Source organism: Lissotriton helveticus, chromosome 10 (genome assembly GCF_964261635.1).
Source record: "Lissotriton helveticus chromosome 10, aLisHel1.1, whole genome shotgun sequence".
In the NCBI taxonomy this organism is placed as follows: domain Eukaryota; kingdom Metazoa; phylum Chordata; class Amphibia; order Caudata; family Salamandridae; genus Lissotriton; species Lissotriton helveticus.
The window spans coordinates 599,988,727-601,136,679 of NC_136071.1; the positions used below are offsets into that span (position 1 = coordinate 599,988,727).

The 1,147,953-nt window shown below is 46.2% G+C and overlaps 2 protein-coding genes and 2 long non-coding RNA genes across 5 annotated transcripts in view; 1 reads left to right on the forward strand and 3 right to left on the reverse strand.

The window, feature by feature from the left end:
* Positions 1-6,818, reverse strand: part of CREBBP (CREB binding lysine acetyltransferase) — a 1,783,742-nt gene extending 1,776,924 nt beyond the window's left edge. Inside the window, exon 1 of the mRNA XM_078663125.1 lies at positions 5,427-6,818. Within this exon, the coding sequence (XP_078519251.1) occupies positions 5,427-5,511 (85 nt within the window). The 5' untranslated portion in view covers positions 5,512-6,818. The remainder of the gene's footprint in view (positions 1-5,426) is intronic.
* A 306,843-nt stretch (positions 6,819-313,661) lies between these two features.
* Positions 313,662-822,593, reverse strand: ADCY9 (adenylate cyclase 9). Of its 2 annotated transcripts, none has more exons than XM_078663127.1 (11): positions 822,432-822,593; positions 819,626-821,457; positions 542,682-542,872; positions 458,749-458,856; positions 406,472-406,692; positions 374,598-374,700; positions 373,515-373,723; positions 369,904-370,063; positions 358,354-358,502; positions 334,920-334,961; positions 313,662-323,280 (listed from the first exon to the last, which is right to left on the reverse strand). In XM_078663127.1, exons 2-11 carry the CDS (start codon positions 821,295-821,297, stop codon positions 322,107-322,109), a joined length of 4,029 nt encoding a protein of 1,342 aa, XP_078519253.1. In that variant the 5' UTR covers positions 821,298-821,457; positions 822,432-822,593; the 3' UTR covers positions 313,662-322,106. The 2 variants fall into 2 exon arrangements, with proteins under 2 accessions (XP_078519253.1, XP_078519252.1); XM_078663126.1 differs by having other exon boundaries at positions 819,626-821,462.
* A 47,018-nt stretch (positions 822,594-869,611) lies between these two features.
* Positions 869,612-871,745, reverse strand: LOC144785423 (uncharacterized). Its single transcript, XR_013601876.1, has 5 exons — positions 871,657-871,745; positions 870,915-871,025; positions 870,704-870,803; positions 870,513-870,602; positions 869,612-870,224 (listed from the first exon to the last, which is right to left on the reverse strand). It is a non-coding gene; the product is annotated as an uncharacterized LOC144785423 (long non-coding RNA).
* Positions 871,746-879,644: 7,899 nt separating this feature from the next.
* Positions 879,645-881,727, forward strand: LOC144785424 (uncharacterized). Its single transcript, XR_013601877.1, has 5 exons — positions 879,645-879,733; positions 880,365-880,475; positions 880,587-880,686; positions 880,788-880,877; positions 881,166-881,727. It is a non-coding gene; the product is annotated as an uncharacterized LOC144785424 (long non-coding RNA).
* The last annotated feature ends 266,226 nt before the right edge of the window (positions 881,728-1,147,953 follow it).

The following is a 1,147,953-nucleotide window of genomic DNA, read 5'->3' on the forward strand; positions in this document are numbered from 1 at the left end:
AGCACTTTCCTCTCGCCACCACCAGGGGGAATTCACCCCTCACACTGGCTGTCACTGGCCTCAAACAGCCGCCACACGTGCCCCTTCTTGTTCTGGACTCCTGAGGCCCAGTCACTACCACAATTTCGTTGAGAAGCAGTGTGCAGCATCCCGAAGATCACAACCCACCGAGAGAAACAGGGAGTCCAGCGCTATAGACACACCGTGCGGCGTAAACCAACCAAAATTCCTAATATGTCATCTCTCAAATCCCCCCTGCTGTGACGTGCGCACCATTGCTGCAGGTGGAGGTGTCAAAGCAGAGAAGTGCGGGAGGGAAACTGTGTAGGCCCGCAGTCGGTGTGTTTTGGAATTTTACCACAATTTACAGAACTGCAGACTGACTTTGTAAGCACTTTAAAGTCCAAAGAACCTGTAGATCATGTATCCCCAACTGTTCTTTCTATCCGGCTTTGCAGCTTTTTTTCGTTTGGTTTCATAATGTACCACAACCCCCTAAACTACAGTCATCATTCACAAAGCCCTCGTGGTTCACATACAGTTGCCAGATGCATTTTGGCAGGGGCGTGATTATATAATCCTACAGCTCAGAGACTGGAATTATAGTTCCATCATGCACAGGACAGCCGTTTTAGATTGGGGTGTTCTGATTGGTGTATAGATGGGATGGAAGAGAGGGACACAGAATCGAAAACCAAGGTAAAGCGAGAAGACATAGGGCCAGATGTACTCTATAATAGTGGATGAAAAAAGTGGTTCCATATATTACAATTTTTTGTTACCACTATTGAATTTTTTGAACCGCCCCATGTAGTATTAGGTCTGAGCACAAAATAACGAACGTCAGGGGGTCATAGAACAACCTGCCTAATAATATCCATTAGGCAAGTCAAAATTTGGGACACCACGTGATCGACTATAATCACAAGGATGGTGGCCTTCAAGGGACAAAAGACCACCATCTCTGTGATGGCCTTCAAGGGACAAAAGACCACCATCTCTGTGAATGTATTTCAAAACATTAAACTTTTTTTTTTTTTTAAAGCAGCCGGAGTTCCTCAAAAGTACCAGGGCTGCTTTAAAAACAAGCATTTGCAATACACTAGTTTTAAGGTATTGGCATTGTTAATGACAATCCCTTTAATTTAGGTTTTAAAAAACAAAAATAACATGCATTGTCTTTTACAATGCCAATAGCTTAAACTTGCGTAAATGCGTGACCTATTACATTGCAAATGCTGGTTGTTCTTGTTGTATATTGCCCTACTTTTACTTTTCTCCCTCAACTGTCTTCCTCAACGGTATGTAAAGCGCTCCGATACCCACTTGGGTCATGTTCGTGCTATACAAAACTTTAAATAAATAAATTCCAGAAGCAGTCTAGAGTTCAGGGGTCTGGGCTGTAACATTTATAGCCCAAATTCCTTTGTTCTCTGGTGGCAGAGAAGCTCTTTGCCCAGCCAAAACCAGTTCTGTCCTCTCTGGTGCAGCTTCCTGGCGGAAGGTGGAGACAGCATTGTCCACAGCAGACCATGTGCAGTTAGGTGAGAAAGAAATCTCCCCTCCCCTACTCTGAATGCAGCCCAGGTCTAGTCAGCCCAGCCCTGACTCACCCAGGAAAGGCAAGACACACCTAAACCCCCCAAGTGGCTGTCTGAACAGTACGCACATCGCCAGCCACTGTCCGTCCAAAGCCAGACAGTCAATACACAAACCTGGAAGACACACAGGGTGGCTATGCAAGAAAATACATACTTTCTAAAAGTGGTATTTTTAAAACACAGAATGTAAAAATCATTCTTACTAAAAGATGCATCTTTATATTCTGAGTTCAGGCATACTAAACTGTATCTTCCCATCTTGTCTCAATGGGAAGTAATAAGCTGTTATAAACAAAATCAGATTCTATCCTATGGGGCGGATAGCCTTTTTATAGTGAAAAACGAAATTGGCAGTATTTCACTATCAGGACATGCAACACACATAAGGACATGTCCTACCTTTCAAATACCCTGCCCACAGGGGTACCTTGGGCCTACATTATGGGTGACTCACAAGTAAGAAAATGGAAGGTTAGAGCCTGGCAAGTGGGTGCACCTGTCAAGTCAACATGGCAGTAGCAAACTGCGCACTGACACTGCAGTGGCAGGTCTGAGTTACATTTACAGGCTGTTCATGTGGGTGGCACAATCAGTGCTGCAGACCCACTAGCAGCATTTGATTTACAGGCCATGGGCACACACCGTGCACTGTACTAGGTAATTACCAGTAATTCAAATATGACATTCATCGAATCACCAATCCATAACATCAATTTACAGAGGGAGCGCTTGCACTTTGGCACTGAACAGCAGTGGCAAAGTGCCCAAAGCATCTAGACCAGCAAAAACGAAGTATAACACACAGCAAAATAACAGGAGGCAAAGGCAAAAATACAGGGGCAAGTCACCCCAATGATGCCAGGCCTAACACCAGTTTTAAGATAATATGGGATTCCTTTATCAAAGATTTAGATAATTCGATAAAATTAAGTTATATTATGGCCTGGTGAGAGGAAACAATTGAGATTTGCAAATCAGACACTGGATAACACACGTCAATCAAAACTGCCACAATTAACTCCTTTCGAGAAATGGTTGTTTACAAAAACAAACTATACACAATTTAGGTGTGGAGTATATACACAGTTTTGACTCACACACTCTACCTATTAGGGAAAACTCCAGGTCAAAGGACGTGGCAGTAAGAGACTGGAAAGACAGTGACAGGGAGAAATGGAGCACACTGCAATACTGGTAATCTAAGCTAGAGAAGATGCATAAATGAGATAAATCCAAGAAATAAAACGTGTTGAAGAAAATGTAGATGCACAGGAACCTAAATCCACCTAACACGAGACTGCCCAAAGCTTAAATGTTATTGTAAAACTGGGTTTCAAGGCACAGACTAGGTTTTCCACCAAACTTCCTAGACTCCCATCATTTGTTATACTAGGAGTGGGAGAAAAGAACACAGCCATTGCATTCACTCAGAGTTCGTCTGATCACAGTACTCTGATGTTCAGCAAAGCCCTTGATCATAGCACCTTGGGCTCTAGAGCAGTGGTTCTTAACCTGTGGTCCGTGGACCCCTCAAGATCCATGAGGCGACTGTTTACAAAATTAAATTATGTTAGAAGATTTATAAATTATATATAAATTAATAAGCAAAAAGTAAAATTACAGATTTTAAAATATTCTGAGAAGGAGTTTGAAATTGGATGCTAGAGAGTAATAAATTGGTATCCTTGGGCTGATTTGTGGGTTTAGCATAAGTAAAACAAACAGAATGTGGTATGGCCGCTTTGTGGCCTCAACTGAACCTCTGGTAGTCGTTGACAAAAAAAATGTTTTGCATGCCTTCAGAACAAAACAAAAAAAGGATAAAGTAAGTGACATGCTAGAGTCAAGCATATCACTTCATTATTCAGAAATTAAACTACATTTTGGAAAACTCCAACCTTCCCATTGTAAGTAAAATTTCAAATGTTGCATTTTTTTGTTTGTGAATTTAATTACTTCAGAATTTGTGTAGCTATTCGTTCTACATTTGTTTCTGCGAGTTGTTTTTGAGGCTCAAACTCTAGATCTTTTAGGCTGGTGTCCTGAGGTTCCAGTGAAGGTTCTGTGGAAGTCCCTAGAAGTCAAAAGATTAAGATCCGCGCAGCTCTACCGTAACATTGGATCACAGGGCCTGGTTATTCGGGGTGTGCGAAATACCAGACCTCGAAATAATTTTAGTCACTAGATCAAAGGAGGGTCAGAGTTTAGTACACAATGGGAGCCTTGACTTTATTCCAAGGCAAACGAATTTAGAACTTGACCCAAGTATTTAAGGGTGGAGAGAAATACTGATTTGATGTAGGTAAAGTCCTTCTTAAGGTGTTGAGGGGCCCAGCACGATTCACTAAGCCAAAACACACTACGCCAAGCGAGAGTTTGAGGTTTATTAGCTTGTCAGAAACGTAACTGCGGGTTATATGGGGCTGTAGTTTCGATGGAGTGTATCGGGGCAGTTTACACCATTAACTCTTCACCAGTCCTTCTTACTCTAGGGTAAAAATTGATCGATCCGAGCCTGCAAGTTGTCGTAATCAAGTGTATATGTGCAAGTCAATAAGCTCTAATAAAAGAATTGATCCGAAAATCACTCTTTCCAGAGACTGCCAAACATCTGACTACTTTTAGCGCAGCAGCTGTGCAAGTATTCACTGTAAACTGTCATCGTTCAACAGTATTCAAAAACTACAACATAACAAAGAAAAAGATGGCATAAGATGCATTCATGCAACAAAATCACAATGGTCCAAAATGAGTGCAGCTGAAATTCATCTTCGAATCAGAAACCGAAAACGACTGATATAGCAAAAAGCCACCGGTTTATCTCCACGAGTCCCAGGTCAAGCTTGTACTGCATTTCTCCAGTATGCCTGGTATGATGTTCCAGCCCTACTTCCATTCCATGCAATAGGCTCGAAACAATAAAAAGTTTAAAACCCATGTGTGCATTCTACTTTCTGACAACTTTTCAAAAAAACATCCCATGCATCTTATGTTAAGACGCTATCCCGCTACCCATACTATGGAGCATCTGCTATTATTTCGCTGTGATTGGCCTAGCTATCAAATGCCATTCATGCAGCACCCGTTTTAAAAACATATCAATAGTGGACGGTTGAATATCAATCCGTATGACCTGAGCCTACTCAAAGACCAACCCCCAATTCTCACTGTTAAAAGTATCGTTTTAGGTGCAGCAGTTCCCTGCAAAAGAGTTGTAGATATAGAACACTGTTTTTTAAGTGATATGGTTTTCAATTCATATTGGACGCTTTCTGTGTTATATGGCACAAGTCATGTATTAATTACATTTCAGGACAAGAGGTGGTCCACAGCTTTGCCTGCTAACCATCAATCCCAATCGCCTGTTGTCATTGAATATATCATCTAACAGAGCTCAATAGGTAACAGGATTCTAGTACCTGCCCCAGCCGCTCCCACTAGTTTCTGGTCACATCCCTCTCAACCAGCTGACGATGCAACTAGTATTATCCGCAGGCCCATGTCAGGTTCCATTGACCGTGCTATTTAAGACACCTCGTCTTCCCCAAAGTAGGTGTCTCACAAACACACCCTGGATTCCATTTCTTCCAGTTAGTATGGTATAGCGTCAACCCTTTCATTCCAATCTTTTGACATTAGCCTGGTTTCATGACAACCAGTTCGAATACAGCACTTGAATACATATGCATGTCCTATGTACAGAAGGCCGATCTTTACATATTCACACAACATGCTTAGCTCACACCTCTAACCACGCCAAAAACTGAATGCAAGCACACCGATAAAGTCCCAGAATGACAAGCATGCCTCGTTCCCACGTCCTACCTGTGCTGTCACTGGCGGAGAAGCCGGGAGAGTTCAGCTTGGCCCTTTTAGGGTTGGGCGGTCCATCCAACAGGTTCTCAGCCATTTTATCCGTTCTGAAAAGTCCCTTTGAGTCGTTTCCTTCTCGCCAAGGCTTTCCCAAAAAAATATCCAATTGGCACACACAAAAAAAACACAAGATCCAAAAAAATGCCGGAATCCCTTCAAAGACTACCACGAACTCCAAATGTCAATGTTCGATTTCCCAAGTACGTAGAGAACGAATAAGCTCCAGTATTCACCATGGATAAGTCTGTCAAATGCGAGATGCTGCGAGCTGTAGGGAGGAGCCCTTGAACCTCCACCCACCCCTGGCACCCCCCACCCACCCCGGGCCTAGGGGACAGAGACCCCAGAAATGGGGCGGGTGGAGGGGATAGTAGATCGGACACCCTGGAACGCAGCCCTGCCACACTCCCACCAAGAACAGGTTAACTGTCTTAATTTAAATATAGACCTTTCAGTAAAATATAGAATAAATATAAATGTGGGGGGTACGCCCCCTCTGTTTCGGCAGACTGGGCTTCGCTCCTCCTCGTCACCTGTATAGGAATCAGTAAGGAGGCGGGGCCTTGACCCTACTCAGCACATCCCCTCCACCCTTCAAGCCCCGCCCCCAGAAGGGAGCAGGAGCCCAAAGGTGTATATGGAATGAGCCCTACACTGCCCCCTCTCTGGTTCCTTCCGAGGCCATCATCAGCCTCGGGCGACCCCTCTGGGTAAATGCAGCATCTACACTGAAACGTTCAGAAGCTGGAAACAAAATAGAAGACAATATATATAACTATATTTTGTTTCCCTTAATGTGCATTTTTTTACATGGCTCCAGATGTTCTATTGGTTTTATTTTTTTAATAGAAAATGTGAATGCCATTATATGCATTTCCTACTATTCCATGCCCTGTCCTGGCCCCATCTCCACCCGCAGCGGTGACACGGTAGGACAATGCCCAGGCCGGTCCCCGTACGTCCCTCCACCCCTACGGTCTCCGTCCCTGGCCCCACTCTCTGGGATCGTCCAGCCGCCGCAGGACTCGCCTCCCCTCAAGGCTCCAGGCGCTGACACTTGCCGCTCCCTGTCCAGGTTCGCCCGTCGCCCGCTCCCCGGTTCCGGCGTCCACAAGATGGCGGCTGTTGATTCCTCAATTAGAAAAAAAAGTTTTTTTCTCTCTCTCCCTCCGTATGCCTCTATCTGACAAGGGAGAGGGAGCTCGCGCACAGCGTCACGCACGTACAGAAACGGGGGTAGGGGGTGGAAGGGGTGATGGAAAGGGGCTGTCGTACGCACGGGAAGACGGGTTCGCGCACGTCCTTGCGCAGCACGTAGACGGGAGCGCGCACCGAGTTAATAATAGTCAGTTCGTCTTTCATATTGGTGCTGTACTAGCTCTCATTCCCTGCAGTATCGCTCCTGAAATTAGTCTACTCTTAGAACATAGCTTTTAAAAAGTATTACTCAGGAATGTTCAAATATTAATTTGGTTGAGTTTTAATACTACAATTTAAAGTTTAAAAATTGAGCAAGCCTAACGATAAAGATTTACTAAATGCAATTTTACTGCATTTATCAGACTAGAACTAAATCATTTCCTGACTGATGCTTACTTTAAGTAGCAATAGTGATTACGCTGTGAGTTTACCGCCAGAAGTCCCTAAGTGCTGAACTGAAAACGAAACTATTGTAATGCGGTTGTTCAGGACTCGTTTATCTTGATGTCCTTATCTCTAGTCCTGTGACTTGGTGCAGCCGTCTTGCAAGGTTTTAGGTGTTGCCTGCCAATGTACGTGGATTAGCCACAAGTGTTCCGAGAACTGTGATTCGAAGGCTTTGGGATAGATTCTCTGGTGCTAGAGTAATTGTAAAGGGTCAATAGGACTAGTAAATTAGGCCACTATAGGCTGAGCACAACATTTCTATCGTTACTCACTGACCTGGCAGTTATTGCACCACAATTTTAGTGACAACTATTTGCCACCGCATTTCAATCAATCAATGTTTATTGTTTCCAGCCGAACAAGCCATAACAATTAAAAACCAATATACAACTCAGTTTGTCATCAGCAATTCTATGGATAAAATACTACAGGACAATTGATAATAATACTTTAACAAGCATTGGTATAGCCAATAGGTCTCGCCTTTGGGACCTTATAAGTGTTTCGTTATCCAGCAGAATATCCTTGGTGCAACATCATCAACTGTTGCATGGCTAAACACTTAGGTCCCAAAGGCTAGACCCATTGGCTATGCCAATGCTTGTTTTTTGTTACCATGGTTCCCAGCAAGAACTTAAAACGCTGTCATGGCTTAAGAAGGCATCGTTAATGTAAACATGGCGGAGTCGGTCAGAGAAATACGTCCATCAAAAATGACCAAGCGCGTGCCCCTCAGGTTCATTTCTGCTTTTCGGTTGGTAGAAGGGTCCCAACTGCATGACGTAGAAAACATGTTTTGAGATTAATGGAGCTCAAGAGATAACAGGTTTAATCATTTCAGTGTTATATGAAACAACAGGGAGGCGAGGTGGGCCATGCAGGGCAGGGACTCGCTTCTATCATGTCCCGCTGAATCAGATAAACATATTACACACAGCCAAGCGCTTTTCTCATGGAATTTCACCATAGAGTTTAAGAGCACATGCACAGGTGGAGATTGCAGGTGGGCGCTTATCCAGGAAGCAAATAACAGAAAATGATAGGGCTTGAATTTAAAGTTGGGAGGAGAGGGTATATAATTCGAAATTCAGAGGAAGTACTAAGGGGTTTATTCACAAGCCCCTTGCAGTACGTCACTTTTTCCCATGTTACAAGTGACACACAGGTGGCGCAAGGGGCTTGTAAATAAGCCATGAAATCTGGAATGGAATTCATCAGTGGAATTTCCACCACCATTGCTTCTTTCTGGCGAAGGAAATTCCACGCAAGTGTATTTCCCCAAAAGTTTGCATTTGCTTTTGAAAGCGAAATTCCTCATTAGTACGAGCCATTAAGTAAGGAAGGCCCTTTGAATCGCCTGTTTGAAATAATGATAGGTCTATTCGATCCTACTTGGAAATATGCACATAGAAATTTCCCAAAATCAGTTTTGTGAACAATTTAGAGGACAGAGTTCTACAAAAAATCATCCCCTAAAGATAAACTGCCACCCGTGGTGGTCTGTAGTGCGGACCCATGGGTGTCGCAGACTACAGACTCCCTTAATAGACCTGTATAATTCACAGTTTCATGTTTTACGTTCTCATCTCCTAGATAAGTAGGTGCGGGAGGCTGGGTGGGGAGGGTATGGTTCTGCTGTGCATCCAAACCAGGTGGGAGGAGCAGGGCCTGAGAAGAGCACACAAGGAGGCCGTTCGCCTTGACCTCCGCCCCTGCCTCCTCTCAGCTGCCCCAGTGGTTTGTGGGAGTTTCCAGAGCTGTGATATTCCAGCAGACTTTCAATCCTAATGCCCTGTTGGGCGAACCACGTCGCCCCATTGTCTCTGGCACTTCATAATAGCAGCTTGATAATAGCCGTTGATAGCCGTTCAGAGATGAGTCTTCACCGCTCCTCGAAGTGTTTAGTTTCGAATTACAGGCAATTACTAAATGACAGAAAGGGGGCAGGTATCTGGGTTTGCCCCCGGGGTGAATTGCCCAGTGCACCTTTCGTTCACCAGGCCTGTCTCAGTAAATTAAGGAAAATCCAGATTGGATGGTGGAACGGGGTCTTGCATGGAATCTTGACTTTTATGCACGGTTGGTGCGTGGGCGACTTTGATGTAGACAATCTGTGCCGGCGTCCAATTGGCAACCTTTTATTGACCTCGTCATCATTTGGGCATCCAGAAGTAACTGGAAATAATTAACAAGTCACCAATATGCGAGCTGCGTGGTGCGCGCGTGAAATCTGACACATAACAGATGGCACACTGCGCGACTCTGCTCGTAACCGCAAGCCGTGGGCGGATACATTTCCTGGGAAAGGTGGGACATGCACCCGCCTTTGCCCAATTGCATGCTGTCTTCACACGCAAAGCCCAATAGAAAAAATGCAAAAAAAAACACATGCACAAGCCTGTGAAAAGTCCAGAGTGATTACAAGAGGTCGTTTTCCTAGTGTAGCGCATGCACGCTGCGCTAGGCTCGACCTAAAAACTATGGAATTATTTTAAAATGATCTTAATTCCTATACTAAAGGTTTAGCTCCTGTTTTTCACGCGGATATAAAGTATTTACCACTCTTTCCCTTGATACAGTATAAAGCAATACATTTGAAAGACAAGTATCCTTTTTGCTGAGCCAATCAATTTGTCAATGCACATACTTTTAACGATATTACCCATGGCATAACTCACTACCCTTAGCAAACAAGCAAATAAATACTGATTATATAAATAATAATGATATATAAGTTCTTGCATGCTAGACGATCTATGCGACTCCATTAGAGATTGTCCAACTTGCCTATTGACATTACATTTTGAGTATGCGACTGATCTTTGTTTACATGCAGCGTAGATGTAAGATGAAACAGCCACTATAATGGCTCTATCATCAGTTCTCATCCAGAGAACCTCCACCTCTTTGCAAGTTCTAATCTTAAATGTAAGAAAATTGGTCACAGATAATATCTACGAATGCGGTAAGTGAAGTGACACAGCAAAATAAAGTGCATTAACGTTTCACAGCCTCCAAGGGGGCAAGGGCACTGCTCCATTCCATCATCTGGTGATTTCAACCATCTTTTAGACACAGAAGCCACTTGTAAAGTATCTCATCTAAATTTAAGATAAAAGGCTCTTTTTCCTGCTGAATAAATATGGAGAAAATCGGATCCAAATCAAAAATCGAAAATTGGATCTAAATCTTGATTAAATGCAAAATAGCGCTTTCATAAGGTACCTATATGGCTCATGTTTGTTCTTTGTTTATTGTGCCAATATGCCTTTGTTACCACATCAAGGCTATCATTTGTGATCATTTCAGGATGGTACCAATATTTATTCAAGATCTAATGGTCAGAATATCTGACAAATGAAAAAAACATGGTAAAATGTGATAATATTGCTGCTTCATAATATCTTGTAATGTGAGTCTATATGATACCAGTTCAGACTTAGACCATATGCGAAACCAATATTTGAAGTGAGCCAATGCAATATAGTCCTCAATTTTGACTATACCTAAATCCGTCCTTCGAGCCAAGAGTGACGTACCAGGCCCCTATTGTAGTAAGCATTGAATGAAGTTGTTTTCAGTAGTTTATACCACCGCATCCCAATAGAAAGAAGTAAAACCTCTTAGCCAGGGCTTTAAGTAGGATGAAGAAACTGCGGGGGTCTCTCAAGGGTGCATGGCTGATGTAATTAAGGGCTTGGCTTAAAAACACCTAAGATAAAAATCTGTGCTTAGCATACTGTGCCGCAATTGGTATTTTGCTGCCTCTTTCCCTGCAACCAGATATGTAATACAACAAGTAACATTCCACCTACAACAAGCCAGGCCTATAAGCTTTGTCAATGGTTGTTAGTTGCATAAGATAAATATGCAATAACTATGGCTTTGTTGCATATAATATTGAAAATGCTTCAGTTCTGAAATGAGGAGAGTGTGAAAGAACGATAAAGAGTCTCTCTGAATTTACATCAGAGGCAGTGAAGAGTGGTACTGCTGCAGAGTTAAGATTTTTTTCACCCTGAGGGTGAGGGCAAAAATGGAGAGCCCGATTGGGACCCATCTCAGCTCCTGCTTTTTAGAACTGCCGGCGCTGAGCCCTGGCAGGACCCGGTCCACTTAAAGCCCTGCTCCTAGCTATCAAGAAGGAAAGTTTCATTTCTATTAAGGACACCGAAGTAAGCATTATGCATTTCTTTCTTTAATGTATTCCTCTCAGCAGTCTCTGCCAAAATAGGTTTCTCAATTACTAATAAACTCTACATTTCCCAAGAATGACAGGAAAATGAATCTGGAACAAAATAACAGTCCATTCCCTCAATCATGGTAATCTGACCATAATATTGCCCTCTGACTGCTCGGTAGCATCCTCTTTCTTCTTGCATGGAATTCCTACATGCATGCCAACCCTCCTGATTCAGGCGGGAGATTTCAAGGCCAGTCTCCTACCAATTCCTGCATTCAGAGACCCGATTCCTCGGCGGGCTGCAGCTGCGGCTGGTATAGTGAGACTCGTATTCATGGCCAGTAACTGTCAGGTTCTGGTTACCTCGCGCCTACCTGAAATATAAACTACAAGTCCCATGATTCCTTCCTGAAGGGGAGGTACTTAATGACGAAATCTCGCTGGGATTAACTCGCGTAATTCCGTTTTGTTTCCTGTGTTGCTGCCGAGTAGGTTTCTTCCCTGCTCGCCTAATCTTGCTGTGTGGACTCCCCGGTTGGAGAGTAATTGAAGACGTCTTCCAAGTAAGGGTAGGACGCCGACTATTTAACACCATCGGTGTGGCGCATTTTCCCGCTGTGCGCTGAAGTTTTTAAAAACCCGCGGTTCATGACGAGCTCAGCTCGTCATGAGCGTACGAGAGGTGTACCTCATGACGAGCTGAGCTCGCCATGAGCGTCGAAGGGGTTAAGGAGCGCTGTGTGTCGGGCTGGCCTCGCGCTGCCGTAGATTCCTTTCCTTGCCTTTGCGGAGAGCTGTTTGTCGGGCTGGCCACGCGCTGCCGTAGATTCCTTTTTCCCTGCCCTTGCGGAGCGCTGTGTGTTGGGCTGGCCACGCGCTGCCATAGATTCCTTTTCCTTGCCTTGTATTATTTTGTTGGTACATTTCCTAAGCGAGATGCGGTGGGGTCATTCCGACTACGCGTGTTCGCTGTTCCTTTACTGCCAAGTAGGGGAGACTTGCGAGCAGCGGAGTTTAGTAGTGATTGGAACTACACATTACCGTATGCATTATTTGATCAGAACATTTCTACAAGGAGCGCAGTAGTATTATTCAAGCTACGCGTTACCTTATTAGCCTTCAGCTTTATGTTGTGAAGCTACTTTGGATTGTGCAGAGCGCTGTGGTGAGGATTAACCACACGCTCCTGTAACTCTTTCTTGCTCAGTGTTATTTCAGTGTAACTTGATTAGTAGTAATCCACCCGTGGTGTGTATTCTGTATGCCACTTTCATTGAGACTGTGCAGGATGTCATGATTTCTCCTTCTTCCACATAATGGTGTTTTATGGAAAACCCAGAGCTTCATAAGTTATCCCTTGATTATCGCACTTCTTGGATGTAAGTCTTTTCCTTTATGGTATGATTGAATGTGGTGCACCAAATAATTACTAGTAGTAGAACAAGGTCCTGGTTGAGAGTACTTATATGTTTTATGTGTTCACAGATCATGTTCTGGGGACCCTGATGTTAAAAGGTCCATAGGACACAACAGGTACTGACTAATTTAGTGAGACCATATGAGTGTAGACATTAATGTTTGCTTTGCCTATAATATGTTATTTGTGTTGTTTCAGATCCTTTTCCCTGCCGTTCCCTTCCCTTACCTTTCCCTCGCTTGATGGTTCGAATACCCTGTGTTTATACTACAGGGTGTTGGTAACGTTAGGAGGTGGACCCCTTAGAGCAACGACTGGATCCTGCAGGACACTTCTGGCAGTAACCTGCTTCTGCAGACCAGTGCACAGCATTTTTGTCACAGGCTCTCTGCCTGCGCTTTCTCTGTGCTCCTGACAGGTAAGGGAAAAAACACGTATCTGTGTTGCTGCTATCCGATCCTGTAGCAGCACACTAACAAGTGCCTTGACAATAGACCCAAATTAAACAATCTCAAATATTTTTTCTAAAAACTCCCAGTTTCCTCTTCTAAAATGTTGGCATGTTTGTTCCTAGTCGCAATGAATTCTCATGATCTGAACCTAATAATAAGAAAATAATTGATTCAGGAATGACAGTATTTACATTGATGATATTACTTAAACAACACTATAACAATTTGGTAAATGTTAAGAGACTTACTCTCAATGCTGTACGTTGCGGAAGAGAAGAATTTCCCATCTCAGGTTCCAGTGTGGAATAGCTCTTGCCTCCATGTCCTAAATGGAACTGATACTTTCCTTCTCAATTGCTAGGAAAATTTACACTATGTGGCAGGACTTGAGGCGAGTATTATGCATGTTGAAAGCCTACTTACAGGGCACCGGTTAGGGGTACACGCGAGTGAATGGCGTCCACCCAGCCAAGAATTTGGACCAAACTGAATAATGTACTGAACGTGTCCCGGTGTAATTTCCAACACCGGGACACTTTCAGCAGCGCCTGCACGTTGTCTCCTTTTCATCTCCAAGTCTTCTTGCCCCAATGATATCATCACAGATTATAGAACGACACCCCCTGAAGTGGCGAATCCAATGGATCGCTTTGTTAGTCAGTGCATCTTCTCCCTTATGCTCCGCTCTCCCTGTAAGTTTGAGAACATTGACCATATGAATTTTCTGAGCTAATGCTGAGTTAATAAGGGGTGGAAAGTTCAGCTTTGGCCTATAGTGTTTTAAATGTACCAAGTCTTGGTGCGAGATTTTGCTTCTTACCCCTGAGTGTTTGGGAGGGCTATTTCTTAGCATTACGGTGGGGAAATAATTAGTCTGGGTGACATTTTGGTAGGCTGGTGCTTGGTTGTGAGAAATAGCAGCACGGTTTGGACAGGGTTGCCTGTGGGGAGGGTAAGCCCTTTCCGAGGTGCCAGGCGAAAGTGGGGCTGGTCCTGTAGTAGTAGTTGGTTAACTGTTCCCTGGGCAGGCTCAATGGGCATTTGAGATCGCGTGTCATTCTGTAGCAGTTGTTTGACCAAAGCTGTAAGCCCATCAATCATAGATCTTAAGGTCCCTAACTCGGTTTTAAGGTCGCTGACGAGCTGATAGGAACATTGGTTATTTCAACCGTGGTTAGAAGCAGGTGATGGTTCGCCTAGCCCATCTGGGGACTGATGGCCCAATGAGTCATCAATCAGGTCAGAGAGGGGGGTGAACCTATTGGTGCATTCAAGTGCGGGCTCAGGCAGGCTTGTATGGTGTCTAATGGAATCTATAGGTGGTGAGTGGATCCTCACAATATGAGACACTTTCCCCTGTTTGCTCAACAAAGCCCCCTTGGTTGACAATCTTCTGAACATATGCGGGAATGGAAGGTGGCCCTCTGGGGCTGGTGGAGAGTTGCCTTACAGCAGGACTGGGGTAGAGGCCTGGTTCGGCATCTAAGATGTCTTCGCATTCACTTATCAGGCAGTCAATGCGATCAGGACGCAGTTGTTGCCTGAGTGCTTCGACGGTTTGCTAGACTTTTTTGCTTTCTTGCCCTTTCCGGCTGGCCCACCCCCAGTGCCCTCCGTAGCTTTCCTTTTCCCCATCCCTCACTGGGGCGGGCAGGTGGCAATCACTACTCCAAATCTGGTCACTAATTTGAGAGTGCTTAGACAGCAAGAGTTTTGATGTCACCAGGTAGCTGAGGCCCGCCCAATAAAACAAATACAAAACAAGAAACACTTCAGAACACACAAGGTCAAAAAAGACAAGAACTGGTAATCAAAAGTACGTTGGTTGTGATCAATTCAATTAGCCAGGGAAAAGTCTAATTCAATGTCTAATTTGATGTCCAGCAAAAAAGTCAATATCAAGTCACAGCTTGAGGGGCAGATAAAGGCTAGCCGTGGGCCAACAAGAAAACAAAACGGAAGAGTTACAGTACCTTGCAAGGCAGGAAGTGACTCCTCATGAAGCTGTCCTGAACAAGAAGCATGGGGAATGGCCCTCTTCCTGGCAGTGACGGGTAAGGACAGACCCACCCGTGGCCTGGCACGGCCCTTGCTCGTCCCAAATCGCGGGAATGAAGACGCGCCTATGAGTGTGAGAGTGCTGCCCTTGGCCCTTCCTTCTGGGGCGGTGTATCCTGGGACTGAGAGTCCCTCTCTGGCTGGCACACCAAAGCAGGAGCAAAGCAAGTGTCCCGCAGCGTATCAGTTATAGTACCCACCTTTAAGAAAGGGGATCATTCCGACCCTAGATGCTACAGCTTGATTTTCCTCTAGGACTCCTCAGCTAAACCGATGGGCAAGGTCTTTTTACAGAGATAGGAGAAGGGGGCAGTGGATAAATCTATCCTGTCGGAAGTACAGTTTGGGTTGAGGAAAAGCTTGAGGACAGTGGAGCAGTGTGTACATTTTGACCTGCTTATTGGGAAGCATACCAAGGGAGGGTCTCTTTACCTATGTTTCACTTACCTAAGTAGTTATTTTGACTTGGTAGACCACTCAATTATTTGGTCTACCCTGATCTCCCTTGGTGCCCCAGAAGACAAAGGGGCAGATTATGATGGAGGATTTTCCGCATCCTCCGGGCCGGCGGATGCCACCGCCGGCCCGGAGGATGCGGAAAATCCTCTGCGTAGCCTCACAAGACCCACCGCCATATTAGGATGGCGGTGGGTCTAGAAATCTGTCCGCAGCTTTTCCGCCGCGGTCGCCTTCCGACCGCTGCAGAAAAGCTTTAACATGGCTGGCGGTGTCTATCAGACACCGCCAGCCATATTAGCATGGTGTAAGATGTATGCTTTTCCGCGGCAGCTTTTCCGCCATGGAAAAGCATACGGACCTTCACTTCGGGGGCCCGTTGCGGGCCCCCTAGGTGAAGGGGGGGGGTGGGGGATGCACATGGGGGGTACCTATGGTATCCCCCTGCATTTGCGTGAACAAAGCAGCAGGCACCGCTCGGTGCCTGCCGCTTTGTGCATGCAAATGCACAACTTACATTTTTAACATTGCGGCGGGTGCTGCTTCAAGCAGCACCCGCGCGCAATGTTAAAAATACAGGATGTGACCGCCAGGGTGGCGGTCACATCCTAATTTGCACGGAGGGACCGCCGCAGCCCCTGCGGACGGTCCCTCCTACTCTATGTTGGCGGACGGATTTAGGTCCGTCCGCCATCATAATCGGCCCCATAGTCTGTTTCCTCTCAGGGCTGTATAAAAATCTGTCTGCCAAGGGTGTGCTTATATGACTAACACACGGATACAAGTTGCCTACTGTGTTCAGAAACCTTGTTGCCTGGTGGGTTAATTGCCCTTGATTTTAAGGAGAGTAACTCGCAAAAGAGCGCTTCTTTAGCATAGTGCCATACAACTACAATAAGATGTCAGCCTGCACCTTACCTTCCACATACAGAGTGGGGCTATTATTTTTAGTACTCCTCACTATATCGAGAATATCAGGTCACATCACGTAACATTGGTCCTGATGAAATGCCAATAGACCGTTTTACGTCTACTTGAGGCATAAAACATGTTGACCTATTGCATAGAGCAAAACACAAGGAGATAATGGACTGAAGCTGGCCTATGAGTGACCGATTCACTGCCTACTTGCAGGGACTAGTACCATTATATCCTGAGTATCCCTGCCTTTCTTTTAAGATCCACACCATCCAGTGATTCTACATTAAATAGTTTGGCGGCATCTGGTTGGTAGTTGATTTTAATTTCATTCCATTCACTAATCTTCTCACTTTCGTAGAACATACCACTCTTTGCCCTACGGTGCTCTATTGGAAAATTGACTAAGAGCCGTCTCGCGGGGCCCGCCAGGCACTGCATCACCAGCCTTGCGAGGAGCACCGTCCGAAGATGAAGCATATCACCTTCGTGTGAGTCAGGGAGACTGTACTTACAAGCACAGGCTTCCCTTGGGACCGGCTTACAGCGAAGGATAATATCTCTGGGGCTGTTGCACATCGGAACAGTACACCGATATTACATTTCGATTATTTGGGGAGAGTGTTTACTGAACCGTTATCCTCCCCATCACTTCCTTTGGTATACAATATACTGGTACTCCAAGACCCACATAGAACGTTATCCCTTGGTAAGACTCTAATTAAAGTTTCCTTTTTAGATCTCAGCCTGCGATGGCTGCGCTTGCGCAGTCTCGCTGGGGACACTTAATAAGATAGAGAGAACATCACTAGCGAGGTTAAGCCCCGCCCCTCTTCTCCATTGGCTTGCCTCCTAAACGGTGGCCAGCCATTAGAGAAGAGGTCCTAGTCACGTTCTTCTTTCTCTTTAAGCCCCGTCTTTTTCAGATTGACATCCCCAACTTACTGCTGGCGTAAAAGGTTTCTTATCTTTTCTATGGGTCCAGATGGCCCCATAAAGAAGATAAGGAACCTTTTACCCCAGCAGGAAGTCGGGGAGGTCAATCTGAAAAAGATGGGGCTGAAAGATTAAAGGCAGCGCTTTCCCTCTCCGCCGTCCTCTTCCCTCTCCCCCTCCCGTCTTCTCGCAGTTTCTACGATGAGCTGACTGCAGCCCTATACACCGCAACTCGGAGCCTCTGGAACTGTGAGTACAGCCTTCTTTTGAAACCTGTTCGTAGAATCCGTAGCGGCGCCTTTGATGTGCGCCGGAACCCGGGGACCGTCTTGGGAGAGAAGAGGCCGAGCTGCTGGAGGCGGGAACGTCACATGATCTGAGGAGACTTAGAGTGGTGGCGGGCGGAGCCGTGAAATAAAGACGCCTAAACTGTGTGGAGACCTGGCCTTAAACCTTACCGGGAGCCAATGTTTTCCTGCATGTTCCTCAGTGTAGTAACCTCTGCTATCCCTCCTACACACGTAAATCCCTTGCACAGTTCATGTACACCCGGCCCTGCGAACTGCCTGCTGTGAAACCTACCTTGCGTGCCATGTGTACTGTCTAAAGTCTGCTTCCGCGGTACACGGCGTGCGTGCGTGGTGCCCTCTGATCCTTTGTGTTTGTGGTGCTTTGTTGACACTACTGAGCAAGTTTGAAGACCGGCTTCCTGAAGACATGGCGTGGTTTTACCTTGCTGAAATGGTGCTCGCTATTCATTCCATTCATCATCTGCATTACGCCCACAGGTAAAAAGGATTTTCTTAGTTATTTACACGTTTAATGTGCATTGCCCACAAAAGCTTTATCTATTACGTCAGTTTATTCCACCCAAGAGATACGTGTGATCCTTTTAGTCATGTAAAATCCATTTGATGAACATCGCACGCACTTCAGTACCAGGACACTTTCTGCAACGACGAGAAGTTAATGATAAGGGGAGAGAAGCGTTTCCATATTCCAAAGGTTTGCATCATGACCGGCCTCCCGTTCTTTCTTTATCCATGACTGTGGGCAGGATGGCTAAGTGAGTTGACCCCTCGCCGAAGTGATCTCTGTGGAACCTGCAGGTCACGGTCGGGAATATTGGCCGGGCTGGCTCAGCCTTTGTGCGTCCGAATACCATTCGATAATTATCACATTTATTATCACATGAAAATCCGGTCAGCGTGAATAATAACATCTTTTGCTGTAGTGGTGCCATTCTGTAATAATAATCATAATATTAATATATGTTGTGATAGTGGTGCCATACTATAATAATATTAATGACAGTAATAACAATTATCTAGTAACATTGATTATAATAGTATGGCCCCAGTACCACAAAAAGGTGTTACTATATACACATTTTTGGGTTCCGAAGTTGCATGCTACTCACCGAAAAACACTTTGGAGCCTCGTCAGGTGTAGCAAGTGCTTTATAAATTCCATTACAATTATTATTATTATGTGGCACCACTACCATAAAAGATAACATAAGTGCGACCAACAGCAGCCGACCAGCGACTGCACCCAGGAAACACCAGAACCAAATCTGTGGCGCTGGCAAAATGAAATATTTCTAGAATATCCTTCTGATAAAAAAAGCAGGGAATCCCCATGGTGCCAACTGGTGCAACAGAGTAGGTGCTTATGTGCCAAAGCGAACACACCTGAGAGGGCGAGTCACTGCTGCGGGACCGGCTCCGCTAGAGAAGCTCCTCAGAGAAGGGCACGCCAGGTGGCCACTGGCACAGCTCCAGCTGACAATAATGACTGCAAAGACATAGTCTACACCACCAGCTGCATAAATCTAACAATTCCAGGAATATCTTCCTTTCAAAACTTCTGCCTGCACCTGCTGTCTAGCTCTCCTCACTAAATATGTCAGGAATGGAGTTAAATAGTAAAATCACCCCGTGTTCATACATACTAGATTTACGAACAAATACAGGTCAGAATATTTGTGGTTATAAAATGTTTATGAAGTAGAGATTTCCGAGGGGGGCATGGCTTGGATGCCAAAGCGAGAAGAAGCGTGAGCGCCGAGCTCCGCTGAGGAACCCCCATTTCTCCTGCATAATTGACCCCCCCACACACCACTCGGGGACGGGCGAAGCAAAAGGGAGCTAACCCGCAGTGTTTTCACCCCAAAAGATGGCGAAACCTGGGCTATCGGCGAGGTGAAGTTAGCTACGCCGGAGACTGCCGGGGAGTTTAAAGTGGCGGCTCTGTGGGCTGAGCCAGCTCCAGAGCGACATCGCGAGTGAAGAGCCCAGCCGATCCGGACTTGGTGTTCTAGCGGCGGGGCTCCGCTGCGGAGACGGAGGAGACTCGCCGGCGCTGAAGCCCCAGGACCGTCGAACTGAGGGCTGCTGCTCGATCGACGCTGCGCGGCGGAGCGGACTCAGGCGAGGGGCGGTGCCGAGAGAGAGGCGAACCGTGTGACTGGAGAGTGAGAGGCGGCCTGCAGCGGCGGGCGCTCGGGGAACTGGAGAGGCCTGCTGTTGCACTACGGGGGCCCGGGCTGCTGATGCACAGGCCCCGGAGGGGACCCCCCCGCCCAAGAACACCCCGGTGAGATGAGGGAGTGCGAGGCAGCGGCTGGGTCCTGGGGCAGGCGGAGAGAGTGTGCCAGTTGACCCTGGATGGGGCAAGGCAGCAAATACTGGCACTGCGAGGGAAAGAGGTGGCTGGAAGGCACTGGAACATAATGCGATGTGCAGCGAAGGGCGACGACCCTGACCTGGACGTCTTGTTGGCCACCGCGAGGAGGCGTGAGCGACCTGGCCCAGAGACACTGCGGTAAGCCTCGGTGACACGGAGAAGGCTTGGGCAACGCGAGGTGGCGGATTAACGCGTGGTACACGCTGGTGGAACGGGGGGCGGCGCTGAGAGTGGCGACGGTGAACCCTGGAAGCGCTACAACGAGCTGGTGTTTGGAATGCAGTGGTGTTGGAGGACCTCTGTGGCGCAGTGGGTCATTGAGCACTGAACTGTGAAGAGTGGCACGACCTCCAAGCTCGGGAGACCGTTAAATTAAGGGGCCTGCTGTTGTTGAACTGCTTTGCTGGAAGTGTCATTAAAAGGGGACAGATTGAACAGCGGAGAGGCGCTACTTTGACTAGTTTGGATTGGGAGCGGGCCCTAACTGCCGCATGTAATTAATCGGGTGCTCCAGTGGAACGGCCCCTACGGGAGGGTTCCAGCGATCTACGCCATGGGTAAGCCCCGAGGGAGAAAAGAGGAAGAACACCAACCCTCTGACACTGAGCCCCCACCCCAGGCAGAGCAAGAGCTGCATGGATTGTCACAGGACCCGGGGCTGCAATAGCAGCTCGACAAGATCCTGGTTGCTATAGCTGATTCTCGCACTGCCCTACAGCAGGACATCACGCAGGTGGCGACGGGGCTGGGCCTTCTGCGGGCTGACCACTCAAAATTGTCGGATAGGGTCAAACACGTGGAAGACACTGTCCAAAAGGTCACGCCGGCGCAAACCCCGCTGACCGCAACGATGGCGGGGGCATTGGACCGGATTGCAGGGCTGGAAAAGTGCGCTGAGGACGCGGAAGGGAGGAACCGGCGGAACAACATCCGAGTAGTAGGCCTGCCCGAAAAAACGGAGGGATCGGATATGGTGAGCTACCTGGAAGGCTGGCTGAGAACGGTGGTGCCCCCCGAGGGATTGTCTGCTTTTTATACCCTGGAACGCGCTCACTGGGTTCCCGCGAGACCGCCGCAGCAGACCGGTGGTGGTGCGCCTGCTGCATTTTAGGGACAGGGACTTGCTTCTACGGAAGGCACGCACGGACGGCCCTTTCCAGGTCGATAATAATAAGGTCACGCTGTTCCCGGACTATTCCTTTGACACCCAGCGGCGCCGCGCGTCCTTCCAGGCGATCAAGAAGGAACTGCGGGCAGAGGGGATTCAATATTCCCTGTTCTTCCCGGTTGAATTGCGTATAATCCTAGATGGGAAAACCCACTTTCATGACACGCCGGAGGATGCGTGGGCTTGGCTGGAGTCCTACAGAGCTGGCAAAGATGGATTGGAGCAGGAGGCGCGAGAAATGGCTGCGGGCTCACAGCCCCGCAGGTCGCAACGTATAAGGCGCTGACGACGGGGATTACGGAAACCATCTACCTCACAAACGGAGCTGCTGCGCAGGGGGGCACAGGAAGCGGTGACAGCAATATCCGGCGAAATGCTGCTAACTTCCCCAAGAGGCTCAGGCTTGGACACTGACAAGGGTCAATCGGAAGCGGACTCTACAGCATCGGACAGTGTGCATCTACCGCTGGTCACCCCAGGAACGGCAGATGGACTGCTAGAGGAGTAAACTCTGTGGGCTGCGTAGAGGGGAGGGAGCTGATGTGCCTGAGTGCTGAGAAGTGAAAATTGGGGTGGGATAGTGATGAATCAGTTTCTAGATTTTCTAGGTTCTGGATGTCTCAGTGCAACGCCTAGGTAAAAGTGGAAGGTGTAGCTCTGTGGGGGTCGGTAGGGTGGCTATGGCTTTGGGGGATCCCTGAGGCGGACATTGGATCCTGCATTGCCTGTTAGTGGGTTACTTGCTAGGCTCTATCCAACCCCCACCGGATGGTTCCCGTTAGATAGCCTTGCATCGTTCGTGCGATAGTTGGGCTGGTTTGGATGGGATTCACTATGTTAGTGCCTGTTCTTGGGGGGAGGGGAACATTGAGGGTGGGGCGGGACTGTTGAGGGATGGGACTGGGTGGGATGGCGAGGAGGGGTACCGGCCGGTGTGTCTGAGGAGAAATGAGGAGTTTTTATGTTTCCATTTGTATGTGTACTATGGGTCCATTACCCGATGTGAAATGTGTGACCTGGAACGGGCGAGGATTGCACTCCATGCAGCGCAGATATAAAGTCCATTCCTATTTGGTGCGCAGGGGCGCACAGATAGCGTTTTTACAAGAAACACACTTGACCAGGGCGGAGGGGCTGGCGCTGCAGCGTAGGTGGCGGGGACAGCTTTACTACACCACTTATTCAGCTTTTGCACGAGGAGTCTTGGTCTGGATTAGGGCTGGGGTCCTCTTTCAGATGACTGATCAGTTAATAGACCCAGAGGGCCGATATGTGGTGGTTAAGGGGCGCCTACATGGATGAGAGGTGGCTCTTTGTAGTATTTATGCTCCTAATGTGGAGCAGGCACCCTTTTTGAGCACTTATCTGATGCCCTGGCGACCTATTTTACAAACCCAGTGTTGTTGGGCGGAGACTTTAATTCTATTGCGGATGTGATGTTGGATAGGTCCCACCCCCCGCTGTCAGGTGCCCCGATTCATAGGTTAGCGAAGGTCAGGGCCCAATGACAGGATCATTGGGAGTTTGTGGATGTCTGGCGAGCTCAACACCTAGCTGAACGGGATTATTCTTATTTCTCCGCTTACACGATCTGCACGTGCGGCTAGACGCGGTTTTGTGTAGTCCAGGTCTGGCTGCTATGGTAGTCAACAGCGAGTATTTGTCGCGCACCATCTCAGACCACAACCCACTGCTAGTGAGTTTCTGTTGGGCCGCGGAGCGCTCTGTTATCCCGACATGGCGTTTGCACCCAGAGCTGTTAGAGGATCCGGTCTTCCGCGCTGAGCTGGGTGAGGGGATTGAGACATACTTTGCTGAGAATGAGGGCATGGCCACGACGGTGGCCTTGGAGTGGGACGCTTTCAAGGTAGTAACCCGAGGGTTTTGCATCGCTAAACGGGTGGGAGTGCGGAAGCTCTTATTACAGGAAATAGAGGTTGCAGAGACGTCCCTCAGGACGGCTGAGCGAGACCACTCCACTGACCCTGCAGCACGGGACATGGTTCGGACCTTGAAGGAAGAGGTGGCAGAGGTGGTGGAGCGCTTACGGTGCTTTGACTACAGAACATATCTGGCCGGGCCACACGCCGAACGAGATAAGGTGGTCACCTTGCTAGCATTGCTGGTGAACCCCCTCCCTAGATGCATCCCCATCCTGGCGCTGACTTCTGAGTCGGGGGTGTTAGAATACACGCAACATCAAATAAATGATCGGTTTCGGTCTTTTTATGCTACCTTATATATGAGCCATTTGCGGACCGGGGAACGGGATATACAAGAGTTCTTGGAGGACTTAGAATTGCCTGTGGTGGAGGAAGAACAAGCAGACTCCCTTGGACGGGACATCTCGTTAGCTGAAATCCATTGCACCATTAAGCAGTTGGCGCGTAACAAAACTCAGGACAACAACGGGTTGCCTATCGAGTTTTATTCAGCTTACATTGATGTTCTGGCTCCTAGATTGCTGTCAATGTATAGGGAGGCTAAGCAGTTGAGAGTGCTGCCGACCTTAACTAGGGAGGCCATTATCATTCCCCTCCTTAAGCCAGGACAGGACCCCACGGACCCTGCAGCATACCGGCCGTTGTCAATGCTCACCACTGATTATAAGATCTTGAGTCGAGTGCTGGCCACCGGACTCCTTCCCCTTATGACACGGTTGATTCACCCGGATCAGTCCGGCTTTATCCCTACACGTAACACGGCTGGTAGCATACGTAGATTGATACATATACTGAGTGGGGACTATGGCGAGGAAGATCCAGCAATGGTCCTCTCAGTGGACATTGCGAAGGCATTTGACAGCTTGGAATGGCCTTACTTATTTTCAGTCATGAGAGCCTTCGGACTTGGGGAGGGCTATATCCGCTGGACCGAAATTCTATATGCCTCGGCAAGCGCTAGGGTAAGAGTGGGTAGGGTCATCTCCTTCTCATACTCGGTAGGGCGTGGTACCAGACAGGGCTGCCCACTCTCCCCGCTGCTGTTTGCCCTTGCTATTGAACCTTTGGCGACGCGAGCCAGAATGGGAAGGGAGTTTCAAGGCTTGAGGAGTGGTGGCCGCATGCACTATATTTCGCTGTACGTGGACGACCTCTTGCTCTTCTTGAAAGACGCTGGAGGGACACTGGAGGGAGCGCGGGACTTACTCCGCCGCTTCAGAGATATATCAGGTCTGAGAGTCAATTGGACAAAGACTTGTGTGTTCCCGGTCACCAGAACGTGTGACCGACCTCTGCATTTACCTGACGTAACGTGGGAGCCCTCGTGCCTCCCCTATTTGGGGACGCACATATATCATACCCAGGAGGACTTACTGGAGGGTAATATCGGCAGGGCGCTGAGGGGTCTTAGGGGCAGTATGCAGTTCTGGGGAACCTTTCCATTGTCGGTGGCGGGTCAGGTGGCCTTGCTGAAAATGGTGGCACTTCCTCGGCTGCTATACTTTTTCTGTACCTTACCCATACAGATACCTGTTTCGCTGTTTCGACAACTCCGATCAGCGGTGGGAGGCTTTATCTGGGGAACGGGAAGGCGCCGAATAGCACTAGACACACTGATGCGACCAAGGGCTGAGGGGGGCCTTGCTGTCCCTGACCTCGAGCTCTATTACCTGGCTGCACAGTTCCAGGGCCTTACTCAAGCGGTGGCACAGGAATTCCGTGGACCAGAACGGGAATTCCAACCGGATGTTCCGCGGCACGTACTATCATATGTGATACTACAGCAAAAGTTGCGAACAGCCGAGCTATCGATTGAGGAAAGCGCTTTAAGACTCTGGAAGCGATACCACAATAGAATTGGCGTGCAGCGACCCTATGCCCCGGAGATACCACTGGGGATGTGTACGGCTCTGCCACATGGGGGGGACTGGTCTGTTCTTGCGGAGTGGGAGAGACTAGGGCTACAGATGGTAGGGGATTTGTTTGGAGATGGAGTATTGTTGCCTTATAGTGCGCGCAGGAGAGTTTTGGACTCCCGCTGGGTCATTTTTAAATACATGCGGCCCTGGTTGCTGCCATCCCAAAACACTGGGGCATGGGCCTCTCGGAACCACCAGTAAGCGAAGCGTGTCAATATGTAGTGATGGCGGCGGGAACTTTTAAGGCAGTTACCTGTTTATATAGGCGCATGACTGGGGAAGGTCTGACACCACTACAGAATCTGCAGGAGCAGTGGGCGGCGGATAAAAACAAAGAGATACCCGACTCGGCCTGGTTGCACAACCTCAAGAGAGCGTGGAAGAGCACTAGGAACGCCAGGTTCCAATTGATCCAATTTTTTATTTTGCACAGAGCATATCTCACACCGGCAAAAATCAATCAATATTTCCAGGTGGACACTGCACAGTGCCCCCGATGCACGTTGCGAGACGCGGACCTGATACACATGTTGTGGGACTGCCCGCAATTGGGCACGTACTGGGAGGAGGTGGTCAAGCTGCTTTGCAGGGTAACTGGACGACAGATTGTTCTGGATAAGTGGACCTGCTTGCTGCATTGGTTTCCGCATACTAGCAAAACAAAACTGACAAGTAAATTCTTGGACTTGGGACTGTTGCTCGCCAAGAGAGAAATTACGTCCCACTGGAGGGCTGCAGCGGGGCCCAGCTACCTTAGATGCAGGGCTGCATTGCTCTTATGGGCGAGCAGCGAGAGCGCTGTACGACTGCAGCAGGCACATAGGTCCCACAATGACAAAGCACTGGAGGGGGCGCGAGCGTGGGAGGCCCTTGTTATCGAACTGAAGGGGGCGGATATAGAGTCTGAATCAGAGATGAGTGCCCTAACCGCGGATGAGAACTAGGAGAATAGTGTCCCCTTAAGGGATGAGATGCGCGATGGGGAGTCCCTGTACATCCTCAATAGTCACTATACCTATTCAAGATGTAAAGTGAAGACAGGTATGGTTTCCATGGATGACTGGATCTAACACTTGATCATATATAATCTCAGAGCTGATGCGCCGGCGGGGGGAGATTACTGGGTAGGGCAGTTGGGGGCCGCAATGAGAATGGATCTGGTGCATGGGGCATTATGACGGAGATGTATTGAATTGTGATGGTATTCTATAACTGCCATAGTTACTGCCTTGGAGGGTGACTCCAGGACATTGAAATGGGTTCTTAATTGAGCCTTCCAAGCAGTGGGGATTAATGCCTTAGCCTTCATGGTCTATATCGAGAATTTGTTAAATGTATACATGCTCAGCCATTCTCATGTGTGTTGTTTGTGTTTAAAAACAATAAAAAGATTTTACAAAAAAAAATGAAGTAGAGATTTCCAAATCTATTTATTTTGTTGATATAAGGTGCTTTTGTTGTTATTTTTGTCATGGAACACTCCACAAACCTCCAGCGACACAACTGTGGCCAAAGTATACGCAGTAGAACACGAGGAATAGGCCTGGATGGTCTGTTAATTTCACATCACAGGCCCCTGCTCAGCAGCCCTGGTAGTGCATCAGTCCGGCTCTGCCTCCAGCCACTTTCAGCTCAGGAACAATTGTGTCAGCGCGGGGCCATGTGCGGGAGGGGGCTGCATCGCACACAGCCTCTCGCTGCAAGCTTTATGGGCCAAGCCAGAGCTCACCCTTGCTGTTGCCTCAGAAAGGTGCTAATTGTTTGCTGTTTATGTCTAAGGAGGGTTACCTGCTGTGGTGCACATTCGACCACTCCAGACGCTTGCTTCATCGACACTGGGCATGTTTCTAATTTATTAAGAACTTAAATGGAAAGGGTCCGTTTGATCCCTTCAGGACAGAGAACGGTGCAGCCTGCATTCCACGGCGGGAACATTGGCCACTTAACAAACAGTAAAGTGCTCCGGGGCTAATCACAGCCGCCCTGGCTGCGCTGGAGCCTCTGAGCTAGACGGTGTGTTGAGTTAGAAGGTGGTTTGTTTCCACCAACCTCCCCTCCCCCACTGCTCCCGTCACACCAAGTGCGTTGGCTCTCACCTGGCATTCAGACATTGTGTAACCTGAAACCTCTGTCTCCGCCCCCCACCCCTCCTTGAGTGCCGTAAATATGAATGAGCTCTGTTGTGTGCTAATGCGAGCGAGCACTGCCCTTTGTGTTTTACTGCCCTGCAGCTGGTGCCAGAGGGAACCGTTCAGATGTTAGTGGTTGGGGTGATTCTGAGGTCTGTCTTACCGGACACCAACCCTTCCAATGGAATTCTTGAGGCGACTCTTGCATTAGGGTACAGCGCCTCAAGGGAGATGAAGTGATTGCCCGACTCGGCCCTGCGTTCTTCAGTCCATGCGAAGGCCGATCTAGGCAGAGTGCACGTGCGTTGTGGTGGTGAGGGAGGGAGGGGGGGCTGATTGTTGGTTGCTCATGTTGTTGAAGAATGCTTCGTGAATCTTAGGCTGCCAGCAGCTGCACCACCAAGGGGCAGAGTTTTCCAGTTTTGAGTAATTCGTACAGCCGGTTCCAGCGGCGATGGGTAGGTGCTAACTGCAAAGCTCAGGAAATACCAACCTTATGGTGGAAGATCTCCCTGATGCTTTACCCGCTGGACACTGTCGTTGTCTGATTGTTTTTAACGTTAGGTACTAACAATCACAACTTGAAGAAGGGTAATATAATATTGTTATCCCCATGAGTGAGGTTACCACATGAGTATACACACACCACACTCTAGATAAAGTAGTGTAGACAGTTCCTTTCACCATTAGATACCTGCTAGTTAGTCATTTTTGGTCCTGAAGAATCGCTAGATAAACTCACCACAGCGAGAAACATGTTGACCGGACTGCAATAACCCTTGAATAAGAGTTGGAAACATTATTTTCCATTACTCTCTTCCAGGCCCATTATTTTAACCAAGACAGTGGTCCTCTCGAATAAAGTTCCCGGTACCACTAGCCTTTTTTAATCCACCACACTCACGTCTACCACTCAGTTTTGGCCCCACACCCGCACTTCATCTATACGGCAGTTGGAAAGAGATCTCCGCCAAAGAGCCCCTCTTTGAGGTGTTGCCCGTTGGGTATTGCACCGCCGACCCAACGAGGAGCAGGCCCAGATGATGAAGCATGACACCTGAAAGGGTGTGTGAGGGCATTAAATCCAACAAAATGGATTCCCATGGTGATCTTTTGACTACCCTGTCATAACACAATTGCACCACTGACTGTACCAACCCCTTCTCTCATTAGGAACAGCACGATAATTTTGTAAAGATAATTCGTACAGTGCCTTGGTTTAATGCTTCAAGGCGCACGCTCCGTGCGCAACTTGCATCGCTGATAAACCGGAGTACGGACACTACTATAAGCCTCCCTTAAAAATGCGTTTCTCTGTTACCTTTATCTGGTGCTCGTTGTCTTGGCGTTTTTGTGACCGTGGCCGCCTGTTCCAGGCTGTGTACACTGCTGTGTACATTGCCCTATATACTCCCTATGTTATATTTTGATGCACAGATCTGTTCAGCGCACGTTCTGTTGCTTTGCAGCGTTCATACAACGTTAAACCTTCGCATTTATAAAACTGTAAACTGCGCTGTCTGTTCCACGCTGACACGTCAGCGGGTGCTACCAAACAACTTAAATAATAACACTACTACAATGACAGTTTTGGATCACTCAAAACTGGAAATATCTGCCCCTTGGTGGTGCAGCTGCTGGCAGCCTAAGATTCACGAAGCATTCTTTAACCACATGAGCAACCAACAGTCAGCCCCCCCACCTCCCTCTCTCACCACCACAACGCGCATGCACTCTGCCTAGATCGGCCTTCACATGGACTGAAGAATGCAGCGCCGAGTCGGGCAAACCCTCCAACAACCACGCCAGCAAGAGAGCCACCTGGTTCACCAACAAGCTGCAGACCTTCAAACGCGCATGCCGGAAACTGGAGAAGATATGGCTCCACGAACGCACTCCGGACAACCACGCAGCCCACAAGGATGCCACCCGCAGACATCACCACCTCATCAGATTAGCCAAGAGATTCTCCTTCAAAGACCACCTGGATAATAACGCACACAACAGCAAAGAGCTTTTCAGCATCGTAAAGGAACTCTCCAAACCCAGCGCCAACGCCAATGACATACCGCCCTCACAAGAACTGTGCAACTCACTGGCCATCTTCTTCCACTGCAAGATCGCTGACATCCATGACAGCTTCAACACCATGACAGCCCTGACTACGCCAGACCCCACCTCCCCTGTGAACACCACCAGCACCAACCACCTGACCTCCTCGTCCAACGTCAACGAGACACGCAAGGTCATGAACTCCATCCACTCAGGATCTCTGTCAGACCCTTGCCCACACCACGTATTCAACAAAGCAGACGCTGCCATTGCACCCCAACTACGGAAGGTCATCAACATCTCCTTCGAAACAGCGACATTCACGGAAAGCTGGAAGCACGCCGAAATCAATGCCCTCCTCAAGAAGCCCAAAGCGGACCCCAAGGACCTCAAGAACTTCCGGCCCATCTCCCATCTCCCGTTCCCAGTGAAGGTCATCGAGAAAATTGTCAACATGCAACTGGCCCGCCACCTGGAAGACAACAACATCTTGGAACCGTCCCAGTCCGGGTTCAGACGAAACCACAGCACCGAGACAGCCCTCATCGCCGCCACAGATGACATCAGGCGCCAACTAGACAACGGCGAAACATCAGCCCTCATCCTCCTGGACCTGTCAGCCGCCTTCTACACGGTCTGCCATCTCACTCTAAAGACACGCCTCCTAGAAGAAGGATTCCAAGAGAAGGCCCTTGACTGGACCACGTCCTTCCTCTCTGGCAAAACCCAGAGAAACCGCCTCCGCCCTTCCGATCCGAGGCCACCGACATCATCTGCGGCGTCCCCCAGGGCTCATCCATCAGCCCGATGCTGTTCAACGTCTACATGGCCCCCCACGCACAAGTGGCCCGCCAACACGACCTCAATATCATCTCCTACGCTGACGACACCCAGCTCATCCTCTCCCTCACCAAGGATCCGCACACCGCCAAAACCAACCTCCACGAGGAATGAAGGCCATCGCGGACTGGATGAGGAACAGCCGTCTGAAGCTGAACTCGGACAAGACGGAGGTACTCATCCTCGGACCCACCCCCTCAGCCTGGGACGACTCCTGGTGGCCAACCACTCTGGGAACAGCACCGACACCCACCTACCATGCACGCAACCTAGGATTCATCCTCGACTCCTCCCTCTCCATGTCTAAACAGGTCAACGCCGTCTCCTCCTCCTGCTACAACACCCTCCGCATGCTCCGCAGAATCTACAAGTGAAGAACGGTGACACATGCCCTCATCAGCAGCAGACTGGATTACGGCAACGCACTCTACGCAGGAATTCCAGCCAAACACCTACGATGACTACAACGCATCAAAACCCCTCCGCCCGACTGATTGTCAACGTCCCCCGCCGCAGCCACATCACCCCCACCTGAGAGACCTACACAGACTCCCTGTCGACAAGAGGATCACCTTCAAGCTCCTCACCCACGCACACAAAGCACTCCACAACGCCGGATCAGCCTACCTGAACAGCAGACTCAGCTTCTACACCCCCACCCGACAGCTCCGCTCCGCCAGCCTCGCCCTCGCCGCTGTTCCCCGCATCCAACGAACAACCTCCGACGGCAGATCCTTCTCCTACCTCACTGCCAAGACCTGGAACACCCTCCCTACCCACCTACGGCAGACCCAAGACCTACTCGCCTTCAGAAGACTCCCCAAGACCTGGCTCTTCGAGCAGTAGCGGCACCCCCTCCCCTCAGCGCCTTGAGACCCTCACGGGTAAGTAGCGTGCTTTACAAGTACTCTGATTGATTGATTGATTGCAGTGTGTATTGTGTATCATTTACATTACGTCTTTAAAACTCCCTTCATTGAGTAGTTTGTTATTCCAAAGACATGAATTATTTTGTGTGGAGTGTATCCGTTCATGCCGCATGTTATCACAAATAAGGCTATTTTTCATGCTCTGTTAGAGAATGGCAACAGAAGTTTAATTGCATTTATTTCTAATGATCGTGCAGTGCAGCAAAGTAAGGTGGGGAGCAAGCCACAGCGAGGGTGCAATCAGACGTGACGCACAATGTTGACAGTACTTTCCTCGCAGAATGTACAGGCGCCGTAGGGCACAGCGGGGGTTATAGTCTGTGGACCTGGCTGGTTCCCCAGTCATGCAGCTCGACAAAGCTTGTTTAAAGAACTAGAGCGAGTGTTCCTCTTAACTGATGACTCTCCCTCTCTGTCTCTTCCCGTCTCTCTATATCTTTGTCTGCCTCTCTCTGCCTGTTTCTTCTCCAACCCAAGCTGCTCCTCCACCCCAAGCTGCTCCTCCACACCAAGCTGCTCTTCCATCCAAAGCTGCTCCTCCTATCCCATGCTCTTCCGCCATCCAATGCCGTTGCCATCCCATGCTCTTCCACCATCCCATGCTCTTCCGCCATCCCAAGCTGCTCCTCCACCCCAAGCTGCTCCTCCATCCCAAGCTGCTCCTCCATCCCAAGCTGCTCCTCCTATCCCATACTCTTCTGCCATCCCATGCTCTTCCGCCATCCCATGCTCTTCCGCCATCCCATGCTCTTCAGCCATCCCACGCTCTTCCGCCATCCCATGCTCTTCCACCATCCCATGCTCTTCCGCCGATCCCATGCTCTTCCTCCCATCCCATGCTCTTCCTCCCATCCCATGCCCTTCCTCCCATCCCATGCTCTTCCTCCCATCCCATGCTCCTCCTTCAATCCCATGCTCCTCCTCCCATCCCATGCTCCTCCTCCCATCCCATGCTCCTCCATCCAAGCTCCTCTTCCTCCATCCAAGCTCCTTCTCCTCCATCCCCTCACCTTTCATTAAGTTAAAGCCATTTGCTTTGCTATACAATACCATTAGCAAAGCAATGGCTTTAACTTAATCAAAGGCGAGACCTATTGCATTTTCAATGTGTGTCTGGGTCTGTGTGTGTGTGTGGGGGGGTCTGTGTGTGTGTGGGTCTGTGTGTGTGTGTGCGGGTCTGTGTGTGTGGGGGGGGGTCTGTGTGTGTGTGGGGGGGTCTGTGTGTGTGTGGGTCTGTGTGTGTGTGGGTCTGGGTGTGTGGGGGGGGGTCTGTGTGTGTGTGTGTCTGGGTCTGTGTGTGTGGGGGGGTCTGTGTGTGTGTGGGTCTGTGTGTGTGTGTGTGTGTGTGTGGGGGCGTGTGCGTGTGTGTGGGTCTGTGTGTGTGTTGGTCTGTGTGTGTGTGGGGGTCTGTGTGTGTGTGTGTGTGTGTGCCTCTGTGTGTGTGTGGGGGGCTCTGTGTGTGTGGGGGGCTCTGTGTGTGTGTGTGTGTGTGTGTGTGTGGGTGTGGGTCTGCGTCTTTGTGTGTGGCATTTGCGAGAGATTAAGCTATTGGCATTGTAAATGACAATGAGAAACTGTAGTGAGCTGCAAGTACTCACAAGATGCGTGCAAATTATTACATGGAACGGTATGTTCCTACACGTTTTTTTCAAGTTCAAATCCACACAATTCTAAAGCATCATTGTATGATTTCAAAATCTTCATTTATTCATTTGTTCAAGTTTATAGTTGTACTGATGTCATCTCAGTAAACAATTCATATTCAATCCTCTCAAAACACCCAATGCATTTCGGGTCATGAAAACAGAACGACCCTTCCTCAGGGGTCTGTAAGGAAAACATACAGGACCACGTTAGTTACCAGTCTTGTTAAATCAAGCGTTATATGTGCACATCAAGTTCAAAACATACTGCATTACAAAATTCAACTAGATAACTCTGCAACATCAATATACGTCAAATACTTTTGAGCTGCTCGTTACACGACAAGAAAAACATGGTAAACATAGACAAAGTAAATGAAAACATGATAGATTATGTATAAATTTCACTCCTACACCATGTAGCGGTTACCAATGGTTATAGCAGATGCATTCTACAAATATTATGCAGCGGACACTGTAACTACTTACTCGAGAATCGAACAGCTAGAAACGCTCTCACGGTTTCAACAAGCGAGGGGACGCGCTGCACGGTTTTTTAAGCAGAAAGCCGGTAAGCATTAGTGACGCGCGGTCACATGATCAAGGTCAAGATACACTGATCACTCGCAGCCGCGTCAAGGCGGGGAGTCACCACTCACGTGACATGTGCATGCATTGGCTTCAATATGGCGTGCCTAGTTTCACGTCTATAATGCTAACAACATCATTATCGGAATACATTAAATCAATCATAACAAACGAAAGACTTTAAACAAAATGGCTCAATATGCACATCGATCAGTTAGTGTTTCATATTATATCAACAAGCGCATGACAATATCAATCATTATGTGTGTACGGGTATCACTTTTATATTGTGATTTAAACACATTAAATCAAAAGAAATACATGAAAAAATACATGGAAGATAACAAAGCGGAGGAAAGACCTGTTACCAATGTCTGTCAGGATCATCAACTTGTTTATAAAAAGCACGTATACTCAATCCTATCATTCATCCCAGATGGCTGAAGAGAATTCAATTTTTTTATCCAAAAGAATTCAGCTTGTAATCGTTGTTTTTGAGGGTCGATGTCTCGGCGCTGTTTTATCACCTGCAGAATCGTGCATCTCAACTGTGAAATTTGGTGACGGGCCTCGATCCAATGATTAGCAACAGTGGATTTTTTGTTGAAGAGTCTGATGTTACTCTTGTGCTCTGTAATACGTACTTTCAATTTTCGTTCAGACTGTCCTACATATACTTTCCCACATGGACACTTAATGGCGTAGATAATATTTTTGCTGTCACATGTTGCAGAATGTTGTAACTCAATTTTATATCCTTTTGAGGGATGGGTAAATTGATTGCCTACAATTACATTACTACAATGCACACAGTTCAAGCACCTGGTCATGCCTTTATATGTTTTCCTTTCTTTTGTGGGACTACTTAAGATCTCTTTCAGATTACGCGATCTTTGATGAGCGAACATTATTTTATCACTATAAAGTTCTTTTAGATCAGGTTCCTCAGAGATCAAAGACCAATGTTTGTTCAAAATCCGTTTGATGCGTGTGACTTCTGTCGAATATTTGAGTACACATACGGTTCTTTTTTCTTGACTCAAGATAGGTGGTTCAAGCAACGTCTCTCTAGATTTGGTTGTCGTTCTTTCAAGTGACTCTTTCAAAATAGCCTCAGGATAGCCTCTCTTTCGGTATTTTTGAGTTTGAATCTCAAGAGATGTGGATAGCTCTTGTTCATCAGAGGTGATACGCTTCAGTCTTAAGAATTGTGAAGTAGGCAGGTGCTTTTTTAGCACCTCAGGGTGAAAACTCTGAAACAGTAGACAGGAATTGCGATCTGTGGGTTTAGTGTGTACCTTCGTACTCAACTGTTGATTATGAAGTGTAATCCTCACATCCAGGAAAGAAATCGATGACTCCTCAATGATATGCGTAAACTTGATTCTGGCATTATGGGTATTCAAAATTTCAATGTTTTTTACCAGCGCCTCTCTGTTCCCTCTCCAGATTACGAATATATCATCGATATAACGTTTAAATAGAATCAAACCATTTGTCCAATCTGGATTATTCAAAACATGATCAACTTCAAATTTATGCATATAAATATTGGCGTATGAGGGAGCCCCCCCAAAGCCCATGGATGTTCCATTGCACTGGTTATAAAATTTTCCACTCCATTCAAAATAACTGTAGAACAATGCGAACTGCATTAATTCTAAGATGAACATTTGTTGTGATTGTTCGAGCTCACTGTGTAGTAAGCTCCATTCCAATGCTTCAATACCTTCGTTATGAGGTATTGACGTATACAGAGATACTACGTCGATGGTACATAGAAAGTATGTGAATCCTTCCTCAAACCGAATATTGTTCAACATTTTTAAAAAGGCTGTAGTGTCCTTGATGTAGGTAGAACAATTCTGGACTATGGGCTGTAAGAATCTGTCTACAAATTTTCCTATCGGTTCTGAGATGGAGCCACAGGCCGAGACAATCGGTCTAAATGGAGGATTGACTGGATCCTTGTGAATCTTAGGCAACATGTACAGTTGCGGTCTTCTTGGAAATGGTACTTCAAAGAATTTTTTAGTTTTCTCACTTATCCAATTCATTTCTTTAGCATGATTCACGATGTTGAGTAGAATGGCTTGATATTCTAAAGTTGGGTCATGGTCTAAAGGTAAATAAGTGTTCTCATCTGCAATATGATTGTTAACACTGTTGTTGTAAAAGGTGGTGTCCATAACAATCAAGGCACCGCCCTTATCTGCTTTTTGAAAAGTGAGATTAGAATTAGAACTCAGATTTTTCAATGTATTCCACTCTTTAGGAGATAGATTCGTTTTAGATGGTTTCGAGAATGGAATTTTCCGTACCTCAGTGAGCACTGATCTCTCAAATGCATCTATAGTTTTGTGTGAAATAGGGGCACAGAATGTACTTTTAGGCTTAAAGTCTTGATCCCAACTCATTTCACTCATACTTGCAGGCATGTCTTTAAAGAAAAACTTGAGTCGAAGTAGTCGAAAAAATTTAAATAAAGCTATCTCAGTTTCTCCCAATGATGATCTGTACGTGGGAACAAATGTGGTACCTTTATTTAATAGTTGTTCTTGAGCTGTTGTTAAAGTGGTAGACGAAATATTAATGACTAGGTTGTTTTCGCACTCTGACTCCTTGTGCGTTTTGCCACTTCTTCTTCGGTTTCTTTTACCCCTTCTCGTGGGTGTGGAGAAGCATTTGCTGCTGGACTGATCTCTAAAAAAGACACCTGTTTTGATGTGCCATTTGTAGAAGATTTTTCTATCGGTTGAATGGGCCTTCTTGATTGTGAGATCTCGGAGTCTGAGACTACACTCTCTTGAGATGATGTTGCAGTAGTTTTTTGTGGACGAGTGGATGGCTGCCATTTCTTCTGATTGTAAATTTCAGCCCAAGTGTACACTTCTTCTAATTTATAGTCGATAGTGTCACAACGGTATTTGCGAATTTTTCTTTCATTAACTTCTTTGGCGTAACGCTCCAATTTTGTATTAATATCCTCAAGTGTCTTTCCGAGGTCGGGGATTTTATCTATCTCAGTTTTCAAAGTTTTAATTTCATTCTCAAGTTCCGCAAGTGTCTTAGATAATTCTTCCACAATGAGTAAAATGAGATCTAGTGAACACTTATTTAAAATCAGATACCATTTTTCCACAAATTGTTTGCTGTTCCTGCATAACATAGGTTTGAGGGCTATCCTTAATCCTCGCGGAATCCGCTGATTTTTATGGTAATGTATTAAAGTGGTTGCATGTAGCCTTTGATTTATTTCCTTCTTGCTGATATATTCCAATTGTTTGAGTAATTGCGCGGTGGTTGTTTTTTGGCTGGTAAATAATCTGGTCTCCTGAATGAGCCCGTAGATGTCTTTTGCCGCTTCCGGCGTGAATGCTAATGTTTCAGCTTTATTGCTGGTTAACTGAGCGATGTCATCTAATTGCATGGTAAAGGCGGTGCAAACGGGGATGGGGTTGACTGTGATCCAATAATATCAATCTGTAGTATCCCTGTGCACTCAAAGTTTCCACTTGTTCTGAGTGAAACATCACTCAGAACAAGTGGAAACTTTGAGTGCACAGGGATACTACAGATTGATTGTAAATGACAATGCCATTTATTTTCTGTTTTCAAAACCAACACCTAAATAAAAAAATTGTCATTTACAATGCCAATAGCTCTAACTTTTGCAAAGGCGAGACCGTTGCATTGTAAATGCTTGTTAAACTATAGACAGGAATGTAGAATGAGTGTAGAATCCAGGATACCAACGGTCATGTTATATATGCTGAATGGTTTGCAGGAGGGATGCTAACTTTATTTGTCCAGGGTGACTAATATCCAGCATCCTTTTGTCTTAGCCAGGTTACGGTTGGCAGTGTGCACCATTTAGTCGCTTGCCGTCCCTGAAATGAGAAAACAACTTTTAGACACGCTCCCTTGCCCCTGTGATGGTCTGTCAAAGCAAAGCGCACAGCACTGTATGGAATTCTGTGGTTTCTATGGGCACTTAAGGAGATATTATCTCAAACCGATTTTTCTTGCACAGACTATAAGAGACTACAAATGTGCTCCACAGTATTTATTTCCACTGGAGGATTTTAACACTGTACTTTTCGTATGGCGAGCCATACATCTCAGGAAAAGTATTATACAGTAGCGAACAGTTTTAGGGGAGGCTCGGGTGTTACATATCCACTGTTTTTATTTCTTATCGATGTGTTTTATATTTATTGATGATGCGTTTTATGTACTTTTATGGCCACCATGATTGTGCTGAATAAAGATTTTGAATCGAGTGGACAGAATTGATGCTAGGGTTATAAATACAACCTCTTCGTGTGGTATACTACTGGGGTGGTTCCCAGAGATGAAATGGGGGAACCGTGAAGTCGCTCTTTGCAGTAGGTAATCTACTTTTGCTAGCAGACAAACATACTCTACTGGCATAGTGGTGAATGACTCGAACACCACATTTACGGGGTTGGTATAATGAGATCTTGTATATATTAGAGATAGAAAAAGTGACCCGTGACATTCAGGGATCAGAAAATATATTCACCAAGATGTGGATGCCAGTCATGAACTGTTTTAGCACTGACATGAGAGAACTCATGTGTCCAAGGACTATTAGAGTTCTACAAATCATACCCACATTACACTTGATGCTCTGCATAAGGACTATGACACAGTTCATCCCTGTGTCTATTGAATAGAAGGAGAAGCACTCTGTTGCGATAGTAGTGGGAGGTGTGGCCTGTGGGATAGCAGAGAGGCAGGTATTGATTTCCTTTAACATAATCTCCTAAAAAACTTGAATAAAAGCCTATCCAAACATGGGGAAATGTAAAGGTAAATCAGAGGTACAAGGCAAAAACATCAAGGGTGCAAAAACTCACCCTTGGGTAATCCGCTTCCATTTCAGCAGAAAATAATTATTTGCTCCTTTCAAAACATATATCCAAATAATCAGCTAGGAGTGTTCTGCGGATGTCTACCAGTTGCTGTGAAACTCCCCAATTCTGAATCTGAGACGACAGTAGACCTCAATCCACCCGACTCAAGGCAGCTGAAAAGTCAATAAATGTGGCATAAACCTTCTGCTTCTTATGCTTTACATATGTCCTGGTAATTAAACAAAGAACCAGACAGTTGTCACGTGTACTACAATATGGTTCGATGCCATTCTGTTGTAGTGGTTGCTTTTCTATCTGTGTACCAACTCTTAGGTTACTTTGGAAAATAATTAACTTGAAGCATGTAATAATGCTATGGGCTGATTAGATGGCGGTGACCTTGAGCTTCTTTTATAATTCAGAACTATCAATCACCTTCAATGTTAAGGGTCCCTTGTGTATTGTCCCAGTAGGTGCCACTGACACCATCTGCGTTCAAGTTTGTGTTTATTCATATAACCATTTATGGATGTAGCATAGCAACGGCATGTACATCAGCTCTGCGGCTAAAGCATTTTTTTACTGAAGGTGTAAACAGCAGGAGTTAGGAGTACTTGTTGTCTCTTGGAAGGTGAAGGCCAGATCCTCCAGGTGTATATCTGGACTCCAACCAGGTCCCACTACAACCCCCCAGCTTCCTATTTGCGTGTCCTAGGGATGTGAGTACCAGATATCTTGGCTCGCGAGTGTGTGGGTAGTACACATATGTGACAGCACTGCAGCTTCCCCACACTAGACAATACCTTACAGTGTTCAGTCCATCACACTGATAAATCTCTGGGAAGGGGTATAGGATTGTGTCCAGGACAAGGGAACTGGACTTCCGAACCTGAAAATGGTGGAGGGAATGGACAAAGGAGGCCAGGCATGAAGTTCTTAGAGGTACTTCTTCAGAAGTTTCTTAATTCTCTGTTTTACAAAAGTTCGCAGGGATTTCTACTTAAAAGGCAAAAGTATCGACGATAGGCCTAATTTGTTATCGTGGGAATATAAATTGATAGTGCTGAACGAATATGTACAACCTGTAATGTATGCCACAGTTTGCTTTGAAAACAATAAAACAGATTTCAAAAAAGAAAAAGGCAAAAGTATGTGGATAAGTGTATGCCAGTCCATCCACACTTTAAACATAGATTTATTTCTATTTGTTTCAGTTATGGAAGTGGATCAAACGGTGAATCCCCTTTGTGGAAGCCCTTTGATTGAGCCAGTATTGGACCCCGTTGGCAGGTTCTTGAGGATCAGCTCTTCTTCTTTCTGCATAGTCTTTCACTATCTTCTTGCTCTGGTCATGTCGTCCAACATCCCTGTGATCCGTATGACATTCTAATCCCACTTGGGAAATCCGATTTCAGGCATTCAAGCCAAATTGTTTGCTAGGTGACTTTCAAGTCATTCTATGAGGGGTGACATGGCAGTCTCTCAAGCTTTGGCACTGCACATCTGATATGTGACAGTTTGCGACTGACGCAGTCTGCATGACCTTTTTCATTAACTTTGAAATGTTTCACAATTATGTTTTGCAGTGAAACCACAGGTGTGATTGTACAGTGATAAAACCCTAGGGCCAGATGTAGGTAATTCCTATTTACCGACTCCAAAATATCGACTCATACCGAATCGGTATTTAAGAGTCGGTAAATAGGAAGGAGGCAGATGTAGGTGAAAAATTACCGATTCTGTAAGAGTCGGTATTTACAGAATCTGTAAATACTGATTCGGTATTTCACATTGATTCCTATGGGCCTTGAAGGCCATAGGAATCAATGTGAAATACCGATTCGGTATTTACAGATTTGGTAAATACCGAATCCTGCAAGGGTGCAGGGGGTGTCACTTTGACACCCTCTAGCACCCTAAGTACAGGCATGTGTGCCATGTGGCACACATACATGCCCTAAGGGCATGTCTGTGTGTCACATGGCACAGGTGTGCATGCACAGATGTGCATGCACACCTGAATTCGGTATTTTACCACCCAATAGGATTGGGTGGTAAAATACCGAATTCTGAAGGCCTGTAGCACTGTGAACAGTGCTACCTACATCTGGGATTTACTGAATCGGTAAAATTACCGATTCGGTATTTTACAGAATCTGTAATTGTACCGATTCGGTAAATTTTCGGCCGTTACCGACCGGTATTTGGCGACCTACATCTGGCCCTAGATGCTCTGCGCATTGTTTTACAGTCCTTTCCACTGAATGGTGGTCTCTGGTCTAACTTGAAAGTTGTTGCGGTGCCAAATGTGGAGAGTTTATTCAAAGCAGGCACAACCACTTCAGCTGAAGCATTGGGAATTGCTAAAGCTTGCATGAACCAGGATAACTTGCCCTTGAGGATGAAGCACTGATTACTACTTGCAGTTTCTCCAAAGATATCAATGGGCACCTCTTTCCATACATCTTGTGGGAAGTTTGACATTGCAGAAGGGAGGCTATCTTTGTCTAACCTCTGACATGTTTGACAAGGGCCAAGACTCTTTTCCATCATCCTGCCAAAGAAAGGAAACCACACGTTCTGGCTTAGAGGTCTCATGATAGCTGCAATATTAGGGCAACCCTATTAAGCTAGTCATCTCAGCCCACAAGGAACGATCAGATGAGTGCTTCTGAAGGCAAGACCATTCCTACAGCATGCACATGTACTCTGTTCATATTGAAATTCCTTTAGTTAATTGAGACTGCAGCACTGAAGTCTGCCTTTCATTCACTCCAGATCTCTTTCACATTGATAACTGATCCTCCTAAATGGCTTGAAGATTGAGAACTTTATGAGGTCCATTTTATCTAGCTCTAGGGAATGAGCATACTTAAGGACACATCTCATGCATTCAATGCCGCATCCGGGGATGGGAATGGCCCAACTCGGAGGTGGACATGATTGCTCTTTATACAGACAATGTTTTAATCTTTCTTGCGGAACCCGCTCAGTCTGGCCCTCATTGCCTCCGGGTCTTACATTCTTTCGGGCAAGCCTCCGGCCTACGCCTCAGCCTAAGCCAGTCTGTTCCCCCTACATTTGGCCAGGGACTGCAACGACTAGCAATCCACAATACCGGCGGAGACAGCGAGAGGCACACAGGTGACACAGCCCAAATGCACCGAGAGAACCCTCTCAAGCGACCCTCACTGAACTCGTGGGATCTTACCCTACCTACTAAGGGAAGTTCTACTCCCTTCGTTTATCCGGGGGCACCGAACATTTTGGGCCACTGTAGATACAAGTTTCTTACTCGGTCCTGGCGAAGCGCCCTGGATCTCCCCTTGAGACCACCAAAGCGCGAAACATGTTGACCAGAACATATGCCAACTAGGGACATATAGTTACTCAGTTACCAAGGGACATACTACCCCTTAAAGCAGCAACATACACTTTGATTGAAAATGACAAGGGGATCACCTTAATAAAAATTAATCACTCTCCCTCCTGCCATTTTTTAATACACCTTCTAGGACTTCACTGCCACTTACACCCACGCACCCATAAAGCTTCATCAAATTATCTCCGAAAAAGACCCGTAGGGCATTGCAGCACCGACATGACGAGGAGCAAAAGCCCAATGATGAAGCTTGACATCCATCAGGGTGTGTGAGGGCTTCAAGATGATGACATACTGCCCCCACAATTAGAGTAGCACACAACAAGAGTACCTCGTACTTCCCCTCTTTCTCTCTCTACTTAGGAACAGTGACTCCCTTTTGGTATAAATCCACAATACCCCTCAGGCGACAATCATGTAAATATTTAGGGATCTGGGTCGCCCTGCTCCCTGACCTCAGCTGGTCCCTCAACATCACCCCGCTGGTGAAAAAAGTGAAGGAACACCTCCACAAGTGGCAGATACTTCCCCTAAACCCCCTGGGAAGGGTCACCCTTTTAAAACGATGACTCTACCCAGATTCCTCTACGTCTTCAAAAACACCCCCTTCTGCTTTAGACGGGGTTGGTTTTGGGAACTAGATAGTACAGCCACCAAATTCCTTTGGGGGGGGGGGGAGGCCCTGTTTGGCTCTGACCCTCTGCCGGGTTCTGCCCTTCGACAGGGGCATTGGGATGACACATTTATATTTATATTACTTGGTGACCCGCCTCCTCACCATACATGACTGGTTCAACGGGGGATGGTCTGATATGGCCTACAGGCTCAAGCTGAGTGAGCTAGGTCTGCCAAAAATTCAATCTATGATGTACGGGGAGGTCCATACCTTCCACCTTGCCAGAGGTGACAGGTACTGCACTTCTGGCCTGGTGGGCATCACTGCATCATACTCACTGGACACACAAGCTAACTCAATATACATCTCTCTGGCATGATACTGAGGGGATTCCGATCTTGGGACCTTATAGGGATCTCACAACTTGGAGATGTGTGAGCTAGCGGCCACATGCGCTCCTTCCAGGACCTTCAATCCAAGTACTCCCTACACCTGTCAGAATTTTATAAGTACCTGCAACTGCGGCATGACCTCCAAGCACAGATATCAGACGACACAGCAGTCCCAGAATACAACCCGCCCTAAGCACAAATTATGTTAGGTAATTTGGGGAAGGGTGGTATCTCCTGCATTTATCGTACACTAATCAACAATACCCCAACCTCACTGGACCAGTTTAGAAGCCAGTAGGAGGATTGGGTGGGTCCAATGGAGGAAGAGTACTGGAGGGATGCACTCATGGCGCCTAAGGTGGTCACTGCATCGGCTAGACTCCGCCTGATTCAACTGTACTACTTGCACGCCACCTATTTAACTCCGGCACGCCTTCATAGGGCGGGCCTTTACCCAACTGCCTCCTGCACAAACTGCGGCCAAGACTCTGTGGATTTCTTCCATATGGTTTGGGCATGTCCCCAACTGGCACAATTCTGGGGGGGCATTGAGAAGGAACTCACAAAGTTTTGGGGTGGGAAGTTGCCCGCCACACTCACTCCTGAGGATCACAGATGGGCTGGATGGATCCAGAAACGAGAAGCTGTTTTTTAACACGGCTATGGTTGTAGCAAAGCGTGACATAGCTGCCACCTGGTCCCGTCCAACTCGTCCAACTCCACCTAGCCTCAAGAAGTGGCGGGAGGGGGTGGACTGGTGTGCTACCAGGGCCGGCCTAAGGCATGTGCAAGCTGTGCACCAGCACAGGGCCGCCAAACCCCAGGGGCCGCCACGCCAATATATATCCTTAGATACATATTTGCGTGGCGGCCCCTGGCAGGGATTTGGCGGCCTCGGGCCCCCTACCTACACTCCCTGCTCAGGGCCTCCGTGAGCCTAGAGCCGGCCCTGGTGCTACACAGGAAAAACCTATGTACGAAGCATGGGGATGCCCGAAGAAATACCATAGGGTGTGGGGCAAATGGCTAGGTATTATGGATTAACTCTGGATTGTCTGCTAAATGCTTCTACCAAGCTAAATATAGTGGGATCTCGCGATATGAGATCGCTCATCCAACTGATTGGGAATTGTTATCTATACTGTACTGTGCTGATTTGCTGGTATTTATTTTCATGTAAATAATCAATAACATTGTTTATCAAAAACATCACTCTGTAAGGGGGTGTCATTATACATAAGGCGGCCTAATAACGATGGGCCCGATTCACAGGACTAACTTAAGACAAAATCCTAAACTTACTAACATTTACTCATTTTGGTATTCATAGAAGGCACTTACTCATTTTGGTATTCACAGAAGGCACTTACTCATTAATGAGTAAGTGCCTTCTGTGAATACCAAAATGAGTAAGTGGCTTCTGTGAATACCAAAATGGTAGTAAGTTTAGGATTTTGTCTTAAGTTAGTTCTGTCAATCGGGTCCTTTGTCAGTGGGTCACCACATCAACATATAAGTTAGAGCTAATGATTTTGTCAGCAAATCATCACATTAATGGAAACAGTAATCACATGTTTAGATTCATCATTAAATCCAATAAAATCAGGAACGGTTGGTCAATAAATCTCTCAATAAAGCCTTAATGTTCAATATAACCACAACATGTGTATCATGGTCTTGCTTTCACCTTTTCAGGCTACAATATGCAGCCATAGGACCAACCACTAAAAGTCCCTGCACTCCAGAGCCCAATAGCAAAAGCTCCAGGAGTGCTTTAAATAAATGAGTGGGGGCTTGTATCATGATTCTAATCTTGCTACCCCCTGAAACATAGGATTATTTTTTAGTGAATGACTTCTTGGGGGAGGAGGGGAGAGTGCCTGTACTCTCAGCAGCCACCCACAAAACTAAACTCTAGCTGATGGTGCCACTGCCCCTTCTTGGGGAACAACAAGGACCAGAAAATATGAAAAAGAAGCCCACACACAGCAGGGTCACGCAGGCTGGGAGTGATTAATAACATAGCGGCAAATTTTTTTTTCTGGTTCGGAGGTCATTGGTAAGTATGTGGCCCCCATGCTATGGTATTTACTTTTAGCTTGAGTGCCACCGTCCCACCCAAGACACCCAAAGAGTTTATTACTTCTTGAGGGCCGCAGTTGGAGCCACCTGCCCCCCTCAATCCCACCGGCTCCCTGGGTGGTGCTAGAGCAAGCACCATCCATCTTTGCTCCTGCTTGGCAGGAGGAGCCTTTTTTCGGGCTAACCGAGATGGGAGAAGCTCAGTTTCCCCCTGCACATATTGAGCGCAGGCAGGGCACTATATAGCCAGGCCAACCCTCAACCCCAGACACAGGCTCTGGTTGCTGCCCAGGGGTTGGGGACCCTGAAGACTAAATTCCTTTGCTTGCCCTCCTCTAGGCATCGGGGTACGGGGATGGGGTCCCAGCAGCATTCAATTTTGCACCTGCCTCTGTGGAGATAGGAGCCGCAGTGGCAATCCTGGAGTGGAAGAGAGGTCCCCACACATGCCTGCTCCCCCATTTATCAAATAAATAATGGTGCACTGACCACCTGGCTTTGGCCTATCCCAGGGGTAATTAGAGAAGATATGGCAGAGCACCACACATTTGTTCTCTGTTCTACGGTCAAAGGTAAAATCTTTCCAGTGCCCTAATTTGGTCCATGATGTGCTGATTTTGTTGATCCTTGGCTCATTTTGCTCCAAGTGGCGAACTCTAGTCACCAGGGAAATCTTCAAAAATCCTCCCAGACGCTAAAAGGTCACACCGTCCTGGGAGCTTGGATTTCTGGCTCCCTGTGGCAGCCTTTTCCTTTGCCTGGCCTCCTTGGTCTTGAAGGACACCTAGGCATGGGCAATAGGTCTTCTCCTAACTGGTCCTCAGGGGCAAAAGGGGGCCAGCACCAGTGACCCTGGAGAGACCAATCTAGTCATGGGTGTCAGCTGGTGGTAAAGTCCTTTGTAAACCCACAACAATCCGAAATCTCGGATGAAGAACCTAGCTAGTAAAAAGGAAAAAGGTTTTCTGCTCAGTCAGTCAGAAAAACTGGTAAGGAAGGAAAAATTACCTTTCTTGAGTCCCCTCACTTACCAGGGTTTCCCCACAGTGACATGCTTCATCATAGGGGCAACTGTTGGCGGACGAAAGAAACAACACTAAAATCAAGGAAGACCCGACGGAACGCTTACGCGTAGAAATTGACGACCTGGTGGAAGAATCCACAGCGAATAACTGGATAACTAAGAAAGAAGCGGATTTTCTGGAAAACAACAACCCTACGATTCCTTATTTTAACACCATTCCAAAAATCCATAAATCAATGGAAAAACCACCTGGGAGACCTATGGTGTAAGGCATTGGGTCAATTCTGGAACCACTCTCAAAATTTGCCGACGTTTTCTATGACCCATCATTCAAAGAACTAGTACGTACCCACAGGACACTGAAGCAGTTCTGTGCCTTCTACAAGACCTACAATTCAATCCGATAACCAACATCCTAATTGGGCTTGATGTGGAAAGCCTCTACACCAGTCTACTGCACAAAGAAACCTTACACATTCTTGAAGAAGTACTTTTTGAAAACTCAAGGTTTTACCATACACCCAGACACGTAATCCTTGAATGTTGCCAGCTGGCCCTAATGGAGAATTACTTCAGGTTCGAAGACACTTTGTTCCGCCAAGTACACTGTACCGGCATGGGGAGCACTTTTGCGCCGAGTGTAGCAGGACTCTACGTCCATCACCTAGAAACGCAGAAGATACTAAAAAAACAAAACCCGAACATCGGACACTTAAAGCTGTGGAAATGCTACATCGATGATGTGCTTGTGAACTGGGAAGGTAATGAGTCTGAGGCCACGAATTTCATCTGTTGGCTGAACCTTCAGGACCCTTTTCTAAAGTTTACTCACACTATGAGTAGGTCCCAATTGGTCTTCCTGGACCTAAACATCATGGCAAAACAAGGGGTTTTGACCTCAACCACGTATTTTAAACCGACAGCTAGGAATTGTCTTCTAATCTACAACAGTTTCCATCCAAAGCAATTGAAAGACAACTTACCTTTCGGACAATTCTTGAGTCTGAGACGGAATTGCACTGAAAAAGAAGACTATAACATCCAAGCAAAAGATCTATCAGAAAAACTCAAAGAAAGACACTATCCAAAACATCTAATCTCAACAGCCAAAAAAAGAGCAGCAAATAACAATAGAGAAGCTCTCCTTGAACCCAGACAAAAAGGAAATACCATACAAGACAAAATACCAATTTGTATAACCACTTACAACATAGCGTCTAACAAGGTGACCAAGATCATCAAAAACACTGGCGGACATTGAACAGTGCTAACCTAGACATACCAAGACCTATGTTTAGTCACAGAAAAGGGAAAAACTTAAAGAACTACTTTGTCCACACTCGCCCCAAAAACAACACCAAACCTGATGGCCAAAAAACCCTGCACGCGTTACCTGCCGGGCACTACCCATGCAGTAACTGCATTGTTTGCCATCTGATGTCTGCCACCAAAAAGGTGACATTCAGCAATCAAATGACCTGGGAACTAAGCAGCTTTACTAAATGCAACACCACAGGGGTAATATACTTGATCACCTGCACCTGCAACCTTCATTACGTAGACGTGACCAGAAGGAAAGTGAGTACCAGGATTGTCGAGCACCGCAGTAACATCAGGTGCAAGAGGGCAACAACAAAAATGACATCACACTTTATTGAGAGGCAACCCACACCCAACGACATGAAATGGGTGGTCCTTGAACATGTCAAATGCTATGACAATCTTGAGCATAGATTATTCGAGAAAGAACAACGCTGGGTTTTTAAATTGCGTATCGATATCCAAGGTCTCAACGACAGCATTCTGTGGGGTCAGTTCTCAAGATGAAACCACAGAGGAAACCACACATGCATCACACAACTGAGTTACCCTTATCTCATTAACACCTTAGTCAGGGCACACCTGTTTTAAGATAACCCACTCAGCTATAAAAAGTGGGGCCCTTTCATGTATTGCCCACACTCTTCATACAGTACCCCGATATACAAAAGACCTCACGAGTATTCATAACATTCTTTTTGTAACAGACTACTCCATATACGATAGAGGTAACACAAGCCCTCTATCTACAACTCGTTTGCAGGCACACCACGTTTGTCTACATGTATGTATTGTCTCCCTTCCCTTTATGTGATAATAAGTTTTACCAACATATTGTCTTTGGATAATTATAACCCATTATTCCACATCAGGCACTCTGCTGTTAAGTCAGCGCATTTTTATACTCCCAAAAAGGCCGTCCTACTTAGCCGTAAGCGGCGGCCATTTTGTGAAGGTTTCCGCTCTAGTCTTCACCGTATGACTAGGCGGAAACACTTCCTACATAAACCTGCACCCGCGAAAGACTCGCTAATATGCGGTCGCGAGGGTAAGTAGGTGAACAAGCCCAAGAGGATATTATCTCCAAGTAAGTTTATTTCCCTTGCAGGAGCGGACCGGGCAGCCAGCGGAGACAACCACAGCTCATCCGCCCTGTTATTCCTTAGCAACGAAGATTTCAACAATTCAATTCAATTCAATTCAATTTTATTAAATATGTTTTGGAACTCCGTGGAGATCCACATATTATACAATTACAAGACAATGAAAAATGTTGACCGTATAAAACAACTCATACAGACAGTAATTATACAAAAGTAATTTACCATTCTATTAATAAAGTTCTAAGAAACATTTAAAAAAATTAAAAATTTTGTTACAAAAAATTCCATTCGGGGGGCTAAAAATAGCATCCAACAGAGCTGTTGCAGAAGAAATACCAAACTGAATACAAGCCGGTTTTATCCAGAGGCGCCGGTAAGTCAATAATGCAGGACAAGCTAACAGGGCATGTTTGGAGTCTTGAATTGCTAGGTTACAGAAATTACATACATTGGATATTCCGTACCATTTGGCCAACAGCTTGTTCAGGGGGAGCAAGTCCTGCCTGAGAAGTAGCCAAAAGCGGCGTAAGCCATGCGGGATGTTCCATGACAGATAGGGTTGTATCTGTCTGATTGAATAGGAATCAACAACTTGAGTGGCCCCCTTTTTTTGTGTTGTTAAATTCCGATCCCTCTCGTAGCTTAGCTTCCATGTAGCTTGTTTTAGTTGTAATTTCAATTGATTCATGGAAAGCTCTAAGATGGAAGCTTCCTCCAACTCCAAAAGAGTGATAGCTTTCCTATAGTTCTTTATTAGGATCGAGTATGCATTTAGGGGGCCCATCAACTCTTTTGTAATAAGAGATCTGAGAGTGGATGGCTTTCCTTTAATCAGACTAATGACCCAGCGAATCACTCCTGCAAGTCCCTGAGCCCAGCTACTCCTAAGGCCGAGTTCTAGACGCAGGGTTGCAGAGCTACAACTATTATTAACCGAGATTAAATTTCTCAGTAGGGAGCCCTCCACTGTGTCTAAAAAGCCCCATTCCGCTAGGTCAATTAATTCTACCCCGTAGAGCAGAGTCGGGGGAACTTTTGCCCGAAAGGCCTCCAACAGATGAACGAAGTGTCTCTGACCTGTTGATTTATACAGAGTTCTTAGGCCTTTACCCTGTGACTTTGCTTTTCGAGAACTGCTTTCAATGTGTAATTTATTACTTAAATTACTAGTGACTACCATACCTAGAAAGACGTACGATTTTACTCTTTCTAATTTCTGACCTCCCAATTCCCAACTAATGTGGTCCAGTTTTAGTTTGTTTCGTCCCTCCAAGCACATTATCTTACTTTTAGAAATATTTATTTTCAAAAAGTGCTCTTCAGAGAAGATGTGTAGTGCATGCAGACGGTTATTAAGACCCTTAGGGGAGAGGTCTAATATTAGAATATCGTCTGCATACATTAGGCAGGGGATGTGTCTTTCGCCTAAACGTGGAGCAATTCCTACACATGTTGATAGAGTAAGGGGAAGGTCACTAACATAAAGGGAAAATAGGAGGGGAGCTAGTAGGCAGCCCTGTTTGAGGCCATTTGCAGATGGAATGAGCCCGGAGAGACCTCTTTCTCCTCCCAACAGAACCTTGCACCATGTATCGTCATGCAGATCCTGGACCAAGCGTAAGAGGCTATGTGGCATTCCTAAGATGTGTAGCTTTCTCCACAATACCTGACGGTCGACCTTATCAAAGGCCGTGGAGAAATCTATGAAAGCCACATAGACTCTTCCCTTCCTCGCTCTTATGTACTTATCAACTATTACCTGGAGGGCAGTTAGATTATCCATGGTCCCGTGGTTTTTTCTAAAGCCTGTCTGTTCAAGTGGAAGGATATTTGCAGATTCAACCCAAGCATTTATCCTTTTGAGCAGGCATCTAGTAAAAACTTTGCCGATTGCATCCAACAATGCAATCTGGCGATAGTTCTGGGGGAGAAGACGATCACCCTTTTTGTGCAATGGGACCAGGATGCTTCCCTTCCAGGAAGGTAGGACCTTTCCGCTGAATATGCAGGAATTAAAGATAGGGCATAAGAGCTTGCTCCATTTGCCCCTGTTCTGCTTTAACACATTAATTGGGACTTCATCGGGGCCCATAGCCCCTGAGCGTCTCATTTCCCCAATGGCGAGTTCTATGTCTTTTTCTGAAAAAGACTCTGTCGGTTGGCTAATGTCTAAAACCCGTACTTGAGGGGAAACTGAATGGTTACTAGCATAGAGGTTAGAGACAAAATCCCTCCATATGTGTTCCTCGATAGGGATAGGGAGTGGAATGGTTCTCGTTCCGCACCCTTCGCCTATAAGGGACCAAAATCGTCTCAATTCTCCATTAGTTGCAGCTTCCCTTATTTTTACCCAGATGGTATCCTCTTTTTCTTTTTGAAGAGCATATAAGAGTCGCCTCCTTCTCCTTTTTAGTGTTGTTATTTGTCGGGATTTATCCTCAGTTCTATTTAAGTATTGGGCCCTTATAAGTTTATTCAGGTCTACATTGAGCAATTTCAGGGGACAGTAGGTTATTTTGGTGGATTTTTTCTTATTCTGCTTTTCCACCCCTGTTATTATTGAATTCAGGAATAAGGAAAAAAGCTCGTTTTCACGGCCATACCAAGAAGGGAGCTCGGAGATTGCTATATCTAGCATATCCTCCAGGTAACGATGAGCCCTTGCATTCCAATAACATCTTCCCGAACTGTTACCAAAATTTATTTGGTTACTGTTCAAGGACCATTGGTCACATTTAGGGGGATGTACGTTCATTATGATTGAAATGATTTTATGATCGCTGAAGATGGTATCGATTACAGCGATATCCTTTAATAACTCAAATGAATGAGACCCTGTTATAACATAATCAAGAATCGATTCCCCTTGATACGATCTGTGGGTAAAGTTTGCTGGAGAGTCCGAGGGGAGACGCCCGTTTGCGATTATCCCATCGATTTCTGCCAACTCGTTTAGTAATAATTTACCCCGTTTATTTGTTAATATATTTTCGGGGAACGTTGCCCGAGGAATATGGAGTGTTTCTTCTCTTATTTTGTCAGAAAATAGATTTAAGCTAAAGTTGGAGATTTTACAATTCAAGTCCCCGGTAAGGATAATAACCGTTCCAGGATCTTTCTCCTTAATGCTCTGTATATGGAGGAAGATTTTATTTAAAATTGTGTTAAAACCCGTTTCAGGAGGGATGTAGGCATTTATCAAGGCCAGGTGGATTCCAGCTAAAAGGTTGCCTGACCCAAACAAGGTAACTACCTGGAAAAGTTTACTCGAGTCCAGGAAGTGGTTGTAGTCCCAGTTTATACGGTTGGATAATAGGCAGGCTATGCCCCCGCTGGCGTGGCCTTTTTTATTCGCAGTGGCGCTGCCTTCTAGAACGATATAGTCCTTCCCTATTTGGATATTTTCATTGCACCATGTCTCCTGGAGGCATATGATGTTTGCTTCTAGGGATAGGAGAAATTGTATTTTCTCCATATTGTTTTTTAGACCTGCTGAATTCCATGATATTATAGATAAATCCGTGCTAAAGGAACTGATTAGATAATGGTTTTCCCGAAGATTTGTCGGCTAATACTTTGGGCAGCCAATTCCAGAGATCCTTTTCCTCTCTGGGAGTAGTTTGATAAGTTAAAAAGGAGGTTTGAGCATATGATACCACACGAGAATCACTAGACTTGCTTATTTTTAATTCTTTGATTTCACCCAAGTTATTTATATTGCCTGCTGCGGCAAGCAGCATGGAAGTCGGGGGATTCCGTTGGTTTAGGGTTTTAACAGCCTTATTCCGACAGGAGGGCATTAAAACAGGAATTACATCTATTCCCCTACTCTGGAGGTCTTCAGCCCGTTGCAAGATGAGGTTAGCTACCAGTTTAGAGTAAAACTTCACCCTCGTAACCTTCCCCACTTCAGACTCTTGTTGCAGAACTATATCTAGGTCGGCTGATTGAATAAGTTTCAGATTGGCGGATTCTTGGAAGTATTTCAACAGGAGGGATCTGTTCAGAATACAGTCAGGTTCAAAAAGGGGAAAGAAGTCTACCCATACAGTATCTATATTATTTTCTATGTATTCTTTGCCCGAGGTAACCTTTGCAGGAGCTTCCGTGGGTGTAATTACAAAGGGATTGAAAGAAGACATTTTTTCGGCGGGGTGATTATGCTCTTGCCCTAATGGAGTTGGTTTATCTGCTTCTTGGTTCATAGAGCCTTGGGGAGGAGCACCCTGAGCTGTTACACCCTGGAAGACGGATGCGAAGGGATTAAGTGCCATGGTTGCTTGGGTAAGTGGCTTTAAAACCTGACATGGGGAGGACGATTTATGTGCCACTTTTGTAACCCTAGTATTATTGCTTTGTTGGCCAAAGGTAAATATGTTAGTAATTGCTGACAAGGGGGATGTATGGGTAGGTAAGAAGGGTGATTTTGGCTTGGATGTTAAGGAAGTGTTTTCTTTGGCTGACATATTAACGGGGTTTTTGTTATTTCCCGCTACCATCTGTGCTTGAGGTGACACTTCCAGTGGGGGAGAGTTTAAGTATTTCCTAAATAAAATTTTCCTCCGCCTATTTTTATCTATCCGTCTTAACAGTTTCCTTTTGTGCTTTCCGTTCTTTTTTAAAGGCCCTATTTTCTCTCTATTATCAGTTTCCCCCTGAATAGCTTCCTCCTCTGTTTCCCCGTCCCCCTTCTGTTTCTTAAAAATTGGGAATAAATTATTTCCAGTTTTTAGCGGGGTTTCCCCATGGGGTTTTATTACAAAATCGTGATTTACTGAGCCATTTAAATTGGAAAATGGATAGGAAGCACCTGTTTTCTCTTGCACTATTTTTGAAGTAGTTGTAGCTACTAGGGGTTGCTCATTTATGCCAATCTGATCTGGGGCCGTGGGAGGGGAGGAGGGCCCCTTCCCGCCCGCTTCATTCTCTTTTTGGGACCTCAGCAGGACTTTTAGGATTTGGGTCACTGTGTCAAGCACACAATCAGATCCCCCCACAAATTTTTCCAATAAGTGTAAGATAGAGGCCAATAAATGTTCTAAGATGCAGAGGGAGTCAGAAAGCGGTTTGTCGGGCCCCTTACATTGGGAGGAATTTATTCCGAACAAGTTTAAAGTTGGGCTAGAGGAAAAGTGAGAGTGTGAGGTTTTGGAAGGGGTACTGCTGTAAAGTTGTAGGCCGGCATGGTTTGACATTAGCGGAGTATTCTGGGGTAACTCAACTGCTGTGGGATCGGATTCTAAATACCGTTGACATAGGACTTCATCTAGAATCATTGGAGACAAACCATTATGAAATGAAGTTTTGGTTAGAGAACTGTTTGCAGGCTGAGTAGCTTCATCGAGGGGAATTGCCATGATGTTTAAATTGTCTTGCTCTATATCTTTTTTTGTTTTTATAATTACCTCTGGTACTAGGTCAATATTATTTTTCAGAGTAGAAAACAGGGGGGGTGAGAACTCACTCTTGGGGGGGGATTGTAGCGTCCTAGCTGGACTTGAGTCCGCCTTAGCTTTTTTAATTTCAAGATTTTCTAAAACATCATTTAGGGTAAAGTCTAAATGGGTAACTCCGGGATCTTTTGGGTCCATTGCTTTATTAGCCAACTCTGAGGTTTTGTTTTTACCCTTTTCCCAGAAGTTAAAAAGCTGGCAGGTACTTTTCATGTTGGTAGATTGGCTATGTTTGTTTCGAAGGGGATTTGATTTTGTTTTGGAGCTGGATCTTCCTACTATTATTTTACCAGATCTTAGTTTCTTTGTCATCTTGACTGGGGAACACTATCGTGAGTGCGCTATAAAGGAGCGAGTTTTATGTCGATCGGGAATTCTGTGATTACACTGCAAGTAAGTGTTTCTAATGGAGAGGAGCTTAAATGCCTACCCGGCTGCAGATTAACTTTAGGTGCAGTCTCACAGGTAGTTTACAATAAGGTATGACTTACCGGGCCTAAGGGGATGGGCCTAGCCTAGCCTTCTCGTGCCTCTGAGGGCCTCAGAGGGCCCGCCCTTGTCCCGGGCTTCTCCCGGGCGCTACCCGCGCGCTCCCGCGCAGCGGTGCACGGAGTCTCTGTTTATTGACTGACCTTAGGAGGGGGCGTGGCCTTGAGGGAGAGCGTCACCAGGTGTGATCGGTGAGGCAGCTGCTGGGACTCTTGGGAGTTGGAGTCCAGCAGTCTGCTCGCTCGCAGCCCTGAGTGCCTCAAGCCCTTAGTCCAGAGATGTCAGTTACAGCAATGAGCTGCTCCGGTGAAGCGGGACCCGCGGAGCGGGTCCGGCGAAAAGTAGCGCTTACAGATGCGCTTCGACAGGAACACAGAGCGCTATACCAGTCCTCCAGCGCTTGATACAGGAACAGTTCAGCAGGCAAAGGTGCAGAAGGGATTTCAACAACGCTTTCTTCTGCTTTTTTTCTTCCGTAGCGTTCGAGACCGAACCTCTCAAATCCCTCAGAGACCATGAAGCACATTGTTGCTATTTAACCAGTATGTTATTTTTCTCCATTTATGTGGTTTGCTCGTCATATTGTTTGTCTTTTCAAACCACTTGCGGTTTTTATTGCACATTACTAAATATTACCATAGGATTTACAAGAGGCATATACAAACTTGCATTCTTTTATGTTTTTGAGTTTAACTAAGATGACTTGATATGAGAACGTTACTAACTCAATACACATGTTGTTAGTTCATCATGCTTTTTAAGGGTAATGTCACTAAGGGACTTTTTCGTTTTTAACTTTTACTCGTCACAATGATTTGTGACTGAACAAGGAGTGCGTATGGTCTTCTAAACCTAGTATGGCAAAGCCCGTGTGAGCTTTTGAGGATACATACCCACAATGGATGAGTGAACTGTTGCATTACAGTTTTAAGAATTCACCTATACCACAGGGAGTTAGTTGTACGTGATAATTTTGTTTTCATCTCTATTTACAGATACTACGTGATCATTGCATCATATGTATTAATCTCGCTTGCTTAATAGTTGCAACGCCACCATTTTTCCTCACTCTAGGTCACTTTTGGAGTGGTACACGCAGGGCTGGACCCTGTTTCTCCTGAAAAACAGAACTGGGGAAGCTCGAAACTAGTTGACGTCCACTAGGGCCCCCAGACCCATTGTAGACAGGAACCCTAGAGACCAACCCCGTTTTTAACATATCAACTAGGAGCCAGAATAAAGTTAATTCGCCCACTAGTTAGATATTTTTAATTTACCCACTCCACCCACACCACTTCACTACACATAGTCACTCACAAAATAGTGCTCCTATGTAGTGTCGCAAGTCGTAGCACGTCTCAACCCGCAGTGGATTGGGATGGCTCATGTGATGAAGCATGTCACCATGGGGAAACCCTGGTGAGTGAGGGGACTCAAGAAAGGACATTTTTCCTTCCTTACCAGTTTTTCTGACTCTGACTGAGCGGAAAACCTTTTTTCTTTTTACTAGCTAGGTTTTTCATCCAAGATTTTGGATTTTTGTGGGTTTATGATTGAACTAGGAGGGTGGACCTAGCATATCCCTCTTTCTCCCCCCGTTTTTTGACTTGGTAAATTCCTTTGTCCATCGTGCACGGCATCAGGTGGCACCTCTATGCAGCTGATCATTTCCTCTGCTGTTGTCACCTCCCAGTTCTCAGATCTCCTTCCCTGCCTCACCCTTATGCAAAGGTTTATAAGTGAGGGTGGAAAGGTCTAGATGCCAGACACATCTGGCTAATCCTAAGATGCCACATGATCCCTCCACCCTATCCCAACCCTCCTGTACAGTGTTCTGGGACAATCCAATATGGTGCAGTCAGGTTTTCTCTATGAAGTGGTCCTCTGAGAGTCTCAGCTCCACCCCTAAATTACTTCACTGCCAGATCCCTTCCTACCAGAACTTCACTGGGTAGATCATTTGGTGTTGGCTCCAGATGACTGGGTTTCATCCTGTGTTCAGTGGACCTGGGCTATCCCAGGACAGGTGCATGTGGGGGTCTGGGTTACTATACCACCCTGTTATGATAGTCCCCCACTGGTCACATCACCCACCAAAATACAAAAATACAAGGGTAGTCAGAGAGAAAAGTTTATTTCCCTCAGAGCTGGCACCGTCTTCCTAGCCTGTTGAAGACCACAGCAGAGTGAGCCCCTAACAACTGTAAAAACATGGTGTATATATATAGTCTACAGTGTTACAGTGTAAAAATACATGGGCATATTTCCAACTGGTTAGAACCTGTGACATGAGTCCTTGAGCACGGGCAAGAGGAAAAGAATGTGCAGACATCATCATGTCTATGTGAGGAAAGTACAGAATTGGGCATGACTTCGTCCTTGAGTGAAGTGCCTGAAACCTTGTGTCACATGATTACAAAACAGCAACTTAGCTTTTTATAGAATTACAACTTGTAGGTTGATAGTGCAAAGGAAATGGCAAAAAGTAATACAGTGTTTATGATGCTTATGCTAAGGCAGCAACATTGCAGCAATGCGAAAACATAAAACACAATTTTGAATTCCCACAGATCCTCCTCTTGAGCATTGCTCAAGGCTGCGAACAAGTAGAAGCAGATCAGGAGACGTCATTATAGGCGAAACTACGCTTTTGGTGATAGGGAAGAGGCTCTGGGAGATGACCCTGAAAATATGATGGCCTGTCAGTGAGAACACTTTCATCAATCATCATCAAACCAAGTACCTCATCTTGCTGCATTTATATCTGATTGGTATCTTTGATAGAAATGTGGAGCTGGCGCCAGGCAGAAAAACATAAGGAGCAGCACATAGGCAAACATTGTATACATAAACAGCAGGCTAATTTTTAACCACCTATAGCTGCAGCAATTAAGAGTAATTTCCAACCCCATGTTGACAGATTGTCCCAGAACCAACCCGACCATGTCCAGGCACTCTGGTCTTGGCGAATGTCATCTGAAATACGGTGTATGCTTTGTATGGCAGGATAAACATTTGGAGCATTGTCAGGTATATATACACAACAGGAGCTTCCAATGACCCTACATACTCCACCCGGATCTGCAAGTATAATGTCTAAAACCATTCTGTTCTGAAGGGTCATAAGACGGTCTGCCTGCATTTCTGCTGTGATGTTAGCTAAGCCCCATGCTGTCTTATTAATCACCGCATCTACCACCCTTGTTAACTAGCGGACCTGTCCACTATTTATCATTGGCCCCCAGAGTGGTACCAAACACTTCATTACATCAAGAAACTGCTGGAGGGTGGTATCTGTCTCATCAACTTCTTTCTGTTGTACTACTCTTTTATAACGGGAAAAGTTCACCCCTCTCTTCTGTAACAAATGCTTTTTATGATAGTTAGGGGGCACAATATAAGTTGGGGGAAGGAGGAATGCTATGTAGCAAACACCTGACTAACCTTTAGGAAGTCACACATAAGTTTTATCCCCATATGCAAAGTAGGTATGGGGTGAAGAGATGAAGGGTGGTGTTAAAGTGGTGTTAAGAGGTATGATCTGCTTACATTTACTAGTACCCACATATCTTTTTCCCCTTCCTGCCACACAAAGAGGAGCTTAAAGTGAATATACATTTAGCGGGATCACCCTAGCCTTTGTTATGCTTCTTTTCTTAAACACTATCAACCTATGCATCATGTTGTATCTGTAAAATTCCTGTTCCTCTAATATGGTCTCATTTAATATTGTGCCATTCCAACAAAGAGTAGCATTGAGGCCAGCAGTGGTACTATTGGAGGGCCGTACTTGTGAGGGAGGATAAAAAAGGATAAGAAATGGGCGTATCAAATAAATAGCACTTTTGTCCCCCCTAGATAAGGCTGCAATGTTATTCGTGACATAGAAGTTCCAAAGCTTTTCCCCACCATCCGGTACTAGATCCATGCTGAGAGAATGGATAAGGGATGACGGGGACACCATGCTGTGCTGAATGGGGAGCAATCCACATGCCCAACAATCAGTAATGTTAGACCCTAGCTGACTTTGATGCAAAGTCTGAATGAACGTATTAGTCCCATAATAGACTTTATGGGCAGCTTTATGAGGAGGAAGAGTGAAATGATAGTGCTCCTGTGGAGCTGGAGTAGGCTTCATTAGAGTATGTACAGGAAACATTTCTTCTATAAACCAAGAAACACTGAAAATCATTATGACCACAATTAGCAATATGAAGACACAGGTACATTTTTCTTTCTCTGACCACATCCGTCTAGGAGGGGCAGGTACTAGCACCTGAACTTCAGCATTCTGGGCCCTACCAAATGAGTGGAGCTCAATTGTTCATTGAATTACTCAGTCTTCCACAGGGTCCTTTTTTTTTCTCACTGAGCTGAACCAGTTAGTCCATTAAAGTTGGCGTTCTTGAGCACCCGCGGTGGAGTCTTCTCAGTCCTGGGCTTTTCTGAATCCCTCGTAGATACAGTTGTTATACTCCAGGCAATATACTTCCCCTAACTATTGTTCAAAGACCTTGTATTTTTCGGTGCCTCGAAGTTATAGCATGATGTACCTGAAACTGATCTGGAAATAGCAATAATTTGTCGTCACTGTTCAAAGGGCCGTGATTTTGAATTTCAGCCTGTTCCTTGTTTTCAGCCTCTTTTGCTGTTATTCCATCACTGAAAGGAACATGCTCTGGTACATACTCTCACTCAATGTCAGCTATTCCCTCCTTTACCCCCTGATCGTAGGGCAATGGCAAGGGAAATCTCTTACAGTGGGAGGCGTGAATCCAATTTTTCTTTCCTTCCACCTTAACAGCGGTCTGTGTTGCAAGAAGGACCTGGAAGGGCCCTTCCCATCTGGGCTGGAGGCTCCTTTTCATATGGAAATTCTTTGTCAGAATACAGTCACTGGGTTTGATGCAGTGGCACGGACCATCAGGTGGTTTTGGAAGACTGGCCCTGACCTATTTGTGGAGCAAAGACAAAGTCTTAGTCAATTGTTCACAATAATCAACGAGCAACAGATACTCCAATTCAGACATTTTCTTTGGTCTTGCAACACCCCAGACATTAGCTGGGCGGCCCATTACCACCTCATAAGGTGAGAGGCCTATGTGTGTGTGGGGGGTGGTTCTAATGGACAACAATGCTAGGGGTAAGGCATCCGGCCATTTCAATCCAGTACTGGCACAAATCTTATTTTTCAATGTTTCATTGTACCTTTCAACAAGCCCCGCTGACTGAGGGTGATTGGCTGCATGCAATTTCTGTTTGATGCCCACACCGGTACACACAATCTCCATCACTTCAGATGCAAAATTACTTCCATTGTCACTCCAAACCAAACGGGGCATCTCATATCTTGGGAAATACTCTTTTAATAACATTTTGGCTGTGGTGTGTGTTGTGTTATTTTTAGTCGGATAAGCTTCAATCCATTTACTAAATCTACATACTACAAAAAGGCCACACTTCAAATTGTTACATCTTTCCATCTCTATATAATCCATCTGTAGGACTTCAAAGGGAATGTAGGGGGTGCAATGAGACCTGTTGGGGCAGGTGTGCCTCACCCTACATTGTGCTGGGCACAAACCATGCATCTTTGCACAAGGGACGTAGCTGCCTTAGGAATGTTGTAATTTCTCCATACATGTTCTAATACCTTTCGTATACATTGGGTGCTAATGTGAGCGGGACCATGAGCCACGGTCACTACAACAGGAACATAAGCATTTGGAAGCAACCATCTCTGTCAATCCGATAGATCGACCCAACAACCTTCATCATCTACTCGCCCAATTTGCTTCCTCAATTCCTTTTCCTCCTGGGGAACTTCTGTCTGCATATCTCTGATTGCATCTAGTGTGTCTTCACAAGCCCCAGCCTCTGGCACCCATCTGGCATCTCCAGCCATGTACATTTGGCCACCATGATCTCTATCTGTGTGTTTGGCTACTTCATCAGCAAAAGCATTGCCACGGCCAACATCATCTACTACTTTCTTGTGTGCGCTACATTTAACAATGGCTATTTTCTCAGGAAGAGTAACTGCATCTAACAATTCTAATACTAAGTTGCCATGTTGAATATTAGAATCATGAGATGTTAAAAATCCTCTAGCTGCCAATAGTCTTCCAAAATTGTGAGCCACTCCAAATGCATATTGGGAATCGGTGTAAACATTTACTCGATGTCCTTCACTCAATGGGCAGGCCCTAGTCAAGGCAATGAGTTCCCCAGCCTATGCAGAATTATGAGGTATGTTTTTAGTCTCTACTACTTCCTCCAAGGTGGTAATTGCATAGGCAGCTGTTGTGGAACCATCAGATAATTTAAAAAATGAACGGTCTACAAACAGTATTCCCTCCGGGTCAGATAGGGGAATATCTGTCAAGTCTACCCGTCCCTTCGCTTCTTCCTCTGTTCTAAACAAACAGTCGTGATCCACACTGTCCACCTCATCCAAGGAGAGGGGTAGTAATGTAGCAGGGCTCAGAACATTACATCTTTTCAGGACAATATTGGGACTTATAATAGTCAATTCATAGCCTGTTAATCGTGCAGCAGTAAGGTGTTGTGTTTGCATTTTATTCAGGAGTACATCCACTGTATGCAGGACCTTGACAGTCAACTATGTGCCTAATACCAAGACTTCACTCTGTTTTATTGCTTCTGCTGCTGAAGCAACGTTACACAAGCAACTTGGCAAACCTCTAGCTACAGAATCCAGAGTTGAGGAAAAATAAGCGCAAGGCCTGTTTTTCCCTCTATAATCTTGGGTCAATATTCCCAACGCGCATTCCTCTCGCTCATGCACAGACAGAGTTAAGTCTTAATTGTAATCAGGCGTGCGCAAAACAGGTGAGTCACAAAGAGATTGTTTCAATTCTACAAATGCTGTTTGACATTCCCCTGTCCATGGGACTGGGTCTTGAATATCTTTTAGGGTGAGAGCAATCAAAGGTGTAGCGAACAATGAGAAGTTGGGGATCCATTTCCTACAAAAAGATGTTAAACCCAAGAACCCTCTTACTTCAGATTGTGTAGTTGGGCATTTCATATTGTAAATTAACTGTAATCTTTAAGGATGAATTCATTTACCCTCCTTTGACAGGTGACCTCCTGGCAACAATATTGCAGTTTAGACAGTGATACTGTATGGCCTCTAGAAGAGAGGAACACCAACAAGGCTACTGTGTCCTGTTTACATTGCTCAAGTCTATCAGAGGCTATGAGCAAATCATCAATATATTGGACTAGAGCGCTTAAGGCAGGGGATGTAAATGTATCTGTTTCTTCAAAGCTTGACTGTAGATATTAGGGCTTTCAGTATGTTATGTTATGTTATGTTATGTTAAGGTTTTATAGGAACGTTTCTAAATGTAAAACTTTGGCCAGGTAAGATAACTGAGAAAAGGTAATGGCTTTCTTGAGCTATAGCAATGCTAAAAATATTGAGCAGAGGGAGGAATCATAGTAAATATAGCATTCATATCTGGCACTGCAGGAAACTGAGGTTTTTAATATCCCTTACTGCTCGCAAATCAACTCCTAATCTATAGGTATCTGGTGCATCATTGGAGCTCTTTTTTACTACAGGGAGGATAGGACTATTAAAAGTACTTCCCGTTATTTCAGTGACAATACCAGAGTGCACAAGGCCTGATACTACCTGTTTAAGTTCCTCTTCTCCTTCCTTTGATATTTTTTACTGTGGAATACGAGGTAACCTAGCATTAGGTTTAACTTTATTGCAGATGAGGTCAATATTCATGTGTTCTACGTCATTTTCACCCTTAGCCCAAGTGACAAAATAATTAGGGGAAACATGTTGTTTCTCTATTGTAATATATACACCATCAGGGGAGCAATATATGGCGGCATGTAATCTTTTCAACAAATCTAGTCCTAACACATTCTCCCCACAGCCAGATGTGAGCACAAAGGGAGAGTTGACAGAAATAGGACCAATAGTAATATCCCTGGGTTTAGAGACAGGGCTCACTACAGGGACTCCAGAGAATCCTACTGAAACAATCTTGTGCCCGGAAAAAGGAGACCTAGGAACTGTGTCATGTTTAACAGAAGTGCGTGTGGCACCTGTATCAACAAGGTACTGTTGTTCCTTTCCATCCAGGTGTACCCCTACATATGGACTGCTCTGGTCCACTGGTCTAGTGATGGTAGTTCCCCATAGTCCGTGGCAGTCTCAGTAAACCATAATCATTCTGTGTGAAATCATCATTGTAATTGAAGTTGCTGACCTTTATTGAAAATATTTGCTTGGGATCCTGGCCTTTGTCCCTGTCCATTGTTTTGAAAACCCCCTTGCCCTCTTCCATTGTATTCCAACCTGTTATTTTCTTCACTTAACAGGGGGCATTCTGCGTGCCAATTGCCCTGCTTTTTGCAGTTGGCACACTGGTTAGGGGACAAAGATGCTCTGTTTCCTTGTCCAATCTGTACCTGACCTCTACCCCTACTTCTACCTCTACCCTGGGGCCCACTCCGTTCTGTGTGCAGGTAGACTTGCTGAACTAATGCATTTGTTCTTAAATCCTACAGTTTCTTACTTTCCGTGACCTCTTCATCTTTCCTCCACTTTTCATAATATTGGGCCATTAGTAATATTGTCCCAGGCTTTTTAGACTGCCAAGAACTTTCACCTTTTATCAATTTTGCTCGGATACCTTCATCTAAATTACTGACAACTCTATCAGTAAAGAGTCGCTGACCTGCCTCAGTGGACATATCCTGAGCACTGAAGTCGGTAAAAATAGTCTGAAAACGAGTAAAGAAATCAGACACTTCTTCATATTTTTTCTGCACTCAAGTTTGTCCCAATTTATTGATTGGGGAGGAATTAGCTGTTGCCACTTAGTTATTATCTTAGCAGGCAAGGCTTGAATCAGCTTATGAGGAGCATCACCATGCTTGCGGTCACGATCATGTCCTTCAAGCACACCCCAATCAGCGCCAAAATGTTGGGCGTCATTAATCTGCCTAATACTGTTCCACATATTTATTTATTATTTTATTTATTTTTTAATTTATTTATTTGTGGGTTTATACCGCGCTTGAATCGACTCCCGAAGGAATATCTCGGCGCCCAACGCCAGTGAACAGATGAGAGAGACAGAACAATCTAATTAAGAGTGCTAATACTGGAACAAGAATGTTTTCAACCTTTTCCTAAAGGTAAGGTGATCCATACACTGCCTAAGCAGAAGGGGAAGTGTTGTGCTATAGTGCTGGACCGATGGCTGACAAGGCTTTACCACCCTGTCTGATCTTTTTTACCTTAGGTACTCGGAGAAGGAGCTGATTACCAGACCTGAGATTCCAGGCAGGGTTGTATATGAGGAATTTTTCTGCCAGGTATGAGGGTCCCAGGCCGTGTAGACCCTTATGAACCACACAGCAGGTCTTAAACTTAACCCTTTGGCGGATTGAAAGCCAATGTAGTTTTGCTAAAAGGGGTTTTGAGGGTGATCTGGGAGGAGCATTTAAAACTAGCCTTGCAGCAGTATTCTGTACCACTTGAAGTCTACCAAGTACTCCATCATTAGCTGATGCCAACAGTCTGTTGCAATAGGCTAAACGACTAAGCGCCAAGGCCTGCACCAAAGTTTTCCTAGTGGAGTCTGGGAGAAGGGGGAACACTTTACGGAGGAGTCCTATCACATGAAAGCAGGATCCCACCGCGTTGTTTACATGCTCCTTTAGAGAGAGATCCTGGTCCAATCGTATTCCCAGGTTCTTCACCACCAGCTTCGGGGTGGGGACAGGACCTAAGTCAGAAGGCCACCAGTCAGGGGACCATAGTATTTTGGCATCCCCAAAAAGCATGACCTTGGTCTTTCCCACATTGCACTGTAGGAAATTCGAGGTCATCCACTGGGATACCGCTTTCATGCCTTCAGAGAAGGATTTTTTAACCTCGGAAGTAAGAGATTTAAATGGGAAAAGGAGCTGAGTGTCATCAGCGAATGACACTGGGATGAAACCAAATGCTCTCATGATCCTAGCCAGGGGTGCCACATAGATGGTGAACGAAGTGGGGCTCAAACAAGAGCCCTGTGGCACCCTCTTTGTGATCTCGACCGCGGCCGATTGATAAGCGCCCATGCTAACACTTTGGGCGAGATCTGATAGGAAGCTCCTCAACCAGGCCAGTGCCAGACTCTTGAGGCCAGTCTCAGCAAGACGCGTGAGCAGGATGTTGTGAGATATGGTATCGAACGCAGCCGATAAATCCAGCAGTACGAGGACTTCCGGATAACCCCTGCCCTGGTACATGCGGAGATCATCAGTTACTGAAAGAAGTGCCGATTCAGTACTGTAATTTGGCCTGAAGCCGGACTGGGAATGGTCCAGGCTACCAGTGAATTCGATAAAGCTCGAAAGATGTTTGTTCACGTGCTTTTCAGTAAGTTTGCTCAAATACGGAAGCAGGGATATAGGCCTGAGGTTGGACATATCTGTCCATGGTATAGAGGAGTTCTTCCAAATGGGTCCCACCAGTGCCGTTTTCCACTCCTGTGGAACTTGGCCCTCGGCCAGCGAGAGGTTAACAAGGGACTGGATCACAGGACCGAGCACCTTGCCCACCACTGGCATAATTCTGGCCGGGATGGGATCGGATGGACAGCCGCTCTTAATTTGACCCATAAGATCCTCCACCTCCGTCACAGAGATAGTCGGGAACCTAGTAAGCAGATCAGAGTTAGCTAGATCCTTGCCCTGAGACAGTACTATAGGCTGACTTACGGGTACATTAGAATTAGTGATTTGATCATATATCCTATCAATTTTATTAGTGAAGTAGTGAGAAGTGTCAGCACATAATTGTTGTGATGATAAATCAGGACTCTCACATGCTACCGGTTTTAAAAAAGTTGGCAAAATCTGGTACAGAACCTTGGGAGCATTGCCTGCTACCGTAAGTTGGGAGGCGATATGGTTCTTACGTGCCGCTCTGATAGCCTTGTGATAGGAAGTCAAGGCAGTGTGGTAACAGTTTCTGTCAGCCACCAAATGAGACAATCTCCACATCTTTTCCAGCTTCCTGCAAGCCATTTTAAGAGACCGTAAAACCACACTTCATGACTCTGTATAGGGCGTAACTTACAAAGTTTCAAAGGGGCAATGGTTTCCAGCCGCGGTGCTTCCATTGGGGCGTAGGGGCGTAGCCCCACTAAGCCTGCCCTGGACGCACCGAGGCAAGAAGTTGCGATAAAAACATTGCCTGTTGTCTTCAATCACTCAGTTCAAAAACAATCGTAGCGCCACGAGAGGGATAATTTATTATGGTGCGGTCGGGTCCGGACTCGGAGTGCGCAGGGGGTGGGGGCGGGTCTGCTGCTGTGATTGACAGTCTCTGACTGCAGCAGGCCAGGAGCAGCACACTTTGCGCATGAGAAATATTGGACTGTGACTTGCCCGAGCATGCGCAGATGTGTCAAACACAGTGAGGCATATTAGTAGAGAGGGTCAAAAGGGGCCGGGGTGCTCTTTTCAGCCGGGCCCCGGGTTTTACAAGGGCCTGCAGGGCGAGTACACAATGTGCCCCCTAGCCAATCCTGGTGCTGCATGCAGCGCCAGGATTGGCTGGTCCACCGCGCAACATCCATTATTGGATGCCGTGCGTGGGTGGGGGCAGATGCTCATGACTGTGCATAGATCTGGCCAACCACTGTGTGACTTCAGTATGAAGCCAGCAGTGATTGGCCATTCATTCGGGAGTCGCGCGCGCCGTCGTGATGTGTTTCTGTTTTAGTAGCCACTGCACTGAGCCAGCAGCCGCCTGAGCCCAGCGGTCCACACTCAGTCGACTCGTCAGACTCCGACCTCATAATGAATCATCACACAGGTGGGTGCGTGCTGCTCATCAGTTTGAGGTTTGCTTCATTTTATTTCCAGCCCTCATTAAATCTGAAAATTGGACGTTTGGATATGCGCCCTTTCTGGTCTCACTGTGTATGACTCTGCCTGTTGTAAATGTTAACTCTAAGCCATCAAACAGTAAAACTGACCTTTCCTATCATAAGTTTGGTCATTCGCACGACTATGGAATGGAATGATACTGGTATTTATAAAGCGGTTACTAACCCTGACAAGGGTACTCTGGAGTGCCTGCAACTTTAAAAACGTCATCAAAGTCATCTGTTTAGTAAACTTTCTATCATCCAATTAATCATACATTGTTATCAAGTGTATAAAAAGCTTGTACTTTCTTCTATATGAGGCTGCAAACGTGAAATACTCGTACTGCACACTGCCTTTAAGCGCGTGACTGGGCATATTAGACGAACATTTAACCCTCTTCACAACAAATGCGACTAAGCCGAAGACACTTCAGGACCTCTAATGGTGCACGGGCTCGGGGGCGAGCGCAGTTGCAGCGGGTCGGCTGTCTGTGCCGGGGCCCTGACACTGCTAAATAATCTGTTGTGCAGAAAGGCCGGGGAGAGGCAGAACATTTTGTAGATGAAAGTGACCTTGTGGGTTCCTTGACTCTTTTCAGAAAAAGGGCTGCTATCAGAGACTAGCTCTTAACAGTCACCTGTCTCCGAAAAAGCACCACCTTAAATACCACGGCAGGACAAAGGGCTGATAATTGACTTGAAAAAATACATGATTCTTGCACAAAAAACACATTATTTCTGTTCAGTAAATATGCTGTGGTGTTGAAATGTACTGTCAATGGTCGGTGTTGTAATTAATCTTGTGTGGATATCTAGAGAAATGTCTTGGGATTCTGGATGCACCTCAAAAGGCCCAGGGATACCATGGGGGTATCAAGGATTGCCTAACAGTCACAATGCGACTAAGTGAGGGATAAGGTCTGGGGTGGATTTTGCAGTAAAGTGAGACGGTTTCTAAGTGATGTTTGTGTGTGTTTTAGTTTTGGCTAGTATTTTTCTTTACCTGTTAGCATTTTCTGTGTTTTTCCCTGCCACCCACCTAGGCCCAGTTTATAAATAGATGTCCAAGGTCTCCAATGCCGTAACAGAAGCACTACATACCTTTTGGTAAATTGTCAACTAGGGTTCTCACTAAATTTTGCAGATCACCTGTTCCACTTTGAGAACAGTTAGGAGCACAAAACAAGAACATTCTCCTTGCATTTGATTTTAGAAGGTGTAGACAAATACAGAGGGCTACCTTGGGCTTGGGCAAAAGTACTGGCAGAAAGATATTTTTCCAGATTTAAGACCCCGGGCTAAGCTTCTAGATGCTATCAAAATCACACAGAGGTCTGGTAGCCTGAAAATGAGGGTAGTGGTAAGTGCATGTTTTTGGTATTGATACATTAGACAGGGCAACATTTCTCATTTCATGTGACTAACAAACACAAATATGTTAATACTTTATTATTTCCATTATTTACTGTAAACGTGGTAAAGGTAAGGCGTGGTTCCCAATGTTTTGTGAAGGCTGTTTCCCAACTGCTGTGCAACTTCTTCTACTCTTAGAGCTGAGATTTCCATGAAAGTTTTATAGTCTGAATTCAGCACCTGAGCATAATAGGACGGAATGTATGAAGCTCTGTGGTTATACTGAATAAGCAGCTATCTATGTGATGCCATCTATTAATGTAATAACTGCACTTTCACAATTGCTTTATTAACCTTCCTGCTTTCTCAAATTTGCTTGAAAATGCACGATTTTTCTTCTTTTTTTTTTCAAAATTTTCTTGGGGGGTAACCCCCCCCATACCCCCCTTTTGGGGTTCAGGCACACTCGCTGCGCTCGCTCGGTACGGTGCTGTATGCAAATCAGTTTGCACCCCACCACTTTCAAATGTCACCCACTGCCCCTGATGGTTTCTACTGCCGTGTGGATGGCACAATTATATTTGGATAAGGCCGTTTCGATATTCTCAGTGGGTGTTAAGAAAGGCTCTACAAATGTCTCCTTGAAGACCTTCTGTGTCATTTTGTGCCATTGCCTCCGCCGCGAGGGAAGGGGCAGCGGCAGACTAGGGGGCTTAGCCAGATTGGGCATCGTAAATTCTAAAATAAAATGATCTGTCCAGTTGACCTGCTTGGGAGGGTTGCATACAATTTTTGGCAGATTAGAAAGAATTAGGTCTAATGTGTGACCTGCCTGATGGGTAGGGCCCGAATTATGCTGTATTAGACCCAATAATGAAAGATCTGCCTATAATTACTGGACTTCTACATTGTCCTGCATGTCACTGTGGACATTAAAGTCCCCTAAAAGTAAGAAGTCGCTGCCCGGGTTGACATAAGGGGCCAGCGCTTCCACTAAAGAGACAGAGAAGTTAGTACAAGGGCCAAGGGGACGATACACCAGGGCCCCTTTCCAACTGGTCCTTGGCGAAGTTTTGATCCTGAAGATCATTAATTCCATGTCCCAGGTACAGCACTGATCAAGTATGGAGATGGTTATGCCGCCTCTATGGACTATGGCAATACCACCGCCCGTCTTAATGGGGCGATCTAATCTAACTATTTTGTACCCTTCGGGGATACCCAGGGGGATGGCAGGGACCGAGTGGGCTTTTAGCCATGTCTCCGTGAGAAAACAGAAGTCAGGTTGGAGAGTTGAAATAAGGTCCCAGACCTCCGTATGGTGTTTAGGCAAAGATCTAATATTGCAAAGCAAGTTTGTCCATCCTAAATACATGTTAGGGTTAGCCCCGGAAGGCGCTCCCCATTGGTGATAGTCGTCATATGGCACCTGAAATTGACAGTGTCGACAGGAAAATGGTCCTTCCGGGAGAAACCCAACTTCCCTGGTGCAGCCTGTTAGAGGAAAGCTCTGTAGATTCAATAGAGCTTGGGAAGAGTAGCTAACCTGTTTAGGAGGGTGGAGGCCTCTGTCTGCAATTCTAAAAGCCATGGCCCCTTGCCCCGTCCTGTCACGGACGGGCACAGACGGGCTTCTCTTTAGCTTGTCTTAGGCGCGTCCTTAGGCGCTCCCCTGCGCGCGACCGCTGCGCGCTCGTGGTGACGAGAGGGCTAAATAGCCCTTCCTGTCAACAGCTAGAGCGCTAACCGCTCCAGTGGGCGGAAGTACCTGGCTCTCCCTGTCCCGCCCTCCGCTCAACGGTACTGAGTCGGACCGGGGCGGGCAGGCTGTAGCATCGAGCACAGGCTTCCATCAGGTGAGTGTCAGCCCCCCAAATTCCCTTGTGGCACAAGTGATACTAGGTGGCCAGAAATGAAAAATGCAATTAGCACTATTAAAAAGTTGACTCAGCAACAGTGTTAAAATTCAGCAACAATATTAAAATGAGGAATCAGGAATCAATAAGGCATCAGGAAGCACCATTCGATTGTGCTCTGAAATGACTCACTAGCGTGAAGCGGGTCGGGGAGACTCTGCCCCCGTGCTCCCTACCGTGACGCGCCCGCAGCTCCTCGCTGCCTAAATAGCCCTTCCTGTCAACAGTAAGAGCGCTAACCACTCCAGTGGGCGGAAGAACCTGGCTCTCCCTGTCCCGCCCTCCGCTCAACGGTACTGGTTACCGAGTCGGACCGGGCGGGCAGGCTGTAGCATCGAGCATAGGCTTCCCTCAAGTGAGTGTCAGCCCCCCAAATTCCCTTGTGGCACAAGTGATACTAGGCGGCCAGAAATGAAAAATGCAATGAGCACTATTTAAAAGTTGACTCAGCAACAGTGTTAAAATTCAGCAACAATATTAAAATGAGGAATCAGGAATCAATAAGGCATCAGGAAGCACCATTCGATTGCGCTCTGAAATGACTCACTAGCGTGAAGCGGGTCGGGGAGACTCTGCCACCGTCCTCCCTACCTATATTGTCAGGCAACATGATGGAAAAGAAATTGTTCACATCAGTCATTGTCATAATTGTGACGGATGTGCTCAGTTTCAATTCTTTATAACATCTAGTAGGATTTTTCCTAGGATCAGGCAAATTTCTTTTAATGGCACAGAGTTCATCTTTCTTCCAAAGGAAGTGTAACATGGAAGGACCGCTTCCCAGCGGCCCAGGAATTCATTAAACTCTTTAGGGGACTCATGTCGTGACCCCCCCCTCTTATCTTCACAGACTAAGGACTGGACATCCTCCGGAGGGCAGTATGGTTCACGGGACGAAAAGGAAGACGGCGGTCCCTTTAACTGGCAGGATCTAGGAGAGTGGGAGGAGTCACCGACGACGTCAAGAGCAGCGAGCGAGGACGCAGAGTTGTGCTTGTTCACCGGAGGCGGAAGAGGAGTTTGGAGAGCGGAGTCTAGTGAAGAGTTGGCGGAGGAGACCGTAGGAGGAGAGTCGGAGGAGTGTGGAGAAACTGGAATAACATCTACGGCGGAGAGGAGGAAGAAAGAAGACCCGTTCGCGGCGCGGGAGCCAGGAGGCCATCGGCAACACAAGCCGCCCAGCCGCACGCCTGGAGGTGTGTGGCTCACCCAGGTACGGGGACGTATAGCAGGCTGGGTGGGGAGAAAGGGTGTGTCGGTGACGTGACCTGGTCCCTTGAAAATTCCCCGGTACCTCATCCCTTCCCTGCATCTTCTCTCACACCCCCCCTTCTGGCACCGGAGGTCGTAGTGTTTTCACGCGCGGTGTTCCCTCACTCCCTATCCCTGTCAACCTTTAAAGAATTACACAAAAGGACTGATACGTGCCCTTTCTGTCCTTTCTTTTGCACTCCTCGAGACGGCAACAAAGCACCACGGAGCCTTCAGCGCCCCACACCCGGAGAAGTCCCGGACTGACGCCGAGGGAGGAGGAGAACGTCAGGAGAAGGAGGAGGCGGACAGAACGGAGCCGATCACCAAGAAGAGTTCCCATTAGAAAGACTTGCACTGATTATTTGTTGTCAAAAATAAGCCCCTCTAAAACGAAGACCCGTATCTTGCCATTTACTGCAGAACCCGCTACAGGGAGTAAACAAACTGTGTCCTGCTGGGTGTCGTTTCCTCACCAGTAGGATTGTGTATGGCAGGTATGGGTGCTATTTCCCTCATGGGAAATGCAGAGTCCTGTTTGTCTGTGTGGGTAGGGGCAAGAATTTCAGCCACACCACGTTTTCTCATTATAGTTACTATAGGGCTACCAATATCATGGGAATGGCGTGCTCGAGAAGGGGGGATAGGGGCCATCTGTCTACTTTCTCTAATTAAACAGTGTACTTTATTCCTATCTTTGACTATTCATGATGCATGTAGGGAAATCTCAGGAGTTGGTATCATTTTGGCACTTGGTGTCGCACCACAACTTGTTTACCCATGGCGGTATTATCTCATCAGAAGAAGGTTGATACAATAATATCATATTTTGCCCATACTATTCAAATTGCCCAATTGTTTCCTGCATTTCACGAAAGGATACTACATCATCCTTCATCCAATTTTCACACAGTGTTCTCACTACATCTCCTTCTGGTCGCCCTTTGGACCTAAGACGCCAGTCAGTCTCTGTGATATTGGTGTCTGAGACAGGAGGAGTGCCAATAGGAGGGGCAGGGAAGCTGGCATTCACTGTAGTGGGGGCATTGGGTGGTGGTGGAGCAGTCGGTCTACTATCAAGCAAACATTCCAAAACCTCATCCTCCTGAGACTGTAACTTAAAAATGTTTGAGTCTTGGGTGGGATAACATTTATTTATTTTCATAGTAGTTTCTCTGTCTTCTTCATCTAAAGCTGCCATGGTCTTTATAAGATCTAATTCTCTAGCTTTGTCAGTAACACTTTTCTGTTTTGTCTTATTTCTATCTTTCTGTTCCCTTTTTAAGTGTCATCTTGTCTCCTGGTCCCATTTATTAAAAGTATCAAACATGGCCTGCCTTGCTTTTTTTCTGAAACAAACATTGCTGCAAATATTCTAATTTTTGAGGATCAAAGGAACCATTCTTAAGCCATTGTAAATTTTCATTGCCTTTCGTCCATTTATGCCAAATATCAGGGAACAAAACATCCTCATACCCAAATTTTGTCATCATGTCCCATGCAGGGCTATTTTCATCTGGCATTGATTGTCTCTGTTCCAAGAAGGACCGAGAACAACAACACCCAAAACATTTACTGAATTTGCTAAATCTTGGCATCATGTAATTCTATACATATGGTCTTCAACCAAAATCAAACAAACAAGCAAATCTTTACTAAGCCTAAGACCCAAACAAACTTATTTACTTAGTTACTTATAAACATACTCTAGTCGGAACAATCTCACCTGATAAGATTGATCGGTGTTCTCTGTCCGGCCATCCACAATCAAGACGAATGCGTCACCTCAGGACAGGTCCGGGGCCACTGTCGGGAAGATCTCGTGCTGGGAGACGGCTGTAGGAGACCTCGGATGCCAAGTAGAGAAACTTGTCTCATCAGTCAGGAGCCCCTTGTGATCGTCAGTCGCCAGTCGAAGTCATCCAGCCTCAGTCCTGTTCAGGATGCGTGCTGATGGATTATTCCTTAAAGTGGCCCCACGTTTGGGGCACCAATTGTGGGGTCTGGGTTTCTTTACCACCCTGTTATGATAGTCCTCCACTGGTCACATCACCCACCAAAATACAAAAAGACCGGGGTAGTAGGAGAGAGAAGTTTATTTCGCTCAGAGCTGGCACCGTCTGCCCAGCCTGTTAGAGACCACGGCAGAGTGAGCCCCTAAAAACTGTGAAAACATGGTATATATAGTCTACAGTGTTACAGTGTAAAAATACATGGGCACATTTCCAACTGGTAGAACCTGTTACATGAGTCCTTGAGCACGGGCAAGAGGAAAAGAATGTGCAGACATCATCGTGTCTATGTGAGGAAAGTACAGAATTGACATGACCTCGTCCTTGAGTGAGGCGCCTGAAACCTTCTGTCACGTGATTACAAAACAGCAACTTAGCTTTTTATAGAATTACAATTTGTAGGTTGATAGTGCAAAGGAAATGTCATAGAGAAATACAATGTACATGATGCTTATGCTAAAACATAAAACACAATTTTGAATTCCCACATGCAGTATGACAGTTAATTATCAGATGTAGATTTTCCACATGTTACTTTCTTTTCCCTGAAACTGGGTAAATGACTGATAATCTTTGGTCACATTGCAGGCAGATATTCTCGGACTGTTCCAGGACCATTACGCAAAACTTTACAGGAGACCTGCGTGAGGCTGCCAGGAACAAGTCAACTGTTTCCTTGCACCCCTCACATTACCTCAAATTCCAAATGAGGATAGAGATCTCCTTGAGGCAGGGATCATACCCACATACGTGAAGCAAGCAATACAGGCCCTGGCCCGGAAGAAAGCCCCTGGACAGAACGCCTTACCCCTTGAATACTATAGCGTCTTTGCCACGCTACTGGCGCCAAAACTGGCGGACATAAACTAGGCGGCACTGGAGGAGGGGCAGTTGCCCAATTCATTGCAATAATCTCTTATAGTCTTGATGATAAAGCCTGAACGAGACGCTACACAGCTGACTTTGTATAGACCAATAACTTTATTATCCGCAGACTGCAAGACCCTGGGTAAGATACTGGCAGACTGACTGGGCCCAATGCTCCCTCCACTGATACACACGGACCATAACGGGTTTGTGATGGTTAGGAATACCTCCCAAAACATCAGTTGGCTCTTTCAGGATCAGGCATCAGGGAGGTACCCCAGGGCAGCTTGCCTGACCCTGGATGTGGAAAAGGCATTTGATACCCTAACCTAGCCATACCTATTTGAGAGACTGCATTTGTTTCCCTAAGTGGGCAGGATATACCCAGACGTGGGTCCTGTGCTCATTGCGCCACTGAATTCAAGCTAGCCTGGCTGATGAGGGGTATTACCCCAAAACCGGTCCCAGGATGCTTGTTCTTGGTTCAGGGAGGACCTGGCGTGGCAGTTCAGGCTGGACAGTTCCCATGAGGAGCAGGGTCAAGACTGATTTGCATATGTCTAGGTCCAAGCCGGGGTGTAGTGGTGTGCAAAACGACAATGGATTACACCCAGATCTGTTGACTGGGGGGGGAATGTTTGCTTTGTTCAGCATTTCATCTTTCATCTGTTCTTTTTGCATCCATCGTAATGCACAGCAGGGGATCTGGATGCTAGGTCTGGCCTGGCATTGTCCATTGTGTCACCCCTACCCAAACTTGCTGCCCCTAACCCCCTCCTTCTTGCCCTCCACTGTCCAAGTCCATACCCCTTCCACCATGTCTAGCCATGTGTGGCTGTTGTTTTGCCACTGCCCTTCCGGCCTTCCCTGCACCGTTAGCTTGCAACCCCAACCCAATGCCTTCCTGCCCTCTGTTGTCCAAGTCCATGCACCTTACCCTCCTTCCTGCCGTGGTCAGATGTTTCCTCAGTGTCTGATGTTTCCTTACTTTTATGTGTAGTGTACCATGCCATGCCCAAACCTTTTGTCTGTATGGTTGACATTTTTGCTGTGGAATTGCTGAGATAAGCTGCAAAGGAACAAAGAAAAATGTCTTTCCCTACTACAAAACCCAAATATCCAAAACAAAGATCAATATTGGATTTTTTCACTACAAAAGGAGTACCTAAGACCATCCTACGGTTTCTAATGAAAACAAGAGAACAAAAGAGTTGTCTGACGCTGCTCTGTCTAGCAGTGAAGGCAATGCTCACATTCTTATGACATCCCTGAAATTTAATTTGCTGCCATTGCAGCTGCTTCTCCCTGTGCTGATGATAGTTCTGCCATAGTTGACATTACTGATCTGTCTTCACATGCTGACAGTGCTGAGTGTTCATTTCACACTGAGGTTGAAAATTCATCTTCTTATGTTGGCAGCTTAGACAACAGTACTCCCTGGCTGGCCTTACTGACTGTTCATAATGCTGTGATGACAATGCAGCAAGCTCCTTTTTGAAGAGTTACCTAATAGAGACACCTAGGATCAAAGAAACTAGTCAGACACCAACATCAAAATCCCACCCAGTAAGTTAATTATTGGCAAACGACTTGTCACTGAATCATTATAGTGACCCAGTGCAACCACATCTTCAAACATTCCCCTTAACTGCTTGTCGTAGAGTTAATGGAGATTACAAAACCCATCCTTGGGTAGAGTATTCAGTCCTTAAAGATGCTGTTGTTTTGCATGCAGGCATTTTCGTGCTGGTTCTGTGGGAGGAGGAGGACATGAACTAAGGAATGTTGCATTCATTGATATTGGCTTCAGTAAGTGGTAAAGGCTTACTATATGCACTGCCATGCCCATCGCCTAAACCTGCGTTAGTGCAAACGATAACTAACATACAATCAGTAAAACATGTCTTTACAACATTGCAAGCAGCTTATGTTTTCTTTTCACAAAGTTCAACAAGGCATGAGCTCTTTGTGAAAGCTCAAAAAGAAAGTACAGTGTATGTAATGGAGTCTGAAAGACTCTCAGGTATGAGGTGGTTTTACTGGTACTCCTGAATTAGAAAAGTACAGATGCGATTTAAGTCTATTATCATTATTCTCCATGTAATAGAATCACAACAATGTGACAAGAAGGCTAGTTCAAAAGCCAAAGGACCTCTTAAGAACATTGAAAACTTTGGTTTCTTGCTTACATTGCACAAGACAGTCAGCGGACTGAATTGTTAAATCAGGCCAAGGACTTAGCAGAGCAGTGAGGGATTGAGAAGAAAAATCCAATCTAAGGGCTCCACCTTCAGGACACCATAAATTGAATAACAAACTGACAGATTATTTTCTCAGTACCTCTGTGGTGAAAAAGATCCAGCCATTTTGATGTCTCGGAAAGTCAAACTCCACTTTCTGAGCACTTAAAGAAGGAAGTTTATTTCTCAACTTTGAATAGATTTATGAATGAGTTTGATGCTTGACTTACAGACAACATGGGCCTGTCTGCTGTCGGAATGTTCAATCCAAAAGCTGCAATTTCTTTTTACTTTTCCTCTGCACTAGTTATTGTTGACAAATATCTAGAGCCTGCAGTAGACCAAAGTCATCTATAATCCGAACTGGAAACTGCAAAATCGTATCTTTCAGACAAGAATGTACCAGGTATTCACTCTGTTAGGCAGTATTTCAAGTATCTACCAGGAATGTGTCCTCCGGTTTTGGATCTTTTACATCTAGTTCTTACATTACCTATTAGTACCGCTTCAAATGAGAGCTTCTTCTCCTGTATGAAAAGAGAAAAAATTATTTGCGCAATAAACGTGGAGACAAGAGACCCAATGATTTAATGATAATGGCTTGTGAACCTAATGAGGTTAAGCAGCTAAATTGGAATGAAGCCATCAACAGATTTGCTGATATGTACCACCTGAGGTATCCTCTTAAAAAAATAGCTGTTCCTTTTCCTCTTCTAGAGAAGCAGCCTCACACTTTGCCAGGCAATCAACATTTACTCCTCAATCAGTCTCAATTCCCCTTGAGGCCTATGCCACCTGAAGAAATCTGCCAGGGATCACAGAAGCCAATAGCCTATGTAGGAGCACGAAGACAGCAGCTACCACGCAGCCATGCAGTATCGGCCTTCTCCTGAAGGCCAGGCAAACTACAGATACTCCTCAATCAGTCTTTATTCCTCTTGAGGTGTATGCCACCTGAAGATATATGCCAGTGATCGCAGAAGTCAGTAACCTATGCAGGGGCAAGAAGAAAGCAGCCACAATGCTTCGAAGCACTGTTAGCAAAGCACCAATGTCCTGTCCATTTTATTTATTTCTTTTACAATGGATATGCAGTCTCATCATATCAGCTTGTCATGTGTAGAAATATGGAACCAGTATTACAAAGCACTGTTAGCCACTTTGATTTCCTTTAGCCAAGCACTAGCTGTCCACCTATTTGTTCTCCTATCAAGACTGGCAATTATCAGTACAGCAACTAGGGGGCGTGGCTTGGACGCCGACGGGAATGGCGGCATGAGCTCGGAGCTCCGCGCCTGCTCCCAGCCAAAATCCTGATTTTGCCCTCCTCTCTACGCATAATTGCCTGGCGCTAAATCCCCAAGCAGCCTGCAGCATATAGGTAGCGTAAAGTGGCGCTGGGGGAATCTCCTGGGTGCTCAGGAGCGGGGTGTCCGGTGCGGCCATACGTGGCCGAACAAAGGCAAGATGGCGGAATGCAGCCGAAGCTGAAGACGATCCCTGTGCCGGACGGTGAAGTGGGCTACCAGCGGACCCTGAACTACGTCGAGCGCCGTCCGGGGTTTGTCCTAGCTCCCTGACGCTGCAGCTTGACGACTTGCCCGCACGGAGGCTCCGAACCCCGATTTTGGCAGAAGTGGAGGTGGGGCTCGACTCCGACCGGGGTGATCGCTGTGGCTGCATGCTGGCTGAGCCCTGAATTCCGGCGGGGGACTGCAGCAAGGAGGACATCCTTGGCCGGCACCGGCGACTGCCTGCGGCATTGGAGGGGGCTGGTTCATGCCCCGGGAGGCCTGTGGAGGTCGGCGGTGGCGGACCCTGATGCGGCTATAGTGGCGGGGAACGTCAGAAGTGTGGCGGAGAGGAAAGAAGCCCAGAGCAGCGCACTGGACCAGCAGCACAGCGGAGGTGCGGCCCTGGAAGTGATCCCGAGGTAGGTGGGGTGCTGGGTGCCTGGGCTCCGCGCTACAGAGGTGGGGCGGGCTTCAGGCGCGCGGCGCTGTGCTTGCTGAGGGAGCAGGGGCGGATAGAGTAGCGCGGGACCTGGATGAAAGTGCAGTGACCGATCTGAGCAGCGCGGAGACTGCAGCGGGGTCTGCAGGGACACATCGTGATCAGCTGTGGCGGCGGACTGGGGCACTCGGGGGACTCCTGGAGCACTGTGCTGAGGGGGGATGACCATTGCTTGAGCCTACTCTAACAGTGACGCGATATCTGGTGACCCGTGTTTGCCCTCGGTGCGGTGATCTGGTAGTACCTCACGGGACGCTCTCCTGGAACTAGCAAGGGGCTATCCTAGGAGTGCTGAGAAGGGAGTGCTTGGAGCTTAGTAGGGACGGGCCTTCCTGGGGAAACTCTCCTGGCGGCTGCTCTGCATCTGGAAGGGCAAGACTGCGCGCTTGCTGTGGTTGCTGGAGGACTGGCCAGGGTCTCTGCCGTTACTGGCCGACTGGGGGTGAATTAGTAGTGGTTCAGAACTGTGCCCTACATCAGGTCAAACATTAGCACTAGGTCCGGCACAGCTCACGTGGCATTGAAAGCACTGGCAGTGCGGAGGAGGCGAGAGAACAGCGGAGTGGCCTTTGAGGTGACGCATTCTGTGGGCTGTCCACTAGGGGACTTACTAGCCAAGATGAAGCCTAAAGGCAAAAAGGATGAAACAGTGGATCCGAGTGGTGTTGCCACCGCGGATTGTAAGACAGGGGAGGGGGGGGCCCGACCCGGTGCTCCAGCAGCAGTTCGATAGGATTATAGAAGCAATAGCTGCCTCTAAAGATGCCCTACAACAAGACATTGCGCAAGTAGCTACTGGTCTGGGACTCCTGAGAGCGGACCATGCGAAACTGGTAGACAGGGTCAAGACTAATGAAGATACCCTCCGAGACTTGGCGCCGGCGCAGTCGGCTCTGGCAGCGAAGTTGGAGGACGCGCTGGATCGCATAGGGGTGCTGGAGCAGTGGGCAGAAGATGCCGAGAGCCGCAATAGGCGCAACAATGTACGCGTGGGGGGCCTTCTTGAACAAATTGAACGGACAGACATGGTGGCATATTTGGAGAACTGGTTCAGGACGACGGTGGCGCCGGAGGGATTGTCCACCTTCTTCACGCTTGAGAGGGCGCATAGGGTGCCAGCACGGCCTCCGTCGCCGGGCCGACCAACCAGGCCGGTGGTTGCGAGGTTGCTTCACTACAAAGACAGGGACCTGCTGATCCAAAGAGCCCACTCGTCTGGCCCATTTGCGCTGGAGAATAGCAAGGTGACGATCTTTCCGGACTACACGTAGGACGTCCAGAGGCGCCGCGCGTCGTTTCTGTCAGTTAAAAAAGAGCTCAGGGAAGAAGGGATCCAATATTCCTTGATATTCCCTGCGAAGCTCAGAATCATTGTGGATGGCCTTGCGCAGTTTTTTCACACGACGGAAGAGGGGTGGCCATGGCTCGAAACATACAGGGCGGGAACAGATAGTAAAAAACATCGACGATCGGAGCTGACTACAGTGCCGCAGGTCCGCAAATCCCAGAAGCTGCGGAAACAGAACAGGAATTTGCGAGCGCTGCTGCTGTCGCAGGCAGCGGCGGAAAGACAGGGGGCGCTGGAGGCAGCGGCGGCGATCACTGGCTCCCAGACACCTGTCTCAGTTGTAGGAACGGACACTGAAGAAGAACGGCAGCGGTCGGAAGTCGAACATTCGGACACAGACAGCACCAGGGGCACTGACGTCACGCCCGGGACGGCAGACGGAATGCTGGATGAGTAACGGAAGGAAGGGCGGCCATGTGGCATGGGTCAATGGGGCCACTTCGTTCTGACTATGGGGAGAGGGGGGCACTTGATCCTGTGTGCACGAGGGGGGAGCACCGGGCGATGGAGTGTGTGGCTGGTGCTGCTGCCCGTCGGGGCTGAGCTGCCCCCGATTGCCCATAAGGCAACCTGTAGTGGCTGCTACAGTGTTTAGGTGTGTGTGTGAGGGACTAGTTTGGATGAGGGCTGATATTTTTGTATTAGGTCCTGTTCTGGGGGGGGAGGGGGGTTGTTGAAGGGGTAGTTGTTGTTTGGGGCGGCAATTTTGGTGTGGGTGACCGACTGCGGGACACCTGGAGGTGGTGGAACAGACGGGATGGGAGTGTTACCTGAACTGCGTTGTATCACGTGGAATGTTCGTGGCTTGAATTCAATGGCTAAAAGGTATAAGGTCCATGCATATCTGGTGCGGAGAGGAGTACACATAGCTATGCTTCAGGAAACCCATCTTACTGAGGTGGAGGGTCGGGCGTTGCAGCGTAGATGGAGAGGTCAGGTCTTTAGCACGTCGTACTCGGCGTTTGCTAGGGGGGGCGCTGATTTGGGTGCGGGCGGGTGTTCCGTTTCAGGCCACGAGCCATGCCTTGAACCCAGAGGGACGGTACGTAGCGGTAGAAGGGAGGTTGTTTGGTAAGGATGTTGCACTTTGTAGTATTTATGCTCCCAATGTGGATCAGGCACGCTTCTTCGAAGGTCTTTCAGGGACACTAGCGCGATATTTGGCTGGGCCAGTAATTGTAGGAGGGGACTTTAATTCCCATAAGAGACGTGGCCCTGGATCGATCACATCCGCCACTGCTTGATTCCCCAGTCAGGAGAGTGGCAGGAAAACGCTTGGACTGGCAGAATAACTGGGGCCTGGTAGATGTGTGGCGTACACACCACCCTCATGACAGGGATTACTCCTTTTTTTCGGCACAACACGAGTTGCACGTCCGGTTAGATGCTATACTATGTTCCCGGACGGTGGCCCACCTGGTAGCACATTCCGAGTACCTAGCACGGACCATTTCTGATCACAACCCGCTGTTATTGTCCTTTAATTGACAACAGGAGAGGTCAGCCATACCCACATGGCGGCTCCAACTCGACACCCTGGAGGACTCTGTCTTCCAAGCGGCGGTTAGAGAGGGCATTGAGCACTATTTTGAGGAGAATCAGGGTACGGCCTCCAACCGTGCAGAAGAGTGGGACGCCTTCAAAGTAGTGATACGGGGGCTCTGTATTAGCAAATTCTCGGGAGTACGGAAAGTGATTATGGGAGATGTGGCCAAAGCGGAAGAACGATTAAGGGAGGTGGAGAGGCTGAGACCAGAACAGCCTACTTTACAGGATAGGCTTGTGGAAGCAAGGGAAGGGGCGGCGGCTGAAGTTGAGCGCCTCCGCTGCTTTGATCACAAGAACTACGTGATAAAAACCCATGCGGAGCGTGATAAAGTGGGCACGTTGTTAGCGCGGTTGGCTGATCCTGTGCAGAGGGGAGCTCCAATCATGAGCATAGTGACTGGAACAGGTACCGTGGCTTACACCCAAAGGGAGGTGTCATCGCCGTTCCTACTGTACTACGAAACACTATATCAGAGCCAGCTAGATGGAGAGGAAGAAGAGCTAGACGACTACTTAGCTGAGATTCCCCTCCCGGCCTTAGACGATGAACAGGCGAAACTGTTGGGGTCGGATGTGACTCTGTCCGAAATCCGCAGCGCGATCAAAAGTATGGCCCGAAATAAAACGCCTGGCGCTGACGGGCTCCCCATTGAATTTTATTCACAATATGTGGACATCTTGGCACCCCGTCTACTGGAGGTCTATCGGGAAGCGAAGGTGGTGGGTCACTTGCCCACGTCAATGCGTGAGGCGTTGGTCATTCCCCTTTTGAAACCAGGAAGGAGTGCGACAGATGTGACCTCCTACAGGCCGCTATCTATGCTGACGGTAGACTATAAAATCCTGAGTCGGATATTAGCGACCCGATTATTACCCTATATGACCACGTTAGTACACTCGGACCAGGCGGGATTTATCCCGACCAGGAATACATCGTCGAACATTCGGAGGCTGATCAGGATTATGGGAGGGGACCACCGTGAGGCGCGGTTGCCCGCGGCTTTATCGGTGGATATAGAGAAGGCGTTTGATAGCTTGGAATGGCCCTTCCTCCACAGAGTGCTGGCGAGATTTGGTGTGGGGGAACACTTTGGGACTTGGACGAAAGTGCTATACTCTTCGGCGAGGGCTAGAGTACGACTGGGGGCGGTGATCTCAGCCCAGTACCCGGTCCTGAGGGGGACGAGGCAGGGATGCTCGCTTTCTCCTTTACTGTTTGCCCTAGCAATAGAGCCGCTTGCAGTACGAGCTAGATCGGGATTAGCCTATCCGGGGCTCTGGTTACGAGATACACCTCACTTTATATCCTTATATGCAGACGATCTGCTCTTGTTCTTGGACAATGCGGGAGAGGCGTTGCAAGCCGCGGTCTCCCTGTTGTCGCAGTTTGGGGCCCTGTCGGGCCTGAAAGTAAACTGGCATAAGACGAGCCTTTTCCCGTTACGACCGTGTGCGCAGCCACCGCAACTGGTGGGTGCGATGAAGTGGGAACCGACATGCCTCACGTATTTGGGGGTTCAAATCTATCACAAAGCCACGGACATGCTGGACGGTAATGTAGGGCGCTGTATAGGTGCATTAAAAGGAAGCATGGCGTTCTGGTCGACGCTTCGTCTGTCAGTTGTGGGGAGGGTGGCCCTCGTCAAGATGGTGGCCCTACCTAGATTACTTTATTATTTCCGGACTCTACCAATCTGGGTCCCCCCGCGCATATTCAGGGAGCTGCGCTCGTTGCTCATAGGCTTTTTGTGGGGAAAGGGGAGACGGAGAGTAGAATTGACGACACTGATGCACCCCAAAGCGGAGGACGGGATGGCGGTTCCTGACTTCGAGCTCTATTATTTGGCTGCCCAACTGCAGATACTAACGCGACATGTAGCGTTAGAGTTCAGAGGCCAGGAGCTGCTGCGTGGGGCAGGGATTCAGAGACACGTCCTTTCCTACATAGTCCTGCAACAAAAAATTGACTTACAAAACTTGACACTAGAGGAAAAAACTCTTAAACTTTGCTGGGGCAGGAGTCAGCGCAGAGCTGGGGTACGGCACCACTATGCCCCGGAAATCCCATTGGGGATGCTGACCGCCCTGCCGCATGGTGGAGATTGGTCTCACCTTATGGAGTGGGAACAGCTGGGGCTCAAAGTGGTAGGCGACCTGTACGAAGATGGGGAACTGATCCCATTTCCGACCTTGCACAACAGATATGGGCTACCGATGGCAGTTTTCTGCTCCATGCGGCTGTTCTGGCAGCCCTCCGACAACACTGGAAGGGAGGACAGACTGAACCGGTGACAACCAAGGTCTGTCAATATGTGGTGATGGCAGCAGGAACATTTAAAGCGGTGACCTGTCTTTATTCCAGGTTGATACACGAGGCACTCAGCCCTCTCGTTGGCCTCAAGTAGAAGTGGGAGGCGATCATAGCTAAGCAGATAGCTGACACTGTGTGGGGACACATTATGCGGAGAGCATGGAAGGGTAGCAGGAATGCACGCTTTCAACAAGTACAATTCTTTATACTGCACCGTGCACATCTGACTCCAGGAAATATTACCAAATATTTCCCGGCTCAAGACGCGGCATGCCCTCGGTGCCGTGAGCTGGGTGCTGATTTAGATCGCATGCTCTGGAGCTGCCCTGCCTTGGGCAATTATTGGACGGAGGTGGGGGAACTCCTTACAGAGATCACAGACAGGCACCTTAACTTTGATATGGCAGTATGCCTGCTACATTGGTTTCCACACACAGCCAAGTCTAAAATTACTCGTCAATTCATAGACCTGGGCCTACTTCTTGCGAAAAGGGAGATTACATGGCATTGGAAATCAAAGGAAGGGCCACTGTATAGGAGGTGGAGGTCGGAGCTCTGTAAGTGGGCAGATAGCGAAGGCTCTATTAAAATGAGACAGGCTAAGCGCATGAATAACGATAAAGCGCTAGAGCTCGCCAGGGCGTGGGTAGCGCTGGTGCAGGCTTTAGGGGACCACCAGGAGGGAGCTGAGGACTGAACTATATGGAACATCCATGTGCTATGCAAGCAAAGTGCGTTGAATCACATCTGATTGTCCCAATAGCCGCTGTTATGCTATGTGACTATGAACGTCTGGTGTTGCTCACACCAATTGCCGAATGGCGTGATAAAGACCCATGCGGAGCGTGATAAAGTGGGCGCGTTGTTAGCGCGGTTGGCTGATCCTGTGCAGAGGGGAGCTGCAATCATGAGCATAGTGACTGGAACAGGTACCGTGGCTTACACCCAAAGGGAGGTGTCATCGTGGTTCCTAACGTACTACGAAACACTATATCAGAGCCAGCTAGATGGAGAGGAAGCAGAGATAGACGACTACTTAGCTGAGATTCCCCTCCCGGCCTTAGACGATGAACAGGCGAAACTGTTGGGGTCGGATATGACTCTGTCCGAAATCTGCAGCGCGATCAAAAGTAGGGCCCGAAATAAAACGCCTGGCGCTGACGGGCTCCCCATTGAATTTTATTCACAATATGTGGACATCTTGGCACCCCGTCTACTGGAGGTCTATCGGGAAGCGAAGGTGGTGGGTCACTTGCCCACGTCAATGCGTGAGGCGTTGGTCATTCCCCTTTTGAAACCAGGAAGGAGTGCGACAGATGTGACCTCCTACAGGCCGCTATCTATGCTGACGGTAGACTATAAAATCCTGAGTCGGATATTAGCGACCCGATTATTACCCTATATGACCACGTTAGTACACTCGGACCAGGCGGGATTTATCCCGACCAGGAATACATCGTTGAACATTCGGAGGCTGATCAGGATTATGGGAGGGGACCACCGTGAGGCGCGGTTGCCCGCGGCTTTATCGGTGGATATAGAGAAGGCGTTTGATAGCTTGGAATGGCCCTTCCTCCACAGAGTGCTGGCGAGATTTGGTGTGGGGGAACACTTTGGGACTTGGACGAAAGTGCTATACTCTTCGGCGAGGGCTAGAGTACGACTGGGGGCGGTGATCTCAGCCCAGTATCCGGTCCTGAGGGGGACGAGGCAGGGATGCTCGCTTTCTCCTTTACTGTTTGCCCTAGCAATAGAGCCGCTTGCAGTACGAGCTAGATCGGGATTAGCCTATCCGGGGCTCTGGTTACGAGATACACCTCACTTTATATCCTTATATGCAGACGATCTGCTCTTGTTCTTGGACAATGCGGGAGAGGCGTTGCAAGCCGCGGTCTCCCTGTTGTCGCAGTTTGGGGCCCTGTCGGGCCTGAAAGTAAACTGGCATAAGACAAGCCTTTTCCCGTTACGACCGTGTGCGCAGCCACCGCAACTGGTGGGTGCGATGAAGTGGGAACCGACATGCCTCACGTATTTGGGGGTTCGAATCTATCACAAAGCCACGGACATGCTGGACGGTAATGTAGGGCGCTGTATAGGTGCATTAAAAGGAAGCATGGCGTTCTGGTCGACGCTTCCTCTGTCAGTTGTGGGGAGGGTGGCCCTCGTCAAGATGGTGGCCCTACCTAGATTACTTTATTATTTCCGGACTCTACCAATCTGGGTCCCCCCGCGCATATTCAGGGAGCTGCGCTCGTTGCTCATAGGCTTTTTGTGGGGAAAGGGGAGACGGAGAGTAGAATTGACGACACTGATGCACCCCAAAGCGGAGGGCGGGATGGCGGTTCCTGACTTCGAGCTCTATTATTTGGCTGCCCAACTGCAGATACTAACGCGACATGTAGCGTTAGAGTTCAGAGGCCAGGAGCTGCTGCGTGGGGCAGGGATTCAGAGACACGTCCTTTCCTACATAGTCCTGCAACAAAAAATCGACTTACAAGACTTGACACTAGAGGAAAAAACTCTTAAACTTTGCTGGGGCAGGAGTCAGCGCAGAGCTGGGGTACGGCACCACTATGCCCCGGAAATCCCATTGGGGATGCTGACCGCCCTGCCGCATGGTGGAGCTCCTCTGTCCCTCCACCCCCTGCCACGCCCTACTGGTTCCGGTTCCCTACTTATGGCACTACTATCCCGGCCGCGCAGCGGACGAGCGCAGCGGGCGCGTCGAAGGCGCGCCGAAGTTGCGCCTAAGTTAAGTCCGTCTGCGCCCGTCCGCGACGGGCCGGGACCAGGGGCCACACCCCCTACCCTCTTGTTGTCATACACGTCTGCACAACTCCTCGCCTGTTCCACTGAGGTGTCCCTCTCCCATACCCTTATGCAGCATCTTGTTGCACTAGATATTTATGTCCCCCATGCAGACCGTGTTGTGTTTTCACATCCAATTATTCCTTTGCCTACGCCGGACATTGACTCCCCCCCCATTGGACCCTCATCACCCCCTCACACTGCTTCTGCCTATCTCCTCAATACTCGCTCGGCAGGCAAACACCAACTAGACCTGTTTAACCTTCTAACTACAGACTCCCCAGATTTTCTGTTTCTAACGGAAACATGGTTTTCGGAGGCTTCCCTCCCCGACATTCTTGCCATCCTTCCCCATTCTTATTATGTCCTCCGGGCCGACCGCCCCGCGGACAAGACTGGGGGGGGGTGTTGCCATGATTGTCCGATCCACTATTCAATTTCAGCTTCTCCCCCAAGCACCTATCGCTGGAGTGGACTTCCTGGTCGCTCGCTCTTCCAATCTGTCTGCACCTCTTACTATTGTCCTTGTCTACCGCCCTCCCCTGAACATGCCCCTGTTTGTGGCCTCCCTGCAGGAACTCCTCGCCACGCTGGTGGTTAATAACTCCTCTGTTCTCCTGCTTGGGGACTTTAACTACTGGCCTGGCGACCCCAGGGAGGACCCAGCATCCAAGGACTTCACGGCCACTCTCCTCTGTCTCAACCTTAAGTCCCATGTTTTGGTCCCTACCCACAATCTTGGACATATTCTGGACCAAGTCTGGTCATCCCAGGACATAGTTTCCCCCCCCCAGCATCCTCCCATGTACATGGTCTGATCACTCCCTCATTTCTTTCTCTATTACTACTGGCTCCCCCCACAAGCCCCTTCGTCCCAAGAATGTCTTTTCCCGTAGTTGGAATCATGTTGACTTGGCCTCCCTGTCTCACTCCCTTGCTTCTTCCTCCCCAGATCTCACTGGCATTCCCCTCGATTCACAGGCTGCCGCAGTTGGTAATTGGCTCTCTTCCGCATGTGACTTGGTAGCCCCCCTCAAGTTAATCAAGTCCATTCGCCCTCACGAGGCTCACCGCTGGTTTAGCCCGGAGCTCAAGACTCTCAAATTGGAGCTTAGACGCTCAGAGCGCCTTTGGCGCCGTAGTTACTGCCCTGACCACAAGGCCAAATATAAATTTCTTCTTAAGGAGTACAAGAAGGCCATCTTGGCCACTAAGATCAAGTATTTCTCCGAACAAGTGGCGCTCTCGGCTAACAAACCTAAAGAAATTTCCTCTGTGGTCAACAACTTGGCCACTTCTGATCGTGCTTGCCCTCACTTCACTCCCTCCCAGGCTCTTTGCTCTTCTCTTAACAACTTCTTTATCGAGAAGATTGTTAAAATTAAATCTAACATCTTGATCACTCCTTTTACTCCTTCACACTCTGTCCCCTCTGCGCTTAAATGTTCCTTTTCTTCTTTTCCCCCCCTTTCCTTGGACTCTTTTCTAGCTCTGCTCACTAAAATTAAGTCTGGCTCCCCCACTGACTGTGCCCCTGCCCGTATTCTCAAAATCCTTTTTTCTTCCTGTCCTGATACCCCTCTCTCCCTTCTTAATGCCTCTCTTTCCACTGGATTGGTCCCTTCTTCATTTAAATCTGCTATTGTCTCTCCCATCCTTAAAAAACCTGGTCTTGATTCTTCTCTTCTCTCTAACTTTAGACCTATCTCTCTTCTTCCCTATCTTTCTAAAATTCTTGAATCTTACGTTACTTCCTGTCTCTCTGCTTATGTTGAACAGAACCAGCTCCTGGCCTCTCACCAAGCCGGTTTCCGTTCGGGTCACTCGACCGAAACCGTGGTGTTAGCCGTCCTTGACGAGCTTAAAGCCAAGGCCGACGTCAACTCTCCCCAAGCTTTGATCCTCCTCGACTTGTCCGCTGCGTTTGACACGGTCGACCATAACATTCTTTTGGACCGTGTCAGCGCAGCGGGCATACGAGGCTCTGTCCTCTCCTGGATCACTTCCTTTTTGACAGGTCGTTCTCAAGCCGTCCACCTTCCTGGCTTCTCTGCTTCCCCCCTCCCGGTGCCCTGTGGGGTCCCCCAAGGTTCCTCCCTCTCTCCCCTTCTTTTCAATCTCTACATCCACCCTCTTATCTCTTCCCTTCTTGAGCTGGGGGTCTCTGTGTATAACTACGCTGACGACCTCCAGCTCGTCTTTGATCTTTCCTCTTCTTCTCACTCGCTATCCTTTTTTCACTCCACTATGGTCTTTATTTCTGGGTGGATGAGCGCCAACCACCTCAGGCTCAATCCAGATAAGACTGAGCTCGTCCTGATTGGCGGCTCATCCAGCCCCTGGTCCCCTGCTTTCTGGCCTTCCATTCTTGGCCCTCCTCCCACCCCCGTTCCCTCCGTTAAAACTCTGGGCATCAAGGTCAGACAGGACCTGTCCATGCATGGCCAGGTCAGTGCCGTGGTGTCCTCCTGTTTTCTTTCCCTCCGGATAATCCGGAAAATCTCTCGTTTCTTTTCTTTTGACTCCCTTAAAATCATTATTTCTGCCCTTATTACCTCCCGCCTTGATTATGGCAATAGCTTGTTCGCTGGCATTCCTGCCTAGGAATCCCGCCGCTTACAAGCTATCCAAAATCAGGCTGCCCGTCTCATCTTTCATTTGCCCAAAACCCATCACATCACTCCCGTCCTTAAATCCCTTCATTGGTTGCCCATTTTTCAGAGATCTTTGTTCAAATTAGGGTGCCTTGTCTATCGGGCCCTTGATCATTCTGCACCTGCTTTCATCAACTCTCTGATTTCCCGTCACACCCCTGCCCGCACTCTCCGTTCATCATCTTCTGCCCTCCTCACTGTTCCCCGTTTTCACAAATCTCGCACTGGTGGAACCCGTTTCTCTGTTCTTGCCCCCCGGTTCTGGAACTCTCTTCCTCTTTCTATGCGCTCTATCCCTATCTTTTCACACTTCCGTAAAACGCTAAAAACTTTTCTGTTTGCCCTGGCCTACCCCCGCTAATCCTCCTGGCCCTGTCTGTCCGGTTCTTTAGAGCTCCCAGCGCCAGGAAGCCGCTTTGGCCATCGCGCGCTTTACAAATATTTTCATTCATTCATTCATTCATTCATTCTTATGGAGTGGGAACAGCTGGGGCTCCAAGTGGTAGGCGACCTGTACGAAGATGGGGAACTGATCCCATTTCCGACCTTGCACAACAGATATGGGCTACCGATGGCAGTTTTCTGCTCCATGCGGCTGTTCTGGCAGCCCTCCGACAACACTGGAAGGGAGGACAGACTGAACCGGTGACAACCAAGGTCTGTCAATATGTGGTGATGGCAGCAGGAACATTTAAAGCGGTGACCTGTCTTTATTCCAGGTTGATACACGAGGCACTCAGCCCTCTCGTTGGCCTCAAGTAGAAGTGGGAGGCGATCATAGCTAAGCAGATAGCTGACACTGTGTGGGGACACATTATGCGGAGAGCATGGAAGGGTAGCAGGAATGCACGCTTTCAACAAGTACAATTCTTTATACTGCACCGTGCACATCTGACTCCAGGAAATATTACCAAATATTTCCCGGCTCAAGACGCGGCATGCCCTCGGTGCCGTGAGCTGGGTGCTGATTTAGATCGCATGCTCTGGAGCTGCCCTGCCTTGGGCAATTATTGGACGGAGGTGGGGGAACTCCTTACAGAGATCACAGACAGGCACCTTAACTTTGATATGGCAGTATGCCTGCTACATTGGTTTCCACACACAGCCAAGTCTAAAATTACTCGTCAATTCATAGACCTGGGCCTACTTCTTGCGAAAAGGGAGATTACATGGCATTGGAAATCAAAGGAAGGGCCACTGTATAGGAGGTGGAGGTCGGAGCTCTGTAAGTGGGCAGATAGCGAAGGCTCTATTAAAATGAGACAGGCTAAGCGCATGAATAACGATAAAGCGCTAGAGCTCGCCAGGGCGTGGGTAGCGCTGGTGCAGGCTTTAGGGGACCACCAGGAGGGAGCTGAGGACTGAACTATATGGAACATCCATGTGCTATGCAAGCAAAGTGCGTTGAATCACATCTGATTGTCCCAATAGCCGCTGTTATGCTATGTGACTATGAACGTCTGGTGTTGCTCACACCAATTGCCGAATGGCGTGATAAAGACCCATGCGGAGCGTGATAAAGTGGGCGCGTTGTTAGCGCGGTTGGCTGATCCTGTGCAGAGGGGAGCTCCAATCATGAGCATAGTGACTGGAACAGGTACCGTGGCTTACACCCAAAGGGAGGTGTCATCGTGGTTCCTAACGTACTACGAAACACTATATCAGAGCCAGCTAGATGGAGAGGAAGCAGAGATAGACGACTACTTAGCTGAGATTCCCCTCCCGGCCTTAGACGATGAACAGGCGAAACTGTTGGGGTCGGATGTGACTCTGTCCGAAATCTGCAGCGCGATCAAAAGTAGGGCCCGAAATAAAACGCCTGGCGCTGACGGGCTCCCCATTGAATTTTATTCACAATATGTGGACATCTTGGCACCCCGTCTACTGGAGGTCTATCGGGAAGCGAAGGTGGTGGGTCACTTGCCCACGTCAATGCGTTGGTCATTCCCCTTTTGAAACCAGGAAGGAGTGCGACAGATGTGACCTCCTACAGGCCGCTATCTATGCTGACGGTAGACTATAAAATCCTGAGTCGGATATTAGCGACCCGATTATTACCCTATATGACCACGTTAGTACACTCGGACCAGGCGGGATTTATCCCGACCAGGAATACATCGTCGAACATTCGGAGGCTGATCAGGATTATGGGAGGGGACCACCGTGAGGCGCGGTTGCCCGCGGCTTTATCGGTGGATATAGAGAAGGCGTTTGATAGCTTGGAATGGCCCTTCCTCCACAGAGTGCTGGCGAGATTTGGTGTGGGGGAACACTTTGGGACTTGGACGAAAGTGCTATACTCTTCGGCGAGGGCTAGAGTATGACTGGGGGCGGTGATCTCAGCCCAGTATCCGGTCCTGAGGGGGACGAGGCAGGGATGCTCGCTTTCTCCTTTACTGTTTGCCCTAGCAATAGAGCCGCTTGCAGTACGAGCTAGATCGGGATTAGCCTATCCGGGGCTCTGGTTACGAGATACACCTCACTTTATATCCTTATATGCAGACGATCTGCTCTTGTTCTTGGACAATGCGGGAGAGGTGTTGCAAGCCGCGGTCTCCCTGTTGTCCCAGTTTGGGGCCCTGTCGGGCCTGAAAGTAAACTGGCGTAAGACGAGCCTTTTCCCGTTACGACCGTGTGCGCAGCCACCGCAACTGGTGGGTGCGATGAAGTGGGAACCGACATGCCTCACGTATTTGGGGGTTCGAATCTATCACAAAGCCACGGACATGCTGGACGGTAATGTAGGGCGCTGTATAGGTGCATTAAAAGGAAGCATGGCGTTCTGGTCGACGCTTCCTCTGTCAGTTGTGGGGAGGGTGGCCCTCGTCAAGATGGTGGCCCTACCTAGATTACTTTATTATTTCAGGACTCTACCAATCTGGGTCCCCCCGCGCATATTCAGGGAGCTGCGCTCGTTGCTCATAGGCTTTTTGTGGGGCAAGGGGAGACGGAGAGTAGCATTGACGACACTGATGCGCCCCAAAGCGGAGGGCGGGATGGCGGTTCCTCACTTCGAGCTCTATTATTTGGCTGCCCAACTGCAGATACTAACGCAACATGTAGCGTTAGAGTTCAGAGGCCAGGAGCTGCTGTGTGGGGCGGGGATTCAGAGACACGTCCTTTCCTACATAGTCCTGCAACATAAAATTGACTTACGAGACTTGACACTAGAGGAAAAAACTCTTAAACTTTGCTGGAGCATGAGTCAGCGCAGAGCTGGGGTACGGCAGCACTATGCCCCGGAAATCCCATTGGGGATGCTGACCGCCCTGCCGCATGGTGGAGATTGGTCTCCCCTTATGGAGTGGGAACAGCTGGGGCTCCAAGTGGTAGGCGACCTGTACGAAGATGGGGAACTGATCCCATTTCCGACCTTGCACAACAGATATGGGCTACCAGATGGCAGTTTTCTGCTCCATGCGGCTGTTCTGGCAGCCCTCCGACAACACTGGAAGGGAGGACAGACTGAACCGGTGACAACCAAGGTCTGTCAATATGTGGTGATGGCAGCAGGAACATTTAAAGCGGTGACCTGTCTTTATTCAAGGTTGATACACGAGGGACTCAGCCCTCTCGTTGGCCTCAAGCAGAAGTGGGAGGCGATCATAGCTAAGCAGATACCTGTCACTGTGTGGGAACACATTATGCGGAGAGCATGGAAGGGTAGCAGGAATGCACGCTTTCAACAAGTACAATTCTTTATACTGCACCGTGCATATCTGACTCCAGGAAATATTACCAAATATTTCCGGGTTCAAGACGCGGCATGCCCTCGGTGCCGTGAGCTGGGTGCTGATTTAGATCACATGCTCTGGAGCTGCCCTGCCTTGGGCAATTATTGGACGGAGGTGGGGGAACTCCTTACAGAGATCCCAGACAGGCACCGTAACTTTGATATGGCCATATGCCTGCTACATTGGTTTCCACACACAGCCAAGACTAAAATTACTAGTCAATTCATAGACCTGGGCCTACTTCTTGCGAAAAGGGAGATTACATGGCATTGGAAATCGAAGGAAGGGCCACTGTATAGGAGGTGGAGGTCGGAGCTCTGTAAGTGGGCAGATAGTGAAGGCTCTATTAAAATGAGACAGGCTAAGCGCATGAATAACGATAAAGCGCTAGAGCTCGCCAGGGCGTGGGTAGCGCTGGTGCAGGCTTTAGGGGACCACCAGGAGGGAGCTGAGGACTGAACTATATGGAACATCCATGTGCTATGCAAGCAAAGTGCGTTGAATCACATCTGATTGTCCCAATAGCCGCTGTTATGCTATGTGACTATGAGCGTCTGGTGTTGCTCACACCAATTGCCAAATGGGGGGGGAGGGATCCGAGTTACGTTGGGAGTAAAATGGAACATATATTTGATATTGCTACGGGGGGTTGATGATAATGTGACGTATCTGTGTCTTAAAATCAATAAAATATGTTTAAAAAAAAAAAAATCAGTACAGCAACTATTCTTTGTACCAGCCAGTATCCTATTCAGAGATCTATATACCTTATCGGTGGCACTGTCAGCCTATTCTGGATTTTCTATTAGCTGAGAATCAACTGACCCTCAAGTCAGTCTCTACATAGGAGGATGCCCCGATCACCACTAGAGCCAGCTGCTGCCCATATGAGCAGATGCAATTCTAGATGGGGACATGTGAACTGTTGGCCTCTTCTATCCGTCCTTTCAGCGACTTCTTCTTGCCAAGAAAGCTGAGCAGTAGCATCTTTTTTTATCAGTAATGCAGTATCAACATGTCTTTGTCCATGTGAGTAAAATCTGTCCGAATTTCTGTAACACTCTTTAAATTGCTAATAATGATATAATGATCAACACAAGTGTCCTGTACCAGTGATGTGCATATTTTCTGTGGTAGAAATTAGTGATAGTGAACCTGGAAAGCTTCAGTGGCTCCATAGGTTTAGAAGTATGTATACCATGTCATGGAAAGGAAGTTTGCTGGGAGAAGTTGACCATCATTAAACAGCCCTGTTATCTATGTCCCAAAAGCTAAATCTATTACATGGCACTCTTAGTTTCTAAAACAAATGTTAAAGTGAACTTGTTTTGAACATTATAGGCCCATCAACCCTCCCATTTTATAATTTTTTTGATATTGATAATGGCTGATTTCAACTTGACTAGTGTATTCTTCATTGTTGTACACGATTAAATAGGTTCTTAATCAATGCTACATTATCTTAATTGTATATCTGAAGATACTACCTGAAACAATATATGCAACTGCATTTTCAATAGGATTTGAAGTATTTCTGTTTATACGGTACTTCTTCTGTATCTGTAGAGATTTTCTAGCCTCTGTGTGTGTTGTAAGTAACCAAAAGTTAGATGCTTCACTTCCTGTGATTGCAAAAAACACAGTTGATGGACAGAATGTAGAACAATGTCATACATTCACCCCAGTACAAGGATCTGGGCCTAAATCCATCGTTTTTTTGCACTCCACACCACCCTGGGTTAGACACTGGCTATATGCAAATCAGCTCTGACCCTGTGCCTCATGGAAACAGTCCAGTCCGAACTACCAAGCCATGTCTTTCCCAGACCGGAATCAAGCATCCAAGGACCGGTTTCTGGCTATCAGCCTTCATCAGCCTGGATAGCTTGACTCCAGTGGTGTGGAGAGCCTGGGACTCACGTCTGAGCATACCCAGCCCACTCGGGGTGAAAATTGCAAAAAAACACAGTTGATGGACAGAATGTAGAACAATGTCATACATTCACCCCAGTACAAGGATCTGGGCCTAAATCCATCGTTTTTTTTGCCCTCCACACCACCCTGGGTTAGACACTGGCTATATGCAAATCAGCTCTGACCCTGTGCCTCATGGGAACAGTCCAGTCCGAACTACCAAGCCATGTCTTTCCCAGACCGGAATCAAGCATCCAAGGACCGGTTTCTGGCTATCAGCCTTCAGGGGTGTGGGATTTTTGAAAAACTGTACTTGTCCAAGGGACAAAGGGGTACAATAATCTTCTAGCCCTGTAAAGTAATCCACTAGTCCCACACACTCTATAAAACCAAAAGCTATACAGACTAGCAAGGACTTATTACTACTCAACTATAAAACCCAAAGTATACATGACCATCTCTGCCTCTTTGCCCTTGCAAACTCTCTTATTATAAAGTATTACCTTCCACACTGTTTTCTTGCTATCAGCATAAATCATTTGCCTTTCCACTAACTTGCCATAGGGCCCATACCAATTCCACATCTTCATCATAGGGTTCATAACTCACCTGTTCTCTTTTCTCACAACAAGGGTTTCACACACTTACTGTTAAATTACACCACTCCCTTACTACAAAATATACCTTCACACTATATACATTGGAATGGATATCCCTCTCACTACCCATCCCATGACCTTCTCTCCACTCCCTCATCACATGCTCTGTACCCCGAGCACATTTCACTACAGGTTCTCCTCCCCTCTCATAAGAGGTTTTATTCCATCTCCAGTTTCACCATAGGCTTCACCCCTTCCAAAACCCTCTCTTGTCTACTGTTGCTACCTTGCCTCCACTTATCACAGGCTGCTCAGCCTTCTTTACCCCCTCTGCAATCTCATCTAAGCGCTCTGAGCAACCCTTTTACTTTAACCAGCTCACTTTGCTTCCTGCCTTCCATCAGCCCTGCCAACTGCCTCCACAGAAACAGAGGAAAGAGTCACAATTGAGAAGCCTGCACAATACAGCTCTGAGAGTGGATATTTCAATAGCATAATACCCGAATCAATGAAGGGAATGTTATGAGACTCACAGATGGCGCGGAGGTAGACCTCAAGGGGACCAGGCTGGATTGAGGTGGAGAGAACAGACACCCAAGCTGTGAATTATTGAAAAAATCACCAGGTAATATTCAGTGAGCTATAAACTGGCATCAAGCACCTGCATGTAAACTGCAAGACATGGGTTTAGAACCTTGTTTGTTCTCAATCTGTTATTATAAGGCTGCTAAATAGTTTTTTTGAGCATTATTAATAGACCATCCAGGCTTTGTCATATTTTAAACCCCAACTTTCAATTTCTACCAGCCAAACAATCGTGGCATATAATCCCTACCAGTAAAGACTGTTTATGACACTACACACTTGTATGATTAATAGTTGTGTATAATGTATGTGAGATGTAAAACGCTCTGGCACCTTACAGTGGGATAAGTAGCGCTATGAAAGTATTACATTAAAAAAGTTAGGAATTGCTATTTATTTTGTCATTCCTATAAATACTCATACGCACCATTACAGCTGAAATTTTTACAGTGCATGCATATGTGTTACATATAGGAGCTACAGAAAATCAAAAACCAGCCTCCAAATCTTAGTTTTTTTTTACTTAAGTGAGAACAAGCTGTGTGCCTTTGTTTCCCCCATTACTGTGGCATTTAGGTGTTAGGATCTAGATAGCTTCCACCCAGGATTATACTCGAACAGAAGGAGGGATGATGGCACTTTAAATGTTCTCTTAGTTTTGGGCTCGAGCTGGAAGAGAAGATTACTAAAACCCTGGCAGCGCAGCCTCCGTCATTCAGCCTTCTAAGGTCACTGATTATCATCTGATTAAGTAGTGGTAAAGTCTGTTTTTATAGTGCTTGAAAAGCACTATAATATCAACAACAAGTACTGGCTAGTAGGGGAGAACTTGTGAACGACTGAGATATAGCACTAGAATGTGGTGCTAAAAGTTCAGTGAATGTGGTGGGAGGAAGAGACAGGCTGGGCACAATCAACTGAAGGATTCAAAGCAGATATGTGGGCACTAGAGAACAGCTTGAGGTGGGCATTTATGATTATGGTGTGGCATTAAACAAAGGAGGTATTTAGAGAAAAGGATCCAAATACCTGAGGAAAGTGGGGGAGAGCGCGCAGAGCGGGTCAAACTACTAGCGTTTCGCCCGGTGAGCCTGATCATCCCCATGAGAGTCTAGGCTCGGGCTCAGGGTAAGTGAGCCACGTATGGTGAAACACAAATTCTAGCAGCTGATCAGATAGGTTACTTGAACGGGAACAGAAAACAGTGAAGTTAGAAAACTGGGGAAGACAGGGAGAAGGAGGACTGGGCACCTTAGGGGACACAGAGGGTGCATTAACCACCAACAGCGAGCTCCCAGTGAAGAAAGGTCAGTACCACCTCCATTGGGAAACATATGCCTTTAAGACAATGTAGTAAAAGAAGGATTGAGCATTTTGAAACACGCCCAATGTCCCACTCCGTTGCTTGCTGCCTGCCTCTTGGTTGGGATTTTGTTCCCATTAGTTGAGTTTTTTGCGCTTTCGGTAAGTGCCTCCTGGAAGCTCCTGCATTTCATATTTATCAACCTTGACACTGAGCCTACGCAAATGAGACGATCTATTCCCCTGGACAGAAACTGCTTTCCTGGCATCACAAATGGCAGCATGCATCTTTCTACACAGTAAATAGAGGAATGTCCCAGCAGTTCCTTGAATCAGGGACTTCAGAACTCTCTACAAATGCATCAAATATTTCCTGCATTACTGGTTTTAAGGCTCTCTGGTGTTCACACACAGCTGACTTCAGGGGCTTTTAAGCAGTGAGAAATCTGTATATGTTTATCAAACAAGTACATATATATCCGTAACCCTTTATGTAATTGAGGGCGTCCAGTGGCACCACATCCTTCTTGTTCAGCTTCCTTGCCTTCAACTTCAGCTCGCAGGGCTCCTCTGACTTCTTACTCTTTTTCGAGAATTTGCATACACAGCATTCCTGTACACTCTCAAGGAATTGTAACGCACGACATGCACCTTCCCTGACCCCGCTCACGTAGGCATCTACCACTGCAGGGGAATCCACCCAGCACCACTATTGGCATATCTTTATTATTTAACTAAGAGCGCATGTGCAGCAACTTTTAGCACCCGGAAGCATAACTAATATGGGAGCCGGTGTTCTAACACAGACCTCAGGGCCGGCTTTAGCATTGGTGGCGCCCTGTGTGACAATGTTTGTTGGCGCCCTCGAGTGACCATCTCCACCACAGATTCCTATTCCCTCACTACCACCAGTTAACAGTGCCCATCAAATCTCCATAACCAGTCTCTCAGATTTATTTCGTTTTATAGCACCACTCATACCAGTGTGAGGTGTCAGAGCACTTTACATCATACACACATTTAACAGAGACAATCACACGTGTAAATCAGTGTATAAGAAACATGTTACATAAGACAGAGGATTACAAGATGTAAGAGTCACATGTCATCCATACTTTACTGATAGGCAGATATAGTCCTTGGTCTGGAAAAGCACAAATTCAGAATTTAAAACATAACACTAATTGTTAGGGGTTTTCTTCAATAGTAATAATTCATTTCTACCCAAATGAACCTTTTTAGCTGGATCAGATTAAGGAAAAGCCGGGCAAAAAAAGACATGTAGGTCTAATATAAACCCTGCAGTTTGCATGCAGACCTTTAATGACAGTTAATATCTCATTGTTCTCTACTAGGATTCTAACTTATAAACTGCAAAATAACAAATATCTCTCGGACAATAGCAGTAACCTATTTACCTATTAATATTACATGCACTTTGCAATCTGCATGGCACACGTTTTTAGCAGCAGGCATAGTAACCCTCTGAGCTAACTTACGAGTAGTCAAACTTCCACTAGACAAAACTCCTCTCTCCAGGAAGAACATTAATCACCAGAGTAATCTTGACATTTTAATTGATATCTTAAAATTGCTGGAGGGAAGGAACGAGGCAGCAGGTGGTTTTTAAACCATAATACATTTGCGGTGGCACTGATCGCACCGCCCTAGAGCCAGCCCTGACGGACCTTACAGATACAGTGAGCAATAACGGTATTTTTTGGCAGGGCCGGCTGGGGAGCTCAGAAAGACATGCCAAAAGTTTATTTTTGCAAATGCACTTTCAGGGTTAAATACGAGTGCAGATGCGAAGGGGAGATCATCCCGATGGGGAGATTAAAACAACGGAGGGGAGATTAAAACAACAGCACAAACTTTCTCACAGCTGCAGCCAGGCTTTTAGTTACCGTAATTACCTAAAAAAAGGCACATTCACTAAGATTGCATATTCCAATCGGATAATAACTGCTTTGTGATTATATTAGAGGCACAAGGGTTAAAGAGAATGTCTACTTGTCCGGAGGACTAAGCAGACAATAAAACTTCTTGTCCACAACAAGAATCCTCATGTCCAGGGCGTCGGGCGATACAAATTACCCACCCCTGAGCCTTCATCAGCCTGGATAGCTTGACTCCAGTGGTGTGGAGAGCCTGGGACTCGCGTCTGAGCATACCCAGACCACTCGGGGTGAAAATTGCAAAAAACACAGTTGATGGACAGAATGTAGAACAATGTCATACATTCACCCCAGTACAAGGATCTGGGCCTAAATCCATCGTTTTTTTGCACTCCACACCACCCTGGGTTAGACACTGGCTATATGCAAATCAGCTCTGACCCTGTGCCTCATGGGAACAGTCCAGTCCGAACTACCAAGCCATGTCTTTCCCAGACCGGAATCAAGCATCCAAGGACCGGTTTCTGGCTATCAGCCTTCATCAGCCCGGATAGCTTGACTCTAGTGGTGTGGAGAGCCTGGGACTCACGTCTGAGCATACCCAGCCCACTCGGGGTGAAAATTGCAAAAAACACAGTTGATGGACAGAATGTAGAACAATGTCATACATTCACCCCAGTACAAGGATCTGGGCCTAAATCCATCGTTTGTTTGCACTCCACACCACCCTGGGTTAGACACTGGCTATATGCAAATCAGCTCTGACCCTGTGCCTCATGGGAACAGTCCAGTCCGAACTACCAAGCCATGTCTTTCCCAGACCGGAATCAAGCATCCAAGGACCGGTTTCTGGCTATCAGCCTTCATCAGCCTGGATAGCTTGACTCCAGTGGTGTGGAGAGCCTGGGACTCACGTCTGAGCATACCCAGCCCACTCGGGGTGAAAATTGCAAAAAACACAGTTGATGGACTGAATGTAGAACAATGTCATACATTCACCCCAGTACAAGGATCTGGGCCTAACTCCATCGTTTGTTTGCACTCCACACCACCCTGGGTTAGACACTGGCTATATGCAAATCAGCTCTGACCCTGTGCCTCATGGGAACAGTCCAGTCCGAACTACCAAGCCATGTCTTTCCCAGACCGGAATCAAGCATCCAAGGACCGGTTTCTGGCTATCAGCCTTCATCAGCCTGGATAGCTTGACTCCAGTGGTGTGGAGAGCCTGGGACTCACGTCTGAGCATACCCAGCCCACTCGGGGTGAAAATTGCAAAAAACACAGTTGATGGACAGAATGTAGAACAATGTCATACATTCACCCCAGTACAAGGATCTGGGCCTAAATCCATCGTTTTCTTGCACTCCACACCACCCTGGGTTAGACACTGGCTATATGCAAATCAGCTCTGACCCTGTGCCTCATGGGAACAGTCCAGTCCGAACTACCAAGCCATGTCTTCCCCAGACCGGAATCAAGCATCCAACGACTGGTTTCTGGCTATCAGCCTTCATCAGCCTGGATAGCTTGACTCCAGTGGTGTGGAGGGCCTGGGACTCACGTCTGAGCATACCCAGCCCACTCGGGGTGAAAATTGCAAAAAACACAGTTGATGGACAGAATGTAGAACAATGTCATAAATTCACCCCAGTACAAGGATCTGGGCCTAAATCCATCGTTTTTTTGCACTCCACACCACCCTGGGTTAGACACTGGCTATATGCAAATCAGCTCTGACCCTGCGCCTCATGGGAACAGTCCAGTCCGAACTACCAAGCCATGTCTTTCCCAGACCGGAATCAAGCATCCTAGGACCGGTTTCTGGCTATCAGCCTACATCAGCCTGGATAGCTTGACTCCAGTGGTGTGGACAGCCTGGGACTCACGTCTGAGCATACTCAGCCCACTCGGGGTGAAAATTGCAAAAAACACAGTTGATGGACAGAATGTAGAACAATGTCATACATTCACCCCAGTACAAGGATCTGGGCCTAAATCCATCGTTTTTTTGCACTCCACACCACCCTGGGTTAGACACTGGCTATATGCAAATCAGCTCTGACCCTGTGCCTCATGGGAACAGTCCAGTCCGAACTACCAAGCCATGTCTTTCCCAGACCGGAATCAAGCATCCAAGGACCCGTTTCTGGCTATCAGCCTTCATCAGCCTGGATAGCTTGACTCCAGTGGTGTGGAGAGCCTGGGACTCACGTCTGAGCATACCCAGCCCACTCGGGGTGAAAATTGCAAAAAACACAGCCCTAAGTGTGGCAGGGTATGCTCAGACGTGAGTCCCTTGTTCACTTGGCCACTGGATTCAAGATAGCCTGGCTGATGAGGATTATGAATCCGAAACCGGTCCCAGGATGCTTGTTTCCGGTCCAGGGAAGACATGGCTTGGCAGTTCGGGCTGGACTGTTCCCACGAGGCACAGTGTCAGACTGATTTGCATATAGCCATATCTGAACTGGGGTGGCTGAGTGAACTAAAGAATGGTGATGGATTAAACCCAGATCAGTTGACTGGGGGTGAGTGTTTGATTTGTTCAAACGCTCCGTCCATCATCCCCTTTTGTATCGCTTTGTTCGCCCTAAGTGTGGCAGGGTATGCTCAGACGTGAGTCCCTTGTTCACTTGGCCACTGGATTCAAGATAGCCTGGCTGATGAGGATTATGAATCCGAAACCGGTCCCAGGATGCTTGTTTCCGGTCCAGGGAAGACATGGCTTGGCAGTTCGGGCTGGACTGTTCCCACGAGGCACAGTGTCAGACTGATTTGCATATAGCCATATCTGAACTGGGGTGGCTGAGTGAACTAAAGAATGGTGATGGATTAAATCCAGATCAGTTGACTGGGGGTGAGTGTTTGATTTGTTCAAACGCTCCGTCCATCATCCCCTTTTGTATCGCTTTGTTCGCCCTAAGTGTGGCAGGGTATGCTCAGACGTGAATCCCTTGTTCACTTGGCCACTGGATTCAAGATAGCCTGGCTGATGAGGATTATGAATCCGAAACCGGTCCCAGGATGCTTGTTTCCGGTCCAGGGAAGACATGGCTTGGCAGTTCGGGCTGGACTGTTCCCACGAGGCACAGTGTCAGACTGATTTGCATATAGCCATGTCTGAACTGGGGTGGCCGAATGAACTAAAGAAGGGTGATGGATTAAACCCAGATCAGTTGACTGGGGGTGAGTGTTTGATTTGTTCAAACGCTCCGTCCATCATCCCCTTTTGTATCGCTTTGTTCGCCCTAAGTGTGGCAGGGTATGCTCAGACGTGAGTCCCGTGTTCACTTGGCCACTGGATTCAAGATAGCCTGGCTGATGAGGATTATGAATCCGAAACCGGTCCCAGGATGCTTGTTTCCGGTCCAGGGAAGACATGGCTTGGCAGTTCGGGCTGGACTGTTCCCACGAGGCACAGTGTCAGACTGATTTGCATATAGCCATGTCTGAACTGGGGTGGCTGAGTGAACTAAAGAATGGTGATGGATTAAACACAGATCAGTTAACTGGGGGGGAGTGTTTGATTTGTTCAAACGCTCCATCCACCATCCCCTTTTGTATCGCTTTGTTCGCCCTAAGTGTGGCAGGGTATGCTCAGACATGAGTCCCTTGTTCACTTGGCCACTGGATTCAAGATAGCCTGGCTGATGAGGATTATGAATCCGAAACCGGTCCCAGGATGCTTGTTTCCGGTCCAGGGAAGACATGGCTTGGCAGTTCGGGCTGGACTGTTCCCACGAGGCACAGTGTCAGACTGATTTGCATATAGCCATGTCTGAACTGGGGTGGCTGAGTAAACTAAAGAATGGTGATGGATTAAACCCAGATCAGTTGACTGGGGGTGAGTGTTTGATTTGTTCAAACCCTCCGTCCATCATCCCCTTTTGTATCGCTCACGTCCTGTGATAGCACCAAGGCAAAGGTCATGCAATGTTGCTTCCTTTGATATTATTGGGGTCCAAAGGGCAGGTGATATCACTTCCTGTGATGATATCACCAGGTTAAAGTTTGTGTGCTGTCACTTCCTGTGACATAATCGGGATGGGTCAAAGGGCAGGTGATGTCATGAGGTCAAAGTTAATGTGATGTCACTTCCGCCACCCCAGGCATTTTGATGAATCGACTTCCATGGGTGTCCGCATTTCACTCTCCTTCCTCTGCCTAAGTTACGCTTAATGGGTCCATGGAGGAGATGTGAGAGCAGTAGGAATGAAGCTGCTGTTATCACATCCTGCCTTAGTACTAGCCACCGCACCCTGCCCTCCACCCGACTTAGGGGTACACCACGGCAGGGAGAACCTAAATGGCATTGCCCTCCACACTACCTACACTATTTAGTGAACGTTAATTAAGGATCACATGCCCTCACACGTGGGTCAAGTGCATTAGTCCGCTCTAACTAGATTGGTTTAGAGAAGGCCGACCTGCTTCCCACGAGGGGGATTCTCCGTATTTTAAATACCAGGCCGTGCTTCAACAATGACCAAGGAGGGACACGCTACCTCCAGGTACTACTTTGTCATATTTACGTAACCGACACCGCTGGCCCCACTAACAGTTAGCAATTTAACTTGTTGGCACTGCGAGCACTTGGGACCATTGTGATAATAGGGGTATAGTACCCAGGAGGGACATGCTACCTTTAGGCACCATTTTACCAACTACACTTAACCGATACCACGGGCCTCATTAACAGTTAGCATTCTTACTCGTTGGTACTGTGAGTGCGTGCTACTGTTGTGACAATAGGGGTATAATACTCAGGCGCTTAAACACGAGGGATGTGATTAATACCCAAATCAACCCACAACCTCCTGTTGGCACACCATTGTTTTTACTTGTTCAGCGTGTCTAAGTGAGGCATACCTCCACTTACACGAGTGAGGGGCCTACAAGCCGAGGGCACCGCCACCAATTGAAGGGCTCTCGTTCTTTCAGACCTAGTTAGAGCCCCGGAGCACATTACAGGGGTATTTAGCCATCTCCATTCACAGCACAAGTTTCAGTTAATCACCATCGCAGCCTGCTGCACACACCATAAGTTACAAGCCTATAACTACGGTTTCCTCCCATGCCCAGCCAATTGTTGGATGACAGAACCCAATATATAACCCGCTGGATACTGTTGTTGTCTGTATACTAAACCGATTAGGTGAGTTAGATGTCCTATCACCTATGTTATTGCTGTTGCATTTGTTTTTAATCAAGAGCTTTTAACTCCAGTTTTCCACAGGAGCATGCCCACCTTGTAGCTCACTGAGGAATTTCACGAACACCAGTTCATTGGTTTTAACTCACATGCTAGCTGCACTTGTTCTAGCATGACACAAGGAATGTACAGTCACCCGATGTTCTATTTCAAACCTGTTGTGATTTGCTCCTTTTCTCCCAATCCAGGTAGATGCAGCTCAACACAGGTACAACACAAATAAAGGTGACCAATTCACAGCACAAGTGGAACTAGCCAAGCTCTTTAGGAAGATCAGGCTACATTATTTCTTCACCAAACAAGACTCTAACAATCCGGTACAACCAGATGTGAATACTGGTTTAAAAAAACCATCGACCTTTAATCCTACAGTCATGGGGTTACCAGCAAGAGTCCAGGCTTTTGAAGAGGCTGTTGAAAATGACATCAACACACTCTTTAAGACCAAAACACCTAGTCCTTATGTGAATTTACCAAAAAAGGAAAAACTAGCCTTACGTTCTTTAACATCTAATGAAGCAATCACAATAAAGCCCGCGGACAAAGGCGGTGCGATTGTTATTTTGGATACAGAAACTTACAGAACAGAATGTCTAAGGCAACTTCACGATCGAAAATCGTACCTTCCACTAAAAGAGGATCCCACAGAGAAACTGAAAACTAAGATCTGTCAACTGGTAGAAGAGGCTACATCGGAAGGATGGATCACACCTCAGGAAGGCCAATGTTTGTGCACTTCCCATCCATCTATTCCATACTTTTACTGTCTCCCAAAGGTCCATAAACAACAGAGACCACCTCCTGGGAGACCCATAATTTCTGGAATTGGTTCAGTTCTGGAACCTTTATCCACATTTGTAGACCATTTCTTGAACCCAATAGTAAGAGAGATGCCTACGTACTTGAAGGATACTAAGGACATCCTGCGGCTTCTTCCAGACATTGACTTTGATATCTCAACGGACCTCCTTGTCTCATTCGATGTTGAATCGCTTTATACATCTATTGCCCAGACAGAGACTTTAGAGGTCATTGATACAATTCTACAAGAGAGGGACCTACAATCTCGAACACCTGTCCCTTTTATCATGGACTTAGCTGAACTAGCAATGAAAGAAAATTATTTCAAATTCGAAGACACTACCTACCTCCAAACATCTGGCACGAGCATGGGTAGTGTCTTCGCTCCTAGTTTAGCGAACCTTTACGTTCATGTATTTGAACAGACCAAGGTGCTCAACCACAACAACCCTTACTATGTATCGCTCCGAGTCTGGAAGCGATACATAGATGACATCTTTGTGGTCTGGAGAGGTTCAGAATCAGATCTTATCGATTTTCATCATTGGCTGAATTCCTGTAATATCTATTTGAAATTTACAGTTGAATTTAGTAAAACCCACCTACCCTTTCTAGACCTTATGATATTGGCCACCACAGAAGGTCTAATCTCAGAACTATATAGGAAGCCCATGGCAAGGAATGCGCTCCTTAACTATGAGAGTTGTCATCCAAGAGCACTTAGAAACAACTTGCCCTTTGGCCAGTTTCTGAGGCTTAAAAGGAATTGTTCTACTAAAGAGGCGTTTGAGGTCCATTCGGCCAAACTGTCAGAACAACTACGGGAGAAGAATTACCCAAACAAAATTATACGTCAATCCAAGAAAAGGGCGTCCAATAACAACCGTGAAGCCCTTTTAGATATAACGGTCCCCAAAGAGAAATAAGACAGGATGACTTTTGTGAACACTTTCCACACAAAATCTAATCAGGTTCAAAAGATTATAAAAAAAACACTGGTCTATTCTCAATTCCAGCGGGGATACATTACCCCCACCACTCTTTGCTTTTAAGAGAGGCCAAAATCTAAAAGACCAGCTGGTACACACCAGGCCTAAAAACAGAATGACAAGACAGGTGGGGACCCTATGGGATCTCCCACCTGTACAAGGACATCATCCTTGTGGAAACTGCTCTGTCTGTCCACAGACAACCAAGTCCACCATGGTTGATATAGGGACAGGCCGACCATGGCAACAGTTGAAATTCACAAATTGCAACAGTGAGAATACCATCTATCTCATTACTTGTCCATGCCCGAAAAGATATGTGAGCATGACGACAAGAAAAATAAGAACTCGCATTTGTGAACATAAAAGCACAGTCCGGTGCCGCAAACGAGCGATGCGCCTAACAGCCCATTTTCTAGAAGTAGGACACGGTCCTAATGATTTCACTTGGACTATATTAGAACAGCCAACTATTCCAGACCATTGCCCTGATGTAAGCAAATTTCTGTTAAAAAAAAGAACAGAAATGGGTCTATAAGCTTAATAGCGACAAGGAAGGCCTAAATGAACCAATACCCTGGATGTCGCTATGATGGAACAATGTATTTATATTGACGGCTATCAAAGTAACAGGTTATTACAATTTTGAGCCATATGTATCTTTGTTACTGATGGCAATATCAATATATTACTAGTCGTGATAATTTTTGGCTGTATATATTTATATTGATAGCCTTCCATACACACATGCATTTCTGGGTGAATTACATTTATTCCTATCATTTATGCTGCCTAGTGGGTCGCTTTATACACCCTTGTCACTTTTTTGTGACATTGGACCAACTGTCGCAGTGATAGAATAATAATGGTTTTTTTAATAAAAAAAAGGCTTTTATCTAACAACAGCGGTCTAAACTCCAATCACAGTATTTTTCAGCTTCTACTGCATGAAAGCATTATAGACTGCTCTGAGTTGCGCTATAGTAAATACGCATGAGATCATTTCAGGCTATGAACTAAATAGTCAGACCATTGAAATATGCCGTAATAATTTACCTAATAATACGTTTTCTGATACAGAGTGAAAACGTAAGTATGGTTTATGAACTACAAGAACCAGCATTCCATGCGCGATCACGTGCACGCATCAAAGACGAACAATCAAATAGACTGCGCCGCTTCCGTTCGGTGCCTCCCCAAGTCCAGCGCAGAGGAACGCCTGGAGACACCGACGGAGAGGTGAGCGCTGGAATGGTCCGTCCCAGTGTGATTGCCCCGCTGTCACGCGCAGTAAGCTAGAGGTGGTTTTCACTTCGAGGGAAGTTATGACTTTTCGGAGTGATGATATCCGCCATGTTTGAGCTGGTGTGGCGAGCCCAGTTACGGTTGTGGTTTCTTCTGTGTGCTATTGTTTTTTGCGCGGATTGCATGCGAGGAACTAACTACCTTGCCAACAGGGAGTAAACGTATATTCGTGTGTTTGTCACTCGCACGGCCATCACCCAATGCTGACATAATCCATTAGCGATACGCCACTGATATCTAATATCACAATATCACCTTAAGGTTTGAGTGAACGAAATGCAGAGATTATGTATAACAATTGACCTGGGTCATAGGGTAGTGTCTTTATGATTGTTGAAACGATCACGAGGTACAACGAGATACTATTACTACTTTTAGCGCCTATGACTCTGGTCAGTAATGTTGATTTTACTTCCTTATGGGATAAACGGTGGAATGCTTATGTATATATATATGTGTTTTTTCAAAACAGAGCGGTGCTCCTCATTTACCTGAGCTGCAGCCAGGTGAGGTGAGGCGCGATCCCCACAGAAATTGGGTGAGTGAGAACATGTCGAGAAATATGAATTGACATGATCACAAAAATAACACTACTGATGAGTGTATTTTTTATAAAATTGTCTGTCTCTTTTCACCTTCATTTCTTGTTGACGTGATTATATCTTGTAGATTGTGGTGGAGCATCTGAACCTGACAATCAGGTGATATGATTCCCTTTTATTCCTTTCACTATCCTCGACAGCAGTAGCAACAACTAGGTCCTGATGAATGCATAGGCACTTTCCTTTTATGCAGAAACATGTTGACCACTCGCTGAGCAGATATTTTGTTAAATCTGTTATTTCACTATTGTTTTTATGATTGGGGAGCTGAGAGAAAATATTAAAAGTTCTACTTCTACTCAGTCTCACCTAATTTTATCTTTTCACTAATCACTCACTTGCACTGCTTTTTTCAGTTGTCATACTACATTGATACCGCTCACTAGATAAAAACGCAGGGTCTTCTTACTCTCACAGTCCTCTTTTCCAATTTGTGTGACTGTGTCTGCACTAACTCCTGGGTAAGGAGAACCCATATGATGTAAAAGTGGCGGAACAGATAGACAACTGATGGGAAAATTCTCACCTTGGGTATGTGCCTCACGTGAATGTGGTTATATAGTATCACGTGGTGTCACTGGATAATTTAGCTTACACCCCTCTTTTCTGTCACGTCAATAGTCGTTTGTGATTAGAGTTTACTTTTGACTCCTAGATATTTTTTTGTGTAAATGAGGCTATTGTTGGGGGCACGTATCTAGTATGGAGTCGTTAAACTAGCCCTCGGACCCTCTTCTATGTAGTGTGTTATTTGTACTTAGCCATCTCCATTCACGGCACAAGTTTCAGTTAATCACCATCGCAGCCTGCTGCACACACCATAAGTTACAAGCCTATAACTGTGGTTTCCTCCCATGCCCAGCCAATTGTTGGATGACAGAACCCAATATATAACCCGCCGGATACTGTTGTTGTCTGTATACTAAAGCGATTAGGTGAGTTAGATGTCCTATCACCTATGTTATTGCTGTTGCATTTGTTTTTAATCAAGAGCTTTTAACTCCAGTTTTCCACAGGAGCATGCCCACCTTGTTGCTCACTGAGGAATTTCACGAACACCAGTTCATTGGTTTTAACTCACATGCTAGCTGCACTTGTTCTAGCATGACACAAGGAATGTACCGTCACCCGATGTTCTATTTCAAACCTGTTGTGATTGGCTCCTTTTCTCCCAATCCAGGTAGATGCAGCTCAACACAGGTACAATACAGGAAACACAATTTTTCTGTTAGTAAATCCTCTTGAATGTATATTTAACATTAGATACTAGTGAGATCACACTGACGTAGACAGTTGAAACCTTAGATATATTCTTTATTTTAGGTCCTGAAGAATCGCCAGTCACTGCACATAAGCGAGAAACATGTCGACCGATTAGAGCACAAACTGAATCGTGATTCGTAATTGGAAGCATAACATTCCAGCGAGTACCGGTCAGTCTTATATTTTTAATTAGAGCAGGGGACCCCCAGAATAAACTCGATCCTGGTACTCCTAGCTTTATTTTAACCCACACTAACACGTCTACGCTTTTTCTGGCCCCGCACTTCACCTAACGGCAGTTGGATAGAAGATCTCCGCCAAAGAGCCCCTCTTTGAGGTGTCGCCCGTTGGGTATTGCACCGCCGCCCCAACGAGGAGTAGTCTAGATGATGAAGCATGACACCTGAAAGTGTGTGTGAGGGCATTACATCCAACAAAATGGATGACCAACTGTAGGACTCCACGAGATCCTACAACATTCTACACACTACAGTGACACGTACATTCCTTAACTTGAGGAACAGCCCAGCCTTCTTTGTTCTCAGCCTACTCAGCAAACCTTAAATTTGAAGCACGTGTCTAGAGATCATCACTATCTGCGCCAACTCTGGCAAAACACTCGTAAATACTTTAGCAAAGCAAGCAACAGGAGACTGCATTTACCATAATGCCAGGGGCGAACCTTGGTGAGAGGTGAAGCGGTGTGCTCCCACCCCTGTTCCTGTTTAAAAGTACCCCAGGGAGTCATTGAGCTGACGAGCTCGTGGAAGAAGCACCTCCGCGCCAGTGAGAGGTACTTGGCCTGATGTGATGTTTGGCAGCCTACTCAGCAAACCCCAAATTTGAAGCCTGTAATCTCTACTGATGACGGTTAAGGAACCAGAAACACGTGTCTAGAAATCAGCACTATCTGCACCATCTCTGGCGAAACACTCGTAAATACTCTAGCAAAGCAAGCAATATGAGACTGCATTTACCATAATGCCAGGGGCGAACCTTGCTGGGAGGTGAAGCAGTGTGCTCCCACACCTGTTCATGTAGAAATGTTATGGTTTATTATATCAAATTCGAGATGTTATTGCAAGTACACATCCCGAACTTGCCTATTTCAAGGTGCTTTCATGTACTATAATGAAATAAAAGGAGGTATGGTGAAATTAAATATTGCTTAGGATCGCACCATTTAGTCGGGCGGGGAAGCCGCGATAGATCTGTTTTTCTGGTTTCACATTGTGAATTTCAGCCACTAGATAGCTATTACTTTCTCCTGTGTTACATCACAGGTTAATGCATTGTTTTTTATTCTTGCCACATTAGGTTAAAGTGGGGGTGGCAGTGAGAAGCCTCATGTGAGCTTAGCTAGTTTTGGGCAAAAGGGTTTAGGTGGACCTCAAACTGAGCCAGAGCAAACCCTCTGGCTCGAGCCTGGCTTGAATCTTTAGTCTCTCAACCAACTCTACTTTTACAGAGACATAAGGCCAACAAGACATGGATTTGTATGTGAATTCCAACAAGGTCATTTAACCCTTTCATCCTTTTAGGCATTATAAAATGGCTAACACCTCAGAACAGTTACTTACAGAAAGGCATCAGTAATGTTGCATTTTAAAATCACAGCACTTGACAGATATTTGAATTATGTCACGTGCTGTGGAGTAATGGTAATTATTTATAATTAGTTACATCTTCAAAAGCACCATCACTGATGCATTTCTAAATCTTTTGGGATATCATTTCTAAGTACTGTAGTGCATACCTTTGTACCTCGCTTAAAACTTTGAGCTATGTGAACTTTAGTGGTTTGGCCCAGTTAATTTCGAAAAGTATAGTAACTCCTGCTGCAGCACATATCAGATTCGCAAGCCCAACACCATTTTTCCCAGGTACATTTCAACAGGTTTCCCATGCAAAATTTACCTGGGAAAATACTGCGGAATAAGTGCCTTGTAAATGGGAAACAGTGTTTACAATAACTTGCTATAGGGAACACATTGTTTTATTTTAAATCCAACACCTTCTCTACTGTTGCACAGACTGGAGTTGGAATAGGAAAATATACTATTCAAAAGTCCAGCGCTTCCGTAAGGCAAGTCATTGTAATGACTAGCGTTGAAATGGAACGCATGAGATTGATGTGTTTGTTGTATTGCCCACGCTGTAAAGGCATGCGTTGTAAAAGCATGCATGATTATGTTACACATCCCTCGTAAATACCAGGTCATGCAGGCTTTATTGCAGAGAGCACTAAAATCTGCATCTTACTTCCCTTTTTCAGACAAAAAAACATAATTAATACGATTTATCACACCTGATTTATTCAGATCCCCTAAGTATCTAATTTAACATGTGCAACAGATACCGCACTGATCTCCAGGGCATTACGTAGCATGCAGTACAAATTGTGCAGTCCAAATGAGCATCATTTTCAAAAAAGAATTGTTTACAAAGATATATGCATGCAATATTGTTTTCCCTGACTGTCCATAGCTTTTCCATGCCCGGCTCACTTTGTACTTATTTAGTTACCTCATACAATTGTATTTCTGCAAAAGTATTTTCCGAAAGCATATTTTACTCAGAATGGAGATCCACTGATCTAAATGTTTGTTGTTTGATGCACTTGCATTGTCATTGGTTCAAAACTATTTTATTGGTTTATATGGTCATTATGTTGAATTAATCTACCTTTACCTTTCCAAATGTACATTAGTTTGAGGAAAAACACATTTAATATGTTCAGTTTGACAAGTACTAGACAAATTGCACTGTATTGTGGCCCAAAGTGCTTCTTTGTAAATGGGTAGCAAGTCATTCAGTTGATTGTGCTTTGATGGGAAACTGTTGGCTTATAATGTGACCTGAATGTAAAGATTATCGGTGTCAGCCCTAGAGACTCCTTGGGTGCTCCTGCTGTGACGCAGATTATATGTATGTAGAGTGAAGCAAGGATCAGTAACACATATAGTGGGCAATGCTTATAAATACCATTGTTGTGTTTTTCCCTTACAATAAGGCATTTCGGTGTGGGGAATGATGACCAGAGTGTTGCTACATTGAAAGCAATATTTCAGAAGCACTCAAGCTTGGATCTGAGTCAAGAGGAGTGAGAGATATGAATACCTACCACCAGTACATAGGTGGCTTTACTCAACCTTGCTGGATTGTTAGGATGTGGGACTGCTTTATAGTAAGGGAGTCACCTTTTATGGAAGTGTCAGGTCTTTACTGGATCTCTGAATCAGAGGTGGTTTTGGCTGTTCCTTACCTTTGCTGGGAGTGAGTTTTAAAATATTCCTTTGTGGACAGAGAAGGAAGTTCCATCAGTGTGCATCTTCCTGAAGGAAAGGACGGAGGGCTGGGATGTCACTTTTGAGGCCAGCATTGTAGTCTGTGTGCATCATTGAAGCTTTGTTTAGATTCCCATGTGGGTAATAAAAAGTGCTTTAAAAAACAGAACATCTCTCAAAGTATTTTGCAAGAGGTAGAGGTGAAGAAATGGCCTTGCTGCTACTTTTTTTATGGTCTTATGAGTAGTAGAAAGGTGCATTTATTTTCTACCTATAAGTATCTTAGTTTCAAAAAAGCTGTTTCAGAGGGATTATTAGCATTCGATGATCGATGGCTTAGAGGCAATTGTCTATGCCAGATCACTGTAGGTTTCTCCACTTGAGGATTAGCTCAATGTCCTCTGTGTAGCTGTAATAGTTTAGATTATAGGACTTGATGAGGCCTGTTGATGGGCGGAGGTAATCATTCAAGAGGAGATGCAAGACAATTGAACCTTGTGGCATTCCTGAGTTACTGGGGAATAAATTCACTGAGTATGGTAGGCGCAAGATGATGCTTTATCTGCCAGAAAGGTAGAAGGAGGTTCAGTCTAAAATGATTACTTGCAAGATCTCATAGCCCATTAGTAGGTTAGAGTGGCAGACTATATCAAGCAGGGCAGATGGACCCAGAGACAGTATGCAGCAACTCCATTCATATCAGCTGTGAGAAGATTTGGGCATTTAAGTGAAAGCAGCGTTTTCTTCCAGTTTGCACAGGAGTGCACTATAGGAGTTTTATTAGTAGCTGTCTAAATCAACTATATTAAGGTTTATCTTTTGTATGATTGACTTTGTGTAAGAGTTATTGAGAGGGAGATGTCTGAGTTTAAGAGTAATGGTACAGACCTGAAAAGGAGTGTTTGTGGAAAGTTGGAGGTGCACAAGTGTCCGATGGGGGAGATATCTGGGTGGCTGGTATTGAGGAGTTCCTAGAACTGGGTGGGGAGGAGTTGTTGTCCACCAGCACAGATTTTCTTGTGCTTTGTGGACTGAGGATGGAGGTTACTGGGTGATTAATATCTGAGGCAATGTTCCAGGATATTGATTTTTTTTAAAACTCTTTATTCACAGCTGTATCATCAGAAATATGACAGTGCAATAAATGTCTGTGTTACATCAGCTGGTATTTATTTTTCCTCCCAATCATAACCACCCACTTTGTCATATGTATTCCTAAACGGGGAACTATCGGCAATACAGTTGGACCAATTACGGTTTGCAGCACATCTCATTCACATGTCTGTATTCGCACCCTATAATTTCGTGGGATCAAACAAATGACTAACTCATCTTCCCTCCCCCTCCCTCCCACCCCGTCTGTACATTCTTCCAGGATATTGATTAATATGATAAGAAGGTCTGTAAGCTCATCACAAAGTTATTTTTGTAGTGTGTTCTTGGTAACTGTGGAGGTTAAGTTTTGTAAATTGACATTGGGGTCATTTGACTTCTTCAATTCCATTTTTCTTTCCTTCTTTTACATTTGTATTACGCAGAAGTATATTCCCTTTGTTTGTGCGGAAACAAGGAGGTCTTCAGTGGTTTCTTTTGGTTTCTATTGGACCCCTTGGATAGCCTTCTCTTCTGTTATCCAATTGTGATGTCAAGGCTGTAGTGAGGTGAGAGTTGAGTATGATGGAATTTAACTAATCTGCAGAAGGTATTGTTGTTCTTGGACAGTGTAAAAGGGTAATGGTGGCCAGGTTATTGTTGAATGAGATGAGTTGGTGGTTTCTCCAGATGACGGGAAGATTTACTGTCCAGTCACTGAGTTTTATTGTGGAAATAATTATGTCCAGAGTGTGTCCAGTATAATGTGTTGTTCTAAAGACCAATGGAAGATGATGAGTCTGCATGAAGAATCTGGTTGGAAATTCCAGTTGCTCAAGTTTATCAGGATGCAGAGGCTGTTGTATTAAGTCACATAGAGAGATGACACCCGGTACAAAATATTGAGTCCAAAATATCATGCGTGCAAAATTTTGTCAAGAATATCGAACACAAGAATATCGTAAAGGTCAGTTTCTATGGGTAGTTAAAGATTTATTATAATAAACTCCAAATATATGTACCATAATGATATGTATCTTAAAGGTAGCTGTGGAGTTAAGAATTGTAAATCTATACTTACTTATTTGCACTTACATTCTTGATATTTTGATCCTCGATATTTCTAACACAATTTCTGGCCACACGATATTATTGTCATCGATGTTCTGTCAGCAATTGTTGGTAGGGACCTCTATATCAGTAGAAACAAGCAAGAGAAGGCAAATGCAGGTGAGAAGAGATTGATAGTAAGTAGCAGCAACCTCTTTGAAACATACAAAAGGGCGCCTGGAAAAAAGAAGTATGTTAGTGCCATACTAATGGTAAAATGCAGTATACACATACTGATAATATTTCATGCTGATTGGATAAAAACAGATTATAGAGCTAGGATTTGCATCCTACTATAGCTAGGGTTTTGTCGTGAAGTTCATCAGTGGGTCAGTCCACTGACAAACTTCACAGCGAGACCCTGCTGCTTAAACCTTTTAATGTGTATGTATTTAATTTAATATTTCATTGAATATGCTTTAGTAGGATGCACCTCCTAGAACCAGTTTCAAGACTATTTAATTGACCAATTCGGTCTCTAGAGATTACCTAAAGAGCACCTTTATGACAGTAAAATTTCAAAGACTGATCGTTTACGCTTATATGAATCATTACTCATTATCCTTGATGCTTATTGACATATGATCTTTAGATTGGGACTGCTTAGAAGGTGTTTGTTCAACAAAGATCCCTTAAAACATGACAGGGTGACAAAACGTGCATGGTCAGATGCTACTACCAATATTAATTCACAGTGTTACTATTTGTTGGAAGTAGTATATTTTGTTTGGCTGAGGCTCTGCTCTAGCCAGGTACAACCTACCACTACCATCAGGGGTGAGTGATTACACTCACTGTATAACCTGCGCTCACCCTTGGGTAACTTGGCACTGAGCAGTCAGGCTTATCACAGAGTGTCACAAAATAAAATTCACACATTGTGTATGTAAATAACGTTTGTACTCAACACACACATTAGCCAACAGAACATGAACATCATGTATTTCTCGGCATAAGTCGCATTCGGAAATATCACTAGCCAAACTAGGCCCAACTGTGTCAAAATGATATCACTCATACGCACACTTGCGAAAGATCCTATTTTACCCACCCCCCCGGCACCCTTATGTGGTGCGAAACATTGTCAGAATGAGGGCCACCCTGGCAATTATTATAATTCAATACCACACAGTTATAGGGTGCACCCCAGATCACAACGATATCAGAAATGTGTACCCACAGGTAATGACAAAACTTTTAAATAGCACCGTAGGCCAAGGCCGCACAAAAATCAATCTCAAATGTAGTATTCTTTTGGCAAGGAATCAAAGCGTAAAGCAACACCTAAGTGTGGTGAAATTAATAACAGTATGTCACTCCCACATACATACTCACTCAGCACCGATACGCAGTGCCATGGATATCAGGCAGTTGTGTACGGAGAGCACACACACATGCACTCAGCACCATAATGTGGTGCAACTGATATTCCACAGGTCAGTTAGTAATGCACATGCAGACCACGTGGCCATGCCCTCCTCCACCATTCAGCTAACCCCGACTACCCTACAACAGCGGGCTGACGATAAAGAAAGCATTTCCTCCTGAACCTAGGCCGATTGCGGCCAGAGTCACACTTAGTCTGGTTCCCAGGGAAGGAGGTGGGGGTAGCTAACAAGGCTAATTAGGTGGCAGTCGACAAATGGAGGTATGGCCACTACTCAGGATGTTTTTTTAATTATTTTTATTTATTGATTTTTCTTCACGTAAAACAACATCAATGCACCATTGCAAATGTGAAGTGATTGACAGGCCAAATCAGAGTCATTAGGAGATGTTTATAGTCACAGATGTACATGTTGTATCTATTAATTTGAGAGTCCAGATAAAAAAGAAAGAAAGAAAGAAGAAGGGGGGTGACTAGAGGGAGGGGGGGGGTCTATCTGACCTTCACTAGTGAAGTGTTTCGCCGGCGTAGACCGTGCCGTCACAAGGCTGTATTCACACATTTCTTTCATTCTGCCTACACATCTGTATTGGGCTCCCCCGCTCGATCAGAGGGGTGGGTTCTAAATTAGTCCTGCAGTGGCACCCATATATTCTGAGGGTGCGCCTGCACAGGCATTCATTTTCTAAATTCAGATAGCTGATTATGATAAAATGCTGCATCCATCAGCCATTTCTTCACACTTGGTTTACGCTTGCGGCCCCAGCAAATTGCCACTTGCCTCTTAGCCAGGAGCAACATCATAGCTGCCAGCGTCCTGTTTTCCGGCGGCACTCTATGGAGATATTAGAGGAGGGCGATCAGTGGATAGCGGTCAAATCCGTAACTTATAATTTTTCCCAACACTTCAAAGAACCCACCACAGTACCTGGCACCAGCCGTACACTCCCAAGCCAGGTGCATGAAGGAAGCCTCGGCGCTCCACAACACACACATTGGGGCAGATTTACAAGCCCCTTGCGCCTCTTTTACGTCGCTGTTGCGTCACTTTTGTGACGCAGCGGCGGCACAAATCCAGCGCCATGGTGCGGGGTACTTACAACGTGACTCATCTCCCAGTTGTAAAGCCCTGTGCCACAAGAAGGCGTTCCTGCGCAGGGGGGGTGGGGGGGGGGGGGGCGTTCCAGTGCAGGAACGCTTCCTAAAAGTGGCTGAGCGAAATCTACAAGATTTCACTCAGTCACTTTTAGGGCCATGCTGCGTCAAAACCCTGCGCCTGCTTGAAGCAGGCGTAAGGATTGACACAGCATGTTAGAGATAGGGCACCCCGAGCCTTGCTGGAGCTGCGTCGCGCTTGCGAAGCAACTCCAGCAATGCGCCGCATTTCCGCCAGGGATGTGTCACGCATCTGCCCATCCGAGCGCCATGGTGCGCCGCATTGTAAATGAGATGCATCAGTGGTGGCGCACGGGTGGGCAGATGCGTTGCAACTCTTCTGGCGCATCTCTGCTGATTAGCCAGAAGTCGTAAATCTGCCCCTCGTGTATACACACTCAGCCCAGCTCTATGCAGCCACATCGGAGTCCTATACAACCTATGCAAAAACTTAAACTGTATCAACCTCAATCTATAGTTGAGTGACAGCTCACAAGCCTGCGCGCAGCAGTAGGCCTATACACTCTCCTCAAAAGGGACTCCCAGGCATTTCTACCATTTGAACCAAGCAGAGGGAATAGTTATTGGAGATTCACGCTGCTTTCCTGTATATAGCGTGTAATAAGCTTACGGGGTGACACTACTCAGAAAGTTCACCTACGCTATGTGCAGCAGAAGCTGGATTGAGGCAATAGTCATTCATTTAAAGGATCCCACACTTTACATCCCGGCACCTGCTCGGTTCTGCGAAGCACAGGGGGTGTCACGCAGTTCATGAACCCGCTTCCCATCGCTCTCAGAAGTGTTCCTTAGCCAAGTCAATTACTCTTACAAACCCGGCCCAGTCTGGGCAATACTGCCTGGCAACATGAAGTCATTGGGCCGGGTGAGGAGAAGGCAGTTTGTCCGCTGTACTGAGGACACAAAAGGAACAATTGATGAATGGAGGATGAAGCAGGGGAGCCTCATGAAAGAAGAAGGCAACCCGTAAAAACACACACCAATTAAAGTAGCACCCAGACAATCCGGGCACCCTGGAACATGAACTGCTACTCTGCACCTCACCTGGAAATGAGGCATGTCGTCTGGTGTGCATTGATACGAGTCACACCAGACAGTTCCAGTCTTACACAATGAAGAGTCACGAACTCAGTAACTCCATGGAAGAAGTACCACGTCTAATGCACGTTGATCTGTGTCACACAAGACAATTTCAGTCACACACAATGAAGAGTTGCAAATTCCGTACCTCCCTGATAAAGAGGCACAACATCTAGTATGCATTGATACGGGGTCACACCAGACCATTCTGATCACACACAATGAAGAGTTGCAAATTCCGTACCTCCCTGGAAATGATGCACAACGTCTGTTGCACATTGATACGGGTTGCACCAGCCAATTCCAGTCACACACACAGGCGCCAGTTCAGCAGTGCCCTACAAGATAGAATGAGGCACTGCTATGGGTCGCAATCTGTGACTTGGACACCGTACATATTGAGCATGCAGCCGACGTGTCACACAAGAGAGATGTGGCACTATCAACATTGCGAGCCATGCACAGTCTCACAACCGGTGAATCCACTCACCACCAATAAGACACTTGATGCGTGTGGAGGCCTCACGATGCAGTAGCCACAATCCTTATGAATGAAATGAATGGCTGCCCGAGAGCGTCCCAGCTCCATAGAACAAGGAATATCAAGGACAGTACCTGCGTCTAGGAGTCCTGGGGGAATAGAAAAGTTTTAAGGAGCTTTCGGAACTTCGGACAGCTCGGCTCCATCCGGATCCTGGGTGGGAGAGCATTCCACAGGGTCGCTGCGTTCACTGAAAAACAGCGTCCCCCAGTTCGAGTCCGCCTTACTCTCTGTACAATGGCCAGATTGCCATGATCGGAACGAAGCAATCTAGTGGCCTTGTATGGGCGGACAAAATGCCCTAAAATGGGGGGTCCGTTCCCCTGCAGGGACTTGTGAGCGATACATAAGGACTTGAATTTGACCCTTTCACGAATTGGTAACCAGTGAAGGGCTTTTATTTTGGTGCTCCGCACAATACTTAGTTTCACGCTAATGCCGCACTACCAGTTGGGATCGAGCAGACGATGTGGGTACTTTAGAGGGCATCACTCTCCAGGTGTCACAAGTAGATGGTGTAGGTCCCTTGCGGGAGGTCTTTGATGTCCCTGAGACCTCCACAAGAGAATAGGGGCAAGCCAACAAGCCCTTGGAGAGCACACCTTAGGGTGCCACACAGCAACGGGTAGACAGCCCACGCCAGCCACTATTCAGGAAGAGTGTGCGGTCCCTTACAATAGCAGTAATCCTCCTTGTACACAACAGTTTCCTCTGGCAGTATGCAGCACGGAGACCTAGGATCTCCAGTCCCTCGTCCTCACAAGTGTATCTCTACCCTGCTGAAGTATGGCACCAAAAGTTATACTTTAGTGTGCCTTTGAAGTTGGAGGTGGTTCAGAGGGTTTCCCTTTGAACTACAGATGTCCCCCCTAAATGCCAGTCCTGCCTGCCATGTGGACTTGGAATGCAGATCTTTAGTGGGGCCCTGATCTGACTACCAGAGGCTAAGTGTCAAAACCTCTCCCTCCAATTTATCCGGGTTGGCCCTCAAATGGCAGAGTTCTGTTGTTCCAGTTGCATGCCCAATGTTTATAGGTGTCTCTTGGGAATGTACAGAAGTGCTCCCATGGCCTCCAGTGTTAATGGAGTCAAACTAAAAAGCACACAGAGTTTTAGAGCAGAGAAATCCCCACTTTGTAGAGGTGCAATTTCTAAGCTATTAATGACAAATCCCTCTTTACCAAAGGGGAGGGTTTGTCATTGTGAATCAAATGATAGGAATCATTATGAGGCTGCTCTACTTTTAGCCACTATTGCAGCGTGAAGAAATGTCAACCATTTCCCCATGTTAACTTATGGAAAGAGCAAACCTCATAGGTAGTGAAAACACACATAGGTATTCTTCACTACATGGGCAGGGAACACACAGGTGTGCCTGCCCTGCCTTTCACCTACCACTTGCTTCACCCCTCAAGACTTACCCCAGGGGTGCCCTAGTGGTAGTGAAAGGCCGCCTCAGGATTGGCCAGTGGTTTAGAAAGGCCAACCTGAGCGCCAGTGCAACTGCACACACAGGCCTGCATTAGCAGGCTGAAAACATGTTTGAAAACCTATTTGGTGCAAGTGCTCCCCCACAGGCCTGCAATGGCAGGCTCAAGGCATATTTACGACCATCAGGTAATCAACACTTCCTATTGTGTGTTGGAATGGCGCTTTCACTTTCATACTGCATTAACATTGGGAAAGTGCCTAGAGCCCTAAGGCCACTAACAGAGAATCAGCAAAACCCCAGTGTTGTCCTATGGGAAGAGCCGACCTCCTAGGTAGGGAACAGGGCTGGACTGGGAAGCCAAAGCAGCCCTGGCAAATTTCTCAGATCAGCCTCTGCCTTCCCCGGAAGGCTGGAAACGCTTGCTTTCTGCTTTTGTTACTGGGGGCCAAGATTTCAGCATTGCTGTAAAACCATCCCCCACTGCTGTAGAAATGGCCCGACCCTTCCAACCTTCCGGGGTAACGCCCGATGACGGTACGGCCTGTCCAGCCCCGGTAGGGAAAACCCTATGGGGCCTCTTCACAACCTGGGTAGGGAACACCGAATTTTATCTACCCTGCCTCTCGCCTACTACTTGCTTCACCCTTCAGGGCTTACCACAGGGGTGCTCTAGTGGTAGTGGAAGATCCACTCAGGGTTGGCTAATAAGTTAGAAATGTCAACCTGAGCATAGGCACAACTGCGCACCCAGATGCCTACAATGACAGGTTTTATGCATGTTTGAAAAGCAATTCTGGTCGGTGGCAAAATCAGTGCTGCGTCGCATCATTAGCCAGTACAGTACTGGCCCTGGGTATGGGGTGTACCTTTTTACAGGGCACTCTTGGGTACGACACCAAAACCAATCAAGTAAACACCACTTCCTAACATGGGTAGGAAAAGCATATGCGCTTTCACATTGCATTACAATATTGAGTCCCGAGTCGACGAAAACAGAATCTGCAAAAACAAGGAGGAGAAAAAGAAAAAGGTTTTAGAGAAATCCCCTAAGAAGCGTATCCAACACTAATTGTTTATATCTTGAGTAAGATTGCAATTTTGTAAATACTGTGGGTTTATCCTAATTTGAACTTGAACTAATAAATGAATACTCTAAATGTACTGCACATTAATTTACTCTTTTGGAAATCCTAATTTAGGGTGCCTCAAATATTTTGCGGGGTTTTACATTAATTAACTAGTGCCTGAGAGGTAACTGACACAATGAAGTGAACCTAGCACTTGCACATAAAGCTTCCATAATACCTTTAGCTTTTGAATTATACATCTGAATTAGAATCCTTAATAGTATTAAAAAGTAAGTATTTGTATTTGAATTCTGCAAACTATGGTGAAATGTTTTGCTATCATCCTTATGCTCATCATTATTTACAAAGAGCAAGTAAATCTCATGCATTGATGACTCAGTGTGTGAATGACATGACCCCTTAGTTGAGCATCTTTAAGAGCTGCCACATTTCCACAAAGCAACTTGTGCTTGGTAGTGTTTCGTTTAGAATCTTTGAACCCATTCAAGCATCAATAATGTCAATTATCGTGATAGGAATGGACGCAGTATTAGGAATAGCACACAATAAGTGTCTGGAATTCTGGGTCTGTATTTAGCAGTGACAGAACTAAAGCTTTCAGCTCAACCAGCTGAGCGGTATAGTCATCCACAGTTTCTGTATTTTTCTGCCTGAAATTCTCCATATTTCATGACACCCCTCACTGTAGCACATGCTGCCGAATACGTATGCTTAGTATTAACTGCGGGCTGGGCTGAACCAGCATTATATATTACCAAATCATGGGGTTGAACATTGCATTCTTCCAATAAAGATGTGGCAAAAGAAACTCACCTGTGTGGGCCCCCTCGATGCAGGCAACTTCAGGCAACTTCGCGGAGCAGCCTGAGCCGCGAGAGAGGTCCCGCTGCACTCCGGTGCAGTCCTGCTGTGACGTCAACCGGAGCTACAGCATTAGGACAGGTGATGCTGATTGGAGGAAGATAAAAAGGCATGACAGACAGTGGTAGGTGTTTATTGCAACCCATTCGGGAATTGAATTAATCTTTGAAGATTGAGTCTGTGCATGGCGACTCACTGGAGTAATATATAAGGCACTACAGCAACCAGCAGGCCATGGGGTGGCCACACCCACCTGGGCGGGAAAATATCTTTAAAACTGATGCCTTACTAACCTGCCGTGGCCCAAGAAGAAGTGCTTTTCAGCACGAAAGGCGTTGGGCAATACTTTTATATCAAGCTGGGCACTACTGCTGTTTGAACATTGCATTCTTCCAATAAAGATGTGGCAAAAGAAACTCACCTGTGTGGGCCCCCTCGATGGAAGCAACTTCACGGTAGGATGTTAGCAGCGGAGCCTGAGCCGCGAGAGAGGTCCCGCTGCACTCCGGTGCAGTCCTGCTGTGACGTCAACCGGAGCTACAGCATTGGGACAGGTGATGCTGATTGGAGGAAGTTAAAAAGGCATGACAGACGGTGGTAGGTGTTTACTGTAACCCATTCGGGAATTGAATTAATCTTTGAAGATTGAGTCTGTGCACGGCGACTCACTGGAGTAATATATAAGGCACTACAGCAACCAGCAGGCCATGGGGTGGCCACGCCCACCTGGGAGGGAAAATATCCTTAAAACTGATGACTTACGAACCTGCCGTGACCATTACTCATTTAAGATGCCCGTGGCCCATGAGGAAGTGCTTTTCAGCACGAAACCTGTGTGGGCCCCCTCGATGCAGGCAACTTCACGTTGGGGATATATATATATATAGCATTTACAAAACCTTGAAAATTCACTGAAAAAACCATAGGTTATAGACCATATATAGTTAGGAATTAGCATTTAAAAAACCTTATTTTACTCACACAAAACCATTGAAATTCCATATATAGTTAGTAGTACTAACTATATATCGCGCACCCGCAATCCACTGCTGATCATGTCACATATTACATCATTCATGACATGGTCAGTGACATCACTGATGACATCACTGATAACATCTCAAATGACATCACTGATGACATCACTGATGACATCACTGATGACATCTCAAATGACATCACTGATGACATCTCATTTGACATTACTGATCACATCACTGATGACATCATTCATGTGATAATACGATGAACCTCTTCAGACTCTAATATAACCTTAGATACACTCAGTGTAAACAGACACTCACAGACTGTCACTCATCCATGGAGTTACTTACACACCTAGTCAGTCATGCAAAGAATCAATCACACCTCAATTTCCTCAACTATACAGTTATACACACCTTACTTATTCAAACATATACTAACACATATTTACTCTCTTTTACAATCCCTGATACAAGTTCACAATGATCCATACAGCCACTCACACATTCACTGACTCTTATGCACAGTTATTTATATATGCCAATTCTCACATGTACTGTGTTTTACATATGTACTTACTTTGACATGTAGCACTGAGATATCCATTCACTCACCAATGCACTCATGCACACAGTCAACCACCCATACAGCTGTTTCCACATGCACTTTTGAACCCATACATCTAGTGAATCAACTGCTCACACATCTATGCACAGAGTCATACACCTCCCAGCCACCCACACACACACTCAGTCTCCCATACAAATACTTGAGCAACCAATCAATAACCCATATACTTACTCATGTAGCTACTGATCAACACATGCAGCAGTTTACAGGACAACAAACATAATGATGCACAAATTAAGACAGTTCGTCACTAACCCATGCACTCAGTGAGACACATTTAACCACTCACTCATACAGTCAGGCATGCACCTACTAAATCCTTCATCCAGACACTTCTACATCCACTCATTCTTCAATATGTAAGACATATTTTAACTTTACAGAAATACACAGTCACTGGATGTTGTCATCAGTGATGTCATTTGAGATGTCATCAGTGATGTCATCAGTGATGTCATTTGAGATGTCATCAGTGATGTCATCAGTGATGTCACTGACCATGTCATGAATGATGTAATATGTGACATGATCAGCAGTGGATTGCGGGTGCGCGATATATAGTTAGTACTACTAACTATATATGGAATTTCAATGGTTTTGTGTGAGTAAAATAAGGTTTTTTAAATGCTAATTCCTAACTATATATGGTCTATAACCTATGGTTTTTTCAGTGAATTTTCAAGGTTTTGTAAATGCTAATTCCTAACTATATATGGTCTATAACCTATGGTTTTTTCAGTGAATTTCAATGGTTTTTTAATAGCAAATATCATAAGCTGTCGATTGTCAAGTACGTGGTAAGAAAAAACATTTTCGTGTTTATGCACACTGATCTGCTTTCAATGCTGCCCCCCCCCCTCATTTCTATTAGGAGTACTCTCTCTTTCCAGATAGTGAAGGTTAGTTAACGCAGGCCTTTGCCCCCGTTGTAATCCGTCGTGCCTGCTTCTCTCTCCATTTGATTGATTGTTATCCAAGCATTTGCAAACAAGCACAGAATCGCCATACTCTGTTTAGTCTTTGCAGATAGTGAAGGATAGGTAAATGCAGACTTTTGTCCCCATTGTAATCCGTCATACCTATTTTTCTCCCCATTGATTGATTGATTGAATCGAGCATTGAATTGTTCGAAGTTGGTTCTCTTAAGGATCTTCTCTGCCTGCAAACGGGGGAAGAATAGGAATATTCTCTCTCCCTTTGCAGATAGTGAAGGGTAGGTAACGCAAACCTTTAACACATCGTGCCTATTTCGTTCCTCATTGATTGATTGTTTGCCCGAACATTGACTGTTTGGGAATTGGTTCTTTTTGGAGGTATTCCCTGTTTGCAAATAAACGTAGGAAAATCTTTGCAAATAGTGAAAGGGTAGGTAATGCGGACCTTTGTCCCCAGTTGTAATCTGTCATGCCTATCTACTCCCCACTGATTGATGCACCTGTTTCACCCGGACCATTTACTAGAGATAGGTCATCTGGCCCGACCAGAGAGCACCCCTAGTGAAAAGGACATATGCAATAATAACGAAGTGATCACTGTATCCTGTTAACAGAAACTTTAGCATGAAACAACCTGGAAAGAAAGGAATAGGAAAACGAAAATCAGTAGGCCACTGATGAACTTTTTATTAAATAACAAACAAAGAAACGATAACAATACGTAATGATAAAACCTATTATTGTCCTAGAAACAAGAAACGTTAGAAGTAAGCCCGTAATAAGAAACCTGAAAACAGTAAGAGAAACCAAGTGTGACATTGCAACGGCCACAAGGCAACGAGGCTTCATCGCCCCTCACTGCCCCAAAACGTGTCTGTCCCACCGCCTGCCACGGCCAAATAACGGCAAACTGGGAAAGATACAAGTCAGCAGACATCCGCCCCATTCTGGAAACTTCCAAAGTGCAACAGGTTTCCGGCTACGCCCAGCCGGAAGCAACACATATAAGGCGGGTCCTGCTGCCAACCGTCGGCAGAAGATCATCACGTAGGGTGTAGCCGGAGGAAAGGCCGAGGTCAATGGCACCCGTCCAGGGGGATTGCTACGACCACCCTGGAGAGTTGCAAGGGGGGGAATGTCTGTGTCCTCGACCCTCCCCTCTCTCACCCAGTCCGGCCACCATCAACCAGAGGCCGAGGCCGACGGGATCCGGCCGCGGTGGCGGTAACCCTGGAGAATTGCAGGTTAGACCCTCTCTCTCCCAGTCTGGGCCAGCATCCATGGAGGGCCTGGGAGTGGAGAGGCCACTGCACGAAAGGGAAAGGCCCAGGAGAGGCACCACACGCCAAGGCCTGCCTCACCGGATGAGCCAAGGAACCCGTTCATGGGGCCAGAGCAAAGGGCGTCCGGCCGCCATCCACCGGAGGTCTGGCCCAAAGACGGACGGGACATTTCTTCTTTCTTTTATAATGGCTGCGACAACACTGGGGGGGGATGTCTTGCACATGCCTCCGACCCCCCCCCCTCGTCCTCATCGCCTGGTCCGGCCATAACAAATGTCAAGCGAGACGCCGTGGGGTGCACTGGGTGGGAGAGACGGTGCGAACAGGCCTCTCCCGCCTCCCCAGGTGGAGGCTTTCCAGCTGCACCCTCAGCGCTCCAGGCGCCCGGAAAAGGGTTCTTCCACTGTGGCGATGCTGCAACGTCTCGCCCGGCAGGGTGGAGCCCGTCCGCTCATTTGACTCCGCGATCGCCGGTAGCTACCGAACTCTCAAAATGGCGGTCGACCTGGCAAGAGCGGGCCCAGCATAAAGAAATGGCCCGGTCACTGGTTGACTCCACCACCGTAGTCCTCCACGACCTTGAAGATTCTAGAGGAGCCGCGGGAGTCCCCGACCCCCGCAGACACCCCCGATGGGGAATGACTGCCATGATCGCCCGTGGAGTGACGAACCTGCAGCCGCGGGACGTCGGCGCTCCCATGCTGGCGCCAGCCTCAGTTTGAATGACTAGAATCCTGCAGACCTCAGTTCCGGTGAAAGCACAGTGTGACCCGGTAGGAAAAATTGTTGCACCCCCTCCCCTTTTTGACTGATGGTTCAAACCACCGATCCTTTCCTTTGCCCTTTTAACGGAACTTTGGACTGCCCCCCCCCCCGCGGCGCCCCACGCCGTTATTTGGTGGGCGGCAACTTACTGGACATCACCTTGGTGCCATCCAGATTTCAGCGCGTTCTGCTGCCTTGGAACTATTCGCACAACAGACCGCTACTGACGACCCACCCCCCGGGACGCCCCACGCCGGATACCCAAATCAGTGCGGCACCCAGGCAACATCTTCTGAATTTTCATAATTTGAAAGAACTAGTAACATGTCCTCATCAGGAATTTCCTCTTCAATCATCTCATCAGGAATCTCCTCATGAAAAGTCTGCAATGATGATTCTTGTAACTCTATGGTCTCCAAACATTCGATAAATTCGCCATCAAGAGATTGATCAAAAAAATCATTCAAGTCATCTCCTCCTTGTGAGAATATTTCATTATTGGTGCTGTCAATTTCAATAAATGTAGTGGATAATTCAAAAGAAATTACCACGGTCTCTTCATTGTTTAAATGTTTTTACTGTTTTTGTTTTGTTGTATATATTTATAAGTTATTAAAGTTTTATATTCCTACTACTTTGTTGGAGTGCTATATATTTTTAATGTGACACATAATTGTAAAAACTTTGATGTACAAAGAGTCATCCCTGGAATCTTCCGCTTCAGGCTCGGTCCCCTCCCCAATCACAATACAGGATGGTTTTCAGATAGTAGGAACGCGTGTGGTGTGACGGATCTCATCGGGTGTGGGCCTTGATCTACTATAACTCCTTTGAAGAGGGGTGATTCTTTACAGCTGGGGCCATAAACTACATCTGCAGGGCTAGCTGATAGCCTGGGACCGGCCTGGACAATCGGACACAGAGGAAGAGGAGTGTCAGAGGGTGCGGTAGTGAATAGGGCGAAAGGGAGGTGTCGGGCGCGCACAGGGTGTGATTCTCAGGGAAGAGCAGCGCAGATGGGGGGAGGTTTATTGCCCATGCATAAGACAGAGAGCGGGGGTGACCAGTGCCTGGGGAAGATGCTTGCGAGGGTGGGGAGCCATGCTACGGATCGACAGCGTGCAGAGAGTGGGTCTGGTCAAGGCATCTAAAATGGCTGCCGTGCACGACAAAAGTGTGGCATTTGAAAAAAGGCAAGATGGCGCAGACAATGTTTTTCAACACTTCCTCATTTCCTTCGAATCGAACGTTAACAGACGTTGGGGCATATTACCAAAGTTAAGCGATATTTATCCCTAACGATGCTTAGCAACGAATTTTTTACCGCTAAGCATCGTCAGAAATTATCGCAGATAAACCTTGCTATTATCAAGGTTTATCGCAAATGCCATAAAAAACGGCCGCAATGCATTAATATCGCTGAAAAGTCAGCGATATTCATGCATTACCGAGCTAATGCTCTTAGCCATGTTATCCACCTCCCATTGGATGACATGGCTAAGAACTGCTCAGGACAGGTGTTACTTTTTGGAGATATTCGCGCTTAGCGCGAATATCTCCAAAAGTTGGTAATAGGAGATAGCGATGTTAGCGACTGTTTCCAGTCGCTAACATCTTGGCATGCCCACTTTGCATGTCATTAGTGATAAATATCACTGACATGCAAAGTGGAGCCCAAGATGGTCGCTATCTCCTACTAGCGGTCGCTAACTGGTGTTAGCGACAGCTACGTAATACGGAGATAATTTTATCTCCGCTTTCTTGGCTTTTTAAGCCAAAAAAGCGGAGATAAACCCCCTTGATAATATGCCCCGTTATCTCTCCCACACTACCGGTCCCCCTGGGCTTAAACGCCGAGATGGTAGGGACTGCATCCCGTGGAGATAGGCCGACACGTCACTCAGCAGAAAAACAAGTCTATAAACATACAATAAGTTAAAAGTCAATCATTCTTCTTTCCTTGTAGTACGCTCCCCAGTCCACTTCCCGTTACGCTAACCGGGCGCACCCCACCAAAAAAACAAATTTTTTTTTTTTGCCCCTCCAAAAAGAACCAATTTTTGCACTCTATACTATAAGTCTTTTTTTATACTACAATCACTTCGCTACAACCTCATAAATTAAAAATAAAAATGAATAATGTCTCAAACAATTTTTGATTTCTAAATATAAATTTATTCTTCTGAATTTTCATAATTTGAAAGAACTAGTAACATGTCCTCATCAGGAATTTCCTCTTCAATCATCTCATCAGAAATCTCCTCATGAAAAGTCTGCAATGATGATTCTTGTAACTCTATGGTCTCCAAACATTCGATAAATTCGCCGTCAAGAGATTGATCAAAAAAATCATTCAAGTCATCTCCTCCTTGTGAGAATATTTCATTATTGGTGCTGTCAATTTCAATAAATGTAGTGGATAATTCAAAAGAAATTGCCACGGTCTCTTCATTGTGATCCATTTTATTTTGAAATTTCTTGCTGTAAATTGCAGAAAAAAATAATCACTTTCATTTATCGTTTTTAGTAATACATAATATAAAACTAACTTTATCAAGTATTTAGTATAACAGAAGGACTGAAAATGAATAACAGAAAACATTTTTCAAATTATCTTAAAGTGTACAACATAGTTCCCCTTACAAATTAACAACTCACCTTTTTGAAAGTAGGAGAAGTGTTAGTACTGTGTAAATCAAACACCAGAAATTGAGCACCAAAAATTCCTCACAAATGTACCTCAGACAGTAGTATCACAAAATGGCTGTGGTTTCCTCTCATTTTTGATATATACATAACCAATTAACTTTCATCACACACAAATACAAAACCAAAGTAACATTTTAATTGGTTCTAAATTTCAACACTTTCAAATGTGTTTTCCCCATGCAATTTTCCATAGGACATTTAGATACGTCTACAGCCTGAATGGCTGAACGGAATTACACCAAACTTGGCAAAATGGTACATCAAACCTAAGAGGTCAGTGAGGATCTACTATGCCCCCTTATGGTCATTTGCCCCTTCGCTTTGGCCTCCTCTTGTCTCTCGATCCTACCGAGAGACAAGATGGCGGCCGCTACGGACTGTTTGGAATGTTTACAGACGCCGGAGAACCAATCAGCTTCGCAAAGCTACGTAACGCGAAAAGTACGCGAAGCGGAGCGCTGTTACAGATATATATCTTTTTTTGAACGTTAATTTCTCAAAATCCACTGGAGCACATATATTGAGACCTAGCAAAGGCACATCGGGCTACCAGTCCCTACAATTTTGCCAAGTTTCGTGCAAATCCATTCAGCCGTTCGATTATTTTTTTTTTTTTTTTGCCCCGCGGGGCCCTTTTAAAACCTCCACATCAAACCTAGGGGGTCAGGGAGGATCTACTATGCCCCCTTATGGTCATTTGCCCCTTCGCTTTGGCCTCCTCTTGTCTCTCGATCCTACCGAGAGACAAGATGGCGGCCGCTACGGACTGTTTGGAATGTTTACAGACGCCGGAGAACCAATCCGCTTCGCTTCACAAAGCTCCGTAACGCGAAAAGTACGCGAACTGGAGCGCTGCCTGGTCCGCTGTTACAGATATATATCTTTTTTTGAACGTTAATTTCTCAAAATCCACTGGAGCACATATATTGAGACCTAGCAAAGGCACATCGGGCTACCAGTCCCTACAATTTTGCCAAGTTTCGTGCAAATCCATTCAGCCGTTCGGGCTAAAAGTGAGGCCAACCGCCCTATGGAAAACTCAATGTTAAAAACACGTTTTGGGACCCCCCTTTTTTCTCGGCCCCCCCTTGATGAAACCCCCCCAAATTTTCAGGGGCTGCTCAGAAACAACATGTTCCATTTTCCTGAAAATTTCAGCCAATTCCGTCCACAAACGCCAAAGTTATTAGACATAGAATTTTCAAAAATCCCATAGAGAAAAAATCCTAACTATATATACCTACTGGCGACCGCCAGTAGGTAATATACATACATATATACATGTACATATAGTTTTAAATGTTTCTTTATTGACAATTTTCGCAACAATGTAACAGTGTTACATGAACTGCAGACAGGGCTATATTCAAAAGACAGGACATCTGTTTAATATGAGCGCACACACACAACACCCTCGATCCCTCTCCCTCCAAAAGAACACTGAACACCAGTACACCTCTTTCTCACTGTTATGTGCTGAGGACACCCCCGATCAGCGGCTCGTTGGTCACGGAGGCGAGTCTGCTTCCGAATTGGACTCCATTACCACAGCCAACAGTTCCTGCAACATCCCTGCCCAATCAAAACAGTCCTTCTCCATCTTTTCGTCAATCCTGACCTCCCGTATCTGGCGTTCTTCCACCAGTGCCCAGTTTGCCATGTCCCTACTCCAATGTGCATAAGTAGGTCCCCTTGAAGACAGCCATTGGATGGTGATTAGCCAACACAAGCCCCAACAGTGCAAACTTGTAGTACATCCTGCTCCTCTTCAGGCTCACTATCCGATGTAGCAAATGGTGCTGCATGGTGCCCTCTATATGTATGTCCCTCACCTCCCTGAGCTGGCGGGTAAACATGCTCCAGTAATCCGTTGGGACCGGACAACCTGGAACAAGCATCCGATCTGGTCTTATATATTCTGAACAATCTCTTTGTTGAGAGGTAGACTTGGTGCAAGACATAAAAATGTGTCAATTTTAATTGTGCATTACTAGTGTGCAAGCCTTCATCCAGTCACTGTCAGTCAGGGGCTTTCCAAGGTCTCTATCCCAACCTTGCCTAGCCACCACCTGAGCTACTGGTCTATCCCACTACAATGCCCCATATACTCTAGTGATGAGCCCTCGGTGGGTCCAACATCTATTAGTACCTCCAGTGTGAGTGTGGGATGTGGGGTCTGGAGAAAACCAAGCCAGATGTCACTGGCCTTTTTGTGAGTTTGGCAAAGTGTAAAAAAATGGCCAGGTCCCACACTGAATGCTTCTCATTCCCCCTGAATGTGATAGACTTCTCCACCGAGTACAGGTCCCCCAATGTTTCACAACTGCCCTCATTTCATGCCATCATGGACATGACCTCCTTAATCTGCAAAAATGGCGTCAACCACCACAGTGGTAGGCATGTAGAAAACTGGGCCCGCGCAGGACTCGACGGATGACTGGCTCCATGTGCGTGCCATCTGCAGCACTATGTTTAGGTAATGTACATGTAACCATGCCCCCGCCACGAGATAGAGGGGCAGTTCATCTGCTCCCATCGTGCCAGCCAACAGACTCTTCTCCCCATTAGTGCCCTCAGCTCACCAATATGCAGCATGTTGCAATTGTGACACCATGTAGCATAATTATATGTTTGGTAGGCCAAGCCCCCCTTTCTCCATGTCTAGTTTAAGTGCGCAGAGCTCTACTTTGCTGCGTTTGCCGGTCCAAACTAGAGCCACCAAGAGAATTTCCAATTTCTTAAATGTAGAGCAAGCTATAGGGCACTGCGTGTTCTGCTGTCCAAATAGGCAGCGGGGCAGGAATACCTATTTGGCAATTGCCACCCTACTTGTGACCAATAATGGAAATGTACCCCAGAAATCTACAGAGGTCCCTAGGCCCGTCTTATCTCTGCCCATGTTGTACTATACTGCTTCTCAGCCGTATGTGTCACATGTATAACCAGGTAGAGAAGCTTCCCGTTACCCAACGTAGGCCCAAGTCTGGGAGTAGGCCCCTAATATCCTCGGCCCATCCCACAATAGGGAAGTCCACGTTCACGCTAAGGTCTGGTGGTTTCCCAAAGGTACACAGTGTGTTGTACTCTGTGGTAGAAAGTAGATGCTGGTAGCCGTATACATTCTTAAGTACCTTTATTCCAGTTGTACAGAAAGATGGTAGGTCCGATTGCGTCAAGTTCCTCAGATACACAAAGGCATCATCCACTATATGCTTGGTGTTTCCCACCTTTATCCTCCAGCCCCATATCACTCCCTGCAGATGGAGTGCCAGTGGCTCCATAGCCAGCATGAACTGCACAGGGACAGGGTGCAACCCTGTTTAGTTCCCTGCTGTATCTCTAACTTGTCGGAGACCAGCTGTCCGGAGTGAACCCTGACCCAGGGCTCAGAATACAGCAGGACTATCCATTTCAGCATTTTCACCCCTGAACTGACATGAGACCGCACCGCCCACAGGTATTCCCAGTCAACCGTGTCAAATGCCTTCTCTGTGTTCAGTGCTACCACTGCCATCTCTGTCATTGAGTCCCTCACTGAATGCATGAACATGTGTGAGCCTGGAGATGTTCATAAGGGTGCTTCTCTGTAGGATTAAACCACTGTGATCATTCACAAGCTGACAAATAAGCCCTCGCAATATGTTAGCTAAAATCTTAGAGAGGACCTTCACATCTACATTGATCATGGACAGCAGATGGTAGAAATGTAATTTCTCTGGGTCATGACGTGGCATAGGGAGCATGATGAGAGCTTCACACATGCTCTGGGGGAGGGGGCCCCACTCGCCTGCTTCATTTTAAACTTCAAGCAAGTGCTCTGCCAGCACATTGGAGTAAGTAGCATACTTCCGGGCCCTGGATTTGCACTTCGGCAAAGCCTTGATCACCTCCTGGATCTGTTCCCTGGTTAGGGCCAGGTCTAACAGCTCCTGTTTCACAGACTCGAATACAGGCACATCCATGAAATCTTGCACTGCGGTCATATCCCTGTCGCCACACCATCTATACACTCACCCAAGGTACTGTTTCAGCTCCTAGTTAATCGCGGGCTGGGCTGTGACAAATCTGCCCTTCTCCATCTGCAGGGACAAAATCAGGACACTCAGTCTTTCCCTGTGGAGTAGCCAAGCCAGTAGGCAAGCAGGCCTGCCACCCTCACTGTGCAACAATTTCCCATATTCCTCCAATAACATTTTATCAAGCCTGTCCCAGGCCTCCCCTGCCACTCGCTGGGGCTGGGCCTCTAACAGCCTACCACGCAATCACAGATCCCCTTATTCCCCCTCCCCCCCCTGGTGCCGGCCGATGCATCTTCCTAGTCTTTAAGCCTCACTCCAACTGCCACCTTATGCCATATACTCGAGGGAGACATTCACCACACAACACAGCCTTTAGACGTCTTCAAACTTTTGGATGCCGAGACCCCCCTGTCAACATTTTCAAACATAAGGACCCCCTCCTGACAAACATTTCTAGAACTTGATACTCCTCATTATCGATAACCATACACGCCCCCAATTCCCACAAAAAATAATTTTTACAGTGGGGAAATATTATTTAACAGTGTTTAGCAAGTCAAAGGTTTATGGGTGACAAATCAACAGTTAAAACAGTCCACCAGGCCATAAAACAGGCCAGCAAGCAGCTACAAAAAGCCCACCCACTGACCTGCCTAGCCACCCCTTTGGGCACTGCTAGACTTTCCTGTAGGCAGGGCTACTGGAATTATGAGGCAAGAGAGGACCAACTTATGTGGCAGTTTTAAACTTGTAAAGGCCGAGCTGTAAAAGTGTTTTGCAAGGAATGGGAAACTGCATGCATTTGTGCTTGCTGCAGGCAATATTTGTGGTCAAAGCACAGAAATTAACAGTAAAAACAGTCCACCAGACCATACAACAGGCGAGCAAGCAGCCAAAAAATAAAAATACCCACACACTGACCTGATTGGCCATCCCTTTGGACACTGCCAGACTGCCCTAAAGGCAGGGTTACTGGAATTATGAGGCTGGGGAGGGCCAAATTATGCAGGAGAGTTGATTGAGTGGTGTGGTAAGAACATGTAAGTAATGCTATGTGATGCATATTTTGGGATAGTATTGCTTCATTATTTTGACATTTTTTAAACAGGGTAACACTAAGCAAAGATTTCAGCTCATCAGTACCAGTTTATAACCAAAATACAGCAATAAACAACAGAAAGATGTCTAGTCGTCCTTTGTGAAAGGCCCTCTACTCCGGAGTGTCGCCACATTAGAAGCTCACCTGGCCCTGACCGGGAACAGCATGGGTCCCTCAAAACCCTTGCGGTCTTGTGCAGAGTTAAGCAGTTCACACACACCTCTTTCCTCCCACCTCGTCCCCTTTATTCCTTTCTCCCTTTGCAGGCTATTTTCTTTTACCCCGTTTTAAAACTTCTGGACTCTTCCCATTCAACCTCTTACTGCACCTTTAATCACCTCTGGCTGTTCGTTTTTTTTCAATCTCCTCATTTCTAACAGTTTCTCCCATTTATCTCGTTGCCTCCCTGGCCCCATCTCCTCTCTCAACCCTCATCACTTCTCATTCACCTTAAGTCTCTCCCTTCAAATGCCTGCCTTATCTATTTGCATCTTACACTTCTCCAGTCCAGCCAATCATCGTTCCTATCTCTCCTTTGTTCTTCCACACCTTCCTGAACTAACGTTACCCTCTCTTGTTACCTCAGCACCCACACCAGTACTCCCTCTATTCCCCTTTCACTGCTCTCCCTCACCCACGTCACAACAAATTCTCCTTATACCTCATGGATCACTTCTCAGCTATCTTCTCTCACCCTTCAATGGTAGCTCTCCTCTCTGTCTTCACCTTTCTCTCACACTCACCTCTCCTCTTGTATTTCCACACTTCCTTCACCACTTCACATTTCTCTTCACCCCTGACCTCTCAAATTGAATTCTCCGACTCCCTTGCTGTCCTCCCCACTTCTCTCCTCTGTCTTCTCTCCTCTGACTTCTCTCATCTGTCTTCTCCCATGCCTTCTCCTCTCACCCTCATTTCTCCTCCTCTCACATCTTCCCCTCTCACCCCTCCCACGTCTCTCATCTTGCCTCTCCTCACTTCTCTCACATCACCCACCCATTCTCTCCAACTCACTCTCACACCTGCATCTCGCCTCTCATCTCTAGCTCCACACCTCTCTCCTTGCCTCCCAATCGGCCTCGCATACCCCCATCTCCCGTCAGTTAAAGTATGTCTGTCCCTGTCTTTCAATACCTAATATTCACACAGACACAGGCCCGGACTGGCCGTTGTGGGCACCGGGCAATCCCCCGGTCGGCCGCAAGGGTGGGGGCCGGTTTTGGGCCCTGGGGGCCGTTTTTGTTGCAGAGCCGGTTTTGCAGCATAGCTGCAAAATCGGCCCTGTAACAAAATCGGCTGAAAAGCGGCCCTGGCAAAGCGCTCGCCCCCCTCCCGCCCGGGGGGCGGGGGGGTCGGCCAAGCACTTTGCCAGGGCCGGTTTTGGTTCCCAGTCCGGCCCTGCACAGACAGTGCCTTGTCGGTCCAGGCTCCTCCCCTTCATCCCTACAGTGTTATCCCCCTTCAAACCCTCCTCTGGCCCAACCAAGCACACTGCCCATCTGTGAACTGTATGATGGCAGTGCCATTTCTAAAGGGGGAAGAGCACCTGAAGCCTTCACCACAGCAGCACTGGCACAACCATGTCTCAGGAAGAAAGTAAAAGGCACTCCCCTAGCACACAACATGTGACGCCTCTGGTTGGATTCTCCTAATTTTCATATGTTGAATACTCCATGATACCACATGATTGAGTTTTGTTAAGAATGGCTAGTTTGGTGTTCAAAAAACCTTTTTTGTTTGAAAAGATTGTTCTTTCCGGTGGCGCAGGTGGGAGTGTGACTGCCTACCTTGGGGACTATAAAGCACAGATGGAAGTGTCAGATTGAAAAGCACGTGGGATAACATTGCAATAAAAGTCGAATAACAGATATCAGTAAGTGAAACTTGTGCTATTTATTACATGTAACTGGCTTGGTAGATGCCACTGGGACAGTGCACAGTGGGGTTTTAAGGTGTGTAGGCAGTTGTGGGGAGAACTGAGCTTATTGTGGTAATTTATAACAGTAAGTGCACTGCACAGCTGTGCAAAGCCCATTTGGCTCAAAGGGCTTCAGCGCCCCCCTCACCCCTCTCCCCTTGTGTGTGTCAGCCCGGGCTGTGCCAGCCTCCCAGGCACACACACAGACAGTTTTTGAGCTGTTGTGATCTGGCATCTGTCTCACTGCAGCCCCACCCAAGTACTTCATAGGTCTTTAAAAGACCATTTACATGTTAACGAGGCTTTGTTCTTTCACCCCTTCTTACAGCACCTGCATCTTCAATCTGCCAATTGCTAAAAGAATTACACCCCCTCAAAGGTTTTATTAGCGCCCCCACCCCTTAAACTTGACTCTAGTTGCGCCTCTGGCCCTGCATGCACACTACCAGGGAAGCAAGTACAGAGAAGTGTGACCTACACAGGGATTTCCATTTTCACACAGTGCATTTACCTCTGGGGTCTGGTCCTTAGCTTTTGTTAAGAATAGCTAATTTTGTCTTCGGGAAAACCCTTTTTGTTTCAAAAGATTTGTCTTTTCGGTGGTGCAGGTGGGAGTCTGACTGCCTCCCCCCCCTTCCTCCCCTCCCCTCCCCACCCTACCCTATCCCAGAGCCCGGGATAGCCTATGTGGTCTTTCCCCAAGCCAAAACGGAGGTCAGAGTTCGGGAACAGATTACAGCGTGGGGCGTTAAAATAAAGGAGTGTTTTGAATTCCATTTCCAGGCAGTAGTCTAACAGGGAAAGCGCGACCCCCTATCTATGACTCCACGGCCCCCCTGGGGGTCGCGCCCCACAGATTGAAGACCCCTGCTAGAGAGTCCCACTCATTAGCCCTGGTTCATGTGAACTCCCAGTTGCCCTCTAGGTGTCGCTCCAAGGCATCACGGACATCTGCTCGGAATACATCCCGCAGTGCTTCCGGGCCCAGTCCCCACACGAGGAGAGGCCGCACTTCCCATCTCCACTTCTATGTCAGGAGCACTGGAGCATGATCCGACAGGAATCGCCCCAGTTGGTCAACTGTGGTCACCCAGTCAGCCAGTTTGCACGCTAGAAGTATCCGGTCAGATCTGCTTCTCATATCATGCGTTTCCAGGCGGTAAGTATAGTCATCTTAATGTGTCTCTCTCCATACATCCACACAATTCACCCTCACCATTGCCTCCCTCAGCGTCTCTGGCATGCCCGGTTCTGTGTTTTCTTTAGGGGGGAACCTGTCTCGGTCTAGGATACAGTTGAAGTTGCCCACCCAAAGAACAGGTGTCTTCAGACTCGACAGGTGTATGTCTAATACATTCCCAAAAAATCCTCGATCATAATAGGAGCGTATACATTTAGGAAGCTAATATCTAATCCATCCAGCGTCCTCGAGATAAACAGGTACCAACTCTCAACCTCCCCCGACCTCCTGCATTCTAAAGGGCCCTCCAGGAGCTATCCATTATTGGCCCCCCTCCCCATTTGAGTAAGCTGAATAGGTGTAGGCGTACAGCTGCCCCCTCCATATCCCCGTTCAACTTGTCTGCCTCAGAGTCTGTGGTGTGTCTCTTGGAGGAGTGCAATTCCTACACAGGGCCTTCTAATGGTAGGCATGGACCTTGTTTTGCTTTGTGTTGTCTCTAAGGCCCCTAACATTCCAAGTGGGAATATTTACCATACCAGACATAGGTGTTCCTGCCACCCCAGTCCCCACTATCCGGGGATCCCACCTCCCACTCATTCAAGTTCCTGTGGATCGGCCTTCCGCCACTCCACCCATTCCCAAGGCATTGGGGTGTGTGTTGAGTCTGTGAACTCACTCTGTCCAGAAACCAAAACTAACCCAAACCATATAAAAAACAAACAAAATCCCACCCCCCTCCAACCAGGTAAACATTGATACGTATTCCTAATGATGTGTTCCCCATTTGAAATTCCACTGAGCATTCCTCCACTGCTCCCTTAGTGCAGCATCCACAGTCTCGTAACAGTCAACACTTGAATAGTACTAAACAAAAAAGTATAACACACTGGGGACCCCAAGTGGACACAGACCATCCACCACTCAAGACCGGTAGCTCTTACGCACCCTCAGATCCCCCGACAACCCCAAGCTGCTCCCAATAAAGGTTGGCTATAAGTGACCTGTAACAGAAAGAACAATCCAACCCCAATAAGACAAATACAAACAACTGGTGAGAAGGCATGGCCAGACATAATGCTCCCGCCAACCCATGTAAGGAGTCACATGTAAAAGCTTGAGCCCCTGCAGCAAGTAGGAGTCAGATAATTGGCAAACTCCTGCTGAAGATACCTGGGGGAAAAAAGGGGGCAAAATGAGCACATCACAAATCCATAACCTAGTATGGCCCTGAATTCAAGGGTCCCATCGCCGTCCATAACCCCCAGTCATCAGGGGGCAGCATCCTGCGACTGAGCATCTTCATTGGCACTGCTGTCAAAAACATCCTCTCGGGAGTTGGCCCTTACAACAGCCAACATTCTATCTCCCTGCAACTCTACACGTGGGGTCCATGGCAGCCTTCATGCCTCAACGTCTCTGTTCATCTGACCCACTAGGCCTGACCCTTCTGCCTCTCCAAGAGCCAACAGGTCTCTTAGGCACCCCAGCCCCATCCTGCGGGTCCACCAACTCAAGCCAAGCCCACACATCCTCCAGGCTAGTGAAGAATCTGGACTGACCCTCATGCACCACACAGAGTTTAGCGGGGAAGAGCAGCACCTATTTGATGTCCAGGTTTCGTAGTTGCTGTTTGATGGCCAGGAACGAGCCCCTCAGGGCCTTTTCCCTGCGCGTATAGTCAGGGAAGATTCAGATCTGTGTATTTTAATAGGCAGGATCCACACGTGTCTGGGCCAATTGCAGGATACTGTCCTGTTTCCTGTAATTAAGCACCTTTGCTTTGATGGGCTGCAGCGGAGCTCCCGGTGGAGGCCGGAGCGCCAACATCTGATGTGCTCTTTCAATCACAAAGAATGCAGACAATTTCTCCAAGAACGTTTCAGGAGAGTTCCCTTCCCTTCCTTCGGGGAAGCCAATGAAGTGCAAATTGCAAAGGCAGGCCCTTCCCTCCGAGTCCTCCAATCAATTGTTTTCTGATCTGTTAGCCCTCGAACTTTGGCTTGAAGGTCCTTCACCTCCATGGATAGAGCATCAACTTTTGTTTCTGTTTTCCGGGACCTCCCCATGACTTTGATCACATCTGCGCTTAAGAGATTGACCTCAACCAAGATGGAGCTGAATTTTCCCTTTAGTGCTTGTTTCGACGACTCAATGGTTGCTAGTATTTTGGTGCCCCTTAGATCTCCCATTGACCTGGGCTCTTCCCCTCATTGCTTTCAGGACATCGGGCGCTAATCTGGAGGAGTCCGTATACTAGTCCATTGTTTGTTGCTACCTAAAAGCCCTGTCCCAGCCATGGCAATTGACCTGGTCTACAGTTGTCAGAAGCAGTGCCAGGGAAACTCCCTCAAAGACCCGGCGGAGGCTTCCAGATCATTCAGTTCAATAGGTTCAGTTGAGCCTGTGTTAACCCGTGTTGAAGGGTCTTTTGGGGCCAAAGGGAGGGAGCAAAAGAATAGGGATGTTCCCCTAAGGAATCCAGTTCCCAGGGCCTATGTGCACCTAGGTCTGCCTGCCAACAATAGGCCGCTACTCCACCTTCTTGCGATGCGATGTCCTAGCCTGCTTAAGGGGTCTTCCTCCATTGCCGCCCAGTCAGGCGAGCCCTGATATCTTGCCATCAATGGGTATTTCACACCAGCCCCCTCAATGGCCCTCTCAGTCCACTTCCCCCACTCCAAAGTAGAAAAACAAACTGCTGTACCACAGTGCCACAGGCACCCTAGTCCAACCAACAGGGAGCTGAATAGGAGGGGCAGCCTGGAGCAGGGCCCCTTCCTCAGGGTGATCCTTCAAACCAGACCTTAGCCTCACCGCCCAGCAGTGGTCCGTCGTCCTCACCATGACGCTCCCTGGGGCTGCAAATCTAGCCAGCTTTACGGGTCCTCCAGCCCTCGTCCTTCCTCTGCCACCACTATGCTCCAAACTGGGGGTCTTACTCCTCCACTTGTACCAAGCTCCCTCTGCTTTCAGGCCCCTCCAGGGCTCCCGGGCTTGCCTGCTCCACAACGCAGGTCACTTCACCTCAATCAGAGCTGCCGCCACCAGTGAGCTGTAGGCAGCGGTCACACTTCCAAGTCCCCTCATATGTTTGTGGGTCAGCACACCTCACCTGTCACAGGTCTCCACGAATAGAGGGATGCACGCAGGGCCACCATCATTCACCAGCCACTCGTGGGCAGGCTCTGCGCTTCAGTGAATCGCCGTCTTCCTTTTCGTTACCGCAGAACGTTAAGCCCCACCTAATGGGGACAGAGGGCTTTCGCGATCACAGACCACATAATTTTGCCTCAGTTGCAGCTGCATGGGCTCAAGATGCCCCCGGATCATATGGGGGGGTTTGGAGGAGCTCCAAATCAAAACATGCCTGACCACACCCCTACTTTCAGGCGCTATATTTTGACAGAAAAAGCCATTGGAAATGTCCTCTGTAATTTTGTATTTTTCACAAACAATGTTGTTCTTTAAAGCTGTGCTATGTGAAATTTGAATAGCAAAAGTGTGTGTATGACTGTTTAGATGTCTATAGTCTAAGTTTATATAATAGTAATGATCCGATTTGGCTACAGGAAATAAAGGATTACTCATAGGCGAGATGCAAGGCTCTCTTATGGCTTGATGTTCTAATTGTGATAGAATTTCCCTAACAGGGCGTTTACCTTTTTTGTTTAATAGAGTATTGTGGCTGCACTTGCGGGCTGGACCTTATGGAAATAATAAGATAAGGCAAGTCCTTATCCCAGCCTGCTTGATTGTGATATAATGCAGGGGGTTTTGCAAGAACCCGATCTGTGGCATACACTTTTTTTTACTTCCTCGGGAACAAGAACCGAGTAGGAAGGCAATATTCAATCCCCAGGCCCCCTGTGGGACTTTAATAACAAACTCAGGCGGCCAATCCAACTCAGCCAAGAGAATGTCATAAGCATTAGACAAGTGCTGCCAGAATATGAATTTAAAGGTAGATAGTATATCCCCCTTGATTTGGATGTCCAAATCATGAAGTCTGTCAGGAGGACTGAGCCGATGATCCGTAGTTTCAACTTGAAAATAGTCATTAGGCGGTCTCACCACCAGAAACACTTGAAGAGTCTCGCGAACAATCGTGACCTCTGCTGCACTGTCAAGCAGTGCTTACGCCCACGTCTTTTTTAGGAGAAGCTTCCCGAGTATTTGTGCCATATTTAGCTGATATTCCTGCAACTTTCTTCTTTCTGAATTGTGTTTTGTGTTTATTGGTGTGAAAGTTTTTCTTGCTTTCTTATGATGACATCTGAAGAGCATTGTGAATACTTTTTTTGTTTCACATACTCCTCTTGTCTGTGTTTGCCTCGTTCCGCTCTCTGTTATTTTCTGTCTGAGGAGTCGTGGAAAAAAATGAAAAGGACATGTATCAGAATATTCATACCTATCAGGCTGATTAATTGAATCACGGTTACGTACATTTAAGCATTTTTCAGTGGACTCCTGTTGTGGATATCCACTCTGTGTTTTCTGTTGATATTTTTTATTAGTTTAATCCCAGTTTTTTTTTAAGATGACTCGAGTGGCTGCTTGGTGGTATCTGAATAAGGTTTTGTTTTAAGTTGTGGCTTACACATCCGGTTCCCAAAAAATCACGTCCTATAGAAGCATATTTTAGGTAGCTTGTGTTACTGAGATGCCGTGGGAATAGCTGTTTATTTATTTATTTTGTGTTTTATACAGCGCAAACTTGACCCGTTTGGGTATCAGAGCGCTTTACAGGGATCATAGCAATGTACAAAAAGGCTTGGATTCACAGGAATAAACAATCGATTAAGGAGGGGGGGTGCTGGGTACATAGGGGGATGGAAGGGCATGTATGTACAGTATACAGTTACAATTTCTCAAGACAGGGCCCCATTGCAGGTTACATGAGGGCTAGAGGGACACGTATGTATATTTTACTATTACAAATACTCAAGACAAGGCCCCCGGTATCTTGGTGGGGTGACTGGGTAATCCAAGGGAGGCAATAGTCGGAAGTAGATCAGGGTTTCAAAGGTATTTGAAGGCAGAATTTAAAGGAGGAATTTGCCCATAAGGAAGGTTTTTTGGCATCCTTTTTGAAGCGAGCAAAAGAAGGGATTCTTCTGATGGTGGATGGGAGAGAGTTCCATATTCTTGGAGCGGCCTCAATGAAGGCCCGATTGTAGGTTTTTTTTTTTTTTTTAAACGTGCAGACGGGAACAATAGGCCTCTGGCGAACCGAGAGTTTCTGGTACCTCCGGAAACCACAAGTTTCTGTGCAAGATGTGCGGGGGAGTTTGAGTATAAAGCCTTGTGTGTAATGCAGGATAGTTTAAGCTGTATTCTTGCCTCAAGAGGAGGCCAGTTCAGAGCTTTCAGGTTTGGAGAAATGTGATCGAATTTCCTTGTGCCGGTAAGCAGTCTAGCGGCCGTGTTGAGGCAGGCTTTTAATGGTGCCAGGGAGATCTTGGGTAAACCAGAGAGGGTAGAGCAGCCATATTCCAGTCTAGAGATGACTAGTGCTTGGACTGCCATTTTTAGGTCGGGAGCATAGAGAAAGGGTTTCAGTTTCCTTAGGTAACTCAGGTTGAATCTAGCTGCTTTGGCCATCGAGTTTATGTGGTCCCTCCCGCATGTTCAGGTTGCAGTCAAGGGTAATACCCAGGGATTTAGCCGAGTCCACGATGGTCGGTGGGCAATTTAAGGCTGTGATGGCCTTAATCCATATTTGGATCTCCGGGTTGGTTTTTGGAGGGGAAATTAGGAGAAATTTGGTTTTCTTTGCGTTGTGTTTAAGAGTTGATTGGAGGCGAGCCATTGGACAGTCAGTTTCAGGGCTTCGTTCAGGGAGAAGATCTCCTCGAGCAATGAGATTTTGATGTAGATCTGAGCGTCGTCAGCATATATATGGTAGGAGATACTGACAGTGCGCAGTATTTAGGTAAGCGGGTCAAGGTAAAGGTTGAAGAGGGTTGGGGACAGGATTGATCCTTGGGGGGCTCCAACCGTGACCGGAGAGGGAGCAGATAGGTTGCCGTTAATTAGGAATCTCTGTGATCGGTCTTGGAGGAAGGACCTGAACCATTCTAGCACAGAGCCTGTGAGTCTTTGGCGTATCGCCAGTCATAATCCTTCCTCTTTAACATTACTTACAATCATTGAGGATACCTTGGAAAAGTTGCCAATTAATTGCATCCCCAGATACAGGGCAAGGACCGTCCCATATTTATTTCGCACTTCAGGCAAAATAGCAATTGATTGAGTGCCATTTGTTATGGCATATACGGCAGCAAAGACAGTAACCCATGTTGTGCATTCTTCAGTTGAAGGAATCATACTAAATGGAAGACACATAGTGAGAATTCTAAATTTATCTTGGGGCCCTGTATGGGGAATCTCTGCTTGAACTTGATTAGTTTTTTTGCTATTCGTGGGTATTTTACCCATAATTGCATAAATAGTAACTGAACTAATGGCAGACACAGCTACCAGTGGCTGCCCAGCTTGAACTGCCCTTGCTGGGGCATTTGTTATAGTACACCTAACAAATGGCATTAGACGTTGATTCAGTCTAACTAAATGATTTGCATTTTGCAATTATTTAATGCAGCTGTGTTTGAAAATGGCGTGTAGCTGGCTAAGACTGGCCTGGTTGTCCCCTCATTACTAAGAGGACCCAGTTTAACATGTTGTAGTATGTGTAGGAGGGAGCCTTGGAACCAATTGTGGTGTTCCTAGTATGTCAGTGGTATTTCTATGTAATCATAAGGACTATATGCAGCTGGGGGTGCTGCCTCAGTGTATGAATGAAATGTATGTGTGTCAGCATCGACTCCAGGAAAGTTTACCTAGGAATAGTACATTTTGCATATATAAGCTTTGTATGCCTCAATCACAAAGGTAACATCTCCCCCACCAGTGACGAGCTCATGTGCAGTTAAATGTGTAGTTGCTGCCTGTCTACAGTTGACGCCTGTCTACAGTTGACAGGAATAACTACCACTTGCGCCATGTTTAATGAATGGTATTCAAAGAAAGGTAACACTACAGTGTTTTATTAGGTCAACCTTGAACAACCTACAGGGGAAAAAAGGTGCTTCCTATTAAGCTGAAGGGGATCACTCCTTTTCACCACATACAGCTTCATTTGGAGGTTAAAAAGGACCCTTGGACACACACTAGAAAACTACTCTGGAACTAAGACGTTGGCAGCGCCATGTTATAGGACTCCTACAAATATATCAGGACTGTGTATTAGACCAACACAAACTTCACAATATTGAGACTCAGTCCACGTATACTATCAGTAAGTGTTGGTGGGTTTCGGCTAGCTCACAGCACCACATCCAATGCATAAACTGACCAGGGAAATTATTGACAACCTCAAATATGGCACTCTGATTTTCAAGGAATCCGTGGAAATGGATCTAACCATTTTGTTTGGTCACTCTTGCATGCCCAAGGTAAACACAAGAAAGATATGACAGTGCATTTTCAAATATTTATTGAAATGATTGTATGCTCATAATGGCAATGTCATGAGTGATGTAATATGTGGGGAAATTCGCAGTGCATGGCAAGGGTGTGAGTTATAGTTACCTTAGGGCACAAGTTATAGTTTCTAGAGATAACCATATCTATAACCAGGGCCGGACTGGGAACGAAAACCGGCACTGGCAAAGTGCTCGGCCGCCTAACCCCCACTCCCCGGGGGGTGTTGGGGTTGCGACCGAGCTCTTTGCCGGGGCCGGTTTTAGGCCGATTTTGTTACAGGGTGATTTTGCAGCCCTGTGTCTAACTGCTGAATTTCTTTGATTTTGTGTGTGTACAGTGTAAACCTAACTATAACGTACCTGTACCCTTTGTTTTTTCCAGTGAATTGCTAAGGTTTTTTTAATGCAGCAGGGGGTTGGCCTCAGAGTCTGTCCTGTGGCCAGGCCCTGCTGCCAACCCACTGCATGCAGTCAACCCTACGTCGCGCACGGTGTTGGTCTGCGGCCAGGCCCTGCAGCCAACTTCCCGCATGCAGCCAGTCTCATGTAGCGCAGGGCCAAAGGCCGTGCACTGCAGGGAGGTTGGCGCTGGCCAGGTCCTGCAGCCAACCCCACATTTCGCACAGCATTTAGCAATGTGCGGCGGTGGGCAGGCCGCTGGGCCTGCCCAAATGCAGCCCCCCTCCAGGGCCTATTTCAGCCTCAGGAACCTTTAATAGCTTCTGCTCATGCGCAAGTTTTATGGAGCAAGGTCTCAGAGAAAAGAGACTTGCTCGAAAGCAATCCACTCGTTTAACTCACTAGCACGTTATTAATAAAGTTTTGTGAAAACGAATGCTCAAATTACATGAACATGTGGGTTAGTGAAGCTTGCATATGCATGTACTAACACGAATAACAGTGAAGAAGGACTAATACTGCTCTAAACAGGAAAGCTGTTTGGGCCTTTCTCGCATAAATGAACTGAGTGACGCGAAGTCTGCGCATGCCCACTGAGGGGAGCCATGAAGGCCATGACTGTGCGTTTGAATGCGATCCAAGATCAAGGGCAACATCATGGGAACAGGATAGTGCAGAGTTCAACCATGAAGAAACACATTCATAATAAAGTCACATTTGTATCAACATCATTACGTTTAGCACATGGAAATAAAATTTAGGAATAAAAAGTAAGGTGATGGGTTTTCAAACAATGGTTAAACTGATTTATGGGACATGTAAGTATGGTATGATAAAGACCCCCCTAGCCTGACCAATCAAATCTCGTATTTTCCCGATATTGAAACTTTAGTGAGTGGAATATTCAGAATGAAAGGTATAATTAAGATAGCTTTAGTTAGTTAGTCAGATGGTGAAGCCTTGCTGCTGGGAGAGAAGTTGATGCTGGGAGATGCGGGAATTGCTGATGAAGAACTGATTGCAGAATCTGAAGCAGAACTTTCTATCCTAATTTAATTGAGTTAGATCTGAAGATTGAGGAACAATCTCGAGGATTTGGATACCGTATATAGGTTTCCCGATGTATGCCCTTTTATAGGCACAATTCACATTGCCCTTATTTAGGCATAGAAATCCAACCCTTATTTAGGCATTATCCACACTAACTAAATACAGGCATGGTCACCTACATCCGTCCATACACGTCACAACGAGTTCTTGGAAAACCAGACTCTTAAGCCTTTAGTACTTCCCCTGCTTGGATTATTGATTTCTCCAAGAACTCATTTATTATGCATGAACATCTATTCAATAGGGGTTCATTCATGACTTCCTCTGTCCGACTTTTTCGTCAATACTGGCATTCATAAACACCTTCAAGATATAAATATACCTTCACTTGCCGTGGCAAGCCACGGTTCGGCAGCATACTTGCATGGCTCGGCTGCATACTTGCACGGCACGGCTCGCCACAGCAAGTTCAGAAGGAATTTGAGTCCCCGCCTGACGCACTGACCAGACGCTGTCATCCTCCTTGCAGAGAATCCAGCTCCAGTGTTTCTGACTCCCCTTGCGAGGTGTTAGAGATCGAGACCCGGAAAGAGATTCCAACCTCTCTCATTCTAAGGTATGGAGCAGACTAGAACCTAGAGGGACTCTTGGCAACTCTTGGCAAAACTAAACTATAGCTAGCTATACTTTAGAAAACAGCACCTACTTCTTACCTCGTACTGCACTTAGATTAGGTACACTGGGGTAGAACTATTTAGAAGCACCAGATGAGTATTTACATTTTAACCTGTGTTATTTATGTATGTATTTTTATGAATATCTGTCATAGCTACAAACCATGCTATTGCAGTATTATTTTACCTTGCTGCTAACGCTGTATGTATTACACTTCGCATTCTGTCATACGATTGTAGCAGCTCATATCTCTTGCACGAGAAATAAGACTGTTCAATAAACCTTTTTTATTGAAACGCCCGTCTACCTATTTCTGTGTAACTCTGTAGAAACGAAGCATGCACAATTGACTGTGTCAAACTGTTATCTATTGTTTCCACGATTCTGAGACTGTTCCGATTCTAAAGGGAAACAAAGTTGTCATGTTTATGCGGTTGTCAGAAACTAATCCCTTCTTGTTCATTCGAGAAGTTTCTAGTGACCTCTGAGTTAGCTGGCACACACAAGTAATTAAGTTTAATGTACTCGATAGAGACATACTGACCTCAGTCCTATGTCAAATCTATAGTGTATATTACTCCATGCCCAGAGCCTATCAGGGATATAGAAACTACACTACAGAGGAAGAGATTGTCAGAGAGGGGGGTGCGTTGCAACCGTCGGTATCTTAGAGAGGTCAACTATCCTGTCCTGATTCCTGTCCTGAAGTCTTTGTCTCCTGAATCTTTCTCAGGGGACCCCTACCAGGCCTTTGGCCAGGGGGTTGGTCTTCCGCGCCATCCTTGGTAACTATACATTTCTGTTATTTGCTAATGTTCTTTATCTTTTCTCTCTGTCCTCTCTTGTAGTGTAGTTCCTATAGCCCCAATAGGCTCTGCGCATTGGAATAAAATCTTCCGTAGTGTAGACGTAGGACTGAGGTTAACTAGGTCTCTACTGACTATATTAGACTTAAGTTTTTTGCCAGCTAGCTCAGAGTTCACTAGAAACTTTCTCGAATAAGCGAGGAGTTTAATCTCCCTGGATAGACAAGAAGGGATTTAGTTTCTGACAACCATAAAACATGACAACTTTGCTCTCCCTGAATAAGAGTATATCTCTAGAGTCGTGTGAAAACAAAAGACAGCTATTTCACTCAGTCAATAAGTGCGTACTTAGTTTCACCAGATTGCAGAGAAAAAGAGAGACGGGCGTTTTCAATAAAAGGTGTTATTTATTGAGCAGTCTCTTTCCTCATACAAGAGAAATGAATTGCTACAATTGCAATACTTATAGTTAAGTAAAGTGCATACAGTAAAAGCAGGATTATGAAATAATACTGTAAAAGCATTGATATGGTTTCTTAGCCATATGATACTTTAAAATGGATAAAATAGATACATACATATATACATTGACTAATCGTACTCAACTGGTGCTTCTAACTACGCCTACCCGGGTGTACCTGACCTAAGCCTAATACGTGGGAAGGAGGTAAGTAAGTAGCAGTTTAAGTTAAGTTTGTTTTGCCAAGAATCTGACTCAAGAATTCTCTGTAAGGGTTTAGTCAGTTCAGTACCTGGGTTTTAGAAGGTAGGAGGGCTGGTATCTCTCTCTCAGGACTCGGTATCCCAGTCACCCGCAAGGGTAAGCTGGAAACGCCGGAGGCTGGATTTCTCGGCAAGAGAAAAGACAGCGTCTTTCTCAGCGCGTCAAAAGGGAGGGGCAGCGTCCGTGGGCTCTCGCATCAGCTGGGCTCTCGGGCAAGTATTAGCTGCTCCAGATTCATCACCACCGTGTCTTTGCTTAAGGCAATGTTGGTATATTTATACCTGAAAGGTGCCGGGTTTGACGTAAGGCTGGACATAAGACGTCAATAAAGATGTCACTAAGAACTGGTCGTTCTTACAGTGCTTTACAGGAGTTCTCCGACGAAATCAAAACAAGGCAGCGGGGATTTCCCAGGTTGCTGGAGGCTTGGATTTGTTTAAGAACTCGGTGTGCTTTCTAGGGGGCTGGAGGAATAGGCTTGTTTAATGTGACAGCATGCGCTATGACTGAATTATGAAAAGGGTTTCTATGCCATTGTAGGGATATTATTGATTTATAACCGGACAAGGGCAAAGAATAGGAATATCGATTCAGGTACCTAGATAAACACACTACACCCACTACACGAATTCATGTCCATAATTACTAAACTAAGCAATAGTAAACATATCTAACGGTGCATGTGTATACCGATCCAACCCAAAATACATTTTTTGGCATCTGAAATGGCATATGCAAAATACACGAAAAATGAGTATAGGTACAGTATTTCAAGCAGAGTAATCATTCAAAAAATAGGATGCATATATATCAGCGGAATGATTTTGCGAAAATTACACATGAAATGGTTCTTAATACAGAAAAGAAAAAGTGCGAGACCATTTCATCACATATAAATACAGTTAATTGTAAATATGCTAGAGGCTGAGGTGATATATTGTCTCTAGAGTTCTAAAAATAGAAGCTCTGTTCTCTAAGAATAGTTCTACTTTAAGCAGAGGATGAGTGCCAAAAAAAAGGTAAATATTTAGGAATCAGGGAAAAAAATAATTTCGTTTTTCAAGGGAAGAAGTCAAAATAGTTCCAAATATTTCCAGAAGCTTTTGTTTTTCAAATCTGAAGGCCAAATTCAGAGTTCAGGGAACGCTGAGTGCTCGTTTGCTTAAAAGTTATTCTTTTTGTTCAGGGGAGAACATCATTTCAGACAGACTTTCAAAAAAGCAGTTCACCGCTTCAGGTGAAAGTTCGACCAAGTTGGAAAATGCCGCAACTGTGCAGTCGTGAGAATGATTGCTATCATCGATGTATTGATCAGCATTGCTCACAGAAGGTCGTACCTGGTTGATGCTGCTCTCATCTTGCACTTCACTACCCTTTAATCGCAGTGGTGAAGTTTCCACGAATGCCGTCATCAGGATGGGTAACTGCTGGGGACAACACAATGCATGAGCCGTTCCAGGACTTAGCAAAGTATCTGTATCCAATGGTACTTCTGATTGTAGTGTAAGACAGACGTCCAACACGCATTCTTCTCCGCACAGCATACATCTTAACACAGGTAAGATACAATTCTGCCAGATGGGTCTGAATGAAAGAAACCAGGTCATATTCAGATCTCTTAGCCGGGCTAATCCAAGGACTTTAGTTATGCGGTCCCGATAGCGTATAGCTAGGATCGTTTCTTCCATTGTTGCTGGAGTTTTGTCTGTGACATGGCTTGCCATAACGAAGCAGGAGTATCAAAAATAAAATGCCTGCTACGAGTCCCAACAGGAGTGGAAGGCCGCCAAAGATCGAATGGACAAAATTAGGAAAGATGCCCAGGACTGCTTTAAAAGGTGACAACAGTCCCGAAAAAATTGTCTTAAATACACTCTGGATGCCATTCGTATCTGAAATGTTTAAGATTTGATTTAGCAATTCTGCGAAGTGTAAGGGGCAATTTGTTGATAAAAGGTCATGTATCTCTGCCGTTGTCCTTGCAACTTGGAGATCATAAGTTTCTTTTGATGACGTCAAGGGCACATGCGTCTGTAGAAGAACAGACTTCATTCTGCTTAAAGTATCAATTCGAATAGAAGAGATTTTCAAACTGGGCCAAATTTTTCCCTCCCTGTCTGGAGTGTCGTTCGGATACAATACTTGCATACAACAAGTGACCATGGAAGAAACGCTTACTAGATAAGCTTTTCCTGGCACCAAGCCACAAAATCTGTGGTCCACTATTAGAATGTAGCTCCCGTTCGAAAGCCATCTAAAGAATGGCTCTATTCGAGTTGCAGGTGTGCCAAGCTGGTGACATGAAAGGTTATTTGAAGTCCCCTCACAGGCCCCATGTAGATTTATACCCTGACACAGAAGTATACCATTTAGTGATTTTTCACAATTATCACCACTAAGAAATACATTCTGTCCTTTTTCACTATAACGTGTGTGTGTAAGGTAATTTCCATGTTGACTTAATGTATCCTTTACCCAACCTTTCATACTGGCCTGCCTGTATAGACTTTTGGCAGTATCGAAATTGGAAAGTTGTTATCGGAATAGTTATTATTCCGTGTATTATCCATTCAATGACAGGTCGTTCTGACATTGTCAATGGTAATCTCTCAAGTTTTTCAATGCTCAGAATTGTATACTCTGCTCCTTTTTGTGCCAAGCTGATTTGTATATCAGTAAGGTTAAAGATAGAGAACAGTGACGTTGTGTTGATTAAACACCAAGGCACGTAGCCTGAACGCAGATTTTGTAACGTCCAGCCAAGCTGTACAATAGAACGCAATTGGGACTGACCATGTTGTAACATTAGTAAGTCCTGCTCTATTATATCGATTGCAGATGATACAATACTGTCCAGTGAATATATTCTGGAAGACAGAGCCATTAACCCATTGTCCACAACAGAAAGTGATTTTTCCAAATTAATACGGTCAATTTCTCGTATTTTTTCTGCTGTTTCAATTTGAGTTTCTTTCCAAGCTTCGTTATAAGCTGCATATATAGAGGCCGCTATGAAACTTTTTTGACGCTGTTTGCGTGGTCCCATAATGAAATCACGCAAGTCAGCACCTTCTTTAAGTAAAGTTAAGTGTTGCTTAATTTCTGCCAGTGTGGATGTCTGTAGCCATTCGAGGCAGAGTTTTCCTACACTGTATGTTGTTACTATCCCTGGATGTTGTCTCTGGGAGTATCTAGGGTCTGGCCTGGTCAATTTGAACCCCTGTATTTTGTTCAGGAATCTATCTTGACAGTTATTTGTGTCTGTGGGCCAGATCAACCATTTTTTCCAATCAGGATGTGTTCTGTTTTGGTTTAAAATATGGGATACGTCTATCTCAACATCTATAGTGCTATTACTGTCAGGTGTTGGCTTTGGAATAGACGGTTTGTATAAGTCTTTAATTTTGGCTAGGCCAAGACAGGTTGTTTGTTGAATTGTGTCATTCAAAAATATAATTTGTTCTGGGATCATGCAGGCTCTTAATAATGATTCTATACCTTGCACTTGCCAATCTTTCGTATCCCAGATGTTTTTTGTTTCAATGTTATTTTTCCAAAAATCAAAACCAAATATATTAATTTTTTCAAAAAATGTTTCTGAATAGATTAATTTTGTATTTGTCAGCATGGTTTTCATTCCTGTCTTATTTAACAGTTTGAAATCAAACGTTTCTGCTTCACTTGTGTTAAACCCTGAGAAGTATGGGTATTTCTCATAAAATGTTTTTGAACTACCTTTTGGTGGAGTTGCACAATGTTCCCATTGATTATAATTTAAGACATTTCTAGGTTGAGCAGATTTATGCAAATAATGGTTAGCATAGTGATTGTAGCAGTACATCTGTTCATAATTTGATGAACCTTGTAAATAATCATGTTCTGTAAATTTTGCTGACATAACTAAGTCTGACATCATATCATTAATACTTTCAAAGTCCCAATCATCAGAGAACGTGCTCGGTTTTACAAAGTCACTTAATGAAACCTTAAATTGATGAGGATACTTCAAGAGCTCGACCGGGCCATATATTTCGTAATCTGTTTTGTCCCATGCTACCCCACCGGGTATCGGATTGGCTGTGAAGTTTACTGAAGAAAGTTCTCTTTTCTCGATGTGTGAAACCTTGTGTGGCTTTAGGACCAGGTTGATATTCTGGCTTGCTGTGTCCATTGTAATATATTTTCCCTCAATGAAGTGTCCCAAGCATAGCACCATGATGAGCCAAAGCAGGAGGAAAAGTACACCTAGCACCACCCAAAATTCAATCCATAGGGAAATCAGATAGGTTTCTTGTAGTTGATGAAAGAGTTCTTTAGTTTTGTCTTTAAAAGTTTTTGTTGTTGTTGGCTGTTCCTCAGGTTCGCTTGGATCCTCAGAAAAGTCATCGAAATTGATGAAGTAGCCTGATGCAGTTCTGTCAATTGTTGGAATTGCTTCTGGATTTTTCTTTGTTTCATCAGCATAGTCTGTGGCTACATCGTTGTAGACAGGTGTTTCTTGACGAATTGTTGCAATTTGGGTTTTAAGAGGCATAAGTTCCATGGCTTTGTTGCATAGTCCTTGTTGATTCACTGTAGGTTTATCAAATGTGATTAGTCTCTCAGTTTGAACCTCTTGATTTGTAGCAAACTTTGGTGTTCTGCTATTTCTTGGGAGTCCACTTGGCAGACCCCCCAGGATATTGCGGCATAGATTTGCAAATTTAGCGGCACAAAAATGGAAATTTAGCGGCACAAAAATGGAAATTTAGCGGCATTATTGCGGCACTTCATTTTACTTGAAATCATTTCTTTTCAGCCTTAAATCAATGTAAAGTGATTTATCTGAGTTTTCCACTGTGAAATAGGCATGTTTAAAGTATTTGTTGCTCTGCAGAAGCACAGCTCGCATCTACACCTCGGGAGAGGGGGCCCTATTACTTTTAGCACCCATGAATGCACCCCTGCCGGGGCACTGCTGACTACTGGACCCATCTAGAATGTGCTACACCTGTGGGCCAGGAGGAGTGTTTTCCTCTGAGCCGGAGTGACTGTTCTTTACGAATCTGCACGTCTCCATCTGCACGTGACTTAGGTTTTGAATGAAGTCCACAATTAAGTAACAGCAGAGGGGTGTGTACAGGGCTTTACGTAGGATGGAAGACCTGGGGGGGGGGGGGGGGGGAGTTTTGTGCAGTGGGTGCATAAAGCAAGCCATCGATCTTTCTGCAGCATGGGGTTACTGCAAGACTGTCTTAGCATTCACTGTAATAAACCCCCTACCTATGCCAACTGCCCCCAGACCTCATGTTTTCCCATGGCCCCCTGCATCTCCAAAATGTTTGTGTTCCACTCCCCTCTTACCAAACGGCAAACTGGAACCTATTGCTTCTAGGGTTGAAACCTTTCACCTGCCGGACTTAAGATTCTTTCTAACAAAGCCCACCCCTCATCGTCACTGTGACACATTCGTCTTCCACAGCCAAGGCACCAGTGCAAGATATGTTACCTATGTGCATTAATTTACTGGGGCAAATGCTCAGAAGGGACATGCAAACTGCACCCCAGTGGGCCGCGTTTGTCAGTTTCCTCTCAATTATCTTGATGATCTGTGGGGAAGGTCAGCTTGGCATAGGGTGGTACAGTGATCTCCAACCACTCGTTTCCCCTGTGTAGGACAGTCTGTTCATTATGTCTATGGAAGCGTTTGGACAAAGCAATTGACAGCTCTTTATGTGTGCCAAGCCTATTTTCCATAGACAGAATAGACTTTTCCAGAGGTAAGTAGCGGGAGCTCTGAACAGCTGAGAGATGGCCTAGGTCTGTCCTCTCCCACAGGATCTTAGAATTGTTTTTAAGTCCTGAACTGCACCACAAATATGAAAAATGCTTGTTTCTAAAATTTGTAGAGAACCCCCCGAAAATTCACAGGTCTTCTCCAAGAATATTTTAACGTGGCCTATTATTCAGAAATTGTCACTACTATTTTCAGAATATTTAGAACAGGTGTTTAGAAATCCACCCTCCACCATCTCTGCATTTGAATAGTTTTACACTTTTCAACTTTATTAGACCATGAGAAAACTGTTTGAAGGAGCGCACTGAAGCAACTACGAGGATGAGTGATTCAATGTAATAAAATCATAAATGATGTGTCGAATAAAACACATTACTTGCATCTAAGCGGCAAATGAAACTTATTTTCATTATATAGAAGCCCAAAACATTGACTTTATCAATGCTTATTGAACTTTTCACCTACTCTACAGCCTTTTTACACTGCACGCTGGCAGAAAAGGTAATGCGTTCATACTGTCTGGCTCCAGTCCCAGCGGCTCGTAAAGACTTTTATTTTCAGGTTATCTGCGACCTCAATTTAACCTGAATTGTCATGACGCCATGTTCCAATCTGCCTTTTATGCAGTTTACTTGTCAGGTTTTGTTGTTTTTTAATTCGCTTAGAGACCTTTGTATTACATACGCCTTAAAAATTGCCAAAAATGAATAAAATACTCGAGGCAACAGCTGCAAAAAAACAAGACAGTCGGCTTCGGGCTCCTTTTATGGACTGAACGGGGAGGAGCATGTAGCGAATGTCCGAAGGTGTAACTTGTAGTTTTAGGAGTTCACTTCCTATTATGTTTGGAATTGTTTTTCTTTCTTTATTAAATATTGCTGCCAAAATGACTAGTTTAAAAAACACGAAATACGATTTAATAAGCTTGCCGCTCGAGTGGTAACATGGTGTTTAAATATTCCACTCAACGTCAGCATCGCAAAAAAAATGTAAACAGGTAACACTTAACAGAGATCTAAGCTTATTTTTAGTAGTAAAGTATGCTTTTCCATGGTGACCCTGTGCTGCCCTGACAATAAAGATATGAATCTGGATTGGAATGACTGGTCTGCCGGGTGGTCGGTCGTTTTTAGAAAGGGGAGGAACTGTAATGGCATGAAAAAAAACATACAAAGAATCTGCCTCAGAGACAGCAAGAGAAGTGGGAAGGAGTCTTGTAAGGGGAGGGATGCCATCACGGCGAGGGGTAAAACAGAGAGGCATGCGCAGCTGAGAATGCAGCCTCTTAATGTGTACAATCGTGTCAATGGGCAGGGCCCACTGACAAGAATGTACTTAGCATTTATTTTCTGCAATCCCTAATGCCGGCCGCAGTATAAGAAGCAGGCAGGTATTTACAAGCTGTACGGCGCCACGTAGTGACGTGTGCACGTATAGCCAATAAAATGTAAGCATTTTTTTTTATGCCTCCTGGAGACCTTTTTCGCGGCCAAAAAGGTAAAAATCGCGGTAATCGCGCTCCTCTGCCGATTTCGCGATTATTTTGCAAATCGCGAAATCGCGATAAGCTGGAGGGTCTGACTTGGCCTACTACTTATTATTGGCCACATGATTGTGGTTTAACCAGGTCGATGGATACAACTCGGTTCTCCTTTTTACCAGCAAGGGGCGGTAGTACAACTGATCTTGTTCCGTTGACAGCTAAGACAGGTACTGCTTTTCTGTAAGAAGGCCCAAATTCCTTCTTCACCGCGATTTTCTCCCTGACCAGATCCCCAATCTTTGGAATCCAGACAGGCCTTGCTGGGACAGGTGGTTTCTCTTCAGTGGCTGTTGGCTGTTGTTTCAACTTTATGTTGCTCAGGTCTTTTCTTGTTTCATTTAAGTCCTGTAAAATAGCCAAACGATCTTTGATATCAAAGCATTTTCTTTCTACCACTGAAGTCTGACTATCGAGATCCTGGATATGCATTCTAGTCCCGAACAATAGTTCGTACGGACTGAAACCTTTTAGAGAATTTCTTGGCAGATTGTTAAGACTACGTTGGACACTTATTAGATGTTTGACCCACCCAACCCCCGAACCTAATACCTTTGCCGTTATAGATTGCTATATGTCTCGGTTTTTCCTTTCCACCATCCCATTTCCCTCAGGAAGGAAGTGATAAGATTACCGCAATGCAATGCCCATGCTGGTCATGGCCTCCTTATAAGCTCGAGAGCTAAAATCAGGACCCTGGTCAGAGTGTAGCAGGCCAATTGCGTTTATGCAGCTATAGACTCACAAATCTTTTATAACAGTTCAGACGTCAGCCGAGAGCTGGGGTCTACATTTTAAGTGAAACTAGTCTTAAATAATATTAATGGGACGCATTTTTCTGGGTATTTCGTATTGATATTCTTGTGATATCTAAAAGAAGGGCAATGGTAATACTCCGGGCAGTTCGCCACTGCGATCTCTGTTGCAGTTTTGACAGTAAAATGCAAATTTGTAGTTTTGCAGGCTCATTCCCGGCCACCAGTATATTGATTGTAATTCTTTCAGAGATTCCTTAATCTTAAGGTGTCTTAGACCCTCACCCATATGTGCGTCTGCTATTAATAAGTTTCTCCTGTTCGTGTTTGGAATTACCCTATCCCCCACTCCAGGGATTTGAGCAAAAGGAACGGAGTTTGCATCGATTATGTATGTATGATTGAGTGGATAGTTGACGGGTAGCGCTGCAAAGTTGCCTTTTGATGACGTTTTTACCGCCAGCATCGTTTCCCCGTCTACGTATTTTCCTGAACGCTTTTTTGTAGCTACGGAAGCCGGCTTAGTTGCTTCCGCTGTGGCTGTCTCAGCCAATAAATTCCCTGAAACGTGAACGCCATCACGTTCATGACTCGGTGTATGTATCACGTGAGTCTTTGGTAGTTCTTTCTGTAAAAGAACTACTTGTTCCCAAAGCGATTTTTGCTTTATTGTGGCACCTGTGTCATCTTTTTAACCGTTTTGAACCCATTTCTGCAAGTCGTTATTGTATGATTTGACGCAGTAATATGAATCGCACACTATTAGTGTCGGGAATTCGCGATCGGCATTATCTAGCGCCATTTTTAACGCTATTACTTCAGTTTGTTGTTCTGAATTGTTCTCTACAGAGTGTGATATTGTTACCAGAGGTCTCAATTTACCTCCGCGCCACACATACTTAACCGCATGCGTGCGGCGCGAATTCCCCGCCCATGCTGACTCCGCCTTGCGCGGGCGGAGTCATGACGGAACGGTTCCGTCATCAGCACAGCTCAACCGACGCTCATGACGGAACCGTTCCGTCATCAGCATCGAAGGGGTTAACAATCTCGCATGTGGCGTTATAGGCTTGTTTTCCCCAAACTGAGGGTTGTGCATATCCGTCTGTATATATTACACAGGCATACTGTTGTATGGGCAGAATGTCGATTGGCAGAGGATATTCTCTTTCATATTCTAGATTTTTTAATCTTTTCATGTTTGGGCCAAAATAGTATTTCACTTTGTGTGTAGCAAGAGAATTTTCCCATTGTATCCATTTTGGATTTAATGCCACGGTAGTTAAATTACATGGGCTTGTTAATGCCTCAAAGGCTGATTCTGCTGTTATAGCAGTAATCCGTCTGTCTTCGGCTTGGTCTCTTTCTTTTGCTACAGCTGTTTGAACCGCATGTACAATGTTTTCCTTAATACTGAATGTTTTTTCAGCTTCTGTGTCCAAATGTGATTTGTATGCTATTGGTACCGTTTCTCCCTCATTAGAGGTTAGGTATGTGAATCCGCATCTTCCTGGGATGACCCGGATCACAAGGTTGCGTGTGTTATCGTGTGTTTGCAATTTTGTTTTAGCTAACATGTCTGTTTGCAACGATCTCAAAATTTCTGTGTGTTTTTGAGTCCAATTGATTGTTTTAAAATCTGGTTTTATTAGTTCATAGAGAGGTTTAACCCTCTCTGCATAATTTAGAATGTAAGTTCTTCCGAAATTCAGGAAACCTAGAATTGATTGTAAGTTTTTCAGCGTTCTTGGTGCTTGGATTACAGCACATTTCTCTAAGAAATTGTCTGCCAGGCTTTTGCCTTCACTTGATAATTCATATCCTAAAAACAGGACAGTTAGATGGGCAATTCGTGACTTTTTAAAGTTGAATTTGTAACCCTCTGCTGCGAACCCAAGTATTATGGTGTTCACTCTTTTCAAGTGAGTAGCCAAGTCATCATCTGTTAGATAGATGTCATCGATATAAGATAATGCCTCATCATCATACATTTGTAGTAACTCTGTTACTCTTGCTGAGAATAATCCTGGGCTGTTCTTGAACCCCTGTGGGAGTCGACAGAATTTTTTCTGCGAGCCCATTATTGAGAAAGCGGTCAAATACCTGCTTTCAGGTGCTATATTTTGACAAAAGAATCCATTAGAGATGTCTAATGTTGTTTTGTATTTTTTGCGCACGATGTTATTCATTAGTGCTGCACTATGTGAGTTTTGTACTGCAAAAGTTTTGCAACATGAGTTTAGATGTATGTAGTCCAAAACTAGACGATATGAATCGTCTGGCTTGGAGACAGGAAACAAAGGATTGTTAATTTGTGAGGTGCAAGTTTCAATCACCCCCTGGTATTCAAGTTGATCTAAGATCTCCCTAACCTGTTTTTTAGCTTCTTGCTTAATTGGGTACTGCCTCTGTGCAGTTGGTTGACATTTTAACTGGATTTTGTGAGGAGGAGAGTCCTCATCCCATCCAACATGCTTTTTATATAATGCAGGAGCTTGGGCTACTGCCCACTTTCTTGCAAGTGTATATTTTTTATGAATTGGAATGTGATTTGAGAAGGCAGGCATAATCATTTCTTCGCCATGAGGGCACTCCCTGACAAACTCCGGTGGCCAGTCTTTTTCAGCTAAAAGGATGTCATAGCCTTTTGAGAGGTCATCCCAAAAGAGACCCCTTATTTTCCTAGTCTTATCGCCCTCTATACGTAATGTTATTTCGTATATTTTATGAGGTTTGCTAACTCTGGTATCTGCAGTTTCCACCTGAATGTATTCATTCGTGTCTACTGTCTCCAGATGATTCATCAGGATCTTGCGAGCTATGCTCACTTGTGCTGCGCTGTCTAGCATTGTCTGAGCCCACTCTCCGTTTTTCAGCTGTGTCCTCAGGATCCTCGGCATGTTTGATTATTTTAATACTGGCTACCTTCTTTTTTGGAAATTGTAATTTTTTACTTTGATGAGCAGGTTCCTTGTCTTTGGACTTGACGTGCTCTTCCCTGTGTTCTGACCGTCCTCTTCTTTCCGATTTCTGCGAGGAAGTCTGAAAAGATCGAGAAGGACGTGTATCAATATCTTGATATCTATCAGGTTTCTTCAAATTATCCCTATTTCTAAGGTTGTATCTTTTCTCAGAGGGCTCCCTCTGGGGAGACTCGTGTCCTGGGTCCGGAGATCTTTCTCTCCACCGAGGAGACTTTCCTCTGGACTGGAATCTTTTTTCTTTGGGAGTGGATTGTTTATTTCAATACCAGCTCTTTTTTGGAGTGTTTAAATTATTTTTAATAAATATTTTTTCAGGATTTTCAGTTAGTTGGGGTTTTACTGGTTTCCCACCCAAACTATCTCTTCCTAGCTCTTCATAGGATTTTTCTATGATTCTGGCCAGTTCAAATGGTTGTTCTGCAATATCTGTTTCTTTCAATTTCTGACGGATCGTCACAGATGCTGCTTCTCCTTTTATGTTAGTTAATAATAAAGCTGAGACCTGCTTGAAGTCTTTCAGTAATTTCATACCCAGAGTTAAAGCAGGTTCTGGACCGTATTCATTTTGAATCTGTCTTAGCACATCGGGTATTACCGCCATGGACGGAACACCATGTGTTTTTGTGTAAATGGAAGCAAACACTGTGCCCCAAGTGTCACAGTCCTCCACATGTGGTGCGATCCCCATTGGAAGGCAGATAGTCAGAATTCTGTGTTTCTCAGTAGGGGTAGTATCCGGAAACACTGCCTCTATTTGAGTTATTTTTTGTGCTAACCAGAATGGAATTTGTTCCTGTTTTATGGGTACTTTACCCAGACATGATTGTATGTTCTGTGGTGTAATTTTGTTAGTATTCCCCTGATGAGGGGTCAGCTGTGGAATGTTAATAGCTGGTTGGACTGTTGAAGTCCGCATTACATATTGGACTAATTGTCTATGAATTTAAATCAGTTGTTTTAGCTGTGCTAAACATTCTGGTACTGACATTTTTTCGATGTCGGGATGTGGTGTGTAGCTGGCTAGAACCGGCCACGTTGCTCCTGGTCTACCTAGTGGACCGAGCCTGGTGATGTGATTATTATGTTTTAGGGTGCCTTAAACCAGAGCAGGTGCTCTTGGTATTTTAATGGGATTTCCACCTCCTCGAAAGGAGCGTACTCATCCGGTGGTTCCTCTATTTTGTAATAGTGGAACTCACGTGTGACAGCGTTTGCTGCTGGAAAGTTTATCCATGAATAGAATACCTCTGTCTGCCGATATTCATGTGCCTTAATTACGAATATGACTGTACCACCTCTCGATGTTAGTCCATTTTCTATAAGTTTAATAGTTATAGTTTTTCTTATGTTGACCGGGATGGGTATTGCATCCGGGTCAGTCTGTAGGAGACTTGTGTCATCCTCAAGGAGACGAGCTGCTATTCTAGCTGTCTCCTTTCTTCTTCAGTTTCTGACATTTTTACTGACAGAAAGGTTTTTGTTGCAGATCAAGTTTCAAGGAAACAAAGATTAGGTGCACAATATTTTGGAACACTGTATCCTTCAACGTTGAATAAACCAAAAACAATACATAGAAATCTCTTCCTACTAAGTTCCGGCGGATTTTTAACCTTTTACCCACTCCAGACGTCTTTTGGAGTATTTACGGGAAAAAGGGTCTGTGTGAAAAAGCACGACTGAGTTACTCTAACGTCTTGCGTTAGATTTATCACCTTACCAAACGTTGGGTGCCATGTAGTGTAGTTCTTATAGTCCCAATAGCCTCTGCGCATTGGAATAATATCTTCAGTAGTGTAGACGTAGGACTGAGGTTAACTAGGTCTCTACTGACTATATTAGATTTAAGTTTTTTGCCAGCTAGCTTAGAGTTCACTAGAAACTTTCTCGAATAAGCGAGGAGGAGTTTAATCTCCCTGGATAGACAAGAAGGGATTTAGTTTCTGACAACCATAAAACATGACAACTTTGCTCTCCCTGAATAAGAGTATATCTCTAGAGTCGTGTGAAAACAAAAGACAGCTATTTCACTCAGTCAATAAGTGCGTACTTAGTTTCACCAGATTGCAGAGAAAAAGAGAGACGGGCGTTTTCAATAAAAGGTGTTATTTATTGAGCAGTCTCTTTCCTCATACAAGACAAATGAATTGCTACAATTGCAATACTTATAGTTAAGTAAAGTGCATACAGTAAAAGCAGGATTATGAAATAATACTGTAAAAGCATTCATATGGTTTCTTAGCCATATGATACTTTAAAATGGATAAAATAGATACATACATATATACATTGACTAATCGTACTCAACTGGTGTTTCTAACTACGCCTACCCCGGTGTACCTGACCTAAGCCTAATACGTGGGAAGGAGGTAAGTAAGTAGCAGTTTAAGTTAAGTTTGTTTTGCCAAGAATCTGACTCAAGAATTCTCTGTAAGGGTTTAGTCAGTTCAGTACCTGGGTATTAGAAGGCAGGAGGGCTGGTATCTCTCTCTCAGGACTCGGTATCCCAGTCACCCGTAAGGGTAAGCTGGAAACGCCGGAGGCTGGATTTCTCGGCAAGAGAAAAGACAGCGTCTTTCTCAGCGCGTCAAAAGGGAGGGGCAGTGTCCGTGGGCTCTCGCATCCGCTGGGCTCTCGGGCAAGTAGTAGCTGCTCCAGATTCATCTCCACCGTGTCTTTGCTTAAGGCAACGTTGGTATATTTATACCTGAAAGGTGCCGGGTTTGACGTAAGGCTGGACATAAGACGTCAATAAAGATGTCACTAAGAACTGGTCGTTCTTACAGTGCTTTACAGGAGTTCTCGGACGAAATCAAAACAAAGCAGCGGGGATTTCCCAGGTTGCTGGAGGCTTGGATTTGTTTAAGAACTTGGTGTGCTTTCTAGGGGGCTGGAGGAATAGGCTTGCTTAATGTGACAGCATGCGCTATGACTGAATTATGAAAAGGGTTTGTATGCCGTTGTAGGGATATTATTGATTTATAACCGGACAAGGGCAAAGAATAGGAATATCGATTCAGGTACCTAGATAAACACACTACACTCTTATTGAGCATTGATTATTGCGTGAGTCCGAGATAAATGCATTGTGTTTATTAATTGAATGTTCTCTGCTATGAATGATGGTGACTGCACTGTATTTTTTTCTGGTAGCAGAGCTAAGGTTATTATTGACTAGTTTGGTGATAAGTATTAATTACTGATTGAGGTTTAACATAAAGAGTTAGCGTCTTTTTTTATGTTGTCTAGAAGCACAGGTACACGGGCTACCTGGGAATCCCGGGAATGGAATTTTGAATAGCGAGTGGCAAGAGAAGCCACACTGCAGGGTTACTTGTCTGTTGTCATAATACTGAAAAGCTACGGAGGGCTAGCAGTGTTATATTAGCGACTATATCGTATAAAAGTAGTGCAGATGATAGCAGAAGGTTCGCTGGTGAAAATTTGGTCTTATTTCCCAAAAGGGGTATCACTGAAGAAGAAGCAGGTTCTCCCGAGCTTGAGTGAAGGGTAAACAGGGGTGTTACTCACAGTGAAAATGTCAGGTACTGAAATCGTGAAGCGCCTACCTGGACATCCCCGTGCTGATATGAAAACTACATCTCCCAGAATGCTGATTTACTGGGAGAGGCTCAACATAAATTCATGTGCCATGCGAGGAGCGTTGTACGTGTTTCTGGATTTTGTTTGTATGTACCTCGACTACCAGAGGGGCTGCTCTGTTCCTTTTCTCTTGTCCTTCTCTTTTCCCGCAGTTTTATCCACGATCCTCGTGGATTGCCTTGGGTACAATCTTCGTTGTTTCCGCGTGCAGTTGAGCCAGACGGCTGCTCCTGCGCTGCGAACCTGAAGCTTTTGATTACGCTCGGGTGAGTGTGAAAATATAAGGATGCTTCCCCGCTGTGGCAGTTGCGGGAAGCATTTGTGACCACGTCGGTGATCATCAGCGCAGATCCTCCCCCTCCCCCTCGATCCATTTACCCCGGCTGCAGGTAAGACTTAGGATCCGCTTGGGGGTGATGCAGGAACAATATTCTTTGTTCGAGACTTTGTTTGCTTTATTTTTGGATATGTTTAAAGCCAGGAATAACTATTCGCATACTGCCCCCCAGTGGATGTTATTATTACTGTTCTGAAGTGTACATCAGAAAGGAGACTTCACAGAACCTTATCGTGTCCTTTGTGATCAGAACCTGCTTTGTTTTTGTCCATGAACATTTCCTTACCTGGTCCTGGAGTTGGTGCCTTTATTCTTTGCAGTTCTCTTTTGTTGGATTAAAGGGTGTGTGGCATTAGGTATGTACGAGGCTTTTTGGTGGTTATAACCGGTATGGTATGCTGTCATGACTCTAATGGAATGTGATTTATATTCTAGGAGTTTGTCTTGTCCCACTGTAAGAGAAGTATCTTACTAGCCAAGAAAACGAAAGGGTCCACCACAGAGAGTATCATATTCAGGTACTATTAAGACACCAATGAGAATTCAATGAGAGTGGTCAGCCTTGTGTGTTGTATTAATTCTATGTTGTTTGTTGTTTCAGGTTTCCCTTTCCAACGCTGCACCTACCCTATCCCTATACCTCGCTTGATCGCCCTTATACTCTGTGTACTATTAGTCAGAGTGTGGGGAAGTCAGGAGGTGGACCCCTTTGAGCATCACCCTGATCCTGAGGAGTTTGGTAGGCGTGACAGAATCACGTACCCAAGACAACTTTCTCCTCCCGGTCAGGGTCACTTTCAAAGATGGCGTCTTTAGACGACGTATTGCAGGCCTTGGTTCTGGTACAGCAGGAATTGGCTACTTCCTGGGCGGAAACTGCGGCCCTTAGAGAGAAGGTGGACAGTCAGACTAGGAATCCCTTTGATGCTTTGGCAGGCACCCCTCAGATACAACTAACTGTTCCACCTCCCATTCCATTGGCTACCCCAGAAAGGTACGCAGGGGACCCTCTCAGAATCCAAATCTTTCTTACTCAAATCACCCTTCATTTCTCCTGCAGACCAGCTTCCTTTCCTACCACCTTATCAAGGGTAGCGTTTGCCATATCGTATCTAACAGGGGATGCCGCCAGTTGGGCGGTTCCCCTGGTTAGAAACTACGATCCATTGCTTTCTGTTTGGGCCGCTTTCAGGAGAGAATTCGAGATGGTGTTCGATCGCCGGGCCACCAAGCTTAGTGCAGATAGGGAATTGTTAGAACTGCGTCAAGGCAAGAAAGATCTGATTACATATATGACAGGCTTCAATAGATTGGTAGATGAAACCACATGGCCAGAGGAGAAAAGGATGTCATTATATTACCAGGGATTGAAGGATGAGATGAAAGACATTCTGGCACAAACAGACCCGCAACCTACCACAAGTACCGATCTAATAAATCTCACATTGCAGTTAGACCATTGACTAGCAGAGAGGGGAGGGGATCGTAGAAGAGGTGAAAGGGCTATGGTAGAGATGGGACAGGAAAACCGTTCTTTGCAACCCTCGAAGGAATCAGGTCCTGAGCCGATGGACGTGAGTGCTATCAGACAACCTTTATCTAAGGCAGAGAGACAGTCTCGTCGGGCTCAAGGATTATGCATGTATTGTGGGAAGAAGGGGCATTACGAGAGGGACTGAACCTCGAAACCCAAGAAGAGTAATACATTCTATTCGAGGAAACAAGTAGCCACCACGTCAGTAGAGGTTTCTGGGAATAGTGACGCTACTACGACAAAATTCAGGGTGGAGGAATCATCAGGGAAGGAGTGGAAACTACCGTCTTTAGCGGTCCCTGAGATAAAGAATACTGAATCACATATAGTGTTTTCCATGATCATTAGGACAAGACAACAACATCAGGCATGGACCATGATCGATTCGTTTGGTGCAACGTTTGGGGCTGGTGAGAGTGCCTAGCATTAAACCGGAGACAGTTTTAGCAGTTGTTGTGTGGCGTTTAAAGCTCCGAATGAATTTTCCCGATTCATGCCCTTATATAGGTACAATTCACATTGCCCTTATATAGGCATAGAAATAAATCCCTTATTTAGACATAGCCCATGGTACTCAAATTCAGGCATGGCTACTTCCACCCGTACCAAACGTCACAATGATTTCTTGGAAAATCGGCTTAAGCAGTTAGGGAACTTCCCCTTGCTTGAATATTGATTTGTCCAAGAACTCATGTACTTTGCAAAGAACAACTATTCCCTAGGCGTTCTTTCCTGACGTTCATATGCCCGACTTTACGTCAAACTGTGGCATTCCTAAACACCTTCAAGGTATAAATATACCTTCATTTGCTATGGCAAACTACGGTGGTTCGGAGCAGTTCGACTATCTACTTGCCCGACGCAGCTCGCTACAGCAAGTGCCGAAGGAATCCGACTCTCCAGCTGACGCACTGATCAAGAGGCTGCCCTTCTCTCACCGAGAATCCAACTCCAGTGTTTCCAAGGTCCCCTTGCAGGGTTGTTGGGAAATCGAGTCCCGAGACTGAGATACCAGACCTCCTTCATTCTAACTAAGGTTTGGAGCCGATTAGAACCTAGAGACATCTTGGGTAGATTCTTGGCAAAACCAACTAAACCTATGCTACACAATACTCACTTTCTCCCGCGTACTAGACTTAGGTTAGGTACATTGCGGTAGGCGTATTTTTTTTTTTTAAAAACTTTATTGTCAAGAATGCAGGATACATAGTTTCATTAACATAGGTATTTCACGTTTGAGTATCAGTTTTTGCATATTTAGGAATAAACGATAAAATAGACCGTATTACAACACATAACTTTTGTTACCTTGAGTATGACATGAGGTTGTCAGAATCAATTACTACATAGAAAGTACTCAGTTCCATACCTTGATGGTAACGGAGAAGCAGAGTATTAATAGGTACATGTACCCGTCCCTAACAACTTCAACGTGTAGCAAACATCAAAAAACTATAAAACCCAACTAAAGTCATCACTCGACAATGAAGCATATATTCTCACAGTCAACGGTAGGCCTCTTCATACATTCTGCACTGTTTCCCAGGTACAATTGCAACCCGGTCCCTCCCCGCCCATCTCATCTTACAGTTTATGTATCCATACTGTCTAGTCATCGTCCTCCTCGGACTCCGAATCCTCACCTTCCGGCAAGGGTGCACACGGCTCTCCCCTATATTTGTTCCACGGTAGCCAAACCTTATTCCATTTACGGGGGCAAGCCCGTAGCACATAAACTGCCCTTTCCTTCACCATTAGGAGGTCCATATATCTGATCCAGCCAGCCACCGTAGGCAGTTCCGGGGCACCCCACTTTTGTGCGATATCACGTTTCGCCACAGTCACAGCTAAAGTAACCCACAGCTGTCCATACCTGTTCAGGTCAGTAGGGTCCCAGATGTTCAACAGGCATTTACGGGGTTCAGGTAGGACCGACACTTCAATGGCCTGGGAGACTGTGCGCATGATCTGTCTCCACACTTCTTGGATTTGAGGGCATTCCCACAATGTGTGAAACAGAGTACCTTCTTCCCCGCATCCCCTGAGGCAGTAAGGGTGTGGTGCCCTTTGTATTTTGTGGAGAAGTGTTCTGGTGTAGTAGGTGCGATGTAAAATCTTGAGTTGCACTAAACGGAACCGTGCCGATATGCCTACCTCTCGTGGTGATGCAAGGGCCTCGTTCCACTCTGTTTCATCCATCTCACCTATTTCCTCAACCCACCTCTCCTTAAGCTTCCGAGTGGGCTCTGGCAGGTTGTTAATCAGTTTTTTATATGTGAGAGAGGTCGCTTTTTGCTCCATAAATTCCGTCAGCAGCCTGTCTTCTAGGGGTGACGATTCAGGGAGTGTGGTGTCGGGTGGAATTGCCTGCATTAGAGCGTGTCTGATCTGCCCATATCGGAATGCCTCAGTGGAGCCCATGCCATATTGTTGTTGGAGTTGTGGAAATGCAATCACCGCGCCCTTGTCCCAGAGGTCCCCAACCACTGAGATCCCAATGTGGTCCCATTGCACGAAACCCTTACATGACCGTAAGTTACCCAGCGCTCTAGTGTCCCACAGTGGCGTCATCCTGGTTATTTTCCCCTTCCAGCCCAGACGGGATTGTGCTGTGTGCCATAGTGTCGCTGTATGAAATGTTGGGCCGAGTAGGTTCCTCACACGTGACGGATTGTATAACACTGCAAGCATGCCGTCTGTTCCCAGTTGTGCCCAGTCAGCCTTGTACGCGGGGTCCCCCCGCGGGGTGTGTATCCAGTGATTAATTATTTTAAGTTGGGATGCCCAATAATATAATTGGAGATTGGGTAACGCAATTCCTCCCTCGTACCAGCTTTTCACCAGTTTTTCCTGCAGTATCCTTGCTGGGCCATTGCTCCACAGCAAGCTGGATATCAGTGCAGCAACCTGCTTAAAATATCGCTGGTGCACTATATATGGAGAGTTTTCCAGCACATATAGAAACCTCGGGAGAGCCATCATTTTATACAGTGCCGCTTGCCCAAGGAGGGTTAACGGTAGATTAGCCCAGTATTTAACGTCTGCACGTAAGCGCGCAAGAGGTGGCAGTAGGTTTTTGGTATAAAATTCCGCGGCATCAGCGGTAATGAAAATTCCCAAATACTTAAAGGAGGTGGTCGTTACTGTTAGGGGGCATTCGCCATGTAGAAGTGGGTTCGGGCCCTTAAGTACGTATATTATGGATTTGGACCAATTCAGGGTATAACCGGACGCCCGGCCGTGCTCATCGCACAGCGCCAGTAGGGCTGGAACTCCCTCGGTTGGATTGACCATGTATATTAGCATATCGTCCGCATATAAGGAGACTTTGTCTTCCCAGCCGCTCTCCCAGGTAATGCCTCGGAATAGTGGCGTTGCCCTAAGCAGAATTGCCAACGGCTCTAGCACCAACGCAAAGAGAAGGGGCGACAGTGGGCACCCCTGCCTAGTTCCGCGCCCCAGTGGGAATGGAGGCAAAATGTGACCATTCGCAGCCACCTGCGCGACCGGTGACGTGTAGAGCAACCGCACCCACGCAAGATATTTTGGGCCGAAGCCCATGCGGGTCATGACTGCGAACAAGTATTCCCATTCTACCATGTCGAACGCCATTTTGGCGTCCAGTGATAGAATCACAGCTGGGTCCGAGAGTCGATGTGCCCGCGCCAGCACCCCATGCACCCTCCGTAGGTTCAGTGCTGTACTTCTGTGTGGCATGAAGCCCGATTGATCGAGGTGTATCAGAGTACTCAGGTGCTGGGTTAGACGACTGGCGAGGAGCTTCGCCAAAATCTTCGCTTCAATGTTCAGTAAGGAAATGGGCCGATAAGAGGTGCATTCAGTAGGTGGTTTGTCTGGTTTCGGGATGGCTACTATCGTGGCCGTGCGCTGATCGATTGGGAGTAACGCTTTCTCTACGCTGTCAGTGTACATATCCAACAGTGGGCCGGCCAATGCCGAGGCATTCGCTTTGTACCACTCTACAGGGATCCCGTTGGGCCCCAGTGCTTTGCCGGACTGCAGTGCCTGTATCGCCAACTGGATCTCATCCTTCGTCAAGTCTGTGTCTAGTTCTTGTTGTGCAGTTTGTGGAAGCTCAGGGATATCGATGTGCCCGAGCGAGGCCAGTGCCTCCTGTTCCGTGACGGACCGAACCGGGGTGTATATTTCCTGAAAGTAGCCTGCTAGGGTGCGAACTATTTGGTCCGGGTGTGTCTGCAGCCGGCCCTCACGATCGTATAGTCTTTGTATCCCTCTGTTAGTGCCGCCCCTTTTGTCCAACCACGCCAGCATCTTCCCGGCCTTATCTCCCACGTCATAGATTCGGTGTGCGGTGTTTGCTAAATGACCCTGAATGATCGACTTGAGGTGCGCCTGGTGTTGCTCCTGTCGTAGGTGTAACGTGTGCGTGTTGGCAGGGGTGGGGTCCGACATGTGGGCAGTGTTCGCTGCGTGGAGTGCCAATTCCAAGTTAGCAAGTTCAGTGTTGGAGTCTCTCTTATGGCCAGTGATTGCTGCTATGGCTGCGCCGCGCAGAACCGTTTTGTATGCCTCCCAGAGCACCGTGGGTGAGGAGACTGTTCCCGCATTTTCGCTAAAGTAGTGTTTTGTGGCCAATTTAAGTTTTTTCCTGATTCCCGGGACCAGTAAATAATTGGGGTATATCGGATATATTCTGGCGCGCTTCTTTTCTCTGGTAGTAAGATGGATGGATATTGGGGAGTGGTCCGAGATGCCCCTGGGTAAAATTTCTAGCTTATCTATGGACCCCAGTCCCACCCCCAAAAAGAAGAAGTAATCGATACGTGAGAGGCTGTTATGTGTGGATGAGTAATGCGTATATTGAGTTGCCGCAGGGTTCAATTGTCGCCATACATCTGTGAGACCCAGCGCGCTCAGGAAGCCAGGAAGCGTGGCTGCTCCCCTCGGGCGATCCCTTATGGGAAAGGTGTCCAGTAAGGGGTCTGCTATAGCATTGAAGTCTCCACCAATAATTATATCTCCCTCCGGGAGGCCAATGAGAAAGTGCCCAAGTGCTGGCAGTGCTGTAGAGTGTAGTGCTGGGGGGATGTATACGGACACCACATTGAGGGTTTTCCCCTCCCACTGTCCAGAGAGCGCAGCAAAACGCCCCTGATCGTCCGTCTTGTAACTATTAACCAGAAATGATGAGTTTTTTTTTAGGAGTATCCCAGTGCCTCTGGAGTCCGTGGTGAACTCAGCATGTACTGCCATGGTATACCCGCGCCTATCAAGTGCCTTGCATGTATTCCCTGCCAGGTGCGTTTCTTGAAGCAGGACCAACTCAGGCCCCTGGCGTTTGATGGTCTGCAATACCAAACCTCTTTTAATTTTATCCCCCAGTCCTCTGACATTCCACGTAAGCAGTTTTAGCGGTGGCACCGGTGTCATAGCAGGGGCGCCCTCAGTGCGCGCAACTTGTGCATGTTGTGCCATGTAGAGGCAAGACCAGTGATACTAATGTGCAGCAGTATGGTGTTACCTGCATGTAGTGATACGTTCCGGAGTGCCAGGTATGGACGGCCTGTAGTGTGACTGTGTGTCTAACATAAGTAGTGATGACCAGTAACAAGAACCATAACTTTACAACTTCCCCCCCCCACCCCCTCCCTGCTCCCCTGCTCCACGGACGAAGTCCCGCCCGCATCCCCAACTTGGCAGAGTGCTTAGTCCCATCCCTATCCACCTTACTTGCTTGTGGGGTTGGGGAGTCCCTTACAGGTATCGGCCAGTGCCCGCCCTACTCAGCTCCATCAGTCTCGAAGTCCCAAGTGCAGCAAACGCTCCATTCTATATAGAGCACATTCCATCAACCCCTGACAGGCTGCCCCGAATCGAGAGGGTCCCTCTCAATGTCAGACTCTGGTCCTGCAGCTCCTTCTCCAGCTGCAGGGTCATCAGACCGTTGATCCGGTGTCCCTCCGTTGCGTAGATTTTGGCGGTCTTTGTGCGGGCGCTGGGGTTTTCCCACCTGCCTCCATCCGTCCAGCCATTCTCGTGCTACTTCAGGCGTATCAAAGAACCAAGCTCTCCCCTCTGCCACAATCCGCAATTTGGCAGGGAAAAGCATTGAGTAGGGCAAGCCCCTGTCACGCAGCGTTTTTTTCACGTCAGTGAAGGTCTTCCGGCGCCTGGCCACCTCAGCTGTATAGTCCGGAAAGAAGGCCAAAGTCGAGTTCAGAATTTTCACAGGCGGTGCGACCCTTGCTGCTTGCAAAATGGCGTCCCTGTCTCTGAAGTTAAATAGTCTAGCCAGCACTGGCCGCGGCTGTGCTCCCGGTTTGGCCGTACCTCCAGGGACCCGGTGCGCCCTTTCGACCGAGAAAAAGTTCGACAGGCCTTTAGGTTGCAATTTGGTTTTGATAAGGTCTTCGATGTATAGGTCCATGGCGCCCTTCCCCTCCGATTCCGGAAGGCCTAAGATGCGGACGTTGTTCCTCCGGGAACGTCCCTCTTGATCGTCCAGCCTGTCCTGAAGTTGCTTAGTGACCTTTTCCATTCGCTCCATCGCCACCTGCAGGTCTGAAGTGTCTTCAACGAGCGATTTTGTTACCACCTCTACCTGAGACACCCTTTCCGACATCTTCGTAAAGTCTGCCCTTAGCAAATTAACCTCCGATGAAATAGTACCCACTGTCGCTTGGACCGCCGTGAGGGTTCTCATAATGTCTTCCAGGGTTACTTTCTTGGCGCCGTCTGTGTCAGGAGGTGCGCCAGCGGAATGGCGGCTCCCCCCTTGAGATGGTCCGTGCTGAGTGTATGCAAATTTATCAAGTTTCGCTTGAGTCGCCGCACTCCTCGTGCCCTTGCCTGCCATGGCGTCGAGCTTGCTGGTGTAGATCTTGATTGCTGCCAACAGGCCGAGTTGTCCCCTGGTCCTCAGGCTGTGTGCGATCAGGCGGGGGTCCTACTTATATTAGTCACCGGAATCGCTAGATATAATCCCTCAGCATATCTTATCCGGGGGGGTTTCACCCGACAGGAGGCCAGCCCCGGCGCGAATTTGCCCCGACGCCACCACGTGTGCACTCCGTTCCCTCGTGGTCGTTGTAATGCGCTTATCGCCTGCGCCGTGGTGCGTCCTCAGCGGTTCCCAGGCAGGGAGCGCCCCGGACTCAGTGCCCCCAGCCCGCTTTGGTCCAGAACAGTAACGCCAGGGCGGAAGGTCTCAAGTGCCCACTGTTCCCAGCAGTTGATATGATGTCCACACAAGTGCCCCACCAGGATTGCAGCCGGTCGCCGCCAAACTAGGTGCAGTGTCCGCCTCCCCAGCGGTTGTAGGCGAAGTCCGATTTTTGCTTCTGCGGGTGTGTGGCCGGGGCTCTGGTGTACCTGGGTTCGCCTCGTAGCGCGAGCGGTGCGCCCGGTCGCTTTCTCACCTCCAAGATGGCGCCGCCGGGGTCCAAGGACGTCTCCGTCCGTGAGGGAGGTTGTCCGGCGCTTGAGAGATATGTGCTTCCGTCCCTGGGCTTGGCCGCCGCGTCCGCTCTCTTAATGGGTCCTGTCAGCCACTCGGGGTGCCGGGGCACTTCTCACTTACGCTTCCTTCTCCCGGATGATAGCAGGCGCCGGCTGGACCTAGCGCGTCACAGCCGAGCTGGGTGCACTTCCGCCCGGGCTCACCCTCCACGCCAGGCCGGTGCAGTCGGGCAGGCCGAGGCCCCAGAAGTCCTCCGCCGAACGAAGCACCTTTCGGGGTCCGATTTTCACCGGGAGCGGATCAATGAGTGCCGCTTGCTGCCTTACGCTGATGTCGCTCCTTCGGGCGGGCAAAAACTCGGATTCATGTTCGGATAATTGAGCGGGCCGTTATACCTCGGGGAGCTCCCGCTTCAAGCTGCCGCCATGCTCGGCAGTTGGCCACGCCCCCGGGGTAGGCGTATTTTAGAAGCACCGGTTGAGTATTTTTGTCCATGTTATTTATGTATGTATTTTTAAATGGCTTAGAAACCATACAATGCTCTTACAGTATTAGTTTATAATACTATTCTTGCTGTACGTATTATACTTTACAGTCTGCTTAATGATTGTAGCAGTTCATTTCTCTTGTATGAAAAAGAAGACTGTTCAATAAACCTTTTTATTGAAAATGCCTGTCTCTCTATTTCTCTACAACTCTGTGAAACGAAGCATGCACGATTGACTGAGTGAAATACTTATCTATTGTTTCCGTGACTCTGAGAGATATCTTTCTTATTCTTGGGAAACAAAGTTGTCATGTTTATGCGGTTGTCAGAAACTAATCCCTTCTTGTGAATTCGAGAATTTTTCTAGTGACCTCTGAGCTAGCTGACACTCACTATTAAGTTTAGTATATTCGATAGAGACCCAGTAGGCCTCAGTTCTACGTCTAATCTATAGGATATATTATTCCAATGAGCAGAGCCTATTGGGAATATAGGAACTGCACTACATGGCCCCCAACATTTGGTAAGGCACTAATTTAACTCTAGATACTAAAGTAACTCAGTTGTGCTTTTCTCAGAGACCCCTTTTTCCCGTCATACTCCAATAGACGTTTGGAGTGGGCAAAGGGATAATATCCGCCATAACTGAGTAGGACGAAAATCCTATGTATTAGTTTTTGGTTTTTCAACGCTGAAGGATACAGTGTTCCAAAATATTGTGCACCTTATCTTTGTTTCCTGGAAACTTGCTCTGCAAACTTTCATTAAACAAAAATGCTGGATAGCAACACCGAGAACGGTGAAGCTACAGGCGGCAATGCCGTACAAGTTTTAAACTTTACAGTTCTCAAAGAGACCGACGAGGATGCTATAAGCATTCCAGAAACTTTAAGGAAAGCCTTCACTATGACACTTATCAGAAATGGCCTATCAGCAAGAGGTGGTAGGGTAATTTTTGTGATTGAGGCACACGAATATCATCAGACAGAGGTGTTCTATTCATGGATAGTCTTCCCTGAAGCAAATCCAAGAACAAAAGTGTTTCACTTCTCCAAAGAAGATGAAGCTCTAGAGGAATACATTCCTTTTGAGGATGTTGAAACTCCACAACATACCTAGTGTCAGGCTCCTTCTTCCTGATATCTTCGGGATTGTGCCGATGCTATAAGGGGTCCACCTCTTGATGGCCCCAGAGTCTGAAGTATAAATACACAGACTGCCGGGATAGTCGAGCGAGGGAAGGAAAGGATGGGGACCGCAGGGAGGGAGACCTGTAACGACAACAAAAAGACACAAGGAACACTCTATAAGTACAAAGCATAACAAGGCTAAATTTGTCCCTCCCTCCTGAATAGGAACGTTTGTTATTCTACTCTCCTACCTGTAAAGGAAAATACTGGTGCCTTCAAAGACAAGGAGAGGATAGGGTGATACCAGGTGTTTTACCAACTGTAATGGGAAACAAAAGAACACATTGGAACTACTACCTCTGTTTCTACTGACATACACAACGAGCTAGATTCTACAACATACCCAATACTGTTTGTGTTATTTCCGTAGTCAGTAAGGTCCCACCGATATGGTACCCTTAAGCACCTCTCTCCTGTGATAAGATAAATATAAAGAATAGTGGAGAGAAATCAAACATAAATAGCAGACATGAATAATAATTCTTAAAGATGACTGTGCCACGGCAAAGTTACTGATGTCCAAGGAGTTCCCAGCAAGACTGCTAGAATGGCCAAGACACCAAATACTCCGTGGTGATTCCAATGAACTGTTCTGAGCCCCAAATTCCCCTTATAGAATATAAAGAAACTACTTCCCCGCAAGAGACTTAGAAGCTAATGTCTCCTCAAACGGGGAAGCTTGTAGGTATCACCGTGTTCCCCCACATCAAGATGGTGGAATTCCGATCTCGTCCAACGGGGAAACGTGAGCTCGCTCAGCCGAGAGAGCCCACCATACATGTAAGTATATCCAGAAACATGAAAGTAAGCAGGGCGTGCCACTCGCCCAACAAGCAACGTAAACACAAAGTATTTCGGAGTACCGCGTACTCCTTCCAAGATCTAGATACTGCGAGACAGCCGGGAATCGAAAAGAGGGGTCTTACCGCCTTCCAAGAATTACCAACCGAACAAGAACATCAGCAAGAATAATCGGCAGCGATGCTTTCCCCGGCCAGAGCTTTGTTCCCTGCCGCTGCGTGCCTCTCGTTGCACGCATGACGTGCATTCCAAGCATTCCGGGAAATGTAGTTTTTTCCTGCCGCGAACCTCCGTGTATAGCGCGAGTAAGGTCAGCGCTTCCCGGACGGTTTGAATCCTAACACCTAGAGCATGCGCACTGGTTTAAAGGCGCCCTAAAACATACACATCACATTACCAGGCTCGGTCCACTAGGTAGACCAGGAGCAACATGGCCGGTATTAGCCAGCTATACACCACATTCTGCCATCGAAAATATGACAGATGCGGAACTATTAGTTCAAATAAAAGAGCTAATAAAAATCCACAGACAATTGGTTCAATACGTCATGTGGACCTTTACTGTCCAAACAGCAATAAGGATTCCACAACACACCCCTTACCAGGGGAACACAAATAGAATTACACCACAGACTATACAATCAGTCATTGGCAAATTACCCGCAAAACGGGAACAAATTCCATCCTGGATAGCTCAAAAAATTACTCAAATCGAGGCAGTATTTCCAGATACTACCCCTCATGAGAAACATAGGATTCTAACAATCTGTTTACCAATGGGGATCGCACCATACCTGGAGGACTGCGACACTTGGGTTACAGTCTTTGCTGCGATCTACACCAAAATGCATGGTGTTGCGTCTATGGCGGTAATACCAGACGTCCTGAAACAGATTCAAAATGAATACGGGGCAGAACCTGCTTTAAATCTGGGTATGAAACTACTGAAAGATTTTAAACAGGTCTCAACAATAATATTAGCTAATATGAAAGGTGAAGCAGCATCCGTGGCGATCTGCCAAAAGTTAAGATAATTTGATGTAACTGAGCAACCATACAAACTGGCCAGAATAATTGAAAAATCCTATGAAGAACTAGGTAGAGACAGTTTGGGTGGTAAACAAGTGAAACCCCAACTGACTGAAAGTCCTGAAAAGGTCTTTATTAAAAACACTCCTACTCCTCCCAAAAAGAAGTGGGAGAACACTAAACAAACTTCTAAAGAGAAGCGTTCTCAATCCCGAGGTAGGTCTCCTCAAAAGGAGCCCTCTGAAAGGAGTTATAACCTCAGGAATAGGGATAATTTGAGAAAACCTGATAGATATCAAGATACTGATACACGTTCCTCTCGTACCTTTCAGAATTCCTCACAGAAATCAGAAAGAAGAGGACGATCAGAACAAAAGGAAGAACGCGTAAAGTCCAAAGACGATCAACACGTTCCAAAAAATAAGAAAACTCAATTCACCAAAAAGAAGGTAGCAGGTCTAAAAATCAGACATGCCGGGGATCTTGAGGACACAACTCAAGAACGGGGAATGGGTTCAGACGATGTTGGGCAGCGTAGCAGAAGTCACCATAGCTCGCAAGAACTTGAAGGATCATCTGGAGACAGTGGACTTGAATGAGTACATCCAAGTTGAAACTGCAGATACCAGGGTTAGTGTCCCACATAAAAGTTATATGAAGTAACACTCCGGATGGAGGGGGACATAGCTAGAAAAATAAGAGCACTCTTTTGGGAGAAGCTCTCTCAGGGTTATAACATTCTTCTAGCTGAACAAGACTGGCCACTTGAATTTGTCAGGGAGTGCCCACATGGCAAAGACATCATTATGCCAGCTTTCTCCAATCATATTCCAATTCATAAAAAATATACCTATGCCAGGAAATGGGCAGTAGCCCAGGCTCCTGAGTTATATAAAAATCATGTAGGTTGGGATGAGGATTCTGCTCACAATAAAATCCAGTTAAAAAATCAACCAACTGCACAAAGGCAGTACCCAGTTAAGCAAGAAGCTAAAAAACAATTCAGGGAGATATTAGATCAACTTGAATACCAAGGGGTGATTGAAACATGCACCTCATCCATGAATAATCCTTTGTTTCCTGCCTCCAAACCAGACACTACATATCGTCTAGTTTTGGATTACAGACATTTAAACTCTTGTTGCAAAACCTTTGCAGCACAAAATGCACACAGTGCAGCACTAATGAATAACATTGTACGTAAAAAATATAAAAACACATTAGATAATTCTAACGGTTTCTTCTGTCAAAACATAGCACCAGAAAGTTCAAAATTCAATTTTAAGAAATCACGAATTGCCCACCTCAAAGTCCTTTTCCTAGGATATGAGTTATCAAGTGAAGGCAAAAGCCTGGCAGCAAACTTTTTTAGAAAAGTGTGCACTGCTCTAACCTCCAAAAACGCTGAAAAACGTAGTCAATTCTAGGTTTCCTAAATTTTGGAAGAACTTACATTCTAAATTACACAGAAAGGGTTAAACATCTCTACGAATTAATCAAACCTGATTTTAAAACAGTTAATTGGACTCAAAAACACACAGAAATTTTGCGTTCAATCCAAACAGACATTTTAGCAACAAAACATTTGCAAACACGCGTAAACGTACGCAACTTAGTAACCTGAATCATTCCAGGAAGATGCGGATTCACATACTTAACCTTTAATGAAGGAGAAAAAGTACCAATAGCTTACAAATCACATTTGTACACACAAGCAGAAATGAAATTCACTTCAACAGAAAAAATTCTGACAGCGGTTCAAACTGCAGAAGCAAAAGAGAGAGCCCTCGCACAGGGTAAGCGCATTATGGTTGTTACTCCTGTACCTGCCTTAGAGGCAGTGACGAAAGCGAGCATTCCAAATGCTGAGGCTTTACATCCAAGATGGATACAATGGGTTAATTATCTTGCTGCAACAGACATTGAATATGTTTTTGACACTTATTTGAAAACACAAGAATTTCTACAATATGAACAAGAATGTCCTCTGCCTACTGAGATTCTGCCTCTAGAGCAGTATGAATGTATAATTTATACTGACGGATCAGCCCAGCCCGTTACAGGGGGTAAACAAACTTATAGTGCTGCGTGCGCGATCGTTAAAGGTCGCTGGCGCGATGGTAAATTCCGACCAATGATCACCAAAATACAATCTCTAGGAGATTGTACAGCGCAGCGAGCTGAACTACAAGCATTCAAGATGGCGCTTGAAAATACTGATCTGGAATTCTCCACACTAATAGTTTGCGATTCATATTATTGCGTTCAATCTTACAATGAATACCTGCAGAACTGGATTGAAAAAGGTTTCAAAGATGCAAAAGGTGGCACAATCAAGCATAAGTTGTTTTGGGAACAAGTAGTTCAGTTACGACAAGAACTACAAAAGGCTCACGTGATACATACACAGAGTCATCAACGTGATGGCGTTCACGTTGCAGGGAATCATTGGCTGATGAAGCCGCAAAGGCAGCTGTGCAAACGGCTTCCGTTGCTGCAATCACTCGTTCACAAATGAAAATAGACTGCAAAATAATGCTAGCTGTCAATGCTTCAAGCAAAGACAGTGGTAAAACATTGCCAAAGGCTTTCCACTCAAATACTCATACATAACTGATGCAAATAATGTTCCGTTTGCTCGAATCCCTGGAGTGGGGGATATAGTAATTCCAAATACGGAACATAGACTAGGACTAATCTTAGCAGCACATGAAGGGCTCGCCTCTGCACACTCAGGTGTTTCCGCTACAGTGTCGTTATTAAAACGAAGATACTGGTGGCCACGCATGAGGAAAAAGACCAGAAACTATGTTCTGGAATGTGAAATCTGCCAAAAGATGAAAGTCTCTACTGTGAAACGTCCTGTGCAGACGCCCCTGTTAATTTAAGACAAACCAGTAGCTTGCATTTATCTGGATCACTGTGGTCCCTTACAGAGGGATGGTAACTATAAATATATCATGGTCGCAGTGGATTCGTGCTCAAGATTCATTTGGATGTGGCCTCTGCGCTCGGCTGAGGCTCGATCTGTTATAAAAGATTTGCGAGTCTTTATCGGCACATACGCAGTCGGCACGCTACATTCTGACCAGGTTCCTGCGTTTAGCTCTTGAGCTCACAAGGAGGCCATGGCCAATATGGGCGTTGCATTGCGGTATTCTAGTCCATTCCATCCTGAGGGAAATTCGGTAGTGGAATGAAAAAAACAGGACATAAAGCAATCTATAACAGCTAGGGTATTAGACTCGGGTGATGGGTGGGTCAATCATCTAATAAGTGTCCAACGTAGTCTTAACAATCTGCAAAGAAGTTCTCTAGGGGGTATCACTCCATATGAAATCCTTTTTGGTACTAGAATGATTGTGCTGGACCTCGATTGTCACACTTCAGTGGTAGTGTCCTGTCTCCAATACTCAACCCACCAATACTGTAGGAGCGATGATATTCCCACTCCTCTACTGCAAAACCCGCCACCGGCACTATCTGAAAACACACAGTGACAGCAGGCGAATATCACAGAAGAAGGTGGAGAAACATGAAGGAAGGCTTGAAAAACGCTGGACCTCACTCATGAACTTGTGGACCCCAGTGATCTACAACAGAGAGGAAACAAAGAACAGAAAAGAGTAATTTCACGCATCCATATCCATACGAGCTTAGGTGGACATAAAGTAGAACCAAACACAGAAATGTTCTTACCCTTCTCAAAGGGCCCAGGCTCTCTGGGAATTTTAGGTAGTCTTTAAGCAGTACATTCAAGTCTCCATCTGCTATTCCAAGTCGTCATACAAGTAGTGTCCCTGTATCCATAACCTTCATAGAACAAGGAGGGGAATTCTATTCACAAAATAAATAAGTGCACTTATGTAGTCCATATAAGAAAAACTTACATGGCCCAAAAAGAGAAATAATCCTAAGCTTGACACGCAGCCGCGTAATGTCAAGACAATAATTACCACAACAGTAGGAGCCCCTACTGCTGGGATGCAAATAGTCCTTTTGCGAGGAATAGGAAAAACGGGACCAAAAATCAAAAGGACTAAAGAAAGCAACAGGACAGGAACTGCGGCTACCTGCACTGTCCTGACGAGGAAAGAATCCAAAGAATTTCCAAAGGACAAGAACCGGCAAAGTTCTTGTGTAAGCGACGCGGTCTACGTGAAGCTCGAAGAAGTAATCCAAAACCGGAAGTCAGGCACGAAGAAACCGGAAGATCCACGACATCCAGAAGACGTCAAGGGGAAGACCTTCCAGGTCACAGGACCAGGGAAGAAACCAAGCGCTGTCAAACTGAAATCAGCGCTTTTTATCCACAGAAGCACCGCCCCCACTAAGCACGCAGGACAGCACACGGAAAGGAAAAGAAAGGAGGAGGGAAAAGGTACATCCACAGGCTAGGACAATCTGCGGAGGGAAGCGGGGGCTAATTCCCAACAGTACCTCCCCCCAAATGCCTCCCCACAGGTCTAGGTTTGCTAGGATGATGGAGATGGAACAACCGAACCAGCCTCGGGGCATGAACATCCACCTCTGGTTCCCAAGTACGATCCTCAGGGCCATATCACTTCCAATCGATAAGATAATAAAGCCTCCCTCTCCTCCTACGTGAATCTAGGACAGCATGAACCTCAAACTCCTCATGATCATCTACCTGCACAGGAGGGGGTGGGGGTAAGGCCAAGGAGGTGGGGACATAAGATTTTAGCAATGAGGTATGGAACACGGGATGTATACAATATTCATCCGGCAAAATCAACCTCATTGCCACAGGATTGATTACTTTGGCTATTTTAAGGGGTGCCACATACCTAGGCTGCAGTTTCCTTGACCCATCCATCCTTAAGATCTTCGTGGCCAACCACGAAGATTCCCTACAGCGTACAAAGGGGCAGGTTTTCTATGTTTATCTGCCTGCAATTTCATACTTTCTTTGGCCGCTAGCAGATGTTCCTGTGCTTTTTCCCAAATAGCTGTCAAAGAGTGACTCAACGTGTCTAGTTCAGGAACCCGCCCAGATGGTTGAATAGGCAATGCTCTAAGATGGAAACCTGAGGAACAGAAGAAAGGGGCCATGCCCAAAGCAGAGTGCAAACTGTTGTTATAAGCAAACTCAGCCAAAGGTATGGCCAACAACCAGTCACATGAAAGAGATGTTAACAGACAACGTACATACTGCTCCATTGTTTGGTTAGTGTGTTCCGTTTGTCCGTCCGATTGAGGATGGTAAGCGAATGATAACCGCAATTCCATCTTCAATGAGGAACATAACTCAGACCAAACATGAGAGACAAACTGGGGACCCCTATCAGATACAATAGCTGATGGCAACCCAAGTAACCTCACTATATGAGTAATAAAAACTTCTGCAAGGACACAGGCATCGGGTATCTTCATTAAGGGTACAAAATGTGCCATTTTTGTAAATAAGTCTACTACCACAAGGATGACTGTATACCCCCGCACCTCAGGAAGATCCGTAACAAAATCCATACTGATGGTATGCCAAGGGGAAGGGGGCACCGACAAAGGATTCAACAACCCAGCTGGGCGAGTATGTGTCGCTTTCATTAACTGCTCATACCGGACAAGACCCCACAAACCGCTGCACATCCCGACTCATGGTCTCCCACCAAAACCAACGTAAACATATCTCCTTGGTCTTATGTATACCAGGATGACCAACAAAAGCGGAAGAGTGACACCACCTAAGTACCTTTTGTCGCATTTCAGGAAGTATAAACAAACAGCAAGCGTGATACAGCAACCCTGCCCTTAATTCAAACAAGTGATCTGCCAACCAGGGGGTTAGATCTATCTTCCCCAACTCCGCTTGTACCTCTTCAATGAACTCTACTTCAGAAGTACACCCTACTATCCTCCCTGCAGGTATAAATGGTCTTTCCTCAAGTTCGACCTCATCTCCACTCGGTTTGCCATAAAGACGAGATCAAGCGTCAGATTTTGCCTGTCTTGCCGCTAGTTGGTACGTAATAACGAAATCATACTCGCTAAAAAACAGTACCCACCGCATCTGCCTCGGGGTTAGAGCGTGTGCTGAACGAAAGAACTCCAAGTTCTTGTGATCCGTGTATATGGTACTGGGTGTCTTACCCTCCACAGATGATGCCGACTTTCCTCGAATGACAACTTAATAGCCAGGAGCTCTCTTTCTGCAATCGTATAATTGCGTTCAGCCGGTAACAGTGTCTTTGAGAAAAAGGCTATGGGATGCATAAGACCGGTTTCAACATCTCTCTGTGACAGCACCCCCCCCTTACAGCATACATGGAGGCATCCGCCTCTACAAAATAAGGCAATTCACTGTCTGGGTGTACCAAAACAGGTGCAGAAGTAAAACTCTTTATCAACGATGTCAAAGCTGTCTGAGTTGATGATGACCAAACAAAAGGAACACCCTTCCTTAACAAGGCAGTCAGCGGGGATACAATATCCGAAAAATGGGAAATAAAGCGCCTATAAAAATTGGCGAATCCCAATAACACCTGAATTACTCTTACACAAGAAGGAGGGGGCCATGTTATTATCGCTTCGATCTTCTGAGGATCTGTTTTAATCCCAGTAGCTGACACAATAAACCCCAGGAATTTAACACTGGTAGCATGAAACTTACATTTTTCCAGTTTGACATACAAATGATTTTCATGCAACCTCTGTAACACCTGCTTAACATGATCTATGTGTTCCTCAGGGACTTTCGAGAAAATCAAAATGTCATTAAGATAGACGATGACGCTGATGTCCAAACATTCACGCAGAACATCATTAATGACATGACACATACTCAAACAAACCGAACTTCGTACGGAATGCTGTTTTCCACTCGTCACCATGATGGACACGAATGAGATGGTAAGCCCCCCGTAGGTCCAGTTTGGTAAATACCGTGGCATGCCTCAATTGGTCCAGCAAAACAGGAATGAGAGGGAGGGGATACTTGTTCTTTATCGTCACCTTATTAAGCGCCCTATAATCCACACAAGCGCGGAGATCACCCTCCTTCTTCGGGATAAAAAAAATGGAAGAAGGGACAGGGGATACAGATGGACATATACACCTCGTACTCAACATCCCATCAAGATAATCCCTCAGATGCCTCTCCTCCGGCTCGGATAGCGCATGTACCCTACTACATGGGAGAGTGGCACCCGGCTGCAGATCAATCCGACAATCGAACATTCTATGAGGAGGTAATATGCCTGCCCGCACTTCGTCACTTACTTCCCTGAATTCCTCATACTCTCGGGGTATCAACAGAGGCTCGTCCAATTTATTAGCTGCACAAGATAGGGGCATGACACACTCAGTAGCCTCCAGAAAACCATGTTGTAAACAATACACTGAATCCAACGTTACAGTTCTCCTTACCCAATCAATCCTCGGGTTGTGTAGCTGCAACCAGGTTACACCCAATACCATCCCAAAGGAGGGGGCATCTATCAAATCAAAGCTAACATTCTCTGAGTGTCCATTTTCACCTATCAGCAGCAACGGCTCTGTCTGACGCGTTATCGCCCCTGATGACAATTCAGTTCCATCTATTGCCCTGACCGGTTCAGGTTGTTCCTTGAACACATAAGGGACCTTTAGAGATTCCGCCAATCGATTATCCATGAAATGACCGGTAGCACCTGAATCAAGCAGTACCGTCACCATTGACCTTCTGCCACCGGATAGGACCATACACATAGAGACAGTGAAATGTCGAGTTACCCGCTGTATGGCTCCTGGAATATCATAGGGGTTAGGACCAATGACTTCCTCTGGAACCAACCTCCTTCCCACACATGCAACAGCCTTAGGGGTAGGGGTAAATGAAGGCTTAATTGGGCATTCCCGAGCAAAATGCCCACCCTTCCCACAATAAAAACATAGGTTGTGTAAACGCCTTCGGTTCTTCTCCTCGCTCGATAGTGAACCTCTCAATCCCCCAATCTGCATAGGTTCTGGGGGTTGCCTAACCTCTACAGGCTCCTTGTTTTCACTCCGTACTACAATTGCCCTTGACCCCAGAAAACGATTCCTTTCCCCACGGCATTCCAAAAGCCGATGATTTAGTTTAACAACCAGATCAATAAAGTCTACACACGCCTCAGGAGGATGGGATACAACGTCCTTCAAATCCTCACATAACCCCTGATAAAAAATAGAGGTACGTTTTTTTCATTGGCCAATTGGTCTCAGACACCACCCGATTAAAGGAAGAAATATAGGTCAATAGATCTTGTTTCCCCTGCTGTAATTTCAACAACTCTGCGTCACTTGCTTGCATAAAAGCATGTTTCGCAAATAAACAGCGCATCTGCTCTTTAAACACTGCATAGTTGTATAACACAGGATCATTCCCTTCCACTAATGGAACAGCCCATGTTGCTGCAAAACCAACCAAATAAAAAATAACAAAGGCCACTTTGGCTGAGTCATCAGGGAATGCAGAAGGACGGCACAAGAAATGAAGATGACATTGGTTCATAAAGACTGCATACTTATTACAGTCTCCAGAAAATCTCTCAGGGACTGCCAGAGGCACTGAAACAGGAGTATTAACAGTGATAGCAAGCGGATTGCTACCACTTGCCACCTGACTACTAGTGTGATCATAATGGAACGTAGCAGGTTGCAATACAGGTCCCTGTGTTTTTATGGACGTCCCTGCCGTGGCCCCCCATCATTTCTTGCACAGATCTGCAAATCCTAGGAATGTACTTACATATTACCAATGGGAACATTGTCCTACGCCACGGAAGGGTAGCTCAAAGACATTCTTTAGCAAATTTCCATACTTTTCAGGGTATAATGTTTCAAATCCAGAATAATTTTACTTTAAAAATGTTAATAAGACAGGAATGAAAAGTATGTTGACAAATACAAAGCAAATTTATTCTGGGGCCTTTTATGCTCAGCTGTCTACATTAGGCTTTGACTTTTGGAAAGACACCATTGAGACAAAAACAGTCTGGGGCACAAAGGCCTAGCAGGTGCAGGGATTAGAAGCTTTATTTAAAGCCTGCATCATCCCAGAGCAAATAATGTTTTTGAATGACACTGTTCAGCAGACATCTTGTCTTGGGTTAGCCAAGATAAAAGATTTAAACAACCCGTCCATACCTACACCTACGACTGATAACAGTAACACTTCAGAGGGGGAGGTCGACGTACATACTATTTTGCATCACAACAGAACAGATCCAGATTGGAAAAAATGGTTAATCTGGACCACAGACACAAACACCTGTCAAGATAGATTCCTGAATAAGACACAAGGGTTCACATTCACTAGCCAGAGCCAAGATATGTTCAGAGACCGCATCCAGGAATAGTAACATCATACAGTGTAGGGAAACTGTGCCTTGAATGGCTACACAAGTCCACACTAAAGGAAGTAAAACAACACTTATCTTTACTTAAAGATGGTGCTGACCTGAGGGACTTATTACAAGGACCTACTAAACCGCGTCATAAACGTTTATATACGCCGGTATCTATGCCATGTATAATGAAGCATGGAAGATTACGCAAGCAGAGACTGCAGAACGAATACGAGAAATTGATCGTATTAATTTAGAGAAATCTCTCTCTGTAGTTGACAATGGGTTAACGAGTCTGTCATCCAGGATATATTCTTTGGACAGCATAGTATCCTCTGCTATAGACATAATGGAACAGGACTTGGTCATGTTGCAACATGGTCAGTTGCAATTACGTTCCATAATGCTATTAGGCTGGACGTTACAAAACCTTTGTTCAGGCTATGTGCCTTGGCGTTTAATCAACACAAGGTCACTGTTTTCTTAATTTAATTTCACAGATACACAAATCAAATTGGCACAGAGGGGAGCAGACTATACGGTGCTGCAAGTTGCAAGGACTTCTGCAGAGATACACACCTTATTAACTACAAACTGCCCTGTACATTTCTCAGAAATGTTAGGTCGTATCTTAAACAGGTCTGATACGAGTGGTATTGTACATGTATTTAAGACGATTTTTTCGGGATTGTTAGCACCTTTTGAAGCCGTCCTAGGGATGTTTCCAAACTTCGTGTACTCTGTGTTTGGCGGACTGCCTCTCGTTTTGGGACTCGCAGTAGGGATACTATTTATTACTCATTCTGCTCCGATATGGCAAGCTAATCCACAGCGGACAGCCAGATCACCGTGGAAAATTCTCTACTGGCGATGAAGTGTCGTGAGCGCATTGTCCAAATTTTGGAATTAACTCGTTTAAGAGAATTAAATACCACATGGTTTATGTCATTCACACCAATCTGGCAAGATTGCATCTTACCTGTTCTACGATGCCTGCTATGTGGAGAAGAATGCGTGCTGGACATCTGTCTGACACTCCCATCAGTCATGCCAAAGGATGTTGATGCTTTGCTGGACCCGGTGTTGTCCCCAGCGGCTACCAATTCTGATGACGGCATTAATTGAGATCTCAAAGACGCAAAATGCTGACGGTGAGGTACGAGAGGAAGAGATGTGAGAGATGTGCAGTGCTTTTTGGGGTTCTCCAACTACTATCGGAGATTCATCTCACACTTTTCTCAGTTGGCCTCTCCAGTGACTAGGTTGTTGAGGAAAGGGACGCCTTTTCTCTGGACATCCAAAGCCACGGAGGCTTTTGTTCAACTTAAAAAGGCATTCTGTACCGCATCCATCTTACGACATCCTCAAACCGACATCCCATTTGTGGTAGAAGCAGACGCCTCGGATGTGGCAATTGGAGCAGTGTTATCTCAGAGAGATAAACACACAGGACAACTGCATCTGGTGGCTTTTCTATCCAAAAAGCTGAACTCAGCAGAAACCAACTACACGGTGGCTGAAAAAGAACTTTTGGCCATCAATAGGGCGTTCCAGGAGTGAAGACACTATCTTTGGGGAGCTCAACATCCCATCACTGTATACTCGGACCACAAAAACCTTCAGTTTATGAAGACAGCTCGGCATCTATCACAAAGACAGATGCAGTGGATGCTGTTTTTTGCGGAATATGATTTTTTAATCACATTCCGACCAGGGACCGACAACAGAAAATCGGATTCTTTGTCCAGACAAGGCAAGGATATTCCATCTCGCCAGGAAGAACCGAAGTCAATCTTAAACCCTGAGAAAGTAGTGTGCGTAGTTACCGTGGAACAATTCCTAGACCAAGTCACCTCCTACCGGTCTCCAGCTCAGTGGCAGTTATGGGTGGAACAATAACAAACTGTATTTACCTTCCCATGCTCTTCGTTTGAAAGCGTTCAACTGGTGTCATGACACAACACTAGCAGGACATCCTGGTCATTAGAAAATAATGCATCTGATTTAGCGTCAGTTTTGATGGGAAGGCATGCTCAAAGACGTGGAACAATGGGTGAGGTAATGTGAAACATGTGCTCATGCAAAAGGGGAACATAGCAAAAGTAAAGGGAAACTAATGCCAATACCCACACCGTCACAACCGCGGCAAACGATCAGCTTGGATTTTATCCTTGGTCTTCCAATAGATCAGGGTTGCAATGCCATCTTGGTGGTCATCGACAGTCTGACGTAAAAGGGTTATTTTGTTCCATGTAAGAACCTTCCTACGGCAAGTCAAACAGCTCAACTGCTGTTGACACATGTGGTTCGATTGCACGGTATTTCTAAGGTCATTATATCAGATAGGGGACCCCAGTTCAAGGCCAGAATTTGGCATATGTGGTGTAAGGGAGGACGCTCTATCTACCAGCTTCCATCCTCAGACGGATGGCCAAATGGAAAGAGTGAACCAAACTTTGAAGAAATATTTGCGATGCTACGCTAAGGATGCAACTGAATCTTGGGTATCGCTGTTGTGGTTGGCTGAACTGTCCTACAACAATGCCTGGCATAGGTCCATCAGAGAAACACCTTTTTAGGCTAATGCGGGATTCCATGCCAACACGGTGCCTTTATCTATCCCGAAGGATGTAAAAAACCACCCTACTGTGATGGCTCGTGTGACGGCTCTCCTGAAGATCAACAAACGCATACGAGCCAACCTAGACCACGCCAAGCGATCCTACAAGAAGTGGGCTAATCGCCATTGACAAGAGGGTCCAGCTTATTGGGTGGGCGACAGGGTCTGGCTCTCGACGAAGTATATCCGTTTCAGATATTGCAGTATATTTCATCCTCGGTTCATTGGTCCATACCCTATCCTTTGCAGGAGTAACCTGGTGGCCTACAAACTGAAGTTACCTGCCTCCCTGAGAATACATCCAGTATTCCATTGCAGTTTATTGAAACCCGCCAGAAGTGCTCGGCATGTGGCCGCGCCACCGGTGACGAGAGATGGACAGTTGGAGTATGAGGTGTGGCACATCCTGGATTCCCGATACCGCAAGGGTCGCCTGTGGTATTTGGTTTCGTGGAAGGGGTATCAAGCAGAAGACAATTCTTGGGAACGGAGCTCCGGAGTCCATGCCCCTCGTACGGTGCGACTGTTTCACTCTCAGAATCGTGGGAAGCTTGGTGCTAGGAGGCGCCTGGGAGGAGGGCGTACTGTCAGGTACTGAAATCGTGAAGCACCTACCTGGACATACCGCCTTCCTGATATGAAAACTACATCTCCCAGAATGCTGATTTACTGAGAGGAGCTCAACATAAATGCACGTGCAATGCGAGGAGCAATTTACGTGATTCTGGATTTTGTTTGGATGTACCTCGAGTAGCAGAGCGGCTGCTCTGTTCCTGTTCGCTTGTCCTTCTCTTTTCCTGAAGTTTTATCCACGCTCCTCATGAATTGCCTTTGGTACAATCTTTGTTGTTTCCGCGGGCAGTTGCGCCGGATGGCTACTCCTGCGCTGCGGACCTGAAGCTTTTTATTACGCTCGGCTGAGTGTGAAAAGATAAGGACGCTTCCCCGCTTGTGGCAGTTGTGGGAAGCATTTGTGACCATGTCGGTGATCATCGGCGCAGATCCTCCCTCTCCCTCTCGATCCATTTACCGCGGCTGCAGGTAAGACTTAGAATCCACTTGGGGGTGGTGCGGGAACACACTGGTATAACGAAAAGTGAGGGGGCCTCCCTGCACGGTACTTAGGGGGGCCCTCTCCGGGCTCAATCAGGAGCTCTCCCGGCCAGAGTTCAGTGCCGAGGGGGCCCCTTGGAGCTAGGGCTGCGGGGGCCTGTGTTACGCCCCTGCGGGAACAATATTCTTTGTCGAGACCATGTCTGCTTTATTTATGGATTTGTTTAAAGCCAGGAATAACTGTGCGCATACTGCCCTCCAGTGGATGTTATTATTACTGTTCTGAAGTGTACTTCAGAAAGGAGATTTCACAGAACCTTTTTGTATCCTTTGTGATCAGAACCCGCTTTGTTTTTGTCCATAAACATTTCTTTACCTGGTCCTGGAGTTGGTGCCTTTATTCTTTGCAGTTCTCTTTTGTTGGATTAAAGGGCGTGTGGCATTAGGTATGTATGAGGCTTTTTGGCGGTTATAACCGGTATGGTATGCTGTGATGACTCTAATAGAATGTGATTTATATTCTAGGAGTTTGTCCTGGCCCACTGTAAGAGAAGTATCTTACTAGCCAAGAAAAGGAAAGGGTCCACCTCAGAGAGTATCATATTCAGGTACTATTAAGACACGAGTGAGAATTCAAAGAGAGTAGTCAGCCTTGCATGTCGTATTAATTCTATGTTGTTTGTTGTTTCAGGTTTCCCTTTCCAACGCTGCACCTACCCTATCCCTATCCCTAGCTTGATCGCCCTTATACTCTGTGTACTATTAGTCAGAGTGTGGGGAAGTCAGGAGGTGGACCCCTTTGAGCATCACACTGATCCTGAGGAGTTTGGTAGCTGTGAGAGAAAATAAGTACTTTTTTACTTCGGAATAAGTTAAAATCTATCCTTTGTTAGTGAAGCAGACAGAGTAGTGCTGTTTTTATGTTGTTAATAACAGATTTTAATAGGAAAATTTAAAGAAATAAGTTATTGTATTACCTTGAGAATGGACGGTCAGTCGCAGGAGTAATACTGACGTCACAAAAGGTTGCGCTGGCATAGGTCAGACAACAAGCGCTAGTCTGAACTTTGGTTAATAGATAGAAGCCTTGTTAGAATTGGTTAAGAAAGAGATTGTATGGTGAGTCCTGATTTGAGTGCTAGTGTGAGTCGCACTGACATAGGACGAGACGTAGGTAACAGAGTTCGAAGGTATACAGAAGACTCTTTCATATATCGTCCTTCTAAAATGTATGGAGAAAGGAAGAAAATGTTGTTAATAAAGAAAATTAAGAATTTCTTCAAGAAAAATAAGTCTGTGTTGACTAGAGAGGGAATTCCTATTCTACCACCGAAAACGCCTGCTTCATTTATGATGATGAAACGAGGGGTGGGCAGTCAAAATATCAAATTTAAAATATCGACCTACATTAATATTGAGTTTTTAATATCGTAAGGACAGAATATCGAAGTCAAGAATATCGTTGACCAGAATATCGACTCCAAGGTAAGTAATATCGATTTTTTAAATATCGAAGTAAGTAATATCGTAAGCAAAAATATTGTTGTCCATATGATCAATTTTTTTACTGTTATATATTTTAGTATGTATTTCATATGTATGTTCAACATTTTTTTAATGTATTTTTATACATTTTAAAATAAATGTTTAGAATTTAGTCATTTTGTTAAAGTAAATTTTGCGTTTTAGTATCAGAGCGGGTTGTGGGTTTATAGGAGAATAGGGTGGGAAGTAATTTATTTATAATTAATAATTAATATGTTTTAATTAATTGGTATTGATGATTAATTAATTGTTAATTATTAATTGGTAATTAATTTTTATTAATCAATTATATTAATTCTAATTAATTTATTAATATTTATTTGTTATTGTTAATTAATTGTCAATTAATAATTAATTGGTGATTAATTTTAATTAAGTGATTAATTGATAATTAAATTAATTATGTGATTTTTTATGTGTAGTGGGTTATCGATTTATAGGGAAATAGGGTGGTAAATAATTAAACTAAATTAATTAATGAGATTGTTTTTATTTATTGGTATTTATTAATTAATTAATCACTAATTACTCATTAAATGGTCATTCTTTTTTATTAATTGGTTTATTATATTAGTTAGAATTAATTTATTAAGGATTATTTATTGTCTTTTTAAAATAATTTATTGTTAATTAAGTTGTGATTAATTATTAATTGTAATTAATATTATTATTAGTTAATTTATAATCATATTAATTTATTATTAATTGTTATTGATTAATTGATAGTTAAATTGTGTTTTTTTTGTATGTGTAGTGTAGATGTAATTTAATGTTAAGTAAATATTAATTTGAATTTATTGGTATTTAATAAAAAAAATGTGTAAATTAATTATTTTTTTTATTAAAAAATATGTAATTGATAAGTATGTTAATTTAACCCTTATGCTATCCAGCGCTTTCCCTACTGTTGCACTCACTGGAGTGGGAATAGTAATTTTTACCCCCATATCAAACGCTTCCCCTACTGTTGCACTCACTGGAGTGGGAATAGTGATTTTTACCCCTACCCTATCCAGCGCTTTCCCTACTGTTACACTCACTGGAGTGGGCATAGTAATTTTTACCCCTACGCTATCCAGCACTTTCCCCACTGTTGAACTCTCTGGAGTGGGAATAGTATTTTTAACCCCTACGCTATCCAGTGCTTTCCCTACTGTTACACTCTCTGGAGTGGGAATAGTAATTTTTACCCCTACGCTATCCAACGCTTTCGCTACTGCTGCACTCACTGGAGTGGGAATAGTAATTTTTACCCCTAAGCTATCCAGCGCTTTCACCACTGTTGCACTTTCTGGAATCGGAATATAATTTTTACCCCTACGCTATCCAGCGCTTTCCCTACTGTTGCACTATCTGGAGTGGGAATAGTAATTTGTACCCCCACGCTATCCAACGCTTTCCCTACTGTTGCACTCACTGAAGTGGGAATAGTAATTTTTAACCCTACGCTATCCAACGCTTTCCCTACTGTTGCAATATGGGGTAGTAAGTATATATATTAATTTATATGTAGATGTTTAATTAATTTTAAAATCATGTGTATTAGTTATTATTTTTTAAATATGTTTTAATGTTTATATATATAATTTTGTAAATTATATTAATTGTTTACTTATTTGTACATTATTAATACAACAATTAAAAAAACAATATTTAACATCAATATTTTTTACAATATTTTTATCTCGATATTTTTGAACTTACCTTTATGTAGATAGGGCGTCGATATTTTTGACGTCGATATTTCTGTGTCGATAGTTTTGTAAGTCGATTTTCTGTCTTTCGATATTTTGTCATACAATCAGAAAGAGGATATTATACTTGTGTATGGTTGGAGAATTGGGTGGAGTATACAAAAGGAGATGGTGTTTTGGCTTTTCCCGAACATGGTGCCTTTAATGCAAGGATACTTCAGAATTTGAGAAATCAAATGAATGGTTTAGAATCAAATCCCTAGGTTGACACAATATAAAGCATTGGAAGAATGAGACATTTGAACAAGAGAAATTCCGAAGTGGTAGGAGATTTAGAGGGTTTTTGCCTAGATATCCATATGAGTCACGTATAGATCCGATGAAGCGATGGAGAAGAGCTGTGGTAACAGAGGGTTTGTATCCAGTATTGATGGCTAAAGAGCAGTCTGGAGGCAAGTGTAAGGAAAAAACGAAGCACATGAATGTGTCAAGGTATGGAGAATGAGATGATGAATTGTTGGAAGATATTTTAATTAAAAACCCTCCACCGTATCAAGAAATACCTAGTAGGGTCACCCAGAGTGCACCAGTGTTAGGAACACCATTGGTTCCACAGATTCTGCATGATACATCAAACAATAGGACGATACAAGACCGTGAGAGAGAAGCTTTAAATAAAACTAGAGTGAATTAGTGCAGAAAATAAGTCAGTTGAATTTAAGTACTGAAGCTTTAACAGTGCCAGTGACAATTGGCCCCGTGATCCCATTGTATGGAGATAAAAAGAGTAGTCTGAAACCACAATCTGTAACAATTCCTTTAGGTAACTTTAGAAAGGAAGTAGTGATATCTGATGATCAGGCCAGTGAGAGTGATTCGGTTATTTCATTAATGGATTTTCCAATTATGGAACCCTTAGTTGAGACTCCGAGGAGAGCTTCACCTGAAAAGATGAAAGAAAAAGTGTCTACAGTCATTACAGGAACAGGAGGTTCAACAGTGGTTACTCCTGAGGATTTAGAGAGATGCCACAGTTAATAGAAAAACAAAATTCACAACCAAAAGTCTTAGATATTAGCAGATTGAAAGTGGATCTGGAAGAAATGATAGCTGGTAATTTAAGCACAGAAAGATTGAACATTTATACTGAAGAGAATTGTTGTTTTTGTGTAAAAGCATACCTAGAAGAGCAAAGATTTTCCATGAGAAGTTAACAGAGGTTGCTTCTGAGATTGGAATAGATATAGAGAGATCAAAGTTATTGCAGAAACCATATCGAGTGGAGTTTACTGAAAAGGATTTAGAAAGTATAAATACTTCTGGTAAAAGACTTCAGATAAGAGTTGAATAATATTTTGAGAAAATGGGGAGGCATTGATAAATGGAGAACTAGATGGATAAGAAAGAAAGAGGAAGCACAAGCTAAAGAAGCATTGTCTGCATTTCCAATAAGGGAATCAGAAAAGATTGAAAGGGTATGTCCAATGAGGGAAATACCTTGCAGTGCATATGTTCATGTTCCATGTAGTAGACAGGATATTTTGTCATTTACGAATGATTTTCCTAGGTTGAAAGAAAAACCTGTTGAATGGTATAAGCAAAGGGAAAGGTTTGTGAAGGTTTCAAAAGTATTATTGAGAGATTTGGATGGTTTATTTGATATTGTGGTTCCTGCTGATTTGTGAATGGAGTGTAAGATTACAGTTGATTGGCTGAGTGAGAAGTACGCAAGAGATTCCAAAACAGGAGCACCATCAGAAGAGGTGATAAAGAAGTACCGTTTCTTGGTGGTTTCTTAAAGGGAAAAATCCATCCTAAAGAAACGAATTGGGTGAAAATTGACAGAACGACACAAGAACTCAAGGAGTCCAAGCATGCGTTTTATGAGAGGTTATTACAGGTGTTTAAACAGTATAGTGGCTTTGAAAATATTGGTGATAAGGATATGGGACAATTTGTATATCGGTTTATGTATGGTTTGAAACCGGAGATTAGTCAGATGATTCAACAACACATGTTGTGTTGGCAGAGGAAGTCAATTGGTGAGATATTGAAATATGCTAAATATTGCAGTGATTACATTGAGGCAAAACATAGAAAGCTAAAAGAGCAAATGATGTGGGCACAAGTGAAGTTGGCAGGGTAGCAAGAAACAAATCTAGTTTCCCAAACTGATAATCAGATGAAAGGGCAGAGTCAGAGTGAACAAGTGTTGATTGGTGGTAAAGGAAGAGGACGAATGAGTTGAGAGGAAGCGAGGAAAGAATTTCCTTGTCATGCATGCGAGAAGCATGGACATTGGAAAAACGAGTGTAAAAATGTCCAGAATAATAATGGGGTAAATCAAAATTTAAATCCGCAGATGCAGAATGAAATGGTTGTGAACCAGCAACAGCAGCAGCAGGTAGTTACTCCACAGAACCGGGTGCCACAAGCTCCTATGCCAAACCATGTGAACATTCAAACATACAGTGCAAACACCGGATTTCACGGAGAAAGTGGTAAGAATACCTCTGTGGTTTCACAATATTTTTTGCAGAATGATGAAGATGACTCGGATTATACGCAATGACGGTGCCTGAGGGGGGAGGAAGAGGAGTGCGTGCTTGGCGCATCCTTGCCGGTAGATCAGACAAGTCCATTTATTGATGGGAAAGTGGAAGGTAGTGACTTCACCTTTTTATTGGCCACTGGTGCTACCCGTTCTACTGTGAGAGTAGAAGACATCCCAAACCTACCCCTCTCAGGAGAAACTATCCAAGTTGTAGGAGTATCAAACAAACAGATTAGAACCCCAGTTACAAGACCAATGGTGCATAATGGAAATTTTAAAGATATGCATCGGTTTGTGGTATGCGAATTAAGTCCAGTGAATTTGTTAGGGGGAGACCTATTGTGCAAAATGAATTGCACAATTTATTGTACTCCTGATGGTGTTGCTTTTCGAACACCCGATGAGGATATTGTTTACAAGATGTTGCTAGCTAAGCAAGGGACAGAAGTAGATGAGATGCTTTCATTAATGACTGAAAGTGAATTGCCAGAAGAATTGATAACCACAGTGAATCCTGAGGTGTGGGGCTTTTCAGGAAAAGATATAGGGTTAATGACAACTGTTGATCCAGTGAAAATAGTGGTGAAAGAAGGTGCAGTTTATCAAAACAGTACAAAATGAGTCCAGAAGTGAAAGCAGGAGTTGCACCAGTAATTGAACAGATAATTGAGCAAGGAATTCTGAAAGAAATAGTGGGTAGTCCTTGTAATTCGCCAATTATGGGACTCAAAAAGCCTAGTGGCAAGTACAGGATAGTGCAGGATTTGTGAAAGATTGATAAGATTGTAGTGCCTTTTTGTCCAGTAGTACCAAATCCAGCAGTGATCCTTTATCAGATACCATGGAATGCAAGTTAGTATACGGTGATTGATTTGTGCCAAGCATTTTATTCTATACCTTTGCACCCAGATAGCAAGTATCTCTTTACCTTCCGGTTTGAAGATCGTGTTTTGGCATGGTGCCGAGTTCTTCAAGGGTACACAGAGAGTCCCTCGATTTTTAATCAGATCTTGAAAAAGTGTCTAGAGACATTAGTTTTTTTTTTTAAACAGATTTTGTTGATATTTCTTACCAATCTCATACAGCTCAAACATGGAATCATACAATGTACAGTAGTCCTACAAGATCCTTCCAACCAGTTTGATCACAGTATAACATTACCTCGCCTTGCATTGGCTATTCTAGTCCGCCTGCCCTAACAGCATGCAGGATACAGCCAAGTCTAGGTCAAGAGTCATACCTCAACTGTCATGCGGCATGGCCCTGCAGGGCTCAATCGGGTTGCTACTCGCTTACACAAATACTGTCGGCATCCTTTCTTCAGAACTGGTAACAAAGAAAACAACCTCCCCAACTCGATCCCCCCCACCCTGGGCTCCTCCCCCCCACCTCCTCCCCCCAGACATGTCGCTACCCTAACATGGTGCCTGTTGCTCAGTATGTGTTCAGCACACTCCATTTAATTCCAATGGCCGTAGCCCATGGCCCATCTGGGCGGATGCACCACGTAAGTGATCTCTCCGCCCACATTCTCACTTCTCCGCCGACGGCTAAGATCCCATGTAGCCAAGGGGGCGCTTAGGGCTGGAAGAGTCAGTCCTCTTCGTCAATCGGGTTTTTAAGCAGATCTGTCAGCGCCACCCAGGCTCTCGCCATGTCTCACAATTTGTCATTGTCAGATCTCTGTGCTAGTTTGAGCCGGAGGGTCCCCTCACAGTCCGCCCACTTGGTAAAGTCTCTGAGCCAGCGCGCCGTACTGGGGGCTGTTACTGCCTTCCAGTGGCTAGTGATTTCGCGCTTGGCTAGAACCAACCCTAAATCCAGAACCTACTGGTGGTTTTGTTACGGGCAGTATGGGGAAACCAATGCAGCAGGCACACCGCTGGAGTACGCTGCAGGACCCTCTCTGATACCTCAGTCAATTTGGCCATTACCTCTCCCCAGTACCCCTGAAGCAGTGGACAATCCCAGAACATGTGCATGAACGCTGCGTCTTCCAGTCTGCATCGCGGGCAGGCAGTGTGGGAGCTGAAAAATTCGTTACGTTTAGAAGGAGTGAGGTACGCCCGATGAAACATGTAGAATTGGATGAGTTGAAATCTCACGTTTCAGGAACACTTCCATGCCCGTTCCATCAGCATTTCCCAAGGCTTAGGCTCTATAGGCATTCCCAGGTCAGCCTCCCATTTTGTGCGCAATTCCTCCAGCGGGGTCCTCAAGCCCTGCGTCACTCTGCGATACAAGCATGTGACCGCCTTGATCCTACCCGCGGAGGTTACCACGTATTGGCAAGGGAGGAAGACCCGCGGCTCCTCCAATCCTTTCTTCCATTGTTTGCGCACAGCAGCCGTCACGGCCGCATGGAGAAGGAAGTCCTGAGCAGGGAGTTCGCACCTTTCCATGAGATCTTGAAAGGGCCGAAGCGCACCATCTTCGTACAGATCTCCGACGGTGGAGATAAGTGTCTAGAGTCATTAGTAATGTCCTGGAAATCAGTGTTGGTTCAGTACATTCATGACCTATTGGTGGCATGTGATGGTGGGTGTGTCGCGGGCTGAAATATCAGGCAAGGAGGCCGGATGTAGTGGGCTATGCCGGTTTTATTAAGCAAAAAAAGTCCAGAAACAAGAGAACTATGGATCGGTAGGGAGGCCTGGTTCTTTTCCTTCCGTCGGGTCTGTCTCCATTCGGGGTCCTTCTCTTTGGGTCAGGGTCCGGTCTGGGTGTTCTTCCGGTCGGGCTCTGTCCTCGGGGAGACACCTCGGAGGGCAACAAGAGAAAGAAAGGGACAGTTAGTTCCGGACGTGGAGTCGGCAAACAGCCTGTCACCGACACCGGGTTGTGGGGGAAGGTTAGAGGAGGGAGACGTGAGGACAAAGGAGCTCCCGAGAACGGAAGGGAGGAAGGGCGAAGAAGGGGGGGGAACTGCAAGGGTGTCTGAAGGGTAAGTGCGGGGAAACAGAGGTAATATCGTGAGGGTGCTTTACAATTTATACAGTGAGATTTCTACGTGCTCCGTGACTAGGTAAGGGAGAGAATCACACACTATATACACTGAGCGCCTAACGTGCTCTGAAGTGGGTTTCTAAGTACTCACGCGGTCCGCCGTAGCTCTTCAGTGAGCCACGGCCTCTCTTCAGCCACCTCCTCAGGGACTCCACCAATCCTCCGACCATACGTCTTCTTCGGGTTTCTCTTCTCCTCCGTCTTCTCCGCCAGTCTGGGTATCCTGCCACGATGCTCCGACGGCGTTCTGGTCGATGGGTTCGCTTTTCACAGGTGCTGCCGCTGCCTTAGGGGTGGGATTTCCGGGGTCGATGCAGAGTGCTTCCTGTTGGCGGCGGCCGCTGGTTGGTTCCTGCAACAGAGAGAGGGGCCGGGTACTTCGTGTCATGGATGCCGCTCCGGCAATGTTGCGAGTCACAGGTGGTCGAGTGAAAGGGCTTGCGTTTGGTACCCCAGATACCGGTGAGTGTCTAGGGGGTTTTATTCCTGGCGGGGGTGAAAGCGGGACAGGATCACATGGCATCAAAGACACAAGAAGATTATGTCACTGACACAATTGAACTACTGAACCATTTGGCCGAAGGAGGACACAAAGGGCCCCATTAGGATGGCAGGACCCCCCGCCATAAGGGCCGGGGTCCCGTTGGGGCCATTAGGATGCGCCCACCACAGTGGCGGGTGCATCCTGCATTCCTGACATTGTGGCGGGCGGTGCACTCAGCACCGCCCGCCACAATGCCAGGAAGGCATGTTGTGCACTTCCATGCACAACATGGCAGGCACCGCGTGGTGCCTGCCATGTTGTGCATGGAAGTGCTGGTGGGTACCATAGGTACCCCCCAGCAAGGGGCCCCCAATGGCAGAAACCGCCTGCATTTCCATGGCAGCTAGCCGCCACGGAAAGGCACATCCCTGCACACATGCTAATATGGATGACGGTGCCACCATGTTAGCTGCATTTCCGCCCGGTCGACTCTGTGACCGGGCAGAAAACCGGCGAACGGTCTTTACGTCCGCCGGGGTCCCTCTCGCCATGGTAATCTGGCGGGGGAATTTGGGAGCGGGAGGTGGTTTTTAGTGGGCGGATCGCCACCGTCATACAGGCGGTGGCGATCCACCCTGTGAGGAGGCGGCCTCGGTAGACTCCTTGCCTCTCCTCCCGTCATGCCTGAACCTGAACAGTCCCGTTTCTCGGAGGCCGGGAGAGAAAGAGTTAATCTCTTCCACTGCCTCTTACACACAGGGAGGAGCCCCGTCTGAAGAATGCGGGAGCCAATGGGCGAACAGAGAGGCGGGACCCGCGGAGTATGAAAGGATCTCAGGAGAAATACTCGGCGTTCTCGGACTGGAAGGAGAAGTATGGAGCAGCGCGGAGAAGGACCAGACGGAGAACGAGTGCAACAAGGAAAGCAGCAGAAAGGAAGGCGTGAGGACCAGCCCCGACGCCTTACACGACCCGGATGAGGAAACAGAGTTCTGGACCGAGGAGTGGTGGACGCCCCCGGTGGACGCTGACCAGCCGCCGCAATCCAGGAGGGTTGCGGCTGACGCGGTCCTTGACTCGGGAGGGAGGGACGAGTAAGGGAGGGGGTTGAGGGTATTTAGAGGGCGGGGCCCTGTAAATATTGCCAGCACAACCGTTGTTTCACGTATCACTCTTTTCTGTGAGCCTCCCCACACTCGTGAGCACTTGTGTCCCTCATAGAAATCCCTCACAGCTTCCGTATTCCTCCGGTATTTAGATCTCCTCACTTTGAATATATATTAGTTTAATCCTTCTCCTTTTTAGACATCTTCTCAGAATCTAACTCCATTAGGCCATCACCAACCAATCCATAGAAACCCATGAAGGGTGTATTCTATCTCAGTGAAGGGTTCTCTTGAGACTGAGGCCAGGTGATTTAGCACCACTTCTCTCTGTATTTTCTTCTGAGGCTGCCGGGGTGCGTGACCACATGGGAATCAACAGTCCAAGGGAACCGCCCCTGAGAACATTGCAAGAACCCTGCAAGGAAGAAATCCTCGGTGACATCATCCAATGCACTATCTCCCAGGACATCTAGAGGCAGACTTGTTCTATGTAAATAAATCCTGACACCATTGATCCACGAATTCGGCCTCCTCGCTTCTTCTTTCGCCCGTCCTTCTCACACGCCCGCTATACAAATGAGCCCCAAAGTGTCTCCAGAGCAACTGCAATTTTGTCAACAAGAAGTTAAGTATTTAGGGCATAAAATAGAAAGAGGAGTTAGAAAAGTGACCCAGAAACGATAAAAATAATAAGGCAAATGCAATTACCTCAGACACAGAAGGAGATGAGAATGTTTCTGGGAGTGGTTGGGTACTGCAGGCTGTGGATAAATGGATTTTCCCTGCTGGAGAAACCATTGATACAATTGACTCAGAAAAGAGAAAAAGACCCGCTTGATTGGAATGATGAATGTTTGGAAGCATTTGTAAAGTTGCGAAATTGTCTGTGTGGGAATGCCAGACTAGTCGAAAGAATTTGCTTTATTCTGTTGTGAAAGAGAGAGTTGTGCACTTTCAGTTTTGACTCAGAGGCAAGGTCTGAGCCGACGTCCAGTGGCGTATTTCTCTGCCACTTTGGATCCAGTGGCTTCAGCTTTACCTGGCTGCTTAAAGGCAGTAGCTACTACTTGTGTGAGTTTGGAGCAAAGTGAATCGATTGTGATGGGAAATCCTGTGAAGGTTTATGTACCACATTCAGTTGAGATTCTTTTAACAAGAACTCGAGCACAGCACCTCGCTCCTAGTCGGATGACTAGGTATGAAAGAGTGACTTTGGAAGCAGAGAATGTGATAGTGATAAGGTGCACAATGAAGAATCCTGCCACCTTGTTACCAGATCCATGTTGTGAAGAGGTAAAAGATGAAGCAGATCATGATTGTTTGGATCTGACTGAAATGTGTACAAAGACTCGCCCAGGTATAAAAGAATTAACCTTGACGGAATCAGATCATGTATTATTTGTGGATGGGTCATGTTTGAGGACAGAAGAAGGAGGCCTAAGTGCTGTATATGCTGTATGTAAAATATTAGGAGTTATTGAAGCATCCTGTTTACATGGAGTCAAGTCTGCAAAGTAGCCAAATTGGTGGCCTTAACAAAGGCTTGTAAAATTGGGAAAAATTGGAGAGTAACCATATTCACGGATAGTCAGTATGGGTTTGGGGTTGTGCATGATGTTGGCCAGCTTTGGATGCAGAGGAGATTTCTGACTTCTTCAGGATCTCCCATCAGAAATAGTAAAAATGTGAAAGAATTGTTGGAAGCATACAAATGCCAAAAGAAATATCAGTGATCAAATGTGCTGCACATCAGTCAGGAAATTACTATGTGATGGCGGGCAATAGATATGCTGACCAAATTGCTCAATATTATTCAAGAAACCAATTGGCAATCAATAAGCGAATGGAAAAAGATTAAACCAGCTGCCAACTGATGTTTTTCTCAGCATTAGAAACATGGGATGAGGTCAGACAATTGCAGGAATAAGTTGAGGAGAGGGTGAAAGAAATTTGGAGAAGGTCAGGTTGTACAAAAAGGACAGAAGATGAAGTGTGGGTGTACTCAGATGGCAGACCAGTCATGCTAGACTGCTTGCTCTCTCAAATGGCAAGAGTATATCATGGGACAACACACATAGGCAGGGATGCGATGATCAGACTTTTGAGACAAAATTGGTATAATCCAAAGTTTAGGGTAGTCGCAGAGAGCCTTTGCTAACGATGTTTAATCTGTCAGCAGCAAAACCCTGGTAGAAAGACAGTGGTTAGCTGGGGAAAAATTAGAAAAGCAGAAGGACCATTCACTAGGTTGCAGTTAGATATCATTGAGTTACCATGCAACGGATTGAAATATGTACTGGTCATAGTGTGTTTGTTCTCGAGATAGGTGGAGGCATAACCCACTAGGAGAAATGACAGTCTAACAGTTGCAAAATTATTGTTGAGGGAATTGATACCGAGATTCGGTTTTCCAGTGACTTTGGTATCAGATAGAAGACCTCATTTTAATAATGAGATAATCCGATTAATCTGTGCTGCTTTTGACATTGAACAAAAATGGCACTGTGCTTATCGCCCAGAGGCTTCTGGAGTAGTTGAACAGCTTAATGGCACAATTAAATCAAGATTAGGGAAGGTGTGTGCATCCACAATGCTGAAATGGCCTGATGGACTGCCTCTTGTACTGATCGGTCTCAGAAGCATCCCAGACAGAAAAACAGGATTGAGTCCACATGAAATCCTGATGGGAAGGGCAATGAGACAATCATCCGTTCCTGGAAATAAATTGATGAATATAACTGATGATCTGGTATTGGACTATTGCAAAGGATTGGCTGATCTGGTGCGTTCTGTCTCTCATCAGGTTGGAGAAGATGCAGTTGCAAGGCAGCCAAGTCAAGCGCATGATTTGAATCCTAGAGATTGGGTGTTAGTGAAGAAACACACCAGAAAATCGTGTCTAGCACCGAGGTGGGATAAACCACAACAAGTCATACTGGTCACTACAACAGCAGTGAAGTATGCAGGTTTACCCAATTGGATTCATGCTAGTCATACCAGAAGAGTACCAAGTCCACCTGAACAGCAAGAGAAACAACTGACTGAACAAGCTGAAACGTCAGAAGTTGAAGGTGGTGAAGCTGAAGAATTTAGAGTGATAGATTCGGACAGACAAATAGATGAAGAACAACCAAGTACAAGTCAAGAAGAATGGATACCAGTGATTGAAATACCTGAATTTGTTATCAAAACAAGGAAAATATATAATCTAGAGAGACAAGGAAGAAGAAAGGAAAAGACAGGGAAAGAAGAACACACTCAGGAAGAAATAAACAAAGCTATCCAGAACACTGAGCAGGGACAGATAGGAGAAGAAGAACGAGTTCAGGAGGAAGAAAAGCAAATTGAAATAAGACCTGAACAGGACCAGTTAGAAGTAGAAGAACAAGAACAAGTAGAAGAAGAACAAAATACAGAAAATATAGAACCAAGACAAACCGAAAGTGAGGGAGAGCAAGAGCAAATTGTGCCTAGACAACGTGAAAATAAAAGAACCTTAGAATAAGACGGAGAAGGTGAAAGTGTGGTTCAGGTCAAAAGAGTTAGAAAGGGTGATAATTGACCAAGTGGAGTTAAAAGACTAAAATACTATTTAAGAAAATCGTGGAAGAATCCAGAACAAGTAAATGAGGTTATAAGTCAATCTGAATCAAAGAAGTCACTAGCAAAGTCCACACGAAGAAGCCCAAGATTGAGAGTTTTGAACAGAAAAAATAAGGCCCCTAAGCGGGACCTAAATTATACTTGAGGAATTTGAAAATTTAGATTTACGTGAAGAATCAGAGAGAGTCTCTGTTATTCAGATTGATGAAAGCGAATTAAAGCCACCCTAAATAAAAGATCATATTCTTTCCTTTAGAACCGATTAAGAAAAGAAAAGAGAAAAAGGATAGTTCCTTAGAATAAAAATGGCAGAAGTTGAAGTCACTGAACAACCGAAACGAAGTTGGAAACTAAAATGTCTTAGAGTGTGTTTAAGTAGTATTTCATTATTAATATTAACATGGTTATTTCTAGCACTGGTGGTACCTTTATTAATGGTAGCTAATAACAGGAATAATACAGTTACTGAGAGAGTAGATACAAATACAGAAAGAACTACAATGGGATTAGAACAAATAGATGAATTTAGGAACCTTCATAATGGATCTAATAATGATTAATCTTTAAATGTGTTTACTAAATTGTTGTTTCAGTATGTAGATACAATGGAGATTAGTAATTGTTACGTCTATATGAAATTACCCTCATCTGTATCAGAAGGAGTAATTTATCACCATATTCCTTTAACATATGGTGTGTCATGTAGTATTTTATCATGTTTAGTTTATGTAATTGGAAAGTTGCAGTATTTCTATTCAAACATAGATGGAGTGTTAACAGAATCACCTGTCGAAAGAACGTGAATCCAATATTTAGTAGTAAGGATGCACAGTTCACGGGTGAATTTTTTTTAACAATGAGCCCAATAGATATTGAGCAGGCACACAAGAATAATCTAACATGTATATTACGTGAAGAAGAAAACGAGTTTCTTAATTTAGTTGAAGAAAGGAGACCAGATTTAACAAAGAAAGCTGCTGAACAGAAAACACATGTACCTCCATGGGTTGGGAAAGAGGGAATTTATGCAAAGAGCAAGGCTCATACTGCGATGTCCCTAGATTTTGTGAAGAAGGGAACATTTTGTCTCCATTGGTTAAAGACAGAGTATAGTAACATTTTCATTGGTTCCAGTGAATGTGAACACAACTTCCTAATCATAGGGGGATGGGGATTAAAAGGGGGTACTGATCCTGTATATCCAGGAATATATTATGTGTGCGGAAATAAAGCTTATTTTAGGTGACCTGCCAGGTGGTATGGTAGCTGTTACTTTGGAATAGTATTTCCAAAAATCTATCATGTGGACAGAACCAATGGAATCAATGACATATCTAATGGACTAACACAAATTAAAAGAGCTAGTTTTTCTGAAATAGTGGGTGATATATTTGGTGCATTAATACCCTCAGTTGGAGTTGTTCTGAATTTGCACAAAATTAGTAAATTGTCAACAGTAGCTGATCGTCTGTCGACTGACACTGATGGAGGATTCTTGATGATTAATACAGAAATGGTTGGAATGAGATCTATGGTTTTACAGAATCGTCTTGCTCTTGATATTTTATTAGCGAAAAGAGTCTGTGGAATGTTGAAAATTCAACATTGTTGCACTTACATTCCTGACAAAAGTAAGGAAATTAAAGGGTATATTAAGAATTTTACAAAAATTCATGAAGATGTGACCCAACTGGAGGTTGATGGTATATGGGAAAGAATAATAAAGAGTATCACTTTAATAGGGAATTGGTTTTCTGATTTTGGAAAGGATTTCCTAGGTCAAATAATAATACCAGTAGTTGTAATAATGACAATAGTGTTAATGATAATAATCACATGAAAGTGTTTCAAGGGCAAACGAAAAAGGAGAATACATGCAGAAATAGATGGAAAAGGAAAGAAAAGAGAGAGAATTTGAAGAAATCAAATTAGAAGAGATAAAAGGGAAATTATATAAAAGAATTAGAAGGAAAAGAAGGAAAAGATGAAAATATAAAAGAAGCAGAGGAAATTGAGAATTGTTGATGTTGGTATCTTGAAGGGATGGGTAATTTTGTGATGGCTCACAATGCCATCAGAGAGGGGATTGATAGAGCAAGGTCTTGGAGAAAAGAGACTTGCTCGAAAGCAATCTGCTTGTTTAACTCACTAACAAGTTATTAATAAAGTTTGTGAAAACTAATACGCAAAGTTAATGAACATGTTGGTTAGTGAAGCTTGCGTATGCATGTACTAAAGCGAATAAAAATGAAGAAGGCCTAATACCGCTTTAAACAGGAAAACTGTTTTGCGCATGCGTCAACTACATCTACGTAGGATGACGAAGTAACGCTTGGAGGGAAATTCTTGCGCATGAGCAGAAGCTATTAAAATGGCGTCTTGAAGGCTCGCGTGCATAGTACCTGCTTAGCTGAAAATAAAAGCTAGCTATTTTATTAATGCTTTTTTTTTTTTTTTTTTATTATTCCACCGTAGGGACAAGACATCAGCACAGAAATAAACAATATTTACATAGCTTGACTGTCAGGAAAAAAAAAAAAAAAATCAAACATAAAAATACAATAATTAGCATTTCACATCTCCAAATGTTCTTGGATTGCACCCCAAATTAATATTCCCAAATGGCGTTTTCTAACCCCCTTCAAGGCGAACAGACTCCATTCCAATTCAAAAAGATTATACATCTTCGATCGCCAAAACTCAAAAGCGGGGGGTTCTTCTTGTAACCAATCAGATGCAATACAAAGACGGGCAGCGGTCATGGCAACAAATAACAAATATCTAAATTTAAATAAAACAGTGCCCTTCTTCACATTTTCACCCATGCCTAGGATCATCAAAGCTGGAGAAATCTTGACGGTGGTATGTGTGACCATAGAAAGAAAATTCTCTATATGAATCAAAAATTGGCGTAATTTGCTACAACTAAAAAAAATATGAACAGTGTCTGCATTGTCAGATTTGCATCGGAAGCATTTCCCATCATATTATGAACCCCACTTCATCATACGTTCTGGTGTATAATATAAACAGAAAACAGTCTTAAAAAGTTGAGCCTTCAAATTAGCAGAAAGGAAAGTTTCCTTAGACATAATTAGAACATCTTCCATTAACAGAAAAGGTTCCCCTAATTGATTCTGCCAATACAGATTAAACTTCTGCAAATCGTCAGGTCTATGTTCCAATAATAAATTATAAAGCAGTCCTATTTTCTCCCCTTTACGAATTGCTTCTACTACGGGGCTTATTCCGACAGCCATAGGTCTTCTATTGATGAAATCCCTTAATTGAAGATATTTAAAGAAAGATGATTTAGTCAAATGATATTTAAGAGTCAAACTCTCGTAAGTGGCAAATGTCCCATCTAATTCAAAAAATCCCCAATTTGCGAAATCCCGCACTGTGCCCACTTTAGAGCAACTCGATCCTGGAACACAGAGGGTAATATTTTCTCCGCATTAAAGGGCGTATAATATGACACTTTCCCTATATTTTATTAATGCTAATGCGGGAAAAGTATTAATAAATAGAATGGGATAGAGTAGAGGTGGGTGGTATACAGTGCAAACATTTTATTTGAGAAATTAACATTTGTCTTCTAACTTTATCATTAGTGCGTTTTTGGGCCTTTCTCTCATAACTGAACTTAGTGACGCGAAGTCTGTGCATGCCCACGGAGGGGAGCCATGAAGGCCATAACTTGGCGTTTGAATGAGAACCAAGATCAAATGCAACATCATGGAAACAGGATGGTGCAGAGTTCAACCATGAGGAACACATTCATAATAAAGTCAAATTTGTATCAACATCGTTACATTAACCACGTGCGAATAAAATGTATGAACAAAAAGTAAGGGGATGGGTTTGCAGGATTTTTGTGACATGTAAGTATGGTGTGATGAAGACCCCCCCCCCCCTTGCCTGACCAATCAAATCTCGTATTTTCCCAATATTGAAACTTTAGTGGGTGGAACATTCAGAACGAAAGGTATAATTAAGATAGCTTTTGTTAGTTAGTCAGATGGTGAAGCCTTGCTGCTGGGAGAGAAGCTGATGCTGGGAGATTCGGGAGTTGCTGATGAAGAACTGATTGCAGAATCTGTAGCAGAACTTTCTATCCTAATTTAATTGGGTTAGATCTGAAGATTGCAGAAGAATCACGAGGAGGAAGTGTGTGTGTCATAGAGGGGTGGAGCGCAACCATCGGTATCTTAGAGATGTCAACTATCCTGTCCTGAAGACTTTGTCTCCTGAATCTTTCTCAGGGGACCCCTACCAGCCCTTTGGCCAGGGGGTTGGTCTTCCACACCATCCTTGGTAACTATACATTTATGTTGTTTGCTAATGCTCTTTATCTTTTCTCTCTGTCCTCTCTCATTGAACATTGATTATTGCGGGAATCCGAGATAAATGCACTGTGTTTATTAATTGAATTTTCTCTCCTATGAATGATGGTGACTGTACTGTATTTGAGTTTGTTCACATGCACCTGAAATTTTAGATAAAGATTTAAAACTTTCTTGAGTCTGTGGTTATTTACTTTAAAGTATAGAAAATGTTACTTTATGTTAATTATCAACATCAACTAGTTCAACTAATGGTCCATTGACCAGAGGAAAGAACTTGTGATCTGTGAAGGGTTAGATATAAATGAACAGAGGTATTGAATAAACTAATCCTAACAGTTTGTGAATTTTATTAAAAAAACTTGACCAACCAGCTGTTTTGACCAGTGTGTCTTTATGGGCCCAGGTGAATATATGGTAGTGGAGTATCTGTTGTTGGTGAACCGCTGGATCAGGACCCACCACATTTGTTTAGGGGAGGGGGTACGGGTCCTCCCTCCTCGGGCTGTATTTTCCCAGGCCGACATTGGCCCCTGAACCCCATCCCCTGGGGCCTATTTTATTAATAATTAGGGAGGGCACACGACCCCACTCTGTAGGCAATTTCCTCCCTGTGGGCCCCATCTTGAGATGCCCGGCTATTCTATCAAATGGGAGGGGGCATGCAGTCATCCCAGGGCCCCGCCAGTATATGAACCAGGAGGGGGCAAGGGGGACACACAGCTCCCACTCTCTTGGTCAATATTGACCCCGGGGACCCCGTCTCCTGTGGTATGGCCAGTATATAAAGGGACACACACACAGCAACCCTTCCCAAGCCAATATTGACTCCCCAGGGACCCCATCCCCTGTAGCCAAGCAAGTAAATGGTCTGTGCCTTTGAGCCCTTCCAGGGCACCCACTGCCTCTTTGTTGGAGGCTGTAGGGGAGCCCCAATGCCCTTGCAGCCACAGATGGCTCCCCACCTCCAACGGGAGCCGGCATTGCTCCCACCTGCAGTGAGCTGCCAAAAATGCTTCTCCTGCAGGCAGGGTCAATTTTCCATGTTTCCCAGACCGCTTCACAGCTGTCAGGGAAACAGATAAAGTCCATTCCCAGAGAGCAAGAGCATTTTTAATGCTCACGCCCGCTAGAAGCGGACTTCGTGTCTGCTCTTGCATGGCGGGAACTTTAAAATTGCTCCGACCAAGCTAAAGTAAATACAGGTTTCCTGGGGCACCAGGTACATCGCTGGCCCTGCAGGATGGGGTCATTAATATCTGCAGGCGGTGGGCTTAGTGGCAGACACATTTCGAACAGCTGGCAAGCGCTTGTGAGCACCTGCCCTGCTGCCAAATGGAATTTGAGCATTGCCGTAGACCTTTGGGGTACCTTGTGTTATCTGGGGTCTTGGCGTTGTGCTGATAATAACAGAAGGGTTTGGTTTAAGCAGCCAGGCAATCTAATCAGATCCATCGGCGGAGCATTCGACAACCCCAATTACATAGTCAGCGGTGGCCCGGCTGGCATGCTTGAGGGAGGGAGGAGCAGTAGCGGCTGGCGGAGGGAAGGGAGAATCAAATATATAAATCAAAACTTACCTACCCGCCCGTAACGGTCCGTGCCACCTCTGCTACCCTTGGCGTGTGGCGCCTTGACGTCACTACCGCACTGGCAGCCCCTCTCAGCCAATCCTGGCGCTGCTGCAGCGCAAGGATTGCCTTGGGGCACAGGTTATTTTACACCCTCAGCATGCCCATTAGGAGACCGAAGGGCTCCTAATGGGCATGCGCAAAAAAAAAACCCCACAAGTGCGCATGAGTGGGCATGGGTAAAAAATTCTCCCTCCGTCCCCACTCATGCGCACTTATCTTGCTGCCTGGTGACAATCATGTCAATCAACATGACGCCAGACCGCCCACCCCTTCAGACTCTGAAGGGGGTGGGCGGTCTGACGTCATGCTGACTGACATGATTGTCAGTTCTCCCGACTTGGCTCGCGTCTTTGAACTTAAGTAAACTCAGTTTACTTAAGTTCAGATAAACGCCGAGGGAGCTGCGGGCGGCTGCGGGCAGGGGGGCTACGCCCCAATTGACGCACCGCGCCTGCTGGCGAGTGGATTAGAGATGCCTTGATAGATGCGGGAATCTGAGGAGTGTTTTCTTCAAAATGTATTAATATATATATATTTATTCACCAAATGCAACTGCGTTTAAAGTGGAGGTGTGATTAGCTTTGCTTATAACACCTTAATGCATGTTTAAAAAACCTCAAATTCAATGGAAAAACCAAAGTTAAAATGAAGTTATGGTTACAAAACAAAACCTCGAAACCACTGATGTTCACCAGAAATGGGTAGGAAAACTAATCATAGCTCCTCCATTATGCCCTGCTTGTGACCTCATATTAAACATAACTCATGTTATGTTAAATGACACCATTGATAACATCGATTTTTCTTTTCGAGTTGTATATAGCGCAAACTAGACCCGAAGATATCAGGTATCAGAACGCTTTAATGAACTCCAGTTGCGTTACAGACGGACACATTACCTTTGTTAGGCACAGGGAGATTAAGTGATTGCCCTGAATCACAGGATGTTGAGCATTGTTGCCGAGACTCGAACCCGGTTCCCCACCTTCGAGGTCGACCGCTCTAGCCATACGGCTACATCCTCTGAAAATATCCATATGAAATATAATGAATGATTAGATTTCATATGGCATCATTGATGAGATCCGTGAAATCATCATCCAGTGTTACCAATGCTCATTTTCCTTTAAGGAAATTACCTTTAAGTAGATTAATTATTACTAAGTTATTTATAGGGATACGAGTAGTAGCTGCTGGGATCAGAAGGTGCCTATCTGAACAGGCTTGTATTGATTGGTTGGATAGAGAGAAAGAAAGCATTTTACAGTGATGTGATTGAACTCTTGTTGACAGTGTGTTTTCACAAAAAAAAAGAATGAAAACCGTGATCTTTATGCAGAAATCTCATCACCATAGTCGAAGTTCACCCCATACATCAACAATTGCAACAGAAGCATCCAACAGAACTAGAGCATTAAATGAAGCTGCTTTTACAGGTGAGCATAAGAGTACTGACCTACACACCTTGGTGCGTTAAATCAGTAAATGAACGAGCGACTTACAAATATCATACATTTTACCTCTCCATGAGCTGCAACTGTTTGGAACATAGTACATAACCTCATTCCCTCCTCACCATAGGTCTGGGACACAAAGCTATTTCTCTGTGTAAGTATGGCCTAAATGTGCGAATCAGGTGTGCAACACCCATAGGGCGAAATGGGCTTCAGCCCCCCCCTCCCCCAGTCCTGTGTCTCCGCCTAGGCAGCTGCAGCTCGAGCTGCTGTGGGCTCAGCTGGGCAGTGTCTGGAGTCTTATCTCCGGCATGCCCAAGTTTTTTACAGGTCTTTAAAGACCATTTGCATATTTACATACCTTTGTAAACTGGTTACTGAGCTTTAGTTTTTTTTATGGTTCCTGTGATCCCTGGGCCCCCCTCTGCCTATTCCTTAGATTTGTATTTTACATTTACTGCTGTAGTGTGAGAATGCATTTAATGAAAAGGAATATAAAGTAGGGTTGCCAAAAGAAAAATGTCAGCCATGTGTTGTTTAAAGAGCCTGCAAAGACCACCTCTTGACACTAAATAGGGTTATAAATAAAAAAGTATGTATTCATTTGTAATGTGACTTTTCTCTCTTTGTTCCCTTTAATTATGAGTCATGGATCATTCAGGCAGCCCTAGAACACAATTAAAAGTGCTTTCTAGTTATATTTGCTGTTCAAAGTATACACAGATAAGTGCTGAAAATACAACTTTAGGTTACAGCTAATTTTTCGACTGTCTGGGACATCAAAATAATGAGCTTGCAACCCTAATCATAAGACTGAAGTTTGTTGCAGGATCAGCACATTATTTATTTCCTCCAACCTCGATCCCTGATTAATGCCATAATTGTGAGAAGTTGGCCTGATATATGATGCTCACTACTCATAGTGATCACCTTGTATCAGTCCAAACAACCCTTATGGTGATTGGTTGTAAGTCAACCTTATAGACCAGCTATCCTAATGGTAGCATGGACAAAGCAGTCTTAGGCTAAACTCTTTTGGCATGTGAAGCCAGCTGTTTTACCACAATATAACCCCTTGAATACCAGATGAAAGGACACCACACAGGTTGTTATGAAAATAAACAATATATTTATTAATAACAAACACCTCTGAACTCTTTATGAGATCAGAGGGCTAAGCACATGACAATCTCTTAGGAAAAATACGATAAGTTGCACAAAATTACAATGGTGCCCTAGGGGCACGACAAACCATATACTAAGTAAATGGTATAAGGAAATCGATAGAAGTAATGGAGCTGTCCAGAGGCTGTAGGATCGTTGGGACCACGCTACCCTAACTTTAGGTAAGTAATAGGAGGCCCACTGAACGCGTGTGCAGAGTGTGAACTCACACGCGAGATGCGTAACAACGTCTATGGACAGTACAGTTCAAGAAAAAGGTGAGTACGGACAATCCTGACTAGTTAGGACTAAAACGACTGTGGAACTGGACACTAGGGGAGTCAATCTACCCTTGAACACCAAAATGCTCTCGTTACCTCACCCACGGGCTGCGGGTGCATAGGTGCAAAGTCATGTCAGGTTCCGGCGTTGAAGTCTAGGGAGCCTGGAGGAAAAGATGCTGCAGGCGACCAGGAGGAAGATGTCCGGTGTGATCCAAGGATGGATCAGAGATGCTGAAGACCTGAAAGCAGAGGGGACAATGTTCACAGTCACTAGCCAGTGACTGGAGTGGAACCAGGAAGGAACCAGATGTCCTCGTCGCGATCAAGTGAAGAGTGGACGCTTGACTCTGCAGCCACGTGGACCAGGAGGTGTCTTGGACAACTAGGATGGAGGCACGAGCTGTCCCACGCAGGCTCTCGCTGTCGGCGGTGTTGGTTCCGGATTCGGCGTCAACAGGCCTTGGCAAAGGCAACCCACGCGGTGAGTGGAAAAGGCATCTGGTGCGGACTAGGATAGTCCAGGGTGCCCCTCTTTTGGAAGGGAGCAAGGGCCAGTCTGGAGCAACCAGACCAGCAGTGAAGATTTCAAGGTTCGTCGTCTAGGAGGCCACTAGCCAGCCGGCAAGTGACCAGACAACGCGTCGAGCAGCAAACAAGCAGAAGGGCCCCACGCAGATGTCGTGGAAGCTGGAGGGCTGATCTTCGGTGCAGGGGCTGCTCGGGGCTGGAGCCAGGGCCGGTCCTAGGACTTGTGGGGCCCTGGGCGAAAGGGAAGATGTGTGGCCCCTCTCATTTGCTTGTGACATGACAAGAAGTGACATCATATACAACTGACATCACAAGACTATTGATCTTTGTCATTGATTGAAGAGACATACTGTTGATACCAGTAACATGAACTAAAAGATAAATATCCAAATTGAATATGTCTATTTTAAAACTGTATTAAGTGGATTACATTAGTCACATTGGATGCTAGACGCAGATCTAACAAAGATGGCTATTCTAACTCCTAGTTAAATATGCAACAAGGTATAGCGAGATGAAATTGAATTCAGATACATATAACTTGTTTATTATTTTTGAGAGCTTCATAAATCAGACTAGAACAAAAAAGGACAGCAGAGTTCGGTAGAAAAAAAGCTTTTGGATTTAGGATTCAGAACGATTATATTCTCCTCACAGGGGATGTAAGCCATGTGAAGGAATATACATGTCTTAGAAAAAGCAGATAAAAGGAAACATTGCAATCTGACAATGAGCAGATAAGTAAATTGATAAGTACATAAAAAGCCAATTCCAGTGAAACATAAATAGAGTAACTTCAAAGTTCTAGGTTATTCTCATTGGGTGACTCCCTGGTATTGATTCATTATGTAAAGTTTAGTATCTGTGTGTTGAACCCGTTTCATGTGTCGAACGTTCAGCGCCAGTGCTGAACGTTCTAAGAAACAGGTGGGGCCGCGTCGGCCGTTGGACGTGCGCAGCACTGCGGAGGTAGTGCTCGCAACGTCCAACGGCAGCACTAAAGGGGTTAAAGTAAAGGTATGCTGCAGATTTATGGGGTTTTCATACCAAGGTTTTTCATTTGGTGTCAGAACTGTTGAAAGTGATAGTGGCAGAATGGCACTATTCTGATGAAAATCCTTCAATTGCCCCATAAAGATAGTACTATTCTTCTATATATTCACAACTTTATGTGGTCGTCCAACTTGAGAAAAATATGGGGTAGGGCAGGAATGTGAAAAAAAAGAAATTGCCATCTTCGTATCATGTCCTGTACACATCTGGAAGTCATTGGTAGAATCTGCCCTCTGAGCTGATCAGCATATTCCTCAAGCTATTGGAGATCAGATGTAAAGTTAACTTGTGGAGACACATAAAAAGTGTTTTTTACAAGGCTCTTGGGGGGGGGGGGTGGCAGGTGCGGTTAGGTCCAGCATACAAGCTCCCTACTATATATAATGATCCAAAAGTTCTATGAAAAGATCTCTGGTAAAGTACCCCCTTGTGGGTGCCCGTTGGACGTTGCAATGCTGGCCTGAAATGGAGCTTGCCCGATGATGAAGCATGACACGCATACAGGTGTGTCGGACACTTGCTCCTATTGCAGCATATCCCCCCTCTAATAAACGGTATTTCTAGACATGTATTCCACTGTCTTTAAAAGGAACTGCATACTCTTGTTGGATCAGAGAAGGGCCACAATGCTCTCCTAGACAAAATAATGGAAGCAAGGCAAGTCTTATTGCTTCAATTGTGTCTTTTTTACCCTGATATGTCATTCACTACTAATAATGAAGGTGAACATTTCTGGGAGGAAATTCCTAAAGGTCATGAGAATGTTTCCTCATATTAGCTAGAATGAACAAAGTACCTGGGACTCCAAGTAAAATGTTGGGCTTGCATGGAGGGGTGATGCCAGCAAGGCAACACTAAGCAGCACAATTTCTCTTGTGCTCTTAGGGCAAAAATCTGCCAAGCGCTCTGTCACTCACCCTTCCATGTGCAGGGTACCAGTGTGTCTGGGGTCTGAACCACAATCCAAATAAGACCCGTCCAACTGGTGATTATCTGCTTTTGACAGCCTTCTGCAGCTTGAGAGGCTTGTGTAAAGTCCTGCTAAAATGCTGGCTTCCTTCGGGCCCTTGGAAGTCGGTGGAATTTGGATGTTTTAAAGTTTGTGTTGTTTCTGTTGAGATTGTCAGCCTTGATTTCTCGTTGGCTTCCTTCCTCCTTCATTAGGTGTACTTTTTTAGCATTAGGCCGTATCTCTGCCTCTAAATAAATAAATAAATAAAATAGTGCATGGCTACAGCTTATGTCACCAATTAATATTTTGTAGCAATTTGGGCATCTTTTTACTCATTGAAAGCCTTTGCTGCCAGGCACATGTCACCATGTAGATTACTGGGCCTTCTGTGATTATCACCTTTTTGGGGTACAGACGCACATCATTCCCTATCGCTGTGGCTAAGCTGGGAATTCCTTATTATAATTACAGTTTGTGAGTCTCCCTCTCACATACCCTCACCCATCTCACCCTCTGGTGCTGCATCCCATAAAGTAAGCTGTACCTCGTTGGCTATCTCGCAGGACATAAAACACATTACACATAAGCTCAAAACAACACAACACCCTTCCAACCACACACATGTTGTAGCTTGCCATCTATGTCGGTAAGTGCTTCAGCTCCTCACATATGGGTAGTAAGAACTAAACAAATGCTACAATACCATACAATGTGTTAATTGAACACATCGAAGTAAGACACTTGAATAGCTAAAGTCCCATTCAAATGAATTAGAACTGCTTGCAAATTGCTGCTGTGGGTTACACAGCATTGAATATTAATCTTTATGACTGCTTGGTGGGGTAACGTAATGTCTGTTGTAATCAGTGTGCAACCTCGAACGGGCTAGCTGACATAAGGTTGGCATAGAAGTTCAGACCTCTCATCTTTCATGTAGAATTTCAGAAGTTTACCTATTTAATTACTCACTTAACAGGCTGTCCAGCCTACGATTAACTTATCCTTAAACTGGGTAACAGTAATGTATGCTTTTCGCAACACTACAAATTACGTTTCTCAAGGATAAACTTTTGAAAAGGAAAGCTCCAAATGGCTGCCATCTTGCCAATGTACTAAAACCAAAGTCTGAAGATGGGGATTAAGGAATGAGTTAGTGAGCACCATTGCAATACTATGGCTACACCTTTACATGTGAGGCCAATAGAAACCCCTTGCACAATGTCTATCTTCTTTCTGATCTCTCCGTAAAGTGGATTTGTACTCCGTACATTCAACAAATATGGCTAAATACTTGCCGGGCCTTTATCATTGTGTGGTGTCGCTAATAATTGGGGCCTAGGATCGGATAGTAAATTTGTTGACAAACAAAGCATGGAGAGGAGGCGAGCAAAGGCCTCAGTTTGTTCACAGTTGATAGCAGAATAGTTTTGTGAGTTGCACCCTGGCTGTATAACTGCAGAACAGCAGTTTGACTCTATGCAAGACACAATCGTTCTTCCAGGATCTATTATCAGAGCATCATTAAATAGTATAATAGTAACTTCCTAGAAAAAGTGGAATGAAACACCTTTATATGTACGTGATAATTCAAATGACAGCTAAAAATACCTTTGACACACCACCACATAGGTATTGTGCGTTTCACCACTAAGTTAATATCGAATGTTTTGTGTGCCTCTTTTCATGCTAAATATTTTAGGCAAAGGCTCAGAATAACATCACCATTAATAAGCATTGGCAAAGCCAATCGGTCTCACCTAGAAGAAATCTTGGCTTTAGCAATGTTGAGTTGCCATGTTGTACACCAGTGTGGCTGGTTTTCAGCATGGTTAAATGTTAGTGGCATGAAGTGTCCTTGAGTGAAGTGATAGGAATAGAGTGTAATTGACTGGATTTGTTAGAGTAGTAGTTGTAGAGTGGAATAGGGGGAGTAGAGTGTCATACAGTTGAGTAGAGGGGAGTAGAGTTTAGTGGTTCAGTGTCCGAGAGGGTCGTAGAGTGCAGTGTCATCAAGTGCAGCGTCATAGAGTAGAGTGCCGGAGATTGGAGTAGGGTGGAATCGGGTTGAGTGGGTTGGGTGGACTGAGGCAGTGAGTGGATTGGAGTAGATTTGGGTGGATTGGGTTGAATTGGGATAGAGCGAGTTGGAGTGAGTGGAGCGAGTTGGACTGGTTAGGTGGGGTGGATTGGATTGGAGTGGTATGGATTGAAATGGGGTGAGGTGGATTGGAGTAGGGTTTGTTAGATTGGTTTGCGGTGGGGTGGATTAGAGTGTGGTGGGCTGGAGGGATTGGACTTAGTGGGGTGGTCAACTGGGGCGGGTGGATTGGATTGGCGTAGAGTTGGGTGGATTGGAGTAAAGTGGGGTGGATTGAACTGCAGTGGAGTGGGGTGGAATGTCTGTTGTAGATTAGACTGGAGTGGGGTGGATTAAAATGGGAAGGTGGAACTGGATTGGGGTGGGGTGGATTGGAGTGAAGAAGAGTGAACAGGAGTGTGGTGGACTGGAGTGATGTGGGATGGGGTGGAATAGAGTGGGGTAGAATGTAGTGAGGTGGGGTGGAAGGGGTTGTGGTGAATTGGATTGGGGTGGGGTGGATTTGAGTGGAGTAGATTGAATTGCAGTGGGTGGATTGGATTGAGTGGGGTGGCTTGGATTGAATTGGGGTGGGTTGGGTTGGAGTGTGATGGGGCAGATTGGAGTGGGGTAGATTGGATTTGGATGGATTGGATTGAAGTTGGGTGGATTGGATTGGAGTGGGTTGGATTGGATAAGGGTGAGGTGGATTGGATTGGAGTGGTATGGAACTGAGTGGGGCAGATTGTTTTGGATTAGAGTGGAGCAGACAGGAGTGGGGCAGACAGGAGTGGGGCAGACAGGAGTGGGGCAGACAGGAGTGGGGCAGACAGGAGTGGGGCAGACTGGAGTGGGGCAGACTGGAGTGGGGCAGATTGGAGTGGGGCAGATTATTTTGGATTGGTGCTGATTGGAGTGGGGCAGATTGTTTTGGAATGGAGTGGGGCAGATTGGAGTGCGGAGATTGGAGTGGGGCAGATTGTTTTGGGTTGGAGTGGGCCAGATTGTTTTGGATTGGAGTGAGCCAGATTTTCGTGCGGAGATTGGAGTGGGGCAGATTGGAGTGCAGAGATTGGAGTGGGGCAGATTGTTTTGGATTGGAGTGGGGCCGATTGTTTTGGACTGAAGTGGGGCAGATTGTTTTGGATTGTAGTGGGGCAGATTGGTGTGAGGGGTGGGAGGATTGGAGTGTAGTGGGGTGGTTTGGATTGGTCTATGGTGGATTGGGTTAAGTGGGGTGGATTGGTGTGGGGTGATGTGGGATGGATTGGCGTGGATTAGAGTGGGCCCAATTGGAGGTGTACTGAACTATTATGTGTTAATGCATTTTTCAGAAAAAACACATACGAAAGAAACATTGTTAATTTGCAATAATATTTGAGAACAGTGTACACAAGCAAAAACAAAAGAAAACATTAGTGAAAATAAGAAAAGAAGACTTGGCAAAATAAAAGAAACTTAACTATAGAAAATAAATCTTTGCAACTTTGTTTGTCCTGCTGGGCACGTTTTTACCGGTCTCACGTCTTCTGTTTGCAGGAAACTAAAAGTTAAACAGAATAAAATAGTACCTCAATCCCATCGGTCATAGCGAACGTGCACTGATTAGGTTGAATCAATCAGTGCCTGGTCCCTGCTCCACAGAGAGGAATGGAAGTGATGTTAGATTTGCCTTGACCAATTATGAGGCTATAAAGAAGAGTACCATGCAAATCAACATGTGGTAAGCAACGGGCAGGTTCAACACCCTTTTATGTATACAACAGTGTCTCGCAAGCAAGACGCATGCCGTAGCGCATGCTCTTGCAGGCACGACCCTAAAAAGGGTAAGAATAGCACTAAACGTTTTTCAACAATCACGTGTGCAGCCGCATTTTGCTATCTTCAGAGATCAAAAGGAAGAGCTAAAAAAGAGGGATGTTTAAGGACCCTTGCGGCTTTGCTGAGGAACTGATTGGGGACAAGGACCAACGGATAAAGGGTGGCTCTGCCGGGAGTAGTTCATCGGAATGAATTTATTCCTTTGCACATTACACTGAATAGGTTTTTCAATGTCTTTCAACTCATAATATCAATGAAGTTGCTTGTCATTTCTACATCTGAAAAGGCAGACAACATGTTTTCATGGTTAGTAGCTGACAGTGTGTCGCACTCTTTCACAACGATAAACCTTGTCCAGCTACAATACTTCCTTTCTGCCTTCCACCCCACCCCACCTTCCCTGCTAAACAAGACACAGGTGCAGCACAAACATGGGCTGTCAAAAAAGTATCTATGAAATCCCCTACAAGTAATTAAAAGGACAAGAAATTCACAGCCCCTCGGACATAAGTGAGGGGCTCAAAGTGTGTCACAAAGCAGTCAATCTGCTTAATTCACGATAAGAGGGGCCACGGAGCTTCCTGCTGGGGAAATTGGGTGGTAATCCATTTTTAAGCACTTAGCTGTATTTACTAGACAACCCTCTAGGTTTATCACTGGTGGCCTAGACTGGGAAGCAAACATGCTAGTCTCTCTGGGAAATAGAAATTAATGATCTAACAGTAGCACTGTGAGGCCAAAGACAGGGCCCCCTGTCCTGGGCCTCCCAGCACAAAATAATGGCTACAAAGCCCTGCAAAGGGGGGCCCCACATCTGCACCTTGCAGCCTGGTCGAGAGCTGTGAGGGCCCCCTGCCCTGGACTTCGAAACACTAGATAATGGCCACGTCCCAGTGAAAGGGGCCCCACGCCTAACCTTGCAGCCTGATTTAGTGCTTTGAGGCCCAGGGGATAAGGACCACCTCTCCTGTGCCTCAAAGCAGTAATGAGACACTTTGCTGAGCACAAGTGCCACCATTGCCTACGTAACGTTTGTTCTTGTGTTTGAGTGTCTGCCATTTATTGCAGTACTATACCTCTTCTTGTACTTTGTACACTTTTGTAACCTGCACCCATGTCACGTTTTCCTCCTGTAATGTACCGTAGGCTACCTCTTGCTCACAATTGTCACCTTTGCCTCATGTAACTTCTTAACGTTTGCTTTTGTAATTTGTTCGCTTGGAATTTTCTCCTCATGTATCAATACTGTTCTTATTATGAAGCGATCTGACACCTTCGGGTAAAGTCAGCGCTATATAAAAACGCTTAAAATAAATAAACACTGCCCTACTGTGGCAGTCTGAACTAAATGCTCCCCCCTCCCCTCATCAACCTCTCCTTATCTGCTGATGTCTGGCTCATCGTGGAAACAAAAGGGCTATCTATCGCCTGGAGAGGAAATACACAAAGGGAAGACAAGTTCTTCTCCACAGGATTTTAACAGAGGTGCTGCCCCGTCCTTTTTCTGGAGAGCTGCCGTAATTATTGGCTTTGTTGCTCTCACATCTTCTACCCCTTGTTTACCCTCGCCCCACCTTTCACACCCAGGAATGCCGCCCTGAACAGCGAGGTCAAGACACCTCGCTCTGCTCACAAATACATTAGCAATTTGATCGGGTTGGGGAGGGGGGCCTCGGGGAGTAGGTGAGCTGCCTGTGAAAGCCGGGGCCCCCTGTTATTGTGCTGAGCGCGAGGCCCTGGGCAGCTACCCACACTGCCCATGCCTAGCGCCGGCCCTGGCTGGAGCTTCTCAGTCCCCAAAGCACTTGGTCGAGTTTACCTCGGGAGTCGTGCTGGAAGCGAAGTGCAGTTTCTTTCAAGATGGCCGGTCCCACGTGTCTCGTCGCTCCCATGGGTCTCAGCTGGGCTACAGATGTGAGTTGAGGTTGGAGAGGTCTGGGAATCCGGGTCTCGTCGGGCTCTGAAGTCTGGATCCTCAAGGGAAGATGACAAAGGGAAGCCGCTGGACGCTTGATGGTGCCTGCAGTTGCAGGGTGGACACTCCTTGCCCACAAGGGAGATTTCTTCAGTCTTCTGTGGAGCAGAACGTCGAAGTTCAGAGTTTCTTCTTGTAGAGTAGTTCAGGATTAATCTAATTTTGAATGGGACCAGCTCCTACCTTTATCCTGCTAAAGGGGGCTGTACTGGTGACTAGGTCCCTCCCCTGGGTGGGACCAGGAAGGGGGGTGGTTACACCCCCTATCCTTTGTCCGGTTTCGCGCCAGAGCTGGGGCAGGGATGCCCCAGCAACTGGTTTGAACCGGTGTATGCACAGGACCCCTTGTGTGCCCCAGGCATGTCTCATTCCTTTCAGGCCTATCCTACCCAATACACAAAATCCTGTCTGGGGTGGTGCTAGCACCTCCCAAGGCAGGAAACCATTTGTCCAAGCCTCCCTCGCTGGAAGGACTCTCAGCAGCAGGAGGTCAGACTTGTGTCTGTGGTGGCAGCATCCATTTTGTGATGCCAAGGCTCGAGTTAACTTTAACCGGGGTTCACAGTTACATACATGTCGTGTCCCTCTAGAAGGGTGGAATGCTACCCCCGTCGCCAGAATTGGCGAGGGGGTAGTATTCCAATTCGTATGACACTTTACGCGACATGTTTTGATAATGTTATACCAGAGTTAGCATTCAACCGCGAGGATTATAATGCACTTAAGAGTATATGGTATAGCGTTATCATGGAAACAGCTGAAGGACTTGGTTCCGAAAGCTGTAGACGGGCTCAGCTCATGCTAGAGCACCATCTCACATAATTCCAAGCACTCTGCCTTCAGGATTGATAAGGCCTGCCATAGGAGTGACTGATAGGAGTATATGTGTCCATTTTGGGGTTAGATATAGGTATACTATATCTACAGCAAAGGGTGTTCACACCACCTTGCCCCAGCTGTCTTAGCAGCCAGTTGTGTCTATTTAGATGGCCAGCCAGGGGTGGCATAATACATGCTTCAACCCCTGGTAGGCCCTGGGTACACCTATGCCCTGGGTACCTAAGGTACACTGTACAGGGACTGATAAGGTGGCCCAGTACCAATTGGTAAATGCACCTAACTTACATGGTCGTCAATTTAGAGAGAGAACAGCTAGGCTGTGGGTCTGATTAGCAGGCCCACAGCCAGGGAAAGTCGTAAACCAGTGAAGCAAAAAGCAAAAATCTGGGGTGACCATAGGATTGCAGACCCCACTCTCCTACAATAACAGCAATAGTTTAACATATCTGAAACCCTACGCCACCGTCAATAACATGCTGAGTTACTTCAAGAGTCTTGGAATGCACCCTTCATTCAGACAACGCACTCCTCATTCTCCCCCTTCACTTTCATGCTCACCCTGCACTCAAAGCGATCACAATGCACTCACACTGATCACCATGCACTTACACCATTCACCCACTCACCCTGCATTCACAGTAACCACTCTGCACTCACAATGCACTTGTGCTGGTCACCCTGTACCTCATCCTGCAGTCACACAAGCACACTACTCACCCTGCACTCATGTGACACTTGACTCACCTGTTCCCTCACTACTCAATCTGCAATCTCACTCTAACAAGCCCATCACTAACCATGCATTCATTTGTCCCACTCTGCACTCACATCCGGACCCAAATTCATATGGTCATCTCACTCACCCTGCAGTCACTCCTCTTACCCTACTCTGACACTGTTGCATCGCTCACCGTGCACTCATATGGGCACTCCTGCCACCCACACAGCATAGTGTTAATGTGCCTACTACAAAGAACGTGTACCATGCAGATCACAGAACTGAGTGTGAGTAAACTATGAGTAGCGCAATAAAAAATGAAATGTTTGCCAGAAAGGTGCTGTAGCGAGATGAAATACATTGTTGGTGAGTGGTAGTGAGAGATGGGAGAGAGGAGCGCCAAAAAGAAGACTGTTGCACCGTGTGCGACAAGTGCTAGGGCCAACCCTGGCCGGGAGTGTTAGCCTGCCAAAGTTCGGGTCTAGTTGTGTCCCTGGTGCGAATAGTATTTTTTGCACGCAAAACCGCTTTAGAATTTAAAAAAATTAGATTTTGCCCTCGTAAAAATGTTTACTCACACAACAATTTCATATGCATAAATCAAAGTATAATAAGGTCGGGCCCGAGAGGGGGCGCAATAGTGCTGGATGGAAAGCTCTGGGTGAGACTGGGTGCATCGGTTTGGAGAGCAAGAGATGGTCAGTAGATTACTTTTAGCAAGGGCAGTAGTAACTGTGGTATCTAGGTTAGCCAATGTGATAGAGGAGGAGAGTGAAGGCTGTGGTGGGCGAGGTCAGGGCCTCGCACGCAAGAAAAACACACAATGATGACACACACTTGGTTGTAATGTATGCCGGAAAAGACCCCGAGCGGTCTTCCGCGCTTTTTATATATACACCTCGGGGCGTGCCCGTCCCGAGGGTGTAGGCGTGCGTGTATGTGTGTCGTTACATTGTAGGTGAGAGGCCGGGTGGCTCTCTACATCCCTCCTTCAATTTAGTTCACACGCAGACTGTCCAACCACAAACAGCTACGGGGAAGTGCACATAAAGTCTCGAAGTCTTTGGCTCGGCCCCGGATTGGGCCGCAGGTGGTACCGGTGGTTGGACCGGGCAGGAGACTCAACAGCCCCAGCCGGGGCTGTTGTTTCCTCTCGGGAGGAAGAGGTGCGCCCGGTTGTTTCACGGTGGGGTACACCAAGGTGACGCCTGTCTTCTCCTGACTGGTCACGGCTCGGGAGGGGAACGGAGTTTTGGGCTCCCGTTCCTTCATCTTCCAGGACATCTGCGCCGACATCGATGGTTTCGTCGGCCTCCTGGGGAGTGCCATCCGGCACTCCTATCCGTTTGAAACAAGATACATTCCTTGTGACGGTTTGTTGGCCACGACGGGCCGTCACCATTGTTCCTTGAATTTTCTCCACGATCCATCGCTCTGGTTCGAACGGGGTTCTAAACTTCCACCCAGGGTGACGATCTTGTACCACAACGGTGTCACCTTCTTGCAACCCTGGGTGTCGAGCATGTCTCTTTTCGCTTGCTTTCTGGTTCGTGATGGTTCTCCGTGCTTGGATGGCATCACCATCTCTCTCTTCCGGGGTCCATGTAGAGGATGCCGGGATGTTGCCCCTTGGTGCCCTTTTGAACAGGATATGCGCGGGTGCGCAGTGGGTGGTGCTATGCGGTGTCTGTCGGTATGCACTCAGGAATTGATCTAACGCCGCTTCCGGGTCATTGCCATCGTTGACGGCGATGCGGAGTGCCCGGTTGAGAGTCCGCATGAGCCTTTCCACCTCGCCGTTTGCTTGCGGCCACAACGGTGTGATCTTGCGGTGCTTTATCCCTAGGCCCTCCAGGTAAGTCTGGAACTCTCGCCCTTGAAAAGGGGGTCCGTTGTCCGACTTTACCTCCTCCGGGAGTCCCATGGTGGCAAAGATGTGATCCAACGCTTTCTTGACTGGTCCAAATGCGGGGGAGGAGAGTAGTTCTACAACAGGGAATTTTGAGAAGGAATCCACGACGACCAGCGTGTGGCGACCATCGGGGAAACTCCCAAAGTCTATGCTCAGTTGGGTCCAGGGTGTTGTCGCCGCTTCTTCAGTGATGACTGGGGCTGGGGCTGGATCTGATCCAGTAATGGTGCAGGCATGACAAGCGCGCACCATCTGATCGACCAGACGATCCATGGCCGGGAACCATACTTTGTTGCGTAGTCTGGCCTTTGTCTTGGCGGTTCCTTGGTGGCCCGTGTGAGCAATTGCGAGGGTCTGTTGTTGGAGGCTTGCTGGCACCACAATGAGATGCCCTCTCAGGATAACACCTTCATCGCCGACGCTCAATTCGTGGCGGATCTGCCATAGCTGTTGTCGGGCATGGCTAACCTCCGGACGAAGTCCTTGAGCTCCTTCGAGAAACCTCGTCCAGCTTCCTGTGTCCAGGGCCTTCTTGACCCGGGTCAGAGTCTCATCTTCAGCGGTGGCTCTACCAATCTCCTGCAGGGTGAGGGTCTCCGGGCAGGCGGCCACGGACACCATGTGTACAAATTCCTCCACCAACGGGCTATCCGCAAGTGGGATTGCTTTTCTAGTGACGTCCGGATGCCTGGACAAATAGTCCGCTGGGTTATGGGCGCCGGGCCGGAAGACTAAGGTAAAATTGTAGCCTTGTAACTGGACGGCCCATTGCTCAATCCGCGGTGGGGCAAGCCTGGAGGATCCGGTGAACAGGGGCAGGAGTGGCTTGTGGTCGGTCACAATGGTGAAGGGTTGACCGCAGAGGTACAAGTGAAAATGTTGGCAGGCCCACTTGATGGCTAGCGCCTCTCGCTCGATTTGAGCATATCGCGTCTCAGTATCCGTGAGGGCCTTGCTCGCATATGCGACAGGTTTCCAGTCGCTCTGGCCATATTCCTGCAGTAGAACCGCGCCGAGGCCTACGGGGCTGGCGTCCACGACCAATTCGGTCTTCCTGCGTGGCTGGAAGTAGGCCATCGTGGCCTTGTCTAGAAGGCTCGCTTTGATTTCCTGGAATGCTTGGTTTGCTGCGCCAGTCCATTCCCATTCCTGGTCCTGTCTAGTGAGTGCGCGGAGAGGCTCGGCCAGGTCAGCCAAATTGGGTATGAATCGGACACAGTACGTGGCCATCCCGAGGAAACTTCTCACTTCGGTGGGGTTTCTGGGTGTGCTGGCAGTCTGAATAGCTTCCGCCTTCTTTGGGTCAACTCTGAGCCCTTCCCGCGTGAATCGGTAGCCGAAGAAATCCACTGATTCTTGGTAGAATGAGCACTTGTTCCTGTGGAGGGTTAAGCCATGTTCTTGCAACCTTTGCAGGGTGGCCCGCAGATGTGCATGGTGTTCCTCCAGCGTGTTCGAATAGATCAGGATGTCGTCGCTCAAGTTGATGACCCCACTCAGTCCGGATAAAACTTCCCTTATTGCATTCTGGAACACTTCGGCCGCCGATGACACTCCGAAGCTTAACCTCTTGTATCTCCGTAGCCCGACGTGAGTGGAGAAAGTTGTTATATATCGGCTGGCCTGATCAAGTTCCAACTGGTGATAGCCCGCGTTGAGATCAAGTTTAGAGAACCACTTTGCCCCGTTGAGATCGGCGACGATGTCGTCCATGGTGGGCGTGATGTGGCGCTCCCTTTTCACGGCGGTGTTCGGCAGCCTCATGTCGACGCACAGCCTGATGGCGCCAGGCTGCTTGGGCTTCGGGGCAACCACCAGTGGGGACACCCACGGAGTCAGTCCCGACACCTTCTCGATGACATCGAGGTCTTCGAGCTTCTTCAGCTCTTCTTCGACCTGAGCGCGGAGGTTGAAAGGCACTCTCCGGTGACGCAAGGCGACGGGACGGATGGAGGTGTCTATGTGTAGTTTGATCTTTTTGCCTTTGAGTTTTCCAAGGCCACTAAAGAGCGCCGGGAACTCTTCCAACATGGAGTCGGCGTGCGATTGGTGCACTTGGTTGGCGAAGAAGACCAACCCCAGGTCCTCCGCCGTGTTGCAGCTGAGTAGCGTCCCTTTCTTTCCTTCAGTTACATGGAACCGGGCTTCAGTCACGTACTCCCCATTTCGAATGGTAGTGCTGATGACGCCACGTAGGGGCATGGGTTCGGTGCCCCCATACGTGTATATCCGAGCATTCGTTGGGGTCAGCGTGGGTTTGGGCGACATCCGTTCATACTGGTCCGAGTCCATGACATTCACGGAGGCGCCAGTGTCGATGAGTGCTCGGATTTCAGAGCCTTCCACTGATATCGTGCACATGGGCGGCGGCCTCTTCCGGGTGGCAACCCGGCTGACATAAGAGATGACATAGACCTCGTCGTCTTCTTCGTCCTCATAGTACGGTTTCCGACCTTGGGCCTGCGTGTCCGGGGGCGGGTGCTCCTGCTCGAGTGACAGTTGCCTCACTCTGGATGCCATTGACCGAGGCCCAGATCCGCCTCGCGACCTCTGTGAACTGGGCCTGTACCGTCCTCCTTGGCACACCGCTGCAAAGTGGTTGAGCCTGCCACACTTTGAGCACGTCTTTCCTTTCGCGTTGCACACAGCGGTCGCCGCATGGTCTCCCCTGCAGTATGCACACTGGGCGTCCCGGGGTAGCCACTGTCGATTTCTTCCACCCGACGGTCTCCGTTGAATGGCGTCGACGGTCTCTTCCTTGACAGACGCCATTTTGGGTGCCGCTTGCGGGGCAATGGGGGACCGGAGCGCCATTTCCATCTCGTCCGCTCTGGAGTCCGACAGTTCATGGGAGCGAGCAAGGATAAGGATGGCATCCAACGTGATGCCCTGTTGCCTGAGGATGAGCTTCCGAAGCAATTTCGATTTGCACCCGACGATGATCTGGTCTCTGATCTCCTCACGCGGATCAGCAAACGGGCAGCTGCTGGCCAGCCGGCGCAGCCTCGCATAATACATGTCCACGGACTCACTCTCCGTTTGCCACGCCCGCTTAAACTTGAACTTTTCATAGTCGGTGTTGACCTGGGGGTCAAAGTGGGTATTCAACGCGGTCACCGCCGCGTCGTAGTCATCGTCCTCGCCGGTGTTCGGGAGGGATTCGAAAAGGTCATAGATTTCAGGGCCACCATACAGGAGTAGGAGCGATCTTTTCACGGCGCCGTCGGTTTCTCTGGTCCCCCTGAAGTAGAGGTTCAAACGCCCCAGCCACGCCTTCCAACGCGGCGCCGCAGTCGCTGGGTCCGCAGTCTCGCTGAAAGGAGGAAGCGGGGCCACCCCAGTGTGGGCATGGCTAACTATGGTAGTGGTTGCTCCGCGCCGCGGAGGTGGACGTGGCATAGCGGTATGCGCGGCCGTCCACGCGGGCGCACCCCCAGAGGCGGCGTCGGTCATGATGGTGACTCCTCTCTCGGGTCACTCCCACCAGCGTGAGCCGCGCAGCGTGGAACGGTAGCTTCCTGACCCGGGGTCCCACGTGAAGCAAAAATTGAATTAGCCAGTGCTTGTTTGCTATAGAGTTGCACGTTGCGGTGCGGCAGGGAAGGTGGGCAGACGGTGGCACACGTGACTCGCACCCTGGATGTGGCGTGGCGTGGGTGGTGGCAGGACAGCCACCCTGCAGCGAAAATCTCGAAAGGATGGAAAGTTGCACTTGCCAATGTTTGATGGAGACTTGCAACTGCCCACCGTATGGTTAATTCAGTGACTTTTGCTGGGGCTGCAGACTTTGAAGAACGAGTGCAGAACACGGCAGGATGAGGCGGAGGGCCAGACACGCGTTGGAGGCACCACGTGGTTGGGCCTCGGGGCTGACGTGCAGCGTCTCCCCTGTTCACCCCTCCCCCTCCGGGGCAGCACACTAAGAGAGCGTACTCGCGCTAAGCGTAGCGTGGGACAAGGCCACCCAGACGGCAGCATACGCAGCGCGGGGGCCGGGCAGAAACTGCGGGGCGAAGCACTCACCAGGCGGCTCCCGCCAGCTGAACGCGCTCCAGCTAGGGAGGCGCATGGGCAGGGAGCCGACTTTGAGCAGGCCCAGCAGGCCGGCGGACGAGCTCCGCGGCCCGGGAAAGCAGCAACGCAGGGGCGGCCGGCAACAGCTACCAGGTGAGGAGCGGACAGCTCCGGCAGGGCGGCCAGGCACGCGTAGGAGCGGAACCGGCCTTGTCGCCAAATGTGGTGGGCGAGGTCAGGGCCTCGCACGCAAGAAAAACACACAATGATGACACACACACTTGGTTGTAATGTATGCCGGAAAAGACCCTGAGCGGTCTTCCGCGCTTTTTATATATACCTCGGGGCGTGCCCGTCCCGAGGGTGTAGGCGTGCGTGTATGTGTGTCGTTACATTGTAGGTGAGAGGCCGGGTGGCTCTCTACAAAGGCGATGGCAGTGATCTGTCCATAAGAGTTGAGCAATCTTTGGTAAACTGGGGGAGTCCACCCGGGGGGAGGGGGAGCTTGAAAGATCTAGAAATATGACGATTTTCTTATGAAGTACGATTTTTTGGGGATATTTTTATGGTATAATGAAAATGGCTTCTTATGTATACGTGGGGGAAATATTGTGTACGTTTCTTCGTTTCTTTTATTATTATTTTTTTAGTTAGGAATGATTGTGGTATCTAGGTTAGCTGTAACCTAGGTAATGATTCCGTTCGAGAAAGTTAGGAACAGTCAGTTAGGTAACGGCAGTTGAAGGTTGTGGTGGGGACTGACTGGTAACTGCTCCTGCTGCTCGCTCTCAATATATATATATATATGCACATACATTAACCTGCCTCCTACCGCCTAATTACCGCACATTAACTCCGTTTCTGGAAGGAGGGGAAGGAACGTAGCATTGATGGCAACAGGGATCCACAAACGTTTTCCAGAAATACTCCTGGAAACCTGCAACTAACTATTGCACTTTCCCGGCGTTCTTCTGGAAACCTTTGTGAATTTCTCTAGTACGTTAATCTGTACTCGTGCGATATCATGCGAGTGCAGGTTTACTACTTACTTTTTTTAATTTCAATGTGTTTTATTAAAAAGTTTTTTTATAAACATGTACATTCGCATTTCACTTACGGGGGTATCTTAAAGTATCAATTAGAAGCCTATATGCCTTAGAGCTCGGGTTTATTACCCAACACTACCCCCTGCTGGACAAATATCTGAATTACGGCTACAATTCTAGGCGAGACGCTTTTAAATATTAGAGGAACATTGGAATGTTGCAAGCTCCATTGAAAACATGGAGTGCTCCAGGCTCCTAGTGGGAGGTAGATTGGTAGAAGCCCGGAGCTCCAACATAACAATGTTGTCTTTCACAGCTGTTGCTGTGAATAAAGGCCTCACAGAGAAATCCCATTGGGCTCCCTGTGGCCTTTATTTTATATGTTATAACATTCTACCCTTTAGTGGCCGAATGTTATAGCCTTTTAGCCCTATATAGCTGGGCTATACCAGCATTAAAGTCCCGCTCCCTTGTTAAAGGTCTTTAATGCTGGAGCGGGCCTTTAATGACCGGTATAGCTCGCTACGGCGGGCATAAGCCTATAACAACTACATAATAAATCATTAGCCATCATTTGGACTACTGAATCTGTGTTCAGTAAGAGAGACATTAGGTAGATTTGTTTATCGAACAGAAACCAAGCTGTAGACAAGCGGTTATAATGAGGAAAACAATATAATGATGGGCGCAGGGCTTAAGTGGGATGAAAAAACTGGGGCGTGGCTGATGTAATTAAGGGTGTGGCTTAAAAACACATAAACTAAAAAAATCTGTGTTTAGCATAGTGTGCCACCCGATTGGTAAATGTACTTGTTTTTGTCATTGCATCCAAATAAATAATACAAGTAACATTCAACCTAGAATAAGCCAGGACTATTGGTTTTGTCAATGGCTGTTAGGTGCATAAGCTAAATAAGCAACAACTTTGGCTTCATTGTTCATAACATTGAAAATACTTCAGTTCTGACTGTGAAAGAACTATAACACGTCTCTTTGATGTTACATAACAGGCAGTGAAGGGGGATACTGCTGTAGAGTTAAGGTTTTTTTCACCCTGAAAATGAGGGAAAGGATGGGCGTGAATTCATCTCAGACACTGGTAATTATTTGGGCCACCCCGCAGTCTGTCATGTCTGGTTTGCTACAGACATCTTGGGGACAATCAGAAAGCTTCCCTGGGAATGCATTCCGCCTGTTGCTTACCATTGGCTTTGTGGTTTGTAACTCACATTTTTTGGCTTTATATTTGCTGCCTTTATTTGTTTTAGGCTGTTGTAGTGTGATCAGGTTTGTGGTTGGTTGTACACTTGCAGTTGGGGACTTTGTTGTCTGTCGTACACTAGCAGTTGGGGAATTTGTGGTTGGTTGTACACGTGCAGTTGGGGTGTTTGTGGTCAGGAGAACACTAGCAGTTGGGGAGTTTGTTGTTGGTTGTACACATGCAGTTGGGCAGTTTATGGTCTGTAGTACACTAGCAGTTGGGAAGTTTGTGGTTGGTTGTACATGTGCAGTTGGGGTGTTTGTACACTGCAGTGCACTAGCAGTTGGGGAGTTTGTGTTTGGCTGTATACATGCAGTTGGGGTGTTTATGGTCTGTAGTACATTAGCAGTTGGGGAGTTTGTTGTTGGTTGTACACATGCAGTTGGGGTATTTGTGGTCTGTAGTATACTAGCAGTTGGGGAGTTTGTGTTTGGTTGTACATGTGCAGTTGGGGTGTTGGTATACTGTAGTGCACCTGCAGTTGGAGAGTTTGGGGTTGGTTGTACACATGCAGTTGGGGTGTTTGTGGTCAGTAGTACTCTACCATGTGGGATGCTTGTGGATAGTTGTACACGTGCAGTTGGAGAATTTGACAAGATGGTCCTACATTTTTAAAGTATTGAGCGAGTCTGTGAACTACAACTGCGACATACAAAGGATCAATGAAAAAGTTCTATAATATGAAAGGTAAAGCCTACCTGCTACATTATCTTTCTAGGGGACAAGTAACAAAAACAAATGTTTTCGTCCGTAACGTAACTGGTGCTCATGTAAAGTGCTCTGATACCTTCGGGTAGAGGTCGAGCTATATATAAAACTCCCCCCCCCGCCCAAAATAAATTAGCTGCTCAGCCTAGATAATTTCATAATATCAAATTCTAGTTCTATTTGACTCTACTAAATAAAGACAGAGAATGTTTACTCCCATAGGCAAGTTGTTTTCTTGATCAGATCATGTGCTGAAAGATACATTTAAAAATAGATGTATTCAAATTCTCCTCCTGCCATGATCCCATACCTTGGTTGAAATATTCTAATAATTATTATTTAGAGACGAGTTCACAAACGAGATGCAAATGGGACAGGAATTAAAACATAGCTTCCTGTTGACCCGGGACATATGACAGCCATTATAGAATATCGCATTGCCAACTCCTAGAGGCTTTAGAGAATACCAAAGAGGACCTGAAGGTACCTCCCTAGAGGAGGTCTTTTATATCCCAACACAAAAAAAGAAAGAGAAGAACAGAAGGGCACCTAAGACAGGATCAGTTCCGCCTGAGAGTGATACTATATGACAGAGCTTAGACCTGGGAAGGGTGTCTCTCAAACAAACACAAAAATTGGCAGGATACCCTCAGAGAAATGCTATTTGCCTAATCAGCAAGTTAGTCCCAGAGACCCAATGAGTTCTCTGTGTGCTGCCAGTTGTTTATTAACTAAATTCAAGGCAATTCCTAGAATTGGACGAGGATGACTCACTCATGTAATGTGACATGCTTCATCATTTGCCACCTCGTCCCACCCTGGCAAGATGTTGCTACCAGGGAGTGCTCAACCTCAGAATGGGGCTCTTCTAAGGGAGTTCTTAGGCATTTCATCTCTCAGGACAATGATTTGGGTCCAGTTTATGACTTTAAAAGACCATGGGATAATCCACTAAACTATCCTTTAATTTGGTGGTATCTCTGGTTGATTAAAAGATTCCCATGGGGTAAATACCTGTATGCGTAACTGTACAAAAATTATACCAACATGTTTCTACCTCTAATCAGCCGTGGGTCTAAGGCATTTGTTAGGGCTGTGTCTATGCCCCCTACACTGCAATTAGTAAGTGCTGAGTTTTATTTTTTATTTGAGTAGTTTTATATAGTGCTGACTGGACCTGAGGGTATCAGAGCGCTTAACAGCATATACAATTATGTGCAAATAGACAGTACAGGTAGTATGGTAGGTCGTGAGGGTTCGGGCCGGATAAAGATTGAACAAAGGAGCAAATGGGTAAAGGGGCATGGAGGGTGCAGGTCAAACAAGACGAGCTTCCGTGAGGATTCTCTGTTCACACAGGATGGGTGTCCAAACAGTGTTCTTGATCCAAATCATTGTCATCGGTCTCAAAATTGATGTACAATGGAGAGCCGGCTAAGGTACTTCCTTGGGTCTTATCGGTTCGCTCGAGAGCGGTTGAGGAAGAAGACTTTGAGCAGGTTCTTGAATTTTGGATACGAAGGGGTCGTTCTGATGTGGGGGGATGGAGCTCCAGATTTTTGGGGCGTTTCCAGCAAATGATTTGGCTGCGGTTTTTTGCTTACGAGTTTTCAGCGGGATGAGTAGCAGAGTGTTGGAGCTCCTGAGGTTCCTGGACTGGCCGGCCCTTTTGAGTTTGGCGGCCAGGTATTCCGGTTTACCTGTGTGTAGGGCTTTGTGTGTGATGCAGGCTGTTCTGAAGCTGGCTCGCAACTCAATTGGGAGCAATTTAAGTTCTCTGAGTGCAGGAGAGATATGTTTGAATTTCTTAGTTCCGGCGACCATTCTGACTGCTGCATTAAAGGTTGTTTTCAGTGGGGCGAGGTGCGATTTTGCTGTCCCAGACAGGGCTGCAATCCCATAGTCGATTCTGGAGAGCACCAGTGCGTGGGTGGCTTGTTGAAGGTCCTTGGGTGGGAGGAATGGTTTTATTTTGTACAGTAATTTCAGGTTGAGAAAGACACTTTTAGCGGATCTTGTAATGTGTTTTTTTTATGTACAGTTTCGGGTCAAGGGTGATACCTAGAGATTTTACTGAATCTGCCAGGGTGAGGTTACTATTGAGGGCGTCTATGGCTTTGAGCCATTCTTCAATTTGAGGGTTTTCGTCTTTGTTGGAGATGAGGAGTATTTCTGTTTTCTCTTGATTGAGTTTCAGGTGATTGCTTGTGAGCCAGTGTTGAACCTCTCTGAGCGTGGCGTTGAGTCTCTGGATGTCGTCAATGGAGGTGGTTTCCAGATATAGCTGCGTATCATCTGCGTATAAGTGGAAGGGTATGTAGAAAAGCTGAGGGGAAAGCACTGACCATTTGTGGAACACCCCTGTTGATGGGGTGGAGGTCAGACTCGAAATTTTACATTTTTATTCTCTGTGAGCGGTTGTGGAGAAAGGAAGAGAACCAGTGGAGGACCATCTTTTCGAGACCAGCTCAGTCAGGCGTCATAGCTGTGGCTGTGCGATTCGGTGCCTCGCCTCTGGATTTGCGCGAGTCCTAACGTTCCGCACTTCTCTGGTCTGGAGCAGAGTTCTCCCTCGTTCGATTCGTTGGTGGTGGGGCTCGGAGGATCTCAAGGAATAGCCTCATCAGAATGCATTGACCATGCTGCAGCCAAGAACCCTCTGGCCGCTGGATCTGCGTCTTAGATCCGCGTTTTCTCCTAGGTCAGCCCGGTGAGTGAATTAGACGCACCACTCATCGGGGGGGCTCGCATATCTCAACAGGGGGGCTGGAGGGGGGTCGATCCAGTCGGGATTTACACTTTAGTGATCCCGGATCTGGAGCTCAGCCCTACAGCTCCTTCCCTATGGCCATCTTGGAGCCCTGAGTGGGCTTAGATAAACTGGTATCATAATTAGTTATAACCTAGAACTATTTAGCTAGGTGCTTTATGGTCTGTTTGGGGTGGGTCTCTCCTGTAGTCACACTCTCTCAACTGGTATCATAATTAGTGCTACGCTAAACCTATTTAGCTAGGTGCTTAATTTGGTTTAAATATCTTTATTTGCATTTTGTCAAATAAACAGGTCACAATTAACGAAGAAAGTGGGGGAAGGAAGGAATGGGGAAGGAAAAGATAAGGCAGGCAGGGGAGAGAGCTTGGGTGAGATAGGGAACAAATAGTCATTACAGGTGCAATAAAAGGTGCAGCAGGTATGTCCGGAATATTTGTAAACTGTGATAAACATTAAGTCAATGCAGCAGGTGACTGACCACAGATTGTATTCATGTCGTGTTATATATGGGTCAGCTGTTAAAAGGAGTACCCCTAAGTACACAGATGGATATAAGAAAAATATTCAACCGTTCTCAGCTGTACACATCAATGTCTGTACCTGGTTATACAGTTCGATATCAAATTGAGGCAAAATCAGATATAATTTATAAGTCAACAAACAAACATAAAAAGAAAACAAAGAGAACTATTGTCATAGCGTCATGCCCTGGTTAGAATATGCAGGGGAAATGTGTCACCATCACAGTTGCCCTGTATTAGCTATGTCGCCCTGCCCTCCTGGTGATTGGGGAAATTAGTAGTAATGTCTTCCCCTCCCTGACTCGTGTGTGTCCCAGGCGTGACCGCCCCTATCATGTCAAATCTCAGTTTCGCTCCGTCTAGGAAAGCCATGAGTCTAGGATCCAGCATCTGTGTCTCGTCCTCTAGCCTCTTGTGAAGGGCTATTCCGCTCCTCTCCATCTGTACGTGTCAAGTCTACAAGTATAGCATCCCATAACTGAGCGATAGGGTATTTACAAAGTCCTTCTATTTCCTACCTATGTAATGATGTACTTTCCGCACGTGCCCATACTAGAAGTGAGTTTCTCCAACTGGCTACTGCGGGAGGGTCGGCATGTTTCCATCTTTTAGTGATTACCCTTTTAGCTACAATAAGGCCCAGGTCAATGAACCTAGACATAACCCTGTGTTTCTTTGGTCTGGGGTAAGAACCCAATATGCAAATCTCCCATGTTTGTGGCAATTCCCTTTTAGTGCATGCTGTGAGTGCCACGTTAACCTCCCTCCAGTATGTATGTAAGGAAGTACAGGACCATAACATGTGAAGAAAGTCTGCATTCACCTGTAGACAGCGGGGGCATGCTGATGTAGTCATATGAAAGTATGTGTTTATTTTATCTGGACAAAGATATGCTCTATTTACAATATATGTCTCTATAAGCCTGAATCTGGAATTCCGTGGTATATATGTGGAGGTGCCAATATCATGGCCCATTTGCGATCTGTCCATGGGATACCTCGGTCTTCCTCCCATTTAGAGTGGAGAGCCGTCAGAGGTTGTGTGGTGTCTATAAGTAGTGCTTCGCCCAGCCAGTGGACGATGTAGGACCAGTTACCCATAACATGTAAATATTGCAATAGGAGGTGTGTCTCTGGTTCAATGTTGAAGTCGCCCCATGCTGCAGTGAGCGATCGCAAAATGGAATAATATAGTAGGAATTGACCTGTGGGTAAATTATATTCCTCTGCTAGTTTTTCTAAAGGTATCAGGGTGACCTCGGTGTACAGGTCGCCCAACGAATGTGCGTACGCTGCATGCCAGCACACCCATTGGTGATGCTCGTTTTGCTCCTGGGCATTCCTAGAAGTGGCAACGACAGGGCATAAGGGATTGTGTTCTGAGATGGGAAAAGTCATGGGCGATAGCCTTCGGATCAGGATCTTAAAATTGTACCTTCCTCTCATTGATCTTTCACACCCCTCTTCTTCTCCCTGTGTGTTGGCTTCTTCTTGCCCTTCCCTACACCTCACTCTCATTGCGTAATCCTCTTTCTCCTGGCATGTTAATTCAAGCTCCCTGCAGCCCCTTATGTGATGCAGAGGCCGGGCATTTTCTTTCCTTTCTTTTTTATTAACTTTATGGCAAGTGAGCCTTGAATCTATTGTTGTGTTTCTTTCTACAACATTGAAACTCAGGCATATAAAGAAGGCTCCCTTGCCCTGCAATCTTGATTCATCATGATACTGTGATTGCTTCAGAGCCCATGATGCTCCTCGCTGAACTCCACCCCTACTCAGGAATTTCATAGCTGCAAATAACCTAGCCTCTCAGGTATTGCTTTAACAAAAACCAAAAACTGTTTGGGCATATTTTTAAAGGAGCACTAGGGCAGGTCCTTTCTGGGGATACATTAAAAAAGTGCCTGTTCAATCTAAGCCACTTTATACAATAAGACAAACATGAAACCCAAATTTAAAGTTCCATATCTTATGTTGTAAGAAAGGGGAAGAGTCACATAGGTGCATAAAAAATGGAGCAAGCTAAAAAATCTGTGACAAGGCAATGTCTCATGGTTAAGGACTGTGAGGAAGACTAGGTAGGAGGTAATATATCTACCAGGATATGTTTATCTTACAAGAAGCCAAAGGACCATATCCAGGAGCATGGTATACCGGGTGCATGATGGTCTATGTAGAGGTAATATAATATGGTATTTTGAGCTATCTGCACCTGGGTTTCGTATTTGGATGTAGTCTGTGAAAACAAACCTCCATTGAGCGTTTGAGTGCTTTAAGACTTATTAATTGAAATGCAGATCTATTTGTCGGAGTAAAAGGCTCTGCTGTTTCTCTAACCTGAGACAGTTTCACCATTTTCTCTCTGTTATTGAACAATAGATTTTGAGTCAATTTGTAGGTCTCGCCTGTAGGAAAGGGTCCCTTTTTCCATGGTTACTCCTCACTTTTTACCTGATATCTGATGCACTTTGGCTGAGAGTGCACTGGGTCTCTGCCAACCAGGTTCCAAGGGCCTGTGTTATTTCCCAAAACTGTACCTTTGTTTCCCAAAATTGGCCCATCTGTAGCTCAAGTGTAAGTCCCTTGTAAAAGGTACCAGTCATAACAGGAGCCTTGTGACCAGAGAGGGTCTCCATGGTCTGCAACATGTATCGTGCCACCCTCAGAGGCCCCTCACCAAACATGCGTGTATGTGTTTTGATGCAGACAAAACCTGCATTTGCAGATTAAGAGTCGACATGGCACACATGTGCCAGCCACCAACCACTGCCTGTGGCAAAATTAAGTCTCCCCTCTAGCAGGCCTCAGACACCCTAAGACAGGGTGCATTATACCACAAGTGAGGGCACAGCTACATAAGCAATGTGCCCCTACAGTGTCTGTGCTATTCACAGACTTTGTAATTGCAGTGGAGCCATACTGAGAACTTGGGCTGGGAATTTGTCATTACAAACACCACAGATCCATGATGGCTTTACTGAAAGCTTAGGAGTTTGGTATCAAACTCCCCAGCATAATAAACACACACTAATGCCAATGTTAGATTTATTACAAAATGCACTCAGAGGGCATCTTAGAGATGCCCCCTGAAAAAGAACTAACTCCCTTGTGCCCAGCTGACTGGTCTGCACCAGCCTGCCATTCATGGACATGTTTCAGACCCCCTCAGGTGAAAGCCCTTCTGCTCTTGTGGGCCAGGGACAAAGGCTGCTTGGGGTAGTGGTGCTTCATATCTAACCCTAAGTAGGAACAACATTCAGGGCAGTGAGCCTCAAAGGCTTCATGCCCTTTGATATACTAGCCAGGGCCTCTCCGGCTGGTGGAGATACCCACCCCCTTGACCAAGCCCCACTTTTGGCAGTAAGGTCGATAGGAAAATTAGTAGTCAGGAGAGGTGTGTCCCCTCTCTGCAAGGAACCCCCTCCCCAGGCGCCCTGGCCTGAGGTGAACCCCTCCTTAGAAATCTTCCATCTTGAATGGAAGGATTTGACCCAATAAGGATAGGGGCCAACCCCCTCCCCAAATGGAGGGGACATTCTCAGGGTGTAGTCACCTTAAAGGCAAGTAGGTTGTTGACTGCCTTCTATCAGTACCTGGATTGCCCCTAAATTCAGTATTTAGGGGCACCATTGAACTTTGATTCTCAGATTTGACAGACCAAAGAAGAATGAAGAGGCCCATTGTGGGACTAGGAACTGAACCACTGCAGAGAGAACTCGGCAAGAAACCCGCCACCTGTAATCAGTTTGACAAGACAACCGGATGTCCTTCCAGAAACCCTGCAAGGTCTCCAAGAAACCGCAGAGACCTTCCAGCCTTCACCCAAGCATCGAGAATCTCCCTTTGGGCTAGAGGCTCTAGTCCCCGGCATCCACTGGTACAGGATTCGTACTATGTAGATGCGACTCACTGCTGCAAAAGAACCCCAAGACCGTCGAGGCAGAGGACTGGCACTTGTGTCGACATGACTCTGACCTGTCAGAAGAAAGCATTGCAGCTGAACAGCTTCCATGACTTAGAGGGATCCTCTCGGCCCAACAAACCAAGCTGGTCTACCCTTCATTCCTGAGAGCCCCTACCCTCCAGCAACGCCTACACCGCCGCAGCATCTACGTGGCGGTACGGCAACGGCGGAACTCCTCTATCCTGACAACTGCAATTGCTGGGTTGGCTGTGCCTCCCTCCGATCTACAGTTAACTTGCTGATGACGACTGCAACAATAACGGTGTTGGCAGTCTACTGAATCTCATCCATCTTCATTGCTCTCCGCTGACCGCGAGGGTAAATATTACTGGTATCGACAGTCACGGCATGGATACTGAATCCCGCACTTCTTTGGGTGCCCCCAGTCTCCATTGACTAACGTTGGGCTCAGTGACCTGTGCACCTGGCTGCCCCAGTGCTCCTGGTGGTGCAGTACCTACCTTACACTGACCCCTGCCCAGTGTTGGTCTAAACCCGCGAAGACTGAAAGAGTAACTCATAACCCTGTTTTCCATTGCATTGTTCATCCTATTGCATAGAAAATTCTATCAATTTATGTTGCAAATTCTACTGTTCTAAACAGCTATCACTAAAATATTTCTATTAACCTAAAGCATTGTTTCCTGCATTGCAAAACTATCCCTACTGCTTTTTGAAAAGTATTACTACTTTGAATACTGTTACTTACCTGCAACTGAGTACTGCTTGGTTCTAGAAATAAAATAAGTTTATACAAAACAATTCGTCTGGATTCAAAGTCTTTGAGTGTGTGCAATCATTTCTTGCCAGAGTGTGTACAATAAATGCTTAACACAGCCCTCTGGTAAGCCAAACTGCTTGACCACACAACCAAAAATAGAGCTTTTGGTATTATCTGCTTATTCCTCTGTAAACCTCTGGTGATCCACTACACTCTGTGCACACTATACCTTATTTTGGTAGGCGATGTAGGAAGCTGGCTCTGTATATACTATACTAGACAGCTTTTAACTGTCGGTAGGCAAAAGCCTCCTGTGGACAGTGACCAAAACTTAGTATGCTTAGAGCTCACACATTGATTGGAGTTCTTGATTCTTTCGTTTGCTTAGGGGAGAGGATGTGGCACAGCGATCAGAGCAGCCGACTCAGAAGCTAGGGGTCCTTTTTTGAGTCTCGGCTCAACATCCTGTGATTCTGAAAAAATCACGTAATCTTCCGATGCCTGAGGACAGCGCCTGGATACCCTTGTGGGCGATAAGCCACGCTATATAAATCTACAAATTTGTTTATCATATAAAAGGACGCATTTCCTATATTCCCTTCTAGTCTGGTTTTTAAATTTCTGTTTTCACATGAAATCAGGTCTGGTGACTAGGGAGCCTTCACCATAGTCCTGGGTTTCTTTCTACGCTACTGAAATGGAAACAGGACTATAACAAATGTTGAATGGCAAGGAAGCCTTTATTTCACTTAAAAAAAAAAGAGGGCTGTGGTGAATTAAGGGCACCTTTGTTATAGCCCTGGCTCCGTTTCCTACATTGCAGGTGCCTGTTTGCAAGTAAAACTAAAGCCATGCGAAAATGCACAAAAATGCATGCTTGTGTTTGCATTCCCTAGCACCCTACGATACATTGGCTTAAACAATGTTTGCACTCATTCAGCAGTTCTCGCCCTCCCTCTTTTCCAAATGGCTGATGGGAAGGGAAACAGCAGGCCAGACCATGTTTCAAGTAAGCAGATCCTAGAAAACCTAATGGCCTTAAGTGTGATCCTTGTGGGAAAATGCAGCCAGTGAGCAATTCCTTTCAAAGGCATGGGGGGTAGACCAGATAGCTGCATGCTACATTTGTGATAGGAGTGCATACATTTAACATGACGGCACCTGCCTCAGCTGGGATGAAGGTGGAGGTTAATCCTGGCCTTTGCCACCTTGTTGCCCGTGGTAAGATTATAAAAGCAGACATCAATCCGGGTAAATCTCCATGAGATAGGAAACACTTACCAACATGGGGAAATTTCAAAGCCAAGAAAACATGAGCCGTCCATTGAAAATCGTAAAAGTATTTATAGGTTCAAACGGAATTCCGCCTTCATTTTAGAAATAAAAAAAAAGGGGACTGTCCTCCACACCACTCCATGGAAAACGAAACAGAGATCCTTTGAGGCCTGGGCTTGAAGTGCTGCAATTCTACTTGCTGCTGTGATTGAATGTAGGAAGGTAAAAATAAAACTTTATAAATAAATACATTTTCCGTTAAAAGTTCAGTGTCGCAGGATGCCATAGAAGCACCATGTTGTGGTTCCCTGGGGGTCACTAATACCAGAAGTAACCACAGACTATAAAAGGGCATTTTTACTACCTCATACTTCTGGGAGAAAGTGTCTCTGGGCTGATAATGATGGCACTAGAGCGGAGAGAGAATGTTTACAAGACTTAACTAAAATCCCTGGATCAACTGGATGTTTCATGAATATATAAACACCCACTAAATAGCCAGTAGGTTCAGGTTCATGTTCTTTATTCGATTCAATTGAATCATAAAAGTTTAAAATACATACATTTAAATAAAAAAAAAGCAAGATAGAATATACATAGGGACATTTTGTGCTAAAATTAAATATACAATACATCTATTTCCTATTCCTAGGTCATATTATCCCAACACTGAATCCAGATATTTCAAGAAAAACCTACTAACGTTCTACAACATATGTATGCAAGATATTAAATAGCCAGTAAAGTGGGGAGGTGATGATATTCCACTCATAAGGAGCATGAGACCGCTTGTTAAAAAAATCAGTCAGAAGAAGAAAAGAAACATTCAACGTGAAATGTCATTGCTTTGGATCAGCTAGTTCTAAACTTAAGTGGTCTTTTAAAAAAATGAATGTAACTTTTTCATAAAAGCGTCAGAGAGTGTTTAAACTAAAGGCAATTTTATATGGATTGTCAATTCCAGGGCTGACCACACTCCGAGGGTGTCTAGATGCTGGCAGTGAGCTCTCCAACAGGATTGAGAAAATGAAGTTATGTTCATCTTAGTGGATGACGGCTGCAAAGGTTGACCTTTGAGAAGATTCGCCTTCTCAAGTCACAAGAGGACAGATTCCTTCGCATATTCTGAGATAATTATCTTCTTTGACTTCAGCTCTCATTTGCAAATGGGCAAGACAGCCTACATGGATGCATGGGACCATACCCCTCACCAGTACCTGAAACCACCATGCCAATGTTGGTCTCTTTTAATATACATTGGTTATTGTTTGGTGACAAAGATTCTACTCTCTCAGGTGGACATTAGGCCATTCCCAAGAGAGACAAGCTGGCATTTCTTGATATTGATTTATGTAAAGGTGTGTAGACTGAAAGTTCTTGGCTGTATTCTCTGGACTATTGGCTATTTTTAGGCAGTCATTGAGGTATGGGGGAAGCGGAACGTCCTGCACTTAAAAATGGGTTGCCACCACAGACAGCTCTGCTCCAAGGGTATTCACAAAGATTCTGAGTTGGAATGGAAGGCCCTCTGTTCTGATGGTGCTGGCATCCAAAAGGCACATCAGAGGTATTACTGCTGCTCCTAGTTAATGGAAACTAGGTACCTTGGATGTCTATAGATGTTAGCCAGTCTCACTGATGCTACACTAAGGGGCTGATTACGACGACAGGCTGTTATCATGACGCCATTTTCCAACAGCCATATTATTATGGTGGGCAGTACAGTGGCGGTGCGGCAGAGGGCCTCCCTATCCCTGAAATGGAGGCGGTGCCCACCAGGCACCGCCATAGGGATTACAATGGTCTAACCCCGCCAGCCTTTCCATAGTGGTTAACCCACCATGGAAAGGCTGGCGGGAACGGACTTCGGAGGCCCGTAGCGGGTCCCCCTTTCTCCCTGGCACTTTGGTTTTGGTGGCACCTATGGTGCCCCCTAAATTTCCCTGCACCATGTGGCAGGCACCGCATGGTGCCTGCCAAGTAGTGTATGTGAAATGTGAAATGTGTTGTTGTTTACATTGCGTTGCCGCAATGTAAAATATGGGGCGTGCGACCGCTGTGGTGGTGGTCGCATTGTAATCAGCCTTGTGGATCCGCCGCCTTGTAGGTGGGCGGTCCCACATCCCGATACGATGGCGGACGGACTGAAGGCGATCCCCTATCGTAATCACACCCTAAATATTAAGATATAGTGACCATTTAATTTTTATATTAAAAGGATCTTGTCCATTCCTATGCGTTTGAAACAGGTCTAAAACCTTAGGGATGCCTCCTAATTACATACAAACAAAAAAACCTCAACAGATTTCAGGTCATAAATATGGTGATGTCAAAAATATTGTGGGAGAGAATATAGAAGGTACGAAAATGGTCTTTTTAGTTATGTAATATAATGTTTTTTACATACAATTGTACGTAATATTGTTTTATTTAATATAGTTGTATAAATATTGTTTATCTAGCTTAATATATATTAGTTTAATAAGTTATTAGTGTTATAATATTATGTATGTTTAGTTTGTCTTAGTATAGTTTGCAAGTTTTTATATGAAATAGACTTTCTATTAAAATAAAATAAATACATTTAGTAGTAATTTGTTTGATTTGGAGGGGAAATAGGGTGGGACTTTTTTAATGCAATTTTTTGTTTTCAATTTATAATTAAATAATTTATGTATTTTTTGTACTGGTAATCAACAAATATTTAAAATGGCAACAACTAAATGCACATTGTTGATTGGTTGATTAGGTTAATTAAGACATTATTTTAATTTTAATTGCTTTATTTATAATTAACGTAATATTCATAAATGTTATATTTTTGTTTTCATTTTGATTACGTTTGTTTTTAAGGTAGTTGGGGAAAGCATTTTAATTTAAACTATTGTTTGTTTTTTAATTTAACTTTTTGATTTGTAATATAACATTTGCATTTTTTCATATGTCATTTTATTTGTTTTATATTTATTGAATATGTGTATTCTTTTATTTTAGGGAAGGTTGTGTGCAACACCGGAATTGAGCTCTTACCAGCAGGTGCTGACAGATTTTGAGTCTACCAGGAGCATGTGACCACCCGTGAATTGGGTATGTGAGATCCACATTAACTAACTTTGGGTTTGAGAATCTGTGGACGGCCCCTGAAGAGGTAAGTCTGTTTCTAAAAAGGTAGATAACAAGGGCCTATTGGCTATTTCAAATAGGTTTATTACAATGCCAGTCCGATTTGGGTTCCTTGTCGTCTTCCTTCTTAACAATAAAAAATGGGTTTCAGAGAGAATTCCAAGAAGAAATATGGCCTTGCATAGCCAGGAAGCTCCTTCTCCAATTTAGAAATGGAATCCTACTGATTGCCTCCTTCACAGCAAGGCAGGGGTCACTGTAAAGTCCTAGAAATGTTCACTGCCCAATTTGCATGATGTGGATTGAAACAACTGAACATGTTTTGTTTGCTTTGTGGCATAAGAAATAAGTGGATTGCGCCACTCTGCCGAAACCTTGGTGTTAAGAAATTTTAGAGAAACCACCAGAATCATCAAATCTGACAATAGGCAAGTTGTGTTTTTGGAGTTCTTTGCCCCTCCGGTGGTCATGACGGAATGGTTCCGTCATAAGGACCAGTGGTCTTGTGCTCATGACGGAACCATTCATGTGCACAGGCGCACAAAATCCCTCAACTGCAGACAGCAGAGGGATTTAGTTTTTTTTTTTACATTTTGCCTCTGGAGGTGTGGGGGGGGGGGCAGATTTCCAATGATATCCTTGCTGCCTGGATCCCTACTTGGGGATCACCCTCCTGGGCACCAGGGAGGGGAGAGCGGCCCCTCGGGCAAGGTCCTTTGCTCCCCCGATAAGAACTGGCACGATCAGTCTTTCTACCCCCCCCTGGGGAGCAGATGGGGGAAGTAGCCCCCAATCTGTCCCCCGGGGCGGCAGAAAGCCCCCTAGACGCCAGGGATTCTTTTTTTAGGTCAGGGGTGGGGGCTGCCCAGAATGAGCATGCCAATGCCCCCACCCTTCCCCCCAATTAAGACAAAAGTCTTTCTGCCCCTCCCCCCTAGGAGGCAGGTGGGGGCAATAGCCCCTGATATGCCCCCTGGGAGAGGGCGGCAGAAGGCCCACTAGGCACCAGGGATTATTTTTTACATTTATACCTAGGGGTGGGGGTTGCCCAGATTGGGTCTGCCAATGCCCCACCCCAAAGCAAATCGCCACAGTCTTTCTATCCTCCTGGGAGGCAGATGGGGGCAATAGCCCCTTATCAGCCCCCAGGGGCAGAAAGACCACTAGGCACCAGGGATTCTTTTTTTTTTTCAAAGTTCAGGGTTGGGGGCTGCCCAGAATGAGCAGGCCAATACCCCTAACCCCCCAAAAAATGACCACAGCCTTTCTGCCCCCCCCCCAGAAAGCACATGGGGCAATAGCCCCTGATCTTCCCCCGAGGAGGCAGAGCACCCACTAGGTGCCAGATATTATGCTGGCATATTTATAAGTAGGGGTGGGCGCTACCCAGAATGGGCATACCATTGCCCCTGCCCTCCCAAAAAAAATAGCCACAGTCTTTCTGCGCCCATTGGGGGCTTATCAGGCAATAGCCCCCGATCTGGCCCCCCGACCACTGATCTTTTTTACGCTATGTGCCTAGCTGTGGAGTTTGGGCCCTGGGGCAGCCGGCACCTAGGGAAATGCAGCAAACCTGTACATTTTTGAAAACTAGATACCAAGGGGAATCCATGAGGGGTGACCTGTGTGCTTCTCACCAGGTACTATTACCCAGAATCCCTTGCAAACCTCAAACTTTGTCAAAAAAGTCTGCATGGATCCACAAAATTCCACCCACTCCATCCCCCAAAGTATCCCAATAAAAATGGTATCTCACTTGTGTGGGTAGGCCTAGTGCCCGCAACAGGAAACGGACCAAAACACAATGTGGACACACATTTGTACAGTAAAAACGGACCCTTTTTTGAAAAGTGGATTTTGAACCCTAGCTCTGCAGCCAACTAGGGAAACATAGCAAACCTATATATTTTTGGAAACTTGACTCCCAGGGTAATCCAGGATGGTTTGACTTGTGTGGCTCTCACCAGGTTATGTTACCCAGAATACCTTGCAAACCTCAAACTTTGTAAAAATGAAACATATTTTCCCCAAATTTCTGTGATGAAATGTTCTGGAATCTGCGGGGTCCACAAACTTCCACCCACCCCGCATTCTCCAAAGCCTGCCGATAACAATGGGACCTCACTTGTGTGGGTGGGCTAAGAATCCGCAAAAGGCAAGGGCCCAAAACATTATGGAGACATCAAAATGACCCATCACAATACGACCTGGTTTTGCAAGGGGGGCACCTGGGTTTTTGGCCCCGGGCTCGGTGTCCATCTAGGGAAACCTACAAAACCCACACATTTCTGAAAACTAGATACCCTGGGGAGTCCAGTGTGGTATGGCTTGCGAGGATCTCCCAACGTTTTCCTATCCATAGTCCCCTGCAAACTTCAAATTTAGCTAAAAAAAAATCACTTTTTCACACAGTTTGTTGTGGGATCACCGTGCCGACACAAATGTCCTACCACCCAGTGTTCCCCTTCATCTCCCGAGAAAAATGTGACGTCACTTGTGTGGCTGTCCAATGCAGAATCGACTGAAAACACATTTTTGAAAAAGGTAGCGCTTAGAATTTGCTGTGCTATACCCTTAATCACTATGTTTTTGGACCTTCCAAGTCAAAGGCCCTTGGCCCACCCACACAAAAGAGGCATAATTTTACTTGGGACTACAAGGGGAAAGCAGGGTGCTAGGACACTTGTGCTTAGTATGGGTACCCACAATTTCAAAGATGCTCAAATAGCTACTGTTTCTAAACCCTTATATTTTACCAAATGAATTGCTATATACCCAGTACACAATTAAAAACCATTGCAAGACGCAGCTCAGTAATTGGCTCTGGGTTCCTCAGGTTCTTGGTGAACCTACAAGTCCTATATATCCCCACAACCAGAAGGGTCCAGTGGATGTAGCGGTATAGGTCTTTCAAAAATCTGTCATACTTAGAAGAAGTTACAGGTGAAAACATTGGCTCAAATGGCAGTTTTTTATAACTCATTTTCAATTTGTCCAATTTTCAGCTGTTCATTTCTATAAAAAAAAAAAACGCACGGATCGATACAAATGACCCCTTGCTGAATTCAGAATTTTGTCTGCTTTTCAGAAATGTATAGCTTTCCAGGATCCATTATTGCTTTCACACCCATTTCTACCACTAACTGGAAGGAGGTTCAAAGCACTAAAAGTAGCAAAAATAGGCTAGGTCTCAGTGAAATGCCAAAACTGTGTAAAAATGTTTGGTTTTCTGACAAAAGTTTGTCTGTCCCTGAAAGCTGGGAAGATGGTGATTGGTGATTTCAGCACCACAATCAGTTTGTTGTTGATACCATTTGCAGTGGAAAAACAGACGCTTTCTTCTGCAGCACTTTTTCCCCAATTTAATAAAACAAAAAACTATTTGCTGTATTTTGGCTAATATTTTGGCTAATTTCTGGGTTTACTCAGGGTGAATCCACAAACCCTGGGTACTTTTAAAATCCCCATGATGTTGGAAGAAAGGGATGCAAACTTGGCGTGGATACCTTAGGTGGACAAAAAGTTACAGAAGCCTAAGCATAAACTACCCCAAATAACAGGTGTGTGTGTGCGGGGCGGGGGAGGGGTTTGCCTAGCAGCGAAAGGATTACTGGTCATGTGGAGGATCAGACGAGCATTTTAAAAATCTCACTATGTGTATATTTTTGGTAGCTAACTTACGTATAACTGGGGTTTTATAAACTGTTTTATTTCTATGTAATTTTAACAATGTATTTATCTTTTTTTATTACCAAATTTCCATTAATCTGTTTTATCTTCTCTTTTAAAGATTTTACATGATTGTATTTAATTACAAGACTGGAGAGTACCATTATGCATTAATCTTTTAATGGCAACTCTACACAGCCACTTTCAAGTATTACATCACAATAAAGTTTGTTCTAGAACATAATACTGCTTGGCTATAATAGGCATGCACACAGCACAATCTGCCTCTTTTAAATGCGGCTCCACACAGATAAGTATCTTCCTTATTTTTCGCTTGTTTGCTATTTATTCAAGGGTCTAGGACTTTGTTCATATAAATAACCATCTATGATTTTGTTCATATTTACAACTAATTATGACTCTGCTCATATCTGTATAATATTGTATGCTTGTTATAAAATGTTTTTTGTCGCATTACCTTGGATCAGGCTTCCAATTTAAGATTGCCTTACCCCAGTGACACCCCCACCTCCCCACAGCAATATTTACTAACTATTCTAGCCCTTGAGTGCTCCTTTATGTGAGCACTGCACGCTGTGACCAAATACACACAGTGGTTGTCTAGGTTGTTGACCTTGGAAACCGCTATTGTTAGACATAGTATTGAACCTGTTGCGTACCTACTCTAGACGCAACGCATCCTCACCAACACCACTCGGGGTTGTTTTACCCCCGACTTCTTTAACCGACTGGACGGTCATCTCTGTCTTGTATCAGAAACCACATCAACGTCATCAGAGCGTGTCGGGAGAAATTAGAGGAATGTTAATGTTAATTGTGATTTGTAAAGCGCATAATACCGACAGGTCTCTAAGCGCTGTGAGAATAGCCATAGCCCACCCCGATGAGTAAGGGTTAGCCCCCGGTAAGTGTCTACGTTATGTCCAGGCCTCTGTGAAGAGGAAGGTCTTCAATTTTTTTTCTAAAGGGAAGGAGTGCTTGTTCTGACCAGAGGTCTCCAGGTAGCTTGTTCCACAGCTGAGGGATCAAGACCGAAAAGGCTCGCCCCCCTTTAGTCATGTTGTTGAAACGTGGGCAGGCCAACTGGCCCTCCCTCGGTATCTCCCTAGGTGCTCCTTGATGTATCCTTGGGCCTGCCCATGAAGGGCCTTGTGGGAAATGCAGGGGCTCTTGAAACTGGCTCGCTGTTTGACTGGAAGCCAATGTAGCTGTTGCAGCAAAGGTGTGGGACGGGCCCTTCTGGGGAGCTTAAAGATCAGCCTGGCAGCATCATTCATTGCTACTTGCAGCTTGCCTAGCAGCTTTTCAGGTAATCCAATATAGAGCGCATTGCCATAATCTAAGAGGGACATAATAAGTGCGGTAACCACTGACCGCATGGTGGAAAATGAGAGGCGGTGATAGTTTCCTCAGCTGCCTCTACAGGCCTATGGAGGTCCCAAATACAGAGGACACTGGATTAGACAGAGTGAGCTTCTCGTCAATTTTAATACCAAGGCTTTTTTTAGCTGGAGATGGTGTGTGGGCAATGGCCCGCTTGCCTATGTCACAGACGCAGTTGTTAGCTTTTGCAACTGCGACAGTTGCTGCCTCTTGGGCGAACAGCTGATTGTCTGCCTGCTGTAATTTTAATAAAGTGTTTTTTTTGGTCTGCATTTCATACATTTATATATACATTTTAACAGGGAACAAAGAAAATACGCCTTAATAACCCGTATTTACTAAAACAGCATTTATTTAGAAGAATATTACCCCTCATTTATTAGATCAGCATTTATTTACAAAGGAAATAACCATTATTTTCTAAAACAGCATTTGTTTGCTAAAATTGCACTATTCCTAGCCAGAATACCTCTGGTTTTCCACTACCAAAATGTCTGATCAGGACACACAGAGCCCAGAACCACCCCGATAAAAAAGATGAATCCATTACGAAAGGCACACCTGTGTGCGTGAGACCCTACATCAGGTAATGGGCTTATTTCTGATGAGGAAGTTGATCCAGACTCAGTATCTGCGTGGATTCAGACGATGGTGAGCAAGGGGAAAAGAGGTTAAAAAAAAGAATAAACATATTGAGTCTTTCTTCCGATGGCATTACGAGAGGTCCAAGTACCTCAAAACGTTCTAGCGGTCTAAGCACCTCAAATTTAAAGGGAGGTCTAAGCACCTAAAAAAACACTGGAGGTCTAAGCACCTCAATTATTTTAGGGACCCTATTCGGCACAAACTTGAAGAGTGCCCAGAACGGCACAGTTATCTGTACTGGACAGAGGAAGGCAATAGAAAATGCCTTGGAAGAAAGCAAATCTCAAAATGAAGAGTTACTGGATGAATACATATTCGATTTGGACCAACCTGACCTGGATGTTGACGAACTGCTTACAGAAGAGAATGTTCCTTCCACATCTAAGGGCCTAATACTGGACCCTCTGGGTCAGGTGATGTTCTCCCCTAATAACTTAAACACCCCAAGAGTGCCAAATGCTAGCTCAGGAGCATGTGGGGAAGTTTATTAAGAAGTGGTGAAGGAACAGACTTGAAAGGGAAGAACATAATGTCCTTCGAGCTGAATGCTCAAGGTCTGTCATACAGGATAAAGTCTGTATAACCCCTAACCTTGGCACTGAACTAATAACAGTCTTGTTTGAAATGGTTAAATACCCTACAAAGGACATGGGGAGGTCTCTTAAGGCATGCAAGACCGCTTCCTTGGCGTACTGAATTCCGTAGCCAGGATTATCGACATGGCTGAGAAATGCCACCTCACCCAAACTCAAGTGGATGTTCCTGTTCTCAGGCGTTGAAGCCAGAGGGCCATATGCTAATGCTAATGCCAGCATCAACACCAAATGGCGTAGGGTTATCTTGACCAAGATAAACTCAAGTTGAGCGACCTAGCTGTTCAAGAATAATCTGAAAACCCCAAAGGCCTCCTATTCTGGTACGGCATGATTAAATCCCTGGGTAAATGCGGGACTACCTTTACTGCACTAAATAAAACCCAATCTAACATGAGGAGGGTCTTTACCCAGAGTGTTTTTGGACAGGCCAGAAGAAGGGGGTCTTTCTGCCAGCAGTGTGTCTTACAGGCCCAACTTCAGGCCAAAAGGCTCCGGTAGGGGCGTCAAACCAGGAACACCACCATCCTTCTACCCACAATGTGGCCGCGGCTCCTGTTCAAGAGGTCTCCAGGGAAGCGGATAGAATGCAACCGGCTTTAACAGTGAGTACCAACTTTCAACCTTCCTGCTCTTCCCAGGAAAAAATAGGGGGCGCCTCAGGCTCTTTTTCCAAACCTGGCAATTAGTTACTGGGGATCCTTGGGTCTTGGAAACTGTCCATGGGTATTAGCCAAAAATTGTATTCATCTATTTTTTCTTTCCTTTTAAACATTTTACATGATTGTATTTTTCTGTGTCTTTTGATGGCACACATTTTCCAAATAAAGTTGTTCGAAGGTATTCTTTTAAATGCTTTTCAATTTGTTTGATCTATCGATAAATGTTTCATTACGAAATGAAAAAAGACTTAGGAGTGGCAATAATAAATCTAACCTTTCTCAAGCCTTTCCCTACTTTTGATTACATTGGATTGGGAATAGTAAATTTGACCGCTCCAAAGACCAACACTTTCCCAACTTACTTTCCCTTCTTTTGCTTACATTAAAAGGGGCAGAGCTACTATTCCTGCTCCAAAGTCCAACACTTTCCCTAATTTTGCTTTTGTTGGAGTGGGAATAGTAACTCTAAACCCTCCAAAGCCCAAGACTTTCCAACTTGAGCAACAGTAGGACGTGGGAGTAGTGAATTTTCCCTCTTCAAATATAAATTTGTTTTTTAACATTGTTTTAATGTATTTTTTTGGTTTTGGTTTTAATGCATTTTTTTGGTTTTAATTTTAAAAGCTAGTTTTGTGTAAATTAGTTTTTATTTATGGGTTTGTTAATTTTTTCATGTTGGTATTGTATACATTTTAATATCTAGTGTTTGATATTGTCATTAATGTTTTATTACAACTTTTATTTATTTTTACATATTGTTTAAAGAAAGTGCAGAAAAATAAGCATATTTTAACGGATATACTGTGTTTGTAAGTTGTACTTTTTAAATATATTATTTACATTAGAAGTTGTCGTGTATTTCTATAGGTTCTGAATCGATCCCCCTATTCCTGACCCTATTCTGGTTAAACTACCTAGCTAGTTAACTAACAGTCAGCCCATGAGGCAAGAAATCCCCCATGATGCAGATACCGTTATCTGACGCAGTCACACTACGGCACAGGAACGTGTTATCTGATTAGGTCATAACGCTTGAGATCTAATTAGACAAGCGACATTCCTCCAGCCCCTGATAAGGCATACGACGTTCTCATAACAAATCAAACCTATGACAACCTGGATAATCCGTGCGGCCATTGTTTTGATTTCACAGAGAACTTTAGTAAAGAATGTGCTAACGAGCAAGTCGTATGACATCTTTATTGACGTACCTATGTCCATCCTTACGTCAATCCCGGCACCTTTAAGGTATAAATATTGCCGACCTTGCCCTATGCAAAACACACGCGTGGTGACAAGACGGAGCAGCCACCCTTGCCGAAGCCGAGAGCAGAAGCAGACCCCGCTGGCAGCAGCCCCGCCTTCCTGACGCGCTGAGAGACGCGCTGCTATCTCAAGCCGAGAGACCCAGCACCGGCGCTTCCGGGTAGCCCTCGCAGGCAGCCTGGAATATCGAGAGCAGAGAAAGAGATACCATTCCTCATTCATCCTAAATTCCAGGTACAGAACTGAATAACCCCTCCTAGAGAATTCTTTAGTTATTCACTTGGCAAAAACAAACTTAACTTAAACTGTAACTTTCTATTCCCGCCCACGCATTAGACTTAGGTCAGGTACACGGGGTAGGCGTATTTAGAAACACCAGTTGAGTACGTTTAGTCAAATGTATATGTGTATGTAAATATATTTTAATCATTTTAAAACATCATATGGCTCAGAAACCATATCAATGTTTTTACAGTATTATTTTATACTATTGCTTTTAATGTATGCACTTTACTTAACTATAAGTATTGCAATAATATCGATCCATTTCTCTTGTACGAGAAAAGAGACTGATCAATAAATAACATCTTCTATTGAACACGCCCGTCTCTTCCTTTTCTCTACATTCTGATGAGACTAAGAATGCACGTACTGACTGAGTAAAATAATTGCCTTGTGCTCACACGACTCTCGAGATTGACTCTTGATTAGGGGAGAGCAAAGTTGTCATGTTCTATGGTTGTCAGAAACTAAATCCCTTCTTGTCTAATCAGGGGAGTTAATCCTTCCTTGAACATTCGAGAAAGTTTCTAGCGAACTCTGAGCTTAGCTGGCAAACCCAAAAATTAAGTCTAGTATCGACAGTAGTAGACCTAGTTAACGTCTGGCCTAGGCCTTTACTGCTGTAGGTACTATTCCAATGCGCAGAGCCTATTGGGAAAATAGGAGCTACACTACAAAGTATACTTTAAAAAAAAAAAAGTTCATATATGTTTTAAAATTAATATAGTGTATGATACTTAAAATTCTAAATACTTCTCATTGTTTTGACAATATTATGGTCTTTTATATTTTTGCTGTCCATATTGCATCAGACAACTGTGAGGTTTAGGGACAGACATTCTGAAATTATGTCTGGCATCTAGTGGTCTTAGGTAATGGAATGCCACTTGGCCTGAAAGGAGGCAAATGGGACTTACACTTGAGTGGTGAACAACTTGAAGAACAAGTTACTCATCTTTGGTAATGATCTTTCTGGTGGATACACTATTTAATCATCCTACGAATCAATCTATGTACCAGACTATTTACGTACCAGACCATATACAGAAAACCTTTACAGTAGCTCTCTAATGCCAAATGTTGGTGCCATTTGGTTCCGGTCTTGACTTTTGGGATCTTTTCAAGACATGACGTCAAGTACTCTGCCTTTTTTCCACCCACTTGCTAGCATAGACGAGACTCACACGAGTGACAGAGTGAAGACAGTGTGCAGAGCAGAACTAACTTTGACATGTTGCAAGAAGTCTCGTCAGAAAGGAAAGGTGAGTAGGTGGGTATGGACCACCAGTATCCTCAGGAAAGACACTTACTGAGGATAAGCACTTTTTTTGCTGATGGATACTTCTACCCACACATATTTCTCACCTTGTGAATCAATACCAAAGCAGTGCTGAAAGGAGATGGGTTGGAGGAGTAAAACACACCAAAGGCATTTGCAGCAGGGAGGAAATTGACCATCATGCAGATTTCAGAGTGAACTTAAGGCAACAATACTGGTCAAGGGGTGAACCGAAGACCAGATAGGAGCCTGAGAAATGTTCGGTAGGGGAACACACCTAAAGAATGTCAAAGAAGAAGTAGCCTTCACTCTGGTGCAATGCTCTCTAATGCCTTTGGTGGTTCCATCTTAGCAAAATGTAATACTTAACCCAATGCAGAGTGAAATCATCCTCTTCTGGATCACTTTGTCCTACTTGGAACAAACACGACCAAGACTCAGCAGTTCATCAATGTGATGATCCAGAGTTTAGTCAATGTAGAAGCTTGCAGCCCTCTGGTAGTACAAGCGATGCAGCCTGTCCTCTTCTGTGCAAGGATGTGGAGGAGGAAAGAATGCCAACAACGTGATGTACTGCCCTATGTTTGGCAGAAAAGAAGCCCTCATACAAAGCACCAACTTGTCAAGAAAAATTTAAGTAAAAGGATGACAGAGAAAAAGCATTTCAGACTGCTAAAATGGCAAGCAGAAATGGCTGCAATCTTGTGTGTGCAGTCTCAATGACAAACAGTGCAACCTTTCTTAATGCTTTCACTTTCAAATATAGGCACTAAGTTAAGGTGTTACTGTGGCATCGCAAAGAGAACAAGCATTGAAAATGCAATAGGTCTCGCAATAGAAGAGTAACATTTTTCGTTTTGCAAATGGATGAGTGGCGTTGCGTGGATGAGTGGCGTTGCGTGGATGAGTGGCGTTGCGTGGATGAGTGGCGTTGTTTGTGTGAGTGGCGTTGTTTGTGTGAGTGGCGTTGAGTGGCGTTGCGTGGTTGAGTGGCGTTGCGTGGGTGAGTGGCGTTGCGTGGGTGAGTGGCGTTGCGTGTGTGAGTGGCGTTGCGTGTGTGAGTGGCGTTGCGTGTGTGAGTGGCGTTGTGTGTGTGAGTGGCGTTGTGTGTGTGAGTGGCATTGCGTGGTTGAGTGTCTCGTCTTCATAAACGTTGGACAGAGTAGCGGATTGCCTTGTTGACAAAGGCCACATAAATTAGACAAACGGAAATCCAGGTAAGCACACACTGACACGGGAACTGAACAGAAAAAGACAAGCATGCACATGCATTAAAGGACATACACACAAGCCTATGAAAACACATACAATGCTAAACTAAAGCACTAGTTAGTCAGATGGGACGTTATGCAAACCTTCTTTACACAGTAATCCCGCACCAAAATTAAATAGCAGGGCTAGATTTTCCTAGAGGTTAGAGAAGCTATGTGGCCTTTAATTGAGATAGATGGCCGCGTATGACAACTCCATGTTTGTTCTGGAGTGGTTTATTGTCCCAGGAGAGCCGCAGAGTCTCATGTGAAGCAGAGGGTTGAGGAGTGTCCGCATTTTGGCAGCCCCTTTATAACAAGCATGAGATGGGACCCGAAAACACTGGAATGAGAAGGGGCTGAAAGGAGCTAGTGACAGAGTTCAACTGGAGGAGAGGTGGGCAAAAACAATGAAAAGGTGGACAAGGGAGGAGAGAAGGAAAGGTGACAGAGAACTGCTGGAGGAGCAAAGAGGAGAAAAGAAATGCGACACGGCGGGCAGGGGAGGGGGCGGAGCGGGTAAAAAAAAAAACAAGACGGAGGGAAAGGCAGATAAGGGGAGGGGGAGCAGACGGTTGGCAGTGTCCTCGGCTCTGAAGTAAGTGTTTCTTAGCACATGTGTTTGCAGGGATGCCTATCATCAGGAGAAAGGGGTCGGAGGAGGCGAGGATCGGCCGTAAGCATGTGTGCTTTCTGAAAAACAAAAATGTTAGGGGACGGCTGGGGGGGAGGGGTAAGGATAAGCTGAAAACACAAGCTGCAATCACTTGTGTTTTCAGCCGATCCACGTTTAGTTTGCAAAGCAACTAACGAGGATCAGCTGAAAAAACAAGCACTTGCAAACTAAAGTAGGATCAGGTAAGTTAAGTGAAATAAAAGGGTGGCAAATAAATGTTTGGATTTTTGTAACGTGGTAATAATTCAGCCCAAAACGGCTGCAAGGCTGAAAGATGAAGCCGAGGCACTTATGTGAAGTGCTTGTAAGCCTGTGAAGTGAACAAACAGCGCAACGAGGGTTAGGTGGGAGATAAAAAACAAAACAAAGTGAGGCTGCAGGCATGAAGGTTTGAGACCCGGCATAGGCTCAACAACCTGGGAGTGTGGGCAAATCATTCGGTCAGCACGGAGCATGATGGCTTTATTGAGGGAGGCCCCCTGCGGCAGGGTAAAACCCCCGCTGGTGGCATTTCACTCGGTCAGCATGGAGCATGTTAGCTTTATTGAAGGAGCCCCCCCGCTGCATGGCAAAACCACCCGCTGCTGTGACCGCATGCATACGCAACGCAGTGTAGGCGGAGGAAAAAAGCAACACGAGGTCTGGTGTTGAAAAAGCGAAAGAGCCGTAGGCGACATGGTAAAAAATACAAGCAACATGAGGTCTGGTGTGGGGAAAAGAAAAAGCGCCATAACACACTGATACAATGCCTGGTGTTGGAAAAGCGGAAGCGCTGTAACACACTGATATAATGTGCGGTGTTGGAAAAGCAAAAGCGTTGTAAGATGTAGTAGCACACACGCAAAATGAAACCCCGCAATTTGCCAAACTGTAAGCAGCTGTAAAAGCGAAAGCGCTGTAAGACGGAGGGAAAGGCAGATAAGGGGAGGGGGGAGGAGAAATGCGACACGGCGGGCAGGGGAGGGGGCGGAGCGGGGAGAGGGTGTGAAAACAGCAGGGGCCTGGAGTGCGGCTGAGGGAACTGATGTGCACGCGCTTTTAAGCTCAATGCACATGCGCATTGAGCTTAAAAGTCACGGGCACTGCAAGGAATCGCCACGATTCCTTGCAAGTTAGTTAAAGAGTGGTTAAGCCCCAATAGTCTCGCAAGCTCGATGGGCATGCGCATCGACAGGCGAGACCTAAAAAGGGGAAATTTAGGAGTAAGATCCTTGAGAAAACACATCGGAACAGTTTTAAAAAAATGTCTTTATTAACATTTTAGTATGTACTAAATGGCATTCGATTGGCCATTTATCAATTACTACAGGTTAGTTGAACAAGGAAGGCTGATCTTGAAAAAGAAAAACTGATAGTGCCGACAGATAAACTTTGCAGTATCCAAAGCAAAGTCTACTTGGCCAACAAACATGTCTTTCAAGGGCTAAGAAACGTTCCATGAGAAGTTCAACTCTCTCTTTAGCAAACCCAGTATCAAAATATGACCAGCAGCCAACATAAACAGTCTTCATGGAAGAGTGGCAAGCAGTAGGGACAATGTCAACTAACGTTAGGACAGAACAGGGCAATCCGAGTACCTTCATGCTTCCAAATAGCAAGGCAAAAGTAGAGCCTTTACAAATTTGGATGAAGCAATTTCCCCTTTTAATGTCAGAGGAGCAGAAGTGGAAAAAGAGGACAAACAGAGAGGTGGAGCAGTACTGAGAACCACCCACTGTGCCCATTCCGGCGTAGTCATGAGAACCTGGTCACAGCCATGCCTCAACCTCCTGAGAACACAAGGGTCCGGGGAATAGGAGAAACAGTATTGAAGCTCAAAGTCCCACTTGATGTGAAATGCATCTTCGAAAGCTCCTTGCAGCAGAAACTGCATCACATGGAACCGCTGACACTGAATATGCTTATGAGTGGCGAACAGATCCTCTGAGGAGTACTCCAGAAGGTGGATATCTCCATAGCCACCTCTGGATTGAGAGACCAGTTGTGGTCATCAAAGTGAGGCCCGCTCAGGTCATCTGGAAACCTGGTGTGTGACATTGTGAGCCTCTGCTCAATTCCTCAACTTTAGTGCTTGCATCCACCCCACACTGTTGATTTACCACATCACACTATAATTGTAATGATCTAAACCGCCCGACCACAGACAGAGGGGCAGGAATGCCTTGAGGGCCAGAGGAGATGCCCACAGCGTGGCTGGAGCCTCAAATCTTCACAACATTGAGATGGCTCTTCCAGCTCAGAGATAAGGCATGGATCATGACTGTAACAACTGTCGATGAGGGGGCAGATGGGCCTCCTGCAAGTCAGGTGTTCCAGCACCAGCCACCTCTGAAGATCCCAAACCAAAACCAAGTCATGTCTGTCAGGATGCTAAGCCCACTGAAAGCAGAGACACCATTGAATATCTCCCATGTGCCAATGTGGGGCAAGTAGAATATAAGAAGCACAAAGTGCCAACAGCTGCAGGACTGCTAGAAACAGAAGATAAACCTCACCTGAAAGATTAGTATTGTTACCTGAATGTCTCAGACTTTCTGAGTGGGTGGAAAAGCTCTGAGGGCGATCATTTCTGATGAAAAGCAGATACTGTGTGGGCTTCAGGGGGCACCAGGGGACCCTAGGTCGAAGATCAAGGATACTGTTCTGCAGGTGGCCCGACACTAGCTGAGGCAAGCTTGCCCTCACTTCCCAATCCTTGAGGTATAGGAACATGTTTCCCTGACCTGAGAAGTAGGCTGCGACCACTGAACTGACTTCTGTGAAAGGACAAAGACAACGTGCAGGCAGATTCTGTTTGACTGGAGGATCGGTACATGAAGGTGCACATCCTGTAGATCAAGTGAGACCACTCAGCCTTTGGACTCCAAGGCCCTCAGCATATGGGAACGAGTGAGCAGTTTTAACTTCTCCTTGCACAGGAAGGAGCTCAGGACATGAAGATCCAAAATGGACTGATGCCCACTGTCCTTTTTGGGGACCAAAAATCAACAAAATTATTTCTCATGTACCATTTGCCTCACTGGAGCAACTTTAGAAGAGCAAGCACTTTCTTACGTAACTCTGCGTGTTCATCTTAAGTAACAGAGAAACAAGTGGAACATGGGGGTGGGGCTATTCCTCGAAGGGAAGGGTGTAACTATTTTCCATTGTCTGTAAGACCCAACAATCTAAACTTATGGTCCACCAGTGTGGTGCAAAATGGGGGCCCACCACCACACCCACAGGGCACACTACCTGCTTAGGGGTGAGCTAAAGCGGTTTTGAAGATGGAGTAGGAAAGAAGAATGAGGAAGATTAATGTCTTGCCTGTCTTTGGAGACACCAAGTGTTCTGAAGCAATGCAAAAAATATGCAGCTGTTGCACAGGTTGAGAGAGGGCTGGTGTTGGCAGCAAGGACTGCCCCACGAAAAGTCCCTACCTTACTTTACTGCTTCTGAAAGGGGTGAACCCAGGCCCAAAGACAGCGCAATGGCATGATCTTGTTTAAACTTTTCCTCAGCATAATCAGCCCGTTCACCAAAGAGAGAGGTCTGCCAAAAGACATATCCATCAGGGTTGCCTGGACATCACCTGAGAAACACATGGAGGGCACCCAGGCGTGCCTAGGACAGGCAACAGAAGAAGCTATGGAATCAACCATGTTCAATCCTGATTACTCAGTCTGGCAGTGTCCTAGCAATAATGCCTCACTTCAGCAAACAAAGGGTGTCTAGATTAGGGGGGTCTCCAACCTTTTCTCTAGTGAGAGCTGCTTCTGATCATTGCAAATCATTGTGAGCTACTGAAGGCTAAGCAACTCGCGTATTGTTACCAGATGCTCCCACACCCAGCTTAATTGGCTTTAAGCCTAATGTCCATACAGCAAGATGCTATGGTTTGAACAAAATACTTTGGCTTGGAGCACTATGAAAGGGTTGCCATGTGTGTCAGCGAGAGCATGGTCTTTGGCGATGTTTAAAAATGTGTGAATATGAATGGGATATATGTGTACAGGTGACTGAGAAACTGTTGTATGTACTTGTGGCACAGGAAATTTAAAGTGCAGAAAAATATTCAGCAAAAATATTCAGAGCATAGAACATTCTTCTGCACTTTAAATTTCGGCAACTTAAAATACTGGCTGTATTTTTCACTTATAAATATTGCACTGTATCAAGACAATTAAACTGGAGAGTTAACTTTGTTTCTGTGGATTCCATAAAACTCATTATTTAAAGAAAGGTTCGGAGAGACATGAGGCTCGTTGTTTCTCACACAAAAAGTACTATCGTCCTGTATGTAGTTTATTTCCAGCCCAATATAGGAAATATGAAGAAACCACTGCACAGGGCTGTTCATGCTCGTTGGTTCACCTAGGCTTGTAATTACAATGGAAACACTGCACTTCGCCTCATGATATAAGAACGTCACAGTTGATGACAAACATGCATTCATTCCATTATACTTTGATACCATAAACTTCAGTTACTTGATTACAGAACATCACAATAACTGTGTTACAGATCTTAGTTTGTTTTTTTTAAACACTTTATTGAAGTTGCTGAGGCAATCCAAAATAGTATAACACCAATATACACCATGTACCGAAGAATAACAGGTATCACAGTCAGCATGTCAAGTTGTACAAGGAAGTGACCAATAGGATTGCGCAGTGTAACATTCGGGGTGTAACGGTATAAACTTTTTCAAATAAGGCAACAAGCATGTATAAAAACGAAAAGCAATAGCACAAAAATTAAAGGAAGATAAAAGAAACAGAAATCATAATTGTTATCTTGCAAGACCAGCATATCAACTCTGCAAGTGTGACAATGAGCATTACAGTTGACAACAACCACAGTATAACTAAAGCAGACAACGTCATGTGCCATCCTTCCAGGAAACGGGCAATGATCAAGAGCAGACACATGAGGTCGAGGACAAAGACCTCCGGGGAATGGACCCAGCATTACCCCAGAGCCAGCAAACACCGGGGAAGGCGGCCTCATTGCCAGGAAAGGTGAGGAGACCCCAATCTCGCCAGTACCCAGCCACCACCCCCAAGGGGCGGCAGCGTGCCGCAACTAAATCAACACCAAAACGGGTACAGAGAAGGGGGGCCCCGCAATCTAACCCACCCCGGTCAGAGTGTTGGGATGTAGGGATTGAGAGGACGCTTCTTTCGCCCTCCCCGCAAGATACTGGCGATATGGACCCCAGATGTCCACAGGGCGGGAGGAGGCAGTGAGCTGTTCGGAATATTCCACGCTGTTCACATTACAGTACGCCACACTCCTGAGCCATGATTGAACCGTGGGAGCGCGTCGCGAGCACCAGAGCAGCGCAACTTCCCTTTTTGCCAGCAGGAAGCAAATGGACGCCAATTTACGAGTGTTGCGAGGGAAATTGGACACGTAACCAAGCAGGGCTATCTCCGGCGTGACAGACAATGACAGATCCAGTACTTCTCCCAGAGTTTTGTGCACCTCAACCCAGTAGGTGTGCAGTCTCGGGCATGTCCAGGACATGTGGGCAAAGTCGGCATGTGGGGCGTTACATTTGGGGCATGTGTGAGGTCTGTTGGTGTCAATTCTGTGGGCAAGCGCCGGGGTGTGGTACAACCTTCGAAGGAATTTAAAGTGTATGAGTTTGTGTCTGCTATTCATGGAGACCTCCCTGGTCAAGGTACAGCACGCCCCCCATTGATCGTCTGAGATTAGTGTGCCTAGATCCAGTTCCCACGCGGTGCGTACCGCTTCATCCGACTTGGGAAGTGAAGACAAGCACAGTTTGTAGAGTTTGGACACCACGTGAGCCCCCGAAGTGTTCTGTATGATGTATGTTAGCGCTGGAGTATCATCTGGCGGAAGAGGGAATGTGGGAAAGGTAGCTTTCAGCAGTGCCCGCACTCTTGTAAGTATAAACGTATCCATAAAGGTTCGATCGGTGAAGCGGGGGTCTTCAGTTATTGTGAAAGCGTGGCCATTAGGGAACAGGTCGCCAATTGTGTGTAATTGGAATTTCGATAGCGATCTGCGTACCACCATTTCGCCCGTTATGGGGAGCCAGTGGGAATTGGGCAGTGGGAGGGCAGGAGAGTACAAATGCAACGTGCAGCAGTCGCCTGAGTTTGTCCCAAGCCCAAGTCGTTGTGGTGAGCGGGAGTATGTCATGTGGTTCTCGGGGGAGGCCCTTGGGAAGAACCGTTGCAAGGAGCACCGGGAGCGCCGCATCAGCCTCAGGTTTCAAATGTGGAATTCTGGCGTCAGGATGATACCAAGGGTGAGCATAGGAGCACTGGGTGACCAAGTAGTAAAGGTGGAAATCTGGGACCCCAAATCCACCCCTCTCGTAAGGAAGTGTCAGCGTGCGCCAGGCTAGTCTAGGGCGTTTTCCCCCCCACACCAATCTCAGCAGGGCAGTGCGTAGTTGCGTGAAAAAAACCTTGGTTAGGGGAATCGGTATGTTGTTGAAGAGGTACAAAAAACGGGGGAGAACCACCATCTTGACAATGGCGATACGTCCAGCCATTGATAAAGGGAGACGGAGCCACCTATCGGTGTTATCCTCCAGAAAGTCAAGAGCTTGTCCGTAATTCAGGCGAATAATGGAAACGGTGTCAAGATGCACATGTATCCCCAGATATTTGACAGACTCATCACACCACTCCAGTGGGAGGGAGTAGGGCCAGCGCGTGGTGGCGGGGGTAAGAGGGAACAGTTGCGATTTGTGCCAATTAACCCTGAGGTCGAGTACTCGCCAAAGCGTGCAACCTCAGACAGCAGGGGTTGTAGGTTGGTCTCAGGAGTACGGACATATAAAACCATGTCGTCCGCATAGAGCGAGACCAAAAGCGGGCCGGTGCGGAACTGGAGCCCTCTGTGAAGATGTTGTTCCTGGAAATGCCACACCAGGGGGTCCATCGCCAAAATAAAAAGTAAGGGAGACAAGGGGCATCCCTGACGGGTACCCCTGGAGAGAGTGAACCCGTCAGTGATGGTACCATTTAGGCGAATGCGGGCCGTGGGTGCAGTGTACAGCAGCTCCACAGTCGCGACAAACATAGCAGGCATGCCCATCCGTCGCATCACGTCCAAAAAAAAGGGCCACTCCAGAGTGTCAAAGGCCTTTTCAGTGTCTAAAAAGACCGCGGCAGCCGGGGTGGCGGGATCAATTCTGTGTAGAACTGAGAAAAGCGTGCGAAGGTTCAATGAGGTCGACCGTTAAGGGATAAAACCCGACTGTGCCGGCGAGATAATGGTGTTAACCAGCAGTGCAAGCCGCATCGCCAGCACTTTGGCCAGAATCTTATAGTCCAGGTTCAGGAGCGAAAGCGGGCGATAGGAACTGCAGACCGTGGGGTCGCGTCCTGGTTTCGGCAACAAAACTATGACCGCCTCACGGAGCGTCGGAGGAAGAATACCAGACTCCAGGGCTTCGGCGTATACTTCAACCAGTATGGGCACCAGCTCCTCCTTGTACGCCTGATAAAAATCAGCCGTGAAGCCATCTAGGCCGGGCGCCGAGGACCCCTTTAGGGATTCAATCGCTTCAACAATCGCTTCAACAATCAATTCCGGAGTGATGGGATAGGCCAAAAAATCCTGCATATATTTCTCCAAGAACACCATAGCGATTTCATTAATGTACGGCCCTGGATCACGACGCTCAGCCGTAAGGGCAGACTTGCAAAGGTTTCGGTAGTAAGTCAAAAAGGTATCGCAAATGGCGGGGGTGGAAAAATGATGGTCGCCTTGCTCATCCACTATTTCAGTGATATACGCCGCTTGTCGGGGAGGGCGTAGCAGCTGGGCCAGCAGCCTGCCTGGCCTATCACCCTCACCATACCGGTGCGCCGTATGGTACTTGCCCAAATATTTCAGCTCTTTGTCCGCCGCTTCCCTGAACTCTAGTAGCAGTTCGAGACGGTGCGCCTCGTGGCCCGGGGAAGGGTCAGCAAGGATTGTAGTCTCAACGGCCAACAAGTCACCCTCCAGACGGGACAGAGTAGCACGGATATCACGTAGCGCCCCCACATGTTTGGCGATGCACACCCCTCTTTTAGTGGCCTTGAATCCCTCCCACAACGTGGCCCAGGTGGACACAGATCCGGTATTAAGGTCGAAGTAGTCCTCAATTGCAGAACGAACCTCCTCCGTGAAGACCGGGTCCGCCAATGCCCTCCCAGGGAATCTCCACTGCCATTCGTATCCACCCAACCTAGGAACTGCGAGGGACAGGACCACAGGGGAATGGTCAGACAGGGTGCGGGGAAACGTTCGAAGATCAGTGACCCACCCCGCTAAGCCCGGAGAAAGTAGCCAGTAATTAATTCTGGTGCTCGTGTTGTGGTAGCTGGAGTGGTGAGTAAAGGCAGGGGTGCCAGGGTGTAGCTTGGCTTCTATGTCCAGGAGCGAAAAATGTGAGCAAATGGTCGACACAGCCGCGCGGGTATGTGACTTGAGATCTGGGGAGGGGGATGTGCTATCTGGTGTTCATCAACAAGTTGAAGTCGCCCCCTAGCGCCAGTAAGTCTATGTCGGAGTGTAGTAGTGATAGGTACAGGTCCTCTAAACAGGCCGGGGAATCAATATTGGGAGCATAGACCCCTCCTAAAGCTATCTTATGGCCAAACAACATTCCAGAGATAATCGCATACCTGCCCTCACTGTCAATCTTCCTATTTGTGAAGACAAAGGGGATCCGTTTATGTATTAGAATTGCCACACCACGTGCATATCTACTGTAGCATGAAAATACTCTGTGTGCACCCCAACCCCTTGCAAAGGAGGCCGTGTCCGTCTGATTCATGTGAGTCTCTTGTAGAAAAAGCACATCAGTTCCGTGTCTCTCAGCATATTGCATAACCTGTTTCCGTGTGGAATTCAGACCTCTAACATTCCATGTCATCAATGTCAGACTAGAAGGACCAGCCTGCAAACCTATCCGGGCCATAACGTTAGATCAAGGACTGTAAGCAAGGAGTGGTCAGTCAACAATCCGATACCCTGTGACTCGCAATCAGACAAAAAAAAAAAAAAAGAGAACCACAAAAAATACACACAACCCCTCCCCCACCCACCGCCCAGCCTCCCAGCACCCCTAGAGAGGCAGAACCCAACTAAATCCTGATCAACAGTGCAGATTGACAATAGCCAGTGATACGGAGCATCTAAACATTTCTGCAAACGTAAGAGTAACATGTCCCAGAAAAAAGAGTAAAACAAGTAGGCATACGCCATGGGGGGTAGCAACGCTGTCCCCCGAGCGGGCAACCCAACAGCGCAAAAGTGGAGATGTTAGCAAGTATGAAAATTTGACTGTGGCGGACCGTCCCACCAAACAAACAAGCAGCCATGTCCGAAGTAGCACGGGCAATCAGCCCCAATCGGTGTCTGCAAATAAGTCTGCACTAGCTTGCGTGTCAGGCTGCTGCGGAGAATGAGGTCTGGAGCCAGCAGTCGATCCCGGACCCTTTTTGTATGAATGACAGAAGTCTTGGGCCTCAGCCGGAGAATCAAAGATGCGGAACCTGCCATGAATGTCTACTTTCAGACGGGCTGGGTAGAGCATGCTGTATTTCAAGCCGAGGTTGCGGAGTGCCGCCTTGACACTGGTGTATTTCCGTCGCGCCTCTTGCACCATCAAAGTGTAGTCCGGAAAAAAGGACAACTTGCTCCCCTGCCACTGTACTTCCCCCATCTCCCGTGCAGCTCGAAGGGCAGCATCACGGTCACGAAAGTTCATAATTCTGGCAATGATGGGACGGGGTAGTTGCCCCGTGTGTGGTTTGGGCCCCAAGGACCTATGTGCTCTTTCCACCACGAAGCCAGCCGTGAAAGTGTCCTTGCCGAACAATTCAATGAGGAGGTGGTCCACAAAGGTGTCGAACCGGCCAGTGGCAGTCGTCTCCGCCACGCCAAGGATCCGAATGTTATTCCGCCAGCTCCGCGCTTCTAAATCCTCATTCTTGATGGCCACATCTTTAAGAATCTTCTCGACCCGTTCCAGCCGCTTCAAAGACTTAGAGGCCCCGTCTTCCAAATCAGATATTCTGGACTCAGCCAAGTCAAGGCGCCGGTCGTGGGCCTGTACTGTGGAGCCGATGTCAGATAACTTTTTCTCCAGACTATCAAAGCGAGTATCCAGTGCCTTGAACCCAGCACGCATCTCCCCCATCATGGCGGCCATCATGGATGTCGCATCGCTACTGTCCAGTGCTCCCTGAGCTCCCGAAGCCGCTCCTGGAGGGGGATCAGCAGTAGGAGGCGATGGTTTATCAAAATTGAGCGTCCTCTGGGCCGAATCTTTTTTCCCCATCGCTGTGGACGCGAGGCGGGGCCGCAGACGCAGCGACAGTGGCGGAGAACAGGGATCAATGGTAAGGCTGGCGATCAACGATGAACCTCCGCTAGGGCTAGTGCAGTAGAAAAACTTGCGGCAGGCAAGGGAGTAGGCCTCAGCCCAAAGCAGCTAGATCCAGGAAGCGTGAGCCAGACACAAGCAGCACAATGGATCGCTGCCGGGCCCTCCTCGTGTGCAGGTCTCTGCCACCTCTGTCGTGCTTGAGCACGAAGGAATCACGGTGGAACAGCGTGAGGCTGCCCAGGGAGTGTGCGGCGGGGCCGCTGAGCAGCGCCAGGAATCGCCCCCAGACCACCAGCAGCCGCGTATCCCACCCTCCCCGCCCCCCGCAAAGCCCCGTAGACACCACCTCGGATCCGCGCAGGTCCACAATCCAGGCCCTGGCTCTCCCACACACCCGGGCGGAAGGCCCCAGCCGAGTCGAAGACCAGGCAACCAGGGAAACGGGGACCGCGCAGCAGCAGCGGCGTCCACGCTAGCCCAGCAGGGAAGACAACGGAGAGAAAGGGGGCCGCGACCACCAACGGCCGATCGGCTCTTACCTAGCGCTCCAGCGCAGAAGGAAGATGGCGCGAGGTCCGGAGGCCTCAGATCCCCTCCGCCGCATTGTCCGCGACCGGCCACTCCCGCGGCTCAGAAAGGGCACCCCAGCCGTCAGTGTTCATCCGGAGGCAGGACCCAGTGTCCGGTATAGGCAGGGGGGACAGATCACGTCTCCATTCGCCGTCTACGGGCGCCCGCTCGGAGGAGCTTCACAGCGGAGCCGCCATTCCGCTTGCCGCCGTGGCCACGCCCCCCTGTTACAGATCTTAGTTAATCTATAAACTTGTGGCATTTAGTGGAGCTATCTGAAAGATCATCTCACTTGACTGGTAGAGCAACTGAAGGCTTCATGGGGCTGGAAGAGGCACCGAGGGTGTCAGACGGAGTGAAAGAGCTCAAGTATGGCCTTGGAGAAGGTCACCACCTCCTGGGGCTCCTCATTCAGTGCTGGAATCACCGGGAACAACTCCTCCAAGATCAGGATCAGATCTGAGGATGGCATCGGAGAAAGAGTCGGGAACTGTACCATCAACTAGATCTCTCCTCAGAATGCGAGTGATGCCAAGGAGAGAAAAACATTGGATACATGACAAATGGAATTCTTTTTTTTTTTAATGTTCAGAAAGATTTTATTAAGTTTTAAGACAAAATGAAAAAGAATAAATACAATACAAAAAAGAGGAAGGAAGTTACAAGCATAAGCGATCAAATAAGCAATATGAAATGCATTAAACCAAAATACGCAATAGTAACATATAATAATAAAAGAAAATCGCAATTAAAGAGGAAGGGAAAGGGAGGGAGAGGGGAAGGAAAGAACATTTCATAGGATCATAAATTCATAAACTACAGAGTTACTGTTAAATTGTAATGTAAAATTAGAACATAAGAAAATGTAGAACAATATCATTGCAAAACATATGAATCAATAGGAGACCAAAACGACTGAAATGATTGTGAATTATGAGTAACGCCTTTAAGAGATAGCTGCGCACCTCTTCTCGTAAAGGTAATCCATGACCACCAAGCATGGACTGAAAGAGAAGAAGCATCTTTCCAACAGAAAGTAATGGATTTTAAGGCAGCTGTGATTAGAAAATTAAACAATTTTGCCTCTGACTCAGAAAGGGGATAAGTTAGGGCAATCGATTTGCAAATTAATAAATTATAGGAAATATCATCCTGTAAAGGTAAAATTTTCAAAATTACACTCCATACTTCTAACCAAAATTTCATAATAACTGGACAGTCAAACAACATATGGCGAAGTGAACCAGAGCTAGCATTGCAGTGCCAACAAACATCAGAAAGTAACAGTTTTGCACGAAATAGACGTGATGGAGTCCACAAAGTGTTAAATAAAATATAGGCATTGGTTTGATAAAGGGACACTGGGAGCCAGCCTGAGATACTGTCAAGCCATATAGAGGACCATGAGTCATCAGACAGGGAGATGGAAAGTTCAGTATTCCAGAACGACGAAATAATCTGAACTTTGGAGCCCATTGAGGAGGAATTTTTTTTATAAAAAACAGAGACAGCTTTAGTGGACGATGTTGCAGCTGTGAGGTAAATTAATAGGTAATTTGTGGTGGAAGAGGGAATACCACTGGGAAAGGAATCCAAAATAGAGTTACACAAGAATTGATATTTTAAAAGGTCAGTAGCTGGGAGACTAAATTTTAACTGTAGCTGTTCAAAAGGAATAAAAGCATTACCAGTAAAGACATCTTTAAGATATAAAATTCCTTTTGAAATCCAAGAGGACCAGAAGTTAATGTTTCTGTTCAATTTAAGTAGTGCACTGTGCCATAAAGACAAGTGGACTGTGGAGAGTAGGGGCAATTCAAAATTAGAATCTAAATAATTAATTATCAATCTGGAGGATTTAATGATAGAAGAAAGATGAACAATCTTCGCTGTGGATGACATTGACAACAATGAAGGTAAAGAAAAGGGCCGTATAATGGACGCTTCAATATCCAACCAAATTGGAGGTTTTACCATATGTGAAGTATTAAACCAAAGGGTACTCTGCTTTAAGATAAAAGCTTTATGGTAAAGGTGAAAGTCTGGCAGGGAAAAACCAGCCTGGGCCTTAGGAATTTTTAACTTTTTGTAAGCAATACGAGGGGCTTTGTTAGACCAAAGGAATTTAGATAAGAGTGTGTCAATCGTTTTATAAAAACTGAGAGGAAATTGGGTGGGAATCATAGCTAAAGAGTAAAAAACTTTAGGCGCTATATTCATTTTTATAGATTCCATTCTTCCCCACCAAGTGAGATGAAGGGCAGACCACTTGGACGTTTTGTTTTTAATGTAGTCAATTATGAAATCAGAGTTAAGTTTTAATGTAGCTGGTAGCGATGAAGCAAATAGAATACCCAAATACTTAAGTTTGGTTGTTTGCCAAAGAATATCTTTGTTTGGGAGCATCTCTGAGGTACAAAACACATTCAAAGGAAAAAATTCAGTTTTGCTTACATTCAATTTGTAACCTGAAACCATAGAGTATTGAGCAATAATGTCTAATAGGGAAGGAACAGAAGAAAGAGGGTTATTAATAAATAATAAAACATCATCTGCATAAGCTAAAGTTTTAACAGTTACATCATTGATCATAATACCCTGAATGTCATCACAAAGACGAATATAATTAAGAAAAGGTTCAATACCTAAGAGAAATAATAGTGGAGAAAGGGGACAACCTTGCCTAGTGCCTCTAGAGCGGAAATTGACTAGAAATGTGACCATTAATGAACAAACGAGCAGTAGGGGCAAAATATAAAGCAGAAATCATACGAATAAAAGGGGCACCGAAATCAAAGGACAATAAAGTTTTAAATAAAAATTGCCAGTGAATCTTATCAAACGCTTTTTCAGCATCTAATGCCATCACTCCCGCAGGACTTTGTTCAATAATATGTAATAGAGTTCTAGTATTATTAGCAGAATATCTATTTTTCATGAAACCAGATTGATCTGGGTGAATAATGGAATGGAGTACAGGAGCTAGTCTAGTAGCTAGGATTTTCGCATAGAGCTTACAATCCTGGTTTATTAAGGAAATGGGGCGATAATTAGAGACCAAGGTAGGATCTTTATCAGGTTTAGGTAGTACAATAATTAAGGCATCCGTAAAAGAGCCTGAGATAGTACCAGAGGAGCCAAAATGAGTGAAAAGGGTATTCAAATAAGGGAGGAGATGGGATTGAAATTCTTTGTAAAATTCTGCTGGGATACCATCCGGACCTGGGGATTTATTCTTGGGAAGTGACTTAATGGCAAGCAAAATTTCTTCAGAGGTAATTGGTGAATCTAGACTTGTTCTATCTGATAAGGAAATATGGGGTAAATTGCACTTATTTAAAAAGGAATCGATTAAAGATTCAGGGCAGGTGTCAGGTTTACTATAAAGGGTAGAATAAAAACGTAAAAATTCTTGCACAATTTCGTTATGAGAAATAGCCACTTTGCCTTGAGATCCTCGTATAGAGGTAATCTGAGTCTTATCTCTTTTAATTCGTAAGTAATTAGCAAGGAGTTTACCTGATCTGTTGGAATTAAAACGAAATTTAGCATGGGACTTTGAAAGTTGGACTCCTGCTCTCTGACTAAGAATGGTATTAAATTCATAGCGAGTTTTTGAAGTGTAAGTTTGTACTGGGGGTCATTGGAAGAAATAAACAAACGCTCAAATTTAGCAATTTGCTTTTCCAAATGTGTAATGGCAGCGTTAAATTGTTTGTTCTCATGAGCCATAATAGAAATAGTGGTACCTCTAATGTAGGCCTTAAATGCATCCCATCTGGTGACAATTGATGTGGAATCTTCCGGGTTGAATAGAAAATAATCTTTTATAGCCTGCAATAGTGTAGGTTTATGCTTATCAGTAAGGACAATGTTGGAGTTCATACGCCACCTAGTTTGTTTAGTAAAAGTAGAAGAGATATTTAAGACAAATGAAATTAAAGCATGGTCTGAAATGTCTATAGTGCCTATAACAGGATTAGTAGCAGACTGAAGTAGGGAAGGTGAAATCAAAAAATAATCAATCCTTGAATGAGAAGTATGGGGATTAGAGAAAAAAGAAAACCATTTTTCAGTGGGATAGTGTAGTCTCCATGCATCAGCCAGTTTAGTAGTACTAAGGAAAGATTTAAAAGCATGAAAAACTTTAGGGGGTCTAAACTTGGCAGTAGAAAGTCTATCAAGTAATGGATCAATGATCACATTAAAATCCCCTCCAACAATCAAAGGAACTTGTCCCAACTTTAGAACTTCTGTAGATAAGTTAGACCAAAACGAAGGATCATCGGCTGTAGGGCCATAAATATTAAGCAAAAAGAAGGTGGCGTCATGAATTTTAACTTTAACAACAATAAATCTACCTTCTGTATCTGTGAATTTATTAATAATCTGACAGTGTAATCTCTGCATAGAAAATCGCAACCCCATTTTTCTTACCAAGGGCAGGTGACGAAACAATAGTGTCCACCCACTTTTTGTTCATATATTGCAAAATGGTGTCATCAACATGTGTTTCTTGAAGAAAACATATATCAGCTTTAGAAGCCCCCAAGTAGTCTAGAATTTTCGTTCGTTTAACTGGATGTCGCAAACCTTTAACATTAAGAGAAACAATTTTAACATCATGCGTAGTAGCCATGAAGAAGTAAAATGAGAATGAAGAGAAGGGGGGAGGAGCCAAGCTCGCGTCAGAGATGGCCGCGTTTTAGCTCGGCTCCGTTCGCTTTCCTGTCTGGAACGTCTATCCTGTGTTTTATCCTGCCCCGGGAAGTATTCTTTGATAGACTATGGAACTACGACATTTCACAGGCACTTACCGTTTGATCCGTTTGTTCCTGGGTGCCGCGGATCCTGAGCTGCGCCCTTGTCTGCTTCGGGGCCTCCGGAGCGAGCGGGCCTGACACTCCTTGGCGGCGCCCGGGCGGGACGGAACGCTGTGGCCGGCACTTGGTGGCGGTGTGGGCTCGGTCGGAGAGGCCGATGTGCAATTAGACCGGTGACGGCTATCCGGGCCTGGTCCGGCGGTCCTGCGGCCTGGTGTTGGGGCGCTGCCTTCCATGGACGGGGTTGACCGTGTATGTGGCTCATCTCCCCTTTGTTCTCCGGTCCGGCCATTTTGAGTCCCTCCGCCCGGACTCGGAGAACGGAGCCGGTGGCGTGTGGGGAGCCGGCGACTCGCCTTCTTCTGGTGGCCCCCCTTCCCGCTCTGGTGGTGCCTCTGCTGGTGGTCGGCTGTATCCTGTTTGCCCCGCTGGTGCCCGGACGGGGGTCGGAGTTTGCCGCGGCCCCGCCGGGCTTCTAAGATGGCGGCCGGCCCCATGTCTCTCGGCCTGGCCGAGACTGGCGATGCTGGTCCGCCGCATGGCACGTTTGCTGAATACCGTAAAGGTGATCCTACGCTTGGCGACATCCTCGCCGCCTTGCGCTCCTGGGGCGCTCCCATGGCCGCACCTATCATTGACCTGGAGGAGGATCATTTTGCCGGGCCTGCTGGGCCCCCCTTGGTTGGTGCGGCTTCATCTCTGTTGTGTGCTGCTGGAACTTTCCTGGAGGTCGTGGGCCCGGCGGCCGCCGTCGGAGTGGGTGTACGGATCTCTGCTGCCCGCCTTCATCCTGAGCTCCCCCCTGTGCCGGGGGTCCGCCGGCCGGGTCCCGTCCGGACCGTCCTCGTTGGATCTCCCTTTTCTTTTTTGCCTCGAATGGCCGAACGAAGATCCTGTGATTGCTCCGCTGGATCGGCTTTCCTCATATTGTCACCAGAACTGTGCCTGCTTTGCCTGATGTGGTTGCCGTCCCTTCCTGTTCATCCGGGTCGCACTCGATATGGCTTGTGTGGCTTGCCGATCGGACTCCCTGTTACTCACCTCCTGTTTCGCATGATTTGGTTCCTTGTGTGTTGGACGACTACAGCTTGTGATAAACAAGGACAGGGATGAGATGAACTTGCCTCGGTGGACTATTATCTTGCGGTATGGTTGGATGATCCGTTTGTGATTGTATGACTATGTTCGATTCTCCTTCATGTTCCAGGAGTTTATCCTTGTGCTTACTATCTTCCCGTGGGCTCTGAGTATTTTCGGACGGGGGGGGAGGGAGCTGATGGGGGTTTTGATAATATGGCTCCTCTCCCGTTGTTCCTTCCCTGTTTTCCCTTCTTCTTTTTGTCTTTGTGGTTCTTTCTTACTTATCTCTTTTATATTTCGGGTTCTGATTAGGGCGACAGGCACGCTGCCGGCGGGTAGGCCATAGCCTTCTGCATTGGTGCAGGGTGGGATGTGCGGGGTGGGGGGGGTCTGTTGTGTTGTGTTTTCCCCTCATTCTTTTTGGTTCTATGGCTCTTATGTATCCCCCCTTTTTTCGAGACGCGATGTCGGCGTGTGGCCCCCTGGGGTGTGTTTGCTAGCATGGGCCTTCTGGTATTCCTGCCGTCACTGTTTACTGCGCATTCATTCCTCCTGTTACCATTAGTTCCATGTACCGGTCTATTCTCGAGTGCTTTGTTAGCCGTGGGGCGCGTACAGTGATGCTGCGTTCTTACTTCTCTCCCCTTTTTTTCCTATGTCTTTTCCCCCTCTTTTTTTTTTCTCCTCTCCCCCTTTTTTCTTTCCTTCCCCGGGTTGTTGTAACAGAGGGCTCTTTGTTTTTGCAAGTCTAATTTTAGTTTTGTGTATTATTGTGTGTTTTCGTAGTGGTGGGAGGGCGCTGGGCAGCGGTTGCAATTGCTTATTATTGTGGGACTCACGTTCTGCCTTTGCCAAAATGTAACTGTTCTTTTTGAATTTTCCTGTGTTTGATACTTCTGCTTGCTCGCGGCCCACCACGGCCCTCTGGACTTTACGGATTACCATTATTCTGCGACACCCTTTCTTCTATTATAAAATCAACCTTCTCTCATCCTGTTCGTGATGTTTGCTCAGTGGCTTTTTGCCTTTGCTTCTTGTATGGATTGCTGCGATATCCTCGTGGTGCTTCTGTACTGCCTGATATGCTTCTTTCATTGTGGTGGCCGGCCCGATGGGTTGTAGGCCCGTATCTGTGGGCGCTTTCTGTACAATAAAGGTTTAAAAAAAAAAAAATTAAAAAAAAGAGAATGAAGAGAAGAGTTAAAGAACGAGAAGAGGGAGAACAGCCATGGAAGAAAAGTAACTCTACGTAGAAAGCTAGAAAAGGCAGGGTAAGACACAAAAGGAAGAAACAGAAAAGGAAGAAAAAGGTACAAACAAGGCACATAAATAAGGACACAGAGTCGCACACCCGTTCCACAAGCATGGCCAGAAACCGTTGGAGCCCATGAAGAAAGAAGAATCGCCAGGAATGCTCAAATTAAATGCAATCAAGTAATAGGAGCTTGAGTCTCCATTGATGACGAAGCTTGTTGGTCCAGAAAGATTCTTAAGTCTGCAGGACGATGAAAAGATTTTGAGAAGGTGTCTTTCCAAACTCGCATTGTAGACGGATCAAATAGACCATACTTAAAACCAAGGCTTTGCAGATGTGGACGCATAGAAGAAAATTCCTTGCGAATAGCAACCGTTTCCTTAGCAAAGTCTTGATGGATAAATATTTTGGAGCCATTTACCAGAAGTGAAGGAATGTCTCTGGCAGCTTTCCTTATGAGAACCAAGTGATGATGACGCAAGACCTTAAAAATCACCTGTCTGGGTTTTGTATGGCGTGGATTCCTGTGTGAGGGAATTCTATGCGCTTTGTCCACCTCAAATTTTTCTGGAAATTTGATATTTAGAAGACCAGGCAGCAAAGATTCCAGGTACAAGCGACAGTCGGAGCCCTCAACTTCTTCAGGCAAATTGAAAATGCGGAGATTATATGGTCTATTACGGTTCTCCAATCCAATAATTGGGTATGCATTGGTACTATCCGAGCCATCAAAGGTGTAAATGCATCGAGCTTGGTTTTATTGTCCTGAATTTTAATAGAATTGTCAGAAACTTTCATGGACATTGACGCCATATCTTTGCGAACATTTTTCACTTCATTTGCAATAGTATCAGTATTCATGCGCAGCGCTTTTATTTCTTCCAGTATCAGAGTAAGTGATGGTTCTGAGGATTCAACAACTTTCGATTTATTTGGGGGAGGAGACACCTGCTGCTTCCTTTTGTTAGTAGTAAGATTTTTGTTATCCATCTTGAGGAGAAAAAACAACTTCTTGCGTCAGAAAAATGTATAAATACCAATTCCACCTCAAAATTTAATAAATATGAGGGAAAAGAGTATTAAAAGCTCCCAAAGCACTTGAGGAAAAGGCAGTGCAAGAGTTAATGTGAGCCGTGGGAGTGGCTAGGCCCAAGCCAGGCCCTTTCTTCAGAAATGCACCACCCCCTGAGCTGAGTCAGTCGGCAGAACCGGAGCAGAGGCTGGGGAGAGGAGCCAGGAAGCAGACAGAGGGAGCCCCACACGATGAAAACGCCTAAAATTCACAGGAAAGGTAGGGGGCCGGCAGAGGAGGCAAGCGCTAGCAAAAACGAGCAAACCTTGTGGCAAAAATCGTCGTAATTCAGCTCATTAGGCTGACGAAATTACGGAGCTCCGGTGGCGGCCATCTTGTCGACGCGCTCGCGCGACTTCCATGACAAATGGAATTCTAAGGGAGAATTCTTCCTTGGAGGCGAGGCAGTGAAGGAAGGTCTTGAGTAAGAATGACCCGGAAGCTCATCAGTGGCCAGCACCATGAACAATTTGGATTCTTCTCCTTCATCTACCTGGCATGCCTGAGGCAACAATTTTCACAGGAGCTGGGGTCTTGTTTAGGCCCCAACCACCACAGACAGATGGGGACAGGACTTGAGATAGACACCTGTTTGTGCCTGGAATGGCAGAGCTTAACACCCAAGATCTTTGGAGGCGATATGTCCCTGATACAACATTAAAAGTCACAGATTGCAAGGAAATTTTGTAAAAACCCACTGAATCCACCTTCAATGAGCAGAAAAGAAGATCTGACGTCTGCGGAGCCTCCTATGGTTCTGTGACGTCACGCGCAAGACAGATCCCAGATCTGATTCTGGAAGCTAAACTGCACCATCTCTGGTTGCTGAAGAGGACCTGCTAAAGTTTACAGGTTCAGTTTGCTGTCGGCAGTGATTGAAAACGTGAGGGGAAAAATGGGTGGAATGTGCAGGTGCCATTATCCACGAGAAATTCACTTTTTAGTTGCATTTGGGAACCAGAAACTGGGCAGGAGACTTGTGCATACATTGTGCAACTACTTTTTAGTTGAATGTGAAGTCGAATATTGTTTCATATCTGGTTTAAAGGCCTTGAATGCATACAGATGATTATAAACACTCGTTTGAAATCTTAGGCAATGGAACTGAGAGTTTTGTTGTTACTATCATCATTTAACACTAATTTAATACTAGATATGTTGAGAAAGCAAACATGGGTATGCAATGAAAAATTGCCTATTAATGACTTTTATTCTGAATGTGTTCGTGACAAAGTCTTGAGCCAGGCAGGTTTTGCAGGTTGGTACGGGACTTAAGGGTGCAGAATGACTGTCAAGGAAGAATTGGCATTTTCATAGCTCTTCTTTCTCTTGATATTCCCAAGCCTAGACCTCCTTATTCAGAACAGAGATGGAGCTGAAGCAATGGAATTTACATTTGCCAAAAGACGCTGTAACTAATGCAAACCAAGCTGCAAGACATCCCATTGCAATGAACAGGCAAGCTGTCGGGGTCTCCAGAACTTTTGAATTGACCGACTCAAAGAGCCAACTTATCCAGGAGGAAATTGGCGGTATTCTGGAGCATCGGTGTTATTTAGAGTCTGACAGGTTACTGCGTATAAGAGAATCTTTGTTGGAAAGAATTCTTCAGAATGCACAGCATAATATAAGGGAAGACAGAGGGATTCAGAGTCACCTATGGGTATTTTTTTTCTTCAATTGAACAATTAGCACAATACCGTTCTTACCTAGGGTATCTTCAATAATCAATCTCATACAGTTAGAAACATGATCGTCATAAACAAGGCCACTCCCGCTCCCCATTTGATTTGTGTAGACTTATATTTGCCACCAGTGTCATTGCATGGTGGTTATATGGTTTCGTTTGGGACCAGGAAACAGTAATGGGTAATCACCAGGGGTGTTCTCTAGGGTAAAACTCTCTTGGGCCCCCTTGCAGGAGTCCCCTGTGCTGTATGCGTTATGGACTGTTGTGTCATCTCCCATGTCCAGCCCAGTGTCTTCTCCACGGGTCCCATATCTTGTGGAATTTTTTGGGACACCACCTGCTACGGTACGTGGTTTGCTCGGCATTTATATATATGTCCATTCCCCTCGTCCACTCCTGAATGGTAGGCTTGTCAGCCACTCCCCCCATCTCCTGGCTATATCTCTCTTGGTAACTACCAGCCCCAGAGAGGCAAAAATTAACTGTGTTCTGGTGACATCTACCTCACTCGGTATCCCCAATATCACAAATCGTGGATCCATCGGCAATGTCACCCTCAGGACCTGACCTAGTGCACAAGTTACTTACCTTCGGTAACGATATATCTGTAAGAGACATTAGTTACTGATAGATTCCTTACCTTAGAATTACCCCCAGGTGTCACACTAGATCTGGAAAGTTTTCGTCAGCAGTACCCCTGCGCGTCGGAAGGTGGCGTTGTGGAGCTCCGCATCCGTTTTAGGTGTTGTGATCGCCAGGATAACGTCGCAGCAGCTACTTAGACTCCGCCTATTTGGGTGTGTTTTTTGACAACCACCTTAATTTTAAACATCTTATAGAGGATAAGTGTATGAATTTGAATAGATCCACGGGCTCAATTGCAAATTATGCCCAGAGGATGGGGTACTGGACTCCGGGTGTGATTTTAAAATTGTATAAAGCAGTTTGCTGTGCCAAAGTCCTGTACGGCAGTGAGGTGTGGGGATTTGTTAAATCTACTACCCTGCAAAGGGTTGAGAACAAATATCTAAGGCGGATGCTGAAAGTCCCACAGAGCACGCCAGCATATTGTATACATGAGGAGCTGGGTGTTAGTTACATCGCAAACAGTATAGGAGTGAGGCCTTTAGTAGGGTGGTTTAAGATCTGGACCAACGAAGAGGTGGGCCTGACAAGGTTGGTAGTACGGGATTGTCTCGCCCTGGAACATGCGCGGAAAATCCCATGGCTGAAATACATCAGGGACTCCTTTGTCAACCTAGGTCGCGTAGACTTATTTGACAAACCTGAGACAATAAAGTTAAAAGATATAAGCGATATTAAAACACTGTTCCCAATGTCTGCAATGGCGCAGCGCGAAACTGTTGAACTGGGGAAACACCTGGTGAGTGATTATATTTTAGTTAAAATGTCACAGGGCATAGAACCTTATCTAACATTTATGACTAATGCCAATGATCGTTTTTTGGTAACCCGTTTTACACTAAATTATATTCACCACTTATTGGCAGTACCAGCAGCTTTTATTACAAACTCAGAAGAAAGAGGGCGTGGCGGCTGGGACATGAAGTCTCCGCAGGACACACTTCACCTAATTTTATTATGCCTGTACTATGCCTACCCCAGGAAACTGTTTCTGATAGAGCTGTTAAGACGAGCTAGATTCAGGCAGGCTCGGGTAGCTTTGCTGTTTTAAAAAATGTCAACTGATGTTTTTACCCTTTATTGTGTGACACACTTTTTAAAGGCCGCTTTAAAACTACGAATAACAAGGGGGGACTGAGTACATCAATGAGGATATGCATAGTAGGTTAAGGACTTTCCACGGATGATATTATATTTTAGCAAAACTGTATTTCTGTGAATCATTTTGTAATGACTTATCTATATGCCTTTACGGTTTGTTTATCAAATCGAATAAAGTTGATTATATATATATACTTAGACGCCACCCTCGCACGTTGACGTCCGTCTGTACACGACTTTTCGCGCCAGGAACGCAGAGCCATGCAAGATATTGACCGGTGGTGCATTGAAACTAGGGCCCTGAAAGGGTTGACCTTAACCCTACAAATCAGTTTGCAGTGGGGGGGGGGGGATGGGTGGGGTGGTAAGGAATCTATCACTAACTAATGTCTCTTACAGATATATCGTAACCGAAGGTAACTTGTGCATCTGAAAGAGACACGTTAGTGATAGATTCCTTACCTTAGAATAGATACCCCAGCAATATCAACCCGGGTGGTGGGTCTGCGAACCAAGATCACACCAGATAGTCACGGAAAACAGAACGGTCAAAGAAGCCGTCTCTCCGGACCTGGCTATCAAGGTAATAATGCTTACTAAAAGTGTGCAGCGAGGCCCATGTGGCTGCCTGACAGATGTCTTGCAGGGGGACACCACGTCTCTATGCAGTAGTAGCTGCTGTCACCCTGGTAGAATGGGCGCGTAGCCCCACCAGAGGTTCCTTTTTAGTCAGAGAAAACCGGCTTTCATACACAAGATGACCCAGCAGGAGATAGTCCTCTTGTGTACAGCCCGGCCTTTCTTGGTACCCTTGTAGCCAACAAAGAGCTGGTCATCCACCTGGAACTGTTGTGTACGATTCAGGTAAAATGAGAGCGCATGTTTTGGGTCCAGACGGTGGAGCCTCTCTTCCTCTCTGGAAGGGTGCGGAGGCAGAAAGAAAGTGGGTAGGGTGATAGTTTGCCTGATGTGGAAGGCAGTAACAACAAGAAGGAAGGATGAGTGCGGAGCACAACCTTGTCTGGAGAAATCTACGTATGATAGGGGACTTGAAAAGAGAGGGCTGATCAGAGAGCCTGAGAAAGGCCGAAATTGCTGAAAGGTAGCCCTTGATAGTGCCCAGAGCATAACCCTGCCGGGCCAAAGAAAGAAGGAACACAAGGACTTCTGAAAGAGGGGCAGAAAGGGGACCTACAGCCTTTGCTGTGCACCATTCCACAAATTTGTTCCACCTGCAAGTGTATACCAATTTAGTGGAGGGATGCATGGCTGCCAGAATGATATCACAGACTCCAGGAGGCAAGTCAAATAGAATCAACTGTCGCTGCTCAATCTCCATGCAAGGGGATGGAGGCTGGGCAGGTTCGGATGGAGGACCGTCCCCTGCTGCTGCGACAGAAGATTCTCCCGAAAAGGCAGTCGGATCGGAGGACACACGCTCATACTGAGTAGCTCAGAATACCAAACTCTTCGAGCCCAGCCACAAGAATGACTTAGGCCCGGTTGCGCCTGATCTTCTTCAGCACTCTGGGTAGAAGTGGTATTAGCGGAAAGGCGTACAACAGACCACAACTCCACTTGTGACGAACAGCGTCGGCGAGCGAGTGCCGCCTTGGACATTCCAATGCGCAGAACTGCTGACATTGCGCATTCTTTTCAGTGGCGAATAGATCTAACCAAGGCTCTTCCCACTGTTGAAAGAGACCTTGCGCCAATTTCGAGTGAAGACGCTATTCGTGCACCTGCAGTTGAGTTTGAACCACCAATAAAATGCCTTCACCTTCCAGCCATGTCCAGAGACGCAGAGCCTCCTGACATAGGGTCCAGGACCCCACCCCGCCTTGCTTGTTGCAGTACCACATGGCGGTGGTGCTGTCCGTGAACACCTGCACTACTCACTCCTTGACAGAGGGAAGGAATGCTTTCAGTGCTAGTAGTATTGCCTGGAGCTCCAGAAGGTTGATATGGACCCTGGACTTTGCCGGCGGACCAGAAGCCTCTGATCTCAGCCTCTCCCTTGTGGCCGCCCCATCCCAGGAGGGACGCATCCGTCACCACTGTGCACTCCGGTTGGGGAAGGGAGAGTGATCTGCCGCTGACCCAATGCTGGTTGTGAGCCACCACTGCAACTGTTGTGCAGTGCCCTCCGAGATGTGGATCTACGATGCTGCGCCCACTGGAACTTCAGGTCCCACTGCAGAGCCTGCATATGCCATTTGGCATGATTGGTCAGCAAGATGCAGGAGGCCATGAGGCCCAGCAGCCTCCAGGACAAGGGCCGAAAAATCGGAATCATAGCCCGAATGTCCCGGACTCGCTGTTCGGAGGGTAAACCCGAAACTGCGCAGTGTCTAGAACCGCTCCGATAAATGGGAGCACGGTGAAGTGAACTGCAGGTAACGCTGGCAGGAAGGGGATATGAAAGTAAGTGTCCTGCAAGCCCAACGCTACCATCCAGTCTTGCGGGTCTAGGGCAGACAAGACCTGAGCAAATGTGAGCATCTTGAACTTCTCCTTCCGGAGGAAGCGATTGACATTCCGAAGGTCTAAGATAGGACGCAGGCCCTTGTCCTTCTTTGGAACCAAGAAGTAGTGGGAGTTACAACCATGACCTACTTCTGGCATTGGAACACGTTCGATGGCCCCCTTGGCCAAGAGGGCCGCAACTTCTTGCTGGAGAAGTGCCAAGTGATCCCCGACATGTGGTGGTACTGAGGTGCATGGCTGGAGGGATGGTCTCGAAGGGGAGGGAGTAGCCCATTCGGACAATCTGTAAAACCCACCCGTCCTTAGTGATGGTGCGCCAGTGGGGGAGGTGATGGCGAATCCTGCCACCCACTGGCATTTGGTGGGCCTGAAACACTGGACTAGGAAGGTTTGGAGGCAGTGGTGGCAGGGGAGGTGGTGGACTGACCTGCCTGCTGGCCCTATGACCCACCTTGGCGGGTCCCAAGTCCGCAGCTGCGCTGAGACCCTTGCTGCACAGGCATGTGGCTTTGAAACAAACGTGTTTGGGCACCCCTTCCTTGGCCGCGAAAGGAACGAAAAGCAGAAGCGGAAGGAGTGCGCGTGGCTGAAAGGCCCAAGGACTTGGCCATAGCCCACGTGTCCTTAAAACGCTCCAACGCACTTTCTGCCTTGTCGCCAAAAAGGCGAGTGCCATCAAAAGGCATGTCCATTAGAGTGTTCTGGACATCCCCAGAAAAGCCAGTGGTCCTCAGCCAGGAGTGTTAGCGTAGCACCAATGTCGTGGAAATCGCTCTGCCCAGCGAGTCGGTGGCGTCAAGGGAACAACGAATCGTGAACTTGACCTCATTTCTCCCCTGAGCAATAGCTTGGGAGAGCACCGTCCGGGCCTCCTGCGGACACTGAGATACAAAAGGGGATGATGGACGGAGCGTTTGAACAAATCAAACACTCACCCCCAGTCAACTGATCTGGGTTTAATCCATCACCATTCTTTAGTTCACTCAGCCACCCCAGTTCAGACATGGCTATATGCAAATCAGTCTGACCCTGTGCCTTATGGGAACAGTCCAGCCCGAACTGCCAAGCCATGTCTTCCCTGGACCGGAAACAAGCATTCTGGGACCGGTTTCGGATTCATAATCCTCATCAGCCAGGCTATCTTGAATCCAGTGGCCAAGTGAACAAGGGACTCACGTCTGAGTATACCCTGCCACACTTAGGGCGAACAAAGCGATACAAAAGGGGATGCCAGAAACCGGTCCTCGGAAGCTTGTTTCCGGTCCAGGGAAGGCATGGCTTGGCAATTCGGGCTGGACTGTTCCCATGAGGCACAGGGTCAGACTGATTTGCATATAGCCATGTCTGAACTGGGGTGGCAGAGTGGGCTAAAGAACGGTGATGGAATAAACCCAGATTTTTTGACTGGGTGTGAGTGTTTGATTGATTCAGATGCTCCGTCCATCACCACCCCCTTTTGTACCGCTTTTGGCCGCCATAAGTTTGGCAGGGTATGCTCAGACGTGAGTCCCTTGCTCACTTTGCCACTGGATTCAAGCAAGCTGGGCTGAAGACGGCTGGAATGCCAGAAACCGGTCCTCGGAAGCGTGTTTCCGGTCCAGGGAAGGCATGGCTTGGCAGTTCGGGCTGGACTGTTCCCATGAGGCACAGGGTCAGACTGATTTGCATATAGCCATGTCTGAACTGGGGTGGCAGAGTGGGCTAAAGAACGGTGATGGATTAAACCCAGATCTTTTGACTGGGTGTGAGTGTTTGATTGATTCAGATGCTCCGTCCATCACCACCCCCTTTTGTACCGCTTTTGGCCGCCATAAGTGTGGCAGGGTATGCTCAGACGTGAGTCCCTTGCTCACTTTGCCACTGGATTCAAGCAAGCCGGGCTGAAGACGGCTGGAATGCCAGAAACCGGTCCTCGGAAGCTTGTTTCCGGTCCAGGGAAGGCATGGCTTGGCAGTTCGGGCTGGTCTGTTCCCATGAGGCACAGGGTCAGACTGATTTGCATATAGCCATGTCTGAACTGGGGTGGCAGAGTAGGCTAAAGAACGGTGATGGATTAAACCCAGATCTTTTGACTGGGTGTGAGTGTTTGATTGATTCAGATGCTCCGTCCATCACCATCCCCTTTTGCACCGCTTTTGGCCGCCATAAGTGTGACAGGGTATGCTCATACGTGAGTCCCTTGCTCACTTTGCCACTGGATTCAAGCAAGCCGGGCTGAAGACGGCTGGAATGCCAGAAACCAGTCCTCGGAAGCTTGTTTCCGGTCCAGGGAAGGCATGGCTTGGCAGTTCGGGCTGGACTGTTCCCATGACGCACAGGGTCAGACTGATTTGCATATAGCCATGTCTGACCTGGGGTGGCAGAGTGGGCTAAAGAACGGTGATGGATTAAACCCAGATCTTTTGACTGGGTGTGAGTGTTTGATTGATTCAGATGCTCCGTCCATCACCACCCCCTTTTGTACCGCTTTTTGCCGCCATAAGTGTGGCAGGGTATGCTCAGACGTGAGTCCCTTGCTCACTTTGCCACTGGATTCAAGCAAGCCGGGCTGAAGACGGCTGGAATGCCAGAAACCGGTCCACGGAAGCTTGTTTCCGGTCCAGGGAAGGCATGGCTTGGCAGTTCGGGCTGGACTGTTCCCATGAGGCACAGGGTCAGACTGATTTGCATATAGCCATGTCTGAACTGGGGTGGCAGAGTGGGCTAAAGAACGGTGATGGATTAAACCCAGATCTTTTGACTGGGTGTGAGTGTTTGATTGATTCAGATGCTCCGTCCATCACCACCCCCTTTTGTACCGCTTTTGGCCGCCATAAGTGTGGCAGGGTATGCTCAGACGTGAGTCCCTTGCTCACTTTGCCACTGGATTCAAGCAAGCCGGGCTGAAGACGGCTGGAATGCCAGAAACCGGTCCTCGGAAGCTTGTTTCCGGTCCAGGGAAGGCATGGCTTGGCAGTTCGGGCTGGACTGTTCCCATGAGGCACAGGGTCAGACTGATTTGCATATAGCCATGTCTGAACTGGGGTGGCAGAGTGGGCTAAAGAACGGTGATGGATTAAACCCAGATCTTTTGACTGGGTGTGAGTGTTTGATTGATTCAGATGCTCCGTCCATTACCACCCCCTTTTGTACCGCTTTTGGCCGCCATAAGTATGGCAGGGTATGCTCAGACGTGAGTCCCTTGCTCACTTTGCCACTGGATTCAAGCAAGCCGGGCTGAAGACGGCTGGAATGCCAGAAACCGGTCCTCGGAAGCGTGTTTCTGGTCCAGGGAAGGCATGGCTTGGCAGTTCGGGCTGGACTGTTCCCATGAGGCACAGGGTCAGACTGATTTGCATATAGCCATGTCTGAACTGGGGTGGCAGAGTAGGCTAAAGAACGGTGATGGATTAAACCCAGATCTTTTGACTGGGTGTGAGTGTTTGATTGATTCAGATGCTCCGTCCATCACCATCCCCTTTTGCACCGCTTTTGGCCGCCATAAGTGTGACAGGGTATGCTCATACGTGAGTCCCTTGCTCACTTTGCCACTGGATTCAAGCAAGCCGGGCTGAAGACGGCTGGAATGCCAGAAACCAGTCCTCGGAAGCTTGTTTCCGGTCCAGGGAAGGCATGGCTTGGCAGTTCGGGCTGGACTGTTCCCATGACGCACAGGGTCAGACTGATTTGCATATAGCCATGTCTGACCTGGGGTGGCAGAGTGGGCTAAAGAACGGTGATGGATTAAACCCAGATCTTTTGACTGGGTGTGAGTGTTTGATTGATTCAGATGCTCCGTCCATCACCACCCCCTTTTGTACCGCTTTTGGCCGCCATAAGTGTGGCAGGGTATGCTCAGACGTGAGTCCCTTGCTCACTTTGCCACTGGATTCAAGCAAGCCGGGCTGAAGACGGCTGGAATGCCAGAAACCGGTCCTCGGAAGCTTGTTTCCGGTCCAGGGAAGGCATGGCTTGGCAGTTCGGGCTGGACTGTTCCCATGAGGCACAGGGTCAGACTGATTTGCATATAGCCATGTCTGAACTGGGGTGGCACAGTGGGCTAAAGAACGGTGATGGATTAAACCCAGATCTTTTGACTGGGTGTGAGTGTTTGATTGATTCAGATGCTCCGTCCATCACCACTCCCTTTTGTACCGCCTGCGGACACTGAGGCAGCACCTGCGCCACCGTAACCCACACAGAGTGGGAATAACAGCCCAAGAGGCATGCAGTGTTCACAGACCGTAGCCCTGAACTGGCGGAAGAGAAAATCTTTTTCTCAAACTGCTCCAGTTTCTTGGATTCCCTGTCCGGAGGTGCGGAAGGGAATGCACTTGGGGATGCGGAGGCTTGGACAAACTAGCTCTCAGGGGTAGGGTGTTAGAGGGAAATGGGGTCACCCATTGGTAGCGATGGCGTTGGGCCACATGCCTATCCACAGGAGCCCCTGTGTTGGGCCTGGACCAGGTGCCCAAAAGGACGTCTGAAAGTGCATCATTAAAGGACAACAGCGGCTCTGCAGAGGAAGCCGCCAGCCGAAGCACTTCTGTCAGGAGGTTAGTCTTGACGGTCACTGTAGGAAGCTCAAGGTGGAGAGCCTCTGCTGGCCTACGCAACACCAAAGAATAAGTCCCACCCTCCTCCGTAGCCACGGTATAAGGAGTCAGTTCTGGTGAGATATCCAGATCACCGGCGTCCTCTGCCCAGTCTGGGTCTAACTGACATTGGGCTACGAGAGGGCTTCAGACCACTCCCAGTTCTCCATAACCTTCTGGGTAGGTGGGAAAGATGGAGGAGGATGGAGAAAGGGATACAAATTCCCCAATGGCGTCTGAACTGGCGTTGATCGACACCGGTCTGGCACCGTCTCCATGTAGGGGTGGAAGCCAGGGACGACTTTGGCCGGGGAGCCGGCCGATGCCGGTAGTGGTGCCGTAGGCGGCGATGTCGGTGGAGGTCGTACAAGGTCAACCGACATCGACTGGGATACATGCATGGATCCATGGGGGTCTCGTGGCGCCGAGGCCGGAGCGGACGACTACGTTGGGCCGGAGCCGCCGACGAAGAAGGGCAAGGATCCCCAGTTGGACCCATGGGGCCCAAAGGCGCCCCAGCGGGGCCCAACAGGCCAAAGAGGCGGGCCATGGCTGACAGAAATTCCTGCAGCTGGGCTGGAGTCGCCGGCGGACCAGGGAAGGGCGGATAGGCCGACGGTGACTGCGTAGGCTCTGCCAGAGCTGCCGGGGAGGCACCACCCGCACCCAGATTCCTGTTGCGTGACAGGCTAGGCGAAGAGCGATGTTGCTTCTTCGACTTCTTGTGCTTCGTCTTACCTGATCCCGAGTGCGAAGACTTTGTCAAATGATGGTAGCGGCTCTGCGACCAGTCCCTCGACCTCCCACAGCACCGGGACCTCGAAGGGCACGGCGCCAAATCCTGGGCCTTAAGCAACTTTTGCGACCACTCCTGCAAAGTTTTCGGAGATATGGCCCGGCAGTCAGGGCACGACGCGGGGTCGTGGTTGTGCCCCAGGCAGTAGAGACACTCGCGGTGCGGGTCCATCACCGACATCATGCGGGGACAAACCTTGCAAGACTTAAAACCCTTGATAAACAAATTAGAGAGTAAGGATTATCAGACAGCCGTCTGTGTCCCAAGTAGTACATTCAAAAACAAAGTAGAACGGCCAGAAACTGAAGTTATCTAACGTTTATGGAGTACCGGCACCTCTAAAGGTTATTTATAAAACCCTCACACACCAACCTGGTTGGTGTCATGCTTCATCATCGGGTCCCAGCCAGATGGCCGAATGCCACCTGGCTGTGCTGCAACACCTGAATTACAGTGGAGCTGGTTCTTTGAGGTGATGTGATGTGTGACTAAGTGAGTGAATTAACCATTAAAAATACCTCCAGAATGCTGCCTGTTACTTTATTCTTGGAGTCCTGGGCTATGATTAAAATACAGAACAGAGAGTTGATGATATCAACAAAATCTATGTGTGATTGTGTATATCATCAGGTGGTCGACATGTTTCAGCCCTGGGAAAAAATTGGAAGGGCTTTCTTCAGGACCTCTCAAAATTAAGTGAATATAAAGTGAGTGATAGAAATATATCACGTGAATTGCATATTTATACTCGCGCTAAGGAGTATGTATCATGCTGTCTAGACTAACCGGTTGGTAGTCCTCCGTAAAAATGTAGAATATCTGTAAAGAAAAACGCAAGTAAAATAAACCTGGTCATTTGATTCTTGTGGTTTATGCTGTGTTCAACCACATTATACCCAGTGCTAACTAATGATATCCAGTGCGCACATTCATACAGGCCGTGGATATCGACAGTACCGGTGAAAAATAAGTGGTGCTAGGTACTTGTCCATGTGTCAGGTTACCACACGTCATGTTGAATTATTTTCTCTTATACAGAAGTCATCAATAATATGGAAATACCACGTGTTATTCATTGTAAAAACGCGCTCGTGGCGGACAATGTGTGCCTTATTTATTGTCATGAAATACACGATTAACTGTTTCATTCACAGTATAAACCCCTTCGGTTGTTATTATTAATATGCAAATACAAAGAATCCCTTCTGTGCACGCATTCCACACAGTGCATATCCCTAGGACATGCCATGCATACAGAAAAACATGCGTATTTACATTTAGCCAGATTGAGAGTACTCATCTTTGTCCCGGAGTTAGGGAAACATATACGGTTGCCTATAAAGGATCACTTTCTGAAAAAAAGGAGAAAGAGGGGAGGTAAGAGGGATGTCCCTGGTCGGGAGATTCAAAGCGGTGCAGTAGGGGCAAAGGTCACCTGGAAATAGCGAGGAGGATAGAACTCCTACGGAAGGTCTTACTTGGTCCCCATTGTGTATACGCCGTATCACCTAGTTTCCATGCTCCCGGGCAAAGGCTGGTAGATTGATGGCTTCCCGGGCCGGTGTTTAAACGGAAAGGCGTTTGCTATGCATGGAGACGCCCTCACGTGATGACGTGCTGACGCGCCTTGTCAGCGTCGGTCTGGCAAAACACTAGTATGTCTATTGGAACGGGTGTTAAACTCGGCGGCCATGTTTGAATAGGATTTTGTGTTCATAAACACAGGTCGCCTAGTTTTGCTAAACATATTACTACGGATGTTTTACAATAAGGATGCATTCTATTGGGAGGTGATCCAAATAACTGCAGGTGTGAGTTTAGAAGTGAGGATTGGAGATAACGAATTATTTAAAAAACAGGTGAAATTTACATAGGTGTGCAGGTGAAGAAAAAGCTGCATAGTAAAAAAGCTGCATTGTTAAAAACACAAAGATAAAAGTTGGAATTCTCATGTAAAGCAAGTTTGTTACAGAAAGGTGGAAAATGAATTTTTTGAAGCTAACCATTATCTATGATTCAAGGAATTCCAAGGAATATTGTCGTTAAGCCCTGTCAGATGTGTGGATAAACGGTAAATCCACCTTTGTTCTTTATCTAGCAGGCTTTGTTGTATATTACTGGTATTACTTGGTAAATGTTCAATAACCACCCATTGCATGTCATTGGTAGTGTGGTTACGTTCCAGGTAGTGGTTTGTCATCTTGGAGAAGTTGCGTTTGCAACGAATATTGCTTCTATGCTCAACAATTCTTGTCTTGACCTTGCGACTGGTCATGCCCACATACCTCAGACTTAAAACCTGGCATCTCTATACACCAGGAGTCAATGACTAAAAAAAGACAAAAGTCCCAAAAAACTCAGTCAAAAAGTGACTGGGGGTACCGCTCTCTCCGGATCTGCGCTTGCTGGCACGGAAAAAGAAAGAACCGACGTCAGCATGCGAGGGCGGCATCTAAGTCGCATCTAAGTCGCTGCCGCGACATCATCCACGCGATTACGATGCCTATGACGGACACCGAGCTGAACAACGCCACCTTCCGACGTGCAGGGGTACTGCTGACGAAAACTTTCTGGATTCAGTCTGACGCCTGGGGGTAATTTGAAGGTAAGGAATCTATCACTAACGTGTCTCTTTCAGATAACTCGATTACCTGCGCCCAGTATGTCTGAAGCTCGGGACATGCCCAGACTGTGTGAAAAAAGTTGCTGTTAGCAGTGGTGCAAGTCAGAGTGGCGATTCTGCCCTTCCCATTTTATGCAGCCTGTTCCTGTCGTAATATATTTGGAGTAATATCTTAAATTGAATGGGCCGAAGCCTCGCCTTTATGGCAACTTCTCTGGGGTGCATTAACGCCGCTTCCCAGTCTATGTCCTCCATGGATCCCACCTTCTCCCACCGTGCTCTTAGCCCTACCAGCCCGTCCAGGATGTTATTATTGATAGTTTTAAAGGTGAAGGAGACCGCCTTGTGTGTCAATTCTTCTTGCAGGAGCCGGTCCTCTAAAGGTGCTTACACCGGGAGTTGCTCGCTAGGGATATTCTCCTTCTGCCATGCATGATGTAGTTGCGCGTATTTGAGGAATTGGGAGTTATTAAAGTCGTATTCTTGCTTGAGCTTTGCCCATGTTTTGAGCTCCCCTTTTTCAACGTGTCACCTATTGTGGCGATCCCCAGGAGATCCCATGTCTCAAACCCTGTGAGCTTATGCAGCTCTTTGAACCAAGCCCCTTCCCAGAGCCCATGGTCTTGGTCGCCCTCACTCACGTCGGCAGAGTCACTTGAGCTGCGGGCAGCAGGCAGGAGCCACCCGTCCCCCCACAGAGATAGTGTAGGTACGTATGTGGTAGCATTTCTTCCCCCTCGAGGCGGTACATAGGGTGTTCTCTATTTTTGTGTATCTACTCTTTTATGGGTACCAGGTGGGACGCCCAGTAATAAGTCTATGTTGGGAAGTGCTATCACCCCATTGTATGGATTGCATTGCAGTGTCTTGAGCACCATTCTAGGGTGTCCCCACTGCCACAACAGTGTTCAAATTATGCTAGTTATTTTTGTAAAGGTGACTTTGAGACGTGGATTGTATGAATTTTGAAGGGCGTATAACAGCGGGGGCAGGGTAATCATTTTAAAAATGTCTGCCCGTCCGAGCAGGGTGAGGGTCCCTCCATCTCTCTACATCTGACTTAAATTTATTCAGGACAGTCTCTAGGTTTTCCTTCCTACATACCCCTGTATGTGGAGTCCCAAAATTTCCCAGGTATTTGAAGCCCTCTTGCGCTACTCGCAGTTCTCCGGGCATGGGCCAGACTGTTTGGGTGTTAGTCGGGCAGTAGAGCTCGGACTTATTCCAATTAATTGCCTGGTACCGATTCCTGTAATATTCTGCAAATAATTCTACCACCCCTCGTGGTGGATTGGTTGATGCCCTGGAGGTCTATCACCTCCCTTACTCATCTGTCTTGGACCTCCCATCTGCTTATCCAGACAAGGAGCTTTCCAGCCTTGTCCCCCACCTTGTAAAGGCGGTGTAATGTCGCTAAGTGCTGTTTTTTGGCATTGTGCATGGCCAGTTCCTTGTATTCTAGTCGCAGGGTGGTCATCCTAAAAGTCATTTTGGGGCCCCTTCTCTGGGCGACCTGTGCATCAAGCTCACTTATTTTCTGTTCCAATGCGACCAGGCATTTTTCTTTCTCTTTTTTCTCCCAGGTTATAAGGTTTTGGGCTCTATCCCGCAACATGTTCTAATATGCTTCCCAGACCGTCACCCCGGAGGGGACAGAGTCTTGTTTTCCGTGAAGAAAACCTCTGTATCTGCCCTAATTCGTTTTGCTATTTTGGCATTACTCAGTCCCCATAAACACAAATCATCGTGACCTCAGTCCTTCCCCATAGCCCCGACACTCCCACACTTCTACCATGGGGGTCCTGCCAGAGGCGTGTGGTTTTAAAGGGGATGTTCTTCTTGATCAGGATGTCCACCCCCCTCGCTCCGGACGTAAATCCTGAATGTACCAGGTCCTTTATGGCCCACAAACTATAAAACCACACTGTGTACCCTTAAGGTGCGTTTCTTGCAACATTGCAATGTCTGGGTGAAGCCTCTTAATGTGTTGCGACTCTAGCCCCCTATTAATTTGGTCTCCCAACCCATTAACGTTCCAGGTCATAACCGTTAAATTGGGTCATGTTACGTCTGGCGGCAAAGTGCTTGTAGCACCAGGGTCTGGGGGTAGGGGAGAGTGAAACTTCCTGGTGTCCCTCAGTTTGCAGGAGTGTCTCGTTGTGGCTGCACTTGTGTTAAATAAACCAATGTGCAAACAATTAAACCTCAACTGTGCGATCCCCCACCCATCCCCCCACCCCTCTCCCCCCCTTCAGATTTCCGCCCCCATCTCAGGGAAATGGCCTTTGGCAGGAGAAAGTAGGTCGGTCTGTCATCCCCCCCTCCGATTATATACCCCAAAACCCCAACTCTTACAGTTTACTGCACAGCTGTCCAAAGTATCCAGAGTTCGAAGCTCCGAGAGATACAGAAGGGGGTCGATACTGGTTCACAATACCTTCCCGCCGGCGTTCAAGTTGCAGTACTCAGTTCGGGTCAATCTCCGTAGGTGAAGTTCCATCTGTGGGCCTCTCGTTCTCCTCACTTTGCTCGTGTGCCTGGATTGCCACCTCCAGTGGATGTCCTGATTCTGGTCCGGTGGACATGTCGTTATCTTCGGAATCCGTCAGTTGGTTGGAGGATTTGGTCCTTTGAGCCATGTCAGTTTCAGATTGGGAGCGCTCGCCTTTTTGCTGAGCAGCACATCCCTTATCGTGCTTAAGCTTTCACAGGGCATATGGAGTTCCTTTGCCTAGTCTCCGCGGCCAGCCTGCAGTTGTACGACATCTCCGTCGGGAAACTTCTCTCCGCTAGTTCTGCTCCGTGTCATACTGTTGTCCGTTTGTGATCCTCCTGGGGGTTGAAACACTGGTCTTTCCTCTACCCATGCCCAGACCTCCTCTGGGGTCTGGAAGAAGGCGGCTTTTCCCTGGAAAATGACCTTCAATTTCGCCGGGAACAAGAGCATATATTGAAGTTGGAGGGCCGTAGCTTGGCTTTGATAGAGTCGAAAGTCCGACGTTGTTTCTGAACTTCCCGACTATAGTTCGGGAACGTCATAATCTTCAAGTTTTCATAGCAGACTTCCCCCTTGCGAAGCATTTTGTGGAGTATCATTTCTCTGTCCATAAAGTTCAGTATTTTTGCAATGATGGGCCGAGGTGGAGCCCCGGGAGGGGGTTTGGAGATCAGTGTGCGTTCTATGATGAAGCATTGGGAGAACAGCACTACCGGTATGAGTTCTGTCAGCTAGATTGTCAGGAACGCCGCTACATTGGCACCCTCTGCTCCTTCCAAAAAACCCACGAAGCGGAGGTTGTACCTTCGGGCTCGATTTTCCGCATCGTCGATTCGCCATAGCATGTCTGCTACTGCACTATGCATGTCCCTCATCCCATTTTGGAGGTCCACCTCCGATACTCGGGTCTCGGCCTTCGTTACTCTCTTGGACACCGCCTGTTGTGTGGAAATCGCAGAAATTGCTGTTAGCATAAGCTGAAGCCATTTTTGTTGTGGCATCCATTTTGTTAAGCCATGTGATTCTGCCGTCTTCACTGTTGCCTGCCTTTCTATTCTGCTCGAGTCAGCAAGTGTAGTTAACTCCTTCAGTACTGAGCCAGAGCAATGTATGAGCTCAGAAAGGTCTGGAGCTGCTAGAATGCACCTGTTTTAGAATGTAACTGCCAGGCTATTCCAACTGATGTAAGCAGTTCTGTCTCCCCTCCCACTATGCTGACCAAGTGATATCTGTCTGCCCATGTTAGTCGATAGCTACACCTGTGTATGCCTGTACCTTCTATTTGAGTGTCTATGCTTACTGTGCAATAGACTGGGTATAAAAGACCCTTGGTTTCTGTATTCCTTGTGCTACCTCATACAGTGCCCGAGGGAATATATTGATGTAGACCCACTCATGAGTGATTAATAAACTTGTTATTGATATTCCAGCTTCAGTGCCAATCTCTATTTTGTTGGTTTAAGAACCAGTGGACAGATAAGGGTGAACCCCTGCACCGGTGGGCCCTTAAAAAGGCTAATTTCCACAAATTGGCACCCGACTCGTGGGGCTCATCGGAGACGCAGCCATCTGAAAAAGAGGTCCTGACGGAAGACAAGAATCTACTGTGGAGGTACCCTGCACGAGGAGGCTCTGGTCTTTGCAGACCGAAGTGACTTTACCGGTTTTCCTGATCTGACCCTCCAGGTGGTGGCCGGTCCTGACTGAGATCTCTTTTGGCGTAAATATTGCAGTGACCATAAGGTCGACCCAGAGCTTGGTAGGTGGAGGCTGGAGACTTTTTTTTAGTAAAATTAGTAAGTAATTCGGTCTCTTCTTGCAAAGGCTTGGGGGTTTTACCCTATCTTGTTTTGGGTGGGTCAGCAGACCCCTGTAATAGGCATGCCTTATGATTTGGTAAAGATACACAGTGTTTGCGAACACTCTGCCAGACCAACTGGTAATTCGGCGTATTTTGGAAAAGGTCTGGGGCTAGGGCCTGTCTTCTTTGGTAAGGTCGCTGAAGCGGCACTCTTGATTTTGGATTTGCTTGGCCAAGATTCTGGTTTGGTTTGTTTGTTGCAATAAACAAAGGCAGGTAATGAGGAGAGTTTTGTGTCTACCTTTTATACTTGGGATAAATACTATTTGATTATAATATTATATTTTATTATATCATTTTTGGCTTGCCTGCTCCTAGCACACTACGTAGAATGTGTTGCTGTCTTGGAGGTACCAACATGGATCTAGAAAGTAGTCAGCCGGCTCCCCTAGAGGGGACACCTAATAGGTTTATGTATATTAAATATGGTATTTCTTCCATAATGTATAGTACACTGTGGAACAAATATCCTGATCTACGATGGCCAGTAAATGGGTCATTGATTTAAAAAAGATTATATGTTTGTGTACAAATGTGGGTATTTTTCTCCTTATAATATTTGTAACATGGAACAGTCTTTGGGCTGTTTACTTGTCTTGGTGCAGTCTCTGGGCTACTTTTGAGAGCTCTTTTGTTTGTAAATATGATTTACAATTGGTTTGGTTTGAGTACAGTCTGTGGGCTGCCTATTGTTTTTGTCCTAGTGTTGATTTGTGGGTTGATTGTGGGTTTGAGTGTCTACGAGGGTTGTGGACTGACACCGGTGGTAATGCTTGAGAAGTATTTGTTTGAGTGAGTAGCGACTGTCCTCTTTGTGTAAGAATGGCTTGCCTTTTCAAGCTGTGTTGTGTGTTATTAGTGTGTGGCCCCTCTTGAAAATGTCTGGAATGAGCTCAATTTGGTTTGTTGTCGTAATTGTGTTCAACAGATGCCACTGGAAGAATTACACTTTACATTTTAAAGAATGAATTCTATAAAATATATTAAGTAGCTGCACGCTACTCTGGAAAGTAAAAGCAGTAACAAAGTATTGATGTGTGAACATTCAATTATTACATTGCCACAATGGTAAAACATGTGAATTAAAACTCGAAGCAGAATTGCCTAGCATTCCATATAAAAAGAGAAACTGTTATCTCACAACAAACAAAGCGTATTGAAACCTTTGGGTATAGCAAGAGCTATATAATGTTAAAACTAACTTTACCTAAAAAAAAGGCACTCAATAGGAAAGAGTAGGCCTCACAGTGAAAACGATTTGTGTGTTTTATACAACTAGGCCTTAACAAAATTAAATATAGATGCCCAACATTTTGTTAGTACTGCCTATCAGCTGTGCAAAATGTTACAGCATTATTCTTAGATACATCATATTAAATATTAAAAGGCATTCACATTATATGAGTAATTTGTTGCTGCTAAAATAAAAGTGTCTTCCTTTTACCACACTGCAAACAATAGATTTTGACTGGCTTGGAATGCCTGGGTTTTAATAGAATGAACCGAGCCTCACTCCCAGCACCAGAAAGAGAGCTTTTAACAGCTGCTCAAGCTGTCTGTCCGAAGGAAGCTGTCTGTCAGAGCAGAGGGAGGTAAATGAGTGGTTTATCAACTTTTTGGGGTTTCTGTGAGGACATTAGAATACAGCACATTACTGTCATATTGGAAACAGATGGCAGATGGCATTAAAAAGGGCCCTATGCCATTAAATGTCAGACAGGATTTATCAGTCCTAGAGCACAAGGCCTTCCCTCCTGAAAAAGTGTAGAAGCTAACACCTGCCGGTCATAAAACACAGGGAAGTAAATAAGATAGGCTTTACCCAGGCACAAGCTTCAAAAAACACTGTGGCAACTAGGTTTTAAGTTAGTACAAAATGGCATCAAAGCATTTGCATTAAAGACTACTAATTTTGAAAGTTAGAAATACAGCTGCATTATTGTGGATAAAAGAGAAAGGATAAAAGTAAGGACTTTCTTTCTTGTTGCTTTCCTAAGAAGCACATCTGTGGATCTGATGGTAAATAATACTGCTTTCTAAAAAGTGAAACAAACTTTTATATGTTTCAGTAAAGCTTCTGTGCTTAGTTTCAAAATAAGTTTTGTAAGTGTTATAAATAAATGCATTTAAAGACAAAAGGAAAGGAATGAGGCTTGTTTTTCATATGTAGAAACAACAAAAGGGTTAGTAATCATTATTCAAAAAATGCCTACATGTAAAAAATTATTAAAAGTCATTGCACTAAAATAGTTTTTGCATTATTATGATCTTTATAATGTCTAATAACACTATTGTGAACATTCAACAATATTTAGCATTGTTGGAAATTACGCTGTGCAAAGTGTGCAATGAGATTTTAATGTTTAAATTGTTAAATATATCGTGCATTAAAATTAAAAAGGTGAGTATTAGTTTCTCTAACAATGACGATATTACTGTATCTTAGTGACAAACTTAAAATATGATTTCTAGTATGGCCTAATGGCTGCAGTCTCAAATACAATTATGGCGTTCTAAAAACTATACTTTTGAGCCAGTTCTTTAGATGCTATAATGCACAGTGCGTAGGAAAAAAACTAAAGAGTAAAAGTTACATCCTACCTTCAAAATATCAGCACACAGGCACGGAGCCGGGATGCCTTTAGTCATGCTTCTGGAAGAGTTACTTTGAATTGTAATGGCCACATGGGGATAACTTTGCTTAGACCAGGGACAACAGGTTTAAGGGTGAAAGCCCAAGTTCTGTATTTAGAAAACTAGTACGGCTGAAAGCAAAATACCCACACAAGAGGGTTTATTTCTGGCAGGCTTGCTCTGACACTTCGAAGACATTCCGAAAGAGGGGGCGAGAGAGAGAGAGAGAGTGTGAGTGTGAGAGAGAGAGTGTGAGTGTGAGAGAGTGAGTGTGAGAGAGTGAGTGTGAGTGTGAGAGAGTGAGTGTGAGTGTGAGTGTGTGTGAGAGAGAGAGAGAGAGAGAGAGAGAGAGAAGCTTTACTTATTATTTTTGGCAAAAGACCAGGCAGGTACTATGAAGCCACAAGAAAGAAGGAGGGGCAACAGCGTCTGTGGGCCATGTGCAGAGAGCAGCCCTGCCATGCATATAGAAATAGTGGTTTCAACTTAAGGTTGCTGTGCCAGGGCTAAGATAAGGAGGCAATAAAATTAAGCGTGCATTCAGGCGCCATCATGTTAAAACAGTACAATAGCTAAAGGAATTGGTAGTTGATCATTGGATTAATGTTTTCTAGTTAGCTCAATGTGCTTGTACACCAAAATTTACAAAGTGGTACAGTCCAATAGTATTGGACATGGCCTCCTTGGTATGGATTCCCCTAGCTATTTGCCTCCTACAAGTATGTCCGTGCCCAACTGCCAAAAAGGGGTAAATATTGTCGACAGGAGGTCACCTGCTTGGGTTACCAACTGTCGAAGGGGGTAGCTCCTGGGCAAATTAAGGGTAAGCAAAATTAAGTAACACTGGATATTTTTTGTTTGTTGTTGTGCGCTCTCTCTCTTTTTCGAGCCTGTCTAAGCTGTCTAGGAACGGCCATGAGACAATTGGTTGGGCTCGCTTTAGTCATTCATTTCACAGGATGCTGGGAATTCTTAAATAAATAGGCAAGGCTCCTCACCAGTGCACGTCTAATTGGCTATTAAGTAATACTGTTTGAACAAGTTGTTAGAATTAACAAAATGAATAAATAAAAACGCCATGTTACTGCCCATCCTGTCTGTAAACTGATGATATTGGAATTGGATAAGGATGGATAGAATAGACTGATGGTCCCTTATTTGACCTTTAAGGTGAACTATATGTTATTGGTTTTTGTTCCAAACCCCAGGTGGCAACACCATTATTGTAGATGTTATTACAGCACTACATAAGTCGCAGAGGCATCACGAGTCCCTCATTAGTTAGTCTATATAATCGAGCAGACAACCCTTGCTAGGTTTATCCCCTGAATATATCACATGGCCCAGACTGTGAAAAGTATGATGCATATGGTTCGCAATACTAGGAAAGATGCCCATATGTCCTTAGCACACATTTTTTGTTTCAGATCTATTTTATTTTTCAGGTGTAAACACAGAAAACAGGTCCGGTTATACACAGCGTTAAGCCCACAACCCTATATAGGGCCGGCCGCGCAAGTGGGTATTTCACTGGGGACACAAGGATCCACCACAAGGAGCAAGTTTTAACACAGTGTTTCGCCTATAACCCCTGAGGGTCGGCCGCGTAACATGGTGCATAGGATAATACCATCTGGGCGTGGGATGAAGCAAGACCACAACTGTATCGGACAGGCAACAGGCCCAAAGACAACAGGCAGACCTAGACAGACATTAGAACCTTAAGAGTGGAAAGGATAAGGAAAAAGATAAGACAGAACAGCAAAGATAAGAGTGGTGGGTGCGGGCGGGAGGAGAACCTATGTCGCCACATATGCAGGCAAGGACCAGTTTCAAGGGGGTGACTTAAGCAAGCAACCAATGTGACTACGGAAGCAATCTACCAGGTTCAGGTGGAACAATAGCATCCTCAAAGAGGCACAGCATCCTAAGTTTGGTAGGCATGTGGCGCGCACGCTCAACTGCACAGAGATATTTAATCAGAGGTTGCCAGACAGCCTTAAAACGAGTATCGCGTGCTTGCAGCCGCACTGTGAAGAGTTCCATAGCGATGACATGCCATAAACGCACAAACCAGGCAGCGACTGGGGGAGCCTCCGTTTTTTTCCGGTATAGGGCTAGGAGTTGTTTAGCCGCCCCTAGCATGTGAAGCGCCAGAATCCAGTCGCTGCGGGTGAGTGCCTTCAGACTAGCAGGTTTGATTCCCAATAGAATCGTGCTCGTGGCCTCAGGCAGAGGGAACCCCAATACCCCCCTAATGTGGCTAAGGACCTCTTTCCAGAACAGGGTCAACAATGAACATGCTCACCAAACATGAATGAAGTCCCCAGATGCAGTCAGACACCTCCAACACAGGGGAGAAGACGCAGGAAACACCTTATGCAAACGCAGGGGCGTATAATACCATTGAGTCATAATTTTATATGCATTCTCCCGCTGCGGGATACTGCAATAGGTTTTGGGGATATCCTGCCATAACCGGCCCCACTGCGCGGGCATAATTTCCGCACTGGATGCCGACTGCCATTGCCGTTGATACGGGTGGGAGGGTGTTGCAGGTGGGTGCTGCGGGATCTGATAGATCCGAGATATCAGCCCCTTGGATTCATCGAAAGAACTGACCAGCCGCTCGAAGGGGGTGAAGGCGCGAGTAGCCACCTGATGCATTTCCCTCCCAGATACCCAGTGCCGCAGCTGGGCGTATTGTAATCCCGCCTCCGGTGGGACGCAAAACTCCTCTCTACATTGGGCAAAGGACTTGAGCGCGCCCCCCCATCATACAGGTCACAGATCACCCTGCAACCCCCTTGCAGCCAGTTAGAAAAGGTGTGCGTGAGATGGGCCTGCGGGAATAGCGGATTCCCCTCCAGAGGGGTATGCGGCGAGGGAAACGTTGTGAGAACTCTGCGCTTGGCCACCCTATCCCATATATCCAGAACCTTTCTAGCGGGCACCGCTATATATACTCCTAGAGCATGCCGCCCAATGAAGCCATGTAAGATCCCAGATGGTTCACCCAGTCACCACCCTGTCCATATGCAACCACCCCTTCCCACTCTCCGTCGTCGTCCAATCCACCGCGAAACGAAGGTGCAAGGCCCAATAGTAATCCACGAGGTTGGGACAGGCCAGCCCCCCTATCGCGCGGTGACATAAGCTTTTGAGAAAAGCTTGGCCGATCCCCCCCCTATGAAAGCCGTACGTTCGCATTGGAGGCCTTGTATATGATGCAACGGAATAGGTGTAGGGAGGCATTGAAATAAGTATAACATTTTAGGGAGGATCGACATCTTAATGGCATTGATTCAGCCCAACCATGACATCGTCGAGGGCTTCCACCTCCGTAGCTCCTCTAGGACTGCCTTCCGACCCTCCTGCCAGTTTACTGGCGTCCATGTGTCTAGAGAGGGAGTCAACTGGAGGCCGAGGTAGCAAATGTGATTGGAGGCCCCATTGATACGGCGCAAGCTTCTCCAGGAGGGGAATCTCCTCCTTCGTAATGGTGAGATTAAGGGCCCAGGATTTGTCAAGGTTAATCTTAAGGCCGGAGGCCCGCTCAAAAAGCTGCAGCAGAGAATGTAGAGCTGGGAGGGACACTTGGGGGCGCGTTAAAGTAAGGATAAGATCGTCCGCAAAGAGCGCCACCTTGTTCTCACGTCCTCCAAGGGGGATACCATCTATATCTGGCGCCTGCCAGATCAGCTCCGCTAGGGGCTCTACTACAAGGGTAAACAACAAGGGTGAAAGGGGACACCCCTGCCTAGTACCCCTATGGATGGAGAAGAGTGCCGTGAGCTGCCCATTTACCCTAATCCTGGCTTGCGGGGCGAGGTATGGTGCCATGACCCTAGTAACCATGTTCTGACCTAGCTCGATCTTTTGCAAAACCGCCCGAAGAAAAGCCCAGCCCACCCGGTCAAATGCCTTCTCCGCATCTAGCGACAGGAGGCAGGCCGGTATATTCCAGTGGTGTGCTTTCCCCACCAAGTGCGCAATTCTATGCACATTATCCGCCCCTGCCGATTGCAGATGAAGCCAACTTGATCCGGCTCTACTAGTCCCGGCATGTGGGGATCCAGGCGTTTCGCAAGCAGCTTAAAATACATTTTAAGATCAGTATTTAACAGGGCTATGGGTCGGTAGGACGCACAAAGTGTGGGGTCCTTCCCCGGCTTAGGAATGAGCGCTATCTCTGCCATACCCATGGCGGACGACGGCCCATCAGTGTCAGCGAAGGAGTTGTACAGCCGCAATAGATGGGGCTGAAGTTGTGTTTGGAACATGCGGTAGAAGGACAGGGGCAGGCCGCCCGGGCCCGGCGTCTTCCCAAGAGGGAGATCCCTTATGGCCGCTGTTAACTCCTCCTTGGTAATAGGACCCTCCAGGATCTTTGCATGATGGGGGTGTATCGGCGTCCATGTATATCGATTCAGGACGTCCGTCACCAGATCCGGAGACGGTGTCTCTGCCTTGTATAATGCAGTATAATAGGCTCGGAATGCCTCGCATTTGTCCCTCTCTGAGGTAACCGTCGTCCCATCTGGCAGCTGGACATTGGCTATATGGTCCTTGGCCGCTCGCGCCCTCCGTCACCTCGCCAGTAGCCTGCCCACCTTATCTTCCCCCTCGAAATACCGCTGCTTCAGTGCCGACAAAGCTTTTTCAGCCCTGTTAGTACGCAGGAGTCTAAGCTGTCCCCGAAGGTTAGCAAGCTGCCGCCTAGACGCCAGTGAGGAACGATCCTGATCCCGTTTTTCGGCCTGCTTTATGTCCTTTGAGAGGTTATCTTCCAGAAGCCGAGCCTCTCGCGCCCACGCAATCGAGAGAGAGGTAATGTGGCCCTGAATCGTAGCCTTGAAGGCGACCCACACCACAGGGAAGGGCATCTCTGGGAGATCGTTATTAGCAAAGTAAGAGTCAATGGCATCCTGTATGCTTTCCACGTCGGCTGAGTCCCGGAGAATACTCGGCGGCAGGCGCCACCGCACATCACGGTGGGGCAAGCAGCCGGGTCCTGCAGGAGCAGCTCAACATGGGCATGATCAGAGAGCGATATATCAGACATGGATGCCCCCAGGATGTCTCGTATCAGTGCATGGGAGATAAATAAATACTCATTACGGGAATACGAGTGGTGGACATGGGAGTACTACGAGTAATCTCTCAGCTCCGGGGAGTGATATCTCCACGTGTCCAACAGACCCAAGTCCGTTATCTGCGTGCGTAGTGCTGATGACAGTCCCCATCCCACTAAACGAATTTTCGCTGCGATCCATTCCAGGGTCCCATACTAGATTAAAATCCCCCCCAGTATCAGTGAGGGATCTCCTTGCGGCACGTGTTCCCTCAAGACTCCCCGAAGGTATTCGTTCTGCATCTGGTTGGGCGCATATACATTACACAGTGTAAAGAGGCGCCTCCCAATCCCCACACTTCCTCTAAGAAAGCGCACATCCACACTCCTAAAGGGTTTAGTTTTCCCCCGCCTGATGCCATTCCTACACAGAATCGCCACACCCGGCGTTTTGGTATCCGCTTGCAGGAGGTGAGTTTCTTTGAGAAATATGATGTCAGGGCTATGCTGGAGAAGATAACGCCACCTTTGCCTCCGTTTGTTGGGGGAATTTAGGCCCTTGACGTTAAGCGTCAAGACTTATAAGGGACTAGGTAGAGTCACAGTCATGATTGAGCCCAAGCTAGGCCGCTCCACAGCCCACCACTCCACCTCAAGAAGAACACACAGGTGCTGAGGAGCCCATCCATCCCCACCAGCACAATGCACCGCAGCCGCAGGATTCCCCACCCGACACACTCAGGAGACAAGATGAAACAGGAAAAAGAAGCCAGCAAGATGCGGAAAGACAGAGAGAGAAGAGAAAAACCCTCAGCCGCAATCGTTGCTCCTCCCGACCTCAGACGGGCCAGCCGCTGAAGCTAGCTTACAATTGGGCTGCTCGTGGTAGCAGCCGGGCACCCCAGCACTCAGCCCGGCCGCGGTCCCCTCTCACCCCCGGCAGCACTGATCATCAGGTATGTAGACCTCCGGGGATGGCAGCCCCAGCTTCAACTGTGCAGCAGTCCCCTCACCGCAGCGCACTCCGTGCTATGGGGCTATGCAGGCAAGGATCCCACTCCCATCTCCAGCGCCCCCTCCAAGGCAATGTCTAAAGAGGGCCTATGCAGGCCCCAGATGACAGATGGGCGGCGAAGCAGCGCAGGCAGCCCCCGTCCAATCTCAGCAACAGTCTCAGGGGGCCCCCAGCTCCCCACCTACCGCACAGTACAGGAGATGTCCATCGGCCCTGATCCACGGCCAGGAATCCCCGCTATGTACTAGCCGCTTTGCTGGGGATCAAAATGGCTGGCCGCCGCCGCTCAGCAGAAGAAAATGGCAGGCGCGCCTACAGGCCTCCAAGGCTCCTCAGCCAGCGCGGCACCTGCAGGCCGGTCAGGGGCCCCCTGCCTCCGCCGCTCCTCCCCACATCCGGCGGGCCCGCCTCCGAAGCTGGCAGACAATCAGGCTGCTCGCAGCGGCGGCCGGGCACTCCAGCGCCCAGCCCAGCCGCGGTTCCCGCTCACTCCCGGCAGCGCTAAGTACTAGTCACACAAGCCTTCGGGGATGGCAGTCCCAGCATCCAAGGTGTCGCAGCCCCCTCACCGTCGATCTCGAGGCTGCCCAGCACCCGCACCACTCCAGCACCGCCTCCGGCACTCCACCTCTCCGTCCAGCTCACCTGCAGGGTCCAGGGGGCGCCGACTCGCTCCGGACACAGGTAGGCCCCAGGCCCTCAATATGGCGACCGGGTCTCGTCGGGATCACCCACTCGCCCGAAGATCGGTTCGCCACCTCACCTGCTGTGGCTTACGGCAGACTCCCAAAGTCATCCGCCACAAAGGGGGCCCGGTCAGCACCCCCTCACCGCTATTAGGCTGCTTAAATCACGCTTAAAACGTTGGCGGCAGTCCGGAGCTCCCGCAACACACGACTCACTCCATTGCTGGTCAGGCCACGCCCCCATAGCAAACATTTTTAACAACAAAATGATTTTTTGCTTGTTTTCTTGTCTGCCACAAACAAGGAGTTTCCCACTACACCTATAATATGAAAGCATGGTCATAAGAGCAAAACATGGTTGTTCTTATGCAAGGAAAATTATTTTAGAGGTGTCTACAGTTTTGCACAATAGTGAAGGTTCACAAAGAAGAAGCTGTATTGTGATTTCTATGACTTGTTAAATACAAGTTTGTTCAAAAGAATAGTTGTTTTGAAATTCCTTTTTTTCAGGTTCTTCAGAATAATGATATGGGGGGTTTCTGAAATAGAGTATTCTCTTTTGATTGATTATGTGTATGTTTTGTCAAAAGATTTCTGTTCTGTTCACTAACAGATATCTGCTGCCCTACAACCATTGCCAGAGGTGCCCGGACATCAGATCAAGCCTGGGGATTCAGCGCAAGTCCAGCTTGGAGCCGAGGTGAAGGGAACCCGCACAGGTGTTGCTGGCAACTAGGACCGCAGTGAAGGTAGCCAGAAGCACTGGGTCCATGAAAGTGAATTCTTGGGTGAAAGACGGGGTCACAAATCAGGACGGAGAGCTGATTCTTCGCTTTGTTCCTGTTTTTTGATGCCCAGCTGAGAGGCACAGACCGATAACAGGAGCAAGGATGTTTTGCCTGAGGTGACCCCCTCTAAAACATGGGTTGCTTCAGATACACCGGGTTCTGTGCATCAGGCCTCTAAGTTCCGGTCCCCAAGTGAATACAAGTCTGCACCTTTGTTTGTTGATATGGAGGTGCCTGGGCACACTAGGTACAATCTGCGGCCCCGACGAAAGAGCAGTGCGCCAGCGGAGCAACACAGGAGTTAGGGAAGGACTTGAGTTCAGGGAACAGGTGCTGTGCCTCTGGTCAAACTCTCAATGGGAGCTCAGAGGGAAAATCGGACTGGGTCGCCCTCCACTCAAACATAGACCGACAACAAAAGACCCCCATAAACCCACACGTCCACCACCGGGACGTCCTATTGTTGCTGGGATTCAATCTGTCCTAGAACCGCTTTCTCAATACGCGGATTTCTTTCTTAGAGAATCTGTGGTAAATCAGAGATCTTTTGTCAAGGATACCACCGACATCCTCAATATTTTGGGGGATACACAGTATGATCCGACTGAAGAATTCTTTGTCACAATTGACATTGAATCCTTATACACTTGCATACCCCAGGACGCGGCGCTGGTGGCAGCAGCCCGCGCCCTGGGTGACCAGGAATGGTTTTATGACACCACCCAGGCATTTGTACTTCAATGCATTGAGTTGGCCCTTACAAGAAACTATTTTAGTTATAAGAACTAGCTCTATCTCCAGGTCTCGGGGACTTCCATGGGGTCCACAACGGCACCCAGCCTAGCATGTATCTACGTTGGGCAGTTTGAGGAGCACGGCATCTATCCTAATAACAACCCCTTCCAGAGTAGTCTCCGATTCTGGAAGAGATATATAGATGACGTGCTTTGCATTTGGTCAGGCACAGAGGAGAACTTGCTCAAATTTCTTAATTGGCTCAACGAGCAAGATGCTAATCTTAGGTTCACTTGGACCTATGATAGGCACAAGGCTGTATATCTTGATTTAGACATTGAATATATGGACAACATGATCAACACCTGTGTACACCAGAAGCCCACGGACAGGAACTCTCTACTTTCCTATAATTCTTTCCATCCCAGGGCATTGAGAGACAACCTGCCCGTGGGGCAGTTTTTAAGATACAGACGTAATTGCTCTTCCACTAACACTTTTTTGGAGCAATCAGAAGAACTGGCATCCAAACTTACGAATAGGAACTACCCCAAAAAAGTCGTTAGACAAGCCAAAAAGAGAGCTGTAAACACACCAAGAAGTGCCCTTCTGGAAAAGGTAGTCAAACAAAGAGAAGAATGCGTACCGGTGGTTATGACATATGACACCATGGCGACCAAAATAAGACAATCTATCCGAAAGCACTGGTCCCTGCTATCAAATAATGAATTTCAGATGCCGCCACCCAGATTCGCGTTCAAAAGAGCATGTAATCTGAAAGACAAACTTGTACACTCTCGTGCCCCCACTGAAAGAACCAGTCGACCTCTACGGTTCCAAATGGTCATTACCCCTGTGGGACGTGCTCCGTCTGTCCACTCACTAAGAAGAGTACGAGTGTGATGCTTACATCTGGAAAGGAATGGTTCCTTAACCACTTCAGCAATTGTAATTCTACCCAGGTGGTGTACAGACTGACGTGCCAATGTGGTTTACACTACATAGGATTAACATCGCGGAAAATCAAAGTTAGAGTGCAAGAGCACCTGAGTACCATAAGGGCAGGCAAAATAACAACAAAATTGGTACAACACTGCTTCAAAGAGAAACACACCTTGACTTGGACAGTGTTAGAGAAGGTGAAAGGGACTCCTCAGAACATAGAGAGCATTTTGCTCTCAAAGGAAGCACGTTGGATTTACAGTGAAAAAACAGACCAATGGGGGCTCAATGAAATTATTGAATGGAACAGGATTAAACTGTGAGTCCAAGGGCAGTGCTGGTACTGTGTCTCTGTTCCTACTGCTGCTGGCCGTGTCAGTTAAGCATTGAGACTTGACAGTGGGTTTGCAGCCGGCATGGTCATGTTGACAGACAGTGTTTCACTCTTTTTTGCCCTGAGCTGCTGTGTGACTTGATCTGTACAGCCGCGGTTTTTAATTATGATCCAAAAACATCTACTCGTAATCATAATAGGGCTTCCAACTTAGATGAGCACTAAGGATAACATTTTAGTACATACAATATAATATATGTCATTTCCCAATAATCATATATTTTTTTAGAAGTTTCTTGAGTATGCAGTTCTGATTGGTATGGCATGGTCATGTTGACATAGTGTTTCACTTTCTTTTTTGCCCTGAGCAGCTGTGTGACTTGATCTGTACAGCCGCGGTTTTAATGATGATCTAAAAACATCTACTCGTAATCATAATAGGGCTTTCAACATAGATGAGCACTAAGGACAACATTTTAGCACATTTAATATAATATATGTAATTTCCCAATAATCATATATTTTTTAGAAGTTCGTTGAGTATGCAGTTCTGATTGGTATGGAGCGACACAGAAACGTTAGATCTCAGTTGCCTGTGCATATGGGATGAATAATGCTGTTCCTTCTGGCAAGTCGGTACCCTTTTTGAACGCACAGCATTGCACTTAGAGCTTATTACACTGTGACTAGTCTAAGATGGCCGCCATTTATAGCATTGCACTCTGCCAGTGTGGAGTGTGTGCGTTGAAACTACTAAAGAGTCATTCCTTAGCTAATTCATTGTTTTAGACTCTAGGCGATTATGAGGTTAGTGCAATTTAATTACATTTGGTACTGGCATTGACCTTTACCGGCATCGGCCCACCAGTACTTCATACTTTTTCAACATGGCCGCCACTTTTGCAACCGCGTCATGTGATTGATTGCAGTGGGCGTAGGCTGTTTCAGGTGGTTATTACAGCGCGACCGGGGCACACACACTGTGAAGGAGACAAAGCGCTAAGGAGGCGACATCACGGTGAGGAGTATCGAAGTAGATTGATTGAGACTGTGGTGTGCGACTTTCTTTTCGAGCCCGCAGTCGCACATTTGGCACGGAAAGGGTTGGTCCTCCATAGAGCGTGGGGTATCGCATTACGATATGTGAGGGCTGTTTACCCTAATAGCAAGGATGTTTGACATATGCATCCCCCATTTGAGTATGTATACGCGACGGTCAGAGGCTAATACCAGAGCCCTCTCTATGATATCTTTGAAGCAGCATTAGTGTGTGCCGAACGCTCAGTATGGTTGTGCGCTACTGTTCGACATCTGGAATTCACAGATGCGTAACTTCTTAACAGTGTAATACAGTATGTATGGATGTTCGTCATTTCGTGGGTGTAAAAGAGTGTCTGTTTAGCCTCCCAACAATGAGACAGGCTTGAAATGTTTTCCGACATTTGGAAATTTTATTTGTTTATATCGTCAGAATGCTACAAGCTAAGTGAAGGTGAGAACTCACGTTTGGAGTACTCCTGCATCCCTTTCAACCCCTGAACGGCCGGTAAGAGCAACCAGGCTGGCTCTGGGTAAACAATGGTTACATATGGCACTACGTATACGGCTACCCATTGGTGTGTTTACATGCTTTTAACTGTGTTTATGCGCCTGTTTCCTTGGCAGTTAACACAGAACAAGTGTCCAAGAGTGGAGTGGCAGCATATAGTGCAGCCCTGATGAAACTGCCAAAATTGATGTGGCAATGAAACATGTCGGCATTGGCAATAGGTAATGGTATGCATAAATAGCTACCAGCCTTTTTATATGTACAGCATACACTAATTTCCCTATGAATGAAGTTGGGTAAGGGAACTGGATGCTGTGTTTTATGCACCTATTTATGTTGTGTGTTTGTCACTAGCAGATGCTTCTGCTTCCCACTGTTTGTTACACGCTTTTGGTTGTTTGTTTTGGACACTTTCCTTCTACTTTCTTTGAGAATCAGGTGACTACCGATGATGAGACAGGGGCTTGTCTGGAAATTACATACCAGTTACCCCGTTGGTGGTGTTTCCGTGAGGTGTCACTTGTTCCTCGCACATTTTTTCTAAATAGAATTTGGTCCAACATTGTAGTAGTGGATCCTTGTTATTGACCTAGATGGGTCAGACAATTTGTATTTGTGGTTCTGTGTATCTGTCAAGGAAGACGGGCCTTTTTTAATGTAAACTTGGGCGTAGTGCAGTGAATCGTCCCCTCATAAATTGCAGGGGTTCGGAATAGGTATCAGTACACATAGACTGTTCTATTTCTTCAGTAACTGACACATGTTGACGTCCGGCTGTGCCTCTGGTGCCTGTTAGATTAGAGTGAAGAATACTGGTGCACTGCCTGAGACACTGGACAGGATTATCATTGAGCGTATTTGCCCTGGAGGGTAATTGCCCTATCCTAAAAGAAAAACATTTTCCTGAGCCTGGGCCATGATTGATTTACTAGGTTGTAAGTTGTGCAGCTCCACTGGGGGAGAAGTGAGCAATTGATGAATGATAAGAGCCTGCCTGTGAGGTTCAGACGGACACAGGGAGAAGCTCCCCTGTGGCTGGTTGTACAGTGGCTTCAATTCCCCAAGTACTTTTTTGTTAGCAATGTACCCCTTTGGTCGTCCCATTTTTGAGGAGGAGCAGCCATTTGAGGCTCCTCGTCGTAATTCCCATGGCCCCGTTTGGTCCTCTACAAAGATTATTTTTGTGACAATATGTGTATTTGCTTTAATATTTGTATTTGGAATACTGTTTTTTCTTCAAGAAAAATATTTTGTGCCCACTTTGATAAATACTACTCCGCCCCCGAACATATCATTGGTACTATAGCCCTCATAAAGAACACTAGAAGGTCTATCAAGATAATGTTTTTATTTGGACATTGCATCAGACGTGCTTTTGGCTGTTTCCAAGCCGAGTGGAATAGCCACTGAAATACATCAGAGCCCTGGAACTTGGAATTGGACTGGGTGGTTTTTGGGATTTGCTTTCTGCTTGGAGTTGGAAAATGTTGACTGTTCGGTTTGTGATAATAGCCAATATTTGCTCCCTTTGTGCTTCTACCTGTATACCAGCTAAACAAAATGTTCAGAATGTAAATGCCTGACTAGTAACTGACCAGGAAATAATAGAACCTGACATAGGTGATAACTTTCATGTTTCTTCTATTGCATAGCACATGTCTTCAGCTAATGCTAAAAAGGCCGTCTGTGGAAATCGCAGAAATTGCTGTTAGCATAAGCTGAAGCCATTTTTGTTGTGGCATCCATCCATTTTGTTATGCCATGTGATTCTGCTGTCTTCACTGTTGCCTGCCTTTCTATTCTGCTCGAGTCAAGTTAGTTAACTCCTTCAGTACTGAACCAGAGCAATGTATGAGCTCAGAAAGGCCTGCAGCTGCTAGAATGCACCTGTTTTAGAATGTAACTGTCCGGCTATTCCAACTGATGTAAGCAGTTATGTCTCCCCTCCCACTTTGCCGACCAAGTGATATCTGTCTGCCCATGTTAGTCAATAGCTATTCCTGTGTGTGCCTGTACCTTCTATTTGAATGTACATGCTTACTGTGCAACAAACTGGGTATAAAAGACCCTTGGTTTCTGTATTCCTTGTACTACCTCATACAGTGCCCGAGGGTGTTGTATTGATGTAGTCCCACTCATGAGTGATTAATTAACTTGTTATGTGATATTCCAGCTTCAGTGCAATCTCTATTTTGTTGGTTTAAGGACCAGTGGACAGATAAGGGTGAACTTCTGCACCGGTGGGCCCCCAAAAAGGCTCATTTCCACAGTTGGAGCAGCGACACCTCTGAGTAGGTTCAGACATGGCCATATGCAAATCAGTCTTGACCCTGTGCCTCATGGGAACAGTCCAGTATGTCTGAACTGGGCTGGCGTGGTGAGCAAAATAACGATGGATTAAACCCACATCTGTGACTGGGGGGAATGTTTTGCCATTGTGCAACATTCCGTCCATCATCTTGTGAGTTTTGCTGTTCACCTTATGTCGGAAGGGTATGCCCAGACGTGGGCCCCGTGCAGAGAGAGGTGTACTGGATCGAATGTTTACAATCTCTACAGCCAAAGGGTTTAAATGATAAAATTGAAATGAGCTGTTTCTTATAATGGCCATTCGTGTGACTTGGTGCGCACAGATTGATGACTGGTTTGCAATAACTGTAATGGTCACAGGGAGGATAACACGTATGTACACTAGATGTAGCATGAAGTTATCGTGACATAGGTCCTATCAGCAGTGCAAACTTCTCTATAATTATGTGAACGTGATTAATCATGTCTTGTATGTAACACTGGATAGGAATTTATTAATGAAATTATGCCAAGGAATTTCAGTTTGGAATAGAGATTGAAACTGTATAATGGTTGTATTCATGCAAATGGTATAACAGCATTAGGAGTTACTACCACATGCATTAGAATCCAATAGTAAAATTAGTGATTTAACATGAATGTCTTGAGTACTATACAAAAATAGTTATGTCCAAAGGATTTATATGGTGAATATATTCAACTTTTTGGGCATCCTGACAGGTATAATGATGATTAAATTAATCATGGTGCACTGCACAGGAATTAGGTAACACATATTGCATCAGGAGGAAGACAATATCAATAGTATGGGTGGAGGGTTGAGTCCATGCAAAGTTTAATGCAATGGCATATTTTATTGTGACAGTTCTGAATAGGTACATAGTAGGGAAACGTAAAAATTTGTAATCAGCGATTGTGGTTATAAATAATGCTACGCATTGAAATGAGATTAATGATGTTATATTACCCCATTATTGTATTCATTACTACATTCAGACAAGACAAGTATGCACTTTGTACAGGAGGGATTGTATGCATTCACTAAACCCGAGTGCAGCAGATAAATGTAACCACATTCACGCTGTAGATCCTTAGTAGTCGCACACCAGCATACCAGGACGCATTGAAAACATGTTGCACGTTTCCTTACAACTCGATACTATTGACTTTAACCGCGGCATTTCAGGTTTGGAGGGACACGCGGCAGCAGATACATGTAACCACATTCACGTCATGGAGTCTTAGTAGTCGCATACCAGCAGACCACTACGCATTGAAAACATGTTTCATGTTTCTTTACAACCCGACACTATGGCACTTAATCGCGGCGTTTTAGGTTTGGAGAGACTCGTGGCAGGAGGGGTCGTTGAATTTGATTAGGGGCTTATCGGCACAAGTTCCCCATTAGCTGACTACAACTCCCATAACTAAGTGATACATGACGTAGAACGCATGACGAAACACAGGCTCGGATGCGGAAGTGTTTTAAGTGCTTGTTTGGAAGGGCGGCGCGGTAGTAGCAGCCGAGGGGATACCAGTGCACGTCGAGAATCGACATGGAATTACACTAAAGTAAGTTTGTATTCACGTATTGATACCACATACTAAGTCAACAATTTGATGGTTGGAGGGAGTAATACGGCACTGTATTTATTGTTTAGGGCGGATGAGGAGAGTTACCACTAGCGTGCACAGAGCTACCATGTAGACTGGGACCTACGCTTTGCGATGAAGGTCGAAGTTTTGTAGTAAGTTGTGAGGTTACTGATTGCCTCTATGACGGTTTATCCAGCAGTTCACAATGTTAAGCAGGCTTTTGTTTATTTTAGCACTGGATCACTCCGGGCGATTGAAGTATATTGTTAGGAGCAACTAAAAGAAGCGATAGAGTTGAAATCCTCTACGGGTGAGTGCGCCCCTGAACATTATACCATTATCGTAACATTGAAATGGCCATAGGACTTACGAACATTTAAATTTAATTTCAGGGAGTACACACGTAGCACTCCGAACAAAATATTCAGACCGCTTTGAAGGATGTTTCGGTATATTGAAGTGGCGGTGAGTGACAGCTATTGATGAGAACGTGTACTGTTGAGGGTTTTTGGCAGGCATGCATATTTAAGGATTGATTAACGACCCAGTTGTGTATACCTTTGATGGCAAATAGAGCGGTTATGATAGGTATGGCAGTGCACATTAGATACAGTGGATGGTTAATAGAACGGTTATGATAGGTAAGGCAGCCCTCATAAGATACAAGATACATTATCACATCAACACTAGCATAGCAGGTGTTCCTTATCCTCCACCGAATAGACATTTAGAACCAAATATGTGATATTCAGGTGGGGTTATTATGCTGCATGGCTCGTATTCATATATGTACCCTCATGGTGGGATACCTTTATTAGACATCACTCTAGATATTTATGTGTAGGATGCAATACTGATTAACTTGCAACGATTTAGTGGTGGACCCCACAGGTATATAACATGTTTGTGCTTATTTTCAAGATGGTATACATGTTAAGTAATGGGAATATCTTTATTTACAGAAATATTGCCCCTGAGGAAGGAACTCACGTTCCGAAATGCATTGGGCCAGCAACTACATGTGGTTCAACAGTAATTTTGGACTTAATGCATAAAAGGATGAAGTTAAAGAGTTACAATACTCATGTATTGAATGTCAGACATAAGGCATTACTTGTACACGTGATGTAACGACATATAATTGTCTTATGAATTAAGAAATGTGTTAAAAAATGTTTTTGTGATATGAAAAATATGTGAAATGGTATGAAATAAATTAGTTGATTTGGATTATTATGAGTTTGAAAATTATGAATACAGTCAAAAATTGGTGAACGGTTAGTTCAATAGGAACAGTGCACACTAGAGCAGGTGATTCCTGTTCATGGTCAGATTACCCCGTGCTCACTAAGCCACTGGAGTCAAGCTATCCTGGCTGAAGACGGCTGATGGCCAGAAACCGGTCCTAGGATGTTTGATTCCGGTCCAGGGAAGACATGGCTTGGCAGTTCGGGCTGAACTGTTCCCATGAGGCACAGGGTCAAAACTGATTTGCATATGGCCATGCCTGAACTGGGGTGGCTTGGTGAGAAAAATAACGATGGATTAAACCCAGATCTTTGACTGGGGGTGAATGTTTTGCCATTGTGCAACATTCCGTCCATCATCTTGTGTTTTCCTGATATATGTAAGACATGTAAAGTATGAACATGTGCCGATTGAAGCTTTGGTTATTGCATCTTGTTTTCTGCCAAACTGCAATAAAAGATTTTTTTTTAAACTATCCTCTCCTAATTCTCCCTCTCCCGGTCTGTATGGTTGTGTCCATTCTAGGGTTGGTTTGCCCCAGCCCCCAATTTCCCCCCATTTTCTAGCGCACCCTCAACTTTTGTGAATTTTCCTTTTGCCCAACATGCACCAATCTATGTCCTCCTTCCAAGCTTTTAGAATGGCATGCCTCTTGCACCCCAGTGTTTAGCAATGTTTATTTTTGCTATTACTAGGTCAAGGGCCACCCACAGTTTCTGGTATCTGGGCATTTTCTCCTTTTCTCAACTATTCAACACAGTTTTTAGCAGAATTAGTTAATCTCATATAATTTCCCCCCACACTCCAGTACTGTTGCACTGCAAGGCATGTCCATAGGATGTGGAAAAATGAGCCTGCCTCCCCATCTTTCTCAGAACTGTCCTCCCAGGGAGGCCTGGGCTTGTGTACACTGATCCAATGGCTTTTTCCCTCTAAAACCGTATGATGCAGTTCCTCGAGCTCTGGGGGCAACCCGAAACTATTACAAAGGGATACTTAAATAACTACAATGTATTAGAACCTTGAAGATATTTACAAGATCCAGCTATTACGGATATTCCAGATCCCCTTCAGTTAGTGATAACAAAAAGGGTTACGCTATGAGTGTTTATTCAAATAACCTTTATACAGGGAAGGGGAATTCCATATAAAAATCCTGTGTCGCTGGCATCTCACGCCCCACCACCTGCACACCATCAATGTGGCCCACTCAGTGGCATGTTGGTGCGACTGTTGGGACGCCAGCACCCTCTTACAGATCCTGTGGTCGTACCCCTTCCTGGTGACCTTTTGGGACGCTATATTCCAAGCAAATACAGATTCAGGATCGCAAACTCGACAAACTTCATGAATCTGAAGGGCTTTTTTACCCCCATCACTCCACTCTAGGGTAGCGCATCTCTTGCCTCTTTCTGGCCGAAAAGCAAGCAGTCCTTTCCCTCTTATGGGGGTGCACTTTACTGCTACATTTGAGCACTGGTTTCATAAATTGTGACTCCTGTTCAGGCTCATGTTAAGAGCATCGGTGGGGATATGGGTGGGATTACCCTATAACACAAATCTGTACTCTTTATAGAGACGGGCTACAGGAACTCAGTCAATTTTGTTTTTAAGTCCATTGTTCAATTACACTACTGTATTTTTATATTTTTCACAATAGTTTAAGTTTATATTGATTTGAAGTTGAATGAAACCAAATATTCTCTTTAATATGATTTCCTGATCTCTGCAGAGGTCTTAGCATTAAGAATCTGAAACTTTTGGTGCAAACACTCATATCAGCCAGGAATTTAAAAGTAAACAGTTGTTAATCTTTGCTGGTATCTGTGGGTTGCCCTTGATGGAACATTGCATGGATCATGGTGGTCACTAACTATGAGGGTCCTTTCCATGATGACTAGTTTGGCTTAAATAAAAGCGACTACTTGGGCCCATTATCAGAATAAAGAAAGGGCTACTAACTTTTTGCTTCTGAGCAATGAAATCCCAAACCTCCTGAGCAAAAGAAATCTCCAAGTGATCTTTCCACGAATACTACTGAATTTTCAGAGCCTTTTTGAAAAGTAATCGTACATCAGACAGAAGTTCATGAGATGATTAGGTCCCTGGGTCACCAGTTGCAACTTGTGATAAGCCCTCTTTAAAAAAAATGGGAGAAACAGGAATCAACGGATCTGATGACTGGCGGCGGCACACTCAGGAGGTAGGAAGATTGTGAAAAAAATATGGTTCGCAAGAGAAAACAATTGAGTGGAAAAAGTACAAAGATGCAGCAGAAAAACACACAAGCAAGATTCATTTGAGTTCTTTAACTTCTGACACCTTTGAAAAGAAAGAGGATTGAACTCTGGGAAGGCTGGCAGGTACATAGGGGAGCAGTCCCCAAGGAATAAGCATTGCCAAGCGCCGGCCTGGGCGCTCAACTGAACTTCATCGTATTGGTGTGCATAAGACCTCAGGCCCATTCCTTGCTGGGTGGTTTCTCCAGCAGTCTTCAGCCTAGGCCATGCTTGGCAGTTGCTCCATCAGTTGAGAGGAAGTACACTGGAAGAAAGGAGTTTACTACTTGCATAAGTACAATCTTGCAATTAAATCAACATCAAAACAAAAAACACAGGCACGATGGAGATTGAGATATATTTAGATTTTATTAACTTTAAGTTTCCAATAGCAAATAAATCCTGTGCAGAGGGCATGACTCATTTAGTCACTGTAGGCAAGAATTGCCCTCTCATAAAGATGCCGTCTCTTCAACATTCCTCTGGAACAAGGGAGCTGGGAATGAACAAGGAACTACTTGTAAGGAGTACAGAAAAGGGCATCAGATATGACCTAAAGTTAGAGGCCACGGAGCTGGATATAAGGTATGGGCAAAGACTGCCAATGAAGGGTAAACAACAAGCAGTATCAAGTATCGAACAAAAGCTGCAAATGAAAGATATGAGAAGGCCAAAACGGTGGGTGTAATCTAGGTTTTGCAATATGGAGCACAGAAATGGAGTGGTGAGTTGATGACAAGTCATGGAAGGAGAGAATGGGATCTGGAGGAGGGCCCAGATACAAAAAAAAGGCAATTGCCAAAATATGATTTTCAGTACAGGCACTGCATGCGATCAGTCTTGGATCATGTGTGGAAATGTATTGTTCACAAAGGCCTGTAAGGGATGACAGATAAATAATACTGTACACAGTGTACTGGATTGTGAGTCATAGAGGGCAAACTGGTAAGGCTGAAATACACAACAGGAAATTAGATTTGGGTCAAGGTGATCACAGAGGCATGGAGCATGACATTAATTACTGACTTATTGGCACACAAAGCTTGCCATCAAATGCTTAACGCGCAAAAGGAGCTAGAAAACCCCTTTCAGTATAAGTTACACTTGTAACTCTGGTACTTCTCGTCCAACGTGTCCTATTTAGTTATCAACTATTTGGCAGAAGTCTACCATATATTACCAGGACCAGAAGATTTGGCCAAGTTTAAAAACTGTAAAGGGAGGCACAATAGCTTTACCTGCCCCAACCACTGTACAACTCTGGTGTGTCTGGAACCTCAATGCTGAATCATTCGGGTACATGCACAATAACAAATGGCTGCAGTTGTACAGAGGATGGTGAGTGGGTGTCAGTACAAGAGAGATCCCAAAGGAGCAAGCGGTGAGAGTTACCATAGAGGTACTGTCGAGAATAACATTCTTAGTCTTAGCACTCTTCCATTCCCAAATCTTTCAGAATAAACTACCAAGAAAAAATGGTGGACTGTGATAACATTGGTCAGAGCATGTTGATGTAAAAGCAATTTCACTGGTGCACAAGCTTGAAAGCATCACCAATTTAAGTTGCATTAAAACGTGTGTTAGCCTAAGTGATAGCCAGACCTCAAAGAACAGGGTTAGATCTGTGAATCATCATACAAGATGCGGTGTTCTAAGGTCTTTGCAGAGCGGGCATTATTTCTATAAGAAGCAAGGTCCCTGTAATGAATTCAACAATATTTTTTGCCATGCCTTTCTACAAAAGGCACACAAGGCTCTTTGGCTTTGTCCAGATGGCTTCACTGCCAACTGTATAATGACCAACTGAGACAATTTTTAACCTGAGCCCCCAGAGAAAGTACCTAGGAAACATTAGTTTTTTTTGTAACCAACACATTGTCCATGGGGGTCAGAAACAAAGGCACAAGGACTTGAAGCCATGCAATTTCTGCAGACACCATGCAGCTTGGGGAGTTCAATGTAGGCTGAAAGAGGTTCTCCTAAAGAGAAAATTGGTCTTTCAATTGGAAAGCATGTAGTAATATTAGCTGTATGTCAGAGACATGGAGAGAAAGGGATTGGAAGGGTTATGAGGGAACAGAATGAGGCCAACAAAAGACAGACTGTACAAGATATATCCAGGTTCCAAGACCACAGTGTCAGTTCATAATTGTCAAGTGATAAAAACTGGATGTAACATAGGAACAACCACAGCACTGCACCCATTAATACGTTGGATAGCTAAAAAGAGGAGTACTTTTTTGTTAAGCAGAAGTTGGTGTGGCCGTAAGGCTGTCACAATAACTAAAGCTATTTCTATTCACTCAGAAGGGAGTTGACCCTCCCATATCGGCTTTCTTGGCATCCATAGGATTGGTCAGTTTTGCTACAGACTGCAATGTTATCCGTCAATGAATTGAATAGTCTTCGAAAGCTCTGAAAGGAGCTTTGGCTTGTAGGGGAGAAAGAAGGGGCAAGCTGGAAGATTTGCAGTCAAGAACATGCTATAGGTTACTGTATAGCTAACTCAGTTGTCTATGCTCTACAACAGTAATACTACGCTGTAAGCGGACGATGGCTATATGAGCTGGTAAAACACTATGCTTAACAATTGTATTTGCTATGCCCAAGTACATAAATAAAAACATTAAAGTTGCTTAATAAATCAATCACTTGGAAGAGAGAAGGCCAAAGTGGGATCTCTGTGATAAAACCTAATTGGAAATTCAGCACTAGGACACATACCTAGATGTATCCTTCCAAAGAGGATGGAGAGTTTCTAGTAGAGAAACCAAGATGTTTAGATCCCCATTATGTGTGACTCACACAAGTAGCAAAAATCAGTGAACTTTACCCTTGAAAGACATCTCCTGTTTGCTGAGGAGGATTTGGTCGACTTGGGGCAGCAGAATGGGAAAATGGTGGCCATGATAAAACACATACCACATGAATACCTACATTTCCAAAGTAATCACTCTCTAAGGTTAAATGGAGGAGCTGCCAAATTATCTTAAAATGCAGAGCACGCTTCGGAGAGTGGAATCTGTGGTCATTCACATGTACCTTGATGGTAGAAAGCAGTCATCTGAAATGTGGCCACAAAGCTTTTGCAACCATTCAAGGGAAAGGCCATCCAAAACAAGACAACTCCCTGATGCACTGCACAACTTTCCAGTAGGAGGAGCTTAGATCTCCTTGATGAAGGAAACAGCGGATATGTTCAATGCCAAACTTGACTAATGCTGAAATCCCCAGCCCCGCTGGAGTCCAGGTCAGAGGCAATCAATGGTCCATGACGACAGCGATCATGGCAGGATTCAAGATAGCCACACAAAAGACTAACAATGGCTATACCTGTAAATTATGTGCACAGTTCGTGATATGCCTAATAAATCACATACTCGTGGTCCCCAATGTCCAACTTTCAATGTTATCTACACATGATAACTGCAGATATTAAGAATCTAAATGGCATTATTTCGTTATTCTCATACCTTCGAGTGTCTACAGTCACTGAGAGACTTTGTTGTACACTTCTCTTTATGGGCTTCTGATGAAATCGTAATACAAGTGTAAGTGAAGAGCTGAAGGCAAAGGTAACAGCAAATTCTTACCTTCTTCTTACCAAGGAATTGCATGGGCAATCCTGAGAATTAGAACATAACTTAAAAATACTGGCACATACCACCTTAGTCTGTCTCAGAGGTGAAACACTAAGAGAAGGACACAATACCCATCAGGAAAATGTCACTAATTCCTAGAACATGTGGGTCAGAAGCGAAAAATCTGTTCTACTTACCCCATGGCTAACTTTGTTTTCCGTTTTATATTTATTTGAATACTTGCGACCTTTTAAATCTATGGCCTGTGGTCATGCTGCTGTGAACAAAGCTTCAGATGATAATACCATAATTGACTCATCCAGGAAAGCAGCTTACTGAAGATCACCCACGAGACACAAAGTAGAAAATTAATGTGCCACTGAAGGAGTTACCTATAGGTTTGCCATGGCTAGGGTTACTAAGGCTTATGATCACCGCTAGGACCTCCTAATGAAGTGTCCTGAACATTTCTCTAGCGTCTGAATTTGCGGTTACATACAATCTGATCAATGTAGACTGTTTGTTTTAGGTACATAAGGCACAGGTGTTTCTTCCACTCAGCCAATCGGAAAGAAGATGCAGAGTGAAATACTTATTTCTATACAGTTATGCTACATCTGTATCTTACAATGGTACAGCTAAGTGGATGTTGAAGTAGAACCAAACTGCTTCAAGAGACTTGGTCTCCTTAAAAAAAGGTTTGTTTTCCTCAACTCTGAACATGATGAATTATGTTAGCAATACCCATGGGCGAGGGCTAGCTGATTATCTCACTATCCAGGGACTGGACCGAGAACCAAGTCAGTGTTGAAGGGGTACTCGGACAATGGGAGAAAAGTAGGGGTTTCACATTACTCCCTACCAGAGATCCGGGCTGTATGTCAGTGTCCCCTTAAGTCTGCTCAGTGATCCTACCCTCTAAACACAAGACGAGAGACTAGAAATCTTGTGTTGAGAATGTAGGTCAAAAGAGCCCTCAAATTCAGGCATGCTGCTCTCCTGCCATTCTTATGTCAGAAGTGGAGATATGGGAGGGGGACTCAAAAGGTGGTGGTGTGCACATGATTAAGTGTTCCTACATGACAAAAAAAGATCTGCAAATTGAGGTCTGTTTGGGGGCACTTGGGCATGCTGGGAGTGAGGAGAATTAAGTGGGCACAATTATTTATTTTACCTTTCTATTGAATTTTTCGAAGTGAGTGTAGTTTTGCGCATTACATGAAAAAACAGTGTTTTGTCAAATAAACCCATCCATCTACAAATCACAAGGAAAGATATTTCCTATGGCACAGAATAATTTGTCAGAGACAAAGAGCAAACATGACGATGGGTGTAATCAACAGTCTCTGCCTGAGACAAATAAAATGTAGGATGAGGCCTACACCCATCAGTATGGGCTCACCATAGCAAAAATTGATAATAAATACTTCATGTCTATCACCGTTCAGTACTTGGTACAGGGACAAAAACAGACTGAAGTTAACCCTGTCAGCCCTACAAGTTACTTGAGTATCGCAAAAAACAAATATCTTCTTACCCTTGCCTGAAACAGGAGTTCGAGAACTCAACTTTTGAATGATGCTGTGATAACCTTCCTCTATAATTAGCTGTAGAAGCTGGGAAACGAGTCAAACACATGGCCCTCCCTACAAGAATAAAAAGATCGATGCTAAAAAATGCAAGAAGCCTTAAAACAATCTACAGGGCTAGGTTTAAAGTAAATCACCTTAAAACAAAAGCATCAGAAGGAAAGTAATTCCTAGAGCTACTCATTACCCATGAAGCGGATTTGAAGGCACTCCCTACAACAGAGAACCTGAAACCAGATTCATGGTGATAAGGAAGAGAATTTAAGAAAAAAACAAGGGTCAACAGCTGGTAACAATTTACTTGTCTGTAGAATGTCTCTTAGGAGGTAAACCTGTGGGTGTTCTGAACAAAAAAGCTCCAGTCCTTCCCCTTCACTGGGAAAATGAACCTGTGCATAAGGTAAAAATTAACATAAGAATTGGATGAGTTTCAAAGTCGCACATTTTAAACTGCTGTGGCCGAGTTTCTAGTCCTACCAATAATTGTAAAGATATTCCAAAGAGCTGAGAATGGAAAAGGGGTGGTGCAGAGATGTTCCATACATTGGGCTGATCCCAAATACATGCTCCTTTTATCGAATTCAAGCCTTTATTAATGACAACTGTGGGTCAATATTTTGGAATAGGACTTAGTGCATTATCATATTGACAAATCTGCCAGAGGCTCATCTAGGCTTTCGATCTCCATCCAAGAGCAGCTCTACAAAAATGCTACTAGGTAAAGGAAAGTTAGTAAAATAACACTTTGCTATAAGTTTCTGGCAATGTCAAGCAATGTCCATGATTTTCTTATACACTAACAAAAGTAGAGAGACTGATACAAAGTTAATGGGTTTATACAACATTTGTGGTCAGCAGTATTGACAGTTTATAAAAGGCATGGATGATGGCACCTGATTTCCCTCTTTCTTCCGCCTCTTGCATTGGAGGACAAAACAGAATGTGACGCTGAGCAAAAATTTGGAATTGCGCTTTAACATTGTTGGAGCAGCAGTCATGGAAGATTAAGAATAAAACCTCCCATAGACCACTTGTTGCATTCTTGGACCTCTTGCCCAAAGCTCGCTGAGCTAAAAAACAAGCTACATTAAAAGCATGGAAAGAGATGGCAGGTGGCTGAAGCCAATACACCACACTTGACATCTGCTACGAATGCTTAGTGCTGCTCATCGTCTTGATTATCTGGGACAGGATGTCCAATCATAAATGCCTCGGAGCTGCAGCTCGCTTTAATCAATGGTGCAAGTAGAATTGGTATGTACAAGGCCCTGCAACACATCTGTGAAGAGCCACTACTAATAATATGACACAACAGCTCCACCCTCCAAAAGAACATATTTCCCTCCCCAGAGATCCCCGCGCAATCACACTTATAGCGCTTTTACTCCATGCACATGCGCCATGCACACACCCCTGGACATCACCGGACTCCCTTTCACTTACAATCTTCCAATTCCCAGCACAAACCATTTTGGAACCTACAGTGCTAACACAAAGTCACTTGGCATTATCCAACATCCAACAGAGAGGGAACCTCAGGCGCTCTTGGCTCTCATACAGACCCAAATCATGTTTATCAGGCACATTTTATAACAATGAATTGATAAACATGTTCTACAACCTCAAAACTGAGAGGATCTGAAGGATTCTATGACCCAGCACCTAACACATTCCATTCAATAGTGGAGAGTATGACAGCAATCCATATGTCTCACTCCTAGAATGCATGTTTCATAGTGTTGTTTTTTTATTCTTGATCAATGAGCATCACAAGAGTAATAACATGCTCCCCTAATTAATGGCAGGAGTCACCGCGATCCCAAGTTCCAACTCGAAAATAGAGAACTGGTGGAATTTTGACCTGAAGCCATTTTGTACTGGAGCCTTCACCAACATAGTGTAAGTGATTAGATTCTGTTGTTACCGGCCAAGAGAAGACAGGGACATAAACTTCCAGACTAACGCCGGCAACTAGGCATTATCCTACCGTTTGCACCACAAATGATCAAAGATTAACACAAAGGGTAGAAACACCAGGGTGGACTAAGGAGGCCTATGGCCAAGGTGGTTACATTGTAAATGGCACACAGTAGGCACTAATGCATATCATCAGCTGATAAATGGCACTCCCAGCCATAGCATGCCTAAGTAATACAATCAGTTAATGTTCCATGTTGCCATCCTCTATCTGGCACCGTCTGAAAAGCCTGCATAAGGGCCTCCAAGAGAGGACATGAATGAGACTTGGGTGAACCAATACAGAAACATTGGTAGTGATAGTGTGCTAATTCAAATTAATGTTGTGCATCTCTTCCAGGTACCCCAATTTAAATTTCACCCAAGGTAATACCTTAAACTCACGAAAATGATCCCCTTTAAATTTCTGGTTCACTCACCAAAGGCCAACAGATGGGTCTTTCAAAGGTGGGCCAGTGAAATTAATTTCTATGCCTAATCTGATCTGTCTTGGGAACAGAGAGACTTTGGAATGCCTTCAACAGCCAACTGTTGGGCCTGCAAATGCAGATAGGAATAAATAACACCCAGATCAAAGATCTTTCAGAAAGCGTAAAGGACAAGTGAGTGGCACTCTTTAAATACAAAGAACACAAAAAGTACATTAGTCTTTCTCTCTTAATATGTACGTCATTAAGCACATGCCTGCGTGCCTCTGTAAATATAGGATCCCTCAGCGTATGCACGAGTGTGTCAATAAATGTGAGGATCACTACTTAATACAATATTATGCCCCCTAATAATAGCAAGGTTGCACCAAAGGCCATGGCTGTAATACTATAGTAAGAAAAGTAGCAGGCTGGCAGGCAAGCACCATAGAGTGGGTCCAGGTATGCCCTATGAACTGTCAAAGTAAGTGACAGGATATAGTGTTTCATGGCAGAGTGATGTATTCCAGCCTTCTGCTTTTCTTTCTATCGACAGGAGCAAACAAGTCTGCTATGCATCTGCTATTGTGGTTCATAGGCGATTGAAACAGACTTCATATCCCTATTTTAGAAAAACTGCAGGTCAAATATTGTACCATGGCACAAATTATGGGATCAGCTGTCCACAAGTAGAATGCAAGAAAAATGGTCTGTCATGGACCAAAGTAAAGGTCTACTTCGCCATCCATTGTCACTCAAACTTCTATACGTGGATAAATATACACAAATATGTATGTACATACACACGCGCACTCACATGGAAAATATAACAAATATAAAAATATGCCTCAGCAACAAATGAAAATAAAGTATTCTGTAAGCAGTAATAAAAATCATATTGGAACGCAACCTTTTCTTCAATCAAGACAGAGACCCTGAGCCATGATCTCAACAGTGGCTTCTGACCCATGCCACACAAGGCCGGTGGGTACATCCCAAGGCACTTTATTCCTCCTTCACCTTGAGGGGTTGCACAGGAAGGATGAGGTTGGCAAATGAGGAGTGGGTGTAAATGGAGAAATTGTAAACCACACTGTATTTCGGAGGATATCTGCAAAGCAGAACACGGAATCCAAGTTATTCCCCTCCCTATGTCCCTCCACCCAAAATAAAAGATGCCCACTGCAAAGGTCTCTTAGTGTTTCTATGGCGAGGAGAATATGTTTTAGCTGCCGTCATAATCATAGCCTCTCTGGACAATTTAGCTTTGTCAGTTCATCTGCTTCTACTGTCTCTTTGTCCTCTTTCCCTATGGCTTTGCTCATCCTGCCCCTATCGTTGCCCTTTGCAGGCTCCCTGCGGTGCTTCTGAGGGGCAGGGGGTGTATCTCTGGCCTCTAGCGAGTCAGAGCAGTGGGAAGATTTATCAGAACTATGCACAGAAGTCACCAAACTAGCAATCTCATCTGTCGGGGACCTGCCGATGCTGCCATCCACCTGAACCCGGATGTCCGGTGAGATTGACAGCTGGTGATGGGGAACAATCCCATTGTCTGTACACTTTGGGTAGAGAAAGGTTTTCATCTGACCTTTCCCCTTGACATTGACTGTTCCCCGGTAATCAAAATCATATGCCATTTTGGAGAGAACTCTGTAGCTCTCCTCGCTCACTTGGATTCGACACTCCACCCCAGTGGTGTCCATGCGACTGGCTATGTTCACTGTGTCACCCCAAATGTCATATAGGAGTTTTGTGGTGCCAATCACTCCGGCTGTTAAAGGACCGTGGTTAAAGCCAATACGTAGTTTAAAGTTAAACCAAAGCATATTGTTGTTGAAGTCGTCCACCACTCTCATGGTCTCTTTGGCAAATTCGAAGAGGGTTTGGAGGTGCCCATGAGGGTGGCTGCTCTCCTGGCACTGCGAAGGATTTAGGCCAGAGGCTGCCATGTAGGTGGCACCAATGGTCTTGATCTTCTCAATACTACTGTAGTCTGGTTTACTGAGCAGCTCATCAAAGTCTCCAATCAATTCATTCAGGACGCGGTAACACTCCTTGCCTCCCTCGTAATTCTCCTCATAGAACTCACTGAAGTTGACGATGCTAGCAAAGATGACTCCAGCATTGTCATGGTTCTTGGAGTAGCTCTGGGAGACCTTCAGCTGTTCTGCCACGTGATATGGAATGATATTTCTCAGCAACCAGTCCGCCTGGTCTCTCATGCTCTGGATTTTTGTACGGTGGAGATCCGCTTCCACATCCCCGTGGTAGTGGAGTCGGTAGCTGACCTCAAATTCCCGATTCAGGAACCAGACTAATAGAAGGAGTAGAAAGAAAGCAAGGATCACCTCTGGACCAATCCGAGATGCCGGCTTATTGTAAGATGTTGAAAGGAGACACGGGGGAATCTCAGAACTGCAAGAGAAAAATAAACAGCTATTACCCATGTGCCTGAGATTCCAACTGAAAAAATACAGAACAGAAAATTAGTAGGAGGTATTGAATCCCCACGAAAATTATTCTGGATTTACAAAAAGGTAATAAAAATTTGAGATACCTCAAACCCACTGGAGAAAGGGGCTTTGTATGGAACATAAATAGATATCCAGCAATTTGTTAAGTCTTGGCAGCTGATAATTGTGATACTTTCTTACAGTTTGTGACAATATCCATCCTGATATTTTGTCATAATGCCATAATACATGTGATGATTTGTCTGCACAGAGTTTCAAACATTCATCCAGAGAATCATCCATACAGCATTACAGGACACATTAAGACTTTATTCAGAGAGTACCACAAAAGGAAGGGTTGCAGCCACAGGTTACTACAGTAGCCAACTTACCACATCCATGTCCTGGAAATTTTGTTTTCAACTGTTGCCAAGATCCCTCGCTCAAGGTATTTTTCTTGGAATTTTATACCTTAGTTCATTTTTTTTATAGAAGATATCTTTTCATTGAGTTTCAAGAAACAACAAAATCTGGACTACATCCTTATGCCAGAGACAAGAATAATGTAAAACACCAATAAACAACTGATCTCATTTTATCAGCATAAATATCATAACTGCCCTAGTGACCCTCAGCACCGGAATCTATCCAGCCCCCCCAACACCCGTAGTGCCATGATAGACTGTCATGCTGCACATAATGCTTAAGACATTTGTCTAATGCTCATGGAGTGTGATGGGTACATTTGTATGTTGGCTAGGTCTATGATTGGATAAGCGGGAAATTGTGTGAAACATTATGTCAATTTTGAAAGGCACCTCATTGCAATACCTCTTGAACTTCAGGGAGGAACAGAGGAGCTGTACCAATGACCCTACCTCCCCACAGCCAAATCTGAATGTTGCTGCTTTCCATGCATCCACATGTGTAATTTGACCAGGGTTTAATGTTAATATATAGTAATTTTGGCTAGCTCTTCTTTTCCGCTGTGGAGTGTATCCTAAGAAATATCTCTCCGGATTCATTCTTTGAAATTGAACGTCCTATATCCACCACCCACTGTTATTTGTCTAAGGCTTTCTCTGCTGCTTTGGATCCTACAAGAAGTCCCAGACAGCTTGTTTTGTGATCCCAGTTCATTGGCAGTCATTTTGCAAATTTTTTAAGAGTGCAAACAACATTAGGCTTGACAGAATGGTGTCGCGCCCAGTAGCATATTTAAAAATAATTGAATCTCTATGCCTTTAGTAGGCCAGACTCCTTACTAATTTTCCTCAAACAATGTAATGCCATCTATATCAAAGAGCTCCCCTGCTCTAGAGCAACTCCATATGATCTATGCCTTTTCTTGCTAGATTATAGCTTGGGTAATATCTGGATTTCCCAGCAGAGCTGCAGGTCACAACGGAAATGTGCAGAGTCTTAATGGGGTTTCTCCCCGGTACCACATCTCTCATATGACCACTTTTAAAGTTAGGGGTACAGTGCCAAGAGTGGTGTCTTCTCTCCAGGCATGTCGTCTTTCAGATATCACTTAGCTATTATTTGATGCATAAAGCACCACTGCATCTGAGTTTTGGATGCCCACTCTACAATATAATGTTATTGGGACACCTGGTAATACCTCAACATACTAGGCAACCCCAGTACTCTGCCCTCCTAATGGCAGAATCAATATATGCCTAGGAATAACCCTGGATTCCTTTCCTGCCCGGAATAAAGATGACATTTTTTTCTTATACAGTTCTTAACATTGTGAATAGGGTATGGTCTAGAACAAGAAGAGGAACCTGGTGGGTATTGTGATTTTAATTTCAGTTAGACGCTCAAATAAGGCCAAGCCTCCCACATACCAGGATTGTAGATCCTTGCATATGGTCTGTGTAAGATATAGTTGTCCAATATTATTTGCTCAATAGAGTGACTGTGCCCCCACGTAGATTATAACCTTATCAGTCCATTGGAACGAGGAATGCATCTGCAGGTTTTAAACCAAGTCCTGTCGCTGTGAGATGTTTAGCACCTGTGATGAACCTACGACTTCTGCCGACTAACCTTAAACCATGAAACTTTCCCACATGCCTCAATTCCTCCATCGGTTGGGATGATTGTGGTCAGACACAAATACCAGAACGTTATCTACATACATAGTTAACATGAACTATTCCATTCCTACACAGACTTTAAAAAAGTTGTCTGGTCTACATGTTGAGAGATGTTTATAGCCACTTAACACCCACTCCTAGAACCTGGGCCAAAGGTTATAAATAATGACATTTTTCCTGAAATACGCACCAATTTATTCAATCAAACCCCTTCTGCATGCCCAGCTAGATCAATACATCATTCTTTAATGTTCAAAGTTTGTTCTTCAGTATATGCACATTTGTTTGTGTTAGTTCCACAGATTCTCCCAGGGATGAAAGCAGACTGAGCTGTGTCCACAAAAGCATGGAAAGAATGGCCTACTTGCATAAAGAGATTTGCAGCCACGTTTACTATGGAAATTAGCATATAGGAGTGTGCTGTTGGTCTGGTTTGAAAAGAACTGTGGCTAATGCTTAGAATATAGAAGGTGCTAAAGTCTCAGCACATCACCTGCCAGGCAAAGAAGGCCACCATCTTCCATGCGGCTGCTCAGCAACCTTTAAGGTTCAACAAAAGCAAACTCCTAAAGTGGGTCTTTGTGTTTGTAGAACAAAACAAAATGCCCCCACAATTTTCTTCCAGGGTGTGGTGGTCATTTTTCAATTTGTCTGTTCAAGACCATCAGGCATTCCTAGCAGTCTTGAACAGATATAAAAGCCTTTCTACTCTAAATAAGGTAGGTAGCCTGAAGTATCTGGACCAAACTCCCACCTGGTCGCAGGTTTAAGGTTTCCACCAACACAAACATGACTGTTTGCCTGACTGTAAATATAGTGTGTGGACTGCCAGTTCTAAATGAGGGCCATAATATAGTGTATTCTGCCTTGCATGTGGCCTTACATGGGTTTTAAGCGTTATAAGTTTTGGCCAACATTTTGTAGAACCTTTTCTCTTGAGTATGTCAAGTTCTTCCAATGGGTTTCCAATGGGCAAACAACCCCTAACCTCCCTCAAACAAAACGGCCCTTCACACAATAGCTCATATGATACTAATGTCCTTGATATTCCAAGTACCTGTCGGCTCCAAATTGTTAACTCTGGTCTATTTCTAGATCTGCCCTGTCGCTGTCCAAGAGATCCAAGAGTCATAGTCTGCAGGGGCATCTTAAAACTGTTACCCATCCGTATAATTTCTGCAGCCAGGGTATTAAAGTGGAAGTGCCACAGGTGCATATGTGTTTTAGCAGACGTGTATGAAATGTTGAAGTTTAGGGTAATACCCAAGTATGTAAATCCTGGTATCATCCATTGAAAGGGGATCTAATTTTTTTAGGGCAACAGCTATTTTCTTTCCTTCCAGAAATCATCAACCTATCTATTTACTGAAGTTCACTTGAAGGCTACCCAGCACCCGAAATTCCTCCAGGATGGGGTGGGGCCCCCTGGAAGGAGAGGTGAGGCACTGCTAATGGTAAAAGAATATCATCAGCAAAGGCCGACACCTTGAAAGTGTATTGGTTAAATGGGATGCTCTGAATTCCCCATGTTCCCGCATTTTCGGCATGACGGTTTCTAAATAAAGCACAAAAAAGCATCATGGATAGATGGTATTCTTGTCTGGTGCCTTTAAGGATCACTATTTTTATGGAGGGACTACTATTTACTCACACTCTGATCCACAGCGAGGTATACCTCTAAATCTTTCTCCAAAACCAGCTCTAGTTAATGTCGCCTTTACCATACCCCAATCCACCTTGTTGAATGCTTTCTCCACATTCCAAGAAAACACGGTCGCCTCTCTATGATATTTCTGGGCCAGATCTATTAAATTGAGGGCTCTTTTGGTGTTATTAGTGGATATGGACAGGATAAAAGTAGTTTGAACAGCGTGGGACTTGAGCAAATATCTTCGTGTCTATACTGAATTGGTCTATATGACGGGCATAAAGTGGAGTCTTTATGAAGTTTTAGATTAACATGGTTATTGCTTCAGCCATGGTCAGTGCACTGGGAGTGGGTCAGACCATTGAAAACCTCAGCAATGATGGGTGCTAACCGTGGGGCAAAGCATTTTTAAAAGTGTGCAGTGTAGCTGGCTGGGTGATATACCACCTTCACTTTTTTAATAACTGTAAGTATCTCTGCTACTGGGGTAGGTTCCTGTAAGTATGCAACTTCAGAAGCCAGGAGGGTTGAGAGGGAGACCGACCAAAGGTACACAGAACTAGCCTCATGTTGGCACAAAGGGTCTTGGATTGTTGGAGGAGATTTTTGATAGATTGATCTTTATTTATTCTGCCACCTGTCATGATTGGAATAAGTCAGTGGCACTGTTTCTTTGCCAGAGGTGACGCATGTTTGGTTTGTCCGGACCAAACTTATAGCCTGTAGTGGCATGCAGACCCTGTGGAGGTCCTCAGATGCTGATGCCCTCAGATGTTCGTCGTTAGGTAAAATACCTCATTTAGCCTTAGTTCAAACCGTTACATTGTTTGTAGCATGTGCAGAGGACTCAACTAGGGCCAGCTTATCCAATCTGAAATTTTGCTGGATGCACAATGGTTTGCTGCATGAGATATTCTTGAAGCAGCAAATTATATATTTGGTGTTATTTCGGCTGATGTAGACTCTGCTTTTGGACTATTCTCTAAAATGCTGCTCCTGGTTTGGACTGAGAGTCTGTGTGTCGCCTGCCCCCTCAATTCAACAGTGTGCATGGGTCATAGCATCTCCTGGTTCAGGAATCGGGAGCAGGGAGGTGTCCCTGTTCAGCACTAGGCAGGTGTTCTCTTCTACGATAAGCTTGTATGATGGGTTAAAAGGGCATTAAATAAATGAGTTTCCCACCAGATCCTGCACATATGGTTTAAAACACTGCTATCTATACATTAAATTCTACACCCGGGGCTGGTGTGTGGAACCATAAACACTCCGCCCTCAATTACTCCATCGATTGCAGTCTTGGCAAAAGTCTCATTTCTGTTTCTAGGACCTTCATGAGGCCCAGGTCTCACCATGTCTGAACTCGAGTCTGCTGCCAGGAGACTACATCAATCTAACCCAGAGGAGGGCTGAACTGCTGTAGCTGAGTTGGAGAGATGTCCCACAGCCTCCTGGTATTCAACTTCAGGGACCTGGGTGGGGACAAGTTCCAGGCAACGCCAATGGGGTCTCCACTGACGACTCTCTACCCGTGAAGTAGGCCACGCATGCTGCCATATTAATCCTCCGACAGGGGTGAGTGTCGCGGGGTTTCCTGAGGCATGGGGGCCTGCATCTTTGTAATCAGAGTGGCTGTGTGAGACTTAGTTGTCACCCCTGTCCACCAGATTAGGCTGGGGATTCCAGGCCACGGTCAGAAGATCAGTGATTAGACGGCCGTTAAGTTTGGCATCTGGCCAAGCCCTCAGACTACTGCCGTTAGTGTCCCCCACAATATGTTGTCAATCACCCTGCCTTGTCATTTAAGTTTAGATATGCAGCTATTCACTCCTGAGCTTTTTAGTTGAACTATTGCATAGAAGTGTGTCCCTAAGGCGCTATCATCTGAGTGTGAACTCCTGTAATAGATATGGATAATGAGATGGAAACATTAAGACTTTCTAATCTACCTCTGTGTTGGAGTTCTGGGTAGCTCGGCAATTGCGTATTATTAGATGATAAAGCCTTCTTTATGTACAGTATGCAGTCGAGGAGAAAGTGACATCTGAAACCTAAGGATGCTGAATGCGTCATGCACCTTCGATGTCCCAGAGGCTCCGACAAGAAACACCCAGGTCCACCCTGGTCTCATCAATTTCCTGACCTCTGTGGTATGCATAAAAAAGCAAATACCTTCCCCAATAATCATACCCACTGGAGAATTTCTTTTTTAGTATCCTTAAGGAATTATTTTCTGTCCAAAGTTGGGTTTGTAAAAATTGAACACTATGATCATAAAGGAGAAGTACTGCTGTGAAAACCAGTTAAACCTATGACGACGAAAACAGTCTTTCCTCAAGTAAATGTTATTCCTGAATAAAGTAGACATCTTTTTTGTTCTCATGCAACAAAATCAGCACAACTAAGCTTTTTGCCGGAGTGTTTAATGCTTGCATTAAAATGGCTACTTTTTTCTTTCTAGTGTGAGCGACACCATAAGATGTGAATGCCTAAGAAAGTGAGCATAAACACAGCAGTAAGAGGACGCTTATTTGAGTCCCCATTATAGCTATGTAAACTAACTCAACAAAGAAGATTTCCACAACACTGACCCCCACAAAATTAGGACCGATGCCAATCCCATTAAAAAATATCCTATACCGACTTTAACATGTACAAATTAACTGAGACTACTCCCCCTGAACAACTCAGGTGTTTCAAGCAGCCCTATCTCTTTTACACCAGTTTTTGGGTCTCACAGCTGCTCGGACGACTCCAGGGTGATACCTTTCTCTTCGCAAACATTTCACAGATGCTGCAACACTCCGACTTTGGTAGCTGCAACTTATTTTGCTGATTGCTTTCTCCCCACTTCCACTGAGACTTCACCATTTGAGATAACTTCGATACAACTCATTGCACAACTGTAGAGCCTTTATCTAGTCAATTTGTTCATGCTGTCCATTCCCAGGATTTTCTCTGCTTCCCATAGGTATCTTTTCTTCTCCTTCTATTGTAAGAGTATGCAGAAAGGTGCACTCAGTGATAGGGCATTTCCTTGATCTCTTCAATGTACTGTTAGCCAACGCATTGAAAAATGTACTTTGAGGCCCAAAAAAGTAAAGTTACTCTTCATCTGAGTCAGCACCACAGGATACTCCATCTGTTTGTGGAAATGGACTCGGGTCAGTATGTTGGGGCAAGGCCCGCTGAGAGCAACTCTGTGTGGGCAATCGAGCCTTGGATGAGAATTCCCAGGTCTATCCTTTGATACAGTGCAGGGTATCTGGTAGAATTCCTTGAATATGTTGCCCTTCCACACCTCTTGAGAAGCCCCTTATTAAAATATTATTTCTTTTAGAGACCTATTTTCAAGGTCTTCCTGCTTGAATTGGAGTCCTTATTTTGTTTATGTAGCAAAAACATCATTCCCCACATCTGATGTTCCTCCAATTTCTTAGTAATTGTTTTCTCCTTGTTCTCTGTGGGAAAGAATAGACAAGCTGGGTCTCCATCACTTCTATAAAACATACCTTAAAACCAGTTGTGATGTTGCTCACTTTCGAGTTTATTTCTCAAGGAAGTGGAGATCCTCTTGATTAATGCCAACATTGCCTTGAACTGCGTCAGACTGTCTGGTAATTGGCTCTGTGTAAATGAGTTATGAAGTTCCTTATGCATTTTCCTTACTTTGGATAAATGCGTGTACTTATGACATATATCCCTACTATTTCTGCTGGATACAATTGCTGGCCGCACACTACTAGCCACATGGCTCTACCTATGAGCATGTTAAGCTTGCCATCACTTTACTGCCTTTGCCAATGCAGTCGCTTTGGAGAACAATCTCAATAGGAAGAAAACCTGAACAGGCACACACCCGCTGGACCTTCTAGGTTACATGCAAGCATATTCAAGTTTGATCAGACTTACATAACCTTCCAAATTGGGTCTCGCCTCTAGATATTCTTGCTCAATTAATCGTCCCTCCTCAATGTGGATGTAGACTCATTTGCCTTTCTTTCAGAGTGCTGCCAATGTAACATGACCCATCCTCTGCTGCATTCAATCACCTTTTCTGCTGTAGTAGTGGCTCCTTAGTATGTCTTCTTCCCACAAGGGCTGACCTGCTTCCAAGGGTATGAAGGCCAGAGACGCCACTTCTTCCCCGTGCAGCTTTATTCACTGTTATATGGATGCAAGAATTCTCCACTCCTCCAGCCCTTTCTCTATTCAGCCTGTGTGAATCAGGTCTGATGCCAATTTCACTGCAGGAACTTTACAGGCGTACTGCTCCAGCACTGGTCAGCTCTTCCTTTTTTAATCAGTGTGTGTGGTGCTCGTGCTGGGAACTGGGTATCGCCATGTGTCCTCTGTGGATAGCCACACTCACTTCTCTAGAAGCCAGAATCTGAAGAGCACCACTATCTCCAGATACTCTGGGTCGGTTGCACTACCAGGGCACCATCTCTGCCAGTTGTCACATTACGTCCAGTACAGCTTGCACTCTACATCCTGGTCTTGTAGCCTAATCTCTGGCGCTGTTGGGAGTCCACACCGAAAGAGGAGTCTATCCTGTCCATACCAGTGTAGCCACTGAGATCTCCCATTCTACAGATAAGGTTATGGGGTCATGGCCCATGATGTTCGTGGCTAAAACATAGGTTAGGTGGTAGGCCCAGACTAGTATGCCTACTCCATTCCTCCATCCGTAGCTAGCCATGCCTCACAATGTAGTTTTTTTAAAATGTGCCCTCAATGGTTTATGCTTGCTTTATAAACTTTTAAACTGGATGTACACTTTATATATCTCAAGTTTTGACATCGTTTCTGTGGTGCTATTTAAGAACTGCGCACCAGCACTGCCTTTCATTTTCTGCTATCTATAGCTTCAGAGGGAACCACACATACACACACACAGATGAGAAAGTTGACTGAAAGATCTACTCAAAACCAGATGCACAGAAAATAGTTGAAAGTGGAAGGGGACAAGTAGGTCATAGAGGGCGCTGGATAAGGAGATTGGCATGCAGATGAAAAGTGTGCATCTTAAGTATTTCACACAACAAATAAAACCAATATGGGGGTATCAACTTGATGCTCTTTTTCAATGGCATAGTATCTAAACTTTATGAAATTTCTTGTACTAACATACATAGAAGATATGCACTGTAGTCACACTTGTACACTTTACCTTATGATTTTCCTCCATACTTGTGAACAACACAAAATCAATGTTTAATTTGTGATGGCTTCAGCAGGTGGTAGGAATTTGCCCTCACATTTCAAGTGTAGCTAAATACAAATGATTCCTTCTTTCTTTCTACCAGACTGTTAACCTGATTGCAAAGATGGCATAAAGCGGTATCTAGTGAGTTTTCAAGTAAAATGTAACTAGAGGTATATGTTATGTACCTCTAAGAACATGCCTTCAGAAAGATCTGCATCTTCTTTCCCACACTTCCTCGCAGAACGTAAAGACTAGTGCCTTGAAGTGCTCTGTCTCTAACTTGGCAGGCCACTGATTCTGGCAGGATTCAGTGGGTAAATTCAAAGATCACTTAGCTCCAAATCCATGACACAAGTAAATAATTTTTGTCTCCAAATTTTCAAATTTCTACTTTGAATGCACACACGCTATACAATAGATATAGTTGTTGTCTTGCAGAAGGCACAAGTAATATGAAAGTCTATAAATGGGAATGTTTTACAGCACTACAAACCAACTTAGGTATTTTGTTAAAGATGAGAAATGAAATGCCACACATTCTCTATGTGATCTGGTGCACAGCAAATGTAACATCCGTTGGTGGAGTCTCTACAACCCTTAATGTTTCGGATTTAGGTGATGTAATTTTTGCTTTTCTTAGAGCACCATGTGAGCCTCTGAACACCTTTGGCTGAAAAACACAATCTGATGATGGCATCCAAGTGGGGACAACGTGGGTTTAACACTAATGTCATAGTCAGCCATTTGACTTGCCATTGGTTGACACCCACACTTTCTATTTGAAGAAAACAAAGTGCTTTTCAAGCCCTAACACTGGATATAGGAATTAAGCACAGAATGCACACACACATAAGAATCATGCTTTCAAACTAGATGCATACCAACAGATGTCAAGATATTACTACCTTTTTCATTGGCATCAAAGTCAAGGAGGGATATTAACAACAATGAAAACGTGTTTGATGATGTAGAATGCGTGTCTCTCATCAACGACAACAACGGCATCGGAAACCTCCTAATGGTTCGAACCTCCATGACTGTAACCTGAACCTCATCAACAATAAAAATGATTGCTTCTATGAAAAAGTATGATGATTGTTTTGCAATGGGGACTTCTCTCTTCCCAATAACCATGTCTTGAAAAAAGGTGAGAGCATTACTTCTGAACATAAGATCTGCATGGACGACAAAAGTCCTTGATGATGGTTGAATAGCTGATGAAATAGGTCTCAGCATCAGATCAGAACTGTGAGCCTTTCCTTCTCTGGTTTGACTAGTAATGTCCTTAACCCTCTAGGACCTTTTAAGCTAAATCCCTATGGAGAGTGGTTTTAAGCTTCTTTGATTGTGGGGACCTTAAGGAACATGCACCAATGCAGATTCTTTCCCATACAGAACTTTCTCTTCCAACGAATGATACTTGCGTATGCAACTTGCCTGGTGAAAGGCTGCTCTCTCCATGCTCAATAATACTTCTTCTTGATGAAAATCCAGCCCCGAAGTCACATTTAGGAATATCATTGCCTGGATTCAGACAGTATATAATTTAATTTGGGTCTCTTTGAGACAACTGCTTTTTTTGCCAACCTTTTATACTTTTCTTAAAATATGCCCCCATTTTTCTCAAGTTTCTTTGAGCATCTGATACTCCATACTGCCTGGACACTGATCAGGAGTGCGGCAGGGGGCCTCAGATCTTGTCACTTCACGAACAATGTACTATAAAATGCTAGCTCATTTTCACTGATTGCTTCCTCTTGCATCCGCCTCTGGTGCTTCTTGCATGTCAGAGCAGTTTACTGTAGCTTTCATCCACTTTTAGACTGCATCATTCATTGTTTTTGCTTTGTTTGTCCACTCGTTCTCTTCTGTAGCCCTCCCTTTAAAGCTAAATCCTACAATATTTTACTTCTCTAATGACCATTCTTCTTCAATTTAAAGTCTAAAATATACTTATTTTCTTTATTAGCTTTTCTTGACCTGCTGTTCCTGCTCCTTGTTATCTCTAGACTTCAGTAATGCAACAGCCTTTCTTCCAACCTTTCTTAACAATTAGCACAATTGATAATTGTACTATAAATTAGCACAAAATCATGTCAAAGATGCTTTATTACCAGTTTCTTCAAGACTTCTCTATATGTTTTTTCCTACCTTAGGATCTCTCCTCACTATGTATCTCATCTGCATCAGCTGCCACAGCTTGCCTTGTGATGCCTCTTTTCTTCTGTGACTAATATTCTGTCTCATTTGATAGGCCTTTCATAGCTCTATCACCTCACCACCTCTAGAAGCTAACGTTTCATGTATTTGATATTTTTCTAGTTTACTCCCCTGGTGTTAATTGCCTCAATCTCTGAAATAAATGCGTCAAGTTCACTTTCATATCTCGCTTCCTACTTTCCCTATACTGTACTGTGGGAAGTGATAGCTCTTTTTCTTTAGACCATATTATATCCTCAGATGCTCCTGCCACCTCTAACCTCTATTGTCCTCCAACCTTGAAACCAACCTTAAAACCATTTGAGCATCAGTTTTGTCATCCGCTTTGCCCAGTGCACCCACCTTATTTCAGTTTTAAATATTGCCTATTATCAAGGAACATCATTTTAAAAATATTACTAGAAACCTTCTAACAGGCTTACCTAAGATTTTGTGGCGAATCCATTTCTGGAATTTTGAGTGATCTGTAACAGAAATGTAATAAAACAGGATATTAGGTGGCACTATTTGCAATCAGCGTACACAACAATCAATTCAATGGGGCTGCACTCCCTGAGTAACTCAAACAGATCAAGAAGTTTTCAATTACATTGTGTCTGCAAGTCCAACAAAAAGCGGACAGAAGGCATATTTGATGTTAGTTGTCACAGTGTAGTGGGAAGCACAAGAAGATCTTTAGGGGAAACGGATGTACCAAAGCACTCAACAATTAGTAAATCAATGGTGTTGTCACCATATACATTGTTGTCCAAAAACATAGTCAGAGACCAGGAGTCAAAGAATCTTTTTTGGAAAAAGCTTGTATTGCAATACAGAAAACAGCCGACATGTGTTTCGTCACACAAGTGACTTCTTCAAGGCTTCTTCAAGTGGATTGATAACGTTTTCACGTTCTTGTGGCTTAACAGGCATGAGGCAAGAAAGTATTCTTATGGGTCAGGGCCTAGACTGTATATGTCATCCATAGGTCCTCAAAGGAGTCCAACTCTCCCACATCGTAAAATATTTTTCAATAGGTCAGTATTTAAAGTAATATTGACACTGAAATATTTAGAGTATTCCCAATGTAGTCGAAGTCGATTATTTATACGATCAAAGGTGTCAAAAATTACGTATAGAAGAACAGGTCTTGAACCGATCTTACAAAGACAATCAGTGCGGACCATTGAGTAGAATATCTGGTTGAATTGTATGTTGAATTGAGCCGCTGAGGAGTGCCTTGTCAAGCCTCCTTTGTGCCGCGTCCGATTACTGCTCTTCTCGTACCAAAACAAAAGTAGAAAATAATGTTTCTTTAGGATTTATATCTTCCACAGAAATAGAGGATGCAATTGACTTTTCTATCCAGCACCTCTGCGGATCTTTTAACCATTGGTAGTATTTTAGCATCATTAGAACCCATACTTCTAGCCATCTTATTCATGGTATCCTATAAAAGTCAACAATGGCAGTGCCACCTTAAATGCCTTTTAAGTAGAATCAAAGGAAAGTGGCAATATAGCTACTGGGGATACAATGAATGAATGAATATTGAATTATAGAGCACAAACTTAGCCCCAAGGCGTCAAGGCGCTACAAGGACTGACCATGAATCTATGGAAAATATTAATTCTGGATAAGACTTGTTAGTAACTATTTCTTCACTAGCAACAGAACTTCAGTATGAGAAGGAATCTTGGAAGAAGGTTTTTAAATATTAAATCACTATAAGAAGATATGAGATGGCTGCAGGACTAAAAGTCATTCACTGACTCATGTCTGTAGGCTTGCTGAGTGTATGAAATGATCTCTTTTTTTTAGTTGACCAGCAGTGCAGCACAGACGCAGAGACCATAGTTGAGACCATCGCTGCTGTAGCTGTTTCAGATCTGCTGAAGCCCCACTGTTGTGGTCTCCTGGTAAGGTGAGGCCTGGCTTAGTCTGGACAGGTTCAGCCTGCTGGCAGTGCCTGCCGCCGAATGAAACACCCTGGTCTTCAACCACAAGTAAGGAAAGCTGGATAGGAGGTGTGGGCGTGTGGTAGAACAGGACATGGTTGGGCTTGCTAGAGCAAGAGGTCTGGGCAAACGAATGGAGGGCAGTTGCTGAGGCCAATGACTGAAGAGAAGAACACGAACCAGAGCCCAGGAATTCAGCAAGCAAAGCAACACAATTGGCAATTAAGTCAACTAAGCCAAGGACTAGTGTTGACCGGGGCGGAAGCAAGTGGTGCAAGTACTCTTCAAGCTTGTGCCTGCCTGCAAAACCCTCTTCCTTTCACCATAATACTTTCCAGCTCACTATACCATATAAAGAGCTCTCTTGGGGCTCTGAGGCTTAGCAGGAGTATGGCCTAAGCTTCGACGGACTGCTGGGTCAGGAACAACGAAAAAGGCAACAGAAGGTCACAATTAGGAACACAAATGGTCCACAGCAAACCATATAGATAAAAGCAGAGTTAACCTCACCACTGATGTCAAGTCAAGAATTTGTATAGCGCACTACTCACCCAGAGGGTCTCAAGGCGCTTGAGGGAGGGGGGGTGCGTTACTTATCGAATATCCAAGTTTTGAGTTGTTTTCTGAAGGAGAGGTGGTTCTGTGTAAGGCGGAGGTGGGTGGGGAGAGAGTTCCAGGCTTTGGCCGCTAAGTAGGAGAAGGATCTTCCCCCCATGGTGGATCTTTGGATGCGTGGAATTGCGGCGAGGGCTTGATTGGACGATCGTAGTTGGCGGGTGGGGGTGTAAAAGGTCAGGCACGTGTTGAGGTATTTGGGTCCTAGGTCGTAGAGGGCTTTGTGTGCGTGGGTGAGGAGACGGAACGTTATTCTCTTGTTGACGGGGAGCCAGTGGAGGTCTCTCAGGTGACCGGAAATGTGAGCTTGGCGGGGGATGCCAAGGATGAGTCTGGCTGAGGCCTTCTGGATGCGTTGGAGTTTTTTCTGTAATTTGGCTGTGGTTCCGGCGTAAAGGGCGTTTCCGTAGTCCAGTCGGCTTGTGACCAGTGCATGTGTGACCGACTTTCTTGTTTCGGTGGGGATCCAACAGAAGATTTTTTTGAGCATACGTAGGATGTTGAAGCATGATGATGAGATGGCGTTGACTTGTCTGGTCATCGAGAGGGAGGAGTCCAGGATGAAGCCCAGGTTACGTGCGTGGTCCGTTGGTTTGGGTGCGTTGCCCAAGGCCGGTGGCCACCAAGAGTCGTCCCAAGCGGAGGGGGATGATCCTAAGATGAGGACTTCCGTTTTGTCCGAGTTCAGTTTTAAACGGCTGTTCCTCATCCATTCGGCTACTTCTTTCATCCCTTCGTGTAGGTTTGTTTTTGGCGGTGTTTGGGTCTTTGGTGAGGGAGAGGATCAACTGGGTGTCGTCAGCGTAGGAGATGATGTTGAGGTTGTGTTGGCGCGCGATGGATGCTAGGGGACTCATGTATACGTTGAAGAGGGTGGGACTGAGTGATGATCCTTGTGGTACGCCGCAAATGACTTCAGTGGCTTCCGATTTGAAAGGGGGGAGGCGGACTCTCTGGGTTCTTCCGGCGAGGAACGAGATGATCCAGTTTAATGCTTTTCCTTGTATTCCGACGTTGATGAGGCGTTGTATAAGGGTGCTATGACAGACTGTGTCGAAGGCTGCGGAGAGGTCCAGTAGGATGAGGGCAGCTGTTTCTCCGTTGTCCAGTAGAGTACGAATGTCGTCTGTTGCTGCGATGAGGGCGGTCTCGGTGCTGTGTTTGGCTCGGAAGCCGGACTGTGATGGGTCGAGGGAGCCGTTGGATTCGAGGAAGGCGGCGAGTTGACTGTTGACGGTTTTCTCGATGACTTTGGCAGGGAATGGGAGGAGCGAAATGGGGCGGTAGTTTTTTAGTTCGGTGGGGTCTGCTGTGGGTTTCTTCAGGAGGGCGCAGAGTTCGGCATGTTTCCAGCTTTCCGGGAAGGTAGCGGAGTTGAGGGAGCAGTTGATAACATCACGGAGATGGGGTGCGATAATGGAGTCTGCTTTGTTAAAAATGTGGTGTGGACACTTGGTTCGGTTGGCGATCCGGAGTGGATGGAGTTCATCAAGCGGAAGGTGTCTTCAGTGGTGATTGGGTTCCAGGCGCAAAGGTTGTTGGAGGGGGGTTTTGGTTCGGAGGTGGGTGGGGTGGACTGGTCGCCAAAGCTGTTATGTATGTCAGTGATTTTGTTGTGGAAGAACGAGGCTAGAGAGTCGCAGAGGTCTTGAGAGGGAGTGATGTCGTTGGTGCCGGCGGTGGGGTTGGTAAATTCTTTGACGATGTTGAATAATTCTTTGCTGTTGTGGGCGTTGTTGTCGAGTGGGTCCTTGAATGCTGATTTTTTGGTGGATCAGATCAGCTGGTGGTGTTTGCGGGTGGCGTTCTTGAAGGTGGCCAAGTTGTCCGTGGTTGGATTTTTTCGGCAGGTTTTCTCGAGGGTTCGACAGATCTTCTTGGATTTCTTAAGGTCGTCATTGAACCAGGGGGCTTTTTTGCTACCTTGCTTGATTTGATGCTTTTTCAAGGGTGCTAATTCGTTAGCGCTATGGGTGATCCATTGTGTGAGGTTGATGGCTGCTTGATTTGGGTCCAATGATTTAGCAGGAGGGTTTTTGGTAAAGCGATGTGAAGAGCTGGTCGGTGGTAATTTTGTTCCAGTTTCTGCGGGGTATTGGTTGTGGGTGGTTATGGGTTGTGGTCTTTTTGTAGTTGAAGTGAACGCAGCTGTGGTCCGTCCAATGGAGTTCTGTGGCGTGATTGAAGGAGACGTGCTTGCTGGAGGAGAAGATTGGGTCGAGCGTGGGCCTGGCGTAGTGGGTGGGGGTGTCTACAAGTTGTTTGAGTCCTAGATTGGCGAGGTTGTCCAGAAGGGAGGTGGTGTGGCTGTCGTTCTTTTCCAGGTGGAAGTTGAGGTCTCCTAGTAGAATGTAGTCCTCGGAGGGGAGGGCGTGTGGGCTGATGAAGTCGGCGATGTCTTCGCTGAATTGTGTGTGGGGTCCCGGGGGTCTGTAAATGAGGGTACCTCTGAGTGTGGTTTTAGGGTCGGTGTGGATCTGGAAGTGAAGGTGTTCGGCGGTTGCGAGGTTGTCGTCGGAACTGGTCGTGATGCAGATGGTGTTCTTATGGACGATGGCGATGCCTCCTCCTGTTTGGTTGATGCGGTCCTTTCAGATGATTTTGTAGTCAGCCGGGATGGCTATGGCGATGTCGGGCGCTGATGAAGCGTTCATCCAGGTTTCTGTAAGAAAGGCGACATCCGGCGTTGTGGTGTCTAGTAGGTTCCATAGTTCAGTGGCGTGTTTGTGGACCGACCGGGTATTGAGCAGGATACACTTCAGGTGGTTAGTGTTGGAGCTCTGTTTGGAGTTTGTGGGTTTGGCGAGGGTCCTGATGCAGTCGTACTTGCAGGAGTGGCAGGTGAAGGGTCCATGGGTGTGTTCTGGGGCGGCTTGGTAGCAGTCTGGGATACGGCCGGAGTTGAGTGCTGAGAGGGTAGCGGTGTCATACTTAATGCGGGAGGAGTGGATTTTGCGAGGACCAGGGGGTCTAGCGCTGGGCGCGGTCCAGGCGCGGACGGGCGTAGACGGGCTTACCTTTGGCACGCCTTCGTCGCGCATGGGCGCGACCGCTGCGCGTGGACGCTGCGCGTCTGTTGCTCTGACATATGTAGATAGTGAAGGGGGCGGAGCAAGGGAGGAGCAGCTGGGAGGCGGGAGGCGGGAGCGGATTGGAGAGACGGGCTATGAGGCACAACAACAACAAAATGGCAGCAAAAACAAAAGTGAAACAGGGCGAGGTTTGGGCACAGTCTGTGATGTCGCTAAGATATGGGCAGAGGCACCAGCACAATCGGCACAAATGATTTATCAAGAAATGCGAGCAGTGCAATACAATGTAGCTCTACGATACCAGTCAGCTCCAAATGATAGTGCAGGCAATGAGAGCAATGCAAAACAATATAGCGCTACAATACCACAAATAATAATGCCAGCAATGCGCAAATTAATTATTAGCAGCAGTGAGCACAATGAGCGGAATAGCGCTACGATACCAAGAGCCAGGGAGCGACCGCTTCTGAGCGAGTCAGGACGGTCACAGCGCAGAAACTGACGTGACAATCTATAGCTATCTGTGGGAGGGAGGAGCAGCTGGGAGGTGGGAGCGGGGTGGAGAGACGGGCTATGAGGCACAACAACAACAAAATGGCAGCAAAAACAAAAGTGAAACAGGGCGAGGTTGGGGCACAGTCTGTGATGTCGCTAAGATATGGGCAGAGGCACCGGCACAATCGGGCACAAATGATTTATCAAGCAATGCTAGCAGTGCAATACAATGTAGCTCTACGATACCAGTCAGCTCCAAATGATAGTGCAGGCAATGAGAGCAATGCAAAACAATATAGCGCTACAATACCACAAATAATAATGCCAGCAATGCGAGCGATGCGCAAATTAATTATTAGCAGCAGTGAGCACAATGAGCGGAATAGCGCTACGATACCAAGAGCAAGGGAGCGTGGGGAGCGACCGCTTCTGAGCGAGTCAGGACGGTCACAGCGCAGAAACTGACGTGACGATCTATAGCTATCTGTGGGAGGGAGGAGCAGCTGGGAGGCGGGAGCTGGGTGGAGAGACGGGCTATGAGGCACAACAACAACAAAATGGCAGCAAAAACACAAGTGAAACAGGGCGAGGTTGGGGCACAGTCTGTGATGTCGCTAAGATATGGGCAGAGGCACCGGCACAATCGGGCACAAATGATTTATCAAGCAATGCGAGCAGTGCAATACAATGTAGCTCTACGATGCCAGTCAGCTCCAAATGATAGTGCAAATGAGAGCAATGCAAAACAATATAGCGCTACAATACCACAAATAATAATTTCAGCGATGCGAGCGATGCGCAAATTAATTATTAGCAGCAGTGAGCACAATGAGCGGAATAGCGCTACGATACCAAGAGCCAGGGAGCGTGGGGAGCGACCGCTTCTGAGTGAGTCAGGACGGTCACTGATGTGACTTTTCAAAAAACAAACAGAAACGACCTTATTATAGACGGATAATGATTTATCCTTCTCAGTACTGTCCCAAAAAGCAGATGAGAGCAGGTGTACCACTGCCGATGACAACAATCCTGAGCGATAAAAAACAAGCAACAAAAATGGGACAATGTACTACACCTTTAGGGGCCACGAGGAGAGGGTTCAGACTTCAGTGGATAGCAATAGCTCAATTATTGAACAACTGTTACACACACATAACATCTCGACCCCAAATCCCCAAGTACACACTTTAGAGTACATGGTATATCTGCCCCCATTGGGTGTGTATGATGCTGGATTAAAAAGTCATCATAGTCGCAAAAGCCTCATCAAGGAACTTCTACCAGACCAATTTGCGGAACTAAACAAGGCTCTGCAGGACGTCGGCTTAGAAAAATCAACCAGTGTCTGGTAATTAATCAAGAGTTTGTAAAGCGCGCTACTCACCCGTGAAGGTCTCAAGGCGCTTTGCGGGGTGAGCAACTCCGGATCACTCGAAGAGCCAGGTCTTGAGGTACTTCCTAAACGTGTGCAGGGTTCCTTCCTGGAAACAGAGTCTGGTGTCTTTGGCTTCTTCATGAGTGAGAGGATGAGCTGGGTGTCGTCGGCGTAGGATACAATGCTGAGCCCATGCTGTCTGACGATGGTGGCAAAGGGGGCCACGTAGATGTTGGAGAGTGTGGGGCTGAGCAATGATCCTTGGGGTACTCCGCAGTTGATATCGGTGGGTTCGGAGAGGAAGGGAGGGAGTCTGATCCTCTGGGTTCGGCCAGAGAGAAAGGATTGGATCCAGTCGAGGGCGGTTCCTTGTATCCCCGCGTCGAGAAGTCTGGCTGTGAGTTTGTGATGTGAGACTGTGTCGAAGGCTGCGGAGGGATCTAGCAGGATGAGGGCTGGAGTGGAGTGTGTTCCTGGTCGAGTAGTCTGCAGATGTCGTCGGTGGAGGGCAGTCTCGGTGCTGTGGTTGAAGCAGAATCAAGACTGGGAGGCGTCAAGGATGGAGTTCTGTTCGATGAAGGCGGTCAGTTGGGCGTTTACGAGTCTCTCAGTGACTTTGGCCGTGAAGGGGAGGAGAGAGATGGGCCTGTAGTTTTTCAGGTCTGTTGGGTCTGCCGTTTGCATCCTGAGGAGGGGTTTGACCTCTGCCCGCTTCAAGTCGTTTTGGAAGATGCCGGACATGAAGGAGGCGTTGATGGTCCGTCCTAGTTTGGGTGCGATGGAGGTGGCGGCTCAGGGGAATATGTGCGGAGGGCAGAGGTAGTTCTGTAAGGGCTCCTGAGTGGGTTTTTTTCATGGTCGCGGTGATGTGTTCTACTGTGGCGGGATTCCAGGTCTTGAAGGATAGCATATCTGAGGCGCAGGGGGGAGGGGGGGTGTTCGGCGTCGGTTCGTTGAAGTTGTCGTAGAGGGCCTTGATCTTCAGATGGAAGTAGGAGCTTAGCTTGTCGCAGAGTTCCTGGGAAGGAGTGACCTCCGTGGCTTCGCTGGGGTGTTTCGCGAACTGCTGAGTTCCTTGGTGTTGGTCTGGACTTTGTTTCCTATGAAGGTCCGTTTGTTGTCTCTTATGCGCTGGTGGTATTCCTTCAGGGCGATCCTGTGGTTGTTCCGTTCTTCAGTAGTTTTCTGGTTTCACCAGGTTTTCTTTAGGCATCTGCAGGAGCGACTGGCTTCTTGTAGGTCTGTGGTGAACCAGGCAGGGTGGCAGATGGGTGCGAGCTTGTTAGGGCGGCAGGAGATCCAGCGGTGAAATTCCATGGCTGCGGAGTTGGTGTCAGTCGTGGCGCTGAGGGGGGGGGGGGGTCTGGAGGAGGGTGGTGTGGAGGTGTTCCTCTGTTACCTTGTTCCAGTTCCTTCCTGGTGGGCGCGGGGGGCTTGGGTGCAGTGATGGTGTTGAAAGTGAAATGAACGCAGTGGTGGTCTGTCCAGAGGGGCTGGGTGGTGTGGCTGAAACTGATGTTTTCACCTCACGGGAAGATGGGGTCGAGGGTGTGTCCAGCTTTGTGAGTGGGCGTGTTGACCAGCTGCTTCAGTCCAAGGTTGTCGAGGAGAGTGGTGGAGTCGGGTCGTTTCAGTGTGCTCTCAGTGTGCATAAGAAAACAATAGATGACGAGGGTAGCCACAATCATATGGAAACATCAATATTGCGGATTATGAAGGACAAACAAAAACAAATCAAAGTCTTCAAAAAGCAGTTAGCCAAGGAGGATGCACATCAAAGAGGAAGAGAGGCTAAATAGGGTTGATATCGACAAATGGCACACCCAGATCAAATTGACGCTGATAAGATATCAATTAACCAAGTTTACTGAACCCATGACATAGAAAGAGAGCAACTACAAGGTGCCAATACCAAGAAGAAAACAGTATAACAGATACCTGGGTGATTATAGTAAAAAGCTTTCAATCAACTGTGGATGCTCTCAATTATCAATCAAAATAATGTTACTTACAAGTGGAGTTACTAAATATGCTGGCAGTATTCATATCTGAGAGAGACAGAAAACTCGGCAACTTGAGCAATATAGTAAAGAGTGTGCAAGAAGATACAGACAGCAGGAAGCAACATGCTTGTGCTTGACGATATTGGATACATTCATCAGCCTTCCAACAGTTTTAAAGACACCAATCACAGAATTTAAATCAGACCTGCATAAACCTTGCTAGGCCTGCGGAAGCAAGCACTTTATAAACAACTACCCTGAAACACATAATCGGTCATAACTGTCCAATAAGGAAGTTAAGAGGTCACTCCTTCAGCCTGAACCAATGCCCCCAATGGAGCACCAAAAATTGGTACAAATTCTAGCAAATGAAAACTTGCAATCAACAAACAACCAGCATCTGGCCAATGGTAAATACATACAGAGCATACAAGGGGATATTCATAATTCCACACTCAACGTAAATAGTTCTAATTTTAAAACTCCTAACACTATACAGGACAAATCTGAATTAGCCCCAGCTCAGGGGACTCTCATAAAGGGGTTGACAAAAATGTAGCGAAAAAGGCAAAGAAAAGCAAGACATCTGAAATTAAACCAGACAGTGAAAAAACACCAGGTAAAGGAAATGTTTCTGATCTTCAAAAACACAGCGAGACACCTGGCAAAAGGCAAAAACAATGAGAAATTAAACGCAGTGTTCTTGCAGGAAACGCCATAAGGAGCAGCAAACCACTAGAGCAGACCTCCCATAAATATCTGTCCACTCAATAGTTGGAAAAATGGAAGATTACCAACAAGAACAAACACAACAAAAAGTATCAGTGGACTAGTGCAGAAAGGACAAATAAACTCTCAGGACCAAGAAGCAAAAACTTCAACTGGAAATCCCTCATCACCACATAGTGGAAACATGGACGGAAACATCGACACAGGTATGTAACCTCTGAGTATACTTAATGCCTCAATAGTCAATTCCACTGTAAAATTGGTTATTGAGAGAGGTTTTTGAAGTAGGTTCTGGAAGGAAAAGTCTGCTAATCCCAGAATACCGCTCTAGAGGACGCCATTACATCCTACCTTGAGGAAACATACTAGGAATGATGCAATCATCAGAAATACTAGTGAACATCACCTTGAGTGACATTGAATCAATTGAGTTTCAGCTCCCGTAGCACGTCAAACAATAGTGAGCGAACCAAGTAACATGGGTCACAGAAAGGCTGGCTACTAAAATCATGGCAGAAGAACTAAAATTCAAATCACATGGCATAAGACTTCCCCAGTACAGGAAACAGGGTACAGACATCGATTGGAAGATTAGTCAATGCCTTAAAGGAAACTACTGCACACTGAAGGGACACCGGTTTATTTATCACTGTGCAATGCACTAAGAGTAACAATAACAGTGAACAAACAAGGGCAGCAGGGGGAAACTAACCCAAATAACAACATCAACATAGTAAAACTGTCAGATTGGGGATGGCTGTCAGCAGCATTGCAAGTTAAGCCCCACAACTGAAATGAGGTTACAGTGCATATCCCCTTCAAGAACACTCAAACCCGGTTCTCATTATGCTCATGAAATATAGGTGGCCTATTAAACAAACTTCATAATACCAACTTAACAAAGTGTTGGAAGGGGCATCATATCATTATGTTCTAAGAAACATGGTCAACAGACCCGATTTCACAGACTTCATAAATCCAACAAGACAATCCCAACATACATCAGCGCATCAATCCAGGATGCATATATTACTAGGTCAAATAAGGATCATGAAATACTGGTAGTACTAAGGGCCAACTGGAACCTGGTAAACAAAGCAACACTTGCACTGATAAAATGTGTACATAAATCCAAACCAGAATACAAAACATGATCTTACAGGGAAATTAGTTACACTAATAACCGATCTGCAAATACCACCAGGTTTGATAGACTTCTTAACTGCTGGTGACTTCAATATGAACTAATTTTGTACCCCACATGAAGTCGAACAGTTACTAATCTCAGACAAATTGTGGTACATACAGCCGCTTCATTGCACAGGATATTTTATCCCATAATTGTGGTGGGGTTTACATGAATTGACCTGCGCTAACAAGCTTCTTGTGTTGGTGTTTAATTACATTAGTGCTAGGTTTAACCTTTTGCCTTTTACATCCCTTCAGTTTTTTATCGTTCGACTTTGACCGAGGCATGTGTTTTAATTATCAGTTCATTGGGCCCATAGTATCTAAACCGTTTATTATGTTTCAGACAGTATCTGGACAGTTTTTTAGAGCCACTATGAAATTTGCACTTAATGTTTTACCGTAACTAGTAATAACATCATGAATTTTTTTTTATTTTACTGCTGGGCTTAAAAATTATTCTACAATGAGTGTATTCATTTTTGCTTGGTGTTCTTTTATCGTTTTGATACAGGCGTTTTCTAGTCACACAATAGCCTTGTACTTAATAAGTAAAATTGATCTTGTCATTTCTGTGATACATTTTGTCTTCTCTTAGACTGCGATGAACGAACATTTACTGTTTTCATTTTCCGTTTCTTTCATTGCTTTTTTTGCACCACCGCCAACAAATGTTCGCAATTTGAAAATGTATTCACATTGCACAACACTTAATTTGGTGGTCCAATCTGTGTTCTAGATTTCACTCAACAATGTACTTTTACACTTAGGGTCTCTACATTAGAATTGGTGGCTCTTGTTTTTCCACTCTATTCACTAGATGTTTCGTGGCAATATGTATTTCTTTGGTCATCACCTTCTGTTGGTTTATGTTTTTCATTTTTATGTCCATCCCAGTCACATCTGTTACACGGTGTGACGAAACACGTATCGGCTGGTTTGTTTCTTTTGTACTGATCAAATCAACAAGCAGTGTTGGAGTGGTCTGACGGGGACTTTGGAAATGCCAGATGGGCTATTTTGAAAGGGCCCAAGGGACCAAAGACATTGCCCCCACTCTGGCCCTTTAAGATCTCTAATCCGATCATTTACATACATGAAAATACTAAATGCTTTCCACACTGCTTTTAACATCTTACCATTTTACCAGGTAGCGTGGTGCCTGTCTAAGGTACTTTGGTGCCTTGAGAGGGGTCTGTATCTCTATATAAATAGAACTACAATTTAATTTAAAGGTAAAAGTGACTGTTATATTAGGCTATTCAGTTATGCTAAGGATCTGGTCCCCGACTCTGAGAGTGGCTCTCTGTGGAATACTCATGTAGAGCGCATCCACATTTTTTCTTCATAATGTGCAAAGTTAATAAAGAAACAAGCACTATTCTTTGTTAAAAAGCTGATATGTGGCAATAGTGGGGTTAACAAGTAAGTATCTTAAACATAAATGTATCATACTATGCAGGAACCTTACAAATACCTTGCTTTCTGAGCTTGACTTTACTATATCTGCCTTCTCTAACCTGGGTTAATCTGGGTTGGAGAAATAAATGTGTCATATTTCCCTGTCTATTAAAGGTAACAGAATGGAGATGAAGAACTCCAGCAACAGTGTATAATCCAGTAAACATACCTATACATATGCTTGTTTCAGTTTCCCACATGTCTCTAGCCTTCAAGTTATCGTCCTCAAGGTCTTGAGGAATGCAATTGACCCCAGAGGGGGACTTGAAGGCACAGAAACATACAAGCTCTCGAAATGAAGGGTTATTAATTACACCTTCCTAATTTTATAAATCCGTGGAAAAATGTCCCAAGAAATGCTCCGTATCATACAATTTTTTTATTTTTTTTAAACCTTTATTGTGCATAAAAATAACAAATACGGGCCCACAACCGTCAGGCCGGCCACGATACTTTTAGCACAAGAGCGAACAATACAGTTCCCAGCGGCACCAGGATAAATAGCAACAATCATGGAATAACTCTGCAAACGATTACGTGCCACCAGGAAAACAGGAGCAGTAAAGGTTAATTTTTAAAATTTTGCAAGTGTAAAACATAAACAGTGAAGAATAGAGATCAAGGAGTACTGAGTCCGTATCATTACTTCACATCATGAGCAGGCAACCGCATAGTATGGAATCAACCGTATAAGCTGGCATCCTAGACAACATGGCGGATCAAGGCAGAACAATAAGAGCGTAAACTGGCAAGTACACGCCACGCACAGCGCCACCCACTCCCACTAACCCGCCCCTCGGACCCAGGACAGAAATAGGTAAAGAAAAGCGCAGAAAACAGAAAAGGCCCATAGAAATGAACTGTATGAAATTAAACCCCCCCCCCCCACCCTACATCAATGCGGAGGCTACGGCCTACCCCCCCCCCCCCCCCCGGCAGAGTGTCTGTCGCCCACTAAAGAACCCGAAATATAGAGAAAAGAAAGGGAGAAAAAGAAAAAGAATCCCCTAATACTGGAGGAGGGCCAAATTCTAAATCACCCGAACTCCCCGGCAATTAAATCTCTCCCCTACCCACAACAACAAAATCAGAGCGTCCATACATAAAGAAAGCAGGGAGAGACATCAGAAATCGCTTCAGCACGCGTCGAGGAGGCGTCCCGTCCCGGGCCCCCACCCGCCCCTCAAGCACAGTTAACACGAAGAAGATCACTCCTAACCCTGGCCAGATTTCAAGCGTCCACCCAAACATGATCCCGGATAACACACCGCCCCAGATAGAACAAAGGGGTAAGATGGCCGCCCTCTACAAGGAGAAGGTCCCCCTGCACAAATTGTACACACCCAGTCACCAACCATGGCAATGATCCAAAATAGCGCGGCACCCAAGTCCACCCAATGCAGCATAAGACAGCGACTTAAACCCACAGCATCTCCAGTCTGAGCAGCGTAGAAACATAGTTGCATCCCCAGCTGAGCCACAAACGAGGATAGGGGTTCAGTGGCCGACAGTGAGCGCTGAGGCAGGATAGGAAACAATGTAGCTTCCACGACATGGGCTGGCGGCAGTCCTGCAGAGAATCCAGTCTCAGAATGTTGCTCCAGCTGATAGTTACGCGGCAACAATGTCCCCATTTCGATTTCAGGAGAGACTCGGTCGATACCACAAGGGGGGCCAGCTGGCGAGGCACTCTCCGACCCTAGAGCGGCTGCTTCCAACTTCGCGCCGAGCGCACAGTAGCGATCATACCAGTCTGCCCTTAAATCGGCTAGCGCTGCGAGGATGGAGGCATGGGTGATGTTAGGCGGCCGATCTAGTGAATCGGCAGTGCGGAGTTCAGCAAAGTATTCCGACCGCCGCTTGAGGCCATGGAGGGCGACACCTTCAGGGGCAGAGACGGAGCCCATTCGTGCTGCAGAGGAGACGACCGCCATATTGTGCACCAACAAAGGGGTATCCGCTCGTATGGGTGGGTCCCACGATAGGCAGCTGGGGTGCGATCTCATACAAAATCCTGAGCTCCCCTTATTAGCGTGCAATGAATCATGTAGGTCCCGTCATGGAGACCCGTCCCGGCGTGGAGAAATGGCTAGTCGCAGCGGCCATTTCCGCCTCATCAAGTACAAAACAGCGCGGCTCACCTCAACACCGCTCTGAGGGGAAAAAGCGATGAAAACCCACTGCCGGTCGAGTAACACTTCCTCCGGAGGGATCGGTGCGGGCACCTGACAGGCGATGAATCGTAGCGGGGGACGCAGGCACACCACCCATCGGTGGGATCCAAGGAGCTCCGGCCGTCTCCAGCTGGGCACATCGACCCGGGGCACTGGTCCAGGGCTCGGCACCGGTCGTCGAGAAAATCCGCCGTTACAACCAGTAATCGGGCAGGTAAGAGCACCGGAGAAACGCCACCAACAACAGCGCGCCTCCCTCGTCCTTTCGCGGCTACTTTGCCACAGGATAGTGGTCAGGATAGATTATTAGCGGAACAGGCTCGGGGAGCCGGGCGATTACACGTCCGTCTCCGCCGCCATCTTGGCTCCCGCATTTGACATGGTTCCGTATCATACAATTTTTGTTGATCTGTTGGTGGAGGATTTTGATTTAACCTCCACCCCCCCCCCCCAACAGCTTCCCTTGGAAAGTAGTTACACCTACCATATTAACTCTTTAAAATATTTCCCCAATCCCCAATACTGTTTGTTTGGTATGTCCAGTATGTTTGCTGAGGATATTTGGCCTCTAAAATTCATTTTCTCACTTCCCTGCATGGGTTTAGATTGGTACTTCGAAATCATCTTCCCACTGCATGGATCCTGGTTGTGTAAGGGTGAATCAAGCAAGATACTGTACCGAAAAAGATATAAAGGACATCAGAAGTGTTTATATCCAACTAACTGAATAGAGGGACAAGACCGATATTAATCTTTGTCTGCCATGGAACTACAAACATTTGTGTACAGAAGATATACTGTACAAGGAATATTCCTGATCAAACAAAAAGTCCTCAGAAATCTTTCAGCTGCGTAAATATAGTTTAGTATTCCCAAATACAAAAACTGTCTGTAAACAATAATTTTCTTTGATATTTGTTACCAGCTCATTATAGCTTCAGGACTTGGCAACAGGTAGCTTAAGTGTACCAAACTTATGGAATCTTGATTATTTATTGGTCTCCTACACAGAGGCTCTTTCTTTTTCTATAGACAGCTCTACATTATGGAATTAGCCAACTTGTTGAACAGCTTTGTTCGCACTGTAAATTAGTTTTCTACAATACAAGAACTTATTTACACTGACAGGGCTTTCACTTGCTTAGCAAAGAAAAAGACTACATTATTTTCTGAGGGATTTAACCCCCTGGGCTATTTATAAAATGAAGCTCAGATTGTAGCCAAGTATCACATTAAAAACTGAAACAATATGTACTTATGATATGCGTATACATTTTTTTATTTAAAAAAAATGCGAAATAATAATGGCAACCTAAAAATGTTAGGTTTTCTTTGTGTAGATTTTTAAAGAGGACTTTTAAAGAAGTGCTGTGTGTGATGTTCGATGTTTGAAACCATTCACCTGGTTTTGGAGGAAACACAACAAAGTGTTTATAATCTTCTACGATATTCATTTGGAGAATGAGATTGGTATGAGGAAAGGTAGAAACACAATCCACTACAAGAACCAAGCCAGAACATTTATTGTTTGATTAAATACTAAGAAAACACTTTGCTCTACATCAAATCCACTTGAGTCCCAAAATTTACAGCCATCCTTAGTGATATAGCGATCAATCGCTTGCTGACATATGGCTATAGAGCCTAGAATCCTAAACAGCTGTGACATACTGTTGAAACAGCTTTTCATAGGTTTGTAAAATAAAACTAGCTAAAGATGTACTTTATTTTTTTGAAGCATAAATGTATTATATTTTAATAACAGTAAGGTATACTACGACATGGATTGTATACAGAAAGGAAAACAAAGGCTGGCTCGATTATCCAACATTGTCTACATTATATAACACGCCCAATTATGTTGAACAATATGTTTTTACTAAATTTGAAATTCCATCAATATTGTTATGATTATCTCAGCCATATTTTGTCAACCACTACTACTATATATGAACCTTTCCTATACCTTAATATGCCTCAAACAGCAACTTTTTTTTGGTTTTTTTTTTAGAACCTTTATTGTCACTTCAAATAAATACAAGTATGGGCCTACAACCACCCCGGCCGGCCGCTAGTCAAGTCGCAAGTACAGCAAATCAATGTAGAAAAATACAGCAGCCCGAAAATCAGGGTCTAAGAAGTGTCCAGGATATAACTTGCAATCAAGCGTACTGTGCGAGATTCAGGATTTGAGAAGGTTCATTTTACAATAAAGAAAAACTCAGAATCAATGCCATACGGTCATACATGGTCCTACAATAGCAAGCATGAAACAGGAAATCCGCAAATAGTGCAAATACGTTTGAAGTATTGGGGGCAAGGCACACGAATCAGGATAAATGTAAAAACAAACACGTTGCGTAGCAAAGCTGCACCCCACCCCTCGAGACGAAACATACTGTAGGAAACACGAAAAAACGACAACACCAAAAAGGAAGAAAGACAAAGGGCCATAAAAAACAAAGAAAGGACAAAGTAACAAACCCCATCCCCCTACCCCCCACCCTGCACCCCTGCAGAAGGCTACGGCCTATCCCCCCCAGCAGCGTGCCTGACGCCCTAAATAAGAGACCCGAAATATAGAAAAAGAGAAAAAGAAGAAAAAGAGGAAAAATGTGGGGAAGGGCCATCGATCTGGCCACCCCCCCCCCCCCCCCACCACCACCGCGCACAGTAAAACATCCTAAAAGCAAGATCAGAATAGACATGGCAAACATCAAGCATCGATAGCACATTCAATAACATCCCCGCTGAGTGTCCCCCAAATCACAGTCAGCCAACAATAAGTTCCACCATGACCTAGACGGTCTCACCCCTGGCCTTTCCTATCAGTAGTACCAACATACGTCCACTTATCAATCGGCATACAGAGCAGCGTGGAGGGTCCAAGTGAGCCGGGCGGACCGGGCAGTGCTGTTATTCCATGGGACTTCAGCCACCAAAACCCAGCCGAGTATGCATGGCGGAAATCAGTCGGTGTCAGTATCGACCCCAAAAACATCCTCCAATCCGGACACAGTCTCACCAGCCAGGGAAAGAGAGTCACACCATCCGGTAAGCGCTGAAACGTCGCCGGGGCAGCCCAAACCATAGATCGACGTTGTTTCCCCAGCCGCCGAACAGATAAGTGCCCCGACGAGTCACTCACATGTACAACAGATCTGTCCAAAGCGATCTCATGAACCGGGTCTTCCAGCGTCTCCACGAACATAGGCGTAGCTGGATCACTCATCACTGACGCAGAGACGGGCACATCGGCGCTCCCAGGAGATCGAACTATGCCCGTGTGGAACGGTGGGACAACAATGGCGGCCATCCTTCTCCCCAGATTCCGGGCGTCCCGGATCAGGGTCGTATGCAGGGTTGTTAGCGCAGCCAGTATATCTCTGGACGTGGGCTCTGTCTCGTGTCGCCAGACCCCAGGACTCTCCCGCACAGCAGCTTCACTGCCTGGATGTGGTCTGCGTAAGAGGGTGCCGTCCGCCATCTTAGCTGATCCGGCCTCGTCCTTCTCCACCTCACCTCGGGACCGGGCCCCACACCAGGGCGCAACAGGAGTCACCACGAGGACCCCGAAAGTCAAGGCAGGCTTCCCAGCGAAGAGTCACCAAAAGGCTAAACAAAATCTCCGCCGATCCCTGGGAGCCGCCCGCCGATTCCGGGAGAAGTCATTAGTCATGCCCGGACACAAAAATGGAAAGGGGGCCAAGTATCGTGCACTCCCCTCGACCCTGCTTCACCGCACATCCCACAAGGCACTCCACTAGATGGACTGGGTCGGCACTGTCGCCATTGGCCCATCAGATCTCCGGCGCCCTCCGGCCGACTCCTCACCCCCACCAGAGGCCGCTGTTGTCGCAGTCGCGGCCGGCCACTCTCCTCACTCGACACCCCGGTCCCAGCTCCGGAAAGGCCGCAAAACAGTCGGGGATATTTCCACGGGTCTGCCGCATGTAAAAGCCTCAGGAGCAAACGGTCAGTGAAAGTGGTTCTTCGCCTACTTAAATATGCCGTTATGGCTCAGGATAGTTGCCAGGATGTACGCGCGGGGTGAGAAGGCTCACGGAGCCGAGCAGCTATGCAGCCATCTCGGTCGCCAGCTTGGCTCCTCCTCCTCAAACAGCAACTTTGACATTATTCTAAACTGTCAAATGTACATAACCGTTTCCTTTCACATCCATCTATAATGTAATTTAATTGTTATAGCATTTTCCATATATTCACTCAATAACTGCTGTTCAGAAAGTGCTCCCTGTAGAAAGCCCCTATGTTGAAACAGTATATAGTAACAGCCACCGGATAACAAACACAGGTTGAGTGAAAAAAAAACTGTGACTGATACTTACCATGTGCATAAAATATTGAGGTACCACAGAAAGGCATTCTGGGAAGAATTAATTATTGAAATAGCATAAAAATGCCTTGAATTCCTGAGAATGAGTTCAAGAATGTGCACGTCCTACTCGGTGTTCATTGCTTGTTCTCTCACTAAGATGAATTTTATCTCACTAAGTTGAATGCGTGTGTGTGTGGGGGGGGTGTAGGTGTTAACAAATACATTTACCATCAGCTTTAAGCAGGGGGTGAATTTGTGTAAGGACTCGTGTACGCGAGGAAGGTACTGGGAAGGAAGATGCCAGGCAGAAGCATTTTACATGCTCCTCCATGCCTCTGCAAAGGGTTGAGTGGGAGCCAGGGAAAGTGTCCAGGTTCAAATGCAGCCCTTTCCTAAATCTTACTATGAGATTTTCCAGCTCTATAACTGGATCCAGTGTTATGACACCTGGGAAAAAAAGGGTGTGGGAACACCAGCCAACTGATGATTGTGCAGAGCGATATTTCACAACTTGTAATCGAGGCGGGCTACATGGGCTATTACATTTGATTGTTCAACTCACTGCCAAAAAGATATAAAAGCATTTTTCTCCACCTAAAAACTGAAAAAAAAATGTTTACTGCCTTATGTCTGTCTCAAAAACATATGGTTTCATTAATTACTTAGATTTTGCCCTACAAAGAAAAAATAAACACTTAGGCTTCTTTACTGAGAACACTGCAATGATATCAGGAAATCATTTTAGAATGGAATATTCTTGGTGGACTTATGAAAAATGATAATGATTTGATTGCAATGTGCATCCACTTGTAAGATGTCCTGCTTCTGTACACAGATGTCCCATCCCCCCCAGCATTTTATTAGAGTGAAAATAGATCACAATAAGGTGTCAACAATTAGTAGCTTCCAATGCAGAACAGTACTCTCCGGCATTTCGGCCTAACACCCCATTTTTAGTCTTCCAACACACCTATCTCGCCCACCATCCAACATCAGGTTGGTTTATGAGAACAGAAATTATTAGTATTATTGTTGTAAGCATGGCAAATAGGTATAGATTATGTGTTAACGAGTACTAGATCGAGGCACTTTAAGTGTCATCTGGCTCCCAGACCGCAGAGTGCCAGAGACGTGTGTTGTGTTTCTTTTAATAAATGTTCTCTTTGTGTAAATATTCATTTGTTTTATTATATGCATGCGCTCATGTCCTCATGTGTTAGCGGTACAAAAGGGGGTGGTGATGGACGGAGCATGTGAACCAATCAAACACTCACACCCAGTCAACAGATCTGGTTTTAATCCATCACCGTTCTTTAGCCCACTTAGCCACCCCAGTTCAGACATGGCCACATGCAAATCAGTCTGACCCTGTGCCTCATGGGAACAGTCCAGCCCGAACTGCCAAGCCATGCCTTCCCTGGACCAGAAACAAGCTTCCTAGGACCGGTTTCTGGCATTTCAGCCGTCTTCAGCCAGGCTTGCTTGAATCCAGTGGCAAAGTGAGCAAGGGACTCAAGTCTAAGCATACCCTGCCAACTTATGGCGAACAAAGCGGTACAAAAGGGGGTGGTGATGGATGGAGCATCTCATGTTTGTTAGATCATCGATGATGCCTGGAATGTTTGTGTCATTGATGGTCAGTTGAGGAGCCTGGCATCAGCTGTAAAGACGTGTTGGTCTCCAATGAAGTAACTTGAATAAAGCACTCAGCTTCAACTCATCTCTGCCGCATCATTCCTACTTAACAATTTTGGCGACGACTAGGAGTTCCTTCGTGTGCAGATTTTACAAGACTTTGTACTTCGATTCAAGTCACCTCAGACTCTTGGATTCTACTGGAATTTTGTGAGTACTGCTTTGTGCTTATTCGTCTCCGGAGACCAACACGTTACTAGACTATTTCGTGGCTAAGGAGGTTTTTAAGTTGTATGCCAGCATTTTATTATTTTCTTACCATCCAAACGCCAGATTTAAAACTGCTGCAGTGTTGCATTCCATAGATGTTGCCTCGTGCATGTCCAACTACACCCTACGTCACAGTCTGCATTTTTATGTTAACTTGAGACGACGCCTGACGTTGCACGTCTCCAGCTACGCCTATTCGAGACGACGTGCGACATCCCACGTTTTCAGCCATTTTACTCTGGGCATTCTTCAAGAGACCATGTTATCACACAGCGGCCATAAAAAACTTGAACCCCAGTTGGATCGCCTTGGGGCCGATGCCAGTCATTGGAGATCCTTCCCGCCTTCTTTAAGATTCTCGCCGTGCCGAGCCTGCTGTATATCCCACAAAATACACAGTACCCTGTCCCCCACGGAGTATTCACGCGTATCTCGCAGGCAGTGCAGGCACTGCTTTGGAATGGTGGGACCCCCAGAATAGCTCTCAACAAACTTACTAGGGGGGTATTTGATGGGGGCCTGGCACTCCCCGACGTGCGACTGTACTACTGGGCCTCCCAGCTTCAAGTAGTAAACGACTGGGTGTATGCAGATAGCTCCTAACCGGCCTACAGAGTGGACAAACTGGCAATGCCTATGGGAAACTGTGAGCACTTGCTCTATGCTCTGAGAGTAGGGAAAGAGTGGCCTGCGCATACTAGGGTGGTGGTTCAGTGTTGGAGGGAGGCGAACAGGTTCCTGAGGTGGACAGACAGATTGACTGGCAAAACCCCCCTGTGGCTGGGAGATCAAATATGAGAGGTGTCATGACTGACTGGTTTTGGGGTGTGGAAAGTAATCGGGATAGATTATTTGGGTGACATTTGGAGGGGTTCTGCACCCCGCTCTTTTGCCTATCTCAGGAAGGAATACGACCTCCCCGAGTCACAACATAACCACTACCTACGCCTTATACACGCCATTCGCTCACACATGAGCAAAGACTCTTCCATTCCGGAGTATTCTCCCATGGAGGATAGGCTATTGTTAGATCCCATATTAGGGAAGCTCATGTCCACCATCTACTGAAAACTCAAACAATGTGCCTGACCCACTGGTGAAACTCAGAGAGACATGGACCTGTGACTTAGGTGCCATTGAAGACGACGATTGGCAAGACGCCATACAGAGCCCCGGGGGAGATAGCAATCCGTTCTAGGTTCAGACTGGTCCAATTGAAAATACTTCACCGCATATACTACCCTCGCACACACCTGTACAAATGGGGCGGGAGCCCATCGGCCCTTTGCGTGAGGAATTGTCAAGGGGAGGACACCTTCTACCCCAAACTATGGGAGTGCCCTCTATAGTCCCTTTTTGGGCCAAAGTGGCAGACACAATGTCGATGGTTGTGGGCACATCTGTTCCGCTGGAGCCGAGGTGGTTGTTATTGATGACAACGGGAGACACAGATTGGTCGAGGCACGAGGAACTCTGGTTGGCACTAGCAGCGGCGATAGCAAAGAGAAACATTGCCAGGGGATGGGGCTCCCAGACGCCGCCGTCATGGGAGCAGTGGAGGAGGGACCTAGATTAGTGTCAGCATGCCGAGGAAACCATATATAAGAGATGGGGATGTACGAAGAAATGGAAATAGATTTGGGGACCATGGCGAGTACAGGGAGGGGAGAGGGGGTTGGAAAAGTACACATGCAACTGTTCATTCCAATTGTGTACTGCTATACTATTTCTGCTGATCACCACGATGTTATCTTCTAGTCTGATTGCTGCTCACTGATCATTGTGACTTGGTACTACGAGCTGTGTTAAATAAATAAACAGAATTAAAAATAATTACTGTTCTCATCAGAAGAAATACTTTAAACACCCCTACCGTTTATAGCCTAGACACCCCTTCCCTCCCCTCAAAAGCCTAGTGTATTCTATTTGAGAACTTCATTGGCATTGCACTCCGAGACATGAGTTGATACTATACAACACATGCATGAATCACAAACGATATTACAGATATGTTCCTCCCACAGTTACCACACATGAATTGTGGTACTCCTTTGTTTAAATGGAGAAGACCAAAAGACATATTAGAATAGAATGTTAAACAATCAACCACAAGTGAGCTTCAAGGATACAAAGGAAAAAATAAAAATAAATAGTTGAGTAGCAATTACGAATAAACTACATTAAGTGAAGTGGATTGCAATTGAAACAGGATTCTTCGTAGAAAGGTATAAATAAAACACAAGAACTAAAAAATTATACATTTTTAAAAAAGTAACGGAACACTTATATAAAAAAAAAAACATTTAAACACATGAGAAGACAAGTTTTCAGATATCCTCTACAAATACTGAAAAAAGCACCATTTGGGGGCTAAAAGACATCTAAATGAACTTTTAAAAATTAGCATCAGACTATGGAAGAGTTAGTGCTGTAGAACCCTGGTATTATTCCCAGAAACCCTAGAGTGGCAGTGTAAAAAAGAAAGGAATTGAGAATATAAGCTAAGGGTTGTTGATTTGAGGGCCTATCCGAGTGAGAGAGTAAACAAAGACTTAAAAAAACTAGATAACTAGTGGACACATGCTGTGTTCTGTCTGACAGCTCACCTTTCGGAACACAACGGGACGTAGAGCAGGACGAGTAGCACCACTCCCACAATTGTGGCTAGAGAGGACCGCATCCAGGAGCTGAGCTGGCAGAAGTTACAGTACTGTATGATGGTGATGAGGATTGCAGAGCACAGAAACATAGCATACTATAGAGAAAGCAAAGACAGTGTTAGTCAGAAGTGGGCGGTGGAAATCCATAAGTACTGTCCTAACAGCAATTATAAGCAAGACAGTCAATACACAACATATTCTGTTGATTTTATCTCTCCATGATGGTAGATTTCATTGGCCTCTGTGATAAGAAAGGTTAAGCAGGACCGGTCTTCAAAATATAATACTTACCTTTGTTAACAATGGTCCTTTATGAATATTATGCGATGATCCTGTTGGACGCTGAGAAAGCGTTCGACAGGGTTTCCTGGTCCTGGTGGTTCCTGTGGTCCGTCCTCCGTTGGAAGGGGATGGCTAAGGAATTTATTCAGGCAATCCAGGCTTTATATGTGTTACTGGTGGCGGGGGTTCGTATTTCAGGTCAGGAGTCCAATGTGATTAATATCAGCAGGGGCACCAGGCAGTGTTGCCCCTGCTCACCCATTTTGTTCTCTCTGTATATCGACCCCTTTTTGCAGAAACTCGAACAATGTGTCGATATACAGCCTATAAGGGCTAATGGTTTTGAATAGAAGACATTGGCTTATGCCGATGATGCCGCGATATTTACATCTGACATACTGTCGGCATACTCTGCAGTTATAGATCAGGCTGAGTACTTTGGTTTCCATGCAGGGTACAAGTTTAATACCGATAAGACTCAGATTCTGTATTCTGGTAGGGAGTCTTTTCCGGATCTGCCAATTGTGCCAGCAGTGACTTATTTGGGGATCAAGCTTACTTTAGAGGTGGACCAAATTCCAGACATAAACATCAGCAGAGCGCATTTCTCCTGAGGCGGAAGCCGGGAGCAGCATTTAGCGCGTTTGAAAAAAATTGTGTTTCTAAACTGTTCTGATTGCTCGTTTTGCACATCCCACGTACCCTTTCCTCATTATTCATTTGGCCTGTCCCTCTGCAGCCGATTAGGCGCTGGGAGGGGAACTATTAGCAAATTGAGCCGCCATCTTAGGGGAAGGTTCTAGTTGACGGTGCAGTTGGCTGGCCGCTCCCACCCCTGTCAGTACTTAAGACGCCCACTCAGTCGCGCGCCTATTGACAGAGCGCATTTCTCCTGAGGCGGAAGCCGGGAGCAGCATTTAGTGCGTTTTAAAAAAAAATTGTTTTTTGTGGAGAAGTATGGCTCACTGGTTAGAAGCGGCAGACCCTGAAGCAGAGATCGGCCCGGGACCAGGGTTCAATTCATGACGCGGCAGGGTCTTGGGTCAATGTCCGCGGACTCGATAATTCTCGCCGAGGTGCCTACGCTAACCATGGGTCCCACTCTGCAACTCTGGGCAATAGCTTGCTTAATCTCCACTACGGCCTCATCAGCGCCGGGGATGCCTGGCTTCACCTTGGAGGTGCCCAGGAGGGACCATCTCACAGGGAAAGCCTGGACAGGTTCCCCAGCAGTATACAGTGCCAGGACACTCCGAGATGGAGTAACAGTGCACTTTACAAGTATACTTACCTAAACTGTTCTGATTGCTCGTTTTTCACATCCCACGTACCCTTTCCTCATTATTCATTTGGCCTGTCCCTCTGCAGCCGATTAGGTGCTGAGAGGGGAACTATTAGCAAGTTGAGCCGCCATCTTAGGGGAAGGTTGTGGTTGGCGGTGCAGTTGGCCTGCCGCTCCCACCCCTGTCAGTACTTAAGACGCCCACTCAGTCGCGCGCCTATTGACAGAGCGCATTTCTCCTGAGGCGGAAGCCGGGAGCAGCATTTAGCGCGTTTTTAAAAAATTGTGTTTTTAAACTGTTCGGATTGCTCGTTTTGCACATCCCACGTACCCTTTCCTCATTATTCATTTGGCCTGTCACTCTGCAGCCGATTAGGCGCTGGGAGGGGAACTATTAGCAAGTTGAGCCGCCATCCTAGGGGAAGGTTCTGGTTGACGGTGCAGTTGGCTGGCCGCTCCCACCGCCTGTCAGCATAAAATAATTACATCATCCTGGCCGCGCAAGGCAAGCCCGTCTGCGCCCGTCCGCGCCGGGACCGGGCCTAGGGCCAAAACCCCTGTGCAAAAATATAAAGACCGGAGGAGAATTAGCTATTCTAGTCAAGAACTCCGCTCACTAAGACCCAGGGTTATTTGCCCTGTTATCAAGATGCACCAGGAAACTAAAAACTGTCCATATTGCACTTGCACCTTTAGTTTCTCACCTATTGGTGCACCGCTCCCACCCCACACTCAGTCTAACAGAGTAGATTGCAAACTCACCACCATTAAGGCTGGTTTAGTTAATGCCAGGTCGCTGGTGAAACACAACACTCATGACAACACGGCTGAATTGATCGAGAGCCAAAATTTGGATCTACTGTTTATTACAGAAACCTGGGCAGACGAAGCCTCTGACCTTGATTTGGCCTTGGCAATTCCACAGGGCTTCTCCATCTGCAGAGCAGACAGAAAAGGGGGGGGGGGGGGCTAGCAATTATAGCTAAAGATAGGTTCAGGGTCAAGAGTTCGGATAAAGGCAGCAACCCGACCTGCGAGACATTGATCTTTCAGATCAAGGTCACCAACAATTACACGTTTACTGGACTACTTATTTATAGGCCGCCCAGTGCCAAAACACCTTTGATTGATTTATTAAGTCCATTTTTAGAATGGAGTGTAACAGGCCCTGACTTTACGATATTGGGAGACTTCAATTTACATCTGGAGAAAAGTTTAGATCCCAAGGTATCCGCATTTAAGGATGCACTGGCAAATTTTGCCTTGGAACAAAAGGTTTTTTAGATACACATTGTGCTGGTCATTCCCTGGACGGGATTTTCTCTTCCTGTCAAGGCGTAAATAGAGTGGAGACACTTCAAATTCCATGGTCTGACCATAAGGTGATTACTTTTTCACTGGAAGTTAAGGAAGATACCGGCAGGCCTGTTGAAGTTCTCAGGCAGGCCATATATCGCGATTGGTCAAAGACCAATTCTCAGACTCTCCTAGATAAACTTAATTTATCTTACCCAGACCTTGTCTCAGACAGCAATGTAGCCTATGAGCATTTTACGGAATGGATAAATGCTGCAGTGCAGGGTGCAGTCCCATTAAAAAAAGTCATTTTCAAAAGGAAAACTCCTTCGCAGCCGTGGTTCTCGGAAGCACTTAAGGCCCAAAAACAGAACTGTAGAAGAGCCGAGAAAAAGTGGAGAACAAACTACAACGCTAGGCTTAAAGAAGAGTATAAAGTAACCTTAGCTAGTTATAAAAAACTGATTATAACTGAAAAAAGTAACTATTTTGTGAAAAAAATTAATGAGTCAAAAAAATCTAGTAAAACTCTTTTTATCATAGTAAAAAAGCTATCAAAAATTGAGAATAATAGCACTGAAGCAATGACGTCAGGTTTCTGCAACTTACTGGGCGAATTCTTTGTTAATAAGGTATCTACAAGTATTTGATTCCTTTAAGAGCCACCACTCAGATATTTCCGCTCAGGCTCCCTCTTACCCAACAAAAGAAGCTAAGCAGTCACCACAGATTCCATTGTTTCAATTTACTCCACCTACTTTAGAGCAGATTCTGCAAGAGGTGATTACCACCAGTTCAGGTAGTCCAATGGACCCCTTCCCGCCTAAGGTTATGCAGTTGTTCCCGGATTTGTTAAGCTCACTTTTGGAGAAATTATTCACACAAATCTTGAAATCTGAGATCTTTCCAGATGCCTGGAAAACTATATCGGTGATGCCACTTCTGAAAAAATCTAATTTAGACTGTGAGGAGCCGGGCAACTACAGACCCATAGCCAGGATATCATTCGTAGCAAAAATCCTAGAGAAACTTCTAAATAAACCGCTGTCGCGGTTCCTGGCCGAGGGTAACTGGCTTGATAACTCTCAATTTGGTTTCCGTGAGGGACACAGGACTGAAACGGCACTGCTAACAGCTGTGAAGGAACTCAGGAGTGTTCTGGATGACGGAGGGAAGGCCGCCTTGGTATTATTAGACCTTTCGGCGGCCTTCAACACGGTCTGCCATGAGACACTCCTGACTCGTCTCACAGAAGCCAGAGTCCACGGCTCGGCATTTGTGCCCTCCTTGCATCCTACCTAGGTAATAGAACATTCTCAGTAGAGCTGGGAGAGGCAAGTTCCAAATCATTCAGCTCACCATGTGGGGTCTTCTTTAAGCCCGACCCTTTTTAATCTGTATGTGGCACCATTGGCAGAAATTATAAGGAAAAGTGGTTTCACCCCAGTCTCCTATGCAGATGACACCCATATAGTGGTGTCTATTGGCAAGGATGTGAACGAGACCTCAGAAAAGTTCAGATTCTGCATGTCACAGGTCAGCGAATGGATGCTGAATAATTTCCTGAAGCTGAATGGGGACAAGAGTGAGGTTCTGGTGCTGGGGGGTGAATCAAACATCTGGTCCCCGGCATGGAGGCCCGAGAGCTTGAGCAACTGTCCAGATCCTTCAGAAAAAGTTAAAAATCTGGGCATGACCCTTGATACTAAACTTTCTTTTGACTCCCAAGCCAGCAAACTGGCCTCTTCAGTTTGGTACATCTTGAAGATGATTAAAAAATTATTGCTGTATTTACCAGATGACACACGAAAGACAGTGGTGTCGGCCTTGGCCTTGTCAAGGTTGGATTACGGGAATGCCCTGTACGCCGGAGCCAAGGTACAGATTCTTTCCAAATTAGAACGTTTGCAGAATGCAGCTGCAAGGCTGGTACTCGACAATCCTAAATATGAGCCAATTTCCCACAAATTAAAAACCCTCCACTGGCTCCCAATTGCAAAAAGAGTGCAGTTTAAATCTTTATGCCTGGCCTATAAGGCGTTACATGGATCTGGCTCACAGTTCCTGAAAACCCACTTGAAACTGTATGAACCCTCTAGAGTCCTTACATCGAGCCAATCAAAATTAATCACGGTTCCGAAATTTAGACGGGCCAGATGGGGTGGAAGAAGTTTTCTTTTGCACACAGCTAGCGCTTGGAACTTGTTGCCACTCACCATAAAAAATAGCCCGTCTTTAGGCTCCTTTAGAAAAGCAGATAAAAGGCTACCCGTTCCAGATTCTTGCGGTCTGTCACAGCACCAAGACGCCCTTGGGCATTCGCGCGCTCTATAAATGGATAAATCAAATCAAAATGGATAAATCAAATCCTATAATTGACACAACTAATCAGACGCTGGAAAGGTTAGACCACTTACATCTGTCTATGCATGGGCGAAGCAACATCATCAAAATGATGGTATTGCCAAAAATATTATACCTCTTCAGGACAATTCCTCTGGTGTTTCCTGCTCCATGGTTTAAAAAGATCGAAAGGATGTGTTCTAGATTCATGTGGAGCTATCATAGATCAAGGAGAGCGGCCAAGTGGCTGACCCTACCTAGAATGCGTGGGGGCTGGGCCATCCCTAACTTCTTGTTTTATTACTGGGCATGTATGCTGCAACATACGGGGATACTTCTGGGTGGAGATAGGAGCCCGTGCTCAGAGGCGTTTAGCCCAACTATTTACGAAATTGAGCTGGAGGAGGAGGTTAAACACTGCCTGGTCAAGATCCTAGAACCTAGTTATTATTTAAAAAAAAACAGATTCAAGACTATGCAGGCCGCTTATATGGTTTGGAGGAAGGTGCGTAACAGGTTTAAAATATACAATATCAATAGCTATACACCCTTCTCGGCTTCTGGGGTTTTACCTTCAATTTTCCAAGAACAAATCACACAAAGATCGAGCAACCTTGGGATCAGCATGGTGGGGGATCTGGGCCAGGAAGACCAGTTAGCTTCCTTTTCTTCTCTGCAAGAAAAGTATGGTCTTGACAAGCGGGATTTTTTTTAAATACTTACAGATTCGTAGTTTTTTGGATAGTAAAAAACAATGTATGGGCGGAGAATATGGGAAGATATTAGTTGAATTAATTTGTAGGAAATCTCGGATAAGGGGGATCTATCAGATTTTGCTGGAATCCCTCCCTGATGATTTAGCCAATCAGAACGATAGATTGGAACGGAAATTAGGGAAGAGGGGATCAATGTTGAAGAGTCACTCTAAGCAGCTAACCAGACTTTATTATCAGGTAGTCTCCGGAGTAAACATTTTATGTCCATTTTTGATTTGTATTATTCACCGACATAAGTAGCCAAATGTGGTGGGAGGGTGGTCGGCTCCTGTAATAGGTGCAGGACGGCATTAGCAGATACATGGCACATGTTTTTTTCTTGCCCTAAGTTAACGGTATTTCATCAGGATTTGGAATTCTTCTTGGCCAAAGTTTTAGGGCTCCCCATACCTATCTCTCCAGACATGGTCATCATGGGTGTGGGGGTGAACGAGAGCTGGCCGTGCGCGGTTACTGGGTTTGTCTTTATGGCAATGGCTGTAGCTAAATTGTGCATCACTTCTAATTGGATCAGCCCTGACACCTCTACTTTTTGTAATTGGCACTGACGGTTCTTAGCTGTATATAATCTAGAAAGTTCAGTGTATTGTTTAAAAGGAGGAATCAGACGAGAAAAGGGACAAAAATTGTGGGCGCCTATAACAGACTGGCTTCGGTAATATGGGTACTTATGGACACCAAATGTTGGAAACCCCCTGGGTGTCAATATGTGAATATATTATAATTCTTCTTCTTTTTGCTGATTGATGGCGTTGGATTAGGATTATAACTTGGGGACTTTAGATAATTACGGTGTTATCAACTGTATTTTTCTGTGATAATTTAAGGTCAGAATATTTCTTTTGTGTATATATTAAGGAGTCAGGCGCGACCTGCCAATATGAAATGTAATAGTGATTTGTTAACTGTTTTTTTGTGCATATTTAGAAAATCTGCATAATAACGTGTCAATCGGTAATATGTTTTTTCTCGGTATTTCTTTTTCCTATGTGTGTAAACAACAACAACAATAAATAAATATATGAATATTATGCACCTTTTTAAACAGATTATTAGTTTATTTGTGTATGTTGGAGAATAATACAGCATGGTCTTAGCTAAAAGCTACAGAGCACTGTACAAGAAGAGGTTTGCCATAATGAGAGGCACGAATAGGTGAAGAGTGGTAAAGAGTAGAGAAACAGAGGCTTACAAAAGGAAGAAAGGATTGAGAGAGAAGAGTACATTTGCGTAAAAAGGAATGGAAAAGGGGGTTACAGAAGAGAATCAAGGAGGTTCCTGCTGCTTGAAGTGTGGGATGGAGTGGTACAGGAGATGTAGAGAGCGTGAAATTCAAGAGTCAAGGGAAACCGTTGGCAGGCATGTAAAGGGTTTAGTAGATGTCTATTTTCAGATGGATCAGATAACTAGATGATTTCATGAGATACAATTATACTAGAAGGCATGATGAGGGAGGGGGATCACTGGCTAAGGATAAGGTATGGAACTCCTTACAGGTTGGTCTAGTATTTGGCCTCTATCATGCCAACATGCTACTTGAGGAATAGGAGTAGGTCTGGGGAAGGGCTAATGTCAGAGCAGTCCAAGCAATTAAGTGATGACATATCAAGAGATGTCGCTAGAAGATCATGATAAGGTAGTGGGATTGGTGGCCGGATCACAAGGAACTCTCTGCTGATAGATTCAGAAAGTGTTTTTTTACCTTCCAACAAGAAGTTACTTGAATCCGGGTTTGCTGGTGAGCTGAAGCGAACTATCTTTCTAGTAGTTCGGTAACAAAGTGGTCAAAGTGCAGAGTGATTGATGCTGATTGAAGAGGAGGTCTTTAACTCTTTTGTGAAGTGGAACAGGGACAGAACTAGGAAGATCTGGACTGGATTAAGTTCCCTATCCTTGGGGCACATAGATATAGGCTAGTGTTGCAACTCATGGTTAGTGCTGCAGCTCAGTGCATCTCCCCATCAAGATCTTGATCTTAGATGCACAGTATAATGTGGTATGGAGTGGATTGTCTTTCTTATCATGCAGCAAGGCTTGAAATCATTGATAAATATGGACAGTGGCACAGCTTTGACTTAGGAATCCTTAAATATGTGATAGAGAAACGCAGGAAGGTAATTCTCAGCAAATTCCAGAAATGACAACATTGCAGGATACATCTGGCACTAGCATCATCAGTTAATTCCCATTTATAGAGATGTAGGAAACATTCTGAAGTAATAAGATGATAGGCAAGGCTGTTAAGAATAAGGTCCAGACGAACTAAAGTGTCATTAAAACTATTAATTCTGAAGATCCTTAACCTATACTTATAATGTACACTTTTGCTCTGCCGATCATTCATCCGTGAAAGAATCTCCAAAGAATATAATTGATTTATTATGGGGAGGGTAACTGTGATAACACAGAAAAAGAAGACGATACTAACCAATGTTGGCTCTACTTCTGAATGTATGAAATGTGTCTGTGACCAAGCTTTTTTTTTTTTTTTTGATCAAGGCAGTAAAGTACACAACATCTATACATTGATGACTAAGTGGCTTCCTTACATATCATCTTTGTGGAGTTAACTCTCACACAATTGCTGTACATTCTCTGCCTCTAAACAAATAAGCACCTTTTTATCAATTGCTTATTACACTGAATAACAAAAACACAAACCAGATCTTGAAAGCCCCCCCTCCCAAATCACAAAGAGTAGCATTTTCATTCAGAATTCTTGTAGAATGCATGACTAAATACTGTCCTACATTCTAGACTGAGGACTCCCTTCTCCACTGTCCAATGGTAAGAAAGCACATTACTGAATTGGGATGGAAAGGTTGAAGAAAACAGTATTTGGCAAACGCAAACAGATCCAGTTTCGGAACTCCCACATTCATATTCAAACATTTGCTCAGTGCCAATATGGGATGTCTTGAATAAATCAACACAAAAGACATAACCACACATTTTTAGGGGAAGGAGTACGGGAAGGTGTGACCTGCAGATTTAGAGTCATGGGAACAAAAGTTAAAAGTCACATAACCGGTGAAGTACATTTTGATGCAATTGTTGATTCGCAGGTACTACATGCATTAATGATGGGTGTATCTCAATGACATTCAGTCTAATCCAAAATCCCTGCATTCTTAATTCTTTAAAATATTTGATGCAATTCCTTTAGGATCCCTTCAAATCTCCCTGGTACAGTAAGTTACTATATAAACAATTGTTCCACAGAAAAACACATTTAGCAGCAATGAGTGTACTCTGTAAGGACAGATCTTGCAATACTTTTAGTCAACATCATTTGCGTTATATTTTCTAATTCACAACTCTATCCAATGTTATTCAACATAGTCTGTTGTTTTCTCTGAAAATTTTGGGGTTCACATCTTATTTTCAACAGTAGCACATCTGCTATCTGAACCTGAGCACTTAATGTATCAAATACCCATATGTGGCGGCAGAGAACCAGGCCAGAGGTGGGGGTTCTATTCAGATATTACTGTTCATTGGAAGATGTAATGCCCAAAATGTGCATATAAAACAATTGAAAACATACCTGAAATGACATTGGAATCCTGGGAATAAATATATATATATATATATATATATATATATATATATGCAACAAAATGCCTTTTTCTAGAAAAAGATTGTCAATTACTGACATCCCATGATTAAAAAAAAATGGATGGAATGCTTGAATAAATCTCAAACACTGGAAATTACTCAGCCCATTGATGGTTTTCGTCTGGTTCTGGTCTGGGGTTGCTTTTGTTCCTATTTAGAAGGAACTGGCCTGGCAGTTCAGGCTGGACTGTTCAAAAAGGAGCAGGGCCAAGACTGATTTCCATCTGCAGTGGCATGGTGGGCAAACGAACAATCAACTGGAATGCAGCATGGGGTAATCACCAGCGGCTGATATTAATTCAAGCACTACACCCATCATTATTCTGTGTTCATCTGTACTCATAAATGGTACAGCATTTATGGACAGAAATCCGATTACTCGTGGTCAGGAAAAACCCTGATGATCAATCCGTTCTTAAATATTTTCGACACCAAATTGCTTTAAGGATTTTAAGTCTGCATGGCAATGGGAAAAGGATGAATCAGAGCAGCTTCACCAAATAGATCATGCAGTACCATCCAACAGAGACTGTGTGGTGTCGAATTAGTTATCTTTAGCCACCAGCAGCCATTGAAGGCTTGCAGAAGAGTAAAGGTAAAAGGAAGAAATATTACACAAATTGAAAATCTGATAATTAACCGCATGCGTGCTGCGGCTATTTTCGCGCTACGCGGCTTTTTTTCAAAAGCCACGTTACATGACGAGCTCAGCTCGTCATCAGCGTGCGAGCGGCGCAACTGATGACGAGCTGAGCTCGTCATCAGCGCCGAAGGGGTTAAATACTGGAAAATAACTCAAAATATGCCAGTCATTTAAAGATTGGTGATGGTCTAAATGTAATTATTCCCAACTCTAAAAGCAGTCACCTTTTAGGAAAAAACAGTCATGGCAAGTCCGTTAGTCACAACTTGCAGACATTTTTTATTTTTCCCCCAAAGACAGATCCCCAGAGCAGTCATCTACGACCAGAAAAAATCCCACAAAACATAAGCTGCCTTCCTTCATCAGGAGTTATCTTCCACTGCGAGGGAACACTAAGGGACCTGCTGTGTTCCAGACGCTGTGGTGGACATGGCAGTCGCAGCACAAAGGATTCTGGTGGTAATGCATTTGGAGGAGTTTTTTACCTTTCTTGCAGACACTTGACATTGGGAATTTTGACAAATGGTAATAAAGATTGGAAAGGAACACAAAATTCTAAATTCAACAAACATTTTGTGATTTGACATTACTACCTTCTGAGTTATGAGTTTCTCTGAAGCTTCACGTTGTTTGCTTTAGTGCATTCAACAATCAAGAAGCATCTTACACACAAGATTCTTCATTAATCAACTCATACCGCAAAGTTCTTAAACGAACCATCTCTGTCTTACTAAAGCACAACCATAGTGGGAGGAGCCGGCATTCAAAGTCACTGATGTGTCATATGCTGGAAGGTGAAGAATCCTCGGTTTGCTCACTTGGTTACCTGCTCAATCTCTGAGGAATATGCAGTCAATATTACAGAGAGAAACTGTTAACATTAGCATCTCAAAGCAAGGCAATTCTAAGAAATTATGTAGAGTGGTTCCAGCAGTTTCAAACTAAGAGCATCAAATGTGACGTCATTATAACGGTAGAGGGGAACATAAAAGCTTGACTGCTCATACAGTGGCAAAAATTGTTGCATGCGCCCTGAAACGTCCAATGAGTACAATTGACATTGTCCAAAAAGATGGCTGGAACCTTTTTTCTTTACGTATCGGTTTGCTTTACGTCATTAAACTTTCATTGACAGAAGGAAGTGGGCAACAGAAGTACAATAGACTCTAACTACCATTTTTCACATATTTTAGAACAAGGTGAGCTGGAAAAGTTTTTTAGTTGTGGCCATAGATACAAATATGGATGCTACTCACATTAATGTTAGTTTCAAACTCGTATGTGAAGTGCGAGAAGACGGCCAAAGCTGGGAGGGATACAAGTAATGTCCCAATGAAATGTCGAGGTAACCAGCCAGAGATCACCTCAAGAAGGCGCTTTGTACAAACCATTACATCTTCTAAGTAAAATGCCATCCTGCAATGATCACAAAAAGAAAAAGATTTGTCAAACACAAAAATGTGGAAATTCTCACCATGATTTCAAGAGAAGAGATTTAAAAAATAGTTGTTCACTACTAATGCCAACAACATGCACATGTCTGAGTTTAGTAACCTGTAAAAGTTTCAGGCAGCACATTCACCACAGTGAATGCTCGATAGGACTGACACTATCTCTATACAGTCGATAAGCACTTTCCTGTGTTTAGTGCATTGGGGTTACGATTAAGGAAGGCAGGTGTCAAGATGGGGAAAGCAGACACTACAAGCGCGTTTATTTTAAACAAATGATCATCAAACATAGATTCACAATGAATTAATGTCACAGAAAATTAAAGCAATAAACCAACCATATCTAATATATTATCAAACAAAACGTTACATTTTGAGACAAAGGGAATACAAAAAAAGTCGCTCATGCTCTTACATGGTATGGGGTATTTCTACAAGATGTGTCAGACGAATCACCACTGGAGTTCCTAATATTAGCGGCTCTACTACATAAGCATGTCATCTCACAAATCTACAGGGCACTCTTAAACAACAGCCTTCCATCTATTGCTATATTAACGGGCAAATAGAAATGCAATTTGGGGTTTTGGCAGATGAAGACTGGGGGAGGCGTGATGTTTTGCAAGAGAGATTGTCATTAAGGCAGGGATTAGAGGGGTGCAGCTTAAAATACTACACTGAGCATACTATACTAGAACCGGGATATTATGCATGGGGAAGGCAGATAATGATAGGTGTCTGTGGGAATGTCGATGCCAGGGGATGTTATTACCAAACCCTTTGGTAATAACATCCCCTGCCCATTTTGGGAATAACTGGGCCAATTGGTGATAGATCAGAAATTTACCATGATAGATTTATTGGGAAGGGGGGGGGGGGGGGGGGAGAGGAGGCTGCCTATGTATACATCATTGTTCTGTAATGTGCCCGTCATGGTTGCTAGGAAAAACATTGCATGGCTGTGGGGGGACTGGGGAACAAACAGTGTACGCGGCACGGATTGTCACACAAAGTTTGAAAAAATATGGGGTCAAAGGAGAGACTTCAGAAACCTGGGCTAATGTCAGGGGTGGTCATGATGTCTGCCATGCTGTAATTTTCTGATTAGACCGGACATCAACGTGTGCCACTAAATTGTCAAATTGTTTTGCTCTTCTTGTGTTATTTGCAAAAAATACACATTAAACGAATAAACAACAGTTAAAATAATAAAAAGGAAATACTAAAAGCTTATCAGGGGCAGGGCAGAGGTCTCCAACTGGTTGCCCAGGTGCTACCAGTAGCTCATCAGTACCCAAGAAGGAGTTCCTTGAAGTGCTGCCCGGCACAATACTTAATTCAGTGGATCTACTATAGCCATATTGTAGAAATGGAAAGTGCATATTTGATCGGAAACCATGTATTTTGAGAAACTAACATGTTTATATTAAAAATCAAAATGATTGAAAATGTAAAACCTATTTATGCTGTTTTAGGTCATACTTAAGGGTAGCAGTTTTTCATATCCACAGATAAATACTGACATAAACGCATCTATTTTTCTGTATGTATTTTTTTTAAAATATGGATAAATACAGAAACTAGTTTTGCTTTTATGACTCTCACTACTGTCATTTATGAATGCAAGATCAATAGCTGGGCAGGTTGAAAGGAAAGGGAGTTACAAATAAAACAATTCCCTAATGGAACTTATTTAACTGCAGCTGTACAGCTGGTTAAGATGTTCTACAAAGCAAATTGTTTCAAATGACTATATTGTTCTGTAAATGGCTACAATCAACTGCACATTCAAACAGGAGTAAACATTTGTCGGTTTAATAAATCTTGAAACATGCCCATCGGCACTTAATTTTTTCCACTAAGCACATAATAAATATGCATGAATACAGATGGAAATCGGAGCCCTAGTCATACCGAATTGTGGAGATGTGTGGCCTGTAGTATTTCCGTTGTGCCAGTAGGCACTTATGCTAAGGTTGTTCTTTATTTAGTCATATGGAGGCATTTTATTATGACAAGGAATTTCCTGACACTGCTGTTAGTAACTCTGCCTCATGCGTGGGGATGGTTGATGCTCTACTATAACATCAAACTTTAAATATCGCCTAGCCAATATATTGTATCCAGTATATAGACTACCACAATATGATGCAGGTAAGTATAGTTTTTTTATGCTCCTAACTCCACACATATGTATCTTGAAAATATCCATATCTTCAAAATACAAAGATGTGGAGTTTAGATTAATAAATAAATGTAAATCCAGTATTTCTAAAGTGCACTGCTACCCGTAGGACTCCCGGCGCTGGGCGCCGTTGGGAAGATTAAGCGAGCTACTGTCCAGAGTCACATGGTGCTGGGCAGACCCCTGTCACCAGAGCTGGGGGTCGAACCGTGATCCCCAGCGTCCGGCGTCAGTCGCCCTGGCCGCTGCGCCACACCTCTTCCCTTCAAACAGTAAACTTGCAAACTGCGGCCACTACTGTAATCTGTTGGGGTCACTACTGCAACATTTGTCAAAGTGATTAGCTCGTGACAATTTTTAACAATTAGAAGAAGCCCCTGTTACAGAAAAGGTTGGAGACCCCCAATGTAGATGACCTCTTTCTATAGAAACTATTTGCCCGCTGTCGGTCCTATGCGGTCACCATACTGGTAGTGTTCGCCTCTCAGTATTCTGGTTGCAAGATTTGAGAAGTGTGTACATTGTAAAAGTAAAAAGAAGATATTCACCCATAACCAGTTCCTGAAATCTTGGTTCAATATAGGTATTTTCTATAATTGATGGAATCGCGCAAAAAGCAGCTAAGCTAAAGTTAAACTTCTACACACTATTCATTTTAGTTATCCAGTAGGTGTAGGGGAAACAGCCAGAAAATATTGAAGTGATTTATTCTATAAAAAAAAAATGAATAAACTTCCAGTCCTATCAGACGGCAAAGCAATGACATCAAGTGTCAGTAAAGAGGATGAACATACATTAAACAGGTTGCTTGAAGTTGTAGGTTTCAGATTTTTTTAAATCATTTCTAATCTATGACTGACATCAGATCCCATCCAGATAGACAGGTAAAAACATATGAAGAATATAATCAAACATACATCAAAATGCCAAATGTACTTCCTCACCATTCACACTGCAACTGCCACAAACACTGCATTTTAGTTCTATAACACTTATGACACAAAGAGGTGCTAACAGAGTAGCTGTAGCACCTGATGTGAACTGTGATGAAAAAACCCAGATGTTCAACTGATAGGCAAGAGGAGCTGTATGCTTATTGGTGAATAGTGGTTGGCCATTTGGCCTATCTGAAGCTGGCGACTCTGAACTTCACCAAAGAAAAGCACCATCTGACTTGATTTTGCAAATGTTAACGGAGAAAAAAATGTATTTGTCCCTTCTGCAATTTTACCTGACAGAGACGATGAGTGACAACACCGACAGTAGACCAGCAAGTACGAAGACCACAATGCTGCCCAGTGATGGGGCTGACGTAGATGTGCCTTGCTTTAAGAAGCAAGTGATCGACAGGATCAAGAAGACCACAGTTGACAGCAGCACATCCAGGAGAGAACTAAAGGTGGCACTGCCAAATGTCTTTACAGGAGCCGTCCTTATCACCTGTTTCAAAAAAATAGGAAGTTAACAGAACAACAAATAGGAATTAAAGAATTAATCTTAGAATTGTTTTTTAAAAGGTTACAGCAGGGAAGGATTGTTTGGTAGACATGTTACTGAAAAAAGAACAAAAGTTGATAGGGAGAAGCATAAATTAATTAATTATGTTTTGCTGAAGTGAGTGACAGCTGCCCTCAACTAGAGTCCCGTCGATGCGGACTGCAGGCAAATGAAATAAAGATGTTAACTCGAATTCAAAAGCCATGTGTTCATGTTCTTACAGGTTCATACGACTAGGGACCAAAGACATCTAGAACAGTTGCTACTCCGATGCTCTAGGACTAGTAGGGTCTCTGCTATAACTGGGTAAAACCAATCTCGACGAGTCTCCACAACAGAAACAGTCAACCTAAAGGAAATAAGGAATCAATTGAAACTGGGATCATATGGTCATAATCGCCTCCATCTCAGATGCCAAGAGTGTACGTACAGTATTCTATCTGCAGGGTAGGTATCCTTGACCAACATGCTTTACCAGTGCTACCTCAACCACAGTGATTCTCAAGACTCTTCAAGGTGAGAAGCTAATTTCCCAAATCGGCAACCGCCAGGAGTGCAGTATTCGCCCTTTAAGGAAATTCAGCTGCACGTTCAACCAACTTGAAGGGTTTTGGTAGTATGCTCAAAGGCAAGCAAATGAAAACATCAAAAAGGCCAGAATTAAATCATAGCCCCTTTTATTAAAGTATCATTGGGGACATATGAATAATGTCTTTCCACCTTCATAGACAACTGACACCCTCAGACCCACAAGATATCAGATGCATAAAGCTATTCTTAAAAGCACACCAGGTCATACATAGAAAATAAATGGTACCTCTTCTTGATAGCTGGCTCTATATGCTCTCTCCAAGTCCTGATCCAGGAAGTTCAGGCTGAATCTGTTGATTGGAGGCTTGAAGAAGTAATCATTCATCAGGCTGTAGACAAAGAAGTGTACAAAAGATTAGAGAGAACCAAGAAAGGAGGAAGCACTGTGCCCGGCTCTAGTTCTCCAACTGGAAATTCAGACCTCAAAAGCTTTCACCACCCCAGGCATCCACATATTCTTTAAAGATATACTATCTGCGTTGTCCCTGAGAGACAACTGACAGGCAGTCAGTTGACTCAGACAGCTTGAGGGAGATGTACCCTATTGTGAAGATAAAGGATGATCTGGAAATCTTGCTCTGAGATCCCTCTATTAAAACCCTGCAGGGACGACAATTTCCTTTCCGAAACGTAATTTATTGTCAGACTTCTGTCAACAGAAAACGAATGGGCAGGGTTCCTACATTCCACCTTTATTGCACCAGTAAAATCCTCCTCATTATGTACCTGATAAAATTTACCACATGACTAAATATCTACACTATAGAGTCAACTGACTTCCTTGGACTTGTTTCTCACCAGTAAGCAACCTGCTTTAAACAACTGTCTTTAAAGGGTGTCAATTTGATTTTTACTTTTCTCATAAAGGGTTGTTTGTGTTATGAGATGCTAATGCCATTTACTTAGCTCATGAATAATGGATGGTTAGGAAAAGGGCGCACAGGATGCATAGTGGTGGGATATGTGTGACAATGAGCCTACAGATATTCTGATGTTTGTGTGAGAAGCCTTAGGGTAGGACGAGAAGACAAACCTAGTTGGTGAAATGTGTAAGTGGTGGCAGGAGAAAACATATTGCAGTACAATGGTCGTCGGCACTGTGGTGAATCTATAGGCATGAGTGTGGAAAAAGGGACCTGGGAGGGGAAAGGAGTACAGGGGAGTTTGAAAAATAGAGGGTAAGGTTTTGTGTTAACCACAACATGTTCCCAGTGGGTTGGCACTGCACAGTAGGGTGAATATGGACAAGCAAACTTAGAATTCTAGAAAGGATCAATGCATGTGTTACGGTGTGGTATGTGAACATTACTCATGAGGCAAATGGAGTAGGCAAAAGGAACCACTGAGAACAAAATGCTGACAGCAGGATGGCCTTTGTAGGAGGAAGCTAGGATGAAGCGGCTATAACACTAGTAAAAGTAGGGAGGGTAAATGCTGCCAGTGTGTTGGTCTTTGGCGGTATGGTAGATGAGAGGGAAGCGCCGCAAGATGAGGGAAAGATGGGTGGGTGTATTTAGAAGCAGGCGATGTAAGTAACATGCATTTTGTGGCATATTTTGAGGATGAAGGGTAATTGCCAGGACGCTGTTGCTTGTGAAGAGGAGTGTTTAATCAGTCTTGATGGATACAAGCGTAGTGCATAGATGGAGATGGCCTAGTGCCTTGTTTTTTTCTTTATTCTCCAGTCTGATGGTATCTGGGCTGAGGGTGTACCGAGAGTCAATAGAGATTGCGAGCTCGTAAGGCAGATATACAGGGAGTTATGGCTTTGTAGACCTAGTTAAGGCTTTGCAGATGATGCAGCTGGTTTTGAAGACCACATAGGCTGGCAGGTGAGGATAGTAGTGTTCCATTATGGAAGGGGTAATGTGGTCATACTTCTACAGGCCTTGGATTATTCCTGCATGTGGAGTACCCTTAAATGGGGGCAGTCCGGAGGCTATGGAGGAGAGCAATGCCACTATCCAGATGAGAGAACTGGGACTTAAACATCAGCTTTCTGGGAAGAACAGTTTAACATTCTTTAGTAGACAGAGCTGGTACCAGGCAGTCTTTGTTTTCTTGGTGGTGTGCCCTTAAGGTGAGATCGGTGTTCATGGTGAATCCACAGTTTTGCATTTGTTGTCCTATTGTGATTGTGACTTAAAAGTACCATTCCCTTAACATCTATCAACTTATATTGGCATCGAACATGGCAAACTGTTTATTGACACTCCATGAGACTCCAATTACATCTACTAGGATGGCCAGTATAACCTCAGATATTTGCTGAGATGAAACATACGACCTCCGCAGTGAGAGAGAGAGAAAGAGAGAGAAAGAGAGAACACTATATATATATATATATATATATATATATATATATATATATATATATATATATATATATTTATATATTTCCATATGCAAAAAACCCACAATTTGGAAAGCCTCTCGTTGCGTGATTATGCTCTTTAATTGACATCATGCTGGATACAAACACGGCAGTTATCGTGAAATAAAATGTCAAGGTGCCTTTAACTGCCATACGCGTTTCAGGAATGCTGTCCTGTTCCAAATTGTGGGTTTTTTGCATATGGAAATATTTTGTGGCCTGCCTTGTTCACGGAAAGCCCCACCGCTACCCATGCGGGTCTACAGCGCCGATGGAAGTAAGTGGCGCTGTGTGAATTGCATGTGATGTTGACATCGTGAACAGAAGGCTGAATACTCTCATGGAAGGTTTTTGTGATCCTACGAGAGGTTTATAATATGAAGGAACACTTGGGAAGGCACCCACGAAGGGTTTAACTATGGAACTCTAAATACCATAATGCTCCAGAAACCACGCCCACTGTGGCAAGACTATTAAGCACTCAGCAAAAGGAGCATCACACTTTGCCTTCTGCAGTTCCTCTTGTGCCGAGCCAGTGAACAAAGGACAGCATTCCTGAAACGCGTATGGCAGTTAAAGGCACCTTGACATTTTATTTCACGATAACTGCCGTGTTTGTATCCAGCATGATGTCAATTAAAGAGCATAATCACGCAACGAGAGGCTTTCCAAATTGTGGGTTTTTTGCATATGGAAATATATATATATATATATATATATATATATGTAGAGAGAGAGAGAGCGAGAGCGAGAGCGAGAGCGCGAGAGAGAGAGAGAGAGAGAGAGAGAGAGAGAGCGAGAGCGCGAGAGAGAGAGAGCGAGAGAGAGAGAGAGAGAGCGAGAGCGAGAGCGAGAGAGAGAGCGAGAGAGAGAGCGAGAGCGAGAACAATTAGAACTAAGTGAACACAATGTATGTTCCAGTGAATGTTTGTTGGTTCTTCCCACTTGGGCTAATATTGCGATGCTCAAAACTGAGTGGTTAAGAATAGTAATGCTATGTTTATATTGTGACTGTTGTAGCGTGAATGCCCACTTGGACTTAAACAACAGACAGCGCTATGTACTGTGCCGTAATGAAATAATGTTGGAAAAAATGCATAGATATGTTAAGTAATCCACTGGGGTAATATACAATACTGCATGAACAGGGAATATGAGGCTTGAGCATTTAATAAGCCAAAGACCATTTATCATAAATCATTTGGGATTTGCAGATTTAACCAATGAACACTTCCGTAAAAACTACAAATCTATTTATGTTCATGACAATGTAGTTCTATAATCTGAAAAGGACAATGTATTCTCAAAATTACGGGTCTGTTGTTTGTGTCTATACACGTGTAGTTTGAAAGTGGTGCCGGATATATGCATGCTGGTAATACTGCCTCGCTATTGGTGAACAAAGCTGGGATCAGCCGAAACGCGTCAGATGGCGGCTTGACGAAATAAACAAGTTTAATCCCACATGGCGTCGCCTCCCTTTTTCAAGGATATTCGCAAAAAAAAAAAAAAAAAAAAAAAAAAAAAAAAATATATATATATATATATATATATATATATATATATATATAATTGTGTGTGTGTCTGCATATATGTGTATGTGTACCAACTTAAATGGCTAAAAGAGAATCAGAGTTTCCCTTTTAGGAAATGTGGAAGAGTGTGTGTGTATGTTCTATTAATAATACAAGCATATACCATCACATTTTTCCCAGTGTGTAAAAACAAACAGAGCAACAAGTTACACTGTCCTACATTGCACTTTTTCTTTTATATGTATTGTTAAACCTGCTCCATAGTGTCAAAGCACTGCAAAAGTAAACCACATTTTAGAGTGCATGTTTTTTAATTTCCTTACAATGCGCTTTGCATCTTAAAATTGATTCATGTTACAATTGCAGCATGAAGTAAGTTTTAAATATTAGCACCTTATCTTTAGGTACCAATTTGATTAAATACTGAAGAACTGAACTAAATCTTGGCTCAGCATGAGTTAGATACAAATTTGTGCATAGAGAATTGTGCAATATGTTTGTGCTTTTGTCTGCTTTTCTATTATGCTATTTTCTGGGTATTTCACAGTTTCTTTTAACGTTTTTTAACAGATTGTGCCTGGGCAAGTACTGAAGTGCCCACTGCGGCATTACTAATGTTAATCAATCGTACCTAGGATGTACCCTTGAGTGTCCTACATTAACCAAAACCTATACAGTCTTTGAGTTTGTCCGCTTGCACAGTACAATATATTTAGAATACACATAGAGTGGGATCTATATAAGACTTTGTTGTAAGAACTTTGAAGGGATTGCATATGTAGTACATTGCTGAACCAACTCTATATTAAGTATTGGGAGACCAGTGTGTTGGATACACACTGATTTGCACACCTTGACACGTTTTTAATTAGTTGTTTAATGGCCACATATATAACCTAGTGGTGGCTGCTTCTAGGTAGTTATAGTTAAGAGTGAGTTTCCATTAAAAGAGTGTTTTTGGTTTGCTAATAACTTTGACCCCATTTGAAAATCTTCACAAAACTTTAAAAAAAAAAGTTATGTCATCTCAACTCCTTCCTGGTAGATTTTGGGGTGATCCGTCAAAAGGGGCCGAGAGAAACGGGGGGTAGGGGGGTGTTCTCAAAACACAAAATCACCATGCAATTTCCATAGACTTCTTTAGCCAAGGCTACAGCAAAACCTGATGAACACAATTACACCAAATGTGGCAGGAAGCTAGATCTTGGTCCGCAGATTGTGCTTTTTGTGATTTGGTGTAAATCTGTTCAGTAGTTTTTGAGAAGTTAAGGGTAAACAATAGTTGTATATTTAGGCAGTTGGTGTTCAGATATGCTGTGATTGGCCAAGGGCACTAGTCAGTCCTGACTGGTTGGTTTCAACCTGAACAATATGTTGTGGCAGCCATTACCAGGGGTGGTCGGTGACCCTCAAATGTGGAGAGTCGTAGAGCGAGTGTCAAACACAGTGGCAGGCACTGTGATCAATCGCAATAACTATAGGCTCACATTCCAAAGCCCTCAATCATGCCTCATTAACAGATTTCATAAAGGGCTGTGACTAAGAATTCTGGAATTAAGGCTGAAGGCAATGCAAATTTCTCCCCGTGCCTGTCAATGGGCATAAAAGGTAAAAAATAAAATGAAAAACAAACATACCTTTTTCGTCTTGATTACAGTCAGCGAGAATCCTCCTCGAGCCTCAGCCTGCACCCCTCTCCAAATCCAGACACTGCTTTCATGCTGCAGATGAGCAGCACGTGAGCTGCGCCAGGACTGACTGGGCCAGGCTACCTCGACGCTGCAGCAGGCACAGGACAGCTAGGTGGAGAGGTTTACACTACGCACGTCAGGCTGGCAGTCGCAAGACAGCTGCCAGAGACATATGCAGTGTAAACTGGAGTGAGCACCACTCCCCTGCTGCCAGTCAGCAACAGACCCACCCCACCCCCGAACACAGCTAAGAGAAGATGGAATATGCTACTTACCAGTATGCATCTGTTCTTGGCATGTAGGGCTGCTGACATTTATATCTATGCATAGATCGCCGCCTAGTGTTGGGTCTGGATGATTGCACATTGTTGTCCTGGAAGAGTCTTCGAAGTATCACGAGATAGGTGGCTCCTCCCCTGGACTACAGTGCGCATGGGCATCCCCTTCATGCTCAGATTGGTTTTCGCCATTGTGGCAGAGATGGAGTATGATACAGTAAGTGATGACCATGCTTGAGAATAAAAGTGATTGCTACAGCTGCGACAGGCACCGGGGAGGAGGGTGGGCGATATAAATGTCAGCAGCCCTACATGCCAAGAACAGATGCATACTGGTAAGTAGCATATTCCGTTCGAGGCATGTGGGCTGCTGAATTTATATCTATGCATAGAATAAATAGTAGTACCCTCCTTAGCGGCGGTTGCCCGAGCCAGCTGCAGCAGTCTGAAAAAGAGTTTTTAGAACAGCTTGACCTACAGCAGCTTGCTGTTTTGAGCGTACATCCACACAGTAGTGTTTGGTGAATGTGTGGATGGTGGTCCATGTGGCTGCTCTACAAATGTCCTCTAGAGGAATGTTACCCAGGAAAGCCATGGATGCCCCTAACTTGCGTGTGGAATGCGCTCGTGGGGGGACTGTTAATGTGCGTTTAGCCTTTTGATAACAGATTTGTATGCCAGGGGTGTGGAATTTATTAAAATATGTACTTGTCCATGGGACAAGTAGCTTCATAAATCTACATGTCCTGTAACAAAATCCACTTGTCCCTTTTGTGCCATGTAGTGCGCCGTCAAATAATGGCAGCAATCTCTTTATAGAAGAGCTCTGATAATAGCCTCTCTGGTTATGTCAGGCTAATACTATAGAAGGATTTGAATTTTTCACCAGATCTTCTCTAATCTTTTCCCATACTGAGAAAGGTCGGCAATTTACCCCGGACAATGGCAGAAGTAAAGTTTCTTCCAGGGCTGGGAAAAATGTGTTTGGAGAAAACGTGAACTTGTAAACACTCAACAAATTTCCGCTAGGGCATATTCATATTTGCTCATGCTAAGATGCAAATCACAAATATTTTCTAGGACTACGGTTTCCTGTTCTACTTAAGGAAATTCATGTGAATACATGAAAAACGTAAATCTGCATTAAAACAAGAACATATATCATGGGTGCACTTTTGTGACTTTCACATTTGAACGCCTAATTAAATCTGAGTTAACCAAGACCTTTTGTTTTTATTAAAATGCTATCTCTTCCTATCTGTGAGCTGGCTTCATTGTGTGTCACAGCATTCTGCTCTTTTACAAAGTAGTTTTGTTCAGTGCCAGGAATTTCTATGGCAATGTGGCCTTTATGAGACCAAATACTAGCAGCCTAGTATGAACGCGCTGGCATACAGCACCACGCCTACCTGATAATCCCAAGGTAGAGAAAGGAGCATAGTGTAGGCCAAGTGAGTAACCAGAAAATTAAAATACCCCCCACGTTGATCCAAAGTTCTTATGACACCAAGCAAGCGAAAAAAGTCATTGGAATCCTCGCCAGAATAGCTCTCTTGTCTCTTCCATCTAAGCATCTATCCATTAATCCTATCACCCACTGATATCCAGCATTTCACCTTTACATTGGCACCCATTCATTCTTTTATCCATTATCCTTTCACCAATCGGTTCATCCATCTGTTCATCCATCAGTCCATCTGCTCATCCATATCCAAACCTACCTATCCATCTCCAAACCTATCCATTTCAACCATCCATCCATCCTTTTGCTCATCCATAGACCCTCCCTTTCACTCATCTATACGCCCTCCCTTTCACTCATCCTTTCACCCACCCTTCGACCCATCCATCAATCCATCCTTCCACTCATCCATCCATTTATCCTTTACATTCATCCATCCTTTCGCTCTCTAATCCTTACACCCTGTAACCCATCTACTCATTCACCCTTTCCTTCATTATAACATCCTTTGTCCATCCACCAACCCGTCACTCAACCATCCCGATCACTCAATCATCCATCCATCCATCTAGCCAGCTACACTTCCACTCACTCATCCTTTCGCCCACATATCCATTCATCTTTTCACATTAATTACGAATCTTTGTCTGCCGAGCTGCAGAAGGAAAAGGCCCATCAAGAGCTCCACCTCTACTGTAGCTACTAAAGCGGGGCGTTCAGGATGCCCCTGTTCAAACCTATCCTGCCATCTCCAAACCTATCGATCTAACTGTGATCCATCCCGCCTTCCTTTCACTCATCCATCCTTTTGCTCGTCCATCCTTTTGCTCATCCATCCTTTTGCTCATCCATCCTTTTGCTCATCCATCCTTTTGCTCATCCATCCTTTTGCTCATCCATCCTTTCACCCCACACATCCTCCTTTTCACTCCTATTCATCCACCCTTTCACTCCTATTCATCCACCCTTTCACTCATCCCTCCATTCATCCATCTATCCACCCCATCCATCCTCCTTTTCACTCATCTATCCACCTACCCTTTCACTTCCTCTATTTATGCTTTCGCTTGTCCATCCACCCTTTCACCTGTCCATCTTCCGTTTCGATCATATATCCATCCACCCTTGATCATATATCCATCCATCCTTTCACTAATCCCTCCATCCACCTTTACACTCAACTGTCGACCCGTCCATCCATCAACCCTTCCACCCAGCCACTCACCCACCCATCCATCCCCACCCACTGAGCCATCTATTCATCTTCTCTCTCGCCCATGAATCCACCCTTTTAATAAGCAGTCCATCCTTTCACTCATCAATCCACTTTCAACGTATCCATTCACTCACCCATCCCTTCATTCACCCTTGCACTTATCCTACCATTCTTTGACACATCCATCCTTACATCCATCCATCCACTCATTCATCCATGCATCTACACTTTCACTCCACTCATTCATCCATCTATCCATCCAGCTTTTCACTCATTCACCCATGCATCTATCCATTCACCCTTTCACTCATGAATTTATGCATCTATCATCCACTCTTGCACTTATTTATCCATGCATTTATACATCCACCCATTCACTTATTCATACATGCATCTATCCATCCACTCATTCATCCGTGCACCTATCCATCCACCCTTTCACTCATTCATTCATTTAGGCATCTAAACATCCACCCTTTCACTCCACTCATTCATCCAACTATACACCCAGCCTTTCACTCATTCATCCATGCATCTATCCATTCACCCATTAATTTATGCATCTATCATCCACTCTTGCACATATTCATCCATGCATCTGTACATCCACCATTTCACTTATTCCTACATGCATCTATCCATCCACCCTTTCACTTTTCATCCATGCATCTATTCATCCACCCTTTCACTCACTCTCCCACCCACCCTTTCAAGTACATTATGGTCCTTTGTCTGCGGACCTGCAGACTGAAGAGGCCCATCAAAAACTCTACAGCTGCTGTAGTTGCTACAGCGGTGTGTTCACAATGCCCCTGGTGCAGGCACAAAGTGAGACGAGAGGCCTAGTGCAAGGACAGAATTAGGGGTGGCCTTAGGCCTGCATGAAAGCCCAAGGGGAAACTAATAAGCTTTAATGTAAGCCCTCGATGACGTAAGATATAAGAGGCCAAGGGGAGTGGGTCAGGGATGTCAGAGAGGGCGGCGGAGGGTGGTGGGGTGGGGTTAGGCGGATGGTGGTGGGGTGGGGTTGGCAGGTTCAGGCACCGGGTGTAACATAAGGTGTACAGGAAACGCAAAGTACCAAGAAGGGGGTGCATGAGAAGGGAAATCAAAGTGAGTTGAAGATGAGCAGGGATATTGGAGCCCTATGAGGCACAGGAGTGGAGCCGAGAATACAAGGCAGGGAGGGGTCATACAGTTCAAGCAGAGCAAGGTGCCAAGAGGCAGAAAAAGCAGCCTCTTACATGCCATTGCTGCGAGTGTACTGGAGCTGCAGAAGCTCGTTGTGTGTCTCATGCGTAACGAAAATAAAAAGACCGGGGGGGGGGGGGGGGGGGCCTGGAAGCCAAACGAGCTTATCGAGCTGGCTCCAACTTTGAGCTCTGCTTTATCATTTTCTCGTTCTGCTCTGGGGAAATTAAAGTGCAGGCCCCAGCTTTTGCATTGACCCTTTCACAGCCAATAAACTGCTCAGAGCAATTTATTTACTGGCTGTGACCTACAGGGTTGAACAGCTGTGTATCGTATTACCATAAATCTGTCTACTTGTCCTTTGGACAAAATGCAAATTAAAACCTCTTGCCCTCCTAAGAAATCTAGATGTCTCGGGCGTCGGGAGATAGGAATTCCCCACCCCTGAATTTGTATGCACTTAACAATCCATCGGGCAATACCTGACTTTGAAATGGCGTTGCCCTTGTGTTGTGGAGAGAAGGCAACGAACAGTTGTTTAGTTTTCCTGAAGTCTTTAGTCCTGTCTATGTAATACAGGAGAGCCCTTTTAACATCTAGTGTGTGTAGTGCTCTGTCTGCCACTGAATCAGGTTTTGGGAAAAATACTGGTAGTTCAATAGTTTGGTTAATGTGGAACTGTGACACCACCTTGGGCATAAATTTAGGGTTGGTACGCAGCACGACCCTATTAGCATGAATTTGAATGAAAGGCTCTTGAATAGTGAGGGCTTGCAGCTCACTAACCCGTCTGAGCGACGTGATTGCCACCAGAAAAGCAACTTTCCATGTGAGAAATTGAATCTCACAAGAGTGAAGAGGTTCAAATGGTGGACCCATGAGCCTGGTGAGGACTATGTTGAGGTTCCAGACAGGCAAAGGCGGGTGTCTTGGAGGAATGACTCTTTTGAGTCCCTCCATAAAAGCTTTAATGGCCGGCACTTTGAAAAGGGAGAGGTGCTGTCTATTTTGAAGATAAGCGACCATTGCAGCTAAATGTATCCTGATGGAACTATACGCAAGATTGCATTTGTATAGGTGCAGCAAGTAACATATGATGTTTTGCGTGGAAGCATCCAGTGGATTAATGCCATTATTGGAACAATAGATGACAAAACGCTTCCATTTTGCTGCATAGCATGCCCTGGTGGTAGGTCTTCTAGCCTCTTTGATGAAGTCCATACAGTCAGGGGGCAGGTTTAGGTAGCCAAACTCTATGACCTCAGGAGCCAAATTGCAAGGCTTAACTGTTGCGGATATGGGTGCTGAATGTCTCCATGGCTCTGAGTGAGGAGCCTGGGTGTGAGTTTTAGTCGCTGGTGGGGCACCACTGAAAGTTCCAGGATCGTGGTGTACCAGGCCTGCCTTGCCCACGTTGGAGCAACTAGGATGAGTGTCATGGAGTGCTGCCTCAGTTTGCGAGCCACCAGCGGTATGAGTGGTGCCGGTGGAAAAGCGTACGCAAATCTGTTTGACCAGTTCATCCATATCGCATTGCCCTGAGACTGCGGGTGTGGGAACCAGGCGGCGAAGGTGCGGCATTTTGCGTTTTCTGGCGTGGCGAATAGGTCTATCTCTGGATGACCCCACTGCTGGAAATATGGTTGGAGCACCGAGGGATGTATCTCCCACTCGTGCATCTGATGGCTGTGCCTGCTGAGCAGGTCCGCCATTTGGTTGTCCCTGCCCGGGAGGTGTTCTGCCAGAAGGAACATGTTCCTCTGAATGGCCCACTTCCACATGCTCTGTGCCAGGTGTGATATTTGTGGGGAGTGTGTCCCCCCCTGCTTTTGAATGTAATACATTGCAGTCATGTTGTCCGTCCGGATAAGCACGACTTTGTTGCAGAGATGCAACTTGAATGCCTTTATCGCCATGAAGATTGCCATCAATTCTAGGAGGTTGATGTGCAACCGTTTCTGCTGTGTGGTCCACAGTCCCTGCACAGTATAATGGAGGACATGAGCTCCCCAGCCGTGGAGAGATGCGTCCGCTGTTAGCACCACCTGTGGTAGAGGCTCTTGGAACGGTCGTCCTTTGCAAAGGTTTTGTGTGTTCCACCAATGCAGAGAGTTGTATGCACGACCGGTCACCAACACTAGGTCCTTCAGCAGTCCGTGAGCCTGGTTCCACTGGCGTGCTAAGCATTCCTGAAGCGGACGCATGTGTAGCCTCGCGTGAGGGACTATAAAGATGCAGGAGGCCATCATGCCCATCAGTTGCATGAACACTTGCGCTGGGAGTGAGTGTTGTGGCCTGAATTTCCGAATCAGTGCCTGCATGCTGTTGACTCTCGCTGAGTTTGGTTGCGCTGTGGCAGTGAGAGTGTTTATTTCCGTGCCCAAGTACTGCTGTACAGGGGCGGGCTGAAGATGGGACTTTGTGTAATTGAGTGAAAATCCTAGACCGTGTAGGAGGTGAATTGTGCGGGACATGTGGCTGGCGCACTGCTGGGCCGATTTTGCTTGGACCAGCCAGTCGTCTAGATACGGATAGACATGGATGTGTTGTCTCCGAAGATGCGCGGCCACTGTCGCCAAGCATTTGGTAAACACCCTGGGGGCAGTAGTGACCCCGAAAGGCAGGACCTTGAACTGGTAATGCTGGTTGTTGATGGTGAACCTGAGATACTTCCTGTGACTGGGGTGCATAGGAATGTGGAAGTAGGCATCCTTCAGATCTAGGGTTGCTAGAAAATCTCCCTGACTGAGCAGTGGCAGAACTTGCTGTAAAGTGATCATGTGAAAGTGTTCTGACAGGATGTATTGGTTTAAGGGTCTGAGGTCCAGAATGGGCCGCAGAGACCCGTCTTTTTTGGGGATTAGGAAGTACAGTGAATACACCCCTGTACCTTGCTGGTCTAAAGGCACGAGTTCTATGGCCCCTTTTTGCAGCATGGAGATGACTTCTTGCTGCAATAAGTGCATGTGCTCTGCGGACATAGGACGGTGCCTTGGGGGTATGTTGGGTGGAGTGGACGTTAACTCTAGACAATAGCCGTGACGTATAAGTTGTCTCACCCACCTGTCTGTGGTAATGCTTTCCCAGACTGGCAGGAACTGCTGAAGTCTCCCCTCGACTGGTGTGGTAGGGTCGGGGGGCAGTGACAAGACGTCACTGTTTGTTAGCGGCGGAGGATCTGGTACTATTATTTCCACGTCCTCTGGTGCTGTTCCCACGGTTTCCACCCCTATTGTTCTTGTTGTAGGTGGATTGTGTGGCTCCTTTGGTGTATTGAGCTTGATGCGATGCCTGGCCTCTAGAAGGCTCCCCTGTTACCGGAGAGACGAAAGGAACTGCCTCTGAATTGTTGAGACTGCAGAGCACCCATGGATTTTGCAGTGTCAGTGTCCTTTTTAATCTTTTCCAGAGTGGTGTCTACCTCAGGACCAAACAGGAAGTTAGGGTTAACTGGCTGATTAAGTAGAGTGGTTTGGATTTCTGACTTGAAACCAGAGATGCGGAGCCAGGCATGCCGCCTAAGCATTACGCTAGTGTTTATGGCCCTAGCTGCAGTATCAGCTGCATCCAACGCACACTTAATGGACGGGTTGGAGATTAACTTCCCTTCCTGTATAAGCATTTCTGCTCCCTCCTTATAAGCATCTGGCAGGTGTTGCAGTAGCTGCTCTAACGTGTCATAATGGGCCCTGTCATATCTTGCTAACAGGGCTTGTGTGTTGGAGATCCTCCAAATATTAGCAGCCTGAGCCGCTACACGTTTCCCAGAAGCCTCAAAGATCTTGACTCTTTGTCCGGAGGAGGAGCATCACCAGTTGTTTGAGAGTTCGCTCTTTTGCGAGCATTAGCCACCACTAAGGAGTCCAACGGGAGTTGGCCCTTGATATACGTAGGGTCCACAGGCGCAGGCCGGTACTTCCTTTCAATTCTGGGGTTTACCACCCTCGCTTTAGTGGGCTCTTTGAAAATGTCGTTGGCATGTTTGAGCACACCCTTGAGCATAGGCAGAGTCTTTACAGATCTTTCTGACATGGAGAACGTATCAAAAAGAAAGTCTTCCTCCACAGGGTCAGCGTGCATGTCGACATCGTGGTTAAGGGCTGCCCTTTCAATGAGTGCGTTAAACACAGCAGTGTCTTCAGTAGGCGAAGTTTTGACTGCATATGACTGAGTGTCAGGGGTAGTGTGTGGTTCATCAGGGTCAACAGTGTCAGCCCATGGCTGGGACTCATCCTGATCCGCGTCAATGGGATAGTTAAACTGCTCCTCATTGTCCCCTTCCTCCACATCCTCAGTGACTGGTGTGGGTGAGTAGGTATAGTCTTGCCCATAGGGGTGTATGGGTTCGAAAAGGATAGGAGATGTAGTAGAGTCTCTCTTTTTCTTTAGAGGTATTTTGTAAGGTTCCATAGGTGTTTCAGGCCTGATTTTCCTTTTGTAAACGGTGAGCCTGCCTGATTCGGAGTCGATGTATAATTTCGACTGATCGTCGTAGGTCGGTGGCTGGAACTGAACGTCTTCGGTTCGAGGCTGGGCGGTTGCAGCTACTGATGTTGATGAGTCTGTAGCTTTGTGGAGTTGGACAGCCTTAGGCCTTGCCGTTGGGGGCAGGCCGTATTTGATCGGCGCTGAAGGCACCGGTGACGGACCGACTTGCTTTGAAGATTTCGACTTTGATCCGACCGACTCAGACTGGTCAGTGTGCTTGTGGCTTTTTGTCGACTCGATCCGATGCTGCGCAGTAGGGACGCTTGCGGTCTTCGAGGAGGTTTGTTCCTTTGTGCCGAGGGTGGTTTTCGGCTCGAAGGCCTTGACCAGTTGCGGCTTCTGGATCTTCGGCTCGACGGCCTTTTGGGCCTTGAGTCCTTCGAGGCGCCATCTTTGGAGCCGGGCTTCGACGTCGACGTGAGCGTGACGTGTTTAACAGTAGACACAGGCTTTGTCGCTCCGATCTTCGGGTCGACGCCCCCTGTCGACCCCGAGGGGTCGAGCACACGTTTTGACTTGGGAGGCTCCGAAGTCTTCGAGCCGATGTTGGTTGTGAACACTTTCGGTTTCGTTTTTGTGTCTTTATGTTTCGGTTTCGACTGCTTCACTGATTGTGGCCGCTCGACCGATGGCTCTTTGGAAATGTTCTTAGTCGGGCCACGAAGCGGGACTAGAGAACTTGTATGAAGATCTTGGCTAAGGCCTTCCGGCGATGCCTCGACCTGAGCCGTGGAAGAGTCTGTATGAGGCCCCGCTACTGCGGCTGGGCCTAGCTCCTCGCTTGAGTCGTCGTTGACGGCTCCAGAGGTGGTACGTCGTCTCCTATCTCGACGATGTCTTCATCATGGACGTAGAGTTCTTCCTCGTCCTCATGGTATGGTGAGTCTTGCTCCGATGTGGGATCCGAGTGCTGAGCAGGATCCTCTTCGTGTACACCCTCCTCGCCGTCACCCCCGAAGATATTTTCTGGGTCGGGTGCCGAGTCCCGCGCCGACTGTCGTGCAGCGCGTCGAAGACGAAGAGTCTTCTTTGATCTGAACTTCGAACAGGCCATGCAGCTGGCCTCGTCGTGGTCCGGCGAGAGACATTTATTGCACACCGGGTGCACGTCGATGTGAGGGTATTTCGAGTTGCAAACGGGGCAGCGCTTGAACGGACTTCGTTCCATCGTCGATCGTCGATGGGGCCTCTGGCGTGGAAACGAAATCTCGTCGACGACTTGTTGGAAACAAGCGTAAGGCACCGAACGAAAGACAATACCGACGCCCCGAAGGCCTTTTGGCCTTGATTAAGAGTTTATGTATATATTCCTAACTTAAGGTAAGAAAGTACATCCGAACCCGATGGCGGAAAAAAACAATCTGAGCATGGAGGGGATGCCCATGCGCACTGTAGTCCAGGGGAGGAGCCACCTATCTCGTGATACTTCGAAGACTCTTCCAGGACAACAATGTGCAATCATCCGGACCCAACACTAGGCGGCGATCTATGCATAGATATAAATTCAGCAGCCCACATGCCTCGAACATAAATAAAGTGGTAATTGGGACCCAGCCTTTGCTGGCTGGCCACAACATGGACAACATGCGCAGCAGTCGTTACAGTACTCTGGGACATGGTCCCCATTGAAGTGCATTGTAGTGAATGGCAGGTTTTGAAGGTCACAAAAAAGAGAATGTATAAAGGTTGACAACAGATTTTATTTGCAATATAAATCATTTGCTTGTGGTACCATACTCGTTTTAGGAATTGTGCTGTGTTCTAAGGTGATTTTACCCAGTGAAAAATGCTGACCTTCTGCTGGGATTTCTTGAATCATGTTTGAGAGAAAACTGTTTTCGCATGATTTTCTCAGAGGTAATGGAAGTTGCTCCAGAAGCTAAAATGAGAGCATATTTTCTATAAATTCACACTATCTTGCTCAGCCATGTGAGAATAAAGTCTGACATTCTATGGTAGGACTGGAGGCTTCGGATTATGCTTCTCTTTCTGTATCTACTGAAATACAGCAGCCAATGAAACAATATACAGAAAAATACATTTCCCATGAGCCGTTTAGCTCATCTTCCTTCTTGCTTTACCAATCATAACCCCCCAGTCCAAACACTGTCATGGATCCATAGTCCTTACTCTTTCGTTCCTGCGGACACAGCATTATAAGCATAAGTGTTTCCCTTCTAACGTTTATCTTTGTTCTATGATTGGTGGGCCTATTGGGTGGTCCCTTACTTCTCGCCACATCGGAGTTGTCATTTACGGCATTCTGCACTCAAGGCTTTAGCTGGGATCGTGATACTACTCTTTACTTCAGTCGGCGTGAAACGGGAGTGGAGATCCGGAAGCAGCACGCCTCTCGACTTCAGAAGAGAGAGTCTTCTGAAGTGCGTGTTGTGGACACACAAGTTTTTTCCTTTGCGCACTCTGCTTTCTTTCCCCCTGCGCTGCCGACACAACTAAAGTGTGCCACTGTTCCCCCTATGCCTGACGGCCGCAAAAACAAACAAGGGCTCAGCACGAAGGGTTAGGTGCCTCCCCCACTCTGATTTAGCCAGCCCTGATTGTGTTATTGCCTTTTGCACCTATTGGGGCTGCCTCCCCATCCACGTCCATGAAAGATTTCCTCTGGGGCTATTTTTCGGTGCTCTGCATCATTATGGCACACTACTATCAGAAGGAGGATTTTCTTTTTGGGAGTTCCCTACAAGCAACGCATGGAAGAGAGACTTGTTGAGGCACTGGAAGGGATGAAAGACGTAGCCGAGTGGATGAAGGACAGCCGCCTGAAACTGAACTCGGACAAGACGGAAGTCCTCATCCTGGGATCTTCGCCCTCCGCCTGGGACGACTCCTGGTGGCCCCCAGCCCTGGGCACCGCACCCAAGCCAACCGACCACGCACGCAACCTGGGCTTCATCCTGGACCCCTCCCTCTCGATGACCAGACAAGTCAACGCCGTCTCCTCATCGTGCTTCAACACCCTGCGTATGCTTCGCAAGATCTTCCGCTGGATCCCGACCGAGACCAGGAAGACTGTAACCCAGGCACTCGTCACCAGCCGACTGGACTACGGAAACGCCCTCTACGCCGGAACCACAGCCAAGCTACAGAAAAGACTCCAGCGCATCCAGAACGCCTCCGCCAGACTCATCCTGGATGTCCCCCGACGCAGCCACATCTCCAGCCACCTGAGGAACCTGCACTGGCTCCCCGTCGACAAGAAGATCACGTTCCGGCTCCTCACCCACGCACACAAGTCTCTCCACGACCTGGGCCCCAAGTACCTCAACGACCGCCTGACCTTCTACACGCCCACCCGCCAGCTACGGTCCACCAGCCTCGCCCTCGCAGCCGTACCACGCATCCGAAGAGCCACCGCCGGAGGAAGATCCTTCTCTTACCTGGCTGCCAAGACTTGGAACTCCCTCCAGTCCCCATCCACCTTCGGCTGACCCAGGACCATCTCGCCTTCAGGAAACAACTCAAGACCTGGCTGTTCGAGCAGTAGCATACCCCTCCCCCCAAGCGCCTTGAGACCCTCCCGGGTGAGTAGTGCGCTATACAAATGGCATGATTGATTGATTGATTGATGTCAATGTGCAGGACTCTGTTAAGACCCTGCTTAGGACCCTCTACTCAACCTCCACTCAATTCTGACAGCAGGGAATATGGCACTGGCACAAGCACAGGGAATTCACTCCCCAGAGGTAAAATCAGCTGAGCTAACAGCCCTACTGGACCATGGATCCGGCGTGTCTGCTGCGATGGGACCTTCAGGGCTTTTTACAGGGGGCCGACCAAGCTTTGGAGGTTTCGGTTTCCCAGAACTCAGATACACACCACTTCCAAGTGGGACTGAGATACTCATCCAAAAGCAAGCAAGGTACCATAATATCAGTGAGTCCTGTACTGCGCCCCAGAGAAGAAATCAGCAGTTCAATCCAGATGAGATATTACATCCACATTTGACAAAATGGGTTCCCTGAGGTGGCGGATTTTGGGCAGGCTCCTTAGAGCAAGGGGTTCGAAAGGGAAGGGCACAATACCTTGCGTTCCAAGTGACCTTACACCCCAAAGGGTTCATGAGTACTATTTTTCTGGTGGAGAAGATGGTGGGGTTTTAATCTGGTACTCAATGTGCGTCAGTTCAATTCTTGGATAGTCTATTCACATTTCAAGATGGAGGCCATCCATCTCCTGCGCCATCTTCTGCAGGAAGGGGATTGGATGGTGCGTCTCCATTTAAAAGACGCATATTTGACGATCTCGATTTTTCCCCCTCATTGGAGATTTCTTCCGTATTTATTGGCGCGACCAGTGGTACGAGTTTACCGCTCTTCCCGTTGGTCTCTCCTTAGCCCCTTGGTGTTTCAACAAACATGTTGAGCCTGACTGTTCAATGCCTCCGAGAGAAAGGTGTGTGATTGGTCGTCTATCTGGACGACATCCTCGCCATGGCTCAACAGCGCAACAGTTCTCCTCCATCTCTCCTGGGTGACAACTCCTGCAGGACTTGGGGTTCCTAATCAACAGCAAGAAATCTCTCCTGACCCCATCCCAGAATCTAAAGTTCTTGGGGTTCCAAGTGGACGCAATATCTGCCCAGCTCAAACTTCCGCTTCCAAAGATGTTTTTAATAAAGAAGGTATTGAGGTGAGCTCTGGCATCTCAGACAATATCATTGAGGATTTTGGCGAGGTTGGTGGGACTTCTTGCATCCTCCATTCAGGCCATTTATGCGAGGCCTTTCCATTACTAGGCTCTCAAACGACTCAAAATTCTGCATCTCTGCAGGGGGCTGTCCTACGCGGAACACTTAGCCATGTCGGTGGAAGTCAGAATAAAGATCTCCTGGTGGCCCGCTCATATGGATGCCTGAAAAGGAAAGGCAATTTCTGCATCTGTTCCAGAAGTGATCATAGAGTTGGATGCCAGCAGATGGGGCTGAAGAGCAAATGTGGCTCAGTGGAGACAAGATGCAGATGGTCTCCAGAGGAGCTTTGGCTTCATATCAAATGTCTCAAACTCCTTGCAGGATGCTTTGCAGTAAAGCATCTCTCTCCTCACAACGCAAAATGTTGCCTCCTTTTTCAGGTGCACCACATTTCAGCTGTACAATACATTAAAAGGTTGGGGGGGGGGGGGGGGAACACGATTGCGTCTTCTGGCGGAAATTGCCAAGGACTTTTGACATTATTGCCTGGAACACCGGTTTGCGGTGACAGCAGAGTATTCTGGGCCGGGTGAAAATTGCAGCGAATTGGAACTCTTGGTTCCTACGCGACTCCAGTGATTAGAGACTTCACTCTCTCACCTTCAAGGCTCTAGATCGTTTATGGGGTCCATGTGCAGTGGACCGGTTTGTGTCTCGCCTCAACTCTCACCTGCCATTTTTTAGCAGCTGGAGTAAAGTCGCTTTGGCAGAGAGTTTGGATGCCTTACTACAGTCTTGGTCAGGGGGCTTGATGTATGCCTTTCCCCTGTTCGCAATGATCCAGAGAGTTCTCTTCCAGATCATGTTGGAAAGCACAGTCATGGTTCCAGGTGGCCATGTGATGTCATGTGCTCCACTGGTATAGATATGTCCCTTTCTGGACCTGCTCTTGGATCCGATGGGGCTTCCTCATCAGTTGATGGTCGATTTGAATGATTGTCTCTGATGGCATGGAGACTTTTGGGAGACAATTGCAAGTGCATGGCATTTCTGAGCAAGCTATGTTCTATTTATCCCAATCATGGGCTCAAATTACCAACAAGAGATATTCTGCGGCATGCAAACGTTGGGTTTCTTGGTTCAGTGAACGGAGTATGGATCCCTTGGAGTCCACAGTGCAGATGTCCGTTAATTACTTGTCTCATCTGGCTGCTCAGGGTTTGGCTTACAGGACAATCAACAATTTTCATGCAGCCATTTTGGTGGGTTACCCTCATGTGGGTGGTAAGTCCATGAGGAAGAATCCTCTCATCTGTAAACTTCTTTGGGTGTTTGGATGGTTCAACCCCATACACCAAAATACTTGGTCTTATGGGATGTGGATGTGATCCTTCGGTTCTTGCTGGCATGGCCCGCAAATGAGAATCTCGAGGAAGAAGATATCAGCTAAGTTGGCCCTCTTATTGTGACTGGTCTCATGAAGACAGGTATCAGATGTCAAGGCCCTGGACATAACAGGTAGAATATTTACACCTGTGGGGATATCATTCTGCATTTCTAAATGTTCCAAGACCAATTCTTGTATCAGTTATCCAGCCTTTCCCAACAATCCAAAATTGTGTGTGGTCAAATGCATTAAAGCCTATGAGGCCTGTACCCGCAAATTCTGCAGGGATCAAGCGGGTCAATTGCTTATCTCTGTGCAAAAACCTTTTGGCCTGGTTTTTTCAGAGACTCTGGTTCATTTGGTCAAGTGACTTTTAGGGGAGGCTGGTATTCATGTGTCTGTACTTAGAGCAAAATCAGTCCGCGGTGCCATTGCTTCAGAGGCCTTCACCTGGGGTCTATATTGGAGGACATTATGAAGGCTGCTGATTGGTCTTCTGAGTCCCTCTTCAAAGTGGTTTATCACAAACCAATTGTTGATGTTGCATCTGTTGTAGGGGCACAGCTTTGAACAAGCATAATCTGAATCCTCCAGTTCTGCAAAAGAATAAAAACAAATTCTAGCTAATCTGTCAAAAATGTTCATTTCTCTAAGGACACAGAGGCGGGGAATAGTCCACCACAAACATCGTGATATGTATTTTGTGATTATGATGTATAAATGTTTTGTGTTAACCCACCTGTCGAATGCATATTTCCTGTTAGAGGTGGGATGTTATGATATAAAAAATTCTGTCTCGTAGGCACTGATTCCAAACTGGCATAGAAGGTGTCTTGGTTTGGCTGTCTGAATCCGTTGGCATTACAGGGTGGATCGCAGATTCCCGGTTTCCCCTGACCTACAGGTGCCGAGTGCTTGGATTGGTCATAGGATCATGATGAAACAAGTTGGCTCACGTTTGAATCGGATCATTTGGTTTATGGCTGAAGCTAATAATTTTGCAAAGAAGAAGAAAGGACTGTGTTTTTATGGCATTATCTGGACTGGGGGGTCCTGATTGGAGGAACAGGATTGAAGATGGATTAAAGGGCTCATGAGAATGTAGTATATTTCTGTATATTGTTTCATTGGCTGCTGTGTTTCAATAGACAAAGAAAGAGAAGCATAATCCTCACCTCCATGTCCTTAATAGATTTGAAAATTCTTGATACAATAGAATTTTTCGTTTTTTATTAAAAGCAACACATGTTTATAGCAGCAGCAGCCTGTCAGTTGATTCCTCTGCGTTCTACTGCAGCCTTCCAGTGTGTTCTAAAGAACAACTAGAGCTCTAACAATCTCATTTATGAAAAATGTGTGGTACTCCTGAAGCCATCTTGCTTGAATCAAATTGGTAAAACTTACAAACATTTAATTTAGAAATGAACAAAATGAGGAGTTTAATTTTGTCATAGTAATTAGTTAGTGTTACAGAAAGCAAAATTAGGGCACACTTTAAATGAGTTCTCAAATATCTTCCTCTTCGATATCATTAAAACATTCTGACATGCAGACTGAAACATGCACTTTTAACACCAGCAGCCGACTGCTAGAGTGCCAGTTAACTCCCTAGTGATCACCTGCAGCTTTATTATAGTGTTCTAATGAGCAACTAGACTGTTAACATTCTAAATTTATGCCAAAAGTGTGGCACATCTGAACGCCATCTTGATGGAATTGAAGTGGAAAATTCAAAGCATTTTCTACTGAGAATACTGCAGTAAATAAGGACATTAGGATGCTTCATAATCAAAAGGTTTCCTAAGATGGCCACCAAAAACAAAAGAGCCCAACTGTAGCACAAATGACACCTAAATGTAGCCCAAGTATAGCCCAATGAAAGAAGTGTGCAAAACGAGTATTTATCTTTTTTTTTTTTGCAGTTTGATATAGTGCAGATTTGACCCGAAGGTAGTGGGACTGCTTTAAATGAACCGAATTTACATTACACAAGGACACATTCATTTTGGTTTTAGGCATGGGGAGATTAAGTGATTAGCAAAGAATCACACAATGTTGTGCAGACACACACACACGCATGCGCGCACACACACACATACATATATATATATATATATTTAACAGATTTATTATGCAAGGTATCACTGATATACACAGCAGTTCGCCTACAACCCTGAGGCCAGCGGCGTATACACATAAGGCACATCAGACAGCTTATTAGCCCACATCCCGGAGGTCGGGCAGAGTTATTCTTAAAGGATGCAATTCTTGACAGTATACAAAGTGTCTCTGCTGCGCTACAGTAAACCAAGACGGATCTAAAATTTGTATATCAAACAAACAAAAAGGTGTCAGCCCAATCTGCCGCCAACAGGACTCATACTACTTGCATGTAAGCTCGACAATGTGGCTCTTGCCCGTGAACCTATCCATCCGTATTCCCTCCCTGCGGTCATCGCCTGGCTACGAAGTCCCACCCATATTTTCAGTCTCATCTATTAGATAGGGGTTCAATAGTGGTACGTGTGTGTAGTGTGTTATCCTAGTTCGTAAAGTAGCTCTGTCCTCTATAGTTCTGAGGTGTTAGATCCCTCTGCCGCTCCTGTCGTTGTCTCTTTAGCTAGGCCCTCTCCTTTACCTTTCAAGTATGTAGTGTATAACCCCCAGAGGTTCTTTGGTCTGCTCCGTGGGGGGAGTAGTTCGCTGAAGTTTTCAGATTGTGAGCAACAATAAAGGACATGGTGCGCCCACTATGCCACTGTAGGCAAGGGACCCCTCAACCAGCACATTGCCACTCTGCGTTTTGCCATCAGAAGGCCTAAGTTCACAAGCCTGCGTACTGCCTTCGGCAGTTTTTGGGACTAGCCCAGCAGCGCCACCGCCGGGCCGGGGACGACCTCCAACTCTACTATATTGCTTATCTCACAGAATACCTTTTCCCAGTACTGAAGTACACCCGGACACCCCCACGCTAAATGTAGGGAATCTGCCCTCCGGGAACTACATCTGTCACAGGTTTCATCTCCTCTCAGTCCATACCTGTGCAAACATTCTGGGGTGTAGTACACTCTACTGATGTATTTGAAGAGCAGCAGTCTGTGTTCCACATGTCATCATCTATCGTCATGTCCAAGTCACGTTGCCTGGCCAACCTCGCCTTAGTGTATTGATTAGCTATGTGGGACATTACCAGTTTGTTTATGTGGGAGAAGAGTTTACGGGGCGTTTTAGTTTTGATAAGGTACAATAGTTCTTGTACCTCAGGGGGTTCATTCAAGTCATCCCCTAGTTGTTGTAACAGCGCTCCGCGTACTCTGCGGAACTGGAAACGTTGCACTAAAGTGGGCGCTTCTGTATTGGCCGCAGCTTCATCCCATGTCTTGGCGACGCAGTCTGAAAACAGGTCACCCACTTTATATATACCCAGCGCTTGTACCGCTCGTAGGACCCCTGTATCGCTGCAGGGAGTCAGCCAGACCGCCCAATCTATTGGCATTTCCGGGGAGTAAAAGGCCCCCGCTTGAAGGTGTAACAAGCAGTGCCAGGCATGCCGTGTCAAGTTAAGCGAATCCAGTATTCCTGTCCTGCGGTCTGCCGGCTGGAAAAGGACGGCCGGGAGTGGGAACTTATCAGCAAAAAGCCTTTCTAGTCTGAGGTAAGGAATGTTTGCCGCGCCGTGCATCCAGCTGTGTGCTTGTGCAGCCTGCGCCGCCCTATAATATAGGTCAAAATCGGGTGCACCCAGTTCTCCCAGGTTGTATGGCAGAGTGAGCACTCGCCAATGCACCCTTGCCTGCTTGCCCGCCCGCCCAGGCCAGCCTAATCAATGATTTATTTAATCAATCAAAGAAAGAGCACGGCAGCACTATTGGTATATTTACGAACAAGAACAGGAACCTGGGCAGCACCACCATCTTCATAATAGAGACCCTGCCAATAAATGACAGCGGAAGTCCAATCCAAGTTTCAATATCATCCTCTAGTTTTGCTACAGCTGTCCCGTAGTGCTCACGGAAAACAATTTCCGAGTCGGTATTTGGTCCAGTTGACCCTTAACCCCGAAAGCGCACCGAAGTGCACTACCTCTCTGAGGACCGGGGAGAGATTGTTTTCAGGGTCCCTCACGTAAAGCAAGGTATCATCCGCGTACGTTGATACCACGATTACGCAGTTAGGGAATCTGACACCCCTGTGGCTGTGATATTCCCTCAGCGCACATGCCAAGGGCTCAGCGATTATTGCGTATTACTTTGGTGACAAGGGGCAGCGCTGCCTGGTTCCCCTGGAGATGGAAATGGCGCCCGTAACTAGGTTCCCCAGCCGAAAACTAGCTGTGGGAGCGTTATACAGTACCCCAATCATTTGTAGGAAAACGGGGCCCAAGTCCCATTCTGGTCAGCACGTGTCGCATAAAGGGCCACTCCACCGAGTCGAAAGCCTTTTCCATATCCAAGAAGACCGCGATTGCTTTCGCGTCCTGCTGGACATGTTGCACAGTACCAAATACAGTACGCAGGTTGTAAGTGAGGTTTCTATCAGGCACAAACCCAGCCTGTTATGGGGCCACGAGTTCCGGGGACAATAGAGCCAGACGGTTAGCTAATATCTTTGCACACAGCTTGGTGTCTACGTTCAGCAACGACAGCGGTCGGTAAGATCTGCATTCCTCCAGGGGCTTACCTGGTTTGGGGATAGCTACTAAAATTGCTTCCCTCCTCGAGTGTGGCATCTGTCCGGTTTCACACAAATCATCAAATAGCACTGAAATGTGAGGGAGGAGTAGGTCTATGAAGGTCTTATAGAAGTTCACAGTTAGACTATCTATCCCTGGGGCGCTGTTTGCCCTCATACCCGCCAATTCTTCCAGTATCTCGTTTTTTCAATGGGGAGCATAAGGAACTCTCTTTGTGTGTTTGATAGGAAGGGTAACTTAATGTGTTCCAAATAATCAAGTATTTCCCCATCCATATCGGACGAGCGTGAGGCATACAGGTCCCAGTAGTATTGTTTAAACCTGTTCGCGATGTCTTCTTCATCCGTTAACAGGTCGCCCATATCCGATCGGATACTGGTAATTAAGGTTTTACTGCGTTTGGCTATCAGCATATGAGCCAATACAGATCCCGGACTATCTCCCTCTCCGTATGCCCGCGCTTTGGCGTATTTACCCAGATGTCTCACCTCACTATCCGCCGCATCCTGATACTCCGCTAAAAGGTCCTTCACTGGGTCTGTAATCTCCCCGCCTTCGTCGGACGACTGATGCGCCTCCAATTCCCCCAGTCTGTGCTCCAGGGTCGACAGTCTCTGTCGTATGGAACGAAGAACCCCAGAGCGTTTAGTCATGGCCCCCCCCCCTAATGTACACTTTGAAAGCCTCCCAAACAGTCTGAAAACTGTCCACTGATCCTATATTAGTAGCGAAAAACATTTCAATAGCTTCTGCCAATGCCTCTTTGAAGAGCGGGTCCAACGAGTATGGTGGGAAGCGCCATGTGAATGGTGGGATTGTTTTCTTAGGGGTGGACAAGACCAGCAAGAGTGGTGAGTGATCAGACAGCGTGCGCGGCAGAACCTGACAAGCACTAATCTGAGACAAGAGGGGCGTCGACGCTAGCCAGTATTCAATGCGTGTGTGTAGGTTATAATAAGCAAAATAGTGTGTGTAACCTCCGTCCTGTGGGTGCAGCTCCCTCCACACATCAAAGAGGTCTTTGCTAATCATGACTCTTTCTATAGCTCTGACCGCCGTCGCCGGTCTCCTGAACAGGCCTCCTGATCTGTCCAGTTCCGGGTTGAAGTCACCCCCCCCAAAGTATTTGTGTCACCCTGCACCCACTCACCGTGTTAGCTAACGAGGCAAAGAACTCCGGGCAGTCATAATTGGGGCCATAGATGTTAACTATAAGCAAATCCATCCCTCTATCCTGGCATTTACAGATCACAAACCGCCCGCCAGAGTCCGCTTTCAACTGTCCCAACGTGTATTCAGATCTGGGGTTAACCGATGTCAATACCCATCTTGCCTGGGTTGTAAACCCTGCGGCATTGACATTTCCCACCAGGCCCCTGGAACGCATCATTGGGCTCGGCAGTGTGAGATGTGTCTCCTGTAATAAGGCAACGTCAATCTTATGCCTAGTCAAACAGTTCAACACTTTACGGTGTTTACGATAGTCATTTAGAACTCTCACATTCCAAATGCTGTTCTCAATTCGTGCTTCTTTCGTGTTCTGTGTGCCGTCTTCCCTGCTCTGCCCTCCCCTAGCCACACCCACAGCAGACCACCCACAACACGGTCGCGCAGCATCCCCTATAGGGACCACCCACACTGACCCCCCTCCCACCTCAACCTCAATAAACAGTGGTAGTTTGTCACTTGTAGGCAGAGGTCGCTCTGTATACAGCTATAAGCCTCACACTGGCAGCCTCCCGCCCAACTCCCCCACACCGACTTTCAGAGTCACCAACCCCACTCTAACCTTTCACAGCAATGCGCCCAGAATGCCACACTGCGACCATGCGCTCTTCCCCTGCTAATGTCTTACATCCCAATGGGCGGTTCTTATGGCTGAAGCTGTGGCTAAAATAGGGTCCCCATGCTGCCCTTTGACACCAGTATACTAGACATGTAGAGGTTAGTCACAGCTCAAATTTATATATGGGAATCTCTATAACTGACCGCCCCCATAGAGCAAAAATGCACAATCCACACATTTCCCCCCCTCCCCTCCGTCCCCCTCTCAACCCCCATAAGACTTATCAGTCGTGTGCAACCAAGCGAGTCTCAGTCCTGTTCATCCAGCGATCCTCCCGCCGCCTCGTCCAGTAGCCGCCGTTCTGGGCTCTTTCGTTGTTCCCTGGTCCAGTCCTTGAGCACCTTCTGCAGAGCCTTCGGGTCTATGAAGATGTGAGAGTGACCTTGTTTATTTACCCTTAGCTTGGCCGGGTATAGCATTGCATAGTCCAGACCCATCTTGCGCAGCTGCTTTTTCATAGGTGCGAATTGTCGACGAGCCTCCTGTACCCAGGCGGTGAAATCCGGATAGAGCGAAATGGTCGACCCTTCATCTGTCAGCATGTCCCTCAAGTGCGTAAAGCTGCGTCTCTGTCCCGGTAGTTTAACAGTTTTGCTATAATTGGACGTGGCGGGGAACCTGGCTGGGGTCGGGGCCCTAAGGTCCGATGCGCTCTTCCCACTACAAACATGTTTGAGAACACCTCAGCTCCCAGAAGTGCCACCAATAGCTTCTCTACAAAGTGTTCCATGTTGCCAGTTTGTGTCCTTTCCGGCAGGCCCGTAATGCGGAGATTACAGCGTCTCAAGCAGGCTTCCAAGTCCAAGTCCTCCGCTTTGTCCTGCAAGGCCCGCATAACCTTCCCCAATTGTTTATGTTCTGAGTCCAGTGTGGTCTGTGCCTCCTCCACCTCCGTGAGCCGCCGTTCGGACAGATCTAACCTCTCCGCGTGTTTATCCAGCCTTTCCCCCATTCTATCCATCCAGTATGAGAGGGCGTCGATTTTCGTGCCCAGGGGGAAGATACCGCTCTGCAATCCCTTTTCCTTTGACAGCAGCATACTCCAGATGTCCGGGTCCTCCTCCATAGGGGTTGTAGGCCTATTAGCCTCCTCTGACGTGGAGTCATGTGACTTAGAGCGTTTTTGCTCAAAGGAAAGCTTGGATTGCGTCCTGTCTGATCTGCCCATTTTCTTTCCTCAGGAGGACCGGCTATTGAGGGATCGTCATCTACTTTCCCTCTGGAGATGAAACAATGGCGGCTGGGTCGTGGATCCCCACTTAGGCAGCAGTCAGTGTGGTCTTAATCCAGTAGCAGGTATGTGGCACCCTGCATCAGCCCATCAAGTATTCCAGCTGCAAGGAGCGCCTTCAATCGTTGCCTGTGGCGCCGCTATCGGTCATGGCTCCGCATCGCCGGTATTAGTTTCGCCCCAAAATGCTGCCTCAAAGCGCCACCTGGAGCACCTTACTCTCTCCCACAGGTGACTCCCAGCACTGCTCTACATGCGGCTCGTTCCTTTCTATAATTAACTTGGATGGTTGACCTGAAGACTGCCAGGCCGGATGGAATTCTTAGTAGAAACGCAGCCCCGGTTGTATGCCCACTCCTCTGTGGTCACTGCTCTATTGCCGGGTTCCCACCGCTGGGCGGCGCTTCTGGGGGTCTCACAACACTGGGATGGTGCCCTCCAGTGTAGTCTAGATCAGCTACTTGCAGCCAACATTGCCTCAAGTACCCAGCATATAGGCAAGTTTTATGTCCTTTTGCTATCTGGTGCTGTGGCTCTCCCATCTGCGCTCACAATGGCGGCCCCACTCAGCTGCAGCACTCTGTGCGTGTGTCTGGAGCTGCGCTGTAGTAGTCTCCATCCGGCGCTCTTATTTAATGTTGTCTCTGCCCGTGTCCATCGCTGAGTCACGTCTCCTGGCTCCGGACGGTCATCACGCACCGGGGGGGGGGGCTCCTCTCTTTCCCCCTCACAGGGCTGTACAACACCTGCACCAGCGCAGTAGTTGCTGACCTGCGCGGCCGCCCGAGCTTCCCTCAGCTCCGACGGCATCACGACAGGCCAGCTCAGGTCACAGTATGAGCCAGGCTCCCGAGGCTCGAAGATCCGGCGCAAGTCAGCCGTCCCTCACCACACACAGAAGGACGCAGCTCCGCACCGCTCTCAACTACAGCGCGGGGATCAGTGGCCCAGTCTTTTGCCCGCAGTGCATCGTCTTAACTCCAGAACTAGGGGGCTGAGAGAGGTCGAGGTCGGGTTCCCATGGTGCGTTAGTGGTCCGCTTCGCAGATAACGATCTGTCAATCTTTTTGAGGTGGCATTAGTGAGGATAATTGCAGGATCGCTTATCAGTGCCGAGGAGCTCGAGATTCAGGCAGCCATCTCGGTCTCGAGCAAGCTCCGCCCCCCACACACACATATATATATCTATACATACACATATTTATACACACGCAATCTTAATAAAAATGAAAGCAGCTATGAATTAATGGCTGGTGATGTAAAAATATTGTAAATGTAAAGACCCCCGATATAATGATTGTGAAGTAATGAGTCCCCATATAACTGTTAATGTAATGGTAGCATACCCCTTGACTATTCGACTGAAGCGAGCCACTGACAAACTAATTGAAAAGAACTAGAAGACCATCACTGGGGGTAGAAAGAGAACAAATATCCGGAAACTAACTGATTTGATCTGCCTCACTCATTAAAAGGTAGAAAGGTGCAATATTACTGTAGATCAATGTGATGAAGGGTAATACCCAGAAACTGGTCCCAGGATGGTTGTTTCTGGTTCCCATGAGGCACAGGGTCAAGACTGATTTGCATATGGCTGGGTCTAAACTGGGGTGGCATGGTGAGTAAAAGAACGATGGATGTAACTCAATTCTCTTTACTGTGGGTGAATGTATGATTAATTCAGCATTCCGTCCATCATTTGTTTGCACAGCACTTTTCACCCTAAGTCAGATGGGTGTGCCCAGACATGGGTCCCTTGCTCCCTGTGCCACTGGATTCAAGCTAGCCTGGCTAATGAAGGGTATTACCCAGAAACCAGTCCCAGGATGCTTGTTTCGGGTCCAGGGAGGACCAGGCTTGGCAGTTCGGTCTAGACTATCCCCATGTGGCACAGGGTCGACTGACTTGCATATGGCCGGATCTAAACTGAGGTAGCATGGTGAGCAAAAGAACGATGGATTTAACCCAGATCTCTTGACTGGGGGTGAATGTATGATTAATTCAGCATTCCGTCCATCATTTGTTTGCATAGCACAGATCAATGTGAAGACAGCATTAGAGCTCAATAAAACTATTTGGGATGAATGTTAACTTCTTGAAGTGAAAATCCAGATATAGAATAAACCTAGCAACAGAATACAATAAGTTCATCTAGGGTTGTTTCCATTCACAACATCCGAGGATAGTTTTGTTCATGTTACAATAATATTTGTTTGCCTTTCTACCGCTGTAACCTGGGGGGTCCTCCAGCCTGCATGTGTGGTGAAGGCCCCAACTCAATTTAATGTGGGAAAATAACACAGTGGCCTGTTCAGTGTAGAGTATTGTGAGTTAATAATGACAGAACTCTTTTGGTTCCTGATGGCCTCCATAGAATTGTAACATAAGCATTAGAGTGTAGTGAAGTTAATGCAGGTTTAGAATGCTGAGTTTGCGGTTACACACAGAAGAAAAAAAGACATGTTATATTAAGCCCCTGTGTGGTGTGGTCATTAGCGAGTACCCAGAACGGGGGAGGAAGCTACACTCAACATCATATTTCTGAAAAATAAACGGCCTTAGCTGTGATTTCTATCAGAGAAACAATTTAAATCAATGATCCTGATGTAAATGGAGTCTTTTTCCTGCAAATGGGGCCTGAGATTTTTTTGTGGTTAGATCAATTGCAGACAAGACAAATATGTATTGAAGAAGGTGGACCGTCTGATGTATGGAGGTGGCAGATGAGTAACTGGACCATAGATTTCAGGCGATGGAAGGGCATCTGAAAACTTAGGGGCTCCTCCACATCTAAATGAGACTGGGAACCAGAGGTTGAGCTAGTGGAAACCCTAATAATATATGGATGCCTTTTAATCTGCCATACGTACCATGACCTCCAATATGCTGTTTTGTCTAGGTCATTTGCATGTTAGATATAATTTAGGAGTGATAAATCAAAAATAAACAGTACAGAATTTTAAGACTACACACGCTTATCAGGAATATTAAGCTATCCTTTTTCATTTCAATAGCCATTGAAGTGTTGCGAGATTCTTACATAATTCTGTGTTCCGTACATGACACTGTATTAATATGAAAGAATGTTTCAAAGTGGAGTTGTATTTCAATATGACAAGATGATTGGATGAATTGAGACATTCATGAAAACTTAATGGGAATGTCATATATGAAAGTTTATTTATTTTACTTTCGGTTTTATGATGATTATTGGGGTGTTTATAATGTGTTTTAAACAGGAAACAGACTACATTTAAAGTAAAATAAAAAATCATATTTGGGTAAGCCGTACAGGGAAGTACCAGCTCAGATGACATTCATAATAACATCACACTTATAGCTCAATTCTACGAAAAAGTAGAAAAAATGCACACAAAAAAATACCTTTATTGGGCTAGCTCGGATTTCTGGGGCTTAACTTTCAAAAACATACAGTTAAATTCCTGAGACAGTCATATAGTAACTCTTAATGCCAAAGGAAGGTATCAATTTAGCCTTGAAAACTAGCAACCAACAAGTCTATGCTCACAAAACAAATACTGATTCACGGTAAGCCTTTGTAGGAAGATTTTCTTTTAGTCAAACACTGCTAATTCATTGTCAATGCTTCCTTTCAGCAACACTGATATTATTCGCACAGAATCTTTTCCACCACTTTTATGATACCTGTGAAGATTGATCTGCTCTATTCTTGCAAGAAAAAATTATACTTAATCATAAGAAAGTAGGTAAATGTAAAAGAGCCTAGATGTAGACAGGTTGATGAGAAATAAATGGCTCCAAAATAAAAAAGCATTTCATGGAGTGTCTGTTCGAAATAAAGCAAGACCAACTCCTGAATACTTTTGATCTTTAATGAAACTTAGGGTTTAGAACCTCATATCTGCCCTGGCACTAGGCATGCTTTAATACCCTGTTACAAAATGAAGTTAGTAACTGCAACTGCCCTTTTGTACTTATGACACTTGCAGGAACAAACTATAGACCCAACTATTTTGATTTAGTTCAGGGACAGGAAAAATATTTATGCTCAGGCACTCATTCGCTTCTTTTTTACCTGTCTTCTTTAATCACGTCCACAAAGTGTGCATCTGTTTTCTCACGGATATTTTTGAAACGCAGCGGTAGCAGTGCTGACTGGTCCATGCTAACTCCGCCCCATCGGCTTTTCTCCTGCAACATCTCATAGAGGGATGCCTGGCTGTTAGTCAACTTCTCATCCTGTGGAGGACTCAATAGTCCATTGTGAGCCTTTGGGTATCTGCCAATAAGTAGATGCTGTATCATGAGGAAAAAAATGACATTGAACAGGTCACGAGGGGAAGTAAATACCATTAAACACGTTCTTATACTTATTTTGAACATTTGTAAAACTAGACGTAAAACCCACATAGACAGAACTAATAATTACATTTCCATTTTAAAAGTTTAACTTTGTGCAGTCGAGATTCCTTCATTAAATTTATAAACAGTTCATAGTTATTTTAAAAGCATGTATGTAAACCGCGCTCTTCCATTACTAATGTAGTCTCTTCATTCTCCTCGGCCAGAAGAAAACTACTGGGACAGACCTCTTGGGGGGGTAGCAGCAGGGACTTTGTGCATTTCCTGAAGCTACATCAGGTTCAAATGCTCTTACAACAAGGACCATCAACTGCAGCTTTACTTTTACTGCAAAAGTCTGGCTATATTTTTAGTGTCAAAATCCAAAGCCAGACAAAGTAAAACCTTGCTTATTCCTTAGTTAGAGGAGAGGGACTCAGTTGGGTTGGACAAGAGAGGGAGGAAAGGAAGGGAAAGAAGAAAAAAAAAGGTCAAAAAGGTCCCATCATACATGACCGTAGAAATGGGGATAGTGGGGGATTTGGAGGGTGGAAGAAAACAAGATTTTCATGTGGTTTAAAAATGAAGGAAAAGGAAGTCAGAAAACCATGTTCTAAAACAGGAACTCAGAAAAGTGAACTGCCAGTAACAGTTTCCAGTGAGGGTGTCTGCCTTGTGTTCATATATTTATAACAGTTACTTACATTCAAAGGGAGGTGTCATACTTTTTAATATGAATCACTTAATCTTGTATCTTGTTGTATGTTAACATATTATGATTGTTTGCTTTGAGTACTATGAATGTATAAAAATCTTTTTAATAATTGTGTTTTTAATAGTTTCCATTGATTGATCAATAAATGTGACTATTTTCGTATAAACTTAGGTTTTGTAATTGAAATGTTTTTGTTTTTATAACTGTGGAGATCCCTGATTTTGACGCTGGTGTGGATGAAATGCTGATTGAGTTAGGTTGATTATTAGTGACACTAGACCAAGGGAATTTTCTTTTCACCAATACTTTTTAATAAACACTTTTTTTTCAAATTAGTTAAAAAATCATATATTTGTCAATTTATACAGCATTTGAGGTTATTAACTGCATCTTGAGCAAGGCATGTATACGGTTATGATAGTTTACAGTGCACTGAGGAGGCTAAACTTGAGGCAGTCAATAATGTAAAACGGTTTTGTGCAGGATGCGTGTCGCACTATACAATACGTTTGAACAACTAAATGTAAGCAAAAGTGTCGACAAAAAATATGAACAGACAGTCAAGTGGCACCCCCAACATATTTCTCCTGGCTTTTTTTGTATTTCAGGTCAAGTCCGCTCTGAAGGGTTTAGTGGACGGAGAACCATCCTACACAAGTAGAATTCACCTTGAGATTGCGTCTTTGTAAACAAATTGTTCTTTACTGTTCGGACAATTCAAGATGAGCAGTTGTGACAACTTAGACTTGTGTGATGTAGTCAACAGCTCATCTAATAAAGGAGCTAGGAGTTCACTAAGCCAACTAGTGGATATAATGACCATCAGAAACGCTGCCTTACTGTAAGGAACTTAATGTCACATTTGTACATTGATTGATGCTACCATAGGTGTAGGAAGCACCAATTTTATTTCCAAAAATGGAGCCAGTCCATGAACTGAAGGAAACTTAAATTTTACATGTGCCAGAAAATCAGACAAAACTGAGATGTTAAACAAATGCACATATGAGGTATGGAAACAATTTAGTTCAGATTTCACCACATATATTCCTGACTCAGAATTGACTCCTGGCTCTCAAGCACCAAAAGCAAAACATTATTCTGGTCTGGGAGTAGAATATTCCTGTAGAATTCTCTCTGAACTTTAAACGATTTCACATACAAACATAGGTAACATGAGAAGCACATTCGGTAAGTCATCAAGAGCTAAAGGGACAAGATGAGATACACTGGGTTGTGACAGTCACAATGTTCTGTGTGACAACAGTCACAACCAATGTACAACTGTGTTAAAGGTTGACGAAGTAAACATAAGAAAGAAAACCAGGTAGGCAAGTCACTTACTTGTAATCCCCATTCAGCCGATAACTCTATTACCGGCTGACTCTGCATTACTTACCAACTAGGAACGCAGCTGCATCCCTGAGGAATGTCGTTCCGATTTTCTTGAGGGATGGCTGCTGTTAATAGGGACTTTCTTGTAGTCAAAATTAAAATTTGACTTAAAACTAGAGTGTTGTTGCTAGATTAAACCCTGAGAGTAATGGGAAGCTATGACACGCTGACAATTCTTCAATGAATAGTCTCTGGCTGTTTATGTGATTTTTGGCAGAAACGTGTACCATTGTTCTTAATCATATCAAACACTACAACATGTTCCTTAGTTTGTCATGGTTTAATATAACTTGAGAGAAGCATTCAAGAGACTCCTTTCACACTTGCTTGGCTGCAATCAGGATGGATTCAGAAGAACGAGATAGTAACCACACATATGACCAACCAATGATCAGGCCATGCGTTTACGCAAAACGCGTCCTGCTTAAAAAGTAAGGTTGACTTTGCTGTGATGCCGTCACAAATAAGTCAGATATAAAATCGGCGCACGAAGGTCTCTGCTCTCGTGGAGGATCTCTGACAATATCAAAGTATGCCACAAGGAGAAGGAAGAAGAAAGGGACTACTTTCAGTGAGTGTAGAACAAAGTATGTCAGCCTCACACTTAAGTCAGTTTTGAGAGTAAGACAAATTATTGGTAAGAGACTTAAAAAAGCCTGCTCTTGCATCCATAGATATTCTAAATGTTAATGGATATTGTAAGTGTTGCTAATGAATAGTCCAAAATGAAAACCCACTGCCACACTGACGACTGCAAATACTAGTATAGCTCGGCAGAGTGGAATTAGTATTTTAGGTGTCGCAGACCTAGCGCTGGAGAGCGCATGAGCTCCTCGCTCTGCGAGGCTTATTGTCATTAGTACGGTTTCCGAAGGGGACTTGAAGCCCCGCCCATCTTTTTGATTGGGTACCATCATCCTCCATGCTAAACGCTGGCTTCTGATTGCAAACGAGGCGTTTTAGTCCCTCCTTGTTGCCGCCCTGTCTCCTTTTGACCCCGCCCACTCGGACTGGATCTTTTACTCGCGGCGTAACAAGGTGTCTTTTAATTAGCCGCTAAGCACTTTTTTCTTGTTTATTTAAATTTTCGCGGCGTCCACTTCAGGGACACAACACTGTTTGTGTTTTTTTTTTTTTTACTGCATAACTGATCGCTGCGCCGCTTCACGGACACCACACTCAGTTTATTCATATATTTCTTAACTTTCACACTGAGCGCAGCGCCCGCTTCAAGGACACCGCGCTCAGTGGTAAAGTAAAAAAAACAAAAAAAACGAGAGCGGTGTCCTTCAAGCAGTGCCGCGCTCAGCTTTAAACTAAAGCATTTGCAATGCAATCAAATCTATTGCATTGCAAATGCTTGTTTATTATTCTTGGTTGTCTAACGAGTATCAATAATTTTTGCCATAGCAGGGAGTCTGGTGCGTGAAGAGAGTTGACAATGAATCGTGCGGACTGAGGGTGCACAATTAAGGGTGGAGGGCAACGTTAGTGAAAGGAACACAAGCACGTAGGTCTATTTTTAGATCAAAGTGATTTTCAAGGTTGGTTCACAAGAGGATGAGTGTGCACACGGCCTCCTCACATAAGGCCCCGATATCCAAAACCCTAGGAACGAAGGCCGCGGATATATGTTTGCATAAAACAAGGGGCTCCACACCAAGCTTTGAGCTTTGCATCCGAGTACAGCTACACCAGTCCCGAGATTTTATGGAGCCAATCTTCCTAGTTCCAAAGAACATTTACATACAAAAAAGTCTTAAATGAAATGTTTCAGATTCTCACAGTACCCGCTGCTCACTGTTAAGGTCCTATTTCACCCAACTACAAATCTGTTAGTTTCTCCGAGTATCTCCACTACCTCCCTCCATTATTTCGTTGGCACAGCTCTTAAGCGTTTAAAAGGAGACGAAAATGACTGGTTTAATCCATCGGCGTTCTGTTCTTCGAATTCTAGTATCTGTAGGGTTTTTTTCCCCCCCCATGTTGCTTTTTAAGTAATGAATTCTCAACACCAAATGCAGAGTTTAACAATCATTTGCAATGTAATCGTTCTCGCATTTACGCGAGTTAAAGCTATTGGCATTGTAAATGACAATTACTTTTATTTATGTTTTAAAAACGAAAACAAGAATAAAAGGCATTGTTATTTGAAATGTCAATTGTTCAAACTCGAATACATGCGAGAACTATTGCATTGCAAATGCTTGTTTATTTTCTAAAAGAAAATGTGAGCTGTGTAAAAGAGAATGGAGGCCTGGAGCCCTAAGCATATTAAAAAAAGCAAGCACAAGGAGATGATGGACGGAGCGCTGAAACTTTTCAGACACTCACTCCCAATCACAGATCTGGGTTTAATCCATCATCATTCTTTAGCTCACTTCACCACCTTAGTTCAGACCCAGCCATATTACACACATATTACACAGCCCTACGCAAATTACACAATAAAGGGCGTTTGTCCGGGTTATATAGGCCAAAAAGTATAATGACATATTAAATAATGTTACTTTTTAGGTTTTGCCTCGCCAAAAAGATGCGCTCTGCGCATCTTTTTCGCGCAGGCGAAAACCTGATGAGAACTGTAGTGTGCTTTGGGTCGGCCCTCGTCATTCATTGGCTGGCTCCGTAAATGGAGCCTAGCCATTGGATGAGGGGCCTGTCCGTCAATGCCGGACCAGACACGGGGGCGTTCCTGACATTCTTTGGCTTTTGCCGACGTCACGCGACGCCGGGAACGCCCCCGAGTCTGGTCCGGCATTGCCGGCACTTCTGCGTCTCTCCTCCCCCGTTTCCCGCCCCGTGACTGGCCGGCCGGCCAATCCTAGCGCGGCCGGCCGGAAGTGCCCGCCCCCCGCAGCCCGGGGGAAGAAGGAAGACGGCAAGAAGTATGGCGGCGCCCGCGGGGCTCCCGTGGCCTGGAGGGAACCCCGGGAGATGCGGAGGACGTTGCCGGTCTCCCATGCCGAAGAGGGAGACCGGAGAAGTGCCAGAGAGATTGTCGACGTTGCCGGTCTCCCATGCCGAAGAGGGAGACCGGAGAAGTGCCGCCGTCGCAAGGTGCAGGTGAGTCGATTTGGTTTTTTTTTTTTTCCCTCCTCTCTTCCCCTGCCTTCCTGCCCCAACCTCTCTCCCCCTGTCTCCTACCTTCACTCGTCGCTCGTCATGTCCTCCCGCAGACCTGACCCCGGCGGCCGTACTTCGGTTTAAGCAGGCTGACTTTAGAGAGCGTTGATTGTCATTGAGCAAGGAGGGGCAGAGGTAAAAGTGAAACTCTATGCTTGCGAGTTGGAGCTTCTGCTTTAAAGTTTTGCAAAGCATGTGCTGGAGTTAATAGAAGCACCCTTTGCATGTTTAGAATGGACATTCCGTCTGTGAAGATTCCTCGTGCTCTTGCTCTCAACAAATCCTTAAGAATTTCTATTCCGGTAGAACCCGCATCAAAAGAACATTATCAATGACATACTTTGTATTTTATTTTATTTTGGTCGCCCAATTACTTTCATTCATTTCCACGACAACACTTTACAAGTGTTTTGCGGGTTACACTCATCCTCTGGTCTTATGTCTCTGTGTGTCCGTTCTATGAATGGTGAGTTGTATGGAAAACGTTGTCAGGACCTGATCACATTATGCAGAGGCAGGCCTTGAAAATTTTCCTTGTCATTGGCAACCAGAATGAAGTCAATGTTGAAACGCTTGCCGTCGTCTTTACTTCACTCAGTTGTCAGTAACTGTGTCCCTTTGAACCTATAGAAACGCTGCATCCTTGAGAGCACTATTGTTAAAGACCTTCTCCAGACCGTTTGTAGGTGAGTTCATTTAAAGTGCTTGTAAGGAAGTAAATCAGATGTGGACAAACTTCAAGGAAATAAACTGCCAATAAAAGCTTTGGTGTTTTAATTTAGTAATCCGTATTGTTATTTAGTCCACATTTTCCAGTATGATATTGCCATTATCAAACTTTGTATTTATTACATTTAAGACTACCGATGTATAACTTGCCTCTGACATATGTTGGGTAGGGGAGCAGTTAGTTACAACTCTGCTAAGTGGTCCCAAGTCAAGTATGTTACACTCAGAACTGGTTTATAAACCAACATCATTTAACATGTCTTGACTTCAAAGCCTATATTTCTGTCAACAGGCATTGACAAAGCCCGTAGGTCTTGCTTGTGAAATCTGTTGGACTTTGCCAATGGTTTTTTCTCTCTCCCAGATGGATCCGCGATGGCGAGCGCATCCTTGATGGTTATCTTTGAATTAATTTTCTTATGCTTTAAGAAACTCAAAAATGTCCACCACAGATTGGCTGATCCAAAGCGACCATCTGTGCCATTTTAATATGTCTGCTACTGATGGTGCAGGAGGTAGCACTCAAAGCTCGAGGGTGCTGGTGCAATTGGCCACAGGTAAAGGGGGTTCTAATAAATAAAGGGATTGGGAGGACTGAAAAGGTTTATTAAAGCGAAGGGCTGGGGAACTAGGGGCAGTAGGGAAGCACAATAGTTCCTGATATGCACTTCAGTCTGATGTCGGCAGTGGAAGGATACCTTCCATCCAATCTAAACCCTGTGACTCTGAAATGCTTATTTGCAGGACAAACATATGACTAGTGAGGAAAGCCTTGGGAATCAGAAGCACGAAAGGGAGATGGACGATAAAGCCATCCGATCATGAGTGAGTGGCTAAGCCGACTGTTATATAATTCACAGCAGGTTTTTTACACCAGTCAGCTGAAGGTGTTGATAAGCGAGACCTAAAAAAAAAAATAATAAACCTACAAGTCTCAGAAGACAGACCACTGCTGGCTATAAAGCCTGGCCTCGTTGAGTGCGCTACATAACGTGGCACAACATGATAGCATTAGAGTCATCTCTAAGATACGGGCAGACTTGGAGCAAAGTATGTCTTGTATAATTTTATTGGCATTGCAGCAGGATTGAGGATTAGACCAGTGTTTGGCAATCTGTGGGTGGCGACCCATTGGTCGGTTGTGAGCCGAATTTTGGTGGATCGCATAAGTGCAATCAATAAATAAAGGTTCTTTTAGATTCTGTATCCATCTTCCCACATTTGCTGTACCTCAAAGACAGAAGTCAAGTGTCAGGCTGAGTCTTCTGGCAAATTGGTGCTTATTTTGTTTAACATTGGGGTTGATTAACTAAAAATTAGCATAACTGCTGATATATTGGGGTGAAAATAGAGTCCTGTGTCAAACACCATTTTTGCAAACCTGCAACACCTTCCTAAAGAGGTTTAGTCCTCATTGAATGTATGTGATGAAATCAACCTCATTCGCGAGGCAACAAAAAGGTTGACATTAATACACAGGTCCCGTGATGCAAATTGAAGAAGAAAAAAAAAACAGCCCTTCGTCCCATTCACTCCAGACATCTCCATTCGCACCTCTGCATTATCTTCCTAGAGAACAACCACCAGAGACGAGTTGTTCCCAAATAAAACACAGTGACTGCTACTTGAGGCCCTGAAATTAGAAGTGTGCACAATGCAGTTTCCGGGATCGGACATTAGCACAACTGATTTAAATATGCCTCAAGTTGTAACACGTAGAACAAAGATGGAAATTAAAGCCAGTTCACAAGAGAAGCAACATTCCAGTTTTCACTCCACAGCCATCACACAGCTCCACCGATGCACCCACCGCACAGCTCCACCGATGCACCCACCGCACAGCTCCACCGATGCACCCACCACACAGCTCCACCGATGCAGCCACCACACAGCTCCACCGATGCAGCCACCACACAGCTCCACCGACACAGCTCCACCGATGCACCCACCACCCAGCTCCACCGATGCACCCACCACACAGCTCCACCGACACAGCTCCACCGAGGCACCCACCACACAGCTCCACCGAGGCACCCACCACACAGCTCCACCGAGGCACCCACCACACAGCTCTACCATGCCCCCACCACACAGCTCTACAATGCCCCCACCACACAGCTCCACAGATGCACCCACCACACAGCTCCACTGATGCACCCACCACACAGCTCCACCGACACAGCACCACCGATGCACCCACCACACAGCTCCACTGAGGCACCCACCACACAGCTCCACCGAGGCACCCACCACACAGCCCTACAGATGCACCCACCACAGAGCTCCACCGATGCACCCACCACACAGCTCCACCGATGCACCCACCACCCAGCTCCACCGATGCAGCCACCACACAGCTCCACCGACACAGCTCCACCGATGCAACCACCACACAGCTTCACCGATGCAACCACCACACAGCTCCACTGATGCAGCCACCACACAGCTCCACCGACACAGCTCCACCGATGCTCCCACCACCCAGCTCCACCGATGCACCCACCACCCAGCTCCACCGATGCACCCACCACACAGCTCCACCGATGCAGCCACCACACAGCTCCACCGACACAGCTCCACCGATGCACCCACCACCCAGCTCCACCGATGCACCCACCACACAGCTCCACCGACACAGTTCCACCGATGCACCCACCACACAGCTCCACCGATGCACCCACCACACAGCTCCACCGATGCACCCACCACACAGCTCCACCGACACAGCTCCACCGATGCACCCACCACTCAGCTCCACCGATGCACCCACTGCTTGTGCCTCCGTGTGCCCCTGTTGCCTGCTTGTGCTGTGTGGGTGTGTGTGGAGGGCTCTGTGTAGCTGTGTGTGTGGGAAGCTTTGTGTGGCTGTGTGTGTGGGAAGCTTTGTGTGGCTGTGTGTGTGGGGGGCTGTGTGGGTGTGTGTGGGGGGGCTCTGTATGGGTGTGTGTGTGGGGGGGCTCTGTGTGTGTTTGTGTGTGTCATTTGCGAGAGATAAAGCTAGTGGCATTGTAAATGGCAATGCCATTTATTTATGTTAAAAAAACATAAATAAATATAATGTCAAGAGCAATGCCAATAGCTCTAACTTTAACAAAGGCAAAACCATTGCATTGTAAATGCTTGTTACGGTTGTTTCACCTTTTCATTTCAACGCCATTCTCCTTGCGTTATTTTAAGAATATGATCTGTATATACATGTAAGAACTTACATTATTATAAATATTTTGCAGAGAATCGTTTAATCCATTTGTTTCAGGATTTTATTTTTCTAATTTTGTCAGTAGCCTTACCAATCATTTAATTTTGATTAAATTAGAGCATTGGGAAACTCGTCCAAACCATTCTAAAGGAATCGCAGAACCAACGGCAGAGGGCAGAAGAGCTCCACTCCCCGAACTCACCTTCACGAATCCGCAATGTATGATGAGAGCGAATCATTTACATTTTTACAAATAAGTGAAACAAACGATTTCCCTTAGGCTGTAGCCTACCTCAAAGCCTCCATGTATTATAACCACAGTAGTACATTACAATGCTAAACACGATAACTCGTTTACGTTACCCGATATCTATGCACCTTATCAGTATTTGCAAAAAGAATAAATATATTTGCACTTTGAGCCGCGAATATTATAATAACCCTTCTAGAATACGTGCGCAGACTTCGTATGAATCAGGTAGAATCTGAAATAACGTACCTCTTGCTGTTTAGAAACAAACACGAGCAAAAACGTTTAATCACTATTTAAATCTGAATACTTTTCATCTTAAGGGAACATTTTCCACATTTCCTAAAAGAGAAACTCTGATTCTCTTTTAGGCATTTAAGTTGGTACATATACACATATATGCAGATGCAGACGCAGAGACACACACACACACACACGCACGCACACACACACACGCACACGCACACTAGGAATATCAGTGTGCAAACATGCATTATTCTATCAACGCCTTTGAGCGATGTTGTTAACAGAAAGCTGGTTGTGGCTAAAAACAGTGTGTAGAAATCCCATTTTTTCTAACCCTGGTTCTCTGGCAGTAAATGCGTCAACCTTGGACTCGAGCTGGTATTTCCCGTGCAGTTTAAAGCAATCTGTTTTGGAAATAGAGTTGGCATCGTTATTGCATATACAAGGCGCTTCGTAAGCCTGGCAAGGCGCCACAAAAAGGTTTTTAGTTATGGGGTTTGCAATCTGCACAGGATTCACACAGACCCAACTCAGGGCTTTTACATGTACCTGCAGGGAAAGGGCCGAGCAGAAGACTTCTCTTTCCTGCAACCTGTTCCATCGAGACATAACGAACTATCCGGGAAGGTGTCACTCTGCCATGTGAACATCTGCACCGGACACTCCCAGGATAACCCCTCCACCCCCCAACACCTGAAGGGGCGTCCGTGTCTAACGACGTCATCCATTCCAACATGGCCGCTGCACCCAACAATGGGCCTTCAACACTGCAAAACGAATCGCCCTACTAAATTCAGGCAAACTGTCAATCACCTGTAACCAGCCAATGGGGACACTTCTTCCTCTTCATCGCGAGTGTCTTGCTTACAGACGGATCTCTTACGCTCAAATGTACACAATGACAGCCGGGTCTAGGGACTGGGTGTAAATACAAGACCTTGGCTTTGCAAGTCCGTTCCCCATGACGAGGCCTGGCTTGAGGGCAACTGCCTCGATGGCACACACAGTCATTCTCATGGTTGGTCCTCCCCCACTCGCAGTTTTTGCAGCCTCAGTCATCAGCACCGCTTGGAGCACCCACCAGAGTAGTTGGCAGTGTTAGAGCTGGCGCTGTGTACTACTGACCCTAGCCAATCAAGTCAATCACATCCTTAAAACAGATCCCACCAACCCAGTGCCAGAGAGGAACACTCTTAGTACCTAGCTACAAAGTTAGTTTTCATGCTGGCCATGACCTCCTCTTCCGCAGGTGACCAATGTTCTCTTACCCAGGCACCTCTATGGCTGGTTTTCATGTATAACAAATACTGTCAATGGATAAAATAAATAAGGAAAGGAACAACTAAAGTGAAGTTTGGTCTTATCCTTCCATCAAAAGATACACTACCAACTGTTGAATATACTTAGGTTGTGTGCGCTTGACCTTGTATACAGACAAATAGAAGGCAGAGCTCCTCTCCCCCTTCTCTCGCAGAGAATAGGGTTATCTCTGATCAAGCAGCACCAACAACTACCAGCTACAAAAATTACCCTATACCTACCATCTGTTGAGCGCCGTGCTATTTCTGAATATTGTAATAACCCTATGCCGAACTTCGAACCTCTATGAGACCTATCCGCTGTCTACAAAAAGCACAAAAGCACTTCCTTCGGAAAATGTTTGGCTTGAACCAAAGACACTACATTTGCCTTGTCTTGGACTCAATATAAATCAATGCGGACAGTTTATTCTGGTTTATGGCCTGATTTTGGATCCGCTTTCTGTGATAGCTCATCCTTGTCTGATATCTCCACTTGAGGCCGAGAACGATACCTTATTACTCTACTCACAGCGTCTACTGGTAGTGCCCACTTATGGTGCTCCAGGTGCCGTTTCGTCGGGGTGGGGGCATGCAGAGATTTCCAGCACATTAGTGATGATCAGAGCTAGGGCGGCCAATAACACGTCATGCGGGTCTGCTCCACCGCTCGCCCTAGGCCTCAGCATTAACCGCATGCGTGCGGTCGATATTCTGCTCCTGCGCTGACTTTTTCAAAAGCGCACTTTACATGACGAGCTGGGCTCGTCATGAGCGTGCGAGGAGGCTACCTCATGACGAGCCCAGCTCGTCATGAGCGTCGAAGGGGTTAAAGTTAGCACACATGTTTTTTTAATGCACAGGTTATGTTTGGGATATTAATGTGGCTTTTCATGATGTTGCATGTGTTAGAAATTGGCCAGACAGGTCATACTCCTGCCTCACTTCCGGACAGCCCATATGTGAGTAGGAATGGTCCTGCTATCCTAGCTGGATTGTCATGGCATTGCCACATGGGTTTCCATTAGCCAGAGCCCTGACTTGGTGAAACAGCGGGTGGGACAAGAGTGGACTCTCTGGAGAGGACACATCTCTCTGCTTAGTTTTTTGAAGGAACCGCTTCAGAATGTTTAGCCGCTGATGATAACAAGACGTCTGTAGGCAAGGGCCGTGCCCTAGAAGAAACACAGCTACTGTCCCGCCTTTAAGAGAGGTATTTACTTAGCCTACTTCCAGATTACTAACAACTGCCAACCAAGGAACCACCCATTGTAGCTGGGTTACTAAACAGTATGTTTCCAAAGTCTGGCGCGCCAAGTGCCTTGTCTTCTGTTGGGAGGAACAGTTTGGCAAGAGCCGGGCCACCCCTATTTGGTCCACAGATGACTTCTGACAAGACAGAGTTGAGGTCGCTGAGCGCGAGTGTGTTTGGGATAGTCACCCTATAATAGTAAAGCATACTCAGTGAGAGTATCCTCTTTGCCAGGGTTATTCGGCCCGTTGGGGATGGCGGGAGCTTTTTCCAAAAGCTAAGTCTCTGTTTAAATTGCCTACTGCAACATCCTCTATACATGTCTATAAGTAATTACTTGAAGGTGTGTGTTGCTAATTCTAGGCCCCGTGTATCTAGTGGGAGAGAGATTTTTGCTACTCAAGTTAGTAAAGGGAAAAATATATGACACACTTCAGTTCAGCTTGAGGCCCTGCTGAAAGCTTCTAAATGTCACAGGCCTACCCTTCCTAAAGGCTGTTGTGTTTAATAGGAGTCTGAACCATTCAAAATCTCTGACCACCAGGAGCCTAGTTCCAATCTGCATGACACCCCGAGATTCACAGAGTTTTATGAGTGATCTTCAGGGGCATCTGTCAAGCAATTATTTTGAACTTCGAAATGATCTCACAACAAAGCTCTTCTGAGAACATGCGTGTGCTCTTGCTTCCCCTTGCCCACAAACCACTAGGATTTACTACTCCGTTCTTTACCCTTTTATCCTTCGGTCACTCGATCCTTCAATCTGGTTTTGCAAATTTCAAGTTACTAATCACAACCATCATGGAGCAACACTGTATCCTCAGTGAGTTCAACTACAAAATCCTTCCTATGAACAAACCAATGGCCTAGAAGCGCAGACACTTGATGAACGAGGAGCCCAGACACCCTACTCCAAGCTCTCTTAGACCCTGAAATTCCTTACTTTACGGGTAGAGCAAAAGTTGTCTATGGCTTTTGCTCTGTACGCTTCACTCAATGCAATGCCAAATCGTCAAGAACATAAAAAAAAAATGAATGGTCCTCAGATGAACTCGCCTCCTGACATGTAAGGAAGATCGTGGGAAAGACTGGAGTGTAAGTAGTGTGCTTCACAATACTCAGTTTATAAAAGTGTTCTGCAGAACTGAATATTTCAAGCAAAGAACAAGACTTCCCAGGAACTCAATATCATATCATCGGCCACCCACGTGCAGCGACTGCTGCCAATGAACAATTTTTCAAAAGTCTCATGCCAATCTCAAATAACCCTTCCCCCTTCCTTTCTTACCCAAGGCTCACAAGAAAGTATGTTTACTTACCTTGTACTGAACTTCCAGTTCGCAATGTGTTTGTACACAGGGATAGAAACCACCCCACTAACATAAGAGTAAATGCTTTTCGCAGTGGCCAGTGACAGACCTGCACCTTGATTCTCCTCAATCTGTAAGGGACATCTGACATAGCTGACCATCAATAATTCTATGGGTGAAGGCAAATGGAGAAGGCAGCAAGGTCCATGAGCTCTTCGTTAGCCAACCTGTTCTGATGTTCCCCAGCAGCGGATTTGGGGGTGGAAAAAAGGCAGCTCTGTGGGTCGCATGGTGGTGAATATGCATAGCTGAGGCATGATGTCTCCCACTGTAGGGCAATGTGGCACAAACTGCATCAGCAATAACCGCCAGCGCCAGCTAAAGGACACCAAGGTGGCGCTGGCCAACAAGCCAGAGCTCCATCGATGCTGGGCATGCAGAGAGGCCCTAGTAAGCAGTGAATGGTAAGGAGAAACTGAGCCACTGTGGCTAGGCCGAGCCGAATGTTACCCTGTATCATGGGTGAGGTGCGTGAAATCTCTTCAACGTAAAAATTGAAAAATATGTGAAAATAATTTTTCTATTGAAGAAAAAAAGTGGGGAAAAAACTGCAGCATACATACAGCCAGAGCAAGGTGATGCACAGCAGCAATTTGCCAGCTGCGTGGGATTGGAGCAGGTCCAGGTCACCCGCAGCAAAGTGAGCAGTGTTTGGCTGCAGATCAGGCTCTGCGACCAGCTCCTGCTGTGCACTACTCAAGCCCGTGCGCAGCGTGGGTTGGCGCGGAGCCTAGCCACAGGCCAGGTCCTGCGGGCAGACTCCACTGCAAATGGCCATACATCCAATTCACACTCAGCAGGGCTGGAAATGAAGTACATCATTAAAAGAAAACCTGTGAATTCTCTTATAAAACACGATTAAAACCGAGGTATAGATCTGGCTCTAACACCCAGAACCACTGAAATTCGCCAGTTATTGTTATTAATGCACACTAAACAAGGCATAACTTGGGCAGACTGCCATGCTCAAAACACCAATTTGTCAACAATACAGAAACAAAGAAAAGGCTTATCAAGAGTATATGGTATGATGTTGGTAACCATAACTGGCAAATGTAAGTGGGTTTGGGTGTTTGAGCCAGAAGAGGGCGCAAGAGCGCACTAGCATACCTCTCTGCATAGGTAGTCCAGCACTTTACACCAAAGGAGAACTCAATATAGCAAAGCAGCAGAACATACATGCATTCCAGAGTGCACAGGCTGGAGTAGTTATGTCTAGGGTGATCCTATTCATTCAGTAGGTTATGGACAGTAGAGTCGTAAAAGCTTTTTGAAAGGCTACCAGGTTGGTGATTTAATGATTTTTCTTCCAGCATAAGCTATAGGCTTTGTGAGTACAATGTTGTTCCTATATTGTTGATGTTCAAGGTATGGCAGAACTTGCTTCTCATGAATCTTGATTTCAATGAAAATGAGAATACTCTTTAAGCAGGATGATTGCCCAAGTTGAATTGCTTCAAAGATGATAACAGCTAGTTTCAAGCATGATCAATGTTTTTAGTGAGAGCCAATGGATACTCATACACAGGAGGTCTGAAGGTCGGACTTTTCTGCGCCAGTGACCAGGCAAGCAGGTCAAGTAAGCGTGCGCATACTTTCCGCGGATACAAATCATTGTTAACGAGGAGGACGCCGTGACCGGGGTCAGACAGACCGCCAGGCTTTTACCAAGGAGCTGTCGATACTTGAAATCACACAGTGAAGATAGATTTTCTCATTCTGCACCTGAAGACGTACCCACGTCTGTCCTGACCCGGTTATCGGCCACCATCTATTAAGCACACCGCCACAGCGGAGCAATTGATTCTCTTTCTCCACCCACCGAACAATCTGCAGATACCCTAACCGGGTTGGAATTATCACCGGTTGTGGGGGATTGATTTTTTCGCATCTATTAGGACCTAGCCCTGAAGAGTCAGAGTGTATTGTACTCTGACGAAACACGTGTCGGCTGGCGTAGTCTAGAACGAACATTAAAGCAACAAGATCAAGAGGCTTCAACTGCTTTTTCAACTGCTTTTTCTTCCAGTTTTACAAACTGCCATATTATATGTTTGATTTCTATGTGTGTGCACAGGTTATCTGTATTTAATGTAGATGTATGTCCTGTACAACATCATCTAAGGGGTTGTTAGGGTCACCCCTTTCCTGGCAGCACCACACTATTAGGCCTTTTACAGTGAATTGGCCAATTATCCAACGGGGCGCAATCACTCCCTCACACTAAGAACCCTTTCCTTTGGTGTTAGGACATACAGAACAGTATCGGGTCTCGATGCCCTGATTGGTAGCCAGGGACAAACACATACTTGATTTAATACTTCAGATATTTTGAGGCAATCTACATGGACTTCATAGGCATTCTCTATATATGTATATTGTAGTTTTCCCTGTCTTGTATCCCTGTTGATCAGTATGTTGGGAGACAGATGATTCTGTGGTGAAGTATAGGATAGTTTTTTGTTGTTGTTTTCCATGTTTACGATTGCTGATGACATGGAGAGGAAAAATTCTAGCAAGTACACAGTCTACTGATGTCCCAACCACAGTTCCGAGGAAAATTCACTGGTCAGCCAAAGTAATACCCTGGAATGTCAATGGGCTCCTGGGTAAAATTATGAGAGAGGCAGATTTGGTCTATATTAAAGGGCAGTCCCCTGGAGATTTCCTGTTACAAGAGACTCATCTCCTGGGGACCAGATGCTACTTCCTCTGGAATACGAATATTCAAGAGTCTCCCAGGCAGGCTTCGCCACAGGCTCCGGAGGGTGGCAATAGTACTCTATAAATGGCTCCTGCTGTTGGCTATCAAGGTCCGCACGGAAGACATAGGTCCCTTATTTGTCCTAATGGGAACACTTAAAGGCTCTCCATGAATGCCATGCAGCGTTTATAATCTTCCTCAACTGGTTTCCGGATACTGCCGGCACTCTCACATGCGCTGTTACAGACCCATGCTGGGACTCCGGTGGTGGGAGGCGATTTTAATGTATTAAAGGACAGAACATTAGACACAAACTCCGGTGCTACGACCACCAGATCTCAAGTGTTGATGAAACGGGTAACATCTATGGGTCTGGTTGACGACTGGCACTGCCACGACTAAAGTTTCACCCACTATTCTCTGCCACGCACTTGTAGCTCAATGATAGAATATTTATTTATCTCCCCAGGGTATTGACCTTATTGCAGGAGCTCGGATTCTCCTGCAAGGTGTCTCGGACCACTCACCAGTAAAACTACACTTTTGTGCCGTCTCTGAGGGCTCTAGAGGTATTTGGTGATTAAATGCATGATGGCTTCAAGACAGCGATTTCACAGATCTAATTTGCGTCGCGACTGACAAATACTTTGATCTCAACACTCCGTCTTTGACTTCTCCAGTGAGCCAATGGGACGTGTTTATGGCAACGATAAGGGGTAAGGTCCTCTCCGTGGTCCGAGGCAGAGTGTGAGATAGAGAACGGGAGATCAGTGAAATGGAGGAGAAGTTCCTCCCGGAATGTGCACTTGCATTTGAACATGCAGGAGTACACGAGAAACGTTTGGAGGAACTGCATATGCCCCTCCAACACAAACTACTGGGCATGGCCAAGCGAGCTTGGACCATGTACAGATTATTTAATCTCTAAACATACCGAAAAAGCTAGTAAACATTACTAATATTGGCACGAAGAGGGAGGTAGGATAGTGCCCTGATTGTGCTCAATACTATAGACAGGCCCTACCTATTTCAGGTCCTACTAAAAATTAACGTTGACCCTTGATTTGTGGTGCTGGTGGCAGCCCTTTACAATGCCCCTAGGGCTCGAGTAAGGATCAACAGCTTATTCTCCTGCCAGTTTCCTATCTAACGTGGTATGCACCAGTGGTAACCCCTGTCCTACTTCTCTTCTCCCTAGCAGAGGAGCCCATGGCACAATGGCTTCGGAAGGATGCACAAATCCACAGCTTTCCCTGCCCTGATGGGAAAGAGTTCAGAGTGTCACGCTTCTTTTTTTACAGCACCCTTAGAATTTACAAAATATTACTTTTAAATCTTACCATGAGAATGGAGGAAGCAGGGATCCGACCGCCTCTCAACTACAGACCATATAGAAGGCCTCAGCCAGGCTTGTCCTGGATCTCCCTAGACTAACCCATTAAATCCCCTATTGCAGGGAATTTCACTAGCTACTGTACAGAAAAGATGCCAATTCAAGCTCCTGACCCATGCATACAAGGCCCTTCACAACTGCGAACCTGCCTACTTGAACCACCTCAAGAACATCTATCAGCCTATCAGACAACTCTGCTCCACGCCCCTTTCTCTAACCCTCACCCCGCATCCGATATAGCAGAGCGGAGGTCGCTTCTTCTCCTACCTAGCAGCGAAGACCTGGAACAAGCTACCCTTTCATATACGGAACCCCCATGTCCTCCAGAGGTCAGAAAGTCCCTGAAGACATGGCTATTCGGCAAATCAACTGGACCCTGCCAGTGCCTGGATACCATCACGGGTGACAAGTATCTCTCTCAAATCTACTGATTGACTGACTGACCAGTAAGACAAAGTTACTCATCATAGGAACTCTTGTACTGCTAGTGTTCATCAGCCCCTTCCACTCCTCCGTTTCAATCTACGTCTTTGACCTTAGTAATAGATGGGAGGAAAAGGGACTGAGATATAGGATGAAAACTGCATGTGGGAGCAGAGTTTGTGGTGGTCAAGTGCCTAACTCTCAAGACTATTTGGCTGTACAAAATATTTTTTAGTGCTTGCCTTGTGGCTTGGAACGTCCATTAAATAACAAGGAAGGGTCCTTAGTAGTATGATGGCTTTTTAGAATCTTGATTAGGTGCAACAGAAGGGAAGAGGCCAATGTATTCTTTCAATTGCGTATACCATGCATCTACAATACAATACAGACGAGGTTAGAATTTGGTCTGTCAAATCAAATCATTGCATGAAAAGGAGTATACATAAAAGTTTAGAAAACAATAAAATCAAACACATCAAATCAACTAGGTCAAGCTTTTTGGCACAAAGTGCAAACATGGCACAAAATGCAAACAAACTCAAATTCTCCAACGGGGAAATATTTAAATGCCATAATAGAAGATCTTTTGCTCGTCCTTTATGGGAAATGACTATCTTCAATAACTTTGAAAAAGATCATTAACGGATTAGTAAAAAAAACTTCAACATTAAAAGACAAAGTTACTTGCACCTAGATCACACGCCTGGATGATTATAAATGAATATAAAACGCTCAAATCACAGTCCTACTTAGAGACTGGTTGGTCGCCGCAACTAAAAAGGTTTACAAGAGCACAATTTGGAATCCATCCAGGGTTTGCACATGCGATGCTAAGCTTGTGACAAATAAAAACGATGTGCTGTAGACTGCGTAAATCAGGAGAGGAGAACATCATTCATCTAATTTGCATATGCCCGGCGTTATCGGATGTAAGAAGGTGGTTACTAAGGGCTCCATTTAATCTGCTGGGTATTAGCTCATGCAGACAAGCTGTAATAGCATGTCTTAAAACATCAGCTACATCATTGAACTGCCTATTTATAAAAGTCATGAGGGCATTGGAAATATAAATGGATGCATGCAATGATATCACAATCAGCAAATAATTTATCTTTAAAAAACAGAGAACTATGATCTAGCAGTTGAGGAATAATTGCGCAGTAGTGGAAATAATTAATAGTGGTACATTTTAGTATTTGAACATCAGGCAACTGTTTAGTTTTAAGTCAATTACCATGCTCGGTTTCTTGACAATTTGCAATATTTATTGATCCTTTCTATATATTTTATTCCTAGTGATTTCAGAACTTTGGTATTTTTTTTTGTCCTCATATCACCAATGTCTGCAAAACCAGGCCTTAATATGCTACCTGTTCCAACCTCAGGCCAATTGCAATGTAAATCTGGCCTTGCTGACCTACCAGTTTCCTGGTTTCAATCAGGTGTAATCATAGGACATTGCCTTTAGTCATTGCTGTTCTGCACCATCTTTCGAAATCGTCCCATATCCTACTAGAGAGCCGCACCAGTGTCCATTTTGCAAAACGTTCTGATTGCCCAGAGCCAATCAAGGCCCTTGGGGCGGAGGGGATTCGTCCATCGTGGCAGATCTCACTTCTAGCTAGAAGCATCAGATAAAACAGAAGGGTCCTCCTGACTATCGATAGGGGCTGACCGGGACGGTCCTCCAACCACATCAGTACCAATGTTGAACTCAAGGTTATGTTTGTCCCAAAAATATCGTTGACAACTTTCTCAACTTCCTGCCAATACGCCTGTAGTTCTGGGCTAAGAAAAAACATATGTAGGTCGTCGGCTCTTAACAATCCATAACTACAACATCTTGGTATCGGCTCTTGCGCAAACTTAGCTAACTTCTGGGGCGACCAGTACAGCCTATTGATGGTGAAGAAATGATTCCGTTTAAAATTGGCGGGTTTGACCACCTGGTAGAGTAATTTTAAGTTGCCAAATTGTTTGTGGCTCGGTCACCTGGAGGACTCCTTCCCATATCAAGTATGGTGCCTTTGGCTTCCTATCTTCAGCTTCAAGTAGAGTCCAGTACCAATAAGCAACTTAATTTTTTCTGGGGGCCTCAGCCTGCAGTTTTGAATCAAATTCTCACATCCCATCCTGTGCATTGGCTGCCAGCCAAGACAACAGCTGTAGGTACTTGAATCTGGAGAGAGAATTACCCATCTTCGCCGCTAACACTTTCCAGGGAAACACACCTTGCACTGTCAGGAGGTTCCCCCATACTTCAATTCCCACCCTCCTCAATGGCAGACTCAACCCGTCTTTAAGACACTCGGCGTTCCTGGCAAATCCTAAATTGGGGAGAAATCCGAAAAATAGCCCATGCGATAAGCATTCTTACTCCCAACCAAAGAGTAAGTGCTGCCTTTAAAATCTTCAGCGCTACTTTTTCGAAGAACGTCTTCTCCCCCAAACTTATACAGAAAGTCTGTAGACCCCCACCCCTTACCATCTCCCCATATTAGAGACCCTGGTTTACCTGGAAGCACTTTACAGTTTTTAACCTGGAAATCGATACAGTATCATTTAAAATCTGGAAGAGCCAGTCCACCCTTTTTAAGCTTACGCCTCTATTTCTTTCAGGCCATCCGGGCTCCCCTTGATGGCCAAACAAAACTAACTAGCTTCCCCTGTAATTTATCAATTACAGACTTTGGAAAATGTCAGGGGAATACAATTAAAAAGGTACGTTAGTTTGGGGAGTATCACCATTTTAAATAAATTCACTCTTCCATATATAGTTAGGGGGAGATTCTTCCATCTAGCTAGTGATGCATCAACCTCCTTTACTACCCTCTCCAAATTGCACAGAGGAGTTGCCTCTAATGGTTTTATTATACTTATTCCAAGATATCTAATTTCATTCTGTACTTACCCCCCTCCAGCTTAGATTATTCCAACACATTACTCTGGACTTCAGTTGTTCACCAGATAACCAGATAGTACCCCGAATTCCTTCCCTAGAACTTCCACCCAGGGAATAGTTAGAACCGGGTCCTAAGTATAAATTGCGAGATTATCCGCATACAATGCAACTTTATTTTTATAAGTACCTGAACTAAAAGGAGTGACCTGAACATCTTGCTGCAGTAACTGAGTGAGTGGTTCGATACAGATATCAAACAACAATGGAGAGATAGGACAGCTCTGCTGTGTACCCCTGGTGATCGGGAAGATTCTTGTAAGGAAACCATTGAGAAGAATTCTAGTTGTAGAGTGTTCATACAAAGCTTTTAATGTTGCGATAAAACATGGGCCAAAAACAATTCTCGCCAAAACTTGCCATAGGTAAGTCCAGAAGACGCAGTCGAAAGCCCTAGCTGAGTCCAATGTGCCCACAGCCAAGGGAGTAGAATGAAAGGTCTATACAGCCAATTAGTTGCTGAGTGAGTTCATGGATATACCTCCTTGGGACAAATCCCTTCTGATCAAGATGTATGAGCTGAGGTACCAATTTAGCCAATCTCTCTGCCAAAATGCTGACAAAGATCTTGTAGTCTGCATTAAGCAGGGATATCGGGCGATACGGATCCACCTTCCTAAGGTCTTTAGCTGGTTTTAGGATCAGGACTAGTAGCCTCCATCCACGACCCAGGTAAGTGACACGCTAGATCTTAATACTATCTAATGCCATAGCTAAAGGTGTACCTGTCCCAGCAGGAGAAAAACAAACAAACTGTCTCCCTGTGTATGCCCGATGGCTCCTATTTGAAGGACGAAAACCAAAAGGGCCTGGAAGTCACCATGTGTTCGGAACAAAGAATAACCTTATTTGTTTAGAAGGACCCTCACTCACCACTAGTTGGTGACATGCTTCATCATCGGGTCCCCGCTGGGGTGACCGAATGTCCCCCCAGCGTGCTACAACGCCTGATTACAGCGGAGCAGGATGTGGTGAATGCAACAGTGCCGAAATTAGGAGGTGACTAATAGTGAAGGTGTGGGTGTTTTAAAAAAATGCAAGGTTGTGCCTTTACAAAAGTCTTCAATATAGACCAACCTGCATTGCATAAAAACAAAGTGGGCGGACTCCAACAGGTTCTGAATTAAGGAACCGGGATCCTAGTCAATAGTAAACAATGGTCAACATGTTTCTGCTGTCAGTTGCTTTTTGCTCAGCATTCGTCAGGACCTTAACCAAAGTCCTCCGGTGGTATGCGCGCGCTAAGGCGCACCCTCCCAGGAGGCTCGAAATGTGAAAAAATATTTACAGTGATAGAGATCAAGAGATTTTCTTGATTTTGTCACTACAAATTCAGTAGTGAGAAGTACAAAAACCTGTAAACGAAAAGGAGACAAACAAACAGACACACATAAAAAGAAATTAGCCAATAATTTTCTTTTATCAGAAGCACTTCTGATCAGTGTTGATTACAGGTTGTGGCGTCGAGAATCATTAGTATCGCGCCAGAACACGGGGTATTGCCCCAAATCAAGAGGTTGATTGCACCTGAATGGGATTGGCTTCCCGTCCAAAAAGTGTAACGGGCATATATCACTACCTCGGTTGTATAAATCATGGCGAGTAGTGCGTTTTACCATTTATAAAACGATGTAATTAGACAGATTGCAGTGCTTAGGATGGTATTTATTTTTATGAAACTCATAAGTAGAGGATATCAAACACCATGAGTTGACCAGGTAACCCCCTACAAAGTGAGAAAAAAATAGGAGTAGACCCACCGCATTCGAGGCGGACTCATGCCCCGTCGGAAAAGGCAGCGCGGGATATCTTCACGCGGTGGTAGTCTATCAAAAAAATCAAAGCCGAACAACATTAAGCGGGGACCAAGCCCTGCAAAGATTTAGAGTCGGCAATGGTCATTAAGTTGGAGCACGGAAAGGAAAAGAGACTTACTATCACCGCCCCGGCTCCCCGTGGAACACCTACTCACTCGGCTGCTGCCTTCCGGGTGTGCTGGGAGGGGTGAGGGGAGTGGCACCATTCCCCCAACAAACTATGGGTCCATACCATTCGAATCCTTTCCAGGTACGTTTCCCGCCCATGATGGGCTGGAATCCTAATTTTATGCCTTATCCCAACTTTAATCCCCAAGGATACCCGCATCCTTTTCAGGACAGAGGCAGGCGGGGCAACCGGGGGAGACAGAAAGGCCCCAATCAAGTACACTGGGACATGCAAGAGGGGACAAGGGACCTCTCAACCACCACAACAACGGACCAGAGGCCAGGGCCCAGCAATGCGAAACCTTAGTGGTCAATTTATCTTCCCACATCCTTTCACAATCGGAAACAGATGTTTTGGAGAAAGGACTAGGGTTTATCCCTACCCCTAGGCTCGACCGTTTCAAACTTCACTGTGAGCTGAACCAATTTTTTAGAAAGCTCCGGTTAAAAACTTCTCTGAAACTACTGAGCAAGATCGAGCTGAGGGTATTGAGGGCGATACCGATTTCAAACTCAAGTCCACCTTCACTCCCCCTCCACACACTGTCACGCCAGACATCCTGGCATTTGAGCAGGCTGTTTTTAAGGAAGTGGAGGAGCTCCAAGATCCTACCCCTTTTAAGAATCTAACCACTGACGAATTCAGGGCCATTCAATCCTTAAAAAAGAACAAGGAGATCATCATCAAAAGTGCGGACAAAGGGGGAGGAATCGTAATTCTTAACAAAAAAGATTACGCAACCGAGCGCCGACGCCTTTTGAACAATGCTGTTAATTACATCCCGCTTGAGGTTGACCCAACAGACGACTTGAGAGATGAAATCATCGAACTTGTGTCAACAGCAGAGAGAGACGGTTGGATTACTAAGAAGGAGGCAAATTTCCTGACAAAGTCAGAGGGGCGAGTTCCTTACTTTTATATACTACCGAAAACACACAAGAACGTGTTACACCCCCCCCCCCCCCGGGAGACCAATTGTCTCCGGTCTGGGCTCACTTCTGGAACCCCTCTCCCAATATTGTGATTTCTTTTTAAGACCGATAGTACAATCGACCAGTACCTATCTTAAGGACACTAAGAGTTTCCTTCATTTGCTTAGCACAGTCACCCTGCCCAGTAATCCTTGTTTCCTTGTCTCGATGGATATCGAGAGTTTGTACACCTGCATTCCGCAGGATGAGACCATCAAGGTAGTTAAAGAAGCACTGGACCGAGAGGTCTGGAGTTTCAATACTACCCGAGAATTTGTTGTTGACTGCGCCACCCTTGCCCTTAAACGCAACTTTTTTTAATACGATGGCCAGATCTATCTGCAAGCAACAGGGACATCAATGGGCAGTACTTTTGCCCCATCGGTGGCAGGGCTGTACGTGTTCGATTTTGAGTCGAAATACATATTGAACCCTACGAATCCATACGGCAATAACATCGCCGTATGGAAACGTTATATAGACGATGTGTTTATGATTTGGCAAGGGAATGAAACCACTCTCATGGAGTTTTTCTCCTGGGTCAACACCTGTGATGACCACCTGAGATTCACTCACGAATATTCCTATGATGAACTAACCTTTCTGGATGTTGCCATCAGGAGGGCAGGTGCTCATTTGGAAACAAGTACCTTCTACAAACCAACCGCAAAGAACAACTTGCTGCACTTTACCAGCTATCATCCACGGGCACTGCAGGAAAATCTTCCATATGGCCAGTATTTGAGGCTAAGGCGTAATTACAGCGATCTGTCCATCTATAAGCAACATGCTACTGCACTGACCACCAAACTGGAACACAGAGGGTACCCGAAGGGGGTAATCAACAAAAGTCAGAAAAGGGCAAGACATCAACAAAGGGATGCCCTCCTGGAAGATAACCCCCAATCAACAAACGGCGAGATACCACTAACATGCGTAACAACCTACAACCCGTTATCTTTTTTTTCTTTCTTTTTTTTAAACTGTTTTTTATAACATTTGTGCACACAGCATACAATCGTATATCACATTCCTATCTGTTCATATCACAGATAGCCATGACACTGCTAGTAAACAGTCGCGACCATCCCTATCCAAACCATCCCACCTCCCTCTCTACCCCCACCCCCCCTTGCCAGTGTGCCTCGCTATTCCTGGGAGAACTTGACAATTCCAGCCAATAGCTAGTAGACAATACTCTTCTACAACTCATGGTCTCAGTTAATTTCGGGTAAATTGTCCATGTCAACACAAGTCCTTTACGCCGGATCAAAGGTCCGGGGACCTATACAAACTGTACCCGTCATGCGTTTGGGCTCTCCTACTAAACCTCCCCTCCTGCTGTGTCGGCCCCCACCCCCCCTGTCCCACATCCCCCTCCCGATTCGCCATCCCTCCAGTCGCTTCACTATCATCACCCTCCAAGTGTGACTGCAAGTCCGTTACTAGCGTGCTCCACGCCCTGGCAGTATCTAGCGCCTTATCGTTAGCCATACGCCTAGCTAGCTGCAGCCGGAGAGAGCCTTCGCATGCTGCCCATTGTGTAAAGCACCTCCGCCACCTCTGGAAGTTAGGGCCCCCTCTCGATTTCCAATGTAGAGTAAGTTCCCTCTTGGCCATAATGAACCCCAAATCATAAAACTTACTAGTGATTTTAGTGGCAGGAGTATGGGGAAACCAAAGTAGCAAGCAAGCACCCGCGTCCACATCCACCTGGCGACCCGTAACTGTGTTCAGGCAAGCGAAAACCTCAGACCAATAGGCGCCAAGCCCCGGACACGTCCAGAACATATGCGCAAAGTCAGCGCCCTCCACGGCGCAGCACGGACATAACGATTGCGCACCTCCAAAGATCCGTTGAATTTTGGCAGGTGTCCAGTACGCCCTATGAAGTGTATAATATTGAACCATCTGGAACCTAACATTACGGGTGCCCTTCCAGGCCCTGCGCACAAGCTGAGGCCAGGTTGTCTTTGGTATTTGTCGACCAAGGTCGACCTCCCAGCGCTCCCGTAGCCCGTCCAGGGGGGGGGAGGATCAGCCAACGCCAGCCTCCGGTACAGACATGTAACGGCCTTATATGTGCCAGCCGCCATCACGACATACTGGCAGCCGAGCGACGTGGGGGGTTCCACCAGTCCCATCCTCCAACGCTTCTGGATCCCCGCAACCAAAGCCGCGTGTAACAAAAAGTCGCCCCGCGGTAGATCGAAGGCCTCCTGCAGATCGCCGAACGACATCAAGGCGCCGTCCCGGTATAGATCCCCTAGCATGTGAACACCGAGGTCTTCCCAGCCGGCAAGCGCCGACCAATCCCCGCCATGCAGGAGGGCCGTACACATGCCCAAAGGAATCTCCAGCGCATACGGGACGCGACATCCCACCCGCCTGTGGCTACGCAGCCAGCACCGTCGAAGGGTACGTTCCTCAAGAGTCAGCCGCTCCAATCGAAGCTCCTGTTGGAGCACAATAAAGGATAGGACATGGCGCTGTACAATCCGCCCCCGCGGTCCATCTGGCCCTCTAAACTCCCGCGCCACCATCTGCGTGAGCCATTGAAGCTGGGCAGCCAAGTAATACCATTCGAAGTCTGGCACTGCCAGACCGCCCTCCTCCCGGGATCGAAGCAAAGTGTTCAGGGCAATGCGTCACCTACCAGTGCCCCAGATAAAACCTATCACCTCAGACCTCAAAGTTCGGAAAAAGGAGGGCGGTATCCACACCGGCAGCGTGCGGAAAAAATATAGGAGGCGCGGCAGGACCACCATTTTCAACAACGCAATGCGCCCCGCCACCGACAGCGGGAGGACGCGCCAAAACCGCATGCTACCTCTAATGCCCCTCATGGCCCTACCCACATTCCCCTCATAAAGGAGCGAATGGGTGTGGTATATGTACACTCCAAGATACTGTAGGCAGTCCGGTTCCCATCGCAGACCGTCCAGCACCACCGGTGGGGCACAACGGGAATTCAAGGGGAAGAGGCAGGTCTTAGACCAATTAACCCGGAGGCCCGACAAGGTCCCGAATTCCTGGAGCAAGGCCCGTGCTCCCGTCAACGACGCGTCGACATCGGCCAGGTATAACAAAAGGTCGTCAGCATACAAGGAGATATGATGCAAGTCGCAGCCCGACGGCCCCCCTCAAAGTACCTTCCCTGCCGAGCCCGCGCCGCCAGTGGCTCAATCGCCAAGGCGAACAGGAGCGGGGACAACGAGCATCCCTGTCTGGTGCCCCGTCCTACCGAGCAGGCCGCGGATACGGAGCGCAATGTCCGGACCCTAGCAGTGGCCGACTCGTACAGCAGCCTCGTCCAACGGACGAAGCCCTCCCCCAACCCAAACCGAAGGAGCACGCAGAACAAATAAGGCCACTCTACACTGTCAAACGCCTTCTCAATGTCCACCAACAGCACGGCCGCCCCCGCGGAGCCCTCCCCTTCAACATCCATGACCCTTATCAGACGCCGTATGCATGTCGAGGTGTTCCTAGTAGGAACAAGCATTGAAAATGCAATAGGTCTCGCAATAGAAGAGTTTAACTTTTTTCGTTTTGCAAATGGATGAGTGGCGTTGCGTGGATGAGTGGCGTTGCGTGGATGAGTGGCGTTGCGTGGATGAGTGGCGTGTGAGAGTGGTGTTGCGTGTGAGAGTGGCGTTGCGTGTGTGAGTGACGTTGCGTGGGTGAGTGGGGTTGGAATGCAATAGGTTTCGCATTAGAAAAGTTGTAGTTATTGGTCTTGTAAATGACAATTTATTTATTTTTTCGTTGTTAAAATTGCTAAATTGATGGCTTTGTCATTTACAATGCCAATAGTTATAACTTTTGCGAATGTGACACCTATAGCATTTGGAATGCAACATGTTTTGTATTTATGTGACTTATATGGCAGCTCTGGTCGTTATGCTACATCTCTAGATAGTTTTATCTTTCGCAAATGTGACACCTATTGTAACACAATATGTGTTGTGAGTGAGGGTGAGGGGTTGAGGGTGGGTGAGGGGTTGAGGGTGAGTGAGGGTGAGGGGTTGAGGGTGAGTGAGGGTGAGGGTGAGTGAGGGTGAGGGTCAGCAGATCAGCACAAGAGAAGAGAACACAGAGTTAAAGAAGGAGGTGGGTGGATGAGAGCAGCAGATCAGCACAGGAGAAGAGAACAGGGAGTTAAAGAAGGAGGCGGGGTGAAAGAGAACAGCAGATCAGCATCGGAGAAGAGAACAGGGAGTTAGAGAATGGGGCGGGTAGAAGAGAGTAGCAGATCAGCACATCCATCTGGTATTAACCACAACATATTGAACTAAGGGACCCGAATTCCCGCCATTTTCAAAATCGAGCCTCATGTTGACCACTAAAGCCAAATTGCAACTGTGTGCAGGTTGTCTGTGTATGATATATCCCACAGCAAGTCCAACCTATGCTATACTTATGTCTCTGTTGTGTTTATACTTTGGTAACCAGGGCCATCCATGATTATGGAAGCAGCCAACCAGTTACACATGCCAGTTCAGTAATTCCGGACAAAAGCACAACTCAGCTACAAAATAACTTGAATTACAATTACACACTCAAATATTATATTGTTGCCATCAAAATATCCAAAGCTGGTTTAGCAGTTCTGGATCTAAGTGCAATGAAATAAAACAACAATTTGCTTACACTAAGGCTATTGGCATTGTAAATGACAATGCCTTTTAATTTATCTGTTTTGAAAACCAATATATAAATAAATAAATAGCATTGTCATTTATAATGCCAATGGCTCAAACTTTTCACAAATGCGAGACCTCACTCCAAGCACACTGAAAGGGAGGGGTGGAGGAGGGGAATGCTGCAGGGGCCGAGGCCTATGTGTTTAAGGGAGGTGCTCAGCTGTGCAAGCAGCGCCGACAAAGTGAATCCGATGAGCTGCGACTAAAGGGAGGGGCACGGATGCCATTGAAGTGCAAGCACGGCATGGGGTGATTTCACAAAAAAAGCATTTGTTTAAAGAGCAGTTATGGAGACAGCCACAACGTGCGCTATACACATGCACGAGAAACTGAAAGCTTTGCGACAGACGTGGAAAAAATGTACATAGACTGGTGGAACAGAAAGAAAGTACTGCTTGTTGACTGGATGGAAAGTTGAAGTGCAGGCAGAAAATAAACAAGCGTGAAAACCCACTAATCACTTGCAAGAACCAGAAGGATCGGAAAGAAATGTTAACGGAGGAACACCAGAGCATGCGATTCACTCACGAATATGAGGGTGAGAATGTCGTGGCAGTGGTGTTTGTCCACATCTGCTCGGGTCACAATCGAAGTTATCTAAAAAACAAGCACGGACTCAGTCACCAGCCTCCTGTGCGGACCTATAACTACAGCTGGGGCAGAGGGTCCGGGGTAGATGAGAGGGGTGAGCAGAGGCAGAAAGAGAGGCCACTGGAGACGGGCAGAGAGCAGCTGAGACAGGTAAAAGGACGTTAGCGAGAGAGGGGTGACCAGAGACAGACAGAGGCCACTGAGGACAGTCGGAGAGCAGCCTGGACAGACGGACGGCGGCAGAGAGAGAGGGGCGAGCAGCAACAGGGAGAGGTCACTGACGACGGTCAGAGAGCAGCCAAGGGGCGGCAGAGAAAGAGAGAGAGGCAGGGAGACGTCACTGGAGACAGCCAGAGAGCAGGCGAGCGGCAGAGAAAGGGAAACAGCAGCAGGGACAGCGAGAGGGATGGAGGATTGCAAGGACAGAGGGCAGCAGAGAAAGAGCGGGAGATGCAGAGACAGAGGACAGACGACAGGGAGGCCAACAGGGGGAGGAGAGCAGAGACAGAGAAAGACCAGAAAGACAGGTGAGAAGTTTGCAGGAAGAGAAAAATTTCAACGTAACGGGATGTGCGCCAGGAAACATACAAGTAATTAAAGGCTCACAAAAATCAATTAAAGCAGCCTAAAGGGGAGAAAGGAGGGGTGAGTGTAAGCCGAGGTCAGGGGAGGGGGCGGAGCGGGGAGAGCGAGAGCGGCATGTGGGTGTGAAGAAGCCGGGCCGGGCAGGGGAGGGGGCGGAGCGGGGAGAGCGGCATGTGGGTGTGAAGAAGCCGGGCCTTTGAAGTGAAGCTAAGCTTCACTTCAAAGGTGTCGGAGGAATGCGGGCGGCTGTGCACGCGCTTTTAAGCTCAATGCACATGCGCATTGAGCTTAAAAGTCACGGGCACTGCAAGGAATCGCCACGATTCCTTGCTTCGTAGTTAAAGGTTGTTTGAGCCGCAATAGGCTCGCAAGCTCGATGCGCATGCGCATCGACAGGCGAGACCTAATAAAACCCGACTGGTCCGGGTGTACCAAAGAGCACATATGGGCGGTTAGCCGCGTCGCCAGGATCCCGCTCAGCACCTTGTAGTCCACCGTTAGCATTGACAGCGGACGATACGCAGTCCTAGCCGTGGGGAGGCCACCCTTTTTCAACAGTGGGACTACGATCGCCTCTCGCGCCGACGCCGGCAGCCTACCCTCCTCCCAAGCCTCCCCATAGACCTGGTGCAATCGAGGGGCCAGGAGATCTACATACGCAGCATAAAATTCCACCGGGAGGCCATCCCCACCCGGCGTTTTCTTCCTAGCCATATGCTTAATAGCCGCCCTGATCTCCCCCATCGTAATGGCGGACCCCAACGCGGCACCCAACTCCGGATCCAGTCGTTGCAACTGGGCCTCTTCAAGAAAGGCATCCAGCATCGCCTGGCAAGTAGACATCCTGCTCCGATACAGGTCTGCATAGTAATCCCGGAATTGAGTGTTTATCTCCTGCTGTGAATGGACCAGGCCCCCCGTCGGGGTGGCCAGCGACAAAATCGGCGTGCCCCTGGTGTCAGGAGTGGCCAACCATGCCAGGAGCGAGCCGGCCCGATCCCGCTCCGCATGCGCTCGGACCATATATTCCCGGTAGTCATGGCAGCGGAGCCTCTCCACCTGAACTGCCACCCGCTCGCGAGCCGCCAGTACCGCTTCCCTATTTCCGCCCGCCCCGTGTTCGTGTTTCTCCGCTTGCCGTAGTGCGGCCTCCTCCCGCGTTACATCAGCCAGCAGCGTCCGTCGAACCCCGGACGAGGACGAGAGGCACGCGCCGCGCACCACCACCTTGAAGGCGTCCCACTCCATCGCTCGCGCGGTCGCTGTGCCCGAGTTCTCCAGGAAATAACGATCAACGCAGTCCCGCACTTCAGCGTGGAAGACCGGGTCCTCCAGCGCTAGCGGGTTCAGCCGCCACGTAGGAACCGGCTGTCGCTGCCTGGTCCAGAGGACCGTGAGCAGGCAAGGGTTATGGCCCGATATGGTCCGCGCCAGGTACTCTCAGTCGCTCGCAAGCTCCTGGGCCCCGCCCGAGCAGAGGAAGGTGTCGAGGCGCACATGCAAATCATGCGGTGCCGAATAAAACGAATAATCCCTATCCGTAGGGTGACACGTCCGCCACGCGTCCTGGAGCCCCCACCGATCCTGCCAATCCCTCCGAGCCTTGGCCACTCTGCGCACCACCGACTGGGCGAGCGGAGGATGGGAACGATCCATCTCAACATCGGCCACAGAGTTAAAGTCCCCTCCCATGTACACGGTGCCCACCAGCATATCCGACAACCGGTTGGATAACACGGAGAAGAACGCAGACTGATCAAAGTTAGGGGCGTAAACACAGCAGAGTGCAACATCCCGGCCATCCAGCCTCCCCAACACTGCCACAAACCTCCCCTCCGGATCCACCTTAGTGCTCTGTGACTGAAAGGGGACACCCGCCCGTACCCAAATTAGCACCCCCCTAGCGTGCGCAGAGTAAGTAGTATAGAAGAGTTGCCCTCTCCAACGCCGCTGCAGCGCCTGCCCATCCGCCAATGTTAAATGCGTCTCCTGTAAAAAGGCCACCTGGACCCCCCTCCGGACCAAATACGCATGCACTTTGTATCTTTTCCTCATAGAGTTGAGCCCCCGCACATTCCAGGTAATGCACTTCAAGTCTAACCTAGCCGCCATCATCTAACACACAGTAAAGGCCAATCCCCCACAGTCCCTCTGGCACACTGACAATCCCCAGGAATTCAGAACCCCCAAAACAACCCCAACCAACTCCCACCCCACCCACCCCCAGAACAGGCATCAAACAGCTGTCACCCATCCAAACCCAGCCCCCGAGTACAGGGGAAACTCTGGAAATACCAGAGACTCACAAGTTATGTGAGATCGAGGGGGTGATTCCTCGCCAGCTGGTCGGTGAGCCCAAACCCGTCACACCAGAAGAGGTCGATCCCGAGTAAGAGTAGACCCCCGCCACCCCTCTCCCAGCAGCGCCACCACCCAGCAAAAAGGTCAGAAACCAGGCACCACCCACACTGACTAGAATACAACCGTGGCTCCATTCAGAAAGCAAGTCCCAATCCGCCCACAATAGGCCACCCCTCAGGTCCAGCACACCCCCTTACTGTCCATAACTCAGCAGCCCGTAGTCACTCATCCAGTAGTCCATCAGCTGTTTGCGGGGTGATCTGAGGCAAATCCCCAGTGTCCTTGTCCGAAGCCTCATCCGAACCACCCGGCTCCGCCTCATCCGAAACCAGCCTGGAGCCTGAGTCCGCCGCCTGAGTCTCGGGCACCGCTCCGGAGATGGCCGACACCGCTTGTAGGGCAGCCCTCCTCTCCTGGTCCGTCTGTGAAGCCGAGGGTGACCCCCTGTTCTGTCCTCTCCTCCGATTACGCCTGCTCCTACGCGGCTGCGGTCGGGCCTCAGCATTCCCAGTCCAATCCCCAGTGCCATCCTTGCCCGCTCGGTACCGCTCCAGCCACTGCCAGGCATCATTCGGGGAGTCACAAAACGTCGCCACTCCGTCCACCAGCACTTTCAGGCGAGCCGGGAACAGAAAAGAGTACTGCACCCCCTCATCACGGAGAGCCCTTTTAACAGCAACGAAGGAGAAACGGCTGCGCTGGACTTCCTGGGAGTAATCAGGGAATATCGATACAGAGGCATTATCCACCTTGTAGGGGCCAGCCAGCCGGGCCTGCCGCAAGATAATGTCCCGGTCCCTGAAATGGAGCAGCCGAGCAATCACAGGCCGAGGTGGACGTCCCGGGGCAAGAGGACGAGCTGGTACCCTATGAGCTCTTTCCAAAGTGTAAAAGTTTGTCAAGCCCTCCGGGACCACCACAGCTCGCAACCAGGTCTCCAAATACGCGACCATGTCGTCCCCCTCAATATTTTCGGGCAAACCCACCACGCGGATATTGTTGCGCCGGTTGCGCCCTTCCGCGTCCGCCGCTCTCCTCTCCAATTGCTGCACCCTGCGGGTTAGGTCCTCCAACGTGGCATCTGACGCCTTCTGGGCCGGTTCCAATGTTCCAATTACCAGCTCCGCCGCCGTGACACGATCAGCCAACTTGTTATGGTCTGCTTTCAAAAGGCCAAGGCCCGTGGAGACCTGGGCGATGTCATGACGCAGTGCCTCTCTCGTGTCCCCTATGGCCTTAAGAATTTGGTCCAGCTGTTGCTGTTGCAGCCCAGTCGCCCGGTCGCCCGACTGTTGCAGATCGTGAGCGTCAAGAGAATCCTCCACTTGGTCCGGCGGCACCGCGCCCGCCCCCTTCCGCGGTTTCCCCATGGAAACCAGCCGGTGACCGCGCCGTCGCCAATCTCAGTAGGGCCGATCTAACGTGTCCAGCAAAGAAGGCCACAGTCGCCACCAGCAAGCCTGGCAATAGCGCCCACGCAGCTCCTTCCTTCCAGCTCCTTCCTGGTGCAGGTGCAGGGGTCGCCACTGCAATACAGCGTCCACACTCCGGGAGTAGCGTTTAAGTAGCTCGTTCCGCCAGAAACTCCATGCGGGACCCCAGCCCCACAGCGGCTGTAGTGAGCACAGTCCTCTCAGCAGGTGTAGCGCCTACACTCCGGATCTAGCGCTCACAGAGCTTGTCCCTGCCGATGCAGCGCCCACACTCCAGATCTAGCGCCCACACTCCAGATCTAGCACCCACAGAGCTCCTTCTTGCTCGTGCAGCGCCTCAGTCCGGGTCTAGCGCCCGCAGTGCTCCTTCCTGTCGGTGCAGCGCCCACAGTCCGGGTCTAGCGCTCACACTCCGGGTCTAACGCTCACTCTCCGGATCTAGCGCCCACAGAGCTCCTTCCTGCTGGTCTAACGCTCTCAGTCCTGTTCTAGCGCCCACAGAGCTCCTTCCTGCCGGTGCAGCAGCCAGACTCCGGGTCTAGCGCCCAGGAGGCGGGGTCACACTCAGTGAAAAAAGAGGACCCAGTCCGTGGCTGATCCAGCACCCCGGGGACCAGGCTGACGTTCGCCCCCGGGGACTTCACAGGGGCCGAGCGCCGTTGATCCACGGCGCCTCTCACCTCCGATGGTCGCCTCTGCTCCCGGAATCCCCGTTTAGCCGCTCCGTGGCTGCAGCGGTCCGGCACTCCCCTTTCCAAGGACCAACACGCCGCAGTCTGTCCGCCGGGTGTCCCGTGGTGGGATCTCCCGCAGTCGGGGCCGGGGGTGCTCACCAGCACCGTGTTCTGGACGCCAGGCCCAACCAAGATGGCCGGCGGCTGGCACCGCAGCGCCCTCCGAGGATCTCAGGCGTCTACGATCGCGGGACCCAGCGCACTCCAGCTCAGCGCCGAGGTGTCCCGCGGCGGGTAGGAAGCAATCCCGGGTGGCGGCGCCGCCAGGGGGGCCGGTGATCAGGATAAGCGTCGGGACCGATCCGGAGCTCCAGGCTCAGGCGTCCATACTCGGCGGCGTCGAAGCCACCTACAACCCGTTATCTAATGCAGTGAGCAAGTGTATTTCCAAAAATTGGAGGATTATTACCAGCAACAAAAAACATTGGGAGAAACCTCTTTTTTCATATAAGAGGGCTACTAGTCTCTAGGACTCCCTTGTCCATACGCGACCAAGGGATAACGTAATTAATAACCAAATACCGAATGTTCTCAATGCATGGGGTCTACCACCGGTCATTGGCCACCACCCGTGCGGGAATTGTAACATTTGCCACCTCACTTCCCACACCAAGTTTCTTGACCTGGCGGATGGCACACGCTGGGAGCAGCGTTGCCACACAAATTGCAACACCTCAAATGTCGTGTATTTAATTACCTGTAGGTGTGGTCTACTATATGTGGGAATGACTTCCAGACGTATTAAAATCAGAATCTGCGAACATCGCAGCAATATACGTTGTAAAAAATCATCAACTAAATTGACAGCACATTTCGTACAATCCAATCACACAACCAATGACTTGAATTGGACAATCCTCGAGCACTTGGCCAACGTTCCTGAATCCACGTTGTTTGAAAAAGAACAACGGTGGGTGTATCGCTTGGGCACTAACAAAACAGGCCTTAACGATGATATACCATGGGCTAGTGTGCTCAAGAGATAAAAAGGCCAAGCTTCGATCTCAGCAAACAACTTCGTCGCTCCACTGCACTATTTGACCGAAGTATTCGTTCTGCAACCACGTATCTGGTCATTTCACAGATACCCATGACATCTGTTTTATCAGGTTGAGCCCCTTTGTGGTTTTATGCTAAGCATGGGCGTAAAATCCGTTACGCTCGCGGATTTTTCGTATTTTCGGTAAATCCGCAATCCGCGAACTCTCGCGGATGTGGCGAAAATACGCAAATCCGTGCGAAGCGGATTTTTTGCTTGTGTTCGCACTGCTCGCGGGCCGCGGCGCGGGCAGCAACAATCTCGCACTCGCGAAAGTACAAAGGAATGAATGAAAAACAAGATGGCGGCCCGATCATGTGCGCGTAAGTAAGTTCGCACGCGATTTCTCTCGCGAACTCGTGCGAACTTGCATTCGCAAGGCGCTCATTGCGCGAGATTACACATAGCGGGCGGAAACGGAAATACGTCACGCAAACAAAATGGCGGCGCCCATACTCAACCTTGGGGTAACTCGCACGAGTTCGCGGCTTCCACGGTCGAGTTCGCACGACGCCGCGCCTCGCGAATAGGGCGAAATTACCGAAAAACGAGTTTTGCAAAAGCAAAACCAACGAGCAGGTGCAAAAGTTCGAGCTCATCATTTGTAACCATTTACCTGTAGTGCTTCCTGAAGGGGCCCTCCAGAATCCGGTTGCCTACTTGCAACTATTGTGTCACCCTGCTCTGACAGTCACAGAATAGTTACAAGTATGCCATTCCATCCTGTTATTGCAACAAAAAGGAAAGGGAGCCGACAAGCAGGTGCCAGCCTTCATTAATGTCAGTTGGGGCAGGGCAGGTGGTGTTGTTTGCAAAACTTAGTGCAGGTGTGCTTGGCTTTGCCACAATAATGTACACTCACTAGTCAATCAGAGGGTGCTGTGATGATACCGAGGGTGGCATGGGTGTGCCAGCCAGAGGGTGGCATGGGTGAACCAGAGTGCCAGTGTTGACAGAGGATGGCAGTGCTTTGCTTTGCCCCAATAATGTACACTGGTGAACCAGAGGGTGCTGTGATGACACAGAGGGTGACATGGGTGAGCCAGAGGGTGGCATGGGTGACCAAAGAGAGTGCCAGTGGTGACAGAGGGTGGCAGTGATGAAGAAAGCCTTGCAAACAGGCTGGGCACGTAGAAACAACAAGTTCGCAAAACTGGCGACCCGACAAGTAAGTTCGCAATTTGTGAAATTGTACAAAACCCTCGCGAACTTGCAGAAACCCGTGCGAACACACCCCCCCTAAAAAATCCGCAAATCCGCGAGAATTTGCGGATTTTGCGTATTTTCGCAATCCGCAAATTCGCGGATTGCGAATCAGCAAAATCCGCCCATGCTTATGCCTTGTTACCCTACACTTCCGGATTGGGGCCTTCCTTTTGATAATTTCCTCTGGATTTCCCTCATTTCTTTTTGATATCCCCCTTTTTTGAAAATGTTCACGCATCGGTATCGGGACTCGAACCCTGGTCCGTGATTTCGGATTCCAGGGTCGGTTTCCCTTTAACACGGAGGGCACGTCATCTAGCGACCCACGTGTGCCTTTGCACCAACCACAGAGGGCTTGCTTTTAAGCCACTCCCCTCACCCCTCCCAGCACACCCAGAAGGCAGCAGCCGAGTGAGTAGGTGTTCCACGGGGAGCCGCGGCGGTGATAGTAAGTCTCTTTTCCTTTCCGTGCTCCAACTTAATGACCATTGCCGACTCTAAATCTTTGCAGGGCTTGGTCCCCGCTTAATGTTGTTCGGCTTTGATTTTTTGATAGACTACCACCGCGTGAAGATGTCCCGCGCTGCCTTTTCCGACGGGGCATGAGTCCGCCTCGAATGCGGTGGGTCTACTCCTATTTTTTCTCACTTTGTAGGGGGGTTACCTGGTCAACTCATGGTGTTTGATATCCTCTACTTATGAGTTTCATAAAAATAAATACCATCCTAAGCACTGCAATCTGTCTAATTACATCGTTTTATAAATGGTAAAACGCACTACTCGCCATGATTTATACAACCGAGGTAGTGATATATGCCCGTTACACTTTTTGGACGGGAAGTCAATCCCATTCAGGTGCAATCAACCTCTTGATTTGGGGCAATACCCCGTGTTCTGGCGCGATACTAATGATTCTCGACGCCACAACCTGTAATCAACACTGATCAGAAGTGCTTCTGATAAAAGAAAATTATTGGCTAATTTCTTTTTATGTGTGTCTGTTTGTTTGTCTCCTTTTCGTTTACAGGTTTTTGTACTTCTCACTACTGAATTTGTAGTGACAAAATCAAGAAAATCTCTTGATCTCTATCACTGTAAATATTTTTTCACATTTCGAGCCTCCTGGGAGGGTGCGCCTTAGCGCGCGCATACCACCGGAGGACTTTGGTTAAGGTCCTGACGAATGCTGAGCAAAAAGCAACTGACAGCAGAAACATGTTGACCATTGTTTACTATTGACTAGGATCCCGGTTCCTTAATTCAGAACCTGTTGGAGTCCGCCCACTTTGTTTTTATGCAATGCAGGTTGGTCTATATTAAAGACTTTTGTAAAGGCACAACCTTGCATTTTTTAAAACACCCACACCTTCACTATTAGTCACCTCCTAATTTCGGCACTGTTGCATTCACCACATCCTGCTCCGCTGTAATCAGGCGTTGTAGCACGCTGGGGGGACATTCGGTCACCCCAGCGGGGACCCGATGATGAAGCATGTCACCAACTAGTGGTGAGTGAGGGTCCTTCTAAACAAATAAGGTTATTCTTTGTTCCGAACACATGGTGACTTCCAGGCCCTTTTGGTTTTCGTCTTTCAAATAGGAGCCATCGGGCATACACAGGGAGACAGTTTGTTTGTTTTTCTCCTTCGGGGACGACGCGCTGTTGATATCTAAAACCCGGCAGGGCCACAGCACCTAGTTGACAGATTTCATCTCTTCTGCGAAACTCGCCTTGAAAAGGTTGATACCTTTGATTACTTAAGTGTAAGGTTCTCCGATAAAATGTCATGGAGGCCGCGCCTGGGTAAGTTGTTGATGGCCCACAAGCGTACGTCAGGTGCAGTGGTTAAAGAATATCGCCTTTCCCACACAAGACCTGTAGCCCCAGCCCTCCAGATATACAACGCAAAGGTGGTCAGTGCTGCCTTATATGGTGCCGAAGTTTGGGGATACAACAAACTGGATGAGCTCTCCATAGCAGAACATAAATTCCTAAGAGATCTAGTTTCAGCATCAAAATACATCCCCCCCTTAACCCGCAATTTTGGACATAGCCAGGTTGCGCCCCTTACTATTCTGGACATGCATTAGGAGGACACCTGAGCTTTCAACATACGCAGAGGCACTCACTGAGGTTACTAGGCTTGATACCGGGGAGGAAAATAGGCTGGATACGCGCTACCAAATAGATGCTTTCGGCAATTGGGCTTAGCGGTTGCTGGGTCAGCCAGGAACCTCCAAGGAGGGAGGTACTTATACGCCTCTACCGGGAATGGGTGGACCAACATGATATTAGAAGAACTAATATGGGTAAATTGACAACAGAGTTCTACTTACATAAGCAAAGTAGATACTTTGAGCCTACCTGGACTTAATTAAAGTGCCGAGAGATGGAATACTCTATATGCACTTCAGGTACGGCTCTCTCCCAGTAGGGGAAGTGACGGCAAAATGGTCCACCAATAATGGAAAAGGTTGCCTTGCCAGGCCCCTGTGGAAAGCATTGCACACATCCTGTTTGCCTGTCCGGCGTACAAACTACCACGGGAAAAATGGCGGAGCCTGCTTTGCCGGCAGTTTGGAACACAGGATCACCTTGTTGCACTTTGCATTCTTAAAACTGACACCAGACCTCTTATATCTTGTTGTATGGCAAAGTATCTGGGCCAAACATGGCTGATACAAAGAAAAGCACTTTATAAAGAAGATGTAGTCGTTTTATCTGCTCAGCCAGCAGCCAACTTAATAAACTATCAACATTTACTGCTGAAAATACTATCACGCACAAGCACTTTATTTTTATCTTTTTAAATATTGGCAATCTCCCAAATACCTTGAAGCTTTCTCTATGCATTTTAAAGTTATGAATTATCTTGTAGTTTTAACTCGCTTTTATGATGACTATTTGTATTTATGTCGCTGTCATTTTTCTTTTTTTTTAAATCTATATGAAGTTTCATGGCTGTGTTATCTTTGTTTCATGTTGTTTTTATGACTCTTGTGTCGAAATAAAGCTTGTGATGATGGTACATGTGAATCCCCCTTATACACCAGATTAAACAGGGTCTCCCAGACTGGGGCTATTTCCTCTATTAGGAGTTTATAAACTTCCTAAGGGATAGCATCCAAGGATAGAACTTTGGTATGATTGTATATTTGATTGTTTAAAAAGATGGTGGTTTTATGGTTTTATATTGTAAGATTTTAATTAATCAACAATAAACGTATTATTTACTAGTCTGTCAATCCCTTTTGAAAACATACCACAACAACAAAACGGTGCTGTTTGTATCCTTTGGGTGGTACATGCAAGTAGTCTATTTCTAGTCTTATTCTGGGAGTTGCTTTAATGTTTTTAACTTTGGAGGGAACCTTGAAAGGGCCTTGCCTTTCGAGGACTCACAATAGAATTTTCTCTTGCCACAATTGGCTAGGAGTTCAATTAATGAATGGTGCTATTTTATCCAAGAGTTACAAATGTTACCCTCAACCACCACTTGATAAAAAATTGTGAATTCAGCTGCATATACTATATACTGTATTCCTACCAGCAATGCACCTTTCACATGGATCGGCCATCATGGCATAATTTGCAAGCTTCCCTAGGTGTACAGTGAAAAGATTCCTCTATCAAGCATTTGTTCAGTTCACAGTTAATACAATAAGGCACCAACTTATTAGCAGCAGTCACTAAAGCTCAGGTACACAATTTAAATTTACAGTTCCATAATGAGTTTGTGAGGCAGGTGTCATTTGAGAGGCTTCATTTGTAGGATATCCCCAAAACAAGTAACACAGTTTACAATTTGACTTACAGATTTGGCCAGCAAGTTTGTCCCTTAAGCTACATTGATAAAAACATATTTTTCCATATAAATGCACACAGGTTTCTACGACCACCTACAAGATTCCGAAAGACACTCTATTATCACTTTATTTGTTCATCCAAAGAACGCAACCTGCATGACAATCACAAATCTATGTTGAAAAAGAACAAAGCCAGGAGCCTGATGTTTTAGAAATTTTTGACACAGTGAAAAATGGATTCAAGCCAATAAATGATTATTAAGGTCTTCTCATTAAATAGCATCATGGTCTCAGCAATTAGTTACATGAATTAAAAGTCACATCAAAGACATTCTTTTTGACTAGAGTTCAAACATCCAAGAAAGAAAGAAATGTCTCAAAGATAAGATCAATGGCCAAGTCCTAAGACACAATATAAGCCATCTCAACAAATCTCTTCAGACTGCTTTTGAAGTCTGACGACTAATCATTTACTCAAGCACAAATTGCCCCTTATATTTTCTTTTTATATAAGCAATACATCTCAGACTGAATGTGTCCCTAGAACTGTGCAGCACACCTCTATACAGAATCTGACTGTTGGAAGATCTTTCGTAGATCCCTTGTAAAGATTCAAGGCCCACCATGGCCAGAGAAAGCGAGTATGTACCAGTTCATGCACAACGCTTACTCTGTGTGATGTGACTATCTATATTATGATTTTTATTAGCATTTCTGAATGCTTACTGTAATTCAGGGTCGCAGTAACACAGATTTTAGCATGATACAAAACTCTGACGCAAGCAAGATCAAACCTGTATATTCACTGTATGCCTTAAGGGAGCAAAGCAGTATGACATAGGATTATAAAATATTTCTAAGGTGTTTACAATGTATTCTCCAAAACATTGTCTAGGAATCTAGTGTTGACTTCAGTTACTTCTGCATATTGCTCATTAAGTGCTGATACTAGGTAGGCTATGTAGGCCTCCCAAGCTCGGACAGAACTACGATCTTGAAACATGGCTCAGATTTATCTGTCAATCCTGCAATGAACAGATGCTTGGGAGTGGTCTCGTAACCATCTCAGATATGTTGTGGAAGATTATGGTTTTCTTGGACAGGAAGCCATTGGAGCCAAACTTTAAAATTAAGACTTTTCTGTGCTGCAGGCTACAACAAGGATTCAGTAATAGCAGGCTATTCCAGAACTCCTCTCTATCCCTGGAATAGCAGTGTCCTGCAGTAATAATACGTTCAGCCTCCAAGTTCTTTTGCAAAGAAGCAGAAAGTGAAGAACACAGCTTTTAATCACCTATTTTTTAGGGTGACCTGGCTCCAGCACTCAAGGTTGGGCCTGGCTTGTAATAAGTAGCTACTCTCAAGTGCAGCTGACAATTGACTACTTATGTCAGTGCTACAGTAAAAGCTACTTACCTCAGTAACGCTACATCTGGTAGAGACACAGTCTAGCTGCAGATTCTTTCACTTATAATTTCCCCCAGGAGTCAGTCTACGCGCCATGGGGCGGTGTCGTAAAGGTCCGTAATGACGTCGTCCACGGATATGACGTCATTGGAGCCATATAAGTCCCCTCTGGAGCACGGACGTCAGTGTTCTACTGTGAAACATTTCCGCACCAGAACGCAGAGCCACTATTAAAACTGGATGTGGCAACAGTGTGCCCCAAAAGATCAAAAAATCTTTGAAACAACAATAACATTTCTTAACAAATGGTATGAAAATACCAGACATAGATTTCAATAATAAGAAATCCAAATGTAACACAGAGCCATAAGGAACTCTGCGCCCTAGTGAATAACCCATATAAAGGGGAGACCATACCCTCTATGAACCAATCCCAAATGGTAATGAACAATATGGAAATAGTTCAACAGAACCTACAACAACAGCACTAAACTGTTAGTGAATTCACACCATTACATGATCTATTGACAGAGCCAGTGGCAAGGTGTAATGCCACCAAGAAACTTTGCATAGAATGAAGAAATAATTAAAAACTGTTCCCTGAAGAAAGAACCCAGGGTACAAAAGAAGTACACACATACTTTACCAGCCACCCACATTCGGAAAAGGATGGTGAACGCAACATTTTCACATAAGTAAGCAACCAGGTCAAAAAGTTTGTTTAGACCAACCCTTTATTTGAGAAAAAGATTACTCACATATTAGGCCAGCATTGAAAGGGTATGACCCTTACCTCAAAAGACCTTTGCAGAGCGGGGTGAATGGGTTGGGCGTTGAGAAATCTGCCACTAGACCATCTCTCTACCAGATATAGCATTACCCAAGGTAAGTAACTTTTACATCTGATAGAGACATCTAGCCGCAGATTCCTTAACTTAGAATTACATACCATAACTATACTGGAGGAGGGTCTGCGAACAAATCCCACAAAAGTTCTCAAGGAGAACTAAGTGGTCAACTAAAGGCTGACCCAGGACATGTGGGAATGGTAAAACAAGAGCTTGGCTCTTAATAGAACCTATGACTTCTGTCGTGAAGCAAATAAATAAAAGTAACTGTACAGGCCTCAGGAAATTGGTTCTTTAAGAGAAAGGGTCAAAAAAGCTTTTAGAGTCTTCTGACAGACATGACCACTTTACCCCAATAGGGGGGAAAAAGACTTAATGACCAAAAGCTTCAAATGCATGATAGAAGACACATAATTTCTGCTGTTTCTGACAATGAGAAACAGAAAAAAAGTTTGACAATAAGAAGCAGAAAAAGAGATGTCCTACTGGAAAACCAATAGGACCGTCAAAACCCATTCCCCAAAGGAAAAAGAACACCACCCCTTGCCATGATTAATATAGTGTGGACAAATTGTAGCATCCACAATCATTCAAAGGCACAAAATTGGCCAAGAAATACTGCAAAAATGCAGAGACATATAAAACTTGCCCACTACATTATTAAACTTCGAAAGACAGAACATAACTTTGAGTCCCAGTCAGCTCAGAATACCAAGACAAGCAAAAAAATATATATAAATGTAGCAAAAAGGGACGCACATAAAGTGCAATTCAAATAGAAGTACGTCCTTGTCAACAACAGGTACATACAACACCTATGATGCATGACAATATGAGAAGTACAGCAACACGCAGTAACATGTAAACTCCGTATATCGTCATACATAACGTCTCTGAGTGATTTGGAAACATTTTCACCGCCCCAAGACAAGCATTTACAATGCAATAGGTCTCGCAGCATTAAAGTTTGAGTTATTGGCATTGTATATGACAATGCGTTGCATAACTTTTTTTTAAAACTTTGAATTAGTGTAGTGGCAGAAGTACAGGCTACCTGACTCTTCGCACGCACCCATTAAGTTGTTGGCCTCTCAGTTGAGTCTGCCAACTAGACAAATAAGCTTGTATCTTCGGAAGTTAGTAAATTTAAAGTCGGCCACTTCGTCCTCGTCTATGGTTTGACCCAGAGACAGCAGGCTCACCTGCCTCATCTTCAGGAGCTTTGGTGAACTTTCACGCACTGTGCTTCCCACATCCAAAACTACGTCTCCAGACATAACGGATGGAATCACCTTCTTAAAACAAGCATTTGCAATGCATAAGGTCTCGCATTAGGAAAGTTTGAGCTATTGGTATTGTAAATGACAAATTTTTTATATATGTGTTGGTTTTGAAAATAGCAAAAATAATAGCTTTGTCATTTACAATGCCAATAGTTATAACTTGTGACACCTATAGCATTTGTAATGCAATATGTGTTGTATTCACGTGACTTAGATGTATTGATATTACAAATAACAATGGCTTTGAATTTTTTTAATAATTAATACTTAAATAAAAGTTATTGTAATTTATAATGGCAATAGCTTAAACTTTTGTAAATAACTTTTGTGAAGAATATGTTCAGTGTATTTTATTGTGACAAAAATCCAAGAACAGAAGTGAAATACTAACCTCTTTTTGTGACATTTGTAATAAAGCTTGAAACATTGAGAGATCATATTTGACCCAGTTGTTGGTAAATGGTTGCACAGATTGATGCTGTGGTGGGGCTGAGAGATGTTGTGGTGGCGACTAGTGATGCTGTGGCATTCAATGATCCTGTGGTAGCGCATAGTGATGTTGTTGTGCCCCTTAGTGATGCTGTGGTGATGCGATAGATAGAGTGAGTGGGATAGATAGATAGTGTGAGGGCGATAGATAGATAGAGGGAGGGCGATAGATAGAGGGCGATAGAGAGATTGAGTGAGCGAGATAGATAGATAGATAGATAGATAGGAGTGAGGGCGATAGATAGCTAGACAGATAGAGTGATGGCGATCAGTATCTAAATAAATAGATAGAATGAGGGCGATAGATCGATAGAAAGATAGATAGAGTGAGGGCGATAGATAGAGTGAGGGCGATAGATAGATAGATAGCGTGAGGGCGATAGATAGATTGATAGATAGATAGAGTGAGGGCAATAGATAGATTGATAGATAGATAGAGTGAGGGCAATTAGATAGATAGAGTGAGGGCGATTAGATAGATAGAGTGAGGGCGATAGATAGATAGATAGAGTTAGGGCGATAGATAGATAGAGTGAGGGCGATAGATAGAGTGAGGGCGATAGATAGATTGATAGATAGATAGAGTGAGGGCGATAGATAGAGTGAGGGCGATAGATAGAGTGAGGGCGATCGATAGAGTGAGGGCGATCGATAGTGAGAGCGATAGATAGTGAGGGCGATAGATAGAGTGAGGGCGATAGATAGAGTGAGGGCGATAGATAGAGTGAGGGCGATTAGATAGATAGACTGAGGCCGATAGATACAGTGAGGGCGATAGATAGACAGAGTGAGGGCGATAGATCGATAGACAGATAGAGTGAGGGCGATAGATCGATAGACAGATAGAGTGAGGGCGATAGATAGATAGTTGTGTGTGTGGTTGTGTGTGGTCGTGGTTGTGTGTGTGGTTGTGGTTATGTGTGCGTGGTTGTGTGTGTGTGGTTGTGTGTGTGTGGTTGTGTGTGTTATGCTTTGTTTTTCTATGTTATGTTATGCTATGTTTTGTTGTGTTTGGTATGTTATGTTTTGCTAGGCTATGATATGTTTTGTTTTGTTATGCTATGCTATGTTTTGTTATGTTATGCTATGTTTTGTTATGCTATGCAATGTATTGTTTTGCTATTCTATGCTTTGTTTTGTTATGCTATGCTATGTTTTTTTGCTATCCTATGCTTTGTTTTGTTATGCTATGCAATGCTTTGTTGTGTTTGTTATGCTATGCTTTGTTATGCTATGCTATGTTGTGTTGTGTTTTGCTATGCTATGCTTTGTTTTGCTATGCTATGTTTTGTTATGCTATGTTGTGTTATGCTATGTTTTGTTATGCTATGTTTTGTTATGCTATGTTTTGTTATGCTATGCTATGTTTTGTTATGCTATGCTATGCTATGTTTTGTTATGCTATGCTTTGTTATGCTTTGTTATGATATGCTATGTTTTGCTATGCTATGCTTTGCTATGCTATGTTTTGTTGTGTTTGATATGCTATGTTTTGCTATGCTATTATATGTTTTGCTATGCTATGTTTTGTTATGCCATGTTTTGTTATGCCATGTTTTGTTATGCCATGTTTTGTTATGCCATGTTTTGTTATGCCATGTTTTGTTATGCCATGTTTTGTTATGCCATGTTTTGTTAGGCTATGTTTTGTTTTGCTATCCTATGCTTTGTTTTGTTATGCTATGCTCTGTTTAGTTTTGCTATCCTATGCTATGTTGTGTTTTGTTATGCTATGTTGTGTTTTATTATGCTATGCTATGTTTTGTTATGCTATGTTTTGTTATGCTATGTTTTGTTATGCTATACTATGTTTTGTTATGCTATACTATGTTTTGTTATGCTATACTATGTTTTGTTATGCTATGCTATGCTTTGTTATGCTTTGTTATGCTATGTTTTGCTATGCTATGCTTTGTTTTGCTATGCTATGTTTTGTTGTGTTTGATATGCTATGTTTTGCTATGCTATTATATGTTTTGTTATGCCATGTTTTGTTATGCCATGTTTTGTTAGGCTATGTTTTGTTTTGCTATCCTATGCTTTGTTTTGTTATGCTATGCTCTGTTTAGTTTTGCTATCCTATGCTATGTTGTGTTTTGTTATGCTATGCTATGTTGTGTTTTGTTATGCTATGTTGTGTTTTGTTATGCAATGCTATGTTGTGTTTTGTTATGCTATGCTGTGTTTTGTTATGCTATGCTATGCTTTGTTATGCTATGTTTTGTTATGCTATGTTTTGTTATGCTATGTTTTGTTGTGCTTTATTATGCTGTGCTTGGTTATGCTGTGCTTGGTTATGCTGTGCTTGGTTGTGCTGTGCTTGGTTGTGCTGTGCTTGGTTGTGCTGTGCTTGGTTGTGCTGTGCTTGGTTGTGCTGTGCTTGGTTGTGCTGTGCTTGGTTGTGCTGTGCTTGGCTGTGCTGTGCTTGGCTGTGCTGTGCTTGGCTGTGCTGTGCTTGGCTGTGCTGTGCTTGGTTGTCCTGTGCTGTGTTTTGCTGTGCTGTGCTGTTTTGCTGTGCTGTGTTTTGCTGTGCTGTGTTTTGCTGTGCTGTGCTGTGTTTTGCTGTGCTGTGCTGTGCTGTGCTGTGTTTTGCTGTGCTGTGTTTTGCTGTGCTGTGTTTTGCTGTGCTGTGTTTTGCTGTGCTGTGTTTTGCTGTGCTGTGCTGTGTTTTGCTGTGCTGTGTTTTGCTGTGCTGTGTTTTGCTGTGCTGTGTTTTGCTGTGCTGTGCTTTGCTGTGCTGTGCTGTGTTTTGCTGTGCTGTGCTGTGTTTTGCTGTGTTTTGCTGTGCTGTGGTGTGCTGTGTTTTGCTGTGCTGTGCTGTGTTTTGCTGTGCTGTGCTGTGTTTTGCTGTGCTTTGCTGTGCTGTGCTGTGTTTTGCTGTGCTGTGCTGTGTTTTGCTGTGCTGTGTTTTGCTGTGCTGTGTTGTGTTTTGCTGTGCTGTGTTGTGTTGTGCTGTGTTGTGTTTTGCTGTGCTGTGTTGTGTTGTGCTGTGCTTTGCTGTGCTGTGTTTTGCTGTGCTGTGTTGTGCTGTGCTGTGTTTTGCTGTGTTGTGTTTTGCTGTGTTGTGTTTTGCTGTGCTGTGCTTTGCTGTGTTTTGCTGTGTTTTGCTGTGCTGTCCTGTGCTTTGCTTTGCTGTGTTTTGCTGTGTTTTGCTGTGTGTTGCTGTGCTGTGCTGTGCTGTGTTGTGCTGTGTTGTGCTATGCTTTGCTGTGCTGTGCTGTGTTGTGCTGTGCTGTGTTTTGCTGTGCTGTGCTGTGTTGTGTTTTGCTGTGTTGTGCTGTGTTTTGCTGTGCTGTGTTGTGTTGTGTTTTGCTGTGCTGTGTTGTGTTTTGCTGTGCTGTGTTGTGTTGTGTTTTGCTGTGCTGGTAAGGGTGTGTGAGGGTGTGTGTGAGGGGGTGTGAAGGTGAGGGTGAGGGTGTGAGGGTGAGGAGGTGTGTGAGGGGTGAGGGCGTGAGGGTGAGTGTCTCCAATGAATGTCACTGCTTGGCCTTCTTTGAAAATGTTCAGTGCTGCAAATAGAGCATGCCGCCCTAATTATCACAGCATGAGGCCCCAAAGATATAATTATCACAGCATGCAGAGAGCCGCCCCACGCTGCTGGAGCACTCAACTGCACATTAATTATAGTTGAGTGCTCCAGCAGCCTGGGGCGCCTGTTGACATGCTGTGATAAGTGGGTCTCATGCTGTGATAATTGTTGCGGCGCCTGAGGAAGTGGAGACTCCTGCTGGGATAATTGGTCTGGCGGGCTTGCAGCGCCTGACGTCCAACAAACGTGCACAAGCTGCTCAACCTTGAAGCGCGTTCACAGACCTGGGTCGGCTCGTGCCCAGGTCTGTATCGGGCTCGTTCACAGCTGTACTCCCTTGACAGGGAGGAAGGTGACTATAGTCTCGCTGGCGGGAGCGCTTCGCGCTCCCAACGCCAGCTCGACCTAAAAATCCATCCTGCTTTTCACGAGCTACATTCCAAGCGTGGTACGAAGGCAGCTGAAGACATACATGCAATGTGTACTAAAGGTAAGCACGCCTATAAAAGAATCTAGTACAAAGTGCCCTACCATGGCCAACCCAATCAAGAGACGGCCTGGAAAGCTGTAGGAGCTTATGGGTCTATATATTCTCTAATAAAACAAGTTCAGTTTGGCGATGTTGATAAAGTCCAGCTCGCACGCAGTAACAGGGTGGAGAATGGGCCTGCTTTCAAAGATAATGCTTATCACACTTACTGCTCTTTGCACTATATTTGCAGCCACACTACCCAGGCTTCATTATTTCTTTCTTATGATGAATGTATTGCTGTGTTACCATCACACTCAAAACGTAAATCAGACTTTAACCAGCTTACACAATTACATCACTGTTTTACGAACTCTACTGGGTAATTACGGTGCAGATTTCCAACATTACCGCACGAACATTGAAGAGATGGATTGTTGTGTGGGCGGGGGCTCCTCCTCCCGTGGTGTGGCAGCGCTTCTCCTGCGGGTCTCCCCTGGGCTCCTGGGAGCCCCGCACTGCAGTCGGCGGTCTCGCCGCAAGGTATGTTCACCCGGGCACCCTCCTGGGACCCGGGGCTTGCTCCCTGATGCCGGGGGTCCAAGGGACTCTCTCCTCACTAGGAGAGCCCCCGTACACCGGCAGGGACACTTTCGGCGCGGGGCTTCCCTCTCCTTACGGGAGCCCCGCGCTGGCATCGGCCATCGTCCCCCTTCCCCTGGGCCACCTCCTGGGACCCGGGGCTTGTCTGGGTATCTCCGGTCTCCCTCGGCATTCGGGAGACCGGAAAAGCGAGCAATGGCTTCCCCCAGGCAGGGGGAAGCGAAAGTGAGTCAATCCCGGCCCCGCCCACAGTCAGGCGGGCGTGGGCCGGACTTCCGGTTTTGCCGCGGCGGCGGGTTCTTGTGTCAACAAATGAGGGGTGGGCACCCTCGGTAAGTAATAAAAATGTAGAAGCGAGGTGGGCACTCGCTAAGGGTGTGTGTGCGGCGGCGGGGGAAGGGGGGGTGGTGTGTGTCTCTCTGTATGTGTGCGCGCGGCAGGAAGGGGGGATGTTCTATGTGTGTGCGTGCGTGTGTGTATGCGCAGCGGCGGGGGGGGGCTGTATGTGTGTGTGCGTGTGCGTCTGCTTCCAAGGAGACATGGGAGACAGGAAGCGCGCGTGACCTGATCCATTTACGCGCGCGTGCACATCACTTGTCTCCTGTCTCCCTAGGCTCCATGGAAGCAGAAATGATTGCAATAGAGTCTCGCAGCGACGATCGCTTCGCGATCCGTTCGCAGTGCGAGACCTAAAAAAGGGAGGGGGGTTGCCGCCACCACAACAGTATATATGATTTGTCTGAAGAAAATTGCTGTCTGTCTATTGGCAAACATGAAAAAACAATCATAAACCTCACAAATTGAGAAATGTGAAAGAAAAAGTACATGCCCTCCAGAATAAAGGGAATGTATACCAGACAGAATTACATTCGTATACCGCATTGGGAAGGTATTGACAGTATTTGAGTATTAAATCCATATTTATACTAGACGCTGTTAACCCTAAAGGAAGAACTGAACTGTGAACTAGGGCAACGATCCGACTTGCTAAACCTCTTCAAAGCTTTGATGCGCTCAAAGAAATACTTAGGAAGCGAAACGTATCGCACAGAGGCCACTGGTTTGGAAAAAATAAACAAATGTGTGAAAGACTATCACAAGAAGAAAATAGAGCCCTTAGCTCACAACAATAGTTCCTAGAAGAAGTATTCCTGAAGAGCTATACAATAGCAAACCAGTACTCCACATAGAGTAAGTCATATACCCATAAAAAAGGGGCATGGTTTCTTAAGCTGAGTTCCTTATCAGATATAATGGAAAATAAATAAGCCAGCTACCCAGCTGCAAACACTATCCAGGAAGTAAAGACTCAAACCCGGAGAGTGAAAGTCTACTATAAGTCAGAAGTAGTGCTTACACTTCAACACTACCAATGCCATGAAAACCATAACAAAGAGGCACAGCCGTGGACATCATAAAACAAATTAAAGGTCCAATCACAAGTTGTCAGCCGTGAGGCTCTGGACTGCAGAATCAGCATGGCTATCGAATAAATTGAGGCCGTCAAAAGGTAAGGCCTTTAGGCTCTCCCAAACATTCTTAGTGAAACTAGAATCAAGCAGCCAAGCGTGCTCCCTTAGAGCTACAGAACTAGCCATAGCCCTACCTATCCGACCAGATAGTGAATGTAGGCATTACACGACCATCCTGTACCAGCTGAAAAAGTTAATCTCTAACTTTTTCTGGAAGGGAAGGAAGTAGTCGGTCGACCGAATCCCATAGGGTAATGGAAGCCCTTCCAAACACACAGGACTTATTCAAAGACCTTAGGGCCGAAATAGTGGATGCAAACTAATTACGGACACACGTCTCCAACCACAGAGACTCTCTGCTTGGTGGAAGCGAGGGAGGAGCTTCCAAATTCAGCGAAGCCGAAGCTACCTGCACAACAAGCCCTCCAGCCTTAGGGGGCTGAGAAAGACAAGCTGGGTTATCTGGAGCAGGTCGAGAATGGTGCCCAAAGGTACGCTTAACAGAGACTCCAGACTTTGACTTGGCCCATGTCTCCAAAAGAATGTTGTATAGCGACTCTCCGGTGGTAAGGAACCCTCTGCGGATGTCACAAACATCATAGCAGGAAGCTGCACTTGGCTGTGTCCCGACATCGTAGCGATCCCAGTTACTGAGCCAGGGTCCTTGATCAGCGCAGAGGACGAACCCGCTGGAGAACATCCAATCAGAGGCCCCTACACCTCTTTGGGGCCCCGAAGGTGCTCCAGGGAGAGGCACTGGCCCAAAAAATGGCTTGCAAAGCCTGGAAATACACTTTCATTTGGGCCATAGTCGCCCCCTCACCAGGATATGGTGGAAACCTCTGGGTCGACTCCTGCACCACCGGCTCCGGTAGGGAGCAGGAGGAACTGGATCTGCGTTACTGCGCAGAAAAGAAGAAAATTGACATCCGTGCGTCAGCGGGGACTTTTATGGCTCCACTGACATATCAGTGGACGACGTCATTACAGAGCCATCCAACACTGCCCCGACGCGCAGACGTACTGCTGAAAAATCTCAGGATCCAGATTGGCACCTGGGGGAAATTCTAAGTTAAGGAATCTGCAGCTAGATGTCTCTTTCAGATATAATATCATTGCTCAGCAGCCTGAGCGTGACCTCGCAGTTGTAAAGCAAACAACTGAATTATCACCACTGCTGTAAACCATACAAGAGGACCTAAATGCAAAGGTACAAAAAGAGGAGAATGGCAAGTGCAATTGTGAAGACTTGGTCACAAACCCGCTACATGACATTTAAAAGGTCTATTTATTGATGCATGCACAGACACTTGAATATGCAAATGATTCATTACAAATATGGGCAAGAGGGAGTAATTTAAATGGCAGGACTGACAAGGGGTTGAAAGGTGGTTATGGCAGAGAGTAAAGAGACCATGTGAAGTGAAAGTTACCTTGTTGGTGACATTCTTGTGTTCATCCTGGCACCCATTTTGAACAGCTCCTTCTTCAACATTTATGTCACATTTTGGAGGAAATGTAATGTTGCACGAAGGACAGGTCTGCAGGGAGGAAATGCCAACATTAACAATTCGGAATGTGGGAAAATATAAGCTATTTGCATAATAATGTGTTCCTGTGCTTCACCAAAAATAAAAAATATATCCAGTACATTTAAGCAGCTATCATATTTAATCAATAAAATAGCAAACACAAATCACAACTTTAAAAACAAAGCTAACAAAGATATTCATCTTTAAAAAAAAAAAAAAAGTGAACATATCAAATAGCTCTTAGCTTCAAAATACCACCCTATGGCCTGATTACAAGTTGTGCGTAACCCATTAAATACCAATATGCCTTGGTGGGATATTTGCTGTGTTCGGGACATACTTGCTAAGCTGGGATTTGTCTTCACTGAAAAGAGGCACAGAATGCAGAATCTGGTTGTAAGACACTGAGAGCCAGATGTACAAAGGTAAGTGTTTGCGATTACAAATAGCAAATGTTTGTGAATCACTAATGGTAATCGCAAACAGCAATGTACAAACGTGTGTCCTACCCATTTTGCAATTCCTAGTGAGTCGCAAAAAGACCTACCTCATTTTGATGAGGTAGGTCTCGGTTTGTGACCCATCGGAAGTCGCAAAAATCACAGGGATAGTGGCCATGTCTATGATTGCTGTGATTGCTTTTGAATAAAAAAATCTTTTTTTAAGCAGCCCATTTTCCTTAAAGGGACCACGCCTGCCCTTAACAAATATGTTTTTACAAACATTCACAAAGATCAAGGGGTCCAGTCCTGTTATCTTCTAATAAAGCCATTTTTCTTGACATTCACACCGCTCCTACCACCACGATTGGCAATGCGACACAGAGCCTCATAATGCCTGCTCCGCCGTTCAACGCGGTCCAACTCCGCTCGTCGCCGGTGAAAAGATGAAGACAGTACGAAACCCAGGTCTGAGAAAATTGGCTTAATTAAAAGAGAAGATAACAGGGTCGGATAGACCAGGCATTAGCCACCAACTGTCCTTCACCCTCCTCATTCCACCCTGGAGACAGTTGTGGTGGAGGCGCATGTCCCGGGTCTTGACAGCAGAACCCAACACGTATTAAATGTCATATTTTTACTCAGTGTATCGTATACAAAACTAAATATAATTAACTACAAGCCATCACTACAGCCCTTATTCACATTAGTCAAGCAGGTGTCCTCAAATTGGCAAATAAATCAACATATAACAAGCATAAATTGCACTTCCAATATTATAGCAAATTCAGTTTCCTGACCCAATGCTAACATGGTGATGCCATTATGCCGAATTAGTTTCAAGAGTGAGAGAGAGAGAGGAGGTAGTAAAAGTTGGAAGCTGAGAACACACTGAAGCTTTCCCAAGTACTTCTCAGTATTTTAGAGTTACCCTGTGATTCAGTCTCCTCTTCTCTGGAAGAGGACCTCCTACACCTTACACCTCGTCCAAGGTGAGTGCTGCTTACCATGAACCTGAGTAGATGAGTGGGAGATACAAGGGAGAACGCATCCCAGGTGAGCTCCAAAGGGGGGGTGAGAAGCACTGGTCAGGACACCCGCAGGTAGGGCAAAGGAGATTAACAGTAAATGACTAGAGATTCTATTATCCAGGATAGGGTCTGCTTTTGAGAGAAGAGTTCATTTCTTCACTGTAGTGATTAAGGGACCTTCACAAAGGAAACTTCCTGAAAGGATGGAGGACTGCTAGTTGAATCGGCTGGGTATTATGTGGACAAGAAGAAAGCCAAGACAAAATCAGTAATCCTTAATCCTAAAGATTAGGATATGATCACTACTTAACATTCTGCTTGACAAGAAACCCCAATGCAATATAAAGCAGTTACTGTAAGGTGGTAATGCCGTCTATCTATTTAGAGCTAAGTCTGCTAAATATGGAGCGTTTTTGAGGCCACAGTGGGGGAGCCATGAAAGTTCACTTGGAAAGTACTTTACCATGGTAATTTGGGACAGAAAGGTGGTAGCAGTTAGTGGTTCTCCTTTTTCGGGTCACTATAAGGACCAGAGTGATTACCCCACACAGTACCAACAGGTGAAAAAGAAAATACTTTCCACAATCTCTGTTGACAAGACAAGCCCACGAGTACCCTACATGTTCAGAATATCTTTCTGTATGGGCTTACTGTTTCGGTTCCGAAGACAAGCTCATGTGAAGACTTTATGTTTATAAGATCTTTTTGTAATATTTAACTGTAGCTCAAAACGGACTGATAATAGTATCAAGAAAGAGAATTCCTTGCCCTGGATGTTATAGCATTTTAGTCACCCAATACAAATGTGTATATTGCAGGTCTTTAATCATTTTGTAAATTCAAACTTGTGATGTCATTTGTAGAGATAAAAGGAAAGGAATTTTGGATGTGGGTAACCATGTTGGGCTACTGAGTCACATTTATTCCAAAGGTACTGAAAGATGGCCAAGCCACAAAAGGTCATATTAAGCCCTAGCTTTCTATCCCCAACCACAAACCTAGTGGACAGAGGAAGAAATCAAGTTGCAACACAATAACTACAAAAGAAAAATGCTTATGACTTGGGTCAAGCAGTTTATTCATCTCCGGAAACATCTTTCAATCTAGCAAGGAAAGCTCCAGCCGCTTCCAGATGGGGGTTTGTACCGTACGTATGTATTGGTATTTGTAGAACAGGAATCTAGATTATGTGATTCAAGATAGTTTGCAATGAGGGGGAATATATGTGGGCGTGCACTCAGTTGTGTAATAATGTAGCATTCTTGAAAGAGGTGACCTTTACATCCTTTCTAAATTGTAGGAGGGGTAGGGCTTTTCTGATAGGGATGTAGTGAAAGCATGTTTTGAATTTGGGAACTAGACTCTTTCGAGCAGCATGCTGCAATGTTGCAGACACATGCCAGCTCAGCAGCTTTTTCTGGATATCCTGCAGATCTTTCCTCCTAATCTTTGAGAGTGAAAACAGAAGAATGCACTTTTGCTCATATTTCAAATCCAGCTTTTTCATAAGCACTATTCTTACCATACTGCCCATACTACTGAGTATTACCATTGTTGTCCCTTCCCCTCAACTCTTCTGTCGTCTTGGAGACCAATATAACACAAGCATTTGCAACGCAATAGGTCTCGCATATGTTAAAATTAGAGCTGTTGGTGTTGAAACGAACAATGTTTTTTACTTTAGTTTTTTTATTTTCAGTGGAGTTATTATAATTGCATAGCACTATTGCCAATGGTGTAAAAAAAGCAAAAGTAGAAAACATTGTCAACCGCTCTAACTTTAACAAATGGAAGACATATTGCATTGGAAATGCAATCGGTTTCGCCTTTGTTAGAGGTAACGTGTCGCTGAACGCCAGGAATTAGCATCGGGGGGCTTCCTAGCTCTGCAGAATTGGAAGTTTGTATTAGGCGTGTTTAGTGAAAGAGTGATGTGAAACTGCCCAGAAAGGGGTTGTCATGCTTTTGAAAATGTGTTTATTTGCCCACTTTCTTATCTCGTGCTCTCGAGACCCGGGTGATGCAGAGATTACTAGCGCCACACTCAAAAACATAAAAGTGCAGAATATAAAGTTTACAGTCTCCACCCTCCTCCACAGGCAGACCCCCACGCCTGCCTTAGAAAGAATGTAATTGACATGAGTGGTCTTTGGAAGGGTCCGCACTAACTTACCTACCGCTAGCCCTGTGGTGTAACCTAATCATCTCTTGTTGAGCTGGTGCGTAAAGTTCAACCACTCTAACGCGCCTCTTCCTGAAACTTTACACGCCCAGTGGTGTTGTTGAGGCGATTTCAAGCCACAGTAAGGAAGAACTGTCTTCCAGCTCGAGAGGGGCGCCCTTTTAACAAAATCTAGGAGAAGTGGTGTGGAGGTTGGGGTGGGCGCGGTTAGGCAGAGCAGGGGTTAATTGTCTTTGTTTTACAGTTTGCATCTGTTGCCTCTTTTACAGCCCTCCACGTTTGAACCGATGCTCGGAACCCTTTAAAGCGACATCATCTTGTCAAGAAAGGGTTAGGGTATAAAGCTCAAGCGGCAATCAATTACCCCACCCCTCTCCCCCCAGCCCACGCTCCACACACCTAGGTACACAGAGACACGCTGTCATGGGCATGGCACTTAGGAAGCAACACTTAACATGGCACTGTGAGCAAAAGTGTGGCTGGCAAAATATTAGCAGATTAGTAGCCCAAATTCAGAGGGGGCCGTTTTTGGTGCGTGTCTGCTGTGTCTTGCAGGACTAGGAGTGAGTCAGTGAATTCCTCTGCAAACATCACAAGTGGCAAAGGGAAAGTCAAGGAGTCTTGTAATTGCACTTTCATTTTATTGTTAAATGTGAAGACTGCGAGTGGGGGGGGGTATGTGAGTGCGTGTGTAAGAGTGAGTGTGGTGTGTTTCTGTGTATGTGAGTGAGTGTGTGTGTGTGTGTTATTGTGTGTGTGTATGTGAGTGAGTTTGAGTGTATGTGCACGTGTTGCTGTATGTGCACGCACCACTGTCCCTCTTTCTCCCTGTAGCATACATCCTGTGCAGTCATGTGCTCGGGGGAGCCAGGGCTGTTAAGCGCTAGTCTTGGTTTGCAAACAAAGTTTGAGAGTGCAGCAGAAATCGCTGCTCCCTCGCAGGAAGCCCCGGCCGGCCGAGCCGTGCCTTTGGCGCACGCAGCGCAGGCTGCACATTCCCCCACAGGGTCATGGGATCCGAGTCACGGTTGAGATGTGGCTCCTGTCTCAGCACCTCCACGCGCTAGCACCAGCGACCCCCGCACAGGAGCGGAGACCAAGCGCAGCGGCGTAGAGAGCCGGCTTTTGTGACTGTGGCTGTAAACTAAAGCTCTTGTGGGTGCCGCTTGGCGCCCTGTATCTGAATGGGAACCTGCCATGGGCATGTTGTTGCTGTGTTTGGTTGGTAGATAGAGTCTGCGTGCTGAGGCGGCTGCTGAATCAGGGAGCCAAGTCCATGCGAACGGCCACCTGATCCCCTCTTATCAATGAAGCAGCAGATCATGGCGGATGGCCCCATGAGTAAGAGGCGAAAACAAGCCAATCCAAGGAGGACCAGCAGATCAGGAGCATGAGGGTTACCCCATGTTTATAGGGTCGCATCCGTATCAGAAATTTGCAAAAATCCAAGCTGGGGAGGCGGTTATGTTAGGCTTCGAGTTCGGCAGACGTTATGGGAACCTCTTTGGTACCTAGTTCCCCATGAAGGTTGATATCTTAAGTGGTCTACTATCCACAGAAAACTATAGGGTGACTGTGCCAAAGTACAGCCATATATAATCAGGGTAATGGATGTGTTAGTTTATTGTCCAAATGAACGTAGAGCCCCTCTGTGTTGAGAATTATAAAGTGAGATCTTTAGATGATTAATAGTCGTTATAGATTTGGTTGAGGGTAGTTGTAATAGTAGGTCAGTTTTTACTGGTAGTCATAATGGTTTATTGTGTGTTTCGGATACCAACCAACAAGCTCCCTATTGCACCAAGTAGGAGGATTGATATCTCTAAAAGACTAGCAACTTAATTCCACCTTTGTTTTTATTTACTTTGAGTTTGTTCCGGGAAATTCTTGTTTTCTTTATTTTTGCACAAGAATTTTGAAATTAGTTTGTTTATTGTTTTAAAAAATGTGCAAGTGACAGAGCGGATGCTGGTTGTGAAAGTTACTAGAGGGGTTACCATCATTTTTATGGTCTCAATTCTACTCCATCAGGTTATGAATTTTGATGACCATTGTAGCATTATCTCTTTGATTGTGGCCACTATTTTATATTTGTAGGGGGATATGGGTTTATTCAGGTCTCTGACAAACTAGGTTCCTAAATATTATGCCATTTTAATACCAAAGATTGTGTGAAAAGTGAGGAGCAGTGAATATTTAGGAAGATCACTTCGATCTTGTCCTTGTTAAGGGAGTATCTACAAACAGCAAAATATCTAGAGATCTCTTCCATTATGACAGGCAATGCTGACTGTGTGTTTTCTGTAAACAGTAACACATCAACTAAATAGGATGCTATGTTTAGTGCCATGGATGGAAAGGGGGTCCCTTTGATTTGTATGTTATTTCTGATTGCCTCCAGAAAGGGTTGTATTCGTGAAAGAAATAAAAGTGGAGATAGTGGGCATCCTTGTTTCAGTTCAAACCAATTGAATAAATTATCATTTATTCTTACTTTAACTTAGGAGTTTGAGTTGAGGGTCAGGGTAACCCTAATTAAGTGTTCCCTTAGATCAAGCTTGTCCAATACAGCCCTCAGAAAAGTCCTTATCAAAGACTTTTTTCACATGTAGAGCCATTGTGGAGGATGGAAATTCTAATGCCTTATTTTTCAATTACGTGGCAAAATAATCTAACATTGCCACACGATAATATTCCTTGGAGGAAACATGATTGTGCCGGATGTGTAATCTGCTTAAGAACTTTTTCTAGACTTGTGGAAAGGATTTTGGCATAAAGCTTGCACTTTATTTTTATAATGAGATGGGTTGGTAGTTTTTAATGTTTAGATGGTCTTTACCTTCTTTAGCTATGACAACTATTGTAGCATTGGTGGAAGAACCTTGTATGGCCAGGCAGTGTGCCCCCTCCTTTTCTTGGTGGACCACTGTTTTTGTAAAACGCTGGAAAAGATTGTGACTGGTTCTAGAAGGCTTTGTGCACAACCTTTATATAATTTACTAGTTAAGCCATGGGGTACCAGAGTTTTCCCAATTTTGAGACTTTTAATTGCCTGGAGTATTTCTGAGTGTGATATTGATTTGTTTAGAAGTATTGTTGACTCCGAGTCAAGAATGAGGAGGGAAAGGCCATTCAGGTAAGCTTTACAGTCTTCGATTTTTATGCTGTCTTTGGGATTTTTAAAGAGATCTCGTCACTAGCAAGAACCACAGCACCCAACATCAGCTCTGTGGGCTTCTGCAATCTGGTAGCAGACTTCTTTGCGGAGAAGGTAGGAAAGATCTATTCCACCTTCCCAGAGGTAGCACGTAACAGGTGCCCGGGTAGTGATGGGACATCCGACATAGCAGAGGCGGAATATCTTTGTGGATTTGCTGTCGCCTCATGTGACAATCTTAAAAATACAGCCTTAAGCATCGAGTCGGGCTCACCAAGAGACCCCACTACTCCTAAGGTGCTAAGAGGGAGCCTAGAGGTATTAGAGCCTTACATCCGACACCTTCTTGAACTCTCTTTCACCTCAGGAACAGTCCCAAAAAAGGTGGAAGGAGGCGATCGACCTCCCCTTAAAAAAGAAGCCGAATGTTAGTATGAGTCAGTTGGAGAATTTGCGCCCAATCTCACTTCTGCCCTACTTTGCCAAAATAGCAGAGAAGGTGGTCAACACTCAATTGGCAGCTCATATTAATAAACACAGCTTACTCCACCCTACTCAATCGGGCTTTCGTGCAACCTATTCTACTGAATCAGCACTGCTCCTATCTATTGAAATCATCCGCAAAAACGTAGATGAGGGACAGACGGTCGCCTTAGTCCTCTTAGACCTCCGTGCCGCATTCGATACTGTAGCCCATCTAACCCTACTTCAGAGCCTCAGGAAAGGAGGTTTGGCTGGACGAGCCCTGGAGTGGCTGAGGTCCTTCTTACACGACCGCAGTTTTCAGGTATCTCAGCAACCTCATTATTCCAGGAGTATTAAGCTGGCTCAAGGGGGTCCCTCAGGGCTCAATACTCAGCCCCACCCTCTTTAATCTGTACATCACCCCTTTGGCAGAGATTATTGGAAAATTTGGCATCAGTGTTGGCATGTGTCTCTAACACAAGCTCATGATGAGGCAGCCATCAACTTCTCGACTTGCCTACAAGAACTGGCGTCTCGGATGGCTAACAACTGTTTGAAACTTAATGGCAACAAAACTGAAGTGTTAGTGATAGGCAAAGCCCCCTCGATTTGGTCCTCATCATGGTGGCCTCAGACACAGGGACCGACCCCACCCCCCTGCGAACAGGTTAAGAACCTAGGGATGTGGCTGGATACTAAACTATTCTTCGAGTGCCACACCAGGTGGGTGGCGGGGAAATGTTTTGGGGTAATGCGAGGACTCTGGAAGACCCTTGATGTACTACCTGTTACAGCTAGGAAAACTATGGTCCACGCTCTGGTGACGTCACGTTTAGACTACAGAACATCCTCTAACTTGGGGCAAGTAGCAAATGTATGCGAAGACTCCAATGCATTCAGAATGCAGGCACGTCTCGTTCTAATGCTACCCAGGAGAGCTCCTTCTAACCAGGCCCTAGTCTCCCTTCACTGGCTTCCGGTGAGGGAACGAATTCTCTTTAAAGCCCTGTGTGTCAGCCACCGCATCCTAGAGAGGAAAGGGCTGACCTATCTGCATGACCTACTCACCCCCTACGTTCCGACCCGCCAGTTGAGATCAAGTGGGATGGGGCAGGTCAGTGTTACGGCCATCAGACGAGTAAGAATGGGTGGCCGTTACTTCCTCTTTTTGGCGGCCAAACACTGGAATCAACTTCCCCCAGGTCTCCGGCTGGAGTCCTCTGAGACAATCTTTCGGAAAAAACTCAAGACCTGGCTTTCTCCGTCTTTAACCCCTTCCATGGTCATGACGAGCTCAGCTCGTCATGCAGTGCACTGCTCGTGTGCTGATGACGAGCTGAGCTCGTCATGAACAATGGGAAATCTGGAGTAACAGCACCCAGGGGGAATTGCCTTAGCTCCAATGTGGTTAAGCCTTCCTGTCTAATTCTGTAATTCTTCTCTGCCACGGACAGTGTATTTTCTTTTGCCGCAGCACGGGGACACACTAGCTAGGGTAGCCATGCGCTTTACAAACTTCTTTATTATTATTATTATTATTATTATTATTAATATAAAAAGCCTCGTAAAAGTCTTGAAGAGCACGTAGAATGGCTTTAGATGTCATTTTTGTCTCTTATGGCTGGGATAGTTCTCGCTATATTTTAAGTAATTTTTATGTAAGCGTCCGGCTTGATTCTTCACATATCTGCACTGGTTTTTCAAGAGCTACCCATTTATGAACTTTTCACTCAGGATTTTATTGTATTCAAATTTGAGAGTTTTTGAGCTGGCAAACACTGAAGAGCCTTTGGTGTGAATGTGTTTACGTTTTAGAGCCTTTATATTCGCTTCGATTTCATTTTGGAGTTTACAATCTTTTTTTGCTTATATCAGCCATTAGGGTTATCATTGAGCCTCTTATTGTGGCTTTTAAGGCATCCCAAAATCTCTTTAATTTTTGTTTTCTTTTATGTAAAGAATGATATCTGCCAAAATCATCTTTTGAAGATTACTATTATCCATAAGAATATTAATATACAGTGTTTAATTGTGTTTTTGCCTAGATTAATATCCACTGAAGTTTAAGCTTGGTCCAAAATCACCATCTGCTCAATCGAAGCGCTTGATGTGAATTGAAAATGGCGGTTATCAATTAAGGGTTCATCAATCCACAAGGATCCATGTGGGTGTGAATAGAATGTTTAGTTGTTACCAGCGGATTTATAGATTTTCAACAAATCAATCAGGTTGGTGGAGTCACAGAGGTTTAACATTTCTGCCTGGGAATTTTTGGCTCTGAATGTGACCTTAGAAATTCTGTCCACATTACTGTCTGCAAAAAGTTACAATCGCCTCCAAGAATTATGCTCAAATTCAATGGTAGGTTGGATATTACTTTATTTAGGGGGGGCAAAAAAACTGGTTTGTTGTTGTTAGGAAGGTATATGTCAATAATGTGGTATTCTATGCTATCTTTTTTGCTGTTAAGATTAATCAGCGCCCTTGGTTATCTTGTTGCTGTGACTGGATTGAGCAGTGAAAGTACTTTTACATTTTGGTTACTCAGGGTTGTTATTTGGGCTTATTATGAAGGTTGGTACAAAGCTGTGATTGTTACAGTTTCCCATTAACCCACCAAAAATTAAAGAGATAAGTTTTGTGTTTTCATTGGAACCTTGAGTAGCCTTGAGGTTAATGTTGGTTGAGAGTGTTTAGCATACAGTCAAAGTTTAGATCTGTGTAGGTGCGTGACCTGGGGACCCAAAGTAAGGAATGTTGCTTCATCCTCAATATGACAGGTTGTAGATTAATAAGGAGAAAATAGAAAAAGAGAGTAAGGTAGAGAAAGGAAAAAATTAAAAGGCTAAGCCCCCAAAAAATAATCTGAAAACCCATCTCAACCCCCAAGTGACAGCAATGATGCTCTTAAACCTACATTGCGTGAGAGCGGAAATAGAGGTGTGCAATGAGCAGTACACAAAGGTTATGCTCAAACTAAATGTATGCAATATCCATCCTAGCATAGCCATCACCAGATAGTAAAGGAAACTACAAAACAAACTAACATATTAAGATTCCTACAACTGCTTAATCGAGCTTGGGAATCGTATGTGATGTGAAGGCAGACATAAGATCCAATGAGGTTGATTTCAAGTTAGTACCAAATTAATATACTTGAGTGTTGAAACATTACCCCTTTTGGCAACAGGTGTTACATGCATGAGATAATAGATAAACTAACATTACTCACATTAAGGTGTTATATGGCAAATAACTGGTACGATGGCATATGCTTACAAAACAGGTTATTTCTATAACTAACTTAATGTATGTAGAAGTTTAACAATCAATCTGATTAGAAACCATTAGGCATGAACCTTATTGTATTAAACTAAACAGGCAGATTGACAGAAAAACAGGCAAGCCCGGTATTAAAATAGGTTATGGAAATATGATAGTCTGTAGCAGTCTATATCAATCTACAACACAATTTAACAGAATAAGCTTGTATATGAAAGGAAGACTGGTACCACGAGGGACAGGAAAACCACCCAAGATCCCTTGATGCCCCCAATGGAGAGACATGTTCACTGATCCTGTTCAATCAGTGATACTGAGGCTCTATCTGAGATCTGTAAACTTAATGGCAACTAGCTATGTAGCATAGGCTTAAGCTGACCAATGGGTAACCACAATGAAAGATACGGCTACTATATCCATGTTTAGCTGAGAAGTATTTGAAATGAAGGTTTGTAGTTTGTTCACTTCATTAATAACTTTGAATTCTCCCTAAAGATGATCTTGAAGTGTAAGAGTCCTACAAAGGAAAACTGAATAGAATGTCATGGAGGTTTTTCCCCGAGGGTGAGAAAGTCTTTCTTGTGGACAACAGAGTTTCTTTTGAATAAATCTTGTTTAATACCAATTTTTGCTTCGTTCTATAGAACCTGTTCATTTTTCTTCATTTGATGAGAATTTTCTCTGAATACGTGTACCTTAGTGGTCTGAAAATTATGACTCTTGGTTGTTTTCAGGTCTTAAGGAAGTCTATTGATAGCTTCTCTGATGGGTTCCTGCATGTCCGTTCGATATCAAAGTTTCTTTCCAAGGTTAAAACAAGAGTTTTGGGTATCCAAGTCTCAAGAAATTCAGTGCAGGCGTAGGCCTCATTTTCTGCACCCTCTGGAAGGGAAACACTACCCAGGTTCCCTTTGTGGTGTGGTGCTCTAATTTTATGACTTCCTTTGATAGGGTAGCTACTTTTGTATTCAGTGTGCCAGATGTGTTCTGTGATTGTGTTTTTCCATCTTTCAGAAGACTTAGTCTTCTGAGATTCTGCTCTCCGGGTCTTTGAAATCCTTTTTCATTCCTTGGATCTCAGGTTGGGTGGGGCCTGCATTGGACTTTAGTCCTTGTGCAAGTTTATGTAGGGCTGATAACCCGTGAAGCCTCAGTTCCATGTGTGTATTCGGGTCAGTTTTAGGTTTTATCTTATAGTCTGAGATAGGTGATCCAACTTAGATATGTTCTAGTCCACTTTCATTCTTTCTTTGACCTTTTCTCTTTTTGTTCATCCATATTTGTAGGAATGAAAACAATGGTCCGTGACCAACACTTCAAGAAATATTTGTGAATTTGCGTTGTATATACCATTACATGAGTGAGGACAGTGGACGTTTCGACTATGCAAACCTGTGTACTGCAACCTAAAACTGGAGCCAAGCCTGGCTCGCCAGTAAGGATTTAGATGGATCCCATGGCCCAATGTCGCCAGGGTATGGTTCTGCTGGTGTGATACAGTTGCATCACCACTTATTAATTCTTAATCTGGAGATTTTCTTCCTTAAAGAGAAACCTCACGTCATCCAGCTGCTGCTCCGACGGGATGCTAGCAAGCAAGCAAACGTCTACGGTCCTCACTTGATCAAGACCTGTACCTACATTGTTCTATTGTTCCTCCATTGTAGATTGCATTATATGCACATTGAAATTTACAGAATTACATGTAAATCACCGATGGACAGGCTTGAATGTACTAGGTTTCATTACCAGCATCTGTAAATAACGAATTTAATACCTTTACTTTGTGATTCACCCCTTTACTACCCAACTCCTCCACTTTCCTATCCTTTCTCCCTCTCCTTTTTGCGCGCAACCTATGTTGATGGTTATAAACAATCCTGATTTGGGCTTAAAATAAACAAATCGTATTAAGTACACACAGTTTTTTAGGGCTCGGGCCTACGTCACACTGCGTAGCAGTGTGGGCGGAGCCCAAGAGTCCTGTAGTTAGCGTCTCCGAAAAGGTACCTAAACAATTCTAGCCTGCTCGTGATTTTTCGACCTTTTTGCCAGCTGCATGGCAATTGGGCCTCGCATGCGTGTTTTTTTCGAAGAGAGCACGCAATAGGCCATAGGTGGTAGAGTAGCTCCGCCTATTGCATATTGTGTGCGGTCACGCGCACGAGAAGGACATATTTCTTCAATTACCAGCTGTCAGGGGCCGCGGTAATTGAAGACAGATGCTGGGCGTATGTTTTTTTTTTGTAATCCATTTCACGGAGCTCTCCCTGTCAGCGCCTCTTGTCTGTGTGTACGCTTTCCCCATCGCTGGTGAGCTGCGAATGCCCTGGAATTTTTTTTTCTTCTTACTATAGATCGTTTGGTTGCTCTTTTTAGTGCCAAACTTTCCTATTTGTAAATTATTGTCCCAACCTGCCCGCGGTTTATGCGATATGAAATATAATTAGGGCTGCTGCGATTAAGTTGATACTTGGTTTTTACTAATATATCTCATTCGATTATCTTAAAGCCCCCTAATCTAATGCTACTGTTCTTGTGATGTATGGCACAAACTCATTTACCATTGCTTCCTATCTTATAAAATGCAGGGCTTGTAATCATTTATCACGCTTCTACAGTTCTGGCGGACAATATTGGAAGTTATGGCCCTCCTTCCGAATTCGCGATCCTAGCTGTTTATCTAATACCTATTGCCCCAGTAGTGTAGTTATTTAGTTCTTACTCTGCAAGATATTCTATGTAATACAATTATTCTGGGCAGTACTTTGCTTATGCTTATTTTAAAAGCATCTTTTACTGCGCGCTACTTTTTTTCATGGTGCACTTACTTATTGTATGTCTTAACCGTATTACGCCACACGTCCAGCACCCCGCTCTGTCGATAATCGGCAAAAACAAGTGTGTGCGCCGCGGCTTTAAACAGAGAGGCGTATGAATCCTATATTCGGCATCTGACGTCATAAAGATGTGACATTGTAACTAGCGTACATTAGTCAGTAACACGGATGACGTACTCAGCCTAAAGAATATTGGTGGCCATATTATAATGTGAGTTTCTGCCAAAGGTCATTCCACGTTTTTTAAAAGGAAGAATAGTAACTCCATTGGGCAGACTCAGACATCTTAAAGATGTTACGTTGTAACTAACATACATTAGTCAGAAAAACAACGAGGATGGACTCAAACAAATAGAATATACGGCGTGAGCAAAGGATCAAATGCAAAAGCATTGTCGGAGGTTCTGCTCATCATAGGGTCTCTGGGTTACTACAGCATTTGGCTGTTTCAATGCCTATTAATTGATATAATATGGGATTTACTATAACTGAAGAGTCAGTCATGAGCACCTCTTCAGATCGCACCCCACCCCTTCCCCCGTGTAGAAGGCCCAGCAGGACACGCGGACAACAGCAAAGACTTTTTGGAGACAGGCAGCTCCTGCAGTAGGCTCTGGCGCCAGCGAGCTGTGGTCGTCGAAAATCGAAGCATCAAAACACTGAACGTGTGGGCAAGCGCGCCTCAACAGTGCCTAATCATCGGTTCTGGGACCATTCATATCTCCCACTTTCGCATCAGCAGCACAGACGGGAAGCTGGTCTGGTCACACACATTCCACTGGGCAGAGGTCATGGGCACCAGGGCTGGCAAGGGCACATCCGCAGCTCTTTTGTGTACCTCCGCCATAAATACGGGAAAGCTGCGTGGGAGAGAGGCAATGGGGTGGCAGCATGTTGATGGGAAGTTCGGAGTCAAAAACAACTAAAACAAAAGAAATCAAAGCGGTCACATCATCAGCGCTTTTTGTTTTTTAAGGTTTTTGTCCTTAAGTAACTTAGAACTCTGTATGTATCAAGTACTACTATAAGGCCACTAGCCCAGTGGATGTATCAGTTCTCAACAGGGCACAGAAGCGTCTGTGTCTTTGCGTCTGTGGTGCAAGATCTAGCCACTGCCTAGTGTGAGTGCAGAGTGAGAGTGAGTGCAGAGTGAGAGTGAGTGCAGAGTGAGAGTGAGTGCAGAGTGAGAGTGAGTGCAGAGTGAGAGTGAGTGCAGAGTGAGAGTGAGTGAGAGTGAGAGTGAGAGTGAGAGTGAGTGCAGAGTGAGTGCAGAGTGAGTGCAGAGTGAGTGCAGAGTGAGTGCAGAGTGAGTGCAGAGTGAGTGCAGAGTGAGTGCAGAGTGAGTGCAGAGTGAGTGCAGAGTGAGTGCAGAGTGAGAGTGAGTGCAGAGTGAGAGTGAATGCAGAGTGAGAGTGAATGCAGAGAGATTGACTGCAGAGTGAGTGCAGAGTGAGAGCAGAGTGAGAGCAGAGTGAGAGCAGAGTGAGAGTGAGAGCAGAGGGAGAGCAGAATGAGTGCAGAGTGAGAGTGAGTGCAGAGTGAGCACAGAGTGAGAGTGACTGCAGTGTGAGTGCAGAGTGAGTGCAGAGTGAGTGCCGAGTGAGTGCCGAGTGAGTGCAGAGTGAGAGTGAGTGCAGAGTGAGAGTGAGTGCAGAGTGAGTGCAGAGTGCAGAGAGAGTGCAGAGAGTGCAGAGAGAGTGCAGAGAGAGTGCAGAGCAGAGTGAGTGCAGAGTGAGTGCACCAACAGCCATCAGTGCACACATCAATTGTTAACGCATCCACAATAAACTATTGTAGCAATCGCAGTATGGTGCACTTTACTTTGCTGTTTTTAAAATTGATTCCTGTGTAATAATCATTGTTGTTTTTAATCCATTTTGTTCTTCGTGTATCATTTTTTGCACATTGCAAGCACTAATAGTGCTAATGAGTATATGATATTTTTAAATAAATTGTACAATCATTTCTAATCTTAAGTAACTTTGTGTTTGCTTTATTCAGAATTTTTTTTTCTTATACTGTGGTTTCGTAATGTCCAGGGTCTGTGTGTTTCTAAAAGAGTGGTACTGTCGCAATTCTCCCAAGGTTGTGGAACACAGGGACTCCCCTCTTTTGTTTTCACTTTACTTTTAAACATATTCATCTAAACCGCAGCATGCCACCATTGATACAATTCCAATACAACCCACATATTTCTACTACACACCACATGCATACACTCCATAACACAGGGATAAAAGACATTGCCATTTACAATGCCATTACCTCTAACTCAAATAAATCTGAGACCTATTGCATTTTTAATGCTTGTTGTGCTTGTGTTGATGTGTGGTCTATTGAATTTTTATTCATATGCATAAATATGGTTATTGTGCATGTAGAAATTTCTCCCCTTGTTTCAGGTTATTGATTAACCATGTTGTAATGGTATATACAACGCAAATTCATAAATAATTCTTGAAGTGTTGGTCACGAACCATTGTTTTCATTCCCGCATTTCGCCCAGGTCCGCACTGACTTTAAGGGTTACCTCATTATCTATAATGGCATCCATATTTGTAGTCTGGCGGCACTTGGATTTTAAGGGACAGGAGTTAAATACATGGTAATTGTGCTCTGAAAAAACCCAAGTCGGCCAACGTTCTAAAACAAGCTTGGCAACTGGTGAGCTGGTAACAGCGAGGCAAGATGTAAATGCTCTCGAGGGGTGGGAAGCCCTTTGAAGCGGAAACCTCTGCCGCCTACCTGCTTTGCTGCCTGTTTGCCTGTTTGCCGGGGAGTATCTTCAGGAGTCCAGCGTGCCTTGTCGGTCCTCTTCCCGCCTCCCGCTGCCCAGCTCTGGTGTCATCTGAGCTCTGTAGGCGAGCGGAGCGCGGTCTGAGGGGGACTGGCTAAACTACATTTCCCATCAGCCAAAGCGGCGCACGCCGCGCCATCCACGCGCCAGGAGGCGTACAAATTGCGCGTCACCCCCGTCTCGCGGGACGCGAGCGGGACGCCGGGCGAAGCCCGGGCCAAGGGCGGGCCCGTTTTAGCCCGTTCTAGACAGTGAGAGACTGGACTGGGCCACCCCTCTTACTTCCATCCTTTAAACTGAACTTTGGCAAGGTAAAACTCACTTATATCCACAGTGTATTATAGTCTATAACTGTTATATAAACCCACAGGGCCTCGCTGTTTATTATTGTTTGCTCATTATGTCCAAGCAAAAAACGCCTGTCACCCCGGCTAATACAATGCACAACTACCTGGTCCAGGTAGTGTCAAAAATTAATACCAATCGGAGGTCCTCCTTGGGCATTGAGGATTCGCCACCTTGTGCTCAATTCAATCAATCAGGGGTAACTCAGTCTGCCGCTGACGATCTCATTTTCCCCGATCTTATTGAGGTTCCAAATGAGCAACCACCCATTGATGTATCCATGGCCCCTACTGACCAACAACTTGACCCTTTTACAGACCTAATTAATCTAGAAGACCAAGATAAATCTGTAACAATTGAGGAGCTTGTTATAGAGAGCAACACTCCCCCTACACCGGTTCCCGCTCCAAGAGCTAAAAAAGGGATTACCAAGGCTCCACCTAGAAGAGGTGGCCTACGCTCTTGTAAAAATAAACCCGCAACCCCCCCTAGACGAACAAAGAAAAGGATAGAGGATGGGATAAGGGAAGAGGAGTACGAAAATGAAGAAGGGGAGGATACCCTCTTAATTAAGCTTATGGGTACATTAGAGTCTAAACTATTAGGTTTAATGAAACCCCTCATATCAAAAGTTGACCAATTAGCTAATAAGGTCAACAAGCTGGAGTCCCTGTTAAGGAAAACCAACGAGGGGGTGGGGGAAATATCAAACCTAGTAGTAACTAAATTTGAACAACTGGAGACGGCGGGGAAATCACTTGGGGTGAACATGAATATTGGCCTACAAGCTCCCTCTGAGCAAGTCCAACAAATTAGCCCCATGCTCGATAACACTCCTGATATGGTCCTAGTTCCAGATGCAGCCCAATTAATGGGCAATACTATCCCTGAGATTCTGAATCCAGAAACTGCCCCAGTTGAACTAATAGTTGAGGCCTCGCCCCTTATTTTAGTACTAGCAAACACACCCTTGCTGAAAACTGGACAGATTGAGTCACCAGATTTCTTAAGAAATAAGGCCCTTCAGTGGCTTAGTAGTAATATGCATATAACTCCCTGGGGCAAGGAAAAACTATCTGACGATCTGCTTACAGCAAGAAGGGTTAGGTGGATAGGTACTAAGGCGAAGAAATTCCAAGGGGATTGTGTGGTCTTGAACTTTAAGGGACCTGAAGTCCTGCCTGATGTCCTACGGAACATCCTCCCCCCACAACGTAGGACAGCTGAAATAGTTCCATTGACACTGGATTTTTTCTATAGCAGAAGAGGTATAGTAGCTAAACCGAGCATATTAAGAACAAAATGGACAGTTGTGGGAAATAGAATTGCTAGGTCCAATCCAGTATGTGAGTGGGGGTTAAATTTGGACAACCAATATTCTGTGTTAACTGATTTAAATGAGTGTGATTGACTCGCATGTGCCTCCTCCGCCACCCTAGATATGCACCTGGGCCAAAGATATGTTAAGACTCCCATGCTAGACGAGCCTACAATAGTCCCAGATGTATTTCGGACCACCGTCCTAGAGGAAGTAAATAGGGTTCAGGTGGGACAGAAAAGGCTATTGGAAGAAATTGAGATGTCACCAACATTGAGTAATAATGTGATACCGGGAATAGATCCTACAGAAACAGTAAAAGCCCCTGATATTGATCATGCTCACACCCTAAAGGCCAAACCGAAATTATCAATTGTCTCATGGAACATAGCTGGAATTTCTAATAAACAAAACATCCCAGACTGGGTCGACTTTACTAACTATTACGACATTGTCATGTTCCAAGAAACTTGGTCGCTTACACCAATTTTCAGGCAAGGGTATTTGAATTTTTACGTCCCGGCTTTAAGAAATCGAGTGGGACGTCCCTCGGGGGGCCTGTTAATTTGGGTACGCCAAATCTTGAATTGTTCGGTTAAACAAAGGTCTATACCCTCTAATGACATTTTGGCACTTGATATCACCTGGCAAAATGGTCAGCACTTAGCCCTGTTTAATCTCTATTCGAGGGGAGTTGCCAGGGGTAAATCATCAGAGACCCTAACGTGCCTTGAGAACCATATTGAATTGCTGCCAGACCCCACCCATATATTAATAGGCGGGGATTTTAATACCACCTTTGAACCCTTGGGTGAGGAGGATAAGATCCTGGCCGAAGATGAGGATACCAAGTGGGGAATCCCCCAACTAGATATCCCAGCAATTAGGAAATGGAGCACGGTAGCAATCCAACTGAAAAGTTTTTGTCTTTCTAGAGGACTTAGAGCAGTTAATGGGCGAGCATTGTCAGATCCCAGGGGGAATAATACCTTTGATAATGGCCGATCAGCCAGTAGGATAGATTATATACTCCTGGATGTAAGGGCTTGGGACAAATTGGTAGATATGGAAGTGAAGGATAAGATTGAAAGTGATCATAATCCATTGTGTCTGACGCTACATACCTACCATGACAAACCCGAGCATCCTATAGAGGATCACATGGTTACGCGGGACCTTGTAAGCTCAAATAACACTCGATATTTGAAGTGGAGCATGCTCCTAGAAGATATTCCTAAACTGGAAACCCTTAGGAAAGTAGTGGTGGGCGAAGTTGCTAAGATTAAGTCTCATTATGGACAGACCGATTTTATTGACTATATGATGGCTGCCCATGAGATACTCTTCTCTAGAATCCAAAGCTTTTTGCTTAAAAAAATATCTACAAATAAAATAAAGAAAGCCCAAGAAACTAGAGGGTGGTATGATAAGAGCTGTAGGGCAGCACGAGATAATCTTAGCAGGGAACTAAGATCAGGAAGGCCAGAAGTAGTAAGGCTGGCAAGAGACCAGTATAGGCAGGTTCAAAAACTAGCAAAGAAGCGTTGGGACGAGGATTGCTGGCGTGAACTAAAGGAGGTTTGTGCCTCCAAGGATTCCAAGCGCTTCTGGGCTTCAGTAAAATGGGCAAAGGGTGGCATAGCACCCCAGCCTGCTAATAATGTCGCAAAAAACAGTTGGATAGAATACTTCCGACCACAGTATGCCCGTAACCCCATGTTTAATAATGTTAGTCCACCTCCGCAAGTCTACTATAAAGTACCTTTATTTGTTGAGAGGGATGTGAGTGATGTATTGGACTGTGTAGCAGGGGGGAAAGCACCAGGCATGGATGGAATTCCGGCCGATATTTTTTTATCCGATCGGAAGTCATGGTGCAGCTACTTTACAATGCTGGCTAATGCAGTGGCTATGGGAGGGAGAGTGCCTGCCTCATGGAAGGGAGCCGAAATAATCCCTATATATAAGAAAGGTGACCGATCCCAGGCTAAAAATTATAGACCCATTAGCCTGATTGATACAGCACAAAAGCTAATGGGTCGACTACTGCAAAATAAACTGCAACAATGGATCGACGAAAACAACATTCTGTCATCTTATCAAGCTGGGTTCAGGCCCCTAACTAGCAGCGTCGACCAAGTCCTCCATTTTCTAACAATCTATTGGAGAAATGTTATCCTGAAGAAGGGGACATTGTATGCAGTTTTTGTAGATTTAAAAGCCGCTTTCGACCTGGTCCCCAGGGAAAAACTCTGGCAGACCTTGGCGGACGCAGGCTTAAACCAGGAATTGCTTACACTCCTCGTGCGCCTGCACGAAAATAATTTTGCAAGGATACGATGGGGCAAACAAGGAGATGTAACTGATCCCTTTCCGGTTGAACGTGGGGTGAGACAAGGGTGTGTCCTAGCGCCAACCCTCTTCTCTATTTATATAAATGGTATTGTTGAACACCTAGAGAAGATTGCTAGTGACGCCCCTGTAATTGCCGGCTCCCGTGTGCCAGTCCTCATGTTTGCGGATGATACACTTTTACTTTCCCGCACCCCTAGTGGGTTACAAAAAGTAGTTGATGCCTTTGGTGTATATTGTGATGAGAGGGGCCTAGAATTAAACACTACTAAAACGAAATTCATGTGCCTCAATTTGCAGTCCTCTTTTAAGGGTGTAATAAAATACAAAGGAACACCATTAGAAAGAGTGGACTCCTTCTCATACCTAGGTATCACTCTGCAAGAAAACATGAGCTGGAAGCAACACATAACTACAACCCTACTAAAATTTAGACAACTAGCAGGTGCCATCTCATTAAAACATCGTACCTCATTGACAAAGCCGGTAAACTGCGTGATGGAAATATATTCCATGAAAGTCCTGGGGGCTTGTTTATATGGATCGGAACTATGGGGTTTTTCAAACCTGAGTGAATTGGGCCGAGCAGAAAATAGGTTTCTAAGAGGGATCACAATGGTCCCCCAAAGTACGCCAACAATCCCGTTAAAACTAGACCTGGGAAGAAAATCTGTTGAGGATGTAGCGAGGCTCCGGCCCCTCCTATATTGGAGACGAGTTATGGTGACCCCAGAATTAAACCATTATGCAGCAGCATTGAGGGATGTCATCAAATTTGATCGTTTCCATATTATCCCATGGTTAAGGGAGTTGCGGGGGCTCCTTACAAAATTGAAATTGGACTATTTATGGGACAACAATGACCTAGCTTGCTTTCCTACTAAGGAAAAGCTAAAAGAGCTATACTGGGAAATGGTATATTGTACAATGTTTAGTGGCAGTACAAGCGTAAATTTAACATCTCGCTTTTTAAATGCAAAAATGTATCCCTCCTATGAGCCTTTTTGGGACCTTATTGAAAAACCATACGACAGAAAACTTTACTTTCAATTCCGCATTGGTACACTACCTTTGAATGCGTTTAAGAGGCATTGGTCCCCGGCATGGGATGAGAATTGTCACCATTGTAAAGAAGAAACTGAACATATCGCCCATTTCTTGTTTTGTTGTCCACTGTATTTGCCCCCTAGACGTAAGTGGTTAAATCCGGTGTGCTCAAAGTTGGGTACCCGAAGCCATTCCGAAGCCCTTAGGATACTCGAAACAGATTGTTCAACATTGCTTGTGGTTGGTGTAGCAAAATTTTTGGCTTGGTCATGGCTAATTCGTACTCGATCATTAACGGCTATTGCATTACAATGAAATTATGTATATCCTTAATCCTGTTTTTGCGACATGGGACTATTGTCCTTTGTTTTCTAATGTAAAGGAATTTTAATTTTTTAAAAATGTAATGTGTGTAATTCTGATGTACTTTTTATCATGTCTTATTCGGCATTTAATGTTTAATATGTATTTTTAGAAGTATTTTTATATCTAGTATTTATTGTATAGGGTAGGTGAATGCTTTTATGACAAATGTCGAATAAAGCTTTATAAATTGAATTGTAAATGCTCTCTGTTTTCTGTTTTTATAGAGGTCTGCTCTAGAACCTGGCAAACGGGTGTTTCAAGATGTAAAACGAAACCAAGAGGACTTTGCTAGCACTTAGCTGTGGGTTCACACTATTTATGTAGATGCCTTTGTCCTTAGAACCTATAGTCCTATTTTCCTAATTTGGCAGTTAGCCTGAAAAGGATCATTCAAAGTTTGTGTGAGCCTGTTATTTGGCAGCTAAGTATTTATGGAAGGTGCTTAGATACAGGACAACCATTCTATTTGAGCAGAGCTTGTTCACAGTGATCCCTTCGCAATATATAATGGAGGACTCCTGCAAAGAGTATTCCTCACATGGTTTTCGGTAGGTCGAAAATGGTGAGGCCATTTTAGTAGCTTAGTTCACAGATTGTGGGCAAATCCTGGGGTGCAATTTGGGCTTTAAAGATTTGGTAGCTCACCAGGTGTGCAACTTGCAGCATAAGTCAAATGAGTAGAAGGAGCCTGATATGTCAAAAGTTCATACTCTTCAAACCCATAGCCCCACAATATCAATGTTAAATCAATTTGCATCCGATCATGACAGATAAAGGTGGCGGTACAATAATACTATCACTTCAGTAGTAACGGGCTTTTGGGTGTGTGGTTGCGGCCATTTTGCGGTGTGTTTGACTCAGCCAGTACGAACGAACGATTGGATTGCAGAGCATTATGAAGTTTGTATGGCTGCTTCGGTTGTCTTATACACAGATCAAGGGTCCATCCAAAATGTGAAATGTGGCTAATTAAATTCAGGTGCCGATCCAGAGTGTAGATTTTAGTGCAACTGAGAGGAATGAACAGGAATGTCTGAAGACTGGTGCTGTGTCAATCATACATATTGCTTTTCTGAGGGCACAAAGAGGAGGCACATGTGCAAGCGAATTCCCAATAAACCTCTATTACAGAAGGGTAGGTGGGACTTCTATCTTAATGTGTCTGCAACCTTGAGTTATATTTTTGAATACCTTACTTCCATTATCAATTGAAGCATGCTCACTACTGAATGAGACCCAACTCTCAAAGACTGGCACCAGTCCAACACTGGTTGTCAACCTTGTGTAAAAGAAGTCATATGAACCCTGTCACTCCTCATCAGATGCTATTTTGACTATTTCTTATCACTTCAAATCAACAGATATACCTTGGTTTTTTAAAACATTTTTTATTTATGATGTTTTTCAGAAACATACAAATATACATAACCATAGAGCTTGACATCCATAACATCACATGTGAGAAATTATGATAATATTGTTCAACAGTCTCTGTGAGTGCATCACAATGTCTTGTCTGAGCTATATTGTTTCTAGGCGGCAACAGTATACCTGCAAACAAAGTGCATTAATTGGTAGAAAGGTTGGTACAGGCACAGGGGGATATCAGGAACATATCGATCCTATACATTAGTGTCCCTCATACAAGTTCATCGTTAATCAACCACAGGGCATATGTATAGTCCAAATGTCCAATTATCTGGCGATCAAAAGTCATCCTCCAGTAATCATGAACCATTCTCCACAGAGTAATCAGAACCCCCTTCCCCACCCATGAGGGAGGTATGCATGAAGTGGCCCCCATATATCCCTTGGTCTAGAGGCTATCGGCTGTGTTTCCGCATATACAGATGTTTGTTCCTGGCAATAAATGACATCACGCATCCATTCCTTAAACTTTGGGGCTCGTCCCCTACCCCAACGACAAGCTACCCTGCGTTTAGCCAAAAGAAGAGTAATATCAAGGAACTTTCTATAATGCGTGGGTATTTGTGCTGTATATGCCAATATCATAACCAACGGGTCTTTCGCCAGCATTTTTTCAAGAGCCGTGTGTACCTGTGTCCAATAGTGCCACACCTTCGGACACTCCCATGCTAAATGCAGGGAGCCTGCTCCAGGTCTCCCACTCCTATCACAGCTAGCGTTATCCTACAACTGAAACCTGAACTTCTTCGCAAGCGTGTAATATACTCGCTGCTGGAATTTGTAATGTATTACTTTAAACCTACAACTAGCCGATATGTGTTCCGTTATCTTGAAGCAGTAGCTCCATTGATCATCTGTCACCTCTATACCCTGTTGATGCATGCGTATGCACCTATACAACCCCAACACCATATATTTCCCATCCGGAGAGCTAAGCATGTAATGTAGCGGACCAAAAGTCTCCGGTTCACGGGGGGAGTCTGGAATAACCACCTTCATCGCTTGCCTCAATCTCACATACAAAAAGACTTCTAAAGGCATGGGTTGCATCTCCCGGAACAATTGCTCTAAGGAGCAGAACAAACCATCCTGAAACAGGTCTCCCCAAGTATGAATATGAAGCCGCTTGCACATAGCCCGAAAACCCACCTCCTGCAGCAATACCATACTTGGATGATATGTTAATGGGAGCCACGGAGAGTATAATAATTGGGACCCCAGGAGATCCGCCTTACGTCGCCAAGCATCCACCGTGCTAGTGACCGTCGTGAGTGGTGTCTCTATGGCACGTACAGGTCCATGTATAAGACCACTCAGTGGAAGAGGATGTGCCAGCCAATCCTCAGTAGCCAATTGTGGCATGTACGGCGTGGGTCTCATCCAATGATACGCATAATGTGCCTGTGCACTAACATAGTATATTTCAAAATCTGGGATGTCAAATCCGCCCTTATCATAGGGTTGCGTGAGGATGGACCATTGAAGTCGTGGCTGCTTGCCTCCCCATAACAGACGAGTCAATTCGGCGTGTAGGGTTTTAAAGGGTTGTATGTTTTTTCAACGAACTCCGTTGTAACGCATGCCTTTACCACGCATGCGTTACCACGGAATACTATTTACACGCCTATCTTTCTCCACGTATTTTTGCGTGGTGACGTCATACATAAGAGAAAAAAAAACGGCAGTTTTCTTCCTCTGCGATGCCGATTGCCTGACATCTAGTCTAAAGGTAAGTGTTTTTTGGGGGGGGGGGGGGGGAACCCCCCAGCCCCCCTTTTTTATATATACCCTTTACCACACATGCCTTTACTACGTACCTCGTAGTAAAAGTATGCGTGGTAAAGGCTGTCGTAACCACGCATGCGTTGTAATGCATGCGTGGTTAAGGTTTTCGTTGAAACGGCCTCGTTGTAGTGGCCGTTTCCCGTTTTAAAGAAGAACTTCCCGGGGTAAAAACGAACATTTAAAAATAAGTTAAGGAACTGGGGGAGAACCACCATTTTTATGAGAGACGCTCCTCCTGCAAGCGACAGGGGCAGAGAGATCCATCGCGTAACATTATTGGTCAATCTTGTGATCGCTGTACCATAATTTAGCCGGATCGTTTCCTCCCTAGCTCTGGACACCTGTATTCCCAAGTATCGGAGATCGGAGTCGCACCATTCAAGGGGGAAGTCTAACTAAAATTTGGTGACCGCAGATGTAAGAGGAAAAAATTTCGATTTTCCCCAATTTATATTGACACCCGACAGACGACCGAACACTAGAAACTCCCGTAAAAGGGGGTTAATATTCTGTTGCGGATCTCTAATGTATAGCGTGACGTCGTCTGCATATAATGAAATCAGGACCCGACGCTGGAAACACTGAAACGCCCTGTCCCGATGGAGCTGACGCAGCCTAGAGGCCTGCGGCTCAATCGCAATGGCGAAAAGTAGCGAGGAAAGCGGACACCCCTGACGGGTGCCACGCGATATGGAAAGAGTGGGAGACAGATGTCCATTTATCAACACCTTTGCCGAGGGCTGATGATACAACAGTTGCACCCATGATATAAATAGCTTAGGGAATCCCATACTCTGCAGGACACCAAAGAGATATCCCCACTCTACAGAATCAAATGCCTTGGAGGCGTCTAAAAAAGCAGCAGAGACTGGAAATTCTGGCGACACAGTCTGTATTAGAAAGTATAAAGTATGTTACGTAAATTGTGAGTAGTAGCCCTTCCAGGGACGAACCCAGACTGATCGGGAAGAATGATTTTATCCATAAGCAGAGTCAGTCGCGTGACCAGCACCTTGGCTACAATTTTTGTATCGCAATTGATAAGCGATAACGGTCTATAAGAGTTGCAAACCCTGGGAGATTTACCGGGTTTTAATAGGGATGTTATTACCACTTCTCTCATTGAGGAGGGGAGTATTCCCACTTCAAGGGACTCTTCGAAAACTTCCTTTAGGACAGGCGCCATTACATCTATGTAGCATTTATAAAACTTGGCAGGTATACCATCCAAGCCTGGCACATTCCCATTCTTCAATGTCATGATGGCTTCTCTAATTTCATCAATCTTAAAGGCAGAGCTGAGAAACTCCCTATGGACGTCGCCAAGCCAACACAGCGCTACATCCCCCATAAATGCATTAAGATCCACCTCCCCTTGTCTTTGCATGGTGTATAATGCGGCATAATGTGAAGTGAATGTTTCAAGGATACCCACGGTGTCATGACAGATCACTCCCCCCGATTTCTCTATCTCCAGTACCTGAGTGTTAAATCGCGGGCTCAGAGTTATCTCAGCCAAAGCCCTCCCCGGACGCTCACCTTCCCCATACCTACGGGCCACCCAGTATCGCCCCAGAAATGTAACCTCCCTGGAAGCCTCTTCCTCATTTTCTGATAATTTGGCCCTAAACTCCTTCTGAACCTGCCCCGTTTTGCCACCCAACATTAGACCTTCAAGTCCCTTCAGGTCTTGTTCCAGCTTCCTCAATATGCGCTATATGTCTCTCAGCACTCCAAAGCTTTTGGAAATACAATACCCCCGTATCGTGACTTTAAAAGCCTCCCATATAACCTCCACACTGTCTACTGATCCTTTATTCCGTACAAAAAAATCCTGTATTTCCTCGCCAAGTTCTGTTTTGAAAACGGAGTCCAGCAAAGCATTCGGCTGCAGTCTCCAGGTGGGCCTGGGCCTATCAAAACCAGGTACAGTGAGCAGAACTCGTATAGGGCACAGGTCAGAATAGGTCCTGGTGAGATGTGTAGCATTACCTATGCCAATTCCCAACCCCTTAGAAATCAGGCAATAATCCAGCCTTGCCCATGTCCCGGTGTGTGATGTGAAGTGGGTCCCCTCCCTTGTCATCGGGTGCAGGTACCGCCAGCTATCTATCTATCAGACCCCCTTCTTCCACTATGCCTTCCAGCACCTCCCGGGACCTGTTGTTATAATGTGCTGCAGAATCAGATCTGTCCTGAGCAGGAACCAAGGCTACATTAAAATCTCCCCCCCAAATAATATGTGTAGATCCCAGATCCAGTATTTTACCCCACAGGGATGTGAAAAATTCAGGCGTATCCACATTGGGGGCTTAACAATTCACAATCGTAACAGAATCCCTGCCCATTCTCCCCCAGACCATGGTATACCTCCCTTGGGGATCCGCCACTGTACCAGCATGAGTAAAGGGTGTCCGTTGTTTAACCAATATGGCTGTGCCCCGCGCATAAGAGGAGTAAGAAGAAAAAGCCCATTTACAGGCAAAGGTGTTATGAGATTTCGGATGTATATGCGTCTCCTGCAGCAGTACCACCTGTATCTGCTGCCGATCCAGATAACTCAAAATTTGCCTGCATTTCCGGGCAACATTCAGCCCTCTAACATTCCAGGACATCACCCTCACATCTGAGTCATCCCCCTTCGTTGCCATATTTCCTTATGTCATCATACTGACAAGTCTGCGACATGCAATAATACATCGCATAATCCCGAAGTATATCACAAATCGCACCCACAGAACATATAGTACTGTCAAAGCTGTGAACATCCCTTCCCCTACCTCCCCCCACCCACTGAAGCATCCCAATCATGCCAGCATCTTGCAATCCCACCCCCCTGCCCCCCAACCACCCAGAACAAGCATTTGCAATGCAATAGGTCTCGCAATTGTGAGAGTTTGAGCTATTGGCATTGTAAATGGCAATGCCTTTTATTTACGTTTTAAAAACCAACACATAAATAAAAGGCAGTGCCATTTACAATGCCAATGGCTCAAACTCTAACAACTGCGAGACCTATTGCATTGCAAATGCTTGTCTTAAAGTCCTAAGTTTAGCCATGTTTATGTATTAATTGCCTGATAATAAACACAGCATAACATACGTGTTAACCAATTAGAATCGGCGTGGTAAAGTTACTATGCAGACACGTCTTCTAAATGTATTCTTTCATAATGTATGGAAAATGCAGGTCAAACAGTCCAAGCGCCGAAGGGACACGTCGTGTATATACTCACTCATAATGGTATGAAACTGCAGCTAAATAGTAAATGAACATACGAAGTCTAAACTATGGGGCATGTTAATTATATATCACCCAAGATATTTGGAAGGAAGAGAAAGTACGAGACTTCTCGGTTAAAGAAATAGCCCTTCTAAGGTACAAGTGTGATAACAGAAACGAGTGAGTTAAAGTTAATATAATGCATTGCTATGTCACTGGGCAAATTGCATCTAAAAAGCTAACCGGGCTGTAAGCAACCGTGGGAAATACACGTGCCTGCTAGTAGACGATGTGCACGGCGTCCCGCTGAAAGGAAACAGGCGCCATGTAGTGCTTAATTCGAAGCAGCGGACGAGGCATAGCCTATAGGGCATTCACAAGCAGATGGTCCTGTTTATGACCTGCTGAGCGCCGTGCTTCAAGAGACTGTTGGGGGTCGGGGGAGCGAGCGAGTGGGAGGGAACGAGCATATGGGGATGGGGTGTGAGGCCGTAAATAACAAATATTATGAGGGTCTAGCTTTAACTCAAATGTTGGCTGGTTGAAAAAGCAAAAACGCTGGGTTTTGTATAAATACAGGCTTTGTGCAGAGCAGTATAAATTCTGTGCAGCCGGTATTTAAAAGGCAACTTTTGGCTTGCAAATGTTGTATATTAAACCTGACCTGGTTTTGCACGGGATCTGTAATATAGTAAATTAGCATGTTGAACTGCATTGCGCAGCTAAGCGTCCCGTTCAACACCTGTTATAAACCAGTTTGACACTTCCTCTACACCCACATCTTCCTCGTCTTCGTCGTTCTCGTCCTCTTCTTCCTCCTCATTTTCGTCTGGAGGGGTAGGGGTTGTGATCCTCGTTACCCTAGGGCGGCTTGTGATTGTAGAGGCGGCTGTTGGACGGGGCCAGTTTTGAACTACAGAGAAGAGCGAAACTGAAATCTGGTGCGGGGCGGGACTTCCGTCTTCAGAAGCCCGCGCACGCGCACACGGAGTGCCTGGCCAGAGGAGTGGTGACGCGGGGCTCTCATGTCCGAGGGAGAGCCCCACGGAGGCTGCAGTCCGGCGATGCGGTGAGTGAGGTTAGTTGGGGGGTCTCTCTGTGTGCGTGTGTGTGTGGGCGGGAGCGGCGGCGGCGGGGGGGCTGGGGACGTGTGGTGTGTGTCTGTATGTGTGCGCTCGTGTGTGTGTGGGCGGGGGCGGCGGCGGGGGGGGTCTGGGGACGTGTGGTGTGTGTCTGTATGTGTGCGCTCGTGTGTGTGTGGGCGGGGGCGGCGGCGGGGGGGGGTCTGGGGACGTGTGGTGTGTGTCTGTATGTGTGCGCTCGTGTGTGTGTCTCTGTGTGCGTGCGTGATTCATGGTGACTGAAGAGCCTGCCGGAATCGGAGCGCGCGACCTGATCCGATTCTGGCAGGCTGCATGCGTGCGCGTGCCAGTCTGTTGTCCCAAACCTCGTTAGTCCTTGAAAGCCAGAATGATTACAATAGGACTCCACTGCGACAATCGCTTTCGCGATTGCGTCGCAGTGCGAGCCCTAAAAACAATACATATGGGGTACTCCCATTGGGGTAATCCTAGCAGGTGGCCCATGGGTACCGCGCACCTACTCAGGAGTTCCATAACGGCTGTGAGGGTGTCCAGCTCATCATATCCACCTCGTTCCGCCCTGCTACAACAGTTTCAGCTTGAGGTCCATAGCACACTACAAAAAATAAACCTGTGTAACACATAATGTCCAGTAAAGGTGTCCATCAGTGTCACATTTGCAATGAGAGACTGAAAATAAAGCAAAAAGAGCAAGGATGTCACAAACTGTAGAGGAACTCACTCCACGTCTGATAAGTGAGTCTTCGATACGTCGTCATTCTCTGGAGTCGTGGCCTTTCTTAGTTTAAGTTTCTTGAGGAAGTCCTCCACTTGTTGTGGTTTCGTGTATATATTTTGAGTGCCCTGGTAAGTAACTTGCAGCCTCGCTGGGTATAATAGGGCATAATCCACTTGAGCTTGTCGCAATTTTTGTTTCACTACATTGAATTTGTGCCTCTCCTCCTGTACATGTGCCGTAAAATCAGGAAACACAGTGAAGGAAACACCATCATAGTTCAGCTGCTTCTTCTCTCTTGCCACTCTTAATACAGTGCCCCTATCCCTGTAATTTAAAAAACGCGCTATGATGGATCTGGGAGCACTACCAGGAGGAGGTCACGGGCCGAGGGATCGATGGGCTCTCTCCACAATGAACTTGGGGAGAGTGCGTACGCACCAATCACCGTGATCATCATTTTTTCAACGTACCCCTCCAGCCTGCCCGTATTCGTGCTTTCAGGTACTCCCAAAATGCGAACATTATTATGCCTACTTCGGGATTCAATGTCTTCATTCTTCGCGTTGATAATTTTCATCAGTTTATCCATCTGGGTCACTGTTTTTTAGTTGTGCCGTGACATCCTCTGTATCTGATATTCTTTGCTCTGCTTCTTTTAGGCGTGAGTCATGCCCTTCTAATTTACGAACTATAGCATCCATGCGCGTGTTCAGAGTGTCCATTTTATCTGCCATTGTTGCGAATCCCTGGCGCACCTCCGACAAAATGGAGTGCATATCAGTACTCAATCCATCACCTTTCTCAGGGGGTATCCCCTCTGCGCCATTCTCCGCCTCCGCAGCCTGGTGGCGCGAGCTCTTTTTGGATTCAAAAGTGAGCCTCGGCTGGCGCGCATCCATCCTCCCCATCGTGTATTGCCTGAGCCAGCGAAGGCACAGTTCAATAACCCTACGTGGTCAAGAATAGTAGTCAACCCTTTTGCACCACACGGCCAGTACACCCGTGGTCTTGTGTCTCCTCAGAGGGCGCAGTTCACTTCCAGCGCCAATCAGCATAGCTCAGCGCACCCCTAGGCCGTCTCCGTGTCAGACGCCACTTCCTTATTTCCCAGCTGACGTATAGGGCTAGTTCCAAAATCGTATATGTCCCTCACTTCCAGCTGGCAGGTATGTTTCTGCTAGGCCCAGCTATGGTTCTACGGGCCCAGCACAGAAGCAGGTACAAAACAACTCGTGGGCCTAGGAACAATAAACAGCAGAGCGCTAGTTACCCCTGAGAGATCGCAGAAGAGTTCCAATCAGGGCTCTCATCACCGGACGCCAAGTATCCTCTTGTCTCACATTCAGGCCCTACAGGGACACTGCCACAGACTCAGCACATATACTGTGGTGCCCGCGATATCAAAAACAGCACCTCAGTGCGGGATCCACACTATAGCAGATCACTACTCAGCAATGAAGCATCCAGTCCTTATTAGCGCGCCTACCTCAGCCAGCAACAGGCGGCCGCCATGTTTTCAAAAAGAGTGCGCATTGGGGGCAGGCAGCATTCACCCTGTGTATCGCTCTCACCGCACAACAATCAGTTGGAGATCCAGGCTTCGCATATAGATTTGCCGCTATGCTTCACCTCCAACAGTGCAGATCACTCCTGGGATGGCCTCTGAGTTGTACGCGGCCCACACACCACGTGGTGTCCGCAGCGCTCGCGTACCTCTATCTGCCCAGTCAGCGTTCCAGGGCTCTGCGGGGGTCCGTCTGCTCGTCAGTTCCCGCCGCGCGCAAGTCTGCCACCTCCTCTCTCCGGGCAGTAAAAGTATCGCCGCTCACACCACAGACATTAATGGGCACAAGTAGGCTTGAATATTTCATGCACCAGGATCGAAATCGCAGGATAAATATAAAATTAGCAGCCGGACTGCGGGAGCCTCACGAAGTCGCTGCCATTCCGCTCCAGCGCCAACTAGCGCCCCCCGCCCCCAGATATACCTTAGTTTATACATTTTGATAACTCAGTCTTTTAGTGTATCACAGTAACCATAACTACTTTTTAGTAGGTACAGTCAGGAGCTCTGTCAGTGAAGTGGTTTCCCCTTTAAGTAAATGTAGTGGTTGGAGTACACCTTCAAGAACTTTTTAAAGTGTGCAAGGGAAAAAGATCAGGAAACATTGATAGGAAATCTAAACCTCGGCCTACCTCTGAGAAGTCATGATTTGAAAAAAGGGTATGTACTAATGTTTCACCATTATCATCGTGACATATCATAACATGCTTTGCTATCAAAGAGACCAACAGGTGTGATATAGGAGTAGAAAAAAGTGAACTTTTAATAGTTTCCTGAATGACATTAGGCTGCCACAAAGCAGGGATCTTCAGGGAGATTGTTCAATCGTGTTGATGCTGGAAGCTTTTTCTCCTCGCTCTAGATCTTTGACCATGTATTGAGCAAGAACCATTTTGTCAGTAGACAACAGAGTTCTTACTGGCTGGTAGATCTGCAACCTTTTTTTTCAGATAATCGAGTCCATTTATATGTATAGTTTATGTATCAGCAAAATCGACTTGAGTAGTGCGGGGGGGGGGAGTGAGAATTTCTCCAAGTGTCTGTCAATAGGTCATAAAGATGTCCAGACTACATCTGCATCCAATCTCTTGTCATTATGCAAAGTGCACACAGATATTGTGGCATATGGAGCAATTGTGGGAAAGCTTGAGATAAGGGGGTGGAGGATTTCAGACATATTTGGGGACACACACGTGGTACATTTCTATCAGAGTGAGAGACTGCAGAGAAAATGGTACAAAGGGGAGAACTGGAGTGACTGATGTACTCCTAAGGCCACTAACCCTTCCACACATATAGAAATGTTCAAAGTCTCATCTTTTCGGAATTGAAACATTTAAAATTCGAATCAAATTAAAAAATAAATCACTCTTGTTATTTATTTATTTGAATCCGCAAATAAGAATCGGCAAAACTAATAGGTCTGACTGTTTTAGGTAAATGTGTTGGTTGTCATAGGATATATCTAGGTGCAATAACAGAAAACTCAGATAGGCACCCAAATACTAGGCAGGTGACATTCAGGAGACCTGCTGTGTTAAGTGCAAGTGTAAATAAAAGCAACCGCAGACAGGCCTACAGACGATACCACCAAGAAATCAGAGCCACCAAACCCTCCGCCCTCATTGAGTGCATCGAAAACAGCACCAACAGTGCCACAGAAATCTTCGCCATCGTGAAATCTTCGCCATCGTGAAATCTTTCACGTTTCCAGCAGTACCCACCACTGGCGTCACTCCCACAGCAAACCTCTGCACTCAACTGTCCTCCCCTTCTTCATCAGCAGGGTCTCCAGCATCTGTGATAGCTTTGACCTCAACCAGACCCCTTCACTATCCCACCCGCCCAGACGTCACTTCCATTGCCCAAAAGACCACCCTGGCCCACAGGCCCATCCTCATCATCATTATTAAAGAAACCACAGGGACCGTATGCGCCATACACTCTGCAGCACCACTGAACCCCTGCCCGCATCATGTATTCACTAAAGCACTGGACCCAATCTGCTCAACCTTCACCCCAATCCTGAATGAGTCAATGAACATACCCACCTTCCTGGAGGAATGGAAACACACCACAGTTCTCCATCTTCTAAAGAAACCATCAGCGAACCCTAAAACACTCAAACTACTGGCCCATCTCCCTGCTACACTTTCCAGAGAAAGCCATGGAGAAGTTCTCAGACAAACATCTAGCCGCTGACCTCAATGACTGCACCCTCCTCTACACCATCCAATCTGGCTTCAGACCCATCCACAACATTGAAACCACCCTCATCAACACCATGGATGACATCAAACTGTTCATGGACCGAAGAGACACAACTGCCCCCAGGCTTCTGTGTATCCGCCTCCTTCAATAGCGTCTCCCACCACAACCACATTCAACCCATACACAATGCTGGCATTCATGGATCTGAACTCCTCTGGATCTGCTCTTTCCTCACAACCTGCACCTAGTCAGTCAATCTGACTTTCACCTTGGCCGCCGACAAACTAATCTGTGGAGTTCTACAAAGATCCTCACTCAGTCCAATGCTGTAAAATGTCTACACGGCCCCATTGGCCAGCATAATTTGCACGCATGGAATCAATGCTGTATCCTACATAGATAACACACAGTTCATTCTCTCCCACTCGGACAAAAACTTGAATACCAGAACCACCCTCTCCTCCTCACGCCGGAAGTCACCAGGTAGATGAAAACAAACTGCCTCAAACTCAACATAGACAAGATGGAAATACTCATTTTCAGTAAAGACACCTTGCTATGGAACTCTACCTGATGGCCTGCTAAGGTCAGACCCACACCCAACCCCTTACCTTTTGAAATATCTCCAGGTGTCAGGCTAGATCCTGAAATGTTTTCCTTAACCACTTGGATGCTAATGACAAGGGTAACTCGTCATGGAGTTCCCATTCATTTCAATGGAAATAACATTGAAGTGCAGGAGGCAAGCATTACCCCTGATTGCCGGTAGGCCGCGTCATTCAGCTCCACGTGGCATCGTCCGTGCCGGAAGTAACGTGCGCAGTGACTTTATTGGTGCCACCCCATCGCGCATACATAAATTTATTTTCACAACTTTCCATACCAGGTGTGCGAAGCCATGAAGAACGCTGACCACTGGTGTGGAAAACTAGGACCTTTAAAGTGGAACAGCCCTGTCCCTAGAAATCTATTCACGGGGAGAATGGGTGGGTCTGTAAGGAATCTAAGGCTAGATAGAATCTCTACAAGATAAGGTATTTACCGAAGGAAAGTAACTTGTTCACCTAATAGAGACTTCTAGCTGCAGATTAATTTTGAATAGAAAGAAAAACAGATAATGTCCCACAGTACAAGCAATGAGCTATCCTATATGGTCAGACTCACAATACTTTTAAGGAAGAAATGTCATGAATTATAGGCATATATACCTACTATCATTAGGCTAGTTACGGGAGAGGCAAGTAATACTGATATTACTAAAAGACCAGAGTTAATGCAAGGCTAACACAATTTTTACAGTGCAACAAAAAGGCTGTTATCAAGAGTTTGGTTAAAAAAGCATACATATGTTTTTATTACATACAGCTGTGTATACAGTTTGGTATTAGTAATACATTAAAAACATAAATGAATACAAATCACAATAATTGACAATCAATACAAAATTTATAAAATTTGTAAAACAAGAATCAAAGAAACAAGTGTTGACGCGGCGTTTCGTTTTTTTCCAAATACAAACACCTTCTTCAGGACAGATTTTCGAACAAAAAAACAAAATTGCAAGATTTCTTAAACTCGGTTGTATACTGGAGTTTATACTGCCTCCGGATCCCTTTGTAGATATATGGATCTGCGGGCGTTTAATACTTGTTGTGGATATGTATTTAAATGACTGCTAAAAGAATTTATGGAAGGAGTACACACTGTCCAGGAGAGCCACCGGTCTGGGGGAATTACTTCTTAATTGTATTTCATTAGTAGGGTAAGGGAATCGCTGCCACCGTAGACAGCGTAGACCTTCTTCTGCTGCGTCTACGGGCACATCAGTCTTGGGGATTGACCTCCCGTGTTTATGCAATTTAAGTCCCACTCTTTTGGAAAATGCTCGGCCTCCCTGCTCCTCTCTGGTCAGCGTCACTGGTTCATCTTTTCGTTTTGACCTTGCATTAACTCTTGCTTTTAGTAATATTAGTATTACTTGCCTCTCCCGTAACTAGCCTAATGATAGTAGGTATATATGCCTATAATTCATGACATTTCTTCCTTAAAAGTATTGTGAGTCTGACCATATAGGATAGCTCATTTCTTGTACTGTGGGACATTATCTGTTTTTCTTCTTATTTCCCCTGGTCCCAGACACACCTAGAAAGGGGGCCTCCTTACTTTTTTCTGTAATTTTGAATAGATACTCGAGCAATACCTCCCCAGAGGTGGGTCTGTGGACCAATTTCAGACGAGGAAGTCCTGCAGGACCGAAAAGGCAAAGCGCCCGTCCCAAGGGATCTGCTGTCCAGATAGTAGTGTTTTGTCAAGATGTGCAAGGAACCCAAGGTGCTGCCTGGCAGATATACAGGACCGAAAACGAACATGCTAAAGTAGTGGTGGCAGTCTTAGTTCTTTTAGAATTAGAATGCAAGCCCTGAGGGGGTTGCTTTTTGGACAATGCTTAGCGACAAGGACTGCCATCACATTGGTAATACCTGCAGGGCTCTGGTAAGGCCAAAAGGCAATTCAGTGCACTGAAAGTGCTCATGGCCCACCGTGAGCAGCAGGTAACGCCTGAGGGTAGGCAGGACGGGAATGGGGAAATATGCGTCCTGCAAGTCCAACGTTACCATCCAGTCTCCTGGGTCCAGGGCAGATAAGACTTGAGTGGGTGTGAACATTTTGAATGTGTCCTTTTTGAGGAAGAAATTGAGGGGGTGCAGGTCTAGGATAGGACAAAGGCCTCCGTCCTTCTTGGGCACCAGAAAGTAGCAGGAATAGCAACCCCGACCTACTACTGGTGTTGGCACCCTCTCTATGGCTCTCTTGGCCAAGAGAGCTGTCACCTCCTGGCGGCAAGGGGATAGGTCATCCTCCGTCGTTCTGTCATAAGCAGGTAGCATGAAGGGAAGATTAGTCACAAACGGGAGGGGGTAGTCCATACGGACAATCTGCAAAACCCATCGGTCTGATGTTATATACCGCCAGTGGGGCAGGTGATGGCGGATCCTGCCCCCCCCCCCCCACTGAATGCCCATGATGGCAAGAGAACAGACTATAAGGGTTTGTAGGCTGCAGCTGCTGGGGGATTGGTAGACTGGCCTAACCTCTGGCTGCCTGCGGGTCTGTGTGTACAGCATGCTTGGCAACACAGAGGCTATGAAGCTTGCAGGCCATGGTGGCAGGGAGGATATGGACGCAGCTGGAAGCCCCTTCTGTGGTCACGAAAGTAGCGAAAGGCAGATTGGGGGCTCCAGCACTGAGCCTGCCTCATCTCCGAAGAGATGGGAGCTATTAAAGGGCATGTCCATAAGCGATGTTTAGACATCCCTGGAGAAGCCAGTTGTCCTCAACCAGGAGTGGCGCTGTAAGACCATTGTCGACGAAACTGCTCTGCCCAGTGAGGAGGTGGTGTCTTGACCACATCAAATCGTGCACTTAGCTGTGTTTCTCCCGCCGGGACCGCCTGGGAGAGTACAGACCGGGCTTCCTCCGGAACTGTTGGAAGCACCTCTTCATCCGTATCCCACAGAGTATGGAAACAGTGTGCCCAAAAGGCATCCTGTGTTCACGGACCGCAGTGCCAGGCTGGTGAAAGAAAACATCTTCTTATCTAAATTGCCCTAAGTTGTCCAGCCTCTTGGATTCTCGATCTGGTGGTTCGATTGGGAATAAGCCTGCATTTATGTGGGAAGTGGAGGCTTGGACCACCAAGCTCTCCGGAGTAGGATATTGTGTGAGGAAGTTGGGATCCCCTGGGGTGGGGCGGTGGGCAAACATGTTCACAGGAGCCCGAGTTAGGCTTGGACCAAGTCCCAAGAAGAAAGTCAGTAAGAGCTTCCTTAAACGGGAGAAGCGGTTAAGAGAGGGACACCCCTGGTTGAAGCCCTTCTGTCAAGACGTTAGTCTTGGCTCCCTATCCCTCCTCCAAAGCCACGGTAGAGGTAGAAAACATGTCAGTATCTGGAGAGGTATCCAGTCCACTTCCGCCTGCCAAATCCTCACACCAATCCATATTTGTATCATAAGGCTGGTATTCTTCGGGGTCCAGCGACCCCTCCCACTCCTCCTAGAGTCCTAGTCTATACGAATAGGGCCAAGGCTCTGGCTTGAAAGGCTTGGCTCCAGTATGCACTGGAGTCGGCATCAAACGACACCACTCTGGCTCCGTGTTAGAGTCTGCGATCATGATGGGGACAGCACTGCCAGTGGGCACTGGGAGCATCAGCGCTGGGGTCGATTGAGGTGGAACAACCGGTTCTGCCACGGATCCAAGGGCCACAACTGGCAACGGTCTGGATCCAGTAGGTACTCCAACCAAACCTTGGGGCCCAAAGCAACGCCAGAGGGAACGGACCGCCACATATGAGGTGCATAGCCTCATAAAACACTCTTAATTGGGCAGGGGTCACTCCACCTCCCAGAAACTTGGGAGGCACTGAGACGGCCCAGGCTCTACCACGATACCAGGCCTCAAATGTCAATGCTCCCTCATCTCGACAGCCGACGTACGGGGAGAAGTCGAAGATCTCTTAGACGACTTTTTGTGGTGAGACTTACTCGAACGGCCTGATGACTTTGAGTGCAACAAGGAACTCGGACTCCGCGACTGTTCCAGGGACCTTAGTCTTGACTGGGATCTGGATCGTCGCCATGTTGCATGATGAGCTGCCAAGAGCTTGAGGGATTGCTTCCTCATGGTCTTTGGGTTCATGGTGCGGCAATTGGAGCAGGCTTCAGGATCGTGGTCACGCTCGAGGCACCAAAAGCACACAAATGGGGATCTGTCACTGACATAGAGGGATGACAGGCGCTGCAAGGCTCGAAGCTGGCCTTCCGAGAGGACATCACTGTCACACCAGGAGGAACTCAAAAAATCCCCCAAAAAGTTTGTCAAAAAATGCCTAAGGAGTAGCTCTTCTACGGAAAAATTCACATATTTTTTAAAACTGACAAGCGAATGTTGGGGTGCAAAATGATTGATTGGCATCTGAAGTTGCAGTTCGCAAAAAATGATGGGCTGGTATGCAGCTCTGAGAGATTGCCAGTGGCTGAGACGTTAGAAAAAAATCCAGTTATTATCTTGGTGGCTTGCTCAGTGTGATGTCATTTTTGTGACAGGTATGCCTGAACATTGGTCCCCTGCTTACTGTGCCACAAGGCTCAAGCTACACCTTACAAATGAGGCCCAATGAGGCTGAAGCCAGTCTAGGGTTGCTTGCATTTCTATTCAAATGGGACATGGCCTGGCAGTTTGGGCTCAATCAATCAATCACGGCATTTGTATAGCGCGCTACTCACCCGGAAGGGTCTCAAGGCGCTGGGGGAGAGGGGTCCGTTACTGCTCGAACAGCCAGGTCTTGAGCTGCTTCCTGAAGGAGAGATGGTCTTTGGTCAGCCGAAGGTGGATGGGGAGGGAGTTCCAAGTCTTGGCTGCCAGGTAGGAGAAGGATCTTCCTCCGGCGGTGGCTCTGCGGATGCGTGGTACGGTGGCGAGGGCGTGGCTGGTCGATCGTAGCTGGCGGGTGGGCGTGTAGAAGGTCAGGCGGTCGTTGAGGTACTTGGGGCCCAGGTCGTGGAGAGCCTTGTGTGCGTGGGTGAGGAGTCTGAACGTGATTCTCTTGCTGACGGGGAGCCAGTGCAGGTCTCTCAGGTGTCTGGTGATGTGGCGGTGTCGGCGGATGTCCAGGATGAGTCGTGCGAAGGCGTTCTGGATGCGTTGGAGTCTTTTTTGAAGTTTGGCTGTGGTCCCGGCGTAGAGGGTGTTCCCCGTAGTCCAGTCGGCTGGTGACGAGTGCCTGGGTAACGGTCTTCCTGGTTTCGGTGGGGATCCATCTGAAGATCTTGCGGAGCATGCGCAGGGTGTTGAAGCACGATGAGGAGACGGCGTTGACTTGTCTGGTCATCGAGAGGGAGGAGTCCAGGATGAAGCCCAGGTTGCGTGCGTGGTCCGTTGGTTTGGGAGTGGTGCCCAGGGCGGGGGGCCACCAGGAATCGTTCCAGGCGGAGGGGGATGATCCCAGGATGAGGACTTCCGTCTTGTCTGAGTTCAGTTTCAGGCGGCTGTTCTTCATCCACTCGGCGACGTCTTTCATCCCTTCGTGTAGGCTGGCTCTGGCGGTGGCGGGGTCGATGGTGAGGAAGAGGATCAGTTGGGTGTCATCGGCTGGACTGCTTATATTGAAGCAAGGCCAAGCTTTACTCGCATAAGGCAGTCTTTGTCTGATGTGGCATAGTAGGAGATAAAGAGAAGAAAAAAATCTATGGACGGAATTGAGCGATTGCTTGTGGCTTAAGGGTTTGCTGTTATTCCACCCTTCATGACAGTTTTTGTCTCGCACTCATTATGCAAAAAAATGATAGGCCATATGAAACTACATTTGGTTTAAAATACCTGACACATTTGTTTCTAAGTTAAACTAAAAGGTAATTATGCTAAAAAGGCACGGTTTGCTTTGCTGTTCTTAAAGGTTTTCTATAGAACGGTGAACCTCCCACAAACTTGGAGAGATTCAGGCTTGACAGGTAGACAACAAAAGTATTGCAACACGTCATTACGACCCTATTCTGACTGTTTTGTTTTTTTGCAAGTTTCTGTGAACTAAGGTTTACTAAAAAAGTCAAATTTGGTCCAATTTTTACAAAATACCTCAAACCCTTCGAAGGAAATCGAGTTTGTTGAATGTTGCAGTTCGGGCGAGTATTTACACCTCGTCACTTTCAAGGGCCATCATCTGTCGCTTCGGACAACCACCAGTGAAAGATCAATAGACACCACTGACCACAGCCCCTCCTCTCTGGATAAAAACACGATTCTGGTACAGAGCACAGAAGGAGCTTTGACACTTGTCAGAAACAGGAAGGAAACCACACTTCCGGACATATTTGAATAATTAGGAGAGGGAAAAGAGAGAGCTAATTTAAAAATACAAATTATATAGAATTATGCATATCAACAGACATGTGACACCGGGAATGAATGTGATTTTGTGGCCGTTCAGTTCTACAGCCAGTGCTTACCTTGTAAATAAATAAGTGCAGGTGCCTAAATTTTTTCTTAGAAGTTCGAAGCTGTCGCTGACAAATGTCAGGACTGCCAAATATCAAGTTTGAACAGTCTTGATTCCATCTCATGCCTCTTCCTTCCGCCGCCATACAATCTGTGCACCTGTATTTCAATCTTTCGGGTTCTTTTTTCCTGCCTGCTTTCTCTAATTGTCCCTGCTGTTTTTTTCTTCTTCCTTCTTTAGTGTTTTTAAATCTCTGGGTCAAAGTCTGATGACGAAAAGTAAATGCAGGCTCCCAAAAATAAGTGCTGGTGGGCCCCATATGCAACTACCGCCTCAAATTAAGCACTGGCTAAAACTAGTAATTGGCTTTTAAGGTTCTTCTAACTGCAACTCAACAGTTTTTAGCATCGATGGTACTGCATGTTTGGAGATGTTCCTTCCACTCTGCGTCACAGAGATGTGTCTACAACTGTTTTCAGGTGCTGCAATAAGAGCAAAGTCTAGAATGTGCAGGTAATCCAGTTCGGCGGCAACTGACCAGCACGTGAAGTTTCAGAATTTCCGTTCCTTGCTATGGTAACCAAAGTGTAAGAGGCATAGTTGTCCTGGCAATATTTTCGTACCTCTTAACTCCCTTTCATTTGAAGGGTTTCCCCCTCCTTGGACCCATCTTCTAACCAGAGAACTAACTTCCCACAGACTTCAATGGGATCACCAGCCCGGAAAACACACGCCAAAAACCATGTTTGCATCACCATTAATATTTCAGGAACACATATCCCTCCAAAGCCATTAACACTCACTCTCCAAGTAGAGTCAAAGGTTGAGAAGCACATCCATTGAATTAAGTAGCTCCTCATATGGTTTCTATACACAGCCTTGTGCTTGACTTTCTGCTTTGCCATACTGCAGAATATTCATAGCTGACGACATAGCTCCGCCCTCCCAACAGTATTACACAATACCACGCCGGCCGCACGAACTTAATGCATCAGTCCTCCCTCGGCATATAGAAGGTACAAAGCGCTTTTCTACCCAGATGTGCAAATTACTCCTTAAAGGATTCTGCACTTTAAAAAAGACACAGAGAGATCATTCTAGAAATTTGCATGATTGCTTGAATACTTAATGATTCTATGACCGATTTTTCTATTCAAAACGCAACACTTCAAATACAACTACTATAAAAAATCGTTGAAATCTGCATTTTTTTAAGCTAACAAATTAAAATAATTTTATAAAGCGCGCTCATACTCTAGGCCTAGGCCGTCTTGGCGCTGGAAACGTCATCTGTGCATTATGCGATTTCTGCGCTCATCCTGCTTTGCACTCCCTGGGGCGGGGAGTGTGTGTGGGGTGGGGGGGGGGGGGGGGGGGGGGGCGGGGGCAAGATGCGAAATAAACAAAAAACTGTTCCGAACTGTAAAAGAAAGCCCACGGAAGCGACAATTATTAAGCAAGATCCAGTCAATGGATTATCCATTTTACACATCCGATGCAACCCCTGCTCTCTGGGCAGTGCTGCTCTCCCGCCATTTAAAATAAATAAATAAATAAATACAATTAAAATAAAATAAAATAAATAAAATAAATGTAAGCCCTCTCTCACTATCACGATACATACCACTGAGCTCAGCGGAGTCGTAGCAGCAGGCAGACGTGAAGCGGCATTCCTAGGGATGCGCTAACCCTCACGAGGTGTTATTGCCCCCTCATAGCTTCACGTGTACACAGACCGCAGCGGTCCCCGGACAGCAGCACTACTGCTGCCCTCCACGGGGAGGCGCGCACCCCCTCCCAGACGGCGCACCAGCGGAAGTGCCAGGCCCCCGTGCTGGCTCCACCGGCCTCATTAGCCGCCGACGTTCACCTCACGCCGCCCCAAGCAGCCTGCGGGGATCCGGGCCCAGGGGCTCTGAATAATACATTAATGCTTTGCTAATGAATGTCAGGGCAGGGACGCGCAAGAATGCCATGTTTCCTGCAGATCGTAATTTAGCGAGCATCTTAAAGTGCGCAGCACTGAGACCCCCTCCCTGCACTGAGGAACGTGAAAGAGCAAAACACTGCCCGGCTGGCAAAGACTATCTGCGTTGCCATGCTTGCCCACGTTTTGAAAGAGGGAGATTGTGAAAACAATTTGGAAGAGTTATTTTATCCATCGACTTGCAAGGTGGGAGCAATTTTAGGTAAATTAAAGCTAAATTTAGGTCTGGGATTTAAGTGGGCCGGGTCCCGCCGGTGCTCAGCACAGGCAGTTTTAAGAAGCAGGTGCTGAGACGGTCTCTCAATTGTTGCCCCTCAGGGTGAAAAAATATCTAAATTCTGCAGCAGTACTACCCTACACTGCATGTGATGTAACTTAAAAGAGACTTGTTCTATTTCGCTCACAGCCTCATTTCAGTACTGAACCATTTTCAGTATTATAAACAACAAAGTCATAGCTGTTGCTTATTTAGCTTGTGCAACTAATAGCCATTGACAAAGCAAATAGGCCTAGCTTGTTGTAGGTGTAATGTTACTTGTTGCATCATATCTGGATGCAATGGCAGAAGCAGCAGATCAGGCATCACACTATGCTCAGCATAGATTTTTCAGATAGAACAACACATTTGCCAATACTGAGCACCTTAATACAAACTATAACTCAGAAAAAGTTGTCATGAATGTAACATGGACACTTGCTTAAAGAATTACAACATATATTTTTAATTGCTTTGTTTTCAATGATTATTCAATTTTTACACATACTTGTTCTGTGCATGGGAATACAAACAAACTATGTACATTTATATACAACACCTTATCAAACAATTATCAAAAAAGGAATGACATTAGACACACACTCTCAATTCCACTCACTCTTGGCCAAACATTCAAACCACTATTCAGACATACACATACAGGTCCTAGTGTCAACAATATTAAGCAAAAACCAAAGAATGAACCCTCGTTGTTTAAATTAATGTACAATTCTTTGTAAATTTAAGGGAAACCAAAATTTTCTTGCTGTTTGAAACTCAAGTTTTTTGCTTCGCAAAATGTTTTAACGTGACACAGGACCGGGTCGACGCGTTTCAAACCCCGTGATTGCCGGGGTTTTCCTCAGGACCAAAATAACTCAATTGTTGGGTCAAGGCTCGAAAACTCAGCCAAAGTCAAAAAGTTGTATTCCACTCAGAGTTGAGGGAGGAGCGGTTTTATGTGCCGGTGTCTATTCAATATGCTTGATTTTGGTGGAGCCACTGTCAGATTCCATTGTGTCGGGTCTCCGTCTTAGTGGGCTAGGATCGCGCTAACAGTCGCGGTGGGACTCCTCCTTGCGCCTTCACTCCAACTCCTGCAGTAACTCAAGCATAGATTTTTAGCGTAAGTGTTTTTCAGCCGCACCCTTAATTACATCAGCCACGCCCCTTTGAGAGACCCCCCCATTTTTTTAAATCCCACTTAAAGCTCTATTAAGATTTTTTTAGCTTTAAAACTCGGGTCTGTTGCCATATATGTTTTGGCTGCCAGCATATTGTCACACAGTTAGGCTAAGGCCATTCTAGATCCTGGTGAAGGTAGGTCTGTTAAAGTTTCGGCCGGTAAAGCAAAAAGTGGTAGAGTGGTGAGTGAAATCCATCTTTTCTTCATGGTCATTTCATATTTTTCGCTTATTGCGGGACAGTACATTTTTGCTGGCTTTAGAACTCTGGGCATTTTACCCCTACTAACCAGTGCCAATGTGCCAGTGCTCCCCATTAGACATCGTTAAATTGCTATATTCCCAATTGCCATATAAAACTTGCTAAAAAGTCCCTCGTACATGATATAAAGTATTTCCAGGGCTTGGAATACCACTGGCGGACAGCAGCAGCAGCTATTGTGCTATCCACTACAGTGGCGGTGTAATCATGGCTTCAAGTCCTCCCATTTTAGGCTGACTGTGACAGTGTAAAAACGGTAATGAACCTTTTTAACAGGTAAAACCGGTCACCCTATATTAGCCTTGTAGCCCACAAGGCAGAGTGCATGGCATTTAAAAGCAGAACATGTTGAAATGTAATGCTTATATGACCTTACAGGGACTAGGGAGTACACTTCACACACACACACACACACATATATATATATATATATATATATATATATATACATATATTACACATAGTTCAAACAAATGGGGTAACCCTGTGTCCCTCAGAACCTGGGTAATGTAAATATTTCAAGAAAAAATGGTTCTGTCGGGTGAACCTGCAATTATTTCCAAAATACAGTACATGTAATGCATCCAATTATACTCTCAACACACATGAGAACAAAAGCCCCAAAACAACCATCAGATATTGCTCAATTTTTTATATATCAGAATTGCTTCATTCTGTACCGAGCTGTCATTTTATATAAAAAAATGCAATCAATTTATATACCAAATATAATTCAGTGACATTTGTGCATAGTGAAACAGTGAATAGGTGCACAATATATACAATTGTATACAATGACAAACAATTGTTATATCTAAAATCCTATGTACAAGAGAGGCCAGAGTTCGATTTATAACCGCAGTTTCATCCTTGTTGTAGAAACCAGGTCATCCTGAACCTAAGAATTACGTTGACGTTTTGACCCTTCTGAGCCCCTTTTGGTGGTCGCGGCGGGTCTTTTTCAAGACGGGGAAGCTTGAACTAAATGTGCACGATCCTGATAGGCATCGAAATCTTGTGCCTAAAATGCCAATAAACAGCACATCCGGTTGAATTAATTCAATGGTGTTAATCCAATTGTTTCAAATTAGCAATCCGCAGTTGTGACTGTCTCGATCGGTGATTGTAATGGCGAATCATTACAATCACCGATCGAGACAGTCACAACTGCGGATTGCTAATTTGAAACAATTGGATTAACACCATTGGATTAATTCAACCGGATGTGCTGTTTATTGGCATTTTAGGCACAAGATTTCGATGCCTATCAGGATCGTGCACATTTAGTTCAAGCTTTCCAAAAGGGGCGCAGAAGGGTCGAAACGTCGACGTAATTCTTAGGTTCAGGATGACCTGGTTTCTACAACAAGGATGAAACTGCGGTTATAAATCGAACTCTGGCCTCTCTTGTACATAGGATTTTAGATATAACAATTGTTTGTCATTGTATATATTGTGCACCTATTCACTGTTTCACTATGCACAAATGTCACTGAATTATATTTGGTATATAAATTGATTGCATTTTTTGATATAAAATGACAGCTCGGTACAGAATGAAGCAATTCTGATATATAAAAAATTGAGCAATATCTGATGGTTGTTTTGGGGCTTTTGTTCTCGTGTGTGTTGAGAGTATAATTGGATGCATTACATGTACTGTATTTTGGAAATAATTGCAGGTTCACCCGACAGAACCATTTTTTCTTGAAATATATACATATATTACACATATACAAATATACATACACAAATATACACATATATATATATATATATATACACATACGCACACATATATATATATATATACACACACACACACATATATATATATATATATATATATATATATACATACACATATATATACACACACACACACACACACATATATATATATAGGTAAAGGTAAGTATACTTGTAAAGCGCACTGTTACCCCATCTCGGGGTTTCCTGGCGCTGTATACCGCTGGGGAACACGTCCTGGCTTTCCCTGGGAGATGGTCCCCCCAGGGCACCTCCAAGGTGAAGCCAGGCATCCCCGGCGTTGATGGGGCCGTTGTGGAGATTAAGCAAGCTATTGCCCAGAGTTGCAGAGTGGGACCCATGGTTAGCGTAGGCACCTCGGCGAGAATCATCAAGTCCGCGGACATTGACCAAAGACCCTGCCGCATCGGGAAATGAACCCTGGTCCCGGGCCGATCTCAGCTTCAGGGTCTGCCGCTTCTAACCAGTGAGCCACACTTCTCCAAATATATATATATACACACACACACACACATATATATACACACACACACATATATACACATATACATATATACACACATATATATATATATTTTTTATTTTGACCCTCCCCCCCAAGCCCTAGTTAAATGTGGTTGAAGATTTTTGACATCTTGGAGATACCCAAAGCGGGTAGAACTGGCTCTGGGAACTTTTATCCCTTTGGTGAAGGCCTGCCCAGGAACCATTCCCACCCATTAGCTAGGTGTCATGCATAAATGTGGCACTTTCAGGCACCCACTACAGAACACTTTCAGGAAATGCAGAAGAACAGAAAAGGACTGGATCTGCTGCCTAAGACCTGAGAGGAGCTCAGAAGGTCTAGACCGGCCCCTGCTCGTATTCAGGACAAAGAAGTGAACTCTAAGGCTCATAAGGCTGACACCCTGTTGAACCTACAGAAATAGAAGAATCTACACGAGGCCTGTTTCTGGAAGTATCCAGCTGACTAGCAGAAGCTGAACCTAACTTGTGGCCTCTGTCTGACATCCTATTAATATTTTATGTTCCTCCCCTGAGGTTCTGAGGGGCTCTAGAAGTGTAATCGTTTGACCATGACGAACCTGGTTGGAGTATCCGACCTGCACTCCATACGGTCAGCCTCAAATTGCGCCTTGGTCACGGTCTGCCACGACCATTGACTATCATTGGCACTTTGTGCTTTTAGCTTCTATTTCTACCTAACACTTTAAAAAATAATTTCTCCGGTTCCCCTTCTTGGATTTTTGTCATTATGGTGTCAATTTGTTAATTATATTTTTACTCTATTTTTTTAATTTAGTTTAGGATTTTTATTGTTTTGCATTTTGGCTTTATTATTCTGGTACTGCATAATTACTTTACACATTCCCTAAAGTTAAGTCTGTCTACTTTGTGTCATAGCTATCAGGGGGTTAAGCTCCAGTTAATTTAGTCACTTGGGGGTTCACCCTGACACGGGTTGTGACAATTCCATGAGATCGGTATTCACCCGCCTCAACTAATAGTTCAACTAATAGATTCTGTTACTGACGCTGACCCTGCGTGAAGCACTTTCCTATTCCAGCGAGGAAACCTGTGATCCTGCTGTACCCGCCACGCCTCGCCGGACCCGCTGCGCGGGTCCCGCTTCGCGGTGTGCAGCACTTCTCTGCTTCGTGAAGGGGCACTGTTCTCGACCAACCGGCAGGGCTGCGAGCATAGCGGCGGACTCCGAGGACCAGGAGTCCCCGCGCGCCCTTACTCCAGCTGGGCTGCTCTCCCTGCCGGCCCCGCCTTCACCTTGATTTTTGTTAAATCACCGCCCCACCTGGACCTCAGTGGATTCTGTTACTGACGCTGACCCTGCGTGAAGCACTTTCCTATTCCAGCGAGGAAACCTGTGATCCTGCTGTACCCGCCACGCCTCGCCGGACCCGCTGCGCGGGTCCCGCTTCGCGGTGTGCAGCACTTCTCTGCTTCGTGAAGGGGCACTGTTCTCGACCAACCGGCAGGGCTGCGAGCATAGCGGCGGACTCCGAGGACCAGGAGTCCCCGCGCGCCCTTACTCCAGCTGGGCTGCTCTCCCTGCCGGCCCCGCCTTCACCTTGATTTTTGTTAAATCACCGCCCCACCTGGACCTCAGTGGATTCTGTTACTGACGCTGACCCTGCGTGAAGCACTTTCCTATTCCAGCGAGGAAACCTGTGATCCTGCTGTACCCGCCACGCCTCGCCGGACCTTCGCGGTGTGCAGCACTTCTCTGCTTCGTGAAGGGGCACTGTTCTCGACCAACCGGCAGGGCTGCGAGCATAGCGGCGGACTCCGAGGACCAGGAGTCCCCGCGCGCCCTTACTCCAGCTGGGCTGCTCTCCCTGCCGGCCCCGCCCTCCAGGTAGCTGGTTGGACAGCTACATTAAGGATCCTCCACCCCCGCGAAGCGGGAGCGCGCGGGAGGGCGCCGGGAGAAGCCCGGGACAAGGGCGGGACCGTCTGTGGCCGTCCGGGGACGTCCAAGGACGGGACGGGCTACCCCATTAACATCTTCTGTCCCAGATTGTAAGGTAGGCCTCTAGCCATGGCGGCCAATTCCGAGAACTCCAGCATAGCGGGTTCCAGTAAAAGGACACTTGATAATTATTTTACTAGGGGTGTCGTCGATCTGGACAAGGATGACTCACTATCTGAACGCAGGATTGAACGACGCCGTTCTATTGAGTCCCTGAAAAACAGACCTTTAATTGATTTGGCTTCTTCACCTATTTTACTGGACACTATTATTATTACACCCCTTGATGATCCATTGTCATTGGACGAATTCCCATTATTGCTTAGAAGTACTCCACCCCCAACGGTCTCTACATCAATTGTTCCCTCACCCAAAGTTTTGCTTCCATCTGTATCTAGTCCGTCACCAAATGTGGCCAATGTACCCTGTCCTTTACCTAAGGAGCAGCCGAAAAGGCTAGGTAGACCATCTACCACCCCTAAAACCCTTGGCCCTCCGCCCACTAAAAAGAGGAGGGGGTTAGGAGCTCCCCAAAGGGGCAAGCTCAGTCACACTGAGTTTGGCAAAACATCTAAACTTAAGACCCCTGGTGTATTTGCACCCAAAACCTCGGCACTGATTGATGCAGTGACTATAGCGGCACCAATCTCAGACCCTATCAACTTACATCTTGGTAATATCCGAGGGATCCAAGATGAGGCTGTTTCCATTCCAAACCTAGTGACTATTCCTCCCTCAGATACTGAGCGGAATACAGTTGAGCAGTTGCTTAGGTCCTTCATGCTCCCAATTTTGGATATCCTTAAAAGGGTTGAGCACCGACTAGGCAATTTGGAGGCTCTGCACAATGCCAAATTAAGTGCTCCTATCACCCCTTTAATCCCTACTCCTGTGTCCACAATTACATCACAGACCCCAATAGTTTCTGCTCCTACTACCCTGGCCCCAAATGACTCCAACAGTGGAAACAATAGAGTTGCTAAACCTTTCGCCAGTAACAAGCAGGGCACTGTAGACAAACCAATGACTTCTGCTAAGACAATCACTGTAAACAGTAAGTCTTTGAATAATATCCACCAGAAAAATTTGGTTTCTCAACAGGCCCAGGTTCCTGTTCAAGCAGCAACAAAAACTATGGCTCAGGCTCCAATAGATGCCCAGGCGGGAGACGCTACTTCTAGTACTAGGACTAAGTACTTGAGTAGGGGGAGGTTCACAAGGACCACTAATGGTACTCCACATGGCCCTAATGTAGAATTACCCCCAGAGTCGCTACCCTTTGTAGTTGTACTCACAGGTGTCCCCCCATTAGAAGCTGGCAAAAAGGAGGGCCATCCCCAACTTAAGAATAAGATTCTACATTGGTTAGGCCAAAATAGACCACTCCCATATTATATCGATGGGGAGATAGTCCATGTTAGACGCCTGCCCTGGCTGGGTACCAGGGAAAAAAACATTGAGGGTGATATAGTTGTTATAAATTTTAGGAACCCAGTAGCTGTTGGGGCGATATTAACAGGCCCTCCCATGAATTCGAATACTGCTATTGTCCCATACGACCTAACTTACTTTTACCCAAGGTCGTATGTGACTCCTGCTCTTTTCTCTGGTGGGGTTCCAGACCCCAATGGCACTAGGAACACTCACTTGCCTCTAAATAACAACTACATGCACCTCTTGCAGAGGCCTCCCCCCCTAGGAACAACCTAGCGTGGAATACAGTCCCTGCTAATGGATGTAGTCAGCCTCGTGCGGGGCAAGAGTTTTTCCAGGGGAATAGAAATATGGATCATTTGATTCCTTTTACTCCACTGGAAACCTCGAATAGATATGGAGCCATTTCTGGTCTAGATGGCTGCGATTGACTTCCAGCTAAGGCAACCAAAGATTTTAGTGTTGATGGTGGGGGGCCATTGGAGGAGAACACCCACAGTGGGTCAAGCTACCCATTTAAATTCTTCCAACGGACTCAAGCAACTGGTGACCACCCCCACCCACCTCGCCGGACACACACTCGACGCCGTCTTCTCATCCAGCAAAGACGTCACCTTCAGCCACGCAACAGGACTCCACTGGACGGACCACAGCTGCGTCCACTTCACCTTCAGAAGAACGACGATCCACCACCACCAGCAACAGGTTGCTCGAAGAAGCTGGAACAAGATCACAGCCGACCAGCTCACCGCTTCCCTGAGCCAGCACCCTCCCGCCAACTCAGCGAACCCCAGCCAGGCCGCCGACAACCTCACGAAATGGATCAACGACTGCGCGGACGAACTCGCCCCTCTGAGAACCCCACCCAGCAGATCCTGCAGCAGAAAAACACCATGGTTCACCGACGAACTCAAGAGCTCCAAGAAGAACTGTCGAGCCCTCGAGAAAGCCTGGAGAAGGGAACCAACGACGGACAACATGACCACCCTCAAGCTCGCCACCCGGAAACACCACCAACTGATCCGCGCCACCAAGAAAAATGCATACAAGGACCGGCTGGACAACAACGCACACAACTGCAAGGAACTCTTCAACATCGTGAAAGAGCTATCCAACCCCAACGCCGGAAACAATGACATCACCCCGTCGCAAGAACTCTGCAACTCCCTCGCGTCCTACTTCCACAACAAGATCACGGACATACACAACAGCTTCAACAACCAACCAACGCAAGCCACAACCGCAACGACGCCACCCACCACCACCCTCCGCACCTGGACCCCGATCAGCACCGAAGACACCATCCGCACCATGAACTCCATCCATTCCGGATCCCCGACTGACCCCTGCCCTCACCACGTCTTCAACAAAGCCGACGCTGTCCTCGCACCCCACCTGCGGGACATCATCAACACCTCCTTCGACTCCGCCACCTTCCCTGAGAGCTGGAAGCACGCCGAACTCAGCGCTCTCCTCAAGAAACCCACAGCAGACCCCACCGACCTCAAGAACTACCGTCCCATCTCGCTCCTCCCGTTCCCGGCCAAAGTCATCGAGAAGACCGTCAACAAACAGCTGGCCGCCTTCCTCGAGACGAATGGATCCCTCGACCCCTCACAGTCCGGCTTCCGAGCGAACCACAGCACCGAGTCCGCCCTCATCGCCGCCACCGACGACCTTCGAACTCTGATGGACAACGGAGAAACAGCGGCCCTCATCCTCCTGGACCTCTCCGCGGCTTTCGACACTGTCTGCCACCGCACCCTAATACAGCGCCTCAGCAACATCGGAATCCAGGAGAAGGCACTGGAATGGATCACCTCCTTCCTCGACGGAAGAACACAAAGAGTCCGCCTACCACCGTACAAGTCAGAGGCCACCGAAGTCATCTGCGGCGTCCCTCAAGGATCCTCACTGAGCCCCACCCTCTTCAACGTCTACATGAGCCCCCTCGCGACCATCGCACGCCAACACAACCTCAACATAATCTCCTACGCTGACGACACCCAGCTGATCCTCTCCCTGACCAACGACCCCGCCACCGCCAGAGCCAACCTGCACGAAGGGATGAGAGACGTAGCCGAATGGATGACGACCAGCCGCCTGAAACTGAACTCAGACAAGACGGAGGTCCTCATCCTGGGCTCCACGCCCTCCGCCTGGGACGACTCCTGGTGGCCCCCCGCCCTGGGCACCGCACCCAAACCGACGGACCACGCACGCAACCTGGGCTTCATCCTGGACTCCTCCCTCTCCATGACCAGACAAGTCAACGCCGTCTCCTCGTCATGCTTCAACATCCTGCGCATGCTACGTAAGATCTTCCGGTGGATCCCCACCGAGACGAGGAAGACGGTCACCCAAGCCCTCGTCACCAGCCGACTGGACTACGGCAACGCCCTCTACGCCGGAACCACTGCAAAACTCCAGAAGAGACTCCAGCGGATCCAGAACGCCTCGGCGAGACTCATCCTCGACATCCCCCGACGCAGCCACATCTCCGGACACCTGAGAGATCTGCACTGGCTCCCGGTCAACAAGAGAATCACCTTCCGTCTCCTCACCCACGCACACAAAGCCCTACACGACCAAGGCCCGAGCTACCTCAACAACCGGATCAACTTCTACACTCCCAAGCGCCTCCTCAGATCAACCAACCACGCCCTCGCCGCCGTCCCCCGCATCCGAAGAGCGACAACAGGAGGAAGATCCTTCTCCCACCTGGCCGCCAAGACCTGGAACTCACTTCCGACCAATCTGCGCCTGACCCAAGACCACCTCTCCTTCAGGAAGAAGCTCAAGACCTGGCTGTTCGAGCAGTAGCGGCACCCCCCCCCCTCCCAGCGCCTTGAGACCCTACGGGTGAGTAGTGCGCTCTACAAATGACCTGATTGATTGATTGATTGATTGTATCCAACCATGAGATCCCGATGATACAGACGAACATAGAAGTGGGTGATCCTAATGTGGGAACTGTTATACTTTCAAACAAGCCAGCTGATCAACTGTGTTCTAATAATAAGAATTTATTGTTGTTATCGTGGAATGTGGCGGGTTTGGTGGTAAAGCTAGAGAACATGGAGTGGTGTGATTATGTGGATAACCATGGTATCTGTATATTCCAAGAGACATGGGCCAGGACTACTCAGCATAGATTGGGTTTTGCAACTTATGCCGAGCCTGCAACAAAAGGTCCCAGGGGCAGACCATCTGGTGGATTGATCATATGGGTGGCTGTCCATCTTGGGTTCTCGGTTAAAAGAATCAACACCAATTCTTGCGATATTCTGTGTATTTTCCTAACCCGTAGAAACACACCCAAAATAGCGATCATTAATATTTACTTACGTCCAGTTTTGGGTGGTACGGTTTCTCATACTTTGGAGTCCCTGACTGCCCTATTAAACAGCTTCTCAACTGATACCAAGGTGATAATAGGGGGGGACTTAAATTGTCATTATGAACCGCTCGGGGGCGTCTCACAGTTAACATCAGATGAGGATGACGCCTGCCGGATTCCACCCCCAAATATCTACCCAGTAAAAAACTGGTCTCCCATGGCCATGCAGCTCACCGCATTGACGTATATATTCTTCCTTAGGGCCTGTAATGGCCGCTTTCCGGGGGATAGCCCAGGGAAGAGCACTTATAATGGAATGGGTCACTCATCAACAATAGATTATCTGTTGGTTAGCATGTCTGTATGGCACCTGATTCGTTGTTTCCACGTATCTGACCGCGTGGAAAGTGACCACAACCCCTTGGTAGCAGAACTGGACGTGCCAATCCACGACGGGGAGCATCAAGAGGTCGATATGGTCTCCAGTGCGATTAGGATCACACAGGGTGGCAAAAAAATTCGATGGTCTACTATCAAGTCGTCGCCAGATAACCTGGCATCACTGTATAAAAGCGTCATTCCCCAGCTCGAGCGTCTAAACACATTGTATGAAAACGCCTTTAATTCTGATAATGATGTTAAATGCTTAGATATACATAAAGAATTAATGCTGACCTTAGCAGCTAGCTTCTCCAAACCGGTAAAACAAATCAACCGACAGGCACGTCCCACAAATCTCTGGTACAATCAGTCCTGTAGGCAGGCGAAGAGCACTCTAATTTCTGCCATCAAATCAGGCCATAGGGCTAACATTAGGGCTGCAAGGAACTTCTATAAGAATCTCCTTTCTCATGCAAAATCCGAATGGGAAACAGAGAAATGGAAGGCCATTAAACAAGCACTAATAACGAAAGACGCCCGAACTTTTTGGAACTTGGTCCACACTGGGAAGCCAGAAGGGAAGGTAAAGATTGATCCCAATATTGCCGAGGAAGCTTGGTGTGCATACTTTGGTGATCTTTATTCTAGCACCGCTTCCCCTCAAAATGCGTTACCCATAACGCCCTTGAGATTGGGCCTAGATTGCCCTTCCCCTCCCTTTACTAAGTTGGAAGTTACTCTTGCAGTCCAAGGGTTAAAATGTAATAAGGCCCCTGGGTTGGACAAGATCGCCGGTGATCTCTTCAGAGATGAGCCGAAGATCTGGGTCCCCTACTTGACCGTCATATTTAATGCCATTCTTGACGGTCAAGAGCCTCCAAGCACATGGCTGGGGGCCGAAATTATCCCGATTTATATAAAGGGATCCCCGCTGGCCCCGTCACATTTTAGACCAATTAGTTTAATTGACGTTACCCAAAAAATTTACGCCAAACTGCTTTTGCAACGCTTGCAAGATTGGATTAGCGAGAATAACATCCTCTACCACTTGCAAGCAGGGTTCCGTGCTAAAACATCGACCATCGACCAATTATTACGGCTCCAGGTCCTTTACTGGAAGCATGTGGTGATGGAAGGGGGGAGCCTCTACCTAACATTTGTGGACTTAAAATCCGCATTTGATATGGTGGACAGAAACCAACTTTGGAGCATATTAACAACAATGGGGATACCACCCTACTTATGTCTCCAATTCAAAAGACTCCATGAAGGAACTTATGCAAAGGTTCGCTATGGCAGAAATGGCCAGCTAACAAGAGATTTTCCCATTGAGAAGGGAGTTAGGCAGGGATGCGTATTGGCCCCTACGCTATTTTCCCTTTTTTTAAATGGCCTCGTTGATGACTTAACTACTGTACAAAACAGTGACGCTCCTAACTTAGCTGGTGGTAAATTTCCTGCACTCATGTTTGCGGACGACACCCTGCTGCTCTCAAAAACATCTATGGGGATGCAGCGGGTGTTAGATCAATTTACCAAATTCTGTAGGGACAGGAACTTGGTAATTAACATAGACAAAACAAAGTACATGGTTTTAAATGGCATTGCAACTAATTGCCCTTGTCGAACTATGGATGGACGAGCACTGGAAAGGGTAAATAACTTTACCTATCTAGGCCTGACCCTTAATGATAGAATGAGTTGGGAAACCCAAATGACTAAGGCCAATTTAACCCTTTCTCAGTCTATGGGGGGTATTCTTAAGGTTCAGAAATCCTGTGTTCACAAGCTAGTCAGCGTACCGCTGGAAATATATAAAGTACAAACCAGATCTTCTACCCTTTACGGGGCAGAACTCTGGGGTCATTGTCCAGCGAATGAGATTAGTATAACCGAGAATAAATTTATTAGACAGCTGTTGTCCTTACCCACTAATACCCCTTTAGTCCCACTAAGGCTGGATACAAATTTGAGGCCTATTGCAGAAGTAATCGCCTCACGCCCGCTCCTCTACTGGCGTAGATTGTGGAGTGTCCCGGAGCTCGAATGCTATAGAGAAGAACTAAAGATTGTGATGGCTCGCCCGGGTGTAGGGAGGATAAAGTGGTTATCTTTTATAAAGGGCCAGGCGTCCAAAATCGGCATGGAGAATCTCTGGTCTAACCCGGAGGACACATGTAAATCTATCTCAAAGAAAACCCTGGCTGAGACTATAAAATATTACAACCTTGAAGAGGTCCTTCGATCAGCCAGGCCTTCTAGTCTCACTGACAGCTTTTTGGATTTTAAGAATGTTTATAGTTTTGAGAAAGAATTAGATGTTATAGAACCTGTCTTAGCTAAAAAATTGTTCTTACAGTTCAGATATGGTACACTACCCCTCTATTCCTATTCTGATAAATGGAAATTGGGTTTAGCTCGCCCTTGTCCTGGTTGCAATGATCCAAATGAAACTACAATCCATGTGACCTTGTTCTGTCCTGCATATTCTGCCAGCAGGAAAAAATGGATTATACAGTTATGTAAGAATCTAGGACTTAGGAATTACGTAGACTATTTTAGAATTCTAAAAACTGATACCAATGCATTGATAGTTACTGCGATTGCAAAATTTTTGTTTTCGATGTGGTTAACTAGACGAAGACTGATCCGCTGTAGTAACCCGCCTTGTGGGCAGACTGCTTGTTTCAGTAATAACTAGTTTTTTATTGTGTTTTAAAAATCCTTTAGTTCTTGTATTTTACTGATTCAGTGTTTTTATTGATATATTATAAACCGCACGTTAACCGATTATTGCAAATATCCAAAATGATATGTAACTACGCATTGGTTGAGTTGTAAATGTTTTTTTTCTTTATTGCAATGTACTTTTATGGTTCACTAACAAACCGAAATAAAGTAAAAATGATGATGATTGAATAGTTCAATTTCTTGAACTTCAAGTTAATGGATTAGGTCCTGTAGTTTAATTAGTGGGTCATGTCACTGTAGTGCAAAAATGCCCTAATGGAGTCCCTACTGACAGTTTGTGAAGTGGTCCATGAGGATTTAAAAGTCCTGGGGGGTCCTCAAGCAAGTGAGAGTATCTAGGAAGGATAGGCCCACGAGGAGGTCCTCTGGTGGTGTGGCAGAGTTGTCTTAGTCAAGTTGCCCCGTAAGAGGAAATTTAAAACATTAAAAAGGTCAGACACCAGAGTTCTTTGAGGGTCCAAAGTATAAGTCAATGTGAAGGACCAGCAGAGGAGAGCCAAAAGTCCCACTATACATTTGTGAAGCCACTCACGGAGGTAGGAGGAGGCACGCTTAAGGTTGGGGATTGGCGGTTGCTGCTTGGCCAGGACTCACTTGCGCCAGTTGAGAGGCGTGCTGTTAAGGGAGGCCTTCAAGCACCATTCAGTGCGCTCACAGTACAGAGCAGAGTTAGAGAGGCGGCAGGTGAGTTGTGTGTGCAGGGCTGACCACCCGGTGACGTCTGTTGTGTTGCCTAATGAACAGCCTGATCTCACCTCAGTTACTCTAGTCATGGTGCTGGCTGACAAAAAGCGAGGCAGCAGCGGCAAACAGAAGAAATGGGGAGGTCAGAAGTGAGGGTGGAAAAGCCTGGAAACGGGTCAGAGAGCGACGTGGAGAGCCTGGTTGGCCTCAGGAGGCATTTGACATGCCTATTCATGAAGTTATAGGAAGTTAAAATAAGGGGTTTGTTAGATGGTGAGGGTGACTGGTATCAAAAGGAGGCTTGATGAGGAAGAACCCCATGGCTGTTTCCTCTTATTAAGTTTCTCAAATGGAAAAAGTGCAACTGATGAAATGGAGCAAGAGGACAAATAGAGAGGTAACAAGCATTTGCAATGCAATAGGTCTCGCATTAGGAAAGTTTGAGCTATTGGTCTTGTAAATGACAATTTTTTTATCTATGTGTTGGTTTTGAAAATTGCGAAATTAATAGCTTTGCCATTTACAATGCCAATACTTTTATCGTTTGTAAATGTGACACCAATAACATTTGTAATGCAACATGTTTTGTATTTACGTGACTTAGATGTATTGATATTACAAATAACAATGGCTTTTAATTTTTCTAAATAATTAATACTTAAATAAAAGTTCTTGTAATTTATAATGGCAATAGCTTAAACTTTTGTAAATAACTTTTGTGAAGATTATGTTCAGTGTATTTTATTGTGATGAAAATCCAAGAACAGAAGTGAAATATTAACATCTTTTTATGACATTTGTAATAAAGCTTGAAACATTGAGAGAAAATATTTGAACCAGTTGTTGTTGAATGGTTGCACAGATTGATACTGTGTTGGCGCTGAGTGATGTTGTGGTGGCAACGAGTGATGCTGTGGCGTTCAGTGGTGCTGTGGTAGCGCATAGTGATGTTGTGGTGCTGTGGTGCCCCTGAGTGATGCTGTGGTGATGCAATAGATAGAGTGAGTGCGATAGATAGCTAGAGGGAGGGCGAAAGATAGCTAGAGGGAGGGCAAAAGATGTAATGTAATGTAATGTAAAAATCACTTATATAGCGCAAAAACTGTCACCCTACGGGTATCCTGGCGCTTTTAGAAATGGTGATGGGCAGCACGTTACCAGACCATAATAGGCAGTGAAAGAACTAGTTTTCCATCATAGGAAACGACCAGGTTTTCAGATTCTTTCTGAAACAGGTCCATGAACTGGCCTGTCTGATGGTCTGGGGCAGCCAGAGGGAGGGCGAAAGATAATTAGAGTGAGGGCGAAAGATGGATAGATAGAGTGAGGGCGATAGATAGATAGCGTGAGGGCGATAGATAGATAGCGTGAGGGCGATAGATTGAGTGAGGGCGATAGATGTGTGTGGTTGTGTGTGTGTGTGGTTGTGTGTGTTTGTGTGGTTGTGGGTGGGTGTGTGGTTGTCTGTGTGGCTGAGCGTGTGGCTGAGCGTGTGGCTGTGCGTGTGGCTGTGCGTGTGGCTGTGCGTGTGGCTGTGCGTGTGGCTGTGCGTGTGGTTATGTTTGTGCGTGTGGTTATGTTTGTGCGTGGGGTGATGTTTGTGTGTGGGGTGATGTTTGTGTGTGGGGTGATGTTTGTGTGTGGGGTGATGTTTGTGTGTGGGGTGTGTGTGTGTGGTTGTGTGTGTGTGGTTGTGTGTGTTTGTGTGGTTGTGTGTGTTTGTGTGGTTGTGTGTGTTTGTGTGGTTGTTTGTGTTTGTGTGGTTGTTTGTGTGGTTGTATGTGTGTGTGTGCATGGTTGTATGTATGTGTGTGTGCGGTTACAGAAGGATGTATGTGGAAGAGAGCAGCAGATCAGCACAGCAGAAGAGAACAGGGAGTTAAAGAAGGAGGCGGGTGGAAGTGAACAGCAGATCAGCACAGGAGAAGAGAACAGAACAGGGAGCTAGCGAGGGAGGTGGTGGAAGAGAGCAGCAGATCAGTACGGGAGAATAGAAGAATAGAAGAGAACGGGGAATTAGAGAAGGAGGCGGGTGGAAGAGAGCAGCAGATCAGCCCAGGAGAAGAAAACAGGTGGTTAAAGAAGGAGGTGGGCTGGAAGAGAGCAGCAGATCAGCACAGTGTAGGAGAGTAGGGTCTGCAATCCTACGATCACCCAGATTTTTGCTTTTTGCTTCACTGGTTTACGACTTTCCCTGGCTGTGGGCCTGCTAATCAGACCCACAGCCTAGCTGTTCTCTCTATTCCAAATTGTACCCAGGTACTGAATTGGCACTGGGCCCTCTCCAAGTCCCTGTACCCAGGGCTGAGGTGTACCCAGAAGTCTCCCAGGGGCTGCAGCATGTATTATGCCACCCCTGGGTTGACTAACTAAATCAGACACAACTGGCTGCTTGACAGCTGGGGCAAGGTGGTGTAATCACCCTTTGCTTTAGATATAGTATTCCTATATCTAAACCTACAATGGACACCTATATTCCTATCAGTCACTCCTATGGCAGGCCTTAACAATCCTGAAGGCAGAGTGCATGGGATAAGGTGAAATGGTGCTCTGGCATGAGCTGAGCCCGTTTGCAGCTTGCGGACCCAAGTCCTAATAGCTGTTCCATGATAACGCATACCATATACTCTTAAGTGCATTATAATCCTCGCGGTTAAATGCCAACTCTGGTATCGCTTTATCAAAACATGTTGAGTAAGGTGTCATACGAATTGGAATACTAACCCCTCGCCAATTCTGGCGACGGGGTTAGCATTCCACCCTTCTAGAGGGACACGACATGTATGTAACCTGTAACCCCGGTTAAAGTCAGACATAGCCTCAGCTCCACAAGATGGATGCTGCCACCGAGACACAAGTCTGCCCTCCTGCTGCTGGGAGTCCTCCCAGCACAGGAGGCAAGGACAAAGGGTTTCCTGCCAGGGGCGGTGCCAGCACCGTTCCAGACAGGATTTTGTGTATCCTAGGTAGGCAGGGCTTTAGAGGAAGGTGACTGCAAGTGGCACCCCGGTGCTCACTGTGCATAGGCCAGCTGGAACCAGTTCCAGGGGCACTCCAGACCCTGATCTGGGGAAAGCCCGCCAAAGGAGAGGGGTGTAACCACCCCCTCCTAGTCCCACCCATAGGGCAGGACTTAGTCGCGTGCCAGCCCCTTTTTGCAGGATAAAGGTAGGAACTGGCCCCCTTCCAAATCAGATCATCTTTGAATCCTGAACTAACTTTCCACGAAAGGACCTCAAGACTCTTCTCAAGATTTCTCCCTTGTGACTAAGGAGTAGTCACCCTGCAGCAGCAGGCACCAACCAAGCATCGCGGTCTGCTGTAAAGTCTCTCCTCCGGATCAAGACTGCCCAGCACGACGAGAACCGGCTTCCCTGGCACCTCTGACCTCAACCTGCATCATCAGCCCAGCTGTGATCCGTGGGTGTGACGAGACCTCGAGGGACCGGCCATCTTTGAAGACTGCACGACGCTTGTCCAGCACGACCACCGAGTGACCCTCGACTGATTGCTTTGGGGTAAGAGAAGCCCCGACCCTGAGAAGCTCCAGCACCGAAGTTCAGCCCCCCTGCATCCACAAGATCTGCGTGGGGCCCTTCTGCTCTTTGCTGCTCACAGTGTTGTCCAGGTCACTTGCCCGTTGGCCAGTGACCCTCTGACGACGAACTCCAACGACAAACACCGCTGGTCTGGTTGCTCCAGACTGGCCCTTGCTTCCCTCCATCAGAGAAGCACCCTGGACCCTCCTGGTCCACTCCAGACGCCATTTTAGGTCCACCACGTGGGCCTTGCATTTGCCAAGACTTGTTGCCCCAATCCTGGGTCCAGCGACGTCAGAAGCAGATACCTTCGTGGGACAGCTCGCACCTCCATCCTGGTCGCCGACAACGCCTCCTGGTCCGAGAGACTGCAGAGCCCAGCAGCGCCCGCTCACCTGGTCGAGGTGACTTCGTCCGGTGCCATCCTGGTGCCCACCTAAATCACTGGCTAGTGATTCAGAACTTGGTCCCCTCTGCTTACAGGTCTTCTTCTTCCCTGATCCAGGCTTGGATCACCACGAACTTCTTCACTGGCCGCCTGCCAGCAACTTCTTTCTTCAGGCTCCTGGATCTTCAACGAGGGTTTCCGACGCAACTTGAACCCTATGCAGCCGCAGCCCCTGGGCTAGGTAAACTGAGTACTCCGGTGCTCCAGCATAGTCCGACACCCTAAGTGTTCGGATCCACTCTTGTTTTCGACCCACCTAGTCGGGTTCGCCCGAGAACAGTAACTTTGCAATTGCTAGTATCCATAGACTTGTTCCCGCATTACGCGTGCGAGTTCCCACTCTGTACACGGCGTCCCTAGGCCTCCTGCTTCTAATCCAAGGGTTCAGCATTGTAGGCCTAGCGTTTCTACAGTCTAGAAAAGTATTACTTACCTGCTAGTAATTTCGCATTCCACTTCTTGTGTATATGGTTTTTCGTGCCCCTCGGGCATTTGTGTAAATTGTGCGACTTTCAGTATTTCTTTAAGAGTTTTGTTGTGTGCTTAGCTCCCTGTCTCATAAAGAGCCAGAGTAGTCTTGTTATAAATAAATATACTTTATTTTTGATAACAACTTGTGTGGTGTCCTTTCACTTGGTGTTCAAGGGGTAATGTGATGGTAAAACAGCTGGCTTAACACGCCCTCTAGAGTCTTAGCCTTAGACTGCTCGTATCCATGCTACTAGGATAACTGGTCTATCAGGTTGACTTACAACCAATCATCAATAAGGGTTGTCTGGACTGATACATAGTGATCACTAGAATAGTGAGCACTGCATATCAGGCCAACTTCTCACACACAGTAAAAGAGAACAGTTAGTTAATGAAGGAGGTGGGGTGGAAGAGAGCAGCAGATCAGCACTGGAAAAGAGAAGAGAACAGGGAGTTAGAGAAGGAGGCACGGTGGAAGAGAGCAGCATATCAGCACGAGAGAAGAGGAGAGAAGAGAAGAGAACAAGGAGTTAGAGAAGGAGGTGGGTGGAAGAGAGGAACAGATCAGCACAGCAGAAGAGAACAGGGAATTAAAGAAGGAGGTGGGGTGGAAGAGAGCAGCAGATCAGCACAGGAGAAGAGAACAGGGAGTTAGAAAAGGAGGCGGGAGGAAGAGAACAACAGATCAGCATGGGAGAAGAGAACAGGGAGTTAGAGAAGCAGGTGGTGGAAGGAAACAGCAGATCAGCACAGGAGAAAAGAACAGAGTTAAAGAAGGAGGCGGGGTGGAAGAGAGCAGAAGATTAGCACAGGAGAAAAGAACAGAGTTAAAGAAGGAGGCGGTGTGGAAGAGAGCAGCAGATCAGCACAGGAGAAGAGAACAGGGAGTTAGAAAAGGAGGCGGGAGGAAGAGAACAGCAGATCAGCATGGGAGAAGAGAACAGGGAGTTAGAGAAGCAGGTGGTGGAAGGAAACAGCAGATCAGCACAGGAGAAAAGAACAGAGTTAAAGAAGCAGGCGGGGTGGAAGAGAGCAGCAGATCAGCACAGGTGAAGAGAACATGGATATAAAGAAGAAGGCGGGTGGAAGAGAGCAGCAGATCAGCACAGGAGAAGAGAACAGGGAGTTAGAGAAGCAGGTCGTGGAAGGAAACAGCAGATCAGCACAGGAGAAAAGAACACAGTTAAAGAAGGAGGCGGGGTGGAAGAGAGCAGCAGATCAGCACAGGTGAAGAGAACATGGATATAAAGAAGAAGGCGGGTGGAAGAGAGCAGCAGATCAGCACAGGAGAAGAGAAAAGGGAGTTAGAGAAGCAGGTCGTGGAAGGAAACAGCAGATCAGCACAGGAGAAAAGAACAGAGTTAAAGAAGGAGGCGGGTGGAAGAGAGCAGCAGATCAGCACGGGAGAAGAGAACAGGGAGTTGGAGAGGGAGGTGGGTGGAACAGAGCAGAATAACAGCGCAGCAGAAGAGAACATGGAGTTAAAGAAGGAGGCGGGTGGAAGAGAGCAGCAGATCAGCACAGGAGAAGAGAACATGGATATAAAGAAGAAGGCGGGTGGAAGAGAGCAGCAGATCAGCTTGAGAAGAGAAGAGAACAGGGAGTTGGAGAGGGAGGTGGGTGGAAGAGAGCAGAATAACAGCGCAGCAGAAGAGAACATGGAGTTAAAGAAGGAGGCGGGTGGAAGAGAGCAGCAGATCAGCACAGGAAAAGAGAACAGGGAGTTCGAGAAAGAGGCGAGTGGAAGAGAACAGCAGATTAGCGCAGGAGAAGAAAACAGGGAGTTAAAGAACGAGGCGGGTTGGAAGAGAGCAGCAGATCAGCAAAGGAGAAGAGAACAGGGAGTTAAAGAAGGAGGCGGGTGGAAGAGCGCAGCAGATCAGCACAGGAGAAGAGAAGAGAACAGGGAGTTAGAGAAGGAGGCAGGGTGGGAGAGCGCAGCAGATCAGCACAGGAGAACAGAACAGGGAGTTAAAGAAGGAGGCGGGTGGAAGAGAACAGCAGTTCAGCACAGGAGAAGAGAACAGGGAGTTAAGGAAGGAAGCGGGTGGAAGAGAACAACATTAGCACAGGAGAAGAGAACAGGGAGTTAGACAAGGAGGCGGGGTGAAAGAACAGCAGATTAGCCAAGGAGAAGAGAACATGGAGTTAAAGAAGGAGGCGGCGTGGAAGAGAACAGCAGATCAGCAAAAGAGAACAGAGAGTTAAAGAAGGAGGCGGTGGAAGAGAACAGCAGATCAGCACAGGAGAAGAGGAGAGAACAGGGAGTTAGAGAAGGAGGCAGGGTGGGAGAGCGCAGCAGATCAGCACAGGAGAAGAGAAGAGAACAGGGAGTTAAAGAAGGAGGTGGGTGGAAGAGAGGGAGGGCGATAGATAGATAGAGGGAGGGTGGGCGATAGAGTGAGGGCGATAGATAGAGGGAGGGCGATAGATAGTGGGAGGGCGATAGATAGTGGGAGGGCGATAGATAGTGGGAGGGCGATAGATAGTGGGAGAGCGATAGATGGTGGGAGAGCGATAGATAGAGGGAGGGAGGGGGATAGATAGAAGGAGGGCTATCGATATAGAGGGAGGGCGATAGATAGAGTGAGGGAGGGCAATAGATAGAGGTAGGGCGATAGAGTGAGTGAGGGCGGTAGAGTGAGTGAGGGCGGTAGAGTGAGTGAGGGCGGTAGAGTGAGTGAGGGCGGTAGAGTGAGTGAGGGCGGTAGAGTGAGTGAGGGCGGTAGAGTGAGTGAGGGCGGTAGAGTGAGTGAGGGCGGTAGAGTGAGTGAGGGGGTAGAGTGAGTGAGGGGGTAGAGTGAGTGAGGGGGTAGAGGGAGTGAGGGCGGTAGAGGGAGGGCGGTAGAGGGAGGGCGGTAGAGGGAGGGCGGTAGAGGGAGGGCGGTAGAGGGAGGGCAGTAGAGTGGTGATGGTGTGTGAGAGTGTGAGGGTGTGGGGGGGGGGTGAGGGTGTGTGTGAATGAGGGTGTGTGAGGGTGTGAGGGTAAGGGTGTTTGGGGTGCAGGTGTGTGAGTGAGGGCATGTAAAGGTGAGGGGGTGTGAGTGGGTGAGGGGGTGTGAGTGGGTGAGGGGGTGTGAGTGGGTGAGGGGGTGTGAGGGAGGGTGAGGGCGAAAGCGTGTTAGAGAGGGCGGGAGAGGGAGGATGGGTGAGGGTGAGAGGGTGCAAGGGTGAGGGTGTGTGAGGGTGAGAGGGTGCGAGGGTGAGAGGGTGTGAAGGTGAGGGGGTGGGTGTGGGGGTGTGAGGGTCAGGGGAGGTGATTGGGAGGGTGAGAGGATGAGGGGGTGTGTGAGGGTGAGGGGGTGTATGAGGTTGAGGGGGTGTGTGAGGGTGAGGGGGTGTGAGGGGGTGTGAGAGGGTGTGAGAGGTTGAGGGGGTGTGAGGGTGAGGGGGTGTGAGGGTGAGGGGGTGTGAGGGTGAGGGGGTGTGAGGGTGAGGGGGTGTGAGGGTGGGTGAGGGGGTGTGAGGGAGGGTGAGGGGTGTGAGGGGGTGTGAGGGAGGGTGAGGGGTGTGAGGGGGTGTGAGGGAGGGTGAGGGGATGTGAGGGTGCGGGGATGTGAGGGTGAGGGGATGTGAGGGTGAGGGGATGTGAGGGTGAGGGGATGTGAGGGTGAGGGGATGTGAGGGTGAGGGGATGTGAGGGTGGGGGGATGTGAGGGTGAGTGAGGGTGAAAGGGTGGGTGAGGGTGAAAGGGTGGGTGAGGGTGAAAGGGTGGGTGAGGGTGAAAGGGTGGGTGAGGGTGAAAGGGTGGGTGAGGGTGAAAGGGTGGGTGAGGGTGAAAGGGTGGGTGAGGGGGTGGGTGAGGGTGTGTGTGAGGGTGAGGGGGTGTGTGAGGGTGAGGGGGTGTGTGAGGGTGAGGGGGGGGTGAGGGGGTGTGAGGGTGAGGGGGGTGTGAGGGTGGGTGAGGCTGAGGGGGTGGGGAGGCTGAGGGGGTGGGTGAGGCTGAGGGGTGGGTGAGGGTGAGGGGGTGTGAGGATGTGAGGGAGGGTGAGGGGATGTGAGGGAGGGTGAGGGGTGTGAGGGTGAGAGGGGGTGTGAGGGTGAGAGCGGGTGTGAGGGTGGGAGGGGGTGTGAGGGTGAGAGGGGTGTGAGGATGAGGGGGTGTGAGGGTGAGGGGGTGAGAGGGGCGTGAGGGGGTGAGTAAGGGTGAGGGAGGTGAGGATGTGTGAGGATGTGTGAGGGTGTGTGAGGGTGTGTGAGAGTGAGGTGGTGTGAGGGTGGTGAGGGGGTGGGAGGGTGAGGGGTGTAAGGGTGAGGGGTGTGAGGGGTGTGAGTGTGTGGGGGTGTGAGTGTGTGGGGGTGTGTGTGTGGGGTGTGAGTGTGTGGGGGTGTGAGTGTGTGGGGGTGTGAGTGTGTGGGGGTGTGAGTGGTGTGGGGGTGTGAGTGGTGTGGGGGTGTGGGGGTGTGAGGGAGTGAGGGAGTGGGGGTGTGAGGGTGTGTGAGGGTGAGTGGGTGTGTGAGGGTGAGAGGGTGTGTGAGGGTGAGAGGGTGTGTGAGGGTGAGAGGGTGTGTGAGGGTGAGAGGGTGTGTGAGGGTGAGAGGGTGTCTGAGAGGGTGTGTGAGGGTGAGAGGGTGGGTGAGAGGGTGTGTGAGGGTGAGAGGGCGTGTGAGGGTGAGAGGGCGTGTGAGGGTGAGAGGGCGTGTGAGGGTGAGAGGGCGTGTGAGGGTGAGAGGGCGTGTGAGGGTGAGAGGGCGTGTGAGGGTGAGAGGGCGTGTGAGGGTGAGAGGGCGTGTGAGGGTGAGAGGGCGTGTGAGGGTGAGAGGGCGTGTGAGGGTGAGAGGGGGTGTGAGGGTGAGAGGGGGGTTGAGGGTGAGAGGGGGGTTGAGGGTGAGAGGGGGTTGAGGGTGAGAGGGGGTTGAGGGTGAGAGGGGGTTGAGGGTGAGAGGGGGTTGAGGGTGAGAGGGGGTTGAGGGTGAGAGGGTGAGTGAGGGTGAGAGGGTGTGTGAGGGGGAGAGGGTGTGTGAGGGGGAGAGGGTGTGTGAGGGTGAGAGGATGTGTGAGGGTGAGAGGGTGTGTGAGGGTGAGAGGGTGTGTGAGGGTGAGAGGATGTGTGAGGGTGAGAGGGTGTGTGAGGGTGAGAGGGTGTGAGGGTGAGAGGGCGTGTGAGGGTGAGAGGGCGTGTGAGGGTGAGAGGGCGTGTGAGGGTGAGAGGGCGTGTGAGGGTGAGAGGGCGTGTGAGGGTGAGAGGGGGTGTGAGGGTGAGAGGGGGTGTGAGGGTGAGAGGGGGTGTGAGGGTGAGAGGGGGTGTGAGGGTGAGAGGGGGGTTGAGGGTGAGAGGGGGGTTGAGGGTGAGAGGGGGTTGAGGGTGAGAGGGTGAGTGAGGGGGAGAGGGTGTGTGAGGGGGAGAGGATGTGTGAGGGTGAGAGGGTGTGTGAGGGTGAGAGGGTGTGTGAGGGTGAGAGGATGTGTGAGGGTGAGAGGGTGTGTGAGAGGGTGTGTGAGGGTGTGTGAGGGTGAGAGGGCGTGTGAGGGTGAGAGGGGGGTTGAGGGTGAGAGGGGGGTTGAGGGTGAGAGGGGGTTGAGGGTGAGAGGGGGTTGAGGGTGAGAGGGGGTTGAGGGTGAGAGGGGGTTGAGGGTGAGAGGGGGGTTGAGGGTGAGAGGGGGGTTGAGGGTGAGAGGGTGAGTGAGGGTGAGAGGGTGAGTGAGGGTGAGAGGGTGAGTGAGGGTGAGAGGGTGTGTGAGGGTGAGAGGGTGTGTGAGAGTGTGTGAGAGGGTGGGTGAGGGTGAGAGGGTGTGTGAGGGGTTTGAGGGTGAGAGGGGGTGTGAGGGTGAGAGGGGGTATGAGGGTGAGAGGGGGTATGAGGGTGAGAGGGGGTGTGAGGGTGAGAGGGGGTTTGAGGGTGAGAGGGGGTTTGAGGGTGAGAGGGGGTTTGAGGGTGAGAGGGGTGAGAGTGTGTGTGAGAGTGAGAGTGTGAGAGAGTGTGAGTGAGGGTGTGTGAGGGTGAGGGTAAGCGTGATGGGGTGTGAGGGTGAGGGGGTGTGGGTTTGTGGGGGTGTGGGGTTGAGGGTGTGTGTGGGTGAGGGAGTGCGAGGTTGAGGGAGTGTGAGGTTGAGGGAGTGTGAGGTTGAGGGGGTGTGAGGTTGAGGGGGTGTGAGGTTGAGGGGGTGTGAGGTTGAGGGGGTGTGAGGTTGAGGGGGTGTGAGGTTGAGGGGGTGTTTGGGTGAGGGGGTGTGTGGGTGAGGGTGTGTGTGGGTGAGGGTATGTGAGGGTGAGGGTATGTGAGGGTGTGTGAGGGTATGTGAGGGTGTGTGAGGTTGAGGGTGTGTGAGGTTGAGGGTGTGTGAGGTTGAGGGTGTGTGAGGTTGAGGGTGTGTGAGGTTGAGGGTGTGTGAGGTTGAGGGTGTGTGAGGTTGAGGGTGTGTGAGGTTGAGGATGTGTGAGGGTGTGTGAAGGTGAGGGGGCTGAGGGTGTGTGAGAGGGTCGGGATGGACTGTTCCCATGAGGCACAGGGTCAGACTGATTTGCATATAGCCATGTCTGAACTGGGGTGGCAGAGTGGGCTAAAGAACGGTGATAGATTAAACCCAAATCGTTTGACTGGGTGTGAGTGTTTGATTGGTTCAGATGCTCCGTCCATCACCACCCCCTTTTGTACCGGTTAAAGGTGTAAGGCGTGGCACCGAGGCACTTGTCAGCTATGCAGGGCATTGGAGGCCCGGTGTGCACTACAGAGGACTGATGGTGAGAGAGAGAAGTCGGGACAGAGTATGCACCCAGGGCTGTTGGCGAGGGGCCCGGGGGCACGTAGCACGGACCCTGCTGCTCGCATGCATTGACTGAGGTGGGCCAAGTACTACCAGAGTGAGGCGCAGCCATGGCGGGGCGGGGCGTGAAGTGTAGGGGGCTGGAGAGAGGTGGGGGCGGAGGCATGCCACGGAGCCAGGGTCTTAAGTCAGGGTGGGGTCTCCTCTCCCACTCAGAGTGTGGTGGTGAGAGACATTCTTTTCCAATGAGAAGAAAAATAAACATTGAGAGGTTGAGTAAAAAGGAGGGAGTGCCCCTGTTTAGAAGGGAAGGGAGTGCTCGAAGTGTGCTCAGTGCGCTGCATGGCGATCATTCCTCAGCTTAGAGACTCCGAATTCAAGCGAAGAATACATTACAATTACCTGCAAACCACGAGTTTGCACTACAAAGCACAAACACCGACTCACACGACCACGGGGTTGATAGATGCCTCCGCGGAGGAGGGGCAGAGGGGTGAGGCAGGCGGGGAGGGCGCCAGAGCGGGACTGGTTGCCAGGGAGAGAGGGAGGGAAGGTGAAGAGCAGATGCAGTAGTGTCGAAATACTAGGGAGGCACGAGTGTAGTGTAGACTCCTGCTAGGACTACACACCACACCACATGTTTCTCTCTTTCCCCACAATACCGCACGTAGCTCTCTGCTCTACTAATATCACACTGGCACTAGTCCCACAGCCTGCAAGTTTCAACTAGCACTTTGCCCACAGGTACAATCCTATAGCGGCAGAGGTCACGTGATCTACCACAGCACAAAGGGAAGGCAATTATCACTGGCAGTGCCCAGCGACAGAATTCCATCCCCTCCCACACCTCACCAAGACTTTCCAGGCCAAACGTCTGCCAACAGCAGCACCGGGCATAAGGACTTTGACCAAGCAAGATGCCATGGCCTGCGCAAGAACAAAACAGCCTAGAACTAACGGCCACATGTTGCTTAGAGCCATCTCAACACCTGCAACAGAAAACTGACATACCTCATCTTCCAAAACAAAGACCTCGCACATCAGCCCAGGAACACTGGCGGCTTAAGTACTGGGTACATGATGAGAGGTGGTGTGCGAGCCTGCGCCTCAGCTGTACGGGCGCACACTCAAAGTCACGCTGTGCACGTTTCCGTGTACCGTGAGCGTGCACATCGGACGTCTAGGAAATTCGTCATCCACGAAGCCAGCCGGAAGATTTGCGGTGCGTGATCATGGAGAGCCCCGCCTGCTGCCAAGCCTGAGCCGCTGACACACACCTGAGGAGGAGTCCTGAGTCAGCCCGGTGAGTAGGGGGGACGTGTTGTTTGGTGCATCAGGCTAGCGAGACAGGAGATGGGCACTTCGAGTGTATGGGAGTGTATGGATGTGCATGTGTGACTGTGTGTGTGTGTGTGTGTGTGTGTGTGTGTGCGCGCATGAGCAGGTTGGGGGAGGGAGGGGGTTGCGCCGGTGTGTGTGACCGTGTATGTATACAGTGTGTGTCTGTGTGTGTGTGTGCGCGCGCGCAACTGAGAGAGGCATGGCTGGCAATCTGGAGATGTGCACGGCAGGGGGGGGGGGGCTGGGCATGCGCGTCCACGATGTGAAATCGACGCGCGTGCCCAGCTCTGTCTCGCTTGAGAGCCGACTCCATGACAATAGGTCGAGAGAGCTCGACCTAAAAAGGCAAGCATTGCAGGAGATACTGAAGGAGGGAAGGGTGAGACTAGTACATCTCAGGTAGGACAATGAGTAAGGTTTGAAGGAGATTGGGACAGTGGGATAGAGACAGCTAAGAGTCTAGTGTGGCTCTTGGTGGCCAAATGAGAGCGGAATTTAGCTTATGTGGAGTGAATTGGACTGGTGTGGATGTCAGTGCCAGAAGCAGGAGAGTCCAGTATGCTCTAAGAGCCCAGTCTGATGTCAGAGCTGGATCTAGGGTGGGCCGCTTGGTGGCAGCTAAAAACCATGCTACAGCGGTTTGGAGGTTGGCGTAGGTTACACCTCTCCCAAGAAGATAGGTCTTGTCTTTCGGTTTGTGGTGTGGGGACGGCTTAAGTAGGAGTGGTGAGGGTCGGGATGAAATGTGCTGGATGATGGAATGAAAGTGCTATTCTGTTGGACTACAATGAATGAGAATGAGTGGAAGAAGAGGAGATCCTAGAGCAGTGGTTAGATCCAGTAAAAGGATGAATGGTGAGGTTGGTGGGATGAGAATTTGATGGGGGATAATGAGGGCAAAAGGATAGTAGGAATAAGGGGTCTGGTGCTTTGCAGGGCACAGGTGGAAGAAGTTGCTAGTTGAGAGGAGCAGACATGCATAAGGCAGAAAGGAAGCTACAGGTTGCAGAGAGGAAGGCTGCCAAGAAGGCACCTAAATTGAGACCAAGTAATGGAATGGGGAGAAGTGTTGGAAGTCTGTTGGAATGGGGAGGAGGGTTCTGGGCAATATTAGAAGGGGAGGAGAGTTTTATAGGTGGTTAGTATGTGATTTATAAGGGAGTTGGCACGGAACAGTTACTTTCAGAGGAGGTCAAAAAGAAGACAGTGGTAAGGTCAGATAAAGGGAAGACAGGGGTTAGTAAACAGCAGAACAGGAGAGGGGTAAGCCTGTTGAGAAAGTGAAAAAGATGCCATGCATGCGGATTACCAAGCCTTTTGTAGACATTTAAGGCATTTGAAAGAGGAGTTTACTGAAGATGATTTTAACTGCTAAAACAGAACCAGAGGCGAAGAAGGGGTCTCAGGAGGCCGAGCTGGGTTACAGAGATGATCTAAAGATCCAGTTCGGATTGGGAACTGGAAAATGGCATTTTTAATATATGCTAGAGTGTACTGTGAAAGGTTTCTGTGAAAAGTGTGGCATTGTTAAAATATAATCAAGTAATGGTTCGGTACTGATACGATTTGGTGGCACTGCATACTGCATGAGTTCAGGAGAAGGCTGGCTTAAGATGCAGAAGTGGATAAGGGTGAACTGCATTCTGATTTACTGTTACAATGAATGGCCGCAACAAGCCCTACACCAATTACCTATACATTACAGCTAGTAAAATTCCAGTTTTGTATTGCCCCTTTCCAGTACGGCCTGCCTTAGATGGGGTAACTGTAGTGTTTAGAGGGAAGCTGCTTCAAAGGGAAGTGTATTGGGCAGACAACAAAGGATTTGTAATAGAGAATGCTCTAAATACAAGCATGAGTGAGTACAGTGCGGGGCAAGACATCCATTTACATGCTTTGCCCTGGTCAGCAGCGCAAGCCATGGAATGCAAGGTGGCACTTGGCAGTGACAACTAGGTAGAGACAGGGGTTTCCAAAGGGGGGGAAAAGCTTGTATTCCAATTAGTGTGGAGGATTAGTCAAGTTATTATTTGAGGGTGGAAGCAGCACAGTTGTGGTTTCAAGCTTTTTGTTATGGTTAGTCGGAGACTGCTAAGGGGGATAGAGAAATGTAGGATACAACTAGGATCGAGCGCTCATTTGGTGACTGGCTGATGGAGGCACAGGCACTGCTCGTTTCCCCAATTGTGTTGATTCCTAAAAAGCACCCTGGCAATTTCGGTCTTACTCAGCATGTTTATGGCCAGTGGATAGGTCAATGAAAGATTTCATTTCATAGAAATTGAGCCCCGCAAAGTATGCTAGAGTGAGCGATGCTGTGGCTTTAATGATGCAAACAGGGTAGAGTCTGCTGATGGCATAATAGACCATAAATCCTTTTTCCGCTTGTTACTGGTTTACCCCGAAGAATACCAGTTGTTAGGTGCACAGTCCCATGAAAAGCTTTAGATGGACAAAGTCCTACCCATGAGTTGTTCAATTTTCTGGTCCCTTTTTGAGAAAGGTTGCATTTTTTGCAAATTGTTTTTTTTTTTTTACACTTATCAATTATTACAGATCTGTGACCCATTACTTGAATACTTTCTTCTTGACTGGTCTGAGGGCTGAGTAGAATTGCCCGGAGGCTTTAGAGAGTTTTCAGATTTCCAGTGGGAAGTTTGGGTTTCCTTTGGCCACTGAGAAGACAGTGGTCCCAACTATGATGTACATTTTCTTAAGGCTTGAGTTGTATTTGAAAACGACGACGGGTAGTTTGGCGCAGGAGAAAATTGTGGTTGTATAGGAATTGACTGTGGACATGTTGGGATGCACAAAAGTTGAAGTGAGGTCTATACAGGTTTGGTTGAGTCATTTTTACCTTGGCCTGCAGTGTTGAGAATAGGAAAGGCTTTCTGCAGGAGGTTAGGTTTGGCAAGGACATGTCTACCTGATCATAGGGTGAGAAAACAGATTTGCATGTTTCTGCACTGTCTTTCAGTGTGTCACATTGAGGCTGAATGGAAGATACTGATTTTCTTAAGATGTGGTATATGATTGTAGTTTCGGATTGTTTTGGTAAGCAAAATTGAGCGTGAAACTGTGACAGGAAACAAACAAGGTTGGCTGGGAGAGAAAGCATGGTATTTCTAGAGTTCTTTCCTTTGTTGGTTGAGCTGTTTTTTTGTGAGGAGGTTTTTTAGGATGGATGGATCAGTGTTTTACCGCTGTTGCATTATTTTGTACTTGGTTGGCTACAATATATTATTGTGTTCTGGTCACATGCTGTTCCAGGAATTACCAATGACATTGTGGATGCATTTAGCACCAGGAACAGTTGCACAGAAGATGAAAAATGACTATGGAGCTAGGCAAGTGAGGGTAGTACAGCTCACTGAGAAGTTTCTGGCGCTCTTCACTGGGCATGGCTGCAAATTATTGCGACTGGTGCAAGGAAAGCAAGCCAGATGAGTTTGGGATAAGGCAAAAGGAAGCTGTGGTCTTTATGTTGTCATAAATTAACAATGATTTGTCACCAGTGATGATAGAAGGGAACATGGCAGGCAGAGCCTTTTAAGGTAAGACTGTTCTGGGGTTATGAGCATTCAGCGGGTGAGAAGGATCATAGGATTTTGGAGGCATGGGCCAGACAATTCGAGGGTTAGGGGAGTGGAAGGAGGCTGGGGACAGTTTCTTTGCTGATCTGATCATTGGTTCTTTGCATACTTAAAGTTTTAGCACTGGGAAGCTTTATGTATGTTTCGACTGTATTTTAGGGGTTTAGGTTATGTGGATGTGGGATGTGCTGAAAAAGGATGTTGTGGATAAAAGAGGTTTTCTTAGATCTAGTTAGTACGCCTAACACATTCCATAGGGGAAGGAAGAGTGGTTTGGCTGCAAAACTGAAAAGTTCAGTTCGTTTTTCCAGTAGAGTGGTGGAAGTGATTTTTGGGGATAGGTTTCAGGTTTGAAGAGCAGATTTTTATTCATGCAAATGGTGTCCCGTTAACTAGTTTCCAGGTTATGAGGTTTTCATGTCAGGTGCTAGATGAGTTTGATCGCTATGGTAAAGATATTGGTGCACACTTACTTACGATCGGAGCAGCAAAGGAGGCAAAGAGGTATGGATTGTCAGAGGGGACAGGTAAATTAAAGTTAAGCTTCAAGGTATGGTTAATAGTGGGGGTGGTTTGGTTAGGTATTTGTTGTTTTGTGCAGTTTTGTTTAGTATGTAAGGCTTTGGTCAGATTTGTGGTACATTGTGATGCACACCTGCCTCATTGAAGTAGACTTTTACAGACAGACCTTGCTCTGTTCATTGGATTTGTGCCACCTCAACTGACTGCTTAAATAGCGCTACATGTTAAAACATCACATTAATGGGATATGGGTTTACAGGACATATGAACTCAGCTGGTGCGTACTCTGACAGAGCAATGTAGATTTGATTGAAGTATTAATAAACAGAATACAAACTCCCCTACTGATGGTAAGATCCCCAATATTGCCTTAACCACACATCAAATGACACTATCACTGCATCTGGTGAGAGGATCCTTCCATCGACAGGCATCTTTCACTTTCAACAAGCCCTATTCCACCTTTGATGAAGCCATATAAACTCAAAGTGTGCCTGATCAGAATACATCACCAACAGCAGCCTCCTGCTAGTTGGTGGTATGTGTCTGAACCAACTCGAAATGCATTGCACCTGTGCCTGAGACCCACCACAGTCTTGACCTAATACGAGATGGGTTGGGAAACGGGCGGGTGAGTACTGGGCCAGACTTTTAGTAAGTGCATTTTGTGGTACATAGTATTGTGTTTAAAAGTGTACTGGTGTAGTTTGTTGATCTAAAGAGAAGCACTGGGAAAGACTGTCTGTTATTACACTGTTGGGTGTTCGTAGAGTGTTAAGCTTGTTGCCCCCTCCACCCCCCCACATTAACTTCCTAGAGAAGCCTGTGAATGCTCGCCATCACTACCAATGAGAGTCAAGTGCTGAGGGCGTTGTACTTCGCCCAGTCTGCAGTGATAATACGGCAGACCCCTGGTCTTCAGAAGCAATCGACCTTAGCCCCCATGGCTGAGGCACGGTAGCCCCTGCATGACCAGTGGTCACCCTACAACGGGTTCGGACATGCCATGCTCCACAGAAATTGCACTCTTTCAACTCCAGATCCAACTGCTTGCGTTGTGACTCCGCCCTAGTCCATAGAGGCACGCTGACAAAAGAACCCTCCACAGGAGGGGAGCAAAGACGCAGCCATCCTGGGTCCTTGTCAACCACACCACAATCTCCATCTAGATCTATATTCTCTTTACCTCTATGAAACAACTCACCCTATAAAACAGATGATTACTGTATAGGAGCATAAAATATTTTAGCAGTCAAAATAAACCAAGTCTGCTTATCACTGCATTGTGTGACTCTGGAGCAGTATACCGTTACACCGTTTAAGTGACAGCGTCTAACTGCCGAGGTTGCTCTTAGCTTAAACCACTTCCTACACCCTTTTCCTTTTAAAATGGAAATGTAAAATAGGTTTTTAGGTCAGCTACTTGTTAAAGTGTATTTATAATAACAACTGAAGATATAAGAAAAGGACTAAGAATATTATCTTTACATTGGGCAATGTTACAATATGTTTTTGGAAATATTTTTCTCTTTGAATAAATTAGTGGTCCTGCACTAATGATATATGTCCGAAACGGGATTGCAAAAGTGAAGAAAGCAAATACATCATTCTAAAATGCATGTTCTGTACGGAGATGCGTAAAAAGAAAACCATTTCAAATTCTCCCCAAAAATATCAATCTATGTTATTCATTTGTTGTGCATGTACATCTTTTCTAATACAAAGATCATCCATACGTAACATTCTTTTGAAATGGGAGGTGTTTCCTATTTACAGAACATTTCAATGCTCTTTGCACTGAACCCTTATCTTGGGCACATCCGACCAGCGAAGGATAATGCTCTTATCTTGGAAGGTTGGAAGGCTCTGAAGTAAATGGTGAGGAAGCATGACAATAAAAACACTCCAGTACTTCTGAGCACCATTCACCGGCTCTCCCTTGCATCACAACCTACAACCTCTAACTTTTGTGTCTACGTATTGATAATGCATTTTATGCAAAAAATACCTATGGGGCACCCTCACACCTCAAAGATAATTCTGACTGCACCCGGGAATGTTCTTATCCTCCTTTTTAAGATAGAACAATGGTAGTCTATAATTTTCTAATTGTGCCCATCACGAAAATAAAGAAAGATTAATTCTGGTAAGATTTGCATCTGCTAAATGTTTCACATTCACTGCTTACCTTGCTTTTTGCCTTGTTTTCTAGCCTTACATCTTTCTTTCAGCCATTTCACCTAAACCCTGCATCTACGAGGAGATATTCTATATTTCTGAACTGAATATTGCATGATGAGTAATCCACTTGCCTGGCACAGAGCCTCTGCAGCATGGATTTTCTTTTTAGACAACAAAATTTGAGATTATTTCCTGTCAAGGAGTAACATAGACCAAGGTCAGTCAAATGGCGCAGAAAACTCGAAGCTTAACCATCTAAGAGGAATATGGTGTTGGACGGAAACCCCTTTTCGTGGATAAGGAGAAGACTTTGATTCGCTATCAGAGCACAATGTAAACTCTGAGTTCAAACTATAGCTTCGCCTTGAACCTTGTAATTTCAGACAGGTCACTGGACACACGCTCACTCAACTATCCATCATTGTGAATAACAAGTTACTTACTTGCGGTAACGCTCTTTCTAGAAGAGATTCCATCGAACCACAGATTCCCCACCTTTTAAATATTCCCCATACTAGACCCGGAAACCTTTCAGTTGTATCTCTGCACTAAAGCTGTTTTGCTCCAGAAATTACGTGTGGGCTATATGGGGCCACTCCTGCACGCTGATGTCAGTTGATTTCAAGACTGTCCGCGTCCCCAGAGCCCAAGAAGAAATTCGCCGACAGTATGCAGATTCCTAGACTTGGGATCTCATAAATGGACAGAGTCCAGTCTCAGACAGGGGACAATGGGGAGTATCTGTGGTTACACAGAGACTCTACCAGAAAGAGTGTTACCGAAGGCAAGTAACTTGTTCTTCTGATGGAGACTTTCTAGCTGCAGATTTCTCATCTTTCAAATAGCCACCCAAGCAGCACTTATTTGAAGGAGGGTCTGTGAGAGGGCTCATACCAGAACCTCCTGCAGGACCAAGCATCCAAAATGCCCCTCTCAAAGAACCTGACTGTTCAGACAATAGTGCTTTGTGAACGTATGGCGGGACGCCCACAGTGCTGCCTTGTAGATATTGAGGCAAGGGACTCTGTGTTCTAACGTAGTGGTAGCACCTTTGGCAATGGCCAAATGAGCACATATTCCTTCTGGAGGCTGCTTGTTAGCCAATATGTACCAGATATTTATTCAGAGCATGACTCAGAGGAGGAGAATTCTCTTCTGCACGGCTTTGCCTTTTTTTGCTTCAGAGAACCCCACAAACAGCTGATTGTCCAAACAATGGTCTTAGGAATGATCTATGTAGAAGCTCATTGCTGTGTTGGGGTCCAAGTCAAGAAGTCTCTCCTCCTAAGAGGGGTGAGGCAGTGCATAATACAACAGCAGGGTGATAGTTTGACCGACGTGGAATGGCGTCTCGATTTTTAGCACGAAGGAGGCCAAAGTCTGCAGAACCACTTTGCCTGTGAAGATGGCAGTGTAGTGTGGATCAACACTAAGAGCCTACAGCTCACTCACTCGCTGTGCCAAGGTGATGCAGACGAGGAACACCAAACTTGATGGTGAGGAGCTGTAAAGGACAGATGTGAAGCGCCTCAAACTGTTTGTATTTTTGATAAGTCAGGACCAGTTTAGGATCATATTTTGGCCTCACAAAGGTAGAAGTGGGAAACTGATGTAGTCCTTTTGAAAATCGCAACACAACGGGTGATTTAAACAATGAGGGCTGATCAGGCAGCCGTAATAATGCAGAAAGATAACCTTTAACCGTGCTCAAACCAAGAACTTGCAGGGCAAGAGATAAAATAAATAATAGTACGAGGAAGGGCACTTCGGATTAGCATCTAGTGACGCAGAAAGAAAGGAACTGATGTGAGCACGCAAGAGTGAAGCCTATATAGGCCCTGCACTTCATTTCCAGGGCAGTACAGCGTCACTAAGGAGTCGCAAGCCGCCCCCTTCTGTCACACAGAACGACTGCTGAAACGTTTCTGGATCCAGTCTGATGCCTGGTTCAAAAGGTGAGGAATCGGCAGCTAGAAGTCTCTATCAGAAATAATAATTTATTGTATATCCTCTACTTATGGGGGACCTTTGATTAACCATTTGCGTGCTGGTGATGGAACCACTCCGTCACCAGCCACGGACGCGCTGTGCTAATGACGGAGTGGTTCTGTCACGGCCCGGCCGCCGCGCCTGCGCAGCATCAATTTCACACCTGCGCTGAGCGTTCTATTGAGCGGGCAGGGCCATGACGGAACCACTCCGTCACAAGCACAGCGCGCCCGTGGCTCGTGATGGAGTGGTTCCGTCATGAGCATGGGGGCGACGCGCGCCCCCCCTCCCACCCCCCAGCGCCGCGGCGGAATTACCGGCACAGCCAAGGGGTTAAAGAAAAGACCCTGATAGCCGTGTACTTCAGTCCTGAATTGTTTGATTGTGTCCAGGGCACTCCTTTGAGTTACGTTGTCTGCTAGTGGAGCAATTATGACACCTAAACGCTACTTCAAAGAACAAAGGGGGACACTGAGATGAGTGGGACTGGACAAGGAAGTGAAGAATTGGATGTAGGGGTGAGATATTAGAATGACAAATGGATCACATCCGATAACAACAAATGCCCTAATTGCACTGTTTCAGAAGAAACCTACTTGCACATATTGTTTGTCTGCCCTGCTTATGTTGGCCCTCGGATAGTATGGTTGGCGCAGACATGCAGGAACAAGGGCACTCGTTCATATACTGTTGCCCTGAGAACTCTGTGCACTGACCCATCACTCCACTATGCAATTCCAGTTGTAAAGTTTTTGAGATGGATGTGGTCTATAAGATCTTACCAGTGTTTTATGCTCAATGCTTTTATGACATGTATTGTCTAAGCTTATTTTGAATTTAATGACAAAATGAGAAGACTGTGAAAAATTGAACTTTATTTTATTCAAAGAAGAGAAGGCATTGCTTTAAACAAGAGAGTTGCCCTGTATGCAAGCAGACTGACTAACTCGCCTTAATTTCTTCCCTAAAAACCCCACCAAAAGGGTCTCGCCAAACCAATCCCCTCCTCTAAAATATAAACTCTGCATTAAGTCTAGCATCGCCTGGGAAAAAAGAAGTCAGTATGTGGTTGAGGGAGACTTATACCAGCACTCCCTTATTACCTTATAATTGATTTGTCTGGGTGCAGTCCACCATTGTGGAATTTGCTGGAAAGTGTTCAGCAAGGTTTTAAAATGTAGTCCAGCACCCTCCTTTGTGAAGAACAACAACAAAAAAACAAGCATTGGCAAGGCCAAAAGATCGGACTTCAAGAGAATGCAGATTGGTAATGTGAAGCATTACAAGTAACAAGCATAGGAATAAATATGTATTTGCGTGGAAGCAAATAACTGTTGAATAATATTGGTGGAGGTAAAAAGGTCAGGTGACAGTTGCACTGTCAGGCCAGACCTAAAAATCCATGTAGGTTAAGGACTGCCCTTTTCCCATCTGTGCTGCTTCTAAAGAAAAAACAGAATCAATTGTCTAGTTATCTAAGACACTTTTATAGCATTCTGGTGTCAAGTGTATGTCCCTGAAAGTTCAAGCTCAGGCAGCTGGATAAATACACAAAATGACAACAGGTGCGTGGAGGGCATTCACTTTTCTTTTTGGTGGATGCACACAACCTCTACCCGATTAAAACATGTACTCCAGGCTCCAAAAATGTGAGCGGAGCTAAAGTTCCTCTCTAGTGATGCTCACTTAATTGTCTGGCGACAGTAGTGCTTGCAAGCCAGACCATAATGACTGGTATCCTTCTCATGTGTCCCCTGCTTTGACCAGGTCTTAATGAAGCCACCTTACATTAGATGGTTTGCTGAATTACAATTCCATATACATCGATGCTGCTTGTCCTTGCTAGGCGTAGGGTGGCTCTGTGCTGGGGCCGCAGGCCGGCTCTCAAGGTTGAGAGTTGGCTGAGGATCCTTCCCGGTGCCAGGCTCTATTGTCGGAGTTCTGGGATCTAATGCCTGCTAGGTCCCGACCCGTTGATATCTTGGGGCCCTTTGATTACCTACCTTCTTTCCCGTTCTCACCCCAGCGGCCCTGCCTCTCCCGCGCTCCCCGCCAGCCTCGGGTCCGCGGCGGCCGTCGGTGCTGGTCAGTGACTGCCTCTTCTCCCTGCAGCTGGCGCTTTCTCCCCTTATTCCTCAGTGATACATTTCCTACTAAGCTCGGTTTGTGCTTTCCCTCGGGGGGGGATCTTGTGGTGATAGAACTGCGACAGCAAAACAAAAAAGATGATGGACGGAATGTTGCACAATGTCAAAACATTCACCCCCAGTCACAGATCTGGGTTTAATCCATCGTTATTTTGCTCACCAAGCCACCCCAGTTCAGACATGGCCATATGCAAATCAGTCTTGGCCCTGTGCCTCATGGGAACAGTCCAGCCCGAACTGCCAAGCCATGTCTTCCCTGGACCGGAATCAAGCATCCTAGGATCGGTGTCTGGCTATCAGCGGTCTTCAGCCAGGATAGCTTGACTCCAGTGGCGTAGTGAGAAAGGGACCCACGTCTGGGCATACCCTTCCCACATAGGGTGAACAGCAAAACAAAAAAGATGATGGCCGGAATGTTGCACAATTGCAAAGCATTCACCCCTAGTCACAAATCTGGGTTTAATCCATTGTTATTTTGCTCACCAAGCCACCCCAGTTCAGACATGGCCATATGCAAATCAGTCTTGGCCCTGTGCCTCATTGGAACAGTCCAGCCCAAAGTGCCAAGCCATGTCTTCCCTGGGCGGGAATCAAGCATCCTAGGACCGGTTTCTGGCTATCAGCCGTCTTCAGCCAGGATAGCTTGACTCCAGTGGCGTAGTGAGCAAGGGACCCACGTCTGGGCATACCCTTCCCACATAGGGTGAACTGCAAAACAAAAAAGATAAAACTGCGACACTCATCTCATGATTGTCTCTGTTGATTGCGGACGCCTGCATGTAATGGAACGATGGCCCTGCTCTTCCCCTTGTTTTCTTTATTATATACTGTACTGCGATGTTGCATGATGTACTGTGTCTGATTTGAATTTGCTTTTTCTCAATAAAGGTTTTTAAAAAAAAAAATTTAAAAAAATTCCATATACATGTATAGCACTCACCAGTCAGCAGGGTCTCTTGTCACTCCCTGCCTTTCTCCTGAGTAATACTAATGTATTCATCTATACAAACATACAGGCTAATTGGATCAGCCCTCCTCACTGACAGGTCTGTTCAACTGTCATTCATCTTTTGATTCCACTCACCACAGCATTGGGCAATGTATCAGTCCACTTTAGACAATATAATTATCTTGCACTGTGAGTGACGGCACATTACCTTATTACATGCGCATATCAACCTAAAAAGAAGTGCACTACAGTGGCACAACACAGTGGTTCAGTGCCAGTACACTGTTAAGTCATCCTCATACTTGTGTGTTTAAACTATATTTTCAGGTTACAGTAATTAAAAGCCAATAGTACCTTATCTGGTGCAATAGGAATTGGTTTTCTTATGATGTGCATTAAGGCTAGGAAGCACACATGCTATTCTATTAAATTGATACTTGATGGTTCACTTTTCTTGTAAATTATAATGTGTATTGCAAGCATATGCCCACCATTTTTAGAGACGGGACGTTTTCTTTTGTAGTTCCACTTTATTTTTGGTGCTCATTCTTGTAATAGAAATAAAAGAATTACACGTTCATGCAAGCTCGACAAGATAATACATTGTGTGCTTGCTAATGTGTGTTGGATATACAGGTTATCTTGTTTGGTAATTAGTTTCAGCGGCTGGAACCGAAAGTTCTCATTGATCTACCTTACATTCTTTCTTTCTTGTATCTTGTATCTGGGCCAATGAAGGATAAACGGACTAAACTTTAATGCACTTGACGTCCCCAGTCCTAATCCTCAGCACTCAACACTGGCATAAACAACAGAACACAGTTTATATGTGAGGCTTATAGCTAAAAGCCATATAGGCTGCAACGATTGTCTCTCCAACAAAACCACTAACAAGAGTGCCCCAACAATAGACCATGACGAAAAGACACCATCGAACCTATACCCAAGCATCATGGGCAGATACACCAACTCCAACCACAGCACCAAAGCCAAAAAGATGGCAACATGTTTTACAATTCCACACACAAACAGAACACCTCAACGCATACAACACAATCAGAAGAAATGAGACACAGCGCCAGATAGCAAGATGTTGTAGCCCTTTAGCAATAAATGCAACTGAAACACAAGACTCATTAGGTTGAACACAAATCATCATTAAACATCCCAACACCACACACTCCAAAAACCAACATGGGATACATATATGGTAACATGTTGTCATCCAACAATACTTAAGATAACTTCAACACCTAAAGCATAATAATCTGAACTAAACAAGATACAGCACCAAACCTTCGCCTCAGCATTCGCAGCCCCGAACACTACACATTTGTTAAACCAAGAGAGTACTAAAGGAAAGCAAATGACAACATGTCACTTTCCAACAGAACTAAACACAGCATAATATTTATACTGGTCAAAAGAAAAAACGGACCCATCATTGTGCCAACTTCGCTCATGTGGAGCCAGGATGGTCGACATTATTACTAAGAGCTCCGAGTACATTACAGACACTGCTGTAGTTAGACTACTACATAGCACAGTACACAAGACCACTCTACCAGCCATTAACACCACCCACTTTAAAGTCCTGGACAACTGTCAACTTCAAAGTAAGCAAAACCAAATGGTCAAGGGTTACGACTCTTACTGACACAAACACCACAACGATGTGCATAGGTATGGTTGACACAAATCACACTAAACTATGCAAAACATAGTAAGGTACACATTGGTCGAATATCACAACCACTGAGTGCTTAACTCAGTTTGACAAACACTGCATTTGGTGGCCTACCTTGGGTTGCAACAGCTATCATACACACTAACAAATAATTAAATCACAACAAGGATCAGAGGAACTACTCATCGACTTGGGAAGGAGGAAGTATATAACAACGACGGGTGATCACACAGTAGAGGTGAGTGAGAACCACAAACCAGAGGAAAAGGCACCTTAATGTGATCAGTAGGACCGCAATAGACAACCGGATGGCCAGCAAATAAGTGAAAATACTGTTTTTGAAATTATGATGACAAGTGAGGAGTTTTGTTAATTTTTGTAGTCATTCATTGATTGTCTATCAGCTCCAAATATTTCATAACTGCATCAATTTGCTGCCCATCCTTTGGTCTATCTCCGTTCTCACCGATCATAATAAGGGCTTTTTCCATAGGTTTGTTGTTGTCGCTTACCTTCACCGCATGATCACAGAGAACAGTGTAAATAATGCAACCTGTTCAGGTATAATTGTTGGATTAATTATGGTTCATCGCTATATATTACTATATACATAAATAAATACCTATAAGTATCCATAAAAAATGTTCTTAAAACAAGTGCACATAAAAACTTTTCTTAAAACAAGGTCGCCATTAAATTGATGAATATATGTATGTACTAAGCAGATAGGATATTTAACTATCTATGAATTGGTTCAGTGGGCTACAACAACTACAGATACCTTGAAGGACGTTGTTGTCATTACACAAATAATTAAATCATAGCAGATTCAAGTTTCTGTACATCAGAAAACTGTCTGCACAACATTTCAGAGCTACATCGAAACATACATTCCAGACAGCCAACCAAAGTGCAAGGCGATATCAATGACAACATGCACTATATAAATACCAGTTTTGTGATGTAGACTTCCTGATGGGAATCCACCAGCAAACATTACTACCAAAAAAGCTTAACCCAATGAACAACACTGCTCCACCCGATCTCACTGTAAATTGTTTCTGCACAACTCACCTTGGGCTTCTCCTGGTGATTTGTTGTTTCTGCAGAGTCAGCAGTATTTTCAGGCAGCGATACTCCTTGCGCCTTTGGAGCAGGCGATGAGCTTGAGTTGTCTCCAGAGTCGAGTATGGGAAGCATAGTCTGAGAGCAGCTGCAACTGCATTCTTTTGTCCGCCGACCAGATATCAAGTAAGTCTTCAAGCCTGGCGGGAGAAGAAAAGATAATATTACTTAAAATAACATGTCACAGATGTTTCTTCTGTCCACTGCGCTAAGGAAATCAATGCAGGCAGAAAGTACAACTTCAGACAGTTGCAAGTTGTTTGGTTCACATTCATTAACATTTAGAATCTAATTTCTGATCTGCAAATGCAAGGCTTGTCGGGGCACTTGGTAGGTCTGCCATCTGAGGATGACGAGAACCAACTGGTGGGACAAAAGATGCTACAACATTGCGAGCTCTACCCATTTACTTCTAATGATGCTTAATATTAGTTCATAGGTCTTCACTACTTACTGAAGTGGTATTATCGGTGCTTGTGGAACGCGTTCATTTTTGGAGGAACAGGACTATATATAAAAAATTGTAATAGTTGGAGCAAAGAGAGGGGAAAGGCGTGTAATGCGGATCGATTTTACTTTGGCTACTAGGTCCAGCATCTGTGTTTGAGAAATGGATTCACATCTTTCTAGTACCTCTGAGGTGGAGTGTTGGGGTATAACAATGGACCTACTCCCAAATTCTTCACTATCCCAAACAGTGGTCAAATCCTCCTTCCCAGTACAAGTGCTAAAAGTTTGGAAGAAACACGCAAGACATATATGCACCATTCTTGAACATCTAGTTTTACATTTAGAGCTAAACGTCTGAAGAATGTGGAGGGACATCAAATCAAAATCCAATCTGAAGGTTGACACCATAACATAAGGAGATACACATTGGAAGACACATCATGTACCTATAAATTACCTCCGTCGCTATTTCAACCTAGAAAAAAATACACTTATGCTACAGAATAACCAAATTAAGTAACCCATCTTAACATGAATGCTCCAACTTATATATCCTACTAATATCCCCAGCCACACAAAGGAAACACATTAAAGAAAGTACAGGGATCCTAAATCATTAACGACCACCTGCCCTCACTTGCGCCTCGCCAAAAACAGCACAAGACCGGGGAATACATGTAAGGAGTGTTCACAAATGAGCACCACTGCACTTTTCATCTCTTGTTGCGAGTATTACATTCGATTCATCTCGAGTTCCAAAGTTGCCCACAATACTAATTCAGTAATAATTATTTTCGGGGTTTATGTGGTGAGAACCTAGTTCCAAAGATCTGCTAGGTGCTTTACTTAGAACATCAGTATACGAAACAATGGATGCAAGTGAAAAAAGTAAATCATATAATCAATCAATGTAGAACAACTATAATCCTTTACTTGCAATGGTTATCGTTAATTTTTTGAATATGAATTAAATCAATTATCAAATTATTTGCAAAGAAATAAGAGACAAAGTGTCAGCCTCAAAGAGACAAATTTACTTTATAATTCAAAGTACTCCGTGCTCCAGTGAATACAGTGTGTAAAGACAAGCATAACCTATAGAAGTGGGTAAAACAATAATGAAGTGAGCAACAGACAGAGAAACTGCACTTAGTTTATACAGAAATGGTGTATTAACAGTTGTGGTGCATATATCGCAAAAAGTCCATGCTGCAACGTCAACAATTAATTCGACCCATTATTACTGTAGGGACTTCTTAAAGGCTGAAAATGTTTGAACCAAAGGGTAATCTGTGAAGCAAGAAGATGGAAAGTTAAAGAGTCTGACATAGAACATTCCTTGCCACCATGTAGAGGATTGACTGATTACTTAAAAGTCCTCGAAGTCAAAGAGATCATACCACGCTGTAGGAGAAATTGCGGCAGAGGGACAGTTAGCTATAACGATAGAGGTAACGCCCAACAACCGAGGAATTTAAGAGAAAGAAAACCTATCACTAGGGAGGCCAATCTCTAATGTAAGGCTAAATATGAAAAGAGCAAAATGATTTTCTTTAAGAATATCTAGCTGAAAAAAATGTTGCCAATTATGAATACGGTGTACAAACATTACCTGAATCACAGTTGCCAACTCAAATAATTGGCAAATAGGTGAGGTGTCTGGGTAATCTATACGAGGGATTGTAACATGAATTATAGACCAATAAAAATGTGAAACGAAGTGCTGTTGCATAATTTGAAAGGGTTCTTAATAAATTGCAGAACTTAAATTGTCACTAAATAGAAGGCAACAACAATCAACTAACAAAACCATCAAAGACTCAACTTTTCAGAGTTTTAGAGCTCAGAATCAAGTTGCCAGAACTCTATAGTTCAGTATGGTCATTCTGAGGAGCATTTGAATTTCTGCCTATCAGGGACACATGGAGGCCTTCAGTGGCACTACAACTAGTATAGAAACCCGTGGCTTGCAGCTTACACGAGGAGATCAGAAACAAATCCTGGATCCCACAGTGTAATTTTACTAAGCTTCAGACATGTGACCAGTGAGTTAGACACCTTGTTTTGCTACAGGCACAATTAATCATTTAAGATATTTAAAGCTGATTAAAATCTGTGACCAGCTGTTTGAACACAAATCTCTGTAGAACATGCATTATGCATTATGCACGAGAACTAGCTTGTCAATATTATTCTCAAAGAGTTGCTTGATACATACAAAGCTCTGGAGCAGTTCCTGATTATCACTACACCATCTTACTGGCATGACTTAGATAACATCGGATCCTCATTTAATCGCCATTTCCAAGAAAAAATAAAAAACTTTCCCTCAAGGAGGCATGGGAGAAACATCTGCCACAGAAGGCATTTCAAAAGCTTACAGCAACTTCTGCAAAAACACTGTCCAGAATAGAAGACATGGCTGCTCTGAGCACACGCTTGCACGCACGCATGAGCAGTAACTCATTGTTATACCCCTGGAACAAACAGAAGTACATCACATAAACTTGCCCGCTTTGGCTAAAAGCCAGGCTTGTGGCACTCCGGCTGGGGGAGTGGAATTTGCGAACTCATCTCCCGGTCTGCCACTCAAGGCACACTGTGCTGCTTCTCCGGCTTCGGGAAACAATCTCGCATATACTTTGCATCTGCAGCCTTTTTGCTACAGCTAAGAAAATATATTATTCGAACAGAGTAGGTCTGCTTGGGAGTTCGGATCTGCAATCACCAACCTGAACCCCGAGGATACCACACTAAAGGTCAACACAGTTACGTTTGTTTTGTTGTGGCGAAATCGGGACCCGCAAATACTTCCTTCTCTGCAGAACCTGCAACCAACCAAAATCAGCCCGACATATTCATCAAAACGTTAACAGAATCAAACGCTTGGTCCTAAACCTTCCACATCGACGGCAATCTGGGGCCCTTCTGTGCCGCCTTCATATTTGCAACTTTCATGTGACCTCGGCTATGCAAATGACTGTGGATGGCTCAGACTGAACACCAGCAGGGACTACGGATCAGCTGTTTTGTGTGTTCATTTCTAAAACGCATTTGGGACCTTATACTGCGAGAGCCTCCAGGAGGAACGTTGCAAACATTGCGGCAGCACCGCTGTCGTTCTAGTTACGCCTTTCATGCTGGCTCTGGCCATGACACTGATTGCCTAAGGACTGCTAAGAGCCAACATCCTTAGCAACTTGGGACCTTTTCTCCATATTTGTAAAAAATTGATTGGGGGGGGGTTGGGGAGGAAGAGGGGGGGAGAGGGGAGGGCTGGGGGATATTTGCTTAAGCCAATTAACATCAGACCAACTAACTAACCTTGCACAGGCCAAACTCTTCCATTTTGCACTATGCACATTGCTGCCCTTTGCTTTACGCCCTTCTCATTCACCCTGTTCTAAATATTCACTTTTCTAATGCACATGGCACTTTTTACCGCATGAGTAAACAGGGAGGTATGCTATGAATCTCAATGCTGTACCGGTGGTATTATATTGCAAATAATGGCAGCAATCTAGGGATAACTTGTGCTGGCTCTTATCTGCACCTTCCATGTTGGCCCTAGCCATGAAAATGATGGCTTGTTGATCTTTTGGGGCCATCTTCTCCAGTAGGGGCGGGCCAACTGCTGTGATTATCTAAAAACGAATTTTATGGGGGTCGACCAGGCCTTTCACAATAACTTTGCACAGATCATCAAACCGCTTTTGCACTCTGCACTTTTCTTGCATCCTTGTACCTAGCTCTGCTCTTTTTCATCTACTGTTAAGTATCTATTCAACAAGGGCCGCCCACTTTGCTATGCGGCTGAGTCACTGAGCATAACATTTTTGCTCGCTTTGTACTATTTTATTAGCTTAATGACCACAATCCCCTCAGGAGTCCAGGGATTCCTGCTATTTTATGTGCTCTAACAGTGGTTTAAATCCTGTTTTAACCTGTTGAATACGCAACATGAGATGATCATTTGTAAAGGTTTTAATTAACTGCACAATACATTTTTTTACTTTACACCATCTTACTAGCAGATTCATTCGACCTACAAGTATTCTTGGCACGACAGCTTGAAAACTATGGCCAATATAAAGGTTACCAGTTTAATACTGCTGTCACTAGCTCAGCTTCCCAATCTTCATGGGTGAATGAAATAATCTATAGTAAACATAGTAACCATGACCCTACTAACCGTTCTACTATGGTTGAAGACGAAGGTATCGAGTGACTTGTAAAAATCCAGTAAAAGTGTATGCTTATGTACCTTCAAATGTAATAAGGTGCTGCAAAGTAATGTCCCTTTGAACTGGGGGGCTAAATGCTCCGGACAGTGGTTTACTTAAGGTGGCAGACGTACATATGAGGGAGCCACCTCAGGATTTTTTCCTGTCTCTGCCATGCACACTACTGCCTTTTCCAATTCTGATACCCAAGTTCCAAGGATCTGACATTGGTGGCGAATTTTCTCTAAAAGTGCAAAGCAGAAACAGATGAAGTAAGTTTCTTCTGTGTCAGGGGGTTTAGATCCCAGGAGGCAGTGCTAGTTTGGATCTCAGCGAGTTTGAATCTTTTGGTCTCCTGACAACTCAAAATAACGAACAGCGACAATAAAGCCAGATCTAGCTATTAATGTTTTTACAGTTCTTAAACTCTCCTTCTGTGTTTTTTCCTCATACGCTATCTGATGGGGGTTTTAAAATATGAATTAGTCTCACTATGAGAACCCGTTTGTTAATTTTAATGATATCTTATGTCTTTTATGGTTTTATCTGTAAAATCGAATAAAGACATTTGATTTGACAATGGGTAGCTTAAAAAAATAAACTGCTTATCTACATTTGATGCTCGACAGGTGAAACCATAGTCGCTGTCCTATCAAAATACGGTTTAAATACACCTTCTGTTCCTGTTGTTTTGGTGTCAACAGGGCCACGCTGTATCATCCCCACCCTAACAGCTTGTTTCTAAAGCAGGAGCTGGCCCTATTACCTGGCCCACCCAGACATTTGCCTGTGGTGGCAGGTGACGGGATAGATAGCAAAAGCCTTTTACCCATGGAAAACAATTAACCGAAGCTTGATTATTTTCTCGGTGTCCGTTTGTGAAAGAACACAAAGGTGAAAGTTTGATACCGAGACTAGTATATGGCTGCAACTCAAGGCTCACTCACTCTTAACAACATAATTATATTAACAAATAGAAATATATTAGTTGCACATTTTACCTGAGTACCAGCGAAAAATATGCTTAAAAAGTGATAACCAAGGTAACCTGAATCTTATTTTAAAATATGTTCATTTTAGGTGAAGCTCAGTTAACCCTATAACTGAGAAAGAGATGATTTTTTTCTTACAGGTGAGGCAAATGAGATGTTAACTTTGTATTATGTACACGTTGCTTTCATACAGGCCTTAAGCAGTCTGAAGGCTGCTTTTGAGCGCAGCTTCTAACATAACATCATCAAAAACCTTATTTACTACGTAACACTATCAGAGTGCCCCTGCCATCAAATTGATAATTACAAGAAGAATTTGATCCGCACACATTAAAGGTAAAGAATTAGTTCCACCAAGTGTTGTGATTCACACATTCCTTTATTCTTTAAATGTTGTTCTCCTTTCTTCACAGTAGCCAACGCTTTCGTCCTATTTAAGGACTTCTTCAGGGCTCCTCAATTGTCCATTAAATTGTATGCGCTTTCCTTCTTCTCAGATAAAATACACCTTGTAATACCTTTTCTGCATCTCTACGATATTGAGATCCCCAGTGCTGAACGCCGATAGAGGGACACTTTGCCCGGAACACATCTAATGATTCACAAGTCAACAATGACCATATATTACTTAAGGAGCCATACTGTTTAATATCATCCCAACTACGGATTCTAAACAAAGAGGCACAGCCACCGAAGCTGCCACTTCTCCGAAAAGAATTATAGAAGGAAACATTAGGATAAACGTTTTTCTCACTGGGGATCTCAATATCGTAGAGATACCAAAAAGGTATTACAAGGTGTATTTTATCTGAGAAGAAGGAACACGCATACAATTTAATGGAAATTGATGAGCCCTGAAAAAGTCCTTAAATAGGACGAACGCGTTGGCTACTGTGAAGAAAGGTGAACAAAATTTAAAGAATAAAGGAATGTGTGAATCACAGCAATTGGTGGAACTAATCATTTACCTTTACTATGTGCGGATCAAATTGTTCTTGTAATTGTTTGCTGTGGAAAGTTTTTTTCACACATTATGAAACTATGGGGTCTTGTTTCCTTTGATCATCGCACCATATGCCAACAAAATTGCCGAAATTCAAATAAGTGTGGTATAATATCCTGGACCTCTTTTGTGAATCATTTATCAAATTGATAATGTTCCTCTTAGAGCAATCTCTTCATCATTTATTTGTGTCTCATCTGTGCCAGGCATGCAGATTCATGGCCTGGAGGTGGCTGGGGAGATATGGATCCTGTAGCTGTGAAGTCTGCATGTGTCTTGAAAACTGTACTATTGTTAATAGTCACAGAAAAGAGTGCAGTGCCTATGTTGAACAACTTGCTAATTTCCTTGTGGCTTTTCCAGAAATGTGAAGGGCCTACTTGGCCATCTTTATCTAGGTAAGCACAAACTCTAGAGAAGATCCTGCCAGCATTGCTTGAGAGCTGTATTTTAATGTCCCGAGTTGTGCCAGCATTAACCGCAGAAACATGGCAGCGGAGTTGCTCAGCCCAGACTGAGGCTGGCACGCCGCTCCTTCAGGAGGATAGTCGCAGTCTGGCACGCACATTGATGAGTCAAACTAGAGAAATGGAAAAATGTGGTGAAGTGGGGCGCAATTACTCTGAAAAGGCAAACCTCAGACAACTTCCGATTATGCTCCAGGACTTAACCACTACCCCTTTCCCTCCATTCTAGGTTAAGTCTCTGTTCTCTGGAATTTTTTGGCATTATTAGATCAACAGCAAAACAGTAATTGATAAACTGCTTAACTCAACCAACCACTGCTAACTACTTATAACGAATTCCATCATTTTTGGCTCAATCTTCTATGCAAATCAGTCCTGCCCATGTCCCAAAAGTGATCTTTGTGAGAAGACGAGACAGGCCTTGCCTTAATTTTTTTCATCTTTGTCTGAAACCAACCATATGCTGATAAGTTGTTCCCCAAAAGGCATAGTCTAGGAGAACCGCAAGAGTATATCCGCTATCAACTACAACACAGGAAATCCCAGACTGCTTTTGACCTTGTTGGCCTTTTCTGTGATGGCCTACTTGAATCTCAGGAGTAATAAAAAATGTAAAAAGCATTGGCAAAGCCAATAGGTCTCACCTATGCAAGAGCTATTGGCTTTGCCAATTTGTTTTAGCCATGCTGTAAACCAGGGTGTCAGCTGTTCAACATGGCAAAAAAGTTTGCGGTGTAGAAGACAGTGGTGTGGAGAGTTGTGTAGTGGAGTGGTGTGGAGGGTCATGGAGTGGATTTAAGTGGAGTGGAATGAAGTAGCGTGGAACAGAGTGGCATGGCGTAGAGTGGCTTGGCGATGAATGCCGTGGAGGGAGCAGATTGGAGTGAAAGGTCATAGAGTGGGATGGAGTGAAGTAGAGTGTCAGAGTGTTGTAGAGTAGAGTGGAGTAACACACAGTGGAGTAAAGTGCCATACAGGGAGTTGCATACACTGGATGAGAGCAGTAACAGAGTGGAGTAGATCATCATAAAGTGGAGTGGCATAGCGTGGAGTAAAGTGTCAGAGAGTGGAGTGTCATGGAGTCTCTTGGAGGGAGTAGAGTGGAGTATTGTGGAGTAGAGTGTGGTAGAGTGGAGCTGATTGTCCTAGAGTGAAGTGGCATACAGTAGAGTACAGAATCATAGAGTGGAGTGTTGTTGAGTGGAGCATAGTCAAGCAGAGTGTCATCTGTCGGAGTGGCATACAGTGGATTAGAGTGTCGTAGAGGAGAGTGGCATAGAGTGTTGTGGAGTATCACCAGAGTGGGGTAGAGAGGAGTAGTGTGTCAGAGTAAAGTGGAGTAGAGGGAGTTGCGTAGAGTGTTGGAGAGAGTTGAAGAGTGGCATAGAGTAGAGTGTTGTAGAGTGGGGCTTCATAGAGTAAAGTAGAGTATGATGGGGTAGAGCAGGGTGGAGTAGAGTAGAGTGGAGGGGAGTACAGTGCCACAGAGTAGAGCGGCATAGACTGAAGTACAGTGTTGTAGAGTGGAGTGTCAAGAGTTCAGCATTGTGGAGTGCAGCGTCGTGTCAGAGAGTTGCCGCATGGAGTGTTGAGTCGTTGAACGAGGGGCATGGAGAAGTGTGTCATAGGGTAGAGTGCATGTCGTAGAGTTGAGTGGCATGTCGTAGAGTTGAGTGGCATGTTGTGGAGTGGTGTGTTGTAGAATGGATTAAAGTGGCACAGAATGATGTAGAGGGGAGTGGCGTAGAGTGGAATTTGCATGGTGTGGTAGCACACTGCCATTTCAGATAACACATTTTCAATTAAAATGACCATAACATTTGCACAGACACACAGTTTTACAGATAAAAGTATACATCGTACAAACAATGTGTGCAAATGTCATCACCTAGTGTATCGATTTAAGGGTAGTAAAATATTTATTTCCACCACACTTCGGAATTACAAGAGCTGTGCTTCATTTGTGATTTCCTGATTCTGATATATTATGAAATATCGGCAGAGTTCATCAACAGGTATTTACATTTTGTTGTGTTCTAGGAAAAAGCCTTACTTTCAGATCAAGATTGTCACATAATCGGCTCACATTTAAGTCAGAGAAAGAAAAGTAAACACCAAGCTCCCTCGGAAGATAGACCTTGACATTTGATCTGTATCTTTGAATCTACAGCATATGTAACAAGATAAAAACAACAGTTAAAGGCCTGTTTACAGAAAGAGAGCACTCATTGAAGAATATGATTAAAAGGCTATCCTCCACAAGAGGGATGAACTCAAGTTGGGACAGTCTAAATTAAATAAAGCCACCAAATAGAAAACAAACAATTGTGAGTTCCAAACCACAGACAATGGTGAGCAATGAGCGGAATGTTTCCCTGGTAGGATTTTCAAATGTCCCCAAGATGTTAGCACACCAGACAGCTGCACTGTCAAGTAGGTTTTGGTAGGTTTCAACCGGAAAAAAAGGAACCACATCTGGGCATACCACTAAAGATTAAGCAGACTGAACTAGAGTAGATACACTTACTTGTGAAAATGTTTGAATTAATCTGAATCACTGGTAATTACTCTAAGCACATTGCTTAGTTTAAGCACACTTCTGCCATTGAAGATGGGAACCAACAATATGCAGATACTTTCTGGTCCCAAATCCAGTTTGTCATCCTTGATTGGCCCAGCTTTCAAAGAACTAGAAATCAGGGGACTGCCCAGAGGTACTCTCTGTACACAACTCAGTTACAAGGCAGACAGGGCCACTCGAACTACCTGCGTTCCGCAGGATTCTATTACAGTCCATGTGTGTTTATTATCTTCCTGGACTTCAACAACCTCTGCTTGTATATTACATAAAATATGTATGTCTTGTATTGCAAGTTCCCCAGAGCCTGTCCGCAATTACTTGCCACTAAGTTCCTTTTTCCAGTGACGTACAATGTAATAGTGTTCCTATAGCTGTCTGTGTTGGATTCCGGGACTGACTGTTCCGAGAGGTGGAGCTGAGCAGGCAGGATATTCTGGTCCAACTGGACTATCACTGCCTTTGTTTGCCTGCTAGCCGCTCGTGAGGACTTGCCTTCAGCCTTCTGCCCGCGGACCTTCCGCCTGCCTCCCGCTGCCCTGCCGTTTCTCCAACTTAGAGCGGGGCCGCTGTGAGGAGACCGGCGAGGGGCGGACTCCATTGTCCAGCAGCCCTTGAGGTTTGCCGCGTCACCACCAAGCGCCAGGAGGCGCATAAAACAATCACCAGCCCCACTGAGCGGGGCACTATCACTGCCTTTGTTTGCCTGCTAGCCGCTCGTGAGGACTTGCCTTCAGCCTTCTGCCCGCGGACCTTCCGCCTGCCTCCCGCTGCCCTGCCGTTTCTCCAACTTAGAGCGGGGCCGCTGTGAAGAGACCGGCGAGGGGCGGACTCCATTGTCCAGCAGCCCTTGAGGTTTGCCGCGTCACCACCAAGCGCCAGGAGGCGCATAAAACAATCACCAGCCCCACTGAGCGGGGGACTATCACTGCCTTTGTTTGCCTGCTAGCCGCTCGTGAGGACTTGCCTTCAGCCTTCTGCCCGCGGACCTTCCGCCTGCCTCCCGCTGCCCTGCCGTTTCTCCAACTTAGAGCGGGGCCGCTGTGAGGAGACCGGCGAGGGGCGGACTCCATTGTCCAGCAGCCCTTGAGGTTTGCCGCGTCACCACCAAGCGCCAGGAGGCGCATAAAACAATCACCAGCCCCGCCTCACGGGACGCGAGCGGGAACGCCCGGACGAAGCCCGGACAAAGGGCGGACAGTCTTAGACAGTCCGAGACTGTCTGCGACTGGACTGGGCCTTATTCCACGCCTCTGAAATAAGACAAATACCCATTACGCTACTGTATATGGGAATGTAAGTTGAGCACTCTACTTCCTCACCCTTAGCACTGTTTGAACTTGTGACTTTATATATATTTTTCTTAGTGTGTTTACTTACTAAGTGTTCAGTATGCCTAAAAAAGCAGCCCCAACTACTTCCAACACTCTAGATAACTACTTGGTTCAGGTGGTTTCGAAAATAAACAGCGAAAGGAGACAGTCACTGGGATTAAGCCAGTCACCTGTTCTCCAACCCATGAGCCCAACTCAAGCATCCTCACAGGTAGATATTCCATCGTTGGATGCCCCCATTGACCTGATAGATATTAACATACATGCAGGTGATAATTACGATCAAAACATTCTTCCGGCGGCAGATTCAGAAATCTTCGTCGTGACCGACCCAGAAAATGAAGTCGATCCTGACCCTGAGACACGTGTCCAAACTACAGATGAAGATCCCTCTTCTTCAGAACAGGAAACCCGACCAGCTAGAACATGCAGAAAGACTCAGCCAAAACGAGCTGGTCTACGATCAGGTCTAAGGAGGAAAAGGGCATCACCCCCTGGGAAAACCAAGGCTAAAAGTGTGGAGTATGGGGATGATAGCGTAAAACGCATTATGGATGATGAGCTGTTCCATAGGATAGCCGAAATGTTCGAATGTAAAATTAAGTCCATTATTAAGCTTATGGTTGCCAAAATTGATAAACTAAACGCTGAGATTAAAAAAATGGGTGGGGTTCAGAGTAAGGTTGTGGGTGAGGTTGACAGACTAGCAACACTAGTTACAAAATTGGTAGAAGCAACTGGGGAGAATGTTGTGAGTGCAACAGAGGAGGGGGGCGGCCCGACGCCATCAATCGGCCCGGCTCAGGTTCCAATAAGCACTAATAATCACTCTGTGGCCACAGATGGTGGTTTGGCAACATCAAATATTCCGCCGGTATCATGCCAAGAAATAGATTCCCTCCAATTTATAGTGGAAGCCTCTCCAGTGGTACTGGTGTTGGCCAATGTACCGCCTCTGGCGAGTGGGCAACTGGAATCCCCAGTATCACTGTCCAGTAAGGCGCTGCATTGGCTAGCAGGAAACATGCAGATGGCGCCAGGAGGGAAACAGCAGCTAGCGGGTGAAATCAAGACAGCGAAAAGGGTTGCCTGGATTGGGAATCGACCAAAAAGGTTCAAAGGAGACTGTGTAGCGGTGACTTTTTCCCATCCGGCTGTCCTACCCAATGTCTTGACTAATATTCTTCCGCCCCAAAGAAGAAGTGGGACTGTTGTCCCCCTCACTCTAAAATTTTTCTACGGTGAACAGCAAAATGTAACATTCCCCAAGACCCCGGGTCCAGTGTGGGACACTGTGAGAAACAGATGGGGAGCAAAGGCTCTAGCTAATGAATGGGGAATGGATTTGGGAAATAGATGTGGGATCTTATCGGGGTTAAACGATTGTGACTGACTTGAGAGGGGACGCAAGACTGCATGATCCATACCAACTGGTAATCACCAAGTGGAAGATCCTATAGCTCAGACATCTATCCCGGCAAGTGATATTCTAACACCTCAGATAAAAATAATGAGCAAACAAAATACTCTAGTGGTCTTAAAAGGAACGAATGACCTTAATGATCCACCCGTTTGCAATACTACCAACAGTGCAAATGCAAAAATAACTTTAAATTTGGTGGTAACAGAGAATAGTTTGAGTGAAAGTATCTCATCCCAAGAGTGTAGTGTTAGTCAACCCACTAGCACGGAACTACCCAATGGTAATGTTTCTGCTCAATCTACCTTGGTGTCTTGGAATGTCGCAGGCTTAAAAAGCAAAGCAACATCCTTGGACTGGCTAGCTTTCTTGGATACCAAGGATATAATACTCCTCCAGGAAACATGGCAGGTAGCCCCAGAACCAAAGCAAGGATACTTACACTTCTAAATCTGTTCTCCAGTTGGCTACAAATAGCTCTGATATCCTGCTAGTCAAATTCCAACGATTACACTGTAAGGACCTCTTTATTTTTAATATTTACTCAAGGGGGCTTCCAGGCGTTAAACCCACTGAGGCAGTTGACCAGCTAGATATACTTTTAAAACAATATTGTTTGAACGGCAATGTTATCGTTGCTGGTGATTTTAACTGTTGTTTTGAACCCCTAGATAACTATGATATAGACCTTACGGTGGAAGAGGACTATATTTTGTAAATCCCTCAGCTGTCCCTAATACCTATTAAAAGATGGTCAGAGGCCGCATTGCAATTCAAAGTCTTATGTGTGGAGCATGGGCTACGGGCCACTAACGGAAGAACGGGTTCTGACAAACAGGGTGCCCCTACCTTTAACAATGGCACATCACATAGTCGTATTGATTACATTCTCACTAACAAGGAGAATTGGTCCTGTGTTGATGATATGTGGATAGAGCCACGGGCTGAAAGTGACCATGACCCACTAATTTTGTTATTTAGGTTGATTGATCTACCTAAAAGTGAGGGACCGAGGGACAGTGTGGAAATTGCCCTCTCGAATGACCACAGACGAGTCAGATGGTCCAATTGTGTAACAAATGAAGATAGTGTTGCAGCTATGAGGGATTTAACCATCCAGGCCATTATAGACCTAAGGAGTAACTCCACTGCGGAGGTTCCGGTATCTAATGTTAGTAGGATCCATGATGTGTTTTTTAATAAATTGAGATTTTTCTTTGTTAAAAAGGTTATTAAAAGACAGAGTAGGCCTGTAAGGAAGGAGGATCAATGGTACGATAAATCCTGCAGGGTTGCCTACAGGTCCTTGTCAGATGCAGTAAAGACTAAAGACATAGCCAAGATAAAGGATGCCCGAGTTGTGTACAAAAAAACACAACTCAGGGCAAAAGGTGAATGGGATGATGGTTACTGGAGGGATCTCTTGAGAGCCAGCAAAGAAAGATCTATGTCCTCCTTCTGGGATATGGTTAAGTGGGGAAGGGGGGCCAAAAGAGGCGAACCCACGAACCATGTGTCACCAGACGCTTGGTTTCCCATTATGCGTCCCAGTTTGCTTCTGAGGATGAAGATGAAGATGGGTGCGAGGCACTTCTGAATACAACTGTGAGTGCTAGCTACCTATCCTTTACTAAAGTCGATGTTCTAGAAACTCTGAACAACATCCCAAAAGCGAGGACCCCAGGCTTGGATTCTGTTCCTGCAGATCTATTTATGCATGACAAGGACCTCTGGGCTTCCTATATCCAGTTGCTAGCCAATGGCATTGTGAAGGGTTCGCCTATTCCAGAGTCCTGGAAGGGAGCTGAGATTATTCCAATCTTTAAAAAAGGGGAGTGCTCGGATCCAGGCAATTATAGGCCTATTAGCCTTATCGCATGCATACAAAAAGTAGTGGCGAGGCTTCTGCTGCAGCGTATCCATGGCTGGATAGATGAAAATGACATTCTGTCGCCCTTACAGGCAGGGTTTCGCAGCCATACCAGTACCATTCATCAAGTTTTTAGATTTGTTTTATTATACTGGCGTGTAGTGTTACTTGGGGGGGGGGGGGGGGGGTATGCTTTTTGCAGCCTTTGTTGATCTTAAATCAGCATTCGACTTGGTCCCTAGTGCCAAGTTGTGGAAAGCCCTACAAGAACAGGACATCCCAATAGATATCCTGTCGTTATTAATCAGATTGCACGAGGATAATTTTGCTCAAGTCCGATGGAATCAGCAGGGTAGCGTAACTGACAAATTCCTCATTGAAAGGGGAGTACGCCAAGGATGTGTACTAGCCCCAACCCTCTTTTCGTTATACATCAACAGGGTGATCAGGTACTTTGAGCAACAGCCGACCGACGCACCCAAGTTGGGCGGAAAGCTGATCCCCCTGTTGATGTTTGCGGATGATACCCTACTAATTTCGAAAACACAACAGGGTCTTCAGAAGGCCATTGGAGTTTTTGAAGTGTTCTGTATAGACCATGGTCTTGTTATTAATAGAGCCAAAACAAAATTCATGGTCTTGCACAAACAGAAACTTGTTAGAGAGAAGGTGGTTATGGACGGAGTACAACTGGAACAGACCCAGGTTTTTAACTACCCGGGTATTACCCTGTCATCCAAGCTAGATTGGAAACAGCACACCAACCAGCTGGTCACGAGGCATGCACAATTGACAGGAGCACTCACCAAGGAATTTTACTCATCACACACTAGGCCAATTACCCCGGTCTTAAAGATTTATAATGCCAAGGTTGGAGCAGCGGTCCTTTATGGGGCTGAACTCTGGGGACCCAGCAACCTTACAAAGTTGATGGTTGCCCAAAATAAATGTTTGCGCAGCATCACTGGTTTACCGGTATCCACTCCCCTGATACCTCTCCACTATGACTTACGGTCTCACAGCTTCGAGGATATGGCCAAATATAGATCGGTTGCTTACTGGAGGAGATTGTGGGTAACCCCGGAACTCTCCCAGTATGCTCAGGGCTTCCTCGAGGTTAGAGACTCGGATAAAGTTCATAAAATATCATGGATGAGGGAGGTGAAAGCAATTTACATGGCTATGGGTCTATCTCCATTATGGGATGACCCTGTGAGGAATGTTTTCCCACCTAAGAAAACACTTCGCGATTTGTACTGGAACATGGTTGGGGCAAAGAGCTTTGGTCGCTGCATCGAACCATCTTTTACAACTGATTTCTTAGAACTCAAGCATGTACCGGCCCTAGAACCTTATTGGGATTGGCTTACCATCCCAGGGGACCGGAAGAAGTACCATCAAATGAGGGTGGGGACATTACCATTAAATGCTTTAACTGCGAAATGGCGTGGGAACCAAAGTTCGGTGTGTCCCTTTTGTCCTGAACAAAGGGAAGACATTGGGCATGTATTGTTCGCCTGCCCAAAATATAACGCATCCAGAAGATCCTGGCTAAAACAGATTTGTGTTCAGTTAGGCCTCAAAACTGCTAGTGAGGCCATTAGGATTTTAAGAACTGATACCTCTCAGCCAGTTGTTATAGCCATGTCTAAATTCTTTCACTGGATGTGGATAATAAGGGCCCGCAAAATGAGTTTGCAATAACCCCTGGGCCCGCTGCTACACGTTGCCATTCGATTTTGTAAAAAGTGCTATGAGACTGATGTATTTGGCATTGAATGAATTTCTTTTTAATACTGTTTTATTCCTTTTAATATAATATATTTAAAGATTGCAATCATGGATTTGATGAGCACATTTTTTTTTTTTTTTAGATAAAGTTGAAATGATTAATTGTGGATTTTACTATCAGTTGTGTGGGGGGGCAAGTATGTAAATGTCTTTTATGATTGAAAAATATTGAAATAAAGACTATTTTGAATTGGTCCAACTGGGGCACTGATCAATGTAACTTACAAGTTACTCTGACTACTTGAGTGTACCAGTTTGAGTTGTTACCCATCCAACTATAGGGTCAATTATTTAAAAGTATGTAATCCTCCACTTGTAGGCATACAGGCAAAAGGATCTACAGGTGCCAGAGAGTCCCACATTCACCCATTCTAAAAGCCATATTCCCTCCACAAGTCTGGTGTTGTCTGGTGGTGACCGCTCAGCCTTCCACAGGGCCTGGTCGCCCCACTCACTGCTGCCGCTCCTGCCTGCCTTTGCCGCCTCCTGCCTGCAGATTCCTTCGCTCGCTGCTCCTGGGAATTTCCCGCTGCTCCTGGGAATTTCCCGCTGCTTCTTGGAATTTCCCGCCGCTGCCTCCCTGCGGCCCCGCCCCCCTGTGATTCCATTCGCCGCCCCGCTCCCGCCACCCAGCTGCTCCTCCCTCCCGGCTCCTTACTTATGACGCCCCCAGAGCGACCGCGCAGCGGACGCGCGCAGCGGGAGCACCGATTGAGCGCCGAAGGTGTGCCAAAGGTAAGCTCATCTACGCCCGTCCGCGCCTGGCCCGCGCCCAGCGCCAGGACCCCTGGCCCTCCCCGCCGAGGCAAGACGACCCGACTGACCTACGACGCCGCCACTCTCAACTCACTCAATGCCGGCCGGACCCACGCCTGCTGCCGAGCCACCCCGAGACGCACCCACGGACCCTTCACCTGCAAGTTCACCTGCCTCCGAACCTGCCCCGCACCCGCCAAGACAAACACCAGCAGCAACCACCTCAAGTGCATCCTGATCAACACCCGCTCCGTCCACAGACACGCCGTGGAACTCTGGAACCTCCTTGACGCTACTTTACCGGACGTCGCCTTCCTCACAGAAACCTGGATGAACGCCTCCTCTGCACCCGACATCGCCATCACCATCCCGGACGGGTACAAGATCATCAGGAGGGACCGCATCAACCAGACCGGAGGTGGCATCGCCATCGTCCACAGGAACACCATCCGCATCACGACCGACGCCAACGACTCCTTCGCCGCAGCCGAACATCTCCACTTCCAGATTCACACCAACCCTAAGACGACCCTCAGAGGCACCCTCGTCTACAGACCCCCGGGACCACGCACACAATTCAGCGAAGACATCACAGACTTCATCAGCCCGCACGCCCTCCCCTCCACTGACTACATCCTCCTCGGGGACCTCAACTTCCACCTGGAGAACAACAAGGACCGCAACACCACCGTTCTGCTGGAAAACCTCGCCAACCTCGGACTCAAGCAACTGGTCAACACCCCCACCCACTACGCCGGCCACACGCTTGATCCCGTCTTCTCTTCCAGCAAGTACATCACCTTCAGCCATGCCACCGGACTCCACTGGACCGACCACAGCTGCGTCCACTTCAGCTTCAAAAGATCCACGACTCACCACCACCCGCAACAGGTACCTCACAGGAATTGGAGCAAGATCACCGCAGACCAGCTCACCACCTCCCTCAGCCAGAGCCCACCCGCCAACACAACGGACCCCAACGAAGCAGCCCGCATCTTCACACAGTGGCTGACCGCCTGCGCCGACGACCTCGCGCCACTAAAGAACCCTCCCAGCAGACCCAGAAGCAAGAAGGCATCCTGGTTCACCGATGACCTCAAGGACTCCAAGAAGACCTGCCGCACCCTCGAGAAAGCCTGGCTCCTCGACCGGACCACCGACAACATGACCGCCCTCAAACACGCTACCCGCAAGCACCACCAGCTCATCCGCACCACCAAGAAGAAATCCCTGAAGGAACGACTGGATAACAACGCCCACGACAGCAAAGAGCTCTTCACTATCGTCAAGGAGTTCTCCAACCCCAGCACCGGCACCAACGACATCACTCCGTCACAAGACCTCTGCGACTCCCTCGCCTCGTTCTTCCACCGCAAGATCGCCGACATCCAGAACAGCTTCGGCGCCCCACCCACGCAGCCAACCGTCGAACCAACGCCCCCCACCGCCACCCTTCGCACCTGGACCACGGTGACCACCGAAGACACAGCCCGCACGATGAACACTATCCACTCCGGATCTCCGACCGACCCCTGCCCACACCACGTCTTCAACAAGGCCGACTCCACCATCGCACCCCAACACCGGAACATCATCAATGCCTCCTTCAACACCGCCACCTTCCCGGAGAGCTGGAAGCACGCCGAGATCAGCGCCCTCCTGAAGAAACCTACAGCGGACCCCACTGATCTCAAAAACTTCCGCCCCATCTCGCTCCTCCCTTTTCCTGCTAAAGTCATCGAGAAGATCGTCAACAGACAGCTGACCGCCTTCCTCGAGACGAACGGATCCCTCGACCCCTCGCAGTCCGGCTTCAGAGCCAACCACAGCACCGAGACCGCCCTCATCGCAGCCACCGACGACATCCGGACCCTGCTCGACAAGGGGGAAACAGTGGCCCTCATCCTCCTGGACCTCTCCGCTGCGTTCGACACGGTCTGCCACCGCACCCTAGTCCAGCGCCTCAGCAACATCGGTATCCAGGAGAAGGCACTGGAGTGGATCATCTCGTTCCTCGCCGGAAGAACACAAAGAGTCCGCCTCCCCCCGTTTCGCTCCGAGGCCACCGAAGTTATCTGCGGCGTCCCGCAAGGATCTTCACTCAGCCCCACCCTCTTCAACATCTACATGAAACCTCTCACAGCCATCGCACGCCAGCACAACCTCAACATCATCTCTTACGCCGACGACACCCAGCTGATCCTCTCCCTCACCAGAGACCCCGACACCGCCAGAACCTGCCTACACGAAGGGATGAAAGACGTCGCCGAGTGGATGAAGGACGGCCGCCTGAAACTGAACTCGGACAAGACGGAAGTCCTCATCCTGGGATCTTCGCCCTCCGCCTGGGACGACTCCTGGTGGCCCCCAGCCCTGGGCACCGCACCCAAGCCAACCGACCACGCACGCAACCTGGGCTTCATCCTGGACCCCTCCCTCTCGATGACCAGACAAGTCAACGCCGTCTCCTCATCGTGCTTCAACACCCTGCGTATGCTTCGCAAGATCTTCCGCTGGATCCCGACCGCGACCAGGAAGACTGTCACCCAGGCACTCGTCACCAGCCGACTGGACTACGGAAACGCCCTCTACGCCGGAACCACAGCCAAGCTACAGAAAAGACTCCAGCGCATCCAGAACGCCTCCGCCCGACTCATCCTGGATGTCCCCCGACGCAGCCACATCTCCAGCCACCTGAGGAACCTGCACTGGCTCCCCGTCGACAAGAGGATCACGTTCCGGCTCCTCACCCACGCACACAAGTCTCTCCACGACCTGGGCCCCAAGTACCTCAACGACCGCCTGACCTTCTACACGCCCACCCGCCAGCTACGGTCCACCAGCCTCGCCCTCGCAGCCGTACCACGCATCCGAAGAGCCACCGCCGGAGGAAGATCCTTCTCTTACCTGGCTGCCAAGACTTGGAACTCCCTCCCCATCCACCTTCGGCTGACCCAGGACCATCTCGCCTTCAGGAAACAACTCAAGACCTGGCTGTTCGAGCAGTAGCATACCCCTCCCCCAAGTGCCTTGAGACCCTCCCGGGTGAGTAGTGCGCTATACAAATGGGCATGATTGATTGATTGATTGATTGTCTAAGACGGCTGAGATGTGTGTCGCTGTGGATTAAATGCTCTATTTTCATTGGTTTGGCAAGCTGCTGGGGGAGAAGGTAACTTCCTCAGTGGGTAAAGACTGAGCGTCATCAAGTGAAATGGCAGCTGGGTGGAGCAACTGACTGCAGACCCTACAGTAATCGTAGGGTGGCGCCACCTATCTATCCCTTGGTAGCCCTACTTCTAGGACTCTCTCTCTTTACACTGAGGATTCATAGGAGTTATCGCCACTGGTGCTTGTTTTTCAAAGATTGTTGCATTATCGTTGGATAAATACTTTTATTTTAACTCAATTTAAACTTTGAGGTTTTTTTTGTAGTCTGCTTTTGAGGGGGGGAGCCTATATTTCTCCACTAGCATTCCATTTTAATCTAACATAATCCTTACTATTACCTCTACTTTTCTTAAGTTTCACAATGTCTTTCTCCTTTTTTCCTTTTTTTTTCACTTGAGAATATTGGGCCCATTTAATTACGTACAAAAGTTTGGAGCCACCCAAGTCAGTACAGATGGTGCAGTATGTAGGACTGGCAAAACCACTGGAATTATGCAGGAATAGAGACCAAATTGTGCAGCAGGAGTTGACTAAATTAAATGGCATAATGCATCGCATTCTGTGAAATTATTTCAGAATTCTGCCATTTTCACACATATTAGTACTCTCTGTGGAAAGGTTTCAACTCAGCAACACCAGTGAAACACCTGAATTGAGCAATCTGGAACTAAAAAGTGACCTGTTAACCTTTTTAATTACAAATATTAATCAGTCTGAGCTAGACGCATTTTTTTGTTTAAATCTGCAGCCGAAAGAGGACTACGCTGAGGTCTGATACCTCCTAAATGTGCAGAACATACAGTGGATGTAGAGCCGCATAATTGCAGTGGCGCTGACCACGGCTAAGCTCACCTTAGTACCGTTTTCAAAGGAGAGGCAATACTACTACGATGCCAGAAGCCACAAAACCGAAGAAGCCTGATACGGATAGGTCAGGCCCTTCTACCCAATTAAAAGGGTCCAAAACCACCGAACTACTAGTCAATTCAACGAGCATTTACACATATTTGAATTGCACAATTATATTTCATGCAAAATTACATCACACGCGCACATTTTTTGGCTAACGAAGATTAAGTGAGTTGCCCAGAATCACACAATTTGCCGTAAACTGTCTAGGCCGGGATTCCCAAGTTAACAAGGGTGCCACTAAACCACATCGGCTTCACGTGGGGAAGGTCGATGTAGGGTTTCAGGTAAATAGATTGTTCTCAAGAAACATAGAAACCACTTGACATTTTTTTTAAAAAGTAGCTGGCAGGTTTTAGCTTCTCGCAATGACCACGCCAGAGGTTCGATTGGCAATGCCCAGGTTTGGGCATTAGTGCCAGGAAGCAGCTCAGAAAAGAAGAGAAGCGGGGATTGAGTGCGAGGTTGAGCGGGTGACCCGTTCAGACATGAAATACAGTAACGTGTGCTGGCATTCATGCCAGCACTCAGTGCCAAGATGAGGAACAGGCAAGGGGTGTGTGCTGTGGCAGCCTTCTGCCCAGAAACTGCATAACAGTTGGAAGCCTACAGAGGCGCGTGCACCGGTGCCAGTCTTCAGCACACAAACTGGACGCGTACACTGATGTTTTGTGTGTACTGTACCAGTGCCAGCCTGTAGTGCAACAATGGGAAATTACCCTTGTTTCCAATGTCTGAGTGTTGCTGCTACACATTTTATTAGATAATTACCTGCTGGAAAAGAGAAAGTATTATAGAAGGAGATACTTTCGTCCCATGAACAATTTTTCATTCAACATTTTTATAATTCCAAAATTTACTCTTCATAAATGACCACTAAGAGGAACTAATTGGCAGAGTGCCTGGAGTTACTGTCTGCGCTGGTGAAAACGATCAAAGGGAGCTAACTGGCAGATGTACGTTGATATATGTATTTAGTGAGCTTCTGGCACGCGGCTTAACCAGAAAAGCTTCACAAGAGGATTAAAGCGCCGTACGACATCATAAACTACAGCTTATTAACTTGTCCACACTGTTGTGCTCTTTTGTCCTTTTTGTGGGCTGCGCTAGGATTGTGGTGGACAGGCATAGCAACGGGGTTGAGCTGAAGAGCCTAGCTATCATTTGTTAAGCAGGTGCAGTGCCAAAAGGTGTGAGAAGCTCACTTCACTTCAGTCATAGCAGCCTTAAACCAGGCTAGAGGAAGGCCCTGTGTACCTGCTCATATTGGAGTACAGGCACTAGGCTGACGAGGTGGCTCCACATATCACTAGGACACCACTTTTTTCGATCGTGGCCTTTGGCCTACTGGCTCACTGTTGGGAGGTGCGTTGGGCCAACTGACCCCATTAAATGAACCAAGCTTACAAACTAAAGAACTAACTGATGTGTTGAATCAAAACCTAGAACACGAAAAAGTGGAGTCCCGGTGACACAGAATCATCGAATCACCCAACATTACGCCCTTTTACAGCAATTGTTGAGTCGGGTGCTGTCGACCCCCTATTATCTAGAGGAATGGTCCTCATAAAGAGTGCCACAGAAATGTATCACAATATTTTCTCAGAATTGTGTAAAATATAACCATTACGAGACAACAACAAAAAAACTGTCGAAAATTAAGCAAAGGCTCATCTAAGAAATAAAGACAGATATCCCTTAGCACTTTCCAATTTATTTACTACATACCCTGAAAAACACTTAAAATGAGCCAAGCAACTGAAGTAAGAACTGAGGATGGTTTATGAAGGAAAAATCAAAAACCTATGTTGTGCGTTGCCTTTTTTTCTCAAAACAATCCAGTGGATATTATTAAAAGCATATTTCAGCCGAGGGAGCTGAAACATTTAAAGAGAGCAGTGGGTGAAGGGAAATAACCGGGACGATGGTATAAGATGCATATTGTCCAGGAAATGATAAAAAAATATTGTTCATTGTTAACAGTTATTTTCATGGTAAATCGCTCTTTCTTCCCGTACTTGTATTTTGGTATAGTAATAACGCACGACCAAATAACATTAGAACGCCAAACTCTAATAAAGATCTACCCGCCCCACAGGCTATTTTTGGAATTGGATTTTAAAACTTTAAGGCACAAGCTGTCACAACAAAGTCCATCTTTTAACACACACCCGCCAAAATATGGCCGACCCATGCGGAAGCGCTAGATAAGGGACTTCGCTATTCAAGGTAAGTTACTTAGTAACGTCACGAGCACCGACGGGGCGGCAGAAGGTACATCAAGCATCTTGTAAGGTGGCTCTAAATGCAACTGCTGTTTTGCCGTAAATTATTACACGGAATAAACCCTGCTTGTGACACGCCCAATGAACAGCACAATTGAGAACTCCCTGCCTGTACTTGCTGACAAAGGCTGGTAAAAGTGCCTCGTAAAAACTAAAACAAGTTATTCAGACTCGCCCATTTAAAATTAAAGTCGCCGCGTTTGAAGGCTCTCACACCAGCAGACTGCGGGTTATATACAGCAAGCCAGTTACTCGGCACTTCAAAGTTGTTTAGAGTCCTCTATGCGCCAACACATTCTCTGCTTAATTGGTGCCAAAAAGCAAGAAAAAAATAAAAGCGCGGGAGCCCAATTTTTTTCTCAGGAGTCCGCTACTTGTCTTGAGTTCCATCTCACGCCTCTTTCTTCCAGCATCTTACACTTCCTCACACTGTGGGTTCTACTCTTTCATTCGCCGTTTCTCCCTTGAGTCCCTTTTCACCTCTCTGTTCTTTTCACCTTTTTCTGCCTTTCTATGTCGCTCTAGGTCAGAGTCTGGTTTGAAAAATAAACTCAGGGTTCCCAGAAATGACCAGCAGCAACGGCATGATATTAAGAAGAGAACACGTGCCATCTCCCAGAAAGTCCTGACATTTGGAGGGATGAACCCTGGACTTGCTGTACCCAAGACCAAGAGTGGTTTCTCTAACTTCAGAACCTCAGCCTCCGAGGATGGTCCACCGTTACATGCCTGACAACTTCGGACGCAAAGACTTTGAATGCACCAAAATGGCGTCGGCGATCAATCATGTACTTGGCCAGAATAGCATGCAAAGAATCTCTGTGTGTGTTTACTCTTGTGTGTGCTTGTTGTGCCCATAGCAAGGGCGAGTGGCAGGTGCCTTTGAAAGAAAGCTATAGCTCAATGCAAAAAGAAACATGTCCGGTCTTGCACTTGTTTACACCAGGAGAACTTTGAAGTAAAGTTTCTCTTCTCTTGTGCAGAGCACAGACTCGTCATGCTCTGATCGCCAACTCCTCCTGCCAGGTCTAAAAGTCCATGATACCGAGTAACCAAAAGACAGATCCATAGACTTCTGATGCTCGCAGTTTTAAGCAATACTATGGGTCGCACTGTTTCCCTCGAGATCAGTGTCTCTCCAGAGCACTCAATAAAGTAATGTTCATCAATTCATTCATGAAAGGTAATCAAGGTTCCGTATGAATGTCGGAACTTCGAAAACTCTTGAATTCACGAGCGCGGAACCTGAGACAATTACTACCCGGCTCGTAGTTACCCGCCGAATTACTTTGATTCACAGCCTCAACAGAATACTACACGGCCCATGAGGAAGGGCAACGCCCGAAATGCATTGGGCCACCGGAGCCATTTGCTTAAATACCATGAGAACGATCATGTGATGAATCAAAAATAAAAAGAATGAAATCAATTGCACTACGGAACCTTGATTACCTTTCATGAATGAATTGATGAACATTACTTTATTGAGTGCTCTGGAGAGACACTGATCTCGAGGGAAACAGTGCGACCCATAGTATTGTTCAACCCTAAGTACAGGGGGTGTTAGTCCACGGGCACCACCCACCTATATAGACTTAATACCTTTCATGAATGAATTGATGAACATTACTTTATTGAGTGCTCTGGAGAGACACTGATCTCGAGGGAAACAGTCCGACCCATAGTATTGTTCAACCCCAAGTACAGGGGGTGTTACTCCACGGGCACCACCCACCTATATAGACTTTCGACCATACTTAACACCAGTGTGCGTACCCTACTAACCATTTTTGGATACACAGTTTTAAGCAATCATTAGCAATAACTCAAATTATGTAGTACCTTAATAAAGAGAGACAATCTAAGTCACTCCGCAAAGTGCACATGGACTTTGGTGAGCTGGTGTGGCACACAGAACCTCCCATCATATGGATACCAAATGGCTAGAGGAAAAGCTTCGATTTACCTCTAACATTTGGTAGAAAGCAGTCAGCTCATTCCACAGAGAGCCAATATTGCCCCTTGTTCAGGATGAGAAGCTCAGAACTGTGAAACAGGTAAAGACTGTCCAATGCAAACACAGTTTACCTTACCGAGGGGTATTCAATATAGTCTAAGAGTGCTCCATCACTGACAGATACTCAGGCTTACCACTTTCTATGGCACGGAGTACCACTAAGATCCAGTGTATGCAGAATTATCTTATATGGCAATCCGGAAAATCAGGCATTGATCGCACCTGCTTGGACCTCTGTTGGATACCCCATCTATAACCTTTGAGCTTTGGCAGCTATTTTGAGTGCCTAACTGCAGTGAGAAGACTAAGCTATTCTCCAAAAAGTTTAAGAAGTTATGGTAGACTGATTTGCATTTATGAACTATGTTTATGAATAAACTAAACATATCTGCGATATTAGTAAATAATGAGCGCGGACCAGTTCGACCAGAGTTATCTATTGAAGTTTAATATGGTCGGGAGACACAATAAAGTTTACAGGAAGCTCTACATAATTCCAGAAAAAAACTGGCTGCAAGTGGCTATGAAAAACCTGATGGAATTCGTGGTTGCTGGTATGAGTTCATGTACTAGAACTGTCATTTAACAATTTCATAAGGGGACAACAATAAAGGGAATTAACTTAGAATGGCCAAATAATCCCACCAGCTACAAAGGGCAATAAACTAATGAACAAGACAGGACGTATTACTAGTTTTTCTTTATAGGGTTAGCCAAGAAACAATTTTACTTGTCTCACCAGTCTCAGTAATCAAAAGAAAATCATACATAAAAAATACACACATATATGCATACATACATAGGGAGAGGGGCTTTGGGTCAGCACTCTTCCATCTATTGACCAGATTACCTCTCATTCACATTTTCCTACAGTCCGCCTACCATACTGCATGGGACAAGGGGTCAGCTCACTTCAGCCATCGGCCCTCTTGCATGTAAAGTTTTTTTTTTCCCTTTTCACCTGTACTCCTGGCTAAAAAAAAAAAAGAGTGCACTTCGGTGTTAAGGCTAGTTGGCCAATAGGTTATTTTGGCAGTTATTTTTTCTTTCCATTCTTTATCCTTTTTTTGTAACCATATAACTATTTTTTTTATTCATACTTATGTGTTTTTTGTTGTTGTTGCAGTTTTAGATGGTGCTACCTCGAGCCAAAGGTGTTGGGGCACTTTACATGAGCACTAGTTACATCACATAAGAACACATTCTTTTTTTTAGGCACAGGGAGATTAAGTGATTTGCCCAGAATCGCAGTAAATTGAGCTAAGCTGAGATTCGAACCTGGTTCCCCAGTTCCAAAGTCGTCCATACCGATACATCCTCTCCAGATATGATTAAACAGTATCTTACAGTTACATTAATTTAAAGTCAATAGTACCGTTTGTTCACGACAATTTTAATGATAATTACCTTCCATGTACATTAAAACTAAAAAGGGGTTCAAAACACTTCTTTTTTTGTACTACATCTGCCTACTTGAACGCGCCAATTTATGTGGTGCAGGCTATCTTGAACCTTAAAATAATACGCTTCTAGCAACACAATCGTCCCCAAATTTAGACTTCTTTCTTAGTGAGGCAGCCATTTTGAGAAAAGGCTTTGCGTTCTTGTAATGCCCTGCCTCCGCATCTTAAACAGATAAACAACCTCCTGGCTTTCGGGAAAGCCTTAAAAACCTGCTTATTAAACTCTGTGTGACTAACATCGAATACAATGGCCCCTAAATCTAAGCTTAGATGAGATTGCCTCGCCAGCTAGCACCAAGACACCCCATGGTATAAGAGCGATTTATAAGTCTATATAACATAACATTTACTGTTCTATTTAAATTCTATCCAAGGGTTCACTTTTGATAACAAAATGTTTTTGCATACGGCCGCCATGTTTAGGGGGAAAACAGGTTTCCTTGTTCACTTCTTTTAATTTTTATGACACGTGCTTACAATTGCGCGAGGTTGGCAGACCCAGTGGCTTTGCCTGTGCTTGTTCACTTTTCATAGGATCAGATGATTAGCATGGTATAGTGCCTTGATGGCGTGTGGCCAAGGAAAGCACACACTGTTTGTTTGTTTATGTGTACCTAATGCAGATCTGAGAACACGCCGCCCCCGAGCTCTCAGAACGGCAATATTTCATGCTGACTTTTGAAAACCTCCGGAGAGGGGTGGAGTGCGAGGAAGTGTCGAGAGCCCTGCTCCAAAAATGAGGGAAAAGGTAAGTGCCACGCCACGGGCTTTGCCAAAGAAGCGGGTATTTTAAGAACAGCAAACACTGCGCTTTTCCCTCAAAACGAGCTCAGCCGTCCAAGCATAACACCGCAAGCAAAGATAAAAATACTCTGCAGAAAATGTGCCAGAAGGAACTGGTTTTGGTCAGAAGTGCCGGAGGAACACGAGGATTTGGAGGATAACTTTTGAATAAAGGACTGAACCCTCGCAGGGGTAAAGATGGGAAGTAATTTAACACTGCGGTATGATGTCACGTATAGATGGCCTCGCACGTGCTCAATTGAGGCTTTGTTTTAAGGCGGTGGGATTAGATGTAATACCCCTTTATTAGCATTACTCTAAGGGCTTTTCGTTAGAAGTTTCAGTGGTTGTAGAACAAAAGGGAAAGGCAGCAAAACAGGAAAGTCAAAGGGAAGCAGATGTTTCGAACTTGAGTTAATACGTGGTTTCAGTACTCTACCGATGCTTCAATATATTGTGCCATCGCTGTACAGGTGCCACAGTGTTTTGGGTCAATTCTTCACAGATGCCTCACTACTCCGTGCCAGCACTCTACAGATGGCTCGACATTTTGTGCAAGTGCGCCATCAATGCTTTCATAGTTTTCATCAGTACTTCAGAGATGCCATAGTTTTTTTGTCAGGACTCCTCAGAAGCTTCAATATGTTATGTCGGTACTCAACAGATGCATCAATATGTTATATCGGTACTCAACAGATGCATCAATATGTTATGTCGGTACTTCACAGAAGCTTCAATATGTTATGTCGGTACTTCACAGAAGCTTCAATATGTTATGTCGGTACTCCACAGAAAAAGCTTCAATAAGCTTCAATATGTTATGTCGGTACTCCACAGAAGAAGCTTCAATATGTTATGTCGGCACTCCACAGATGCATCAATATGTTATGTCGGTACTCCACAGAAGAAGCTTCAATATGTTATGTCGGCACTCCACAGATGAATCAATATGTTATGTCGGTACTCCACAGAAGAAGCTTCAATATGTTATGTCGGCACTCCACAGATGCATCAATATGTTATGTCGGTACTCCAAAGAAGCTTCAATGTTATGTCGGCACTCCACAGATGCATCAATATGTTATGTCGGTACTCCACAGAAGCTTCAATATGTTATGTCAGTACTCAACAGATGCATCAATATGTTATGTCGGTACTCCACAGATGCATCAATATGTTATGTCGGTACACCACAGAAGCTTCAATATGTTATGTCGGCACTTCTCAGATGCATCAATTTGTTATGTCGGTACTCAACAGATGCATCAATATGTTATGTCGGTACTCCACAGAAGCTTCAATTTGTTATGTCGGTACTCAACAGATGAATCAATATGTTATGTCGGTACTCCACAAATGCATCAATAGGTTATGTCGGTACTCCACAGAAGCTTCAATGTGTTATATCGGCACTTCACAGATGCATCAATATGTTATGTCGGTACTCCACAGAAGCTTCAATTTGTTGTCGGCACTCCACAGAAGCTTCAATATGTTATGTCTGTACTCAACAGATGTATCAATATGTTATGTCGGCACTCCACAGAAGCTTCAATATGTTATGTCGGCACTCCATAGAGGCATCAATATGTTATGTCGCTACTCCACAGAAGCTTCAATTTGTTATGTCGGTACTCAACAGATGCATCAATATGTTATGTCGGTACACCACAGAAGCTTCAATATGTTATGTCGGCACTTCACAGATGCATCAATATGTTATTTCGGTACTCCACAGAAGCTTCAATTTGTTATGTCGGTACTCAACAGATGCATCAATATGTTATGTCAGTACTCCACAGATGCATCAATATGTTATGTCGGCACTTCACAGATGCATCAATATGTTATGTCGTACTCCACAGAAGCTTCAATTTGTTATGTCGGCACTCCACAGAAGCTTCAATATGTTATGTCAGTACTCCACAGAAGCTTCAATAAATTATGTTGGTTTCCCACAGAAGCTTCAATATGTTATGTCAGTACTCCACAGAAGCTTCAATATGTTATATCGGTAACCACAGATGCATCAATATGTTATGTCGGGACTCCACAGAAGCTTCAATGTTATGTAGGTACTCCACAGAAGCGTCATTATGTTATGGAGGTACCCCACAGAAGCTTCAATATGTTATGTCAGCACTCCTTCATCCCTGAATGGACCTACATTGGTAGCCGTTCCAACTTTACAAGACTTCCATGATGGAATATTTCAATATGAACACCATTCCAAGCTGGCTGGAAGGTTCATCAGCTCCAACATGGCTGGCTTCCGGTGTAACAACAATCTGCATAAAAGAGAATCAAAGTGCCATGTTTACATCAATGAGCCTAAGAGGACACTCTTACCTGGAGGCAAGATATGTGATATGCTCTGTCACTTCCTAAGGCAGAGCCAACTTCCTTGATAAAGTGCCATCTTACTCCTCAGACTTTGTGGGTTTCACATTGCCTTAGCATACACAAGAGCTTCTGGCAGACTGTTGACTGTAGGATTCAAACTTCACCCCGAGTATGACGATTGTAGTCAAATGCAGAAAAATATCTGTTGTAAACAATGTCTGAATCTCTTCTGATTTGTAGACAGAAGGATCTGAGGAGTAATAATGTCCACATACCCATTATACCCCTCTATCCCTACTATCCTGGATCAACTTACCTTCACAGTTTGGAGAGTTTTAAAAACAATTGAGGCTCCCAATTCTGGGCATGGGCCTATCTGAAAATACACTATCTCTGCAGATTACTCCTTCCAAGGTGTACAATGTCACCAGAGGGCATTACGATTCTGAAGCATAGGTGTATACGAAGAATAAGGCCTAGATTTACCCAAAATATGCAACTCTGTGAAAATCTGCACCGTTGTGCTTTTACGATGATAATATACCATAGAGCTCTCGTAACGTTAAGTCTGATTTAGCAGTGAGCCAGGGTACGATAGTCCTGCTTGAACACCCTCTAGCATTACATGTGTACCTGAGGGAAACCCTTGAATACAAGGATTACTCACACAACCATCCAAGGGTGACTAGCGTAAAATATGCAACTTTGGTTATACTATGCATGGGAACATTATAGGATGTCACACACTCCAACTTATGTCCAATGTTTATTTCGGTTTCTTATTGGGTTGTAGGGTTCCAAACAAAGCCAGGTCGCGCCACCTCACATGACTTCATTTGATGTGGCTTTGTGTGGAATCCTTTGAGTTTTTATACTGTTCTCGCCCCCTTACACCTTCTCTGTACAATTTATCCGGGGTCTGCAATGAATTCTATTTAGACTGAAAAAATCAAGGACCCCCTGAAGATACTAGGCGTTCCTAGGACACGGAAACCCTTCTTATTGGAATAACATTCCTAGGCAACTAAAGACTAAGCGAAAATCAAGTTCTATACATTCTGAAGGATATCAACACCGGCTCAGAGTCCTACCACAATTCAGTTAAAAACAGTTCATTTTATTCATACAAATTAAAAAAAATTATGACATAAGCAGCCATAATGAAACATTAATAACATCACAAACAATATACAGACACATTTTCTTACATAATCACTTTACATACAATGAGACAAATAATTAATCATGATCTAAGATAAAATTAATATTCATGTGGTAAAAACCACAAGTGGCTAGATTTTGTAGATGTAGATTATTTTCTACATCCACATCTACAAAATCTGTGGCTTTTACCACACAAATATTAATTTCGTCTTAGATCATGTTTAATTATTTGTCTCATAATTGTATGTAAAGTGATTATGTTAGTAAATGTGTTGGTATATTGTTTGTGATGTTATTTATAATTTCATTTGGCTGCTTATGTCAGAATTTTAAAAAATTTGTATGAATAAAATGAACAGTTTTTAACTGAATTATGGTAGTACACTGAGCCTGTGTTGATATCATTCAGAATGTATAGAACTTGATTTTCGCTTGGTCTTTAGTTGCCTAGGAATGTTATTTCAATAAGAGATGAATGCTATTTAGCGCAGTGCTTATGTAACTTTAGACGCAAAAACAAATTTTGCACCTTAAAGGTGACCGGCACTTGTATTTGAGCCGCTTTGTGTCACGTAGCATCACGTTGCATTACACAACAACTAATGTGTGGGTCGTTATCATAGTACACCAGATTTGTATATGGCCAGACAAACATTATCAAGTGGAACCTGCTATTTGTAGCGATTTCCTAATTAAAGTTTCCTAGTATTATTAATAGTTGAAAAACACTGAGACTCCTTTGTTTAAAACTTTGCAGTGCTTGGTTTGACATGGTGGCTGTAGGTGGGGCCCACTGGCACTCATTTTTGGGGGCTGGGATTACATCATCAGATTAAGACCCACAACAAGAGAGAGGAAGGCAGACAAGCATTGATAATGCATAGGTTTCGCCTATGTGATGAATAAAGAGCTGCTTTCATCAATCAGCGTCTGGGAGAAGGAAAGAGATCCGTGACAAATAATACAGGAGTGGAGAGGATGTGGTGCAGCGGCCAGAGCTACTGACTCGAGAGCTGGGGATCCCGGTTGGAACCTCAGCAGTGCAACATCCTGTGATTCTATGCAAATCACTTAATCTCTCAGATGATAAATTGTTATATAAACATGCTGCAAGAGTAAGAGACAAAACTTTATGAAAAAATAGTTCCACCAAAGCAGATGTTAACAGTATTCTGGCTATGGGAAACAGATAAGACAAGCAGCCTAGGAACAAGCATTGGTAAATGCAAGAAAATACCCACCAGCCAAGAGAAATGAAGGAAAAGTAAGTAGCACACACAGGAACCAATGAGAAGCAAGGAAAGAGAGGAGGCGGGATGTAAGTCCCTTTTAAGTTTATATTAAAAACAATAGATTTCTCAAGCGCCTTGCAGGCGAAACCTAAAAAAGGGGGAGAAGAAGGAGAAGGGAGAAACATGAATGAAGAAGGAGCTGCAAGATGGAGATAAAGGGTAGGGGAGTGGAGGATGAAAGATCCATGAGGTGGAACCAAAACTAAACAGCTTTTGTGTTTCGGAATCCTGATCTTTGGTGGCACTGACTGTGGGCTTCTGTGAAAAACTATGGGCCCTGGCACTTATTCTATTAAGCCCGGGCCTGAGTGCACCCAAACGTCTCTCTGCCAAGTGATAAGTTACGGGATTTGTAAATTGTGCAATTCCTGGATGTGCCATGTCAGTTGTGTTATACAACCCAAGGCAGCTGTGAGCATGTGCGGGAGTGGCGGGGAGTCTTGGCAACATTCAACAAGGACGAATGTGACAGTAATTCTCCTTTGATTTACTTAATTGGTAACAGAGAATCTGAATTTTAAAGAATCTTGTGGTGGTATTTACCTTTATCATGCAGGTTACTGAACTGTTTTTTATGTAGCTAGCTCAGTAGGGTACTTCTTTTGTCTCCAAGATCATTGTGTATTTCCTAAAGGTCATAAATTACAATCCTTGTCGTGTAGCATCATGAGTTATGAACTAGCATCAAAAAGCGGCCTGCAAACTGCGAAGCATAGGATACACCTTATTGTTTTTTCTCAGTCTTTAGTTATTTTTAGGTTTTTAAAAAGCGCTCTTAAAGTTTATCACCTAACAGTATGGATAGCACATGCCTCCTGTACCTTGTAACCCACACTGTCTTATATAACCATGCCTGTATCTTAACTTAAACGCTTTTATGATTCCTGTCTCAGTATAATATCATATCAGTGTGATGTAAGCAATCCAACATATTACCGGTACAGATAAATCGGACATTCACATGCATGTATATCTCTTACATGTGTGGATTAGAAAAGTAAAGTCAAAAATACGCCTCCAAATCAGTTTGACTCTTCAGCACCTATGAAGTGACAACAAGCTGAGTGCCTTTGGTTCCTTCCATGGCATGGTGTGAGGTGCCATCAATTCCCAGCCATAATGAGAATACAACAGAAAGAGAGCTGATGGTCTCTAAGTGAGGCACTGTGCTGTCCCCAGCTGGAAGTGAAAATGAGACCTCTCACCACCTGTAGGTTGCTCCTCTGACTACAAAGCGGACAGAGTCTGCACTGGCCTGATCTACCGGCTTTCGGCTAAAAGCCGAGCAACTTAATAAATGAATGAACATGGGGAGAGCAGGTGAAATCCCTTGGCTTGGCCTTCGGTATTCTCACAGTATTCTTGTGGTCGTACACCCTGGTGACCGGCATCTTTCGACGCAGTTCAATAGCGTGGCTCTATAGTCTATATATCTGCTAGTTGAACGCTTCCTTCATCAGCACACCTTTGAGTTGTCAAGCACCGTGATTTGAGGCCTCCTCTTTTGCTCTAAATATTTTGTGTCCTAGCAGCAGGGCCGGCCTGTAGCATGGGTGAGAAGGCACCAATGTTCTGAGGAGTGCATGGAGCAGTGTACATTAAGGTTATGCCAAAAGCAGCGTCCTCCTCATCTAGCTCCATCCTTGTCCTTGCCCTGGACTATTCGTTTCTGTCTGATTTGCCAGCTTAAAGTGGTTTTAGTCCTTTATTATCATATTGGATTTTTGCCGGATACTAACATTCCACTGCCACTGGTTTTTCACCTGAACACTTTGCTAGCTCAAAAGTGTCCGGGTTGAAAATAGTGAAATTGATGCACGAAATATCATTGAAAACACAGATTCCGGCATATTATTCCCCATTAACTTTATTTAATGTTAATTCCCTTGCTGCTCCTGTTCCCTTTCTTCCGATACTGGGGGATTATTAGTTGCGGGGGTACAGAAGAAGGAATGCGGGCCAAACTCCAGCCAAATGTAATGGCCTCTAAGTATTACTAACACTTGTGTTTATTGATACCACTTCTCAGTATTCCATAAAGACTCTGCCTTGCATTCCTAATGATCAGCTACAGTACACCAAAATTACAGAGTGAGAGTGATCAAAGCATATTGACTAAATTTTCATTCAACAAAAATACATGGTAGCCATATTGGCACCCAAAGGTCCTTATGCAAATCTGGTGCACTCAAAGAACAAATGAGGCCGAATATCTTATTGAGCCCCTCTGTCACCCACCAAAGACAGACCCAGGTCTAAAATACAGAAAAAAAAGACCAACATCAAGTTCCAAAAATGCCTTCAACTAAACCTAAACAAACTTCGCTCTGGGGGTCATGCAAATCTGTGGTCTCATTTTGTACTGATCTAAGTAATGGTCTATTCAATTCAGTACTTATCGACTCGACTAATTTTTAGGTCAAGCCTGGGCAAAGCATGTGATGCTCTGCGAGGCATGCTGTATTCTGGTATGGAATAGAAGCTCTGCCCATTTCCCTGTGTGTATTCTGGTATGGAATAGAAGCTCTGCCCATTTCCCTGTGTGTATTCTGGTATGGAATAGAAGCTCTGCCCATTTCCCTGTGTGTATTCTGGTATGGAATAGAAGCTCTGCCCATTTCCCTGTGTGTATTCTGGTATGGAATAGAAGCTCTGCCCATTTCCCTGTTACTGTCCTTTTGAAATCGTTGCTTTTGATCGATAAATAGGCTTAACAGTCCTTCCTTGGTACCGCCCTGTCTGCATTTGTAACCTCCCATAAGGACTGGACCTTTTACTTGTGTTGTTACACGGGCTGCTTTATCTAGTCTGTGAGCACTATTTTCTTTAATGATCTTCCACTATTCCACCCACGACGTGCTTTCCTACAAGGCAGCACACCGCCCGCTTTTATATTTTTAATTGTAATGGCGGTGGGTCCGCTATAACTAGAGAGGCTGGGCTTATTTAATTTGCAGTGCAGACCACTTTAACTATAGCAGAAGCGCTTCTTTATTTATTTAATTTTCCAGCGCAGTCCGCTTTCACTTTAGCAGCTGCACTACAGAACCTTTGTATATTTATTTTTGGGTGAAAGCGCCCCATAACGCGCTTTCACTTTAATGATGGCTTCGCCCCTTTCTTTAGACGCCTTTCACTGTGACCCGAATACGGCGAGCAGCATCTAAAAGATGCGCCCACCATTAAAGTGGCCTCGCAATTGTGAGAGTTTGAGCTATTGTCATTATAAATAACAATGCCTTTTATATGTGTGTTGGTTTTAAAAACACACCCATAAATGACAGTCATTAACAATGCCAGTAGCTTAAACTCTCGCAAATGCGAGACCGACTGCTGAAAATGCTTGTTTCAACCTGCAATTCAGTGCAAGAGTAGATGATCCTGCGGTATTCTACCTTCTACAAACATATTTCTTGAAAAGCCAGAGAAGTCAGCATATTAAAAGCTAATATTTATTATGCATCATCAAATAACTATAAAAAATTTAACGGATTGAGGATTACAAGGCTCGACTCAAATGGTAAAAAATATCAGAAGTTGGTATAACTAGTAACATTTTTCACTCATGGCTCCTAATTCCCTACTAACTTTATAAAAAGACATCCCAGGAGGAACCACTATAAAATTCTTCCATAACATCCCTTTGGTGACATCCCACGTGCCTACCTAACCTTAACAGAAGCCAAACAATGCAGAGTACCCAAAAAAAGAAAAATAGGGAGATCTTCATATAATAGATCGTTTTCGGAATTTCAACCTTGCTCTTACCAATAGAAGGGAAAACCATGTTAACAGCCCTTTCCCAATGAACACTGCCATAGCCTCCTCTATTTTACAATGTGCTTTCCATCCTAAATTCAGGAAGCAAGTCAAGCTGAGGTATTTATTATGCATTGCAGGAGTATATCCAGCAGCTCTTTACACAATATCCACTTACACCTACCACCAACCTACCAATTGGAAAAAAAGTCACAATCTTATTTTGGAACACATTTATGCTTACTTTATTAGTTAGAACAAAGGAATCAAGTGAACTTAGCTTGTGTTGGAGACCAGCAAATCGATTACAATAGGGTTGTCCACATACATAAATACAGATATCTCGGGAGTATCTAGTTTTGGATGGAAGGAGTGAACTGTGGAAAGAGCTACAAAAAAGTGGGAAAACGAGGGAAGTCAGAGGGCACCCCACTCGTGGCCACTGGCCACGTAAATCTGCTTGAGGTTGCCGTGCAGACTTCCAAGCTGGAAGCACACCCATTTTCTTCACATAATGTTAGCAACAGCTGCAATAAATGAGTTGTAATGCCCAATTTAAAAACCTTCAGCCATAGCCTTTGTCGACTGACGCGATCAAAGGCATTGATGTAAGCTAAGATTAAGTACCCTTTAATTTTTAATCTTAACATGCTTCTTTATAAGAACACAAAGAGCTACAAATAACTGTCTGCCTCAGAGCAAAATTGCCTAAGTGCTTTTGTTATTTTAGTACCATTTCATTTTGCTCCACACACACTGTCAAAATCTTCAAATATATACATGCCAAAAAACCTTACATAGAACATCTAATAATGATAAGAGAGGAAAACTAGAGTGCCTCTTTTCTGTGGATCGGAGGCATGAGACTTCCCCTAGATAAAAAAAAAAAGAGTAGCATCTCTTAATTTATTATAATTTTCAAAGGGACTCCTCAAAATAGTTGCACTTTAGTGGATTTCCGCATTCAGGATTTCCTCAAGGACAGCACCAGGTCCCTGAGCTCTTGAAGATTTAGCCTTTTTAATCAACTCATGAAAAATGTTGAAGAATCCTCTGAATTAATCAAATGGCACTGCAGAAAGCGAAAACTGTGACGGATGCCAAAGTCCTCATGCAGTAGGACACATTTATGCAAGAGGGAGGGCACTCCCAGGTATTAATGACCCAGGTTGAGTAGGGCGCAACTCCACCCGTCTTTAACAACCTGTGAATGCCCTCCTGTTTGGATAATATTGCTTAAATAATACCCCTTTGAATTACTGTAATAAAAAATTAAAACATGCGGGGAGGAACTTCCTAATTTCAACATATGGTTCACAGCTGCGGAAACTAGATAGGTATATGAGTAACACTGCCCAATCAGATTCTGTAACAATGTATGTTTTTAGAGGCGTCCTCTGGACTATGGAATCCACTAATGAGGTGTCAGCAACTCTATCTCTAAGGAAACAATTAAATGCCCCTTTATTGTTTAGCAATTAACGTTTATACAGTCTTCTTGTAATGCTTAGCAGTGTTCAAGGATGCCAGACACCAGGCTGCCTTCTGAGGCCTTCCCTGCAAGGCTAAGATAAATAGATTCCTGATGACTGACCAATAGGAAATGGGGGAAATAAAAGGATATGACAACCGGCACATACACAAACAAGCAAAGCGAAGCACAGGAAGACAAACTCAAGTAAAGCAACTGCTTTAATTCTGTTCAAATATTACTATATCGACTCAAACAAAGGATAGGGAATGCAAACATGCCAACAGTTGGGAAAAGGGAGATAGTGAGAAAATAAATAAGGGAAATGTATTTTACATTTAACTAACATTGAAAGAGAGGGTATTTTAAAGCGGAAGACAGCTGAAATAAAACCAGGGTTTTAAAAATCGTGAGTCTCCTGCCACAATCAGATCTGTTGGTATGTATGAAAATGTGTTTCACTGAAATGTATACACCAAAAATAAAGCAAGCATTGGCAAAGCTAATAGGTCTTGCATTTGCAAGATCTATTGGCCTTCTCAATGTTGTTTAGCCATGTTGCACAGCGGCGTGGCTTCTGTGCAGTATGGCTTAAAGTAAAAAACAAATTTAAAAACACACACAAAAAAAACAAACCAATGATGCAGTCAACCTCTGCATTAAACCTTCTGTACAAGGTGAAGACAGTGTGTACTTGGGTTTCTTGAGATACTGGCCGTATTTAGGTTCACGGGCAACAGGTTTTCATGTGTATTTTGTCCTAGGGAAAAGTAGGCCCAACCTCCTGCAGCACAAACCCTTTGGCTGCCAGATTGCAGGACCACATTATGGATCAGGGAAGGGCTCTGTCTGCAAGTAGACTATTAAATTCCACACCCCTGATAAGTAATAGGGTTTGTAAGGGAACTGGCCAGTATGCATACACCTCTTAAAAGGATAACGGGGTGCGCTGTACGGAGTATAGAAGGACTAGCCTCGCCGAACTGACCACTGCCCAGAGGGATGGGAGTGCGCTGTACATTGTTGGGAGGGACTGGTCTCTCCGCAGAGACCATTTGCACTCTAGAGTGCAGCCATGTGCACTCTAAAGTGTGGGGAGGGAAAGACCTCTCCGCAGACCACTTCCCAGAGCAACAGATGTGTGCTGTAACGTGTGCCAAGGGACTGGCCTCTCCACACAAACCACTTCCCATCGTGACGGGTACACGCTTTAGGGTGTGGGGAGGGACTAGATACTCCACACAGACCGCTCTTGAGCAACAGGTATGTTCTGTAGGGAGCGGGAAGGACCTCCACATAGAACAATTCCTAGGGTGAGAAGCATGTGCAGTTTGATGTAGGAAAGAGTGGCCTTTCCACACAACGGGTGGCGTTGTAGGGTGTAGGGAGGGACTGGCTTCTCCGCACAGACCGCTCTCCAGAGAGACAAACGTGGACTATAGCCTGAAGGAACGGATTGGCCTCCACACACAGACCATTTTCCATCATGACAGGCGTGCGATGTAGGGAGGGACTTCCCTCTCCCCACCGACCATGCACCAGAACAGGCGGTGTGCTGTAAGGCATTGGGGGGGGGGGGGGGGGGGGGGGGAGACTAAGGGTGGGCGTAGTTCGCGAAGTAGCGCTACGCAAAGCTACGCGAAGCTACGCGAAGCTACGCGAAGTGCACTTCGCACTACGCGAACTTCACGTAGCACTACGCGAGCTGCGTAGTAGCATGTTCGCACTGTGCAAGATGCGTTTTCAATGATTGCACAGTGCGGACAAGCATCCGGCACTGTGCAAGCATTGAAAACAGCTTCTTGCACAGTGCGAGCTGTAGTTTTCTGCTGCTCGAGTAGATTATTACTCGAGCGGCAGCTTTCTCAACGCGAACAGGTAGTTTCTCATTGAGAGCAGCCGCGAGCATGCGCAACCACTCACAATGAGAAACCTGACCTCCTTGCGTTGAGAATCTCGCCGGGATGTCATTTTGCTTGCTCGCGGTCGCGAACATGACGTTCAGGACCGCGAACAAGCAAAAAATGACCGCTGCACTACGCTACGCTGCACTACGCATGTTCACACTGTGCTACGTGCAGCTCGCGTAGTGCGAAGTTGCGAAAACTTCGCAAACTCCGCGAGCGTAGCGTAGTGCTTCGCCCAGGGTTAGGGGAGACACAGTGACTGACAGCATTTTTCATCAATAGATCTGCCTAAAAAGAAGTCCACTTCAATGCCTGACCTGGTGGGCAAATCTCTGCATTCATTTCATGTGGGTTTTTTTTAATCTATCTTTGCAATGACTCATTTTTTCTTTTTTTTGGCAAGTATATGCAGGTAGTTTTACTTCGTATTATTTTTGAACTTCTAAAGCCTACTGCATAGGTTTGAAGAAAAAAAAAAGCTTGGCAAATGTCAGACCTACTGGCTTCGCCAATGGTTATAAGAAAATGTGCTCGACTGGGAAACCTCATTGGCCACACCCAAATACCTCTGCAATGGGCAGGCTTGAGCCCTATGCAGGCGTAATGCAAGAGAGGTCTGGCATTATACCAATTTCGAGGGATGCGTTGGTACAGAAGCACAGAAAGGCATAGTCTTTGCTGCAGAACCAGACAAGGAATTTGACCAAAAACCGAAGCCACTTGCAAAATATTTTCCTGTGTGTGTGCCATCTGTTTGCATTAGACAGTACAAAGCTCCGACGTGCACACAGTAAACACTGCTCCCTTTCTTGCCAGGAGTTATGTCTGCTGCTGGCGTCCATGATGCTGCTGGAGGAAATGCAGTTGCTATTTATGGTTTTACCAGCTGCGGTTACAAGACTATGCTAAACTCAAAATGCCATCCCCTTGCCAAATAAGGTGCAAGCGGCAAACAATGTGCCTTACACGCTCGACAGCTGGCAGGACAGCTCTGTGGGATGAACCAGTCGCTGCTGAAACATGGCACGGGTTCGAATCACACCTAGACTTGTTGGTAGAGGGGGCATCACAAAACGGGTATTAACATCACCTAACATGTTCCTGGCTCATAAACGTCAGAAATGCAATATGAGGCATATATCTATATACACGTTATTACGCTTATTTTTTTGTAGAACAAGGGTAGGTGCATGAAAATCGAAAGCCCTAGGACCATTCAGTGACTTATAAAGTGAGCTCCTATCGAGGAGGTACTCCTCTGTGTCACAGATATAACCAAGCGCAGCGTAAAGACCAGTTGAATACTGGGGCGGCTCCCAGGCCCACAGTCCATGCTTCTGACATAGGGGACACTGCAAACATACACTCTCCCAACCATGCATTGAAGCCAGGTACAAGGGCGGCAGTCTGCTTTGGGAATACTTTAGTGTTCGCAAGGTTCTATGTGCTAAATATAAACATGGATTACTCATACAGAACTGTAACAAAAGCAACAGGTGGAATGTTTGCAAAAGTTTCAGCCATTGACAATCGTCCTGAGCATCACTTTTTGCCCACTGCGCCACCCCACACACGGATCAACCACACGCAATCAGTCTTGGTTCTGCTCCAATAGGAAAAGTCCAGCCGGAACTGCCAGCTTACAACCCCTCTGAATGAGAACAGCAGATCTGCTTCATATAACTAAGTCCACTCCCACAATGTGTGAGACTCAAGGTCATAGTTATGTCCCACCCACCCACATTCATTCATATAAAAAATTTAAAAAAATTAAGTTAAGTGCGGACTGGCAGCAAATCTCTGGTGCAATTCCGAAGTCCAGGAAGAAGGCTGTTTACAGCCTCACACCAAGGGCGTACATAACTTGTTACCTACTGTCTTGTAGCGAACATATATTTCGGTCTGTGCCGACTACATAAATGGCTTATTAAGATTGGTCTCATTCTCTAAAACCAGTTTTGAGCAGAACAACTGTGGTTAAAATATGTATGCTTTTTTCTTTTTAAAAACTCATTTTGCGCTTCATAAACTAGAAATGAACATGAAACCTTTAGACTCCTTGAAACATTACTGCCATGAGTCTTTAAGACAGTACACCTCACCGCATGCTATAAAAAAATCCGGGTTATACATCTGCTCCTTTTGCTTGTTAACAATCACCTTTTACCTCCTCAGTTACAGTTTAACTGAGATAGGATCATTCACCTCCGCCTTGGGTCTTACGTCTCATGACATCATTGGGGCGTATGTGGACGTTTGTCATGGGCACAAGAAACCTATCTCCACTACTTAAACAAAAGACGACATATGTCTCGAGTGATTTCCCAATGTTTGCCCTGAAGGCACAGTCAAAGGCACCCTCAATAGCAGACTGTACATCATAAATGGGCCAGTGTTGCAGAAGAAACCGCCCCATTACATGGACGCTTCCTTGGCCAACTTGTATTCCACCATAAAGAGCCTGGACTACCGCCGTTCTTGAGTTATCTTCGCTGGAAGACATGTTGCCACGGTCTGTGCTTTACATGAGACTTTGTTCTAGAACTAGTGCTTTCAAACTCCGACTATGAGGCTAAAATGTCTGCTAAGTGGAAGATAAACATTTATTGTTTGTCCAAAAACTCGGGAGCGGCCCAACTATTCTAATTAGCTCATTTAACCGTACATCATATAGTTCCACTGCATAATGTAATTCACTTGCGCCTGAGGGCATTGGTGCTCTACATCAGAGGTTCTTAACCTGGAATCTGAGGATCCCGGGGGAAGGAGGGGGGGCGGGGGGGGGGGGGGTGTCGAAGCCTGCTTAGGTGGTCAGCGACTGCTTACAAAACTAAATATTAACAGATTAATAACATCTATATAAATAAGGAAGAAAATGTACAACTGAGCTTTTCTAAAAAGTTCTATAAATATGAAGGAATATGAAACTGGAGACTGAAAATTAAGCTAGTTTCCTCATATTGATTTGTGGGAGCAATGCATCAAACAATATAGTATGGACAAGAAGTGGCATCAATTGAATTGAGCAAAGCTCCAGCCTTCCTATTAAAATGTTGATTTTTTTTTTGTTATATGTGTTCGTGAATTAAATAAAAAAATGTAATAATTTGTGTATTTGTTTGATTAGTGCTTGTTTCTGTATTTTGCAGATCAGATCATCCAAAAATGCATATGGCGGGGTCCTCTGGTTCCAGTAATGACTGAGCAGGAACACCTGTATTCCAATTATGATTCCTGGGAAGGGTGGGAGTCCTCGAGTTCCAGTAATGATTAAGTGAGGGTGCACATGTATTACATGGGGGAGGGAGGTAATCTTGTGCATTGGCTCTATACAGGGATCAGGGAACATGCTGTAATCCCGTTGACGACCCTTAGAACGACGTGGCCCAGACCTCCGGTTCGGAACTGACAGACAAGATGTGGCAGCTTATATTGGAGCACCCGAAAAAAGTTTCCCGGAAAGCTAAATTCAGGTTCATTCAACCGATGGTGCTCCATAGGGCCTACTTAACTCCCAAGTGAATACACCGCATGTTTCCGGATTCCCCACATTGCTGTCCCCGGTGTCAGGGAGACCAGGCTGATCTCATTCACATGTTGTGGTCCTGCCCACGATTGTTAAGCTACTGGGCTGACCTGTGTCAGAAGCTTCACACTGTTACACAGGTGCCTGTTCCGATGGAAGTTTTGTATTGTTTGGTGGGGATGCGCAGGAGATCCAAGTCGTTGAAGGTTCAATTAAAATTTCTAGACCTGGCCTTACTACTAGCGATTAGATGCATAACGATGAGATGGAAGTCCCCCAGACCTCCTAGGTTCACCACGTGGCAATCGGATGTAGTGCAGTGGGGTCGGGCAGAGGGTGCGGCTTTACAAAGAGAGGAGGAAAGGGGACATAGGAAGCAGCCTATAGCAATGGAGTGGGACGCACTGGTACTGAAACTAGAGGGATTAGATTTAGAAGTCCTCCAGGTAGAGAGGTCGCAATAATTTGACCCAATGAGCGGAATTGGGCTGTTGAAAGTGTCCGAGGCCCCCCCCCCCTTGCAGGAAAGTGTATAGGATGGCTACGCCCTGATGTTTCAGCCCGACAGCCATACTGATCGGCCCTACGGAGATTTATGTAGAAAGTTCCATAGCGACCAGGAGAGGGTGGGTAAGAGGGTGGGAGTTACAATGAGGGTGGGAGTTTATGGTTTCAAGATGGTTATTGCCCTTGTATGCAGCGAAATTTTTCCGCCACAGTCGATACGAGAATACTGACCCTGACCAAGGTGGGGCTGGACCTAGCCTCACTTACTTGTTTTTTTGTTTGATATTTGGTTCAGAGACTGTACTTATTTATTGTGAGACAAGAGGGATGTACATGTTACCACACAAAAGAAAAATATGACTGATAAGTGTGCATATACCTCTGTAAATGTGAACCCTTATTGCAGTCATCAATAAAGTTATAAAAAAAAAGTGAGGATGCACAGAAGTGAAAAGTTTAAGAACCACTGGTCTACATGACAACCAGAAACCAACATTGCACATTCTGCCAGTAGTATTACAGATTGATTCAAGCCTTAGCTTCACAAGTGATTCAATCTGTGCCTCAAGGTCAAATTCAAACTGAAGCTATATTGTGGCTTTTAGAACCAGCTTTCCAGTGCAAAGTAGTTGTTACATGCAACCTGTAAGACAGTTACAAGTATTTTTCTCCTGCCAATTTTACTGTACAACGGGATTTAACTCGAATTTGAAATTTGCAGTGCACTAATAAATATCTAAATGCGAGTTTATTAGTACAGTTGCTTCAAACAATGAGTTATTGGGCCACATTTGTTTTCACTGCCATGGCATAGAATAAATATTACGAATCTGGTTGCTTTACTGCTTAAAAAGCAGTGGTTGACAATCTACATTTCGCGGGAACGATGTCACGCTTATGAAATGTTCCTTATTTCTCAGAAATGCTAGAATTGCCTTGACATATGAAAGGTGTCCAACTGGGCTTGCTTTTATCTGATTTACTTCACTCCAGCTACTCTCTAAGCGTGACAGTACATTTTCGAAAATGACGTCACCAACCCCTCTTCCAAGCCTTACTCTTATCCACTGTGGAAGGTAAAAAAAACAGGCCTGAACATTGTAACTGCCAAAAGAGCACATTGTCATCTGTACTTTGCAGGCCATTGCATCAAAAATCTTTGACAGAATGTTCCTAAAAAAAATGGCGTGTTTTCTGAAATCCTACATAATGAACTACATATTTAAATATTTCCTCTTCATTTAAAAATATATATATATTTATAGATTTTTTCCGCACAAGTGAGATACACAATAGCAGAGAAGAAGAACACCATGCAGCATCCCCACCATACATGAATCTTACGACATACATCAGCTGCCTGTCCAAAACAGGTCTATACAGACTGGCAACCCATCCATCCAACCACACCCACCATCTCCCCAACCATTTGAACCCCTATAGGCATGTCCTCAGAGTGAGGCCGGGGGCTCGGACGCAACCTCCCCGATGGCTGTCCCTGCGAATGAGTCCAGGAGGACGAGTAGCCAAGAAATCAATCCCTCGGTCTCTTCCCATATAGGTCGCAAAAGCTTTCCACACTGTATGAAATGGTGTCTGTGAATAATGAATAATAGACAAACTCTTCTCCACAGCACAAATGGACCACATCTTACTGCACCACACATGAATATGCAGGACTTCGGGTTGCTTCCATACCTCAGCTAAAGGAAATTGAACAACAACCAGAAGCGGAGAATTTAGTGTAGACATAGGGGTTGCTAATGGAAAAACAGAATTATCTCCTGGACCAACCAACAATAGGACTAGCGAGTCCCCATAATCTGGCAAATGTGTGTCAAATCTCACCCCCCAGTGTCTCTGAATATGCGGGCAGGTCCACCACATATGTATAAAGGTACCTCTCTCCCCACAACCCTTCCAGCAGTTCTCCGAACGCCCCATGATGGCATGAAGCCAGGCGGGAGAGAGGAACCACTATGTCATGAGTTTAAAGTCATTCTCCTTGCAAGCCACATTAATAAAGGACTTTACTGCCCCATTGACCTATAGTTCCTCTGAAAGATCTATTCCTGAATCACACTCCCACTTGTGCTTATGAGGCAGATGTAGTTCCAACAAATAGTATTGGAGCCAAGAAATGCCTTTATGTAAAATTGTATTAGCAAATAAGCATTCCAATTGTGTCTAATCCCACCCAGAAAAAGGGGCAGCCTCCTGGGAACCCACCCAATGTATTAGTTCCTCTTCATTTTTTTCTACAGACAACGTAAATATTATATTTTAGGCTGCCCAGCGACCCTGCAGTCCTTTCTCAATGGTAGTGTGGAACGTTAGACTGGTATGGTCACAGTACTAACCAAGCGTATTCCAATCCCGGCAGTTGCTGGAGGGCAGGCACTGGCACCACCACATATACTCATGTCAAGATCAGAAGTGATTGGTTATGAAATTGAAGCACAGTAGCTCAGGTAGGCCCTGGGAACCAAGGCATTCATGAATTGCTCAGGCTGCGGCTGTACCCAAGTGCGACTGCCGCACAAGTTCGCATGGTAAGCATCCAGGCTTTGACATATCATCATATATGCTGTTGGTGATGGACTGCGAGAAGTGTCACACCTCCAAACTATCCTAATGGTCCGGTCTTCACAATAGGGATTTTAGTTGTTGCGGTGGCAGGCTCTTACCTAATTAAAATTGTTCCTAAAGATTGCTAGGATAGATTCCAGGAGTCCAGAACAGGGCCCATTTGAATACATTTTGAACTTGCATTTAGTAAAATATGTCTCAGCAGGTGTTTGGCGCCATTCAATCTTCAAAGGAATGGATTGTGCAGTGTGCTATACAGGATAAGGAGGGAAACAGAGCTCCAAAGACTGAGCCTTGAGGAGTCAGTCTTACAAGCAATAGAACAGCGGCTTGACTGCTCACCTTCTAGCATGGGTATCTACAACCAAAATCCATCACTTAAGTGGAGGATCAGACACCGGTAGTAACAGTCTGCGGCATTGCTAACTCATGCCCTTTAGAAATGCCTCCAAACATGATGCATTCTAAACACGCAAGATATCCTCTCTGGTTTATTGTCAACAAGTAGTGCGAAGCCTACTGGTTTAGAACACAAAGTCAATCTCCATCAAAGGACTTTTTAAGTCTTGCCCCATCTTTAATTTCCCTGTTCTCAGGGCTAGTTCTAACCCAGCCCCCAGCTGGGGTGCCAAGCCCAGCCAGCTGTGGGCTGAATTTTCGCCTGCATTTTCTTCAAGACTTATCTGTTTAAACCACCAAGAGATACCTCTGAAACCTACAAGATATGTTGACCTTCTTGGAGACATCACGCCCTCATCACTTCACAGGAGAAATAGCCCAGGCATCATGGTGGCAATTCTATTCCATGTCTGACCAGCAGAGGACATGTTTCCTTAGGGGCACGTGCTACTGCCATGGGGCCTTCTTTGTTTTCTCTTAATAATAATAACAATAAGCCAGCGTGTTCTACCTTGAGTCTCAATGCCCTCTGTGAAGACACAAACCAGAGCAGTAAATGATACAGAAAAGCACAATGCACTGTGGAAACCGGTGGGGAGCCCAGAGGAGCGAAAAGTGCCATCTTTGCCTGTCCTTGATATGGGAGCAGTGTTCATTCGTGAGCCCTCTTATGAAAAGCGCGGCAGAGGGAAAGCGAAGGGGCTGTAACCAGGGGCTGCGAGAGAGAGCGTTGTAAAAGCCAGCGAGGAGTCCCCGCTGTAATCAGCAAGACACAGCTTCGACTCGGAGTGGTCAGGCAGACACTCCATAAGCTTTCGTGGAAAAACGAAATCCCTGGGATCAGGGCTCCTCGTAAACTTTCCACTCGAGGCCCGTCCTCCGCTACCGTTTCCTAAGGAAGCGCTGGAAATGCCACGTCAGAGGCCGGGCTGTAGTGTCTGCTGGTAACAAAGCCCCACCGAAGTCAACGCATTTCAAAGCATCATTCAAAGGGGGGCTACAGAAAAGTAACAGGAGGAGTCTTTCTCGTGGTCCTTCAGCAGAAAATAAAGGGGTGTGTGATTTTAGTCACCAATGGGTAGGCTCCCAATCTCGCCTGGGAGGACACCATAGAGTACTCCAGGGCTTTAAGTGGGCCGGGCCCTGCCGGTGCGCAGCACGGGCAGTTCTTAAAAGCAGGTGCCGAGACAGGTCCCTATCGGGCTCTCCATTTTCGTCCTCACTCTCAGAATAGAGAAAAAAAATCTTGACTCTGCAGCATGTCACTGTTTTTGATGTAGTTTTATTTTTTTACAGTGCTAAATTGCAACACTCAGTGTGTTTTTTACATGAGCACCAGCAAGGACATATTCATGTACTTTTTGGTAGGCAAGGGCGATTAAGTGATTTGCCCAGAAGCACAGGATGTTGAGCCAATGCTGAGACTCAAACCTGCTTCTTCAGCTCCAAAGTTGGCAGCTGTAGCCATTACGCCACAACCACTCACGCAAGAACTAAAGCATTTTCAACAACATATACAACGAAACAAAAAGATGTATGTACGCATGTACTATATGTATCCTGTGCCCGTAACAACATTTGACAAAGCCAATAGTCCTGGCTTGTAGGGGTAAAGTTACTTCTTGTATTATATATGTGGAAGCAAAAACGGAAGCAGCAAATTACCAGTCGTGCGGCACATTATGCTAAGGACAGATCTGTAGCATAAATGTGTAGGCCACGCCCTTACTTATATCAGCCATGCCCCTTTGCGAGACCCCCCAGTTTTTTCATCCCACTTGAAAGCCCTGGAGCACTCCCTTAGTGGTTTAACACCACCTCCAATGAGCGAGGCCTCTGTCCCTCCTGGGTGGACTCCACAGAGCACCCCCTCGGTGGTTTAACACCGCCTTCAATGAGCGAGGCCTCTGTCCCTCCTGGGTGGACTCCACAGAACACCCCCTCGGTGGTTTAACACCGCCTTCAATGAGCGAGGCCTCTGTCCCTCCTGGGTGGACACCACAGAACACCCCCTCGGTGGTTTAACACCGCCTTCAATGAGCGAGGCCTCTGTCCCTCCTGGGTGGACTCCACAGAACACCCCCTCGGTGGTTTAACACCGCCTTCAATGAGCGAGGCCTCTGTCCCTCCTGGGTGGACTCCACAGAACACCCCCTCGGTGGTTTAACACCGCCTTCAATGAGCGAGGCCTCTGTCTCTCCTGGGTGGACTCCACAGAACACCCCCTCGGTGGTTTAACACCGCCTTCAATGAGCGAGGCCTCTGTCCCTCCTGGGTGGACTCCACAGAACACCCCCTCGGTGGTTTAACACCGCCTTCAATGAGCGAGGCCTCTGTCCCTCCTGGGTGGACTCCACAGAACAGAACACCCTGTTGGTGGTTTAACATAGCCTTTAAGGAGCAAGACCTCTGTCTCTCCTGGGTGGACTCCACAGAGCATCCCGTTGGACGTTTAACACCACCTCCATAGAGCGAGGCCTCTGTACCTCCTGGGTGGAAGCCGTAGAGTACTTCCTTGGTGGTTTAACACACCCTCCAATGAGCGAGGCCTCTGTCCCTCCTGGGTGGACTCCAGAGAACACCCCCTCGGTGGTTTAACACCGCCTTCAATGAGCGAGGCCTCTGTCCCTCCTGGGTGGACTCCACAGAACACCCCCTCGGTGGTTTAACACCGCCTTCAATGAGCGAGGCCTCTGTCCCTCCTGGGTGGACTCCACAGAACACCCCCTCGGTGATTTAACACCGCCTTCAATGAGCGAGGCCTCTGTCCCTCCTGGGTGGACTCCACAGAACAGAACACCCTGTTGGTGGTTTAACATAGCCTTTAAGGAGCAAGACCTCTGTCTCTCCTGGGTGGACTCCACAGAGCATCCCGTTGGACGTTTAACACCACCTCCATGGAGCGAGGCCTCTGTACCTCCTGGGTGGAAGCCGTAGAGTACTTCCTTGGTGGTTTAACACAGCCTTCAATGAGCGAGGCCTCTGTCTCTCAGGGGTAGACTCCACAGAATACCCCGTTGGACGTTTAACACCACCTCCAATTAGCGAGGCCTCTGTCCCTCCTGGGTGGAAGCCGTAGAGTACTTCCTTGGTGGTTTAACACAGCCTTCAATGAGCGAGGCCTCTGTCTCTCCTGGGTGGACTCCACAGAACACCCCCTCGGTGGTTTAACACAGCCTTCAATGAGCGAGGCCTCTGTCTCTCCTGGGTGGACTCCACAGAACACCCCCTCATTGGTTTAACACTGCCTCCAATGAGCGAGGCCTCTGTCCCTCCTGGGTGGACTCCACAGAACACCCTGTTGGAAGTTTAGCACAGCCTCCAATGAGCGAGCCCTCTGTCCCTCCTGGGTGGACTCCACAGAAAACCCCATTAGACGTTTAACACCGCCTCCAATGAGCGAGGCCTCCGTCTCTCCTGGGTGGACTCCACAGAACACCCCCTCGGTGGTTTAACACCGCCTTCAATGAGCGAGGCCTCTGTCTCTGATGGGTGGACTCCACAAAACACCCCCTCGGTGGTTTAACACAGCCTCGAATGAGCGAGGCCTCTGCCTCTCTTGGGTGGACTCCACAGAACACCCCGTCGGTCGTTTAACACCGCCTTCAATGAGCGAGGCCTCTGTCTCTCCTGGGTGGACTCCACAGAACACCCCCTGGGTGGTTTAACACCACCTTCAATGAGCGAGGCCTCTGTCCCTCCTGGGTGGACGCCATAGAGTACTTCCTTGGTGGTTTAACACTGTCTACAGTGCATGAACTGGAAAGGTGAAGTGCAGGTACTGTGTACCAGAGTATCTGCTTGAGAAGTGCCGGTACTCTACAATTAAAAGAACCTGACCCAAATCAGCCAACTTTACGACATTACCAGGGGCATACATCGCTGTGCCAATAACGCACTCGGACCACCCAGAAAACATTTCAGGCCTCACAAGAGGTATGGAAAGTGCTATTTAAATTCAGATACAACACGGAATCAATGCCATGTGAACTCTGGAACTTGTACTTTTTCTTTCTGCATTTCAATTATAGAGCAAAAATACAATCATAACTAAAATGTGAGCGCAAATACTGCATTAAGTGTCAATCTCTGAGTGGACTATCCTGTCAAACATAGAAGGTTCGTTACACTGGTTTACGCGTTGATTGTAGGCTCGGCAACTGTTTATGTGCTATAGTTTCGGCCAAATTGCCATTTTAGGTTGAAGTGGTGTGCTGCCTGATTTGGAAAGACGTCTTAGGGACATTCAGAAAGCTTCCCTGGGAATGAATTCCGCCCATTGCTTACCATCGACTATGTGGTTTGTAACTCACATTTGCTTAATTTTTTTTTTCTTTTTAGAGTTTTATATAGCGCGAACTAGACCCGAAGACATCGGGTATCAGAGCTCTTTACACAGCACCAGTATCGTTACACAAGGACGCATTCATTTTTATTAGGCACGGGGAGATTAAGTGATTTGCCCAGAATCACAGGATGTTGAGCATCATTGTAGAGACTCGAACCCAGTTCCCCAGCTTCGAGATCGACCGCCCTAGCCGTAAGACTACATCCTCTCCCCCTAATTTTATTTGCCTTTATTTGTTTTAGGTCATCCAGTATGTGTTTGTTAATCCCGTGCAGCATAGCCTGCTTAACTGTATTCTTCCACAAATTCCCGCTTTCTGCAAACAGTACTTTAAAGTTTGTTCTCATCTTGTCACATTTGCTGTGCATTCAAAGACGGAGGTCAACTGTCAAGCAATCATGCTGGGTACTGGGGAGGAGCTGGAGAAAAGCTGTACAATATAAAAACCTAGGACTGACTGATGGTCCCACCTATGACAAAGGGCCACGCTGTGCCTCTATGTCATGTTTGGCAGACTTGGAGAGAATGTTACTTTACTCAACATCTTTCTAAACCGCATTTTGTGGCCCCTAAGACTTTGGGCTTGAACATAATATAAAGGAACATTTCCCATGTATCGAGAATATAGACAAGGGTTATCACATATTTTATACAATTTTGCATGGGTTTTGTGATTAATGTATGTATTTTGTTGTACTTATAAGTTTTTTTTGCGGAGTTAGATTTTTTTTAAATCCCCAATTCTTTCTGCAGCTCTTAGGCTTTATGATGGAAAGTTATCCTGCTCACGTGGGAAAGGATAATGGAGTCCAACTGACTTCACATGAGATACTGGCTTTTCTGAGGGTTGGTAGTGTGAGGGATGCTTGGGCTTCTTCGTATAAACTGTAGTTCAATAGGCTGGTTAGGGGCACCACAAATTGACAATCGATGGCAGGCAGTGCTAGAGTTTTGAACATTCTGTATATAGGTTAGATGGTGACTGCCAAGCACAATACTCGCTTCAGCGGGAGTCTGACTTCCACGTCAGGGAGCTGGCCCAAGGGCAAAAAACTCTCTTGGTCAATCAGAATGCTCTATTTTTAAACTGGTGCTCCCGCAATTCTCGCAAGCATCTTGCACACCCAACTGTCCAGATATACAATTATATTTAAACCTTAATTTCCACAAAACAACTGAAGATTTACACCAAATGGCAAAAGGCACCATCTGTGGACCAATATCTAGCTTCCTGCCAAATTTGGTGTAATTTCATTCAGCATTTTTTGGGGACGGCTACAGTTTATCTAACACACTTTGTAGCATACAGTCAGGCCAAGGCTCTTCGATGGGCAGACAAAACCGCATTGTTCCCACAAAAGCATAAAGAAAGAAGGACTGATAAATCCAACAGGTCTGGTCTTGGCAAAACTTAGGATTTTCTTGCAAACATATGCAACCAGTAACCCACGCACATCAGACCTGATACGAAAGTAAACTCCTGTGCAGTTAGTTGGCAGTGCAAGGCAGTCAACTGGTGAAGTGGGCTGACCCACCGCCCAATGTTGTATGCTGTGGTGGGTGAAGGCAAAATGTGAAGGACACTTGAATCGATCAATGACAGAAGAAGACTGATCCAAAAAACCTACATGTGTACACATATGTATTTTTATTATCTTTTGGGAAAACATGACATGGGTGTGACAGCTAAAGCTGTACCTAGGTCTGATCTAAAAATGAATAAAGTCTCCTTGCAAAGCTAGCTAGGGAAAGCCCCGGTTCAATGGACTTCGGCAAATCTACCAACCTTTTGCCACCCCGTAAGGCTACTAAGCCAACCTTCCTTGAGTAAACTACTCGGAGTAATTTAGGAGCTGAGTTGCCCAGATGGTACTTACTACTGTACAAATCTTTGATCTGATTTCATTTTATTTTCACCATTACAGCATGCAAAATTATCTTTTCTCTCTGTTGTCGTCCACCTCCCCCTCCCCCTGCCCCCCCCCCCCCCAGGTCAGGTCGGCTCATCTCCTTGTCCTCACGATTACAGGTGCTATGTAGCGCGTTCTCCACACCTATCAGGAATTCTCACGCGCAATAATTTAAAAACGTACCAGAATTATATTCCTAACTACACAAAACAAACAAAAATGGAAAATTGAGCTTTAACATGCTTGCTGGCAATTTTGCACCCATAAAGTGCGTATGTATGTATGAGAGGTAATTTTGTATGGAGTTTACCTTTTGACTTTAATGCTGTGAAAGGGTTGAAGGGTTGGTGAAGTAAGTAGTGCGATTACGCACTCCTCCGCGGAATACATTATTCATTTTTCAAGAAATTTGATAATTTGAGGTGTTCAACATTCTCCAGCAAAACAAACCTGCTTTTTTTCATAGATATTGTTTCCTTCAATATGGAATTCAGAACGAAGATGAGACAAAGTCTTGGCCTGGCACACCAACGTACCTGCAACAGGGAACAAGAGGCGGTAACAGGCATCATAGTCCCATTTCTTCTTTAATATCGAGGATTTCCAAAGAATTAAAAGGACTCACACAAGCAAGCACTTAGGGTGCAGGCAGGGTCTTTGCTTGCATTTTAGGGCACATTCACCCATGTGTAATAGTGAAACCCAATGCACTCACTGCCACTGGGCCTCTGAAGCAATGGTACGCTAGTTGCCACTGCTAAACCACTGTGAAATATACATTGATCCGGTCTGAAGAAGCTGCAATAGTCTAAAGTTTCAGTTGAAAACACTCATTATGCACGGTTCTACTTTAGTTCCAAGTAAATGCAGGCAACTAAAAGTCACAAGATGGAATCGTCATCTTTCAGATCATATTGTACGCTATTTCATATAGGCCCCCAGTCTCAAATGTTGGGGAGATATACCATTGCTGTCCATATTCTGGTGCCCATTTAAAGAGTGCGAGATTACAATGAGCCTGTCAGAACCACATGTACATTTTTTTTAACCAATTACTGACCCCTGCTGGGTGGAAATGTTCATTGCAACACACCACAGGCTGTTTCATGCACATTCATAATGAGACCAAGGTGTCCGGGCCTATAACTCTGTGTAGGAAGGTGGCTACCTGACTATGGTTACCCCAGATTTTTTTGCCTGTGTTTAGCTGGTTTTTTGACTTAGTTGACCTGGTTCCCTGCTAATCAGGGCCCCAGGCCATCTGCTCTCTCTGTAAAATGGATTCCATGTACCCTAGGTACATACCAATTGGAAATGGACTCCTTGTCAGCCCCTGTAGAATGCACTATAGGTGCACAGGGCACAGGAGCCACTAAGGCCTACCAGGGGCTGCAGCATATCTTTTGCCACCCCTGGCTGGTTCTTAAATTGACACAACTGGCTGATCACTCAGCTGGGGTAAGGTGGTGTACACACCCCTTGCTTAGATATAGTATACCTATGTCTAAACCTATATCTGGACACATGTAAACCTGTGAGCCACTCCTATAGACAGGCCTCACCAATCCTGGAGGCTGGGTGCATGGTTTTTATGTGAGATGGAGCTCTAGCATGAGCTGAGCCTGTCTGCAGCCGTCGGGAACAAATCCCTAAGCTGTTTCAGGATAATGCCATACCATATACTATTAAGTGCCTTATAATCCTCGCGGTTATTTAGCAACTCTGGTTTGGCTTTATCAAAACATGTCGTGTAAGGTGTCATACGCTTTGGAATACCATCCCCTCGCCAGTTCTGGCGACGGGGATGGCATTCCACCCCTCTAGAGGGGTAAGACATGTTACTTCACTTTAATGCGGTTGATTTCTCCAAAGGCCTTAAGATCCACAAAATGGATGCCTCTGCCACAGACAAATGTCTGGACCCCTGGAGCTGACCGAAACCCAGTCAAGGGGGTCCTGGACAAAGGGTTTCCTGTCACAGGAGGGTGTCACCGCCCTCCAGACAGGAGATAGTGTATTGTAGCAGGGAGGTTTGAAAGAAACCAGACACTGCCTGGGGCGCACAAGGCTGCCCCTTGCATAATCCGGCCAAACCGGTTCTGGGGCACTCCAGCCCTCGTGCCAGGGCGGCCTGGATCAAAGGAAGGGGGTGTATCCACCCACTTCCTGGGTCCCACCCATAGGAGGGGACCTAGCAGGTAATCACGCCCACCAGATTCGAATAAGAGTGGGAGCAGTGCCAATGCACATCAGATTTCCTGGAAGAAACATTTGAAACGATATTCTGGACCCTTCGCCCTCCATCTCAACGTGGAAGCCCGAAGAATCTCCCTTGTGGTCAAGGAGTGACCACCCTGCAGCAGCAGGCACCATCCAGCCCTCGACGTCTACTTGGTTGCAGTTCCCGCCGGAACTCGAGCGACTGAGATCGACGAGATCAAGCCTGCCCAGCTTCTAACAGCCCGATCCACAGTCCCTGCAAAGCTGAGACCCGTGGAGGCGACCGGAAGCGTGGGGCACGCCATCTTGAAGTGACCACGAGACGCTGACCGTGCAGCCCACGAGTGACCCTCGAAGCTGTACACCGGGGTTTGAGAAGCCCCCACCCTGAGCTACTCCTGAGCCGAAGTTCAGCCCTCCACACTCGACGAGTGCTGCGTGGGGCCCTTTGGCACGATTTGGCTCAACGCGTTGGCCCGGTCACTTGCCAGCTGGCTTGTGGTCCCTGTGCCGACGAACTACAAAAGAAGACTCGTGATTCTGGTTGCTCCAGATCCACACCAGCTCCCCTGAAAGGGAGCCCCGACTCTGACCTTCCTGGTCCGAGTGAGACGCCATCTTCCAATCCCGCGTGGATTGCTCTTACCAAGGCTTGTTTGCTCCAAACCGGAAGCCGACTGCACCGACGGTGAGAGCCTGCGTGGGACAGATCGTGACCTGCTCCTGGACGTCGCAGATGCCCCAGAGCCCACGTGACAGCGAAGAGAAGCGCCTCGACGACCACCTGATTGCGCCCGACATTGCCTGGTTCCGTCCTGGTTCCACCCTGGTCACTGCTGAGTGACCCAGACTCTGTCCCCTCTGCTTTCAGGTACTCTACAACTTGAGTCCACCCTTGGACTCCACCGGACACTTCGTCTTCACCCTGCCTGCAGCCATTTCAGCTTCAAGCACCAAGAGCCTGCGTGTCAAAACCCGACGCCACTTCGACCCTGTGCACCCACTTCCTGTGGGTGAGGTAACTTTGCTCCGCCGGTGTTCCCACACTGGTGCACACCTCTAGGGTCTGTGTGTTAAGTTTTGTTCCTCTAGGTTCAGCGGAAGTGTCCTTAAACTTTAACTATTTGACTTTTACGCACCATTGGTTAACATTGGTGCATGCGTGCGCTTTCCGCACATCTCCCGAATCCCGAGGGCCATTCCCGACTTCAGCATTGCTTGTCCTGACTGCTCCCAGCGATTCCCTAGGCCCTAGGCCTAACCACTGTTCGAGTGGCCTCTCTTATACCACTTGTTTAGTATATGGTTTGAGTGGCCCCCTGCCCTCATCCATAATTGTGCAACTTTGTATGTTTAAACAGTGCTTTTGATTTAACGCTTGTGCCCCTTTATTCATAAAGAATACTGGGGATTGTTTTTAGTAATAAACACATATATTTTTATAATATATACTTGTGTGGTGTCCTTTCATTTGGTATTACAGGATTGTATGTGGTAAAACAGCTCGCTTAACACGACCTCTTAAGTTAAGCCTTTAGGCTGCTTAGTCCATGCTACCACTAGGATAGCTTGTCTAATAAGGTTGACTTACAACCAGACACCATAAGGGGATTGTTTGGTCAGGTAGTAGGTGGTTCCAGAATTGGAAACATCCCCTACCAGGCCAACTTCTCACACTCTGGTACTGTATTTTCTGGTATTGCTACATTTATGTAGCAGTTCAACCACTATGTGGGACACTGAAGCGCTTGTCTACATGAGTAGCATGCTACATCGTGTAGGACAGAGGTCCTCAAACTGTGGAGCACGCCCCCCGTGGGTGTGTTCCCAGGGCAGCGCAAAAAGGTCTACAATTACATTTAAATGAAGATAGTCTGGAACCGCGAGAAGGGAGTTTCTAGGCTGCCTTCACTTGCAAGAAGGTAAAGGCCCAAAAAACGGTGTGAGGACAGTACTAATGAGTTGCATGGTGCAGGGTCATGAGTAGGAAGACGGACTCAAAGACAGGTCTAAAAGGAAGAAAACATTTGTCATTTTATGGAATGTTTTAAATATTCAGGTAACTGCATATAAAACCATCCACACACCTCAAATTAAAAACAAATGCGAGTTAAACTAATCAAAGGAAAATATGCTCTTTTACCTTATGAAACCTCATTTGTGTCTAATGTGATCACTGCAGATGTCTTCATGTCTGAACAGAGTCACAGAATTAAATCCGGATTGGTGCAGTGAGGAATAGTAACTTTTTGTAGTGCTAAGAGGCCCAGTCTGTGATAGAAAGCACTGTGAATGTCATTACTTTAAAAGTGTATTACACTGTATAAAACAGTTTCTGCAAAAATTGTTTAAGATAAAACAAGTGCTTTCAAAATATACATTTTAGTGATAAGCATTCAGACTATATCTAGAGTAAATATTTTTATATGTGAAAGGATGCACTCCTTTTGATGGACACTAATATAACCTCTGAAACAAAAATATTTATCGCCATGAAGCGGAGTGACTGCATTAATTAAAACCTACAATGGCTCCAAAGCAGCCTTTATGTTTGGTGATTTAACCATTGCAGACATGTACATTTCTTTCAGGTAATGGCGCCTTGGTGAGAAGGCATATTTCTTCTTTAGTTCTCTACTATCGGTTTCAGAGCACATGAGCCCCCAACACCCTCTGTGAGTGGGCACTGGGCCCCTGATATGGAAGTCTTACTTTGAAAAAAAGCATGGTGTGCATATTGCTTGCTAGCATTAGGGCGCAGGTCACCATTGTAGCGCACGGAAGAGGGCCCGAGCAACTAGGGAGGAGGGTAGGCTAAATGTGTGTTTTGTTGTTTTTTACACAAAGTGGCAGAAAGCCTGCTTTTGGGCATCTGGCCTAGAAGTAACGGCCCTGCTAAGTTGGTAGAGTAGACAGCCTACTTTGCAGAGCTGTAGGGATCATTGGTGCTGCAGCTGGATTAGAGGCCCAGGGCATACTTCCTGTGCCAGTGTTTCTTTGAGCCTTGGAGCAATGGACCAAGAGAGGGGGAAAATGAAGCAGAGAAGACACCTTGATTTGGGTATCAGACAGATGAGAGGGAGAGGGATGATAAGAGATGAAGGGAAAGGAATGGTGTGAGATGGGTGCCCAAGTTGTTAACAAAAATCAGAGTCGACAGCAAGAAAGTAGCTATCATTACTGATACAGGTGCAGTGCCACTTTTGTCCAGGGGCCCACTGCCTCACAATTATGAATGCTTTACAATAAAAGTGGGCATGGGGGCTATTTGTCCTTGCTAGCATAAGGCAGATGGTGCCCTTGGTGCAAAAAAGGCGGGCAGCATGTACTAGCTCATTTTCCTTTAGAAAGAGACTGGACTTGTTTTGAGATTGAAGTGATGGTTAGACATGGTGGGGAAGGAGTGAAAGAAGAGGAGATAGCCTGCTTTTCAGGGCTACAGCCATCATTAGTGCAGCAGACTGAGTGCATTGGGGCCCACAGCACTCCAATTATGAGCAATAGTATTTTGGTCAATCTGTTCTTGTTTGATGCTATTACTTTTTTATAAGTTCCACATTTAGTGTAGATTACAAGCTACAGAAAAGCACTCCTGAAATGATCTCACGATCCCACCTCCCCTTTGATCATCCCTCCCCCTCCACAAATCCTTACCCTATAGTTTTGGAGGGAGCCCAGCTTCAAATCATTTTTAATAGGAGGGGCCCAGAGCAAAATAGTTTGAAGACATCTGGTGTAGGGTGTGGTTGGAAGGATGATGTCTTCGTTTTTGATCCTGTGTGGGAACTGTATCCATGCCATGAGTGAGGACCACTGATGTGTGGCTATCATGTTATGGGATACAGACCTCATGACGTGGTCCTACCCCTCCCGCATGGCGGGCCCAGAACGACATCGGCCCTCCGCCGAACCTCGGGCGGCCCCTGTTGCCCGACCCTGCACGCCCCAACACTGCCGGTCCGGTTACCACCCACGACCACGTGGCCTCGGCCCCGACCAAGGCCCCAGCGAAGCCCAGACATCGAGGCACCAGGATCCACCCAGGTGATCGAGTGGCCACTCAACAGATCCCAGAGGAGGGAAGTTTCGATGGGCCTCCAGCCGTCCCCGGACGCCTGGTATCGATCGCCCTCCGGCCTCCCTGGGCGCTGGCTCCACCCCCCTGCTGGGTGTCTGGGCACCATCATCCCGGCCCCTCTGACCCCCCAGGCGCGAGGGTCCGGACATCAAAGGACTTCAGTCCTATGTCTGGGCCAGCCCCAGAGTAGGACGGCAGTTGTATCCTGGACTGGAGAGCCCTACTGACGCTGTCGCGTCCAACGCCAGAGGAACTCATTACCTTGTAACCTGAAGCTACCCTGGGAGCCTGCTGGCGCTGCCGCGGCCCACCTTCGCTGAACCATCTTGAGGGCCTGCTGGCGCTGCCGCGGCCCACCTTCGCTGAACCATCTTGAGAGCCTGCTGGCGCTGCCGCGGCCCACCTTCGCTGAACCGTCTTGAGAGCCTGCTAGCGCTGCCGCGGCCCACCTTTGCTGAACCATCTTGAGAGCCTGCTGGCGCTGCCGCGGCTCAACCTCTCGGAACCCCCCGGCTCGAGGAATGAGAGCTGTGCGCAGGGTATCCCTTCCTGCACCCGTACTGAGACTGTCCCGCTACCCTGTCCCTTATTTACGAGACTTTACAGATCCATCGATCTGCCTGTACATATCACTGAGAACAAGCAACCATTACTCTTGATAAAGCCTACGAACTTAACTTCCTGTGTGGTGTCCGTTTGTAGTGTTGTGGTTACTCTGCTGTATGATCCTAGGAGAGGACCCTCACTCAGGAGGCCTCTCGGTAACGCTCGGCTACTTCTCGACGGAGAGGTGGACCTAGGGGTGGTCAGGCAGACATCTCCTGCGCTCCGGCCCTACCTCTTCGGCACCCACTTCCGGGTCCAGACCGACCACCGGCCCCTGCGGTGGTTGATGCAGATGCGGGGAGAAAACCCGAAACTGTTGCGATGGTCCATCTCCCTCCAAGGGATGGACTTCACTGTGGAGCATCGCCCCGGCAACGACCACGCCAATGCTGACGGCCTGTCCCGATTCTTCCGCCTCGGCGAGGAGAACCCCCAAGAAGATGGGTGACTCTCCCCTGCCTTTAGCTGGGGGGGACGCGTGTTGGACCCGGCCTCATGGCGTGTCCTACCCCTCCCGCATGGCGGGCCCAGAACGACATCGGCCCTCCGCCGAACCTCGGGCGGCCCCTGTTGCCCGACCCTGCACGCCCCAACACTGCCGGTCCGGTTACCACCCCGGACCACCACTACCGGCCTGACTCCATCTTGGGCCCACCACACCACGACTACGTGGCCTCGGCCCCGACCAAGGCCCCAGCAAAGCCCGGACATCGAGGCACCAGGATCCACCCAGGTGGTCGAGTGGCCACTCAACAGATCCCAGAGCAGGGAAGTTTCGATGGGCCTCCAGCCGTCCCCGGACGCCTGGTATCGATCGTCCTCCGGCCTCCCTGGCCGCTGGCTCCACCCCCCTGCTGGGTGTCTGGGCACCATAATCCCGGCCCCTCTGACCCCCCAGGCGCGAGGGTCCGGACATCAAAGGACTTCAGTCCTATATCTGGGCCAGCCCCGGAGTAGGACGGCAGTTGTATCCTGGACTGGAGAGCCCTGCTGACGCTGTCGCGGCCAATGCCAGAGGAACTCATTACCTTGTAACCTGAAGCTACCCTGGGAGCCTGCTGGCGCTGCCGCGGCCCACCTTCGCTGAACCATCTTGAGGGCCTGCTGGCGCTGGCGCGTCCCACCTTCGCTGAACCATCTTGAGAGCCTGCTGGCGCTGCCGCGGCCCACCTTCGCTGAACCATCTTGAGGGCCTGCTGGCGATGCCGCGGCCCACCTTTGCTAAACCATCTTGAGAGCCTGCTGGCGCTGCCGCGGCTCAACCTCTTGGAACCCCCCGGCTCGAGGATTGAGAGCTGTGCGCAGGGTATCCCTTCCTGCACCCATACTGAGACTGTCCCGCTACCCTGTCCCTTATTTAAGAGACTTTACAGATCCATCGATATGCCTGTACATATCGCTGAGAACAAGCAACCATTACTCTTGATAAAGCCTACGAACTTAACTTCCTGTGTGGTGTCCGTTTGTAGTGTTGTGGTTACTCTGCTGTACGATCCTAGGAGAGGACCCTCACTCAGGAGGCCTCTCGGTAACGCTCGGCTACTTCTCGACGTAGAGGTGGACCTAGGGGTGGTCAGGCAGACATCTCCTGCCTCCCCCGGGATCGCCTTTCCAACAAGTGTGATGGATGAAGAAATGTGGGCGACAGGCACACAGTTAGTTGTTTTCAGTAAGGGGGACCTTTGAGCAGCTCTGCAGGTCCCTTTATTTCATTTCTAATGGTTAAACTCCACTTAGCTGGTTACTGCCATGGGTTGTCCATTCCAAGGTATTCTGTGTAAAGTGTATGGTCCTCAGCAGGCATAGGTTACAGGGAGAAATGACGATAAGTGGTCTTTAACAATCAGTGGTGCCCACAGCACAGATCTTTAATGCTATATTCTGACCTGAGAAAGCAGACTTCATAAGGCTTCGGCTATCTGACGATATATGAAAGGAAACATCATCTGACAAGGGAAACAACACAAACAGTACAATGAGATCTAATGTAGATATTAAGATCTGTAGCTCACCCATTGAAAACACCATGGAGCTACCTGTACAATGTACATACTAAGAAGGCTTGTGAATGGTGGCCAAGGATAGCCACCTGTCCCTCCAATTGGTTAGAGCAGGTACCCCTAAATGAGACAGCTCGATAAAATAAGATTGATTATTCTAATATAATTCATGATCGTACACAACCTTTGAGAGAAGTGGGGTGGGAATATCAGTCCTGATTTGCACTGAACAGTCATGACTGAAACTCTTTCTTACAAAGCTTCCCACCTCCCCAGATGGGCTCAATGGTGTTCTCACACCTCCCTTACAGCCTATGAACATCTAAAAAAAAGTAAGGGCCACTACTGCATTTTGCAACACAGTGTTCATAAAAACTGGCTAAAAGGAATAGATTTTTAAGAGAGTTTTCGCATTCGGTTTGAACATACAGGGTCGGCTTTCATGCTGGTGGCGCCCAGTGTGACAATCATTTTTGGAGGCCCATGCCCCATGACCGCCTCCTCGGATTCTCTCACTACCACCAGGCAAAATTGCCCCTCATCTCGTCAATCATAAGTAAAGATGAAGCAAAAATAGCCAGGGTGAACAAAGACTAAAAATAGGATGTATACATACATAGAGTGCATACCTCTTCAATGCCTTCTGTTCAAACTTCTGTGGTAGCTTTTGTTCTATCAACCTAACAATGGCTGATAATTGCCCGTGTCAGAGATTAAGTGAGTGCTGACAGAAGTCTCACGTTGCCATTAGCTATTAAGCTAGTACCTGACATACAATGCACAAGCCTGCGCCAGAGGAAGCTGTTTGTGGTAACTAGAACGCACAAGCTGATGCTTTGGTTCCGGGTTGGTCCTGCACGCAGCCATTAGGTGTGAGTAGAAATAGCTTAGCAAGGCAATTATTTACGGTTATAACCGTTTTAAAGCCATCTTTCAGGTGGAAGGGAAGTTAATGGAACATGTAGAAAGGACGGCTGCTGCGGCTTAAGGATCAATGTTGGCATTGTTCACCCGAGGACTGGGAACTTGTGTTTCATAGATATCAGGGTATAACACAAGCATAGTGTAGCAGGGTGATCCAGATCACTTTTTTACAGTTCATGGTTAAGTGGGACAGGACCTGACCCGCGTAATCAATTTGCACACAAAAAACGTAAGTGCAGGGGCCCAAAGGCTTTCTCATGTGGCCGCCGCCTCTGCCACACGCTGGGTACCAAAACACCAAAGATGCCTAAACATGACATCGCCTTAATACCTCTTTCTTCCACCACTATGTACCTTCTTTCTCTCACTCTTGCATATCTTTTTGCATCCCTGTTTTATATCATGTCACTGTTTTCATATCTTTCTCTTCGCCCTTTTGTTGCTTTTCTCTCTTGCTCGGAGTTAAAGTCTGATTTTTTTTGTTTAAATCTTTATTGATTAACATTTTTTTTCTCACATTTTAAGCATACAGTCAAAGCAGTGCTCATGCATCAACAAAGAAAGAAAAGTGATTGCCAACAGCATAATGTGCAGTTCCCCACAGCAAAAGGAGAGACAGATGAGTAGATCAGAGCGACCACAAGAAGTCATGGGCTCTGAGTTGAAGTCTGATGATAAAAAATAAGCTGCAGTCCCTAAAAATGAGTGCCAGTGCCAACCAAATGCAGCCCGTGGCATAAAATGAAGCCTTGGTTTCCGCATCTTAGGTGCAGTAAGGCTGTCAAAGTAGCATAACGTCAGTATATTGTGTAAGTAAGACACGCACCACTCACAATCAATCTATACTAATATTATAAAGAGAGAGCCCAAACCTTTGAGGCGGGTAATCTCAGGAAACACAGCACCAATCACAACACTCAATACAGCATTGGAAAGGACAGTTGCAGCAGATTGACATAGGCTATACAGCTGCCCACCATATACATTAGAAGGGTAAAAGAACCTCAGGGGCAAAGTAGTCCCTTGTGGGCGTGGGCGTTCTGCTCGGGGCGTTGTGCTGGGGGCATGTGCATACAGCGATGGCCGCGGCATTCCGACATTAAAACGGCATTCATAAAAACAAAGCCTTCACACTACTTCCTTGTGGGCGTGAGCGTTCTGCCGGGGGCGTGGCCATATAGCGATGGGCAAGGCATTTGCGTGGCATTCGTGGAAAAACAAAGCCTTCTCACTACTTCCTTGTGTGCGTTCTGCCGGGGGCGTGGCCATATAGCGATGGGCAAGGCATTCGCGCGGCATTCGTGGAAAATGGGCCGGAAATCCTGGATGCGTTCTGGAGCCGCCACACACCATAACATATTGCTACGGTGATCAGGCGGGGGCTGAGGAGAGTCAGCGTAGCAGCGGGGATAAAAAAAATATAAACAGGCTGCTCTTTCACACATGCGCAGCGTCGCGTGCACGCTGTCACACACTGAACTCTCAAGAGGCTGAGGAGAGTCAGCGTAACAGCGGGGATACCCGGACAACGTTGGGACGGGCTGCTAGTGCAATATAAAAGCAAAAATAAGGTAACAGTAAACGAAAACAAAAAAAGTCTAAATTCATCTCCAGTGATACCATCTAATACCGCCCTAGATTCCTGAAGAAAGACTAGATATTAGACCAGACGGTGATGAATTTGGATATTTCACTGATGAGAAAGAAAAGAAAACATTTAATGCAAATACATTTTCAGGAGGATCGAAGTGGTCAATTCAGGAAAACTAGGCTATACAAAGGAAGATTAGATTAATGTTACTTGAACAACTCCTAGCTAAAACAGCTGAATAACTGCCCAAATTGAAACATATCATGAGCAGGGGCTCATCATTCAATGTGCATAAAAGAGATCTTCTTCTGCAAAGTCTGTTTCATGACTATTAGAAGAATGGCTGAATCGCACTTGAGCTGACCTGGAGAAATAGACTACTGCGCACAATATCTACAACAACATTAAAGCATACAGGTATTTTCTGATAAACTCAGCACAAGAACAATGTGCCATCACAAGAAAAATTAAATAGCCCAACTGATGTGCTGTAAAAAATATATTTATTATGATCTGTAAAATAGGACCCAATTCCACAGATATACCATATATTGGAAAATACAGAATATTACATCATCGTAGTAAAATAACCTTCTAACTCAAAGGATACACCAAGAAAGGGGGTATATATATACACAATACACAAGACGCAATCATTAATTAGAAAAATATGCTACATCACACAGTGGATTCCTACTTGAAAAATAAAAGCCAATTACACAGCTGGAGTATACTGTGTCCCCTCATTCCCTGTATGTCTGGAATGCTGAGATTAAAAGATGTAACAGAATGCTGGTGTGTAATGGAGGTTAGAAGATAGGAACAAATGGAGGGATAATGGATCCCTGACAAGACCTACCTTCTATTGCTGTAACCTAAGGGCCTACCCTGGAATAAAGAACTTGTCTCTTATTTATGTGACCGTAGACTCTTGTATGTAGACTCTATCCTCCAACATTTTAGCGACGAGTTGTTAAATACCTACATGAACATGCATCAAGACTCTGGTGGCAGTTGGGAGCCATTCCCAGCAGAGAAGGAAGATTGCTGTGAGAAAGTATATGGCCCTGTGACCACGGATGGTTAGTCAGTGGCCGCCCATTCCCATATCCAAGGTCAAGTGGTGTCAGCACTTGCTGCAGGGCAGGAGGAGCCCAGTGAAGAGTGGGAGCAAGGGCTGGCAACTACATGAATTTTTTTTAACTGAGCGAAGCCACCAGAGAACAGGTTATTTGCTGAGCAATAGAAGTTTTTGAAGTGATTTGAAATGTTACAATGGTTGTGTTCTCGAAAAACTGAAGAGGACCTAAGGAAGTGCTGTTTACCGGATATATGGAAGAGTGGATAAGACAAGGGGAAGGACTTTGGTGGACAATGCCTACTGTACTCATGTTTGGGTATCAAATGACGTGTGACGGGCTGGAGCTAGAGGGATTCAGTCAGTCAACGTTCCATTTTTAGGACTAACTCAGGAGCCAGTAGCGTTCCTGTCAGAGCTGGGTATGGCACAGAGGACATTGCACATTACCCAAGAGAGGGACATCATGGTCTACTGGAGTAGCGTGCCATCCACCAAAAGGTGCTTCAACACCTCATCAGGGGTAGCAAGCACTATATAAATAAGAACCCTTCCTTCTTCCATCCTTCCACTATCATTTTCAATCCATATAACAGACTAACATGTCCACCACCCAAATTTCATATTTCCCCCAGACTAATTCACCACTAATGCTTTTTGGTTCTGGAGTACCGTGCTGCTCACAGAGAAGCACTTCGATGCCTCATTAGAGCTGGCAAACACTATATAAACACAAACCTTTTCCCTTCTCTATCCCTCCACTATCCTTCCGAATCCAGATAAAAGACTAACATATCCACAGCTCAAATGAATTTCATATTTCACTATACTGATTTTACCACTAATCATTCATGGGTTCCAGAGTAGAGTGCTACTCACGGTAAAAGCGCTTCGACATCTCGTCAGGGGTAGTAAACACTATTAAATGCTATTACAATACAATATAATACATCAACATGAAACTCAGCTTGGCCTCTGAGACCACTGAATGTAAATCACTCACCACAGGTGTCATGGATCTCACAAAGAGTAAGCAGCAAGGACGTCGTCACAAAACATAACTACGTATTTCTGTTGTCTTAAATATTAATGCTTCCTTGCAAATGTATATCACAACATGCCTTGTTGTATCATATGATCTTATTTGGATATCTGTTTTATGGTAACCTCAAGTGTTCATCAGCCTTAACATATATGCTCAGTTTCAATATTCTCATACATCTAGAAGCAATTTTATTTAGAGGTAGTACATGTGCAGATTTCCCCCATTTCATAGTAAAGAGTAGCTTCACTTTCAGTGTTGGCAAACAGAAGCTTAATTTTAGGAATATAGTGAATTCAGCAGTACATTTAGTTATCTTCATCTTCATTTCAAGGACTTCTCTCCCTGAGAAGATCCTCCCTCCTCTCCTGCTCCTGAGATAGTTTAATTGAAATAACAGTTTCTGTCACATATCCATGATTCATAGGCTTGAATACAAAGAAAAGTGTATAAGACTTGTCCATAATTTAATGCATTTTAGCATTACATGCTCCAACTGGCTTTTTGAACGAGAACTTTGTTTGGCTGAAATACAAATTGTCACTTGATTATTTGATGAAACACTTTTTTGCATTAAACGCATGATAGACTTTTAGACCTTCTGATGTGTTGTGTTTTATTTTATTAGATTGTGCATTGGCTGTGATAATGACTCCATAAATAGAAGACAGGAGACTGCTTGAGTTGTACTCCACATCATGACATCATTTGCCACAGGTAAAATAAAAGTTTCTCTGGAGGGACTAGAATGGAGCACAGCCCAGCACTGGGCCTGGTAAATTGGCTTAACAGGTGAATACACTGAACCAAAATTACAGGTAAAGTCTAACTGCACATACCTTATATTTGAATGTGTTTTTCTTTTCATGGCCTGTATTGTTTTATGGTTGTCAATGTGTTGTTAAAAAAGGTGGGCACAAATGTAGTTCGGTTAGAAGTCAATAGGGAAAATAAGTTGGTTGGTGTGTACGAATGGAAGGTGTCCAGTGAAGAGAAGAATGGGTATGACTGTGAATCTATGGTTTAGAGCGAGTGGGCTCTAGGAATAGTGCAGTAATGGGAAAGATAACCTGGAATGCCAGGACCCAAAGCACAGGCCATTGAAGGATGAACCAGCGTGAGAAAGAGGCCCTATGATCCAGCCGCATTGCACCTTCACGAGCTATACTGGCTACTGACTGAAGAAAAAAAACAAATTCCAAAGGCAAGGTTTTTTTTGTATGTGAGCAAAGAATACATCGCAAACACAAGGAGATAATGGACGGAGTGCTGAAACTTTTCAGACACTCACCCCCAGTCACAGATCTGGGTTGAATTCATCATCATTATTTAGTTCACTATGCCACCCCAGTTTGGACCCAGTCATAGGCAATTCAGTCTTGACCCTGTGCCATATGGGATCAGTCCAGCCCGAACTGCCAGGCCAGGTCCTCCCTGGACTGGAAACAAGCATCCTGGGATCGGTTTTGGGGTAACACCCCTCATCAGTCAGGCTAGCTTGAATCCAGTGGCAAAGTGAAGGAGGGACCCACGTCTGGGTATACCTTGCCAACTTAGAGCTAACAAGGCAAACACAAGGAGATGATGGAGAGTGCTGACACTTTTCAGACAGTCTCCCCCAGTCACAGATCTGGGTTGAATGCATCATCATTCTTTAGCTCACTTTTCTACCCCAGTTTGGGCCCAGCCATATGCAAATCAGTTTTGACCCTATGCCTCATGGGCACAGTCCAGCCCGAACTGTCAGGCCCAGTCCTCCCTGGACCGGAAACAAGCACAGAATGCATTCCCATCCCTCCAGTCACAAGATTGGTTTGACAAAATATAAATGAAGGCACCCAACCGGTTTACAGTTTCCTTCCCTCCCTGCCTCCCTCCCTTCTTCCTCAGGGTGAGCTACTGGTACAAAGCCAGCAGACCCCTTTCTTTGCTAATCGCGTGTGCTTTGTAGGACCCAGAAAATCTGAACATAGCCAGCTCCCACTAAAAGGGACTCCTGCCCATTTTATGTTTCACTAGTATGGTAAAGGCACATCCAAATATTTAAAAGAGTGGGTGACACTTTAGGGACAGAGTAAGGCTTGTGCTCCAATTATTTGTGCTTCAATTACTCAACCTCCACCATGTTACCCCAGATCACTGAGCCACGGAAAAAGAAGAAAGAGAGCAAGGACACGAGGGAGGAACACATGCTTGATATGTTCCCAATGCCGGCCGAAGCAGCTGCTGATGCACCTGAAAACAGAGAGGTGACTGCAGGACCACTGGCACCAATGAGGAAATGCCCATGCAAGTTATACAATACGACTGAGTGACAGAGTGCCCGTTAGAAGCACAAAATATGCACATTCAAGCTGGGGAGCATCACCTTTAAGGCTCTTCATGGCAGCAGTCCAGTATTTATATCCTCCCAGATTCAGCGGTATGTTACTATCCAGGACCTTGGATCTTCCCATCCGAATGCATTGGTCATCCCGTCCTCAAAACAAAAGAAATACAAGGGACTAAGATTTGCAGTCCAGGCTCCCCAATTCTGGAATTCTCTCACTTTGGAGATTTGTTCTTTACCTTTATTGCTCTTGCTCTGTTAGACCTGGCACCTTGGCGGGGGCCTCCCTTCCATTTTTGCTGTTGTCTCGTGTTTTTGCTGGTGTTAGATGCTTTGGGCACAGTGCTCCCTATTGTAAATTGATGTATGGATTAGTGGTTCCATGATTGGCTGATTTGGTTTACTGGTCAGACCCTAGTACAGTGCACTGAGTGTGCCCAGGGCTTGTAAAGCAAATGCTGCTAGTGGGCTTGCAGCACAGGTTGTGCCACCCACAGAAGCAGCCTGTAAAAGTTTGTCTCAGGTCTGCCATTGCAGAGTCTGTGTGCAGTCTGGTACTGCCATGCTGACTGGGCAAGCGCACCTTCCCTTTTCTTCATATCAGACACCCCTATGGTAGGCCCAAGGGCAGGGCACATTGTAAGTATAAGGTAGAACATGCCCTGGTGTGTGTGGCATGCGCCAATAGTGAATTACAGCCATTTTCGTTTTTCACTATTGCAAGGCTACCTGTTCTCCATAGGCCAGAATGGGCAGTTAGATTATTACATTTTACAATCCTAACTGACTCAGGGAACATGGTAGAAATTCGAGTTTAGTATGTCTGAACTCAGAATGATAAAATACATATTTTAGTGAAGTTGGTTTTATCATTCTGTGTTTGAAAATACCACTTTTAGAAAGTAGGTATTTTCTTGTCTAACTATCCAAGGCTGCCTCTGCTAGGTTGTGTATTCCTTATCTGGAGTTTGAGTGACCGAGCTGGGGGATTCCAGGAGACATGGTGAGTCAGCCCAGTGGTGAATAGAGAGATCTGCATCTAGATGGGAGGGAGGAATTGCACATGGGAACAGAATAGGGCTGTGCCTTCACTCCACAATGCTGGCTCCACCTCCTGTGGTGCATCTGATGTCTCTGCCCTGCACTGTGAAAGGAAGGAAGGAGTCATGTCAACAGAGTGCTCCAGGACTGACCAGAAATGGTTTGGACTAGGCAAAAGCCCCTCTGCCCTCAGAGGACAAAGGATTTTGGGGTATAAGTATTGGGACCCTGATCCCAAAAAATCTGATCACTTTTCGACAACAAGAAGAAACCTTTGCTGAGGAGCGGAACCAGAAGAAACTAAGGAGAGACTATCCCTAAGCTGAAGTGCTGCTTGGAGGATTGGCCTGCAGTGGTTGCCTAACTGCCAAAGAAAGGAGAGAGGAACTGTGTGTACTTTTCATCAACTTGTAAGGATCTCCAAGGGCTTGGAACAGAGCTTGCATCCTGCTGAAGTCTCAGGGACAACAGACTTCACCCACCAACTCCCCAAGAGTTCTCTGGAAGTGCCTGCAGTTGTGCTGGACTTGTTGAGGACTTGCGTGTCTAAGGAGCTGGACGCGCGACTCAAGAACAGGAAGCATGTTGCCGAACTGCCACTGCACAACACGAAGCGCCGGAGAAGAGGATCGACGTCGCAGCAGACGCCGCCGAATCTCCGAGAAGCGTGTAGCAAGGCCTGTCGCGGCTCATCACCGGAGAAGAGGATCGACGTCGCAGCAGACGCCGCCGCATCACCGGGAAGAGTGTTACAGGGCCTGACGCGGCTCGCATCGTTGTGGAAGCAGCTCGCATCACCAGGAGAGAGGATCGACGTCGCAGCAGACGCCACCGCATCACTGGGAAGCGTGTCGCAGGGCCTGTCGCAGCTCGCATCGTGTAAAGCATCTCGCATCGCCGGAGAAGAGGATCGATGTCGCAGCAGACGCCGGCGCATCACCGGGAATCGTGTTGCATCATTGAGAAAGCGCCATCTTTATTTTTTTGCACCAGATCTTCAACACATCACCGTCCTTGCGTGTAAGGGACTACCGCATTACCTTTCCTGCAACACTTTCGTTGCCCTGCGTGTCGCATATTAAGGTACATTGACTCAAAGTGACGCATTTTAAGATCTAAAGAGAACTAAGCTAATTCTACCATTTCAAGTACAGTATTGTGGATTTTTGTCATTTATGGTCTTGTGTTAAGTCTATATAAAATACTTATTTTTTATATAAAACTTGTGTGGTGTCCATCTGTAGTGTTGTCACTTGATTACTGTGTGTGTTCACAAAGGCTTTACACACTGCCTCCGAGATAAGCCTGTCTGCTTGTGCCAAGCTACCAAGGGGGTGAGCAGGGGTTATTTTAGGAGTGTACCCCCCTTACCCAGACTAGTGGCAAGGGTCCCTATTTGTCACAAGTACCTACCTGTGCCAACTAGAGACCCCAAATCTAACATGCTCCATTTAGGAAACAGTAAAAGACCTGGCTGTTCCGACAAGCATATGGGTAAATCTCCTTTGCAGCAGCTTCTACTGGATCTCAGCGCCATGAAACCACTTGGTGTACGTGCGCTATATAAGAACCTTAAACATAGCATAACATAACATAGAAGAGTGTGAGCAGCTAGAAAGGAGGTCAGTTCAACTACCATGGATCGGTCCAGGGTGCATGTACTATCTGTTCCAGGGTGTAGAGAGCCCCAAGAAAGCAGCCCCAACATTACACAAGAAAGTTTGAGAAAAACCACAGAATGACTGTCTACAAGACGTTTTCTGTCTTCCAATAAAGTCACAATGACAAAGAGGATCCTTACCCTTCTTCTTTTCTTCCTTTGATACACTACCAGGCAGACAGGGGCAGAATTATGGTCCATGTTCCTTAGACCTTCGTCTGATTTGATGAGCATTAAGAAACAATTCCCCAACATTACAAAACCCTTCTCAATTCTGAGAGGAGCTGCAAGTTGAATTTGAAGCATACAGATCAAATTGGGTGGATGTGAAGTAATGTTTGCATGAGTATTTATCTTCTGGCAGTGATCGTATACTTGCCAAATACAGCTTTGATGATCAAGGTACTTCTTGCACAGAAAGACTCTTCTGTAGTGTCTTTTCATTTAGTATTATGACCTTAGCTTTCTTGGGTAGTATGGTGTGCTCACTGCGAGCTACTAATATAATCAGTGCTGTAATAATGACCATATCAGACAAGATAACATCAATGGCCACCATACACAAGATTACCAGCAATAATCACCTTGGTGCATTAGACAGGCTTGCCAGCAGTATTGTAAACAAGCATTGGCATAGCCAACAGGTCTCGCCTTTGGGACCTTGTAAGTGTTTAACCAGAGCTATTAGATTTGCCAATGTCGTTAGACAGTGGTTCCCAAACTTTTTCGACCCTTGGCTCCCTTGACCCATTGGCCATTGCCTGCGACTCCCCACTGTTACTTTTTTGGAGGGTGGTGTGGATGTAAGCCCGGCCTCGGAGTAGCTCAACCCTGGGAGTACTTGCATTTTTCTCCCTGAAAATAATTGGGATGAAGCTGATGAAGGTATTATAATCATATCCGAAAGGTGTTTCGTATTACTAAGGCGGCGCCTCTAATGAAATATTCTTAGTTGCACTTCTTTGCTCTTGCCTTTTTTAGAGTGCTCTCTCTCAAACTTTTTTATCCCACTTACAGTGCTAGATAGCACCCCTATGCATTTAGGCTCCATTGCCACAGTATTTCTGCGCTTGAAGAATATTTGCATGCACTTCCATTTCTACCCATGTCTTACATGCCAACACACCTGTCTCAGCAGGGTGAATCACATACAGCTCTAGTTTAGCTGTCTCCCTAAAACTGCCTCCAAATCAATGCAAGTAAAATAAATGTGTATGGTTTTTTTTGTTGGCATTATGCTGTATATTTGGTGTTTTACTTCACTGTGCTCAAGGAGAGAACAGGCCTTTCTGGAAATGTATGTGTACTGAAAGAAATGTGTACTGGAAGTACCTATGATTCAAGTACAAATGTCAATACTTAAACATTTAGTGTGTTTAACCGACAGGACCAACTCTACTTTCTGGATAACTTGCATTGGTGTAAAAGGCATTTGGGAAAAAATGAAATTATTTAACGAGTCTAACAAAATAAATCAGTCATCTTTCGCTTATTTGGGGAGTGTTGGAACATGGGGATCCAGTGAAATACGGAGGTCATCTCCCTCGACATGCCATCAATAAAGCACTATGTTTTCAGCTTTAGGCATGTCACTAACAAATCGACATCATTCCTTTAAGTATAATTAGTTTAACTGAAGCCAACAGACCCTTCAACATTAAATGCATTAAAGTGCTTGGTGCGTGGCTCCCGTGGCTAGGTTGCCACGGCGCACAGTTTGAGAGCCACTGTCTTTAGGGTATGTTGTAGAGCAGTGTGGCTGCTGTGCAGCATGTAGAAAAGTTGTTATAAAGTGTTATAAGCATTTTTGTTACCCTATGTATAACCAAGAAATCATCATGTACAACAGAACGACCCTATTAAAAAATAATTAACATACAAATGTTGTCTAGTGTTTTTTTGTCCTTGCAATGCTAGCAACTCTTTCGGTCTGTTCTAATGCTGGTTAGTTATAGCTTTTATTGTTATGGGGGAGGGGACATACACAACGAGAGGGTGGAGGGGGGAAATAGTACCTAAATATCAATGCCAGATTCCGAGGGCAGGCTGAGGTGGCGCAGAGTGATGCTGAGGTGGTGCTTAGCTGGTGCGGAGGTTATGCTCAGGTGATGCTAAGGGATCGCCTGTGTACACAGAAGATACCCTAAGAAGAGGAGGAAAGAAGTGGGTTTGAGGGACAGTAATATTGAAAAAGCACATGAAAGAAACTGTGCTTGAAGACCTGAACTGAACTAATATGGGAGTGGCAGGAAGAGTGTGTGTGAGTGAGAAAGAGGTGTGAGAGTATGAGAGACAGAGCAAGAGAGAGAGAGAGGGGGGACAAGTAGGAAGTGCACCCAGTGGGTGGGGGGATGCAAGAGGTGGACTTTTGTACAGCGCAAAGTGGTAGAGGAAGGGAGCATGTATGAGCAGGCAGTATAGAGAGGAGACGGTGTGGGAGGGATAAGAAGGGCTAGTGGAATTGCAAGATGTGAGGGGGTAGTGTCCGTAAGAAGGAGAGATAAGAAGGGCGGTGGGCAAAAGCTTGGCTGAGATTCGCTGAGGTTCAACATACCCCATCTGTAAACATCCCTTTAGAAAAACAAAATCGCTCACACGGAAAGGGAGAATGGCATGGTTAAGGGAAACAATGTAGCTAGCTTTGAAAATGATTGGTGAATATTTCAAACCCACTAACTTGAAAACAGTCATATCCGGAACATACTCTTCCTTTCATGCTTCTACAAGCAGGCCTCTGCCAAAGTGATAATCTGTGTCCCATGCAGCAGAGTGAAGAGAATCCACAGATAGTGACTGCAGTCTGTGTGCGAGTCACAAAACACTCCCTGTTTACTATCACCCAACATCTCTGGTGGTGGCGAAGAGCACAGTAGTGCTCAAGGATACGGCTGTGGAGGGGTAAAGGCAACTACGATAGCTGCGACTACAGACCTCCCCTGATTTGTAGCACTCTTCATACTACTGAAATTTGCTGGTCTCTGGGCCGAGCCTAAATTTGACCTCATGCGCAAAATCATCACCAATTCAGATCAGACCCTGCTGACCACTGCCCAAACTACGACCACCGCCGACCACCAACCAGAGCACCTAGAAGCTGTTCTGTTCACGAGCGTGGAAAGCTCTGGTTAAAAAATATATAAGCGAAATACTTCAGATTAAATATTTAATACATTGAAGAGATAGGATGCAATATATAAAACACAAATGCAAACTACTCTGAATATTTGGACACAGCAGAGCGATTGCATGAGACATGGCCTTTTTAGCTTCTCCCACTTTATATTTCATTACATGTAACATGCAAACATGGCAAGACTGTCACAACTAAATGAAAACTAAGTGCTGGACAAATCACCATCTTCCTATGTAAAACCATTAAGACGGTACATAAATATTGGCCACCTAGCAACTAACGGCAACTTAAATGAATAGCAACACAGAATGTTAACGTTGCCAGGAGTGAAAACTTTCATCGTGCTTGTAGGATACACAAATAATTTGTGCCTTTACTTCCACTATCTAACTTTCAAACTAAGCGTCAAAAAACTATAAACGCAATAAACTAGCAAACTCTAAGAACAATTTTAAGTTTAACAATGATAATAAAGCACTATTGTGTTGTATTGGGTGCAGAATCTAAATACTAAGAAACTCCCCTAGAACAATGGGTGCGGAGAGGAACAGCGGGTCGCACTCACCACCCTCGTTTTTGCCCCAGGCAGCCACGAGCACTCAAGGTCAGCTGGAGAAAACCTGGCAACCTGAGTCCAGTGAGCCCAAGTCCCCTTCAACAACATCAGCTCAGTACTGGGCCCTGGACTAGAGACAAGTGCTCGGGAGGGTGGGGCAGGGGGCCGGAAATGACAACATACTTGTTACACAGTTACAGGCCTGATGGCTCTTAGCCAATAGCAGCTGAACTGATGCAGCTGAGAGATAGAGATCAGTGGATCGGGTCTCCAACGATAACATAGCTAATACGGACCATCAAGGTATTAGCGCAGCCTCTGAACAAGCAAAGTCACAAAGGGAAGAGTCAGGAAAGATACCAAATTAAGGAACTAGTGTTTCCTTGTCTGAAAGGAGCGCAATCCACCATGAAAATAAGCCCAGCACAAGCCAACTATACCAAAGTAAACTGAAAAAAAAGCCCAAGATGTCAAAAATCAAACAAGTAACGTGGCGGGAGGAGTGAGGGACAGAAGCACCAGGCAAAGGGTGAGTGGAAGGGCCTGGAATGCCTCATAAGCTCCACGGCAGAACAAGGCAAGAGAAGCACGTTGATGTCGAGCAGCTGGCAAGCCACAAAAAAAAGCATCTTGTAAACAAGATCTTCGCAAAGTGAATGTGACCGTAAAAATAGGGGTGGAAGCCAGCAATGGTTGAACTCCCTTCTGTTGTCTTAAAAAAACTGTAAATATAAGAAAAGAGAAGCATGTTGTTGTCGAGCAGCTGGCAAGCCACCAAACAAAAAAAAAAAGAAGAAACAAAAAAGAGCGCACACAGATAAACATAAATAACAGTAAGATTAAGAGCACACATAAATGGGCCAGTCCTCATGGGCGCTCACAAAAGTAATAAGGAAGGAATAGTAAGCATATTCAACAAACAAAAGCCAGAATTTACAAAGGACAGTAAGAGGAACCAATCAAAAAGATGGGCAGTGCTTGAAGTCCATATTGCAAATACAACCATGTCTCGAAGAGACAGCACGCATGCACAGCGCTGCCTAAGCGAGATTTAAAAAGGCATGGTCTGTTTTGAAAACCTCTAAAACCTCTATGTAGGTAATACATGCCAGGCACAGCACAGTGCCCCTGGCAAAAAACTCATAATAAGAGTAATAAGTCTACCCAAATATTTATCACTCAAAAATCGGCTTTAGATATATTTTGGAAATTCAGCCATTTTTCTCTAAACATCAGATTATGATTTTTGAAAATAAACACATTTAAGTTGAATAGACAATGTTGGCATACATATATTAATTCAAACAAGTAAAAGGTTCAAATTTAGTAGGATGGGATGTACACAAGAGAGCTACTAGCAGGTAGTTGGACAGCTACCAGTAGCTCACAAGATACACGTTTGGAGAAGCCAGTTTTAGATGTTGGCCATTCATATTTAACTCGGTGAAAATGAAGTGAATTTTAAACAAATGAAACCTCTAAAAAGACAAAAAATATTAAGAAAATTGTGTTACGCCAGCAACCAAAAATGCCTTCTTGGCAACACTGAAAAACACCATGGTTTTAAAAGAAAAGTGTAGAGAAAAATTAAACTAAATAAATACTCATCAATTCTTTAAAGCAGTGGTTCCTAAATTTATGATTTCTGAGCACCCCTATTTAATCATTACTGGAACGCGAGGACTCCCACTGAGTCATTTCTGGAGCCAGGGAACCCGGCCTAACCAACTTCCATGATTTGAACTACAAAACAATACACAAACATATCCTCCTTGCCGCAAAGTAACGCAAGACAGTGATTAGTGTAGTCTTGCGTTACTCTAGATTTATCAAGCCACTCAGGGTCACGCAAGGTGGCCTTGCGTGGCTTGATTAATCTCATTTAGGTTTTGTGTTGGCCTTGCGTCCCCATGCATGGCGCAAGGGCAACGCAAAACCTTGATCAATATGGGCCAAACACTTTTTATAAAGAGTTCTTGGGTCCCCACGTAATTTCAAGGAATACCTCGTACATGTTTCTGAACAAGTATGAAATAATGGAAAAACAAAAATGATTTTCCTGTACTCCTACAAACATACTGAAGAGTCAACACACTACACCATTTAGACCAAAAGAGATCAATGACCATCTCAATTCTTTATATAAACAAAAAGATACCACGATAAGCAATAAACACTAAAATCTGAATTCATTTACCAGTGCGAATCTGGGCCTACATGAAAACAATCGCTTCATCTGCTAGGCATTCTAGGAGAACTGCACAAACCAGAGGTCAGTTCGGAACAGTACATCTTGTGCTACAATATCCGTTAGCACATCTCGACAATTATACCTGAAAAGAATATTCAATCTAGTGGCGCAAAAGCGAAAAATCCCTACCTTTAGGGGAGAAAAGAACGCAAGTGAGTATTAGATAGAGTAAGAATGTGAAGTGAGGGCATTTGAGAGGGCTTTTCTCTGGCTCTTGTGGCAGTCCGTTGTTGGTGGGCAGAATCAATAGAAGGGTGTTGTTGATCTTGGGTGTCCCTGGCCCCAGGTACTATACTACTCCTAAACATTAACTACAGGGTCAATGTACTAATTACGGGTCGCACAAATCTGGTCGGAACTTGCAACCAGTATTTTGTGACCAGTAAAAATGTACGAGACGGACCAATGCCTCAATAAGTTAGTTTGTTAAATTCCTATTCAGTGGGGGGTCACAATCAGATCTACCTCAAGAATATTAACGAGGTAGCTTGCAAACTGTGCCTCACTCCAATTGGTGGCCATCATGGGATTGACAGCTTGATGCACACAGCAGACCCCGTTGTCTGTGAACGCCTTTCAATCAAGTAATTTTTCTTTCATGCAGCACTTTTTCCTTAAAGGAAACAGTGCTGCATATAAAACGATACCTATTCTCTTGTGAAAAGCTTGTTGCGAGTTGGAGGAGGTCCGTTAGACCACTGTCTACTCACCAACAAACAGTTTTACATTCACAACAGGTGTCTTCACCATCCTTTTGCAAATGCACTGCCACCCAGTAGCGTAACAACAGCCCCGACAGACTCTGCAGTGCAGGGGGGCCCTGGAACTCCAGTGGACCCCCTCAGCTCAGTACCCTGTCCTGAGAGCTCCTGAGCGAGTCCGCAGGGGGGGCCCTCCATGTACGGCTGGGGGCCCCTCCATGTACTTTGCAGGGGGACCCCCCCTCAAGTTTCGCTACACCACTGCTGCCACCCTAACATGGGAGTTAGTCATACTGCGACTGGATTTTGGTGGAAAAAATGTACACAACTCATAGCAAATCGCAAAGAAAGCGACACCTCCAACAACTCGGTTCCAAATAACCATTCCGTATGAAGTTGCACAGCCATGTTAAGAGTCGGTATAAATGTACTGATCCCGAAAATGGCTTGAATAGCAAAAAAGTTTTTGCAGTCAAAGTGATTCGGATTGATTAAAACAGTAAAATGTACTACATATGGTCCAAAGTCTACCACTTTTGTGCACTTTGTTCTCCATTGGTAATGGGCCAAGCACTGAAGGCGTCCTCAAAGAGGTGTCCATTTGAAACACATATACAGTATCAAACACAAATCCTACAAAACACGCTTCAGTGTCCAGACTGTGTTAGGTACCTAATGAATTAAATTCTGCTTGCAAACCATGTGGTGTTTTCTGCAAACCAACCGAGCTACGATATGAACTTAGTTTGCACTGCAAATTATTTAGTGAGCAGTTGCAGTACACATTGCGCATTTGCAGGAAGATGCAAACATCTCCTTCCTCCTTAATGTGTATGAAGCAGAAACGCTTTTGTGATGGCTGCCAAATGGAGATGTGGAGGATTACGAGGGGCACCAGACCTCCCTTCACGAATTTGCACTGCCAGAATGTTCACTATTTGCTTTAAATCATCCCCTGTATCCTTAAAGGAACAGGAGCTACTACTTTAAAAGTTGGCATTGAGGGAATATCACTGTGGGGAGCGTTCAGCGGTCCCCTGGCCGACATTCTTCTTGCCCTGATGGCATCCACCATTCACAAGATGGAAGCTATCCCTAAAATGTAGACGCCTTTGTATTATATGGATTGTAAATTAATTCATACCATCTCCTTTGGGGTTTTCTTTACTAATGAGTGGATAACGAACGCAACTGTGGCCGCAAACCATAGATTCACTGAATACTGAACACAAACTAAAGTGGGACGCCCTTAACACATCTCATTGCTTTGGAAGGTGGCCAGGATCGCAAAAAGGCACTTTGGGAGTTGGAAACACTTTTTCTGACTCAATGCATCTTTAGTACACTGGTACACACTGTTCTGAGATTGCCAAGCCTGCGATTTTGATCTTCACGGACTTTACAACTGCAAAGCAGTTTCATAAATCAGTCTCTAGACTTTTAGAAAACAGCACTTTAATGGCACATACATATATATGGCAGTTAGAATAATGACAAACGACAAAACCAATCATAGATTCCAGCCCTTTCAGGGGCTTAGTGATAACCCAAAAACGTTCTAGCACTTACACTGTAGAACCTACAATTCAAATAAGACTGGCAGCTACAGACAGTGTTATCCTATAGGGTCAAGTACATAAGTTCGTCGCTACTCTTGGTAAGCTTTGGTCTCGGTCCTCTTACTGTGGCTATGTTTGCAGTCTTTTGTCAATGGATTTTAATGTGCCAGATAAATCATCTGGTGCAAGTGTGCGATAATAAGTGTGCCCTTGTCCTATATTCTCAGCAGGACCAGTAAGGAATTTAACTTGCCACGCATCTGCAACAGAAAAACTGCCAAGAGTTTCAAAGTAAACAAATATTTAATACACCCAAAAATCCAATGATAATTTTAGGGGGTCAGAAGAGTACAAAAAACATGAAGTTCCAGTTGATATTTAACATTAATCCCATTTTTAGTAAAACTGACTGGACACAACTGAAGTGTCACCAGTGCTGCTTTACCTGATTTCCAAAGTCACAATGGGCTAACTACTGGTACTGGGAATGTGCTAGCACCCCCAGAAGGTCTGGTGGGAGTTCAAGACTCCTGAACCACTGGACATGTTAGAAATTGTAGGTTGGCAGGGCATCTATCTGACCTGTTGCACTCACTTGTCACCCCTGAGACATACTTACTCTCGGGAGCGCTTGTTTGCCATGCAAGCCAGAGTGCCATGTGGTGATCATGATTGGCACTTAGACACCCCTCAGAGGCAGTGCAATAAGTGTGGGTTCAGAGCCAAGGGGGACTCTGAGGCTTCTCGCGAGACACCCTGTTCCACTACCATTAATAGCTACAGCCTTAACTGTAGGTCTCTTGTGAAACATCAAGCAGAAATATTTGACTTTCTTCAGGACTCTACACCGGATATACTTTTCCTAACAGAAACATGGTTAACTAACGATTCCGTAGCCATCAATGCCCTGGCCCTCACTAAGGGCTATTCGATGCTCACACAGAATAGACCTTGTGGTAGGGGAGGTGGGTTAGCAGTGATAGTCAAATCTGGTCTTGCCTGCACTCTCCCGCCCCCAGGCCATCCCTGATTACCAATGTGCCCTGTTTAAAATTATCGTATCCCATCATTTTACTCTCACTGGGCTTCTCATTTATCGCTCTCCAGGGCCAGCCAGGGCCTTCCAGGATGCCCTAGCGCACACTACATCTACTCTTGCCCTAGAGACAGCTAATTTTAACATCATAGGTGATGCACAAGTTACTACTTGTGTAACGATATATATATCTGTAAGAGACATTAGTTAGTGATAGATTCCTTACCTTAGAATATCCCCAGGAGTCAGACTGGATCTGGAAAGTTTTGCTTAGCAGTACCCCTGCGCGTCAGTAGGTGGCGTCGTGCAGCTGTGCGTCCGTCGCTGGCGTCGTATGCGCTGAGATGACGTCACGGAGACTACTTAGGAGCCACCCACGCTCGCTGACGTCAGTTCTGTACACGACTTTCCGCGCCAAAACACAGAGCCATGCAAGAAACTGACCATTGATGCATAAAACTAGGGCCCTAAAAGGGGATGACCTTAACCTTAGTAATCAGTTCGCAGAACGGGGAGGATGGGCGGGGCACTAAGGAATCTATCACTAACTAATGTCTCTTACAGATATTTTGTTACAGAAGTAGTAACTTGTGCATCTGAAAGAGACACGTTAGTGATAGATTCCTTACCTTAGAATAGATACCCCAGCAATGCCAACCCCAGTGGTGGGTCTGCGAACAAGATTACACCAAGAAATCACGGAGCACAGAACAGCCAAAGAAGCCGTCCCTTCGGACTGGACTGTCAAGGCAGTAGTGCTTGGTAAATGTGTGCAGCGAGGCCCACGTAGCTGCCTGACAAATGTCCTGCAAGGTAACGTCGCGTACCAAGGTAGTAGTGGCTGCAGTTGCCCTGGTGGAATGGGCACGCAGTCCCACAGGAGGCTCCTTCTTGGCCAAGGAGTAACGTGCTTTGATGCACAGAACGACCCGCTGGGAGATGGTCAGTTTGTGCACAGCCCGACCTTGTTTGCGCCCACGTAGCCAACAAAGAGCTGATCATCCACCCAGAACTGTTACGTATGCTGCAGATAGAATGCTAGCGCACGTTTTGGGTCCTGACGATGGAGCCTCTCCTCTTCCCTGGAAGGATGCGGAGGCGGAAAGAAGGTGGGCAAAGTGATGGTCTGCCCGATGTGAAAGGGCGTGACAACCTTTGGCAACAAAGAAGGACGGGTCCTCAAAACCACCTTGTCCGGATGAACAGAAAGGAAAGGAGGTTTGGAAGAAAGAGCCTGGAGCTCACTCGCTCTTCTGGCAGAGGTGATAGCTACCAGGAAAGCCGTTTTCAAGGTGAGAAGACGTAAAGGACAGTTATAAAGGGGCTCAAAAGGAGCACACATCAGAAAAGTCAAGACAAGATTCAAGTCCCACTGAGGCATTATGAAGGGAACAGGTGGGAACGTATGCGTAATGCCTTTAAGGAAACGGTTAACAACCGGGGACTTAAAAAGAAAAGGCTGATCTGGAAGCCATAGAAAGGCAAAGATGGCTGAAAGAAATCCTTTGATGGTGCCCAGAGCAGAGCCCTGCTGGGCCAAAGAGAGAAGGAACATAAGAACCTTAGAAAGAGGGGCAGAAAGGGGATCCACAGCCTTTGCTGTGCACCATGCCACAAATCTGTTCCACCGGCAGGCGTATACCGTTTTGGTGGAGGGACGTCTGGCTGCCAGAATGACATCACAGACTTCGGGAGGAAGATCGAAAGGTGTCAACTGTTGCCGCTCAATCTCCATGCATGGTGGTGGCGGCTGGACAGGTTCGGGTGGAGGACCTTCCCCAGCTGCTGCAACAGAAGATTCTCCCGAAGAGGCAGACAGATCGGGGGATCGACGCTCATACTGAGTAGCTTGGGATACCATACTCTTCGAGCCCAGTCCGGAGCCACAAGAACCACAAGAATGACTTGGGCCCGGTCGTGCCTGATCTTCTTCAGCACTCTGGGCAGAAGTGGTATAGGCGGGAAGGCATACAATAGACCGCAGCTCCACTTGCGACAATAAGCGTCTCCGAGCGAGTGCCGCCTTGGAAATTTCAAGGCGCAGAACTGACGACAATGCGCGTTCTCTTCGATGGCGAATAGAGCTAACCAAGGCTCTCCCCACTGCAGAAAGAAACCTTGCACCACGTCACAGTTCAGACGCCATTCGTGATCCACCATGCACCGGCGGCCGAGTTTGTCCGCCCTGGGGTTCAGAGAACCTGCCAGGTGTTGAACCACCAAGGTAATGACTTGATGTTCCAGCCATGTCCAGAGCCGCAGAGCCTCCTGACATAGGGTCTACGACACCACCCCGCCCTGTTTGTTGCAATACCACATGGCGGTGGTGTTGTCCGTGAACACCTGCACTACACTTCCCCGGACAGAGGGAAGGAATGCCTTCAGTGCAAGCCGGATCACCCGCAGCTCCAGAAGGTTGATATGGAGCTGGGACTCTGCCGGAGACCAGAGGCCTCTGATCTCCGCCTCTCCCATGTGGCCTCCCCATCCCACTGTGTGCTCCGGTGGGAAAGGGAGAGGGATCTGCCTCTGACCATATCGCGATTCGTGAGCCACCACTGCATCTGTCGTGCAGCGCCCTCCGAGATCTGGACGTGATCGGGCAGGTTGCCCTGATGCTGTGCCCACTGGAACTTCAGGTCCCACTGCAGAGCCCGCATATGCCATCTGGCATGCATCACCAACAGGATGCAGGAGGCCATCAGGCCCAGAAGCCGGAGGGTCATCCTGACACCCGGGATAGAGACTGAAAGAGCAGAATCATAGCCTGAATATCCCAGACTCGCTACTCGGGAGGATAAACCCAAAACAGTGTCGAATCCAGAACCGCTCCGATGAAAGGGAGCTTCTGAGAGAGACTCAGGCACATTGATTGAGAACCCCAGCAAATGCAGGAGGTCGGCCGTAGTCTGGAGGTGGGTGACGACTGCCTGGGGCGAGCCTGTCTTCAACAGCCAGTCATCGAGGTAGGGGAAGACTCACATCCCTGACCTGCGCAGATAAGCTGCGACCACCGCCATCCCCTTCGTCAACACCCAAGGGGCACTGGTAAGGCCAAAGGGGAGCACAGCAAACTGAAAATGCTGCCGGCCCACTGTGAACCGCAGGTAGCGCCGAAAGGCCGGCAGGAAGGGAATGTGAAAATAAGCGTCCTGCAAGTCCAACGCTACCATCCAGTCTCCAGGGCAGCCAGGACCTGAACCAGAGTCAGCATCTTGAACTTCTCCTTCCGAAGGAAGCGATTGATGTCCCGGAGGTCCAAGATGGGGCGCAGGCCCCCCTTGTCCTTCTTGGGGACCAGAATGTAGTGGGAATAACAACCACTCCCTACTTCCTGACCGGGAACGCACTCAATGGCTCCTTGGCTAGGAGGGCCGTGACTTCCTGACGGAGAAGAGCCAAATGATCCCTGGACATGCGGTGGTACCGAGGTGGCATGGCTGGACGGGAGGACAGAAAGGGGAGCAAGTAACCTTGGCAGATTATCTGCAGCACCCACTTGTCCTATGTAATTTCACGCCTGTGGTGGAGGTGGTGACGGACCCTGGCCCTCACCGGCGGGAGTGCTCCCTGAAGCTCGGATTAGGAAGGCTTGAAGGCGGAAGCAGCGGGGGTAGAGGTGGACTGACCCGCGTGCTGTTTACCAGACCCGCCCCTGCGGAATCCACAGCCGTGACCACGCTGAGGCTGGTTCTGCACAGACTTGTTGGAGAAACGTGCTTGGGTGCCTTGACCCTGGCCACGAAAGGAATTAAATCCAGGCGTGGCAGGGTTCTTTGTGGAAAGACCCAAAGACTTGGCCGTGGCCAGAGAGTCTTTAAAGCGCTCCAGGGCATTGTCGGCCTTATTGTCAAAAAGGCGGGAGCCATCAAAGGGCATGTCCATGAGCGAGCCCTGGACATCGGGTGAGAACCCAGTGGAAAGCAACCAGGCATGGTGCCGCAACGCCACAGTTGTGGAAATCGCCCTGCCCAATGAATCAGCCGTGTCCAAACCACACTTGATGGCAAACTTCGCCGCATCCTTGCCTTCTCTTGGGAAAGGACAGCCTGGAGCTCCTGAGAACACTGAGGCAAGACCACGGCTACCGAATCCCACACCGCATGGGAGTAACGGCCCAATAAGCAGGCGGTGTTAACCGACCACAACCCCGAGCTGGCTGAGGAGAACAACCTCTTGCTAAATTGGTCTAGCCTTTTCGGCGGAGCCGTGGGAAAAGCACTCTGCGATGTCGAGGCCTGAATGACCAGGCTCTCAGGCTTGGAGTGAGTGGTCAAGAAGGCAGGATCACCAGGTGCCGTGCGGTGACCCCTAGCGACATTTTTATCCACCGGTGCCCCCGAGGCCGGTCGCAACCAAGTACCCAAGAGGACTTCGGTGAGGGCCTCATTGAAAGGGAGCAGCGGCTCCGACAACGCAGACACCGTCTGAAGCACCTCCATAAGGAGGTTGGTCTTAAGGGCCACCGTAGGGAGGTCGAGATGGTGAGCCTCCGCAGCCTGACGTAGCATCACGGAAGCGCCCTCCTCCATAGTAGGTGGAGGAGAGGCAAACCCCGGGTCAGAAGACACATCAAGCTCGCCTGCATCTTGAAGGTCGTCCACCCAATCCTGCTCGGAGTCACACTGCCGGGCAAGGGGGTCCTCGGAGCCGTCCCAGTCCTCGTCTGGCTCTGGAGTAGAGGGAGCTGGCTGCGGCAGCAGGGCTGGAGCCGGAGAGGGGGCAAGCGGCGTCTGGAACGGTGCCAAAAACGGCACTGGTCAGGGCGGAGCCGGCGCCGTATCCCAATGCAGATCCCAGGCCGGAACAGAATGGTTCGAGAACCGAGGCAGGGGTGGGATTAACGGCACCCAGTGCGGTGCCAGAGGGTGGCGCCGGGGCCAGCGCCAGCGGCGCTGCACCTTGTGGGACCAGGGCCGGAGGCGCAGGTTCCTGTGGCGCCAGGGCTGGCGCCAGTGGCGGTGCCGCCGGGACAACAGGCTCTGGACACTGGACCGTGGGGTCCGAAGGAGCGCCGGCGGGAGCCCGGGGCCTAAAGAGGCGGCCCATGGCAGCAAGAAACTCTTGCATCTGTTCGGGAGTCGCCGACGGACCCGGGTATAGCGGGTAGGCCGTGGGAATCCCCGGCTCCAGAGGAACCGCAGGGGCGGAGCACCTGTCCCCCTCGTCTGCCTCCGGGGAGCGACGCAGGGACGTCGGAGAGCGAACACGCTTCTTTGACTTTTTTTTATGGTGTTGCTTACCGGAATCTGAAGGCGTAGACTTTGATCCTGAGGAGCGACGGCTCCGGTCCCACGAGTGGCCCCTAGATCCGGAGCGGCGGTGAGAGGAGTGCCGGACCTCCAGCAACTTCCGGTGCCGCTCCCACAAGGCCTTCAGGCCATGGGTCGACAGTCTCGAGAGTCATGGTCTGTCTCCCGGCAGTAGAGGAACACATCGTGGGGGTCCGCCACCGACATGTTATGGTGGCACGACCCACAAGACTTAAAGCCGGGCATCCCTACGTGCACCAGGAGCCAGAGGAGGCAACAAAAGTCACAAAAAGTAGTCAAAAACGACTGAGGTACGTGCTCAATCCGGATCTGCGCTTTCGGCGTGGAAAAAGAAAGAACTGACGTCAGCGCTCATGGGTGGCGCCCAAGTAGTCTCCATGACATCATCTCAGCGCATACGAAGCCAGCGACGGACGCGGAGCCGCATGACACCACCTGACGCGCAGGGGTACTGCTAAGCAAAACTTTCCAGATCCAGTCTGATGCCTGGGGATATTCTAAGGTAAGGCATCTATCACTAACGTGTCTCTTTCCGATCTTAAATTACATCTGGAACGCCCGAACTCCCAGAAGATTAGCAAGTTTCTAAGCGACATGGAAGCATGTCTATTAACTCAACTTGTGGAAGGTCCATCACATCGCGCAGGTCATTTATTGGATCCAGTATTTTCCAATTTCCGCTTTCCCAAAGTCCACGCCCCCCTTCCATTAATTTGGACTGATCATGTTCTTATCCATATGGGCCTCTGTCTAGCTGGCACCCTGCGGCAGTCTTCTCCTCTACCGTCCATGAAACGCCCGTGGCACAAACTGGACGCCTCCAGTTTTGTGTCCAGCCTAAAACCATCCTGCCCCCACTGGCCCATTGACTTGGAGGAAGCAGACAGAGCTTTTAGGGGCAGGATCAACACTCTCTCGATCACTGCATCCCTAAGAAACTGACCTGCGCCAAACGCTCGCAATCGCATGCCTGGTACAATGAGACCTTAGCGAGGGAAAAAAAACACTGTAAAATTCTGGAACACACTTGGAGGCGCACCTACGACCAGAATGCTAAAAAGATCTACAGGCAGGCCATTAAAGCCTACCACAAACTTGTACAAAAATCTAAAGCCACATTCTACACTAATTTGATTACTTCAAGTCCCGACCCCTCTAAAACCATCTTCTCTCTTATAAATGACATGACAAAACCCCCAGTAGGAACTAATAACATCATATCCTCCAACCTGCAATGTGAATCTCTGGCAAGCTACTTCATTTATAAAGTCGAGGGCATTTATAACACACTCAACTCCAGAAAGGTCACCGCTAAACCGTGCCCCCCCCAATTTCTCACCTGATCTCCCCTACTACTTACAAGACTTACCATCTAGGTCTTTCAACAACCTGGAGATTCTGGCAGCAAAGGTGAAATCAGGTTCTCCTGATGATCCAGTAAAACCGGACACCTTCAGAAAATTCCAGGACTGTATTATGGTTGAGGGTAGGGAACTAATCAATAGATCGCTCCAGATGTCAGTAATTTCCAAATCCTGGCAACACACCAAGGTGGTTCCTTTACTGAAAAAGCCAGCACTGGATGCATCTCTGCCGGAAAATTTTCGGCCAATCTCTCTGCTTCCTTACTTGGGCAAGATTATGGAATCCCATGTTAATGCCATCCTGACCAAGTATTTGGAAGTTACTGGGATTTTAAACAGGTCACAAAACGGGTACCGGCCTAAGCATAGTACAGAATCCACCCTGCTAGCAGTTACAGAGCAGCTAAGGGCATCGCTGGACGTGGGCAACACCTCAGCACTGATCTGACTGGACCCAAGTGTGGCCTTCAACACGGTCTCCCATGAGCGACTGCTCCAGACGACTCGAGGAGATCAGGGTCAGTGGTAAGGCTCAGGCTTGGTTTGCGTCCTTTCTATCCGATTGCACCATTCAGATCCACACCCCTCCCTACCTGTCCAGTATTTATCCCCTCAGCAGCGGTGTTCCTCAGGGCTCTGCGCTGAGCCCCAGGTTGTTTAATGTGTATGTCCGTCCTCTAGCCCTCTTGACCAAAGCTCGGCAGATCAATATATGATATGATATGATATGCGGATGACACACAATTGATATTCACTTTCACCAGCAACCCAGCCCAAGACCAACTGAAATTCCGTGAAGATGTCCTGGCCATCTCAAACGGGATGGCAGATAACGACCTTCAACTAAACTCCTCAAAAACTGAGGTGCTTCTGGTAGGCCGGGACATTTATAAATGGGACTACCGGTGGTGACCTGCTGCACTGGGCATTCCTCCCCAACCGAAAACTGCAGTTAAGAATCTAGGGGTCCTGATGGACAACTCCCTCTCTTTCGAACTTCATGCAAAAAAAGTGGCTGGTACATGCTTTGGCCACCTACAGGGTTTGAAACCCATCTTGGGTTTTTTTGATGCTTCCACCCGTCAGGTGATCATTCAATCGGTGGTGCTGTCACGTCTCGATTATTGCAATGGACTGTTACTCGGTGTAAATGAAATGGTCATGAAGAGACTTCAAAGGGCACAGAATGTGGCTGCCTGCATTCTATTTGCCCTCCCTAAGTACTGCCATATATCCCATCTCCTGCACCGTCTACACTGGCTGCCTACCGAACAGAGAATCCAGTTCAAAACTCTCTGTACCACCCATAAGATCTTACACGGTTTGGCCCCTCAGATACTGCAGGAGCTCTGTACATGATATGTTCAAATGCGAGCATTGCGATCAGCAGACCTGCATCTGGCTTGCACTCCTAGGGTACTCAGGAGTAGAGCGGGAGGGCGCTCTTTTAGGTAATTTGCCCCAGCCCTATGGAACTCTATTCCTCTTTCGGCACGCAGCACACACGATCACTGGGCATTTAGAAAACACATCAAAACCTGGTTGTTTTCATCCATCTAGTGCAGGATATGTATGCTTGCTGCGTCCGTGTTCCCTGGTCTCCCGACTGCTAGCGCTGGGACGCCCCGTTGTTGGGGTAGCTATGCGCCATATAAGTACAGCTAACATAACATAACTTGAAGTATAACTTCGATTTATTCATTCTTTGGGCCTGTTACACTTTAAACCAAAGACAGCTCCAGAACCATACAACAGGGAGTTGGTTTGAAGATTTCAGGAAGCAAGCAGACTAGTCTAAGACAGAAGGGGGAAGTAAAAAATTACTTATATCCACTTCTTGCGTGAAAGGGAGTATTACAAGCTCCCACAAAGGGCCGGACTAGGAACATCAACCAGCCCTGGCTCACTGCTGCTTGACAGGCCAAGGCAGCGGGGATGTGGGGTGCTAGTAAAAAGCACCACTCCCACTTTCGTTACAGGGGGCCGATATTGCAGCACCGGCCTCCGTTGACCAAATCGCCCCAATGGGCAGAAAACAGGCCTCTCACCCCTCCGGCCCACCAGGGAAACACCCGGTGCCCGCTACAGCCAGTCCGGCCCTACTCCCACAAGGTAAGGGGCGCAACAAGACCGGCTAGGGAGCTGGATGTACGACACACTCGAAGTACAGGCATGTCTAACGCAAGATGGGCAGAGAATATGCACAGAGCGTAGACAAGTAAGACACATAGAACAGGAGTAAACTTATCTAAGAGATCTGAAGCACATCAGTCCAGGCAGTCAAACCAGTTAGTCTTTGCTAATGGGGTCAGGGTCACAGAAAATAACCAATTTTTGGTGCATCAATACGTAAACAGCATTTAGTCTTTTGCAGGTTTTGAAGCCTTGGGAAGATTTGAATCAAAGAGCATCCACAGACCTCCCTCCTAAAAGTACAGTTAAAAAGACTCTAAAGCTCCATCAAATTTCCCTTGCTACTAAGCACGAGTCTACCGAGAGTCTGCTGAGGGGCTGGGTATCACCCTCTACTAGGAGTATACCACATTGTGCCCGGAGCTGTAAAGTGCTCCATTCCTGCCTAGGCCATTTGACCTGCAGAAACAGATACATGCATATGTACAAACATAATGGTGTGGTGCACGTCGACTGCATCTCCTGTCCAGTGTGACCCGTGCTCTGCAGCTAAAAGATTGCAAACCAACAAAAAAAGTGTCGGCCACATGGACGATTTAAAGTGCATGATGCAACGGTCGTCCTAGTCGTGGGAGAACTTTCAAGGGGGAAAAGGTTTTGGCAGTGCAATGACATTTCACCCAATCAAGAAAATCAAACGTGGGAAGAAACTTCCCAATGTACGGTTAGAAAAATCCAAGTGTTTGAACCAAAAAGTGGGGAAACTTAGTGGTTCAATAGGTAGTGTGTGTCTTGGAAAGTAGTAGTTAGTTTGAACTGGAAAATATCGATTTTTCTTAAATTATTTATGTTATTTTGTGAGATAATTTCCGCTGTTGCTATACAACCGAACCCAACTCTTTGCCTACCTCACCAAACACTAGGCTGAACACAAATTCACACCGTCCTATCCCTAATCCTATCTAAACCTCATATACATTTTGATCCTTAGTATAGCACCCTACTCTTTTTCTAAAGCTTTCCCTTAGTCGTCCTCTAACATTAACAAATTCAAAATGTATTTTAACTTTCTAAAACAGTCTTCTCAAAATCCTTTTTTTCCCAAATGTGTTCATAACAATTGGTGTGTCCCGCTTACATTTTTAACTTTTTATCTGAACTTTAGTCCTATTACTGGCATAAAAAACATACATTGCTGAAAGCACGAAGAAACATGAGTCATGTAAACTCTACGGTTATTTCTGGCACCACTGAATTTCAGTTTCTCCAACAAACCCCAAACTTTAGACCTTTTGTCCAACCAATGCTTTGCATATTACAGACAGATTTTGTGCTGCTCATTCCATAAGACATACAAATACCAGGCTTGAAAAAACCAGATTACTAAATGAGTAATCTTTCATGTTATAGCTCGCAAACGCTAAAGAGGCACTAGCCCAGCCAACAGATCTGGTGTTGGCCACCAGCCTTTTGAATTTGTCAATACCAGTTTTATTTTATCAAGATTTTTGCAAAACTTTCTGGCTGAAGAAGATGCAGGGCGTTCATTAATCTAAAAGAAAAAAATAATAATAATATTATAATTGGGTAAATGCAAAAATATGTTTTGGTCTTCAAAAGCACATATTGCCATAGCAGTTCCTAGTACATATTTGAACCATACATTTCATGCAGATGTGCCACTTGAGAAAGGACAGCATGCCATCACAGTGACGTTAGCGAATTGCTGCAGTTGGCTGACCCTTTGCTCCATGCTATATGGTGTAGTGGGTGGTAGAAAAAAAGTAAATGACAATAGTAGACCAATGGAGGAAGAGGGTTGGTTGGATGCCCCTGTAAGTAAATATATTATACATACAATTTCAATGAAACCAAAAGTTCTTGGAAAATATCAGATATAAAACGGATTACTATAAACATGGGGCAATGAAAAAATGGTTTCTCAGAGAACTGAAAGAGGCTACTCAATATATAACAGGATCAGCTAACAATTAATTGATAGATCTGATTTACCAATGCATGTTTTTTTAACATAAATTAAAAGTGCATAACAGAAGGCAACAGAGCATTTCATATAACTAACAAAGAAGGTGGAATCTTTACATTGAATTTCAATACCAAGATTTCCGAGAATTCCATTGAAAAACAATGAAGGCAACATAATATTAGAAATCCAGACGTATAATGAATAAAAAAAGTCTTCGGACCCTTTCTTAAAAGCAAGATGCTATGAATGTGTAATGTCCAGTGAAAGTCAGTTTCCTTTTGCCTGTTTTTTGTAAATTTAGAAGGCCGAGGTCTTAGTCAGACAAATATCTCATGAGACGGGCTCTCCGCAAAAAGGCAAGGTTGACATGTTCACAGTGCTTCAAAAATGCATTAATAATGAAGCAAGCGTTTCTTCACTGGGATCAAGCCTCCAAGGACAGGCCATGCTTGGTTATCATCAGTGGTGTGACGTGAGTATATCAACCGGCACATGTCACAAACCGCAGGACTGTGCCACACGCAGCCTTCAGAGGTCCGAGTCCACCTGGAAAATCCAACCAGTAACGCAGAACCACAGACTAAGCTGGGCAGGACCAGTCCGTTGACTAATAAATGTTTCTACTGTTAATAATTATAATTATTATAGTTTTTTTCTTTTAGATGAAAGAGGGCCCTGCAGCTTCTTCAGTCAAAGTTTTGCAAAAACCTTGATAAAATCCTTTCAATACTTAATTTGCATTCTCTTGTGGCAAATTAGTTCTTTCTGCACTATATGATGGCCCGCTACACTTAAACGTTTTCTGAGCAGGGAGATTGAGTTCAATTGAGCAGAACACCGTCTGAAAGGCGGGAAGGGGTGCAGTGTAGTCAATGAGGATCCATCCTTCTCACTGGCTGCATCATTGACTTCAGAGAGGCTAAATGGTGAAGAAAGTTGATGCTTGGAAGGGATAGGAAATTAAGTAGAAGATAAATGTGATCATTTAGGAAGGTTTCTGCAGTTGATGGGTAACGTCACTCATTTTTTATTAATAGTATACTTTTCCTCAGTGACAAAGCAGAGATGAAAAGAACTTTCAAGAGTGAGATCAAGAGACAGTCGGGGCAGGACAGAGAGGGAGTAAGAAAGAGAAATGAGGTGGACTCAAGAGTAAGATGCCTTGCTGTGCCGGAAGCGAGCGCCATAGAAAACGAGCACTTGAAATGCAATGGGTCTTGCATTTACGAGAGTTTGAGCTAATGGCATTGTAAATGACAATAGCTTAAACTCTCCCAAATGCGACACCTATTGTATTGCAAATACTTTTTTTGTAAAAGCGCCCAACTCAACGCTTTCACGTTAATGGAGGCCGTGCTCCTTTCTTTAGACAAGTCGCATCTAAAGAAAGGTCCGCGGCTGACAAATAAGTGAAAACGCAGTATGGGGCACTTTTACAAAACAAAAAAAATCATTTGTTTGGCAAGCTTTTCATGAGCAGCCTGATGTTAAAAAAACACAAAGGACACGGTCTGGTACAGTGCACCAGAGGGACCTTTATTTACCTACCCAGTGTCAGCCAATGGTTAACAATGACAACACACTGGGGAGGTAGTGTGGGTGTTGGCCGCTGGCTGGCACCTGTACTTAAAAGGTTAATCAGACAAAAAATATAGAAAAGAACTGTACGATGACCAATGAAATTAATGTTCCAGTACAGGAGCTTAAAAAGGTTCTAAGAGTATCACATGGGTGAGTTGTGCAGGCAAGTGAAACGATGCAGATTGTTTCTAGCCTCCTCATTCTCCATCTCATAATTAGTAATTTCTTCTTCTCCATTTCCATTAACGAAAGTATAATCATTCGATTAAAACAGCGATTCCTACCTCTCTACAATAGCCTCTTACTTGCACAACCTGACCAGCTCAGTTTGAAAGGTTGCATGAACTGAACCTCTCTCAGATAATTAACAAAGCACCCCCTTCAAAAGTATTAGTCACCAACCGTGGTAATCTTTTGGCGGGAGGTGCATATATTTGCTAACTTTTCTTCGCTCTTGCTAAAACTTTGATTCAAACTTAGTCACTGCATCAGAAATCTGTAAGAGGTATAGCAACTCTGAGAACCCAAAATCCCCAGAGCAAAAATGGAAAGTCAATATCATTTTATATTTTGTAAGTAAATATCTTTATTCGGCAATTTATCACCATAAAAGAATACATATATATGTACATTTCCAATTTACCAGTAAAAAGATTATAAAATACAATAAAAAGCAAGGGCACCTCATTTCAATAATTTACTACACAAAAAATTTCACCTCAACCTGTAGGACCCCCCAGGAGCAGTTTTAGTAAGCGGGAACGTGTCAACCATGCATTACCCAAAAATTTGGCCACCCCACAGATCATAATGACAGATGAAGAGTCTGTAGAGAGGACACGTAGTGCCTGGCTGTGGCACCTCAACCCTAGTTCCCTACAGACGGGTTTCAACCAGAATTTCCGCGCCCCTTTGTAGGCTGGACAAGCGAAAAACAGATGAGCCACTGATTCCTTTGGGGCCGCACAGCCAGGACATGTACGCAAGAGGGCATCAGAATTCGACCATCTCGCCGTAAAATCATGCACCGGGAGCGTCCCATATCGCAATTTTAGGTACAGCGCTCGATCCAACGGTTTAGTTATCAGGTCTAGAAAGGGTTCCAATTTTCTCACGCACTTAATTGACAAAAATTGGTCAGTGAGAGAGCCCACATTCATAGCCCTCGTGGCGTTACTCTGTACCCAATCCCAGTAAAGTTTTTTAATAACAGCTTTGGGTGGCGGAGATTGCGACTCCCATGCCTCTCTTAATCCCAAATTAAAAGCCAGTTCTTTCAGTTTATTTAGCCATCCTATTTTATTACATGTGTCCAGCAAGAGTAGATCGTCCAGGCCTTCTGCGTACTTTGCAAGCTCCTCAGTTCTTCTTAGTCGGGACCAGAAAAGCAACGGGCGTAACCTCACCAAGTCCTTTAATGTTCTTCTGCCCAGATCTAGTCTTAAAGGGATCATTGGGGTGGAAGCGGGGAGGGCTACCACTTTCCTAAAGAAATTGTTTTCCGCTACCATCAGATCTGTGACCCCTTCGAACCCCCACAGTTCGGAGCCATAAAGTGCTGCCGGAAGAATCTGTCCCTCATAGATGGCCATGACTGGAGAGACCGGTTTACTACTTGATTCCCGGAGCTCCTTCAACGTCACCCCAGATACTCTACGATGACTAAGTAGCATTTTGGAAAGATGATCCTTCCAGGTCATACGGCTGTTTATCCGGACTCCTAGATAGTCAAAGGATGTGACCAGCTCGAGGGGGGCATTATTAAGCACAAAGTGATTTTTAAATCTTTTTGAGGGGGCAAAAGCCATCAATTTAGTTTTCGATGTATTGATGGTTAAGCCTCGGGAGGTGCAGAAGGAGCTAAACCGATTCAAAAGTTTTTGTAAGCCCACCGGGGATTTAGAAATTAGTAGGGTGTCATCCGCGAAGAGGAGTGTGGGGATTCTCTCCCCCGCCAGGGATGGGGCATCCGTCTCTTCCCCCTTCAGATGGTCCACCACTCCATTCACGAATAGGGAGAAGAGGGTCGGAGCCATAACACAACCCTGACGTACTCCTCTCCGCACAGGGATCCTATCTGTTAGTTGACCCTGGGATCCCCATCTAACCCTCGCATAATTCCCCTCGTGCAGCTTCACGATTAGGTTCAGAAGACTGCTGGGAAAACCCATCTCTCCAAGTATTTGCCAAAGTTTTGCACGAGGGACCAGGTCGAACGCAGTCTTGAGATCTATGAAGGCCATATACAAACTGCCTTTCTTGATGGTAACCGCCTTCCAATAGATTGCAAAAAAACGAAAGACCTGGTCCATCGTGCCAACCTTCCTTCTGAACCCCGCTTGTAAGTGGGAGAGGATACTAGCCTCCTCTATCCAGTCGCCAACTCTTGAGATGATGACCCTGCCGACCACTTTCTGGATGATATCTATCAGACTGATAGGTCTGTAGTTCGCAGGGTCATCTCTTGCCCCCTTCTTATACACGGTGACTACCTCGGCCCCTTTCCAGGAGTCAGGTACCTGGTGTCCCCTCATGATCAGATTCATTATTCTAGCAATTAGTTTAGCCCAGGCCTCTGGCTCCGCCATCAACAAATCTCCAGGGATCCCATCCTGCCCGGCGGCTTTCTTAGGGGTTAGATGTCTAATTGCCATCATTACTTCTGAGGACGAAAATAACAGAGCATTGTCCTCTAGATGGACCCCTTCACCCATACCATTCACCTCAAGTCTAGGTGTTTCCTCTAAGTCGCCGTATAGGGATGAAAAATGAGTAAACCATTGCTGGCTAGTTATATGAGCAGCCAATGGTTGCGATTTTCTCTGCCTTGATTTATTAATCAAATCCCAAAAGAGGTTCGGGTTCCTACTGCTCACAGCCGTGGAGAGTTCCTGCCAGTGCCGTTCCTCCCACTCCCGTTTGGCCAGTGATAGTGCTTTCAGATAATCCTTCCTGGCCGCTCTAACCAGTAAAGGGTCCCCTGAAAGCATGGCTCTTGTCAGATTTTTCCTTGTGCTCTTACAATGATCAGTATACCATGGTTTACAAAGAGTAGAAGGTATAGCGGTAGCCCTATTACCTTTCCCTTTCGAGATGAAAAATTGGCCAACTTGATCTATTGTCGCTTTGTAGGCGGAGTCAAGTAAGGGGTGTTGGGGGTCAATGATCCGATTATCTCCCTCCCAGATCTCTAAATTAGAAGTCAGATCCTCAATCAGGGATTTAATGATACCTATATCATCCTCCTTGAGGTTAGCCTTATCCCATTTTAATCTACGGTTGTTATTGGATGGGATCACCTCTTTAGTTATTTTTAAGGAGACGCTCGCCCGCCTGACGTTAGAAACACCCCAATTGAACTTACAGCACAGGGGGTTGTGGTCACTATCCTGACTTGGAAAGACCTCCATATCAATAAGGTCCGCCCAGAATCCAACGTCCATTAAGATGTAATCTATTCGGGACGGCCCTGAGAGTCTGTTAAAGGTCAATGCCCCTGACTGGTCGGAAGTGGTTCTGCCATTAAGGGCTCTTAGATTGTGGTCCCTAGTCAGTGCATTAATTTGAATGACCCTGGGTGACCACTTCTTAATAGGGGGAAGGGAGAGCGTTGGAATGGACCATTTCGAATCCTCCTCTTCAATTCCTAAGGGATCATCTCCAAGGAGGGGTTCGAAAGTACAATTAAAATCACCCCCCACAAGGATTTTAGCCGAACAAGAGCAATTGGCTAAGGCCGAGTCAAGAGCTGTTAGGGTCGAAGAGGTGGAGTCGCCCGGTGTCCCTCTCGCATACACATTAAAGAGGTCAAGCCTAACGGCATCCTCCCGTCCTCTTGCCGAAAGGTGGAGTATATCATTACACTCCACATTGTGGCAAGTGACCACCCAGTTCAGATCTATTTTTAACCAAACTATGAGCCCACCCGCTGGTCTACCCTTTCCTTTGCTTACAGCAGGCACAAAGTGGGTGGTATACCCCGATTTATATAACGGAACTAAGCTCCATGTTTCCTGAAAGAGGCAAACATCAAACTGCTCAATGAATGTATGCCACTCCGGAATCTCGAGCTTCCTCTTTAACCCGGCAATGTTCCAAGAAAGGAGGTTTATTACCCGCCGTCCTCTAGGCATAGAAGTATTACCCACCACAAACACACTCATTAACCACCCTGCTCGTAAGACTCTCCCCCTCCTGGGCCAGTGAAGCGGAGGTTGTAGAGCAACCAACCGTAATATTCAGAGGCTCAGCTAGCCTAGAATCTTCAATGGGGTCAATGGTGGTGGCCATAAGGGCTGTAGGTAAACTAACTTCTCCTGCGTCTAAATTCCCACGGAGTAGTCCAGGATCCTCTACTCCATGGAGTTCATTATTCCCCCCCCCCAGGCCCCAAACTTCAATCGCAGTCTTCCAGCCCTGACAGCTGGGAAAACCGATTGTAAGAATCCAGCGGGGTAAAAGGTATAAGGTGATTCATCCTTGAGCCCGGGTTCAACGTATGTCTGTAAGGAACCATGGACCAAGCGGGGTGTAAATCGGGCATCCTGGTGGACTGATGCCCATACTGGGGATGATTGTTAATATAGGGTAGTGTAAAAGACAACCTAGAAGACTGAGGTCTGTTTGCGTATTTAGTGGTAGTAACTTCTAACCTGGGATAAAAGTATGTTAAAGCCCGTGGGGTGATGCCGGTTTCCCCGTTCCCAGGTGGCCAGTTTAAGATATACTCAACTGCCCGAGGGTCTCTGAAGTTAACCACCACTAGATCCCCCTCTATATTTTTCGCAGTATTCCCCAGCCAGTTAATCCTTCTAACGTGAACTATGTCCCCATCTATATTTGGCGCTATCGGCCTGTGCAACCTCAACCAGTGGATGATTTTATTTTTAAGGTCAACATATCCCTCCTTCTTGTTTCCTGTTAACTGTGGCACCCCCGTTAGAATCACAACATAGGGCACAGCTTCTGGGGGGATCTCTACTTGTGGGACCCTTTTATGAGATGGTCTACTATTTTCACCATCCCCATGTGCATTCTGATTGTTGCTAGTCGAGGCCTTTAAGGTTGGTTTGGTGGAGACAGCACCCGATACAGTGGCTGGGGCTTTTAAATGTCTAGGCGGCGATGTGTTTTGTGGAGGGGGAACAACTCTACCCTGAGGCTGGCTAGTTTGCTTAATCTGAACAGGGACAGATGAAATTACAGATTTCTTTTGAGGTATAGTGGGAGGGGGCCCTGTCAGGGGTATAGAGTGCTCCGCCCCACTTCCTTTATTAATGGTAGGAGTGGACATACTAGTTATGGCAGCTTCCAATATGGTTAATCTAATTTCAACCTTCTTAATAGACTCATTGATAGGAAGGAGAAGAGATCTCAACAAAAATTCCAAGTTCCCTGTCACTGAGGAGAGAAGTTGGGGTGTAGTAGCAGATGGGGTGGCTCTATCGTTGTTAACTGGAGCCACATCGTGTGTGGCTACTACAACAGGGCAATGAACCGGTAAATCCGCACCCTGTGGTATATGATCCTGCTCTGCAGCTAATGGGGTCTCGGTTGTAAGGAGAGTTTTTATCCCTTTACCAAAGTCGGTGTGCGATGTTTTGGCTGTACCTGGTACCATCCTTTGTTTCTTCCTTCTTTTACTAGGGGGAGGGCGGTGGATCTGGGCTACAGGTAAGGACTTAACTCTCTGTTGCTTAGATTTAGAAGTCTCAATAACGCGGCTACAGCTAGGGGTAGGTGAGGAAATTACAATATCATCCGAGGGCAAACAGGGAGTGGCTACAAAGTCACGAAACAGTAAAGGGACTCCGTCTTGGCTTGCATTATCCTCACTCAAATCAATCATATCAGTCGAATCTCCCTCCCGGTTCAATACAAGTAAACTATCGGTGAGGGGTCTGTATTTCATATTCTCAACTGAGCGACGCCGCTCTGCCCGACGCTCTGCTAGAATAGCGTCCTTTTCTCCCTCACTCTTCTTAGGAAAGTAATTCTCCAGTGAGCCATTGCGTAATTTAGGATTTTTACCCGGAGTAACCTCTTCTGTTGCCATAACCAACTTGTGATGAAACACTATCCTCCGAACTACAAGATGAAAGGGGTCAGGCCCTGCCCGGCCTCCTCCGGCCCCGGACGGCCACAGACGGTCCCGCCCTTGTCCCGGGCTTCTCCCGGCGCCCTCCCGCACGCTCCCGCGCAGCGGGAAAGACTGCTTCTTTTAAGGATGTACAAGGGTGAACTAGGGGGCGTGGCCGGCAGGGAGAGGAGCCCAGCTGACACGGGCGCGCGGGGACTCCTGGAACTCAGAGTCCACCCGCTCTACCCTCGCAGCCCTGCCGGTGTCCCAACAAGCCCCAGGCAAAGTTCCACAACACTGCTAAACCGCGAAGCGGGACCCGCGCAGCGGGTCCGGCGAGCAGCAGCGGCCTAGCAGGCAGGATTCAGAGAAGTCCGTGGTCCGAGGTCCGTGGCGTTGTAGAAGTCCAAATAGATAAATAGAATAGATTTTATATTTGAGGATTTCCACATTTTTTTCAGTAAAAAATTGTAATGGAGATTTTGAAATTAGTACAAGTACTTGAATAATTCCAATAACTTAAATATAAAGTTTTTGAGAACAAACCTATAAATAAATAACTTTAAGCTGATGTCATACAGGAAAACATAACTTTGAAAGATACTTAAACAAGCAAATAGAAAAAAATTAATTATGCTATATAATGCATTTTAAAACGGAATATTGTAATAGTATTACAAAATATTTATATGTAAGGTAAAAATATAAAACAAGATACAGCAGTATATAGCAAGAGAAGTTAAAAATAAGGGAGAGAAAACAAATGCATTCAAAGAGCAGCTGATGGAAAATGGGGCAATATGTATTGTACAATAATATTTTAGATAAAAGTTGGGTAAGAAGACCATTATTGGAGGAATATAAAGACAATAAGTTATACACAATAAAATATTGTGTAAAAAAATATGTGATCTACTTAAAATTTGAAGAATCAGATGAATATGAGTAAAAACACTAGAATGAATTAACTACACAGACCAGTACGGAAAGAGTTTTTCTACCAAGGACTTCTTCCCTGCTCTTGGCCAAAAGGAGACGTTGGACACTGAGGCCCTCATTTTGAGAAGCCTGTTGTAAGGAAATTCCTCTTTTTCATGATCAACCCCAAAGTTTTGAACTGATGCTGTTAGTTTTTCGACTCCGAGAGTGCTTTGAGGCCTGCTAACTAGACCTCTGTTCCAGTGCTCTGACCTTAAAAGTGTATGTTTAATAAGCGTATACCCAATTGGCATGTGTTAACTGCCTGTCTATTAAAATGTAAGACCTATGGTTCATATTTATTAACAGTAAAACCCCCAAATTGTCATTTTTACTGTGGAAAGGCTGGTATCCCCATTGGCAAGTACAGGGTTACACACTGACAACTAAGCTGTGTTCAAATCTGAATGGGTCTACCAAGGCTGGTAGTTCAAGGTATCAAAAGAAACGTTACTTTAAATCCAACTTGATGCCCAAGTCGAACTTTTGAGTAAAAGGCAATTTTAGAAATTTTCAACTCTACTGCTCAAGTTCTCCAGTGGCCATTTACAGTTTCTGGCAACTAGACAGACTTCTGCCATCCTGTGGAGAGGAGTGAACGACTTCCTGGAAAAGACTCAATGGAAGTCTGCTGGTGGAAGAGGTGTTACCTCTCCCTGGGAGGAAGCCCAAACAGGATGTGAGCCCAGAAGGTAAACTTTAAAGGGGAACCAACTATGAAGGACAAATGGTGAGCACACATGAGAGGGGCTGCTCTTTGTTCTGGTAAACAGGTTGGGACAGAGAGGGGAAACAGTTGCCATATTGGTTTTCCAGTGGGCATGTTGCCCTCAGTTAGACACAGCTCTACGGTGGGCTGCTAAGCTCCACATACCGAGAGAAGGGCTCTGCCACCTTGGATGTGGGCAAAATACTGCACTCTGGGATAGCTAGATTCTACACATTGCAGGAAGTCATCATCAGGCAGGAGGGGGCCTGGTAGCCCATTGGCTAGCAGTCACTGTATCCCCAAGAGCAGGTCGTGGGCATAAAGTGGCACCCTTTGTATACTGACCTCAGATCACATCTGCATTGAAGATAGAACCAAAGGAAGTGCTGCCTTGCTATTCCCTGGACCCAGCAAAGAGAGGCTGTACCCAAGATTGGACTGCATCTGCTGATTCTTAGCTAATGAAAGAGAGGACTGTGGTGTCCTGCTCGAGGAAAGTCATCCTGAACCCCAAACAGAACAGGTAAACTACAAGAGTCAGTTGGATCGCTTCCTGTTACAGCTTGAGGGCCACAAATGCTGAAGAAGCCACTCCTGTGGATTAGATACAATCGCTTAACGCTTCTGACCGCTAAAGCACAGCCTGGGAGACAGAGTCCATACACTCAAAAGTAGCACCCAAGTCTGTTGGACCAGAGTTGTCACACTGCAGTTTGGTCGCCCAAGATGGACACTAGCCTCATTTAAAGGGAACCACTGGTTTTGCTGTGACCACAGAGCAGCAGACCACTAGCAACTGGTTTTTGTCTGGACTTCGAGGGATATCGACCTCTGTGGCCCCAGGAAGACCCCCGTCAACTGGATCAGCATCTACAGCATCCTGTATCCCTTACATCAGCACCACTGCAATAATGGGTTTGGCAGTTCACCCATAGAAGATCTCACAAAAAGAAGAGACAAGGGAATAAGCCTTCTCTGACTCCCCTACCAAAACTGCAAACTCACTCAGGAGAGAAGGACTGAAAATAACAAAAATGTTAACCACTGAGAAAGGGGAAGGGAATTCGTCTGTTGTCAGACCTTCCAATAGGATAACTCCAAAATTAAATACAAGAGGCAAAAGGGGAAGGAAAAGAAGTAGCTTTTCTTAATACTGCCCTCACACACTTTACAGTGCCATGCTTCATCATAGGGCCGCATCAAACATCCAGGCGCAGAACAACACCCTGGACGGAGCACAGTTTTTTATGAAGAAGAGTGGTGAGGGAAGTAAGTGAGAAAGGAAAAAAGAAATAATACAGAGGATAGAGTGTTCCCTCAAAAAGGGATCGAGAGGTCAAGATTTGTGCGGTTAAAACTATTTAAGGGGACAACCACAATTTGCCTTTCTTCATGTGTCCCCTTCATAGGGTTAAAACATTAGAATTGGGATATTTAGGGGAGGTAAATGCCCCTACAATACCACTGCAGGAACCAACATGTTTCGGCCAGTGCTTCGTGCCCATCCGGGTCATAATGGCCTTCGTCACGCTATGGATCCTTTACGAGTTCAAAAGCACTTCTCTGAACCCGGGACCAAGTGGAAATGTGGTCCTCTAGTCACACTTACTCCAAAGAACCACCAATGTCCGTTTCCGTACGCCAGTCCACCGAAGAGGTTCAACGAAGGGCTTTTGAACTCGTAAAAAGGATTCCTCTATGCAATTATTGGAGAGTGGGTAACTGGAGAATTTCCATCTTTTAATTGATGTAAACACCCGAGTGGGGGTAAAGACCAAAAAGACAAGGGATCCATACCCTGACGAAGGCCATTGTGAACCGGATGGGCACATGGCACTGGCCGAAACATGTTGGTTCCTACAGTGGGGATATAGGGGCATTTGCCTCCCCTAAATATCCCAATTCTAATGTTTTAACCCTATCAAGCCACCAATTTCAAATCCCTTCACTTTTACAGAACGTTTTAAAAATTCCAGTATTCCTTTTTGCTTTATTTATATACACTTTATTAATCTATTAAAGTTATTCATTTTTCTAAGCAGTCACGAAGCTCCTCAACCTGTGCTGCCCAGAACACAGGTTAGGAACGGCTACACTAGGATGCTGAAAGTTCTAGCACCTGAATGGGACTTGGGCACTGGACCGTAAGTTTAGGCCGCACAGCAGCATTTCTTGTGTCTTCTGAATTTCAGACTTGGGGAAATTTATTTTAGTAAAGTTGCGTACATCCTCCAGCACACAGCAAGTACTGCAAGTATATCAACTTTAACAAATTCACCTTTTTGTTTGAATCTCAAAAGAAGCGGAGCTTGGTCTATGTGCAATAAAATCTTAACTCAGTACTTCTGAAATAATGTAGCCAGTGGTCTCCAAAAATAATCAAAAAGGGAGAGCATAGGAAACGTTGATGCACTCTCCATAGTAGAGGCGTTGATGTGGACTCCTAAGGTGCCATGGCAGTCGACTGGGTCGAAGAACACAAAAAAAGTCAATGATCCAGTTTGTCATTCTTCTTAAACTGCATGACGAAAGTAATTGTGGAGAAAGTGTATTGTCAACAGTAGTGAAGATACCATCAGCACCGGACATACATGGTAAGATAGCCTATCTGTGAAAGAACCAAAGGTTCTGTGCTTACTCTTTGGCAAAATTCCATTTAAAAGAAATCCGGCATGTAAACCCAGTCTACAAGTTGATTGGCAGTAACTGTGTGGTCTAGATGTTGCACTGGCTATGGCTATAGGATCAAAGACATGGCTCTGAAATTTGCAAGATTTGCAAGGCCTAAGCGAAAATGTCTTCTCTAGCATCACTGCCACATACTTTACAAATTATGGTGTACAATGCCTTAAGTTAGCAGGCATTTAACGAGTGCCACAAATAAGGGCAACAAAGTCTTTATGTTCCGTAATAAACTTTCCCGGCCATGGAATATGAGATGATCCAGTACTTTTACATGATGTAAGAGTCTTTAGATAACCTGAATGAGAGAGGTGTTGAAAAGATGTGAAAGTTGATCATGTTTTTAGATCAGAGTTATTTAAGATCTGCTGAAGAATTGATCCGTTGTACAGCAATTTCTTCTTCAGTAGGCACTGCACAGAAGCACTTCCCCGGCATACATTCTGCAGGAATCAATATTACCAGCAGACATAAAGCAGTAATTGTTGTCCTAAGTACACATTATTCAATAATCCTTGTACCATGTCTGTCAATTTACAAAACATATACAGCGCCCAGAGGCCAAATTGCGGACCTAACTTACAAAGCTTTTTTGTCTTGTGTATACTTTGCACACAGTAAAATAAAAAAACAAGTATTGGCAAAGCCAACAGGCCAGGGCTATTTACGATGAATTTGGTCTTTGTTGCACTGGTTGTGGGTTGGAACAAAGAAAGGCTGTAGTAAGAAGAGGACAACTGTAGCCTCAAGCTGCAGACGAAGAGAACAAGCCTGGCCTTGATTCCTCAAGTTGAAATCTACAGGCTTAAAATGAGTCATATTTGCTTAAGAGGAAAGAACTGCCACCCAGTTTGTGCGACTTTGAAGTCAGAAATCGTCACCAAAAACAAATCAAAATGGGTTTGTCCTACATCCCAAATATAGAACATGCATGTGATGCATGTCAAATCCAGTGCCAATTTGATGAATTTACAGGGAAGACCATATGATTACTTGTTCATGAAGTATTATTTAAAGCATTATCGCTAAGGGGCACTCCGGTGTCACCTGGGCATTACAGAAATGTCAATAAGGGCCCTCTTCGCGTTTATCCAGAATGGACGTTTTCATTGAAATAAGGCAGACAGATGCCGCCAAAAAGACATTGTAAAACTTTGTTTCCCTGAGAGTTTGGCCGCATACAAAACCGAGGTCGATCTTATCGGATAAATGTTCTTATTGTGTTTTATTTAGTTTCTTTTACTAGATGCTAGAACATAATTTGTCCACTTTTAAAGACACAGAGAAAAGTGCATATTTGCTATCTGCATCCTTACCTAGTGCAATAGTGAAACCTCCTATTTGGAACACAATGTAGGTGGTATGAAACTCTCTAGAAGAAGCCAATGTTAAACTATCTACATTTGACAGTCGATTTTCCAGCAATAATAATATTTACATGATTAGACTAGGAAATGCTGCCCTTTTAGGTTTAAATCTTATTTTTGTTCTGCTGCCAGAGGCTGCTTAAAGTGCTAGATAAGATGGTCAACTGGACATGGACCATCGTAAAGAACAAAATGTTAATCTTTAATTGTGTGGAATGTGGTCTGATGCTATCTAAAACAGACTCGCCAGCATTCTCAAGCCAAAATGCATTTATGTAAAACTCGCCCTGGGAGTTTTTCTTTGGCCATGGTCTGTCCACAAATGTATAGGAATAAAAGGCTATCTTGCTTGCTGAGACTCCCAGTCCCATGGAAGTAGAAAATTAATGTTTTAGGGTCTTCTATTTTCAGTCACATTCTCACTCTAAAACAAAGAAAAAAGTAAAAGGTAATAACAGTTTAAAATTAACCGATTTTGCCTAATACAAAAAATTACACCACCCAATGAATACATTTAGGGTTGGAGGTGCAAACCTCATATGATCTTCATGGTAAAAAGGAAATTATTTGGAGATTTTGGATTTAGTGCATCCCTCCAAGTAGAAATTGACATTAAAGACAGCTTTAAGTTTTAGAGATTGTAAATGAATATCAATATGTTGAAGAAACCATTTGCAATTCCTCAAAAACATGACAGATTTCCCAAAAAGGAGTTGGAGCTCCAGCATGTGGGCAGCTTATTTAAAATGTTCCCTTATTATGCCTGTCATTGACAGTGAGAAGATATTTATCCCTACGTGTTACCAGTATCACAAAATGGCACCTCGTGGGTATGCATGAACCTAAAGACCGGACTTAGAAGAGACTGTACTGGGAAACACATTCCGTTCCCGTCATATTTACAAGCAGTCCTAGGGCGGACGAGTTTCTTTCACAACCATAATAAAAGGAGGAGAGGGAGGACTTACTTATGGAGGCTGACCTAAATCTTATCTACAAAAAAAATGTGAAATCCTAGCCCAGGCCCAGTGGGTATCTAAGCACAGAAGGGATATGGGGGGGGGGAGAGAGAGAGACTTCAGTGAGCTCTAACTCCACAGCTTCGAAAGAGATGCAACTCCGGAAGATTTCAAACCATCTAAGGGAAGTGATTTCAGAGCCCAATTTAAGCCATTGCAAAAGAATTATGTAGTTTGCTTCAGATCTAGGTGGACATGAAGAACTCCTTCATGTCAACTAAATGTGGTGTGGGTGGGGGTGAATCTCTGACTGACATCATCACAGTCTGTGATATGTTGGATGTGTAGAAACTACACTGAAAATAGTTTAGGGCAGAAATGGATTCATTAAACCGCTAAATCAGAGATGTAAGAGCTGTTACTGGAACCTTATCAGAAAAAGCAAAAGAATGCAAATTAGTCAGGTGTTTAAATGATTGTTTTATCAGGGTGGGTTTGACTCGGGCTTGACTGAGTAGGTCATGGATGATACCCTTTTGTACTCAGGATGCCAACAGCAAGAGAGGGAGGCTGAAGCTATACACTGTTATATTTATCATTAGGACCAGCCTCCTGGATACTTTACCTAATATCCTCATTTGAGATGGACTGTACATAAAAATAAGTGTGAAGCTTTTGCGTTTTAAGTGGCTTGAAAAGCAGGGCAGTTAACTGAGGGAACAGATGTCTTGACTGTAGAAATTAGAAAGTCCTGTGTTTCGATGCAACGTTCGGCCAATGGAGTGATTATGGGGACATGGTACAGCGACGCTCTCAAGTAAAAGGACATTTTAAAGTAGCCTCTGGTTTAACAGAAGTCGCGCCACGCTTGGAGGACAGGAAGGAGAGATTGGCTGCTTTGACAGCTGAGGTATAAGCAGTTTGAGCTGCTAGGAAAGCTGCTCAATTTTCCAGATGTTTCGATGTCCAAATTTTTTCTCAGAGGTTCTAAAAATGTCTTTGAGCTAGAGAAGACAATTTAAAAAACAGCTTTCGCCTCTTGTGTTGCATATGCAGGTTGGATTTTTAGATGCAATTGTAACACTTTTCACTTAGCTAAAGGATGGATTTTGAATAAATAGTAATTGTGCAACCTTGCATGAAAAAGGCTGCTTTGAAGATGCCCATGCTGGCGGAGATTAGCTATGGAAAAACAACTCTGAAAGAGACCAGGGAAACAGTATGAGCTGGTGGGGTTTTAATGTGAAAATGGCCTATTTTTGATTTCAAATGTGTCCACAAGAAGGAAAATCTTCTGAAAGTATTATAATCAAAATGGGTACTTAGTGAGGAGGAGAGGCGAAGCAAGATGTCACCTATTATAAAAGCTCTGCAGAACAAGCACTGGCAAAGCGAATAGGTCATGCCATTATAATGCAAGTGCAGCGTTGTTGGCTTTGCCAATGTTTGGAAAGTATTGTTTAAAAAAAGTCAAAGAAAAAACACAATTCAAAATACAGGAGGAAAAGCGAACACAATTTATGGTATCTCTAAACTGTACATTCGCTTCAATGTTTTCAATCTTTATAAATGGAATAGTTTATTTTTCAAGTGCTTTTTACTCATGATCTTTGAACTAAATGTAAAAAGAATAAGGAAGAGCCAGAATGTAAAAGGAAACACTTGCCTATGCTTAAATTACATTACAAATGATTCAGCCATTTGCTCCTGTGTGGTAGCCCAGGGAGCACATTTATCAGTTTCCAGGAGAAATGTCAGCAAATGCCAAGTGCACCTTCTTCCTCAGACACCAGCTGGTTGAGTGCAGCTGATGGTCCTTCTCCCCGTGCTATAAAAGCCTTTGAATGGCAAAGTGAGTGCTTTCATCAAATATGTGGAATGCAGGAGATAAAACAGAAGCAATCCTTGCAGTTTGTTTTCAGCCTTATCCCAGTAAAAATAGCCCTTTTACAGAAAAGCTGGGACAAGTGGGAAGTAACGCAGCGTGGGGCTGTTATTTGAGAGGTCAAGTAGCACAGGTGAGCGAGATAGAAAACACATACACTCTCGTGGGGTGCTGGATTAAAAAGAAAAAAGTAGTTCCCTAAATGTGAGCAGTGGAAGGTTATAGGTCAGCAAATCAAAAGGATCAAAAAGAAGCTATGCTCCAAGGGATGTATAAATGCAAGAAGAGGAAGGCAGGCCATCACATAAGAAGTAAGCAAATAAGAGTGAGAATAAGTCAGCCAATGGTGAGCAATTGAAAGGCTGTAAACCATTGTAATTTCACAATAGTTCTTTCACAAGCAGACAGCTTGCGCTGCCTGGTATGCTCAAGCTTAAAACGGTAGAATAACATCATCGTTATTTGCAGATCCTGATTCTACATGAAAGGAAATAATTGTAGATAAACATGCGCAAATGCTGACTTACTGAGTTCGGACATAACAATAAGTGATACCCAACACACGTGTTGGTATTCTCAACCCTATGCAGTTAAAACACAAAAAAATAATTACGTCAATAAAATCAAAGTGACATATAATGCATGTAATCATTAATTTTAAGTTCATATGTTGTTGTGGTACTATGTAGAGATTTGTTTAAGGTCAGACCACAAGTCCGGGTTAAAACGGTGTTAGTGTCCAGTAAATGTCTAAGGAAACGTCCAGGTTACTACTAGTGTTAGTTAAAAGGGTTTTTTTTACGTTTCATTTCATGTATTTTTTTTTATAATTTTCACTTCCCGTAGTCAAGCAAAATATTAATTATTAAGTAATATCTATTAGTTATTACAACATAGTTATAGCCTAGACCTCAAGGGCTATGCATTTGTATAGGAGCAAGTTCCAGCTCTTAAGCAAACCTGTGATTTAAAAAAAAAATGAGTAAAAGTGTCCAATGCAACATTTGCCACAAGACTCCAAATACCTACAAGTCCAAATAGGTACCAAAGCTGCTATGTTAGTCTTATGAACCACATAAATACCCACCCTCAATCATTCATTTATTTTTAATTATCAACTCTAATGATGCACTGCAGAGCGCATCTAAACTCTGTCTAGACTAATTAACAAATTTACTCATCTTGTTCTCCAGGTTTAATTTGACACCGGAGCTGTCAAACACACCCATTGACCACAATATCCATAGAGCAGGCTTTGGGTATGCCCTCTTCAAACATTACCTTTCTTCAACTAGCCTCTTTCTGGCACTGGCTTGAGTCTTGGTCAGTTATGTATTGGCCCAGTCCCTTGGAGTATTTACATCTCACCTACTGGTAATGGCTGGCAGATTGCTCCCTTCCACTTGAGTGCTTGCACTGAACTGCATGTGGGACTACTTCACAACTATTGCACTCTCAGACCGCTGCGGTTAACTCCCTGTTGAGTATATCCATCTAAATTGCTAATCTTGCATGTGTCAGCATATTAAGCCCAGACCTACTGGCTTTGCCAACCCTTTGCCAACTTTGTAATGCGATGGAAAGAGTGATGGGTTAGGGAGTTCAAATGCTGACCAAGTAGAGGCCTTGATATACACTGTGTTGTGCTCATTATCCAGGCAACGGGTGGCATCCATTGACTGCCCTAAATACATGTCTCAGCTTATCATAGTGGTCGAACCGGTTCCGCACACACAACAAACAAACTCCGCCATGTACAAGATCTTTAGATAGGGCGTGAGAGGACTACACTCCAGACAAACCCCTGAAGGCAGCTAGGACAAATCTTATCAATCAAGTGTTTAATTGCGCTGTTCCAGTCTGGGACTCTGAGAAACGAAATTCTAGGTTAGTACCTGTAACATTAATAGAAGCTGAACCTACCCCTTCCGACACAGAGACTACGGACTGTGCAGTTAAGCTAGTGCACAATTAGTCAATTAATGGTGCAGGGCTCAACTTTTTCTCCGAAGCCCGCCGTCCGCACTGTCGAATATCACTGCTCCTCAATACCAAAGCTGCCTAGGCTTAATTCCACCTCATGCCTCTTTCTTCCACCACCCTACACGTCCTGTCTCTTTATCTCACTCTTTCCGGTTCTTTGCCCTCCCTGACCCCTTGTTCTTCCTTTCTCACTGCTTTCCAATTTTTTTTCTACTTTCCTTCTTTCCTCCTGTTTGTTCCCTTACCGCCTTTCTCTGTCTGATGTTGAACTATACGTCCTAGTCCCCAAAAGCAATGAGTGCTGTCGTCCACCAACTGTATCCACTGGCAACAAATGAAGGATTGGTGGTTGTGCTGTGGCATACTCGATTCCACATGGATTAGGAGTTTCCTCACCAATCAGAGTCTGAGTCAATGACCGATCTTGTATTTGCATTCTGGTTCTCAACATGTGTGTGTGTGTGTTCATTTATTGAATGAGGTCAACGATTGTCATGGGATTCTGTTGCAAGTGGACCACGGGAGGTCGTGTTGGTGGGCAGGTGGCAAACATTTCTTCTTTTAACTGAGACTATATGGTATGTGTCGAAACTGTTTTACCATTTACTGGCAAAGCTCTTAGGACTGGTAGATGCCCACTGCTAGGTAGTTAGCCTATACGTGTTGTTGGCTACATGACATGTCTGACCTATGTTGGAAGTGGAAGTCATAGTCTAACTGATGTGCTCTATTGGATTTGTGATGTGGATGTTTGTTGTTGGTATTGGTTTATCATCAGACTTCAGGAACATGTTCGGCGCAGTAAAAATGAAAAATAAAATACATACATAAACATATTTGTTGTGTTGAATATATACTAGATGATTGCCTAACGCGCACAGCTGCATTACCACGAGTAATGTCTTTCCCTATGGCGTGCCTGTTGGCTTGTATCTCTGGGATCGATGTGATCTTGTTTAATATAAGCACGTTTTTCTATTAGAGGTGCTCTGGTTTCATTTGTGTGTGGTGTATCCTGGTGGTTAGGGCTGGTGGGAGTGCTGGGTTGGAGGAAGGTTAGGTTTCTCTATAATATGTACAGTTGTGGTCTATGTGGCAAGTCCTGATGGCTAATGATGCTGGGCTCAAGGTGGCCATCCACTATTTGGTGGATACATACTATGTTGGATTCATGCAAGATGTGCTGCCTACAGCGCATCACCTTCTGTTTTTTTATGCCACCATAAAAACAGTTCAGAAGAGATACTGATGCTGGACTGTTGCGTTTTTTTCACGCGGTTATGAATTTGCAAGTTTAGAATGTGGAATAACCGGCAGTCACTGTTTTAGCACCCTTTACATTCTCAGATTTTTCCCCTTTTCTGAACGGATTTCTCTGCACAACAACTTCCAGGTAATATCTGGAGGGATATGCTTGGAGAAAAGCCACAGGCCTGACTGCCAGATTTGCCCATCTCGGAATCAGGAATAAACACCAGAATGAACCTGTTACCATACAGGACCAACAGGACCAAGATGGAATGATATTGTGCTGTGGACCTGGGAGGTAACGAAGTTCGGTCACATCACTCCATTTCAGAGACAGACTGATTAAATAACTGCAGAAAATGTGCATATTCCAAAACTGTTTTTAGTTTTCTGCCTCCTACACAAGTACAGACCAATGTACAGCATACCACTCTACCTGTTGCATGTACCCAAACGTTTACTTGCTATCCAGTCTGAGGTGCTCCTTTTGTTCCCTGGAGCTGTCCCAAGCTATAATAGTGCCCCAATGATCCAATCTGAAGAACCAACCCCACTTCTCCAGCTGCAGAAAGAGACATTACAGGTCTTCAGCCCTCCCAAAATGAGCTGTCACATGCAATACTCAAAGCTTTGTACATGATGTGTACGTTTGACCTGTCCAAGTACTTGGTCATGACGCAGCCATTTCCTAGAGTGAAGTGCTGTTATGGCCTCATTTTACACAAGCATTGACAAAGCCAATGGGGTACGCCTATGCAAAATCTATTGGTTTGTTAATGTTTTTACGTTTCCTTGCAGTGCAGGCCTGGGCACGAGACAGAATATGTGAAATAGCACGAGATTGCTGGAAGTATGACTGCGATTATGTGTGTTTGGAAGTGCATACCTGAAGATACAACTGTGTGAGTGGCAGTGTTTGGTCTTTCGGTGAGTGCACGACACGGCCTGTAAGGGAGTGCTATAGGCAGTGTATTCCCGGGCAGAATAATGCGCAGGGAGGAGGTAACCTTCGACATGTAACCAACATATAAATAATAAAAAACAGCAGAGGTGTTTGTGGGGTAAAGCAAGATGGGGAGTGTGAGTGAGAAACGCATCGTGAGGGGTGGGAGATTGCATGAAACAACAGCAATCTTGAGAGAGGAAGAAGAAAGGCTGAAAACAGCCCAGGTGGTTGGGAGGGGACTGCAGAGACATGCCCTTAATAAGAGTCGTATCTAAAAGTAACAAAAGAGTGCCCGAGGCCACTGGAAGGACACTTGCCACTGGAAATAGTACTTGTTCGAGGCTCTGCAGGTCAAAGAAGACTCGATGCCCTAGAGGATGACAGAGGTGAGGAGGATATGCTGACCAAAAGGAAGCAAGGAAACAAGAGTGACATGAAAGCCACATGGGAGCCAGCCAATGGTAGGTAAAGGTAAGTAATGGAAGGGCTCTAAGCCCCTTTTTTTATTTTTATTTTTTTTAAATACAAGATGTTTCACAAGCGATGTGCAGGCGAAACCTAAAAAGTAGAAGTAGTGCAGGAAGCTTCTGGTAATGTCACATTTAAGGTATGGCCCCGATTTAAGATACATTCTGCCCTAACTAGAGAGCCATGCCCACCTAGCGGGGATCTTTACGCCAGGAGTGCATCCATCAGTGCAGCAGATGCAGTTCAGGTAGAGCAATTTGCTGAGGGGCGCAATGTTTTTCAGTCCTGCAAAAAACGTCTTTCTACCTCTGTGTCAGGGCTATTGTTTGTACTCCCTACTCGGGTCCTGGGTGCCTTGCATGGCAGACGCGGGCAAGCGATCCAGTATCGGTAACCCTGACCTCAACAGGGTGGAGAGGAGGATCACTGCGATCTAGTATCTCAGAAGTGGGTGAGCCACTAGAACGAGGGTTTCTTCTGACTGGGACTGCAGAGGCTGTGCTGTGCTGTACGTCCGCCACCTCTAAATGAGGCGGGAGAACAGAGTTTGCAGATGGGGTATCTGCCTTTTTACTTGTTAATGCGCTACATCCATTAACCTCTAAATGAGGCCTTCTCTCAGTCCTGAAGAGAAACACAGCCAATGTCCTACTAAAAGTATGGTAACCCTTCAGAGTGTTACCCTTGTGAAAGTAAAGCTGCTCTGCTGGTACAGTGCCACCAACAGTAAATCATCAACCACAAACGTCTGTTACAGTCCATTACACGTATATCAGCCCTGCTGAGAACTGTTGGTTTAGGCCATTTGAACTATAGCTAAAACTGTAAGTAAGTGTATATCCCCTGTGATCATCTGGTGCAAATTGTAATTGTAATTATAAAGCGCTTACTACCCCCAATGAGGCGGCAAATCCACATTTGTAAAGCACAAACTAATAATCCCTAATGGTATCTAGGCACTGTGCCGGGGAGGGGGGAAAGGTTTGGAAGATTAAGTGAGCTATTTTCCAGAATCGCATGATGCTAAGCTGAGGTGCCTGTCTGCCACTCTGGCCACTGCGCCACACCTGGCTGATTAGTATACAGAAATATGGCGGACATGTGAGTCTGTTAGTTGGATTGAGTAGGATAATGAAGAGATAGAAGAGGAAAGAGTCTAGAAAGTGTTATTTCGGAGATCACAGTATTAAGATGAGGTATTGGGATGAGTAAAAGGAGAGATGGAGAGAAAAGTCTCTAGAAAGAAATTAGGGAAATCATAGTGGTAAAATTAGGTTCTGGATATATGAGGGAAGAATATCGAAAGGGATGCTTTTAGATCCTAGTAGTAAAATGAGGTTTTGGGTAAGCCAAGGAGGGATATGGGGGGGGGGCAGTCTAGAAAGGGTTATTTTGGAGATCATAGTAGTAGAATGAGGTTTGGGATGAGTCAGAGTGTGGAGGAAGAGGATATACTGAGAGGTATAGGGTGAGAGAGTAGTGCATTGGAAAGAGTCAAAGGTATTTTTTTTCCTCTTCTACAGTATGAGTAAAGTAATAAATATATAGACACATAACTACATGGAAAGGGTATACCTGTATTGGGTAAGATAATATATTGAGATTTATAGTTGCATTGTACAAACTCAGACTTTCAAGTGTTGCTGTAATTGAAGCACATTTTTTAGTACATCTTTTTTATTTTTTCCTCAATATTTCAATAGTGAAGCACTTGTAGATATAATAGTTATGCTTATAGTTACATATTGTGATAGCTGAATGAAACAGGGACCCATAAGCATCTGATTAAATAACTTCTATGAAAACTATGCAGTGACTTATAAACACGTTAAGCACAGAATTATATATATTTACAATAAGTGTTGTACAAACTCAGACTTTTGTTGCTGCACGAGTTTTAAATTCTGTGCAGCGTAAAACGTGCATCGTTTCTACGCCAGGTAAGAATTAATGGCACATGGTGAGGAGCAGAGTAAGAGTGTTGTGTCAGAGTGGTGTAGATTTGTAGAGTGGATAAACGTAGAGTGGCCTAGAGTGAAGTTGTGTATAGAGGCACAGTGTCCTAGAGTGGAATAGAGTGTTATAGAGTTGAGTTGAGTGGAATATTCAGAGGAGGGGAGTGGAGGGGCGTAGAGCCCAGTAACGTGTCATGGAAGGGAGTGCCTTGGAGTAAAGTACAGGGCCAGTGTGAAGAGATGCAGAGTTGAGGGGTATAAGGTGGAGTAAAGTGTCATGAAACGGCATAGATTGGAATGGCGTAGAGCAGAGTGAAGTAGTATCAGAGTGGAGGTGTTTAGAGCAGAGGGGCAGAGGGGCATAGAGCGGAGGGGCATAGAGCGGAGGGGCATAGAGCGGAGGGGCATAGAGCGGAGGGGCATAGAGCGGAGGGGCATAGAGCGGAGGGGCATAGAGCGGAGGGGCATAGAGCGGAGGGGCGGAGGGGCATAGAGCGGAGGGGCGAAGAGCGGAGGGGCGAAGAGCGGAGGGGCGAAGAGCGGAGGGGCGAAGAGCGGAGGGGCGAAGAGCGGAGGGGCGAAGAGCGGAGGGGCGAAGAGCGGAGGGGCGAAGAGCGGAGGGGCGAAGAGTGGAGTAAAGTGTTCTGGAGTGGCATAGAGCGGAATGGTGTAGAGTGGAGTAAAGTGTTCTGGAGTGGCATAGAGCGGAATGGTGTAGAGTGGAGTAAAGTGTTCTGGAGTGGCATAGAGCGGAATGGTGTAGAGTGGAGTAAAGTGTTCTGGAGTGGCATAGAGCGGAATGGTGTAGAGTGGAGTAAAGTGTTGTGGAGTGGCCCAGTGTGGATTGGCGTAGCGTGGAACAGAGTGGCCTGGAGTGAAGTGGCATAAAGTGAAGTGGGGTGGAGTGTTGAGTCAGTGTAGTAAAGTGGAGTAGAGTGGAGTGGAGTGGCTTAGAATGGAGTGGCTCATAGTGGAGTATGCATGGGGTGTGTTAACGCAATGCCATTACAGACAACACATTTTCGATTGAGATCACCATTACATTTGCACAGTTTTACTGAAACTATACAGCGCACAAACAATAATGTGTCGAAATGGTATCACCTAGTGTACGGATTGGTTTTGATTGTATTAAAATATTTGTTTCCACCACGGCTTCGAAATACAAAAAATGTGCTTTGTTTGTCCTTTCCTAACTCTGATATATTTTGAAATATTTTAACAATTAATTTACAGATATTTAAATTTTGTTGTGTGCTAGAAACACAAAAAACTTTTCTTTCCCAGTACTCTGAAAGATTGTCACATAAATCCTCTTACTTTGAAGTCAGAGATAGGAAAGTAAACATGCTCTCTTGGAACACAGAGCCTGACATTTGACCTCTGTCTTTAAATGTACAGCAAGTGTGACAAAATAAGAACAAAATGTAAAGACCTGCTTACAGAAAGCGAGGACTCGTGAAAGAATACAAGGAACGCTGGTGAACAAGCTTTGCTCTATAGGAGGGACGAAAACATGCTGGACCGTCTAAAACAAATAAAGCTAGCAAATTGATAGACAGGAAATGTGAGTTACAAACCACAACGACAATTGTAGCAATGGGTGGCATGCATTCCCAGGGAAGCTTCCCGAATTCCCACAATAAGTCCTTTTGCAACCAGACAGCTGAGCTGTCTGGTAGGCTTTGACCTAAAAATTACTCCTTTATGCCCCATCGACTAAACCAAATGGGAACATAAATAGGACAATCTGCCCACCCTGGTACGGTCATGGACTTAATGGTGATCAAAGCAATGACAAACCATGAAGAAAAAATTAAAGGCAATGACTAAAGTGTGATAACCCAAAGCAAACGTTCTTTGTACTTTTTGTTATTTTACTTTTTTGAAGCATTGGTAAAATGAGGTCATCCTAACAATAGAAGCGGTCTTTAATGATTATCATGCATCTGTGTCACAAGGAGATAAAAAGATAAACAATGATATTTAAACAGATACCACAAGACATTGGGGGATTGTGAGTTTAATTCTTCAACTGTTGTGACAGGTCTATGGAAGAAGCAAAAATCTGGGTCAATTGCTGATCTCACTCCTGAAAACTACTACTCCTAAGGACTTAGAGGTAGCTGAGGACTGTGGGAACTATTTAATCATGCTATGACCAATTGAGCCTTTCATCGTACAAAGGTCAAAAGACTGAGTACCACTAAGTTGGGTGACGGTAGCAGCTGTGATTTATGGCACCCAGAAGTGGAAAAAGAACTACGGTACTAAACATTATGATGCGTTTGGCTCTCACAGAGAGCCTCTATTGTTTATTTTGGTTCCTTAAGCTCATATCTTACTGCTATGACGTAGCAATAGTTGATAACAAAACTTGCTACCCATCTATAATTCTATAAACAATAATCAAAGTTGGTTTTATTTTAAATAACTATGAATATAGCTAACAATTATCTCCCTAGCTGTTTTCTTAAAAAAACAATAATAGGCACTAATCCTAAAAAAACAACTGTTAGTGATTTAACATTATATTCTAACTTTAACCCTCAACAACAAATATTGTCTTAGCCCCACCAAACGATTAATTTATTTGCCAAAGTAGCCGCCAATGTTCACTATGTAGCAGTCTATAAGGGGAAGAGGTGGTCAGGTGACAGGTAAAATGAGAAGTTCTCTACAGATGGGCCTGCTTGAAGAAATGGGAGAGGTGAGGTGTTCTGGCCAGAGCTGCTGACATTGGAACTGAGGAACAGAGTTTGAGTCTCAGCATCGGGCTCAACATCCTGTGATTCTGGGCAAATCACTTAATCTACCCTTGCCTGAGTGAAATTAATTGGCCTTGTAAAATGTGACGGAAGGTCCTGTAAAGCACTCCAATATGTTCAGATTGAGTTATGGCTATATAAAACTGTAAAAAAAAAAATCAGACAGTAAAAAGAATGGACTAAATAAGCTCACTTTAGATGTCTAAGGAAGTAACCACCTCCCTCCATGCCATCACAGAAAGTTTTCCCAACCGCTTTCTCGTACTAACTAGGGATGTGGCTGTACTGCAGCACCCCATAAAACTCAAAATACTGAACTCTCAACCTACTGCAAGTAAAGACTACCAGACCCACAATGCACCAGGCTAACACACAAAAGCCAAGGATGGGTAACTGGACCCCTAATGACACTGAGTAAGGTGTGCACCACTGGGAAGGCAGTTATCTTAATATTATTTTTAATAACTGGTGTAGAAATGTTTCAGCGGGGGTCAATGAGGGGAAAACAGGCCAGTAGCCATTTTGCAATCGTACTGTGAAAGCTGCTGCCCAGCCACAGCCATGCTCAAGATAGTGAGGAATAACAGACTGGAGCGTTAGCCCTAAGCAGAGCTAAACCGGGGCCGTCCAAACGGCACTGCAGGGGAATTCCAGCCGCAGCAAATCAGTTCATTTGTGCCGGTGGTAGCAGGTAGTTGTAGCATCCACCCACAATGACTACGCGATACTTCGAGCTCTGTAATACACATCATAATTTTTCAGCATGCAACCGTTAACTGAACGTACTGTATCATACACTTTATAGACTTTATTGACCACACCCAGACACACCCAAATACCTCCCAGACACACCCAAATACCTCCCAACTGATTACTTAACTTTGTAAGGAGTCCGCCTAGGACCACAAAGGGCCTGCTGCACATGACCACAAGACACTACAGAAGTAGGCATCTGCATTCCTTTTCGTGAACTGGGCTTTTTTACATCAAACTTTAGCCCACAGCAAGAGAGATAAAGGCAAAAAAAAAAAAGAAAAGATGGGAAAAAGGTGGTAGGAGCGTGAAAACGGACTAAGAAACAAAATAACCAGCATCAGTGTGTCAATGAGGACGGAAGTGTAGGGTGGTGCAAGAAAGAGGCATGGGGTGGAATCAACACTAGGTAGCAACGACAGCACTCGGCAGTGAAAAAGAAAAAAAAAAACTTTTGGCCACCAGTAAGAGATAGTCTCCCAATGCTTTGTTCTGAACAATCGCTGAGAGGTTGGCGCAATGTGCAGCCTTCAGTGAAGCTGGGGGCTGGCTCACCAACACGCTCTATTTAATTATCATAACCCCTAACCCAAAACTCGAAGATGCTTCAGGCACCTCATTTCTCTCACAAATCCCGATAAACGATGCGCTCGGGCGGGTCTTGTATTCAGAAAAGCAGGTTTGGGTTTCAGGCCCTGGAAGAAAGCCTGGCTGAGTGGCAACACTTCACGAGAATCGGCTGCCAGAGCTCTGCAGCAAGACAGGCGCAGACGGAGAAAAATGCCCCCATATCCTTTTCAACTGCCGCCATACGAAGCGAAAACATGTTACACAGCATTAGCATCTGCTGTAAAAACAAGGGCGCCGAACCAGCCGTGGGAGAGTTGGCAAACGGGCAGAAAATATTTTCTTTGGAAGCCGAGCACAGCGAAAGACGCGCAAAAAATAGCCACTCACGTACAAAAGTGCCAAAAATGATTCAATGTCTAGTAAAAACAGACTGCCTGCAGTTGCGCACAATCTTAGTTGAACGTCTTCCATACACCAGTGGTCGAAGTGGGGAAAAAAAAGTAGGGGAACTGTGGGTGGAGAATCAGGGGGCGGGAATAACCGAAGATTGAATCAGTGGGCGGAGTCAGGGCGTGGCTAGAAATAGCAAAACATACCAATTTTTAGTACGTTTAGCATTTCACTGACCAGTTACAGCTTATAACGTTATTTAATTAAAACAATGGATAAACATGTTTGAGGTTTAATTCAGGAAAAAGCAAACACTCTTAGGGAATACAGGTTTATGTAAAGCGTGTGAAATATAACCAGGAACAACATGTTACCTTAATGCTTTTACTCAATGTTCAGAAATCCATGATTATTTTTTGTCTCAAACATTGTGGTCATGAATACAGGGCTCCTCCTGTACACATGTTTTAAGCAGGGCTCAGAAGAGAAAGGAACTCTTCAGGAGAATCTAGACTCACGGAAACCCACAAAGGCTCCTTCATATTCATGTCGCCAGCTAGCTGCTCAATCATAATATAGCAAAAAGAACAACTGAATGCAGAACAATATCATACATTCACCCCAGTACAGAGATCTGGGCCTAAATCCATTGTTTCTTTGCTCACCATGCCATTCCAGTTTGGACCCAGCCATATGCAAATCAGTCTAGATTCTGCACCCAATGGGATCAGTCCTGCCCCCTCCCTTCTCCTGCCCCCGTCACTTCTCCTTCTCCTGTCCCGTCACTTCTCCTTCTCCTGTCCCGTCACTTCTCCTTCTCCTGTCCCTTCACTTCTCCTGTCCCGTCACTTCTCCTGCCCCGTCACTTCTCCTGTCCCCGTCACTTCTCCTGTCCCCGTCACTTCTCCTGTCCCCTTCACTTCTCCTGTCCCCTTCACTTCTCCTGTCCCCTTCACTTCTCCTGTCCCCTTCACTTCTCCTGTCCCCTTACTTCTCCTGCCCCGTCACTTTTCCTGCCCCGTCACTTTTCCTGCCCAGTCACTTCTCCTGTCCCTGTCACTTCTCCTGTCCCTGTCACTTCTCCTGTCCCTGTCACTTCTCCTGTCCCTGTCACTTCTCCTGTCCCTGTCACTTCTCCTGTCCCCTTCACTTCTCCTGTCCCCTTCACTTCTCCTGTCCCGTCACTTCTCCTGTCCCGTCACTTCTCCTTCTCCTGTCCCGTCACTTCTCCTTCTCCTGTCCCGTCACTTCTCCTTCTCCTGTCCCTTCACTTCTCCTTCTCCTGTCCCTTCACTTCCACTTCTCCTGCCCCGTCACTTCTCCTGCCCCGTCACTTCTCCTGCCCCGTCACTTCTCCTGCCCCGTCACTTCTCCTGCCCCGTCACTTCTCCTGCCCCGTCACTTCTCCTGCCCCGTCACTTCTCCTGCCCCGTCACTTCTCCTGTCCCGTCACTTCTCCTGTCCCGTCACTTCTCCTGTCCCGTCACTTCTCCTGTCCCATCACTTCTCCTTCTCCTGTCCCGTCACTTCTCCTGTCCCGTCACTTCTCCTGTCCCGTCACTTCTCCTGTCCCATCACTTCTCCTTCTCCTGTCCCGTCACTTCTCCTGTCCCGTCACTTCTCCTGTCCCGTCACTTCTCCTGTCCCGTCACTTCTCCTTCTCCTGGTCCCTTCACTTCTCCTTCTCCTGTCACGTCACTTCTCCTGTCCCTTCACTTCACCTGTCCTCGTCACTTCTTCGAGTGGAGGATGGGCACATTTACTTATTTTGCTTGGTGTGCATCAGAGGTTTACTGCAAAATGGGGGGCATTCTAATTTTCTGACTACTCCCTTGGTTGGATGGAACAGTGAAGGCCGCTCTTTTAGGGAGTGCAAAGCACTCTCATATCACGTGCTGCTTGCCATTATAAGTGTAGTCAAAGTTTGGGGCATTTTGATTTTCTAGCTTCTCCCCTGAGCAGAGCCTCACACCTTAAAGGCCACAGGATCCCAGAGGAGGGCTTAAGATCACGTTGTCCTCCAGTTAAAGGGGTCTGGCAGTTTAATGGAAAGCCCCGTTCTCTTTATCACACCTCATGCAGATCTCACTGGCATATGCTAAAGGCAGGCAGGGGGCAGGCGCATTGTCATTCCAAAGGGGATAATCAGCCTCAATCGGAATGACAATGGGCCCGCCCTCAGTCTGTGAGAGCTCGGGAGGGGCTGCTGCAGCCTCTGGAGTTCAACAGAGAAGTGCGAGCAGCCCCTGGAAGCAGAAAAAAAAGTTTTCGTTTTTAGTTAGAAGGACTATTCTCTCGTCCCGGGATGCTTTTTTCAAAGAAAGAAGTAGGGGAACGGGCTGAAATTATTTTTAGAAGTAGGGGCACGCCGTTCCCTTCCGTCCCCGCCCACTTCTACCGCTGCCATACACGGCCGGATAATGAAACGAAGAGGTTAATGTGGGTCGGGATATAAATGTAAAAGTGCTCATTTTCTCCTGACTGGGCAGTTTCCACACCAATAGGCCTCCAAGTTCTAGCCTTCTTCGGGAGCCGTAATGTCACAAAGATCGGAAGGGCCCCTGTCACAACTGGTAAGCATTTAAAGCAAGCACTGGCAAAGATCTGCCCCATGGGAAAGCTGGTGTAATGTTTTTTTTCTTACTTTTTATTGCAAGCATAGGCCACAAAAATAAAAAGTAAACAATTAAACATGCTGCAGCCTTAATGTGACAATTCTATGCTTGTATTATTATTATTATTTTTGTTTTAATTAACAACTGCAGCTAATTGTAATATTACTGTGTGGGTGCCTCCTAGCAGGTAGGTGTACTCAGTATAGGTACAACAGCCCTTTTTAGATTTAAAACATATAGCAAAATACGAATCTTGGGCAAATAAAAAGGTACTACCGGTGTTCAACGAAATTAACCTAAAGGCAATTTAAACGCATAAAGATTCCAGAAAAAAGAAAAAAGGATGATAAATGGAAAAACAAAAAGTATCCTGTTTGCTAGCATTGGCTCACCAGTCCTAGCACTGAAGTGCACATTTTGGGTTTCGCCTGCCGAAGGCTGCGCTCTGCGCAGCTTTTCGGCGCAGGCGAAATCCATTGACTCTAATAAGGACTTCAGGAACGTCCCCCGGCTCCCATTGGCTAGCTCCATAAATGGAGGCTAGCCATTGGGAGCCGGATCTGTCCGTCAAGGCCGGACCAGATTCGGGGGCGTTTCCGCGATTTTTTCGCTCTCCACCCACTTCGGATCGTCATTGCGGCGGTGGGTGTGTGTTATTTTTTTTTTTTCGAGTCGCCATTTTTTCTTCATTTTACATGCGTCTGTTGTTGGAGTTAGTTCAAGATTCGAGTTCCCACGAAGCGATCAGGGATCAGGTAAGGAGTATTTTGTTTATAAATGTGTTTTCACTTTGTAAGTTTAGGTATTTTGTTCTGTGCCGGTTCCCGCCCCCCCCCCCATCCCGCTGTCCTGTGCCCGTTCCCACCCCCCTCCCGCTGTCCTTGTGTCCGTTCCGCCCCCCTCCCCGTGTGCCCGTTCCCGCCCCCCCTCCCCTTTCACTCTCCGTTGCTTGTTGTATTTATTGTGCATATTACCCCCATTTGCATACCACTTATGCTGTCATGTTCAGCTTGTCTATCACATTCCACCCGGGACGGAAGTCCGTCACCGCTGTCGCTGCATAAAAGCTGCGGCAACTTTTATGTGCTTCTTCGTGGTTATTAGGGAAGGTATTCCTTGTACACAGAGCCACTGCTTAGGAACCCCCTGCTGTTTATCAATCTATTCTTTATGTAGCGCCTCCTAGCTCTGTTCGGCGGTTTGTAAGCGCTGTGTAGCCCAGATCCGCCCGGGGAGGCTGTGCACGTGCTGTGTGAGCACTCGCAATGATACTTTCTTTACATTTTCCTCTTAAGTATGATAGAGTTTGTTTTGCTCATTTGTGTGCTTCTATGCATGTTCCACTAGCGTGTTGTGCATTGGGCTTGCGTGCGAAGCACCATATCAGTCATTCATTCCAGCACCTAGATGCCTTTTTTTTTTAATTACTGCGCTAGGTAAATGTTTTTTTTCTTAAAAATTAATTTACATTGACTGGCGTGTCAGGACAGCGTGTAATGTTTGTGAGCGCTCTTGGCGAGTGAGGTGATCTGTGCGCTCCAAAGGTGGGAGAGATGGTGATGGAAGTGCCTGCTCTTCGCTTGGTGTCAGGGTGAAGTTTGCTCTGGGTGTGGCATAGACGGACGAGGACAGTCTCGGGGGTGTTTCTGCCCTGAGCGTGGGTAGGATGTTAAGGACAGGGGGATACTCTGGAGGACCTCGGATAATCGCAGTTTGGTTTCTTCTGTGCTGCAGTTCTGCAGAAATGTTGTATTTGCTGGGGTTGGTGCTGTGTAGGAGATATGTGTGAACTCACAGAGTGGCTGAGATGCCCAAGGGAGTACTTTTGTTTTTTGTCCATATCTGAGCGAAAAACGCGAGTTCTTGGGGAGTGGAGAGTGCAGAGGGAGTGGAGAGTGGAGAGTGCAGAGGGAGTGGAGAGTGGAGAGTGCAGAGGGAGTGGAGAGTGGAGAGTGCAGAGGGAGTGGAGAGTGCAGAGGGAGTGGAGAGTGCAGAGGGAGTGGAGAGTGCAGAGGGAGTGGAGAGTGCAGAGGGAGTGGAGAGTGGAGAGTGCAGAGGGAGTGGAGAGTGGAGAGTGCAGAGGGAGTGGAGAGTGGAGAGTGCAGAGGGAGTGGAGAGTGGAGAGTGCAGAGGGAGTGGAGAGTGCAGAGTGGAGAGTGCATAGGGAGCGCAGAGTGGAAAGTGCATAGGGAGCGCAGAGTGGAGAGTGCATAGGGAGCGCAGAGTGGAGAGTGCATAGGGAGTGGAGAGTGCATAGGGAGTGGAGAGTGCATAGGGAGTGGAGAGTGCATAGGGAGTGGAGAGTGCATAGGGAGTGGAGAGTGCATAGGGAGTGGAGAGTGCATAGGGAGTGGAGAGTGCATAGGGAGTGGAGAGTGCAGAGGGAGTGGAGAGTGCAGAGGGAGTGGAGAGTGCAGAGGGAGTGGAGAGTGCAGAGGGAGTGGAGAGTGCAGAGGGAGTGGAGAGTGCAGAGGGAGTGGAGAGTGCAGAGGGAGTGGAGAGTGCAGAGGGAGTGGAGAGTGCAGAGGGAGTGGAGAGTGCAGAGGGAGTGGAGAGTGCAGAGGGAGTGGAGAGTGCAGAGGGAGTGGAGAGTGCAGAGGGAGTGGAGAGTGGAGAGTGCAGAGGGAGTGGAGAGTGGAGAGTGCAGAGGGAGTGGAGAGTGGAGAGTGCAGAGGGAGTGGAGAGTGGAGAGTGCAGAGGGAGTGGAGAGTGCAGAGGGAGTGGAGAGTGCAGAGGGAGTGGAGAGTGCAGAGTGGAGAGTGCATAGGGAGCGCAGAGTGGAAAGTGCATAGGGAGCGCAGAGTGGAGAGTGCATAGGGAGCGCAGAGTGGAGAGTGCATAGGGAGTGGAGAGTGCATAGGGAGTGGAGAGTGCATAGGGAGTGGAGAGTGCATAGGGAGTGGAGAGTGCATAGGGAGTGGAGAGTGCATAGGGAGTGGAGAGTGCATAGGGAGTGGAGAGTGCATAGGGAGTGGAGAGTGCATAGGGAGTGGAGAGTGCATAGGGAGTGGAGAGTGCATAGGGAGGGCAGAGTGCATAGGGAGGGCAGAGTGCATAGGGAGGGCAGAGTGCATAGGGAGGGCAGAGTGCATAGGGAGGGCAGAGTGCATAGGGAGTGCATAGGGAGTGCATAGGGAGTGCATAGGGAGTGCATAGGGCGTGCAGAGTGCATAGGGCGTGCAGAGTGCATAGGGCGTGCAGAGTGCATAGGGCGTGCAGAGTGCATAGGGCGTGCAGAGTGCATAGGGAGTGCAGAGTGCATAGGGAGTGCAGAGTGCATAGGGAGTGCAGAGTGCATAGGGAATGCAGAGTGCAGAGTGAGTAGGGAGTGCTAGAGAGTGCAGAGTGAGTAGGGAGTGCTAGAGAGTGCAGAGTGAGTAGGGAGTGCTAGGGAGTGCTAGAGTGCAGAGTGAGTAGGGAGTGCTAGAGAGTGCAGAGTGATTAGGGAGTTCTAGGGAGTGCTAGAGAGTGCAGAGTGATTGCAGAGATTAAGCTAATGGCAATGTAAATGACTGCCATTTATTTATCTGTTTTCAAAACCAACACAAATACAAATGTTGTCATTTACAATGCCAATAACTCTAAATTTTCTAAAGGCGAAACCATTGCATTGTAAATGCTTGTTTAGGTGGATGTGCTCAGGCAGAAAAATTGGGTCACTCATAGTGCAATGGAGGCAACGTCTGAAGTGGGCCCTACCACTGCCCCATACCGCATGCTGTGATGGACACCAGCCAATGTCGATGACAGATGAACAGCTCAATGGATGTAGAGGGCTGACCAAAAGGTAGTTTATGTATGCATGTCTATGCATTGATTTATTTATTTTTTATTTCAAAGTATTTTATTGAATTTTACAGGTACAATCGCTATTCTGCTACAGGATACAAGCCAATCTTGGTTACAGAGTTTTGGTTACATTTTAGGTTATATACTTGTTCTCCTGTACGCCAATGTGAGGTCTTTAAAAAAATTAGATCACCTTCATAATTAACATTTTTGAACTTTTTTTGAAAAGTCGTCCATTTTTTTGTATTTTTTAAAAGCAACGTATTCTAGTGTAATTTTTCAGATGACTTAGAGAAATGGGTGATGCCTTTCAGAAATAACAGACAAGGCTTCATGGTGGTGGGAAGTCGGCCATTGAGGGCAGATGGGCTAGAAAGAGGCTAGCTGGAAAACACGATGAATAGGGAAGAGTGGTTTTTAAAGCTATGCTTAAATGGCCAGTATAACTGAGAAGCTAAAGAAGTCTAATACGTGGAAGGGAATCTTTATATGATAAAACACCACCACCACAGCCTACAAGCTAGTAGTGTGAAGGGTAGATGAGACTGTCATACAGCTAGACATGCTTCCCTTATCCATCACCGGAACGCCCAGTATGATTGAATGAAACGTGCTGGCAACTGGGGTTGCACTTCAGAACTGCTCATATCATGGTAATTTGGTTTCTGACATGACAACAGTGCTGTAAATATCTGTGTATTGTGGATTCCGGCATGATGATGGTGCTGTACAAGCAAGGACAATGGGCATGCTTGCGTTACAATGGTGAGCTGCGTACACAAAAAATGTGGGTTACGTCATGTTCATGGTTCAGTGCATAATGAGCCAATGTGTGTTTCGACAGGCCAGTGGTGCTTTGCGTAAATAAAGATTATGGCTGGATTGTGGTGCTTTACATAGTTTCACAATCTGTCTTCTGTCAAGGCATGCAGTTTATTTACATGGGCACAGGGGACATAGCCAATGTTTGCCTTTCATCCTGGAGCTGTACAGACACAGGAATTGCGGCATTAAACAGCAACCTGGTTAAAACCACAAATGTCTGAGGCCTGAGCCTACATACTAGGTAGCTTTCAACAGTGCCAGAACCCTGATCAGGACCCCGACACCCTGAATACGAGTGGTCTCCAGTCACAATGAGCAGCTGTTTCTTTTTTGAGCATCAGTACTCACACATGGAGGCTGCCATTCAGAGGACGACTCAGGTATGTGAGCAGCACACCAGGTAGGCTGGCATGCCTAATGTCATTTCACGCAGCAAAATATTTTATGGGTATGTAACGCAAGCAACTATTGATGGGCAATAATAAACCCAGACACTCCCTAACCTTTTATATTATTTCTGGGCGGTAACGTTGCAACACATGACCATTTTATTTAGGCCTCAAAGCTGGGATTCGGTTGGGGTAGTGGAGGTGGACAAGGAGATTCTGCCATCTATCTATGAGCTAGCAGTTGGTAAACTCGCTCCAGGGTTAGTGTTAAGGCAGCTACTATGAGAAAACACGGTTTAAGATTATGAAAGCTGCCGGGAATATATGGCGAAAGATTAGCAAAAATATGGATAAATATCTAGAATTCAAAGATATGCATTGTTATGGCACTCTTCAGCCTTCCCGGCTCTATTCTATGATAATACAAGAAAAATTTGGGAAAAGGCAGGAATTAAACAGATTGGAGATATTGCTGATCAGAATGGGGTTGTTTCGTTTGAGGAACTTCAGTTACGGTATGGGCTAAACACTAGCACTTTCTTTAAATATATACAAGCGAGGAAATTGATAAATAAGCTGGTTTTATAATTCACTAACCTGGCTCGAATCCCGTTCAGGGCCGGCCTAAGGCATGTGCAAGCTGTGCACCTGCACAGGGCCGCCAAATCCCAGGGGCCGCCATGCCAATATATATCCTTAGATACATATTTGCGTGGCGGCCCCTGGCAGGGATTTGGCGGCCTCGGGCCCCCTACCTACACTCCCTGCTCAGGGCCTCCGTCAGCCTAGAGCCGGCCCTGTCCCGTTGTTAGAACGTTTAACGAAAAAGCAGTGTCGGATCAAGGATCTGTACACAATATTATTGGAGGCTACTCCGGATGACATCTGTAAAGTAGAAAGTGCCTGGGCTGTTAAACTGGACAACACGGACATAGATATTTGTAGGACATTAGAGCTCTCGAAGGAAACCTTTTTGAGTGCAAATCTCAAAGCACAAACCTTTAAAACAGTGTTCAGATTATATTTTACCTCAGCTAAACTCTGGGCATGGGGGAAACAGGATAATGATAAATGCCCAAGGTGTGGCCAGGGCCCAGCCGGTATAATTCATATGTTTGCTGATTGTGGCAAGTTGTTGGGTCTAAAGGTGGGCATTGAACAGTTTTTATGTCAAATTCTGGGGCGGGCAGTATCGTTAACATCCATCATGCTGATATTTGGGTTTGATGAAAGATCACAGTTCGAGCCTTCTCACGGATATTTATGCTTTATGGTGAGTGCTGTCTATCGTATTTTGATTGCTACTAGCTGGAAGGATGTAGATCCATCAACATATCATGCATGGTATGCTAGATTGTATCATATATTTAATTTAGAGATTGCGTTGTATAAATGTAAAGGGAGGAGGGGGAGGGCAAGGGGCAGACAGATATGGGGTTTATTGATGGAAGCGATGGGGAGGAGCTGAAGAACGTCTGGATAATCAGCAACCAGTATTTTTATGTTTTGTTTACCAATAATATATGCTTTCATTGTCTGGGCCTCCCGCTTGGCAGATCTTGTTGTCTTTCTCTTTGTTTCTTCTCTCTACCTGGGTGTTTTTTTTTCTTTTTGCTCTCTTTTTTGGCTTTTTTTGGCAAATGCCTGAATATGTAACCACTGGTATGATGTACATCGATAATATGGAACTATGTATTTATTTTGTTTCCTGGAAATAAAAAAATTAAAAAATTAGAAAAAGGAACTAAAGTTGGGAATACACTGCAGGGGGCACTGCTGCACCCCTGTACATATGTCTACAGGGTGGATGCAAGCAGGGTTCCCAATCAGATTTAAAACTGCAAATGCGCCACCACCCCTTCAAATAATGTCCCACCACCACTGCACACATGCGGTTCCATGAACATTATTTTTTTAGCGAGCACCACTAGAGAGGGGCTTTGGCCCCACATACAAATTGGGAGTCAAAGTACATGTTTTGATTGGGCAGAAGTTGAGTGCTTCACACAAAAAGTGCTTTTCCTCTACCAGCTGTGATCATTTATTCATTTATTTATTTTATTTATTCAGCTGGTTGAGCTTGAATTTTCAGGGGCACACACGAGATAGTAATGCTGTGAAAGGGTCTTAAATAACGAGATAATGTATGGTGTTTGTCTTTCTCTGGCAGCAGCACAGATGTAAGAAGGGCGGACTTTAACCTACATGGATTTTTAGATCTGGCTTAACAGTGCAACTGTCACCTGAGCTGTTAATCTACACCTATATTATTCTAAAAGTCTGTTTCCACTCAAATACATACGCTATTTACTTGTAATGCCTCACATTACCATACAACATTCCTTTATAGCCAGACCTATTGGCAGTGCCAATGCTTGTTGTAGTTTTGATCAAGAGAATCTTCCACCCAGGGATACTTTCTCACTAGATTACAGTTCACGCTAGGAGGCACCAGGAGGAGTTTTGGGGAGTGGTGCTTCACATCTGTCCACACTGCTTGCCTGCACCACGAATACTGCCCTAGAAGCAGGGAAGGACTGGCCGTAGCGGGCACCGGGAGTTTCCTGCTGGGCAGGAAGGGTGGGGGCCGTTTTTAGGTCGAGGACCATCGCACTGCGTAGCAGTGGGCGGAGTCGAAGATTTAATGATTCTTAGAGGGGGCTTGGAACCCGCCCCTCTTCTCCTTTGGCTGGCCTAGTAAATGCTGGCCAGCCATTGGAGGAGAGGGGCGTCACTCGGTCCAAGCCCCATCTTTTTCGTATTCAGGGGCATTTAAGCTTCTTTCTATTTACTTTCTCTCCTCTTCCCATTGGCTGGAATTTTAGCTTCCATCCAATGGGAAGAGGAGAGAACGTAAACACGCCCTTCAATCCGAAAAATGACCGTGCTTTCTCCGAGGCATTTCCATGGTGGCGTTTAAGCCTTCCGTGGCTTCTTTTTTTGTTTATTTAATTTTTTATTTAATTATTCAGCAGCGCATTCACATCAGCGTTTCTAACGCCGTATTGGGAAGTCTGAGAGTTGAATGGTGTGCAGACGTGTCTTAAATGAAGGCCGGCCCTTGATCAAAGTGAAGCCCAGAGGGCCGGTATTGTATAATCACCGGCCCTCGATCTTCAGAAGTGCTGCGGGCATGCTTTAAATTCACAGCAGACTGCCCGAGGCCAGATTCGCTGTAAAGAGGAGTCACGTTAGGCTGCTCCCGGGGCTGGGCGATGCCAGCCCCTGCTCCGGATTCCTTTTGCTCTGGTTGCTGTGCCCCACGGCTTCCCTTGTGGTAGGTTCTCTAATCCGCCTCTTGCCCGCTGTGCGTGCTCTCAGTTGCACAGGCCGCTCCACTCGCTGCCTGTCCCAGCCTGCTCTGTTCTCAGCTGAGCTCTGGAACACGAGTCTGAGCTGCTGATAGTCTGGTGTCTGCGCCCGCCCGCACAGGATCTCAGCGTCGGGGAGGGGGCGCTAGACTGGAGTGCGAGTAGCAGCTGGTATCCGGCGCTCTGCCAACATACATTGCCCCCTGCCTACCTCCTCCACTCCTGGCTCAGCTCCCCCTCGCCTCCGGGCTTCTATGCAGCGCCCTCAGTGTCTCATGCCGTCCACAGACAGCACTAAGCCTGTAATACTGTCTTCAGCAGGCGTTAAGTGAAGTCGGAACCTGAGCCTGAGACCATTGCGGAGGGGAGCGCTCTCGGCAGGCCGTGTCCAGCTGATTTGGGAGCTGGGTTGGCCGGCTCACATGCACGCCATTACAGGCGTCTGGTACCAGAGCCAGCTTACAGGGGGCATTTCGCAAATCTTACTTCCTCGCCTCGTGTACAGAGCTGAGGCGCTAAGGGGAGCTGTGTAGCATCTTTTTTTTGCATTAAATGCCACACACACACACACACACACAGAGCTAGTCTAGGGACATACGGAGCCCGGGCCTGCTGCTGACGGACTCTCTCTTTGTCCCCCAGTAATGGTCCCTGCGTGCGCTGATGGTGCGCGCTGAATCCGCACTCAGCCAGGGCACCCCTGCCCGTCTGTGGTGGCACATTTACTGCTCATCTTGAGTGAGGGTTAAACGCATGCTCCGTGCTGCTCCCCCATGCTCCCTCCCCCCGCTGCTCCTCTGTGCCCTTACACGCGCCTCCTCCGCTTCACTCTCCATCTTTCATTTGAGTGTCGTGTTTGCACCGCCTAGTTCCTTCCACCCCCCCCCCCCCCCCATTACCCTCCTTGTTTCCAATATGTTTTGGTAATATATTTACATCTTAATCTTTTGTGTACTAGTGTGGGTTTATGGTCCGGGTTTGCCTAGTCTTCAATGTTTTGCTCAATGAAATCTACTTCACTCTTCATGTGACTGTGTAAGGCTTTGTATCAGTTTTCTCTTCTGCAGAATGCCTTTCTGTACCTGAGCTATTTAACATAAGTGATAAAAGTACTGTTCGAACACCTGTCCCTCCCTTGTGTCCCGAGAGACTTGGATTACGGCTTGCTCATGGTTCGTGGTATTGTTCCCCCCCTCCCCCGCGAGTCCCGTAGTGTGTATTGACAGCACGACTCCCAGCTGCTTTTGAAGTGCTCTGTATGACTTTCATAGGGAACCGTTCTACATGAATGAGATTCGTAGCCCTGTATTCTCTTTGCAGTGCATCACATCAGTAAAAACCAAAACCTGGCTTCGGTACCTGGGTCTGTCCTTCACTTCCTGTGCCTGTCCTTCACTTCGGAGCATATCCGAAGGTACGGGGGGAGCTTGGGGGTGACAGGGCACGCTATAATTGTGTATGACTCACTCAGATGGCCGAATTAGACCGACATACATTCAATATTGTGCCCAGAGCACAGAGTGAGCGTCTGCTGTTGTACGTGTGATGCAACAAATATAAACCGGTCCTGCTGTAACTGCCGCTTTCTCCTTTTGTCTTCTTTTCCCCTTCCCATCTCCTGCATTACTCTGCTAGCTTCCCCAATTCCCTCCGCTCTTCCTTTTCTCTGTGGCTTTCCTCAGTCTTTGTCCTGCTTTCTCACCCTACTTACTTTCTTCTCTCTCTTTCCTTCTTTCTCTGTTTGTTTCGTGTACACCAGCTCTCTTAGTTAGTTAACCGGCTCTCAGGTTACACAAGCACGTTTCTTTTTTCTCACACTTTAGTTCAATGTTTTGTGAATAACATGAGAAACATTACTAATGTACCGACCCGACCCAGTGCGCACTCGAGAAATAAGTCCTAATAGCATAAATGCACAAGGCGGAGAGTGAAAGATGAGCCTCGGTTGTTGGGTGTGTGAGTGTGGGGGGGGGGGATCTCGAGCTCCATTTGTACAATTGAGGAAAAGGAGAAACTAGGCGTAGGAAATAGGAGTAATAATCTATTAATGTTTTTTAGTTAGGGGGCTTGAACCCGCCCCTATTGGCATTGTAAATGACAATGCCATTTATTTATGATTTAAAAAAAAAAATGTCATGAGCAATGCCAATAGCTCTACCTTTAATAATGCCGAGACCATTGCATTGTAAATGCTTGTTTGTTACTGAGGGTCGGTTTTGCAGCAGTGCATCAATATCAGCCCCCTGTAACAAAAGCGGCAGTGGTGCAAAGGAGGGCCGGAGGTTCTACAGAAAACCCACTGACCTCCACACGGCTTGAAAGGGGGTCGAGCGGAGTTGCCAGGGCTGGTTTCCCTTCCCAGTCCGGCGGTGCCTAGAAGCTGCAATAAATTCAAAATGAACATATTCCGACATGCTTACCTCAGATACCAATCAAAAGACTACTGAAACGCACAACTAGCAACTCACATCACAGCACATCCCATTCCCGCCTTCCCTCAAACATGGTCCCTGGAACAAGGTCACAAATGATGAGGGAAAAAGTCTGCAGGAAGCATCCAACAGAAGCCGTGCGCACCTATAGAGGACGAGAGAGGTAGGCATCCCCACCACCACAGTACAGGAAGCGGACTGACACAAGACTGCTTTTCCGGAGGAGCCAAGGCCACCTAGAGATGAACACATCACCACAAACACGGACCTAAGGTAAAGCCCACTCACGACGACAACACAGTGGAAATACTCCGGACATCATTCAGAAGGCCACTGCGTGCACGAGGTTCTGTCACTGGTCTCCTGGCTACTGGTGTTGACACACCTCCCTGAGTGCCCCAGCCAACTCTCACTGGAATTACAAACGGGACTAGTGCAACATTTAGGTCAACCCTATTGATAGTAAGTAAAAGTATCTGTTGCAGTGGTGCAAGGATTGAGACCTTATCTAGAAACCTCTACGAGATCCGAAAAAAGATATCCTTCTTATGTAATCTGTAATGCAATAGCGAGATATATTCTGCAGATTTGGACATCCTACACTTTAAGTTCTTCTGAAATATAATCATTAAACTCTTTCCCCTACCCTCGTCTCAACTCCTAGCTTTTAACTGTACTTAAAACTGCGAATTTTTCCAACCCAATTAGTCACTGGAAGCCATTGGTCCCTTTTAAATATCCTGGTTTTATGTTCAATTTATAATTTGACATTTAACTTGATTTGACATTTAAAAAAAAGAACAAAAGCGAATTTTAGTATCAAGATGGTTACATCCATGCGGAATAGGAGGCGGACGGCAGTGGTGGGAACGAACAACCGCTTCCACATTGGAGGTCTGTCATATAAATTAAAAGGAAACACACAAACCTCATTCTCTCAGCTTTGGGCTCTCACTGAGAAAGCCATGCTATATTAAGGATGTCTGTGGGAACTCAGCTGGCCATGGAAAACATCCTACAGCCCGGAGCCCAGAGGATAAACCCTGATGCGGAGAGAGTCCCAGACGGGCCCTGCCGCTCACCACCCTCTCCCCAGCCCACAGCGACAAGAAGGCTTTATTCATTCCCTACACTTTCATCGGGGTTGATATGGAGTTCGTTTTTATCCGAAAAACCTTCAGCTTTCTGGAGGAAATGATAAATACGGATTAGGATCTACCAGCTAAACTTCCTTCACAAAACTAAACTTTAAAATGGAGGAATTTGGAATTAAGCATTGTCAAAGCGGACAGGTCGAGCCTTTGGGGTCAACTGGATTTGACCATGCATTTTGTCATTGCTGCATGAAATCAAAATTATGCTGTACAGCACAGCCAAAAGTACAAAAAAGATGCTCCTAAAAATAAGAGGCACCACTTTTTTAAAATGTACCCATTCAAGATGAATCAGTAATTGAAAACAAATTGAAAAAAGAATGAAAAAGCACTTTTTTGTAAAGACATTGGTGCCGGCTGCAATTTGCTGCCTGGTCCCCCACCCATAACCCCCCAAGAAATTAAAAACTATAACAATGTCAGTGGCAATAGAGGAGCAGGTGGACGGAAGCCATGGGGAGTGGGGGTTATGGGGTGGAAAAAACCAGCACGTGAGGGAGAGCGGTTGTACGACGGTACAACGCAGGTAAAGACATCGTATGCCTTTACCATGCATTTTTTGCCACACATGTCTATACCTAGAACATGCTTTTACAACGCATGCCATTACCATGCATTGTTTTTATATATAAAAACAATGTATTGGGGGGGGGGGGGGGGGGAGACACCCCCAACTTACCTTAAATCCGTGGTAAAGGCATGCACATGGTAAAAATAAGCATGATAAAAATGTGTGATAAAAATGTGTGATAAAAAGGCACAAAGAGGTAAAAACCTTGGCATAAAGGCTGTTTGCCGGGAGAGCAACACTGTGTGCGTGGGGGAGAAACACACGAGGAAGATGGCAACATGAAGCAGAGTTGGGTATTTGGCAGGGAGGCAGAAACATGAGAGAGAGAGCTAGTAAACACATACTTTCATGGAGGGCTTACGCTGAAAAAGAAAAAAAAGTAGTTCCCAAAAAGTGAGCAGTGGAAGAGAGACTGCAAAGACGCAAAGCTCCAGGAGAAGGACAAACAAGATGGACGAGCTGAGGCAAGGAACACCATTGCATAAGAAGCAAGCAAATGACTTGGAGAGTAAACCAAACCAAGGGCAAGCAATGCGGATGCTGTTATTAGTAAGACCCCATTCGGTGTTTCGCAACCAGACAGCTTGTTACCAGCAACAAGGCAGATTCGGCACTGTGTGAAGGGCAAAAGACTGATTGTGTAGTAAGTTGTGACTCTCTATAAAGGGCAAGAGCAATCTGTTGACAAACTTTTCCGCGATTTTAGAGAAAAAAGTTAGTAGTGAAATTGGAAGGGAATTCTCCAGCTTAGCAGGATCCAGCAGCATTTCTTCGAATAGTGGGACCACCACAGCATGCTTTCAACACCCAGGAACCGGTCAAGGGATCCATAAAATCAATTCACCTGCTACAGGTAGAATGGTTTCCGCCCCTCTTTCCAGAAGAGATGAAGGCCGGGTCCAGCGGTGACCCTGATTTTACTGGAGCACAAAGCGGGGGCAGCTCCTCAAGCTCAAAAGGCCTGAAATTCAATAGCTTAGAGCTATCCTCTGGACATCTGAACCAGGAGCTAAAGCACAGGGCATCTCTAACTTTTGGCAGAAAAAGACTTGTATATTTTGGCCACTTTATCCATAAAGAATTGGGTAAGACATTGCACCCCTCTTCAGAGGGTGCAATTGATGCTGAAACTAGAGATCGAGGAAAGTTACTTCACTACTGCAAAGATTTCAAGCGACGAACCTTGGACTGATTGAATTTTATTTATGTAAAATCCGTGGCAAGCTTTCTTGATATGACTGCGATAAATATTTTGTGCAGCCACATAGTCCCTCTAACAGGAAGCCTCACACACTCTACACCACCAGTGCTCGAGACGTTTGCATTTCCTTTTTAGAACCGGCAAATCCTCATTGAATCAGTCGGCTGAATTAATCTACGAAAGGTCTGGTTCTTTACTGGGGCTATTTTGTCTAGCACTCCGTTTAGCCAACTGCCCACTTGTGTATCAGCTCTGTCTGTATGGCTGTCCAAGTGCATCACAAAATTTAGGGGCAGTAACTTTTGCCCATCTCCTCATCTGTTTAGTCGAGGTTGAGGCAAAACTAGTAGGCACCTTCTCACAAGGAAATGAAAAAGAAATGGCCATATGACCAGACCAAATTATAGGTGGTCAGTGACTAAACCAGCCAGGTTAGAAAACACAGGGCCAAGAATATATCTCAATCAATGTGTGGGGAAAGTCGCACACTGGACCAACTGTATCCCCTCCAGATCTGGAATCACTGAAGTTGCTGCCGAACAGGTGCTATCATGAAGATTGAGGTCGACTGTAAAGTTTGAATACCGCAGAACCAAGGGAGACACCACATCTGCTAATCGTGAAACAAACTTAGAGGCAGGACTTGGTGGACAATAAATGAAAATTGCCTGAAGTTGTGCATTTGTTGGTCAATGCCATCAAGAAGAGAGCTGCTTCACTGCCTTCAATTATTTACAACAAGGGGTGGTGAGGGACAGAGTCTCTGAATTAAGCAGAATACTCTCACCCAGTCAAGAGATCAGGGCTAGATCCAACACCGTTTTTTAGCTCATTGCACCATCCCAGTTTCAGAACCTGGCTGTATGCAAATTAGTCTGTTCCTGTCCCAGTGCATGATGGGAACAGGGCAAACCAAACTACAAAAGCCAATTCTTACACTGGGAAGGAAACAAGCTTCCGGGGACCGGTTTCTGGCATTACAGCCGTCTTCGGCCCGGCTTGCTTGAATCCTGATGGTGCAATGAGCAAGGGACTCATGTCTGAGTATACCCTTCCACGCTTAGGGTGGACAAAATTATTTACAACAAGGGGTGGTGAGGGACAGAGTCTCTGAATTAAGCAGAATACTCTCACCCAGTCAAGAGATCAGGGCTAGATCCAACACCGTTTTTTAGCTCATTGCACCATCCCAGTTTCAGAACCTGGCTGTATGCAAATTAGTCTGTTCCTGTCCCAGTGCATGATGGGAACAGGGCAAACCAATCTACAAAAGCCAATTCTTACACTGGGAAGGAAACAAGCTTCCGGGGACCGGTTTCTGGCATTACAGCCGTCTTCGGCCCGGCTTGCTTGAATCCTGATGGTGCAATGAGCAAGGGACTCATGTCTGAGTATACCCTTCCACGCTTAGGGTGGACAACATTATTTACAACAAGGGGTGGTGAGGGACAGAGTCTCTGAATTAAGCAGAATACTCTCACCCAGTCAAGAGATCAGGGCTAGATCCAACACCGTTTTTTAGCTCATTGCACCATCCCAGTTTCAGAACCTGGCTGTATGCAAATTAGTCTGTTCCTGTCCCAGTGCATGATGGGAACAGGGCAAACCAAACTACAAAAGCCAATTCTTACACTGGGAAGGAAACAAGCTTCCGGGGACCGGTTTCTGGCATTACAGCCGTCTTCGGCCCGGCTTGCTTGAATCCTGATGGTGCAATGAGCAAGGGACTCATGTCTGAGTATACCCTTCCACGCTTAGGGTGGACAAAATTATTTACAACAAGGGGTGGTGAGGGACAGAGTCTCTGAATTAAGCAGAATACTCTCACCCAGTCAAGAGATCAGGGCTAGATCCAACACCGTTTTTTAGCTCATTGCACCATCCCAGTTTCAGAACCTGGCTGTATGCAAATTAGTCTGTTCCTGTCCCAGTGCATGATGGGAACAGGGCAAACCAAACTACAAAAGCCAATTCTTACACTGGGAAGGAAACAAGCTTCCGGGGACCGGTTTCTGGCATTACAGCCGTCTTCGGCCCGGCTTGCTTGAATCCTGATGGTGCAATGAGCAAGGGACTCATGTCTGAGTATACCCTTCCACGCTTAGGGTGGACAAAATTATTTACAACAAGGGGTGGTGAGGGACAGAGTCTCTGAATTAAGCAGAATACTCTCACCCAGTCAAGAGATCAGGGCTAGATCCAACACCGTTTTTTAGCTCATTGCACCATCCCAGTTTCAGAACCTGGCTGTATGCAAATTAGTCTGTTCCTGTCCCAGTGCATGATGGGAACAGGGCAAACCAAACTACAAAAGCCAATTCTTACACTGGGAAGGAAACAAGCTTCCGGGGACCGGTTTCTGGCATTACAGCCGTCTTCGGCCCGGCTTGCTTGAATCCTGATTGGCTTGGTAGTTTGGTCTGCCCTGTTCCCATGATGCACTGGGCCAGGGACAGACTAATTTGCATGTAGCCAGGTTCTGAACTGGGATGGTGCAGTGAGCTAAAAAACGGTGATGGATCAAGCCCTGATCTTTTGACTGGGTAGGAGTGTTCTGCTTAATTCAGATACTCTGTCCATCACCAACCCCCTTTTTGAATCGTTTTGGCCACCACCAGTGTGGAAGGGTATGCTCAGATGTGAGTCCCTTGCTCACTGCACCATCAGGATTCAAGCAAGCTGGGCCGAAGACGGCTGTAATGCCAGAAACCGGTCCCCGGAAGCTTGTTTCCTTTCCAGTAAAGAATTGGCTTGGTAGTTTGGTCTGCCCTGTTCCCATGATGCACTGGGCCAGGGACAGACTAATTTGCATGTAGCCAGGTTCTGAACTGGGATGGTGCAGTGAGCTAAAAAACGGTGATGGATCAAGCCCTGATCTTTTGACTGGGTAGGAGTGTTCTGCTTAATTCAGATACTCTGTCCATCACCAACCCCCTTTTTGAATCGTTTTGGCCACCACCAGTGTGGAAGGGTATGCTCAGATGTGAGTCCCTTGCTCACTGCACCATCAGGATTCAAGCAAGCTGGGCCGAAGACGGCTGTAATGCCAGAAACCGGTCCCCGGAAGCTTGTTTCCTTTCCAGTAAAGAATTGGCTTGGTAGTTTGGTCTGCCCTGTTCCCATGATGCACTGGGCCAGGGACAGACTAATTTGCATGTAGCCAGGTTCTGAACTGGGATGGTGCAGTGAGCTAAAAAACGGTGATGGATCAAGCCCTGATCTTTTGACTGGGTAGGAGTGTTCTGCTTAATTCAGATACTCTGTCCATCACCAACCCCCTTTTTGAATCGTTTTGGCCACCACCAGTGTGGAAGGGTATGCTCAGATGTGAGTCCCTTGCTCACTGCACCATCAGGATTCAAGCAAGCTGGGCCGAAGACGGCTGTAATGCCAGAAACCGGTCCCCGGAAGCTTGTTTCCTTTCCAGTAAAGAATTGGCTTGGTAGTTTGGTCTGCCCTGTTCCCATGATGCACTGGGCCAGGGACAGACTAATTTGCATGTAGCCAGGTTCTGAACTGGGATGGTGCAGTGAGCTAAAAAACGGTGATGGATCAAGCCCTGATCTTTTGACTGGGTAGGAGTGTTCTGCTTAATTCAGATACTCTGTCCATCACCAACCCCCTTTTTGAATCGTTTTGGCCACCACCAGTGTGGAAGGGTATGCTCAGATGTGAGTCCCTTGCTCACTGCACCATCAGGATTCAAGCAAGCTGGGCCGAAGACGGCTGTAATGCCAGAAACCGGTCCCCGGAAGCTTGTTTCCTTTCCAGTAAAGAATTGGCTTGGTAGTTTGGTCTGCCCTGTTCCCATGATGCACTGGGCCAGGGACAGACTAATTTGCATGTAGCCAGGTTCTGAACTGGGATGGTGCAGTGAGCTAAAAAACGGTGATGGATCAAGCCCTGATCTTTTGACTGGGTAGGAGTGTTCTGCTTAATTCAGATACTCTGTCCATCACCAACCCCCTTTTTGAATCGTTTTGGCCACCACCAGTGTGGAAGGGTATGCTCAGATGTGAGTCCCTTGCTCACTGCACCATCAGGATTCAAGCAAGCTGGGCCGAAGACGGCTGTAATGCCAGAAACCGGTCCCCGGAAGCTTGTTTCCTTTCCAGTAAAGAATTGGCTTGGTAGTTTGGTCTGCCCTGTTCCCATGATGCACTGGGCCAGGGACAGACTAATTTGCATGTAGCCAGGTTCTGAACTGGGATGGTGCAGTGAGCTAAAAAACGGTGATGGATCAAGCCCTGATCTTTTGACTGGGTAGGAGTGTTCTGCTTAATTCAGATACTCTGTCCATCACCAACCCCCTTTTTGAATCGTTTTGGCCACCACCAGTGTGGAAGGGTATGCTCAGATGTGAGTCCCTTGCTCACTGCACCATCAGGATTCAAGCAAGCTGGGCCGAAGACGGCTGTAATGCCAGAAACCGGTCCCCGGAAGCTTGTTTCCTTTCCAGTAAAGAATTGGCTAGGTAGTTTGGTCTGCCCTGTTCCCATGATGCACTGGGCCAGGGACAGACTAATTTGCATGTAGCCAGGTTCTGAACTGGGATGGTGCAGTGAGCTAAAAAACGGTGATGGATCAAGCCCTGATCTTTTGACTGGGTAGGAGTGTTCTGCTTAATTCAGATACTCTGTCCATCACCAACCCCCTTTTTGAATCGTTTTGGCCACCACCAGTGTGGAAGGGTATGCTCAGATGTGAGTCCCTTGCTCACTGCACCATCAGGATTCAAGCAAGCTGGGCCAAAGACGGCTGTAATGCCAGAAACCGGTCCCCGGAAGCTTGTTTCCTTTCCAGTAAAGAATTGGCTTGGTAGTTTGGTCTGCCCTGTTCCCATGATGCACTGGGCCAGGGACAGACTAATTTGCATGTAGCCAGGTTCTGAACTGGGATGGTGCAGTGAGCTAAAAAACGGTGATGGATCAAGCCCTGATCTTTTGACTGGGTAGGAGTGTTCTGCTTAATTCAGATACTCTGTCCATCACCAACCCCCTTTTTGAATCGTTTTGGCCACCACCAGTGTGGAAGGGTATGCTCAGATGTGAGTCCCTTGCTCACTGCACCATCAGGATTCAAGCAAGCTGGGCCGAAGACGGCTGTAATGCCAGAAACCGGTCCCCGGAAGCTTGTTTCCTTTCCAGTAAAGAATTGGCTTGGTAGTTTGGTCTGCCCTGTTCCCATGATGCACTGGGCCAGGGACAGACTAATTTGCATGTAGCCAGGTTCTGAACTGGGATGGTGCAGTGAGCTAAAAAACGGTGATGGATCAAGCCCTGATCTTTTGACTGGGTAGGAGTGTTCTGCTTAATTCAGATACTCTGTCCATCACCAACCCCCTTTTTGAATCGTTTTGGCCACCACCAGTGTGGAAGGGTATGCTCAGATGTGAGTCCCTTGCTCACTGCACCATCAGGATTCAAGCAAGCTGGGCCGAAGACGGCTGTAATGCCAGAAACCGGTCCCCGGAAGCTTGTTTCCTTTCCAGTAAAGAATTGGCTTGGTAGTTTGGTCTGCCCTGTTCCCATGATGCACTGGGCCAGGGACAGACTAATTTGCATGTAGCCAGGTTCTGAACTGGGATGGTGCAGTGAGCTAAAAAACGGTGATGGATCAAGCCCTGATCTTTTGACTGGGTAGGAGTGTTCTGCTTAATTCAAATACTCTGTCCATCACCAACCCCCTTTTTGAATCGTTTTGGCCACCACCAGTGTGGAAGGGTATGCTCAGATGCGAGTCCCTTGCTCACTGCACCATCAGGATTCAAGCAAGCTGGGCCGAAGACGGCTGTAATGCCAGAAACCGGTCCCCGGAAGCTTGTTTCCTTTCCAGTAAAGAATTGGCTTGGTAGTTTGGTCTGCCCTGTTCCCATGATGCACTGGGCCAGGGACAGACTAATTTGCATGTAGCCAGGTTCTGAACTGGGATGGTGCAGTGAGCTAAAAAACGGTGATGGATCAAGCCCTGATCTTTTGACTGGGTAGGAGTGTTCTGCTTAATTCAGATACTCTGTCCATCACCAACCCCCTTTTTGAATCGTTTTGGCCACCACCAGTGTGGAAGGGTATGCTCAGATGTGAGTCCCTTGCTCACTGCACCATCAGGATTCAAGCAAGCTGGGCCGAAGACGGCTGTAATGCCAGAAACCGGTCCCCGGAAGCTTGTTTCCTTTCCAGTAAAGAATTGGCTTGGTAGTTTGGTCTGCCCTGTTCCCATGATGCACTGGGCCAGGGACAGACTAATTTGCATGTAGCCAGGTTCTGAACTGGGATGGTGCAGTGAGCTAAAAAACGGTGATGGATCAAGCCCTGATCTTTTGACTGGGTAGGAGTGTTCTGCTTAATTCAGATACTCTGTCCATCACCAACCCCCTTTTTGAATCGTTTTGGCCACCACCAGTGTGGAAGGGTATGCTCAGATGTGAGTCCCTTGCTCACTGCACCATCAGGATTCAAGCAAGCTGGGCCGAAGACGGCTGTAATGCCAGAAACCGGTCCCCGGAAGCTTGTTTCCTTTCCAGTAAAGAATTGGCTTGGTAGTTTGGTCTGCCCTGTTCCCATGATGCACTGGGCCAGGGACAGACTAATTTGCATGTAGCCAGGTTCTGAACTGGGATGGTGCAGTGAGCTAAAAAACGGTGATGGATCAAGCCCTGATCTTTTGACTGGGTAGGAGTGCTCTGCTTAATTCAGATACTCTGTCCATCACCAACCCCCTTTTTGAATCGTTTTGGCCACCACCAGTGTGGAAGGGTATGCTCAGATGTGAGTCCCTTGCTCACTGCACCATCAGGATTCAAGCAAGCTGGGCCGAAGACGGCTGTAATGCCAGAAACCGGTCCCCGGAAGCTTGTTTCCTTTCCAGTAAAGAATTGGCTTGGTAGTTTGGTCTGCCCTGTTCCCATGATGCACTGGGCCAGGGACAGACTAATTTGCATGTAGCCAGGTTCTGAACTGGGATGGTGCAGTGAGCTAAAAAACGGTGATGGATCAAGCCCTGATCTTTTGACTGGGTAGGAGTGTTCTGCTTAATTCAGATACTCTGTCCATCACCAACCCCCTTTTTGAATCATTTTGGCCACCACCAGTGTGGAAGGGTATGCTCAGATGTGAGTCCCTTGCTCACTGCACCATCAGGATTCAAGCAAGCTGGGCCGAAGACGGCTGTAATGCCAGAAACCGGTCCCCGGAAGCTTGTTTCCTTTCCAGTAAAGAATTGGCTTGGTAGTTTGGTCTGCCCTGTTCCCATGATGCACTGGGCCAGGGACAGACTAATTTGCATGTAGCCAGGTTCTGAACTGGGATGGTGCAGTGAGCTAAAAAACGGTGATGGATCAAGCCCTGATCTTTTGACTGGGTAGGAGTGTTCTGCTTAATTCAGATACTCTGTCCATCACCAACCCCCTTTTTGAATCGTTTTGGCCACCACCAGTGTGGAAGGGTATGCTCAGATGTGAGTCCCTTGCTCACTGCACCATCAGGATTCAAGCAAGCTGGGCCGAAGACGGCTGTAATGCCAGAAACCGGTCCCCGGAAGCTTGTTTCCTTTCCAGTAAAGAATTGGCTTGGTACTTTGGTCTGCCCTGTTCCCATGATGCACTGGGCCAGGGACAGACTAATTTGCATGTAGCCAGGTTCTGAACTGGGATGGTGCAGTGAGCTAAAAAACGGTGATGGATCAAGCCCTGATCTTTTGACTGGGTAGGAGTGTTCTGCTTAATTCAGATACTCTGTCCATCACCAACCCCCTTTTTGAATCGTTTTGGCCACCACCAGTGTGGAAGGGTATGCTCAGATGTGAGTCCCTTGCTCACTGCACCATCAGGATTCAAGCAAGCTGGGCCGAAGACGGCTGTAATGCCAGAAACCGGTCCCCGGAAGCTTGTTTCCTTTCCAGTAAAGAATTGGCTTGGTAGTTTGGTCTGCCCTGTTCCCATGATGCACTGGGCCAGGGACAGACTAATTTGCATGTAGCCAGGTTCTGAACTGGGATGGTGCAGTGAGCTAAAAAACGGTGATGGATCAAGCCCTGATCTTTTGACTGGGTAGGAGTGTTCTGCTTAATTCAGATACTCTGTCCATCACCAACCCCCTTTTTGAATCGTTTTGGCCACCACCAGTGTGGAAGGGTATGCTCAGATGTGAGTCCCTTGCTCACTGCACCATCAGGATTCAAGCAAGCTGGGCCGAAGACGGCTGTAATGCCAGAAACCGGTCCCCGGAAGCTTGTTTCCTTTCCAGTAAAGAATTGGCTTGGTAGTTTGGTCTGCCCTGTTCCCATGATGCACTGGGCCAGGGACAGACTAATTTGCATGTAGCCAGGTTCTGAACTGGGATGGTGCAGTGAGCTAAAAAATGGTGATGGATCAAGCCCTGATCTTTTGACTGGGTAGGAGTGTTCTGCTTAATTCAGATACTCTGTCCATCACCAACCCCCTTTTTGAATCGTTTTGGCCACCACCAGTGTGGAAGGGTATGCTCAGATGTGAGTCCCTTGCTCACTGCACCATCAGGATTCAAGCAAGCTGGGCCGAAGACGGCTGTAATGCCAGAAACCGGTCCCCGGAAGCTTGTTTCCTTTCCAGTAAAGAATTGGCTTGGTAGTTTGGTCTGCCCTGTTCCCATGATGCACTGGGCCAGGGACAGACTAATTTGCATGTAGCCAGGTTCTGAACTGGGATGGTGCAGTGAGCTAAAAAACGGTGATGGATCAAGCCCTGATCTTTTGACTGGGTAGGAGTGTTCTGCTTAATTCAGATACTCTGTCCATCACCAACCCCCTTTTTGAATCGTTTTGGCCACCACCAGTGTGGAAGGGTATGCTCAGATGTGAGTCCCTTGCTCACTGCACCATCAGGATTCAAGCAAGCTGGGCCGAAGACGGCTGTAATGCCAGAAACCGGTCCCCGGAAGCTTGTTTCCTTTCCAGTAAAGAATTGGCTTGGTAGTTTGGTCTGCCCTGTTCCCATGATGCACTGGGCCAGGGACAGACTAATTTGCATGTAGCCAGGTTCTGAACTGGGATGGTGCAGTGAGCTAAAAAACGGTGATGGATCAAGCCCTGATCTTTTGACTGGGTAGGAGTGTTCTGCTTAATTCAGATACTCTGTCCATCACCAACCCCCTTTTTGAATCGTTTTGGCCACCACCAGTGTGGAAGGGTATGCTCAGATGTGAGTCCCTTGCTCACTGCACCATCAGGATTCAAGCAAGCTGGGCCGAAGACGGCTGTAATGCCAGAAACCGGTCCCCGGAAGCTTGTTTCCTTTCCAGTAAAGAATTGGCTTGGTAGTTTGGTCTGCCCTGTTCCCATGATGCACTGGGCCAGGGACAGACTAATTTGCATGTAGCCAGGTTCTGAACTGGGATGGTGCAGTGAGCTAAAAAACGGTGATGGATCAAGCCCTGATCTTTTGACTGGGTAGGAGTGTTCTGCTTAATTCAGATACTCTGTCCATCACCAACCCCCTTTTTGAATCACTGCCTTCAATGCACAGTTCGGACAGGGTATACTGTATTGCTTTCTTGAAAATTATTGCGATTCCCCTCCTCTCTGTACTATCTAGTCTCACAATGGCATAATCTTTTGTGATAGCTTGAAGATCAGGTGGTCTGGAGTCCTTTTGTCCAATCCATAACCACCCAAAATACCCACATGATGGCCCTGTTGACAGACGAAAGGGTACAACACTTGCAGTCAGCACAGGACTTGAAAAGTCTTGGGTTGACTGTGTCCATTTCAAGCACTCTGTTAGTTAAGTGTATGTCTAGGCTATCAGCACCTATATTTTAAGACCAAAACACGAGGTCCAAGGGAGTGTAGAGGTGACTTGTACTTCCGCCAAGAAGCATCGTCCCGTGCACAGCACTTCTTTAAATGTTAAAGAAAACAGAGAGAAAAACATTTCCCAGGGCCATGCGAATCAATGGTGTGGCTTGTTACATGAGAGCGAGACAAACAGGGGAGCGGAGGTGAAGGGGCAGGGAGAGGTCACAAAATAGGGCTGGGCAGGGTGCCTTGCAAGTCAAAAAGCTCAAACATGTAGTCACATAACAAGTAATAGATAACAAATTCCTGTTATTTTTATAAACAATAACCCGCTCCACCCGCTTGAAACAGCAAAGATCGTCCCAGTAGACACATTAACTTACAGTGCATATGACTGGCTTCTAAAAGGCTCCTCTTGCCTTCCAACAGAGGCCACAGTGGCGGATTAATTACACTAAAAGCACTACTGTAAAAACACATGCTATTCAGAACTCTTAGCTGGATAAGCTGCTGCACTCCGAGACTTTTGAAGGCATGGGCAAAGTGGACATATTCTCAGTGCCCCTACCTTCCAAGAGGACCCACATAAAGGTGACTTTTCCTTTTTAGGTCTTGCAGACCTTGTGTTGCAGCGCCCATGCGCTGCTCGCTCTGTGAGGCATATTGTAGTAGGGTAGGTTTCAGAAGTGGAGTTGAATCCCCTCCCATCTTTTTTATTGGCTGGCATCATCGTTTATGGTAAACGCTGGCTTCTGATTGAAAATTAGTCTTCTTCTTTACGGCCCTGTTTCCTTTTGGCACCTCCCATCCGGACTGGATTGTTTACTTGCGGCGTTACACGGTGGGCTTTATCTGGTGGGTGAACACTATTTTTAAAATTGACACTGATGGGGACAATGGCAGCTGCAGCGCTATGAGCTCTAAATTGTATGTTTTTGACTTATTACTGTAATGAGCGCGGCGCCCGCTAGGGACACTGCGCTCACTTTATTTATTTATATTTTACATTTATGTTGAGCGCGGCGTCTACTTCAGGGACACCGCGTTCTATTTATTTATTTTTTACTTTAAATCGGAGCGCTGCGCCGCTTCAGGGACACCGCGCTCGGTTTCTTTATATATTTTTTAACTTTAGCACGGAGGGCAGCGCCCGCTTCAAGGACACTGCGCTCAGTGTTAAAGTTTTAAAAAACGAGTGGGGTGTCCTTGAAGCAGTGCAGTCACTAGTTCACTGCAAAATCTACACTAAAGCACGATTTGCATATGTGCTTCTGTTGATGTGGCGTTTTCAGAATGCCCGATACGAAGTCAGCACTAGGATTGTTGGTGTAATTTACTTGCCCAGTCAAGTTTTATTGTGAGTATTGTGTGTGTGTCTCTTGTCTGTCAACACAGCTGCAGTTTGTAGGTGCTGTACATGAAACAATACTAGTACCCAGTAAAAATTCCCCAAGCTGTTCGTCCATCATTACCCCTATAAAATGTAGTGTTCCCAACGTATAGCACGTAGTGCGACGGTGCAAACTGTATCTCGCAGTCATGCATGAGGAGTGTTCAAGCATGTTACAACCCGCAATTCAGCAGCTTGTGCTAAAGGGTTTCCCACCCACATCTGGCTTTTAATGGTGTCATGGTTTTGCGGCACACCCTTGACTGTTAACGATGTTATTGGTGTGCGTTAAATGATCTCACTGCACGATCGTTGCTTATCGTTCTTTGAGAGTTGTGCGTCAGTATATCTCACAGCGTGCCACTTTTTTTGTGTAATGTACTTTAAAATATTTCGCAGCACTTCACATACCTAGTTTATGTGCACTAAAGACTTGTACGCTTTTTACTTCTGTCTGTGTGTTGTGCACGCTAGTGTCTCGCAATACACTACACGCAGGCTTGACTTTCCTTAAATAGTGTACGACAATGTCTTTCACAGCATGTTCAGGCCTGAGAACCTCCTCATTACAACTAGTTTTCTTGTATGCTGTATTAGCAGCCACACACACACACCATACTGTTGTGTGCACCTCGTGTTTCAGATGTCTAATCTGAAATCATTATTTCTTTACCCCAGTCGATCGCTGCTCCCTGGCGCAAAGTCTACGCTGTATCAAATGCCTAAAGTTGAATACATAACATTCAGTAGCTATAATACGCATGCTCTTGTCTTTCGGCAGGGTAGAATAATCAATACAAGCTTTGATCAAGGCACTGGTGGGGTATGCCTATGGCTACTTCAGAGAGAGGAGCAGCCAGGCAGTGGGAAGGCGGCTCTTGTTTATTTTTTATACCGGTCCTACCTCTGGTGAACAGCTAGCTGACAGTGCTCCCTCAGAGAAGTGTGAGTCACTTTTATTGTCTACCTCAGAGCACTGTCCGTAAGCCGAAATACACCGATTGTGCATTAGAGGTGGGGGAGCCCTCACAGGCTCTGTCTCAACTTGAGGTCATCTTGGAGCCTGGAACCCAAAACAAGCAGAGGCTTGACCCTCCCCCTCGGTAAACAAACGGAATAGTGGAAACCTTTCCTCCCCTTCGGTCTCCAGCTGTACCTTTATAGCGCTGTGAAAGCATTGAGTTTTTTTATTCATTGGCATATCCCGGGATTTCAAACCGGAGGCCAGACATGTTTGAAAAGGCTGCATCAGGGCTTTACGTGGGATGAAAAAACTGAGGGGTCTCTCAAAGGGGCGTGGGCAGAGTAATTAGGGGCATGGCTTAAAAACACTTTAGCTAAAAATCTGTGCTTAGCATTGTGTGCCGTCCGACTTGAATTTTGCTGTTTCTGTCATTGCATCCAGATGTATGATACAACAAGTAACATCATACCTACAAGTCAGGACTATTGACGTTGTCAATGGTTGTTAGTTGCATAAGATAAATAAGCGGCAACTATGGCTTGTTATATATGTATATGTATATAATATTGTCACAGGATCATGCGAAGTATCCCCCGAGAGTGACTTTCGATCTCCTCCACAGGATTGGAGTGGGCCCTTTAACGAAGACCTGGATTTTCCAGAGCCAAGGCCTGCCCCGTGACAACAGCGCTCATCGGCCTATCCCGGCCAACTACGTTGGAGAAAAGGGCGGACAGGGAAGAACCAAAGAGAGAAGCCGGGAGCAAAGACGGAGAGAGACGGAGAGCAAGCAGACCGGAGAGGATATTCGACGAACACGCGGAGGGACTTCCAAACAGCAGAGAAGACCCGAAGGAACCATCGGAAGGAGAGCCAGGAGGACAAAGGCAAAACGCTTCGCCCAGCCACGCTCCTGGAGAAGCGTGGCGAAACCAGGTACGGAGAAGACTCCGGGGCCTCTTTTACCTTAAGGGTGGGAACGGGTAACTGAAGTGGGCGGTCTACAGTGTTGCGGAATACTCTGCCTCGTTTCTTTATTTAGAATCACGTCACGCCTTATGGTATGAGGAATTGCTGCCTGTCACGAATATTTTGTGTTTACACTGGTGGTGGCGGTTTTCACATACGTTACCTGCACTCCCTGCCCCATATCGTTTGTAGTATTCAGAGCAGTTGTCTAAATACTACGTATCCTCTTTTCTTTCTGGGGCACGTCCGGTGACGAGAGCCGAGGACTCAGGAGGACCGAGAAGAAAGGAAGGACGGCAGGAAATATTCAGCCCTGCTACTCCAAGATGGAATCTGTTTCCAATCAAGTCACCACATTCTTGTAACCCCAAATAAACCCTCTTATGTACAATCACTTTGTTGTTGGCTCCTTCCCTCCTTGTTAGCCCCGTCGGGTTACAAATATTGAATAAGTTTCCACTTAACTCCCTGGTGACACCACGATGATGCTGCTCCTGAGTTTCAAAAAGAGAAGGGAATTCCAGAGAGAATATAACTCGTTAAAGGATTTCCCTTCCCCTACAACGCTCACCTGGCCGTAACTTCCCCACTAGTGAGAAGTGAACAGTGTGAGCAGGAGCACATTGATGTGCCTGCTGTCCGGGAAAAAACGGACTGCCTGTGCCAGGGCACAAAACAAAGCCCGATAGAGACCCGTTTTGAGGCCCCCTTTAAAAAACTACCGGTGCTCAGCACCCGTGAGACCCGGCCCACTTAAAGCCCTGGACTGCATTATAGATACTCTCCCACCTGTTTAGCTTGCTCTCAGATGTCCATTCCCATAATGCACAGGGTGGGGAACCAGAAATTACCAGATCCAGGAGATGGACTAGAGAAGTTTAGCACAACAGGCCCCTAGCCAGAGTAGAGGCTCTTGTTTTAGAAATGTAGAAATGACCTGTAGAGGCTTTTAAACCCCCACCACGCAGACACACTTATTTATTTTATTTTTATTTATTTTTGTGTTTTATAGAGCGCGAACTTGACCCATTAGGGTATCGGAGCGCTTTACAGAGGTGCAGAGTTGTACAAAAGGCATGAAATAATACTAGTGTATCATCAGTAGCGAGGGGCGGGGTGCAGGGTACAAAGGGATGGAGGGATAACATAGACATTTTACAATCCATTTACTCAAAGCAAGGTCCTACCTCTCCGCAGGCAGCACAGTCTTGCTCCTAGCTGAGTTATTGAGTTCTGAGCAGATCAAAGTGTTTGCCCAGGGTCACACGTTATGGCGAAGCTGGAAAACCGAGATTAGTAATGTTTTAACCCAAGATTAGCGACCCAGTACCTAGATCTTAACTCCTCCTTGTGTACCGCTCCGATGGCTCATGGCTGAATAACGCAACTTTCCTTTATTCAGTTGTTTGCCATACATGTAAGTCAAAGCAACACATTATAATCAGTGCTGTGTGACCCTGTCAGGGCACTGAAACTCTGCGCGAAGGCTGCAATACAAAACATCAATATACACAACTATAGGTTATTTATACGCACGTGTATTTACTGCACTGCAGTTTCCATTGCGTGCCTAGGAACATTACAAGCACTTCGATGCGCTGTACTAATATTTGTAAAGAGAGGTCTAGGATTTCGCCCAGTCATGTTATTTGTGATGTCTTTTCGAAAGCTGCATAAACAGTAAATGCATGTCGTGTATACATTCCATATCGTTGTCTTGCTAATGATATTTTTAGTAAGTTATGTTGAAAGCTCAGTGAGTTAATGCACATGTTGCAGAGCGTTGTCTGTAAACTGGAGGACAAAGGATCACAAGCATTTACAATGCACTAGGTCTCGCATTTGCGAGAGTTTGAGCTCTTGGCATTGTAAATGACAATGCCTTTTATTTATCCGTTTTGAAAACCTGCAAGCGGATCGTAAACACACACTTTGTACGAATAGTCTTTGCTTATGAAAGGCAAGTCTGTGAGTAAAAGAGGCACAGTTACTGCTAGCCTTGGTTCTCATAAGCAAAGAATGCAAGTAAAAATTGTGCGTTTACGATCCGCTTACAGGTTTTCAAAACACATAAATAAAAGGCATTGTCATTTACAATGCCAAGAACTCAAACTCTCGCAAATGCGAGACCTAGTGCATTGCAAATGCTTGTTACTTTTTGACCTCGGTCTATTCAATGTGTCTCTCTACACCCCTCTCCTCCTTCTACCCTTGACTCATTCTCTCTCCCTAGGATTTCTGTGGTCCTGGTAAGACATATTTAACTGTTGTGTGCCCATGTTAAAGGGTGATATAATATTATTATTTGCCATCACAGAGGAATGAATTATCAGGAAATGGGCAATACAATTCAAATTTGTTCCACACAGAGACCCCCAAAATATGTCTTGCCAAAGACTTTTAAATTGCACTGGCTGCAATACCAACAAGCATTAGAAATGCAATCGGGCTCGGATTTATTTGAGTTTGAGCTAATGGCATTGTAAATGCCAATGTATTGTTGCTATATGTTATGGAGTGTGTTCATGTGGTGTGTACTGCCAGTGATCTCCTTGTGAGTGTGAGAATATTGCACCGTTACTGCCTGTGTTGTCCTTCTTGTGAGTGTGAGAAGCTTGCACCTCTGCTGACTGTGGTCTCCTTGTGAGTGTAAGAAGCTTGCACTGCTGCTGCCTGTGATGTCCTTCTTGTGAGTGTAAGAAGCTTGCACTGCTGCTGCCTGTGATGTCGTTCTTGTGAGTGTGAGAAGCTTGCACAGCTGCTGCCTGTGAGTATGAGAAGATTGCATTGTGCATCTCTGTGCTGTGCCTGTTCTTTATAAGGGACACTTGCTCTGTTGCTGCTGCTGCCTTGGCACAGTACCTGCTGTGAGTGTGTGAGGGAAGCTTGCACCGCTGCTGCTTGTGATGTCCTTCTTGTGAGTGGGAGAAGCTTGCACCTCAGCTGCCTGTGGTATCCTTGTGAGTGTAACAAGCGTGCACAGCTGCTGCCTGTGATGTCCTTCGTGTGAGTGTGAGAAGCTTGCACCGCTGCTGCCTGTGAGTATGAGAAGATTGCATTGTGCATCTCTGTGCTGTGCCTGTTCTTTGTAAGGGACTCTTGCTCTGTTGCTGCTGCTGCCTTGGCACAGTACCTGCTGTGAGTGTGTAAGGGAAGCTTGCACCACTGCTGTTTGTGATGTCGTTCTTGCGAGTGTGAGAAGCTTGCACCTCTGCTCCCTGTCGTCTCCTTGTGAGTGTAAGTAGCTTGCACTGCTGCTGCCTGTGATGTCGTTCTTGTGAGTGTGAGAAGCTTGCACCGCTGCTGCTTGTGATGTCCTTCTTGTGAGTGGGAGAAGCTTGCACCTCAGCTGCCTGTGGTCTCCTTGCGAGTGTGAGAAGCTTGCACCGCTGCTGTTTGTGATGTCCTTCTTGTGAGTGTGAGAAGCTTGCACCGCTGCTGTTTGTGATGTCCTTCTTGTGAGTGGGAGAAGCTTGCAACTCAGCTGCCTGTGGTCTCCTTGTGAGTGTAAGAAGCTTGCACAGCTGCTGCCTGTGATGTCCTACTCACTACTCTACTCTACTCACTACTCTGCACTCACTACTCACTACTCTACTCACTACTCACTACTCTGTACTCACTACTCACTTCTCTACTAACTACTCTGCATTCACTACTTTACTCTCTACTCTCTACTCACTACTCACTACTCTGCATTCACTACTTTACTCTCTACTCACTACTCACTACTCTACTCACTACTCACTACTCTACTCACTACTCTACTCACTACTCTACTCACTACTCTACTCACTACTCTGCACTCACTACTCTACTCACCTCACTACTCTACTCACTACTCTACTCACCTCACTACTCTACTCACTACTCTACTCACTACTGACTAATATACTCACTACTCTGCACTCACTACTCACTACTCACCTCACTACTCACTACTCTGTACTCACTACTCACTCCTCTACTCACTACTCTGCATTCACTACTTTACTCTCTACTCTCTACTCACTACTCACTACTCTGCATTCACTACTTTACTCTCTACTCACTACTCACTACTCTACTCACTACTCACTACTCTACTCACTACTCTACTCACTACTCACTACTCTACTCACTACTCTACTCACTACTCTACTCACTACTCACTTCTCACTTCTCACTTCTCACTACTCACTACTCACTACTCACTACTCACTACTCACTACTCTACTCACTACTCTACTCACTACTCTACTCACTACTCTACTCACTACTCTACTCACTATTCTACTCACTACTCTGCACTCACTACTCTGCACTCACTACTCTGCACTCACTACTCTGCACTCACTACTCAATACTCTACTCACTACTCTACTCACTACTCAATACTCTACTCACTATTCTACTCACTATTCTACTCACTACTCTGCACTCACTACTCACTACTCACTACTCACTACTCACTACTCACTACTCACTACTCTACTCACTACTCTACTCACTTCTCTACTCACTTCTCTACTCACTTCTCTACTCACTTCTCTACTCACTTCTCTACTCACTTCTCTGCACTCACTACTTTACTCACTACTCTACTCTACTCACCTCACTACTCTGCTCACTACTCTACTCACTGCTCACTACTCTACTCACTGCTCACTACTCTACTCACTGCTCACTACTCTACTCACTGCTCACTACTCTACTCACTGCTCACTACTCACTACTCACTACTCACTACTCACTACTCACTACTCACTACTCTGCACTCAATACTCTACTCACTTCTCTACTCACTTCTCTACTCACTTCTCTACTCACTACTTTACTCACTACTCTACTCACTACTCTACTCACTACTCTACTCACTACTCTACTCACTACTCTACTCACTATTCTACTCACTATTCTAATCACTACTCTGCACTCACTACTCTGCACTCACTACTCTGCACTCACTACTCAATACTCTACTCACTACTCTACTCACTACTCAATACTCTACTCACTATTCTACTCACTATTCTACTCACTACTCTGCACTCACTACTCACTACTCACTACTCACTACTCACTACTCACTACTCACTACTCTACTCACTACTCTACTCACTACTCTACTCACTTCTCTACTCACTTCTCTACTCACTTCTCTACTCACTTCTCTACTCACTTCTCTACTCACTTCTCTGCACTCACTACTTTACTCACTACTCTACTCTACTCACCTCACTACTCTGCTCACTACTCTACTCACTGCTCACTACTCTACTCACTGCTCACTACTCTACTCACTGCTCACTGCTCACTACTCACTACTCACTACTCACTACTCACTACTCACTACTCACTACTCACTACTCTACTCACTATTCTACTCACTATTCTACTCACTACTCTGCACTCACTACTCTGCACTCACTACTCTGCACTCACTACTCTGCACTCACTACTCTACTCACTTCTCTACTCACTTCTCTACTCACTTCTCTACTCACTTCTCTACTCACTACTTTACTCACTACTCTACTCACTACTCTACTCACTACTCTACTCACTACTCTACTCACTGCTCTACTCACTGCTCACTACTCTACTCACTGCTCACTACTCTACTCACTGCTCACTACTCTACTCACTACTCACTACTCACTACTCACTACTCACTACTCACTACTCACTACTCACTACTCACTACTCACTACTCACTACTCACTACTCACTACTCACTACTCTGCACTCAATACTCTACTCACTTCTCTACTCACTTCTCTACTCACTTCTCTACTCACTTCTCTACTCACTTCTCTGCACTCACTACTTTACTCACTACTCTACTCACCTCACTACTCTACTCACTGCTCACTACTCTACTCACTACTCACTACTCACTACTCACTACTCACTACTCTACTCACTATTCTACTCACTATTCTACTCACTACTCTGCACTCACTACTCTGCACTCACTACTCTGCACTCACTACTCTACTCACTTCTCTACTCACTTCTCTACTCACTTCTCTACTCACTTCTCTGCACTCACTACTTTACTCACTACTCTACTCACCTCACTACTCTACTCACCTCACTACTCACCTCACTACTCTACTCACTGCTCACTACTCTGCTCACTACTCACTACTCACTACTCACTACTCACTACTCTGCACTCAATACTCTACTCACTTCTCTACTCACTTCTCTACTCACTTCTCTACTCACTTCTCTACTCACTTCTCTGCACTCACTACTTTACTCACTACTCTACTCACCTCACTACTCTACTCACCTCACTACTCTACTCACTGCTCACTACTCTACTCACTGCTCACTACTCTACTCACTGCTCACTACTCTACTCACTGCTCACTACTCTACTCACTGCTCACTACTCACTACTCACTACTCACTACTCTGCACTCAATACTCTACTCACTACTCTACTCACTATTCTACTCACTACTCTGCACTCACTACTCTGCACTCACTACTCACTACTCTACTCACTACTCACTACTCACTACTCTGCACTCACTACTCACTACTCTACTCACTACTCTACTCACTACTCACTACTCTACTCACTACTCTACTCACTACTCACTACTCTGCACTCACTACTTTACTCACTACTCTACTCACCTCACTACTCTACTCACTACTCTACTCACCTCACTACTCTACTCACTACTCTACTCACTACTGACAACTATACTCACTACTCTGCACTCACTACTCACTACTCACCTCACTTCTCTACTCACTTCTCTACTCACTTCTCTACTCACTTCTCTACTCACTTCTCTGCACTCACTACTCTACTCACTACTCACTTCTCTACTCACTTCTCTACTCACTTCTCTACTCACTTCTCTACTCACTTCTCTGCACTCACTACTCTACTCACTACTCACTACTCTACTCACTACTCACTACTCTACTCACTACTCACTACTCTACTCACTACACTACTCTGCTCACTACTCTACTCACCTCACTACTCTGCTCACTACTCTACTCACCTCACTACTCTGCTCACTACTCTACTCACTGCTCACTACTCTACTCACTGCTCACTACTCTACTCACTACTCACTACTCACTACTCACTACTCACTACTCACTACTCACTACTCACTACTCTGCACTCAATACTCTACTCACTACTCTACTCACTACTCAATACTCTACTCACTATTCTACTCACTATTCTACTCACTACTCTGCACTCACTACTCTGCACTCACTACTCTGCACTCACTACTCTGCACTCACTACTCTACTCACTTCTCTACTCACTTCTCTACTCACTTCTCTACTCACTTCTCTACTCACTTCTCTACTCACTTCTCTACTCACTTCTCTACTCACTTCTCTGCACTCACTACTTTACTCACTACTCTACTCACCTCACTACTCTACTCACTACTCTACTCACTGCTCACTACTCTACTCACTGCTCACTACTCTACTCACTGCTCACTACTCTGCTCACTACTCTACTCACCTCACTACTCTACTCACTACTCTGCTCACTGCTCACTACTCTGCTCACTGCTCACTACTCTGCTCACTACTCTGCTCACTACTCACTACTCACTACTCTACTCACTTCTCTACTCACTTCTCTACTCACTTCTCTACTCACTTCTCTACTCACTTCTCTACTCACTTCTCTACTCACTTCTCTACTCACTTCTCTGCACTCACTACTTTACTCACTACTCTACTCTACTCACCTCACTACTCTACTCACTACTCTACTCACTGCTCACTACTCTACTCACTACTCACTACTCACTACTCACTACTCACTACTCACTACTCACTACTCACTACTCACTACTCACTACTCACTACTCACTACTCACTACTCACTACTCTGCACTCACTACTCTACTCACTACTCACTACTCTACTCACTACTCACTACTCTGCACTCACTACTCACTACTCTGCACTCACTACTCACTACTCTGCACTCACTACTCACTACTCTGCACTCACTACTCTGCACTCACTACTCTGCACTCACTACTCTGCACTCACTACTCTGCACTCACTACTCTGCACTCACTACTCTGCACTCACTACTCTGCACTCACTACTCTGCACTCACTACTCTGCACTCACTACTCTGCACACTACTCTGCACACTACTCTGCACACTACTCTGCACACTACTCTGCACACTACTCTGCACACTACTCTACTCACTACTCTACTCACTACTCACTACTCTACTCACTACTCACTACTCTACTCACTACTCACTACTCTACTCACTACTCTACTCACTACTCACTACTCTACTCACTACTCACTACTCTACTCACTGCTCACTACTCTACTCACTACTCACTACTCACTACTCACTACTCACTACTCACTATTCTACTCACTACTCTACTCACCTCACTACTCTACTCACTACTCTACTCACCTCACTACTCTACTCACCTCACTACTCTACTCACTACTCTACTCACTACTCTACTCTACTCACTACTCTACTCACCTCACTACTCTACTCACCTCACTACTCTACTCACTACTCTACTCACTACTGACTACTATACTCACTACTCTGCACTCACTACTCACTACTCACCTCACTACTCTACTCACTACTCTACTCACTACTGACTACTATACTCAATACTCTGCACACTACTCTGCACACTACTCTGCACACTACTCTGCACACTACTCTGCACACTACTCTGCACACTACTCTGCACACTACTCTGCACACTACTCTGCACACTACTGTGCACTCTACTCTGCACACTACTCTACTCACTACTCACTACTCTACTCACTACTCTACTCACTACTCACTACTCTGCACTCACTACTCACTACTCTGCACTCACTACTCTGCACTCACTACTCTGCACTCACTACTCTGCACTCACTACTCTGCACTCACTACTCTGCACTCACTACTCTGCACTCACTACTCTGCACTCACTACTCTGCACTCACTACTCTGCACTCACTACTCTGCACTCACTACTCTGCACTCACTACTCTGCACTCACTACTCTGCACTCACTACTCTGCACACTACTCTGCACACTACTCTGCACACTACTCTACTCACTACTCACTACTCTACTCACTACTCACTACTCTACTCACTACTCACTACTCTACTCACTACTCACTACTCTACTCACTACTCTGCACTCACTACTCACTACTCTGCACTCACTACTCTGCACTCACTACTCTGCACTCACTACTCTGCACTCACTACTCTGCACTCACTACTCACTACTCTGCACTCACTACTCACTACTCTGCACTCACTACTCACTACTCACCTCACTACTCTACTCACTACTCTACTCACTACTGACTACTATACTCACTACTCTGCTCACTACTCACTACTCTGCTCACTACTCACTACTCACTACTCTGCTCTCTGCACACTACTCTGCACACTACTCTGCACACTACTCTGCACACTACTCTGCACACTACTCTGCACACTACTCTGCACACTACTCTGCACACTACTCTGCACACTACTCTGCACACTACTCTGCACACTACTCTACTCACTACTCTACTCACTACTCTACTCACTACTCACTACTCTACTCACTACTCACTACTCTACTCACTACTCACTACTCTACTCACTACTCACTACTCTACTCACTACTCACTACTCTGCACTCACTACTCACTACTCTGCACTCACTACTCACTACTCTGCACTCACTACTCTGCACTCACTACTCTGCACTCACTACTCTGCACTCACTACTCTGCACTCACTACTCTGCACTCACTACTCTGCACTCACTACTCTGCACTCACTACTCTGCACTCACTACTCTGCACTCACTACTCTGCACTCACTACTCTGCACTCACTACTCTGCACTCACTACTCTGCACTCACTACTCTGCACTCACTACTCTGCACTCACTACTCACCTCACTACTCTACTCACTACTCTACTCACTACTGACTACTATACTCACTACTCTGCACTCAATACTCTGCACACTACTCTGCACACTACTCTGCACACTACTCTGCACACTACTCTGCACACTACTCTGCACACTACTCTGCACACTACTCTGCACACTACTCTGCACACTACTCTGCACACTACTCTGCACACTACTCTGCACACTACTCTACTCACTACTCACTACTCTACTCACTACTCACTACTCTACTCACCTCACTACTCTACTCACTACTCTACTCACCTCACTACTCTACTCACCTCACTACTCTACTCACCTCACTACTCTACTCACTACTCTACTCACTACTGACTACTATACTCACTACTCTGCACTCACTACTCACTACTCACCTCACTACTCTACTCACTACTCACCTCACTACTCTACTCACCTCACTACTCTACTCACTACTCTACTCACCTCACTACTCTACTCACCTCACTACTCTACTCACTACTCTACTCACTACTGACTACTATACTCACTACTCTGCACTCACTACTCACTACTCACCTCACTACTCTACTCACTACTCTACTCACTACTCTACTCACTACTCTACTCACTACTCTACTCACTACTCACTACTCTACTCACTACTCTACTCACTACTCTACTCACTACTCTACTCACTACTCACCTCACTACTCACCTCACTACTCACCTCACTACTCTACTCACCTCACTACTCTGCTCACTACTCTACTCACCTCACTACTCTGCTCACTACTCTACTCACTGCTCACTACTCTACTCACTGCTCACTACTCTACTCACTGCTCACTACACTACTCACTACTCACTACTCACTACTCAATACTCTACTCACTACTCACTACTCTACTCACTACTCTACTCACTACTCTACTCACTACTCTACTCACTATTCTACTCACTACTCTACTCACTACTCTGCACTCACTACTTTACTCACTACTCTACTCTACTCACCTCACTACTCTACTCACTACTCACTACTCACTACTCACTACTCACTACTCACTACTCACTACTCACTACTCACTACTCACTACTCTGCACTCACTACTCACTACTCTACTCACTACTCACTACTCTACTCACTACTCTACTCACTACTCTACTCACTACTCTACTCACTACTCTGCACTCACTACTCTGCACTCACTACTCTACTCACTACTCTACTCACCTCACTACTCTACTCACCTCACTACTCTACTCACCTCACTACTCTACTCACTACTCTACTCACCTCACTACTCTACTCACTACTCTACTCACTACTGACTACTATACTCACTACTCTGCACTCACTACTCACTACTCACCTCACTACTCACCTCACTACTCTACTCACTACTCTACTCACTACTCTACTCACTACTCTACTCACTACTCTACTCACTACTCTACTCACTACTCTACTCACTACTGACTACTATACTCAATACTCTGCACTCAATACTCTGCACACTACTCTGCACACTACTCTGCACACTACTCTGCACACTACTCTGCACACTACTCTGCACACTACTCTGCACACTACTCTGCACACTACTCTGCACACTACTCTGCACACTACTCTGCACACTACTCTGCACACTACTCTGCACACTACTCTGCACACTACTGTGCACACTACTGTGCACTCTACTCTGCACACTACTCTGCACACTACTCTACTCACTACTCACTACTCTACTCACTACTCACTACTCTACTCACTACTCACTACTCTACTCACTACTCACTACTCTGCACTCACTACTCACTACTCTGCACTCACTACTCTGCACTCACTACTCTGCACTCACTACTCTGCACTCACTACTCTGCACTCACTACTCTGCACTCACTACTCTGCACTCACTACTCTGCACTCACTACTCTGCACTCACTACTCTGCACTCACTACTCTGCACTCACTACTCTGCACTCACTACTCTGCACTCACTACTCTGCACACTACTCTACTCACTACTCACTACTCACTACTCACTACTCTACTCTCTACTCACTACTCACTACTCTACTCACTACTCTACTCACTACTCACTACTCTACTCACTACTCACTACTCTGCACTCACTACTCTGCACTCACTACTCTGCACTCACTACTCTGCACTCACTACTCTGCACTCACTACTCTGCACTCACTACTCTGCACTCACTACTCTGCACTCACTACTCTGCACTCACTACTCTGCACTCACTACTCACTACTCTGCACTCACTACTCACTACTCTGCACTCACTACTCTACTCACCTCACTACTCTACTCACTACTCTACTCACCTCACTACTCTACTCACTACTCTACTCACCTCACTACTCTACTCACTACTCTACTCACTACTGACTACTATACTCACTACTCTGCACTCACTACTCACCTCACTACTCTACTCACTACTCTACTCACTACTCTACTCACTACTCTACTCACTACTCTACTCACTACTCTACTCACTACTCTGCACACTACTCTGCACACTACTCTGCACACTACTCTGCACACTACTCTACTCACTACTCTACTCACTACTCACTACTCTACTCACTACTCACTACTCTACTCACTACTCTACTCACCTCACTACTCTACTCACTACTCTACTCACTACTGACTACTATACTCACTACTCTGCACTCACTACTCACTACTCACCTCACTACTCACCTCACTACTCTACTCACTACTCTACTCACTACTCTACTCACTACTCTACTCACTACTCTACTCACTACTCTACTCACCTCACTACTCTACTCACCTCACTACTCTACTCACTACTCTACTCACTACTGACTACTATACTCACTACTCTGCACTCACTACTCACCTCACTACTCTACTCACTACTCTACTCACTACTCTACTCACTACTCTACTCACTACTCACTACTCACTACTCTACTCACTACTCTACTCACTACTGACTACTATACTCACTACTCTGCACTCACTACTCACTACTCACCTCACTACTCACCTCACTACTCTACTCACTACTCTACTCACTACTCTACTCACTACTCTACTCACTACTCTACTCACTACTGACTACTCTACTCACTACTCTACTCACTACTGACTACTATACTCACTACTCTGCACTCACTACTCACTACTCACCTCACTACTCACCTCACTACTCAACTCACTACTCTACTCACTACTCTACTCACTACTCACTACTCTGCACTCACTACTCACTACTCTGCTCTCTGCACACTACTCTGCACACTACTCTGCACACTACTCTGCACACTACTCTGCACACTACTCTGCACACTACTCTGCACACTACTCTGCACACTACTCACTACTCTACTCACTACTCTACTCACTACTCACTACTCTACTCACTACTCACTACTCTACTCACTACTCACTACTCTACTCACTACTCACTACTCTACTCACTACTCACTACTCTGCACTCACTACTCACTACTCTGCTCTCTGCACACTACTCTGCACACTACTCTGCACACTACTCTGCACACTACTCTGCACACTACTCTGCACACTACTCACTACTCTACTCACTACTCTACTCACTACTCTACTCACTACTCTACTCACTACTGACTACTCTACTCACTACTCTACTCACTACTGACTACTATACTCACTACTCTGCACTCACTACTCACTACTCACCTCACTACTCACCTCACTACTCAACTCACTACTCTACTCACTACTCTACTCACTACTCTACTCACTACTCTACTCACTACTCACTACTCTACTCACTACTCACTACTCTACTCACTACTCACTACTCTGCACTCACTACTCACTACTCTGCTCTCTGCACACTACTCTGCACACTACTCTGCACACTACTCTGCACACTACTCTGCACACTACTCTGCACACTACTCTGCACACTACTCTGCACACTACTCTGCACACTACTCTGCACACTACTCACTACTCTACTCACTACTCTACTCACTACTCACTACTCTACTCACTACTCACTACTCTACTCACTACTCACTACTCTACTCACTACTCTACTCACTACTCACTACTCTACTCACTACTCACTACTCTGCACTCACTACTCACTACTCTGCTCTCTGCACACTACTCTGCACACTACTCTGCACACTACTCTGCACACTACTCTGCACACTACTCTGCACACTACTCTGCACACTACTCTGCACACTACTCTGCACACTACTCTGCACACTACTCTGCACACTACTCACTACTCTACTCACTACTCTACTCACTACTCACTACTCTACTCACTACTCACTACTCTACTCACTACTCACTACTCTACTCACTACTCACTACTCTACTCTGCACTCACTACTCTGCACTCACTACTCTGCACTCACTACTCTGCACTCACTACTCTGCACTCACTACTCTGCACTCACTACTCTGCACTCACTACTCTGCACTCACTACTCTGCACTCACTACTCTGCACTCACTACTCTGCACTCACTACTCACCTCACTACTCTACTCACTACTCTACTCACTACTGACTACTATACTCACTACTCTGCACTCAATACTCTACTCACTACTCTGCACACTACTCTGCACACTACTCTGCACACTACTCTGCACACTACTCTGCACACTACTCTGCACACTACTCTGCACACTACTCTGCACACTACTCTGCACACTACTCTGCACACTACTCTGCACACTACTCTGCACACTACTCTGCACACTACTCTGCACTCACTACTCATTACTCTACTCACTACTCATTACTCTACTCACTACTCACTACTCTACTCACTACTCACTACTCTACTCACTACTCTACTCACCTCACTACTCTACTCACTACTCTACTCACCTCACTACTCTACTCACTACTCTACTCACCTCACTACTCTACTCACTACTCTACTCACTACTGACTACTATACTCACTACTCTGCACTCACTACTCACTACTCACCTCACTACTCTACTCTACTCACTACTCTACTCACCTCACTACTCTACTCACTACTCTACTCACCTCACTACTCTACTCACTACTCTACTCACCTCACTACTCTACTCACTACTCTACTCACCTCACTACTCTACTCACTACTCTACTCACTATTGACTACTATACTCACTACTCTGCACTCACTACTCACTACTCTACTCACTACTCTACTCACTACTCTACTCACTACTCTACTCACTACTCACCTCACTACTCTACTCACTACTCTACTCACTACTCTACTCACTACTCTACTCACTACTCTACTCACTACTCTACTCACTACTCACCTCACTACTCTACTCACTACTCTACTCACTACTCTACTCACTACTCTACTCACTACTCTACTCACTACTCTACTCACTACTCTACTCACTACTCACCTCACTACTCTGCACTCACTACTCACTACTCTGCACTCACTACTCTGCACTCACTACTCTGCACTCACTACTCACTACTCTGCACTCACTACTCACTACTCACCTCACTACTCTACTCACTACTCTACTCACTACTGACTACTATACTCACTACTCTGCTCACTACTCACTACTCACTACTCTGCTCACTACTCACTACTCTGCTCACTACTCACTACTCACTACTCTGCTCACTACTCACTACTCTGCTCACTACTCACTACTCTGCTCTCTGCACACTACTCTGCACACTACTCTGCACACTACTCTGCACACTACTCTGCACACTACTCTGCACACTACTCTGCACACTACTCTGCACACTACTCACTACTCACTACTCTACTCACTACTCTACTCACTACTCTACTCACTACTCTACTCACTACTCACTACTCTACTCACTACTCACTACTCTACTCACTACTCACTACTCTACTCACTACTCACTACTCTGCACTCACTACTCACTACTCTGCACTCACTACTCACTACTCTGCACTCACTACTCACTACTCTGCACTCACTACTCTGCACTCACTACTCTGCACTCACTACTCTGCACTCACTACTCACCTCACTACTCTACTCACTACTCTACTCACTACTGACTACTATACTCACTACTCTGCACTCAATACTCTACTCACTACTCTGCACACTACTCTGCACACTACTCTGCACACTACTCTGCACACTACTCTGCACACTACTCTGCACACTACTCTGCACACTACTCTGCACACTACTCTGCACACTACTCTACTCACTACTCACTACTCTACTCACTACTCACTACTCTACTCACTACTCTACTCACCTCACTACTCTACTCACTACTCTACTCACCTCACTACTCTACTCACCTCACTACTCTACTCACCTCACTACTCTACTCACTACTCTACTCACTACTGACTACTATACTCACTACTCTGCACTCACTACTCACTACTCACCTCACTACTCTACTCACTACTCACCTCACTACTCTACTCACTACTCTACTCACCTCACTACTCTACTCACTACTCTACTCACCTCACTACTCTACTCACTACTCTACTCACCTCACTACTCTACTCACCTCACTACTCTACTCACTACTCTACTCACTACTGACTACTATACTCACTACTCTGCACTCACTACTCACTACTCACCTCACTACTCTACTCACTACTCTACTCACTACTCTACTCACTACTCACCTCACTACTCTACTCACTACTCTACTCACTACTGACTACTATACTCACTACTCTACTCACTACTCACTACTCTGCACTCACTACTCACCTCACTACTCTACTCACTACTCTACTCACTACTGACTACTATACTCACTACTCTGCTCACCTCACTACTCTACTCACTACTCTACTCACTACTCTACTCACTACTCACCTCACTACTCTACTCACTACTCTACTCACTACTGACTACTATACTCACTACTCTGCTCACTACTCACTACTATACTCACTACTCTGCTCACTACTCACTACTCTGCTCACTACTCACTACTCACTACTCTGCTCTCTGCACACTACTCTGCACACTACTCTGCACACTACTCTGCACACTACTCTGCACACTACTCTGCACACTACTCTGCACACTACTCTACTCACTACTCTACTCACTACTCACTACTCTGCACTCACTACTCTACTCACTACTCTACTCACTCCTCACTACTCTGCACTCACTACTCACTACTCTACTTACTACTCACTACTCTGCACTCACTACTCTGCACTCACTACTCACTACTCTACTCACTTCTCTACTCACTTCTCTACTCACTTCTCTACTCACTTCTCTACTCACTTCTCTACTCACTTCTCTACTCACTTCTCTACTCACTACTCTACTCACTACTCTACTCACTACTCTACTCACTACTCTACTCACTTCTCTACTCACTTCTCTACTCACTTCTCTACTCACTTCTCTACTCACTTCTCTACTCACTTCTCTACTCACTTCTCTACTCACTTCTCTACTCACTTCTCTGCACTCACTACTTTACTCACCTCACTACTCTACTCACCTCACTACTCTACTCACCTCACTACTCTACTCACTGCTCACTACTCTACTCACTGCTCACTACTCTACTCACTGCTCACTACTCTACTCACTACTCACTACTCACTACTCACTACTCACTACTCACTACTCACTACTCTACTCACTACTCTACTCACTACTCTACTCACTACTCTACTCACTACTCACTACACTACACTACTCACTACTCACTACACTACACTACTCACTACACTACTCACTACTCTGCACTCACTACTCACTACTCTGCACTAACTACACACTACTCTACTCAACTCACTACTCTGCACTCACTACTCACTACTCTACTCACTACTCTGCACTCACTACTCATTACTCTACTCACTACTCTACTCACTACTCTACTCACTACTCTACTCACTACTCTGCACTCACTACTCACTACTCTACTCACTACTCACTACTCTGCACTCACTACTCATTACTCTACTCACTACTCTACTCACTACTCTACACTCACTACTCATTACTCTGCTCACTACTCACTACTCACTACTCACTACTCACTACTCACTACTCACTACTCACTACTCACTACTCACTACTCACTACTCACTACTCACTACTCACTACTCACTACTCACTACTCTGCTCTCTGCACACTACTCTGCACACTACTCTGCACACTACTCTGCACACTACTCTGCACACTACTCTACTCACTACTCTACTCACTACTCTACTCACTACTCACTACTCTGCACTCACTACTCTACTCACTACTCTACTCACTCCTCACTACTCTGCACTCACTACTCACTACTCTACTTACTACTCACTACTCTGCACTCACTACTCACTACTCTACTCACTACTCTACTCACTACTCTACTCACTTCTCTACTCACTTCTCTACTCACTTCTCTACTCACTTCTCTACTCACTTCTCTACTCACTTCTCTACTCACTTCTCTACTCACTTCTCTACTCACTTCTCTACTCACTTCTCTACTCACTTCTCTGCACTCACTACTTTACTCACCTCACTACTCTACTCACCTCACTACTCTACTCACCTCACTACTCTACTCACTGCTCACTACTCTACTCACTGCTCACTACTCTACTCACTGCTCACTACTCTACTCACTACTCACTGCTCACTACTCTACTCACTACTCACTACTCACTACTCTACTCACTACTCACTACTCACTACTCTACTCACTACTCTACTCACTCCTCACTACTCTGCACTCACTACTCACTACTCTACTTACTACTCACTACTCTGCACTCACTACTCTGCACTCACTACTCACTACTCTACTCACTACTCTACTCACTTCTCTACTCACTTCTCTACTCACTTCTCTACTCACTTCTCTACTCACTTCTCTACTCACTTCTCTACTCACTTCTCTACTCACTTCTCTACTCACTTCTCTACTCACTTCTCTACTCACTTCTCTACTCACTTCTCTACTCACTTCTCTACTCACTTCTCTACTCACTTCTCTACTCACTTCTCTACTCACTTCTCTACTCACTTCTCTACTCACTTCTCTACTCACTTCTCTACTCACTTCTCTGCACTCACTACTTTACTCACTACTCTACTCACCTCACTACTCTACTCACCTCACTACTCTACTCACTGCTCACTACTCTACTCACTGCTCACTACTCTACTCACTGCTCACTACTCTACTCACTGCTCACTACTCTACTCACTGCTCACTACTCTACTCACTACTCACTACTCACTACTCACTACTCTACTCACTACTCTACTCACTACTCTACTCACTACTCTACTCACTACTCACTACACTACACTACTCACTACTCACTACACTACACTACTCACTACTCACTACACTACTCACTACTCACTACACTACTCACTACTCTGCACTCACTACTCACTACTCTACTCACTACTCTGCACTCACTACTCACTACTCTACTCACTACTCTGCACTCACTACTCATTACTCTACTCACTACTCTACTCACTACTCTGCACTCACTACTCACTACTCTACTCACTACTCACTACTCTACTCACTACTCACTACTCTGCACTCACTACTCATTACTCTACTCACTACTCTACTCACTACTCTGCACTCACTACTCATTACTCTACTCACTACTCATTACTCTACTCACTACTCACTACTCTACTCACTACTCACTACTCTGCACTCACTACTCACTACTCTACTCACTACTCACTACTCTGCACTCACTACTCACTACTCTACTCACTACTCACTACTCTACTCACTACTCACTACTCTGCACTCACTACTCACTACTCTACTCACTACTCACTACTCTACTCACTACTCACTACTCTGCACTCACTACTCACTACTCTACTCACTACTCTACTCACTACTCTGCACTCACTACTCATTACTCTACTCACTACTCTACTCACTACTCTGCACTCACTACTCATTACTCTACTCACTACTCTACTCACTACTCTGCACTCACTACTCATTACTCTACTCACTACTCACTACTCTACTCACTACTCTACTCACTACTCTACTCACTACTCTACTCACTACTCTACTCACTACTCTACTCACTACTCTACTCTACTCACTACTCACTACTCTGCACTCACTACTCACTACTCTGCACTCACTACTCACTACTCTACTCACTACTCTACTCACCTCACTACTCTACTCACTACTCTACTCACCTCACTACTCTACTCACCTCACTACTCTACTCACTACTCTACTCACTACTGACTACTATACTCACTACTCTGCACTCACTACTCACTACTCACCTCACTACTCTACTCACTACTCTACTCACTACTCACTACTCACTACTCACTACTCACTACTCACTACTCTACTCACTACTCTACTCACTACTCTACTCACTACTCTACTCACTACTCTACTCACTACTCTACTCACTACTCTACTCACTACTCTACTCACTACTCTGCACTCACTACTCACTACTCTGCACTCACTACTCACTACTCTACTCACTACTCTACTCACCTCACTACTCTACTCACTACTCTACTCACCTCACTACTCTACTCACCTCACTACTCTACTCACTACTCTACTCACTACTGACTACTATACTCACTACTCTGCACTCACTACTCACTACTCACCTCACTACTCACCTCACTACTCTACTCACTACTCACTACTCACTACTCACTACTCACTACTCACTACTCACTACTCACTACTCACTACTCACTACTCACTACTCACTACTCACTACTCACTACTCACTACTCTGCTCTCTGCACACTACTCTGCACACTACTCTGCACACTACTCTGCACACTACTCTGCACACTACTCTGCACACTACTCTGCACACTACTCTGCACACTACTCTGCACACTACTCTGCACACTACTCTACTCACTACTCTACTCACTACTCACTACTCTGCACTCACTACTCACTACTCTACTCACTACTCTGCACTCACTACTCATTACTCTACTCACTACTCTACTCACTACTCTACTCACTACTCTACTCACTACTCACTACTCTGCACTCACTACTCATTACTCTACTCACTACTCTGCACTCACTACTCATTACTCTACTCACTACTCATTACTCTACTCACTACTCATTACTCTACTCACTACTCATTACTCTACTCACTACTCACTACTCTGCTCACTACTCACTACTCACTACTCACTACTCACTACTCACTACTCACTACTCACTACTCACTACTCACTACTCTGCACACTACTCTGCACACTACTCTGCACACTACTCTGCACACTACTCTGCACACTACTCTGCACACTACTCTGCACACTACTCTGCACACTACTCTACTCACTACTCTACTCACTACTCACTACTCTGCACTCACTACTCTACTCACTACTCACTACTCTACTCACTACTCACTACTCACTACTCACTACTCACTACTCACTACTCACTACTCACTACTCTACTCACTACTCTACTCACTACTCTGCACTCACTACTCACTACTCTACTCACTCCTCACTACTCTGCACTCACTACTCACTACTCTACTTACTACTCACTACTCTGCACTCACTACTCTGCACTCACTACTCACTACTCTACTCACTACTCTACTCACTTCTCTACTCACTTCTCTACTCACTTCTCTACTCACTTCTCTACTCACTTCTCTACTCACTTCTCTACTCACTTCTCTACTCACTTCTCTACTCACTTCTCTACTCACTTCTCTACTCACTTCTCTACTCACTACTCTACTCACTACTCTACTCACTACTCTACTCACTTCTCTACTCACTTCTCTACTCACTTCTCTGCACTCACTACTTTACTCACTACTCTACTCACCTCACTACTCTACTCACCTCACTACTCTACTCACTGCTCACTACTCTACTCACTGCTCACTACTCTACTCACTGCTCACTACTCTACTCACTGCTCACTACTCTACTCACTACTCACTACTCACTACTCACTACTCTACTCACTACTCTACTCACTACTCTACTCACTACTCTACTCACTACTCACTACACTACACTACTCACTACTCACTACACTACACTACTCACTACTCACTACACTACTCACTACTCTGCACTCACTACTCACTACTCTGCACTAACTACACACTACTCTACTCAACTCACTACTCTGCACTCACTACTCACTACTCTACTCACTACTCTGCACTCACTACTCACTACTCTACTCACTACTCTGCACTCACTACTCATTACTCTACTCACTACTCTACTCACTACTCTGCACTCACTACTCACTACTCTACTCACTACTCACTACTCTACTCACTACTCACTACTCTGCACTCACTACTCATTACTCTACTCACTACTCTACTCACTACTCTGCACTCACTACTCACTACTCTACTCACTACTCATTACTCTACTCACTACTCACTACTCTACTCACTACTCACTACTCTGCACTCACTACTCACTACTCTACTCACTACTCACTACTCTACTCACTACTCACTACTCTGCACTCACTACTCACTACTCTACTCACTACTCTACTCACTACTCTACTCACTACTCTACTCACTACTCTGCACTCACTACTCATTACTCTACTCACTACTCACTACTCTACTCACTACTCTACTCACTACTCACTACTCTGCACTCACTACTCACTACTCTACTCACTACTCACTACTCTACTCACTACTCTACTCACTACTCACTACTCTGCACTCACTACTCTACTCACTACTCACTACTCTACTCACTACTCACTACTCACTACTCTACTCACTACTCTACTCACTACTCTACTCACTACTCTACTCACTACTCTACTCACTACTCTACTCACTACTCACTACTCTACTCACTACTCACTACTCTACTCACTACTCACTACTCACTACTCACTACTCACTACTCACTACTCACTACTCTACTCACTACTCTACTCACTACTCTACTCACTACTCTACTCACTACTCTGCACTCACTACTCTGCACTCACTACTCTGCACTCACTACTCTGCACTCACTACTCTGCACTCACTACTCACTACTCTACTCACTACTCACTACTCACTACTCACTACTCACTACTCACTACTCACTACTCACTACTCACTACTCACTACTCTACTCACTACTCTACTCACTACTCTACTCACTACTCTACTCACTACTCTACTCACTACTCTGCACTCACTACTCTGCACTCACTACTCTGCACTCACTACTCACTACTCTACTCACTACTCTACTCACTACTCTACTCACTACTCTGCACTCACTACTCTGCACTCACTACTCTGCACTCACTACTCACTACTCTCACTACTCTACTCACTACTCTACTCACTACTCTACTCACTACTCTACTCACTACTCTACTCACTACTCACTACTCTGCACTCACTACTCACTACTCACTACTCACTACTCACTACTCACTACTCTACTCACTACTCTACTCACTACTCTACTCACTACTCTACTCACTACTCTGCACTCACTACTCTGCACTCACTACTCTGCACTCACTACTCACTACTCTACTCACTACTCTACTCACTACTCTACTCACCTCACTACTCTACTCACCTCACTACTCTACTCACTACTCACTACTCTACTCACTACTCTGCACTCACTACACTACTCACTACTCACTACTCACTACTCACTACTCACTACTCACTACTCAGTACTCAGTACTCACTGCTCTACTCACTACTCACTGCTCTACTCACTACTCACTGCTCTACTCACTACTCACTGCTCTACTCACTACTCACTGCTCTACTCACTACTCACTACTCTGCACTCACTACTCACTACTCTGCACTCACTACTCACTACTCTGCACTCACTACTCACTACTCTACTCACTACTCACTACTCACTACTCTACTCACTACTCTACTCACTACTCTACTCACTACTCTACTCACTACTCACTACTCACTACTCACTACTCACTACTCACTACTCACTACTCACTACTCACTACTCACTACTCACTACTCTGCACTCACTACTCTGCACTCACTACTCTGCACTCACTACTCACTACTCTACTCACTACTCTACTCACTACTCTACTCACCTCACTACTCTACTCACTACTCACTACTCTACTCACTACTCACTACTCTACTCACTACTCACTTCTCCTCTCCCTACTCTGCACTCCCTACTCTGCCCTCCCTACTCTGCCCTCCCTACTCTGCCCTCCCTACTCTGCCCTCCCTACTCTGCCCTCCCTACTCTGCCCTCCCTACTCTGCCTGAAGCAAGTCTCTAATGATAGGACACTGAATGATAGTACAATGAGTGATCTGGTACAACGGCAGTAGGAATCTGGTAACCGGACTGTGAGAGTAAATGTGAGGCTCCCAGTGAGAGGAAAGCGAGGTGGAGTGTTTTTTTTATGAAAGGGTGGAGAGAGTGAGTCATGGTGACGAGACAGGGAGCGAGTGAGGAATCTGGCAATAGCTGGGAAGATGCAAGGGATCTGGTAAGAGGACAACGAGAGCTACTGCAAGGGGTCTGTTATGAGGGCAGTAAATTAAAGTGATCTTCTATTTTGACATTAAAAGTTTGAGTTCGGGTGAGTGGGCACGAGTGCTTATCAAAGCACTTTGTTTGTTTTTTTACTTTCAGCTGTGCTGCATAGCAGCCAGGCTGCTGTACAACATGGCTAAACATATCCCTGACAAAACCAACAGATTTTGTATGGGAGAGTCCTATTTGCTTTGCCAATGCTTGTTTAGCCTACCTCAGTCAAAGAGCAGGCGCTGGTTTGCCGGCGCGCACACAGAGCTCAAGGGAAAAAAAACACAGCAGTGCACACGCTCCCAGCACCATCTGCCTTCAATTACCGGCACCTCGGACAGCTGGTAATTGAGGATTTATGTATTCTTCTGCGCGTGTCCGAACACTTTATGCAGGAAGTGGACATTGAAAAAATTCCAAAGCCCTATGGCGTGCTGCCTTACTTAAACACAGCCTTGCCAGGACCAATTACCATTCACATCGCAGAATACCACACGCAAAAACCGCGCGCTTTCTGGAATGCGGCAACCCACAGCCCTTTCTGAACTTTTTTTTTTTTATAACATTAGAGCTCGGAAGCCCCGCCCCACTTCGTGTGACGTAGGCCCGAGCCCTAAAAAGGTGAAACGCCTAATCAGTTACGAGAATGAATGATAGGGCCAGCGATGTAAACACCAGCACTGTCTTCCTAGAGGAGGTAAAACATTACGTTTCTGAATGCTGCTAAAACTGCACCCAGTTACTGTGCAGGGTGGTCACCTCACTCCACGTAATCAGGGACACCATTTACAGTCCATTAGGTTTTCCCCAACAAATATTTGCATGTCTAGTAAATTGAAGATAAGCAAACCAAGACTACAACACCCAGAATGCATTAGGTACTCACAAAAAGCCCACAAATTGAAACATTGTTTATGGCATGGAGATGGCCACCATACTGCTGTAGGTGGTGGAGAGGATATGGAATTGCGCGCAAAGCAAAGAACTATGCAATTTATGCAGACAACCTTATCTGAGACAGTCAACGACAACCACACACTAATGTCCACACACGACAATCCAGACAATGTGGCATTCCAATGCCGGTCATCTAGTATTCCAATGTCAGCTATCGCTCTAGGGTAACAATACAGTATAATACACCACTCACTAGAAGGTGGTTCACTCTCTTGACATCATTGGACTGATGACTGATCCCTGAAATACCAAACCAAACAAGCAGTGGCAAAGCCGACAGCTCTGGCGTACTGCAATGGTTACTAAAAAAAAAAAATTGTTTTCGCAAGCAATGTCACACATGCCACCAAGATATCAAGGCATATGCTTGGAATAAATATATTGACTTAATTTAAAAAAAAGAAAATGTACCACTCATATTATTTTAATTGAACAATACATGTACTTCCTAGCATTCTGGAGTACTAAGAACAGTTAAGGAAAGTTGACCTGTCTGGGAACTTAAGACTTTTTGGGGACATTCTGAAATGTTTCCTGCATGCCGCCCATTACCTACCATTTGTTTTGCAACTCACATTTGCTTACTTTCTATTTACTGGTTTGATTTGTTTTAGGCTGTCGAGCACATATTTGCCCCTTCCGTGGAACATACCCAGTTCATCATCTCTCCGACTTGCCTCTTGTATTCTTCTGTGAGTGCTTGCTTTCTGTAAACAGGCCTTTAAATTTTGTTCTGATCACATTTGCTGTGCATTCAAACACAGAGTGAGCATGGTGCTTACTTTTCTTTCTCTGATTTCAAAGTGAGAGGATTTGTGTGACAATCTCGGGGTGTGAAAGAAAAGCCTTTTTTAGAGCACACAACAAAATTTAAATGTCTGTAAATGAACTGTGCAAACATTTCAGAATACATCAGAATTAGGAAAGCACAAATGAAGCACTTTTTTGTAGTTCTGAATGTGGTGGAAAGAAATCTTATTATGATCAAAACAAAATCAATACACTAGGTGATGTCATTTTCACACATTATCACATTTGTGCTCTATAGTGTCATCAGTAAAACTGTATGTATGTGCAAATGTAATGGTCATTTCTATTGAAAATGTGTTTGCTGTACTGGCAGTGCGCTACCACACAATGCATACTCCACTCTACGACACACCTTGGCGACACTGGACACCACTTTACTCCATACTACAGCACTTTAGTGTACTTAATACTGTTCCACTCAATGTCACTCCTATCTATGACACTATACTCCACTCTACGCCACACTAAGCCACTCCACGTCAATTGAGGCACTTAAATCTAGGCTACCTCTACTCCACTCCACACTACGCAACTTCCTTCTACAGTACTTTACGGCACATTACTCAACTCCAGACTACAGCCCTTTACTCCACTCTCAACCTCTCCACTCTATGCCCCTCTCTTCAATGCCACTCTATGCCTGTCCAATCTATGCCCCTCCATGCTAGGACACAACACAACACTTTAAAGCACTCTATTACACTACTGTCACTTCAATCTATACATCTCCACGCTTCACCCCTCCACAACACTTTACTTCACTCTATTCTACTCTATGCCACTTCATTCTAGGCCACTCTACGCCTTCCCACCCCACAACATCCTACTCTACCTTACGCCACCCCACTCTACCCTACTCTATGACACTCTACGGCACTCCACACCACTCCACTCCTCTACTGTACGGCACTCCACACCTCTACTCTATTCTACTCTACGGCACTCCACACCTCTACTCTATTCTACTCTACGGCACTCCACACCACACCACTCCTCTAGTCTACTCTACGGCACTCCACACCACCACTCCTCTAGTCTACTCTACGGCACTCCACACCACACCAGACCACTCCTCTACTCTACGGCACTTAACACCACTACTCTACTCTACTCTAGGGCACTCCTCTACTCTACTCTATGGCACTCCACACCACTCCTCTACTCTAGGGCACTCCACACCACTCCTCTACTCTAGGGCACTCCATACCACTCCTCTACTCTAGGGCACTCCACACCACTCCTCTACTCTAGGGCACTCCACACCACTCCTCTACTCTAGGGCACTCCACACCACTCTATTCTACGACACTCCCCACCACACTACTCTACGAAACTCCACAACACTAACTTTTAGCCATGCTGGTGTACAGCTTGGCTAGAACACACTAACAAAGCTAATAATTTTTGCCTAGGCGAGATCTATTGGCTTTAGCAATGCTTATTCATTTTAATACACATCACAGGAAAGACAGGATTCTTATCGACCAAAGTACTACTCTCTTTGAATTACAGCAACCTAAAGACAACGTTTAAAAGGTAATAATGCCCAAACCAAAACGTAAACAAGAATAAAGAATGGACAGAAAAAAAACAATGGCAAAATAAAGTATTGGCCCATCAGCCCTCCAATTAAAGGACACTTCTTTTAAGGCATATGGTACATGTGATCAGGTGTGCATGCAATGTTAGAATGCATGATTTATCAGTGTGCATAAATAATTATACTAATAATGATTTAAATACCACTTAATAATGTATTTTAATTAGTATGTTTATAGCGCTCCTCATCCCAGTGCAGGGTGTCAGAGCGCTTTCCATCACGCACAGACACTCTGACCGTAGGACTTCGGTGCTGCAGGATTGGAAACCACTGAGGCAGAGTTGTATCAGAGTAGCACAGACCGAGAGCAGTTCCTTGCCAGGCCCCTCTAGGTTGGTTATCTTCAGGCTGCACGAAGACTGCGCCAATTCCTACTCGGAGGCTAAAATCCATCTGCAGACATCTGATAGGGTGTTCCCTCTGGCCTTCATTTTTGATTCCTCAAGGCCCGCAGACAGTTTTTGTTCACTAGGTGCTTCCTAGTGTTTAAAGTGATCTTTCTGCAGGATATCCGCTTGTAGCAAGTCAAGCAGTTTCTTACTGGTCTTTTTTAGGTTTCCCCTGCACAGTGCTTGCACTGTACTTGTCGTTCAATCAAATAACTTTATTTGATTCATTAGAATCATAAAAGTTTACACAATAAAACATCTAAGAACATTTACAGAGTTCACACATATTCCCTTCCATAGATCTTAATAAACCAGCAAAATTAATCCATTTTAAAATCATCAAAGCCATCCCCACCTCAAATTGTACAGTTGACTAAAAGGAAGACTCTTAGTTAAAATAAGAATAAAATTGGATTCCTTTTCACACTTCATTAAGTTTCCAGATTATAAATGCAGTTCTAATAAAACTAAGTACTGCACTAGAGATTACAGCTGTAGATAATTACCTTAAATAGGCATAGCCCTTTTGATAAGAGCAGGGCCTAATAACGTTCAATATAGGTTTGACAAAATGTACTCTAGGGTATTTATACAGGGAACAGAACAACATAAAATGCATTGTACTCTGTTTGGCCAGATTATTACAGGAAAAGGGGGGCTAGTCTCTCACACCAGCCAGCCTGTTTAGGATAGGCCACTATAAAATGCAGTGTACCCAATCGCTGTACTTGTCACAGCATTGTAATCAATATAAAATCTTAAATGGGGCTTACATCCCCCGCCCTTACTTTTCATATGTGGCAAGCACACGAACATACGAAACGTAAGGGCCGGGACGAGGGGCCACGACAGCTGGCCAAAAAAACACCATCTCCTACTCCCCCAGTACCTTACTTCAATTGCGAGGCCCCACCAACTAGCACTGCCTCGCATCCTGGGATCCCACCACAAAACTTTTTAACTGCCAACACTGTACGTATCAAAGCTGCCCATCAAAACCTCCCCCCTCATACCATATGTTCCTGGTGAATTGCAGGTCTCTCCCTAAGCATGCCTCGGAGATCTCTCTGCTGATCTCTGATAAAGAACCTGATGCCATATTTCTTACGGAAACATGGCTACAAACAGACTCCGATCCTGATATTATTCAAGCACTCCCTGCAGGATACCAAATACTTAGAGCTGATCGTCCGTCAGGAAAAGGCGGCGGCATAGCTGTCATTTACAAAAACCGTTATACCTGCCGCAGCTCTCCTATTAACCTATCCAGCTGCGAATACCTGACATTTTTGCTTGACTTCTCCCCCACTTGTACCTTTTCAGGGACCCTTGTCTACCGGCTGCCCGGTACCCCTACCAACTTTATAAACCACCTTGCACCTGCCATAGCTAGTGGAGTCTGTACCCTACCAAACTACACCTTATTGGGTGACCTCAATGTCCACTTAGATGACCCCCATGACCCGGCAGCCACCGAACTACGCCACAATCTGGAGGCACTAGAACTCTCCCAGCGAGTGCTGGAGCCCACCCACTATAAAGGTCACCTATTGGATCCAATCTTTAGCAACTGCATCCACCTCGCAGTTAGCTCACCCATCCTTCTCCCATGGACCGACCACTCTCTGATCCCATTTACATGGTCACCGTTAGCCTCACGCCCCACACCTCCCCCCGTTCCCAGGAGAGACCGCAAATGGTCACAACTTAATCCCAACCAGTGGGCAACCACTTTGGAAGCCTCTATCCCAGAAAACAACCCCGACCCGGCTGTCAGTAATGACAACTTCAATAATTGGATTACCACCTCTTTAGACTGCATTATTCCAATCAAAGACATCAAATTTAAACAGAGACCAAGAAATGCACCATGGTATTCACAAGACCTACGTAGTCTCAAGAAAGAATGCAAAAAACTAGAAAGAAAATGGCGCATTGACTACTGACAAGCTAGCAAAAATGAATATCGGGCTGCCTTAAAACTCTATAAAAACGGCATAAAAAACGCCCAAGCCATTTTTTTTTTAAATAAAATAAACGAAGCAGCATCTAAACCCAGGGAGATATACCATATCGCAAAAACCCTGCTCAAACTGCCGGACAATTTACCTAATCCTCTGAATGCTCAGACTCGCTGCAATGAGCAGGCCGAATATTTTCACAACAAAATAGCTACGATATACTATTCCTTTCCCCAATCCCCTCACATCCAGACAGGGCACAAGGACACCAGACCGCCTCCCCCGACCACCCTGGAAACCTTCCCACCACTAGAACCTTCCACCCTGGAATCCATAATACTCCAGGTAAAATCTGGTTCTCCCAGCGACCCAGCCCCAGCTCAGTCCCTCAGAACAATTACTCCCATCATTTTGCCTACCATCCTAAATCTGATTAACAACTCTTTAGCTTCAGGTAGCGTACCACCGAAGTGGAAACAGGCGACAGCCAGGGCCCTCCTGAAAAAAGCCAATCTAGATCAGAAGAACCCAGGGAACTACCGCCCGATCTCCCTGTTGCCATGGATAAGCAAAATTGCGGAAAAACACGTAAACCACTCTCTCACAGAATTCCTGGAAGCAAATAACTTACTGGACACATCACAGACTGGGTTCCGTCCCATGCACGGAACAGAAACCGCGCTACTAGCTGTGATGGAAGGAGCTAGAATGATTATGGATCAGGGCGGCACTGCGGCCATCATTTTATTGGACCTCAGTGCCGCCTTCGACACCGTAAATCATGATATCTTGCTGCACAGAATCTCAGAACTAGGAATCACCTCTAAAGCAGCGGCCTGGTTACAATCATTCTCATCAGAGCGCTCATTCCGAGTCTGTGAGGGCAATATCACCTCGCCCAGTAAACCACTCATTTGTGGGGTTCCCCAGGGTTCGTCCCTGAGCCCCACACTGTTTAACATTTACATGCGGCCCCTCGCTGAAATAGTTCGCCCTTTCGGCGTTCAAATCGTGTCTTACGCTGAAGACACCCAGCTGGTGGTAACTCTGAATGATCCCTCCTCTCATCCAAGTGATCTAAGGGGCTGTATGGAAGCAGTATGCACCTGGATGACCCAGTCCTACCTGAAACTGAATGGAGCCAAGACAGAGCTAATGGTACTGGGTAACTCCCCACAGAAATCCATCGATTCCTTGTGGCCACCAGCACTGGGCCTGGCACCCCTAGCCACGAACACCGTGAAGAGCCTAGGAATTTGGTTAGATAATACACTGACACTCAGCTACCAGGCAACTAAATTATCTGCCACCTGCATGGGCATCCTAAGACTCATCCGGAAAATCCTGCCGCTCCTCCCATTTAAGGCTAGACAGATTATGACCCAGGGACTAATCCTCTCCAGGCTGGATTTCGGGAATGCCCTCTATCTCGGTGTCCCCCAATCAACCCTGAAAAAACTCCAGGTTATCCAAAACTGCGCTGCCCGTACTCTCCTGCGCATCCCCCGCCGCCAATCAGTGAGATCTGAACTAAAAGACCTCCACTGGCTGCCAGTGAGGGAAATAATCTATTTTAAAAGCATGTGTATTGCCCACCGCGCCTACTGGAGGAAAGGAGCAATCCTGAATCACACCTTGATCACCCCATATCATCCCAACAGACAGCTTAGGTCGGCCCATACCTTCCAAGTCATCACTCCCAGGATCAAAAGAGAAAGGAGTGGAGGCAGAATGTTTTTAGTAAACGCGGCAAAGCTCTGGAACTCCCTCCCAATCTCTATCCGGTCAGAACCCAACATTCTGCCTTTCCGGAAAAAACTAAAAAGCCTTTCTTTTCAGTAGATAACTCAACCCGGCCTCTCACACCCGTCTTTCGTTAAGCGCTAGGACGCCTGCGGGTAGCTATCGCGCTAAAAAAAAAAAAAGAAGAAGATGGAGTTTTCATCTGCTTTTTTCGACATTCTTTTTTTGTTTGTGAGCACATGTGTTTGGTGGCTGCATATGATTTGTGCTTCTTACGAAATTTAAATATGGTTATGGAATATTACATTTCTTTTTAACTTTCTTTCCGCACTCCTTATAAGTGCCTGTGGCCCCATCGTCTTCCTACACCAAATCGCTGTGGTTTTGAAAGCACCATCCCTGCCCTCTTCCGGCTCCCTCATGCTGCTTTAGTCAAGCCCACAAGAACCCTCCACACCACTTGTTGATTTACAGTGCTGAGACAGATCTGGGCAGCCTATGCCTGCGTGTCTGGTAAAGGACGGGGAGGCGCTCCTGCTGCAAACAGAGGGTACCCCCCTCCACCATGTCTGTATGTACGCAGCCTCGTCATGGGCATTAGCTGCCATCAAGCACCCAATAAACAAACACTTTTTCCTCCCGAGATGTTCTTAACCGCTTAACTGCAGTGGCAATTCCGCCGCGGTGCGGCGGTTTGATTGAGTGGGAGGGGCCCCGCCGCCCAACAGACGTGCGCAGCACTACGGAGGTAGTGCTCGTGACGGCCGTTGGCCGACGGGCGCATTGAAAGGGTTAAGACTAGACATAAATATGGTAGCTTTCATTTATTGTATCTTTACACTGACGTCCATCAAAGTGCCACTTGACAGGTAAGCAGTCTTGGGACCTATTTTGGTTGCCCACAGGCTGTCTGTTTCCAGGGCGTTATTCACTACGTTAGTTACTTTGAAGCCGGGGAACAGGGTTTGAGTTTGGTTTTATTTGGGGGGGGGGGGGGGGGTAGGCTTGCTACTCTGTTCATTGTTTTTGTTTCCCTCTTCCATTGCCATGGAAAGGGATTGAACCAAGTTGTTTCGAGCAATTTTCCATCAAACTTAATGTTTGCCTTTCTAAAATCACATGAATTTACTCTGCCAGTGCAGCTTCTATTAAATTATGAGATAAACATCAGTCCCAGTCATTCCCCAGTTTAGGCTGCTTTATGAAATATCAGCGGCTCATCAGATAATCTGCAGACTTCCTTTTTTTGCAGCAAGCCATGATATGTTTCTAATGTGTTAAAAGCCTTAAATCTCGTGGTTCCTCTACAATAAAGATTCTCACCTGCCTTCTGAAACAGCTGTAGTATATTTTTGAGTTTACCAAAGAGGAATCGGGAGGTCAAGAGCGCTACCAGTCCCCTTATTAATGGTGGATAAAGTGCTTTAGATCTTGGCTACAAGCTTTGTTCCACTTTTCGACGGGCACTCAGACTACATGCCTCTGCAGTCCCTGTCCTTCAAACCAGCTTTGCTCCCGCTCTTCGTGGTGTCAGAATCCTCCTCCTCTCTGTGGTGTCAGCCTCCCCCTGTTGTCACCTCCCATTGACTCTTGATTCACCAACCACCTTAACCCCCTCCCGCGACCTCCTCCCTCTCTCCGAGGTGTTTCCTACCCTACCCTGATAACCTGGCAGGGCACTACTTGCAGTCTAAGGCCACACATGTCTGATGGCATTCTCAGTAGGTATATAATGAGTACTCCTGGGGGAGGCAACCTTAGAATGTCCACACCGGGCAGAATCGGGCAAATGTTGAATTCCAGGCGCTTGTGGATTTCCAAGTGGTTAAGTTTGCGCGGGTGCAGGGTTATAATAACCATTTGGGTTTTTTCTAGTCAACTGCATCATTCTGACACTGTGGTCCTGCAGATTAGACCTGTTTTTTATTGCTTGTCACTAGATAGTTGGGCCTCTAGTGGTTGTGGGATATAATACCGGATAAAGCGGAGGCAGTTAGAGAGGCACTAAGGGTCTTGTGTGAAGCAGGCAGGGAAGACTTAATTCAACCCAGCATACATTTGTAGGCCTGGGTCGGTATGGAGCGGCCAAAATGCGATGCGGCCAGTAGGGTTGCAGTGGCCTTCATGGCGTGCTCGCCGCCGCAACAAAAAGAGAGATTACAAGGTGCTTGTTGTCAAAGGGAGGAAAGCATACAGACGCAAATGGGCATGGCTGAAGCGGAGGTTTTACATTACTCACAGCTTGAGGAGCTAGCTTTGACTGGAAGAGGAGGCAGGTGACGCACGTGTACATGCGCGTCAGGAATAAGCGCGCGGCGTGTGAAAGGCAGGCCCCAGGGGATTCCTTGGTGTGGAGTGGTAACAGCGCGCTGTTACAGCACCGCCTGCGAGACGTGCGGTGTGCAGAACAAGCCAGCAGACTGCTTGCACGTGCTATTTAGCGCAAGCACTCAGGTTAGGAATGTGCCTATTTTTAAAAGATTACTGCTGCATAGTGATGCACAAGAGGAAGATGGGGCTAATTCCGAACGAGCACTACCAGCAGTTACTTGCACTTCGAAGGGAGATGTTGTGCTAAAAACATTTCAGGCAAATATGTTGGAAGGTGAACAGAGGGTGGCAGGTAGTAATGAGGGCATTGAGATTGTGAAAGGGAATAATCTTAACAGGCAGGATGAGAGTTTTATTTTGGGTCGCAAGGAGAAAGACAGTGAGTTTTGAGGTCTCGCGTGGCGTTGCAGCGCAAAGCGCTGCTCACCTCTGCGAGATTTATTGTGAACGAGGAGTTTCAGTAGAGGGCTTGAAGCCCCACCCCTCATTTCCATTGGCTGGCGTCACCGTTCATGCTAAACGGTGGCCTGCCATTGGAAATTAGGGTTTTTTGTTCACTCCCTTTCGCCTGTGAGACAGACTTTCGAGCCTGCTTTGCTGCTGTCGCCAAGCCCTTTCTTATCTTTATAGGGCCATGTCTTTCTAATTAGAAACACATGGCCCCATAAAGACAAGAGATCAATGCTTGTTTTTAGCTCCCGCAGAACTAGTGAATACGGCAGCCCAGTGCTTCGACGCCAGCTCCTAACCTCCCTCCTCAAGCCCTTCGCTGCCTTCACTCCCTACAGACACATGTGAGGCTCCAGCACGGAGGCTCTGAGGACCCGCCTGCTCAGAACACAGAACCCATTATCTCACTTCCCCGGTGATGCTGATGATGATGGGGACCAGACGTGGGTGGTGTGTGTGGAGGGGAGCCACCTTCGCGAGATGAAGCGTCGAGAGCATGGGAACTCCGGGGCCAGAAGGGTGAAGTTGCACGCGACAGTCCGTGCCACGGCCAGTAAGGAACGGAACCCTCTACACCGAGAACGGAGCCCCGGCCATTTCTGCACCAGGGTGGTTCGTGAGGGGAATATATTACCTTCTGCCTCCTTGCCTTTGCCTTTCAATAGCTCTGCCTGCGGATGGGTATGTCGGCCCATCCCTGTGTTCTCCCCTGACCCCAATTCTTCTTTTTGCTTCACTCTTTTTTTCAAAAAGCTTGCCTCTGACCCGCTGGTGCGTGCACGGCGCGGGCCACGAGTGGGTGGAGGGCAGCGGTATTTCAGCCTTCCGAGAGTTAACAAACCAAGTCATTAGTATGCGGATGACAGAGGGGGTGTGTGCCGGTGAAAGGTCGGTGCACTCGCCTCATGGGCTCGGTCTAATCAGAGCCGCTTTCATTCGCACCCTCCTGGCGCCCCCCCAGCAGATGGGGCTCGGTGCAGCTGCGTGGCAAGTAAAGGGCATATTTCAAGTATATGTTCATCCATTGTTTTTCATCACATCACCTTCGTTTTCAAGATCTTGAAGCAAGTAGCAAGTTATGTTGACATATTCAGAATAGTCAACGAATCCAAAATACGCTTTCATACAACATGCCATTTAATTAAAGACTCTGAAGCCTGTTCGTAGTTCTAGTAATCAGGATTGAACCATCTCTACAAAAATATAGCTCCAAATCTTAGAGAATCCGGATAATTTTCCCTTAACTCCATATCTAATTTATTGAAATATAGGGTCAACAGGAAAGCAACAAAAAGGGGGAGTTACACCTGGGACGGTGCGCTCAGCCTTAATGGAGGCGAGTCTGTGTGTTAACCACAATCCTAAATGAGGACATCCTTTGTCCTGTAGAAGACCCCTCACTCACCAACCTAGTTGGTGACATGCTTCATCATCGGGGTCCCACCCGGACAGCCGAATGCCATCCAGGTGTGCTGCGACACCTGATTACAGTGGAGCGGGTTTAGGTTGTATTATATGTGAAAAAAAGGGAAAGAACTACGTGTTATTAAAAATATCCGAAACTGCCCGCTTACGTAATTTATTCTGGGGTGTTGCGGATACAAATTAAAAAAGAGGGCACCTGTTGCCCAATTAGGAGGGCTATCGGTGAAAAAAGACTAATGTTAGTGCAGGATAAAAGATGGTCTACATGTTTCTACCTATGTGTCATATTTAACAGGTTTTCGTCAGGACCTTGATAAGCCTACGGGACGGTATACGCACGCTAAGGCGCACCCTATCCTCGTAATGCACAGTTGGAGAGACAAAATGATTCTCCAAAATAAAAGTTTCTTCTTTAATTTCCGGGCCCACGCCCAACCCGGAACCGGCACACTGATGTACCACGCTGAACCGGTAGCCCAGTAACCATCGGAGCACTCGCGGTGACGGTTTAGGTGGGAACGGCGTCCTATTCTCCTGGTACAAATCGTAACAGGAATTAAAACCGATCACGGAGTGGCTCATGGAGCATTGAACAGAAAGCTCCGAGTTTTTTCCGAAATTAAAGAAGAAACTTTTATTTTGGAGAATCATTTTGTCTCTCCAATGCAATTCGAGAAGTCCTGAAGGAGCCGCGAGTAGTGCCAAGGCATTCGCCATTCCAAACTTTGCTTTGATATTACCAACCCAGTGCTAGGAACTCTGCCCTGCCTGCATCTGGATACACAACCAAATTGTAAATAGGACTGCTTTATCCATAAAATACTGCATTCACTAAGATCAGAGTAGCTAGCCAAGGATTCATCCACCTCTAGAGGTCTAAGAGAAAAAAACAAAAACTGTAGCCATAACGAAAAACAACACTTATCACTTTGCCTCACATGTTTTTATTTATTTAGTGTTATTGTATAGTACTAAAGGAAGTACAATCCAGAGGACTAGCTGATCGTGTTTATCTCAGATACAGGTCAGACCAGGCATTGCAGATGACTGGGAAATTACATGTTTTTTCTGGGAACACTGTCGGAGATATCAGAACATGGTAGGATCCGGTTAGTTGGCACAATGATGTAGGCTGCTGCACAATGGTACACTTACAGGCTGCAGCCTATTCAAAAGGGGAGCACAAAGAAGATGGATAAAATGAATCTGAATCATCATGACGGGAACATGATGCACAGAATGTCAAGCATTTGTTTCACTTAGCATATAGTAGACCTTAGAAGAGCAACAGAGAGGTTTACATGGATGCAAACACTACTTTCACTGACAAAGTAGAAAAATAAACATCAGTAGATACAGCAGCAATGACAAAGCGATACATAGAGTTATAAGATAGTGTATTGAATACAGGAGAATACAAGTCTACATAGTAAAATCAGTAAGAGAATCTCACTGTCCACAGACCTCATCAGTCATCAAGCAGATGGAGGCTTTAGGCTATGCCAGTTAAAATGAGCACGCATCTTAACTCGCCTAAAAACAATTCAGTCATCTTCCCCTTGGTCAGGAGTGGTGCAAAAGTCCACATTTGGAAGAGTATACTTAGATCGGGGTATTATGGAACATTGAAATCTTAAACCAGTCCAACCGTCACCTTTTATAAATGCTGATGCATTAAAACTCAGTTCAGATTAAAGAGACGGAAAGCCAGGAGGACCATGAAGCTCAGTTATTTCCAGCTCCACACCCATGTTCACCACCTCTGAGTTCCAACATGAACACCCTATTTACAGTAAAAGGAACAATAATCACAAGTCCAAGAAAACACTGGGTCGCTCACTGTGAACATAAAAAGGTAGCACTAATTTCTGTTTTCGATTTAAAGAGGAACATGCCTTGGGGTTCACAGGTGGGCGCTACGCCGCTTCCAAAGTGTAGAAAAGAAGAAATGAGCGTCATCTTATGCTCAGATTACCACATCTATCCTTAAGTACAAACTAGTTTTCAATATTTGCTGGGGTATTTTGACCAGCCACGTGAACGCCAAGCCAATAGGGATTTATTTGTTTAGAAAAATTAAGAAACACTTGAAACCTTGAAATTCAAATTCTAAGGTGCCACCTAAACTAAATTCGGCACACTTGCCCAAAACGACAGCAGAATTAATTGAGCCTAAATGTCAAAGCACTGAATTGTGGAACTAAGCTTCCACAAGCAGCCTAGAAGTGGCAATGTCAAATTCCTCCCTAAAACACTCAAATGCCTGCTATCTTTTCATGAAGTAGTTTAAGATGAAAGCAAAGACGATGAACTCCAATACATTAAATAGCTTTCCACAAACCTCTTCTTCATGTGACATGCACATACAACTTGCCAGGGTAAAATAGCTGAATTTGGAGAGCATGTTTTCACAAAGAACAAAAATGACAGTGTGCATTCTGATCTGACCAACAGAAGTGTGGAGACAAGAAAGGAACTATCTGTGCCAGATACACACTACCCAAAGCCCAGAAATCTTATAAGCACCTTGTAATTATAACTGTACTGTGAAGCTATTTACATATACTGATAAGGAGGGAACTAGCAGTTGACCATACAATGAACTTGAGATACTTTAGACCGGCTGAAACTCAATATCAGAAGGCAGAAGTCAGTGCAATACAAAGCATGTAGGAGGCAGTTTCACCAGGCCCCTCTGTGTGGGCTGTGGAATCCTTTATGGTGAGTGGGACTAAGGAGCAGACAGTTCACTTTGGAATACTCTCCTTCAGAACCAATGCGAAGGGACATCAGAAGAGTGAGAGAGCAAATGGAGACTCAGAGTTGGAGAAAGATGGGGTGAGGCAAAGAGAGCGGTGAAGTAGAGGGAAAGGTGAGGTAGAAAAGGAGGTGAGAGAAACTGATGTGGCTGGGAGTGTGAGAGGCTTAGAAAGTGAAGAGAGGCTGAGAGGGGGAGAGTTAATGAGGGAGGTGAACTAGGGACACGGTGAGTCAGAGAGTGGTGAGGTAGAGAAAGGGGGTGAGGAGGTAGAGAATGTTGTAAAGAGGAGCGAGAGGAGGTAGAGCAAGAAATGTAGAGAGGTTGTGTAGAGACATGCAGGAGGCAGAGGGGTGGACGAAAGGAAGAAGAGTGGCAGAAATAGAGGGCTGGTGTGTGCAGAGAGAGTAGCAGTAGGGTGGCCGGAGAGAGGCTGGGGAAGCAGAGTGAAGAAGATGATGGTGAGAGAGAGGGAGAGAAGTGATATAAGAAGAGGAAAGTCAGACCCAGTAGAGGAACAGGATAGGCTGAGAGAGATGGGCTGCACAGAGACTGGATCGGAAGAGAAACAAACAGATAGTAGAGGGGAAGCTCATTTGAAATATGTTAAGAGTTACACACCTTGAAGCCTCCTAAGCATACACCTTGCATTTGATGCAATATTTGGATTGGCAAGTTGACCAAGAAAGCAATCTGATATTGTTCTGCAAATACCTATACTTAAATATAGCACCTCGCTGAAGCTGCATCAAAGAATCTTTAAATTGATTTTAAAATCTACGTGAATCTGAAAATAGGAAGGGTTCGTTTTGTTGATGCTGATCCTAGTACTTTACGCCCTTGTTTTCTATCCTACTGACTGGATGGAAACTGCCTTCAGCCTCAACTCAGGACCGAATAATCGGTTCCAGAAAGATATTTTTTTTTAAGTGTGTCTTTTAAAGTTTTGCTGGTGCCACACCGCGAGCACCTCTTCTCTCTCTTTCTCCAATTCTTGATTCTACCACCCTACACTGCCGATATGATTATTTCCCTCTTGTACGTTCATTTTACTTTCATTTTAACCCTTTGTTACTGGGTTCCTATGATTTACTTCTCTCTTCTTTCGCCTTTTCCGGTCTGACTTTTGATGGCTAAAATAAAGCCCTGGTTCTCAAAAATGTGTTCCAGAGGCTACCAAGTGCAAATAACTGCACAAATTAAGCTCTGAGTGGGCTTCCTTACAGTCACCTATCAGTTGATAGCTATTAATTTTACAGGTGCCTAAAATTGCCTGAGAGCACTATTTGAAAGATTGCAGAACATGGCTTTTGAGCTCAATGTTCTTTGGTTGGGGCTCCTCTTTTGGATCCAGGTTAGGTTTCCTGCTATAGATTTCTCATTCAATGCTGCATAAATGAAAGCACAAGTCTTTGACACCACCAGATTGACAGCACAGCACATATGGAAAACTGTTGGAGTCACTTGTGGTGCGAACACATTTCTGAGGGTGTGGAAAGGGGAGGTGACAAATCTAATGAGGGACATATCAGTTAATTTTTGGAAAGGGAGTAACTGGCCTACCTTGCGGTTTTAGGATTCAGACTTGTAACCGCGATAAGGGGAAAGGGGGGGGTCTTGCTATAATTCATAAGGAATCCCTGACCTGCAGATTGGAGGATTGTGGAATCTTAGACACGGAGAGCACGGGTTTCAACATTCAATTGACACCTACATCCTCCCTCTCGGGTTTCCTCATCTACCGCCCGCCGGGTAACCTAAAGCAATTTTTAGACTCCCTTTTAGAATCCACCTTAACAGCTGCAGCTCGGTCCTCCAATTTTTTGGTTTTGGGAGACCTGAACCTGCATTTTGACGATCCTAATGATAAAACAGCAGCTGATGTCCTTGCGAATCTAAAAGCTTTTGAATTGGATCTCATAAATACGGAACCTACCCACAATAAAGGTCATTTGTTAGACCCCATTTTTTCTAACCTCCCCAAGCTTAGAGCTCAATCTCCTCTGCCCCTACCGTGGTCCGACCATTTTTTGGTCCCTTTCTCTTGGGAAATACACCCTGAAACAAACCGGGCCACGTGCCCTCGTATACTTCAGAGAGACTGGCCGAGGCTAGCGGTGGGAGATCTCACTCGGGCCCTTGAACAATCGATTCCGGACACAGAACCTGACCCACTTCTGGCGGATGAAAACTTTAATAACTGGCTCACTAACTCCCTGGATACGGTCCTTCCTCTTAAATTAAAAACAAAAAAGAGCAGTACCTTTAAATCCCCCTGGTTTACAACTGAATTGAGAGACCTCAGAAAAGCCTGTAAGAAATTAGAAAGGAAGTGGAGGAAAGATTGGTCAACTCTTAGTAAAACCTCCTACCAGGCCGCTCTGAGACTCTACAAAGCTGCACGGCAGAAATCTAAAGCAGAATTCTTTAAGGAGAAAATTAAAACATCAGCTAACTCCTCCAGGGAAACTTTCAAAATTGTAAATCAATTGCTTAAAATCCCTGCCCCTATAACCATACACAGGGACCCCGAATTAAGATGCGATCAGTTAGCGGAGTTTTTTGATGGCAAAATTAAAAAAATCCTAGATAGCCTTCCCCAAATGCCCACTCAACTGTTGAGAGAAGCCCTTACCCCCGTGTCTCCCAGTCCCCAGCTCGAGGTCTTCAGTGCCATCACCAGGGAAGACTTCAGTAACACATTAGCAATCATAAAAAGTGGCTCCCCATCCGACCCAGCCCCTACGCACATTCTCAAACAAATTTTGGTTACGATCTCACCTACGGCCACAGAGCTCCTAAACACCTCATTCGCCACAGGCATTGTCCCCCCCAGCTGGAAGCAAGCTAAAATTAAAACACTCCTTAAAAAAACATGATTAGATCCCTCTGATATGGCCAACTACCGCCCAATTTCCTTGCTCCCAGGAATGGGAAAAGTGGCTGAGAAGCTGGTGAACAGGCAGCTCTCAGACTATTTGGAAAAGAATGGTCTTCTGAGCGACTCCCAAACTGGATTTCGCCCGGGTCAGAGTACAGACACTGCCCTTCTAGTTGCTACTGAAGAAGCAAGATGCATCTTAGATTCAGGGGGATCTGCAGCCTTGATCCTCCTGGATCTAAGCGCTGCATTCGATACCGTCGATCACCCAATCTTGGTCCAGCGCCTTGCCAAGTTGGGCATCACAGGGTCGGCTCTTAGGTGGCTCGAGTCCTTCCTTGACAAAAGATCATTTAGGATTTGGGAGAATGGCTCAATGTCCAAACCCGTCCCCTTGCAGTGTGGGGTGCCGCAGGGCTCCTCCCTGAGCCCCACACTGTTCAATGTTTATATGGCCCCGTTAGAGGAGGCAGTAGCCCCCTACGGGATCAAATCTATTAGTTATGCAGACGATACTCAACTCATCGTCTCGCTGTCACAACAAAGGGGACACCCATCTGATTTGTCAAGCTGCCTGTCAGCTATCTTCTCTTGGATGACTGCCTCCAAACTTAGACTCAATGGAGCGAAGACCGAGATTATGGTCATGGGTCACCCACTCCCATCTCTGTCCTCCGACCATTGGCCCCCCTGTATGGGGGACCTACCACCCCCAAAGGAGAAAGTTAAGAGTCTTGGGGTTTGGTTTGAACCCCAACTCACCTTTATGACCCATGCGCAGAAGGTGGCAGGAGGATGCTTTGGATCGTTGCGGGCGGTGAGGAAGGTCCTTCCCCTGCTTCCTTTCGAATCAAGAAAACTCATGATCCAGGGCCTAATCTTGGCCAGACTGGATTATGGCAATGCCCTCCTCCTGGCGGCACCCCTGGCCACGATTAACATCTTACAGCGGGTCCAGAATGCCGCAGCAAGGCTCCTTATGGGAGCCCCTAGATGGGTCTCAGCTAAACCCCTGCTTAGAGCCTTGCATTGGCTCCCAATCCAGGAGCGAATTTCCTTCAAGGCACTATGTATTGCCTACAAATCCCTCCAAGGTAATGGCCCTCCAGCCCTCAGGGGATTGATCTGTCCTTACAAAGCCACTCGCGCCCTTCGATCCGATGGAGAAAACCTGGCCGTCACTCCCAGAGTAAGGAAGGCCCGCACGGGAGGTCGTCGCTTTTCTCTGAATGCAGCGAAAAAGTGGAATGCCCTGCCCAGGGTCCTACGAACAGAACCTTCATACATTAAGTTCAGAAAACTACTTAAAACTTTCCTTTTTCCCAAAGTTCCCTAAACTTTCTTCCTCATCCGCTCTGTTATTAATCTGTTTTTTAGCGCTGGGACGCTCAAGGGCACCCATGCGCTCTATAAATCCAATTCCATTCCATTCCATTCCAACTGGGCTGTGTTTGACTGGCTAAGAGATCAATGCTTGCAGATTGTTGCTCACCAGATAAGGACTAAGCTGAGTCTCAGTTGGAGCCCAGGGCCTCAATGTGTCGCCACTTGATCAAGGATTGTATAAAGCTATATTCCTTCCAATCAAAGACAAGAGGCTATGACATATAACTGTTATTAATACACATTCTGCTGATCCCCTAATTGGACATCAGATTTTGACGAAACTTCTAAAAGTGCTCATCTTGAAGACTACGCTGCCCCCATATCTCAACTACACTGCCTCCAGAATCCAAGCCCAAGTGGTTATGCAAAGCATTACACAGAGACAATGTTAACATCATTCCACCAGTTATTCACATAATTGCCTATCTTCTTCCAAGTGAGAGCTAAAACTCTATCTACATCAATAGGATTTCACTTCGTCCGCTATCTAATTATTTATTACTACGAATTTTTCCAGAAGTGAGGTCACACACTGCACCTGGTTAGTTTACGGATTTATCGCAGTACTACTGCTTACAACTGTGCTGCAACTGCCACTGAGTACATATATGAAATGAGGTACAGACAATTCTATGACCCTTGGTCCTGGAGCACATCAAACGTAGCAAGAAATCTTAGGAACCATAGTGTAGACCCTCTGTACTGGTGTGAGGCATATTTATGAATATTGCTCTAGTTTTATTATGTGATCCTGGTATGTACCATGTTCTTTTGCAAAGTGGCCTAATGCCCCTGGGCCACATACTCACTATATTAAATCTCTCAATAAATAAATGGAGATTGTTACAAGTCTTAAAGGTCTGCAATGGGTTTGACACCCCTGGTCTTTGTTAATTATCAAACAAACACTGTTGCACCAAACAGCAATCGTTTTTGAATTTCTGGAGTAGCTCTGGCAAGATTTCCGAAATGTTTGTGAAGAAGAGGAGGATAAAGTTAGAGTAAAGTCAAGAGCCTGGCCTTCTTTCATGGTTTGCAATATCCACTGACCGTGATGAGGTTCACATTCTAGAGTAGTGAAGAACACTACCTGGCCCTTAATGTGTATATACACTCTTTGATGACAAGACGAGTACTGTGTACCCTTAAAAGGATGTAGGGTCGCACCTTTAGTATTTTCAGGGCAGGGTTTGTCTCAAATCCTCAACTCCTTGGGGAAGCAGGCATTTTCCTTTTGAAGCACAGCTGGCTACGTAAGCATGGAAAGCCTGAGAGGCTAAGAGGAGATTTGTTTTCAAGCAGTTAAGGTGATGGCACTCAAAAAAGTAGATGTGGCCATAAACGTGCTACGGTTTTCCAGCACTTCATTAGTAGATGATGGAACAAGGACTTACCATTTAAAGTAGATCCTTTATACTGATTTAGATGTGGCTGTGCAGGTAAATTGTGCTCAACCATATTTACACATGCATACAGAAGTATTCTGTATTCTGCCTGCAGCAGAGGCATCTAACATATTGTAAGAAATTCAGATTAATAGTTGGTTCTGCTGCTTCTGGAGGAAAGATTTCAGCATCCTTATTAGGATATCCAACTTTTGAAGACTGTAGCAGGGGTGTGGAATTTAATAAAATATCTACTTGTCCATGGGACAGGTTGCTTCATAAATCTACTTGTCCTGTAACAAAATCCGCTTGTCCCTTTTCTGCCATGTAATGCTGCAACAGATTATGGCAGCAATCTCGTTATAAAAGAGCTCTGACATAGCCTCTCTGATTAGGTCAGGACTCATGGGAATCACTCCCATATGTTGCCATGTTTCCGCAGATCTAAATACTGGACTGATGGTAGTGGTAAGCAACCGTTCCAGGGTTGTAACGCCCTTTTGAGTCTGTGCAAACACCTACTATCTTGCATGTTTTAAGGGTTTTCACCAACTCTTTCCTAATCTTCTCCCATATTGAGAAGGGTTGGAACTTTACTCCTGACAATGGCAGATGTGAAGCTTCTTCAGGGCTGGGCAAAAAGTGGAGGAAAAGTGAACTTTCAAACACTCAGATTTTTCAAGGAGCAAAACTACACAAGCATATTTGATCATGCTAAAATACAGTTCACAAATATTTTCTATGAGTACTATTTCTAGGCCTACTTCTGTAAATTCTTTTGAATTCACGAAAGTTGTCGATCTGCTCTTAATGCAAAGCCATATACCATGGGTTCACTTTTGAGACTTTCTTTAATAATTGGGCCCCTAATTAGATCTGGTGTTAACCATGACCTTTTGTATTGACTAAAAATGTTGTCTCTCTTGGTCTATCGGCTGGCTCCACTGTGAGTGATGGCATTCTGCTCTTTCACAAGGAGCATATCTGCACACAGAGTAGTTTTGTTCAGTGCCAGGAACTACCGTGGCAATGTGTGCTTTTTGAGACCAAAAACAATTTTTGCTTTTGCCAATGTTTGTTATAATTGAGGCCCCAGCACCTCCCTCACCTATTAGGTTTTACAAAAACCATGCCAAAAGAAGTCGCACATTGACAAATCCAAAAGGCTGACTACCAATTTCAGACCTGTTGGCTTTGCAAATGCTTGTTTATTTTCATGTTTCTCATAATCTTATTGGAATTGGTTACACTGATTTTCCGATATGAATATCTTTGAGGAATACTATCAAACATCAATACATTTTACCAAACGATGCTGCTCAGAAATGGTACCTAATATTTTACAGTTGTTTAGCTACTTGCATTTTTTTGTGAACATTTTATTTTGAAGCAAAGACTCCTCAATCTTGCTTTTGAACTTCTGCAAATATTTGCATCTAATCAGAAAGCATTTTACATACCCTCATATTGCTAAACTTTGAAAATGTGTGTACACATTTTTATACTGGAACCACTGTCTGTGGTGCAGTCTGATCTTTCAGCATTTACTTAGAGCGCTCATCCTAATATTAAAGGCTTTGCATTAATGAACCATAAATACAAGTTTGAACAGCTTTAACACATGGACACAAACATTACCTTAACTGCAGACAATGCCCTTTCCTTGTCCATAATATGTTTACTGTAAACTGGAAGCCTAAGGGGTTGTGCTGTAGGATTGGGCCCAATTAAATGTAAAGTGCTCCAATGCTCTTTGGTCATATTCTTGATATATAAAACTGATATATATATATATATATATATTACCTACTGGCGGTCGCCAATAGGTATATATAGTTAGGATTTTTTCTCTATGGGATTTTTGAAAATTCTATGTCTAATAACTTTGGCGTTTGTGGACGGAATTGGCTGAAATTTTCAGGAAAATGGCACATTTTGTTTCTGAGCAGCCCTTAAAAATTTGGGGGGGGTTCGTCAAGGGGGGGCCGAGAAAAAAGGGGGGTCCCAAAACATGTTTTTAACATTGAGTTTTCCATAGGGCGGTTGGCCTCACTTTTAGCCCGAACGGCTGAATGGATTTGCACGAAACTTGGCAAAATTGTAGGGACTGGTAGCCCGATGTGCCTTTTGTAGGTCTCAATATATGTGCTTCAGTGGATTTTGAGAAATTAACGTTCAAAAAAAGATATATATCTGTAACAGCGGACCGGGCAGCGCTCCAGTTCGCGTACTTTTCGCGCAACGGAGCTTTGTGAAGCGAAGCTGATTGGTTCTCCGGCGTCTGTAAACATTCCAAACAGTCCGTAGCGGCCGCCATCTTGTCTCTCGGTAGGATCGAGAGACAAGAGGAGGCCAAAGCGAAGGGGCAAATGACCATAAGCGGGCATAGTAGATCCTCGCTGACCCCCTAGGTTTGATGTGGAGGTTTTAAAAGGGCCCCGCGGGGCAAAAAAAAAAATAATAATAATAATAAAACGGCTGAATGGATTTGCACGAAACTTGGTAAAATATTAGGGACTGGTAGCCCGATGTGCCTTTGCTAGGTCTCAATATATGTGCTCCAGTGGATTTTGAGAAATTAACGTTCAAAAAAAGATATATATCTGTAACAGCGCTCCGCTTCGCGTAACGGAGGTTTGCGAAGCTGATTGGTTCTCCGGCGTCTGTAAACATTCCAAACAGTCCGTAGCGGCCGCCATCTTGTCTCTCGGTAGGATCGAGAGACAAGAGGAGGCCAAAGCGAAGGGGCAAATGACCATAAGGGGGCATAGTAGATTGTCCTTGACCTCTTAGGTTTGATGTGGAGGTTTTAAAAGGGCCCCGCGAGGCAAAAAAAAAAAATAATAATAATAAAACGGCTGAATGGATTTGCACGAAACTTGGCAAAATTGTAGGGACTGGTAGTCCGATGTGCCTTTGCTAGGTCTCAATATATGTGCTCCAGTGGATTTTGAGAAATTAACGTTCAAAAAAAGATATATATCTGTAACAGCGCTCCGCGGAGATAAAATTATATCTGTATTACCTAGCTGTTGCTAACACCAGTTAGCGACGGCTAGTAGGAGATAGCGACCATCTTGGGCCCCACTTTGCATGCGAGTGATATTTATCACTAATGACATGCAAAGTGGGCATGCCAAGATGTTAGCGACTGGAAACATCGCTATCTCCTATTATCAACTTTTGGAAATATTCGCGATAAGCGCGAATATCTCCAAAAGCTAGCACCTGCCCTGAGCAGTTCTAAGGCATGTTATCCAATGGGAGGTGGATAACATGGCTAAGAGCATTAGCTCGGTAATGCATGAATATCGCTGAGTTTTCAGCGATATTAATGCATTGCGGTCGTTTTTTATCGTATTTGCCATAAACCTTGATAATAGCAAGGTTTATCTGCGATAATTTCTGACGATGCTTAGCGGTAAAAAAATCGTTGCTAAGCATCGTTAGGGATAAATATCGCTTAACTTTGGTAATATGCCCCAACGTCTGTTAACGTTCGATTCGAAGGAAATCAGGAAGTGTTGAAAAACATTGTCTGCGCCATCTTGCCTTTTTTCAAATGCCACACTTTTGTCGTGCACGGCAGTCATTTTAGATGCCTTGACCAGACCCACTCTGTGCACACTGTCGATCCTTAGCATGACTCCCCACCCTCGCAAGCATCTCCCCCAGGCAGTGGTCACCCCCGCTCTCTGTCTTATGCATGGGTAATAAACCACCCCCCATCTGCGCTGCTCTTCCCTGAGAATCACACCCTGTGCCCGCCGACACCTCCCTTTCGCCCTATTCACTACCGCACCCTCTGACACTCCTTTTCCTCTGTGTCCGATTGTCCAGGCCGGTCCTAGGGTATCAGCTAGCCCTGCAGATGTAGTTTATGGCCCCAGCTGTAAAGAATCACCCCTCTTCAAAGGAGTTATAGTAGATCAAGGCCCACACTCGATGAGATCCGTCACAGCAGACGCGTTCCTATTATCTGAAAACCATCCTGTATTGTGATTGGGGAGGGGACCGAGCCTGAAGCGGAAGATTCCAGGGATGACTCTTTGTACATCAAAGTTTTTACAATTATGTGTCACATTAAAAATATATAGCACTCCAACAAAGTAGTAAGATTATAAAACTTTAATAACTTATAAATATATACAAGAAAACAAAAACAGTAATAACATATAAACATTTTTAGGGAAAAACAACGAAGTAGCGGTCGGCTGTGCGAATAGTCCCAACGCAGCACAACGTCCAGATTTCTGGCGTGGGGCGTCGCGGGGGGTGGGTCATCAGTAGCAAACTGTTGTGCGAATAGTTCCAAGGCAGCAGAACGATGGCACCAAGGTGATGTCCAGTAAGTTGCCGCACTGGTTTTGGTATCCTACAATGCTGCTCCGAATAACGGCGTGGGGCGCCCCGGGGGAGGCGGCGTGAACGGGCCTCTCCAGGTGGAGTGTCATCTGTTGTAGTGGGGCGCCCCTTTAACGTTTCAGTTGCAATTCCGTCCGTTTTTGGTCCACTGTGTCAAAAGCCGCAATTCAGCTGAGTTGCGCCCACTCTTGCGGTGCAGCGATAGGCGGCTGTCACAGGACTCTCAAAATGGCGGCAGGCTCTTTCCTTTTTGGGCCTGGTCCACTGAAATGGCCCTGGGACACCTTGGAAATCGGACGCTTGTCTGCTAGGTCTTGGACCCCATTCTCGAAAGCGTCCCCTCCGCCTTGAGGATTTATCAAAAGTTTTGGGGGCCCCCGACTCCTGTAGGCTTCTGGTGGGGAGCGGTTGCCATGATTGCTCGCGGAATGACCACGACGGAGCTACGAGATGGTGGTGCTCTCATGCTGAAGCCAGCTTCAGTCTGAAACATCCAGAAACAAGGTGGGGCTTTCATCGTTTGGGAAAAAAAAAAGTTTTCATCCAATGAAAAGTGTTGTTTTTAGGTCATATGATCAAGCCTTCCATCATTAGGAAACCAAAAGTAAAATGAACCAATGAAAAGTTTTATAAACAAGTCACATGACCTGTTATGCGGCATAGAGTATAAAATGCGGAGAAAATACGTTGGCACGTGAGGCGGCGTCAGTAGCGGACCGATGTGCGAATAGGCCGAAGGCAATACAACGCGCCAAGATCCGGATGGCACCGAGGTGGTGTCCAGCAAGTTGCAGCACTGGTGTGGCCATCCTACAATGCTGAAAGTCGGCGTGGGGCGCCCCGTTGGCCTGTGAGTTTGCGTCAGTAGCGGACCGATGTGCGAATAGGCCGAAGGCAGCACAACGCGCCAAGATCCGGATGGCACCGAGGTGGTGTCTAGTAAGTTGCCGCACTGGTGTGGCCATCCTACAATGTTGAAAGTCGGCGTGGGGCGCCCCGTTGGCCTGTGAGATGGCGGCAGTAGCGGACCGATGTGCGAATGGGGCCAAAGGCAGCGCAACAATATTTTCGGAATAGAAGACACCACAAGGCGCTGAGATGCCAAGATCCGGATGGCACCGAGGTGGTGTCTAGCAAGTTGTGGCACTGGTGTGGCCATCCTACAATGGTAAAAGTCGGCGTGGGGCGCCCTGTTGGCCTGTGAGATGGTGTCAGTAGCGGACTGATGTGCGAATGGGGCAAAGGCAGCGCAACAATATTTTCTGACTGACACCACTAGGCGTTGAGATGCCAAGATCCGGATGGCACCGAGGTGATGTCTAGCAAGTTGCTGTACTGGTGTGGTCATCCTACAATGCTGAAAGTCGGCGTGGGGCGCCCCATTAGCCTGTGAGATGGCATCAGTAGCGGACCGATGTGCGAATAGGCCGAAGGCAGCACAACGCGCCAAGATCCGGATGTCACCGTGGTGGTTTCATAGTTGAGAGGCACTTCATCTGCAGTGGGGCGCCGAGATCCGGATGGCACCGAGGTGATGTCTAGCAAGTTGCTGTACTGGTGTGGTCATCCTACAATGCTGAAAGTCGGCGTGAGGCGCCCCATTAGCCTGTGAGATGGCGTCAGTAGCGGACCGATGTGCGAATGGGGCCAAAGGCAGCGCAACAATATTTTCTGAAGAGAAGACACCAAAAGGCGCTGAGATTCCAAGATCCGGATGGCACCGAGGTGGTGTCTAGCAAGCTATGCAGTTGAGTTGTGTGCGCACTTGCGGCGAATAGGTCGAAGGCAGCATAACAATGTTTTCTGAATAGAAGACACCACAAGGCGTTGAGATTCGGTTACCACCGAGGTGATGTCTAGCAAGTTGCCGCACTGGTGTGGCCATCCTACAATACTGCTCCGAATAACGGCGTGGGGTGCCCGAAGGGGGGGGGGGGGAGGCGGCGTGAACGGGCCTTCCTAGGTGGAGGCTCGTCTGCTGTAGTGGGGCGCCCCTTTACCGTTTCAGTTGCTATTCAGCTGAGTTTCGGCTGCTCTTGATGCTACAGCGACAGGCGGCTGCAACAGGACTCTCAAAATGGCGGCCTGTTCTTTGGATTTGGGCCTGGTCCACTAAAATGGCCCTGGGACACCTTAGAACTCGGACGCTCGATTTTTTTTTTCCTTTCCTGTACATGCAAAAAAAGGTAAATGCCCGGTACGTTACACGCTTCATCTGCCACGATGAACTCTCCAGAGGAACCGAAAAAAAATATAGTTATGGTAACTATACCATGCATCGTCATATGGAGAGGTGGCACCAATTAATTATAGTGCTGCATAAAAGAGAGATTTGGAGAACTCCTGACCTGCTAGTACATTTATCAAAGAAGTGGCACTGACAGCATCAGAGGCAAGGGAAACGGTCCCAAATATTTAGAAGAACTTTGGAAAGATTAAAATGACATGTTTAGATTGTGGCAAATTAATTTCATGTGGACAGATGAGTGTTACTCTAATAAATACAGCATATGAACATCATCATAGTCGATGGTTGGTAGAGACATTTTGACTATATCCTGGACCTGCCCGTCCTCGCCCAAAATGGCGCCGGAATAAATGGGACTCGTAACTCCTTGTTGTGTACTGGTTGCAGAACCTTGAAATCACGAGATACGTATGCAGTTTTGAAGCACATGGCGGGCGGGGACGAGAATTGATTGAATATTTCGACATCCCTATTGATATTAAGTTCTGATGTGTTATTGATTACTGTACTATTGAAAGTTCGAATTAACGTCACCCATGGTACTTGCCCGCAAATGTATATCTAGATAATTTTATTGTAACTGGCCCTGTCGTATTTTAATTATAAAATGTACGTCCACCGATTCCGTAACTGTTAGACACCTTAGTTCTTGCAACCTAATGGCCCGCCCGTTACGTTCCTCTACAGTGTAAATGTCTACTCATCATATACGATTACAGTTTGCTCCGTGGCCGGCCCACGTGGTTATAGGCTCGTATTTGTATAATGAAATTTTCACAATAAAGGTTTTTAAAAGAAAACATGGTAGTAGTATATACATTGGTAAAGTTTTTAATAATAGTCACTGTTTTAGAATCAGTAAAAGGCAAGTGAAATAAAGCAGACCAATTACATGAAGGGTAAAAGGTATAATTCGAAGGAACGCAGTAAAGACAAATGGTCAAGGGCTGTTGTGTTTTCTACTCCTGCAACATAAAGTGATCGATAAGAATCTCATATTCAGGCGTATCGGCGACTAAGACAGCAGGTCGACCCTCTTTTGCTCAACGGCTCCGTCATGGGACGAAGAAACGCTCTTTTTCTCGAAAAAAGAATATATTTTACTTGCAGGACAGTTGTAAATTTTCCGGGAAAGTACATTAGCCTGGAACATTATAACATATATTTAAGAAAAAATAATGTTCGGAAGTAATAAAAAGCGTAATTTTTAGGTCATATGACCAAGCCTTTCATCATTAGAATAAGAAAAGTAAAATGAACCAATGAAAAGTTTTATTAACAAGTCACATGACTTGTTATGCTTACGTTACGCGCTGCGCGCCCCGGATGACTTCCGGATGCGCTAACGCGGCGCGTCATATGACGCATTACGCGACAACGCAGGTCCAGAATATAGTCAAAATGTCTCCACCAACCAGCGGTTGGAACACAACCCCTTTCAGCAGGCTAAATAGTTCTGTTAAATGACAACAGAAGGGACAGGCAACAAGAACCATCAGTCAAAGAGGGGAGGGCTAGTTCTTCTCTACCGGGTTACATTGGGGCGCTACCGGAACTGATCGAATTGGTAGTCTACAGTGTTTCTGGATATTCAGACTGAAGCTGGGGTTAGCATGAGAGCAGCACCATTTCGTAGCTCCGTCGTGGCCATTCCGCAACCAATCATGGCAGCCGCTCTTTATCGTTATTTTGGGCGGGGTGGGTGGCGGAGCCAAGCTGTTTTGCAGCCATCATTGTGTGGAGTTCAGTTCATCTCACTAGTTTTGTATTTGTCATGAGGGGTTGTTCCTAATGTTTCTATTTTAGCGAGGTAAAAAAGAGATCCCATTAGTGGCCTACTGATTTTGCTCGATTCCTTTTCTTTTTTTTTTACACGATTTTTCGTTATCTGCGAAGACTAAACAGAGTATTGCGACTCTGTGTTTGTTTGTAAATAGAGAATGAACCAAAGAGAACCAATTCTAAAACAGTAAATACTTGGATAACAATCAATCAAATGGAGAGAGAAGCAGGCACGACGTATTACAACGGGGGCAAAGGCCTGCGTTAACTACCCTTCACTATGTGCAAAGAGAGAGTACTCCTAATAGAAATGAGGGGGGGGGCACCATTCAAAGCAGATCAGTGTGCATAAACGCGAAAATGTTTTCACTTACCACGTACTTGACATTCGACAGCTTATGATATTTGCTATTAAAAAACCATTGAAATTCACTGAAAAAACCATAGGTTATAGACCATATATAGTTAGGAATTAGCATTTACAAAACCTTGAAAATTCACTGAAAAAACCATAGGTTATAGACCATATATAGTTAGGAATTAGCATTTAAAAAACCTTATTTTACTCACACAAAACCATTGAAATTCCATATATAGTTAGTTGCACTAACTATATATCGCGCACCCGCAATCCACTGCTGATGATGTCACATATTACATCATTCATGACATGGTCAGTGACATCACTGATGACATCACTGATGACATCTCAAATGACATCACGGATGACATCACTGATGACATCTCATTTGACAACAATGACCACATCACTGATGATATCATTCATGTGACAATACAATGCATCTCCTCACATTTTAATATAACCTCTGTTACACTCAGTGTTAAATACAGAGTATAATTTTTGAAACCATTGACACACCAATACTAGTTACTACATACGCACTCACTGATTCCTACGTCTACACACACATTCACTCATACAATCATTCATACATACAATCAATCATCTTTACAACACTATCATATGCACTCATACACCTATACAGACACTCACACTCTGCCACTCATCCATGGAGTTACTCACACACCTAGTCAGTCCTGTAAAGAATCAATCACACTTCCATTTTCTAATCTATACAGTTAAACATAGAGCACCTTACGTTTTCAACCATATACTAACACATACTTAAGTCTCTTATACAATCATTGATACAAGTACACATTGATCTGCACAGAGTCACACACCTCCCAGCCAGCCACACACACACTCAGTCTCCCATGCAAATACTTGGGCAATCAATCAATAACCCATATAGTTACTCATATAGCTACTGATCAACACATGCAGCAGTTTACAGAACAACAGACATAATGATGCACAAATTAAGACAGTTTAGTCACTAACCCATGCACTCAGTGAGACACATTTAATCACTCACTCATACATTCAGTCATGCACCTACTAAATCCTTCGTCCAGACACTTATACTTCCACTCATTCTTCAATATGTAAGACATATTTTAACTTTACAGAAACACACAGTCACTGGATGATGTCATCAGTGATGTCACTGACCATGTCATGAATGATGTAATATGTGACATCATCAGCAGTGGATTGCGGGTGCGCGATATATAGTTAGTGCAACTAACTATATATGGAATTTCAATGGTTTTGTGTGAGTAAAATAAGGTTTTTTAAATGCTAATTCCTAACTATATATGGTCTATAACCTATGGTTTTTTCAGTGAATATATATATATATATAAAAAAATCAGTTTTATATATCAAGAATATGACCAAAGAGCATTGGAGCACTTTACATGAGCACCAGTTAAAATAGATTTTATTTAGAGGTTCTAATTACAGCACACCAAAAAGTGTTTAACTTATTTCAGCCTTCATGTACATTTCGGAAAAATGAAAGATTTGACAATTATCACTAGTGAAATCCATAGAATAATATAAAAAACAGTATACGGGTGAACAATAATCCAATGTTGAATCAAGAAAAAGGTCCTCTTCATATAGTTTATTTTTGTTATTCTTCTTTATTCAAAGTTCATAAAAAACAGGTTTTTCCAGCATACATATCGCCAACACGTGTTTCGTCTCCCACAGAGACTTCATCAAGGCATAAATAATAGTTGGAAGATGTATAATAATCTGTTCTTGAGATAAGGACACAGCGTTGCTTGATAATATTAGAATACCCAAAACAAACAGTGGGGTGAATTCGTAACTGGATTTACTTCAATTAGAGCGTCAGCATGATCATCTTGATAATCATATCACAATAGTTTAAGACGACGAAAATATCATAGGCGAAAAGAAGAGTACAAATATATGTTGCCAGAATCCCAAATTTATATGGAGGATCCCATGGTGCAAGTCACACAATATATTTTAACAAACTCAGCTCAAGGTTAAAAAAGTCCGCATTCGCAACCCTGATAAGTTGCAATCTACCAAGTGGCAGCAGCACCGATAACCCGCCTCGTCGCCTGCAATAGGCTATTCGTTAAAATATATTGTGTGACTTGCACCATGGGATCCTCCATATAAATTTGGGATTTGGCCGTTTGGCCAACTCCTCTCCCCATCTTAAATCGGATACTAAACCACCAGTGGATCCTGACTCACAGGTCGGCAAATGCTGCTACTGCCAGAACCAGCACATTATTGTGCGATAGTGTTAAGCCTTGAGAAATGCACAAAATAGTATTTTTTTTATGAATGGAGGAACAACAGTGAAAGTCTACAATGCCTCTCTCATCAAGGAAGAAAGTTGAACAAGCCTAAACTCATCCTCCAAGTAAGGAGAATTAGTTTCTATATCTACTTTAGGCATTGCAAAACCATTTCAAAACCCTCTTGAGGACCGTGGAATTTAGTTCTTCAAATGGCATTGTAGTGGAATCTTTCTTTTTTTTTTATGTGCTGGACCAACATTTAAAAAAATCTGCAATAAAATGGATTGCATTGTGAATCACGCTAGATTCCTTGTTTGAAAAGTATGGAGATATGTGTGAATCATTGTAGCAAGGAGGAGGACTTTCAAGCAAGGGTACCAAAGAAGGGTCTGCACTCATAGTGCAACAGGCGCCTAACCCCACTTCCATGCTATCAATGTAGTGAGACATACTGGAAGGCCTTGCATAAAGTCAAATAGGTGGATACAGTCTATCACCCTCAGAGACGTCCCAAAAACCATTCAGGAGAAGCAGGGAGATTTTAAAAAGGATCCACATCTTGTAGAGTGTCTGAATCAGAGAAGTTTACAGTTACAGCAGAAGGCAAGAGTAAAAAAAGAGTAACAATTGGACTGAATCTAGTATTCATCAATGCAGAGCTTTATCTTTCTCCTTAGTATCTTGCATGTCTCTGTGTGAATGCACCAAAAAGGGCTTGACCAAGGAGGTAAGTGGAAGGGAGGAGGTAAGAGTTGAGAGGGGTAAGTGGAGCAAAGAGGAGAGCAGAGGTGAAAAGAGGGAATGTATTTTCCAAAACATTTGAGTCCAGGCATGAACCACTCTGACCTTTAGCAGGATAGACAATAAGATAACCATTAACACCCATTGCTTAATTCAGTGGTTCTTAACCTTTTGACATTGGTGGAACTTCACTTTATCATTACGGGAACGTGGAAACACCTACTGAACCAAAACTAGAATCTGGCACCCCAAGCCTAAGCGTTTTTGGTGATCTGAACTGCGAAATTATACAAAAAGAATAAAGAAACATGCATTCATCAAACAAGTACAGAAATTATTAAATATTTTATTTAATTCACAAACATATTATTTTGTAAGGTAAATTTTAATTCTGTTTGAGGCACTTGCACTGCTCCCACGAATCAATCTAGAGGATGCTAACATAATTTTTAGCCTTCAATTTCAAATTCCTTCACATTTAAAGAACTTTTTAAATGTTACAAATGTACATTTTGCTTCTTTATATACACTTTATTAATCTGTTAATATTATTTAATTTTATAAGCAGTCAAGGACCCCCTGACTAGGCTTCGCGGACCCTCAGGGGTCCCCAGACCACAGGTTAAGAACTGCTGGCTTAAACCAAAACCGATATTTCAATCAGTGATGTAGTCTGTAACACAAATAAACAAAAAAGAAAATAGTAAGCAATGTGTGCCCCAATGAAAGGGCAGACAAAATTATGCACATTTTAGAGGATGGGACTGAATAATGTTTCCCGCCTTGCTTTGAATGCTCTGGGATATAATCTACACAAAAAATATACAACTAAAAATAGGAACTGCAAATCCTGAACCTGCAAGATGTGGGGAGGAAGCAAAAAGGAAGATGTTACGTAATTTCTGTGAGCTTACCCGTGTCCTGGTAAAATACCTGAAGATAGACACCTGTGCTCACAAGATAACTATGAAAACATAAAGCATATCTAAAACACACAGGGAGGCAGTGGCGAAAATCAATAGTCCCTATACTCAAGGGCCTAGTGAAGGTTATCTGCAATTGAAGAGGCTAGCGATAAAGAAATCCATTAATCACTGGCCTGATAAGCTACAAGCCCAACCATAGGCGCACACAGCTGCACTTAGTATAAGAATGACTACACCTACCAGTAAACAGCTAGACACACTTTAACTCTGTTCACTTTAAAAAAGGACGGGTATTGTGCGGTTAAATGATCATGCTTTGCATATTTAAGTTTTTTTTGTGTTTTTCTTTTTGTTTTTAAAGGAAAACACTGAATACATCGATTTACACGTGAACAGTGAACTTGTTACATTGAAGAAATTAAGACCGCAAAATATACTCAGTGCTTTAAATCGGAAGGTACTGTCTGGTACCGAGTACCCACACTTCTTTAATTTGAAAGGTGCAGTATCAATGCATCCCGTTAGCAATAAACTACGGGATGAAAAGTATTTGCAATTTTAATTTTCCATTGTATAAAAAAAAGCAATTTATATCGTAACCAAGAAGATACAATACTTTTATAAACCAGAAGTCTCCATAAACTAGTGCAGTCCATAATTCTGATTACTGAGTGCATTGGAGAGACAGTAGCAGCCATTTTGTTTGCCTCTCGTTTGTTGTAAATATGAAAGGAATAGGGGACATAATTGCAAGAACTGACTATTGCTTCCCTGCGTTTTTTTTTTTTTTATAAATCTTTTTATTAGTTTAAACAAGAAATAAAGACGTATCGGGTGCAGTACACTTAGTCAAAATGGTAAAACAATTCTCCAATATCAGGATAAATGTAGGACAGCAAGAGAGGATACTGAGACATCGATACCCCAAATTAATCGACAGTATTAGGCTAAAGACAATTCACTGTATATCCTAAGCGTTCCAACCCTCCATCCACAGAATCAGGATAATAAACTCGTACAGTCCACCAGATACTAAAAATCAGGATAGATGAAGGATAGCTATACATACAAAAAACAAAAAATATAAAATAAACATAACAAAACGCGCACTCCCCAACCCCCCTACCTGCACCCCTGCATGTAGCTTACGCCGTCCCCAACTGGCAGTGTGCCTGTCGCCCCTAATCTATTCTACAATAACTAAAAATAGTAAATGGAGGAGGGCCATCGGTCAGGCCCCCAGCCCCTCTCTCCCCCCGCCACTTCACAGCTTCCCTTATATTCATGAGTTTATCGAGTTCAATATTTAAAACCTAATCAGGGGAATCTTTGTTCGCCTATCTCGCCACCCGTTACCGAGGAAATAAATTGAGTCCCGCACATCCATCAAATTCACCAGTGTTACCAAGCAGTCATTTATTCTCAACCCTGGCCCGTCCGATCAGGCGCACGAATACTTCCCAGCCAGTCCGCCGTCACCTCGGGAGAGACAATGAACCAGGCAGTTGCATTAAGTTCCATCCGGAAGCAAGTCGAAGATATCAAAGCATATAGTATCCCTTTATCTTCGGAGTCTCTTTTCATCGACAAAAAGCCCTGATGTTGTTTTGAAATCCAGTGCACAAAAACCAGAGAGTGACGGATAAAATCATTTACGAACAGAGTTGATGCTTGACCCTCCGTTTTGTCCCGGGTGTCTGATATTCGGACATTAGTTCGCCGTTCTCGTCTTTCTTGGGCAGTCGACTTGTTATCCACAAGGGGTTTCGAGGCTTGACGCTCCCACATCTCCTGCATCAAGGAATTCACACCACTTATTGATTCGGTCATTTTAAGGTCCCGGATATTCGCCGTTCCATGCAACTGTAGAACGTCCTCTCTCATGTGCCCCATCTCAAGAGTAATGGCATCCAGTTTATGGTCTACGGCTTGCATTCTCCGGCCCATGGAGGAACGAGCCCTACAAATGGCCGCCATTACATCTTCCAACGTAGTTGCTTCCCTGGTTGGCGCCATCTCTTCTCCCCCAGTGGTGCCAATTTTCGTCTCCACCAAAGACCTTTCGAGCAGAATAGATCGAGCCAAATCGTTCGATCGAGTCTCTATAGTCCTAATGAAGGAGCGGGTCCGTTTTGTACTCAGGCCGATGGTGAGTGCTATTTCGTGCATCGTGACTACCTTCTGCGCCCACACTTGTAAGCGAAGTCCCGCTCTGATACTCTTTAACGGCAAGCGTACGATCACACCGATTTTCCGGGACACACCAGGGCTGCCTGTGAGTTATTCCCGCATCACTCGGGCCGGGTTGCAGTCAGCGTCGGGGCCATCATAACTCCGGGTTTCATCATTTATGACTTTCCGATTGCAGCCGTCGTGTTTTCCATGCCCCACTGTTGCTGCTATTCGAATTCGGGGTCCACCGTTAAAATCGGGCGAATCTCGACTTCCAACCAGGCTGATCGGTTCCTTCCAGTCCCGTGTGACAGATGTTGTTCAATTGGCCGCCGGCCACTTCAGCACCCGAGGCCCCAGCTCCGCAGCTGGTGCAGGCCGCAATCTTTAGGACGACGTTTCTCCGGTTTCAAAGCTGGTGGATCACTCGGTATCACACGGTCAGGCATCATTTCAACTCATCTATGCGGGGGCAGGGCATAGGCACAGGATAAATAACAGGATCTTGTGGTAGGGGCGGGAGGTCGACGGAGCCGAGAGCCTAGACGGCCATCTTGGTCGCCGGCTTGGCTCCTCCTCTCTTCCCAGCGGTTTTTGTTTGCAGATTTATATAGCTCGAACTCGACCCGAAGGTATTTGAGCGCTTTACATGAGCACCGGTTATGTTACACAAGGACACATTCATATTTTGGGTAGGCACGGGGAGATTAAGTGATTTGTCGGGAATCACAGGATGTGGACGCGACCCCGAGGCTCGAATCAGGGGCGTAACATAGGACCCCGCAGCACTGGAGCTCTGAGGTCCAGGGGGCCCCCTCAGCACATTACAAACTGGCTCGAAATATCAAAGCACAGTCAGTCTCACTGCACGGATCAGCTGGACACAGTCATCGAGGCAGAGTATTTAAATAATGATAATGGCCTATTGCCCATGCATCACAAAGGCTGGCGCAGTGCACAGGTAGCAGGCCATTATTAAAACAGGACCTCATAGCGCAGCGGTGGGGTGTGGCAGACCTCCCGTCCAAGTCCCAATGGTGTCTACATATGGATACAGTGATGGTGACCGAGAGGGCGGTGTACTCCAGCCGAGCCTGCCCAGGGAAATGGAACAAAGTGTGGTTGCAATGGAATGGGTACAGGGGGGACATTTGTGATCCCTTATTGGAGGATGAGCAGGAGGACTCGGACGAGGAGGGGGAGGAGGGGTGAGCCTGAACGAAGTGGTTGAGCAGGGGGACGACCAGGGCCGCTAAGCGCGTTCTTCTTTTGAACCGCTGACTGTGGGACGAGGGCGGGTGTGTGCATAAAGTGGGCGGGGGCGCTAGACCGCTGGGGCATGAGCTGGGAGTAGGCCTCTCCCAAGAGGCACTTATAATTCAAACTGCATTGATCCACGTCTGACCGTACTACCATTCCTAATGTCTTAGTTTTAGAGTTTGTTGTTTTTCAAAAAAGATAAAATACCATCAAAACCATCTTGAATGTTGACAATGCTATCTCACATGCACTTTTAATTTGCAGTATGCTCTACTGGACAATTGCGGACACTGTTGATTTATTGGACACAATGCAAAGCTATTTTATGTCTAACGAGCACGTGTTAGCGGCCGGCCCGCAGGGTTGTAGGCGTTCCGCTGTGTAATATACAAAGTGCAATAAAGGTTTTGGAAAAAAAAAAAAAAAACAGGACCTCGACCTCAGCGACAGAGGCTAGGATCACGCAGCCGCACAGCAGCACATTAACATTTGGTGCGCAATCTGTGCGCCGTCACGTAGGGTGGGGCAGGGCGGGTCATGAGTGCAGTGCAAACTGCACGTGCGATAGCACCAGCCGTCTGCGCCTGCCTCCAGGGACGCTACAGAAGCAGCCTGCAAGCAACTAAGTTAGGTACTTTTTTAATGTGGGGATGGAGCGGTTTATCACTTAATGAACCAGATTCAGTAAAGAAATAGAAGCAAAAACAGCAGTCAAAAACTGTTCAGCTGGAAGTCAAGCCTTGACAGTGTGTCTGCAGGTCATTGTGAAAAAGCTGCATCTCCTTGGTTTCTAAAGCTATGCATTCTCCGTCTTCCTTTCAATCACTTCTCAATGCAGGAGTATATATTTATGTTTATAAACTCTGTGCTATCTTTTTAAATTAAGTCTGCACCAAAGAAATAAAGTTATAGTGGTGCAATGCTAAATTAAACTATGCATGTGATGTGAGAATAATAGGTATGATCCAGCATAAAGCACTCGTCCTTGATGCGAGAGTGTAGTGCATGTGAAATTCAGCTACTGCAGAGGGTCTTGCTCTTAGACATCAGCTAATTCATTGCCCTTATTTGCTAGCAGAAATATATGCCAAACACGGCACCAATGATTAAGGAGACATCTTAAATATTTTGGGGGCCCCTGTTCGGAGCAGTTTTGAATTTTTGATTCAGTTTCAGGGCTTTTGTGCCCTCTTTGGCCAGGTGACTGGCAGTGCAGACACACTGGTCCAAATTCTAGATGTTATTCAGAGATTGTGATGTGTGTTTTCAATACTGATACACAGCAGCAGCTCACTAATATTACTGCAAATAATCTCTGTGACATCCTCCCATTTCTCATCTGTGAGGACCTAGTGTGATCTAAAAAACAGTTTATGAATTTTGTATGAAACATTCCCTGCAAAATGTGTAGAATCAGTTTTTGAATTATTCAAGGTCATCAGGGCAAGACTCTCTGCATAACTGAGCTAGCTGTATTGGGGCCACCCTGAAAGCCTGGGTCTCTGTGCCAGAGCCCACTTTACCCATCACTTAAAACGTCTCTGTTAAGGACAGGGAAACCAGAGTGAACACCACAAATGCTCCTGTCATAGCAGACTCTGGTTATTCTGGCACGGATCATAGAAGGTCCTTGGTTTCACACATGATACCAATGTAACCTTGGAACCAGATGCATGTTGGGGGCTCCTGCTTCTTGGACTTAAACCCGTCCATTTTCTCTGCACCATTTTTGGTGACACCTTGATTTGTCTTCAACACCCCCCCCCCGCCCCCCGAGTGCCTACCCGATGACCCATGAATGCTGCATGTTCTGTTTTTATAACCATAGTGATAAATACCACTTTGGCATTCAAAAGAGATTGCAAAATAGTTTAATCTTGAAGAGAAATATTAGTGCCAGCCTACAGTGGACCTTTCTTAGCAGGAAGAAACTCAAAATAGACAAGAGATGATGACATAGAAAACCAAAGTGTTACCTCAAATGCTCTTACCTTCAGGCTTGAAGAGAAGAGTAATAAGCTATTTGCCTACACTATTATGGTTTCAGAGAGGTTTTTGAAACATATAATCATGATCATGGCAAGAAATGCCTTAATAATTGCATTCAAATGAATTGTTCCTCCTTAAATAATATGATATATATATTAGTATCGTCCTCGCCCTGTTTAAAGACGTGTACCCCTGCCCTGAGGGCTCTACTGCTACTGTAATCTGGATTCCTAGTGCTGATTCTTCTCATAGGTGAGCACAGATCATGTGGGTGTGCCATGACATAGGCCTGTCTCACAGAATGCGATCTTGTGGGACCAGGAGGGGCACCCAAAGTGTTACCCTCATAGTGGTAGGAGGCTACTGCCTTCACCAGGAGTTAAGCAGCACAAGGAAGGTAATGGCAGCATACTGTGTAGTGATCAGTAGTAGTGAACAGGTCCTTTTTGCCCTGTGTCACTGGAGTGAGGCCTACACGCTCACTCACTTTTTTAAAAGCTCAGTTGCTGTGTGCTTGACTCACACTTGGCAAACTTCAGGTAGATGTGCAGTGTTGTGCAGGAGTAGTGACTCTGCGCTAGATGTCTATGTGCTGGGAAGGGTACAGTATATGGATTTTTTATGCAGCTGATTGCTATACTTGTTATTGTTTAAAAAGTCACTGTGACATATTTACACCTTCATTGCCAAACCAAAGGGCCATAGTTTGATTAAACTGGTTTGATTTTGTATGCTGCTGTGCATGTTATTGTTTGACCAGTCACTTTGAAATATTTGCGCCTTCATGCACAAACCAAAGGGTGAATAGTTAGACCAACCTGGCTTCATTTCTGCATACTGCTGGACTTGTTTTTATCTCAGTCACTTTGAAAGTGTTTTCACCTTGATGCAAGAAGAACGGATGGTTTTACAAAACACACTTGGGTTGTGTATACTGCTGGATTGCGGATTGTTTTATTTGCACTTTTTCCTTTGCTTCACCAGCTACAGACAGTATAGATTCTGTCATTAGGTACTTGCTGATATGGTTTGGTTTTATCTTACGTGAGGTGTTATTTATGGTGATGTTTGCACTGGTCTATAATATGTGGACCTTAAATCGTGTAATTAGTATTGTTTACACTACAGAAATGATAAATACAAACATCTGCATGAATGTTCTGAAGCATCCAAGCAGTTTCCAGCTTCAGCCTTGTTTGCGCCTTCATGTTTGTGTCATGCTAACTAATAAAGCCATGATGCTAGAAATTGAAATTACTTCCTCAGTTAATTTTAAATACTATAGAGTGGCTGTTATCTCACACACCCCCTGGCAGACACAAGTGTGTGGCATGCAGATAATTCACACCAGTTTATTTATCTGGGGCTGGCAGGTTACTGAGTTTTAACTTGTGTACTACTCATGTATATGGTCAGTTGAGTCTGAAATTGAAGGTTTGGGATTGTCTTTTAAGGTTTTAAGTTATTTTCCATCAATGTCAATTATAATCCAGACCCTATGCAGTTGTTCTTTGTTCTTCAGCGATAGGCAGTTCTTGAGGCAATAGGTCAGCTCCTTGGCATTGTTCTAATTGCGGTCTCAGAAAAATAATCTGCTCTTAACAATAATGTTACAAATGGCATAGTTTATATGTTAAGAGTTTTTCTCACTTTCTTATTAAAGCTTTGAGATAAGCAATATAAAAGGCATTTCATTAAATGTTGGAGGTTTCACTTAAAAAGATACCAGATTTTTGGGCAGTGGGGCAAAGTGGTGAGTCGCGGGGCTCCCTCCATGTACTTTGCAGGGGGGCCCACTCAAGTTTTGTTACGAGACTGGCTCGAACCTTGGTTTTCCAGACCAAAGTCGGCAATCTAGCCATCAGACCACATCCTCTTCTATTAACTAAAGTGATGACACCACAGCTCACGCACCAGACCAAACTCTAGTCTATTCCAGAATACTGGCAATCAGGACAAGAGGAAACCATAAAACAAAGAGATGAAAGGTCATACGAATGGCGGGAGTAGCACCATAAAAATATGGCTGACAAAAACTCACATAGCAGGAAAGCAATGCACTTGTTCAAGAAGGATGAATGTACTGCCGCTCTCCAGCTAGCACTAACCCTACATGGACGTCAATTACGACCCCTGGCTTGCTCCCTCGCAACCCCTGGCACTGCCCTTGCGACCCATGGCAGGTTGACTAGAACAAAAGGCAAACCAAACGCTAATGAACCCGGTTTACTATCTGTAACTACTTACTACCTGCGTCAACTGGCATTCTGTTTTATAAAAAATATATGTAATCAGCCTGACAACGAAAGCACAATAAACAAGCATTTACAATGCAACGGTTTCGCCTTTGCAAAAGTGAGAGCTATTGGCATTGTAAATGATAACATTTTTATTTATGTGTTGGTTTTAAAAACAGATAAATAAATGGCATTGTCATTTACAATGCCAATAGCTTAATCTCTCGCAAATGCCACACACACACACCCACAGAGAGCCCCCCACACAGAGCCTCCCCACACAGAGCTCCTATAAATATATTTTAACCCCTTCCACGCTGATGACGAGCTGGGCTCGTCATGAGGTAGCCTCCTGGCACGCTGATGACGAGCCCAGCTCGTCACGTAACATGCGCTTTTAAAAATCTCAGCGTACGAGCGGAATTCTGCCCGCACGCATGCGGTTAAAAAAAGGGTCCCATATCTCTCCTTAGTCCCTCTCACATACAGTTTGTTTTAAAGGGCTGGTAAAGGCAGGCTTTACTAAGCCACTCTGCTATCCACATAAAATATACAGATCTGTTCTTTGCAGCAGGCATATTAACCCTCTGATCTGCTTCATGACAAGTCAAAACTGCCACTAGACAAACCGCATCTCACTCTCTAGCAGTAACACTCACAACAGTTATCTTGACATCTTTATTACTGCCTGAAAGCTGGAGGCACAAGGAACTCTGCAGCAGTTGCTTTTCAAATTGTAAGTTATTGCTAAACACAGCAAGTAGTAGGCAAACGCCACAGAGAGATCTGTTCCGACTTAACCTTGTGCATCATGGAGCAATGCAATGCTGCATTCACATCCAAGGTGCTCCATAATAATGTAGGTTGTGTGTTCTGAAAGTAGGTTTTATCCTCAAACATTGGAAAAAGTTCGTCTCCCTTTAATACTTGGGGAGAGTTACAGCACAGTCAAGAAACGCATAAACACCAGTTTAGAGTGTGTGCCAACATAAGACTTTCCCAACAACTGTGACTAAGGGATAAATATTGCACATGCCAGCAGCTTAAGAGCGAGACAGTGTGATTGGTGTTAGAAGCCTGGATATACTGTGTTTTACTAGTGGGGCGTGTGCTAAATTACAATTAAGGAATAAAATCAAAACGTGTAAACTGATACTGTCAATTCATTACAACAATGCATAATAAATACACGTTTAAAACCGTCACCACATATGTAACAACTACAGACCCAACTCAAAGCCACTATAGGTAAATGTAAAGTGGGGTTGATAAACAAAGTAGTGTAGAATCAATCTGGCATTGGCTGGCCTATAGCACTCAACGTTATACATTAATTATACATGAATTAAGGGGAACTACTCCCCAAATATAATCATTTGGAGAATCCATCACTCATTTAAAGTGGGACAAAAAAGAGGCCAAGTAAAGCGGAGGTCTACCGCCACATTCAGATGCACTGTAATTCAAAGCTGCTATCAGAGAGCCTACAGGAGGGAAATGATTATCGTTATAAATTTGATAGGCAGAACTGCTGGAACATTATGCTGCCAGAACTCTACAACTACAAAACACTTTATTGCCCACCCGAAATAGTTAGATTTGGCCTATGGAAGGCGCCCTCTACATAGCAGCAGATGCCGTCAAGCCCCACCTGAGCACGGTCTCCAGGCTGCTCTCGTGCTTGTCCAGTGGTCGCCCGGTAGCACTCTTGCAGAGCTTGTTGAGCTCTTCAGCAGCACGGCAATACTCGGCCTGCTCGTCACCGGCCCCCGAGTAGGTCACCTGGATAAACTTGCAGAGAGGCTTTGCCAGGTCCACCTCTGAGGTCTTCTTCAACGGCACCGAAATGAAGGTGGCCATAGTAGCGGCTGAAGTCTGCTGGGCGCCGCAATGATCACAGGCTCACACGAGAACCGGGAGCAGAGACTGCAGGGTAAGGAACCGAGCCCAGACTCGCACTTCCGGGTAGGACGATCGCTTGGAACCGAGAATCCAAGACGCATGCGTATAAACTCTTTCTTAGTGTAGAACGTCTGCAGCTTTGTTCAGTTCCCCATACCAACATGGCTGCTGCCCAACAGTATCACGTTCCAGAGAAGGGCGGTCTAGCCCTTGTTGACTTCCGTGACGTCAGGGTAAGAATGACTCAGGCACCTGCGGCTTCTGCCTCACCTTACCCATTCTCTGGGCGTGGTGCCCTGCTTTCGTCGCACACACTCGGAAGAAGACGGGGCAAGAGCGACCGGAGGTTTTGCTTCAATGTGTCATACGGGAAAAGCGCTGCTTCATAGTGTGACAGTGGACGTTGCCTATATGTGGATAGCACCACTTACCAAGTTTCCCGTCCAGGGATTTCATTTAATTAGGTCCAACGTGGGAATCCGAGCCACTTTACTTATGATTTATTGTGCCAAATTACAATGGGCTGTATTCAGGCGACGAAAAAAACAAGTCAGGTCCCGGGCCGTGCTGTGATTGGCTGACGTCACGGGGGTATCCCGGGCGGGCAGCCAATCACAGCGCGGCCCGGGAAATGACATCACGGGGGTGTCCCGGGCCTGCAGCCAATCACAGCGCGGCCCGGGACACACGGCAAAAGGGGCGGGGCTTAAAAAAAGTCCCAGAAACGCCCCCGAATCGCGTTTTCAAGAGAAAGCGTGATTGACAGCCTCTGTCTCCCAATGGCTAGCCTCCATTTATGGAGCTAGCCAATGGTAGACAGAGGCTGAACCAAAGTACATATGTAGGATCATGAGGTTTCGCCGTGGGCGAAGCAACTGCTACGCAGTTGCAACGCCCAGGGCGAAACCTAAAAACACTGCTCGTAGTGAAGCCTGCTGAATAAGGCAGGGCTGAGAGGACTCCATAGGACTTCTCACGGAGATGGGTGGAGCAAAATAGCACCCCCCCCCGCCCACACCACAGAGAAACCATTTAAAAAAAGAGGTATGAAGATCAGCAGCAGATTTGGTTTCATTTGCTGTGCTGATTTTTTTAATATGATTGGCTTGCCTGTCTCTAACCCAGGAAAGCAGCTACCAAGATAGGGCAGTGAACTTAACTCACCCCAGACATCTTTTAGGTTTTCATTAAATTTCCTTCACCAATAACCCGTTATTGTGGTAGCCAAAGGAACAATTCTCCTAGGCTGAACGCCTTACAAATATTAATTCAATAAATGATGTTTAAAATCAAAGTATTTTTTTTTAGTTACGCTGGCCGGATAGCTGAGAAGCATGTACTTTAAAGCCCTGAGCTCCGCTGCTAGGCCCGATACAATGCACTGTAAAAAACGCAGTCCGGGTTCGACCCACCCACAGGGCAGTCTGCCAGGTCAATGTGTAGGTCGTATTTATTTTGCTGTTCGTGGGTCTATTTTATGGGTTGGTGAAACGGACTGTACTGTTTATTTCCCTGATAAAAGCAAAAACGATGCCTGCAGTCTCCCACACCTTGCAAAACACCTATACAGCAGGTCTTTAGAAGTTCAAAATTGTACCCATTTGCATAATGTGGGCCATTTTTTAGTAATCTGATTCGCTAATGGAGCCCACTTTTATTTTGGTGCCAGGCCTCTTTTCTGTCCCAGTACACATTCATGTGCCACCAACCCAGTTTGGCATCCTACTTTATTTATCAAATGTCTTTGTTGCATGCACATACATAAATGCCAATGGCCCCATGTCATATATGGTGCTGCCAAACAGTCCTAACTTTCTATTCAACAACACTTTGTATTCTGGAGCTTGTAGTTTTTGTTTTACCCTTAAAGGAATGATTGTTTTTGCCACTCAATGCCTTTACCACCCATGCTTTTACTATGAATATGCCTTTACAATGAAAGGTAAGTACATTTAAGAGAAGTGTGTATATATATATATATATATATATATATATATATATATATATATATTATTTAACTTAGTGTTTGGGGTGGATAAGAGTACTGGGGGTAGGGTGTTTTTATGGTTGGAGTAGAGATATAGGGTGGTAAAGGTATTTTTATGGTTATGGGGTGAGTAGTGGTATGGGTCCTTTTAGGGTTTGGGGTGGGTAGAGGGATAGGGTGGTAAAGGTGTTTTGTGGTTTAATGGTGGAAAGAGGTTTAGGGTAGTAAGTGTGTTTTTAGGGTTTAGGGGTGAGTAGGGGCAAACAGTGGGAAGGGTGTTTTTAGGATGAATACGAGAATATGGTGGTATGGTTACAAAAAAGTGAGGATTTTGAGGGTCTCCCCCCCCCCCCCTCCCCATAGAAAATATTTATTTTTACAATAATTATAAATAATGTGGGGATTTGGGTGTACCCCCAGCAATTAAGAAAATATTTAAATGTACAATATTTTTTTTAATGGGGGACTCCCCAAAGTAAAACTATATATATATATATATATATATATATATATATATATATATATATATATATATATATATATATATATATCCCTTCGTCAGTGTTCACATCTGAACGCGCTGTGCGGCACCATTATCTGTGTTTGCTCGGGTCTTTGAAACAAAAAACGGACTTTGGCAAACATTACATTTTGCGCGCCATCTTTAAATATACATTGCCTTGCAGTTTGTTTATGCAATAACTATTATAATGGAGTTGTCCTACCATCTATTTACACCGTGTATCGGCAAAAAATGTGACATAAAAGATGTTCTTTAGTGCCACTCCATTTGCATAAATGAACTGCAAGGCAATGTACATTTAAAGATGGCCCGCAAAATGTAATGTTTGCCAAAGTCCGTTTTTTGTTTAAATGACCCGAGCAAACACAGATAATGGTGCTGCGCAGCGCGTTCAGATGTGAACACTGACGAAGGGATTCATTCCAGAAACGCGTTTGTTCTTTGAATAAATCCTTTTGCTGAAATGCTGAAAACCCTGTGAGTGCTGTATTTCCTTTCAACCCGGCTGGGTATTCTAGAGGAATTGGAGCTATTATTTGTTACGCGGGGCACCACCGCGCAACAGCACCCGCTTTTGAGTGACTCGTGTTACTGGTGTAAAAGGAGCTTGGATAGATATATATATATATATATATATATATATATATATCTCTGACATTGCTCCCACAATTAAAGATACCACACGCGGTGTCTGGCTTAACCATTTATTGCTGGACAGACTGCAACACAACAGGTACGGCTTCTCAGCGCAGTTTCTGCCTATCGCCATACGCGTTTCTGGATTCTCCCTTGATCACTGGCAAGGCTTGTGGTGAACAGCCCGGCTTCAATCTTTCCGCACCTGTGATAGTCCTTATAATCCCGCCTCTACTGCGACAATTGCATTGGCTGCCGATTCATGAAAGAATCACGTTTAAAATCTTGTTCATGGCACACAAGTCTATTTGGAACGACGGTCCCAAGATTCTTCTTCCCCTGTTTCGTTTACACCAATCTCTCAGATCCCTTAGGTCCAATCAGCGTAATCTGCTGATGGTACCTAGGGTGAAGCGAGCCCGAATGGGTGGTCGCAAGCTCTCTTTCCTAGCAGCCAAATGCTGGAACAACCTCCCGGATAACATCAGGCTTGAAAGCAATCATCTCGTCTTCAGGAAGCGATTAAAGACAATTCTGTTCCAGTGAATGTCTCCTTTAGTCTTTTGGTCTAACAGCGCTGGGATGCCCCAGGGTAGCCATGCGCTATAGAAATTCCAATGGGCGTGTGCATGAGTGCACTCTGGGTCACGTAGTTTCAAAATTAAAAACCATAGTGGTGCCGCTACTGATGTTCCTCCGTTATTTTTTCCCGTTAGGGCGCTGGTTACACCGCGGCTGTGTGCTGCATTTCTTGCGCCATATCCAGCTGGTGACATCGCTCCTCGGTAGCGCTGTAGATACGACAGCGCAAGGACCCGCTCTGCAGCAGTGAGGTATCTTCGTGACCTGGGCAGGGTTTTTGCATATGGAAATATTTTGTGGCCTGCCTTGGTCACGGAAAGCCCCACCGCTACCCATGCGGGTCTGCAGCGCCTATGAAAGTAAGTGGTGGTGTTTGAATTGCGTGAGATGTTGACATCGCAACAAAAGGCTAAATACTCTCATGGAAGGTTTTTGTGACCCCACTAGAGGTTGATATTAATGTAGGAATACTACGGAAGGCACCCAAGAAGGGTTTAACTATGGGACTCCAAATACCATAATACTCTAGAGACCACGCCCATTGTGGCAAGACTATTAAGCACTCAGCAAAAGGAGTGTCACATGTTGCCTTCTGCAGTTCCTCTTGTGCCGAGCCAGTGAGCAAGGGACAGTGTAGGAGAGTAGGGTCTGCTATCCTATGGTCACCCCACATTTTTGCTTTTTGCTTCACTGGTTTTCGACTACTGAGGCTGTGGGCCTGCTAATCAGACCCCCAGCCTGCAGTTCTCTCTCTAAATTATTAATACATGTGCTATAGGTACATACCACAATTGGAAATGGACTGCTTGTCAGCCCCTGTACCATGCACTATAGGTGCTCAGGGCATAGGTGCCACCAAGGCCTACCAGGGGCTGCAGCATATCTTTTGCCACCCCTGGCTGGTTCTTAAATTGACACAACTGGCTGATCACTCAGCTGGGGCAAGATGGTGTAATCACCTCTTGCTTAGATATAGTATACCTATATCTAAACCTATATCTGGACACATATAAACCTGTGAGTCACTCCTATGGAAGGCCTTATCAATTCTGGAGGCAGAGTGCGTGGTTTAATGTGAGATGGAGCTCTAGCATGAGCTGAGCCTGTCTGCAGCCGTCGGGAACAAATCCCTAAGCTGTTTCAGGATAATGCCATACCATATACTATTAAGTGCATTATAATCCTCGCGGTTATATAGCAACTTTGGTTTGGCTTTATCAAAACATGTCGTGTAAGGTGTCATACGATTTGGAATACTATCCCCTCGCCAGTTCTGGCGACGGGGATAGCATTCCACCCCTCTAGAGGGGTAAGACATGTTACTTTACTGAAATGCGGTTAATTTCTAAAAGGGCCTCAGATCCACAAAATGGATGCTTCTGCCACAGACACAAGTCTGACCCCCTGAAGCTGACCGAAACTCAGCCAAAGGGGCCTGGACAAAGGGTTTCCTGTCGCAGGGCGGTGTCACACCCCCCCAGACAGGAGATAGTGGATTGTAGCAGGGAGGTTTGAAAGAAACCAGACACTGCATGGGGAGCACCAGGCTGCCCCTGGCATAATCCGGTCAAACCGGTTCTGGGGCACACCAGCCCCAGTCCCAGCGCGGCCTGGATCAAAGGAAAGGGGTGTATCCACCCCCTTCCTGGGTCCCACCCATAGGAGGGGACCTAGCAGGTAATCCAGCCCCCCAGATTCGAATAAGAGTGGGAGCAGTGCCAATGCACTTGAGATTATCCTGATGAAACATAAGAAACGAAACTCTGGACCCTTCGACATCCTACTCAACGTAGAAGACTGAAGAATCTCCCTTGTGGTCAAGGAGTGACCACCCTGTGCAAACAGGCACCATCCAGCACCTCGACGTCTGCTTTGTTGCAGTTCCCGCCGGAACTCGAGCGACAGAGATCGACGAGATCAAGCTTGCCTGCCATTCAACAGCCCGATCCACAGTCCCTGCAGAGCTGAGACCCGTGGAGGCGACCGGAAGCGTGGGGCACGCCATCTTGAAAAGACCACGAGACGCTGACCGTGCAGCCCATGAGGGACCCTCGAAGCTGTACACCGAGGTTTGAGAAGCCCTAACCCTGAGCCACTCTTGCACCGAAGTTCAGCCCTCCACACTCGACGAGTGCTGCGTGGGGCCCTTCTGCTTCTTTTGGCTCAACGCGTTGGCCCGGTCACTTGCCAGCTGGCTTGTGGCCCCTGTGCCGACGAAAACCGAAATAAGACTTGTGATTCTGGTTGCTCCAGATTTGCACCCACTCCCCTGAAAAGGAGTACCCACTCTGACCCTCCTGGCCCTAATGAGAAGCAATCTTCCAGTTCCGCGTGGATTGCTTTTGCCAAGTGTTGTTTGCTCCAATATTGAAGCCGACAGCGCCGACGGCGAGAGCCTTCGTGGGACAGATCGTGTCCCGCTCCTGGACTTCGTAGATGCCCCAGAGCCCACGTGACAGCGGAGAGAAGCTCCTCGACAACCACCTGATTGCGCCCGACATTGCCTGGTTCCATCCTGGTTCCACCCTGGTCACTGCTGAGTGACCCAGACTCTGTCCCCTCTGCTTTCAGGTACTTTTCGACTTCGATCCACCCTTGGATCCCACCGGACACTTCTCCTTCACAGCGCCTGCAGCATCTTCAGCTTCAAGCACCAAGAACCAGCGTGACAAAACCAGACACTACTTCGACCCTGTGCACCCGCTTCCTGTGGGTGAGGTAACATTGCAACGCCGGTGTTCCCACACTGGTACACATCTCTAGGGCCTGTGTCTTAAGTTTTGTCTTTCTAGGTTCAGCAGAAGTGTCCTAAAACTCTATTTGCTTAACTTTTACGCACCATTGACTTGCATTGGTGCATGCGTGTGCTTTCAGCACTGCACCCGAATCCCGCGGGCTTTTCCCGACTTCAGCATTGCTTGTCCCGACTGCTCCCAGCGATTCCCTAGGCCCTAGGCCTAACCACTGTTCGATTGGTATCTCTTAAACCACTTTCTTAATATATGGTCTGAGTGGCCCCTCGCCCTCATCCATAATTGTGCAACTTTGTATGTTATACTGTGCTTTTGATTTAACGCTTGTGCTCCTTTGTTCATAAAGAATACTGGGGATTATTTTGAGTAATAAATACATATATTTTTATAATATATACTTGTGTGGTGTCCTTTCATTTGATATTACAGGACTGTGATTGGTAAAACAGCTCGCTTAACACGACCTCTTGAGTTAAGCCTTTAAGGCTGCTTAGTCTATGCTACCATTAAGATAGCTTGTCTACAAGGTTGACTTACAACCAGACACCATAAGGGAAAGCTTGGACTGATACAAGGTGGTTCCAGAATTGGAAACATCATATATCAGGCCAACTTCTCACATTGGTGCGCAGCGGTGCGGATTTGAGCTTGCTGTTGTTTTACCATTGCAATCTTTTTATCAAATTGAAAGATCACATCAAGTACCTTAGGTACATATAAATCAAAAGCTTAGCATATTAAGTTCTACTGAACTTAGTAGTTGTAGATTAAAGGGATTAGCACACCCTGACTACAACTCACTAGCAAGGTACAGTAGGAAAACACTTAGTGTAGGTAAGTGCACCACTTACACCTCACTAGCAGTCATGTCTGGCACAGGTGAGACTCCAAGCTCTCTGCCTGTGACAGTTGACCTTACCCAGGCAACTTCCAGCTATGACAAACTTAGCCACAAAGACTTGTGTGCCTTGTGCATATCAAGAGGGCTAAAAGGGGGCAGAGGTCCCACCATTCCTACCCTGATAGCCATTCTAGAACAGGATGACTTAGCTAAGGCGAGTGCAGCTCCCCTAGATTCAGGAGATGGAGTGAACCCCCTGTAACTGATACCACTCCAGAGGAGGAAGAAGAAAAGGAGGAGGAGGAGGAGGACTCAGATGTAGAGGACCCAGAAAATCAGGATCAGAGGGGTAGCCAGGTTATAGTTGCCAGGCTTAACCAGGCCAACTTAAACCTACTGGGGAATGGAGAGGGCCAGCACCTCCCCATATCCCAAAACATCATTCTCCCAGGCAACAGAAGAGTGAGATCTCCATCAGGGGACTCTCACATTTCTAGTGCCTCAAGAGAATCTCAGAGAGGGATGACTTCCTCTCAGAAGATAGAACATAGAGCCAGGATGAGGGCTGTCAAACTCCAAATAGAGAGGGAGGAGGTAGCCCTGGCTCAAGCTAGACTTGCCTTGGCAAGAGAGCAAAAGTTGTGTGGCTTAGATGCCACTGGTGGCAGCATAATTCCTAGAGAGAAAGACAGGAGCTATGATAATAGAAACCTGACAAAAATTGTGCCCCCCTACAAGGAAGGGGATGACATCCACAAATGGATGGCTGCACTTGAGAGAGCCTGCATGGTACAGCAGGTTCCTCAGGATCAGTGGGCTGCAATTTTATGGTACTCCTTTTCTGAGAAAGGGAGGGATAGGCTCCTCACAGTTAGACCTGAGGATGCCAAAAACTACTGTCCTGAAGAGTGCTCTTATTGAAGGGTTTGGCCTAACCACTGAGCAATACAGGTTGTTGTTCAGAGACACCCAAAAAGCACAGACTCAGGACTGGACTGATTTTGTTAATTGTGCCACTAAGGCTCTGGAGGGTTGGCTGCAGGGAAGTAAAGTCTCAGACTATACAGGATTGTACAATCTTATAATGAGAGAGCAGATCCTTAATAACTGTCAGAACCAGCTGTTGCATCAATACCTTATTGACTCTGATCTGACCTCTCCCCAAGAATTGGGAAAGAAGGCAGACAAATGGGTCAGAACAAGGATTAAGCAGAAACCCCAGAACCAAGGTGGTGACCAGAAGAAAACAGACCAGAAGGGTGGGAATCAGAAAGATAAAGAAAAGGACCAGAAGTCTTCAGGCCCCCAAACTAATAATAAGGAGGGTGGTTCCCAAAATGGAAACAAGAAAAAGAAGAATGATGGCCCAAAGAAACCTTGGTGTAATACCTGCAAATCAGTTTCACACTGGGGCAGTGAATGCACCAAGAAAAATCCAGTCCCCACCACTGTAGCTCCTAAAGCACCTGCACCCCCTAGTACAGTTAACAGTGGTGGTACACAACCTAAGGGTATAGTTGGGTTAACCTTGGGTTCTGAGATGGAATCTGGCCTAGTCAGAATCCCTACTCAGGCAGTTCTCCTATATGATGTGGACTTCACTTTGTCCACTACAGTGAGTCCCAGTAACCTGGGCAAATATAGGCAGACGCCTTTGATAAATGAGAAACTGGCTCAGGCCTACAGGGACACATGTGCCAGTGTCACTATGGTGACACCTGACTGTGTGGACCCTGGACAGATTGTACTAGGTGAAAGTTACCTAGTGACCAATGCAAGCAACTCCACTACTTCCCATAGTTTGGCTGTTGTGAACTTCTCCTGGGGAGGGGTAGATGGCCTAAAGAAAGTTGTTGCGAGTGCAGACCTCCCAGTAGACTGTCTGTTAGGCAATGCTCTTGAAAGCTCAGTTTGGTCAGAAGTGGAGTACAGGACTCATGCAGAAATGCTAGGGATTTCAGCACATGTCCTTGCAGTGACAAGGACTCAGGCTAAGAAGTGCCTTCCTGAACCAGTGGTGGATCTTGGAACAATAGACCAACCACAACCCAAGAGAAGGAGCAAGAGGGTAAAGGCCTTGTCTTCCCCCTTGCCCCAGGTTGAGGATCAGATCTCACAGGAGACTGATTCTGCAGTCCAAGAGGAGACTGTCTCAGAGGAACTGGAGCCTGATCAGGTTGAGTTTCTGGGGACAGGGGGACCCTCAAGGGCAGACCTGGGGCAGGCTCAATTAGATTGCCCTTCACTTGAACCCCTCAGACAGCAAGCTGCTGCTGAGGCTGCAGGGAATGCTCAAGGTGCCCATAAAGTTTATTGGGATGATGGACTCCTTTACTCAGAGGCTAGAGACCCCAAGCATGGTGCCACCAGGAGGTTGGTTATACCTCTGAAGTTTAGGGGTTTCCTTCTCACCTTGGGCCATGATATTCCCCTTGCAGGACACTTAGGCCAGAACAAGACTTGGGACAGGCTTGTTCCACACTTTCACTGGCCTCATATGTCAGAAAATGTCAAGGAGTTTTGTCGCTCCTGTGTCACTTGCCAAGCCAGTGGTAAGTCAGGTGGCACAACAAAGGCCCCCCTGATACCACTACCTGTGGTGGGGGTACCCTTTGAACGTGTTGGAATAGACATTGTGGGTCCCATGGATCCTCAAGCAGCATCTGGGCACAGATTTATACTGGTGGTAGTGGATCATGCCACCAGGTATCCAGAGGCAATTCCCCTAAGGACCACCACAGCACCTGTGGTGGCAAAAGCCCTCATTGCAGTTTTCTCAAGAGTGGGCTTCCCAAAGGAGGTGTTATCAGACAGAGGTACAAACTTCATGTCTGGATATCTAAAAGCAATGCGGAAGGAGTGTGGAGTAAACTACAAGTTTACCACACCCTATCACCCACAGTGCAATGGGCTTGTGGAGAGATTCAACAAGACCCTCAAGGGAATGATAAAAGGTTTACCAGAGAAGCTCAGGCGGAAATGGGACATCCTTTTACCCTGCTTGCTCTTTGCTTACAGAGAGGTCCCACAGAAGGGGGTTGGCTACAGCCCTTTTGAACTTTTGTTTGGCCACCCTGTGAGGGGTCCACTATGTTTGGTGAAGGAAGGATGGGAGTTACCTCTCAAAAAGCCTAAGCTAGATGTTGTGGACTATGTACTTGGTCTCCGCTCCAGGATGGCCGAGTATATGGAGAGAGCATCCAAAAACCTGGAGGCAAGTCAAGAACTGCAGAAAGCTTGGCATGACCAAAAGGCTGTTCTGGTTGAGTTCCAGCCAGGGCAGACGGTGTGGGTGTTGAAGCCAGTGGCCCCAGCAGCACTCCAGGACAAATGGACTGGACCCTACCCTATCATTGAGAAAAAGGGGGAAGTCACCTACTTGGTTGACTTTGGAACCCCTAGGAGCCCCCACAGGGTGCTTCATGTAAATCGTTTGAAAGCATTTGTGGACAGGGAGGACATGAGCTTGCTCATGGCCACAGATGGGGAACAGGAGGAAGAGAGTGACCCTCTCCCAGACCTGCTTTCCCAGAACCCTGATGATGGTTCAGTTGATGGAGTAGCCTTGGCAGGAAGCCTCACTAACCAGCAGCAGATGGACTGCAGACAAGTTTTGCAAGCACACAGACACTTGTTTTCACTCACACCCAGTCAAACTAACTGGTGCACCCATGAGGTGGACACCGGTGACAGTCTGCCTGTGAAGAATAAGATCTACAGGCAACCTGACCATGTCAGGGATTGTATAAAGGGTGAGGTGCAAAAGATGTTGGAGCTTGGAGTGATTGAGCCATCAGAGAGCCCATGGGCAAGCCCAGTGGTCCTTGTGCCAAAACCTCATACCCAAGATGGAAAGAGAGAAATGAGATTTTGTGTGGACTACAGAGGTCTCAATGCTGTCACTAGGACAGATGCACATCCCATTCCAAGAGCAGATGAGCTCATTGATAAATTGGCTTCAGCCAAGTTTCTGAGCACATTTGATTTGACAGCTGGCTACTGGCAGATCAGACTAGCTGAAGAGTCAAAAGCCAAGACAGCATTCTCTACCCCTAGTGGACATTATCAGTTTGTGGTAATGCCCTTTGGTTTGAAGAATGCACCTGCCACTTTCCAAAGGTTGGTGTACCAAGTCCTTGCTGGGTTGGATGACTTTTGTGCAGCATATCTAGATGATATTGCTGTCTTTAGCTCCACCTGGGAGGATCACCTGATCCACCTGAAGAAAGTTCTAGAGGCCCTGCAAAAGGCAGGTCTGACTATCAAGGCTACCAAGTGCCAGATAGGGCAGAGTAAGGTTGTATACCTGGGCCACCTAGTAGGCGGGGGTCAGGTTCGGCCACTGGAGAGCAAGATCCAGACCATACAGGACTGGGCTCCTCCAACTACCCAGACACAAGTCAGAGCCTTCTTGGGCCTGACTGGGTATTACAGAAAGTTTGTGAAAAACTATGGGTCCATTGTGACACCATTAAATGACTTGACATCCAAGAAGATGCCAAAAAAGGTTCAGTGGACAGTTAGCTGTCAAAAGGCATTTGATGACCTGAAGAAGGCCATGTGCTCTGCACCTATCCTGAAGAGTCATGACTACTCCAACCAGTTCATTGTACAGACAGATGCTTCTGAGTTGGGGGTGGGAGCTGTGCTTTCACAACTTAATCAAGATGGTCAAGACCAGCCCATTGCTTTTATTAGCAGAAGGCTGACCCCCAGGGAGAAACGTTGGTCAGCTATTCAGAGGGAGGCCTTTGCTGTGGTTTGGGCCCTGAAGAAGTTGAGGCCATACTTGTTTGGTACTCACTTCCTCGTTCAGACAGACCATAGGCCCCTCTTGTGGCTAAATCAGATGAAGGGTGAAAATCCCAAACTGCTCAGGTGGTCCATTTCCCTACAGGGGATGGGCTTTACAGTTGAGCACCGCCCAGGGACTGACCATGGTAATGCAGATGGTCTCTCCAGGTACTTCCACTTAGAACATGAAGACTTATCTGGTCACGGTTAGTTTAAAGTCCCTGCGTTTGGGGGGGGTTGTGTAGGAGAGTAGGGTCTGCTATCCTATGGTCACCCCAAATTTTTGCTTTTTGCTTCACTGGTTTTCGACTACTGAGGCTGTGGGCCTGCTAATCAGACCCCCAGCCTGCTGTTCTCTCTCTAAATTATTAATACATGTGCTATAGGTACATACCACAATTGGAAATGGACTCCTTGTCAGCCCCTGTACCATGCACTATAGGTGCTCAGGGCATAGGTGCCACCAAGGCCTACCAGGGGCTGCAGCATATCTTTTGCCACCCCTGGCTGGTTCTTAAATTGACACAACTGGCCGATCACTCAGCTGGGGCAAGATGGTGTAATCACCTCTTGCTTAGATATAGTATACCTATATCTAAACCTATATCTGGACACATATAAACCTGTGAGTCACTCCTATGGAAGGCCTTATCAATTCTGGAAGCAGAGTGCGTGGTTTAATGTGAGATGGAGCTCTAGCATGAGCTGAGCCTGTCTGCAGCGGTCGGGAAAAAATCCCTAAGCTGTTTCAGGATAATGCCATACCATATACTATTAAGTGCATTATAATCCTCGCGGTTATATAGCAACTTTGGTTTGGCTTTATCAAAACATGTCGTGTAAGGTGTCATACGATTTGGAATACTATCCCCTCGCCAGTTCTGGCGACGGGGATAGCATTCCACCCCTCTAGAGGGGTAAGACATGTTACTTTACTGAAATGCGGTTAATTTCTAAAAGGGCCTCAGATCCACAAAATGGATGCTTCTGCCACAGACACAAGTCTGACCCCCTGAAGCTGACCGAAACTCAGCCAAAGGGGCCTGGACAAAGGGTTTCCTGTCGTAGGGAGGTGTCACACCCCCCCAGACAGGAGATAGTGGATTGTAGCAGGGAGGTTTGAAAGAAACCAGACACTGCATGGGGAGCACCAGGCTGCCCCTTGCATAATCCGGTCAAACCGGTTCTGGGGCACACCAGCCCCAGTCCCAGCGCGGCCTTGATCAAAGGAAAGGGGTGTATCCACCCCCTTCCTGGGTCCCACCCATAGGAGGGGACCTAGCAGGTAATCCAGCCCCCCAGATTCGAATAAGAGTGGGAGCAGTGCCAATGCACTTGAGATTATCCTGATGAAACATAAGAAACGAAACTCTGGACCCTTCGACATCCTACTCAACGTAGAAGACTGAAGAATCTCGCTTGTGGTAAAGGAGTGACCACCCTGTGCAAACAGGCACCATCCAGCACCTCGACGTCTGCTTTGTTGCAGTTCCCGCCGGAACTCGAGCGACAGAGATCGACGAGATCAAGCTTGTCTGCCTTTCAACAGCCCAATCCACAGTCCCTGCAGAGCTGAGACCCGTGGAGGCGACCGGAAGCGTGGGGCACGCCATCTTGAAAAGACCACGAGACGCTGACCGTGCAGCCCACGAGTGACCCTCGAAGCTGTACACCGGGGTTTGAGAAGCCCCAACCCTGAGCCACTCTTGCACCGAAGTTCAGCCCTCCACACTCGACGAGTGCTGCGTGGGGCCCTTCTGCTTCTTTTGGCTCAACGCGTTGGCCCGGTCACTTGCCAGCTGGCTTGTGGCCCCTGTGCCGACGAAAACCGCAATACGACTTGCGATTCTGGTTGCTCCAGATTTGCACCCACTCCCCTGAAAAGGAGTACCCACTCTGACCCTCCTGGCCCGAGTGAGAAGCAATCTTCCAGTTCCGCGTGGATTGCTTTTGCCAAGTGTTGTTTGCTCCAATCTTGAAGCCGACAGCGCCGACGGCGAGAGCCTTCGTGGGACAGATCGTGACCCGCTCCTGGACTTCGAAGATGGCCCAGAGCCCACGTGACAGCGGAGAGAAGCTCCTCGACAACCACCTGATTGCGCCCGACATTGCCTGGTTCCATCCTGGTTCCACCCTGGTCACTGCTGAGTGACCCAGACTCTGTCCCCTCTGCTTTCAGGTACTTTTCGACTTCGATCCACCCTTGGATCCCACCGGACACTTCTCCTTCACAGCGCCTGCAGCATCTTCAGCTTCAAGCACCAAGAACCAGCGTGACGAAACCAGACACTACTTCGACCCTGTGCACCCGCTTCCTGTGGGTGAGGTAACATTGCAACGCCGGTGTTCCCACACTGGTACACACCTCTAGGGCCTGTGTCTTAAGTTTTGTCTTTCTAGGTTCAGCGGAAGTGTCCTAAAACTCTATTTGCTTAACTTTTACGCACCATTGACTTGCATTGGTGCATGCGTGTGCTTTCAGCACTGCACCCGAATCCCGCGGGCTTTTCCCGACTTCAGCATTGCTTGTCCCGACTGCTCCCAGCGATTCCCTAGGCCCTAGGCCTAACCACTGTTCGATTGGTATCTCTTATACCACTTTCTTAATATATGGTCTGAGTGGCCCCTCGCCCTCATCCATAATTGTGCAACTTTGTATGTTATACTGTGCTTTTGATTTAACGCTTGTGCTCCTTTGTTCATAAAGAATACTGGGGATTATTTTGAGTAATAAATACATATATTTTTATAAAATATATACTTGTGTGGTGTCCTTTCATTTGATATTACAGGACTGTGATTGGTAAAACAGCTCGCTTAACACGACCTCTTGAGTTAAGCCTTTAAGGCTGCTTAGTCTATGCTACCATTAAGATAGCTTGTCTACAAAGTTGACTTACAACCAGACACCATAAGGGAAAGCTTGGACTGATACAAGGTGGTTCCAGAATTGGAAACATCATATATCAGGCCAACTTCTCACAGACAGCATTCCTGAAACGCGTATGGCAGCTAAAGGCACCTTGACAATTTGTTTCACGATAACTGCGGTGTTTGTATCCAGCATGATGCCAATTAAAGAGTCATGTACACGCAACGCGAGGCTTTCCAAATTGTGGGTTCTTGTGTATATATATATATATATATATATATATATATATATATATATATATATATATATATATATATATATATATATATATATATATATATATATATATATATATATATATATATATACACATACATATAAACATATTTCTCCAAACACCCGAAAGCTGCAGGGATGCACACACCGGCAGATGAAAACCAGATGGCTTTTATTTTCACAAACAGGAAACTTGCAGCTTAATCCATTTAGTAATTATTTCAAGACCTGACGCGTTTCGAGGTGTAGTCCTCTTTCTCAAAGGTCGTGCTTCATGTGTATCTGACCCAGGGAGTTTAAATACTGCCCCCAGTGGGCTCCGCTAGGGACACGTGCTGTTTACTGCATCCTGGGATTAGTAGTTGCATGCGGAATCACTCCATCACTCTTCGTAGATACTGCGCCCTTATGCACATGATTTAAGAAATTATTGGAAAAAACCCTCAGTGTGCCCATGGATTGTCCAGCACAGCGCTTCAAATGCTAATTAAGCCCGCCTAATGCTCTACAACCTACTACAGGATAAAAATAAGCCTTAATTCAGCAAAAGAACATTTGAACTTATTACAAGTGAACAAGGACACTCGCATCATAAACTTTCTGTTCCAGCACGCACAGGTATGTGCACTGAGCACACGCCCACTGAGTAACAGTGATGTTAATAAAGCTGCAATTCAACATGAATGCGAGGCTCAGATGTCTTTTGTGGCAGCCCAGGAAGAAGGGGTTTTCAACCTTGAAAGGCGTTGGCAAGCACAATTTCGAAAATGAACATTAAAGCAGGCTGCATCATGAAGCTGTATGGCGAAGCTCTGCGAGTGACCTCCCAATGCTAAAGGGCACTTTGGTGGAAAATATATATATCACAGAGTTGTCCCATCGAAAAAGGCCACACACAGGGGGATGGATTTCGGCACTTTATTGAAGACAGCAGCAGTTAGGATGTCAAGGCAATCCATCAACTTGTTTAAAAGCCAGACGTGTTTCGTGCTAAGACGCACTTCTTCATGGGCTGGAAATCGCGAAACAAGTGCAGCAGAATCTCTGGAGCACCTGATATTGTCCAAAACCCGCCCCAGTGGGCATGTTACCAGCCGCCAGGTCTGCTGGTTCTTGTAGTGCTTTACCAGCTTACTCAGTGAGTTAGGGCCGCGCTGTTCAATTATGCGAAATAAATCCCAAGTGGGGTTTGATGATAGTGTCCTGAACAACCCACTGCACTTAACTTCTGAAGATGGCCTCCCTCCTCTCCATTCTGTGCCACATGCCTCCTGGCATCAGCAATGGTCCATTCTACACGGCAGGGCCTTTCTCACGGCAGGAGTGAGAAAGTGAGTTAGGGCCACGCTGTTCAATTATGAGAAATAAATCCCAAAAGGGGACAACTCTCCGTGTTTTATATACTCATTCCAGGTTGGCTTGAGTTGGTATTTTACCATTTCAAAGCTGTAATACTGTGCCTGGAGTGATAAATGGCTTTTGACATTTTACAGCTCGGCAGGAACAGTACTGTGCTAGTCCTATGCTTAAAGACTTTGCTGTAGAAATGGCAAAAGACTTTGTCCTTTTCTATCTCGCCGTGGATGGCACTTTGCTAATCCTATGCTTAAAGACTGATAGAAAAACAGACATTTGAGGTGAGCAGATCTAGAGTGTCGCTGGTGTTGAGAGTGCTCTAACAGGAGCTGCTTTCCACCTAAACTTGAGAACTACCCAGAGTTCTCTCCATATTATATATACATATATACACACACATATATATATATATATATATATATATATATATATACACACACACATATACAAACACATACACACACACATATATACATAAATATATACACATACATATGTTTATATACATATATATGTTTATACACATACATATATGTTAATACACACATATACTTTTATACACACACATATATATATATATATATATATATATATATATATATATATATATATATATATATATATATATATATATATATATATATATATATATATATATATATATATTTTAAAAAGTAAGGGTTTCATTTACTTTATACATACTAACCTTGCACTGTAAAGGCATTTGTGGTAAAGGTATATGCCTGGTAAAGGGACTGCGTCTTAAAGCCATGCGTTGTAAACACATGCGATGCAATGTTATACAACCATTTTGTGAAGTTTCCCTACACTTTTAATATCAATTATGCCAATGTGCGTGATAATATCAGGGTCAAGGATCAAGTGAGGTTGCTTGCTGTAATGTCACTGAGATCAAAGGGTGTGTGATGTCACTTCTGCTATAATTTGGTGAATTGCGGTCCATGTAACACTACCCTGTAGAAGAAGACAGGGGAATAAAGTTGGGAGCTGTTGAGCTCTGAGTGCTGTACGTGAATTTACAAAGGCATTTGTATTAGCCTAATTAAGATTAGTTACCCAGTCCTAGGGGAAATCATATCCCAAAGCCTTCTCCAGAGGACTGAATAGGTAGCGAAAACAGGTGGGGACAGTACAGTCCATTCCACATCTGGTACGCCGGTCCTCGCCTGTGGTTGGCCAAACCGGTCCTGTATTTGACATTCAAACAGCTCTATGGAGTAGATCGGAGTCCAACAGAAAACTCATTTACAGGTTGGTGCACCGGTAAAACACATAAAAAGGTGGAAATAATATGGTCACCCTCTTTTAGGATAGAATACAAGTAGAACCATAATTGTATCGCTTTTGGGTTTCCCTTATGTTAGTTAAGGAACGATCATCCAACAACTTTCACCTGGCTTCAAAACTAAGCATAAAACAGAAAAAGTGTCACTAACACTTGCACAGAAGAGGTACATAAATACCTTGCATGCATTATTTCCCAATTTAAGCACTGATCAGTAAAAAAGGCACAAGAAGTCTGAATTTCTTAGATTGTAAGTGTGCACCATGGAGGTTTACATACACATTAACCACTGTATGAAAAAATACCACAGTGTAAGATTGGCTGGCACGAATTAAAGTTTCATTTTGGAGAGCTTGTTCAAGCTCTAAAGTCTACCTTATGAGTAAAAGTCGATTACTGTCAAAATGTAAACCCTCATTGAGAGTATCATTAGAACAAGAAATGTGGTATTACTACAAGTAGCAGCATAGTCTACAAGGACCAAATCCTCCCAGTCAAACCTGGTGAGGAAGGGTCCTACCGGTAATGTGTATAGGACGTAGCGTCAACTGCAGCTTGAATATGAAATGGAATAGGTAAACAGCAAGCAAGGGAACTTTTTCTATCTTACCTTTTCCAACCTATCATCCACTTACCCCATACAAAGAAATAATCCCATTAACAGTCTTCCATTACCCCCATGCTAATGGACAAGTAATACAAATGGAACAACTATCACAGTGCATGAAAGACTCGAAAATAAATGCCCTTTCAAATTTACAGTGGACACAATAAGTAAATATTCCTAAAATTCAAGATTTGTACACCTTGCTGTGATAAGGAAATTCCTAGAAAATAAACTGGCATCGCAGCTTCCAATTAAGGTGAGAAAATATTACACTAGGAAGCAGAAAATCTACAGGCTTCAGCGGAAGTCCCAGAGGAATTCCTGGCAGAAGTGAATTTTCATGAAGTCAACAAAGAGTCTATTCAGAGCTCATGCCCTGGGGAAGGAAATCAATTAGCTCCTTATAAAGAGCCTCAGATGCCTATTTTCCCATGCTCGATCACACTGTCTATCTCCTCCTCTACGAATCCTATCACAGTTCCTCACAAGAACCCTAGCTGCATAACTTTTAAGAATATTTATATGATTTATTTATTTTAAAGGTTTTATATAGCGCTGGCTAGACCCGGAGGTATCAGAGCGCTTTACACGAGCATCAGATCATAGTTACAGGTTACATTGTTGCAAAGGTTATACAGTTATTAGATCATGGCAACATAGGTACTTGTAAGGTCAAGATAAACAATAAGCACAACTACGCAAGGGGAAATGCAGGCAAGGGGAAAGAATCAGGGGAGTGGGGAAGGAGCTGGGGAAGTAGACTGGTAATGAAGGCGGGAAAGAGGAGGGGAGGGTGAAGGACACCGCATGGAAAGAGGAGGGGAAGGGCGACAGGGACACAAACCGGTAGACGAGTCAAAGCAACGTCCAAAGTCCAGTAAGCTGTGATCCCAGGGAAGTGGTATCACTTCCCCATCTCTGTTGCAGGAGGCTCCCTTTATGCAGTGGACTCTCTCAGAGGGGTCTCTGAGACTCCGAGGGATACATACTGGATCCTTCCCCAAAAAGGGGAGTGGGAGTGCTTTGGCAAGGAGTGCCATACCATACCTCAGCTGTGAGTGGCTCCCTTGGCGCAGTGGACTCTCTCAGCGGGTACGCTGAAACTCCAGAGTATAAATATTGGATCTTTCCCCAACAAGGGGAGAAGGAGTGCTTAGTCAAAGGGCACAAAGGACAGGGGGCTAGGCAGACTAGCAGGCAAGGTGAGAGATTTAGGGGAGAGTGGATAGGAGCTAGGAGCTAGGGAGGTAGACAAAGAGAGAAAGAGTACTAAATGGGAACAAATTTAATTAATGAGTTATTATATATCGCTGGCTAGACCCGATGGAATCAGAGCGCTTTACATGAGGAACAATAATGTTGCAATTTACATCAGTTAAAAGTTACATAAGTATCAAGGAAATCATTTAAAGAACATAGGGGACAAGGTGAATGGAGCAAGGAAGGGTAAGGGGATGGGGTAAAGGGGTAGGAGGATGATAGGACGTAGAGACGAGGGGAAAATCTGCCCAAGGTCCAGCTGGGTAGGTGACGGCAGGGAGGGGGGAGTCCACAACCCATCTCCTCTTTAGCTATATGGTAGCTCCACCGGGTATCAGCCAAATCGCTAGGTCTCCACAGTCGGGGTAAGTTCCGCAGGTTCCAAGTCCTGATGTGTAGGCAGGTTAGGGGATAGGTTCAAGGTCTGGTCAATGTCCAATTGTTGTCCCAGGGAAGTAAAACAACGTGTAGGGGACCACTATGGAAGCCATCTTGGGGTCAGGCAGGGGACTGTTCGGTACACTGGTACACTGGTGGCCATCCTAAGGTCAAGCATCAGGCAGTTAAAGTCAATATCCAGGACAGCGGCCGCCAGAAAATAACAAATCCAGCGTGCACACGCCATCACACGCACAGTATTGCACAAGCACACACCAATGTGAGCACACACTCTCATATGCACACGGACGCACACCGACACGCACATAGACCGAAACATACAAGAACACAAGCACACATAAAATCCCATGCTCTAATACAAAAACACCCAAATACATGAACACGCAAACACCATCACATGCACAGACATAAACAAGCACACACAAATGCGCTCACTCTCATTCATGCAGACACGCACAAATACACAAGCACACATACAATCACATGCTCCAGAACAAAAAATACCCAAGGATGTACACACAAATACATACCCACACACACACACACACACATCACACACACATGCACAAGCACACAACAAATGTGCGCACACTCATACGCAAACAGAGGGCGCACATACAGAAACATCCACACGCACCCATACAATCCCATGCTCTAATACAAAAACACTCAAAAGCATGCACACACCATCACACGCACAGACATAAGCACACATACAGAAACATCTGCGCGCACATACACAAGCACACATAGAATCATATGCTCTTCCTCCTGGGATAGAAACTGGTGCCCTACAGCTGTGCGTCTGTTGGTGGAACCTAGCAGGAAAAGGGGGGGTCTCCCGCTGAACCTGGTTATCCCCCCTGTTGCTTGGTTAAGAGATCTCCCCGTGCTCGGACCGACTTAGGTTGGTGCCGCCGCCACCTACCCCTCTCTCAGTAGGCTCTCCGTAGTCCGCTATTCTCCGAATGTGGCGATGTAGGTGTTAAGTTGGTGCCTGTGGGGAGCCTAGCCTGCTGGAGCGCTCTCAGTCCTTTGTGTCTGGTATCCTGGTGTCTGCAAATGCTCCCTCTTTCTTATTTTTCCCACATTTGACCCCTAGGTTGGGGCTCGCTCTTCATGCGGGGCAACTGCGGTTTTGCTGTGAGCTGTTGTGTGACCCTTTGTTTGCCTGCACTTACTTCACATCCTTTGCTTCTTAAGCGTAGCTCTATTGGCCAGCCTGTTTTTTCATCGGTGGTCTCTGGTGGCTCAGACATGTGCGGTTCCGCTGTCTCCCTTCGCACTGCCAAGCCTCTCTGTCACCAGAATGCGCAGCGCTTGTTAAGGGACCACAGTGCATGGTTGGGACACTTCTCCTTTATCCTTTATAGAATCCCACATCACATTTTTTTTCTTGCCTTATTGCTCACAATCACTAACAGGCATTCCAGAATGTTCATTTTTACCTCTAGCGTTAGCCAAGACCTTTAATTTTTTGTAAAATTATATAAATAAAATACTTTGATATATTGGCCCTCCTCTTCCATTGGTCTGCTGTTGTGTCATTCACATTTTTCTTCCACCCACCAAGCATTACAGCACGAGGCAAAGGATTAACCAACTTCCGCCACTGGCGGACTTCAAACATTTTGAGGTTTTACAAGGAACACATCCACACACACAAAGTGGTTCCCTTCAGTGCCAGAGACAACTATGTTTTTTAATAGAGGCAAGGGGCTGGCCACTATAACATTTTATAAAACAATGGGAAATCAAGACAAGCACTGACATTGCCAAACGGCTGACACTCAATGTCAGACAGTCTAGCTTTGTCAATGCTTTATTTTGATGATGTCAGCTTGGGCATTGAGATATATTTTGGAGTCATTCACTGGATGGCCCTTTTAGAAGACTACGTCTTCTAACTAAAAATGAAGATTTTAGAAATGTGATGCAAAGCTTATACTTTGTGTACATTAACAACCTGTCACTGTTTTAAGAGCCACTGCAGATGAACTGCATATAGACAGACACCTTCACCTAAACACTTGGACTGTTCACCATTAACCACGCAAAGTCACCCTCCCTTTTTGCAAGTTTGTGTTCAGACCTTAGATAAAGCCAAAGGGATGGCATAATTACATACACAATATATTTATAGAATCCACTGTGGTCCTGATACCCCCTAGAGGAACCAACAAGAGAAATATCTAAGAACACAGAAACTAAGTGCTTTGATGGATAGAATAATGCACTAAACATACATTTTATTTAAATTAACCAAAGTCGGCAACACATGTATGATTACAGAAAATAATTGGTACAGAAAGGTTAAAAACGGTATGTTGTTGATTAGAAAGATTTAGAATCTGATAATCCAAGGTGACGCAAAGGAAAGTCCTGATTGAATATTACTTCTAACATCAATGAATAACATGATAAACATTAAATTATATTTTTATAGAAAGTACATTTCGACCAGGTGTGTGGCAAATAATACTTTCTAAGGAGCAATACATTGTGAAATTTTATAAATCCTACAAGCTTATGTTCTCCGGATGAAAAAGAGAAAACATATGTGGGTTCAAGAGAAGGTATGGGTCAAGGCCACTGGGTCACCTATCTCTGACTTTATATAGGCGAGGCTAGCAGAGTCCATTTGAGGATGCTGCTTTTACAAACCAATCAACCACGACGGACCCAACAACTGCTGAGTGGAATTTTTAAGCGAAGGTCCTTTGATAACTAAAGTCACACCCATCACAGTACCACCAGGTGCCTAGGTTAGAATAACTTGAAAGGCAATATTCACACCTCTCGCTACAAAATCTGAACTAAGTGTGCTGCTAAAAATTCTGACATTACATCAACTGCCATGGACAAAGCAGAACATTAACTGTGGTGCTTTATGCTTGAATTAGAATATTATAATGGTTTTCAGACTCTCTCAATAGTATTTTATTCTCTCCCCCTTCCTGCCCCACTGGTTTCTTGTGGCGTGTTCAAATTGTTCATTGTTACAATTAGCTTGGATTCTAAACTGTAGTAAATTGAAAATGTGCCAACTCGCAAATCATTAGTTCTTACATCTGTCTTGGATTTAGAACTGTATTAAACTGAAAATCTGGCAATTCACAAAGAATTAAATCTTACAACCTTATTGAACTTAACACTGTACTACACTGAAAATCTTACAACTTGCTAATCATTTTTACAATTTTCTTTGACTCAGAAAACGCTTGAAACTATAAATCAGGTCACTGACAAATCATTATTACATTGGTCTTTAATTCAGAAGGGCAAAGAAGTAAATCCACCTGAAAAAATAATTTAGATGAAATGATTTTTACAGGGAACACAAGCAAATCTAGGTTCCTTCAATGACGTAACATTTAATTAGGTCTCACCTGTTGTCGACAGACCTATTGTGTACGATACCAATACTCAGAATGGGCGTTGCAGGCCTCGAAAAACGACTCACCCACTCACTATGGCAAGCTATTTTTAGGGATTACTGGCCTGGTTGGTGAGACTGACAAAAAACAGGTGCTTTTTTGTAATTAAGAAGTGAAAGAACAATAAAGAAGACTTTGAATCTTGTTACACTTGCTGTGTTCAAAGACAGAGGTCAGATGTCAGTTTATGTCTTCTTACAGAATGTTCTTTATTTTATACTGGAGATCCCGTTTGCAAAATCCCCTAACTTTGCAGTCAGAGAAAGAAAAGTAAATTGAACTGTCTGACAATGATGCTGTGTGCAATGAAAGGCCATAGGATGCCAGATTTGTTCTAAAAACAACATTGAAATACCTTGTAAATGAACTGTACAAGTATTTCGAAATTTATTTCAGTAGTTGGGAAAGTATTTCTTTAATAATGATGTGTGACGGCAAAAACATTTTCTAGGATCAGAACAAATGAGAACACTTTACTTGGTGATGTACAAATGATAAATATTTGCTGAACCCCAATTTCCCCATTATCGTTCGTATGCTATATAGTTTATCAGTAAAACTGCATGTCAGTGGGAACGTTTGTGGTCATTTCAATGGAAATGTGCTGTCTTTAAATGACAATGCATAATGCTTTAGTAATGCATCTATTAAAAGCGAGACTTTTGAAACATGAACTCAGAAACATCCCTTCCCTGATGATAATGATACGTATGAATCAAGAGTGGGGGTTCATGTTTACCTTAAGTGGGCTAGACTTTGTTACATGTGGTGCAAAAGTTTAGTCTGTTAAATCAAACATAAGAGTTTTTGTACAGCAGACATGCTGAACTCACATATCTGAATATGCAATCATATTTATTCATAAAGAAAAAGGCGACTCAAAATAAAATATTTGCTTAGGATAACACAATTTGGACCAGTGTATAGGTCAAGTACATTACAGTTAGGGAGTTATTCAAGTCACTAGATCTGCAGGTCTAGTAACATTTTATTGATTTTTTTTTTTAGACCTGCATTGGGTCAAACCCTTGCTTATTAAGCTGCTTGCTTATCAATTGGCTTTCTTGTCAATCTAATTTTCTTCCTTCTTACTGGGTGGCTTTTTGTCCCGCTTTTGGAGTTTGCCTCTCTCCTGGAGCATAGTTGTTTTAGAGTGCTTCTGACTGGATCAGTTGTATCCTTCTAAATTGTACAATCCACGAACGACTCTTTTTCCTTTCAGTATTGATTGAAGTGCATGTGTTTTTACTTTCGCTACCAAGTTCTTGTTTTTTTAACTTTTTGGCCCTCTCTTCCATTGTGCATGTTGATTCCCCTTCTGCCTCCATTGCTCTCCACCCCTCCAAGCTCTTGTGATGCTTTTTTGCCCCCACAAGTTCCTCCACTGTTCTACCCCCACTCTTCTGCTCCTTTTCGCCCCACCCATAGTTCCGGTTTCTCTCCCACCCTTCTATTGCTTTTGATTCCCAAACAAGCCTTGCCTCTTGCCGTTGCTTTCCTGCACCTTCTTACATTCTATATTTGTCCATTTTTTTTTTCTTTTTCTGCGGGCGCCCACAGCTGCACAAAGCTACCTGGACTCTTGCTTCTTTATTTTTGTGCTTTTGCGCTTACGTTTTTCTGTAATTTCATTTATGAAAAAAAATGACCGCTGGCTTGCTTATAACATTAAATGAGCTTTCCAAATTTTTTTTTAAATGGCTGAAGGTGTATTAAGACATGTATGTGTGCAGATGTTATATCACGAGACGTGCACAAGTACTGAAAAGCTTTCTCGTTTAAAATCTGGTATAAAAATGGCTGCACTTGTGCGGGGCTAGCATTATAATGCACCAGTGACCCTCAGGGAAGAGAGTTCTCCGATAAAAGACAAAACTTTTCAAGGTGGATGCCAGTGCGTAGTGAGTCTGCCTGCAAACACATTGCCAAACATTTTGAAATATTATGATTACAAACAAGTACTGGCAAAGTCAACCGGTTACCCCTTTGCTTTTTAAATGTGGGAGCAATATACCTTGCCAAAACCTTGCTTGTACTGTGCCATTGTAGGAAAAGGTCATGACCTGGAAAGCTCTTTCTTACTTCTTGAGAAGTTCGACCAGATCTATTGCAGTAAGAAAATGATCTTTGCTGAATTAAACAGCTCTAGTGTGGAGACTGCTAAAAATACATCTGATTAAACTCTGTTCAATTGTCATCCCATCCTAACTTCTGCCAAACCCAACCATGGTAAAAAACGCTAGTACCAAAATCAGTAAACTAAAGGCGGGCAGAGCACGAGTTTTTGGAAAAAGAGGCAGAATTCAAGTTTACACCAGAAAAAACATAGAAAGGCCTCTGAGAGCGAGTCGTAAAATATTTCAGCACTGCTGGAGTTACTTCCTGAACGTGGGCCCTCCCTTATGAGGAATACAAGGAAACCAAATACAGAGGTCATTGGTTTACAAGAACCCAAGCAATAAACAGATCATAAAATCACAAACTGGTTGGCCCGGATACCTTGGTGGCAAAAGCGACGGAAGGGAAGGACTCTCCAAGGAGCACGTGTAACACTGCTTGAAACCACCTGAAACCAGAAATTCAGCAAGCACCCTTCCATAGACTCTTGTCGATCATGGCTTGCTTCACAAGCCAGCGTTCAGCTCACTGAATGAACCACACTGCTCTTTACCCCCACCTCCCTCCTAAATTTTACAGAAAACATGGTGCAATGTGCCCTCGGTGAAGTAGTTCCTCAAAGAGCAGTCTAAGCGCTTAACACACGTGAAAATACTCTGCCTGTTAAAATCACGCGTATGATCGGTAGAAATATTACAATAATTTAATTCAATTTAGTTTTGGATAAAATTCCAATTATGGTAAAAAGTATAAAAACGTTTATTAGTTACTCAGTTTATGATGTAGAGACAGACTGTTCGAAGCTACTACTTCCTTTCCTCAAAAAGTCACATTCTAATAAATGGCCGGTTTCCATCAGATCGGTGAAAGTGAACCCTTCATGTCCTAGTTCCTCTACTCCACCACTTTAAAGAGACACCCACATTTTCATGTGTAGGCAAAGTACCGACAGACACTTTCATTGGCTGCATGTGTGACCTCATCTGTTCCAATGGTGACGGCAGGGTCACGCTGGTCAGATTACACCTCCTGGTCGATCAAGGAGGGATAAGAGCACCCAACGTTGAGTGTTATTTCTTACTAGCCCAACTCCAATGGCTGCTCTGTTAATTTTCGGGCCTTTCGTTCAAGGAACCCTGAACAGTCGGCCATCCTATGAGCCTGGTAGAAGTGTATAATTCAGTGCTTCAGAGGGTTAAGCTTAGCCATGGCTCCCCACTGATTGGGATATGTAGCACTGCGTTGCTTCTCCTACAGCCTGACGATTACTAAGCATATGACTTACTTGGCCTCCACCTGCACCAGGGTTTTTTGAGAAGAGGAACTTATATCAATAGGAAAGCCTGGCATTGAGACCTAAAGTGACCTTTCCAGGACATCCAGTTGACTGATGCCTTTCCACTCACAGGGGAATCAGTTTACGTTGCAGTGGGACAAATTACTCACACATGGCCTATTACTCCATATCCTCAGGTCCAAATGGGTAGTAAGTGAACCTGGGGCTCCCCACAATAGGGGACGAATTGGAACTAAAACCGCTGAGGTTTTGGCACAGGCTCTGGTCCACTGGTGAACTTGCACATTACAGGGAAGACCTTAAGCATGTTATGAAGCTCAACCAGCGTGATAGAATCCCGTGGTTGACCTTTATTAAGAGAGAACTGCATCGCCTGGGACTCCCTGAGTTATGGGAGGACCCTGAAAGAGGCTGTCAAAGGGTCCCTCGTAAAAGCTGGTGGAAATATTCAAGGAGAAAAGTCTAGTCTCTCTGGTGTGTGCACCTAATAACGGCACCCTGACCGGACATTTCCTGGATTCCAAAAATTCTTATCATTTTGAAGGTTTTATGGACATCATATTTCCCATTTTAGCAAGGAAATTGTTCATTCAATGGAGGCTAGGCACCCTGCCCCTGAAAACTTTTACTTGCAAATGGACAATGCGGGATGAAAAAACCTGTCCTGTGTGCAATAGCCATGATGAGGAAGAATTTCACGTTCTGTTCTTTTGCCCGGCCTACACCAGACCGAGGAAATACTGGCTAGTGCCTCTGTGTAGGAACTTGGGCATAAGAAATTACTTACATTCATACAGAATACTGAAGACAAGTACCCTGCCCCATATTGTCTCTGCAGTTACTAAGTTTATAATGGCCATGTGGCAGATAAGGGGGAAAATACTAAAAGACTGAATACTGATATGAATAGTAATGAAATTGTACTCGTGTCTAGACTCTTTAGGGAAATGAACTACCTATGGAACGTACCACGTCATGTTTTTATTGTATGTGGATGTCTTTTAAATGTCTTTTAAATGTTTTAATGTTTTTAATGAATCTTTTATGGTCTCAATGGCCGAAATAAAGAATTTTTGGATTGGATTGGTAGTAAGTGACACAGAACCTGCGACACACTCCCTTATGCAAACCTTAAGCACAATTGGAACTGGGAGGAGATGCATCAGGTGGCTATACAAAGCCCATCAGAGTCATACACACTTACCTCACTGCAATACTTACGAGACATATGGGAAGTAGAAATTGGGAGGTCGGTCCATGACAAAGAATGGGCCAGAGTGCTTAAATATCTGCATACAGTTTTATGTAATGCTAAGTTTAAATTAACACAAGTCTTTATCCTACACAAAGCATATCTCTCCCAGTGCTTAATTTAAGCCGGTGGTTTCAAGTGCTCAGCACGGCACTTAATCATTTACACCGAAGCTTTTCATGAGCGCCAGTTTAGGACACATTCACTGATGGTGAAATTAAGTGATCAGCCCAGAATCACAGGATGTTGAGCCAACACAGAAACTCAAACCTGGTTCCTCAGCTCCGAAGTCGCCAGCTCTGGTCATTATTTCACATCCTCTCCCCACTTTCATGGTTAGTTGTTGGTTCTGTTCCAGGCAGTGCTAACAGGATGAAAAGGCAGGTGCAAGCTGCCTCCTAACAAGAACCCCAGCACTATTTATTTTTTTTACAAATTAACCACTGATCTCTCCCTTGAAAAATAAATAGACTCTTGGCTAGTGTTAGCGCTCTTGCCTACGATGCGCTGATCAGCAGATCAGCACCATACGATATGATACTTACCGTACCGGACTACATTTTGGACAGAAGTCACAAAATTATCAGCAGAGAGCACAGGACTGGCTAGCCTGAGTCTTGGAATGCTTGTATCTTTCAGCTGTTTTAGAGGCCAAAGAAACGCCAAGTGGCAACTCAGTTCCTGAATTTGGACTTCTTAACAGTTAAAGGAGCAATTACCTCAAGGTGGAAAGTCACACTCCTGCCCTCGGTCATGGCCCGGCGTAAGACTGCTATGAAACGGGCTCAGGCGGAGAGCAAGGCTTTGAACAGAGAACAGGCCAAAAGTCTCTGGAAACACCCAATAGCCTAACAGTGGACTGGGATTTGGATGAGTCTAGGAAGGCACATAGAAACGTTATCCTGCTCCATAAGCACCATCTACTAACGCTTTCACTGATCTCTATCGTAGACACCTAGACCGGAATTCTTCCACAAACTTGAGGTTCTCTGTATCCTATCCACAAATTCAATGTTTTCGTTCCTCGCAGTGAGATTCAACATACCCGATTCCCCTCGCCCCGTCAACCCATCATACATCATCTCCTTCGACTCAGAGTCAGGTCTCCATTGTCCTCATTTACCCCAGATCTCCTGTCTCAACTTACATCATATACATCTTTTATCTAGTGGCCACTCACATCAGACAAGAAACAACATATTGGACAGACTGCTCTAACTCCCATCCTAGTTCACTCTTTTTCTCTGTTCTGCTTCCCCTGCAGAGATATGTTGAAAGAGCTCGAATATATGTTATTTATAAATGCATGCAGTGGACTTCAGGTCAAGGATCTGACAAGCCGTCCTCTCACTCTTTAACTTCAGACATATGGTTAATACTTTCATAAATGTACAATACCAACTGTGATGCCTTATCAACTGTATCTATGTGATGCCCGCTTGTTTATAAAGAAAATACCAATAAAGATACATTTTATAAAAATGAGTGGTACAGGACAACTTTGTCTGGGAAGCACTTTTATCTTTAAATAGGTTAATTATAGAATAAATAACGGTCGCAATACAAACACCAACGAATAATAAAACCTAGAAATACCACCCCACTTATCTGGAAATTCAGCATAATGAAACCTTTTCTAATTATAGATTTCACATTGGCAACACCATAAGGTAACACTCAGCAGACCACTAACAGGCACTCATGATGAGAAAGCAAAAGGGACACCCACCAAAATACCAATTCAAAAGCATGTCTCCTAACAGATTACTCTTGATTAATCTCCTTTTCCCTCAATGGAGGTGAATTCCCTGTGTTTACCCTCAACGGGACATCAATCAACAATGCCCATCTCATCCCTTAAACCACTCCCTTACACCGAAACAATGCTTGCACTATAGAATGTTCAGCCCATTTTCAGATTCGATCACCCAGAAGGGCCATGATAGAGATGACCGGGCAAGGCGTATTTCTTCCCGGTAAGCCCAATTTCGGCTTGATTGGAAAGCCCACAAATCAAAGCCTCACCATCTCTTACTTTACCTTCCATCAGTGCTTTTCATCTTGCCAAAGTGTTCAGCTTCTAGTACGGAAAACACATAAGTCTCTACCCTCGCAACTTAACTGATGCCCTGTGAATCGCTGCTGGTTAGATCAAGTGCACAGTATCTCTGTTTTGCTGACCATAACACCACCATCCCGTACCTACTGGGCCAATGTGGTGATTCAAATGACGTGAAGGTATGTAGGCTCTCTTCATAACCCTAAGCTCATTCGGTCACGCCTACCAGACTGCATTTTGTTGTCTGTAGACGAAAGTCTATTATCCCACCCTCACCTCAATCTGTATTTTTTGTTTTAAAATGTTTGTATCCCAAAGGTGTCACTTTAGCTCAGGCTTTTCCGTTGTTCTCTTGGCCAGTCATTGTTGTTACCACACTCCCCGCCTGCTCCCCCAAACTCGCTCCACCACTGCTCACCATGCACGGTCCTTAAGCATTATTTTAAATGTACTAATTTTTGAAGAGCCCAGCAGCTGCCATGCTGTTCCCTTTAAATTCTTATTTTTTATTTACTGCACCACGCAGTATCCTCCATCTTGAATAGTAAATCAAAAGAAATTTAAAAATCAAGACACATCAAGGTTATTGTGCTATTTATTTCTTTTTCTAGCGGTGCTGCACAGCATCGGCAAAACAAATAATAATACCAAAGCCAATAGGTAACAAAGGAGAGACTTACTGTCTTTCCCAATTATAGTTTTTATACAGCAGTCTAAGCACCTTTGCCAGCACACTCTCCATCTCTATCAAACTCGAAAAAAGTGGAGACAACCACCTTCCTCTAAAAAGCATCCCATAGCAAACTATTCGAGAGCTTAGTCTTTGAATATTCACCTCTGCTTCGACTGTGCTGTGTTTGAACTAAGGTAGTTCCTCCAACATAGACCTGGTCGTCACTACCAGTTCAAACAACTTCTACACTGTGCAAGCAGTTGCTTCAGGTTTCTACTCCACTCTAAATATTTCTACAGAGATATCCTTTAATTTCTTCTCGGCAGATTTTACTGCTGCCTCAATTAGCTGGTTTTCTCTTCCAGATCATCATGCAAAGAAGATTTAAGAAGTGGAGAAACCTTTGGTGACTAGCCTAAAAGCCTGAGCTCTCACAGGGTAAATCATCACCACATTCTCCCTACCTCATGCCAAAGACTTAAGATTTCCTTCTTCTCTATATGACGTCAAGGCGTGGTTCCTACTTTTGTAGGGGCGGTTTATCCTTCAGGCCAAGGATGCACTGTAGCCTTGTAGCTCAGCACACTGTCACTCAGTGGCACCCCCTGATTGATGGAACACAAGGTAGCTCTACAAGAAAAGTGCAAATTAGGTATAGGCCTCCAGACAGTAAAAAATGCAGCTGTCATCAGACCGTCCGCCACAGGAACAACATTGTCTCTTTCAACATGATCTCACTGCCATCACCTCCCCATGTGCCAGAAAAGTTAATCTGTGGCCCCAGAGATTTTCTCCACTGTTCGCGTCTTACTCCTTCGATAGGCTCTCCATCACGATTGGTTCCCCCACCAGGCCCCAGTACAAGTTAAGGAGAAGGCCGCCAGCGGGGCTGACACCCCCAACTCTATGTCTATGTGAGGAGTAAAGTGCTCATGATGTAGCCTATGAAAGGCGTAGGGAACCCCTGTTCTGCTCCCCACAATAATACAGGCTCTGCTTACAGCATCAGGAAGGGCACTGCTGAAGCGCTACACACAGACCACTATGGGTCCCTGGCATCTGGGAGCATGCAACCCAACAATGACTCCAGGGCCCAATCAGGAGCCTCACACGGTGATGTCATCTTGAGTTCTAGTTGGCACCAGTCACCCCAAACACAATTTCAAAAGCAGCATACCATCAAGCAATTACTCACCCTATTATGTGTAAAAAGCACTCTATCCAGTTAGATCATTATTTCACCAAGCCACAGTCAAGCGTAGACATGTTGCTTACCAAGAGAAAGTGTTTCTTCTCTTGTCAGACACTTCTGAATAGCCGATTTGAATTAGCAGTTCAGGGTAGGCTGCACTGAATCTCTAAGGTAAAACCTCAACCGGAAGTTTCAAGACACAGGCTTCCCAGTTTGTCCGCTCCCTGGTAAGATTTGGATAAGTTTGCGTTTCTCCCTCATTTACCGCACATACAGAGGTATATTCTATTAGTAATTTTTGTCTGCGTTAGCACAGTTAATTAATGAGGACATTTTGAACTACATAAGCATACTTATTGTATTACTTTTTTTTTTTATCGTGATGTGTGCAGGCCGGCAGGCCACATCTCCAACCTTCTTACAAGGTCTGTCTAGCTTGGCAGGCCCAACCCCATGTACGAACCTGCCAGCCCTGTGGCTTGGCCAAGGGTGTGCCAACATGAAGCCTGCATGGTTTGTCTAAACACGTTTGGAGCAAACGCCTAGGTTTAAAAATACTTGTTTACTTGTCCTCCCGACTCGGCCTCATTCATCTCATCTCGTTTCTTGAGTTTTCCCTCTCTTTCGCTTGCTCTTGGAATCCCAACTATTTCTTCCTTGGCTGCCCGGCGGCGCCTTATTTACATACGAGTTATAAATATGATATCAGTGACGTCGTGTAAAGTTATTTATTCACATCGAACCACAAAATTTGGAAAGTTAAGCGTCCTAGGCGTAAATCAGAGGCCCTGACTGTTGGCAGCCGGCTGTTCTTTCCCAAAAACGGCACAGGGAAGGAAGATGTTTCAGAAAACCTGGAGAAGTCCTAGTCCAAAAAATATGGAATTAGTTATACTAATGCTTAAGAGACTACAAAATTTAAATTTAAATTGTTCCAACACAAAAAAAGATGAAGTACTATTTTCGGTGTAAAGCAGGATATGTATGTTTGACTTCGAAAATAATTATGACATTTCCTCTTGACTGAATGACTAAAGTGTCAGTAAATCATTTCTTTGTCCCATTTCCCTCTGCTCTGCGTTTCACTCTTTTTTATGACTGGCCCATACTCGAGAAAGATCTGTCTCACCAGCCTCATGTGATGTAAAGAAAAAAAACAACAAAAAAACCATACAATTGTAGAGGGGGGCTTTCGGCCAGCCCCCTTTATCCACTAGCTTATTCTATTGTTTATTCATATTTTGCTTCCAGCCACCACAACTACAGCCTAGGGCAAAGGGTCAGCCTACCCCAACCACTGGCACTCAAGCACTGTGAGTGAGGGCATTTTGCCTGATCACTTGTGCACATTTACCCAGCTTTAAGTGGGATGAAAAAAGTGTGTGGGGGAGGGAAAATTTCTAAAACGGTCGTAGCCTAAGTAAGCAAGGGTGTGGCTTAAACATAAGCTACATTTCTGTGACTCCCATAGTGTGCCAACCGACCAGTTTTTTGGTTTCTCTCCAAGTTTTGCGTTATGACCTACACCTAAAACCAATCTGGACTATTGGCTTTGTCTGTGCTAGTTACATGTTTAAGATAAATGAGTAAAAACCATACTTTTGATGTAAATATTGAAAATGTTTCAACTCTAAAATTGAAAGACTGTGAATTAGACATTACTGAGGGTCTGATTATGAGTCTGGAGGTCCATGGACCACCAGACATGCAGTGGCGTGGTGGTGGCGGTCCGACCACCGCTGCACCGGCAGTCCAACTGCCGTACTAGACATTTGGCGGTCGGACAGCCATTTGACCACCGTAACAGCTAGGAAACCACAGTCCCTGGTGGTGGCGCCGCGGTCAGGGGCTCAGAATATACTGGTGGTGCTGCTGCAGCACCTCCATGCATATTTTGAGTTCCCTGACAACCAGCCTTACATGGCAGTCAGCACCGGCATGTAAAAGCTGGCTGTAGGGAAACAAAGGGGGCCCTAAAGGGCCTCCCTTGCCCCATGAAGGTAGGTGCATGCAGGTGGCCACATGTTGTGCGCCAGTTCCAGCACAGCACCCATGCCGTGCTGGAATGCACAGTGGCGGTCCCATGACGGGCAGTATTAAAGGCTCACTGAGCCTTTTTATTGCACCACCATGGGACTGCCATGCAGCTGCACCCCGCCAGACAACAGTTTGTATCGTAATCTGGCATGGGGGCAGCGTTGGGTTTTAGGCGGAGTGGGACGGTGGTGAACCGCCCCGCTCCCACCAAGCTCGTAATGAGGTTCTGAGTCCTGTGGAAGGGACAGTTGTCTTTAGAGTGTCTAAATCACTCCCGTTATGTTCACTCTATGTTAGACACATATGCCCTTTTTCTCTCCATATCTCCTCCTTCAGCATATTTTACACCTAAACTCTTTTCACTTCAGCACCCTCTTTTCATTGTCTCATGAACGCACTTCCCCACATCACCTTCATTACGCCACCCGCAAACACACAACAAATCCCTTCGCCTTTAAGCGCTGCATTTTCTTTTACTTTTGCCTTGTCAATATTTTGAACACTATGTACCTCCTTCACACACATTTGCAGAGAATCACAACTTCAACTGTGTTTCATAACTACTGCTCTGAGCTGACAGCAGAGAGGCCAAGGACTGGGGGACTGAGTAGTCTGAACACCTTTTTGACCCACTGACTAGCACCTAGAGAACCTCGCACTGGAGAAGCGTGGCTCAGTGGTTAGAGGCGGCAGACCCGGAAGCTGAGATCGACCGTGGACCAGGGTTCGATTCCCCGCCTCGGCGGGTCTCGGGCTAATAAATTCCACAGACTCAACAATTCTCGCTCTGGTGCCTACTCAACTCACGGGGTCACACTCTGCGACTCTGGGCAATAGCTTGCTTAATCTCCACTACGGCCCCTCGCGGCGGGATGCCTGGCTTTCACCTTGTGGACACCCTGCCGGGGTTTCGCACAGGGGAATACCAGGACAGGTTCCCTAAGCAAGCGCCGGGACGCTCACGGGCAGCCGTGCGCTTTACAAATCCAGCACATTTACATTTACACTGCCTTCAGCCTCAACTCCAGAGTGCTCAATCGCGGCCAGCTCTAAACATCTGGAGGCGACTCAGTTCAAAGTATGCACTAAACAATTGTAATATGCTCAACGAAAAAAGTCCAGAAACTCAACATCCCAGAAATAGCACATACTCTTGGGGAAGGCAAGATTAAATAATACACGTGAACTACAAAATGGAACTAAATCGCTGGCACGGATTACCATTAACGTTTTTTTTAATTCATTGTACAAAACTTGATTAGTGTTTTGCCACTAAGGGTAAGGATAAGAATATAGGGCATGATAGGGACTCGTTTCAATGTCTGTTGTTAATTACTACTGGGTCTAAATAATCGAACAAATTGACACATATAAAGTGCTAGAATACACTGGGACATCGAAGCATAGGCTCAGCTGATGAAACAGACCTCACACTCCATTGCCCTAGAGAGAATGTGGCAGGTACCTCTTGGGTTAGGAAATCAGATGGGGTCAGCTCAGGTGATGCGTCACCGTAACACTCATAGTTACGAAGGCACAAGTTAAGCTTTTCTCCAATTCCTGCAGGCTTAAAAAAAAAATTATTAGGATGTAACACAATCGATAGTGAGATCAGAGACAAAAAATAACTTAGTTTCGCACGTGTCAGAAAAATAACTGCACTACTAATGTGGACTGCGGACGTTTACTTCTTGATAGCACAAGCTTTATTCCAAGTTCTTCCTAACAACAGGGCTCTGCTTTATAAACGTGCATAGGGTTCAAATTGGGCCTAGCTTTAGGCCGTCCAGTCTGCGACTCCTAGTACTGCTACTGGAGTCAGGTACCCAACAATCAGGGCTTTCTCAACTACTTAAACAGGTCCTTTAGGACACCCAGTCACGGTTCAAAGTGAAAGGCAACACATGTTGTATGTTTGGGCATGTTGCAGCATGGAAAAGGTCGAAGGCCGGAAGCTCTGACACTACATAGAGATTAGACAAGCATTTGCAATGCAATAGGTCTCGCATAACATAGTTTGAGGTATTGGCATTGCAAATAATAATACAATGCCTATAGCTCATACTTTCAGTAACGCAAGACGTAATGCATTGCAAATGCTTGCGTAGTGAGCCAGGAACCAGCATTATAGTTCTCTGTGCAGTACCGCAAGCTGCTCCCAGAGGTCCCTAGTGAGCAAGGCAACAACACAGCATGTCTAGGTGCAGTACCGCAAGCTGTTCCTAGAGGTCCCAAGTGAGCAGTACTGAGAAGTTGCTGTAGCTACATTACAAAGCAGCATTAGTAGAATTATGTAATTCGTAATTTCACCTCAAGGCTTTGATAAGTGGAACAGGAGTTTCGGGTTATGCCTAGACAGGTTTTGTTTAAATCATTTCACCACCCTCCGAGCGACTCATGCCAATCTCCACCTAAGGAAAGACTGAAACGGAGATGTCAATAACACATAGGTAAAGCCTCTAACATTTTTAACGAGACCGATTTCATTTAAAAGAAGAGGCTGCGATTGTCCCGGCTGTTTTAAAAGTGAAAGCACGCATGGTGCGAAGGAAAGCATGTCGTGCGTGCAGCAGGAGAAAGGCATAAAATAAAACGGTGCTTCCCGACTAAAGAAGATGTACCATGTAACAACAGAAGCTAAAGGGACAGTCCTCATTGGAGGTTACAAATAAATGCAAGGCGGTACCAAGGAGGGACTAGCAAGCCCATTTACGAATCAGAAGCCATTACAAAGGGCAATGACTCAAGCCAATAACAAATATGGGCGGAGAGTGGGAGGGGCTTCCAGTGCATACTCCAATACAGCATGCCTCACAGACCGAGCAGCACATGCGCGCTACCACTAGGCTTGACCTAAAATGCTACTCGCCACTAATGGGGATACCTTCTATTGAGTTCCAGGGGATTAGGACTCCTGAGCACAAACCCTTGTATACAAACATAGGGTAAGAATTGCTGGTATAGAACTTAAGGCGAGCATCACTGTTAGCTACATCCCACCCACTGTAATCTACGAGCCTATCACTCTGGGTACAGCCCTTAATCAGCGAAGAGACTGTCAAGGGTCCCAGTCGCTAGGAGGCAGAACCCGGAGTTCAAGCAGTAGGTGAAGCACTTAGTGTTCCTCCTGGAGCAGTACGTTTGCCACAAGAATGAATTCTCGATCGCCACATGCGCTAGGTTCAAACCAACAAACTTCATACAGCCAAACAGAAGCCATCAGGTTCATGGCACATCCTGCAGACCGGTGGAAGGGAGGAAAGTGCATGTAGGACTAGAGACAAGTCCAAGAGAAACAGGTGTTGCTGTCAGAGATATTTCTTGCCCTTCCAACACAAAAACATCCAAACTTGCCGTTTTGCTTCAATACAAAAAGGTCAAGACCCTGAGCACTTCCAGTAAAGTAATGTCAGAGAAATCAGTTTAATTCCCACTCATGAGGTGTGTATGCAAATCTCTGCAACAGCATTGGAAGCTTTGGCAAAATGGAGAGCAATACTTACATGTCCTGGTTGAGAGTACGGTTCCAGAACTCAATGCATTACTAAATAATTATTTTCGCAAAAGGTTGGCTGTAATATACTGAACAATATATCTACTATGGTCAGGAGTTTCCTGGCCGTAGAAGGACTTGCGCACCAAACATAAACCTTTGAATTGATTCTAGATGGTTTGCATTAGACAAAACTATTTCGGACACAAAATGTAGTATGTATTGTTTACTTTCACGTTTCTTCAGTTTGCACAACAATCACATTGCTAACACGTGTTTCACTCATCACTCAACTGGACTTCTTCAAGGCTGGCAAATACAGAAGAGGCTATTTATGTTTTCATGAAACAGGCCTTCTTGTTGTGCAAAGAGTTTATATTGCAAAAGCTTTCCCAGGCTCGTTTCAACAGGTCAGTATTGAGAATTGCCAATCAATGTTCTAGGATAGTATAAAGATTTACTATTGCCAGCCCACAGGTTACGACAGTGCATACAACTTCCCTATGGCAAATTCCCATTCTTTGACTACACATTTAGTATGACTGCAGAGAACCCCCGTAACCAGTGCTCATTCTGCAACAGCCGTAATACGGGCCAGTACCTGTTGTCCTTTGACACATGATCCAGCGTGTAAAAGTATGTATGCACAACCTGTGATTCCTATACACATTAACATGGGCATAAACGTTCATGCATAAACCCCCCTACATGCCAGCGGAAAGACACGATAGGAGCAAATTTCATAACCCTACTACAGCACCAGACATACCTCACAAAGGCAACAATATAAACTAACACTTTACCAACTATCTGTAACAAATGTGGCGGATACCTAAAAGTCCAAAAAAAGGGCACTTGTGCCTCGTGAAGGGTACTAAGTACTATAACAATGCTACAAGCCATAACAATACCCAGGGTGTTATGGTGCATAAAGTACTATGAAGTTGACAAATACATTCTGCAACACTGCATAACGTTCTGCTATTTTGAATTTGAACTTTTATAGGTCATAATGTGCCATTAGTATGGCATCATATTTGAACTTATGGTAGTCCAAAAAACAAAGTCCACTGTGCATGAATGTATAATGCTATTATGGACAGCACATGCATAGCGCTATATAGATGATAATTTGATTATTGTTATAGAATATAATGTTACTATGGCCAGTCTTCAGTCCACAAAATGTTTTATTGTTTTTCATAATGACATGTATGTATGTACATGGCATTTCTATAGTGCAAAGCGGACCACTGTACATGGCCAAAGACCAGCATCAAATCAACAAGTAATAGAGGAAGCTGGGTTGTGGGTGGTTAATGTATTGGAATGTAGTGTTCTATAAAGAGATGCGTCTTCAACTCTTTCCTAAATTGGAGCAGTGTTGGGGTGGTCCTGCTGGATATGGGGATGTTGTTCTAGATCCTGGGTTTTCATTTGGAGAAGGCCTACCGCCTTGTTTTTACTTTTGACAGATCTTAGTCTGCAGTCTAAAGGTGTTCTGGTCGTCGGTGTGCCATGAACCACCAGAGACAGTGAGCTTCTCTGTAGGATAAGCAGGTGGTGCTGGTCGTGATGGTTTTGTAAATGACACAGCTGTTTTTGAAGATAGTGTGGGCCAGCAAAGGAAGCCAATTAGTTCCATCAGGATGGGGATGTTATCATTTTTCCTCCGACCCTGGATGAGACATGCTCTAGCGTGTAGGATGCTCCTAAAAGGTGTCAGTGTGGATTCTGGAAGGCCATTGATCAGAAGTTACCACCATCCAGAGAGGGGCGTACAGGGGTTTGAACAGTAGTTCTGAGGTCACTTTATTGCAAGTTTTTTTTTTTTTTTTTTTTTTTTTTTTAAACACACGCATGTACAGAAGTCTGTTGAAATTACAATCTCCCTGAATCTAAAACCTGGGAATTGGCACAATGAATAGTAGGAGTTATTCATAGTTTTTTGGGGGAAAAAGAAGTGATTCTCATCAAACCCAATTCAGTGAATGTGCACACAGAACTTAACATTTCGAATAGAAATGTAAATGTTAATAGAAATGTAAAATGCAACTGAACTCAATACATATTGAACAGAGGTCCGTTCTTTGAACCGAACAGAGAAGGTATACTAACAAAAGTTGAAATGTTTACACTTTTAGGAACATGAAACTGAAATATTTTAATCCCAGTGGCAAAATATATCAACAATACGAGGAGATGGTTGGACATAAAGAACTTAAGCGCGGCAGTTCATTTACTCAAGCGCGGAGTGATAGTACAAATAAAACATTCATCAAATGGATGTCTCTGCAAAGTGAGCAGCGATATTTTAGCACAAACTGTTTTACAAACTGCAGCATTCACTTAGTAAATATACCAAATACTGAGCACTCAAACCAACAGATAAGGGCAGTTCTCCATAGTAACGGAAAAGCAAACCACACAAGAATGAAGTCGGGAGAAAACGGAATACAAACTAAATATACAATAGCTTCCAGATGAGCACCAACATGAAACCATCAAAGGCAGGCTTGGGTTTGCCAAGGTACACTTACCGTATTACAGAGGCTTATTTGTCGCACTGTAGTTAGGACCAACAACTCACTTGAAACAAATTTCCATTTTGGACCCCAATTAAATGCTATTTACTTTCTTCAGCTCGTGGTTAATGATGCGCATTTATCAGAGAGGTCATAAATTACAAGAGCGGTCGTAAAATCGACGTTTTTTTTCCAAATAGCATGGAAATCGCCCTAGGCAAATTCCTTCCAAAAGAAGTCAAAATCTTCTGCAGGAAAACACACTGTATTTGGCAAGCACAGAGTGTGCAGATCTATTCTGGGCCTTTTGTTGGGGATGTTCATTCAGCCATTTTTAGGGTTAAACAAAAAAATCAAAACAAAATGCAAAAACCAATGCAAACGTGCCTGCACGGGATATATCCATATATGTATGTGAACAAAAAATAAGTATTCGCAAGCAAAGGAAGATGTTTAGATTGCACTGGGGCAAAGCAAGTGCGCTCGAGAGATAGCATCAGGTTATGAACATTTAGGGGTCCAAAAGAACATTTTAAATGAACCATAATTGAAACTGGGAATGGGCAAAGCCCTCCTAATTTTATAACTTTGCACATCATCGCGTTAATGTTCAAAAACAGTATGTACCGGTCACTGCACTGCACAAGAGGCACAATTAACTTATGACACATGGAGCCTTACCAGGTGTTCTACACCTGCATAGAGTTGATGCTAGAAATGTGCACAACATGTAATATACTATTCCTAAACATGTTATAATAAAGTTCACTACATTACACACAAAGCTCAACACACTCGCATGGAAGCACATACCGTATGCCATTTCTCCAGATAGAGCCAGTCACGGGCGAAGCCCAATTCTTGCTGAGGATACTAAGACATGCTACATGGAATATGCTGTCTGCTCGTGTAATAAAACACACAACATTATACGAAAGGCATAATGCCCCTACATAGAGCCACAAGCAAGCTACTAAAGACCTACAAAGACACGCTAAGTTGGCATACACAATAATCAGACTCAAGACATTTATCTCATCGGCACACATAGACCAAGCACTTCAGAAATACATGGAGATGATACAAGTGAATCATTTCCAACACCATACACCCACAAAAGTGAATCATTTCCTAATAACTCTTAAACCATACACCCACAGGGAAGACATTATTTTGTTACAAAATGAACATCACAATAAAACACTCAAATGCACTTTGTGTCAGCTGATCAAACATCTCTGATGTAGAGAGTCCAGAAAATCCTTCTAGGCAACACTATACTTTTCAACAATGTTCACAAACATCAAGAAGCACCCACAAAATAGTTTAAAAATGCAATTTATCAACAATGACAAAATTGACTGAATTTCAACACAGACACAAATCAAGTAAATCTTTGAGAACATTACATACAGCAAAGAAAAACATCTACCTCACTATTTGACTTTGTATCAGCTGGACATGTATAAAAACACATCATTTACTTTAAAAAAACAGGGTATAGAAAGTTAGATGATGATGGACTACATATATGGGACATATTACAAAGCAGACAAAGATGGTAAATTCATCAGTTACTGTCACCTAATTTACCACCCGCACTTCACGTGCAACATTTTCACATGTACAATGCCACATTAAGCATTAGATAGGATCAGTTATCACATCAACTATGATCACACCTGGATTGAATCACGTTTTTAAATGACAAAAAGTGCATTACCGCCATAAGATAACCACTGTTGCCATGACCGATAAGGAAAATATAATAATAATAATGAATCTGACCATAACAAAAAACTCACTAATTATGTCTTTAAACGCTTTCACAAAACAATATGTTACAATACGACTCTAAACAATTGTGCAATTAATATGGAAATCCAGTCATCTTCTAGCTATTTTGTCACACAATCAAAAAAAGCGTAACACACTCATTCCATCCGTCACTGACATCTCATTTCCATCTTCCACACATGATGGGCTTGGCTGGGTGTTAAGCTACTGCAGTACCTAAATTGATGAATATGCAGCCTGTTTAGTTTTTGTTCTCTCTTCTGTATTTATACCCTCTCAATTTAAACTTCAACGTATCCATTGTTTACACGCTGCATATCCTGGGTTCACCCCCACTACATTTCAGGATACTGGGAGCCACTACATCGCAGACACTACGTCGGGAGCCGGTAGATCGTATGTACGTTTTAATGACATTAGAGTCATTACATCGCAGGACTCATTAATTCACATGTGAATATTTGTAATTATTAATACAACATAGATCAGTTATCTAAACTGAGAAAGATTACAGAAATACAGAGACATACGTACATATATATATAAATCTAAATTGTTAGTCCTTTCAACTGGTCACATCCTATGCTGTACAATGGTCTAATTGCAGGTGTGAGCCGCATGGGGCACCTCCATTTGTCACAATGCTATGGATTAAAAAAAAAAGGGGGTGCAATAGTGGTGATAGTTCAGTGGACGCATGCGTTTACTGAGGGATCTGTGTTTGACCCAAAGGTCACAGATTGTCCTACCCTGCTTCAAACCTTCTAAAGCCGTGAAAATTAATACCACTGAATTGGCTAACAATAAATATAGCTTTACACTTGTTGAAAGGTTAATGGAATAGCGACACAGCCGAAATGCACTCAGTGTTCAGACCTTGTCCCGAAATACCCAAAGAGGGCCTGACGAGCATCTTAAAATATGCCAGAGAAAGATCATTTTGCTTGACATGTTGGACAGCGTTCCTTCGCCTGGAAGAAATACGTAAATGGGTTTTTAGGGAATAAAACTTCCCTTAATAAAGGGGAACTGAAAGTCAATGCACTTAAAAGCATCTAGGCAACGCCACTAAAAACTCACTGTTCTCAGATTATGCCTTTCATATATATGTTTCGGCATAATGACACTATGGCGCAACTTGGTGAAAACTACAAGAGTGGGATTTTTCGAAAGAAATGGACTGCACAGAAAGAAGCAGCTGGATGCATATGCCCTTGCTTTGCCAAAAGGGTGCTTCTAAGGATCCATTTGGGGCAGTGTTGGTTCTTTGATCCTCATTATACAATATCTTGGGTTGTTACCTTGGAATGGTAGCTGCTCCATTGTCTATCAGCAAATTCTCCTGATGTTTTGATGACTCCAGGGGCCAGAACACTCAAAGCACCACATTTAGGGGGTAATTACAAAATCCATGGGTCCTGGAATTACGGGGGGGGGAGGGGGGCTGGCACAGGATTTCGACTGGTAAATCCTGGGTGCATTCACAAATTTCAGTCCCGTGGATAGGGAAAAACAATGCAGACGTGGGATTACTTTATACTTTACCATATGGTTAACCCCGATTCCGGGAACTTTTCTACTGATATTTACCTCACGGTCTGAGCAGGTGGTAAATGGGAGCAGACCCAATGTAGGGCAGTGGGTTTAGCCAGACGTTGGGGTAGGTTCTCCTGTGTTCAGAGGAAGCAGTGGAGAAGGAAGGGGTCTGTTGTGAAGGTTGGGCTGTGCCCAAGCTCACAGTCCCTGCCCAGTGTTCCAGCAGGCAGTAATTTCAGAACACCAGGTCACTTCAAATCTGTAGGACAACAAAAGCCCGGGAATACCAGTCGAGTCTACTCGTAAGCTGCCCACTAGTATGGATGCTGGACTAAAAGGTAGCAAACCAGGGTGTGGATATGGGCCTCTGGGAAGGATACTAGATTTGCAGGTTGTTTGACAAATTTTGTACTGAAGAGCAGATAAAAGGTAAGTGAATATTTCTTCGAAATGTCATGCACTTCGCTTTAAATCTGGACACATTCTCAGGCATTTGTCCAGAGGTGTTCATGCCAGTGGTAGGCCTCGCCATCTCCCCACTGGGCACTACATTTGATTCCTCAGCTCCTGGGACTATGCCGCCTCGTTTACTCTTTACTGTTCTTATTCTACCTCCTTTTACAGCTTGTCCTCATAAGGTTGTCTCCTCCACCTTCCGAAACACTCTTTTTACTAAGTGACTGCCCCTTTACTCTGTGCCTTCTTCCTGTCTCAGTTCTTCGCATTCCACGATTCACATTTCACTTTGCTCCAACTTTTACTTCACGGTTCCTGAGCCCACAACCCAATCCCAATTGCCAATAGCATACCAACCTCCTTCTCCAGCTTCCTAATACTGTATCTTTCTCTCTATGCCCACCCTTTCGCTCGCTCCCTCTCAGACTATCTTTCTTCTCCTCAGAACCAGGCACCGGGTGCAGGCTTGTGCTCCACTCTTTTTTCCTACGTTTACCAGCCACAGTGTCAGGATACACTCACTCCACTCAGGGAGGCCATAGAGAGGAAGCCTAACAACCACATGGAGCTCTGGGAAAAGCAGCCATTCCTCAGCACACCTGGCCAGGTCTACTCGGTCCCCACTTTTAATGTGTTACTGCATATATGAGAAAAACCTATATTGTACATGTTACTACATTATTACTAGCTACTCTAATGAAAGGTATCTAAGTTAGGAGTTTGAGCATTGTAGACCAGATAACATGGTGGCTAACCTTTTCTTGCACACAATGTTGCTTTTTGCACTGCTTGACCAATGTTATTTGTGGAATTTCAACTTTATACCAAGCTCATATTTCTGTTCTGACCTCGTATTTACTCTTTACAATGCAACGCGCTTGGTGCCCCTGCAGAAGAGTAAGAGCAGCATAAAAAATATAAATTGCTACTTTGATCAAAAAGTATTGTACTTTGGTTAATGACATTGTGGAACCACTGACAGTCTCAACAGTGAACAAAAGTCCTGACGTAAATTAGGCGATTTCCTTGCACAGTTTGCAACTGGTAGGGCACTGGAGTGCTTTTAGTAGTCCGGAGAGGATTTTCCCTACTGTTTCAGGATCTCCATTAACTGTTATAAGGTGCCTCGAAGATCAATTGAAGGTATCTTGGGCTGCAGAATGTATAGGACTGGATAGGAGGCCTTGCTTCACTCTGTTGTAGGGCAGTGATTGATGGTTCCTGGTTGAGAAAGCTGTTGTGAGCACGCTGTATGGGGCAGGCAGAATCCAATCACTATGTTTTTTTAAATGATTAAAATAACAGGAAAAACGTTTTAGCACATAAATGCTGTCGGAATAAAATGTTTGCATTGGGTTTCTTTTAAACAGGCCTAATTTACACTCAAGTGCCTTGTGTTTGTTGTATGTCTGCACTGCACACCATTCAGAACAGGTCACAGCCGAGACATCTGTAAGCTGCAAGAAATAAATAAGGGCAAGTTTTTTTTTTTTTTATTTGCTGCCCGGGACTATGGAAACACTGACCACCCTCGTGGTGCAGTGTGCACAAATTTACAAAGCTAAAAAATATATATATTCTCACTGCTCTATCTGCCCCAAACTTCTTGGTGGACACCTTCTGGCGTGTCACAACCATCTCACGCCGTGTCCTGTTCCCCTAGGGATAATACTCATTCTATCAAAATGCAAATATGCTTGAAACGTATCACCTACAATCAGAAGCAGTTTTGTAACAGCTTACTATTTCTAAGTCCAGAAACATTATATGAGATTTGGCAAAGCCAATAGGCTTGGCAATGGCTCCCAGCCCTTTGGCTTTGCCAATGCTTGATTTGTCATCGCTTTTGTAACGTTTTATAGATGTGCTTCTTGTGAATGAAACAACAACAGACCAATGAGTGAAGAGGGATGTCTGAAAGTGTTATATATATATATATATATACATACATACATATATATATATATATACACACACACACATGCATACATACACACACACATTTTTTATATATATATATATATATATATATATATATATATTAACAATGCAGCAGATCAGGCGTGCAACATAGGTCTCAAATGGCTTCAGCCCCCCGCCCCTTCGTGTGTGTCAGCCAGGGCTGAGACATCTTCTTGGGCACACACACAGACAGTTTTTGAGTACTTCACAGGTCTTTAAAAGACCATTTTCTTGTTAAAGAAGCTTTGTTATTTTTTTCACCCCTTCGTAGAGCCCCTGCATCTCCACTCTGCATATTGCTGGAAGAATTAGCCCCCCCACTCCCGAAATCTGGTTCCAATCTAGTTGCGCCTATGCAGCAGATACAGAGATGTTTTTAAAAACCTGCAAGACTTACATTCTCCAGACCGATGAAATGGAAAAAAAAGGTTTAAAATCGTGGCACACAAAATAGATGCCATTTCGTACAGCGAAGTGTATTCGTATATGCAAAGTATACTAGAATCTGGAAGAAGGGCCGTTGTATCACAGAAAAAATATTACTGTTGAGGCACTTGGACTTCCGTTAGTGTGTGCGTCATACTCTAATAACATACCGGGGCCCGCTTGGGCCCAGCGCTCAAGTCCACGGGTTGTCAGTGTTTTCAAATGTATTCTGCAGACGCACCCGGCTAATCTAGGCCGTGCTCTTGACACAGCTCTCAAGGACACCGGCCGAGATGGAGCTCAGCAGCCTCAGGGTTGTAGCTATGGCAAAATGCATTTTTTTCAGCGTGCTTTTGCAACTAATCTGCATAGGGGGAAAAAGAGCTCATAGTTCACTGTGAGGAAACGCAAGCGAATGCCTTGCTCCTCCTAAGAAATTCTGCATGTCTATTAGAGAGCCCACGTGCGCTGAAAGTGCTGCAAATATCCGGAAAATACATTTGTCCCTGTATGGTTTATTTTGGGGAAGGAGGAGAGGTGGCAATGGGCTACAGTGCTGTGCATCCATAGTGTCTGCAAAGAGGCGGTGCATGCTTGTGGCATCAACTACTGTAAGCCTTGCTCTTCCAAAAGGAATATTACCTCTGTACCCATCTTCTGCGTCCTTCGTGCCACCTCAATTGGGACCCACCCATATGTAAACCAATCTTGACCTGCTCCAACAGGAACGGCCCAGTCCGAACGGCCAGGAAAGATCCTCCCTGAACCGAAACACAAGCAACCCAGGATCGGTTTCACCCCGATTGGGCCTCTTCAGTCAGGTGTAGCTCGGTTCCAGTGGCACTGTGATCAGTGGACACATGTTTGGGCAAACTATGCTACACACCCCCGAGGAGACCCAATCAGGGCGAGCCTGGTCTTGAGTTGCTTGTGATCCAGTTTAGCGAGGGCCTGACAGTTTCGGGCTGGACTCTTTCTATTGGAGCAGGGTCAAGTGGGATTTGCATATGGCGGACTCTAAACCAGGGGTCTTCAAACAGTGGTGCTGGTCGCCCAAGTGGGGGCCTCACTTGATTCCAGGGAGTGGCAGACTCCTGCCAAAAGTAGTATTATGCTAATAACAGTGCTTTGTATTAATCAGAAAAAAATGAGCTGCAGCAAGGCTCTGTAATGGGCCTTCACTAACATCTTTTCTCATTTATATCCTACCTGGCAGTAGGAGTCAAAAGGGAAGGGGCTCCTAATATTCTTCAAAACTCCCACCCCCAATTCTAATAATTACACCGTGGAAAATGTTACACTTTAGTAAGGCCTGCCTGACCAGAATAGTTTCTTTGCCAATAATGTATTTGATTGCATTTTTAAAACAGTCACAGGACTTCACTGCAATGTTTAAATAAATCTAGACATATTTAAAAATTACCAATTTAATAGCAAATGTTTGATTTTTTTTTTTTTTTTTTTTTTAGAGGCCCGAGGATTTTTATTTCCGCTAGGGGGGAGCACAGCATAAAAAAGTTTAAAGACCACTGCTCTAAATGAGGTGGCATAGTGGACAAAAGAATGATGTAGTGGAATGCAAACTGAGCGATTGTCAGCTGTTAGATAAAATGAAGAATTCTTCCCATCACCTTTTGTGTATTTTATATTTACAACTATAGCAAGGGCTCCAGTAGACATCCCCCATCTAATTCTAGCATGGTCCCAATTCTATAAATCATGTGTGCAATGATGAGCACCTGTTCACATGCATGGGTGATGGTATTACTTGTCATGTAGGCTTACTAGAGAGATGTAGAAAGGTGGCCCAGCCTGTATGTTTCACAGTGATATTATCATACGAGTGTTTATCAAATCATGCCCCAAACCCAGTAGACAGACTGGCACCAAACTTGTCAAAACAAAGACCAACGCCGTCTGAGATTTTCTTGTTACGTACTACAAATCCATTTATCCGTTCCTAAATCATTCCCAAAACAAACACCAAACGCTATGTTGACAGTTTGGCTTGAATCCAAACCTAAATCTGAACTTAGTGTCTGACATTATGGAAAGAGCCAACACACAACATAACAGAGGTGCCCTCCAGAACTAGACAACATTCCAGATAAGGTTACAAGAACTGGACACAATAAACATGGAGTGTCCAATAAAGGTAGGAACAAATACTCGAAAATTAAGCAGAATATTCCCAATTCACACACATTTTAGAGTGACTTACTCCTGATTTTCCAGAATTCCAGACATGGAGTGTACTAAGTGGCCCTGGAGGATGCTTTAATTTGGCTTAAGGGGCAATGTTATTACTTTGGGATTTTCAACTAGGTTGGAAGAAGAATTGAAGGTAGTAAAATGCAGGCTTTAAAGCTTTACCTTGCTTATTTTTCCTTACAGTGCATGATGAAAAACATTATCACTGTTTATTAAATTCTTTGGAACCTCTATAAAGCGATACAAGTTTGATAATAGTTACTTAACAAAAGAGTTGATTTTATTAGAAAAACACATGTCCCTTTTTATTTGACATGTACAACTTCACACTACCGGCCCTAACGTTCCAGGAATGTAAACACTCTTTATTTCATTTTGTAAGATTTTTTATTAAACATAAATAAAACCTCAAAGAGCAAACCATTCATTCAACTCTAATTCTGAAAAACCAAACAACAATATCTACACAGACTAACTAAAGAAAAGCCTTACTTGACTTGCCACAACATTATACGTTTATCACGGCACCATGCAGGGAGCGAGGACACCGTTTAGACTCCATGTCGACACTACAGCAACCCTGATTTTTACCCATGAAGAGATGACATTGCCTCAATTCATACTTTATCTAGACTCCTTAGGATCTCGTCCTAACCTTAGCTTGCAAGAGCCCACATAACACAAAGAAGGAAGGACAACATTGCTATTTTAAAGTTGGCTGCAAAGTCAGTGTAGGTTGCAAGCTCGACCCTGTTGAAATACCCAAGAGCAGGACTCAAAGAACACAGAAACTATTAGGAAACACCTGACAAATAGTGCAGTGCTTCTCTTGACGTTGACATGGTTATTTGGCATTTGGAGAGCATACATGTTAACCATGGGCATGGGGTCACTGTATACCAGGTTCAAGTCAACAAATCTCAGCCATCGGTGGATATGATCTTCGTTCCATTGCCGATATTCGGATTTAGTGGTAATTTATAAAATGAAAGGTAGTCTGAATCAAGCACATTGGTAGTAAAAAAGCAAGAATTGCTTGAGGGTACTGAAATGGAGCTATCAATTTGCCCGTCCATTCCCTTTATGCTGCACAGAAACGGTTATCTGTGCACCCAAGTTAGACTAAGGGTGCTGAAATACCTCAATAAACTCAAGTTTGGACTAAGTTTACACGCCATATTATACCAGCATCTTATATTATTATATTTTAGCAAATCAGCCCCAAGGGGCCAGTTGTGCGGGTAAGAAAGAAGAGGGTTGCCCCTGCGGAGTGAACTCTCACATACTTGTGGTATTCACAAACTGTTGGCAGCACCAACTTCACCCTAGATATGGTGGAACGTTTAAAAGTCGTCAATGGCAGGAATAAATCCCACCTGCATACCTGTTATGTTTATGCATATAAAAATAGTTTTGTATATGAGAACCTTGCAATTCACCACAGAGTTCAGAACTGTAACTTTTGCACAAAATGTAGGTAAGTAGAAGATATTTCTATAATGCGAACCTAGCCAAAAGGCAGCAGAACCCAGTAGAGGGTCAAAGAAAAGCATAAAGTCAAAGGTGATAGTGGAGGTAGTGGTGTTGTGAACTGTTAATGCACGGTGAAGTAAAAAATACACTCTAAAAGGTAGGCATAATTCTATGGGAGCACAATTCTTTTTTTTTTCTTTTTCAAGAATCAGTGTACTGGCGTCAAAATTAGATCCAGCAGTTGTTACTAATCATGCCATTTGTTACAAATTCGATTAGATCATGTTGTTAAAAATATGTGTATCGTTGACCATGGGTACCAACTTCTAAGTGGCCCTGGGGCTCAAACCCAGCAATATTTCAGCCGAAGGGCTCCCCACTGCAGCAGTTGAAAGCACACTAAAGCCATCTCCTCAGATGTGTTCAATTGCTCCTTCTCTGCAGCGTGACAACAGGATGGTTGGATTTCCCGGCAGTGTCATGTTATAGGAAATAGGAACTACACCTCAAGGTGGTCTCACTGTAATAGGTAATATTTTTACCAAGATCCATTGTTTCATAGGAATGTGGAAAGGTGTCCATTGGCACTGGAAATGTAAAACAGAACATTTACAACTGAAATTAAATATATACTATTTCACCACTTCTTGATTAAACTGGGATTGCCTCCAAAAATTTAAACTAACATTCGACATAGGTGCCAAGTGGTCTAGTCTCAGGTGTGATGTCTTCTGCCACTCCTGGCTTTCTGGTGTTGTATTCTGGAACGCCGTTCTTTTTTAGTTCAACATTGTAAATAGGGAGTAAAAATCCCAACATGTATAGCGTTTTTGGCATGAAAACCAGTTCTTCCTGAACGAAGTACTAACATAAGTTCACTTGGGTGCTATTTTTAAAATTTTCCAAAGCAAAGTAGTCCATTTTGAATAGTGTTACCAGTTTTGCATTCAAAGACAACTGTAAACACTGTTCACATGTTTGTTCCCTGGAAGTGAACTATTTAATTTAAATCATACAATTGTGCATGGATAAGGCATTTGATATGACTTCACTATAGTGAAAATGTCTGCCTGGGTCAGACTCGCTTGCAGGGCAGTACCCCCGATAGGCAGGTCTGACAGGCCAGTGTGGGGGCCGTTTTTTATGGCTGTGGGTCCATATTATGATCTGCTGAGCTGTTTTTTTACTGTTGATTTACCCAATATTAATACAGATATTGTCTGCTGCAAGCTCAAATCCTTGCAGTCTTCCATAGCTTGCAAAATATTTATACATCGTGTCTTTACAAATTCAAAACTCCGCCAATTTGCATACATGGGCCACTTTTTTTTTTAGCTAATTCACAAATGGGGTACACTTATTTTGGTACCTGGGCCTACTTTATGTCCCAGTTTGACCCTGGCTGGACTGAAATCGAATCTTAAGATGTATTAATTTGCATATATTTCACCAGCATTAATTTGCATATATTTCTACCAGCATGTTTCCCAATTTATATGCAGAACTGGTTAATGTGACCTAGGCCCCACCAGTTTTTTTTATAAACCTGGCTTCCATAAACAGATGACCATTTTTAAAACGCCTCCAGATACCGCACAAAAAAAGAGCAGAGAACCTGAAATGGGCTGCGTTTCTTTTTTTTCTGCATTTACAGTTTGTGTACGTCATGGACCAATACTCCGATTGTTATTGGACGATATTAAGCTAGCTCCCTAAAATATGCGACTTCTTAGCGGTTCCATTGAACGAGCAGGCAATGAAAAGTAGCCTGAAAGGCTGCAGCACGGATATATTTTTTGTATGGTCACCGCACCATATCTCTTTGTAAATACTCATTTGTAGAGTCGCGTTTCCTCGGTTGAATACGGTAAAAAGTGGCCGCCGCTCCAGGACGATCCCCGAGTCGTATCTAAACACTCCAAGAGTTCTCTTCCTGTTGATTGGCTGGCAGGATATTACTCATCGCGCTATAGATACTCCAGCCGGCGCTGAGGGTCATCCTGCAGATTCTTCCATGTTAGACCGGCTTTCCCTCACCAGGAGTGGAGCGAGTGCTCCGGGGCTGGGCGGCCACAGGGCGTCCACACACAAAAACGCTGCTCTCCCCAATGCCCTCTCCGACCAAGACAATGCTGGAAATTTGGCTTGGTTTGGCCTCAACGTACTGTTTCATGAAGTGCTTAATTTGCGTTTAAAAAAAAAAAAGAGGCCCAAAGTTTCTCCTCAGGAGCCGGCTACTGAATGCAGGCTTTGCTGAATCCCAAGACAGATATTGATTCTACCTCATGCCTCTTTCTACCATCACCCTACACGTCCTGTCTCTGCTTTCAGTGTGACTGGCTGGGTCATTCTAGAACAGGAAAACACAAAATTAATGACAGAACGAAGAGGAGGGATCAAGGCACTGTACATCCGTTCCAAACACTGAATTCCCTCGTGCTAAGTTCATACTTGGTGTGGGGAAGGTAGGGGACGGTGTAAGTAAGAGATTAGAAGGGAGTGGAAAGTAGGAAGCCTTGGAGGGCACCTACCGTAGATGAGCTAAAGAATTAAGATGCATCACTTAACCATGGTCCACTTCACTTTTCTCCTAGATGGTACAATCTCCAGCCAGAGGAAAAACAACCAACTCATGAACACAAGGTTCACAGACAGGAGGTCCAGCTGAAGATTGAGCCGGGCACGTGTAGGTGCCGTCCTTCCTACCACTGCTGTTTGTTTACTCCTGAAGACCACAAATGCCCTTTGGAGGGCCCTGCTGAGGACTGGCCAATGTGACCTACAGATGCTCGCTTCAATAGTCTAGTACAGCAGACTAATGATTTTCTTTTAACAATATTTGTTTGTTGGTGATGTCTGCTGGGTGCCTGAAGAGATTGACCAGCCAGGGAATTCGAATAGAAACAGAAACATGAAGTTTATACAAAGACAGCAGGAACCATCTCCCAAGCACTAGAATGATCTGACACACAGACACGACAAAAACACACTCAACCACTGTGACTCCAGTCAGTGAACACCCCTACTGCCACGAGCACTACAAAGCCGCACTATGCAAACGCTGTTACTGTCAATTATGAAACGCAAACACGGAGGTCCAAGTTACATTTCAGTAGCTCTCTGCAGTAAAATATAACGGAGATGTCTATTGGCCTGCTTAATATTTTGGATACTATAATGGCCTCATAACATTCCTTTAAAATGGCACTTTCTAGAACAAATAATGGAAATGTATTATATTACATTTATCAACACATTTATTATGCTGCATAAAATACTTTAAAAAAAACGTGTGTATTATCTCTGCCTTGTGCAGGAGTACTGCCCTTTCAAAGTTTAGTACCAATATATATATATATATATATATATATATATATATATATATATATATATAGAGAGAGAGAGAGAGAGAGAGAGAGAGAGAGAGAGAGAGAGAGAGAGAGAGAGAGAGAGAGAGAGAGAGAGAGAGAGAGAGAGAGAGAGAGAGAGAGAGCGCAAGACAGAGAGCGAGAAAGAGGGAGAGAGATAAAGGAAGAGGGAGATAGATAAAGAAAGAGGGAGAGAGAGCGAAAAAAAGAGAGAGAGAGAAAAAACTTTTCATACCCCATTTGAGGGCAAAAGCGCCATACCGAGAAAGCACATGGCCGCCATACTTATTTCCCGATATTTTGAAAGCTGCAAGTCAGAGAGACTTTCATTCCTCTCCCAAGATTGACATAAAGGGTGTTTTATATATTTGCTGCAGCTCCTTGCAAAGAGGCCGCACACATAGTGCCTCGGATGTTTAGGAACACCATTTGCAGGTGCTTATCACAGTCCTCAGAGTGACTGGCGCGCTCATTACAGCACTTCCAGGTGCTTAAAAGTTGGATGTGGGGGCGACGTGCACAGAGGACGTCGTGCAAGACGTGCATTGGGTGCTCACAACAGCACTTTCTGTAAACACTGCACGAACAAGGGCGCATCTAACCAACACGCACTTTTGCTGCCATTTTTTGGGGGTGGGGAGAATTTACCTTGTATAATATAATCGGATTCACCTCGATGGTGGAGGATATGAAGAACACCAAAATGTGTGTTGTCTTCGTCCTGTCACAAGGCTCGCAAGGTGAGGAAAAGAAAGAAACATGTAAAAAAAAAATCGCAGAGAGAGTTGAATAAACGGATAAAGTGTTGTACTGCACGCATTCCCATACAAGACCAATTGGAAATTGGAACTGAATGAGATTGGTAAAAAGTTCTCACTGTAGAGGTGGTCAACCAGAGGGGCGTGGCGGCTAAAACCAATGCCTTCAAAAATGCGTAAAGAGTCTGCGAGACTGTTTCTGGGTGCAATCGTGCCTTTTCCGTGCAGTTGTTTGCAGGTGGCGGGCACTGACATTTATTTTTCGTCATTAGACTAGGGCTCAGAGAAAGAAAGATAGAGACAGAGAGGGAAGAAAGGAAACCCCTGACAAAAAAGAAAAAAAAAAAGATGGGATAAAAACAAAAAAAAGAACATAAAGAGTCATATAAAGAGACATGACGGGTAGGGTGGTAAAATAAAGGGGCATGAGGTGGGATCAAAATTAGGCAGCCTGGTTATTCAGCAACCCAGGGATTCGGCAGTACCAGGTGCGGGTTTCTAAGTAATAGTTTGGGCATTTGCACTTGTTCCCCCCCCCACACACACAAATTATGCTCTGGGTGCAAGTAATTAATTAAAGCGCAGATCCACTCAGTAATATTTACCTACATGATATTATGATCCTTTTGTAAAATGCACAAACAATTCCTAAATATAATCAGGGTTCTCAGTCTGTGCATCGAAGGGCAGCAGGGCCTCTGATAACTCACTTGGCATTAACAGTTCCTTAGCACGAGCATCCTTTTAAGAGTCACGACCAGAAGAACAATCCCCGCTGCCAGGAACTCCAAGTGAAGACTGTGAATCTAAAATGGTTCCACCTTAACGAAAATGTACTCCCACAGGAGCAACATAAATGGACATGAGGTAATGTGTATGCTTCAAAACAATATCAGCTGCAGCAGGGTGAGTTTATCGTGGCTCTGCAGGCCAGAAGTAGAATGATGTATCCAGGGAGGTTTGGCTATTCTCAACATGTCAGATATAGTTTACTGTACCAGCTTGGAGAACGCACCGTACAAGGCCTGCTAGCCACACATATTAACAACTCACTGGGAAACCCAGTAGAGACCGAGTCTACAACAAGGCTAAACAAAACACACCGAGCCGGGTTTCATTAAGGAAGGTACCTTCTTACGCTCCTCCACAGTGTCAGAGCTTCAAATGGGTACACCCTACCTGGACCCGCGCTCCTGCAGTTCTTCAAGGGATATGTACTGAGCATGCTCAGAGAGGCTCCAGCTCCTTGGGGCAGAAAGGTATCAGTGATTTGACTGAAGGAACAGCTCCATTTACATTTTTTTCAATGTAGAGCACTGTACAGTTGTGAGTATTATCCAGTAGACTGAATTCCCATTGCTCCTGAATTTCATGTGTATCTCAGTGTACAAATCGGTTCAAAGACACAAAAAGATTTTTTATTGTTGAAAACTAGCCCCATATTGCAAGGGTCAACCTGAACCACAACGACTCTGCCTACTGGGACTTGCAGGCCTCTATGTAGAGTAGAAAAATTAAAGCTAAAAACCCAAGCAAGCTTAGAGCTAAAAAGTCAGGGAGACCGCAAGGTGGTCCCGATGACAAACAGCTATTTGGCAACCACTGCCATCAAGGACCATACAAATCATGTTTTGTTAGATGGTTAGTTACCGGAAATGATCCTTTCTAATGGTAAACACAAAACCCCTTTACATGTGCAGAGCATGATGGATTCACCAATTTTATTCCATCCAGGTAATCAACTAAACATAACTGCAGTGAAGTGCTACAAACCACGGGAGAAGTTTAATATGGCCTCTGCCAACAAAATGAATATTGGCATAGCCGACTTCACCTCAGCTGTTAGATAATTATGTGATATGCCTCAGTGCAACCTACTGTACAGAAGAGCAAACAGTGAAGTTCTATCGGTCCAAAATCCCAGAAAAGCTATGCAGGTGCACCCAAGTGAAACACACTTTAAAGCTCTCCAAACGTTTACTCGCTTTGTGTGCACTGTGGACAAATATTGGTAAGTGACGGTGGGTCAAACGATCAGTTCCATTTATTAGGATCTGGCATGCAGGAAGCAAGCAGTATCAAGTTATCACGGATCAGGATGCGAGGCATCTGCGATTCTACCTGTGCCAGGAGGAATTGTAAAGAATTCACTGTGCTTCCAAAGAAACTTTTTTTTTTAAAGAACTTTATTTAAAGTTCTACACTAACAAAATACAGATTTGCCAATAAACCTTTACACCACTGCAATAGTCTGTAGCCCTGGTGACATCACATCCAACAAAATTCAAATCAACATGTCAACTAAGCATCTGTTGCTTAGTTATTGAACAGAAATTCTGGTGGATCAGTTGCAGGTTCGGCTGCAACAGAGTGGGTTGGGTGCCTATGCCAGTTCTAAGAAGAAGGGGTAAGCGACACTAAACACTGCTAAAAACATTGACGCAGCGGCCTGCCACATTTGTTCCCATTACTAAAAAATAAAATGGAGGGAGGGGGGTGTGATCAGCTGCAAGCCGTTGCTCCATCTTGGTTGTCAACAGACTAGAAAGCCAAACCCTTACATCTATCTAGGACTACAGTTCATGTTGCACAATACATTCTTTGTAGACGATCCAGACTCCAAATTAGACCCAACCACAAGCAGACACGCCTGTATCTAAAACCGTAAACTGGCTTCAGGATGAGAGCATGCTTTTAGTTAAATGAGAAGAGTGAAAAAATAACTTGCCTATGTACAGAACACTCTGACACAATTCAGCTGGAAAAGCTGCAGGTAAGTACATAGAAACCAAAGGCACGATCACAGGAAGCAACTGCAGAGATTCAACTGGAATCAATATGCCAGTTGTCGAACTATATTTGCCTCCAATGTCTTAACCTTTTTAATCAAGGCAGAAAAACAGTTGGGTTCATCATGCAGGTGAACCCAAACAGGAATTCAAAACTTTTTGTGGATGTCATTAATTTTAAAGGAACAATTTGCACTGAAATATAACTGCCTTTTAGTGTATCCCTTTTTCCAGAACTTGAGCAGGCAAAGATAAACTTGGTGCACACCCAAAACGCATTTCAGATTTTACAAAAACTAAATTCAATTCTCTATGTAAATGAAGAGGAATGAGAGGTGTGAAGCATCTTATGCATGGAACCATATATCCAAAATGCATATTTTGATTGATGAAAACCCATAAATGAGTGGAAATTGCGCCCACAAGCAAGCAAGAACTTTGATACTATTGGTAAAACCCACTCCACAACTACTGGTATGATGACTTTAACTTAATCCTACTTGTATAAATACCACCCAGTACACTAGTGCCCCCATCTGGCAGGTTGGAGAGTCTTCAGAATAGACCAACACTGGTTAATCGCTTGTAGGGACTACAATCAACGCAGCACCTCGTAAGATACGGGTTGGATGCCTGGACTGTGAACACAATCATCTGCCCATCCGTAAAGTGTACCTTCTGGCATGCTATAGAGAGTCTGCAGCATCACTACAAAATGATTATCTATATTTCTGAAAAGATACAATCTAATACCTGCACTGCTACTCACATTATCACCATACCATACATCTTTCCAATTCTGCTTTTCTTTACACGTCATTTTGTATACATCAAAAGGGATTAACTACATGTCAGCCGTAGAGAATACTTCCACAATCTCCGTAACATGGGTGAGCATTTTTTTTAATCGACCTAGTGCATCTGCCAAATTTTACACACCACATAGGACGGCAATCCACACCTACAATTTAGAAAGTAATTGCAAATATAATTGAACACAGTGGCTCACTGAAGCACAGCAGAAAGGTGACATTCCACATCTTATGCAACATGTTTGGCCAGCCACGGCTCTATAATCAGAGATTTGTATACTGACATTTTTTAGCCCATGCTTACAATATCAAAAGTGAAACTACAAGTCCCAGAATACCACGCTGGCTAAAAGGCCAGGACTGACTGAAGGGTGTCACAAACGGCATATGAGGCCACTTGTCAGGCCATGTTAAAGGAGACTACACATGTATGCATTAGCAATAGAGCCATGTGTTAAGAGACTGATCTATTCTACGTTGAGCAATCTTTTCCAGATGATGCCTTCCTTTGGAGTACAGTTTGAGTGCAAAGGAATTCTCTCTCACATAAGACTCTGGAGCAGCCTGTCCAGGAGCTGGGTCTCAACCAACTCCTTTAACCGATCCTTCTTATAGTTTTGCCTTCTCATTATGCTCACACAAGGATGTTTTGTTCTGCTTCTGCAAATTCAGATATATCACGTCTAAAGTAGAGGATGAAAGAGCTTTTTCAGGATTTGTGAGACAGTAGATCTGGCAGAAGAAGTGTTATTTAGTTTTCGTTTCATTCATTAACGGTGTACAACACGATCAATTTTTAAGAGTGTGTCAATTAGATGAAAAGGTACAGGCCGTGTTCTCGCGCCCTACACTTGGCCATCGCAGGGTGGGATATCAATCTACTTCGGCAGGGCCTTGGCAACTGGTCAAAAATGTGCAGCATCAATTTCAATTAGAGCTAGTCACATTGGCTGTTGGAAAAACACGTATACAAACTAGAGACATAGAATATCAGTTTAAAGTGAGTTGCCACAGTTACTTAGACATGTGGATCACCCAAGCACAGGCTAACCAGGCCAGACGGCCCAATCCGCTGCAAGCGCCTTCCTCACATCACCCCATGGGAATGCAAGGAATTCGAACACAAGACTTTAAAAATAAACCTTGGGTTTGAGGCAGACAGCTGTGAAGAACGGATTTTGCTAATGTAGAGTCTGCTTTTTAGGGGCGGGTATTGTGCCCGTTGCCCTCCACAGGAAGCCTGTGAGCTGCTCTCCCTTTCTCTACCCCTGTGGGACTTCACTGTTCCTGCTTCGGGTCAATGTGTATGCAACCTCTTGCTAACTCATGCAGTTGTCAATGGTGGTGGGCATGAAAACACGACTTTTCTCCTCGTCACCGATTCTGTAATAACTATTTCCACTCTGGATATAGGTATAAGTTCATTTATTAACAGCCCCATACACCATGATGGGAAAAGTCCTCAAGGTATACCCACCTTGCTCCAGAGCTGCGTGCTTCAACTGAAGCTCAACATTCTAATACATCACCGAATGTACAACCCCCCACATTCTACATTAGGTAATGGAGAGAGCCCATTACCACACTGCTTCTGTAGGAAGAAGCGGATCAGACGGGCTTATCTTACATATGGGAATATCTACTGGATATAAAAGCAAGCAGCCGTGCCCAATGGAAATTGTCAAAGGACTACTAGATTATCTACTGGCATGGAAAGAGAAAACAGACTCAGCAGCCAGAACTCTTTTTAAATGATGGTTCTGAAGCACTCAAGCACCCCGAGATTGGTCCTATAAAGTATCTTTTACCCAGCGGTCTTGGAAAGGGTTAGAACAGGGGGATGTGTCTGAGGCGAGCCCTGTAAGGGGGGGGGAAGCTAGTTGTAATCAGGGGAAGACAGGAAGATAGAAGGAAATGATGTATGGCCACAGATGAAACTGGCCTAGGCGTACGAACCGGAGGGGGGCATGGGGGATATATCACACTTCCCTTCCCCCAGATTTTGAAGTGGGGGGAATCCAGAGGACAATATCTCCCATCAACAGATTTTTTAACTAGAAATTGGAGACTAAACAGTGGCAGACAAAACAAGTCTCCTTGAAACAAAGCAATCTAGGAGCAAACTCTGTGGGGCTCTTTGCTCTCTTTGCTTTGTAAATTATTTGTCATCACTGTGGCATTGAGCCTTTCCTAAAAGGGTTCCCTTTGTCATGCCAGGCGAGCCAGCAGAGTAAAGGAAGGCAGGAGATGCTATTTGATATTAATGTTACTACTAGCTCGGCTGACTTAAGAGAAAGAAATAAAATCACTTTTAGGAGCTACAAAACACCACAGTCACCAGAGTTAAATAATTAGTAAGAACAAAGGGTTCATGTGCCTACTCAGAGTTTGCTCCTCGGGTCACGTATCTTCAAGGACATGCTTTCGAAGTGGAACAAGATTTCAGTCAGGGATGTCCTGTCACTGTGTTTGAGCATCAGTTTCCAAACAGAAAAGCACACCCTTAAATCTTATAAGTACGCTCAAGTATATACATGTGGCAGTCTCAGTTTGATTTAAGGTGTGATGAGTGTAGTTAATGAACTTTCTATACTAACAATTATTGAATAACAATAATTGAACACAGAGCGCTTACATTTGGTGTTAAACACAAGAATGAAACCCTACAGTCCATATGAACTATGCAACTAGGAATCTCAGGCTCTTATTACAGCTTCCCTACTTGACCAAATTGTGTGATCCACGGACCATTGCTATATTTTACTATGTATCATTTCTCTTACTAACCAACCAGTATGAAAGCACATTGAATTAATTAAGTACAGGATCTGAGCTCTACAAAATACACACTTCTTATTCAGCTAATGTAAAATAATTTTACTCGACATTTAGTAGCAATTTATATACAATGAAAATATGACAAACTGACATGTTTTGGGTAATTTGTGGCAACATTGACAGAGCACAGGAGTATTCTTTAATTTTTCATGTTTAAAAAAGTTAATTTAATGAAGGACACTCAAAACAATTATAGAATCGTAAGTATTTAATTAAGACACTGAGAAACGTTGGAAACAATTTTTCTTTCATTTTAAAGTCATTATCATATTTTTTCAAGTCATTTGTTGACAGATTTGCATTTTTTGGTGTCTCGGCTTGGGCTTGGACTCTTAGAGCCAAGTAGACACCTGACTCAGCTCTCCTCAAGATTGACAGTCTCCTCCCCTCCGAAAAGTTAGTGTTTCCTACACCCTTGGTTGTAGGTGCAGGTGATATATAGAAGGTACCTCCGGTTGGTGCTGAGGCTGAATACTGTGTACACTGTGAGGGGCATCCCAAGCATTGGTCTAGGAAACCAAAGATGGTAAACGTGAAACACTGAGGTGTCCTATATTGACGCAGGAGTTCAAGTGACAATGCCAGTGTAATGACGCTACTAGTTAATATGTAAGAGCTTAAATGAACCTAACCAATGAGAAAAGGCTGCGCTACATGTCTACAACATTGTAACACAAATGGGCAGGAGTCTCCCTCTAAGTGCCACAGTGTGGAGCACTGTCTCTATGGCTGGCTAAGGCTTTTTTCACCCACTAATCACAATAAGGTGGCACTGCTTTCGAGGCCTAAGTTTCACATCTGGAAAGACCACAAAGACATTTCGATGATCAATATGAATTTGGGCTAAGAGCTCTAGATAGAATGGTAAGTGGTTGAGTTTGGGGAATATGACAGAACGGAAGCCATCTCTTAACATCGTGGTGCCCTGGTTTCTCATCATGCCAGACATCCCAGAAGACTTAGGAGACACTGTCATGATCAAGCTGACACATTGAAACTCATTACATGAAATTGCATATGGAGCGCCTGATGAAGTAAGCTCCAAGGAATCACACAGAAAAGTCAAAGCCTGTGTTTTCAACAGATAACTGCAAATGTTCCAATGACACTACCTCAATTCCTTACCAGTGAAACTACGCCTATATGATGAACTAGCACATTTGACCGAGATCCCATGTAAACTGTGTTGAAAGTCTTCAATCATCAAAACGTATAAAACATAATGCCACAAGATTTTATTAGCATGGTGTCAATCCTCAATTTACAGTGCTCACCTTCTTATAAGCCTAAGATTACTAGTGTCAAGGAATGAGTACAATCAATAAGAAATATACATTTCCTACCTTTCAGCTGGTCTGCAACTACCATCTGACCAACTCGCTCAACCACCAAGCTATCCTCCATTATGTAGCGATCATCCAAATATTTTGCAGTGGCTTCAGAAATATGGACCTTGCCAGCCACTCCAAGCTGCTCCATGAGGTTGGCCAAATTCACATCATTCGACCATACATCAAATTTGAACCTCCTCATTCCCAAAATCCCACAGAGCACAGTGCCAGTGTGAACACCCACTCGCATGTTCACCATCTCCTTCTTCTCCTGGCAGAACTGCTCAATGGCTTCAATCATTCCAAGGCCCATTTCAATGCAGCAGTAGGCATGGTCCTCTCTGGGTTCTGGACACCCAGCTACACAATAGTAGCAGTCCCCCAGTGTGCTGATTTTCTCACACTTGGTGCCCTCACACAAACGATCAAAGCGCCCAAACAGGTCATTCAGCAGCCCCACTAGGGCATGAGCGGACTTGTTGGCACTCATCTTTGTAAAGCCAACAATGTCTGCAAACAAAATGCTAACTTGCTCAATCCGTTGCATTTTGAAGGGGCGGAAAATTATGGGGGTTTTCTGTATCGAAGATTTTTTCTTCCGGTTCTTTGGACTGGAAGTGGAGTGGCGTTTCACAGAGTTTTCGCTCTCATCATCACCCTGCTTCATGAGGTCGTCTGCAATGATCCGGGGCATGACTGAGTGGATCATCCGCTCTTTGAGTGCCTTCTCCACCTCCAGATCTTTCCCATGCATGATCGACTGTCCCACTTTCAGGAAGGTGCTCCTGGAGCGCACCTCAGACATGATGAACAAGTGTATTCCGATGGCGTGGATGCAGATATGCAGCAAGGCCTTGCTCAGTAACTCTGAGTGAACGACCCTAGTGGCCATTGGCATAAAGCAGTCCTCATCTCGAAACTGATAGCCAAACGTTTCAAAAAGCACAGAGTAGACTATTCCCAGAAAAAGACTTAAATATAAGGGCAAGTGCATCACAGAGTAAAGAAGAAGCAGCACTTCCACACACATAGAAAAACTCCCAACTTGGGAAAGGCAGGTGGCATTGGATACGGTAGTGTAGTTATAGAGATCACCAATCATGGAGCGACGTGTTAAAACTTGGAACTGAGTGGCCAATGTCACCATAAAAACCATGACCGTGATAAACAGCGAAACCCATGTATAGTGGCGGGCATACATTTTGGTGAAGGTGAAAGCAAAAATGGCAACGCATATAAGAAGGAAGCACAGTGCTGGCACCAAGTGGGCTATTGAGTTTGGCCTCAAGTGCACCATGAAGTAAATACTCCAAACCAGACAGGCGACAATGATGTAAAAGACAGCGTAACGGAACCGCCTCTGGGTCTGCAAGAAACACCTCTCCATGCAAGCCTCCTCCAGGTTGTTGGAGTCAAACTTGGGATTCCACCAATTGGAGCTGGCTCTTTCGAAGAGCTGAGGCAATTTCTTCTTCTTGCGCAGTCCAGAGGTGCCCCCTCGCTTCACTCCGGACTCCCCAGAGCTGCAACTCGAAGAGATGCTGTACTTGCAGTGCTTGGGGATGGAGGAAGGAGGGGGCCTGCTGTTGATCTTTACTGTTACACTGTGGCTGTCCCCTGATGCATCGCAACTGACCTCTGTGTTGTGCTGCAGGAGCTGCTGGTTTGCTGGGGACGAGGCCATGTTGTCGTCGAGTGAGGCCTCTGGAGTTTGGTCCTGACCTTCCTTCCGGCCACCTCACTGTGGTTCCGCCCACCCCCCACTTGCAGCCTGCCTCCTTGCGCTTTCAGTTGCTTCCATGGACCACTGCGTGTCTGGAAAGGCTGTCCTTGAAGGTTTCATCCTGCCCTTGCAAGAAAAGGAGAAGAAAAAAAACATGAGACTTGGATACGGGATGCAGTATTTTCTGCAGCAAAAAGGGAGTTCTGTTGCTTAAAGCATGTGTCAAATGCCTGCCTTCTGCCCGCCCCCATTCCTCCAGCACTGGGAATATTCCTGAACTGAAGAGAAGCTGGCTCTGAATAATGATCGCTCCAACTTCATCTCCGCTGCAGAGCGTGCCACCATATCTAATTTTGTAGGGGTGCCGACGAGTAGGGAAGGGGTGGGGGTCGGACCAATGCAATTCAACATCTCCCCCTTCTCTTCTGCACATCTGAAGCGGTTAAGGGGGCTGGATCCAAATCGGAAACTGGCAAGGCACAGAGACGAGTACCCCGGAGCACATCGATCCCACATTATTCCCTTCATCGTGTACGCGGGAGCAAGCGCACATACCCCTTCCTCTTTGGGGTGACTCGGGAGGCCCTGATCACCCACAACAGTAAGGGCAGTAAAGTGCTATATTAATGCAATTACAAGGGAATACATTGTGAGAGAAGTGAAAGTCAGGGTGCCAGACAACAGTGCCATTTTATGATACATTAAATATTCCCTTGTCGATAATGGCTGTAATAACAGGACGCACGAAAAAACGCACAGACAAAAGGGGGTGCATGGAAAAAGGCAATATAACAACTGATCACAGCAGGCCCGGAGAGCACATACGGGGGTGGCGAATGGTTGACGACGTTAGAAGGGGCAGTGGAGTAAGGGCAGGAGAGGGGGGCATTAGGAGAGAGGCTAAAGGGAGCCGGAGGGAGAGAGACTGGGGCGGGTATCCCGAGGAGGGACAATGTGACAGAATAACAGGCGACCGACACAAACTACGACTGGGGCAGCAGAGACAGGGGAGGAGAGGGGGTGGACGGGAGAGACCCGAGTGGGCGCACAGACATATCCCAATGCTTGCGAGAGGCTCCCGAGCGCGACCCTTACCTCCCTCCTCCCTGCAGAAGATCCTCCACAGCCGCCGGCCTCCGCTCCGCTCCCGACTGTCACCTACTTCACAGCGCGCAGGCACCGGGAGATAATGGGGACGCCGCTGGTCTCACGGTGATTGACAGGGCGAGGGGCGGCACCGGAGGGTCGCTGCGGCGCTGCTTCCCAGCGAATCCTGCCATTGGCTAGAGAAAAAAAATGACCCGCCTCGAAAACGATGGCCCACCCATCCCCGGAGAAAGCGCCCCTGTCGCTGGGTCGGGAGACCACCCTGCTGCTCCGGAAGGCGTCGCCAGCCGCTCGCGAGCCGGGCTGCCTCCGGACCCTGGGCCGAGCCCCTCGTGCGTGCGTGCGGACGGCGCGGTCCACTCAGGGCGCAGCGCCACCTGCTGGTGAGAGGCGGCGGCCCGGGAGCAGCCTGCGGTGAGGCTGAGGGGCCGGAGGGGGGTAGAGGCACTGGGTAGCGAGGCGGGGCGGTGACGTCCTGTCACAGGAGACAACGGTGGCCATGGCAGGGGAGCGTGCCTGGCCTAAAGCACCGGGCACTGCAGCGAATACTGCTTCGGTCTCGGGGCTACTCTGTAATTATGCTGACAGGTCGGTGTCATTTTTATTAGGATATGGTAAAGCAAGGGCGCAACTAGACCCGAACTTCCCAATGGGGGGTGGGGGAGGAAGAGTCTAAGGGTACCAGTCAGTGCCTGGAACCAGCGCTCCTTAGGACAGTGATTTTTGGCGCTCTCCACCCCCATATCCTCCTCCATGAATTCCTTCACTACCACTTTGGGAGGGAGGGGGGCAAGCCAAACCGAGAGCAATTTGTGTGTGAAAAAGGCCGCTTTATTTGAACCGGTGCATATAACAAATTCCAAACCTGGCAACCGCCTTACAAAGCTAAAACCTCGCTATACCTTAAATAACTGACCCTTAATCCCTCGCCACCCCTATGAATCCCTCAAAGTTTCCCCCACCCTGCCATTTACTTAAACAAGAACATTGCACAGTATTGCAGTTAAAAATGATGCGCTACATTAGGAACCTACATCCCATACCTGCCTTTCTGCAACTAACAAACGTCTTTCTACCCTGAAAGTTAGACTACCTGCCTACCCTTTCCCTGCCCACAAACTTCCAACACTTAACCAAAAACCTCTGCCAACCCTGGCCAACTTTTCAAAACCCCGCCATCACCTGTTCCAAGCGACAGCGTACATAAATTGCCCCATATGCCTCTGTCCTCAACAAATGCGGCCCCCAGAAAAAGAAACAGAAAGCCACCCAGGAACCCTAATTTCTTTTAAAAAAAGGGAACAGGAGGACGGGATTTTTTATTCCTCTACACTACCCTGCTCCCAGCCACCAGGTCACCAGAACCTAAAATGGTGGCTGGGAAAGCGAGAAAGAGCCCATTATACAATTCGGCTATAATTGGGCTACAGCCCAAATTCTACAAAATGGCCGGCCAGGCCAGGCCAGCCCCTCCCAATCTGCCTGGGGGCAGACCTCTGCGCTCGGCTGCCCCCAATCCCCCCTTGAGAGGGAGGGGGCAAGCCAGACAGAGACCAATTTGTGTGTGAAAAAGGCCGCTATATTGAAACGGGTGCATATAACAATTTCCAAACTTGGCAACCGCCTTACAAAACTAAAACCTCTCTATACATTAAATAACTGACCCCTGATCCCCCGCCCCTACGATCCCCTCAAAGTTTCCCCCACCCTGCCATATACATAAACAACAGCATTGCACAGTATTGCAGTAAAAAATTATGCGCAGCGCTACAATAGGAACCCATATCTCATTACTGCCTTTCAGCAACTAACAAACGTCTACACTGAAAGTTAGACTACCTGCCTATCCTTTCCCTGCCCCTGCTCACAAACTTCCAACACTGAACCAAAAACCTCTGCCAACCCTGGCTGATTTTTCAAAACCCCGCTCCCCAGGAAAAAGGCAAGGCAGATCTGCTCCCTACTCTTCTGCCCCCCCCCCCTTCCTTTTAGGACTCTATTCTCCTGAGTGACTATGAACATTTAGGGTCCAGCCAAACCTTCCCTAGTTTCTAAAAGGTATAGGTCCATTTCAATCTCAGAAAGGTAGACCCCATCCCCTCTGAAAAATTCCACAGTGTCATAGCAAATTTCTTTATGCACCATCCTACTAAAACCTACTTCCCTCCAAAACGTGCCACCTCTGTGTTACGCTTTTGTCTCGCCCCGTCCACCGCTCCTGGGTTGAGCACCTCGCACTAAACTTACTTGGAACTAACTCAGTCCAGATTACAAAAAACAGCCCGCCCACTGTTGTTTAGTCAACGCAAAGTTCATACTTTACATAAAACAATGCCCTTCTCCTTACACAAATCATGTTCTCTCAAGTGTATAATCAAATTGTCTGGACACATATTACCCACCATCAAGCTGTTCAAGCACAAGTCGATTTTTCCAGTACATGCCCCCTTTTTCTATCAACAATCCTTTAAAAATCTTTCCGTTAAACGAGATTCTGTTCAAAATAACTCTTGCAGGCTTGAAGGTGAACCCATTTTACGAAAGCGTTCCCCACTACCCAAATAGTTATCTCCTCAGAAAGTGGGCCAGACACCGAACCTGAAACGAGAAAAATCTGTGTGAACTCATACATTGTTAGCTACCTCTCCAAGCCCCCATCATTGCTTTGCATGTAGCATTCCGATGACCAACGCCCCAGCTGCATGATGACACTCCTTTACCACCCTCTGCTACCGCCCAAACCCTGACAGAGTGAGTCCCAAAGTCTGCGCCGTCTAAGCCAAGCTCTGATAAAGCTTACCTCAATACTGGCAGCAGCTGAAAGGCAGTGGCTCTGCGCCCATTGGCATGTTTAAATAACTAATCCCCCGTGGATGCTGATCGCCAGTGTGCTTCCCAAATGCAAAGACAAGTGAGCGGAGGGGAAGATGCCTGCAGCGCAACCCAATTTCATTTACCCCTCTGATCTGTCTCTGACTTCCTCAACCAAATATGCACCCCGACTTACGTGGTGCCACATCCTCACAGCTAAACCCTCCCCCCTTCAAGTCCCCCAATAATTCTGCTACCCGAAATTCCAGGAAAAAACCTCCAGACCATCAATGTGGAAAACAAAAAGGTCTAAAAAACATCTGTGCTGATTTTTGGTAATATCTGAATAACACTGCCCAACTGTGGTAAATAAATAAATAATACCTCTATTTTTGACTGGACATAATAATAACAGATAGCTCAATAAATAAGAGTCAAGATTCGAGGTAGTAGGAGTTTTGCAGGTTTAATACAGCATAAAGGACAGGAACAGGACAACCTGCACAGGAATGGGATGGCAGCCAACAGGGGGGCCCCGACAGCTGTCGGGCAGGATCTGGAATGAGCGCGCTAGCTTTTAATAACAGTACACAAGTATATATACTAAAACAATTGCATTACAGTACATACAATAGGCGGAACAGTGGGTGGGGCCTGTAACAGTCGCGAAAGATAAGGGTGAAAGTAGGTGTAACAGGAGGCGTGAACATAGACATGTGATGTAAACGTAACAGAATATGTCATAAATGGGGCGGAAACATGGAGGGGGCTACCTAAGGAGCCGGGACCTTTAACCTAGTGGTGCGCGCAAACTGGCAATGACGTGTGACTAGGGAGAAGCTGGGGGCTATGACTTCTGCGCTAGGAGCAGAGACGAAAGTCTGGAGAGTCAGAGCGACATGTACCTAAACACTATCTAGTATCTGATGTTTAGAGAACATGTTGATAGAATCCAAAAGTTATCAGGGTAAAGGCTAACAGACTCTAAGACTGGTGCATGCATTATTCTACATGTAGTGCGTGTTGAGGAATATTAAATGACAGTATTTCTCTTACATGGAGACGTAAAGGCTAGACCATGACGGAAACTATTGATGCGATTCAGTAACTTAGGAATGCAGAGAAGGAGGGCTGGACTGATAACTAGAATCATAACATACTCTTGGCAGACTGGCGGGCAGAGCCAGGACGAGCCGGGCACTGTGAGGCAGGAAGTAAGTGAAGGGTCAGGGATACAGGTGGGGGCTGTATCGCTCCTCAGCGAGGGTTCAGAAGACAGGAGCTGAATCTGAGCACGGGCCCTTTTGAGGCCTAGAAGCGGGGACTTTACAATGAAATAACGTGCACACTGTGAAACGTGGCAACGCAGCTTTACATAGGCTCAATACTCGTAGCTTTCACGAGAACTGGAAACTGGCATACTAGAGATGGACACAACTGTAGTTGCGTCTTTAATCGATCATGGGGAATACATATGCATATTAATCATGCACATACAACATAAGATGGGGGACACGTAGGGACACAGAACATGGCAAAATTTACTTTTCCACATTCCCTCCTTGTCACTACGTTTCCATCAGGAAACATCAATATTCATGATACCATCTATCATTTCATACAGTATCATTTGCTCGTCTCGAATTGTCTTCGAACGGGATTTAGGACGGGACTTGGGACTAGGAATACAAGAGGTAGCACAAATGCCGCAAATCGCAGGGCCACATTGTATACAGAGGCAGCAACTGAATATGATCGCTACTGCAATACCTAGAAATGACAATACTTTCCATCCCCAGGCAGAAATTATACTCCAGAACCAACCGGACCATGTCCAGGTGCCTGGATTTTGGTGTAACTGATGGGCAATTTTATGAAGTCTGGTTATAGCTGAATAAACAGATGGCGCGTTATTAGGAATGAAAATGCAGCAACTAGATCCGATGACTCTACATGCTCCTCCTCTATCGGCCAGTATGACGTCAAGAACGAGACGATTTTGGAGCACGACAAATCTCATAGCAGATTGCTCTTCGGTTAAGTTACCTAGAGCAGAGGCAGTCTCATTCACTACTGCTTCGAGGGTTCTGGTCAGTCTACGGATTAACTTACTATTCTGGACAGGTCCTATAAAGAAAAAGAAACCTCTATTGAAGTCTGTATACTGTTCTAGAGCAGTTTCAGTATAATCGACAATTGGGGACTCGATCTCCCTTTTATGTCTAAGGTGTACTAGATGTGTGTTTCTGTGATAATCAGATGGGGCTAGGAAAACTGGTGGCAGTAGGAAGGCAATGTAACAGGTTCCCTCCCAATCGAGGGGCAGACGAACATATGCGGTCTGACCACAAACAAAATAAGAATGACGTGAAGCTTTGAAAATAGATTTCCCACTGTCACTATATTTGATAATAGTAGTACAATCACTATGTCCTACATGTACGGAACCATTATTTCTGACACATAATTCGCCTTTGACTGGTAGTACTGAAATAGCAGGTAAGTCTGGAATAGGATCAGACTGAACATTCAGGACCATGAAATTCGAAGAATAATTACCCAAATTATAAACTTCATTTTCTAGATCTAACCCTGTTCTGTGGGGAAGACCTTGCTTGTCTGGAAAACATGTACTGTTCAGAAAGGACATATCAGTTGAAGATGACGTTAACGTGGACCATGCTCCACATGAACCATTATGTGAAAATGGATAAGGAAACAGTGGCAGAACTCCCTTCGATGTCTGGAACGGGGGAAGTCGACCACACACCCAACAATTAGTGGCATTGCTGGTCTGGTGTGAATAATGTAACATTCTAATAAATGTATTGTTTCGCATAGCAAGACGATAAGATAGTTCATGAGGAGGCAGATCACTAAACGTGTGCTCTACTGTAGCATTAGAAGACTTATTTACATGAGGAATTGGAAAACATAAATGAAATGCATAACTCGTGCAGGTAATCATCAGGCTGAGAAACAATATAAAACTTAGGAAAACGATACATCGGATTGAGTTTTGACTAACTCTCTCACTATGGGGGTCTATTTCATACATGTCAGATACCTGTCTAACCGTTTCACCTAGGGGAGGACTTAGACAATTAAACTGGCTGACTTATTTTACTAGACCGTAACTTCTGCTTATACTCCTGCTGCGGAGTTTTCTCTAACAGGGAGGGCTTGGTATCAATGTCATTTGCGGGACAGTCCTTAAGAATAATATCTCGGCAGTCTTTAAAATCGTGACAATCCTTGGAAAAGTTCTTGGAAACAGTTTGTAGTCGGGATCCGTGAAATTTCTTAACATGAGACAAATGGACCCACCCCTTCCTGCCTTCCAACTTGACGGCAGTACGGGTGGTTAAGAGGACCAACTTCGGTTCCTTCCAGCGAGGCTCCAGCGGACTTGAACGATCAAAATTCCGGACGAGAACCAAGCTTCCTGGAACGATTTCATGCGGTTTCACCTCGGTATTGTCTGGAAATGCGGCGGCAACCTGTGAACGACAAGAGTGGAGGGCAGACATCAAGGAAGCTAGGTAATCTGTCAGCATATTACTGGAAACATCTGTAATACTTCGGGGTCTAGGTGTACCCCACATATTTGGGGGGCGGCCGAATACGACCTCATACGGGGACAGACCTGATCTGGAATGTGCGACCATGCGCATATAGAACAGGGCAACTGGCAGGGCTACTAGCCAGTCTACACCTTTTTCTTGACACACTTTGGCAATACGGATTTTCAGGGTTTGATTATGTCTCTCTACGAGACCGGCTGCTTCTGGATGGCGTACACAATGGAACTTCCACTGGTACCCTAACAAAAGGGAAACGTGTTTCATGAGTTCAGATGAGAATGGCTGGCCGTTATCAGAATACACGACCCTAGGGAGTCCATAACGGGGGAGGAATTCACGAACCAACTGTTTGGCAGTGGTCGCGGCTGTGTAATCTGGGACTGGATATGCTTCCGTCCACCTGGACAAGGCACATACAACTACAAGGACATACTTGAAACCTCGACATCGCTCCATCTGAATATAATCCATCTGGAGGACTTCAAAAGGGTGGTCAGGGGGCTGGAATCCACCTTGTTCCACCGGGACACTTTTACCTGGATTGAACTGACAACATATCATACAGGTATGGACTTTCTGCTTAGCTGCAGCTCGTAAATGCTTGTTAAACCAAATGTTCTGGATACTGTCTAACATGGCTTTTTCTCCTAAGTGTGCTGGACTATGTGCGGTATTGATAATGACTTGAACCATAGAGTCGGGGAGAAACCATGTGGCTTTTCCCTTCGTCAACCATCCCTGATCTGTCTGGACCCCTCCTTGTTCGGACCATTTCTTGATTTCTTCGGGAGTAGCATGTGACTGGATATCTATGACATCTTGAGTAGGGTCCTTAACTGTCATACAAGTAGTCTGTTCTAGAGTGGATGTCGGTGTCTTGTTAACTGGTATGTCTGGTGTCTGAGCTGTAAGCTTGGCTGTTCGATCTGCTAGATCATTACCTTGGGAAATAATGTCAGTAACTTTAGTATGTGCTTTGCACTTCATGATAGCGATAGATGTCGGTAAATGTATTGCATCTAACAGAGCTTGAATAAGGAGACCATGCTGAATCTTGGTTCCATGAGAAGTCATGAAACCTCTCTCCTGCCAGAGCACTCCGAAGTCGTGTACAACTCCGAATGCGTAGCGTGAATCTGTGTAAACATTAACTTTCAGGTTCTTGGCGTGTATGCAGGCTTGAGTCAGAGCAACTAGCTCTGCTGCTTGAGCAGACAGGGTGTCAATACGGTGTGTTTCAATAACTTCAGTGTCAGTAGTCACTGCATACGCGGCTACTAGATCTCCTGTACTTGTTCTCATACATGAACCATCCACATACAGTGTCAGGTCGGGATCTGGTAATGGAATATCTGTCAGGTCTTGTCTTGGTTTAGTCATAGTGTTAACTACTTCCACACAATCGTGTGTGGCAGGATTCGAAGTAACTGACGGTAACAGTGTAGCAGGATTTAGAACGTTGCAGCGTCTGATTTCTATGTGTGGCTGGAATAGTGTCAGTTCATAACCTGTCAAACGTGCAATTGTCAAGTGCTGAGTCTGTGTTCGATTTAAAAGAACTTCCACGGAGTGTGGAACTTGTACTGTCAAGGAATGTCCTAATACTATGGAATCACTTTGTCTGATAGCTAGTGCTGTGGCTGCAACTGACTTGAGGCACGCAGGCAGAGCCTGGGCTACAGGATCTAATGTGCTAGAGAAATAAGCACAGGGCTTGTATTGTCCTGCTTGATCTTGTGTGAGAACAGATAATGCTGTACCATCACGTTCTGTGACAAAAAGTGTAAAAGGCTTACTGTAGTTCGGTGTAGCTAGAACAGGTGCTTGGCATAAAGCTTTCTTTAGCTCATTAAAACTAAGTGTATGTTCAGATGTCCAAGGGAGGACAGTCGATACGGCTGCCTCCTGTGTCGTTAACTGTATCAGTGGCTTGGCTAGAAATGCATACTGAGGAATCCATTGTCTGCAATAAGAAGTAAGGCCGATAAAAGCACGTACCTCCTTCTGTGTCTTGGGCTGAGGGAGACTCGCTATTAACTGGATACGGTCGGGTGTCAACTGCCTACCCCACTTGGACAGTAAGTGGCCTAAGTAGATCACTTGCTGGACACAGAACTGAAGCTTTGAAGGAGACACCTTGTGCCCCATCTCGGCCAGGAAATACAGAACTGTAAGTGATGCTCGCTCGCAAGCTCGTTCAGAACGGGCTGTGATCAGTAGATCATCGACATACTGGAGCAGGGCAGTGTCAGTTGGCATGTCAATATTGTCTAGTTGTCTCTTAAGTGCTTGACTGTAAATACTAGGACTTTCTGTGAAACCTTGAGGAGCTCGTGTAAATTTATAGCTCCTTCCATTTAAACATAAACCGAAAAGGTACTGGCTGTCTGGATGAATGGGGACACTGAAAAATGCGTTCTTGAGGTCTATGACGGTGAAAAATGTGGCTTCAGAATCAATGGCAGTCAATAGGGAAGAAATATCTGGGACTACTGGGTACTGGGGAATAATACATTTATTGAGTTCTCGAAGGTCAATCACTAATCGATATACTGGAGCTGCATTTGGATCAGTACGTTTCATGACTGGAATGATCGGAGAATTACATACATTGGAGTCAGTTTCTACAACTACTCCTTGAGCCATGAGCTCGTCAATAATCTTGGATAAGGCTGCTACAGCCTCAGGTGGCAATCTGTACTGTCTGATTCAAACAAACGTATTCCCTCTGGGGAACAGCAAATAACTGCACCTAATTCTTTCAGTGTCTTAATACCTAACAAATTTTCTGGACATGACTTCGTAAGCAATAGATCAGTAGTTCGGGACAATGGACCTACTTCTAGAGTAACTGGTTTTGAAATCTCGTTAACAATAGGCTTTCCTGAAAATCCAAGGGAAACATTTCTAGAGCCTGAGAGCGGAGCCCCTGGAACCTCGTCGTGACTTATGGTAGTCCTACTTGCCCCTGTATCAATCAGAAACTTTCTGTCTTTCCCTAATACTTGACTATGAACATAGGGACCCTCTTGATCTACAGGTATCTCGATGAGAGGCAAGCCTACCTCCCTCTCTAGGCTGTTTCATGAGTACTGCTGGTACTCTGGATACTCGGACTGTGCATACTGGTACATCTGCTGTGTAACATGCTGTGTCGCAGCGATAGGCTGCGGTGCTGGAACTGTCTGTTGTGCATTCTGTGGCTGAGAAGTCTGTGAAACTTGTTCTTGTCTAGGCGGACGTGGTCTTTCTTTAGTTTTACCAGTGGCTATATTGTGTTTCAGAACGGCACACTCGTTTATAAAATGACCTGGCTGTTTACAATAATTGCATGTCCCTTTAACGGGAGCTGCAGGATGAATGGCTTGATTCGGACCCCTCTTCTGACTGTCTTGTGGAACAGATTGTGCAACTAGTACTTTCATTTTTGTGTCTTTCATACGTCTCCTCTCGTGTTCTTGCTCTTCTCTGATTCTATTCTGGTGATACTGGAGCATCTGTAACATCTGGGACGGAGTACTAGCTTGCCATGTACTTTCGACTTTCAAAACTCGATTTTTAACTTGTGGACTTGAATTCTCGACTAATTTAGTAACAAAAAGATGAGGGTATGACTCACTACTCGTCTTCAATCCACTGTTTATTATGAAACATTTTTCAAATCTGGAATAAAAATCACTAGTGTCTTCGTCTTGTTTCTGTTTACAGGCTGAGATTGCATCCCAGTCTTCCTTTTTAGTGGCTAATAATCTAGGCAAAACTTGTATTAACAGTTCTGGTAATTCTTTACATTTGTCTCCAAGACCGGTACCTGGTACTCGTATCTTATCTTCAGCTTCTAGAGCTGTCCAATCGATCTTTTTCTCTCCCACCTCCCAATCTTTTTCCTTGAGTTTCTCGTATATGCCCGCAGGCAACAGAACTTTTAACATTTTAATAATATCTGGATACGTGTATTCTCCCATACGGAGCATGTCTTTTAATTCTCGGTGGAACCCTGCTGGATCTTTGTCGTGACAGGGAATTAATTTCTTCATCTCTAAGAGTTCCATCTTGGTAACTGGGGTGTAAACAAATACTCGTTGCATTTCACCACCCGCTGTCCTAACTGGGTGTACTTCTCGTAGCGGGTGCTGTCTATCTATGTAAAACGGTTTACTTTCTGGGGGTGAGACATGAACAAAATGCGGGTTCAAAAACATACTATATTTGTGGCGCTGTTCTAGAATGACACTAATTAAATCGGTACCTAAACCTTTCCATTTATACTGGAGTAGCTCGTTCAGGACATCATGTAACGGACCTGGATCAGAATGTTGACCCTCATACAATGTAATGAGGTGTTGGATCATATACATTCCCACCAGTCGCTGCTCGGCTGGGGGCAGTTTCAGAAACATTTGTGCCACTATTTCGTCTGGAAAAGTGGTAGAATCAGTAATCCATCGGACTGCTGATCGGGCTAGTTCTTGTTCATGCATAGTACTTAATTCACTATAACCGATTCGTGATTTCAGAATGTGATCGGTAGCTTGAAATACTTGTTCTAGAGAACCTTGTTCCGGTGCTGGAAGATGAAAAACTTTCTTGTGTTCTAGGCGTAAATGTCGGTCTGGAAATCTAGATTTACCTACATACGCTATTCTGGCGGTATTCTCGTCCTCTAACTCTTCAGTATAAGAGTCATTTTCTTTCTCGCTCCCTAGAGCTTCATTGCGTTGTTCGTGTAACCTTATTATTTCTTTACGAATTTTCTTGTACATATGCTCTATACTATTGAGTGTCTTGTGCTTACCCTCGGCTATATTATCACTCCACTTTGTCAGGATTCTCATTTCAGTCGGATCTTTAGTCGGGGAATCTTGTTCCCGTATTAAACAATTGATCAGAAACTTTAATAGCATAAACTGGGTCTCGGATTTCCTGTGAGACATAACTTCAGCAATACTTTCTGGATCTTGTCCTGTACGAATGAAACGATACATTCTGTCTAGATCTTCTTTCATATTAGGTAGGATGACCAAATACCCGGACACCTGTGTTATACGTATGGAATATAGAACCATACTATCCTCGCCTGGGACTGGATCATAACCGCATTCAGTAAGAGCTCGCCTGATTTCTGCAACGGACTTATATTTGGGCGTACGCTGTAACGCACGTTCATGTAACTCGACTGGCCCTAGACGTCTACTTGGCGGCGGGGTACCAGGAGGACCTCCTCCTGCGGCCCCTATACTAGAATCGTCGACTGATACTCTTCGTGCTGGCAGAGTGACTGATGTGGCGGGAAGTTGTACTACGGGTTGGACCGGGGGTACCGTAGCAGGTACTGCAAAAGGTGCCCCGGTGTCTGGAGGAGCAGGAATTACATTATTTACAGGAGCTGGCGGAACAGGATTTGCATATTCTGGGACTGTGTCGTCCAAATAGGACGAGATAAAAATATCAGCTGCGGTCGGTTTGTGACGTAGCTTGGTCGGAACTAAGGGTGGCGGAAAATTACTGGATGCCTCCGGGGTCGCCTTTGGCAAGCCCTCGGCAAGAAGAGGATACATACCCTTAATGAGGGCATTCCTCTGTCTGTCTGACTGTTCGGTTTTAACTCGTTCACCTATTTCGATTAGTTCCCTTTCTTGGGCTCTTTCTAGGGATTCTCTACCTAATTCTGACTTTCTGATTTCTTTTTCGGTTCTTTTATGAGATTCTTTGCGCCATAACTCGATGGCATCTTTCTGTGACTGTCTGGCTTTCTTTTTCCATAATACTTCTTCTACTCGCATGATGCACTCGGCATCCTACGTACCTGATACGGGCCATCTGTACTTTTCTTCTAACTGTTTGGTGTACTCCACCCATAAATCTAGATATAATATGGCACTTATGCCATGCTTTTGATACATAAAATGACCTGGACTGTCCCTAGGCGGGACAGGAACTGCTTCTTCGAGCAGACCTTTTCTAGTTTTTAACTGACGTAACTTGGAAAACAAAGGCATGACTGAACTGTAGTCTAGTCACAATACAATACACAATGAACACGATAATTACACCACTTTCACACCACGACATTGAAACACATGAATGACATTTAAAATAATAGTTCTGACAAAATACTACCTGGAATACTGAGGACAGAATACAGAATTTCTCGAGAACAGGACGGACTAGAACAGAAACTAGATGCACTGCTAAAACAGTACGAAACTTACGGTCTCATAAAGAGACACGTCAGGACCCGCATCCACCTAAGTGGACACTTCGTGTTGGGTCTGTGTACCCCAAACCCACGGACCAGAGACAATTAGATTGACCCTGTCTAGATACTACCCCAGCAACGGTACTCACCGGGCAGCAAGAACGGAAGGCCTCGGACTGGACTGGACTGCTTCGACGCCGGACGGACGAACTTCGGACTTCAGTTACGGGTGGGCCTCCGGATACCTCGGACCTTGGACTCTCGGCTTGGGCTCTGGTCGGGACTCGCCGCGTTCCTCCACCGCCTCGTCTGGATGCTGGACCGCAACCTCCGTCTCCTCCGTGGGCCTGAGGGATACTTGAAGCAGAAATATCTGCACGTGCACGGTATGGTTCCGTCACGGCTGCAGAGGATCAGGGGGCTTGCGTGGCTTCACCGGCGCGTGGGGAAAGGGCAAGTCCCTGTTCGGGCGCCATTATGTGGTAAATAAATAAATAATACCTCTATTTTTGACTGGACATAATAATAACAGATAGCTCAATAAATAAGAGTCAAGATTCGAGGTAGTAGGAGTTTTGCAGGTTTAATACAGCATAAAGGACAGGAACAGGACAACCTGCACAGGAATGGGATGGCAGCCAACAGGGGGGCCCCGACAGCTGTCGGGCAGGATCTGGAATGAGCGCGCTAGCTTTTAATAACAGTACACAAGTATATATACTAAAACAATTGCATTACAGTACATACAATAGGCGGAACAGTGGGTGGGGCCTGTAACAGTCGGGAAAGATAAGGGTGAAAGTAGGTGTAACAGGAGGCGTGAACATAGACATGTGATGTAAACGTAACAGAATATGTCATAAATGGGGCGGAAACATGGAGGGGGCTACCTAAGGAGCCGGGACCTTTAACCTAGTGGTGCGCGCAAACTGGCAATGACGTGTGACTAGGGAGAAGCTGGGGGCTATGACTTCTGCGCTAGGAGCAGAGACGAAAGTCTGGAGAGTCAGAGCGACATGTACCTAAACACTATCTAGTATCTGATGTTTAGAGAACATGTTGATAGAATCCAAAAGTTATCGGGGTAGAGGCTAACAGACTCTAAGACTGGTGCATGCATTATTCTACATGTAGTGCGTGTTGAGGAATATTAAATGACAGTATTTCTCTTACATGGAGACGTAAAGGCTAGACCATGACGGAAACTATTGATGCGATTCAGTAACTTAGGAATGCAGAGAAGGAGGGCTGGACTGATAACTAGAATCATAACATACTCTTGGCAGACTGGCGGGCAGAGCCAGGACGAGCCGGGCACTGTGAGGCAGGAAGTAAGTGAAGGGTCAGGGATACAGGTGGGGGCTGTATCGCTCCTCAGCGAGGGTTCAGAAGACAGGAGCTGAATCTGAGTCCGGGCCCTTTTGAGGCCTAGAAGCGGGGACTTTACAATGAAATAACGTGCACACTGTGAAACGTGGCAACGCAGCTTTACATAGGCTCAATACTCGTAGCTTTCACGAGAACTGGAAACTGGCATACTAGAGATGGACACAACTGTAGTTACGTCTTTAATCGATCATGGGGAATACATATGCATATTAATCATGCACATACAACATAAGATGGGGGACACGTAGGGACACAGAACATGGCAAAATGTACTTTTCCACACAACAACCGCCACAACAAGGGTTTCCTAACATGCCTCATTTGTCCACGTTCCCTTACCCACCCCTCTAGCTTACGCGTCCCCAGTTCACCTGGCGCGTAACCCTACAGCAGCTTACCCACCCAGGCAAAACTTCTAATTTCCCTGCAATCGTGACTTTTAATAAACCGTCCTCAATCATATAGCATCCTGTGTTCCCTAAGTACTAACACTGAAACGGCATGGGCGTCGGAGTTCTGTCGGTCTCCTTGGCTAGCCCACGGAATCTCCCATACTGTGAACGAGTCAAAACATCGGCTATGTTAATTTCCACACATGGGACGTGCAGTGCCATGTTTGCTATGTCATGGCGCAAAAGACCTAAGGCAAACACTGTTAACAACTTCAGCCCTGCTCGTCCCTTGCTGACTGGCTGTTCACTATTTCCACAACCGCCATAATGCCTACTCAAAATGTTACTTTCCTGTGTGCTAGCTGCGATCCCCACAATGTCACCCACTACCAAAGGGAACAACTCTAGAAATGCAATACTCCTACCTCCATCTCTCCATTGCACAGGCCATGGTTCTGCGCACCACCTCCCTTGCCAAAACAGGCCAAAAACCCTTAATGCCAGCAGCATTAGAGCAAATCTGTACCTCCCATATCAGATATTCATCCTGTGCAAGTGGAATCCCATTAAAAGACTGTAAAATTACCCTCCACATTCTCAATTTCACTTTTACTCCTGCTGACAAGCTCACATAGTGATGTGGTGGTCTTTGTCCCACAAATGCCCGTACCTGTGCCCTCAGCTCTTACCCCTTTGCCCTCAGCTCTTACCCCTTTGCCCTCAGCTCTTACCTGTGCCCGCAGCTCTTACCCGTGCCCTCAGCTCTTACCCTTGCCCTCAGCTCTTACCCCTGTGCCCTCAGCAATGTCCCTACTTTCTTCAGCAATAGGAATGCTGAAGAAAGCGTTCTTAAGGTCTATGAATGAAAAACCAAGTTGCCTGACTGTTGGGTGTGCGGTCTTATGCCACACAATACACGAAAGGGGATGCCATATTTGGTTCTTCCCCTCTCATATGAAGGTTCAGCTTGGGCTTACCTGACTATGTTTTCAGCCACATACCACAACATACTTTGAAGCCCTGTAAAAACTTCTGGGAATGGATTGGATTTCAGTCACAGCTCTTTGATAAAAGGTATAGTGGCGATGGCTAAGATTGTAGAGAAGAGCAAGATTCCGTTAGATGAGAAGAAAGCTTATGGTAATTTTTGTCTCCAAGTCAACAGTAAGAAAACTGACATCAAGCAGAGTTGTTTGCACACTTACATTTTCTCGTCCCTTGATTTCCCTCCGTTGGTTCCGTCTCAAGGAACCTATTTTGTTTGTAAAGATAGAGCTTACACATGGCTCCCTTCCAACTTTTCTGGAACCTGTTATATAGCTTCCCTTCTTCCCCCTACATATACGGCTCCGTCAGACCACCACAGAGTTAGAAATAGCCGAGGTATATTTGATGCCAAGGACACGGCAGAACAAGAGGGAGGAGACTTCCTAAAAGGATTCCTTCCCTTTTGGGGCCCGATGGTCAACAGCAGAAACATCAGGCAATTGACGCGTGTGGTTGAGACCACTATTAATGTTACTGCAGGTGCAATAGGTAACATTACAGCAGAGCTTCAGGCTGACCGTCTTATGACGTTGCAAAATCGAATTGCGCTAGATGTGATCCTAGCAGACCGGGGAGGCGTCTGTAGATTGATCGGGTCTAGCTGCTGCATTTATATTCCAGACGATGCTCCGGCAATATACCAAGCCATTTCCAAATTGCATACCATCTCCGAGTCGATTCATCAAGACGAAGGGGTTGGTCCTTTATGGGATGGTTTTGGGGAATATTGTCAACTTGGGGATGGAAGATTTTAACGTTCTTTGGAGCAATTTTGGCCATCATATTCTCTTGTTGTCCGTGTGTTCAATGTGGTCCCGCAGTGTGTGGCCTGCTGGCTACTTTATGCGTTCCACGTCCTGCAACTCAGAGGACAGAGAATATTAGGATGATGGTACAGCAGCAGCTTGAGGATTTTATGAACATCGATGCTGATTCCGACTCAGATTAGCATGAGTTGGTTTGTTCTTGCCTGAGTAATGGCAAAAGGAGGGTCTGAGGTTCTGTAAATTACAAATTCGTTCGTGCTCAGCCTCCATTTTGTAGTCGCCGCCATTTTTGTTGCCCTCACTCAGGCAGCGCGGCGAACGCCATGTTTTTGTCGTTTCTGCATTTACGTGTCAGGTGGCTTCTTTGCCTGTGTTTACTAACAAGTGTCAGGGTCTGGCCGAGTACACTAATTCCTGTCTGAGCTGATTAATCCCCGTCCGGACTATTTGTTGGTTCACACCATTCTTTCCTCCAAGTTATCTTATCTACTGTCCTTCGCAACATGTCTCATGCATTCTCCTGTTTCACAACTGTCCTTCCACAACATGCAGCTGTGTTTTCTCTACTCGTAAATTGAATTGTGTGGATTCACTTGTAATTTACTCAAGGGGTCGAGTGACAAATATAACCGGGAAACTTGAGTTGCTTAGACTTAAAGCCTTGTTTATAACGTTTGCCCATGTCTCATGCTCTTGTGTGATTGCATTTTGCATTGTATTGTACCGTATATAAACCTGTGCGCCACGGAGTTAAGTGGCAGTCTCTTTTGAACCTCGTTTTTACCAACGACTTCTAAGACCACTGTACTAGCTGCAGCTAATAAATACTATCTTCTACGCCAGACGAATAGTCCGTGTCTCTGTTTCTGACAAGGCGGGTGAATCCAGGGGATTTCAGGCGTACCCTGCGCCGCCGAGCCTTAAGGCTACGGTTCTCCAGGCCCCAAAGGTTGAGGTAAAAGGGGGGTAGTCTGATCAAGGGAGGGGGACTCGGCATTACCTGGCCACATCCAGCAAAGCACTTGTAGACCACTAGTTGCTTCTTGCACCTTTGTTCTTGCTGCAAATGGGTGTAGGGAATGGGCAGGAATAATAACCAGGGGTGTAACACAGGCCCCTGCAGCCCCCGCGGTGCGCGGGGCCCTCACTCTCCAGGGGGCCCCGTCAGCATCGCACTTCTGCTGGGGAGCTCTAGATTGAGTCCGAAGGTGGCCCCTTCACGTACCCTGCAGGGGGGCCCCCTCAAGGTTCGTTACGCCACTGATAATAACAGTCGATACGGTGGAGGGGCGGGCTGGCAGAGTTATATGAGTAAGGTGCCCTCAGACAATGGGGTGCTGGGTAGAGTGAGTTCAGTCAATTAATTTAAAGTCCGGGTGAGCATGGAGGGCAAGACTCTTCACCCTCTGGTTGTGTTCCAGTCACCGTACTACCGCGATCTCCATACTATCCACTCACTGCGACCCTCCCATGGAGTGGTGGACCGTCCAAGACTCATCGAAAGTGAAGTGTGACGTGACGGAGTGATGACTTGCCGACTTGCGGGTCTTGCAGTTGATTCCCGCCGGGCTCGGTTGCACAGGGCCAAGGAACTCCAAGGTTTAGCGGCAGGAATGATTCAAGCCCTCTCCAACTCTGATGTGAATTCTTAGATTGCAGTCAATCAATCAATCAATCAAAGCATTTATATAGCGCACTACTCACCCGGAGGGTCTCAAGGCGCTAGGGGGAGGGTCTGCTACTGCTCGAACAGCCAGGTCTTGAGCTGCTTCCTGAAGGCGAGGTGGTCCTGGGTCAGGCGGAGGTGAGTCGGGAGGGAGTTCCAGGTCTTGGCGGCGAGGTAGGAGAAGGACCTTCCCCCTGTGGTGGCTCTTCGGATGCGGGGGACGGTGGCGAGGGCGTGGCCGGTCGATCGAAGCTGGCGTTTGGGAGCGTAGAAGTTGAGGCGGTTGTTGAGGTATCCTGGGCCTTCATTGTGTAGGGCTTTGTGTGCGTGGGTGAGGAGGCGGAAGGTGATTCTCTTGTTGACCGGGAGCCAGTGCAGGTCTTTCAGGTGTTTGGAGATGTGGTTGCGGCGGGGGATGTCCAGGATGAGGCGTTCTGGATCCGCTGGAGTCTCTTCTGGAGTTTGGCGGTGGTTCCGGCGTAGAGGGAGTTGCCGTAGTCCAGACGGCTGGTGACGAGGGCCTGGGTGACCGTCTTTCTTGTCTCGGTGGGGATCCACCGGAAGATCTTACGTAGCATGCGCAGGATGTTGAAGGACGACGAGGAGACGGCGTTGACTTGTCTGGTCATGGAGAGGGAGGAGTCCAGGATGAAGCCCAGGTTGCGTGCGTGGTCTGTTGGTTTGGGTGCGCTGCCTCGGGCAGAGGGCCACCAGGAGTCGTCCCAGGCAGAGGGTGAAGATCCCAGGATGAGGACTTCCGTCTTGTCCGAGTTCAGTTTCAGGCGGCTGTTCGTCATCCATTCGGCTACTTCTTTCATCCCTTCGTGAAGGTTGGCTCTGGCGGTGGCGGGGTCGTTGGTGAGGGAGAGGATCAGCTGGGTGTCGTCGGCGTAGGAGATGATGTTGAGGTTGTGCTGGCGTTCGATGGCTGCGAGGGTGCTCATGCAGTTTATTCTGGTATCAACCAAAATTCTAGTTATGGTAGAGCAATGCCTATATGTTCGTGATTTTGGTGGAGCTATTGCTGTTCATATTAGGCCAATACTTGTATGTGCAAACATGTTGGTAATGATTATCCTATAAGTCAAATGTGAGAGAAAGATGATCATAGCTGAAAACGAATAGTTGAATTTCTTTAAATACTGTTTATTCTGGTATCAAACACAAATTTATATTCATGGTAGAACAGTGCCTATATGTTCGCAAGTTTGGCCGAGCCATCATTATTCATATTAAGCCATTGCTCGTATATGCACGCACGTTGGTATTGATTATCTTTTGAGTGAAATAGCTCTATTTAACAACCCCGTTCACTGCATATACAGAAAATACATGTAACCAGGTGTATACAAGGTAGGAGGATGGGAAAATTCCATCCCATACTCACTTCGTCAAGGATTCGGCGCCGCAATATGACTGTCCTCCGCCCACTGTCTATACCCCGGATGCCATTTACATGTTTATTTCGTTATGGAAAAGTGTCAGGTCGATCTACATAGCTTGACATCATCGCTCCAGACGATTCCTTAAACTAGACTGCTAACCTTCTACACTCTCGATTGGTTGTTCATTTTGGATGAAATGTAAAACTTTCATATATCCATCAATAGATTTTACCTTAGTTCACATTATATTACTGTAAGTTTATTTACTGTATTTATGCACTGTAACAACTTCTTTCCATGCATGCCACAAAAGTGTGTCGTAATTTGGCAGTACCTGAGTTAGCGTTTAGCTCAGCTACACGACCTTTTCTGTTAACTTGACTTAAACGTACGGGGGCCATTTCATATTTGGTGGCTTCCATCTTGTATGAACATGCGGCCTCGTGGTTAGAGTGCCCTTTTGTCCTTCCTTCATGCCAATGAACCTTTACCTTGCCTGGCAACAGGCTATTTTTAGCGATGGTCAGTTTCACGCATGCGCACACACGATCCCTGGACTAGTGAGTGGTCACTCTTTAGGAATGTTCCCCTAACTGACCGGTGGTATTAAGCTCCTCCCACATGCTGGCTGTGCTCCAAAAATGTCCTTATATGTACCTAAAACTGTTCAAATGTATACCGCCTACCTTTTTATTGCCATTAAACTGTATAAAAGAGGTCACGCACCGATGTTCGGTGTGATACTTCTTGCATTACCGAAGGGTGCTGTAGGAATGTACCACCACCCCATGGGGTCCTAATAAACTTGTCTCTGCATTTTCAGTTTCCGTGCCAACTTCTGTTTATGGTGTTCGAGTGTTTTTGCAGTATATGTAGGCCTGACAGAACCCGATACCTCAAATTGGCGACCACGAAGGGACTCATCGACGACTCGGATGCCCGAAGGAGAGGTCACGACGAATGATTGGAAACTCGCTATGGACGCGTACGCTGCCACTGAGTGACCCGAGTCTCGGCACCCACGGTGTTTTTCCCTTCCTTCTGATCTGACCTTCCAGGTGACGCCGGTCTTCGACTGAGATCCTGATCGTTTGGTTTGTCGTGTAGTGCCCGTTTTGGCTGATTCGGCTACGGAACTTGGCAGTTGGAAATCTGGACACTTTTGAAGATATTTGGTAAGCTTATGTTTGGTAAGGTAGTCTACTGACACTTACTGTGGCTTTTTTTAATTTGAATTTGTATGAGTTAGCTAACGTTTGGACCTATGATTTGAATGATGTGTGAAGTGCACCTCACATAGGCAGGCATGTAGGGATATTTCTCTGATTTTGAATTTGTTTGAACGGCACATCGTGCGTTAGTATCTTTAAGTGCCATTTGTTGTAATATCACGTTTCCGTGATATTTTGAACATGCCTGTTCTCGGCACACTCCGAGGAATGTGCTGTTTTGGAAATGGTACCAATTATCGATTAAATGAATCTCAGCCGGCTCCCCCAGAGGGGACTCCTAATCGCGAAATGTACATTAAATTTGGCCTTCCTCCCATAATGTATAGCATGTTATGGCACAAATACACAAAATCTGATCGTGAATTGCGATGGCCACTACATGGGTCATTCGACTTGCGAAAAGTCCAGTTTGTGGAACAGTGTTTGTTCCAGCGCAGGTCTAGACAGGACATGTTTGATTGTGTGCGTATGTGGGAGAAAGCGGTGCGTGAACGAATGAAGCGTGAAGAAGCCTTGGCGGACAAAGAGCAGCGTAAGGCTGCTCGGGATAAAGCTTTGCAGCTGCAGGAGAAGGAATTACAGGAACAGAAAGAGAAAGAGAGTCGAGAACGTAATTTACAAATTAATGGCCAGTTTCCTCTTCGGCGTCCATATATCCTGTCCTTACTAATGAATTAGATGATTTTTCATTGTTAGATCGTTGCCCGCCTCCGTATGTTCAGCCTACGGCTCCGGATGTGGAATCGGACGAGGATAATCAGGATAAACAGCGTACCATGTTACATGCCGAGCGTATGACGGAATTGCGTTCGATTGCTCGTAAACTTAATGTAAATTCTATAACTGTTTTAGAGGTTGATGATTTTATGAGTAAGTGGTCCGATAAGGAACAATTGTATTTTTTAGATCATCTTGCAGGTGAAGTTGTTGAGCGGTTTAGGAAACAATCTCCTGAGTTGGAACCTAAGGATATAACAGTTGGTCGTGACAATTTCCGTAAAGGTGTTTTTGCTCTTTCAGATGCGGAGGAATTTTTCCAGCGTTTGATTTGGTTACGGGATGAGGCGACACGATTGCGAGCGGTGAGAAAGGCATCGAACCCACCAGCGTCTGGATCGACGGAAACTTCTCGAGTGTGCCCTATCTATGGATCAGATAAGAGTGTTGCGATTAATGTTTTGCCTATGCGGGAAGCTGCACCTTTGTATGTCCCTCCTAAAGGGGATGGTACGGATGATGATAAGACGTCTAAAGATTCAAAGGGCTATTTTGTGTATAATTGGGTTTATACGCCATGGAATAGAGCAGATGTTATGGCACTTAAGAATGCTTTGCCTGACCCCCGTAAAAATCCAGCAGCTTTCTATGAAGGTGTGGAGGGCGCTATTTCTTCGTGTATTATGACGTTAGTCGATATTGATCTTTTCTTTGGGTTGATATTGCCTCCTGATATGTGGAGGGCGATTCGTAAGTTTGACGATCGAACAATATTAGGTGCAGATTGGAAGGATATAGTGAGAGCTGATTTAGATAGGGAACCTGCATGTAAGCCGTGTCAGTTGATTTTAGAATTACCGACGGCTATCTTGACTAAATTAAAAACGCTTGTCCCCCCCTAAGAAGATAGATTGGACAGTATTGGCATCTTGTAAACAGAAGCTAGATGAATCAGTTTCTGACTTCTTTTCACGTTTCGAGGAAGCATTCCATGATTACAGTGGTCAATCATTAACAGAGGACACGGGCAGGCACTTGTTTGTAGACCAGTATGTGGCTAATCTCCTACCGGAGATTGCAAAACGATTAAAGGCTAGTGAAAGTTCATGGACCACTGCAACGCCCGCTTCTTTATTAACCATGGCTCAGTATTATGAACGACAGGAATTAGAGGCAAAAGAAAGTAGTGATAAGAAAGTGAAAGACTTAAAGACGAAGGTGATGTTGGCACAGGTTCATGCTACGCAATCGAGAGGGAATGATAGGGGTAGACGAGGATCGTACGTTACGTCTCCCCCTTGTTCCGACATTTCTGAGGATCAGTGTGCATACTGTAAACAGTTTGGACATTGGGTTGCAGATTGTCCGGTACTTCGTGAACAGCGTAGTCAGAGGGGTCGAGGAAGTGGAAGGTCACGGAATAGTTATTCAGGACCGAGAGGTGGAGCGAATGACCGTGGTAGGTTTGAAGAGAGGGGTCGTGGTCAGGTTGAACATAATACTTTTGATCGACAGAATCAATATCAGATAGCTGAAGGAGAACATATTGAGTCACAGGATAATAGACATGCATAGGATTGCCTAGGATGGGGTGTGGAATCGGTTGAGGTACCAGTCGATCAGAGGGGTCCATATATATCAGCACATGTTTTGGGTTCTACTGATCAGTTTCTGGTTGACACAGGAGCTACTCGTAGCTCTCTGTCCAAACACTTGGTTCCAAGGGCTCCCCTGTCTGGCGAAACGATTACAGCAATAGGGTTCAATGGAACACCTTCTTTAAGCCCATTGTCTCAACCTCTTACATTTCATGTTGATAAATTCATTGCCCCATGTCCGTTTCTATTATCCCCAAATACACCAGATAATATTATGAGACTTGATATGCTAAAGTATTTTAGTGCAACAATACGCTGTGCCCCTGAAGGGGTGCGGGTTATTTTGAATGAAAACTACCCAGAAATTGAGAGATTGTGCCTCATGCAATAGACCGATGCATTAGCTTCCCTTCCAAGCACGTTATGGGCCACTTCTGATACTGATGTGGGTCAAATGATTATTCCCCCTGTGTGCATTACTGTGAAGGAGGGAGCGGTTTTACCTCGTGTTCATCAGTACAAGATCTCTAGAGAAGGCGAACTGGCTTTGACACGTATTGTGAATGACTTGATAACGGCAGGGGTGGTGGAGGAAGTTCCCTACAATGTTTGCAACAGTCCAATTTTGCTGATCCTAAAGAAAGATACAGATTCCAAGATTTATCGTTTCATTATTGATTTGAGGGAAATTAATAAGATAGTTGTACCCCAGTATCCAGTAGTGTCCGATATCACCACATTACTTACTCTGGTTCCACCCACAGCTACTACATTTACGGTGATCGATTTGAAAAATGCATTCTTTTCGATCCCCATTCATCCTGATAGCCGATATTTGTTTGGTTTTACATTAAATAATACATCTTATAGATTTTGTCGAGTTCCCCAAGGTTACACAGAAAGTCCTAGCATTTACAGCCAGGCTTTGAAAAGACAGCTTGATTCATTTGATTTGCAGTCTGGGGTGGCGCTTATCCAATATGTTGACGACATTTTGCTTGTGGCAGACACACAGGAGCAATGCGAGGAGAGTACACTCTCCCTGCTTTCTTTCCTTGCTGAACATAATCACAAGGTTTCACGGAAGAAGTTGCAATACTGTAGACCAAAGGTGACATATATTGGTCATCTTTTGTCTAAGGAGGGACGGGCATTAACATCAGACCGAATTCAAGCAATTTTAGATACACCAGTCCCTTGCACACAGAAGGATGTTCGTGCTTTCATAGGTTTGACGTCCTTTTGTAGGCAATGGATACTAGGATTTTCGTACATTGTAAAACCTTTGTTAGCATTGCTGTCCAAAACTGCACCAACCTCCCTTGAATGGACGGATGAATGTCAGAATGCCTTTGAACAATTGAGACAAGCTCTTTGTTCTGCACCAGTGCTAGGTACACCAGATTATACAAAACTCTTTACACTGTATGTACACGAAAAGGATGGGTGCGCATTGTCAGTTTTAGTACAATTGCACGGAGACAGAGACCCTGTGCATATTTTTCAGCGGTACTCGATCCTGTGGCTCGAGGACTGCCTGGATGCCTCCGAGCAGTTGCAGCAACAGCAGTAGCTATACGGCAGAGTGAGGGAATAGTTTTATCACACAAAGTACTGGTGTTAGTTCCCCATGCAGTAGATGTGCTATTGAACCAAACGAAAACGCAGCATCTAACCAGTGCCCGTTTAACAGGATACGAGTTAACACTGCTGGCGCCACACATTACATTGAAGAGGTGCGCCACTTTGAACCCCGCCCCTTTATTGCCATATCCTGTTACTGAGACCCAGGAAGAAGAACAACATGATTGTGTTTTTCTGACTGACGAACAAACAAAGGGTCGTGTCGATTTACAGGACATGCCGCTTCCTGATGTAGATGGGGAATTGTGGGTTGATGGGTCGTGTGTGAGATTGCCAGATGGTACGGCTTCCGCGGTCTATGCGATCACGACACTTAAGACGGTGGTAGAAACAGCACGGATACCGCAGAAATCGGCTCAAGCAGCTGAATTGATAGCCTTAACGAAAGCATGTGAGTTAAGTGCTGGATTATGTGTGAATATCTACACTGATAGTCGTTACGCCTTTGGAGTAGCGCACGATTTTGGCCTACTCTGGAGGGAACGAGGGTTTATGACTTCACACGGAACACACATTACGTACGGAGAGTTGGTATGTGACCTCCTGAATGCACTATTATGCCCAAGGAAGGTGGCAATAATAAAATGTAGTGCACATAAAAAGGTGACAGACAAAATAGGGCAAGGAAACGCTTTTGCAGACCGCATAGCGAGAGAGACTGCCATGTTGCAAAATGACTCCCCTATGTATGTGGTGAGATCGCAAGCCGAGCGATGGCATGATGCTAGAGAAGAAGTTTTAGACATACAGAAATCAGCGTCTGCAGTGGAACTTGCAGCATGGGCAACAGAGGGAGTACTGGATGATGAGGGTTGCTGGAGAAGCAAAGACATGAAGAGATGGAAATTACCTGCTGCTTACTTGCAGGCAATGGTTCAAATGACGCATGGGCTGGCACATATTGGAGCTCTTGCAATTACTAAATTGCTTGCACGAGTTTGGGAGCATCCTGAGATTACCAGCACGGCTAGTAGTACAGACCTGTCTGATATGCCTACAGTACAATCCTGCTAAAGGGACCTCTACTCCTAAAGGAGGGTTCGTTCCACCTACTGCACCATTCGAAGTACTGCAAATGGATTACATCCAGCTGGAGCGCTGTAATAACCTCAAGTATGTCCTAGTGGTGGTGTGTGCTTTCAGTAAATGGTTTGAAGCCTACCCCACGAAGGATAATACAGCGTTAACAACAGCTAAGGTGTTACTGAAAGAGTACTTCCCACGTTATGGTGTTTGTAAATTTTTGTGGAATGATAATGGCCCTCATTTCGTTGGGAAAATAGTGGAGCACGTCCTGAAAGGATTGGGAATAAGACAAAAATTCCACGCTGTATTCCACCCGCAGTCGGGGGGCGTGGCTTGGACGCCGATCGGGATGGCGGCGTGAGCTCGCAGCTCCGCGCGGATTCCCGCTAATTCTCCTGTTTTTCGGGACCCGAGGCGACCCGGAGATGACGGTCCTGCCCTCTGAAGGTTGAGGAGATAGCTGGACGTGCTCGGTGACTCGCTGGGGGACTGCTGGCCCCGCGAAGATCGAGGAAGGGGCGGCCGAGGTGTGGATCGGGGTGTGAAGAAAATGGCGGCGTGGAGGTCGGACGGTCCCGAACTTCAGCCCTGAGTTCGACTGTCGCCAAGCGGAGGGGACCTTGTGCCCGGCTGCCCGATGCACTGAGATTGGCGGCGTGAAGCCTGGAGACCGGGGGACGCTGCCCGATTCACCCAGGAGATCGAGGGTTCTCGTCGACCACCGTCCCACGACTCGTCCTACCCCCACGGATCCAGCGGGGGGGGCAGAATTGGGTTCATCCGCCTGGTCATTGCTCCTGAGTCCATTGGCGGTAGCACTACATTGCCCGGTACCCGGCACTCGACACGAGCTCACGGGGGCGCCCGTAGTACGGGTGGCTGGACTTGTGACGCAGCACCCTGACATGGCGGCGACCGGAGGGCCGATGCCCGGGAGCCGCGAGGGGGACTCGGCGACATCGTCCTGGCTGAATGAGAGTCCCTCCCCGGAGCTTGACCAGGAACAGCGACTGAACCGACGTTTGGATGCCATCCTTGAGGCGATCACCTCCACCAAGGAGGCGTTGCACAACGATATTGCCCTGGTGGCAACGGGCCTGGGGCTGCTCCGCGCGGACCACACGAAGCTGGCAGATCGGGTCAAGGATCATGACCAACTGTTACTGGACCTGAAGCCCTCGGTGGTGACAGCGGAGCACAGGATCGCAGACATTTTGGCCCGACTGGACACTCTAGAGCGGAGGGTGGAGGATGCCGAAGGCCGCAATCGGCGGAACAACGTGCGGGTCGTAGGCCTGCCGGAACGGATTGAGGGGGAGGATGCGGTGGCCTACATGGAGAACTGGTTCCGCACTGTGGTGGCGCCGGAGGGGCTTACTCCATTTTTCACTCTGGAGCGGGCTCACCGGGTGCCCGCTCGCCCGCCGGGGCTTGGCCGCCCCCCCCGACCAATGATGGTACGGCTCCTCCACTACAAAGACCGAGACCTTCTCATCCAGCGGGCCAGGATGTCGGGCCCTTATGGGGTGGAGAACAGCAAGGTAACGATTTTTCCGGACTACACGCAGGCGGTCCAGAAGGGCAGGGCATCGTTCCTTGCTGTGAAGAAGGAGCTCAGGGAGGAAGGCATTCAGTACTCCTTGCTCTACCCGGCCAAGCTGCGGATTATCATGGATGGCACCACACACTTTTTCCACACTCCGGATGAGGCATGGCACTGGCTTGAATCGTACAGAGCGGGGACGGACGGGACGCACCAGAGTAGGCGAGACCAGCCCAAGCGGCCCCGGGTGCGGCAGTCACAACGCATCAGGTCCCGCAACAGGCGCCAGCGGGAGAAGCGGGAGGCTCAAATGGCGGCGGAGAAGAAGGATGCACTTGCAGCGACGGCGGCCATTACGGGGTCGCAGCAGACCAGTGAACGGGCTGAAACGGACTCGGGAGGAGAAGGTAGCAGAACCGGAGGGGAACTTTCGGAGGCGGAGAGCCAGAAGGGGCCGACAGTGACCCCACAGACCTCGGACGAGATTTGCTGTGGTTAAGATAGACTTTGGCCTGGATCAGGACTTCATGGTAGGGTGATATCCTGTTGCTGGAGGGCGGGTTGCCGGATGGGGGTGCTGAGTGTATCAGAGGGGATGAAGGGCGGGACGCGGGCTCCGCTGGCTGGGGTCGGCGGCGACTCACCCCCCCTAGGCCCTTAAGGCCGACTGTGGTGGAGACCACAGGGTAAGTGTGCGAGAAGTTAGATCATGGTTTGGATGGGGGCGGCCGTTGGGTTCGTGTGCTCTGTCCTGGGGAGTGGGGTTTGGGGAATGTTTCAGTTTTGGGGTTGTTTGGGGGGGGGCAACTGCATTGGGGGGGTTATGAACCACTGGAGCTTAATTCGGACTGTACGGACTTGGTATGGGGACATTACCTAATTTGAAATGCCTAACGTGGAATGTCCGGGGGCTGCGGACTATGGTGAAACGTCACAAAGTACACGCATACCTGGTACGCAGGGGGGTTCAGGTAGCTCTGCTCCAGGAGACTCACCTCACCAAGAAAGAGTGCGCTGCCTTGCAGAAGAGATGGAGGGGCCAGGTTTTTGGTACCACTTATTCAGCGTATGCCAGGGGGGTCTTGATTTGGGTGAGGGCGGGGATACCCTTTCAGGTGCTGAATCAGGTCATAGACCCGGAGGGCAGGTTTGTAGCGGTGGAGGGGAGACTGTATGGACGGGATGTAGTTTTCTGTTGTGTTTATGCACCGAACACTGACCAAGGCCGATTCTTTGATGGCCTCTCGGGGTCCTTGGCCTCTTTCCTGGCGGGTCCGATAGTTCTAGGGGGGGACTTCAATTCGATTACGGATGTGGCTCTGGATAGGTCCCATCCCCCCCTTGTGGACTCTCCTGTACGCAGGCTGGCAGCACACAGGCAGGACTGGCAGGAACGATGGGGGTTGCTGGATGTCTGGAGGGAGGGACACAAGGGAACCAGGGATTACTCCTTTTATTCCGCACTACATGATTTACATGTTAGGATTGATTCGGTGCTTTGCGGGAGCTCCCTAGCCCCATTAATTACCCATGCTGAGTACCTTGCTAGGACAATTTCCGATCATAACCCCCTATTGGTGCATATACAGTGGCAGAGGGAGCGCTCCGCAATACCAACATGGCGGCTTCGCCCGGAGACGCTAGAGGATTCTGTGTTCGATGATGCGGTCCGGCAGGGCATTGATAGTTACTTCGGTGTGAATGAAGGAACGGCGACGAGCAGGTCTGCTGAATGGGATGCAATGAAAGTGGTGGTGCGAGGGGTGTGCCTGGGCAGGTTTTCGAATGCTCGAACGACTGTGCTGAATGACTTAATAAGAGCGGAAGACGCTTTGAGGGACCTGGAGCGCCGTAGGCCAACCAGGCCGGGCTTACAGGCCCAGTTATTGGAAGCGAAGGAAACGGTGGCCGCGGAGACGGAACGTTTGCGATGCTATGATTATAGGCAGTACATTATTAGGGCACACGCAGGTCGGGACAAGGTGGGTACCCTCTTAGCCAGATTAGCTAGCCCGGAACTGAGGGGTTGCCCGATCCTCAGCATTATTGACGCGCGGGGTGAGATGGTGTACTCTCAGGTAGCTGTATTGGACCGCTTTAGGGGTTACTATGAGGAATTGTACCGGAGTCAGCTGGGAGCGGGGGTTTGGGACATTGCGGAGTACCTGGGGGGGAGGCCGCTTCCGGTATTGAACGAGGATGACGCGAAGGACCTGGGTAGCCCGGTCACGCTGACGGAAATTCGAGCGGCTATCAAGCATATGGCCCGTAACAAGACACCTGGGGTGGATGGATTCCCAATCGAGTTTTACCAGCACTATGTAGACGCTCTGGCACCCAGGTTGCTGGTGGTGTATACGGAGGCCTTCGAGAAGGGGACATTGCCTGCCTCCATGCGGGAGGCCTTGATAGTGCCACTCCTCAAGCCTGGCCGGGATGCCGCGGACGTGAGGTCGTATCGTCCGCTGTCCATGCTGACGGTGGACTACAAGATCCTGAGTCGCATCTTAGCCACTAGACTGGCACCGCACATGACGGGTCTGGTGCACAGGGATCAGGCCGGGTTTATACCCGCGAGGAGCACGGCGATGAATATCCGCCGCCTGGTGGGACTAATGGACGCCATCTTGGGCGAGGAAGGTTTGCCGGCGGTTCTGTCCGTGGATATCGAGAAGGCCTTCGATAGTTTGGAATGGCCTTTCTTGGATGGAGTGCTGGAGCGGTTTGGCATGGGAGATGGGTTTCGGAGGTGGACGAGGGTCTTGTATGACTCGGCGACGGCGAGAGTTCGGTTGGGCGGCATGATATCTGCCGCGTATCCGGTGGGCAGAGGTACACGACAGGGATGCTCTCTCTCCCCTCTGTTGTTTGCCCTGGCGATGGAACCCTTGGCGGTCCATGCGAGGTCCGGCGACCGTTACGCGGGAATCGTGAGTGATGGGCGATGGCATTATATATCGCTCTATGCGGATGACCTGCTCCTGTACCTAGCTGACACTTCGGGGGCCCTGGTTGGAGCGATGGATCTGTTGTCTGAGTTTGGCCGACTGTCGGGCCTTAAGGTCAACTGGGCGAAGACCTGTGTGTTTCCGCTGAGAGCGGGATCGCCAGCCCCTAGCGACGATCTGGGGGTGGAGTGGGAACCCTCTTGCATCACCTACTTGGGTGTCCGCATTTATCATTCGGCTACTGACCTTTTAGAGGGTAACATTGGCCGTTGTGTCCGGTCCCTGCGGGGCAGCTTGTCCTTCTGGTCGACCCTCCCGCTGACTGTACTGGGCAGGATAGCATTGTTGAAGATGGTGGCGCTCCCCCGCTTCCTTTATTATTTCCGAACGCTCCCTGTCTGGATTCCCCAGGGGGTGTTTAGGGAACTGCGGTCGATGTTTATTGGCTTTCTGTGGGGGCATGGCCGTCGCAGGATAGCCTTAAGCACGCTACTTCGCCCCAAGTTGGAGGGGGGCATGGCCGTGCCCGACCTGGAGCTGTATTATTTAGCGGCGCAATTGCAGGTCCTTACGCAGAACGTGGCCAGGGTATTCAGGGGGCCGGAAGAGGACCGGGGACGGGGGATACAGCGCCACGTGCTGTCGTACATCATTATGCAACAACGGCTCGACTTACGGGCCCTCACCATAGAGGAGCGGACGCTCCGACTGTGCTGGCAGAGGAGCCTCCGGAGAGCGAAGGCGTCGCGGCCTTATGCCCCGGAGATTCCGATCGGGATGTTGACGGCTTTGCCGCACGGAGGGGATTGGTCCCCGTTGATAGATTGGGAGGTCGCGGGATTGCAGGTGGTGGGTGACTTGTATGTCGATGGGGCGTTGGCACCGTTCGATGTGCTCCGGGACCAGTTCGGACTGCCTGAGGGGGGCTTCCTCCTACACGCGGCTGTAGTGGCTGCCATGCAGAAGCACTGGAAAGGGGGGCTCCTGGAACCGGCGACGACTATGGCATGCCAATATGTGGTGATGGCGGCTGGTACGTTCAAAGCTGTGACGTGCCTCCATAATAGGATGCTGAACGACGGGCTGGAACCACTCCATGTGCTCAAGGCTAAATGGGAGGGGAGCGTTGGCCGGCCCATACCGGACACGGCATGGGGCCATATCCTGCGACGCACGTGGAAGGGCACCAGGAACGCGCGCTTTCAGCAGGTCCATTTTTATGTGCTCCACAGGGCATACCTAACTCCAGAGAAATTACAGCGGCACTTTCGGGTGCTGGATGCCTGTTGCCCCCGGTGCTCGTCCCTTGGGGCGGACATGGACCATTTGTTTTGGGGGTGTCCACGACTAGGGACTTATTGGGCAGAGGTAGGGGAACTCCTGAATGAAGTGACTGACAGAGAGGTGGAGTTCGACATGGCGACGTGTCTATTGCTCTGGTTCCCGCATACTAAGCACACCAAGGTGACCAGTAAATTCATAGATCTGGGGCTGATATTGGCTCAAAGGGAAATATCGTGGCACTGGAAGGCCAGGGGGGGTCCCTCACTGCGTAGATGGAAGAATGAGTTGCTGCGATGGTCTGACTGCGAGAGCGTGCTCCGGATGAAGCAGGCAGTGAAGTTAGGGAATGAGAAGGCTCTGGATGCGGCGCGTGCATGGGAGTTAGTGGTACAGGCTCTGCGTGATGCTTTGGTTGAGGATGGGGACGGCGAGGACTAAGCCGATGGACACCACGGGGCGAACACAGTAATATGTCAATGTGCACTGTAATGGAACCATCCAGTTCGGTTGAGTGAAACACACACCTTAGCAGTTGCCAAGGGGGGGGGGTGTTGGGGGGTTAGTTGTAGAGGGGTTTGGGGGGGCCGGAAGCCATTGGAGGATTGCTGAGGGAGGCCTGGGTCCACTGGGACAAGGGGTATTGAGCGGCGGGCGGACTGGGTGGATGGGACGGCCTGTCACGAAGGCCGAATAGCCTAGAGCAGGTCCCGATGGGGGCTATTGTGTTGATATTGCGGGGATGGCTGACGGGAATGGTGTTGTTGTGGGTGGGGGGGTAAAAGCAGATGTGTAGGACGACCTTATGCCAGGGTTCCAATGGGACGTACACTGTGCTGTGCTCCTCTAGAGCGATCTGATATGCCGCCCGGCCTCCGGGATGCGGGCTAAAAGGCTGTGTACAACTGTGAACTGTTATTGGCTGGGGGGGGCCCACAAGTGCACTGGCTGTTTACTTTTTACTACTGTTTATAACTCTGCAATAAAATATAATTTAAAAAAAAAAGTATTCCACCCGCAGTCAGCAGGTCTAGTAGAAAGGTATAATGCGACTTTGAAACTGAAGCTAGCAAAGATCGTGGCATCTACGTCTTTGAAATGGCCGGACGCTTTGCCATTGGCATTATTGTCTATTAGATCAGTGCCACACTCTCGGACTGGCCTCACACCCTATGAGGTGGTGTTTGGAAGGCCTATGAATATCTGGGGAGTTCCAAAGCCTTGTTTGATACATGATGTGCCTTGTATAATGATGAACGATTATTTGGCACGATTAACAAATGATTTACTTTCTATTCATCAACAGGTTCGAGAAGCGCTCCCCGACAATTCCATTGGAGAGGCTCACAATCTTCATCCTGGCGACTTCGTGATGATCCGGGTGTTTGAGAGATCCAGCAGCTTGGAGCCGAGGTGGCGTGGCCCTGAGCAAGTGCTGCTGGCAACGCGGACGGCTGTGCGAGTCACGAATAAGAAGCGGTGGATACATTCGACGCACTGCCGACGTGTCTCTCTGGATCTGGTGAACCCTACTGTGTTGTCCGACTACAGAGACATCTTGGACGCGGAGAAGAGCCCAGCTGTTACGCCTCACGAGTCGGAGGGAGCCTTCCCGGACCACACTGATTCTGGTGGAGTGAAGTACAATCTACGGCCAAGGAAATAACATTTTTGCATTTTTCATGACTGGTTGGTAAGCGTTCCGAGGTTTGTGAAACGGAAGCCGGGAATATCAAGGGGGGGGATCAGTTCTGTCCAGTGTAGCGACACCCGTCTTGAATCTCGGAGAAAAAATCAACAGCAGCCTCGGTTCTCAGCACTATATTTTTATTTTTTTAGTTTGTTTCTTGAGACTTTTGTTCATTGTACTATGGCACCTATGACATTGAGAAACAGAAGAATTATGGGTGCGGTTCTTTTTGTTGCGACAATAGTGGTAATAACAGTAATAGCTTGGACTATAGAAAGACTATTTCCTGCACGGGACTATTTACTGCCTACCACTCCAATTCCATCTGAACATTTCCATTTTACTTTGCCCAATCACGAAGAAAGACATAGACAGACTTATTTGAATAATAGTTTCATTCAGATATTACATCACACGCATAATATGACCAATACATCCAACTGTTGGGTATGTGGGATGTTACCTGGACATCAGAAGAAGGGAGGAACCCCACGTATTCCTCTTCCTTTTTCTCACAATGGGTCATGTAATGCTTGGTACACTCTTCTCTTTACTTTGAGATGGCCAACAAAAGGTGGACTACTTTTTCGATTGAACAAGGTCTGCTATAATGATCGAGATGGCTATCCACAAGCAGAAGGAACTAAGTTCGAGTGGGAAGAGTATCGACCGGACGATGTATCTGCACCTCGTATCTTCACTAATCTGAGACTTACAAATATGTCCAGTTTACACGTAATTACTGTTATTGATACGAAAGCAGATCTCTGTATTAGGAATAAGGGAACAATTCCGGTGGGGAAAAGTGAATGCAATATTACTCTTGCTTTTGATACTCCCAATGGTATTTCATTTGTGGCCTCACGAAACACTTATTTTATCTGTGGTAATAAAGGTTATCATCGTCTTCCTCTTGGATGGTTGGGCACATGTTACATATCCTTTGTATTACCCCCTGTGTTTATTGCTCCTCCTATGTACCATAATGATTTTGTATTATATCATGATTTTATGTTGTATAGAGTTAAGAGGACATTGGACATTGATGGTGTTGACCAAACCGACACCTCCCTACAACAATATGTGGATTTTAATTTAGGGTTGTTTTCTTTTGCGGGTGCTGCTCTAAACAGCAGGAAAATTAGACGGCTAACACGTGTTGTGGAGGCAGTTGCTAATGAAACTGTCTCTGCTTTAGGGAATATAACTGAAGAGCTCCAGATTACTAGAATTGTCACGCTTCAGAACCGGATGGTTCTGAACGTAGTGTTAGCTGATCGTGGGGGTGCATGTCGTATCATCGGAAGAAGTTGTTGCGTTTATGTCCCTGATAATTCGCCTTCTGTGTATGATGCCATTTCCAAATTGCACAAAATCGCCTCTGAAATTCACACTGACAATGGTACTTGGACTTTTTCGGGTTGGTTTTGGACTATGCTCAGTACATGGGGCTGGAAACTGCTAACGATTCTATGTGTAATTATTGGGATATTCTTCTTTTGTTGTTTATGTATTCAATGTGGTCCTACTCTATGTTCTGTATGTATTACGGCCTGTATCCCATCCAAACGAGCTATTGCTAAAAATGTACAAATGAGTAATGCTGAAGTGAAGCGAATCATGATGATCGATATCGAAGATGAACATCCGGATTATTTCCATTATGAGGTAGCTTCAGCTAAACGCTAAAAGGGCCGTCTGTCGTAATTTGGCAGTACCTGAGTTAGCGTTTAGCTCAGCTACACGACCTTTTCTGTTAACTTGACTTAAACGTACGGGGGCCATTTCATATTTGGTGGCTTCCATCTTGTATGAACATGTGGCCTCGTGGTTAGAGTGCCCTTTTGTCCTTCCTTCATGCCAATGAACCTTTACCTTGCCTGGCAACAGGCTATTTTTAGCGATGGTCAGTTTCACGCATGCGCACACACGATCCCTGGACTAGTGAGTGGTCACTCTTTAGGAATGTTCCCCTAACTGACCAGTGGTATTAAGCTCCTCCAACATGCTGGCTGTGCTCCAAAAATGTCCTTTTAATGTACCTAAAACTGTTCAAATGTATACCGCCTACCTTTTTATTGCCGTTAAACTGTATAAAAGAGGTCGCGCACCGATGTTCGGTGTGATACTTCTTGCATTACCGAAGGGTGCTGTAGGAATGTACCACCACCCCATGGGGTCCTAATAAACTTGTCTCTGTGCATTTTCAGTTTCCGTGCCAACTTCTGTTTATGGTGTTCGAGTGTTTTTGCAGTATATGTAGGCCTGACAGAACCCGATACCTCAAGTGGGTGAGGGCGATGCTTCCAAAATTGTGAAATCACATAGGGAGGTGGATATTTGTGAAGTTCATCAATCTAGTCGTGCGGTATAAAGTTACAAGATCAACAAAACTAGAGGTGGGCAAGCTAGAGAATTTGTGGTAATAGCTGAGCCAGTGCACTAAGAGCCAAAGTACCGCCCGGGCTAGGAAGAAAAGCATGTCAGACCTGAAAGTAATATTTTTAAATTCACATAAATGGAATAAGCGCATTCTTTCCAACATGTGCAAACATGAAAGAGGCTTTAGAAAAAATAAATGTGGGGATTTATTTTCCCCATTGACTTGCATTGACAGGGAAGCCATTTTAGGTGGGAGAAAACTAAAATAATGTCACTTTTGGCTTTAGAGATCAGGAGTCGGGTCTGTTGGTATGTATGTAAGTGATGCTAACAGTTGATCTCTGTTCCTTGACTAGGAAACGTCACAGTGCTTTCAGGTGCAGTTTTGGCAGGCAAAGAGCATCACATTCAGGCTGCAGTGACGAGTCCCGTGCCCCTAATGTGAAATAAACGTTTTTATTAAAACGAATAGTGTCTTCCTGCTAAGGGGCACAGAGTGCAACTGTCACTTGGGAGGCATGGAACACTCTAACATCACAAAACCTGCCGATGTGATTGTGTTTCATGCTCTCCAAGTGACATCACTACACATCTCCAATTTTTTATTAATATGACAACATAATAAAAATGATAACCAAAAACATTCTAACATACAAAATATTGAACAATGTTACAATCATTATGAGCAATGACAGTTAAACATACCATGAAGTATATCTCATAAACTCTGTCTTTTAACATTAACAAGTACAAATAAACATTAACCTAAAAACCAATACTCTCTTAGCATGCCCCCCTTTTTTTATTTTAAAGAGACACCAACAAAAACAAAACTAATACCCCTAACTTCATTGCATGGACAGCCTCCTCAATAGTTTAAAACCATATAATCCTGTAACCTTTGAGGTTTATTATGAATTTGCAGGTTTCTTCATATTGTTTCTTATAAGATTGAACAGGTCTTGCATCCACAATTCTTCCATACTTTTTACTGGGATCCATCCAGGGCTACACTAGATGTGCTCCACCAACATGCTGAGCCTCTTTAAATTTTGACTACCCTTTCCTCAACAAAATAGGATTTTTCACTCGTACCCAGTCCCTGTCTCTAAGTTTGCATATCCCTTTATCAGATTGATCATACATTCTTTTTAAATTAGTTTCATTTGAAATAATTTCATAGGCCTTCAAAACTTCTTTCACATCACAACCTTCATGAAATATATTAACCTCTCAAAATGGACACATTTCTGTACATGCCTTTCTTCCTCTCATTAATTCGAATGGACTTGTTTCAGTAGCAAAAATGAGGTGTAGTATGGTAAGACCATACCAAATCCTGATGCACACATGAGTTATTCCTGTGCGCTATCTGAATGCTTTCAACCAAAATTCCATTAAACATTTCCACTTTTCCATTACTTTGTGGGTGGTCTAGTGCTATTCAAATGTGTTTGATGCCGCTATTGCACAAACATTCTTGCATTTCTGTGAACACAAACTGTACACCATTGTCCATTAATATTTCTCCTGGTAATCCTTCCCTTATAAATACTCTTTTTAGATAGTTGATAAAACTCTTAGGGATTGGAACATTTACTGACTTTACTTGCACCCATCTGGATAAATGATCAATTATGACATGGAAATATTTCACATTATAAGGCAAAATGTGAAAAGTTCCCCAAAAGTAAAGTCCTAATCTTTTCCAAGCTTTTAGTGGTGCAGGAACAAAAGATGCTTGCTTCCCCTCTGTGACCAACGTCTTGTCACTGGTACTACAACTTACACCCATCTTAACAAACTCATCAATTTCTCCGTCCATCATGGCCACCAAAACTCATTCTGTGTTTTCCTTTTTGTAATGGTTGAACCCAAATGAGCTGTCAAAATTATCCTTTACCTCAAACTGTTATCTTGTTGTCCTCAGGATCGGGGTGATACTCAGAGGGGTTCACCTCTTGATCTAACCAAGCCTAGAATGCTGTAATAGCATAGGTCAGTGGAAGGATCAAGTGAGGGAAGGTAAGGGAAGGAACAGCAGGGAGGGAGATCTGAAACGACAAACAAGAAGTCATGTAGCTATTGCTTCACTAATCTAATACGCTAATCTATATTCTATGCTATATCTGTAAAGTAAGAAGAACAGCAATGAAATCAGATAATTCTCTTCTTATGATAAGGAGTGTTCTGGGAGGCGATGTCACTTTATCCAACTGTAGTAAAGGAAAGAATATTGCGACAGAATGAACCTTATTCTTAGGCAATATTGTCATAGGCTCCTAGATAACATAAATGCAGAAACATACCATACTTTGGATTCCTACTGCTTCGAAACCAGCCGGGTTGCGCCGCATGCATTTCCGTTGTGTGGCGGTAGAATAGTCCACCCTTAAATGCCAAATTGATGCAGTATAAGCAGAACTACTGTTATAAGGGATTGTGGAAAATAAGAAGGGTTACGTCACCCAAGTAATCCGATAATAAATAAGTGAGCAGGACTGTACCTCAATACTCCTTCCCTGCCGACAATACTGGGCGAGACCCACTCGTTAATCAACCGTCCTCTGCACGAGCGTATCTCAACAGCTAACCAGCAGAGGGCAGTACACGGCCGAAAATGCAGAGCGGTATGGAAATAAATATCCAAATCATCCTCCGCATGAGCTGCTAATGCAAGCTCCCCAACGGAGGACAAACAGGGTCAAAAACGTCCGACAATGCCGTTCGACTTACTCCGGTGGGAAAGCACTCCCACCAAGGATGTTTACTTGATGCCCAAAAGAAATCGTCCTCCGCACGAGCCACGGGACGCAGGCTCACCAACGGAGGACAAACAACAAACTAACGGCCGAAAATGCAGATTGATCACAGGTGGGTTCCACCTTCGTATGAGCAGCTGGGAAGTCCTCACCAATGAAGGAGTAACCTCCAAGAGGTCGGGACAAAAGCACAAGGAATATAGGCAGCAGCACTCCTTTTCCTATGAACCAAGATGGGAACAATGAATTTCCAACAATGTTTCTAGGTCTGGGCGTCCTAAGTAGGAAATTCCTACGGCGTCGTGCGTGCTATGCAAAGCATGATGGGAGATGTAGTTCATCTCCAGAAGACAAGGATTCTCCGCGATAAATAGGCAGTGATGATCGTTACATTGCGCTCGAGTCCGGCGCATGTAACACAAACATTCAGGTGGCATCAACCTATTGCCTTGTACTACTTCCTCATCTTCAATAGATATATCATCAGCTACCTTTCAGAATACTTGGAAGTCAAGTGAAAGATTTCTTCTTTGGGCCATTCAGACTTGATTAAACTCATTACTTCCCTTAAGATGTTATCCTTACCCACTGCCCACCCTTTCCTACTCCTCCAAGCACATATTCTTGTCATTGGTGTATGCTACAAAACACTTCAATTTCTGTCTCTGACTCCTGTTCCTCCATATCTACAATCTTTAATCTGGATAAACAGTCTGTCCTGCAATTCTTCCCTCCTGGAATATATTCCACTGTAAAAGTAAACTCTAATAGTTTGGCAGACAACTTGAAATGCCGGCTGTGCACTTCACTTTTTCCCCAGACAGCATATATACACTAAGGGACGATGATCTGTTTTTAGCACAAATGGTCTACCCCATAGGTACTGTTGAAATTTTTCCACACACACCAGAAGTTCCTTTCTCAGTCACTGAATATTTGCGTTCCAGCTGACGCTTGGTCCTTGAAGCAAAACCTGTGATATTCGCACAAATACCTTCAGATTGAGATAATACTGCTCCTAATCCATATTCACATGCATCTACTGTTACTATTGTTCTCCTCCCCTCAACGAATAGCTGGTGCACTGACAACTTTTTGTTTTATCAACTGGAACATCATATCACATTCATTAGACCAGTCATACAAAATGTAAATAGCGCTCTGAAGCACTCAGTGTGCTTTGCAAATTTTTTTTTAAACTTTGCATAGAATTCACATATGCCCACAAAGGGCAATAGATGTTCCCTGTTTGATGTAGCTGGAGCATCCATGATACTTTTTTACCAAACTAGGTCTGGGTTTGATACCTTGCTCTGACAGAACGTGTCCTAAATATTCTATTTCTCTGGTTTTGAAGACCTATTTGTCCTTCCTTATTGCCGCTCCTCTTTTTTCCGAAACACTTAGTGCAACATCAAGGGCAGAATCATGTTGAACTTCAGTGTTACCAAAAATCATAAGGTCATCCTGGTAGGCCACTACTTCATGATTGTCTTGAAACATATCTGACATTAACATTTGGAAAATGGCAGCCACTAATGCCAACCCAAATGGCAATCTATAGAACTGAAATTCTCTATCTGAAGTTACAAATGCTGTTAAATGTCTTGACGGTACATCCAACTCCACCAGGTGGTATGCTGCTTATAAATCTAGCTTTGTAAACTAACTGCCCCCCCCTACTTTTGTTATCAAATGCTTTATCTTTGTTAAGGGAAAACTGTCCACTTAGATGACCTCATTCAAACTTCTTAGATCCACACACATCCTTAAATCCCCTACATTTGTCTTTGCTAAGACAATGGGGGAAAGCCACTGTGTTCCTTCAACTTTTTCAATAACACCTTGTTCAGTTGAATTTTCCAATAATGTAGACAACTCTTTTCCGATGCGTAATGTAACATTGCACATTTTGTGTTTTACTGATTTGGCATTTTCCTTCACCTTATTAGTGTGACTGAAATCTGTAATATTCCCCACTTTATCCTGATCTTTTTTTCAAATTTACTCTCCCAACTCTCTCATTTTAACATTAGTTATGTTTCGTAGAGAGTTGAACTCTTTTTTTCTCTATAGAATCAGGAGTTTCAGAGCCTGGTCTTATAGTTAAATTGATTTCAGCTTGGTGTAGCCAAGCAAGAACATTGATGCCATTCTTCACTACATAAATCTTTTCCCGAATAATCTCACATAGTACTTCAATGGATGACCAAAAATAACCACACAGATCTATTCTACTCCCTCTGAAAGCTACCGTGAATATATCAGGAGGACATAGAATTTTGTTTTTCCAAGATTGACTAAACGTCTCTTGAGACACAATCATAATATGTGCTCCTGTGTCCACCAAAAGTTTGACGTTCATATTCTTGATTAAAACATCAACAACTAGATTTACAATTACATTTTTATCCTGCAAACTCACATCTTTCACTACTAGAACAAATTCTTTATCATTTATCAATTATATCATCACTTTCTTCATATTCATTTAGAACACATTTGATGCTATTACTTTTTGATCCTCTACACACTTAAGAATAATGGAACATTTTACTTGAATACCTAAAGTGTTGGTTCACAGCTGGACGGTATTTAAATGAAGACACATGCATAGGCGAACCACATCTGTAACAAAATATCTTTTGTCCTGACTTAAATGGCGTAGTCCTACTCTATTTCCTACTATCTTTAGTTTTGAGATGTTTTATTAGATAACACTCTTGACATAGCGATTTTAGAAAGTGCTACTTCTAATTGCTTCACATCCTTACAGGAACATTCTATGCTCTTTGCATTGTCTATTGCTTTGTCTAATGAAGGATCTTTGCATGTCAAGAATCTTTTCTGAATTTTCTTGGAATAGTATCTTGCAAATAACTGATCTCTTATTAATGGAGAAGTAAACATTTCAAATTCACATTTAGCCACCAATACGTTTAAAACCATTATAAATGTATCTACACTTTCATACAGTTGTTTTATTCAAGTAAACAAGTAAAAAAAATGTACCTATGTACCACAACATTTTCAGTTTATTAAAAATATGTGTCCTTGTATTACTGCCACTTCAAATTCACTTCAAATTCATCTAAGTCTTCATCCTCTGTTTTTTTCTTTCAGGTCTAAATATTTGGCCATTTATTGGTCCTAGGTAAGCCTTGAATGTCTTTAGCCATAATTTCTATTCCAACAGTGGATCACCTGATTCCTGAAGAAAATGTGTTGGAGGTATTACATTCTGCATCTTTATTGTGAATTTTTTTATCCTTGCTGTTAATAAAACGTTGTCTTGTACAATATGAGAAGGTAAAAACATTTGCGTGCAAATCGCTGTGCTCTAAACTGTAGATCTATAAATCAGGACAAAATTTCCTAATTTGCAACAGTGTGCACAATCCAATAGCTGTGCACCGTAGAACTCCACTGCAACAGTGTGAAAATCACTGGAGTTGCACAGTAACGTGCTGGTCGTTGTATGCTGCACTATGCTTAAAACACATGGCAATGTAGATATGCTTGAATATCTTGTAAGAATGCAAATCGTTGTGATTCACAATGGTTTTCTCAAATAAGCTTTCTGACAGAATGGCTGACACAAATGAAAGAAGCAACACTGTCACTTTAAACAGAGTGCAAATCGCTAAGATGTACACATGGGTTACTCTTAAAATCACCCTTTCCAATATGGCCGACAAGTATGACAGTCCTATTTTTATGTTGCTTCCAGAGTCTTAGGAATCTCCTGCCTGATGACATAGATGGCAGAGGCCCGACATGGAAGCTGACTCTCAGACGTGGTGTCTCTCTGCAGATAGGACTGCTCCTCCTGCGATGCTGACCTGCTGTAAATCAATTTAAATTGCATGCGCATGACCAAAATCATCTCGTTATCACACCGAAGACAATTAAAGCCAGGGCCGGCTTTAGCACTGGTGGCGAATGGTGCGACAATTGTTTTTTGCGCCCCACACCCCATGACCACCTGCTCGGATTCTCTCACTACCACCAGGCAAAAGTGATCCTCATCTCTCCAATCACAACCTATTGCTAAAAACAGAACCCTCCCTGAGGTCAGCACCCCCTCCTCAGGTCAGCACCCAGTGGGGCTGCACCTGTAGCATTGCCCTAAAGCCAGCCCTGATTAAATCGGTGCCACACCCCTGTGCACAAGGAGACTCTGAGGCGCTTAAGCAGTGCCACTTGAACTCAGCATTCTAATGAGGCTGCTATATGCATACATGATCCTTTTACCTCTGAAATTTACTTTTTCTCCACAATTTTTCCCGCAGTATTCTTCTTGAATGACTGAAATCGATCCTGATGGCCCACCATGTTTAAACTGTCTCTGTGCCACTCCCTTCTTAAACAGTCACTAATGATGTGGCGATATAAATAGGTAAACCCTACTTACAGTGTTTCTTCCTAAAATAACTTTCATTTCTCCTTCTCGCCAATACTGAAATGAGTCCCCACACTCTTAATGTGAAATAAACATCTTTATTAACACGAAGACGAGGAATGTCTTCATGCTAAAGGGCACAGAGTGTAACTGTCACTTGGGAGGCATGGAACACTTTTACATCAAAAAGCTGTTGATGTCATAATGGTCCCTGCTTTCCAAGTGCCATCACCACCTGCTCCTCTCAACAGCAAGCACGATCTAATGGCCAGCAAATCAATCTTGAGTCGGAGTTACTGAAGTGCAACATGATTGTGCCCTTGATGTTGTACTAAGGGTTTTGGGAAAAAGAGGAGTGACATTAAGGAAAGGTAAATGTGTCTTCAAAACCAGAGAGATAGAATATTTAGGACATGTTTTGTCGGAAGAAGGTATCAAACCCAGACCTAGTTTATTAAAAAGTATCATAGAGGCTCCAGTTCCAACAAACAGGGAGCAACTACTATATTTCTTGGGCATGTGTGAATTCTACGCAAAGTTTTTAAAAGATTTTGTGAAGCATACTGATTGTTTCAGAGCATTATTAAAAAAAGGAGCCTTGTTTGACTAGTCTAATGAATGTGATACGATGTTCCAGTTGATAAAAATAAAACATGTCGGTGCACCAGGGTTGCAACCATTCGTTGATGGGAGGAGATCTACAGTAACCATAGATGCATGTGAACATAGATTAGGAGCTGTATTATCTCAATCTGGTTGTATGTGTGAGAACACCATAGTTTTCGCTTCAAAGACCTTGAGTCAGGCGGAACACAAATATTCAGTGATTGAAAAAGAACTTCTGGCGTGTGGGTGGAGTGTGGAAAAATGTAAACAGTACCTATGGGGTAGACCATTTGTTTTAAAAACTGATCATCGTCCCTTAGTGGATATTTTGTCTGGAGAAAAAAGTGAAGCGTTCCACAGTACGCAATGCAAGGTTGTCTGTCAAACTGTTAGAGTTGACTTTTACTGTGCAATATATTCCAGGAGGTAACATTGTAGAGCAGACTGTTTATCCAGATTACTGATTGTAGATATGGAGGAACAGGAGTGGGAGACAGAAATTGAAGAGTGTTTTGTGGCATACATTAATGACAATAATATGTGCTTGAAGGCGAATGAATGGGTGGATGCAGTGAGTAAGGATACCATCTTAAGGGAAGTAAGGAGTTTTATCAAGTCTGGATGGCCCAACGAAAAAACATCTTTCACCTGACTTGCAAGTATTCTGGAAGGTTACATTTTAAAAAACAATATTTGTAGAGCCCACCGCTGTCCTGGTAATGGGACGTTCCAGCGCTGAGCCAGCAAGGAGTAGTCAAAATGTGGAGGAAACTAACGACCAGCGAAGAACCAAGACTTTACCGCCCTTTTGAAGGCCAAGTGATTAGGAATGCTTCTGGTAGAGAGGGTTAGGGAATTCCACAGGGCCGGCGCAATCACCCAGAAAAAACGCCCTCTGGCTCTGCAGACCTGGGGAACCCATGCCAGATGGAGATCAGCAGAGCGTAGAGCACGCGTAGCGGTATAGGGAAGACACAAATTGCTCAGTATCACTGGACACGTGGCAGAGAGAATCTTATGGGTGAAGCTGAGGGCTTTAAAGTGGATTCTCTGCTCTACAGGCAGCCAATGTAGACGGTGAAGGAGACCAGCGACTGAGCAATACCTAAGGAGAGCAAACAAAGTACGGGCTTCAGCATTCTGGGTGCGCTGGAGCCTTTTAATCACAGATTTTTTTGAGCCAAGGAACAATGCATTACAGTAGTCCAGTCTTGCCAATGCAGTGGCCTGGACAGTCACCTGACGGGTGTGTGCATCAAAAAATTCCAAAATGGGTTTTAGGCCCCGGAGCAGGCCAAGAGCAAGTGCCTTCCACTGACTTAACATGAGCGTCAAATGAGGAGGTGCTATCCATTCAGACGGCGTGCCAAGCTCGGGTGGCCACTAGTTGCTGCCCCAGAGATGGGGGTTTCTCCTTAGGAGGAGGATCTCTGATTTAGTGGAATTCAGTTGAAGACAGTTGGCTGACATCCAATCGGAGATGGCGGTCAGGTCCTTCTGAAATGTTTTTGAGTCCTGGCTAGGATCAATGGTAAAAGAAAGCACCAGCTGCGTGTCATCAGAGTATGACCCCTTAGAAATATTTTGAGCTTTAGCTATCTGAGCCAATGGCCAAATCTAAACATTAAACAAGGAAGGTAGCTGATAAATTATCCATTGAAGGTGAGAAAGTAGTATGAGGCAATTGGTTGACAGTAGATTATCCACACAGACATGCCTCATGTTGGGACGGAAAAGTGCCTGCATGGTTAAAGACGTGTACCCGGAGGAGGAGCTTCGCACGGATCCAAGATGGATGCGTGAGCACAGGGCTCCCGAGACCCCTTCCACCTCCTGCGGCTATCCTATACAATATCCTGATTTAGACGACGGGTTCGACTGAAGGAAGCCCTGCTGATACGAAATTGTCTTTCGTAATTCGATTTGGCCGCCGGACACCGGACTTGCTGCATCTCGAACTTTCTGGCCTACACCGGTGGATGCCCACGGTCTCGAGTTGCCGAACTACCCGAGTGGTAATTGAATAACAACGGTCACTGGGGCTTGATCGCAACCCTCGTGGTACTTTCGGTTTCGTTTTTGGTCGCTGTCCTCCGTGGCTTCCTGCCTACCAGTACTGCTGGCCCATACCTTGCAGCCCGCCCCCAGCGCATCTCCTGTCTCTTGTATTTCTTGACTGTACACGTTGGATCTCTGGAGAGCTGCCTTCGCCGTACCCTTCCAGAGGTCTGCCAAGACTCCTTGGCCGCCATGTCGGGTAAACCTGAGAGCGAGAAGCGGGCCACCAGGGTCACGAACCGAGGGGGTTCTACTCAGTCTAATACCATTGATCGCTTCGCCCGCCCGAAGGGCACCCCTGGGGGGCTGGGTAGAGCCCCAGGTGAATCTGAAGAGGACCTTCCTTCGACAGACGACCTGACGCTGCGAGACGTCATGGGCGCCATTGCCAGTGTAAAGACCTCCATGGGCCAGCAGTACGAGACACTGGCCTCGAAGATAGACACTGTGGCCATCGAGGTTAACCTCATCAGAACGGATCTTGCAAAGACTAATGAGCGGGTAAAATCGCTGGACATTAAAACGGCAAGTCTCACTACTGATGTTTCGGACCTCCAGACCGAGGTCCACATTCTCCGGAAATTTAATTACTTGTTTGCTCGTTGACTGGATGATTACGAGAGCCGGGCCAGGCGAAACAACGTCCGCATCATTGGTGTTCCGGAAAGTTCAGAAGCAGTGTCCACGGATCTTTTGGTTGAAGACCTCGTTCTGAACCACTTGGCACCCAAGGGCCTCAGTAACTTCTTCACTGTGGAGCGGGCCCACAGAGTCCCAGGTGGTAAGCCTAAATCGGGAGCGGCGCCACGGCCCATTATAGCCAGGATCTTCAACTTTCGAGACAGAGACGCTATTCTTCAGGCGTCGCGCACTGGTGGGCCCACGAAATTTGACAATGCATCTATCAGTTTTTACCCGGACTTCACGCAGTCAGTCCAAAGACAGCGCATGAACTTCACGGGAGTGAAACGACGCCTCCGAGATATGAGCTTAAAGTACGCTATGCTGTTCCCGGCCCGCTTGAGGGTCGAATATGAGGAGCGCACTTTCTTTTTTGATCGCCCGGAGGTTGCTAGTGACTGGCTTGATACTCTGCCTACACGGCGGGATCGATCTGAACACTCCGGCGGTGCTGAAGGTGGCCTGGAGGAGCGGGTGGAGTGAGTCCCCGCCGGAGGGCCGGCTATATGGACTTGCAGCAGCGGTTTGACTGTTATTGAGCGCATGTATATTGTTTACCCGGGGGTGGGAGGGTTCGGGTTTCTTCCTCCTCTAAGGGGTTCTTCTCTCTTTCTGTAGATTAGTTTAATGGGGCGACAGGCACACTGCAAGTTGGGGTGGTTCTTTGGATCGACGCAGGGGTGCAGGGTGGAGGGGTGTGTGTTGGGTATTCTTTCGGGGGTGGGGGGGTATTTTGTTTCTTTGTTTACTCCGAGGTTTCATTTCAATATATGATACGCTGGATGTGACTGTCCTTATGCGGGGGGGACGCTGGGTACGTTTCTGCAATGGGGGTAGGGGGCTGAGGGTGTTGAGTTGGAATGTAAACGGGCTGGGTGATAGGATCAAGCGGGGGATAGTTTTGCAGTACTTGAAACGTCTTTCACCTGATGTGTTGCTTCAAGAAACTCATTTGATAGGGAACACTTGCCATGCGCTGAATAGGAGGGGGTATCGTCTGGTGGCGCACTCAGGTTTCACCACAGGTTCGAGGGGGGCGGGCGTTTTGGTTCGTAACTCCCTCCCCTTGGAGATCGATGACGTCGTGCTTGACGATCGTGGCCGATATGCGGCCATTACGGGGCGATGGGAGGGGAAGACGATTTCCATACTCTCTGTCTATGTCCCACCAGGTCTACAGTCCACTACGTTCTCTGATTTGGGTGGGGTGGTCTTGAGCTTCCCCGAGGGCATGTTGATAATGGGTGGCGACTTCAATTCAGTGGTTAGTGGTGATGATGATCGTAACCCCAGAAAGCGAAAATGATGGGACCCCCTCAAAAGAGATAAGTATAGGCCAGGGAACAGAGGGGAAAAAATAACCAATAAGAGAAAAAGTTCCCTCCTAGGCCTCAGTTATTCCAGATCTGTATTAATCGTATTCTTTATATAAAAAGTGACAGAGTTACACCAACCACATTTTTTTCTCATTTTTTTCAAAAATATATATCATTTATTATTTTCATAATTTATACTTTGAGGTATTAGCATTACTCTCACAAATATGATACAAAATTAATTATTTGGAAACACCAAAGAAAGTTAAATCACAAAATCCATATAACAAGAATACATTATTAACACAATATATACAACAGGAAAAAGAAATCACTATTTACAAAAACATTGTACATAAACCGCAAAAAATTAATTTCATTTACAAAAAAAAGGAAGAAAAAACAAATCATGTGTCCCAAAAGGTTCTCATCCACACAAACAACTAACACACTCATGCATACACATTCACAAATACTCCAAATGTAAAAAGGTAGCTGGGTACTAGTAGACAGGGAGACCCCTGTCACTAGGACGGTCTCAACCAGAATATTGAGACCCGCACTCTGGTAGTCGACGCGCGTTTCGGCGGCTCTAGGCCACCTTCCTCAGGACCTTTTCCCAGATGAACTGCAACCCAGTGAGACCAAAGGGGACCTAAAAGATATAATGACAGTGGTTGTAGGTGCTGTCACCAAGCAAGAATTGCAAAAACCCACAGATTATTAGCAAGATAAAAACAGATTGTTGACACCAATCCCAACTTAGTAACGCACCACTGTCAAACTCCACACCGGAATGCATTAATGTCAATCTTACAATGAGGTGATGCAATAAATCGTACGAGTTTCGTCATGGTACAAACCCTAATGCCCATATATCAGGACCTATTCAAAAAATTCCACAATGGTCAAAAGTGGCAAGGAAAGGACAGAAAACACTCACACCGTGAGGGCTTGGTATGTATTCAAGTCTTGGTGTGTATTCAAGTACGTGGCTGTATCACAGGTATAAGGATTCTCTTTCTATTCATTCCTATAACAGTAAGAGAATCAGGGACATTTTATTAAGAATCATAGTCCAATGGTCACTATACATGTGACTCATGAGTGCTACAGCCCAGGGCCATACCTTACCTCATTCTCCAGAGATGGGTGTCTCTCCAAGAATACCCAATTGGTAAGAACCCGATGTCGCCCAATTATAAAGCTTGATCCGTGGATTAATTGAGATTGACTGTACCATAAAGAAAAAGAGAAGGCAAAAAGTGGACCATTGATGGTCTCTATATGAAATCAAGCAACAGAGAGTCCATAGATTACATGTATAGAGGTAAATGGTACCCACCTATAGTTAGTAAGCAAAATTGCTTACATATTATGTCAGGAAATTCCTTAGTTTGTAAGACAAGAGCGTGTCTTTCCGTTTCCGACCTGAATGCCCACCGAGGAGGATTCTCTAAATAAAGAGTAAGATGGAGACTTTTAATAAGTGTGCAGTCTCTTTCTAAACACACATGTCGATTATATTACTTTAAGAGACACTAACTCCTCCCTAATGCGAGTAATCAGAGTAATCAGGTTTCAATTGCAAGACTCCCTTTTACCAGTAAATTCACTCTCCGTTGTGTCTTGTAAAACGCTTCCGGACAGAATAGGAGTCTCACGACTGACGCGGAACCAGGATAGCATTACTCAGGGTGAGGACACCCTATATACATAAAACACACAAACGGTGTAATAACATTTCTCAGGGTACGGGTACCTGACCTATATAAAGCACGCGGAAGGTGTAATATCCGCCTACGCTAACTTGACTTAAAACATGTAGATCGGCATAACGTTCGTATTAAAACAAAGTCCTGCATAAACACATGAACCAAGAGGCCCTTGCCATATATGTCCGAGAACTGGACATTAAGTCCGACAAAGATGCCGCGATACCACGAGACATGTCCCCAGCATGTTCACTAAAAGCGTATTCTAAATAGGGGTCAGAGCTAACTTTCCATTAGACGCTAGGCTCGAACAAATGTCAGTTCTAAGCATGTTCTTACTCCTAACATAAGGTAAACCTAAAGAGCCCTTACCGCAAATGTGCACAAAGTGCACGGTAAAACCGGAACGCCACGGTCAACGACGACATCGGACAGAGCCCTGATGCAACCCGGAAGTATTTGTAGAGAAAGTATGAATTATCGCGACATCCCAGGGAGTGGGCAGATCATGGAAACAGAGGCTGGACTCAATCTAGTTACTCTCCGTTATATCGATACGTGATGTAAACACAGAACAATTATGAAGGCGCCTATGTATGAGCAAACTCGGCGTCCACAACAAAAAAGACAAAAACTGAAATAAACTCAGTTCTTCGCCATTATGTGGGCACGTGGTGTAGACAACGCGCGGTGGTCAAACAGAAAGGCGGACTCCTACTCTTGATATAACTAGGGCTCCGCAATAGCACAAAAACTGCGCCATCTTGGAAAGTTGTCATACTGCCCAGGGATGCAATAAAGTTGCCAAAATCGGTCAGATTGCCAAAAGTCGTCTGGTGTCAGAGTCCAAATTCCTTTGCTACAACTCCACGTCCAAAACGGTAAAGAGTAAATAATTCATAAAGACAAGAGACTCGGGTGGATCAACTTCTCTACCATTTCACGGGCACATCCACTAACATGTGATGTAAATAGGAGTCCGCAATAGCACAAATCCTGCGCCATATTGGAACGGTTTCATGCTGCCCAAGGAGAAGAACGTAGTTGCAGAGGTCGGTAAGCTCACGATCAGACTCCCCTGATCTCATAAAAAAGTTTTCCCAGCTGCAAACCCAAGAGGGGCTGTACCTAGTATGATACATCACCTCAATGTTAGAGGCTCAACTACAAAACAATGTGTGAAGCCAGTGTGAAGACTTGATTAGAAACAAATCCTCCAACCATGTTGTTAATGTTGTCCTTCTTATCATAAAGTACAGAAGAAACAACAATCCGGACAAGTCACTGTCACCAGTTATAAGCCCATTAAAATCAAATATGGACTTCAATCATGTTGGGAAATCACAAAGGCTACCCAAATTTACAGGTTGATATGACTGTAACCTGAGCTATATACACGGACTCAGATCTATTACCGAGTGATATACCAGGAAATTTCCTCATTGAGGCCGTGTCGCACGCAATCCAATTGGTATATCCAAAAGGTTTCCCTTTTCTTGCGTGTAATGTCTACCATTTGGCCTAATTTTGGTTGCACTTTCTCCAAAATGCACCATTTGATCTCTTGTTCATCATGGTTCATTTCGAGGAAATGCTCCACCAAGGGGGCTGACGTTCTCTTTGTTCTTATCGCCGATTTGTGCTCACTGAAACGTACCCGAAATTCTCGGCCGGTCTCACCTACATAGGCAAGTCCGCAGCTGCAGAATAGAATGTATATGATGTTTTTACTGCGGCAGTTGGTCAAGTGACGCAGCTTGACACTCTTGTTGTTATATTCTACAGTTTCTGAGACAATAGCAGAGTTACAAGCGTGGCAGGAGCCACACCTGTGGTTGCCCAAAATGATGGGGAGCCCCGGAATAGGGCAAAGGCCTTCCGTAGGGGGTCTTTTGATTTGACGGGTATGTACCAACATATCCCGCAAATTCTGATTCCTCCTATATGCCAGGAGGGGCAGTGGCAAAGCCGGTACTTGATCATCCACATTCAAGATTTTCCAGTTTTTATTTATGATATTCCTAATCTTGAAATTTAAGGTGGAATGATTTACCACACAGGTGATGCGGTTATGTTCAGGTTGTTTCGATCCCTGGAGTAGGGCCATTCTGTCGTAATATTTTGCCCTCTTGAAAGCATGTCGTACAAGACGATGTGGGTAGCCTCGTTTCAACAGTCTATCCTTCAATTCGTCTCCATGCTTATGATATGTTTCCATATCCGTACAATTTCGGCGAATCCGCAAGAATTCGCCAAAAGGAATAGACTCTCTTTGACAGTTTGGGTGAAAGCTATCAAATTTGAGAATGGTGTTCTTTGCGGTTGGTTTCCTGAACAAGCAGACCTTCAATTCACCAGTTGTCCCTTCAATGCTGATATCTAAGAAATCTACCCTATGGTTATTATAGTTCACGGTAAATTTCAAATTTGCGTCGCTGGCATTTAGCCAAAGAACAAAAGATTCCAACATTTCCACCGACCCCCTCCAAACAAAAAAAATGTCGTCTATAAAACGCCTCCATCCGGAGACATTTTCGAAGAAGGGCGCCAACTCGTTGAAGATGTTGCATAATTCCCACTCACCCATAAATGCGTTGGCTACACTAGGGGCACAAGATGCTCCCATCGAGGTGCCTTTAATCTGTTTAAAGAGTGAGCCATTGTATTCAAAAAAATTGTTCAAAAGAACAATTTCAAGACACTGTAAGATGAACATGTCTGGGCGGTTGTTAGGGTATCTATCCAGAAGGGATGACACCGCTCGTAACGCTCGACACTGAGGTATGTTGGTATAGAGTGCCTCAATGTCGAGCGTCACAAGAATGTCAGTCTCTGGATCAAAAGGTAAACCTTCAATTTTTTTAATGATGTCGCCCGTATCCCGGATATATGACGAATATTTCTGTGTGAGAGGACACAAAAAAGTGTCCACATATTTGGACAGGGGCTCCGTACATGAACCGATGGTAGATATTATTGGTCTCATGGGGGGGTCACTCTCAGACTTATGAGTCTTAGGGAGGCCATATAGGGCCGAGATGATCGGACAAGATTTATTCAGAAAAGCAAGTTCATCCTCACAAATGAATCCTTCCCTGAATGCCTCCTGAGTCATCTCATGTATACGTACATTCAATCTGTCTATCTCCCTTCTTTGTGCCGGTCGATAATGGTCTGTAACTGCCAGCATCTCCATCATTTTCTGGTCATACAAGGTTTTGTCAAACACTGTAACGCCTCCACCTTTGTCACAAGGCTTAATGACAATAGAGGGGTCTGCCTTCAGTTTATTTAGTGATGTCAGTTCCAATTTGGACAGATTAAGTTTGGGTTTTTGAGGGTTCTTAATGACACGTTCAATGTCCCGAAGGACACTTTGTTCGAAGATACGAACCTCAGCTCCCACCATGTCCATAGTCGGAGTAAACGTGGATGGTGGTTTACAATTAGATAAATTGTCATCCACACTGTTGGTCGGTCTGTCTGAAAAGAATCTGTTAAGCCTAACTTTGCGAAAGAAAGCGAATAAATCCTCATATAGTTTAAACTTATTCAAGCACACGCTAGGCACGAATGACAAACCTTTGCTAAGTATTTTGAGGTCTTCAGGTGCAAGATTGTGTGTTGATAGGTTATAGATGGGTAGACTCTCCCCACTGGGATTAGCACTCTCAAAGGTGCCATCTACCACCAATACTGCTGGTTTCGGGTCCTGACATATTGTTGAGGAGGTTGAGGGCTCATCTGATGTTGTGCCCCCTGATCCTGCCATCGGACATTCCTTCCTCGATATGGGCCCCGGGGTAAAAAACCACGTGCATGAAAAGGTCGTTGGTTCATTCTCCCCCTAAATGGTCTAGGATTGTATTGGCCTGGGTTTGAGTCTTGATAATTATCTCCATCAGACCCGGAAGAACCAGAGTCTGAGAAATTAGTGTATCTCCTATGTTGGTAACTCTCTGAGTTTGAATCATAGTTACCTGATGTGGTTTGTTGATAGTGGGTCGGGTTGAGATAAGGATAAATTTTCTCTTTTGTGAACCACCTCACATCTTTACGTAGTTTCTCAGTCTTCTTATTAGTAAGGTAGGTGTCAAAGTCTTTCATTTCAGATTGAATTCTATCCAGACAGTTCTTTGCTTCCTCAACAGCTGTAGAGGCATTAAGTTTTGCCTCCAATGCATCGATATCTCTCAGGAGGGCAGATGCTACATCTTTGGCAGTTTCGATGATGAGCATCATCCAGTCCCTGGAGCAGCGGTTCGAAATGAGTGACCACCGCTCCAGGAACACCTTTGGATTTTCAGACGATGATTTCAACTCCCTGATGGGTAGAGTTACAGGAGATACGGGCCCTCCCCCCACCCACCAATTAGATAATAGTGAGTGGCAAAATTTACTCAACATGCGTAAGAAACTTAAGCGGATAGAATCCCACGCTTTTTACATGTTTGAGTATCTTAAGGTTGGAGTAATTCCCTCAGGATTGCGAGTTCGCAATGCACCCGCCCTTTTCATTGAGATCAGAAAGTTCCTGGAGCGGTGGTCACTCATTTCGAACCGCTGCTCCAGGGACTGGATGATGCTCATCATCGAAACTGCCAAAGATGTAGCATCTGCCCTCCTGAGAGATATCGATGCATTGGAGGCAAAACTTAATGCCTCTACAGCTGTTGAGGAAGCAAAGAACTGTCTGGATAGAATTCAATCTGAAATGAAAGACTTTGACACCTACCTTACTAATAAGAAGACTGAGAAACTACGTAAAGATGTGAGGTGGTTCACAAAAGAGAAAATTTATCCTTATCTCAACCCGACCCACTATCAACAAACCACATCAGGTAACTATGATTCAAACTCAGAGAGTTACCAACATAGGAGATACACTAATTTCTCAGACTCTGGTTCTTCCGGGTCTGATGGAGATAATTATCAAGACTCAAACCCAGGCCAATACAATCCTAGACCATTTAGGGGGAGAATGAACCAACGACCTTTTCATGCACGTGGTTTTTTACCCCGGGGCCCATATCGAGGAAGGAATGTCCGATGGCAGGATCAGGGGGCACAACATCAGATGAGCCCTCAACCTCCTCAACAATATGTCAGGACCCGAAACCAGCAGTATTGGTGGTAGATGGCACCTTTGAGAGTGCTAATCCCAGTGGGGAGAGTCTACCCATCTATAACCTATCAACACACAATCTTGCACCTGAAGACCTCAAAATACTTAGCAAAGGTTTGTCATTCGTGCCTAGCGTGTGCTTGAATAAGTTTAAACTATATGAGGATTTATTCGCTTTCTTTCGCAAAGTTAGGCTTAACAGATTCTTTTCAGACAGACCGACCAACAGTGTGGATGACAATTTATCTAATTGTAAACCACCATCCACGTTTACTCCGACTATGGACATGGTGGGAGCTGAGGTTCGTATCTTCGAACAAAGTGTCCTTCGGGACATTGAACGTGTCATTAAGAACCCTCAAAAACCCAAACTTAATCTGTCCAAATTGGAACTGACATCACTAAATAAACTGAAGGCAGACCCCTCTATTGTCATTAAGCCTTGTGACAAAGGTGGAGGCGTTACAGTGTTTGACAAAACCTTGTATGACCAGAAAATGATGGAGATGCTGGCAGTTACAGACCATTATCGACCGGCACAAAGAAGGGAGATAGACAGATTGAATGTACGTATACATGAGATGACTCAGGAGGCATTCAGGGAAGGATTCATTTGTGAGGATGAACTTGCTTTTCTGAATAAATCTTGTCCGATCATCTCGGCCCTATATGGCCTCCCTAAGACTCATAAGTCTGAGAGTGACCCCCCCATGAGACCAATAATATCTACCATCGGTTCATGTACGGAGCCCCTGTCCAAATATGTGGACACTTTTTTGTGTCCTCTCACACAGAAATATTCGTCATATATCCGGGATACGGGCGACATCATTAAAAAAATTGAAGGTTTACCTTTTGATCCAGAGACTGACATTCTTGTGACGCTCGACATTGAGGCACTCTATACCAACATACCTCAGTGTCGAGCGTTACGAGCGGTGTCATCCCTTCTGGATAGATACCCTAACAACCGCCCAGACATGTTCATCTTACAGTGTCTTGAAATTGTTCTTTTGAACAATTTTTTTGAATACAATGGCTCACTCTTTAAACAGATTAAAGGCACCTCGATGGGAGCATCTTGTGCCCCTAGTGTAGCCAACGCATTTATGGGTGAGTGGGAATTATGCAACATCTTCAACGAGTTGGCGCCCTTCTTCGAAAATGTCTCCGGATGGAGGCGTTTTATAGACGACATTTTTTTTGTTTGGAGGGGGTCGGTGGAAATGTTGGAATCTTTTGTTCTTTGGCTAAATGCCAGCGACGCAAATTTGAAATTTACCGTGAACTATAATAACCATAGGGTAGATTTCTTAGATATCAGCATTGAAGGGACAACTGGTGAATTGAAGGTCTGCTTGTTCAGGAAACCAACCGCAAAGAACACCATTCTCAAATTTGATAGCTTTCACCCAAACTGTCAAAGAGAGTCTATTCCTTTTGGCGAATTCTTGCGGATTCGCCGAAATTGTACGGATATGGAAACATATCATAAGCATGGAGACGAATTGAAGGATAGACTGTTGAAACGAGGCTACCCACATCGTCTTGTACGACATGCTTTCAAGAGGGCAAAATATTACGACAGAATGGCCCTACTCCAGGGATCGAAACAACCTGAACATAACCGCATCACCTGTGTGGTAAATCATTCCACCTTAAATTTCAAGATTAGGAATATCATAAATAAAAACTGGAAAATCTTGAATGTGGATGATCAAGTACCGGCTTTGCCACTGCCCCTCCTGGCATATAGGAGGAATCAGAATTTGCGGGATATGTTGGTACATACCCGTCAAATCAAAAGACCCCCTACGGAAGGCCTTTGCCCTATTCCGGGGCTCCCCATCATTTTGGGCAACCACAGGTGTGGCTCCTGCCACGCTTGTAACTCTGCTATTGTCTCAGAAACTGTAGAATATAACAACAAGAGTGTCAAGCTGCGTCACTTGACCAACTGCCGCAGTAAAAACATCATATACATTCTATTCTGCAGCTGCGGACTTGCCTATGTAGGTGAGACCGGCCGAGAATTTCGGGTACGTTTCAGTGAGCACAAATCGGCGATAAGAACAAAGAGAACGTCAGCCCCCTTGGTGGAGCATTTCCTCGAAATGAACCATGATGAACAAGAGATCAAATGGTGCATTTTGGAGAAAGTGCAACCAAAATTAGGCCAAATGGTAGACATTACACGCAAGAAAAGGGAAACCTTTTGGATATACCAATTGGATTGCGTGCGACACGGCCTCAATGAGGAAATTTCCTGGTATATCACTCGGTAATAGATCTGAGTCCGTGTATATAGCTCAGGTTACAGTCATATCAACCTGTAAATTTGGGTAGCCTTTGTGATTTCCCAACATGATTGAAGTCCATATTTGATTTTAATGGGCTTATAACTGGTGACAGTGACTTGTCCGGATTGTTGTTTCTTCTGTACTTTATGATAAGAAGGACAACATTAACAACATGGTTGGAGGATTTGTTTCTAATCAAGTCTTCACACTGGCTTCACACATTGTTTTGTAGTTGAGCCTCTAACATTGAGGTGATGTATCATACTAGGTACAGCCCCTCTTGGGTTTGCAGCTGGGAAAACTTTTTTATGAGATCAGGGGAGTCTGATCGTGAGCTTACCGACCTCTGCAACTACGTTCTTCTCCTTGGGCAGCATGAAACCGTTCCAATATGGCGCAGGATTTGTGCTATTGCGGACTCCTATTTACATCACATGTTAGTGGATGTGCCCGTGAAATGGTAGAGAAGTTGATCCACCCGAGTCTCTTGTCTTTATGAATTATTTACTCTTTACCGTTTTGGACGTGGAGTTGTAGCAAAGGAATTTGGACTCTGACACCAGACGACTTTTGGCAATCTGACCGATTTTGGCAACTTTATTGCATCCCTGGGCAGTATGACAACTTTCCAAGATGGCGCAGTTTTTGTGCTATTGCGGAGCCCTAGTTATATCAAGAGTAGGAGTCCGCCTTTCTGTTTGACCACCGCGCGTTGTCTACACCACGTGCCCACATAATGGCGAAGAACTGAGTTTATTTCAGTTTTTGTCTTTTTTGTTGTGGACGCCGAGTTTGCTCATACATAGGCGCCTTCATAATTGTTCTGTGTTTACATCACGTATCGATATAACGGAGAGTAACTAGATTGAGTCCAGCCTCTGTTTCCATGATCTGCCCACTCCCTGGGATGTCGCGATAATTCATACTTTCTCTACAAATACTTCCGGGTTGCATCAGGGCTCTGTCCGATGTCGTCGTTGACCGTGGCGTTCCGGTTTTACCGTGCACTTTGTGCACATTTGCGGTAAGGGCTCTTTAGGTTTACCTTATGTTAGGAGTAAGAACATGCTTAGAACTGACATTTGTTCGAGCCTAGCGTCTAATGGAAAGTTAGCTCTGACCCCTATTTAGAATACGCTTTTAGTGAACATGCTGGGGACATGTCTCGTGGTATCGCGGCATCTTTGTCGGACTTAATGTCCAGTTCTCGGACATATATGGCAAGGGCCTCTTGGTTCATGTGTTTATGCAGGACTTTGTTTTAATACGAACGTTATGCCGATCTACATGTTTTAAGTCAAGTTAGCGTAGGCGGATATTACACCTTCCGCGTGCTTTATATAGGTCAGGTACCCGTACCCTGAGAAATGTTATTACACCGTTTGTGTGTTTTATGTATATAGGGTGTCCTCACCCTGAGTAATGCTATCCTGGTTCCGCGTCAGTCGTGAGACTCCTATTCTGTCCGGAAGCGTTTTACAAGACACAACGGAGAGTGAATTTACTGGTAAAAGGGAGTCTTGCAATTGAAACCTGATTACTCTGATTACTCGCATTAGGGAGGAGTTAGTGTCTCTTAAAGTAATATAATCGACATGTGTGTTTAGAAAGAGACTGCACACTTATTAAAAGTCTCCATCTTACTCTTTATTTAGAGAATCCTCCTCGGTGGGCATTCAGGTCGGAAACGGAAAGACACGCTCTTGTCTTACAAACTAAGGAATTTCCTGACATAATATGTAAGCAATTTTGCTTACTAACTATAGGTGGGTACCATTTACCTCTATACATGTAATCTATGGACTCTCTGTTGCTTGATTTCATATAGAGACCATCAATGGTCCACTTTTTGCCTTCTCTTTTTCTTTATGGTACAGTCAATCTCAATTAATCCACGGATCAAGCTTTATAATTGGGCGACATCGGGTTCTTACCAATTGGGTATTCTTGGAGAGACACCCATCTCTGGAGAATGAGGTAAGGTATGGCCCTGGGCTGTAGCACTCATGAGTCACATGTATAGTGACCATTGGACTATGATTCTTAATAAAATGTCCCTGATTCTCTTACTGTTATAGGAATGAATAGAAAGAGAATCCTTATACCTGTGATACAGCCACGTACTTGAATACACACCAAGACTTGAATACATACCAAGCCCTCACGGTGTGAGTGTTTTCTGTCCTTTCCTTGCCACTTTTGACCATTGTGGAATTTTTTGAATAGGTCCTGATATATGGGCATTAGGGTTTGTACCATGACGAAACTCGTACGATTTATTGCATCACCTCATTGTAAGATTGACATTAATGCATTCCGGTGTGGAGTTTGACAGTGGTGCGTTACTAAGTTGGGATTGGTGTCAACAATCTGTTTTTATCTTGCTAATAATCTGTGGGTTTTTGCAATTCTTGCTTGGTGACAGCACCTACAACCACTGTCATTATATCTTTTAGGTCCCCTTTGGTCTCACTGGGTTGCAGTTCATCTGGGAAAAGGTCCTGAGGAAGGTGGCCTAGAGCCGCCGAAACGCGCGTCGACTACCAGAGTGCGGGTCTCAATATTCTGGTTGAGACCGTCCTAGTGACAGGGGTCTCCCTGTCTACTAGTACCCAGCTACCTTTTTACATTTGGAGTATTTGTGAATGTGTATGCATGAGTGTGTTAGTTGTTTGTGTGGATGAGAACCTTTTGGGACACATGATTTGTTTTTTCTTCCTTTTTTTTGTAAATGAAATTAATTTTTTGCGGTTTATGTACAATGTTTTTGTAAATAGTGATTTCTTTTTCCTGTTGTATATATTGTGTTAATAATGTATTCTTGTTATATGGATTTTGTGATTTAACTTTCTTTGGTGTTTCCAAATAATTAATTTTGTATCATATTTGTGAGAGTAATGCTAATACCTCAAAGTATAAATTATGAAAATAATAAATGATATATATTTTTGAAAAAAATGAGAAAAAAATGTGGTTGGTGTAACTCTGTCACTTTTTATATAAAGAATACGATTAATACAGATCTGGAATAACTGAGGCCTAGGAGGGAACTTTTTCTCTTATTGATGATCGTAACCCCCCAAGAACTCTTTTGAGATCGCAGTCATGGTTGGGTGATTTTCTGGATGCGATGGGTTTAGTGGATAGCTGGAGGCACCTGCCTCCTGGACAGTTACAGTACACCTTTCACTCGGGAGCGCATGGTAGTCTTTCGAGGCTTGATTATATTCTAGTACCAGCGGTGCAGATGGTCTCTGTAACGGAAGTGCGTCAATTGGCTAGGGGGATCTCGGATCACTCTCCACTTTGGCTTGGGATTGATTTGTCCTTGGGAACGGAGGGCCGTGTTGCCCCGATCAACCCCTGGCACCTATGCAACTGCAGTGGTTCAATGCATGGAACACTACTTTAATGAGAACGTGGGATCGGTGTCCTCTTCCGTTTCCCTCTGGGAGGCCTATAAGGCCGTGATTCAGGGTCAGGTCCTGTCCTTGATTGCTAGCGCTAAGAAAAGTAAGCATGAGGAGGTTGTTTGCCTTGAGAATGGTGTCACGGCTTTGGAGGAAGACTTGGAATCCGGGGTTACACCCGAGAAGTTGCATGTTTTGGCCCTTAAACAGGCTGAATACAGGGCTCTGGTGACGGATGCAGCCAGGATGATGTATCGTGTGCAACAGGGGAGAATGTATGATGTTGGTGATAAGGCCGGGAAGTTGATTGCTTGGTTGGACAAGAGAGAGTGTTTGAATAGGGTTGTGCCTGCTGTGGAAGGGGTGGATGGCTCGCGGGTTGTGGACCCTGTTGGGATAGTCGCGGCTTTTGCTCAGCACTTCCAGAAGGTTTACGCTCCGGCTCGGACAGGCCGGAGGAGGACTCACATTTGCTACTGAGAGATATCGCGTTGCCTAGCCTCTCGGAGTGTGACCGTGAGCTTATGGAAGCGGATTTTTCCGCTGACGAAATAGCGCTTGCTATCCGTTCCCTTCGTTCAGTCAAGGCCACTGGCCCGAATGGTATTCCGGTAGAGTTATATAAGTTGTGCCCGGATAAGATGGCGCTACATCTACGTCGCATGTTCTTGGAATCGCGAGATCTCGGACTCTTTCCCCGGGATCAGAGATTGGCGTCCATTGCGGTCATTCATAAAGATGGGAAACCCCGTGAGCAGTGTTCGTCGTATAGACCGATCTCGCTTCTGAATGTTGAACCTAAGGTTCTGGCGAAAGTATTGGCGAACCGTCTAGTTGCAGTGATTGGTGACTTAGTACATCCGGATCAGTCCGGATCTATCCCCCACCGTAATACTGCGCTCAACCTTCGCCGTCTTAATGGCGTTCTGGCGCGGGCGGGGTCACTTCGTGAGCCGGCCATCTTTGTTTTTTTAGACGCCTCGATCGCCTTTGACACAATAGAGTGGTCGTATTTATGGGCGGCTCTCTCGAAGTTCGGTTTCGGCCCGCGTTTTATCGGGTGGGTTCAGCTCCTCTACGAACAACCATTGGCTCAAGTGGTGGTGAACGGCAGGGCCTCGGAGTCCTTCGTTCTTGGCAGGGGCATGCGGCAGGGTTGCCCGTTGTCCCCGTTTCTTTACGCACTCGCTCTTGAACCCCTTGCCGCGTGGCTCCGATGGGAGCCGTCGCTTCAGGGCATTAGTTGGTCCCCGGGATATGAGGATCGTGTTTCGTTGTATGCGGATGATATCTTGCTGTACTTGACTTCCCCTCTTAAATCCTTGGGAGTGTTATTTGACGTGTTGCGCTCCTTCGGGAGAAACTCTGGCTTGTCCATCAATTGGACCAAGTCTTGTATTTATCCGCTCACTGGAGAAATGCCCTTGCTGCCCCGTGCCTGCCCGATACCTGTAGTGCGTGACGGCTTTAAGTATTTGGGGATTTATATCTCCTTAGACTCTACGGTGCGGTATGAGAGGAATTTACTGCCGCCACTTCGTCGGCTGCGGTCTGACGTCGCGGGTTGGTGTGGCTTGCCGCTGTCCCCGTTGGGGAGAGCCGCCCTGTTTAAGATGATGTCTCTCCCCCGGTTCCTTTATGCCCTTCAGAATACGCTCGATCTGGTCCCAGCTAGTTATTTCCGTGAGGTTGAGGGCCTCCAACGGCAACTGGTATGGGGCGGGCGGCCTCGCATTGCGTTCTCGAAACTGACTCTACCTTGGTATGATGGCGGTATAGCGCTGCCCGACGTCAGGCGCTATTACTGGGCGTCTTAGTTGAGTGCCATTAACCATGCCATGTATGGGCCTACCCCTAACCCTGCATTCGAGATGGACAAATGGCAGCTACCGGGTGGCGACTACAATAGAGCGCTTTATTCTAAAGCTGCTAGGAAGTCACTTACTGGTCCCACTGCGGTCGCTGTGCGAGTTTGGACTAGTGCGACGGCTGCCACGGGATGGACAGACAAGCTGACTAGAGCAACTCCGCTTTATGCGACTGAACGGCTAGGGAATCTCTGGGCGACGAAGGGGTTCGACAAGTGGGATCTTATCGGTATCAGCCGAGTAGGGGACCTCCTGATCAAGGACAGGATCAAGACTTTTGCCGAACTCCAGCAGGAATACAGCCTGAGTGACAGGGAATACTACCGCTATCTTCAAATTCGCCACGCATTTGCTTCGGTGTTTCTGGCTGGTGCCGTAGTCCCGGAATCCTCCCCCCTGGAGGATAGGGTGTTCGATGGGCATGTCCCTGATAGTACCATCTCTCTTATATATAAGAAGCTTATTAACGCCCGCTCTGACCTCCTCTTACAGCTCCGTAATGCCTGGACCGCGGAAGGGCTTGAGTTGGATGACGAAGACTGGCAGGCCGCGGTGTCGTCTCCAAAGGAAGTGGCGATTCCGGCGCGTCTACGGCTAGTGCAATTGAAGATTTTACACCGCGTCTATGTCACGGGTCCACGCCTGATGAGCATGGGTTATTCGTTGGAATGGTTGTGCAGGCGTGGCTGTGGTATGCTTGCTACTTTTTTCCATATCATATGGGAGTGTCCGGATGTGATGTCTTATTGGAGAGGTGTACATGCCATTATGGAAGAGGTGGCGGGTGTGTCTTTACTGCCAGAGGCTAGGAGGTGCCTTCTGAATGTTTGGGAGCCCAATGATTATAGCGTGGCGCAGACTCGGTGGGCCACCCTAGGCAACATGATCGCCAAAAGGGACATAGCCCAGCTGTGGGGGTCCCAGAGGGCACCCTCGGCATCGGCGTGGATGGAATGCATGGATTGGTGTATGTTTAGGGAGAAAACGGTGTATATTGCCCGGGGTAGGCCTAGGAAATGGGGTAAGGTGTGGGGTCAATGGAATGCGTATCGAGGAGAGATTTGTACCCCCCCCTCCGTAGATCCCGTTGTTACCCCTCTGTCTCCGTGACCTCGCCTCCATGCATCCTTCTCCTATACCACACTGTCTGCTTGTCCACTCTTGGCCCTTCTTTCCTCCCCCTTAAGACTTATCCTTCTGTAGATCAGCTATTGGCTGGCTTTCCCCCCCCTGCTGGTGGAAATGGTCACTTCGACAACAATCTTACCTCGGACTTTGTTTCTGTGATGTTTTGTTTAAAATATAAAATGTGAAACCTTTTTATTATCCCCTTACAGCCGCCGGCCCTGTTTGTTGACGTGTAAACATTGCGATTGATTCCAGGGGTTGATGGGCCTTGTACTGTTTTGATTGTGTTGCGGATTATTACTGACCGGCCCTGGGGGGTTGTAGGTCTGTATTTGTATGATTTTTCCGACAATAAAGGTTTTAAAAAAAAAAAAAAAAAAGACGTGTACCCCAGACTTGAGTGCCCAACTGTACTGTTGTCTGGGCTGGATCTCTAATGCTGTTTTTTGTCATAGGCAAACACAGATCATCTGTGTGCACCATGACCTAGGTCTGTTTCATGGATTGCAGTCTTGTTGGACCAGGAGTGGCGCCCAAAGCGCTACCCTCGTAGTGGTGGAAGGCTACATCCTTCGCCAAGTGTTAAGCAGCTCAAGCATACCGTACTGCATAGTGATCAGTAGTAGTGAACAGGTCTTTTTTACGTTGGGTCACTGGAGTGAGGCCTGCAGGCTCACACACCTTTTTTAAAGTTTGGCTGCTGTGTGCTTAGTTTACCCTTATCCTACATCAGATAGAGGTGGAGGGCTGTACAGGACGGGAATAGTGACTCTTTGGATGTATGTGTGGTTGGAAAGTTTACAGTACAGGGTTAGAGCAGTCTTATGCAGTATATGTGTGGTTAGTGCATGTACCGAGTGTATGTATGCCTATGGGATATACATTTCATGAGAGATGTAGTGTTGTGCAGTGCATGCACATTGAAAGCATGTGCTGGGTTATGTGTGCTTGTATGAAGTACAATACGTGAAGGGTGAAGTGTTGTGAAGCATGCATTTTGTGATTGTGAGTGCTGCCAGTGTGTGTGTTTGCAAATAGCATATCCTGGTACAATACAGAAAAGCTCCAGTGCTGAACAGTACACACAGACTGAAGGTGTGTGCTGAATGTTTGTGTCTCTCTAATGGCACAATGCGTGGAGGTAACAGTACTGGACAATAAGTATGCTGTGAATATACATTGAGTACAAGTGTGCATGCAGTAGTACAGTACATGGAGGGCCCTGGGTCCCATTTTGGGAGGCCCAAGTCTGTCTGGTGAAGACATAAGGAGCAGAGGAATCTCTCCCAGGCAGATATCTGCATTCCTGTGAGCTGCGTGGGACACAAACTGGAGAGAGGGAGGTAGAGACTCCCCCTTTACTCTTCAAAAGGGTGCTCTTTGATTTAGTGATAGATCACAAAGAAGGAGCCTGGACATATCTCAGAAAGGAGATGGAGCTTATAAGGGAATCATAAAGACTAGGGCTGGGAGCCTAGGATTAATCACATAGCCCTAACATAAAACTTCAGAGACTCAGGCCCTACATCACGTTTGGTGTCTGGAGTTCGACAATAAGAAGGGGAGTTTGAGATCCCAAAATATTTCATCTGCCTAGCATCTATATGGGCTGTGTGAGAATGGGGTGTTCTGCAAGACGTCTGCTTCTGAGCAGGACTGGGGTCAAAGGCCTGTCTCCCTACTGGGTGAGGGGACATCACCAAGGGAAAACCAAGATTACCTGCCCTGGACCATGAAACATAAGCACCTACCTCTTTGCCAAGAGCAGTGTGCCCTATGAGGAAGAGGAGAACGTTGGAGGGAGCGAGGTCCAGTGGGAGCTCTAACCAGAGGACTCCCAGAGCGAGGTGTAAAGGTACGACTGTGCACCAATCTGATTTTTGCCCTTGTGCAGGAGCAATTCAGTGACCCCTGTATGCCAAGAGAGGGCTGCCGTGACTTGAGCCATGTAGTGAGCACTTTACGGGAAAGCCAGGCCTGCACTGCCTCTTTACAGTGACCCTGTAGGCCAAAAGATGCCACTGTTGAAATATTTGTTGCCAGAACCTCGAGACTTGGTGCCTGCCTTAATCCACGACCCACGAGAGGCTGCCGGTACCAACATTGGCAGAAGTTCAGGTCATTGCCCAGATGAAGATTGCAGCTGTGACCAGCTGGTCAAGCCTGCACACCAAGACCTGCACCTGACTGATTCCTCAGAGGACCCTGAAGGACACTGCCAGAGACCTTGCATCCTCACTGGGCTCGAGTCGAGAGGTGGAGGATTGATTCCTTACCCCGTCAGGGGAATAGTGACTTACCTCGTCTTCACAGAGCGGGTGCAGCTCCAATCACTTGGGAAAGCCCGCAGCGCTGCTCGAGGGAGAGAGCCTGTGGCTGCTGGGTGCTGCTACATGGAGTACGAGCAGCCGGACTTTGGCAAACAGTATCAGGACTTCTTAGCACCTGTGGAGAGGAAGCTCTGGCTGCACTCCTGAATGTTTTCATACTGCCAGAGTAGGTAGCGCCAGAATTGGGCCTGTGGGGCCCCAGGAGACTCGCTGCTGACGGTGCTGTGGCACCATAGACACTTTTGACTAATTCCTAAAGCAGTGGTTACCAATCTGTGCGCCGTGGCTATCTGGTGTGCCATCATAACTAGCCAGGGGAGCCGTTCACCCAGTACTTTAATACATTTAATGTTTAAGGGTTTGTTGGCTTTGGTTAAACTAATTTGACTTAAACACATGATGTTGATGATTTGTAAGTGACATGCCTAAAGCTGGAAACATAGTGCTTAATTAATGGCATGTCGAGGGAAATGACCTCCTTATTTCACTGGATCCACATTTTCCAACACTCCTAAAGTAAGAGGAAGACACCAGATTTTTGTTAGGACTCATTAGTTTTGTTTTTTCAAAATGCATTTTACACCAGTGCATGTTATCAGGAAAGTAAAGTTGTCCTGACTCTCAAACACACTAAGTATTATTAAGTATTGACGTGTACTTGAACCTTAGGTAATTCCAGTACACATTTCTTCCAATACACACACATTTCCAGACAGGCCTGCTCTCTCAATGAGCACAGGAAAGTAAAACACCATATATGGCATAATGCCAACATGTGGAAGCAAGAAAGAGGGATGGTTTATAAAAACATGGAGACATTTATTTGGCTTGCATTAAATTGGAGGCAATTTTAGGGAGGAGATAGATAAAATAAAGCTGTATTTGGTTTAAAAAATCGTGAGCCACGCTGCTGAGGCAGGTGTGTTGGCATGTATGACATGTGTAGAAATGGAAATGCATGCAAATATTCTTCAAGTGCAGAAACATGTTGGCAATGGGGCCTAGATGCATAGTGGTGCTATCTAGTACTGTAAGTGGGATAAAAAAGTTTGAGCAGGTTCTCTAAAACACGTATGGGCAAAGAAGTGTAACTAGGAATATTTTATTAGAGGCGCCACCTTATTTATACGAACACCCTGAATATATGATTATAATACCTTCATCCCAATTATTTTCAGGGGGAAAATGGAAGTACACCAGAGGCCGGGATTACATCCCCCCCTTCCAAAAAAAAGTAACATAGTAGCGAGCAGCAGTCAACGGCCACTAGGTCAAGAGAGCCGCAGGTAGAAAAAGTTTGGCAACCACTGTCCTAAAGTTTCAAAGGGCAACTCTTGAGTTCAGCCTATTAGTGAGCATTCCTTGGATGCTGCCACCAGTGAATGGGGAATAACCGGTCCACATTATAAAGAGGAGTGTGGGACAGAGATTTTCCTGACAACTACTGGAGCCCCAGCATTAAGTGGGCTGCGTTATTGCTCATGAATGATGTTAATCCTTTGAATATGTAGAGTTAGAAATAAAATACTTATTTTTCTTATAAAAGTAAGTATTTGGCTGGACACTGACTTATTGTTAGTAATGTTTGCACTTTGAGTCGATTCCACACACCTGTATCTACTGTACCCCCCCCTGCCCGGGGGGAGCCTTTGACTGCTCATTCACAATTATGACTGAGAGTCAAGTACAGAAGGGGTTCTTGGCCTTGTTGCTCAGTTGCATAGTAGGTCGGGCCCCAGGACATCAGGAGTAAAAGGCCTCAACCACCATGGCGGGGCCCAGTGGCCCCTACATGTTCCTTAACCCTCTGAAAGGGGTTCTGACACTTTATAATTTGTCCAACTCATTCTGTAGGATCCAACGGTGATCCACTACAAAATCTTTAAAACATAGTCTATATCTATTAAGCTCTTATGACATTCCCAGTTGCATATGTAATTTTTGCCTAACCTATAACACGGTGCTGTATTTCTTGTTGGAACATACCTGGACTGATCCAAATCTACTGATCCGGCACAGTTTCCTGTATTTTGATCACTATTGTTTTACTGTAACTCTTGAGAAGTTGTGCTTGCAAAAAACTCTTTAATGCATATTCAGGCATGAATCCTTCTTTGGCTTCAAAATGACGACACGTGCCTCCCTGGCAGTGACGGGTATCTACCCGATTTCATAGAATGTTTGTACAGTCTCAAACAGTGTAGTGTAAGATAATCCCTTTTATAGCCCCACAATTACTACACCACCCAAGGAAAAAAAGCGATGCTACTATCAAACGTGGTAGCAGTAACATTCCTTGAATCATGTTGGCATCCAACCAATGTCTCTCAATAAGAATTTGTCCACTCTCATCACCCGCCACATCAATAATCTTTAAGGGGCCCATAGGGCCACCACTTTTACAAAATTAAGAGTAATGGAAGTTGATAAGGTTTGTGTTCACTGATGCAATAAATAAAACAATATCTCCAAGAACAAATAAAGTGATCTCACTAACGTAATTAATCTGCTGAGGAAAACTAGAACATACATCTCAATGTGTTCTAATCATGTTCCATTTCCTCCCCTGAAGTGCCAAATGATCCAACCCAAATCTTTCTTTTATTATGTTTATAGGCACTGAGCAACATGAAAAAGATTCAAGTAAATTTAAATTTCAGGTCTCTGTGTGGAACCCCCTCTTTATAGGGGTCATACCTGGAAGATATCTGTAGCCCCAGAGGATTGTGCATAACCTTGACCTCTACTGAGAAAAGAAAAATAGGTACTTTCTACCCTCTCCTTTGGGCTATACCCAGAGGAATATGTGACTATTAGGAATCTGAGAGACCTATCAGAGATGCTTTTGGAAGGTATAAATGAGAAACCCTGTCCCAGACCCCGCTCCCTGAAAATAATAATAATAATAAAACACTTATAAAGCGCCTGGCTGCACAAACTGTGTGTCCCCGCGCTAACTGCTTATAAATCAGCCCATAAGGTGGAAACCAGAAAAAAAAGAGAGTCATATCAGCTAACTATTTAGGAAAGAGGAGCGTTTTGAGTTTTGCCCTGAAAATTCTTTCGGACGGTTCCATCCGTAATTGAAGGGGGAGATCATTCCAGTGCTTAGCAGCTAGAAATCGGAAGGATTTACCTCCCATTTTAGCTTTTTTAATGCGGGGAATTTTAAATTGCATTGCACCAGATGACCTTAGAGCTCTCATCGGTCGGGGTATAGTCAGGAGACTTCCTAGGTACAGGGGGCCTTTGTTATGGGCTATCCTGTGGGCATAGCAGAGATTTTTGAATATAATTCTTTCCTTGATAGGAAGCCAGTGCAGTTTGGTTAGGGCAGTTTTAATAGAAGTTTTTCTCGAGAGACCTAACACCAGACGAGCCGCCGTATTTTGAATGCATTGGAGCTGGTGAAGGCCTTTGAGATTGAGACCTATTAAGAGGGCATTTCCATAGTCCAAATGTGGCGTTATTAAGGCGTGAACTATGGTTTTTCTTGCTCCTATAGGAATCAAATCAATGATTTTTCGGAGAATTTTAAGTATGCCAGTGCACTTTCCTATAGTTTTATTCACTTGGGATTTGCCCGACAGGTCAGAATCTATCATGACCCCCAAATTCTTTACCACTTTTGCAGGGGTGGGGAGATTTCCCAGTTCACAGGGCCACCACGCATCAGACCACACAGATGTTTCCTTCCCCACCACCAATACCTCGGTCTTCCATTAAGGCGTAGACAGTTATCGTCCATCCAAGTGGCTACTGCCGTCATGCAATTTGAGAAATTTGCGGCATGTTCCCTACAGTCCGGTGTGATTTTAAACATGAGTTGCGTATCATCAGCATAACTAACAATGCCCACCCCAAAATTCCTTACTATGTCAGCCAGGGGTTCCATGTAGATGTTGAACAAAGTAGGGCTCAAACTCGAGCCCTGTGGAACCCCATGGCTGACACTGCGGGAAGATGATCTGAAGGGTGGGCAGTGTAGTTGGAATGATCTCATGGTAAGGAAAGATCTAAGCCAATCAAGTGCTGGACCTTTCACTCCTAATTTTGATAGACGAGATAGCAGCTTAGAGTGCAGCACAGTATCGAATGCTGCACTGAGGTCCAGCATGACCAATGCTGCAGTCTCGCCCTCATCCACCATCATTCGAATACATTCCGTAGAGTACAGGACTGCCGACTCAGTGGAATATCCTGGCCTGAATCCTGATTGAGAGGGATGGAGTAAGTTCTCTTTTTCTACAAAATCCATGAGTTGTTTATTTACTACTTTTTCTATAATTTTAGCGCAATATGGAAGAATTGATATGGGTCTTAGGTTATTAAACTGTGTAATGGGAATGTTAGGTTTTTTTTTTAACGGTATCACTTGCGCTAATTTCCAAGCTTCCGGGACAAAACATTCCTGGAAGGATAAAGAGATCATATGGCTAATATGGTCAATAAGAGTGTTTTCCATGATGTCCTTACTTTTATCGTATGGACATACATCCCTGGGAGATCCAGAATGTATACTTTTAATAACATTAAGTAGATCCTTTTTATCTGGAGTGGTAAACATAGACAATCTTGGATTTTGAGTGGTGGGAGTTTTTATGTCTACGTTATCTCCTACATCAGGGGTTTTAGAGATGGTAGCATGGATTTTCTCCACCTTTTCCACAAAAAAATCAGCGATTTGTTCGCATATTTCCGTGGAATAAGTATCCAGAGTCTCTAGACGGGCCGAGTTAGTCAGTTCTTTATAAATACGGAATAATTCCTTAGTAGGGTGGGCAGCTTCCTCAATTCTAGTATTGAAAAAGATACTTTTTTCTTCTCGAACCATTTTTTGGTATATTTTTAGTTCGGTTCTATACTTCAATTTGAGGTCCGGTGCATAGCTCTTTCTCCAACTGCGCTCAATTGATTTACAATGGGCTTTTGCAAGTCGGAGTTTCTCCGAAAACCAGGGCTCTGATTTAGCACGCCTGGTAGGGGGTTTGGTAGTTCAGGGGGCTATTTTATCTAGAGCATTTTCTAACCATTGCTCGTAGTTGTTCCATACCTCTTGAAGTGAGTTCCCTCTGGTAAGGGGATGTTCATCTAGGAAGCTTTTAAACTGAGCCGGAGTGAACTTTTTCCAGTTACGGCGCTTCAGCGAGTGGACTTTGATAGGCGGGCTTTTATTTTGACTGATTAAAATCTCACAAGTTACCAGGAAGTGGTCGGACCACAATAACGGGGTCGGGGGAAAAGGGGCAGCAATTCCCTCCCAATTTACAAAAATCGGGTCAAGTAGGTGCCCATGTTGGTGGGTAGGGTTGGGGGACATGAGTCTTAAGCCTAATGAGCTAAGTGCGGTTTTTAATGAGCATGCTTCTTTAGCGTTGTGGTCTTCAAAATGAAGATTTAAATCTCCCAAAATCATAAGATTTTTATGTCTTATTGCTAGCTGGGTGGCAACTTCTATGAGATGATTACAGAAAAGTCCTGTGGGGCCAGGTGGTCGATAAATAAGTAAGCCAGTGATAGTGGTGGTGGAATCCAATTTAATAGAAAAAAATCCACATTCACTGTTAGAGATGGCCAGATTAGTAAAAGTACATTCCAAATTTTTTTGAAAAATGAGTGCCAGTCCACCACCGCGTTGGTGTTTCTGCCTGTCTATTCTAAGAAAAGTATAGTTATTGGGTATGGCTTCTAAAATGTCTGGGAGCGAGGCTTCTTCCAACCATGTTTCTGTGAGAAACATAGTGTCAAAAGCGTTGTTTTCCAACAAATCATGAATTTCCATTTTATGCTTTACCATAGACCTGCAGTTAAGCAATGTCATCTTACGTGTAACTGTTGGTTCTGAGGTTACATTAGGGGAAGGAAGTATAGTATTACATATAGTGCAGGACCTGTGCACTTCTTCAGGTTCTATGGTATGAAGGCAGGACTGATTAGGCTTCTTACCAAGTTTAAGAAGGGCCGCTTTGGAGTAGTGGATCTTGTAATTGTCCACTGCCCGGGCTGTGTCAGATATCGAGTTTATAGAGTCCTGGAGTCCTGCCCCGCGTCCCGGTCGTTCGCGGACGGGCGCAGACGGGCAGGACTCTGGCTTGACTCCGGCGCGCGATCGGCGTGCCCGCAATGCGCGTCCGCTGCGCGGAGCCATTGCCGTATGGTTTTATGCTGTCTGCCGAGCGCCGTGCAGAGCGAGCCCTCACTAAGATGGCCGCTATCCTTACTTCGATGGCTCTAATGATACCCGCAGATGCCGGCCCGTGATTCGGCCACACCTATAGGGCGAGACAAGTAATCTGTCTTTTGACAAAGGTAGTAGTTTGAATCATCAATCACCTTAGGCAACTCTAGCGCTCTAGTACTCAGCGCGCTAACAATTTAATTGTCAGGGGGGAGGGAAAGGACACAAGGGAAACAGCAGCACGAGCTAAAAAGTATTTACACGGAGCAATATTAAAATAAACCTCCCGGCTCAAGCCTCAGGAGTAAAATACAAGCAGAGTGAATAAATATAAAAACAAACCTTGATAATATATTATAAGAATTAGTGCTTATTGTTCACTAATTAATATCTATGAAAGTATTAGGATTATCAGCATCACAATGGATAACTCGGCAACAATGAATACTAGTAGAATCCATAGAACATGAATCCCAAACATTGTTCATTAAATATTCTTTTTTTGCATTTTTTTTAACTCTTTTTATTGAAACCATGCTCATCATATGCTGTATACGGCAAGACATGTCAAATATTGTGTCGTACATGGCAGGTAAGAAGTGACAGCAGTCAAAAACAGGACATGGATCATAATCAATAGTAGCGCTTTTACAGCCCTTCATACATTTAACAGCAGGCTTCCATCTCCCCTCCAGTATAGAGTGTCGTCTGTCCCATAGAGTACGCTCTCAGCGGCAGCTCCTCCGCTAAGGCGGAGGTGCGTCGCCCCCCACTGCATTTCAAGAAGTGCAAGTGCATAAAAGAAAAAAAAATGATAATGATAATAACACTGAGTTATTATCATTTTATTTTTTCGGTTTACGGGGCGGGTGGGGCTTGGCTGTGTCACAGCCAGCATGGGGTGTGTAATGGGAATTTAAGTGGGTTTGACCGTCTTGGCCCAGCCAAACAGCCATGCACACTTTGCAAGTTTCCCATCAGGCTGTATTGCACAGCCTGGTAAGGAACATGCACAGTATCCCACTGCCTGTCAGAGCCCCGAACCATGGCACTTAGACCAATCACAATGCTGCATTTCAGCATTGTATTTGGCTGGGGGAGCCTGTTTGTGCTTCCTGCTTCAAGCAGGAACAGAAGAGGAGGACGTGAGACAAAGCCACGGACCTGTAGCAAGGTAAGTCATTTAAAAAAAATCCTAACCCACCCCCCTGCCCGTGCCTTGCCCTACCCATGGTACTTGGTGGCAGCCGCCACTGTATGCTCCCCTCCTGTCAGTACCCCCTTTAGACTTACCAGGCTCCCCACACCTTTTCCCACTTCTTGGGGCATCCCCTGGTCTGATCAACCACCTTTTCCCCTCTCTGGCACCAGTTAAGATCAGATTCCCAATCCACGAGTCTTGGTGGATCAGCACTCCCCCGTGATCTCGCAATATTCCACTTGGCAACCCCTGCAGCCAGCGGTGGCCAGATTTCCTGGTATTTATTCCTGGTCTCCTCTCCCGACACTGCTAGCAGGTGTCACTTTGCTTCCAGTGGGATCTCAAGTGACAATACACGGGGCATGATCCCAGTAACCTTCCTCTAATACTCCTGTATCACTGAGCATTCCCACAGGATGTGAATGAATGTATACTCTTATGCATGTTGATGTGGGCACCCTCCCAACTTTGGCCAACAGGGTCATGGAGTAATAGGATCTGTGTAGAATTGTTGGCTGCACTAGGCGAAACCAAGCCTGCATTGCTATCTCAGGTGGACTCTGAATTGCTTCCACCCAGTCATCATCCTCTAAGTCACTGAGGTCCCCCACTCAGGCTTCCCGCAGTGCTACCAACTGATCGGGGAATTGTTGACAAACTTCCAATAGATAATGGAAGTCGCATTGTTGGGGATGTGTTTCGTAAGGAGACGATCCTCCAGAGGTTAGGCCTCCGGCAGTTGCTCCCCTTCTAGTATGTGTCACCTCAGGGCGTGTCCTAGTTACAGATACTTATATCTTTCCACATCCCCCAACTCAAATTCCAACCTTAGGGTCTCGAATTATATGAAGGCCTAGTCTCGCCAGACATCCCCCAAGTGATCAATTCCTATTAGTTCCCAGCTTGAGAATCCCTTCAGTCCACCCACCTTGTGTACCTGGTCACTATCCCATAACGGTGTCATGTTGGTTAGTTATATAATAGAATGGTTCACGCACTCCAATCTGGTCACCAAATGTGGTTACCTTATTCAGTATGTATTGATTTTAGAGCGTGCACCAATGTGTTGCTTTCTGATCCATAAGCATGTAAGAAGTATACAAAATGTAGTTTTCCCCTCCTGGGGAAAACGTCCCCTGAATGCACTGCAAAGATTCCCGAAGGGAAATATTCTGATTAAATCCTAATTCAAAAAGTTAGTCGATTTTCAATTGTTCAGGTAGTCTTTTATTAATTAATGACTTTCATCGTTGAATTTCCCTGATCAATCATGACATTACATAATTTCATATTGAGTTTAATCAGTGGCTGTATTCATTGAGCAATAGCTATGGCAGATGACTAGAACGTGAGGAGATTCCGTTGGATTTGATAAATTGTTACCCCCTGATGAAGGGCAATCCCAGCCCGAAATGCATTGGAATTATCCATACTACAAGCATGAATTGCTCAATGAATAGAGCCACCGATTAAATTCAATATGGAATGATGTAATGTCATGATTGATCAGGGAAATTCAACGAGGAAAGTCATGAATTAATAAAAGAGAACCTGAACAATTGTGAAGCGACTAACTTTTTGAATTGGGATTTATTCCGAATATTTCCCTTTGAGAATCTTTGCAGCACATTCAGGAGACGCTTCCCCAGGAGCGGAACGCTACATTTTTTATGTTGGTTAGTTTATCATTCCAGCGCAAAAACTTTGTGGCCTCCCTCCAAATTCTAACCACCTTCTGGGTGTGTGCGGCAGCCCTCACACTCTCCTTCTCCGGGAGACAATTGCCTTGTGGCCTCTGCGATCCGTAACCTCCCTGTCCACTCTATTTAAGGCTGCTCTTGGCGGCCTTCAAGACCCAATCATTGACCACAAGCACTGTCCATCAAACATTCTTAATTAGTTTTAAATCTTCCTAGCTTCCCTTAAAGCATTATGTTATTATACTTTCTTTTTCCAAGTCATGCAGTGCTCCCTACATACCTGCACCAAACCTATAAGTCCTTAGTATGGCGTCACAGTGGGCAGCATGCCACATAACATCTGTATTCTTCCTCTCCTTTCTCTAGGTAGAGGACCGTTATACCCTTTAATCTCCACGCCATCTCTATTGAGGTGCTGCTTACATCTATTGCTCGCAACCTCCTACTGGCAACATTTATCTGAACACAATGCTTTAATCTGAAGCATTAGAAATATTAATACATATTGCATTTATAATCACAGTAGTGTAGAAAACTGGAACTTTAGCAATGTTATTCTGAAGGAAAACAGTTTTACCTCATAGCTGTGGTCAACATTTTATTTTACATTTTTAGATTGTATTTGTATTTGGTGCCTCTAATAAACAACAGCAAAATATTCTATAGCCACTAAGATTCAACCGCTGACATTCCCTTATAAATTATATCTGTTTATATTACATTTCCCACAAAGTGGACTATTGATAAGTCTTTCTAACTTCAAGGGCCATTTGGGCGTTTATTTCAAGGGGCAAGCAATTACTTATGTTTTCATTAGATAAGCCTAGAATAACATCACTGCACAGACCGCTTTTGTAATTCACCTTTTATGCCGCCATACGTCAGACAAGATTTCAATATCCTTTATTAACAGTTGGGGGAACTAATCCACCCGATCTTTGTGTTATATGATGTTATGCTACAGCTAAAGCAAGAACTATAAACATTTATGCATATCTTGTAATTATTAGGTCATCCATACTGCCAAAATGTATCAATCTTGGGGACAATTTGGTTTTGGATGATTCATATTCCCAATTAATTTGGAAAAATTCCTAACATTGCATCCACCCCCACCTATCCTGTATCATTGAGCATAATATTTCCTATTTTGTGAAGACTTGCAGACCACTAATCTTTCTATAACTCAAAGACGACTATTAATAATGCTACCAGCCCATAGGTGAGTTCCCCTGAAAATTTTAACTTTGGACCCAATTTCACTATTTGCAGTCACCACCATAGTAGGAAACAGATATAAGAAGGGGAACATGGTGGTATCTTCACCACTTATGTGGTAGAGGAGTCCCAATTTATCTGCTATCTATTCTTTGAGAGGGTTCTATTTGCCGCCCAAAGTCCCATTCATCACCACTAGGTACGCCACAGAGTAATTACAAAGGTTGGGTAGGGGGGCGGAGACATTTTAAGGCATGGGCAAAGTGGGCTCAGGCCCAGGGTCCCAGCCTTTCAGGGGGCCCCCTGATAGATCCAGATCTGTTCTGCAGAGAGGTTTGCACTGATGACTTTGAACAATTCTTAAACAGATTGTATTAAATATGTTTTCCTTTGATTTTATTATGTAGGTGATGTATGAGAATCTATTACAGGCATTTTGCAGAGAACGTGTTCGTTTCATGCAACATCCATGAAAAAGGTTGTTTTAGATAAAAACAGGACCTCACATATGAGAAATGGGAGGGGGTCACAGAGATTATTTACAGTGATACTAGTGAGCTGCTGCTGTGTTACCGTATTAACGATACACATCACTATCCCTGAATATTACATGTAAACACATTAAGAATTTGGATAAGTGTGCCTGTGCACTGGGGGGGCGTTGCTAAGCCGGCCAAGATGGCGGACGCACTCCTCTAGAGCTCCACATGGCCGCCCGCCTAAAATGACCACCATAGAGTCATAATGCCCAGGGACTACTAGCAACACGGCACCACCGCAAACCATAGGCGGACCCATGCTGCCCCAAAATCTAGCTCTGGCAGCACCTTCCAGGGACATTGGCACTGACCTGGTGTTCCCGAGCCTCACTCAAAATGGCGGTGCCCGCTGACTCCTAACGACCGGAGTCGACAAGAAGGAAGAACCCATAGTCCGCGGATGCCCCCCAGGATTTGCCACGCTAGTGCTGGAGAGCCACTGGACTCAGGGACCCCGGACGCTCGGCACACACAGTGAGCACCAGGAGGGAACCCATCCTGCCGCCAGTGAACGTCCCCAGGAGGGAGGGCTACGACGGAACCCCCGTAACTGCAGGCTCCCTGCCCCTGAACGAGATCGGGGCAGAGAGCCCTCTGACCGGCGCCTGCAATCGTGGCGCATGAGGGCGCGGGGACACTGACGGGGAGTGCGGCGAGAGGTGTCCGCCCGCCTCGCGACCTGCGGGATCCGTTCAGGTCAGCGTCGGAACAGTGAAGGCTCCGCAGACGTGCGCTACCGCATCGGGGGACCTTCCGTCCCCATGGGAGCATTGACCGGCGCAGGGCCCGGGACCGGAGTAGCTCGGCTGGCGAGTGCCCTGCCTCACTGACACCACCGGCGCCTGGAGGCCTTCCCCGGAAAGTGGGCCGCGCAGGTGGGCTCCTGCAATGGTTCCACCCTGAGGCGGCTGACTCCCTACCCCAGTGAGGAGACGGGACGACATCCCGAGTTTGAAATTAGGGCCCCCCCTGGGTAGGCATCTGACCTCGAGGCACGGGGGACTGCCGAGACATGGGATTACTGACTGGCAGCCAAAGTGACCCTTCCCAAAGAGGGCCCAGCTCGTGGAGGCCCTGCTGAGGCGTGCTACCGCACCGGGGGACACTCCTCCCCCAAAAAGGCACCATAACACCTGCCGGAGGAGAGGGGAACCCCCCTCCAGTCTTGCTTCACTGCCCGGGACCGGTAGGAGTGGCCCGGAGGCCCTGGAGGCCCGGACTGATGAGGTGGGGACTGGAGGGAGCACCCTGTGTTGGGACGAGGTGACTGCAGGACATGAGAGATAGGTGCCCTGCCACTGGCCATCCCCTAACGCAGGGCCCTCAAGAGGATAAAGTCTGAAAGAAGATAGCGGAGCCCGCACTACACCCCGCTGGGATACCAACCCATCGTGAAGATCTGCGTGGCTGGACCGCGGGGGAGTGGATTCCTCAAGAATTGATGGCATGTCCGGGAAGTGCTGCTACTCCACGCAGTTACCCCACACCTGGAAGATATCGGGAGTAAAAGAACACAGATCCAGACAACAAGGCATACCAGCGGAATACTGGTGAAGTACTCCTCAGTAGCAATAATAACCAAGACGCCTACGTGGGAGCCGCGCCGCGAGTGTGGGCCACGCAGCCGACCGGAAACAAACCCAGAAGGCACCCCATTGTAACATACAGAGATCTTGGAGCGCCATGGGACGACAGCCAGCGAACATTACGACGGCTACTCCGGTGGCGACACGCAAACCCTCCCCAGACCTGATCCCCTCGCGATCAACAGGGGAACCTCCTGGCGCGGATGCCACATCAGCCAAAATTGGACCAAGTCCTAGCCGCAATCGTACACTCTCGTGTGACCATGGAGAATACATTTGGGGAACTAGCCACAGATCTTAATCTGTTGCGAGACGACCACAGAAAGCTAGCGGATAAAGTAAAACAAGGGGAGAAGACACTCCAAATAGTGGAACCCCAACTGAAGATGCACCAGGAGTCCCTAAAAGAGCTTCAAACTAGAATGAAGGCCCTGGAGAGCACAACAGATGACTTGGAAGGAAGGTCGTGCAGGAGCAATATTCGCATCCTAAACCTGCCAGAAGGGACAGAGGGTGTGCACCCTTTTGCTACATAGAGACTTGGATCAAAACCTTTACTCGGGAACAGAACTTAACCCTGTACTTCTCTGTTGAGGTAGCTCATAGGGTCCCAGCACGAAAACCACTTCCAGGCTCACCACCTCAGCCGTTCCTGTTGAAACTGCTACATTATCAGGATAGGGACACGGTGCTTCGGGCGGCTAGACAGGCGGGCCCACTTCGAGTGGAGGATAAACAGGTCATGCTGTTCCCAGATTACTCTCAAGCTGTTCAGCGCCAGCGAGCCTCATTCTTAGCGGTGAAACGCATCTTGCGCCAGCAAAAAGTACAATACGCACTCCTATTTCCCGCCCACCTTAAGATCATCCATGATGGCACCACGACTTTCTTTACGGATCCTGCGGCTGTGAACGATTGGGTGGAACAACATTTGAGAGACCTGGGGTATCACAGCGCCTCACAGGGTCAGCGGCCATCTAACAGATGGCAGCAACAACCTAAGCGGGTTACCCTAACGCAACTAACCAGACAGGCAGACACTCGAACGAAAAATCCCCCTGACCTTAAGCAAATTATCGCGGAGCGCAGGAGAGCTCTATGGGAAGCAGCACTGGTGACAGGACTGACGGGCAACAGCTCAGACGGAGAGAGAGGCCCTCACCTGTTCTCATCAGACGAGGAAATCAGCGACGCCCAAACTTCTCGCGACGGATCAGTGACGCCACCGCTAGTGACACCTCAGACGGCGGACACACTGATATGAAGGCGATCTTGGGAGAAGACGTCGGACAGGAAAAGACAGCTTCATCCTCGCCCCCCCCCCCCTTACGGGGTCACGCCACCCGACCTGAACTCGCCTCCACAATGGAGGCACGCTGGGACGCTGTCCTGGAACGCCCCGCGATCGCAACGTCATAGACTGGTGGGCCGTGATTAGCATAAGATGTAATGTCATCCCCAGGCTTCTTGTACTCACCATGTAGCAGCGGGCGGCCAAGACAGGGACAACCAATGAACACGCACAGTACCCCTCTAACATAACGAGTTACAGTTAGTACGTAATGTGCAGTTTGGACGTATTACCCTTAGTGATAAGTTCCCCCAGTTGGGAATGTTTCCCACTGTTCTGGTTACAGTTCCCCCTCCCCTCCGAGCAGTCCCTTAGAACCCTTACAGGAACACACGGATGGCAGGGTATCAGTTCCGCAGAGGGTGGTCCCGCAGATAAGAGGGGGTCCCAAAAACTCAGCACGATGACACACAAACAGTTCCCCTTTAAAAGATATATGCCATGACCACACGTATCCCTAACACAGACATCAAATTTCTCACGTTAAACGTCCGGGGAATGCACACTGCGAGTAAGCGCTATGCAGTGTACGCTTACATAAAGAGGCAGCAAGTGCAGATAGCTCTTTTGCAGGAAACGCACTTGACGGCGACTGAAGTGGAGCGCTTGCGTAAGAAATGGCGAGGCATCATATACGCTACAGCGTACTCAGCATTCGCCAGGGGGGCCCTAATCTGGATCCGTCCTGGTACTCCATTCAAGGAAATACCGAGAGAGATAGACAAAAAACGGCGATATGCTGTGGTGGAAGGCCTCTTGGAGGGACAACCTATACTGATGGGGAGTATTTATGCCCAGAATGTAGAACAGCCCCCCTTTTGGAATCGCCTCACCGGAATGCTAACAAAGCACATGCCCACCCCGTGGATACTCGGTGGCGATTACAATTACCCCCTAGACACATCCTTAGACAGGTCTCACTCCCCCGCACACTCACCAGCGCTCAAACAGGCGGAAGCGTTTAATGCATGGATAAAACACGGGGCACTGACTGACGTGTGGCGAATGCGCAATCCGACACCAGAATATACTCCTTCCACTCGGTTCCCCAAGACCTACGGGTGCGCTTGGACAGATTTCTCTGCTCTGTCACACTACTACCAAGAGTACAACATACTAACTATTTAGGGAGGGTGCTCTCAGACCATGACGCACACACACTGACCCTAAGATGGAGGCCGCCACACACCCCCATACCCACATGGAAGTTACTGAGAGACTGCCTCACAGATCAAGTGTACAAACATGACCACGGGGAACATATTCAGGAACACTTCACATTAAACGCCGGTAAAGCGACGTCTCGCCTGATAGAGTGGGACACATACAAGGTGGTGGCAAGGGGGCACTGTATCCAACAAATAGTAGGGATACCTAAAACACTAGAGGAAACGCTGCAAACCTCTCAAAACAGGCGGATGAAGTCACTCCGGAGCAAATGGAAGCGGCAAAAGCGCTTTATGCGGAGACGCTTACCGATCTCCATAAATATAATTTTCGAATGTACGCAGCAAAAGCCCACCGGGAGGGCAATAGAGGAGGAGCGCTCCTAGCCTGGCTAGCCAAACAAGATACGGAGGTCAAAAGTAGTATATACCTCTTGGGTTCATCGCCACTCGCTACTGGGCATTCTGAGTGTCTTTCATGACTATTACTCTGGCATTTACAGGGCCCCAGGACGGGATGGTCGTCGAGCAACCGCCAACTTCCTATACCCATGCCGCTCCCCCAGATCTCGCCAGAAGATAAAAAACAGTTAGAGGTGAGGATCAAGCAGGCGGATGTGTCCCAAGTGAATAGAGCACTGGCGCGTAATAAGGCCCCAGGAATAGACGGCTTCCCAGTAGAATACTACAGCACCTATGCAGCTCAGTTGGCCCCACCCATGGCAGTAATGTACAATGATGCACTAGACAGAGGGGAACTCCCCGGCTCCCTCAGAGAATCGGTCATAGTCACATTCCCCAACCCTGCCCTCTTCTTATCGACCAATAACTCTCCTCAATACGGATTGTAAGATACTAGGGAAAATCTTAGCGGAACGATACACTTAAATTCTGACACCATTAATTCACCCAGACCAATGCAGATTCATCCCGAGGCGCACTACCTCACGAAACCTGCGTAGACTGTTCCATATACAGGATGAGACAAACACGCAATTCCCAAAAGCCGCATGTCTCATATTGGACCTCGAAAAGGCCTTTGAGACGCTACTATGACCCTATTTATTTGAGGTCCTCAGCAATATAAACATTGGCCCCACATAGTGGCCTATACGAAACTCCTCTACACCAGCCTCACCTCAAGAATCAGGATAGGCAAGTATATCTCCTCAGCGTTTGCTGTGGAAAGGGGAACAAGGCAGGGATGCCCCTTATCCCCTCTACTGTTCGCCCTGGCGGTGGAGCCCCTGGCTTTACGTCTACGCCAGGTGGGCGAAGAGTGGGGCATTCCATTGGCAGGCACGACACACTGTGTATCCCTTTACGCGGATGACCTTTTGATATATGTCCGCGACGCTACTCAAGACTTGACACCCATATGGCAAACATTGCAAGACTTCACGGAGGCTTAGGGTCTGGGGGTTAATCGGGGAAAATCCACCATTTATCCGCTCAGCCCTCACATGGCCCCATTCGAAATACAGGTAGGAACACAAACACTTGCTTGGAATGCCGAGGCGCCCAGATATCTGGGAGTGAGATTATACCACTCCCCAAAGGACCTGTACGAAGGAAACCACCGCAGGGCCTTGGCAGGACTACAGTCGGCAGTGGGGTTCTGGAAAACACTACCCCTAGCCCCATAGGACGAGTGGCGATGGCCAAGATGATCATGGTACCACGCATGTTATATCACTTTCCTAACCTCCCAGTTATACCACCGCGACCATTCTTTTAGGAGCTAGACTCCCTACTTACCGAGCTGATCTGGGGGGGGTCGTCACAGGGTGGCCCTGTCCACACTACACATCCCCACGCCGGAAGGGGGGCTGGGAGCGCCTTCCTTTGAGGCATACTTCCTCGCAGCCCAGTTGCAATGACTGTCGTATTGGGCGGCGGAGCGTCACACGGGGGAAACCGTCACCACGGAGGGTTGCACGCCATTGCCAGCAATTCACCGGATGCTACTACCGGGCACTAAACCCATGCGTACACGGCCTCTACAAATGTCCATAGCCCACACCTGTATGCTGCGCATCCACCGCATGTCCAAGGAAAGGCCCCCATACTCACCCCTGCTCCCACTGGTGGGCTTCCCCAGGGAAGATACATACTACACCCCCGGCACTCTTCAAGTCTGGACTGACCTCGCTGTCACAGAGATAGAATCCCTATTTGAGAATGGCCAACTTAAAACGTATGCCCAAATGACTGAACAGTACATTGTCCCGCCTGGGCAATTTTTAACACACAGGCAACTGATTGACAGCAGCCGTAGATATTGGGACCCGATGGTAGGAGAGCCACCGACGCACCCAGTGATTCACACTATTCTGCATATGGGGATAGGGCGCCACCCAGTTACATGGCTCTACAAAGCTGTACGGACACTCATTCTCCCCTCACTGCAGCCGTTACGGCAGAAATGGGAAGTGGAAATAGGAAGGGTGCTGAATGACAAAGAATGGGAAATGGCCCTGGAATATCCTAAAAAGGTATCCAGGAATGCACGCTTTCGAAATATACAATTCAACATCCTTCACAGGGCATACCCAGGGCAAAACCCTTGTCCAGGCCCCTGTAGTCTATAGGTTGGACTACTTCAACGGCCTCTTTATATCTGCTAATGAAGATGTGCTTAGCAGACTACAAGTGGCTCAGAATACCGCAGCAAGACTGGTCCTAAATGTCCCGCCCAGAACACCCTCCTGTCCGCTCCTGGAGAAACTTCACTGGCTGCCTATCCGTCAGCCGACGAGGTTCAAGATTTGTTGCACCATACACAAATGCCTCTATGTCTCAGGGCCACAATATCTGACTGAAAAATACAAGTTTTACAAACCTGTGCGTCCTCTGCGCTCTAGCAACCAAGCTCTGTTAAAAATTCCATCTATCAGAAGAGCAAGGCAAGGTGGCCGAGCACTTTCATACATAGGCCCCACCCTATGGAACAAACTTCCCCTCAATTTGAGACAAAACCCGAATCATTTTATCTTCAGGAAGATATTAAAAACACATCTGTTTCTGACAGCATAAACCTTTTCCACACCTCTGAAAGCTCTTTTTTAGACACATATGGCGAACCAAGCGCAGAGATACCCCTACAGGGGTCGAGTCCTGCGCTATATAAGCAAATAAATAATTAAATAAATAAATACCTTACACCACCCGGCTCCATAGGTTTTATCCGGACACGAATTTCACCTGCCCCCGATGTCAAGTGCCAGACGCGAACTCTAAGCACATGTTTTGGGATTGCCCTAAACTTCACGACTATTGGGACCGGGTCCACCAGACACTCAGAGCAACAACCAGCATCACAACCATTTCCATCTGGGAGGCGTGCGCCCTCGGAGTATTCTGTAGACGGAAAACTCAACAAGCATTTGCAATGCAATAGGTCTCGCATTAGGAAAGTTTGAGCTATTGGTCTTGTAAATGACAATTTTTTTATTTATGTGTTGTTTTTGAAAGTAGCTAAATTAATAGCTTTGTCAATTACAATGCCAATAGTTATAACTTTCGCAAATGTGACACTTATAGCATTTGTAATGCAACATGATTTGTATTTACGTGACTTAGATGTATTGATATTAAAAATAACAATGGCTTTTATTTTTTTTTAATTAATACTTAAATAAAAGTGTTTGTAATTTATAATGGCAATAGCTTAAACTTTTGTAAATAGCTTTTGTGAAGATTATGTTCATTGTATTTTATTGTGACGAAAATCCAAGAACAGAAGTGAAATATTACCATCTTTTTGTGACATTTGTAATAAAGCTTGAAACATTGAGAGAACATATTTGAACCAGTGATGCTGTGGTGGTGCTGAGTGATGCTGTGGTTGCGCTGAGTGATGCTGTGGTTGCGCTGAGTGATTCTGTGGTTGCGCTGAGTGATGCTGTGGTTGTGCTGAGTGATGCTGTGGTTGTTCTGAGTGATGCTGCAGTGGTGCTGAGTGGTGCTGTGGTGGTGCTGTGGTGGTGCTGAGTGGTGCTGTGGTGGTGCTGAGTGGTGCTGTGGTGGTGCTGAGTGATAATGTGGTGGTGCTGAGTGATAATGTGGTGGTGCTGAGTGGTGCTGTGGTGGTGCTGAGTGGTGCTGTGGTGGTGCTGAATGATGCTGTGGTGGTGCTGAGTGATAATGTGGTGGTGTGTGGGGCGGGGAGGGATGGATGGAGTCGGGGGATGGATGGATGGATGGAGTGCGGGGATGGATGGATGGATGGAGTGGGGGGATGGATGGATGGAGTGGGGGGATGGAGTGGGATGGATGGATGGAGTGGGATGGATGGAGATGGATGGATGGAGTGGGATGGATGGAGATGGATGGATGGATGGAGTGGGATGGATATGGATGAGTGGGATGGATGGAGTGGGGGGATGGATGGTTGGAGTGGGGGGATGGATGGATGGATGGATGGATGGAGTGGGGGGATGGATGGAGTGGGGGGATGGATGGATGTAGGGGATGGATGGATGGAGTGGGGGATGGATGGATGGAGTGGGGGGATGGATGGATGGAGTGGGGTGGGGTGGATGGATGAATGGAGTGGGATGGATGGATGGATGGATGGAGTGGGATGGATGGGTGGAGTGGGGGGTGGATGGATGGAGTGGGGGGATGGATGGAGTGGGATGGATGGATGGAGTGGGGGATGGATGGATCGATGGATGGAGTGGGGGAGCCGAAGGCAAGAAAAAACTAGTACAATCAGGGAAGCGGAAGGCAAGAAAACGAGGGCAATCAGCGGAGCAGAAGGCAAGACCAGAAGTGGGATGTGATGAATGGAGAACGAAAGTCACTAAAACATCCACTTCCTTAAAAGTAAAACCATCACGTGCTAACAGCATCTCAATAGAATGAAAAAGGAAATAGAAACTGTACGTGAATGGTACAGTCCTGTATGATTATTCAACACTGCCGTAAGTGAAGGAGGGCTGAAGTGTGACACGAACTGAAATGAAAAAATAAATAAAACTTTTTTTGGGGTGGGGGGTTACAGAATCCAATGACTAAATACACACAGCAATCCTTCTGAAGCACACCAAAACGCGTGTACTAAACGAATGCCACTGTCCATCGTAAGGCAGCAAAAACACAGAAATGCGATTTGCAATGATTAATTGGATTGTGTGTAATAGAACAATGTTTTTAGTAGACAGCGCATACTTCCTAAATCGTCTCTGCCGCCTCACTCAAAAGGCGGCGTTAAGGCAGTAAAAATATCCTTAATGCTAATGTTAAATACTGTAATTGGAGAAAGGAGGACAGCCTATTGAGGACACTGTTGTCACTGAAAACAATTGTTACTCCAGCCTTCTAAAAGAAAGCGCTGAACTGCCGACCACTGGTGGGGTGAACGCTGATAAAAGACCATGTGCAGCCACTCACTCGGTGAGAGGCTGCGCTAAATGTAAACCATGGAATTGAATTTAATTCAAGAGAGATACCCTGCCAGGTCCAACAATAGACTTAAGCACGCATCCAAAGGAACGGAATTAACGTTGCCCATACCAGTCAAATAGAAACCCTTGAGGCAAAATGACAGTACGGTGCTATACACACGAAGAAAGTACCATGTGCAGACCGGCTTTTATCAAATAAAGGGAGTGGGGAGAAAGAAAAGGGATGTTTGTAAACAAAGGAACAGAATGCCAAATGAAGCTTGATACAGAAAACGCGGATATCAGATGGATAGAAAATGCAAGGGCGGGGTGCAATAGTGTGTTGAAGTAAACAGCAGGCTAATTAAATGCATGGTCGGAAATGGACGCAGGTTGTGAAGGGCAGCACGAAAATAAGCAGAATCACAATGCAGCCATCACCAAGGGAAAAAAGGATGGTGGGGATTCGGAAGGCAGTAGATTGCGATGCAGTATTAGGGGCTGAAGGCGATGGCATTGCTGTGGGGAGGAAGGACGCAGGTTGTGAAGGAGGAGAAATGCCTGAGGCAGAGCGCACGCTGGGGGAAGCTTGTGGGAGGGAGGCTGGTGGCTTTGATGCGTGCACGCGCTTTTCACGGGCACTGCATGAAATCGCCCGTTTGGTTAAGCTCTGGTTAAGCCCCTATATGTCTCGCCAGCAATGCGCAAGCGCATTAGCAGGCGAGACCTAAATAGTGCAGTATCGCTTTATGTCCCTCGCCATCCTCTTAGCGAAAAGAGGAATACCCATGTACTGGCGGGCCCAGACAGGCACCCCGATAGCGGCATGGATAGGAGCCTTAAAAAAATGGGGAAGGCGGAGGAGGAGGTATTGTGGGACGAGGAGGTAAAGGGTACTCTCAAACATCCCATCTCTCTCGAATGGGCACAACTACTGCATATCTTTACAAATGAAATCACCCCTGAAAACGAACCAGCAAACTTCCAACCCCAGGCCTCGCACACGCCCCCTTTAGGGCCCAACATAGAAAGTCCGGGGTCGGAGCAACGTAATTAGGTTCCAACCAACATAGGAAGCATACCTGCACGTCCCCCGGTCATTGTAAAAATACTCGATCAGAACTGTTTCACACCCCGGCCCCCCTCCCTGCATGAATGAACAAATGTTACTGAACAATCACACTGCAAGGAGACAACACCACCACCCACACCGAAGATCATACCCAACTGAAATTTGGAGACTCTCTGCCACCCCCACCCAATTCTCCCCCCAACAGTTACAGGTTCAAAGTTCTGCACTAGAAGTTATGGTTTTAGTTTGTTGGGAACGTACTCAATCGAGAATGGACACATCACGCACTGAGTGAACAGGCACACACAAGCAGTGGGGTAGCATAGATCCATCGACAGCAAACACACCCGCAACCGATACTGTAATGGCCACGAATGCCCACATGACACTCCCCACTGTTGGGCGATTGTAATAGATGAACGTTGATGGCACAAACAATTGTTAACCTGCGCCAGATCCACGCCTACAATTGTAATAATGTGTATAACGAAAGTGTCAAGATGTATGAACTTGCTTATGAAAAACCTCAATAAACAAAATAAAAATAAAAATAAAGCGTGCCTGTGCACTGTCAGTGACCTGGCCGAAGAGGGCATGAAAGAGCAGAAACTGGATCAGTAATTCAAATCTGTTCCGAATAGGGGCCCCCAAAATACATTTGGTCCAGGGCCCCCAAAATCCTTAAGCTGTCCCTGTAGGGCGATACCTTTGTCGTATACCCCCCTGTGCAAAGTGTCTATTGATATTCTAGGCGCAGCTTTTCCCTTATTCTAGGCTTAGCTCTTCCTCTTAAATCCCACTTAGAACAGAATACATTTTTTCACTGATCCAGGATGATGCATTGAGAACCTTGTATAAAAATCTGGGTAGCTTGATCATTTAGAAAAGCACTGCTCCACATAGCAGCCATCACAGGAGTTTTCTTCAGTCGCCTGCCTGCACTCGGAATGGTTCCACCAGAACTGCCAACCTTTGTCAACATTAAACACTGCAGAAATGGAAAATGTCCCTTCAGCCTGAACAATGTGGAGCAGAAGGCATTTGACTATGTGGCAAACACGCAAAAAAATAAAATAGTATTCTTCTGACTCTACACACATTAAGCAAGCGCTTGTGTTAAATAAACACACTCATTCTAAGGCCTCCTTTGTAGGTCTAATGGAAACGTTTGCTAAGTAAATACACCCAAACGTAAAAACACAAACCATGCTGATAGATGTCAAGTCCTTACATATATTAACATCATTAAAAAGCATATAGGAGTTTGCTGCACATCACACCCGACTCCTTGCGTGTTAGATTGTCAAATCACCCGACAACTAGACCGCCCTTGTATTCAAAGCAAAAGAGGGAACTAACATTTCACAAATTAACTCTCTAATGTAACGTGTCGATCGTCAAGATGTAACTTTGTAAAAAAAATTGCATAAATGGAGCTAAAAACAGTTAACGATTTCATTGCGTAGAAATAGGCAGATGAGCAGGATGTGGCCTAATAGCTAGAGTGGTCCGCCCCGAAGTTGGAGAACCGGGCTCCAGTCTCGGAAGGCACATAACATACTGTGATTCTGGACAAATCACTTAATGTCCTAGTGCCTCACATAAAAATGTGTCCGTCTGTAACGCAGGGGAGAGGATGTTGTAGCCTTATGGCTAGAGTGGTCGACGTCGAAGATGGGGAACCAGGTATGAGTCTCGGTAACAACGCCAAACATTCTGTGATTCTGGGCAAATGCAAATCACTTAATCTAACAAAAAAACATGAATGTGTCATCATGTAACGAAACTAGTGCTATGTAAAGCGCTCTGATACCCGAAGGGGGGAAAAAACGCAACTGGTGCTCATGTAAAGCGCTCTAATACCTTTGGTTCGACTTTGCACTATGCCAACCTCCCCTCCAAAAAAAACAAGCATTAGAAATGCAATCGGGCTCGGATTTATTTGAGTTTGAGCTAATGGCATTGTAAATGGTAATGTATTTTTGCTAAGTGTTATGGAGTGTGTTAATGTGGTGGTGGTGGTAGTGGTAGTACTGCTGGTGGTGGTACTGGTAGTACTGGCGGTGGTGTTAGTACTGTTGGTGGTGGTAGTGGTAGTAGTGGTGGCTGTAGTAGTGGTAGTACTGGTGGCTGTAGTAGTGGTAGTACTGGTGGTGGTAGTACTGGTAGTACTGATGGTGGTAGTACTGGTGATGGTGGTGGTACTGGTAGTGGTAGTACTGGTGGTGGTGGTACTGGTAGTGGTAGTCCTGGTGGTGGTGGTACTGGTAGTACTGGTGGTGGTACTGGTAGTAGTGGTAGTACTGGAGGTGGTGGTACTGGTAATGGTAGTACTGTTGGTGGTAGTACTGGTGGTGGTAGTACTGGTAGTGGTGGTACTGGTGGTGGTGGTACTGGTAGCGGGAGTACTGGTGGTGGTGGTACTGGTAGCAGTAGCATTGGTGGTGGTGGTACTGCTGCCCGTAATACTGGAGTGTGTTAATGTGGTGGTGGTGGTAGTGGTAGTACTGGTAGTGGTGGTACTGGTAGTACTGGTGGTGGTGTTAGTACTGTTGGTGGTGGTAGTGGTAGTACTGGTGGCTGTAGTAGTGGTAGTACTGGTGGCTGTAGTAGTGGTAGTACTGGTGGTGGTAGTACTGGTAGTACTGATGGTGGTAGTACTGGTGATGGTGGTGGTACTGGTAGTGGTAGTACTGGTGGTGGTGGTACTGGTAGTGGTAGTACTGGTGGTGGTGGTACTGGTAGTACTGGTGGTGGTACTGGTAGTGGTAGTAGTGGTAGTACTGGAGGTGGTGGTACTGGTAATGGTAGTACTGTTGGTGGTAGTACTGGTGGTGGTAGTGGTGGTACTGGTGGTGGTGGTACTGGTATCTGGAGTACTGGTGGTGGTGGTACTGGTAGCAGTAGCATTGGTGGTGGTGGTACTGCTGCCTGTAATACTGGTAGTGGTAGTACTGGTGGTGGTGGTACTGGTGGTGGTAGTACTGGTGGTGGTAGTGGTACTGGTTGTGGTAGTACTGCTACTGGTAGTGCTGGTGGTGGTGGTAGTACTGTTGGTGGTGGTAGTGGTAGTACTGGTGGCTGTAGTAGTGGTAGTACTGGTGGTGGTAGTACTGGTAGTACTGGTAGTGTTGGTGGTACTGGTAGTGGTAGTACTGGTGGTGGTGGTACTGGTAGTACTGGCGGTGGTGGTACTGGTAGTAGTGGTAGTACTGGAGGTGGTGGTACTGGTAGTGGTAGTACTGTTGGTGGTAGTACTGCTGGTGGTAGTAGTGGTGGTACTGGTGGTGGTGGTACTGGTAGCGGGAGTACTGGTAGTGGTGGTAGTACTGGTAGCAGTAGCATTGGTGGTGGTGGTGGTACTGCTGCCCGTAATACTGGTAGTGGTAGTACTGCTGGTGGTGGTACTGGTGGTGGTAGTACTGGTGGTGGTAGTGGTACTGGTTGTAGTAGTACTGGTTCTGGTAGTACTGGTGGTGGTGGTAGTACTGTTGGTGGTAGTAGTGGTAGTACTGGTGGCTGTAGTAGTGGTGGTACTGGTGGCTGTAGTAGTAATAGTACTGGTGGTGGTAGTACTGGTAGTACTGATGGTGGCAGTACTGGTAGTACTGGTGGTGGTGGTGGTACTGGTAGTGTTAGTACTGGTGGTGGTGGCTCGGATTTATTTAATTTTGAGCTAATGGCATTGTAAATGGCAATGTGTTTTCGTCATGTGTGAAGGAGTGTGTGCATGTGGTGTGTAGTGGTATTATGTGAGTTGTATTGTGTAATGCTGTGCTTTAGATGAATATGTTTAAAAGTAAAGTGTACCATACTGCGATTGCTACAAAAGTTAATTGTGGATGTGTTAACAATTGATGCGTACACTGATGGCTGGTGGTGTGTGTGCTTGGTGGAAGAGTGCACTATCGCCTGGAGGTGTGTGTGCCTAGTGGAAGGGTGCACTGCCGGCTGGTGTGTGTGTGCTTAGTAGAACAGTGCACACATGGCTGATGTTGTGTGTGTTTGGTGAAAGATTGCACTAACGGTTGCTGGTGAGTGAGCCTTGTAAAAGAATGCAAGATAGCTGCCTGGTAGCAGTAGCATTGGTGGTAGTGGTACTGCTGCCCGTAATACTTCTACCAATCTGCACTCTGCACTACCAATCTGCACTCTGCACTATCACTCTGCACTACCACTCTGCACTACCACTCTGCACTCTGCACTACCACTATGCACTACCACTATGCACTCTGCACTACCACTCTGCACTCTGCACTACCACTCTGCACTACCACTCTGCACTACCACTCTGCACTACCACTCTGCACTCTGCACTACCACTCTGCACTACCACTCTGCACTACCAAACTGCACTCTGCACTCTCACTCTGCACTACCACTCTGCACTCTGCACTACCACTCGCACTCTGCACTACCACTCGCACTCTGCACTACCACTCTGCACTCTGCACTACCACTCGCACTCTGCACTCTGCACTACCACTCTGCACTCTGCACTACCACTCTGCACTACCACTCTGCACTACCACTCTGCACTACCACTCTGCACTCTGCTCTACCACTCTGCACTACCAAACTGCACTCTGCACTCTCAATCTGCACTCTGCACTACCACTCGCACTCTCAATCTGCACTCTGCACTCTCACTCTGCACTCTGCACTCTCACTCTGCACTGCCACTCTGCACTCTGCACTACCACTCTGCACTCTGCACTACCACTCTGCACTCTGCACTACCACTCTGCACTACCACTCTGCACTCTGCACTACCACTCTGCACTCTGCACTAGCACTCTGCACTAGCACTCTGCACTACCACTCTGCACTACCACTCTGCACTCTGCACTACCACTCTGCACTCTGCACTACCACTCTGCACTCTGCACTCTGCACTACCACTCTGCACTCTGCACTCTGCACTACCACTCTGCACTACCACTCTGCACTACCACTCTGCACTACCACTCTGCACTACCAAACTGCACTACCAAACTGCACTCTGCACACTCACTCTGCACTACCACTCTGCACTCTGCACTACCACTCGCACTCTGCACTCTGCACTACCACTCTGCACTACCACTCTGCACTCTGCACTACCACTCGCACTCTGCACTACCACTCGCACTACCACTCTGCACTACCACTCTGCACTCTGCACTACCACTCGCACTCTCACTCTGCACTACCACTCTGCACACTGCACTACCACTCTGCACTCTGCACTACCACTCTGCACTCTGCACTACCACTCTGCACTCTGCACTACCACTCACACTCTCACTCTGCACTACCACTCTGCACTACCACTCTGCACTCTGCACTACCACTCACACTCTCACTCTGCACTACCACTCTGCACTCTGCACTACCACTCTGCACTCTGCACTACCACTCTGCACTCTGCACTACCACTCTGCACTCTGCACTACCACTCTCACTCTGCACTACCACTCTGCACTCTGCACTACCACTCTGCACTACCACTCACACTCTCACTCTGCACTACCACTCTGCACTCTGCACTACCACTCTGCACTCTGCACTACCACTCTGCACTCTGCACTACCACTCTGCACTACCGCTCTGCACTACCACTCTGCACTACCACTCTGCACTCTGCACTACCACTCTGCACTACCACTCTGCACTCTGCACTACCAATCTGCACTCGCCACCAGACACGCCGGACTCGTGGAAAATTAATGAAGTGACCTAGAGGGTGAGGATGGGATACTCCGCTACCATCGAGTTCGTAGAAGAACAAGATTACATAACAAAAACAAGCAGCACAGAAAGCATCACTTTCGCGATCGCAATTGTTTAAACAAGCAGCACAGAAAGAAATCACTTTCGCGATCGCAATTGTTTAAAAAAACCAGATCTGATGCATGTGATTCTCTACATTGCTGGCCGGCTGTTCATGCGCGCACACAGAGCTGAAGGGAAAAAAACACAGCAGTGCACACGCTCCCAGCACCATCTGCCTTCAATTACCGGCACCTCGGACAGCTGGTAATTGAGGATTTATGTATTCTTCTGCGCGTGTCCGAACACTTTATGCAGGAAGTGGACATTGACAAATTCCTAAGGCCTATGGCGTGCTGCCTTACTTAAACACAGCCTTGCCTGGACCAATCACTAGGCAGATGCCATAAAAAACGCGCGCGCACTAAGGAATGTGGCAGCCCGGACCCCTAAAGAATATTTTTTTTTTTCTAATACATAAGAGCTCGGAAGCTCTGCCCCACTTCGTGGTGACGTAGGCCCGACCCCTAAAAATAACCCAGTGAAACTGCTCCTGCTAAAACAAAGATAACAGAGAGTGTGTCTGTCCCGCCCGCAGTCTTTACTCTGGGTAGGTGCCAGCCATCAGTGAATTTGACACATACTTTTACCTCTGTCCAGTAGTGACTGGTAATTATGCCAGGGAGGCGGGTTGGGGCCAAACGCACAAATACACACTCACTCACACCCATGCATTCACACACACACACAACCATTCACTAACAAATATACAGACATTTATACATATATGCATTCGCACCAAACATACAAAAAAAACTTACAATTTACCTTCACTGTAGAGAGGGGCCAGGAGGATTGAGACAGCTGCCTTCCCTCTTTGGCTAACCTAAGGTCAGCCAATGAGTAGTCCCTCACTTGTCACAGAGTGGGATAGGGTCTATGAGGCTGCTGAAACCCACCCCACTCTGTGACGCGGTGCCACTGATTGACAAACGGCCCTGGGCACTTCAGGGCTTAAAACTGAAAGCCCAAGTCTGAGACAAGGAGGGCACGCCCACAGGGCTGTGAAATCCTCAGCCTGGCAAAGTTCAGCTCAGGCAGCCAGGAGCCAGCACATTCATCGCATGTCTAGCTCCTGGCTGCCTGACCTGAACAAGAAGAATGTCTGTCAGGCAGACTTTGTTCAGCCTGACAGACATTCTTCTTGCTGGGAAAAAGGTGGGAGACGTGGCCCCTCAGCCTATATGCTGCTGCCCACTGGCTTAACGAAAAGTGAGGGGGCCTCCCTGCACGGTACTTAGAGGGCCCCCTCCGGGCTCAATCAGGAGCTCTTTGGCCAGAGTGCAGGGCCGATGGGGCCCCTTTGAGCTAGAGGCCCCTCCGCACCGCAGGGGCTGCGGGGGCCTGTGTTACGCCCCTGCTGCTGCCTCTGCGGGTGAACGTGAAAAGTGCCGAGAAAATGCCATGTTCGTGGCACAACAAATCTGCAGACCCATCAGTTATAGTAGTTCAGCACTGTTGTACCAAACCTGTAGAAGAAATGGAGATGCAGCTTATTCAGCGTTATGATCTGTAGAATTGTCAATGTCACCGGTTTCTCTGCACTGCTGATGATGTACCGAGGAGCGTTGGGCGCATGGCCATGGACCAGAAGCGGACAGATTGATCCCTTTCTGTGCACGCTGAAGAGCCACCTACAAGGTAAATCCTTGATCTGTTCCTTGATCAGGTTCAAGAAAAAAGTTAAAGTTAAAAATAAATACAATTGGCATTAGCGAGCAAAGTTCAACCTTTACATGCTTTGCTGAAGCCTCTTCGAAGTAAGAGCACTCCCATGATAAAATGTTAAGACACATTCAGGCATAATCCCAAAAAAGCAGCAGCATAAACCATGGAAAGAAACGATTTCTCCCTGGTGAGACTTTCCAGGGCCTAAGGTATGGAGAAGGCAAGGGATAAAGAGAGAGAAAGGGCTGACCTTCACCTTCATTCTTCCATAGCCCTGGCACTTCCACACCAAACCAACCTACACCTTGGGCACAAGAAATGGTTTAGAAAATCCTGCAAGTGAATGGAAAGACTGCAGCCAGTGAAGTAACTTTGAAACTAAAATCCTTGGCATAGATTCCTAAAGCCCACCACTTGACACGAAATGACATTCTAGAGGATGTGGTTATATACACATACTAAAAATATCTGTATTGCCGCTCAACCAGCTTGTGACATTGTGCATCGCATGTCCTTAATCATTTAGCTTAAAATGTCCCTCTCTGTTTTATGACCAGTTGTTATTATGCTGTTTTGTTGCTGGGTCATGCAGTACCCCTGCATACCTGCTATAAACAAGGCTGTCCTCAGTTTGGTGGCCAAGTAGGCAGCGTGTAGCCTTCCCTAATTAGGAGGCCATTTAACCTTATTTTCCCGCAAAACCTCTCTATGTACTCAGTGAGGTCACTCGGGGAAAAATAGGAACAAATAGCCGGGTGTAGAGGAACACAATTGGTACTATAATGTAAATTAAGGGGTTCCCCTGCTCATAACTGGAGTTCCTAGGGCAAGGATAAAAATCAATTTCAAGAAAATCCTTGGCAACTGTTTATTCACAGGACAAAACTGAAAGCACCTACCAGCATAGAAAGAGAAACATAGATCTTTATACAAAAATTATAAATGTTTATTACCAAAGGTATTATGTTCACCATAGATTTTTGTTATATATATATATAAATAGTTACATCAATAAATTCATAGAGACAAGTTATCCATCATGCTAACCCCTACTCATATGTACCCATGCATAGACATCAATCATGCACGCAACAGACAAAAATGTATATAGATAAATTATTCCTCTTTGATTTGCATTTGTATCTATTTGTATTAAATGGAGGATGTTATTTGCCAAAACAACAGCTATGATGTAAAAGAAATATGGCTATAGTCGATATTCTCATATTTTCTACACGCGTTTCAGGGAACAGCCTTCTTCAGGAAGCCACTCTATATATGTTTCAAAATGCTGTATCTGTAAAAACATATGAACTTGGCTCTTAGGTAGTTGGTAGCTGTGGGATGAATAGTCCCTGGTCAAGGCACCAGCGCGTCCTCATGTGGTATACGACATGTAGATAATGAGGAAAAACGATTAAAGATGATGTATAGGAAAATCTCCGTTTACAACTATTCAAAGTCGCCGGGTGTCGCTCTCAGGGGCAAGATCCCAATGTGCCTGGAATGGCTAGCGCAAAGTGTGGAATATTTCTTATTCTGTATGCAATTTCAATTATCAAGGAAGAAACGAGTCCTGCAGACGGCATAGAGATGCTCAAGTGCCCGGAATGGCCAATTCTGGCATATCTTCGTAAAGAGTTGCGAGGATGGAGCTGGCGTGGAAGCACGGAACACAATGGGGCCATTTCACAAAGGCATTTATGAGTACCTGAAGAAGTTGTCCTGTACTACTACTTAACATAGTCCTCAAACTTTTTCGAACAAGATCAAACCCCACCTATCTGAATTTCTGGGCCATGGTTGGCTTTTTGTACTTTTCTCACATTGATGGCGGAAGCACAATGATCATTTGCCAACCCGTCACTATCCTAAAGCATTTGAAAGCAGTTTTCCACGCAACCACTGACAGAGTTACAATTCAGGAAACTTTCGATAATAAATCCCCACCCTAATCGATGTATATTGTCTTCATGTAAATCTTATCCATATGAAGGTCTTCTATACAGCATTGAAGGCCACCACACCAGGCGGGTTGGTGACAAACTTTGTTTTGGTCTGCTGCCGAATCACCTGGAGCTTAGCCGAAGATCAACTCAAAGATCAAAAATGAAAATAAGATATGAACAGTCATTCCCAATGTGATTCTTTACCACTATCCTACCCTCAAATTAGTCATTGAGAGAGATGTCATACTTCTTTCCCCTTCCTTCTGCAATTCAGGAAGGAGTTGGAAACCTGTCTATTTAGACAGTCACTCCCTTTGCTCTTTCTGAATCTATGTAGCAGACAAACATTCCATGTGGATCTTAATGCTTAAAAAATCCCCTCTCTCCCCTGCCCCAAAGTGCATTGTAAATGTAAGCTTGTCTCTGTAATGTATAGTACGTTTTATGGTTTAAAGGGCATATGGTTTATGTTAATTAAAAGTCCTGCAATAATCTATTTAGCTGACAGTGCTGAATTTCCAATTCCATCCTTTCGCTCCCTATAACCATAACTTTCTACTTATTTCTGATAGTTCGTGTGGGGTGGGTTTGTGCACTGACTGCTGAGTTCACAAACCCTGTAACCGGTCCCAGGATGCTTGTTTTCCAGTCCAGGGAGAACCTGGACTGGCAGTTCGGCTGAACTGTTCCCATGGGGAACAGGGTCTATACTGATTTGCATATGGCTGGGTTTAAACTGGAATAGCATGGGAAGCAAATAAACAATGGATTTAGGCCCAGATCTTTGTACTGGGGTGAATGTTTGACATTGCTCAACATTCTGTCCATCAATTGTTCTTTTTTTGCATTTGTCAACCTGAGTGGGACGGCTATGCCTAGACGTGGGTCCCGTGAGCTCCATGTCACTGGAGTCAAGCTATCCTGGCTGATGAGGGCTGAAAGCTCGAAACCGGTCCTAGGATGCTTGTTTCAAGTCCAGGGAATACCTGGTCTCACAGTTCGGGCTGGACTGCTCCCATTGTGCGCAGGGTCAGGACTGATTTGCATATGGCTGGGTTTAAACTGGAATGGAATATTTGACATTGCTCAACATTCTGTCCATCAATTGTTCTTTTTGTATTTGAGTTCATAAGGTCCATCAAAAATAAAAGACTGCTGTTGCGAACCACTACACCAATATTACTAGGCTGCAGGTGATGTTCACTATTACTTTGGCACAGGTTAGAGCTCTGGCCCCTGCGTAGGTTACACATTTCGATCCTTTTTCTTTGTTTTTAAAAAAAATGTCCCATTTGTTGCTTTTTGTGAATGTCCTACAGAGTAGCACCGTCCGCAGAGGGCTAATATATTCATACACTCCTGCATGGAATTGTGCAACACCTTAAGACCTAGATTGGAAAAATAAAGGTTTAGGCTACAGCATAAAGAACAGTAAATTTGGTGCTGTTTGTTAGTTATGTAACAGAACTTACATGCCCCTGGCAATATCAGATTTTGCTCATCTGTTCAAATGGTGAATAAAATTGGTACAAAATTCTTCAACCGATAGGCAAAAGCAAAAGACCTGGTTAATAGCGCCTCATGGATATAATAGAGTGATGGTGTTGAGGAAGAAACCAGGGTTTGGCTGTCTGCCAATCAGAAGCAGTTATGAAACTGATAATCATCTGATGTAAGTGCACTAGGAAGATATGTGGTGCAATTTACATCATTGCTTGATAAGCTTCCTGCCACTGAAGGAGACCGCTAGACCTTTGTTTGTTACATCTGAATCGAAAGACTGTAAAAAAGCTCCCAATATGAAATTTCCTCGAAAATTCTACTCAGTAAAATAAACAAGCATTTGCAATGCACTGGTCTCGCATTACACAAGTTAAAGCTATTGGCATTGTAAATGTTAATGCCTTTTATTTATGTTTTTAAAACGAAAAAAAATATAAAAGGCATTGTTATTTGCAATGTCAATAGCTCAAACTCGCGTAAATGCGAGACCTATTGGATTGCAAATGCTTGTTAAAGGTGGAAGAGATTTTTTAAGTGCTACATGTGCTGATAAGTGAGAAATGGTACCAAAGAAATGCTAATGACTGGGCCTACAAAACCAGCATTTTAGCCATCAGATAAAGTTTTCTTCTCTTTCCTCCCTTCTGGCTGAGTGGTAGTGAACAAAATAAATACCCATACCTCTCCAACTGCTTAAGAACGCTATAAAACATAAGGTTACTAGTGTAAAAACAAACGTTATCCCTCGGAAGACAAAACAAGCAGCTGTAACTTTCGGTGCTGAGTAGGTGATGTAGTGACTGTGATGTATGACCTCTGTTATGTTCGGCAGCTGTAGAGAGATCAGCCAGGATGCCAGTTAGAGTGGGTGAATATGTTATACCTTTTAGAATAAAGAAATATCATTGTATACATCTGCAAGGAATAATTCATATTTGTAAAGCGCGAAGATATCACCCCTTATGGTTTCAAGGCGCTGGGGGCAGTCGGGGAAATTAAATGAGCTATTGCCCAGAGTCACATGGTGCTGAGCTGAGCTGCCACCGGCACCGGGGATCGGACCGTGCTCCGGAGTCAGCCAGCCAATCTGGCCGCTGCGCCACACCTCTCCCCCAAGGAAGGCCACGTCCGCCACACATGCTTCGCATTGGCTCTACTCTCTTAAATCTGCAGGACAGGTTCGCCTGTCCAGCGACCTTGCATCCAAAAACACATCCCCTGGATGTCAGCTTTGGGTCACTGAAAACAGAGCTGTCCTTCGGGGTCAGATGTCATTTAGACTCAATTAACTGTGCACGGCACGGACGCGGCCTGTTTCCTGGTGACAGTTACATTTTGTTTTTACTTCGCATTGGTTTTCACTCCCTTATTCCATCTAACCTTGTCTTTGGCTTTAAATTAAATTTATCTCTGTGCAGCGCTGGAGACCTTGGAGACAACAGAATTAGTTTTGTGCGCTACATAATAGACCCCATTCTCACAGGCCGGGTGAATGAGACGGCCCAGCTTTGAGAGAACGCGACTCTCGTCCCGCGCGAGTTCGCTCTGTAGAAATTCCTGTGCGTGCTCCGGCTGCTGTGAGTAACCGACAATCGGGCTCCGCGCGTGAGCCCGCCTCATCTATTAAACTAAGATCTCCATCTCCCCAGGGCCGTCAGTCTCTTTCCGACAACGCGTCACTGGTTCTCTGCTCTAAGAGAATAAGGTGCTTGGTCTGTTCCTGGTTGTACATGTGGTCCTCAAGCTCCCCCTTCAAGTGGTCACCCGTGTGTTTGTACTCTCGGAATGAGAGACGGTTACCTGCATCACATCCGCGTTGAGAAGGACAAACTCGGTTCTTTAGGTACGCCCCAAAATGAGGCACTAATCCGGTTTCTGCAGCATGTGTATGACCCACGAGAATGAGATGGCTGGTGTGCCTTCTGGAAGTTTTGTATCCTACTCTCACAATCATGCGTCCAGAAAGACGCTGGCACTCGCAAATGCAAAGAGAGTCATTTAGTCCCTAATAAGTGTGCCGTGTGGTACCGCTCAGAATGAGAGACACGCGCCGTCCTGTGCTCACCTGGTGCGAAATGAGCTCAGCACCATGAACGTACGTGTAAAACAACTTGGTAAGGAGGAAGGAGTTTGAATGTTATTATGAAATGTTTTCTTTTATAATGAAGTTAAAAATAGTGTTTGACGGGTTTTAAGTGACGTTAGGTAAAAACTACGTAGGATTCTAGTGAATGTATTTGTTATTGTATTTCTAACATATGTATGTTTTAGGAGTAAAAACGTAACCACCATAACGTAGAAAGCGTAGTAATGATTACTATTACGCTATTTTGTGGCTGACACTTTATTATATTCCAAAATTAACAAGCTGGCTCTGTGGAGCTACGGGGGGAGGGAAAATGAAGGCGCGCGATGCGCGCGCTGCCAGCCTTCGGGGACAGGAGATGTGCACGCTTACTGTGCACATCTCCTGTCCGTACGCATGCACATCTCCTGTCCGCGCGTGCCACCTCCTGTCTCCCTTTGGGACAGAAAGCGGCAGCAATAGAGTCTCGTTAGCGAAGCAGCTGCGCTGCATTCGCTAGCGAGACCTAAAAATGCCGGTTTTTCTTGACAATTATACAATTTGAGTGCGCAGATGCCCGTCTGACAAGGTCCTACCTTAGATCTACCATAATTTTGAAAAACTCATGTAAAGGTATACTTAGAATGTTTGTGATTCACTCATATTAAAGAGAGGACAATCATTGAACTCTCCAGCTCCGAGGCCGCTATGGGTAGTGCGCCAATGTTTGGTGCCAGGCTACTAGAGGTCCAGAATCTCTGACACCAGCTGGTGTACCTGCTAAAAGAAAACAGTGATTGTGAGATTTCTTCACCGAAAGGGGAATAACTCCACAAACTTGGAGATACCGGATCCTTTTCTGTGTGATAGCTCCCATTTCCCTGGAGAAAACCACTGATATTTCCTGCCTGCTTAGAGCAGATGGAAAAAGTTAGCGTGAGGGCAGGGTGAGGGAGGGATAGTGCAGCACCTGACTCCCTTGCAGTTGCTGGAGTTGGGCAGAGCCAGTCTTTGCTGCTGTCTGCAGTTCGTGAAACATCAAACAGGGTCTAGGGTCTCCAGTCCCAGAATTATCAGGTCTGGAGTTTGCCGTAGTAATAATTCCAGGCCAAGAGAGATTTGGAATTGCAGGTGGCAGAATTTCGCACATAGTTATTTCTCGGGGTGAAATTCCATAACTCGTTATGATGGCCTAAGTGGTTGGTGCTTTTTCTGTGTGTTCAAACATTAATCTGGTGCTGCGGGTTTTGTTTAACATTTGCTCCACTACGTACAATAGCAATGCTCGCCCTGAAGGCCTTTTTAATCACTGCTTAATTTGAGCTGGTGGTTTCCGGTGCTCAGTACTGTCACCTAATTGTCAACACCGCACTTATGACACTCTGTCACATGGTGGCGCTGTTTATCAAATCCACCGATGAGCACAACAACCGTTGTTTGATAACTCAGTATACATTAAATGACAAAAACCTGAGCCCATAATGTTGGATGGCCTGGAATATTCTGAATTGTCACATTTGGTTAGTAGATTAGTTGGTACTGTCATTGTCAGCGCTGACAGGGGCAATGGGTGGTTCAAACTGCACTGGACTCCTGTCGAGGGCCCTGGCATTCATTTTATTTCATAAATGAAGCATGGTTTTTTATACTGTAGCAACTTGTTTGAATTCTTGGGAATATGGAGCTAGATGGACAGGCATCAACTTCTGCTTACTCAGAGCTGGTTAGAGGGATAAAATACCTCATTTGGAGTCTTAGGGGTCCATTAGGATGTCGGGCGGTGGCACCACTGCGGTGCTGAGAAACACATTTTTCCACCCGCGAGCAGCGCGAAACACGTCCGCCATATTAGTATTGCGAAACATAGTTTAATTCCCGTCCGCCACTGTGCGACGTGCACTGCCATCAATGTGCTCCCGCCACCGCGGCTGTGTGAGCCAATGGAGACTCACCGCCGTGCGGAATGACGTCTGCCCCGCTCCAGAAATTAGGATGGCCCAAACAAGCAGACCCACCGCAGTGGAGACATCGCCCAACCAGAGACGGCGGAAACTCGACAGCGGAGCGAGATACCAGAGTCCCGGTCCACACCACCCAGGTCACGACTGCCATGGACCCTGCCCTACACGTGTTCCCGGAGCTGTTCCTGCTACAGCACTATCAACTCATGGGTCGCCGCGGACTCCGCCGCAGGTACGCAACTACACAAATCCAACACACAACACACGGGCTGACACAGGGTCACACAGGGTCCAAATCTACAACACACACCCTGCTAGGGGCATTAACACATCCACAGGGCACCCACACATGACCCACCTGCCACCAAGTCACCCCTCTGCATCCTGGACACACATCGACCTTAAAATTGCAGCAATGTCCCGGTCACATCACCACAGCGGTGAATACATGCGCACAATGCAGTAGGCAGGGCCAGTCCAAGGCATGGGCAGGGCACAAAGACCCCAGAGATACACCTCGCCCCACCACACATCAACACACCCCATGAAGGCACAGGCCAGGTGCCCATCCTGTGCACTCTCATGCACAACAACAAGCCAGGTCAATCCGCACCCTACACAACACAACAAAAAACCAGGGAGACAGCCACTGCAGGAGTGGCTGCATAGGAACACGCAACACACAGCACAGTGCCAGGGAAACATGAATGCAAGCACCAAAGTAACACATACAAGGAACAAAAATACAAATGGACACACAGCCTGCATAGACACATACATACCACACACTCACACACAGACACCCAAAATGTCAACATCAATGGAGCACAACAAATCAGCAATCCAAAGTGGGATGTACACAAATTGAAGGCCATGGAGACACACAACAAGCATGTGCACATCTCATCCAAGGCAAGGAACACAGAACACCCTCTTCAGACCATCAAACCACACATGGCTGCTACAGTCAGTGAAGTCAAACTACAGGGAACACAGTGCAACAACACAGGGAGACAGCAAGGCATACCAGCTAAAGGCACAAGGAAGGAAGGCCTGGAAGTCTAACTGGGAACAGCCACACGTGCATACAACCACCCCACAGGAGTACACCTGCAGCACAACACACACGGCCCATATACATACTCCATTACTGACAAACACCAGGAGGAATGTACACACATACCCCCCTTCAAACAGCAGCACACAATACGAGTGCCACACACACTGAAGGCTGCTAATACTTGCCAGTACATACACACACAAACAAACACACACCCTGGGTGTAGCCACAAACATAACACACACACAGGGATGCCAGAACAGATGTCTGCCTAAAAACAACACACAAACACAAAACACAACCGAAACACACACTGAACCCCAACAGTAACAGACATACCCTGTCAGCGAAACTGTGGAAAGGCAATGGGAGCACAGACACACCAGGAGTGCACAACCTCATCACCCAGGAACAAAACACACACAAAATACCACAAATCACACAAGAAGTGCACCTTCGCAGAACAACATTGCCACATCAAACCAACTACAGATGCACATGAAATAAAAACTGAACAAACACTGCAGTACATCAGGGGATGCACATCAGGCAATGACAAGGCCCCATTGGGCTATGTTTGCGCATGATAAAACCCCTTTTATTATTATACACACAGCACTGTATGCACAACAAGCAGTGTGTGCACACCAAGCATAACAGTCACACACAGGCATGACTGACACAACATCAACCCACACAACACTAATCAGCACAGCATAAACACAACAGCACACCCAGGAAGTGAAGCAATGCCAACACACATACATCCAACACAACAACAACAGATGCACAATCTGGGATACAAGGGCAGAACCATCTTGACCAGAGCACTGGGCAGCACACACAGCTGAAGTGCACATGAGTATGCATGACTGATAAACAGCACAAGAACATCACACATAATCCATTGGGGCAATGTCCAGAGTGGAGCATTTCTCTTGGCCCAAGAACTGCACCACAAAGCACAGTGTCACAAATGAAGTAATGGGGAGGCACACACACATGTAAACCAAGGCTACAGCTGACATTAAAGTGAAGTGTCTTGCATGCCAGTAGTCGACATGTAGGGGGTGTACCATATCCAAATAGAGGGAGTGCAGACTCACAATGGGTAGGCATAAGAAGCACACATAGGTGATGGCATTACACCACACACACCATGCCATACAGGAGGATAAAAGGCACCATGTGCCTGCAATGCATGAGAAACACAACCACAATGGCAGAGTGGAGCAGCAGGGCAGCACAGTCTACACAAACAGACTCAAGACACATGGATTATCAAACAAACACAACACTGATGGGCAAGTCACAAACTCTGCACACTCACAAGTGACTAAAACAACTAGTAGGAGTCAGACAGAACAGCACGGACACACCAACACACTGCACAGTGCACAACAGACAACTCACACATGTGCATACAACCACATCCACAGGGTGAAAAATCCAAACAACAGGCACACAACTCCTGAGTGACACGTGTGTCTTTGACAATCCAGGGGCACATACACATCCACACCCCCTACAAAGTCACACCCTTCACACTGCACACCTCTTGACTCCCCAAGAGCACACATCTCATGTAGGCCATGGGACCAGGATAAAGGGCCATCACAAGATGACCATACACATACACAGCTGGGCACACATAAAGGAATAACACACATACATGATGACATTGCCCAGCCTGCATGCAAACCTGTGCACAGTATCACACCCTGTGCTGGCAGTGTCCCCTAACCTGACATGTGAACAATGTAGTCGCCACCCTGTGGCGGCCAGAAAAGGGTGCGTGGCGGATGCAGCTCCCATTAATTTAATGGGGACAGAGTGTCTAGTGGTCTTTAGCGTCCCTTCTCGGGATTCTCTAAGCAAAATAGCTGCTAAGATCAAATCTGGCTCCCCTAAAGATCCTGCACTGCCTAAAGTATTGAGAGGTAGCGTGGAGATCTTAGAGCCTTATATTAGACACCTGTTAGAGCTATCTTTTAGCTCAGGAAAGGTGCCGAAAACTTGAAACGAGGCAGTGGTGCTCCCTTTGAAAAAAAAGCCTAATGTCAGCATGGAGCAATTAGACAACTTGCGCCCCATTTCGCTCCTACCTTACTTCGCTAAGATCGCGGAGAAGGTTGTTAATAATCAGCTGACTGCCCATATTGAGACTCACAAGTTGCTCCATCCTACCCAATCGGGCTTCCATGCGCTCCATTCGACGGAGTCAGGTCTGCTCTTGTCAACAGAGACCTTACGGAAATATGTGAATGAGGGACAGACGGCAGCATTAATTCTACTGGATTTGACACTGTAGCGCACCATACGTTGCTGCATTGTCTAAAAAGGGGAGGAGTGGCTGGTAAAGCGTGGGAATGGCTAGAGTCCTTTCTGCAAAACCGGTTTTCAAGTGGCTCAGGGACCATATCGGTCCAAAGACATCAGCCTGAAACAGGGGGGGTCTCAAGGGTCAAGTCTCAGCCCAACTCTCTTTAATCTTTATGTAGCGCCAGTGGCGGAGATCTCGAAAAGATTTGGGGTGGAAGTTGTGTCCTACGCAGACGACACTCAGCTGGTTGTGGCTTTGACACAACCAGATGAGAAGGCAGCCAGAGTAATTTTACTATATGTCTGCAAGAACTGGCGGTCTGGATGGCCAATAATTGCCTCAAACTAAACGGAAATAAAACCGAGGTGTTAATCGTCTGGAAGGCTCAGTCGGTGTGGACATCGGCTTGGTGGCCTCAGACGTTGGGCCCTCTACCCTCACCTAGTGAACAAGTCAGGAATTTGGGGGTATGGCTTGATACTAAGATCTTGTTTGAGCACCACACAAGACGAGTTGCAGGCACTTGCTTTGGCATCCTGAGGGGTCTCAGGAAGACATTGGACCTATTACCAACTACAGCCAGGAAAACCATGGTCCATGCCTTAGTAACATCGAGGCTGGACTATGGCAATGCCCTCTATCTGGGAGCGAATACTAAGTGTATTCAGAGGTTGCAGAGTATACAGAATGCTGCGGCACGCTTGGTTTGAATGCTGCCTAAGAGAGCCTCTTCTAAGAAGACGCTCAAATCTTTACACTGGTTACCGATTAGGGAACAAGTGCTGTTTAAAGCCCTATGTGTTAGTCATCGAATTACACAGGGGAAAGGGCCTATTTATCTCCACAACCTGCTAACGTTATACAATCCAACCCGGCAACAGAGATCTAGCGGGATGGAGCAGGTTAAGGTCCCAAATATCAGAAGAGCGAGGATGGGAGGGCGCTCCTTTCGCTTTCTGGCAGCACAACATTGGAACAGACTCCCTTCGAGGCTCCGGCTGGAGTCTTCAGAGATGGCGTTCCGCAAAGAGCTGAAAACTTATCTGTTTCCCACAGAGTAGGCCTGGGTGGAGTAGCTTGGGTGGGGGTGAAATATTGGCACTGAGGGGTTCTTGCTAGGCCGTATCGTAGCGCGGGGACACACTAGCCTAGTGTAACCAGTCGCTCTATAAACTCAGTTATTATTATTATTATTATTATTATTATTATTAATATCTAACCATGAAAAAGAGAACTGCATAACAGGTAAAAATCACACCACAGATAACACAAGTATCAGTGTCTGAATGAACTGAAGTCCCTGTCACCCCTGTGAAAAAATGTGATGCGGGCAAAGAGCTTGGCAATGTCGAAGTGCCACATAGAGCATGGGGCACAGTCAACCAAATGCACCCACCAAAATAACTTTATTCAGCAAGGACACTGACAAAACAGACAACAGGAGTAACTGCCTTCATTCCCATATTGCACAGATGTGACAGTAGAACAACAGTAGAGAAGAGCAAGGCACAAAATGCTGAGCATATGCAAGAGAATCTGCACAGGCAAACTCTAAACAGGAAGGCCAGTGGCAAGTTCAGGGTGCACAGCAAGTACATGAGAGGCTACACAGGCTAGAGTCCAACACAGCAGAGCAACAGGGCCAGTGTCCAGGGCAGGGTGCACAGCAAGTACATGAGAGGCTGCACAGGGTAGAGTCCAACACAGCAGAGCAACAGGGCCACTGTCCAGGGCAGGGTGCACAGCAAGTACATGAGAGGCTGCACAGGCTATCGTTCAACACAGCAGAGCAACAGGGCCAGTGCCCAAGGCAGGGTGCACAGCAAGTACATGAGAGGCTGCACAGGGTAGAGTCCAACACAGCAGAGCAACAGGGCCAGTGTCCAGGACAGGGTGCACAGCAAGTACATGAGAGGCTGCACAGGCTAGAGTCCAACACAGCAGAGCAACAGGGCCCGTGGCCAGTGCAGAGTGAGTACATGAGAAGCTGCACAGGCACGGGCAGAACAGCAGTGAATGACAAGGCCATTGGGCATGGCAAAGTGCAGAGCCAGTACATGAGAATCTGCACAGGCAATGTCAGAACAGCAGTGAATGGCAAGGCCATTGGGCATGGCAAAGTGCAGAGCGAGTACATGAGAATCTGCACAGGCAAGGGCAGTACAGGAAGGCCAGTGGGCATGGCAAAGTACAGAGCGAGTACATGAGAATCTGCACAGGCAATGACAGAACAGCAGTGAATGACAAGGCCATTGGGCATGTCAAAGTGCAGAGCGAGTACATGATGATCTGCATAGACAATGTCAGAACAGCACTTAATGACAAGGCCATTGGGCATGGCAAATTGCAGAGCGAGTACATGAGAATCTGCACAGGCAAGGACAGTACAGGTAGGCCAGTGGGCATGGCAAAGTGCAGAGCGAGTATTTGAGAATCTGCACAGGGAAGGGCAGAACAGCAGTGAATGACAAGGCCATTGGGCATGGCAAAGTGCAGAGCGAGTACATGAGAATCTGCAGAGGCAAGGGCAGTACAGGAAGGCCAGTGGGCATAGCAAAGTGCAGAGCGAGTACATGAGAATCTGCACAGGCAAGGGCAGAACAGCAGTGAATGACAAGGCCATTGGGCATGACAAAGTGCAGAGCGAGTACATGAGAAGCTGCACAGGGAGTGTGTTTGACTGTACCCTTCCATGGGCAGAAACACACTCAGGGGGTAAACAATGGGCAGGACTGGCCCACCTGTATGAGAGACAGGTGTGTGAGGGGGACTACCACTCACACTTGGCTGTCAGGCAGACTTGGAGCTGGCTGTGTGTCGGAGACAGCAGCACCACTTGACTGGGGAGAGAGAGGCCCAGGTGATGTATGTGATGTAGGGCTATCAGTGACTTGGCAAGCTGGAGGGCTGTTTGGACCAGGTGGTGTAGTGGCACGTGGAGGTGGAGTCATGCAGACATGTGACACAGTCTGTGTGGGAGAGGTTTGAGGGGTGCCTTTCCACTTCTTGGGAATTGAAATGGCTTCCCTGTACTGGGGTTAATGGGAACTGGTGATGACACAACAGGCACACACACCAACAGAGCCGCACCAGGTGCAGACACTGGCACTCCCTCTGGTGACGTACTAGATCCTGTGGAACGGTTCGTCGGGCTACCCCTCAGGCCCTTCTTCCCCTGTTTTCCAGGTGTACCCCCAACAGTGCCCTCCATCCCCTGTTTGGCAGGTGTACCCCCTACAGTGCCCTCCTTCTCCTGTTTGGCAGGTGTACCCCCTACAGTTCCCTCCTTCCCCTGCTTCACTGGGCTTGGAATGGGAGTCGATGTGGTGGGGTAATGTGGCTCTGAGCCCTTGCTAGGTGTACCCTTGCCATACAACACCTCCTCAGTGGGCACAGAAACTGCACACCCAGCTTTGCGTAAAGTTTTAGGGACAGGAGAGTCCTTCGCTGGGGATGCCTCTGAAGCATGTGAGCCTGATGTCTGCTTCTTTGCTTTTTCGGCCTTGCTCTTCCCTGACGGGCTCTTGTCTTCGCATTCTGGGGTGGCTTTGCTCTTCTGTGGGGATGGTGCCTGCGGGCGGGACCGCTTGGGTTGTTTCTGCTGGGTGCTTCTTGTGCTGCATCATGACTGTAACGCATGTGAACCGTGGTCACTATCCTCAGATGTGGTCACTAACTGGGGGTTGGACAAAGGCCCTGGAGCAGGAATGGGAGTATGTGCCTGTTGAATGGCAGGCGTCATTGTGGACGACAAAGCATGGACAGTATGGTGCAGCCCACCCACGTCAGAGTGTATGCCCTCCATGTAGGCAACCATCTGGCCTACTTTTTTGTCATGGTCACTGAAGGCATTGAGCAGGGCTGTCTGGCCCGCACAAAGCTGGCGCAGGAGCTCAACAGACTCAGCACTGAGGGCAGCAGGAGGGACAGGTGCAGGCTCAGCAGTGCCAGGTGTGAATGTAACTCGTCCCCTCTTACTGACATGGACACGGGCAGCACCAGAGGAAGTGGATGGGAAGGTGGGCACTGGCCGCTGTGTGGTAGAAGAGGATGCAGAGTCCCCCTTCCCTTTGCCTGTCAACATGGATGCATCCCCACTGGCATCAGATGATGTGGTACTTTGGGTCTCAGGCAGGGATCCCTCCTGCATACTCCGGTCCCCCTCTGAGGCGCTGGTGACCTCTGTGTCACTGGGCTCCTGTGCAACAGTAGTGCTAGTCTGGCCACCACTGGTGTCTGGCTCCTGTTCCTCCGTGACCACTGGCGAATCTGCATGAGAGAGAGATGCAGGGTCAGGTTAGTGTCATCAACAGGACAAAGCAATGCAATAAATGCTGTACAAAAGTTCCCCAAATCTACCTGTTACACATCACACTCTGCAATCACATTGCAGCAACTCACTACATAGACCACAACAGTGCATGTAACCCTGATTATCTGCCATACTGAACCATGTGAAGGCCACACAGCACAACAGCCTGCCCGTGGATGAAGTCTACCAGCACACAACTTGCTCTGCCCACACCTAGGGCCATGATGTGGGCACACTACTTATTGCCAGTGACAGACCTTGAGGGAACAGGAGGGGACAACACAGACACCTATAACAACATGACAGTCCACAATGGCAAATAGCCCATGCCAAACACCATGTTGTACTCTGGGGCACATTGTTGTCAGATGTGTAGGCCTCAACATTCATGGTGCATGCAATGTACTCATAGATGTAGTCACACTCAGATTGTGAACACTGCAGTTCACTCCCAAATAGATTTCCCAGACTATCCCAATGCTGAATAACCATGAAGATCATAACACATATGGCTATGGGAATGCACAGCAGGGAGGATCACCTTTGTAAAGACAGTTTGGGCTAATGCATGACGCTGGCACCCATCCAGCAGCCACTTACATGAAACAGCACTGCACCACCCCACAAACATCACATAGGCCACCGCTGCCACTGGCCCTGTACACATGCATCCGCTCACAGACAAAGTCACCCTCCCATAATACCCCTGCCTTGCTGCCGATGCTCCTTCAGACGTGCATCCAGCTCAGGATGAGTCACTGCCAAGATGCGGCCCATCAGTGGTGTCATGCTGCGCCGTGCCAAACACCCAGTGTGTGGAAGCAGCCCAAAGGTCATCTCTGCCACGTTCTTTGCCAGCCGGCTGATGTTGTCCCACCTCTTGTGGCAGTGGGTGCGTCGTCGATTAGATACCCCCAGAGCTCGCATCTTTGCTACAATGGCCCTTCACACGGCCTTACGCTGGTGTACCTTGAGCTGCAGGCATGGGAGACAAGAGGGGGAAATGATCAGTGACACAGTGTCATGTACCAACATCTATCAGTACAGTAGCAAGACACAGACTCATTAACAAATGTAATCTCTGTCCATCCCACCCTGGGGTACATCTCACATGGGCACTCTGCATGGGCTAAGCTGATGTGATTGCATGCATTTATGAGGGCGTACAGAGTCCCTGCTAATCTCATGCACATGCAGGATGACAGCACTGAACCCCCCCTGTGGATTGCACACATCTCCAGTCCTATGCATGTCTGGCCACTACATACATCACATATCGACCTGTGTCTGTGGGTAGACTCACTGTGTGCATGACTGTGCAGCATTCAATGAGCATGTTTTGTGAACATATCTGTATGTCATGTGTGTCGGATTGGGGGACATGGACTCACCAACAAAAAATAGATCTACACAAGTGTGGTCGTGTGCAATTATACAGGGCTGAGATGGTGCATAGTTGGATTTCAGTGTGAAGGAACAAGAGTAAGGACACAGTAAGTGCAGTGATGTGATCTCATTTTGGTGGGGGAGGCACTGTGCAGAGCATCTGGGTTCACACTGAGTCGGACAACAGGGGCACACAGAGCCATTCAGCCAAGCAATCACTGTCCTGGCACCTGCATGTCTAACATACTGTGTCTCTGTATGGCTGACAATGTAACACACTTCACTCAGATATATAACTGCAGTCAGGGAAACCTGTGACATTGGGACACACACTCCTTTCCCCTGGAGACAGCATGTTTGTCAGTGCATGACACAACCTCACATCCTCAGGCATATACTGCAGCAGTCCAACTACATGTGTGCCCCCCCTGCCCTACACCTCCGTTTTTGATTACTTATCACGACATTTGGGGCACCATACAGCCTTGGGTACTGTGCAAGCACCTCGTCCACCAGGACCTTTAGCTCCTCACTTGTGAATGGACTGGCATGGATCTTCTCTGTCCTTGCCATCCCTGTGGATATGGAACACCTGTGGTGGAAGTGGGTGGTGAGGGGTCTCAGGCAGCAGTCCCTGGAGGCAGCAGCAGATGAGGGTCTCAGGCAGCAGGCTCTGGAGGCAGCAGCAGATGAGGGTCTCAGGCAGCAGGCTCTGGAGGCAGCAGAAGGTGAGGGTCTCAGGCAGCAGTCCCTGGAGGCAGCAGCAGATGAGGGTCTCAGGCAGCAGGCGCTGGAGGCAGCAGCAGATGAGGGTCTCAGGCAGCAGGCTCTGGAGGCAGCAGCAGATAAGGGCCTCAGGCAGCAGGCACTGGAGGCAGCAGCAGATGAGGGTCTCAGGCAGCAGGCTCTGTGAGCAGTGGAAATGTGAGGCTGACTCCCACACATATATAGCCCCCTGGGGTCGTGTCAAAGGTGCCAAGCTGCAACAATTGGTTGTCCAGGTCTGCCTCATTCAAAAGCATCCAATGACCGCCTCCGCAGTGGCGGAGCACGCCTACCGCGATTTTCAAAATTGCATCATGCCACCGCAATCATCATTCCTATTGGCTGTAGTCAATGCTCCATGGCGGTGATGCACTGCAGGGGCCCGGGGTGCGCTACCGCGATGGTGCATCTTACAAAAGCATCCAATGACCGCCTCCGCGGTGGCGGAGCACACCTACGGCGATTATTAAAATTGCATCATGCCACCCCAATCATCGTTCCCATTGGGTGTAGGCAATGCTCCATGGCGGTGATGCACCACCGTGGCTAGGCGGTAGCTACCGCGATTTGGGTGGCGGAGCATGCCAACCGCCATCTTCCCATGTCTCTATGGCTATCACTACTGCACCTGTGTGAATGGGGGGTGCTGGTGACACACCGCCGTGGCGAGGCGGTAGCTACCGCGATTTAGGTGGCAGAGCATGCCCACCGCCATTTGGGCATGTCTCCATGCCAATGACTACCGCACCTGTGTCGGGGGGGGGGGCGGGTGCTGGTGACACACCGCCGGGGCCAGGCGGTAGCTACCGGGATTTGGGTGGCGGAGCATGCCCACCGCCATTTGGGCATGTCTCCATGCCAATGACTACCGCACCTGTGTCGGGGGGTTGCTGGTGACACACCGCCGGGGCCAGGCGGTAGCTACTGCAATTTGGGTGGCTGAGCATGCCCACCACCATTTGGGCATGTCTCCATGCCAATGACTACCGCACCTGTGTCGGGTGTGGGGTGCTGGTGACACACCGCCGGGGCCAGGCGGTAGCTACTGCAATTTGGGTGGCAGAGCATGCCCACCGCCATTTGGACATGTCTCCATGCCAATGACTACCGCACCTGTGTCAGGGGGGGTGCTGGTGACACACCTCCGGGGGCAGGCTGTAGCTTCCACGTTTTGGGGCACATACAATGGCAATGTCCATCAGAAACACTTCAACAGTACACAGTGGCCCCATGCTGAAGGGCACGTCATCGTACACACAATGCCAATGTCCCACTGACTCCACAGGTTTCTACATGTGCCATGGATGTGTATCTGTGACATACATTGGTCTGTAGTCCCTACCATGTCACGAATGCATTAGATGTTTTTTGACGCAGGACAGTGTGGTAGTGGACTCAACAATGTGTACACATATGGATGCGTTGTTGGGCAGTGATGACCTCGGCAAGACTTGTCTCACTGTATGATGTTGTTACTTACTTGTGCTTTTCTGTCTCCTCATACACACAATTGTCAGTTCACCGCAAACTGTGATCATTGTGTTGTGGATGCGTGCCAAGTCTGAATCATGCATTGAGATGTGACAGGTACAGCAGATGAGTATGAGACAGTTGTGTTGATTTGTTGTACAATGGCTGAATGCCACGCTCCCAGGCGTGTACATGTGAAATGTGGGCATGAAAATATGTGCATTCACATTGACCTATGTGGTGTTTGAGGCACTTGTGCATTGTAAATAGAGAGGTGTGCCCTCTGTGTGGCTCAAACGTCCACCCATTTAACCTGGTGTGTCACACATTCCTCAAGTCAGTCTTTGTTTTTTCTGTTTCATCCTGAACGGGATATGCTGTAGCCATCTCATGATGGATATCATTGACATGTGTCCACTGTTATCTCAACTAGGAGGAGGCCTAATCTGAAACGTCACTAGACACTGCTGGAGGACATGGAGGATGTGGCGATCATTCACAAATTCCGCCTCGATAGAGCAATCCTGAAGACCCTTTATGATCTGTTGGAGCCCCACCTGCAGCTTTGCCGCACATACCCAACAGCTTTCACCCCAACTTACAAAGTGATGGCAGCCCTCCATTTTTTTGCCACTGGATCGTTCCAGGAGACCGTGGCCGGCGCTGCATTGATGTCTCAACCCATGTTCAGCATGGTGCTGCGGGATGTTCTGTCCGCCATGATGATCTACAAGGACATATACATTTCCCCAAGGGTGCAGAATTGGCAGGTGTGAAGGGAGACTTCTATCCCCTTGGGCACATCCCCCATGTTGTTGGGGCCATAGATTGCACACATGTTGGTCTTGTGCCACCTCAGGCAAGTGAGCACATTTTTAGAAATAGAAAACATTATCACTCGATCAATGTGCAGGTGCTGTGCCTGGCAGATATGACCATCTCGCATGTGTGTGCTATATTCCCCGGCTCTGCCCATGACTCATACATCCTTAGGAACAGCATTGTGGCCCAGCTGATGGCTAATCTGCTGCCAGAGCGTGCTTGGATTGTGGGTGAGTATGCCTGGTCGTATGGCATGCTGAGTGTGTGACCTGCTGCCCTCTGCCTGTGCAACCCGTCTCTGTGGCCGCAGGGGAGGATGATGAACTGTCATCCTGCAGCACAACACAGGGGGGTGGAGGTGTTGGTTGGGACGCAGGCCTGTCCCCCAGTAACGCCACTTGCTGGCCCGTGAGGTCCACCATTTGTCCAATGCGGGTGTCGATGGACCTCATCAGCAGGATGAGCTCACGTAAAAGTTCGTCAGACCGGCCACTTTGTCCCTGGACCTGTTCGTAGGCCCCAATGACTCTGATGAAGTTGTCCAGGGATGGGGTCCCAACCTCCTGATGTCTGGGAGGACCCTGGCCCTCCCACCTCCTGCCCTGCTGCCACGGACCTGTTGCCTTGCCACTGTGGGTCCACGCACACTCTCCCTGCTGTCCACAGTTGTTGGTGTGGGCTGGTAATCCCCTGGGACAGGGAGGGTGTTGCAGGTGGCACTGGTGGTGGTGGTGGTGGATGCACAGGCCGTAACAGCAGGGCTCTGCTGTGCAGTTGTTGTTGCAGCAGACGCCGGGGTGGGTAGGATGGGGTCCTGGGACCTGGTGCTCCCTGCACACCAGATGGGCCGGCCTCGAGCTCATCGTCCTGAGAATCCTGGGAGTCTACATCCGAGAGCCCATGTACCAGGGGTGGAGACTGGCTCTGCTGGTTGTTGATGTTGTCCTCAGCAGTGAGTTCTTGGTCACCTGTGGATTAGATGGGGAATGGTTAGTGTTGTGCACTCTGCAAGAATTCTGTTAGCTGTGTGTCATCCAGTGTCTGTACTCTACACAATTGACTGATCTTCCCACCTTTTTCTATGTGCAATACTGTGCCTCATAACATGATGCAGAGGTACATACATTACTCGTACATGTTGACAGGTATCGATGCATAGCATACAAATTGTGCTGTGATCATGTTCACAGGGACCAGTTGCCATGTAGGGACCAGCACAAATGAGTTTCATGGTTCTCTCATTGCTTATTTGTATGACCTGGCTGACGTCACATCTGGCCATGAAGTGACCATTGTATTGTTCTGCATGACTTTGTCCTGTAATATACATATTTGGATTGATAAGCCCACACATGCTTTCTGTAATTTTGAATGGTCCTTGCTGATTGGTCCACATGGCAGTGCACTCATCAGTGTGTGCTGTGTATGGTTGTGCCCAGTCTTCCTTGTGCATGTCCATTGGTGTGTGACTCTTTAGTAGCTGTGACAGTTCCCTTTGCTTACCTGTGTGCACACTGTGCATGTCAAGCGGGGTCGGTGTACACATTTGTGCATGGAGAGGGCTGGTGTTGCCATATGGCACCATTTCGTTGGTAACAGATGTGTGGGTGCGCGTACATGCTACCTACCTGTTAGGTGAAGGTGAACAATGCAATGGCTGCCACATGCTTCTGGGTGGGAGGGAGTGCTCCTTCCTGCTAGGGTGTGGGACAGGGGGCATGGCCGGAGTAGTAATGCAGGCCTACCTCCCCCAAACAGGCCTCCCAAGCAAAATGGCTACCTACCTGTTAGGTCGTTTGGTGCACTGCAATGGCTTCCAAGTGCTTGTGGGTGGGGGGGAGTGCTCCATCCTGCTGGGGTGTGGGACAGGGGGCATGGTGGGAGCAGTAGTGCAGGCCTCCCACCCCCAAACAGGCCTCCCAGGGAAGATGCCTGCCTACCTGTGAGTTTGTTTGTGGTGATACAATGGCTTCCAACTGCTCCTGGGTGGGGGAGTGCTCCATCCTGCTGGGGTGTGGGACAGGGGGCATGGTGGGAGTAGTAGTGCAGGCCTCCCACCCCCAAACAGGTCTCCCAGGGAATATGCCTGCCTACCTGTGAGTTTGTTTGTGGTGATACAATGGCTTCCTACTGCTTCTGGGTGGTGTGGAGGGGAGGGCTCCATCATGGTAGGCTGTGGGGCATGGTGGGAGTAGTAGTACAGGCCTCCCTCTCCCAAACAGGAGTAGTGGTACAGGCCTTCCTTCCCCAAACAGGCCTCGCAGGGAAGATGGCCGCCTACCTGTGAGTTTGTTTGTGGTGATACAATGGCTTCCAACTGCTCCTGGGTGGGGGAGTGCTCCATCCTGCTGGGGTGTGGTACAGGGGGCATGGTGGGAGAAGTGGTGCAGGCCTCCCTCCCCCAAACAGGCCTCCCAAGCAAGATGGCTACCTACCTGTTAGGTGAAGGTGAACAATGCAATGGCTTCCAAGTGCTTCTGGGTATGAGGGAGTGCTCCATCCTGCTGGGGTGTGGGACAGGGGGCATGGTGGGAGTAGTGGGGCAGGCCGCCCTCCCCCAAACAGGACTCCCAGTGACGATGTCTGCCTACCTGTGAGTTTGTTTGTGGTGATACAATGGCTTCCAACTGCTCCTGGGTGGGGGAGTGCTCCATCCTGCTGGGGTGTGGGACAGGGGGCATGGTGGGAGTAGTAGTGCAGGCCTCCCACCCCCAAACAGGTCTCCCAGGGAATATGCCTGCCTACCTGTGAGTTTGTTTGTGGTGATACAATGGCTTCCTACTGCTTCTGGGTGGTGTGGAGGGGAGGGCTCCATCATGGTAGGCTGTGGGACAGGGGGCATGGTGGGAGTAGTAGTACAGGCCTCCCTCTCCCAAACAGGAGTAGTGGTACAGGCCTTCCTTCCCCAAACAGGCCTCGCAGGGAAGATGGCCGCCTACCTGTGAGTTTGTTTGTGGTGATACAATGGCTTCCAACTGCTCCTGGGTGGGGGAGTGCTACATCCTGCTGGGGTGTGGTACAGGGGGCATGGTGGTAGAAGTGGTGCAGGCCTCCCTCCCCCAAACAGGCCTCCCAAGCAAGATGGCTACCTACCTGTTAGGTGAAGGTGAACAATGCAATGGCTTCCAAGTGCTTCTGGGTATGAGGGAGTGCTCCATCCTGCTGGGGTGTGGGACAGGGGGCATGGTGGGAGCAGTGGGGCAGGCCGCCCTCCCCCAAACAGGACTCCCAGTGACGATGTCTGCCTACCTGTGAGTTTGTTTGTGGTGAACCAATGGCTTCCAACTGCTCCTGGGTGGGGGAGTGCTCCATCCTGCTGGGGTGTGGGACAGGGGGCATGGTAGGAGTAGTAGTGCAGGCCTCCCACCCCCAAACAGGCCTCCCAGGGAAGATGGCAGCCTACCTGTGAGTTTGTTTGTGGTGATACAATGACTTCCAACTGCTCCTGGGTGGGGAAGTGCTCCATCCTGCTGGGGTGTGGGACAGGGGACATGGTGGGAGTAGTGGTACAGGCCTCCCTCCCCACACAGACCTCCCAGGCAAGATGGCTACCTACCTGTTAAGTGAAGGTGAACAATACAATGGCTGCAAACTGCTTCTGGGTTGGTGTGGAGTGCTAAATCCTGATTAGGGGTGGGACAGGGAGCATGGTGGGATTAGTGGTACAGGCCTCCCTCCCACAAACACCCTGCCTGTGAAGATGGCTACCCACCTGTAAGTTTGTTTGGTGTTCTCCAATGGCTTCCAAGTGCTTCTGGGTGAGGGAGTGATCCATCCTGCTGGAGTGTGGGACAGGGGGCATTGTGGGAGTAGTGGTACAGGCCTCCCTCCCCCAAACAGGCCTCCCAGGCAAGATGGCTACCTACCTGTTAGGTAAAGGTGAACAATGCAATGGATTCCAAGTGCTTCTCGGTGAGGGAGTGATCCATCCTGCTGGGATGTGGGACAAGGGGCATGGTGGGAGTAGTGGTACAGGCCACCCTCCCCAAACAGGCCTCCCAGGCAAGATGGCTACCTACCTGTTAGGTGAAGGTGTACAATACAATGGGCTTTGGGTTGTGCAAGTAAGTACATATCAGTGTGTTGGTTAACATTTGTTTGTACTTACCAGCCTCCACTCCCCCGGATACTCCTGTGAGACTCTCAGGATGCAGTATGGCAAGCACCTTCTACTACCATGGTGTGAATGGTTTTGGTGTAATGGGAGGGCCACCGCCAGTCCTCTGAGCCAGCTCCCGGTTCTTGCTTCTCCTCTCTTTGACAACCCTCTTGAGATCATGCCACCGCTTCATGATCTCCTTCTTAGATTGTGGGGTGTTCCCTACTGCATTGACCCTTTGGACTATCCTTTGTCACATTTGGGTCCTTGTGGCTAATGGTGTCTGTTGGACCAGGCTACCAAACAGTTGTGGTTCCACTCTGACAGCCTCATTTACCATGACTTTCAACTCACTCTCTGTGAATTTGGGCATTTTCTGTGATGCCATGGTGTGTAGTGTGCAAAGTGTTTGTGGGTGCAAGGGTGTGGGTGGTGGGTGTGTGTTTGTGTGTGAGGTGTGTTATGTGCTGGGGCATTGTTGGTGCTGGTGTGATGGTGGTGGTGGTGGTAGTGAGTGTGCTATGTTCTCTTGCCTCTCCTGTCAGGTCTGGTGTATGCCCTTCGCTTCTGGAGTGTTGCAAAGGATTATGGTCAGTGAAGGGGCTGGTTTTATACTCAGCTATGTGGGTGTGTCCAAATGGGGTTTTGCTGTCAGGTGCGTTGTGGGAGTTGTCCTGGAAGTTGTATGTTTCTGTTTGGCATTTATTTGTTTCATTGGGTTGTGTTATGTGTATTTGGGGGTATGGCTACTTTGATATGTGCAATGTTTGCCATTGTTGTGGGGTTTTTGCATCGTCCGCCATGTTTTGTATGGATCGTTCGCTGCGGTGGCTATGCTGCAGCTCTTTGGCTGGCTCTCCCATTCACTCCAGTGTGCGACCGCGGCGGTCGGAAACAGCGGATCGTACCGCGGGACCATCGGGGATATCCTAATTTCCCGTGCGGTGTCTCCGCTATGCTTGTAGCTTTTCCGCTGCGTTTCCTACCGCCACAGTCGGTTTTTGATCATCACCGCCCGTGTCGGGCATTTTCTATTTGCCCGCTACCGCCGCGGTCGGTCTTTTTCGGCGGTTGATCCTTATTTGACCGCTGGTTTATCCACAGTCCCGGCGGACGGTTGTTTTCCACGTCCATGGCAGTCGGGGTGGTTTTCTGCCCGACATCCTAATGGGCCCCTTAAAGTCAGAAATTAATGTCTTAAAATTGCTGTCTGCAACTATTAACAGAACCCTTCAGCACGCAGCAACATGCTCAGCAGGCATATCTCGTTCTCTCTTGTAGTAGAAATGCTTACATGTAAAATTCTTCCAATTTTGTTTTATTTTCTAAGTTTTCGGACAAAAAGTAAACACAAGTAAGTCATCCCACTTTACACTGAGACCCACAATAAAAACAACTAGTTGCATTTCATGGATATTTATGACTGCTGTCATCCTATCACTCCCACTCATCTTCATCACCAAATTCCTCATACTTGGGTCTTGCCAGCACACCTTTGAATGACATAATGCAGTAGACAATACTAATACTTACAGTGTGCTTTAGGTAGGACCATTGCGTAGCTCTCTGTTCATTCTCATTTGCTTGTTTTTTAATTTGATGGCTTTCCTTCCTTTTCTTGTATTTGTCTTACCCATGGAATGTAGCTTATTTACCATTCTTTTTTTCTGATTCTCTTGTTTGGGAAACAAGCGCGTATTCCTGTTGTGTATTCCTACTTAATGTCGATATTGGATCACTGCTCTTCTTTTCTGCATTGTGTACCCCTTCGTAGTCTGCTACATACTTGTTTATGGTACTCTCCTTGATTCATTTGTTTGGGATTTTTGCGATTATTTGTCTGGTACTTATGAGAGTATTCCTGTTGTGTAATCTTTCCCTGTTGGCGATATTGGATTTATGTCCTTGCTTCCTTCCTTTGTAAAGCACTCTGATATCTTTCGGAATCTTGTTCGCGCTATATAAAACTTTATAAATAAATTCTTTTGATTGATTGTATTGTATTCTTGAAGCATTTACATTCAGTAACCAACCTTTTTATTTTGCTTTCAGCACTTGTTTGTAATGCATGTGTTTTCCTATTCTTTCCTCCATATGCTTGTTCCCACTTACAACCCCGCTCACATGCTCTGTGTGTTTCTCCCCCAAGCTTGTTCGTTGCTTAGCCCACCCATCTGCATCCCGCTACTGTTGCTCTTCATTATTGCTCCTCGCAACTCAGCAGCTTTCAATAGCATCTGCACCCCCATGCTCCTTCGTTGTTTCCCCGCCCACTACCTGTTCAGTTTTTTTTCTGTAGGGTCTGACAGCTGCAATTTGTTACTAAGGACACTCTTTCTTGATAATGCACTTTTTATTTTTTTTATTTTCTGTCCCAAGACTGGGCATCTGCCATCTTTGAACAGTGAATTATAAGTTTAAACAAGCATGTGCAATGCAATAGGTCTCGCATTTGGGATAGTTTAAGCTATTGGCATTGTAAATGGCAATGCCTTTTATTTATCTGTTTTGAAAACCAATACATAAATAAAAGGCATTGTCATTTACAATGCGAATAGCTCAAACTCTCGCGAATGCAAGACCTATTGCATTGCAAATGCTTGTTAATAAGTATTTATGTTTTCTGGATGTTTGTGGATCTTGCTGCCTCACGCCAAGCACACTGAAAGGGAGAGGGAAATGGTGCAGTGGCGGAGGCCCGAGTGTTAAAGGGCAGTGCTTCGCTGTGCAAGCGGCACAGACAAAGTGAATACAACAAGCCGCGTCTAAAGAAAGGGGCACAGTGGTGCGCTTTCACAAAAAAAGGTATTTGTTTCTGAACTTCACAAATAAATGTTTTTTTTGTTGTAAAAGCACCCTATGCCGTGCTTCCCCTTTAATGGCGGCCGCGCCCCCTTTCTTTAGACGTGGCTCACTGTATTGAGCGTGACAACAAGCTGAAAATGGGCGCAGCTTCAAGTCCATACCTGAATACAGCATGCCTCACAGAGCAGCACATGCGCTGTCCAGGCTAGACCTAAAAAATGGTTGCCACAGCGTAGACACGTGCATGTGTGATGATGTGTGTGTATACATCATGCTGCAGCCGGCCCCCCTACTTCCGGGGACTCCCTCTGGTGAACTTACATATGGGCAGACGCCGGGTGTGGATGTGGGAGGAGGCCAGCATCACAACACTCAATGATCTCTTCTCAGAGGCCACACTCAAGTCCTCCCACGGACTGCACCGGGGAGCACTTCTGACTTATGGAGCATTCAGGGTGGCACTGCAGCAATACTGGGGCTGTCATATAGCTACTGTATATCTTTATAATGTGTTAAGTTAGCATAGGCTCATTAAATGTTTAAACGCCATTTTTTCCTTTTGCTGCTTCTGCACACGACACTTAATTGTTGATTTAGATTTCAACCTAGTAGTTCGTTGTGGTTTACATGAGAATAATATGTTATTACTCTGATATCAGCTTTGCTTAATAAACTATGTCTGTACAGAGAGTGCTGAAGCTTCAGGAACAACACGATACATAATTGTTATGAGTTCTGATCTTCGCGCCTTCATAGACATAACATAAGTGCAGCTTCTGCCAACTTTGGGCTTGAGGCGGGTTTTTATATTGCTTTGCTTGAGGCACAAAAACACACTTGATGCTGTTCGCATGCAGAGAGAGCTGGTGTATGCTGATGTGATCCCTTCATTCTAGGACACTGAGGTATGGGCCCGCCCTGATTCAACCCAAAGAGACCTTCTTAGCTAATAATATAATATGTGTGTTAGGGAGGGTGAGAAATAAGTGCTGTTAACTCTTATTCATTACAGCATGTTAGCATGCTGTCACCGTTTGCTTTCTATGGACTAGTAACTATGCTGGTAACTTTGCTTCTGATAATATGTTTACTTGTATTATCTAAGATACTGCGCCTGAGAAGACGGCATTAGTAAATAAACATTTCAAATGCTCACGTGTTCTTCTTTACTCCATGTTCTGGTTTGTAATGATTGTATAACGAAAGAGTGCTCATGTGTTCCACGTAATCTGAGGTAATGTAAGCTCATGTTCTGGTTTGTCTAAACATTGGGAGTTTATTATGACCAATGAGACACTGTAGCTAGCTCGGTAAGGGATTTGTTGGGTACTAAGGTGAGTTTTGGGTCACCCTAATTCGCTGAGGTTCCAATCCTCTGTGCACAGTTCTGTGAGAGAACAGAAACCCTGCTACATGGCGCCCGTACGTTGGTGGTCTTATATCATGACACTCGAGTAGTATATCGTTCAAACCTTAACCCCTTCACTATCGTTTCCGGAAAACGGTGGTGTCGGTGAAACCTACCTATTTTTGAAATAGGTCTTTTCAAGCTTGAATCTATCTAAAACGGTTTCCTTGACTTACTACCCAGTTGTACTACAAAGTTTTCTTTGTTATTCAGTAGTTCCGGTGATATCATGGCTGTGGCCATTGCGCAGCATAGTCGCATTGCGGTGCGCAACCATTTACAAACTTACCAAGTCCCTTTGGAAGGCATGGCTGTGATTTTGGTGGTGTGTGCAGATCCGGCGTACCCTTTCGAGCTGTTTTACTCGTGGGTCACATTTCCGGAGGTGGACGCGAATTCTCAAGTGTTCCTCCACTACACTCCATCCCCTGTACCGGCTGAGTACACACCGTACAGGGCACTGGAAATACCTATTGATCATTGGCAGCATCGCGTTTGGTTTGATGGCGCCCTACCCCACTCTTTGTCCGCTGCGAGGTTAGGTCCACTATCCATTCCAGGTACAAATTGGCCTGCATTGGGTGGCTTCACCCCGCACCCGAATCACGGCGCTTGTCCACTAGTGGATATTCGTAGACTACACGTAGTCTCGATTGCCGTGATTCGTGCATTAGTGCAATATATTGGTCGACATCTCCCGGGAGGTCCCCCGGGGGGTCCGGCCGTTCAAACGGAACGTGGTGGTTTACGGCTTAATCCGGTTATGGTCAATTCGGTTTTTGGTCAACGCCCGATGATAAAGATGATTTTCCTTTTTGGCTTGCCGAGAAATTTGACCAACTGGAAGCTGTGTTTCCAAATTCTACTCCTGCAGATAAACATAGAATGTTAACGATTACTTTACCTAAGGATTTAGCTCCCGAACTCGTCGACTGTGAGAGCTGGGGAAAAACTTTTGCGGCAGTTTATGCAAGGTGCTTCGGCACCCCTACAATGACACAGTTGCCTGCGATCATAAAACGTGTTCAGGATGATCACGGACCGGAGGCGGCTGTTGAATTGGGTATGCGCCTGTGTGGTTCTTTTGAGATTGTAAGCGATCTCATTCACTCCAATGTTAAAGGAGACGCAGTGAACTTTCAGGTGTCTAACGCTTTGGCAGTTATACCAGAGGCCGAAAGGCCCCGACAGTTGGCGAAGATTGTGGTGGCCGCTTATAAAACAATCGGTCGCACAAGTAAGGAGATTTTTACGATTGTGAAGGAGTTCACGAACCCTAGCTCCCACTCGCCCCCGCCAGTATCATCGGATGCGTGGGCGTGTGATCTTGCCAGCTTTTTTACCAACAAGATCAAGGCGATTCAGGCCTCCTTCTCGGAGAGCTCGGAGGAGGGTTGTTGCGGCCCCGGGTCGGGTCATGGGTTACCATCCATGCCGGTCGCTGTGTTGTCAGACTTTCCAGCTGTCTCCAGCGACGCGTCCCGGGTGTTGTTGGCCAGTCTTAAATCAGGTTCGCCACTGGACCCATGCCCTGCCAAATTTCTGGCCGGGATGGCGGCGGTGGTGAACCCCCTGGTTAACCCTATCCTCAATGCCTCCCTGAGGGAGGGGAGTGTTCCACGTACCTGGAAAAGGGCGATGGTAATCCCCCTCCTGAAAAAGCCTGGTCTTGATGCTACGGTTTTGGCCAATTATAGGCCAATCTCACTTCTCCCGGCTCTGGCTAAGATCACAGAGAAACATGTCCATGGCGTCTTGTCGAGCTTTCTAGAAGCCAACAATCTGCTCCATCCATCCCAATCCGGATTCCGCCCTAATTTTAGCACGGAAACGGCGTTGTTGGAGGTCTCAGAGATCATCAGGGAGACTTTGGATGTGGGTGGCAAGGCCATGTTAGTCATGTTAGACCTGTCGGCGGCCTTTGACACCGTCCCCCATAAGGCGCTCCTCGCCAGGCTTTATGACATCGGCATCAGGGGGACGGTGTTCAAATGGTTTACATCTTTTCTTGAAGGCCGCCGCCAGACGATCTGGGTTTCCCAGAGCTCCGCCGAGATGCCGCCATTGGGAGTCGGGGTTCCACAGGGTTCTGTGTTGAGCCCGTCATTGTTTAACATCTTCATGTCCCCTTTGGCGGCGGCGGTGGAGGCTTATGGGGCCCAGATCGTGTCCTACGCCGACGACACGCAACTCCTCTTCACTTGCGGTAAAGACCAGGCATTTGATGGGGAGAGTGTTCGGGGCTGTCTGGGAATGGTCTTCGACTGGTTCCAGCGGAACAGTTTAAAGGCCAACTCCAGCAAGTCGGAGGTCTTATTCTTTGGTTGTGCCACTGACCCTGACTGGCGGCAATGGTGGCCCTCTGATATGTGTCCCCCTGCACAGTCATCACAGGTTGCTAAAAACCTTGGTGTCAAGCTGGATAACAGGCTCTCACTAAAAGCACATGTCCTGGGGCTGGCTGGCACCTGTTTCGGTATTCTGGAAGATGCTTCGCAAGTTTTTACCACTGCTGTCTGTGGAGCATAGGCGGATTACTGTGCAGGCGCTCATCGGATCCAGGTTGGATTATGCCAATGCCCTTTTCCTTGGCCTTCCGGAGTACTTGGTCCAGCGCCTGCAGGTGGCACAAAACTCTGCTGCCCGCGCCATTTTTGGCCTGCACAGGCGAGCACGAGCTTCTGGGTTGCTGCACACGCTTCACTGGCTGCCTATCCGGAAGCGGATTAAGTTTAAATCCCTGACTCTGATGCACAAAGCATTGTTTGGTTTAGGTGCCGGATACCTGCGGCGAAGATTGGCCTTTTATCGTCCAGCCTGCTCACTGCGGTCCGAATCCCTTATTAAGGCTGTGGTCCCGCGTGTGAGGAAGGCCTGCACTGGGGGGCGCTCCTTCAGCTACAAGGCCCCCCAGTTGTGGAATTCGCTTCCGCTGGCGCTCTGTAGCACCTCCAATCTGCTTCAGTTCAGGAAGAGCCTGAAGACCTGGCTTTTTAATCTTTAGGCGTTCCTCTGGTGGGTTCTTTTTCTTTTCTTCTTTGTATCTGTTTATTTCGTGTTGTGTTATTCTATTTCGAGCTGCCTGTGGAAAGCGCTGGGACACTCTTTTAGAGTAGCCGTGCGCTATATAAACTTAATTTAACATAACATAACATAAGGGTTTGAAGTACTTTGCAGTTAAGGAGAAGAAACAACCACAAGTGCAATCTGCTGCGGCAGATGTACAACCCAAGTCCAAAAAACAGAATTGGCCTCAGAAACAGAAACAGGGAAAGCAACAACAGCAGACTCAGGATTCTTATCCTGCGCCACAAGTTCCTGCGCCGGCTGAGAAAGTTTATGATTTGCGCGACCGCGCGATGATTAAATCACCTGATCGATTTCAGGTTTCTGATCAACGCTCTCCTCGTTCCTTTCAGGACTCATCGGCCCCGAAGACCGGTGGAGGAGGAGGCGGACGGGGACGTGGTGGCCAACAAGGACGTGGCCAGCCCCGCCAGACCGAAGGCGCAGGGAAGCAGGAGGAGTCTACGCCAAAGAGACCGCAGTTTGCGAAAAAGAAAGTCGCAGCCTTAACAGCGCATCGATATGCCACAGATAGTGAGAACGCGGCTTCGGAATCTGACGTGGGCTCTGACCTTGCTGGACAGCGCGGCGGAGATTACCATAGTCAGAGAGGCGCTGCGTCCACTACTGAGGGTGAGAGCGACTGATGTCTACGTTGTAATTGAAACAGCAGATAGGAGACTTGCTCCCCCTGAAAGACTTCATGAAATTGTCCTGTTAATTGAAGGTGACATACGGCGTACCGTTAAAGGGGTATTTTGGGAAAATCTGTCTTCTACGTATGATATTTTGCTTTCGGAGGCTGACTGGCCCCCACCTTTTGTGCTTGCGGCGCCGCGAGGGGAGGAGGTAATCCTCCCCAGTTTCGCGAACACTGTCTCGAAAGAGCATGCGCAGCATTTTGCAGAAGAGTGGGCTCGGGCTCTCGCACCGGCTCTGTACCATAACCAATGTGGTTGGGATAAATTGTCTCCTTGCCACGAAATTCCGTTGCGGTCTCAGCCGCAGCCTCAACCTCAATATCCCCTTCGGCGTGAAGCAAAATCTTCAGTCGCGGAAATCCTTGAACAATTGGAATATCAGGGAGTTATTGAAACGTGTGTGTCACCGATGAATAATCCTCTTTTTACTGTGACCAAACCTGACGGATCATATCGTTTGGTATTGGATTACCGGCATTTAAACTCGCATTGCCGTAACTGTGCAGTACAGAATACTCACGGCTCTGCCCTGGTGGATAGTCTTGTGCGTAAGCGTTTTAAAACAACGCTTGACATTTCCAACGGTTTTTATGCCCATAGTTTGGATGGCTTAAGCTCCCAATGGCCCAGTTTTACGTGCGCTGGGGTCCAAAAACAATTCCGGCGTCTCCCAACGGGCTATAAGAATAGTCCTGGTATTTTTACTGCACGCATTGTCTCTCTTTTGGAGAGAATCGACCCAGATGCTTGCTCGTACGTGGATGACATATATCTCACAGACGACGAAATTTGGGAGCATCTGTGTCGTGTCAATTCGATTATTTGTACCTTTGCAGATATGGGTTACAAATTTAACTTTGCAAAATCGCACATTGCTGAGTACACAGTGTTGTTCCTGGGCTATGAGCTCAACAATGAAGGTAGAGGTTTGGCTCCTCACTTCTTGGAGAAATGCGCCCAGTTGCGCGCTCCAACAACTCTGAAAAAATTACAGTCTTTACTGGGCTTTTTAAATTTCGGGAGGACATACATTCCGGAATATGCCCAGCGTATCAAGCCTTTGTATGCATTGATACAACCTACTTTTTCTAAATCATGCTGGCTGCCTGAGCACTCAGCCATCTTGCAGTCCTTGCAGGCTGATCTGCTCGCTTCTAAATTCTTACTGACTCGTGATAACCACACCGGAATAATTCCGGGGACGGTGGGTTTCACGTACCTCACTTTTAATGAAGGGGACACAGTACCTATTGCTTACAAGTCACACTTGTACACTTCGGCTGAAATGCGGTTTCCCACTGTGGAAAAGGTTTTAACAGCTGTGCAGATGGCTATTCTTAAAGAACGAGCTCTGTCACAGGGGAAACGCATGTTGGTTGTTACAACCTGTCCTCATTTGGAGGCAGTCACGAAAGCCAGTGTACCTAATTCTAAAGCTTTGCACCCTCGGTGGATTCAGTGGGCTGCGTCCTTGACGTCCACAGATGTCACGTTTATTTTTGACGCCTCGTTGCGGTCGCAAGAGTACTTGCAGTATGAGTTTGTTCATCCTGCTCCTCTGGCTATGCGACCTTTGGAGGACTTCCATTGTATCATTTACACTGATGGTTCGGCGCAGGTTGCGCATGGCTCTAAACATGCCTACGTTTCCGCATGCGCCATTGTGGTGGGTGCTATGTTGAACGATGAGTTCATCTCCAGGGCAGTGCACACGTTGCCACTGGGTGATTGTACCGCACAATTGGCAGAGCTTCGTGCTCTCTTACTAGCGTTGGAGTACGCAGATCCTAGTGTCACTACTCTTATTGTAAGTGATTCTTTCTACTGTGTCCAGTCTTACAATGAAAATTTGTTCTTTTGGTTTCAGAATGATTTTCGTGATTCCAAGGGTAGCACAATAAAACACAAGATGATCTGGGTTCGAGTGGCAGAGCTTAAAGCTCGATTGCCGCTTGTTTTTGTAATTCATACTCTCGGCCATCAGCGTCTAGGAGTTCACGCTGTCGGTAACTCGCTTGCTGATGAAGCAGCGAAATTAGCGGTGTCTACATACTTAGTTGCAGCAGTTACTAGGTCCAAAAGTAAGATTGATAGTGACATCTTGGCGGCAATTGCTGCCACTGAGAAGGGAAGTAAACTCCTACGGGGTTCCCTTCGAAGTACACATACCACTTAAGTCCCGAAAAGGTTCCTTTTGTGAAAATTCCTGAAGTTGGAGAACGCTTGATTCCCAACTCGGATCGCAGGGCTGATTTGATTACAGCAGCTCATGAAGGTGTGGCGTCTGCGCATGCGGGCGTCTCAGCCACTGTAACTCAATTACAACAACGTTTCTGGTGGCGGGGACTGTACAAACAGACGTGTGATTATGTCCTTCTTTGTGACATTTGCCAGCAGATTAAACCTTCGACTGCTGCGCGTTCGCCACAGACACAGTTGTACATTTCTAATAAACCACTAGGTTGTGTTTATTTAGATCACTGCGGTCCTTTTTCATCTGATACTGCTTATAAGTACATCTTAGTTGCAGTTGATTCATGCACACGCTTTGTGTGGGTCTGGCCCCATCGCAGCGCTGATTCGCGGACTGTCATTAGAGATTTGCGCATCTTTGTAGGGATTTTTGCCTGTGGTACCTTCCATTCGGATCAGGGTCCGGCTTTCGCCTCTAAGGCATATAAGGATGCCATGAATTCGATGGGGGTCCAAGTCAAGTTTTCGTCTCCCTACAGACCTGAGGGTAACAGTGTAGTGGAGCGAATGAACCGTGATTTAAAGCAATCTTTGACAGCTCGAGTTATAGGCACTGGCAGAAACTGGCTAGCCCACCTCTATGGCGTGCAGCGTGCTCTTAATAATCTCCCTAGAAGGTCTCTGGGTGGGCGGACCCCATACGAAATGCTCTTTGGCATCAAGATGTACGTCCCTGACCTTGACGGTCTAGACTGTGTGGTTCGCGCCACTTCCTTTGACACAGATGAACATTGCAATGTTTTACAGAATCTACAAAAGACCAGAGACAGTCTTGCGAAGGAACATTTGCCCTCCACGTCGGATGTTGCGTTGCAGTTCCCGGTAGTCGGCTGGCTACCCCAAGTTGGAGAACTGGTACGGGAGAAGATCCATAACAAGAAAGAGTTTGATCCTTCCTATCGAGCTCCGGTTCCAGTACTTGGAGTGAAGGGCACGAGAACAGTCATTTTACCACCACTTCCTGGTCGTAAGGAAAACAGGTTTATCTCAATTGACAATGTCAAGATACACAGAGTGGCCGATTCTTCTTAGCATGACACCGGCTGTTTCCTGTCCTTCCATTGTGAGAAATTCAGTTTTGCCCACTGCTTCTGATCGAGAAACTGAGGTGGCCATAGAATTACCTGCATTTTCCAGTCCTTTATTAAGTACTTTGCCCGGTACAGACCATGATGAATTAGACTATACTTACCCCACTGACTTGTCCATGCCTGACTTGCAAGCACGATTGGCCACAGAATCCAGATTTTCTTTTGACACTGTTTCCAATGGCTCGAAGAAAGCCTCACGTTTTGCAGTTTATGCCAGCTTATTTAAAAAACATTTTTTAATTCCCCCTTGGACATACATTTGGCTGGTGCTTTTTTCGATTTACCTTTTTATGTCAATTGGGTTTGTGTTTTATTTCTTCCGCTTGGTAAATGGACACTATGTCGAGGAAAGAACATGCATTCGACATCTCAATGGAACTTTGGCCCCCCTGTCCTCATCGCATTCTGCACACAGACTGAGAAGAGACTTGGCTTTTGTTAACATCACTGCGTGGCCTGTCCTTGATGGGATAGTGTGGGATGCCGTTAGATTTCAAATTCATGGGCCTACTGAGGTTGTTAATGTCCCTAATGTGCTTAGAGTTAATATGGGGGATGTGGTGAAACAAAACATGCGTTCTGATGATTGGGATGTTCAGGCCGTAGAGTCTTTGTTTTCTGATTTGAAATACTATGCTGCCTTTGATGCTGAGGATTTATACTTAGAATCTGCTAATTATGGTGATTTGTTTTGCTTTCAACATTTTGGCAATCACTTCTTGCATAAAACAACTTCCAGAGGAATACTGTAAATTATACACAATGGGAACATTGCCCAGCTCCTAAACAAGGCAGTTCTAGTACTTTTTTGAAAAAGTACACTTATTTTACTGACTTCAATCAGTCTAATCCCGAGTCCTTTTATTTCAAAATGACACAGAAGCCTATGTCCAAGGTTAGACTTACCGATACTAAATTATTGTATTCGAAGTCCTTTCTAGTTCAACTGGCTGTTGGCGGCTATGAATTATGGAAGGAAGCTATTGACCTAAAATCAGTTTGGGGTTCGAAAATCGGGCAGGTACAAGGCACTGAGGCTTTGCACCGTGCATGTCTCATCCCGAACCAAATGTTGTTTTTGAATTCCACTATTTCACAGACAACGTGCTTTGGATTGGCTACTTCTAAAAAACTAAATTTTCCTATTATCCCGGAGTTAGAAGAATATTCTGGCTGGAGTAATTATACTCAGTTTTCGATTAGGGACTTACAGACCCTATTGCTGAATTCATCCTTTAACATTTCCAGTATAGACCCTAAAGGTTGGCTGGTGTGGCACAGGAGTGCTGATTCATGCCAGCACCGTTTTCTGGGTTTGTCTGATGGCTTTACACAGGTCAGACCTGATCCACGTTTTGAAACTGAACATTCTGTCACAACTTACTCTGTGGGTAAATTGTGTCAGAGTTGGCTGAAACATTCTAAATTGTCTGCAGTTAAATTACATCTTGCGAAGCTGAATGATGATGTTGATTTAAATGATTTCATAAAAGGCCCGGCTAGTGGTAGATCAAAAAGATGGATATATGCTATTTACAATGAAATCTGGAAGACCTCACAGATTGAGGCAGCGACACGACTTAGAGCTATAGATCAAGCAAATCTAGAGAAAGTGCTTGCTGTAGTTGACAATATTATTAACACGCTTTCTTCCCGCATTTACTCTTTAGATAACATTGTGTCTTCTGTAGTGGATATTGTGCATGATGAAGTTTCTGTGTTGTACCATGGTCAGAATCAATTGCGTTCTATCATGCAATTTGCGTGGACCCTTCAAACGCTTAAATCTGGCAAGGTGCCATGGACCTACATGAATGTTTCTTCTCTCTTTGCACCCTTTAATTTAACTGACAAGCAGCGCTTGCTTTCTATGCGAGATGCTTCTTTTTCTATGTTACATATTGAGAGATTAGAGTCCTTACCTTTTTCTGTGGCAGAAGCCTCCGCTGCAACGTGGCTTATCCACGGTTTGATAACTTTACCTTTTGCTTTGTATAAATTTACAAATTGTATGAAATATGTGGCCATAGGTCGATATGAGCCTTTAGGTAGTACATTTCTCCATGAAGTATGGTCCCTTCCTTTCACTTATAGATGTTTGAAAGACGGCCAAGAAGTTTATCTGAATGGGGAGGAATGTACAGAAACTCCAGATCACTCGTTAATGTGTAGGCACATACAATTACACGGTTCTTGCAACCAGGACAGACCGAACTTAGCATGTGTTTTGAAAGGAACTCCTGTCCCAGCGATCACCCCGACTTTTACCTTATTGGGGAACGGAAGTTATTTACTTTTAAATAATGAAGATTGTTGCGGGTTAATTAAAGGTGTAGCTTATGTAGTAACCGTAACTGAGCGTGTCGTTTGCTGCAGAAATGTCCTGTACCCACCCACACATGAAAATAGGGAGGTTTCCATTTGGCCACGCATCCCAACCTTGAAAGCACAGTTCAACGGCATGAGCAGACTGAGGGCTCTATTGTCCCAGAAAGAAGTGGCCTTGAGTTCGGCTCGGGAAACTTTCGTGCTTCACATAGCTAACACCCGGACGGAGGTTCAGGCCCTTTTAAATACTGATTTACCGTTGCATTTTGGCGAAATGATACATTCTATCTTTAACGCGTCCTCCACAACTGGGCTGGCGCATTTTTTCAAAACAGTTAGCAGCGGCCTTGTGACTTCATGTGAAAAAATATTTGGAGTGATCCCTAGTTTTTTTCATTCCATCTTTTCGAGTCTGTTTGGTGGATTCCCGGTTTTACTGGCACTAGCGGCAGGCGTCCTAATTGTTCTTTGCTTCCTTAAATATGGATGCCCAACATGTGGAAGAACCCGCCCAGCCCCTGTTGCCGCTGTTTCGCAACCGGATGCTTGAATATTTTGGCACACTGCCGTTGGCGATTTTGAGCACGGCATATGGATTATCGTTCCAATTTTCCTACTTCACCTGTGTCCAGCCTGTATTTCACTGCCTGAGCTGTGATTTTGATTGGGCCATTGATTTGTCTCTCTGCGGACCGGTTTCTCCTGACGTCGATTTTAATCAGCTGATGAGTCCTATCACTACTCACGAGTTGGTTTGTTCTGACGAAAGGGTTATGGCCTTGGCAGCGATGCATGGACTAATGGGTCCCTGGAACGTATTCGCAGCAGCGCAAGAATTCTTGGAACTGAGCTTTCTTGAGAACCCACCGAGTTGTCCTCTGATGGTAATAGAGGCACCGATACTTGAGGAACACGTATGTTCTTTTCCGCTTTTGAATTGGATGGCTGAACTGTTTTCGGATGAAGACGGTGATTTCATGCTTGAGGCTGTTGCTGCATATTTTGCTTATACGGTCTTGTCTTAAACACTTTTCCATGGTTTAAATACTGCCACTTGACTTTCAGCTTACATATTTTTGCGATTTTTTAGTACACTGATTCATTTCCCAGTCCTATTGACTTGATCAAAATATTCAATTTTTTTACAGTACATTCATGGCTCACAGTTCTTGAACTCTGCTTTCATGAAGTTGCCCTTATCTTATCTTATTTTATCCGTCCTCGGATCATGGGGGGGTGTCATATAGATACTGTATATCTTTATAATGTGTTAAGTTAGCATAGGCTCATTAAATGGTTAGACGCCATTTTTTCCTTTTGCTGCTTCTGCACACGACACTTAATTGTTGATTTAGCTTTCAACCTAGTAGTTCGTTGTGGTTTACATGAGAATAATATGTTATTACTCTGATATCAGCTTTGCTTAATAAACTATGTCTGTACAGAGAGTGCTGAAGCTTCAGGAACAACACGATACAGAATTGTTATGAGGTCTGATCTTCGCGCCTTCATAGACATAACATAAGTGCAGCTTCTGCCAACTTTGGGCCTGAGGCGGGTTTTTATATTGCTTTGCTTGAGGCACAAAAACACACTTGATGCTGTTCGCATGCAGAGAGAGCTGGTGTATGCTGATGTGATCCCTTCATTCTAGGACACTGAGGTATGGGCCCGCCCTGATTCAACCCAAAGAGACCTTCTTAGCTAATAATATAATATATGTGTTAGGGAGGGTGAGAAATAAGTGCTGTTAACTCTTATTCATTACAGCATGTTAGCATGCTGTCACCGTTTGCTTTCTATGGACTAGTAACTATGCTGGTAACTTTGCTTCTGATAATATGTTTACTTGTATTATCTAAGATACTGCGCCTGAGAAGACGGCATTAGTAAATAAACATTTCAAATGCTCACGTGTTCTTCTTTACTCCATGTTCTGGTTTGTAATGATTGTATAACGAAAGAGTGCTCATGTGTTCCACGTAACCTGAGGTAATGTAAGCTCATGTTTTGGTTTGTCTAAACATTGGGAGTTTATTATGACCAATGAGACACTGTAGCTAGCTCGGTAAGGGGTTTGTTGGGTACTAAGGTGAGTTTTGGGTCACCCTAATTCGCTGAGGTTCCAATCCTCTGTGCACAGTTCTGTGGGAGAACAGAAACCCTGCTACAGGGCGTCCGAGGTTTGGAACAAACCTAGAACCTGCTACTCCACACATTGTACACGGTAGGGCACAGCAGATGCCTAGTGACATGGATATATTGATCCTTAAAAGGAGACCCACTTGCCACACTGGCACACCTGAGGGCTGGATGGGAAGACTCCCTGGGACAACCATTCCCTGGGGCTCAGAGTGCCTAACAACCCTAGAATACCCCAGCAAGATTCCCCGCAATGCCCGATTCAAGTACATTTAATCCTGCTTCCTACATAGTACCTACATAACCCCCAACACCTACAGCATCTTTATCCCTTAGTCGCTGATGAATGCTCCCGCTGCTGGACAGGTTTGGTGGATATAATACATATGTTTGGGACTTGTGGGCCCTTGAGGCCCTGTTGGATGCATTCTGCTGAACAATTCCCAGGCAACGGGCTGGGAGCGGCTTGACCCAGCACGTCAGTGACTACTGGACCAGTTGTCCGCCACAAAACTGGGAAAGCCAGGACTCGCTTCACTGACCTAGCGCTACTCCTGACCAAAAGGCAGTGCCAATGAAGTGGAAATCTGCAGCACCCTCCTTGCCCTCGCATTGATGAACATAGGTCATTAGATGGGCGCACGAGGAGAGAAAAGCCCTCCAATGAAAGGAGAAGTGAGGTCTGTGGAAATACTCCCAGCTAATTGCAGGCACACCATCCTCCAGGACTTCACATCACAGACCAGAGAAGACACTGGATGCGATAGCTCCCTCCATGCAAACCCCCACCCAATCCCTCCTACCCCTTCTACTCTACCTCCCAGTGCGCCTGGCCTGCTCCCAGGCTGATCCATGCCACCGCCCGCCCTCACCACCCCTGACGACATGGCCACAGAATTAGACTACACCCTAGGCTAAAAAGTTGATTGGTGGGTCTCCTGGGTGTGGGAGATGTTGGGTCTTAGTTTCTCCTTTGTTTTTTCTATCTATCCCACAGTTATAGGGATTGATTGTACGTTCTAACCCGCAAAAAGACTTTACAATGTAGGCACTCCCTTATCTGGGCCATCGGCACTGAATCCCTTTAAGCTCGACATCGTCTCTGTACATGTGTTGACACAAATTTGTTGCATGTAAACCTACTCTGGCATATGATTTGTAATAAAGTGCTGCACTTTGTACCCGTCAATAAAAATCAGTTAAAGAAAATGCTACAGCCGGCCATACAGTATTAAAAATGGCTGCTGCAGGATCATGACCCATCCATGCGTATTCTTCGTGATACATGGGCTTGCCTAATTCATAGATTTTGGGCTGACCATTTCTGTGGTTTTTGTTTTAGCTGATAACCCTTATTTCTGTTTCTTGCTGATGCGGTTAATCATCTCCAACAAACATTGGTAAAGCCAACAGATCAGCTATTGCATTTCAAAGGCACAACCTATGGCTTTGCTAATGCTTTTTAACTCTGAGAACCCCTAAGAACACAATTTTCATGAAATATAATGTCTAAAATGTAATTCACGCAGAAAATATATTTATATTGGCCTTTGTTTCTGCATTCAGGATTTTGCTTACTGGACAATGTAGAAAAAAAAATATGTTGTACGGATTAAAAATAGAAACTGAAAGCAACGGATACCACGGATACCACAAAGCCCAATTATCAGTTTCAGGATGCAGCTGGACTATGCTAGATTTTTTTTAACAGCAGTCCATCATTTGTTTAAAAAACACAGATGCACGCTCACACATATAGCAGCAACTGGATTCAGTAGATATTATTTGGAAAAGTTAAACTTTAATATGAACCACGCCTTTTCCAATAGAATAGCAACATATGAGTACAGGCCTGTGGTTGTTTGACCACCCGAATAGCTGATCATTATTGATTTGCTCAGCTATGTTAGCAGGCATGAACTTCGGAAGGGAGTGTGCTATATTGTATCTATGGATTTAGTAGATGTTAATTTGCTGCACATTAGCTTAATTGAACCGACATTAAATGCGCCTTTTGTCACCATATCCCCAAACCTAAGCATGTTCCTTATTCCATTGATCCACATATGAACTCCCTTCTCCAACTGAAGGACTTAAAATTCTTACCCTAGTTTAATCGGCTGTCCATATAAACCAAAGGTTGGCTCTACTTTCCTGGATTCTGAAACTGTATGACCCATGCTGTATGGCCTGTAACATGTGAGATCTGCCTTAAACCAAAGAGATCATTATAAAGTATGCTCCTGAACAAACTCCAAACCATCCTAAACGCTGCAGCAAGACCCATCCTCAACCTACCTCGCTGCACACACATCACCCCACACTTCAGAAAAATTCACTGGCTCCCCATACACAAATGCACTAAGTTAAAAATTCTCACACACATATACAAAGCAACACACAACATTGGTCCAGCCTACTTCAACAGCCGCATACACTTCCACCCACCTCCCAGGCAGCTGCACTGAGGTAGACTGTCACTACCACACGTATGCCGTATCCACATAACTAAAGCCAGAGGCTGCACTTCTTCTCCATTTTCCCCATAACATGACGTGACCTCTCACATCACATCAGAGCATCCTGGGAGGCGTGGCTTAGGCGCCGACTCGGATGGCGGCGTGAGCCCGGAGCTCCGTCTCGGGTCCCGAATTTATCCTGCTGATCCTCGTCGAAATGCCGGCGGAGTGCCCGGGACCCTTGCCATAGGCGCGGGTTCTACTGCGGCATACATTATAACGACGGCGCTTGCTCCAGGGCGGGATAGATAGCCGGAACGGTCCCCGTCGAGGACCGCGACCGAGACCCCAAGATGGCGAAGGCTCCGGCTGGAGGAGGAGGAACTGTGGCCTGCGGCGCTCCTCGGCAGAGGTGAGGGGTGCGCTGCTGACCGGGAGAGGCAGTGACCGGTTGCTGCGGTGGAGGCTGGGGTGATACGCGGAGAGGGGTGAGCAAGGCTGCCCGGCGGTGGGCGGCCAGGAGACCCCTCCCCCGGCCGCTGTCCTCGGCTGCTTCAGGAAGGGGGCCGCCTTGTGCGGAGAGTCAGAGGCGGCGGGACCAGCACTGATCGGCGGCCCGTGAAAGCAGGAGCGGGGGTCCTTGGGGAAGGGGGACACCTGCACTGAGGAACCAACCCCCCCCCCCCCCGGTCCCACCCCGAACTGGCGGCTGGTCGTCTGATCGACGAGGGGGCCCTGTAAGGTACCCGGCAGCTAGGAAGAGCCGGCAGTGGTGGCGGGAGGCTGGATGCCGGCCCCTGGAGGGTCAAAAGTGAGGCTCTGGTGCAGCTGTGGAGCCGAATTTCGATTGCGCTGCCACTCATAATTGGAGTGGGCAGGCGCGTGAGACATTGTGCTGAGCAGCAGGGGCTCCTGCCGGACCAGTAGTGGAGACCTGGGTTGGGAGCTCCACGGACGTGGAGGGACGGTGAGCCCCTTCCCCCCTCGGGAACAACGCCCGCGCGTGCTGCGGAGTGCTGAGTAGCAGGGGTCCAGCTGAGGACACCGGAACGAAGGGAGCTTGGTCGGGGGGCTGAACTGCGGCGAGAACTGCCGACTGCCAAGGGGAGGTTGGCCCCCGGGAGGAGCGAGTGGGAGCCGGCCATTTTTGATCGCTTGAGGGAACTGCCATACACCGGGAGATCTGTGGCCCGCAGGAGACAGTTCATACCCGGGGCACTCACAGTGCTGAACCATAAGGAGGCCCATTCCCGGGGAGTTGGTACTGGGACTGCGCAGGCTGCTTCTGCGTGCTGTCGCGACGATCAGAGTGGTATCCATGATGGCTGATGTCGGTGGTACGGCAGCTGGGGGGACGACTCAGACCCACGCGGAACAGCCGAACATGGTTGGCACGCTCCCGGACTGGCCGGATGCTACGGCGCAGGAACGCAGACTGAATGCACGCCTCGACAACATATTGGAAGCGATCACAGCGACCAAGGAGGCGCTGCATCAAGATATTGCGCAGGTGGCCACGGGACTGGGCCTGTTGAGGGCGGATCATGCCAAACTCTCGGACAGAGTGAAGGACAACGAACTGCTCCTCCAGGAGCTCAAACCGGCGGTGGTCACTGCGGAGCATAAACTGTCGGACATCCTGACCCGTCTGGCGACGTTGGAGAAGAGAGCGGAGGATTCCGAAAGTCGCAACCGGAGGAACAACGTACGGGTGGTGGGCCTCCCGGAAAAAATCGAGGGGGATGATGCAGTGGCGTATATGGAGCACTGGTTCAGGTCCGCCGTCGCTCCTGAAGGCTTATCTCAGTTCTTTTCGATTGAAAGGGCACACAGGGTCCCTTCTCGCCCACCCATGCAGGGTCGACCCCCCAGACCGATGGTTGCTAGGCTTCTACATTTCAAAGACCGAGACTTGTTAATACAAAGAGCGAGAGCAGAGGGCCCCTTCCAGGTGGAAAATAGCTCGGTCACAATCTTCCCGGACTATACGCAAGAAGTTCAGCGGAGCAGGGCTACGTTTCTAGCGGTCAAGAAGGAACTGAGAGTGGAGGGAATACAATACTCGCTACTCTTCCCTGCTAGACTGAGAGTGATCCTAGATGGTGCGACCCAATTTTTCCACACTCCGGATGAGGCTTGGTCGTGGCTGGAAAGGTACAGAGCAGGAACTGACCGTCAGCCCAAGAGTGGGAAGGAGAAAAAGGTGCCAGTTCAGATCCGTAAATCTCAGCGGATTCGCAAGCGAGACAGGCTCAAGCGGACAATGGGAGGTGACATGATGGCGGCGGAACGGAAGGGAGCGCTGGATGCGACGGCGACGATCACAGGGTCTCAGCGTGGAGAGGTGGCGGAGGAATCAGAATCGGAGAGCGGGGGCAGGAGGTCTGGAGGAGAACTTTCGGAGGCGTACAGTTCTGCGGGGCCGACGGCCACACCTCAGACGGCTGATGGACTGTTCAATGAATAAACTGTGGGTTTGATGGTGGCTCACCGCTGGAGCACGATTATGCTGATGGCTGGCGCTTGGCAGGTACTCTGTTGACACTTTCATATGGGATCACGGACTAGGGGTGCGGGTTGGCCTGCCCCGGGTCGGTGCTGGAGCAAACCCCGTTGCCCTTAAGGCTTTCTGTGGTGACTGCCACAGGTTAGTAGAATGTGTGTGATGTTACAGGTTTGGATGGGGGCTAAAGCAGTGCTATTAGGTCCTGTCCTGGGGAGTGGGGTTGGGGGAGTTTGTTGGGGTGTTTTGGGGGGAGGGTATGGCTGCCACGATGCGGGGAGTAATCTGACGCTGCTGAAGGGGAGGAGGGATGTCAGCGATGGGGTCGTTACCTGATTTGAAATGCCTAACATGGAATGTTCGTGGACTCAGGAATATGTCCAAACGATACAAAGTGCATGCCTATCTGGTGAGGAGGGGAGTTCAAATTGCTATGTTGCAGGAGACTCATTTAACCAAGCAAGAATGTGAGGCATTGCAAAAACGGTGGCGTGGCCAGGTGTTTGGTACCTCGTACTCAGCGTTTGCAAGGGGAGTGCTGATATGGATTAGGGCGGGGATCCCATTCCAGATTACTAATCAATTGGTGGACCCTGGGGGTAGGTTTGTGGCGGTGGAGGGGAGACTGTATGGCAGTGAGGTGGTATTGTGTAGTATATATGCTCCCAATGTTGATCAGGCCCGTTTTTTTGAAGTCCTCACGGGATCGCTAGCCCACTTTTTGGCGGGCCCCATTATACTGGGAGGAGACTTTAACTCAATTACTGATGTAGAATGGGATAGATCGCATCCACCACTGGTTGACTCTCCGGTGCGCAGATTGTCAGAGCGCAGGCGGGAATGGCAGAATGGGTGGAGCCTGCTGGATGTGTGGAGAAAGCAACATCCTACTGTTAGGGATTACTCCTTCTACTCGGCGTTGCACGCTCTGCATGTCAGAATAGATTCCATACTGTGTAGTGCCCCCATAGCAACCATGGTGACACACACGGAATACCTTGCTAGGACCATCTCGGATCACAATCCCTTGCTGATGGCGGTGAGATGGCAACGGGCGAGGTCCGCGATCCCGACATGGAAGCTGCGGCCGGATACTCTGGAGGACTTGGTGTTTGGTGACAGGGTCAGACAGGAAATAGAGAGCTATTTCGGTGAGAACGAGGGCTCGGCAGCCACGAGGTCGGTTGAATGGGACGCAATGAAAGTGGTGGTGAGAGGTGTCTGCATGGGCAGCTTCTCGAATGTACGAGCAACGGTTCTGGCAGATCTAGAGAAGGCGGAATGTGCGTTGAGAGAGATTGAGCGGTGTAGACCTGAGCGGTTGGATCTGCAGGATCGACTGTTGGAAGCGAAAGAGGTGGTGGCGAGAGAGACGGAGAGATTGCGATGCTACGACTATAAGCTATACCTCACAAAAGTCCATGCGGAGAGGGATAAGGTGGGTACCTTGCTGGCGAAACTTGCTAGGCAAGACCCAAGAAGTAGCGCGATTATGAGTATACGAACAGATGCGGGGGAGGTGGTCCACTCCCCAACAGCGATATTGCGGCGGTTTCAGGGGTATTACACGGGCCTCTATGATACTCAGATGGTGGTGGGACCCTCTGGAGTGAGTGATTACCTGAGCGAGGTTCAGCTCCCGGTGCTAACTGAGGAGACGGCAAGGGAGTTGGGCGGCCCGATCTCCCTGATGGAGATCAGAGGGGCTATTAAGCAGATGGCCAGGAACAAGACGCCTGGGGTAGATGGCCTACCAATTGAGTTTTATGCGAAGTATGTCGATGTAATGGCGCCTAGATTATTAGCTGTGTACACGGAGGCGGCGGCTATGGGATGCCTCCCTGCTTCTATGAGGGAGGCACTAGTGGTGCCGCTCTTGAAGCCAGGCAAGGATGCACTGGAGGTGACGTCGTATAGACCCCTGTCTATGCTGACGGCGGACTACAAGATTCTGAGCCGCATACTGGCCACCAGACTGCTGCCGCACATGACCACGCTGGTCCACGAGGACCAAGCAGGATTCATCCCTACAAGAAACACGGCAATAAACACTCGTAGACTGATCCGTATACTGCAAGGGGCCTCGAGTTCGGACTATGACTCTGCTGTCTTATCAGTAGACATTGAGAAGGCTTTTGATAGCCTCGAGTGGTGTTACCTGGATGGGGTACTGGAGAAGTTCGGACTGGGAGGAGGGTTTGGACGTTGGACGAAAGTCCTTTATTCCTCTGCCACTGCACGGGTGCGAGTGGGCCCGCTCATATCGCCTGCCTACCCGGTGCGCAGAGGGACCAGGCAGGGGTGCTCCCTCTCTCCCCTTCTGTTCGCACTAGCGATGGAACCACTGGCAGCGAAGGCTAGGTTGGGAGATTCCTTTAACGGAATCTCCCACGGAGGGACTACTCATTACATTTCATTGTATGCGGATGACCTATTGCTGTATTTAGAAAGCACGGGAGAGGCACTGGACGGGGCCATGGAAATGCTCTCCTCCTTCGGCGGTATGTCGGGACTTAAGATGAATTGGGCTAAGACCTGTGTTTTCCCACTGCGCGCAGATATCCAGCGCCCTCCTGCTGCAGTGGATGTGATCTGGGCAGACACATGCTTTACGTACTTGGGAGTTCGGATCTATCACGATGCGCTGAGCCTTTTAGACGGGAATGTGGGGAGGTGTATCAGGGGACTTCGCGGCTGCATGTCTTTCTGGGCCTCTCTCCCTTTGTCGGTACAGGGCAGAGTGGCATTGGTAAAAATGGTGGCTCTACCTCGGATGTTGTATTACTTCAGAACGTTACCTATCTGGATCCCTCAGAGGGTCTTTCGGGAACTACGGTCGATGATTATTGGGTTCATCTGGGGGCATGGCAGACGTAGGGTGGCGCTGCACACCATGACTAGACCCAAACTCGAGGGCGGGATGGCAGTGCCGGATTTCGAACTATACTACCTAGCAGCTCAGCTCCAGGTCCTGACACAGAATGTTGCTAGAGAATTCAGGGGCCCGGATCGGACCCGGGGGACAGGTATCCAGAGACATGTCCTCTCCTACATAGTTATGCAGCAAAGATTGGCTCTACACGAGTTAACCTTGGAGGAACAAACCCTTCGGTTGTGCTGGAATAGGAGCTTGAAACGTGCACGGGCGGTGCGACCCTATGCCCCGGAGATACCGATTGGGATGTTGACTGCGCTGCCACATGGAGGAGATTGGTCGCCGCTGTTGGCCTGGGAGGAGTTGGGCCTGCACGTCGTAGGTGATCTGTTTGTGGAGGGTGTGATGGCCCCTTTTGCGGTGTTGCAGGAGCAGTTTGGTCTCCCGGATGGGAGTTATCTCCTACATGCGGCGATCTCTGCAGCGATGCAAAAACACTGGAGGGTGGGACTGACGGAGCCGACTACGACCCTGGCCTGCCAGTATGTGGTGATGGCTGCGGGGACGGTCAAGGCGGTAACCTGCCTTCAATCGCGGATGTTGAGCGAAGGGCTAGCACCGCTCACGGCACTGAAGACCAAATGGGAGGATAGTATAGGCAAGCCTATTCCAGATGCGGAGTGGGGCCACATCCTGGCGCGCACATGGAAAGGTAGTAGGAATGCTAGGTTCCAGCAGGTCCATTTTTTCCTTTTGCATAGAGCTTACCTGACCCCGGGGAAGCTACGCCGGCACTTTCACGTGCAGGACGCGGAGTGCCCGAGGTGCTCGGCGCCAGGGGTTGAACTGGACCATATGATGTGGGACTGCCCACACCTAGGTACGTACTGGTCTGAAGTGGGTGCTCTTCTGAACGAGATCACGGATAGGGAGGTGGTGTTTGATATGGCTGCATGTCTGTTGCTTTGGTTTCCTCACACAGCGAAGACGAAAGTCACAAGCAAATTTATTGATTTGGGGCTCATGCTAGCGCAGAGGGAGGTTACATGGCGCTGGAAAAACAAGGAAGGCCCGGCGATTAAGAGGTGGAAGAATGAGTTGTTGAAATGGTCGAGATGCGAAAGTGTACTGAGGATGCGGCAGGCCACCAAAGTGGGGAATGACAGGAGCCTAGAGACAGCTAGGGCTTGGGAGACGATTGTGCAGGCTTTGTGTGATTATTTGACAGGGGATGAGGAGGAGAGGCTTTCTGAGACTGCGGTTCCATGAGGCTGAAGGCGCGTACATCCGAACGCTATCGAGGGCATTCCGTTATGTATGACACCGATAATCACGACCCGCATCGGCAGCAGCTAGGGGGAGGGCGGGACTGGGGGAATTAGTTGACCACCCTGGTAGGGCTGGGGACGCAGGTAGCGATGGGTAGGGTACATTGCACATCGACATTGTAGGGTGTTAGCGGTATCCTGGCCAGCGGCATTAGAGGGTGCTGGTGTTGCTAGCATAGTTGGCACGGCTCTTCCAGGGGGGATCTGGGGGGGAGGGGGGGAATAGTTGAGGGGACGCAATAAAAGCAGATGCATAAATAGGTTGTTGACTGGAAACCCCTCTGTACCATGATGAGAGACCTGTTAATGGACTTGGTACTGACGCCGCCCGGCCTCCGGGATGTGGGCTGATGGGCTGTGTACAACCTTGAGACTGTATGGTACCTTGTATTGAGGTGATGATGTTGGCTGTGCTATCTCGATGTTTGTTTGTAAATCTGCAATAAAAACATATTTAAAAAAATAAATAAAAATCACATCAGAGCATCCTCATTACTTGTCGAGTTCTGCAAGAAGCTGAAGAACTGGCTCTTTGAATAAACTCACCTTGTGTGGGGTCCACTCACCTTAGTTGGAGAAGAGTAGGAAGCAACCTCAGAGTCTCCACAGAAGGATGTTGTGGACTATGTGATTGGCCTCAGGAAGTTGATGGAGCAATACAATCAAATATTCTTTATTCCGTTTTTACAACCATAAAATATTTGTACAAATACGTGTTAAAACAATCATCAAAACAGCAATAAATATAAAATACATACACTAAATTGCATATTGCCACAAGCATCTGGCCCATTAAACCAGTCTGTACAAATATTTAAGTGTCATTTTAAAACCCTCAAAAAGGCAGAGATAGTCATAAAAACATAATCATATATGGCAACTAGCCGTGCTTGTTTAAAAATTACCTATATGGACCACAAAATGTAATTTGATTTAAAAATTATCAAGTGGATATATGCAGCCACATCCTGAACAAGTTATCTCTGACCACTGAAAGTCTTTATGTGCAATTCAAATCTCATTCACAAAATAAGAAATGATGAGAGAATAAAGTGCAAGCATACACCCTAATGATCCAATCTTGGAGCCGTGATTACAGAATTACATAGTACCATAAGCTGTGCTACTTGTATCTGACCAGTTTAAGCTACCCTTGGGTGCATGAGTCAAATCTCAGTCAAATGACATAGTATAATAAAGTGTGAGCGTGCATCCTAAGAAGAGATGAAATCTTGATGACCCAGTCGTAGGGTAGCATACTACCACGTACTATGCATCTACATCTTACCAATCTAAGGAGCCTATGTATGCCAATCTGTGTCATTCACAGTTAACCGCATGCGTGCGGTCGATATTCTGCTCCTGCGCTGAGAATCTGTAAAGCCCTTTATTCATGACGAGCTGGGCTCGTCATGAGCGTGCGAGGAGGCTACCTCATGACGAGCCCAGCTCGTCATGAGCGTCGAAGGGGTTAAAGCAGCCGTCACTAATTTATCAGATAACATTACAAATGGTATCAGTTCAGATTATGCATTTGTCTTTTTTCTCTCAAAACACTACGGGATGCCTTACAAAGATCATTTCCCCACTTGATTCCTTAAACACACTGCTGCAGATAAGAATTTGTATATCATTAAGCATAAATATGCTTTCCTGTTTTAGGTTTAAACCTGTAATAATAGATAAAACCCCACTGTAAGGGAAATGGCCCTCACCAGTGTAAACACATATGAACACCTGCATAACCACAAACTAAATGCCATTTGAAGAAAGGAAAAGGAGAGGGAAAGTCTCATTTTTATTTCTTCCTGAGGGGACAATACAATGTAACTTTGTTATACAAAGTAGTATAAAGAAATACTGGGTTAGCATTATTCTGCTTGAGTTTTGTTGTTTAGGGATGTCACAGAAATATGTTTTTTTCCTCCTTTTGCTTTTTTCAGTTTTGTGGTCTTTGATCCAAAGATGCAGGGTTTAGAAGTAATTTTTGAGTCCTATTTAATTATTTTATAATCTGGAAATATCAAAATCATAGTTGATATTTTGGCTACGTTCAATTATTTCACTGATCGGTAAAATTTCTTGTTTCATAAGAACCTTCCCCAATATGTACCATTACATTACCCACAGACAGAGAATGGTTGAAACCCATTGATACATCAGCCCCCTCGTAGCCGGAGAAGCGCTGTTTGGACATTGTTCGAGGCGGACCGGGGGACTACATCGCCCGAGAGCCCCTGCAGCCCACACCTGAGGCCACTGTTTCCCCGCCTCCAGCTCCCTCATTACGGCTCGCGGCCCCCGCTCCGCGGGTGCTGCTCGTAGCCGGAGAAGCGCTGTTTGGACATTGTTCGAGGCGGACCGGGGGACTACATCGCCCGAGAGCCCCTGCAGCCCACACCTGAGGCCACTGTTTCCCCGCCCATCCGTACTACTTAAGTGGTTGTATCCACCGCTGCGCGGGACATGCGCGGGACGTGCCGGGCGAAGCCTGGGCTAAGGGCGGGCCGTCTGTGGCCGTCCGGGACCGTCCGAGGCCGGGCTGGGCCACCCCCCTAAGCTTTGGGATTTGACCAAAGGACTTTTGGCGAACTGTTAGCCCTCTATCGGTATTTACTTTAAAGTGGTCTAGTCCACACCTTATATTTAAAAAAAAACAGTCATAAGCAGTCCCTTCCATGTTTTGTTGATTCTATTGGCATTCGCTGACAGGGACCACGTTGTATTATCTTTTATGTCCCCAGAGCGCCAGTGTTATATTTAATCTGTTCTTAAATTGTTATTGTGTTATATTGAGCCTTGTATTGGGTTGATAAGCATGGGTAAACATAATCCTCCCACCTCATGCCCAGTCACGAGGCAAACTGTGGCAGCTTCCCAACCCTTGCCTACTTTAACTGCGATTGACAAAATGCTGCAAAAAACTATCGGGGTGGTGGTAACAGCCACATAGAGAACACCGAAAGGCGTCTTTCACTTACCCCTGCTGTGCCGCATATCACAACCACTACAGGGGATTCATCGTTAGTCTCTCTTAACCCCCTTGAATCCAAATCTCTTTTCATGCCCTCCTTTTCTGAGCTTCCCTGTTCTGAGGATGTCCCTGGTGAACTGACGTCTGCTGAGGCCCTATCAGTCCCTTGTCCTGCCCCACCTACCCCTCTGCCCCCTCCCTCGAGGCCAAAAGGTTCTGAAAATACGAAAAAACTGGCTAAGAGTGTAATCACTCTTGAGGACCCCTCCTCCCCAGTATCGGGGCCCTTTGCATCCGGTATAGGTCCCCCTGTTTGGGCTACCCACCTATTGATTGACCTCCAGGCCCATCTAGAACATCTTATTAATTCTAATTTTAAAAACCTGTCAAGTAGAATTGACAAATTAGTTTCGTTGATAAATAATCAGTGCCGAGGAGGAGTACAAGTACCCCCACCAAAGGGGATTCCTGCCAACAACAACATGGCCCAAGGACTAACTACGCCGGTATCCCAAGGTTTAGACCTTGCCAATTCTGCTAATGTTTTTCCTAAACAAAACCTGCAGATTCCCAGCATTTTTTCGACGGGTCCAGGTTCTGCTAGTGTGCCTGTAGCCACAACTGTTGCCCCAACTCCTTGCCTGAGACCCCACGAAAGGCAACATCCGGACCCTGGGAGGCCCAATAGTAAGCAACCCACGTGCCCCCTTGTAGACAAGCCCTCTAAAACTTTACCCTGTCTTCAGCTCCCTCCCGAAGTATCCACGTATGTCGTGGTGCTTACAGGAGTACCCCCACTGATTAATACTAGACCCGAAACTTTCCCTGACCTAAAAAATAAAGTCATATTCTGACTGAATAAACATCGACCCCTACTGGGCCAAGGACAGGGGGAGATTTTATATGCCTGAAGAGTCAGTTGGCTAGGGAATAGATCGAAAGACACTAATGGGGATTGCATAATAGTAAATTTTAGGGACCCCGAGGTGGTTAAGCACATCCTAGGTTCTGGAGGGGGTTCCAATCTGGATACAATCAACACCTGTAATTTGGGATATTTCTACTCTTACTTAACAGCTCCACCAAGGCCGGTGCTTCCTTGCTTTTACCAGGGTGGTCAGGCACCTTCCTTTAACATACCTGTAGCCAATAAATACAGTCCCCTAAGCGATGTGGATTGACTACCCCGGTCCCTGGTCACATCAAGCCTGGCTCCCATCCAGCTAAGGAGCAGCGTTGGCGTGGGCCTGGGTGGTCAAGTGGGATCTCCGGACGTGTCCCTTAGTGCTGGGGGGGCTAGTCTTCCACCACCCCTGCCTCCCCTACTCAATAGCCCTTCTTGTAACGTAAGGCTGGTGGACAATCAGACTTCCCCCCCTATCCAGCGGCATTACACTTGGGCAAAGGGAGCTGATTTTAGATACCCATATGGTATCCCCTTCTCTGAAGGTGTCTCCCTCCACAGTAGGTTCCTCAGTCCGTGGGGCACTTCGTAGACCCCTAATCGGGTCAGGGAATGTCGCAGGGCTTGGGTCAAAATTGGCTAATCCGGAGTGGGGTGCACTCGTGGAAAAATACGACCTGTGGATGTTTCAGGAGACATGGCTTTTGTCCCCTCCTACCAGGGTCGGCTTTGCGTCCTTCTACTCACCAGCTGAACAGGGTCCCAGGGGCACACCCTCGGGGGGTTGTGTACATGGGTGGCTGTACACGTGGGGTGTTCGATAAAGGTAATAGATACCCTCTGTCCGGACATCCTTTGCACTCTTTTGGAATTTCCAGATGGTTTCAGGCTAGCAGCAATTAATATTTATCTGCGGCCTACTCCCCTCCAGCAGGCTCTGTCCACACTGGAGGCCCTAGAGGCCCTCCTTTCATCACTTCCCCCGTCATCCTACATAATAATTGGCGGGGATTTTAATTGCCACTTCGAACCCCTCCCTGGAATTCCCTGTGTAACTGAGGAAGAGGACGAGGTTTGGTCTATCACAGATTGCTCCAGCTATCCGGTTAAACGCCCGTCCCCTTTAGTTCTTTCACTAAATAAGTTGGCTGTATCTCACTCACTGAGGGCTTGTAACGGCCAACTGTGCCCGGATATCCCAGGTTCTTGCACGTTTAATAGACCGGGGAAAAGTATGGCCATTGATTACATTCTGGTGAATGTTGATTTCTGGGGTAGACTGAGAGCCTTCTCCGTCATCCCTAGGGTTGATAGTGACCACAACATCCTCTCATTAGAGTTGTTTAACACCATGGGTTCTGCCTCCAACCCGGGAGTGGCAGAGGACTGCCTCAATCTAAACCTCGTCATAGCGGGGGGTGGGAGACGTATTAGGTGGGGGAGGGTGGCGCAGGACGCAGACAAGCTAGCGAGTATGTACGGCCTTGTTGCCGACGCGCTTATGGAGGTTGAAGAGAAATTGGGCCTTTGTAGTGAGATGACCTCCTTGCAGGACCTCCAGAGTATTCACAATAGGCTCTTCCTTACTTTATCTGAATACTTTCACAGCGCGGTTAATAGGAGGGTTTGGGCGAAAAAGCCTGAACATTGGTTTAATAAAAACTGCAGATTGGCAAAAAATAACCTTATTAGGATAGTCAAAATGGGATCCCAGTTAGATAATAGAAAAGCTAGACAAACCTATAATGAGATGATTACGGAGGCCAGGTCTGAGTGGGAGATTGCAAGGTGGGAACGTATCAAATTAGCCCTAGACGGTCGAGACTATAGGTCTTTTTGGAATCTGGTTCGGGGAGGGCCGGCGGAGGGTACCTCTGCTATAATCCCCAACCTTAGCAAGGAGGCCTGGCTTTCCCACTTTAGGCCCTTATACGCAATGAATGACCCACCCTCTTGTACCAAGGAAGTTGTTAATCATAACCCGATGGGTCTGCCTCTCACGGAGGGCCTAAGTTTTGCCTGTCCCCCCTGCACACTTCTGGAAACTAAGGTGGCACTAAGAAGTTTGGCATCAGGGAAAGCGCCAGGGTTGGACAGGATACCTGGGGACCTCTATTTGAGCGAACCGCTGGTATGGGCACCCTACATCTGGGTCTTCTTCAACGCTATTCTCCGGGGCTTGGAGATTCCCCCATCTTGGCTGGGTGCCAAAATCATACCCATCCATAAAAAGGCTTCCCCCCTTGATCCGGTAAATTACCGCCCCATTAGTTTGATAGACGTCCTCCAGAAAGTATTTGCCCGCTTTTTATTAACTAGGTTGCAGAGTTGGATGGATGACCATCACATCCTAACCTCCCTCCAAGCGGGCTTTCGTTCAAAGGTCTCTACTATTGACCAGCTGTTTAGATTACAGCTGGTCTATTGGAAGACAGTCTACTTGGGGGCTGGGAGTTTATACTTAATTTTTGTGGACCTAAGGTCCGCCTTTGACTTAGTTCAAAGGGACAAGCTCTGGGCGGTTTTATTAGAGATGGGGGTCCCGGCCTATTTGTGTCATTTATTTAAACGATTGCACCACAACACTTATGCCAGGGTGAGGTACGGTAGGAATGGGGAGCTGTCGGCTCCGTTTCCGGTGGACAAGGGAGTCAGGCAGGGGTGTGTTCTGGCCCCCACGCTTTTTTCACTGTTCCTCAATGGGTTGATCGATTACTTTAAGGGAGCAAGGGACCTTGATTCCCCAAGTCTAGCCGGGCGGAAGATACCTGCCCTAATGTTCGCAGACGATACCCTCCTTCTATCTAAATCGTCAATGGGCATCCAGCGGACTTTAGAGGCTTTCTGTTCTTTCTGTAGAGTTAGGAACCTGGAGATTAATCTCTCCAAGACTAAGTACATGGTATTTAACTCTAAATTATCTAACTGTCCCCACCCTCACCTTAATGGAATTGTGCTGGACCGTGTGTCCACTTTTGATTATCTGGGTGTCACAATTAATGAGAAAATGGATTGGGGGTCTCACCTAGCAAAGGCTAATCTGAAGTTAGCCCAATCATCTGGCGGAATCCTCAAGGTTTTTAATGAGTCCTCTCAAAAATTGCTGGGCCCACCTATGGAGATCTATAAAGCCCAGGCGAGAGGGGGTGCGCTGTATGGAGCAGATCTCTGGGGCCATGCAGGCACTGCCCCGCTCTCACTCACTGAGAATAGTTTCATTAGCTCCCCCCTGACCCCTTTACGGTTGGACCTAGGCCTGGTTCCGATCCAGGATATTGTGGCTAATCGCCCTCTCCTGTATTGGCGACGTCTCTGGCCCACCCCGGAACTCTTGAGCTATAGGGAGGACTTGGTGGATCTCCTGTCTAGAGGGGGCGTGGATAGGATCCCCTGGTTTAGGCATATTAAGCTTCTCTCTGAGGCGATAGGCAGGGGGGACGTGTGGCGCCTTCCGAAGGTGTCCTGTGTTAATACTCCCAAGAAAACACTGACCCTGGCGCTCAAGCATCACCGAGCAAACCTCTCATTAACTAACTCTTCTGTGGGCAGGCTGACCAGTTCCTTTCTGGATATTAAGGTCCTTCCCCAATTCAAGAATTTCCTGGACGATATTCAACCGACCCTGGCTAAAAAATTGTATATCCAGTTCAGGCACGGTACATTACCCCTTAGGGCTGTAACTCATAAGTGGTCCAAAACCCCACGAGTAGAGAGCTCTTGCCCAGGGTGTGAGGTCAGTAGTGAGACAGTTCTGCACGTTCTGCTCTTCTGTCCCTCTTACTCCAAGGCAAGAGCCAAATGGATCATTTCTTTCTGTAAATCCAGAGGGTTGAGGGACTATAGAGATGTATTCAGAATCCTTAAATGCTGCTGCAAAAAGTTCTTACCTAGTTCAACAAAGATTAGAGTGATATTGTGTGTAACTGCAGTGATTCAGCTACGTATATGAAAAAGTTGTGTGATGAGCTGTAAAAATTGATACCTGAGCTGAAGTGCTACCCTATAAGAAATCCTTGCCACTTGCTAGATAGTATTCTGAAAGCATCTTTACAATCTTCAGAGTTAATGAAGAATGCTATCGACTTTGTAGTCCATTCTGGTGCACTGTTCAATATGCATGGGAACTAAAACACAAATATTTCTCATTTTGTGCTTTGTGTGGTGTCAAAGAAAAAGTCATTTTACCGGTGGCTCTAATTCCTAGAGGTCGTGAGTGCTATATTATCCATGTGGCAACTCTTTACAGAATATTTGCTTAGTGATGATGCCAAGGGCAAGAAATGTGAGAATCTTTGGTAGCCTATTGATAGTGATGTGATAAAAAGTACACTCCCCAGAATACTTACAGGAAAACATGATAAGGTGCTTCTTCATTTTTGACCGCTTCAATAACTCTGAGTGCATATGTGCCCAATTCAAAGCATATGTTGCAGAACCTGTCACAGAAAATCAAAATCTTCAGGTGCACCAGTAGTGGCATGGAAATCTATGTCAGTGTCCAGAGTTAGTAAATTGTGTACTGGCTGTTTTGGCGTTGCCCGTCTCAAGTGCCCATGTTGAGAGGGCCTTTTCACAGATGAAAATGTACATGAGAAGGAAAGAGCGAGTGCACAAAGACTCACTGAAGAAGCATTGCATGGTGTTCTACAATAAGTTTGATTTGTAAAAATGCATTTGGATCTCATATACACTGCACTTACACTGTCTCTATACCATGCACTATCAGTGCAGGAAGCAAGCAATAATAAGAGCAAAAAGTTCCATAAACACTGGAAAAACACTGTTCCTGTTGTTTTTAATGGCACAAACATGTAACCACTGACAACCACTGTTTGTTATGGTATTGAAATTACTGGATAACACTGAAAAATCCCACCAGAATTTACCAAAAATAGAAACTGCAAACAGGAAAGCCTAAGCATATATATTTTCTGTTTGGAGGAGCTGGAGATAATACAAGACCGGCCTACATTGTCTGATATTCAGAACCCTTAATACCGGGATTATGAATTCCTTCCACAGTTCAGTATATAATCAGCATAAAAAAAGAAATGTAGCATGGTCTGGGAAGAATGCAAGGGCTTGGATCAAGAAGGGAATCACTGTAAACATTACTAGGGTAGGAAACCAAGAAGAGAGCGATACTGAACCTGAACCTTGTAACTTAGTACCTTTTCGTGGGACATAAGGAAAATAGAAGGTATGGTTCCACTCGTTCAGTGGTGACTAGAGGAAAATATTCAGCCACTCTCTTCTTCCCTACCTCTATATGTACCCTATGCTCCTTGAATATCGTTAAACGATCCTTCCTCAACTGATGTTTAGAAACTAAAGCAGTGGCCCTCCTGAATAAAGTGTCCTTGGTACCACTAGCTTTATTTTAATTCACATAGTCACGTCTACCCTGAATCCTGGCCCCATACCCGCACTTCATCTATACGGCAGTTGGAAAAAGATCTCCGCCAAAGAGCCCCTCTATGAGGTGTTGCCCGTTGGGTATTGCACCGCCGATCCAACGAGGAGCAGGCCCAAATGATGAAGCATGATACCTGAAAGGGTGTGTGAGGGCATTAAATCCAACAAAATGGATTCCCAGGGTGACCATCGGGCTACCCTGTTCTAATCCGCTTGCACCACAGACTGTACCTATACCTTTCTCCTTCATTAGGAACAACACGACAACCTTTGTATTACGTGTAATTTGGGCACGTCGTGTATGGACCTTCTGCTCCTGCAAGAGCAGTAACAGCCCAAGACTCCTCTTTTTTGATACTAATTCCTCTGCACGGCTCACACCCGTAGGAGTGTCTTTCTTGGTGGGTAAGATTGGCTCTGTCCCCCTACCAAGTCCCCTTGCCTAGCTACAGTTAGCCAAGCTTGGATTCCCAAAAATCAACATCCCATCTCAGTCCACCCCTACTCAATATGGAAGGACAAGGACTGAGTTTTGGCGAGGATGATGCCGCAGCTATCCTCAGAACTCCCTCTATTTTAAACATGGATAACGACACAGCAACGGGGAGCAATACAGCTGACTGGAAAACACTCTCTGATCTCAAAAGAGAGTGGATAAGGGTCAGCCTACATGGCGCTTTAATGGCAGAATATTTCAAGGCCAAAATTGCCCCGAATGGACTGATTGTAAAAAACTTCCCCAGGATATTCTGGGAAGATGGTCAATTCAAGGTTGAATGGTCCCAGATATCCTGGAAGTGTACACATGAATTATTTATCTCTATTGTCAATACTTCGAAACGCTTGGCAGACGCCCTATAAGAAAAAATCCAGGCATTAGAAGTGACACTGAAAAATGCAGGGAATAACCCAGGTTTTAAAACGAAACTGGCAGAAATCAACAAAGAAATCAGTGAACACAAGGACTACCTGATGAAACAAAAGGTCAATAAAGTACAAAAAGACATTGACCGATTTGATAAGGAAAAAGTATACCCATACCTTAAAAAAGACTACACCCCTTCGGGTGCAGGATACCTCTCTGATTCAAGTAACAACTTGTCAAGAGGAGGGTCCTATAGTGACAGCAATTTCAGTGGGGATGAATGGCAAACACGTCCACGACGGGGCGGAAGAGGTGGGAGACGGGGGCAATACTCATACCCCCCTCCACAATCACCATTCCCAGGACATCCAATGTGGCAATATCCACAATTCCCACAGGTCATGCCACAATTTGGACCACAGTACCCCCCTCAATTTGCCCCCCAAGGTAACCGGCCTTTTTTAGACAGAGGTTGGGGCAGAGGGCGAGGGCGAAAGAGAGGGAACGCAACCGACAAACGGGTGCAATGGGAGGACACGACACCTCAAGGGATGGACACCCGGAGCAAAACGAGCAAGAAATGAGTCTCGTAGTGAACCTCTCTTCACACCAGTTAACTGATAAACAAGAGAAGGTCCTCCAAAAAGGGCTAGGCTTTGTCCCGACACCTAAAACTGACAATTTTCTCCAAATTGTCGAGTTGCAAAAATTCTTCAGAAATATAAGACTGCACGCCTTCTTTGATGGGAAACCACACGAACCCATCGAGGACTCCGGGTTACACAATGCCTCTACTTTCACCCCCCATAGTGGCATGGTACCTAGTGAAGTCCTCACTTATGAGCAAGCAGTCTTGAGAGACATTAACAACATAACAAACACCTCGGCATATAGTAATATGTCTAGAGAAGAAAGGACCATTCTCGACACTTTATCCAGCAACCCTCTGCTAACAATCAAACAAGCAGACAAGGGTGGTGCCACTGTGATAATGGATACCGTGGATTATGAGATAGAGTGCCGAAGACAACTCAATGACACAAAATACTACAAGGCCATCACCCAAAATCCAACAGAACGACTCGCACTGTCAATTGTGAGTATGGTGGAGTCAGCAGAATGTCAGGGCTGGCTCAGTAAAAAGGAGGCAGAGTTTCTTGTAAAAAAGAACCCCAAGGTCCCGTATTTTTATACGCTGCCCAAAATACATAAAGGGGTCACTCCAGTTCCGGGTCGCCCTATTGTATCAGGGATAGACTCCGTACTGGAACCTCTTTCAAAATTTTGTGATCACTTCTTACAGCCCCTTGTGAAACAAATACCTTCCTATATTCAGGATACCACCGATCTACTACGCCTTCTACAGGATTACAGTGAGGCCGAATCCATTGATTTCCTCATAACCCTAGATGTTGAGGCCCTCTACACCAACATCCCTCAGAGGGCCTCCCTAGGTGTTATGGCTACTGCTCTGGAAAAAACTGAATGGCCATCTGTTACGCCCATCAGCTTTATAATGGAATGTGCTGAAAAGGTTCTGACTGAGAACTATTTTGAATTCAAGGGTACCTACTACCATCAGATACAGGGAACTTGCATGGGGAGCACGGTAGCCCCTAGTATAGCATGTCTGTATATGGCAAATTTGGAAGAGACCAACATATCGTCATTGACTAATCCCTTCCATGAGAACATAAAGCTATATAAGCGTTATATAGACGACATCCTGATCTTTTGGCCTGGTAACGAAGACTCATACAAAGAGTTTTTTTAATGGATTAACGGTTTGAATCCATACTTGTCCTTTACCATAACTGCTTCAAATAACCATATAGCATTCCTTGACCTCAAGATATGTATGGAAGGGAGATCTCTCAGTAGTACCTTTTTAAAGAAAAATACTGACCGCAATAGCTTGCTTCACTACCAGAGCCATCACCCAAAAGCCCTACGATCTAACTTACCGTATGGCCAATTCCTCAGGATACGGCGCAATTGTAGCACCATGGCCAATTACAAAACTGAATCTGCCATCCTTTCAAGGAACCTGAGGGAAAGAGGCTATCCTACTAGAGATATAAAAAGAAGCTTGAAAAGAGCACAGAACAACAACAGAGAGGGTCTGATTGAATTAAGAGAAAGAGACCCCACAACTGTCCAACCAATGACTTGTGTGACGACTTTCACACCAGTATCCAACCAAATAAAGAAAATTGTGAAACGCCACTGGTCAATTCTGAATACAGGCACCCTCAACATAGACCAACCGAGGTTCGCCTTCAAAAGGTCAAGGAACATGAAAGATATTCTTATCCACACCAGACCCAAGACAAAAAACGAACCCAACCGACAAGCAACATTGTGGGGCCTGCCACCAGTCATCGGACACTACCCATGTGGGAGTTGCACGGCGTGCCCTCTCACCAGGAAATACAAATACATCACCTTATCTGACACCTTCAGGTGGGAAATGAGAGGTCACACAAATTGTAACAGCTCGAACTGCATTTACTTAATCATATGTCCGTGCAACCTATACTACATAGGTATGACGACACGTAATGTAAAGACTAGGATATCTGAACACCGAAGCAATTTCAGGTGCAAAAAAAGTAACACCAAAATGTGTAGGCATTTCTTAGAAATGCAACACACCCCAGACTCTCTCCAATGGCTTATCCTCGAAGCTAGTCAACAGACATCTAAGGAAGGACTGTTCTACAAAGAACAACGTTGGATTCACAGATTGTCCTCCAACAGCAAGGGCCTTAATGAAGATATTCCCTGGGCAAGTCTCTGAAATAACCGCTGAACTCATAATACCCATAGTTACCACCACTGCTATACCAGTCTTAAGCAACACATCTGCCCAAAGATCTCGGATAAAAGACCCGCAACCAATAATCTAGGTATAACCCCATCTACTCTGATTGTCCAATCATGTTACTAATTATAGGGTGCAACCTATTAAAACCCTAACTATCACAAAGGAATGTCACTTAATAGTAGGACTGCCATAATAAACAGTTCAACACCACTCCAAAATGGCCGAAGTAATTTTCACTTCATAGATATAGCACTTAATACAACCCAACACCAGTTTGCCGTCCATTACAATTGAATCAGACAGACATCATGATCCTTTTCGGCTGCAAAATATTCAAATACGAGCGCTTGGACAAAAATGATTAATTTCTCTGACCTTAGCTGCATAATAATCAAACACGAGCGCTTGGATTAAAACGATTAATTTCTTTGACCTGAGCTGTAATAATTAATTATTACACCAACCCTAGAATTTGGTCCAAACAAAGTTTATTTCTTAAACGTGACACCATCCCCTCATAAACCACATATAGAACCTCATTAACACAAAACAGAGGCTACAAGTAGAGTTATTGAATACATGTATGTGGTGCCTGCTAACCATTACAATATGGCTGCCATTACCACGAACCAATGGGGTTCGTAGACACTTCTCTTTATAAACAAATCCAACCCCTCCCACTGCCTCCACCCGGTTCCAGGGGCGATGGGTAGGTGCGTGTAACGAAGCTCAGGCATTCACCAAGTAAGTGGCAACTATTTAATTAGGCAACATACACTTAAAACAATAACGCGCTGTGACTTCTTAAGACACGCCGCATTGTCTCAATATATACGCCATGTGAAACCTAGTCCGCCGTCTTCTTCCCCCAGCACCGAGCCCCACCTGTACACAAATGCTAGCGATGGGTGTAGACGAGAGGTATAACTAAAGCACTCGTATACGGGATAGGGAAGCCAGTAACGCGCCATAACTACTTAAGCACACACACAGAACAAACTGTGTCCCGCCGGCATATACTTATAAAAGTTGCACGGCGAGAATTATTGATGGGTGTATACGAGCGGGACATTTCCGGCACCCGTAAGCGGCCAAACAAAAGGGTTTCTGTGTTCCATTAAGATACTCTGCACCCAGTGCAAACCCCTTTTTAAAAAAATACGCTATTACGGAGCACACGCTAAATGAGACTTTTGTGACACTAGCAACTGGACACACACAGGGTCTTGTAACACGGACCTAATCCAACACACGCTGGGCTCTATTGTAAACCACACTAGACAGAGCTCCTACATAATAACAACTAAAACGGACTGTATCCGTTCCACAGCTTTAATTAGCATATTATAAGACTCAATACTACCCAGTCCAAAGGAGCAAACTACCACCTCCTCACCTCACCCCTTAGTTACTCAAGCTACAAACAATACATTGAGCACTGTCACAGATACATAAAGTGCAGATAAAAATATATTCACAACCTGCAACTTAGCCCTCTAGACACACCTATTCTAGGGCTTTACAATCCGAATCTTAAACCTAATGTTTGTGTCCCACAAATTTTTGTTCTTGTTTTGTCTTAGCAATACACAAACATTGGATAGCAACTGCAAGGTAGCCTTTATACATTTATGAATTACAATGACTTTAGATTGTAAACATCACACGATCTCTATATATACTACTGAGATCTTTTCCTCTATATAGCATTGTGGTGGAAGATCTCCTGAAGCTTTACCCGCTGGACACTGTCGTTGTCTGATTGTTTTTAACTTTAGGTGAGTTGTGAATAACTGCGTGCAACGAATACCAATTTGGTATTCTCTGATAATTACAAGGTTTTCACCTTTACATGTCACTCCCACCGAATCCCCACTGTTGAGAGTGCTTGATACACTTGGGTAATAATGTCATGACACGCACGAATCACAATAGCATGCGTTACACACAAGTGTTACAGTCATTGATGCAACGTGTTATAATTTGTTTGTGATATGTTTTTTTCCCCTTTTTGCCCCCAATAGGTATGAACAATCACAACCTGAAGAAGGGTAATATAATATTGTTCTCCCCTTCACCCACTAGGATGGTAGCCAAACGAGCTTACATACACCAAACCGTGTGGCAATAGTGTAGACAGTTACATACATTCCTAGATACTTGCTAACTAGTCCCCCTGGTCCTGAAGAATCGCTCAATAAATTTTAGAGTAGCGAGAAACATGTTGACCGGACTCTAACACACTCCAGAAGAGAGTGGGAAACATCACTTTCCACTACTCTCCTCTAGGAAATGTTTTTTAACTAAAGCAGTGGCCCTCCTGAATAAAGTGTCCTTGGTACCACTAGCTTTATTTTAATTCACATAGTCACGTCTACCCTGAATCCTGGCCCCATACCCGCACTTCATCTATACGGCAGTTGGAAAAAGATCTCCGCCAAAGAGCCCCTCTATGAGGTGTTGCCCGTTGGGTATTGCACCGCCGACCCAACGAGGAGCAGGCCCAAATGATGAAGCATGACACCTGAAAGGGTGTGTGAGGGCATTAAATCCAACAAAATGGATTCCCAGGGTGACCATCGGGCTACCCTGTTCTAATCCGCTTGCACCACAGACTGTACCTATACCTTTCTCCTTCATTAGGAACAACACGACAACCTTTGTATTACGTGTAATTTGGGCACGTCGTGTAAGGACCTTCTGCTCCTGCAAGAGCAGTAACAGCCCAAGACTCCTCTTTTTTGATACTAAGCACCTTGACACTGTCATCAAGGCGAGGAACCTGCTTCAGGATTGTCGCATCACCCAAACACCCACCATGAGACAGATCAGAAACTTACCCCACAAAGAGAAGCCTAAAAAAATCTCTGGTTGTCCCTGTGGTGTGACCGCATGTGAGGAATTAAGTGCCCATTAAGTGCAGCCTGCCTGGGCCACGTGCAGTGAACTCATCTGATTTATCTCCTGCCACTCCATGTGCCCACTGACAGGACCCACTCAGGAACTCTGGACGTTCCAAGCCTGCAGGTGCAAGTAAGACTGATTTCTGGTCAGTTGGCGCCAGGGCCCAGTGACTTGTGGACCTCTAAAAGGGGTTCTGACACCCATACACACTGGAAGTTTTTTCTTTGTTTTCCCCCTTGTCCCAGCTAGGTTTTAACTAGCGGTGTTGGACAGAAAAAAGGGAATCTCGCTGTCCTCTGTAATTACGGTGGGTTTGTGTAATGCCCTTCCCCTGATGGCCATGACACGTTTGGGCAGTCAGAGGAAGCTTTCCATCAGCAGAGCCAAGAGAACCCCCATTGAACGAAAGGTGATGGTCCTCCTAACCCTAAATAGGGTGGGCAGACCGTAGTTTGTGGCGACCAGGGTACTCCTTCACATTTGTGACAGATTATCCTGCCCTCCAAATTATAAATCATCCGTTTAGTGTTGTTACCAGGATTTTCACCAATAATTTCATGTCATAATTGAGGAGGGAGATCAGTCCATAGTTGGGGCAGAGTAAGATGTGTTTCTCAGGTTTCAGAATTAGAGGTATGTACGGTTTGTTGACTTCTGAGTGAAGGTGTTATTTTGCATGGCTTCCTGGAAGATTTTCCTCAGAGGCAGAGCAACCACAGCTGATGTTGATTTAAAGAACTCCATTGGGAATCCATTCTCCCCTGGTGCTTTCCAAATGGACATTGACTTGAAGACTTCCTCTAACTTCTATGTTGGAGATTTCTTGGTCCAGTTCTTCTCTTAGGTCTTGATGCAACTTATGTATGCATATTTTAGCCTTATTTGTTTGAATTGATTACGGCGAACACAAGGAGATGATGGGCGGAGCACTGAAACTTTTCAGACACTCACCCCCAGTCACAGATCTGGGTTGAATCCATCATCGTTCTTTAGCTCACTTCACCACCCCTGTTCAGACCCAGCCATATGCAAATCAGTCTTGACCCTGTGCCTCATGGGAATGGTCCAGCCCGAACTGCCAAGCCAGGTCTTTCCTGGACTGGAAACAAGCATCCTGGGACCAGTTTTGAGGTAGCACCCCTCATCAGCCAGGCTAGCTTGAATCCAGTGAGAAAGTGAGAAAAGGACCCACGTCTGGACATATTCTGCCAATATAGGGCGAATAAAGCAAACACAAGGAGATGATGGACGGAGCGCTGAAACTTTTCAGACACTTACCTCCGGGGACAGATCTGGGTTGAATCCATCATTGTTGTGTAGCTCACTTCACTACCTCAGTTCAGACCTAGCCATATGCAAATCAGTCTTGACCCTGTGCCTCATAGGAACGGCCCAGCCCGAACTGCCAAGCCAGGTCTTCCCTGGACCGGAAACAAGCATCCTGGGACCGGTTTCAGGGTAGCACCCCTCATCAACCAGGCTAGCTTGATCCAGTGGGAAAGTAAGCAAGGGACCCACTTCTGGGCATACCCTGCCAACTTAGAGCGAACAAAGCAAACACAAGGAGATAAGTAAATTATAGATTGTGAGGGCATGTTTGTGACTGTTCAGGAGGTACTGGCAGACTTCAACATCAGCTTTCTTAATATACACACACACCATTATAGATTCCAGTCTGTTCCATGAACATTTGTGGCTTATGCACCAACTTTTTGGGATCATATTTTGTTTTGGCTGAGAAACAGTGAAACAGAAAGACAAACATTGAAATGCTGAAGTAGAAGGTCTATCCCTGCCTTTATTGGCACTGTCCTGCTCCACTGTCTTCAATGGAACTCTTACCATTCCCAAATACTAGTGGCCAATGCCTTGCATTTGCCTTCCATCCGGGGTTCAACAATCACTTTTCTGCAGAAGCCTGGCAAGACTAAAGACTCCTGCTCAACCTGTGGACCACTTCTTTTTAATGAATTGTCAGATTAAAATACTGACTTGAGTGATTGCAAATAGGTTATTTTCTTTCATTTGTATTACTAATATACAAGCCACCCATGTCAAGGTATAAAATGGTATAAAGTCAGGTAAATTCAAATCAGACCTAGACCTATTCATATTTAGGTTTTATAATTAGAAAGATCCATGTAGATGGTGTATTCACTTTCCATCACATAATGCCATTATTAGTATGTATGCAGATGGCATTATATTGTACTCACGAAATTCAGAGATTAACTGATGCCTTGAAATTGATGACAAAATCAATTTTGAAACATTTTTGAGTATAAGCATTATATGAGCTAATATATAATATAACCCACAAAATTACTGATTGGAAAAATCAGCAGAAGGTAGGATTTGCTGGTACTATGAAAATGTTAGATATCTGCGTGCATTTTTCGGCAGATGCTAATGCTACGTTATGATCCAACTACGGGGTTATGGTCAGGGCTTTAAATGGAAAAAAATAAATGCAGGCACTCACCAAAAGGAGCGGTGGACTGGAGGGTGGAGTGTGGGGCAGGCATAAAGGTGGAGCACGGGGGAGGATAGATTTTCGACGTTTCCATGCATTATGTACAAGAAATCTGCATGCATCGTAAGAACGTCAGAAGTATCTGTCCAATAGTTATGACACTAATGACTATTTATACAGCATTTACTAATAATAAGTGTTTATTACTACCCAGAGTAACCCTCTTTTATAGGAACCTTAAAATAACAAAATATTGAGGAAAAAACATGAAGGTTACCAATGTATGTCTTGTCTTTCGCATGGAGCTCCTTGATACATGGTCATCACTCACTAAGCTCTATCACACGGAATTTAATTTGTGACCTGCAGGTAATGCAAGGATCTCTGCAACAAAAGCTGCAACCAACTGAGCGATCTACATAAAAGTAATTATTTTGCATGCAGTGCTTTCCAACAAGCACATTGACGCTCAAGGCAATTTTATGGGTAGTTGAATCTTTGATTAGAGCGGGCTCTGATATTTCTAGCAAGTGCGTTAACCACCTCCTTCATATGTGCACTTCAGGCATCAGAAGAGCTCCTTGTGTGTGGGAGGCATACCCTGCCAGGGGGAATCTTATCCGTTATCTAAACAAATGGCAAGAGATAAAAGGATTCGCTGCTAGCCAAGTTGAATGAATAGAGCCTATGCCAGAAGCAGTGCCCTGAATGGAATGCTGATGTGACAGGGATTTTTCTCAGGAACAAAACTATGCTTGGGACTATAGAACATCAGCATGTAGGGACTGAGTCACCATACCACATCAGTACCTATGGGGCTGCGTCCAACTAGCTGTAGTGCCTCACTTGCCCTCCTAACCTTCCCAGAGAGACAAGTGATTTGGCACCCCAGAACACAATCCTCTCAACCATCTCAGGGATTGCGGTTGCAGATCAATCCTGTTTTGTTCTCTCCCTTGCATTTGTCTACAATAAATAGAAAAAAGACAAGTAGGAAGCTTACAATATTTATTAACTATTGTGCTCTAGCATGAAATATCTGCACCAAAACTAGAAAACAAATACAGGTCAGTAATGTCATTAGCATGATTAGCAGACTATGGGCCAGATGTAGGTAGCCCAATACAGGTCGGTAACGGACGAAAATCTGTATTTTCGGCCGTTACCGACCGGTATTGAGCATTTGGGATGTAGGAGACCGAAAATCGTCCGATTCGGTAAATTTACCGAATCGGTAAAGTTACTGAATCGGTAAACATTCCGAATCGGATAATTTACCGAATCGGTAAATTTACCGAATCGCAACGGTTTGCGAATCGTTAAATTTACCGAATCGGTATATTTACCGAATCGGTAAATTTACCAAATCGATAAAATACCGAATCGGTAAATAAGAAGTGGTAAAATTGAATATTGAGATGTAGGTAAGCTCTTAAATACCGAATTTGCTTCAAATTCGGTATTTAAGAGTCGGTATTTACCATGGATTGAAATCAGGTGGTAACCAGGTGCAACCTATAAAAATGGACCCAAAATGCAATTCTTCTTGCACAATGGCGGCATTTTATGTCATTGCAAGACGGCTACGGCTACAGGAGGAAGGAGAGAGGGAATGGCAGAGACAGGAGCAGGTCTACACGCAGAGGATCACCTTGTTCATGCGCAGAGATACTCCAGAGGTACAGGTTGACCCCAGACACCATCTTGGACCTCATCAGGGACCTCCAACCACTGTTGGAGCACACTACCCCAAGGGCACACGCTATTCCACCCCACGTGCAGGTGCTGTGCAGCCTGCACCTGCTTGCGTCTGGGAGCTACCAGAGTGTGGTTGCTGCGGTAGGTGGGGTGACACAGAGCAGCCTGTCAAGGTTTTTCCACAAATTCCTTGACGCCATGTTACAGAGGATGGACCATTATATATATTTTCCTGCAACCCATGCAGAACTGGTCCAAACAAAATCGGACTTTTACCAGATGGCGCGATTCCCCAACATCATTGGCTGCATTGATGGCACGCACATTCCCATTTGTCCCCCTGCTGCCACAGAATATATATACATGAATAGGAAGTCCACCCACACCATCAATGTGCAGGTGATTTGCAATGCCAAGTGCGCCATCACTGACCTTGTGGCAAAATTCCCTGGGAGTACCCATGACTCCTATATATTTCAAAACAGCGGTATCTTTGCACGGCTGACTGCAGGGGAATTTGGTGAAGGATACCTCCTAGGTAAGACACAGTGTGCGACCCCTTGAACACCTATTGCAGTAAGAAGTACATGTATGCATGTGAGTAATGTATTCCCATTTCCTTTTAGGGGACAGTGCATATTCCCTCCGCTCGTTCATACTCACCCCCTACCTCAACCCCTCAACACCCAGCCAAAGGAGATATAACCGGGCCCACAAGAGCACCAGAAATGTCGTGGAGCGTACCTTTGGTATCTGGAAAAGCAGGTTCCGGTGCCTGCACAAAAGTGGAGGTGCACGGCAGTATACCCCCATCACCTGCTGTAAGATCATTGCTGCCTGTGCTATGTTGCACAACTTTGCTGTGAAGAAGGGTACTGAGGTGGAGTTGTCAGACTATGAGGATCATGACGACGAGATTACTGTGCCTGAAACACAACCTGCTGGAGTGTCAACACCACAAGTGATGGCAGATACCGACGTGAGGAGATTACACGAAACTATTTCTGAGTAAGTACTGAGACAAACACATATGTAGAATGCAAGAAAACTACTTTAATTTTGTAATGATCTCGGTATTTTAAACAACAAAAGTGCACCAGAAAGCATTTCACCACAATGCTCACAGTGAGTCAACAGAGACAGACAGTTTTGTAAGCACCCACCGTAGTTTAATATTGTCACTACGCAGGTATCCAAGGCACAAATGTGCAACACAAACATTTAACTTTCAAATTTGTATGTCCAGGGTCACTAGCCCATACTATTAACTGTTCATTTGCGTCCACGCTTAGCACTGCCAGATGTATGTGGCTCACTGTGTTCGCTGGGCGTTTGGCCTGTAGCCTCACCTTGTCGCCTGCTGCTCCTCCTTGTCTCTACAACAAGGGGGCTTACCATGCTGCTCCTACTTGTGCTCCCTTCACTCTCTAAAACATCAATAGCAGCTGTTTGTGCTGTTTGCGCATTTAATAGCGCCTCAAGCGCACCGGTCATTCCGGCTATGCCCCTTGTCAGATGATTACTGTTTTGTGTCAAGACCTCCTGACTGTTCATGCTTCGCCTGCATAGCAGGGATGTGGCTGTGGCCAGGCGGTGAAAAGCCTTGTTAGTTTGCTGTGCACGCTGCTTCTCCCTGCGCCTTGATGCTATTTCTGTGTCAGTTTGGTGCACAGTAGCTGCACCGATTGTGTCATCTCATGTATCCCTGTAGCCATGTTCTTGTTTACTTCCACCAGTTCCCTGATGCCCTTTCCAATGTCTTGCATATTGATATTGAGGTTGCGCATTTGTCGTTGACAGGACATGATGCCCTTTCCCTGCATCCTCTGAATCTTGACCATGGTTCCCTCCAGGCCTTGGAAGACACTGGACCCCTCCCCACGTGCACCTACACTCCTTCCTTGGACTGTGCGGCGTCTTGTGCTACTAGGGGCAGGCCCTGCGCTGGACTGCAGTGTGGCAGAGATCTCTTCTCCAGGCAAGGTTTGTGGGTCTTCAACCACCATTTCACCGGCAGCTGTCTCCATTGCTATCAGTGGGGGAACGACATGCCTCCTGCTTGGTTGTGCTGCAGGTGTTTGAACATCCAGTGATGCTGGCATATCAGGTGAAAACATTAACAGAGGGGACTGTGAACGTGGTGGGGATGCCTGCAATTCCTGAGTGATTTCAGGGTCTTGGGAAGGTGGCTGGCCACTCGGTACACTGGTGTCCTGTGATGCACTGGGACCTGGCTCCTGACTTCCATCCCTCTCGGGTGCCGTGCCTTCTGTCTCCTGTGACTGCCTTCTGGATGTGTGACCTGTGGACATATGAGCGTATATTAGCTAGGCTCAAATGTCTCACAGCCACTACAATAAAACATTTTGAATTTGAACAATTTCCATGTTGCCTGCCCTTCATTATGTCTGCAATCATTTGCCTAACCTGGTTACTGTGCTGTATGACATGGTCTTTCATTAACTGCCTACATGTACCATGATGCATTGCTACTGTTTGGTGCTGGCACATTGGGACTGGGGTAACTTAGCTTCAAGGGGTGAGGGAAGGCTGAGGGTGTGAGGGGGATTGCTGTGCATGCATCTTACCTTTTGTACTTGCAGCTTTGGCAGAGCTGTCCACTTCTCCCAGTCCGCAGCCGCATTCAGGCTCTAAGGTTGTGGCCACCATCTCCTCCAGGTCAGTGAGGGGGGGTGCTGTGTTCTTTCCTCCACCAGTTTGCGATGCCTGCTTGTGGTGGTCTGCTATTTTTTTTTTTTGTGAGGCTCCTCAGGTCATAGAACCTCTTTTTTAACTCCTCTGTGACTCTGGTGGTCACTCCCACAGCATTGACTTTTTCAAGTATATCAAGCCAAATCTTCCTTTTGGCTGATTCAGCCACAGAAAGGGACTGCCTTCCAAAAAGTTTGTGGTGCACCTTTACCACCTCCTCCACAAGGACATGTAGCTCCATGTTGCTGAATTTCAGATTTCTCTTTCTCTCTGTCTGCTCTGTGTCTTTGCTGCTTGCCATGTTTCAGGTTTTAAAATGCACAAACTCTTTCTGCTGCTGCTCCCAGTCTCTCTGCTCCAACTGCCTCTCCAGAACCTTCTAATTAGTTGCAGCTGCCTGTGTAGCCACTTCCTGGTAGGGAGGGGGAGGGTGGTAGCACCTGATTGGCTGTTTTCTTAAGTTTCACTTTTGCTTGCTTTCCGATTCGGAATTTACCGAATCGGTATTTACCGAATCGGTATTTACCGATTCAGTATTTCCCATTCATTCCTATGGGCCAAAAGGCCCATAGGAATGAATGGGAAATACCGAATCGGTAAATACAGATTCGGTAAATACAGATTCGGTAAATTCAGAAAGTCCGATACCGAATTTTACCGATTCGGTAAATAATACCGATTTTTTTCCCTGCATCTCATTTCCCGATTCTTAGATACCGAATAGGTAAAATTCGGTATTTAAGAATCGGTAAATCTGGATACCCTACATCTGGCTCTATATGCAATAAAAGCCCTGTCATATTAGCTGACAGATTTACCTAAGCCCACCCTCACTATAGAAGCTAGTTGTTTATAGATTATAGATCTCTGGGCTTAGTAGGGAACTCCATACCTTAGCATACATAGATAGCTGCTCTACATCTCAGCTGATGCAGCACTCTCATCCCAGGACATTTGTTCTGCCTGTCAGTCTCCACTCTCTGTGTGTTCTCCAAACGACACGTCCCATGTTATATGGAAAAACATGAGTGTTTAAAAACAGCAGCTGGGATTCGCTATTATGTCTAGGTGCTAGTGTCCAACCACAGAGAATAACAAGGAGCAATGTCGTTTGAACGTCCCTATGCTGTTCTGTCTAAATCCCAGGTAAAGAACAAAATACAAAAATATGTACTAACTATATGTAAAAATACAACATAGCATAAAAACAATCATAATATTTGGTACAGTGTGCCAAGCAAAAGTGGCCTAAATTGTGCAAAATTAGGCTAACATAGGGAAAATGACAATCCGCTATGTAGGACCCCCGCCCCCCTTTGGTCAGGGCAATAGCGCGTCAAATAACTTAATAGTGTGAACATGATAAAAAGATAAGCAAACTCAGAGCATGTTTACTGAGCATGTTCATAAGATAGGTTAGAGATATATAAAAAACGAATATGTCAATTTAGAAAAATAATCAAATTATGGTGCTTTGGAGGTATCCAAGATGTCACTTGCAAATTCAAAGCCCAGGAACTCCAGAAAAGAGTCTGTTTCTGCAGAAGATGATTGATAGACAGCCCAGGTCACAATTTCCTGAGAACAGACATGATCCTCAGTCTCAGCTGATGCTGAGATAGCTACCGGGTAACCTGCATTTGTGCTAGTAGAGCCAGTATTTGGTGATTTGATTTGTACATTTACAAACCGCACAACTGCCCATGGGCGTCTAGGCGCTAGTAACATGCGGTTCCGTAAGGTTCCAAGAAATGTGACTGCAAAGTTAGTTGCTAAAGAGCCAGGTTTTTAATGCCTTCCTGAAGGCTAGCAGAGTTGAGCTGTTCTTTATGTCAAATTGAAGCATGTTCCAAGTTTCAACCGTACCTACCAGGATACTTCTTTCACCCCAGCTCGCTATTTTAAACCTGGGTGTTTGTAAGAGTTTGCAGTGAGCGGATCTTAAGTTTCTGGATGGTAGATATAACTTCAAATGATTCTTCAGGTAGTTAGGACCAAAACCAGGGAGTGCCTTAAACCCTAGGCATTGGGATTTGAACTTGATCCTCTTGGCCACTGGTAGCCAGTGCAAGGTTCTCAATTTGTGAAAAACTGGCTGAAATTTCAGAATATCCAGCAACAGTCTAGCTGCTGCATTCTGAAGTCACTGCAATTTTTTAAGATGTTGTCCTTGGATGCCTACATACAATGCATTACCGTAGTCCAATCTGGACAAGGCCAATGCTGTCACCAGAAGTTTTGATGTGTCCGAAGGACTAAAGGGGCAAACTTTACTTATCATCTTTAAAATAAAGTAGATTGATGAGGTGAGGGCACTAATCTGTTTTTTAAAAGTAAGCTTATCATCAAAGATAAAGCCTAGATTTGTTGCCTTGTGCACAGGGGCGGGAAGGTCTCCCAGACTGGATGGCCACCATCTTTGTGACCAAAAAGAGGTATCTGAGCCCAACAAGAGAACATCAGTCTTTTCACCATTCAATTTCAGGCAGTTGGAGCACATCCATTGGTTGACCTGGGTCATACAGTGATTAAAGCAGTCAGCTGTCTCTTCTATGTTGCTGGAAACAGATACTACTAGCTGAGTATCATCAGTGTCGGATACAACTGAGAAGCCAAACTGCCTGATGAGTTTGGCCAGCCGGGAAACGTATAGATTAAACAGTGTGGGGCTTAAACTCGAGCCCTGCGATAGGGAGAGAAAACTGTTCGGAAGAGATGGGTCCAACCTCTACATATTGCGCCCTATCAGAGCTGAAGGATGTCAACAGCTTAGGGTCAGTGCCTCTGATTACTAATTCTGAGATGCTGTTGATTAGGGTTACATGGCTCACCACGTTGAAGGCCGCCGATAGATCTAATAGGATCAGTGCGGCCTTTCCCCCAGCGTCCAGGATGGATCTCAATTCTTCTGATGCCATAACCAGCGCTGTCTCCGTGCTATGTCCCTCCCGGTACCCATATTGAGAAGGGTCCAAACTTTCTGTGGAGGAGATAAATGTTGTAAGTTGTATGTTAAGAATCTTCTCCAGCACCTTGGCTGGGAAGGGTATTCCTGAGATGGGCCTATAGCTACTGGGGTTGGCTGGGTCGTGGTCAGGTTTCTTCAGAAGTGGAAGAATTGAGGCTATTTTCCAGGCATCAGGAAAGATGCCTGAGCTGATGATTTCATTAAAAACGACCCCCATGTGCACCCATCTCCTCTGGAAGGAGTGGCTCATACCTCGCTTTGTAGAGAGTCTACAAACCCAAGCGACAACTCTGGAAATAAGCCACTAAAAGACTCATCAGCAGTACCATGTTCATGGTAGCACACGTCTGCAAAGCCAAGCATATATGTAGTGCCCATTCGAAGGGGCAACAGAAGCAGTGGAACACAGGTTGCACGCAGGTAAACCAAGCAGGTCGTGATGTTAGTGACCAATGAAGGTCTAGTTCTTGAAGCAACAAGATTCCAAAGTATTGAAACACACACTCATAACACTGCTGGATTGGTGGTAGTTCCAGGGGGTTTGCAAATGGAACATCCATTGCAGAGAAGCAAAGATAGGATCAAAATGCCGCGAATGAGGAATAACAGTAGCGGGAATCCTCCAAACACACTATAAAAAAGCAAATGAATAAAAGCTGGTAAAACTTTGAAAATAGTTTGGAATGACAACAAAAAAACAGGATTAGGGAGTGTAGAGGTAGTGCCCCTCACGGGCACTTAGGTGGATACGTCCTCCTCAACTAGGTTAATTCAAAACAAAAGGATCCACCTCAAAGAGTTTCAAAGGAAAGTGTTCCCAAACTTGGTAGGGCATACACAGTGTTTGCTTAAATACCCCTCACACACCAAAAGGGCCCTTGGTGTTATGCTTCATCAATGGGGGTTTTCCCGCCCCACTGCGGGACGAGGCGTGCTACGACTAGCGAATACGCTGGAGCACTGTTATTGTAGTGCTATGTGTGATGTATGGGTAGTGAGAGAAAGGGTCAGGGGTGAATGAGGTGAGTGAGTTAAAAGGTACCTGGCCTTATAGACTTAAAAAATGTAATAGGTCATAGGCTGGTACTGTTAAAATGGTAATTCGGTGATATCCCGCATTTTAATGTGCGGATACTCCTGGTCAAGCCAACATGTTTCGAAGCATCAAGGCTTCTTCATCAGGACTAAAGATGATCCATTCAGTGCTCAAGCTACTGGAATTCAGATAACGCCATGGTATGTCCCCATTCTTAAGGGTTTGTATCTCCAGCTAAATTGCATGATAGATCTAAGTTGACTGTGCCCATGATTCAATGTTGTACTGTCACTTTACATAATATCAATAACAGACGACACAATTATATTCAAATTAAAAATACAAGAAGACAGTGTATTAATACTATTATCAACAACAGCAAGCACTTTATCCTATTTATCCTGATCAATTTGCCTTGAACGTACGGGAGCTTCCATTTGGGACAATGTCCACATTTCATTATAAGTAGCATGAAGAAATCTTTTAGAATGTGGAGATTTAGGGCCTAATAAAAAATCTGATCAGTCGATGTCTGCGGACAGGAGAGAAAGATGTTGCTTCACTGCAAACAGTGTGGTATGTTCCAACCATTGTTGACACAATTTCCCCATTGAACTTTGCCAATTATCGAAGTGGGCAATGGAAGGAATATCCGGGGCATTAATTTCTTCAATTTTTGCCAGAGCCAGACATGTAATCTGCTGTATGGTGTCATTAAAAAAAATGGTTGCAATTAAACATGCTCGAGACAAAGTTTTTGTCCCCTGAATTTGCCAAGGTTTGGTTCCCTAAATTGATTTCAGTTCAATCGTGTCCTTCCAATAATCATAGCCTTAAAGGACTAACTGTGTGACAAATAAAGCTGTATATATTAGCTTAGTCTGTGTAAGCATATCGTTTTTTGGGTGGGGTAGGGACTAATTTGGAATAATATGACATAGGATTTGAAGTATCATATCCTGAAAAATACGTGAATTTGTCTTTCTACATTTTGGAACTCCCTTGTGGGAGAGTTGTACAATGTTCCCATTGTGTATAATTCAAAAGTGTATGTTAAATACTAGCCCTGTGTGGGAAATGATGGGTGCAATGGTGATAACATAACATATCAGCATAAGTAGAAGAATTAAGGTACAGGTCCTCTGATTCGAAAACAATATAATATTCTCACTTCGAGAGCATAGAATTTACTATTTCAAAATCCCAATCATCTGAACGAAACCCAGGCACTATTATATCACCCATAGAAACTTTAAACACATATGGTATCTGCACAATCTCCGTAGGACCAAATATGCAAAAAGGAACTTTATTCCAAAGAATGCCATCAGTTACTGGGAATGCTGAAATGTTCACGAGGGACAAGTCTCATTTTAGTGTTTGGGAAGAAGAATGGGGAGGCCAATACCGCATTGAACAGTTCTGTAGCAGAACGTTCTGGGAGGTAGTGTCCATTAATCAATAGGAAATAAAGCTGCCACAAATCCAATCCACAGGAAAAGAAAAACCAAGGAAAGTGTGATCCAAACATATATCCAAGGCGAGACTAGATAAGTCGGTTTCAATTTGAAAAGAGAATACATCTGTGCTGAAGAAGTGTTTAAACAGAAGAACTGTTTGAGGAAAGCACTTAGCTGAAAAACAGGTAGCTCCGCCTCTGTAACAGGACTAAAAAAATCCAAAAGAGATGGACCCACCGACAGTGGATCAGTATAAACGAAGTCTGCTGAAAAAGACGCAGTAGAAAGAATAGTACTCATTTCGGTCGTGTTGCTGGTTGTGGACTCATTCTCCCCCCACAGCTTTGGCGGTGCTCACTAGCTGCAGAGGAATGTCCTGTGTAGTAGCATGGACACCCTGTGGCCTACTATTTAGAATTGGCCGCATGATGTAGTTTGACATGTTCAATGGAGACACACCATTTGCATTTACAACGAGGAAGCAGTGGGGATGTCAAGGAAAGGGACCGGTCCTCGGTATGATTAGCCAAATTCCTTTTTAGTCGCCACCTTTTCATGAAAGAGGTACCCAATTTTCATAATCCATCTGAAAAGTTTGGGTTTCATGTTGGCACTGGAAGAGGAAGACGTGTTTTAAGTGTTCACTTGAGTGGGTGCCACAGAACGTTTGTAGATTCTGTAAGACAGCACAACAAGTATTTACGTAAAGGTCGGTGCAGCCACCACAATGTCTAGGCCGTCAAGGTCTGGAACATACACTTTGATGCCAAAAGTACTTTGTATGGGATCTGTCAAGCCAAATATCTTTTAAGGAGGTTATTTAGAGCCCTTTGAACCCTGTAGAGGTGATGGATCCAACTACGCCCAGTACCTACTGCTTTAGCTGTTAACCCGCTCCTTGCTCCCGTCGGCCGTTGGACGACGGGAGCACTACCACGCGGGTGCTGCCGTTGGCCAACGGCCGACGGAGCTCCGCCCACTCAGTAGAACGCCCGCACCGCGGCGGAAAACCACCGCGGTTAAGGCGTTAAGGACTGCTTTAAGTCACAGTTAATTCTTTTCACAACAGAATTGCCCTCGGGCCTATATGAAGAAGAATAATGCACCTGTACACCCAGGGATGCCATAGAATCCGGATATGCTTTTGATATGAACGCAGGGCCCTGGTCCGAGTGGAATGCACTACATGCATGTGTCCCGACAAAGACTTGGTAGTCTTTATTAAATTCAAGCGTCAGCCAAACGCTGTGGCCAATCCCAGAGGAATCTAGAGCAAGAATCAACTGCTGCCAAAATACATTTGAGCGCGGTGTCCAAAATCAGTGGACCACAGTGATCCAAACAAATTCAGCCGAAAGGCTTGTTGGAGATCAACAGGTGTGTCAGCGGTAGATGAGCCACGGTGGAAGCTTTAATTTGTTGTGAAATGTTACAACGCAGGATATATTGATATAAGCCTTGCCACCAATAACTTTGCTATAGCAGCAAAATTGTAGCTGTCACACAAGCATGTGCCGAAGCAACACCTTTGTGTGCCATTACTACTAAAGCAAGTCTGTGGCCTTAGTTGCGAATCAATCACCAACCCCTGGAATTGTTACAATAGGGATGTTTTGTTCATTCAAGTTATAATAATCTTTCGAAGGAAAGCCCTTAGTTAAAGTGGTGACGTCTTTATTTGCATTAATGGCAGCCAAAATATCACTATCTATTCTTGTTTTAGAACGAGTAATTGCAGCAACTGTAGCTACTGCAGATTTGGCTGCTTCATCAGCCAAGGAATTCCCTACAGTGTGTGCTCCCACATGCTGATGACTCAACGTATACGTTACATGAGTCTGTGGCAACCTGTCTTTGAGGTGTGCCACTATAACCCAAATCATCTAATGCATGATTGTGTTACCTTTAGAATCTTTAAATGCATTTTGTTGCCCATAACGTAGATTATCATTAACCCCTTCCATGCGTCGGATGTCCCCCTGCCGTCTGACGTCACCGTGGGCGTCGGACGGCCAGGGGCGCCCAACCGCGCACGCGTAATTTGTTTTCTGACCGCGGCAGACATTCTGCCGCGGTCTGAAAAAAAATGACTAAGGCGTTAAAGGACTGTACACAGAAATATGAATCACACACTAAGTGTGGGGAATTCTGGATCCGTATGTTCAAGTACAAAAAGCAAAGCCTTCAGTTCAGCCAACTGCGCAGTGCAGTCACCCAATGACTGCGTGCGAGTTGTCTGAGGTTACAATTTGCCGTCCAACATAACACCAACAACAGTAGTGCATGCCGCTGAATACTGCTGCTTAGAACCTATAGGAGGTTGAGCTGAACCATCAATGTAAATAATATATTTATAATGACCCAGAGGCAAAAAAGAAGAGGGCATGGGATAACCATGCTCATACTATACAAATTCTAGTGTCTGTAAAGAGGGGTTGAAGACTAAGTTTACATCAAAAGCTGTTAAGGATGTCGCCCACTGTAGCCATCTAGGATGGAGGGCTTTAGCGTTTGGATCACTAGCTTTCATGACAGCCTCTAAGGCAAACACAGGAGTAACGACAATAATGCGTTTCTCTTGTGCAAGTGGCTGTTCTTTAAGGATAGCCATCTGCACTGCAGTCAGGATTTTCTCAGTGGACGCAAACCACATTTTCGCTTTGGAATATAAATGTGATTTATATACAATAGGCATTGTTTCACCTTCATTAAAAGTGATGGAAGTAAATCCAATTGCACACGGCCACATACGAATGACCAGGTTTGTGGTATTGACACATGTATGTAAGTGGCTTGTTCCAAGCAAGTCAGATTGTAATGATCTGAGTGTACCTGATTGTTTTGATGTCCAATGTGTAGCAAATAAAATCAGGGCACATTAATGAATAAAGTAGTTTAATGCGTTGTGCATAATCAGGTATGTAACTTCTGTGCAAAATTCAGCAATCAGAGCAGTGACTGCAATTTTTTCATCGTGATTGGAGGTTGCAGTTGTGCACACTTCTCCAAAAAAGGAGGGGTAAGGCTCTTTCCTCATTTGTAAGTTCATATTCTAGAAAAAGGACTCTCAAAAAAGCTATATTAGATTGTTTGAAGTTGAACTTATAGCCTTGTTCAGCAAATCCCAGTATTATGCAATATACCTCGGCCAGGTGGGGCTTCAATTTGTCGTCCGTTAAGTAGATATCATCTACATAGGAGAGTGAATCTGCGTTAATATCTTGAAGAATCAACATAATGCATGCACCAAATAGACCCGGGCTATACTTATGGCCCATTGAGAGTCGCCGTATCGCATTTGAAAACCTAGTGAGCTAAAAGCGGTGCAATCTCTGCTTTCAGGAGCTATATTGTGGCTGAAAAACACATTGTAATGTCCAAGGTATTTTTGTATTTTTTTTACTGACAACATTGTTAATTAGTGCCGTACTATGTGTGTTTTGTATTGCAAATGTGTGTGTATGACTGATTAAATGTCTGTAGTCTCAGACGATGTGATAAAAATGATCAGGATTTAAAACAGGAAAAAGAGGATTATTCATCTGAGAGACACAGGGTTCAATAACCCTCTGGTACTCCAATGGGGAAAGTATTTCTTTAACGGGTGCTTTAACATCTTATTTAAAGGTATATTGCGGTTGCACCTGCGGGCTGGACCGTAAGGGTATAACATGATAAGGAGAACTCTTGTGCCAGCCGACATGATTGCAATAGAGTGCAGGGGCCAGTGCAAGAGCCCACTCTGCTGCATAAGCTTGTTTGACTTGTTCATGGACAAGAGCAGAAAAAGAAGGAAGTTTAACATCCTCTCCTTGGGGGAAGGTGCGTACAAACAGTGGGAGCCAATCGATCTCTGCCAACAGGGTGTCATAGGAAAAAGTCAAATTTTCTCAGACTATTGCTTCAATGGTGTGTTGTACGTCACCTTCTATTTGAATATCTAAATGATACAATCTATCTGGAGGGGCTATGCATCTATCCACGCCCTCCAATGTATCAAAAGTATCAGTTGCTCTCATTACCAGAAACTGCAGGAGCCTCCGGTGCACTATGGTGACTTCTGCCGCGCCATTGAGGAGAGTCACGTCCCAACTCCTGTTCAGGAGGAGGGTTCTTAGTGTCAGTGGCATAGTTAGCAGGTAAAGCCACAACTTTCTTTTACTGAAACAGGGCTCTGTATTGAGGAGGTTTTTCCTCCTTCTTCATCTTCATGTCAGACGAGTGTTGTGTCTCCCTTTTCAGTTTCACATACTCTTCTTGTCGGCTTTCAAATCGCCCTCCTCTTTCGTACTGCTGGTAAGATGATTCCTGAAAGGAACGAGGAGAACGTGTATCAGGAACCTGATACCAGTCTGGATTTTGATTTTAGTGCGATCTCGAAAATCGTACCACCTCTCAGGGGACTCCAGGGCGGAGAACCTCCACGAGGTTTACCTTTCTGTTGTTGTTTAGATGTATCCCATAGTGTTTTAACAAACTCATGGCTGGCTTGGCTTCCTTGTCTGTACTAGGTTTGCCCAGAGGTGGTTAAGTAAGCCTGGTTCCGAAATTATTGCGTCCTAGGGATGTGTACACATCAGCAATAATATAAGCAACTTGCGTTCACGGTCGGCCGGTGCAACTGCCGCGAGCCGCTGGCGTATAGCCGGAGATGCTGCTTCACCTTTAACATTAGACAGAATCATTGCAGACACTAGGGGAAAATTCCCCTTTAGTTTCATCCCCAAATCCAGAACAGCAGCTACCCCATGTTCGTTCTGTATCTGTTTGAGTGCGTCTGGTAAGAAGGGCATCAAGGGAGTGCTGTGGAAGACAGTATAGACAGTAAAAAAAAACTGCATCCCAGGTGTTACAGTCTCCAATACTGGGAACCATCCTATTGGGTAAGCACATAGTTAAAATTGTGTGCTTGTCTTAAGGTCCCGTAAGGGGAAACAGATTCAATTTGATCAGTTTTTTGGGGCGATCTAAAACAGAATTTCTTCACAGTTAGTGGGTCTTTTGCCCATAACTAAATGAACAATTGCAGGACTTATGGTAGGTGTTGCAGACAACTGACTTGCCCTTGCAGGCCAATCCTAGCAGGCCCTGCCAACAAGGTGCACAAAACAGGTTGAGTCAAGTGTCTGTATACCAGTGTATAAAGCTTGTGATTGTACAACATTTTTATTAGCCATATAGAGGGTTAGGGTGTATATCCAGCCAAGTCGCTCCCTCATTACTAAGGGGACCCAAGCGTACAGGTGTAGCTATGTCGGGAATGGCGCCAATGAACCAATTTTGGTGTTCCCAGTAGGTGAGAGGAATCTCAATAAGCGCATACGGTCTATACTGATTAGGCGCTGCAGGTGTAATGCATATATGGAATGTATCAGTATTTCCATCCACAGCTGGAAATGTGACCCAGGAATAAATAACTTTAAATCGGTATGCTGCATTTACTTCTACTACAAAGAGAAAATTATGTCTCTGGTAAAAGGTGCAAGGGTATTGTGGATATGCATAAGCACTTGTGCAGGAATTCTGCTCAGGAACAGAAATATGCTTTGGACCATAGAACATCAGCATGTAGGGACTAAGTCACCACACCACATCAGTACCTACGTGCCCAAATCGGACTAGCTTATAGTGCTTAACTTGCCCTCCTAACCGTTCCAGAGAGTCAAGTGATTTGGCTCCCCAGAACACACCACTCTCGACCCTCTCAGAAATCACAGTAGCAGGCCATTAACTTTCATTCTCTCACTTGTTCTTGACTACAATAAACAGAAAAGAGACAAGAAGGAAACTTGCAATATTTATCAACGATCGTGCTCTAATGTGCAATATCTGCACCACAATTAGAAAACAAATATAGGCCAGTAATGTCATTTTCGTGATTAGCAGACTACATACAATGAAAAGCCCTCTCATATTACCTGACACGTCTGCCTAAACCCACCCTCGGTACAGAAGTTAGATGATTATAGATTATAATTAATAGATCTCTGGATTTAGGGGCAAACCCAATACTGGAGCATACATAGATAGTTGCTCTACATCTCAGCTACCACAGTCCTCTTGTCCCAGGACCTTTGTTCATCCTGCCAGTCTCCGCTCTCTGTGTGTTTTCAAAACAACATGTCCTGGGTTATATGACAAAACATGTGTGTTCAAAAACAGCAGCTGGGGTTTTCTATTATGTCTGGGTGCTAGTGTCCTGCCACGGAGAACACCAAGGACCAATGTTGTTTGACCTTGCCTAGGCTGTTCCGTCTAAATCCCAGGAAAAGGACAAAATAAAAAAAACATGTGCTAACTGTATGTGAAAATAGAGCATGGCACAAAAACAAGTGTAGTGAAATATTTGGTACCATGTGCCAAGCAAAAGTGGCCTACAAAGTGCATAATTAGGCTGACATAGAGAAAATGACAATAGGCTCTATAGGAAACATACAACATGTATTCACTATATAAAAGCCAAAACTATGGTCGTTGTTATTTGGTTATATGGATGGTGTGAGTACACCCAAAAATATATGGACAGGGGCTTGGTAGCTCCCAGATGGTTCCTTATTTTGTGACATGTATGTTTAATTTTTGCCATGAACGCTTTGCATGCTGGAATTTTTTTTACCCTTACTGATAGTCACAAAAGGGAACAACAAGTCCCAGAATGCAAAAGCATTGCCAGCTAAAATCCAGAAAATGTAGGACATTTCATGGAGCCTTCTGCCATGTTTGGGTTATGCCTGTTTTCCCATACAGAACAAGCAGTTTAAATGCACCAAACCACTCTGTAAAAAGTTTAAAAAAATGGTGTTGCCTTTTAGGTCTTTTTTTGTTTGAGGGTAATCATAAAATTGGTGCAGAGGGGAGGGACTTACATTCAAGTAGGAATGTTTCATGTAAATTGCAGATGAGCTACGATTTCCAGTCATTTAAACAACGAGCATGCTAAAAAGCTGCATTGCCCTGAAGAATGTGCCCCACACCCCCGTCTATCAGTTTTACAGCCAACTCTCAACTGCCACTGACTGTGCAAGATCGAAGGGGAAAACGAACACCCTAACACCACACCCCTGCTGGAATACTTGCAGAATAGCAAACACAAGGAGATGATGGACGGAGCGCTGACATTTTTCAGACACTCACCCCAGTCACAGATCTGGGTTAAATCCATCATCATTCTTTAGCTTACTTCACCACCTCAGTTCAGACCCAGCTACGTGCAAATCAGCCTAGACCTTGTGCCTCATGGGAACAGTCCAGCCCGAACTGCCAAGCCAGGTCTTCCCTGAACCGGAAACAAGCATCCTGGGACCGGTTTCTGGGTAACAACCTTCATCAGCCAGGTTAACTTGAATCCAGTGGCAAAGTGAGCAAGGGACCCATGTCTGGGCACACCCTGCCAACTTAGGACAAACAAAGCAAACACAAGGAGATGATGGACAGAGCGCTGAAACTTTTCAGACACTCACCCCCAGTCACAGATCTGGGTTCTGCATTCTGTCTATCAATTGTTCTTTTTAGACTTGCAGAATAGCACAGCAAGATTGCTGTGTCCTGGTGACAAGAGCGGCTGTTCTGGCGCACTTGTGCGAGCTCAGTCCAGGATTGCACAATGAATCAGTGTGGGTCATGTGAAAAGTGTTGCCTAGGCACGAGAAAGTGAGAGGAGCACTACCGTTGTCTACCGATACTTTCCTTGTCTGAGGAGAAGTTTCGGTACTCAAGTGGAGAATTATGTTTAAAAAATGCTGCTACTCGGTACTGGTGAGTACCGGCCCATTTAAAGCACTCGGTACAGTGGACTGGGCTACCTTTATCTTTAATAGAAAGATATAATTTATTACAATAGTAGTGCTCCGTACATATTGTACCATTTCTTTTACATTTCCATCACTATCACTAAAATATATTTTTCCAAATTAACAGCTTTACTCTTCCAAATTGTTTTTGGGCTGTGTTGGGGCAGCAAGCACCTATTTATAGGCATGGGCTTTGTCTAACATAAAATAATGTTGACTTCGATGAGTCAGGTCTATGAAAGGACAGTGGAGCTGCGCATGCGCTCTATGAATCATAGTGGTTTTGCATTGCACAAGAGCATCCTCACACTTCTCACATGGTTTTCCCTTGACTGAGCCCAGTCTCTCTGGTTCACTGGCTACTTCTGGCAAGGACTTTAATTTACTCTGGGCTGATGATGTGGCTCAGAAAATGTTGCATGATTGTCTGGGCCAAAGAAACCCGATTATCCACTGATTCCTATGGTTGATATTCCAGGTCGCCCCATACCATTTGAGAATGGTTTCTGTGTTACATGTTATCGAAGCAGAGACCAAATATATTTCTTCTGGAACAGCGATCGTATTGTGCTTAAAAATTATCAAAGATCTAGGTTCCTAAAACTTTATTATTTCAGGCTTAGGATTGTTATCTAGGACTTTACAGGAACGCTTTACTCACTGTACGATGCATCAAAATCAGTCAACAGATCTAGGAAGTCCTGTATAAGCTATTGAAATTTAAATGCCCATTACAATTATGTCAATGCTATCCATGGTCATCTCGATGCTGTGCTAGGTGAGAAGTCCTAGTGGCTGATTTTTTCCATCTGGCTTGGACTTGCCAGACTATTATTATTATTATTATTAAGTTTTATGGAGGGCCTAACTACCAAAAAATGGTGTCCTGGCACAAAGATTGTCTGAATGTCTAATTGACGTAGACGTGGACAATCCTAGTTAAACAAAAGGTATTTAAGCAGAAGTAACTGTATTATTTCTGTGGGTAAGTCTTTAGAGGTTTCCTAAACCCAGATACTGGCTTATGGTCTATAACTGAATGGGACAAATATTCCGAGGCCTGGTCGATGCTTAGGAGAAGGACCATCGTCCTTGCAAGGGTTTCCTAATTTCAGGGAGTTTCAAGAGGGGACTATTAGAAGATAGCAAACTGTGGCCAGGCACATAAACATTGATTATATTTTCCTACAAGGTTAAGGTGTGGTTCATAGATTCATGGCAAATAGTAAGCGCTTTACGTTTAATCTAATAAACAATTGGCCATTTAAACATTCTGGTCGAAGATATCTGTTATGGTGAGCAAGATGGCTGCCAATGGGATACATCTCTCCCCAACAGTGGAAATACTATTGTGCACTAAGGTCATTCAAAGGGTTGCTGAAGATTTGTTAATTTGTGATTTTTATGCAGTGAAACATAGAATATGTATTGTGAATTAATACCAGGGACTTTTATGTGATCAATTAGGCCTTCGTTGTTAGATCCAGGTCCCGAAACAAGCAAAACTCTGAGGTGTGCTCCTCTAACATTATGCAAACCCAGTGCTTAATTTGCAAAAAAAACTAGCGCCAAGACGCTTGTCAGGTTATAACTGCAGCTTGCACTACCCATTACCTCTCCCAGCGCTGCCAATGACAGTACTTACACAACTATTAACCATCACACCAGTGGCGGCTAGTGACATTTGAAAGTGGTGAGGCGTAAAACAATTGTGGTAGTTCATTGTGGCAAGCGAGCACAATTTTGAAAAATTAGTGGGCAAATGGTGCATTTTCAAGCAAATTTGAGAAAGAAGGAAGGTGTCAAACACTCTGAGGTCTGATGACAAGGCACCAGAGCCAGACAGCAGGCAAATCTCTGCAAACAGTACGTGTCCTTGACCAAACCAACTTAAACAGGCAGCTCAAACATGATGTCACCCACTCTGTGGCACAATACTGTATCACTGCTAGAGAGACCCGGCATTTTGGTTTTTAGCGGGGGTCTATGGCACATCCCAGCTATTACATGTATCCCTACTTACACACATTTATTGATTCATACCGCCCTCCTGTATCCCATTACCTTTGTGCCTAACTACACCTCACAACTGATTCTTTTTTCCATACCTGTGCCTGGCGCCATTTTCTTCTCTTTTTGCAATCACAAAAGCAATCAATTTCCCTACATTCCCACAATCTGTATTAAAACTAAATTATCAATTAAAAACAGACAGGCTTTCGTAATTACATAATCACAATTCATATAAGCAAAACAACATGTTACAGTTCATCACATTTTTGTATAAACCACTTTAACACTCTTATTACAAGGAAAGAAAATGTATTGCGATTTATATAGCGCACGTATCACCCGAAGGCATGAAGGCGCTTGCCTTGGGAACCCGTCCTGGTATTCCCCGGTGAGATAACCCCAGCAGGGTATCCACAAGGTGAAAGCCAGGCATCCCGCCGCGAGGGGCTGTAGTGGAGATTAAGCAAGCTATTGCCCAGAGTCGCAGAGTGTGAACCCGTGAGTCGAGTAGGCACTGTAACGAGAATTATCGAGTCCGTGGAATTTTTGAGCCCAAGACCCGCCGAGGCGGGGAATTGAACCCTGGTCCAGGACCGATCTCAGCTTCCGGTTCTGCCGCCTCTAACCCCTGAGCCACACTTCTCCGGGTAATTATAAGGTTGCTTCTTGTCAAGCAATGGTCTGTACACCATTCTTTTCACGAATATTAAGCGTCCTTACTAATAGAGAAAAGACACATCGATCTCAGCTGTTTTTTTTGTTTTTTTTTACTACAAGTCAGGTTTGTTTTGGCAACAGCACAGGAATTACCAAGATATTCGACATCAAAAATACAGCGCTTAGAATGAGAAGCCCCTAATAATTATGGCACTGTCAAGCTGTAATCTTTTAAATACGAGCGACATGTACCTCATATTTCCTAATCTCGACATCATGAAATCCTCACTTTTTGAAAAGGCGGAGGTGGTAGCAAATTAGCTTAGGAAAAAGGTAAACGTAACTCAAATGTCTGGGGTAAAGAAAGGGAATTCACTTCTCTTTCCATCCACATTTCAACTGCAAGGCGAAAATCAATTTGGAAAGAAATGCACTTACTTGCAGAATACCCTAAACGGCGGGACTCTGAACTACCAGACAGACCTGACAGAGTTCGACTGTACACAAAAAATGTCTCTCAGGTTATTGTCTTCCTCGCCCCTGCGAAGTATGCAGCGTTACTAGTACACGTTTCTCTCAACTCCAAGCACAACGAGAAAGATTTTCTGTTGGCACTTGCGAGAGCCTTTCTTTCTAGCAAAACAACAAGCACTATGGTGTGAGTGTGTGTGCAATATAATGGAGAGCACGGGGGCGACACAGGGTTAAATAAAAAAACGGATGTAAAATCGAGCGACTTACTCTTCCGTGCTCTTATAATCACGCTGATCCCACATGGTCAGAATATTGTATTGGTATGTATACCACCAGAAGTGGAGTGTAGATAAGAATAAATGAGGGATGATTGTGTATGTAATAGGGCGGATCTAGCGAAACAGTCTGTAAGGCCAAACAGAGGGAGTTCCAAAACAGAAGGTGATGCAATCTCCCGCCATACTTTCACCCCAGACCACGCTTTGGAATGGATACGTTTTCATTGTTCCAGCCCCGGAGAGAATGCATAACGGAGGGTTGAGTCAGGAAAACCAGAAACTTTACGCTGGCTGCAAAGACAAAGGTCTTCTCATGCAGTGCGTGTCCTCAGTGATAATTTCGATCTTCTGTCAAGACCACTCCTTCAGAAGCCCGCGTCTCTGATGGGGCCCCACGTTGGGCAACAATTGTGGAAATGTACCCACGTGAGGGTACACTGGTGCAGGGTCATCCTCTCGTCCACAGGTCCGAAGACTAACAAAAGAGAGATCGGCACTAGAGTGAAGTAAAACAAACCAAGTTTATTAAACGCTCATGAGCGGGACTGCGTCTGAACAACATCCTCAAGTGTTGTGGGAGGAAGTACATTGAATGCAAAAACCATCACCCTTATATACTGTTTGTTGCAGTGTAAACGCATGGGAAGGAAAACTGGAGGAAACAAGTTTAGGCAGGGAAATAGCTATAGGCAAACAAGAGCAGATGGGTGACCAGGTGATCAGGAGAAAAGGAGGGGGAGTAAGGAATGTGTATGGCAGCAATAAGCAATCATTTGATAACATCTGAGACCAGGTGCACCGGCAGCTGCAGCCCCCCAGCACGTACATCAATTTGCCCATGTCAGAGAGGTCAGCTAAAGTTAAGGACACAGGCTGGGTGAAAAGGCGAACAGCAGAGAGTAAAATGAATACAATAGAAACAAAATGGACAGGACAGTCAAATTGGCTGCTGCTTATGCTAACATAGAATTGACACTTTTCCAGACTCTAATTACACGGTCTGCGTTATAAGTCGTTGAGCACTATATTGTTAATAATGGGGACAATGGTTAGTGGTTCTTGTTTTCAAAAATGTTACGATGAACGCAGCGCCTGCTTCAGAGATGACATGCTTTGTTTTATTTTTTTTTAAATGAACTTTAATGGTGAGCATGGCGCTCGCTTCAGAGACACCGCGTTCTCTGTAATGCAATAGGTCTTGCATTTTCCAAATGATTACCTATTGGTATTGTAAATGACAATTCCTTTTATTATAATAAAATAAAATGTCACTCACAATACCAAGAGCTTAAAATCATGCAATTGCAAGACCTATTGAATTGCAAATGCTGGTTTTCAGCTTCGTCTTGACAGATCACTGCAAAACTTTTCAAGAAGGAACTGAGGTGGATAAACTTTTTTGGGGGAAAGTTACATGACGAAACAGTTCCAAAGTTATTAGCAAACCAAAAAATGCTCTCCCTATGGTAACTAGGTCCTAACTATAACTACACTAACTACACAATGGCGATCACCAATATAAATATAAAGATATCATGGAACAAAAACCGGTGTGCAGTGCGGTGCGCTCTTCTTGCTGGTGCTCACTCAAAGGCCAGAGCACCCTTTAAATACGGACACCCAAAATATTAGTGGCACTCGAGAGTTTCCATGATCTCCTTTATTCGATCAGCTTAACTGTAACAAACAAACAGCAGCCCCTCTTTAGTGTTCTTATTTATACTAGCCCATCCTGCCCATAATGAAGCCTTCTGGGACTTGTAGTTGCATATTAATCAAAAACACAAATCAAGTTCAAATTTATGGGTTACTGAAGCATAGTTTATAAATATTTTAATTAACCAATGTTCAATTTCTATCAGTGAGGTCATTCTGTTAATAATAACATAGGGAATTATCTTTATGTCCCATGTTGTCCAAATGAAATCACTCCTTTATTAAACTCTCAGTGAGAATTCATTTCCGTGGAGAGTCTCACAATCAGATGATTCCTCGGTCATATTATACCTTCCTCTTTATTAAAAATATCACTGATCTTGCTGATCAAGTTCTACGTTTTATGATTTAAATTCCAGTGAGGTCATCTCCGTTTATTTGATATGAATGTATAATTCCTTGTCATTGTTTAGACTGTATGGAATCTTTGTCTGTAATCTAATGATGTATCGACATTCCCTTTGCTGCAATATACTGATTCTGTCTCTCCCTCTTTCTGTTTCGGCAACATGTTCGATTCCATAGTACATGATTGATTGATTTCCAAGCCTCTTCTTTGTGAGCTCTTACTGTGTGTTTTCCTACAGCATATGTTTAATCTTTATTTCCAAGGTGCAGATGGTGCGACCTACGTTTCTTCTCCAATTTTTTTGTCTCCTTTTCTCTCCTGTACCGTCCCTTTCCAATCTCTGTCCTTCTGTTTTTTAAACATATTTTATCCTTTTGTTTTTTACTTCCTTTATATAGAACACCCCATTGCCTTGTAGCTTAATATTGGGACATTTTCCCTATAGACAACTATAAATAAACAGTGACACAGAAAATATTCAAGCCAGTGGCGTCAGTATGACGACAGTAAATGGCCAAAGTTTGACACTTTGGGTACCTGGAAAATGATAAGCCATAACATATCAATGAAAACAACAGAACATTCTAAAACAAAAGCAACCGTGGTAGTTTATTATGAGCAATAGAAATGAGGGCAAGTCTTATACCGGGCTTAAAGTGTGATATTTGTTGTTTCATATCATACACCATCTGTCGGGGGATCCCGCCTGGAGCTGGAATGACAAAGTAGGTTCTGCAATATGATACTACCAGGGTCGGACTGGTCTTTAGGGCAATCAGGTAGTGCCCGATGGGCTGGTTGGATAGATCAGTGTGTGGACCGATTTTTAGCTCTTTGGGGCCAGTTTCATGCTAGCTGGGCTGGTTTTTACTGTCTATTTCCCAGATATTACCACTTTTAAAAAAAATATTTCTGCTCCACTAATGGGGGCCCCTTTTATTTTAGTGCCTGTGCTTATTTTTTGTGCCAGTATGTCCCTGAATACTACTTATAGTAGTGATATGTTAGAGTGGTCAATTCTGTCTAAGGTGGTCTAGTTTAATCTTTAAGGCAATCCTTAAAGGAAACAATAAGCTTACCCCACGAGTAAGCAATGGCCTAACTATAGAGTCCCTTTGCCCCCTCCCGCCTCAGGGATATAGAGTCCACGTCAGCCCAGCGAACTACCATGGAATGCCAATGGGTCACTTCAGACAGGGATTCCACCTCATTGTGCTCGAGTGCCTGGCTTTGAGGAAGGCCAAGAAAATAGGATTCTGGACAATTGTAAAGCTCCAATATGGAACACTCTAAGCTGTTTATCTCTCGACAGCCAGTGGTAGACGAGAGACAGTAAAATCCGCGTCCCAAAAGTCAGAGTCATTGGGCAGTCCTAAAACGTACTTTATGTTTGCATTTGGAATAAGGTAACTTGGACAGTCAGAAGTGGCCATTCTGTAGATATTATTGATCCATGCCAGGGTCAAATAAGCTTGGTGGAAAATGTTGTGCTGGATGTACAGAAAGCTGGCATTGTGAGAGATTTGTGTGCGGATAGGAAAGTAATCTCTCCCATTCTTTCTGTGTAAAGGGGCGGCTGAAATCAATTTCCCATTTAGTGCGAGGTTCAGCGTGGGGAGCTGTTGACCAATCTGGGATAGCTCTAACCAACAAGGAAATCAATTTTCGACTAGACTCATTTGTGCATAATGTTTGGAACAGTGTGTGAGTCGGTGGTTCGGTGTCAGTGATGCACCTGAGGGACGGACAGTGAAAACATGCCAGTTTTTTTGCCCATTCTAAATAGGGCGGACCGACAAATGGCAAAACCTCAGATGCCCTTACTCCATCGGGCTGTTGGAGGAGTATGTCAACAGGAGGAACGGAGTAGTCTCTGATGCCTACATACTGATTGCCCGCCTGAGTCTAAATGTGGTGGAAGGACCATCAGTTTGTCAGAGAGAGTTCCCCGTCATCTTCACAAGTATCATTTCTGTCAAACTCTAAATTGGGCCCTATGTTACTTGGGAAGAGACAGGTGGAGCAAGGGACAGTGACAGAGTCATGTTTGATCAGCCAGGCTAATAATCTTCCGAATTTGCTTCCCTCTGTTTGCGTCCTGGCCAGATAGATGTGCTTGTAACCCGTGCTGCAGAGGGATTTGGGCAGTGATGAGTGACGTTTTCTGGCAGCCTGGAGCTCCTCTCTGGCATTGACTCACACTTCGTCGTGCCGGGACACACACTTCGATCGTCCAAGACAGGCCTCCGGGCCTACTCACGGGTCAAAACTGCATCTAAAGACGGCAGAGCTTTCTCTGTTTTAATTCCCCAACCCTGGAGCCAACTGCCTGAGAACCTCCGCAAGGAACCCGCCCTTCTTCCTTTTAGGAAACATCTCAAGACGCTTCTGTTTAGGGAGGCACTGGACACAGTCTAACTTCTCCGTTTAGGTGCTATCGAGGATGGCAGATGGACTTTGGGTTTTCTCAACAAGCGCTTAGAGACCTGCAGGTGATTATGCGCTATACAAATGGTAGTTAACATAACAACATTGACATCCAACATTCCAGCTTGCTCTAGGCGGTTAAGCGAACTTTCAAGTTGGCCCTGTTTCTGTTCTACTGAGTTACTTGTCCCATTCAACGAGGCAGGTGGAAGCAGTATCACTGTTTTCAACAAAATAGCGAGTTGTCGTTTCCCAGATAGTGTTGCGGAAGACCTGGTTTTCTAAAGCAGAGGGTGTCAACCTCCAAGGCCGGACAGGTGGAATGTGCCCACCCCAGGTGGGCAGCTGCGGCCCGTGCAGGTAAGAGTGTTTCGACAGACGACAACGGGAATTTTTTAAATAAATAATTACATTTTCCTCCTTGTCGTCTGTCGAAATACCCCCCACCCGGCCCCACCGCCCCACCCCTCTTACCTGCATAAGCCGCGGCTGTAGCAGTGGCATAACGAAAGTTGAGGGGGCCCCCCTGCAAGGTACATGGAGGGACACCGCTCCAGATTTAATCCGGAGCACTCAGGCCAGAGTACTGTGCTGAGGGGGGCCCCTGCAGGTTGGGGGCCCCGCACTGTGGGGCTGACTGTCCTGTGTTACACCACTGGGTTGCAGGTTAGTTGTGATAGTAATGGGTTGTGATCCGAGATAGGCTTATCGATGCATTCTGTGTTGGAGACTAAGGGCCCGATGTAGGTCGGTCGGTAACGGCCGAAAATCGGTATTTTCGGCCGTTACCGATCGGAATAGAGACAACGGGATGTAGGAGGCCGAAATCCGGCCAAATCGGCGATTTTACCGATTCGGAAATACACCGAGTCGGTAGAATCCCGAATCGGAAAAAAGTAGGAATCGGAAAAATCTCCGATTCGGTAGAATACCTAATCGGAGAATTTTCCGATTCCTACTTTTTTCCGATTCGGGATTCTACCGACTCGGTGAATTTCCGAATCGGTAAAATCGCCGAATCGGTATTAATACCGAATCGGTGATAATCCGATTCGATGCGAAAAGCTGAAGAATGAGATGTAGGTAAGCACTGAAATACCGAATTTGCTTCAAATTCGGTATTTCAGAGTCGGAAATTACCATGGATTGGAATCAGGTGGTAACCAGGTGCAACCTATAAAAAAGGACCCAAAATGCAGTTCAACTTGCAACATGGCAGCTTTCTATGTCATAGCAAGACGGCTACGGCTACAGCAGGAAGGAGAGAGGGAATGGCTGACACAGGAGCAGGTGTATAGACAGCGTATCACCCTGTGCATGCTGACAGATCCAGAGATCCTACAGAGGTACAGGCTGGAGGCAGACACCATCAGAGACCTCATTTGGGACCTCCAACCCCTGTTGCAGCACCCCACCCCAAGGGCACATGCAATCCCTGTGCAGGTGCAGGTGCTATGCTGCCTACACCTGCTGGCGTCTGGCAGCTATCAAAGTGTAGTTGCTGTGGCAGGAGGGGTGACCCAGAGCAGCCTGTCAAGGTTCTTCCACAAGTTCCTTGATGCCATGATTCAGAGGATGGACCACTACATTTCCTTCCCTTCCACCCATGCAGAACTGGCACAGACAAAAGCTGAATTCTATCAGATGGCAAGATTCCCCCACGTCATTGGCTGCATAGATGGCACACACATTCCGATTTGCCCCCCTGCTGACACGGAATACGTATACCGCAATCGGAAGTCACAGCACACCATAAATGTGCAGGTGATATGCAATGCTAAGTGTGTCATCACTGACCTGGTTGCAAAGTTTCCGGGGAGTACCCACGACTCCTATATCTTCCAGAGTAGCGGAATTTATGCACGGCTGATGGCAGGGGATTTTGGTGAAGGATACCTCCTAGGTAAGACACAGTGTTTGACCCCCATAACCAAAATTGCAGTGTGAAGTACATGTATGCATGTGAGTAATGTTACCCCTTTTCCTTGTAGGCGACAGTGCATATGCCCTACGCTCGTTCATTCTCACCCCCTACCTCAACCCCTCAACACCTAGCCAAAGGAGGTACAACCGTGCCCACAAAAGCACGAGGAATGTAGTGGAAAGGACCTTTGGCATCTGGAAGAGCAGGTTCAGATGTCTGCACAAGAGCGGAGGTGCAAGGCAATATACCCCCATCACCTGCTGCAAGATTATTGCTGTCTGTGCAATGTTGCACAACCTTGCAGTCAGGAAAGGCACTGAGGTTGAGTTATCTGACTACGAGGACCCTGATGATGACAATGCTGTGCCACTACCACAACCTGCTGGACTCCCTGCACCAACTGACGGCAGATACAGGCGTCAGGAGATAACAGACAACTATTTCTGAGTGAGTACAGATGCACAAACAGGTCAATGTATGTTTTAAGAAATGAAATTTAATAATGTTGCATCAACGTTACTGCACTGATGTGCAACAAAAGAAAAGGTAAAGAAGAAGTGGGGAACTGTCCATTGTCCGGGTTGCCTCACCCTCACTGCCAGTCTTATTTTTTGCTGCGCTTAGCAGCCCCACTAGGATGAGCCTCACCCCCTTCGGTATGCCCAGCAGCCTCAGCTGAGCGCCTGCTGCTCCGGCGCGGCTCTGACACTGTGCTGGCCGGGCTGCTGCGGCTGCTGCTGTCCCCAGCCTCGCCCAGGACGGGATTCACAACAGTGTTGGAGATCAGTAGTGTCTCCATGGCGGTGGTAATACGGCCCATGCCCCTAGTGACCTCTGACATGTTCTGTGTGAGGCTGGCCTCCATGTTTGCCCCACGTTGGCATAGCTGGGCGGTCGCAGCTGCAAGGCGGTTGAGTGACCTGTTCTGTATACGTGCATCCCTGCGACGACATTGCTCATGGTCATCCATCCTGTTGCAGAGCTGGGTGATGGCAGTGGTCATTCGGCCAATAGATGTTGCAATCTCCTTGTTGCTGTCTACAAAACTCTTGAAGCCCTGTGCCATTTCCCCCATCTGCAGGTTGTGCTGGCGCAACTGGCGATGGCAGGCCAGGATGGATTTTGCCTGCATTCGCTGTATCTTCACCATACTGCTCTCCAGCCCTGCAAAGACGCTGCCTCCCTGTGCTTCTATTGGACTGCTGGTTGCACGTGGCCTCCGTGGAATCCTGCTGCCCTGCTGTGTGTGCTGGGGTGACGCTGGTGTCACTGGGTCTTGTGCAGGAGCCTCACCCACCGCTCCCTCCATGATGATCAATGGAGCTACAATTCTCCTCCTGGCAGGGGATGTTGCAGGTGCAGGGTGGCTGTGTGGTGGTGTGATCTCCGGGGAGAATTGCAATGTGGGCGACTGAGACAGTGACAGTCGGGGGGAGTGTGGATGTGTGAGGGAATGTCCAGAGTCCTCCTCATTGCCCAGGGCACTGGTGTTGTCCTCCTCCTGTGCTGATACACTGGTGCTTGCCACCGCCACCGCACTGGTTGTTGGTGCTGGAGCTGGTGCTGGAGCTGGTGCTGCTCCCCCGCCTGATGGTGCCCCTAGGTATAAAGAAGCATTTGTCAACTGAGTGCTAATGTGTTCCAGTCACTACTATTAAAGCATTGCACATCTCATTACTAAAACGTCGGTGCAGTATTACAGTTATTTTTCTTAAGCTTCTGCAGTGGCATTATTGGGTACTTTTGCTGACTACATTTTGCAAGATGCATTGCTCATGTCTGTTGCTAGCAGTACTGGCCTGGGGTTTGGCTGTGCATTGGGTCTATAGGGGAGGTGTCTGGTATGGTGTGTCAAGTTGCGCATGCTTCTTACCTGTAGCTGTAGCTCGGGATGAGCTATCCAGGTCCCCAATTCCCACGACACTCGCCCTCTCAATAGTGGTCGCCACTAGTTCCTCCAGCTGAGTGAGGGGTGGCGCCCGGTTTGTGCCTCCTCCAGTAAGTCCAGCCTGCTTGTGCAGGTCAGCCAGTTTTCGCTTTGTCACGCCACGGATATCGTAAAACCTCTTCTTGAGGTCGTCTAGGCTCCTATGGGTGACATCAACAGCGTTGACTTTCTCCCCGATGTCTATCCAGAGCTTCCTCTTGGTGCTCTCCGGAACAGTGAGGGACAGCTTTCCATAAAGCTGCCTGTGCACCCTCACCACCTCCTCCACCAAGGTTTGCAGCTCCATGGTGCTAAATTTTGTCTTCCTCTTTCGCTCTGCCTTCTGGCTCTCAGTGCTGGTTGCCATGTCTCACAGGGATCCTGCTAACACTGCTGCTCACTGTGTTTGCTCAGCTCAGGCAGCTTTCCAGAAAGTTCTGATGAGTTGCACCTACCTGGGTTGCCACTCCCTGTGGGGGAGGGTGCTTCCAGCTCATTGGCTGATGTCTTCAGTGTCAGTTACCCTGCTCGACAAACCGGCATTCTCCGATTCGGTATTTTCCGATTCGGAATATACCGAATTTGTTCGGTAAATACCGAATCGGTATGTATTATGCGTTCCTATTGGCCTTTCGGCCCATGGGGCGTATTTCTATTTCCGATTCGGCGTTTACCGAATCGGTAGGATCCGCATTTTTATTTACCGATTCGGACGTGTCCGATCCGGGCTATACCGAATCGGTACTTGTCGAATCGGTACGTACCGACTCACGATACCGATTGCTACCGATTCGGTATTTTTCCGAATAATTTTTTCTACATATCATTTTCCGATTTTGAAATACCGATTCGGTACGGATCGGTATTTTAAAATCGGTAAATGCGTTTTACCTACATCGGGCCCTCAGACTTTTAAATCTTTCTCCTTCTTTATCCATTTATTTTTCCTTCTATCTTTCATGCTTTCTCTCCTTCGTCTCTCTACTTCTTCCTTTCTCTACGTTTCTTCTTCCTTTCCTTTCTTAAAGTCTTTCTTTTTCTGTGCTCCCTGTCGTTCTTTGTTGCCTTATTTCTTTCTGTACTTTTCTTTTTCTCCTTTCTTCAGCTCTCAGAGGGTTAAGGTAAGTGAATGGTGAGGCCTGGCTCTTGTACTGTCCCAGATTTATAAAGTACAAATCAATTAGCTTAAAGTTTACTCTGATTGACAGCGTGACTGAACTTCACAAGCAATCTAATACTGTTTGGAAATGGCCTGGTACAAACGACATCACATCAATTAGCTCTACACTCCTTTCCCTGCTGCTTACATAAATCTTCTCTACTATCATATTATGACAACTAGTTGACCTTTAAACAGGTGCCGGGCACACCTTTGCTCTCCCTCCAAAATTACTTAAGGTTCCGACTGAACTCTGCCAACAAATGGCCATTTAGAATTGGCATGACTCAATTATTTGTTGGTAAAATGTTGAACCTTCCCACCATCATAATGGCGCATCCCGGGCTGCACTTAATCCATTGCAAGATCTAGTTTCATTTTACATTTTCAGAGCACCCTTCTGCCAACTAGCATCTCTTGTCCTAGCAGACCTTGGCCTCATAAAAAGCACCACGTTAAAAACACCGATTCTGGGTGCCTTGGGGCCACTACAGTTCAGGTGTATTTTTATCATATCTTTTTTGTGTCCAAAACATGTCCCATGTTTGTTAGCCAACAACTCCAGGCATACCTAGAAAACAAGATCTGCTCTCTAATGCCTACTGATGTTTACATATGCATTGCATAAGGGCCGGGCTCTTTGCTATAGGAGGCAAAGGTGGATTTGTAGCCCAAGTTTTGTTTGCTCTCGCCTTGGCCTTAAATGGGTGAGGTTTGCCACATTCTGCTGGCATCAAAGGGCCTCATTTATGAAAAGTGTTGCATTGCTGCCGTAAAACAGTGATGCAACACTTTTCAGCGCGCCCTCCTTTGCGACACCATGGATGCGTCATATTTACTGTATGGTGCTCCATGTCGCAAGGATTGACAGGTACGTCGGGAATCCTCACGTATCTGTCGGCGCAAAAATGGCACTTTGCTGGTATATGCCTGGACACAGACGCAACTCCAGCAGTGTGTCATTTCACATGGGGCAAGTCTCATGTCAAAAGACCTGCGTCACCCCTTATGCCAGCTACAAGCAGGAGTAAGGATTTGACGCAGTGAGGCCGTAGAAGTGTCGTAGGGAAATCTCACAGATTTCACTGCAACACTTCTATGAGCCTTTTCTGCGCCGGAATGCCCACCCTGCATACATTATACCTGATACAGGTATAATGTAGCGCAGGTTTTTTTTTAAGTGGCGCATCTGCCAGGATGCGTCACTTTGTAAATATGGTGCAGTGTGGCGCATTTTTTACACCGCCGCAGCGTCACAAAAAATGATGCAACTGCGGCGTAAGGGCCGTATAAATAAGGCCCAACTTGTACCGGTGTCAAAGCTCACTCTTGAATTAACTTAATCCATCAGTCTAAGGACTGCCTTCTGAGTTTGTGTCAATCATTGATTCATTCAATAAAAAAACATAAATGCAGCAACTCAAAGTTTTTCCTAAGAGCTGCAGCCGCATACTGGGTTGCTAAATACCAGGGCCGTCTCGTCTTGATTCAAACTTATGCCTCTTTCTGCCACCACCCTATACTTTCTGTCTCTTTATTCGAGGTGGGCGAGCCAAGAAATTAACAGGGAGAGCCGAGCCAGAGCCGAGCCAGGGGGCAGATGTATCAAGATACCATTTTGCGATTCTCAAATAGCGATTTTTAAGGAATCGCTATTTGAGAAGTGCAAAATGGTATGTATGTAGAAATTCGCTATTTATTAGCGATTTCTTAAAATTCCTTAATTGCGATTAGCAAATTGCTAATCACAATTAAGGAATAATTTCCCATTCATTTCTATGGGCAAGGAGGCCCATAGGAATGAATGTGAAATTATTCTCAATTTACGATTAGCAATTTGCTAATCGCAAATTGAGAATAATTTCAAGGGTGCAAGGGTGTCTTAAGGACACCCTGATGCACCCCTGAATTTGACATGTGTGCGCATATGGCGCACAAGGGGCATGTATGAACGTCATATGACACCTTTAGAATTTTAAAAAAGTGCATTTTGAAAAGAATTCGCCAATTACCACCAACTACAAGTTGGTGGTAATTTGCGAATTCTTAGTCAAAAATCGCAACACTGAAATGCTTCATACATTTCAAATAAGAAATCGCAATTTGCCATTTCTTAAAAGCCTCGCAATATTAAGGAATTGCAAAATTTGCGATTCCTTAATATTGCGAGGCTTTTTGCATGATACATTCCAAATCTCGTTTTTTTGTCGCAAACGCTGCTATTTTGCGAATCGCAGCGTTTGCGACAAAAAAAACGGATGATACATCTGCCCCCAGGTGTCTGGCTTGGTTCTAAGAGCCCGTGCACGAACCGAGCCCTGAAAATAGTTGGCATTTTACTAATGCAACAAACATCATTTAAAGCTATGATAAAGGTTGTCTCTTCAAAATTCAAAAACGTGTACCTCTTTGACATGCTGGATTGCTTCACCTTAGTGCATCAGATTTTCACGGCATTGATTGATAGATGTAAATATGAACTCAGAAACATTCATGCACCTCCCCTGCCGTGAGCACAAAACTATCACTGAAATAAAAGGAAAGTATATTGATATATGTATCATATATGTAGCCTAGTTTCTTGTTATGGATGGAGCAACATTGTAGTCTATTAAATGAAAAATAAGAAAGTTTTCTTACAGCAAACATAAAAAAACAGGATGCTCAGAGAAATAAACAGTCGACTAGGATCACACAATCAAGCAGGGCAGTCAGGACTGATACTGAGTTTCCTAGTCTCACATTGTGTATTTCTGTCACTAGATCACTATTGCTCTCCTGTTTTAGATCAAAGATTACTGCGTTGTATTTCATTCTTGGCCTTGAGGTTAGAGCGTGGTGGCAGGCAGCAGCCACATAAAAGCTCGGCTCGTTTTGGGCTCGAGGGTCCAAGAGGACCTCGAGTTGAGCAAGAGCCTGGCATCAGTGGCTCACCCACATCTATTATTTATCTCACTCACGTAGGTTCATTTTTATCCCTGCTTTCGCCCTTTGTCACTGCTTACCTAGCTTTCTCTACCACCTTCATTCTACCTTTTCTATCTTACTCTTTGTCAAAGTTAGATGATGAAAAGTAAGTCCCGAAGCCCACAATGTTAGTGTTGGTGCTCACCACCTGCATCTACTGGCACAAATTAAGCACTTCAATGATTTGCTAATAGTACTTATGCTGTTTGACAACTATGCACAAAACTTGGCAGTTGCTTGATGTTAGTGCAAACTGGTTAACGTGCAAGAAGATATTTGGGGTGAAACAAAAGTAGAATCTTTGCTCTTTAAAATACAGCAAAAAATCTGTTGAACGGAATTATACTAAAATTTCCAGGAATTAACATTTTTATTCAGAATAGGCCCTTTTTATGGTTTGGGCTTGTTTGCATTGCCAAAAGAAGTCCAGTGCGCTTCAAAAGGTTAATTGTATGTATATGTAGACACTTGGGTTTGAGAACGTCTGATTGAGAATCGATTCTGAGCTCAGAAAATACATTTGATTGGCCAAGATGGTCTTACTTCCCATAATGCTTGAGGTTCTTGAATCTTGAATGGTTTGAAAACAATTTGAATATTACCAACTACAACTCAACGCCTGGGGAATCGCAGGAAATACCATAAATGTGGAAAACGTCCTTTATGTACAAAAAAAAAAGTTCTAATAGTCAAGCTAAGACTAAAGGTACAATTTTAAAACTGCAGAAAAATAAAGACTTACATAAAATGGAAGGAAAAAAAATCTGCAGTAGGTGTTGGGGGCAGGTGAACAGGCAAATGTTATAGAGAGAGGCCACATCTTGCTTTCATTCTCAGAGCCCACTTCCCATTCTTGGAAATCATGTGGGTCCTGGAGGCATGAGGGTGGGTGCAGGGCGAGCCGACACCCCCGGGGAAAGGCGGCTGGGTGAAGCGCGTTCTGCAAAATGATTAAAATGTAAAATGATTACATCAGCTATAAAGCTTGAAAGCACTGGCAATACTTGAAAATACATTACTTCTGCTAATAAGGCACTACTGTGCTCACATATAATCCTCTTGCCAATCAGATTACGAGAAATATAGGAGAACCCTGGAATATATTAGAGGTGGATGAAAAGCCTCAATTTCCATGAATGTCCTTTAAAAGATGGCCCAATCCCAGTAACAGACTGGTGCATGCTAAAAGTTAAGCTACAAGAAACAAGGGGCTTATTTACAAGACCCTTGCACTGCCTGTGAGTCACGTTTAAAATGTGGAAAAAGCGACTTAACCAGTAGCGGCTGCTATATGACCTGGGTGGGGGAGCGGGGGTAGTTGTGGGGGAATGAAAAAAGTAAAGGAACACATACCTGTGACGGCCAGCCAGCCGCTGCCTCTCCTCCGTCCTCTTCTTGCTGACTCCGCCCTGCAGCAGGATGCAGGAAGTACCCGGATTCCAGCCTCCTGATAGCCAATCACAACGCTGCAATTCAGCATTGTGATTGGTCTGAGCGCCGTGGATCAGCGCTCAGCCAGGGAATGGGGTCGTGGGCATGTTCTACACGCAAGCTAGAATGCAGTCTGCATTGAGAAAATGTAAAGTGCACATGAAAGTTTGGCCGGCCAAACAGTCATATGTACTTAGGAGTGGGCAAACCACTCCTCCCATGCTCCTCTGACGTCAGATTCCTCCATGCTCCTCTGTCGTCAGAGCAGCTGCAAAGCTGCAGCAGAAGGAAACATAAAATGATGATAACGTGAGTTACTTTAATTTATGCTTGCTTTACTTCACTGCTGCAGGGCAGTGGGGCAACGCTCCCCCGCCTCAGCAGAGGAGCTGCCACTGGATGTATCGGTGGCGCAAGTGGCACGTAAATTAGCCCCAAAGATTGTCAAGCAAGATTATGGAATTTAGCATTCTTACAAAGGCATTGTGGGCAAAGTAATGTTTGTAGTCAGACACAAACTAGTAAAACATTGGGTGTGAGTTTAGGTATCTCACGGATACAGGAAGCACCTACCACCCGTAATACCTCAGCAGTAGTATAGTTGAGTACTTGTCCTTCCCTTATGAGATATGTCAGTATGACAACCAGACGTGTTAAAGTCAGGGTACTAGAACACAAGAGTGCCATAAGGCAAGTGGCACAAACAGCAATACCAGTTAACCCTTTGAAGAGAAAGGCCACAATGGTGATAGTCTAAAATAGACAGTGAGGCAAAAAGCAAATTACAGGAACGATAATATGCAATGGCCTTTCCTGAGATTATTTGACTGCAAACTGAATCGGAGGGAATGAATGATACTGTCGAATGGTTGGGACAATAATGATTATCATATAAAATTAAAAAGTGAATGCGAATTAACAACACTGTTGTCCATTTTGAAATCTGTGGAAGTTGATCCCCCCTGCATTCTGAATTTGTGTATCTTACAACCCAGAGTTTGAGTTGGTGTGTTACCATACTCAGATTGGAGTTGCCCTCGTATTTCACATAACAGCCTCTCTAGGCATTATTGCTTGCTGGATGCTTCACTTGATTTTTCAGTACTGTTCAGAGGTACATGCTATTTTATTTGGCTAGACCAAAAAATCTTTAAATGCCAGCCAAGAGGTGCATGCTGCACTAATTCTTCTAATGTAGTTTTATTCAAGATTTTAAATTGGATCTCGTCCTTTTATCATGATCAATATGAGATATCAGAATTGAGCAGCCTAGTGTTGTGTAAGATACACCCTGTTTACCCTGTATATGACGTAGTATGTGGGATTTGATGTTGTTAGGTATGCACTAGGTCGTGTGTGCAAGCCTTAAATCTGCAGATTTAGCTTGAGACACCATCCCAAGCTTAAAAAAAAAATCTTTACACCGAGTGGTTTGATGGCATGTTGGTGGTTGTGGTAACACGATGCAACAGGAATCAGGGCACACAGCATTTGGTTCATATTTGTCACTTAGTAATGATCATCAGCGGCCCTACCATTAGGGCGGAGGGCCCCTCCTCGCCACCACCCTCCAATAAAACAATTAAAAAAAGGGCTTTTAAACCTTTTTTATTATAGTTTTATTTTAATCCCTCCCTGGACCTGTCCCAAGGACTCTGATGAGTCCTGGGGGCGGTTCCAGGGGATGACACTGCTGGTGGGGGAGTGGTGAGCACTGCTACAGTGCGCATGATTTTTTGGTCGGCCGTCTCAGGCCGGCCAAACCGTCAGGCACACTGAAGCTCTCTTCAGCCCCAGCTGTATTGCTAGAGCTGGTGAGAGCACCACAGGGTCCCAGTCTTCCTGGGAGTGCAAGTTGACAGCACTCAGAGCAGTCCTGATGCTGCTTTTATGCAGTGTCAGGTTTGGCAGTAGTGCAGTCTCGGAGCTCGCCCCGAAGAAGAGTGAAAGAGCGCGGCGTGCGGCCACAGCGTTGAGGTAAGTTATTTATTTATTTTTTGTCACCAAATCCCACCCTCCACCTCCCTCCTCTGTCCCAACTCGCCACTTTGGCAGGGTATGGGCCTCTACTGGTAATGATGATAGAAAGATGCGCGTGCTGGCACATTCACAGTGTACATTAAATTGATGACTCTTGCACACCTTCTTCCTTTTTTTAGGTCGAGCATTCGAGACCTCTTGTATATACTTATATGTGTATGCATTTTGTGGGCTCTGGAGAGGGAAACATCCTTTACAACGCAACTTTTACCACGCAGTGCCTTTACGACGCAACTTTTACAACGCAAACCATTACAATGCATTGCGCTGGGGGGCGCTCTAGGATAGGGAATAGATTTAATTTACTATCCAACACCTTCCCTACTATCCACGGGGACTGGAGTTGGAATAGTAAATTAAACTATTCACTTTCCAGGGCCCCAAAGCACTATGCGTTGTAAAGGTATTCGTTGTAAATACCGCGTTGTAAAGGCATGCGATGTAAAAGCATGCGTTGTAATGTCATACATCCCTCTGGAGATCACCCTTAGGACTTGTCTGCTTCTGCTTAGGGGCTTTTTTATCTGTTCAACTGCCTCTATTTAACTGTCTTCATAGAAAACGACCAGTAGAGGTCAGGAAAATACCAGATTTGCTTTCTGCTTGTTCAACTGCCTCTATTTAACTGTCTTGATAGAAAACTACCAGTAGAGGTCAGTAACATACCAGAATTGCTTTCTGCTGTGGGACTTTCTTTTTTGATTTTTTCTGGCAACTGCCTCTATATAACTTTCTTGATAGAAAACGACCAGCAGAGGTCAGTAAAATACCAGAATCACTTTAGCATTCTCTAGATTCCAGTCGATAGAAATTGTTTTCCAAGGGGGGGCAGAGCTTGCCAGTGCCGGTGATGGCCGCCTGAGAACCGAGCTTCACATAACAATCTGGCGATCCTACAATTATCCGGTATTAGCAACCAATACCGTCGCATCAGCGGGGCGCCGTCAACTCCGGAGGTTCATCGCTATAACTCAATATCCTCATATCGCCTGGAAGCGAAGCTGACTGGACACGGTCGCCGTTGGTTGTACGGTGCGAGAACAAGGCCTTGCAGCATGGCCTCCTGCATTTCTCCACCCCCGCCGGAAATGTGGCCCGGCCGGATCGCGGACCTTCCCGGAGCCGGCGGAAGATAGGCACGCACCCAGAGTAGGGGCATCGTCCCCGGCACTGGTCAATATTAAGGTGCCCCCACAGCCCCGTGCTTGCTGCGACTGAAAGGTGAGCGCATCGCTGGTGAGGCTGCGTCTGGTGGGCGCTTTGAATCTGGGGAGTTCGAGGAGCTGGATGATGGACGGTGCCAGCGGCGGTGGCACCGGACTGACCTCACTTGCTGCCTCGGAACCTGGAGGCACCCGCAACTGGACAGTGCCAGGAACAAGAGTAGCCGGAGGCTGGAGATGTTGCATGGTGCCGGTAGGATCTGGGGAGACAATCTGTGCCTGGAATGACCCTTGGCCCTCGTTAGACTATCCCAGGAGTTAAAGCCACAGCAGGACAAGCAGTCACTCGGTATCCTTGCATCCCGGGAACCTGTTCAAATATCACTACTGTGGTGGGCGCCCTAATCTACAGTTGCTCGCCGGTCAAAGTGTTGTGGTGGCTGGAGGCTGTCTCGTGTTCAGGGGAGACAGGCAGAGACGCTCATTGATATTCATGGCCTACGCTGTGGAGCTGCTGGAGCTACCATTGCCTGCCGCTTGAGAGGCTGCTGTAATTGGTGAGTCCGGGCTTGCTGCGTCAGTGTGCCTGTGGAGATCGTCGCAGGTCGTGAACAGCGCAAACCTAGTGAACGCGAGACGTCTGCCGATGAGAGTGGTAGAGATCAAGGACGGGGGGCACAAGATGGCAACATCAAGGCAATGCTTGCCTCGCTGGAGAAGGGTTTACAGACCTCACTAGCTGCCCTGAGCATGAAGACTCTCTCTCGTACCGTATGGAAATGATGGCCGAGAGGCTTGACAAGCATGCTGAGCGTATTGACATGGCCGAGTGCCGAATCACAGAGGTGGAAGAATCGCAAACGATGTTGCTCTCAGACCACAAACAATTGGGCAAGGTGTTGCAGGTGCTGCAGGATAAGTCCGAGGACCTGGAAGCGAGGTCTCAAAGGTGCAACCTGAGGGTCACAGGCCTTCCGGAATCAACGCCGACCGGCAACATGGAACAATTTATTTCCTGGTCACGCTTCTGGGCATCAACGCCTTCTCTTCCATGTGCGTGGTGGAAAGGGCATACTGCACCTTGGGCCCATGTCCACCGCCCGATGCTCCCCCAAGGCTGATAATTGCGAAATTGTTGAACTATCGCGATAGAGATGCAGCACTGAGAGTAGCCAGGGAGAAACAAACTCTGCATTATGAGAGCTCTGCACTCTCCCTGTTTCTGGATTTCACGGCGAAGGTCCAGGAGGCGCGTTGTCAGTTCGTACCACTCAAGAGACAATTAAACGAGCACAACATAGACTATGCAATGCTGTACCCGGCTCGTCTTCATGTCAAACATCAGGGACAATCACAAATTTTCACAGACCCCAAGGTTCTACAGAAAGCCATGAAGGACTGGGCCAGGGAGCAGCACCACGAACCGGACAGGAATGCAGTACTGGGGGCAGACGGAGGTTCCTTGGACGACCAAGACTGAACTTGTGCCTGACCGCTTCACAGATAAGATTTATTCATACACATGGGATAGACCATGACACTGCCTAATTTGGGTCCTTACTGTTCTTAAGGCTTATTGGTAGACCGCATAGGTCTTGTTTACTATTTGGTAGTCCTTAGGTCATTGTTCCCCCTCCCCTTCTGATTTGCTTTTTTGAGCCGTAGTACGGTGGGAACTGAGTTGGACCACACGCGACTTAGGACGAATGGGCGGGGGGCACGATCTCCTTTTTGCTAATGTGTATTCTCAGTTGATTGTTTGCGGGGGGGTTGTAATTGCACATTGTTGCTTGACTGAGCTTTGTTGGCAACCTCCGCCTATGAGTGAAACACAAGCTTGAGGTGTAGTTATTGTAATTATTGTGGGTAGGGGGTAGTTCGGTTGCTCTGTACAAGGGGGGTTTATGGGAACTTCTCATCGGGCCAGAGTTGGGGGAGACCTGATGTGGGTGGGGGGTGGAAAAAAAAAGAAAGAAATTGTCTTCCAAGAGCACATATATATTATTTTTTTCAAATCTAGTATTTTCAGTGATATGACCACCGAAGGCACTGATTTTATATCAAAAACAGAGCTTTGGACAATACCATTTGCCACTGACAGGCAATATTTCTCTCTATGTGTTCCCATACTGGGCGTGTCACGCAGTTTGGTGCTTACTTTCACTCCATGTTAAAGAACAGTAGATGTTTCAGCACCCAGACTAATGTGCTGCATAGCTAAATACATATAAGGTCCCAAAGGCGAGACTGTTTAGTTTGCATTGCAAATGCTTGTTGTAGTTGAGGCAGGTCTATGTGGAGGTTGTATGACGGAACCACGCATGCCATTTTTACGCATGCCTCACATACACGTTCATTACAACGCATGGCTTTACATGTAAAATTGTACTACTCAAATGCTTTTATCACGCATGCCTTTACAACGGAAATGTAAGTATTTCAAAGGTAAGTATAAATACATAGACCATTGTGGCCGTGAATAAAGAATAATCAAATGTGCCATGTCAGTTTCTGTCCTTTCATACTTGGCTACAGTAGTAATTACAGTATTATACTTCATGGTATGGAACATGGTTGTTTCGGCAAAAGGGGTGATCTCACTTCATTTCCTTGGAACTTCTCTGCCTTGCCCTTGCACAGAAATTCAAAAGAATTGGAGTTGAGGGCCATGCAGTAAGAGGGGCACCCTTGTGGGTCTGCTGCTATAAGTAATGTATTTTCAAGGTCCCCTGTAAAAGATGGATTTCATCATCATAATGACAGCCCAAACCACACGGCTGAGTTATAACTTTGTCAGGGCTACTAGGATTATGCGTTATGGAGATCCAAATTATGAGGGGAGGTTATCAAATTATATTGCAAAAATTGCAAATTATGCAGAAATTCTCTGGCAATATTTTTATCCATTTGAGTTGGAAACAACATTTTTGGAGACATCTGCAAACTTGCAAATTATCTGGCAAAGTGTGTAGCAAATGCAGTAACTCTATAATCTATAATTATGCGGTAAAAACTGTATAAATCTGTTCACCTTACCATTCTCACTGTTTTATCAGCCATGATTCAGGAAAGGTAAACAAAACCAAATCATTCTAATTCTAATGATTGTCCATTTTGAGCTGCATTGTGAATAAAACAGCTTTTTAAATATAACTATCCCCAAAAAAATATGCCATAAAAAAATAGATAACCCTATATTGCTATCTCAGTATAGTGGTAACATTTACAAACTGTGACAGCTGAACATAAGGAAAAGGGGGGCAGGGTCCCAGAACATTGATTTCCCATGTTAACTCCCACAGGAAATGTTGCTCTCTAATACAGAACCAGCATTTGCAATGCAATGGGTCTCGCATTATTAAAGTTTGAGCTATTGGTGTTGCATTATTTAGCAATGCCAATAGCTCAAACTTTAAGAATGCGAGACCTATTGCATTGCAAATGCTTGTGAAGGACGTATGCCCTGGTTACACCCCCAGGCGACGCCTGTGCAGTGACTGGCATGTCCACACATATCTAACAAACTGTGTGTTGCACCCCCAGGCAGCGCCTGTGCAGTGACTGGCATGTCCACGCGCAGATGCGCAACTAGAGTCAAATTTCAGTAAGTCTTCCAGCAAGCGGTAGAGTGAAGCTGTAGGGGCTCTAAGAAGCGGAGAAAACACAACAAAGCCTCATTAACAACTAAATGGTCGTACTGTGAAGTACTCAGTTGCGGCTGTGTGTTTGCCCGGAAAGCTGTCTCAGCCCCGGTTGACACACGACAGGGAGAGGGAGGAGGCCTGAAGCCCTTTGAGCCCAATGGTCGTTGCACACCTGTCCACACGGATATCACAAACTGTGTGTTACACACCCAGGCAGCGCACTTGCAGTGACTGGCTGGCATGTCCGCACGTATCTCCGGGAAGACGGACCTGGCACACAAGCAAATAGTTGTGTGATGGTGAAACTCGCACACCAATTTCGTAGCTAAGTGCACAATGTAGTTCAGCTGGTTGGACACCCGCTGTAGACGTTGAAATGCCTTCAATCTGCAGGTCGCACATTTGATTCTGAAAGGGGGGTAGCTCCGCCCAATGAGGCAAGTAATGAAGGCACCTGCTATTTCATCGTGAAGAGACAGCTCGGCTTGGGGAAACGGCCACTACAACGCGGCCGTTTCAACGAAAAGCTTAACCACGCATGCATTACAACGCATGCGTGGTTACAACGAAAACCTTTACCACGCATACGTTTACTACGAGGTACGTAGTAAAGGCATGTGTGGTAAAGGGTACAATTAAAAAATGGGGGGTGGGGGAGGTTTCCCCCCCTCAAAAAAACCCCACTAACCTTAATTAGAGAAGTGCAGGGAATCGGCATCGTAGAGGAAGGAAACTGCCGTTTTTTTTTTATTACGTAACACGTCACCACGGAAAAAACGTGGAGAAGGTTATGCGTGAAAATAGTATTCCGTTGTAACGCATGCGTGGTAAAGGCATGCGTTACAACGGAGTTCGTTGTAATAACATATAACCCTCGGCTTGTGGTGTGTGCCTTACGAACGGGGCATTAGCCGTACTCGAGAGGCGAGCCCTTTGACACCCTCAGGGAGTAGGGCTTCTGTACCGACCACGTATCCATGCGCCCTGTGCGCAACCAGCATCTGCCCCATGTGCCCCACTGGGCCTGTCTGAGCACAGAGCCGTCATTGAGGTGTTTGAAGGGGCGCTCGCTCATGCGCGGTGTATTTAGGACGTGATGGGGCCAGCGTGTGTATAGTGCGTGGACCCCGCTCCATTACCTCTCAGGCCCATAAATCAGCCACGGCCTCGAGGGCGTCCCTGGGCTTCCAGTGGCGCTGTGAATGGAAGCCCTTCTTCCACTCTCCGGCCATTCCGGGAGGAATGCGGCCCACCTCAGGCAGATGGAGATTCCATCCACATCTGGAGAGTAGTAAAGTCATTAAGTAGCAACAGCCATCCCGTTTATGGGCTGCCCTATAACGTCAATGCCATGCTGCCTTTTGCCCTTTTCATCCTAGTTTCCCAGAATCCCATCTGACATGGAGCGGCCCACACGGGAGGAGGGGCGGTTGGGCTGGATGAGGACATCTAAGGAAGCGAAGCGAAGGGGTGTATTGGGTGAATTCCTGCCAGGTGCCAGTGCTTCGTAGAAGACTGCGGGGCTGGGGCAGAGTAAGCTTGTAGGGACTCTGCCCGAACCGTAGCAGCTTCGCAGAGACAACAAACGGCATCGCCTGATCTCCAAATAGTCCTTCCATGTGAGTGCCCCACCACCCCCCACCCCCACAGAGAACTCTCCCTGCTCACCCATGGCACCCGCAGGTGGGGCCAGGCCACAGGAACGCCCCCCCCCTTTGATAGGTACAATTCGGTTTACGTCCCCTAGGCAGTCCAGATACAGAACCAGAGGGGTTACCGTGGGCAGCAGAGACATGCACCAGAAAAGCCCCCTTCACGAAATGCACCTGTGAGACCATCACCAATCAACACGAAATCTACGACTGAATAGTTCCGGTTTTCCTGCTGGAGTAAATCGTCAAAAACTCACAAGAAATGGTAACCCATAAAGTGTTGTTACACGCGCCCTGGATATTAGGGGATCTGGTGCTAATAACAAGAGCTATATAACGCGTTCCCAGGCACTGATCTCTTAAGGCGCCAATCCACCTCACCTACTCCAGACTCATGAGGTAGAGGTAGGACTCTGAGTAAATGACACATCCAGCAAGAAAAGAAAAGCCTTTGTCCTACTCCGTGGACAATGCCAGCAGTACGAAGCAGACACTCCCAAACCCTCGAGGTGCTTGCAGAGATCTGACTTGCCAAGCTCTGAATGGATGAAAGATGCGAACAGCATTCCCTCCCTTGAAGAAACCCACAGCCGACTCCCACGCCCCAAAAACTACCCTCCCCAAACACCCACCCCCACACACACACTGCAAACAGAAGTTACAAGAAAACTCCAAGAACACACCAAACACAAAATCATCCCGACTGACAACCGGGATTTAGACCGCCCTGACGGCACACTCTGCTCTGACCTATCAGAGAAGCCCTGGCCCTAGAGCTGGGCGAGCCAATGCATGACCGGAGAGGATGCACTGTTTCACTCCAAGAGCCGGCACAAACCGACGCATGGACATGTTTGGCGTCTATTTCTTGAAATCAACACCCTAGGTCATGAATTCAAAACTCCATTGAAGAAAAGAATAAGCGGTAGTGAAAGCTATTGAACACAACAAGCCTGCGAGTGGTTCCCGCGCCACAGTGAAACAAGTGACCACATGGCCGCTTGGTGTCTATTACGCGCACCAAGCGCGTAATATACACCAATAGGCCATGGGCGGAGCAATGCGCCCGCTTTTGGCCAATTGCGTGCAGTCTTTTATATAAGACGCACACAAAGGCCAATGGGGTAGCACAAAAGGAATCGCACACGCACAAGCGTGTGCCATTCCTAGGTCAGTGCTGAATCCCCGTTTTTCACCCACTAAATGTCTCACGCAGAGCGACACTGCTGCGCAGTGCAATGCTGGGCGCAAGACCTAAAAAACAGCTAAACGGAATTACACTACATTTAGTGGAAAGTTTTACTCTTTGTGCTTTTTTGTTATTGCACCTTTTCTTTTAATTGCCGGTGGTGGCGGGATGGGAGGCATCTCGGATGGCGGGAGGGTGTGCAAAACACAGAATGTAGATTCATCCCACTCCGCCCTCCCACCAGCAATAAAAAAGCACTAGATGTGGCTAGTGCTTGTCTTATCATAGTGCTTTTTCTTTTTTTTTTAAATCTGCCATGCTGCACAGCGGCCTCGCTGGGGACTGCATAGCTCAAAACATTGAAAAACATAATAGGTCACATAAATGAGAAGCATTGGCTTTGCCAATTTATTTTTCTGTTGGAGTAGGAGAGAGGGCTGGAAGCAACGACAGGCGCGTTGGAGGGCTTGCAGCTATACAACGCGGACAGGAGGGCAAGCAACAATGTGGGGTAAGAGGAAGGAAGCAACAACGCGGAAGGGGACCATCACCAATGAAACCAAAGAAAAAAAGAAAAAAAATCAGTGTGACCTAATGTAACATAATCAAGTGCTCATGTAAAGAGCTCTGTGCCCTTTTGCCGATATAGTGCTGTAGGAAACAACTGTAGAAAACCTGCAGAGCTGTGGAGGAAGGAGGGATGGATGGGAGAGAGGGAGCAGAACGGGAGGAGATGGCCTGCCAACACATGCACTATTATGGAATGCTAGAAACATTTTTAAAAGTAGTCCCACCATGAAGGCGCAAGCAGCAGAAAGACACTTATGGGCCCATTACGATGCCGGTTGGACCTGTGTCTGACCGGCATCGTAGAGGAAGCGGACCGCCCTAAAAGGAGTCTGAGGTCCCTCTTTCCAGATTACAATCTGACTACTGTGTTGGCAGATGGATCCTGTATTTTTTCTATTGCGGCTTGTGCTGCCGCTCGCAGCACAAGCCGGATTGGAAAAAATACAGAGTTTAAACATCCCTGCTCCATGTGGCAGGCACCATGGGCATTCCTGCCACATGCTGCAAGGATGTTTAGTGGGGCACCGCAGGTGTCCCCAGGCCCCATAGCAGAGGGCCAGGGGGAAGGGGACCCTGCTAGGAGCCCCCAAAGGGACTTTTCGTCTACCTTTTTATGGAAGGCACACCGCAATGAAAGGGCAGGAGGAAAGCGAAATTGTAATCCTGATGGCAGAGCCCAGGCTGACTCCGCTGCCATTTGGGGATTACATTTCTAGTCGGGCAGAAACCTCTGATTTCAGGCGGAAAGCCTCCAACAAGCTGTCAGATGGCTTTCCGCCCAACATCATAATGTGGCTCTTAGTTTGAAAGGAAGCAGTATTTGGGCCATGCTCCAGGGGGGGGACAAAAAGAGGTAGTGAACCTGGCATGCACTGACCAAAGAAAAGAAAGGAAATGAGGTCAATGATGCTAACAAATGGCAAGCAATAAGCGAGCTCTAAGCCCCCTGTACCAGTACTTTGTACCCCTTATTAGGGGTAGCAAGCGCTATATAAATGCAAACCCTTCGCTCTTCTATTCCTCCACTATCCTTTTTCAATACAAATAACAAACTCACATGTCCACCACTCAAATACATTTCATATTCCCCTATACTAATTCCCCACTAATCCTGTTTGGGTTCCGTAGTAACGTGCTCCCCGTTGAATAGCGCTTCAACACCACTGCAGGGGTAGCAAGTGCTATATAATGCAAACCCTTCCCTCTTCTATCCCTCCACTATCCTTTTCAATCCAAACAACTGACTAACATGTCCACCGCTGAAATTTGTTTAATATTTCCCTCTACTAATTCACCACTAATCCTTTTTGTGTTCAAGAGTAGCGTGCTACTTGCCGAATAGCGCTTCAACACCATATCAGGTGTCGCAAGCGCTATATAAATACAAACCCTTCTCTCTTCTATCCCTCCACTATCCTTTTTAATCCAAACAACTAAAATGTCTACTCCTTAAATTTGTTTCATATCTCCCTGTACTAATTCACCACTAATCCTTTTTGTGTTCTGGAGTAGCGGGCAACCTGCTGACAAGCACTTCAAAACCTCATCAGGGGTATCAAGCGCGATATAAAGGCAATTTCCCTCTTCTATCCCTCCACTATCATTTTCAATGCAAATAATAGACCAACATGCCCACCGCTAAAATTAATTTCATATTTCCCTATACTAATTCACCACTAATCCTTTCTAGGTTTTGGGTTCTGGAGTAGCATGCTACCTGCCGAAAAGCGCTTCAACACCTCATCAGAGGTAGCAAGTGATATATAAATGCAAACCTTTCCCTCTTCTATCCCTCCATTATCCTTTTCAATCCAAATAGCAGACTAACATATCCGCTGCTCACATTCATTTCAAACTTCCCTATACTAATTCACCACTAATCCTTTTTGGGTTTTGGGTCCTGGTGTAGCGTGCTACCCGCTGAAAAGCGCTTCAACACCTCATCGGGGGTATCAAGCGATATATAAATGTAAACCTTTCCCTCTTCTATGCCTCCACTATCCTTTTCAATCCAAATAACAGACTAACATATCCACTGCTCAAATTAATGTCATATTTCCCTATACTACTTCACCACTAACCCGTTTTGGACTCCGGAGTAGCGTGCGTGCTATTCGCCGAAAAGGCTTCGGCGCCTCGTCAGGGGTAGTAAGCGCTATATAAATGCAATTACAATAAAAATGTTGCACCAGCGCATGCTGCTCTGTCTCAGGTGAGACCTAAAAACGTCGTGGGAACACTACAATTCACAGTTTCCCACTGCATTCACAGTTAAGCTAACAGACCCTATAATGACGTGGCACGAAACAATACACCCTCGTACTGCACACTCACATGAGGCAGGTAGTCCATTTTATGCCTTTGTTTCTTAAGTACAAGCAGTTAGCTAAGAGCAGATGTAGGAAATATTGTTCCAGGACTCACAGACTTTGAGCCAGCCACAAATTCCATTAAGCAGTCTGTCTGATGCACTTTCCAGATGACCTCTACAGCCTGTTCCTTGGCGTTTTATGAATTGTGCACGGATTGCTCGGCAGACAGCCCTGAACGTGTGCATGCGAGTTACAGTCTGAAGCCTTTTCTCTAGAGAGAGGACTTACAGCCTGATTCATCAACCTCTCGTTTTGCGAGCCCCTAATAGCGATTCATAAGGAATCGCTATTAAGGACTTGCAAAACGGGATTCATGTAGGAATTGCAAAAAATATTGCGATTCCTACATGTTCCTTATTTGCGATTAGCAAATTGCTAATCGCAAATAAGGAATAACTCCCCATGCATTCCTATGGGCCTACAGGCCCATAGGAATGAATGGGGAGTTATTCCTTATTTGCGATTAGCAATTAGCTAATCACAAATAAGGATGCGATTTCAAGGGTGCAGGGGTGTCCAAAGGACACCCTGTAGCACCCCTGAAATGTAATCTACATTGGTGTTGCGCACACACATGTCCTTTGTGTGTGTGTAACATGCAACTTAGAAAAATGCATTTAAATGCATTTTTCTAAGTTTTTGCTATTTACCACGAGGTCTGACCTCTCGGTAAATAGCGGCCCAAAATTACAATTTCGCAATTTTAAAATGATTCATGAATTGCTTTTAAGGAATCTCAAATAGAGATTCCTTAAATGCAATTCTTCGCAAATGTGCGAATTCTTTAATAGCGAATTTTGCATTTGGGATGATGAATCCCAAATGCAAAAATTGCACTCGCAAAAGGCAAGATTCTGAGAATCTTGCCCTTTGCAAGTGCAATTTAGCTTGATGAATCAGGCTGTATATTTTGTCATTTGCGAACGGCAGAAGTTTAAAGTAACTACGCAGTGAATATTAATCTGTCGGGCTTACAGTCAGTCTGCCGCCCAGGAGCTGCAGCTTTGAATCACATGACAAGGCTGATGCCGATAACGAAGAAAGACACAAAACAGGTGGATGTTCGGCCTGCAGCGGTCCTGTTGTCTGCTACCGATCACACAGTGGAGAACTGGAAAAGATACCCCTGGCAGTGTATTGTCGGTAAATAATCTTTATCTGCGCAAACCTCGGACCTCAAATTAGAGGTGGAAACTACTAGTTAAATTCCAGCCAGGTGGTACCCCTAGGTAAGGGGTAGGAGGCAGCCACTTCTTTTGAAGCGTTTTTTCACCCTTTAAACTCAAAATGAATCTCCTTTTCACTTCTCTAATCGTTTTCCCAAAAATACACTCTAATGAAATGCTAATGTATGAATAAATAGTATTTACATGGAGATCCAAATTATGGGGCAAGGTTATACGTCAAAAAACGCAAATTATATTACACATCCTCATAATTTAGGAAATTATGTGGCAAATACAGTAAATCTGTCATCTAAATTATGCGGTAAATGCTACAGCCAAAGAAATTCATACATCTGCCGACGTTACCATTGCCACTGTTTTATCTCAAATTGACTCAAGAAAGGTAAACAAAACTTTATCATTTTAGTTCCAATCAGTATCCACTGCTCGCTGCATTTTGCAGAAAACTATAAAAAAACACAAGTCATACAAAAAATAGATAACCCTATATTGCCTTCTCGGGGTTGTAGAAACATTTACAAACCGAAGGCTGAAGACATTGTGGTTTATATGTCACCAGGTGCTCCAATATCTGCTGGTTGAGTTTGCACTATATTAAGGTACGAAGAAATTTAAAAAAATGAAAATAAATCTACAGCCACGAGGGCAGTGGGGAGGGGAGAGGGTGGAGAGACAGGCAGGCAAGCAATGGGAAGGCTGCAAGCTCCTTTTGTGATTATAATATCTCTTGCAAGCGAGAGCGCATGCACTAACAGTGCATGTGAGGCCTAAAATGGCTAAATGGAATTACATCAGATTTGGCACACAGTTTTACTCACCAAGCATACTTTTAGCGATTGCTTCTTTTTTTTATTGCTGTTGGAGGGCTCAGTAGCGTAACGAAAGTTGAGGGCCCCCCCCTGCAAGGTACATGAGGGCTCCCCGCTCCGGAATTAATCCAAGGCTCTCAGGCCTGAGTACTGTGCTGAGGGGGCCCCCTGCAGCTCAGGCCCCCCTTGCCCCGCAGGGGCCTGTGTTATGCCACTGGGAGGGCTTGGCGAGAGGCATCTCAGAGGGGGGACATGCAACACAGAGGGTGTAGATGCATCCCACCCTGCCTTCTTGCCAGCAGTATAAAAAATACTAGATGCGGCCAGAGTTGGCCATGTCATGTCGCTTTTCTTAAAATAAAAAATATATATAGCTTATTCAAGCTAACGATCATAAAATGACTAGTCGAATAAAAAATAAATACCTGTACATTGCCATCTCGAGGTTCTGATAACATTTACAAACTGAAGGCTGAAGTAATCGTGGTTTATAAAGTCACCAGAACTCCTCAATGGCTATATATATATATATATATATAGGTATAAATAAAACCTAATGGCGGTAGCCACTAGGTAGCCACAGTTAGGACCATGTTTCCATAGGAAAAGCTTTTTATGGTTTATTTCTAACTTTGTAGCCGTTTGACAAATATTCACAAAACTTTTTTTTTTTTTAAAGTCTCATCCACCTCGGCTCCTTCCTAGAACGTTTCAGGGTACTCTGTCAAGCAGCAGCAGAGAAATAGGGGGCTCCCAATTCACATTTTCCTATTAGATTTTTCTATAGGAAAATAAACAGCAATACCCCAAAAACTGCTTAACAGAATTACACCAGTTTTGCAAAATGCTAGATCTTGGTCCAAATATCGGGCTTTTTGTTGTTTGGTGTAAATCCATACAGTACTTTTTTCAAATTAAAGCTCACAATTTATAGATATTTCATGCCAAGGAGGATCTGCGGAGCCAACAGATCTTGAGATAAGAGCTGATTGGCTGCCACCTCATCAAAAAAGATGTGATGGCAGGCATTTTAGGACTCGGGGACTCAGTCCTAGTTTTGAAAAAAGGTTAAAAAACATATAGGAGATCACTGCTCTAACTGACCTACACTCTACTGTGGTTCATAACGCCTGCACTGAAGGAATACTTTACTCTCTTATGACGGACTGAAAGGTAATAATCGTAATTCACTACTGTGTTCTACTTCTCACCTTTCCTATATATGTGTTATTGTATTCTTTATTCGATCGAAATGCCTAATAAAATGCTTTAAAAAAATCCAAAACAAACATATAGGTGGGGGCAGGGTAGTGATACCCTGCCCCCTAGACCTGGTGGAGGTATCCCAGAGGAACTCCCCTGAGCCAAAAACGTATGTTTTCTAAAAATGTTTACCACTAATTCTTGGAGGATCCTCAGATCTGCGGTTCAATGAGAAAAAAAAGCACTGGCTCCTGTCTGTTTTGAGTCTTGGTCCCCAGGGGAAGGCCAGAGCAAGTTGTGTTTCGGGCTGAACTGTTCCCATTGCAGCAGGGTCAAAACCGATTTGCATATGGCTGGGTCCAAACTAAGATGGCATTGTGTGCAAAATAACAATGGAATGGGATGTGGCCCGGGTAATTACCAGTGGCTGAGATTAATTCAAGCATTCCATACATCACTTTTTGTATACTTTAGTATATCGCTCATGGGGGAGATTGGTGTATTTTTTTTTCGGAGGACGTATGTGGGCCCTTCTCTTTTCCTTTGCAGGCTCCTGGAACCCCATCCAATGGGGCCGCTTTACTTTTTTTGGGGGTGGAGACAGCCGGTCCCGCTCCCTGAGCCTGTAGGCCTGAAGATCACATTCCTGGCATCCCGTGCGGGGAGCTAGCAGGGGACATGGGGGCCCTGGAAGTCCTCCCGGCACCCAACAAAATAAAGACATATAGTTAGTATGACGAAAGTAATTATTATTCATTGCTCCTGCAAGAAGAGCCCCATAATGCCCTAGGGATTTTAACAATTATATTTTTCTTCCTAGTGGTGCACCTAGAAGAGGCAGAGGCACCAGCAGCCTTTGTAGGTCTCGCTGAGCCAGCGCATGCGCTGCTCGGAGAGACTTTAGTAGGTGAGTTTTCAAAGTGCTGCTGGCTGGCCTAGCGCTTGCGTTCATGCTAGCGTGCACACGCACAGCCGCCATTTGCCTTTCTTTCATGGCTCATTAAGCCTTACAGCATGCTCCTCGACCGCCCCTCGCTCTGCCTCTCTGTCTTGCTCACCGCTCCCCCACCACAGAGCACGTTTCGCGGCCGCCACTTTCGCACACACCACTCGGTTGTTGTGTTTTTTTATTTCCCACTTCCGGGCTTGTTATATGTAGAATGAGCGCTTCTGCTAAGTGATCTTGTTTTGTTGTTGTGTTAATGCTATGCTGCGCCCGTTTGACTTACAACGTGCTTCCTCTTTCCACAAACTCGATGTTTGTGTTCCTTTATTTTGAGATGCTTTAAGTATTACTGTTTTGTGACTTAAGGAACATTAAGGAAATGTTACAGTGAAACTGGACAACGTTCACAGTGTTTATATCTGATCGCAGCGGCTGCTTCATGTCAGTTGCACCATTCAGGGAGTCCTTTCGTTGGCGTTTTCATGAGGACATGATGAGGAAGCTGGAAACTTTTGGCACATTCTCATTAAAAGCACAGCATGTTGGCGACTGGTTAGTCGATTAGACCTATGTAGCGCTTTAGATCTCAAAGCGCTATGGTGGGTACAACAGTTATAACTCATGAAATATGGGGTGCAACTCACAATGAGGGGGCAGGTTTGAGTGCACATTGGTTGCAATCAAACTCTTAAAATGATGGGCTGTGTGTATCCATTATCAGTACTTAGTCTTCACTAAGTGATCTTGTTTTTTTTGTTGTGTCAATGCTTTGCTGCGCCCATTTGACTTCCAAAGAGCTTTCTCTTTCCCCAAACTCGATGTTTGTGTTCCTTTATTTGAGAAGCTTTTAGTATTACTGTCACACACACAACCACAACCACAACCACACACACAACCACAACCACACACACAACCACACATGCAACCACACACAACCACAATCACACAACCACACACAACCACACACACACACAACTAAACATACAATCACACACACAACCACAACCACACACACACAACCACACACATACAACCACACACAACCACACACACAACCACACACACACAACCACAACCACACACACAACCACACCCACAACCACACACAGACACACACAACCACAACCACACACAACCACACAACCACACACACACACAACCACACACACAACCACACACAACCCCACACACAACCAACCACAACCACAACCACACACAACCACACACACAACCACACACACACAACCACACGCACAACCACACACACACAACTACAACCACACGCACAACCACACAACCACACACACAACTACACACACAACCATACACACAACCACACACACACAACCACACACTCGCACACAACCACACACAACCACCCAACCACACATAACCACACACACAAAACCAAAACCACACACACAACCTCACATACAACCACACACACACACACATAACCACAACCATACACAATCACAACTACACACACACACAACCACACACTCACACAACCACAACCACACACAACCACACACTCACACAACCACAACCACACACAACCACACACACAATCATAATGATACACACAACCACACACACACACACAACCACACACACACAACCACAAACAAAACACACACCACCACACACACAACCACATACACAATCACAATCAAAACCACACACACAACCATACACACAACCACCCACACAACCACCCACACAACCACACACACACAACCACACACACAACCACACACACAACCACACATATAACCACACACACAACCACACAAACAACCACATACACCACACACACACAACCACAACCACACACACAACCACACCCACGACCACACACAACCACAACCCCACACACAACCCCACACACAACCACACACAACTCCACACACACAACCACACACACAACCACAACTACACACAACCACACACACAACCACACACACACACACACTACCACACACACAGCCACACACACAACCACAGAGACAGACAACCCCAACCACACACAACCATACACACAACCACAAACACCCCCACACAATCACACACACACACAACCACACACACACACACACACAACCACACATACACACACAACCACACACACAATCCCACACACACAACCACACACAAAACCACAACCACACACAACCACACACACAACCAAAACTACACACAACCACACCTAACCACACACAAAACCACATGACCACTCCCATAATCACTCCCACATACAACCACACAACCACACACACACAACCACACACACAACCACAACACCTCTCACACACACAACTACACACACACAACCACACACACAACCACACACACAATCACAACCACAACCACACACACAACCACACACACACACACACAACCACACACATACACACACAACCACAACCACACACACAACCAGACACACACAACCACACACACACACAACCACACACACAACCACACACACACAACCACACACACACAACCACAACCACACACACAACCACACACACAACCGCACAAACACACAACCACACACAACCACACAAACACAGCCACTCACACAACCACACATGCAACCACACACACACACACAACCACACACAACCATCCACACAACCACACAACCACACGCACAGACACACAACCACACACAACCACACAACCACACACAACCACACACACAACCACACTCAAAACCACACACACAACCACACACAACCACACACCCACACACACAACCACACACACAACCACAACCACACACACAATCACACACACACACCCACAACCACACCGGCACCCACAACTGCACCCACACCCACAACCACACACACACACACACTGTTGGACCTGGCCTCGTGGCGTGGTTCGCCCCGATCCTCAGCACCCTGTGCGCACAGCCCTGCACCCCGAGAACTACTGGTCGGCCTCTCCCCGGTCCGCCCAGAGCCTTACACAACACTCCCCGCATGCCCTGACCCAGTGCTGGGTGACCCGCTCCTGCATCCCTACACGTGGCCACCGGACACCATTATTGCCACACAGGCCCACCGCCCGCCATTTTCCCTTTCCGCCGTCCCTGGCTCTGCAACCTTTGGCTGACCCCGGCCCCGGAGAAGCTTAGGCGGCAGACGCGCCTGACCCGGCTGGGGGGGAGAGGACCCTCCAAGTACCCTGGACCAAAGACTTCAATGGCACCTCCGGCCTCCTCCCGAGAGACTGGTTTCTCTCACACCTCTAGCCTGCCCCTGGGGGCTGGTTTCGATCACACCTTTGGCCTCCCCGAGAGCTGGCTCCAGACCTTGATGGGCGTCTGGGAATCCCCGGACGCATCTTCTAAAGCATCAAAGGGCCAGCCGACAGGACACTCGGCCGCCCCGCCCCCGGACCACGAGATCTCCTCCTGCGAGGGTCCGGACATCAAAGGGCCACTGGACTATATGAAGGCCCGCCTCAGACCTAGCGGGCAGTTGTATCCTGGACAAGAAAGCCCTGCTAATCTGATCGCGGCGACCTTGAGGAGAGACCGAACTCTGTACCCTACGAGCCCTGCTGATGTTGTCGCGGCTCAACCTCGAAAAGAAGGAAATAAGATCACGGAGCCCTGCTGACGCTGTCGCGGCTCACCCTTGAAATGAAGGAACTAAGATCCCGGAGCCCTGCTGACCTCGTCGCGGCTCATCCTTGGAACTCTAAGGACCTCGCTGAACATCCTGAACCCTGCTGACGCTGTCGCGGCTCCCCACGAACTAACAGCACCTCTGTGCCCTCCGGATCGAGCCCTGCTGACCTCGTCGCGGCTTGAGGAGTACTCTGGTCCGGCTGGACCATCGACGCTACCAACATGATCTGACTCGAACCGAAGTGAGTAGAACAGTCAGTACCACCTCCAACTTCCGTATCCCCCCGGCTCGAGGATTGAGAGCTGTGCGCAGGGTACGTGACGTCCTGGCCTACTACTGAGACTGTCCCGTTTCCCTATTCCTTCCAACCAAGACTTTGCGATCCATCGAGCTTTGTAATTATTGATTCCTTTTAACTGTGATAAAGAACGTGCTTACTCAAGATCCACGGTGTGGTGTCCGTTCGTCAGTGTGGTGTGAGCTCGGTGTGTATGATCATAGAGTCCTCCCCGGCGGGGACCGCACGATAAGACTCGGCAGTATTTGTGGGAGAGGAGGATTCAGGAGTGGTTGGGAGAGTACTTCCTGTCCCCTGGGGTCACCCCTTCTAACATTGGTGGCAGCGACGCGATACGAACCTACATCTAAGAGATCGTACCACTGACACACTTCCTGAACGAACGCACAACAGCAGCGAGAGAAAGAAGCAACCATGATCTCCGCAGAAATGAGCGAGAAGACCACTTTCGACAAAAACCTTTTGGGAGATTACAACCACAAACAACTAAAGCAGTTCTGCAAAGAACTCAGCATCGCTAGCACAGGTCTGAGCACCAAGGAAGACTTCCAGCAAGCTCTATCAGCCTGGGTAGAGTCTGCAAGAAAATACCCGGCACCATCTGGGTGGAGTATGTGAATTTCTACAGCCGGGCCTCAGAAGGGTGGATCAAGGGGAGCAAAGTGACCACCTTCGAAGGCCTGGTCGACCTCATCGCCTATGAACACTTTTCGCCAACTGCTTTGTGGAACTGAGACAACACCTCCGGGACAGCAAACTAGCCGACCCCCGGAAGCTGGCTGTCGAGGCCGATCGTTGGGTGAATACCCGGGTCCAGAGGGGGCCCGTGGGGGACTACAACAGGAACAACCAAGGCTCTTCCCGCCAGAGAGGAGGGGAGGGTCGAGGTAGGCAGCAAGCGTCTCAGTCAGGGCTCCAGCGTAGTCCCCCCCGAAACCAGCCACCCAACTCCCCTCTCTTGAATAGGGCAGCTCCTCCCGCAAATAGACAGGGCCCCCGCGCCAGCGTAGCCTGCTACAACTGTCAGCAACTAGGGCATTATGCCGGTGATCCCCAATGCCCCCTGAACAAGAGACCCGCCGCAGTGAGTCCCCACACGCGCCAACTAGCCCCGTAGCGATAGAGGAAGAAGGGATGGAGGACCCCGAGGGGTGGGAGCCCGCAGCCATGGTATTAGTCTCCCTAGGGAATAGAGAGATGGTCCCAGGAGACCCCTTGCCCGACAACACTGAGAAATACCGTCAACACGTCATGATCAACGGGCGCAGGGTAGGGGCCCTCCGTGACACGGGAGCCAGCATCACTTCTGTACGGTACACCCTGGTCATGGAGTCCCAGATCACCCCCCACGCCTCCTGCAGGGTGATCGCAGCCGACAACTCTATCCGCACCTGCCGAATAGCCCAGGTCCCGTTTGAGTGGGGGGGAGTCTCCGGTGTCTTACGGGTAGCGGTCCGCACTGACATGCCAGTGGACTGTCTACTGGGGAATGACCTGGAGAGCTCCCTATGGAAGCAGGTAGAACGAAGGACTCATCTCGAGATGATGGGCCTGCCCGACTGGGCCTGCGTGAGCACACGAGCCATGACGGCCAGGATGGCCACCCCTGGGGAAGTGGAACCAGAGCTCCCTAGCCCCACCTCTGACGCCTTGGAGGGCAACGAGCGACCCGAGGTCCTCGACCTTCCACCAGGCGAAGAAACTGACCCCGACGACGGTCCCCTTGGCTCTCCCTTCGAAACGAACCAAACCCTGAACGACCTCCCTTAGTTAGCCCAGTGGCGACAGGAAGGGGGACCTTCCCGAGAAGAGTTCTGCCTGGAACAGACCTCCTGTCCTTCCTTGGTTGGGCCACGGCAGCAGGCCGCCGCCCAGGCTGCCGGAGACCAGTCGGGCTCCCATTTCATCTATTGGGAAAATGGCCTATTATATAGCGAGCAGAAAACCGCCGAACTAGGGTCAGCACGGGTGCTGGTGGTACCCCTACGTTTCGGCAGTTTCCTCCTGAACCTGGCCCATGATGTGCCCCTGGCGGGACACTTGGGCCAGGACAAGACCTATCAGCGCCTAGTTACCCATTTTTATTGGCCCCGCATGCGCGCCGATGTGGAGACTCACTGCAAGTCCTGCCCCACGTGCCAAGCCAGAGGAAAGAGCGGGGGGAAGCGCAAGGCTCCTCTCCAACCCTTCCCTGGGGTCAGTACCCCCTTTGAGCGTGTGAGGATCGACATCGTGGGACCCCTGGACCCCCGTACCTCCTTAGGCCACCGGTTCATCCTTGTCTTGGTAGATCACGCCACCCGGTACCCCGAGGCCATTCCCCTCCGGACGGTGACGGCCCCCGTAGTGGGGCGGGCCCTCATGGGGATCTTCACCCGGGTGGGATTCCCGCGAGAAGTGGTGAGCGACCGAGGTACAAACTTCATCTCGAGGTACATGAAGTCCCTGTGGCAACAATGTGGGATGACGTACAAGTTCACCACCCCATATCACCCTCAAGGTAACGGCCTGGTTGAACGATTCAACCGCACCCTCAAAGGAATGATCATGGGTCTCGAGGAGCCCCTGACGGCCCCCGTAGTGGCATCTTCTAAAGCATCAAAGGGCCAGCCGACGGGACACTCGGCCGACCCGCCCCCGGACCACGAGATCTCCTCCTGCGAGGGTCCGGACATCAAAGGGCCACTGGACTATATGAAGGCCCGCCTCAGACCTAGTGGGCAGTTGTATCCTGGACAAGAAAGCCCTGCTGATCTGATCGTGGCGACCTTGAGGAGAGACCGAACTCTGTACCCTACGAGCCCTGCTGACGTTGTCGCGGCTCACCCTCGAAAAGAAGGAAATAAGATCACGGAGCCCTGCTGACGCTGTCGCGGCTCACCCTCGAAACGAAGGAACTAAGATCCTGGAGCCCTGCTGACCTCGTCGCGGCTCATCCTTGGAACTCTAAGGACCTCGCTGAACATCCTGAGCCCTGCTGACGCTGTCGCGGCTCCCCGCGAACCAACAGCACCTCTGTGCCCTCCGGATCGAGCCCTGCTGACCTCATCGCGGCTTGAGGAGTACTCTGGTCCGGCTGGACCATCGACGCTACCAACATGATCTGACTCGAACCGAAGTGAGTAGAACAGTCAGTACCACCTCCAACTTCCGTAACCCCCCGGCTCGAGGATTGAGAGCTGTGTGCAGGGTACGTGACGTCCTGGCCTACTACTGAGACTGTCCCGTTTCCCTATTCCTTCCAACCAAGACTTTGCGATCCATCGAGCTTTGTAATTATTGATTCCTTTTAACTGTGATAAAGAACGTGCTTACTCAAGATCCACGGTGTGGTGTCCGTTCATCAGTGTGGTGTGAGCTCGGTGTGTACGATCATAGAGTCCTCCCCGGCGGGGACCGCACGATAAGACTCGGCAGTATTTGTGGGAGAGGAGGATTCCGGAGTGGTTGGGAGAGTACATCCTGTCCCCTGGGGTCACCCCTTCCAACACACACACACACACAACCACACACACAACCACACACAACCACACACACACAACTACAGAACCACACAGACCCACACACACAACCACACAGAACCACAACCCCACACAACCACACACACAACCACACACACACAACCACACACACAACCACAGAGACACACAACCACACACAACCACACACACACAACCGCACACAACCACTCACACAAAACCACACACACATAAATACATACACACACACAACACACACACAACCACACACAATCACACACACACACAACCACATACACACAACCCACACACAACCACAATAACACACACAAAACAACCACAACCAACCACACAACCACACACACAACCACACACACAACCACACACAACCACCCAACGACCCAACCACACAACCACACCCACAACCACACACACAACCACACACACACACACGCACACACACACAACGACACACACACAACCACTGCTACACACACAACCACAACCACACACACAACCACACCCAACCCTACACAACCACACAACCACACCCCGCCCCCCAGCCACTCACTGCCTATCAGCCTCCTCTCAGCCAACTAGCGTGATCGCGATCAGTTTCACTTTCACACGATCGCGATCAGTTTCACTTTAACGTCCGCGTTTGCCGTGAAAGTGTTCGCGTTTCTGGGGTGCTTTTTCAACGTGTTGCTAGTTCATTGCGACCACCACACACACAGCCACACACACACAACCAGAGAGACAGACAGCCACAACCACACACAACCACACACACACACACAACCACACACACACAACCACACACAATCACACACACGCACAACCACACACACACACACAACCACACATACACACAACCGCACACACAACCCCACACACACAACCACAACCACACAACCAACCACACAACCACACAGCCATACACACAACCACACACACAACCACACACACAACCACAACTACACACAACCACACACACAACCACGCACACAACCACGCACACAACCACACCCATAATCACTCCCACATACAACCACACACAAACACACACACACACAACCACACACACAACCACAACACCACACACACACACAACTACACACACACAACCACACACACAATCACAACCACACATACACACACACAACCACAACCACACACACACAACCACACACACAACCACAACCACACACACACACAACCACACACACCAACCACACACACAACCACACACACACCCACACACACAACCACACACACACAACCACAACCACACACACAACCGCACAAACACACAACCACACAAACACAGAACCACTCACACAACCACACACACAACCACACACAACCATCCACACAACCACACACACAACCACAGACACACAACCACACACACAACCACACACAACCACACACACCCACACACAACCACACACACACACAACCACACACAAAACCACACATACACACAACCACACAACCTCACACCCACACACACAACCACAACCACACACAACCACAACCACACACACAATCACACACACATCCACACACCCACAACCACACTGGCACCCACAACTGCACCGACACCCACAACACACACACACACACACACACACACACACACAACCACACACACGACCACACACAACCACACACACACAGACAACCACACACACAACCACACACACACAACCACACACACAACCACACATACAACCACAGAGACACACAACCACACACACACACAACCACACATAATCACCCACACAAAACTGCACACACATAACCACATACACACACACACAACACACACACAACCACACACAATCACACACACACACACACAACCACACACACACACAACCCACACACAACCACAACCACACATGCAAAACAACCAACCACACAACCACACACACAACCACACACACAACCACAACCACACACACAATCACACCCAACCACCCAACAACCCAACCACACAACCACACACACACACAACCGCACGCAACCACTACCACACACACAACCACAACCACACACAACCACAACCATACCCAACCACACACAACCACACAACCCCACACACACTCCGCCCCCAGCCACTCACTGCCTATCAGCCTCCTCTCAGCCAACTAACGTGATCGCGATCAGTTTCACTTTCACGCGATCGCGATCAGTTTTACTTTCACATCCGTGTTTGCCGTGAAAGTGTTCGCGTTTCTGGGGTGCTTTTTTAACGTGTTGCTAGTTCATTGCAAATCTTACCGTTACTAATTCAAATTGTGTTAGCTTTGGCTTATTTGCAATGCAAACTTTACCTCAATAAGTTGCTGTAGCAAGCTGCAAGTCCGCTATGGAAGCCCTTTCATTTGCTAATTATTTTCGATATAAGGTTGCAAGACCATAAAGTGGAGTTATCAGGATTTTGAATAGTTTCTTGTTTGAAGATGTTACTCTCTCCTGCGCACCCCACTCCTGTACTAAGGTTACGAGTGACTTGGCACCCGCCTTTCAGAGGTTCTTGCATCCACCCAGGTTTGGCCTGGCACTGGTGCGTCCCAGCCTGGCACACACCGGGTGATGATCTCCGCACCTCCTTCTAGACCCCATAGCTCACCACTGTTTGCAGTCTGTCACTTGTCACTCACCCATCACCTACCTGGCACTCACCCTTCACCCCTCAGGCCTGGCAGTCACTCCTTGCACCAGGCACTCACCCTTCTACCTCTCTGGCACTCAGCATTGACTCTCCGTGACACTCACCCTCGACCCTCCCGGTACTCATACTTCCCCTCCCTGGCACATATCCTTCACCTCCCTGACACTCACCCATGTCCCTCTGGCATTCACTACTCGCCCCCTTGGCACTCACCCTTCACCTCCATGGCACTAGCCCTTCATCTCACTGACCTGGAAGCTACCCTTCACCCCTTGCACTCAACCTTCCCCTCCCTGGCACTCACCTTTGACCCTCCTGACTCTTACATCTCACCTCCATGGCACTGAACCTTCATCTCCCTGGCACTCACCCTTCATCCACCTGTCCTAGCACTCAACCTTCACCTCCGTGGCACTAGCCCTTCACCCCCCTGGCAGCTACCCCTCACCCATGGCACTCATACTTCCCCGCCCTGGCACTCACCCTTGACCCTCTTGACTCTTATGTCTCACCTCTCTGGCACTCCCTCCTTACCTCTCTGGCACTCACCCTTCATCCCATGGCCTGACAGTCACCCTTGTCCCTCCTGGCATTCACTCCTCACCTCCCTGCCACTCATCCTTGACCCCCCTGGCACTAGCCCGGTTTCCCCCAGAACAAAAAATAACAAGCATTGGCATAGCCAATAGGTCCCGCCTTTGGGAACTTATAAGTGTTTAGCCACGCAACAGCTGATGTTGTTGCACCAAGGATATTGTGCTGCATAACTAAATAATTAGAAGGTCCCAGAAGCGAGACCTATTGCTATGCCAATGCTTGTTTAATGTTGTGGGGGGCTGCAAGGAGTGCAACAGAACCCCAGCAACATAAAAAAGTAAGCCTCTTGGATCATTGAATCCATGACCCCAGAATAACGTAACATATTTTGTTAAAGCACTCGGAGCTGGACTTGTATGCTGTTTAGGTGGAGTGCTTGTGGGTGATTATAGGGTTGCATTTTCAGACTTGAATTTTTGTAAAAAAGGCTCAAAGACATCTTGTTTTTTTATAGTAAGGCTTTATTAAAATATTTTATGCCAATCACTTTTATTACTCTCCGAAGAACAGGGTGCTGGGTCTTTAGATAGGATAGACCGCTTATACATACAATGCAAAGAATATAAATGGGGGTGGGGTCACACACTACTCACACACCGGCGGTGTCGCCCCTAAGGACTCTGGTCAATGTAGTAAAGTGTTCGCGATGCATCATCTTTCGATCTTCTGCTATCTTCGCTGTCTTCGCCATCCCTGGACACGTGTTTCGGGGTATTACCCCTCATCAGCAGGGATAGGCCTTGTACTGGGGTTGCCGATGGCTGCCAATATCTGCCAGGTATAGTACCACTCAGGCGCGTAGGTGCGGGATCCCAGGCTCGTCAGCCCGCTGCTCAAGGGAGCTTTAAAGTTACAAATGGGGGTGGGGTCGCACACTACTCACACACCGGCGGTGTAGCCCCTAAGGACTCTGGTCAATGTAGTAAAGTGTTCGCGATGCATCATCTTTCGATCTTCTGCTATCTTCGCTGTCTTCGCCATCCCTGGACACGTGTTTCGGGGTATTACCCCTCATCAGCAGGGATAGGCCGTGTACTGGGGTTGCCGATGGCTGCCAATATCTGCCAGGTATAGTACCACTCAGGCGCGTAGGTGCGGGATCCCAGGCTCGTCAGCCCGCTGCTCAAGGGAGCTTTAAAGTTACAAATAGGGGTGGGGTCGCACACTACTCACACACCGGCGGTGTCGCCCCTAAGGACTCTGGTCAATGTAGTAAAGTGTTCGCGATGCATCATCTTTCGATCTTCTGCTATCTTCGCTGTCTTCGCCATCCCTGGACACGTGTTTCGGGGTATTGCCCCTCATCAGCAGGGATAGGCCGTGTACTGGGGTTGCCAATGGCTGCCAATATCTGCCAGGTATAGTACCACTCAGGCGCGTAGGTGCGGGATCCCAGGCTCGTCAGCCCGCTGCTCAAGGGAGCTTTAAAGTTACAAATGGGGGTGGGGTCGCACACTACTCACACACCGGCGGTGTCGCCCCTAAGGACTCTGGTCAATGTAGTAAAGTGTTCGCGATGCATCATCTTTCGATCTTCTGCTATCTTCGCTGTCTTCGCCATCCCTGGACACGTGTTTCGGGGTATTACCCCTCATCAGCAGGGATAGGCCGTGTACTGGGGTTGCCGATGGCTGCCAATATCTGCCAGGTATAGTACCACTCAGGCGCGTAGGTGCGGGATCCCAGGCTCGTTAGCCCGCTGCTCAAGGGAGCTTTAAAGTTACAAATGGGGGTGGGGTCGCACACTACTCACACACCGGCGGTGTCGCCCCTAAGGACTCTGGTCAATGTAGTAAAGTGTTCGCGATGCATCATCTTTCGATCTTCTGCTATCTTCGCTGTCTTCGCCATCCCTGGACACGTGTTTCGGGGTATTACCCCTCATCAGCAGGGATAGGCCGTGTACTGGGGTTGCCGATGGCTGCCAATATCTGCCAGGTATAGTACCACTCAGGCGCGTAGGTGCGGGATCCCAGGCTCGTCAGCCCGCTTCTCAAGGGAGCTTTAAAGTTACAAATGGGGGTGGGGTCGCACACTACTCACACACCGGCGGTATCGCCCCTAAGGACTCTGGTCAATGTAGTAAAGTGTTTGCGATGCATCATCTTTCGATCTTCTGCTATCTTCGCTGTCTTCGCCATCCCTGGACACGTGTTTCGGGGTATTACCCCTCATCAGCAGGGATAGGCCGTGTACTGGGGTTGCCGATGGCTGCCAATATCTGCCAGGTATAGTACCACTCAGGCGCGTAGGTGCGGGATCCCAAGCTCGTCAGCCCGCTGCTCAAGGGAGCTTTAAAGTTACAAATGGGGGTGGGGTCGCACACTACTCACACACCGGCGGTGTCGCCCCTAAGGACTCTGGTCAATGTAGTAAAGTGTTCGCGATGCATCATCTTTCGATCTTCTGCTATCTTCGCTGTCTTCGCCATCCCTGGACACGTGTTTCGGGGTATTACCCCTCATCAGCAGGGATAGGCCGTGTACTGGGGTTGCCGATGGCTGCCAATATCTGCCAGGTATAGTACCACTCAGGCGCATAGGTGCGGGATCCCAGGCTCGTCAGCCCGCTGCTCAAGGGAGCTTTAAAGTTACAAATGGGGGTGGGGTTGCACACTACTCACACACCGGCGGTGTCGCCCCTAAGGACTCTGGTCAATGTAGTAAAGTGTTCGCGATGCATCATCTTTTGATCTTCTGCTATCTTCGCTGTCTTCGCCATCCCTGGACACGTGTTTCGGGCTATCACCCCTCATCAGCAGGGATAGGCCGTGTACTGGGGTTGCCGATGGCTGCCAATATCTGCCAGGTATAGTACCACTCAGGCGCGTAGGTGCGGTATCCCAGGCTCGTCAGCCCGCTGCTCAAGGGAGCTTTAAAGTTACAAATGGGGGTGGGGTCGCACACTACTCACACACCGGCGGTGTCGCCCCTAAGGACTCTGGTCAATGTAGTAAAGTGTTCGCGATGCATCATCTTTCGATCTTCTGCTATCTTCGCTGTCTTCGCCATCCCTGGACACGTGTTTCGGGGTATTACCCCTCATCAGCAGGGATAGGCCGTGTACTGGGGTTGCCGATGGCTGCCAATATCTGCCAGGTATAGTACCACTCAGGCGCGTAGGTGTGGGATCCCAGGCTCGTCAGCCCGCTGCTCAAGGGAGCTTTAAAGTTACAAATGGGGGTGGGGTCGCACACTACTCACACACCGGCGGTGTCGCCCCTAAGGACTCTGGTCAATGTAGTAAAGTGTTCGCGATGCATCATCTTTCGATCTTCTGCTATCTTCGCTGTCTTCGCCATCCCTGGACACGTGTTTCGGGGTATTACCCCTCATCAGCAGGGATAGGCCGTGTACTGGGGTTGCCGATGGCTGCCAATATCTGCCAGGTATAGTACCACTCAGGCGCGTAGGTGCGGGATCCCAGGCTCGTCAGCCCGCTGCTCAAGGGAGCTTTAAAGTTACAAATGGGGGTGGGGTCGCACACTACTCACACACCGGCGGTGTCGCCCCTAAGGACTCTGGTCAATGTAGTAAAGTGTTCGCGATGCATCATCTTTCGATCTTCTGCTATCTTCGCTGTCTTCGCCATCCCTGGACATGTGTTTCGGGGTATTACCCCTCATCAGCAGGGATAGGCCGTGTACTGGGGTTGCCGATGGCTGCCAATATCTGCCAGGTATAGTACCACTCAGGCGCGTAGGTGCGGGATCCCAGGCTCGTCAGCCCGCTGCTCAAGGGAGCTTTAAAGTTACAAATGGGGGTGGGGTCGCACACTACTCACACACCGGCGGTGTCGCCCCTAAGGACTCTGGTCAATGTAGTAAAGTGTTCGCGATGCATCATCTTTCGATCTTCTGCTATCTTCGCTGTCTTCGCCATCCCTGGACACGTGTTTCGGGGTATTACCCCTCATCAGCAGGGATAGGCCGTGTACTGGGGTTGCCGATGGCTGCCAATATCTGCCAGGTATAGTACCACTCAGGCGCGTAGGTGCGGGATCCCAGGCTCGTCAGCCCGCTGCTCAAGGGAGCTTTAAAGTTACAAATGGGGGTGGGGTCGCACACTACTCACACACCGGCGGTGTCGCCCCTAAGGACTCTGGTCAATGTAGTAAAGTGTTCGCGATGCATCATCTTTCGATCTTCTGCTATCTTCGCTGTCTTCGCCATCCCTGGACACGTGTTTCGGGGTATTACCCCTCATCAGCAGGGATAGGCTGTGTACTGGGGTTGCCGATGGCTGCCAATATCTGCCAGGTATAGTACCACTCAGGCGCATAGGTGCGGGATCCCAGGCTCGTCAGCCCGCTGCTCAAGGGAGCTTTAAAGTTACAAATGGGGGTGGGGTCGCACACTACTCACACACCGGCGGTGTCGCCCCTAAGGACTCTGGTCAATGTAGTAAAGTGTTCGCGATGCATCATCTTTCGATCTTCTGCTATCTTCGCTGTCTTCGCCATCCCTGGACACGTGTTTCGGGGTATTACCCCTCATCAGCAGGGATAGGCCGTGTACTGGGGTTGCCGATGGCTGCCAATATCTGCCAGGTATAGTACCACTCAGGCGCGTAGGTGCGGGATCCCAGGCTCGTCAGCCCGCTGCTCAAGGGAGCTTTAAAGTTACAAATGGGGGTGGGGTTGCACACTACTCACACACCGGCGGTGTCGCCCCTAAGGACTCTGGTCAATGTAGTAAAGTGTTCGCGATGCATCATCTTTCGATCTTCTGCTATCTTCGCTGTCTTCGCCATCCCTGGACACGTGTTTCGGGGTATTACCCCTCATCAGCAGGGATAGGCCGTGTACTGGGGTTGCCGATGGCTGCCAATATCTGCCAGGTATAGTACCACTCAGGCGCGTAGGTGCGGGATCCCAGGCTCGTCAGCCCGCTGCTCAAGGGAGCTTTAAAGTTACAAATGGGGGTGGGGTCGCACACTACTCACACACCGGCGGTGTCGCCCCTAAGGACTCTGGTCAATGTAGTAAAGTGTTCGCGATGCATCATCTTTCGATCTTCTGCTATCTTCGCTGTCTTCGCCATCCCTGGACACGTGTTTCGGGGTATTACCCCTCATCAGCAGGGATAGGCCGTGTACTGGGGTTGCCGATGGCTGCCAATATCTGCCAGGTATAGTACCACTCAGGCGCGTAGGTGCGGGATCCCAGGCTCGTCAGCCCGCTTCTCAAGGGAGCTTTAAAGTTACAAATGGGGGTGGGGTCGCACACTACTCACACACCGGCGGTGTCGCCCCTAAGGACTCTGGTCAATGTAGTAAAGTGTTTGCGATGCATCATCTTTTGATCTTCTGCTATCTTCGCTGTCTTCGCCATCCCTGGACACGTGTTTCGGGGTATTACCCCTCATCAGCAGGGATAGGCCGTGTACTGGGGTTGCCGATGGCTGCCAATATCTGCCAGGTATAGTACCACTCAGGCGCGTAGGTGCGGGATCCCAGGCTCGTCAGCCCGCTGCTCAAGGGAGCTTTAAAGTTACAAATGGGGGTGGGGTCGCACACTACTCACACACCGGCGGTGTCGCCCCTAAGGACTCTGGTCAATGTAGTAAAGTGTTCGCGATGCATCATCTTTCGATCTTCTGCTATCTTCGCTGTCTTCGCCATCCCTGGACACGTGTTTCGGGGTATTACCCCTCATCAGCAGGGATAGGCCGTGTACTGGGGTTGCCGATGGCTGCCAATATCTGCCAGGTATAGTACCACTCAGGCGCATAGGTGCGGGATCCCAGGCTCGTCAGCCCGCTGCTCAAGGGAGCTTAAAGTTACAAATGGGGGTGGGGTTGCACACTACTCACACACCGGCGGTGTCGCCCCTAAGGACTCTGGTCAATGTAGTAAAGTGTTCGCGATGCATCATCTTTTGATCTTCTGCTATCTTCGCTGTCTTCGCCATCCCTGGACACGTGTTTCGGGCTATTACCCCTCATCAGCAGGGATAGGCCGTGTACTGGGGTTGCCGATGGCTGCCAATATCTGCCAGGTATAGTACCACTCAGGCGCGTAGGTGCGGGATCCCAGGCTCGTCAGCCCGCTGCTCAAGGGAGCTTTAAAGTTACAAATGGGGGTGGGGTCGCACACTACTCACACACCGGCGGTGTCGCCCCTAAGGACTCTGGTCAATGTGGTAAAGTGTTCGCGATGCATCATCTTTCGATCTTCTGCTATCTTCGCTGTCTTCGCCATCCCTGGACACGTGTTTCGGGGTATTACCCCTCATCAGCAGGGATAGGCCGTGTACTGGGGTTGCCGATGGCTGCCAATATCTGCCAGGTATAGTACCACTCAGGCGCGTAGGTGCGGGATCCCAGGCTCGTCAGCCCGCTTCTCAAGGGAGCTTTAAAGTTACAAATGGGGGTGGGGTCGCACACTACTCACACACCGGCGGTGTCGCCCCTAAGGACTCTGGTCAATGTAGTAAAGTGTTCGCGATGCATCATCTTTCGATCTTCTGCTATCTTCGCTGTCTTCGCCATCCCTGGACACGTGTTTCGGGGTATTACCCCTCATCAGCAGGGATAGGCCGTGTACTGGGGTTGCCGATGGCTGCCAATATCTGCCAGGTATAGTACCACTCAGGCGTGTAGGTGCGGGATCCCAGGCTCGTCAGCCCGCTGCTCAAGGGAGCTTTAAAGTTACAAATGGGGGTGGGGTCGCACACTACTCACACACCGGCGGTGTCGCCCCTAAGGACTCTGGTCAATGTAGTAAAGTGTTCGCGATGCATCATCTTTCGATCTTCTGCTATCTTCGCTGTCTTCGCCATCCCTGGACACGTGTTTCGGGGTATTACCCCTCATCAGCAGGGATAGGCCGTGTACTGGGGTTGCCGATGGCTGGCAATATCTGCCAGGTATAGTACCACTCAGGCGCGTAGGTGCGGGATCCCAGGCTCGTCAGCCCGCTGCTCAAGGGAGCTTTAAAGTTACAAATGGGGGTAGGGTCGCACACTACTCACACACCGGCGGTATCGCCCCTAAGGACTCTGGTCAATGTAGTAAAGTGTTCGCGATGCATCATCTTTCGATCTTCTGCTATCTTCGCTGTCTTCGCCATCCCTGGACACGTGTTTCGGGGTATTACCCCTCATCAGCAGGGATAGGCCGTGTACTGGGGTTGCCGATGGCTGCCAATATCTGCCAGGTATAGTACCACTCAGGCGCGTAGGTGCGGGATCCCAGGCTCGTCAGCCCGCTGCTCAAGGGAGCTTTAAAGTTACAAATGGGGGTGGGTTCGCACACTACTCACACACCGGCGGTGTCGCCCCTAAGGACTCTGGTCAATGTAGTAAAGTGTTCGCGATGCATCATCTTTCGATCTTCTGCTATCTTCGCTGTCTTCGCCATCCCTGGACACGTGTTTCGGGGTATTACCCCTCATCAGCAGGGATAGGCTGTGTACTGGGGTTGCCGATGGCTGCCAATATCTGCCAGGTATAGTACCACTCAGGCGCATAGGTGCGGGATCCCAGGCTCGTCAGCCCGCTGCTCAAGGGAGCTTTAAAGTTACACATGGGGGTGGGGTCGCACACTACTCACACACCGGCGGTGTCGCCCCTAAGGACTCTGGTCAATGTAGTAAAGTGTTCGCGATGCATCATCTTTCGATCTTCTGCTATCTTCGCTGTCTTCGCCATCCCTGGACACGTGTTTCGGGCTATTACCCCTCATCAGCAGGGATAGGCCGTGTACTGGGGTTGCCGATGGCTGCCAATATCTGCCAGGTATAGTACCACTCAGGCGCGTAGGTGCGGGATCCCAGGCTCGTCAGCCCACTGCTCAAGGGAGCTTTAAAGTTACAAATGGGGGTGGGGTCGCACACTACTCACACACCGGCGGTGTCGCCCCTAAGGACTCTGGTTAATGTAGTAAAGTGTTCGCGATGCATCATCTTTCGATCTTCTGCTATCTTCGCTGTCTTCGCCATCCCTGGACATGTGTTTCGGGGTATTACCCCTCTTCAGCAGGGATAGGCCGTGTACTGGGGTTGCCGATGGCTGGCAATATCTGCCAGGTATAGTACCACTCAGGCGCGTAGGTGCGGGATCCAGGCTCGTCAGCCCGCTGCTCAAGGGAGCTTTAAAGTTACAAATGGGGTGGGGTCGCACACTACTCACACACCGGCGGTGTCGCCCCTAAGGACTCTGGTCAATGTAGTAAAGTGTTCGCGATGCACCATCTTTCGATCTTCTGCTATCTTCGCTGTCTTCGCCATCCCTGGACACGTGTTTCGGGGTATTACCCCTCATCAGCAGGGATAGGCCGTGTACTGGGGTTGCCGATGGCTGCCAATATCTGCCAGGTATAGTACCACTCAGGTGCGTAGGTGCGGGATCCCAGGCTCGTCAGCCCGCTGCTCAAGGGAGCTTTAAAGTTACAAATGGGGGTGGGGTCGCACACTACTCACACACCGGCGGTGTCGCCCCTAAGGACTCTGGTCAATGTAGTAAAGTGTTCGCGATGCATCATCTTTCGATCTTCTGCTATCTTCGCTGTCTTCGCCATCCCTGGACACGTGTTTCGGGGTATTACCCCTCATCAGCAGGGATAGGCCGTGTACTGGGGTTGCCGATGGCTGCCAATATCTGCCAGGTATAGTACCACTCAGGCGCGTAGGTGCGGGATCCCAGGCTCGTCAGCCCGCTGCTCAAGGGAGCTTTAAAGTTACAAATGGGGGTGGGGTCGCACACTACTCACACACCAGTGGTGTCGCCCCTAAGGACTCTGGTCAATGTAGTAAAGTGTTCGTGATGCATCATCTTTCGATCTTCTGCTATCTTCGCTGTCTTCGCCATCCCTGGACACGTGTTTCGGGGTATTACCCCTCATCAGCAGGGATAGGCCGTGTACTGGGGTTGCCGATGGCTGCCAATATCTGCCAGGTATAGTACCACTCAGGCGCGTAGGTGCGGGATCCCAGGCTCGTCAGCCCGCTGCTCAAGGGAGCTTGAAAGTTACAAATGGGGGTGGGGTCGCACACTACTCACACACCGGCGGTGTCGCCCCTAAGGACTCTGGTCAATGTAGTAAAGTGTTCGCGATGCATCATCTTTCGATCTTCTGCTATCTTCGCTGTCTTCGCCATCCCTGAACATGTGTTTCGGGGTATTACCCCATATCAGCAGGGATAGGCCGTGTACTGGGGTTGCCGATGGCTGCCAATATCTGCCAGGTATAGTACCACTCAGGCGCGTAGGTGCGGGATCCCAGGCTCGTCAGCCCGCTGCTCAAGGGAGCTTTAAAGTTACAAATGGGGGTGGGGTCGCACACTACTCACACACCGGCGGTGTCGCCCCTAAGGACTCTGGTCAATGTAGTAAAGTGTTCGCGATGCATCATCTTTCGATCTTCTGCTATCTTCGCTGTCTTCGCCATCCCTGGACACGTGTTTCGGGGTATTACCCCTCATCAGCAGGGATAGGCGTGTACTGGGGTTGCCGATGGCTGCCAATATCTGCCAGGTATAGTACCACTCAGGCGCGTAGGTGCGGGATCCCAGGCTCGTCAGCCCGCTGCTCAAGGGAGCTTTAAAGTTACAAATGGGGGTGGGGTCGCACACTACTCACACACCGGCGGTGTCGCCCCTAAGGACTCTGGTCAATGTACTAAAGTGTTCGCGATGCATCATCTTTCGATCTTCTGCTATCTTCGCTGTCTTCGCCATCCCTGGACACGTGTTTCGGGGTATTACCCCTCATCAGCAGGGATAGGCCGTGTACTGGGGTTGCCGATGGCTGCCAATATCTGCCAGGTATAGTACCACTCAGGCGCGTAGGTGCGGGATCCCAGGCTCGTCAGCCCGCTGCTCAAGGGAGCTTTAAAGTTACAAATGGGGGTGGGGTCGCACACTACTCACACACCGGCGGTGTCGCCCCTAAGGACTCTGGTCAATGTAGTGGAGTGTTCGCGATGCATCATCTTTCGATCTTCTGCTATCTTCGCTGTCTTCGCCATCCCTGGACACGTGTTTCGGGGTATTACCCCTCATCAGCAGGGATAGGCCGTGTACTGGGGTTGCCGATGGCTGCCAATATCTGCCAGGTATAGTACCACTCAGGCGCGTAGGTGCGGGATCCCAGGCTCGTCAGCCCGCTGCTCAAGGGAGCTTTAAAGTTACAAATGGGGGTGGGGTCGCACACTACTCACACACCGGCGGTGTCGCCCCTAAGGACTCTGGTCAATGTAGTAAAGTGTTCGCGATGCATCATCTTTCGATCTTCTGCTATCTTCGCTGTCTTCGCCATCCCTGGACACGTGTTTCGGGGTATTACCCCTCATCAGCAGGGATAGGCCGTGTACTGGGGTTGCCGATGGCTGCCAATATCTGCCAGGTATAGTACCACTCAGGCGCATAGGTGCGGGATCCCAGGCTCGTCAGCCCGCTGCTCAAGGGAGCTTTAAAGTTACAAATGGGGGTGGGGTCGCACACTACTCACACACCGGCGGTGTCGCCCCTAAGGACTCTGGTCAATGTAGTAAAGTGTTCGCGATGCATCATCTTTCGATCTTCTGCTATCTTCGCTGTCTTCGCCATCCCTGGACACGTCTTTCGGGGTATTACCCCTCATCAGCAGGGATAGGCCGTGTACTGGGGTTGCCGATGGCTGGCAATATCTGCCAGGTATAGTACCACTCAGGCGCGTAGGTGCGGGATCCCAGGCTCGTCAGCCCGCTGCTCAAGGGAGCTTTAAAGTTACAAATGGGGGTAGGGTCGCACACTACTCACACACCGGCGGTATCGCCCCTAAGGACTCTGGTCAATGTAGTAAAGTGTTCGCGATGCATCATCTTTCGATCTTCTGCTATCTTCGCTGTCTTCGCCATCCCTGGACACGTGTTTCGGGGTATTACCCCTCATCAGCAGGGATAGGCCGTGTACTGGGGTTGCCGATGGCTGCCAATATCTGCCAGGTATAGTACCACTCAGGCGCGTAGGTGCGGGATCCCAGGCTCGTCAGCCCGCTGCTCAAGGGAGCTTTAAAGTTACAAATGGGGGTGGGTTCGCACACTACTCACACACCGGCGGTGTCGCCCCTAAGGACTCTGGTCAATGTAGTAAAGTGTTCGCGATGCATCATCTTTCGATCTTCTGCTATCTTCGCTGTCTTCGCCATCCCTGGACACGTGTTTCGGGGTATTACCCCTCATCAGCAGGGATAGGCTGTGTACTGGGGTTGCCGATGGCTGCCAATATCTGCCAGGTATAGTACCACTCAGGCGCATAGGTGCGGGATCCCAGGCTCGTCAGCCCGCTGCTCAAGGGAGCTTTAAAGTTACACATGGGGGTGGGGTCGCACACTACTCACACACCGGCGGTGTCGCCCCTAAGGACTCTGGTCAATGTAGTAAAGTGTTCGCGATGCATCATCTTTCGATCTTCTGCTATCTTCGCTGTCTTCGCCATCCCTGGACACGTGTTTCGGGCTATTACCCCTCATCAGCAGGGATAGGCCGTGTACTGGGGTTGCCGATGGCTGCCAATATCTGCCAGGTATAGTACCACTCAGGCGCGTAGGTGCGGGATCCCAGGCTCGTCAGCCCACTGCTCAAGGGAGCTTTAAAGTTACAAATGGGGGTGGGGTCGCACACTACTCACACACCGGCGGTGTCGCCCCTAAGGACTCTGGTTAATGTAGTAAAGTGTTCGCGATGCATCATCTTTCGATCTTCTGCTATCTTCGCTGTCTTCGCCATCCCTGGACATGTGTTTCGGGGTATTACCCCTCTTCAGCAGGGATAGGCCGTGTACTGGGGTTGCCGATGGCTGGCAATATCTGCCAGGTATAGTACCACTCAGGCGCGTAGGTGCGGGATCCAGGCTCGTCAGCCCGCTGCTCAAGGGAGCTTTAAAGTTACAAATGGGGTGGGGTCGCACACTACTCACACACCGGCGGTGTCGCCCCTAAGGACTCTGGTCAATGTAGTAAAGTGTTCGCGATGCACCATCTTTCGATCTTCTGCTATCTTCGCTGTCTTCGCCATCCCTGGACACGTGTTTCGGGGTATTACCCCTCATCAGCAGGGATAGGCCGTGTACTGGGGTTGCCGATGGCTGCCAATATCTGCCAGGTATAGTACCACTCAGGTGCGTAGGTGCGGGATCCCAGGCTCGTCAGCCCGCTGCTCAAGGGAGCTTTAAAGTTACAAATGGGGGTGGGGTCGCACACTACTCACACACCGGCGGTGTCGCCCCTAAGGACTCTGGTCAATGTAGTAAAGTGTTCGCGATGCATCATCTTTCGATCTTCTGCTATCTTCGCTGTCTTCGCCATCCCTGGACACGTGTTTCGGGGTATTACCCCTCATCAGCAGGGATAGGCCGTGTACTGGGGTTGCCGATGGCTGCCAATATCTGCCAGGTATAGTACCACTCAGGCGCGTAGGTGCGGGATCCCAGGCTCGTCAGCCCGCTGCTCAAGGGAGCTTTAAAGTTACAAATGGGGGTGGGGTCGCACACTACTCACACACCAGTGGTGTCGCCCCTAAGGACTCTGGTCAATGTAGTAAAGTGTTCGTGATGCATCATCTTTCGATCTTCTGCTATCTTCGCTGTCTTCGCCATCCCTGGACACGTGTTTCGGGGTATTACCCCTCATCAGCAGGGATAGGCCGTGTACTGGGGTTGCCGATGGCTGCCAATATCTGCCAGGTATAGTACCACTCAGGCGCGTAGGTGCGGGATCCCAGGCTCGTCAGCCCGCTGCTCAAGGGAGCTTGAAAGTTACAAATGGGGGTGGGGTCGCACACTACTCACACACCGGCGGTGTCGCCCCTAAGGACTCTGGTCAATGTAGTAAAGTGTTCGCGATGCATCATCTTTCGATCTTCTGCTATCTTCGCTGTCTTCGCCATCCCTGAACATGTGTTTCGGGGTATTACCCCATATCAGCAGGGATAGGCCGTGTACTGGGGTTGCCGATGGCTGCCAATATCTGCCAGGTATAGTACCACTCAGGCGCGTAGGTGCGGGATCCCAGGCTCGTCAGCCCGCTGCTCAAGGGAGCTTTAAAGTTACAAATGGGGGTGGGGTCGCACACTACTCACACACCGGCGGTGTCGCCCCTAAGGACTCTGGTCAATGTAGTAAAGTGTTCGCGATGCATCATCTTTCGATCTTCTGCTATCTTCGCTGTCTTCGCCATCCCTGGACACGTGTTTCGGGGTATTACCCCTCATCAGCAGGGATAGGCGTGTACTGGGGTTGCCGATGGCTGCCAATATCTGCCAGGTATAGTACCACTCAGGCGCGTAGGTGCGGGATCCCAGGCTCGTCAGCCCGCTGCTCAAGGGAGCTTTAAAGTTACAAATGGGGGTGGGGTCGCACACTACTCACACACCGGCGGTGTCGCCCCTAAGGACTCTGGTCAATGTACTAAAGTGTTCGCGATGCATCATCTTTCGATCTTCTGCTATCTTCGCTGTCTTCGCCATCCCTGGACACGTGTTTCGGGGTATTACCCCTCATCAGCAGGGATAGGCCGTGTACTGGGGTTGCCGATGGCTGCCAATATCTGCCAGGTATAGTACCACTCAGGCGCGTAGGTGCGGGATCCCAGGCTCGTCAGCCCGCTGCTCAAGGGAGCTTTAAAGTTACAAATGGGGGTGGGGTCGCACACTACTCACACACCGGCGGTGTCGCCCCTAAGGACTCTGGTCAATGTAGTGGAGTGTTCGCGATGCATCATCTTTCGATCTTCTGCTATCTTCGCTGTCTTCGCCATCCCTGGACACGTGTTTCGGGGTATTACCCCTCATCAGCAGGGATAGGCCGTGTACTGGGGTTGCCGATGGCTGCCAATATCTGCCAGGTATAGTACCACTCAGGCGCGTAGGTGCGGGATCCCAGGCTCGTCAGCCCGCTGCTCAAGGGAGCTTTAAAGTTACAAATGGGGGTGGGGTCGCACACTACTCACACACCGGCGGTGTCGCCCCTAAGGACTCTGGTCAATGTAGTAAAGTGTTCGCGATGCATCATCTTTCGATCTTCTGCTATCTTCGCTGTCTTCGCCATCCCTGGACACGTGTTTCGGGGTATTACCCCTCATCAGCAGGGATAGGCCGTGTACTGGGGTTGCCGATGGCTGCCAATATCTGCCAGGTATAGTACCACTCAGGCGCATAGGTGCGGGATCCCAGGCTCGTCAGCCCGCTGCTCAAGGGAGCTTTAAAGTTACAAATGGGGGTGGGGTCGCACACTACTCACACACCGGCGGTGTCGCCCCTAAGGACTCTGGTCAATGTAGTAAAGTGTTCGCGATGCATCATCTTTCGATCTTCTGCTATCTTCGCTGTCTTCGCCATCCCTGGACACGTCTTTCGGGGTATTACCCCTCATCAGCAGGGATAGGCCGTGTACTGGGGTTGCCGATGGCTGCCAATATCTGCCAGGTATAGTACCACTCAGGCGCGTAGGTGCGGGATCCCAGGCTCGTCAGCCCGCTGCTCAAGGGAGCTTTAAAGTTACAAATGGGGGTGGGGTCGCACACTACTCACACACCGGCGGTGTCGCCCCTAAGGACTCTGGTCAATGTAGTAAAGTGTTCGCGATGCATCATCTTTCGATCTTCTGCTATCTTCGCTGTCTTCGCCATCCCTGGACACGTCTTTCGGGGTATTACCCCTCATCAGCAGGGATAGGCCGTGTACTGGGGTTGCCGATGGCTGCCAATATCTGCCAGGTATAGTACCACTCAGGCGCGTAGGTGCGGGATCCCAGGCTCGTCAGCCCGCTGCTCAAGGGAGCTTTAAAGTTACAAATGGGGGTGGGGTCGCACACTACTCACACACCGGCGGTGTCGCCCCTAAGGACTCTGGTCAATGTAGTAAAGTGTTCGCGATGCATCATCTTTCGATCTTCTGCTATCTTCGCTGTCTTCGCCATCCCTGGACACGTGTTTCGGGGTATTACCCCTCATCAGCAGGGATAGGCCGTGTACTGGGGTTGCCGATGGCTGCCAATATCTGCCAGGTATAGTACCACTCAGGCGCGTAGGTGCGGGATCCCAGGCTCGTCAGCCCGCTGCTCAAGGGAGCTTTAAAGTTACAAATGGGGGTGGGGTCGCACACTACTCACACACCGGCGGTGTCGCCCCTAAGGACTCTGGTCAATGTAGTGGAGTGTTCGCGATGCATCATCTTTCGATCTTCTGCTATCTTCGCTGTCTTCGCCATCCCTGGACACGTGTTTCGGGGTATTACCCCTCATCAGCAGGGATAGGCCGTGTACTGGGGTTGCCGATGGCTGCCAATATCTGCCAGGTATAGTACCACTCAGGCGCGTAGGTGCGGGATCCCAGGCTCGTCAGCCCGCTGCTCAAGGGAGCTTTAAAGTTACAAATGGGGGTGGGGTCGCACACTACTCACACACCGGCGGTGTCGCCCCTAAGGACTCTGGTCAATGTAGTAAAGTGTTCGCGATGCATCATCTTTCGATCTTCTGCTATCTTCGCTGTCTTCGCCATCCCTGGACACGTGTTTCGGGGTATTACCCCTCATCAGCAGGGATAGGCCGTGTACTGGGGTTGCCGATGGCTGCCAATATCTGCCAGGTATAGTACCACTCAGGCGCATAGGTGCGGGATCCCAGGCTCGTCAGCCCGCTGCTCAAGGGAGCTTTAAAGTTACAAATGGGGGTGGGGTCGCACACTACTCACACACCGGCGGTGTCGCCCCTAAGGACTCTGGTCAATGTAGTAAAGTGTTCGCGATGCATCATCTTTCGATCTTCTGCTATCTTCGCTGTCTTCGCCATCCCTGGACACGTCTTTCGGGGTATTACCCCTCATCAGCAGGGATAGGCCGTGTACTGGGGTTGCCGATGGCTGCCAATATCTGCCAGGTATAGTACCACTCAGGCGCGTAGGTGCGGGATCCCAGGCTCGTCAGCCCGCTGCTCAAGGGAGCTTTAAAGTTACAAATGGGGGTGGGGTCGCACACTACTCACACACCGGCGGTGTCGCCCCTAAGGACTCTGGTCAATGTAGTAAAGTGTTCGCGATGCATCATCTTTCGATCTTCTGCTATCTTCGCTGTCTTCGCCATCCCTGGACACGTCTTTCGGGGTATTACCCCTCATCAGCAGGGATAGGCCGTGTACTGGGGTTGCCGATGGCTGCCAATATCTGCCAGGTATAGTACCACTCAGGCGCGTAGGTGCGGGATCCCAGGCTCGTCAGCCCGCTGCTCAAGGGAGCTTTAAAGTTACAAATGGGGGTGGGGTCGCACACTACTCACACACCGGCGGTGTCGCCCCTAAGGACTCTGGTCAATGTAGTAAAGTGTTCGCGATGCATCATCTTTCGATCTTCTGCTATCTTCGCTGTCTTCGCCATCCCTGGACACGTGTTTCGGGGTATTACCCCTCATCAGCAGGGATAGGCCGTGTACTGGGGTTGCCGATGGCTGCCAATATCTGCCAGGTATAGTACCACTCAGGCGCGTAGGTGCGGGATCCCAGGCTCGTCAGCCCGCTGCTCAAGGGAGCTTTAAAGTTACAAATGGGGGTGGGGTCGCACACTACTCACACACCGGCGGTGTCGCCCCTAAGGACTCTGGTCAATGTAGTAAAGTGTTCGCGATGCATCATCTTTCGATCTTCTGCTATCTTCGCTGTCTTCGCCATCCCTGGACACGTGTTTCGGGGTATTACCCCTCATCAGCAGGGATAGGCCGTGTACTGGGGTTGCCGATGGCTGCCAATATCTGCCAGGTATAGTACCACTCAGGCGCGTAGGTGCGGGATCCCAGGCTCATCAGCCCGCTGCTCAAGGGAGCTTTAAAGTTACAAATGGGGGTGGGGTCGCACACTACTCACACACCGGCGGTGTCGCCCCTAAGGACTCTGGTCAATGTAGTAAAGTGTTCGCGATGCATCATCTTTCGATCTTCTGCTATCTTCGCTGTCTTCGCCATCCCTGGACACGTGTTTCGGGGTATTACCCTTCATCAGCAGGGATAGGCCGTGTACTGGGGTTGCCGATGGCTGCCAATATCTGCCAGGTATAGTACCACTCAGGCGCGTAGGTGCGGGATCCCAGGCTCGTCAGCCCGCTGCTCAAGGGAGCTTTAAATTTACAAATGGGGGTGGGGTCGCACACTACTCACACACCGGCGGTGTCGCCCCTAAGGACTCTGGTCAATGTAGTAAAGTGTTCGCGATGCATCATCTTTCGATCTTCTGCTATCTTCGCTGTCTTCGCCATCCCTGGACACGTGTTTCGGGGTATTACCCCTCATCAGCAGGGATAGGCCGTGTACTGGGGTTGCCGATGGCTGCCAATATCTGCCAGGTATAGTACCACTCAGGCGCGTAGGTGCGGGATCCCAGCCTCGTCAGCCTGCTGCTCAAGGGAGCTTTAAAGTTACAAATGGGGGTGGGGTCGCACACTACTCACACACCGGCGGTGTCGCCCCTAAGGACTCTGGTCAATGTAGTAAAGTGTTCGCGATGCATCATCTTTCGATCTTCTGCTATTTTTGCTGTCTTCGCCATCCCTGGACATGTGTTTTGGGGTATTACCCCTCATCAGCAGGGATAGGCCGTGTACTGGGGTTGCCGATGGCTGCCAATATCTGCCAGGTATAGTACCACTCAGGCGCGTAGGTGCGGGATCCCAGGCTCGTCAGCCTGCTGCTCAAGGGAGCTTTAAAGTTACAAATGGGGGTGGGGTCACACACTACTCACACACCAGCGGTGTCGCCCCTAAGGACTCTGGTCAATGTAGTAAAGTGTTCGCGATGCATCATCTTTCGATCTTCTGCTATCTTCGCTGTCTTCGCCATCCCTGGACACGTGTTTCGGGGTATTACCCCTCATCAGCAGGGATAGGCCGTGTACTGGGGTTGCCGATGGCTGCCAATATCTGCCAGGTATAGTACCACTCAGGCGCGTAGGTGCGGGATCCCAGGCTCGTCAGCCCGCTGCTCAAGGGAGCTTTAAAGTTACAAATGGGGGTGGGGTCGCACACTACTCACACACCGGCGGTGTCGCCCCTAAGAACTCTGGTCAATGTAGTAAAGTGTTCGCGATGCATCATCTTTCGATCTTCTGCTATCTTCGCTGTCTTCGCCATCCCTGGACACGTGTTTCGGGGTATTTCCCCTCATCAGCAGGGATAGGCCGTGTACTGGGGTTGCCGATGGCTGCCAATATCTGCCAGGTATAGTACCACTCAGGCGCGTAGGTGCGGGATCCCAGGCTCGTCAGCCCGCTGCTCAAGGGAGCTTTAAAGTTACAAATGGGGGTGGGGTCGCACACTACTCACACACCGGCGGTGTCGCCCCTAAGGACTCTGGTCAATGTAGTAAAGTGTTCACGATGCATCATCTTTCGATCTTCTGCTATCATCGCTGTCTTCGCCATCCCTGGACACGTGTTTCGGGGTATTACCCCTCATCAGCAGGGATAGGCCGTGTACTGGGGTTGCCGATGGCTGCCAATATCTGCCAGGTATAGTACCACTCAGGCGCGTAGGTGCGGGATCTCAGGCTCGTCAGCCCGCTGCTCAAGGGAGCTTTAAAGTTACAAATGGGGGTGGGGTCGCACACTACTCACACATAAAATATTTTATGCCAATCACTTTTATTACTCTCCGAAGAACAGGGTGCTGGGTCTTTAGATAGGATAGACCGCTTATACATACAATGCAAAGAATATGTATACCTCGCATGAATACCTTAGTAGACAATTAATTTCATGATCAAAATAACAACAAAAAGCTCATTTACTTCAATACTTAGTTAAGACAATTTCCCAATGCATATTGTTAAAGTCATACACAGTAGTCTATCATTGAAAGTATACTCAAAAATTCATAATCTAATTAACACCTAGTGTAAACATCAACAAACTAAATGCCCATGTGTGATATACAAATCAACCAACACCAACATTCTTGTAAATGAACAAGTAAAAAAATTCAGAAAATCAAAAAAATTCAAAAAAGTGCACAAAAACTCTGATTACAGTTCCAATGTTTTTAAAGTCTTAAGTACGGTTATTGTCCATAATATCTATACCTTGGAATGTTACAGGGGGCTGTGGCAAAATTCATGGCAAGATGCACAATCCTTTTTTAAAATTTTCTTTTTATTCAGCTCCCCTCCGATATTCTTCAAGCCAAGTACCCTTATTTGAAAGTGTCAACACAGTTCAACCCCACCCTTTTATAGGTCTTCTCAGGAAAAAGAACTTGAAACTCCGGGGGATATTCTCAAGAACGTGTGATAATTATTGCAAAATTTGCTTGACCCAACTCTTCACATCGCAGTCTATCATGGGAAAATAACAATGTGTTAATGTTGTATTCTCAACACGGCGGTACCATGCGATAGTCTCACGATAACTCGTCGAATGACCGCGTTATAATTAATGCGACGCTGAAAAATTGCAAAACACAAAAATAGTAGCGATGAGGCCAATCGCGATACAAAAATCTGTGATAACCAGCGACAGGCCTGCAATTCCCATGCGTCATGTGGGAAAATGCACCATAAAAGCAGAACAGAAAAAGGGAAAAAAATAAACTGCATAGCACTATGGATGCACCCGGACCGAGTGCAGAGGCCAACATGACCCCCACAAGCCCCACAGACCACAAGCAAGGAACCTCAGGGTCGGGGAAGGCCAAGGAGAAGAGGAAGATGGGGTTCAGTCCGCAGGAAAAACGGATATTCATCACGGAGGTGATAGAACACTAACAACAACTGTTTGTCACCTCCACTATGTCTTCTGCAACACAAGCGGAAACATTCCAGCCCATCGCGAACAACGTGAATGCAGTCGGAGTGTCGAGGAGGTCAATGGAGGAGGCCAAGAGGCGCTGGCATGATGTGGAAAGCCAAAACAAGCAGGAACCCACTGCCAACAGGAAGGCAGGCACGTCGACTGGAGGTGAGAGTCCTGCGCCACAGGAGGAGTGGGATGAAATGGTGGCCACAGTCATCAGTGTGGAGATGGTGCAAGGAGTTGGGAGTCTGGACACAGCTCCATATGACCTGACACAACATCAACAGGGTGAGTAACGACCAGGGACTAGGGGGACGGGGTGAGATGGGCTCAATGGCACACATGCACAATCATGTGCAGCACACTGCACACCCACAATGATCCTGGATCATGTCCCTGATCCCCGTGGCACACTGCAGCACACATGCAAACACCAAGTAGGCCCCCGTCCACCAGGTGCCCAAAGGGGTCCCACCCCACACATCACCAATCTCACAACCAACACATGCACACGTTCGAAACACAGTAAAGATACGTATTTGTGAGCCACACTAACAATGCAAGTGACATTACATGACGATCAGCATGGCTGCAGTACAATCATCATGACATTGTGCACGCCACGACACTGAGGTGGCTGAGTGTGGGCCACATCCAGAAAGGAAGTACATATGAGGATGGTCAGAGTCTATTAGTATATTAAGCATCAAATGCCAATCATAAACACAACATAACTTAAATCATCAAAATTCATAGATCCAGTAAGTATTTTATTTTTTACATGATTAACTGGATATTCGGAATAATTCGATATATACCCAAAGACATTGGGTTACAAAATCATACATTCAAGCATATCCATCGATTTCATGAGTCAATTCATTTTATGCACCGAGTGAGAAGCCAATATTTTTTGCGATTCTCTATAAGGATAGCTTGAAATTAGCAAATTAACATACCAGAATGTTCACATTTTTGATACAAAACAATGCGCTCACAGTGAACAAGGAAGAAGGCAAGTAGAGGGAATAGGTGTGATGGAAAAAGGTGAGGACTGGGTAAAGGTGTTGTGATCCTGTTACAATCACGGTAAAATCAAGTGAAACCTTTACAGTCTAGTTTAGGTCGTGAGTTCCAAAAAGCTCTCAAACATAGGATCCGTATTACTCCATAGTTTACTCCTATATTCAGAGGAAAAGGCGTGGTGTGGTCGTCTACGTTTCGACCCCTGGTATAAGGGTTAATTGAAACCTCATGCTGGGGTCTTGATCATTTGTAACCCAATGTCTTTGGGTATATATCGAATTATTCCGAATATCCAGTTAATCATGTAAAAAATAAAATACTTACTGGATCTATGAATTTTGATGATTTAAGTTATGTTGTGTTTATGATTGGAATTTGATGCTTAATATACTAATAGACTCTGACCATCCTCATATGTACTTGCTTAACTGACCCAGGTCAGAGAGTTTATAGGGTCTTCCCCGTTATAACTCATCACATCCAGAAAGGAGCAGGTCACACTCTGACACATCCACTTGCACAAACAACTCCTGGCGTCAACAATACATTTGCAGACAAACAATGCACAAGAGTACAAAAACCATCCAAGAGCACAAATGATCCAAGTCACCAGCATCTCAGCACTGTAAAAGCACAAAATTCAAAGGCACACCGCCTCAAAGGGATAAGGGGCAGCAAAATCACTGCTGCAGGGGCGACTCCCCCATAATGCAGCACACACATATAGCAATAACTGCACATCCACATTGACAACAATGTGGTACAAAGTGCAACACTTACACTGCAGAACAGAGGACACAACTGGGTCCACTTGTGAGTAGAAACTGGCCACTCACATCTGACACAGCAGGAAACTGTGAGATGAAAATTTACGTGTACAACCTCACATCCGTCATGTAGTCCAAATGTTCACTGTCCCGCATCAAATAGTCCGCTCCTCCCAAACAGTCACAATGTACATTGTCATGCAGTCTGTATGTAAACTTGAACAATGCGTCAACACAATGTCAAAATGCATCCCCCCTTCACATTGCAGAGGGACAAACAACACCTCCAGTAGAGCAGACCACACAACTCATCAGTGAGGCTGAAGAGGACCTACACACCTTCAACACCTACACCCTACACCAGCGCATGGACATCTTAGGCAACCCACCCCCAGGAGCAGGGCAGCCCAGCTGCATCGAGGAGACCCCACCCCCTGCACAGACCACACAGCTGGAAGCACCCACCACCACTGCTCACTCCCAGCACCCCACCGAAGCACACATTGCATTCCAAAGCCAGGTGTCAGACTGCCAGAAGGAGGTGGCCGAACAGGTGCGGGTGGGGTTCGACCTCATGGAAGCTGAACTAGATCACATACGTGGGTGTCAGAGCCCCATCAGGGACCACTTACATTCCCCAACAGAGACCCACACTGCAACAGAGACACATGCATTTGCACATTTCCAATACTGAACCACGCCCTGAGCCCCGGGATAATCATTCACACCCCCACGCTGGTCTTGCGTATGCCGGCCCAGCCAACTCCTCATATATATTGAGTGGGGGACGACAAAGCTACATGTCCAAGGTCTTACCTGCTGCCTGTGGTGACATGGTTGTGTCCACTGTACACATCACAATGTAATGTTGTAGGGCCTGGGGCCCTCATGCATTCATTATGACCACACGGACAGATAGTTTGTGGAACTGGCTACGGGCACGTCTGCCCGCCACCTTTATTGCCAGGGTCGCATGTACAGGGACGCCTGTGCTGGATGTGTGTGGGGTGAGTATAGGCCAGCCCTCATGGAGTGGTTGGTGCTGGCAACCACTTCAACAGTGATCACAATTAAAGTGGAAACAGAAAACACCAGCATAACAGAAACAACTGCGAAGCATCATGGTGGTAGCTGAAGCAAGTACAGAGGTCACCCAATATGCAATCAGAAGTGTCCGTGAGTTACATTGCACTGAGGTTGGGGCATCAGAGCTTAGGGTGCTCATGTGAATAAATTGTCTGGGATTGTGTCCCTTCGGGATATTGCTCCTGCAGCGGGGTGTGTTACACCTGAATCATCTTCCTCATCATCGTCCCAGGTCTTCCACACTGCCTGAGGTGACATTGCTGCGTGAGCTGTCCACAGCACAAACCTTAATCAGAAATGGGCAATGAGTTGTGGTGCACTGAGTTAGTGGCACCTGAAGAGCTGAGCAGGGTATCAAGCTGATTATGGCATTCACGACAGGTGTGAACAACTCTGATAGTCTGGCAGAAAGACTCTTCCGACTCTGGTGGTTGTTGGTTGGAGGTGGTCCTGGTGGTGGTGGCGTGTGCATCCTGCGGTGATGTGACGTCTGGGCAGGTCAGGACTCGATTTGATATGTGGGCCCAGGTGGACCACAGTTGAGGCTGGAAGCAGCGGACAGCGCAGGGCCACAGACACATGGCATTGATGACCACCAGTCCATCGACCCAGAGGCCATCCAATATTCAATCCGAAAGGATCCATGACTTGAGCTGCACAGAGTTAGTGGCCTCTGCAGCCAGCACAGGCACACCGCCGCGGTACGGTGACTTGCGGTGCGCTGAGGTAGGACCACGCGAGCTTAGCGGGTCCTTGTTGATGTCCAAAGAATATCGCGGAGTGTTTCGGGGGGACAGTGGAAGGTGTACTTCCAGGGCATGATGCAGAAGGCAGAAGCAGGCAGAAACAGGCAAATGAAGGAGTGGAATGCCACAGCCTCGCTTTTACCACCAAGTCAGTATCACCGACATGATGATGAAGACAACCCCCAGTCCATAGACTCAGACGCCACCAACGTTCAACCAGAGAGTGTCCATGAATGTGGGGGCACAGACTTAGTGGCACCCGAGCTGAAAGGGGATGCAGTCTGCAATGAGGCCTGTACAATGATATAATCTCTGCCATAAATAAATCAAGGCTCAGTTCCAAGTGTGTGACCTACTCACTGCAGTGTAGGCTGGAAGCAGCGGTCAGCAGGGGCCCACAGCCATGTGTTGTTGGCTCACGATGCACAGAGTTAGTGACACAAGAGCAGTTGTTGGTAGTGTTTGATCACCTCCGTAACGATGATCCATTTTTGCTCCGGACTGAACCGTGGCTTCCTCTTACTCCTGTTCTTGCGTACAATGATATGAACTCTGCCATTGAGAAATCAAGACTCAGTTAAAAATGTGTGACCTACTGGACTGCAGTGTGGGCCGAAGGCAGTAGTCAGCAAGGGACCACAGACATGTGTGGTTGGAATGCTATGCGCTGAGTTGGTGGCACCACATCGAAGGTAGTACAGTGATATAAAACATCCCATGAACATATGAACTCAGCCATCAGGATATTAAGACTCAGTTCCAAGTGTGTGACCTACTTGACCGTAGTGTAGGCCAGAGGCAGCGGTGGAGTATGTAAACGAGAATGGAGTACTGCGGGCCTGTGTCACTGAGGCCGTGCTGGTAGGAGGGGCTGCCAAGGTCATGGGCCTCGGGCTTGGAGCTTGCACGGGCACGTGGTGGGCCCTCTTTGACACACGCCGGTGTCGGCAGGTGAGCAGTGAGGCTTGGGTGCGCAAGGGCGGGCAAGACGGGTCTGGGGACCAGCAGCCTGGGGTGCAGCAGGTACACAGGAGCGCAGGCAACACCGCTCACGGAGACGGCATCGGCCTCGTGGCAGGGTGAGAGGCGCATCCCTGGCAGACATGTTGGCCATTCCGGAAGAGAACCACACCCAGAGCTACGTGCTTTTTATTCACACCCCAAAGCTAGCCTGGCGTACGCTGGGCCAGCCCACTCCGCTCACTCTTACAGGGGGGACGTAACAAGCTACATTTCCGCGATCTTCCCCATTGGCTGGGGTGACATGGTTGCGTCCACTGTCCACTACACTCCAAACAGCAGCAGTGTATGTCAACATAGATATGTCTGTGGTATGCATACTGCAGTCGGGCCAGCACATCCCAGCCACACTTGGTATTGTGTACATTCTCATTCATGGTTCACTTGCCTCGTTTGCACATGCCTGGTTCCCACCTCCTAGCCCAGGTTACCACAGTAAGTTGTGCTGTCGTGTCTGGTGGGTGGGCATGTTGTTTGGCATGTTATATGTGAGTTTGTAACATGTGCATTCCCAGAGTTGTGAGTTGCATGATTGTGGAGTTGGGGTGTGTGGTGTGTTCATTTGGTACTTACCAATGAGCAGAGCATTTCCAAAAGGTGCCATCCGGGAAGTGCCGGTTGATATTGGACTGTCGGAAGATGTAGGAATCATGCACACTGCCTGGGTAGTTGGGGAAGACATTGGTGAAGAGTTCCCGGTGGTCCACTGTTGCCTGCACATTGATGGAATGTGTGTGCTTTCTGTTGCGGTAATTGTGTGCAGTCTCGGCAGGGTGCACAAGTAGGACATGTGTGCAGTCAATTGACCGCAACACGTGCGGGAAGCCAGCTATGGCGTAGAAGCCTTGCTTGGTCTCCAGCTTTTCCTGCGTAGTGTGGTTGAAGTGAAGGTACTGGGGTACCAAGCTGATGATGGCATCCAAGACAGTTGTGATGAACTTTGATAGGGCTGGCTGTGAGACTCCTCTGACTCTGGCCGTTGTTAGTTGGAAGGTACCTGAGGCCAACAGATGCAGCACAGCCAGCAGCTTTGTCTACGGAGGGATGTTGGTTGCCCGCTGTGTGGGTACCGTCAGCCTGTGGGCAATGATGGGCAGGATGCGGAGGATGGTTGTCCTTTTGAGCCTGTAGTGGGCTATGACATCCTCTTGTGATGTATTCCTATAGGTTCTGTATCGATCCCCCTATTCCTGACCCTGTTCTGGTTAACAAGTTAACTAGCAGCCATCCCATGATGCAGAAACCGTTATCTGATGAAGCCACACCACGGCACAGGAACGTGTTATCTGATTAGGTCATAACGCTTGCCATCTAATTAGACAAACGATATTCCTCCAGCCCCTGATAAGGCATACGGAGTTCTCAAAACAAATCAAACCTATGACAACCTGGGAAAAACCCTGCGGCCATTGTTTTGATTTCACCGAGAACTTCAGCAAAAGAATGTGCTAACGACCAAGTCGTATGACATCCTTATTGACGTATCTATGTCCATCCTTACGTCAATCTCGGCACCTTATAGGTATAAATATTACCGGTATTGCCTTAAGCAAACACACGCGGTGGTGACGAGATCAGAGCAGAACAGACCCCGCTGGCGCAGCCCCGCCTTCCTGACGTGCTGAGAACGAGACGCTGCTTTCTCCTGCCGAGAAATCCAGCTCCGGCGCTTCCGGGTAGCCCTCGCAGGCAGCCTGGAATATCGAGACCAGAGACGAGAGATACCATCCCTCATTCATCCTAGATTCCAGGTACAGAACTGAATAACCCCTTGCAGAGAATTCTTGAGTCAGTCACTTGGCAAAACAAACTTAACTTAAACTGCTACTTTCTATTCACGCCCACGTATTAGGCTCAGGTCAGGTACACTGGGGTAGGCGTAGTTAGAAACACCAGTTGAGTACGATTAGTCAAATGTATATGTGTATGTATCTATTTTATTCATTTTAAACCATCTTATGGCTTAGAAACCATATAAATGTTTTTACAGTAATATTTTATACTTCTGCTTTTATTGTATGCACTTTACTTAACCATAAGTATTGCGATAATATCGATCCATTTCTCTTGTATGAGAAAAGAGACTGATCAATAAATACCATCTTTTATTGAACACGCCCGTCTCTTCCTTTTCTCTACAATCTGGTGAGACTGAGAATGCACGTACTGACTGAGTAAAATAAGTTGTCTTTTGTTTTCACACGACTCTAGAGATACACTCTTGATTAGGGGAGAGCAAAGTTGTCATGTTCTATGGTTGTCAGAAACTAAATCCCTTCTTGTCTATCCAGGGAGGTTCAACTCCTCCTTGTCTATTCGAGAAAGTTTCTAGTGAACTCTGAGCTAGCTGGCAAACCCAAAACTTTAAGTCTAATATCGACAATAGAAGACCTAGTTAACGTCTGGTCTAGGCCTATACTATTGAAGGTATTATTCCAATGCGCAGAGCCTATTGGGATAATAGGAACTACACTACACTCTTGTGTTGGGTTTGTGAGGCTGGTGCATTTTCGGAAGGTCCACTGCCTTGGTCTGCACTGCCTCTGTGGTAGTCCAGGGGGGCTGGCGGGCATGGGTGTGGTGGTGGTGGGTGTTGTGGCCCTCTTGGGGCTCCGAGCTGCATGATCAGTAGCTCAAAGGCATCTGTTGTTCTTCAGGGTGGTTCTGGCCTGGGCTCTCTTTTCTGGTGCAGGTTGCCGTCCGACTTTACACCGGGAAATGGGGGTCTCCAGTTGACAAGGGCATGCACCTTTGTCCAAATAGGGGCTCTCCTTCCTAATCAGGATAAGGGAGCTACACTCCTAAAATAACCCCTGCGCACCCCCTAGGTAGCTTGGCACAAGCAGTCAGGCTTATCTTAGGGGTAGTGTGTAAAGCATTTACACATAACCAACAGTAATACAGTGTAAGCACTACAAAAGGACGCCACACAAGTTTAGAAAAATATCCAACATTTATATACAAGACCAAAAACGAAAAATATCCACAATACAGTACTTAAAAATATACAGTTATCAAAATGTGCTTTAAAAACAGTTCCTTGATATCGATAGCTCCGTCCGGGGCTGTCGCGGCATTGTGAGCAAACAAATCCAAACAGTTCTGACTGACCGCGGCGTCGCGGGCCAGCTACGGTGTCCGGAAGACCCGCAAACATTACCTTTTAGAAATGCAGGGCACTAGCGACCTCTCATGGAGGTTCAGAAAACACGACGTCCGCAGGCGTCGGTTCCGGAGGTCGGTCCAGGAGTCGTTGGGGCCCTCAAAGTCACACGCGTTGCAGGTCGATCTCCTCTCTGTTGAAGTCAGGAGCGCTGGCGCCGGCAGGCGTCCGGTGCTGCGGTGCGAAGTGCAGCGGTGCGGCGTGCGGTGCCCTCAGGTTGCAGTGCGAGCACAGGCTCGGTGGCGGCGTCAGATGGCGGCGTCGGTGAGACCAGGATCGCAGTGCGAGATGCAGGCGGTGCTAGTCATGGTGCTAGCAGGTCACGGTGCAAGCAGCGTCGTCGCCGTTGCTGAAGCGCTGTCGTCGGCTGACGAACTGGAGTCAATGGCGCCGGTGCCGGTAGGCCAAGGCTGCGGTGCGGGATGAGGGCGGTGCGTCATGTAACTTTATGAGCGGTGCCCTCGAACCACGGTGCAAGCAATGGCATCAATTTTGGTGTGGAGCGTCGTCGTCGGGGATACCAAGGCGTCGGTGTGAAGCAAGGTGGTGCAGAGTGCGGTGCCCACAGGTCGCGGTGCAGGCAAAGGCTCGGTGGCGGCAACAACAGGCATCATCTGTGAGACCAGGGTCTTGGTGCGGCGTTGTGGCGATGCCCTCTGCGGTGCCAAGGCATCGTCGTGAAGCAAGGCACTGTAGTGCCCACAGGTCACGGTGCGAGCGGCGGCATCAGCAGGTATCGAGGGTGAGACAAGGACTTGGTGCGGCGTTGCGGCGGTGCCCTCTGCGGCAGCAGCGTCGTAGATGTCATTGAGTTGCTTTTCCTCTGTTACAGCACAAAATACACAGTCCCCAGTGCTGCGGGCAGAAGAGCTTGAAGTCTTTGTTGTTTCCTGAGAGTTCTTGAACAGGGGGCAAGCTTTACCTCAAGCCCTTGGAGAAACTCACAAAGCAGATTGCAGAAAGTTCAGTCCAGTCCTTTCACTGCCCAAGACAGAAGCAGCCACTGCAGGTCAACACCGCAAAGCACGCAGCAAAGTGGTAGGTCCTCCTTACAGCTTCTCCAGCACAAAATACACAGTCCCCAGTGCTGCGGGCAGAAGAGCTTGAAGTCTTTGTTGTTTCCTGAGAGTTCTTGAACAGGGGGCAAGCTCTACCTCAAGCCCTTGGAGAAACTCACAAAGCAGATTGCAGAAAGTTCAGTCCAGTCCTTTCACTGCCCAAGACAGAAGCAGCCACTGCAGGTCAACACCGCAAAGCACGCAGCAAAGTGGTAGGTCCTCCTTACAGCTTCTCCATCTCTTCTTCTTGTCAGTCTTCTTAATCCAAGTGAGTTCTACAGTTCAGGGGTCTGGATCCCAATAGTTATATCCCAAAATCCTTTGATCTCTTAGGCAGAGAGGGCCCGATTCACAGAATGAACTTAAGACTAAATCCGAAACTTACTACTATTTGGTATTCACAGAACGCACTTACTACTTTCGGGATTCACAGAATGAACTTACTACTTTCGGTATTCACAGAATAGATTTAAGACTAATAAATGTACGTCCGCACTCGGGCCGTAAATTCCGGCCAGGAGGCTTCCGGCTTGGGGGCGGAGTTTGCGACCCGGAGGCGGAGCTTGTGGCTTGGAGGCGGAGCTTCTGGCTCAGAGGTGGGGATTTCAGCGCTAAATCCCCACCTCCGAGCCGGAAGCTCCACCTCCAAGCCGCAAGCTCCGCCTCCGGGCCGCAAACTCCGCCCCCAAGCCGGAAGCTCTGCCTCCGGGCCGGAAACTCCACCTCCGGGACGGAATTTACGGCCCGAGTGCGGACGTAAAGTTAGTAGTCTTAAATCTATTCTGTGAATACCGAAAGTAGTACGTTCATTCTGTGAATCCCGAAAGTAGTACGTTCACTCTGTGAATCCCGAAAGTAGTAAGTGCATTCTGTGAATACCAAATAGTAGTAAGTTTAGGATTTAGTCTTAAGTTCATTCTGTGAATCGGGCCCAGAGTGTCTGTGCCCAGCCAGAATGAGTTCTGCCTTCTCTGGTGTGAATTCCTGGCAGGAGTTGGAGACGGCACTGTCAGAGGCAGACCAGGCCCTCAGGTGCAAGGAAATCCCCTCCCCCTTCCCCCATTTCAGCCCAGGTCTATTCAACCCTTTTCTGACACTACCTAGACTATCTGGTGCCCTCCTGCTCCCCAGCCGTCTGTCGTCCAAAATCCAGACAGGCAATCCACATTCCAGCAGTGACACACGGGATGACTGAGCAAGAAAATACCTACTTTCTAAAAGTGTTTTTTTAAAACAGCGAATGTAAAAATCACCTTCATTAAAAGATGCATCTTTAGATTCTGAGTTCTCGCATACTAAACCTTATTTTTCCACCTAGTTCCCAGGGCCAGTTATGTTTATAAGAGGTTATAAACAAACTTCTCATTCTGTTCTATGGGGAACAGGTAGCCTGGTAATAGTACAAAAACGAAATGGGCTGTAATTCACTATCAGGACATGCCACCCCCACCAGGGCATGTCCTACCTTTCACATACACTGCACCCTGCCCACAGGGGTACCTTGGGCCTACCTTAGGGGTGACTAAGATGTAGAAAAGGGAAGGTTTAGGGCCTGCAAGTGGGTGCACTTGCCAAGTCGACAGGGCAGTTGCAAACTGCACGCAGACTCTGCAATGGCAGGCCTGAGTTATCTTTTTAAGGCTACTCACGTGGGTGGAACAATCAGTGCTGCAGGACCACTAGTAGCAGTTGATTTACAGGCCCTGGCACACTTAGTGCACTTTACTAGGGACTAACAAGTAAATCAAATACCCAATCATGGAAACACCAATCCATAACACAATTTACAACAGGAGCACTTGCACTTTACCACTGTTCAGCAGTGAGAAAAGTGCGCAGAAGCACTACGCCAGTAAAAACAGAGTCAAAACCGGGAGGGCAGAAAGCAAAAACTCAGGGGAAACACACTAAAAGTTGCCAAGTATAACACCAGGTCAGAGCAGGTGTTAAATCCCTGCTGCTGACGCGCCTTATCGCCTGTTTTAGGATCTTATCGCCGATCTGAGAATGTTGAGAATGTTGCGGAGTGGTGTTGTAGCAGCATTTTGCACGGGAACGCCTACGCTGCATCTCATTAGCGATAGTTGCCAGGGTCATCTGTGGCGATGTTTATGGCGCCTGCTTTCGCAGGTAAACTGGTGATATCGGCTGTTAGCTGCAGCTTGTGAATGGGGCGATAAAGTTATCGCCACTTTGGCTGCGATAAAATGATGATAACTCGACGATATGTCCTTGAGAATCTGCCCCTCTGTTGGGTAAAAGATAAAAAGTATGCAATAACTTTTAGGTGCAGATTTACTAGAAATTGGCGCATCTCTGCATCAGAGCAGAGATGCATCAGTTTACTTGCGTCGCACAAAAAAGCCTTGCGCCACCATGGGTGTGTCACATTTACAATGCAGCGCACCATGGCGCAAGGATTGACAGATTCGTCACGCATCGGTTGGCGCAAAGGTCACGCATTACTGGAATCGTGTTACAAGCACGACGCAACTCAAGCAATGCTCAGTAAGGCCTTTACCTATTGTACTGCGTCACTTCTTACGCCTGCTTCAAGCAGGCGTAAGGTTTTGACGCAGTGTGTGAGAAGTTGGCCTGATGTGCAGTGTTCACTATTCTAGTGATCACTATATATCAGTCCAAACAACCCTTATTGATGATTGGTTGTAAGTCAACCTTATAGACCAGCTATCCTAGTAGCATGGATACGAGCAGTCTAAGGCTAAGACTCTAGAGGGCGTGTTAAGCCAGCTGTTTTACCATCACATTACCCCTTGAACACCCAGTGAAAGGACACCACACAAGTGTTATGAAAATAAACAGTGTATTTATTAGAATCACAACAACCCTGTACTCTTTATGAGGACAGGGTGCTAAGCACACAACAAAACTCTTATGAAAATACTTAAGTTAGCACGTTATACACAAGTGCCCGAGGGGCACGAAAAACCATATACTTTAAAAGTGGAATGCGAATTACTAGCAGGTAAGTAACAGTTCTAATAGGCTTTGGAATCGCTAGGACTGGACTAGGGAATCGTTAGATTACTACTAGGAGACCTAGGGGACTCGGGTGCAGAGTGTGCACTCTCACGCGGGATGCGGGACAAAGTCTATGGAGGCTAGTAAAGGCAAAGTTAGTGTTCACGGGCGAACCCGACCTGGTAGGAAGAAAACGACAGTGGATCCTGACCCTAGGGTAGTGAGGCTATGCTGGGACACCGAAGTGCCGAAGTTACCTAGCCCAGGGGCTGCAGCTGCATAGGTCTGAAAAGACGTCGGGGATCTCGTTGCCGGACCAGGAGCCTGGAAGGAAGAAGTTGCTGGCAGGCGACCAGTGAAGAAAAGTTCGATGGATCCAAGCCTGGATGAAGGAAGAAGGAAACCTGAAAGCAGAGGGGACCAAGTTCTTGAATCACTAGCCAGTGATTAAGTGGGCACCAGGATGGCACCGGGCGAAGTCACCGCAGTCAGGTGAGTGGGCGCTGCTGGGCTCTGCAGTCTCTCGGACCAGGAGGCGTTGTCGGCGACCAGGATGGAGGTGCGAGCTGTCCCACGAAGGTTCTTGCTGTCGACGTCGCTGGACCCAGGATTGGGCAACAAGTCTTGGCAAATGCAAGGCCCACGCGGTGGACCTAAAATGGCGTCTTGGGCGGACCAGGAGGGTCCAGGGTACTTCTCCGATGGAGGGAAGCAAGGGCCAGTCTGGAGCAACCAGACTAGCAGCAGAAATGTCGTCGGGCGTCGTCAGGAAGGCCACAAGCCAGCGGGCTAGTAGCCAAACAACGCGGTGAGCAGTAAAAAGCAGAAGGGCCCCACGCAGATCGTGGAGATGCTGGGGGGCTGCTCTTCGGTGCTGGAGCTGCTCAGGGTGGGGGCTTCTCGGACCCCAAAGCACTCACCAGGAATTCACTCGGCGGGCTTGTTGTTCAGAAGTCGTGCAGTCTTGAAGATGGCCGGTCCCTCGAGGTCTCGTCACACCCACGAATCTCAGCGTGACTGATGATGTAGGTAGAGGTCAGAGGTGCCAGGGAAGCCGGTTCTCGTCGAGCTGGGCAGTCGGATTCCGGAGGAAGGACTTGCAGCAGACCGCAGTGTTCTGTAGATGGTGCCTGCGGATGCAGGGTGACTACTCCTTAGTCACAAGGGAGAAATCTTAGGAAGAAGTCTTGAGTTCCTTTCGTGGAAAGTAGTTTCAGGATTCAAAGATGATCTGATTTGGAAGGGGGCCAGTTCCTACCTTTATCCTGTAAAAAGGGGCTGGCACGCGACTAAGTCCTGCCCTAGGGGTGGGACTAGGAGGGGGGTGGTTACACCCACTTCCTTGGCGGGCTTTTCCCCAGCACAGGGTCTGGAGTGACCCTGGAACTGGTTCCAGCCAGCCTATGCACAGTGAGCACCGGGGTGCCACGTGCAGTCACCTTCCTCTAAAGCCCTGCCTACCTACAATACACAAAATCCTGTCTGGGACGGTGCTGGCACCGCCCCTGGCAGGAAACCCTTTGTCCTTATCTCCTGCTCTGGGAGGACTCCCAGCAGCAGGAGGGCAGACTTGTGTCTCGGTGGCAGCATCCATTTTGTGGATGCTAAGGCTCTGTCTGACTTTTAACCGGGTTATAGGTTACATGCATGTCGTGTCCCTCTAGAAGGGTGGAATGCTAACCCCGTCGCCAGAATTGGCGAGGGGTTAGTATTCCAATTCGTATGACACCTTACTCGACATGTTTTGATAAAGCGATACCAGAGTTGGCATTTAACCGCGAGGATTATAATGCACTTAAGAGTATATGGTATGCGATATCATGGAAACGGCTAAGGGATGGGTCCCGAAAGCCGCAGACAGGCTCAGCTCATGCCAGAGCACCATCTCACATGATCCCAAGCACTCTGCCTTCAGGATTGTTAAGGCCTGCCATAGGAGTGACTGATAGGAGATCTGTGTGTCCATTTTAGGGTTAGATATAGGTATACTATATCTAAAGCAAAGGGTGAGTACACCACCTTGCCCCAGCTGTCGTGCAGCCAGTTGTGTCAGTTTTAGTTAGTCAATCCAGGGGTGGCACAATACATGCTTCAGCCCCTGGGAGACTCCTGGGTGCACCTCAGCCCTGGGTACAGGGACTTGGAGAGGGCCCAGTGCCAATTCAGTACCTGAGTACAATTTGGATAGAGAGAACAGCTAGGCTGTGGGTCTGATTAGCAGGCCCACAGCCAGGGAAAGTCGTAAACCAGTGCAGCAAAAAGCAAAAATCTGGGTGATCATAGGATTGCAGACCCTACTCTCCTACACAGTGGTATTGTAGAAGTGGTGCAGTTAAATCTTGTACTTTTGTCACTTTTACGAGGCTTTCTTGTGTCGGAACCCCACCCTGCATACATTATACCCGACGCAGATATAATGTGCCGCAGGGACAAAGTGACGCATCTCCAAAGATTCGTCACGTTGTAAATGTGTTGCAACGTGGTGCATTGTTTATTCTGCTGCGGCGTCACAAAAGTGACACTACGGCAGTGCAAAAGTGTCACAAGGGGCTCGTAAATCTGCCCCTTAGAGTCCGTGAGCCACCCATGAGGGTAGTGAAGAATTAGGTTGACAATAAGAACCTTCGCGAGAGCAGCCAGTCGAGAGGTTACCAGAGAGGCCTGTAATATAAAATCAGAATTTTGAAGTTGCTACATTGTGCTCACGCTGCACATGGAAATAATAGTTCTGGTCAGAAATTACTTGTATCTAATAGGTAAACCACTATCAAAGTGTAATTAGCTTTCGAATTGGAACAAAAGTTCTCCAAATGTCTCAGTGTAGGTGCCCGGTAGATTTCACATATCAGTGAAGTCTCCTAGAAGAAAAAACTCTCACGCTTATACATATTACTTACTGAATTGGCTCATGTTTGGCAAAGCCATGGTTGTGCGGACGTTCTTACCTTCATTAAATAGCCTTGTTTCTCCTGTCAACTTACGCCACAGCTGCCCATTGTGGCGGGTTCACTCAACTCAAGCATGGCATCTCCTCAAGTGTCTTGGAGTATCCATGTTTTTTTTATAAACAATTTTATTGAATTTAATAAGCGACAAACTGAACATAGCATCACTGTGACATAGTAGACATTTCAGCACAATCACAGAACCTTTCCCTGTCTGGGCCAGGCCCAGATAAAATCTAGATTGCTCCCCAGCCCAACCCCACCCTCGTCCATGAACGATCAGCCTGACCGGTCTACCACTTGCTCCATATTCAGCTGTGTTTGGCTGGACAGCCTAGTGCCTCATCAACAGTGTTTTCTTGGATGGCACACCAGTCCACCCCCTTGTGCCATTTTCTGAGAGAAGGAGCTGCTGAGTCCTTCCACGCCGCTGCAATGTCTCTTTTGGCCACCAATGTGGCTGTCCCCAGGAGTAACTTGTCAGTACAGGAACCGTTCAACCCATCCATCACCCCCAGGAGAAGGGCAAGAGGACTAAGGGGGACCTCCCAACCCAGTATGTGCCTCAATTCTGCTATGATCGACACCCAATATTTGGAGAGGATGGCGCAGGACCAGACCATATGGTAAAAATCAGCTGGTTCTGCATCACAGCGTGGGAATTTTGGGGATGGGAGGAAGCCCGCATTGTGAAGCCTCACAGGAGTAAGAAATGCCCAGTGGAGATAGTAAATTTAAATGAGCAAGAGCCTGGCCGGTATGTTTAATACCCTGGGGGCCAACCCATTGTTCCCATCGGGCCCTAAGGGAATCTAGTGTGGATGGAGTGTTGTTTATAAGTGAGCAGTAGATTTGGGATATTCCCCCCTTCCCTAGGTTACCCATGAGGAGTTTAGCTTACATAGGACTAAACTCTGGGATTGCTGTGTGGTCGGTAATGTGAAGGGCAAGGGCGTGTCGCAATTGGAGGTATTTGTAAAACTGAGTTGGGTTGCAGGGAATATGTTTGGTGCAACTCTTGGAAGGAGGACAGGCGCTCACCCTTCCACACATCTCCAAAGCGAGTGACACCGGACAGATCCCATTTTTGAAATCCCGCTAAGGTCCCAACCTCCCATAGCCATGTGCTGTGCCAAAGGGGCGTCTGTTGTGTAAGTTTGCAGTCCCATTGAGTGTGTCACAACGGAGATCGCCATGCAGGGAGGACCGTCCGGGTGACTACTGGTAAAGTGTGAGGAATTGGTGCCCTGTATAACATGGCTTGGACCCTTGAGAAGCCAGGGCTTTCTAATTGTAGCCGATAGGCCGATCCGACCATTTGCCACTGAACCAGTCGTGGATCACAGGAGGCGGGTGGCCAGGTAGACCAGAAAGGGTTTGTCATTCCCATTCCCCCATCGTATGGGGGCTGTTGACACTGTGTAAAGGCCAGGCGTGATCTCGAGCCACCCCAGAGAAAAGTCGTGGTTACTCCATCAAGTGTACGGAACCAGCTGCGAGGGAGGTGAAGTGGGAGTACATATAGGAGGTGAGGTAGAACCATTGGCGTATCCATGTTAGTGGACGCAGAAGCCTGGCATGATAATGTCATAAATGAAGGGATGATTAGTTCAGATATCCATGGTTCTATCGCCTTCAGACCAAGGTGCAACAGAATTGATAAAGATGACCAAAAAACATGAAAATGGTTTCATAGGACACTAGTTGGAGCAAATAAATTCATAAGTGGAATTTTCTTTTTGAGACTAAAAAAATATAACGCCCTTCTCGCCTTGGAAGTTATTTCCCATAGCGTAAGGGGCATTTTGTATTTTTACTGTTCATTATCGCCAGGGTTTGCCTGGTGGTGGTAGGCAGTAAAAAACTGCTATATGCTGCTTATCCTAATTGGGCAGATGGACATATAGTTAATTCTCTGAGTGACCCTTACTCCTTTGGGCTGTTGGAGAAGTTTGGCCAAACTACCACAATGGACATCGGACCGATTGATGAATGCAGGTGAGGTTCATGTCACAGAAGCTTCTTGAAAGTGCAAGATAAAAACATATGCTGATCAGCGCCGATGCGCCCATGAAACAGTCTTCGGAAAAGGGAACTAGGTACTGGTAAAAACAAAAAGGAAGCAAAATATTGGTACTGCGTTTGATGTCGACCCTTTGATGGTTGTAACGTGCAAAGGACACATGGAACTCTTCACACTACCTGTCCAGTTCAACCTTCTGAACCAATGCCATCCGTACCCCTCAACTACCTCATACCACCCGATCTAGCAACCAGTGTCAGCGCCTCAACGACTCATTGAGGAACTATGATGCTAATACTGTCTTTGCTTTTTATTTAACAAAGGGGGAGATGTAGTGTCCTAAGATTATGCGTGCCCTTGTGGTTCGGGCGGACTCTAAACAGGAATTCAGTATTCTTCTGGGAGGTGTTAAGGTGTTGTTATGAAAGTTATGACGTGGTTATAGGTTGAAGAATAAAGATGCATATTGCAGAGCTCCATGTGTGCAGTAATTCATTTGATTGCTCCTGAGCTGGGGAGCACGCTACACCATGTATGAAAATATATTTAAATGAGAAAACAACAGGCATTATGGTGCTGTCTTTTGCGACACATTGAATATTATATGAGAAGCTCTGGCCACTCATTTACTATTCTTTCCCTATTCTTTTTTGTTGTTATTTTTGTGGATGTCTCAGTCCCACCTGGGACATCTACAGCTTCTTCACTTTGTTGGTGGCAGTAGGGGGACTCCAAGGGCACCTGCAGCATCTGCTGGTTCCCTGGGCAGCATCTATTGTGGGTGCAGACGAGAGCTGGCCACTTCGTTTTTGGTTGGGTGCCCTAGTGCCCAGCTGGGGTACCCCCATATACCAAGTGTCTGGGAGGGAGCCCCAAGACCCCTTCATTCCCTGCCGGCTCCCCGGCCAGCACCCATTGTGGGCACCAGCATGATCCGGACACTTTTATTTTGCTAGGGCACCCACATATGCCATACATGTTGGGGGCCACAGGGGAGCCTAGTTCTCCTGCAGCCCATGCCATCTCCCCAGCCAGCAACCAATATGGGGGCTGTCAGGAGTAGATCCGTTCTGATTTTTGTGGGGTGCCCGGTGCCCACCTGGGACACCCATATTTTTATAATAGGTTGGGAGCCACAGGGGGAACCCAAGGGTGTCTGTAGCCTATGCCAACTCCCAGGCCAGCACCCAGGGGTTGGCAACAAGTATGCTCCCACCCTTTAGGAGAAGATTCTCACTCTGCTCTAGCAGAGGGATCAAACATTTTTCCCTGCCCTGCTCCTGCTCAGCGGGAAAATTACTTAAAGCCCTGGGGATTGGGTCCTTGAGGCTGTGGTCTGTCTTAGGGAGGGGAGCAGTACCCTTGACTTCCCTAAATTTAAAAATGATCAGCCCTGGGGGGATGTGGTCCCCCGGGTCTCTCTAAGGCTTTTCGGGAGGGGCTGACCTTAATTTAAAAACAACCCTGGTGTATCGGATCTCTGAGGACTCTGTAAGGCTAAAGGAGGAACACGTTCCCCATACATTAACAAATCAGCCGTACGGGATGGGGTTCCCAGGGCCTCTAGAAGGTTTGGGGAGGGGGCCCAGGCACACTCTCTCTCCAAAATGCTACCAACCCCAAGGGCCCCGGCCCACCCCGTGGGACCTACTTTTGAAAGGACATTTTTTTTTGGTACTACTGATCTACGGACCGTCTGCAGATCTGTAGTGCAAACCTTAGGTTTGTGGGCCCTCTGGGACGCCCCTACCAGTCTTAGAGGGGCAGGGTTTCAACACCCTGCCCTACTATATGTTTTTTACATATTTTTCCAGGACAAGGGACTGAGTCCAGGAGTCCTAAAATGGCTCCCACCATGTGCCTGACTGGGAACCCAAAGCAGCCCTGGCACTTTTGACGGGCTGGCCCCTGCCCGGTGGGGGGCATGAAGCTCTTCTGCGTAACAAAACTGGTCCCCAGCACTGCTGCTTTTGATACTGGGGCATTATTGCAGCACTGCTGCAAAACCACCCCCAAGTCACAAAACCAGCTCCCACTGCTCCAAAACGCACCCATCCTTTCAGTTTCTCTGACAAACGCCCAAAGAGCGCTATGGCCAGTCCAGCTCTGCTGCCACCACATCACATATATACAGAAATGTTGAACTTTAATTTCTCAAAAACTACCCAACAAATTTACACCAAATCACAAAAAGCAAACTTACCGGACCAAGATCTAGCTTTCTGCGAAATTTGATGCAATACCGTTCAGCCATTTTAGCTGTAGCTGTGTCTAATTTTCCTATGGAAAATTGCATGGCAAAAATGCATTTTGGGACCCCCCTTTTTTCTTGGCCTTCGCAGGACAGAATCCCTCGAAACTTGCCAAGAAAACGCTGAGGTGGGTGAACTTTTCTTATGGAAAGTTTTGCAATGATTCCTCAAACAGCGAATATACCTATGAGAATGTGGTCCTAACTATAACTATACAACCGCCACTAGGAAAACAAGCATTTGCAATGCAATAGGTCTCGCATTTGTGAGAGTTTAAGCTATTGGCATTGTAAATGACAATGCCTTTTATTTATTTGTTTTGCTGATTAACACATAAATAAAAAACATTGTCATTTACAATGCCAATACCTCAAACTCTTATAATTGCAAGACCTATTAAAAAAAGCATCGTCCTGGGCTGCTTAGAAAGTGAAAGCACGCATGGCTCACTGAATGGTGCAGGAAAGTATGTTGTGCCTGCAGGAGGAGAAACTAATTATAGAAAATAGTACTTACAGACTAAATAAGACATGCCATTTAACAACAGAAGTAAAAGCGTTAGTCCTCATGGGAGGTTACAAATGAATACAAGGCAGTACTAAGGAGGGACTAACAAGCATATTAACGAATCAGAAACCAGCATTTACGAAGGACAATGACAGAAGCCAATGACAAATATGGGCAAAGAGTGGGCGGGGGTTCTATTCCATACTCTAATGTAGCATACCTTGCAGAGCAGCTCACGCACTGCCCAGGCTCAACCTAAAAATGTGTGTGTGGGATAGCCCCAACAGTTTTAACTGTGGCCACTTGTGTTGAACCCACACCCAAAAAAAAATCATGTTTAGAAACAGTATTAAGTATGATTCTTATTAAGCCTCACTTCCCCTCCAGTGAGTTAAGAGCTTGGGCACAGCTCTCTGCGCTTAGCTCATACTCCCTGAAAGTAAACACATGCCACTCCATTAGGAGAGGGCAATCTGAAAGTGCTCCAACTGTCTAAACAATGGCTTTTCTCAGAGCTCAGCTCAGGTGACGCCTTGCGCGTGCAGGGGCTGGCCTGGGCCTCTGCCTTGCAAGGGATCTGGTGAGAGGCCTGTTAAGGGGCGGGCTCCTCTTCCCGCGCCTTGTGCTGTCGGACTGCTGCAGAAGCAAGGTCACTGGAGCAGACTGCGTGCACTGTGTGTGGTTTAATCCTGTCCAATGCCACATTTGTAAACAATGCCTCGAATGGGGGTCAGAAGAAGCAGAGCTGGAAAATGTGTTCATACCAGCCCTAATATTGTACTGGGAGACTGAGCGCCTCCCTCTCCAGCAGAGTTTATAAGGGGTGGGCAGTGCCTGAAATGGAAAAATAGAAATGCAAGAACTCTACAGCAGAGTACCTGCTTGTTTTCGAAAAGTGCCGGTACGCTCCAATTAAAAGTATTGCATTTCTCTTGAGAAGTGCCGATAATCTCCTTCTCAAAATAAAAATTGCTAGTACTCCGTACCGGACAGTACTGGCCCATTTAAAGCACTGGGGGTGGGCTGTAGTGTTATGTTATGTTATGTTAGAAGGGACTTATAGAGCGCACAGCTACTCAGCAGAGTATCCCGGTGCTGGAAACATAAAGATGCAACGATCAGAGGGGGAACAGCCATCCGGGAGGTGGGGGGATGGGGGGGGGAGCAATGGCTCCTTAACTCCCTGTTGGAACAGCTATGTTTTCAATTGTTTCCAGAAAGCCAGTATGTTTGTGGCCTGCCTGAGTGAGAGAGGCAGCTTGTTCCAAAAACTAGCCACTTGCACTTAAAATGAGCGACCGCCACGGCGGGCTCTGTGACATTTTGGAGTGTCCATGAGATGTTGGTGTTCTGACCTGAGAGATATACCAGGTACGTAGTATGAAACTCTTCTGCGGATGTAATGTGCTCCCATGCCATGCAGAGCCTTGAAAGCCAGGACCAGGGCTTTGAAGAGTATTTTGCATCGGACAGGTAGCCAGTGCAGATTCTTCAGGTGGTGGGAGATCAGGTCTCCAGGACCGAGATTCAGAACTGCCCTGGCTGCCGCGTTCTGCACGACCTGGAGTCTATTGAGTAGAAACACCGGGAGGCCCAGATAGAGGACATTCGCATAGTCTAATCTGGAGGTGATAAAGGCCTGAACTACCATCTTTCTGTGTGAGAGTGGTAGTAGGAACAGACACCTATGGAGCATTCTCAGGAGACCAAAAAAGGTGCCTGCTACCGACTGTACTTGAGGTGTCATAGATAGGGCGTCGTCCATTTTCACCCCCAAGTTTTTTACAATCCCAACTGCTGCCTAGGGGGAAAACATGTCTGGGAGCAACCATTGTTTCCAGGTGTCGAGCGGGGGGTGCCAAAAAAAGATAATTTCAGACTTTTCTGGGTTGCATTTAAGATGATTATGTCTGACCCAGGCAAAGGTTTCTCTCGGGCACTTTTCAATCTTTTCTCCATTAAGCTCCTCTCTCTTCTTAAAAGTGAACAGCAGTTGGGTATCATCAGCATACGATATAATCCTAGCCTCATTTGCTTCAACCAGATAAGCCAGTGGAGCCATGTACAGATTAAAAAGTACACGGCTCAGAATAGATCCCTGTGGCGCGCCCACACTCGAGGGCGGCATGCTGGCCAAGAACGGGGGTAACCAGACCTCCTGATATCTGTCCTCCAAGAAGGAGGAGAACCACTTCAACACCGTGCCCCCGAGCCCACACTCCCACAGCCTCTGCAGGAGGTGGCTGTGGGGCATGGTGTTGAAGGCCGCAGAGAGGTCCAGAAGGACCAAAACCCCTTTACAGCCTTTTTCCAGGGTCTCTTTGATGGAATCTGAGACCTCCAGCAGCGCCGTCTCCGTGCCAAAGTTCTGCCTGAAACCAGACTGACTTGGATGGAGAAGGTTAGTGGCTTCCGCAAAATCTCTGATAAACCAAGTGGCCATATTTCTCAATAGTCTTTGCAAAGAAAGTGTCCACCATGATTTTTTTTAAACGAGACCAAGCAGTTCCATTTACCCCTCAGTCTGAAGTTGAGCTCAGAAGTGGAATTTGTTTTACTCGTAAGTGCACACGATTTGGAAAAATGCTGCCACTCACTGTGCAAATAGGGTTGCCACCTGTCCGGTTTTCCACCGGCACCATCGGTAATTTAGTGCCCGGACCAATACAAAAATAAGCAAAATCCCCTAAAGCCGAAGCCGGTATTTTTAGCCGTTATCTGCACAAACTTCAAACAGCACATATAAATAGAAAACACTTTTAAATGTATCTAGAGCTTCCGTTAATGACCCCTGACTAATAATTAGAGTAAACAAAGGCAGGAAAGTCATGTTACAAATGAATACATACTATGTTGTTTAAAATCATATATATAGTCATGTATGGCCCTTTGCACTTTCTAAAATGAACAACAAATGGCCATTATTTTTTTCTTGGAAAGGTGGCAACCCTATGTATAAGAAAAGCGATGGCTGAAGTAAACTGACCCATTGCCCCTTGCCTTATGCTGCAATGGGCAGAATACAAAATGTAAATGACAGCTGAGCAAGCCAATGAATCACAACGGGCACCTAAAACCCCAGTTGGTATGCCATTATTTTTTTTTAATTAGGTGTTGCATTTGAGGCATCATTACATGTCTCACTAGACTATTGTTTTTTTCAAAATATTGATACATAATTTATATATACACGTAGAAGGGTTTTTGATCAGCATTTAGTGTCATTCACATTTTGCTTACACTCACCACAGCACACAGCAAAATCTAGCCATGGTTCCCTTCACAATGAGTGACTGCACAAAGCCTGGGCACATTGTTCACATCTGCCTTAAATAGTTCCTATATATTCTTTAACATTGCTAGTTAAAAATGTCCTTTTTTAATTTTATATCTTAACTTTAAATAGCCACTATTTATTTTGCCTGTAATTCGGTTATATGGTAATTTATTTTCCACCTCCTGTAAAATGTGGAACTAAAATGCTAACATAGTAGCTGCCTGCAATTTAACTTTTTGGTTCGTTTTTATTTCCTTTTGTCTGCTTCACAAACATTAAAAAGTTAAAATGCATGATACAACTGAAAGACGTGTTATTTCTAAATCAGCGCCAGTAAAAGGCCACACCGGTAAATATTTTTTTTAAATTGACATTTTCTAAGCAAAACATTCATTATAAGCATATGATGGCCCTATTTAGGTGGCAGCAAATTATACGTATTTTTGTGGAATGTGCTTCCAATAAAAATTAAAACATATAATAACCATTGCACCAGTTTGCTCAGGACGGATGTTTCGATTTTTCTAGTTACTGTTACATGAGGCTATTAAGACAACTAAAGTTGGCTGTAGGCCAGACCTAACAAGCATTTGCAAGCCAATTGGTCTCACCTATAAGAGCTATTGGCTTTGGCAATGTTTTGTAGAAATGCTGTACTGCGGAATGGAAGCTTTGCAGTGTAACTAAAACTAATTTAAGACAGCGCTATGATGCAGCCAGGGCTAATGTGCTTTAAAAAAATGTTTAAATGTATTAGTGTTGGATGCATCCTAGTCTTTTTTATTATTATTACTTTTAGCCATTCTGTACAGCAGCCACATTGCTATACAGCATGACCACAAATCATTGCAAAAGTTGACAATGCCCATGCTGTACAGCATGAACAAAAGGCAATGGCAGAGCCAGTCGTTTCAAAGGTGAGACCCATTGGCTTTGCCAGTGCTTTTTAGGTCTCAGCATAACACCCCTGTGATTCTGAGCAAATCAGTGAATCCCTCCATGTGTGAAATAGAAAAACAAATGACATTTGGCAATAAAGCCTCTCACATAAAGAAAGCAACTGCGTGCATGCCCATGTCTTAGTGAAAACACCTTTGGAAACGGATAGCATCTGTTGTTACAATAAAAAGAGATAACATCTTCTGTCACAATAAACATGCATTTCAAAAAAGAGAAGGGCTTCTTTGAAGTGCACGTGACACAGTAAAACATAGCTACAAATGGGGAGAGGTTCAACAAGGACGACAGGGAAGAAGTAAAAATAAAAGTAGTACCTCAATCACAGCGCGACCAGCGGAAGGATCGCAATCAAGCTGAAGCAATCAGTACTTGGTCCATGCTTCAGTCGCCAGAAGAGGAAGTGAAGCCAGCACGTTGTGGCAAATTAGAAGGCAGCCAATAATAGTGACTGGGAAACCAACACACGTTAAGCAATGTGTGGGCTGCAAGCCCCTTGTTGTATACAATATCTCCAGTAAGTGAAAGCATAAGCAGCGCATGCGCTGTCGCAGGCGAGACATAAAAAGGAGGGTGCGGTGACTACTGTGAAGACTTCTTCTGTTGCCACCCCAAATATTATATGTCTGTACAGCACCAATTATGACCCCAAGGGATCCTAGAGTGGTATGCTCATGTGAAGAATAAAACGTGTGCAGCTTTTTTTCTATTATAATACATGGGGTTCTCCAATCCCTGTATAATAACCCATCTCTAATTTCTTTATAATACGAGACTTTTGACAAACCCAATCAACAATCAGAGATAAACGACATAGTTGCTGAACTGTAATAACTTATTACAGTTGAGTTCTGACGTCACGATGATTGCAGCCAGAGCCAGCAACCAAGGAGAATGGCAGGTCAGGTCACTGAGCATAATTAAAGCATCTCTTTAAAGACTGAAAAAAAATGTGGATTTTTTCTTCTGATCTACTTTCTAGTTCTACCATGAAAAGCAGAACGGAGATATTTATGGCAACATGCTTTTTGCACTCCTTAGGTAGTTAGAGAAAAATTCAGCCTTTCTGAAAATTTCAAGCTACTGTACCTTTTTAAGAAAAATTTAAAAAAAAACTGACTTGTAGTAAACTGATTCCAATATCCTTTGGGAACAAGTATCTAACATATGAAAGAGCACCACACCAAGGATTCTTATTGGTTTATGGGAAGGGTGATGGTGTGACCATGTATTATAAGGAATAAAGTACCCCCTGCCATACACCTCAGAGTTTCATGAACTTACAAAGGAACTCCACCTTCTGCCTAGTGGGTTGTGAAATGTACATATCTCATTGGTGTAAAGACTAGTTATCTGCCTTCTCATCAAAGCTGCCAACTCTCTTCAAACTGTGCAGTCCCCCCCCCCTCCCATGCCCCCCACGCTCCCCCACGCTGGCTCTCTGCCCTCTCCTCACAGGTGGCAGGTCTCTTTAATCACTGCGCACGCCGGCTCTATGCGCTGTCCACGTGAGTGTTAGATCGTCTCCTAACACCACAAAGTACACATTGGACCTCTGCTGCTCATGGTCAGTGCCATTAAATACTGGAGGGCTCACCCACGCTCCTCTACATGCTACCGCGCCCGCCGGCACTAGCCTCTGCCCTGTATAGCAGTGCCAGCTCCATTTATACATTGAGGTGCCCACACAGGCCAGACCAGGGTCCCTTCATGTGCTCCCTCACATTCATTCTCATGGTGCAGAGTGGCCTGGCCCTGTAAGACACTGCATTGCCCACATTTGCCCTCCGTTACCCGTGCCGGATGCTGCATTGCTCCACCATACTGGCCCCCACAGACCTCTTTTTGCACGCCATCTTTTAGGGATGCAGCGCCCAGTGCTTTTCCATCATGACACCCTGCACTCCATTACAGCTTCACATCATCGGTAATCAGGGTGGCCCACAATGTCGCTGTCGGTTCACTGCTGAAGGCCTTTTGCCTCCCACCCCCCAAGTCATGCCAGGCCTGTCTTACTGACTCTCAACAGGCCTTCTCAGCATATCAGGGCCGCAAAGGTGGTGGTGGGTGGCTGGGGCTTCCAGATGACCTTGGTCTGTACTGGGAGAGAGATCATCTTTCAGGGCTGACAGCAGCAGACTGTGAGTAAACATCACTTCTCCTGCCAGCACAGCTGCAGCAGCAGTCTGTTCGTATTTGTAAAGAAGGACAGCGCTGCCCTCTGGTGGCAGTTTATAGGATTGATCTTCGGCTGCTTTTCCAGGTGAAATACTTTGCACTATAACTTCAAATGCAAGTATCTTTATTCAAGATAAGACATTGCCAAAACAAATCACACCGATTGTTGTATCTATCTCAGCACAAATATAAGTGTGTACATACTCTGATTTATATGAGAAATGCCAGCTGCACGAGCTCAACAACAACTTTAAGTAGATCGAAAGTACAGCATGCACAATACAAAGTGGATTTCGTTAGTGTTTGGGAATTATTGGCAAGGGGAGATGAGTAAAGACAATAAGTGTGTGTGGGGGGAGGGGGCAAGTCATTAGGGGCGCAGTGAAATGCTTGAACCTATGGTGACCACCTCACTCCAGCTACACCGTCTCCAGTCCTGGCCGGTTCACCTATAAATAAATCATTGTTTTCAGATGTGTTAGTTTAATTAGGTCAATGGAACCAAAGCAAGACTACAACACCCAGAAAGCATTGTGGGATCACATGAACGTATAGGATCAGCAATAGTGTCCCTAATGGCCTGGAAAGAGGTGGTCACCCTAGTTGCACAGCATAACCCGGTACCAAACAGTTCGGTGAGGCCAGTAACCTAATGCAAGGGCGCTGGAACTAAGGGTGTGGCAGGTGGTGTAGCACCCCCAGAACTGGAGGCAGATCGGAGAAAGCAATGAGGTCTTTCAATCAGTTTTCTTTACAGAGCGGTATTATCTGTATTCTCTGTTTGTTCAAAAGCAGTGAAAGATCAATGGTAAATAACATGGGAGAAAGCAACTTTTGAAAAGCCACTGCACATTTGGTTGTAATGCATACCTACATTACATTATGAGGCTTCAAAGAAATGCCATTGCTAACTTTTGACACTTTGATCAGGTCATTTGGAGGATGAATGAACTAGGCACGTGCAAGGCACCAATGTTAAATATAGGTCCTCTTAAAAAAATTTAAAGTACTAGGGGGCAGATTTGCGCCAGTTATCTTGCGCCGCTGCTCCGCCACCCATGGTGCGCCGCATTTACAATGCGGCGCACCATGGGGCAAAAACGGCACAGATGCGTGACGCATCTGTGCCGTTAAGGTGGCGCATTGCTGGAGTTGCGTCGCAAGCGCGACACAGCTCCAGCAAGGCTCGGGGGTGCCCCATCTTTGCAATGCTGCGTCAAGACCTACGCCTGCTTCAAGCAGGCGCAGGGTTTTGACGCAGCATTGGCCTGAAAGTGACTGAGTGAAATCTTATAGATTTCACTCAGCCACTTTTGCGAGGCGCACCTGCCCCGGAACGCCCACCCTGCGCCGGAACGCCCACAAGCGGCGCAGGGCTTTACAATGTGACGCATCTGCCTAGATGCGTCACGTTGTAAATCGGTCGTAGGGATGCGCCACGTTTACGCCGCCTTGCGTGACGCAAGGGCCTCATAAATCTGCCCCTAGATATTAAGCTCATTTGGGTATTTTGCAGAATGTGGTAAAAGGCCAGTTTCGAAACACAGACAGTTTATCCAGATATTTAAGAATATTACATCATAATGTGCCATTGAATGACCTATTTGCAAAAATGTCTGAGACTACCAAAGCATTCGCTTCCATCCTTCCTACAAGCATACAATTCCCACTTAAAGTTTTTTTTATTCACTTGCTGCACTCGCTGGTTTAGTAACACCGGGATGTTTTTTAGAACACCCTCTAATTTTAGTGAGCTAATGTCCCTTGCCACCACCTTTAGTTAGAAAACTATTCCAGTACCTGCCATTTGCCTAGATAGGTGGCTCCATGCTTTACACGCTTATTGTATTGTATTGCAATTGCATTTATACAGAGCTTATTACACCTGACAAGGCGTCAAAGCACTTTTTCGGCGAGTAGCACGCTACTCTGGAACCCAATCAATCAGGGTTTTATATAGCGCGCTACTTATCCATGAGGGTCTCAAGGTGCGGGGGGCAGTTGAAGAGCCAGGTCTTGAGGTCCTTCCTGAACGTGTGCAGGGTCGGGGTGCATCTGATGTTCACAGTGAGCTCGTTCCAGGTCTTGGCTGCGAGGTGGGAGAAGGATCTCCCACCTGTTCTGTTTCTGCGGATGCAGGGGACATCTGCCAGGCGAGATCGGCGGATCGGAGGTTCCTCTTGGGTGCGTGGAAGGATAATCTCTCGTTGAGATATTTGGGTCCGATGTTGTTGAGTGATTTGTAGGCGTGGGTGAGGAGTTTGAGGGTGACCCTCTTCTCGACGGGGAGCCAGTGGAGGTCTCGTAGGTGTTGGGTCATGTAGTTTGTTTATAAATAGAATCGAAAAATCGTTTCAGCTATTCATTAATATGCGTAGTATACCTTCGAAGAGAGAACTCCATACTGTGTATTTTGTCCAACTATGTCCATGGTCTTGCATTACCCCCATTTGCTTTATTACTTACTAGCGCTCAAACGGGGATATTTTGATAATACGCTGCTCCTTCCTTCCATTTTCGGAGGATACCTTTTGAATTCTTCCATCTTGCATATTCAATTCAACTCATTAGGAGCCTACCAGGACTACGCCGCACACCAAACCGAATTCTCCGAACTTGTTTCAACACCATTAACAGGTATGCTATGTAACTCTCTAAGCCGGATGGTCGCTGGAAACCCCAAGGAGCTTTTTCTCCCCCTAGGCCACTTTTCTAACGTATTGTAGATACACCTTGCTCTTTTTTAGGGTTTGTTAAGGGAAACTCCTCTGTGTGTTTTCTTTTATAAACAGAAATATGGAACATTGTCGTCTGCCTATCACCATTCCCAGAATCCCTGTATTTTGTGGAACGTCTTCCTGATAATTGTCCTTGCTAAAATCTCAAGCTAAGGTCAGCAACATCTAACTTAGAGATGTGTATACCATCATCCTTTAAGCGAAGGTTTTTTATGCATTTATTGATTTTAAATGTTTCTTTTTTCACTATTTCGGGACCCTAAGGTTCTCTTTTTTTTTTCAAAACAGATTTTATTGATAGATCACATAGACAATCGCAGATCTCTGTACCCCAGAGGTATCCGCCAGATATCAATACACATATAAAACAACGCAATCCATCATTACTTTTGAAGTCAGAATAATGGGATCAATGCAGATAACCAATCCCCCCTCCCTCCCCCCCCCTCCCCCCTCAACTGGCCCCAGTTCCATCCCACCCGGATCTACGATTCTCTTTGAGATCCCTCTTTGACGTAGTATGAATGATGTAAGTCCATTTGCCTTAATATGTATGTTTGCACACTGCCTTGCCCTTTATTGTGACCTGGAACTGTTGTCCATAGTTTTCATATACATTCATTTCCCTTGTTTTTTCCCTTTTCACCAACAGATATGCTTCGTCAGCCCTAAATTGAGACTGTGAACCAATTCCCATACTGACTTTGTTCTGTAAAATTGGATCTTAAAAGACCGCGCAGATCTATGGATTGAGTACATGCGTCCTGATGAAGAACTTTCTTAAATTATTTTCTTTCTCCGAAACGCGCGTCGGTGCTTCTCCCTTACTGTATGACGTTTTGTTGTTTTGATTGAGTGTGAATATATGGTTTGTGTGATAGAGAGTTTGTGGATGATTGATAGAATGACTGAACTGTGTGTCATGCTTTTAGTGTCTTATTAGTGTTTGGGCTGATGTTTATCTATGACTGTATAACTTAATGAATTTTCATGTACAAGAAGTTGACCAAAATTAATTATGGTTCGAGAATCTTATAAAAAATGACTATTTAAAAATACATTTTTCTAAAATTATTTCAGCTGTTCTTTGGGTGTCTTTGGTTGATTTCATTAGCATGGTCTTCTATCTATTGGGGATACCCCTTTTCATGTTTTTGTAATACTTATCCTCCCTGGTGGGTTGCTCCCCTTACCTATTTTCAGTTTAGGTTTACGGGGTCCCTCTTCTGTATTTTTGCACGCTACTCCGGAACCCAATCAATCAGGGTTTTATATAGCGCGCTACTTACCCATGAGGGTCTCAAGGTGCGGGGGCAGTTGAAGAGCCAGTTCCTGAGGTCCTTCTTGAACGTGTGCAGGGTCGGGGTGCATCTGATGTTCACAGTGAGCTCGTTTCAGGTCTTGGCTGCGAGGTGGGAGAAGGATCTCCCACCTGTTCTGTTTCTGCGGATGCGGGGGACATCTGCCAGGCGAGGTCGGCGGATCGGAGGTTCCTCTTGGGTGCGTGGAAGGATAATCTCTCGTTGAGGTATTTGGGTCCGATGTTGTTGAGTGATTTGTAGGCATGGGTGAGGAGTTTGAAGGTGACCCTCTTCTCGACGGGGAGCCAGTGGAGGTCTCGTAGGTGTTGGGTCATGTAGTCTGTTTATAAATTTGAATCGAAAAATCGTTTCAGCTATTCCTTAATATGTGTAGTATACCTTCGAAGAGAGAACTCCATACTGTGTATTTTGTCCAACTATGTCCATGGTCTTGCATTACCCCCATTTGCTTTATTAGTTACTAGCGCTCAAACGGGGATATTTTGATAATACGCTGCTCCTTCCTTCCATTTTAGGAGGATACCTTTTGAATTCTTCCATCTTGCATATTCAATTCAACTCATTAGGAGCATACCAGGACTACGCCGCACACCAAACCGAATTCTCCGAACTTGTTTCAACACCATTAACAGGTATGCTATGTAACTCTCTAAGCCGGATGGTCGCTGGAAACCCCAAAGGAGCTTTTTCTCCCCCTAGGCCACTTTTCTAACGTATTGTAGATACACCTTGCTCTTTTTTAGGGTTTGTTAAGGGGAACTCCTCTGTGTGTTTTCTTTTATAAACAGAAATATGGAACATTGTCGTCTGCCTATCACCATTCCCAGAATCCCTGTATTTTGTGGAACGTCTTCCTGATAATCGTCCTTGCTAAAATCTCAAGCTAAGGTCAGCAACATCTAACTTAGAGGTGTGTATACCATCATCCTTTAAGCGAAGGTTTTTTATGCATTTATTGATTTTAAATGTTTCTTTTTTCACTATTTCGGGACCCTAAGGTTCTCTTTTTTTTTCAAAACAGATTTTATTGATAGATCACATAGACAATCGCAGATCTCTGTACCCCAGAGGTATCCGCCAGATATCAATACACATATAAAACAACGCAATCCATCATTACTTTTGAAGTCAGAATAATGGGATCAATGCAGATAACCAATCCCCCCTCCCTTCCCCCGTCACCCCCCCAACTGGCCCCAGTTCCATCCCACCCGGATCTAAGGTTCTCTTTGAGATCCCTCTTTGACGTAGTATGAATGATGTAAGTCCATTTGCCTTAATATGTATGTTTGCACACTGCCTTGCCCTTTATTGTGACCTGGAACTGTTGTCCATAGTTTTCATATACATTCATTTCCCTTGTTTTTTCCCTTTTCACCCACAGATATGCTTCGTCAGCCCTAAATTGAGACTGTGAACCAATTCCCATACTGACTTTGTTCTGTAAAATTGGATCTTAAAAGACCGCGCAGATCTATGGATTGAGTACATGCGTCCTGATGAAGGACTTTCTTAAATTATTTTCTTTCTCCGAAACGCGCGTCAGCGCTTCTTCCTTACTGTATGACGTTTTGTTGTTTTGATTGAGTGTGAATATATGGTTTGTTTGATAGAGAGTTTGTGGATGATTGATAGAATGACTGAACTGTGTGTCATGCTTTTAGTGTCTTATTGGTGTTTGGGCTGATGTTTATCTATGACTGTATAACTTAATGAATTTTCATGTACAAGAAGTTGACCAAAATTAATTATGGTTTTGAGAATCTTATAAAAAATGACTATTTAAAAATAAATTTTTCTAAAATTATTTCAGCTGTTCTTTGGGTGTCTTTGGTTGATTTCATTAGCATGGTCTTCTATCTATTGGGGATGCCCCTTTTCATGTTTTTGTAATACTTATCCTCCCTGGTGGGTTGCTCCCCTTACCTATTTTCAGTTTAGGTTTACAGGGTCCCTCTTCTGTTCTGTTCTGATCTCCCACCTGTTCTGTTTCTGCGGATGCGGGGGACATCTGCCAGGCGAGGTCGGCGGATCGGAGGTTCCTCTTGGGTGCGTGGAAGGATAATCTCTCGTTGAGGTATTTGGGTCCGATGTTGTTGAGTGATTTGTAGGCGTGGGTGAGGAGTTTAAAGGTGACCCTCTTCTCGACGGGGAGCCAGTGGAGGTCTCGTAGGTGTTGGGTCATGTATTTAACGCGTGGTTTCCCGAGGCTGAGTCTGGCTGTGTGCATTCTGGATGGTTTGAGTTTGTGTAGAAGGGTTCTGTTGATACCGGCATATAGGGCGTTGCCATAGTCAAGTCTGCTGGTTATGAGTGCATGGGTGACGGTTCTGCAGTCGGGGGGATCCATTTGAAAATCTTGCAGAGGATGCGAAGGCAGTTGAAACTAGTGGAGGCAAAGGCGTTGATCTGGCGTTCATGAAGAGGGAGGAGTCGAGGATGATGCCGAGGTTTCATGCGTGGTCTGTGGGTGTGGGCGGGCTCCCGAGGGCAGCGGGCCACCAGGTGTTGTCCCAGGCAGAGGTGCAGGGTCCGAGGATGAGGTCCTCGGTCTTCTCAGAGTTGAGCTTAAAACAGCTGCCTTTCATCCAGGCTGCCACATTGTTCATTCCTTCCTGAAAACAGAGTCTGGTGTCTTCGGGCTTCTTCGTGAGTGAGAGGATAAGCTAGGTGTCGCCGGTGTAGGATACAATGCTGAGCCTATGCTGTCTGACTATGGCGGCGAGGGGGGCCATGTAGATGTTGAAGAGTATGGGACTGAGTGTTGATCCTTGGGGGACTCCGCAGTTGGTATCGGTGGGTTCGGAGAGGAAGGGAGTCTAATCCTCTGGGTTCGGCAGGAGAGGAAGGATTGTATTCAGTCAAGGGCGGTTCCTTGTATCCGCGCGTCGTGAAGTCTGGCTGCGAGGGTGCGATGTGAAACTGTGTCGAAGGCTGCAGAGAGGTCCAGAAGGATGAGAGCAGTGGTGTGTCCCTGGTCGACTAGCATGCGGATGTCAGTGGCGGCGAGGAGGGGGGTCTCGGTGCTGTGGTTTCTGCGGACTCCGGACGCATCCAGGATGGAGTTCTCTTCGATGAAGGCGGTCAGTTGGGCGTTTACAAGTCTCTCTGTGACTTTGGCAGCAAAGGGTAGGAGAAGGATGGGCCGGTAGTTTTTCAGGTCAGTTTCGTCGGCTGTTGGTTTCTTGAGGAGGGGTTTATTCTCTAGCTGCTGCCGGACCAGAAGGAAGCGTTGATGGTCCATCCTAGTTCGGGTGCGATGGCAGCGGCAACCCTGTGGAATATGTACGGTGGGCAGGGGTTTGTTGCGGCTCCTGAGTGGGTTTTCTTCATGGTCGCAGTGATTTATTCTATGGTGGTGAGATTCCAGGCCATGATGGATGGCTTATCGGCAGCGAGGGGGGAGGTATCCAGCGTCTGTTCGTTGAAGTTATCGTAGAGAACCTTGGTCTTCAGATGGAAGTAGGAGCAGAGCTTGTCGCAGAGTTCTTGAGAAGGTGTGAAATCCGTGGCTTCTCTGGGTGGTAGTGGGGTGCAGAGGAAATTGCATGAAGAACTTTTTAATAAAAGCCCAAACTGGCTTGGCGGTATAGGGATTCTCCTCTCTCTTTCGCAAGCAATATCCTATTGGCAAGAAGGGTTGGTTGGATTGGTGAACCGGTGTGGTGATTGCGTCATTGTCAATTTTAGATCTCCAATATTGGTGCAGAGCCTACTCTTTGGATATTTGAGTAAATAGAGAGCCATGCGCAATACTGCACTACTACCATTGGGCTACTTTTACAAACCAAGTTCTTATGCTTAGCTGGCTTCCAATTGGCTGCAACGAGAGGATTGTATGTTATCAGAACCTGATTGTAATGTTCAATGCGCAATGTTGATGTTGTTTAAAATCCCCTCCTACAACCGCTTTGAAATTCTAGCTGGTGTAGATTGACTTGTTAATGATATTCAGAGTGCTTCTTCCAGCGCTAGTGCTAGCATAGCAGGGAGAGACATCAGGGATGCCTATTCTAGGAGCTCCAGGAGTGGCCAGCTGATCCTTACTGCCCATCATGGTGCCAGAATAAGGCATGATTCCATCAATTGCTCCCCGACTAAGTACAAAGTCGCCAATGGTCAAGGATCATCTGAATTAGGGATCCCTAATGATTTTCTACTCTCATGTATGCCCAAACATAGCCATAGTACAGTCCCCCTAGCGGTGGGACTACAAACCCAAGGTGAAATACTTAACGGATAGTACCACTCTTTCCTTGCCTCCTGAAGCAATAGAGAGCAGGGGCACATCTCTTTGCCCAGTCAATGGAGGGGTTCATGCTAACAAACTTTTAGCTCCCACCACTAAGCTAGTATCCTGGAATGTGCAGGGCTCTCTTCTAAATTAACCTGCCCAGAATGATGTAACTTTATTGACTAACATTACCTCTTTCTCTATCAAGAGATTTGGTCTTTAAAATTACTATTCCGTGCAGGATTTGCCAACTTCTTGCAGGAAGCTCTAACACAAAGGCAGGCCTTCGAGGGGCTCACGATCTGGGAAAATACCATCTTATCCTGTAAGGTCAAGGTAATCATATTGTGATCACCAGACAAATTGTGTATCAGTCTGAGTCTTCTACACAACGTAGTCTACAATATTTATAAAGTGTATTGTAGATCGGTGGGAAAGAAAACAAGAATCCCCGGTCATGGATCTCCTAACTTCTCATCTAGCCACATTACCTAATGGGTGATAAAAATTGTAGGGGGGGACTTCAATTGTCAATATGAATCCCTTGATGTTAACAGAGAGGCCCTCACACATGAGTAAGGTACTGTGTGGTCTATACTTGGACTAGTAATGCCACCTATACAAAGTTGTCCGCACTGGCAGTCCAACTGAATGCATGCACCCTGAATCAAGGATTATGAGCCTGTAATGGCAGAACAATCTGTGACAGAGTGGGCAGCCATACATTTAACCATTAACAGAGTACTAGTCGTATTGATTATATACTGCTTAATGTAAGGTGTTGGCCCTATTTAATTGACATGATTGTAATAACCCGGCCAGGACAGCTACCGTAATGCCCTCGTCCTTGACCTCAGGATCTTAGCCCATGCTGGCTTTACTAACTGTGCCGAGCCATTCGATAGAAGGTTGAGAATGACCAATTATCGGCGAAGAGTTAAACGGGGTGCAACGACTTAGTCAAAAGACTCAGTTGGGGAGATTTATAAATTAGTACCCAATGGAATAGGTGTGCTGCTATTGTTGGACCTGCCATTGGATAAGCGCGATACATTGAGGTGCATCAATACCTTGCACATCCAGATGTTTTTAATATTAAGAAATAATTTCTTTGTGAAGACCAAGGTGGCAATAAGGGAGAAAATGTCTCCTCTTGGTATAACAAGCAATGTAGAGGAGGCAGGGCAGCACTGACTGATGCTATAAGGCAACAAAACAGATTGTGATCCAAATAACTAGGCAGATTTATAAGAACACCATCACAGAAGCTAAAAGAGAATGTGAGCATGGAAGATGGGAAGGTCTGGTTGTCGCAGTTAGAGGCAGAGATTATTGTTCCTTCTGGGACATTGTGTCCACGGGAAGCTGCAATGGCTTCTGCTCAATAGAAAATCATATTGTGACGTCATACTGGGTTGCCCGTTTTTCAAATTTGTATTCTATGGCAGGTGAAACTGCGGATCACCGAAGTGTTCTGACAGGCCAAAAAGCACCAAGCCAGTCCATTAGCGGTAGACTTGTAAGGACCTGTACCTGTGTGAGTAGTCCTGCAGAGCCGAGTGAATGTCCGGGGGCTACCTATATTACATCTATGGAGATAAGTCAAGCCATCAAGAAAATTGTCCCTAATAAAGCACCAGGGTTAGATAAGATCCCAGGGAATCTATTGTTAGATGGGATAGACATTTGGAGCTCCTATTTCGCATATATTTTTTATGCCATTTTAAAGGGGGCTACCATTCCCCCGACCTTGGCAGGGACAGAAATACTACCTATTATCAAAAAGGGTTCTCAAGCTTTCCTGATTAACTATAGGCCTATTAGCCTCATAGATAGTTCCCAAAATCTATTCAGCAGGATAATATTCTATAGACTACAAGAATGGTTAACCTTGTAAGAGATTTTAACTCCCCCGCAAGCTGGATGTCGAGAACTTACTAGCATAATTGACCAGGTGTTCCCTCTACAGCTTTTATATTGGAATGTGGCCCTCACGTGGAGGGTGTGTCTACGTGGTATTCAGAGATCTATGATCTGCGCTCGACATTGTACAGAAACCCACCCTTTGGCAGGTACTTGCCGATATAGGGGTCCCCCAGTATCTCCTAGATATTATTATTAGGCTACATGAAAATAATTATGCACAAGTGAGATGCGTCCAACAGGGTGAATTGACTTACCCATGCCCAGTCAAAAGAGGGGTAAGACAGGGCTGTGCCCTTGCCCCTACTTTATTTACATTGTATATCAATGACCTAGTAGCCTACCTGCAACAATGTGAAACTCATGCACCAAGTTATGCACCAATTTTGGCAAATATTATGGTCCCAGCTTTAATGTGTGCAGGTGACACGCTACTCCTTTCAAAAACACCAATGGGACTGCAAAGAATTCTTGATCGATTTGAATGTTTTTTCAGACAAAGGGGCCTGGATATTAACATTGCAAAAACGAAATACATAGTGTTCAACCCCTGTCATTCAACCAGGCCTAAACCTACGTTAATTGGGTCCACACTGGAGCGTGTGCACACCTTTGATTACTTGAGGTTCCCCCTAACAGAGCAACCTGATTGGCATACCCACTTAGCACAGCTCAAATTAGAACAAAAAACAAGGGGAATAATAAAAAGGCACTGAGGAACTCAATTTCGCCCTATCTCCCCAGCACTACACATTTACAACCACTAGGCCCTAGGAGCAGCCCTTTATGGCGCAGAGCTGTGGGGCCTGTGTGGTTCCTGACAATCAAGAATCACCCCTACCTCGCACTCCTTTCAATTTTCCTTAAATAATAAATCCACGTTAGTTTGTTTGCTTCATGAGTTTTTATTTTCAGGTATTTTCACTGTTTTCAATGGTCATACTTTCTGTATCTTGTATTGTTTTCATACAATTTTTCATGCATTTTTAGTTCCCAATGCATTTCAAGCACAAAGCCCTTCTTCAGGGGATTCCTTGTCTGAAACAGTTAATATGTAGTAGTTTAGTAAACTGGTGTACATTCACTCTTGCTACAATTTCATACACATAGTTTTCACATAGTTTTAGACCCCACATTCCATGATATCAGGATATGTTGTTAAATGTAACCTTAACCTTATAACCCATTTTCTTGTGGTGTGACCAGCTAATGTGTAATGATGTAATAAAGACCTTATATCCCTGTTGTCCTTAAAACGTGGTTGAGGGGGATGGTGAAACTGACCTTTACGCAATCATCATGGGTTTTCAAAAAGATGAAAAAAATGTGAAGCCACGATCTAAAAAATCAATGAATAACCGTCAAGGTTCAAGAAATTTTGGTACGAGTTGAGCTCAACAACGATCTGTATAACAGAGTCGAATGACGCTGGAACAGCGTTTTACCTGTGGTTGTCGGTAGATGTATATCGGTATGTTCCCGTCTTTCCGATAGCCCGCTTCCCGCGGGTTTGTTAAGCTGTTTGCCAGCTCCGATCATGTGACCGGAAAACGCATCGTGTTAAATGCCGGGGGTACAAAAAGAAAAGAGGGACTAGCGTCCTGATTGTGCTCGGGTATACTAAAGGTAAACGAGGGACTCGGTTGCGGTGGTCGGCTTAAAAGAATCACGTTCAGTTGGAAAGGTGTATTCGGAATGCAATTTTTAAACGGACAGTACTCCTGGTGTGAATGTTTGGGGTCTAAAGTGAATTCTATGATACATACTGTGATGTTGATTCATATCCAACTAATAGGCAATCAAAACACAAATCAAATGAAGTACATACAGTACATTAGGTCCTGTGTGATAGCAACATGATTGTGACAATTCACGTGCGTAATTACATCAAACTTAATAATCAAAATTAAATAAACTGTTTTATAAGAAGCAATTAAAATCTAATTTTTCATTGAGTCCAGATGGATTCATCGTGTTGAGAAAGTTTATCCAAAATGTTTCTCTCCTTAAGAGGTGGCTGTTATTGTCTCTTCCTGGCAAAATTGGCACAATTTCCAAAATGCAAAATCGAAGTTGACTCACATTGTGATTTGCTTCGTTAAAATGCGTAGCAATAGGTGATTTGTGGTTATTTAATCGAATATTACTTTTATGTTCGATTATTCTGGTTTTTAGTTTGCGTTGGGTTTTGCCCACGTATGACATCCCACACGGGCATCTTAACATATAAATTAAGTTACTCGAATCACATGTGTCTGTCACTTTCAACTTTATGGGTGTTCCTTTTGTAGGATGATTGATGATGTTGCTTTTTATTATTGCTGAGCAGTTGCCACAGTTGTGGCAGGGTAAAGTGCCGTTGTAGGTCATTACCGTTTGTTTAGATGTTTGTCTGATTAGTTCTTTCACGTTTTTCGTTCTTTCATGAGCAAAGATAGGAGGTTTCCTGAAAATTCCTTTGAAATCATCCTCAAGGGTTAAAAGTGGCCAATGATTTTTGATACTTCTTTTGATTTCTCCACTTCTTGTGGAAAACTTTGACACGAATACCATTCTCTGTTCCTCTTCTTTGTTTTTTTGTGCGAGTAAGTGTCTCCTTTGGAGTTTATCTGCTCTTTCCGCAGCTGATTCCAGGATGGTGTCAGGATATCCTTGCTTCTTAAATTTGTCCAATGTTTCCCTTTTGTGTTTCTGATACAGTTCATCGGTTGATGCTATTCTTTTTATTCTCAGCAACTGAGAAAATGGTAAGTGATGTTTGAGTGAGTTTTGATGGAAACTGTTGTAGTGCAGTAAGTTGTTTCTGTCAGTTGGTTTGGAAAATACACTGGTAGTGATCACTCCATCATGGTTGTTTATCAGTACATCCAAAAATGACAATTCTTTATTGCTGATGGTGAAGGTGAACTGAATCCTTTCATTAGCCTGGTTTAAATTCTTTAGAGCCTGTTCTAGACTGTCTTGATTCCCTTTCCATAGAACAAAAATATCGTTGATGTATCTCTTATAGGTGATTAAATTCTCCTGCCATTGTTCGTTGTTGAGTATGTGGTCAATCTCAAACCTGTGCATAAAGGTGTTCGCGTAGCTGGGAGCTGCACAATTGCCCATAGATGTACCAGAGGCCTGTATATAAAATTTGTCTTTCCACTTAAAATAGCTGTGATACAGCGTGAAATGTAACAAATCCATTAAGAACACTTTCAGGTTTTCAGGTTTGTCCTCATTGACTAAAAAACTTTCTGCCGCTGATATACCCAAATCATGGGGTATGGAAGTGTATAACGACTTCACATCTATGCTTGCCATAAGCATGTCACTGGTAAATTTATCTTTTTCGTCTTCAAGTATATTTAGAAAATGAGTTGTATCCTTTATGTAAGTGCTGCTGTTTTGAACAATGTTTTGCAAGTGTCTATCGATATATTTCCCCACGGGTTCATGTATTGATCCAATTGTTGATACAATGGGTCGTAAGGGTGGTGTTGTTGCGTTCTTATGAATTTTAGGAATCATATATATATATGGTATACTCGGATTAGTCTTCGTTAAGTACTCTCTCTCTTTCAGACCGATGGTTCCTAAGTTCATGGCTGTTTCAATTATGGTATTCAGGATTTTGATGAATTCTTTCGTTGGATCTGAGGTCATGACTGTGTATGTATTGGTATCGTTGACGTGGGTATCTACACTCTGTTCATAAAACGTTGTGTCCATCACAACTAAAGCACCCCCTTTATGCGCTTGTCTGATTGTGACCTGGGAATTATTAGCCAGGTTTTGTAGTGTGCTTCTTTCTTTTGAAGACAAGTTGGTGTGCTTAGGTTTAGGGCGTTTGAAAATCCCTTCCAATTCCATTGTTACCACTTTCTCGAAAGCATCAAGGACCTTATGGCTGACAGGGGCCATGAATTTACTTTTAGATCTGAGTCCCATTAAGGTGTTCTCTTTCCCTACAGTGGATCCTGGTTCAATAACATTACTGAAGAAGTGTCTTAATCTCAATGATCTTAGAAATTTATACAGACATATTTTGGTTTCCAGTTGATTTGAGTGATATGTTGGTACATATGAGGATCCTTTTTGAAGTGTCTTCAATTCGATATCACTCATTTTGTATTTTGAGATGTTTATAACAAGGGTCTCTGACTCCTGGTGTTTTGAGCCACCGTTTCTGTGTTTGTTTGTTTTTTTGCTCCTCCGGGTTCTACAATAGGTCCAGGGCCTGTTTCTAAAAAAGAAACTGGGGTTTGTGATGTTGTTGGTACTTCTATATTGGTTGTTTCCTGGGTGGTACCTTTTCCAATTTGTTTTTGAGTTGTTTGACCTGTTCTTGGTCTTCTTTCAAAAGTTGGTCTTTTGTATTCTGAACCATCTGACGAGGTTTCACTGGTTGATGCATTTGATTTTTGTTGACGTCTTTTTGCATAAATTTCCGCCCACGAATATACTTCACCTAAGCGGTAATCGGTAGTATGCCTTTTGAATTTACGCAACTTCCTGTCATTTATCTCTTTTGTGTATTCATCCAGTTTTTTATTTGTATCTTCTAAGATTTGATCCCATTCTTCTTTGGTTGTTAACTTTAACAGATCATCTTTTGTTTGATTCACTTCTTTTACTAGGTCCTCTATTAATTTAGCCAACTCTTCAATTATCAGTAAAATCAAATCAAGTGAACACTTGTTTAATATAGCGTGCCAGCGCTCCGTAAACCTCGCATTATTTTTACATAGGGTCGATTTTAAAGATATCCTTAATCCTCGTGGAATCCTTTGCGTTTTGTGGTACTTTATTAGTGTGCTCGCGTGTAGTTTTTGATTGACTATTCGTTTTGATATGTACAGTAGTTGTTTGATTGTGGACTCTTTGGAACCTATACCTGGACATATTTCCTCTGTTTCTTCAATCAAGGAATAAATACGGCTAGTATCCTCCTCTGTGAAAACTAGGGTGTCTGCCCTTTGTTCGGTAGTATGTGCAATTTCCGCGAATTGCATGTTGAATGATGGTCGTTTGTGGTGCGTGAATCGTTTTGCTCAGAGAGAAATAGCGAAAATCCAATTGGAACGTGATTCCGCACTCCTTTTTTTAAAAATTATTAAGTGTCAGTAGTGTACATGAAACTTTCTTGTAGTTCAGTGGTGTATAGGTAGGTTACCCTACTGAGCTGTTAGGGTATGTCCAATATGTGTAGCCTGTGTGGTTCCTGACAATCAAGAATCACCCCTACCTCGCACTCCTTTCAATTTTCCTTAAATAATAAATCCACGTTAGTTTGTTTGCTTCATGAGTTTTTATTTTCAGGTATTTTCACTGTTTTCAATGGTCATACTTTCTGTATCTTGTATTGTTTTCATACAATTTTTCATGCATTTTTAGTTCCCAATGCATTTCAAGCACAAAGCCCTTCTTGAGGGGATTCCTTGTCTGAAACAGTTAATATGTAGTAGTTTAGTAAACTGGTATACATTCACTCTTGCTACAATTTCATACATATAGTTTTCACATAGTTTTAGACCCCGCATTCCATGATATCAGGATATGTTGTTAAATGCAACCTTAACCTTATAACCCATTTTCTTGTGGTGTGACCAGCTAATGTGTAATGATGTAATAAAGACCTTATATCCCTGTTGTCCTTAAAACGTGGTTGAGGGGGATGGTGAAACTGACCTTTACGCAATCATCATGGGTTTTCAAAAAGATGAAAAAAAGGTGAAGCCACGATCTAAAAAATCAATGAATAACCGTCAAGGTTCAAGAAATTTTGGTACGAGTTGAGCTCAACAATGATCTGTATAACAGAGTCGAATGACGCTGGAACAGCGTTTTACCTGTGGTTGTCGGTAGATGTATATCGGTATGTTCCCGTCTTTCCGATAGCCCGCTTCCCGCAGGTTTGTTAAGCTGTTTGCCAGCTCCGATCATGTGACCGGAAAACGCATCGTGTTAAATGCCGGGGGTACAAAAAGAAAAGAGGGACTAGCGTCCTGATTGTGCTCGGGTATACTAAAGGTAAACGAGGGACTCGGTTGCGGTGGTCGGCTTAAAAGAATCACGTTCAGTTGGAAAGGTGTATTCGGAATGCAATTTTTAAACAGACAGTACTCCTGGTGTGAATGTTTGGGGTCTAAAGTGAATTCTATGATACATACTGTGATGTTGATTCATATCCAACTAATAGGCAATCAAAACACAAATCAAATGAAGTACATACAGTAAACTTGATAATCAAAATTAAATAAACAGTTTTATAAGAAGCAATTAAAATCTAATTTTTCATTGAGTCCAGATGGATTCATCGTGTTGAGAAAGTTTATCCAAAATGTTTCTCTCCTTAAGAGGTGGCTGTTATTGTCTCTTCCTGGCAAAATTGGCACAATTTCCAAAATGCAAAATCGAAGTTGACTCACATTGTGATTTGCTTCGTTAAAATGCGTAGCAATAGGTGATTTGTGGTTATTTAATCGAATATTACTTTTATGTTCGATTATTCTGGTTTTTAGTTTGCGTTGGGTTTTGCCCACGTATGACATCCCACACGGGCATCTTAGCATATCAGACAATCAGACAAACATCTAAACAAACGGTAATGACCTAGAAAGGCACTTTACCCTGCCACAACTGTGGCAACTGCTCAGCAATAATAAAAAGCAACATCATCAATCATCCTACAAAAGGAACACCCATAAAGTTGAAAGTGACAGGCACATGCGATTCGAGTAACTTAATTTATATGTTAAGATGCCCGTGTGGGATGTCATACGTGGGCAAAACCCAACGCAAACTAAAAACCAGAATAATGGAACATAAAAGTAATATTCGATTAAATAACCACAAATCACCTATTGCTACGCATTTTAACGAAGCAAATCACAATGTGAGTCAACTTCGATTTTGCATTTTGGAAATTGTGCCAATTTTGCCAGGAAGAGACAATAACAGCCACCTCTTAAGGAGAGAAACATTTTGGATAAACTTTCTCAACATGATGAATCCATCTGGGCTCAATGAAAAATTCGATTTTAATTTCTTCTTATAAAACTGTTTATTTAATTTTGATTATCAAGTTTGATGTAATTACGCACGTGAATTGTCACAATCATGTTGCTATCACACAGGACCTAATGTACTGTATGTACTTCATTTGATTTGTGTTTTGATTGCCTATTAGTTGGATATGAATCAACATCACAGTATGTATCATAGAATTCACTTTAGACCCCAAACATTCACACCAGGAGTACTGTCAGTTTAAAAATTGCATTCCGAATACACCTTTCCAACTGAACGTGATTCTTTTAAGCCGACCACCGCAACCGAGTCCCTCGTTTACCTTTAGTATACCCGAGCACAATCAGGACGCTAGTCCCTCTTTTCTTTTTGTACCCCCGGCATTTAACACAATGCGTTTTCAGGTCACATGATTGAAGCTGGCAAACAGCTTAACAAACCCGCGGGAGGCGGGCTATCGGAAAGACGGGAACATACCGATATACATCTACCGACAACCACAGGTAAAACGCTGTTCCAGCGTCATTCGACTCTGTTATACAGGTCGTTGTTGAGCTCAACTCGTACCAAAATTTCTTGAACCTTGACGGTTAATCATTGATTTTTTTAGATCGTGGCTTCACATTTTTTTCATCTTTTTGAAAACCCATGATGATTGCGTAAAGGTCAGTTTCACCATCCCCCTCAACCACGTTTTAAGGACAACAGGGATATAAGGTCTTTATTACATCATTACACATTAGCTGGTCACACCACAAGAAAATGGGTTATAAGGTTAAGGTTGCATTTAACAACATATCCTGATATCATGGAATGCGGGGTCTAAAACTATGTGAAAACTATGTGTATGAAATTGTAGCAAGAGTGAATGTATACCAGTTTACTAAACTACTACATATTAACTGTTTCAGACAAGGAATCCCCTGAAGAAGGGCTTTGTGCTTGAAATGCATTGGGAACTAAAAATGCATGAAAAATTGTATGAAAACAATACAAGATACAGAAAGTATGACCATTGAAAACAGTGAAAATACCTGAAAATAAAAACTCATGAAGCAAACAAACTAACGTGGATTTATTATTTAAGGAAAATTGAAAGGAGTGCGAGGTAGGGGTGATTCTTGATTGTCAGGAACCACACAGGCTACACATATTGGACGTACCCTAACAGCTCAGTAGGGTAACCTACCTACGCATACACAACAAACACTTGGAGGAGGGTCCAAGGGCAGGTTTATCGACCAACCAGGTACATGCCCCAAAACATATTACTATCACAACAAGAAATACCTGGGGGTCAAAAACATAAGTCAAACAGTATGGATCACAACACCGATACTACACCAATAACACCCGTGAGGACATTGTGCATGTTAAAGAATGCAGGCCAATTCAAGGCTCAAGAGCATATGGAGAAAATAGTTCCCATCAGAAGCCACACTGTACCGCCCTCTTTCTCATCATTTGGGTTCTCCTTACCCAGGAGACAGAAACGGCTGGTCTAATGTTACCGTAACCGATAAATGTGACAAGTGGGAGGTATATATTGTGCAAAAATTAAAGAGGCTCCTGAATAAAGCAGTGTATGGTGATGGTAGTGAAAAGTGAAAGATTATCGTAAAATTAGGTGAATCGGGTAGAAAAACAAAATTTATTAGTATCTCCCAATCCCTAAGGTTAAAAAGCAAGTGCAAGTGCGGGTTTGAAATAATAACCGTACTTGATGGTGGTCAACATGTTTCTGCATTAAATAGAACCAAGTTTCCAATGCATTCGTCAGGACCTTGATAAACAACACTACTGCTTAGAATAAATAATGAAAAAATATCACCTGAGAGTCCCAGGTGTGTACTCAACCGTATACTGTTATCGCGTTGTATCACACGGTATTGGATCCAAACAGAAAGACAAACAGACAAAAACAAAAAACATGAATGAATCATATTCTCGTGGTTTTTTGCAATACAAAACCACAGTGTGATGGAGACACATTCACAGCTACTCGGACAAAAATGTTCCAAAGTGCACTCACCCATAAATGATGGTTGAGAGGCTTCACCCCACCTGGCTACAGCTCAGGTTTGAGGAGCACCGCTCTAAAAATAATTGTTAAATTACCCTTAGAGTTGGTTTAACATAGAGTTAAAAGAAAGGTTTACACGGAGGTTAAAGATGGCTTTTGGATACTCCATTAACATTTTACGCTGATTTTATGTGGGTCCCCCGCCAGTACTATACCCCAGCGGTCGAACTAATGGCTAAAAACGAATTGTACCGCGGGTATATTCCGCTGATCTTATTTGATACTTGTACACATGTAGGCAAACTCAGATGGAAGAGTTCAAGTTTAGTGGCAAAACAGAAAGCGAGTTTGCTGTTAAGGGCTGACGCTGCTTTTCTAGTTTCAAAAGTGTTTTTATTGAAATTCGTAACAGGCATATAATAAGACAGTTCTTGTGAGAGAAGTAAACTCAGAGTGTACAGTGCGGGCGGGACAGACAAGCATGTCTTCCCTTGTGTATCAGATGGAGCAAGGAAGGTACGCCCAAGTAGCGATGCAATGTCACGCATGGAAGAACAAAAGATCGACATAAGGAAGAAAACACGAACCAAACCCCCCCCCCCCCCTCCCCCACAAAAACCCCCCTCCCCCCGCCCCGACCAGTGTGCCCACGAAGGTCAGTGACACCTGCATGGAGTCGCGGGAGCAAGACGAGGCCATAATTAGTAGAGTCACCGGGAGTCACCGGTGGTGTCAGTGAGACGTAAAATCCTAAGATACCTGGGGCAGGTGATTTCATTGAACTCCTTGGATAAGAGGGTCAGCAAGGGGAGCCATGTCTTGCGAAAGGCGTCTGTGGAGCTGGTGAGAGTGGCATGGATACGCTCCATCCCAAGGGTGAACCACAGTTTGTGGAGCCATCCCGTGTGCGTAGGTTTGGTTGTAGTGCCCCATAGTGACAAGATGTGCTGTGTGGCTGCCTGCATAGCAACGCCCATCTGCCGGCCGCGTAGTGATTTGAGGGGAAACATTAAAGCATTGGGCAGACCCAACACGGTGTATGCTGGGAATCTCGGGACTTCAGTCTCGAAAGTGGAGTCTATGTCATCTAGGACCTGTTTCCAAAAATCTCCCAGCTCGGGGGCACCCCCAGAGGATGTGAGTCAAGGTACCACGTTCCCCGCACCCTCTCCAGCAAAGGTCGCTGCGCCCCGGGTTTCCCTGGTGTAATCGGACCGGGGTAAGGTGCCAATATATGGCGAGTTTGACTGCAGTTTCCCTTGCTTTGGTGTTTCGTGTAGTGTGTGAGGCTCTATGGTAGATGTATCCCCATTCTTTGGATGACAAGGTCCTCCCAAGTTCAGCCTCCCAGCGCCTTTGACCAGGTGATTTAGCCTGAGAGGGTGAAGGGGCAAGCATTTTATAGAGTTCGGAGACGAGGCGCTTATCTGTGGACTTAGTAAGCAGCCACCTCTCGAAGTCCGTCATGGGGCGTCCCACCAGGGCAATGACGTTCGGGTCTGTGAGCCAGTGTCGGAGCTGGAGGTATTGGAAGAAGTGGGGGTGTTCTATCCCGTATCCTTGTTTAATGTCGTCGAAAGAAAGGAATCCGTTCATGTCAAAAAGATGTCCCGCAGCTCGGCACGCCGAGCCCCGCCATTGAGAAAATGCACCTGGGCCCTCACCTGGGGGGAAGTCAGGGTTGTCCAGAAGGGGAGTGAAAGGGGAAGGGAAAGTAGTCAGTCCGCATTTGAGCGCTACCCGGTTCCACACCTGCAGGGTCGTGCGAGTGATCGGGGACCGTGACATATAACTGGGCCTGTGGCGTTTGGCCAGGAATGGAATCCGCCACAGCGGCGTCTGAGCCATAGCTCTATCTTGGAAAAGCCATCTCTTTTCTGATTCAGGCCTGTACCACTCCACCAGGTATCGGAGTTGGGATGCCTGGAAGCACCGCGTCAAGTCCGGGATTCCGAGACCGCCCTCATCCATGCTCTTGTATGCGAGCGATTTGTGAAGTCGGGCTCTCCTCCCCTCCCAAATAAAGCCAGACAGTAATTCTTGTAAAGTTTTCAACGTGCCCGCAGGAGGCACAATGGGAATCGTTTGAAATAAATATAAAATCCGCGGCAGGACTGACATTTTTATAGCCGCCACTCTCCCCAGCAGAGAAAGAGGTTGTTTGGACCATCTAGCCAGGTCTGAGCGGATCCGGGTGACAAGAGCTGCGTAATTAGTGGAGACCGTGAGGTCAGTTGAGGGAGTCAGGGTGATGCCTAGGTATGGTACCCGGTCGACCACCAGTAGGCCGCTGAGGTGACCCAATGTCGGGGCCTGTGGGCGCGCATGTTTACCTAGAGGCAAGATGAGGGATTTTGCGATATTAATGCGGAAGCCTGAAACAGCCCCAAACGAGTCAAGTTCCTCCATGAAGGCAGGCACCGAAGTAGCAGGGCTATGTACAGTGGCTATGACATCGTCCGCGTATAAACTGATAGGATGGGGTTCGCGCCCGAAGTCGATGCCCTCCACCCTCGGATTGTCGCGGACTCTCTGTGCTAGAGGCTCGATATACATCGCGAATAGGAGGGGGGAGAGGGGGCACCCCTGCCTGGTACCCCGTTGGATCTCGAACGGGGGCGAGCGCAGGCTCCCCAGGCGAACCGTGGCCTGTGGATGATGATAGCAGCCCGCTATGCGCGAGCAAAAACGGTCACTGAGACCGAACCGTCGGAGTACAAGTTGCATATAATCCCAGTTCACGCGATCGAACGCTTTCTCCGCGTCGATGGCCAGAAGCGCAGAGTCCGAAGCTCGAGAATGCGTTTTGTCAATAAGGTGGAGCACCCGTTTGGTATTGTCTGCACACTGGCGGCCTGGAACAAAGCCAGATTGGTCCGGTTCCAAAAGACCAGGAAGGCACGGACCAAGGCGGGCAGCGAGGATGCCCGTAAAAAGTTTCAGGTCCAGGTTCAGTAACGAGATTGGGCGGAACGCAGAGCAGTGCGTGGGTTCCTTCCCGGGTTTAGGAAGCACTACCACTTCAGCGGCTAGCATGTCCGGAGGTATGGAAGCCGCCCCTTCGAAAGAGTTGAAGAGGCGAGCGAGCACCGGGGCCAAACGTCGATTGAAGAGCTTATAGAAGCCCGCCGAGAAGCCGTCCGGGCCCGGGGATTTAAGGGGGCGCAGTCGAGAGATGGCAGCTAAGATTTCTTCCTGGCCTATGGGGGCATCAAGAGCTTCCGCGGTGGACTCAGGGATCTTTGTGATAGCCACAGTATTGAGGTACGCTTCAATATCCCCGGGCGAGACATCCTCCCCCCCGTACAGGGAAGCGTAGTAGGAACGAAATGCCTCAGCCACTTGGGCATCGTCTGTGAGCACTTCACCATCGGTGCCAACCAAAGAGGTGAGTTTAGCCCGTTGGGTCTTAGCCCGTAGAGCACTGGCCAGTAGTCGCCCAGTCTTGTTCCCTCCAACATAATAAGTATGCCGTAGGCGAAGAGCCGCAAACTCCGCCCTGTCCGTGTCCAGACTGGCAAGTTGGGCCCGAGCAGCTTTCAGCTGTTTCCACACCCGAGGGGCACATGTGCGGCTATGCACCCGTTCCAGCTCCGCCACCCGCGCCGTAAGTTCCTCCCTCTTGCTTTTGCGGTCTTTAGCCTCCGCAGCCGAGATAGCTATGAGCTCGCCCCGCACGACCGATTTCAGAGCCCCCCAAAGAGCTGTCGCTGAGATGCCCGGTGTGTCGTTGGTAGATAGGTAAGTGTCTATGCATTCCCCAATACGTTTGGTGACATCAGGGCGCTGTAGCAAGGGTTCGCGGAGGCGCCATGGGCCTCGAGGGCGTCGAGGTGCTCGGAGAGCGAGGGAAAGTTCCACCGCGTCATGGTCACTGAGGGCTGCGGGTGTGATGGCAATGTCCTCAATGGTCGTAAGGAGATCTGAAGAACCCAGGAAATGATCGAGTCTGGCGTAGGTGTGGTGCACATGCGAGTAGAACGTGAATCGTGAGGCCGTCGGATGACGTGTCCTCCAGAGGTCTACCAAGCCCCTTTCGGATAGCCAAGCATGCCCGGCAGGTGACAGGGCCCCAACATCCCCATAGCGGTGGCCAGATCGATCGGCATGTGTATCCATAACAATGTTAAAGTCCCCACCCAGGAGTAGGGGTGTGTGTGGTGTCTGGAGGGCTTCGGAAATGGCGCCTTTTAAGAAGGCCTCTTGACCTGTGTTTGGAGCGTAAAGGGTGCCGATCGTGAGCGTTGTGTCACCCACGGTGAGAGTGTATGCAAGGAGGCGGCCTTTGATTTCCCCCACCTTATTACCCACCCTCCCCCTAAATGAGCTAGAGATTAGGATCGCAACCCCAGCATTCTTTGTTGGGAGGGAGGAAAAGAATTGTTGCGGGAAGGCTCGCGAGCGCATTCTGTGCCAGTCCTTTTGGAGGAGACGCGTCTCTTGTAGCAGGCAAATAGTGGCTTCAGAGTTTTCCAAGTAAGAGAGAACAGCTCTCCTCTTGATCGGGTTGTTGAGCCCCTTCACATTAAGCGTTATAATCTTAAGGGAGTTGTCTGTCATCGCGCAGTGGGTGTGTGATGCAGCGCTGAGGGGGCCATAGGCACGTCAAGGGAGCACATGGCAGTTCTCGGTGAGTAGTGTATGGTATGGTCCCTGTTTGTGGCTAGGTATAAGCCGAACGTGTGGGCGAAGACTCCAAGTCGGCACATGCACCCTGGTGAGGGGCCTCTACGCGCGAAAGCTGAAGTAACGAGGCACACTGGTCCCCACCCCGGATCCCTCCCTAACCCAACATCCCTCCCAGAAACAGCCGGCAGCCACCAAAGTATGCAACTCAGCACAGGCAAATAAGGACAGTAGTAGGCCGCGGCATAATAACAAAACCCCAAACCCAGTTCCCCCAAACCCAACAAAAGGAAAAATTGTAGTCCCAATCCTGTCAAGGCACACAGGATCGTGGTTAAGAACAATGAAGGGGTCATCTCCGATGGCAGCTTCACCGGGCTCCCCGCCCGAACCGCCAGCCGTCAGGGCTGAGCAGGTGCGATACACAGTCTCCAAAGCAAGAGGTAGTATCACTCTGGGGGAGAAGTCTCTCTGATCACCTCCGCCACCGCAGTCTCACGCTCCCGGGAGATGGCAGAGGCATCGGGCCTGAAGCGCCGAGGAGGGGATCGTCTGTGGCTTACAGTCTGCCAGCCCCCTCTGGAGGAGCCCTGCGAGCTCTTGAAAACCGGTTCATCATCCACGTGGTCAAGACCCAGGAGACCACAAGCATCCTTAAGAGATCGGAGCTGCTGTAGCCGTCCGTTCCATTTGAATATGATTCGAAAGGGGTGCCCCCAAGAATATGAGATTTCTTTACCCCGCAGGAAGTCCGTGACCGGCTTGAAGTCCTTCCTTTTCTGTAGAGTCGTGGCGGAAAGATCTTGGTACAGGGCAATGGGATGGCCGCGAAACTGGACGGGCTGAGCTCTCCGGGCTTCCCGGAGGATCCTCTCTTTGAGCGGGAAGTCTGGAAGGAAGGCCAATATGTCCGGCGGTGGGGCTGGGGCTCTGCGTGGCAGTCCTACGCGATGCGCCCTGTCAATGCGGATGTGGAAATCTTCTGCCTCCCCCAGAATGCTCCTGAAGAGGGCTTGCAGGTACGCAGTGACATCAGCCCCCTCGTCTTTCTGAGGGACCCCCCGGACCCGTACGTTGTTGCGACGGGAGCGGTTTTCCAAGTCCTCGGCGTGGGCCTGGAGATCCAGTTGCTGGTCAGTGAGCCGCAGGACCTCTTGCTGGAGGTGTTCAATTTCGGCACTTCTAGCTTGGTCCGCCTCTTCAACTGCGACCACCCGTTCGCCTAGGTCTTCTACGTCGCGTCGGAGCTCCTTAACTTCTCCTGCAACCTCCTGTTTCAGGGACTTAAAGTCTTCGCGGAGGGAGTTGAATAATGTCTCCAGAAAAGATTTGGTGATAGGCACCTGGTCATCCACAGCCGCAAGTGGCGCCTTCCCCGTCACTGGGGATGGAGGGTCTTTGCTAGGTCTGGGTTGCGATTTAGCTAACAGTTCCGGGAGAGTTTGCGACCCCTTCCTACTGCGGTGCCCTGCCATGGCGCGGGGGCGCGAGGGCCCGATGGGCAATCGTGTAGGTAGGGACAATGCAGTGATGAATGGGGAGGCAAATGTGAGAGCGCTTTGGCAGTCCCCCGGCTGGCGTGTGGGCAAAGGCTGGTGCTAGGGCTCAGTCCCCCTTCGACTAGGGGGGCAAAGGGAAGGCGCCCGTCTAGGTCTGCAGGCACCCAGTTCTGTGTGGAGCCCAGGCGCAAGGAGTTCTGCTGCACCCCGATGCTAGGGAGGCTCTCCCCGAGTTGGTCCAGAACAGGCAGTAGGAGCACACACAGTTATCCCCACACCGGAGGCTCGATCGTGCCCCCCGAGTTCTCCCCGCTCCCCCTCTCGCTCTTCTCACCTGTAGAGCCGGGCGCGCATGAGAGTCACCGTGTACCAGGCCGGTCCGGCGTCAGGAAGGCTGCCCAGTGATGCAGGAGGGCCACAGGATCAAGTCCGGGCTGTCGGGGACCACCAGCAGACGTGGGGGGTCGGTGCTGGAGCACGCCGCATGCAGGACCTTTCCGGCGGGTCGGGCCGGCCCCTCCGAAGTGAGCTCGGGCCGGACGAGTGATAGGCCCAAGCCGGGGCCTCGATTTCTTCTCCGCCGGTCCAGGTCCCCCGGCAGCTACCGAGGCTTTGGGCGGCGACTGCTACTCTCCCCAGAGGGTATGGCGGCAAGGGGGGGGCTCGCAGCATGCCCCGCAGTGCGGGAGGGGACCCGACTTGCCGCCGAGTGCGCCGGATGGCTGCTGGAGAGGGCGCCGATGGTCCAGGTCTAGGCCCGAAGCCGGGGCCTCGCGTGGCAGCGCAGCCGGTCCGGAGTGTCCCGGTTCCGGGCAGAGCGCCGGAGATGCTGGCGGTGTCCGGGAGCCCTCGTGGGGGTGTCGGCAGCTGCGGGAGGCAACCGGGCGTTCGCCGGTGTGTTGAGACACCCCCCCGGGGGTGGGCCACAGTCCGCCCGGAGGCGCCAAGGGGACCCTCACTTGCCGGCGCGGCCGCTGTTGCTGGGCGCCAAACGGAGTCCTCGGCGATTCCGCCCCCGCCGCCCCTAGGAATCGCAAAGCCGTGGCGGGGGCACTAAAGCAGGCAATTTCTCCTCGCCCCCAAGTGCAGATATGGGGGAGACTGCAGCAATAAACGGCGGAATGGCGGGATCGGGCAGGGAGCTCCGGAGACCTGCGTCCGATCACGCCGCCATCTTAGACACGCCCCCGACGCTGCTTTTCTTACGCGTGTTGTTATCAGGCTAGCTGGGTTTGCGCTGGCAAGCGAGTGCGAGGCGGCCGCTTACCTATCCGTCGGTGTCTCCGGGCAGTCGTCTGTACTGTCTGGGGGGGCACCGGCGATCATGCAAGAGAGATGTTTGTATCCTCGTATTTCGCCAGACTGCATCACGTGATCAGGAAACAGTCACGTGATGCAAAGCATGCTGGGACATGTAGTTCCAACTGCGCTTTTGCAGTAATTACTGTTAATATAGTAAATAAAAGGACACAAAGTATAGTTATTATGTTAATGCAATGTTTTGCCAAGACATCTTTTGAAAGAAGCCATTATGGTGTCTTTAGCAACAATTGAGGGTAGGGTTTTATTGAGAGTGGGGGTAATTTTGGAGGAGTCTGGAGAAAACTCAAGCCTGTCTGATGCTGTTAAGTCGCTAAAGAGGTTTGCAGGGATTTATACTGTTAGTCATTTTCAACAAAAATGAAAATAAGAATGTAAGGTAACGATAATTAGAGGGACATCCAAGGTATTGGCTCGTTCAAACCCTCCTTATCACTGTTCAATCGGTAGACCCATTTTTGTTCTATTTTGAACAAGAAACGACTGATGTCAGTACAAAAATCAGGAATATGTGGTTGTTCCAGGACTGTCCAACAAAAGTCATCAGGGCCATGCCCTTTCTCCAGGAAGTGTGCAGTAAGGCGAGTGGCTTGCTTTCGGCAACGTACTGTACTTTTGTGCTCTTGTATCCGTGTCCTTATCTTCCTAGTTGTCATCCCAACGTATCGTAGTGGGCACGGACATGTTATCTGATAGATTAAATTACTGCTGTTGCAGTTTGTAAATCTATTTTGTGTCCATGGGCGGTTGGTCCCTATGTCCACCACAGTGGATTTACAAGTTTGGGGACAGACCGTACAGGACCCACATGGGTGGTGTCCGACAACAGGAGGTAAGTCCCACAGGGTGCCAACTTGTCTGGGTTCCTTGTTCCGTGGGCGTGTATGAATTAGCTGGTCCTTTAGATTTTGTCCTCTTTTAAAGGCAAAGATTGGTAAAGCTATGTCATCGCCGCCGGTCTTCAAGATAGACCAGTGTTTCTTTATGATCCTTTGTACTTGGTTTGATCGACTATTGAATGTATTGACAAAGGCAATGCGGTTAGTCTTCTCTTTGGGAGGGTGTATCTCCAGCAGGGACTCCCTGTTATTATTAGAAGCCCTCTTCTTAGACTGACGAATAATCTTCTTTGGATAGTTTTTCTCATTCAGTTGGCATTCCAGATTTTTTGAGTGGGTCTTGAAAGCCTCCTTGCTAGAGCAATTTCTTTGAACCCTAAGGAACTGGCCGAAAGGCAAATTGTCCCTCAGGGCCCGTGGGTGGCAACTATCATATCGCAGAAGTGCGTTTCTAGCCATCGGCTTGCGATAGAGCTCTGATTCGATTCCAGTTGGAGTTGCATGTAACCTCAGGTCAAGGAAGGCCAAAGATGTCCGGCTATATTCGATGGTGAATTTGAGGTAGGCGTTCTTACTATTCAGCCATCCGTGGAAAGACACGAGATCTTCTTCAGTTCCCCGCCACACCACCAGGATATCGTCAATATAACGTTTCCATACGTGTAGTGATGGTAGGTAGGGGTTGGCGGGTGTCAGGACTACTTGCTGTTCAAAGTTATGGACGTAAAGATTCGCCAGGCTCGGCGCAAAAACGCTGCCCATGCTGGTCCCGGACACCTGCAGGTAAGTGATGTCCTCAAAGCGAAAGTAAATCTCTTTCATCGCAATTTCTGCTAAATGCATAATGAAACGTATTGGAGTGATAGACTGATGGTTACTCTGCTCCAGCAAAGCACCTACCACCTCCAGGGTTTCAGTTTGCGGAATAGACGTATAAAGGGACTCAACGTCGAATGATACAAGGATGTCCCTTTCGATATCAAATTGTACTGTTGGAAGGAGTCTCAGGACATCTTTCGTGTCCTGTAGGAACGTCGGCATAGCCTTGACCATGGGGTTCAAGAAATAATCGACAAAGGTCGACAGAGGTTCCAGAACTGAACCAATACCGGAAATAATGGGCCTCCCGGGTGGCGGCCTCTGAGGTTTGTGCACTTTGGGAAGACAATAGAAATACGGTATCGTAGGGTATTTAGTTGTTAAGTATTGTCCTTCCTGGGGTGTAATCCAGCCCTCGGCAGTTGCTTCCTCAACCAGACCTCTTATTTTGGTTTGTATTCTCTCTGTAGGGTCTTCTTTTAATGGCAGATATGATTTCCGGTCACTCAGCTGCCGAAGGCATTCGTTTCTGTAGATCTCAGTGTCCAGGATCACTGTGGCACCGCCTTTGTCGGCTTGCTTGATGATAATTCTGTCGTTAGATGATAATGAACGGAGGGCCAGTTGTTCATCTCGTGCGAGGTTCATGAATGGCCTGGTTTCTGTTTTGTAAAGACGTGTTATGTCGTTTTCCACGGCTGTTTCAAATGTCAAAACCTTGGGAGGTAGTACAGCACTAGGTGGATTAAATGTGGATGGCTTCTTCAATCCAGTGTTTTTTTCTTTTTCTTCAATGACAGTACCAGTGTTTCCTGGTCTAGAAAAGAAATAGTGTAGTCTTATTTTTCTAAAGAGCTTTGCCAATTCGATTTGGGCTACAAAAGGATCCCCTTTCTGAGTTGCCACAAAACCCAGGCCTTTGTTCAAAAGACGCTCTTCATTTGGAGAGAGTATATGTGAGCTGAGGTTCATCACGAGGCTGTCTGGTTGCTTGTCCCCGCGGTTTCTGGCGGGACTTTCTTCCCGCTGCGGAGGTCCATTCCCGATTGTGGTGGAATGTTCGTATTCCAGTGGACCTGTGCTGGCGTTGTTCCTTGTCGCCTCCTGCCCCTGCCTCGTCTCGGGCCAAACCCTAAAAAAGGAAAAGATCCAGTGCCTTGTTGCATTTGAGGAGGACCAAAAGGACCCATTTGAGGCGGACCTTGGGGTCCATACATCCAGGGATTTGCCGGCCACCACGGTTGAAAGTTGTTAAAGTTCTGTGGTTGATATCCACTCCTCCAGTTTCTTCTGTTACCTCGGCCCCTGGACGTTTGGCCAGTAGACCCATTTTGTGAGGTGTCTGAATCGCTGGATGCTCCATCCGAGCTTGATGTACCATATGTCGAGCCACCCTTCTTTCCACCTCGATTAAATGTTGGTGCTGTGTATGTGTCGCTCGTGTATGGATATACTCTTTCCATAGAAAATTTAGCTAGGTCTTTTTTTAACTTTTCTAATTTTGTGAAAAGAATAGCTTCCTTAAAATCTTTGTTATTCTTGTCACTATCATCCTGTCCCTTTTTAAACAATCCACTTTTTAGTGTTGTTTTTATCTGGCCCTCAAGTACCTGAATCTCAATTAGTATTTTGTCCGCTACTCTTTTTGCGGTTTTAATGATCAGGACTAGCCAGTCCCTTGTGCACCTCCAAGCGATCATTGACCAGTCTCTCAGGAAGTCTTTATCATCAAGAAATAGACGTGGTGCATTACTAACAATGAGGCCCGAGGGTGCACAGTTGTCACGAAGATATTCTGCCATAACTATTCCATGGACAGATGTCCTGGAATAGGATTTTTTAAGGACTAAAACTTTTGCCCAACCCTCATCGTTGTTTATTACTTGGACGGGAATACTATCTAGAAGACTAGGGTTTTCATCCAGAATACTTTGTACCTCCGCACTCTCAAATGCTAATCCCCAGTTGGTAGCCATGTCAGGGAGCCGATCGTTGGAGAACAAGTAGAGGACAGGGCACCCACTGTGCTGAAAAATATATATGGAGGACACCTCGCAGTAAACACAGTTTTGCTGGAGGACCAATTGGTCGACCAGTATTAAAAGGACCCACAGCCTTAGCTGTACTATTCACATACACAACAAACACTTGGAGGAGGGTCCAAGGGCAGGTTTATCGACCAACTAGGTACATGCCCCAAAACATATTACTATCACAACAAGAAATACCTGGGGGTCAAAAACATAAGTCAAACAGTATGGATCACAACACCGATACTACACCAATAACACCCGTGAGGACATTGTGCATGTTAAAGAATGCAGGCCAATTTAAGGCTCAAGAGCATATGGAGAAAATAGTTCCCATCAGAAGCCACACTGTACCGCCCTCTTTCTCATCATTTGGGTTCTCCTTACCCAGGAGACAGAAACGGCTGGTCTAATGTTACCGTAACCGATAAATGTGACAAGTGGGAGGTATATATTGTGCAAAAATTAAAGAGGCTCCTGAATAAAGCAGTGTATGGTGATGGTAGTGAAAAGTGAAAGATTATCGTAAAATTAGGTGAATCGGGTAGAAAAACAAAATTTATTAGTATCTCCCAATCCCTAAGGTTAAAAAGCAAGTGCAAGTGCGGGTTTGAAATAATAACCGTACTTGATGGTGGTCAACATGTTTCTGCATTAAATAGAACCAAGTTTCCAATGCATTCGTCAGGACCTTGATAAACAACACTACTGCTTAGAATAAATAATGAAAAAATATCACCTGAGAGTCCCAGGTGTGTACTCAACCGTATACTGTTATCGCGTTGTATCACACGGTATTGGATCCAAACAGAAAGACAAACAGACAAAAATAAAAAACATGAATGAATCATATTCTCGTGGTTTTTTGCAATACAAAACCACAGTGTGATGGAGACACATTCACAGCTACTCGGACAAAAATGTTCCAAAGTGCACTCACCCATAAATGATGGTTGAGAGGCTTCACCCCACCTGGCTACAGCTCAGGTTTGAGGAGCACCGCTCTAAAAATAATTGTTAAATTACCCTTAGAGTTGGTTTAACATAGAGTTAAAAGAAAGGTTTACACGGAGGTTAAAGATGGCTTTTGGATACTCCATTAACATTTTACGCTGATTTTATGTGGGTCCCCCGCCAGTACTATACCCCAGCGGTCGAACTAATGGCTAAAAACGAATTGTACCGCGGGTATATTCCGCTGATCTTATTTGATACTTGTACACATGTAGGCAAACTCAGATGGAAGAGTTCAAGTTTTGCCACTAAACTTGAACTCTTCCATCTGAGTTTGCCTACACAATTCGTTTTTAGCCATTAGTTCGACCGCTGGGGTATAGTACTGGCGGGGGACCCACATAAAATCAGCGTAAAATGTTAATGGAGTATCCAAAAGCCATCTTTAACCTCCGTGTAAACCTTTCTTTTAACTCTATGTTAAACCAACTCTAAGGGTAATTTAACAATTATTTTTAGAGCGGTGCTCCTCAAACCTGAGCTGTAGCCAGGTGGGGTGAAGCCTCTCAACCATCATTTATGGGTGAGTGCACTTTGGAACATTTTTGTCCGAGTAGCTGTGAATGTGTCTCCATCACACTGTGGTTTTGTATTGCAAAAAACCACGAGAATATGATTCATTCATGTTTTTTGTTTTTGTCTGTTTGTCTTTCTGTTTGGATCCAATACCGTGTGATACAACGCGATAACAGTATACGGTTGAGTACACACCTGGGACTCTCAGGTGATATTTTTTCATTATTTATTCTAAGCAGTAGTGTTGTTTATCAAGGTCCTGACGAATGCATTGGAAACTTGGTTCTATTTAATGCAGAAACATGTTGACCACCATCAAGTACGGTTATTATTTCAAACCCGCACTTGCACTTGCTTTTTAACCTTAGGGATTGGGAGATACTAATAAATTTTGTTTTTCTACCCGATTCACCTAATTTTACGATAATCTTTCCCTTTTCACTACCATCACCATACACTGCTTTATTCAGGAGCCTCTTTAATTTTTGCACAATATATACCTCCCACTTCTCACATTTATCGGTTACGGTAACATTAGACCAGCCGTTTCTGTCTCCTGGGTAAGGAGAACCCAAATGATGAGAAAGAGGGCGGTACAGTGTGGCTTCTGATGGGAACTATTTTCTCCATATGCTCTTGAGCCTTGAATTGGCCTGCATTCTTTAACATGCACAATGTCCTCACGGGTGTTATTGGTGTAGTATCGGTGTTGTGATCCATACTGTTTGACTTATGTTTTTGACCCCCAGGTATTTCTTGTTGTGATAGTAATATGTTTTGGGGCATGTACCTGGTTGGTCGATAAACCTGCCCTTGGACCCTCCTCCAAGTGTTTGTTGTGTATGTGAATAGTACAGCTAAGGCTGTGGGTCCTTTTAATACTGGTCGACCAATTGGTCCTCCAGCAAAACTGTGTTTACTGCGAGGTGTCCTCCATATATATTTTTCAGCACAGTGGGTGCCCTGTCCTCTACTTGTTCTCCAACGATCGGCTCCCTGACATGGCTACCAACTGGGGATTAGCATTTGAGAGTGCGGAGGTACAAAGTATTCTGGATGAAAACCCTAGTCTTCTAGATAGTATTCCCGTCCAAGTAATAAACAACGATGAGGGTTGGGCAAAAGTTTTAGTCATTATAAAATCCTATTCCAGGACATCTGTCCATGGAATAGTTATGGCACAATATCTTCGTGACAACTGTGCACCCTCGGGCCTCATTGTTAGTAATGCACCACGTCTATTTCTTGATGATAAAGACTTCCTGAGAGACTGGTCAATGATCGCTTGGAGGTGCACAAGGGACTGGCTAGTCCTGATCATTAAAACCGCAAAAAGAGTAGCGGACAAAATACTAATTGAGATTCAGGTACTTGAGGGCCAGATAAAAACAACACTAAAAAGTGGATTGTTTAAAAAGGGACAGGATGATAGTGACAAGAATAACAAAGATTTTAAGGAAGCTATTCTTTTCACAAAATTAGAAAAGTTTAAAAAAGACCTAGCTAAATTTTCTATGGAAAGAGTATATCCATACACGAGCGACACATACACAGCACCAACATTTAATCGAGGTGGAAAGAAGGGTGGCTCGACATATGGTACATCAAGCTCGGATGGAGCATCCAGCGATTCAGACACCTCACAAAATGGGTCTACTGGCCAAACGTCCAGGGGCCGAGGTAACAGAAGAAACTGGAGGAGTGGATATCAACCACAGAACTTTAACAACTTTCAACCGTGGTGGCCGGCAAATCCCTGGATGTATGGACCCCAAGGTCCGCCTCAAATGGGTCCTTTTGGTCCTCCTCAAATGCAACAAGGCACTGGATCTTTTCCTTTTTTAGGGTTTGGCCCGAGACGAGGCAGGGGCAGGAGGCGACAAGGAACAACGCCAGCACAGGTCCACTGGAATACGAACATTCCACCACAATCGGGAATGGACCTCCGCAGCGGGAAGAAAGTCCCGCCAGAAACCGCGGGGACAAGCAACCAGACAGCCTCGTGATGAACCTCAGCTCACATATACTCTCTCCAAATGAAGAGCGTCTTTTGAACAAAGGCCTGGGTTTTGTGGCAACTCAGAAAGGGGATCCTTTTGTAGCCCAAATCGAATTGGCAAAGCTCTTTAGAAAAATAAGACTACACTATTTCTTTTCTAGACCAGGAAACACTGGTACTGTCATTGAAGAAAAAGAAAAAAACACTGGATTGAAGAAGCCATCCACATTTAATCCACCTAGTGCTGTACTACCTCCCAAGGTTTTGACATTTGAAACAGCCGTGGAAAACGACATAACACGTCTTTACAAAACAGAAACCAGGCCATTCATGAACCTCGCACGAGATGAACAACTGGCCCTCCGTTCATTATCATCTAACGACAGAATTATCATCAAGCAAGCCGACAAAGGCGGTGCCACAGTGATCCTGGACACTGAGATCTACAGAAACGAATGCCTTCGGCAGCTGAGTGACCGGAAATCATATCTGCCATTAAAAGAAGACCCTACAGAGAGAATACAAACCAAAATAAGAGGTCTGGTTGAGGAAGCAACCGCCGAGGGCTGGATTACACCCCAGGAAGGACAATACTTAACAACTAAATACCCTACGATACCGTATTTCTATTGTCTTCCCAAAGTGCACAAACCTCAGAGGCCGCCACCCGGGAGGCCCATTATTTCCGGTATTGGTTCAGTTCTGGAACCTCTGTCGACCTTTGTCGATTATTTCTTGAACCCCATGGTCAAGGCTATGCCGACGTTCCTACAGGACACGAAAGATGTCCTGAGACTCCTTCCAACAGTACAATTTGATATCGAAAGGGACATCCTTGTATCATTCGACGTTGAGTCCCTTTATACGTCTATTCCGCAAACTGAAACCCTGGAGGTGGTAGGTGCTTTGCTGGAGCAGAGTAACCATCAGTCTATCACTCCAATACGTTTCATTATGCATTTAGCAGAAATTGCGATGAAAGAGAATTACTTTCGCTTTGAGGACATCACTTACCTGCAGGTGTCCGGGACCAGCATGGGCAGCGTTTTTGCGCCGAGCCTGGCGAATCTTTACGTCCATAACTTTGAACAGCAAGTAGTCCTGACACCCGCCAACTCCTACCTACCATCACTACACGTATGGAAACGTTATACTGACGATATCCTGGTGGTGTGGCGGGGAACTGAAGAAGATCTCGTGTCTTTCCACGGATGGCTGAATAGTAAGAACGCCTACCTCAAATTCACCATCGAATATAGCCGGACATCTTTGGCCTTCCTTGACCTGAGGTTACATGCAACTCCAACTGGAATCGAATCAGAGCTCTATCGCAAGCCGATGGCTAGAAACGCACTTCTGCGATATGATAGTTGCCACCCACGGGCCCTGAGGGACAATTTGCCTTTCGGCCAGTTCCTTAGGGTTCAAAGAAATTGCTCTAGCAAGGAGGCTTTCAAGACCCACTCAAAAAATCTGGAATGCCAACTGAATGAGAAAAACTATCCAAAGAAGATTATTCGTCAGTCTAAGAAGAGGGCTTCTAATAATAACAGGGAGTCCCTGCTGGAGATACACCCTCCCAAAGAGAAGACTAACCGCATTGCCTTTGTCAATACATTCAATAGTCGATCAAACCAAGTACAAAGGATCATAAAGAAACACTGGTCTATCTTGAAGACCGGCGGCGATGACATAGCTTTACCAATCTTTGCCTTTAAAAGAGGACAAAATCTAAAGGACCAGCTAATTCATACACGCCCACGGAACAAGGAACCCAGACAAGTTGGCACCCTGTGGGACTTACCTCCTGTTGTCGGACACCACCCATGTGGGTCCTGTACGGTCTGTCCCCAAACTTGTAAATCCACTGTGGTGGACATAGGGACCAACCGCCCATGGACACAAAATAGATTTACAAACTGCAACAGCAGTAATTTAATCTATCAGATAACATGTCCGTGCCCACTACGATACGTTGGGATGACAACTAGGAAGATAAGGACACGGATACAAGAGCACAAAAGTACAGTACGTTGCCGAAAGCAAGCCACTCGCCTTACTGCACACTTCCTGGAGAAAGGGCATGGCCCTGATGACTTTTGTTGGACAGTCCTGGAACAACCACATATTCCTGATTTTTGTACTGACATCAGTCGTTTCTTGTTCAAAATAGAACAAAAATGGGTCTACCGACTGAACAGTGATAAGGAGGGTTTGAACGAGCCAATACCTTGGATGTCCCTCTAATTATCGTTACCTTACATTCTTATTTTCATTTTTGTTGAAAATGACTAACAGTATAAATCCCTGCAAACCTCTTTAGGGACTTAACAGCATCAGACAGGCTTGAGTTTTCTCCAGACTCCTCCAAAATTACCCCCACTCTCAATAAAACCCTACCCTCAATTGTTGCTAAAGACACCATAATGGCTTCTTTCAAAAGATGTCTTGGCAAAACATTGCATTAACATAATAACTATACTTTGTGTCCTTTTATTTACTATATTAACAGTAATTACTGCAAAAGCGCAGTTGGAACTACATGTCCCAGCATGCTTTGCATCACGTGACTGTTTCCTGATCACGTGATGCAGTCTGGCGAAATACGAGGATACAAACATCTCTCTTGCATGATCGCCGGTGCCCCCCCAGACAGTACAGACGACTGCCCGGAGACACCGACGGATAGGTAAGCGGCCGCCTCGCACTCGCTTGCCAGCGCAAACCCAGCTAGCCTGATAACAACACGCGTAAGAAAAGCAGCGTCAGCCCTTAACAGCAAACTCGCTTTCTGTTTTGCCACTAAACTTGAACTCTTCCATCTGAGTTTGCCTACATGTGTACAAGTATCAAATAAGATCAGCGGAATATACCCGCGGTACAATTCGTTTTTAGCCATTAGTTCGACCGCTGGGGTATAGTACTGGCGGGGGACCCACATAAAATCAGCGTAAAATGTTAATGGAGTATCCAAAAGCCATCTTTAACCTCCGTGTAAACCTTTCTTTTAACTCTATGTTAAACCAACTCTAAGGGTAATTTAACAATTATTTTTAGAGCGGTGCTCCTCAAACCTGAGCTGTAGCCAGGTGGGGTGAAGCCTCTCAACCATCATTTATGGGTGAGTGCACTTTGGAACATTTTTGTCCGAGTAGCTGTGAATGTGTCTCCATCACACTGTGGTTTTGTATTGCAAAAAACCACGAGAATATGATTCATTCATGTTTTTTGTTTTTGTCTGTTTGTCTTTCTGTTTGGATCCAATACCGTGTGATACAACGCGATAACAGTATACGGTTGAGTACACACCTGGGACTCTCAGGTGATATTTTTTCATTATTTATTCTAAGCAGTAGTGTTGTTTATCAAGGTCCTGACGAATGCATTGGAAACTTGGTTCTATTTAATGCAGAAACATGTTGACCACCATCAAGTACGGTTATTATTTCAAACCCGCACTTGCACTTGCTTTTTAACCTTAGGGATTGGGAGATACTAATAAATTTTGTTTTTCTACCCGATTCACCTAATTTTACGATAATCTTTCACTTTTCACTACCATCACCATACACTGCTTTATTCAGGAGCCTCTTTAATTTTTGCACAATATATACCTCCCACTTGTCACATTTATCGGTTACGGTAACATTAGACCAGCCGTTTCTGTCTCCTGGGTAAGGAGAACCCAAATGATGAGAAAGAGGGCGGTACAGTGTGGCTTCTGATGGGAACTATTTTCTCCATATGCTCTTGAGCCTTGAATTGGCCTGCATTCTTTAACATGCACAATGTCCTCACGGGTGTTATTGGTGTAGTATCGGTGTTGTGATCCATACTGTTTGACTTATGTTTTTGACCCCCAGGTATTTCTTGTTGTGATAATAACCTACCTACGCACCACTGATCTACAAGAAAGTTTCATGTACACTACTGATGCTTAATAATTTTTAAAAAAAGGAGTGCGGAATCACGTTCCAATTGGATTTTCGCAGAGCTGTGGGGCCCCAGGGATGCGACTACCCTGGAGGCAATCGAAAACTGATAAATGAGACAACTGACAGGTCTCCCCGCTAGTACCTCACTGATCCCTTTAAGGTTAGTTCTGGGACTTAGATCAATATCTGACAGAACAAGGGTAAGGCTTATAATATACTGAAGGAGGCTCTGGGCTACACCTAAGTTATGCTCATACCAGGTTCAGGCAACATACCCTAGCATAGGTACATAAAAATGACACTCATAAAGACTGGGAATGAGCGATTATGGGCTGTCCCCGGAGAGACCCGTTTGGTCACTAAACAATCCATCAAGAATGAGTACTGGCAATATAAAGTGTGCATCATGCACAGTCAGTCAAACTTGGGTTCCTTAACTTCCGGTTGTTTATGATGGAGGGTGACTTTGCAGACGAGCAGTTCCTGAATGAAATCAAACCCATAGTTGCCAGGAAGCTCTACCTGCAATTTCAGTACGGGATTTTGCTGTTTCATTCTTTCTCTGCCAAATGGTCGTGCGATTCCAGGGTGATAGATTGGCAATGCCCCATTTGCAGAGATTCTAAAGAAACAGTCAAGCACGCCCCCTTTTTGACCCTAGCTTATCAGAGCAGCAGGACGAAATGGATCTGACCTCTTTTCCGCAAGCTGGGTGTTGGGGAGTATAAAGAAGCATTAAGAATTGAAAAAACTGACACAAGACAATGCATAGCTTTATTGATATTTTATTCCTGATTTTATCTCATGGTTGGCTGTGATGTTGTTTACATACTTTTATTTTCAATTGCCGAATAAAGAATTGATGCGATCTGCTGTGGGGAGGAGGGCTGCGCTGGACATTTTCCTGCTGGTTTGTTAAAGGGTCAGGATTAAAACCCATGTTTGTACCACTTGCCGTGCTTCAGTTTGGGTTGGAATTCATGAAACAAGAATGGTTCTTAACACATTTTGTAAAACAATTCAATAAAGTATAGCCCACATTAAGTGCTATATTCAAAAAGGTGTCCAGCCGAACACAGAATTTTAATCAATGTAGTATATAAAGGAATTTTTAAGAACAAACAATAAAGTGGGATACACTCCTGTATCCAGCACAAGAAAACATAACAAACAAAAACAAATAAACAAAAGAGTTCTTCAGGCAACGAAAGATTGGATGCTATAAGTCAAACATAACTGAGCTTTCCAAAATAGTTAACACACTAATGAAACACACTGGTTGACAGTGTGTAACTATACAAGTGGTCGACGGCGTTTCGATCCCTTTGAATGGATACTGGGATCATCATCAGGACTGCATGTATCACATGCCTGAGTAATTTAAGCAAGCCTGAGGAAAAATTAGGGGGAAAAAGGCAAAGGTAGACTTAAAGGGTTGAAGCAACCAGCATTGTTGTACCACATTTAGAAGTAGACCATGCAAAGTGGGGCATCCTAGGTAGGTTTAACCATTGCTTAAAAGTAGAAAATGAAGAGAGTATTAGAAGCAGTGAAGAGTTCTAGGTAGAACAAGGGTGAGTAGTATGACCAATTCAGAGCTCTTCTAGATGAGCTGTTACTGTGCCTATATTTATAAATGCAGACAAGGTTCATCGTATTCCCAATGGGGAAACCGCGTACGGATAAGTGCCAGAAGTAAATAGATGTTAGACAGTAGGTAACCAACGCAGTTGGTTCACGAGCAGTGAAGATCACATTATGAAGGGGGTGGCGTAAAGTGATTCGCAACCAATGCGGAAGGAAAAGGCCGCCGATGTGAACAGACTAGTGAAAGGAGAATAGTGTCGCTTCTAACTTGTAAAATTGTGATGCACATGCGGAAGGGAACTGACCTCAAGGGCAAGCTGTGTGGAATCACAATAAGCGCAATTAAAGGAGTGTAGAATCACACAATCTATTCCAAGTGCATAACGCCATGGTGGCGTGATAGAACCACATGAACTGTTCGGCGTAAGGAGCACCTGTGAGGGTAATAATTACGTAAGTACGGGCCAGTTGGGATCAGTTGCATATTTAAGTGCGGGCCGCGTGGAGTAGCAATTTACCTCTTCCTGTCGCTAGACAAGAGCGGGTACAGGATTTTAATGCCGCGGGATGAATAATCCACGCCGTTAGGCCTTTAACCCCTTCCATGCTCATGACTAGCTCAGCTCGTCGTGGCATATACCTCTCAGGTGCTCATGACGAACTCAGCTCGTCATGACCACACCCGTTTTCGTTGCTGTCCAGCACAGCAGGGGAAACTATCAAGCAGCGATGTGGTTAAGGAGGGACGATGCCTATAGGGGGGAGTGAAACATGGGTTAAGTTGCTGAGGGGGCATAAAAACCATGTATACTCGGATTCGGGAAGAGCTTCTTCAAACCAGCGGGCGATGCCGGAGTCTGCTTAACGCTGTGGCACGAGCAGTTGGATCTACGTTGAGGGACGGGCCGAGTGCTCTTAAATGCTCATGCAAGTGACGATGGAGTGGGGCGGCTATCTTAGGTGAGTAGAGTGAATTAAGCCCTGCGATGCAGCATGTGCAGGAAAACAGCACAGGGAAAGTAAAGTGCAATATGATGTAAGAAAGGATCAAAGTAATACACGTTGGAGACCAAGAATGAGTAGACCCACTTGTGTAAGGTGCACTGCAAAAGACGTTAGGGAAAGGTGTGACAGAAAGAGGGTACAATTAGACAATCTGAGCAACATCTGAATAATGAAATCAATTGGTATTGCAGAATTTCCGAAAGGACAATGGGCAGCAAGGCATTACTTAAAACGGCGCATGTGAAGGAATAATTATTTGCATAGAAATAAAATGAAGTAAAAAATAAACAATAAAACAACATATGGTCAGGTTACAAGAATAGTTCAGAAGGCCAGATTAAAGAAGAGAGGTCCAGTCCTCAGTCCAATTCAGTCCAGTTCGGGTGCTGTCCGTGAGGATTATCATTTTCAGTTCTTCCTTGTTCAAAAGGAGGGACATGTCACCACTTCGTGGGGGCAGTTTAAGAGCATTAAGTACTGTCCACTTAATATCATCTTCACTGTGGCCGGCCTGTGTGAAATGTTCCACCAGTGGTGCATTGGGGGTTTTGCAACGCAACCTGCTTCTGTGTTGTCCAATCCGGGTCTTTATCTTCTGGGTCGTCTGGCTAATGTACACTTTTGAGCAGGGACATTGAATCAAATAATATTGCATGTGTTACAATTTGAAAAGGTACGACAATTTACTTTGACATTATTGAAGGTGAAGGACTTGCCTTCTATGGTGAATTCACATACATTATATGCACCACATTTGGAATGACCAACTAAGGGGACCAGACACCAATGGGCATCAAGGGTGGAGCGTTGAGCTGGGTTGGGAAGTGCCACTCTTACTAAATGGTCTCTCAGATTTGAACTTTTTCGAAATGCAAATATAGGACGTTCGATATGAAGAACTTCAGCATTAATTAGTGGCCAATGTTTAAATATTGATTGGCGTAGAGGGTTGGAAATTGGAGAGAATGTAGTGACACATGCGATTCTGTTCCCCTGGTCTTTGGTTTTAAGGCTAAGTAATACCTCCCTCTGGCAGTACCAAGCTCTTTTAAGAGCATTGCGTACCAGTCTATTCGGGTGCCCTCGGTCTTTCAATTTCATAGACAGTGTGGTAGCTTCTCTAAAATAGTCCTCCTTAGCATAACAATTACGTCTGATTCTCAAAAAGTGGCAATATGGCAGTGGATCCTTGAGGGCCCTCGGGTGATTGCTGCTATAACTCAACAGAGTGTTGCGTTCAGTGGGTTTGGGGTACAATTTGGTGCGTAATGTGCCATCAGAATGATAAATGGTAAGGTCTAATAAAGCAATGGCTGATTTATCAGTGGTGAAGGTGAATGTGAGGCCCGAACAATTATTGTTAAGCCAATGAAGGAACTGGTTTAGAGTGTCTAGGTTGTTGTGCCAGATAAGGAATATATCATCGATATATCTACGCCATATCGTTATCTATGTAGAAAAAGGGTTAGAGAGAGAGAGTATGATGTTAGTTTCAAGATAATCCATGAAGAGTATTGCCAGGTTGGGGGCAAAAACAGCCCCCATAGAAGCACCCTTCACCTGTTGATAATACTGGTTTTCAAAAGCAAAAAAGTTTCTTGTCAAACACAACTTCAAACGTTGGAGAATTAAAATGATGGGTACAGGGTGAGGGCGTGGTCTGGAATCAAGAATTTCCTGCATGACCAACAGGGCGCTAGTTTGAGGAATATTAGTATACAACGATTCTACATCCATTGTACACAGTAGATCATTATCTTCATCGAATGGATGGTGTTCAATTAAATTAATCATCGCCATGCTATCTCTCACATAGCATGCGGTGGATGGGACACATTCTTTGATAAAGAAATAGACATACTGGCCTAAGGGTTCCAAGATTGAGCCACAGCCAGAAACTATGGGTCTACCGGGTGGGCTGGTAAGATTTTTGTGAACTATTGGAAGAGTATAAATCACGGGTGTCCTAGGTGATTTAACATTGAGGAATAAAAATTCCTTTTTGTTGATAAATCCTGCTTCCAAAGCTTCAGTGGTGATCTGTGTAATAAGCCCTTGTAGTTCTTTAGTAGTATTTGTGGGTAATCTCATTTAATGGTCAGTGTTGGCAAGCGGTCTCAAGATCTCAGCACTATATAGATCCCTTTCTTGAAGGACGATACCACCGCCTTTATCAGCACACTTTATGATGAGGGAATCATTGGATTTGAGTGATACAATGGCCCTTTTCTACTCCAGAGCTAGCATATAGGGAATAAATCTTCTGGTTTCTTTGAGTAAAGCCAGATCTTTAACTACGATTTTCTCAAACGTGATAACTTCCGGTGAAAGCATGCCAGATATAGGCGAAAAGGTAGATGGTGGGCGGAAGGGTGTATTGGCTAATGCAATGGGAGAGGGATTGAGCTGGAAATAGGCTTGTAGGCGAATGCGGCGGAAGAACCTCAATAGTTCGGTGTGTAAATCCCCAAAATTGGGTGGAATAGTGGGCACGAAAGAAAGCCCTTTGCTGAGAAGGGATATTTCAGCCTCAGATACAGTGTGTCTAGAGAGGTTAAAATAGGGATGATCTGGGATTGCATCATGTCAGTGTCAGTTTGCGTCACCATTGGTAGAATTTTTGTCGTGCATACCGGTCGCCTGGTTGGTTGTACCAGCGCTGGGTGCGTTTCCTTCGGCCCCGTTTGGGAATTTCGTGCTAGTCTCTGCCTAAGAAATTACTACTATTGGGACCAGGGTTTTTGTTGGATGTGCCGGGATAATCCCCAGTGTCGGAATTGTCTGAAGAGTCCGCTGAGGTATCGGAAAACCCTACTAGATTTTGTCTACTATTGAAGCGTCCCCACGGTCTTGTGTTTTGGGGGTTGGTGTATGCCCTATTACTGTAGAAATCCTTCTGCAGGTAGGGGTAAGTGTTTTCAATGTTGTAAGATTTGATATCCTTCTTGACCTTATTAGTCTTTTTATTCCGTTCAATTCTATGAAAGTCGTCTACAGTTTTTTGGATTTGATCAAGCAATTTCTTAGACTCAGTTACTGGGTTTGAATCTTGGAGTTGTTTTTCAATGTCAGCGATTTCGCCAGCTAAAGTGATTAGGGTCTCAGTGGCGATGCCGATCCTTAGGACTAGCCAATGTCTGGAGCAAGTAGTCCCAATATAACTGAAGTTATTAATATACTTTGGATTATCAGTGAATATTCCAGGGATATTCCGTACTTGCAGTCCTACTGGGATTATGCCTGCCTTGAGATATTCCCTAAGCATAAGGGTCATTAGTTGTAGACAAACTTTTTTTTTTTAATTTCTCTAATTGTTCAGGGAGTGTGGAAATGGTGGTACTTGGAATGTCAGTTGAGTCAGAAAAGAGTGATGGGCCTTCACAGATTTTTTTAATATATTCGTCCAAATATAGTGGTGCAAGGTCTGACATAGTGTACGAAACAAGCTGGGGACAAGGGAGGATAGGGTATGGAGGTAAAAGGTACAGTGGATCCCACTCGAGAACAGAGGGGGATAGGAACTAGTCCCTTGCAATCCAGCGATTGCGCTAATACAAGTTTAGAAAGAGACAAGGGAACCCAGTAAGTAATTAAGGACCTAGGGTAGCAATTCATGAAACAACAATGGTCCTTAACACATTCTGTTTGGGTTGGGGCCTCTGTGGCTGCTCCCCCAGAAGAATATACCCCGGTTCTTTTTGTCCTCCGGTGTCCATCTTCTCTCCTTGGTTGGATACATCGCTTCGTTGACAACAGTGTTGCTGTCCCTCCTAGGCCTGGTACTTCTTCTGCGACTTGTTGTCCTCTATGTTTATTTGTGATTGTCCCCTTCCTCTACTGGTGTATCCACTTCCCTCCCTCCTCTGTGCTGTCTTCGTGTTCTGATGCCTGCTTATCAGGTGGTCAGGAGAAAGTGCTGAAAAAGGATGTGGGAGATGGCGTGCCCAAGATGGCGGCGGAGTAGGTCGCAGCCATCGGAGCTCCGCCAGGCATGCAGGCCAAGAAGCCCAGGAGCTGAACGGGAGGCATTAGAGGCGCGTCTGCAGGGAGGCCCAAGGTGTCCTGAGGGCCTTGGCCTCGGGAGACTTGGCAGCAACAGCCGCAGACCCTGGGCCGGGTATGCGGAGCAGAGGACCGGGCCTCGTGGACGGCCGCGGCCTTGCTGAGTGATGTGCTCAGGCCTACTCGTACGGGGAATCCAGATCCAGGGGTGAGCGGTGATTGGCCTGCTCCCCAGGCACCAAATTGTAAGTGACTCTGAATCCCCGGGTGCGGGAAAGGTGGGGTCTGGGGACCTTGGATTACAACACTGGACTCTGGGCTGGAGAGGGCCCCGGCTCACGGGGCCCGCAATTGATTACGCGTGTGGTGTGAAGACCGGTCCCTGACATGGGGTTGTCCCCGGAGCTGGGCAATTGGTGAGGCGGCCGGAGCGGGGCCCTCCTTAATTTTGGCTGCCTCGGGTGACTTGTTGGGATCGTGGGCCCCCATACTGCTTGGAGACCTGGTGGGAAGCCCTTGTTATGTTATGTTATGTTAGTGATTCTTGTATCGCGCGTGAATCACCCAGGGGCATCTCAGCGCTTTACCTGAAAGGAGGAACCTCAGAGAGGAAAAAGAAGACCGGCGTTGTAGGCAGTGTTAAAACAGCCAAGTCTTTAGTTGTTTCCTAAAGGACATGTAGCTTGTGGATTCCCGTAATGTCAATGGAAGCGAGTTCCAGTATTTTGGGGCTACGAACGAGAATGCTCTTCCGCCTGTGCGGGTGAGTCGAATCCTGGGGACATTCAAGAGGGCTAGGGAATTAGATCTAAGGTTGCGTTCATTTGAGTGCTTAGTAAGTTTATTTCTAAGGTATGCTGGGCCCTCACCTCTGAGAGCCTTGAAGGTCAGACAGCAGATCTTAAATACAGAACGCATTTGGATTGGTAACCAATGTAGCTGTTTGAGAAGAGGAAGAGATGGAGTGCCAGGGGGGCTGTCCAAAACCATTCTGGCGTCTGTATTCTGTATTACTTGTCATTTGGAAAGGGCTGTGTTTCCAACCTCTGCCAGCAAAGCATTGCCATAATCCAACCTGCTTCCTATCATCGCCTGCACTACAGTTCTCCAGTGTTCCATGGGTAAGTAGGGAATAATTCTACGCAATAGCCGTAGGTTATAATAGCATGAGCCTGTAATGTTCTTTATGTTGTCCTTCATGTTTAGCTTGACGTCTAATTGAATTCCCAGGCTTTTTACAGAGGTAGATGGTATTGGTGCTTCACCCAGTTTGGAAGGCCACCAGGCGGCAGTCCAAAGGTGTGCAGATTTCCCTAAGAGCATTAGCTCTGTTTTTCCAGGGTTAAGTTGTAGGCACTGTTCCCTCATCCAATCCGTGACCGCTAGCATACCGTCCATGAAACGCTGTTTCTCTTCCGGAGAGTTGTTACCAATTGGAAACAGCAGTTGCGTGTCGTCGGCATAAGATATTATTTCAAAGCCGAAGGATTGGATGAGTTTAGCCAGGGGGGACAAATAAACATTAACCAAGGTGGGACTGAGGCACGATCCCTGAGGCACCCCTTTATCTAACAAGAATTTGTTTTTAGACGTAAATGGTCCAAGCGTGGTGGTTTGCCACCTGTCCCTTAAGAAGATTTTCAGCCACTGTAGGGCGGTACCTCCGATGCCACAATCACCCAGTCTCTCCGCTAGCCTTCGATGAGATATCGTGTCGAAGGCCGCGGAGAGATCTAGGAGAACCAGGACCGCAGAGCCCCCAGAATCGAGGGTACCTCTTAAGGAGTCGGTAACGGCCAACATTGCAGTTTCGGTACTAAACCCTGGGCGGAAGCCCGACTGGGAAGGGTCTAGCAGATCGTTTGCTTCCAGATATTGACTGAGCTGAGTATTTTTGTTACATTCCAGCAATTTCCCCAGTAGGGGTAGCAGGGATATTGGCCGGTAGTTGCTCAGCTGCAGTGGGTCTGCGGTGGATTTCTTCAGAATGGGCCGAACGGACGCCTCTTTCCAGGACCCAGGAATGAGGCCTGTTTCGATGTATGCATTGAAAATTCGTTGGACGGCTGGGGCACAGACCGAGGATAAAAGAGCCATTGTACTGGGCCGGCAGATGTCTTGCGGGGATCCTGATTTAGCTGCTGACAATAGTTTTGTTGTCTCCACGAGTGAAATAAGCTTAAAATGGTTAAGCGAGGCTCCATTGTGTACGAGGGAGTTGCATGACTTTTTTTCCTGTATCACATCTGTATCTTGATCCCAAAAATTCGAATAGATTTTTTCTTTTTTTTCATGAAAAAAGTGTGCAATGGAATCACATAGGTCCTGTGATTCTATTGATACTTGTTTGCATACTACGGGTGAAGAAAAGTCTCTAACAATATTAAAAAGGGCTTTGGACGAATTCTTAGAGTTTTCTATCTGAGTTTGGATATGGAAGCATCGAGCCTTTTTTATTTCAAGATGATAATGGGCTAAGGCACTCTTGTATGTGGTCCTGTTGCCTGGTAATTTTCCCTTCCTCCACTTTCTTTCGAGTGCTCTACATGTTGTTCTTAGGGACCTGAGTTCATCTGTGTACCAGGGGGCCAAGGGGCCCCTTGGCGATTTTATGACCTTTTTTTGAGGGATCACTAAGTCCAAAGTTTTAGTTAGGGCTGAATTAAAACTGTCTAGCATGACTGAGGGATCTTTATCCACCAATTCCATTTTTATGGCTTGATCTATATAAGGTTTAGTAAAGCTGTCTATCTTCAGTTTATGCCATGGTCTTTTATACTGTCCCTGTGGGTATAAGGGGTTGACCTTATTTTTTGGCACTGCTTGAAGTCGGTGGGAAAATTGGACTAGATAATGGTCTGACCAAATAAGCGGCTGCGGCTGCTGTACTTCCAGCATTGTGAATTAGTGAATATGAGATCTAAGGTGTGGCCTGCCGAATGTGTTGGACCTTATACCATCTGTCTGAGTCCCATGTCGTTCAGATTTGAAAATAAAGTGTTTACTTCTGGGTTATCTTCAGCTTCACCATGAAAGTTAAAGTCGCCCAATAATATGAAGTGATTGGAGGTAATGGCCTGCGTGGCAATAATTTCTGTCAGGGCCATGGTAAAGTTAAGTTTTGATTTGGGGCCTGGTGGTCGATAGAGCAGGGCCCCGTCACATGAGACTGTCGGGGACACTTGAACCCTGAACATACCAAGTTCCATAGTATCATTGTTTATGGATGATGTCCATTGGACTTTAAGTTTCTTTTTAAAAGCAATACCTATGCCTCCCATTTTTTTCATTCTATCAAGTTGAATGAACTTATAGTCTGTGGGAATAGCTATGTTAACCGCAGGTATGTTGGTGGGATTGAGCCATGTTTCTGTAAGGAAACACAAGTCGGGTGAAAGGGTATTAATCAAATCCCATATCTCTATCGCGTGTTTTGCAAGAGATCGGACGTTGCACAAGATGTGGGTTAGAATCGGTTGGCAATCTGCGGGGGCCGCTCGGGGAGACATCATACTTGGAGGTTCCCCTTGCATGCTTTGGAAGTGACATGAATAGCATGACAGTGGTCCCTCCAAACGGCCAGGGAAGGTACAACAGCTTATCACCTTCTTAGTTGCACTTTTAGGCATATTTTCCCTTCAGGTGGCCACACGCAGTGCTGCTGCCTCTGCGTCCGAACCTAGTGGCCAGGCGGGAGGGGGCCTCAAGCTACTGCAGTGGTGGCCGGAGACTTTGTATCTGGACTCCTGGAGTCTCCCTTCATGGGTAGAGTGGCCTGCTGGGGACGAAAGCGCGCAGCGGCGTGCCTTCTGCGGCCCGGTGGGAGCGGACCGGCCTGTCCCTGTGAAGTTACATGTGGGGCCCTGCCACCGGTTGGATTGTCCTGTGGGGAGTGAAGGAGAACGTGGGCAATTGCAGGTCTATAGTTGGATGACTGGTGGGGCGTCCCCCCATTGCTGAGGCCCTGATTGCCGCCCTGTTGTGCACAGGGCCTGACGGTGGACCAGTGGATGACCTTGGCAATAGCGGCTGAGGCATCGGACGTGCTTGTTTGAATACTGGGCTACGGCCACTGCTGGTGGTGCGCCCCGTAGGAGACGAGGGTTTGTGACAGCAGCCTTCTGTGGTCTGGAGGGAGGAACACCGTCCCGTCCCCAGGAGACTTGCTTGCTGTCCCCAGCCCTGGGTGCAAACTCAGGGGTTCTCCCATCAACTTTAAGGAAGGAGTGAGCGCTGTATCTAAAGAGGAGGCCCCACGCATGGCTGCGCTGTAAGGCAGAAGAGCAGAAGGGATCGGTGCTAAAGCAATGGATGACCCGACAGAATTTACTTTTGACTGGTGAGCGGCCATGTCGACCCACCGGACCGCTAAGAAAGACATGTCGATAAAGGATATATTCACCAAGACCTCTACAAAAAGATCAGAGGCGGCCCGCAGATGAGCGACCCAGAGGCAGTGGGGGATGTGGCCAAGGGCGATGCATCCAGGGGGGGGGGAAATGACTACCCTATCACTAAATCATTCCTTGAGCGGCTCTTCGAATCCCTCCACGGAGATTCTGTTGAACTTAAACAGGACATAGCCACTGATATTAAAGGGATCCGTCATGACGTCAAGGTGTTGGATCAGAGGGTGACCTCTCTGGAGCAGAATCATGATGCCAGAGAGGAAGAGCTGGAAAGTCACTCCCAGGAACTGCTGAAGCTGTGTGACCAGAATACAGAGCTCCGGTATCAGCTCGAGGACTTGGAGAACAGATCTTGGTGCTCCAATTTTCATATTAAGGGAGTTCCTGAACAGGCAGTCACAGGCAACCCAGGATATCAACCTTGAACGCACTCGGTCCAGGCCAACCACAAGACGTACTTACTTGCCTCCACTATTACCGACAGAAGGAGGCCATAAAGATGGCAGCACGAGATTTGAAAGATAATGTATTTGAGGGCCTCCAGATCTGGCTGTATCAGGGTCTTTCCGCAATCACACTCCAGCGACGCAGATCCCTCAAACCACTCACAGACTTTCTGCAGCTACAAAAGGTCAGATACAAATGGGGTCACCCCTTCTGCCTCCAATTCGTCTGGCGAGATGAGGTCCAGGTGATCCGCACTCTGGGCGACGCCGGCAACCTGCCAGATATCCCGAAGCTGGGCGACAAGGGCCGCCTGGATCGCCTGTGCGAGGTTTGGAGAGGGGTAAACAGGGTCCTGCCGCTCAATCAGACGTGTGAAGAAGAACGTGGGCAAACGTACAGAAGCAGATAGCAGAGAGGGACACTTTAGGCTACTCCACCATCTTCAGCAGAAAGAAAGCTGATGTGGCTCTCTATGTGGATTCAGCAGCTGAGGCCCCTGTTTGATCGATGAGCAGACATCCCCTGCCAGGCAAGGAGAGTTGTGTCTGGTGGAGCTCCCACCTGCCGGACGTCCGTTGGTGGCTGCGCCTGCCTGTGACAAGGACCCACCTCATTATGGCTCTTCAAGTGCACCCTGAGGAGGAAGTTCATTGTGCTGATATTGTTTCTTCTCTATATCTTGCTTTTCTTACCCCACCTTCTCCGCACCAGGTTTTTCTTGGCCTTAATCCTTGTAGGGTGGTTGTGTCCTTGATTAGCCATAATGTCTGAGGCCTTAATGCCCTTGCCATGTGGCTAGCTGTCCTGGCTCTGCTTAGAGACTCGAAATTCGATATTTGCCTACTACAGCAAACCCACCTCCTCCAGGATGATTGGCAGAGACTTCGTTCCCACTGGTGCGACAGGCAATACTTCTCCACAGGAACTACCAAGAAGAGTGGGGGGGCATCTTGTTTGCAACTCACTTTGCGGGAAGGGTGAAGCGGGAACTCATGAAGATCCCAGGCAAGATGTTGGCATTGCAGGTCACTATTCAAGGTGCCAGTCTCACAGTTGCTACCACTTATGCTCCAAACAAGCGGTAGGATGTTTTTTTTGTAGGGATACATTGGGCCTACTGCTTACCTCCCCCGATAGGGAAATAGTCGTGGCTGGGGACTTCAACATAGCAATAGACGCCCAACAGGATAGATCTGCCCAGAGGAGAGGACAGGATGGGAGACCTACAAAGGGTACCCTGATTTACAGATATCTGGAGACACATTCATCCCAGGGCAATAGATTATATACTTTCTTTTCTGCATACGTCTACGCAGAGCACTGTGCCGTTCCCCACAGGCCTCCAAAACCATAAAATCATAACGAAATGTGACAACTCCGTGCACTGTCCACTCCCCCTAACTGTACAGGACAAATCCCTCCAGCATGCGGGGATTGTCCCTAGACTCTGTATAACAGCTATTACGTTTTTCTTAGTCTTCAAAACAATGTGGTTTTGTTTCTCAACAACAAACTTTATTGACAACAACAGCGGGATACAACAAAACCTTTCAACACTATTTTCTTTGCCTTCTCTCATTTCACAGTTCCCGAGTGCCCTCACTGATCTCATGAGGTCCTAACTCTAATATTAAGGGGTGAGAAACATGATGTTTTTTGAAAAAATCAAGACAATAGTGTCTAGAGGTTTGCCATCAATGTTGGGGCCTACTTTGCGGTATTATCTACATAGACAGCAATGGTTCATATACTTACCTCATGAATGAGCCTTTTTATAGAGTCACATCAACCTGGGTACTTTACCTAGGGGTACTGTATGACAACAGAGTAAACGTATGGATATAGAACTACACTGGCAAAATCTAATCATTGATCTTATACCTATTTATGTATGTCTGTCGCTATGCTGAGAAAAATCATTTTAATTATTCACATCACTGTTATTACACATGTACGTATGCCAACCTATAGCAATAATACTCACTCTACGGGTAATGCGCACCAGGTCCTCCAATGGATGACCCGGACAACCTATCATGACAAGATATTAACCATACTATACTTTTGTCCTACACTTTCTCTTTTTTCAGAAATGCTACTCCCTTCTACAAATTTGGTGGCACTGGTTAGTTCAGGTTGCCACTGATACTAAAATTGACCTTCCTTTGGTCCTGAAGAAGCGATTCGGATCTCCTTCTGAGGCCACATACAACACGAAACTTGTTGACCATTATATATGTCCATTAGGGACATATACCCAGCTACAGAGGGACATAATATCCCCAAGAACAGCAATACACACTTTGTTTTCACAATGACAGAGGGATCACCCTAATAAATAGTACCCACTCTCCCTCCAGTCAGTTTTTAAAACACCACTTTAGACTTCACTGCCACTTACACCCATGCACCCTAACGGCTTCTCATCAAAATATCTCTGATAAAGAGACCCTTTGGGGGACCCATAGGGCATTGCAGCGCCGGCCCAACGTGGAGCAAAGCCCAAATGATGAAGCATGGCATCCTTCGAGGTGTGTGAGGGCATTATGATGAGGACACACTGCCCCCCACAGCTAGAGTAGCCTTCTACAAGGAACAGTGACTCCCTTTGTGTACTAGTTACTTTTCGGGAGCAAGGGTCACCGGACCTAATAATCAGCTCCTAGTGTCCCCCCTCTGTATAAACAGGTGCGCCTTACAATCCAGAAAGTAAAGTCTAACAAGGCCCCTGTCCCTGATGGGTACTGGGCAGAGTTCTTTAAACTCGTAGGCGTACAGATAGCCCCTATCTTGGCACGGGTGTACAATTCCTTGAAGGATGGGAAGACGCTGCCGGTGTCGATGCTCCAAGCCACTATCATAGTGATCTTGAAACCAGGAAAAGACTCTAGGGACTGTGCATCTTACCGCCCAATCTCACTTTTGAACCTCAACGCAAACATTTTCACCAACATCCTAGCGCACAGGCTGGCCCCAAACGTGCAGGGATTGGTGGACTCCGACCAGGTCAGTTTTATCCAGGAAAGAGTCTGTAGCAACAACACTAAAATATTGTGCCATCTCCTGGACAAAATTCAACGTACACAGGCCCCAGCCCTAGCGTTAATCATGGAGGCTGAGAAAGCATTCAACTGTGGCCTTACCTATACCTGGTGTTGGAGAGATTCGGATTTGGGCCCTGGCTTCGCAGCTGGATCCATTCCTGCTACTGTGCCTCCCAGGCGAATGTACAAGTCAACAGTATTAAATCATCTGCCTTCCCCATCAAGGGAGGCACCAGACAGGGCTGTCCCTTGTCGCCACTACTTTTTGCGCTCTACATGGAACCATTCGCCAAAAGAATAAGGCTTAATCGACTTATCTCTGGGGTCGGAATGGGAGGCAGGGAGCATAAATGTTATATGCGGATGACAAGCTTCTCATGCTCACGGACCCTGACACTTCGCTGGATGCGGTCTCTGCCGAGATGTAAGATTTCCGAGTGGCCTCAGGTTTTGAGATCAACCCTCAGAAGTCCCTGATCCTGTGCCTGACCATCCCTGATATAGAGCGCTCTCGGTTGCAGGACATATATCCATACCATTGGGCAGATGACAGCATACCATACCTCGATCTATGGGTGCACTCCACAATCAGGGCCACTGCCGCTCATAATTATGGGGCCCTTCTAACACTTGCGAGGCACGATCTCGCTAAATGGAAGATGCATAGGCGTTCATGGCTGGGCCACCTTGCAGCAATCAAAATGATACTCCTTCCTAAGCTCCTCTACACCATGCAAACACTGCCCCTTCAGCCTCCCCCACGGGTCTTGAATAGGATACAATCCCTCCTGTGGGATTTCATTTAGGAGGGCAAGCAAGCGCGTATATCCAAGGCCCAAGCCTACCTCCCCGTGGCAGCGGGCAGCTTGAGCGTCCCAAACCTGTGGTGTTATTATCAGGCGGCGCAGCACCGCTACCTGGTGGAATGGTCCCGTCCACTCACTGAAAAGCACTGGTGCTTCATCAATCAGTCCATCGTGGCCACCCATATTTGGAAGATACCCAGGTTACCGAAGGCACACAGAACCATGGGCGTGTACGTCACCCCAGTCACACGGACCACAGGGGGGGGGGGGATAAGGTACAGCAACAACATGGGCTCTCCACTCCAATATCGCCACAAACTCCTCTGATTGGCAACCCCTACCACACTCTACACAGTGGCAATATCTCATGGTGGCGCACTGGGTTTCTCAGCCCTTGATCCACCCGCATGCCAGTAGACCTCAGACGGCGTTCGAGAAGTGGGCCCTCACCAGAACCTCGGATGCTAAGCTATTCTTAGACATTTATGCCTTCTTGGTAAAACCGATCCGTCACTTAGCCTCGCCGGCCCGCGCCCTCTGGGAGAGAGAATGCGAGCATACTTTTACGGATAAGGAATGGAATGACATACTCCACAGAGCGCCCTCCTCCACATTGAACACCACTAGCAAAGAGATGCTTCTCAGGATTGCCCACTACTGGTATCACACGCCTGTCAGAGCGGCGCCTTGGAACTGGTCTGGTAATGGGAGATGTTGGCGCCATTGTGAACATCAGGGCACACTTACGCACATATTCTGGCGCTGTCCCAAGTTGGAACCCTTCTGGTGCAAAATTTTGGATTCGGTCAACACCATATTTCAAAATGATATACCCAAATTCCCAAACTACATACTGTTAGGCCTTCCCAATCCCCTTACATACCCGCTGCGCTCGCACAGAGGCAGAGCGATCACCTTGCTCCTGGGTGCAGTGAAACAACTCTTGATGAAAAGTCGGGAACGGACGCGGTGCCAGCACACCTGGATTGGTTACATAAGGTCTGGGGCATACTGGGCATGGTAAAGTTAACTGCTATAGCGACACAGCAACTGCCTCGCTTTGATAAAATGGGACACGCCTGCAAACAGTACTTGTCGGATGAATTCTGAGAATTGCCCTGTCCTCTGTATTTGAAAATCCTATGCTTAACGACACCGTTATCAGAGGTGGATATATAAAGTACCAGAGTCAAAAGGGATGCCATGAATGTAGATTCCACTACCGCGACCGCCTTTCCCCCCTTACCTTCCCCCTCTCTTCTCCCGTCTTGGGCCTGACCTTTCAATCCTTAAGTTACTTTTTCATTCTTATTAACTACACTCAAACTCACTGCATACTAGAAGTTCCATCACCGCCGGCCTGCGGATGTAGGAGGTTCCGTCAAATTAATAAAGAGATGTTAATCCGAAAAGGATGTGGGGGTACCAGGAGAGAACTGAGAGATGGGGCGGTTGAAAAGGATCAGGAGCACTGTGGCATACATCTTAGTCCGAGTCTGGAAGAGGGAGTATAAGAATGGAAGAGGAGTTAGAGTGGAGTATAAGTGATAGGAATGAGAGACTGACTGTGACCAGTGAATATAATAGACAGGAGCTATTGCGAGTGACAACATTGATAAATGAGTACGAGAAAGAGGAAAGTGAAAGTAGTGTGAGATGAGAGGGCTGTGGATGTAAGGTGAGTGGCTGTGAGGTGAAGGGTGAATGTCGGAGTGTGTATGAGTGAGAGCTCCACTTACAGGCGACGTGTGAGGTAGAGCAGTAAGTGATGACTTTGAGAGGAGCATCTGCGCGAGTGAGAAGAGTGAACTGCTGGCTGGCCATGTTGGGTACTGGAAGGACCACTACCCAGTTACCTTGTTCTTCTAGCAAGTTGTCCTGCTGGTTCTTTGATTACCAGTCTCTTTGGACACTCACATTTGAGATGATTACATGAGGAGTTGAAGAACAACAGTCGCTCTACCAGAGCTGACTAGCTGGAGGGTCAAGAGGACTGCAACCCTACTGCTTTACAACTCGGTAGAGGCAACCCAAACATACTAACTTCACAAGGGTTTAGATGGCAGGTCTCATGACCCACCTACCCTATAACCACATCCACATGAAATATTCTACTCTCATTCCACACCACACTTAATCAACGGGCCAGGGAACGTCCACGGGCCCAAGACGCACCCTTTAGCAACCCCACAACCGCAGGCAAGTTCTACACCAAAGTGCTAAGACACCAAATAACCAGTTAATGTACCATTTACAAAAAATGTGTTATATTACATTAGACATTTCCCAACATTCAACATTTCAGATGTGTTTACAGACCTGTCACTTTGTCTTTTCTACTCTCAGATGAGGCTGCCTAGGTTATCAATATTAAGCGTGCATTAAGAGTATTTTATTTTTATTTAAATGTGTAGGCTAAAAAAATGATATGTTACATTGTTGAAACAGATTAGGTAACTCTGCTCTTGAATCCTAAGTCATAGCTACCTTCCCAGAGGAAAGAGCGACCCCTGGGCCAACTACTTCCTAGTCAAACTTTTTAGAATCTCTCCTAAACCCACAATGGCCCACTGTCTGGAAGTGTTCTGGGAGTGTATTTCATTTTTAACGCATACCACTGTCCTGGATTTTTTGTTGCTTCTGGGCTACAGTTTAATATCTTGGAAAAACTAGGAAGAATAGCTGTCATGCATGTAGTTCTCATTGAAGTGCTGAGGATCCCCCCTGCCCCCACAGCTCTGTAGGCCATGCAGCGGATCTTAAAGTCAATCTTGGCTTCGGCAGTAGGCAGTGCACGTCTTTGGGACAAATGTTGGGCCCTCTACTTACAATACATACATCCACTGCATGTGCAGCTTCAGAATTCTCAAAAAACTGTATTGTGCTTCTTTGCGTCACTTGAAGTCAAGGAGAATTACAGGAGCAGATCAGCGACAATACCAACTGGTTATAATCCAAAGCCAGACCGGGCTTTGCGTCCCAAACTACTACCTACTTAAAGCAGACGAAACAACAGTTTTTTTTAATATAATGCATTGCGTGTGTGCTGTAGTGCACAGCCAACACCCTATGTATAGATTCCTTCTGAGTTTGTATATGCATAAGAATCTGTCCTGGAAATGTATGCATCTAGTACAACTCATATGCTAGAAAGCACACACCAGGGGCGGCTCCTCCACTAGGGCGGAGGAGCGTTGCCCCACTGCTTTCTCCATTGTGAGAAGCAGAAACATATAATAGTAAT

Excerpts from the sequence above, each read along its gene's own strand:
- ADCY9 (XM_078663127.1), bottom strand. The coding sequence starts at position 821,297 with ATGGCCTCGTCCCCAGCAAACCAGCAGCTCCTGCAGCACAACACAGAG. Across the intron at positions 373,724-374,597 it reads GAGCCAGCTATCAAGAAGAG|GTGATAAGGACGGCTCCTGT; the intron begins GTACCATTTATT and ends TTTTTGAAACAG. Across the intron at positions 370,064-373,514 it reads TCACTCATCGTCTCTGTCAG|GATGGCATTTTACTTAGAAG; the intron begins GTAAAATTGCAG and ends TGATCATTGCAG.